This window comes from Loxodonta africana, chromosome 7 (assembly GCF_030014295.1).
Source record: "Loxodonta africana isolate mLoxAfr1 chromosome 7, mLoxAfr1.hap2, whole genome shotgun sequence".
In the NCBI taxonomy this organism is placed as follows: Eukaryota; Metazoa; Chordata; class Mammalia; order Proboscidea; family Elephantidae; genus Loxodonta; species Loxodonta africana.
The window spans coordinates 98,525,283-99,678,715 of record NC_087348.1 but is presented as its reverse complement, the minus strand read 5'-3'; positions in this window follow the sequence as shown (position 1 = coordinate 99,678,715).

The window sequence follows — 1,153,433 nt, the reverse complement described above, 5'->3', positions numbered from 1 at the left end:
TCAGTTTTGTTGAAATATATAATGATATAGATAAGAAAAAAGGTGTTGCCATGGTAACTGTAAAACTCAATGACAATAATAATTTTTAAATTGAAGTGGTGTCATTGTCAGAGGGGGATGGCAGGAAAAACCTACAATACTAGCTGAAGGACATAACAAGTGAGGGATGGTGGATTCTCAAGAACTGTTTTGAGAATCCTGTAGCCCGTCAAGATGATTTCTTGTACATCCAAGGTTATGCTTGTAGTTGGTTAAAAACAACTCTTTAGAGAACCTGGGAGGGAAAAATTCCATATTCTCTGCTACAGGTGGGAATTTTTTCTGATGGCTGTGTGTCAGCACTGTGTGAATGGAGATTTATAATTTGAAGTTGAAAAATAAGTCTCTCCGATATCTGGAAAAAGGAGCCCTGGTGGTGCAGTGGTTAAAGCACTTGATTGCTAACTGAAAGGCCAGTAGTTTGAACCCACCGGCTGCTCGACAGGAGAAAGATGTGGGGCCTGTTTCTGTAAAGATTACAACCTTGGAAACCCTGTGGGACAGTTCTGGTCTGCCCTGCCGGGTCACTATATGTTGGAATTGACTCAACAGTAGTGGGCTTGGTTTTGGGTAATATCTGGGGGGGAAAAAAGACAGGAAAAGTTAATTTTTTTACGGTGATTTAATCAAATTTGAAGTACCGTCATGTGCCAATGATAGTACTAGGTAATAAAAAATGAGGATATCAAAATGAGTGAGATAATCCCTATGTCTGAGGTGACAATAAACTAATCGGACAGGTAAGTAAATAGGTAAACCTAATTTTTTTTTTTTTTTAATGCAATGCTGGAGCCCCTGAGTGGCGCAAATGGTTACACGCTGGACAGCCGGCCAAAAGTTTGCCAGTTCGAACCACCCAGAGGGGCCTCAGATGAAAGATGTGGCAATCTGCTTCCAAACAGTCACAGCCCTTGGAAACCTTATGGAGCAGTTCTACTCAGCACTCATGGTGTTGTCAGAGTCAGAAGGCAATTAAAGACAGTACAATGGTACTAGTTATACAGTCGGAGGCAGGGTGCTATTCAAGCATAAGAAGTAACATTAAATTCAAATTAGAGATTCATATGCCCACAGAGTTTCCAAGGATAAGGTCTTCAAACAAACTAGGGGGAGAATTCCAAAAAGAAGTTTAGAGCAAAAATCCACTGACATTGTTTCTCATATGCTGCTTTATTACTCTCTGACTTTGCCCTTGCTTTTTCTTTGCCCTTGGATATCTTTGTTCCCGCTTGTCTATCTGGTGAAAATTATAGTTATTCTTCAAGACTAAGCTGAAATGTCTTCTACTTGGTAAAGCCTTCCTGTCTGCAGTAAGCACATTGAATCACTCCCCTCTTTGTTCAGCAACAATGCCTTACATACAGGCCTGTTATAACTCATATTGTGCTGTTTGTCAAATGTCTCTTCACCTGCTTATTCCCCTTTTTGAGCTAAAGGCACCTTAAGGACTAGAACAATGGTTCGCAAACAAGGTATTCTCAAACTTTTGTTGGCTAGGTAAATAAATGAATGTTTTCTTTCTCTATCTTGAATGTTAGGATTTTATCCTCAACTAGATCTCTATCTTCTTAATAGCTCACTGCTGTTGAGTCGATTCCGAATCATAGTGACCCTATAGGATGGAGTAGAACTGCCCCATCCGGTTTCCAAGGAGCGCCTGGTGGATTTGAACTGCCGACCTTTTGGTTAACAGCCGTAGCTCTTAACCACTATGCCACCAGGGTTTCCATCTTCTTAATAACCAAAAAACCAAACCCGTTGCTGTCGAGTCAATTCTGACTCATAGCGACCCTACAGGTCAGAGTAGAACTGCCCCATAGAGTTTCCAAGGGGCGCCTGGTGGATTCAAAGTGCTGACTTTTTGGTTAACAGCCGTAGCTCTTAACCACTATGCCACCAGGGTTTCCATCTTCTTAATAGTAGGCATAATATCTAGATAGTATTTGCATTTTTTAAGGGGCTTAATAACATTGTTTACACAGACAAATGTATATCAATTATAAATATTAGGTGGATAGTTTTTTGGTTTGATTATTTTCATTATACAGAAGCATGTGTCAATCCCCTTTCCCATTACTGTCCAGTCGATTCTGACTCTGAGTGACCCTATAGGATACAGTAGAACTGCCCTATACAGCTTCCAAGGCTGTAATCTTTACGGAAGCAAATTGCCACATCTTTCTCCTGTGGAGCTTCTGGTGGGTTTGAACTGCCTACCCTTCAGTTAGCAGCTGAGTGTAACTATTGCACCACCAGGGCTCCTTCATGTGTCACTAAGAAGTTAATATTATTTTTTTTCCTTCTATTACATTATTTAAACCAGTTAACTATGTGAGAGAAAGAAACTTAAAACATTATTAAAACAAATACTTTCTTTTTAAAAATATGTTTTTTTATTGTGTTGAGTGTGTATATAACAAAAAGTTGCCGTTTCAACATTTTTTACATGTACATTTCAGTGATATTAATTACTTTCATCATGTTGTGTAATAATGGCCGATGTCTGTATCCAATTTTTCCCATCACCCTTAACAGGAGCTCAATTAATACTTTCTTTTCAAGTCTTAAGATGGCATTGAAGTTAAAGTCATTTCATATTTGTAATTGGCTATAACTGTATATAACCAGAGTAGTATTGAATTCTTTTTCACATATATTTTTTCTTGCTCTCACCCAGAAATTAATTGATTTGGAAGTAGTTAAGTCTAGGCCAGTAAAGAAATCTTAGAAAAAGACATCCCAGAAGATGTTAGTGTTCAAAATGTACCATCAGTGCTTACACCACTCATGTCAGGGAATTTCAAAATATCCCTCAACCTAGCAGTCCATGATATTTAGAATAATGAAATGATTACAGATCATTTCATTTAATCTAAGCAACACTTTTTTCTGAGTGTAGATATGACAGCTATTATATTATTACCACAATTTAAAATGAGGTTCAGAGAGGTACACAAGATCACACAGCTGATAATTACTGGAATCAGCTTTGGAGCCAAGCTCTTCCAAATTCTTCCTTTGTTCTCTGACAACTATGCTATAGTTACTGTGTAGGAGAATGTTTCACAAAATCCAAAAGAAACTCCTGGAATTTTATTGATTGTTTAACAATGTCACCTGGAGGAGGAACATGGTATACTGAAATGAGCAATAAATAAAAATTCGAAGGGTAAAAATTGTTGCCCTACCTTAAACATCAGTTATTCTTTAACTAGGTGGGAGTGACTTAATCTCAATTTTCTTATCTACAGAATTGAGATGATAGTAACTTCCCTAAACATACCCCATTATTGTTGTAAAGACCAGAGAGTTTTATAAATCACAAATCATTATGTAATCATGGAGAATTATCATATAATTGCACAAAAATAAGTGCAATGAAGACACTACACCATTTTTGTGGTTAGATATCAGACACGGTTTTACACCCATGAGAATACAAACATACTCTTGTAGCTACAAGACCCAAATTCTAGCCTTGACTCTTCTACTACTCAACTGTATGTCTCTGAAAATATTTCATAACCTCTATGTTTCCTCGTCTGCAATTAGGTTGAACTATATAATCTCTAAAGCATTTTCTGGGTTGAAATTTCTGTGATTCTAAATGAATCCAACCATACTCTTTGGTTTAGGCTTCCCATTTGTCTGCAGATTAAATTGCAGAGACAGCTGGCCTGGGTTAAGGGTAAGGCCTCTGGCCACAGAATAGAGTAAAACTAAAGGGGCCACACAGCCATCAAACAGATGATGGAGCTGTCATTAGTGCTCTTCTGAAGCCAGTGACATCCATGGACAATTGCAGATGGCATTTCCCCCATGCTAGGATGGCTCTTCAATTAGGTTTTCTGTGCTGGCTCAGTCTGAACTCATCCTGAAAATTCAAGAAAGCTCTCTTTGTTTAATAATCAGAGTTTTGAAAATAACCATTATGTTCACAAATTATAGGACATCTACCCTGTGTATAATAGCACTCTATGCATGGCAAAATTAATAAAAGGTGGATGACACTCACCCTTCTGTATTGGAAGCAGTATGCGATTTGATACCAGAGAGCTCTAGGTTCAAGGTCCCATCTGTTGTTTACTGGCCAGCCGTATCTCTTATTTGCCGTTGTGTTCACTCACTAAAACTATACATGGAAGAAAGTAGATGTCTATCATTTATTGACTAAATAAATATTCTTGCTCTAATTACATATTTTCTCTAAGCCTAAATTTCTTCAGATAAAATGGAAATAATGATACTCAATTTATCCAGTCCTTGTGAGAATTAAATAAGAACAGAAGGTCCGTCTTAAGGTAGACTAACTCAACAAATGTACATTCTCTTCCCTTGAGTAAACTCTCCTACCTTTCCTTATATTCTAGTGCTGGGTAAGTATAGACAGCAGTTATGAACACATTCAGATTTCAAGGTGAAATAATCTATATAATTAATGCGTATCAGAGAAAGAAGCAGTTGATTTGGACTGAAAGATGAATGTGATCAAAAACAAGGAATATGCAAATAATCAAAAACCATTGAAGTAACCAATTTAGTCAAGAGAGCCTTATAAATAAGCCAAACATGGTGGAAGCCCCACTTCCCTTATCCTTACTGCTTGCCACACTGATGAGGCTGCATCTAAACTGATAATCATGAACACACTTGCCAAGGTTGCCCAAGATTGATGAGTACCCTGGATTCTGATTATAGAGAATTCTCTGGGGAAGTATCCTGAGAACCCAAACAGCAGAGGACGGGAGGTTGTTTATTTTATTTTTAATAAAACTCATTATCTAAGAAGGAAAGCTTAGAGCACAGAGTGACAGAGGCCCAAGTTCAAATCTTACCTTTGTCACTCACATGTTGTGACAGCCTGAAAAAGCTATTTAATCTCATGCAGCAGCTTGTCTTGGTAATAGATTATCTGGGTAATAGCTCACTTTAAAATTTTATTTATATAAGTGATTCTTGGATTAATGCCTACCTTTCCTCACCAGAGTGTGGCCAGGTAAGTTGTATTTCCATGGGTTTTCACAGTGTGTACTGTTGAGTCAGCTCCAACTCATGGTGATTTCATGTATATCAGAGTAGAACTGTGTTCCATAGTGTTTTCAATGGCTGATTTTTCAGATGTAGATAGCCAGATCTTTCTTCCACCTTTGGGTAGACTTGAACTACCAACCATTTTGTTGGCAGCCAAGCACATTAACTGTTTGTACCACTCAGGGACGCCAAATGGTGAATGTTGTTAATTGCTGTCGAGTTGATTCTGACTCATGGCAACCCCATGTGGCAGAGTAGAACTGCCCCATAGGGCTTTCAAGGCTGTGGCCTTTTGGAAGCAGATCACCAGAAATGTCTTCTGTTAGGCTGTTGGCTTTGTCTCCACTTCCAGTCTCTTGAGCTCAATGATCAAATTTAATTGTCTAGTTTATTTTTCTGTCTTCTCAACAAGATTGCAAGCATTTTGAAGATAGGAGCAGTTTCTGTTTACAATTATATTCTCTAGTCCCTAACTGAGTGCTTAGGACATAGTAAATTCTGAAACATTTGCTGGATTAATCACTGAATTAGACCTTGTAAATACAAAGAATATGATCATTTAGGACTCCCTACCATTAAACTCATTGTCAAAAAGAACATTTCAAGATCCAACCTGAAGTACAGCACTGTCAATGATAGGATAGTATCCATACAGCTATAAGGACAGTTAATGCAACTATTCTTCAGATTTATGCACCAACCACTAATACCAAATGTGAGGAAATTGAAGATTTTACCAACTTCTGCAGACTGAAATTGATCAAGCGTGCAATCAAGATGCATTGATAATTACTGGTGATTGGAATGGAAAAGTTGGAAACAAGAAAGATTGGTAGTTGGAAAATATAGGCTTTGTGATAGAAACATTACTGGAGATCACATGATAGAATTTTGCAAGACCAAGGCCTTATTCATTGCAAATACCTTTTTTCAACAACATAACTGGTGACTATACACATGGACCTCATCCAGTGGAAAACATAGGAATCAAATGGACCACACCAGTGGAAGGAGATGATGGAAAAGCTCAATATTAACAGTCAAAACAAGGCCAGGGGCCAACTTCGGAACAGAACATCAGTTGCTCATATGCAAGTTCAAGTTAAAGCTGAAGAAAATGAGAACAAGTCCACAAGAGTCAAGATATGACTTTGAGTATATCTCACCTGAATTTAGAGACCGTTTCAATAATAGATTTCACACATTTAACACTAATGACCTAACAACAAATGAGTTGCGGGATAATATCAAACATCATATATGACATAAGCAAAAGGTCATTAAAAAGATGGGAAAGAAAGAAAGAAAAAAAAAATGGATGTCAGAAGAGACTCTGAAACTTTCTCTTGAACATAGACCAACTAAAGCAAATGGAAGAAATGATGAGGTAAAAGAACTGAACAAAAGATTTTAAAGCATGGCTCAAAAAGACAAACTAAAGTATTATAATGAAATGTGAAAGAGCTGGAGTTAGAAAAACGAATGGGAAGAACACGCTCAGCATTTCTTAAGCTGAAAGAACTGAAGATAAAATTAAAGCCTCAAGTTGCAGTTTTGAAGGATACTATTGGCAAAATATTGAATCACTCAGGAAGCATCAAAAGAAGATGGAAGGAATGCACAGAGTCACTGTACCATTTCAGGAGGTAGTGTATGGTCAAGAACTGATGGTATTGAAGGAAGAAATCCAGGTTCCATAAAGGAATAATGGGGCCTTGACTAGAGTAGTGACTGTAAAGGTCAGTAATACTCAACTTTATCAGGCCCTATATCCCCTGGAGAACTGAAGAAAAAATTGAAGCCTTGAGTTGCAATAGTGAAGGATTCTATGGCGAAAGTACTAAACAATGCAGGAAGCATCAAAAAAAGATAATAAGAATACACAGTCACTACAGCAAAAAGAACTGGTCAAAATTCAACCGTATCGGGAGGTAGCATATGGTCAAGAATCGATGGTCCTGAAAGAAGAGGTTCAAGCTGTACTGAAAGCATTGTGAAGAACAAGCCTCCAGGAACTGACAGAATACCAGTAGAGGTGTTTTAACACCAGAAGTGCTCATTCACCTATGCCAAGAAATTTGGGACACAGCTGCTTGGCCAACTGACTGGAAGAGATCTGTATTTGTGCCCACTGCAAATAAAGGTGATCCAACAGAATGCGGAAATTGTTGAACATTATCATTAATATCATACACAAGGAACATTTTGCTGAAGATAATTAAAAAAAAGGTTGCAGCAGTACATTGACAGGGAACTATCTGAAATTCAAGCTATATTCGGAAGAGGACGTGGAACCAGGGATGTCATTCTGATGTCAGAAGGATCTTGGCTGAAAACTGAGAATACCAGAAAGACGTATACCTATATTTTATTGACTATACAAAGGCATTCAACTGAGTGCATCATGACAAATTATGGGTAACTTTGAGAAGAATTGGAATTCCAGAACACTTAATTGTGCTCATGCAGAACCTGTATATAGACCAAGAGACAGCTGTCTGAACAGAACAAGGGGATACTGCGTGGTTTAAAATCAGGAAAGGTGTGCGTCAGAGTTGTATTCTTTCCCCATACTTATTCAGTCTGTATGCTGAGCAAATCCAGGAAGCTGGACTATATGAAGAAGAACACATTATCAGGATTGGAGGAAGACTCATTAACAACCTGACATATGCAGATGACACAACCCCACTTGCGGAAAACAAAGAGGACTTGAAGCACTTATTGATGAAGTTCAAAAACTACAGTATGGGTAACACTTCAACATAAAGAAAAAAAATCCTCACAACTGGACCTGTAAGCAACATCACGAAAAATGAAGAAAGTATTGAAGTTGTCAAGGATTACATTTTAGTAGGATCCACAGTCAACAGCCATGGAAGCAGAAGTCAAGAAATCGAATGACACATCGCATTGGGCAAATCCACTGCAAAAGACCTCTTTAAAGTGTTAAAAAAGCAAAGATGTCACTTTGAGGTCTATGGTGGGCCTGACGCAGGTCATGGTGTTTTCAATCACCTCATATGCATGTGAAAGCTGGAAGATGAATAAGGAAGACTGAGGAAGAATTGATGTGTTTGAATTATGGTGTTGGCAAAGACTATATTGAATATATCATGGACTGCCAGGAGAACAAACAAGTCTGTCTCAGAAGAAGTTCAGCCACAATGCTCCTTGGAAGTAAGAATGGCAGGACATGTAGTTTGGACGTATTATCAGGAGGGACTAGTCCCTGGAGAAGAACATCATGCTTGGTAGGGTAGACAGTCAAAGAAAAGAGGAAGACTCTCAACAAGATGAATTGCCCCAGTGGCTGCAACAATGGGGTCAAACATAGATGCCATTGTGAGGATGGCATAGGACTGGATGGTGGTTCATTTGTTCTATTGTACATGGGGTCACTATGAGTCTGAACTAATTCGAAGGCACCTAATAACAACACCACCACATTATATTAGCATCACAGTGTCTGATTAAGCTCACTTCAGCCAATTTCAAGGAAACAATTCAGCCTGCCTTTTTTTTTTTTTGCTTCTTTCTTTACTATACATTGTCCATTCTTTAGGACAGTTGCAAAAACAAAAAAAGTTTCTCAATAAGTCTGCAGTGATTGCGACACTTTCCTACTTCATTCAGTGGTATTCACAAGGAATTTAGAATCACGTAACACAGGCTGAAGCCTCAGCAATGCCATCAATTATTTGTATGCGTTTGAACTAGTCAGTTATCTTAGGTCTTTAACTCTTCACCAATAAAATGTGATTGGTAATAATAATAATTTTACATGGTGGTAGGTAGCATCAAGTAAAATGTTGTAAATGAACATACTTTATAAAGTATAAGATAACTTTTGCTGATTGTAATTTATTTTCACTCACTGATTTATGAGCTGTTTTATTTCTAAAGACTAGAGTGAAAATGTGACTTCTTGAAATATGATCAACATATTGCATTGGTATTGTTGGTGAAGAATATTGAATAAAGCATGGACTGCCAGAAGAACAAACAAATCTATCTTAGAAGAAGTACAATCAGAATGCTCCTTGAAATTGAGAATGGTGAGACTATTTCTCACGTACTTTGTACATGTTATCAGGAAGAATCAGTCCCTGGAGAAGGACATCATGCTTGGCAAAGCAGAGGGTCAGCTAAAAGAGGAAGACCTTCAATGAGATGGATTGACACAGTGGCTGCAACAATGGGCTCAAGCATAACAATGATCCTGAGGATGGCGCAGGACCACGCAGTGTTTAGTCTATTGTACATAGGGTCGCTATGAGTCAGAACTTGCTTGACAGCACCTAACAACAACCATATGATCAAAAAACTTCTATTCTGAAAAGGTAATACTTATTAATGGCTGCATAGATGTACTTAAGAGGTTACCCAGGGTATCTCTGGATTTATAATTTTCAAATACTGAGTCTAAAATATAGGTCCATGTTAACTACATGATGCTGCTGCTGACAAGACATTTCATTTGTTTTCCAGGCTAAAATTTAAAATATAACGTTGCCTCATTGGATGCTCAGACTTTGACCTTGAGCAAGAAGCCCATTCTATAGTTGAGAACATTGAGAGTTTAATAAAGGGGCACTGAGATCTTTTTTTTTTTTTTTTTTTAAGGGTGATAAAATCAGCCAAGCGCCTGAGATGACATTACTCACTGCACACAATTCAGAGACAGCAAGACTCTCTCAAGTTTTGTTCAAAAGAATACTATGCAAATTGTTACAACACTTTCATAAAGACATTTTATCTAACTTTAAATAATTATGCCCATTAATTGGTGTTCCAGGAAGTATTTTATTATTTTTCAATGGAGTTAAAATGCATGCAACTGTTATTTTTTCCTTGTTTCAAAAAAGAAATCAATTGTCTTTATAAATCCAGTGGAAATTTTTGAGAAAAAGAAGATCTTTTGTTCTTGCATTTAAATAATACTTCACACAAAACAAATATGCCAATGACAAAAACCTCCCTTGTTTCTGATATGAATGTCTATTCTTTTTTTCCTCCAGGAGGAAAAAAAGGTCATCAGAATATGTGCTTTCTCCAGTGGTTTTGAGAGAAGAGCCTTCTCACCATGAAAATTTTGACAGTCTCTGTGAAATCAATGCATAATTAATAGCAACTGTAAGCTATTGATGTTTACAGAGTCTAATAGATTAGAATAATAGACTTGGCCATGACAGCTTCTTCTAAATATTTTGCAGGGTATTAGGTAGCATAGATAACAAGGAAAACAACTGTGTGTAATTATGGGACCTAACTTGAAGTTTCCATTCTAGGTTCCAGACACAAAATTACAGGTGTTAAAGGACTGTGATTACTTAATTATCCTTCCAAACCTCACTAATTAAAATAATTTTAGTCCACTACTTAATTAAGAAATTTTTCTAAACCGTCGTTATAGTTAAAAAAAAAATGATACAGTAGTACATAGACATAACGCATATCCTCCTATGGTAATTTTTACTGGGAGAAAAAGTCAAAATTGAGCTTTGCAATGCATTTGGTTATTAAGTTGGACCCTATACTTGGATCTCTGCAGGCTTCCAGACATGTTTTGAGTAAAACTCAAAACGTGCATTCTGTATTTTGACATCTTTTGGATAAAAAGAAGAAAGGAAGAAGTGTTCTGGTGGATTCTATGTGTTGCTATTCTTTTAACCATTTGTACTTGTTTATGTTCATTTTGGCATAGTGGTTAAAAAACTCAGCTGCTAACCAAAAAGTCAACATTTCAAATCCACCAGCAACTCCATGAAAACCCTGTGGGGTAGTTCCATAGGTTCTCTATGAGTCAAAATCGACTCGATGGCAATGGGTTTGGGTTTTGGTTTTTGGTAGGCTCATTTTATTCCTCAGTAACCATGTGAGAGGAAAAAGGTGCTACGATGTATTAAAAATTTACTGCTTGTGAGGATTCATACAGCAATTACTTATTTCTATAATCCTGATGGGTATTAATATTCCAATGTTATACATGAAGAAGCTGAGCCTCAGAAATTTAGTGATTTGTGCCAGGTCCTGTAGCTTGAAAGTGAGAGATTCAGGGTTAGAACTTGGTCTTCTGTTGTGAAGTCTCTTGCTTTTCCTTTTTACTGCAGCTGCTTGTCCTCTGCTCAGCTGGCAAGGATGGCTCCAGAATTTGTACGTTCTTGGACCCTATTTTTAAACGCTTTTAACATTTTCAGCTGATTTCTTTTGAAACTTCTGCTCCATACAGAGGCCACATGAAATATATGGCCACAAATTCTGTGTTGAGGTGTTAGGTACAAGGAGAAGACTTGGAGGAAAATTAATATTCTGAGTGGGATAAGACTGGAACACAAAGTGTGTTTGTGGAAGAGTGCCCAACCATGTTAGATGGGTGAATTCTCAGCAGCATAACCTGAAGTAATTACCAGATTGTCTTTCTATTATGAAATTAGATGGAGAAAACTGCAAGCTTCGAAAGAGGAAGGCAGATCAGACAGTATATCTGGGGCATCTGCCATGCGTACATAATATGAAAAGGGCATGGTATTTATACTAATAAAGATAACGCTAGTGACATGAAGAGAAAACCTCTAAATTTTTCAGCTGCCTAAGACAATGTAATTTTATTTTTCACTCATGTCAGTCTGGTGTATTGTTCCTAGTCAGGTGGCATTCAGAGCCCCAAGTGTCTTCATGGTCTCAGTTTTAGCCTTCTAGGACTGCTATTAAAAAAAAAAAAAAAAAAGTGTCACAAAGTGGATGGCTTTAAAGAACAGAAGTTTATTTTCTCACAGTTCTGGAGGCTAGAAGTGGAGATTCAGTTAGTCAGCAGAGCTATGCTCTTTCTGTCAGCCCTAATGGGGAGACCCTTCCTTGTCTCTTTCAGTTTCTGGTAGCCTTGGGCATTTTGGGGGTGTTCCTTAGCTTGTAGAGGGATCCTCACATGATGTCTTCCACCTGTGTGTGACTCTGCTTCCCTGTCTGTCCTCTTTTGTAAAACACCATTCAAAATGGATTAAGATTAGGACCTAATCTAGTCTGACGTGACTTCATGAATTTAACTGATAACATCTGCAAAGAAAATCCTATCTTCCCAAATAATATGACATTCACAGATGCAGGGGTTAGGACTTCAACATATCCTTTGGCAGGACACAGTCAATCCATACAGTCCTGCTCTCTGGCTATTACTCAGAATCCTCTCTCTTCAGGCAGCAGATAGGGAAAGAGAGCACCGAAAAAGCAAACTATCTTTTTAACAACTTTGGCCAGAAGTGACATGCCTCACTTCAACTTATATTCTGTTGTTGAACTGATCTCATAGATATAGACTGCACCATAAAATGTAACCCAGATTTGGAAAGACTTCCCTGCAGTAACTACACAACAGAAGGGAGCAGGCATGTCCGGTGTCAACTAGCTGCCTCTACCACAGTATCTGCTCATGATATTACGGAGAATATTAATGTGAATGGAAACACTGAAGAAAAATAAAAGGCAAATAGCCAATTGGCAAAGTTAAAGAATAGATGGGGAGATAGGAAGAAGTGCAGGTTAAAGGGCAAAATTTTGAGGAATGGACAATCATGTTACTAGAGTTCAGGGTGATATGTGAGGAGGGCAAAGGGAGTAGGATTTTGCCTTGGAGGAAGAAAGAGATTCAGATGAGCGAGAAGTATAGGATTAGAGAGGAAACAGGCATTTATGAAGCACTTACTATGATCAAGAGACCTGTCAAACGCTTTGCACATGGCATCTCATTTAATCATCATAACCATCCTGTAAGGTTGATATTATCAGTCCTTATTAAAAAAAGAACAAAAAACAAAAAACCCAAACTAAGATTTATACACTTGCTCAACATGCATAGCTAACAAATGGCAAAGCTATAAGTCAAACCGAATTCTGTACCAATTCAAACCTTATATCCCAATGGACGGAAAAAAATTGAGATCTTTTGAGAGGCTGTGTTCCAGATATGACAATTGTACTTGGTTAGCTTTTCACTCCAATTTTCATGAGTCATAAAAACTCCAGATATGATGGGAAGGGGTTAGGGAGGAGGACTCAGGGGAAGATCTACTTGGAAAATACATTACACCTTAACTAAATGGCTTATCTGACTTAAAATTTATGTGGGTATGGAGAAGGGTGACAGAGAAAACACTTAGGAAAAGGGAGAGAGCTCTAGTAGCTTTTTAATGCCCACTCTATAGCAAGACCTCTGCCGGGCACTCTACCATATCTCACTGAACCATCTCATAATTCTGTTAATAGTATTAATATTGTTTTATATGCACGATGAGACAGAGGCTTATAAAGGCTATATAACCTCAAAATACTACATGCCCAGGGAGAGTCTGAGCTTGGATTTGAACTCAGATCTGTCAGACTTGAACTTTTAGGTGACTATGAAGTGTAAAGAAAAGACAAAGAAACACAAAAGGACTGTCTGACCGTGGAACCTTCAGATGAACTGAGAGACCATGGGAAGAATAGCAAAAGAGAGAAAGCACTTCCGATGCCCTCTTCTTTGGTTTTGGTTTCTGTTCACCTCTGTGAAAGCACATAGAATGCAAAGGTAGTTTCCAAGGAAGAATAAAAATATGATGGCTGAAATATTTTAAATTTAAAAATAATTTGATAGGTTAAGACATGAGACACATTTCTAACAAAATGTATTCTGTAGGAATAAATGCAAATACTTAAAAAAAACTAATTGAAATGAGTTGGGTGAGGAAATAGGAGCTCTGGACTAATAGTAGTCAGTTTGAAAAATAGTTATGGATTTGGTTGATTTAGATTACTTAAGTCGACTTAAAGTAACTATAAACTTAGGCTGCATTAAAACAATCATGGTGTCTAAATGATGGAAACTTCATCTCTTTAGGCAGGATTTTTGTCTGTCTTGTTTGCCATTGCATTCTACAGAACATAGAACACTTCCTGAAGCATAGTTTAAGTGTTCAAAAAATACTTTTTAAATGAGTGAGTAAACAAATGCCTTACATTAACTGTTTAGGTGACTCATGAAGCGTTCTTTTCACGTTTCAGAGTCTGAGGCAGGACAGATGCGATTTATTCATTATTATGTTACAAGTATTTAGTAAGTGCCTATAATATGTCAGGCCCTCAGCTAAATTTTGGAAATAAAATGATGTCAAGATTGGTCCAGTTCTGGCAGGGAGCCAGTACTCTTAGGGGCACACAGATGGACGAGTGCCTTTAACTTGAGCTGTGTTAAAAAGAGTTGAAGGGAGCTCTCTGGGCTATAGAGAAGTATATTTCAGGAAGTATGGGAACACAAAAGAGATATTTTGAGATATTTGAAATGATGCCATGGAATCACTCTTCATATAGCTCCAAAAATCATAACAAAATATATGTACAGAAGTTACAGGAAGGAAACCTTCTGGTCAATGTTAATGAGAAGCATTTTTTAAGAATTATATCTCCACAAAATGGACATTTCTTACTCTTCAAGTGAGGAGTTAGTTTTCACAAAATAAAAAAAGGGAAAAAGTTGAGTGGCTATCTCGAAGAATGTTGAAAGGTAGGCGTGGATCAAAATGGGGGAAATGCAGAAAAGCATTTCAAATTCTCAATCCAGACTTCTGGAGCCATGGAGGCTGAATGAATCCCCAAAACTATTGCCCTGAGATAATCTTTAAACCTTAAAACAAAAATATCCCCTGAGGTCTTCCTAAAACCAAACGATAGTTTAGCTTAACTAACAAGGAATGTCAGCCTTGAGCATTATGCTCTTTTAAGATCTATTTGTATTGGATCAAATTGACAACAGCAACTCAAAGGATTAGGTACGTATCTTAGAGGGCAGTGAGTTGATGTTAATGAAGGAGGGACAACTCAGAAAAGGCGGGTGAGAACGGTTGCACAACTCAAAGCATGTAATTAATGTCACTAAATTGTACATTGAATTGGTGTATGTTTTACCGTGTATATTCTCAACAACATAAAAAGTTAAAAAAGGTAAGCATAGAATTGATACCAATAATAAAATTAGTTTAAGCATATGAAATATTATTAATAATAATGGCAAAAATTGCTATAAATTTTATGTTTAAAGTCCCTTGCATAGTCTTCCTGAATATTTCTATAAAATTTTCATCATTGTCAATAGTACTGATCATAATAAAGGACAGACAGAAGGAGAAAAGGGCAGTTGGTGCTGGAACAAGCTTGCGGTTGAGATTTGCTTGTGTGCGTGTCTGTGTGTGTGTGAGAAAGAGAGAGAGATACACCTACAGTTTCCAACTTAATTCTTTTCTGTTTGCTCAAATTTGGAAGAAGAGCATTGATGTTAGGTTACATTGGTCGGATTAGAGATTTTTTCAAAATTCTACACAGTCCTTACTAAGCAGTGCCTTGGCATCAATTGTCCTGCATGAAGCAACGGTATCGCTAGCATCCCCTTCCTTTGCAGAGGGGTTTAGGAAATTCTCTTTGGAATACGTAGGTTTCTCTTTGGTTAAATAGAGTTAAATGTGTCACTAACTATTATTTAAAGGGTTGTCCTCACCTTATCATCTTAATTATTCAGATCTTCTCTGTCTCTTGAGTAGGACTGCCAAATTTAAAAAATAAAAACGTAAGACTCCCAGTTAAATTTGAGCGCAATGTTTGAGACTTACTAAAAAATTTTCTTTGTTTATCTGAAATTCAGTTTCAACTGGGTATTCTGTATTTAATCTGACTATCCTACATTAGAGAGAGATTTCATGGTGGGGTGGGCATCAACAATTATTATCACTGACTTAATGTGAAAATGCATTTATTTAAAATATAGATGGTTTCTCTGTCTCAGAATTTTTCTAAATGTTAGAGATGCAGAAATGAATTTAAAACTGTCATTTTTCTTGCGGATTTAAGGATCTAGTAGTAACAAACATGTAAACAAAAAACATACAAACTAAAAAACATAGCATTGCATATCTTATGTTGTTGTTGCCTGCTAGTTGCCGTCAAGTTGGCTCTGTCTCATGGGGGCCCCTGTACAGGGGAACAAAACCTTGCCTGTTCCTGCACCATCTTCAGGATTGATCATTTAGTATGCTCCTGTCCATTGTTGTGGCCACTGTGTATTTTGAGTGCCTCCTAACTTAGGGTCTCATCTTCCAGCATTACATCATACAATAGTCTGTTGTGATTGATAGAGTTTTTCACTGGCGAATTTTCAGGAGTAGGTTGTCAGGCCTTTCTTCCTGGTCATCCAGGAAGCACCAAGGAAACTGTCCACCATGGGAGACCCTGATGGTATTTAAAATACAGGTGGCATAGCTTCCAGCATTGCAGCAACATGTAGGCCACTACAATATGACCAACTGACAGGTGGTGGCAGTTACTGTAAGGGAGAACTACTTGGGGTCGCGTGAGGGAGTAACCAAGAAAGGAAAGTGTGGGTTTCTACCTGGCAGAAGTTAAAAAGGATTCAGAGAAAATTTTATACCAGAAACAAAGTTTAAGTTGAATCTTGAAAGATAAATTGGTCTTCACTGGGAAAATAAGTTCTACTGTAATAATTATAAGACGTGATTTTTATGTCAGTACCTACATTATGCCACCAAGCCAACAAAGTGTAGCAGTAAATAAAAAGCTTAATATTGCAATTTAGGGATTTTTCATTTTCAATCATGTGGAGTGTACATCTTTTAAACCTATCTTATTTGTATAACAAAGGTAAGGAATTCATTAAAGGATTAGCAACCCAAGCAGAATCCAGATGGTATCTTTAGTACAAAAAGCCAAACTCTTGCTGATTGAGTCAATAATATACTAATTACCATTTTGAACTGGCATGTTGCTGTCTATTTATTTGTCTTGTAATAAAGTATTTCATTTAAATTTATTAGGATGGATTCTCCTTGTAGCATGTAACAAGTTATTAAAAAGATTACCAGTGAATAAAATAATTGTCCAAAAGCACAGCCACCATCTGAGCTAGCGGCTTTTTCGATTTATTGTCTGGAGAGCAAGGACTACAACAATATGCCTTTATTTAAACCTCTCACAACCTTATGCAGAAACACAAAGAAAATCTACCTACATATTATCAGCTTTGCATTGAAAACTAGACTGCATGATGAATTTAAAAGAAGGGTAACGCAGACATGGTAGTAGCTGACCAAAGTTCTTACAAAGGGACTTGAAGAAAGATGGATGAGCAAAAACCAGCAATTATTAAGAAACTAATATGTCCTGGGTGTGTGTGTATATATGTGTGTGTATCTATGTATCATTTAACCCATAGAATTGTAAGGTTAATATAATTATATCTCTCTTAAAATTTTAGTATTAAGGAAAAAGTTTCTGAGAGGCTAACAACTAGAAAAGGGACACATAAGTAAAAAGTAAACCCATTGTTGGTGAGTTGATTCTGACTCATAGAGACTCTACAGGACAAAGCAGAACTGCCCCATGGGGTTTCCAAGGAGTGGCTGGTGGATATGAACTGCCTACTTCTTGGTTAGCAGCCAAGCCCTTAACCACTGTGCCACCAGGGTTCCAGGTAAGTAGTAGCAGAGGTGAAATGTGAATCCAGGTTTTTTTAACACCGAAGTCCAAATTTTTGTGTCCTACCAAGCTGTAGGAAGGAACATTTAAGTCCAGTATAAATAATAACTATTAGTATTATTATTGTGTACTGATTTGAATTACTAGAATGTGACACAGACTGCTCCACAAAATAGCAAGGTCGGGTGTTTTGCCTCTAAAGTTTCTAAGGCAAAAATGGTTGGCCAAAAATGGAAAACTGTACTTATATATTAGGAGAAAATTTAGATTAGAAAACCGTTACCGTCTCTCCTATTTCTACCCTTTCCTTCCTATTTATTGCATGCAGCCTCTTCTCTAGCTACCTGAGGTTATTTCCTGACACTTGCTTAAAAATATCCAACACCCTCAAAAGTAAGTATTAGTGAGTTGGATCTCTGCTGGTCTGGTTCAGTGACTGTCTGTAGAGCACATCTAAGTGATTATTGGTGAACAGAACTGTCAATGGTCATCACTAGGTGCTTGGGGGCAGGGCAGATTGATGCTCCACCTGCCCTTCGGTATTGAAAACTCATTCTTGGCCAGGTCTTCTTGGTAACAGAGCCATAAGTGCCCCACCCTCATTTAGCATTGTGAGAGAGGATAGCGTGAATGTTTACATGGATCCTGCATTGACTGTGTTCCCAATAGATTTCAGGCATTGTAATGAAATCTGTAATAGTGGAAAAGTTATAAATGAGAAATTGTGTAGATGTTCATGGACCGGTTAGGGAGGTGAAATAATAGATCTTGTCTAACTCACAGTTAATACACCAATACAAACCATATCCATTGCTGTTGAGTTGATTCTGACTCAGAGCAACCCTACAGGACAGAGTAAAACTGCCCCACAGGGTTTCCAGGGAGCGGCTGGTAGATTTAAAGAACCAATCTTTTGTTTAGCAGCATAGCTGTTAACCACGGTGCCACCAGGGCTCCAGTTAATACACACACTCAAAGAAAACCCGTTGCCGCTGAGTCCATTCCAATGCATGGCAACTCTGTGGGACAGAGTAGAATGCACCATATGGTTTCCAAGGAGCACCTGGTAGATTGGAACTGCTGGCCTTTTGGTTAGCAGCTGTATCTCTTAACCACTATGCCACCAGGGTTTCCAATAGTTAATACACAGTCATGTCCAAATTTGCACTCAGATCAACCACCTCTAAAGATTTGTTGTTGAATCACTACAATATTCTGCCTCAATATTTCCTTAGAGTGATCAAATTTAATCATATATGCATAATAAACTGTGTAGACTCTTATAAAATAAAATAATGTTCTTTTGTTGGGGAAAAAAAGGACACTCACTCTCTGATTATATTAAATAATCACATCATATTAAATAATTACAAACATTATTTTACAACAAATGCAGTATTAAAGGACATATTCATTATAATGTAATCTGTTGGAACTCAACAGAAAACACCCTTAATTGATATTTTCCCTCTCATTATACAATATTAAAAAATGATTCTGGGTACTTCAATAATTTTATCCTTTCTCTCCCTCATTCTTGGATCCACTCTGAGTTTCTGTACCTCCAAACATACCAGGTCCCTTTCAGGACTCTGTTACTCACAGTCTGTTTAAAGGGGCATTGTTTAAAAAAAAAAAAAAAAAACCTCCACATTTTTTTAGCTTCCTCCCCTTTCTCTGTATTATTCTGGCTCCCTTTCCCCAAAGTGGGGACTCAGCCTGGCATGGAAAATAAGGCCTCAAAACATTTTATCTCTCAGATTAATACTGTCTGAAGCAATTCCTCAAAATGGTTGTTCTCAATAAATCCTCCAGAAAACTCCTGTCACTGACTTCTTGAAGAGCTACTAGGGTTGAACAGGCTGTTATTGATTTTATCCTGATGTCTAGAGTTCCTGTTTCATAGCAGTGGTCCTGTTTGAGCCAGGGGGTGGGGGATGGGGAAGTTGCTATTGTGTTGCTTGCTTAGCCCTCCAAAGAACTGTTCTTTTGAGGAATTATATTCAAGCTCTCTAAAATGGACTGAAGGAGCCCCGGTGGCACAGTGGGTAAGGCAATTGACTGTTAACAGGAAGGTCGGCAGTTCGAAACCACCCGTGGCTCTGCAGGAGAAAGATGTGGCAGTATACCTCTGTAAGGATTTACAGCCTTGGAAACCCTATAGGGTTGCTATGAGTTGGAATTGACTAGAGGGCAGGGGACTTTTTGCATTAAAATGGACTGGCAGTTGCATGTTCACTGACTTTCTTTTAGCCTAAGGAGAACTCTTATACTCCCTAAAGGGATTTGTCCCATGACACCATGGCTCTGCTCATGTTGTTTTCTTTACCTAGAACATCCTAGCTCCTTGTCTTCATTCATTAACTTTTACTTATTTTTAAAATCCAACTTATGCACGTTTTTTTTTCTCTAAGAAGCCTCCCTGAATGATTACCCTGGACTCCTCTCTGTTTTCACGGCACCCAGGCTACAAAATCAAAAAACCTGTTGCCCTTGAGTGGATTCGGACTCATAGCAACCCTATAGGACAGAGTAGAACTGCCCCATAGGGCTTCCAAGGAGTGACTGGTGGATTCAAACTGCCGACCTTTTGGTTAGCAGCCATGGCTCTCAACCACTGTGCCACCAGGGCTCTGGCACCCAGGGTAGATCTCTATAATGTTACGTTAAATTAAATTAAGCTTGTTTGTTAGTTTAGTTCTCTCACCCACTAGCCAGTAGGTATCTGGAGAGCAGAGACCATACCCTATCTATCATCCTTATATTTTCAGGGTCAGCCAGAGAAATTAACGCCAATTGATAGTCATTAAATTTGGGTAAATGCTTATTATTTGAATACATGATTGTTAAGCTATAGAATATTTTTAAGGCATCAAAACAAGGATATATTTACTTGCTGTTCTTAAACTTCAGACCAGGACCTGGTAACTGCTCAGGATTCCTCTATGTACATACTTCCAGAAAGCATTTATGCAAACTTCTTCCCTGGAATTGCCTTGATTGTCTTGGATTACTTAAAAATAAATGTTACGCTCTCTACATTTTATAGAAATGTTGGTATTACCATCCCCTCTCTCTTCCTTACAAGTTGCTGAATAACTAATAACCAATTCACTGATAACAATTTAGATGTGTCCTACAATCAGTGAATTCATAAAGCATAGTTCCAATTCATTAAATTAATACTTACTCTTCCTGGGATAGTTTATTTGACACTTACGATGCCTCTGTAATTTAGACACAGTGGTGGATACTGTGTCCTTTGTCATAGATAACTGAGGCCCAGAGAAGTTAAGCGAATTGCCCAAGTTACACAATGTATGGATGACTAGAAATTAAGTTTCTGATTTCTCATTAAACCAATGCACATTTTATTGTACAATATTCCCATTTACACAGTACATGTAGAATAATAATTAGATTAATTGTATAACTTAATTGGTTAATGGTTACAAATTAAATACAACTTAAATATTTCATGTGCAAGACCTTTATATGAAACATAATACATTTTTTAGTAAGATAGTTATGACAGACAAGTATTTTAAAGATGAAACAATTGATATTCAGAGAGGTCAATTGGTGCAAAAAACAGGAAGCTTGAAAATAATGGAAATGGTACTTGAACCAATTCTTTTGATACTAAATCCACTGCAGTTCAAGGTTACACAATTCATGGCAGGGAAAACAAAAAACAAACAAACAAAAAAAAACCTAATACATAGCTCAGCTAACATTTGGTGCTTTTAGCCTGTGATCCATATCAATTCACATGGTGAAATTAGTCATGAATCCACCCATCTTTTAGGATTTTAAGGATCAAAATGTTGGAGAGTGCTACCTTTATTTTTGTAGAGCCAGGGCATTAATTTTAAAATATATTCTAAATCCATTTCTTTTTATATATGCTTTATTATCCTAAAGTGCCAAGTCAAAGTATATGGTACAAAGTAAGGCATCAAAACATATATGTTGAGTCACTCTATGTCTTTTAACGGTTTAAGTCTGTTGTTCATTAAACATTTACTGTGACCAGGTACCCTGGTGGACAGTCTGTGTGCATTAGCCCATGTGGTCCTGACAATTGCCCCATGAGGCAAGTATTCTCACCATTACTTCCTATGTGAGAGCAAATTGGCTGAGGGCACACAGCTAATCAGTGGGGGAACTAGCATGCAAGTTCAAATTAGTCTGACTGAAAAGTACATAATCTTAACTATTATAATTTTAAATTGGAATACCTTATTGCCAGAGAGCTGAGAAGGACCACCACATTCTCTAAAGATGTTGTTCTTGTGTGCCATCTCTATGATTCATAGACTCGTAGTGACCCTATGTGACAGAGCAGAAGTGCTCCATAAGGTTTCCTAGGCTGATTTTTTTCTTTTTTTTTTTTTTTTGGATTCAGCAAAGAGAAATGTATTCTCTCACAGTCTAGTAGGCTACAAGTCCAAATTCAGGGCATTGGCTCCAGGGGAGGGCTTTCTCTTCTCTGCTCTGGAGGAAGGGTCTTGTCATCAATCTTTCCCTCATCAAGGAGCTTCTCAGCACAGAGACCCCAGGGCCAAAGGACACGCACTCCTGCTCTTCATTCTTGGTGTTATGTGGTCCCCCTGTCTCTCTGCTCTCTTCTCTCTTTTATATCTCAAAGAGATTGGCTTAAGACACTATCTAATTTTGTATGTCTCATCAATATAACTGCCACTAATCCATCTCATTTCCTCATAGTGACAGGATTTACAACACGTAGGGAAATCACATAAAATGGTGGACAATCACACAACACTGGGACACATGGCCCAGCTAAGTTGACAGATATTATGGGGGAACACAATTCAATCCATGACAGTGACCATACCGGTTGTTCAAATATTCAAATACTTTCACACTGGTTATTACTCTGTGTCCCTTTCCTGTCGTCCCGTAAGTCCCCACAACGCAGCAACTAAACGGTGATGTGTAGAACAGCAGGTGACCTCTGGGACCCAGTTACAATGGTAAGACATCCTTTCTGATTGGTCGTGGCCCATGCCTTACTAGTTATTAAACATTTGGAATGGCTCCCTTAGTGGTAGATAATGTAAATGCCATTAGAATACATAATCTATTTTTTTTATTTTTATTGTGCTTTAAGTGAAAGTTTACAAATCAAGTCAGTCTCTCAAACAAAACCTTGTATACAACTTGCTATACACTCCTACTTGCTCTCCCCCTAATGAGACAGCACACTCCTCTCCAACCTCCATTTTCAAGTCCCATTCAGCCAGCTTCTGACCCCATCTGCCTTCTCATCTCCCCTCCAGACAGGAGCTTCCCACATAGCCTCATGTGTCTACTTGATCCAAGAAGCTCACTCCTCACCAGTATCATTTTGTGTTCTATAGTCCAGTCCAATCCAATCCCTGTCTGCAGAGTTGACTTTGGGAATGGTTCCTGTCTTGGGCTAACAGAAGGTCTGCAGACCATAACCTCTGGGGTCCTTCTAGCCTCAGTCAGACCATTAAGTCTGGTTTGTTTTACAAGAATTTGAGGTCTGCATCCCACTGCTCTCCTGTTCCCTCAGGGGTCCTCTGTTGTGCTCCCTGTTAGGACAGTCATCGGTTGTAGATGGGCACCATCTAGTTCTTCTTGTCTTAGGCTGGTGTAGTCTCTGGTTTATGTGGCACTTTCTGTCTCTTGGGCTCATAATTACCTTGTGTCTTTGGTGTTCCTCATTCTCCTTTGCTCCAGGTGGGTTGAGACCAATTGATGCACCTTAGATGGCCACTTGCTAGCGTTTAAAACCCCAGATGCCACTCTCCAAAGTGGGATGCAGAATGTTTTCTTAATAGATTTTATTATGCCAATTGACCTAGATGTCCCCTGAAACCATGGTCCCCAAACCCCCGCCCCTGCTAAGCTGGCCTTTGAAGCATTCAGTTTATTCAGGAAACTTCTTTGCTTTTGGCTTAGTCCGGTTGTGCTGGCCTCTCCGGTATTATGTGTTGTCTTACCCTTCACATAAATACTTTCTGTCTACTATCTAATTAGTGAATACCCCTCTCCTTCCCTCCGTCCCCACTCTCATAACCATCAAAGAATATTTTCTTTTGTTTAAAGTGTTTGAGTTCTTATAATAGTGGTCTCATACAATATTTGTCCTTTTGCAACTAATTTCACTCAGCTTAATGCCTTCCAAATTCCTCCATGTTATGAAATGTTTCACTGATTCATCATTGTTCTTTATCAATGCTTAGTATTCCATTGTGTGAATATACCATAATTTATCCATTCATCTGTTGATGGGCACCTTGGTTGCTTCCATTTTTTGCTGTTGTAAACAGTGCTGCAGTGAACATGGGTGTGCATGTATGTATCTGTTCGTGTAAAGGCTCTTATTTCTCTAAAAAAAAAAAAAATTATTTCTCTAGGATATATATATTCCAAGGAGTGGGATTGCTGGATCCTATGGTAGTGCTATTTCTAGCTTTTTAGGGAAGTGCCAAATTGATTTCCAAAGTGGGTGTACCAATTTACATTCCCACCAGCAGTGTGTAAGTGTTCCAGTCTTTCCACAACCTCTCCAAAATTTATTATTTTGTGTTTTTTGGATTAATGCCAGCCTTGTTGGAGTGAGATGGAATCTCATTGTAGTTTTGATTTGCATTTCTCTAGTGGCTAATGATCGTGATTGTTTCCTCATGTATCTGTTAGCTACCTAAATGTCTTCTTTAGTGAAGTGCCTGTTCATACCCTTTGCCCATTTTTTAATTGGGTTGTCTTTTTGTAGTTGAGTTTTTGCAGGATCATGTAGATTTTAGAGATCAAGCGCTGATCAGAAATGTCATAGCTAAAAACTTTTTCCCAGTCTGTAGGTAATCTTTTTACTCTTTTGGTGAAGTCTTTGGATGAGCATGGGTGTTTGATTTTTAGGAGTTCCCACTTAACTAGTTTTCCTTCTGGTGTTTGTACACTGTTAGTAATGTTTTGTATACTGTTTATACCATATATTAGAGCTCCTAGAGTTGTCCCTGGAAACCCTGGTGGCGTAGTGGTTAAGTGCTATGGGTACTAATCAATGGGCTGGCAGTTCGAATCCACCAGGTGCTCCTTGGAAACTCTATGGGGCAGTTCTACCCTGTCCTATAGAGTCACTATGAGTAGGAATGGACTCGACGGCACTGGGTTTGGTTTGGTTTAGTGTTTTCCCTATTTTTTCTTCCATGATCTTTATTGTTGTAGATTTTATATTTAGGTCTTTGATCCATTTTGAGTTAGTTTTTTGTGCATGGTGTGAGGTATGGGTCTTGTTTCACTTTTTTGCAGATGGGTATCCAGTAATGTCAGCACCATATTTTAAAGAGACTGTCTTTTTGCCATTTAACTGACTTTGGGCCTTTGCCAAGTATCAGCTGCTCATATGTGGATGGATTTATGTCTGGATTTCCCATTCTGTTCCATTGGTCTATGTATCTGTTGTTATACCACTACCAGGCCGTTTTGTCTACTGTGGCGGTGTAATAGGTTCTAAAATCAGGTGATGTGAGGCCTTCCACTTTGTTCTACTTTTTCAGTAATGCTTTACTTATCCAGGGCCCCTTTCCTTCCCATATGAAGTTGGTGATTTGTTTCTCCATCTCATTAAAAAATGTCGTTGGAATTTGCATCGGAATTGCATTGTACCTATAGATCGCTTTTGGTAGAACGGACATTTTTACAATGTTAAATCTTCCTATCCATGAGCAAGGTGCACTTTTCCACTTATGTAGGTCTCTTTAGGTTTCTTGTAGTAGTGTCTTACAGTTTTCTTTGTACAGGTCTTTTACGTCTCTGGTAAGATTTATTCCTAAGTATTTTATCTTCTTGGAGGCTACTGTAAATGGTATTGATTTGGTGATTTCCACTTCGATGTTCTTTTTGTTGGTGTAGAGGAATCCAACTGATTTTTGTATGTTTATCTTGTATCCTGATACTCTGCTGAACTCTTCTATTAGTTTCTTTAGTTTTCCTGAGGATTCATTAGGGTTTTCTATGTATAAGATCATGTCATCTGCAAATAAAGGTACTTTTACTTCTTCCTTACCAATCTGGATGCCCTTTATTTCTTTATCTAGTCCAATTGCTCTGGCTAGGACCTCCAGCACAATGTTGAAAAAGAGTGGTGATAAAGGGCATCCTTGTCCCATTCCTGATCTCACAGGGAATGGTTTCAGGCTCTCTCCATTTAGGATGATGTTGGCTGTTGGCTTTGTATAACTACTCTTGAGTATGTTGAGGAATTTTCCTTGTATTCCTATTTTGTTGAGAGTTTTTATCATGAATGAGTGTTGAACTTTGTCAAATGCGTTTTCTGCATCAATTAATAAGATCATGTGGTTCTTATCTTTTGTTTTATTTAAATGATGGGTTACATTAATTGTTTTTCTATGTTGAACCATCCCTGCATACCTGGTATGAATGCCACTTGTCATGGTGAATTATTTATTTATTTTTTTGATATATTCTTGAATTCTGTTGGTTAGAATTTTGTTGAGGATTTTTGCATTTAAGTTCATGAGGGATATAGATCTGTAATTTTCTTTTTTTGTGGTGTCTTCACCTAGTTTTGGTATCAGGGATATGCTGGCTTCCTAGAAGGAGTTTGGGAGTATTCCATCCTTTTCTATGCTCTGAAATACCTTTAGTAGCAGTGGTGTTAACTCTTCTCTGAAAGATGGGTGGAACTCTCAAGTGAAGCCATCCAGGCCAGGGCTTTTTTTTTGTTAGAAGTTTTTTTTAATTACCCTTTTAATCTCTTCTTTTGTTATGGGCTTATTTAGTTGTTCTACCTCTGTTTGTGTTAGTTTAGGTAGGCAGTGTGTTTCTATAAATTCATCCATTTCTTCTAGGTTTTAAAATTTGTTAGAGTACAATTTTTCGTAGCAATCCAATATGATTCTTTTAATTTCAGTTGGGTCTGTTGTGATATCACCCAACTCATTTCTTATTTGGGTTATTTGCTTCCTCTCCTGTTTTTCTTTTGTCAGTTTGGCCAATGATTTATCAATTTTGTTAATTTTTTTTCAGAGAACCAGCTTTTGGTCTTATTAATTCTTTCAGTTGTTTTTCTGTTCTGTTTCATGTAATTTTGCTCTAATTTTCATTATTTGTTTTCTTTGATGTGTGAGGGTTTCCTTTGTTGCTCTCTATTCGTTCAAGTTGTAGGGATAATTCTTTGATTTTGACCCTACTTTTTTTATGTGTGCATTTATTGATATAAATTGACCTTTGAGCACTGCTTTAGCTGTGTCCCAAAGGTTCTAATAGGAAGTGTTTTCATTCTCACTGGATTCTATGAATTTCTTTATTCCATCCTTAATGTCTTCTATAACAAAGTCTTTTTTGAGCTTATTGTTCAGTTTCCATGTGTTTGATTTCTTTTCCCTGCTTTGTGTGTTACCGATTTCTACTTTTATGGCCTTATAGTCAGAGAAGATGCATTGTAATATTTCGATGTTTTGGATTCTGCTGAGTCTTGCTTTATAACCTAATATGTGGTGTATTCTAGAGAATGTTCCATGCGTGTTGGAAACGAAAGTATACTTGCCTGCTGTTGGGTGGAGTGCTCTGTATATGTCTATGAGGTCAAATTGGTTCATTGTGGGATTTAGATCTTCCATGTCTTTATTGAGCTTCATTCTGCATGTCCTGTCCTTCACCGAAAGTGGTGTGTTGAAGCCTTCAACTAAAATTGTGGAGCTGTCTGTCTCCCTTTTCAATGCTGTTAAAGTTTGTTTTACGAATCTTGCAGCCCTGTCATTGGGTGCATAAATATTTAATATTGTTATATCCTGCTGCTATATTGCCCCTTTAATCATTTTATAGTGTCCTTCCTTATCCTTTGTGGTGGATTTAACTTTAAAGTCTATTTTGTCAGAAATTAATATTGCCACTCCTGGTCTTTTTTGATTGTTGTTTGCTTGATATATTTTTTTCCATCCTATGAGTTTTAGTTTATGTGTGTTTCTAAGTCTAAGGTGTGTCTCTTGTAGGCAGCATATAGACGCATCGTGTTTTTTATATCCATTCTGCCACTCTTTGTCTCTTTATTGGTGCATTTCGTCAATTTACATTCAATGTATTACTTTAGGGCTATCATTTTGATGTCTTTTTTTTGTGTGTGTTTTGACAGTTTCTTTTTCCTATTTAATTTTTTTGCTGAGTAGTTTATCTTTATATATTGTCTTTCCGTCTTTTTTGTTGTTGATTTTGTTTCTGCTGAGTCTTAATTTTTTTTTTTTTATTTTGATGTGTAGGATATTTAGTCTCCTTTGTGGTTACCTTAATATTTACCCCTATTTTTCTAAGTTTAAACCTAATTTTTATTTCTTTAAATCAGCTTGCCTTCCTGTCCATATGAAAGATCTATGACTACATTTCTTAGTCCCTCTTTGTTGTTTTAATGTTGTCTTCTGTTATGTAATGACTTTGCTGTTTCCCTGCTTTGATCATTTTTTTATCTTGATTTTTTTTTGTGATTTTCCTATCTGGGTTGACATCCTGTTGCTCTGTCCTGTGTTCTAGCCTTGGGTTGATATCTGAAATTATTGATTTTTCTAACCAGAGAACTCCCTTTAGTATTTCTTGTAGTTTTGATTTTGTTTTTACTAATTCCCTAAATTTCTGTTTATCTGGAAATGTCCTAATTTCACCTGCATATTTGTGAGACAGTTTTGCTGGATATATGATTCTTGACTGGAAATTTTTGTCCTTCAATGTTTTATATAACTCATCTTATTGCCTTCTTGCCTGCGTGTTTTCTGCTGAGTAGTCAGAGCTTATTATTTACTCTCCTTTGTAGGTGACTTCTCATTTATCCCTAAACCCATTGCCTTCAAGTCTATTCAGACTCATAGCGACCCTGTAGGGCAGAGTAGAACTGCTCTGTGTAGTTTCCAAGGAGCGCCTGGTGGATTGAAACTGCCAGCCTTATGGTTAGCAGCTGTAACACTTAACCACTCTGCCACCAGGGTTTCCCAGTTATCCCTAAAACCACCAGGGTTTCCCAGTTATCCCTAGCCACTTTTAAATTTCTCTGTCTTTGGTTTTGGCAAGTTTGATTATAATATGTCTGGGTGATTTTTTTTTGTTTTTTTTTTGAGATCTACCTTATGTGGAGTTCGATGAGCATTTTGGATAGATATCTTCTCATCTTTCATGATATCAGGGAAATTTTCTGCCATCAGTCCTTCAACAATTCTCTCTGTATTTTCTGTTATCTCTCCCTGCTCTGGTGTTAGTGGGTTCTCCCTGTTCTGGTACTCCATTCACTTGTGGTTATTTCTCTTGATAGAGTCCCACATGATTCTTAGAGTTTCTTCATTTTTTAAAACTCTTTTGTCTGATTTTTCTTTGAATATATTGGTGCGAAGTGCTTTATCTTCAGTCTCACTAATTGTCCCTTCTACTTGCTCAATTCTGCTCCTCTGACTTTCTATTGAGTTGTCTAATTCTGTAATTTTATTGTTAATCTTCTGAATTCCTGATTGCTGTCTCTCTACGGATTCTTGAAGCGTATTAAATTTTTCATTATGTTCTTGAATAACCTTTTTAGTTTCTTCAACTGCTTTATCTGTGTGTTACTTGGCTTGTTCTGCATTTTGCTTGATCTCCTTCCTGGTCTCATTTCTGATGTCTTGAAGAGTTCTGTATATTTATCTTTAGTATTCTGCAGCTGGTAATTCCAAGACAGCACCTTCATCCAGAGGATTCCTTGAATCTTTGTTCTGAGAACTTGTTTAAGCGATCATGGTCTGCTTCTTTATGTGATTTGGTATGGACTGTTGTCTCTGAGCCATCTATCAGTTATTATATTAGTTTTTTTTATGTTTGCTTACTGTATCCTATCTTCTTGTTCTGTGTTGCCCAGATAAACTGCTTGAGTGAGCTAGCTTGACTGTTTTTGCCTTTGGAGCTCTAACGTCCTTTCCCCAGATAGCTAAAGATCTTATCAGTATATGAGCCCAGGCGTCAAGTTACTTTTCTTGTGTGGATTCAGCTCAGGTGTCCAGGTAGTTGGGCATCAAGTGTGTGGTACAGGCTCTGTCCTACAGTCTTAGAGGGGCAGGGGTGATTGGTGTAGGTACAGGTATCTGGCTGTAGCAGTGGTCGCACTCTGAACAAGGCAGGGGGCTGAAAACCATCACCTGAGTGTCTGTGAGGAAAGCGCATCCCTGTTCCCTAGAATGCACGGGTGTGTGGGTTCTGCAGTTGGACCATGAGCACCCAATGCTTTTGGTCATAAAGACTGGGAGATACCAGTTATCCTTGGACCTCTGTTGCAGGTGGGTAGGTGACATGGGTGGAGCCACCAGTCCTCAGGCCCCTGATATGGGTAGGTGAGAACCCTGTTTAACAGGCAAAGTGGGTCAAACTTCAAACACCCACCTGTCTACTGCACAGCTGAAACAGTTGCAGTCTGCCAACAGGGAACTATTCTCCTGAAATAGGCCCATACAGGTCCATGCAAGGGGGAAAAGTTTGCAAAGTCCACAGACCATTTATGCCTGGGCAGGAGCCTCATCTCTCCTGAGCTCCCCATTTTAGTGGAGCTGGCAGATTATCTTTTCCCTCAATTGTTAATTTATTCCTTCTCCAAGGCCAAGAGAATGGCTCAGCTTGCTCAGGAGGGCCTATCTCAGGCCCAGGGAAATCAACAGCCACTGAAGCTGGCTTGAGGGCTGGGGGTGTTGTAAAATATATGCTAATACTTAGCTTCTGCGGAGAGAGCTGTTCTTCTCTGGTTCCAGAGGTGTGAGTAGGCTGTGCGACTGGCTGTTTATCCCTGAGGAAACTGTGTCTGGAACACTATCGTCAGCCCTGCAGTGGTCACTCCAGGGAATGTTGCCTGAGGGTTCCCGGTGAATCAGATCTGGTAACTCCTCTCTGCTCCTGACCTGTCTCTCCCTCTCCTGCTGCTCAGTCCGTTTTCTAACTTTTCCTTTGATGTTCAGGGCTCCTTGGTTGTTATAAATACAATTGTTTCAGTTGTTTTTTGGGGTCTTTGTTGTAAGAGGGATCACTGGAAGCATCTGACTACTCTGCCATCTTGGGCTCGCCTCCTAGGCTGAAATTTTTATAGGAGCAGATCACCAGGTCTTTTCTCCAGCAGAGCAGCTGGTGGGTTTGAACCACTAACCTTTAGGGTAGCAGCCAAGTGCTTTAACCTTTCACTAGGGCTCCATTCTTTATAGTAGAAGTGTTCAAAGGAAATTTATTGAAATCATTATTATGATATTGTGTGCCTGTTGGTTTCTCTGACAGTCTGCCTGTGGTAATCATAAAGCTGCAATATGCCCAAGAAGGATGAAACATAAGCATAATGATGCATCCATTCATCTAACAATTTCTGAGCTCTTGTGCATGGCTATTCGCTTGGTTCTGGGAATACAGTGATAAAAACAAGTTTCATGTGGCTCTAAAGATAAAAAGCTAAAGTTCTGATGGAGGACAGAGAAGTTAATAGAACCTTAATCCTTTGTGGCTAGTGCCATGGTAAACTTATGATGGATTTGCAGAGGAGGGCATCTGAACCACCCTAGGGGTGGATGCTGAGACCACCCTGGTAGTGAGGTGGGAGGCAGTACTGAGGGTAGTCTCTCAGGGAAACGTGCCAGGAAAAACATGTCTTCCTCCAGGGTTGTTGCTGTAAACAGTTTATGACCTGAAACATAAGATTTTATTACAGTTATCTTTAAAAGCACACTTCTTCAAATGTGGTTTGGGGAAGAAAATTGTCAAGCTCTGGTCCTGAACTCGGGATGTGTCTGAGGTTGTGAATCATCCCCAATCACACATGGTGCAGAGCCACATTTCCATTTATTTGCTTGACATTTTACTTCCAAAGGAAGGAACAAGCTAGTTTTTTCTCATCTTCTTGAAAATGTGAAATGCTTCAGCCAATTTTCCCTCAGCCTTTCATCTGCACAAAAGACTAGCCCACAAATTCCCCCAGAGGAATGCCAGTGTGCGCTCTGTATTTCATCTACTTTTTGTTTAATGTCCTCATTGAAGGGGAAAATAATGTCCAATTGTCATGGAAACACATTAAATTCAAGTTCAATTTATTCCTACACAAACTCTAAAGATACTATTCACTGTCTTTAGAATGAAGCTTTGTTTTTTTTCTTATTTTTACCATTTTGGTTTTTATTTTATTCCTTAGTAATCATCAATCCAATAAATCTTCTGTAGTGCTTATGTAGGATGAATTGCAACCATGGCACTTAAGAGATCCTTTATAAAAGTTGTTGGGTATTTTCATTGTGCCAGTGAAAATATTTTATTATTAGATATTCATAACTACTCTCTGTGGATAATGCTATTCCCATTTTGAAGATGAGGAAATTGAAAATCAGAAAGGTTAAATAATATACCCAAGAGTACATACCAGTATGAGACATAACTTTAAGATGTAGATCTATAGGACTATTTTTCTTCACTTTCTTGCTTTCTGATGGAACTTGAAAATATTTCCTGGTCAAATAATTGGAGGAACACTAGCAATTTTGTTCTCTTTTGACCTGACTTCAAAATGCAAACTCATGCAAGTTATGTTTTAATTTACAAAGCACTTTTCATAGCCAGTGCTTTTTTGAAAGATCCCTGTGATTTTATGAGGTAAATGCTAATATTAGTCCCATTATTACAGATGAGGAAACCAAGGTTCAGGTGAAAAGGAGTTATTTCACAAAAATGTTACGTTCAGTAAGTGACAGAGCCGGCTGGCACTTAGGTGGAAATTAAGAGTCCAGACTCCACTTCACTATGGTGGCTCATACTGAAGTGGGATTTTTGCAGGTTTAGTAAAACTGAGGATATAAGCATTTGTTAAATCAAACTTTCAGTTATGATGGGAAATACTTGAAAAGCTGTGATAGCAACAGGAGTGGATAGGATGGGAAGGGTTCCTCTTCTTCCCCTTCCTCCCTGTTATATGAACATGTGTACACATATATACAGCACACACACAAAGGCTTCTGAATGATTTTGAAGAAAGAAAACAGTTAGAAACCAAAGAATGACCTAGGCATTTCAGAGCACTGAGATTTTCAAATTCAAAAACTAATCACAGGTTTTTCTCAACTTGTATATTTGTGTTTCAGGTGAAGAAAGTTTTTATGACAGGACTTATTTTACAAATTGAACAATATTTTAAAAATCTCAAATGACTCCATGATTTTTCCATAAATTTTACTTCTGTGATATTAATGATCAATTACTATTTTTTCTATTTTAGAATTAGAAAGTTTATAATAAGGATTGTCCTAATAAAATAATATAATTAAATACCAATTATTTAGTATTACCAAACCAGACCTTTTTTTTTTTTTTTTTTTTAATCTTCAGAGCTTTGTAAAAACATGGTGAAAGGAAATGCATTCAGGAAACAGGTGAAATTAAATCTTTTACATTTGCAATGATTGTAAACAAGGCTAATAATTTATTCTATGTAAATAATTGTCATCCATTTTTGTAAGAAGAAATGGCATATTTAAAATTCAATTTTGGAAACATTTCTCAAGCCCTATTATGTCAATAATGGTGTGCCACATTATAATTACAAAAATAAATGCCTACTAATGCATTCCCTCCCCTCTTGCAAGCAATGCACAATACGTTGGGAAATAAGAAGACTCATGAACAAATACACGGCATAATATTACACATACTTTTTAAAAGGTATGAAAAATGTATACTTTCTGATATCTAAATCCAGCTTAGAAAAGGTCTTATTGATGACCTGTTGAAGAAGGGTCTTAGAATAAAGTGAAATTTTATAGTTAAATAGGTCTGAGTTCCAACACTGAGTCAGTAGTGAGCTACCTTCCTCAGCCTCAATTTTCTCTCAATAAAGTGGAGTAATACAATGGAGTTTGGAATTTGTGGCAAGGATTTGGAATGCTCTGCAAAATCAATACTAGACCCTAGTGGGCTCTTACAGCCAGCATCATCGCTATTACCATTGCTAACTCACTGTTGTTTTTGATGGTGTTATTTTGTTGTTACTGTTATTACTAGCAGATGCATCCCCAGGTCAGCCTCTAATGGAGGAAGTCTGAGCCAGGCTCCCATTCCACTACACCTGGCAAAGGCTCTTCTGCCTGCCCTGCCTCCAGACCCCACCCCTGCCCCAACCCCTGAGCAAGTTGATTCTCCCAGGTACCAGCTGTGCTTGCTTTTCCTGTATTTTATTTGGACAAGAGGTGGGAATGATATAGGAGGTGGAAGAAGGGTTACTTTGAATCTGCATTTGCCCAGCTTTATTTTGTTGTTACTGTTGTTATGCTTGACCAAGGGTTCATTTTCAGAGGGCCCATAGCAACACTTTCAGCCTTACGGGATTTAGGGTATGAAGCTATATGTTGTCTGCCCAACATATTGCTGAAACCAACCCATCACTTCAATGACGGGAAAAATACATTGTTTTCATTCTTTATATATGCATCCGTTAAATATTTATTTGTCGTGTGCGAGATTGCATAATCTATGGTAAGTAAAAGAGATGCATTTCCTGCCTTCAAGAAAATTATGATCTAGACAGGAGGAACCCCTGAAACTATGGCGGGAAGAGAAGGCAGGAAGGGACAGGAACTGGTTGAAGGGACACAGAAAACCCTGGGTACAAAGGGGGTGTGGTGTCACATTGTAGGGATTGCAACTAATGTCACATAACAATATGTGTATAAATTTTTGTATGAGAAATTAAATTGTGCTGTAAATGTTCACATAAAACACATTAAAAATAATGAAAGTTATGATTTAATTGAAGAAAATAAAATCGATAAAACAATCCCACAAATACATATCAAATTAGAAACGGAATAAATTCGAGAGAAGGGTTTTCAGGGTCAGGGAAGGCAGGGAAATGTTTAAGCTAAGATCTGAGAGATAAAAAGTGTAGGCTAATTAGGCACCAAGTGAGATATCAGCATTCCAGGCAAAGGAAACTTCATATGCAAAGGCCCTGTGATAAGAGAGACCTTAGCAAGCAGGAGGGGCTGAAAAAAGCCAATGTGACTATCAGCAAAAGGAATAAAGGCAAAGAATAGAATGAGATGAGAGTGATGAATTAGGTACAGGCCTGACCACAGAAAGCCTTGAAAGATAAGTCAATTTTTTTTTTTTTTTTGTCTTTATTCCAAGGAAATTGGAATATCACAGGAGACTTTTATGCAAGGTGTAACATAATTGATACCTTATTTGGAAAAGATCACTCTAGCATCACTCCAGAAAAATAAATTACAGAGAAGGTGGGGTGCTATACAAACATTAGTGAAGACACTACTCAGATTCATGTTATTGTTAGTTGTCCAGTCAGCTCCAACTCACTGCAACTTTGTGTATGCAGAACAGAACTGCTTCATAGGGGTTTAAAAGTTGTGACCTTTCAGAAGCAGATCACCAATCATTTCTTCAGAGGTACCTCTGGGTTGGTTCAAACCACCATCCTTCTGGCTAGTGGTCAAAAGCTTAACCATTTGTGCCATCCAGGGACTCCCACTCAGATCCATAGATGTGAATTATGCAGAATTGTAAAATTGTTATGTAAAATCAGAAGGTCACAGCCCTGGTTGATGGGGACAGAATGGCCAATTTAAAGAAAATATAAGATGAACCTCAGGCTACCCAACCCAGGCATAAGCTGGCAATGCCTTAGCTACTTGGATATTTCCTGAAACAGTTGTCCCAAAATTCTGGGCCAAGGCCTTTATCACACGATGACTCATTCTAGGTTTTTATTTTTCTTTATTTCCAGTAAGTAGACGTCAATGTTTGGAAACCCCAGTGGCACAGTGGTTAAATGCTACGGCAGCTAACCAAGAGGTCAGCAGATCAAATCTGCCAGGCACTACTTGGAAAGTCTATCGAGCAGTTCTACTCTGTCCTATAGGGTCACTATGAGTCAGAATCGACTGGACAGCAGTGGGTTAGACATCAGTGGAGCACCAGAGACTATCCAGAAAGTGAAATACATCATGCCATAAATGTAAACGGTCTGCATCCAAGTCTCACCAGCAATAGATCTCTATCCAGCTGGCTTCCTTAAGCAATCTGATGAATCTGAATTCATCTCTCAGTTATATGTATATATTCCCTTAGGAAATCAATATACCACAATTTGTAGAAATTTGAACAGAGAACTTGATAAAATTAGAACCATGTAAATATGACTGTAGATTTGTTACTGTCCAACTATCACACTTCATAATCAGCTCATTCACGGTTTTAGGTAGGAAGCAAGAGCTAAGATTGAAGGGAGCTATTCATGAAACAATTATATAGAATAAGATGGGATTAGTCTATACAGTTGTTCCTTTCTCTTTGTTTTTGTGCTCATGTTGGAACACAAAAAAGTCTCCCTCTACATCTAATTTTGTAATACACATAATTTCTTGTCTCAGCCAACAATCATTAAGCACTCTCTATGGAACAGACATTACCAAAGACACTTAGACAAATAACAACCGTATAGGCAAAATGAGTTTCAGGGAACTCACAGTCAGAGGAGACAGACTTGCAAATAAATAACCACAAGACATGGTGGTAAATACTTTGATAGAGGTAAGTAAGTAAGGCGAAATGTCAGCTAAAACGAGAGTGATGATCAGATTTCCCAGGGAGAAGGAGAAAAGGAGGAAACTTAGGGATAAAGAGACTATCCGGGTAATGAAGAATGGGTATGTGTTTACCTGGTATATAAGTGTAGAACATATCTATTACAGAAAGAATAAATTGCAAAGGTGCCGAGGTGAAAAAAAAAAAAAAATCATGGTTCATTTGGGGGAATATTTAAGAAGTCTTAATTAAATTGGAGCAAAAAGTTTTAGGATATATGTAACAAGAATTAAGGTTGAGGAAAGACCACACAATGATTCTAGACGATGTTAGAGAAGAGCAGAAGCAAAACATAATGGCTCTGTACAAGCATATGTAGGTACCCATTTTAAATAATAGATTTCCATATTTATGGCTACATCTACATGAGGATATATTTATATTTCTACATATTCCGTAGAAAATATAAATTTCATTAATTAATGAGGGTTGTAGGCTTGATTTGTCCTCTACTCGCTGTATAGAGCCTTTGTTGTATTATTTTCAGAAAACTAAATGAGCTAAATTTTGGAACCTATAATATTCAATATGTATAGAATAACTCTATGTGCAGTGTGTGCTCCTTTAATTAGAAGTAGACCCCTGAGATACAAATTCTAAATGGTTTAAAATTCTGCTTCAGTCCCCTCTTCTTCTTGGGTAAGAGAACAGAGAGAAGGTTACGTGGGAAATACGCTGGAGTTCTGGCGATCAGAGGAGGCTTCTGTCCCCTAGGTGATTTTGAGGAGGTGTATGCTTTCATGGAGGGGTTGGATGGTCCCTGATGTTACGTAGCTTGCAGAGGAAAATAAGAGCAACGTGGTTAAGAAAACAAGCTTTGGAATCACACAGACTTAGTTTCACGAAACAGCCCCAAAGATGGGTTTTGTACTTTTTGTCTTGGCTCAGTATCCACTTCCTCCGTCCTGGTGGATTAATTTAAAGGAGTTGAAATGGAGCAGACAGGTTCATCTCAAAACATTCAAACTTCTCTAAAACAGATTGTGGTAGAGCCTCTAGAGTGGATTGCCAACCATATTGCTCTCTTGATCTTCAAGGATTTTTGCAGTCACTTCCTTGGCAAGCAAACCCAACTTCAGCTTTTATACATAACTATCCCTTCTTTGTTGGCCTCTGAGGCCAGTTTCTCTGGCTCTGCCTCCCTTGGTCACTGCCAGTTTCAGTGATACATGTGGAGGGAAGGAAGGGGGCACATCTGTGTCCCTTTAATTTTACTGCTTCCATTTTTGAAAGTTTTAGTCGGCAGTGTCACAGCTTAATGAGATATAGTGCCATTTAGAAGCCCTGGAACAGATCCTTAAGTGAAATAAGTCCTACATCCTGGGGTGATTACATGAGAAAATTGGAATCATAGGAGGCTGGAGCAAAAGTGATCACACCAATCTCTTGTTATTGAACATACCTTATGTGCTAGAAACTGTAGGATGGCTGATCCACCTGGCAACTTGGTACAGTTGACATTAACTACTCCTTATAGTGACGAAGGAGCCCTGGTGGCATAGTGGTTAAGCGTTTGGCCACTAACCAAAATGTTGGCAGTTCGATTCACCAGCTGCTCCTTAGAAACCCTGTGGAGCAGTTCTCTTGTGTCCTATAGGGTTGCTATGAGTCAGAGTCAACTGATGGCAATGAGTTTTTTTTATGTGTGTGTGTATATTAAAAAAAAAAAAAAAAAACAGTTTTTTATGTGTGTGTATAGTGAAGCACACACAGAGAGTTCAAGTTCATCACTGGGTCTGAAATTACACAGCTAGCAAGTAACAGAATCAAATAGGAACTACAGCCTGTTATAATTTCAGACATGGGATTAGTAAAGATATTAATAATGATAATGTAATAAGAAGGAAAATATTTATTAAGAACTGTCTTTTAATTTAGATACTCTACTAGTCTTCCACATGGCTTATTTCATTGAAAAAATCACTCTAAGGTAGGTACTATTATTATCATTATCATCTTACAAATAAGGAAACTGAGCACTAAGGAGTAAAGTAACATAGTCAAGCTTTCATAACCAGTAACTAACTGAAGATATATTCAAGCATGTTTGTCTTAGTTATATAGTGCTGCTGTAACAGAAATGCCACAAATGGGTACAGTAGATTTAAAGAGCAGAATTTTTTTTTTTTTTCCCTAACAGTTCTGGAAGTTAAAAGCCCGAATCACGGTCTTGGCCATGTCGATTTTCTTCTGTCCCTTCTGTGGGCCTCTCTCCTAGTTTCTAGTTTCTCTGGAAATTCTTGGCATTCGTTTGCTTGGAGACGCATCCTTACCTGGCATCTGTCTTTTTCCTGTGTGTGTCTCTGTGTCTATTCTGCTCTTCTTATAACTCAGAAGTGATTAGGTTTAGGATACAACCTATACTGATACTGATTAATTACCGTAACCAAAGAAAAACCCTTTTTCCAGACAGGATCACATCCATAGGTAGAGGGGCCAGGACTGTAATACATAGTTTTATTTATTTATGATGGGGGTGGGGGTGGTGGGGAGGAATAATTAAATCCACAAAACTTCCAAGCTGATTTCAGAGTTTACACCCTTAACTAAGAAACCATACTTCCTTCTCCAGTTAGATCAAAGGCAATCTCATATATTATTCTTAAATAAATATTTGCAATAGTTAAATAACAAACCCCTATTCCTCCCTGTTCTATTTTTATATCAAAATATTTAGTACTGGGTGATGGCAAGAGGTGAGGGGATTTAACGAAAACTATAAGTCGAGTCCCCTGACACCCAATCTAGGATTATTTGTCTCATCCTATATCAGTGGTACAGAAGAAAAGCAGAAACTATTCCATGCACGCAGTTTATTTGATGCAATACTTTTCAAGCTTATGGAACTGTGATTTCTCTTATTTGAATGTAGCTCAAAGAGATGAAAGAATAAATAGCTTCAAAATACTTCACTGCTTAGTGTATGAAATTCATCGTTTTCTCATCCCCTATTCTGTATTTCACATACGCTTTTTTCTTTTTTTTGACAATAATTGCAGCCTGAACTTAGACAATTTCCCCTTTTTTCTCTTTCTGCTTACATCAAGCGTGCCTATCCACTGCCCCTTCTTTTTTTTTTTTTTTTTTTTAATAAGAGTGACAAAGTATCATATCTGTTTGGGCCTGTAGGCAAAGATGAGGATTATTTAATCAGCACCTTATCATGAAAGATGCTTTAGACTGTCTTCAATTTGTGATTGTGGGCTATCCATAGTCTGTTCAGACTAGACAATTGCTCTATGTGAGCTGAGAATTATGAAATGTTTGGTTGAAATCTTATTCATCCAGTGACTAAAGGAAATAAAGATGCATCTATTGAGTGGCTGTCATGTCCTGGGAGCTGGGCGTATAATCAGAACTCACTGGTTTGGATTTCCCTTGCACTGTCATGTTGGTGCAGAACCAAATATCTTTGCATGGAGTTAGGAATGAATGAGACGGTCATAGAAGTAACTGGAGTGTACTGGAAAGAATGGTGGTTTTGGGACTTGGATATTCAGTCTGCTTTTAACACTTGTGTTTACTAGCTCTGTGACCATTGAGAAATTATTTAACCTCTCTGATACTTGACTTTCTTTTGTGAAATGGGCATTGTTTTGGTGTGTGGTAAGGTATGACTGCAGTGGCTATGGGGAGGGTACACTATCTGCCATGCCAACAATGTTTCCTTCCATGAGACAGTGCTTGCACGCAACATTCATTTTCAATGTGTATACCCATCATAAAAGTGCTGTTTTATTTATATTAAACTGTTGTAGGTAAATTATATTTTACAGTTTAGATAATTGAGTTCATATACAATCATGTTTGTGTTTATCATATTTTCAACAGTAACTCTTCTTCTCTCATCTTTGTGGTATGTTGTGTTGAGAAAAATAGAAGCATGGGTTGTGACACTGTGATAAGAAGAAAACCATGTCTCCTATTATATCTCTTTAAAATCTCTTGTGAAGTTTTAAATAAGTGAAATAATTTTTCTCAAGGAAAAGACAATACAGAGTGATTGGCACCTCTTTTACCATATTTTTTCATCTAAATTAATAAATGACGTGAATGCTCTTCTCTCCATATTGTGCAGTTAAATGTCAGCATGACCATGGAATAGAAATCCTAACCTGAGGTGCATTTCTACATCCACATGCCCATCAGAGGTTAGTACAGAATATCTACAATAAATAAAGGTTTATTTCGCCTGCTGTCAGTGCAGTTTCCCCAGGCATCCTCAAATATTTACAAATAAAAAGTCTGATTTTAATTATCAGATAGTATTGAAGAAGCTAAGGAATAACTAAATTGTCTTGGAATTATTTCCAACAAATAGGATGAAATATACAAGATCTTTTACTCAGGTAATCAGAAAATCAGTGTTATAGATTGAATTCTGTCTCCCAAAAATGTGTGTCAACTTGGTTAGGCCATGGTTCCCAGTATTGTGTGGTTGTCCACCATTGTGTGATCTGATGTGATTATCCTGTGTGTTGTAAATCCTAATCTGTATGATGTTAATAACACAGGATTAGAGGCAGTTATGTTAATAAGGCAGGATTCAATCTACAGGATTTGGTTGTATCTCGAGTCAGTCACTTTTGAGAAAACTGAGCAGAGAAGAGAGGCACCTTATTACCACTAAGCAAGAAGAGCCAGGATTGCAGCGTATCCTTTGGACCTGGGGTTCCTGCACTGAGTTGCTCCTAGACCAGGGGAAGATTGATGACAAGGACCTTTTCCCAGAGCTGACAAAGAAAGCCTTCCTCTGGAAATGGCACCCTGAATTTGGACTTCGGGCCTCCTAAACTGTGAGAGAATAAATTTCTGTTTGTTAAAGCCATCTACTGGTGGTATTTCTGTAATAACAGCTCTAGGTAAGTGGGATAGTAAATTTGAAAATCCTCTCATGGAGAGGTAAAGGTAAGCAGATCATGTAGGACCTTTTAGGTCATAGTAAGGACTTTGGCATTTACTCTGAGTGAGACAGAAGGTTAGTGAAGGGATTTGAGCAGATGAGAGGCATGATGTGATTTGAAGAGGTCCAATTCTAACTTACAAAACCGTGGTTGGTGTAGTGGTTAAGAGCTACAGCTGCTAACCAAAAGAATGGCAGTTCAAATCCACCAGGAGCTCCTTGGAAACTCTATGGGGTAGTCCTATCTGTTCTATAGGGTTGCTATGAGTCGGAATCAACTCAATGGCAATTTTTTTTTTTTTTATTCTAACAAGGTCAATATAGGTATGAGTAATTATGAAACCATAAATTGACTCTGAAATGAATATATTTAATATGCTAGTATTATCCACCCACTGTCTACTTAAAGCTACGTTAAGTTGATTGTGCATCTTCTATGTAAAAGTCTTATGTAGATGGACACTGGTTATCCTCACTTACCTCCTCAGAGCTGCAAGTCCCTTGTTCCAACTGTGTGCCAATCTATTTATGTCTTCTTTTTTTCTTGTAGGTATATTATTATTAAATGATTTAAATTTATCTAAAGGCTTGAGATTACTTGGGAAGGAGTAGAGTGTGCTAAACAAAGAAGTTAAAATTCTATGACTGGAAAATACAACCATAACTGTATTCCTCTCCTTCTGGAAAGAAAAACACATCTCAGACATCTGAGAGTGAGAGAAAACAGGTGGAGGCACCTGTAACTTGCTTCTGGTGAATCCAATTCTCTGACCTACCAGAGGCAATCTCCTGCCTAATATATGCAAGTCATTTTATCTTCATGAGGAAGGAAGGGTGTTAGTATTCATTGTCTCTTAAATGCCAGGTGCTTGATTTTTTTTTTTTTTTTAATTACATTTAGTCTTTCTTACACATGTGTCATATTGGATTTGGTATTCCCATTTTATAGATGAGGCAACAGAGGGTTATAAATATTAAACAACTTAGCCAAGGGGTTTTATTCTGTGTATGTTTGAATCTGGAATCCCTGGGTGGTACGAATGGTTACCATGCTAGGCTGCTAACACAGAACGTTGTAGATTCGAGTACCTTCCAATTTTCATTGTGTTCTTTCGCTTATTACAACTGGAAATCATCTTCTTTATTCATTCACTTACCCACTGCCTGTCTCTTTCTCTTGAATGTAATCTCCATTAGAAAAGGCTGTTTGCATCTCCTGTTCACCAGCATGTCTCCAGTGCCTGTACAAGGTACTCAGAGAAGTGCTCAACCATTTTCCTACATGAATGTGTAACAGATGTCATAGCTGTTAGACCCCCATTGGTCACACTACCTATTCTGTCCTTATATGGATGGTGGGAGCTTCCTGTTCTCTTTTACCATTATTGTTGTTAGGGGCCGTCAAGTTGATTTCAACTCATAGCAATCCTATATGACAGAGTAGAACTGCCCCATAGCATTTTCTAGGTTGTGAGCTTTATGGGAACAAATCCCCCATGTCTTTCTTCTGCAGAGCTGCTGGGTAGATTTGAACTGCCAATCTTCTTGTTAACAGCTGAGCGCTTACCCAGTTGTGCCACTAGGGTTCCTTCTTTTACCATCAGAGCCTAGAGCCAGTGCATAAAGCAGGGCATGTAAATGGTAATTTTTTTTCTTAGAATTTTTCTCTTTGACCCGCAATTAAAGGAAACAGCTCTGTGTTAAGACTGTTGCACATATTAAATCCTGCTCTGGGCACAGACTTTACTGCATGGCCAAAATCGCTGTCTGCCTGCTTCCTGCTGGATTCAATAAGTTCGACTTTGTCAATGTCTTTCCATTCCACCTCTCAATTTAGGTAACTGCACATAATCCCTGGAGACAAGTTCAGTCAGCTTCTGTGGTTCTTTCACCTGAGTTTTCCATTTCGATGTCCAGAATATTTTCATATAGATTATATAACTTTATAACTTGATTTGAAAAAGAAAAAAAAAAAAATATCCTGAGAGACGAGGTGATATTTGACTGTGGTTGCAAACATGCCCATAAGAACAGACTTTGCCAGCTGTTTCTTTCTAATTCAGTCATCAGACAAGCACTCTCTCCAGCTCACTAAATGCTTCAGCAAGATCCCCAAAGGCGACAAGCTCTTTCTTTCCTCTGGCCCATTTCAGATGCTTAGGCCTCTGCCTGTAGCTCCTGGGTGGTGCGAATGGTTAACATGCTCTGCTGCTAACCAAAAGGTTAGAGGTTCAAGTCCACCCAGAGGCACCTTGGAAGAAAGGCCTGACAAGCTGCTTCTGAAAAATGAGCCATTGAAAATCCTATGGAGTGCAGTCCTACTCTAACACACAAGGTATCGCCATGAGTTGAAATCAGCTCCACGGGAATTGTTTTTTCCCTTTCTTTCTCTAAATCAGATCCGAATATGAAAATAGAGTTAGCACTATTCTATTACCTTCTCTCTGCTACTTATCTAACCACCACATCCATAGCGCTTGCTCTCTGCCAGGCACAGTTCTAAGCACTTTGGACCTCATAGCAACCACATAAGTTATACACTATTCTTATTTCCATGTTACAGATAAGGAAATCGAAGCACAGAGAGGGTCAGTTATTTGACCAGAGTCACAGAGTTGCTAGGTTAATGAGTCAGGATTGAAACTCAGGAATCAACAGCAAGTATCCTGCTCACACCCACTCCACACAATGTCTCTGTTTCCAGTGCTTGTGGGACAGAAAAAGAAGAGGTGGCAAAGATGGGAAATACACACAACCTGACTGTGAATCCATAGGGAGCAGCTAGCTAATGAAATGAATGCTGTCAGATCATTCAAAAAAGGCTGCTCTTCCTCGGCTTCCAAAGGACTGGTTTTTGTTGAGTGCCGTCCAGTCAATTTTTGACTCAGCAACCCCGTATGACAGAGTAGAAGTACCCTACAGGTTTTTTTTTTTAGACTGTAATCTTTACAGAAGCAGATTGCCAGGTCTTTCTCCCATGGAGCCACTGGGTAGGTTCGAACTGCCTACCTTGCAGTTATCAGGTGAGCACTTAACTGTTGGATCACTAAGGCTCCTTCTTGGGGGAGTGGTAGATAAAAGCAAAGAACAGCCCCTATTTGGAAATCCAGAGCACTGTGTTTTCCTCATGCCTCAGAGTAATATATCTGGCTACATTATTCTGGCCCACCTCTGTCTGAGCACAGGTTGGCACTCACTATGACTAGGCCTCTGAGTGGGTTGCAGGATAACTACAGCCATCACTGACCCCAGAAATAAGACAGCCTCTTGTAAAATGCATAACTTGTTTTCACTGAGGACTTCCCAGTGAAGCTGGCCACAGACTGTAGGGGATCGCAGGCTATGCTGATCAAAATATCCATCAGCTCACCACTGTGGTGCCGAAGTTTTCTCCCCTTTATCTTTCATTCATTCACAGATTCATTTATTCATTCACTCCCATACCCACCCATTCACCAGCTCACTGACAGGCATAGAAAAAAGATAATATTTTTAGAATGAAGCATTCTTGAGCCCACATCCCAACTCTTCATGTTTTTATAATTGCACAGTCTTAAACAAGTCACATTGATCCTCGCTGAGCAGTTTCCTCATCTATAAAGCAGGCATAACAGTATGTTCTTGCAGGACTGTGTGGGGATTTAAGTGAGATTATGTTTGAGAAATTGCATCTCAAGTTACCTGGCATGGAGTGGATAGCTCAAGTGCTTGCCTCTTGCCCTCCACCACTCTCATATCTGTTTCCTCTTACATATGTTAGCACTTGAGCCCAGGGTGTAATCAGTCCCCCTGAAGAGGAGGATTGAACACTGAAGTGAGCAGTGAGACAGCTTTTGGATCAGTAGATTCTCCTGAGTGCCATGTTCCCTGACCTGAGCCAGAACACTTGGGCTTCAGTGTTGTTGTCCACAAACTGACTGTAACTCTTTCCCTACTTGCTTCTTCACAGGGTTGTTGTGAGAATCTCATTAGTTAAAAGCATGTGAAGACATCTTTAAAAAAGCACAAAGCAGTGCTTCATATATGAGGTGAAGTGAGAGCGAGAGCCATTGAGAGGGATAGAGAGGATGAGAGAGGGAGAGGAGTCAAACTGTTTCACTGGGAACAGAGTACCATCTTCCCCCCCAGTCAATGGCCGTTGTTGCTGTGTACCATTGAGCCAATTCCGACTCACACCAACCCTATACGACAGAATAGAACTATCCCATAGGGTTTCCTAGGCTATAATCTTTAAGGAAGCCGATCACCAGGTCTTTTCTCTCATGGAGCATCTGGTGGGTTTGAACCTTTTGGTAGGTAGCAGAGTGCTTAATCATTGTGCCATAAGGGCTCCTTATACCTCCCACTTTGTTGGGGTTGGTTCTGACTAAAAGACCCTATGTATAGCAGAACAAAACACTGCCCGGTCCTGTGCCACCCTTATAATCGTTGCTATGTTTGAGCCCATTGTTGCAGCCACTGTGTCAGTCCATCTCATTGAGGGTCTTCTTTTTTGCTGATCCTTTACATGATATCCTTCTCCAAGAACAGATCTCTCCTGAGAACACGTCCTATGTATATGAGACAAAGCCTCGCCACTCTCTCTTCTAAGGAGCATTTTGGCTGTGTTTTTTCCGAGACAGATTTGTTCATTCTTTGGCAGTCCATGGTATATTCAATATTCTTTGCCAACACCATAATTGAAAGGCATCAAGTCTTCTTTAACAACAAGAAAAAAAAACTTGTTGCTGTCAAGTCGATTCTGACTCATAGCGACCCGTAGGACAGAGTAGAACTGCCCCATTGGATTTCCAGGGAGCGCCTGGTGAATTGGAACTGCTAACCTTTTGGTTGGCAGAGGAACTCTTAACCACTATGCCACCAGGATTTCAAATTCTTCTTTGGTCTTGCTTATTCATTTTCCAGTTTTTGTATACGTATGGGACTGAAAATACTATGGCTTGGGTCAAGTGTACCTTAGTCCTCAAAGTGACATCTTTGCTTTTTAACACTTTAGAGAGGTCTTTTGCAGCAGATTTTCCCAGTGGGATACATCATTCGATTTCCTGACTGCTGCTTCCATGGATGTAGATTGTGTATCCAAGAAAAATGAAGTCCTTGACAACGTCAGTGTTTTCTCCATGTATCGTGGTGTGGCTTACTAGTGTAGTTGTGAGGATTTTTGTTTTCTTTATGTTGAAGTGTAATTCATACTGAAGGCTGTAGTCTTTGGTCTTCATCAATAAGTGCTTCAAGTCCTCTTCACTTTCAGCAAGCAATGTTGTATCATCTGCATGTCTCAGGTTGTTAATGAGTTTTCCTCCGATCCTGATGGTGTGTTCTTTTTCATATAGCCCAGCTTCTTGTATTATTTTCTCAACATACAGATTGCATAACTATTGCAAAAGAACACAACCCTGACACATGCCTTTCCTGAGTTTAAACCACGCAGTAATCCCTTTTTCTATTTGTATGAGTATCTCTTTTTTCTATGTACAGGTTCTGTATGAGTGCAATTAAGGGTTCTGGAATCCCCATTCTTTGCACAGTTATGCATAATTTGTTGTGATACACACAGTTGAGTTCCTTTGCATAGTCAATAATATACAGGTAAACATGTTTCTGGTATTCTCTTCTTTCAGCCAAGATCCACCTGACATCAGCTATGATATCCTTCATTCCATGTCCTCTTCTGAAACCAGCTTGAATTTCTGGCAGTTTCCTGGCCTTACTTATTTATTCCCACATGTGCTAAGGCCTTCAGCAATATTTTATTAACACAAAAAGCATACGGTCACTTTGGAGAAGTCAGGAAAAAATAAAAATAAATCACAGTACTATGATCCAGAAATATTGTTTCCATTTTTGTGTATGTCTTTGCAGTTAGGTGCCACTGAGTCTATTTCAATTCATAGTGACCCTATAGGATAGAGTAGACCTGTCCCCTAGGGTTTCCTAGGCTGTAAATATTTAAGGCAGCAGATTGCCATGTATTCTCCTACAGAGCCACTGGGTGGGTTTGAAATGCCCACCTTTCGGTTAGCAGCCGAGTACTTAATCATTACCACCAGGGCTCATCGTGTATATACCTTTAGATTATATGCACACACCCATAGCCACACCCACACCCACACACACACATACACGTGCAGAATGATAATACACTGATAAAAACATATATGTGTGTGTGCGTTCTAACCAAAAAGTATCAAACTACATAAACTGTTGTAATAAATTTTAATTTTCAATATATCATGAACAATTATCAATATTTATAAACATATTTCAAAATAATGCTTTAATGACAGCGTAGAGGCATAAAAACATGGGCTCTGGAGCCAAACTGCCAGGAGGTTTAATCTTAGCTTCTTTGTTTATCCTTTTCTCTGTGGCAACTTATTTAAATGACTTATCTCTTAATTTCCTCAAAAGCAGAATGACACTAGTACCTGCTTCATAGGGTCAATACATGTAAAGTATATAGAAGAGCAGTGTAATTAAGAAATAAATGCTTGATATACAAGTAACATAGTATATCATTAAATTATACTAGAATTTTCTTAATCCTTTCCATATTGTTGGCCATTTGGGTTGTTTTCATTTTTTGCCTGTTATAAACAATGTTCTAATAAACACCTCTGCATATATATCTTCTCAGGAAAAGTTCTTAGACATGAAAAAACTGGACATTTTTAATACTTTCAATACATGTTGTCACACTGTTCTCATTTAAGGTTGGTTTAATTAGCAGTTCCTGCTACTGTTTGTGATATGTGAGGCACCATGGTTGAGAGGTTGAATTGTCCCAGCTCTGGACCCACTCTGCCTGAGCTGAGAATCCTTACTAGCTGCATGACTTACATGAATTACCCAGCCTCTCCTTCTTGAGGCGCCTTATCTATTAAGTGGGGTTAATAACAATACCTACCTCAGAAGATGGCTGTTAGTGTAAGTAAATTAATACATATGAACCCATTAAAAACAATATGGATCATAGTAAGGAAAGTACACACTAAATTTGAACTCTTATTATGCCCTTTTTCTGTTTATATTGCTGGAACCCCCTACTGGGACGGCCTTAAAAACCTGAAGCAAAATAGTGTGTCCTATGCCCTAGGCTTCGCAGGACATCCCAGTATAATCACCACCATGTCCAGCAGCATCATTGACTTCCTTGTCCTACGCCAAACCAAACACCTGTTGTCATACAGTCAATGCTGACTCATAGGAATCCTACTGGACAGAGTAGAACTGCCCCATAGGATTTCTAAGGAATGGCCGGCAGATTCAAACTGCCAGCCTTTTGGTTAGCAGCCATAGCTCTTAATCACTAAGCTACCAGGCTCCTTCCTTGTCCTACAAGGCTCCACCTTTTACAAAACTCTAGGGTAATGCTCTCACACCCACATCTTGCCGGGCTCAGGCTTATCCTCTCATTGGCTCAACATCTGAGTTCAAGCTCACTGCCTCGTAGTTAAAGAAGCTTTGACAACATCAGAGAAACTGCAGGGTTTCTGTATTATAAAGAAAGATAAATGCTTTCCTTACCAAGCCTCATGGGCGGGCCAGCAAGGAAACTTCTTCCTTCAATGTGCTCTTTAAGGTTCTGCTGATACATCCTTAATAAGTGGACTCTGTCCAGGCTCTGCAGGGTCTGGAAACTACATCCAAGTCAATGGTCTTTCCTCTGTGCTCAGGTCTTCAAAGACATAAGAAGTCCCCAAGACCAGTAGGATTTAATGACTTTCTATTACAGGCATAGGCTGTCTTGCCTCTAGCACATCCTCATGTTCAGAGATACCTCAGCTGGGGCATTCCAACCCCGAGAAGTCATTGTCAGCCTAAATTTCAAGAGACTGAAACAGCTCCTCTTACCTGTCTTCCAAGAATGCATGATTCTCGAGAGTGCATGCTTTCTCTGCCCTCAAATATTTCGAAATAGTGAAACTGCCGAATGGAGACTGCATGATACAGCAAAGAGAATTCTCACTTTGGTTCTGATCTTTAAGCAGCCACTGGCAGGTTGTGAGACTCAGTTTTCTCAACTGTAAAATGGACCTAGTTAAGAGTTCATACCTCTGAGATTTATCAAAGATTAAAAAAAAAAAAAAAAAAAACAGCATGTATCACTTAACACAGTATCTGGCTTGCTCACTTATTCATTCATTCCACTAATTTGCCAGGTTCTGGCAGTGGGCTTGGTGTTTTTTTTTGTTGTTGTTGTTCTAATTATTAGGGATAAAATGGTGAGTTGGCAAAATACTCAGCCCTATTCTCATGGGGCCTGTATTTCCACTGTGGCAGACATATAATACTAAAATAACAAAACAATATAATTATGAGTATCCAAAGAAAAGAGGCACTGTTTATAAGCGCATACAGCCAAAAAAAAAAAAAAAAGTCAACCTAGATTGTGGAAATGCAAGAAGCTTTGTCTGAGCAAGTGACACTTGATTTGGAATTGAGAGAGGTGAGAAATAAATTGAGAAAACTGGAGTCAGAGCAATCCGAGAGAGGACACAGCCCTGCAAACACGCTGTGGCCTGGAGCAAGTAGGCCAGTGCAGGAGCTCAAGGCAGGCCAGTACCAGTCAAAGAGCCTGCAGAAATGCAAAGGCCAAGGCCTACAGAGCCTGGAGGTCAGTGCTGAGAACCTGGATAGTTATCCTAAGATCAGTAGGAGGCTGCTGGAAGACTTTTAAGTTGTGGAAAGAACACTTTGGCTTCAGACTAGAGAGCAGATTTGAGATTGTGGTGGTTTGGATCGAATTCTAATGAGGAAATTTTAAAAAGAAAGAGAAAAAAAATGGACAAATTTTATGAAATAAACCCCCACTAAACCCACTGCCATCGAGTCAATTCCGACTCATAGCAACCCTATAAGACAGAGTAGAACTGCCCCATAGAGTAAATTCGATAAATTTGTAGAGTGTGTAGAGGTACCAAGAATATTGATTCCTAAGCAGAAAATAAACATTTTATTGTTTTTAGTAGTATACATTTTTACAAGTGATTTCTTATTTGGGGCCTTAGTTCCTTGCCGGAAAGTGATCTGTACAATCTTTTTCTGAGTCTTAACACCACTACCCTAATGGTTATAAGCACCTTATTCACTATTAAATCTATTAGTATGTACCTGTTACTCCCAATAGAACCATTCTTTTCTGGCCCCAACTTTGATGAAAGATGACAGAGTAATTTAGTAGAGCTATTATAGTTGATATTAATAGTGATAATTGGCATTATAGTTGATATTAATAGTGATTGATATTAAAATCAATATTTTTGAAGAGGGGCAGAGAATCAACAAACCTTCTGCTTCTCTGCTTCTACTTAGATTTTTTTTCTTTTTCTTTAAGAAATTTGCCCTGCCTTCAAACATTACTGTGTGACAGATTTCACAGAAACTCAGAAATATGTGCTGGCAAAGATGAAACTCTTAACTGGACTGCAGCCAATAAATGCAAAAGAAAAAAAAAAAAAGCAATAACAAAACACCTTAGCATACAAAGCTCTTCATGATCTGCCCTGTCTACCTCTCCATACTTCCTCAGTTCTTACCATTCTCACAGACACATCTGTGCCATAGTAATGACCAAGAATTCTGTAGTCTCGCAGTCATACCATGCCATGTTTATTAAATTTGCTTTGCATTCCACCTCCTTTTTTCAAAGTGATTGACACATAGTGCTCAATAAATGCGTATTATTATTATTATAATATCAAGAGACTATAAAAATTTAAAAAGAGAAGTATTCAGATCAGAATAGCATTTTAGAATGATTGCTTTAACTGAAACATGGAGGAAGATGATTTATAGATCATAAGAAATCCAGGTGAGGAATGACAAACATAGGAGCAAGGAGAATCAGAAGGAAGCACAGATGGGATTAACTGTTAAATAGACAGAAACAGAGTTAGCAACATTTAGATGAGTGAGTTTAATTACTCACAACTTTCTGGCTTGGACCACTGCATTGATAGTGATACCTGTCATTGGGTAAACTATGTGTTGTGAAATAACGAAATCAATGTTAGATGTATTGCATTTTCAAGGTCTGTGGAACTATCAACTAAATGTCTAATAGATATTTAAACAAACATAAGCCAATAACTAATACAAAATGGGCAATTAGAAAAAGTATGTATCAGAGAAGTAAATACCTAATTCTGCAAATGGGGGATCAGCTATGTATAATGCTAATAATGAAGGAATAGAAGATTTTTATCAGCTGCTGCAGTCTGAAATTGATCGAACATGCAATCAAGATGCATTGATAATTACTGGCAATTGGAATGCAAAAGTTGGAAACAAAGAAGAAGGATCAGTAGTTGGAAAATATGGCCTTGGTGATAGAAACAATGCTGGAGACAGAATGATAGAATTTTGCAAGACCAATGACTTCTTCATTGCAAATAACTTCTTTCACCAACATAAATGGCAACTATACACGTGAACCTCGCCAGATGGAACACACAGAAATCAAGTTGACTCCATCTGTGGAAAGAGACGATGGAAAAGCTCAATATCAGTCAGAAGAAGGCCAGGGGCCAAGTGTGGAATGGACCATCAATTGCTCATATGCAAGTTCACGCTGAAACTGAAGAAAATCAGAGCAAGTCCATGACAGCCAAAATATGACCTTGAGTACGTCCCACCTGAATTTAGAGACCATCTGAAGAACAGATTTGACGCATTGAACCCTAGTAACCAAAGACCAGAAGAGTTGTGGAATGACATCAAGGACATCATCCATGAAGAAAGCAAGAGGTCATTGAAAAGACAGGAAAAAAAGAAAAGACCAAGACGGATGTCAGAGGAGACTCTGAAACTTGCTCTCGAACGTCGAGCAGCTAAAGGAAAAGGAAGAACTGATGAAGTAAAAGAACTGAACAGAAGATTTCAAAGGGCCTCTCGAGAAGACAAAGTGAAGTATTATGACATGTGCAAAGAGCTGGAGATGGAAAACCAAAAGGGAAGAACATGCTCGGTGTTTCTCAAGCTGAAAGAACTGAAGAAAAAGTTCAAGCCTCGAGTTGCAATAGTGAAGGATTCTATGTGGAAAATATTAAATCACGCAGGGAGTATCAAAAGAAGATGGAAGGAATACACAGAGTCATTATACCCAAAAGAATTAGTCGATGTTCAACCATTTCAAGAGATGGTATATGATCAAGAACCGAGGGTAATGAAGGAAGAAGTCCAACCTGCTCTGAAGGCATTGGCAAAAAACAAGGCTCCAGGAATTGATGGAATATCACCTGAGATGTTCCAACAAACAGATGCAGTGCTGGAGGTGCTCACTCGTCTATGCCAAGAGATATGGAAGACATCTTCCCGGCCAACTGACTGGAAGAGATCCATATTTACGCCTATTCCCAAGAAAGGTGATTCAACTGAATGTGGAAATTATAGAACAATATCATTAATCTCACACGCAAGCAAAATTTTGCTGAAGATCATTCAAAAACAGCTGCAGCAGTGTATCGACAGGGAACTGCCAGAAATTCAGGCTGGTTTCAGAAGAGGACGTGGAACCAGGGATATCATTGCTGATGTCAGATGGATCCTGGCTGAAAGCAGAGAATACCAGAAGGATGTTCACCTGTGTTTTATTGACTACGCAAAGGCATTCGACTGTGTGGATCATAACAAATTATGGATAAGATTGTGAAGAATGGGAATTCCAGAACGCTTAATTGTGCTCATGAGGAACCTTTAAATAGATCAAGAGGCAGTTGTTCGGACAGAACAAGGGCATGCTGATAGGTTTAAAGTCAGGAAAGGTGTGCGTCAGGGTTGTATTCTTTCACTATACCTGTTCAATCTGTATGCTGAGCAAATAATATGAGAAGCTGGACTAATGAAGAACGGGGCATCAGGATTGGAGAAGACTCATTCACAACCTTGCTTGCTGAAAGTGAAGAGGACTTTCACTGACCTCTTGCCTTCTTCATGGGTGACGTCCTTGATGTCATTCCACAACTCTTCTAGTGTTTGGTTACTAGGGTTCAATGCGTCAAATCTATTCTTCAGATGGTCTCTAAATTCAGGTGGGTCATACTCAAGGTCATATTTTGGCTGTCATGGACTTGCTCTGATTTTCTTCAGTTTCAGCGTGAACTTGCATATGAGCAATTGATGGTCCATTCCACAGTTGGCCCCTGGCCTTCTTCTGACTGATATTGAGCTTTTAAAAAAAAAAAAAAAAAAAAAAAAATTTTTTTTTTTTTTTCCTTTCCACAGATGTAGTCAGTTTGATTTCTGTGTGTTCCATCTGGCGAGGTCCATGTGTATAGCTGCTGTTTATGTTGGTGAAAGAAGTCATTTGCAATGAAGAAGTCATTGGTCTTGCAAAATTCTATCATTCTATCTCTGGCATCGTTTCTATCACCAAGGCCATATTTTCTAACTACTGATCCTTCTTTGTTTCCAACTTTTGCATTCCAATTGCCAGTAATTATCAATGCATCTTGATTGCATGTTCAATTAATTTCAGACTGCAGCAACTGATAAAAAATCTTTTATTTTTTCGTCTTTGGCCCTAGTGGTTGGTGCCTAAATTTGAATAATAATCGTATTAACTGGTCTTCCTTGTAGGCGTATAGACATTATCCTATCACTGACAGTGTTGTACTTCAGGATAGATCTTGAAATGTTCTTTTTGACGATGAATGCAACACCATTCCTCTTCAAGTTGTCATTCCCAGCATAGTAGACTATATGATTGTCTGATTCAAAATGGCCAATACCAGTCCATTTCAGTTCACTAATTCCTAGGATGTTGATTTTTATGCATTCCATTTCATTTTTGATGATTTCCAATTTTCCTAGATTTGTACTTTCTACATTCCAGGTTCCAATTATTAATGGATGTGTGCAGCTGTTTCTTCTTATTTTGAGTCACGCCACATCAGCAAATGAAGGTCCCGAAAACTTTACTCCATCCACGTCATTAAGGTCAACTCTACTTTGAGGCAGCTCTTCCCTAGTCATCTTTTGAGTGCCTTCCAACCTGAGGGTCTCATCTTCCAGCACTATATCAGACAATGTTCCGCTGCTATTCATAAGGTTTTCACTGGCTAATGCTTTTCAGAAGTAGACTGCTGGGTCCTTCTTCCTAGTCTGTGTTAGTCTGGAAGCTCAGCTGAAACCTGTCCTCCATAGGTGACCCTGCTGGTATCTGAATACCTGTGGCATAGCTTCCAGCATTACAGCAACACGCAAGCCCCAACAGTACGACAAACTGACAGACACGTGGCAGAGCTCATTCTTTAAAGAATAGTAAATCAGCTTGGCTTGCTGATGCATTACTGTCATCATTCCTCAGTAATTACTCACATGTTCAGAAAGCTTTTAGAATGAATCTACATTCCCATGTTAATTGTTGGCTGTGGCAAAGCTTATTTTTCATTATTGGGTCCTGATGTTTATGGGTCTTAATGAGTTGTTGCAAGAAGTTACAAATTTGAATTGCAAATCAATTTTAAGATAACTTTTTTTTTTAATCAAAATGCATTCTAGGCAGCACGATGCTCTTAGGGGATGATATTGATCTGAAAGAAACTGTCATATGTAAAAAAAAACAGGTAGCCCTTTAACTGCCAATGTTGATTGATTGTTCACAAGGTGGTTATTTGTCTTCTGATTCTTACACACAATTCACATTGTCAAGTTAATTTTTAGAAACTTGTTTTGATTAAACTTTTCATTGAACATCCATTCAATTAATTGCTTATACTGGGGAAAAAAAATGCATCTTACTGGTATGTGATATTGAAAATAGCCCTTACCAAAGAAGCTCCAACACATACACTATTGTGTTCTGAATAGTTCTTAATTCTGTCTAGAAAACAATACTTTTCTTCAGATTTGTTTGACTCCCCCTACCCTCAGAATTGACCTTAATTTGACTAGCCTATCTACCAATTGAGAGAAAGTAGAGACAAGAGCAAAAAAGTTTCCCAAATACAGCCAATCACTTTGAAGGTCCGAGTAGCAGGGACGGAGATCTGGAGACCATGGTTTTAAGGGACAGGACAATTGGCATAACAAAATGTATTAAAACGTTCTGCATCCCACTTTACTGAGTGGCATCTGGGGTCTTAAATGCTAGCAATTGGCCATCTAAGATGCATCAATTAGTCTCAACCTACCTGGAGCAAAGGAGGATGAAGAACACAAAAGACACAAGATAAATATGAGCCCAAGAGACAAAAAGAGCCACAAAAATCAGAGACTCCATCAGCCTGAGACTGAAGAAACAGATGGTGCCTGGCTACCACCCATGACTGCCCTGACAGGGAACACAACAGAAAACCCCTGAGGCAGCAGGAGAGCAGTGGGATGCAGACCTCAAAAAGCCCAGACTTAATGATCTGACTGAGACTGGAAGGACTCTGGAGGTCATGGTCCCTGGATTCTCTGTCAGCCCAAGACTGGAACCATTCCCAAAGCCAACTCTTCAGACAGGGATTGGACTGGACTTAAGACAGAAAATGATACTGGTGAGGAGTGAGCTTCTTGGCTCAAGTAGACACATGAGTCCATGTGGGCAGCTCCTGTTTGGAGGGGAGATGAGAAAGCAGAGGGGGACAGGAGCTGGTTGAATGGACACGGGGAATACAGTATGGAGAGGAGTGTGCTGTCTCATTAGGGGGAGAGCAGCTAGGAGTGCATAGCAAGGTGTGTATAAGTTTTTTTTTTTTTTTAAATAATTTTTATTGTACTTTAAGAGAAAGTTTACAAATCAAGTCAGTCTGTCACATATAAACTTACATACAACTTACTACATACTCCCATTTACTCTCCCCCTAATGAGTCAGCCCGCTCCCTTCTTCCAGTCTCTCCTTTTGTGACCGTTTTGCCAGTTTCTATCCCCCTCCCCTCCCCATCTCCCCTCCAGACAGGAGATGCCAATACAGTCTTAAGTGTCCACCTGATACAAGTAGCTCACTCTTTATCAGCATCTCTCTCCAGCCCATTGTCCAGTCCCTTCCATGTCTGATAAGTAGTCTTCAGGAATGGTTCCTGTCCTGGGCCAACAGAAGGTTTGGCTACCATGACCACCGGGATTCTTCTAGTCTCAGTCAGACCATTAAGTCTGGTCTTTTTATGAGAATTTGGGGTCTGCATCCCACTGTTGACTCCTGCTCCCTCAGGAGTTCTCTGTTGTGCTCCCTGTCAGGGCAGTCATTGGTTGTGGCAGGGCACCATCTAGTTCTTCTGGTCTCAGGATGATGTAAGACTCTGGTTCTTGTGGCCCTTTCTGTCTCTTGGGCTCATAGTTATCGTGTGACCTTGGTGTTCTTCATTCTCCTTTGATCCAGGTGGGTTGAGACCAATTGATGCATCTTAGATGGCCGCTTGTTAGCATTTAAGACCCTAGTTTTTGTATGAGAGAGTGACTTGATCTGTAAACTTTCACTCAAAGCCAATAAATTTAAAAAAAGAAAGCAGAGAGATACGGCAATCAAATTAGAATTGACTTCTCCTTTTCTACCCTAATGGACAGATGTGCCAAATGAAGTTGGTAATTTACCTTGGTTAATATTTCCTTTTTTTTTTTTTTAATATTTTCAGGAGGATATGCGTGGCTCCAGACTTTCAAGATTATACAAAAGCAGATATTAACTTTCATCCAGTATGCAGTTTTCTTTCTCCTTCGTGGAAAGTTGTTAGAGTGTTGATTGTCAGAATTTTATCACAGAGAGAGTATGATTGCAAAATCATTTTGCTTATCTTAATTCATATTTTGCCTTTAGCATCTCCTCCCTAGTCTACACGTACTTAACAAGTACCTGAGATACAGCCCATATCCTTCCAGAGTTAGACTTCAAAAACGAAACAAAACAAGACAAAGCATGAACTTTGCTTATGTGGCTTCTTTTCCTGCTGCCAGATAGTTAGTACTTACACTTGATTTTAGACTTAAAATAAGAGTAGTTTTTGGCTGGGTAGGAAAAAAGTATGTCTCAGGTAAGTAGAGAAAATAGTGCGAGAAAATTTGGTTGAAAAAACAGCTTGGAGTCATACTTTACTGCACCTCAAATGCTGTTCTAAGGAGTTTAGATTTTATTCTCTAAGCAAAGGGAGATATGGAAGGTTTTAAAGGAGAGAAAGCAATTCTTCATATTTTTTAAAACTTCACTGTTTATTGATGACATATTCTCTATAAGATCTCAGCTGGGCTCTACTGCACAAGATGAAAAAATATCAGAATTTGGTCCTCAATGAGTTCATAATCTTGGGGTAGGGGCAGATATATACACACATATATAGCAAAGATTTCTACTTCTCTCCATATATACCATCCCCCACTTCAAATCATCATCTATTAACAGGGTAACTTTACATCTTCTTTCTGGATCTCTTTTCTTGAAGTCTTGCCCCCAAGAACCTCATCGCCCCACAGAGTAAAGTTATAAAGCCATGGTATTTCTCTTTTCCTTAAAAGTCTTTCCCTGGTTTTATAATACATTTTGAATAAAATCCTTTTTTTTTTTGCTTTGGCTTTCATGACCCCATAATACTCAGGTCCTATGGACTCACCAGCCTCATTTCTGGCCATAAAATACTTATTCAGTGAGAGTGAGAACTCTGGTTTCTCAAACATATTAAGCTCTTTTCTGCCTCAAGTTGTTTGTACATGCTCTCCTTCTGAATTGAACACTGTCTCCTTGATTCTTTGCATTGATGGTTTGTATAATTGGTCAAGCCTTGGGTTAAAAGCCATAGCCTCAGAGAGCACTTCCTTGGTGAACTCAGGTAGGTCTTCTCCGAGCCCAGTTATTCTCTATCCCTAAATCTGGTCCACTTCCTCCTTGATACTGATCCCAGTTTAACCTACTATAGGTATTTGTCTGCTTGTTCTGGACCAGCACTTGATAAGACTTGGAAGTCATGAGCCTTTTCTGTTCCATTCACCAATGTTTACCCAGGGCCAAGTACAATACCAGAAAAAGAGTAGGCATTTAATACCTAGGTATTAAATTGATTACCTAAATAGCTGATCATTAAAGGAAAATATCTTTTTTTTTTTTTTTTTTGCGAACAGGAAAACACAGTGTGCTGTCTGCTATATTACACGTGTTTATTGGCCTTTCATTTCCATTTTCTTATTTTCAACTTTAGGAGAAGCCAGGGATTAAAGAAGTGTAAAATTTAGCCCCTTCCTTAAGTAGATATGGAAACCCTGGTAGTGTAATGGTTAAGTGTGACCCCTGCTAACCACAAGGTCAGCAGTTCTAATCCACCAGGCGCTCCTTGAAAACCCTATGGGGCAGTTCTATCCTGTCCTATAGGCTCGTTATGAGTCAGAATCAACTCCATGGGGGTTTAGTTTTTTGGTTTAAGTAGATATGGGAGAAGGGGCTGAAAAATGCACCATTTAGAGCAGTGCTGTCTAATAGAAATATAGTGTGAGAAATACATGTAATTTAAAAATTACAGTAACCACATTATCAAAAAGAAACTTACGGAATTAATACTAATACTATATTTTCTGTCTCTGTATCTATATTTGTTGTTGTTGCTGGGTCGCATATAGTCAATCCTGGCTCATAGTGATCCCATGTGACAGAGTAGATCTGCCCCATAGGGTTTCCTTGACTGTAATCTCCACAGAAGCAGATTGCCAGACCTTTCTCTTACAGAGCCACTGAGTGGATTCAAACATACATGCATATATATAATGTTATCGGTTCAATGTTGAATCAAACAAAAATGCTAGTGAGATATTTTACATTTCTTTTTCTTACTAAATCTATGAAATACAGTGTGTATTGTACCCTCAGAATGCATCTCAATTTAGATGCTAAATTTTCTCTGAGAATACCTTACCAGCATTTAGATTTCATAAAATTTGTATTTGAAAAAAGTAGATTCAAATACCCAAGCTGTTCCAGGAGTACTTAAGTGTTTTCAAATAACTTAATGGAGTACCAGTTTTTACATTTAAATTAATCAAAATTCAACTAAAGATTTAGTTCCTCAGTCTCACTAGCCACTTTCCAAGTGTTCAGCAGCCACAGGTGACTAATCGCTACCATGTTAAGCAGCAAGAGACACATCTAGAAAGAAAGGAGGAGTGTGGGAATGTGTGTGTAGTTTTTTGGGTTTTTTCCCCTAAATTTATGGAGGATGGAGCACTCTGAGAAAAAAATGCATATCTTTCATACATTTTCAATTAAGATACTGATTTTTCTCTTCTGGTAAAATGCCCAACGAAAGCACTCATGATGGTCAGCCAGCATTCAAAGACTTATATTCATTACAAACCAAGAGGGCATTCCTTGAAAAGACAATTGCATATTGATCAATTCAAACAGGATGCTAAAGGCTCTAGCATGCCAGAGGAACACTATCTGAGGCTCTGCTCCCCAAATCCTGTGCTGTTCTCTGCTCAGCCACCACTGAGTGTCACTGCGGGCTGAGACGCCTGTACAGAATCAACAACCAAGAATGCAGCCTGAAATACAAGAAGGGAATGAAAATGAATGATGATCTATTGAATTCTCCAGGGTTTCTTTGATTCTCTTTTCACTTCTGACACTAGTACACTTCTAAATCCATAACAAGTGCATGAGGAAAATTAAATCAGAGCACAAAGCCACTGAGGAGCAGCCTAGTAGATAAATATCACCTATCTTTGAGGAACCTGAAGTTGCTACAATAGTCAATGCAGAGTTGATTAATGTCATGAAAATAAGATTTACCCTTGCAAGGCCATATCATCAGCATCAGAAATAAGGCTTTGGCTTCGATACCTGTTTTTCTAGTAAAGAGCTAACATTTCTTTGTTTTCATTTGTTTTTGAAGGATGGAAGTCTTAATTTTTATTACTGTTGTTTTTCCTCTATTTAACCGCAGTATGGTCTAAATTTTTTTTGTTTGTTTTTTGGCGAGTTGTATTAAAGAATACTGATTGACCATTGAATATAATTCTGTACTTTGTGTTAGCTTTGTGCCTATGGAAAAACATAGATTTCAGAGTCAGCTTTTATTTTTGATATGCAAATATATACTAGTTTAAGAAGAAGTAAATATCCATTTTTAAACAGTGTTCTTAAGGTGGGGACTTATATAATGGGCACATATATATTACATGCCAAGTTCTAGCACATAAAGAGTTCTTAATGGTAGCTTTTATAGGGTCACTATGAGTCAGAATCAACTCTACGGCCCCAGGTTTGGTTCTGGTTTGGTTTATTATCTTCTTAAATCATTTTCTATATAAAATTCTTCTTGAGAATAAAAAATGACCTGACATTAAGATTAAGTACAAATTCCTTAATTCAAGCATTACTAATTCCGATCCATAAATTAGCTCCATTTTATACTAACACTGTTATATTTTGTCACATACACTTGACTGTCTGTCTCTCTACCTGCCTAGCAACCAACCTACCTACCTACCTATTCACCCCACCTGATCTCACCTCCCCCCTCCACAGTTTTATTTTTCTGGAGATTTTGGAAAGAGTTTGGTTTGGGGGATTTAACAGTTTGCCAACAGAGGCATGATTGGCTAATAATGATTGTTTGCTAGTTTGTTTTTTATCTGTCAGCATGCTGGTGATTAAGAGAAAGCTAGAGCTTTCCACTTTTGGAAGCAGTGGAAATTGGGAGGAACTGGGGAGTACTGAGGTGTCTACAAGGTGATGCTGTAGAATGTGAAGGATGATGGCTCTGGGGTGAAATGGATTTCAGAATGTTAGTGTTCAAATAACAAGACAATGAAAGGCAAGAGATCAACTATGAAGTTCTCTGCTTGGAACTGTGGAAGCTCTCACAAATTAGGATCCGTCACCTTTATCCTCAATGTTCTTACAATGTGGAACACTCAATAATGTAAATAAATATCAAACTCGATCCACAGTATACTGCAGTATCATATAATTGATTAGTGTACATGAGGAATGAGGAGGCAGGAAAGGATAGCATTTCTTGACAGGCTTGCTGCAGATCAGATCATGAAGACATCTAAATTTTCTGGATAATTTCGTTTACAAAGTGATACATGTTTCATGTAAGTGGATATATAGCTATTCTGTGTGCAGAAGAACTGTCCTAGCTAGCAGCATCCCACTGATCCTCTCTGATCTTCACAGACTTCTCTGTAAGCTTGAGAAGGGAGAACTCTAGATGTACTTTGTGTCCTGAAAAAAGGAGTCAGCATCGACATCTTCAGACAAGTTCCTAGATCTCTAAGTTGAATGTACAGGCTGCCCTTTCCCACCTCTGGCTTTTTCCCAGAGTGTTCAAGGCTGTTTCCAGAATAGAAGTTGTTTGCTTCAGTCTATTTAGTACCACATATTGCCAGTCACCGAAGAATGCACTGGAACCTGACTATTGACGTCTTTTTGGCAAAACATATCTAAGCCTAAGGTTGACCAAACGTATTATACAGAGTATTTGCATATTATTTAAAGTGACAAATATAAGTATTCTAAAAGGGATCTCCTATCTGTCTAATGTTTACCTGAGAACAAGTCAGATTAATACTGGCCAATGGAAGAAAGCAAGAATACTAATGTATTTACTAATTACACTTACCAAATAATAAAACAATAGAGAAAAAGAGAGGAGGTAGAAAACTACAATGGATTGACAATCTAGAATGAATTAGACATTGTCCTATAATAGCTCATGAAAATGGAAAATGAGTTGTACCAATACAAGTGCCAAAAAAGCTAATTTTCTGTTTCCTGCACTCCAACAGCATTCTATCATGCCCTTATTGCAACACGTGTTGAGATGAAATTGTCTCCAAATTTCTGAGACTATACTGTGAGTTCCTCACATCATTGTAACTAAGAACTTATGTTCTGCTTATGTTAACCAAGAACCTAGCATTGTGCATTCTGTTAACATGAAGTGAGGCCAGAAAAGACCTAGATTGAAGCATTTGGCTAACCTCCATGTAGCACTCCTCCTCATGTCCAACCAGCTACAATTTCAGGTTGGCAGTGTACAGTAATGGTAGGCGTATATTATATTCCAAATTAAGTCATCAGTACCTCTATTAATAACAGTGAACAATTGCTACTTGCAAGTGATTGCTAGACCTTTCCTTAATCAGCCTAGATTTTCATCTTTAAAGGTCATATATCTTTGCCCATAACAAAACCCCTTATGGGTAAAAAGCTATATAAAACCCTTCTGTGAAAATCATTCTCCTATATCCAACTAACATAGAAATATGGTTTTAAAACCCCAATTAACAAATATGTTTTTTAAAAAAATTTTACTGTATTCATTCAACAAGAATTTACTGAGTATATAATAATAGAATTCAGCTAAGCTTTGGGAATATGAATAAGAAAACAATAACAAAAACAAAATCTGGTGAGAGAGATAGTCCAGTAAAGTAACAACAACAAAATATTGTGATACTGTTATATAAAGTTGCTTTGGGGCACAAGATAAAGGCATCACACTGACGGGTTGGGAAAGGTTCTCCTGAGGAGGTGGACTTGAGCTGAATTTAAATCATAAGTAGAGGTACAAAGATGAAGAAGAATGAGTAAGTGTATTCCAGATAAACAAAATTTCCAAATGTTCTGGCTGAATAGAACAAGGAGCCATTGTTTTAGAGACTACTATGGAAATAATGGATAAGTTTTATGTACCTACAATTTTAATCATAAAAACATACACTAACAAGAGTACTATCATCTTAGAATTAGGGCTTCTAACCACCCATCAATAGCATATACTTTGAGTGTTTTCCCACAGAAGTGAGAAGGAATTACTCCGAGAAAGCCAGACTCTTGCTTTATCACGTGAATATTTCTCAGGTAATCACAGAAAGATGTGTAATTAGGTGCAGAGGGACAGAGTTTTGTTCCTTTTTTTTAATTTAAGGATGTCATATGCAGACATATGTTGAAGAAGGAGACAGTCCCTTCAAAGAAAAATATGGGTCTAGTGCAAAAATAACAATAACAGCATCATGGCCCAAATTTTTAAAATTCAGAAAGACACTGTAGGCAAAGTAGGGATTTAATAAAGCTGGTGGCATTGTTTTCTTAAACTGTTTATTGATTATTTATGGCTTCGTAAAAATAGGATGATATTAGGACCGAGGAGTCCAGGATGTTTGTGAGATCTCAGACTTATCATGGAACCTCCTTTAGCCTCACTTTCCTCACCTGGGAAATGATTGTGATGCACTTACATGAGCCACAGTTTTGTGAACATGAAATACACCGGTCAACACTTGGAAACTCTTAAACAACAGTACACATGTTAGGTACTATTGTGTTCTATGAAGCCCTGGCGGGACAGAGGCTAAGCATTGAGCTGCTAACCTGAATACTGGTACTTTGAATCCACCAGGAGCTGCTTGGAAATCCTATGGGGCAATTGTCCTTTGTCCTATAGTGTCGCTATGAGTTGGAATCAACTTGATGGCAACGGGTTTGATTTTATTGTGTTCTATTACAGTGAAAAAGCAATTGTCTTACAGGTCTGTCCCATATGTGATGTAGCTAAAAGAACTTTGATAAAGTGTGTTAAAAACACTACTATAGTACAGCATAACAGCAGCCTCAGAACATGCCATATCACACATTAAAATTTCTCCCAGAGAAAGTATTTGGACTAGTTTCAAGTCCGTTAATCTTTAAGGTAAAGGAACAAATACAAATCACAGATGGAGTTGGATTTGAACTCCAGCTCTATCACCCATCATATCATCTTTTTTTTTTTTTTCACTCCGGACAATGTTTAGCTGCCGATAGCCTCAGTTAACTCACCATTAAAATTGAAATAATAATGCATCTCTTATTGAGTGTATGCCTATGTGTACGTGAGAAGGGAAAGGGAGAGAGAGAGGAAAGACTGAATATAATATTATAGATGCCATAAACACAGCACTGACTGAATGTTGTTATTGTGCACCATCAAGTCAATTCCCACACCAATCAACTGAACAGGACATGCTAGATACATGTTAGTTACTGTCCATCTGCAGAAAATAATCTTGTAATGTTGGCCAAGTCACCTCCCTCTGTTAAGAACAAACCTCATTTTAGTTGACTGAGGCATGTCCCTATTTTAGCTACAGAGATAGTGCCATAAAATACAATGCTTTTTTGCACGAGCTCAGCTAGGACAGAAAAAACTTTTGGTGCATCCACAAGGTGAGAGCATATCTCTAACACTGAGGGAGGGTAAGAGAGCTCTAAGGAGGGCTCCTAATTAACTATGTAATATGGTTATTTGTTTCCAGGTAACATCAGTGTTAGAAACATACTCCAATACAAAGACATGATTTATGTCAGAAATGTGTTGGCCCAGGAAGTCCCCTCCCATATACCTGTGTGTCAAGATGTGGTCATTTCTTTGTAGGCGGCAGAGGAAATGCCTGTCTCTGACACAGAGGGCATTCTCACTCAGGGAGCCGCCATGCAAGGCCAAGACCTACCACCCACCCGTGGGCTCACACGTTTCGCACTGAACTGACCACCTGCCAGCTGAACCAAGTGCCTGGTAGATTTAGTTGGTTGAGCAGCTGCTTTTTATTTCCAGTGATCAGCTTTGCCTCATTCTACTCCTAAAGAGGAGACGTGCTCTTCCCCTTACTCTGATTAATATCTGGAATCTAAGATCTTGACGTTTAAAACATAGACTTTAGTGTAAGACAGACCTGGGTTTACATTTGGCTCTCCAGTTTTCTGTGTAGCCCTAGGGAAGTGGTTTCAGTTCCTTAAGCCTTTATATCCTCAAAAATGCTATGGAAAACGTAATGGAACATATGTAAAATGTTTAGAAGAATGTCTTATATTTGGCTTAAAAAAAAGTGGCTATTGTTATTGTTATTAGTAGTAAAAAATATATATTATTAGTAGTAATAATAACAAAACCTCCAAAAACTAACATTTAAGGTCTTCCTACACGCCAGAAATCATGTTATTTACTTTCATGGATAACATATCTACCCCTCTTTCAGGCTTCTATCAAGGTACAGTGCAGTGGTTAAGCACTGGCTTTGAGGGCTCAAAGTCTGGGTACATATTCTTTTTGTACCATTTACTTTGCCAAATAACTTCTCTAAACCTCTGTATCTTCAAATGTAAAATGGGGATGATATCAGAACCAAATTCCTGTCATTGTTAATAGATTTTCAAAGTGATAATGCTATTAGGTGTCCTTGAGTTGGTTCCGACTCATAGAGACCCTATGTAAAACAGAACAAAACACTGCCCGGTCCTGTACCACCCTCACAATTGTTATGTTTGAGCACATTATTGCAGCCACTGTGTCAATCCATCTTATTGAGAGTCTTCCTCTTTTCCTCTGACCCTCTACTTTACCACGCATGATGTCCTTCTCTAAGGACTGATCCCTCATGATAACATGTCCAAAGTATGTGGGATGTAGCCTCACCATCCTTGCTTCTAAGGAGCATTCTGGTTGTACTTCTTCCAAGACAGATTTGTTCATTCTTTTTGCAGTCCATGGTGTATTCAATATTCTATGCCAACACCATAATTCAAAGCCGTTGATTCTTCTTCAGTCTTCCTTATTCATTGTCCAGTTTCTCATACATATGAGGCGACTGAAAACACCGTGACTTGGGTCAGGCACACCTTAGTCTTCAAGGTGACATCTTTGATTTTTAACACTTAAAAGAGGTCTTTTGCAGCAGATTTGCCAGTGCAATGCATCTTTTTTTTTTTTTTTAGTTGTGCTTTAGGTGAATGTTTATACCTCAAGTTAATTTCTCATACAAAAATTTATACACATTTTGTGACATTTGTTGCAATCCCCACAATGTGACAACCTACTCCCCCTTTCCACCCCGAGTTCCCTGTGTCCATTTGACCAGTTCCTGTCCCTTTTTGCCTTCTCATCCTGTTTTGGGGCAGGAGCAGCCCATTTGGTCTTGTATATATGACTGAACTAAGAAGTACATTCCTTACATGTATTATTTTTGCTTCATAGCCCTGTCTAATCTTTGTCTGAATAGTGGGCTTCAGGAATGGTTTCAGTTCTGGGTTAACAGCGTGTCTGGGGACCACAGTTTCAGGGGTTCCTCCAGTCTCTGTCAGACCATTAAGTCTGGTCTTTCTACATGAATTTGAGTTCTGTTCTACATTTTTTTTCCTTCTCTGTCCAGGACTCTCTGTTGTGTTCCCTGTCAGAGTGGTCATTGGTGGTAGCCAGGCACCATCTAATTCTTCTGGTCTCAGGCTGGTAGAGTCTCTGGTTCATCGGTCCTTTAGTCCTTTGGGCTAATATTTTGCTTGTGTCTTTGGTTTTCTTCATTCTCCTTTGCTAGTAATATAGGACCAGTTGATATATCTTAGATGGCTGCTCACAAGCTGTTAAGACCCCAGATGTCACTCACCAAAGTGGGATGTAGAATATTGTACTAATAAACTTTGTTATGCTGATTGATCTAGATGTCCACTGAAACTATCGTCCCCAGGCCCCAGACCCAGCTACTCTGTCCCTCAAATTGTTTTGATGTGTCAAGGAAACTTCGTAGCTTTTGCTTTTGTCCAGTTGTGCTGACTTCCCCTGTGTTATGTATTGTCCTTGCCTTCACTGAAGTTGATCCTTGCCTACTATCTAGTTTGTAATTTCCCCTCCCCCTCGCTCCCCACCCTCATAACCATCAAAAAATGATTTTTTCTGTGTTTAAACCTTTTCTTAAGTTCTTATAAAAGTGGTCTCATACAATATTTGTCCTTTTGTGACTGATTTCACTCAGCATAATACCCTCCAGATTCATCGATGTCGGGAGATGTTTCTCAGATTCACCATTGTTCTTTACCATTACGTAGTATTCCATTGTACGTATGTAGTATAATTTGTTTATCCATTTGTATGTTGATGGGCATTTTGGTTGTTTCCATCTTTTTTATTGATTTCTTGACTGCTGCTTCCATGGTTGTTGAATGTGGATCCAAGTAAAATGAAATCCTTGACAAATTCAATCTTTTCCCCATTTATCATGACGTTGCTTATTGGTCCAGTTGTGAGGATTTGTGTTTTCTTTATGTTGAGGTATAATCCATACTGAAGACTGTGCCCTTTGATCTTCATCAGTAAGTGCTTCAAGTCTTCTTTACTTTCAGTAAGCAAGGTTGTGTCATCTGCATAAGACAGGTTGTTAATGAGTTGTGTTCCAATCCTGATGCCCTGTTTTCTTCATATAGTCCAGCTTCTCAGATTATTTGCTCAGCATACAGATTGAATAGGTATGGTGAAAGCATATAACCCTGATGCACACCTTTCCTGCTTTTAAACCACATAGTATCCCCTTGTTTTATTTGAATGACTGCTCTTGATCTATGTACAGGTTCTTCATGAGAACAAAAAAGTGTTCTGGAATTCTCATTCTTCGTAAGGTAATCCATAATTTGTTATGATCCACACAGTTGAATTCCTTTGTATAGTCAATAAAACACAGGTAAACATTTTTCTGGTGTTCTCTGCTTTCATCTGGGGCCCATCTGATATTTGCAGTGATATCCCTGGTTCCGCATTCTCTTCTGAATTGGCTTGAATTTCTGGCAGTTCCCTGTTGATGTACTGCTGCAGCTGCTTTTGAATAATCGTTAGCAAAATTTTACTTGTGTGTGATGTTAATGGTATTGTTTGGTAATTTCTGCATTTGATAGGATCACCTTTTTTGGGACTAGGCATAAATATGGATCTCTTCCAATTGGTAGGCCAGGTAGCTGTCTTCCAAATTTCTTGGCATAGGTAAGTGAGCACTTCCAGCACCACATCCATTTGTTGAAAGATCTCAATTGGTATTCTCTCAATTCCTGGAGCCTTGTTTTTCTCCAGTGCCTTAAATGAAGCTTGGACCTCTTCCTTCAGTACCATTGGCTCCTAATCATACGGTGCCTTCTGAAATGGTTGAATGTTGACCAATTCTTTTTGGTGTAGTGACCCAATGTATTTCTTCCATTTGCTTTTGATGCTTCCTAAGTCATTTGATATTTTCCCTACAGAATCCTTCAGTACTACAATTCAAGCCTTGAAGTTTTTCTTCAGTTCTTTCAGCTTCAGAAATGTTGAGTGTGTTCTTCCCTTTTTGGTTTTCTTTCTCCAGGTCTTTGCACATGTCATTAGAATACTTCACTTTGTCTTCTCGAGCTGCCCTTTGAAATTTTCTGTTCAGCTCTTTCACTTCATCATTTCTTCCTTTCACTTAAGCTACTTGACATTCAAGAGTAAGTTTCAGATTTCTCTTCTGACATCCATTTTGGCCTTGTCTTTCTTTCTTGTCTTTTTAATGATCTCTTGCTTTCTTCATGTATGATGTCATTCCATAACTCATCTGGTCTTCAGTCATTAGTGTTTATTGCATCAAATCTATGTAATGGGGAGTGTAACTTGCTTGGCAAAATGCTTGGCATTTGGTAAACATTTGAAAGACGGTGTTATTATCAATGTAATCATTATTATCATCTTCACAAGTCAGCTGGTAGTCTAAGGTACAAAGAAAGCTATTTGTCTTATGTAATTATTAAATCCTACATGATTTTTATTTGGTAGAAAAATCAGTTTGGATTCAAAGTCCTACTGTGAATGTTAGTTCTTCTGAATACAGCTGTGTGGTCTTAAGCAAATTATTTGTTGATCCTCAGAATTGTCCTCATCCATAAAGTGAGATCATGTTTTTTTTTTTTTTTATTGCTACTGTAGCAAATAACCACAAACTTATTAGCTTAAAGCAAACCTATTCATTATCTCACAGTTTCTTTAGTTCAGAAGTCTGGCATGGTGTGTCTAGATCCTTGGCTTAAAGTCTCATATGTGTGAAGTCAAGGTGGTGGCCAGGCTGGGCTCTTATTTGGAGGCTCAGGGAGGAATCCACTTCCAAACGCAAGTTGTTGAAAGAATTCAGTTACATGAGGTTGTAGGACAGAGGCCATCATTTCCTTGCATGCTGTCAGTTGGGAACCACTCTTAATTCACACAAGGCATGTGGCCTTCTGTATTTCAGAACCAGCAAAGATATCCCAAATTCTTATCACCCTTGGAATCTCTCTGACTTTCTATTCTATGCATCTCCTCTGCCTTCTGTTGGAGAAAGTTCTTTGCTTTTTTTGGGTCATGAGATTAGATGGTGGCCACCTGGATAATCCAGAATGATCTTTCTGTTTTATAGGCTATAACTTTAATTACATATGATAAGGCCCATTAAGGAGCCCTGGTGGCACAACAGTTAAGTTCTCGGCTGCTAACCGAAAGGTTGGCTGTTCGAACTCACCTAGTGGCTACCAGGAGAAAGATCTGTCAATCTACTTCCACAAAGATTTGTTGTTGTTAGGTGTTGTCAAGTCAGTTTTGATTCATAGCTACCCTATGAACAACAGAAGAAACACTGCTCTGTCATGCACCATACTCACAGTCACTGCTATGCTTGAGCCCATTGTTGCAGCCACTATGTCAATCCATGTCATTGAGGGTCTTCCTTTTTTTTTGGCAGTCCTCTGTCTTACCAAGCATGATGTCCTTCTCTAGGGACTGGTCCCTCCTTCCTGATAATATGTGCAAAGTACAAGAGATGAATTCTCACCGTCCTCGCTTCCAAGGAGCACTCTGGCTGTACTTCTTCCAGGACAGACTCTTCTTTCTTCTGGCAATCCATGGTATATTACAGACAAGAAAGCCATATGGGGTAGTTCTACTCTGTCTTATGGGATTGCTATAAATCAAAATTGTCTAGATGGCACCTGACAACAACCAAAAACAACAAATTCATTTGTTATTGAACATAACATATTCAACGTTTTCAGGGATTCAGGCGGGGACAAATTTGAGGGAGTATTCCAAGTGGTTGGGGTCAGAGGAAGTAATAATTATCTTAAAGTGTACTCTGATGAGTTAAAAGAGATCACGTGGAGATGTGTCTAACATAATATCAATACAATTAGTTGTTGCTCAATAAATATTAAATTTTCTTTTCTCTTGTGTTTACATAAAACACTTTAGACTTCTAAAAGTAACATCTTCACACTTCGACACAGAAGATAATTTATAGGAAAGAGCTTTAAGTTGTTGCAGTTTCTGAATTTATAAGGACGTATAAAACACAATGGCTGAATACTGCAACATTCTAAGATAAACTATTGGATGTCGATATTCCAAATTGAAAATTAACAGTGACCACCATTATATTGAAAACTATGTGACCTGACCCCATTGCCATCACATCGATTCTGACTCATAGCGATCCTATAGGACAGAGTAGAGCTGCTCCATAAGGATTCCAAAGAGTGGCTGGTGGATTCAAACTGCGGACCTTTTGGTTAGCTCACTGTAGCTCTTAACCACTGCACCACTAGGGCTTGTTTAATCAATCATGATTACACAATGAGGCATCAATAAATGCTCCGGACATGGAAGACCCATGGGCTTCCTGGTTGGTGAAAGACATTGATGCATGTGTGAAGGTAGAAAGCCCTTTTTTGGAACATGGGTGGTTCTCTTTGGGAATCTTCCCAGGCTTTACCCTGTGTGTCTCTTCGTGTATATCCTTTTTTCCTATGATAAACTGTCATTGCAAGTACAGCACTTTCCATAAGTTCTGTGAGTCATTCTAGTGAATTATCTAACTCGAGCGAGTAGTGGTAACCAGCAGGTCAGAAGCAAGGGGAACTTGGTAACTACTCATTACAGCTGGTATCCTGAGGTGGTAGAGTTGTTGTCAGGTGCCGTCAAGATGGTCCTGACTCATGGCAACCCTATGTACAACAGACTGAAACACTGCCTGGTCCTGCATTGCAGCCATGTGTCAGTCCATCTCACTGAGGATCTTCCCTTTTTTCACTGAGCCTCTACTTTATCAAACATGATGTCCATCTCCAGGGACTAATCCCTCCTGATAGCATGTCCAAAGTATGTGAGGTATAGTCTCACCATCCTTGCTTCTAAGGAGCATTCTAGCTGTACTTCTTCCAAGGTGCATTTATTCACTTTTGGCAGTCCGTGGTATATTCATGGTATATAGAGGGAACCTCCAAATTTGTAGTAAGCAGGTCATAAATGAGGGAAGTCCTGAGAATTCTCAAGCTTTTGGCGGGCATCCTGTGGGGGTAATGGGAAAACCTTGAATTGTAGTCAACTGGTCAAAAGTGAGGGTGTCATGGGGACTCTCAAGCTTGTAGCTTGTATCTGAGGTCTTGGGGCACTTAGCTGTCTAGGGTACTGTGTCCTTTAACTTATGGGGTCTGACCTAGCTCCAGGTGGTTAGGGTCAGAGAAAGAAGTGCTGCGTGTGTCAGAACAGCAGTTGGGAATTGATAAAGCATTAAATTTGATTTTTCCACTCAGTTGGTATCAGAGAAGTGGGGGTTGATTTCCCCAAGCACATACGTTCAGAGAAAAAGGGTTTTTTAAAATATAAATATATTTTTTGTTTTTATTGTTATAAAGCAAGAAACACTCAAAGTATAATTTGAAGTAAAGCAACAATGAAAGAAAACCTGACATGGAAACAAAACTCAACTACAATCCCCCCATGTAAAACAAGGATAGAACAATTAACAAGAGTTTTCCACACCATATTTTGGTTCACACTTTTTCACTATAACATGTAACTTTGTAAGACAAACATTTTCTATGTATTCTCAAAAACTTTGTAAATATACTGTACTTTATGTGTTGCCTAAGGAGCCCTGGTAGTGCAGTCGTTAAGTGCTCCGCTGCTAACCGAAAGGTGAGCAGTTTAAACCCACCAGCCACTCCTTAGTAGAAAGAGGTGGCAGTCTGTTTCTGTAAAGATTACAGACTTGGAAACCCTGTGGGTCGGTTCTAGTCTGTTCTATAGAGTCACTGCAAATTGGAATCAACTCCACAGCAATGGATTTGGTTTATGGTTGACTAAGCTCCCATTGAAAGAATTTTATTCCAGTAAATTAAATTAATAATAATTTCTTTAGTGCCTGTGAAGTGCCAGGAGCTGTGCTAGTACAGTGATTAGAAAGGCAATCAAGTGCCCTCTTCCCTCCAAGTGCAGTGAGAGGAAAAGAATAGGTAGACAGAAAAGGACACATGCCATGGTTTAAACTATTGATGGCATCATTTAGGGAAACAATTTAAATGTATTTCTCTAACAAGCATTCATCTAAATCTTGCACTCAGATTGTCAGTTTAAACCCTAAATTTGTTATAACAAATAGGCACATTTTTTTTTTTTTTTCCCCTGAGCTTACAGCTTCATGTTAAATGTCAACAATTGTTGCTAATTTTCCTGGTTTATTAAGAAATATTCCCTTACCTTTGAGCCTTTAAACAATTCAAGAATTCTGAAACCTGAATTTGTTGTGCAATGTGAGGATGATAATGACCCAAAATACTTGTCACCTTCCTTTGGGCACTCTAATCTTAATTACATGTTTGTTCCGTGCACTTATCTAACTGGAATCTGATGATCCAACTGTGACATATAACTCTAAATTGAATAATTTTCTGTGGCACTGCCAGGGCCACTGGGACTGGTGATGTGAAATTTGATCAATCTTGTGGAGCTTAATGTCCCTGTGAATGGAAACCAGCTGAGGAATTCATAGCCTGTTTTACCACCCTCTGCAATTTGGCCATTTAGATCAGGAGAGTAGAAAAAAAAAAAGGAGAAGAAGAAGAAGAAAATGTATTGTCTCTCTCAAACCTGTGGCAGCCAAGTGAAAAGATTTAGAAAGTCATAAAAAGAGTATGGAAACAATTTGATCTGGGTGGTTTGGAAGAAATGGACCAGAATAACTCTTGTCCAGAAGAGCATGTAAATACCTGCTTCGTCTTGTACTTTCTGCAATTGCAGAGGGACATACGTTACTGTAAATCTGCAAACAAAAATGTAAAAATTTGGTAGTCACTCCCACACCCACTACCCTCTCAAGCAGGCTTGAATTATTGCACTCATGAAGAGAAAAAAAAAAAAAAGCATATATTTTATACATCTGAAGCAAGGACAAAACAATGTGATAACATTTATTATTAGAGATATGTGCACAGAAACCCATTGGCCATTGCCATCGAGTCGATTCCCACTCACAGCGACCCTATGAGTTTTTATATGCACAAAGGAATGATAAATGCCATGTTATTTATGAACTTTGAGAAGTCTTACAGACCACAAGGCCAAAGCCTTCGCTTTGGCAGTAAACCAAGGCTCAGATTTGTTGCGACTTCTCCAAGGTGACGCTCCTAAGGTGATACCACTTGGCTATGCCACTGAATTCTGGATACTATTTTCACGTAACTTTTTTTCCTCCCACTTCTACTTCCCACCTCTGTACAAGTTAGTCCAAAACTTCACATTTCATCTCTGCCCCCCAATTTTTTTTCTTCAGCCTCCAAACTTGTCCTTTGATCAAGAGAGAAGCCTGTCCTACATTCTTTTACTTTTCAAGACAGAATCGTTCAATATTCTATCAAATATTTCTTGCATGCCTATGACATTCTGGAGATAGCTATGAGTATGAAAGTCACCATCTTTTCTCTGATGGAACCAGTTGGCTATTAGGGGAGAGACACAATAAGCAAATAAGCTACTAAAATAAATACATATGGTGATAACTTTCATTAAGGAAGCAAACAGGGCGCTGAACTAATTGGGACTGGGGGTTAGATGGTACGGAGAAGGTGCTTTAGAGAGGGTGCTCAGATGTCCTTGCAGGAGGCAGTGTGTGAGTTGAGACTTGAGGGGTGAGGAGGAGTGATGGCTATCACACTCTTATCTCAAGCATACCGCACCACCTCTCTCATTCTCTGCACATGGCATAATATAGAAGTCGCAGATGGGCGCCCCCTCTGTATCCGAACACAAAACCTGCAAACTTTCACACTGCCGCAACCATCTTTGCCTCTCCTGTCGTGTTACTGTGGAAAGGGACCTGGCCTGCTCTCTAAGGCAAATACTTACTTCATCTGTGCTCTGGAATCCATCCCTTACCTACTCTCTACATTGTGCCTTTATTCTCCAGCATTGTCAGTCCCTTTTTCGTCCTAGGCTTCTTTCTATCAACATTCCAATAAGCTCTAGTCTTTGCTCTTCTAAAAACAATCCCTTTTTCTATACCCCTTAAGGGACTCTGGAAACCCTGGTGGCATAGCAGTTAAGTGTTCAGCTGCTAACTAAAAGGCCGGTAGTTCAAATCCACCAAGTGCTCCTTGGAAACCCTGTGGGGCAGTTCTGCTCTGTCCTATATTGTCGCTATGAGTCAGAATCGACTTAAGGTCAGTGGGTTTATACCCTTTAAGGCTTCAACCTTTCCTTCATCTCTATATGGTGAAATGTCTTGTAAAAATTTTATGTGTTTACTTACTGCACAGGTTCTCGTTTCCTCCTCAAACCAGGGCAACCTGGTTTACTTTCCCATTATTGGATTGAACCGGCTGTTGTTAATATGATCAATATTCTCTCCTTGCTCAGTCTATATCTTACCTGCCATGTCAGCCACTGTTGAACATTCCCTCTCTGCTTTTATAGCCACATCCACCTCTCTCCCAACTCCCCTTTCCTCTCCCTCACCTCTGGCAACCACTAGTCTCTCCTTTATTTCTATAATCTTATCATTTCAAAAGTATTATTTAAATGGAATCATGCAGTATGTAATCTTTAGTGATAGGCTTTTTTTTTTTTTTATTCAGAATAATTCTGTGGAGATATTGTTGTTTGTATCAATAGTTTGTTTCTTTTTGTTACTGAATAATGTTCCATGGTATGTGTGCACCATTGTTTCTTTAACCATTCACCTGTGGAGGGACATCTGAGCTAACCTGTGGGCTGCTAGGGGCGTTTGTATACAGATCCTTGTGTAAACACAAGTTCCCCGGGATAAATGCCCGAGAGTGCCATTGCTGGGTCATGTGGTAAACACGTGTTTACTTTTATGAGAAACTGCCTGTTTTTTTGCAAGTGGCTGTACCATTTTATATTTCTACCAGGATTGTATGAGCCACCCAGCTTCTCTGCACCCTCACCAGTATTTGGTGCTGTAACTACTTATTTTATTTTAGCTATTCTTATACGTGGGTAGTGATAACTCATTGTTATCTTAATTTGAATTTCTCCAGTGACTAATGATGTTGGACATCTTTTCAATGTGCTTATTTGCTATCTCTGTATCTTCTGCGGTGCAATACCTGTTCCTGTCTTTTTCTAATTTTCTTATTGGATAGTTTGATTTTTTATTGTTGAATATTTAGAGTTTATGTATTCTAGATCCTGGTACTTTGTCATGTATGTGGTTTGAAATTATTTTCCACTAGTCTATAGCTTGTCTTTTCATTCTCTACATATGAGCTTCAGAGAGCAAAATTTTAATTACTTTTGATAAATCAATTTATCAAATTTTTCTTTTATGGACCAGCCTTTTGTTGTCAAGTTTAAGAACGTTTTACCTAGCCCTAAATTCCGAGGTTTCCTCCTGTGTTTTTCTCTAAAAGCTTTTTTTTTTTCTAATTTGGATTTTCATTTTGCATTGAAGTTCATGATCCATTTTCGGTTAACTTTTATATAAGGTGGAAGTTAAAGTCAAAATTAATTCTTACCTGTGAATGTTCACTATAGCACCATTTGTTATAAAGGCTATTTTTCATAAACTGAATTGCTTTTGCACTTTTGTCAACAAATAAGTTCAGCATATTTGTGTGGGTCTATTAGTGTTTAAGAGCTCGGCTGTTAACCAAAAGGTCAGCAGTTCGAATCCGCCAGCCGCTCTTTAGAAACCCTATGGGGCAGTTCTACTCTGCCCTACAAGGTCACTATGAGTCAGAATTGACTCCATAGCAACGGGCTTGGGTTTTTTTGTTTTGTTTTGTGTATTGGTGATGTGTGTCGTATGGCTTCATTTTTGTCAGTCTTGCTAGACGTTTATCAATTTTATTGACTTTTGTCAGAGATGTAAGATTCTGTTGGTTGATTGTGTTATTCAGATTTTCTATACACACCCTTGCTAATTTTCTATCTAGTTGTTGTATTTCTATCAGTTGTTGAGAGGATGGTGGTAAAGTTCCCAATTGTAACTTTGGGTTCATAGATTTCTCCTTTCAGTTCTATCAGTTTTTTCTTCACAGTTTGAGGCTCTGTTGTTAGGTATATACACAATTAGGATTATTATGTCTTCCTGAAGCATTATTTTATCATTATGTGATGACACTGTTCGTCTTTATAAGTTTATTTGCTCTGAAGTCTACTTTATCGGATATCAATATAGACACTCGTGCCTTTTTTTAAATTAACGTTTGCATGGTGTATATTGTTACCTTGTCTAACTTTCAGCCTGTATGTGTCATGACATTTGAAGTGAGTTTCTTGAAAGCAGCATATAGTTGGATCATGTTGCTTGATTTGCTCTTTTAATTTCTGTGTTTTGATTGGCGTATTTAGGGCATTTACATTTAAGCTAATTACTAGTATGTTAGTGCTTTTTTTTTTTTTTAATTAAGCCTACTATTTATTTTATTACCCATTTTACGTTTGTTTCTTCTGGTTCTCATTCTTCTATCCTTCTTTTCTTGCCTTCCTATGGGTTACTTAAACATTTATTAGGATGACTCATAGCGACCCTAGAGGACAGAGCAGAACTGCCCCATAGCGTTTCCAAGGAGCTCCTGGCGGACTGGAACTGCTGACCCTTTGGTTAGCAGCAGTAGCACTTAACCAGTAGGCCACCAGGGCTTATTAGGATTATATATATGTATATATGGATTTATATATTGTATATTTGATGTATCTCTTTGTATAGCTTTAGTAGTGGTTGCTATAAGTATTATAAAATATACATGTGGCTTATTACGCCTTACTGGTATTGACATTTTAGCACTTCTAGTGAAAAAAGCCTTACATCCATTTAGGTCCATCTACCTTCCCCACTTTTAAACATCATTGTCTTGAGTATTAGATGGTGTTACAGTTTCTAATTATCTAATATGATTCACAGAACTTACGAGAAAAAATACTGTCTCCTGTATGTACCCATGTTTCACCCCTTCATTGTTCCTTTTTCCTTCCTGATGATTCAAGGTATATTATTATTTCCTTTCTGTTTGAAGAAATTTCTTTAGCCAGTCTTTAAGAGAGGTTTGCTAGTGACAGATTCTTTTAGTTTTATTTTGTCTGAGAAGATCTTCATTCCCCTTCATTCCTGAACAATTCTTTCATTGGATTTAGGATTTGCACTTGGCAGTTTTTTTTCTTTCATCAGTTAAAAAATGTTGTGCCACTTCCTCCTGCACGTCATGGTTTTAGAAGAGAAATCCATTGTCATTCAAATTGGTATTCCCCTATAACTAATGAATTGTTTCTCTCTTGTTACTTTCAAGATTTTTGTTTGACTTTAATTTTCGAAAGCTTAAGTATCATATCTCTTCATGGCGATTGCTATGAGGTTTGCTCAGCATCTTAGATTGTAGATTTGTTTCAGCAGACTTGGGAAATTTTCAGCCATTATTTTTTCAAATACTTTTTTCAAATACTCCTCTACTTCTGGGACTCTGATGATTAAAAAAAAAAAAAGTTGGATCTTTTGTTATTATCCGGCAGGTCCCTGAGGCCCTATTCATTTTTTTTTTTTTTTTTTAAACTCTGTTTTCTCTCTTTTGTTCAGTTTGGGTGAATTCTATTAATCTGTACTCAAGTTTATTAATTCAGTTACCTATCATCTCCACTGTGCTAGTTTAGCTGATCTAGTGAGTTATTTTTATTTCTGTTATTGTATTATTTAGTTCTATAATTTCCATTTGGTTCTTTTTTATAACTTCTATTTCTTTGTTGAATTTTTTTTTTCTACTTGTTTCCAAAGAATTTGTAGTTAGTTGTCGAAGTATTTTTATGATTACTTTAATATCCTTGTCAGGTAATTATAGCGTAATGTCAATCAATTCCAATCAGTTGATTGTCTTTCCTCATTCATTTTGTGATTTCCTTGGTTGTTGGTGTGGCAGGTGATTTGGATTGTATCTTGAACCTTATTTTTTTTTTTTTTTGAGGAGACTCAGGGTTGTATTTAAATAGTTCATTTGAGCAGGAAGTCACCCCGTTTAGGTTTAGCATATTGGTCTTGGCCTGTTTTTGTGAGACATGGTTCCAATGGCCATTAAATTTGAGAACTTTTGCACTGTTAAATTTTGATCTGTTTGGTTTATCTGGTGTTGCTGGAGGTCTCACAGGTCTCTGCTAATATCTGCTGAGGGGGCAGAAGGGGCTTCCACAGGTTGGGCTGTGAAGTGTCTATAAAGGAATATGGTGGCATCTGGCTACTGGTAGCCTCTGGGGAAGAGAAATCTCAGACATGTGAGGTCAAAGAGGATTCCTGAGCTGCGTTGCTTGCCGTTGTTGGATCCCTCCCACTATGGCTCTTCCTTCTACTGGTGGTAGAAAGAGAGCCTCAAGAGCTCAGCCCTGAGGGACATTTTATGTGCCTAGGCTTCCCCGGCCAGATTGCTTAATATGACTGGGTCTCTCTTGGTGTTTTTTTTCAGTCCTCCTTGGTATCTCTCAGGGTAAGAGAGGAGTCTTCGGGAGGGGGGTGTTGGTAAGACAATGCCTCCCCTGGATGCTCACTATTGATGGAGTTTCTGATTCATTCCCCTTTTGCCAGTGGTACCGGGCTTGCCTGGTATTGTCAAAGGGACTACCTTTAGATCAGGAGGGAAATGAGCCTACCTGGACTTCCTTCTGTTGCTAGTTTGGGAAAGATGCTGAGTCTGAGTGGGGTGATGTAAAACACCCTGCTGTTGCATCCTTCTCTAGCATAGGAGTCCCAAACTGTCTTACCTCCTTTCAGAGTTCTCCTTTGGTTTTCTCATGCATTATTTCTGGAAGTTATAATCATACGAAACAGTGAGAAGCAGGGACAAATCGGTCTACCGTATCTTGTCCAGACCAGAAATTCCCAATTTTTAATAGTATTTAATGACAAACTAGGAAAAATACTTGCAACAAATATCAAAATATAAAAGACTAATATTATTGGTATATAAAAACTTGTTGCTATGTTACATTCTATAAAAAAAAAGTTTTTTTTTTTTATCTTCTATGTCTAATCTGACTCAATTCTTGACCTCAATTCCATTGCTCTATGTGTGCCTCAGTTTTCACGTTCTCTAATTCATTCGTATATTCAAAAAACATGTACCTACAATGTGTCTGAGATAGTACTTGAAATCCGAGGAAGATAGACCACAGCCCTACTCTCCTAGAGTTTAAATCAACCCTGGAAGTTGTGTGGAGCACTTTCCTTGTTTACTAATAAGAGGCAAACTACTAGTATGGGCTTTATGCCTGCTGTTTTTGAATATGTAACCTAGTAATCACTGGTGAGTCAGTCTTCTCCAGGCTTCAATTTCCTCCTTCCTAGAAAACAAGAGGTGAAGAACATTATCTGTGCCTCAAAGTTTTGGGGAGGATTAAATGAAAACTTTAAATGTGAAAGTGCTGAGAAGCTACAAACTAATATACAAGTGTAGTATAACACTTACATATAATGTAATACAGTGGCATTGATCAATATTCTTTGTTCATAGTCTTGAGAAAGAATTGCTCATCAGCATCACCACTAAATATTTACTGAGTACTCACCACAAGCCAGGGTCTATGTGTGGCTTCCTCTCCAATGGATCACAGGGGGTATTTTAATGGTCTGTATTTAACCACATTTTCCAGTGTAAACAGAATCGTAGATCTGTATTATCATGTCAGCCTAAGACCTTTCTACCAAATTGCTAGGGCAACTAGAGCCACCAGAATTACAGAGATAGGGCATTTTCTGCATTTAAGTGTTTGTTTTATTATATTCTAGATGAACATATATTTTGTATTTTATTTCACCTTTATGAATGGTTCTCTCCAAGAGTAGACTATGAAGAACTTCCTAGTTTTTTTTTTTTTTTTCCCTTTCTGTTTTTTTTCCCCTGAGTAAATAATGTATCTTGGGGCATATTGTCCCACTAAGAAAAAATAAAACAAGAAAACAATTTGTTATCCTTTCCAATAAGAAGAAACAAGATTACATTGGAATGTGTGTCAGTTTAAGTTTTATTGACAAGGATGCTATATCATTGTGTAAAATTCTTGCTAACAGTCTCTTGAGATAGCCTAAAGAGAAATTAAATGCAAAGTGGCATGGAGAAGTATGCCTTATAGTTCCAGCATATTACAAATCTTGCAATATTGCTTTCTTTCAGTATATTTTTTCAGCATCCAAAAACACTTTACCAAACTCAATAAAGCTTTCCCTAAATGAAATCAGTTGTTGAACTGATGAACTAAAAGTACAAAACCTAGGTAAAAATCAACAAATCCTGTTCTCTGGAGCAAATTACTTTTTCCAGATCTTCCCCAGAGTTGAACACTCTTAAAGCCACCATTCAACACCTTAAAAAATTCAAAACTACACGTGACAAGCAAAATGTTCCCATCTTGGGTAAAGTCTCATGCAGAAAATTTGAAACCCATTGAACCTGTTGCCATCAAGTTGATTCCAACAATAGTGACCCTATAGGACAGAGTAGAACTGCCCCATGGGGTTTCCAAGTAGAGGCTGCTGGATTTGAACTACCGACCTTTTGGTTAGCAGCCTGAGCTCTTAACCATTTAGGAATAGAAAACTAGAAAATATCTTTTGATACATAATCATATTTTAATAGCGAAAGCCCTGTGTTGAAAGAGATTGTGTTACTCACCCTGGGCCACAAAGAAAGCACATGGAGAAAATTCAGCATGAGATTTTTCTGTCAATTAAGACATAAAATTAAGAAATAATGGACTCCTGAACTTCATTGCATTACTGTTTTTTCCCAAATGATTATTTCACCTACCCAGAGGCAGAAAATTAGTAAACAAAATCTTTCTTGTAAATATAAACACTGTCCAGTTCAGAATTATATCAAGACTGAAAAAGAGATACATTTTTTTAAACTGATTTTTGTTGATAGTCTGCTACTGCCATAAACTCTTCTAAACAATTTCAGGAATGAATATGAAAGTTAGTATCAAATCTGAGGTTTTTTTTTTTTTGTATTTAAGAAATGAATCTTAGAGTCACTGTGAAGGGCCATCATGAAGTAACAACTCATGTCTAAAAACAGATGACTAAATAAAATAGTTCTTATTTGTATAAATAATATTTTATACACAAAGTATGTATTTCTTACTGATTCTTAATATCAACTAATATGTAACATGCACATTTTATATAACAAAGCTACATATTATATAATAATTTTTCCTGCATATTTGTTACTGCTGTTGCTCTGTTAAAAAAAAGAATCAATTTTATGTAGAGTTCCTCGCCACAAAGTAGTGGCAGGGAAAAAAATATCACATGTGGGTGAAAATTTGCTGTATAGACTCCAGAAATAGAATAAAGCATATGTGGATAATTGGAGGATGGCTATATCAGACATGGTGAACATCTGTTGAGAGCACAGATGTTAGCTGCTATTCGGAGAAGACAACATATTAATTCATAGCAATTATTTCATATGGTTGGAAGATCTCAGGTTGACAAGACATATTTGTTTTCTTTTACCTTTTTTTTTTTCTTTAATGTCAGCAAGTATTCCATGGAAATTTGCAAGCAATCCATTGCAGGGAAATGGCAGGCCCATCATTTAGAACACTCATTTTTTTTTTTTTCCTGTGACTCTGACATATTAGTGATAAGATAGATCTAAGAGCAGTCAGTTTGTCTCAGGCTGACTTACCTAGTCCTGCCATTCTGTATATTAATGTAAAAAAGGGGGAAATATGAAGGAGAACCTGTAAAATAATAACAACAATAATAGTTAAAATATATAATGCATACTCTTGTTTTAGATAGAATAACATTTTCACAACATCCCTATGAGGCAGGTATTATTTTTCCCCCTGAAATGTATAGGTAGGTAAGTGGCACCGATGGTACTTGGTAGAGCTGGGAATCAGCTCAGGCAGTCTAGTTTCCAGAGCCTGTGTTCTTAACCATGAAGCTATAACTCAATGTATATAAATACATGCATGTGTATGCATAGAAATTATATACAATGGGTGTGATGTGTGTATGTGACCCTGCAAGCATGTGTAAATCATATACAATTATGATATGCTGTCCTTTATGTATCTTCTTAGTACTTTTCCTAAAATACAGCATTAGGCATGGGACTATAAGTCCTAATTAATTCATTTATTCAGTCATTCATGCATTTGTTTGAATAATATAAGACATATGTATATATATTCTTGGGGGATGAATATAACAGAAAATGAATGAATGAATCAATCAATCAACAGATGCCATAATGTAATAATAAAAAGATGAGTAAATAAAAGAATGGATAAAGGAATTAGTTAATATATTCAAAGAATATTTATTAAGCATCAACTTTAGGCCAGATACTGAGCAACGAAAAAGAAAAGAGTCCCTGAACCTATGAAGCTCATAGTACAGAAGTTTTGAAAGACAATGTGCAGGAATTATCAATCCTGTAGCATTACAAGGAATATCTTGGGTGCAAAGGAGAGATCTATCAATTCAAAGCAATGTTCAACTCTAGCTGCATGTTAGAATCAACTGGGAATTTTAGGGGGCAGTGTGGTTCCGTGGTAGAAATCTCGCCTTCCATGCAGGACACTAGGTTGAATTCCTGGCCAGTGTACCTCATGGCGGCCACCATCATCAGTCAGTGGAGGCTTGCATATTGCTACAGTGCTTAACAGGTTTCAGCTGAGCTTCCAGACTAAGACAGACTAGGAAGAAAGGGCTGATGATCTACTTCTGAAAATCAGTCAGTGAAAACCCTATAGATCATTACGGTCTGATTCACAGCCGATAAACAGACTGAACACTCTGTTATACATGAGGTCATCAGAGATCAGGATCCAACTCAAAGGCAGCGAATAAACAAACAAGGAATCTTTTAAAAGTAATACAAGGCTAGTATCACACACTAGACAAACTGAATCTAAATCTTTGGGGTGAAACCGGGGCATGTGAGACTATCCCAGAAGATTCTAATACACAACCGCATTTGAGAACCTCTGGCGGTTTTCCTCTGTCCTATTGGGTTACTATGAGTCGGAATCGACTCGCAGGCAATGGGTTTGTTCAAAGGAAGGGAGATCTCTGGAAAGCTTTGTAGAGGAGACACTTTTCTGGTTGAGTCTTGATAGGTCAAGTCTTTTGTCAAGCTAGAAAAATATGGAGGTATTGGAAGAGTATGGGAAATGGAGAAGAGGAGGAAGGACATGAAGAAGGAAGGAGGGAAGGGAGAGAATTGCAGGGTAGAGAGACTTTTTTGGCAGAACTTTAAGGCTGCACCCTGCTTCTGAAGCCCTCTGAGCCTCCATTTTGTCTTACACTATCTGCCTCTGCCCTCTTGTCAGATAGGGATTAAAATACTTAGCCAGGCTCATGGTGTTCAGGACTTATTTAGGATAATGGCCTTTATCGATTGTGGTTCTCTCCCTGCAGGCCTCATAGTATGCTGCAGCTTCAACTTTGACTTCAGGCTCATATTTCTCTAAATAGCTTCTAGATAGGTTTTAAAATGCTCCATCTAAATTACTTAAACCTTACCTCAGCCACCCCATCAATTTCTAGAGAATGAGTTCTTGCCAACAATAGAGATTTTGTAGCACTTTGCAAGCCAAGTAAAAGCTATAGCTCTTGCCCTAAGCAGTTTACCTCAGAGAGGTAGGTGTGACTAGGTACTTAAAAATACATAAAATACTATGATTTGCAATTGGATCTAGAAGTGCTGACTCTCTCTTTGATGCTAGAGCTATTAACTACTTTACTGAGCATTTCAGAAAATTTCAGCCTGACAATACGGTGCTATAACATTTTGTGTTCTCCATACTAAGAGACTCTATAGTACTTTGAAAGTCATCTGAAGGGGCCATTAGGTGTTTAGACTATTGACTTTGTTGAATAATAACAGCAATAGCTAATGATTTTAACAATAGCTGATGCTGTTGAGCACTTACTATGTGCTAGGCACTTTTTTATGTATTAATTTACTAAATGTTCTCAACAACCCTATGAGAGAGACATTTTATAGTTTTCAATTGAAAGGTGAATAATTCATATCACAAAGAAGCCTTGTCCCAGGACTCAAGGTTTGTAAGGCGCAGAGCTCTGATATCAACCCCAGGAGTACTTTTCCAGAGTCTATGCACTTGATACAGAAGCAGTGTATGCCTTTTGTCTCATTTCTCATATTCTTAACAGTTTGACTTATTGTAAATAAAAGAGAATATTTTGCAAAGTATTTACTAATGTACCTGACACATAACAAATATGTTAGCTATGATGCTAATTATTATATTAAAAAAATAATAAAAGGGAGATGAAATTAACAGTTGACTAGACTACTATGGTTTTTTTAGTTCTACAACCATTATTGCATTAATCCTCATAAACCCCCCAGAATTTTACTCGTAACCAGACTGATTTTGTGGCTATGGAACTGAGAACTTAGAGAAGTCAAGTGATTAGTCTCAAGTCACACAACTAAGAAGTAGTAGAAGTGGAATTGTGACCACGGTTAACTTGGGCTTTTTCCTAAGGAATTGCTCTCCTCTGACACCTGACTAGCCAGACCTCTCACTTAGACTGATGTAATTGAAAGGGTAAAACTTCATCTTACAAGAACATTTTGTTGCGTAATGCAAATATACAGATGTGTCTATAACCTACAACATGAAAGTTTCACAAAATAACTCTTATAGAGTACAGTAGCAATTAAAAGGATAAAGTCAAAATTAGTTAAACTTCGAATATGTACTCACGGTTACAAAAGAAGCATTCAGTATGCATGTGAATACATTTTTGTATCTAGGGAATTTAAAAAGAAAAAGTTACCAAAAAAAAAAAAAAAAAAAACGAAAAACAAAGAAAGATATTGATGACTACCAACACAGACAGCTCAGCAACAGAATAAAAATAACAATGAGTAGTCAAGATTTACAGCTCAAAGGGGAAGCCATCATTTGTCAGGGGTACATCCTTCCCACTGGCATCCGTTTCTACCCCACATCGGATGGTGAGGGGGTCTTCCAGAGCAACTAGGAGCAATGTAGTACAAGGATTGTGGTGGCCAGAGCTGAGTAACCATCTTCATTGCTGCACTTTTGTGTCAGAGTGAAGACAGAAAAAATAAGTCACGATAGCTTGGAGGGTACAGTTGCGAGTTGAGAGTCTGTGTAAGACAAAGTAGGAAGACTTGCCCCTACGAGATTTAGCTAGATCAATGTGCCAAAGTTAAGAAAGAAAACAAAATTCAAATAATCAGATCAAACACAATTGAATTGCAAACTTCTCCCATCAAGACAGCTCAAATGCAGCACCATTGTCTGACCAGATATCTATTTGCTTGCTGGCACTGGGGTTGGTGATGCTTCATGAACTACAAACTGGGGAAAGCAAAGTCAGGAGCCACATAGGAAAATAAGCATCATTACTTAAAAGTCATAACTCATCAATAAATTCCTCTAGGATTTCATAATGAAATACAAATACCACTCAAGATGAATACATGTATTTATATATATATACAGTTCAATTAAAATAGTTCAATATATATATAGTTCAATTAAAAATAAATAGCTTAATATTGATGATTCCTTTATATGCATCTGATATGAACACAGAAATGTGTAAATAGCACTAAATAATAGCTCCTCCTGTTTAACACCTACAATCAACCGAGTACTGTTCTAGATGCTTTGTTATTTTATCTCATTTAATCTCTACAACATCCTTATTTGTTTCCATTTTTCAACTAAAGCAACGGAGGCTCTGATAGGTTAAGTAACTTATTCAAGGTCATAGAGCTAATTTTAGACCTGTCATCTCACCTCATGTCTGTGCTTCTCCCACAGTTTTATGAAGCCTCCAAAGAAGTAAAAGATTGCAAAGAACTCCTAAAGTTTGGAAAATAAAGATAATTTGCTTCCTTTTTTATATCCTTCCCTCCTTCCCTCCTCCCCTCCTCCCCTCCTCCCCTCCCTCCTTCCCTCCTTCCCTCCCTCCCTCCCTCCCTCCCTCCCTCCCTCCCTCCCTCCCTCCCTTCCTTCCTTCCTTCCTTCCTTCCTTCCTTCCTTCCTTCCTTCTTTTCCTCCCTCCCTTCCTTCCTCCCTTCCTCCTGAACACTATTTTATGAGGCTTAAAAGCAACATTCTATTTTATTTTACATCCTGGACAACAAAGACTTATGTAGTTTACACTATAGAACATATTCTTCTGAGTTTCCCAGACACAGGCCATGACATACACAAGCCAGGTTACAATATATGTGCATTTATCATACCTCTTGCTATAACCCCAGCCATTTTTCTTCTGATAAAAATAGTTTCTCCACCTGTAAGTGAGTGAAAGGAACATCATTCAGGATGGTCCTGAATTTCTTCTGATTTATTTATTCGTATTAAATGACAAATATTGGTACTTGGTAAAATCTGCCTTGTAACCTACCTCAAAACTGTACCACGACAGAACGCTATGCTGCTTTGGGAGCCAAACCTTGTTCACTGTTATTGTTTGATTGGTTGGTTGGTTTTGATTTGGTTTGTTATCTGTATAGACTGGGTTTTTTGTTTTGTTTTGTTTTCTTAATACATGTTTGCAGTTCTATTCCCTGGAGAGCTGATCAGTAAGTCAGGGGTGAGTCTCAAAAGTCTGCATCTGTAAAAATAGGCCATTCTGATGGACAGTCAGGTTTGGGGAAAAACTCTGGACATAGGTTAATATTCTTGACTACAAAATGCTCCAAATGACCCCTTTCAATCATCCCCTCCTATCTATAAAACAGCGTCTTCTTCTATTACAAAACAAAAGATAAAATTAAGGGGCTTCCAATATTCAGAAACTTCATTTCATATTTTGTCCTATAAAAGAGAAGAGCAGTTACACAAAAATGATTTGATCATTTCAAAGTGTCAAGACTTTGCTCTCTCAGGATCCTTTACCACAGAACATTCATATATCTTCTAGTTCTCCTAATAACAGTACCAAAAAAAATAAAATAAAATAAGACAAAACTATGTCTCTAGTCTATTGCCAGCTTTAATTCATAGCAGTCAGTATTAATTCAGGCCTAAGGCCCCAGAAAAGATAACAGATGCCTAGACTTTTCTTTCTTTTTTTTTTTTCTTCCATATTTGATTTTCTCATGTTCCATCAAGGCTTGCTAAATCTATTTAGTCCAGATTCCAGCCTCAGGCATCTCCAAGTGTGGTAGTTTAATACTTTGTCATCTCTTCTTTGCATTCTTCATGGACGATAGATGGTTTTATATTAAGAAATGACAATAAAGTGTTTCCTGACAAGGAAAAGATTGATTCTGGGAGCCTCCATCAAATACACAATATTGATTTTTCTCATTTTGCACTGACATCACAGAATGCTCAGTAAAACATATCTGCAGGGTCTTCCCTTTAGGGATACTAGTGTGAAAGGAATGTTTACAGTATTTTTTCTTGCCAGTGTCTCAGGCTGTGAGACACAAAAAATTACACAAATCAAGGGATCATCATGAATCCATCATAAGCAAGGCCAGAAAGACTGCACTAGAACAAGACCTGAGAAATCACCCAGGACTAACATCAAGAGTTGTCTGATCTTAGATAAACACTTGCCCTTCCCCAGCCTCAACTTCTTCTGCTGTAAAATGGGGATAATAAAAATGTAAGTTATTGAGGGGGTTGACTGAATACCATTAAAATATAACTTTCGGATAGTTAGGAACAAGTCTCGTACAAATATAGAATGAAATTATGTCAGCAATGTGTTATCACTAATAAGGAAACCAGATGATAAAGCTAGTACAAAAAGCAATTGAAGAAATAAGGAGTTGTCTGTGGTTTATTTTAAGAAAGTAAGTTAGAGTCAAAAATATTTATGTCATAAGGACAAGGAAATTATAACCTTTGGATTACCTCTCCTAATTGACATAAATCTATAAGTTAGCATGTAGCTCCACAGTATTTGAGCTCAAATAGCAAAATCAGATGCAGGTATATTATTCCAGAGCAGTGGTCCTCACAATGTGGTCCCGGGACACTTGACAGTTCCAATTCCCTTTCAGATGTCTACAAGATCAAAACTACTTTCATAATAATAATACTAGGATGTTATTTACCTTTTTCACTCTTATTCACTCATGAACAGGATTTTCTATACGCTATTTTTTTTTTTATATACGTGTGATATTGTAACAGACTGAATGTCAGAACAGATAGGAGAATCTATCCGTTGTTCCCTTAAGCCAGATAATAATGAAATTTGTAAAAATGTAAACCAGTGCTGTTTTTCTCACTAATTTTTATATGTTTGGGAAAATATATTTACTTTTTGAAAATATGTAATGTATGTTAGCATGCAATGGGTTTATTATAGTTATGCAAAATATTTGAAAATTTCATTAGTTTAAATTCCTAGTACAGTAAAAATTGATAGATCTAGTATACCAAATGCAAAGTTCTTTGGGTCTTCAACAATTTTTTTTAAGAGTTTAAAGAGGTTCTGAGACCACGTAGTTTGAGAGCTGCTTTTCTAGTAAATTATATAATTTTGTTTAGACCTGTTAAATAATGCCCTAGTACAACATTAAAAGAACATATTTTACCCTATTATGTCTGAGTCTATGTTTTGAACAATTTTCCTTTACAGAATGAAAGGTATAAAAATGTACCTGCTGCGAAAGTAGAAACTCAATATCATTTCCGTCCTAATTCCTCCCCTTTTACCTCTTCCCAGTGGAAGAGTCTAGTTACAAATCGACCATTATTAAGAGTCTGGAGTAGGACAATATAAGAATCTTTCCTATTTAGAACAGTCCAAGTCTCTCCCAGCTTTCATTTGCCAAGGACTAAATTCCAGGCTTCTGAAGAAAGCAGATAACGGGAATACAAAGAAACATAAGGCCTAGACCTGGATGAAAGAATTTACCAAGTAGTGAGAGAAACCTTTGCAAGCAAACATTTATGAGACCAATCTGTCACTTCTGGTATAAATCTTTCAGTGGCTTCCCATTGCCCAAGGCCGTACATAGTCTGCCCTTCTTTACTTCCTGGGATCTCAGCGTCAAAGTCACACTCCCTCTGAAAACTTCACTGATATCTCAAACTAGGTTAGGCCTTCCAGTTATCCAGTCTTATAAAACCTTGTACTTTGTAGCTCAAAGGGCAATTGCATTTTATTAAATATTTGTGTAAATATTTGCTTAATAACTCTTCCAAATTTTTGTCAGTACTTTCAATGCAAGTAGAAAATCTGCCTGATTTCTTCATTAATGTAGCCTTTGACTAGTTTTTTTTTTTTTTTTTTTGATCTTTATACAGTGTCTGACCAAAAGAGAGTGGTAATGATTCGTTCAAAGAGTAAAATAATCTGAGAGCACAGAGGAAGAAGCAGTCAGCACTGAAGACAGTGGGGTGAGAAAATAGGTACCAGTTTTTGCTGAATCTATTCTGACTCATGACGCCTCCATGTGAGCCAGAGTAGAACTGTGCTCCACAGGGTTTTCAGGGGCTGATTTTTCAGAAACAAGTCACCTGGTCTGTCTTCTGAGGTGCCTCTGCGTGGAGTGGAACCTCCAATCTTTTGGTTAGCAGTCAAGGGTGTTAGCCGCTTGCACTACCCAGGGACCCCTGAGAAAATAGGTGGGAAGTATTAAAAAAAAAAAAGATAGTGATGGAAAAATCTCTATGCACAGAAATTAACACATGCCTAATCTAAGGTGGAAAAAAGAGAGTTCTGAGAATACTGAGTAGAGCAGTGTGCCTCAGACATGGGGCATTTAATATAGGGAAAAGGACAAGGGACCTGAAGTTGCATTTCATTAATCTGAAGTTATTTGTCCCATTAATTAATTCACTTTAGCAATCATTTAAGTATTTATCTAGTGGCTATTTTATGTGAAAGATTTACTAAGGAGTCTGATAAGTTAAAGTAAAAACTCTTGCCATTAAGTGTTGCGATTCTAGTTAGGGATATAAAACATATAACCGTGATTCAATAAGGTAGCAATTACAACAGAAAATATAAAGCAGGATGTTGAAATTACATTATAGACTTTATGTAAATCTGAGAAAAAAGAATATAGAATGTGAGCAATAGTTGTTCTTAGCAAATGTGATGTCCTATTAGATTTCGTATGCACAATAACAAAATACCTGGCATAAAGCTGGTGCTCAGAAAATGCTTCCACTTTCATAGTGTGGAATGAGCAAATAAAATCCTAAAGAAGGATCAGAGTTAAAACAAAGACAGATTCTTTCCATAGCTGTCATCCTCAACATTGTCGTTGTCTTTACCATCATCATCATCAACATTACATCAAAAACCAAAAACCAAACCCACTGCCCTGGAGTTGATTCTCACTCTTAGCAACCCCATGGGACAGAGTCATAGGGTTTCCTAGGTTATGAATCTTTATGGAAACAGACTGCCACATCTTTCTCCCACGGAGTGGCTGAGAGGTTCAAACCACCGATCTCTGGGTTAGCAGTCCAGCACTTTTAACCACTGCACCACGAGGGCTTGTCAAACATCATTGCTTGTCAAACATCATCTTAGATATATTAATTGAATCTTATAAATGTGCTAGGTGCCAAGCATTGTATTATGCAGTTTGCATAAAGCTTCTCAAATTACCTTCACAGTTCTTCTATATAAGCATACTTTCCCATTTTCATATGAGAAAGCTGATGTTGGAAGTTCAAGTTACTTTCTCAAGATTGACAGAAAAGCCTGGAGTCTTTAAGGGAACCGAGGTTTATCCGACAACAATACCTGTTCTATTTCCACTAAATCATGTTAGGAAAAAAAGAAAAAAATAATTGTTGTATCCCAACTGTTCATACTGATTTTTTAAAAATAGCTATAAATGAAAGAGTACATTTAGAGCACAAAACCAACAGACCCGTTGCCATCGAGTGGATTCCAACTCACAGCTACCCTAAAGCAAGGTAGGTTTGTATTAGGAAGAGTGAAGTGCAGGCACTACTCTCAGGTAGGCGAGGTTCCATTGTTCTAACGATATTCAGTCTTCAGTGTTGTCAGAACACTCTAAATAAAAACTTTAATTTTAACTATACATATACCAACATGTAAGGATTCTTTGGGGAAAAAAAGCTTTATTTTTTAACATGTCAGATACTATAGATCGGGATTCTGACCATTTGAAGACTGTAATTCACATTTTTTTCAATATGGCAATCCAGTGGTCCATTTCAAGAAAAATAAAAAAGGAACTGCATTTGTTTACTAGACATTAAAAAAGACATACTGTAAATCTTTTACCGTGGGTCTTTATAGAGTGCACTTTAGCATTAGAGGTTATTCTTAATTATCATACATTTTTAATGAGATAAGTGAAACACAAATTATAAAAAGTGATTATACTGTAACCTATAAAGAGATATAAATACACTTCTTATCATCCTATTAATGTAGTGATGATTTATATTTTATCTATTAAACTCTACTTAAAAAATAAAGAGTTAAAATAAATTCCTTTATGCCCAGTCACTAAATCCTCTTATACATGTCATTAAAATTAAGTATGAAAAGAAATATGCAACTGTATCAGAAATTGAGGTCAATTAGGGACTCATTATGAGGGAACAGTGAAATTGATTTGCAACTGTATCTTTTTGGGCTTCCATTTTCTAATGTGAATAACAAAATCTTAAATCTGACAAGGAGAGTCATTAAAGTACTTCACGGGGAAAGTTATTCATTACTTCAAAAGTGTATTATCTAGAATTTATTCCCTTCTGCTACCAAGATTTGTCATGTCCAAGAGATTAATGATGTTGAATATAAACTAGTTGGCTGACATCCGTTACCATGATCCACATTCTCAGTAGATTTATGTGCCATAGTGTTGTTCTTTTACCCCTTGAAAAAGTTTTCCTTTAGAGCCAAGTATTACCTTTAGAAGTTTTGGCACCATGTATTGGGTATGCTGTTTCCTATGGACAGGAATTCGTCCAATGGGCTACCGTGGTGATATTAGTTCTAGTCTCAGCGTGGGTTCTCTAAAACGAGGAGCAAAACCAGTGAAACATATATATATATATATATATATATATATATATATATAAATACTGAGAGATATTTACTTCAAGGAAATTGCTCATACAGTTGTGGAGGCTGGCAAGTCCCAAAGCTGTGGGTCTGGAAGCAGGCTGGAGACCTCTATGGGCTTATGGGATTGTGGGGGGCTTGCAAATCCATGATCTGCAGGTCAGGCAGCATGCTAGAGACTTCTGCAGGCTGAAGTCCCAAGAACCAGAGGTTAAGTAATGAGAATAGTGCAGGGCCTAGAGAGAAAAAAACCTTTGCCAGAACATACAGGGCCCACCCCCAAGGAAACCCTGATTTCAACTGATTGGCTGCTCATATCAGATCACAGAATGGAAGGTGATTACATTGTATTACCTTTTGAAAGAGCACCTAATCCAGTATCTGCCAAAACACTGAGGGTCATTGTGTAGCCAAGTTGATAGAACATTAAACATCACAGTTCTCAAAGGGATTGGATAAGTTACTAGCGCATGTGCATATACAGTGTAACATGGAGTTCTGGTTAAATAATCAGCAGAGGGCAAAGTGGTTCTGGAGATAGTCTAAAGAAGAACATATAGAGGACTTCCAGGTATCACGACACTTTTAGTCCACTTGTAGGATCCAGACTGTATGTACTCGAATCCTGTACTGTGATTAAGGTTGTGACTAGGGTATAGGCATATCCACCAACTCCCAGAGTACCAGTGTGTTAGCTTTCTATTTCTAGTACGTCAAACTTAGTGTCTTAAAACTACACCTGCGTATTATCTTACGTCCAGTAGGTCAGAAGTCTGGCACCTTGTGGCTAGATTCTTTGTTCAGGAAAAAGCTGAAATCAAGGCGTCATCTGTACTATAGCTCTCATCTAGGGCTTGGGGTCCTCCTTCTAGCTCACTGCTAGTTGTCAGAATTCAGTGGATACTTGCACTTTCCATGTGACCCCCTCCATCTTCAAACCGGCAATATTGTGGGAGTCCTTCCTATGCTTCAAATCTCTCTGACTTCCCCTCTGCCTTCTTCTTTAAAGGGTCATATGGTTACATCGGGCTGATCCAGATAGTTATTGATAATCCCCCTATTTTAAGGTCAGTTGATTAAATGTAACGCCAGGTAATGATTACATGGAGGTAACATCAGGGGACCAAAAGAGATCATGGGAGCCAAAATATTGCCTTTCACAACCAGCAATTTTATTCCCTTATTACAGAAGAAACTGTGTGTGATTCAGAGAGTTCAAATCAAATGTTGAAATTTTCCCACATGTAATCCAAGCCTGACCCTTACTTGTCTATTCATATTTCTTTCCTACAAGAAGAATGATTTATGAGCAGTTTCATGAGAAACCATGACATTTTTCTAAGAAAAATTTGAAATCCTGTATGAGATGTTCACTGTCTATAAGGCTATCCTGATTTCCTATTTTATTGATAACTGTTCACAATCAAGATAGTTGAGTACCAAGGAACTGATTAGAATTCTGAATAACAATTGAGATTACTATTATTAATTTTACAAGTCACATTATTAGGTTGCCTGTGGGAAGTTTTTTGAACCAGGCTTAAATGTAGAATGCATCACTTCTGCACGCTTTCCATTGATTAGAGCCCAGTCACATGAACATACTAACTGTTTAGAAGGCTGGGAGATGTAGTCTACCTGAACACCCAGGAAAAAGAGGAACTGGTTTTGTAAGAAGTTAGCAGACTCTATATTACGTTCTCTTCCTATCTTCTGCTTCCTCTCAACCTTGATATCTTCCAACCTCATACCTTCTTTACACAACAGACATTTCCAGCACATCAAGATCCACTGCAGTATGCTTTCCTTCAGAAGAGTTTCCTCTGCCCTACCTGGATTAGATGTCCCTTCTATGAATTTTTATTGCATCTTGTACATATTCAAATCACAGAATTTTTTGTATTATGTTTGAATCTCTCCCTGCAAAAATGAGCTTCGTCTTTGTGTTTCCATCTGACATAATGCCAAGGAGTTCAAAGTGTTGACTGAGGTCATTAAATACTCCAAAAGCATCCATTTTCTCTCAATTGTAGGTGCAATAGCTCAATGCCATGTGTCCTTGGTTGTTCTCATTTATATTAAATCTATTGCTCTAATTCAATTTGGTAATTAGCTGGACAACCTGGCATCAGTAAATCTCCAAGTTCATCTTTATACTTCTTCAAAGCATTTAAGCAGAATACAGTAGCTATTTCTAAATAGTTTTGTTATTGAATTGAATTGTTAGCCATTAATGTCTAACAATTGTGCCTGATACTATAGATGTATTCAACAGAAATTTGTTGAATAAATGAATCAGTGATTACTTCACCAGATTTTATATATCCCATTAGATGAAGTGCCCTAGGTCCCCTTCTAAGAATGTTTTCTTGCATATATTCATAATTGAAAGAAATACTAAATATCAGGTAGAAGTTAGTGAAAATAAACTAAAATTTTTTTTCATCCAAATTAATAGACTCCCTGAACGCTTGTGGATTTCAGGCTTAGAACTTCTCTGTTAAATCCCAAACTCTTTAGATGGTGATTTTATCTATTAGAAGTTTGCACTTCCCATAGCATTAAACTAAAGAATGTTCTTTCAGAAAAAAATATATATATATACACATATATATTCTTTATACGTCCAGCATTCCCAACAAATTTGTTTGCTTTATTTGACAATCCTCACAATAATCTTCAGATAAGAAAGCAGGTTTTGTGAAGTTAAGCAGTTAGCCTAAGACCACAAGGTTAATAAGAATGCTTGCTCTTAAGCACTCTGGCCAATGATTACATACGGTACATTCAAAAGCATATGGATTTAAATCTTGTTTGTGCCATGTTAAAACTGTGTAAATTCAGGCAAATCGTTTACCACCACTCAGCTTAGTTTTAAGCATCAGTATAATATCAGAGCAATTACTGTGTGAAGTCATATTGCAAACTCTAAATTACTGCTTAAACAGTAGCAAAACTTTCTTTGAGAGACAACCTTGGCTATTTTTTTCCCTGAATTCAGATTGTAACAGAAGCATTTTAATGTAGACTACCTAAACGGTCAAGCAATTAAGATCTAGAAAGTCTTGCAGCAGTTAACTGCATTACAAATTCTTAGGTTTATACTTGGATCATCATTTTATTAGTTAATTGAAGCACTAATTATGTTACAGCTACTTTGCTAGACAAAATTGTATTCTGTCTCACACATTAACTCATTTGGCCTAAATAACAATTCTTTCATGAAGGCAAACCAAGACATTATTATCCCTGTATCAGTTTGGATTTGTTAACAAACTACCACAGAAAGTCAGAGCCTTAATACAACAATCAGTTATTTTGCTTACTATTCTGCCTTTTGGTCAGGGGTAAACTGCAAGACTCTTCTGGTCTCAGCTGGCTCCCTCACACATCTGTGGGCAGCTACTGAGTCGGCTGGGTGCTGACTGATCTAGAATGGCCTCAGCTCTAACAGCTGGAGAAATAGACTTTACTCCTTGAAGGAAGAGCTGCAAAGTCGCATTCCTCTCACTGAGAGGAAGAAAACTGAGGCCATTTTTGAAAGCAAATGACCCTACTAATGCCCTACAAATAAGAGTACTCAGAATCAAATTAAGCGTTACTTGATTGAGATCATAAATAGTAGACCCATCATTTAACCTCAGGCCTCCCGTATTCAAATTCGTTTTCTTCTAAGTAAAGCACCATCATTATAATTGTGTTCTTCTAAATATCCCTTCTTCTGTGACAGAGGATTTAATGATTTTTTTTCTCAAAAAATTAAGAAAGTTGCAATACCTCAAATGAATTTTAATTTTCTATACTGTTTGCTTTCTTAATTCAGTTAAGTGTTTATTTTGGCATGCTATGTAAACAATTTATTTTTTTTATGTAAACAATGTGAAACAAAATAAAAACACTCTGCTAAGTAACATATTGTAATGTGTGTGATTTTAAAATGACTTGTTGTAATACTATTTCAAAAGACAACCAGAGTGGGGAGAAAGAAGATGTCAACGAACGCAGAGTGCTCTGTTGGACACCACAGAGCAATGGCTATAAAGAAAGGAGTGTGGTTCATGTTGGAAGAGCTTCTTCCTTTGAGGGGCTTTGAGGGCTCTTTTAAATTCAACTAATTAATCTTCCGCAGAAATCAGTAAATATGACTTTGCCAAGGTCACCAGAAAGCCAAGGGTAGAAATGGTAACTTAATCCAAGTTTTTTACTTCAAATAACCAAGTTAGTGATGTTGGGGGTGCATATCTACCAATACAGCATTCTACCTTGAGGTCTTCTAAAATGGGCTTCAAGATTAGCAAAATAGCACTATATCTTACTGCCAAATAATACAGACTTTTAAAAGCACGAGTTTTATAATTTTTTTTAACCTAGTCCAAAAAGATCAACATTCCATACAAAAAATAGTACTGATCCAACCCCACTTTCCTTAAGCCATGATCTTTTTTGGAAATCTTTTTTGGGGTTAAAGTAGAATAATATTAGGTAACAATGAAAAAAATGTATATGCCAGTTATGTTCTGATGCATTTGAAAAATTAATAGTGTGTTTATACTTAAAATTATTTTGCTTGCATTAATTTATACAGTCTTTACAAACATCTTTGTGCAGTAGACATAGTAGGCACTATTTCGTCTAATCAGTTTTGCCATATGAGGAAATCGAGCCTAACATGAGGTAAAGTGACTTTCCCACTACCTCCTGGCAGATGCATTTCTAAGCTCTTATTATAATGCAAATATTCTGTTCCTATTAGGAAAATAATAATTTATAGCTAACTATCTGACTGGAATTTAATGAAAATATATAATGTAAAATATATACAGTGAAACTTGTGAGAGAGCTGCAACTCGATGGAACTCCCTTGTTTTTCCAGGTCTTGAAAATTTTCCACCTTTGACAAGGTGCAGTGTTAACCACTTTTCTATCACTCATTTTTGTGGCAAATATTTGAGCTCTTCTCTGACAGGTTTCTGCCTTACACAGGTTCCGGCTTTCGTAGGTCTTACTGTACATTCTCTCTCTCTCATAGCTTATGATTAGTCATAGCAAGGGAATGAGGGAGGAGAGAAGGAGAAAGATATTCACTGAATAGAAATGAATATACTTACCTTTTGAGGGAAGTTGAAAAAGCATGTATTTTGGCAGTAGACAAATCTGAGTCTTTCTCAGAGACAAAAAAAAAAAAAAAAACCTCAGAGGCAAAGGGAGCAAGAATTGTCATCTCTTATTTTCAGATTTCCTGGGCTTCCTACCTCTTCATGGCTTATATACCTCCCAGCTGTATTCCAGTGATTTCGTTTTTGAAGAATATAATGGGCTTCTCAGTTGTATTTCAATCCAATCACATCAGTGTTTTGCTGTCAATTTTCTTTTATTTCTTTTACACGGGTTTGCTTTTCTTTGCTTTTTTTTTTGGTTTTGTTTTTGCTTTGTTTTGCCTTTCATTTTATTTTATACCAAATTCTTTGACATTAAAATTAGGTCATTCCAAAAACGATTTTTATGTTGAAATAAACAATTTCCATGCAATAGTCAATAATAGTATTGTAGAGATTTATGCATGAGCTACAGGGGAGTTCAACTTAGACAATATATAATTTCAAAAGAACTGAGAAATTTATCCATTTTAGTGATGTAGGGGCAGGCCACTGATAGGGTTGACACTGTTTAAGAAAGAGGAACTTGGGAACGCCAGTTCAAATATATAGAATAAAATAGCTGTTTTTTTTTTTTAACAAGTTTTTAATTCTTTCATAATTATTCTGATAGCATTTCCTATGGAATTACCATGTGTATCCTATGTCAAATCACAATAAAATTTTGGCAGTAACTTGGGAGAAAGAACTGGAGTTAAACAAACTGAGTACTAAAGTATGTATGTACTTAATACTAAGGTATGAAGAAAGAGCCCAGTGTCAGAGAGGATCTTGAAAGAGGAAATAAAACAACAATTGACTGAATGCTTAGTTAATGTCAATATCAGTAGCCACTTTTGCAAATATTGTTATTTGATCCTAAAACAAAACCAAATAAAACAATATTTCCACATCTAAGTGTAAAGGAGTAGCTTATGTCAGACCACAATTCTTGAGAGGAAAATTGGAATACCTTAATAAAATTCAAAATACAGCAACTATGATTTGAAGGCTCAAGATCATGTGGAGGAAGGAAATATATTGAGGTTAGTCTGATATTCTTTGCCCTCATAGCCTCAAGACATTTACTTATTCATAACCAGTACAAGGCTTAGAAAATGAGCAAAATGTGATGGCTCAAAGTATTTAGCATTTTCATGGCCAGGGGAGACGAAACTTGGAGTTCAGGACTACCAAATCAGTGAGAACTTAAGAGAAAAAAACCTAGAGTAAAGGGAATTACTAGGAAGTAAGCTTTACATTATTTTCAAAATTTCCCCTTGCTGCACTTCTGACTCCTAACCTGCAGTGGTTAGGAGATCACTGCTAACCAGAAGGTCAGCAGTTTGAATACACACTTTGGAAACCCTATGGGGCAGTTCTACTCTATCCTGTAGGGTTGCTATGAGTCAGAATCTACTTGATGGCATTTTTTTTTTTTTTTTTTGGGTAAGCTGCATGAAGCCAGGGGGTGAAAAGTAAAAACAAAAATATTAGATAAGAGGCTAAGAAACTAAGTAGTGGTTTTGGTGATCTCACTATTAGTCTGCAATGGGTCAGCTCTGTATGTTTTAACCTCTAAGTCAATCAGAAAAATAATAAAAATTGTCTAAGAGCAATCTATTAAAGGCTAAAACATAATAATAAAATAGATAATTCTAAAATAGGCAGTAAATACCATATAAAAGAACAAAAATGGCTGAAAAATAGAAAGCAAACAAAAAGATGGTTTATTTAAACTCATAAAAAATTTTTTTATAACAATAATCATATTAAAAGCAAATGAATAAAGTAGTCATAAAAAAAGCCAATATTGTCAGACTAATTGAAAACAAAACCCAACTATATACTGCTTACAAGAGATCACCTTAAATATAAAGACAAAAGAAGGTAGGGAAAGTTATATACCATTTAAATCCTAACCCCCATCCAAAAAAAAAAAAAAAAAACAAAGCTTTTTTAGCTATAGTAATATCAGCCTAGGTAGACTTAAGGCAAAAAAGTATTACTAGATATAAAGAGGGCTATTTCTAAATAGCTGAAGTATCATGTCCTAAGGAAAGATATAGCTATTCTAAATGTGTATATGCCTCATACCATAGGGTAAAAATATGTGAATTAAAACTGATAAAACTAGAGGGAGAAATACCTAAATCAACAATCACATAATCACAGTGAGAGATTTAAATATATCTTGCTCAATAACTGACCAAATTAATATACAAAAATATGAATGTGAAATTTTTTGAAAAATCTGATTAATATACTTGACCGAATTTACTTATATGCCCAATACTGCAGCTAACAATGTAGAACACACATTCTTTCAAAGCTCAAATGAAACATTTACTAAAAAATAACCACAGAATGAGCTTTTAGGCAAGTCCCAACAAATCTCAAAGTAATAAAATCAAACAGAGTATGTTCTCTGACCACACTGAAATTACCCTAAATATCCATAAACAAAACATAGTTAGGTAACTCCAAACTACTTGCACACTGAGCAATGTTCTTCTAAATTATCTAAGGAAAGAAGGTAAAATAAACATTACAAAAATATCTTTAATTGAATCACAATGAAAATACTACATATCAAAACTCCTAGGATGAAGCTAAAACTTAGCAAAACTGACACAAAATGAAATGAAAAATATAAGTAGTCTATATTTTATTTAAAGAAATAAAATCTGTAATTTAAAATCATTCATTGAAAAAACTTCCAATCAAGATGACTTCATTGGTGAAGTATACCATAATTTAGAGAAGACATTATACTATTTTTACACAAATTCTTTCATAAAATACAAAAAAAAGGCAACACTTGTCAGCTATTGAATGAAGCTGGCAAAAACTTAATTCAGATTTTTGAGTAAGGACATTTATAGGCCAATCTCTGTCATGAACAAAGATGCAACAATCTTAAATAAAATATTAACAATTTCAATTTATTGATACGTAAAAGATTAATACATCACTACCAAAATAAGTTTATTCCAGTAATTCAAGGTAAATGTTAATAGTTGAAAGTCAAGCATTTTAATTCGCAACATTGGTAGGCTGAAATGTAAAAATCATGTTCTCTTAAAAGGAGCAGAAAAAGCATTTGATAAAATTCAACACAAATTCAAGATTAAAAAAACAAAAAACTTTTAACTAGGCGTAACAGTAGAATTCCATACTCTACTAAAGTTACTAACGTACTTATACTTAAAAACCTACAGCTAACATACTACTTAATATTGAAATAGTAAAAGCTTTCCCATGGGAAAAAAAGACAAAGAGACCCATTATTACTATTTCTTACTAATATGGTGCTCCATCACTAGTGAAATAAGGCCAATAAATATGCAGATAGATAAGTAAATAAATGAATAAACAAATAAATGGCACTAGGAATAAAAAATAAAGGAATATTATTTTATACAGATGAGAGTATATATAGAAAATTAATGTGTCCACAAAAATGTATAATTAAAATGTAAGTTTAATAAGACTGCTGTATACAGTTATATTTCTGTTTATCAGTAACAGACAATTTGAAAGTGAAAATTTTTAAAATATTTAAAATCACTTAAAAATACCAAATACTCATGAAGAAATGCAATGAAGTTTGCTCAATATCTCTACATAGAAATCTATTAACATTATTAACAGACTTTTTTTTTTTAAATCTAAGAATTTTTAAGTGAATGATCATGGATTGGAATGCTCAGGATGGTAAATAGTTCAGTACTCCCCAAATTAGTCTGTGGGTTCAATGCAAACTGAATCAAAATCCCAAAGTTTTATATTTTTGTTTTGTAGAAATTAACAGACAGGTATTAAAATGTATGTAGAAAGGAATAAAGCCAAAGAAATCTTGAGAAAGGGGGTAAAGTTGAGGACATACACTCCCAGTTTATTAACACAAAGTTACAGAAACTAAAATGGTGTAATACTGGTGCACAGATAGACAGGTATAATGGCAGAATATAACAGAAAGATAAGAAACAGACCCGCACATATATGTCATTTGATTATGAAATAGTTGAAACTACAGAGTGGTAGAATACGAATGGTCTTTTCTATAAATGGAATTGGGTCATTGGGTTCTTGTAAAAAACTTAAACTTGATGCTATATCATATCAAATATAAAGACTAATTCCAAGGGGATTTGACTTAAATGTGGAAAGTTAAATAATAAACACTTTAGAACATAACAGATGAGAATATCTTCATGACCCTGGCATAACAAACATTTCTTGATTAAGGTAAACGAGCATTTATCTTAAAGTAAGAGTTTGGCTTTGCTAAAATTTGTTGTTATCATTGTGTGCCTTTGAGTTGATTCCAACTCATGGAGACCCTACAGGACAGAGTAGAACTGCTCCATAGGGTTTCCTAGGCTGGAGCCTTTAAGGGAGAAGATCAGAAGATCTTCTCTCCTGTGGAACCTCTGGTGGATTAGAACAATCTACCTTTCGGTAAGCAGCCAAGTACTTAACCGCTGTATGAGACTCATCAAAACACACTTTCAAAAGAATGAAAGTGCAAGCCATAGACCAGCAGAATATATTCGAGGTGTATATATATATATGACAAAAGATTCACATCTAGAATATATGTAGAACTTCTACTTATCATTAAGAAACAAATGAACAATCCAAGTAAAAATGTGCAAATGACTTAAGCATTTCCCAAAAGAGGATTTCCAAATGACCAATAACCACTTGAAAAGGTACTCAAATGTATTAGTCATAAAGGATTTGCAAATATATATGTGTGTGTGTATATATATATATATATATATATGACAATACCCATTAGTGAGGATATGGAGAAATGGTAACTCACTTTTCTCATGAAATGTAAAATGGTGCAGTCAATATGGAAAATTTTTTGGTACTATCTGTTAAAGCTGAACCTATGCATATTCTGTGGCCCAGCAATTTCATTTCTAGGTATGCATTTGAGAGAATGCATATAAATGTCAAAGACGTGTGAATATGATTACAGAAGCACTATTTCTAATAGTCAAATGCTGATGGAACCTCATGCCCATGAGTAACTGAGTAGATAATTGAAATATGGTAAATTTATATATATTACTTGAACAATAGCAATAAACATGAAAAAATATATGCAAATAAAATAGTATGAATGAATATAACAACCAGTCAGGAAAAACAAAAGAATATATGCTATCTGGTTCAATTTTTATAAAGTCTAAAAACAGGCAATATTAATATATGGTGAGACAAATGTCAGATGAGTTGGTACCTTTGGCAGTGGATTTTAACTAGCAGGATACATAGGGGTGCTTCTGAAAACTAGTAATATTCTATTTCTTGATCTGATAGGTGTTAAAACCAGTTGATGTTAAGTCGATCCAACTCATGGTGACTCCATGTGCATCACAGTAAACCTGTGCTCCATATGGTTTTCAATCACTGATGTTTTGAAAGTAGATAACCAAGCCATTCTTTCAAGGCACCTATAGGTGGACTCAAACTTCCAAGCTTTTGGTTAGCAGCCTAACTAATTAACTCTTTACATCACACAAGGACTCCAAGTGTTGTTGTCATTGTTAGGTTCCAGAGTCTGTTCCAACTCATAGTGACCCAATATATGACAGAACTGAACACTGCCCAGTCCTGTGCCATCCTCATAATCGTTGTTATGTTTGAGCCCATTGTTGCAGCCACTGTGTCAATCCATCTCATTTAGGGTCTCCCTCTTTTTTGCTGCCCCTCTACTTCACCGAGCACAGTGCCCTTCTCCAGGAACAGATCCCTCCTGATAATATGTCCAAAGTATGTGAGACATAGTCTCGCCATCTTTGCTTCTAAGGAGGATTCTCATTTGTACTTCTTCCAAGAAAGGTTTGTTCATTCATTTGGCAGTCTGTGGTATATTAGATTTTCCTCACCAACACCACAATTCAAAGGTGTCAACTCCTTGGACTTCCTTTTTCACTGTCCAGCTTTTGCATGCATATGAGGTGATTGAAAACACCATGGCTTGGGTCAGGCGCACCTTAGTCTTCAAAGTGATATCTTTGCTTTTTAACCTCTTGATTTTAAAGAGGTCTTTTGCAGCTAATTTTCACAGTGCAATGTGTCTTTTGGTTTCTTGACTGCTCCTTCCATGGGTGTTGACTGTGGATCCAAGTAAAATGAAATCCTTGGCAACCTCAATCTTTTCTCCATTTATCATGAGTTTGCTTATTGGTCCAGTTGTGAGGATTTTTGTTTCCTTTATGTTGAGATGTAATCCATATTGAAGGCTGTGATCTTTGATCTTCATCAGTAAGTGCTTCAAGTCCTCTTCACTTTCGGCAAGCAAGGTTGTGTCATCTGCATAATGCAGGTTGTTTAGTAAGACTTCCTCTAATCCTGATGCCACATTCTTCTTAATATATTTCATCTTCTCAGATTATTTGCTCAGTAGATGGATTGAATAGGTGTGGTGAAAGGATACAACCCTGAGACACACCTTTCCTGACTTTAAACAATGCAGTATCCTCTTGTTCTGTTCGAACAACTGCCTATTGATCCATGTACAGGTTCCTCATGAACACAGTTAAGTGTTCTGGAATTCCCATTCTTCGCAATATTATCCATAATTTGTCATGATCCACACAGTTGAATGGCATTATAGTCAATAAAACATAGGTAAATCTCTTCCTGGTTTTTTCTGCTTTCAGCCAGGATCCATCTGACATCAGCAATGATATCCCCGGTTCCATGTCCTCTTCTGAATCTGGCTTGAATTTCTGGCAGTTCCTTGTTGATATACTGCTGTGGCCACTTTTGAATGATCATCAGCAAAATTTTACTTACGTGTGATATTAGTAATATTGTTCAATAATTTCTGCATTTGGTTGGATCACCAAGTGGTGTTAAAAAAAAAAAAGTGGTGTTAGGTGCATGTTTTTATCTTGTAAAAACCCATCAGTCATACACTTACGTGTGTGCTCTCTTTCTGAATGAACTTTGAATAAAAATATATTTGTCTTTAGTTTAAACATTTTAAAATAAAAAATGAGACATTTCATCCTACTTCGTAACTGGGGAAACATACTTATTAGATAACTTCTTCAAAGTCATGTGGAAAGTAGAGGAGCATAGAATTGAACTTGGTCGTGACACTACAAGGTTATTTTGTCCTGTGTTTGTTTTTCTTGGAACATGACACTCTATGTGATCTAGAGATAAGGAAATAAAAAATGGACGGATGATGGATGATGGACAGAGCGTGGATGGTTGGTTGAATAGAGAGATTTGAATGTACACATACAGACTACGAGGGTAGGATTGGGAGGAGGCTATAACTCAATGCACAGCAGAAACAAAGATACTTCAGGGATTCATGAAACAGAACTATTAATTTTTATTCCTTCATTCATTTGTTTAATAAATCAGCCTATCAATTAATCAAATATTTTATTGTTTCTACTATATGACGGCCACTGTGCTGTGATGAATAAAATGGGGAATAATTTGGTCTCCTGAACCTTACAATCTTGTGGGAAAGACATACTATTAAATAGTAAATAAACATTTTTAAAATTTTAAGAGAAAATCACATTATTTATGATGTGACATATCAAAATAAAGTGATGAGATAAAGAGTAATTGGGTAAGACCACTTGAAGAAAGACTGCTTTGACAAGGTGACATCTGAGCTAAGACACACAGGATGAGAATGAGCTAGCATTCTAAGTAATATAAATCGTAAATGATTAGACGTGAGAAAGAGAGCTCTCAAAGAAACAGACTGAAAGCAGTATGGCTAATGCATAATGAGTGAAGGAGAAGATGATACAAAATATGACTGAAGATGTAAGCAGCTCATGCCTAACCTTCCATGGATTAGTAAGAAGTCTGGATTTTAATCTATTAGTAAAATAAATTAATATGGCAACAAGACTTTTTCTAGGCTTTAGCAGCTGATGAGCTGTAACTTTTAACTTATTTCCTGCCCTAGATGTGTTTGACTCGGGCCCTGGATGGATGGGATTAAACCTTTACTTGATGGGCAACACTGACTCCAGCTCTAAGTTAATGAAGTTAGAGCCATGGTTCTCAACCTTGGCTGCACATTTGAATCTCCTGGAAAGCTTTTAACATCCAGATGCCCAGGCCTCACCCAAACCCAATTAAATCATAATCCCTGGAAATGAGGCACAGGCATTTGTATTTTTAAAACTTCTCAATTGATTACCAAGTGTAGCCAAGGGTGAAAACCACTGAATTAAAGGTTGACGACCTCCACAAATCTGCTAAGAGGATACAATTAGGTAACCTATGTGGTACTTCTAAGTATTAGCTCTACTACCAATAGTACTACAATCTAGAGCATTCCATGGCTCTTTAAGAATTTTCAGTTTTTATGCTAGACCATACCAATGTATATGTAATACAATTAAAAAGGAGTTTGAGCTGGTACATACATATAGCTCATGCTTCAAAGAACCCATTTTCTTAAAAAGTGATTTTCTAGGTTTCTATGCCAAGGTGAAAAAGAAAGTGAATGTTCTTTCCACAAGTGATAGCAAAGGAAATTTCCAATGTCAACCTCACACTGAATTTTATGAACAATCCATACCTATAGAAGGAGACAAGTAGTTGAAACTTCAGCTTAAAGGGACTGAGTCAGGACCAGCAAAAATGGAAAGATTATCAAGATAGTAAAGGCAAAATTCCTGAGAATTAGGTGTCACTTGGGTAATTGCATTTTTACCTCACACTCAAATACCTTGTTCTCTCTCAAAACTATGCAGTTCATTACATGGCACCTTAACTTTAATTGTAACTCAGAAACCTAAAATCACTTTGTATTAATTTTTCAAATCACTAACCCATCTTAATATTCCATTTGATAGACGATTTAGTGATAACAATGCAACACAGAGAGAACTATTGCAATGGAAAACCAAAATAGAATCCCGAAATGCTCATTTTTTCTCTTACAAGTTAAGAAAAAAATATTACTCAGCAAGGGACAAAATGTATATATAGATAGAGTGAGAATTTTTACATTCAGTTTTGACAGGGTGATTTATAGGTCTTTCTGTAGCATTAAGATAAAGGCAGATAATCAAAATTGCAGAATGATTCAAAAACTAGTTATAAATTGGACTATCATTTGATGAGGACAAAGTGTTAGAGGCATTTTTTTAACCTTTTGTCTAAATTCCTCTTCCCTTTTACACGACAGGCAGGAAACTGTTTCCTGTTTGTGGGGTTAGAGCAGAGATGACAATGGAAGACATTGAAAGTAAGAGTAGAGAAGTTGCTATGAGCTGTGCTTGAAGCTGAGGTCCAAGGAGATACAGACAGAAGTCGTTCAATAACAACCAGAATTTAGAGAGCACCAACTATATGCTAGGCACTGAGGAGCAAAAAGGTGAACAAGACAGAAAAGGTCTCTGTCTTTCTAGAGTTTACAACCTAGTGCTGAATAAGCAATAGAATCACGAATATAATGAAACATAAGACTCTGGAGACTTGGCAAGCAAACCTAACCTAGGAGGTCAGTGCGCACTTCATTGGAAGGAGACTCATTAAAATCAGGCCTGAAAAGTAAGAATTAAGTACTTATCCAGAGGGGAGCTACAAAGTGAAGTGAAGATTGTCTCAGATAAAAAGAAAAGGAGGCACAACTGAGGAACTGAAAGAATTTTGGAATGTATAATAGGGTTCAATACTCTGGTTCAAAGAGAAAATTGAGGGAAAACTCTATGGGACCCTGTTAAAGAGTTTGTAGTTGATCCTAAGGATAATGGGACCCAATGAATGATTTTACAAAGAAGGAACAATATAATTTGTTTTTCAGAAAAATTATATTGGCTGTGGTGTGTAGAAGATGTTATGGTGGGGAGTGAAGGAAGACTGTGAGCAGAGGCACATTTTGAAGAGTCAGAGGGAGAGATGATGGTGCCTTGGATGGGAAAGTGAAAGATGGACAGATCTGTGGGATACATTGGAAACCCTGGTGGCATAGTGGTTAAGTGCTAAGGCTGCTAACCAAAGGGTCGGCAGTTTGAATCCACCAGGCGCTCCTTGGAAACTCTATGGGGCAGTTCTACTCTGTCCTATAGGGTCACTATGAGTCGGAATAGACTCAACGGCACTGGGTTTGGTTTTTTTTTTTTGGTGGGATACCATTGGTTATCAGATTTGGGCAATACGACTAATTCCAGAACCCATCACTAATTCACTGAGTTTATTTAGAATTCCTTGCTGTTTTAGGAAATGATTGGAAAACTATCTGCTGCCTTTTAATACCCTGCCTTTATCTCTGCGTTGTGAGACCTAAATAAGATATATATATATATATATATATATATATATATATATATATATATATGAAAGAACTTATGGACTACACCACTCCCAAAAGTTGCTGTTGTTGGTCGCTGTCGAGTCGGCTCTGATTCATTATGAGCTTATGTATAACAGAGCAAAAGTTTGCCTGGTCCTGCACAAACTTCATGACCATTTGTATGTTTGAGTCCCAAGTGTAAGCCTGATTATTAGTCCAAAGTTAGGGGCAGAGATTTAGTATTTCAATTTTTGAAAACTGTGTGGTTTTAGTAAGACATCATCTAGCGACTAAAAATATAAAGACTGAGTTACCTACCCAAAAGGAGACAACGGAAAATTGACTCAGGATTTGGCACCAGGTAGACAAGAGCAGGATATGACTCTGAGATCGCGGTAGGTCAGTAGATTTGTGGGTATGGGGTTATCAGAAATGTTCACATTGGCCTTAACAGATACTGAGTGATGAGCAGCAAAATAAATTTCAGACACCTATGGCTACTTGGATTGGACATGCTCAGGAAAACTATCAGGTGATTGGACATGCTCAGGAAAAATATCAGGTGAGACCGATCCTGCAGGCTGAAGGTATTCAGTTTCTATAAGAGAATGGAGTAGGGGATGGATTGAACAAACAAGGTCACGCAAATCAATTTAATATACCAGCAAAGGGAGACAGTTTAGAACAAGCAAAGAGTAAAATATTCTGGAAACTTGGTAATAATCATGGATGTACCAGTGAAAGCTAACGGCTTTGTTGATGCTAGATGTTCACTGGGGAAATTATAGTGTCAAAGTCAAATTTAAAAAGAGTTAAGTGTTCTAGCACCTTTGCTGATGAAGACAGTTTAAAAGCAAAAATAAATAAAGCCAGGATTTGGGGGGGTTGATTTTGTAAGCTGCATAATATTTTCACTATCCAAAATAAGAGCACAATTCTTATAGAAAAGACATTTTTGTATATCTTGAAATGACAGATGTGAAAATGAAATGCTGGAATAAAAAGCATCGCTACTGGGGAAATGTCCATTTTTCAAATGCAAGTTACTTTTATGTTGAAAATTTCTTGGTACGTTCATACACTAACCCAACAAATGTGTAGCTCTCATTCTGTGTTGGTGTCCAGGGCCAGAAAGGTAAAAAACAGTGTCTGTCTAAAATTAGCACAGAGTTCTGTTAGCAACAATTATAGTACAATAAGTTCAGTAAGAGTGAAAGAGCAATGTACTGTGGGATCCAAAGGAGATGGACCTAACTGCTTGAGGGGGTTGAGAAAGGCTTTGCTTAGGTGCCAAAGAGCAGAGTCATGCAGGATGAAGAAGAGTAGTTCTCCAGGTTGAGGAGGAAAGAAAGGGCATTCCAGGTCCAAGTGGTGGCATGAAGTGGTAATGATAATAGCAAGTTTGGGAAAATATAAGGGGTCTGGTGTTCAGAGAGAGAGAGTTTGGGGTCACATAGTAAAGGGTCGTTTATGCTTTCTTAAGGAGTTTGATCTTTACACTACAGAAAATGAAGAAAATTAATGGGACGTGATGATGATATGATCAGTGCTTTTTGGTAAAATAACTAGTGATGCTGAGGAGGCATGATTAGAGGGTAGAGACAGTGATAGAAGAAATGGGTTAGAAATTGGCAGCAAAGTTAAACTAGGAGAGTGAAAGGATCTAAACCAAGGTACAACAGTAACAAAGAGAGAGAACTCAGATTGGAAGTATATTTGTGCTACAAATTTGACAGGAAATGTGACTTGTGAGTATCTGTATAGTCCACAATCCCCCATATTTGTAAAAATGGGTTCAGTAGCCTGAATGGGAGGACCAGAGTTCCACCCAAAACTTCAACTGCATTTTATTAAGGACATCAGGCTTTTTGATCTCTTGTGTTTTGTTTGGGAATTTCACAAACCTACTTGGTCACTTTCCTTTCCCCATGCAGCATTATTTGTCTATGATGGTTTTAAAGGGAAAATTCTACATATTAAGGAAAAAAAAAAAGAATGGAATTATTTTATGAAATAGTAGAACGATTTAGAACAACTAAAAGAATGAGGCTTACAGACCTAGAGCAGCAGGAGTTTATAAATGAAAATTTGTGGTAGACAAGCTGAGTTCCTTTCTTTGATAAATTCTCAAAATTAATGGATACAAGGGAAAATGTGATATATATAGGCATTAGCAAAACATCTGATACTATGTCTGATGATATTTTACTTGCAAATTTGTTTTAAATGAGCTTAGATGGCAAGAAAATCAGTCAGATTAGAATTGAGGAAAGACTTATAAACAAAAATAACAAATGCTAGGTCTGGCCTTATTTAACATGTTTGTTAAAGATCTGGAATAGAGGAATAAATGGCATATTAACAGAAATGTCAAATGACACTAAATTTACAGGATTACAAAGTGTGCAAATTGCAAACTGTGAAGAGAAAGAAAATTGACCCAAATATAACAAAAATGTAATTATGAGCAGAATGAAAAATCAGACACAACTTTTCTTTCGATAATCACAGTCACACAAACATTCAAACCCAGAAAAGTAGCAAGGGCAATGAAAGAAGTATTAGAAGAAATTAGCTGTTGTCCCAACTCTTAAAATGCCCAAATGGATGACCTTGTGCAAGTGAGCTAACACCTCTATAGTATCCATTTCCCAAGTCTAATCTTAAGAGATTGGACATGTAACTGTCTTTTGTTCCTTCCACCTCTAAAATTATTTCTTCAATTTCCCTCACCTTTTTTCCTCTTGATCGTAAAAGCCATTCCCTTTATATTGAAGAGTTGCTTTATAAAACCCTTCTGGGGCTTCTCTGTGCAACTGGCATCATGGATATTTTTAGGACCACAAGGTCTGTCTCTGTAGGCCCATACAAACCTGTAATATCACCCTAATTCAGGAGGTGACTCATTGAAAGGCCTCCTAGAGTCTACCACCCACTGATCTTAACATCATGAAGACCATTAGGTGAAATGTGAAGTGAATACCGTATACTATGTTAGAAGGGTAGAGTGGACAGCATCTTATATTGTGAAGAAGTGACAATTTAGAAGTTGTTTGTGAAATTGATGTCTACACTTTGGGGAACTATTGGTCAAAAATAATGTAAATTATAGCACATTACATTGATTGAATTTTATTTGTTTTTTTACTTGTAAAAAGCAGTTCATATATAGAATAATTCAAGTCTATACCAACTCTGGGAAGAAGGTAAGGTATGTAATATCCAGGAAAACTGAGATACAGCAGTTAAGGACTTGAGCGAGGATATAAGCATCCCAAAAACCCAGTGCCATGGAGTCGATTTGGACTCATAGTGACCCTATAAGCATATAAGCGTAGTTATAAGACATAAGCATAGTTAGTGTCAAAGTCTTAGAACTTTTGTTTGTCTATTGGTATTTTTTTATCACCTTACACCTTGATTTAGGACTTTTTATATGACTTCCTAAAGTCATGTTTCAGGCCCTTGATAACATGAAGAAGTAAAAGACAATGATTAATTCCAAGCACTGAGATGATAAACAGCTTGCAGATTAGTCACTTGAAATGCATTAAGGGTAGGAATATTAAGAAGATGTATTATTTCTAATATTATATGAGTTCTAATAAGGAATCCCCCCACTTGTCTGTCAGTTTGTCATACTGTGGGGTCTTGTATGGTAACTGATAATTACTGGTGATTGGAATGAGAAAGTTGGAAACAAAGAAGAAGGATTGGTAATTGGAAAATATGGCCTTGGTGATAGAAATGATGCTGAAGATCACATGATAGAATTTTGCAAGAACAACTTCTTCACTGCAAATACCGTTTTACCAACATAAATGATGACTGTACATGTGGACCTCACCAGATGGGATACACAGTAATCAAATTGACTACATCTGTGGGAAAAGATGATGGAAAAGCTCAATATCATCAGTCACAACAAGGCCAAGAGCCGACTGTGGAACAGACCATCAATTGCTCATGAGCAAATTTAGGCTGAGGCTGAAGAAAATTAGAACAAGTCCATGAGAGTCAAAGCATGACCTTAAATATATCCCATCTGAGTTTAGAGACCATCGCAAGAGTAGATTTGACGCTTTTAACACTAATGATCAAAGACCAGATGAGTTGTAGAATGCCATCATAAATGGAAAAGCAAGAGGTCATTGAAAAGATAGGAAAGGAAGAAAGGACCAAAATGGATGTAAGAAGAGACTCGGAAACTTGCTCTTGAATGTCAAGTACCTAAAGAAAAAGGAAGAAATGACGAAGTAAAAGGGCTGAACAGAAGATTTCAAAGGGTGTCTCAAGAAGACAAAGTAAAGTTTTATGACATGTGCAGAGACCTGGAGATAGACAGCCAAAAAGGAAGAACATGCTTGGCATTTCTGAAGCTGAAAGAACTGAAGAAAAAAATCAATCCTTGAGTTGCAATACTGAAGGATTCTATGGGGAAAACATTAAACAATGCAGGAAACATCAAAGAAGATGGAAGAAATACACAGAGCCACTATACCAAAAATAATTGGTTGACATTCAACCATTTGGGGAAGTAGCATATGATCAGGAACTGATGGTACTGAAGGAAGAAGTCCAAGCTGCACTGAAACACCGGCAAAAAACAAGGCTCCAGGAATTAACAGAATACCAGTTGAGATGTTTCCACAAACGAATGCAGCGCTGGAAATACTCACTAATCTATGCCAAGAAATTTGGAAGATAGCTATGTGGCTAACTAATTTGAAGAGATCCCTATTTATGCCTATTCCCAGGAATGGTGATCCAACTGAATGTGGAAATTATCAAACAATATCATTAATATCACACACAAAATTTTTCTGAAGATTATTCAAAAGCAGCTGCAGCAGTGTATTGACAGGCAACTGCCAGAAATTCAAGCTGAATATAGACAAGGACTTGGAACCAGGGATATCACTGGTGATGTCAGATGGACCTTGACTGAAAGCAGAGAATATCAGAAAGATGTTTACCTGTATTTTATTGACTATGCAAAGGCATTTGACTGTGTAGATCATAACAAATTATGGAAAACATTGTGAATAATGGGAATACCAGAACACTTAATTGTGCTCACGAGAAACCTGTACATAGATCAAGAGGCAGTCGTTCGAACAGAACAAGGGGCTACTATGTGGTTTTATGTTAGGAAATGTGTGTGTCAGGATTGTATTTTTTAATCATACTTGTTCAGTCTCTATGCTGAGCAAATAATCTGAGGAGCTGGAGTATATGAACATGAATGGGGCATCAGGATTGGAGGAAGACTCATTAACAACCTGCATTATGCAGATGACACGACCTTGCTTACTAAAAGTGAAGGGGACTTGAAGCACTTACTGATGAAGATCAGTGAGCACAGCCTTCTGTATGGATTACTCCACAACATAAAGAGAACAAAAATCCTCACAACTGGACCAGTAGGCAACATCGTGATAAATGGAGAAAAGATTGAGGTTGTCAAGGATTTCATTTTACTTGGATCCACAATCAATGCCCATGGAAGGAGCAGTCGAGAAATCAAAAGACACATTGCATTGGGCAAATCAGCTGCAAAGGGCCTCTGTGAAATGTTGAAAAGCAAAGATGTCGTCTTGAGGAATAAAGTGTCCCTGATCCAAGCTATGGTGTTTTCAGTTACCTCATATGCATACGAAAGCTGGACAATGAATAAGAAAGACCAAAGAAGAACTAACGCCTTTGAATTGTGGTGTTGGCGAGGAATATTGAATATACAAAGTCTTACATACTTTGGATATGTTATCAGGAGGGATCAGTCCCTGAAGAAGGACATCATACTTGATAAAATGGAGGGTCAGCTAAAAAGAGGAAGACCCATAATGAGATGGATTGACACAGTGGCTGCAAAAATGGGCTCAAGCATAACAATGATTGTGAACATAGCACAAGACCAGGCACTGTTTTTTTCACTTGCACATAGGGTCGCTATAAGTCGGAACTGACTCGATGGCACCTAACAACAGCAACAACAAATAAAGGATTCCAGTGTATCTTCCAGTAAAAAACAGGGTTTCTTCTTGAAATGCAGAAAAGATTGAGTCATTCCGTTAAAACAGACCCTTGATGGATTTTCACTGACTACAACATGACTTTCAAAACCAACTAATTATATGATTCTACCTTTATTCTGTGCTACTCTTTTCTCGGAAACCTTGGTGGTATAGTGGTTAAGTGCTACGGCTGCTAACCAAAGGGTGAGCAGCAGTTCGAATCCGCCAGGCGCTCCTTGGAAACTCTATGGGGCAGTTTTACTCTGTCCTATAGGGTCGCTATGAGTGGGAATCAACTCAATGGCACTGGGTTTGGTTTTGGTTTGGTTTACTCTTTTCTAGACTTATGTGTGATATGCACCATTCCAAGTGAATTGTTTTTGTATAAAAATGCTTTAGACATGGAAGTTCCTTTACAAAACTAAAAGTGCCAAGGACATTGTCTTAGTCATCTAGTACTGCTATAACAGAAATACCACAGGTGGATGGCTTTAACAAAGAAATTTATTTTCTCACAGTCTAGTAGGTTACAAGTCTAAATTCAGGGTGTCAGCTCCAGGAGAAGGCTTTCTCTCTTTGTCAGCTCTGGAGGAAGGTCCTTGTTCTCAATGTTCCTCTGGTTCAGGAGCTTCTCAGGTGCAGGGACCCTGGGTCCAAAGGATGCACCCTGCTCCTGGTGCTGCTTTCTTGGTGGTATGAGGTGCCCACTCTCTGCTAGCTTCCTTTTAACTCTTGAGAGATAAAAGGTGGTGCAAGCCACACCCCAGGGAAACTCCCTTTACATTGGATCCGGGAAGTGACCTGGTAAGGGTGTTACAATCCCACCCTAATCCTCTTTTACATAAAATTACAATCACAAAATGGAGGACAACCACAGAATACTGGGAAACATGGCCTAACCAAGTTAATACATGTATTTTGGGGGGGACATAATTCAATCCATAACAGACATTATCTATCAAATGCCTTGTTCTGTCTCCAGAATCATGACCAGTACCTGGCACACAGAGGCACTCAACAGGTCCATCCATGTTATTATATGTTTTGAGGACTCATCATTGTTCTTTATGGTTGCATTTGTATTCCATCGTGTGTATGTATCACAATATGCCTATACATTCATCTGTTGATGGGCACTTTGGTTGTTTCCATTTATTTACTATTGTGAATAAAGCAGCAATAAACACAGGTGTGCATATGTCTGCTCCCGTTATTATTTTTAGGTCTCTAGGGCAGAACTCCTGGTGGTGTAGTGGTTAAGTGCTACGGCTGCTAACCAAGAGGTCAGCAGTTCAAATCCGCCAGGTGCTCCTTGGAAGCTCTATGGGGCAGTTCTACTCTGTCCTATAGGGTCGCTATGAGTCAGAATCGACTTGACAGCAGTGGGTTTTTGTTTTTTTTAGAGTAGTACTGGCCTCTGGGGTAGCTCTGGTGGCGTAGTGGTTAAGAGCTCAACTGCTAACCAAAAGGCCAGCAGTTCAAATCTACCAACCGCTTTTTGGAAACCCTATGTGGCTGTTCTACTCTGCCCTATAGGGTTACTATGAGTCAGAACCAACTGACTTGATGGCATCGAAAAACAACATAACAGGGTAGTACTTATTTGCAGAAGCCTTTGTGGCACAGCAACTAAAGCTCTCGGCTGCTAGCCAGAGGATCAGCAGTTCGAACCCATCAGTTGCTCAGCTGGAGAAAAATTTGGCAGTTGACTTCCACAAAGATTACAGCCTTGGAAACCTTGTGGGGCTGTTCTATTCTGTTCCATAGGATCACAATGTGTTGACATGGACTCGATGGCAATGGGTTTGTTTTTTGTTTTTTTTTTTTGGTAGGGTACATACCTAGAGTTGGGACTGCTGGCTCGTAGTGTAGTTCTATTTTCGTTTTTTGAGAAAGTCCCATATCATTTTCCATAGTGGTTGTACCATTTTTATTTCCATCAGCAATGGATAAGGGTTCCAATCTCACTACATGGTCACCAACATTTGTTATAGTCTTTTTTTTAAAATCAGTGCCATTGACTGGATTTTGACTAAATGGATTTTGACTCCTTGCTGAAAATCAGTTGACCATAGATGGCTGGGTTGAATTTTGAATTCTCAGTTCTGTTCCACCGGTCTATGTGTCTACTGTTGAACCAGCATCAGGCTGTTTTGATTACAGTGGCTCCGTAGTATGTTCTGATATCGGAAACTGTAAGGCCTCCTGCTTTGTTTGTTTTTCTTCAATACTGCTTAGGCTAATCAGGGTTTCTTTCCATATGAACCTGGTCTTTAGTTCTTCAATTTCACTTAAGAATGTTGTTGGGATTTGTATGGGGATTTCATTCTGTCTGTAAATCGCTTTAGGTAGAATTGACATTTTGTCTATATCAAGTCTTCCAATCCATGAGCACGGGATGTCTCGCCATTTTTGTAGGTTTCTTGTAGTCTGTTGTAGCAGTGTTTTCTAATTTTGATTGTATAGGACTTTTATGTCCCCGTTTAGGTTAATTACTCTCTACTTTATTGATTTGGGGACTATCGTATATGGTTTTGTTTTCTTGACTTCTTTTTTTGAAGTACTCTTTGTCAGTGTAGAGAAACTACTGATTTTTATGTTTACGTTTTCAAATTTGTTGGAGTTAAATTTTTCATAAAAATCTGTTGCAGTGTTCTTTATCACTGTTGTTTTGTTTTTAATGTCACCAATTTCGTTTCTTAATTTGGTTATTTGCCTTTGCCTTTTTTTTTTCTTTTGTAATGTAGCCAGTGCTTTGTCTCTTTAATCGACCCTTTCAGAGAACCAAATTCTGGTTTTGTTGATTCTTTCTTACATTTTTCTATGTTGCTTATTTCTGTCCTGGTCCTTTTTTCTGGTACTTTTTTTGCTCTTCTTTTTCTGTTTGTTCAAGTTAATGTTTGTTCTGTTTGTTTAAGTTAATGATTGCGGATCTTTTTTCTTTTTTAATGTAGGCATTTTTGCTATGAATTTCCCTCTGAATACTGCTTTTGCTGTGTCCCAAAGGTTTTGATCTGTTGTGTTTTCATTTTTGTTTGATTCTAGGAATGTTTAAATTTCACTCTTGATTTCTTCTATGAGCCAGTAGTTTTTAAAAAAAAATTATTTTCTGCCGGGGGCCAGCCTCAGCAATGAACAGGGTTACCAGAGGAGGGGTAGAGTTCGGCGAAAAAGAATGAGAGGTAGTGTGTCTTATATTTTCATTTTGCAGAAAAAGAAAGCCTGCTCTTTATTTTTTACATGGTCTTTTATATCATAAGCTTACAAAAGCATAACATCGCATGATCAATAAAGGGGCAGTACAAGATATAATCATAAACATCATTTCCCAGAGACATAATTTTCCAAGTGACACATAGTACAGTTCCGCATACACACACAAGTACAATGAGTTTTTGTTTAATTGAAGAGAATATTTTGTTGATTTATTTTTACACAAAGTAACAATTGACTTCATACTGCTTTACACTTATGCTTAATCTTGCAATACCTTCCACAGTTTTTATAATAATTAATCTTTTTGCAAAAACCATTGCCACATAGGCTTTGTCCATTTTGTCCAGGGTGGCCAAATTTTTGAAGTCCAGCCACTTTGGGTTACGTCATATTGTCCACGATTATGCCAAGGACAATTAGCCCAATCTCTATACCCAAAGACCAGTCAAGCGCAGCAGTGAGCGGGGTAGACGAGAAGGTTGACCTGTAATTGGCTGAGAAATCGGCTGAGAGAACTCACTGCCTTTTGTTTTTCCACTTTTATGGGATCATGTGTGGGTGGTGGTTTAATCACAAAAGGGCCTCGGTAAATACCAGGATTCCACCATCCTGTTTTTGTTTTCCATAGTTGAGCTATTCGTTTTCCCCCTAAGACAACTTCATGTTGATCCCCAGGTAATACACGGGCTGTCCCTACCCGGGATTTTACCAGGGGATTATGAGTAGGACACCCCCCTCCAAAGGTCCCTAAATCTATAATGGAATTTTATGCTTATACATTCTGCTATACACAGGCTGAAAATGAAACAGAAACATAACACAGATGACAGAGATATTCCTGACTTTTCAGGAATTCTTCAATGTTTATGCTGGGGGCAGTGGGTGCAGAGGGGCCGCCCTTGCAGCCTGGCTCCCAGCAATTTTCCATGTATTTATTATTTTTTCTGTTGCTTTCTAGTTTCATACCATTATGGTCAGAGAAGACGCTTTGTATAATTTCAATCTTTTTAAATTTGTTGAGACTTGTTTTGTGTCCTAGCATATGGTCTATCTTAGAAAATGATCCATGTGTACTGGAGAATGTGTATTGTTCTGATGGTGGGTAGAATGTTCTATATATGTCCATTATGTCCAACTGACTTATTTTTTTATTTGCATTCTCAATGTCCTTGGTTATCTTCTTTTTAGATGTTCTGCCTAGAATTGAAAGTGATGTGTGGAATTCCCCTGCTATTATTGTGGAGTTGTCTATTTCTCCTTTCATGTTAGTCAGTATTTGTTCCACATATTTTGGAGCATTGCTATAGTTGCATATATATTTATAATTGTTATGTCTTCTTGCTGGATTGACTCTTTTGTTATATAATGTCCTTATTTATCTCTTGTAATATATTTTTATTTAAAGTCTATTTAACCTGATATTCAGTGTGGTCATTCTGCTGTTTTTGGTTTACTAATTATATGGAATATTTTTCTCCAACCTTTTAGTTTCAGTTCGTTTGTACCCTTATGTCCAAGGCGTGTTTCTTGCAGAGAGCAAAAGGATGGATTTTTTTTTTTTCATCATTTGCCATTCCCTTCCTTCTCATGAGGCGTTTAAACCATGTACATTTAAGGTTACTACTGAAAATGAAGGGTCTGCATCACTCATTTTGCTATTTGTTTTCTGAGGGTTTTGTATCTTGTCTTTTATTCTGATTTTTTTGGGGGGGGGTTTGTAGTTGCCTTCTTTCTTGTGATAAGCCTTTTTGCTTTGTTCTTTCTTTTTTTCTGAATATTTTTTCTCAGTGATTTCTTAGTGGTTATGACATATATTACACAATTGCAATGACGTTTAACATATGAACAACTCTTACCATACAACCTTAAAATTATAGATCTCTGCCTGATAGACTCCTCCCTCCCCCATTTCTGTTGGTATATCTCCATTAACATGAATATTTCTTACAAACTTGTTGTTGTATTATTTGCAGGATTTAATTATTGAGATTATACCCTGGAGATTTCATATTCTTTGTCCTTATGATTGCCTGCGTTGTTGTATTTTTTGGATATCTTTCTCTGTCCATCTTTTATTTTTTATTTATTTTTTCCTTGTTTGATTCAAGTATTTGTTTAATGCTCTTGTCATCTTTCCATTTGGAGTTCTTCTTTGAATAATACTTGCAAAGCTGATATGGTAATGGCAAATTCCCAGAGTTTCTGTTTGTTTAGGAATGTCTTGATTTCCGATTCATTTTTGAATCTACAACTTTGCCGGGTAATGAATTCTTGGTTGGCATTTGTTTCCATTCAGTGTCTTATATATGTTGCTCCATTGCCTTCTGGCCTTTAGAGTTTCTGGGAAGAAATTCATGCTGATTCTTATGAAAGACTCTTGGTACGTCATATTCTGTTTTTTCTCTTGCTGCTTTCAAAATTATCTCCTTGTCTTTGGTTTTCAAGGATTTTATTAGGATATAAAAAAAAAGCCAGGGAGTTAATCTTTTTCTGTTTCTTCTAAGTGGAGTTTGTGTAGCTTCCTATGTTTCCAGGCTTGGTTCTCTCTTCAGGTCAGGGAAATTCTGATTATCTCTTGGAAAATTGTTTCTATGCCTTTATTGTAGTCATGGTGCTCTGGGATTCCAGTAATTCTAATGTTAGTTTTCTTAACTGAGTACTATATTTCCATTTGGGTTTGTTTACTTTTCCTTGTTCTTTTCTCTTGTTTCTATTGAGTCTTGATAAATTCGGTTATTTTGTTTTCTAGTTCATTTATTCTATCTTCTGTCTGTTAGGCTCTATTGTTGAGTGCTTTTCTTGTTTTGCCTAATTCAGTTGCTTTATTCTTCAGTTCCAGTGGTCAACCCCACTTTTTTTATGTTTTCGATTTTCTTGTTAACTCTTTTTGTTCCTCCATTCGTTTCCTGATCTCTGCTTGTTTTCTGTGTGCTTTTTGCTTTCTTTAAACATACTTAGCTATAGTCTAAAAATGATCAATTCTTTCCATTAGCCTGGCCTCCATAGGACAAATTTCCTCCTCTTCACGTTTTGCTTTAGATTGGTCCTTCTTTTGTGATCTTGTGTTTTACTATTTTTTGTTGACTTGGGCCATTTTGTTATTTATTTATTTTTTCTTTGTACTTTAAATTTTTTATTCTGGTTCTTGTGGGAAGTTTTCTGATTAAACCTCCTGGTAGCACAGTAGCCAAGTGCCTGGCTGTCAAATGAAAGGCTGGGGCCTGTACCCACCAGCTGTTCTGTGGGAGAAAGATGCAGCAGTCTGACTCCACAAAGACTCACAGCCCTGGGAACCCCACAGGGCAGATCCCTTGTGCCCAACAGGGTCACCAGGAGTCAGAATCAGCCCAGCAGAAGCAGGCTTCATATCTTCACCTGAGAACCATGAAGTCACTCTTATCCTTAGTTTTTTTTTTTCCAGTGCTGACTCAAGAGTTCTGGATGCTTGATCTCTGGAATTCAGCATGCACAGGGAGGTTAGCTGGTCACAGATGCTAATGTAAGCAGTGAGGTTCGAGTTTCCTGTGGTGAAGGTAGAGGCTCTTTATGTCTTTCCCTCCTGGCCACCCCTGCACAGGCTCTCTCATGGTGTCCTATTATGTGCAGGGAGTTAGCCATTTCCCTTTATGTTACCCATCTGTCCTAAGTATTTCCCTCACTCTGCTGCCTTTGTAGTTTCTCCCAGTTTTAGTGCCTGTCCTTCTCAGGCTGCAATGAGATTCAACAGCCCTCTCTCACAGCGCCACAGTCTCCCTTCACCTCTTCCCAATTGTATGGCCTGCGAACTACCATGGCCAGTCTGTACTGCCTTAAAAAATTGGGCTACGGCTTCCTCAGATTAGTTCACTGGGTGTGTTCCCTTTTTGGGGTGTTGCCCAGCCCTGTCTCAAAATGGTTGTGATGAGCAAAGTCTCCAAATGTTAGTGGGTAGGATCTCCCACCTTCTGTGCCATTCCCTGCTCCTCTGCTCCCCACTCCTGGACTCACTCCAACTCTCCAACACCTCAGCTGCCATCTAGAGTCCTGGGATCTCAGTCTGTGCTTGTTTTGATTCATTGTTCAATGGATTAGTTGCCGGGAGAGTAAATGGGAGCATCCACACACTTTGCCATCTTACTGCACCCTTGAAGGTAGATATTCTTGAGATACATTATTAGTGCTCTGTTTTGGTCATTTTTTCTTGTTCTCAGTAATCTCTGCTTCCTTTGCCAACTTCACCTACCACCTGTTATCAACCTCCATCAGAAATCTCTAATGCCCAGAAATAACCAGAATGATGCCTACCCAATTTTTGAGTCAATACAGATAGATGACGGGAAGAATGATAGTAACAAGACAGAGAACGTAGTTGTGAAGTAGTAATATTTATCAGTACATCATTTCTTTGTTATGCACAATTTATGTTTTCTCAGTTTGAAATAAAATGCTCTGTAAATGCTTCAAGCCCACCCCACCACCATCCCATTCTTGCAGATAGCCACTCTTAAACCTCAACCATGCCTGAGATATTCTTCAAGGCTTGGTGTTTACCTACCAATGTTGATAATCCAAGTTGTTTTCTCTTAGGATGCCTCTGTTATTTTTCAGCTGAGTATCTTATCTCCCACTATCTATTTAGCCCCTTGGATTGGCAAGCAATTTCCAGACTGTTGATATCTGTCCTTGTGTCTCCTTCAGAAAATGACTACTATTGTTTGTCCTTATCTGTGTGTTCTGAGGTTACAGGGAAGAGGTCCCTTGAACTATAATTCCATACCAATTTCATAGCATAAGTTGCCAAGCATGTCCCTAGAAGGACTCAGCCACTTCAATGTGAAATTATACTTGATGCAATTGCATCTTTCTTTATGACATTCATTTGCTTTAAATTTATTTTCTAATGATATAAGGAAAAAAAAAAAAAGCATGATCCTTTAATAGCTAAGGGGTGGTTGTACGTTTTCCTTTCTAGTCATCTGCATATACTGTTCTCCTGAATACTCCTACTTCCAATATTTTAATCCACTTATATGTTCATTCATCCAAGTCTAACGTTTACTTTTTTACATAATATTAGATTTAATCAATTGTGAAGTATCTAGGCTGTAGCCAGAAAAGGAAGAAGAAATGCTCACTAATTGACTCTAGCTTCAGTATCTGCCAAAGGTATCATATGGGTAAAGTGCCCTTCCATAGCCCATCACCTTCAGAAAAGGTCTCTCATATCTATAGTTAGATACGGTTCTGATTCTAATCAGCAGATTCTATTATAGGCCTCAAAGTTAAAAAAAAAAAAAAGTGTAGAGAGAAAAGAAAAAAAAATGCTGATGAAGGTCATAAAAATAAATGAGGCTTATTGCATCTTGACATCTTTAGCACTTTCTGTGGCTTCCTGACTGAGCAGCAGTGGCAGACAATAGCTAAAAGATTGTGTGTAAGATAATGAGAAAAATAAATGCATCCTCATATTCAGCCAACAGGAACTGCTGTTAACATTCATTATCCAGGGTCTTGAATGCTCCCAGGATGATGTTATTAATTTGCAGAATGAGCTAAGAGGTGTGAAAGAAAGCTGATGTTTGCTTATAACCTTCCTGACCATCACTTTGAACATTAACTGAGGGGGTCAAATGTATTACTAATATGATACAGAATTTCTTTTTTTTTTTGGTGGTACTGATGTCAGCAGACAGCATTGTGTCAGCATATACCTTTTGAACCATTGGAGAAAGGGAATGAAAAAATATGCATGGATGTACACACATGTCCAACTTTAGCAAATAATCCTGGCCAATGTTCAATGTGTAATTTATATATAACTCTTACAGGCCTTAGGACCCTTCTCAGTTTTCCAGGTCATAAGATGACTATGTAAAGATAGAAGACACTCTTGTTTGAAGAACATTAGAAAAATGTTTTGACTGTGCTGCTCAACACACAGGATGGACTATTCCATTCAAAGCCTTACAAAAAACAATAAAAACACTTTTACAATAGTTTTTCTAGTTAACATACCTTCAATAAGTTTCCAAAACCTATCCTGTCCAGTAACTACAGTATGGTACATATCATAACCATTAAAAAAGAGACCGCATTTGTCTTACTGAAACTTTTTTCTGATATAACACAAAATAATTCAAATTTCAGACATCTTTAGTTACTGTAGGTTTCTCAGAACCCCATTTTACATTTCATAAGTTGCTTATATATATTTTAGATATCAGATAGGAAATATTGGGATCTTTTAAGATGACAGTTAGATACTCTTATCTGGGTGAATGGAATGATAGGGATAAGCCATTGGTTAAGTAAAGCATATCTCAAAGTGTGGTCTGCAATCCTTTCAGGAGGTTCATGAATTCAAAACTATTTTCATATTAAAACTAAGATAGTATTTTCCTTTCCCAGTCTCATTCTTTCATATAGAATGCGATGAATTTTTCCTGGGGCTACATAACATGCAATATTGCAATGGATTGAATGCACAAACAGATATGAGAATTCAGCTGTCTTCTATTAAGCCATATATTAAAGAGAGCTGCAAAAATGTAAGCCAATACCACCCTTTGTGCTAAATCTATTTTTTTGAAATGCAAAGTTATTTTTCATAAATATGTTATTTATGCAAACATGTATGAATGTATTATCTTAAATGATTTAGTAAATAATTATCATTTACCTTTCTCAATTTTAATTTCTAATATGAAAAATATCAATAAATATAACCCATGTGTTATGGATTAAATTGTGTCCACCAAAAAATGTGTGTCAGCTTGGCTAGACCATGATTCCCAGTGTTGTGTTATTGTTCACCATTTTGTCACTTGATGTAATATTCCTATGTGTTACAGATCCTACCTCTATGTTGTTAGTAAGGCAGGATTAGAGCAGTTATGTTAATGAGACAGGACTCAATCTACAAGATTAGGTTGTATCCTGAGTCAATTTCTTTTGAGATACAAAAGAGAGAAGCAAGCAGAGAGACCTCATATCACCAAGAAAGTAGTGCCACGAGCAGAGCGTGTCCTTTGGACCAAGGGTGCCTGCACTGAGAAGCTCCTAGACCAGGGGAAGATTGATAACAAGGACATTCCCCCAGAGCTGACAGAGAGAGAAAGTGTTTTCCTAAAGCTGGTGCCCTGAATTTGGACTTCTAGCCTACTAAGCTGTGAGAGAATAAACTTGTTTGTTAAAGCCATCCACTTGTGGTATTTCTGTTATAGAATCACTAGATAACTAAGAAATATGTTATTTATACAAATGTGCACAGAGTTTATTATTTTAAATGATTTACTAAATAATAATTTTTTTTTACAATTATCGGTTTTAATTTCTACTGTGAGAAACACCAATAAATACACCCCATGTAATCAGAAGATCTTCAGGACCTTCAATAATTTTTAAATTTATAAAGGTGTGCTGAGATCAAAATGTTTGAGAACTGCTGGCTTAGAGCAACTAAAACAAACAAAAAGCATTGTGGGAGGGTAGCCCTTCAAGCAGATTCTGGTGAGAACATAGAAAAAAGAAGGAAATTAAACCTCACTTTTTAATTCCTGTTAACAACAACTTCTTAATAAGTTAAAGTCCAAATTCTGAATGTGTAGAAGTTGCTTGAATGTCATAGATTTAAAATTTAGGGTTTCAACTATTTGTGAGTAACTCCACACTTTCATTTCAGGCAATAATTAGTAATTTTTAATAGTCCACACTGTGAGGAGTACAGGGTAAAGCACATAGTTGATGAGTGAATATAGCTGACTGCCAAGCATCTATAGTTTAATGTGCCTTATTATTTTCTTGTTCTTATGATCTATTTTGAAGTTATGAAACTTTCAGTGAAGTATCAAGTGAGAGAAATCTTTACCAGATATTGGTAATAAACTGTCACGTGACTAAGTTCTACCCTAGAGACAGTAATACAGCAGTTCTCAGTTGTAGCCTGGGAATCTGCACACTTGTAAATTTTCACAAGCCAGTCTAATGCATATACCAGTCAAGAATGTTTGCACTGGCTGAACAATATATATCTGGGCACACACAGGGCATATTAACTACTCAAAACATGAATGCCTCTATAGCAAAAATATGTTATTAAACACTATAACAGTAATACTTTTCTCTCAGTAATTCTGTGTTTAAATGAATTAATTATGTAACTTTTTGGTGATGTAATTTTTTTTTTCACTAATGGAATGCAGGCTGAATCACTAAGTATTGGTAATCTTTTGTTATGTAATGTAGGTTTTTTTAAATTATTACGTGGTACACTTATATACCAGTGAACTCTGGAGGTAAGATAGGTGGGATGGGGCAGGGAAAAAAAATATTTTTTCTTATCAATTTTTGTTGTTGTCCAGTGGAACTTTTGAAAACATGGGGGAATACATCAAGGCACTCTATATCACTGCATAACTGCCCTTACAACTGATTGGCAGATCACATAAATTGACATCATGGAGGATGATTACATCATTGCACAACTGCCAAACTATACCATTACATAACTGTCAAACCACTGTGAATCATGGCCCAGAAAATCAGACACACAACCTGAAATACCACAACAGGATAATGCAAATACCATACCTCCAAACTAATATGAGAATATACAAGGGGAGACTTTGCATAATTACAGCCTCCCATAAAACTACAGCCCCAAAAGGAAGTGTTGTTGTGGGAACATTACCACTATAATAAATTACCTCTTTCTGTAAAGCAAGTACTTACAGTTCAGAAACCAGAAGATAGGTCCTTGACAATTGCAGGGACCATACATGCAGTACATCAAGTATACTACAACGTGTACTTACACTGTATTTCTCCGAAAAATAATTTTTACCTAATCCAGAAAAACCGCGCCTACCCAATATCACAAAGAAAACCGTAAATATCCTTACGAGGCTTATCTCGCTGTTCAGAATTCCAAACTGCCAAAAAGTTTAGTTGGTACTTATTTGTACCAGCGTACATAAAGTTTGTCAAGGATGCGTGTTTACAGTGTATTTCTCCTGAGAGTAATTTGTGCACTTGACTATTACCTAATGCCGAAAACAGCACCCTCCCAATAACACAAAGGAAACAGTAAATGTACTTTCAAGCCTTATCTCACTGTACAGAGGCAAAAAGAGACAAAGTCATTCATAGTCACTCCTCTGGGCTGCAGCTCCTTCTGCAATAACCTCTCAGCATAACAACACGGCGCTGACAAACCTCCTTCTGGTTTATGCAGTTCAGCTACAGTAGTCCCTGCCCCATTGCCAGCACATATTACAAAAGCATGCCTATAAACCCCAGAGGCAGAAAATGTGAGTAGTATTTATCAGTATACATGAAAGGGATTTATTAACACCATTTTAACGATAGATATAAAAACTCAAATCCTGATCAATCATTTGTTCCCTTTGCATAGATTATAACAAACTTTGTGGAACCTTGCAAGGAAGAAAGTATTTCATTTTCTATTACTTTTTTTTTCATAGAAGAGAAAAAGGAAACTAATTCATCTAATTTTATTTAATACCATAAAGACTACTGAGTTTGATTTGGAATATCAGATTGATGCTTCATTGCTATTAAATATTGAGACCTTGGACAGGTACCTTGATATTTCTGAACTCAGTTTCCATGTTTGTGTAATAATAATAAAAAGCCGTGCCCTTATGTTCTATCTATTCAAGTAATTGTTATATAGTTTAAGTGATATATGTGAGGACTTTACATGTAAAAGCAATGTTTTAAGTGATAGGAATAATAGTAATGATATTCCTAAAATAAATATATATTCACCATAGTCCTCATCTTAGAAAAATGAAAAGTGTAGTATGAATCCCTAACCCTTTATTTCACCTGTGGAATTAGTTCCTAGAAATCCTACAGAATGCACTGAGCTAAAATGACTTCGTGAAATGAGAAGCCCAGAACGTATTTGTAGGGCTTCTGTTTGCAAAGCGAAATGCCACTTCTCACATGATTGGATATGAAATTATTTTTCTCATTGAAACTCATTGTGCTCATCAAATAAAATTAAACAATGCTCAATGGAATTCCTTACATCAGTTTCATTGACATTGGTGCACATAATTCAAACAAAATGCATGATTGTGACCTCTAAGTAGAATGTTCCCAGAGTTATCCCAGTGAATTTATGTTAATGTAGCTGCTGAACAAAATTAACCAGGACACACATTGACTAGCAGTGTGGAATAGAAAAATAAATGTGCCAAAAAGCATGTTTATTCTTGGGTAGTCAGGTTTGTATTGCCCAAGTAACTTACTTAAATTTCAAGGGAGGTTTGGGATTTAACTCTTGGTTTCTAATTTTATTTAGATCATTTCTTTAATAGTTGGCTATTTTAAAAGTTTCAATTCATTTGTAAGGATGGAAAATTCTTTTGGAGGATTAATTTTTTTTTCAGTGAGTAGATAAATTGTAAAAGTATCAGTTACTAATTTAATAAGGAAGGATAGGTCCTTCCCTCTGTAAACATTTTTTGAGTCCCTGTATGAGCCATGGTAGTGCAGTGGTTAAGAACTCAGCTGCTAACCAAAAGATTGACAATTTGAACCCACCAGCTGCTCCTTGGAAAACCAGTGGGGCAGTTCTACTCTGTCCTATAGGGTTGCTATGAGTTGGAATTGACTCCATGGAACCTTTTTTTTTTTTTTAAGATGCCAGACATCCCTGACATCTAGATGAAATGTTTTGGATAATAAGGAAAAGAGTAAGAATGGTTTAGTAAAGAAGAGAAAGAAAAGGAAAACAGGACATTTCAGAAAGGGTGAACAATGTGGTCCACGTTTTGTGGTGTGGGAACGGTACTCACGTGTATAACATATTGGGTGGTGATGATAGAAAACTGAACCATAAAAATACTTTGGGAACAAACAGAGAAACAAACAAAAACCCACAAAATTATAAATATCATACTAAGCAATTTGGATTTAAATTTCAGAAGGAAAACATTCAAAGTCACTTTTCTACCAGTTTCCAATACTATGTTAAAAAGGCCACAGCTAACTAAATATTTGGCTTAATCTTCAATATGTTTGTGCTATTTAAGAAACAGAAATTATGCAAGAAAATAGGGAGAGAGGGAGAAGCAGAAATGCACATTAATTGAACTTACTGAGCACTACCTGGGCAATTTGATTGTATTATTTCTATCACAGTAGAGGAAACTAAAATATAGAAATATAACATGATTTATATAAGTTGATGTACCTAGTAAGGTGGGAGGCCGGCCTTGATCTTTTTTTCCCATTGCTCATTCCTAAACATTAGTAAAATAAGATAATATAACTAGCTATCCACATAAAAATATACAAAGTAAATAGATATCTTTATGTCAGCAATATAAACGAATTTTTTTAATCTTATGTAACATTTTGAAAAGCTTTATAAAATACCCGAGAATAAATGTAAAGAGAAAGGAATGGAACATATATTTAAAAAAATTATAAAACGTTGAGAAACATGAAACAATGAAATCTGAATAACTGGTAACACAAGCTATGGTCCTCAATGGGAAGACTCCATATTATGCAGTATGTTACTCATTTTAAAACTCATTATTCATGAACCTCTACAAGATGGTGGAGAGAAAGTGAACAAAATTATTTAAACTTCATGTAGAAAAACAATTGTTTGAATACTGTGAAGAAAAAATAAAAATGAATGAACATGCAGAAAAACAATTGTTTGAATACTGTGAAGAAAAAATAAAAATGAATGAACAGTAGTATCAAACTAATTTCACATTGACACACCCATCCTTAGTCTTCCAATTTATTCAACCTAACAGGAGCATTTGATACAGCTGATCCCTTCCTCCTCACAGAAACGCCTTCTCCACTTATCTTCTGGGAAACAGTTTTCTCTCTCTACTTTGGTTGTTCCATTATGTTCTACTTTGCTCCTCAGCTCTTATCCTTCAGATATTAGAATACCCTAGAACTGAATCCCTAGACCTCTTTCTTCACTTCCTGCCCTCATTCTCTGTGATTTCATCTGGTCCTATGGCTTTACGTACCATCTATTTAACAACTCCCAAATGTGCATGTCTAGCCTGGACTGCTTTCTAAAGTTCCAAATACCAATATATAACTGCCTAGTTGATTTGTTCACCTGTATATTTAGCAGGCTTTAACATGTCTGAAAACAGACCCTAATATTTCTTTAAAAATCTAATCTTCTCGTAGAATCAACAAGCAGCAACTTCATTCTATGAATTAGCTGCTCAGGTCAAAAACCTTGAGGTAATCCTTGACTATTACCCTTTTTCTTAAATCCCATTTCAGTTTCTTCATAAATTCTATCAATTCTATCTTTGAAATATATCCAAAATGTAACCTCTTCTAACAATTTTCATACCTACTACTATGTCCAAGACAACCATCATTTTACCCTGTATTAATTTTGTAACATTCTAACTGATTTCCCTGCTTTTATCATTGGCTGTCTGAAGCCTGCTCTATAAACAATAGCCAAAATGATCTTACTACACTACTGGCAAAAATAAAAACGAAAAACCTCCAATGACTTTCTCCCCCATGCATCTGTCAGTTTGTTGTACTGTGGGGGCTTGGGTGTTGCAATGATGCTGGAAGAGATACCACCTGTATTCAAATACCATTAGGGTCACCCATTGCCGACAGGTTTCAGCTGAGCTTCCAGACTAAGACTAGGAAGAGGACCCTGCAGTCTACTTCTGAAAAGAATTGGCCAGTGAAAACCTTATGAGTAGCAGCTGAACATTGTCTGATATAGTGCCAGAAGATGAGCCCCTCAGGTTGGAAGGTGCTCAAAAGATGACTGGAGAAGAGCTGCCCACTCAAAGTAGAGTCGACCTTAATGATGTAAATGGAGTCAAGCTTTCAAGACCTTTATTTGCTGATGTGGCATGACTCAAAATGAGAAAAAACAGTTAAAAAATTCATTAATAATTGGAACCTGGAATGTACGAAGTATGAATCTAGGAAGACTAGACATCATCAAAAATGAAATGGAACAAATAAAGATCGATACCTGAGGTATTAGTGGGCTGAAGTGTACTGGTACTGGTGATTTTGAATCAATCATACAGTCTATTATGCTGGGACTGACGACTTGAAAAAGGAATGGCGCTGCATATATCATCAAAAAGAACACTTCAAGATCTATCCTGAAGTATAACACTTTCAGTGTTAGGATAATATCCATATGCCTACAAGGAAGACCAGTTAATATGACTATTATTCAAATTTATGCACCAAACACTAAGGCCAAAGATGAAGAAATTGAAGATTTCTACCAACTTCTGCAATCTGAAATTGATCAAACATGCAATTAGGATACACTGGTAATTACTGGAGATTGGAATGCAAAAGTTGGAAACAAAGAAGGGTAAGTAGTTGGAAAATGTGGCCTTGGTGATAGAAACAATGTCAGAAATTGCATGATAGAATTTTGCAAGACCAACGACTTCTTCATTGCAAATACCTTTTTTCACCAACATAAATGGCAACTATACATGTGAACCTTGCCAGATGGAATGCACAGTAATCAAATCGAGTAAATCTGTAGAAAGAGATGGTGGAAAAGCTCAATATCATCAGTCAGAACAAGGCCATAGGTCCACTGTGGACCAGACCATCAATTACTCATATGCAAGTTCAAGCTGAAACTGAAGAAAATTAAAACAAGTTGATGAGAGCCAAAGTACAACCTTGAGTATATCACACCTGAATTTAGAAACTATCTCAAGAATAGATTTGACATGTTGAATACTATTGACAGGAGACCAGACGAGTTGTGGAGTGACATCAAGGACTTCATACATGAAGAAAGCAAGAGCTCATTAAAAAGACAGGAGAGAAAGAAAAGACATAAATGGACATCAGATGAGACTCTGAAACTTCTCTTGAACGTCAAGTAGCTAAAGCAAAAGGAAAAAATGATGAAGTAAAAGAGCTGAACAGAAGATCTCAAAGGGCAGCCCAAGAAGACAATGTGAAGTATTATGATAACCTGTACAAAGACCTGGAGATAGAAAACCAAAAGGGAAGAACATGCTTAGCATTTCTCAAGCTGAAAGAACTGAAGAAAAAATTCAAACCTCGAGTTGCAATACTAAAGAATTCTATGAGGAAATTATTAAATGATACAGGAAGCGTCAAAATAAGATGGAAGGAATACACAGAATCACTGTACCAAAAAGAATTGGTCAATGTTCAACCATTTCAAGAGGTAACGTGTGATCAGGAACCGATGGTACTGAAGGAAGAAGTCCAAGCTGCACTGAGGGCATTGGTGAAAAACAAGGCTCTGGGAATTGATGCAACACCAATTGAGATGTTTCAACAAAAGGATGCAGCTTTGGAAGTGCTCAGTAGTCTATGCCAAGAAATGTGGAAGAGAGCTACCTGGCCAACTGACTGGAAGAGATCCCTATTTATGCCTATTCCCAAGAAAGGTGATCCAGCCAAATGCAGAAATTAACAAACAATATCATTGCTATCACATGCAAGTAAAATTTTGCTGAAGATCATTCAAAAGCAGCTGCAGGAGTATATTGACAGGGAACTGCCAGAAATTCAAGCTGGATTTAGAAGAGGATGTGGAACTGGGGGAAACCCTGGTGGCGTAGTGGTTAAGTTCTATGGCTGCTAACTAAAATGTCAGCAGTTCGAACCCACCAGGTGCTCCTCGGAAACCCTATGGGGCAGTTGTACTCTGTCCTATAGGGTTGCTATGAGTCGGAGTCGACTCGATGGCAATGGGTTTGATTTTTGGTTTTTGGTGGAACCAGGGATATCATTGCTGATGTGATTTGGGCTGAAACCAGAGAATACCAGAAAGTCGTTTACCTGTGTTTTATTGACTATGCAAAGGCATTCGATTGTGTGGATCATAACAACTTATGGATAACATTGTGGAGAATGGGAATTCTGGAACACTTAAGTGTGCTCATGAGGAACCTGTACATGGAACAAGGGACAGCTATTCGAACAGAACAAGGGGACACCGCATGGTCTAAAGTCAGGAAAGGTGTGCGTCAGGGTTGTATCCTTTCACCATAGCGGTTCAGTCTGTATGTTGAGCAAATAACCCGAGAACCTGGACTATATGAAGAAGAACGGGGGCATCAGGATTGGAGAAAGACCACAGCCTTCAGTATGGATTACACCTCAACATAAAGAAAACAAAAATCTTCACAATTGGGCCAATAAGCAACGTCATGATAAACAGAGAAAAGATTGAAGTTGTCAAGGATTTCATTTTACTTTGATCCACAATCAATGTCCACAGAAGCAGTAGTCAAGAAATCAAAGGACACATAATGTGTCAGAAAAATCAGCTGCAAAGACCTCTTTAAAGCAAAGATGTCACATTGAGGACTAAGGTGGGCCTGAGCCAAGGCATGGTATTTTCAACTGCCTCATATGCATGCAAAAGCTGGACAATGAATAAGGAAGGCAGAAGAAGAATTGACGCCTTTGAATTGTGGTGTTGGAGTAGAATATTGAATATACCATGGACTGCCAAAAGAATGAACAAACCTGTCTTTGGAGAAGTGCAGCTGGAACGTTCCTTAGAAGCAAGGATGGTGAGACTATGTCTCACATACTTTGGACATATTATCAGGAGAGATCAGTCCCTGGATAAGGACATCCTGCTTGGTAAAACAGAGGGTCAATGAAAAAGAGAAAGACCCTCAACGAGATGGATTGACACAGCGGCCGCAACAGTGGACTCAAGCATAGCAAGAATTGTGAGCATGGCACAGGACTGGGCAATGTTTCGTTCTGTTGTGCATAGGGTCACTATGAGTTGGAACCAACTCAATGGCACCTAACAACAACAACAATGACTTTCTATCTCATACCCAGGAGCAAAGCCAAATTCCCAGCACTGACTCACAAGTTCTCTTTGATGCCATCTCTTATTATGCTCCTCTTACCTATTTCTTTACCTCTATGTGCTTTGGTCCTATTATAACCCTCTAGCTTTTCCTGGGATGTTTTTATCTCAGGGCCTTTGTACTTGCTCTTGTGCTACATAAAATCTGCTTCGCCCTTATATCCAATCATTTACCTTCTAACATCTTTCAAGGCTTTACTCATATATATTCTCAAGAGGCTTCTTTGAGCTTCTGTTTTTAAAATTTACCCCTTTTTACTTCTGTACGTTTTTCTTATTATTTTGCTTGGTACTTCAACTCTCCCACTAGAATGTAAGTTCTATGAGTATAAGGATTTTTGTCTTTTTCCCAGTTCCTAAGATACAGTACAGAGCAAAGAGGACGTGGTGTTGCCGTGAGCAGAATTTTGGAGCTTCACAATTACCATGGCTAGATCATAATAATAATCATAGTACTGCCATTTACTGAGAATTTATTAATTATCGGGGGCTGTGCTAAGTGCTTTATATGCATTGCTTTATTTAACACTCATGAGAATTGTGTGAGTTAGATGCCAATTTTATAAATTGAAAAATTCCAGTTTATGCAATACACAGGAAGGTACAGGAGTAGTCTGGACGTCCAGTGCTCTTGAGTTCATAGCCTGAGCTTGTCACAAGTCAGCTTCAGTTAATAAATTATTTCCTTTTCTAGGATTATTATCTCACAAACTCAACAGTGTTTGTCCTGGAATTAGCATGATTTTGGTTTCCAAACTCAGCTCTCCTTCTTGCCGGATGCTGGAAATACATATACCTTTGCGTCGTTATGAGTTGTAACCAACTTGAAGGTATATAACAACAACATACATTCAACGAAACTTTTCAGCTTACGTATCATTTTCTCTATTTCACAGATAAATAAAATAAGGCTCCGGAATGTTAAGCAAGTTATTCCAGGTTACACACCAGTAGTTCATGTAATTATATTAAAATCTGAATGTGATTGACTCTAAAATTACATTAGTTACTTTGTTTTTCTAGAGTACTTCCTGTTACTACAGGAAAGTGTTAAAATTGTAGGCATTAAACTACTAGTTAAGGAAGCAGATTTGATTTATACTTTACGTGATGCTGTATATCCTGTATGGTCTTATACTTGACCTCTTTATTCATTTTCTCTATCTGTTTGAATTTGGAGTTCCTAGATCAGATGGTCCTTAAGTAGCCTTCTGATGATGCTAGAGGGTCCCAAGGTTCTATGACAAGGTCATGCACACCCCAGCTCACAAGGAAGGACCTAAGGCTTATACAACAAGAGAATGAGGTAGAGCCAGCCTCTAAGTATAGGATTTCTGCCTCATTATTATCTGGCCTAGTTGACTTTGCCTCAAAGAGTGTATATTGCATGAGGGAAAAACCATCACTCTCTCATTTCCTCTATAATTTTTCATTCAATTAAAACCTCCATAGATATGCCTGGTACTTTTCTAACTTCCTCTCAATGAACCAAAACATTACATTTACTCTAAGTTTTTCCTAAATCCTCACACCAAACTGCTTGGTTCATTATGTGCAGTAGCGGCTATAATTCATCTCTTTGGTTTTAACAGCAACCTTCAAATGCCCATTTGAAGCATAGTTTTCTAAAGGGCAGCTTTAAGTGTTTACAATACATTACACAGAATTGCTACTTCATGCAGTTTTGCCAGGTGGAGAAAAAAGCAAAAGATAATTTCCCAAGCCTAAGCTGTCTACTCTATTTCACGTGTAGCTTGCTCTGGTCAAGAAAAATGGGATAAATCCCACATAAAATAGTGGAATATCTGGGCACAAGTCAGTTTGTGAATAGGCATAATTATTCACAATATCCTCAGGTGGACAATGCCAAAATTAGGTCCACGTTTGCTATTGAACTTTCACCAGATTTAATTCTTGTAAAAGGCTGAGTTCAGGTAGACTGTGAAGAAAACTCAAATTCAAGTATATCATTTTTGTTTCTCTTTGTCTTTCTCTTCTCAGAAATCAAAAGGGAGCATCATACTTTGTAAAATTTTGAATCAAGCACTTATTGAATTCTAATTAAAGCTGTAGCCTGAGATTCTATAAAGAAAAATTTCAAGATGGCTGTTCCTATCCAGAGATTAAGTCTTAAACAAATAACAGTGGCAGGAATAAAAATGCAGACAAAAACTTTTCAAAATAAAGCTAATATGGCTCTTAGAGGGACCCCAGCACCTTGATCTCTAGTAATACATCCTTGAAGTCCTGGTGGCGTGGTTGTTAAGAGCTCAGCTACTTACCAAAAGGTCTGCAGTTCGAATCCATCAGCCTCTCCTTGGAAACCCTGTGGGGCAGTTCTTCTCTGTCCTATAGGGACAATATGAGCCAAAATCGACTCGACAACAATAAATTTGTTTTGGTTTAATACAGCCTTTGATTGATTTTTCCCTCATTTCTTCTTTCCTTCTTCACTGCTCTTCTTGGGGTTACTTCCTAAATAAACACTTGCATACAAAACATAGTAAGCTCTACTTTTGGGAGATACATAGGGTAATACATGTATCTAGATCCATCAGTTCCTAAAACTTTTTCTCTTGCTCATAGCATCATGTGGAATGTACTGCCTAAAGTAGAAAGAAGCGAAATTCATCTCAGGACTACAATCTACTCCTGCATTGTCCTAATTCAGTAATCTTCTGGATGCAGAACCCCAGCTTTACCCTACCTGTAACTTCCAGAGACTTCAGCCCTTGTTCTAGTTTTCTAGAACTTCCCCATGCCTGGAGACTATTAAATATCAAGCTTCAGAACTGCTTGGCTGTGTTCCTGGTCAGTGCAGTTCTTTTTGTCCACATTTTGATTTGGTCAAATAGAAACCATAACAGTCCAAGACAAATATATTGCATTATATTGCAAATATAATGGCAGGGAAGCCAAAAGGAATTATAATTGAGGTATTTAATGTTGGTTACGTGAGAACTTATTCAGGTAATGACAGGAAGCAAGGAGTGGGCAAGTGGCATACTAAATGTACTTTATAGAGTTGTAGGGATCTCTGAAGATTTGGGTACTAATTTTTGTGTAGAAGAGGAGGGAGAATGGATCATCCCATCGCAAAGCTGTCCCATATCCAAAAGCCTTAAATATCAAGGTTATATATGAGTTACTGTAAGAGAAAAAAAAAAAAAAGAATTTTTGCTGTTGTTCATGGCCACTGAGTCAACTTCAACTTATGGTGATCCCATGCGTGCAGAGTAGAATGGCTCCACAGGGATTTCAAGCATGTGAAGTATCAGAAGAATATCACCAGGCCTGTCTTTCAAGGCACTATGGGTAGGTTCAAAGCACCAGCCTTCCAGCTAGTGGTCGAGGAATGCTTAAACATTTTCACTACCCAGGGACTCCATGTGTGTGATCTTAGGGAAATTACTTATTTTCATTTAATATCAGGTCTCTGGTCTATAAAATGGAGGTGTTAGGGGTATGAGGGATGTCATGAGGATAACATATAGTTAATCAAAGAATATATATTAATTGATGCCAAGCACTATGCTAAGTACTAGAAAAATTACTACATGCATTGACTTTGCATGTATTTGTAGTTCACTAAACAGAAGTTAGTATGTATGTTGATCTACTTATTCATTCCAAGATCAAAAACTTTTGAGTAACATGCACAAATCAGTTAGAAAACATATCCTCTTCCCTTCTTTTTTTCATTTTCTTTCATTCAGTTCACAAATTCACTAATTTGTTTCTTTAGGTATTCAACTCATGCATATTGCTTAGTACCATTATTTTTCAGGCAATATGCTGAGTCCTGGAAATACAAGAGTGAACAAGATAGTTATGGGTCCCAGCCTCACAGAGTGTACAGCTTATTGGGGTGACATCATCACATATACATTCAAATACAATTCAGTGTGGTAAATAGAAGATACTGAGAGAGCACAGGGAAGGGGATGCTTAGCATGGAGAGTCAGAAATGCTTCTTGAAGGATTGAAGTATAAAAATGAAAGGGGTAAGGGGAGTGAGTTTCAGGCAGAAGAGCACAGGCAAAAGCTTAGAGGTGAGGGAAAGAGAACCATACAAAGGAGATGCTAGAGAGGATATGGTATCAGTTATGAGGGCTCATAAATCAGGCTCTGGAGTCCTGAGGAAAATGGGAAACTATTGAAGATTTTCAAACCAGGAAAGTGACATAATAATTTGGATTTTGCAAATATTACTGGCTGTAGTATAAAGGACTAGAATTATGAAAAAAAAAAAAAAAAAAACTGCTACAGGAAGTATTTTCATTAAGCCAGATGGTACATTGGGAAACTGGTAGTATAATGGAGAAAAACGGAATGATTCAAGCCATGTTAAGGCTGTCTAAGATGGAGGAAATATTAGGATAAGGCAATTTAGAGGAGACTGACTCAACGGCAGTGGGTGGTTGGTTGGGACTCAAAATATAAGAATAAGAAGATGACATAAATAAAATATTTGATCCTGTCATAACCCTAGTAAAAACCTTAAGTCACTGTTTAAAACCAAAAATAAGACACCTTAATTCTTGGTTATTAAATTTTCCCAAACTTTACACTCATCCTGGTGTTACATACCAGATTCCCACATCACTTTCCAAAAAATTCTTTCCACTAGTGATGTTGCACTTCCATTTGTAGATTTCACTTTGAATTTTGTGTATTTTCCTTGATTCAGCTGATCACTCATTCTGCCATTATTTCCACATTTCCCTCCACCTATGAAAATTCCTCCCATTGTTCAAAAATATATCATATATTACTTCATGGCTGAACTATTATTTAAACTCTTCATGTTGTTGCCACAGCAATGTGTATTGCCCTGGGAGCAACATGAACAGTTTAAATAGCTGTATTGATTAGAGTAGGTGTTCAGCAAATGTTTGGAAATTGAAGTAAGTAACACACAGGCTACCGTATTTCTTTACTGATACCACATGGCATATCTAGGGTACTGCACCGGCCCTGGGCTTGTGGTGCCACTGAGCAGTTTCTATTAACCTGGTACAGCTTGACATCCTTCCTCAAGAATGGTAATGTGTTAATTAAAAGATTAACAAGCTTGACTTGTATTTTTGAGCTGATATTATAGTAAAATTATCTAAAAGAGGAGTGTCAAATGTTTGGACAGGCACACAATTTTAGTGCTTGCCATAGGCACCATTTTCCCTAGGTATGCCCTGGCTGTACCAGCTTAATAGAAACTGCTCAGTGGTGCCACGCGCCCAGGGCAGGTGAAATACCTGCCTAACCTGTCATACATACCTAGTTACCCCTCTGCATGTGATAAAGAACTCAAAAGGAAAGGCAGAACGATCAATCCGAAGAAACATTGTGAAGGAGCAAGAAGAGGTATTATTTAGAATTCAAGATTAACAATCTTGAATTTTTATAAAATGAACGTTAAAACGCTAAAAATGCAATCTCTTAATTCCCTGGAAAGATATGAATTACTCACTGGGTGCCATGCAGAAACCCTGGGGGCATAGTGATTAAGTGCTACCGCCGCTAACTAAATAAAAAAAATAATAATTAACTAAAAGGTAGTTTGAATCCACACAACCGCTCCTTGGAAACCCCGTGGAGCAGTTCTACTCTGTCCTGTGGGGTCACTATGAGTCGGAGTCCATTGACTCCGAGGCAACTTTTCTTTTTTTCTTAAGGTACCACGCTACAGGTATTGAAATTAAGCCTGCTTTTCCATCTTTACTTTCAGTCAGAGAACATATGTAGGAAGACCATTTTTACACCACCTCACTTTGAAGTTTCTGTTTTCATAGTTTACTATTATATATAGGGACCTGGTACAATTGAACATTGCTTTCAAAAAATGAAGTATTTCAATGTGAAAAAAGGCTGTGATATGAACTGAATTTTTGATAAGACTTTTTTCTTATGAATAAGGTTGAAATAAATGTACAAAACTGAAAGTAAATGTTTTACATCATTTGCTTTATCTTGAATATTTCCTAGGTACAAAGTTGAGTAACTATACCCACAGTATTGAGAATCTTAGCAATACCAGCACGTAACTTTTCAATAAATCTTTCTCTACCCTACTGCATACCTTCCTCTTGCTGATAACTTATGGAAAACATTAGATTTACACGTATGGAGAATGAAATAACTTGATTGAAAGAATCAGAAAGTCTATCATCTGAGGTTAATTTAGCATTTCCTAAAAAATAGCAAGAATTAACACATAAGAAAAACATATCTATTATGTTTAATTTCAGGTTGATTCTGTTTTACCCAGTGTTCAAATCATGAACCACTTATCTAACATTACTCCCTATTTCACTGGTAACTAAGGAGTTGTGTAGAATTAAGGAAATAGCGTCTGTGTTTGCTATTATGGCCTCAGACTCAGCAAAACCTATGCAAATTGACGTGTTCATAGCTGTTGATTGTAGTACATTACCTCACTTTATTCTCATTTGTTAAAAGCAATATAACAGAAATTTCATTGCAAATCCAAAATTCCTACTAAAATAAATGTCTTACCACTGCTAATTTTGGATCAAGGGTATTGCCTACATTTAAAAAGGATAGCCTTTTAAACTACTTTATCTAGAATTTATTAACATTTTGGTGTTTTGAGAGCCATGATGACAGGGATCATGTTTGGTTTACCTTTGTTTATTTATTAATTTATTTACTCATTGAGTGTCTGCTTTGTGTCAGTTCCAGGTGCAGTGACTGAAGCCCAAACTCGACAGAGAAGGTAAGTCCTTGCTCTCAAGGTACTTATATTTTAGTTGGACAGAAACATCCCATAAACAAAGCAATAAATACATGAACAAGATTTCAGATAGTGATGAGTATTCCAAAAGATGAAAACCGTGTATTTGATAAAGAGTTTGGATGTGTGGGGATGGGGATGAGGTGAGATCATTAAGACACAGTGGTCAGAAGGGCTTCTCTGTAGAGAATTACATTTGAGCTGAGACCTAAATGACAAAAAGCAGTTAGCCATGCCATGACTAGGACAGAGCCTTCCACCCAAGGATACACCAAAAGAGTTGGGAACTCATATGGCATCTTAGAGAAACTGAAGGAAGGCTCATACGGCTGGAGACTACCATTAGTGGTAGCTCTTATTATTAAAATAATTGTGTGAGTTTGTGTGTGCAATGGGTGGTTGTGAAAAATTTCAAGTTAATGTATTTTTTCTCTCTTTTTTAGCTCATTGATGTTAATATATAGTAAAATTAATTTATAGTAGTTATTTCGAAATGAGAAAACCCTGGTGGCCTAGTGGTTAAGTGCTACGGCTGTGAACCAAAGGGTAGGCAGTTCGAATCCGCCAGGCGCTCCTTGGAAATGCTACGGGGTGGTTCTACTCTGTCCTATAGGGTCTCTATGAGTCGGAATCCACTCAATGGCACTGTTTTTTTTTTTTTTTTTTTTAATTTTAGAATGAGTATTTAGCTGCACATAAATTTGAATGACCTGTTAATTCAATCACAATTTATGTCTGTAAATTTTTTAATGTAATTATACTTTGGTCATACATATGATCACTGGGTTTCTAGAAGATAGTATTATTATCATTTTACAGGTAAAGAAATTACAGCTTAATGATTAATCACTTGGATTAAACCAGCCATTACCTAGTTACAGAAGAATGTAGTCTTTTGTATCTGGACAGATTGAGTTCTAATCCAGCTATGTCTCATACAGCCTGTGAATTTTGACAACATATCTTGCCTCTTTCATCTTAACTTATTAGAGTTTCTGTTAAGTTTTAAAAGAAAAACACGTAGATCATATCTTTTACTTATTTCTTGCAATAAACATTATTTCCTCCAATACAGCAATTAATAATAATAGATAATATTAACTAACTCTTGCTGTGTTTCAGAAACAATTCTATTCTAACAACTTTATAACCCCTATGTCTTTACAATAGCTCTATGAGGTAAATTTTCCTAAAAATAAAATACATTGAATTCTGCTCAACCAATATCTTTTGCAATACTTTTTGACCCCAATTCAATATAAGATGTATCGGGATCTGTAAAAATTGCTTCCTGCTACTCTAATTCTATGCCCGTGAACTGCATTTCCCCCATCTCTGTGGTGGAGCTGTCAGCACAGCAGTTCACAAAAGCCTTCTTCCTTGCCCTGCAACTCCACCAGTTCTGCTCCTCGGTTATTGCTCTGGTCTCCTGCTGCTGTCTAGATCAGATTCAATCTCTGTGCCCTTGACATCAAAGGTATAACACAGAATATTCTTACAGTTCTCTTTTGTCCTATGCTTTGTCTTCCCTTATAATCAACACCTACTTAAAAGTTTGTCTGATCTCCAGGTGGCAAAATTAGTCACTCTTTGTTTTTCTATAGCATATTTTTTTATATTTTAGGAAACTATTAAATTGATATTCCAACCTAGTAATGGGCTACATCCTAAAGTTTCAATTAGAGCGTAGTCTTGCTCTTCATTTTGTGGTCCGTGAGCCTGCAACTTTGGAATCACCTGGGAACTTAGTAGAGATGCAGGAAACCAGGCCCCAGCCTAGGCCTACTGAATCAGAATCTGCATTTTAACAAGCCCTCTCCCTCAGCTCCCCAAGTGATTCTTAAGCACATTAAAGTTTGAGAAGCACCAGTCCAGAGGGCTGCACAAATGAAATTCTAGGCTTGATCACAAAGAACAATAGGATGCTGTGAACAGCCTTTAAAGGAGAATGAATTCTCCCATTGAGGCAGGAAATGACCATAACTGCCATTTATTAAGTGCCTGTGCTGCTTGGGTACTGAGCTAAAATCTTTACATATATTAACTTGTTTTACGTGTGTTGACCACAAACCTACAAGTCCTTTGATGTTATTACCATCTTTTAATAATAAAGCTGAAAAAACTGAAACCTAAGATTAAGTGACTTGCCCAAGGTCACACAGTTGGTAAATGATGGGCCTGGATTCAAAACCAGGCATTTTGGCTCCCAGTCCAAGCTTACAATCATTATCCTCAACTGCCTCTTTGGGGGAATAGCCTATTTCGTCTTCATCCACTGGCACAGTTCCTGGCCTTTATAGGTGTTCAGTGATTGCAAATAAACGAAGCCTTAAGTTCAGTTAAATGCATTCATAACCTTCATTTCCAAGGTCAAATCTGTTACTGTTTTCCACCACAGACAGTGAAGAAATCTAGTGATAAGTAATTAGGGACCTCAACAATGTTTATATTTTTGCTACTTTCGTTTTACCATCTCTGTTCCTCACAACCCTCTATTCTTTCCTAAAGCGGGTAGTATGTGTTTCTCTTTGTAGTCTAGAGTTGAAGTTGCTGCCAGAATCATCAGCAAACTCTAAAATTAACTGACTACATCCTGGGAGCCCAGCTCAATAAGAGATATTTTAGATATGTTACTTGATTTAATATAAACCAAGGTAGGGATTGTTATCTCCTTTATACGGATAATGAGGTCAAGCTCAAAGAGGTTACGTAGATCAGACAGCATCAGGTAGGTTTTAATTCCAATTCTTTCTAACTCTAGAAGTGGAGTTCTTTCAAGCAACCAATGTTGATACCTAACACCTTTCCTTGAGACTTACTGGTAGCAATCTTGAGATTCATGGAGCTGAGAGGTCAGAATTATTTGTTTTGTTTGAATTTTCCTCACCTCCATTCACTGCAATAGTAGTTTTCAAACTTTAGAGCGTTCAGAATCACCTGGAGGGTTTGTTTAAAGAGATTGCTGGCCCCAGATCCAGACTTTCTAGGTTAAAAATCTGTGGTGGGACCTGATAATTTGTATCTCTTACAATTTCCAGGAAAAGCTGATTCTTTTGTCTTGGGAACCACACCTTGAAAACCACTGTAGGAAATAAACCTGCATAATTCTTTATATGTCCTTAGATAGTTCTCATTCTCATTCTCATTTTCTCTGAAATTCATCCCAAGCCAATGTGTATAGGAGAAATACTAGACCCTGGTAGATCTGGATCTAGTTTTCATATAGGCATAAAGTGGTTAAATTCTATAGAGTCTCTATGAGTCGGAATTGATTAGACAGTAATATTTTTGCTTTTTTTAAATGAAAAATAGCATGGATTATATAACATAAGGGGACTGGGTTCTAAAGAAATTCCGTTTATTTGTATTAACCTTTTCTACCTTGAAGAAACAAATAGACGTAAAAACCGTAAATCCAAACCCATTGCCGTCAAGTTGATTCCGACTCACAGGGACTCTGTAGGACAGAGAAGAACTGCCCTGTAGAGTTTCCCAGGAGTGCCTAGTGGATTCGAACTGTCAGCCTTTGGGTTAGCAGCTGTAGCTCTTAACCACTATGCCACCAATGTTTCCACAAATAGATGTAGTGCTCACAAAATATGTAACAAAATTCATATCCTTTTAAAAATTCTATCACATCTCTAGCTCTTGTTATTTCCCTCCTTTGAAACGTTTTAGAGTCAAATTGTGACTTGTATTTAGTTTGGAGGAAAAGTGGTGAAAAGCCAGTTATTGCTCAGTATCTTGATTGCTAGTCTGTGTTGGCTAGTCCCTCAGTTTATGCAGGTGAAACAGAGTGGAGATAGCAGAGATTGCATAGGCATCTGGCTACCAAAAAAAGGCACTCATCAGTCTAGGCTTCAAGGGAGTAAGATACGGTCCATCCTGCCATCATCTACTCCACCAACATATCCCATGCTGCTGTGGGGGAAATGTGGGTGAGTGTACATGTGTGTGGCATTGTTGGAAGGAACAGTGAAGTGCCTTGTGAAATGTCTTGCCCAATTCCAGGTGTCAAGAAAATATTTGGTAAGTTTTCCCAGAATGTTTACTAGTTACAGAAGAAGTAAAGGCCCTTCTTGGATAAAGATGCCCTTACCATTCTTTACATTACCATAAATAGATATCAAGCCTTTGCCTTTTGCTTTGAAAGGCAAAGTGTCCTTTCCTGGACAACCCCACAAACCACTCCTTCCTTTGTCAGATAATAATAGTAGCAGATAACAATATTGAATCCAAAATAAGTTATGCCCTCATGGAACTCTGATGGATGATTTTTATATCTTATTTCATGTAATCCTCAAACCATTCCTATGAAGTAGATATTATTTCCATTTTAAAAGGAAAAACTTGAGATTCAGAAATGTTAAATAACCAGGTTTTGCACATAAATTATTCAGCCAACTTTTGAGCTCACTCCTTTTAATCTGGTTAACTTTCTCTTAACCAAAGCATGTAATTTTGAAAGCTATTTCTACTGCTTTACAGGATATAGTCCCTAATAGGGAGGTCCATGGGGTAGAGTAGGGGAAGCATTGGGAATACGGATTTAGTGTTTTTAACTCTTAGAAAATCACAAGTAGATTAGCATATAAAAAATCTTTTTCTCTTCCCCCAGTATTCATTTAACAAATATTGTGACTGTATATCTATTTCTCTCTTGAAAAAACCTACTTTAAAACTCAGTAGCTTAAAACAATAGCACCCATATGTTATCTCTTATGATGGGTTTACTAGGTTCATATGGAAAGTTCTTCTGCTTCATGTGATGTTGGCTGAAGTTGCAGTAATCTGGGAGACTCAGTTGGGCTAGAACCTTCTCAGAGATAGCTCACTCACATGGCTACCAGTTGGTGCTGACTATTAGCCGGGAGTTCAGCTGGGACTGCTAACTAGAGTAACGCAGTTCTTTTCCGTGTGGCCTCCCTACGTGGTTTGAGCTTCTTATAGCATGGAAGCTGGGTTCCAAGAAAAAGAACTAAAAACTAGAAGTTGCAGATTTAATAAACATCCACTTAAAATCTACTCTCAAAAGTTACACAAAGTCACTTTTGCCTCATTCCATTATTCATAGTATTATAGGCCAACCTTATAAATCAAGGGGAGGACTGACAACAAATCTGTCGCTAAATTTGGTCCACCACAGTCCTCCCTGTTGCCATAATATATTTATATTCTTCCAGGAATGTAAAGTACACTAACCGTCCTCTCAAGACCACCAAAAGTCTTATCCTGTTATAGCATCAAGGTGAGGCTCAAAGTACAGGGTACCATTATCTAAATTATGTCCAGGTGTGGATGAGGTGCCCAGGGTTGACATCTTAGGGATAATTCTTCCAATGCAAGGATTTGTGCCAAATAAACTCAAAAAATCAGTTGGAAAGGAGCAATAGAATAACTCCCATAGACACTCCAGTTCAAAAGGGAATAGCAAAAAGTACATGCCCCATAACCTTCTGTTCCAAGGGTAGGGATGTATAATTACTAAAAGTCAGTTCTGCTCCCTGGAGTAATTCTCTATAGGTCTTAAATCTCCCCTTTGAGTTGTCTTCTTTCCCATAATAAATGGCCAAAGTTTGCAGCTGAGAAGCTGTTTTCTACTCAGGGAAATTTGGGGGCCTATATTTATCTTTTCATTTTGGGCTCCTTCCCCTCCCCCCATTTAAGCCCAAACTGATTTTGCTTCTGCTATCGCACTTGTCCTAGCACTCTTGTAGGGTTCTATTGAATCCTGTTGAGGCCAGCTACGTTAAACAAAAGTCATATCCACAAATATTTTTCAAGACAGTCCTATGTCTACTTTGGGTTATGGGCAATGTCCTAAAGATAATTAGAAGTTTTGTGGGTTTTGTTTGTTTGTTTATTTAGTTTTGTTTTTATGTCTTTCTGAGATATAAAATTCCTAGCATTTTTCTGTCCTTTAAATTCCTAGTATTTTTTGTCCTGATCCAATATCTGCACTAGTTGTCGTTATTGTTGTTGTTAGGTGTCTTTGAAACGGTTCTGACTCATAGCAACCCTGTACAGAAAGAAACATTGCCCTGTCCTGCACCATCCTCACAATCTATGCTATGCTTGAACCCATTGTTGCAGCCACTGTGTCAGTCCATCTCATTGAGGGTCTTCCTCTTTTTCACTGACCCTCTACTTTACCATGCATGATGCCCTTCCCCAAAACTGGTCTCTCCTGATAATATGTCCAAAGTAAGTGAGATGAAGTCTCACCATGGTTGCTATTAAGGAATATTCTAGCTGTACTTCTTCCAAGACAGATTTATTTGTTCTTCTGGCAATCCATGTATATTTATTATTCTTTGCCAACACCATAATTCAAAGCCATCGATTCTTCTTTAGTCTTCCTTATTCATTGTCCAGCTTTCACATGCATGTGAGGCAATTGAAAATGCCGTGTCTTGTCCATCAGACAATGTTCTGCTGTTATTCTTAATGTTTTTGCTGACCGTTTATTTTTTAGAAGTAGGTCGCCAGGTCCTTCTTCCTAGTCTTAGTCTGGAAGCTCCAGTGAAACCTGTCTGCCATAGGTAACCCTACTAGTATTTGAAATACTGGTCGCATAGTTTCCAGCATCACAGCAGCTAGAGAGAAGAGCCAAATATGGAGCTAGGAAAAAGCAACAGCAAGCTGGAACCCAGCACCTCTATACCTGTTTTGCATCATCTAGCTGTAACAATGCATATAGAATAAAGGCAGCTGTTTTTACTCTGCTTTTTTAAATAGGTGCAGTTTTTTCTTCAGGTCACCTCTAAGTTAGAACCATAATTGAAAGAAGATTCAGGAAAATACAGTGTTATGGATTGAATCGTGTTCCCCCAAATTGTGTGTCAACTTGGCTAGGCCATAATTTCCAGTATTGTGAGGTTGTCCAGTATTTTGTGATCTGATGTGATAATCCTATGTGTTGTAAATCCTAACCTCTATGATGTTAATGAGGCAAGATTAGAGGAAGTTATGTTTTGTTTTATTTATCTTTAAAATTGTGAAAGATTATATTATTTTTGAAAGATAATATATTTGCAAGGCTCAAAATGCAAAAACTAGGGCTACTATTCAGTTTGTACTCTCTAGATCAGCCATATGGGCTGTTTATGGCCAGCAGCCATTCCCATTGATTAATGCATTCATATAATTGGTTGATGTCCCCATCTGAGTAATGCTATAGTAGTTTGTATATATACATACATCTATATAGGTATATATATATTCTAAAACAATAATTCTGGTTAAATTAACATAATTAGTTATTCATTGAGTGCTATTAGATTCACCTCTGTGCTACCCACTGATGACTCTCCCAGCCCCCGGAAATAACCTCTTTGATTAATTTCATATACATTTTTCAAGTGTTTCTTTGAGTAGACCAAGTAAATGTGAGTATTTGTTAGTATGTTTTGCTCTTTCTTTTATAAAAGGTAACCTATTACATAACCCATACCATTCTTTTTTCACATGATAGCTTATCCTACAGTTTTGGGTCCCCCCTGCCCCAATATCAGTACATAGAGATCTTCTATTAAATCATGAAGAGGAAACTTAATTTATCTAACCAGCCTTCTATAGAGCATACTTTGACACACATGGGGTCACCATGGGTCAGATTTGATTTGATGGCAACTGGCAACAACAACATCATCAATGGACACTTGAATTGCTTCTAATTATTTGGATGTGAAAAATAATGCTGTGAAATATATTTTACATGTGTCATTTTTTAAATGTGTGGGTAAAAGATTTTATAATACCATCATAAATATATGTTAAAAATAGAACAAAAATAAATAGCATGCATATAACTGTATATGTACACATAATTGAAGAAAGACAAAATTTGTCAGATATATAAAATATAAATATGAAAGGAAAACTCTGACTGGATCAAAAAATAAAACTCAAATTAATACTGTATCAGAGACATAGTGAAAACAAAGTGATTGAGAAAGTTTAAAAATGAAATTAAGAAAAAAATACATACTTATATAAAACCCCAAAATACGTATAAAATGAACACATATCGAAGATTTTATTTAACTCATTAACTAATGAGGGAGTCAATAAGATGTTATAATCAATTCAAAGTAGATTTCGAAAAGTACACACATACACATGTAATTAGTAATAATAAGATGAACTTATAATTAGAGGCAAAACTGGTCAGTATCCACAAGACAGTCATCAGTTGCATCTCCGTGAGACACAATGCGTTTGCATTTCTATGGACAAGAGTTATTTGCATTGTTATCAGTTTTAAAGTATTACAGAGATGTGAAATAGCTCAAAGGCAATGAAAGGCATAGACAACATAGAAGGCTGCAACACACAGGACATTTAGTATTTTTTTCACATTTTTCCTCACAAAAGGATAAGAGATTATATAGCAGACAAAAGCAAACTAAAAGCAAAAGAAAGTTGGGGTTGTAATCTTAATATTAGGCAAATTAGATCAGGAATAAAAGAAAAAAGCATTAAATGAGGACAGTTGATAATTCTAAAGACCACAGCAGACTTGGCAATGAAAATGTAACAGTTATGAATTCCTAGACAATGCATATAGCCAACTTTCAAAAATAAGAAAGTGTAAGAGATACAAAATAGAGAATTTAACTCTCCTCTCTCGGTTTGACTATTTGTAGAACCTCTGAACACATCATATTTCCCTCTCCTGCCTTTTTCTGGGGCCATTTCAACCTCAGTTTTCAGCATAATCTTAGGCTGGGTTCTCTGGAGAAGCAAAATCAGTAAAGCATATAAATATTATAAATATATAAAAATAAATATATATAGAGAGATTTATATTAGGGAAATGGCTCATGTAGTTGTAGAGGCTGGAATGTGAGTCAGGCTGGAGGCTTCTGATTCATGTAGCTGTGGAGGCTGGCAAACCCAAGATCTACGAGTCAGGCAGCAGAGCTCTTGCTCACAGGCTGCAAAGACCGACAAATCCCAAGATCGGTGGGCAAGACCAAATGTAAGCTGCTAGCTCAAGTCCCAAGAACCAGACATCAGATGAACAGGACCCAGCTGGAGGATCCAGAGCGAACAAATGCCCATGAGTCTTGCCAGAAAATCCACTTATATTTGATGCAGGCCATACCACCAAAGAAACTCCCTTTCAACTGAATGGCTACTCACAGCAGATCCCATCATAGAGATGATCACATTGTATCAAAACTCATCGTGGAAATGATCACATCATCATACAACTGCCAAACTACATCATAACTGCCAAACCACTGATAATCATGTCCCAGCCAAGTTGACACACAACCTTTACTATCATAATCATTAACTCATCACAACTTCTGCTGATCCTGTACCCATGAAGAAGAAGAAGGAGAAGGAGAAAAGAAGAAGGAGAAGGAGAAAAGAAGAAGGAGAAGGAGAAAAGAAGAAGGAGAAGGAGAAAAGAAGAAGGAGAAGGAGAAAAGAAGAAGGAGAAGGAGAAAAGAAGAAGGAGAAGGAGAAAAGAAGAAGGAGAAGGAGAAGGAGAAGGAGAAGGAGAAGGAGAAGGAGAAGGAGAAGGAGAAGGAGAAGGAGAAGGAGAAAAGTCAACCTTTCTTAATAGGAAATTTTAACAGATGCCAAACATTAAAGAGAAATTGGTGCAGTGGTTAAGCACTTGGCTGCTAAATGAAAGATCAGTAGTTTGGAACCCACCAGCCAGTCTGCTGGAGAAAGTTGTTACAGTCGGCTTCTGTAAAGATTACAGCTTCGGAAATTCTATGGAACAGCTCTACTTTGTCTGACAGGGTTGCTGTGAGTCGGAATCGACTCAATGGCAATGGGTTTGGTTTTTAGAGTGCCCCCTCCTTATAAAGTCAGAGAATTGGAAAAAAAAAAAAGAAAGAACATGGTAAAACAGAGAATTCCAGAAATAATTTTGAAGAAGTTTGTCCACTGACTGTTTTACATTAGAGTCAAATTATACTTTGGTCATTTTTTTTAATTTTCAAGGTAATCAAAACCAAAAATGAAACCCATTGCCATCGAGTCAATTCTGACTCATAGCCACCCCACAGCACAGAGAAGAACTGCCCCATTGGGTTTCCAAGGAGCAGCCTGTGGATTCAAACTGCCAACCTTTTGGTAAGTGGCCCTAGCTCATAACCACTGCACCGCCAATAGAGTACTCAAATTTTTCTATAAGGAAAGCTTTAGGATAGAGAGGAAAGGGAAGTTTATTTGTCAATAGACTACTCCATATGTATGTCTTTTCACATTTTGTTTTGCAGCTCCAGAGGGGGTTGGTGCTTGATAATTCTTTTAGTATTGGTACTACCATGCCACATACAATCACTTAAAACTTTACTACAAATCTGCTATTAAAATATTAACAAAGAATTCATTATCAAAATATTTTAATGATGAGATTTCTCTGGAGCTAGGACAGAAAGCCAAGTTTCCGACTGCTGAGTTGCAGATACGGAATTTTTAGCTGAACGGATGAGAGTTTATATAGAGTTATCATTGTTGTGTGCCATTTAGTTGATTTCGACTTGTAGAAACTCGTTTGACAGAATAGAAACTCCCTATAGGGTATTCTAGGCTATAATCTTTACAGGAGCAGATTGCCAGGTTTTTCTCCCTCTGAGCTGCTGAGGGGGTTCAAGCCACTAACCTTTCAGTTAGCAGCTGAAAGGTTACCATTGTGTCGTGAGGGCTCTTCTGTATAAAGTACCAGTATAAATTCTGTAGTGCAGAATTCAGCATCAGGATCACACACGGGATGCCTTTAAATATTAAGTTCTCAGTTTTGTTCAGTAGGATAATAGGTTTGAGTAAGATTATGGAGAAACAGTTTGAAATATTTGAAAGAGTAGGGGCTTAGGGATTACAATTCAAGAAGCAAATTTTATCTTCACAAAATATCAGCCAAGTCATAGTGAGAAAATTAGTTAACATCTCTGAGCCTCTAACTTCTCATTGGTAGTATGGAATAGTGATTCTTTCTGGAATGACTGTTTCTAATGCTTCAATGAAAAGTAAGAAAACTCCCTAATAGAGTATGCCATAAAATTGGGCGATAAATAGCAATAGCTGCCATGCACTAGCTTACAATGCACTGGATATAGCATTAAGGAATTTATATGTATCATTTTATTTTATGTTTATAACAATCTTGCAAAATAGCTATTATGATAATAAATTATTGTTGAAACAAACCGAGCCTTAGAAAGGCAGTAACTTGTTGCACAGGAAGATAGTGGTAGAGAGGAGTGAGAATCCAGGAATATCCGATTTTAGAGACAGTGCTTCACCCAGTATTTTATATTCTTTACTGTGAACTCAACAAATGACAGTTTCCTTCCCCTTTTGATATAACATAGGTATATTGTTAACTTATGGGCACAAAACGCTGCAGAACAAACCACTCCAAAACCCAGTGGCTTTCTAAAACAATCATTGATTTTTCCATTCCTTCAGAGTGCCTGGGGCTAGCTGCTCTGTGCTGAGCTTTTCTGTGGTTGCTCTTCTCCACATATCTCTTCTGGGATCTACCTTTTCCTGGGACAGGTAGGTGAATGCAGCCAAGTCTTTCTCCTGCTGGTGACAAAGGCACACATGTGAGCAAGTGCAATTGTGCAAGTGCTTTATTTGGCCAAAGCAAATCACATGGTACTGCCCAGGGGTGAGAAATTACTCTTTACCTACAGTAGGAACGCACTGCCAAATTACTTCCCAGTGACGTAGATATGGGGAGTGATGTATTATCAGGGTCCAAAAATGTAGTCTACCACAGAAGGGGAAACATTTCTGTAACAAGTGTCCTCAAACTGGAGTGTGGATCAAGATCACCTGGGAAGTTTGCAAAGTCCGGGCCAGCTCCAGAATTTAAATTTCTTTGATTTGGGTTTAGGTCCATAAATATGCTTTTTTAACAATATTTTAATGAGACTGCAGGTGAGTCTGCACAGGTGGTTCAAACTTTGAAAAAACTCTTCTATGTCAGAATTTTCTCTCTCTGATATGTGACCCCTCAAGTGTTCTACTAGATTATTTTACTGAAGACACCACTCAGGGTCTAGCCCATTTTGCACCATTTCTATCTAGTTCTCTTCTTCATATAATGTGATTACTTTCCAATTCTGAGAGAGACAGCAAGAGTTGGACTTGCCTGGCCAATGTTCTGCTGATAATTCTCTAAAGGAAGAAGGGGAAATCACTCTAGAAAATAATCTGAGATGCTGAGTTGGATTTTTTTTTTTTTATAGAAGTGAGACAATGGCAGGAGTATTAATTAGTTATAGCACTGAATGGCTAATTGAGTGTATAAGAATTCTTAAATTCTTTATTTAACAAGCATTTACTAATAGCTTTCTTCCTGTCTTTCTTAAACCTATAAAGTACATTCATTAAACATTCCTCTAATATCAAACTTAGGCTGCTGAACATATGATGGCCATATGTCCCCACATTGATTTAAGAGTCCCCACATTGATTTAAGAGTCTCGCTGTTGTTTGATTTAGTATTTTCAAAATAGATAAATCTTTAAATATATACAACTGAATATGATTTTGTGATTTTCCTTTTATAGACAGTAGGATTTTTCATTAACACGAGTTAAAAATCAGGGAGAAAAAAGCCTTTTTACACAACCTTCTCTGATTTGTGCTTAGGAAAATGTAGTCACACAATAAGAATCCCTCAATTTCAGATGCTTCACTGTGAAATATGCATTAATTGGCTACTATGAGGTAACTGTGTTATTAATGCGAGAGCGATAGTGAGGAATAGAGGAAAATGGGGACTTTGCAGGAAATGGAGCTGGGTTGGGATTCTGGTTCGGCCACTTACTGTTGTAGAATTATAGGCCTCAGTTTTTCTACATGTAAAATTTGGGTACTCATAATTGCATCGCAGGGTTATAGATTTGAAATAATATGTATAAGGCTCTGACAGTTATAAGTGATTCATAAATTACTGTTATTTTGGGGATACTCTCCGCCTTTGAAGATGAATTTTAAGTCTAATTAAAGGTCAGGACTATTCCGTCTTCAGGGAAATGTGACAGGAGATAATAGATCTGATCATAAATCATGGTATACTGTTGCATATATGTTCCTTGAAGTACAGCAACATGATTAAGGGCTATAATCATTTGGTTTGGTCCAAGTCCAAGCTTTAGCACATACCAGTTATAAAACTTTGACAGCATGGTTAAGTACTTTGTACCTTGGCTTCCTTATCTATAAAGTAGGTTTAACATTATTTTTTATGACTATTATTGTAATCATGAAGTTCAATAATATGTTAAATCACTTAGTACTATCTTTCATATTTGAAGAATTTCATGGTAATTTTTTTCAATTTTTATTATTATTACTATTATTATTAATGTAATTGTTTTAATCTGGTTCCTAACACTAGCACTATAACTTTCCAACTTAATGAACCAAAGCAACTCACTTAGCTCCTCTGACCATACCAAAACGATAGGCTGTTACGATGATTAAAGCAGGTAACACGTACACAGGACGCTGAAGGATCCCTGGGGTGTGGTAGATGCTCTTCTTTTTTGACATCCTCTTTAATTTCCTCCAACAGGAGTATGTTTTCAGTGTTTTGAAACGGGAAATATCAAAACGAACTGGACAGTCTGAGAAGAAATATTGGAATAAGTAAGCTATGAGTTAGGTCTCCAAGGTTAGAAAGATGAGGGACAATTAGAGACAGGAAAAATTCACAGCATTAGAACAAATGCTGAATGAAGAACCTAATAGAAACAAAAAAATAAAAATATGTGTTGTGGGTAAATGGATATAATGTTGGATTGAAAAGAGGTAAGGCTACCAGGCAAAGAAGGCAGAAGATTGAAGGGTGGCAGGCTGCTAGTGGTGGTTGAGATGGGAGTGAGGCAATGTATAGGAAGTGGTCAGAATAATTTAACAGTGCAGTAAAGATTCAAATAAAGAAGGAAGCGGTTTGAGAATAGAAGTCAATTTAAGAAGCATGTGTTCAGGGAAAAACAAACTAAAATATATCTTGTTTTATGCTGATGAAATAAATGGTTAGGTAAAATTTTTAATTTTACCATTACTCTTGAGATTTTTTAGACACACTCTAATATTTCAAGGTCTCACAGGGACAGGGAACGTTATGATAGACCTTGGTAGACAATGTTAAAATAATTGCCAATATGTCTTTAGTACTGTAGCTAATTGTTAGGAATTTGGGTGTTACCTGGGCAGTGCACTGGGCCAGGAGACAGAAGGACTGTGATCAGTTCCCAGTTCTTTCAGTTTCTAGGTGTGTAACTTTACACAAATGACTTAAGCTTTTGAAGTTTTGGGTTCTTCATGTGTTAGGTTTAGGAGTTTTCAGAAAAAAAAATTCCTAAACTTCTGATCTCCATGGACTGTATAATATGTCTGATCTCTGAAATTTCCTAAGCATGCAATATTGGGTGAGCCATTGACCTCTCCAAGTCTCATTTCACTGACCTGAAACATGGTAAAATGGCAACTGCTTTGATTAAGGAATTATTGAATTGTTAGAGCTAAACTAAGTTAGTAGATATGAAAGTACTTTGAAGGATGGCAATTGCTATGTAAACATAAGACAGAATTATTAAAAATTAACACAGAGTTACTTGCTTTAGTTGTTAATTGAAAAGAAACAGGAGCACAACCTTTCTTATGGAGGAGAATCCAGAAGTCATGTTGTCTAATGCTGTGATTAATTGATTGGGATTGGATCTGGTGAATAATTAAGTTTAGTAACAGTCTGCCAATACAATTTTCTATCTCCTGTCACATTAAAACACTTACAATGAACTCAGATTCAGGAAGAATATGAACTATTGTATGACTTGAACTTACTTCAAGAACAAATGCATTAAGATCGTTGTGAATGAATGAAAGATGCATGTTTGGAAATCTAGCAAAATAGGCAAAGTTGGGAACACAACTCTTGAAGGCAAGGAGGGTCCAATGCAAAATTAATATCCTTTTGCTTTTCATTTGTTTGTTTATTCATCATGTAGAAGGAGCCTATTCAAAATTTATACATGCAAAATATTGTCCTCGCTCTCCTTTTTCCTCTTCCTTTTCCACTCCTCCTCTCTTCCTCCTTTTTTCTTTTCCCCTTCCCTCTCCCCTTTGTAGTTCCTACTAATCGACTTTTCTGATTCTTATCAGATCTGCATATCTGGTGAAAATTAGTGTGGTAACTGTGAAAAGAATCTCAAGTATGGAAAGAGATAGATGGGGGATTTAAATTTTTTCTCCATCACTAACTAAAAACCTGTTGCCATCGAGTCGATTCTGACTGATAGTGACCCAATAGGACAGAGTAGAACTGCCCCATACGGTTTCCAAGGAATGGCTGGTGGATTCGAACTGCTGAACTTTTTGGTTAGCAGCTGAGCTCTTAACCACTGAGTAATAGTTCTGAGTCTCTAATTCCTCCTTTGTGAACCTGCATTACTAACTTCAACCTTACAATGTCTGGGCATGAAAATTACCTAGCATAGTGTCTAATTCTCTGCAATAATTTGATAAATATTTTTTTCTTTTTTCAAGTCATGGGCCATATCTTGTTCACTAAGACATCTTACACATGATATATATGCTCAATGAACATTCTCTAAGCTTGGCTCTTTTCATTATAACCTGTTACTACTCTAGTAAATTCTCTGCTTTTTCATTTATCCATAGTGACACTTCTATCATCTGCTTAGAAATTTACCAGTAACCTTTTAAATATAAACCTTTCCTGAAAATCAGTTGGCCTTGATACTTACTTTAGAAGCCATATGGTAATACAGATCAGTAATAAGAAAACTAACATGGTTCTTGATGAAGAGTGATGGACAATTTTATAAAGTAACCCAGAGTGTTAATGAAAGGGTACTTGGCCATTTTTATAATTAAGTAAATATCAGGTAAAATAATCATGAGAAACCTTTACTTTCCTAGACACATTGACAAATATTAACACATTTGGGAAAAAAGATAATGATGACAAGGTTGTGGGTAAATAAAAACTCACATACATTGCTGGCAGGATTATCACTTGGTTCAACACTTTTGGAGCAGAGACTTCAGAATTCTAAATAGGAGAAGGGTGTGATAGTCTGATTGGAAGGGTGCCTAGGGTTTCTATGTTGAAGCCATGGTTGCCTGACATATTTTTACTGGATTATATGTTTATTTGAGGAGGTGCAGGACACTGGAGATAAACAGCTTGTCTCGTGGCTGTTTGAATAGCAGACTTATTTTTTATAAACTGACCTTCTATGTTTATTTAGAGTAATTTGGGGAGTTAGGAGGGTTGATGGAGATTTTGGAACGGTATAACTTACCTGGCACCATCTAGCCATGTTTTGAAATAGTCACTGGTTTGAAGGGCAGGTTATTAGTTTCTATCAGAAAAATTAAAATGCTCTGATCCTTTAACCCAGAAATTTACTTTTTCAGATTTTACTCTATGAATATGTACATAATTATGCCCAAAAATGCATATGAAAGATGCTTACTACAGTATCATTTGTAATAATAAGCATAAGAAGCTGTCTAAATGCCCAAAAGTTAGCCCTGATTAAATAATTTCATAATTATGGAACACTTGGAAGTTTTTATACAATAAAATTGGATCTATGTGTATGTATTGGAAGAATCTCTCAGATATAATGAATATATACAGATACACATAACTACAAAACAAAAATAACGTCTAGAGCAGAATATGTACTATCTACTAATTTTATAATATATATGCATGCATACACCTATATATATACATATGTATTTGTATATATATTCTGATATCATCTACTATGTGCTACAGAGAAGAAAGGACAGAAGGAGAAAACACTTTGAAGGATGATAAATTTCTGAATGGAGAGTTGAGGCAGAGGATCCAAGGTGGAGGGGAGGCTGACTTCTCATTACGTATCCTTGGAAATTTGTTTATTTTTATCATGTGCATTTGGAAAGATAATTTACAAACATAGTTTAAAAAATATTCAGAATAAGGAAAGATATCAGCAAAATGGTGAAGTAGGCAGCTCCAAGCTCCTATCCTTCCAAAGAAACCTCAAAAAATAAGTAGGAACTCTCAAAACCAACATTGTCAAAACACTGTGTGATTCCATTTATATGAAATGTCTAGAACAGATAAATCCATAGAGATATAAGGTAAATCAATGATTTGTTAGCCGGGGGTGGGGATGGGGGTAAGGGGAATGGCGAGAAACTGCTGAAATGGGTAAGGGGTTTAACTTTGGAGTGATGGATGTATTTTGAACTAGATAGAGGTAGTGGTTGTATAACATTGTGAATATACTAAATGACACTTTAAAATTGTTAATTTTATTTGACGCGTATTATACCTCAATAAACTATCTTTAAATTCATTTTGGAGACCAAATAAAGAATTATGAAAAAAAAATACAAGAAATAGAATTGTATTAGTTTTTAACAGCAATATCACCCTGATCTTGACCCATTCGACATAAACATATGTTGAAATTATACTATGAAACAGTCCCAGGATTAGGCAGAATCTCATTTTAAAAATTAACAGGACATATCTGTTTATAGTCCACTAGATTTCAAACAACAAGCTTACCAATACAGATTTAAAATTAGCAAAACATTAAAAGCAAATTTGGGGTTTAATGAAGTTAAAGTCAGTAAATATTTTTTTAAAGCTCTCAGTGATTTATCAAGCTAGGATGTATACATTTTAGAGTCAATTTGTCTTTCTATTTTTTGCCCAAGATTAACATATACGTTCTTTCTACGTGCACTGTGAGAATCATGGAAGCCTGTGGCTTTCAATTAATAAAAATACAGGTGGAGAATACAGTTATCTAATTAATTCTGAAATTCTGTTACTGTTGAAAGAGGAGCAACGTGCTCATAGATGTTTTCTCAATTCCCATTTCAGCATGCAGAGTTTTCAGTCAAATATATTCATTTCACCAGGAAATGCCCAGAGTTGCTTAGTTATACCCTGGTTCTTTCCCAGCAATTATTTTTCTAGGGCAGCTGTTGTTTTCATGTAAACTAACTATAAACAGGAAATATGGTACACAGATCTTTAAATGCATATAATTAGGGGTAATGAGATTGTTTTAGCGTAGATCCATATTTATAAATGCGTATGTACATAGAAACTGTTTTTACGTAATCATTTTTAGAGAGTTCACATGAACTCAATTAAGAGGAAGGAGCCGTAGTGTTGCAGTGGTTAAGTGCTTGGCTACTAACCAAGAAGTCAGCGGTTCGAACCCATCAGCTGCTCTGCAGGAGAAAGATATGTCAGTTAGCTTCTGTAAAGATTTACAGCCTTGGAAACCCTGTGGGGCAGTTGTATTCTGTCTTATGGGGTCACTGTAAGTCTGAATCAACTCGTTGGCAGTGGATTTCATTTTAAATTAAGAGGATAAAAGATAGGGAATTAAGGGTGATATTTTTTATGGCAGATACGTACCACATTTAGTGATATGTTTTTTGCTCTGAGTGTGTGTGTATTGTATTTGAAATTTTAGCTGCACGTGGAGCTAAAAAAACTGTTGTCTTTGTACTAAAGAATTTAGAATCACAAATCACCTTCCACAGTTGACTAGATATCCTTTCTCTGATTTACTATAACATTCTGAGTGATTCTGAGATATTAAATAACCTTTCCAAGTTTTTTTATTAGAAGTGTGTAAATGTGGGAGTGCTTTAGAGTCAGATATCATTTCAATAAATAGAACTTCCTAAAATCAAGAATATTAGAATACGGGACGGTAGATACATAAGAGTCAACTTTGCATCAATGAATATTTTTGAAAGTGCAATAACTAGTTGTCAGAGATGTTATAGGTATTTTCCTGCAGTAGGGTGAGAAAGAAGAAAAGTGGTTGATGTAGAATACATCTTAATAATTTTCAAATAGAATATGAGCATAATTCTAAGTTATACAGATACAGTTGCTTATTGGACAAAGTATAAGGCAATATTCTAAACATGCATTAAAGAGTCAAGGGCAATTCCAACTCTATAATCTGTCATAGAAGATTTATTTCATCCCAAATTTAACGAGTGTTTGCAAGCTAATTGTAGACATTCCAGGACTGAGAGAAAAAAGTAGTATTTGTTGTAGTTATTTTTTACTGTTGTGATTTTACAAAGTATGAAAACACACGGGTTGGGTTGTAGGGGTGTCTAGTATAAAAATCCAGCTTTTATCATGAATATTATGTTGATGGAAGCAGAACTAGTTTTATATCCCACCAGCCGGTGGTTGAGGGGCTCTCTGATTTAGTCTGGATTGTGACATGTGCACATAGTGTAATTTCTTATATTAGTGCTAAAACCACAAAGGAGAAATCATCACCGATGAACCCCAGAGGAGGTAGAGACACAGGGTCCTAGGCTCAGCATATTGTTCTAAAAACTAAAAATATAGCAAGAAAAAACATCCGTTTCATCAAGTGAAGTCTTCGTTTTCTATTTGGTACAGTGACTTTAAAGGGTCAGTGAGCTGCAGAGATTGCAGGCTTTTGTAAAAGTTAAGGTCTTGATTTGTATTAAGGAAAATCAGATGATATTCTTCACATGTCCCAGGTGTTGACTTGGTGTCCTCATAAAATCCAATTTACTTAATCACATTTTTCAGTCTAAATATCTGTATTGTAAAAAACTGGTGCAAGAGATATCTGCCCAGGGACCAGGAAGGTAATTCAAATTAGAGTCAACATTTTACAATGGAATATATAACAGAATTTTCTTGATCACATTCTCAGGGAAATGCCCACTTTTGAGTCCAGGTATTTGAAAAGATAACCCAAGGTGTGATTTGAAACTTGGGATAGTTTAGCAGGATAGCTCTCAAACTCTTTTACATGAGGGTATTAAACCTGATAGTTTCCTCTCTTTCCTTTCTACAACTTCAGGGTATTATTTTTATTACAAGTATGGTTAATCTCTTTTCCTTAAACAAAAATAGGAGCAGTAAGTGGTTTCTTGGTGTTGTTTTATTTTTCTTTTTGTTCCTTTAACATGGCAAAAATGAAATCACCATGGAGCCGCTTACACTTTGGGATGACAATTCACTAATTTCTTCAAGAGCAAATTTTCTCATTTACTGCAATTTCCAAGGGAGAATAATAACTTCATGGTAAATTAATTACTTTAAATTATTAAAGCTTTCAGCTTTTCCTTAGTGAATACTAAATGATCCAAATCTCGCTAAGAGGTGTTGATAATATGACTCAGGGTATTTTTCTATAGACAAAAGTACAATAGGACTGTCAAGAAACCCATTAGAATGGCAAAAAATATGTTTAAAACATTTTAAAAATTCTATTCTGCAGAACTATTCAAAACATGGAAGCCCTTACCTTTACACAAAGTCTATATTTTAAAATTATTTAAGAAAATAGCTTTATAAAGTTCATATTAGAGTTGATGCTTCAGAACTCATTTTTTCATTGGAAAAATGAACATATTTTCTAGAAATTATCTCAATTGTTTATTTTCAGATCTAGCTGAAGCCTATATATTCAACAAATGTGGGTGTACGTTCTTCTCTTTTTGTTCTCTTAGGTTTGTAAGAGAATGTGGGGCTTATCTAACCCTAACTTCCCTTCCTTTGATAAATAACATTCAGAGCCAATAATATGCCATACATGGTGCCAAGCTAAGTTCCTTCCAAGTTCCATCCCTGTAACATTCCTGTCCAGAGCTTTCCAGGAGGCCTTCCTTTCAAAATATAAGGGTTTTGTTTTAAGAAGCATCACAACATCAATACCACTTAGAATTGCATAGAATTTGCAGTGTATAGAACATATTTACATACCATTTTACTTAATTCTCGCAGGAACCATGTCCATTTGCTTTCACAGTATTATCTTTTCAATAAAACTTTTTTTTCCCCATGACTTTATCAAATTTTAATGTGAAAAAAATAGGGCATAAATAGGCAAAGTAACACTTCCAAAATCACACAACATGAATGACTTGAACTCACAAGTTCTGGCTCTAAATCCTGTAGATTTCCCTACCCTGCAGTGGAATTTTTATCTAGTTCCCAAGTCATTTGCTTTTTAATTGGGAATGAGAAGAAGTATTTTCTGACTACCTGAACACTTTGCCTAATATCTCTGATAAGGTCTTGAAAAAATCATGTTACAAGTTTCAATTCTGTCTTTAATTGTATTTTCTTCTCCATGACATTTTAGTTTAGCATCTAGACATTTATTTAACGAAAAATAGAGAACTTCTTTTAAACTGTTTCCAAAAAGACCAACAACCTGTTCATATGTTTAAACCAACAAACAAGCAATAATAACAAAAAATCAAGGCATGCTATTAGAAAACCATGACATTACTACTAATAATAATCACATTTAACATCAAGAATACTACTTATTATAAAAAAAAACATGCAGCTAACACACATCTGCAGGCTTCTCTGAAATTTCTTTACATGGAAGCTATCCATCTGACAACGGGCAATTAGATGTTGTTGTTGGGTGCCATTGAGTGGATGCCAGCTCACAGTGACCCTGTATGAGTAGTACTGTCCCATAGGGTTTCCTAGGCTGTAATCTTTATGGATGTAGATTTCAGGCCTTTTCTTCTGAGGAAGAGCTGGGTGTGTTTGAACCACCAACCTTTTGGTGATAAATCCTTTGCTCTAGAGTTGATTCCAACTCACAATAAGACAGAACCTCAAACAGTTTTGCATTAAAAATCCTGTTTCCTTTGCTAGGTTTCCTCCCCCCCGGCTTTAAGTTAAAATCTTGCTTTTGCTTGAAAGTTGTATGTAAACCCCATTGTGCCTGCATAGTGTGATTAAGAATGCTGCTGACTTAACTTGTAAGAACTCCCTACTTGTAAACCCCTTAAAAGTAACTTTTATCCTCACCCTCAGGGAGCAATCTTGGTGGCAGCAACTCCGAATGACTCCTTTTCCTTGCACAATGAAATAAAGGTGCCTTTCCTGCTCTCCGACCTCAGTCATGCGAGCAAGAACCTGCGGTTTCCACCTGGTAACAATAGTGACCCTATAGGATAGAGTAGAACTGCCCTATGTGGTCACCAAGGCTGTAAATCTTCATGGAAGCAGACTTTTACATCTTTCTCCCATGGAACAGCTGATGGTTAGAACTGCTGAGCTTTTGGTTAGCAGTTGAGTGCTTAATCACTGCAACACCAGTGCTCCTATAATTGGATAATAGGGCAAACAAAATACAATCCAATTATTTTTTCCTATGAATGCTTTACTAAAAGGTTCTTTTCATATCAGACAATGTTAATTCTGCATTTTTGCATACATATTTAGTACTTCTTCAACAAATGTAAAATCTGTGAGAGTAACCCCAGCACAATAGCCATAAGGATGGACTCAAGCATGCCATCAGTCATGAGGATGATGACCCAGGATGGGGGCAGTATTTCGTTCTGTTGTATATGGTGTTTCCATGAGGCAGAGTTGACTTGATGGCAGCTATCTATCAAATAGCATCTAATGAGATCAATGGATTCAATGTTATATTATTATTACCTTATTATGAAGAAGCTATATCGTTAGCAGCAAAAGGTATTTGTCAGTTGATGATTTGGTATCTGCTGAAAAAATATGTGCAAGTGATTTTTTTCAAAAAGTAGTATATATGTATATATACATATTGTACATGAATCTATTGAAATATAAACCAGATTTGATGATATCCTAGTAAGGCCCAAAGGTGGAATTAACACATATAGAGAAAAGGAAGAATACATTCACTAGGCTCTTGGGGACAAAACGATGCCTTAGAGCTTCAGTGGATGACAAATTATGCCATAGATTCAGTTCACTAATAGCTTCTGGCATACCTTTCCCAAAATGAGTTCTTGGACTCATTCTTATGTTCAGCTGTGATAATGCATCTAGAGACTTATTAAAATCTGCTGTTGTAATGAATAGCTACAGACCATGCTTCTAACTTGGAAAGCTTCTGAAGGACTCAGAAATAGATAGTTGCAAAGTATTTCATGGTTTAATCCATAGATATTCCTGTGAATTGCCTCATGATCTCAAGCAAAGGTGTTCGGGAGACAGTTTCTGTTAAACCTCAAATTCCCCTTCATTATGAGTTAGCATTTTACAAATTGTATTTTTGTATTCAAGCACATCTTGACCGTTGCAGAGAGTGAGTGTTTATGTATGGCTTCTAATGCTGAGTTCACTTAATTGATCTTTGCATTTTGGAAAAAAAAATCAGTTTTATCCATAGAGAAATAGAACATTATAGTTTTCTTATATAAGATAAACCAATTCTACTAGCTTGCTAAAAAATATCTATTGGTTCAATGTGCTCAGTAATCTTTGGCATCTGTCTTAGGCTGGGCTCTCTAAAGAAGCAAAGCCAGAGAGAGAGAGAGAGATTTATATAAAGGAAATGGCTCATGCAGCTGGAAAGGCTGGAAAGTCCCAAGTCCGTGGGTCAGGTGTCAGGTTGGAGGCTTCTTCTGACTCATGCAGCTGCAAGGGATGATGAAACCGAGATCAACAGGTCAGAGGGTAAGCTGCTGGCTCAAGTCCCAAAAACCAGAGGTCAGGTGGTGATGAGTCAAATGCAGGACCCAGAGGAGAGCAAAAGCTAGTGAGGTTTGCCAGAAAGCCCATATATATTGGATGTAGGCCACACCCCCAAGGAAACTCCCTTTCAAATGTTGGCTGCTCATAGCAGATCTCATCATGGAGCTGATTACATCATTATGTAACTACCAAACTACATCATAGCTGTCAAACCACCAAGAATCACGACCCAGCCAAACTGACACACAACCATAAACATCGCAGCGTCTAGTGCACTAAAACAATAGGAACGATAAGAATAAATCAGTTAGTAACTTTGAAACTTTATTGTTTATTATTAGCACTAGCTGTCTGGTAGGCTCCAACTCATGGCAAACTCACATACAATAGAATGAAAGGTTTCCCAGTCCTGTGCCATCTTCACTATTTTTGGTATGCTTGAATTCATTGTTGTGGCTGCTCTGCATTTTTAGTGCCTTCCGACTTAGGGGGCCCGTCTTCCAGCACTGTATCTGCAAAGTTCTGTTGTGATTCAGAGGGTTTTCACTGGTTAACTTTTAGAAATAGATCTCCAAGTGTTTCACTCTAGTCTTTTTTAGCCTGGAAGCTCTGCTGAAGGCTGTCCACCATGGGTGACCCTGCTGGCACTTGAAATACTGGTGCCATAGCTTCCTGCATCATAGTATCACATAAGCCACCACAGCATGACAAACTGACAGGTGGTACAACTTTGAAAGTAATCTAGCATTTAAAATATTTGCCCAAAACCTTTACTATGTAAATAGAAGACTTTTAGTGAAGATAATTTGCATTACTCATACACATATATATCTTATAATATATGTATGTATATATATTTTTTTTTTTTTTGTAGGGAGGGGATGGGTGGTTCAGTGTATAGGTTTCTCTGCCACAAGTTTTTAAGCACCTCTGGGCTACAATAGTATAGAAAACAAGTCGCATAATTAATGTGCTGCAAAAATTTGACAGCTGTGGGATTTGGATAAAAGGATTTACGCAGTGCTACCTCAGTGCCTGGCAAACAGTGGATTTTCAAAAGATTTTTATTGAGTAAATTAATGAATAAATAAAAAACATGCATTAATAATAAGGTAGGCTCCAAGATGGATGTTAATTGAAAAAGATCTTCTACCTAAGTAATATCTATTAAAACTACTCATAATTTTTCCTTTAAAATTGCAAGGTTAGAAGAAAAACAGTTTGAGAAGAATATCTTTTAGATTATCATATTGAGTTTAATGATAAAAAAATACTCAGATAACTTAGAAAACGAAAAGTAGAGGCGGTTTCCATACTGACTGTCATAACCCGGTTATAGTGATATATAGTCCTATATATATAGTGGTGGGATAGCCCCATATAGTCCTATATAGTTATAGAGAATACCTATTCTGAAGAATTATTATTTCTTTTTTTATATCAGTGTTCTGTGGAGTATCTCGAGGGTAGTTAATTAAAATTTTATTTTAAAATACATTTTATCTGTTTTTAAAACTATTATAAAAACATAGCCACATTCATATGTGTCAGATGCTTTTATTGGCAAAAAATGTATACCAGATACTCTCAATGTATACCAGATACTCTCAATGTATACCAGATACTCTCAATGTATACCAGATACTCTCAATGTATACCAGATACTCTCAATGTATACCAGATACTCTCAATGTATACCAGATACTCTCAATGTATACCAGATACTCTCAATGTATACCAGATACTCTCAATGTATACCAGATACTATCAACTGTATAGGACAGAGTGGAACTGTCCCATAGAGTTTCCAAGGAGCACCAGGTGGATTGTAACTGCCAACCTTTCGGTTAGCAGCCATAGCTCTTAACCACTATGCCACCAGGGTTTCCTTTAAAATGTAAGTAATTGGAAAGTTTGAAGATTGGCACAGATCTTTTGAAGAAATGAGAACTTCATGTGACCATCTACGTGGAGTTTAAAGATGAGGTCATTATTACAGCACTTGTACGTTGCTCCCATTTCTCAGGTCAAACAAAGACTGTGCTCTCTTCGGGGCATAATAGTAAGTTGTGCAATGAGAAATGTGTAATATCTGATATGATAATGACATATTTTAGAGAGCTCCAGAACTGTAAATTTTGGTTATTCCTTTTTTGACTTTAATATTTATGATAAGCTATAAAGCCCATTACAGGTGAGTCTTAGCTACCCTGTATGAGAGAGTAGAACTGCCTCACAGGGTTTCCAAAGAGTGGCTGCTGGATCTGATCTGCTGACCTTGCGGTTATCAGCCAGTCTCTTAACCACCGTGCAGCCAGGGCTCCTGATAAGCTATATGAGCCAAGTATTCTAGTTTTCTTCATTCAAGGTTTTGAATAAGTTTAATTCAACTTTATGTGGAGTTCATGAGTTGTTATTAAAAAAATACTGTTAAAAATTCTGGGTAAATACGAATTTTCTGATACAATATAAGCAAAATAAAATCCAGAAATGATTTTGGTGTGGAAGATTACATATGGCTAAAATGCCATTTAGTACTCCTGAGTTCGTCAAAAAGTCTCGTTGATATCATTGTGTGGCTTTGCAATAATAGTAATAACAGGAATAAAAAAAAAAGTTGCTGTTGAGTTAATTCAGGCTCATAGAGACCCTATAGGACAGAGTAGAACTGCCCCATATGGTTTCCAAGGCTGTAAATCTTTACAGAAGCAGATTGCCACATCTATCTCCCAAAGAGCGCCTGGTGGGTTCGAACTGCCGACCTTTCGATTAGGAGCCGAGCGTTTAATCACTTTGCCACCAGCGTCTCTTGATAAATAGGAATTTATTAAATATGTACCACTTTTATACTATATACTATGTATCTATTCGAATTTTCGGTGGAAAATGATCTGTTCTAAGTCAAAAATCATTGGCATGTTGTTGTTGTTACGTGCTGTCAAGTTGGCTCCAACTCATAGCGACCCTATGCACAGCAGAACGAAACGCTTCCTGGTCCTGTGCCATCCTCACAATTCCTGCTGCGCTTGAGCCCATTGTTGCAGCCACTGTGTCAATCCATCTTTTTCACTGCCCCTTTACTAAGAATGATGTCTTTTTCCAGGGACTGGTCCCACCAGATAACATGTCCAAAGTATGTGACACATAGCCTCATCATCTTTGCTTTTAAGGAGCATTCTGGTTGTACTTCTTGCAAGTCATATTTGTTCCTTCTTCGCCAACACCACAATTCAAAGGCATCAATTCTTCTTCAGTCTTCCTTATTTATTGTCCAGCTTTTGCATGCATATGCAGCTATTGAAAACACCATGGCTTTGGTCAGGCGCATCTTAGTTCTCAAGGTGACCACTTTGCTTTTCAACACGTTAAAAAGGCCTTTGCAGCCAATTTACCCAATGCAATGCATCTTTTAATTTTTTTTTAATTTTTATTGCGCTTTAAGTGAAAGTTTACAAATCAAGTCAGTCTCTCACACAAAAACTTATGTACACCTTGCTACATACTCCCCATTGCTTTCCCCCTAATGAGACGGCCTGCTCCCTCCCTCCACTCTCTCTTTTTGTGTCCATTTTGCCAGCTTCTAACCCCCTCTACCCTGTCATCTCCCCTCCAGGGAGGAGATGTCAACATAGTCTCACTCCTCACCAGCATCCCTCTCCAACCCATTGTCCAGTCCAATCCCTGTCTGAAGAGTTGGCTTTGGGAATGGTTCCTGTCCCGGTCCAACAGAGGGTCTTGGGGCCACGACCACTGGGGTCCTTCTAGTCTCAGTCAGAACATTAAGTCTGGTCTTTTTACAGGAATTTGGGGTCTGCATCCCACTGCTCTCCTGCTTCCTCAGGGGTTCTCTGTTATGTTCCCTGTCAGGGCAGTCATCTGTTGTAGCCAGGCACCATTTAGCTCTTCTGGTCTCAGGCTGATGTAGTCTCTGGTTTATGTGGCCCTTTCTGTCTCTTGGGCTCATAATTACCTTGTGTCTTTTGTGTTCTTCATTGTCCTTTGATCCAGGTGGGTTGAAACTCATTGATGCATATTAGATGGCTGCTTGCTAGTGTTCAAGACCCCAGAAACCACTCTCCAAAGTGGGATGCAGAATGTTTTCTTAATAGAATTTATTATGCCAATTGACTTAGATGTCCCCAAAAACAATGGTCTCCAAACCCTCGCCCCTGCTTTGCTGACCTTCGAAGCATTCAGTTTATTCAGGAAACTTCATTGCTTTTGGTTTAGTCCAGCTGTGCTGACTTCACCTGTATTGTGTGTTGTCTTCCCCGTCACCTAAAGTAGTTCTTATCCATTGTCTAATTAGTGAATACCCGTCTCCCACCCTCCCTACCTCCCCCATCTTGAAACCATCAAAGAATGTTTTCTTCTCTGTTTAAACTGTTTCTCAAGTTCTTATAATAGTGGTCTTATACAATATGTGTCCTTTTGCAACTGACTAGTTTCATTCAGCATAATGCCTTCCAGATTCCTCCATGTTATAAAATGTTTCCAAGACTCATCACTGTTCTTTATCCATGCATAGTATTCCATTGTGTGAATATACCATAATTTATTTATCTGTTCATCCATTGATGGGCACCTTGGCTGATTCCATCTTTTTGCTGTTGTAAACTGTGCTCCAATAAACATGGGTGTGCATACATCTGTCCGTGTAAAGGCTCTTATCTCTCTAGGATATACTCCAAAGAGTGGGATAGCTGGATCGCATGGTATTTCTATTTCTAGCTTTTTAAGGAAGTGCCAAATCGATTTCCAAAGTGGTTGTACGATTTTACCTTCCCACCAGCAGTGTATAAATGTTCCAATCTCTCCACAGCCTCTCCAACATTTATGGTTTTGAGTTTTTTGGATTAATGCCAGCCTCGTTAGAGTGAGATGAAATCTCATTGTAGTTTTGATTTGTGTTTCTCTAATGGCTAATGATCTTGAGGATTTCCTCATATATCTGTTAACTACCTGAATGTCTTCTTTAGTGAAGTGTCTGTTCATATCTTTTGCCCATTTTTTAATTGGGTTATTTGTTTTTTTGCAGTTGAGTTTTTACGGTATCATGTAGATTTTAGAGATCAGGAGCTGATTGGAAATGTCATAGCTAAAGTCTTTTTCCCAGTCTGTAGGTAATCTTTTTACTCTTTTGGAGAAGTCTTTGGATGAGCATAGCTGTTTGATTTTTAAGAGCTCCCAGTTACCTAGTTTTTCTTCTGCATGTTAGTAATGTTTTATATACTGCTTATGCCATGTATTAGGTCTCCTAATGTTGTTCCTATTTTTTCTTCCATGATATTTATCGTTTTAGATTTTATATTTAGGTCTTTGATCCATTTGAACTTGTTTTTGTGCATGGTGTGAGGTATGAGTCTTGTTTCATTCTTTTGCAGATGGATATCCAGTTATGCCAGCACCATTTGTTAAAAAGGTCTTTTCCCCATTTAACTGTTTTGGGGCCTTTGTCAAATATCAACTGCTCATATGTGGACGGATTTATGTCTGGATTCTCAATTCTGTTCCATTGGCCTATGTGTCTGTTGTTGTACCAGTACCAGGCTGTTTTAACTACTGTGGTGGTATAATAGGTTCTAAAATCAGGTAGAGTAAGGCCTCCCATTTTGTTCTTCTTTTTCAGTAATGCTTTACTTATCCGGAGCCTCTTTCTGTTCCATATGAAGTTGGTGATTTGTTTCTCCATCTCATTAAAAAATGTCATTGGAATTTGGATTGGAATTTCATTAAATCTATAGATCGCATTTGGTAGAACAGACATTTTTATAATGTTAAGTCTTCCTATCCATGAGCAAGGTATGTTTTTCCACTTATGTAGGTCTCTTTTGGTTTCTTGCAGAAGTGTACTGTAGTTTTCTTTGTATAAGTCTTTTACATCTCTGGTAAGATTTATTCCTAAGTATTTTACCTTCTTGGAGGCTACTGTAAATGGCATTGATTTGGTGATTTCCTCTTCAATGTTCTTTTTGTTGGTTTAGAGGAATCCAACTGATTTTTCTATGTTTATCTTGTTTCCTGATACTCTGCTGAACTCTTCTATTAGTTTCAGTAGTTTTCTTGAGAATTCATTAGGGTTTTCTGTGTATAAGATCATATCATCTGCAAATAGAGATACTTTTATTTCTTCCTTGACAATCTGTGTGCTCTTTATTTCTTTATCTAGCCTAATTGCTCTGACTAGGACCTCTAGCACAATGTAGAATAAGAGCGGAGATAAAGGGCATCCTTGTCTGCTTCCCGATCTCAAGGGGAATGCTTTCAGGCTCCTTCATTTAGGACTATGTTGCCTATTGGCTATGTATAAATGCCCTTTATTATGTTGAGGAATTTTCCTTCTGTTCCTATTTTGCTGAGAGTTTTTATCATGAATCGGTGTTGAACTTTGTCAAATGCCTTTTCTGCATCATGTGATAAAATCATGTGATTCTTGTCTTTTATTTATGTGATGGATTACATTAATTGTTTTTCTAGTGTTGAACTATTCCTGCATACCTGGTATGTATCTCACTTGGTCTTGGTGAATTATTTTTTGGATATGTTGTTGAATTATATTGGCTAGAATTTTGTTGAGGATTTTTGCATCTAAGTTTATGAGGGATATAGGTCTGTAATTTTCTTTTTTAGTGGTGTCTTTACCTAGTTTTCTTATTAGGGATATGGTGGCTTCATCAAATGAGTTTGGTAGTATTCCATCTTTTCCTATGCTCTGAAATATCGTTAGTAGTAGTGATGTTAACTCTTCTCTGAAACTTTGGTAGAACTCTGCAGTGAAGCCATCCAGGCCAGGGCATTTTTTTTGTTGGGAGTTTTTTTAATTACCTTTTCAATCTCTTCTTTTGTTGTGAGTCTATTAGTTGTTCTACCTCTGTTTGTGTTAGTTTAGGTAGGTAGTGTGTTTCTAGGAATTCATCCATTTCTTCTAGGTTTTCAAATTTGTTGGAGTACAATTTTTCATAGTAATCTGATATGATTCTTTTAATTTCAATTGGGTCTGTTGTAATATCACCCATCTCGTTCTTATTTGGGTTATTTGCTTCCTCTCCTGTTTTTCTTTGTCAGTTTGGCCAGTGGTTTATCCATTTTTTTGATTTTTTTCAAGGAACCAGCTTTTGGTCTTGTTAATTCTTTCAATTGTTTTTCTGTTTTCTATTTCATTTCGTTCAGCTCTAATTTTTATTACTTGTTTTCTTCTGGTGCCTGAGGGTTTCTTTTGTTGCTGTCTTTCTATTTGTTCAAGTTGTAGTGATAATTCTCTGATTTTGGCCCTTTCTTCTTTTTGGATGTGTGCATTTATTGATAAAAACTGACCTCTGACCACTGCTTTTGCTGTATCTCAAAGGTTATGATAGGAAGTGTTTTCATTCTCATTGGATTCTATGAATTTCTTTATTCCATCCTTAATGTCTTCTATAATTCAGTCTTTTTTGACTAGGGTATTGTTCAGTTTCCAAGTGTTTGATTTCTTTTCCCTGCTTTTCTGTTATTGATTTCCACTTTTGTGGCCTTATGGTCAGAGAAGATGCTTTGTAATATTTCAATGTTTTGGATTCTGCTAAGGCTTGCTTTATGACCTAATATGTGGTCTATTCTAGAGAATGTTCCATGTGCACTAGAAAAGAAAGTATACTTGGTTGCTGTTGGGTGGAGTGTTCTGTATATGTCTATGAGGTCAAGTTGATTGATTGTGGCATTTAGATCTTTTGTGTCTTTATTGAGCTTCTTTCTGGATGTCCTGTCCTTCACCGAAAGTGGTGTGTTGAAATCTCCTACTATTAATGTGGAGCTGTCTATCTCACTTTTCAATGCTGATAGAGTTTGTTTTATGTATCATGCAGCCCTGTCATTGGATGCATAAATATTTGATATTGTTATATCTTGCTATATTGTCACTTTAATCATTATATAGTGTCCTTCCTTATCCTTTATGATGGATTTATCTTTAAAGTCTATTTTGTCAAAAATTAATATTGCCACTCCTGCTCTTTTTTGATTGTTGTTTGCTGGATATATTTTTTTCCATCCTTTGAGTTTTAATTTGTTTCTCTAAGTCTAAGGTGTCTCTTGTAGTCAGTATATAGATGGATCGATTTTTTTAATCCATTCTGCCACTCTCTGTCTCTTTATTGGTGCATTTAGTGCATTTACATTCAGGGTAATTATGGATAGGTATGAATTTAGTGCTATCATTTTGATGTCTTTTTTGTGTGTGTTGTTGACAGTTTCTTTTTCCCACTTAATTTTATGTGCTGAGTAGATTACCTTTATATATTGTCCTTTCCTCATATTTGTTGTTGTTGGTTTTGTTTCTGCTGAGTCTCTATTTTTTTCTTGTATTTTATTTTGATGTATAGGATAGTTTGTCTCCTTCGTGGCTACCTTATTATTTATCCCTATCTTTCTAAATTTAAACTTAACTTTTATTTCTTTGTATCGCCGTATCTTCCTCTCCATATGGAATATCTATGACTACATTTCTTAGTCCCTCTTTATTTTTTTAATGTTGTCTTCTTTCACATAACAACATCACTGATACCCTGTTTTGAGCTTTATTTTTTTCCTTTTTTAATCTTGCTTTGTTTTTGTGATTTACTTGTCTGGGTTGACTTCTGATTGCTCTGCCCAGTGTTCTAGTCTTGGGTTGATACCAAATATTATTGGTTTTCTAATCAAAAAACTCCCTTTAGTATTTCTTGTAGTTTTGGTTTGGTGTTTCCGAATTCCCTAAACTTCTCTTTATCTTGAAATGTCCTAATTTCACCTTCATATATAAGAGAGAGTTTTGCTGGATATATGATTCTTGGCTGGCAATTTTTTTCCTTCAATTTTTTAAGTAAGCCATCCCATTGCCTTCTTGCCGGCATGGTTTATGCCAAGTAATCCGAGCTTATTCTTATTGGCTCTCTTTTGTAAGTGACTAGCTGCTCTTAAAATTGTCTCTTTATCTTTGGTTTTTGCAAGTTCCATTATAATATGTCTTGTTGGCTTTCTTTTAACATCTACCTTATGTGGCGTTCGATGAGTGTCTTGGGTAGATATCTTTTCATCTTTCACGATATCAGGGAAGTTTTCTGCCAACAAATCTTCAACAATTTTCTCTGTATTTTCTGTATCCCTCCCTGTTCTGATACTCCAATTACTCGTAGGTTATTTCTCTTGATAGAGTCCCACATGATTCTTAAGGTTTCTTCATTTTTTAAAATTCTTTTATCTGATTTTTCTTCAAATATATTAGTGCCACGTGATTTATCTTCAAGTTCAGAAATTCTGCCTTCCACTTGCTCAATTCTGCTCCTCTGACTTTCTATTGAGTTGTCTAATTCTGTAGTTTATTGTTAATCTTCTGAATTTCTGAATTCTGTCTGTCCTGGGATTTTTCCAGCTTATTAAATTTTTCATTATGTTCCTGAATAATCTTTTTTAATTTCTTCAATTGCTTTATCTGTGTGTTCCTTGGCTTGTTCTGCATATTGCCTCATTTCCTTTGTGATGTCTTGAAGGGTTCTGTATATTAATCTTTTGTATTCTGCCTCTGGTAATTCCAGAAATGTACTTTCATCTAGAAGATCCCTTGATTCTTTGTTTTGAGAGCTTGTTGAGGCAATCATGTTCTGTTTCTTTATGTGCCTTGATATTGACTGTTGTCTCCGAGGCATCTATAAATTATTGTATTAGTTTATTTTATGTTTGCTTACTGTGTCATAGCTTTTGCTTTGTTTTGTTTTGATATGCCCAAATGGGTTCTTTGAGTGAGGTATCTTGATTATTTTCACCTTTGGAGCTCTGACATTCTGTCCCCTGATGGCTAAAGCTGTTATCAGATGTATCAATCTAGGGGTCCATTCACTTTTCTTGTATGAATTCAGCTCAGGTTTCCAGGTAGCTGATCATCAAGTGTGTGGTACAGGTTCTGTCTTACAGTTTTGGTGTAGGTACCGGTATCTGGTTGCAGCAGGGGTTCACACTCTGAACAAGGCAGGGGGCTGAGAACCATCCCCCATGTGTCTCTGAGGAAAGCATGTCCCTGATCCTTAGAGTGTATAGGTGGGTGGGTTCTGCAGATGGACCATGAGCACCCAATGTTTTTGGTCATAAGGACTGGGAGGTACCAGTTATCCTTGGACCCCTGTTGCAGGTGGCTGGGTGACCTGAGTGGAGCTACCAGTCCTTTGGCCCCTGATGTGGGTAGGTGAGGACACTGTTTAATAGGCAAAGTAGTGTCAAACATCAAACACCCATTTTCCACTGCACAGCTGAAACAGTTGGAGTCTGCCAACAAGGGCTATTCTCCTGAAATAGGCCTGCACAGGCCCTCGCAGAGGGGAAATGTACTCAAAGTCCATGGACTGTTTATGTCTGACAGGAGCCGCTTCTGTTCTGAGCTCCCCCAGTTAATGGAGCTGGCAAATTATCTTTTCCCCCAAATGCTAATTTATTCCTTCTCCAAGGCTGGGAGGATGGGTCTAGGTGCTCAACAGGGCCTATCTCAGGCCCAGGGAATTCAGCTGCTGAAGCTGGCTTGGGGGCGAGGAGGCGCTGTAAAATATACACAAATACTTAGCTTTTGCCTAAAGTGAAGTTCTTCTTTGGTTCTGGGGGTATAAGTAGGCTGTGTGGCTGGCTGCTTCTCCCTGAGGAAACTGCAACTGAAAGCTAGTACTAGCCCACTGCCTCCTCTCCTGTGAATGGTGCCTGAGGGCTACCCGCAATTCAAGTCTGGTAACTCCTCTCTGCTTCTGAACCGTGTCTTCCTCCCCCTGCCCTCAGTTCATTTTCTAAGCTTGCCTTTGATGACCAGGGCTCCTAGATTGTCCTAAATATACTCATTTCACTTTTTTTTTTTTTGTGTGTGTGTGTGTGTGTGTGTCTTTATTATAAAGAGGGCTCACTGGAAGCGTCTGTCTATTCTGCCATCTTGGTTCCGCCTCTGCATCTTTTAATTTCTTGGCTGCTGTGTCCATGGGTGTCAATTGTGGACCCAACTAAAATGAAATCCTTGAGAACTTTGATCTTTTCACTGTTTATCATTAAGTTGCTTATTGGTCTAGTTGTGAGGATTTGTGTTTTCTTTATGTTGAGGCATAATCCATACTGAAGGCTGTGGTCTTTGATCTTCCTCAGTAAGTGCTTCAAGTCCTCTTCACTTTCAGCAAGTGAGATTGTGTCATCTGCATAACAAAGGTTGTTAATGAGTCTTCTTCCAATCCTGATACCTTGTTCTTCTTCCTATAGTCTGGCTTCTCAAATTATTTGCTTAGCATACAGATTGAATAGGTATTGTGAAAAGATACAACCCTGAAACACAACTTTCCTGACATCAAACCACGAGGTATTCTCTTGTTCTGTTTGAACTACTGCCTCTTGATCCATGTACAGATTGCTCATGAGCAAAATTAAGTGTTCTGGAATTCCCATTCTCTGCAATGTTGCCACAGTTTGTTATGATCCACGCAGTCGAATGCCTTTGCATACTCAATAAAACACATCATTCTGGTATTGTCTGCTTTCAGCCAGGATCCATCTGACATCAAGAATGATATCCCTGGTTCTACATCCTCTTCTGAATCTGGCCTGAATTTCTGGCAATTCCCTGTTGATACACTGCTGTAGCCTCTTTTGAATGATCTTCAGCAAAATTTTGCTTGTGTGTGATATTAATGATATTGTTTGATAATTTTTGCATTCAACTGGATCATCTTTCTTGGGAATAGGCGTAAATATGGATCTCTTCTAGTTGGTTGGCCAGGTGACTTCCAAATTTCTTGGTATAGACGAGTGACCACTTTCAGCACTACATCCATTTGTTGAAACAACTCAGTTGATATTCCTTCATTACAGCTTGGACTTCTTCCTTCAGTACCATCAGTTTCTGATCATATGTTACCTCCTGAAATGGTTGAATGTTTACCAGTTTTTTTTTGGTATAGTGACTCTGTGTATTCCTTCCATCTACTTTTGATGCTTCCTGGCTGTTTATTATTTTTACTATAGAATCCTTCATTATTGCAACTTGAGGCTTGAATTTTTTCTTCAGTTCTTTCAGCTTGAGAAATGCTCTGAGCGTGTTCTTTCCTCTTGGTTTTCTAACGCCAGGTCTTTGCACATGTCATCATAATACTTTACTTCTGCAGCCACCCTATGAAATCTTCTGTTCAGCCCTTTTACTTCATCATCTCTTTCTTTTTCTTTAGCTACTGGACATTCAAGAGCAGGTTACAGAATCTCTTCTGACATCCATTTAGGTCTTTTCTTTCTCTCCTGTCTATTAAATAACCTCTTGCTTTCTTAATGTATGATGTCCTTGACATCATTCCACAGCTCCTCTGGTCTTTGGACATTAGTGTTCAACTTGTGAAATCTGTTCTTGAGATGGTCGCTAAATTTAGGTGGGATATTCTCAAGTTTGTCCTTTGGCTCTCATGGACTTGTTCTAACTTTCTCCAGTTTCAACTTGAACTCGCATATGAATACTTGATGATCTGATCCTCAGGTGGCCCCTGGCCATGTTCTGACTGAAGATATTGAGCTTTTCCATTGTCTTTTTCCACAGATGTAGTCGGTTTGATTCCTGTGTATTCCATCTGGTGATGTCCATGTTTATAGTCTCCATTTATCTTGGCAAAAAAAAGGTATTTGCAATGAAGAAGTCTTTGGTCTTGCAAAATTCAATCATGCGATCACCAGCATCATTTCTATCACCAAGACCATATTTTTCAACTGCCCATTGTTCTTTGTTTCCACCTTTCACGTTCCAATCACCAGTAATTATCAGTGCATACTAATTGCATTTTCTATCAATTTCAGACTGCGGAAGCCAGTAAAAATCTTCAATTTCTTTATCTTTGGCCTTAATGGTTGGTGCATGAATTTGAATAATAGTCGTATTGACTGGTCTTCCTTATAGGCATATGGATATTATCCTATCGCTGACAGTGTAGTACTTCAGGATAGATCTTGAATGTTCTTCTGCACAGTGAATGCAAATGCCATTCTTCTTCAAGTTGTCATTCCCAGCATAGTAGACCATATGATTGTCCGATTCAAAATGACCCGTACCAGTCCCTTTCAGCTCACTAATGTCTAGGATATAGATCTTTATGTGTTCCATGTCGTTTTTGATGAATTCTAATTTCCCTAGATTCATACTTCATATATTCCAGACTCACATCATTAAGGTTGACTCTTCTTTGAGGAGGCAGCTCTTCCTCAGTCGTATATGGGGTACCTTCCAACCTGAGGGGCTCGTCTTTGGGCACTATATCAGACAGTGTTCTACTACTATTCATAAGGTTCCACATGGTAATTCTTTTCAGAAGTAGACTGCCGGGTCCTTCTTCCTAGTCCATCTTTGTCTGGAAGCCCACCTGAAACCTGTCTGCTGTGGGGGATCTTGCTGGTATTTGAATACTGTGGCATAGCTTCCAGCATGACAGCAGCACACAAACCCCCACAGTACGACAAACTGGAAAGACGTGTGGGGGATGATTGGCATAGATAAAGTGAAATTATTCAAAAGTTTTTATGTCATGTAAAACTCTTTAAAATATTTAAAAATGATTGCATACTGTTCCAAAACAAACAAACAAAAAAAAACTCCCCGTTGCCATTGATTTGATTCCAACTCATAGTGACCCTATAGGACAGACTAGAATTGTCCCATAGGATTTCCAAGAAGCAGCTGTTGGATTGTAACTGCTGACCTTTTGGCTAGCAGCCATAGCTCTTAACCACTGTGCCACCAGGGCTCCAGCATACTACTCCATTGTATAAAATCACCATAATATATATATAACCATATCTATATAATTGTATTTTTAGTTTGTTCTCTCATTTTCCTATTGTAAAGGGTGTTTTGATGTTTATCATATCTTTCTAGAAAATAGTATTCTAGGTAAAACATAAAATTATTTTTAAATTTCATGAGACACTTTGTTGAAATGCTTTCTAGATGCATTTGCCAGTTTTGTAAAAACCACTAACACATAAGATAAATGTCACGCTATTCTAAAATGTGTCAAAATGTTTTCTCCAGCATTATTTGAACTGTTGTTGAACTGAAAAAAAAGTATTAGATATAAGTACCATTTTCATTTGCATTTTTTTTGATTATTAGTGAAGTTTAAGTTTTTCATACTTATATTATTCAGTTCTACGATGCATCTGGAAACCCTGGTGGTGTAGTGGTTAAGTGCTACAGCTGCTAACCAAGAGGTTGGAAGTTCAAATCTGCCAGGCACTCCTTGGTAACTCTATGGGGCAGCTCTAGCCTGTCCTATAGGGTTGCTATGAGTCGGAATTGACAGCAGTGGGTTTTTTTTTTGTTTTTTTTTTTTGTACCATGCATCTGTCAGTTTGTCCTACTGTGGTGACTTACGTGTTGCTGTGATGCTGGAAGCTATGCCGCTGGTATTTCAAATGCCAGTAGGGTTATTCACAATGGACAGGTTTCAGTGGAGCTTCCAGACTAAGACGGAGTAGGAAGAAGGATTTGACGGTCTACTTCTGAAAAAACTGGCCAGTGAAAACCTTGTGAATAGCAGCAGAATATCATCTGAAGTAGTACTGGAAGATGGGCCCCTCAGCCTGGAAGGCACTCAAAATACAACTAGGGGAGAACTGCCACCTCAATGTAGACCTGATCTTAATGATGTGGATGAAGTAAAGCTTTTGGGGCCTTCATTTGCTCAGGTAGCATGATTCAAAATGAGAAGAAACAGCTGCAAACATCTACTAATAATCTGAACATGGAATGTATTATGAATTTAGGAAACTTGGAAGTCAAAAATGAAATGGAACACCAAAAGGTCTATATCCTAGGCATTAGTGAGTCGAAATGGACTGGTATTGGCCATTTTGGATCAGACAACCTTATGGTCTACTATCCCAGGAATGATAAATTGAAGAGGAATGGTGTCACATTCATTGTTAAAAAGAACATTTCAAGGTCTATTCTGAAGTACAGTGCTGTCAGTAATGGCATAACATCAGTTACAAATTTTTTTGTGTCCCCCAAAAATGTGTGTTAACTTGGCTGAGCGATGATTCCCAGTATTTAGTGGTCGTCCACCATTTTATGATCTGATGTGATTATTCTATGTGTTGTAAATCCTAACCTCTATGTTGTTAATGAGGCAGGATTAGAGCAGTTATATTAATGAGGCAGGACTCACTCTGCAGGTTTAGGTTGTATCTTGCGTCAATATCTTTTGAGATATAAAAGAGAGATGCAAACAGAGAGGAGAGGGGCCTCATACCTTCAAGAGAGAGGCACCAAGAGCGGAGAGCTTCCTTTGGAGCTGGGGTCTATGCACTGAGAAGCTTCTAGACCAGAGGAAGATTGATGACACGGACCTTCCCCAAGAACCAACAGAGAGAGAGAAGGCTTTCCCCAGGAGCTGATGCCCTGAATTAGGAGTTCAAGCCTCCTAGACTGTGAGAAATAAATTTCTGTTTGTTAAAGCCATCCACTGTGGTATTTCTGTTATAGCAGCACTAGATAACTAAGAAAATACCTATGTGACTGCAAGGAAGACCAGTTAATATGACTATTATTTGAATTTACCCACCAACCACTAATGCCAAAGATAAGGAAATTGAAGATTTTTACCAACTTCAGCAGTCTGAAATTGATCAAACATACAATCAAGATGCATTGATAATTGCTGGTGATTGGAATGCAAAAATTGGAAACAAAGAAGAATCGGTAGTTGGAAAACATGGCCTTGGAGGTAGACACAAAGCCAGAAATCACATGATAGAATTTTTGTGAAATCAATGACACATTTATTGAAAATACCTTTTTTCAACATCGTAAATGGTTACTGTACATGTGGATCTCACCAGATGGAATACACAGAAATCAATTTGACTACATTTGTGGAAAGAAATGATGGAAAAGCTCAGTATCATCTGTCAGAACAAGGCCAGGAGCTGACTGTGGAACATCAAACCAGAAGCCTTAAATCAACTCCAGTTCCAAAATTCAAAAAATTCCTCCTCATCTATGAAATCTAGAATACAAGTTATCTGCTTCCTAAGTAAAACGGTGGAATGGGCACAAGGTAGATATTTCCATTACAAACAGGAGAAACTGTAAGGAAAGAGGGCTTAATAGGCACCAAGCAAGTTAGCAGAAAACATTACATTAGCCCTCAGGGCTTGAAAATAATCCTCAGTTCTCTGAGACAATTTACACAATGGCCCTGCCCTCCAGACTCTAGGCATTGACCACACTCTCTGGATTCTGCCCTTGGCCCTGGGCTTCAGCTCTGCCTTCCAGGCCCACTGGGACAGCAACTCCGTTCCCTTGGCTTTAGGTACAACATTCTCTTAGTCCATCTGAGCGACAACTTTACCCTTAGAAACACCAGAGACCATGGCTGTACCCTCTGAAGCCCCAGAGGTGGAGGCCATGCCTTTTGAGACTGAGGCAGCTCAGCTTCCTGAATTCCTTGTCTTTTCAGCTTCTGCTTCCTGGTTCCTTGGCCTCTCAACCACTCGGGCCTCACGCCTGCATCTGCCCTGCTGCGGCAATTGTTCCAAAGCTCTGTAGCTCCACTGATAAGTGCCTGGAGGTATCCCACTCTGCCAGTTAACTTTGGCTGGAAGGCACTCAGCTCTCTTGCTCCATGGGCCGGCAAACCTATCTCCACCAATAAGTGCCTGGAGGCACTCCACTCTGCCAGGGAATCTCCTGCACACAGGCACTCAGTTCTCTATCTCTAGCATCATCTCGCACTGGTCTCATTGTGCTGCTGCTGCTGGTTCTCTGTTCCTGCCAGCCCTCTGCTGCTGTGGGTCCCCTGCTGCTGCTAATTCTCTGCTTCTGCTGGTTCTCTGTTGCTGCTGGTTCTCTGCTGCTGCTTCTCACCATCTGCGTTGTCTTTGGTGTTAACAGTTCTCCTCATTTCCTTCTGAGTCTTCTACCCATTCACAGTTTCAAAACCACTTCCACATTTTAGGTATTTGTTAGAGCAGCACCCCATTGTCAGTACCAAATTCTGTCTTAGTCATATAGTGCTGCTACAACAGAAATACCACAAGTGGATAGCTTCAACAAACAGAAGTTTATTCTCTCACAGTCTAGGAGGTTAGAAGTCCGAATTTAGGGCATCAGCTCCAGTGGAAGGCTTTCTCTGTCTGTTGGCTCTGGAGGCAGGACCTTATCATCAAACTTCCCTTGGACAAGATGCTTCTCAAATGCAGGGACCTCAGGTCCAAAGCACATGCTATTCTCCTGTTGCTGCTTCTTTTGTATTATGAGGCCCCATTTATCTCTGCTCACGTCTTTCTTTTATATCTCAAAAGGGATTGGCTTAAGACACTATATGACCTTGTAGATTTCATCAACGTAACTGCAGCTAATCTTTCTTGTTAACGTCATAGTGTTAGGATTTACAACACAGGAAAATCACATCAGATGACAAAATGGTGGACGGTCACACAATACTGGGAATCATGGCCCAGCTAAATTGATGCACATATTTTTTGGGGACACAATTCAATCCATGACAGTATATGTCAGGGTTGTATCATTTCACATTACTTATTCAGTCTGTATGCTGAACAAATAATCCAAGAAGCTGGACTATATGAAGAAGAATGTGGCATCAGAATTGGTGGAAAACTCATTTACAGCCTGCATTATGCAGATGACACAACCTTGCTTGCTCAAAGTATAATTAGTATGCATTATACTTTAACATAAAGAAAAAAAAGGTCCTCACAACTGGACCAATAAACAACACCATTATTCATGGAGAAAATATTAAAGTTATCAAGGATTTCATTTTACTTAGAGCCATAATCAATACTAATGGAAGCAACAGTTAAGAAATCAAAAGACGTATTGCACTGGGCAGATCTGCTGCAAAAGACCTCTTTAAAGTGTTGAAAAGCCCTAACTAGCCAATAGATAATTGCTAACTTTGGTGACAGGCAGTACACAGTATGGGGAAGTCGTTACAACTTGACCAAGGCAAAGTGATAGACGCTTCACAGACATATCCAAACTCCCTGAGGGACCAAATTACTGGGTTAAGGGCTGGGACCATGGTCTCAGGGGACATCTAGCTCAATTGATACAACATAGTTTATAAAGAAAATGTTCTACATCTGACTGTGGTGAGTGGTGTCTGGGGTCTTAAAAGCTTGTGAGAAGCCATCTAAAATACTTCACTAGTTCCACCCTGTCTGGAGCAAGGGAGAATGAAGAAAACCAAAGACACAAGGAAAAGATTAGTCTAAAGGACTAATGGAACACAACTACTACATTCTCCACCAGACTGAGTCCAGCACAACTAAATGGTGCCTGACTACCACCATGGACTGCTCTGATAGAGATCACAGTAGAGGGCCTCAGCCAGAGCTGGAGAAAAATTTAGAACAAAATTCAAACTCACAAATATAGACCAGACTTACTTGTCTGACAGGGACTGCAGAAATCCTGAGAGTATGGTACATGGACACTCTTTTCACTCAATACTAAAGTCACTCCTGAGGCTCACTCTTCAGCTGAAAATTAGACAGACCCATAAAACAAACAATAATACACGTAGTTCAACCATGTTTATGAGACTAAATGGGCACACCAGCCCAGGGGCAAGGACGAGAAGGCAGGAGGGGACAGGAAAGCTGGGTGAAAGGAAGTGGGGAACCCAAGGTCTAGAAGGAGAGAGTGTTGACACATCATGGTGTTAGCATTCAATGTCACAAAATAATATGTGTATTAATTTTTTGATGAGAAACTCATTTGCTCTGTAAACCTTCATCTGAAGCACAATTAAAAAATGTAAAGTGTTTGAAAGCAAAGGTGTCACTTTGAGGACTAAGGCACTCCTGACCTCACCCATGATATTTTCAGTTACCTTGTATGCATGTGAAAGCTGGACATTGAATAAGGAAGACTGAAGATGAATTGATGCCTTTGTATTATGGTGTTAGTGAAAAATATTCAATATACCATGGAATGCCAGAAGAACAAACAAGTCTGTCTTGAAACAAGTACAGCCAGAGTGCTCCTTGGAAGTGAAGATGGTGAGACTTCATCTTAAGTACTTTGGACATGTTGTCAGGAGGGGCCAGTACCTGGAGAAGGACATCATGCTTGGTAAGGTAGAGGTTCAGTGAAAAAGACAGACCCTTGGCAAGATGGATTGACACAGTGGTTGCAGGAATGGGCTCAAACATAGCAATGATTGTGAGGATGGGGCAGGACTGGGCAGTGTTTTGTTCTGTTGCTTGTAGGGTCACCATGAATCAGAGCCTACTTTATGGCACCTAACAACAATAGCCACTTTCATTTCCTTTTACATTCATTCATCTTCATTCATGTTCTTTTCCAATATTTGTTTTCTTTGTTATGTTATAGATATTTATGTACAGGGCCAGCTTTGAGCTGGGCATACTTTAGTTATCCGGGGATACAATGATGAATGAGGCATGCATTATCCTTACCTACCACCATAGTGTCTTATTTGTCTTTTTTCTGGCAAATATTTTTACTGAGTTTATTTAATTTGATTTTACTTGTAACATAATGTATAAAATTCTTGTTTCAAATATACTGAATTGTTCTTTTGTAATTTGTTTTTCCTACTAAAACAAGAGTAAAAAGTACTACTCATCACAAGATTGACTAAATTAATTTCGGTCCATATTGTAAAGCTTTTAATTTTTATACATAACTTAAAAAAAATCCATCATCTTTTGTTGTTGTTGTTAAATGAAGAGAATATGTTAAACTCTTAAAAGTTATCTGTAGATGACACAACTATGACTAACTTTTCCTTCATTTTTTTACTTTTTTGTCTACTAAAATGTCTTGGTTTCAAAGAACTGTTAATTTAAATTAAATTTAAAAAAGCAGTTTATCAATTTCACTAGCCACATTTTGAGTACCCCACTAGCAATTTGAGGTTGTGTTGGGGTGTCCAGATTATAGAACATTCCTTGTGCACATAAAATTCTTTTGGACATCAGATAGAACAAGGCAGGATCTAACTACCTCAGAAGTTGCAATTGTAGTTATTTAGATAATAATCTTGATGACCCTGAGTTTGGAGTTTCTCTGAGGTTCTTTTGTGAAGGATAGCTTTGCCTCTGAATTCTGGGTTGTGTTTTCCTCTGCTCTGTTTTTAACATAAATTTGACCTTATTTTCTTTCTAAAATTTAGATTTTCTTCAATCTTTTTGTTTTATTGATGAATCTCTTATTTTCCAACTCTATTATAAAACTAAAAATCAAAGCTATGACATTTAAAAAATATTGCATGTACATTTATTAAGTTTTCTATCAAGATAATTATAATAAATAAGTTGGTACTGAAATTATTTTTCTCTTGAGACACTGTGGTACACCCCCAAAATGTTAGTTTTCAACTGTCTTCTTCCTCCTACCTCCAACAATTAACATGATTGATTCTTTAAGAAACAAACTAAAAACATGATATTCAAATATATTACTGGTTTTGTAGAATCTAATCTATTCCCTATATGACAATTCTCTTGAGATAACAGTCTTTTTCCAAGTTCTCCAAAACTATATCTTGATTGTATATGATTCCTCCCTCTATTCCAAAGCTGAAAATAAGATGTACACAGTCTTCTTAAAGGCTCAAAGTGTAAATTAGAGGACGTAGCCCAATTAGCTCTGGCATACCATATGTAGAGTGATAACCTAGATGCTTCCAAGAGACAGCTCACCACCTCTATTACGTTCGTGGGAAAGAGAGAAACACCTAGGTATCGGATCCTTTAACCCACAGTGGAGGCCCAGTCAGTAAGCTGGTCCTTGACTCTTCAGAATGAGAGTCTGTCCTTTAGGAACTATCAAAAAGATAGGTCAGGGAAGGGGAGTATTGGAAATTTCTTCTTTGAGTAGAGCTGAGGTTTCAAAGGACAATCTTGAGAGGTCCTTCAGAACCTTTCAAAGAGCCTGTGAGGTCCTACATTTTTCTGTGTATCTGTGTAAAGTCAGATTTCTTCATATATACCAATCAACCAAAACAACACATCATGACTAATTAGATGCAAAAGCAGATGGAAAATATAGTTGTCTCCAATTAATCAGACATTAAAGAGATTTTTAAAATTGTACGCCAATTCCACTCCTCAATTAATCATTTTTTTTGTTTTAAAAATATGGTTATTTTTCATTAAATGTAGCATTTATGTTAATATGTAATTGGTATGCTATTGTAATTTTAAAATGAAGAAAGTTATTTTTTTAGTTTTCAGTTTTAGTTTCTAAAGCGGCAAATATTAATAGTTACTACCTATATAAATGAAAGCTCTTTGGGATCCTCAATAATTTATAGAATGGAAAGGACTCTTGAGGGAGAAATGCTTGAGAAGTACTAGGAACTCTTCACATTCATCGGACTGGGAAAATAATTATAATAAAATCTATAATATATTAAATGTAACCTGTATGTCTGGCAACAAATTGTGTGGCTTCCTATCTCATCAAATGGTCACAATATTCCCATGAATTAGAAGAACGATATGGTCCTCACTCTACAGATAAGAGAAAGGAAGGTTATAAAGGTTGAGCAAATTCCCCAAAGCCACTTAGCTTTTATGAAGCCGAGTTAGAATCGATTCCAACTAGAAATGATTCCACCCAACTCATACTAATTTCTTGTTCTAAAGCTGAAGTAATTTAGAGTAATTAAAAACGGAAGTAAGATTAAAACAAAAGTCAAAGGAAACCATTCCAGTGTTATTGAGAAGTCCCGTAGGCTAAGTTGTTCAAACAAGCCTGGTAACTCTGATGGCAATTAAGTAGATTCAGTCAGAAGTGGTTTTGTTTTTGCTTTTAATCTTATTTTGTTTGTTTTTCCTTCCACTCTCCCCCACCAGAATACTAGATTTGGTATTTCTTCATGTAAATATATGTCTATATTTTCTATGAGCTATTGTTTTTCCCCCCCGGGATTAGACGAGGGACTAGATATGAAGATAGAGTTTGTGCTTTTTCACAGTAGCCTCTTTACCTGCAGTTGGAGAACAGAGAATAGCATTTCCACTGCCACCGGGTCCATCTTAATGAATCACAAAATTCAGAGTAACCAAACCCTCTAGTCTTCTCACAATTTACTGCACTGCTTCAGAAAGGACCCTTACATGATAGCGATTTTAGAAGGTGGTTTTCAATCTTGTAAACCTTGACTTTGAGGCAGCACAAAGCCATTCTCCTTGTGCTAAGATTCTCTATCCAGTTAGTTAATTGGGTTCAGAAAAGAACTGTATGTTTACCTTATTGTCTCAGCTATAAGGAGAACAATTTGAAAAAGGGGTGAAAACATTCTCTTAAGATCATTTCTGTCTTCTAGGCATTGCATGTGATTTCTTGGTGACTGCTGTCACTCAATTTGATAACCAACAAACTAAAGCAACCAATCTTTTTTCGGGTTGAATTTTCTCTTCAGGTGTTATAGAGCACTTGGTCACTCTTAGACTCTGGCAGTCTTCACGTGGTTGAAAACTGTAATGTAAGACAACAATTAAAGTGTTACTAATAAAAAAATAATAGAATTGAATGCTCATAGAATTGGCAGATAAATCTGAGATCTTGGTTCTGACAGTCCCAGTATTACTGTTAAAGCTTAACTGAAGATTGTGAAGCTAGTACACAGTGTGTGGGAGCTCAGGTTTTAGAGACAGACAGCTCAGGGTTTAAGTCCCAGCTCTGCCACAGATAGTCTCTGTACTTCCTTCCTGTAAAATGTGGTTAATAATAATACCTACTTCATTGTTTTGTACATTTTAGTGAGATAATCCATGAACCTGAACTTGGATGACTATGCTCTCTCCTCCATAACCCTCATATTTAAGTGAAAGCAGGACTTTTAGAGATTGCAGTGATGTACATTCAGAGGAGTTCATTGTAATTTAGACCCAGGAAGCATGGCATATTTGGATGTGAGTTAGCCTAGAAGAGGCTGATAAGTGCAGTGAGGTCCTAGCTAAATAAGAAAAGGGTTAAAGGCTTAATAGGGATACCTTGAATGTCCAGGGTCTGTGTCCATGAGGGTGAACCAGTCAGACAAACATGAGCAAGGAAGTACAGCTAGGGATCAAATCTAGAAAGGATCACAGTCCTGGAGACAAATCAGTTTTTATTATTATTTCTTGTTATTAGCATTATTTTCATCTCAAATGCAGATCTGAGAAGCAGTTTTCCTGCTTGGACCTCTCAGTAGCTTCCCGTCTCTCAGTGGTCAAAGTCCAAGCTCCTCAACATGACATGCAGGGCCCTCATGACCAGTGTGTGTGTTACCTCTTCAGACTTATGCCCGTTACTGCCGGCATTGCACTTCTTGTCTACAACAATATAGAAACAATTCAAGTTTGCCTGTTTTTTGCCTCCTTAGTGATTGCTCATTGTGTACTCTGTCTACCACATTGCCCCGAAGCCTGTGACTTAATATTTTTGCTGTTTACCCCCCAATCACTCTCAAAACCCACTTTAGACACCTCTTCTCCAAGAACCACCCCCATCTATCCCTATATTGGATTGGGTATCTCTTCTCTTTCTTCCTGCGTTTGCTTCCTGCATTGTTTAATGATGACCTCCTTGTTGTCTGTTTCTTTCAGTAGATCTCAAATGCCTTTAAGGGAGCGATCAGGTTTCATTCCCCTTCCCCAGTAAATGGTCCTTCTGAGAGTCCTCAAGTTAGAGAAAGATCGCTCTCACTGACATTTTCTTTTATAGAAACAGCAGCTACAAATACAGGCTTGAGAGGTGTATCAGCTTGTTCTATATGCTACACCAGATGTGTGGCAAGAGCTAGGCTCCTCTCCTAAAGGCACCCGGGCTAGGAAATATTTCATTTGGGGAGACAGTTTGCCTACAAATAGCTATAGGAGAAATTAAAAAATAAGGCAATTGCACTGTACCACGTATCTAGAGCTAGAAGTTATATTGTTGTGGTTTGTTTCCTATAAATGAGGACATGGGCTTTGCAGTCAGTGTACACGGGATTTGTGAATTCTCATCCCAGTCCTTCCATTGGCCCTCTCAATGGCTTCATCACCCTGTTCTCCAAATTCACCATCTTGAAATGGAGGATGTAGTATCTGCCTTGAAGAGTTTTTGTCAGGTTAAATTAAATGGCATTAATACAGGCCATAAAAGGTATTTAATAAATCACCTTTTATTATTATCATTGATAGAGGATCTGTGATTGTCACTGTTTCCTTTTCCCCAGCTATCTAATCCCAATATCAAACACTACCTTAAATTCTTTTCCTGAAGGAACTTGAATTTTAAAACACATGCAATTTCACTTTTACCATTAATGCCATTTATGGATCTATTTTTTTTTTAATTAAATCAACTTGTATTCTGTGTAAGTGTATTTGCCAAGTGCTTATATTAAAATCATTTAGTCCTTACATGTATAGAAGAGTATTATTAATACTGTACTTTCATTTTTTATGGGTGGCTTGAGCAATATTGAAACCTGAGTTTGAAAAGCTCCAGATGGTTTGGGTTTTATTGAAACCTGAGTTTGGAACAGCCCAGATGCTTAAGGCAAGTTTTTTAAAAAGTGTAGAACTCTTTTTCAAATAGTATTAGCATGCTACCCACACAGAATCCGCCCTGGAGTTCCATAACTCCTTTTCACATGCTTCTCTTTATCCAAGCCTTGTGCTCATCTTCTGTGATAGGGTGTAGAATCAATAACCCAGCACCGAGGCAAGCACTCCATAAAAATGCCTGTGCCTGGCCTCCACAGTCCACATGGCCCCCAGGTTATCCTGGCAGTGTCAGTCAGTGCAGATCTGTTGCACGGCATCGCTATGCCAGGCACTAATTCAAGTCTGAAGGGGCTTCAGTTTCCCACCTCCAGGTTCTTCATGCCTTAGCCCGTGCTCTCATCAGCCCTCAGCTCCTAATTCCATCCAACTACCATCACTGCCGACAGCACTACCAGCGTGGCTGTGCCTACTGCACGCAGGTGTTCTCTACATTTTATTTTTTTAATATTTTAGCAATTGCCTTGCAAGATATTCCTGCTTTGCATGTTAGTTGCTTGATATCTCTAAGCTCCAGTGTCCTTATTTGAAAACTAGATATAATAATAATATCTACCTCACTGAATTGTACATGTAGGAATTTTTGAATTTGCAAATATTTTACCACAGGTAAAAAATATATGTACTTCTTAGAGTTGTTTTGAGGATCAAATGAGGTAATATAAGTCAAGTTCTTAGTACAAATCCTGGCATATGAAAAGCAGAAGGAATAAAAAATATTCACTACTTTAAAGATAAACAAACCAAGGCTCAAAGAAATGAATTTTCCCTCTGTAGCCTGGGGAGTAGCAGGGATGAAGACTTAAGTTCATTCTGTCCGGTAACAAAACACTCTTTCTTCTCTGATTCCATTCTAGGCTTAGTTCTGAAAATAGGAAGTTGCTTTTCCTAGATTCTGTTCAGTTTTGTGATCTCTCCCATCTTCAAAAGCACTGAATTTCAAGTGTGATTTTCTTGAGCATTTTCATTTTTATTTTTTATGTTCCACAACGGGACCTTAGTCATGAGCTTAAGAGAGGGCTTCCCAGGTTTCTAGAAAGGCCCAGAAGTCCTGGGTACCCCAGCAGAGTTCAGTTTGGAAATGCAGTTTTTTCTGTGCTGCTTCACCCCGGCCTAGTCTCATTTTCTTACCCAATTGCATAGACTTTTAATCCTCTACCATCTCTTATCTCAATTACCTGTAAATTAGTTATTTTACCCAAACTCCAGAAGCCCAAGAAATTTTCAATTCAGACACCATACATTTTCTCTCAAACAACACTAGGAATTTTAGGGATTTGGAAAGGAATCCATAGGGGCTGATTCTAAATCCCCTTGTTCCCTGAGGTTTTTGGGGGAGAGGAGGGAACAGACAAAAAAATAGGAAAGCTCAAAGCCAACTCTGATACCAGAAAATTTGGCTTTGAAAATGTGAGCTCTTCCCTAAAACCTGCTTTAATTAGAACAGGAGAGAAAGGAAAGAAACCTATTTAAAGGAAAACTAGCCTCTGAAAGGGCCAGCAGGTTTTGTAAAAAATCTTCTTTATGTCACTGCTGTCTCCCCAGTGTGAGAATAAATCTAAAAATAGGAGCTCAAGCTTTTATTAACTGGGCAGACACCATATGTCCTGCTGGAGTAGAATTTGTTTTGATTATTGATTCTGAGAGGCTATGTGCCTCTGTCCACCCTGTTGTGTGCCATTGGGTCGATTCCAACTCATAGTGACCCAATAGGACAGAGTAGAACTGCCCCATAGGGTTTTCTTGGCTGTAGCCTTGATGGGAGCAGACTGCAATATCTTTCTCCCACAGAACGGCTACTATGTTTGAACCACGAATCTTTCGGTTTGCATCTGACCACTTAACCAATGTGCCACCAGGGCTCCTTCTGTCCACCCTAGGGTTGTGAAATGACTTTGTGTTCTCAATTACTGCCTAATCTCATTAGTAGTTTGTTAGTTTTTCCTCTCTTTACAGCATCAAGACTTTTATCTAAAATAACACACACACAACACAAAACATTCTTCCTAAAAAACAAAAAGCCTGCCCATTGCATTTTTGAATTGTTTTATTGTGAGAAAAACATATATAATAAAAATATTTGCCAATTCAATATTTTTTACATGTATACAAGTCAGTGACATTGATTACGTTCATCATGTAGTACAACTATCACCACTATCCATTTAAAAATTATTCCACCACCGTTAACAGAAACTCAGTGCCCCCAAGCAAAGACTTCCGCATTGCCCCTCCCTCCTACTTCTAGTAACTAATAAACTTTGGTCTGTACACATTTGCATATTTCATGTAAGTGGGATCATACAATATTTGTCCTTTTGTGACTAACTTATTTCACTCAGCATGCTGTTTTCAAGATTCATCCATGTTGTAGCATGTATTGGGACTTCATTTCCCTTTATGTCTGAGTAATATTTCATTGTGTGTTGTTATGGATTGAATTGCGTCCTTCCAAAAAATGTGTGTCAACTTAGTTAGTCCATGGTTTCCAGTATTTTGTGATCATCCACCATTTTGTCATCTGACGTGATTTTCCTGTATGTTGTAAATCCTAACTCTATGATGTTAATGAGGTGGGATTAGCAGCAGTTATGTTAATGAGACAGAACTCAATCTAGAAGATTAGATTGTGTCTTAAATCAGTCTCTTTTGAGATATAAAAGAGAGAAGCTAGTAAAGAGTCATGAGGACTTCATACCACCCAGAAATAAGAGCCAGGAGAATAGTGTATCCTTTGGACTAGGGGTCCTTGTGCTGAGAAGCTGATGATGAGAACATTTCTCCAGAGCCACCAGAGAGAGAGAGAGCCTTCCCCTGTAGCTGGGACCCTGAATTTGGACTTCTAGTCTTCCGGATTATAAGAGAATAGATTTCTCTTTGTTAAAGCGATCCACTTACGGTATTTCTGTTATAGCAGCACTAGATAACTAAGACATATATACACTATGTTTTGTTTATCCATTCTTTTCTTGGTGGACATTTAGGTTATTTCCATTTTTTGACTATTGTGAAAAGTGCTGTAATTAACATTGGTGTACAAATTTCTGTACTGTGTTTCAAAACAAACCTTTCTTATTCTCCTGAGTACATTGGAAAATCACAGGCAAGGGGGTACTCATCCTTTAAGGTGATCTGCCTAGTGTCCAACCCCCGCCCCCCACCCATGGTATCCTCTTCCAGTAGGTTCTCGACTCCTTGGAGGGCTGTGTGAGGCTGGAAAGGGACACAAACCCAGCTATCTGCATTATCTAAACACTGCCACAAAATCAGTGAGAGGATAAGATGTTCCACTTGGGCAGACCACTCACATATCCATTTTCTCTGATACCTCAGAATGCCATCTCTTTAACTAAGCCTTCTAGAAGATCACCAATACTCCCTTTAGCTCATGTCAGAATTCCTTTTTTCCTTCAATGCTTCCAAAATTATATATTCATACTGTACTTATAACAGCAACCAATGTGTGCCTGTATAGTTTCTAAGCAACTATAGTGCTCAGACTGTGCTTTCTTCATTTTCTTATACTCTGTAGATGACCTGAGGTCAGCACTCTGCGGAAGTGTGCTGAATGAATACTTATTTCCTTCTCTACCTCCTTAACTAGAATACAGGCAACTTCAGGGGAGGCAGAAGTAGGTGGTGGAAAGAAGATATTATCCAGAGTCTGTCAGAGAGTCCTGAACATTAAGATTTTGACTCTACCACTTGTGAAATAGCTACTCAAAAAAAGCTGTTTTATTTCTCTAAGACTTCGTTTCAACATCCGCAAAAAGGGGGAAAACAATGTCTGCATCACAGCTTGATTGTGAGATTTACACAAGAAAATGTGTAAATAACTAGAAAAACAATGTGTGGAAACACACCACCACGTGTATTCACACCAGATGCCAGTGTGGCACATAATCAGCCACAAATGTGTTCACTGATTTCTCTTCCCCTTTGAGTGCAGAGACTTGCTGGCGTTTGTGTTCCTGCTTTGCTTAGTATATATTATGTGTCCAATAAAGGCTTTGTGAATTGAATTAGTTCTATTGAAAATGTAAAAACTGGCTCTGGAGGGGAAAACTAAACAAATGAACGAAACAAAACAAAAAACCCTTAGTCTATCTAATTTAGCTAATTACACCGACACATTTAAGCAAGGTCTCTCAGCATGATCACATAAGGAACCAGAGACCCAAAACAGAATCTGTTCCAGCATTGCAGAAGAATAGTTTTAGATTTTCTTTTCATATTATTACCTTCAGAAAGAATAATAGTAATGAGAAATTCAAACCATTTTCTGGACTGTAAAATGTAACGAAAAGGGAAATGCCAATCTGGGTGATGATGAGTAAGCTAGCATGTGGATGCAGAGACAAAATTCACCAAAGCCTGCTCAGTCACGATCTCATTCCTTCCTTCATGGGCTGTTAGATAAGATATTAACATTAACAAGCACCTCTTATATGCCAGCCACTTTTCTAGATTCAGACAATTCAGAGATGAGTGAAGCAAAGCTACTACCCTTAATGAAGAAAATGCAGACATGTATTTCAACAAATAAAATGTGGTCTAAGTGTGATGAAAGAGACAGAGGAGTTGCTCAGGCTGGAGGACTAGGAGGATTCCAGGAGGAGTTGAAGCATAAGTCTTGTAGGATAAAAGCACATCCCTGACAAAGATGGGAAATGGTGGGGCCTGACTACATGCAGTAGAGAGTTAAGGTATTATGCTGGGTATAAGTAACTGACATGGAATGAGAGTTCCTAGGGGAAGAAAATCAATACTGAATAATACATTCTTTGTATAATAGAGGAATCCAGGTATGAAAGGGTCTCTGCAGACTCCCTTACACCTGTCAGGTCACTGCCCTGCCAGCTTACCCTGGGCTCTAGGATGCTGTTAACTGAATATTCCATTTGATACCAGCCACAGTCGTTCTGCAAAGTCACATTTCATTAATGCAGATTTAAAATGCTGGAAGAAAATTGAGAAATAATCATTTCGCCCAGGCCTCTTGGTAATGGGTTCCATCATGCTATTACCTCCCTGGTCACCCTGCTATCAAGGTGACATATCCTGTAACGCTGCCAACATGTAGAGCCTTAGCTTATCTGTGGGTCTGAATATCATTTCTTAAGAAATGCACATGCCTCAAAAATATACAAGTTTTACTGGATGCCAGGCTATGGACAATCCCAGATAGACTATTAGAGTATTAAAATAATTCACTGAGTTTATAAACATCCCCAAATCTACACCCCTCCGCATGGCAAATCCTTCCATTTGGATAAAGAAGAGGTTTAATATTTAATCATCAAAAAACATTATAAAGCAGATAAGTCTCAGAATGGTTAAGATGTTTTGGACAAAATCACAAGAATGACAAATGTAAAGCTGAGATTCGATTTCTGTTTGGGTCCCCCAAAAGCCCATGCTCTTCCCTCCAAGCTAACTCTGTTAAAACTGTATTTACATTTGGTAAAGAAAGTAGCGTAACTAATTATTTCCAATAATTAATACATAAATATGAACAAATGAAATATATTTCAAAGTGCTTAAGAGGAAATTTTATGCCCAGCTTCCCCATCTATCCACAAAAGTTTCGGTACAGCTCATGCATTCCATTATTTATGGTGTAGGCCTTCTCTGAGGCTTACTATGCATTGGGTACCTTACTAGACATTTGTAGTCTCCAGAAGGCAGGCGGAATCAGCATTTGAGAGGGCCCAGAGTAATGCAGGAAATAGTAAGTTAAATAAATAAGGCTTCATTAAAACTGTAATCGAGCCAACTAAGTGCTGTCTTTGTAACTGCACGTGGAACTATGGTAGGTAGAGCAAGAAGTTCTGCCTGAAAGGTTAAGGGAAGGCTTCATGGCAGACGTAGCGACAGAAGCAGGCCCTGAAGATGAGTGAAGCTTTGCTGAGTAGAAAGAACTGGAATTTCCAGCGAGATGAAACAGGAGAAACAGGAGGTATGAAAATTATTAATATTAGGAAAAGATTCAAAAGTGATTTCCATTAAAGTCTTAGTGGAAACCTAGTTACACATAAAGGACTTAGGTTTATTCCACAAATCCTGACAAAACGTAACATTTATCACACAGCAGTATAACAATTGATATAATCGTGCCTCTTCCCATTAGGCTACTGCGTTTCACTGTTACTGGCATCTGCTATAGCTTCTACGGCACGTCAAATGCTCACTAGATAGTTGTTGAATAAATGCGTGAATCAGTCCATCAATAAATGAATGACTTGTTTCACAGTCTCTTGGTTATATGGGTTTCTCTCCCACTGGAGTGAAAGCCTCTTGAGAGGAAGGATCATTTTTGTTTCACGTAGGAGAAGTTTCCAGCAGAGAAATATGCATTAGGAAGCACATATGGGTTTTGAACATGTTCGGACAACAAATCCTGAATTTAAAAAAGGGAGGTGTTATCCGTGATTTCGTAAGTTCTTTGCTTTTCTCTTGAGAAGCTGCCAACTTGTGGAAATGCCTGTCTCCTTAGCTGTTCACTTAGCTAGGGGAAGGGATATTGCCAGGTTTTTCCAATAGGTCTAGAAGGCTGAAGTTACACACAGAAAATTTTGAGTAAAGTATATGAAAGAGGAGGGATGTTCAATTCTAAATCATACTTATTATTGTTAGCTATCATGGAGTCAGCTGTGACTCACCAGGACTTTGCTCCTAGTCCATCTTATTCTCGAAGCTCTAATGAAACCTGTTTGGCATCATAGCAACAGGCACGTCTCCAATGACAGATGAGTGGTGGCTGTCCATGAGGTACCCAGATACAAAAGACTAGCTGAGCAAGGAGAAAATTGGGGGCTGAAAGAGGTTAAATTCTTTGTCTCAGATCACCCATCTCCTGAGTGGCAGAGCTGTGATTTGATCTAGGTCTTCTTATCTTTTTTAAATGCCTGTGCTCTTTCCCCCTGTCATAGGGGTCATAAGTACCTCAGAAGAGGCAGGCTGCATGCAGAAGGAAAGTTTCAAGATGTCACAGTCTCCTTTTGGGCCTATCTCATCACGAAGAGTCACTGTTCTGGGTGGTTAGGAGGAAAAGACTTGCTCATATATGGCCTTTAGATCATGACATCTGCAATATGCAGCATCTTTGAGCAGATTAGCAAAACGGCCCCTTTCTGGACTGACCCAGCTGGGCACTCAAGCCAAGCAAGATTCCATCCCCACTCAGCCCCCTGTGTTTGGGCACCTTTAGGCAGGGTACTGTCTGAACATCCATGCATGGTTGCCCTAGGGGACATCTTCATTAAAACTATGAGGTCTCCGTGTGCTCTCAGTTGTTTATGGTCATGTGAATTTACCACCAATTTTTGCCCAAAACATTAAACATATGAACCTTCTATGACCACCACAATGACGGAAGTTTCAGACAATGACTCCTCAGTAACCATATCTAACTTTGTTTGGTAGATAACATATGGCCGAAATATCTAACATACCAAGTAGTGTTTTTATTTCCCCAAGGACAGCATCCTACAAATTCTTTTGGCAAAGAGTTTTATTGATACATGTCATTAAAAAGTCATTTATTTTACTTGCTATAAAAATGGTAAAGCCCTCTATCTTGATCAAAGTGGTTGATGGCGTGGAGAAGCTTTTGGTTTTGCCCACTCAGTCTCTAGAATGTGCTCCTTTTATCACTCCAGCCAAAACAGAAAGTCATAAAATGATCCAAATTCTGTAGTCTGTAGAACGGCCACAGTTGCCTATCCTGTGTGCTGAGGAATACAGAGAGTCTGTTGGCAGTGAAATAAAGGAAAAACAAAACAAAAAACCCTCAGTTTCTCTTCTCTTGCCTTTACATCTTCTTTGTAATCTTGCAATTGGCTTCCCTCCTCTCCACAGGCGTTTTGCAATGGTGACAGCCAATTCTGACTACTAGGGTTGGGTGGGGGCTTTCTCATCAACTATTTATTTTCTTTGCTATTTCAGTCACATTTGGTCTCTGCTTAGCTGTCAGCTCTCTAGGCCATGCCTAATTACCATGATATTACATGTGTTTTGTGGGTAAACACAATTTCCAGTTTAGTTGGATAATCCGGTTGTGCTAAACTGAGTTTTTAAATAGCCAATTACTTAGAAATGAAATAACACTGCTTCACTTTTATTCAGGGACTTCCTGGGTATCTGAAGTCTTTCATTTTCCACCTGTCATCTCCATCGTTGGCTATTTTGGAGTAATCAGAGTATCGTACTCAGAAACAGAGCTACAGCATGTGCTCCCATCTGTGTTGACTCAGATATGGCATCAAGCAACCCATCCATGAAGAGTTAATTTGGAGAACCTTTGCTCCTGGGTTGAGTGGAAATTTATTTGATCCATGCAGATGGAACATTAGGCTTTTATATTAATAGCAAATTTCACTCAGACAAATTCTGGCTGATTTGTGAAGGGACTGCAAACAACAATTTTGAGATTTTATGTTTTCTGTGATGTTTCTCAGCAAAGCAGATAGAATGCACTTCACAGAGTCTTCCCCAAGCAATTAGCGCCATTAATTCCTTCAGCAAGCATATGGTCACAGTGGAGAGGAAATTAGCCCCATGTCACATTTTCATTGCTGTTTGTATACTTTTGGACACAGTTCATTAGTGTGCCTTTCCTTCGAATCTATCTTCCTTAAAGAGATTGTGTGGTGTGTTATCTTAATAGCCAATTATTTAGTAACCCCCAGTGACTACCTTTCCAAGGATGATTACCCCGCTGTCTATTTCCTCTCTAACACCTCCAGTTTACAATTATCATGCACTGAATATTTCTCCCTAGATGTGCTGCTGTCCTCTCATCCTCAACCAATCTAAGGAGAACTCCTGCTTCATAGAAAAAATTCACAAAATGTGATGTTGTTATATTTTCAGAGACAACGTTACCATGAAGTTGATGAGTGTAAGCGTCTAGTCCCCTCATTTTCACAGGTCCCTTTCAAAGTCCTGGGGTCCATATGGCCATTTTTTTTTTTTTAATTGACAAAAATACTATAGTTTAACTACAACCCCTGAGAGATGCTTTCTCTCTCCACTTCCAGTTTCTCTCTGTCATACTTCCTCTCTTGGCAGACGGTGTTGGACTTGCCGAGGGCAGTTTGAGGACCTGGCTGAGGTAGGGCTGGGGATAGGTGTAGTTTGTGTATGTTGTTCTTATTTTCACTTGCTGTGCACTCAGCTCTGACTCATGGCAACCTGACGTCTAAGGTCCTGAGTCATCTCCAGGATCGTTGGTACGTTTGAATTCATTGTTGCGGCTATCGTGTCAATCCATCCTATTGAGTGTTTCCCTCATTTTTTTGACCCTCTACTTTACCAACCATAATGTCCTCTTCTAGTGATTGGTCTTTCCTGATTACAGGTCCAAAATAAGTAAGCTGAATCTTACTATCCTCACTTCTAAGGAACATTCTGGTTGTATAGAGCTTGTCTGGTGGGGTATATAGTATATACCAGTTCCCTTCGACTTGATTCTGACTTATGGAGATCTCGTATGTGTCAGAGTAGAGCAGTGCTCCATAGGATTTTCAATGGCTGATTTTTTGGAATTAGATCACCAGGCCTTTTTTCCAAGGTGTCTTTGACTGGACTTGAACCTCCAACTTTCATTTAGCAGCTGAGTGAATTAACCTTTTGTACCATCCAAGGACTCCCATTTCCACGTAGAGACAAAATTATTGTGATCCACTTTTTTTTTTTTTTTTTTTACCACAGTCTTAGAATATCTCCCAGAATACTCCTTCTACCCACAGTGCTGACTCAAAAGTGCAGGGCTCAGTCATTTAAATATGCCGTGTATGTTCAAACTGACCAGCCACTCTGCACGAGAAAGATGTGCAAGTCTGCTCCCGAATAGATGACAGCCTTGGAAACCCTTTGTGGCAGTTTTACTCTGTCCTATAGGGCCACTGAGTCAGAATCTATTCACAGAAACAAGGTTTTTTTTGGGGGGGGAGGGGAGGGGAAGGGTGCCGAAACAGAAATATGTGAATAATGGAAGAGAAAAGTTTTAAAATTTACAGAGCTAGGAGCTAGGCTGTGAAAAAATTTTCCAGATCTTAAAAATCATGTATGGAAAGATTTTGATAGATATTTTTTTGACAGCAATACTGAAAATTTATATGACAAAGTCAGTAAGTTATAACATTCAAAAAAAAAAGAACTAAGCTACGTTATGACTTATAATAAATTTTGTTTAGTAAAGAGAAAAGAATGACTGATCTGCTTTCTATAGAAAATGATATTATGAAATTGTTATATGAAAAGTTGATTAAAAAAATCACCCCAAAATTTAAGGAACAGTATTAAAGAAGTGTTTTTTATTCTGCATCGTGATATTTGTGGTATTATTCACCCCCAAATTTAGTTTGTTTTCATAAAATTTGTTTTTCATTCTAATAACTTTCAAAACTATTTGGCAGTATTTATTTTAATTATATATATTTTTAAAGAGAGCCAGCCTCCTAAAAGTTCTTAAGTTTCAGGCCCTACAAACCTGATCCACTTGTATTATAAAATCATAGTTCTTTATATCTGATTTCTTTTTTCTTTTCTTTAACTAACCTGTAAAAACTTCTAATATTCTTCTAGAAATTTCTTTTTTCTCTAGACCTGGTCAGCTACATATCTGCAAATCGAACGTTCTTATTTTTTGTATAAACTCATATAATCCGAGTCATCTTTTGTTCCCCCCGTCCTTTGCTTCTGCAAACAACAATAATTCTATCACAAAAAATAACAATTCATATATAGGGCATTTTGCTTTTCGTTTTCTGAATCATAAAATCAGTTGCCATTGCGTCTATTCTGAGTCATGGTGACCACATGTGTGTCAGTAGGACTGTGTTCCACAGGGTTTTCAACAGCTGATTTTTTGAATACTCCTGAGGTCCCTCTGAGTGAACTTGAGCCACCAGCCCTTCAGTTAGCGGCAGAGTGTAAACCATTTGTACCACCCAGGGACTCCAACTCCTGAATCCTAAGTCCTTACAATTTTGCCTGCTAAGACACATTGACATCTGTACTTTTTTTGTTCCCATTGCCACTACCTCATTTTCATCCCTCATTTTCTCGTGTCTGAATTATTTGAATAACTTTTTAATGGTTCTTGCTCTATCAGTATTTTTTTTTTTTAAAGTTTGATTTTGGTCACATAACACTTCTAAAAAATATATGAATTCAAATTGCTTACTGGTTAACTCAGCATTCTTCAGCCTGGTACAATGGCTTTAGTTTCTCCAAACTTAAATTTCCCCATGATCCCTGAGCCCTCACCCTATGCACCCTATACTCTCTAGGAGACTTGCCATTTCTCATGATATCCTGAGCCTTTTCAGGTTCCTAAATACATTCCATTTTCCTTTCTGCACATTTCATTCCCCGCCTCTACTCAAGAGCACCTATTAAAGCTAATATTTCTTCTTAATGCTCCCTAAGTACCAACATCCACACCCCCTGATTTAAAGCCTCCTCAGAAAACTCTAGCTCCTCTCACTCCCGTAGCCTTTTTTCCAGTGCTTTCCTTGTAAAGGTTAGCATGTTTTTCTATGTATTATTCTCATTTGTGTTCAAAATCAGTTTTGTTTCTCGGATTTTTCTCTGTGGGAGGGTTTTTAATTCTCACTTTGCTTAGTATAATATTCATTACAGATGCCCAGCAATTGTCTTTGGGGCAATCCATACTCCTTAATCAATTGGATATCTATTCTATAACAATTTAATGTGGAAAATCAGCAAAAAAAAAAAAAAAAAAAAAAATCTTTCTTCTTTAGATCCTATAAACCTACTGCTGTTGAGTTGATTCTGACTCACAGCAATCCTCTAGGACAGAGTAGAACTGTCCCATAGGGTTTACAAGGAGTGGCTGGTGGATTCCAACTGCTGACCTTTTCATTAGTAGCCGGAGCTCTTAAACACTGCACCACCAGGGCTTCAGCCATTCTATAGAAGGGGGCTTTTTAAATGAAAACATGAAAATTTTTGTTGAAAACTGATTTTCCAACAAGATTAAGACAAATTTCTAGTGGGTTTCTACTTAAATGACTTGCTTCAAGAAAAAAAATGATTGAATTTACATAAAACTTTCAAGACTATCATCTTGTTTGAGCCTCCAAGAAACCTACGTGTTAAATATAATTTTCCATTTTATATATGGGTGGTTTAGAGATTTATACTGACTCAAACATGTAGTAAGAATTAGAGAGGGGACAATCTCCATTTTCTGGCTTGGAATCCAGCTTTCTTTCTACCTCATTATAGTTGCTATGATCTCAGAACTCTCTTTAATCATTTCTACATTAAGCTGTTCTCTTTCCTTCCCTTTTTTTCTCTCCTTCCTTTCATCATTCCTTCCTTCTTCTAATCATATTTATAATTCACTGTAGTTTACAAAGTGTTCTCATAAGCATTTAATCTAATCCCTATGATGACCCTATGTGAGAAGCTTTTATACTAAGTTAATTGAGCCTTTGTGATTTTAAGTAACTTGATCAGAAACACAATGATAGGAATTAATGTAATCTCTTCTTGGATCTGGATCTCTTGACCATGAATACTATGCTGTTTCCACCAATTATTTTTGTCAATTCCAAGACAATACTTAGTTGGAAGAAATAACTCTGTTATCCATTCATTCAATATGTTTTTATGGTCTAATGATGGAGCCTTGGTGGCTTTGTAGTTAAGAGCTACAGCTACTAACCAAAAAGGTCAGCAGTTGGCATCCATCAGCTGCTCCTTAGAAACTTTATCAGGCAGCTCTACTCTGTCCTGTAGGGTCTCTATGAGTCGGAATCCACTCAAAAGCAGCATATAAGCATGACACTGTAAGTTATGTGTAATTTACATTGATATTCATGTAGATTCACAAACACAGAAGCTTTTCTTTGGAAATGGAAGTGAGATCAAGAAGAAAGAATGTAGAGTAAAAAGGGGAAATTAGTTATAGAAAAAAATAAATTTAAATATAATTTAATAATAAAAAATAAGCAAATATATGCCAGTAATTTGAAAGCCTAGAAAAAAATCCATATATTCTCAAAAACATATGAAATGCAAAAACAGGCAAAATTAGAAGTAACAAACTTGAATATACCAATAACCATTAAGAATTTGAAAATATCAACAAGCTTCTCAATAACCCCTTGAAGAAAAATAAGAACCCTAGTTTCAGTAACATTACACAAGAGTGATAGCAAACTTTTAAAAAGAAATAATCTTATACAGTATGTTTCAAAATATAAAAATAAGGCATTTCCACTAATCCAAATCACAGCCAAAGTATTTGGCCAAGTTTTTTTTTTTTTTTTTACTTGTTTATATTAAAGCACCGTTAGTACTAGGAATAAAATGTAGCTTCCTTAATTCAGCCAAAGCTGTATACCAGAAACATACACTAAATATCAAATTCATTGGACTTCAACTCATTCCCTTTAAAATCATGAAAGAGAGAAACTATTGCTTCTACCTGAAGCTCTTGTCAACGTAATAAAAATAAAAAAAAAATTAAAAATAGGTACAGAAGACATAAGGATAGGAAGAGACAAAACCCCCATTGCAGATAATAGTACCATCAAACAGAATCTTCTTATAAACTGTTAAAAATGGAAAGATGATGAAGCAAAGTGTTCAAAAAAATGATGGCCAAACACCAATTGTTTTTCTCCTCACCAGATATAAACAACTAAAAAAATTATGCAGAGAGAGGGAAAATAAAAAAGAAAGAAAAAATAAAGATATCACTCAAAATTAAAAATAAATTACTAAAGAATTATCCAAACAAAGACTGGATCTTTGGGTTAATAATTAGGTGGAGGTAATCTAATTACCTACAGAACACAGCCAGGGGCTGACTGTGGAACAGACCATCAATTGCTTATATGCAAGTTAATGTTGAAGCTGAAGAAAATTAGAACACGTCCACAAGAACCAAAGTATGACCTTGAGTATATCCCACTGAATTTAGAGACCATCTCAAGAATAGATTTGAAGTTAATAATAATAAAAAAAAAGAATAGATTTGACATGTTAAACACTAATGACTAAAGACCAGACAAGTGGTGAAATGACATCAAGGATATCATATATGAAGAAGGCAAGAGGCCATTAAAACAGCAGGAAAAAAAAAAGACCAAAATGGATGTTAAAAGAAACTCTGAAACTTGCTCTTGAATGTAGAGTAGCTAAATAGAAAGGAAGACATGATGAAGTCAAAGAGCTGAACAGAGATTTCAAAGAACAGCTCCAGGAGACAAAATTAAGTATACTGAAATGTGCAAAGACCTAGAGTTAAAAGGGAAGAACACGTTTAGTATTTCTTAAGCTGAAAGAACTGAAGAGAAAATTCAAGCCTCAAGTTGCAATATTGAAGGATTCTGTGGGAAAAATAGATGATGCAGTAAGCATCACATGAAAATGGAAGGAATATGCAGAGACAGGGTACCTAAAAGAAATGATCAACATTCAGCCATTTCAGAGGGTAGCATATGATCAGGTACTGATGGTACTGAAGGCATTGGTGAAAAACAAGGCTCCAGGAATTGACGGAATATCAATTGAGATGTTTCAACAAATGGATGTAACATTAGAAGTGCTCACTTACCTGTTCCAAGAACTTTGGAAGACAGCTACCTGGCCAACTGACTGGAAGAGACCCATATTTGTGCCCATTCCAAAATTCTATGATTCAAGAGAATGCAGAAATTCTTGAACAATATCATCAATATCACACACAAGTAAAATTTTGCTAAAGATCATTCAAAATCAATTACAGCAAGAGTGGCAATATTAATCTCAGATAAAATAGACTTTAAAACAAAATCCACCATAAAAGACAAGGAAGGACACTTCATAATGATTAAAGGGACAATCCACCATGAAGATGTAACCATAACAAATAACTCTGCACCCAATGACAGGGCTCTAAAATACAAAAAACAAACTCTAACAGCAACGAGAAATTGACAGTTACACAATAATAGTGAGAGACTTTAACATACCACTCTCTGTAAAGGACAGAACATCTAGAAAGAAACTCAACAAAGATACAGAAGATCTAAAGGCCACAATCAACCAACCTGACCTCATAGACATATAGAACACACCACCCAACAGCAGTAAAGTACCCTTTCTTTTCCAGCACACGTGGAACATTCTCCAGAATAGACCACATCTTAGGCCACAAAGCAACCCTCAACAAAATCCAAAACACTGAGATAATACAAAGCAACTTCTCTGATCACAACACCATAAAAGTAGAAATTAATAACAGGAAGAGAAAGGAACAAAAATCAAATACCTGGAAACTGAATAACACCTTGCTTAAAAACCACTGTGTAATAGAAGAAACAAAAGATGGAATAAAAAAATTCCTAGAATCAAACCAGAATGAAAACGCATCATACAAAAACCTTTGGGACATAGCAAAGGCAGTGTTTATAGGTCAATTTACAGCAATAGATGCACACATCAAAAAAGAAGAAAGGGGCAAAATCAAAACATTAGCTATACAACTTGAACAAATAGAAAGAGAACAGCAAAAGAAGCCCACAGCCACCAAAGAAAGGAAATAATAAAGATCAGAACAGAAATAAATGAAATTTGTTACCTAAACTAATAAAGGAAATTTATTACCTAAACTAATGCAAACTGAGGTCCAAAATCTGAACAGATCCATAACAAGAGAAGAGATTGAAAAGGTAATTAAAAAACTATCCCCCCAAAAAAGCCCTGGCCCAGATGGCTTCACTGGAGAATTCTACCAAACATTCAGAGAAGAGCTTACACCAAGACTACTCAAACTATTTCAGAGCATAGAAATGGAAGGGATACTTACGAATTCATTCTATGAAGCCAACATAACCCTGATACCAAAACCAGACAAAGATACCGCAAAAAAAGAAAGAAAAGGAAAATTACAGACCCATATCTTTCATGAATATAGATGCAAAAATTCTCAATGGATTCTAGCCAATAGAATTCACTATCATAAGAAAAAAAAAATACACCCTGACCAAGTGGGATTCATACCAAATATGCAAGGATGGTTCAATATTAGAAAATCAATCAATGTAATCCACTACATAAATAAACAAAAAGAATCACACGATTATCTGAATAGATACAGAAAATGCATTTGATAAAGCCCAACAACCACTCCTGATAAAAACTCTCAATAAGTATAGAAGGGAAATCCTCAATATAATAAAGGGCATCTATACAAAACCAAAAAAAAAAAAAAAAACCAACAGCCAACATTATTCTTAACAGAAAGAGGCTGAAAACATTGCCCCTGAGAACAGGAACAAGTCAAGGATGTCCTTTATCACCACTCCTATTTAACATTGTGCAAGAAGTCCTAGCTAGAGCAATAAGGCATGATAAAGAAATATAGGGCATCCAAATTGGTGAGGAAGTAGTAAAACCATCCCTTTTTGTGGATGATATATTATTCATAGAGAACCCAAAGAACTCCACAAGAAAACTACTGAAACTAATACAAAGATTCAGCAGAGTAGCAGGATACAAAATAAACACAAAAATCAGTTGGATTCCTATACACCAAAGAAGAGAATGATGAAAAGGAAATCAGTAAAGCAATACCATTTATAATAAAAACCAACCAAGAAACAAATAAACCCATTGCCATCTAGTTGATTCTGACTCATAGCGACCCTAAAAATTTAAATACAATAAATCTAATAAGGGAAGTAAAAGGCCTATACAAAGAAAACTACAAAATACTACTGCAAGAAACCAAACAAGACTTACATAAAATGGAATAACAAACCATGCTCATGAATAGTGTCTTTGTCATTTAGCGTTTCCATAAAAGAAATACCACAAGTGATGGCTTTAACAAAGAGAAATGTATTTTCTCACAGTCTAGTAGGTTACAAGTCCAAATTCAGGGTGGCTGCTCCAGGGGAAGGCTTTCTGTCTCTGTTGGCTCTGGAGGAAGGTCCTTGTTGTCAATCTTCTACTGGTCAAGAAGCTTCTCAGGTGCGGGGACCCCAGATCCAAAGGATGTGCCCTGTTCTTGGTGCTGCTTTCTTGGTGGTTTGAGGTCCCCAACTCTCTGCTTGCTTTCCTTTCCTTTCCTTTTATCTCTTGAGAGATAAGAGGTGGTGCAGGCCATGCCCCAGGGAAAATCCTTTTACATTGGATCAGGGATGTGGCCTGAGCAAGGGTGTTACATCCCACCCTAATCCTCTTTAATCACAGTCAGAGATTATGATTTATAATACATAGGAAAATCACAAAATGGAGGACAAGAACATGTGGTCTAAGCAAGTTGACACATATTTTTAGGGGACACAATTCAATCCATTACAGTTAGGTAGACTCAACATCGTAAAAATGTCAGTTCTACCAAAGGAACCTACAAATACTGTGCAATCCCAATCCAAATACCAGCAGCATTTTAACAAGATGGGAAAACTAATCAATAACTTTATATGGCAAGGAAAGAAGGCCTGGATAAGTAAAGCACTATTGAAGAAGAAGAATAAAGTAGGAGGACTCCTACAACCTGACCTCCGAACCTATTATACAGCTATGGTATTCAAAACAGCGTGGTATTGGTACAACAACTAACACATTGACCAGTGGAACAGAATTAAGAACCTGGATATAAATGCAACCATCACCTGATATTTGACAAAGGTCCAAAGTCCATTAAATGAGGGAGAAGACAGTCTTTTTAATAAATGGTGCTGGCAAAACTGGATGTCTATCTGTAAAGAAATGAAACAGGACCCATAACTTATACTATACCCAAAAACTAATTCAAAAAGATCAAAGACCTAAATATAAAATCAAAAACTATAAAGATATAGAAGAAAAAATAGAATCAACACTGGAGGTCCTAATCCACAGCATAAATAGGATACAAACCATAAGTAACAATACACAAACATCAGAAGATAAGCAAAATACCTGAGATCTTCTAAAAATTAAACACTTAGCTCATCAAGAGACTTCAAAAAAAGAGTAAAAAGAGAACCAACAGACTGGGAAAAAATTTTGGCTATGTCAAATCTGACAAAGGTCTAATCTCTAAAATATGTAGGAAAATCCAACACCTCTACAACAAAAAGACAAACAGTCCAACTGAAAAATGGGCAAAGGATATGAATGGACACTTCACCAAAGAAGACCTTAAGGTGGCTAACAGATACATGAGGAAATGCTCACAATCACTAGGCACTAAAAAAAAGTGCAAATCAGAACTACAATAAAATACCATTTTATGCTAACATTACAGGCACCAATCAAAAAAACAGAACATAACCAATGTTGGAGCTTGGAACTCTTATGCACCACTGGTGGGAATGTAAAACGGCACAACCATTTTGGAAAACAATATGATGGTACCTTAAAAAGCTAGAAATAGAGGCGGGGCCAAGATGGCTGACTAGGTAGAAGCTACCTTGGATCCCTCTTGCAACAAAGACTCTGAAAAACAAGTGAATTGATCACATACATGACAATCTACGAACCCTGACCATCAAACACAGATCTAAAGACTTGACCTGAGTGACAGAGACTGAGAATGAACAACCACGGGGAAGCAGCAACTGTTTTCGGAGCCTGGAGCCAGCGTCCCAGTCAGGAAACCTTGGCGCCGGGCTTTGGACTGGGTGCAGGGGAGCTGAGCATGGCATCCTGAGATGGCGCAAACACAGGACGCAGCCCTACCCCCCAGAAGTGACCTTGGGGGAAGCCCAGCCAGTGCATGCAGGCAGCACAGCTACGCGGCTGACAGGAGGAGAAGTCACCGGGAGGCAGCAACTGGTTTTGGAGCCTGAAGTGCGGCGTCCCAGCCAGGGAACCTTGGCACTGGGCTTTGGACTGGGAGCGGAGGAACTGACCCAGCTTCTGAGACAGCACAAGCACAGGATGCAGACCTGACCCTCGGGGGCAATCTCTACCCAGCCAGCACACACAGTCAACACACCCCTCGGGAATCTCAGATAAAACAGTCATCCCAAGCAAGATAAGTAACTTTGTCTATATTCCGGGGTGCTACTCTCTCCTATTTATCTGAACCCTCCTCTCCCCTTCCCAGGTGGCTTCATTAACATTGGAATTTCCTGAGCCAGAGAGTGAAGTCCGCTGCGGTTTTTCTTTTTCTTTTTTTGGTCTTTTCCTAACCCATTCTCCTGGCCTGAGAGAAGCAGATACAAAAAACCTAGGGACCAAAAATCCTTCCCTAATTGGACTAAAAACACAGAAACAGCTCCAGCCAAACATATGTGATCCACAGTCTTGGGCTTTCATCCCTACAGGGAACAAGGTGGCTATTATAATGCAAAGGCAATTCTGATAGGGATCTGACTGTAATTGTTTTAGCGGATTACTAGAAAGACAAATTTCCCAGGTCTGATATCTCTGGATATTGAACAGAGCCCTCACTGACCCACAACAGGGAACTGAGGGCTGAAGCTCCCCCCAGACCACCTAGCCTCCTGCCTTAGGGGTCTAAGGAGGGTGACACCTACCAATCTCTAGAGGTACTTGCATTGGGGAGCCTAAGATACAGCTGCAGAGCCCATTCACCAAGGTGCTTTAGAAATAGAGACACACCTACCTCACTGGCACTTAGGGGAAGCCTGTCAGCATCCTGCCCCCCCCCCCGGAGTGTGAAACCCTCCTGCTACTAGAATCTGGTGCACACAACTATCACCACTACTTCTCTAGGTGGATAGTTGACAGTCTGCACTACACAGTTGATGACCCAAAATCAGATTCTACTCAAGAATAGTGAATGGACTCTTAGGCTTATATATCTGGTAACAGCCCAAACCAGCTGGTAATAGGACATAAGTGATTCAAGGGCTACAGCAATCAAGACAGCACAATCTAGTAGCCCATCTACAAATATTGAAAGAAAACAAAACAAGATAAGACTCAGTGAGCAAATATAGAATAAATCACTACAATATCTTAGAGATGGCTCGGAGACAGCAGTCGATATCAAACCACATAAAGAAGCAGACCATGAATGCTTCTACAACTCCTCAAACTAAAGAATCAAAATCTTTCCCAAATGAAGATACAATCCTGGAACTGCCAGATGCAGAATATAAAAAACTAATTTACAGTATGCTTCAAGACATCAGGGATGACCTCAGAAATGAAATAAGGCAATCTACAGAAAAAGCCAAGGAACACACTGATAAAGAAGTTGAAGAGCTCAAGATTATTCAAGAACATAGGGGAAAAATTAATAAGCTGCAAGAATCCATAGAGAGACAGCATTCAGAAATCCAAAAGATTAACAGTAAAATTACAGAATTAGACAACTCAATAGGAAGTCAGAGGAGCAGAATCGAGCAATTGGAATGCAGGGTGGGGGATCTGGAGGACAAGGGAATTGACACCAACATAGCTGAAAAAAATCAGATAAAAGAATTAAAAAAATGAAGAAACCCTAAGAATCATGTGGAACTCTATTAAGAAAAAGAATAACTTGCGTGTGATTGGAGTCCCAGAACAGGGAGAGATAACAGAAAATACAGAGAGAATAGTTGAAGATCTGTTGGCAGAAAACTTCCGACATCATGAAAGACGAAAGGATATCTATCCAAGATGCTCATTAAACCCCATTTAAGATTGATCCAAAAAGAAAATCACCAAGACATATTATCATCAAACTTGCCAAAACCAAAGATAAAGAGAAAATTTTAAAAGCAGCCAGGGATAAAAGAAAGGTCTCCTACAAAGGAGAATCAATAAGAGTAAGTTCAGACTACTCAGCAGAAACCATGCAGTCAAGAAGACAATGGGATGACATATATAGAGCACTGAAGGAGAAAAACTGCCAGCCAAGGATATATATCCAGCAAAACTCTCTCTAAAATATGAAGGCAAAATTAAAACATTTACAGATAAACACAAGCTTAGAGAATTTGCAAAAACCAAACCAAAGCTACAAGAAATACTAAAGGAAATCGTTTGGTCAGAAAACCAATAATATCAGATACCAGCACAACACAAGGTCACAGAACAGAACGTCCTGATATCAACTCAAATAGGGAAATCACAAAAACAAATTAAGATTAATTTTAAAAAGAAAAAAACGCTCAAAACAGGGACTCATTGAAGTCAATATGTAAAAGATCACAATAATCAAAAAGGGGAACTAGACACAGGTGGCATAAAACTGCCATATGGAGAGGGATACAAGGCAATATAGGACAATACAAGTTAGGTTTTTACTTAGAAAAATAGGGGTAAATATTAAGGTAACCACAAAGAGGTATAACAACTCCATAACTCAAAATAAAAACCAAGAAAAACATAATGACTCAGCAAACATAAAGTCAAATACTATGAAAATGAGGATCTCACAATTTACGAAGAAAAACATCTCAGCACAAAAAAGTATGTGGAAAAATGAAATTGTCAACAACACACATAAAAAGGCATCAAAATGACAGCACTAAACACATTCTTATCTATAATTACACTGAATGTAAATGGACTAAATGCACCAATAAAGAGACAGAGAGTCTCAGACTGGATAAAGAAACATGATCCATCTATATGCTGCCTACAAGAGACACACCTTAGACTTAGAGACACAAACAAACTAAAACTCAAAGGATGGAAAAAAATATATCAAGCAAACAACAAGCAAAAAACAGCAGGAGTAGCAATATTAATTTCTGACAAAATAGACTTTAAAGTTAAATCCGCCACAAAGGATAAAGAAGGACACTACATAATAATTACAAGGATAATTGACCAGGAAGATATAACCATATTAAATATTTATGCACCCAATGACAGGGCTGCAAGATACATAAAACAAACTTTAACAGAACTGAAAAGTGAGATAGACACCTCCACTATTATAGCAGGAGACTTCAACACACCACTTTCGGAGAAGGACAGGACTTCCAGTAAGAAGCTCAATAGAGACACGGAAGACCAAATTGCTACAATCAACCAACTTGACCTCGTTGACTTATACAGAACACTCCACCCAACTGCTGCAAAGTATACTTTTTTTTTCTAGTGCACATGGAACATCCTCTAGAATAGACCACATATTAGGTCATAAAACAAACCTTTGCAGAATCCAAAACATCGAAATATTACAAAGCATCTTCTCAGACCACAAGACCATAAAAGTGGAAATCAATAACAGAAAAATTAGGCAAAAGAAATCAAATACTTGGAAACTGAACAATACCTTCCTGAAAAAAGACTGGGTTGTAGAAGACATTAAGGAAGGAATAAAGAAATTCATAGAATGCAACGAGAATGAAAACACTTCCTATCAAAACCTCTGGGACACAGCAAAAGCAGTGCTCAGAGGTCAATTTATATTGATAAATGCACACATACAAAAAGAAGAAAGGGCCAAAATCAGAGAACTGTCCGTACAACTAGAAAAAATAGAAAGTGAGCAACAAAAGAATCCCTCAGGCACCAGAAGAAAACAAATAATAAAAATTAGAGCTGAACTAAATGAATTAGAGAACAGAAAAACAATTGAAAGAATTAACAAAGCCAAAAGCTGGTTCTTTGAAAAAATTAACAAAGTTGATAAACCATTGGCCAGACTGACTAAAGAAATACTGGAAAGGAAACAAATAACCCGAATAAGAAACAAGATGGGCCATATCACAACAGATCCAACTGAAATTAAAAGAATCATATCAGAATATTATGAAAAATTGTACTTGAACAAATTTGCAAACCTAGAAGAAATGGATGAATTCCTAGAAAAACACTACCTACCTAAACTAACACAATCAGAAGTAGAACAACTAAATAGACCCATAACAAAAAAAGAGATTGAAACGGCAATCAAAAAACTCCCAACAAAAAGAGCCCTGGCCCGGACGGCTTCACTGCAGAGTTCTACCAAACTTTCAGAGAAGAGTTAACACCCCTACTTCTGAAGGTATTCCAAAGCATAGAAAATGACGGAATACTACCCAACTCATTCTATGAAGCCACCATCTCCCTGATACCAAAACCAGGTAAAGACATTACAAAAAAAGAAAATTACAGACCTATATCCCTCATGAACATAGATGCAAAAATCCTCAACAAAATCCTAGCCAATAGAATTCAACAACATATCCAAAAAATAATCCACCACGACCAAGTGGGATTTATACCAGGTATGCAAGGTAGGTTTAATATTAGAAAAACCATTAATGTAATCCACTATCTAAATAAAACAAAAGACAAAAACCACATGATCTTATCAATTGATGCAGAAAAGGCATTTGACAAAGTCCAACACCCATTTATGATAAAAACTCTCAGCAAAATAGGAATTGAAGGAAAATTCCTCAACATAATAAAGGGCATCTGTACAAAGCCAATAGCCAGCATCACTCTAAACGGAGAAAGCCTGAAAGCATTTCCCTAGAGAAGGGGAACCAGAAAAGGATGCCCTTTATCACAGCTCTTATTCAACATTGTGCTAGATGTCCTAGCCAGAGCAATTAGTCTAGACAAAGAAATAAAGGACATCTGGATTGGCAAGGAGGATGTAAAATTATCTCTATTTGCAGATGACATGATCTCATATGCAGAAAACCCTTGGGAATCCTCCAGAAAACTATTGAAACTAATAGAAGAGTTTGGCAGAGTCTCAGGTTATAAGATAAACATACAAAAATCACTTGGATTCCTCTACATCAACAAAAAGAACATTGAAGAGGAAATCACCAAATCAATACCATTCACAGTAGCCTCCAAGAAGATAAAATACTTAGGAATAAATCTTACCAAAGATGTAAAAGACCTATGCAAAGAAAACTACAAAGTACTAGTGCAAGAAACTAAAAAGGACCTTCATAAGTAGAAAAACATACCTTGCTCTTGGATAGGAAGACTTAACATAGTAAAAATGTCTATTCTATCAAAAGCCATCTATACATACAATGCACTTCCGATCCAAATTCCAATGACTTTTTTTTAATGTGATGGAGAAACAAATTACCAACTTCATATGGAAGGGAAAGAAGCCCCGGATAAGTGAAGCATTACTGAAAAAGAAGAAGAAAGTGGGAGGCCTCACTCTACCTGATTTTAGAACATATTATATAGCCACAGTAGTCAAAACAGCCTGGTACTGGTACAACAACAGGCACATAGACCAATGGAACAGAATTGAGAACACAGATATAAATCCATCCATATATGAGCAGCTGATATTTGACAAAGGCCCAGTATCAGTTAATTGGGGAAAAGATAGTCTTTTTAACAAATGGTGCTGGCATAACTAGATATCCATTTGCAAAAAAATGAAACAGGACCCATACCTCACACCATGCACAAAAGCTAACTCCAAGTGGATCAAAGACCTAAACATAAAGACTAAAACGATAAAGATCATGGAAGAAAAAATAGGGACAACCTTAGGAGCCCTAATACAAGGCATAAACAGAATACAAAACATTACCAAAAATGGCGAAGAGAAACCCGATAACTGGGAGCTCCTAAAAATCAAACACCTATGCTCATCTAAAGACTTCACCAAAAGAGTAAAAAGACCACCTACAGATTGGGAAAGAATTTTCAGCTATGACATCTCTGACCAGCTCCTGATCTCTAAAATTTAGATGATTCTGTTAAAACTCAATCACAAAAAGACAAACGACCTAATCAAAAAGTGGGCAAAGGATATGAACACGCATTTCACTAAAGAAGATATTCAGGCAGCTAACAGATACATGAGAAAATGCTCTCGATCTTTAGCCATTAGAGAAATGCAAATTAAAACTACAATGAGATTCCATCTCACTCCAACAAGGCTGGCATTAATCCAAAAAACACAAAATAATAAATGTTGGAGAGGCTGCGGAGAGTTTGGAACTCTTATACACTGCTGGTGGGAATGTAAAATGGTACAACCACTTTGGAAATCTATCTGGCATTTTCTTAAAAAGTTAGAAATAGAACTACCATACAACTCAGAAATCCCACTCCTCGGAATATATCCCAGAGAAATAAGAGCCTTCACACGAACAGATATATGCACACCCATGTTTATTGGAGCTCTGTTTACAATAGCAAAAAGCTGGAAGCAACCAAGGTGTCTAGCAATGGATGAATTGTTAAATAAATTGTGGTATATTCACACAATGGAATACTACGCATCGATACAGAACAGTGACGAATCTGTGAAACATTTCATAACATGGAGGAACCTGGAAGGCATTATGCTGAGTGAAATTAGTCAGAGGCAAAAGGACAAATATTGTATAAGACCACTATTATAAGATCTTGAGAAATAGTATAAACTGAGAAGAACACATACTTTTGTGGTTACGAGGAGGGAGGGAGGGTGGAAGAGGGTTATTTACTGATTAGTTAGTAGATAAGAACTACTTTAGGTGAAGGGAAGGACAATACTCAATACATGGAAGGTTAGCTCAACTGGACTGGACCAAAAGGAAGGAAGTTTCCGGGATAAACTGAATGCTTCAAAGGTCAGTGGAGCAAGGGCGGGGGTTTGGGGACTATGGCTTAAGGGGACTTCTAAGTCAATTGGCAAAATAATTCTATTATGAAAACATTCTGCATCCCACTTTGAAGTGCGGCATCTGGGGTCTTAAATGCTAACAAGCATCCATCTAAGATGCATCAATTGGTCTCGACCCACCTGGATCAAAGGAGAATGAAGAACACCAAGGTCACACGATAACTATGAGCCCAAGAGACAGAAAGGGCCACATGAACTAGACACTTACATCATCCTGAGACCAGAAGAACTAGATGGTGCCCCGCCACAACCGGTAACTGCCCTGACAGGGAGCACAAGAGAGAACCCCTGAGGGAGCAAGAGATCAGTGGGATGCAGACCCCAAATTCTCATAAAAAGACCAGACTTAATGGTCTGACTGAGACCAGAGGAATCCCGGCGGTCATGGTCCCCAAACCTTCTGTTGGCCCAGGACAGGAACCATTCCCGAAGACTACTCATCAGACATGGAAGGGACTGGACAATGGGTTGGAGAGAGATGCTGACGAAGAGTGAGCTACTTGTATCAGGTGGACACTTGAGACTGTGTTGGCATCTCCTGTCTGGAGGGGAGATAAGAGGGTAGAGAGGGTTAGAAACTGGCAAAATTTTCGCGAAAGGAGAGACTGGAAGGAGGGAGCGGGCTGACTCATTAGGGGGAGAGTAAGTGGGAGTATGGAGTAAGGTGTATATAAGCTTACATGTGAGAGACTGACTTGATTTGTAAACTTTTACTTAAAGCACAATAAAAATTATTAAAAAAAAAAAAGCTAGAAATAGGAGTACCACAGGATCCAGTAATTCTACTCCTAGGAATATATCCTACAAAAAAAAAAGAACCGTCACACAAGTAGACATATGCATACGTGTGTTCATTGCAGCACTATTCACAATAACAAAAAGATGGAAACAACCTGAGTACCCATCAACAGATAAATGGATAAACAAACTATGGTACATACACACAGTGGAATACTACGCAACAATAAAGAACAATGATGAATCTGTGAAACACTTTACAACATGGATGAATCTGGAGGACTTTATGCTAAGTGAAATAAGGTAGTCACAAAAGTACAAATATTGTATGAGACCACTAATATAAAAACTCATGAAAGGGTTTACACACAGAAAGAAACAACCTCTGTCCCATATGGTCGCTGTGAGTTGGAATCAACTCTATGGCAATGTTTTTTTTTTTTTTTTTTTTTAGGGAGGGGATAGGTGAAGAGGGAAAATCACTAACTAGACAATAGGTAAGTGGTAACTTTGGTGAAGGGTAAGACAGTAAACAGTACAGGGGAAGTCAGCGCAACTTGACCAAGGCAATGTCATGGAAGCTTCATAGACACATCCAAACTCCTTGAGGTATTGTATTACTGAGCTGAGAGCTAGGGACCATGGTCTCGAGGTGCGTCTAGCTCAACTGGCATAAGATAGTTTGTAAAGAAAATATTCTACATCCTACGTTTATGAATAGCTTCTGAAGTCTTAAAAGCCTGTGAGATCGAAGATACTGTACTGGTTTCATCCCGTTGGGAGCAAGGAAGAATGAAGAAAACCAAAGATGCAAGGAAAAGACTACCCCAAAGGACTAATGGACCTCATCTACCACAGCATCCACTAGACTGAGTCCAGCATAACTAGACAGTGCCTGGCTACTACCACCGACTGCTTTGACAGGGATCACAATAGAGGGTCCCAGACTGAGCTGGAGAAAAATGTAGAATAAAATTCTAACTCACAAAAGACAGAATTACTGGTCTGACAGAGACCGGAGAAAACCTGAGAGTATGGCCCCCAGGCACCCTTTTAGCTCAGTATCAAAGTCACTCCTGGGGTTACGCTTCAGCCAAAGATTAGACAAACCCATAAAACAAAAGAGATGAAATACGCACAACAGCCCAGGGGCAAGGTTGAGAAGGCAGGAGAGGACAGGAAAGCTGGAAATGGTAACCCAAGGTCAAGAAGGGGAGAGTGTTGACATGTCGTGGGGTTGGCAACTAATGTCACAGAACAATATCCGTATTAATTTTTTAATGAGAAACTGCTCTGTAAATCTTCATCTAAAATACAATTAAAAAAAAAAAAATGGTTGCAGCAGTTGACAAGGAACTGCCAGAAATTCAAGGTGGATTCGGAAGAGGATGTGGAACAAGGAATGTCATTTCTGATGTCAGATGGGTCCTGGCTGAAAGGAACGGATACTAGAATGATGTTTACTATGGTTTATTGATTATGCAAAGGCATTCGACTGTGCGGATCATAACAAATTGTGGATAATGTTATGAAGAATGGGAATTCCAGAACACTTAATTGTGTTCATGAGGAACCTTTACATAGATCAAGAGGCAATCACTTGAACAGAATAAGGGGTACTGAGTGGTTTAAAATTAGGAAAAGTGTGCATCAAGGTTGGGTCTTTTCACCATACTTATTCAATCTGTATGCTGAGCAAATACTACAAGAAGCTGGACTATATGGAGAAGAAAGGGACATCAGGATTGGAGGAAGACTCATTAACAACCTGTATTGGTGGGTTTTTTTTTTTGGATTATGCAGAGGACACAACCATGCTTGCTGAAAGTGAAAAGGACTTGAAGCACTTACTGATGAAGGGCAAAGACCACAGACTTCAGTATGGATTACACCTCAACACAAAGAAAACAAAAATCCTTACAACTGGACCAATAAGCAACATCGTGATAAACAGAGAAAAAATAGAAGTTGTCAAGGATTTCATTTTACGTAGATCCACAGTCAACACCCATGGGAGCGTCAGTCAAAAAATCAAAGGACACATTTCATTGGGCAAATCTGCTGCAAAAGACCTCTTTAAAGTGTTAAAGTGCCTGACCCAAGCCATGGTGTTTTCAATTGCCTCATATACATTCAAAAGCTGAACAATGACTAAGGAAGACGGAAGAAGAATTGATGCCTTTGAATTACGGTGTTGGTGAAGAATATCTAATGTGCCAATATACTGCCAAAAGAATGAACAAATTTGTCTTGGAAGAAATACAGCCAGAATGCTACTTAAAAGCAAGGATGGCAGGACTCTGTCTCAAATACTTTGGACATGTAATCAGGAGGAATCAGTCCCTGGAGAAGGACATCATGGTTGGTAAAGTAAAGGGTCAGTGAAAGAGAGGAAGACCCTCGATGAGATGGATTGACACAGTGGCTGGAACAATGTGCTTAAGCATAACAGTGATTGTGAGGATGGCACAGGACTGGGCAGTGTTTCATTCTGTTTTGCATAGGGTCCCTATGAGTCAGAACTGACAGGACAGCACCTAACAGCAACAACAACAAAGACTATGGCCTTCAGTACGGGTTACGCTTTAACATAAAGACAACAAAAATATTCACAACTTGACCAATAAGCAACAGCATGATAAATGGAGAAAAGATTTAAGCTGTCAAGGATTTCATTTTAATTGAATCCACAGTCAACACCCATGGAAGGAGCAGTCAAGAAATCAAATGATGCGTTGCATTGGGTAAATCTGCCACAAAACCTCTTTAAAGTGTCAAAAAGCAAAGATGTCACTTTAAGGTCTGAGATGTGCCTGACCCAATCCATGGTGTTTTCAATCGCCTCATATGCATGGGAAAGCTGAACAGTGAATAAAGAAGATCAAAGAAGGATTGATGCCTTTGAGTTATGGTGTTCGTGAATTGAATATACCATGGACTGCCAGAAGAAGAAACAAACCTGTCTTGAAAGAAGTATAGCCTGAATGCTCCTTAGAAGCAGGGATGGCAAGACTTTGTCTCATATACTTTGGAAATGGTATCAGGAGAAACCAGTCCTTGGAGAAGTACATCATGCTTGGTAAAGTAGAGGGTCAGAGAAAAAGAAGACCCTCAGTGATATGGATTGACACAGTGGCTACAACAATAGGCTCAACTATAACAACAATTTTGAGGATGGTGCAGGTCAGGGCAATTGTCATGGTTTGAATTGTGTGCCCCCAAAATATCTGTCAATTTGACTAGGTCATAATTCCCTTGTATGATTGTCTACCATTTTATCTTCTGATGTGATTTCTGTATATGTTGTAAATCCTATCACTATGATGTATTAAGATGGATTAGTGGCAGTTATATTGATAAGATCTAAAAGATTAGATAGTGTCTTAAGGCAATCTCTTTTGAGAAATAAAAGAGAGAAGCGAGCAGAGAGACATGGGAACCTCTTACCTTCAAGAAAACAGTGCCAGAAGCAGAGCGTGTCCATCAGACCTGAGGTTCCTGTGCTGAGATGCTCCCAGACCAAGGGGTGGCTGATGACAAGGACCTTCCTCCAGAGCCGATAGAGAGAAAAAGCCTTCTCCTAGAACTGATGCCCTGAATTTGGACTTGCAGCCTACTAGACAGTGAGAGAATAAATTTCTCTTTGTTAAAGCCATCCACTTGTGGTATTTCTGTTATAACAGCACTAGATGTCTAAGACAGCAGAGTTTCATTCTATTGTACATAGGGTCACGAGAGTTGGAACTGAACTAACAAAAACGGCAACTAATCTAGGTGTCTTGTTCTAGGGGAGAATGGACACGTGGAAGAAATGTACTATGTAATACCATGCTCCAGTCAGAAACAAAGAAATAGAGGTACAAATAACATAGTGTTGGGTAAGAACATAAAAAAGAGAATGAGATGTACAGTAAAATATTCTTTGTGTAATTAAGAAATGTATATACAAAACCAAAATTATCCAAGAACATACGTTAAGCCTATTAGAAAAGGTATGTCTGGTAAGAATGATAGGAATGGGAGTGAAGTTCAGGGGTAATAGGAAAATAGATATACCAAGAACATATAAAAATAATAAATGCACTTCATTAGATCAATAGTAATAGACGACTATACACTGAGTTTCATAATTAACTCAGTGCATCAAGTGTCAACTTTTGAAAAATTATAAAAGAGCTCTAGAAAATATCCCTTAATGTTTAATAATTAGAACTCAATATGGAATATTGTAGCTAAAGCAATCTCAGAGCTGACCAAATGCTTTATCTCCTTATTTAAGGAAACTTAAGCCCAGAGACATTTAATCGGTTGTCAAGATCCCACATCATTAGTGTCTGGTCTTTTGGTTCCCAGTTCAGTTCTTTCTTCTCTACACTGTGTGACTTTCCTGCATGAGAAAGTGGTATTTTCTTAAGTCTTACCCCTGAAAGTTGCATTCTGGAGTGTCCAATGAACTTAAACATTTACATTTTCGCTTTCATTAAATAAAATACCACCTGTAAGAGATGGATAACAGATGATTCACTCATTACACTTGAGAAGGTTCAATTCAAAAATATGAGTAAAGTTTTTTTTTAAAAGTTGCAAAAAGGAAAGCATGAGCCAGCATATTGTCTAACAAAAGCAACTTTTAATGACTTTCGAAAGGAAAAAAAAAAAAAGTTTTGTGAGTGGATTTTCTGTTTGAGGAATTGAGTCTTATGGTGAAATGGATTTATTCTGTGTAGGCAGATCCCTTTGTAGCCTGAGCCCACTGTCCTTTAAGTTGGTTTACTTTTTAACACTGTGTCCCAAGGATAGTGTTTAAGCCCAGCTCTCCTTGACCCCCATTACAGTGTCTAAGCTATAGTTTTCTATCTCCTTTAAACAAACAAACAAAAAACCGAAAACAAAAAAATTATCTATCTGACTTCTTTTAAAAATTGATTAATTGCTTATTCACTCAATAGAAGTTATTACTGTTAATTTAATGAGAGCTACATAAAAAAAAAAAAAAAAAAATTTTTTTTTTTACTATTTATTTGGAAACCCTGGTGGCGTAGTGGTTAACTGCTACAGCTGCTAACCAAAGGGTCGGCAGTTCAAATCTGCCAGGAGCTCGTTGGAAACTCTATGGGGTAGTTCTACTCTGTCCTGTAGGGTCACTGTGAGTCAGAATCGACTCAATGGCACTGGGTTTGGTTTTTTTTTTTTTTTTTTTGGTTTTACTATTTATTTGGAAACCCTGGTGGCATAGCAGTTAAGAGCTATGGCTGCTAACTAAAAGGTTGGCAGTTTGAATCCACTGGCCACTCCTTGGAAACCCTATGGGGCAGTTCTACTCTGACCTATAGGGTCAGTGCGTGTCGGAATGGACTCAAAGGCAACGGTGGGTTTCCTATTTATTCAGCAGTTAGGTGCTATCAGGCATTTTTATGGTTATGCCATTTAATCCTAATAACCATTGGACAGATGAGAAAACCGAGCCTTAGTACACATCATCAGATGTTGTTGGGTGCCCTCAAGTTGATGTTGACTCATAGCGACCCCATGTAACAGAGTAGAACTGCCGCATAGGGTTCTCTAAGCTGTGATCTTTACAGAAGCAGATTGGGAGGTCTTTCTCCCACAGAGCCGCTGGGTAAGTTCAAACTTTCAAATTTTCAGCTAGCACCTGAGCACTTAGCCATTGTATCATCAGATAACTCGTTAGTAATGGCATAAGAACTTCAACCCAAAACCAAAGCCTTATCTACAATGCAGTATAATACATATTCTAATACTGATTGGAGACTAACAGCAGGTGGAGATAAAAACACGTGTCTGTACTCTTCTGATGCAGCACTGGGAGCATAGACTCTAGATCTCGGTAGTCAGTTTAAAATGCAACTGAATTCATGTAAGATGGAAATAATGCTATTCTGCCACAGTTGCAAAGTAACCTAAATTGGTGTACGCAGAGTTGCTGATCTGTGGGAAATGATGCCCTGACGTTTCCAGCATCAGCGGAATAAGGCAAGCTATTCAAAAGGCAATACTAGTGATTAAGAATGTAGGAAGCAAACCCTTATGTGTCCCAAGGGATGACATTCATCTAACGGAATACGAAGGGACATAAACTTAAGGTCAAAGCTGAAGTATTCAAGCCAGAGGGATATGCTGCCAAAAAAATTGAGCTGATTCCATTGCACGCAGAGATCTGTCAAGCTGAAAAATAAATGGACATTTTATGAAGAGGGACCACTGGATGGTGACTGGCGATCACCTTGGTGCCTTCCCTGTGTTTTTCAACTTCCTGTCATGAGTGTTAGGAAAGACTGCTGAAAAAAAGTTGCCACAATAAGATAGCATTTGCTGTTTTTGAAGAATTCAGAAGATACCTCCAAAGATACAAACTGCGATTTGGTTTAGTGACATTTTAATTGTTTGACATTGGACAAATTTCCTAAATTCTCTGAATGTTAGTTTGTTCAACAGTAAAATGGGAATAATAAATCATACCTCTTGATCTCATATAAAAAAAAATCTTGTATAGTTATCTCATATAGTTATCTTGATCTCATATAGTTATCTCAAATGAAGAAATGGATTTTTTAAATATGTTTTAAAGTTGCCCTCTATAATCACTGACAGTAGCAACAATGTCTCTAAAGTGATGTGATAAATAAGAAACATTGAGAATGGAAAATAACCCTGACAAGATACTCAAATAGAACAAAACTGTTTAAAATCTTTTGTGAAACTGTCAACACCAAAACTTTTTTGAGATGTGTCAAGGGCTGATAAAATAATCATTATAAACTAGATTGTGTAGTAAAGGTAATAATATAATAGGCTACCTTGGCTGAGCTGGAGGTAAAATTCCTTTAAGGGGATTTCAACATTAAATTCTTTCTTGAGGGGTGTTTTATGAACACTTGGCTGACCACCCTTCTAACAGTCAAAGAATATTCAAGGAATTTAACTCTCATAGGGGACACATGAGTTGATTCTAGTTACCAACTGGGAAAGTACTTGACCCATGTCTAAAAATGCAGTTCAGATAGGTATTGCTATTTCTGACTGTGAAGTTGATGGGGAGGAGGGAGGCACATAGTTGCAAAGCCACTAAACAAAATCACCTCAAGAAAGGTAGAAGTTATGCTCAATTACATGACCTAAGCAGCAGGATCTGGGGTCAGAGGTAAAAGGTGAGGCTAGAAAATTCTCCGTCTCACTACTGTTCTACTCTCTCTCCATTGAGGAGTAATTGTGTACTCCAGAAATGAGGTTCGGTAATTTCAAAGAGAAACCACCAAGGGCTCTTAAAGGATTGCCCTGGGATCCTCTCTAAAAGAACCCACTGGGAGTAGATGTGACACTGTCTGCCTCTAGGGGACAGTTGAGGACAGATGTGACACCACCCACTTTATGGGATCCCTAGAGGTAGGCGATCACATTAGCCAGCCTGCTGCTCTGGACCGGTTCAGTTTTCACTTATCTGTTCTCAGAATATCTTTTGGATAGCCCCCCTTTCACTCTCAAAAATTTTACCAGTTTAGAAATTATAGGGTGACTACGCCAAAAGGAAAATTATTTTACCAAGGATGTATAAAACTGATAAGGAACATTTGAGATATGAAGATTTTTAATGTTTGAGAATCTTAGAAAGGGACACATTGAAAATACCAGGGCTTTTTTCTTGCTGGTCAGCAAGTATGAGTTTGGAGATGAGATGAGGAAAATTACTGTAAATGTGACTCATTGACAACCAGGTGAAACCTGGGAATACTAAGTTACAAATGCTGGAGGAGCTCAGAGAAAAAGAAAACTTCAATGTGGGACCTCTTCAAGGAAGGCTTTATACAAGGTGGGGCCAAGCTTTAATTCCTTGGCAGACTTAAAAGACTGACGGGTGGGAAAGGAAGGAACTCTTCTTTCAGAATCAGAAGTGATCCTCGAAGATTCTGAATCTTTAGGAATTTATCTCGTTCTCTGACACCATCTCAGAGACCCTAAAAATATAAAAATTCAAAGATTGATTTAGGGTAATCTATGCCTTTCTCATCTCAACTTTATCCCATAAAGTACTAAGTAAAGGAGTTTTTCATTGAAGTTACTTTTGGGTTCACTGGACTGAACATGCACTTCTTAAGCTGTTGGTTCCTAAGTGCTGGACCTCTGGGATCCTGAAAAGGTAGAAACACCAGTTTTTGAGATTTTGTAATTTTTTAAGGCATCACAGAGATTGAATTATAATATGAACATTATATTCCTTTAGTATTACGATACCATATCAGTGTGGTAGACCTGTATATCTTAGGCTGACCAGAAGTACCTGTTGACATTATTAAATTTTCATTTATTAATAAAAGAAAAATGAATCATTGCCTAATAAATAAATAGTTTCTCTAAATTAAAAGAAAAAATCTTTCATACTCTGTGGCTCATGGTGCTAAAGTAATAAAAGGGATCTAGAAAAGTTAGCATTAGTCATGTGAAATCAGGCAGACCTAGGTTTTCATGCTAGCTCCACTCCCATTTTCTGTGTGAACTTTGACATTCACTCATCACTTCACCTTTGTTTCTCCATCTGCACCTTCTTAGCAAATTTTGTGTGAGGAATAAATCAGATGTCATATTAATAACAACCAGCACTCTGATAGTATGTAGTTGTTGTTGGTAAGTGCCGTCCAGATGGTTCATATCATAGCAACCCTGTGTACAACAGAATGAAACAAGACCCAGTCCTGAGCCATCCTCACAATTGTTCTTATACTTTAGCCCATTGTTGTAACCACTGTGTCAATCCCGTCTCATTGAGGGTCTTCTTCTTTTTTGATGAGCTTCTACTTTACCAAGCATAATATCCTTCTCCAGGGACTGATCCCTCATGAAAACATTTCCAGAGTACACAAGAAGAAGTTTTGCCATCCTTGCTTCTAAGAAGCATTTTGGCTGTACTTCTTCCAAACAGATTTGTTTGTCCTTCTGGGAGTTCATGGTATGTTCAGTATTCTTCACCAGCGACATAATTCGAAGGCATCAGTTCTTCTTTGGTCTTCCTTATTCATTGTCCAGTTTTCACATGCATACGAGGTGATGAAAAACACCATCACTTGAGTTAGGCACACCTTAGTCCTCAAATGACATCTTTGCTTTTCAACGCTTTGCTTTACAATGAAAGGGCTTTTGCAGCATATTTTCACAGAGCAACACATTGTTTCATTTCCCAACTACTGCTCCCATGGACTTTGATCATGGATTCAAGTAAAATGAAATCCTTAACAACTTCGATCTTTTCTCCGTTTATCGTGATACAGCTTACAGGTCCAGTTGTGAGGATTTTGGTTTCTTTATGTGAAGGTGTAATCCATATGGAAGGCAGTAGTCTCTGATGTTCATCAGTAACTGCCTCAAGTCCTCTTTACTTTCTGCAAGAAAGGTTGTATCGTCTGCATGTCGCAGGTTGTTAATGAGTCTTCCTCCAATTCAGATGCCATGTTCTTCTTCACATAGTCCAGCTTTTCAGATTATTTGCTCAGCATACAGATTGAATAAGTATGGTGAAAGGAAAGGATACAACCCCGACACACACATTGCCTGGCTTTAAAACACGGGGTATCCCCTTGTTCTGTCCAAACAACTGCCTCTTAGTGTATGTACAAGTTGTTCATGAGCACAATCAAGTGTTCTGGAATTCCCATTCCTCATAGTGTTATCTATAATTTGTCATGATCCACACTGTTGAATATCTCTGCATAGTCAAAAAAAAACACAGTTAAATATATTTCTGGTAGTCTCTGCTTTCAGCCAAGATCCATCTGACATCAATAGTGACATCCCTTGTTCCATGTCCTCTTCTGAATCTGGCTTGAACTTCTGGCAGTTTCCTGTCAATGCACTGCTGCAATTGCTTTTGAATGATCTTCAGCCAACTTTTACTTGTGTGTCATGTTAATGATATTGATCAATAATTTGCGCATCCTGTTGTGCCACCTTTCTTTGGAATGGGCATAAATTTGAATCTCTTCCCATCAGTTGGCTAGGTAGCTGTCTTCCAAATTTCTTGTCATAGCTGAGTGAGTACCTCCAGTGCTGCATCCATTTGTTCACACAGCTCAATTGGTATACAGTCAATTCCTGGAGTCCCATTTTTCGCAAGTGTCTTCAGTGTAGTTTGGACTTCTTTCAAAACCATTGGCTTTTGATCATACGCCACCTCCAAAAATGGTTCAATATTGACCGATTCATTTTGGTACGGTGACTCTGTGTATTCCTTCCATCTACTTTTGATGCTTCCTGTATTGCCCAAATTTTTCCGTGTAGAATCCTTCAATATTGCAACTCAAGGCTAGATTTTTTTCTTCAGTTCTTTCAGCTTGAGAAATGCTGAGGATGCTCATCCCTTTTGGTTTTCTATCTCCAGGTCCTTGCACATTTCATATAATACTTTGCCTTCTCAAGACATCCTTTGAAATCTTCCGTTCAGCTCTTTGACTTCATCACTTCTTCCTTTTGCTTTAGCTACTCCGTGTTCAAGACAAGTTTCAGAGTCTCTTCAGACATCCATTTTGGTCTTTTCTTTTTTATTTTAATGACTTCTTGCTTTCCTCATGTATGATGTTCTTGATGTCATTTCACAACTCGTCTGGTCTTTGGTCATTAGAGTTCAATGCGTCAAATCTGTTTTTGAGATGGTCTCTAAATTCAGGTGGGATATATTCAATGTCATACTTTGGCTTTCGTGGACTTGTTCTAATTTTCTTCAGCTTCAATTTGAACTTGAATATGAGCAATTGATAGGCTGTTCCACTGTCAGCCTCTGGCCTTGTTCTTACTGATTATATTAAGCTTTTTCAATTGTCTCTTTCCACAGCTGTAGTCGATTTGATTCATGTGTATTCCAGCTGGTGAGGTCCGTGTGTGTAGTCACTGTTTATGTTGTTGAGAAAAGATATTTGCAGTGAAGATATTTACAGTCCTGCAAAATCTTATCATGTGATCTCCAGCATCTTTTCTATCACCAAGGCCATATTTCCTAACTAGTGATCCTTCTTCATTTCCAACTTTTGCATTCCAATCACCAATAATTATCAACGCATCTTGATTTCATGTTTGATAATTCCAGACTGCAGAAGTTGGTAAAAATCTTCAAGTTCTTCATCTTTGGCATTAGTGGTTGGTGAGTAAATTTGAACAGTCATATTAACTGGTCTTCCGTGTAGTCATATGGATATTATCCCATCACTGATGGCATTGTACTTCAGAATAGATTTTGAAATGTTCTTTTTGATAATGAATCCTGCACCATTACTTTTCAATGTAGTATTCCCAGGATAGTAGACAATAAAAGACAATAGGATTGTCCAATTCACAATGGCCAATTCCAGTCCATTTCAGCTCATTAATGCCTAGGAAATAGATCTTGATGTGGTCCATGACTTCCAATTTTCCTAGATTCTTACTTTGTACCTTCAATGTTCATATTATTAATGGGCGTTTGCAGCTGTTTCTTCTCATTTTGAGTCATGCTATCTCAGAAAATGAAGGTCCTGAAAGCTTGACTCCATCCACATCATTAAGGGCAGCTCTGCTTTGAGGAGGAAACTCTTCCCCAGTTGTATTTTGAGTGCCTTCCTTTAGGGTCTCTATGAATCACAATCAACACAACAGCAACAGGGTTTGTTTTTTTTTTTTTTTTGGTTTCCAGCCTGAGGGGCTCTTCTCCCAGCACTATACCAGACAGTGTTCTGCTGCTATTCATAAGATTTTCCACTGGCTAATTTTTCCAGAAATAGACTACCAGGTCCTTCTTCCTGGTCTGTCTTAGTCTGGAGGCTCCACTGAAACCTGCCCACCATGGGTGACCCTGCTGGCGTTTGAAATACTGGTGGCATAGCTTCCAGCATCACAGCAACATGCAAGCCACCACAGACTGACAGACATGTGAGGATCACATAGTACTCACTCAATAAACGGGTTAGAGCCCATTTCCTTTACACTGATCATTGTGAACTGAGATGAATAAATTTGGATTTTTGACCTTCTTTCTCCTAAGTCCATTCAGCATAAAAAGCATAATGTTGTATCCCTTTATAACTCAATGTCAGCTGTCATCACAAAGCATGAAGTATCACTAAGACCCCTGGGCTAAAGAAGTACTAGGGTCTTATGCCCTAACTGATGGAATTAGAAATTTCTTGCCAGGTTCATTCACTGAATAGCATTAATATGTGGGGAAGCAGTCAAATGCATGCAAATGGATTCTTGTAAGGATTTTAAAATGTTAATTTAATGGATTTTAGCAGAACTGGTCACTTATTTCTTTGATATTATGAATGTGGACACAGAAAAAAAATACAGCCTATTGATGTAGATAATAGGAAAGAATTGTTCCAGTGCCAACACTTCATCCTTAAAAGAGGTTGTCCAACTGAGGGCCTAGATGAAAGTGACTTTGTGTCTTATATATAATTATAATACCCTTACTCCACCCTTTGAGACAAACCTGTTCACTGTTAGATTCAAGCAGCATTTCTTAATAAACATCAACTGTGTAGCTGTTTACTGTTTATAAAGCCTACTAGTCCCTTTGATCCTGTCCACGACCCTCTGAGGTGAGAAAAATCACAATAATAAGCCCCTTTTTATATGTGAAGAAATTGACCCACTAATCATAAATTATGATTATGTACAATTTATATGACCCTAAGACCTTCCAAGGCAAATAAGAAAAATAATACCCATTTTATTGTTTTGAGAATTTTCTTACATTGGATAACTTATGTGCCTGGTACATGATCAATACACATTTTCTCTTCTCAGAGTAATAAAAAGATGCATTTCAAGCATTAAAGATATGCTCGAGGGATCACAATTTGAACTGGTTAGTATCCTGGAGCTCTTCAAGTAGATATTCTAGAGCCTTCTTTTATCCTGGCATTAGGAAAGCCTTGCATGTTAGAATAATTGGTATATTTCTGTATAAATGGGATCTTTCTATGAGGAGGTCTGTGAAGTGCCCTTTGCATGGGTGACCATACTATGTCTTTTTAACCCTTTCAAGACCCACTTATTTTCTGCTTTGAATTTTTTGTTGATACCATGTGTTTTCATTAATGGAAGCATCCTGAGTCATTGAGTATGTTAAATTTTTGGTTGGTAATATGGATTTTGAGAAATAATATGTTGGGGTACGTGGCTACCACAAACACAGGGGGTACTCTGATACCATGGTTGGTAGGTGCCCATGTGTCCTACTGAACATAGTGGGGAGGATTTACTGCAGAGTACCCTCCATTGGTATACATTGGACACAACTGTTTTCCCAAATATCACATACACACACACACACGCACACAAAGAAACACAAATATAAACAAACCCAGCAGGGCTCCCTAACTATCATTCAGGAAACCATAAATACACTTAGAAGGCTTATCTAGCTGTACAAAAGCCAAAAGAGACAAAAGTTTTACCCAATCATACTTTCTGCATGCACTATCTCACATTTAAGCCCCATAACCCAGCTATTTTGTGCCAATTTTTTTTTTCATTTTTCACCATGACACAGGTCCCTGTTGGAGGGCAGCAATACTTTACATTGGGAAAGGTAGAGCCCAAGAAACCCGTAAGCTGGAAAAAGTGGGTAGGCAACATATAACCCATGGATCCTGAAGTAAGAGCATCTTTGTACTGGAATGTCTTTGTTGTTGTTAGGTGCCGTAGAGTCAGTTCCAACTCATAGTGTCCCTGTGTACAACAGGATGAAACACTGCCCAATTCTGCACCATCCTCAGAGTCATTGCTATGTTTGAGCCCATTGTTGCAGCCACTGTGTCAATCCATCTAGTTGATGGATGGTTCTCCTCCATTTTGGTAAGCCTCTGCTTTACCAAGCATGATGTCCTTCTCCAGGGACTGGTCCCTCCTGGTAACATATCCGGAGTATGTGAGATGAAGTCTCACTATCCTCCCTTCTAAGGAGCATTCTGGCTATACTTCTTCCACACAGATTTGTTTGTTCTTCTGGCCGTCCATAGTATATTCAATATTTTTCACCAACACAATAATTCAAATGCATCAAGAGAGTATTGAATTTAGAAAAAGAATTTGGGATCCTATTATTGAATTTATCAGTAGCTTAATTTGTGCTTTAGGTAGCAAGCTCCAGCTCCCCAGCACTCAGCCTTTAACTCTGGGTGCCCAACTCTGCATCAACAAAAACCTAATTAGAATATTTTGTTCAGTCTAGTGAAGAGTGTGGAGAAAACAGTCCAGAAAAACTGGAGGGGTTTACTCAGGAGTTCTGAAGAAAAGGTTGGTTAAGAGATTATAAGAAATCCAAAAATATTGGAGTAGTTTGCAGATTCCTGCCAATTTTCTAGTTTTGATAGTTATCTATTTAATTTTGTCAAACTTTTAGGCAAGACTTGGATTTTCTTTGACTTAATGGAGAGTCAGTCAATATGATTCCAATTCCTTTTCTTCTCCTCGATTACTCTGTGTATTTGGGTAGATCCATTTTATCAATCATAAACTCAGATACCAAACCAAAACCTGTTGTCATTAAGTCAATTCCAACTCATAATGGCCCTCTAGGACAGAGCAGAAGTGCCCCATGGAGTTTCTAAGGCTGTAATCTTTATGGAAGCAAATATCTTTGTCCTGCAGAGTGGCAGGTGGGTTCAAACTGCCAACCTTTTGGTTAGCAGCTGAGTGTTTAACAAATTTACCTCCAGGTCTCCTTACAGCCTTAGACAGTCTCCCTGAAATAAGAATACTGATGCTAAAACAACAAAGGGCTATTTGATGTGTTTAACCAAAACCTCCTAAAACTGTACTTATCAAATAACAAGTCCTCAGTAAGTTTATATGTGAATATATAAATCAATGGACTAATATATGAATGAATGAATAAATGTTTGAAGAAATGGATAAATACATGTCTCCTTGAACTACCGTTTTGGCAATGTTGTGAGGATGACATAAGACAGTATTTGCTAAGAGTTTATCTTAAAGTACGAAGTGCTGGGTACATGTAAGACATTTGAACTCTTGACAGTATCTAAATTTTGAAAAAGAGGAACAAGTTTTTGAAACATGTTATCTCTACATGTTGAGGATATTGATTAATGCCCTTTTCTTCTTTTTACTTTCCCATATGTTCCAAATTATGGGAGAAAAGGCCTGGCAATCTGCTCCCATAAAGATATGCAGCCTTGGAAACCCTAGAGGCAGTTCTACTCTGTCTTCTAGGGTCACTGTGAGTCAGAATAGACTTGATGGTACACAGCAGCAACAACAGCTTGCTCCAAATTTTAACAAGTATGGTTTACACTATTACGGAAAAAACCCTGTGTCTCTCGGCATCCTCGCGTGGAGAGTTAGCAGGGCTTCAGAACTTCCTGTTTGGGATTTACTCAGATCCTGCATCAGTGGGGAATGATCGGCTATTTAATGAACTATTTTCAGGCAGTTGGTTAATTCTAGTTCTACCAAGAGCCCAGGACAGAGCCCAGACTCATACCCTACATTCAGTGTTCTGGGTAGTGTGAGCTACAATTATCATCATGCTTCTGGGCCATGTAAACTTTACACTTGGGCCAGAGTTGGATGACCTTGTTAATTCTGAGGGTTTTTATGAGGTCATATAGTCACACTGCTAACCTGGATGTGAGGGAGGGACTGGGGCTAATTAGTATGAAAATGATCCAGAAGCCCTTTTCTCTCTCACTGTAAAATAGGTACATTTACAATATAAATAGAAAGTAGAAAATAATGGCATCCTATTACAAGGTCAATGTCTTTGATCCGAAGTGGGTTCTGGGAGCCTGTATTTATATCACTGTTGGTTGGAATATTGTTGTGACTGATAGTGTTATATAGAAAATCCAAAAAGGTCAGGAGCATCATTTAGGGAGCAGAATGAAATAAAAATTCATCTTGTGGGGATAACTTGTCTCCTAGTGAGTAGCCTTTATACCCTCATGTTACAATATTTAATGTGAATGCTTCTCCAAAAATAATTTAAAATTTGCATCAACAAAGAACCTATAATACTAGTCTGAACCCCTTCTCTGACAAAGGAGAGCCTTTGGGGTATGTATCTCTGTGTACAGGTGTTACTGAAAAAGAAGCAGAAAATTCAAGGAAGGCTTTCATTTGAAAGAATTTAAAGGAGACATCAGGTACAATGGTGAAGGGACTCACCTGAATATAATACAAGAGCAAGAAGATTACACCAAAAGTAACAGGATCTAACAGATGAGGATATTACCACTTTCCTCAGCATGTGGCATGTTTAGCTTCAACCAAGACTTGGAGACAGATGTAAGGGGGACTAAAATGTACTAGATGATACCTTATATATCTGATGGGAACAGGGAAGTCAAAACTGATTGTATGAAGAAATTCATTTTGAATATGTATTTTAGGGATCATAAACATGAAGAATATTTATACTCTGGACCTATTTATGTATGAGGCACTGGGGTAGACAATATCAAAGGAAGCACCTCTACAATGATGATTTAGGGTTTGCATCAACAAGGGAGAAGGTAGGGAATTATAATACCTTGTCCCCAAACTTTCAAACATTTTTTGAGCACTTACTATGTGCCAAGCATTCAGCCAGGTTTCCAGATTGCTGCTAGTCAGAAGAAATAAATCTATGAAGGGACAAAATTGGGGTGTGTGGAGATGAAGAGAAGTTGGTTTTTTTACAAGGCAACATATAAAATAAATATCTCCTAGATAATACGTTTGTTGTTGTTAGTTGCCTTTGACTCAGTTTAGACTCATTGTGACTCCATGTGTGCAGAGAACTGCTCCATAGGGTTTTCAAGGCTGTAGTCTTTCAGAAGCAGATCACTAGCCCTATCTTCCAAAACGCCTCTGGGTGGGTTCGAATCACCAACCTGTTGGCTAGTAGTTGAGTGCTTAACAACTTGCACTACCCAGAAACCCTAGGTAGTACACAGGCTGGTATATTAGAATAGTCATATAGCAGTACCGGGTATTTTTGAGCTGTGATTACTAACAGTGGAATTGTGGAGCAAAAAATAAGGAGCAAAGCACTAATATTTTGAAGGTAATAATTAATTTGGGGATGAGCCAATATTACTTTCTAAAATATATTGATTTCTAAAATAAAATTAAGAGTTACTCTGTTAAACAAAGCCAGCAATGGACAGTCTGAGATCAGAATTCACAGGGTGAAGAGACAAGCCCAGAGATTGCTTTCCATGTTGTATCTGCTAATACTAGAACTTAGTATTTTCTTGCTTCTTCCCATCCTTCTTCTCTCCCTCTCCCTTTCTTTCTTCCTTCTTTCCATAAATATTTATTAAGAACTTACTTTTTATTAAGGTGCTATTCTAGGTGTTCAGAGTAGATTAATGTAAAAAATGTTTTAATACAGACAAATCCCCGCCAGCATTAATTAAAAAAAAAAAAAAGGCCATTATAAGTGGTAAGGAGAAATATAAAGCAGTCAAAGTGTTTAGAGTGGGTTGATGCGTGGAGGTGGATCTACACTTCTGGATGGAATGGGCTGTGAAGGTGTTACGGAAAAGGTGACATCTGAGTAAAGATATGAGAGATACGAAGGAGGGGAGGAAGCCATGCAGATATCGAGGGAAAACATTTCAGTTAGAGCAACAGGAAAAACAAATGCTTCAAGCAGGAACCAAAACCAAAAAATCAAACCCAGTACCATCGAGTCAATTCTGACTCATAGCAATCCTATAGGACAAAGTAGAACTGCCCCATAGAGTTTCCAAGGAGTGCCTGGCAGATTCAAACTGCCAACCCTTTGGTTAGTAGCCACAGCATTTAACAACTACGCCACCAGGGTCTCCCAAGCAGGAACAGACCTGTGGGATTTGAGCACCAATAAGAAGTCCAGTATGGATATAGCAGAATAAGCCAAGAGAGGGCAGTAGCAAATAAGATCTGAGGGTTAGGGGGGTGAGGCCCAATCATGCAAGCCACTTTTAGAAATGAGCTGGAAAATCCTTGGAGGGTTCTGAGCAGAGACTTGACATGATCGGATAGCACATCTCTGACTGCTCTACTGAAAACAAGTCAGGGACAGAGACAAAGGCAGAGGCAGGGAGATCCAGTAAGACGCTTTTGCAATCATCCAAGTAAGAGGAAATGACTTGAAGCAGGGTATGAACAAGAGAGGTAGAAAGAAGTGATCACATTCATAATACTATGTATGTTTCAGCAGGATATGAGAGACTTTAGACTAACTGGATGTTGAGTATGTAAGCTACTAGTGTTAGAAGCAGCCTAACTTCACTAGGAAAGAGAAGAACCATTGGCCCAAAGCTGATCCCTGTGATGTAGAGGTCAGACACACCTCCATTCTCCAAGCTTTTTGCCAGTTCTGATATCAGCTGTCTTTCCCACAGCACTCTCTACTTCTCTGCTTGATTCGATAATTCATTGCAGTGGCCACACAGAACTCACAGGCCATACTCACAATTATGGGGTTGACTGGGGAAATAACAGACTACATTCAAGAATCAGGATTAACTTGGAAGCAACAAAACAACTGAGAAGACAGGATACAGTTAGTCAATCAGGCAGCTTCCAACCGAGACAGCTCTCAGCTCCTTCTCAGCCATGCCCACTGGCAGCCTCTGCTATCAGGCCTCCCAAGGCCTCTTCCCTGCTCAGGCAAGTGTTAACAGCTCTTTAACTCCACCAATAAGTGCCCATAGGCACCCCATTCTGCCAGCAAGCCTCCTGCCTGAAGGCTCTCAGCTCTCTTACTTCATGGGTGAGCAAGCCCACTGCAGCTGTCTGCTTCTCCCATGTCGTTGTCATCTTGTGTCACTGCCATCTCCAGTGTTACAGCTATCTCTGTCTCCTGGGCCTAGGAGGTTCTCAGCACAGGGATCTCAGGTCCAAAGGACACCTTTTCTCCTGGCTTTTATTCTTGATGCTAGTGAGCTCCTCCTCAACCTCTGTGGAACTGGCTCTTTTATAAGCCTACTCCTCCTACCAAGACCACAGACCAATCAGTCCCCTCTATGGGCCACCACCTTATTTGCATAGTAAACTGTCCAATCCCTTTGTCCAACTGTGGTCTAGCAAATCCTCTTGGCAGAACTACAAACCCAGGGCCAGAAACACCATATATAAAGAGGAACTTGTTGCACTGCAGAATATAACAGAAGTAAAGACATCAAGGATGATTGCATTATTTGGGGCCTGAATAACTGGCATAATAGAGTAGTTATTTACTCAGGTAGCAAGTAGTGGTGTTGGGGAAAACAGGGTAGTTATTTTGTTTTAGGCATGTTAAATGTAAAATGCCCATTGGATGTCTAAGAGGAGATGTTGCATAGTCAGCTATGATGATGGTAGACTAGCCAGAGGAAACTGTTGATCCAGCAAAGCTGAGTTTTTTTAAACCTTCTGTAGCGAGGGAAAGGAGCCCTGGTGGCACAGTGGTTCAATGGTTGGCTGCTAACCAAACAGTTCGGTAGTTTGAACCCATCAGCTTCTCCAAGGAAGAAAGATGTTGCAGTCTGCTTCTGTAAAGATTTGTAGATTTAGAAACCGTATAGGGTTGCTGTCTTAGTCATCTAGTGCTACCATAAGAGAAGTACCACAAGTGGATGGCTTTAACAAAGAGAAATTTATTTTCTCCCAGTCTAGTAGGTTACAAGTCCAAATTCAGGGTCTCCACTCCAGGGGAAGGCTTTCTGTCTGTAGACTCTGGAGGAAGGTCCTTGTCCTCAATCTTACCCTGGTCAAAGAGCCTCTCAGGCGCAAGGACTCTGGGACCAAAGGACACACTCTGCTCCTGGTGCTGCTTTCTTGGTTGTATGAGGTCCCCAAATCTCTGCTTGCTTCCCTTTCCTTTTATCTCTTGAGAGATAAAAGGTGGTGTAGGCCACACTCCAGGGGAAATCCTTTTACATTGGATCAGGAATATGGCCTGAACAAGGGTGTTATATCCCACCCTAATCCTCTTTAACCACAGGCAGAAATTATGATTTATAATACATAGGAAAATCACAAAATGGAGGACAATCTCACATGGCCTAACCAAGTTGACACGTATTTTTAGGGTGACAAAATTCAATCTATGACATTCCACCCTCTGGCCCCCAAAAAATCACATCCTTGCAATGTGCAAAACATATTTACCTCGTTGTATCATAGCAGAACTCTTAACTCCAAGTCCAAAATCCCAAAATTCCTCTTCATCTGTGAAATCTAGAATACAAGTTATCTGCTTCCAAGGGTACAGTGGCAGAACAGGCATAAGCTAGACATTTCCATTAGAAATGGGAGAAACTGAAGGAAAAGAAGGCATAACAGGCACCAAGCAAGTCAGTAAAACACATTACATTAGCCCTCAAAGCTTTGAAAATAATCCTCTGTTCTCTGAGACAATTTTCACAATAACCCTGCCCTCTAGCCTCTAGGTATTGGCCACACTCTTTGGGTTCTGAGTGGAGACCCCTTGGCCCTGGGCTTCAGCTCCACCTTCCAGGCCCACTGGGATGGCAATTCTGCCCCCTTGGCTTTAGAAGCACCATTCTTCTAGTCCACCTGAGTGGCAGCTCCACCCTTAGAAACGCCAGGGGCTATTGTTCCACCCTTTGTAACCCCTGAGGTCATGGCCATACCTTTTGAGACTGAGGCATCTCAGCTCAGCTTCTTGTGTTGTCTCTTCTGCTTCTGCTTCCTGGTTTCTTGGCCTCTCGGCTCTTCAGGGTTCACACTCACATCTGCCCTGCTGGAGCAGGTGTTCCAAAGCTCTGTAGCTCCGCTGATAAGTGCCCAGAAGCACCCCGCTCCACCAGGAAGCCTCCCGCACACAGGCGTTCCACTCTCTGGCTCTGTTGGTGGGCTTCAGCGCTGTCCTGCGCTGGTCTTCTGGTTCTGCTGCTGTTGGTTCTCTGCTGTTGCCACTTCTCTACCACTGCAGGTTCTCTGGTATGCTGGTCCTCTGCCACTGTCACAACTCTATCCATTCACAGTTTCAAAACTGATTCCACATTTTAGGTATCTGTTAGAGCAGCACCCCACTCTCTCGGTACCAAATTCTGTTAGATGTCTAGTGCTGCTATAACAGAAATACCACAAGTGGATAGCTTTAACAAAGAGAAATGTATTTTCTCACAGTCTAGTAGGTTACAAGTCTAAATTCAGGGCATCAGCTCCAGGGGAGGACTTTCTATCTCTGTAGGCTCTGGAGAAAGGTCCTCGTACTCAGTCTTCCCATGGTCAGAGAGCTTCTCAGGCGCAGGAACCCGGGGCCCAAAGGATGCACTCTGCTCCTGGTGCTGCTTTCTTGGTGGTATGAGGTCCCCAACTCTCTGCTTGCTTCCCTTTCCTTTTATCTCTTTTATCAGGAATGTGGCCCAAACAAGAGTGTTACATCCCACACTAATCCTCTTTAACCATAGGCAGAGATTATGATTTATAACACATAGAAAAATCACAAAATGGAGGACAACCACATATAGCCTAACCAAGTTGACACATAATTTTTGGCCGACACAATTCAATCCATGACAGTTGCTATGAGTCAAAACTGATTCAATGGCAGTGAGTTTTGGTGGGTAGTAAGGGAGAGCATTACTTGGACAGGGTCTTAGTAGTATCTTAAAAGGGGGAAATCAGAAAGAGTAGTAGTAGGGTTTTTGAGTCTAGGCTTGAATTGTTTAAAGTAGATCTTTTAAGACAGCAACTGCTTGGGAATGAGATAAGCTAATATCATCATAATTTGGAATTGGCAGGAACAGAACTGCCTATTTAATATTTTTTGCACCTGAAGGATTCCTGCATATCATAGTTTGAGGTCTCCAAGTAAAAAAAAATTTTTTTTTTTTTTTTGGTGATTAAATGATGGCTTATATCCTTTTAAGACTCCCTGGGTTGTACAAATGGTTAACAGGTTTCACAGCTAACTGAATGGTTGGCAGTTCCAGTCCACCCAGAGGCACGTTGGAAGAAAGGCCTGATGGCGTACTTCTGAAAAATCAGCCATTGGAAACCCTCTGGAGCCTAATCCTATTCTGAGGCACATGGGGTGGCCATGAGTTGGAATCAACTCTGAAGCTAGTTTGGTGGGTTTTTTGTTCGTTTGTTTGCTTGATTTGGTTTATTTCTCTTCAACTGAGAAACATAGAAGATGAAAGAATCAGCACTTTTTAAATTTAATACTGCATAAGGTGCTAATAGTACCTGATAAGGTCCTTTCCAAGAGGCTACAGGAAGTTTTTCCCTGAGGTCTCTTCCAAAAGATGATATCTCTGGTTTTAAAATTGTGAAAAGGCTTTTTTTTGGAAGATGTTTTTGAAAAGTTACTTGTACCAGTTGGTAATAAGACTGTGCGTATTGTGTGAATCCTTTTTAATAATCATTTACATCAGCCTGTAAAAAGGCAGTGTTTAAGAACGGTGGAAGCACTTCCATTCAGCTAGCATTCCCAGCTGATATGGAGAGAGTAGATAGGCTTTCACGAGTGCATTTTTTTGTTTTGTTTTTGTCTCACTGTCATTAAGGCCAACCACAACATTTTATGCCAAGGATAGTCAAGTATGTCTGAAAGTTTGACTGACTTAAATATGAGAATTAATTTTGTCTTTTCATACCTGAATACTGAATGTGATATGGGCAGGAAAGTTCTCAGTAAGAGGCAGTGCCTTACAAAGATCTTTAACAACAGCTTGAGTTAAGCTCTATCATTAGAGCAATAGTTTGAGGACAGGTAGGAAGAAAAACAAATCAGACAATCCTTTTTCTTTGTTCACTGTTAAAGCTGTAGCTTTCTGAGAAGGAAAAGCTTTTCTCTGTCCTAACCTAAACAAATTCATAGACAATGAATTAAACAAATTCAGAGTCTGTTTATGGAGCAATTATATGTAATCCATTTGGAGGCACTCAAAGTAGCATGAAGATGTCTCCAGTCTCTGTTCTACCTTTAAAATTGTGCTAATATTGTATTGTAAGCAAGTAGGGTATGCATTAGACACATTCTCGGATATATATTTAATTTAGCTACCAATTGGTTTCATATCACTACCAATTTATTAATATATGGTGGTAAGACTGAACAGCTCTGGCTAATTTAATATGTTAACCAGTACTATCAGAATAAAAGAGAGTATTACCTTCTCTTGAGATATAACAAAATTTGTTAATAAGGATGCAGTCAATGATTACTGGAAGTAAGAATGTATTACAAAAGTAAGAACATCACAAACCTGGGTGGCCTTTTGATTTACACCATAAATTATACTGTGATTGTCCTGATTGGTAAGAGTAATGGAATCTAGAAACAAAACCAATTGGAGGCAATTATTGTACCAGACTTCATAGTTAAACATGAATGTGGACCTTTTAATACAAAAAGAAAATAATTATTTCATCATATTTATATTAATGCATTTTACTTACACATAATTAACCTAGGAAGACTGAATTCCTCTTTAGATTTGTCAGACATTTCTTTATTCTAAGTTGAATAAAGTCCTCACAACAGTTTTGAGTTAATTAAAATTTGGAGAATTCCAAACAAACCTAATTATTCCTATTGTTATTTATTGTACACGGGAAAGAAGCAAACCTCTGTGTTACCAAAGGAAGTATAGGTATAAAAGACGTATTAAATATTTCATTATTATGAATTTAGGGTTTAAATCAGAAATTTGACTGAGGAGACAGGCATGAACCTAAGTCATTAGTACGTAAAGGCAAGAAATAGTTACAGACAATATTTTGAAAACATGCAGCATTGAGAAAAGATTATTAGAAACTTTTAACTTTATTTCAAAACTAGTTTTTTTTTTTCTTTTGTTAGAACAATTCAGGACTATACCAAAAGTACTATGCTAAAAGAATCTTATCTAAGCACGGAATAATTTTCCATTTCACAGTAGAAAATCTAATTTTACACCTTTTGAATATCATCCATGTAACAATTTATAATAAACATGTATTAATATGTCTTTATATGTCCATATTCAGATATATAAGTGTGTGTATGTGACATATTTAAAGCTTTTAACCTTAGACTTAAAATATGATTATTAGTGTAAAAACTAAACAGCATGTATATTACATTGAATTTACCATCTTAATAGCCATAACAATTTCCTCGATAAAGAAATGGACAAATCATATTCATTCTCTTATACTTTGTAAAATACTCCTATTGAGTTTACATTTAACCATTTATATCAATTACTACCTCTAAAAAGTTTACATTGTGTAAAATTAAGCCAAGTCTTGTACTAACTAAAAAGTTTGCTAACTTGACTTTTTCTATGTTAGTTTTCCAAGCTGAGTTAAATTATTCTAATTGGTCTAAAGATTAAACTATTATCAAGAAAAATCACATGAAATATTTTAATATAATTTGTGAATGTTTATGAATAATTTCTGTATTCATAAACAAAATTTTAAGACTCTTCAAATCATGTCCCAAACTCTAAATGTTTAGCTTTTCTTCTTATCTGGTAACCTAGAAACAAAGGTCTTCACTCAAATTCATAGTTAAACATTTCTTCCAAGTTACCATACTTTTGTATAGATTTATCACTCTAAAATGTTAATTATCTTCTTTCTGCAAGGAATGGGGAAGGCTTCAATTCAGGTAAACACATTTTATCACACATACCAGAAAGAGAGTTATTATAGCTAATTTAAATAATAACTCAAGCCCTTGAATGTTCTACCAAGCCATACAATTAAAAAGCTGGTATTTCTTAATCCCCAAATATGAAAATAAAAGAGGGTGACCTCATATATTAGACAAACTTATCTCTCTTTTTGACAAGGCTTTTTTAAATTTTTTCTTTGTTTTAAACTCAGTCTCAAATTATGGGGCAGTTCTACTCGGTCCTGTAGGGTCGCTATGAGTCGAAATTGACTCGACGACAGTGGGTTTTTTTTTTTTCTCAAATTAATAATCTAAGTCATGTTAACAATTTCCCAAACTGGTTGTTTCAATTCCAAATTGTCCTTGGTAAAACTATACAGATAGGGAGATATGTACAAATCACATTTCAAAGAAGCAGGTGTTTGACTTATATGGGATGAAGAGGAAGTAGTCTGAGAAGATCTCATGAGAGCTACACCTGTATAGCAGACGGTACTAGGCCGTAAAACAGCTAGTAAGTGGCAGATTGTGGATGTAAATGTAGGTTCGTTTGGCTCCAAACCCTGTGCTCTTTTCACTCCACTATAAAACTCCTATCAGAAGTCTGAAGATGATGAATAATATATTCAATCTCTTATTTCCTTTTTCAATATGGTGGCAAGCATATAGTGCCAAACATACCATAAGGCCTTTCTCAGGCCCACTTTTTTCATGTATCAGTGAAGATAAGTCTTACATTTTATGTCTGATCTCTTAATATTCTGCAGTAAATGCTTTCTCATGATTACCTAACACAGCTCTTTCAACTAGCATCAGTTGTACTTAGCTGTCTCACCCTTAATGTCTCTCTTCTGAAATGTTTGCTGTTTTCTGTTCCTGCTAGAATTTGGGTTCGTATTTCCAGAGTAGCTGAAAAAAACTGACCAAAACGTATTTGAAAAACTCATTTAGTAAGCACTGAAGAAAAATAAAGGAACAACTGGATTTCAAGGAAAATAATTATTCAGATTTTCATAGAGACACATCAGTTACAATGGTCTCAAGTACTATTAGTGAGGTTCGGTGCCTTCTTACCACGGACTCATATACAAATTTCTGACATATTACACTCCATCGTGATTTTCTTTCTTTTTCAGCCTGCTATTTTAGACTATAGGATTTGTGAATTAGGTCTTATTCATCTCTAGATCTTCAGCATCTTACATACTGTTAGGCACTTAGTAGGATCTCCATGAATATTGAATAAGTGCAATGACTAATTAAATATAAGAACTCATACTTCCTCTTTAAGGTCAGACTAGAGTATACCTTTCTGAGATCTTTTTGGTTTTCCCCAAGAGAGAGGAAATCCCTTTGGTTCTGGCACATGATTCTACTACCGTGCCTATTAAGTTTTATTTTGATGAAAGCTTGTCAGCTTCTCAAAAAGGATGACCATGTCCTATGCATCTCTGTGTTTCCAGCACCAGAGATCCTTCTTTATGTCCATGTCAGACATACTACATTCTGAAACAACAACTGGTCCAGTGTTTCGACAAACCACTGGGAATCATAGCCTAGCCAAGTTGACACATTAACCATTACACTGCCTTAACTTCAATAGCTTCAATAGCATACAAAAACTTTATTCCTAAACAGCTCCTTTGACTTCACCTTTAAGTTGGTGTCACAGTTGTATCTTTATATATTATGTTCCAATAACACAAAAATTTATAACTATTTTTATGTATTCATCTTTTAAATCATATAGGACATGAAACGTAGAGTTACAAACCCAAAATACAATAATACTGATTTTTATATTCATCCGTGCACTTATATTTACCAGATATATTTATTTCTTCATATGGCTTTGAATAACTTGTCTAGTATTCTTTCTCTTCCACTTGAAGGACTCCTTTTATCATTCTTGTATGGCAGGTCTAATGGCAATGAGCTTTTGTTTATCTGGGAACGTCTTAATTTTTTCCTCAATTTTGAAGGACAATTTTGCTAGATATAGAATTCCTGGTTGACAGTTTGTTGTTGTTTTGTTTTTCTTTCAGTACTTTAAATATGTCATCCCGCTGCCCTTTGGCCTCCATGGTTTCTGAGGAGAAATTGGCTATTGGTCTTATCAAAGATTCCGTTGTATATAATGAGTTTCTCTCTATTGCCGATTAAAAGAATTTCTCTTTGTCATTTTCTTTCAAGATTGGATTATAATGTATTTTGATGTGAACACATTAGTCAAACCTCTGAGTTTATCCTACCTGGAATTCTTTTCTTTTTATTTTTTTTAATACTTTATTTTTTAATTTTTATTGTGCTTTAAGTGAAAGTTTACAAATCAAGTTGGACCCTCATACAAAAATTTGTAAACACCTTGCTATATACTCCTAATTGATCTCCCCCTAATGAGACAGCATACTTCTTCCCTCCATTTTCTCCTTTTGTGTCTATTCAGCCAGCTTCTGACCCTCTCTATCCCCTCGTCTCCCCTTCAGACAGTAGATGCCAACATAGTCTCATGTGTCGACTTGATCCAAGAAGCTCATTCTTCACCAGTATCATAGTTTATCCCATAGTAAAGTCCAATCCCTGTCTGAAGAGAGCTTTAGGAATGGTTCCTGTCTGGGGTTAACAGAAGGTCTGGGGACCATGACCTCCTGGCTCATTCTAGTCTCAAAATCTGGTCTTTTTATGAGAATTTAGGGTCTGCACCCCACTGCTCTCCAGCTCCTACAGGGGTTCTTTCTTGTGTTCCCTGTCAGAGCAGTCATCTGTTGTAGCCAGGCACCATCTAGTTCTTCTGGTCTCAGGCTGATGTAGACTCTGGCTTATGTGGCCCTTTCTGTCTCTTGGGCTCATAATTACCTTGTGTCTTTGGTGTTCTTCATTGTCCTTTGCTCCAGGTGGGTTGGAACAAATTGAGGCCTCTTAGAGGGCCACTTGCTAGCGTTTAAGACCTCAGACACCACTCTCCAAAGTGGGATGCAGAATGTTTTCTTAATAGGTATTATTATGCCAATTGACTTGGATATCCCCTGAAGCCCTGGTCCCCAAACCCCCACCCCTGCTATGCTGGCCTTCGAAGCATTAAGTTTATTCAGGAACGTTCTTTGCTTTTGGTTTAGACCAGTTGTGCTGACCTCTCCTGTATTGTGTGTTGTCTTTCACTTCACCTAAAATGTTTCTTATCTCCTATCTAATTAGTGAATACCCCTCTCCTTCCCTCCCTCCCCCCTCTTTAACCATCAAAGAATATTCTCTGTTTAAACTATTTCTGCAGTTCTTATAATCGTGGTGTTATACAATATTTGTTCTTTTGCAGCTGAATAATTTCACTCAAAATAATGCCTTCCGCATTCCTCCATGTTATGAAATGTTTCACGGATTCATCATTGTTCTTTATTGGTGTGTAATATTCCACTGTGTGAATATACCATAATTTATTTATCCTTTCATCTGTTGACGGGCACCTTGGTTGCTTCCATCTTTTTGCTATTGTAAACAGTGCTGCAATGAACATGGGTGTGCATATATATCTGTTTGTGTAAAGGCTCTTATTTCTCTAGGATGTATTCCAAGGAGTGGGATTGCTGGATTGTATGGTAGTTCTAGCTTTTTAAGGAAGCACCAAATCAATTTCCAAAGTGGTTGTACCATTTTATATTCCCATCAGCAGTGTGTGTTTCAGTCTCTCCACAACCTCTTCAATATTTATTATTCTGTGTTTTTTGGGTTAATGACAGCCTTGTTGGAGTAAGAAGGAATCTCGTTGTAGTTTTGATTTGCATTTCTCTTATGGCTAAAGAACATGACCATTTCCTCATGCATCTGTTAGCTACCTGAATGTCTTCTTTAGTGAAGTGCCTGTTCATATCCTTTGCCCATTTTTTAATTGGGTTGTCTTTTTGTTATTGAGTTTTTGCAGTAACATGTAGATTTTAGAGTTCAGCCACTGACCAGTGATGTCATAGCTAAAAGCTTCTTCCTAATCTATAGGTAATCCTTTTACTCTTTTGGTGAAATCTTTGGATGACCATAGGTGATTGACTTTTAGTAGCTCCCAGCTTTCAAATTCCTCTTTTACTGTTTTTGCGGTTCTAGTAATGTTTTGTTTACTGTTTATGCCATGTATAAGGGCTCCTAACGTTGTTCCTATTTTTTCTTCCATGAACTTTGTCATTTTAGATTTTATATTTAGGTCTTTGATCTATTTTGAGTTCATTTTTGTGCATGGTGTGAGGTATGGGTCTTGTTTCATGTTTTTGCAGGTGGATATCCAGTTATGCCAGCACCACTTGTCTTTTCCCCATTTAACAGACCTTGGGCCTTTGTCAAATATCAGTTGCTTGTATGTAGATGGATTTATGTCTGGATTTTCACTTCTGTTCCATTGGTATATGTATCTGTTTGTCGTACCAGTACCAGGCTGTTTTGACTACCGTGGCAGTATAGTATGTTCTGAAGTCAGGTACTGTGACGCCTCCCACCTTGTTCTTCTTTTTCAGTAATGCTTTACTTATCTGGGGCCTCTTTCCTTTCCATATGAAGTTGGGCATTTGTTTCTACATCTCATTAAAAAATGTCACTGGTATTTGGGTTGGGAATGCATTGTATCTATTGATCACTTTGGGCAGAAGACATTTTTACAATGTTAACTCTTACTATCCTTGAGCAAGGTATGTTTTTCCACTTATGAAAGTCTCTTTTAGTTTCTTGCAATAGTAGTGTCTTGTAGTTTTCTTTGTATGGGTCTTTTACTTCTCTGGTTAGATTTACTTCTAAGTACTTTATCTTCTTAGGGGCTATTGTAAATGGAATTGATTTGGTGATTTCCTTTTCATCACTGTCTTTTTGATGCAGAGGAATCCAACTGATTTATGTATGTTTATCTTGTATCCTAAAACTCTGCTGAACTCTTCTATTAGTTTCAGTAGTTTTCTCAAAGATTCTTTCGATTTGTCAGTGTATGAGATCATGTCATCTGCAAACAGACATATTTTTACTTCTTCTCTGGCAATTTGGATGCTCTTTACTTCTTTATCTAGCCTTATAGCTCTGGCTAGGACCTCCAGCACAATGTTGAATAAGAGTGGTGATAAAGGGCATCCTTGCCTGCTTCCCGTTCTCGCTTTCAATCTCTCTCCATTTAGGATGAGGTTGGCTATTGGCTTTGTACAAATGCCCTTTACAAAGTTTAAGAATTTTCCTTTTATTCCTATTTTGCTGAGAGTTTTTATTATGAATGGGTGTTGGACATTGTTAAATGCATTTTCCGCATCAATTGATAAGATCATGTAGTTCTTGTCTTCTGTTTCATTTATGTGATGGAGTATATTGTTTTTCTAATGTTGAACCATCCCTGCATACCTGGTATGAATCCCATTTGATCGTGGTGAATTATTTTTTTCCTATGTTATTGAATTCTATTGGCTAGAATTTTGTTGAGGATTTTTGTATCTAAGTTCATGAGGGATATTGGCCTATGATTTTCTTTTTTTGTGGAGTCTTTACCTGGTTTTGGTATCAGGGTTATTCTGGCGTCATAGAATGAGTATGGGAGTATTCCATCCTTTTCTATGCTCTGAAATACCTTTAGTAGTTGTGGTGTTAACTCTTCTATGAAAGTGTGGTAGAATTCTCCAGTGAAGCCTTCAGGGCCAGGGCTTTGTTGGGAGTTTTTAAATTACTTTTTCAATCTCTTTTTTTTGTTATAGATTCATTTAGTTGTTCTCTCTCTGCTTCTGTTAGTTTAGGTAGGAAGTGTGTTTCTAGAAATTTGTCCATTTCCTCTAGATTTTCAAATTTGTTAGAGTACAACTTTTCATAGTACTTTGTTATAATTCTTTTAATTTCAGTTGGGTCTGTTGTGGTATTGCCCATCTCATTTCTTATTTGGGTTATTTGCTTCGTCTCCTGTTACTCTTTTGTCAGTCTGGCCAATGGTTTATTGATTTTGTTAATCTTTTCAAAGAATCAACTTTTGGTCTTGTTAACACTTTCAATTATTTTTATGTTTTCTATTTCATTTAGTTCTGCTCTAATTTTTATTCTTTGCTTTCTTCTAGTGCCTGAAGGTTTCTTTTGTTGCTGTCTTTCTATTTGTTGAAGTTGTAGGGATAATTCTTTGATTTTGGCCCTTTCTTCTTTTTGGATGTGTGCATTTATTGAGATAAATTGACTTCTGAGCACTGCTGTCCCTGTATCCCAAAGGTTCTGATAGGAAGTATTTTCATTCTCATTGGATTCTATGAATTTCTTTATTCCATCTTTGTCTTCTATAACCCAGTCATTTTTGAGTAGGGTAGTGTCCAAGCGTTTGATTTCTTTTCCCTGCTTTTTCTGTCTTTGACTTCTACTTTTATGACCTTATGGTCAGAGAAGATGCTTTGTAATATTTTGGATTCTGTTAAGGCTTGGTTTATGGCCTAATATGTGGTCTATTCTGGAGAATGTTCCATGTGCATTGGAAAAAAGTATACTTGGATGCTGTTGGTTGGAGTGTTCTGAATATGTCTGTGAGGTCAAGTTGGTTAATTGTGGCATTTAGCTCTTCCGTGTCTTTATTGAGCTTCTTTTGGGATGTTCTGTCCTTCACTGAAAGTGGTGTGTTGAAGTCTCCTATTATAATTGTGGAGCTGTCTATCTTACTTTTCAATGCTGTCCAAGTTTGTTTTATGTATCTTGGAGCCCTGTCATTGGGTGCGTAAATATTTAATATGGTAATATCCTCCTGGTTTATTGTCCCTTTAATCATTATATACTGTCATTCCTTATCCTTTGTTGTAGATTTAAGTTTGAAGTCTGTTTTGTTAGAAGTTTACTCACTCCTGCTCTTTTTTGATTGTTGTTTGCTTGATATATTTTTTCCATCCTTTGAATTTTAGTTTGTTTTTGTCTTTAAGTCCAAGTTGCGTCTCTTGTAGGCAGCCTATAGCTGGATTGTGTTTTTTATCCATTCTGCAACTCTTTTTCTCTTTATTGGTGCTTTTAGTCCATTTACATTCAGCACAATTATAGATAGGTATGAGTTTAGTGCTGTCATTTTGATGCCTTTTTTGTGCGTTGTTGACAGTTTCATTTTTCCACATACTTTTTTGTGCTGAGAAGATTTTCTTTGTAAATTGTTTGTTCCTCTTTTTCATTGTTTTTGAATTTGTTTTTGCTGAGTCTTTATGTTTATCTTGTTTTTTATTTTGAACTGTAGGATTGTTAGCCTTCCTTGTGGCTACCTTGGTGTTTACCCCTATTTTTCTAAATTTAAGCCTAACTTGTATATCCCTATATCAGATTGATTCCCTCTCCATATGGAAGGTCTATGCGTATTTTATTTAGTCCCTTTTTATTGATTATTGTCATCTTTTACATAATGGCATTACTGATTCCCTGTTTTAAGCATTGTTTGTTTTTTAAATCTTGATTTATTTTTATGACTTCCCTATCTGAGTTGATATCTGGTTGCTCTGTTCTGTGTTCTAGTGTTGGGTCAATATCTGATATTATTGATTTTCTATCCAGAGAATTCCCTTTAGTATTTTTTGTAGTTTTGGTTTGGTTTTTGCAAATTCCGTAACCTTCTGTTTATTTGTAAATGTCTTAATTTCACTTTCATGTTTGAGAGATAGTTTTGCTGGATATATGATTCTTGTCTGGCAATTTTTCTTCTTCAGTGCTTTATATATGTCATCCTTTTGCCTTTTTCCCTGCATGGTTTCTGCTGAGTAGTCCAAACTTATTCTTGTTGATCCTCCTTTGTAGGTGACTTTTCACTTATCCCTGGCTGCTCTTAAAATTTTCTCTTTATCTTTGGTTTTGGTAAGTTTGATGATAATATGTCTTGGTGACTTTCTTTTGTATGGGGTTTGATGAACATCTTAGATAGATATCCTTCCATCTTTCATGATATCAGGGAATTTTTCTGCCAACTAATCATCAACAATTCTCTCTGTATTTTCTGTTATCCCTCCCTGTTCTGGTATTCCAATCACTTGCAAGTTATTCTTCTTGATAGAGTCCCACATGATTCTCAGGATTTTTTTTTTTTTAATTCTTTTATCTGATTTTTCTTCAAATATATTGGTACCAAGTGCTTTATTTCCAGTTTCACAAATTCTGCATTCCAGTTCCTCAATTCTGCTCCTCTGACTTTCTATTGAGTTGTCTAATTCTGTAATTTTATTGTTAATCATCTGAATTTCTGAATGCTGTCTCTGTATGGATTCTTGCAGCTTATTAAATTTTTCATTATGTTCTTGAATAATCTTTTTAATTTCTTCAACTGCTTTATCTGTGTGTTCTTTGGCTTTTTGTGTTTGCTGCCTGATCTTATTCCTGATGTCTTGAAGAGTTCTGTATATTAATCTTTTGTATCCTACATCTGGTAATTCCAGAAATACATCTTCATCTGGGATGGTCCTTGATTCTCTGTTTTGGGAGTTTGTTGAAGCAATCATGGTCTGCTTCTTTATGTGATTTGATATCGACTATTATCTCTGAGCCATCTATAAGTTATTGTATTAATTTATTTTATGTTTGCTCACTGTGTCCTAGTTTCTTGCTTTATTTTGTTTCATCATAGCCAAATAGGCTACTAGAGTGAGCTAACTTGGTCCTTGGAGCTTTTGAAGTACTAATGTCCTGTTACCAGATGGCTAGAACTGTTACCAGGAATATAAGCCTAGGAGTTCATTCACTATTCTTATATAGATTCAGCTCAGGTGTCCTGAAAGTTGGTCCCCTAATGTATGGTATAGACTCTCAACCACTATCTTAGAGGAGCAGTGGTGATGGGTGTATGCACTGGTTTCTGGTAGTGGCAGGGTGTCATGCTCTGTGGAAGGCAGGGGGTGACATCCTTCCCTGAAATGTCACTGAAGAAGGAGCGTCTCTGTTCTTTAGGAGCTCTGCACCTATACCTTAGGCACCCAATGCTTATACCTGTTAGGACTGGTAGACAAAACTATCCTTTTGTGGGTGGCTAGGTAACATGGATGGAGCCTCCAGTCCTCAGTCCCCTGCTGTGGGTAGGTGAAGGCCCTGCTTAGTAGGCAGAGTGCTATTAGACCTCCAAAACCTGCCTCTCCACTACACAGCTGAAACAATTACAGTCAGACCTCAAACAGATTTGCCCTTGCAATATAATAGCCACCTGGATCCGTGTAGGGGTGAAAGACAAAGTCTGTGGATCGCTTATGCCTGGACTGGAGCTACTTCTGCTCTGAGCTTCCAGATTAGTGGAAACTGCAGACTATTCTTCCCCCTGTTTGTTAATTAGTTCCTTCTCCCAGGTCAGGAGAATGGCTCATGGAATGCAGCAGTTTCTATCTCAGGCCCAGGGAAATCAACTGCTTATGATACTGGCTGAGGCAGAGCGGGGAGGGATCAGATAGATAACAGAGAGTTCTTTCAGAAGAAGGAGCTATTAGATCCGCACAGTAAATTAGACAAAATCATGTATCTTGTGTCAAGAGTACTCTTTTATCTCAGATTCCAGAAGTGTGTGTAGCCTGTGTCTGCCGGCTGGGCCCCCATCGAGATTGCCCCAGGGGGTTAGGGCTGTGTACCACCCTTGTCTTCTTTTGCTGAAGCAGCTGTGTCTTCAACTCCACTGCCAGTCCTGTGGCTGTCACTTCAGGGGGTCAGGGTGCTGGCACTTCAGTTACCTTCTTTCCTAAATGCCACAGCCAGCCCATTGTAGACATGCCACAGGGTCGGGGTGTGCCACTCTGCTTGCCTTCTTTCTGTGAAGCTATGTGCCTCGGGGAACTACCATCAGCCCCACTGCAGTTGCACCAAAGAATGGCGCCAAGGAATCAGAGCTTTGCGGGCTCGGCAACTCATTGCTTCTTCTGCACCATCTCTCCTTCTCCCATTGCTCAGACCAATTCCTTAATTTTGCCTTTGATGCTCAGGGTTTCTAGCTTGTCATATATGTAATTGATTCACTTTTTTCTTTGGGCCTTCATTATAAGAGGGATCAGAGGAAGCTTCTGGCTAGTTTGCAATCCTGGCCCTGCCCCTATTTGGAATTCTTGATCTTCTTGGATATGTAGACTCATGTCTTTTCTCAGATTCAGTAAGTTTTTGGTCCTTATTTTTTGTAAACATTCTTTCTTCCCCATTCTTCTTATTCTGGGACTCCAATAAGCTATGTGTTGTTCCTCTTTGTGATGTTATACAAGTCCCTTAGGCTCTGTTCACTTTTCTTAATTTGTTTTTTAACGGTGAAATAATTACATTAGTAGTTAGTTTGATATTTACACAATGTAATGCTAAACAGCAATGCTAATAAATGTTCCACAACAACATGCAACATTATTAGTAAAACCACAAACAACAGAAGAAAGAAATGAAAAATGCTAAATACAAAAGTGTTTGTCCATAATATTTTGAAGGTTCTTCCATGTTGTAGCATGTATCAGGGCTTCATTTCTTTCTGGCTGAGTGATATTCTATGGCATGTATGTAGAACAATTCATTTATCCATTCATCCATTGATGGACATTTATGTTGTTTCCACCTTTTGGCTATTGTGAATAGTGGAGCAATGAACATTGGTATACTTCTGTCTGTTCGCATCACTTCTCTCAAGTCTCTTGTGTATATACCTAGGAGTGGGATTAGTGGGTCTTATGGTAGTTCTATTTTTAGTTTTTTGAGAAACCACAACACTGTTTTCCACAATGGCATTTAAGCTGTCTGTTTATATCTTTGGCTGAACTCCTCTAGTCAATTTTTAATTTTAGTTATTGTACTTTTTAGCTCTAGAATGTGTTTGGTTCTTTTTTTTGTGCATACATTTCATTTAGTTTTTTGTCCAAGATTTTTTTTTTTAACCCTTTCACCATAATTAAGACAGTTGTTTTGAAGCCTTTATGTAGTAAATTAATCTCTTGGCTTCCTTAAGGATGGGTGTCGTCACTTCATTGTCTTTCTTTGACACATTTTTTGCTTTTTTACTACACATCTTTTGAGTTTTTGTTGAAAACTGGGCATTTGAATATTATATTGTGGTAACTCTGGAAATCACATTATCCACTTTACTCATGCATTGTTTTGTTTTGATTTGATTGTTGAAGCTTGTAGTATTTGTTCCTTTGGTTTAGTGATTTTTCCAAACTATTTTTGCAAAGACTGGATTCCTTGACATTTGTGATCACTGAGGTCCCTGTCCATTTAGCTTTTATTCAGCTAGTATTCTGACAGATTTCTTTGAATGGCAGAGTTAAAAAAGAAAAAGGAAAAATCCCCCCACACAGAGACAAAACAAACACTAGGAAAATAAAACAAAACACCTCTTGTAGTCTTTGCAACTTAGTTCTCTGCTAGGGCATTCCTTCAGCATTTAGCCAGTCTTGATGCTGAGTCTAGAGAGCAATGTGCAGTGATAGCTTAGGGCTTTCACAGGTCTTTTCTGAGCATTCACCTTACCCAGGGCATGTGTGTGACTTTCTAAATACCCCTGTATACATGGGCCCTTTTGAATGCCCTAATTTCTCACAGAACTTTTTCTAGCTTTTTCTCCTTAGCCTTTAGTATTCTACAGTATGTCTCAATCCACCCTTTTGCTCTAGGTGACTACAGACTTTTCATTTGCCTTACAGTGTTTCAGGCAATTTCTGTCATTTTTATGCCCTACCTGTATTCTAAAATGGGCAAAATGAGTGCTTTGGTTCTGTCCTTTAGGTTGCCACCATCAGGCGAGAAAGACAAACACAATAATTTGTGAATAAGATCTGCTCAGATCCATCTCTAGAACTAAGAACAAGGCTCCAAGCTAGAAATGTGGTAGCCACTTGATTCCCATGTCTCTCTGGTTAAATTTAATAGTGGCTATGTTGAAGTGGAGCCCTGGTGGTGCAGTGGTTAAAAGATTGGCTGCTAACCAAAAGGTTGGCAGTTCAAATCCACCAGTTGCTCCTTGGAAACCCTATCGGGCAGTTCTACTCTGTCCTATATGGTTGCTATGAGTCAGAATCAACATGAAGGCAATGGGTTCGTTTGTTTGTTTTATCTTGAAGTAATCTGAAACAATGGACTTAAATGGTATGTACCACTCACACTGTGTTTTTTGCAACAGAACTGAGTTACTTTATTTAGTCTGAGGAGACTTCCCGAGTCTGTTGCTCAAAGTCTTTTACAAACTTACATCTAACCATTCAGAAGCCCAGAATCAGTAAACTTTTCCAGTCCTGTAATGCCCTTTATCGTTAGACTTCCTCTACCTCCTTTAACCTCTGCTTGAAAATCATTCAGTCCTTGTCTGAGTTCATTTCTATTTGTATTATATTTTGGACAGTCAATAGTAGCTGTATATACTAACATTCTGCCTTAATCTAACAATTTCTTCTAGAACTATAGGACCAGCAGGCATATTATTTTAACATATATCTTGCTACACTTAATGGCACATTCCAGCTTTTCAAACTGCTTCATCTGCTTCCTTGATGATCACCACCTGACCACTAAAAAAAAAAAAAAAAAAAAAATTCAGTGTTAAATATTTTAGAATATTATAACAGTCTAGTTACATAGGATAATGGAAAAAGCTATAATAGTCTCCAAATTTCAAAGGCTTTAATACAGTAGGCATTTTTTTCTTGCTTAGTTAATTAAGTGCTCCTGGAAAGCCATTAGTCCCTGGCCCACACTGTCATTCAGCAAAAAGGAGGATGGAGGTTTGACTGTCTTCTGCATGTAATATTGAAGGCTGACAGTGACATTGACATCATGCTGGCAGAGATAAAAAAGTGAGATGGAAGGAAGACCATATATGCTTCTTAAACACTAGGCCTGGAAGCAACAAGTCACTTCTATTCGCATTCCACTAGCAAGAAATAATAACGGTCATTTGAATTCCCCTCACCCTTAAGGTAAGGGTACTGTGACCTGCAATTTTCCTTTGGGCACTTAATTCCTAGTACATTTCTATACTGTAAACAAGAATCATGAATCTATGGGGTCATTTATCCATCTCTGCTCCAAATATTAATTTAGCAATTAGATTTATTGTTAGCTTAAGGTGACAATTTATCTAATTTAATTATTTCAATATAGTTTAATATAGGTGTAATAAATTTTACTACCCCATCTAAGCAAATGGAGACTTACAAATATTACGTTATTAACCGTGGTAACCTAAAAATGGATGGATTCAATGGCAGCTTTTTTTTTATATGAGAAAGATTGATTTCTTTGTTATTCTATCTGAGCCCTCCCCTTCTGTTCTTCTTAGACATAGAGACCTGCCACTTGCTCAAGGACATGCCTTTACGACATGCCTTACAGCTTAGATAAAAATTCCTGTACACGTAGTCTTGACTACATTTCGACAGCCCCATTTACATAATCATAGTTTTAAGCAATAAAAATACATATTTTAAGGAAGTTCTCTCTTTAAAATTTAGCAATTCTTCCTAGTAATTTATTTTTCCATTCATGCATTCACTAATTCATTTACTCACTTACCTCTACACTGAAAATTCACTCTGTGTCACTTATCATGTGTGATATTTGATATATAGAGATGATCAAAACAAAATCTATATCCATAAGAACCTTGCCATCTACTGAAGTAGTCTGATAAAGAGAAATTATTATACTAGAATGGAAGTGCATAAAAGATATGTGAGAACAAGGAGAAAGAACATATTGACTGCACAAGTAATCAGGGCAGGTTTCCTAGAGGATGTGCTTCTGAACTGAGGAGCTCTATTATTCAAGTTGTTGCTGTACGTCATCAAGTCAGAGAAAGAATATTCCAGGGCAGGAGAACAGCAGTTGTGGTGACACAGAAACAGTATGGACACGTTCCATAAGCTGGAAAATTTCCCAATATCTGAGGAGTAAGATGTAGCAGAAAAACTAAGGGACATGAGACTGGAAAACTAGTCAGAAGCCAGAACATCAAGTCATTTTAATGCATTTTTACTTTATCTTGGAGGTAACTAGGTAAATGAAAATATGGTGGTCGGACCTGTTAACGTATTTTAGAAGCTTTTGGAAGGCTTCTTTGCATTCAGGATCAGCTCATGTTTTTGAAGTACCCAGACTTGTGTTTAAAACAGCAATCTATTAGGGTAAATGATTTAATTGAATCTCTCATACATTCATGACCAAAACTCATGAGTGTAGCATTTCCTAATAGAAAATCATTAATTCCATTGGCACCAGACCGTGAGTCATAATACGTTCTTTTGTTAAAACCTGGTGTTCTTGAGCATGTAATTTATAGGTCAAATCTCACAAATACTTGGTTTAAAATAATTGAGACATGGCTGAAAGTTGGATTGCTTATATCTGCAGTTCACTAATAAGCTTAAATATGAAGCCTAGACATCTGTCATAGTTTTAATGGATTTTAACCTTGCCAGGCTTATACGAACAAAAGGCCACACAGTGCAGGCTTAGCTTTTCTATCTCTGTACACCTAGCACCTGGCCTTTGAGAATTTGTAAATGGACAAATCTTGTATACACTATTAAATACTTTAGGATTAAAGTAGCACATGGCTCTCAGAGAGGGGAAGAAAACCAGTGTACAAAGACTTGTGTCCCCCAAGACCCTTTGGGTTTAATATAGGTCAGAGCTTACAAATACTATGCATTAATACCTTATAGGATGAAGAGCTGGATGCCAGCAATATTTTCACAGTGTCCAGGATCCTCTCTCTTAAGTCTTGCCTTTGCAGTATGATGTACATAAGAAAGAGCATCTTAAACAATTCTACTTAAGGCTTCTCAGAAGAGAAGTATTTGAGCTTCTTTTTAAATACATTTTTAAAATATTTGCTATTTTGGAAAAAATAACATTTTTTTGCAAGTAGAAAAAGAGACAAATATTTGAGAAAGAGGTAAAATAAGTAGAAAGAAAATGGTACAATATGTTTAGAGTATCCCATGTATTAACTCTATGTGGCTAAGACTATATGATGAGTTTTGGTTTGAGTCAGATGATGGAAGGCCTTTTTACTAATGCAAAGGGTAGATGGTATGACTTGCTGTCAAACTAGAGTGTAGTTTTTGGTGGCGTGTGTCAAGGTTCTATTCTTAAGTGAATTCCATTTCTTAACATTTATTAGGAGTCCCTGGGTGGTACAAATAGCTAACATGTTCACTGCTAACCAAAAGGTTGGCACTTTGAGTTCACTAAGAGGCTCCTTGGAAGAAATGCTGGCCTACTTTAGAAAAATCTTCCATGGAAAACCTTATACACAGTTCTACTCTGACACACATGAGGACATCACGAGTCAGTATCAACTCTATGACAGCTGGTAACATTTATTAAATGCTTAGTATGGGCTCAGTAAAAGTAAAAGTAATCTTTTATAAGTTATCCATGATAACTCTATAAAGGACTTTTCCCCCAGTTTATAGATGAAGTAGCTGAGACACCTAGACATTTAGTAACTTATAAAAGGCACTGAGCTATTTAAGTAATAGAGTCAGGATTTGAACCTAGACAGTCTTATTCTAAGAGGCCATGCTTTTACCCTTCATTTTGTACTTCCCCTAAGTATACTCTGCTGCCTCCCCTTCATCAAGTCCATTTTTTAAAATGACTTTCTCGGAACTTTAGTGTTTTGAGGTTTAAATGAGTTTAAGGAAGGAAATGTTCTTAGCATGCCCCTAACATACTGCATTTATTATTGTTGTAATGAAGTAGTCAAGAAATCGAAAGACACATTGCATTGGGCAAATCTGCTGCAAAATACCTGTTTAAAATGTTGAAAAGCAAAGATGTCACCTTGAAGACTAAGGTGTTCCTGACCCAAGCCATGGTGTTTTCAATCCCCTCATATACATGTGAAAGCTGAATAATGAATAAGGAAAACCAAAGAAGAATTGACGCCTTTGAATTGTGGTGTTGGTGAGGAATATTGAATATACCATGGACTGCCAAAAGAAAGAACAAATCTGTCTTGGAAGAAGTACAACCAGACTGCTCTTCAGAAGCAAGGATGGCAATACTACACCTCCTATACTTTTAGGAAATGTTATCGGGGGAATCAGTCTCCAGAGAAGGACATCATGCTTCGTAAAGTAGAGGGTTGGCAAAAAAGAGTAAGACCCTCAACGAGATGGATTGACACAGTGGATGGAAGAAGGGCTCAAGTATAACAATGATTGTGAGGATGGTGCAGGACCGAGCAGTGTTTTATTCTGTTGTACATAGAGTCACAATGAGTCAAAACTGACTGGATAGCACCTAACAACAACAACAGCATAATGAAGAAAAAGAAGGGAAAGAAGAGGAAATGAGAGGAGATATATTTGAGACCCAAAGATATATCTTGATACAGTGGGTAGATGTTTCATGAAGAAGGAACACACAGAAGACATAGGCTATGTCAGGTGTTTCCTTACTGAATGAGTTCAAGTATAGCCTGGAAAATTAATCAGTGCAGGTGATATACAGGAGTGCCATACAGGAGAGTCTCGCCTAATTAGAATAAATGACATAAAGGGATCTCTTCAACTTTCTTATGTTATCATACGAATGTATATCCCCTGAGTGGTAGCATATTCAATACAGTTTAACAATTGTTGAATGAATTATAAGGAGTACCTTTGCAATACCCAAATTGGCCTAAAACACTGGGTGAGATACCATGGTTAAGAAACAATTTTCATTTTCCCACTAAGCCTGTCTCAGTAATGGGTTCTATTAGTACTAGTAATTATAAAAGTATTAATCGAATTAATAACATTAATTACACACAGAGTTGTTCATGCTTCTGGAATTTCTCCAAGTATTTATTTTCTAAAACTCCCCTCTCCCAGCTCTCCTAATAAATATGTGGAACAGGAGACAGGCTCATACATGTCACGTGATAATTTGAAAATAAGTAATATAATGTATTAGTTTCCAGGGGCTTATAAGAACAAAGTGAGTGGCTTAAAAGAACAGACATTTATTGTCTCACAGTTCTAGAGGCTAGGAGTCCAAAATCAAGGTGTTGGTGGGGCTGCACTCTCTCCAAAGGCTCTAGGGGGAGATCATTTCTTGTCTTCCAGCTTCTGATAGCCCCAGACATTTGTTGGCTTATAGCTGCAGCATAACCCCTTCATCACATGGCTGTCTGCCTCTGTGTGTTTTTGTGTTTCTTTTCCTCTTTTAGGAGGACACCACGCATGTTGGGTTAGGACCTACCCTACTCCGCTATCACCTCATGTTAACTGATAGTGTCTTCAGATACCCTATTTCCAAACAATGTCACATTGACAGACACCAGGGGTTAGAACTTCAGTATATATATATATATATATATATATATATATATATATATAGTTTTTTTGGGGGGGGCACAATTAAATCCCTAACATATAATAAACTGTAATATTGCAAACTTGCAATGATAGGCACGTGGAAAGCTGAAAATTTCCATTAATTCCCAAATCCTGATTTGAAAAAAAAAAGTATCTTTCACCCTCACCTGCCCTAGGATTCCTTGGCGAGCAGCAGCGGCAGCCTCTTTGGATCCAAAAGCAAAGTTTACTTGTGTACCCAGTTGCCTAGATGACTGTTGCTAAATCTACTTCAGCCTTATTGCAGAATAGAAGAAACAGAAAATACTACAAAATGTCTCCACCTCACATTATCCCTTTTTAATTGCTTTTGTGAAGGGTAGGGAACAGGAATTTTTATGTAATTTCCCCCTAGTCTACACGCATGCATTCGATGAAGCTCTTTCATTTGGTACTTTCTGTCTCATATGGGCTGCCTCATTTTCCAGCAGCCTGGACCTACAACTCTCAGATTACTGCCACATGCTTATTTATATATACTCTTCCATGTGGTACACTATAATGATTAAGTAATAGTGACCCTACAGAACAGAGTAGAACTACCCTACAGGGTTTCCAAGGAAAGCCTGGTAGATTCGAACTACAGATGTTTGGTTAGAAGCCAAATGCTTAACCACTGCACTACCAGAGCCCCTAATGGTTAAGTAATAAGCATGCAATGATCTGTAATTCCTTAATTTTCCATATGTATAAAGTCCTTAGAGACTCTTAACCAACTATAGTGCCATCTTCTCACTTTCAAAAGAGGCATCTTTGCAAAAGCTTAGCCCTAATTCCATGGTAAGCACTCTCTTCCTAACCCTGTCAACCTTCAGTCTGAATAGCATCCAGATTAATAGTTATTTAACTGCTAAACAGTTATGACAGGTGATTAATTAATCTCAAGGAACAGCCACTTGTGCTACTATTAATCAGCCCATCACCAGAAAGAAAGAGAAGGAGAGCAATCTGTATTTGTTACAAAATGGGCTAGGCAGGCATTACTCAGGCAGTGAGAAAAGGTCATTGTAGAACTGAAAGCACGACGAGCAGCTTTTGTGAGATTGATGAGAGGGAATTATTTTCTGTATATATTATGAGAAAAAAGGCCAACATAGTGTGGGTGAAGGAAACATTATGCATAGAGAATGGATTCATCCAGATGTGCAAAGTGCTTAAATCTTATACGATTAGTACAAACTGATATTTCCATGTTGAAATGGAATGTGAGGTGTTGACTTTTTCCTCATAAATTCTGTAAATATCATAATGACTCTGAAATTGCACATTAGAAAATTAAGGTAGAGGATTTGTTTATGCTTAGCGATCCATGCTGGAAACTTGTGAGCCACCTTCCATTTCTCTTTTACCCTCATCTTCTACATTCTACCCTCAGTCTGACTCCCTGACATGATTCAAATCTACCCAGCTCCATTCTTACTAACACTGTTGTAATTAAAGACTTTATCAGCTCTTGTCTAAAGCCAAAAAACCAAACCCACTGCTGTTGAGTCAATTACAACCCATAGCAACCCTATAGGACAGACTACAACTTCTCCATAAGGTTTCCAATGCTATAAATCTTTACAGAAGCAGACAGCCACATCTTTCTCCCACAAACATCTGGTGGGTTCGATCCACCGACCTTTCAGTTAGCCACAGAGCACTTTTCTTAGCTCTTGCCTAGATGATCAAAATAACCTTTTCTTGACTAGTTTCTTATATGTCACACTGAAATCTTAGTAGCTTTTTTGTTTTTCTCCTAAAATTAAAATTGGATCATGGCTTCTTTCTGATTAAATTCATAAATAGCTCATTGTTATCTTTGGGATCCCGTCAATGTCCTTGACATGACCAATAAGAATCTTCCTCAACATACTACATCATAGTTGAGAATGTTGCTCTGAAGTTAGACTACCTGGTTTGAATATTGGTTCTGATTCTTACCTCTGTATGATCTTGTGCACCAAACCAAAATGAAACCCAGTGCCTTTGAGTCGATTCTGACTCATAGTGACCCTATAGGACAGAGTAGAACTGACCATTAGAGTTTCCAAGGAGCTCCTGGCGGATTTGAACTGCCGACTCTTCGGTTAGCAGCCATAGCACTTAACCACTACGCCACCAGGGTTTCCTGATCTTGTGCAAGTCACCTAATTTTCAGCTTACTCCTCTGTAAAAACTGGGAAAATGGTAGCACTTATACAAGTAGCATCTGAATTTTAAATGGATCTATAGGATACACGTAAAGTACTTAGCACAGTGGACAATAGTAAGTCCTTGATATATGTTAGCTATTTTTATCTCTAGCCACGTGCCTGGTCCCATTTTACGGATACACCAAGTGAAGTGACACCTTCATGTCTCTAATTCTTCCATTTCCATTGTCAGGAACGATCTCTCATATGATTTTCATTCCTTTCACACATTTACTTCATGAACAGCCATTTACCTTCAAATTACAGCTGAAGGAGTTCGAACACATTCTCTAAGATGACTTTCCTGACTCTCCCCCTGCCCAGCTGGGAATGAACCTCCCCACCACCCAGCCTCCCTCTTGTGCTCCACAATTAGATTCCTCTCAAATCACCTGCAATGCTTGATTGCATTTAATGTCCCTGCTACTGGAGATTAAATTCCTTATGGTGAGGAATGACTTTTTTCCATCTATATTGCCCGGCACAGTGCCTCACATGCAGTAGAAATTTAATCAATATGTTTAGATAAATGTATGAATGAATGGATATTACGGTAAGATATTGTCCTGGCAAGTAGAGATAACAGCGTCATCAGAGATATTACCTGGTGAAATGATCACACCTCGACAAACTAAAGAGAAAGCAAGGACCTGCTATACTGACTGCTCCACTTACTTAAATGGATATTAACTCTCTGGGGGTGTTGCTGTAATTGGACCTCAGAGAGAGTACTCTGTATTGGAACAATTAGCAACTGGAGGCAAATCCTCTGAATTACACTGTCTATTAAAATTACCATCATGTGGGGAAAGTGATAAAAAAATAAAAATAAATAGATGAGGCTTCCTCCCAGCAAATTGTCAGATGATGTTGCTAACTACCAGACTACCTCTTTATGAGGCTCTTCTTGGGCACCAGGGAATTACAAATGATCTAAAGCAAGAGTGTCTGCAGGTTTCCATTTAACCTAACTCAAGTACAGATCCTGTTCTGAGAAAATATGCTGTTAATAATAATCTGAGTCTCATCCTCATCTCTCCCCCTTTCTAGAAGGCCCTCCTCGGTTGCTGGTAACACCTGTGCAAAACAGAAGCTTGGGCTCTTTATTTTCCATATTGATCATAATTTATACAGCAAGCACTCGCGGTGTCACAAGCACAAGCTTATGACTTCAGGTGGGTAACAAACAGCAGGGGCAGATGAACTTTATAAAAAACAAAGATGCTATTTTCACATGGCTCAATTTACCCCTCCCTGAGTGGATGGGTTTAACTACTCCAGAATCAGTTTTTGCAAAGCACCTGAGGAGGTACTTATACTTAATTATACTCTTTGCTCATTACTGGAGCGGTTAATCAGCTACAAACCAGGGCAAAAGCCTTCTGAGTTTGGCCCTACTGGGAACACTCTGTCCCAGGGTCTCATTATCAAGCTGAATCCTATTTTTGAATATTCAGATTACTACAATTAATGGTAAAAATGCCTTTCTTGCTAATGCTGATTAAAAAAATACTGATAGTCCCACAGAAATAGCCAAAACATTAGATTAATTATTTCCGTTATGTTAAAATAACTTTATAGAAGAGCTCATATGAGTAACTGAACCAAAAAAGTAAGAAAAGGGAGAAGAGAAAGGAACACATTGAAAATGAGGCATGTCTTTTAAATAAATATGAAAAATGCTCATCATCATATTAGGAGGTCATGACATAGTGTTTCTGCCTGCGCACTGCTACAAAGTTGGGGAAGAGGAAACGATTCAGTGCTCCCAGATACAAATTGAGTTTCGGTTTCACTAGTTTTGTGAGCTTGGGTTAGTAACTTAGCATCTCTAAGTTTCCTTCTATAAAGTGGGTATAGTAAATTTCAACCCACATGGATTGTTACAAACCCCAAATGAGAGTTATGTGACACATGTACTGAAAACCACCTGGACATTATTCTTATATCTTGTTCAGATTTGGCATAGCTAATTTGGACTTGTATCAGTCACACTAGGTATAAAATACAGTTTTGTTGTGATTTGTTTGCTCAGGAAACAAAATCCAAGTGAGTAAATACCATTGTAATACTTCAAACACACTTAAACCCAATGGCTTGTAGATTTGTTTTTCTTATACAGTTTCATATGTATAAGAAATAAAATGGCAAATGACTTCTCTCTCCCAGCCTAGCAGTGATAATATGGCCACTTGTAATTATCTGTTATTATGGGAAAGTAAAGTATTATAATGAAATGTGCAAAGACCTAGAGTTAGAAACCAGAGGAAAGAACATGCTCAGCATTTTTCAAGCTGAAAGAGCTGAAGAAAAACTTTAAGGCTCGAGTTGTAATGTTGAAGAATTCTATGGACAAAATATTAAGCAATGCAGGACGCATTGAAAGAAGATGCAAGGAATACACAGAGTCACTGTGCCAAAAAGAATTGGTCAACATTCAGCCATTTCAGAAGGTAGCATGTAATCAAGAACCAGTGGTATTGAAGGAAGAAGTCTAAGCTGCACTGACGGCATTGGTGAAAAACAAGGCTCCAGGAATTGATATAATACCAACTGAGATGATTCAACAAACAGATGCAGCACTGAAGGGGCTCACTTGTCTATGCCAAGAACTTTGGAAGACAGCTGCTTGGCCAGCTGACTAAAGAAATCCATATATATGTGCCCATTCCAAAAAAGGTGATCCAACAGAATGTGGAAATTATCGAACAATATCATTAATATCACATGCAAGTAATGTTTTGCTGAAGATATTTCAAAAATGGTTGCAGCAATTCATTGACAGGGAACTGCCTGAAATTTATGCCTGATTCAGAAAACGACATAGAACGAGGCATATCATTGCTAATGTCAGATGGATCTTGGCTGAAAGCAGAGAATACCAGAAAGATGTTTACCTGTGTTTTATTAACTATGCAAAGGTAGTCAACCATGTGGATCATAACAAATTATGGATAACATTGTAAAAAATGAAATTTCCAGAACCTTTAATTTTGCTCATGTGGAACCTGTACATAAACCAGAGGCAACCTTTTGAATAGAACAAGGGGATACTGCGTCGTTTAAAATAGGGAAAAGTGTGTGTCAAGGTTGTATCCTTTCACGATACTTGTTCAATCTGTATGCTGAGAAAATAATCCAAGAAGCTGGACTATATGAAGAAAAACATGGCATCAAGATTGGTGGAAGACTCATGAACAGCCTGAGATATGCAGATGTCACAACCTTTCTTATTAAAGGTAAAAGTGAAGAGAACTTGAAACACTTACTTATGAAGATCAAAAACTACAGCCTTCGGTATGGATTACATTTCAACATAATGAAAACACAAATATATTCACAAATATGTGCAGCATCATAATAAACAGAGAAAATATTGAAGTTGCAAAGGATTTCATTTTACAATCAATGCCCATGGAAGCAGCAGTCAAGAAATCAAATGATGTATTGCGTTGGGTGAATCTTTAAAGTGTTAAAAAGCTAAGATGTCACTTTGAAGATTAAGGTGCATCTGACCCAAACCATGATATTTTCAATTGCCCCATATGTATTTAAAAACTGGACAACAGATAAGACTGAAGAAGAATTGATGCCTTTGAATTATGGTATTGGCAAAAAATACTGAATATGCAATGGATTGCCAGAGGAATGAACAAATCTGTATTGGAAGAAGTATAGCCAGAATACTCCACAGAAGTGAGGATGGTTAGATTTTGTCTTATGTACTTTGGTCATGTTATCAGGAGGGACCAATCCCTGGAAAAGGACATTAGGCTTGGTAAAGAAGAGGATCAATGAAAAAGAGGAAAACCCTCAATGAGATGGATTGACACAATGACTGTAAGAGCGAGCTCAAACATAGCAATGATTGTGAGGATGGCACAGAACCAGGTAGTGTTTTGTTCTGTTGTACATAGGGTCACTATGAATCAGAATTGACTTGGTGACACCTAACAACAACATGGGAACTATGAACAGTAAGAGCAGTCCTTGGCCTGTAGTGAGTACAGTCGACTGTGTGCTGGAGAACTGGCTGAAAAAAGTTAATAAACATATGAATTTAGGCAATCTTAAGTATTTTGAGTCATTAAAAAAAATTAAACATTAATAGAACATTTAATATAGAAAATTTTTTGGAACTGACATTCACCTATTCTTCATTCTCCCTTTTTGAAATATCTTTCCCCAGTTTCTTTATAAATCAAAGTTCACCTTCAGATTGACTTTCATGTTGTTTCTCCTGGCTAGTGCGCACTGTAACAAAAAGTTTTCTCTGTCTTTTGGTTTCCTGAACATCTGTCTGTTTCAAACACTTGACACTTGTTGAATGATTGTCCTGTTGACCTATCCTTTTGTCTTTCCTCCCCTAATTAGGTTGGTAGGTGTTCTCTTCACTTTCAGAGCTGAATGCAAAACATATCTCAAGAATTTAGAATGACAGTTTCAGGAGATCCATGCCGAAGTATTTTCTAGTCAAAGAAGTTTAGGATTAATATAGTATATTAAGAATGTGTATGTATGCGTGTAATACTTAGTACTATCCTCCTTTGGGGCTTCACAATGAACACATAATCTTTTGAGACGGCCTATAGCAAAGAAATAAGTAATGCTTTGAATAACCTAGTATGTTCCAACAGGGTTTGATCACAGGCTCCTTTATAATGTAATGATGTCTTATCTTTCCCCTTCAGAGAAAGCTGATATAAGCAGTCGCCCTCATTCCCTGCTCCACGTATACAACTGGTTCCTGATTAATGCTGCTCTAAAACCAGGAAATTAACATTTACTGTGTGCCAGGCATCTTGTGACTTATGTGACTTAACCTTCACAATAACCATGTGCCTTAAACATTATTAAGACTATTTACCTATAATAAAACAGAGATTCAAAGAAGGTAAATGACTGTTCCAGAGCCTCAAAGCAAATAAACAGTTTCTAGAATCTGAATGCAGGACTTACTGTCTTCAAAATGCATCACCTTTTCACAACCTCGTTTGAAGAATAAACCTAATATGGTCATTACCCATGAGGTGATCAGAAGTTATGAACTGCAGAAAAGAAAAAAAAAAATGAATATTAGAAAAGAACTTGGATAGTCAGAAATGAGATAATTGAGTTTTAAAGTAAACCATTGGTTGTCCTTGAGATAGTGCCCTTCTGAAGGAAAGGAAATTAACAGTCATGAGTATCTATTCAGTCTTTGTATACTCTGTGAAATGGGCATTAATTTTTTTTTTTAATTTTATTTTATAGATGAGTAAACTGAGGTCCGGATGGTCAAGCAAATTCCCTTGGCACTCACATAGTAAATGGCAGAGCTGAGAGTTATACTTAGAGTTGTCTGGGACTGGGACCATGTGCTATTCAGTACAATAAGTTGCATCTCTTAGAATGATGGAAGCCAAAAATGGCATCCACTTCTCTGTGATTTAAGTTAATGTGCTTCATGATATATCTGCATGGGAGATGAGACAAAATAAACTAATGTGATGATATGGGCCTCCACTCTGAACCATAGTACATATGGTAGGGACAAAAGAAAGATTTATGCTTTAATCATGAACCGGTGGATTTAGCAGCTGAACTCAGTTGAGGACTCAGTGTCTGCATATGAGGAAAACCTGTTTGACGACTGGCAGGTTTGTCTGATTCTTGGCACTAAGATGATATGAACAGGTGTGAAGTAAACAACTCCAACTCCCTCTTAAATTTCTAACATCAAACATTCAGAGATCCCCTAGTGCTATGAAATCTCCCTGCTTCTTTTCATTTACACTCCCAGCCAGATTCCCATGTTCTGTAATGATCAACTGTTAGGGACCACGATTTCTAAGTATTTAACAGACTAGGAAAGGCCAATAGAAATGTACGTTCTTAACCCATTTTATACCATGAACCCTTTGTCAATCTGGAGAAGTTCATGGACACTTTCTCAGAAGAATGTTTGTAAATGTTTTTAAATACATAAAATAAAATGCCCATATCAAACCAATTATCTTCTAATATATTCCTTCCAATGTTGAAAATGACAAATTAGTAATATGGCTCCCTCGGAAGCATTCACTCAATAATGACAAGAAATTTGGAAGACAGATACCTGGCCAACCAATTGGAAGATAATTCAAAAATAATTGCAGTGGTACATCAACAGAGAACTGCCAGAAATTCAAGCTGGATTCAGAAGACAGCCTGGAAAAAGGGCTGTCATTGCTGAAGTCAGATGGGTCTTGGCTGAAAGCAGACAATACCAGAAAGATGTTTACCTATATTTTATTGACTATGCAAAGACATTCAACTGTGTGGATCATAACAAATTATGGATAACATTTCCAAGAATGGGAATTCTATAACCCTTAATTGTGCTCATGTGGAACCTGTACATAGACCAAGAGACAATCTTTCTCGAATTGAACAAGAGGATACTGTGTGGTTTAGAATCAGAAAAGGTATGTTTCAGGGTTTTACCTGAGAAGTTGGACGATATGAAGAACAGAGCATCAGGTTTGGAGACTCATTAACAACCTGAGATATGCACATGATACAACCTTTCTTGCTAAAAGTAAAAGTGAAGAGGACTTGAAGCACTTACTGATGAATATCAAAGACTACAGTCTTCAGTATGGATTACACCTCAACATAAAGAAAACAAAAATTCTCACAACTGGACCAACATCATGATAAACAGAGACAAGATTTAAGTTGTTAAGGATTTAAATTTTACTTGGATCCACAATCAATCCTATGGAAGCAGCAATTCAGAATTCAAATAATGTATTACATTAGGCAAATCTGCTGGAAAACACCCCCATAAAATGTTAAAAAGCAAAGATGTCTCATTGAGGACTAAGGTCTGCCTGACCCAAGCCATGGTATTTTCAATCGAGTCATATGCATGCAAAAACTGGACAATGAATAACAAAGACTGAAGAAGAACTGATGCCTTTGAATTATGGTGTTGGTGAAGAATATTGAATATACCATGGACTGCCAAAAGAAGGAACAAACCTATCTTGAAAAAAGTACAGCTGGAATGTTCCTTAGAATTGAGGATGGCACGACTTTGTCTCACATACTTTGGACATGTTATAAGGAGGGACCAGTCCCTGGAGGAGGACATCATGCTTGGTAAAGCAGAGGGTCAACAAAAAAGAGGAAGACCCTCAACAAGATGAATTCAAACAGTGGCTGCAACGATGGGCTCAAGCATAACAACAATCATGAAGATGGCACAGGACTGGGCAGTGTTTCATTCTGTTGTATATAGGGTTGCTATAATTTGGAATCAACTCAACGGCACCTAACAACAGTGATAGAGTACCATATATTCATTTTTAATTCGTTAAATAACAAGATATGGCAGCAGGTCTATATTATAATATCAAGGTAATGGTGATTATAAATGGTATTTCAAGAAATCTGCAACCCATGTATGTGCTGGGAAAATATCTGAAATGATTTCTATTAGTTACAAAGTCACAGGTACTGCTAACGCTATTATTGCTTCTTGCCTATATCGCCTATATTTATAATTGAAGGAGATGCTAGATTTCAGTTAGTGCTAGTGATAATAAAGATGTAATTTTTTTGATACACTCTGAAATCTATCCACGGACCCCTAGAGTTCCAAAAACTCCTGAACTCCTTGTTATTTGCCTTGCTAGACATTTTGCGTGCATTGTCTCTAATACTTATAACCTCATATGAGATAGGATTAAGTAGCCATCATTTTACAGACAAAGATGCTGAATCCCAGAAATGTTAAGTAACTCACTTATGGTTGGTTTCAGGAATGACAAGGCTGGTATTCTAATCAAATAGCTGCTCATGCCAGCCTACCTTCCATTCTACCACCAAGCCCAACCATGGTCTAATAATTACTCCACACCTCACAGCATTTTGTGTTACATGAATCCTGCTATAACTAAAATCCTTAGGCCGTGACATAGGGAACACCAAAGATTTCACACTCAGAAGTCTAATAAGCCTCATTAGGACCCCATTATGTTTGGATTCAAGCCTAAGAAAAGACTCGAGTGAAAAAGTCTTCATGAAGAGAATAGATGAACCCTCAAGAGAAGATATGAGGGGAAGTAAAAGCCATTTCATTCTCACAGAATTGATACAGTGGCTTTGCCATAAAACAAAACAACTCAGCCCAGCAGCATACCAATATAATAGAGGGAAGTCTTGCTGAGAAAGGAAAGCACTATTCAAAAGTTTGATGAATCCTAAAAGAACATAAATAAGGACTTATTTTCTCATCATTATTTGAAAAGAGGTTTAAAACAAACGGTGGCAGCCCTAGAAGATGTTATATGCAAGCGCTCCTGAAAATTACTGGGATGCTACAAAAGAGGTGACTAACAGTATGGGTGGCTCTGGGGTGAGACTGCCATGGCATACCCTCCCTGGCTTTGTCAATTGCTAGTTGTGTTACCTTGGGGAGATTAACCCTCCCTGTGCTTCAACTTTCTCATCAAAAAATGAGAGCAACAAGAGTTCCCATAATATTGGTGGTTTTGTGTGTGTGTGTGTATTAAATGAGATAATACAAGTAAAGTACTTTGCCTGGCATCATAATAAACGACCAATACATATGAAATATTACTACTACTATTAACACCACCACTACTAGTACTGAGGAGAAAAACTAGAGGATTGAGCCCAGAAAGGCTCAAGAGAATTGTTCTGGTCCTGTCAACATCCTAGGTCCTGAGGTAAGGAAGGAAAGATCTATGAAAAACAAGAAATATTCTCCCCTTCTAGAGTGAGTGTTATGAGTGTTACTTTCCCCATAGCAATGTTAGTTTCTTTAGTGTTTTTTGTTTGTTTGTTTGTTTGTTTTAACTTTCCTGAATCTCCAATCACAGTCTCCCACACCTTAGAAGTATTTAGTAACCATTTGTTGCCTGCATATTTCTTGATTGTCTCCTTAGTCCCCTAATACTTGGCCTTAGCCAGGTTATGTAGTATAAAGGAGACTTATTCTGATTGGGACATTCTGTGTACAAGGATAAAGGAAAAGGTTAAGCCCATAAAAGATCAGAAAAAGTCTCAGGAGACAGATGTCGGGTGTTTGTTCCCTTGTCCATGCAACTACTCGCTGGTTGGCCTCCTTTAATTTTCCTTGTTTATTTCCTTGTCTGTAATTCATGTGTGGCATAAAATAAGCATAACTTTTGCTTCATGTTTTAGCTCTTGGGGCTGTTAATGAGCACTAGGAAGTTCTCTTTTTCCTCTAGGATTTCACATTACATCGCGGCTGACTGTTTCTACAGTCTGTTTTCCAAGGAAACACCTACCATGTATTCTAGGAATGTTTCTGATCTTGTGCTTCTTAATGCTGGCATCAAAGTGAAGGTAGAAGCATCATTCCTACTTTAAAAATGACACAACTGAGGCTCAGGAGTTTTGAATAACGTGTTCAAGGTCAAGATTACACCCCAAAACCAAACCAAACCCACTGCTGTCGAATCGATTCCAACTCATAGCGACCCTATAGGACAGAGTAGAACTGCCCCATAGAGCTTCCAAGGAGCACCTGGCAGATTCGAACTGCCGACCTCTTCGTTAGCAGCCATAGCAACTAACCACTATGCCACTAGGATTTCCCAAGCTAACTGAGATCAATGTCGGGTACTGTCCTAAGAGCTTTACAAATATGAAACCCTTAAAACAACTCTATGAGGTATATGCTAATAATCCCCATTTTAAAGATGAAAAGTTATATAATTTACCTGAGGCCGTTTAGCAATTAAGTGGCAGAATGAGGATTTGAACCCATGTTTCTAACTCAGACACTTGAACCCTTGACATGACATCATTCTGCAAAAATCTCTTAAGTGAATTAACCTTATGCCACCATTTTGGCTGTGTGTTTTATATCGTAGGTAAGTGACAACTTATTGTTCAGGGTGTTGACCTTTATCAAAATCGCGAATGGCCTTTGCTCGTATTCCTGATAAGTCTGTATCTTCAGAATTATTCTGTTTCCTGGAGATGCGTATCTAATTTATTCCAAGTTAAATATGATTTTTCCATATAATATTATATATTATACCCTTTAATGTTTTTCCATGCTATGTTAATTTTGTCTGTGAATCTAAGCAGCTGGTCAATGCCAATCTTTCACTGAACTGATGGTATTGCACATAAGTACCTCTTTAGCCATATTTAATATATAACCCTCAGCAATTGGAATTACAGGGAAAATGAGGAAAAAACAAAAATAAAAACAAAAAACAAACCTTAAATGACAAATGTCCTGTTAAGGAAATTCATTTTTATTATGTCCAAAAGCATATACCTCAATGGGTAGAAAACTGGGTAGATTTAATTCTTGAATAGATCAACAATACCAGTCTAATCAGTTTATTTATTATTTGTACTTTGTTTCTAACATTTTTTAAAAACAACTTTCCGTTCAGTAAACTCTGCATTGCTTTAAAGTTGTGTTTACATGATGCCATTCTACAGTATGCCATCCCTTTTGCCGAGTTTGCAAGTTTTACAATTTTGATCCAAACCCATGGTATTAAGCTATTAGTTCCTATGAGATAGGATCAAACAGTAATGACCTATATAGGAAATAACATTTGGTCCTAGTTGGTCCACATCTAGGTAGCTGAAAAGCTTTCTCTAGGCCCCTGCTTGCTATGAAACTCAATCCCTCCTCTAAACTGTCACCGTACTTTCCTGAAAAACAAACAAAAAACAAAACAAAAGTGATTATGTCACAGCTTTCAATCCAAAGTACTTGGCACGGTGTAAGAGGACCTTTAGGATTGGGCCAAAGTCTCCTTTCCAGTCTTGTCTTTCATTTTGCCCCACCACACCTGAGCACTCCTGCTGTCTCTTGAAGGTCTTCCTTTACGTCACCTTTCCTAACCACTTGTTCTTTTCCATGTCTAGGGTGTCCAATCCCTTCTCTCTCTTAACACTCCAGGCCCAGCAAACACTCATTACAGTTCTTTATCACTAACCAGATGCCACTTTTTCATTGAAGCTAATGGTCCTCCTCTCATTATGAGCCATTTTCTTCCTCTGTGTCATTAGAATGTTTTTCCATATTTGAATTTTTTTTCTCTCTATGAGGTCCTTGAGGACGGACACTGCCTTTATATATCTTCATTTTTCTCCATCAAGAGCATGCCTGAATTATAATAAGTGCTGAATTAAAAGATAGATGAATGGATAAATGAAGGAATGAGCAAGCGAGTGAACAGACGAATACTCTTTTTTTAAAGCCCGGTTGAAAAGTAATCTCTGTGAAGCCTGCATTAATTTATCCATGTAGAGTTAATCACTCTCACTGGATTTGTGTATGTCCATGCTATATGCAACAAATCAGATTACAATTGAATTTTCAGATGTTTATTTAGTTCAATATGCCATGTATTCCTTTGAAGTGACCGTATTTTATTCATCTGTTTAATCCCAAATCTGCCCAATGCTTAGCCCATGATATATACTATGTTTATTTAATAAATGAGTCAATGAAATATGTTCTATTTCTTTTTTACATCTGTATAAATAGTTTATAAAACTTTGAAATACCCCTAGAGGAGGAGATTGATTGATCTTTTCAGATTGGATATTATCAGGTAAGTCACTGTCCAGTTCAGCTGTTTGCTGATCCACTCTTCCAAAATAGAATGTGCTGGTTCTTACCAGCTGTGAGTTCTCCTACAAACACACACAAAAATTCCTCTTCAGGAATAAGACTAGTAAGTTAAAGCAGTAATTAAATTGCATACAGGGGGACAAATGTCAATGGGCAACCAATTAACACACTCAAGAAAATGTGTTTATCCTTGAAGCTTCCAGCAGGATTTGGTTCTCCTTGCATCTCAGCAGGATATAGATTTCTACTTGAATGCAGCTTCAATGAGATTTGGAGAGACCTAGAGTACTATTTATTTATACTAAGTTCAAAGTTCTGAAAAGCCTCAAAAAGTAGACAAGTGAGGATTTTGGATATGTTTGTTAGAGTTAGGAGTGTTAGACTCAAGGATCCTAAAGACCTATCAACCTATGCTTGAATTTCATGTCACCTTGCTGTATAATTGTCCAGCTTCTGGTTGATTTTCTCCAGTACTGGAGAAATATGTCTAAGCCAATCCATTCCATCTGTGGACAGCTTTGACTATTAGAAAGTCCTTCCTTACAGTGAACTTAAATTCAGCTCCATTAATCTTAGAATCATTCTGCTCTTTCCTTACTTCATTTCATATATATGGGATCTGATCTTATTTCCAACTCAAATCTTATCTCCAGGCAAAATGCCTGTAGTTCTACCGTCTATTTCTCTCGTAGCCTGGGTTGAATTCCTCAAACATTTATCTAAATTATTTTCTCTTCACCCTTCTAATTGTTAATCAAAGCTTGAAAGTTTTCCCTTAAGAATGTCTATTCCATCAGCCTCTTCTTAAGATATCCCCACTGCTACTTGCTTTAACAAACTCATGTGTGATATATTTGGTACAGAACTCAGTTCTTAACATTGAATTAATGATAATTATTATTTATAATAATTGCTCCTTTTCAATATTAATGGTAATTATTACCATAACCATCATAATTTGCATAGAAATCCCTTGGTCAAAAATAAAAACAAGTAGCTGCTTGTTTAGATCCTTAATCCTATGAAAAAGTACAGTAAATGCTTTTCTTTTTTGTAAGAAACACCATTGAGAGCCATAGATTTCTGCTAGAACTTAAGTTATTGTTTGAAGGAATGGAAAGGCAGTAATATGCTTGAGATGATTCTTTGAGTTAGAATCAACTCAATGGCAATGGGTTTGGTTTTGGTATTTTTTGGTTTTATAACTAATAGGACATGATAGCTGGAGATGGAGTATGAAAGAGGAGTTGTCGAGAATCACTTTCAGGTTGTTTGGCTAGCATTTGGGTGAATTGTAAAAACCAAACCCATTGCCATCCAGTCAATTCTGACTCATAGCATCCATATAGTATAGAGTAAATATGCCCCATAGGGTTTCTAAGGAACAGCTGGTAGATTCGAACTGCTGACTTTTTGGTTAGCAGGTGAGCTCTTAACCACTGTGCCAGCAGGCTTCAAGGGTGGATGGTAGGGTCATTTATAAAAATGTGGAGAAAAAGCTGGCAGGGGGAAGATAATAAGCTATGTTTTGGACATTTGGCTGAGAAGTAGAGTGGAGTATCTGTGCAGAAATAAGCAATTGGAGATATGGATCTGTTGTACCTGAAAGAAGCTTGTCCTTGTGGTATGGATTTGGGAACAGTAAATATAAACATGGCAGCTGAAGCCATGGGAGTGGATGAGATCCAGCAATAAATAAGCGTAGGATAAGAAAAAGAACGGGTCTTGAAAGGAACCAACCTTTAAAATGCAGGCAGAGGAAGAGCAATGTCTAAACAAGAATGTGCTTGTTGCTGTTTGTTGTTGTATATTGCTGTTTGTTGTGGAGTCTATTCTGACTCATACCCATTGCTGTTGAGTCAATTCCAACTCATAGGGACCCTGTAGGACAGAGTAATAGTACTCTATAGGGTTTCCAAGGAGAGGCTGGTGGATTTGAACTGCCAACCTTTTGGTTAGCAGCTGTAGCTCGCCATAGCTCTTAACCACTGTGCCACCAGGGCTCCAATCTGGCTGATAGAGACCTTGTATGACAGAGTAGGACTTCCCCATTGGGTTCCCTAGGCTGTATTCTTTACAGGAACAGAGCTCTAGCTCTTTTCTCCCATGGAGTGGCTGGTAGGTTCAAACCGCCAATCTTTCTGTTAGGAGCCATGCTCTTATCTATCGTGCCACCAGGCCTCCTTAAAAAGAGTACAAGTAGTCAGTAATTAGGAACATTTCTCCTGGTAAAATCTTTTCTTAATAAGTAGGCCCGACATCCACCCACACAAAATAAGACACTTTAATTCCTTGATATTAATTCATCCTGTTCCCTCTGTGCCTGAGATTTTCTTTTCACTCCTCTCTGCCTATTCGAATCTTTCCCACCTTTCAAGACACAGCTGAGGCTCCATGAAGGGTGTTAACTACTTTCTGTACCACTTATTGATTGCTTGCTTCCCACAACAACTTCCCCAGCATATTTACAATCTGGATTTTGAAATTTGGGTCCACAGCTTCTTTTCTTTACATGTTTAATCTTGTGTTCTAACTCATGCCTTTGATTTCTTCTTCTACCATACTTTGTCTCAAGCAGATCCTAGTTGCTAGATATATGGAGGGCTGAGGAGAGCAGGATGAAGGAGGAAATGGGAATAAAGTTGGCAAACAAACGGATGCTTAATGACTGATTCTCTACATCTCAAAAAAAAAAAAATCAGGGTAGCATCTGAATTAGCAAAAAGAATCACACAGTATCTCTGTTCGATATTTTATAATGATTAAACTGAGCAATCATGAAATCAATTTATTTTCTGTGCATCCCCTGTGATGCAATATGACAGGGTAATAATTTATTGATCTGTGGATTAAAGGTGCTCAAAATGCTTGGGTGATGATATCAGCTTTTTCAGCCACTAAAATATTATGCCTGAAATGTTACAAGCCACATTCGGTTATTTTGGCCCTTTAGGCTATTGCACGGATGGCAACAGAATTCTATCATTTTCTAATGAAATTCTCTGGCTGTAATCACTTACTAGGACAAAACCATGACATAACTCTGTCATTAAGTTTTGCTTGGTAGAATCTGGATGCATTTACGTGATCCAACTAAGAAGAACAAAGAAATAGCATTTTCTAGGCTCCAAATTAGAAATGTTTTCCTTAATAATACTTGAAACACAGAATACATGAAGTTTTCGTTTATCAGAAGTCAGGAATCATGTTTGCCATGCCAGCATACGCTCCTTGCGCTAAACCAAAAAACCAAACCCATTGCCGTTAAGTTGATTCTGACTCATAGCCACCCTACAGAAAAGGGAGCCTGGCAACACTGTAGCAGCTGCCTTAATAGAGCTTTATTTACCAGTGAATTCACAATCAACTGGTAGAAGGACCCCATTCTTAAATAAATGACATTAGTTTGAGTTCTGGGGCACTGGTTTGGTGGTAGAATTCTCATCTTCCATGTGAGAGACCCAGGTTCAATTTCCAGCCAGTGCATAGCCACCACCCATCTGTCAGTGGAGGCTTGCATGTTCCTATGATGCTGATCAGGTTTCAGAAGACTGATGGACTAGACTGGGCAACATTTTGTTCCATTGCATATGGAGTCTCTTGTGCCTGGGGTTGCCATGAGTCAGGGGCTGCATCGACGACAGCTAACAACAACAGTCTGAGTTTAAATCTTCAAAGAGAAACCCTATCCATTATTTACCCAATTACTTTTTAAAAACAGTTTCCTGTCACCAAATAAAAGAGAATACTTTTTTGTTTTTTTCCTTTTGCTGAAAGAAGTTCCATCCTTCACATGGCCTGACCCATCGAAGGTACACACAATGCTTTCCAAACAGGTCTCTAACTCTGATTGCTTACGTTGTGTTTCAGAGCAACGATCTGCTAAACATTTTCTTCAGGATGTCTCCTCAATTCTTCAAACTGTAATTTCCCTCAAAATCTTGTTATCATCTTTGCTCCCCTAAACCTGTTCTTCTGTATTTGCTTCGTTGGATCCATTGAGGTAGCCGCAGAGGTACTCCAGTTAAAAACCTTTGAGAACCTCTTGACCTATTTCTGTCTATCATTCACTTTCCCACTCCAGCATTTGAATTATTCACATGATCCTGCTTATTTAATCTTATAAATATCATTTGAATTTCCTCCATCATCTCCACGCTAATACCCAGTGCCCTAATGCAGCCTCATCATCTCTTAACCAGGATACAGTAAAGACTTCTGAACTGATCTCTTATAACCAGATGCTGAGAAAGATTTGTCTTGTTTTCTCAGGAACAGAATTGAGCTTCAAATACACTTAACATTCCAAAATCAAGGAGTCATCTGCAATTGAGACTATCCATCAATTCTAGCATTTTGAAAGACGCTAGGATAGAAAAAAATTCTTTTACAAAACACTGCTCTTTTTCCTTCTCAATTATAAGAAGAGGACTGTAAAGGAAGATGGTCCATGGGAGAGGGCTATTGATCTTATACAAAACACAGTGATTCTCTTCAGAGGCTTTTGCCTCCCTTACTCCAATGAGATGATCTATATTTTGAGCATCAGGGCAAGGTGATAGTTCTTTTCTTACATTCAAATAGAAAAGTCCATATATGAAGTAAAAGGGAACTAGTATTTCTATTTTCGAGGAAATACTTTAAATTTTAATTAAAATTTTAGAGGAATATTTAATGTCAAGGAAATGATTGTATATTCTTATGTGAAAAAGCAGTTTCTAAATTCAATTTTGTAAAAAATGTATATATATACAAAAAACTGAAAGAAAATTGTTAACATCTAGGTGTTGGTATGACAGAGTGATGATAATTTTAGTATTTTTCACATCCTACCGTAATTATTTATTACTTAATTTTTTGGTAATTTTTTTTTATTGTAGTAAATACATAGGTAACAAAGTATTTGCCATGGCAACAATCTTTACATATACAGTTCAGTGACATTAAATATGTCCCTCATGTTCAAACATCACCATTTCCAATTTTTTCCACCACTCTTAACAGACACTCAGATAGAAGTTAATTTTAAAGTATTAAAAAGAACCATACAGTGAGGGAATACTTATGTGTGAGATGCTCAAGTGAGGACAGACGTCAGGATGTTGCCAGGGTTGTTGAAGTGATCAGTGTCCTGTACTCAGAAACACAAGTTGTTGTTAGATCAGTGCTTCAATTCTGGGTGTGTAACCAAATCGTACTAGAGAAGTTTTAAAAACACTACTTTAAAAGTCTGGCCTGAGAGCTCCTAAATCTGATTTACAAAATTGGGACTGGAAAATACCTATTTTTAAAAGTACACATTTGTTAAGTGTGAAATATTTTTTAAATATTTTAAAAAGAAATTTGTCAAATGGAAAAACAAAATTCACCTTCCACTCTCCGTTCCCTTGACCCCACTGTCCCTCTAATGGTCTGTCATGACTATTGCATTCAGTTTAATTGTATTTTATGCATATTAAAGTCTATTTTCTTTTTTAACAGAAAAATATTTATATACTCTTCTGCAACTTTCTTTTATTATTTAATAATATGTTGTGGAAATCTTTCTACATATAAAGGTATCTCATTTTTTAAGCTATACCGTAGCATACAATTTTATGTGTTTACCAAAGTTGATTTAGCTAGCTAGCTCAAGTTTTAATTTATAGAGGACATATATGCATATGGAAAAAGACATTAAAGCAATACAAAAAAAAAACATAATGTAAAAAATACACTCTCCTTTTGTTTAGTTTATTTTAATGGTTAGCATTATAACTTAAAACAGTATACTCTATTTTTTCATGATTTAATTAAAAAAATAACATTTACTGGTATTTTCTCTTCTACCTTTTCTTCCTCTTTCTAGCTCATTATTTCTATGATGCTATAATGTTTATTTTCCATTTTATGAGTATAAATAAGTTTTATTTACATAGTTATCAGTTAATTATAAAATTTTAAAAAAGGATTCTTATTTTTGTTTGTTTTATATTTAGCCGTGTTAGGATCTCATTCTTTTTGCAGTTATATTTTCTGGTGGCTATTAAGATTCTCCAGTGGATGGAAAACTAAAGTGTGTCATAGTTTCCATTTCATACAGAAGTCCTATGACTACCTTTAATCACTGAGCAGGGGAGAGAAGCCCTTTGTCCACTACTAAAGTAATGATATCAGTAATGAATTTGAAAAGCAATTCCATTTTCCAAATGAAATGCTTGTTTTCAAGTAAAAGATATAAAGAATTCCTGAAGAAGGAAAAAAAAAAAGTTTATGCTCGAAATTCTTTTTGAAAAAAGATTTAAACTGTGTCTGGAAGATTGCTTCAAGAGTGCCTTGCAGTGGGAATTACTTTTTATTTGTTTATAACCTCTGCTCTCCTATTCTCCTTGAAATGGCCTGAAACATACACCTTTCAGAAAAAGAATGAAGAGTAAGGCTTTTTTTGCTGTAGAAACCTCTTTGCTTTTGCTTTGCAAAGAATAACGACTTTTAGCTAACGTGCTGTAAATGGACTGTGGCCCGCAAGACTCCCCAGCTAGTATTCATCATTTGGCTGGTGTGCATGAATATTCAAGGAATGGCCAAGAAAGGTGCAACCCTCTGGAATGGTAGCCTGGGCTTCTAATAATTCAAAATGGAATGGAGATAAGCAAACCCATTTCTCTGGGACCTTTATAGCTTCAGAGTGAATTATTTCTATCTATAAAACAGAAAACCTGCTCGGTGATATTTGTAAACAGCAATTTTGTTTGTAGAAACAGCATAAACCTTTTATGTGCCTGATGCCCATTTCCTAACTGCTTTTTTTGTCGACTGTGTCTCACATACCAATGGATGCTAGGACAGAAAAGATGTGTTCTATGGAAATATTGTTTCCCACCAGTTGCTATGATTAATCAAATAGGGCCGTCTATCTAATAAAATTACATCTCATGTAGATTCATGGTGCTTGTACGGCAGCTGTCTGTGGCTGCTGCTCTTGCCGCTACTGCTGCCACACAGCATGTATTATTCTCCAGTCTATGGAGTTTCCATTTGCTTTCTGTAATAGATATGGTAAACGTAAGGTTGTGCTAATGCTTCCTTTCCTGTTTTAACGTCTTCTAGTCAATGGTGTCTGCAGGGGTCCAAGTAGCTTTTACTCTCTAGCCTGGAAATTCAGTTGTAGCTCTTCTCCATGTCACAGAATTAAAGGGGAAAAAGGAAAACCTCTGAGCCTCAGTTCTTACCAATATTAGATTGTAATCACTGTAATGAGGATTATTAAACCAGCGAGGTAGCAGACTAACTGTGTACATCTGGCCTGCTCGTCTGTTTCTGGAGCTTGGACCTCTGACAGGGCCTCAAAACAGAGTTTCATGTTGGTCTTAATAGCTTAAATTAGCTTTTATTTTCATTTTGTTTAGTTGATCCATTCCTGTTGTATGCGCTAGTGGAAATAGCATGGACTTGGGAGCTCAAAGATGACCTGGATTTGCACTGTAGCTCTGCCATTTTATAGATGTGCAAGTTGCTTAATCATTCTGAGCCCATAATCCTCAACCTTTGTTGTTCTGCCAATTTCTCATTAGTTTTTAGAGCTCTTCTTAAAAAAAAAAAAAAAACTAAACCCATTGCCACTGAGTTGATTCCGACTCATAGAGACCCTATAGATCTCTGCTTAGAGGTCCTTTTTGTCCAGAAAGCCTTCCCTGATCCTGAAAGATCATTTGTCCCTTCTTTATGATCCTTTAACTCTGGTTGCTTATGCTTACTGCAGTCCTGTGTATCTTATGCTATGTTGACGTTTCACCATCCATCTGTTAGTTCGTGGTACTGTGGTGGCTTGCATGCCGTTATGATACTAGAAGCTATGACAGTGATATTTCACATACCAGCAGGATAATCTGTAGTGGGAAGGTTTCAGTGAAGCTCCCCAGACTAAGGCAGACTAGGAAGAAAGACCAGGTATTCTACTTCTAAACATCAGCCAATGAAAACCATGAATCACAACAGAATATTGCCTTATATAGCTCTGGAAGATGAGCCCCCAAGGTTGGAATGCACTATACAATGGCTACAAAAGTGGGTTTATACATACCAGTAATGAAGAAGATGGTGCAGGACTGGGCATCATTTTGTTCTCTTATACATGTTTGCCACAAATCAGAGCCTACTTGGTGGCAACCAGCAACATTTTCTGCTTTCCAGTTAACTTTTTGTCTTGCTAGTACCCTGTATACTTTAAAATTAGCAGCTATGTCTTGATCACTGATTTACCCCTTGTGTGTTATAGAATACCTAGAACATTGTATGTCATCACTATTGCTTTTTTAAGTAAATATATAACCAACACGAATATGTACCAATACACTCAAATGCTAGAAAAAGGCTAATTTCTTTATTTTCCCATGTGTCCAATTACTTAAGGAACCATCTCTACATTCTACGGTTACTAGAAATCTAACCTCAGTTATTCAAGGATGAGAGAAGAGGCAGAAAGTCCTTTCCCTGTGGTTATGCAAAAACTCTTCTGCTGTTACAGTCCAGAAAAAATTAAGAAGTGCCCCTTAGTTTTAAATTCATCATGGATGCCTCTATTTGGGATCTTGGTTCAGGTGGGCCATTGTAAGGTGTGCTGTTCTACTCTGCCTGTGCTGAACATGGGTACTTGCTGAGTCCCAGTCTTCAGAAACACCCATGGAATCAATATACATTACATTTCTATTGCTCTTTTGGTGCTACGTACCAGAGATATCCAGAGATTCCCTCTAAAACCTATGGCTGTTGAGTTGACTCCAACTCGTAGCAACACTTTAGGACAGAGTAGAACCACCCCATAGATTTTCCAAGGCTATTTTTTTATTATCATCTTTATGGAAGCAGACTGCCACATCTTTCTCCTGCTGAGTGGCTGGTGGGTTAGAACCACTGACCTTTTGGTTAGCAGCAGACTGCTTTAACCACTGCGCCACCAGGGCTCTCTCTAGGAACCGATAATACTCGGTATTCTCAGGTTAGGGGGAATTGTTATGGATTGAATTGTGTTCCCCCAAAATATGTTAGGGATCCTAATGCCTACACCTGTGGGTATAATCTAATCTAATGAAATATAATCACCTTCCATAAATTTTCCATAATGCAATCTAATGTAATGTAATCAAATAGTTGAGGTCATGTCATACCAGTGCAAGGTAGATCCTAAATCTAATCACTTCTGAGTCACATAAACAGCAGTATACACACAAAGACATGTCTGTACATACTGGGGAAGACAGATACCATGTGAGGGTCACCAAGAACCATGGAACACCTGGGGCTACCAGCAAGGAATGAGTTGACATGGCTGAGGCTCTGATTTGGACTTTTAGCTCCAGAGCTGTGAGAAAACAAATTTCTGTTCTTTAAAGCCACCTACTTGTGGTATTTGGAAACCCTGGTGGCGTAGTGTTTAAGAACTATCGCTAGCCAAAATGTGGGCAGTTTGAATCTACCAGGCGTTCCTTGGAAACTCTATGGGGTAGTCCTACTCTGTCCTATAGGGTCACTATAAGTTAGAATTGACTCAATGGCAATTTGTGTGTGTGTGTGTGTGTGTGTGTGTGTGGTATTTGTGTTACAGCAGCACTAGCTAACCAAGGCAGGAGTTGACTGTCTCCTACAAGTTGGACAACTACCCTTCCCTTTTCAAATTGCCAGCCTCCATATCCAGCTAAACAAAGGCATGGGGCATATGGGGGACATGGGGTGTGGGAATAGCGATCTTTAGAGCATTCTAGAAAACATGGATAAGATAGTAATTCATATTCCACCCCACCCTAATAAGAGAGACCAGAAAGCCCTCAGAATAAGAATGTGAAATTAATGAAAATACTTTTTCTTATTTCTACAAAAATAAGACTAAGACAGAAATTTTTTTTTAAAAAATTGCCATGAATGAATGAATGAAATCATTTAATTAATGCAATAGAAATGAACTACTCTACACAGTAAGGTTATCATGAGGTTGCCGTTTGAAACCATTTGAAGGTGTCTATCTCAGTGCACAGGATTCTGGTTGTGTACAACATGTGTTTGACCATGCTGCAGCCCTTGCCACACTGCATTTGTGTACGTTGTACCAGATGTTTGGCGTATTAACCAAACTCCAATTAATGAGCTCAAGTCCCCTGAAGCTTAAAGTTCTCCCTAGGAATCAGTTTATATCATTTGCTACCTACATTTCTATAAGCTACCAGGGTATCCCTTATAGAGCTCTAATATTGATATTATATTAGTCACAGCATAACCCAGCATAGCCCAGTGTTAACATTTGATTCATATAGACCTGATTTATCCCCCCCGCTTCATCATCCTTTAGAATTGCAACATTTGACAACTCATCCAACTTCTCTAAGACTCAGTTTTCTCACTGTTAAGATGAGGATAATTATAGTACATACCTCACAAAGTTGTAATAATATTTGGATGAGATAATGCACGTAAAGCTCTTAGCACGATACCTTACATATATGTTAAATTAATATTATTAATGTTAAAAATAGAAATTTATTGTTGTTGCTGTAAAGACAACCTAGCTCATGTGAAATTCACCTTGTGTGACCCTGACCGTTTCACCTATATAATAGTACAACTGTATATAAGAGGAATTTGAATATCTGTGTGTCTATCTAGTTTTTCAGTGCACGTGTACTGACTGCTTACCTTGAGACAGCTTTGGTGTCAGGTCAGAATATCATCCTCTGTGGTTAAGGGTTTTACTAATGAGGGGAAAGAAACATTCAAGTCATGATAAAAAATAGAGTTAAATATTATTCATTAAGTAATAAACGAAGTGCTTATTGAATGACTGCTCTCTAGTAGGTATGGTTCTAGGTCAGTATGAGACCTGATAGAAAAATGGACCATATATTTTGAATGTGCAGAACAGGAAAGTCCTTATGAACTGAACCAATAAGGAAAGGCCTACCAGGGTGGAAAGCTTTGGTCTGAATCTGGAAAGATAAGTAGACTATAAAGAGAGTGGGAAGGGTGTTTTAGACACAGGGAAAAACATGATCAAACATAAGGCCTGAATGATTATGATAGAAATGAGTTGTTTGTAGCAGCAGAGACTGGCTGGAGATGAACCATCAGAAGTAAGTGAGAACCAGATGATTAAAAGGCTTTTATAAAATGCTAAGCAAGATGTATTAATTTCCTATTGCTGCTGTAACAAATTACAACAAACTTCTTGTTAGGTGTCATCAAGTTGGTTCTGACTCCTAGTGAGCCTATGTACAACAGAATGAAACACTGTCTGGCCCTGTGCCATCCTCACAATTTTTGTTATGTTTGAACCCATTGTTGGAGGCACCATGTTAGTCCATTTGGTTGAGGGTCTTTCCTTTTTTGCTGATTCTCTACCAAACATGATGTCCTTCTCCAAGGACTGGTCCCTCCTGATAACATGTCTAAAGTATGTGAGATGAAGTCTTACCATCCTTGATTCTAAGGAGCAGTCTGGCTGTACTTCTTCCAAGATGGATTTGTTCATTTCTGGTAGTCCATGGTGTATTCCATACTCTTCACCAATACCATAATTCGAAGGCATCAATTCTTCTTTAGACTTCCTTATTCATTGTCCAGCTTTCACAAGCATATGAAGCGATGGAAAATTCCATGTCCTAGGTCAGGCATACCTTAGCCCTCTAAGTGACAACTTTGCTTTTTAGCTTTTTAAAGAGATCTTTTGCAGCAGATTTGCCCAATGCAATAATACATCATCTGATTTCTTGACTGAATTTTGCTGAAGATAATTCATAAATGGTTGCTGCAGTTCATCAACAAGAAACTGCCAGAAATTCGAACCAGGTTTAGAAGAGGACCTGTAGCCAGGGATATCATTGCTGATGTTTGATGGATCTTGGCTGAAAGCAGAGAATACCAGAAAGATGTTTACCTATGTTTTATTGACTATGCAAAGGCACTAAGATGTGTGGATCATAACAAATTACAGATAGCATTATGAAAAATAGGAATTCCAGAACCTTTAATTTTGTGCTCATGAAAAATCTATACATAGACAAAGAACTGTCATTCAGACAGAACTAGGGAATACTGCATGATTTAAAATCAGAAGTGTGTGTCAGGGTTGTATCCTTTCCACCATACTTATTCAATCTGTATGCTGAGCAAATAATCCAAGAATCTGGACTATATGAAGAAGAATGCAACATCAGGATTAGAGGAAGACTCATTAACAGTGTGCAGTTTGCAGATGACACGACCTTCCTTGCTGAAAGCGAAGAGGACTTGAAGCACTTACTGATGAAGATACTGATGAAGACTACAGCTTTCAGTATGAATTATGTAAAGAAAATCACAAATTTGGTGGCTTAAAATAACACAATATATTCTCTTACAGTTCTGTAGAACAGAAATCTAGAACAATTTTCATAGGGCTAAATTCAAGATGTCAGCCAGGCTGGTTACTTCTGGAGGCTCCTAAGGAGAATCCCTTTCCTTGACTCTTTCAGCTTCTAGAAGTCACCTGTATTCCTTAACTTGTAGCCCTTTCCTCCGTCTTCAAAGTGCATCCTTTCAATCTCTGCTTCTGTTGCCGCATGGCCTTCTCTCTAATTCCTCTGTGTCTTTATAATTACATAGGGCCCACTAGGATAATCCAGAAATAATCTCCCCACCTCAAGATCCTTAATTACACCTGCAAAATTCATTTTTCAGTAGAAGATAACATTCACAAGTTCCAAGGATTAGGACATGGATACCTTTTCGAGCTGTTATTCAGCCTACCACAGAGAGTGTGCTTTATTCTAAGCACAAAAGAGAGTTCCTCAGAAGTATGCAATACTAGGAATTGGCCTAATAGGCTTCAAAGAAATGTGTTCTGACATTATTTTGAGGGCCTACGACCCTGCTTTTTTCTGCAGCATAAAGGAAGGATATGGTAGTAGATATGCAGCCTTTGGTAGATCAGCAGGGAATGAATCAGCTGGAGCTAAGAGTCACAGGTACCTAAACAGAAGTTAGGAACTTTGTCACTGTCCTTTAAAAGTTTGTGATTGGTACTTAAGTTGGAAGACAACCTGAATGATATGGTTCCATACCACCAAATTAAATATAATATGAAACAAGTCAAGGAAAATTATATTTTTTAAGTACCTACTATATACCAAGGGAGTCCCTGGGTAGTGTAAATGGTTAATCAGCTCAACTGCTAACCCAGTGGTTGGAGGTTCATGTCTACCCAGAGGCACCTGGAAAGGAAGGCCTAGCGAACTACTTCCAAAAGATCAGCCATTAAAAACCCCGTGGAGCACAGTTCTACTCTGATGCACATGAATAGGAGTCAATTCAATAGTAATTGGTTGTTGTTGTATATACCAGGTATTATAGGTGCTTTGTACTTATTCTATCACTTAATCACCACACCATTCCCAAGTGTTATATGATGTTGTCTAAAACAAAGCAAAAACCAAACAACCAACCAAACAAATAAACAAAAATTCGGATGATAGCATGGAGACTCTGGAAGTTTGGTATTTGCCAGAGACCACATAGACAGAAATAAGAGAAGCCAGAGTGTGAATACAGGCCTGTCTGGATCCAATACCCACCCTGTTTCCCTGGACCAGTAAGCCATTCAATAACAAAGGGGCATGGACCTTTCCTGGAAATACTCTTCTTATTTTTTCGATGGGGATCCCTCTGGTTATACGGATTATGGTTTAGAAAGACTCCAGAAGAAGAAAATAGCGTAACAAAGAAGTAAGTTGAGGGCCATGTGCCCCTGAAATGATGGGAGACACCACAAGCAGACCCTGTTCAGGAAGCATTTTTGCTATTGTGAAGATTGCTTGGTGAGTGGGATTGCTTGAATTTTCCAAAGAAAGAGAAAAATGTGATGATTAGTTTGTTTCCTATGTTTTTTCTACCAAAAATTTTAGACTGCTTATAGGAGTATATAACCAAAGAAAATAGCAGAAAATAACCAAAATAAAGTGGAATAGCAGATCAAGAAGGAGGTCAGCTGAATGAACCAAGTGTATACCTAAGTGTGTAACAACTCTGTCTGAATTTCAGTGTTGGTTCTGAGGGGCATACGTAGCAATGTTATAGGACAGGGTAGAACTTGCCCCATAGAGTTTCCAAGGAGCGCCTGGCAGATTTGAACTGCCAACACTTTAGTTAGCAGCCGTAGCGCTTAACCACTACTCCACCAGGGTTTCCTTCTGACTCAATAGTTCTCGTCAATAATGAATAAAGAATCAAACGTATTGTTCTTCTTAACCAAAAGAAAAATATGCTCATAATGCTTCCAAACATGGTTCAAAATAAAATTTCTTAGAGCTTAAGCACAAGTCAGAAAAGACATATTAATGAACCGTCTTAACTCATGTATTAGTGAAAGTAGGACATAAATAAATCAAAGTTAAATAATCTCCCTTCAAGTTTGATTGAATTTTAGAGATGTCTGGAGGACTGAGTGGTTGACAATTAAATAATAGAAAGTTACATTTTTTTTTAATTTATAAGGGCTATATATATTTTCTCAGTTCCTGGTGGTTTTCCTCAATGCTGTCTCACTGTCCTTTTGCTATTAAGAGGCATAATTTTTTATGTGAGAGAATCTATAATTTTTCATTTTCATCTGGTATCATTTTGGGCTCCCACTTGATGGGGGCACTCTATTCCATTTCAGCAAGGCAGGCGAAGCTGAGGCCGAGCCTACCAGCCAGGGTCATTTCTCTTGATTACTGGCAGATTGAATTAAACCAAAAGCAAGAGGTACTTTAGTTAGCCTTAATTAGGGTCTACAGTACATATGTTCTCTTCCAAATGAGACAACTTGATGAAAAAGCAGCAGGAAGTCATTAGAAAACAAGTAAATAAAGCATAGTTAAAGATGGAGAAAAAAAGTGGCAAGACACTGGGAAAACAGATCACCTTTGTTTTCAAGTTGGAAAAGCCGAGACAAATGATTATTCTGAGGAACATACGTACCTTATCTGCACCGTTTCTAACAGCTCCTAGTCAGTTTCCTGTGTCTGTTTACAGGTAAAAAAAAAAAGAATGTTGATAAGTAATTAGTGTTTTTCACCTTCAAAAAGTAACAAATAATGGGAGTGTTTGGTTTGTAAATCTGGATGCCTTATAGAACAATTATAGCTACCGTTGACTGAATACTTACTATGCGCCAAGAGTGCTTTACAGTCAGGATTGGAATATATTGTCTAATGTAGTTCTCATGGACACATTGAAAGGGATTCATTCATGCCACTCTGTAGATGAGAAAACTGAAATTTAAAGAGCCCAGAGTCACCCAGCTAGCAGGTGCACACGCCGGGTTTAAACTTAGGTTGTATGTGTGTTTTGGTTAATCAGGAGTGCAGAGATGCAGAGAAAGCCAGTTGTGGGTACTTGGCCTTGTAGACACCCCTACTGTTCACAGGTAATTCATCCTTTAAATGTCTCACTTTAAGTGTTGCTTTCTTGTAAGAATCTGTGATAGGAACTGACAAGAAGTAATTAGCAAATATATTGTATTTAATGGTTATTAAGTATAAGTAGCTGAGGGAGTGTAGAGACAAAGTTTTGAGAGTTTGTAAAAATACTGTCATAACATTAGTGAAACTTGAAAACATCATGCTGAGTGAAGTAAGTCAGTCACAAAAGGACAGATATTACGTGATCTCAGGGATGTGAAATATCTAGAATAGGCAGATGTATAGAGATCAGAGTTTAATCGTGGTTACCATGAGAGGGGGCGGGAAGGGGGAATCATCGTTTAAGAAGCATTGAGTTTCTGTTTACGGCGATGGAAAATTTGGCAAAGGTTATTTGGTGTTGCTTGCACAACCTGATTGATGTAATTGGTGTCTCTGAATCGTACATGTGAAAAATGTTGAATTGGCAAATGTCATGTTATCTATTTTTTTTAATAACAATAAAAAATAAAATTCTCCAATAACATCAGTGCCAATCAGCTTCCCCCACTGTCCTACTAGCTCACAAAACCAGGACAGCTTGTTATGAAGAGAAGAGATTGGGCTTGGCATTGGACTTGGGATCCAGGCTGCCACACTGCCATACTTGTGTCTGTGACTTCTTCACTGACCCAACACCAGGCCTCAGGTTTCTTTACCGAAAAAGGGAGCTATGACATCCCCATTGATCTGGTCATCAGTAATCAAAATAATGTACATAATGCAGATAACACACAGTGTTGATGTGATATATAGTCTCTCTCCTTTTTCTTCCTTTTATGGAGTAATGAGCAGTCTCATGGCCCTGTGGCTGTTTAACTATTCAGGTTCCCTTAAATCATTCAGATTGTGGAACATGATGAGAATTGACTCTGTGATGTGTTTTTATCCCAGATGTGTTTATAGGAACATTGGATGATACTGGGAATTGGTTAATTTTTCTTCAGGTAATACCTTCCAGAGTCTTAAATGCCATTATTGATTGAGCTTGAATACTAAGCAAAGTAAATGCTATAATTTTAATTTTTTCTCTTTAAAATTATGTAATTGAGACTTTTTTTTTTAAAGGAGAATACCTTTCGTCAATTATAATTGAATAAGAAAGTTAGCGATATAGAAGTCTTTACTTATTTGTGTTATTTTTTTAGAGATAAAGAAAATTGACTCTATGTATGTGATAATCCAGATTCTCCAATTCAGGAATTCTTGGTCACTGACTTAGAGCATATACCACATCCTAGAGGACATGGCACGGGGTTTTTAGAGGACATTACCCCAGGCCTGAAAGGTGTTGCCACCCAGCTGAGTCTTTAAAAAAAAAAAAAAATCAACATTCCACCATTCAATGGAATCTTGGTGGTGAGGTGGTTAAGAGCTCAGGTGCTAACTGCAAAAGGTTAGCAGTTTGAATCCACCAGGCACTCCTTGGAAACCCTATGGGACAGTTCTACTCTGTCCTGTAGAGTCACTGTGAATTGGAATCTACTCAGCAGCAACGGGTTTGGTTTTTGGTTTTATCACGCTAGCTAGTTCAAGGTCATAGTGAATATATAAGACAAGTGAATTCCATGAGAATGAGTCTATTGCCATATTTTGTTCCCTGTAAAGGTAGATCCATGGTCAGAATCAATACCATATACAATGCCAGGATGGTGCATAAGGCATTCTATAAATCTATAGTGAAGTGACTTTAACAAAAAACACTGTGGATAGAGAGGGTCAGTCTGTATCCAGCTTAAGTGTCTTCCAGTGGGAACAAAACACTGCCTATTCTTTGATGGAAATGGTCTAGGTGGCTGATTCCACTAGAGAATAATAGCATGGAGGTGGGAGGCTTCAGTGTTGTTCTATGCTGTTGACTGTTGGCCAATCAGCAGTGGCCATAAGTAGATCAGCATTGGTTACTGGAAGTCCGTCTTGCTAAGACCTTACATAACCTGCTGCCATGACCACTTTTTTGTGTGTGAACATGTGTGATTTTTTGGGAAAAAATACTGTAGTAATAAAGAAGATGACTAACGATCACAGGTTTACTGTCCACCTGATTATTAAGATCCTCCTCTTCTGAGGCTGCTCTTTGGTGACCACTTGCGTGGAACACAAATATCTTTTACACTCTGAGTGCATTCAGAGGTGTCTGTGTACATAGCTCTTCCTCTTTGTCACTGATTTTCTAATCATGTCCTTTCCAAGTCCCTGACCATCTGGCCAAACCATTAGCCATGTTCATGATTCAGTGTATGTCTGTACCTCTGTCAAAATGAACAACCAGGATACTGTTTGAATTTTTTTCCACTGGGGGAATTTTCTTTCACCACTGTCTTTCAGAGCTTCCCCATAATGGGTCTGTAGTGGGGCTGTGGTGCTATAGTGGTAAAGCCATTCACTTCTTGGAAGTGCTATCACATTTTACAGAAGTATCTGAAAACCAGACTTTATATATACATGTATCTATGTCTGTATATAGGTATGTGTATTGTTATTCCTCAGTAAACTGGCTATAGGTAATTCCTCATGAGGTCATAGCAGCACGTCAAGAGAGAGGCAGTAATAAAATAGGAAAGTGGGCCTTGGACCTTTGTGCCACCTGCTCATGCTGCTTACATGATTCTTTGGAATATGTGTGATCCCAGTCTTATATATAAAACTTGCATTTGATGATGGTATGCTGTATACGCCCAACCTCATAGATCGGTGGATAAGACAATACCCTGTTCATGATGAGAAGCTCAGGTTGCTTGGTAACTTAGTTGCTCATAGTCAAGCATTCAGGCTATATGGAGGTTGGGTACCAAGGAAGAAGCTGTTACTCAAAAATGGAACCATTACCTCTAGCAGAAGGCATAGCTTTGCTCCAGACCCTAGGGGTATGCGTTGTGATTTACCTACTAGGGCCTGCCAAAGGTTCCATATAGATTCCTGTCTCCCATGGATACTACAAGCACTGTTGGATCTGCCAGGCTATATAGGCCATGGCTGAGCAGCTTGCACAGCAGCTTGGACCTGTTGAAGAATCTTTTCTTGTTCAGGGCCTCACTCAAAACTGATAGTGTTTCAGGTTACTTGGTAAATGAATCAAAGCAACATGTCCAAATGACGTATGTGTAGCCTCCCAAATCCAAACAGGCCCAGTAGGCATCATTTCCCTTCCTTAGTGGTAGGAGGGTTCATATACAATAGTTTGTCTTTTACTTCAGAAAGTGTATCTCAACACGCTATGGGCCCATGGATGCTTAGAAACCTAGTTGACAGGTTTCTGAATTACTGCAAGATTTATTTCCTTCTTTCTAGCACATATGTCTTGAGTGTCTAGTTACCACATCCTACTTACCACATCCAATCATCATGATGTCATCAATGAAATAGGACAGCAGAGTGATGTCCTGAGGAATGGAGAGATGTTCAAGGTCTCTGAATACTAGATCATCCACCAGAGCTCCAGATCATGAAATAGGGATGGAAATTGATATACCAAAGTTAGGAACATGAAGGTATATTGTTGGCCCTTCCAGCTTAAACCACCTCTGATGGTCTCTATTAACAGTGCTGGAGAGGGGAAAAAGCATTTGACAGATCAATAGCTGTATACCAGGTGCCACAGGATGCATTGATTTACTACAGCAATGAAATCACATTTAGAACAGCAACTGCAATTGGTGTCACCACAAGATAAAATTTATGAAAACCATTCTCCAAGACCCTCCTGTCATTTACACAGGCCAGATAGGCAAGTTGTATGGGGAGAGGGTAGGAATCAATACTCCTGTGTCTTTCAAGGCATTCATGATTACTCTCTAATATCTGTAGTCCATCCAGAATGTGACATTGCTTTTTTCTTACTACTTTGGTAGATAGAGGCAGTTCTAGGGACTTCTTGGCTCTCCCTACCCTCAGACACCTCACTCCATAGGTCAGATAACCAATGTGGAAATATCCATTTGCTGAGCATGTCTACTACAATTTAACATTCATGTTCTGAGGGAAAACCTCAGTATTGGTTAGAGAACTCTCTGTGTTCACTGAGATACAGAGTTGGGCTAAAATTCCACTGATTACCTGACCTCCACAAGCTCCTATTCTGTGCAGGTAACCACAATTGAGGTTTGAGTCTGTAGGTATTATTCCTCAAAAGTCTAATTATTGCTTCATCCCTAATACATGATCTTACTGAGAAGTGACAGCACCTTCCTTTAGAAAAGGATAAAAGGAAAATTTATAGTATGCATTTTTTGGTTGTATATCAGAGTCCTCCTTCAAGAGGATTTAGTTTGGCTTCCTTCAAGTGGACATGGGTCTGAGAGCTAGCTCATATCTGGGATTTGATTGGCAGTCCTTGTCTCTCTATTGTGAAGTCAGACTTCAAGTTTTTCTGCTTATACAAATCAAGAAATGCTTTGGAAGGCTATCTATGTGTCTCAGTTTTAGGAACAGCATAATCAGCCAATGTCAATGATCCCTTAGGCTCAGTTTACTACTGTTTCAGCTCTGCTCTCCATTTTGGCAACCACACTGGTCTTGACTTTGGCAGTGGCATGCTGAAACTTGGCCTGTGCCATCGAAGCATTCTACCCTTTGAATTTAGAGAGCTTGGTTCAGTGTCAGTAGCTTCCCCTGTCATTTCTGGCTTGCAGAGAACACCACACAGAGCTGTTCTAGGATGATGAAACTCACAAATTCATTGCTCACAGTCATGGCAACAGGATTGTCCTTTGGACTGTCTCAGGGGATGTATTTAGGGGCTGAGTGTGTCTTAGATGATAAATTCTGTCATTCCAATATCCCGAAGTATCTTCCTCTACACACCAAAGAAGCTTCTGCATTTTAACTTTTGTATAGGTCACTTTTTGGTCCAAGTTTTAGTCAACCAACCAAGCAAACTGGAGCCACTTCCGTACCCTTGAACTAATAAATTGAATACAGAATTTCTGTTTAGCAATTCGATAATATATTTTAGTTCAATCCAAATAAGTTTGAACTAATCCAGTTTTTCATCCCTTCTGTACTGACCTCACATCCACATACATGAGATTCATTCCCAACGTTTCTGTCTATATATATTGTCAAAATCATAAATTTGTGTGTGTGTGTGTGTATGTATCACACCTTCCCATGAGTCACACTTTGTACCTCACTCTCTGGAATGTTTGGTCTTGAATCTGGTAATAGGTCTAGAAATAGTAAGAGGTGGTAGTGGTAGGCCCTGAAAAGAATCAATGGTACCTTTTGGGGCAACTACCTCAAGAGAAGTCATTACAGGTCTTAAGGCAAGAAGAGACTAGTCTTTTAAGAGAACAGTAGAAGAGCTGCTTCTACTGACATAAGAAATGTAGCAGAATTTAGGATTCAGTGTTCCCAGCTTTTTCAGAAACTTCCTGTATGTCTCCATCTCAATATTCAGAGTCCTAATGTTTCCTAATTAATGGCCTAACTTTAATGTAACACATACTGAGAGGTGGTAAATTCTATTTGAATTATATTTTGGCTACCTACAGAGTTAGCCTCTAAGCTTGGTTTTCAAAAGTCTTGGTCCTGTGGCTGCCAGATATGAGAGTTAATTTTAGGGACACCATACAAATTTTTAGTATCCCTGGTGGTACAGTGATTAAGAGCCCAGGCTGCTAACCAAAAGGTTGGCAGTTCGAATCCACCAGCTGCTCCTTGGAAACCTTATGGGGCAGTTCTACTCCATCCTATAGGATGCTTATGAGTTGGAATTGACTCAACAGCAATGGTTTATGTAAATTTTTATATTTCTTAGTTAGCTTTGAGCTGGTATTTAAAGCTCTGAGCTCACTTTTCCCCAGCTTCGCCAATGCACTTAGAAGCAATCAACACAATTGTACTACTGATTTCTAAAAGAATGCTCTGTGGTAGCAAATACATAATCACTAAAACATTTGGTCACACAAGGCTTTATCTTATTTATGCAATTTATTACAGGCATCTATAGGTGATATTTTTAAATAACTGTATTGCTACGGAAACCCAGTTGGTATAGTGGTTAAGTGCTATGGCTGCTAACCAAAAGGTCAGCAGTTCAAATCTGCCAGGTGCTCCTTGGAAACTCTATGGGGCAATTCTACTCTGTCCTATAGGGTCGCTATGAGTCTGAATCGACTCAGTGGCATTGGGTTTGGTTTTTTTTTTTTTGGTTTATATATTGCTACAGCATGCTATAGACTACCAGTGTTCTGCTTACTACTGGAAGGGGTACTAACGCCTTTAAATCTAATAAGATTAAAGAACCAGTGCTAGATAACCTAGAACCAATTCAAAGAATCCATCATTAAAGTCCTGTTTTTCTGGACTCACTTCCAGTATCAAATTCTCTATAATTCAAGGTTAAATCAGAAAAAAAAAAAAGAAAAGAAGAACCATTAGGATGCATGAATAGATTAATGGATAGATATGTGTGTATTGTATGTATATGTGGGTATGTGTGCGTATACATACACACACACACATACACACATATATATGAATATGTGTATGTGTGTATGTATATATATGTATATGTATATATATGTATATGTGTGTACACATCTGACTACGGCTCAGGAGATTCCAGGTTCAACTCCTGGCTGGCTCGTTAGCATCTGTCTTTGGAAACCCTGGTTTCATAGCGGTTAAGTGCTATGGCTGCTCACCAAAAGGTTGGCAGTTCGAATCCACCAGGCACTGCTTGGAAACTCTACTGGGCAGCTCTACTCTGTCCTATAGGGTCACTATGAGCCGGAATCGACTCGATGGCAGCGGGTTTGGTTTTGATTTTTGGTGTATATATATATATATATATATATATATTTATTTATTTATTTATATATATATTCATAAAATCACCCATATCTTTATCTAGGTATGTATGTGTTTGTACCTATTTATCTGTTTAAATATTTATTAAAGGAATTTGACATTATGCAACTGTGGAAGCTGGATATAGTCTATATAAGACTGTAGTTGGTGTTGAGACTGAATTCAAAAGAGAAGGCAGTCAAGAATAGAATATGTACATGGAGTGGTGGAAGCAAGGACAGCTGGAAACTTCAAGGTTGATCTGGAACCCACAAGGATGAATTGGAAACTCTGGGTCTCTCACTACCTCCAAGACTCCAGTTTTGGTGCTGGGTGTATCCTTCAAAAGAAGTTGGTGCCCTTAATCACAGAACAAAGTCTGCCCCTTGCCCAGGAGCCGTAGAAACTGAAGAAGGGAATTCAACAGGAATTTGAGATACTGTAGGTCAGGCTTTTGCCCAACAAGGTGAACTTGCTAACATGTAAGTCACAGATGCATGAGCTGCACCAGCGCCATGAGCCTTTGCTAATTGATGCTTCACTCCTGCCTTCCAATTCTCGCACAAAATGTCTCATTTGGCCAAGCTCAGCAGGAACCATGCATAGAGGGGGATTCTGGGAAATGTAGTTCCAGGTTAGCTAAGATGACACAATGCAAATATTCACATCGTTGTTATTGCCAAAATCATTACATATTGTTGTTATTGTTAGGTGCTGTTGAGTGGGTTCTGACTCATCACAACCCTATGTTCAACAGAATGAGACACTGCCCAGTCCTGCACCATCCTCAGGATCATTGTTATGCTTGAGCTCGTTATTGCAGCCACTGTGTCAATCCATCTCATTTAGGATCTTCCTCTTTTTCGATGACCCTCTACTTTACCAAGCATGATGTACTTCTCCAAAGACTGATCCTTCCTGATAACATGTCTAAAACATGTGAGACAAAGTCCCGCCATCTTTGCTTCTAAGGAGCATTCTGGGTGTACTTCTTCCAAGACAGATTTATTCGTTCTTTTGGCAGTCTATGGTATGTTCAATATTCTTGGCCAACGCTACAATTCAAAGGCATCAATTCTTCTTTGGTTTTCCTTATTCATCATCCAGTTTTTGCATGCATGTGAGGCTATTGAAAACATCATGGCTTGGGTCATACACACCTTAGTCTTCAAGGTGATGTCTTTGCTTTTTTAACACTTTAAAGAGGTCTTTTGCAGTAGATTTTCTCAATGCAAAGTGTCTTTTAATTTCTTGACTACTGCTTCCATGGGTGTTGATTGTGGATCCAAGTAAAATGAAATCCTTGACAGCTTCAATTTTTTCTCAGTTTATCATGATATTGCTTATTGTTCCAGTTTTGAGGAATTTTTTCTTTATGTTGAGGTGTAATCCGTACTGAAGGCTGTAGTCTTTGATCTACTTCAGTAAGTGCTTCAAGCCCTCTTCACTTTCAGGAAGCAAGGTTGTGTCATCTGCATATCACAGGTTGTTAATACGTCTTCGAATCCTGATGCCACATTCTTCTTCATTTAGTACAGCTTCTTGGATTACTTGGTCAGCATACAGGTTAAATAAGTATGGTGAAATGATACAACCCTGACACACACCTTTTCTGACTTTAAACCACACAGTAGCCCCTTATTCTATTCGAATGACTTCCTCTTGATCTATGTAGAGGTTCCTTATGAGCACAATTTAGCTTTCTGAAATTTCCATTCTTTGCAATGGTATCCATAATTTGTTATGACCCACACGGTCAAATGCATAGTCAATAAAACACAGGTAAACATCTTTCTTGTATTCTCTGCTTTTAGCCAGGCTCCATCTGACATCAGCAATGATATCCCTGGTTCCACATCCTATTCTGAATCCAGCTCGAATTTCTGGCAGTTCCCTGTTGATGTACTACTGCAGCTGCTTTTGAATGATCATCAGCAAAATTTTACATGTGTGTGATATTAATGATATCGTTCAATAATTTCCACATTCAGTTGGATCAGCTTTCTTTGGAATAGGAATAAATATGGATCTCTTCCAGTCAGTTGCCCAGGTAGCTGTCTTCCAAATTGCTTGGTATGCAGGAGTAGGCACTTCCAGGGCTGCAGCCATTTGTTGAAACTTCTCAGTTGACGTTCCATCAATTCCTGGAGCCTTGTTTTTTGTCAATGCCTTCAGTGCAGTTTGGACCTCTTCCTTCAGTACCAACAGTTCCTGATCATACGCTACCTCCTGAAATGGTTGAATGTCGACCAATTCTTTTTGGTATAGTGACTCTGTGTATTCCTTCCATCCTCTTTTAATGCTTCCCACATTGTTTAATATTTTCTCTGTAGATCCTTCAATATTGCAACTCAAGGCTTGAATTTTTTTCTTCGATGCTTTCAGCTTGAGAAATGCTGAGTGGAATGGTTAGGGTTGTGAGTCAACTTGGCTGGGCCATGATTCTCAATGGTTTGATAGTGGTATGGTGTTTTTATCACTCCCGTGATGAGATTTGATGTGATGTGATCACCTCTATGATGGGATTTGCTGTGAGTAGCCAATCAGTTGAAAGGCAGTTTCCTTGAGCATGTAGCCTGAGTTGAATATAAGTGGATATTCTTGCAGGGCTTATGGACATTTGCTCATTCTGGATCCTGCAACTGGTCCCTGTTCATCTGACCTCCAGTTCCTGGGGCTTGAGCTACCTACCAGCTTACCTGCAGTCTTGCCTGCCAGTCTTGGGATTCTTTGATCTTCACAACCTATGAGCAAGAGCCCTGCTCTCTGACCTGTGGATCTTCGGTTTGCCTCCCCCTGTGGCTGGGTGAATCAGGAGAAGCCTCAGTCTTATCCCACAGGCTTGGAACTTTCCAGCCTCTACAACCATGTGAGCCATTTCCTTGATATAAATCTCTCTCTATGTATATTTATACCCTTTACTGGTTTTGCTTCTCTAGAGAACCCAGCCTAAGACACTGAGTGTGTTCTTCCCTTTTAGTTTTCTAATTCTGCATCTTTGAACATGTCATTATAGTATTTCTCTTTGTCTTCTAGAGCTGCCCTTTGAAAATTTCTGTTCAGCTCATTTTCTTCATCATTTCTTCCTTTCGCTTTAGCTACTTGACATTCAAGAGCAAGTTAGTTTCAGAGTCTCTTCTGACATCCATTTTGGTCTTTTATTTCTTTCCTGTCTTTTTAATGATCTCTTGCTTTCTTCATGTATGATGTCCTTGATGTCATTCCATAACTCATCTGGTCTTTTGTCATTAGTGTTCAGTGTGTCAAATCTGTTCTTGAGTTGCTTTCTAAATTCAGGAGGGATATACTCATGGTCATGCTTTGGCTTTCGTGGACTTGTTCTAATTTTCTTCAGCTCCATCCTAAATTTGCTTATGAGCAATTGATGGTCTGTTCAGCAGTTGGCCCCTGGCCTTGTTCTGACTGATGATATTAAGCTTTTCCATCATCTCTTTCCACAGATGTAGTCGACTTGATTCCTGCATATTCCATCTGGCAAGGTCCATGTGTATAGTTGCTATTTATGTTGTTGAAAAAAGATATTTGCAATGAATAAGTCATTCTTGCAAAATTCTATCATGCAATCTCTGCAATCGTTTCTATCACCAAGGCTATATTTTTTAATTACCCATCCTTCTTTGTTTCCAACTTTCACATTCCAATCACCAGTAACTATCAATGCATCCTGATTGCATGTTTGATCAATTTCAGACTGCGGAAGTTGGTTAAAATCTTCAGTTTCTTGATCTTTGGCCTTAATGATTGGTGTGTAAATTTGAATAATAGTCATACTAACTGGTCTTCCTTATAGGCATATAACAAATCATTATATATAAAAAAATTAAATATAACTATATCTCAAAGATTCTCAGTCATTGATAAGGATTATAAAACTATATTTTTATAAGCATCCTAGATGTTTCTGATTGCTGTGTTCTTAGTAATTAGCGTTTTACCTGAATATGTAGACACGTTAAGAAATGTATAATAAAACACATGAATACATGCATCATAAACATTAACCATTTCTGATGTTTAGGATTTTTATTTGTTAAATCATTAAATGTACTGAACAGCTTCTCTATGCAAAGCATTTGCTTGTGTTAGGTGGTTAATGGCCTTCAATAAAAAATAAATTAACAAAGCTAAATCAAACCAAGAGAACATACAGAAAAACCTTCCACATGAATGAGCCTCACAATTGACAAAAGAAGGTCCAGTGGTTTACTGTACAGCATTGCAATTCCTCCTCTTCATTTGTCCTCAATGAAGAATTTTCATTTCTCTTAGGGAAAGCATGGCCTCATGGGATAGAGCATGGGTTTGAAGTCACTTAGAACTGCTTGCAGCTTCTCTTGCTTATTGGATGTTGACCTTAGGGACTTATTAACTTCTGTGTTTTCCTTTGCTTATTTGGGAGTCAGATGGAGAAACTATTGTATGTACCTCATTTTTACACAATGTACATCCTCTATGTTTGTTGGTCAGCCTTGCCTATCCCCCCGCTACGTATTTTCATAAGCATGCTATGCTAATTTTTTTACAGCAATATGTAAAAAAATTAGCATAGTGGAGCTTACATCATGTGGGGGCCAAGGCTGGCAAACAAACATAGAAGGTGAGAGTTATTTGCATACATTTGTCACTGAGAGTTTCTATAACTACAGAAAACAGTTTATAAGGAAGCTATTGGAGCAATTATGACACTTTGTAGAAACCAAATGTTGGTTACCTTTCTGCTGTCACAGTGATTTTAATTCCTTTTTTTTTTTAATTTTCCAAAATGTTATTTTTTAAAAGTAATTTTTATTGTGCTTTAAGTGAAAGTTTACAAATCAAGTCAGTCTCTCACACAAAAACCCATGCACAACTTGCTACGTACTCCCAATTACTTTCCCCCCTTCCTCCCCATGAGACAGCTCATTCCCTTCTTCCACTCCCTCTTTTCATGACCATTTTGCCAGCTTCTAAGCACCTCTACCCTTGCATCTCCCCTCCAGGCAGGAGATGCCAACATTGTCTCAAGTGTCCACCTGAACCAAGTAGCTCACGCCTAACCAGCATCCCTCTCCAACCTATTGTCCAGTCCAATCCACGTCTGACGAGCTGGCTTTGGGGATGGTTCCTGTAGTGGGCCAAAAGAAGGTCTGGGGGCCATGATCACCAGGGTCCTTCCAGTCTCAGTCAGACCATTAAGTCTGGTCTTTTTATGAGAATTTGGGGCCTGCATTCCACTGTTCTCCTGCTCCCTCAGGGGTTCTCTGTTGTTTTCCTTGTCAGGGCAGTCATCAGTTGTGGCCAGGCACCATCTCATTCTTCTGGTCTCAGGATGATGTAGTCTCTGGTTCATGTAGCCCTTTTGTGATTTTAATTCTTAATAATCCTAGGTGATTATTTAATTACTAAGTGTGTCATGTGAACCCGTGATTGAAATAGTAAATAATGGTAAAAATACCCCCAGTGTTCGTAGTTAAGTTTTGTTCCTGGGATTGGTTTTATATATCAGAAAATATTATGAAGTGAATAGGGCATAGGCTGTGGAGTTAGAGAAAACTGATATAAATCTCAGATATACCAGTTGCTCACTATGTGACCTTGACTATGTTGTTTTGCTACAGTCTCATCCTCTCAGATATTAACTTGGTTTAATAATGTTGCACCTAAAGTGTTTTAAGGATTAAGTGAATTAGAACGCAAGGCATGTACATGATATGTAGCTGGCCCTTTTGTCTTTTCTTATTTTTTAAATTTTTTTAACACTATAACATTAAAGTGTTAGTGATTTCATTATAGCTTCTAAAATTGATAAGACAAGGTTTAAGGCACTGAGTTCTCATTCAAAAAGAAATTTGTGGAAAATCAATAATGATGGACTGGTTCAAGTGTATTATCTGTCAAATAATGCCTCTAAACTTTAGCATCAAATGAATAAAGACCATTTCCATCTGTGCAGAAGACTCTTTAATGAAGAATGAATTGTTATGGTACTATAAGGGGCATGAGGGCTAAGTATGGTACCAAAGTATATGCATAGTTAAGAAAGAGAAGAAAAGCTACATTAGCCTTATGAATGTATGCATCTGGGACAGGGACAGGGAGGCACATTTTATATATGGAACGCACATCATCCAGTAAGCGCCAACAATGTTCTTCGTCCTGGCAAAGGCTTGGATGCCCCGAAGATATACAAAACAAGGTCACTGTACTTAGAGTGATACAGTCCACAAGAAATTCATAAATACACAACTTCTATATGAAAAGTGATAACATCCAGGTGTGCATAGCTTAAACTTGGTGTCATTAATTGTATATAAATTGAAATATGATGAACATCTAGGGTCATTGGGTCCCCCCACCCCATTAAGGGCCTTGAGGAGTGAATTGATAGAGGAGGGGACATTTGAGCTAACTCTGAAAAAAAAAAAAAATGGGAGGATTTTTGATAGATGGAGAGTAAGTAAAGTAAGAGACTGAGGGGGTAGTTAGATGGTAAAAGTGGGGAGGACACATTTTAGGTTGCGGCATGGATGGGGCACAGAAGCAGACTTGTTTGAGGAATGTATTAAGTGAACTATGTGAAATTGTCATTTTTGATGATCAAAAGTGGTCTAACATTGGTAATTTTCATACAGTTTCACCTAATATAATAAGTAATAAATAAAGGTGTGTGACGAAGCGTGGGACATGTATCCACTGGACTTCTATTATATCCATGGTTTGAGGAAATGTTGGAGTGGTAAAAGACCGTGAGCTTTGAGAGTCAGAGAGACAAAGATTTGGATCCTGATCCTGTCATTTACTTTGGTCAAATCACTTAGCCTTCTGAACCTCAGTTTATTCAATTACAAAATGGGAAGTATAGTACTGACTTCATAAAAAAAAAAAAAAAAAACAGTGGGTGAAAATTAAATAAGATAATCACATGTGAAAATTTTAACAGTGCCTAGCACAGAGTAGGTCTTCAGAAAAAGTAAGCCATAACATTGAAGCAGAAGTTTCCATCTTAATTGGAAAAGTTTTTGGACAAGTCTGCAAGAAAACATCTGTAGTGCTTGCTCTTACCCATTTCTTTTCTTCTCATCCTTCCTAGCCCTGATGCATCCCCAACAGTAGGCTCTCTCCACCAGCTGTTCAGGGATTTCAGTGCCAGGGAGTCCAACTGCTCACATATGTTTGAATTGCTTCCTTTCTATTTAACCTTCTTGCTAGAAAATTAACAAGTTCAACTTCCTCCTTTAAGTTGCCAAGCATTTTGCACATGGAATTGACTGTTATAAAATGTGCATGAATAATTGTTGATTGTTTCTTTGGCACAGTCATTATGTATGCAATTATTTGTAGTACACACATTAACAATTCATTTTCTGTGGCAATTATAGAAATAAATCATGAAGGTGAATAGGAATGGCCTGGGATTTTCATAACATTTCTCTTTCCAAGTTATGCAATTTTGTACTACAAATGGGATTAGTGTTTGGGGAAGAGACAGATGCCTTCGCCCTCAGTGCAACAAAATCTAGAAAGTTTAACTTCGGTGTTTATCATGTTACTTTTTGTTAATAAGCTCTTACATATGCGTACTGTTTTTCAGAATACAAAGGGCCTTTCCAACATGCCAAATGACCTCACTTGGTGGTTAAAAGAACCATTTAAAGCCAAGGAGAGTTTGGTTTTTTTTTTGAGCTGGTATTAATTTCATTTTGCAGATAGGTAACCTGGGTCTCAGCAACACTAAATGGTCTGCTTAAGGCAACACAGCTAATAAATAGTTGAACCTTTATTCCAGACCATCCTTTCACATGAAATACTCTTTTCCTCATGCCCCTTATCTTTAGATATACATATACGTAAATTGTTATCTATATGTACATAAATATGTAATACAATGTATACATAAATATGTAGCAAAAATAGAATACAGCAATAATATATACCATTCAGTCTCAGAATATTTTATTTTATTGTTTTCCTTTGCCTTGCTTTAAGCCAGGGCATTTCTAGACGAGGAATAGGTGGCTGTCATGCACTGCACGGTGCTTACCTTGCTTACCAGATCATCTGTAGTGAACAATTTGAAGTTCAAAATCAAAGATGTGGTGAAACACATGTGAAATTGTTCACTACAGATTAGTACATAAGTACAAGTGAGTCTATTCTTACCCTGCTTATTGAGTCATTGCCTCTGTCAGGGATTGTAAATTTAGAAAGAGGCTTTGATTCTGTAGGAAGGTGCTATGGGGCTGGGAGAAAGACAGATGATGCCAGCCATACTTAGAAGCAAAACATTTGTTGTGGTGAAAAAAATGTGAAATTGTTCACTACAGGTGATCTGGTAAGCAAGGTAAGCACATGCTTACCTTGCCTATTGGATAATCTGCCCCTGCTCATGTTCATAAGCTGAGGTGAGCTTTTTCAGGCAGCCATAAGATTTAGTTGTGTTATAACTTTATGAATGTTTCTGTGGGGTGGGACAAATATTGTTCATAGTCAAAGGTATGAAGTCAGCTCTGTTTTTTTCGGTACGTTTTCTATGTCTCTTGTAATGATTTTGTTCTTAGACAGCCCCCACTACTAGGAGACATACACTAAGGTTGGCCAAAGTCTTTGCTCTTTGTTTCAGTGGGTAGTGAGTTCACTTTGAACCTAATATGATTATGCCTAATCAATCCTTCCCCATTTCCCTCATCAAAATTTACTATGAAAAGTGAGACAGGGTCTGACAACGTTTGAGCCGTTATTACTGACAGTAGTAATCCTTAGTTGCTCGTAAAATCCAGGGATTTTTTTTCCTAAATATTTATTAGGAATTCTGTAGTAATTAGTCTGGTTAAGAGTAGTTTGGGTTTTTGGTGTCTGAATAGCCTACCCACCACCTACCCATCCTCAGGCTAAAGGAACTATCTTCACAAGAACAAAAACCAGATGAGAAATGAATTGCCAGTGATATCAATAAAGTTTGCTAGTATATAAGGCTCGTGTTTGGAAGGCTAATTGGGGGTTTTCTACTTGCTCTCTTGCATCAAAAGTTTCTGAGAGGTACTATAGACTCAACATTCACTTACCAATGATGGTGATCCTCGTCCCAACTCATGGCCACCCAATGGGACAGAGTAGAACTGCCCCCATAGAGTTTCCAAGGAGCTGCTGGTGGATTTGAACTGCCTACCTTTTGGTTAGCAGCAGAGCTCTTAACCACTACTTCACCCCAGGCTGAGAGGGCTCTGTGTGCCAGACTCTTTTCAGATCACTTTGTGTATTAACTCATTTAACCCTCACAACACTATGAAGAGGCCACAATCATCTGCAGGACAAGGATTGCCAGCCCACTGAGCTCATCTGTTTGCAAGTGGAGGAAGCTGATTGGTGTTCACTAGTGTGGTCACACAACAAGAAAACAGGTCATGTCTTGAGTGTGTTTCCCATAGAGAAATGAGAAGTATAAGAAAGCCCACAGCCATTGGATGCAAGGGTGTAAGAAGAAGAGCATAGCCAAGTGCTTGTAAGGCAGCAGAACAGGTGCCCCTAATAAAATATGATCAATGAATATTTCTGCCCCTGACAATCAAGAATATCAACACTTTGTCCATGGTTGCTGGACAAATGTAAACTAGCATGGCAAGAGGCAGAAGAGCCCCATTTCAAAGGACCGTGAAAAGTGCAAAGATTAAAATAAATGTATATATATATTCCTCTGTTAAAAGCTTATGATTTTTACAATGAAACAATTTACTGGGTACCTCTAGGAGAAAGCATATCAAATCTAAACTCTTAGTTGCAAGAATGTGATCAGCTAACTAAGAAGATATATAGGGGCAAGTGCATATTCCTTGTGGTCCTCACAACTTCTTTTCATTCTCAGCACATCACTTGGAGGTGGGCAGGTATCAATGTTATTACTGGCCTAGTTAACATAACAAAAGAAAGCCCTGTTTTTTTACTCCAACCAGGGTCACATTCATAGATAGAAGGGCTAGGATTTTAACCCATCTTTTTTTGGATAAATTCAATTTATAACACCTCCAAAATATTTAAAATAGCTAGTGGGTTATAATGTTATCTGATTTTCTTAAGCAAAGGTCTGAAGTCACAAGGTACTTTGAATTTTCCATTGCCCATTCTTTCTTTCAAAATTCACCATTATTTGGTTTCCTGATACCTGAGGCCCAAAAAGATAAAAGCTCTTTCAAATATATAGATTCTCCTTTAAAATATAAATCATAAGCTGTCTGAAGAAATACCATATTTTTCACAAATAACGTGCCCCCATAAATAACGTGCCCATACATGTAACGATTAGTGTGTGTAGGAAAATAATGCACAAGTGGGTTTTGTGATTGGCAAAAAAAAGTATAATGTGCACATCATTAGCATAAAAATAAAGAAGCTGTATTTATATAATTTACATTGTAGTACAAAGCAAGAAAGTATGGCTAGCTGAGGAGATAATGATAGTTTACAAGTTGTAGCTCTTATTATAAGTTACATCAGATGTAACCGAAGTGAAAATAAACTCACCAAAAATTGTCTTTTCTTTCTATAGCTATCACACACCAAATACAACACCTGGGATTTGTAATAGCTATTACAACTACTGTTTGCCTACTGTATATCTTTATAAAAACCTTAGGGAAAAATGATAGTTCCTGTAATGGTCTCTGAATCTATGTGCAATAGGAAGTTTAATTTCTTCTACAAAAGTTTATAGAAGTTTCTAGCTCATCAGAACTAGTTCCAGAAAGAATAGAGATTTATCTCTAATCTCTTAAATGGCCTCTTTCTAAGTCATTTCTCTTCTGCAAGGGGCATTAAACAATTCTTCTTTTATTCCATTCTTTCTAATTTTGCTTTTGGCCAATGTTTGAGGCTTATTCACATAAAAGTATATAAAAAAATATTAATGAACTATTGTTAGTATTGGGATGTGTTTTAGAAGTGAAAGCATGTCACAATAAAATTGGCAATGCTTTTTTTTCTTTCTTAATGATACATGAAATAATGGTTCTTCTTAAAACTGACGGCAGCTTAGATTTGTTGAAACATTATGTATTAAGCAGACATAACCCAGAAAATTACGCTGCTCTAGTGGGTTATTTTAGCCAAAATTGAGAACATCTATTTATTTGGAGCCCTGGTGGTGCAGTGGTTAAGTGCTATGACTCCTAACCAAAAGTTCAGCAGTTCAAATCCACCAGGCACTGCTTGGAAACCCTATCGGGCGGTTCTACTCTGCCCTGTAGGGTCACTGTGAGTTGGAATGGACTCAACAGCAACAGGTTTGGGTGTTTCTTGTTTTGGCTTTTTTTTGTTTGTTTGTTTTATTTGTTATTTATCACTTGTTCATTCATCCATTCATTTAGCAAACATATATTGAGTACATTCTAATTTAGATATTTGTTAGATATCCAGAAAAATTCGCGCATCTTTGAGAAATTCCTACTCTTGCAGTGGCACTTACTGCCTATTAATGGTTGGACGCAATTATCATAAACTGTCATAATCTATTTTCAGAGGCTCTTGGAACGTAAAAGATGGAATTCTTCCTTTAAAGGGTCTGTTGGTCTCATACCCCTGGAATCTTTCAGTGCTGTTTACCTATGTCTGACCCACTGGTTTAGTAACACCTTTTTTATAGTATGCGTCTTGTAGGGAGATGTTTCAGAAAAACACCTGGGTCAATTCATAATCAAATATAAGCCAAATTTGTTAATATTTTCAGAAAAAAAAAAAAAAACTATGCCTTGGAAGCCATAAAACTTGCTAATTGCGCCATCTCTTTTTAAGTTACTCCAATTCATCTCTATTATTTTCATAACCAAGGTCGTTTAAGATTTACTTTATATTACTTCACAAATCAAGGGTATATGATAAAAATGGAAAATAAGTGAAACTATAATTAAGTGTAGCATTTAGGGAATACTCTTGGCTTTTTTAATTCATTAATTAAGGAAAGCTCACCATTGAATTATAGTACTAGTCAGTTTGCCAAGATGGTTCATTAAAGTCCAAATTTTATTACATATTACGTGCTTTATGCTTTTCACACAAACTTATTATACTGCTCAGAGAAGGTGATCTCCAAAAGCACATTAGACTAATGTTCCTGAAACACTGGCTAATGTAAGTTTTACTGGATTGCTGCAACCAAAAAAGGTCACCTAATGATTTATTCTGATAATGATTTACTAAAAGGAAAATGTAATTAATGGGTTATTATTGTTTGACCTTGAAATACATTGGTAGTTGTTGAGATTTATGAATATCACATTACCACAAATAGATAATCACTCCAACAATCTTTTGATATTTGTCTTTCATGTGTTTTATCTATGTAGTTACAGTAATGATAAAAAAGATAGTTAACATTTATTGTTTAGTTTGTGCCACATACTGTACTAAGCACTTTCTTCATCACCATGTTTTATCCTCACAAAACTCTAGGAAGATATTCTTATCATCCTGATTTTCAGATTTAAAAAGTTGGGACTCAGGGAAACCAAGTAATTTAGCCAAGGTCACACAGCTACTTGTAGTGGCAAAGTCAAAGTTTGAGCCCAGGTGTCTGTATGCAGAGCCCTCACACTGTGTATACTGTTTATTAAGCTTAATTCCTTAATGGGGTTTGTAGATTGAGCTCCCTCAGGAAAAAGTCTTTGCGCTGAAGATTTGCATGTAGCAGGACAGTTTTTTTGAGAAGAGGTCTCAGGAATACCACCTGTAATGAAGCAGAAAGCAGGACTGGGTGGAGGAGAAGTTAAACCACAATGCAGTTGCAACCAACACCTCAGAAGGTCCCAGGAAGGAGCTCTGCATCGGGTTTAGTGCTCACTGTTGTCCAAAATTGAGGCAATGAGACCTGAACTTCGTTACAACTCATCAACTAGTCATTTGAGTCCAAAGGACCCCCCCACACTCCTGGAGGGAGTATGACTTTGCTTGAGGCACTTCTCCCTTTGGCAAAGAGCAATTCCCAGAGAGGGGCATAGCTGTGAGTCATGAGCAGCCACCACCCCTGTCAGCAGGGGGAGTGAGAGCTCCATTTCTGAAGGAGAGATTTGGAAATAAATGCCCAACAGGTTTCTTCCAAATGTCAGGAACATTTTTTCTGTTCCTACCATTTCTAGTAGGTCAGTCATGATTATGCGTCACTTGCTTTTCCTGTTGTTCGATTTGTTTTGAGATGAATTCTTCTCTGGCACATTTTATTCATTTTCATGCGTAATATATAGTATTATTTATCGCTTTCATTTTTTAAATCACCTGTACATTGTACTGTAATCGAATTTCCCTGCTTACTAGCGCATCCAGTACTTTCACTACTTTTTCACTTTGGGGTATAATAGGGTTAATAGTGTTCATAAATCTCCTTAGTCATAGTAAGCTTACCATCATCTGTAACAACAACAACAAAAATCAATAGTAGAGATTGATGTGATCACCAAAAAGAAAAAATCTGAGTTGCATAATTTTGTTTTGAAACATATCTTTGGACATATCTACTCAATCAATGAATTAATACCTATTAAGTGGGCAAAATCTTGATAAGACTATCAAACTCAAAATCATCAGTAAGGGCCAGATGGACATTGTATGCCTCTAAATGTGATACCTAAGAAGGATAAAACATCACCTATGTAGTATACTGATGAAAAATGCATAACCTGAAACTAATCATGAGGAAACCTTAGACAAACCAAAAATGAAGAATGTTCTATTTAAAAAAAAAAAAGTGCAGTGGGGAGAGTGCTAGAATCTTCAAACCTGTCAGTGTCTTAAAAGGCTGTGGTAATGTTCCAGGTTTAAGGAGGCTAAAGAGACATAAGAGCTAATGGTCTACCTGACCCTAGACTAGAGGAGAAAAAAAGAAAAGGCTATAACCAAAAACCAAAACCAAACCCACTGCCATCGAGGTCGACTCCGACTCATAGCGACCCTATAGGACAGAGTAGAACTGCCCCGTAGAGTTTCCAAGGAGTGCCTGGTGGATTCGAACTGCCAACCTCTTGGTTAACAGCCATAGCACTTAACCACTACGCCACCAGGGTTTCTGAAAATGCTATACAGGACATTATTTGGTCTGTTGACAATATTAGAATGCAAACAATAGATTAGATAAGAGTGTTATATTCCATGTAAAATTTATGTATTGATAGAATACCAAGTTGATAGTTTTTCTGACAACTATAAGAGAACACTGCTATTCTTAGAAAACACATACTGAGGTTTTTAGGGATAAAGGGTCATGAAATATGTAACTTGACTAAGAACAGTTCAGAAAAAAAATTACATACATACATACACATCGATCCACACAGAGTCTGAGTGAAGAATATACAGATCAAATTTTGCTTTTTATTTTTGCAATGGCACATATAAGAGTTGCTGGGTTAGAGGAGAGAGAGCATTACGGGTGGAAAGAGATAGATGAATGTCAAATATGATTTGAAGGCAGAGGCAACATGACTTTTTTAAGGAAGTTAGGGGTAAGAGAATAAAAGAGATCTATAAATGACCATACATTGAAAGTGATAAGTAGAGTTAGTTACATTATAAATTGATATTTTTTTATGCAGTAGAATCTCACTGTCTCAGTTATCTAGTACTGCTATAACAGAAATATCACAAGTAGATGGATTTAGCAAACAGAAATTTATTCTCTCACCGTCTAGGAAGCTAGAAGTCTGAATTCAGGATATCAGCTCCAGGGGGGAGGCTTTCTCTCTCTGTTGGCTCTGCGGGAAGGTCCTTGTCATCAATTTTTGCCTGGGTCTAGGAGTTTCTCAGTGCAAGGGCCCCAAGTCCAGTGGACATGCTCCATTCCCAGCTCTTTTTGCTTAGTGGTAGGAGATACCTCTCCTCTCTGCTTGCTTCTCTCTTTTATATCTCAAAAGAGATTGACTCATCATACAACCTAATCTTGTAGATTGTGTCCTACCTCATTCATATAACAGACAGCTCACTCCCAAATAGGATCATAACCAGAGGCATAAGTCTAGGATTTATAACACATAGGATAATTGCGTCAGATCAGAAAATAGAAGACAACCATGTAATATTGGGTATCATGGCCTAGCCAAGTTGACACACATTTTGAGGGAAACAATTCAATCCATAATACTCACCTAATCCCTCAAATATCACCGGAAACATCACCTGTTCAAGTAAACATTCTCTCACTACTGCCTATCAGAATTGGTCAAGTGTTACCTATTATTGAAGGATTAAAAATGGAATGTTACAGGAAGCATCAAAAAAGATGGAAGGACCATACAAAATCACTGTACAAGAAAGAACTGGTTGATGTTCAACATTCAGGAGGTAGCATATGATCAAGAACTGTTGATGCTGAAGGAAGAAGTTCAAGGAGCACTGAAGTCTTCGGTAAAAAACAAGGCTCCAGAGATTGTTGGAATACCAACTGAGATGCTCCTACAAACGGATGCAACGTTGGAAGCACTTACTCATGTACGTCAAGAAATTTGGCCATTTGACTGGAAGAGATCCATATACATACCCATTGCAAAGAAAGGCAATCAAACAGAATATGGAAATTATTGAAAAATATCATTAATATCACATGTTAGCAAAATTTTGTTGAAGATAATTAAAAAAATGACTGCAGCTGTACATTAATATGGAACTGACCCAAGAGGACATAGAATGGGGACATCATTGCTGGTGTCAGTTGGACCTTGGGGAATACCAAAAAAAAAAAAAAAAAAAAAAAAATTTGCTGTCAATTCGATTCCGACTCATAGTGACCGTATAGGACAGAGTAGAACTGCCCCATAGGGTTTCCAAGGAGCAGCTGGTGGATTTGAACAGCTGACCTCTTGGTTAACAGCTGAATCCTTGATGAGAATACCAAAGGAAAATACAAAAAGATGATTACCTGTGTTTTATTGACTATTTGAAGGCATTCAACTATGGACAATAACAAATTATGGATAACATTAAGAAGAATGACAATTCCAAAACACTTAATTGTGCTTGTGCAGAGCCTGTTCCTAAATCAAGAGGCAGCCGTTCGAACAGAACAAGGGGATACTGCATGGTTTAAAACTGGAAAAATTGTGTGGCAGGCTGTAATCCTTTGACCTTACTATTCAATCCGCGTGTTGAACAAATAATCTGAGAAATTGGACTATATGAAGAACAGGGCATCAGGATTGGAGGAATACTCATTAAAAACCTGGGATATGCAGATGACATACCTTGCTTGTCAAGAGTGAAGATGACTAGAAGCACTTACTGATGAAGGTCAAAGACTACAGCATTTGCTATAGATTACGCCTGAACTTGAAGAAAATGGAAAACCTCAAAACTGGACAGATAAATAACATCATGATAGATGGAGAAAAGAATTGAAATTGTCAACAAAGAAGATATCATTGTGATGAGTTAAATAGAAACAGAAACGAGGAACAACAAATCCACTGAGAGATTAGAAAAAAGCTTTCTATTATGCAACGATAAAGAACAATGGTGAATCTGAAGCATCTCATAACATGGATGAATCTGGAGGGCATTATGCTGAGTGAAATAATTCAATTACAAACGGACAAATATTGTGTGAGACCACTACTGTAAAAACTCATGAAAAGGTTGACATACAAAAAGAAACAATCTTTCATGGTTATGAGGGAGGGGAGGGGTAGGGATGGAAAAACACTTAATAGACAATAGACAGGTGGAAACTTTGGTGAAGGGTAAGACAGTACACATTACTGGGGAAGCCAGCACAACCTGTACAAGGCAAGGTCATGGTAGCTCCACAGATGCATCCAAACTCCCTGAGGAACCAAATTGCTGGGCTGAGGACCGTGGGGACCATGATCTTGGGGAACATCTAGCTCAATTGGCATATCATAGGTTATAAAGAATATGTTCTACATTCTACTTTGGTGAGTAGCTTCTGGAGTCTTAAAAGCCTGTGAATAGCCACCTAGGATATTCCACTTGTCCCACACCTTTGGGGGCAAGGAAGAATGAAGAAAACTAAAGACACAAGGGAAAGATTAGTCCAAAGGACTCATGGACTACATCTACCACGGCCTCCACTGGACTGAGTCCAGTAAAACTAGATGGTGTCCTGCTACCACCACTGACCATTCTGACAAGGATCACAATAGAGGGTCCCCAACAGAGCTGGAGAAAAAATGTAGAACAAAATTGTAGCTCAAAAAGAAAAGACCAGACTTGCCTGACAGAGTCTGGAGAAGCCCTGAGAGTATGGCCCCCGGACACCCTTTCAGGTCAGTAATGAACTCACTCCTGAGGTTTACCCTTTAGCCAAAGATTGAACAGACCCATGGAACAAAACAAGACTAAAGGGGCACACCAGCCCTGGGGCAGGGACTGGAAAGCAGGAGGGAACAGGAAAGCTAGTAATAGGGAACCGAGGATTGAGAAGGGAGAGTGTTGACATGTCGTGGGGTTGTTAACCAATGTCATAGAACAATGTGTGTGCTAACTGATGAGAAATTAGTTTGCTCTGTAAACCTTCAAGTAAAGTATAATAAAAAAAAGGTGTGTGTATGCACACACGCACGCACACGTAGAATAAAGCTGTTGTGATCACAAGCTAAAAAAGAGGCTTTTTAGATTTGGTGATGCTAGCTACACCTTGAAGTATGACCAGGAGTTGGAAAGATATAGTTGGTAGAGTAAGTAAAGAGTACTCAAGGCAAAAGAAACAGTGCAGGCATGATCCAATGTGGCACGTTCTAAGACTCGCAAATAGTTTAGGGCAGAACAAAAGGAGAGTGTAAAGATAACCCTGGTGGCATAGTGGTTAAGTGCTACTGCTGCTAACCAAGAGGTCAGCAGTTCAAATCTGCCAGGCACTCCTTGGAAACTCTATGGGGCAGTTCTACTCTGTCCTATAGGGTCGCTATGAGTCGGAATCGACTCAACAGCAGTGGGTTTTTTTTTTGTTTGTTTGTTTGTTTAAAGATATGCCAAGACTTGTGTAGCATTTTAAGGGGTTAGAACTTTCTTTTAAAAGGAATGGAGAGAGACTGAAAGAACTAGATGGTGCCCGGCTACCATCGATGATTGCCTTGACAAGGAACAAAACAGAGATTCCCTGATGGACCAGGAGAAAAGTGGGATGTAGACCTCGAATTCTAGTAAAAAGGCCAGACTTAATGGTTTGACTGAGGCTGGAGAGGCCCTGGAGGTCAGGGACCCTGGACTCTCTGTTAGCCCAAAACTAAAATCATTCTCGAAGCCAACTCTTCAAACAAAGATTCAACTGGACTATAAGACATAAAATGATACTGGTGAAGACTGTGCTTCTTAGCTCAAGGAGACACATGAAACTGTGTGCGCATCTCCTGTCTGGAGGCAAGTTGAAAAGGCAGAGGAGGGCAGGAGCTGGTTAAATGGACACGGGAAATACAGGGTGGAGAGAAGTAGTGTGCTGTCACATTGTAGGGAGAGCAACTAGGGCACATAACAACATGTATATAAGTTTTTGTATGAGAAACTGACTTGAATTGTAAACTTTCACTTAAAGCACGGTAAAAAAAAAAAAAAAAAAAGATTGGAAACTAACCAAATGCTCTTAGAATAGTGGCAGTTCATATTTTCATGAAAACTGTCTGATCACTCAAAACATTTCAAACTAATCTTTTATCATATACATAAAATTTTTTGCTTCATCTCTTAGCTATAGCTCCCATGCCTACTTTAACTGCAGTCTAACTAGCAAATAGAATCCCTGGGTAGTACAAACATTTAACCTGCTCAGCTGCTAACCAAAAGATGAAGGGTCAAGTCCACCTAAGGGCACCTCTAGGAAAATCCTGGCTATCTAAAAAAAAAAATTTCTGAAAAATCACCTGTTGCAAACTCCATGGATCAGATTTCTACTCTGACACACATGGAGTCACCAGGGGTTGTAATTAACTCGATGGCAAGTGGTGGCATTAACAGCAAATAGGTGGTGTGTATACGTGTAAAAAAAAAAAAAAATTTTTTTTTTATACGTGTGTGGCTAAGTCAATGTAATGTAAAGTTCCACCTAAACCAATAACAAATCAAACTAGTTGCCATTGAGACAATGCTGACTAATGACAAACCCATATGTGTCAGAGTAGAACTGTACTCCGTAGGGCTTTCAATGGCTGTGTCCTTTGGGAAGTAGATCTCCAGGCCTTTCTTCAGAGGTGCCTTTGGGTAGACTAGGAGCTAAGCACTTGACTGCACCACCTAGGGGAACCTTAAGTTCCACCTAAGAGGATCATACCCTGGCTTTGTAAAGGTCAGTTAGAGTGTGGGAATGGATAGAATTGTAAATGATCTAGGGGTGTCATGAGCATCCCCAGAACTGGTGCATTGCCTAGAACATGGTTATAAATAAATATTTGAATGTATGAATAAGAAAACATAAAATACAGTAAGAGCCCTTTAGAAATCTACAGGAAGTTAGTTTTAGCAATTTGCTCTTATCCTGTTTTCTATTTCATATTCTTTCTAAAGCCCTGTCCCTTCTGTTAGCACAGCATTTGTTTTTGTCACATGGTTTATCAATGTTGCTAATGAGCTGCTAATTAGCTGCCAATTCTTGTGCAATTTAGAAAGAAAAGGCGGAGAAGGGCTGTTCAAAAGCATATGCCTCAATGATCTTGCCTATTTCTTTTACACGGCCATGGACCTGTAGTACAGCAGTGTAATACATAAAGTTATCCTAGGCTCACTGAGTACGGCTGTGAGTATCTTATGACTTCATTAAAAATTACTAATGTAATGTAGTAGGAGAAGTACTCTTTCTCAATTTTGAAAGTAGAGTTTTAGTGCAGAAGACCTTATTGTAATAGAGCATTGCTTAATGTAATGGGAGAAATACACACATGCGCTGCAGCCATGGGCTTGAATCTTAGTTTTTCTGTTTATTAATGTGTGATCCTGGTCTAGTTTCTTCACATTTCTGATTGCATCTGTAAATGGGAATAATGCTTGCTTCTGAAGGTTATTTGCCAATGATAAAACGGAGATAACGTATGTGAAGCATTAGCAGGAGCTTTGCGTTTGGAGGGTTTTCAAAAATACAAGTTCCTTTTTCTTTCCTTTCCATAATGATGAGGCATATTGTATTTTCCTGAGTCATGTACTCAGTCACATGATTATTTGAATAACAAAAGCTCGCCTCTTTGTCTTTTTCTTACGGTGGTTCTCTCAAATAAAGATTTTCTACTCATATTCCCAGATTTTTTCCTAGATATAATGGTCTTAATTTATGCAATGTCTTTCATGAAGCCTTGCCTTGCTAAACGTGCCACTATTTGCGATCAAAGTGTGTATCACACAATTTAGCTCTTTAATGCATATTACTTGTAAAACAACAAGCTATTCTATTGCAGTCTTAAGCAAATTTTAGATTCTTGGGGTGAGAAACCAATTCGATTGGAGATTCTTTTCTTCCCAGGTTGCTTGGTGGCTTTAAATTGCTTAAAGATTGTCGATTATTCAGGGCACTCATAGGACTTAAAGTTGATTGAGGCAGAAATAGTAAAGCTTACCAAATACTTCATTTGTCACACTGCAATTTTAAGCTCCCTTTCATTTAGAGGCCCATTGGACTAGTTTTGGCCAATGAACTAAGGACTAAAATGTTGTATGTTACTTCACGCTTAGACAGTAAATCACCCAGATATGGTTTTTCAATCTTTTCCTTCCCCTACCTTGACAGTCAAAGAGGGTGCAAATTCCAGCTGGTGTAGCTAGACGGTGGTAAAGACCGAGTGAGTCTGGTTCACTTATCACATGGAGTAGATCTTCCATTTCCCAATTCCAACTAATTTTCAATGGATTTATACTATGAATTCACAAGTGACATTTATTGTATTAAGTCAGTGTGATTTGGGAGTTAATTTATTACTGCATCATAGCCTAAAAAAAAATCCAAATTAATACCTTCCTAAAACATACCTTCCAAGGAAAGGTTACTCTTCTACCATTTCTAATTCACTGAGGTAAAGAACCAAAACCAACGAGTTGCCATTCTGTTGATTCCAACTCATGGGGACCCCATGTATGTCAGAGTAGAACTGTGCTCCACAGAGCGTTCCCAAACCAAAATCCTGTTGCCATCAAGTCGATTCTGACTCATACAGACTCTCTAGGACAGAGTAGAACTCCCCCATAGAGTTTCCAAGGAGCGCCTGGTGGATTCAAACAGCCGACCGTTTGGTTAGAAGCCGTAGCACTTAACCACTATGCCACCAGGGTTTCCATAGAGTGTTCAATGGCTAATTCCTTGGAAGTAGATCACTAGGTCTTTTTTCTAGGCACTTCTGGAAACCTGCAACCTTTCAGTTAGTAGCAGAACACGTTAATCATTTGCACCACCCACAGACACTGAAAGAACTGAAAAGTTTATGTAAATTGAACAAAGAATACATTTATAAGCAAATGCATGAATGAACTGACTTATATCCAAAGTTATCTTTGTTTGTTTGTTTGTTTTAGATAAAAAGTGTGACGGGTTTTTGTTTGTTTTTTTAAATATCCAGAATGATTTAGAACTTACTGTGGCACAGTGGTTAAGAGCTTGGCTGCTAACCAAAAGGTCAGCATTTCAAATTCACCAGCTGCTCCTTGGAAACTTTATGGGGCAGTTCTATTCTGTCCTATAGGATTGCTGTGAGCCGGAATCGAGTTGATGGCAGTCTTTTTTTTTTTTTAAAAAAAAGGATTTCCTACACTTAGCTCATGATAATCATCACTTAGGGGTACTTTTTACACTACACAGTATTCTGAGTCCCATCCCAGACCTAAATAATTACGATTTTCAGGGAAGATACTAGAGAAAATGACTTCCTAAAAAAAGCACCTCAGGTTAATCTTATGATCAGAAAACTTAAAAAACATTATTCTGTTGGGTGAGCAGTTGGGATCTGATGAAAGGAGTTGCTAACACAAAAGCACTTTATGCAAACAACCTATAATGAAGTTGCTATTTATGGTAGAAAAGATCAAACAGTCTCTAAGAAATAAGTTTTTGAAATCCTCTATATGAAACACTATATCACGTTGTTGTTGTTAGTTGCTGTCAAGTTGATTACAACTCATAGTGAGCCCATGTGTTAGAGCATAGAACTCCATAGGATTTTTTTGGCCATAATCTTAATGGAAGAAGATCCCCAGAACTTTCCTTCTGTGGGGTGGGTTTGAACTGCCAACCTTTAGGTTAGCAGTGGAGCACAAATCATATAATTAATGTTTTAAAGCCTAACATACACTTTCACATATATTCCTCATTTCATACTGGTTCCCTGTGGTTAAATAATATTATCTTCAGTCTGTAGATGAGGAAACCTAGGCTCTGATACATGTTATTTTGCCCAAGTTCACACAGCTGGAAGGCCTTTCTGTTACAGTAAATTTTTAATGAAAGCCTAAGAATAGGCAGGAATTGAAATGATAATAAAGAAGAAGAATGCTAGGAATAAGGTCACCCAAGCATCAAAATATCTTGATGTATGATCTTTGGGCATTTTCCCTGTCTATGCCTTGACCACAGTTCAAATCTGCCAGGCGCTCCTTGGAAACTCTATGGGGCAGTTCTACTCTGGTCTATAGGGTCGCTTTGAGTTGAAACCAACTCAGCGGCACTGGGTTTGGTTTTTTTTTTTTTGTATGCCTTGACCAAAGGTAACAATTGTTCAGGTCATGTTGTAAAGTTGCTAGCATTAACGTTACATGAAAGCAGTGTGTAGAGTGTCAAAAAAAAAAAACCAAACCAAAAAAACAGGAACTCTAGAGACAGACTGGGTTCAAGTCCTGAGTCTACCACTTAACAGCTATGTGGTTTTGGGGTTATTGCTTAGCCTCTCTGTACCTCAGTTTAGGAACCCTGGCAGTGTAGTGGTTAAGGTGCTTGGCTGCTAACCAAAAGGTCAGTGGTTTGAACCCACCAACTGCTCTGTGGAAGAAAGATGTGTCAGTCCGCTTCTGTAAAGATTTAGAGCCTTGGAAACCCTATGGGGTAGTTCTATTCTATTGTATAGGGTCACACTGAGTCAGAATCAACTTGATGGCAGTGGATTTTGGTTTTTGGTACCTCAGTTTTATTGTGTAAAATGGTGATAATAATCAAACTTATATCATTAGATTGTCATGAGGATTGATTGGGTTTTATATATATATATAAAGCATAAAGAAGAGTAGCTGGCACGTGGTAAATATTTGAAAAATGTTGGTTCTTTCGCTGTTGTTCTTTCATGACTGGAGTTATTAGCAGGCTCTGGAAACCTCTTCTCTATCTGGACAGAGTAACGAGAGACCCAGTTACAAAGCTTCCTATGTTATACTCCCACTTTAATGCCTTGTTCCTAGCAGTTGACGGGGTGAAGTCTGTTGAGTCATGAAGAACCATAAAGGTTGCGCCAAGTCAGTGTTTTTCAAACTTTTGGGTGCATTAGAATCACCTGGAGGACTTTCTAAACCACGGATTGCTGGGCTTCACCCCACAGCTTCTGATTCTATAAATAGGGTTGATACTGATGCTGATGGTGTAAGCCCACACTTCCGATCGGGACGTAAAATCGGATCAGATTATGGAGGATATGGACGAGAAGTGTGAAGAATCTGGACTTGCTATTGAAGAGTTAGGTGATGTCAGAAGGCAAAGCTATACTAATAATAAATCACCTGGCTACTTGTTAAAATGCGGATTCCTGGGCTTTGCCTGCAAATCTATCTCCATAGGTTTGGCAGAGAGCCCAGGACTCGACCTAGTGCAACTCAAGTCGATTGGCTGCAGGTGATTTCTGGGCCACATGTGGGAAATGCCTTAGGTTTTTGCTGAAATTTCACCTATTATCAAAGCAAAAACGACTGTTGCATTTTTTCATTTTTAAATTGTAATTTTTATTTTTAGGTGGCCTTTCAGTCCAATTTGTTACATTTCATTAAAATCTGCTTGATCTATTTCTTTTTCCAATTTCAGCATTTGGTATAAGGCATTTATAGAAAAGTGACTTGAAAGCAATTTAACCCGAAGCTCAGCCAAATTAATTTAGGGAGAGTTTAGTAAACAGCCTTTGCTTTCTGTACTTAAGTGATCAATTTCAACACCTGCTTTTCCTTCCAGATGGAGTTAATGAACATTAAAATTATTGCCTATAGCAAAGAATTTTTTTTTTTTGATAACTCACAGGCCTCCAGCTGCATCCAGATTCCAACACTTGTGAAAATTAAAACAACGATAACAACTGAGAAGCAAATTTATCATTGAACTATGTCAAGATACGCATATCACTGTTGTTAGATGCCATGGAATCGGTTCTGACTCATAGTGACACTATGTACAGCAGAACTAAGCACTGCCAGGTCCTGTGCCATCCTTGCCATCGTTGCTATGTTTGATCCCATCGTTGTAACCACGGTGTCAATCCATCCAACTGAGGGTCTTCCTCTTTTTTGCTGGCACTCTACCAAGCATGATGTCCTTCTCCAGGCACTTGTCCCTCCTGATAACATGTACTATATACGTGAGACAAAGTCTTACCATCCTCGCATCTTAGGAGCATTCTGGCTATACTTCCAAGGCAGATGTATTCATTCTTCTGGCAGTCCATAGTATGTTCAGTGTTCTTCATCAACACCATAATTCAAAGACAGCAATTCTTTTTTGGTCTTCCTTATTTATTGTACAGCTTTCCCATGCATATGAGGCAATTGAAAATACCATGACTTGGATCAGATACACCTTAGTCCTCACAGCAATACCTTTGCTTTTCAACACTTTAAAGAGGTCTTTAGCAACAGATTTGCCCAATGCAATCTTTTGATTTCTTGACTGCTGCTTCCGTGAGTGTTAATCGTGGATACAAGTAGAATGAAATCCTTGACAACTTCAATGTTTTCTCTGGCTGTCATGGTGTTGCTTATTGGTCCATTTGTGAGGATTTTTGTTTTCTTTATGTTAAAAAAAAAAAATTTTTTTTTTTTATGTTGAGGCGTAATCCATAATGAGAGCTGTACACTTTGATTTCTTCAGTAAGTACTTCAAGTCCTCTCCACTTTCATCAAGGAAGGTGTGTCATCTGCATATCACAAGTTGTTAATGAGTCTTTCTCTAATTCTGATGCTGTGTTCTTTTTCATATTGTCCAGCTTCTTGGATTGTTTGCTCAGCATGCAGATTGAGTAACTATGGTGAAAGGGTACAACCCTGACACACGCCTTTCCTGACTTCCCCTTGTTCTGTTCAAATGACTAGTTCTTGGTCTATGTACAGGTTTCTCATGAGCACGATTAAGTGTTCTGAAATTCCCATTCTTTGCGAAGTTACCCATAATTTATTATAATCCACACAGTCAAATGCCTTTGCATAGTCGATAAAACACAGGTCAATATCTTTCTTGTTTTTTCTACCTTCAGCCAGGATCCATCTGATATCTACAATAATATGCCTCAGTCCACAGCCTCTTCTGAATCCAGCTTGAATTTCTGGGTTTTCCCTGTTGATGTACTGCTGTAACTACTTTTTAATGATCTTCAGCAAAATTTTACTTGCATGTGATAGTAATGATATTGTTTGATAATTTGAATATTCTGTTGGATCACCTTTATTTGGAACGAGCACAAATACAAATCTCTTACAGTCGGTTGACCAGGTAGCTGTCTTTCAAATTTCTTAGTATAGATGAATGAGCACCTCCAGTGCTGCATCCATTTGTTGAAGCATCTCAGTTGGTATTCTGTCATTTCCTGGAGCTTTGTTTTTTGCCAATATCTTCAATGCAGCTTGGACTTTTTCCTTCTATACTATCGGTTCTGGATCATATGCTACCTCCTGAAATGGTTGAATGCCAACCAATTCTTTTTGGTGCAGTGACTCTGTGTATTCCTTCCATCTTCTTTTTATATTTCCTGTGTGATTCAATATTTTCCCTGTAGAATCCTTCAATATTGCAATGCAGGGCTGGAATATTTTCTTCGGTTCTTTCAGCTTGAGAAATGCTGAGTGTATACTTCCCTTTTGGTTTTCTAACTCTAGCTCTTTACACATTTCATTATAATACTTTTCTTTGGCTTCTGGAACTGCCCTTTGAAATCTTCTGTTCAGGCCCATTACTTCCTCATTTCTTACATTCTCCTTGCTACCTGACATTCAGGATCGAGTTTCAGAATCTCTTTTGACATGCTTTTTGGTCTTTTCTTTCTTTCCTGTCTTTGTAATGATCCTTTGCTTTCTTTATGTATGACAACCTTGATGTCATTCTACAACTTATCTGATCCTCGGTCATTAGTGTTCAACGCATAAAATCTTTTCTTGAGATGGTCTCTAAATTCAGGTGGAATGTATTTTGGCTCTTGTAGACTTGTTCTAATTTTCTTCAGCTTCAACTTGAACTTGTATAGGAGCACATGATGGTCTGTTCTGCAGTCAGCCTCTGGCTTTGTTCTGACTGATGATATGAGCTTCTCTATCGTTTGTGTCCACAGTTGTAGTCGATTTGATCCCTGTGTATTCCATCTAGCAGTATTCACATGTATAGCCGCCATTTATGTTGTTGAAAAAAGGTATTTGTAATGAATAAGTTATTAGCCTTAGAAAATTCTGTCATGTGGTCTCTGTTGTCAGTGTGGTTTCTATCACCAAAGGCATATTTTCCAACTACCAATTCTTCTTTTTTTCTGACTTTTGCATTCCAATCACCAGTAATTATCAGTGTATCTTGATTGCATGTTTGGTTAATTTCAAACAGCAGAAGTTGGTAAAAATCTTCAATTTCTTCAACTTTGGCCTTATAGTTTGGTGGGTAAATTTGAATTATTGTCATATTAATTGATTTTCCTTGTAGGTGTATGGTTATTACCCTATCACTGACTGTGTTGTACTGCAGCATAGATCTTAACTTTTTTTTTTTAATGATGAATGTGATGTTATTCCTGTTCAATTTGTCATTCCTGACATAGTAGACCATTTGATTGTCCTATTCAAAACCACCAATATCAGCCTACTTCAGTTCACTAATGCCTAGGATATGATCTTTATGTGTTCCATTTTATTTTTGGTGGCTTCCAATTTTCCTAGATTCGTACTTCATACATTCTACGTTCTGATTATTACGAATGTTTGCAACTCTTTCTTCTCATTTTGAATTGTGCCACATCAGCAAATGAAGGTCTCAAAGCTATGCTTTGAGTAAAGCAGCACATGAGTAATATCTTGGAAAAAAAGAAAACATGTATGAAACAGCTGTTGTATGCCAGGCATTTTCAAATGGAAGATCTGGGTTAATCCTCATAACTATCTTAAGAGGAGTGTTGTTCTCCTGGACATTTTACATATAAATAAAATAAAAATTAGAACAGTTTCGCAACTTTTTGCATGTTCCTTAATTAGTGGTGGAGCCAGAATGTAAACCTCTATTTAACCGGTTCCTGCTCTTCCTACTACACATGATTTGGCTTAGACTAAGGAGAAGATTGGAGCCCTGGTGTCACAGTAGTTAAGCGTTTGGCTGCTAGCCAAAAGGTCAGCAGTTCAAATTCACCAGCTGCCCCTTGGAAACTCTATGGGGTGGTTCTACTCTGTCCTACAGGGTCGCTATTAGTTGGAATCCACTCGATGGCAATGGGTTTTTGTTAAGGTGAAGACTGGAAGTTTAAAAAGAAATTTGTAAATTCAATCTCCCTGGGAGTGTGAGGTAAAATATTTGATTTTTGGTAGTTTATACTGAGATAAATATTACAGTTTAAATATACAAATTATGTACCTATATATACATGCATATAAATGTGCATGCATGTTAAGCCCCAGTGTGGTGTGTGGCACTTAAATGCTCCGTAATTGTAGTTAACCAAGTGCATTGAGAATTTATTGGATGGCACACACCGAGCTAAGAGTTGAGGAGATATCAAAAGCATGAGAAATGTAAAATGATCATTGGAGTGGAGTTTATGGGTAATAAGGTGGTGTACAGAAGATGTTGTAAGTTCAAAAAGAGAAGAATTCAGTGAGGAAATGATTCTTTTAGGGGTAAACACTTGCTCCTAATACTTCTAATTAAATCTTTTCATAATCCTCATTTTAATGAGATGTTTTACTGATTTAGAAATGTTATTTTTAAAAGGCTACTTTATGAGTAATTTTGGTGCTGCTATTCAGTCAGGAAAACCCTAGTGGAGTAGTAATTAAGTGCTACGGCTGCTAACCAAAGAGTTGGCAGTTCGAATCTGCCAGGTGCTTCTTAGAAACTCTATGGGGCAGTTCTACTCTGTCCTGAGTTGGATTCGACTTGATGGCGCTGGGTTTGGTTTTTGGTTTTGGTTATTCAGTCAGCTTTTTTCTCCCACTGAATTTCATGGTAACAATCTAATTCATTTAAATGTTACAACCCGAGAAACATAAAGAGATGAAGACCTGAAATCCTCAGTACTTGCCACTGTTTGTGAATGTCTGATACAGTTAAGAATATTGTCCACCATCTTCTTCTCATGGAAGGCCCTGGACTTCCCTTGGAGAAAGTGGTAGCTTCTTTCACAAAGGATTTCTCAGCAATTGGGGCTATTAGGGAATGTAGTTAAAGGCCATTCTAAGGGAGATGTGTGTGTGTATGTATATATATACACACACAGACACAGACACACATATGTGTGTTTATATATTCCACTTTAAAAAATCGTTTTAAAAATAATAGCCTTAGTGACAGCAGTGCAATCCCCAAATATAAAATCTTTTATTTTTTAATTTAAACGTACTTTATTTGGAAATAATTGGTTTAAATCAAGTCATTTCTCCATTGTATTTACAATGAATAAGAGTGCTCTGATATAGTCACGGATACCACTCAAACTCACTGGCTCTGGTTTACAATCCCATTTGAAGCTTTCTAGCTCCTACCAAATTCTCTAAGGTGCTCTGCAAATTAAAGAGTGAGGTATTAAGTGGCTCTTGGGATGGGGCAAGGTAAAACCAATATTTCGTATTCTAAGAATTCGTGCCTTAATTTACAATCTTCTCTCAGCATCAAAACCTATAAAGCAAAACGTGGTGATTTAATCGACAGGTTTTTTTTTTTTCTTCTTTGTTTTGTTTTAATCAAAATTATAAGGAAATACGTTAGGGTTGATTTAATGTCTACTTCAAAAAAAAAAAAATTTTTTTTTTTTCATCACTGAGCTAATGCTTTGCAACAAAACGCCCCAAACACCATGGCTGAACATATTGTATGTTGTTGCTCCTGTGTTTTCGGCTTGGTTAGGTTTCCACTGGGCTTCACTGGGCAACTTTGGTTCCAGGTGAGGTAACTGGGGCCACTCTGCTTCTCACTGCAGATATGAAGGTCCGCCGAGGTGGCTCTGCTGATGCAGTTTTCATCTTCCTCAGACCACAGTGCGGGTAGGGTAGGGCCATAAAAGGAAAGCAGAAATATCCAAGGTCTTCTAAGGACCACTCTCGGAATTGTCACACTGTCACTGCTGCCTTATTCTCTGGGCTGAAGTCAAAATCAAGGACCTGGAAAATATGCCCTTCCTTTATGGAAGGTGCGGAGTCCCTGGGCCGGCCAAACGGTTCATGTGCTTGGCTGCTAATTGAAAAGTTGAAGCCATTTCAGTCTAACCTGAGGCGGCTCAGTCTACTTTTGAAAAATCTACGGAGCACAGTTCTACCCTGACACACATGGAGTGTCCATGAGTTGGAACCAACTCAACTGGGACTGGACTGGTTAGAAGGAGCAACTACAAAGTTACATGGCAAAAGGTGTGGTAACAGGGAGTAATAAAGAATTGGAGCCATTAATTCAATCTAGCACACTTGCTGTGTGCCTTACACACGCTAAGATTACTTAATATTCCTTAATAGATATAAAAAGTTTTTTCTTTCTCCCTGCTCCGTCTTTCTGTATCCCTCTGTGGCAATTATGTTTATCCCAATTATATAAATGAGGTTATTTAGGATTAGAGCGTTAATGTAAATTGCTTAACGTTACTCAGCAAATAAGCAAAAGCAGCAGTGTTCACAAGAAGGATCACAGGATTTCTGACTAAGCTCTTAGACACAGCACTATTTTGTCCAGGGAGGGAATGTGTGCACGTAGTAGGGTGGGAAATCAACCCCAGATTGCCTTTCTGTAAAGCTCCTTCTCTATCACACCATACATACCTATTATGTAAATAATAAACTTTAATGGAAAGAGCTCCTGTACTAAAATGATTGATTTCTTTTTCTCACAGAGCATATCAAATATACCAGGGTATCTTCAAGTCTTGAGTAACTTCAAAATGCATCAATGATCAGTCTGTCCTGATTGCTACCATTGTGGTTCAAGCCGCCATCATCTCTCACCTGGATTACTGCAATATCTTCCTAACTCATCTCCCTCCCATACTTTGCCCAAAACTTGGATCAGTGCTCAGTGGAGTAGCCACTGTGATTCATTTAATAAGGAATAATATTTGCTTTAAACCCTGCAATGGCTCCCCACGTACTAGGAGTGAAATCTAAATATCTTTCTGTGGCCTGCAAAGTGCCCCCTAACCAGATCCCCTGCTTTGAGCTCTGTCTCCTACCACTCTCCCCTTTGTTCATTCAGCTCCAGCTACACTGGTGGCCTTGATATTTATTCCTCAAAAATGTCAAAGAGGCTCCAACCTAAAAGCTTAAAACCTAGAGTTCTCTCCCTATACCATTCTTTGCAGAAATAGCCACTTAGTTACCTTTTTATCTCTTTCAATTGTTTGCTCAGATGTCAATAAGCCTACCTTGACCACTCTTTTTAAAATCGAAAATTGCCTCCTCCCCACTCCATATCAACTCCCACTCTCCAGCTCCCAAACCCTTTACCCTGCTATGTTTTTTTTTTTTCCACCTAACTCTTATAGTCTTGTATTATATGTAATATAATTATCTATTACTGTTACTTATTGTCTGCTGCCCATTGTTAGAACTTGGATTCAAGGAGACACACATGGAGTGTCCATGAGTTGGAATCAACTCAACTGCAACTGGACTGGTTAGAAGGAGCTAAATAACTAGTAGTGTATCTGGAATACCATAGACACACAATCAAAATTTTGTTGAACCAGTAGAAGAACTGTCCACTGAAGAAGGGTTTCAGTAGTGGGAAAAAAAAAAAAAAAAAAAGACACTTGGGAATAAGACCAATGTGATTTTGTGATTAATCCAGGATCCACAAATCACTACCTTCATGACTTTGAGCAAATTGATGTTTTAAGACTCTCAATTTTCTCCTAAATGATGAACAGACCATCAAGGTCTCACAAAGCAGGCTTCATTTTTGACAGTTTTATTGTTAACGGGAGTTCCAACATCTGGCCTCTGGAATGCAGCCAAGAACTGGGAATATATTAAAAGAGGGACAAGGTATAGTTCTTGATCACATAGATTCCAACAACATTTTCCACATCCCTTTATATCTTCTCCTGAAATGGAGAAGAGCCGTTCAAAATGAGCCTTCCCCTTCCACCCTCTACCTGGAGTCAGTTATCCTTTCTTCAGCCCTAGTATGTGAAAAAATTACTTCGCAAATTTCGAGCAGTCACTGTGGTTGGGGAAAGAAAAGGAGATAAATTAGGCATTAGCTTGACTGCAGCAGAAAAACGTAAGTGTTTAGCTCTGCCATTCCTTGACTGGGATGATAGCTGGGCACAGGAGGTAACGGGGTTATGTGACTGAAGCGAGCAAGTAACCTATATTTGTTAAAGCTTCCTTGCTCTGAAGAGTAGGGCCATTCTTTGAATATAAAGGTAAAGTTACTGGCATAAACCTGTTGCCATGAGACTATTCCAACTCCTGGCAACTCCATAAATTACAGAGTATAGCTGCTCCATAGGGTTTTCTCAGTTCTAATCTTTAAGGAAGCAGATTGCCAGGCCTGTCTTCTGCTGCACTGCTGGGTGGGTTTGAACTGTAAACCTCTAGGTTATTAGTCAAGTGTAAACCATTTGCACCACCCAGTGACCTTCTAAGCCACTCATTAAAAACTGCAAATACTAAGCTTAGAGTGTAAGTGTGGGTCTGTGGGGGTGGGGTGGGTGCTCACTAAATATTCAGATGTATTTTGTAGTCTACCACATTGCCACTTTCACAAATTTAAAAATGAATATGTAACAGCTGTAACTGTGAAATAATGGCAAGGATTCTTGTTACTAACCCCTTCTGTCACATATGAGCGTAATTGTTTCTGTTCTACATAATTCTTGTTTCCCAGTTTTGAGTCGATCTCATATTGCCCCCCAAAAAAGAGTGAAATTAGTATCTCTGAATGAGTGAGCTTGGCAACTCAGCCTGTTCCCTTGTTTCTAGCAGAATTATATATTGGTTAACTAATGATCAAATACTACAACTGCTGCTGTGAGGGACTCACTGCTGCCTTCTAGCCTGATATCAGATCATTCCTCTGGAACTATATTTTATACACTCATCTTTTCAACTCATTTCCCCAGCACTGTAAAGCTGGCGTGAAGGATCTCTCTGGCTAATTCCCATCTGCTCTCTCGTTCCTCCTTTGGTATTTTAACTCCCTGATCTATAAGCAAAAATTAAGTCCCAGGAATACTGCTATCTCTTAGCATAAAGTTTTAAAAGAGATCAACAGAAAATTGCCTTCTTTTTTTGAAAAAGATGTTCTATTTAATATCCCATTTCTAGAAATCTGCCTCATGTGTACACTATGTTTTTAATACAACTAATTACTCTGTTTGAGTCTCATATATCATCATTCTGGGGCTGAGAATTCCACTGGTTTTTATAGGATGACTTTGAATTGCGTAGCCTATTATGAAGCTAAGGGCTCTAATCATTCAGTCTCTCTGGTTCTCTAAATTCAGTGTTCGCCCTGTGTTAGGATTGGTGTTTCTGAGTTGTTACTCTCCCTGGGTTTTGCCACGAATTAGTAAACTGTGACCCTAGGGCCAAATCCCACCCAGCTGTCTGTTTTGGTAAATAAGTGTTAATTGAAACACAGCTATACCCATTTGTTTAGGTACAGTGGCAGAGTCCAGTAGTTTGGAAAGAGACTGATTGCCTGGAAAACCTCAAATATGTACTATCTAAAACCCTGGTGGTGTAGTGGTTAAGTGCTATGGCTGCTAACCAAAGGATTGGCAGTTTGAATCCACCAGGCACTTCTTAGAAACTCCATGGGGCAGTTCTACCCTGTCCTTTAGGGTCACTAGGAGTCGGAATCGACACGATGGCAACGAGTCTGGTTTTTCTGGAGAGGAAGTCCTGGTGGCAGGGTGGTTAAGAGCTACTGATGCTAGCCAAAAGTTTGGTAGTTTGAATCCACCAGGCTCTCCTTGGAATCCCTGTGAGGCAGTCGGTAGCTCTTATCCACTATGCCACCAGGGTTTCCTCGCTATCCTATAAAAAAAAAAAAAAAAAACAGTGCCATTGAGTTGATTCCGACTCATAGGGACCCTATAGGACAGAGTAGAACTGCCCCATAGAGTTTCTGTCCTATAGGGCACATTTTATCACATCTGTTTAGATAGCAACTAATTAGGCACAGACTTTATCTGGAACTATTTTTATCCTTAATACATTTTAACCCAAGTTTCTCTACTTACTCCCTCGTCACAAACTTTTAAGGTCATTTTGTGCAGATTCTTCTATGTATGGAGAACCTTGGTCATTATTGTCTTTTAAATGTCTTTTTTTCTAAATATCATATATTTAAACAGCAAGTGTGTTAACGCAGCTCTAACAATATGATTTTTAAGTTATGCTACGACATGTAGTACTTTTTAAAATATTTTTACTTTCATATTTTAATTAATATATACTTTTTTAATTTTTGCAGAGTCATTAATTTTGTTTGGAGATGGGTGCTAAGATGTAAACTGAAAGGTAAGTGACACCACGTTTTTCAATATGATGCATTTTTAATAAGTATATATTCCTTGGTCATTGTGGCATCCTGGTCCCCAAAGCTAAAAACTGAGAACTATGACTTATGGAGCCTGGGGTGTTCAATTTTTTTTTCTGCAGATGAAGAGATTACAGGAGCTTTTTTTTTTTTTTTCCTGAAAAAGGCAAAAAAAATTCAATCTGCAAAAGTGGCAAAAGAAAATTGAATTAAAGGATTTGGAGAACTTCTGATGTCTGTGTCAGTCATGAAATATATTTTAAGGAAAATCAAGGGTCCATATGAGTAAAAAGAAAGAAGAAAGATAGGGAAGCTAACTTGAGAGGACCTATGGATAATGTTCATAAATAATGTGATTTGCTTAGAACTCCATGTAAAAATGGAACAGCTCTGAAATTGTTTCTTCTCATATAAGAATTAATTTGACTGGGATGAAGTCTTTAATTTCCTTTATGCAGAAAAGTAATAAACTCTTGTCATAAAATATTGAGCTTCCCAATATTGCAGCATGCACATTTAAAAATGACCCCAAAATCAGTTATGCTTTTTGAGGTTTTTGTTGTTGTTGTTTAATTAATAATCAAGTTTCCTAGAGCTTGTTAGCCTCGTCTTAGGGTTAATTTTAAAGTATCTTTTTGAGAGTTGATTTAGTAAGTTTAATGACAGGTGGAATTTTCTGTACCTAAGTTTAGGTAAATCTAACATCTTTCCTAACGGATAATTTAGATGTTCTGTGGAAGCTCTTTATGGATATATCGCTGAGAAGCAATACAACAAGGATTCTATTCATGAGTTTAAGTCTAAAACAAATCAGGTGGGTTGTATAAGAATTGTTGGCATTTGCCTCACTTCTGTATTTCATTGAAATAATGCAAGATATCTTGGGGGAAAAAACGAGTGATTAGAAATAGGTTCATCTATTTTTTTTTCCATTAGGTTTCAGTGAATGAAAATTTATATTGATGTATATATGTGATATTTTTCTTTTACACAAACATTTTAGCAATGCATTTTAATAATTTCCTTTGAGAATACAGGAGGAAATATTATTTTAGAAGTCAGAATACTGATTAGTATGTGCCGTCTTACCTACTTGTTATCATTACATAATAAAGTTGATTTGTTCCCATATAATTTCTCTTTTAAGTATTCATTTTGTGAATGAGACAATGCTATCTGATATCACTGCAGGCAAGTACGATAATGTTGAGCAATTACAGCCAACATTCTAAGTATCAGTTGAGAACAGGCTGAAATAAAAGGGTTATGAGCTTTTAAGATGGCTCATGGAAACCTGGAAAGGTTAAGATGAATAAAAGGGGAAAGGAAAGAGATGAAATCACTGGATAGAAAATACAAAGAGTTGCAAAGTGAGAGACCAAGTCACAATATACAAAAAGGAATATTTTTATGTGACTCTACAGTCTATAAAGCAGCAAGGGCATCTGATGAGATGTTTGTTTAGTCTATTTTAATGTTAATGTTATTTTAAAAGTAAGGTATGCAAGAAATGCTGAAGCATACTTTTTGAAAATATTTGATTCATGTTCTTGCTATCCTAACCAGACCCTGTCTGATGGGCAGTCATATTAGAGTGAAGCATAATATAGGAGATTGCAAGTCTCTTTAAATTTAGTGTAGGAAGAACTGACAATTAACTATGCATACACTGGCATCACTAGGGTTGGTGTCACCCAGTGTGGTAACTCATGGGGTCGCCCCTGCATGGACCTCCTCTCATACCAGGTCATACAGAGTCCTTAGTAATGTTTATTATCAATTTTAATCATAGAATATGTATTATATATAGTTGTAAATTACTTAAATATAATATTTCTCAGGTTATATGACTACTAACAACAAAATTGTTTTGTAAATTCTTTTCACGTTGAATTACAGCATTATTAGTTACAACTTTTTAGTAACTGAGTGGAAGCCTTTTTGATTTTTCTCCTCATCCTTTAATTACTGCTTCATTCTCAAAAAGTTATTGATATGGGTTCACAAATACTAAATACCACAATATTGTAGCTAAAATATCGGAGAATTTGACAAAGTCGGCCACTATAAAAACACTGGCGGCAACAAAAATAATAGTACATGATCCTAGTGTGTGCAGACAAAACCACGTGATTTGGAGAGTCATTGTAATTGGGTAGTAATGACAACTGTGACCGGAGCATATTAAGCCCGTTGCTGTCAAGTTGATTCCAACATTAGAAAGTTCAAAAAGTAAATTAATATAGAGTTTTAGCCTTGTGGGTATATCGATACGTGTAATCTGGGCTTGTGAAAAATGTTTTTGTTGCTATAACTAACTAAAGGTATATTTTTACAAAAAATAATAAATTCCTGCTAAAACACTGCACGAAAATTTTATACAGCACTTTTATTGTCACCGCCTCTGACCGTGTCACCCGGTATAGTCTGTATCCCCTATACTCTGCTAGTGACATTACCGGAGCCATGTTGGTGAAATTAAACAGCTATTGACTATATACCATTGAATGGATCCCAAGAGGGAGCCTTAGGTTTTGATCTCTTCACCTATCGCCTGTCAGAAGGATATTTATTTTTAGTATTAGTATTTCTGTATTTCATTTAAAGCTGTATTAAGGAACTCATAAGGAATATACAAATCTACATATTAAATCAGGAGAATAAAATAATGACTTGCTTGTAGTACTGCACTGAAAACATTGGAACAGATTGACATATACTACTCAAGTAATTCATGCCAGGAGATGAAAGAGTACATTTAACTTTTTCAGGTAAGTAGCTCTTTCCGAAACATCTACAGTTAAACATGATGAATTCAAATGTCAAGAATTGTTGCATCAAAGGCTTGTTCCTGGGTCTAAAATTATTCCCTCTGTAAAAGTAAGAATTTCTAACTGGTTTGGATATCCTCTCTGATGAACAACAACAAAAAATAATTTATCTAAAGTATTTCCCAACTATCCAACTCTTAACAAAATTTGTTTTCTTCATAAAGCCGCTTGTCAATAAAATTTCCAAAAGAATATATGAATTCGCTAAAATATTCAGCACTGCTTCAGGTTTACATTTGTTATTGAAAATTATGGCATAATTTGGGTATTGACACCTACTGTAAGCTAGTAAAAGTTTATTCGTAAGTGACATTTTGAAGCTGTGTAATCTCTCATGTCTGTAAGATCTATGCCAACAAAGACTGCTCAATCCTGAACAAACAGAAAGGTTCTCCAAATATAAAAGCCCTGTTAATGAATATTTATTGAATTATAAATTAATGGATTATAACTTTTGAGGCTAAGACTGGGCAAATAGAGAGTGCTACTTTATTACTATTATTATTTAATTTAAATATGTACAAAACTCCATCCTTGGATTTTGTAAATATATAATATTGCATATGTTTAAGAGTAAAGACTCTGGATCCAGAATTTCTGGTTGAAAATTCTGAATCATATACTCAGTATGTACCTTGCACCCCTCCAGGATGCATTTTTATCATCTCAAAGTACTAAATGAGTGGATATTGATAACGTGCTTAGAGCAGTGCCTATCAGTAAACATTGTGTAGTCATTAGCAATTATTATTATTGTTGTCATCATTACTATTATTGTTAAAAAGCAGACATGTCCTCTGTGCTCAAGAAGGTCATATCCTAACCGAAGAAACAGATAGAAACAAAACCAACTCTAATACGAAGTGTGATAAATTTCAGAAACCTGAAATAAATACGAAGAATACTATGAGTGTAACAGCAAGGGGGGACTTAACGAGTGAGGATTTGGAATTGTTTCACGAATGATTTAGCTCTGCAGCTAAAAAATAACAGGCACATTTCAGCATGAGAAAATTACAAGGACAGAGTGTTCTGGAGAAAATTAACGGTGGGGTATAGTAAGACCTAAGATACTCAAAGAGTCACTAAAGTAACATTAAGTCCTAAGTATTTTTTAAAAATATTAATTAATTAATTAAATTGTTATCTGTTAAAAAAATGTTATGCCATTTCCTATTAACATTTTTTCTTTACTCTGACATTCAAAGCAATTCAGTGTCCAGGTTCAACCCTTATCTTCTAACTTAATCCCTAAACTTATCTTCTACTTTTTTAAATAATATTTTACTGAGCTTTTGGTGAAAGTTTACACAGCAAGTTAGGTTCCCATTTGACAAATTTCACACAGATTGTTCAGTGATGTCAGTTACATTTATCACAATGTGTCAACATTCTCTTTAATTGTGTTCTGTTTGTTCAATTTCCAGCACTCTATTTTCCCTGCTCCCTTATTTTCTGATCTTCATTTTTGGGTAACTGCTGACCTTTTAGTTTCATACAGATAGTTTTTAAGTAGAGCACTGATCTTACAGGTAATATCCTTTATTTGTGCGCAGCGCTATTTCTTTAAAGGGCGATTTCACGGGATGGGCTCATTTCTGTGCTTAAAGAGTGTCTCAAGGTGATGGTCTCAGGGAGTCCTCTGTTCTCTACTGTTCTAGTTCGTCTTCTTCTTTTTTTTTTTTAAGAATTTGAGTTCTGCAGCACATTTTTCTCCCGTTCTATCCGGGACCATCTATTGTGGCCCTGATCAGATTGTTCAGTGGTGGTAGCCAGGCACCATTTAGTTCTTCGGGTCTCAGGGTAGATGAGGCAGAGCATGGCTCCTGCAGACTTATTTCTTCACTGAGCTTTTGGATACCTTCTTACTCTTTTGCTTCTGGTGGGTAGAGACCTCACAAGCTTTTAAGATTCCAGATGCTACTTACTTCACTAGGATGCAGAACATTATTTTTGTGAACTACATTATGCCAATTGACTGAGTTGTCCCATGAGACTATGGTCCTAAGCTTTCAAACCCAGAAAAGCAATCTTGGAAGGTGTTTGTTATGTCTGAGGAGTATCTGTATTTGTGTCTTCAGTGAATATTGGTTAAGAGCTACGGCTGCTAACCAAAAGGTTGGCAGTTCAAATCCACCAGGCGCTTCTTGGAAACCGTATGGGGCAGTTCTACTCTGTCCTATAGGGTTGCTATGAGTCGGAATCGACTTGACGGCAATGGGTTTGGTTTTTTTTTTTTTTTAATTTTTTTTATATGTACTTCTATCTGTTCTCAACTATATATACACCCATACCTACCTATGTTCCTATATGCCTATAGCCATCCCTATGTGCTCAAATACTCATTTTTTGGTCTTTGTTGGAGTTGTTGACATCTTATATACATCAAATTCTTTAGTACAGGCAAACTTGTCTCTTGGGCACTTCTCAGCAACATCATTTACTTTGGTTGTACTGTGCTCTCTACACCTACATTTGGTGCCGCTTTTCCCATCACCAAAAATAACAAGTCTCTACAATCTAAAGTGTACTTTTCCCTCCCCACTTCCTCTCCCTGTTAACCACCAATGAACATTGGTCTCTCTCTCTCTTTATCTATTCTTGACTTCTTATAAAAGAGGGATAGTATAACATTTGTCCTTATACTCTTGACTTATTGCATTTAGCATCATGTCTTCTGAGTCCATCCATGTTATAATATCTTTTGCAGACTAATCATTGTATTCGTTGTTGTATAGTATTCCGTTGTACTTATATACCTTATTTTGCTTATCCATTATTCATCCATTGATGGGCCCTTCAATTGTTTCTATTTATTTGCTATTGTAAATAAAGCGACAATGAACATAGTGATGAATATGTCTGCTTGTGTCATTTTTTTTAGGTACCTATGGTTATGGTATATGGTATATATCTAGGAATGGGGTTGCATGATCATAGGGTAGTTCTATTTCTAGTTTTTTGAGAAAGCACCGTATCATTTTCCATAGTGGTTGTAATATTTTACTGTCTCACTAACAGTGAATAAGGGTTCCAATCTCCCCAGGTCCTTGCCAACATTTGTTGTTACCTGTTTTTTCATGAGTGCCATTTTTGCCAGGGTGAGATAGTATCTCATTGTAGTTTTGTTTAAAGGAGCCCCTGGTGGAGCAGTGGTTAAATGCATGGCTGTTAACCGAAAGGTCATTGTTTCCAATCCACCATGGGAGAAAGATGTGACGGTCTGCTTCTGTAAAGATTAAAAAAAAAAATTACAGCCTTAGAAACCATATGGGGCAGTTCTACTCTATCCTAGAGGGTCGCAGTGAGTTGGAATTGACTTGACATCAGTTGGATTGGTGTTTTTGATTAATGGTTAATGATCATGAACATTTTTTCCACACATTTGTCACCTGCCTGGATGTCCTTTTTGGCGTTTGTTTATGTACTCTGCCCTTTTTATAATTGAGTTGTCTTTTTGTTGTTACAGTTTTCTATAGATTTTAGGAAATAAACCCTTATTGAATATGTTTTTGAAGATTTTTTTCCGTCTGTAGCATGTGTATTCACTCTTTTAATGAGCATAAGCTTTTAGTTTTTATGACATCTCATTTATCTATTTTGTCTTCTTTGGTTCATGTAACTGTTGTTATGTTTGTTATTCTATTTTTACAAAGGATTAAGCCTCATAGTTTTCTACCTATGTTTTCTTCTAGGAATTTTATGGCTTTAGGTTTAACATTTAGGTCTTCAATACATTTTGAGTTAGTTTTTATGTATGATGTAACATATGAGTCCTGTTTCATTTTTCTCTACGTGGATTTCCAGTTTTGCCAGCACAATCTATTAAAGAGACTGTTTCCGCTCCACTGAATGGTCTTTGACCCCTTGTTGAAAATCAGTTCTCCATAGATGAATGGGTTTAATTCTGAGTTTCCAATTCTATTCCACCGGTCTATGTGTCTATCACTGAACCAACACCAGGCTGTTTTGATTACATACAGTGGCTGTATTGTATGTTTTGATATCAGGGAGTGTGAGGCCTCCTGCTTTGTTCTTTTTCTTCAATATTGCTTTGGCTATTTGGGGTTTCTTTCTTTTCTGTATGAAGTTGGTCATTAGTTTTTCCATTTCAGTAAAGAATGTTGTTGGGATTTGCATTGTATCTGGAGGTTGTTTTAGGTAGAATTGACATTTTCCCTATATAAAATCTTCCAATCTATTAGCACAGGATGTCTTTCCATTTTTGTAGGTCTCTTTTAATCCCTTGTAGTGTTTGTTAATTTTTATTGTATAAGTCTTTTTGTCCCTGGTTTGGTTAATTCCTAGGTATTTTATTGATTTGGGGGCTATTGTAAATGGTATAGTTTTCTTAACTTCATTTTTGGAGTACTCTTTGTTAGTATAGAGGAACCCAACTGATTTTCGTGTGTTGATTTGTACCCTGCAACATTGCTGAATTCTTCTATTAATTCTAGCAGTTTTCTTGTGGAATCTTTACGGTCTTCTATGTGTTGTTTTTATGTATAGATCATGTAATCTGCAAATAGAGATAGTTTTGCTTCTTCTTTTCTGATTTGAATATGTTTTATTTCTCTTTCTTGCCTTATTGCTCTGGCTAGGACTTGCGGTACAATGTTGCGTAAGAGTGGCAATGATGAGCATCCTTGTCTTGTTTCCATTCTCAAAGGGAGGGCTCTCAGCCTTTCTCCATTGAGCATAACACTGGCTTTTGGTTTTGTATGTATGCCCTTAATTGTGTTGAGAAATTCCTCCTCTATTCCTATTTTGCTGAGGGTTTTTATCAAAGGATTTTTTATCAGTTGAAATTTATTGAATGCCTTTTTTGCATCAATTGATGTGACCATATGCTTCTTTTTCCTTTGTTTTATTTATGTGGTGAATTACATTGATTGATTATTCTAACATTCACCCATCCTTGTAATCCTGGTATGAATCTTACTTGATCATGGTGCATATATATATATATATATATATATATTTTTTTTTTTTTTTTGATACGTTACTGAAGTCTGTTGGCTAGAATTTTGTTAAAATTTTTTGCATCTAGGTCATAAGGGATGTATCAATTTTTAATTTTATTTCTTTTCTTTTTTTTTTTTTGTGAAGTCTTTACCTTCAAGTATCAGGGTTGTGCTGGGTTCACAGAAAGAGTTCAGTAGTGTTCCTTTCTTTTCTATGTTTTTGAAGAGATTGAGTAGGACTGGTATTAACTCTTCTTTTAATGTTCAGTAAAATTCCCCAGTGTAGCCATCTGGTCCTGGGCTTTTTGTTGTTGTTGTTGGTGGTGGTGGTGGTAGTTTTTTGATGACATCTTCAATCTCTTCTTTTGTAATGGATCTGTTTACATTTTCTACTTCTTTGTTTTCTTTTTTTAGTTTGGGTAGGTAGTATGTTTCTAGGAATTTGTCTGTTTCATCTAGTTTTTCAAATTTGTTGGAATACAATTTTTCATTGTAATCTGTTATGGTCTTCTTTATCTCTGTTGACACGGTTGTAATGTCACCAATTTCATTTCTTAGTTATTTGCTCTTCTGGTTTTTTTTCTTTTGTCAGTCTAGCCAGTGGTTTGTTTATTGTATAGATCATTTCAAAGAGCCAACATCTGGCTTTGTTGATTCTATTGTTTTTCTATTTTGTTTATTTCTGCCCTAATCTTTATTATTTTCTTTTTTTCTAGTAACTTCTGGGTATTTCTGCTCCTCCTTTTCTATTTGCTCAAGATGTCGATTTAAGTTAATGATTTTGGATCTTTCTTCTTTTTTTTTTTTAATATAGGCATTTATTGCTATGAATTTACCTCTGAATTCGGCTTTTCCTGTGTCCCAAAGGTTTTGATATGTTGTATTTTCATTTGAATTTAGGAATTTTTTAATTTCACTTTTGATTTCTTCTGTGACTCAATAGTTTTTGAGTAGTTTATTATTTAGTTTCCACATAGTTTTCTTTCACTTATTTTTCCTGTTGTTGATTTCTAGCTTCATATTATTATGGTCAGAGATAGTGCTTAGTATGATTTCAGTCTTTTCAAATTTATTGAGACTTGTTTTGTGTTCTAGCATATGGACTATTCTGAAAAATGATCCATGTGTGCTGGAGAAGAAGGTGTATTGTTCTGATGCTGGGGGGAGTGTTCTCTACACGCCTGTTAGGTCCAATTGGCATATGGTTTTATTTAAGTTCTCAGTGTGCTTAGTGATCTTCTTTTTAGATGTTCTGTCTAGAATTGAAAGTGATGTGATAAAGTCCTCTACTATTATTGTGGTGTTGTCTATTTTTCCTTTCATATTAGCGAGTATTTGTTTCATGTATTTTGGAGCATTGCTGTTAGGTGCATATATATTTACAGTTATTATGTCTTCTTGCTGGATTGACCCTTTTATTACTATGTAATGTTCTTCTTTATTTCTTCTAATTGATTTTTATTTAATGTCTATTTTATCTGATATCAGCATGGCTACACCTGCTTTTTTTTGGTTTACTGGTTGCGTGGAATATTTTCTCCAACCTTTTATTTTTAGTCTGTTTGTGCCCTTATGTCTCAGGCGTATTTCTTGTAGATATCAAAAGGATGGATCATATTTTTTATCCATTCTATCACTCTCTGAGTTTTGCACGGGGCATTTAGGCCATTTGAATTTAAGGTTATTACTGAAAAGAAACTGTCGATCTCACTCATTTTACTATTTTCTTTTTAGTGTTTTCTGTCTGTTGATTTTTATTCTGATTTTTCTGTTTTTGCTTTCTTCCTTCTTTTCTCCTGAGTATTTTTTTTCTCGGGATTTCTTTGTGCTTACCACATATATTACATTCCACAATTTATAATTGCAACAATGTTTAGCATATGACCAACAGTTGACATATAACTTTCACATATTTAATCTTTTCCTGATATGCTTCACCCTTCCCCATTTCTATTGGTGTGTTCTGTTAACATCAGTATCCAACCTATATTTGATAAATTTACTTTGTACTTATTTCTTTTTTTATATAATTTTTATTGTGCTTTAAGTGAAAGTTTACAAATCAAGTCAGTCTCTCACACAAAAACTTATATACACCTTGCTACATACTCGCAATTACTCTCCCCCTAATGAAACAGCCTGCTCTCTCCCTCCACTTTCTCTTTTTGCATCCATTTCGCCAGCTTCTAGGTCCCTCGACCCTCTCATCTCCCCTCCAGGCAGGAGAAGCCAACATAGTTTCAAGTGCCTACTTGATCCAAGCTCATTCCTCACCAGCATCCCTCTCCAACCCATTGTCCAGTCCAATCCATGTCTGAAGAGTTGGCTTCGGGAATGGTTCCTGTCCTGGGCCAAAAGGAGGTCTGGGGGCCATGACCGCCAGGGTCCTTCCAGTCTCACTCAGACCATTAAGTCTGGCCTTTTCACAAGAATTTGGGGTCTGCATCCCACTGCTCTCCTGCTCCCTCAGCGGTTCTCTGTTGTGTTCCCTGTCAGGGCAGTCATCAGTTGTAGCCGGGCACCATCTAGTTCTTCTGGTCTCAGGATGATGTAGTCTCTGGTTCATGTGGCCCTTTCTGTCTCTTGGGCTCGTAATCGCCTGTGTCTTTGGTGTTCTTCATTCTCCTTTGATCCAGGTGGGTGGAGACCAATTGATGCATCTTAGGTGGCTGCTTGCTGGTGTTTAAGACCCCAGGCATCACTCCTCAAAGTGGGATGCAGAAAGTTTTCTTAATAGATTTTATTATGCCAATTGACTTAGATGTCCCCTGAAACCATGGTTCCCAAACCCTGCCCCTACTACCCTAGCCTTTGAAGCATTCAATGTATTCAGGAAACTTCTTTGCTTTTAGTTTAGTCCAGTTGTGCTGACCTCGCCTGTATTGTGTGTTGTCTTTCCCTTCACCTAAAGTAGTTCTTATCTACTATGTAATTAGTAAATACCCCTCTCCCACCTTCCCTCCCTCCCCTTCTCGTAACCACAAAAGAATGTTTTCTTCTAAGTTTAAACTGTTTCTCAAGTTCTTATAATAGTGGTCTTATACAATATTTGTCCTTTTGCAACTGATTTCACTCAGCATAATGCCTTCTAGGTTCCTCCATGTTATGAAATGTTTCAGAGATTCCTTACTGTTCTTTTTCAATGCGTAATATTCCATTGTGTGAATATACCATAATTTATTTATCCATTCATCTGTTGATGGGCATCTTGGCTGCTTCCATCTTTTTGCTATTGTAAACAGTGCTACAATAAACATGGGCGTGCATATATCTGTTCTGGTTAAAGGGTCTTATTTTTCTAGGATATGTTCCAAGTAGTGGGATTGCTGAATTGCGTGGTATTTCTATTTCTAGCTTTTTAAGGAAGCGCCGAATCGATTTCCGAAGTGGTTGTGGCATTTTACATTCCCAGAAGCAGTGTATAAGTGTTCCAATCTCTCCACGGCCTCTCCAACATTTATTATTTTGTGTTTTTTGGATTAATGCCAGCCTTGTTGGAGTGAGATGAAATCTCATTGTAGTTTTGATCTGCATTTCTCTAATGGCTAATGATCGTGAACATTTCCTCATGTATCTGTTAGCTACCTGAATGTCTTCTTTAGTGAAGTGTCTGTTCATATCTTTTGCCCATTTTTTTAATTGGGTTATTTGTCTTTTTGGTTTTTTATTTGTGTTTTTGTAGTTGAGTTTTTGCAGTATCATGTAGATCTTAGAGATCAGACGCTGATCGGAAATGTCATAGCTAAAAACTTTTTCCCAGTCTGTAGGTAGTCTTTTTAATCTTTTGGTGAAGTCTTTGGATGAGCATAGGTGTTTGATTTTTAGGAGCTCCCAGTTATCTAGTTTTTCTTCTGCATTCTTAATAATGTTTTCTATACTGTTTATGCCGTGTATTAGGGCTCCGAACATTGTCACTATTTTTTCCCTTATGATCTTTACCGTTTTAGATTTTATATTTAGGTCTTTGATGCATTTTGAGCTTGTTTTTGTTCATGGAGTGAGGTATGGGTCTTGTTTCATTTTTTTGCAGATGGATATCCAGTTATGCCAGCACTATTTGTTAAAAAGACTGTCCTTTCCCCATTTAACTGTTTTGGGGCCTTTGTCAAATATCAACTGCTCATATGTTGGTGGATTTATGTCTGGATTCTCAATTCTGTTCCATTGGTCTATGTATCTGTTGTTGTATCAGTACCAGGCTGTTTTAGGTTCTAAAATTAGGTAGAGTAAGGCCTCCCACTTTGTTCTTCTTTTTCAGTAATGCTTAACTTATCTGGGGCCTCTTTCCCTTTTGTATGAAGTTGGTGATTTGTTTCTCCTTCTCATTAAAGAATTTCGTTGGAATTTGGATTGGAATTGCATTAAGTCCATAGATCGCTTTTGGTAGAATAGACATTTGTGTAATGTTAAGGCTTCCTATCCATGAGCAAGGTATGTTTTTCCACTTATGTAAGTCTCTTTTGGTTTCTTGCAGAAGTGTACTGTAGTTTTCTTTGTATAAGCCTTTTACATCTCTGGTAAGATTTATTCCTAAGTATTTTATCTTCTTGGGGCTACTGTAAATGCCATTGATTTGGTGATTTCCTCTTCGATGTTCTTTTTGTTGGTGTAGAGGAATCCAACTGATTTTTGTATGTTTATCTTGTATCCTGATACTCTGCTGAACTCTTCTATTAGTTTCAGTAGTTTTCTTGAAGATTCGTTAGGGTTTTCTGTGTATAAGATCATGTCATCTGCAAATAGAGAAACTTACTTCTACCTTGCCAATCTGAATGCCCTTTATTTCTTTGTCTAGCCTGATTGCTCTGGCTAGGACCTCCAACACAAAGTTGAAGAAGAGCGATGATAAGGGGCATCCTTGTCTGGTTCCTGATTTCAGTGGGAATGCTTTTGGGCTCTCTCCATTTACGGTGATATTGGCTGTTGGCTTTGTAGAAATGGTCTTTAATATGTTGAGGAATTTTCCTTGTATTCCTATTTTGCTGACAGTTTTTGTCATGAATGAGTGTTGAACTTTGTCAAATGCCTTTTCTGCATCAACTGATAAAATCATATGACTCTTGTCTTTTGTTTTATTCATGTGGTGGATTACCTTAATTACTTTCCTAATGTTGAACCATGCTGCATACCTGGTATGAATCCCTCTTGGTCATGGTGAATTATTTTTTTGATATGTTGTTGAATTCTATTGACTAGAATTTTGTTAAGGATTTCTGCATCTACATTCATGAGGGATATAGGTCTATAATTTTCTTTTCTGGATGGAGATCCAGTTATGCCAACACCATTTGTTAAAAAGACTGTCATTTCCCCATTTCACTGTTTTGGGGCCTTTGTCAAATATCAACTGCTCATTGTAATATTGTCCATCTCATTTCTTATTTGGGTTATTTGCTTCCTCTTCTGTTTTTCTTTTGTCAGTTTGTCCAATAGTTTATCAATTTTGTTAAATTTTTCAGAAAACCAGCTTTTGGTCTTGTTAATTCTTTCAATTGTTTTTCTGTTTTCTATTTCATTTCGTTCAGCTCTAATTTTTGTTGTTTGTTTTCTTCTGGTGCCTGAAGGTTTCTTTTGTTGCTCTCTTTCTATTTGTTGAGGTAGTATTTTTTTTTTTTTTTAGTAGGGATGATTCTTTGATTTTGGCCCTTTCTTCTTTTTGTATGTGTGCATTTATTGATATAAATTGGCTCTAGGCACCGCTTTTGCTGTGTCCCAAAGGTTCTGATAGGAAGTGTTTTCATTCTCATTGGATTCCATGAATTTCTTTATTCCATCGTTAAAGCCTTCTACAATCCAGTCTTTCTTGAGCAGGGTATTGTTCAGTTTCCGAGTGTTTGATCTTTTCCTGTTATTGGTTTCCACTTTTATGGCCTTATGGTCAGAGAAGATGCTTTGTAATATTTTAATTTTTGGATTCTTGTAAGGCTTGCTTTATGACCTAATATGTCTTCTATTCTAGAGAATATTCCATGTGCACTTGAAAAGAAAGTATACTTGGTTGCTGTTCGGTGGAGTGTTCTGTATATGTGTATGAGGTCACGTTGATTTATGGCGGCATTTAGATCTTCCATGTCTTTATTGAGCTTCTTTCTGGACGTTCTGTCCTTCACCAAAAGTGGTGTGTTGAAGTCTCCTACTATTATTGTGGAGCTGCCTGTCTCACTTTTCAATGCTGATAGAGTTTGTTTTATGTATCATGCAGCCCTGTCATTGGGTGCATAAATATTTAATATAGTTATATCTTCTTAGTGTATTGTCCCTTTAATCATTATAATCCTTTATGATGGATTTAACTTTAAAGCCTATTTTGTCAGAAATTAATATTGGCGCTCCTCTTTTTTTGATTGTTGTTTGCTTGATATATTTTTTTCCATCCCTTAAGTTTTAGTTTGTTTGTGTCTCTAAGTCTAAGGTGTGTCTCTTGTAGGCAGGATATAGAAGGATCATGTTTTTTAATCCATTCTGCCACTCTCTGTCTCCTCACTGGTGCATTGAGTCCATTTACATTCAGGGTAATTATGGATAGATATGAATTTAGTGCTACCATTTTGATTTTTTTGTGTGTGTGTGTTGTTGACAGTTTCTTTTTCCCACTTAATTTTATGTGCTGAGTAGATTATCTTTATATATTGTCCTTTCCTCATATTTGTTGTTGTTGGTTTTGTTTCTGCTGAGTCTCTATTTTTTTCTTGTATTTTATTTTTACGAGTAGGATAGTTTGTCTCCTTTGCGGTTACCTTATTATTTACCCCTATTTTTCTAAATTTATAACTAACTTTTATTTCTTCTTATTACCATATCTTCCTCTCCATATGGAAGGTGAATGATTACATTTCTTAGTCCCTCTTTATTATTTTAATGCTGTCTTCTTTTATATAATAACATCACTGTTACCCTGTTTTGAGCTTTTTTTTTTTTTTTAATAATCTTGCTTTGTTTTTTTGTATTTCCCTGTCTGAGTTGACTTCTGGTTGCTCTGCCCAGTGTTTTAGTCTTGGGTTGATACCTGATATTATTGATTTTCTAACCAAAGGACTTCCTTTAGTTTTTTTTGTAGTTTTGGTTTGATTTTTACAAATTCCCTAAACTTGTGTTGACTGGAAATGTCTTAATTTCACCTTCATATTATATGATTCTTGGCAGGCAATTTTTCTCCTTCAATTTTTTAAATATGTCATCCCTTTGCCTTCTTGCCTGCATGGTTTCTGCCAAGTAGTCCGAGCTTATTCTTATTGAGTCTCCTTTGTAGGTGACTTTTCATTTATCCCTTGCTGCTCTTATAAATGTCTCTTTGTCTTTGGTTTTGGCAAGCTTGATTATAATATGCCTTAGTGACTTTCTTTTAAGATCTACCTTATGTGGAGTTCGATTAGCATCTTGGACAGATATCTTCTCATCTTTCATGATGTCAGGGAAGTTTTCTGCCAACAAATCTTCAGTAATTCTCGGTATTTTCTGTTATCCCTTCCTGTTCTGGTACTCCAGTCACTCGTAGGTTATTTCTCTTGATAGAGTCCCACATGATTCTTAAGTTTTCTTCATTTTTTTTTAATTCTTTTTTCTGATTTTTCTTCAAATATATTAGTGCCAAGTGATTTATCTTCAAGTTTAGAAATTCTAGCTTCTACTCGCTGAATTCTGCTTCTCTGACTTTCTATTGAGTTGTCTACTTCTGTAATTTTATTGTTAATCTTTTGAATTTCTGGTTGCTGTCTGTCTATGGATTTTTTCCAGCTTATTAAACTTTTCATTTTGTTCCTGAATAATCTTTCTAATTTCTTCAGTTGCTTTATCTGTGTGTTCCTTGGCTTGTTCTGCGTATTGCCTCATTTCCTTCCTGATGTCTTGAAGGGTTCTGTATATTCATCTTTTGTATTCTGCACCTGGTAATTCCAGGAATGCAGTTTCATCTAGATCCCTGGATTCTTTGTTTTGAGAGCCTGTTGAGGTGATCATGATCTGTTTCTTTATGTGACTTGAAATTTACTGTTGTCTCAGGGCCATCTATATGTTATTGTATTAGTTTATGCTTGCTTACTGTGTCGTAGCTTCTTGCTTTGTTTTGTTTTGGGATACCCCTATGGGTTGCTTGAGTGAGCTAGCTTGATTATTTTTACCTTTGGAGCTCTGACACCCTGTCCCCAGATGGCTAGAACTGTTTTAAGTATATCAGTCTAGGAGTCCATTCAGTTTTCTTGTATGAATTCAGCTTAGGTTTCCAGACAGCTGATCATCAAGTGTGTAGTACAGGCTCTGTCCTACGGTCTTAGAGGGGCAGGGGTGATTGGTGTATATACCAGTATCTGATTGCAGCAGGGGGTCATGCTCTGAGCAAGGCAGGGCCTGAGATCCGACCCCAAGTGTCTCTGAGGAAAGCGCATCCTTGTTTCCTGGAGCGTGCAGGTGGGTTGGTTTTGCAGAGGGACCATGGGCACCCAAAATTTTTGGTTGTAATGACTGGGAGGTACCAATTATCTTTTGATCCCTGACGCAGGTGGCTGGGTGACCTGAGTGGAGCTACCGGTCCTTAGGTCCCTGATGTGGGTAGGTGAAGACCTTGTTTAATAGGCAAAGCAATGTCAAACATCAAACACCCACCTCTCCACCACACAGCTGAAATGGTTGGAGTCTGCCTACAAGGGCCTATTCTCCTGAAATAGGCCCACACAGGTCCATGCAGAAGGGAAAGGTGCTCAAAGTCCCTGGATGGTTTAAGCCTGGACAGGAGCCACTTCTGTCCTGAGCTCCCACAGTTAGTGGAGCTAGCAAATTACCTTTGCCCCCAGTTGCAAATTTTTTCCGTCCCCAAGGTCGGGAGGATGGCCCTAGGTGCTCAACAGTGCCTAGCTCAGGCCCAGGGAATTCAGCCAGTGAAGCCTGGTTGGGGGTGGGTGGATGTGGTAAAATATACGCAAGTACTTAGACTTTGCTGAGAGCACCGCTCTTCTCAGGTTCTGGAGGTGTGAGTAAGCTGTGTGGCTGGCTGCTTCTCCCTGGGGAAACTGTGGCTGAACCCTAGTACCAGCCCACCATTGCCACCACTCCAGGAATGGTGCCTGTGGGCTCCCCGCGACTCAGGTCTGGTAACTCCTCTCTGCTTCTGAATGGTCTCTTCCTCCCCCTCCCCCTCAGTTCATTTTCTAAGCTTACCTTTGAAGCTCAGTGCTCCCAGGTTGCCACAAATACACTCGTTTCACCTGTTTTTTCGGGTCTTTGTTGTAAAGAGGGCTCACCGGAAGCATCTGTCTATTCCGCCATCTTGGCTCCACCTCACTTTGTACTTATTTCTTATAAACTTAATGTTGTATTGCTGTGGGATTTACTTATTGAATTTATACCAAGTATAGGGACTGGCACAGTGGTTGCAACAATGAGTTCAGATGTAGCAAAGATTGTGAGGATGGTGCAGGACTGGACAGGGTTTTTGTTCTGTTGTAAACAGTGTCACTATGAATTGGAATCTACTTGATGGCACCTAAAAGCAACAACCCTGAAAATATCATATACTTAGTCTTATGTTTGTCCATGTTGTTGGGTTTTTTTTGAGATCTCTCTATTCAGGTCTAGGAAATTCTGATTATCTCTTGGAAAATTGTTTCTATGCCTTTATTGCTGTCATAGTGCTTTGGGATTCCAATAATTCTAATGTTAGAATTCTTAATTGAATCTTGTATTTCCATTTGGGCTTATTCACTCTTCTTGAAAACCCTGGTGGCATAGTGGCTAAGAGCTACAGCTGCTAACCAAAAGGTCAACAGTTTGAATCCACCAGGCACTCCTTAGGAACCCTATGGGGCAGTTCTACTCTGTCCTATAGGGTCACTATGCATTGGAATTGATGGCAATGGGTTTGTTTTTATTTTTTCATTTGACCTTTTCTCTTGTTTCCCCTGAGACTTGATAAATTCAGTTATTTGGTGTTCTAGTTTATTTACTTTATCTTCTGCCTGTTTGACTCTATTGTTGAGTGTTTCTCTTCCTTTGCCTAATTCAGTTGCTCTAATCTTCAGTTCCAGTCGTTCTCTTTGGGTTTTTTTTTTTTTATGTTTTTAATTTCCTTGTTGATTCTTTCATTTTGTTCCTCCATTTGTTACCTGATCCACACTAGTTTGTTTTCTGTGTGCTTTTTGCTTTCTTTAAAGGTATTTTATACCATAGTCTGAAAATGATCAAGTTTTTTTTTTTTTTTTTTTCTGTTAGTCTGGCTTCCATAGGAGAAATTTCCTCTTCTTTATGTTTTGCTTTTGATTTGTCCTTCTGTTATGATTTTGTATGCTTTACTATTTTTTATGGAACATGGGCCATTTTGTTAATTTTTTTTTTTTTTACTTTAAATTCTGTATTATGAATTTTGTGGGAAAATGTTTTGATTGGGTTTCCTGGTGGTGCATTCTCCAACTACCTGACTGCCAACCAAGAGATCAGTGACCCTCATCCACTAGCTACTCTACGGGAGAAAGATACAGCAGTCTGCCTCTGCAGTCCTAGGAATACCACAGAATAGCTCCACTACCCCACCCCCTACAGGGTCGGGATGAGTCAGAATCTGCCTGAAAGCAGCGGGCTTGGTATATTCTCCTAAGAACCATTACTGGTCACTCTTATCCTTAGGTTTTTTTTTTTTTTTTTCAGTGATGATTCAGGAGTTCTGGATGCTTGATCTCTGCAATTAAATATGCATGCACAGGACGGTTTAGCTGGTTGCAGACACTGATATAAGCAGTGAGACTCAGCTTTCCTGTAACGAAGGTGGAGGCCTCTCTATGTCTTTCCCTTATGGGCACTCCTGCACAGGCCCTCTCATGGTGTCCTGCTATGGACAAGGAGCCAACCTTTTCCTTCTGTGTTGCCTATAGGTAGCATTCTGCTTGTCCTGATGCCCTTGCTGTTCCTCTTGATCCTAATGCCCATCTGTCTTGGTCCTCAGTGAGATTCAACGGCACTCTCTTGCAGCACCAGAGACTCCTTTTGCCTTCTTCCAACTGTGTGTCCCAGGAATTCTGGTGGCCAATCTGCACTGCCTTAATATATCAGGCTATAGCTTCCTCAGTTTAGCTCCCTTTTTGTGTTTCCTGTTTGGAGTATTGCCCAGGTCCATCCCAAAATGGCTATGATGAGCGAGTGCTCCAGATGTTAGCAGATAGGTTCCTGAAGTTTCTATAATATCCCTGCTCCTCCTCTCTCCCATTTGTAGACTCACCCTGACTCTCCAACACCTCAGCTGCCATCTGCAGTTTTGAGATCTCTGTGTGCTTATTTTTATTCACTGTCCAGTGGGTTAGTTGCTGGGGGAGTAAATGGGAGCTTCTGCTCACTTCGCCATCCTGCTTCACCTCCCGCAACTCAACCTTATCTTCTAACATTCTCCACCTTCCAGTCCCAATTTCATTCTATGCTCCAGCCATTTTTTTTTTCCCTTTGGTTGCCTGGGCATCACTGTGGTTTTGTACATTTTCCTTCTACCTGGAAGGCTTTTACACCTAGCCCTACACTTTCAAGATTCTAGGCTTCCATAAGATTCCTTGTTCAAATGTTATTTTCTCTGTAAAGCTTTCTCTAACTCTGTATAATTTCAAATTTCGCAGAGAGTAGTCAAACACACACAGTTGTTAGATTAATTTCTTAACCAAGGATACACAATCTTAATAGAAGTGAGTTTGGCCACCCAGAACTGGAACAGATGCAGCTTATCTCAGATTCTCTTGTCCCCTCAAATCCATAAAGCATGAGGACTGGCATGCAGCTGCCAGTATTACTTTCCACATAAGGTAGAGTCTTGTTGAGCTGAGGAGCTTAATTTCTTGCTGGACCGTGATACTTACTGTCAAAACAAGCAAAACAAAAATAGACTTAGGTAGGAAGAGGTTTTATTCAGAAAGAAAAGAGGGAGAAGTCAATTGCCATAGAAAGATCCTGGGGGACGTAAGATCAGCAAGCATCTCCAGAATTAAGAAAAAAGTTTTACTTGTATAAAGACAAAAATAAATAAGGCTAGAAAAAAACAGATGTGGGGAAGTGGAATGACTGACACTGTGGGATGAGGGACCCTTAAGAAGGGGTTACGTGTTGGCTTAGGCTGAAGGTGAGCCAAAATTCAGGGACTTAGGGGAAAGAGAAAAGCTTAAGTAGGAATTGACGCCACAAGGCAATTTTATTTATTTGTTTTTGGTGTCTGACCTAGGAGCACTCATGGCAGAATGGTTAAGAGCTTGGCTGTTAGCCAAAAGGTCAGTAGTTCAAATCCACCAGTCGTTCCTTGGAAACCCCATGGGGGAGTTCTACTCTGTCCTGTATGGTTGCTATGAATCGGAATTGACTCAACAGCAATGGGTTTCTTTTTTTTTTTTTTCATTGCCTAGTCATAAGGAGCCCTGCTGGTGCAATGGTTAAGTGCTTGTCAGCTAACCAAAAGGTCAGCAGTTTGAATCCACCAGCTGCTCCATGGGAAAAAGGTGTGGCAGTCTGCTTCAGTAAAGATTACAGCCTTGGAAACCCTATGCAACAGTTATACTCTGATCTATAGGGTCACATGAGTCAGAATTGACTCTATAGAAATGGATTCCATAGAAATGGGTTTGGTGGGTGCTATAGAGGAAGTGAGCCCTGGTGGAGCAGTGGATAAGTGCTTGGCTGCTAACCGAAAGGTCAGCCAAGTTACTCCATGGGAGAAAGATGTGGCAGTCTACTTTATAAAAATTACAGCCTTGGAGATCCTATGAAGCAGTTCTACTCTGTCCTATAAGGTCACTGTAAGTGGGAATCTACTTGATTTTATATTTAATAAATATAAAATACTAGATGGCAATGGGTTTGGCTTTTGGTTTGGACCTAGTTATGTCTTACCTAAGTCTTATCTAAGCCAGATAGGGAGGGTAGTTACTTGCAGTAAGCCATTTTCCTGAACTCAAAGGCTGAGGGAATTTTTTTAATCATCACTGTTTCCCAGGGCCATAGGGTTCAAGTAAAATTCAACATTGTCATTACATAACTGTTGCTTTCATTATTATTTGTGAAGAATTGTACTTACTATCAATATGCTTCCATTTAAGCAGACATTCATCTCCCGTTCTGAACTAATCTCAATAACAGTGTGGGAGGTTCTTCAACTGGGAAGAAAGGACTTTGGTTCTGTGTAGTACTTGTACTGCACTGATATTTCCAGCATTATGGAAAAATAATTTTTCAAATGTAATATTATGCCTTTTATCTTATAACTCCCATAGAACTTTCTTCCTATTATGAGTCAGATCCAAACTAGGAACTGGGGACAGTAGAAAAAATACAGTCTTGTCTTTATTGAGACTATTGTACAGAAGCAAGACAGATCAATACACAGATAATTTGAATGAAAATTTGTGTCACCGTAGAGTTCCAAATGAGACATCAAATCCATTGTATGAGAATGAGAGACTATGCCTTGGAGAAGGTGATACTTGAGATATTGGTCTGAGTTAGCTTGGTAAAGGGGTAAAAGAACATTCAATCAGAAGGAACACCAAGTGAAATGGCTTTTAAATAAAAGAGTATAATACATTAAGGGAGCTGGAAATAATTCAACATCTTGAACTGTGTCTCAAGACTAAGTGGTCCTCAGTATTAGAGGTTAATTTTTGTGATTTAGGGTCAACTCATGGTAGGCGCTAATTCAGCAAGTGATTTTTGTTGATAATTACTCACTGTGTTCATATCACTATGTTGGATGTTTGTTACATCTAAGCATGCGTGCACACACACACACACATATATGTATATGTATATTATTGATAGAGACATTTGGACTGCTTCTATGTCTCCAGGTCCTCAAGGATAATTTGCTCATGTGGTCACATTGGTTTTTGTGCTTTCACGGTCTTCACATGTTCCTGGAAACTTTCATTTGAGGAATGCCACTTTTATTGATGACATTTGAATGATTACCTTACTGACTTATAGCATGTTGACTTAGGTGAAATGCTTTTTTTAGGCACTCTTAAATGCTTGTTGACTGAGTTTCACAAACATTTAAGATAAGAATGATGTATGTAGTAAAGTCAGTTTGCCAACAGGATACTAACTGGGTGCCAAGATTTGTATATAATGTAAATCATAACAACATGGACATCTTTCTGAATGCCTGCAGGAAGTGCACAGATGTATCTTCCTAACGATAGACTTGCTTTTTTGCAGGTTATGGCTAGGAAAAAGTCTTCTGACAGGACCAAATGAACTATTCTTGAGATTTAAGCCAGAGTAAATCCACATGAAGTTTTCTATATTGTTATAGCATCATAGAGTATGCCATAAGCAGTGTCTTCACGTCACAGGCACAGTGGATAAGAGTGTGCACTTTGGAATTAGACATCCCTGGCTGGATGTGAACGTTAGCTTTGATAGTGACCACGTGTGTGTCACAGAGCATGTCTTTTCATTTCTATAATGAATAATTTATCTGGTAAGCAAAATAACCAAATCTATTGCTGTCAAGTCAATTCCGAATCATAGTGACACTATAGGACAGAGCAGAACTGCCCCATTAGGTTTCCAAGTCTGTAAATCTTTATGGAAGCAGGCTGAATAATGGGGCCTCAAAGATGTCCATATCCTAATCCTCAGAATTTGTGAATGTTTTCGTACATTCTAAAAAAAAATGATTTAGTCAGTGTGATTAAGTTAAGGGTTTTGTGATGGGGAGAGTGTCCTGGATTATCCAGGTTGGGTCCAGTATAACCACAAAAGTCCATATAAAAGTAAGGCAGCCAACAAGGATGGCATTAATCCAAAAAACACAAAATAATTAGTGTTGGAGAGGTTGTGGAGAGACTGGAATACTTATACACTGCTGGTGGGAATGTAAAATTGTAGCCACTTTGGAAATCAATTTGGCACGTCCTTAAAAAGGTAGAAATAGAACTATCATATGACCCAGGAATTCCACACCTTGGAATATACCCTAAAGAAATAAGAGCCTTCACATGAACAGATACACGCACACCCATGTTCATTGAGGCACCGTTTGCAATAGCAAAAATTGGAAGCAACCGAGGTGCCCATCAACAGATGAATGAATAAATACATTACGGTATATTCACATGATGGAATGCTGCACATCGATAAAGAACAACAATGAATCTGTGAAACAGTTCACAACATGGAGGAATCTGGCACGCATTATGCCGAGTGAAGTTAGTCAATTGCAAAAGGACAAATATTGTATGAGACCACTATCATAAGAACTCCAGATAAAGTTTAAACACAGAAGAAAATATTCTTTGATGGTTATGAGGGTGGGAAGGGAGGGAGAGGGATATTCACTAACTAGATTTAGATAGTAGACAAAAATTTTTTTAGGTGAAGGGAAGGGCAACACATAACAGGGATAGTCAGTACAACTGGACTAAACCAAAAGCATAAGAAATTTCCTCAATACAACCAAAAGCTTCGAAGGCCAGAGTAGCAGGGATGGGGTCTGGGGACCATGGATTCAGGGAACAGCTAGGTCAATTGCCATGACAAAATATATTAAGAAAACGGTCTACATTCCACTTTGGTGAGAGGTGTCTGGGGTCTTAAACGCTAGCAAGTGGCCATCTAAGATGTATTAATTGGCCTCAACCCACCTGGAACAAAGGAGAATGAAGACCAAAACACAAGGTAAATATGAGCCCAAGAGACAGAAAAGGCCACATAAATCAGAGACTACATCAGCCTGAGACCTGAAAAACTAGAAGGGTGCCTGGCTACCACTGATCACAGCCCAGACAGGGAACACAACAAAGAATCCCTGATGGAGCAGGAGAACAGTGGGATGCAGATCTTAAATTCTCATAAAAAGTCCAGACTTAATGGTCTGACAGAGACTGGACGGACCCTGATGGTCATGGTCCCTGGACCCTTTGATAGCCCAAGATTGGAACCATTCCCTACACCAACTCTACAGACAGGGATTGGCCTGGACTATAAAATAGACAATAATGCCGGTGAGGAGTGAACTTTGTGGCTCAAGTAGACACATGAGACTATGTGGGCGACTCCTGTCTGGTGGCGAGATGAGAAGGAAGAGAAGCACAGGGGCTGATTGAATGGACACGGGAGATACTGGGTGGAGAGGAGGAGTGTGCTGTCTCATTAAGGGGAGAACAGCTGGGAGTGCACGGTGGGGTGTATATGGCTTTTTGTATGAGAGACTGACATGATTTGTAAACTTTCACCTAAAGCACAATAAATAAATTAAAAAAAAGTATATACCTATATCTGAATATAGTAAAAATAAATAAATAAGGTAGGAGGGCCAGAGTCAGAGAATGAAATGTGACGATAAAAGCAGAAGTCAGACTGATGCTTGTGCCACAATCCAAGGAGTGTAGGCAGCCACTTGAAGCTGGAAAAAGACAAGAAACTAATATAGTTTTGTCACCTAAAAATAAGCATAATGAAAGAAATTCCTTAAGGGATTATTATGAGAATTAAATGAGATAGTAAATATAAAAAATATTTAAAAATATAAGCTGTCAGGATTACTAGAATGTAGACCCAAGCACACCTCTAGTGCCTGAATTCCTTTCTTGTTCACATAAATAAACTTTTCAGTCTACAGCTTAATAAAACATCGTGCCTTGTAAATTTACTTATTTCATAGTGGAGAAAGTAACTTGATTTACCAGAGGAAAGACAGTGGGACTATCAGATTTATATATATATATATATATATATATATATATATATATATACAGATAAGAAAGGAAAGAAGGTATCATTTATTGAAACCCAGTGCAAGCCAACATACTATGCTATTGAATTTTTTGTACATTATTTCAACAACAACCTTAAGAGAGGTGGAATTTTCCCCATTGTTAAATAGGAACCTCACACAGACATTAGCAGATTCCTCTGAAAACGTAAACTTAATACACTAGGACACTTTAAGTAAAGCTAAAACAACTTACAGTAACTGAAAACCATGAGGTGGTACTAGCTCAAGACTTGACTGGACCCGTAATCTCAAACAGTGGCATCAGTAGATCTTTCTTTCTTCCCATCTCTTTGCCTTGATCTCCTTTGTGCCGTCTTCCTTTTCGATCCAACTGTTACCACATACACAAATCTGCCCTTTGAGTGTTATACCAGTTTGATAATAACCAAGGGTAAAATGCAACTCTTTTTTAATAATTCTGGCGAAAGTCTGAGCTAATAGTCATTGACCTGGCCTGAGTTACTGACGGGGAGGGGTGAGTTATTTGACCGATGAGGCGTGGATCCCTACCCAGAGCTGTAGCATCAAGGAGGGCTAGGGGACTAGTTAGAATACATAAACAATTTGATGATATGATTTTTTTTTTATTTTAGAAATGTAATTTTTGGTAGTGTAGATGATGCATCAAAAGGTAAGATGGCAAAAGCTTTAGGGAGATTTTGCAATAGGAAGTATTAGAAGATGAGGGCTGGCTTTTAGACTTGTAAAGCAGAAACCAGTCTTCTGGGACCCTAGAGAAAAAACTGACTTTCTCCTTTGTGGTTGAAAGAGGTGGAAGAGGAGAAATGGCATGTCCACATTCATATGCACAATTCAGATATATAATCTTTTTCTCCTTTCTTGCACTTCAGACTTTTCTCCTTTATTTGTTATAAATAAAGCCAGCATCTACCTTGTCAGCTTTTCTGAGGGGCAGAAAGTTTTTACTTTAAAAACTGATTAAGGCTTATTATACCAAATATGCCTCCTAAGGTCTAATATATCACAAATATCTTGCTCACTGAGTAGAACCCCATTCTCTCAGTCTAAGGCTTAGAATCACCTTGGGCTTGAGATTCTTGCTCACATAAAATTCTTGATAACAGCATAAAACTTATTTTTTCTAAAATCCCAGATTGCTCTTTATATTTTTTGCAGAGTCTACACACCTGTAAAAAAAAAAAAAATCCATTTTTTGCAGATGTATATATGCTAATAATATACATCCATCCATTCAACAAATATGTACTTAATACCTAATATGTGCCAGGAGATACTGTGATGAATAAGGTATTACAAGACCTCCAAGATTCTAAAGTTTAATGAGGTGTATGGACAAGTAAACAGGAAGTCAAAATAAGCTTTGGTAAGGACTGTGATACAGGAAAGAACAGGGTGTGATGGAAGCCAGAGGAAGGACAGCTACCTAGTGTTGCAGGAAGAAAGGGTGTGTAGTTGGTCAGGAAGGATAGGTTGGGCTAGCTGACATTTAAGCCAAACCTTAACCCTGATGGACACCAAATAATTAAAGGGGAGATGATAGTGGAAGGATTTACAAATAGAGGCATAGAATAAGCAATATTCACAAGGTTTAGAGGGTATATGATAAAAGGGAAACTAAAATAAGATTTATATGCCTGGATATGGCTAGAGCACACAATGACTTTTTTGGGGGGAGGGGGCAGTGAGGACTGTGAGATAGAGTTAAGACTGACGAGATAAATATGAGCCAGGAACAAAGGATCTGATAGGCTTTGTGAAAGAGTACAAACTTTATCTGGGTCAAGCATAGTCACCACAGAGTTTTAGCAAGGAAGGGACATAGTCAGACTTCTGACTTTGAAAATACCTCTCTGGCTATAAAGTAGAGACTGAATGGAAGAAGGGTGAGTCAGAAGCAGTATGATAGACTAGGAGACTGTTTACCTAATTAAGTATGGCTTTGAATCAAGAGTTTTTAAGGTATTAATATTAATATATTTATTCTGAAAACTGAAAATAGGATAATATTGAAAATAGGATAGTATTTAAAAGTTCATAGTTTACATATTTAATCAGTTTGGATAAAAGTCATATGTATAAAGGCATTATTGATGTGCCAGATATTTATATGACAGAATTTTTTGTTGCATTTAGATTTCAATTATTCCCATGTTTTGGCCTGAACAACTTTGTGAGTGGTGGGGCTACATGTAATACTGGGGATCACTGGAGTATAGGGTGTCTTAGACTGGGTCCTCTAGAGAAGCAAAGCCAGTAAAGCATATACATATATATAGAGAGAGATTTATAACAAGGAAATGGCTCATGTGATTGCAGAGGCTGGAACATCCCAAGCCCATGGATCAGAATAGAGGCTTTTCCTGATTCACGTAGCCAAGGGCTGGCAAACCCAAGATCGGCAGGTTGGAGAGCAGAGCTCCTGTTCACAGGCTTTGAAGATCGATGAATCCCAAGATCTGCAGGCAAGACCACAAGGCTTCTCCTGATTCACGTAGCTGCAGAGGCTGGCGAACTGAAGATCAGTGGGTTGGAGAGCAGGGCTCTTGCTCACAGGCTGTGAAGTTTGACTGATCTGAAGACTAGCAGATAAACTCCTAGCTCAAGTCCCAAGACCTAGAGGTCAGACGAACAAGAGGCAGTTGCAGGATCCAGAGCAGATGAAAGCCAGAATATCCACTTATATTTGAATGCAGGCCACGCACCCAAGGAAACTCCCTTTCAACTGATTGGCTACTCACAGCAGATCCCATCATGGGGGTGATCACATATAAACACTGAAAATCATGACCCCGCCAAGTTGACACACAATCTTAACCATCACATCGGGAAAGCACTTCTGGGAGGAAAGGAATCCAGAGATGATTTTCGTAGTTACTATGTGTTTGCTTTTACTTGATTTATTGTTAGTTTATTGTCTGTATCCCCATTATAATGCAAGTTCTATAAGAACAAGAACATATTCATTGGTCTACTTCTAGTGATTAATACACAGCATGACTCATAACCAAAAAACCCATCTCTGCTGAGTTAATTCCAACTATAAGGATTCTGTAGGACAGAGTAAAACTGCCCCATAGAGTTTCCAAGGAGTGGCTGCTGGATTCAAAATGTCGATCTTTTGGTTAGCAGCGGAACTCTTAACCACTGTGCCACCAGGGCTCCACTCTGAGACTCATTAAAAAAAAAAAAAAAAGTAGCTATTAAATAAATGTTTTTGAATGAATAAATTTACCAGAGAATATCTACTTTCATCTCTTTTATACGTTGGTTAGTGTTAGCAGTGAAGGTTCTAGAAAACAGACTCGGTCTGTCCTAGCCTCAGTAAAAAAAAAAAAAAAGCCTCAGTATTCACTAGTTATTTAACTCTAGCGAAGTTATTTTATCTCTCTGAGCCTCAGTTTCTTCATCTGTAAAAAAAAAAAAAAGAAAACAAAAAAGCTGTTAATAGTCCAGCCTCATAGAATTCTGATGGTGCAATAAACTGGTACATCAAAAGCAATTAGAACAATATCTGATAAGTGATTAAAATGTTTAGGGAGTGTTGCCTATGAAAATTATTCTTTGAAGGGAATCTACAGGTAGTATGTGTTTGAAGATCATTGCACTATATATGTGCAATGTATATTTTCTTTGTTAAGTAATAATTACAAAGCAGTTTACACTTCAGTTACTTTTACAGAAATTATGTTTTTTAGATGTATGGTATTGAGCAGATTTAATAAAAGAAATAGATAAACAAACGAGCAAACTGTACAGCAGTGTGCTAAATCCTGTTTCTGAGTATTATGAATGTGTGTGCGTGTGTGTGTGTATCAGTGATGGGAGATGGTAGAGGACAGAGAGAGAAGATATAGCCTCACAGATGGGATAATCATTGATGGGATTTTCAACACAAGCATCAAGCAGTCCCTGGTTTATGAATGTCTGACTTATGTACAACCCATAGTTAGGAACCAACCCCCATAAAGCCTATTATACTGTATGTTAAAAATTCAAGGTACATACAATGGCTCATAATAACAAATGGACACTACATTTCAACCTGCATCAGAACGTTTTTATTATTGTTATTACCGCTATTATGTTAAAGATGTTTTAGTGTATCTGCAAGTGTTTAATGTTTTGTATGCATGGGAAAGTATACCACATAGAGACAAGCATTTGACTAACCGATGTTACATATGAACCATACCTAACCCTTCTGACTTACGTACAAATTCGATTTAAAGACAGATTTAGGAACAGAACTCGTTCATAATCTGGGGACTACCTGTAGTATGATTTAAGGATATTGTAGATAGAGTTTATGTCAGTTTTTAATACTGTCCCCATATGGTTTTTCTCTTTTGCTCATCATAATTTGGCTGTTTTGGGACGTTTAGTCTTGTAAGAAATGTACTACCTAGCCACAATGTCTCTAAATTTATTTATCTATGGCTGTCCATCCCACATTACACACTTCACGCTGTCCATCTCCGTGAGTGCCAGAAGAGGCATTAGAGGGGTCTTTTCCCTGTGAGAAATCGTATGACACGCCTGCTATTCCTTAGAAAATGAAACTCATGAAATAAATGTTTGATGTGCTTTCATCTTCTTTACAGTTCTCACTTCTCTAAATATGCATTGATAAAGAAATCTCTCAAGCAGAGAGATGAGTCACCTTACAAAGCCAATGACTGCAGGGGTGATTATTCTTTTTTATGCTGTAGGTCATTTATTATGGATGGGCGATACATCAGCCTCACCGTATAACCAGACTCTATGTTAGTAATGCAAAGGGCTTTGAAGTCAGTTTTTGTGTGGCTGCCAACCATTCCTATGATCAATATGAAATTTTGTGGTTCTGAGCAACTTAAATTCTCCATACAAATATTTAAGTAGTTCTGGTAGCCTAGGACAAGTTCCCAGAACTTTAGAACTTAGAAACATGAATATATTTCCAAATCTTTTTCAACAGTCTGAAAAAATAACAACTACAGTATATTTAATATACACTAAACCTACCAATGCAAGTATTATAATCACAGATCTAAAGGAGAAATAACCAGAGTCCAGAGTGGTTGAAGAACTTTCCCAAGCCCAGGGGCATCTTGTACAACTTTTTTTCTACTACATTTACTCTCCTATGAAATTACTTTATATGGGACATGTGAGTCTGCTCTTGGTCACAGAAGCTGAATGGTTTCTGAAAATGGTCACAGTAGTCTCTTTGGAATGTTTGATAAAATGTGACCGCAGCTGGAGGAAATATTAGACTTGTCTTTTCTAGATTCATGCTCCCTTCTGGTCTTTTGTATGCTGTATATTGCATACTGGGTGCTTAATAAATATTAATTATAATGTTTCACAGAGTTTATTAAGATTAATGCATCTCTAGAAAGTGCTTGCTTGGAGTCTTTAAGAAGAGACTGCGTCAGTTCAATAAGAGGTTTTACTTTATTATAATGTAATTTGAACTGAGGAAAAGGAGAGACACAATAAACACTTCCTGATAGTTCTGATGACAGAGGGTGGTGTCTTGGTAGACTGGTGGTCCAGTCAGTGTAGCCAACATTTACCGTTGTGCTTTCTGCTTGCTGAGTACCAATTTAAGCATTTTACTGTACTTACGTTTAATATTTACAACAGCCGTATAAGGTAGGGATTATTATAATCCCTATTCTACAAGTAAGAAAATAAATAAAGGTAAGAAAATAAATGGCCAAACTGGCAAAAAGCTGCAGGCAATTCTGATTCCAGAATCTAACATCCTCATTACTATGCTATATTTTCTTTTAATATAAATTTGAAATTCAGAAAATGCGCTCACCCATTTATTTATTCTTTCTTCTTTCAAATAACATGAATTGAGCACTTGTGTGCCCAAAATACTGTGCAAGGGGCCTGGTGGGTTATAGACCTGAATAAGTTCTTTGCCTTCAAAGAGCATACAATCTAATGGCATACACTTAACTCAGTATTGTAAGGTAGAGTGAAATGATCATTAGAAAGAACGCAAAAGCAAAGATCCGTGGTAACATAAAGGAAGGTTGAGATTCTTTTTGATTGAGGAATACAGAAAAACTATACAGGGAAGGAAGCTTTAAAGCCCTGGTAAGAGGAAAACAGATGGGGTACTGAGCAGGGCTTCCAACAATTAAAGCTGGTTCAGTCATGGATGACGAAGCAAAACCAGAACAGAACAGATCCTGATTTTTCAAATTTGGGTCATCTGGAACTATAACTGCAATGGGAAAAATTGCAGATTGAAGCCCTGGAAAAGGAGACTAGGAAGAGGCATAGTGAGCCCTTTCAGAGACTGGTGCTTGAGATTGGATTATTGCCAAGACTGAGGACAGCAGCACATATTCAAAGTGGCACAGTCAACTGCTATTTTGAACTGGGTACCACTGTTTCGGACTACACAACACCCAGCAGGCAAGAGATTTGGTTGCTATGCAACGCATATGCTGCCCTTGTTTTCTAAGAGAGAGATTATGTTTCTAGCAGGGCTTCAACCCATAATTTTTCCTATTCCAGTTAGGTTCTGGTTCACCCAAATTTTAAAAATTCAGGTCTGTTCTGGTGTCACTCCCTTGGCTGTGATTGAACCAGGAAGAACCAGTTGGAAGCCCTGCAACTGAGACTGAGGGAAAATTAAGAATAAATATGGAAAAAGGGAAAAATCTGAAATGTGTTTGAAAAGTACTGAATAAACTGGTAGGGAAATGTTTTCCTGAAGACTGACTACTTCTGTCTTATACTTTTGGTTTGTTAAATAAGGATACTTGCTAAAGTCACTAAGAAGTCCTTCAAAGTGTACACACACCCTAGGGGACTATTTCACTTATTGAGGGATGGAGTTTGAACATGTGTTTTTGCCATGCCGCTAATTAAAAATCACAGCTGTTTGTTGATTGCCACGTTGGCATGCAATATTTCCCTTTCTTGCCGGTTTATCTTTGAGGTTGCCCAGGTTTTTCTCCATTTCTCCTTTTATAACATACCGTTGAGAACACCAGGACCAATCCCTGAGAAATGGAGGGTGGGAAGAAGGAAGTAGAGTCACACATAATTATATTTATCCCAAATATGTGTGGTTCTTAGTACTCAACAGTTTTTAAAGATATATCCTGAATATTACCCTTTCATTCCTTTTCTACATAAAAAAACCAAAACCAAACCCACTGCTGTTGAGTCGATTCCGACTCATAGTGACCCTATAGGACAGAGTAGAACTGCCCCATAGAGTTTCCAAGGAGCACCTGGTGGATCTGAACTGCATATATATATTTCCAAATAATCAAATTGTATCTATCTTTAGAATAATGCCTTTTATTTTTTTTTTTAATCACACAATGCAGAAGACAAGGCAAACAGAAAATCTCCAAGGAAAAAAATCTAAATTTTACATAATTTAGTACTTTTCTCTGCAAATATCTAGGCAAGTATAAGGTATTAGAAATCAGGCAGGAGGTTCCCCTGATTCAGGTCCCTGACCTTATCATTCAAATCCAAGGGTATGGGCTGTTCCCTTATCACCTACCTTTGGCTTGGAAACCTCCCTTACCCCTTCATTAGTGGGCATCTACAGGATTTTCTCCTTAGACTGGTTTTCATTCTCTTCAAATGCTCTAGCTTTGCAAGGGCAACATCTGTTCTTCCATAGCAAATCCTCTCTTCCAGAGTTGATGTTTATCAAATCATTCATGGTTTTTAAGCCTTCATGGGATATGCGTGTGTGTGTAGAATGGTAACTCGCGTGTTTATTAAACCTCCCTCTTCATACACTCTGCTTCTCAGGTAGAATTTCTGGTCGCTATTAATGTTCCCTCACCACCTTCCTCCCCTTTCTCCAGAAAGTACTCCAGGAAGAAAACCAGCATACAGCAAAGCTTGTGAGGCTTGAAAGGTTATGACTTCTTTAAAAGAACTTCAAAAAATGCTAGTGTTGAACCCAAAGGTGTGAGTTTCGATAAGACCATGAATGGTTAAAGACTTTTTCTTGTCCAAAGAGCAATGGGAATACAGTGGAGGGTTTTAAACAGTCAAATGACCTAATAAGATTTTGTTTAGAAAACATCCTTCTGGTTGTAGTGTAGAGAAGATTGGAAAAAGGATAAAGTATATGCGAGAACAGTTAGATGACTACTGTAGTAGTCCTGTGAGAAGAAATGGCAATTGGCACAAGGGTTATGGTGAAACAGAGATTTTTTAACAGGTTTGAAATCTGTTCAGGGAGTAAAATCAACAAGAATTGGTAATGAATTGGGTATAAAAGTTGTGGGATATGGAAAGGATCAAGAATATCTTCTAGGTTCTTGATTTATATAACTACATGAGAAGGATACAATTTATTGAAACTGGGAACAGTGGATGAATGTATTGTCTCATTATCCTATTAATGACCAACTAATATATGAGAAATAGACAGTATAACAGTAATCCATAGGCATTAAATCATCAAGCACATTTTGAATAATTGCTAAATACCCAAAAGTATACTTGATGTACTGAAGGTTACAAAAATGTGAATGCATGCTTGAGAAGTTTAAAATGTTTTTGGAACACTGAAAATCTTGGAGCCACTGCAAGAACATATATCCATTTGTTGATAAGATTGGGATGATAAAAATCTATATATAGGTAGATCGTTATGATAACATTGCCCATAGTAAGTGTTCAATGAAATATTTATTGAATGAATTAGCGATAATTCAAAGAGGCAATGTATCCATAGTGTTTGATGAAGAAACATTCAATAAATATTTTACTAACTTATTTCATAGTCTCAAAACATTGTGAAAAACAAATAATTTTAAATGGAAACGCATTATACACAAAGTTAGATTTCACTTTAATCCCAGACTAAGACATTATTATAGTCTTTATAAATTGAGTTTGCTGTCCCTCCTTGCCCTCTCCCTTCACACATAGATGCTTGCCTTTGGAATCCAATAAAGGGTTAACTCACTCTTAAAAGTGAATAAACAAGGGTATTTTTTTACTAAATGTAGTCTTGAAAGATGTAGATGTGAGTTTCCTCCAACTAGAGTAATTTAGGCCACCAGGTGTCACTACAGAGTAAGCAATGGTAAAAGGCTTCCCACAGTAAATTCTAGAGAGACTTCTGACAAGCAAATACAAAAGGACATTAATTTTCAATAAATATATAAATGGGCACTTGTGTTAATTTTTTTTTCTTTCTGACTGTCTTTCCTCCAATGCATCTGAAAGAATGAAAAAAAGAATGCCTATATTGGGTACACTTATCTAATTTCATGTAACTTCTGCCTTCTAGCCTAATAAAAAAGAATAGATGTTACAGTCTAGCAGAGCATGGCTTTGTTTCAGCAATTTGTTTGATTGTGAGCAATATTTTTCAAGCTCCATTTTTCTCTGACTTCATAAAAGAAGACTGTCCCAGCTCACTTGTATTAATGACCCTTTACACAACCACCTTGCTTGTAAGGGGTACGCTGCAGACTAAATGTGTTTCCGTTATAATGGCCACATATAATGGGTAGTTAATCATGAAGAAAATTCATTAGCTGAATGTCACCAGAAACCTATGTCGTGTGGCAAATGAACAGGGACAACCAGTTTGAGTTTTAATTTCTGCAATGAGGCCTTGTTGTAAAACTCCTTCCTTCCATATGAATTTGGGCTGCGAATTAACAGCATGACAAATAGCTGGTGGAACCTGGTGAGAAGCCTTGATGACAAGAGTTTGTTACTTCTGTAGAAGTTTCCACAAGTTTCTCTTTGGAGGAAGGAGCTATATTCTTGAATACCCTGAAATTACTGTGTAAACCATGGACAGCTAAGGAAACTGAGGCTGGAATAGTCTTTAAGCAAAACTACAATTTAAGTCTATGAATCCAAAAAACCCACTGCCATCGAGTCGATTCTGACTTATAGCAATCCTGTGGGACAGAGTCGAACTGCCCCATAGGGTTTCCAAGGCTGTAAATCTTTACAGAATCTGATTGTCACATCTTTCTTCAGTGGAGCAGCTGGTGGCTTTGAACTGCCGACCTTTTGGTTAGCAGCTGAGTACTATTTAAGTCTATATGAGTCAGATTTCTTTTGGTGAATCATCCCCAGCTTAAATTTATAGAAAGGACACTGAAAGTTTCACATATTCATTCAATAATAATTCTTGAGACTCTACACCAGATACTTTTCCAGGTGCTAGAGATGTAGCAGTGAACAGCACCGAAACCACCTGCCTTCATCAAGCTGATCTTCTACCTCTTACAGAGTGGTAAGGGGCAGGGGAAGTGTGGAGAAAGGGAGTGGGGAAATAAGTAATTAAGTAATAAATAATTCCATACATTTTCTATAAAAAAAAATAGTTTAGTAGTATAAAGAGTATCTAGAAAGTGATGGGAGAACATCGTTAGAGAGACTGCACAGAGATGTCTCAGGAGAAGTGGTATTTGAGCTGAAACTGAATGATGGTGAAGAAGCCAACCATAGCAGGTTTCAAGCATCTGGGAAAGCCACAGTAAAGGCTTACATTTTTACAACCTTTACTTACTAGCCTAATAAAGAGATTGACCCCTTATTTCATTTCCAATTTGAAAATTCTCAGTGTTGACTATTGGGCTAGTTTCTGATCCCTAGAGCAATCAGATCAGACTAAAGAGACAGGGTTAAAGTAAGCAAATGACTTCCAGTAAGAACTGCATGGTTGGGGTGGAGGTAGGAGGACTCCACATAGGAATGGGGGCAGTGGAGGGGACGTCACTGGATTTTGGTATGCCATGCCTCATTGGTGATAGAGTGAACCCGTGCAAATCTTTTTGAAAGCAATTTGGCAAATCATTTCGAGTCAGAAGAATGACCATGCCTTATTTGACCCATCCATGCGTTCTGATAATGAATACTAAATTATATTTTGAAGAACGAAACATGTATGCATGAAGGTACTTATTAAAGTGTCATTTTAATAGCAAAAAAAATAAGAAGCAGCCTGAATACGTGACAATATTTGAGAGGTTATAAAAGTATGGTACATCAGCATGATGAAGTAATAAGCACTCACCACAAGCAATAATTAAGAGGATTATGAAACAAAACAGACAGTAGAATGTTAAGCTAAAAATAAAATCGTGGTTTGCAGTTATATTTGTGGTTTTATTATTTGATGTTAAATTGTATGCATTCATATTAGCAAAAAGTAAAAGGAGACATGGAAGAAAGAAACTAGTTCATTTGATGTATTAATAAACATTCTTGCAGACCTATAGTACTTTGCTAGGTTTGAGGATAAAAAAGATAAATAAGTCATGCCCTTCCTCGCCAAGCTGCTAATAGTCAGGAGGTCAGTATGTGCGCATATGGAAAATAGGATGAACTATCTTGGTTTTAGGTCCCTGGGTTGTGCAAATGGTTTGCACTCAGCTATGAATCAAAGAGCTAGCGCTTCAAACCCACCCAGTGTTGCCACAGAAGAAAGGCCTGGCAATGTGCTTCCATAAAGATAACAGCCAAAAATACACTACAGAGCTTGATCCTATCCTGTAACACATAGGGTCACCATGAGTCAGAACTGATTTAACAGCAACGAGTTTGGTTTGATTTATTTTGATTTTGTAGAAAGCTCACACGGTATGGGGGAAGAGGGAGGATGAGGAAGAAGATGAAGGAAGAGATTTGTTGAGTTAGGCACTTTACAGGGCCTTTTAGCTGTGTATTTGTATATCTTCACAATAACCTATAATTAGATTTTATTGTTCATGATTTGGAGCTCTCGTGGAGCAGTGGTTAAGAGCTTGGCTGCTAACCAAAAGGTCAGCAGTTAGAATCCACCAGCCACTCCTCGGAAACTCTTTAGGGCAGCTCTACTCTATCCTGTGGGTAGGCTGTGAGTCGATATTGACAGCAATGGTTTGGGTTGGTACGGATTCATGATTTATATGCAGATGAACCGAAAGTGTGACTAGTGAAATAATTTGACTACGGTCTCCATTATAATAAGTCATAAATCCATAATTTAAATGTTTGGTTGTGTGTCCCCAAACACATACTTTACTTTCTTTTTGGAAATATTGAGTCATAATAGGAAGGGGGACATAAGGGGGACTTCTTCACAAAGTATTTACAAAGGAAATTATTTCTATGCTGCATCTTGAATGCAGAATGGGGACTTGCTAAGGGCATTTTTACAGACATTGGAAGCTGCATATGCAAAGGCAGTGAGGCCTCAAGTAGCACGGTGTGTTCATTCAGAGGGGCTAGAGACTGGGACCCATAAGTAGGAAGAGGCAGGGCAGTGGACCAGGAAGTTTGAATGAGGTCAAAAGGGTTGAAATGTGAATAGTCTCTAGGAAATGGTAAGGAGGTTTGAACTTGGCACTTCATGTGGTGGGAAGCTGAAGAATACATACTAATAACTGAGGAAAGACGGGAGAGATGACAGATTTCAGAGGCAGGCTACCAGGATGCAGTCGTCTTACTGCTACTCTGAGGAACTAAGGATATCAGCGCAGGGTGGAGAAAAGAACACTGGATCACCTGTTTATGCAAATTTCACCCCCCACTCCCAGCATCTTCTGCCAGCTTCCTTATTTAGTATATAATACCTGAACTCTCAAGCCCTACTTTGTAAAATGAGGGAGTTGGAATAGAAGATATCTAAGGTCCCTCCCAGCTCCAACAGCCTAACAGTTGTTTAATAAATCCCCTGTACCCAGCCCAGTGCCGTCAAGTCGATTCCAACTCATAGCGACCCTATAGGACAGAGTAGAACTGCCCCCATAGAGTTTCCAAGGAGCAACTGGCAGATTCAAACTGCCAACCATTTGGTTAGCAACCGTAGTAAATTTGAGCTTTTATATTTCCAAATTGACTCTAATTCTTTTTTTAATTGTGCTGTAGGTGAAAGTTTAAAGCTTGAGCTAATTTCTTATACAAAAATTTATACAGATACTGTTATGTGACATTAGTTGCAATCCCTAAAATGTGGCAGTGCACTTGCCCTTTCTATCTCGGGTTTCAAGTGTTCACTCAACCAGTTCCTGTGCCTTCCTGCCTTCTCATCCCGCCACTAGAGAGGAGTCACCCATTTGGTCTCCTGTATCTGATTGAACTAAGGAGCACCCTCCTCATGAGTATTATCTTTTGTTTTATGGTCCAGTTTAATCTTTGTCTAAACAGTGGGTTGTGGGAAAGTTATTAGTTCTGAGTTTACAGAGAGTCCAGGGGCCATAGTTTTGGAATTCTTCCAGTTTCTGTCATACAATTAAGTCTTGTCTTTTTACATGAATTTGAGCTCTGCTCCACACTTTTCTCCTATTCCATCTGGGACTGTCTGTTGTGTCCTCTGTCAGGGCAGTCATTGGTGGTAGATGGGCACCATCTATTTCTTCTGGTCTTAGGCTGGTGGAGTCTCTGGTTTATGTGGACCTTTTGTCTCTTGGGCTAATATGTTCCTTGTGTCTTTGGTGTACTTCATTCTCCCTTTACTCCAAGTGGATTGGGAACAGTTCATGAATCTTAGATGGCAGCTTGCAAGCTTTTAAGTCCTCAGATGTCACTCACCAAAGCGGGATGCAGAACATTTTCTTAATAAACTGTGTTATGCCACTTGACCTAGATGTCCCCCGAAACTGTGGTCTCCAGATCCCACCCTCAGCCCCAGATACTCTGTCCCTCAAAGTGTTTGGTTTAGCTCAGTTGTGCTGACTTCACCTGTATTGTGTGTTGTCCTTCCCTTCACTGAAGATGCTTTTTGTCCACTATCTAGGTAGTGAATCCCCCTTCCCTTCTCTCTCCACCCTTATAACCATCAAAGAATGCTTTCTTCTGTGTTTAAACCTTGAGTTCTTATAATAGTGGTCTCATACAATATTTCCCCTTTTGTGATTGGCTAATTTTACTCAGCATAATGCCATCCAGATTCACCCATGTTGTGAGATGTTTCACAGATTCATCGTTGTTCTTTATATTGCATATTATTCCATTGTGTATATGTACCATAATCTGGTTATCCATTCATCTGTTTATGGGCACCTAGGTTGTTTCCATCTTTTTGCTATTATGTACAGTGCTGCAGTGAGCATGGGTGTGCATATATCTATTTGTATGACGGCTCTTATTTCTCTAGAATATATTCCAAGGGGTGGGGTTGCTGGATTGTATGGTACTTCTACTGTAGCTTTTTAAGGAAGTGCCAAATCATTTTCCAAAGTGGTTGTACCATTTTATATTCCTACCAGCAGTGCATAAATGTTTCAGGCTCTCCACAACCTCTCCAACATTTATTATTTTGTGTGTTTTGGATTACTGCCACTTTTGTTGAGTGAGATGGTATGTCATTGTAGTTTTGGTTTGCATTTCTCTAATGGCTAATGATTGTGAGCATTTCCTCATGTATCTGTTAGCTGCCTGTATGTCTTCATTGGTGAAGGTTCTGTTCATATCCTTTGCCCATTTTTTAACTGGGTTATTTGCCTTTTTGTTGAAATGTTGCAGTGTCTTGTAGATTTTAGAGGTTAGACCCTTATTGGATATGTCATAGCTAAACTTTTTTTTCCCAGTCTGTAGGTTGTCTTTTTACTCTTTTGGTGAAGTCCTTGGTTGAGCATAAGTGTTTGATTTTTTTAGGAGCTCCCAGTTCTCTAGTTTCTCTTCTGATATTTGTGCATTGTAAGTTATGGTTTGTATACTATTTAAACCATGTATTAGGACTCCTAGAGTTGTCCCTATTTTTTCTTCCACGATCTTTATCACTTTAGATTTTATAGTTAGGTCTTTGATCCATTTTGAGTTAGTTTTTTGTACATGGTGTGAGGTATGGGTCTTGTTTCATTTTTTTTGCAGATGAATATCCGGTTATGCCAGCACCAATTATTAAAGAGACTGCCTTTTCCACATTTAATGGAGTTTAGGTCTTTGTCAAATATCAGCTCCTCATATGTGAATGGATTTATGTCTGGATTCTCAGTTCTTTCAGTTGGTCTAGTATCTGTTGTTGTACCAGTACCAGGCTGTTTTGACTATATATACAGTATAATACGTTCTAAAATCAGGTAGTGCGAGATCTCTCACTTTGTTTTTCTTTTTCAGTAATACCTTACTTATTCAGGGCCTCTTTTCCTTCCATATGAAGTTGGTGATTAGTTTCTCCATTTCATTAGAAAATCTCATTTAAAATTGGATCAGAATTGCATTGTATCTATAGATTGCTTTGGGTAGAATAGACATTTTTACAATATCTCTTTTTCCATTTTTATATAGTATATCACCTTAGCACCATTTTTTCATGCTATAAGAAGTCATTTCTAGGTGTGTGTATATACTCACATACACAAATATACATACTAGTGCATATAAACATTGGATGTTGTATAACAGCTTTTATATATAAATTATATATTAAAATGCATACCCTCTCCTCACTCATTGACGTGGTTAGGTTTCAAGGACCAGGTCATTATGTGAAATAGGTGTTATGCAAAAATGGAGGATGAACACATCACATCACAAGATGAAGGATGACTACACCATTACATAACTGCCAAATTACATCATTACATAACTGCCAAATCACTGAGAATCATGGCCTAGCCAAGATGGCACATAACCTTAACTATCAAAGCTAGTATTACTCTCACCTCCCACCTTAGCATTCATTACTGCCAGATGTGCACCGTTAATGCACAAAAGAGTCAGATAGATGATTTTTTTACTATTGTCATAAATGCGAAATGTCAGATAATGAGATAGTTGATAAGTGAGGAGAAGGTGTATGTGTATATATATATATATATATATTTTTTTTTTTTTAAAGAAAGTGCAGCCTATGCTTAAGGATATGCCTCAAATTCCAAATCTATGTGGTTAACAGAGCAATGGAGTCTGAAGTTCAAATTCAATATTTACATTTATAAGCTGTGTAACCTTGGACATGTAGCTTGATGTTTCTGAACCTCAGAATGTCCATCTATAAAATTTAAATACTAGTAGCATGTGTGAATTGAATGACTCATTGGATTTCTCTACCACCTTCAGTTGTTTTTTTTTTTACTTTTAAACCCTAAAATTAGAGCAAAGTTCACATTCTATGCTTTTGAAACTTTTGCAGATAGAATAAAAAATCTAACAGCTTAACTGTTCTGGCAAGAGCTGCTAGTGTCTTGGAGGTAAGAGGCCAGAAAGCTTGTTTTATTCATTTCAGTTTCCTTATCCAACACAAAATGCTAAAAATGTAATCATTTACTAACAAAGAGAAATTCTTGTAAAATTAAACTGAATTTTCTTAGCGTGTCCATGTAAGATAGGATAGGGTAGGCTCTGCTGCAGTAACAAATAAGCACTTAAAATCTCAATGGCTTAAGCATTTGAGGATGTAGTTCTTGCTCATGCAAAATTTCATATAGATTGGATGGCTTTTACTTGAGGTTCTCATTCAAACGGTAACTCCAAGTTTCTTGGCTCTTCCAAATTGTGTCACTACCATTTGTGGCTATTGTAAATGGCGGAGTGGAATAGAAAAAGGAACGGGATGTTTTTAAGGATCAGGCCTGAAAGTAGCTTACAGCATTTCTATTTACATTCCATTGGCCAGAACACAGTGATGTTGTTACAAAATAACTCTAAGCAAGACTGATAAATGTAGCCTTCTTGTGTACCCTGGAAGAAGAAGAAATGCTACAGTAAATACATAATTTCTGCCACAGTATACAGGGAATCATGATTTTTTTCTCTAAAGCTTTTCAGGACGAGCTGATTGAGTTGATAATTTGGTCCTCTCTGCTAATGATATAAGAGGTGGTAGACTACTAGCATACTAACTTTTAGGCTGTGAAGTAAATATTTCATAAATAAGTAGAACCATTTCTCATTCATCTGTGTGACGCCATACCTGGCACAGGACTCCAAACAAAGTAAATATTCAGTTGGCCATTTCTGAATATGTGTGCATCTCTTCTCACAGAAGTTGTGTCTTTAGATATTTGATAGAACGTCTGTCTTAGTTGTCTAGTGCTGCTATAACAGAAATACCATAAATGAGGGCCTTTAGCAAACAGAAATTTATTTTCTTAGCATTTTGGAGGCTAGAAATCAAAATTTAGGGTGCTGGCTGTAGGGGAAGGCTTTCTTTCTCTGTCAGCTCTGGAAGAAAGTCCTTTTCTCTTCTGAGTTTCTGCTCCTGGGTAATCTTCATGTGGCTTGGCATCTCTCTTCCCCTATCTCAGCTTCCTTAATCTGCTCCTGTTATATTTTATAAGAGATTGATTTAAGACATACCCTACACTAATCCTGTCTCATTAACATAACAAAACAGCCTATTCCCAAATGAGGTTAGAACCACAGCCATAGGGGTTAGGATTTACAACATACTTTTTAGGAGGACATAACACCATCACATGGAGGAAATGAATTACTCCCTGTGTTATAAGATGGCAGAACTATGGGCTATAAATAGATGTTGGAAGGATGTAGATTGCACCCCAGTCTACAAAATGACCTCCAAAGAGAATAGGTTAATTTAGGCATAGTGACTTCTCTGTATCTGTATATATTCTAACAGTGCCTAACAAGAAGATACAGTGCAAAGAGATATATTTTAGGTTTAGACTCTTCTGGGATCAAATTCTAGCTCTACCAGCTACTGACAGTTAGCTACAGACAATGTGGCCTTGGCAAGTTAGTTAAATTCAATGAGCTTTCAATTTTTCATTTATTTAATGGGGCTGTATCTGTCAAATTTCTGACCTGCAAGCAATAGAAATGCAACTGTGGTTTATTGAAGTAGAAGAGAAATTTATGGAGGATATTGAGTAATTCACAGAATTAACAGAAACCTAGGAGAACCAAATTCGGAAATCAGTCACAAACCAAGGCTGAATAGGTACCAAAAACTAAATCATTGCCATCGAGTCGGTTCCAACTCACAGCAACCCTATAGATACTAGAGTCATAGTTAAAATTATGTCATGGGAACCATCTGGTGCCCATGCCACTGGACACTCATTACCACAGCTTTTACGGCTACCACTGTTGATCTTCTTACTCTGGAAACTGATATAGCAGGAATCACTGAAATGAATTATTTTTTGTTGGACTTCTTTTTATCACTCTGGTGAAAATCAAGTTCCAAGGCCAGAGCATCTAATTGCTTGAACCTGAGCTACATGTTCATGTCTGAGTTGTTAGAGGGTGGAGAAAAGTGGCCTTTTTGTTTCTGTAAAAGGAGGCAACCTTGTTTCCCACGAAGGCTCATACTGTGGGGAATTCCCCACTGTGGAAGGGTACAATTGCTGGAAAGCCAAAAGTCAAAAGCCACAGATGTAATAACTGCAAACTCCTAGGGTTGATGTAAGAATTTTTAAATGTGTATTTTAAGTGGTCAGTACTGTAGACAAAACATATTCACTCAAAATATTTTTTATGTACATAGCTGTCAGGAATATTTTAATATCCATTTTTTGTATTGGATAAACTAAAAAAAAACTCAACTCTATGATTCTATGCAAAGCTATAAAAGACATATAATACAAATATTAAGGAACCTATTGTTATATTTTCATAACAATTTTCCACTATAGTGGCTGTTCTGACATAGAAATCTTGCAGTGTATCATGCTTACCTGTTAAGATTTTGAAACATTAGAGGCTTGAACTGTACCTCAAAACCGCTACCTAAATAACTCTAAAATAAGGACTTGGGCATGTACATTTTTTAGGATTTCCGTATTTGACTGGATGTACAGAGTGTTGAGAATCCTTGTTCCACATGAAAAACTCCCAAAACACCATTGTTTATATGCCACCATCTTCATGGTCTAGACCAATCTATATTTCTTGTCTTCTCTGTCTACTCCCTGAATCTGCTCTACTATTCTATGTGGTAGTATTGTAGGACTTGCTATTCTCCAGGCATTCCAAATTATCTTTCTTCTTCTGGCCTTTTCATATGCTATTTGTTAGCAATGTCTGACTTGCAGTATTTCTTGTTTTAAGACATGGCCCAAAACCTGGCCCAGGAGTTTCTTCTCCTGTTTCTCTTCAGAAGGTCAACCCAGTAGATACGAACTATGGATTTTTTTTTTTTTAACTCTACGTCTCTTACATTTGCCTCATTTTGTTTCTAATACTATTCCTATAAAATAGTTTTTTGTTTGTTTGTTTTTTGAGACTCTGTGACTTTAAAGTCCCAGGTTATTGCACCATCTCAAATTTATCTGCTTTGGAATAATTTTTATTTATTAGTTTTGAAGGTATGAAGTGTATTCATTTCTTTAATGGGGCTATCTCTGTCAGATTTGCATTCTTGCTAAGATTCAGGTCCTATTCTTGGTGCAGAAGAAATAGTTTTATGTAAGAAAGGCTACCTAGACGTCCCAGAAACTAGATTTCTCTTCTGTCCTGAACAATCATAAAATGTACAAAATATATGAAACTATAGTTTTCAAGACACTGGACATCAGACAACAAAGATATCAGACAATAACCCTAAGAGATGGGAGACACATGGGTTAAGACTTTATTTACCCCAGCTTATTATGTTGAAAACCTTTCTTGGCTAGGCAGGGGAACCCAGGCAGAGCATGGTGGTAGGGTGACCAACATGACCTGATTTTTCCTGGGGTCTCTCTCAATTCTGGACAAAGAAGAATGGTGTATTGCCCTATTCAGTAGATTATCTGAATTGAGTATATGGATCTGAGAGTATGGGGAAACTGAAATGGCTGGTGTTCTGCAGAGGGAGATGCACAGAGAACTTCCAGGATCTGCAAAGGGTCCTGTTTGATATTCAAAAGGTATTGACTGATGCATGCACATCAAAAAAAAAAAAAAAAAAAAAAAAACTGCGCAAGGCCAGAAAAAGAACCACCCAAAAATGATTAAAGGGAACAATGCCTGACACACACAGGACCAGGAATAATGCCTGCATCCATTAGCTGGATAGGAAAGACTCATGATTCATGGTCACTAGATAAAGACATGTAAGCTTTTCACTTCAGTTGTGGGGGTTAAGTAGCCCTAGAGTGAGCACTTTCCTAATCCTGCCTAACATATCTTAAAAGCCAGAATCAAAAGGATAAAAACTGTTTCCAAGTAACTTAAATGCTTCCAAAATGAATTTTAAGAATATTTATGGTTATATAAAAATACCCACTGCCAAACAAAGTAAAATCCTTATTACCTAGCATCCAATCGAAAATTACCAAGAACGAAAAGTATCAGGAGCACACATGCATAATGAAGAAATAAATCGAACATTTGAAACAAAGGCAGAGCTGACACAGATGTAATAATTAGCAGAAATGGACATTAAACTAGTTGTTATTACTGTATTCCATATGTTCAAAGACTTAAGAATATATATGAGATAAGAAAAGACCCAAATCAGAGTTTTAGAGATCAAACCTACAATGTTGTACATGAAAACAGTGTTAGATAATATTGCCAAAAAATTAGACATTACAGAAGAAAAGCTTAGTGAATTTGAAGATTTAGCAATTGAAACTATCCACAATTAAATACAGAGGGAAAAGAGAATTAGTAGAAGAAGGAGAAGAAGAGAGCCTCAGTGAGCTCTGCAACAATGTCAGTTGGACTAATATATATATGTGTAACTGGAATCTCCAAAAGAGAATGGGAGAAGATTTGAAGAAATGATGGCTGAAAATGTTGAAATTTTAAACCTTCTTATACATGAAACTCATCAAAAATTCAAGAACAAGAAACATTAAGAAAAGTCCACCAAACTATATCAAAACAAAGTAACTTAAAACCAGTGATTACAAAAAACCATTAAAATTTTCAGAAAAAAAGAAAAAGCCACCTTAGTTACAGAGGAACAAAGATAAATGTGATACCAGATTTTCCTTCCTAAACACTGCAATTGAGAAAGCAGTGGAACACCACCTATAAATTATTGAAATATAAAAAGCTGTCAATCTAGACTTCTGTGTCCATCAAAAACATTTTTCAAAAGCCAAAGTAAAATGGAAATTTTCCAGATGGAAAAGATGAAGTAATTCATCACCACAGACCTACACTACAAGAAATGTTGCATTTCACAAAATCCAACATCCATTCATTAAAAAAAAAAAAAAAAAAAAAAAACTCTTGGGACTAGGAATAGATGAAGACTTCCTCAGCCTTATAAGTGCATCCAAAAAAAAAAAAAAAAAAAAACCTATGGCTAACTTCATATTTAACGGTGAAAGACTTAATGCCTTCCTCCTGAAATTGGGAATAAGACAAGAATGACTATTTTGATGACTTGTATTCAGTAGCACACTGGAGGTTTCAGTCAGTACAAAACGTCAAGATAAATGAATAAAAGACATCTCGGAATCAACTCGACGGCACTGGGTTATGGGTTAGTTGTAAAAGGAAAAGGTAAAATTGCCTTATCTCCACGCAATATAATTGACTATGTATAAAATCAAATGGAATAAAAAAAAAACTAGAATAAGTGAGTCTACAAAAATTAAATGGTATGTGATCCATGTATAAAAATTAGTTACATTTCTATATACTAACAATGAACAATCAAAAATTTAAAATTATTTAAACTAATTTAAATTTAACAAATTAAAGGCAGTTTTAAAAGCAGTGCTATTTAAAATTATTGTTAGGTGCTGTCATGGATTGAATTGCGCCCCCCCCCCCCATATGTGTATCAATTTGGCTAGGCCATGATTCCCAGTATTGTGTGATTGTCCACCATTTCATCATCTGATATGATTTTCCCATGTGTTGTAAATCCTATTTCTATGATATTATTGAGATGGGATTAGTGGCAGTTATGTTAATGAGGCAGGACTCGATCTACAAAATTCGATTGTGTCTTAAGCCAATCTTTTTCGATATATAAAAGAGAGAAGTCAACAGAGAGACAGAGGAACCTCATACTACCAAGAAATTAACACCAGGAGCAGAGTGTATTCTTTGGACCCAAGGTTCTTGCTCTGAGAATCTCCTAGTCCAGGGGAAGATTGATGGCAAGGACCTTTTCCCAGAACTGACAAGAAAAAGAAAGACTCCCCCTGGAGCTGGCACCCTGAATTTGTACTTCTAGCCCTCTAGGCTGTGAGGGAATAAATTTCTCTTTGTTAAAGCCACCATTTGTGGCATTTCTTCTATAGCAGCACAAGATAACTAAAACAGGTGCCATTGAGTCAGTTCCAACTCATATTAACCTTATGTACAAGAGAACAAAACACGGTCAGTTCCCTCGCCATTCTCAGAATTGTTGTGAATGCTTGAGCCCATTGTCGCAGCCACTGTTTCAATCCATCCACTTCAGGGTCTTCCTCTTTTTCACTGATCCTGTACTTTACCAAGCATGATGTCCTTCTCCAGGGACTGATCCCTCCTGATAACATGTCCAAAGTACATGAGACGAAATTGCCATCCTCGCTTCTAAGGAGCATCCTGGCTATATTTCTTCCAAGACAGATTTGCTTGTTTTTCTGGCAGTCCATAGTATATTAAATTTTCTTTGCTGACACTAGAATTCAAAGGCATCAATTCTTCTATGGGCTTCCTTATTCATTGTCCAGCTTTTTATATGAGGAAATTGTAAATACCACAGCTTGGCTCAGGCATATCTTAGTCCCCAAAGTAACATCTTTGCTTTTTAACACTTTAAAGAGGTCTTTTGCAGCAAATTTGCCCAATGGAATGGGTTGTTTGATTTCTTGACCTTGACCTCTGCTGCCATGAGTGTTGATTGTGGATTCAAGTAAAATGAAGTCCTTGACAACTTCAATCTTTTCTCCATTTATCATGATGTTGCTTATTGGTCCAGTTGTGAAGATTTTTGTTTTCTTTATGTTGAGGTGCAATCCATACTGAAGGCTGTGGTCTTTGATCTTCATCAGTAAGTTCTTCAAGTCCTCTTCACTTTCAACAAGCAAGGTTGTGTCATCTGCATAATGCAAATTATTAATGAGTCTTCCTCCAATCCTGATGCCTCATTCTTCTTCATATAGTACAGCTTCTTGGATTACTTGCTCAGCATCACAAATATTAAAAAATATGAATAAATCTGAAAAAAGTTGTGAAAGACCAGTACATTGAAAACTATAAAATATCACTGAGTGAAATTAAAGGAGACTTAAACGGAGACACACAGTGTTATTGGGTTAGAAGACTCAATATTTTAAAATTTTATTCTCTAGAAATAGCTCTATAAAAAGCTCTATAGACTTAATGAAATCCTAATCAGAATATCAGCAGAATTTTTTTAAGACTTTAGCCAGATTTTCTAAAGTTAATATGAAAATTCAAAGGACCTATAAGAGCCAATTCAAATTAAAGAAAAAAGAACAAATTTGGAGGACCAATGCTACCAGATTTCAAGATTTATTTTAAGGTGGCAATAATCAAAAAAATGTGGTATTGGCATTAATAGAGAGACACACTTAAGCGGAAGAGAACAGAGGGTCTAGAAATAGATCGACACATATATAAGGAAGGGATTTTTCGGCAAAGTCACAAAAAGAGACTCTTTTCAACAAATGGTGCTAGAACAAGTGGATATCTACATGCAAAAATAAACAAATTCTGTTTTGTGCCTAACATACACAAAAATTAACTTGTATAATAGACCTACATGTGAAACATAAAATCATTACATTTCTAGAATAAAACATAGAAGAATCCTTTGTGACTCTGAGTTAGGCAAGGATTTCTTACAACAGAAAGAGCATGGTCTACAGAAGAATAAATTTATGAATTGCACTTCATGAAAATTAAAAAAAAAAAAAAAACTGCCATTCAAAAGATATTGTTCAAACAATGAAAAGGCATGCCACAGACTGAGAGAACAAAAATGTTTTGAATTGTATATCTGACAAAAGGCTTGTACCAGAATACATGAAGAACCTTGAAAACGTTATGCTGAATGAAATAAGTCAACCACCAAAGGACAAATATAGCATGATTTCACTAATATGAAACTCTTAAGATAGGAAAATGTACAGAGATTGGAGCTTAACAGTAGCTGGGGCAGGAGGGAAGGGGGAAGGGGAAATCTTTGTTTAGCTAGCATTACAGTTTGGTTTATGGGGATGGAAAATATGGTAATGGATATGGGTGATGGTTGCACAACCCGATTAATGTAATTGGTTTCACTGATTTGTACAAATGCCAAATGACAAATAGGCAAATGTTGTGTTATCTATATTCGTGCAACAATAATAATAAAAACTCAACAACAAGAAAACGACTCAAAATAAAAGATTTAAGCAGACACTTAACTAAGGAAATGAGATGGATGGCAGATATGCATGTGAAAAGATATTCAAAAAAATTGATCTTTAGGGAAATGCAAATTTATAATATATTCCTATTAGCCCACTGCCGTCGAATGGCTAAAATTAAAAAGACTGAAAAATACAAATGTTATAAAATGGTAAAATGTCTATGGAGGACAGTTTGGCAATTTCTTAAAAATTTAAACATATACCAACTATTTAATTCAGCAATTCCACTCCTTAGTATTTTTCCAAGAGAAAAGAAAGTATATATCCATACAAAGACTTAATAATGAATATTCATAGTATTTGTAATAGCCCAAAATCAGGAATAACCCAAATAACTACCAACAATTAATGGATAACCAAACTGTGGTACATGCATATAGTGGGATATCGCTCAGAAATAAAAGTGAAAAACAGCAACTACCGGTACATGTTACAACATGGATGAATCTCAAAGTAAGTATGCTGAATAAGAGAAGCCAGACAAAAAAAAGTTCATGCCCTGTAATTCCATTTATATATAATTTTAGAAGATGCGCACCAAAGCATAGTGGCAGAAAGCAGATCAATTGTTGCCTAAGGCAGAGGGGGGAAAGAAAGGGGTGGTAGGAGGTATTGCTAGCCAGCACAAGAAAACTTTTGAATGCATGTAGTATTAATTATTATGACTGTGATCTTCTTTTCATGGGTACATATATCTGTGAATACTTATCAAATTGTACATTTTAAACATGTACAAGCTTCAGTATACATCAATTAAACCTCAACAACACTGTTGAAATTAAAAAAAAGGAAGGCTCCCTACTCATGAGCAAGTCAGGTTAATGGCCATAGAGAATCAAGAAAAAGGAAAAAAAAAAATTGTATATGTATGATGAAGCAAGTGGCCCAGAGAATTAGGACTTAGTTCAACCAGAGGCTTAATGGATGGAGGAAGAAGAGCAAGGAAGGCTGTGTTGAACGTAATCTTAAAGAACAAGTCAAAGGTGAATTTTTGAGGAAAGTGTTCCAATAAAACAGCCTTCAGGTGCAAAGCCATGAAGAGAATGTGTTTTGTTTGTAAAACAAGTTTGTTGAGTCAGTCACTGAATAGTGGGATACCCATCCCAGTTTTCCTGTTTTTTTTTTTTTTTTTTTTTAACACTATGTATTTTGTATTTTAAACCTGAATATTTTGAAGCCCTGGATTTCCTTAAGAACAGGTATGTGGGGTTATAGGGGATGGAGTTCTCTTACAACTGTTTCAAAAAGAGCAAGTTTCCCTAACTTTAATGTATTGAGTGTCTGCAAAGTATTTGCTGAAAGAAGAATTCTATGAGTCAAAAAGAAAACAAAACAAACAAAAAGCCTCACTGTTTTAGCTAAGGTGGAATGCTCTCTATTTTCCTGAAAGTCCCTGCTTTTTTTTGTCTCCATTGCTTTGCTTATTTTTCTCCTAATTCCATCTGTGCTTGTCCAATTCTATCCATTTTAAAGCCATCCCAGTGAAGTCTTCCCTGATTCCTGTAGTTTGGAACATTTTTCCTCTTATGAACATCCCTAACACTATATTTAGAAATATCGTGGTGCCAATTATGTGTCAGAGAGCGCTACTGTCACTTTCCCATATGCCATTCATTTGATCCTCACAACACTGCTGCGAGGCAAGAGCATCTTCTCTATTACATGGATGAAATGTTGGAGGCGAAGAGCTTGTGCGACTTTCCAAAATCACACATCTGTCAAGAGGCAGAGCTAAGAATATAATCCAGGGCTTTTGAACCAAAGCCATATTTCATTTCTGTTGTTTAACTATTACTACACCCCAAAATAAAAACTCCCCAGTCTTATTCAGAACTGTTTTTTTACAATACATCATACTAAATTTTGTAGTACCTTCCCATCTAGATCATACATTTCATGAGGGATAGTGATTTCTTTTTTATCAGTTTCTATGGAGGTTTATATAGGAGAGAGCCCTGGTGGTGCAGTGGTTAAAACTTCAGCTGCCAACCAAAATGTTGGCAGTTCGAATCCACCAGCTGCTCTTCAGAAACCCTATGGGGCAGTTCTACTCTGTCCTATAGGGTTGTTATGAGTCAGAATCTATGGCACTTGTTTTTTTTTGGGGGGGGAATATTTAGGAGATGGTCAATACATGTTTAAGAAAGAAAAAAATGGTGAGAGAGAGGGAGAAAGAGAGAATGAAGGAAGGGAGGAAAGGGAAAATAGAGATGAGAATGGAACAAGGCATAGAAAGAACAGAGGAAAGAAGGGTGGACAGACTAAGTGAATGGTTAGTGTTATACAGTAAAACCTGTGAAAGCTGGAGCCTGTGTAAGGTGGAAACCTGTCAGAGAAGGAAAACTCAAATATTTTCCACAAAAATGAGCGGTAGGAAAGCAGTAAGACTGTGCCCTCTCAAAGGCAGAAAACTTGCAAGACCTGGAAAAACAAGGCAGTCCCCTCAAGTTCTGGTTTTCACAGGTTTCACTGTAGTAAAAAAATGCCTGATATTAAGAGTTTGGCTTTTTCTGGAAATATAATCCTGGCTAGAAAAAAAAAAGAAAAATGGCTAGCCTCTGCTAAATGCTAGATATGAATTTCAGATACGGATTATTGAGTATTCAAAAAAACACATAAGGGGGAGAAAGATAAGAAAACATAAGCGTGCTTATCATGACTCTGAATGCCATGAGTTTCCACAGTAATTATATCATCTCCAGTAGATTGCTTTCGGTCATGGGAGTAAAAATCCCTTGTTTTTACCACCCAAATATTTGTTTACCCTGCTTCTGAGAGTAAGACCCTGGTTTGGCGGTAAAGAACTGTGGTATATTTCAGGTATCACCCTTCTTTGACTCTCAGTCCGTAATGCTACAAATCAGGACACCTGAGGTGAGAGGGGCCAATTAGAGTGTCAGATGACACAAGCAACAGTGATTGGTTCAGAAAAGGGTTTATGATCCTAGCCCAAGCCATTTGGGAATTAGCCAAACTAGTCTTTGGTGGTTGCTGATTTTTGGAGGGCAAGGCATGTTCTTTTTCCTCTTGAGGCTAGATATTTAAAGCTAGAATAACTTCTAAAATTTCAGTTATTTAATCAATTAATTAGCTAATTTTTGGCTTACATCTTCTTTGGCTTTGATCTTTTCTTCCCCCTTGTTATTTTTAACTACAGTGCTCCTAATAGAAAAATGTTAGTGCCTTGCAAATATGCAACTTCTTGAACTAACATGTTGGTATAGTGACTCGGTTTTCCTTGAGACTCAGGCATACATTCAACCATGCACTATGATCCCACTCAAGTCATGAATAAATTTCATCAGCCATTATCCTTACAGGACTACCAGATATGGAGTCTTAGCATGTGCCAGGTGCTCTGCTAGGCATTTATGTATGTTTTTAATTTGATCCTCACAATTAGCTTATGAAAGAAGTGACATTTCCCCCAGTTTATCAATGAGGTCATTGGGTTCCAGAAAAATGAATAATAAGCTTTGGTTACCAAGCCAGAATTTGAACGCCTATCTGACCTCAAGACTGCTCTTTCTACATTACTAAACTATTCTGCCAAGTGCACAAGAACTGAAAACAGTTATTCTTTAACTTCCAAAAGTGCTTCTACAGCAAATAGGGAATATTGACATTGGGAGAGAGTTTTTGTTCGTTCCTAATTTTAGAGGCTGTAGTAAACCTCTAAGAGCTTGTATATTATCTTTTCCCCTGAGCTTTTGTGGGTGATTTTAGAGGCATCTTTGCATTGTACCCTGAACACAAAAAGATATTTTGGTAGAGATAGCATGACATGGTCAACCTTGAAATAGGCACTTAAAGGCCTTTTCGTTTCATAAAGCTTTCAGTGTAGCATGCAGATTTACAGTTATACTTTTCTATAACAATTAAAATCTGTGTAAATAACATTCTCCATGTTTAGCATTTTAACCTTCCTTTGTTGTAGCATGATGCATTCAGCATATTTCCCTGAAAACAGCATAAATAAGCCATAAATTCAATAAGTTATATATAATACTATTTACACTATTATACAAGCAGCCTTCAAAATGTTTCTTTGTAGATACATCCACTACATGAAGAAAAATATGCTTAGAAATTCAACTTCTGAGTTATATGCTAGTCAGCTTGTAATTTCTTATAAATTTGTGTGAATACAAAGAATGGGAAGAAAGACTATAAAAATCTCAGTATTTATCTTTGTATGATGAGAGTAGGTATACTTTTCTTATCTTTCCTGTATTTTATATTGTTAACGAGAGTAATAAGTATAATAAAAGAAGTTTTATTTAAACAAAAATTTCATATGGATTTTAATGTATAAAATATTTCTAAATACCTATTCTAAGCAGTACCCTAAAATGTGAATAACTGTTGTTTGCTGAAAATGATCCATTTATTTACTCATTGGATTATTGTTTTATTTGTGAATTTGCAACATGTTTATGAATACCTGGTATGTGTCTGGCATTGCTAGAAGGACTGAGGGTATATGACGAACGAGACAGGAAAATACCCTCCATAAGCTAGTGTTCTATTCAGGGAAGACAGTCAATATATGCACACACACACACACACACACACACACCAGGAGCAAAGTTTCCTATGGGATAAATCTATGAATTAACATAATACGTGATAGATAAAAATTGGGGAAGAAATCATTAAATAATATATCTGTCTGTATGTTTCCAAAAATAGAGAAGAAATATGGAGACATAAAGATGATCACTGAATTTTTCTTTACTATAAAATACAAATAAATGGGAAAAAAAATCTCTAATAAGCAAATAGTTAAATTACTGATTATATCAATTTGATAGAAAATGATGTAGCATGATATGTCTAATGCTAATATTATAAGGAAATGTTCATGATGTCAAATGAAGAATGATAATACCACATATATTTATGTAAGTAAAGGGGCTAGAGTGGTGCATCTGAGCAATATATGTATTTTTTCTCGTCAAACTCTAAGTCAGAGTATTGCCATTTAGGGCAAGGTGGGCCCTTCCTTGATTCTCCTTGTGACAGTCAACTTTAATTAGCTCATCTACAATACTTACTTAAAATTCCCTTTAATCTTTGTTTCATTTATCCACTTACTATAAAATTTTATACTAAATGTATGAGGTTATATTGTATGTATTTCTATGCCAGGAAATTTGGAAGACAGCTACGTGTTTGACCGACTGGAAGAGGTCCATGTTTGTACTCATTCCAGAGAAAGGTGATTCAACAGAATGTGGAAATTATCTAACAATATCATTAATGTCACACATGAGTAAAATTTTGCTGAAGATCATTGGTAAGGAACTGCCAGAAATTCAAGCCAGATTTTGAAGAGAGCATGGAATAAGGGATATCATTGCTGAGGTCAGATGGATCACGGCTGAAAGCAGAGAATACCAGAAAGATGGTTACCTGCGTTTTATGATCTATGCAAAGGCATTCGACTGTGTGGATCATAACAAATTACGGATAACATTGCAAAGAATGGGAATTACAGAACAGTTAATTGTGCTCCTGAGGAACAATGTGGTTTAAAGTCAGGAAAAGTGTGAGTCAAGTTTGTATCCTTTCACCATACTTATTCAGTCCATATGCTGAACAAATAATCTGAGAAACTGAACTATATAAAGAATTGCAGGAAGACTCATTAACGGCCTGTGTTAAACAGATGACACAACCTTGCTTGCTGAAAGTGAAGAGTACTTGAAACACTTACTGATGAAGCTCAAGGACCACAGCCTTCAGTATGAACTACACCTCAACATAGAGAAAACAAAAACCCTTACAACTGGACCAATAAGCAACATCATGATAAATGGAGATAGATTAATATACCTTTCTTTCCCAACTACAACCAGATTGGCACCTCTATAACAATAATAAATCTGTCTTATTACCACCCTCACCCTTAGCTACCTTCCGCTGGTATGGTACCTTGCCCATAGTAATAATAATTTGTGGAATGCCTACCTACTGTATACCAGCTAGTGTTCTGAGGCCTTTACTGCATTAACTCAGTCAATTCTTATAGCCAGGCTATGAAGTAGGTACTCATATTACTCTCAATATTATAGGCAAGGAAGTAGACGATTTGAAAAATTGAGGGACTTAGCTAAAGTCTTGTTCTTCACTACCACACTGTATAGCCTTTTTGTTCCAGGGAAGGCATTCAGAGCTTATTTAAGTAGTTACTGGAGGGAGAACAATGATATAATAACCTGTGATTATTTAAAATATATTTAGCTTATTAAAGAACTATTTTTAATATTAGAGATCTACTTTGGAACATGGTCATCTTCCAGATACTTTAAATCTCTCTGAGCTGAAGTTTTCATATCTTTAAAATGATCATCCTCATTATATAACTTATGAGCTGTGAGGATTATGAGATACTTATCTAAGTGCATAGCACATAGTAGGCAATCAATACATGGTATATATTATTTTGTTATTATAATTAACAGTAATAATATTAATAGTACAAACAATTGTACTATCTACCTACTTCCTGCTTACAGAGTAATTTGTCTTTCTATATCCTGGTTGCAATTTTTTTTCTCTGAGCAGCTGGGTGGGTCAGTGCCCTTGCCCAGGTGATGTGCTCATCTGTAAAAGTTTTCCACAGAGGGAGGATTTAATGAGGTTAAAGGTCCATTCCAGATTTGCCTTCCTTGGATGCTTGTTATACCCACTCACCTGATAATCTCCTCCATCATGCCAGTTGAGTGCTGGCCCCCACCCCATCTCCTTGAGACTAAATTTCAAATGCACTTTGTAATAAACAGAAAGAAGAAGGCTACTGCCCTGAATAGAGACCTCCATAACTGCTCGCTACTGCTACCGATTTATTCTGACTTTCTCATTTTGAAATGTGAGTTATCCTGGGGAAATTGAGATAAGCCACTATGAACTTTATTTGATCCTTTAGAAAACTGTGGTGTTTGGAGAGAAAAGCCACCATACAGATTCAAAACCATCTGGCAGAGGAAGAGAAAATGAAAGTGATTTGTAAATGTTAAAACATCCATTTGGGGGAAAGGTATCAAGGGATTCAACAAAGGTCATTTTGGGGACCATCTCTGTTTATCTTCATGAACATTTCAAAGAAGGACATAAATTGGGCATTAATCACATTCCCTATAAAAACCAAATTGAAATGGACTATAAATAAGGGGGAGGGGTGTATAAACAATGTGATCTAGGAGAGGAAAAGACATATCAAGCTTAATCTAACGTAAGTCTCAGGGATGTTGAGTATCATCACTCAGAAACAAAAGATGCAAAACATACCCATCTCTGCTGTTTTCTACTCCTTACTTTATCTTTATTTCCTTTTAGTTATTTCCATGGTAGTATTGTCTAGTTTAGCTCATAGGCCCCTGGTGATGAATTATTTCCTTTAGCATCTTTATTTCATGATCACACTCACTCAGCTTTTTGACTTCCCTGGGCCTGGTGCGGGCATAAAAGGGGATAGTAATAGGCAGACAGAGTCCCTGGGTGGTACAAACAGGAGATGTGCTTGGCTGCTAACCAAAGTTTGAAGGTTCAAGCCCACCTAGAGGTATCTTGGAAGAAAGGCCTGGTGATCTGCTTCCGAAAAATCACCATTGGAAACCTTATGGAGCACAGTTCTAATCTGACACACGCGGGGTCGTCACGAGTCAGGGCTGACTTGATAGTAACTGGTTACTGGTGACAGGCATGCATGTGTCTTCCCCGTGCAAAATGTATTTTCTCATGGTGTGCTTTCTTTTGAAATGATGTTCCTGTTCCCCTACAATGACTCACTGCAAATAAATTAATCAAAAATAAATTTTACTGAAAATAAAGACCCTTTCTGAGGATTTCACAGTCTAGTGGTAGAGATTAAAAATGAATATACATCCTTCAGAGTGATAGTCACTAAAATACAATCATTCATGCTACGTAGTAGAGTGTTGCATTAAAGATTTTGCATATACTCTAGGGCTCAGCTACTCTCTGTTTATTGCATAAAGCATTTCTTGAGATCGATTCTGTTCATGTTGTTCTTTTTGTTTTCTGAGCTGTTCCTTTTTTATTTAGAATTATTTTTATCTCCCCCATCTGATAAATTCTCCCTTCCTTTCTTCCCCTGACATATAATAAGCTTGTTCAAATTGATTAAAATATCTCTTTACATGAGTATCAACTACTAACAATTACCTAAGGGGCTGTGCTAGTTCGGAGGTAGAATTCTTGCTTTCTGGGCAGTAGGCTGGGAATTGATTACTGGCCAATGCACCTCAAGTGCGGCCACCACCCATCTATCAGTGGAGGCTTGTGTGTTGCTATGATGCTGAACAGGTTTTAGCAGTGCTTCCAGACTAAGACAAACTACAAAGGAAGGACTGGAGATTTACTTTCAAAACTCAGGCAGTGAAAACCTTATGGATCACACTGGTCCAATCCTATTGTGCCTGGGGTTTCCATGAGCTGGCTTTTCCGAGAGGCTGTGGCTTGTATGTGGAGCCCAGACAGAAATACAAAGCCCCTGTGGCCCCCACTGCAGTGCACTGCTCTTTCCACCTGGCCATGTGACACATGCACTCATGAGACTTGCTCCTGATGTCAATATAGATAAAGGGTTAAAATGTCATTCAAGCTGACTAGGCTTTTCCAAAGTCTTTGATTGGCCTGTGTTGGTTTTTCTTAGTCTTTACATAGCTTCATAGCTTTGAGATCCAAAGCTGTTGTTTCCTCAAAGATATTTTCTTAGTTCCTAGCCACATGGTTTTTACAGTTTCCAAACTTTCTAAGAGCGTAATAATTGTCTCCAAAGCTTATTAATACAGTTTCCCAGGACTCAGGATCTTTCTACAGAATCTCAGATGAAAACGTTCAGTAATGGTAGCTGGGCACCACTGAGTTCTTCTAGTCTCATGGAACTGAAGGCAGACGTTCACGGTGGTGGCATTTTCTCCTCAGATTCCTGACTCTTTCTATGCTACTCTAGGTGAATGGATATCTATTGGTGTAGCTTGGATGGCCACTTGTAAGCTTGTAAGGCTCCTGGCACTACACAATGAACTAGGAGGTACAATAGAAGTACTGAGAAACAGATTAGGGCAATTGACCGAGATGTGCTAGGAGATTATGGCCCTAAACCTCCAAACCAAAAAAGCAAATTTCTTTAAGTATTTGGTTGTCCGTGGATATCCGAGGCTATTCTCTCCCTCTCTTTTTCTTAAATATTTATTACATAACATTTGTCATTTCAAAATTTTTCAAATGTACATCTCAGTGATATTAATTACTTTAATAAACTGTGCAACCCTTAATCTTTGATGAGTTTCCCATCACCATAAACAGAAACTCACTTCTTCTCCAATATCAGATCCCCTTCTCCTCCTCTCTTACCTCAGGAACCACCAATAAACTTTGGTCTCTTTATATTTGCCTATTCTTGTTATTTTATATGAGTGAGATCATGTAGTATTTTTCTTTTTGTGATTGATTTATTTCATTGAACATAATGTCTTCAGGGTCCACCCATGTTGTAGCATGTATTAGGAATTCATTTCTCTTTGCAGCTGTGTAGTATTCCAATGCTTGTATATACCATATTTTGTTTATTCATTAATCTGTTGATGGACATCTTGGTTGTCTTACATTCTGGCTATCGTGAATAGCCAATGATCAATTGCCTTCAATGAATATTGTTGTACATTATGTCTGTTTGCGTGGCTGCCCTGAAGTTCCCCAGGGTATATAAGTATAAGCCGGATTTCTGGGTCATATGGTAGTTCTATTTTTAACTTTTTGAGGAACTGCCCCACTGTTTTCCACAATGGCTGCACCATTCTGCACTCCCACCAGCAATGGATAAGGGTTCTAATTCCCCCATATTCTCGCCAACATTTATTATTTTCCTTTTTATTTATCTTAGCCATGTTTACTTTTAAATCAATTCATAATTCAGTCAATATTTAGCCCTTACTATGAGGCAGGCAGTGTTTTAGACTCCTACAGATAATACCAGGGAATAAAGGCTTTGTTTCATAAATCCTACATTGTAGTAGGAGAGTAGACAGGCAGTAAATAAACATATATGTTTAAAAATGAATAAATAAACAGTAATCAGACCATGATAAATGCTATGCTGAGAATAAAATAAGGTGACACGATAAAGTGTTTACTTTAGAATGGGTACTTAAAGAGGAAGTCTCTCATTAGAGAGAAACTGGAGTCTGAAAGACAAAAGGTAGCCAGAATGACAAGACCAGAGGAAGAACATTCCAGACAAAGGGACTCTTTAGCCCAAAGTTCCTAATGTAGACTCTCTCCTTTCACTTCTTTCTCTTTACTGGATACTCCATTACTTGACCTTTTTCAAGATTCTCTTTCTCTTCCTATTATACTAGGTTTACAGGCTTAGTCTATGTAATTATTGTTTACTCAGCTGAAGAATCAGGATTCACATGAACAATAGTCAACAAGTATTTATCAAGTCTTTAATAATAATAATTACATTTTTACATCTCGCTAACCCAAAAAAAACCAAACTTGTTGTTGAGTCGATTTCGACCCATAGTGACCCTAGAGGACAGAGTAGAACTGCCCCATAGGGTTTCCAAGTAGCAACTGGTGGATTTGAACTGCTGACCTTTTGGTTAGCAGCCATATAACCTGACCACTGCACCATATGGAGATTCAAAGATGTATAAGACAGAGTTCCCTGTCTTCAAAGAGCTCACAATCTAATGAGGGAAACAAACATAGCACATAAATATGTTACAGTTCCATGAGTGTAAAGATGGAAGCAAATACAAAATACAGGAGTAGTACAGTGAAGAGAGTGATTTATTCTCCAGGGATGATGGTGGTGGTTGAGGTTTCTGGATAAATCGGGTTTTGATTGGGTATGGCAGAGGGACTAAGAGGATAGAAGAGAGATTAGGGGGCTGGGTCTTTCACCACTTAGAAACAGTGCCTATCCCCTAAATAATAATTAGGTTTAATCCTCCAGATTAAAAATTAGAGTGAAGTTTTATGCCTAGCATAGACATATCTAATAATCTATGCAGAAGTTTTCATCAGCCATCAGCCTTAGAAGATGCTGCTCACATTCCCTAGAACATTTCAAGACTATGGAGGAGGTCAGAGAATTCTTCCATCAGACCTCATACTGCACACACAGAGCAGTGCAGAGTTCTCAATATGCCCTAGCAGACATTATTGAGGACCCTCTGTAAACTGGCAGATATTCAATAGATGATCTGAAATTATTTAAGTAGTTATATTCTCTTCCTTCACGAAACCACATTTATTTCCAGGTTGTTTGCACCTGAACTTTGCTATTTTAAGCTGCCACCTAATGGACAGGATGCAGAATACTTACTCCAAAGGAAAAAGGGGGGAAAGTATATATTCCTCTGTCTCTTGCCTTTTATAGACTCATTGAGTCGGTAATGCATGGCCAAATTTTGCTTTCATTAAAGCAAATTAAAAAAAAATAAAAAAGGCATTGAGTAAAGAATTAGTCCTAAAAATTCTATGAAACTTTGAGGCATTCATCTGAAATGTCAAAAACATTAAACACTCACCCATACATTTAAGAATTCACAAGATTCTTATTTACTCAAAGTAATTACCTGGAAAGTCAGTGAAGTTTAATGCTTTAGTGGAAAGCTACTAAGAATCAGATCCTCGTTGTGTGACAGCTTATCCAAGGGATGATATTTAGTCAAGAGAAATCTTGTTTGAGAATATTTATTGCTGCTCTTTCAGTGGTATTTATCACATTTAAATATGGTACAAAAATTGCATTTAGCTTTTTTTTGAGGCTACTGTTACAACGCGGGTACCCTGGTGGTGCGTTCAGCTGCTAACCAAAAGGTCCGCAGTTTGAATCGACCAGCAGCTCCTTGGAAACCCTATGGGGCAGTTTTAATCTATCCTTACAGGGTTGCTATGAGTAGGAATTGACTCAATGGCAATGAGTTTGGTTTTTTGTTTTGTTTTGTTACAATGTAAGTAGTGTCCTTTTTTCCTTCATTTGGCATTATGAGAATTTGAATGCTTTATATAAGTTTTTGTACATATTAAACTGTTTCTTGATTTCGTTCATTTTCAGAACTTCTAGGACATTCATAGAGAGCTTAAGGCATGGTCTCAGGGTATTACTGTATTTCTTTCACAAATAGCACACACATGGAAATAACAGTCCACACGCATAATACAAGGCATAGTGCACTTACGAAGATAGCATAAAAGTATGACATGCATATCGTTAAGTAAAAAATTCAGTAGCTATGAAGAGAGAAAAAATATATAAAAGTAAATAATGTATGTACTTTTTAGATTGAAGGACTTAAGAGCCTCCAATAGTAAAAAAAAAAAAAAAAAAAAAAGTGTGAACAAGCATTTACCAAATACTGTATACACGGTATTACTCTTGCTAGTACTGGCATTTAAGTGTGTTTTTGTGTTGTTTACATGTCTCAAAAATATGCTAACTGCAACAGTTTTTTCAGCAAAAACAAAACCAGTCCATGTAGAGACAGATAATTGGGGCTAAAGAGTCCATGAGCCATTAACAGTTTGTATTGTTTAACTACATCTCTACATTTCGTGGAATTAACAGAGAATGGATGTTGGTAATTAAAATGACAGCCATTGCATAATTGACATTGTTTTTGCATCTGCTTAAACTAGTGTGGAACACCTTTTTTTCTTCTTTGTCCTTGTGCCTCTGAAGGAATCTAATGGATTTTGATAAAACATAGGGTGATAAAATTATTGAATTTATGGGTTGAACTGCTGTGCATTTCTTCCCTTGGTAAGGCATATTGACCTGTAAGTGTATATTCTGTCCATTTGTCATGAGAGATACTAAATGAGTCAATATTGCATCAATAATTCAAGGGATAATTTAGCTACATAATTGCATTTTATTGCATTAATGCTTTCAGCTACTTTGGTCTAAAGCATATCTATTGCAGGGGATAGTAATGTGATAGGGCATTACTTTATACAAAGTTTGTAATTATTATTAACTATTGCAAAATCACTAGCAATATAACAAGAGTACCGCAGAAAGAATTTCCAGACCACACAGTGGATTAAAAAAAAATGAGAGCTTATTTTCCCCCTCCTACATAACACAGATACCATCTTGCATGAAATACTTGAATGTCCCTTTGCCTTTGGCAGGCCTATATTGAATTCTGAGTCTTTACTACCAAAGTCGTTTGTGCATTTAAAGTCTGTGATTTTCTACCTTACCGTGCTCACCAATCTGGAGCAAATTTGAGTGACCTTCCACAAAAGTAATAATGGTAAATGAATTTTTGTAGGAGATTTACAGTTTTCAAAGCACTTTCATATTCTTTGTGCCCTTAGCTCTTTGAGATAATCTTCCACCTCTGATGGTATTGTCCATTCCATTTAGAGGTGAGGAAAGTGAGGCTCACAGAGATACTGTTCTTCTTACCCCAAATTACAACCCAGCAATTACTGGAATCAGAGTTTACAGTAAGTCTTCTGGCTTCATATCTCTGGATCCTTATGTTTGTACCTCGTCCAAATTGTTGCTCTGTTTTCAAGCTGGTTTTATTTATAAAGTACATTTTGGGTTTTGGCTGTCAATGATTGTTTAATACAGGCATTAAAACAATCTTATGGGAGTATTCCTGTTTTGTAAAGGGAAAGTGAATTCCCAGATTTTTTCCCTAAACTATTTGGATGTAGTTCTTTATCATTTCATCATAAGGTTGGTTAACCTTTTCCTCGGTGAAGATATAGCTCACTTACCTCTTCCATAGACTGTGGTGTCTATTTGATGAAGGTGGGTCTGTGTGTTATACTTAGGGAACTTGGTATTGATTGTGTTCTCCATCAGTTTTTGCTTTTTCACTCTGTATGCTTTTCAGATGTTGGTTGCCAGGGTTTTCTTCCTATACTTAGTCTGGGTGCTGTGCTAAAACCTATTCAGCATCATAGCAACAAACAAGCCTCTACTCCGTTCATTGAGGCGTTATAAAGATTATATTTCTTACTATAGGTTTGCAATAATGTATGTGTTCACTCTACAAAGTAACACTGGATATGCCATATAAGAGAAAGGCTTGGTTGAGGGAGGGGGACATAACAGGCTGACAAAATTGTATTTAGATTAAATATAAGGTTCATAATTATCTTTGATTTTTATATACCATAAACCCTTTTTTTATTAAGTATTTAGTGGGTGCCTATTTTGTGACAGTACTGTGTTGGAGATATTGATACTATAGTGAATAAGTCTGACATGATCCCTGTAATCATGAACTTAACCATCGAGCAGTGCCTGAGCAGATGAGTATGTCATTGATCAAATGGAGATCTCTCACTTAAGCTACAGTTATTCCACTATTTATTCTAATATCTTAAATAATTTTATAGTCAAAGAGAGTTTACCCACGCCTTTACTAACATCGGTCATTGGCATGATACTGTGCACTTTTCAGAAGCTCTTCTTTATCTTTCTGATCTTTGCAATAAGCCTAGAACATGTAGTACATAACTAATTTATTTCTTATCCTGTTGTTTTAATATTTCTTCGTTGGAAAAGGCCCTGATTTTCTAATGTACTAAATTATTTTCATATTTCTTGAAAACAAATGCTAGGGACATTTTATTTATGTATTCTGAAAGAAAATATTTATCAGGGGGTATAATTACAATCTATCAGATAAATCTTTAAGATTCTGAATAGAAGGTGTGGTTTTTGACCTAGATGATACACATAATGAGCTTGTTTCTATGAATATATGATAGGAAAGACTATAAACTCTTTGAAAACGAAGTATAGGTCATTTCATCTTAATCCTAATCCTCCTGACATACTGATAAATACATTTAGAAGAATATAATTACATTATAAAGGAAAGAAATTCGATTTGGAGTTATTTTTAAACTTTATTTCCTCACTTTGGTAATGAAGTTTAAAGATATTAACTCAGTGGTGAAAAATGGGTGTCTGCCTATGTTTGTGCAGCTAAAGCATATGATTTTTCCACCATATATGCAGCGTATCTTAAAGTACTGAATAGGATTCCTATTATACGATTCTCTATAGTGGATGTTTTTGCCTGCTGCCTAGATTCCACCTTCAGAATTGAGGCATTCATTGAGGCATTCTGTTTCCTTCTAAACTCTGAACTACCAGAAGTGTTGGTTGCTAAAATCTTACATCTGAGTCCCTTTCCAGCTGAAGTGAGCCATCTCAACTAAGATTATGTCCCCTTCCCAGGGGCAACACGCATTCAAGACTGGTTGGTACGGGAAATATCTGTGAAAGATCTGACCCTCTTGCTTTAATTCAAGATAATTTTGAAGATCTATCCCAGCTCAAGGGTTCCCCATAGAATATGCAGGGGCCTCTGTTGCAACTACATTTATAGGTGTGATTTTTCTCTCGGCTCAGCCCTAACTTCCTTCATTCCTTCATAAATATTATTTTTAAGAGAACCTCCCAATAAACATCTGTCACAGAGATCTCAGCATCTCAATGAGTCTATTTCCTGGGGAACCTGAACTAAGACTATTTCTGTTATAACTTCCTGTTATGAATTAATATGGACGGTAGACAGAAAGTGCCCCCCTGAAAAACATCGACATCCAATTCCCCAGAACCTGTGAATATGTTACTTCGCGTGGCAAAAGGAACACTGCTGGTGTGATTAAATTAAGGATTTTGAGATAGAATGATTATCCTGGATTATTCCAGTTTAATCACAAGAGTCCTTATAAGAAGGTGGCAAGAAGGTCAAAGGCAGAAGAAAGAGATGGGATGAAAGAAGCAGAGGTGGGACTGATGCCATTTGATGATGGAAGAAGGAACCCAAAGTCAAAGGATACAGGTGATCTCTAGAAGCTGGTGAAAATAAGCAGATTCTCCTTTGAAACTTTCAGAAGGACCACAACCCTGAATACCTTGATTTTAGACTTCTGACCTCTGGAGTTGTAATGTAAAGAATTTATGTTGTTTTAAGCCACTAAGTTTGAAGCAATTTATTACAACAGCAATAAGAAACTAATACAATGAGGTAACACTTTATCCGTTGCTTTCAAGTGTATTCTACATGTCTATAATGGTTAATTATATCCATAGTAATTGTGTAGTCCAATTGGAGACAATACATGATATAAAAAGTTAATCGTATCTCTCTCCAAAGTATGAGGTAGTAATAGTAATAATAATTTACACTACAAACAGACCATCTTTTTATTAGTGAACTATTATATGTCTGTGATACTTTTCTTCAAATAACTCTACATGTTGCAAATCATGTGAAATTTGTGAGAACCTCTAGTTTTGATGATGTAGAAAAATTGAATTCAGAATGGTCAAAACAGTAAGTTTTGCTATTGTATAAAAATCCTGGCCTAAGGGGCAGACAAATCCTGGCTCCAATCCAGGGTCAGCTCTGTAACCTCACCAATGTGAGCTGTTTTTCTCATCTTACAGAATTTTTCTTACTTCACTAAGAAAAAAATAATAAACATAATAATGGAAGCTGGTATGTTTTCAGTACTTACTCTCTATCAGTCCCTACATTCATCAATCTACATATACTAGCCATTCTAAACCTATAAATAGCAGATGGGAAAATGGCTTTGCAGAGTTGGTTTAGGAGTACATGGATATATTGCCTAGCACCTAGGTTATGGTCAATAACTGGGAATCCCTACACCTTTCCACATCCCCACCTGGAAAAAAATGGGAAATAGCAGTAGAAGAAGAAAAATAATAGCAGCCCCTTGGTCATAAGAGAAAGAAATGAAAGATAAAATGAAACTTGGCGAACAAATGAGAGATGGTCCTTAGGGTAACCACACAGTACCACTCATCCCACATGATAAAAAAAGATGATCACAGTCCAGCGTACAGAAGAGGAGGCAGTAATTTTTCTTTCTATTGTTGTTGTTGTTGTTAGGTGCCATTAAGTTGGTTCCGACTTATAGCACAACAGCAGGAAACACTGCCTGGTCCCGTGCAATCCTTACAATCCTTGTGTCATGCTTGAGCTCATTGTTGTAGCCAGTGTGTCAATCCACCTCACTGAGGGTCTTCCTCTTTTCCACTGACCCTGTACTTTGCCAAGCATGATGTCCTTCTCCAGGGACTGATCCCTCCTGACAGCATGTCCAAAGTATTGGAAGACACAGTCTCACCATCCTTGCTTCTAAGGAACATTCTGGTTGCACTTCTTCCAAGACAGATTTGTTTGTTCTTTTGGCAGTCTATGGTATATTCAATATTCTTCACCAAAACCACAATTCAAAGGTGTCAATTCTTCAGTCTTCCTTATCCATTGTCCAGCTTTCACATACGTATGATGCAATTGAAAATACCACGGCTTGGGTTGGGCGCACCTTAGTCTTCAAGGTGACGTCTTTGCTCTTCAGCACTTTAAAGAGGTCCTTTGCAGCAGATTTACCCAATGCAATGCGTCTTTTGATTTCTTGACTGCTGCTTCCATGGCTGTTGATTGTGGATCCAGGTAAAATGAAATCCTTGACAACTTCAATCTTTTCTCTGTTTATCATGATGTTGCTCATTGGTCCAGTTGTAAGGATTTTTGTTTTCTTTTTTTATGTTGAGGTGTAATCCATACTGAAAGCTGTGGTCTTTGATCTTCATTAGTAAGTGCTTCAAGTCCTCTTCACTTTCAGCAAGCAAGGTTGCTTTTGTCATCTGCATAACACAGGTTTTTAATGAGTCTTCCTTCAATCCTGATGCTGTGCTCTTCATCATATAGGCCAGTTTCTCATGTTATTTGCTCAGCATACAGATTAAATAGGTATGGTGAAAGAACACAACCCTGCCGCACACCTTTCCTGACTTTAAACCAATCAGTATCTCCTTGTTCTGTCCAAACAACTGCCTCTTGATCTATCTAAAGGTTCCCCTTGAGCACGATTAAGTGTTCTGCAATTCCCATTATTAACAATCTTATCCATAATTTGTTATGATCCACACAGTAGAATGCCTTTGCGTAGTCAATAAAACACAGGTAAACATCTTTCTGATATTCTCTGCTGTCAGCCAGTATCCATCTGACATCAGTAATGAGATCCCTGGTTCCACATCCTCTTCTGAAACCAGCCTGAATTTCTAGCAGTTCCCTGCTGATATACTGCTACAGCCATTTTTGAATGCTCTTCAGCAAAATTTTGCTTGCGTGTGATATTAATGATATTGTTCTATAATTTTCACATTCGGTTGGATCACCTTTCTTGGGAATAGGCATAATTATGAACCTTTTCCAGTCAGTTGGCCAGGAAGCTGTCTTCCATATTTCTTGGCATAGACGAGTGAGTACCTCCAGCACTGCATCCATTTGTTGAAATATCTCAGTTGATATTCTATCAATTCCTAGAGCCTTGTTTTTCACCAATGCCTTCAGAGCAGTTGGAATTCTTCCTTTAGTACCATTGGTTCCTCTTCATATGCTACCTCTTGAAATGGTTGAACATCGATTAATTCTTTTTGGTATAATGACTCTGTATATTCCTTCCATCTTCTTTTGATGCTTTCTGCATCATTTAATATTTTCTGCGTAGAATCCTTCACTATTGCAACTTGAGGCTTGAATTTTTTCCTCAGTTCTTTCAGCTTGAGAAACGCAAAGCGTGTTCCTTCCTTTTGGTTGCTATCTCCAGCTCTTTGCACCTGTCATTATAATACTTTACTGTGTCTTCTGGAGCCACCCTTTGAAATCTTCCCGTAGTCAGCCAATACTACTTTTATTGCGAACAACATACTGAATCAAGATTGGCGTCAGTTTTGATGTACATATGACTGTGTCTTTAATTAATTATTTGTTTTTTTACCACTGAGTGAAGGACAACAGCTTAGAAAATATTATTTTTTGGTGAATGCTGCCTCACCATTCCCAGACATACTTCTTTGCTTTTCTTGGTTCTCCATTGCTTCTCTTCATTAACATTCATTTCAGCTTTTAAAAAATCATTTTGACTTTTAAGACAAAATTTTGTTAAAGCTATATATCTCTTTGATTACTCCCACTGCTCCCTTTTATGAAAGTGACTGTAAGTTCATCTCCAATTTCTAACCAGTATCACATTGAAATCCTGCCCAGTGTCTCTAGATATCAGGTATTTTATAATTCAAGGATGCTTTTATCACTCAGAAAAAAAAAAAAATCTACCTCAAGAATTAACAGTTCCCCACACCCCACGTCTACTTTATTCTGAAAACCTTCCTAGGTTGGAATGTTATTCATTTGTAAGATTTGTAAATTCAAGTTATCTATCCCATGGGCCTTCTTTGGGTTGCATTGGACTCATATTAATTTCAATGAGAGCTCTGAATAATGGGAGAAACATTTGATATCCTCAAGTCAGGACCATGCTTAGATTAGATGACAGACAGGTAAGCTATCACTAAGAAATACCATAAATTCTTGTGTATTCAAAGATCTTTTTATATAAGAGTTGGAGACAGGGTATATCTAGACATAGGAGCAGTGAGTAAAGATGAAAGAAGGGGGGAAGAGAAATTGAGAATTAAGGGGAGTTATGAAGAAAACCCACCAGAACCCAGTGCCGTCGAGTCGATTCCAACTCGTAGTGACCCTATAGGACAAAGTAGAACTGCCCCATAGAGTTTCCAAGGAGCGCCTGGTGGATTCGAACAGTTGACCCTTTGGTTAGCAGCTGTAGCACTTAACCACTATGCTACCCAGATTACTAAGTTATAATTTAAGATATGGAGTACAGAGAATTGCAAGGTTTTTCTTTTTTGGGGTCGTTTGTGTGTGTGTGTGTGTGTGAGTATGATAGGGTGGATTTGGAGGAGAAGTAGTATTAATGACTTTGATTTTGGAAGGTTAATTTTGAGGCAAGTACTTGCCTTTGAGAAACACAAAGAAATACTGTTATGGTGCTTGGCTTATAACTAAGCACACAATCAAGCTTAGTGTGTGATTGAGCTGTAAATACAGTAGACTAATGAACATTTCAATGTATCGAAAGATTATTTAAATCCATCCTTCTATATAAAGACTAAGTTGGCTTGTTCCATTAAATGGAAATAGAGTAGAAAACAGATACAAAGGCCAAGAACATGATTTTAAAAAAGGGCTTCATGTTTGTACTAGATCCTACTCATGCTAGCATAGACCCTACTCATGCTAGTTGGGCTTCCCTATTGGTAAAAATAAATCATGGTCAAGTTTCAAACCAGCCCTGGTACCTAGTAGGGAATTAATACTTGTTAATTTTCTTCTCCCTTCTATTAATTGTGATATCACGGGTTCTGTCTGAATATTCCATAATGGTTCTGATTTTGAGGTTGTTATTGAATTTATATGTGACTGACCTCTCCCTTCTATTAATTGTGATATCACGGGTTCCGTCTGAATATTCCATAATGGTTCTGATTTTGAGGTTGTTATTGAATTTATATGTGACTGACCCTGTTCTGGTTTTACGATAGGAAATGTAATAACCATACATAAGAAGCCCACTCCCCTCACTGAATTTTCAAATTGAGTTCAGAACAGATGGATTGTTATACCCAATATCACAGAGTGAATTAATGAGTTCAACCAGAAACTAATTTAATAAACTCATTAAAGAACTATGCAAATATTACTAGGGGACCATAAAATAAGAACGGTACACAGACATAACCTTAAAGTATTTAAATTTGGTAGATAAGACCAAACATATGCTAAGGAACCAAAGAAAGATTGAACAAATCAATGGAGGTTTAATAGTTTGGAAGATTGGAAACGTCAGTTAAAACTGGAGTATAAATTATCTTGAATGTCAGACCAGTGCTTCTCAAACTTTAATGTACATATGAATCACCTGGGGATCTTGTTAAAATTGCAGATTCTGATCCCATAGATCTGGGATAGGGCCAGAGATTTTGCATTTCTAACAAGCTGCCAGGTAATACTGCTGAGGCTGCTTCATGGAGACACTTTGAGTAGCAAAGAGTTAACTGGCTTAAACGTCTATTGAGTAGGGGTTATTTGTCTAACACTTTTTTTTTTTTTTTAAGTATGGTTTGCTCAGTGTAAAATTTGATTCCTCCTTTTGACAAACTTAAATTATCCCCATTTCATAGGCTGAGAAGCGAAGTGAAGAAAGTCATATAAAGGAGCATTTAAACCAGAAGAGTCTGCAATTCTTGACTTTCTTGTGTTTAACCCAGAAGACCAAATTACTTCTCAATTTCATGCTGTGTGAATAATAACCCAAAGCCATAAATTTCCCTTAAATCTCAAGTTACAGTTTATTTAAAATTCTCTTGGCATAGCCCATATCTTTATGTTTATACCACACTCATATTCAATTATTTGGCATACAGAGGCTCGTAATTACTTCTGCAGATCCCATTTAATATTAATTAATAGGGCAACGATTATATTAGTTTTTGTATGCCAAGAATTGTGATCAATGTTGAAGAAGATACACTGGTATTACAAATATAATTTGTCTACGAGAGATTTAAATCCCAATTGGGAAAAACAGACTAATAGATTTGAAACAAATGGTAAACAATAAGTTCTATGCTATAGCGTAGAGAGAGCACTGGGTATGGAGTGAAAAAGACCTAGTCAATCAAATTCTGTCCCTGGACTATAACTAATTTACCAAATTAAATTAAAAGGTCACCTAATTTCTGTGAGCCTCTATATACTTGTTGATTAAAGGAAAAATATAGTAACAATATTGTAGAATTATTGTGAGGATTAATTATGAAACATATACATGAAAACCTAGTCCAAAGAGAGGCAGTATGAAGTAATGATTAAAGGAATGAACTTGCAAACCAGATTATCTGAGTACATGATCTTGGTTCTGCTACTGAACTATCTGTGTGCTCTCAAATGAGTTCCTTAACCTGAATGTGCCTCAGTTTCCTCATTTATAAAATGGAAATAATAATAATAGCATGTCCTAATTTTCAATAATTTACTCAGTCCTATTCATCTTCTAGAAAAGATTAAATAAGTATATATATATTACAAATACATTTTTAGGTATAGATAGATGATAGATGGATAGATAGGCAAATAGGTGAATATCTGGCACATGATAAGCACTATATGAGTGTTTGCTATCATTTCTATTAAGGTAGAAATTCAATACATGTATGTTACTAGTTATTGACTAAAAGCAATAGAAGTTTGGAAAAGAGTGAGATCAAATGGGCCCTAGTGAAACAAAAGACCTTCAGAAATAGAAGGTCTTGTTTCAATGATTGTAAAATCATACGGTCCACAAGGACATATTTATTTAAAGCCATAAGCCATACAGAGTGATAGGCACTGGACGTTCAAAGATAAATAAAGTTGCACAGTCTAATAGGAAGACACATATCTAAGCAAGTGTAGCTTATGCAATGCTACCAATGCTCTCTAACAGAGGTAATAATAAAATAAAGGCCACAAAAGAATTGCCTCCCTGGGAAGTCAAGGATGGTATCACATTGATTTATTTAACAAATATCGATGTAGTGCCTTATATGAGTCAGGTCCTGTGTTAGGTAGGCCCTGGGGAACACAGAAATTGACATGAAAGGCTAAGAAACCTCCTTTCTATAGAGAATTTATATTCATAAAGCAGATAGCATTAATGTTGAGTCTTGAAGAATGAGTAGAGTCCATCAAGCATCAAAGGAAAGAACGGCAGTCCAGATGGGAGGGAACAACAGGTAATACAGCTTGGACTCTTTAGGAACTGCAGAAATGATTGTAGCATGTTGTGCTAGTGGAGGACTGTCAGAAGATGAATCAGGAAAGACAAACGGCAGAAATGACTGAGGATCTTGCATGCTTCTGCATATGAAAGAGTGTGAACTTCACCTTGTAGACAACAGAAGGCCATGGCAGGGAGTAACAGATTAGGAATTTAGGAAAAAAAACAAAAACAAAAAAATGTTGGGGAATGAGAGTCATGAGCTTGACAGCTACTTTATTATTATTATATGAGGACTAAGTACTTGGACTAGAGGCCAGTGTTTGTTGTATGGGAAAATTCTGGCCTTCCTTTATGTCAGACAGCCCAGTTCAATTATTGGCCAGTGCCCCACATACAGCACCACCATCTGTCTGTCAATGGAGATTTGAGTGTTACTATGATGCAATGGTGAAGTTCCGGGCTGTTAGAGGAAAGGTCCACACTTCAAACCCAGGAGCCGCTGTGTGGGAGAAAATGTGGCAGTCTGCTTCCTTAAAGGTTTATAGCCTTAGAAACCCTAGGGGGGCAGTTCTATTCTTTTACAGGGTTGCTATGAGTTGGAATCAACTCAATGGCAATGGGTTTGGATTGGTTTGGGTTATGATGCTGAACAGGTCTCGAGGAGCTTTCAGAGTAAGACATACTGGGAAGAAAGTCCTGGCAATCTATTTCCAAAAAATCAGCCACTGAAAACCCTATGGATCACAACAGTCTGATCCCATTGTGCATGAGGTTTCTATGAGTTGGAGACTGACTCGACGGTAGCTAAGAACAACTACTTGCCAAGAGCTCCCAGCAAAGAAGTGCCGGGCCAGGACTAGATGGAGGCTCCCTTGCTAAATAGTCTTACAGATACCTTCTCACGACACTCCACTGTGGCCAGAGACGACAAAAAGGAGGGGATTGCGCTGTACTGCACCTGGATCACTGATCACATTGATATGTTTGATCTATAAACTAATTTCTGCATGTTATTTAGAGGGATCGAGAAGTTTTAAGGTCATTTTTTGCCTGTTACTAACCGTTTTTACAGAAAGAGGGTATTCTTCACCAAGAAAGTGACATTTATGCAGCATGTGAATCTTGAGCAGGCATTTTCTGTTTGGGAATGGAATTAACTGAATTTGTACCAGTGAGCATGGCATCAGAACAGGTTGGGGAAGTGTGATCTCAGCTTAGATTGAGTTTGCTTAGTATTAAGTTAGGAGGACCAATCTTGTGCCCTCCTGCAAACTTCTTCCTTCTCAAATCATGTTTGGAACAGGCTACAGACCAGGCTTCCCGCTGAATGTTGAAGACTTTCCTGCTGTTTCTTCCCACTGAGTCATCAAGAGAGATTTTGATTGATATTACATATGCATCAAGGAAATGTGCTACAGCAAGGAACTTAATTTATCCTCTGATTTCTGACCAAACAATGTGATTCACTCTTCTGTCTGGTGGGAAGTGATTCATATGATCCTTAGTTATACAGACAGCTATTGTGAGGTCGACCTGCATTTTGGAAAACTGGTTCTATACACACTCTTTAAGAGGAAGCTGCAGAAAATATTAATCCTTGCCTGGGAATCCTACCTCATCAGTAATTTAAATTGGAAAATTGGATAGGAGATGGAATTTTAAAACAGTAAATTTGGGTTTTGATCCTCGCTCTACCACTTGGTTGTTGTGGAAAAAGTCCTTTTCACTGCTCTGAGCCTCAGTTGTCTCGTCAGTAAAATAGGGCTAACTTCCTTTCAGAGAGATAGCTCAAATGAAACAAAATATCTAGTAGAGGTATTAGCATAGGAGCTGGAATAGAGTAGGTAGTCATTACACAGAAACTCCTTTGCCCTCTGCCTTGATGCATACTCTGCTTAACTTCATTGTTTAGTTTTTCTTCTCAAACAAAAATATTGTTCTCCTTGCATCAGGATTGGTATAGATCTAAACCCTCCTTCTCTTTCTCTTCTTCCTCCTCCTTTGTCTTTGATTTAATACACATTTACTGAGCACACATTATTTCCTGGCTATTTTGCAAAGCACTGGGCCCTGATGGTACAGTGGTTAAGCATTCATCTACTAACCAAAAGGTCAATAGCTCAAATCCACCAGCTGCTCCTTGGAAACCCTATGGGGGCAGTTCTACTCTGTCCTACAGGGTCGCTGTGAGGTGGGATTGACTCGATGGCAAGGGGTTTGTAAAGCACCAGCGATAGAGGAATATTACTACTTCCTGATTTCCTGGAATGCAGTTGTCCTTGGGAAAAGAGTACAGGACAATGACCCAAGAGGGGTCATTGAGTTGTTATGATGGGGCTCTCCTTTAAGAGTTCTATTAGGTATTACAAGTCCTTAATACTTGAAATGCTCTTCAGAGTCAATATTATCATTGCTTAAGCTTTGTAAAAACTGTGAGTTAGGAAGGCAAGACAGATAGCCCCGTTTTACAGTGTAGGTAGACCAAAAGTTAATGTCTTACTCAAAGGAACGCTATTGTTTCTATCATGTTCATAATTTAGCCTTAGGCTCTGAGCTCAATGGTATTTTTTTTTTTTCCTTATTTTTTGAGTCTCTGGTGTTTGGTACAATTTATCTACCAAGGAAAGTCGGGTCACAAATCTTTTCTCTTTATAGGCAAAATAATCCCTCAGCCCTGGCCTTCGTTCTTTTTCCTGGAACTAGAAAATAGGCATCCCCAAAATCTGTGACTTCCCTTTAATGACAAGTGGTCTCTGTCTCATATCCCTTGGTCCATTTAGCATGTTAATTCACAGCTAACTAGATTATAGACTAATAAGTGAGAGAGGCAGGATAAGGCTCTGATTCTATGACAAGTTGTTTAACAAAAACAAACAAAATAGAATATTTAAAATTATATCTATATAGCTTCAAAAAATTATGGGTGATTATTTTGTTGCCTCATCCACTTTCAGGAACAGAGATACAAAGTGCCTTAGGATTTGCTTACTCATTCATTTCACTAATAATCGTAGAGACTTTACCATGTGCCAAATACTGTTCTAATTGTTGAGAATACAACAGTAAATAGAATTAGCTTCTTTTCTTGCAGAGGTTAATAGTCAGTGAAAGATACAGATAAGCAAATAAAGTGGGTTATATACTAAATATAGTAAATAAAGGGGGTTAAAATAAGGTAAGTACAGGATAATGTGGGAATACCTAAGAGGAATAATTAACTAGAATTTGAAATAATCAAGGAAGTTTTCCTAAGAGATATGGCTCAGTTGAAACATGAGGAATATGGGGAAGAAGGGATTTTTTCTGGCAAAAGGAAAAGCATGTAAAAAGATCCATGGCGAAATCAAAGACCTGAAAAAAATTTAGTGTAGTGTGAATTACTTTGAAGTTTCAGCATGACAATGAGAGGTCTTAGCCAGTAATGCAGAATTATGTTAAGGACTTTAGACTTTATTCTAAGACCAATTAGAAAGCATCGAAGGGTTTTAAATAGGGATGGTATGATTAAATTTTTACTTAGAAAGGCTACTTTCTCTGTGGGGTCTGTATCAGAGCTGGTTGGAATGGAGACAGGAAACGATTTAGGAAGCCTTCTGCAATAATTAAATCAAGAAGTAGCACTGCTCTGGACCAGGGTAGTGACAATGGAGCTGCTCAAAGAATGGACTGATTTTGAGAATTTCTCGGGGATAGAACCAACAACACCTAATGAGGGAAGGAAGCAGAGAAAGAGGGAGGAAGAGAACTCCCAGAGTTCTGGCTTGGGCAGCTATGGAGATATAAGTATCACTTACCCTTATGAGCAACATGGGAGGCGTAGCAGGTTTACAAGGAATAGGGATGGAGAGAAAATAAGTTAAGTTATACCAAAAAAAAAAGAAACAAAAAAACCAAACCCGTTGCCGTCGAGTCCATTCCGACTCATAGTGACCCTATAGGACAGAGTAGAACTGCCCCATAGAGTTTCTAAGGAGCACCTGGCAATTCCAGCTGCCGACCTCTTCGTTAGCAGCCATAGCACTTAACCACTGGGCCACCGGGGTTTCCTCAGTTATACAATCACCTTTAATTATAACCATGATAAATCCATTCTGGGCAAGCTTGAGCAAGGACATTCCGCATGGCATGGTCAGTTCCTTTCACCCCTGCAGAAAATTCTCTTCCAGAGGCTAAGCATCTGTCTCCTTGGTTTTTTCTTTGTCTCTGCAGCCTGAATTGCAAAAAAATCCTGTTCGTATTCTGCCATCAGTTTCTCACCTTTCTTTCATTCTAATCCAGTTTCTTTTGATGACATTACTAACGTATCTTAGCCAGATTTTCTCCCATTCCCTGACTCATCTGTAACTTTTCTTGAAATAATTCTGGTCTTTCCTCTAGACAGGAAAATATGTATTTCTAGATACACAAGTCACATAATACACCTTCAAGGACTTTGTAATATTCAGTGATAGTATGGAACTCACTGTCAGTATGACATTAGGAAAATGCCAATTACATACTACTGAGTGAAAGTTTAAAATGTAGAGTAGCATTGCCATTATAGGATCAAGCTCTTCCCTACTTTAATTAGTGGTTCTGTACAGAATTTATCACAGGTACACTAGGATAAACAAGTTCCGGCTAAAGGACTTGAACCACTAAAATGAAAACAAAACCATTAACACTGGGATAAAATCAAATTAAACAAACATGGCTTGCCAAATGCATTGAGAGACTGGAAGGTATTTAACACGGCTTTAGGAGACTGTAATTCCACTGTTATCTCTAGGTCAGAGAGAAGGTTATCCCATAGCTAAGCAAAACACATATTTACTCTCCTGTTCAGAACCTGGCAAAGCAAATTTGTTGGGCAGTGGGCAGTTTATGAGTGTAATTGTCTGGATGAAAGCTCCTAAAGTTTATTTTGACCCTGAAATACAAACTAACATAATAACCATGTTGCTCAGGGTACATACCTTAAGAGTCTTAGTACTTAGTTTTTCTCAAAATTGTTATTTTTGTAAAGGTTATTACCTGACCCAGGAAAAACTGTGGGTGTTTGAATTTCTGTTGAACTATCTGGAACTCTTCAGAAGGAGTTAGAGCTTTTAATTGGAGATCATATGCTAGTATGATCTGATTATTTGAACTTTCACTGAACAAGATCAGTGGCAATTTTGCCTTCCATTTATTATTTATGTTTTAGGAAAGACACGGATTTGGGGAGATAGGAAGGCAAATCTGAAAGAAATTTAAGGAAATGAGGGAAGTAAAGAAGGACATGGCAATATTTTGAAACAATTTGCATGTGCTGAAAAAGAGTGTTAAGCGCTTCTCATGTATTGTCTAATTTACTCCATCTACAAATGGGCGTGTGGCATTAGTCCTGATTTACCGATAAAGAAAAAAAAAAAATTCTTCGATAAAGAAGGAGACTCAAATTCTGTCCTTTTCCAGGCCACACAGCTGACTAGGAGAAGCCCTGGGATATGAAACCAGTTTTCTCTGACTTCAAATCAAACACTCTGATACTAAAAACTAAAGAAATTTTATATGAAGCAAAAACAGCTTTTAAAAAGGTTTAATATAAAAAAGCTGATGAAAATAACCAAGTTTTTTTTTTCTATTTTAAATGGGTGTCCTATCATTTTCATGCTATAGTGGAGAAAAAGGCAGTGTTTAAAATCCTATGTATTTTTCATTTAAGCTGCCACCACTCTTAGGCCCGGTGTTTCTAGTCCACAGAAACAGCTTACAGAATAGATAGAATTAAAAAATATATATATTTAGTGCTGTATTTATCCAGCCTTTTATAAATGCCTGAAAATTAATTTTCATGCACAGAAAATATTTTTAGTGATAAAATCAGATACCTTCATTACTGCTGGTGTTCCACATACTCAAATGTGTCCACCCAATGCTGGTGTCTCTGATATAAATGATTCTTTCATAGGTTAAAAATTATTAATAACCTGCCTTATAGAGCAAAAGCTTTGAGCTTAATTTCACAATGACACTTTTGTTCATTTACACAACAAATTTCTGTTGGATATTTATAGGCTGGGTAACAATAATAGGATAAAAGGACATCCATATTTATAAAACATTTAAATTAAATATGTTGTATATATTACTTTGAACACATCTTCAGGAAAGATCAATCACTAAAAAAAGACATCATGGTTCGTGTTTTAGTTATTTAGTGCTGCTATAACAGAAATTATTTTTTTATAACAGAAATACCACAAGTGGATGGCTTTAACAAAGAGAAATGTATTCTCTCACAGTTTCGGAGGCTAGAAGTCCACATTCAGGGTACCAGCTCCAGGGGAAGGCTTTCTCTCTCTGTCAGCTCTGGGGGAAGGTCCTTGTCATCAGTCTTCCCCTGGTCTAGGAACTTCTCAGTGCAGGGACCCAGGATCCAAAGGATATGCTCCATTCCTGGCTCTTCTTGCTTGGTGGTAATGAGATACTTCTCCTCGCTGCTCAATTCTCCCTTTTATATCTCAAAAAATATTGACTCAAAATACAACCTAATTCTGTAGATTGAGTCCTGCCTCATTAACATAACTGCCTCTAACTCTGCTTCATTAACATTATAGAAGTTAGAATTTACAACACATAGGATAATTCTATCATATCACAAAATGGAGGACAACCATGCAATACTGGGAATCATGGTAATGCAAAGTTGACACACATTTTTGGGGGACACAATTCAATTCATAACAGTTGGTAAAATTGAGTATCAGCAAAAACAAGGGGAACCCTCAGTCAGATGGACTAACACAGTAACCAAAACAATGGATTCAAACACAACAATGATTATGAAGATGGCACAGGACAAGGCAATGTTTTGTTCTGTTATACATAAGATTGCCATAAGTAAGAGAGCACTTAGGGCAACTAACAACATTTTGCCTAGAGGAAGAAAAAAATAAGCTTTTAAGAACCCAGCTACTACTTACTTACCATTCATGCTTAAACCGTTAGTAGGTAATGCCTCAGTTACGTTCTACTACTTTTACAAGAGGTTTTTCCAACACACCAAAAATGTGTGCACCTCATTACCATTGCTCCTGGTCTTGCCTTGGTGGGAAATTTGCCCTTTACACCCCCTTGTCTGTTTGGGAAACATTTTTCTAAACCTGAAGGCCAAGTACAAATGTCATTTCCTTCTGTAGGTTTTTTTTTTTTCTTCCCTTCTCTGGACTCCCCAGATAGGTTAAACTGTTCTCTCCTCTTTGTTTCCAAAGCACTGCTCATAGACTTCTATTATAACACTTAACAAACTGCTAACAAAAAGCTATAATGCATGTCATTTCGCCCCAGTAAGCCATGAGCTCATTTGTCTTTGTCCCATTCATCTTCATATTTTTACAGCCTAGCACAATTCTGGGTCCAGGGTAGATATATAATAAATGTTTGCTGAATTGCTAAATTAAATTTTGATCCATTGCATTTTTCTTAAGATTCCCATACAACTGTAGTCTTTTGTTTTGTTCTGAGCACATAATACCTCTGTAGCGTAGGAGGGTGGTTAGTGATTCTTGTAGTAAATATTTCAATGTCCAGTTATTACCGTAATTTTTTCTTGATTCTTACAAACTGGCTTCCCTTGTTTCTTCCTCTTGAGTCCTAAGACGTTCTGCTTTTTGTTCTAATCTTTGGCTGGTTCCTGTCTATTTCTGTGATTACCATATCCCAGCACAATTTTGCTTTTGCCACTATTATAATTCTCCTAGCAATATCTTTATGTCTATTCTCCTTAGTCCTTTTTTTTCCTCCCATGTTGAAAACATTTTTCTTTTTCCTACAGCCTCTCTTCTACCACCCTTGTTGCCAGTGAGTGATAGTCAGACTTTACTCCTTCAGAAAACTCTGTGGTTTAGAAAGAAAAGAATCATCCTCTTATTCCTTTAATTAATTAATTAAGCATTTATTTCCTAAGAGTTTATTAAGGACATAGCACTGAATGATGTACCATGTGGCAATAAAAATGTGTTGTTTGTGCTTCCTAACCTTAAGGCCTCTATTGTTTGCAGGGGAATTAACATCTGCTGATAAAAAGCTCTAATAAAATGTTAAATGTTAATCCATCGATAAAAGTCACAGTTTCTGGGTGATTCTAAGCAATGAATGTATCCATGAAGCAGCCTCTTCTGCCAGGGTTGCAATGCCAACCACAAGCCAACTAGGGAGACTTGTGGTAGGGACTATTTTGCAGCTAATACTCAGCATTTCAGCCTATGATCTTCGATGCTAAAGGGACCAAGTACTAAAATGCTTGCCTCAGGGTGAAACCAAATCTTTAATTTATGGGCTATTTTGTATATCTGGAAATCCTGGTGGCACAGTGGTTAAGAGCTGTGGTTGCTAACCAAAATGTCAGCAGTTGGAATCCACCAGGCGTTCCTTGGAAACCATATGGGGCAGTTCTACTCTGTCCTGTAGGGTCGCTATGAGTTGGAATTGACTCCAAAACAACGAGTTTGGTTTATTATTTATTTATTTATTTTGTATATCTGCTCCTAAAGGAACTCGTGAGAAGTGTCTCATAACTAAGTCTTACTCATTATGTGACTAGGGTTCAGGACTAAAGTTAAAGAGGCATTCACAATCTGTCTTGATTTGAACAGGCATTGTAGTAGGGATTCTCCAAGATGTACTGAGTGCCCCGTCATGTTTACTCCCCTGTTAAACCATGTGGGCTTTGACTTCTTTCCTCTACATTGTCTGGGCAACTACTCTTAATCTTGTAGGACTTCAGCCAAGACAAAAATATCTTCATGGACATGTTCCATGAATCCCCAGACTGATTTAAATGTCTTCCCTTCTGCTGTATTATTATCTTATGCACACTGCTATTGTAGTGTTTACCACACTGGGCTTTATATATTGTTTTACTTATTTTTCTTTTCCACTAGTGTGTGATAGATCTCATTACCTTCTACCTTTTTTACTTCCTTGCCTGTCGGCTCCCTCCTTTCTCCTTCCTTTCTTCTTTTCCTTCACTTCATTTCACATTCCCTGAGCACCCATGAGGTACTCAGAACCAGGGAGTACAGAGGGAGGAGGTGAGTAGTTCTGGGTATGACTTTGGTGTAGTTGTGTCTGGAGAAAATTGGGATAGGTCTATGGGAAAGATTTTTATGAGAACTGACTGAGGTAATACATGAAAAAACCTGTAAAATATTAGCATATATTACCTGCTTAATAAATGCTAGCTATTATTCGATTACTAAGACTCAATTTCTTCTCTTGCAAAGTGAGCATAATATAATCTAGTTGTTGGGAGGGTTACATTATATGTGTAAATCACTTAGCAAATTCCTGTCAATAAAAATGAGTAGAATTAAGACTCATCTTAATTCAAGAGGAGCCGTGGTGGCACAGTGGTTAAGCATTTGACTGCTAACCCAAAGGCCAGCAATTCAAATCCACTATTTGCTCCTTGGAAACCCTATGGGGGAGTTCTACTCAGTGCTACAGGGTTACTATAGTCGGAATCAACTCCACGGCAACGGGTTTGGTTTTTCTGATTTAATTCCAGAGGGGACTTATAGATTGACATTCTCTGGTCATTGGCCCTATCCAGGGATGCCCGATTCATATATTTTAGGATCTCATTTCTAAAGACAAGTTGAGGAATCTACTTGAGAGAACAGACTTGCTAAGTGTTAAGATTAGACCCCGATTGAGCTGGGAAGTCTTGATGTGTGTCAAGCCTTTCTGGCAATGGTCTTAACTATTTGGTGCCAAAATGTCTGCACCTGTAACATCTGTGTAATGGAAATACACTGCCGGCACAAAGAGCGGTAATGGTAGGAAAATGAAAAAGCTTAATACTGAATTCTTGATTGCAAGAGAAGTATTAGGCAATGAGGTTGGCATCATGTAAGTTTGTCATTAGATAAGATCAGGTTCCTGGGTACAATGTCATTGCACTTGATTTCTCTGTCCTCCCAATCTATCTCTTTTCCTTCTTGCCTCCCTTTCCCTTTTGCCTTTCTTTCACCATCTGCTTAGTGTGCCCTAAGCACCTTATCAAATATCTGAAGACTAAAGGGATGTGTCTTAGTCATCTAGTGCTGCTATAACAGAAATATCACAAGTGGATGGTTTTAACAAAGACAAGTTTATTCGCTCACAGTCCAGTAAACTAAATGTCAAAATTCAGGGCAGCAGTTCCAGGGGAAGGCTTTCTCTCTCTGTCAGCTCTGGAGGATGGTCCTTGTCATCAGTCTTCCCTTGGTCTGGGAGCATCTCAGCACAGAAACCTCAGGTCCAAAGGATGTGCTCTGCTCCTGGCACTGTTTTCTTGGTGGTGTGAGGTCCCAAACTCTCAGCTCGCTTCCCTTTCCTTTTTAATCTCTTGAGAGATAAAAGGTTGTGCAGGCCATACCCCCGAGAAACTCCCTTTACATTGGATCAGGGATGTGACCTGGTAAGGGTGTTACAATCCCACCCTAATCCTTTTAACATAAAATTAAAATTACAAAATAGAGGACCACCATGGAATACTTGCAGTCATGGCCTAACCAAGTTGATACACACATTTTGGGGGGTGGCGGGGGGGACATAATTCAATCCATGACAGAGTGGCTGCAGAAGACACACTATTCATGAAGCTGCCCATAGCCTAGATCCCAGGCCCACCTTGACAGGACATAGAAGGACCTCTGCAATCTGACCTCAACCTGCCTTTCCAGCTGTATCGCTGCTGTTCTGCCCTGTAACCTCAGTTTCCCTATGCGTCCAATCACTGTTACCTCACAACAGCCCCATCATCATGACCTGGCACGTGCTCTCCCTTTTATGAGTAACATATTACCCCTTACCTAATCTGAGCTTGTTTTCCTGCAAAATTCTGGGGCTTAATTGTTAAGACAATGAACCTTGAAGCCACAAATCAATTTGTGTTATAATTTATTACCATATGATCTAGTAACATTGCTTAATAAGACATACATTAATACTAAATGGAATATTGGTAGTAAAAGCAATTTACTAGAGTGATTATTATCGCCTAAACTTAGAACTGAGATACATTTATCTCTTCTTTCAATGTATACTTATTGAGTGCTTAATGTGTACCTTCCATGGTTACAGAGGCTGAAGATATAGCTCTTTTCCCTCCCCACACAGAGCTGGTAACTGACACATTCTCTCATAATATAAGGAAAATGCTTAGCCCAACTCAAAGCTCTCAGTAAGTGAAAACTTCTATTGTATTTTTAGTATTCTTTACGATTCACTTCTAATATCCTTTATTTTGTAAAGCCTTACTGTATTCTCTTCAGTAGAGTTAAGTGACATCTCCTGTTTCCACAGTACTCTGTAGTTAAGATGAGGCATTGTTAGCTTTTTGTCCATCTTTCTCGCCTATGAGACATGGAGATTCTCAAAATGATACCTTGTTCATGTCTGAATGGCTAAAGCAGGGTTCCCCAGTCTTTGCACAGTTGGCATTTTAAGAGAGATAATTTTTTATTATGGGGAGCTGTCTTGTGTACTGTAGGAAGTTTAATAATATCCCTAGCATTACTCACCAGTTGCCAGTAGAACCCTCTTAATTGTGACAAATTTTGTGTCCAGACATTGCTAAATGTCCTCTGAGGGGGGAAATAAATCACCCTTGGTTAAGAACCACTCCTCTAGACCTAGAACTGTGGCTGCTACAAGTTAGTCAATGATGAAATAATGAAAAAAAGAGAACAATAATAACAATAACAAAAGGAGAAGGAGGAAATCAGCATGATTTCCAAGTTACAACAGAGGATAGAATTTAGAACAGGCATTGTGATACATGCAATGCAGAGATTGCAATGAAAACTGGCTCTGGATCCTTGGTATTGGGGGGTAAAACACAGGACCAACTTTAGACCTGAGCAAGAGGGGCCCCTTCCTGGCACTTGGCCTTCTTCTCAACACACACCTCCTTATGTGGAAAAGAATGCATGGAGTCAAGGAGACATGGCTACCTGGAGCCTAGGGGTGCCCCTTAGAGACTATGCATTCTCCAGGTACTTGGAATCCCCAGATTCTCCTATCTAAATGGTCGTTAGGTTTTTCTCAGGGCCTCCTGAATGTGTAGTACCTCTGTCAGGCAAATTCCTATACCCAGCTGGCCACAGGAAGGCTTTATGTGGGGATATGAATGAACCTTGGATTGTAGGCTTACGTGTCCACACAAAAAGCCTTCCTTAGTGTGTGACTAGCTAGAAGTTAAGAGAAGAGGTAGGACTGCAGGCTTGAGACTGGGATTGGGGGTTAGGGGCGTAATCTCTTAGCACTACCACATTCAGTTCAGAATTCTGAGAAGTGCGATAATTCGAAATTCAAGTTTGCCCTTTCAAGCTAGAATATAATTATGTCTCAATTTGATTTATAATTTTTAAATATTTAGACATAGGGTATGTGGGCCTCTGTCTATAGCTTTGCCCTGGTTCCCTCAAAGGAATTGAGTAAATGTTAAAAAAAAAAAAAAACCCAAACCCAATCCTGTGGAGTCGATTCTGACTCATAGTATCCCTATAAGACAGAGTAGAACTGCCCCTTAGGGTTTCCAAGGAGCACCTGGTGGATTCGAACTGCTGCCTTTTGGCTAGCAGCTGTAGCTCTTAACTACTATGCCACCAGGGTTCCCAGTGTTAAAAAACAGGGGAGAGAAAACCTACACATGAAACCAGTGATGTCTGAACACTTATCCAGTAGCTTTACAAAACTGATGTCCAAATTCAGTAGACAAGTTTTCATTTTTCCTAGAACAATCAAATTTCTTCTTCATCATGGGATAATTTTGGATGTGACAGCAAATTGATTCATTAGAAAAATGTGCTGGTTTTAGAAACAGATTTTTAAAAAATGGGTTCAATTTCTTTTTTTAATTATGTGACTTTGAGCAGAGAACTTATTTCTCTGACCTTTGGTTTCCTCATCTCTGAATTACAAAAAGTTACATCCACCCTCACAGTGGCTGTGGGACGTAGAGACCAGGCCCAGGCAATGTCCATCACGGAGCATGTCATGTTGTAGGTGCTCATGAAATGGCAGCTGCTGCCACTGGTTTCCATTCCTCCCGGAAATTACCTCCAATCTGATTGTATCAGATGCCTTTTCCAAAAACACTCATAACAGAGAGGAGTTTGAGTTTACTATGAATGAAGATCAATCAAAATGTAAATGATTGCAGCAGGCAATTGTCTGTTCAGATTGAGAACAGGATTACATATCAGAAAAATGTCAACTAATTCTGAAGAGGAGGGGGACATCACAAATGATGACTGGAGGCATAGATATTGTTTTACAATTTTGACATGACTTACAAGGGCTTGTACCCAGGATAATACATAGATAGATATGGAAAGGAGGAAGAGAAAGAGAGAAAAGGAAAAATATGTGTAGGATTTACAATTAACTTTGTCCAAATAATTTGGTCTTTGTCCTTGGATCGTGAGAGATTACCTCTAAAACTTTGGAATTTCCTCAGAGGCTGAAGTATCTTTGGTGAGACCTCCAGACTACACCTAAAGGTTTATGTTAATGAGTGTCTCTTAAGTTGGAGCTGGCCAGGCCAGGAAGACCCACCTCATGGCTCATGGTATCAGCTAACCTCAGGGGAGAGAAGCTTGATTCAGTCAATCATGCCTACATAATGAAACCCCAGTAAAGGCTCTGGACACAGAAGCACTCTCCTCCACAGACTCTCTAGCTGGTGATCAATATTATACATGCGGGGAGTAGTGTGTCCCTTTTGGGAACAGGGGAGCTCCATGTTGGGAACCCTCCCAGACCTCACCCTGTGTGTCTCTTCATTTGTATCCTTTTGGCTATAATAAAACTGTAACCATGAGTTTAGCACTTTTCTGAGTTCCACAAGTCATTCCAGTGAATTATCAAACACAAAGGAGTAACGAGAGCCAGTAGGTCAGAAGTCAGGGAGGCCTGGTGGCCCTTGAGCTTATGATTGGCACCCTGAAGGCGTAGTTGAAAAACCCCAAATTTGGAGTCAGTAGGCCAGAAATAATGGTGTCATGGGGACTCTCAAGCTTGTGGCTGGCGTCTGAGGTCTTGGGTAGACTCGACAGTCTGAAGGGCTATGCGTATTAACTTGTGAGGTCTGACCTAGCTCCAGGTGGTTAGGGTTGGAGGAAGAAGTGCCACATGTGCAGCTGATGTCAGAACAGACATGGAACAGAGGGAAACTGAATTGCATTGATTTGATTGGAAGCGGGATTTGATTTTCCAAGTATACGGCATATACTGCTTGACCTAGCAGCACCTGGATCCCCTGACATTTATTTGTCACTTACTGAGCATCTAACACTTTGCTGTATGCTTTGCATTCATTATCTCATTTATCCTCACATCCACCCAACAATGAATGAGTTTAAAAACACACAGATAAGTACACGGTAAAGCCAAACTTTATTCTAGGTCTGCTCACCATATGATTTGCTATAATGTCATAATATTATGCTTTAGTAGTAGTCATTCCATATGCCTTATAGGGAATTTTTGGTCTTGCAAACCTTGCATAAGCCATGTGATAGTGTATCTGAGACAGACAAAAAGAGGGAGGGGGAGAGGGAAAGGGAGAGGAAGACGGAGAAAACTGGGATAAAATATGTGACTGTTTCTTATAAAATAAGTGCAATTAAGTGATGGAACCAGGATTTGAATTTAAGTCCCTCCCATGGTCCCACCACTAAAAGATAGGAATCTTTTGTGTTATTTTATTGCAAAGTAAACTCTACAGGCTTAATTAGCATAGACTTTTACTTTCTATCATTAGCCTCTCTTCACTACTTAAAAGCGTCAGAGAAAACATTGGTCTTCACCATCCTGACAGCTGGAGAACAAGCAAGTTAGGATGGATACCTTGAGAGTTTGCATTAATAAAGGTACAATTATATTAGGCATGCAGAAGAGACATGCAGAGCAGCTTTCTGTATTTAAATGAATTGTTTTGTGATGCAAATTAGCACACTCTGCACTAATGAAGTGAATTCTTTAACTGCCTGAGTCATTTCTGGTTATCATTAAACCCTAGAAACTTCATAAAAAGAATTTACAGCTGAAGATGGTGAATAAAACAAAGTGATGAATAAAACAAATCCATTATAATCTCACCAAGCTGATGCAATTCAGCTACTGAAAAGTAAACTTGTTGGGTTTTTCAGGATCTTTATAGGAAAATTGAAATAAAGGAAATGGCCTTGGACTATGAAGAAACAACTAATTCTCTGTATTATACTGAAGCTGAGTACCAGCAAAAGCTTTTAAACTTTTTATCATCAAACACTCAACAACAATTTGCTGAGAATTGGTGTGCTATGCAGTAGGACATGGGCTTTGCCTATAACTAAAATGATGGAGACTCAAGAAGTTCGAAATCTAGTTGGGAAATAGATATGAAAGCCAACAAACATATTTTTTGACAGTTTCTTTGGTGAAGGCGGAGTGCTTTTGAAAAACAGTGGGTCCATGGGAGAAAGTATGTCTGATTCCACCTGGGAGTGAAGAAGTTTTCAAATTGCGAGTAGCTTTTACTCTCATCTCTGAAGTATGTGAGGTTGAAAAGTTTGTGAGGGTTGAGCATTCTAGAATCAAAGACACAGAAATATGATAGATCATGCCAGGGAGCCAGTGAGGGTTCACTGAGACTTGGCCAGAAATAGAGGATGGGGCAGAGCCTGGAGATAAAGCAAGAGAGAGGAAGGACAAGATTATAGGAACCATGGATATCCTATTATGAGAGTATAGACTTCTTGGAGCTGGAGAACAGCTTTAGGTTTATTAAGCTTGAATAAATTTGTCAGTTTTTCTTTTTTTTAAGTTGGTATTTGTATGTATTTCAGGATGATTTAGTCTAAAGTTATTGAGTGTTACTGAATTGCCAAACATTAGTTATTGGAAAGATTGAGAAAGATACTGCTTCTCCCCTCAAAGAGCTCTCTCTCTATTGCCAGGCAAGTTTGCCAAATAGTGCAATAAAAAAAAAAAAAAAAAAAACCATTGTCGTGGAGTGAATTCCAACTCATAGCAACCATACAAAACATAGTAGAACTTCCCCATAGGGTTTCCTAGGAGAGCCTGATGGATTTGAACTGGTGATCAGGGCTTCCAAATAGTGCAATATCACAGCAAAAACTAAAGTAATCTGGATATGGGAAGGATTTCTGATAATGGGGAAAGTCATTCTGTTCTAAACAGAGTGTGGTGATCTACCTATTCTTTAGAACAACAACAAAAAAAAAAAACAGAAAAAACTACATACTGCCTTGACATGCTACTCAACCAGTGGGTCACTGATTCCGTCCATAGAAACTTACTGCAGAAACTAGAAAGATCTTTCCTCTGTCTCAGCCAAGTTACACTTGTTTCAGAGATTGTAATGCACACAGATGGAAGGATAATGAAGAATAAAGACACGAAGTATTAATGTTCAACAGCACCAGCAACAATTTTAGGAATATCTTTCGCATAGGGAAAGAATATCTTGTAGTTCTACAATTACTGTTAGCATGTGAGAGATTAAACTGAGAAGCTACAATGTTTTGGTGCTTCTAAAAGTTGTTATTGGATACTGATTTCTACTCATGAATCAGATATTCATAACTGAAGGTAGAGGGTGATGACATCTGTCATGTTGACTACTCTTCAAGCTTTCTTAGAAATGATGGTGCCTGAAAAATACAAAAGTATCTTTTTGTTCCCCATCTTCCTGTCTCATAATAAAGATATAAATCGTTCCTGAATTTGAGACGCTCATTTTCTCAAATTTAAATAATAAGTTGGTGATGAGAACAGGGAGCTTGTGCCATGGCGAAAAGCTTAAAACCTAGTTATCTCATTCTATGTTTTCTAATGGTATCGTTCTCTCACACCTGTGCACCATTGTGCGCACAGAAGACATATCCGTTTTATCCTAATTTGATTAGAATCTGAAAACTCCTAAGTAGCTAAATGATTTCTTCCCATTAAAAGAACTAATTTGACATTTATTCTTGTAAGAGTCAAGTAGAGACTCACGATATTCCTTAGGAAAAGAAATATGAAACTCTGACATGTTTGAAAATGTGTTCTTGTAAGTGAAATGAATTGTTCTCAGAGAATTATGGAATTTCAGAGCAGGAAGGGAACTTAGTTTAGTCTCCTGTGTTTGCAGCTGAGGAAATGCAAGCTCAGAGAAGCCGGTGGATTTGGCCTAGGTGGGTGGTCAGAGCGACATTCATTGGCGGGGCAGTCACTATCATGTCCTCCCTCAATCTCAGTAAGTCTCTTCTTGTTGCCACCCCTATTCCCTGGCAGCCTCTTCACAAGCTCTTTTGTGGCACCTAATACTTACACTCCATGGGTCAGTTAAAAGTAAAGCTTGGGTATCTTGTTACTGTGCTTTTGCCTATCCTAAACCAAATCAGGTGCTGGCCAGTCAGTTTTGATTCATAGCAATCCCATTTGTTTCAGAGTAGAACTGTGCTCTGTGGGGTTCGATGGCTGATTTTTCCGAAGTAGATTGCAAGGACTTTCTTCTGAGGTGCTATGGGTAGACTTGAAACACCAACCTTTGGGTTGGGAACCGAGCACATTAACCCTTTGTACCACCCAGGGTGCAAACACCCAGGAATATGGCTATCCTAGCACTTAGCATGATGTATAATTTATCTCCTTGTATGTCTGCCTCACTGACAGTCATAGTTTAATTCAGGAAACAGAAAACACTCTAGAAAAGGATTTAATATAGGAAAAACAAACAAGAAAAAAGGTTCTCACTGCATCATTGGAAAAGCTGGGGCAGCAGAAGTCAGGGATCACCACTAGATCATTGAGTTCAAGGTCACATGGCAATAGCTCTAATCCAGTGGCCAAGAAGCTGCAGCCCCCACAAGTCGCCTCCAAAACTGTCTCTTGGACCTGCAAGCTGGTAGCGTGATAATGAAAATTGGAAAAAGGCTGCTACCATGAACAGATTCTAAATACCTAGCTCTCATGATCTTGCTTTCCAACAGCAACAGCAACATGAGTTTCTGTTACAATTCTACTTTCTAACTCTCATGCAAGTGCCACTAAGTGATGGAATTTAATTTGTATCTAGAACCCTAGCTGCAAAGGAGTCTGGAAAGTTTTAGCTTTGCAACTCTTCAACTCAAGGAAAGTTGGAAGGTATCTATCACACTCACGTACTGAACTATAAATTTAATAACGTAGAAGAGCTTTTATGTACCTTTACATTAACAGCCACCTCTAGAATGGCGTTTTGGATAGCCAGCCCTCAGTTCATAACATGCGGAAATGACTTAAACCGATTTATCACTCTTCCTCTCTTACCATGCTCAATTAATCACCACATTATGATGAATCTTTGTATATATTTCATTTATTCATTCCTCTTCCTTCCCACTGACTCTTCCCTAGTATAAGTTTTCATCTCTTTCCAGTTAGCTATTCTTCTTCCTTCCATTCTCAACATCATTCATTACATGCTTCTACTACAGTTATTTTTATAAAATGTCAGCTCTACATATATGAGTCTACTCTGTGTGAATCTTTTCTGGTTTCAGATTGTCTTCAATATATGATTCAAACTTCATGGTATTTAAGATTTTCTCTTATTGAGCCTTTTTAAAAATTGTGATATATATCGATAGCACACTTTGTGTCCTTTCCTCTTCATGTCAGTAACTTTGTGTTCATGTCACAACAAATACATAATGTATAAATTATTATCCCTATTCTAGTTTTTCATCTCCATATCTTTCTAATCCAAATAAGCACTGTCTCTTCCCTGAGTTACTGCTAGAATCTCTTAGATGTTCTCCGTAACCCACTTTTGTTTCCTCTAAAACATCTTCATACTGTAATCAGAGAGTTCCCTTTAAAATGCAAATATGTTCATATCACTTCTATTTTGAAAAACTATTCCGTGTTTCCCCTGTACTCTTACTCTATTGTACCCATACTGGCCACAAAAGTGTCTGAAGGAAAAGGCAAACCAAAATGAGGACATTTTAATGTTACGTGGTTAAAAAGAATACTTCTGGATTTTATCCTGGTTATGGAATAAATTCAGAAAATCAAAAAAATCATGATACTTATTTTAATAAAGCATCAATTTTGTCACAGAAGTGTATCCAACTACAAGAAAATGAATTAATCATATCATGTATTTGGCTCAAGTGTCTAGCATTAATTAATGGAGGAAAATTAACAAGGAAACAATGTGATAATATGACTGTAATAATGCTTTTATCAACTTCAGTAAATTTTAAAATTTATAGATAGAACTTGTTAACTTATAAAACGTGTATGAGATTATTATTAAAACCAGGAGAAAAAGATAAAGCAATTAAAGTGAAAATTAATGAAACAATAAAGGAAGGAAAAGAGAAAAAAAAGCTAGGACAAGATTGTTACAATTGAGTTTTAAATTTAATTTTGAATTCCCTGGCAGATCCTTGCCTACTTCTTCAATCTCATTTTATACCACTCTCTCCTTGTCCAGTATGCTCCCGCCTCATAGGCTTGTTTCTATGTCTCTGAATCACCAAGTAGCTAAGAGAATGAGCTGTAAAAACAGAATTCATTGAATGCTGTTGAGCAAGATACTCAACTTCTTTGTGTTTCAATTCCTTCATCCATGAAATTATAGCTCCTATCTCCTGAGATTTGCTTGTAAGGATTAATGAGTTCAGAGTGCCAAGAACAGAGGAATTGTTCACTACATGTTAGCTATGATTCCTACTATTAATTTTACTGTTATCCTTATCATTATTACACTACGCTGAGATCTTTTTTCATTACCTGTTAGCCTTGCCTACAGTGCACAATCTCCATATCTTTACATAGTCGGCTTCTTCATGTTACTTAAGTCTGGCTTAAATATCACTATCAATGAGGCTTTGAGTTCCCTGCAACAGCCGGAAGCCTCTCAGGTACTCTATCACACTGCTATGCTTCATTTTCATCACAGAACTTATTTCTACCAGACATAATCTTATTTATTTATTTATTTCATTGGTATACTTGATAAAAAAAAATAGCTAACATTAATTGACTTCTTACTGTGTACTAGGTATAGCACTTTTTTACATACATTATACAATTTCGTATTCACAACAGCCCTAAGAAATATGGGTTCCATTATTACAGCCATTCTACAGGGGTAAAAACTCAGTTGCAGAGATGTTAAATACTTTGTCCAAAATCGCAAAGTTAATAAGTAGTAGACCCAGACTGACCCTTCGGTCTTCCTTAACTCGAAACTCTTGTTCTTAACAGCCATATTACAGAAAAGCAAGAAAACAAACAAACATAAGTAAGTACACTGCATCAAAGTAAAAATCAGCAAAGAGAAGCAGGTACTAAAATGACAAGTCAATAAATAGACGAAATGCAACTATAAAAGAAAATGTACATATTATACCCTTATAACATGAATACCAACAGACCACATAAAAATAAACATTACCCAGTGGTTTCTTGATGAAAACCTGTAACACATTGCCCAAGTGCACCTTGAATCCTGTCCTACGATCTGTGAGTCAAGAAAAGCACTCACACTCATGCCCTCCTCTCACACTCATGCCCCCACCCCAGGAATATGACAGCTTCTACGTCAGAGCCTTGGCAGGAGGGTCAGGGCCCCCAAGGGCAGAGGTCACTCTTGTTCCACCATTCTGCCCTTCACTTCCCAAGTCTTAGCTGTGCATGGAGCCTGTACATCTTCTTGCCAATCCTGGAGCGGACCTCCAGCACCGTGGATCCAAGGAGCAGACCCAAATTTCAGCAGAAGACAGCCAGACAAACACACAGACAGCATGCCCTGTGACCACAGAAGATTAAACATGGAGGAGGTTCTCCTCGTTGTTGACAGGACTGAGGGACACACACGCTCCTCTCCTCAGAGTCAGGTGCTTGATCTTGTCCCTCAGCCAAGGTCAGAGGTCCATCTCTTGTAACTTTGTCAAGGACAGTTCTTATTGGCCAAATAAAACCCCCAATTTTCTGTTAAATACATAAGGAAATGTATTTAAAACCCAGGTCTTTCATGGATCTAGAGACCCTTAAGAAAATATCGTAAGACTGCATTTATATTCAGGAGCCCCACCAGTCATCTTTCTGGAGAAGAACTTTTGTCACTGTAGGTTTCATTCTCAAGATCCTGTGGCATAAAATACTGAAGCCGTTGGTCTGGTATATCGATAGCTAATACATGTTAGCCCTGCTTCTGCATTTATAGATGCTTAATGTTAGGGAGCCCTGGCGGCACAGTGGTTAAGAGCTCAGCTGCTAACTGAAAGGTCAGCAGTTCAAATCCACCAGCCACCCCTTGGAAACCCTATGGGGCAGTTCTACTCTGTCCTATAGGGTTGCTGGGAATTGGAATTAACTCGACAGCAATGGGCTTGGTGTCAGTTTGGAATCTTATGTAATCTGCAAAACAGCCACATAAGGGAGATCCTGTAAGTATGCCTGCTCCACTGTAAGGACATTAAAATGGAGAAAGTGTTAGTATTTTGTTTAAGGCCACAAAACCATCCAGGATGGAGCTCAAATGGATTCTAGCACTTGGCTGAACTCCTGCTACACTTAGTGTGAGAATGCAGTAAGTGGGGTGCGTCTGAGACTAAAGGAAGTGGGCTGCACCTGAGACTGCAGGAAGTGGGCTCCACCTGGGACTGGAGGAAGTGGGCTGTACCTGAGACTGCAGGAAGTGGGCTCCACCCAGGACTGCAGGAAGTAGGCTCTGCCCAGGACTGCAGGAGGCAGTGGGCTCCACCTGAGACTGCAGGAAATGGGCTCCACCTGAGACTGGAGGAAATGGGCTCCACCTGAGACTGCAGGAAGTGGGCTTCACCTGGGACTACAGGAAGTGGGCTTCATCTGGGACTGCAGGAAGTGGGTTCCACCTGGGATGGCAGGAAGTGGGCTGCACCTGAGCTCAGGAAGCACCCCCCCCCCCGCCCCTTGAGGCTATCACTTGGCACAGCAAGTCAGCCTGTGGGGACAAGGAATCTGTGCATGTTATTTTTTTTACTATTATTATTCTGTTGTTGTTGAGAATACACACAGCAAAACATATACCAATTCAACAATTTCTATGTGTGCAATTCAGTACATTGTTTGCATTCTTCCTATTGTGCAACCATTCTCCCCCTCTTTTTCTGAGTTGTTCCTACCCCATTAATATAAACTCACTGCCCCAAAATTTCTATCTCATCTTTCAAGTTGCTTTTGTCAATTTGATCCCATATAGATAGATCTTGAAAGAGCACAATGCTCAGGACAGACATTCTTTACTAATTAAGCAAAACTGTTGTTTGGTTTTAAGAAGACTTCAGGAAATACATTTGGTTTAAGGTTTAAAGTTTTAGGGGCTTATCCAGCCTCCATGACTCCAGGAAGTCTGGAGTCCATGAGAATTTGAAACTCTGTTCTGCATTTTCCCCGTTTTGATCAGAATTCTTCTATAGAATCATGATCAATTTTGATGCAAGTTATGAGACTTCTGGATAGACGGGAAAGTCATGGACTTCTACCAGAGAAAAAAGAGTTCAGAAAGGTTTGGCAGCTGATTCTGTGGTAGGCTGAAAAACAGATCTCCAAGGATAGCAGGCCTTAATCCCTGGAACCTGTAAGTCATACCTTACATTGAAGAAGGGTCTTTGCTAATGGGATTAAGGTAACGATCTCCAGGTGGGGATATTGTCCTGGAATAACGGGTAGGCACCAAATGCACCCACAAGTGGGCACCGAGCTTGTGTGTGCCACAGAGCCACATACTCTTCCAGGAGTTGTTTACCATCTTTTTCTCCCAGGAGGGGAGCACACTGCAGAGTCCTCCCCAACTCCTTACCCCGTCCTGCACAGAGAGCTCAGTGTGGCCTCCAGAGGCTGCATGGCCTCAGGTGCCCTGATGGGGATCTCCCTGGAGAAGGAGTGAATGTAACTTGGCTCATCTTTGGCAAGAAGGATCTGTGGTTTCTTCTACATCTTCACCATCAACAATGACCTGCCTTTGGAGCTCTCAGGCCCTCATCTCTAAGGGAGGAGACTCAATAGCAAGATATTGAAGCTCCTTCTAAGGCCTACCGTGGTACAAGCAGACTGGCGGCCCCTCCCGCCCGGCCACATAATGAAGCCCTGATGCTGCTGCCCCAGCAGAATCCAGTATTGACCACCCAGGAGCCGAGCGTGGGCACATCGCCTTTCTGTCATCATGCAGGATAATCTTTACCTCTCATTAAAAAAGGCCAATACCGCACCATGTCACAATGATTATCAACAACCTCTTCTGACAGGTGAAATGCAATCCAAGCCGGAACAGTCTCAGCATCAGCTAGATGGCTTCCCTTTCTCCCGCACCCTGTTTATTGAAGGATGCCATTGAACACACTGGTTCTAGGATAGGCCCACGTGTTGCATGGAGGGGCGTCAACGCGGCTCTCACAGTTCTTGTTCTGTGGCCATGCTACCCTGCTCCGGCTGAGGGTACCAGAAGTAGTCCAACGAAATGTGAAGACACAGCGTCAAAGGATGCAAAGTAAAGTGAAATGGCAACACGAGTGCAAAATTGAAAGTTCACAGAAGATAAGAAGAAAAAGCATTCAGATGGAATTGGGACCCATCTGCTCCTGTATGAACTCAGGTTAAATGATAGCCTCTTCGAAGATCCTATTTCCAAACAAGGTCAGCTTCACAGCTTCTCTCCACAAGAAAATGGGGAAAGGCTACACAGGTAAAGAGACAGCAGGAATCAAGGCTGGGAAGTGGAGTTACAGGACTCATCCTCTTGCAGAGTCACGCTGTACCTGCAGGAGAACGGCAGGAATAAAACGTAAACAGATTCCACGTTGGTGAAAGCAGAATCCACTTCATCAGAAAAGGATGGTAGAAAAAGCTGAGAACTAAGACCTTCTGAACTACTAGCAAAGTCAATAGCAGAAGAGAGACAAGATCCAGAGAAATGGAACCCAGAATGTGCATAAAAGAAGGAGCCAGAAGTAAATGAGTCCCGGATGCTCTCGTAAACCAAGCCAAAAATGTGCTGGCAATTTAGTCAATAAAGACAGGACAGGTTATGAAATAGATAACAGAGCCGCACGCTCCCCAAGGTGCTGCCCATTTTGCCAGACAGACAAGGACAGCCTAGCCTTTTGGGGGAGCATATGGTATCTCCTTGGTACAGGATGTGAAATGAATCCTGTAGTGAAGCTGATATTGTCAGTGACCCCTTGTAAATACTGTCCTCCCTTTGGGGACCCTGTCCTGTATGAAGAATTTAGTAAATCACCAGGTTAATAGAGAGAAAAAGGAAAATGTAATCTTAGCCATGTCATCTGTGTTTAGTAAAACAGTTTTTCCATTAAAAAAAAAAAAAATAAACATTAGCTGAACTGATTAATTTACAGGTGTTTTGGGATGTAAAGCCTAAACCAAAGTCTTTGCAAATCTATATGAAAACACAATGTCTGCTTGAAAGAATAAAATTAATAATCCTTATGTCTCTTTTCAATCTAAATTTTCTTGTACTGAAATGAGCATATCCCACCACGGAATGTGTCTCAAATTCTTTCTTCCTGTTGCCATTCATCTGTGAAAAGCACATTTATACATTATTTATATTACTGCAATCTCTTAAAGAAGGCTTGCTCTTTTAAATTTCACTGTGTTGCTTTATCTACCCTACTGTTACAGGCAAAAGGTTTTCTGAGCTTTGTGTTCTATCCTTATGAAATATTTCTTAAGGAGGTATGTATTGCTGCACAAATGCTCCATATTTTTTGAGGAATTTTTTTTTTTTTTTTTCACTCTAAAGGCACAGCGTAGTGTATCGGGTCTGTATTAGACACTAAGCTACTTTAAGGACCTAATTTTCACAATCTTATGTAGCACCATTTATAATTTAATTTAAAGTACTAAAAGTAGATGTAATTAATATAGGAAATATATCTGGAATTAATGTTCCTTCCATGGTGTTGCTGTTGCAGGTACGTCTCTGAACTGGAATGGTAAAATATGGTGCCCATTTTACCTCTTTCTCCTTTTTCCTCTAATGGTTTTATGAGAACACTCAGAGGTGACATAATGTAGCAGAATGAACAGAGAACTGAGACTAAGAATACCTAAATTCTAGTCTAGATCCCACCATTTTCCGAATGGGATTTTGATGAAAATTTTAGTGGCATGGTTTCTTCATATATAAAATGAAGATGATGCTAGCCTTAGCTATCACTGTGATGTCATTCTGTGTGGTTTAAGAGATACTGCAAATGAAAGAAATTGTAAAAGCACAAAATAGTATTTAAATGCCATGTGGTGGTAGTGGTATTCTTATTTTTATATATAAATTATTTTCATTATGGACAAATTAGGTACATACTGCTAGTGAGCCAAAAACACACACCTTGCAATCTGTAGTTAGTTTAGCTTACCATTTCAAAAAGAAAAACAAATGAAAGTTTTGAAAAGGGCTTACCTTTTATATTCTGTACTAGATAGAAAATAAAATTGTTAGAGATAAGTGATATAAACTAGGTTAGATTTTAATTAACTCAATTACTTTTCATGATTCATTAATATAGAAAGGCTGCTCCAAACCTCTGAAAGAGTACGTGTTTAAAAAAAATAAAAGAGATGGAAAGAGCCCTCTTCCGAAAACACTGCATGTTGGTTAAGGGCCCCAACTCTAGAGCTAGTCTTGAGTTTGGAGACTTGAGTCTAGCTCACAGCCTCTGTGTGATCCCAGGCAAGAAGTATCAGTCTCCTCTCCCACAGGGAGCTGTGGACAAGAGCTCCTTCATGGCTGAATATTCTTTGCGGGAGTGGGGAGAGAGGGTAAGCGAGACAGAAGGCATAATTTAAACTTGATAAGGAAGCATGACGATTAAATCTCAGGTGGTTTGGTAAATTTTCATCAAAACTTTTTTTTTCAGCTGAAACCGTTCTCTCTTATGTACTTCAGTTATACTTTAACCTTGAATTTCAAATTGATTGGGCAATACAGTATATATATATATATAAAAAAACAGTATAAGAAGTTCTGTATTAGTCCCCTTGGGCTGCAGTAAAAAAAATACCACAAACTGGATGGCTTATAATAACAGAAATTTATTCTCTCACTGGAGGCTAGATGCCCCAAATCAAGGTGCCAACAAGACTGGTTCCTTCTGGAATCTCTGAAGAAAAATCTGTTCCATGTCCCTTTCTCATAGTTTCTGGTGGCTGCTGGCGATCTTTGGTATTCCTTGACTTGTAGATGCATCACTCCAATCTCTGCTTCCATTGTCACATGGCACTCTCCCTGTGTGTGTCTGTGCCCAAATTTCCCTCTTATAACAACATTAATCAGTGGATTAGGACCCACCCTCATCCAGTATGACCTCAACTTGAGTTGATCACATCTGCGAAGACCCTATTTTCAAATAATATCACATTCACTGGTACTGGCGATTAGGACTTGAACATACCTTTTGGGGCAACATAATTCAACCCAGTACAAGAATCAAATGTTGTTGTTATTGTTGTTACTTGCCGTAAAATTGATGCTGACTCATGGCAACCCCATGCGTGTAGAGTAGAGCTGCTCTATAGGGCTTTCAAGGCTGGGGCCTTTCAAAAGAAGATTGTTAAGCCTATCTTCCAAGGCATCTCTGGGTGGGTTTAAACTGCCAATCTTTTGGCTAATGTTGAATGCTTAACCATTTGCCTCATTCATGGACTCCACAAGGACCAAATCGAAATAGATTACGTGCACGTGGACACAAATAATTTTGTTGTTGTTAGGTTCCATTGAGTCGATTTTCAACCCATAGCAACCGCATGTGACAGAGTAGAACTGCCCTACGGGGTTTTCTAAGCTGTAATCTTTATGAGAACAGATTGCCAGGTCTTTCTTCTGTGGACCAGCTGGGAAGGTTTCAGTCAACTTTTCATGTAGCAGCCAAGCACTTAACCATTGTGCCACCAGGGCTCCTTCACATAGTGTTAGGAGAAGAATAAAAAACCATGACAAAAAAAAGACAACATCAGGTCATCTATATTCTGCCCCCTTCAGCCATTGCACCATAGCCCTTCAAAAAGTGGTGTTCATTTATCTTTTGCTTTATGTACCTAACATTGAGACTTTTTGAGTATACCTTGTGGGATAAATTGATCAAAATTTAACTTTGTTTTGTTTTATTTTTTAATTAAACAAAAACATGTAAGATCCTACTTAAAAAGCAGGTGTTGCAAGTGCTTGAATATATCTAGCCTTTACATTTACCAGGAAAAGTCTTTCTAGAGCTTGCCCTAACTGAATGTCTATTATGTGAGAGGCATTATGTAAGGAGCAGGTAAACTACAATGAAATAACGTACAGTCTTTCAAGGACAAAGAATCACATTTGGTTAATGGCTTCTTTAGATTTAAGATTATTCTCAGATTCATAATTATTAAGACTTTTTTACTTCATTTGGTCAGCAGAAGACTAAGTCAAATAAATAGCCATTTGGAAACACAAGAAACAAATTTAAAATATAGTAAAATTTCAATAAAGTGTGCCAATTCTCAGTGACTATTGAAGATACATTTTCCTGAAATTACAAAACTTTTTTGCTGCTTTTATATTTGACTCAACACTTTCACCTCCCACCCCAAATGTCCCCCATGTACCCTCATGTGAACAAAAGTATACTTAAGTAAGTTTTAATATATAATCAGATATTTAGTAAATTTCTCTCAAGATCATCTACGTATTAAAAATTGGGGAATTCTGTTGGTCTTTAAGGCCAAGTTTAAGGTTAGAATGAAGAAATATTTTTGCTATTAAAATGTAGAGTGTTAAATATTTTGGTGGTGTTGAGATTCCATATATACCAAGTAACCTGGGAATACTATAAAGGAAAGCATTTGGGATAAACTTTACTTGCTTACCTAAATTAGAAGAGATCACTGAGTTGTTTGTAATGTTATGGCAACTCTGATAAGCTGTGCCCAAGAGCAATGGGGTAGAGCAAGCTGTTTTGGCTCCTTTATCTGGAATATATTCGGGGAAGTGTTTCCAACACTCTGGGACATTTTTTTCTTGCTTTGTTCTCCTTTCCCAAGGCTTCATTCCAAAAATATCCATCCTTTCATCCTTTCTCTGCCATTTTTCCCCTTTTTATCCCCAACTCCTAAGTACCTCTTTTTATAATCCTTACAAACTCAAAGTATTGTGTATTGTCCAGTCTTCACTGTGAGATACTTTGTGCAATGAACACTAGTATCACAGTTGGAAATACATTTTACAAATAAACCAGCCTTGAAATAAATATATTCATTTGTCTAAAGTTCAGGAAACTTAGGATGATATAAAGACTGGCTACAGTACTGTGATCAACTATATGATCATGTTCAAATATCTATTAGTTTCTCAGATGGCTGTGCAGACAAAATAAGCCACAGATCATGTGTTTAGACTATATAGGTAAGAGGATAATATTTTAGCAATCCCACAGATTGATAAAGCTAATTAATAATTCTTTGTCTTCATAAGAATTTGCATAAACTCTGGTTGAGTCTTAAGCTTATATAATCATATGGATCACGTTTGTATCATGCTTAAGAGTTTATCAGTACTTTATACTATATTATATATGAGTTTTTTCAAACTCAGTTTATTAATGTTTCTCTTATTTTGTGAACGAGGACATAGTAACTTAGAAAGACTAAGCAAATGTCCCAAAGCAGGCATGTATCCCAAATTTAATCAAGATTGCCTTTGGCCTCCAAGTCCACCAATTGGCATAATTGTCACCTGTTGATTTTATAATCAGAATGTACAAAAGGACTTTTGAACCCAATGCCAGTTTTTTCCAAGCCACTGGGTTTGCAACCTCTTGTTCCAACATAGATGTCATTGTCATTAGCACAAGTCACTTAAAAGCAGCCTGCTTATAAGGGAGTTATCTGTAGTTAACTCTTCTTGTTTCTGTCTTCTGTAGACAAAGGTGATGATTCCTAAGAAGTAGGAATAAAAGGAGTTTATGGAAAAAAAGGAGTTAAGTTCTGCCTTTGGAGTTGAGATCAGATATTGAATCTTTTTCTCCAACTCCTTACTATATAAATGACATTGGGGAAGTTATTCAGCCTTTCCCACTAGCGTAATATCCTCATTTGTAAGAGGCTAATAAATATTTTTGCCTCAAAGACTATACAAGACAAAGGGTAGATGATCTAAAACACTTAGAAGGGCCAAGCATACAGTCTTACCTTCCTGTTCCCTTTTTTTTTTTTTTAACACTTGTGTATTTAAAAACTATTGGTAGTACATTTGAGGTAATTAAAACTCTCAAAATGATAGTATTTCAATAATTACAACAAAAAACTACCACGTGCCTATATAGTGTATGTAAATATATTATTTTTATTTGTATAAGACTATTTACTGCCATAAACACAGCTCTTATTTCAAAAGGTAAGTTCAAGAATGTTCCAGTAAACATATGGTCTTTGTTTGTTGCCAAACTGTTGCTGTGTAATGTCTCATATCTCTGAATAGGAGGTACCATGCTCTACTTAGCTTCTAAGCATCTACTCAGCTCAACAGTCTGATATCATCATCACTTTCATCGTTATCACCATCATCACCATTATCATCATCACTCTCTTCTTCCTATTGATCATTTCTAACAAGTACCGAGTGTTTATCAGATGCCAGATGCTTCACTAAATGCTTTATATAAATTACCTTATTTATTCCTCATCACCACCCTTACAAGGTAGGTATATTATCATTAACCCCATAGTATAAATAAGATAAAAAAGTTTGGTGAGAAGCAGTGAGGTAATTTGTCCGAGGGTGCAGACCAGTAAGTAGAGGAGTTAGGACTGGAATAGAAACAGTGATATTTAGGAGACCTTACCGTTGTCACTTATGCTTCTATGTCCACATTAGACCATATAATATATATTAAGATTTATATTTAGTGGTGCCAAAAATAAATGTCATACATTGATCAAAATTTGGTAACAAAAACTTGAAAGTGTTAGAGCCAGTTATTTGATTCCCCCAGACACAATAGGGTGTGCCTGGGAGGCAGGATAGAGCGAATTTCCCAATGTTAGAGAGCATTTCAGCAACAGAAGATCAAGAAGCTTTATGAATTTGTCAGGATCAAACTTTAACATGATTTAAAGTTATACTCTTAAGTGACAGTATCAAATCTACAGCAATCCCCAAATCATGCAATGCAGTATTTCCTTTTTATACTTCCATAGTTACTATTTGTTCTATGTGTGTTGGTATTCACAAATTCTGTTCTGCTCAGCAAGAGCATAAGCCCTTCAAGGACAGAGATTTCTGTTCCTTTTGAGTGTTGCATAATATATCATCACTGTGCCTGAGGTATCTGCCTGGTATAAAAAGAAGAGCTTTGGATTTGATTTCAGCAAACCAGGGTTTCAGCGTCAAGCCTGGCTCTTACTCACTCTGTTACTTTGAGAGTGCCACTTTTTCTGAAATTCTGAAATGGGAATTGTAGGGGTTGTGGTCAAAAAAGGCACTAGAGAAACATAAGGTAGGAAACTACCATTTCAAAATTTTCTAAACTTATCACCAGTAATTCTACAAGAAAACTGTTAAAATTAGGTGCACATTACTTGTTCTCCCAAGCATTCATTGAACAAATAATTACTATATTGTAAAGTGTTAGCTTTAACTTACCTAACATTGTTAAATAATGTTGTCTATCTAACACTGTTATGTTTAACATCACCTAAACTAGAAGCTGAGCAAAATAGTTTTAAATATAGTACTCTATTTAATCCTTAGAACAACCCTTTAAGATTAGTATTGTTATTCTCAGCTTGCAGAGGTGGAAAGAGACATTGACTTCAGATATCCAACCTGATTCAAAATATAGAGCTAGTAACTGACAGGCAGGTTCAATAATATATTGTGCCTATGGATTATAGAACATGTTATATATATATATATATATATATATATAAATATATATGGAAAACCTGGTAGCATAGCGGTTAAGTGCTATGGCTCCTAACCAAGAGGTTGGCAGTTCAGATCTGCCAGGCATTCCTTAGAAACTCTATGAGGCAGTTCTTCTCTGTCCTATAGGGTCGCTATGGGTTGGAAATCCGCTAGTCGGCAGTGGGTGGTGGATATATACATATATATGTTTATATATGTTACATATATATACATATATGTTTTATACACACGCACACATGTATATAGCTAAAATCCAACTGAGAAACAAATTATATAGTTAACTTTATTCAGAAGCGTGCTCTGAATTTCAAGCAATAAACTTTTGTTTTTCTTTATGTTTAGCCCTTCCCATGGTTACATGATTGGCTTAGTGTAGTGCAAAATGAAAACACAGGGGCCCTTGTTCAAAAATTATTAAGAATTTCAAGATGGAGAATACGGAGCGTTAAACCAAGTGCAGGACCTTATGAGCATGGTGCCATGTGCGCTTGCACAGATTGCATGCCCGTGAAGCTAGCCCTAGTCCTTCCCCTCAAGGGCATAAAACCAAGTTTTTATAGACTCAAGAATATATGTCTTCTGTGTCTGATTAGCAGGATGAAACGATTGTCATAGAGAGAGAAATTGTAAGGAGAGAGAAATTGTAAGGAGGAGCCATATGCTGTTTTATCTACAGTGCAGTTCAATTATTTGATTTATGTTTATAAGTCAAATACTCCTTAGCACATGGTATGATAAGGCTTATGCAATTCAAAATGACCAATACCAGTCCATTTCAGCTCACTAATGTCTAGGATATTGAAGTTTATGTGTTCCACTTCATTTTTGCCTATTTCCAATTTTCCTAGATTCATACTTACTACATTCCAGGTTCCGATTATTAATGGATGTTTGCAGCTGTTTCTTGTCATTTTGAGTCATGCCATATCAGCAAATGAAGATCCCGAAAGCTCGACTCCATCCATGTCATTAAGGTCAACTCTCCTTTGAGGAGAAAGCTCTTCCTCAGTCACATTTTGAATACCTTCCAACCTGAGGGGCTCATCTTCCAGCACTACATCAGACAATGTGCTGCTGCAATTCATAAGGTTTTCACCGGCTAATTCTTTTCAGAAGTAGACTGCCAGGTCCTTCTTCCTAGTCTATCTCAGTCTGGAATCTCAGCTGAAACCTGTCCACCATGGGTGACCCTGCTGGTATTTGAATACCGCTGGCAAATCTTCCAGCATCACAGTGACACACAAGCCCCCACAGTATGACAAACTGACAGAGTCAATGGTGCTGAAGAAATTCAAGCTGCACTGAAGACATTAGTGAAAAGCAAGGCTCCAGGAATTGAAGGAATACCAATTGAGATGTTTCAACAAACAGATACAGCACTGGAACTGCTCACTTGTCTATGCCAAGAAATTTGAAAGACAGTTACCTGACCAGCTGACTGGAAGAGATCCATATTTTTCCTATTCCCAAGAAAGGTGATCCAACCAAATGCAGAAATTATCAAACAATATCATTAATATTACATGGAAGCAATATTTTGCTAAAGGTCATTCAAAAGCAGCAACAGCATTATATCTACAGGGAATTGCCAGAAATTCAAGTTGGATTTAGAAGAGGTTGTGGAACCAGGGATATCATTGCTGATGTCAGATGGGTCATGGCTGAAAGCAGAGAATACCAGGAAGATGTTTACCTGTGTTTTATTGACTATGCAAAGGCATTTGACTGTTGGGATTATAACAAATTATGGATAACATTACAAAGAATGGGAATTCCAGAACACTTCATTGTGCTCATGCAGAACCTGTACATAGACCAAGAAGCAGCCATTCCAGCAGAACAGGGGATACTTTGTGGTTTAAAATCAGGAAAGGTGTGTGTCAGGGTTGTATCCTTTCACCATACTTATTCAGTCTGTATGTTGAGCAAGTAACCAGAGAAGCCAGACTTTATGAAGAAGAACGGGGAATCGAGATTGGGGGAAGACTTATTAACAACCTGTGATGTGCAGATGACACAACCGGGCTTGCTGAAAGTGAAGAGGACTTGAAGCCCTTACTGATGAAGATCAAAGACCACAGCCTTCAGTATGGATTACACCTCAACATAAAAAAAACAAAAATCCTCATTTTGGACCAATAAACAACATCGTAATGAATGGAGAAGAGATTGAAGTTGTCAAGGATTTCATTTTACTTGGATCCACAATCAACACCCATGGAAGCAGCAGTCAAAAAATAAAAGATGCATTTCAGTGGGCAAATCTGCAGCAAAGATCCCTTTAAAGTGTTAAAAAACAAAGATGTCATCTTGAAGGCTAACATGTGCCTGACCCAAGCCATGATGTTTTCAGTCACCTCATATGTATGCAAAAGCTGGACAGTGAATAAGGAAGACCAAAGAAGAATTGATGGCTTTGAATTGTGGTGTTGGAGAAGAACATTGAATATACCATGGACTGCCAAAGGAACAAACAAATCTATCTTGGAAGAAGTACAACCAGAATGCTCCTTAGAAGCAAAGATGTCAAGACTACATCTCACATACTTTCGACATGTTATCAGGAGGGATCAGTCCCTGGATAACGACATCATGTTTGGTAAAGTAGAGAGTCAGTGAAAAAGAGAAAGACCTTCAACGAGATGAATTGACACAGTGGCTGCAACAATGGGCACAACCATAGCGACTGTTGTGAGGATGGTGCAGGACCAGGCAGTGTTTTGTTCTGTTGTGCATAGATTCGGTATGAGCCAGAATCGACCCGATGGCACCTAACAATAACAAAATGATAAGATGTATATTCTTTATCACCATCATAATCATTATCATCAACCCCAATCCCACCATTTTAGTCATTATCATTATAACCCATCATTATCTGAGTACCTTCAATGGCCAGGGACCATACTAGGAGAAGGAAAACACCATCTAATTTAATCCTAAGAAAAATTTCTATGAAGTTCAAGGGCCAAAATATCTGTCAGATATATAAATCCTGTAAGAGGTAAAACATGGATTTCAATCTAGATATCTTGGGTTCCAAAGCCCAGCATCATTCTAGCAAATATTATCTACTAGAAAAAAATGCTAGCAAGCAACGCTAAGTAAGAGACTTCATGTTTACATTCAGATTATCTAAACATTCATTTGTAAACAATAGAATTCTCTCCTCGGAAAGCATTTCTGTTGTTTTTGGTGTACCCTTCTTCTCTTTTGTTAAGGAACAGAACAATTTATCAAAAAGATTTAGCAGAAGACAGAAGGGATGAGAAGGCTTAAATCCCTACAAGATAGTTCCTACTTCATTATTCCCATTGACTGGAGGAAAAATTAAAAAATTAATGTACTTTTGGGGAGAGGGTTGTATCATTTACTGTTTTCTGTTTGTTTTGCTTCAGAATCTTGCTATTCTAGGACTCACTTCATTACCCATGCTCACAGCAATTAAGGTAATTTTGTTTAAGACACGCACATAGGCATTAGAATTTCTGCTTGAAAGGTTAAAGCAGAAATTCTTATTTGTATATGAAGTATCATTGAGCAGTTATTGTAAAGATCCCTAATATATCTTTCTATAAAAAGATTTTGTTTCTGGGTATAAAAAATTATTTCCTAAATTATATTTATTTCCATTTAATCAGTTCAATTGGTCATTCAACAAGAAGTTATTGAGCACTTTGTATGATCTCTGGGCATGAATCAATATAAAGATGAATGAAATATGGCCTCTGCCATCAAGTAGACTATATTTCATCAGGTGCTAGACTTGTAAGGGGGTAATATAATGACTTGGCATTGCTGCCATCATGTTTACCAGATGTGAATTCTGTTCATCCCTGGATTCTGCCCAAATCCTTATCTATTTTCCTATTTTCCTACCTCATGAACTTTCCTGGAGTAATGGGAACACATCATGATCCCTTTAAAACCTTTGCACCTAAGCAGATGACACAACCTTGGTTGCTGAAAGTGAAGGGGGCTTGAAGCACTTATTGAGGAAGATCAGAGACTACAGCCTTCAATATGGGTTACACCTCAACATAAAGAAAAGAAAAATTTTCACAACTGGACCAATAAGCAACATCATGATAAATGGAGAAAATGTTGAAGATGTCAAGGATTTTATTTTACTTGGATCCAAAATCAGTGTCCATGGAAGCAGCAGTGAGGAAATGAAATGACATATTACATTAGACAAATCTGCTTCAAAGACCTCTTTAAAGTGTTGAGAAGCAAAGATATCACTTTGACGGGCTGCGGTGCGCCTGACCCAAGCCATGGTATTTTCACTCACCTCATAAACATCTGAAAGTTGGAAAATGAATAAGGAAGATGGAAGAAGGCAGTGATTCGTTGTGTTGTACATAGAGTCTCTATCGGTGGGAACCCACTCAGCGGCATCTAACAACAACAATTTAGGATTATTATTAAAATTAAATGAGATAATAAAAGTGAGGAATGTGGTGCATAGCTTCCCTCCCTCTCTTCTCTCTCATTAGTAAAACCATCTATGGCATTTTTTGTTTACTTAACAATAGGACTGTTAAGACTAATGAATATAAAGTCATTACATTAACAAAAGACATGTCGTAAGGACAACATTGTTTTCCTCTTGTGGTTGTTTGTATGTTTTCAGAACTTTCCAAAGTTTCAGCCACTAGACCTGTAACGATAATATCTGAAAATTGTGTATAACATTTCTACATCATTGTTCTTGTTTTCTTAATGATATTAGAGGAAACCTAGAAATGTCACTGGTCTATAATAGTTCATTGATCCGCTTTCCTGACCCTCTGCTTTTTTATGTCAATAAAATAAAATAAAGCTGCAATTAAAAAAAGAAAAATTTCTTTAATGACAGGCCAAAGAGATATATAAAAATAGCCTTTATACATAACAAAACACTGACAAGTAGAAATCTGGAAAGGGATTCATTACAAAGAGAGTGTGTGTGTGTATATGTCTGTGTGCATATGTATATGTTTGTGTGTGTGCATGTGTTTGTTTACTATTCCTAAATTCTTGGAAGTGATGCCCGCTTGTGTTCGATGTAATCTCTGAAGATCTCAATCACTAAGTGCATCAAAATCCAGGAAATGGTAATTTGACATATTTCAGAGAAGAAAAAAAAAACTGAATTGATCGTGCAGCTTGATTATAACCTTTTTATTCTGCTTCTTCTTGTGCTTTGACGTGTAATACCAACATTGTTCTGTTGCCTGCAATTTGCGTCCACGTAAGTCATAATAAGAAGAAAGCGTTTATACCCCGATGCTGTGCAAAGCTGCTGAGGCATAGCTGCAGATCAAGCATGTAACACAGAGTCACAATTGAATCTGCTATGTTGCTCTACTCATCATCTTGTAAAAAGTATTAATGCTAAGCAAAGCGCTTTCCCATCTGTAATCTGTGTTAATGCTCACAGCAAGCTCAGAGGTAGGCAAGACAGAAATCACGAGCCCCATTTGACATTGAGAAAGATGAGATTCACAAAAGTTATGTGTCCTGTTTGAAATGAAAAACTAGAAAATCTCAGGGCTGTTACCTAAGACCAAGTCTGAATTCTAGTTTAATGCCCTTTCCCAAGGCCATGAAAGGAAGGCTTATACATTGCTTCACTCCTTTCTTCAAAAAGGAACAAATTATAACATTTCAAAATTAAAGAAAAAATCCTTCTGAAATAAGAAGACAAAGATTTAAATATTTATTTTAACTCGTTGCTTTCCAAAATGCCTCACTAATACCTAAAGAGCTGTTTACAGGTTCCTCATGTTAGATAAGGAAACCCTGGTGGCGTAGAGGTTAAGTGCTACAGCTGCTAACCAAAAGGTAGCCTGTTCGAATCCGCCAGGCGCTCCTTGGAAACTCTATGGGGCAGTTCTACTCTGTCCTATAAGGCTGCTATGAGTCGAAATCTACTTGACGGCAGTGGGTTTCATGTCAGGTACAGTGTAAGTGTTTGAATCGGTCAAATTTGAACTACAGAAGAACCAGTAGTTAACTGAGATTTATTTCAAGGAATTGGCTTATGTGATTTTGAGGGCTGGGTAGGCAAGTCTGAAATCTGTAGGGCAGGCCTTCAGAAAGGGCAGATTTATATTGCCCTTTGAAGAGCACAGGCTGAGGGTACTGTCCATAAGGAGGACTTTCTTCCTTTTCAGGAAGACCCAGATCAGCTTTAAGAGATTTTGATTTATTGAATCAGGCCCAGCCAGGTTATCTAAGATAACTTACCTTACTTGAAGTCAGCTGATTATGGATTTTAATCACTTCCACAAGGTGCCTTCAAAGCAACACCCAGATTAGTGATTGATAGGAGAGCTGGGGACAGTAGCCTAGCCAACCTGACACATCGAAAAATCATGCCAGTGTTGGAGTGGAATCTGCATAGACGTCAGACACAATGCCAGACTTGGAGGTCAAGAAGAGACCTTTGATCCTCATGTCTCACAATGATTCGCTAATCATATTGCCTCAAGTCTTTTTTGAGCCTCTCTTTACTAACCTAAGAAGCCCTGGTAGTGCAGTGGCTAAAGCGATCAACTGCTAACCAGGAGTTTGGCTATTTGAAACCACTATTGACTCTGTGGGAGAAATATATGGCAGTCTGCTTCAGTAGAGGTTTACAGCTTTGGAGTCAGAATCGACTTGAGGGCGGTGGGTTTTGGGTTTCCTTATCTACAAAACTGGCATAATAGTAACATAAATGAGATGACTATTCACCCGAAAAGGCCTCTCCAAAATTCCAATCTAAATTAAAATTCCATGTTATACTTCTCACTTAACCCCCCTGCCAAAAAAAAAAAAAAAACTTCCCTCAGTCAATTCCGTCTCATCACGACACTGTGGGACAGAATAGAACTGCTCTATAGGGTTTCCAAGGCTGTAAATCTTTATGAAGCACATTGCTACATCTTTCTCCCTTGGAGCGGCTGGTGGGTTAGCAGCCAAGCACTTTAACCACTGTGCCACCAGAGCTTGTTTTATACTTCTCACCTAGCACCTGATATTTTTATTCATAGCAATCAGTGCAGTTGCTACTCTAAATGTAATTCTGTGCATTTGTTTTTGTTTGTATTTGACTCTTTTCCTACATTATAAGCATCAGGATGGTGAGGATCACATTTCTGTTTGATTAATGTTATGGATTGAATTGTGTCCCTCAAAAATATATGTCAGTTTGGCTAGGCCTCGATTCCCAGTATTGTGTGATTGTCCACAATTTTGTCTTCTGATGTTATTTTCCTATGTGTTGTAAGTCCTGCCTCTATTATGCTGATAAGGCAAGATTAGAGGGAGTTGTGTTAATGTACTAATCTATAAGATTAGGTTGTGTCTTAAGTCAATCACTTTTGAGATATAAAAGAGAAAAGTGAGCGTAAAGACCTGGGGACCGCCTATCACCAACAATGCAGAACCAGGAGGGAAGTGCGTCCTTTGAACCCAATGTCCTTGTGCTGAGAAGCTTCTAGATGAGGGAAAGATTGATGACAAGGACCTTCCCCCAGAGCTGACAAAGAGTGAAAGTCTTCTCCTGGAACTGGCACCCTGAAGTTGAACTTCTAGGCTCTTAAACTAAACTATGAGAGAATAAATTTCTCTTTGTTAAAAGCATTTGCTTGTGGTGTTTTGGATATAGCAGCACTAGATAACTAAGACAATCACCGTTGCATCTCCATGATTTTTCTTCAAGGTGTGTCATTCTCTAAGAAGCCCAATATCAGATCTTAAAACTTTGATCACAAAGATATATAAACAGATCTTGAACCTTGTCAAATGTTCTGGAATTTAAATAACTCAATCTACCCATCAAACATAGATTCCTTTGCTTGAGTGTAGATTACTAAACATCGCAAAATAGACTAAAAATCTGTGTTGAGCTTTATTATTGTAGAATATGCCTGTTTGTCTAATTGGTACAAATGATAAATAAACTTACAATAATTAAGCTCTGTTTCCATCTTCTTTAAGTCATTAAATGCAAATCAAAATTTGCTTTTCACATTAAAATCAGGTAACAAACAAACAACATTGAAGCAAACAAGGAGTGGGAGGCTATTCTCCAACCCTGCAGTCTAAAACCTGGGTCCTAACAGAGCCCTCTGTTAGCTGTCACTGCAAATAAAAGGCCTTGATAAGCAGAACCCTCTTCATTTCAGCAGTGCTGACATGGTTCAGAGAAGATTATGTCTGATAACAGAAATTCAAAATAATGACAAGTTTGTTACCTCCTGTTCATCACTTTAGCTGAGTGTCAGAGGACTGGTCCTGTCATGGGCCTAGAATTCAGTGTAGGTACATCAATCAGAAGAATGCTTTCTGACCCAAGGTTATTTATATCAACACCTAACCTTCTTCAGCTCTGGAAGGTTAAGAAAGCCACCCTCAAGGAGGTACAAAACATGATTGAATTTGCTCAAGGTCGTGTCAGTAGTTGATCCTGGCATTGGACATGACAAATCCACTCCCAAGACCCCTGCACTAATCAGGACTGTACTCTTCATCTTGTGTTGAAGCAAAAGATCATATCCGGGGGTGGACATTATCTTTTTAAAATCATTATTTTATGGAAAAGAAGCAGAATTTTAAAATATCTTAATGAAAAAAGAATAAGCGTCATGTGGTTTCCGAGATAGAGAAATCCAAGGAAAGAGAAAAAGGAAGAGAACGTGAAGGTACAAGTAAGCAGGCAAGAGGGAAGTTAGATTTTCCTGAATGATGGAAGGCAAAAACAGTATGAAAATAACATGAATACAAAAGTACTACCACTTTTAAAAATTCACAAGTTACAATGTGCCTGTAGTATAAAATTTAATAGAGTTATTTTTAATATGACTTTTTCTTGCAGAATATTTTCTTTTAGGTTTCCTTGTATATACAAGTTATATATATACATATATATATACAAATCATATATATACTTAAAAAAAAATTGCCATTGAGTCATTTCCGACTCATAGTGACCCTATAGGACAGAGTAGAACTTCCCCATAAAGTTTACAAGGAGTGGCAGGTGGATTTGAACTGACAGCCTTTTGGTTAGCAGCTGAACTCTTAACCACTGTGCCACCAGGGCTCCTATGTATATATAGATATATACGAATTATAATACAAAATGTGATTTATGCAGCGCCATTAAGACTAATATCTCTTGTCTAAATATAAAATAATAAATATATTTATTCAAAGTGAGATGCACCAATAATTTGCACTGTGACATAGAATTGGACTTGTCTCAGAAAAATGATTGGATCTTAAGGGCAGGACCTCTAATTTCTGGATATTTTTCTTATGTTTAGTCTACCCAAACTGCATTTTCAGACAGTTAATTCCATTGTAGTATGGTAGTCAGCACACACTCCTGGAAAGTAGAAAATTCACATTTAATTCTAAGTCTAGCTATATGATGTTATCAAGTCAGATCCCTTTTCCCAACCAGTTAAATGAAGGTCATAATACTGATTAACCTTAACTTACCCTGCATTTTTGAAATGGTGAATATGAGCATGTTTTGAAAACTATACTATGGTTTGTTATTACAATAAACCTTGGCTTAAGATTTCATTTTATTTCTTCCTTTGATAAAATATCCAGCATTCCATTCTCTTGTGTATATTAACACACTGATCTTTTCCTTCATGTCAAGTAGCCAACTCAGGTGAGAATCCTTATGATTCCTTACTATGCCAACTTGTTCATTTGCTTAACACGTCCTGTTTTTCTTTTCTGTGTCCTCATCTTTATGCAGTTTAGTGGTGCTCTAAATTGGATGTCATTTTCCGAACACATTTTCCTAGAATTTGCATGGAGAGAACCAATATTATCTCCCTCTTCAAACTCAGTATAAATTGTCTTTGTCTTTTTGATAGCACGTGTTATGGATTGAATTGCATCCCCCCAAAATATGTGTTGAAATCCTAACCTCCATGCCTGTGGTTATAATGCTATGAGGGAATGAGTTGTATTTGTCATACTAGTGAGGTGGGATTAGTGTAGAGGGAGTCTTAAATCTTAAATACTCCATTGCTAACAGAAAGATCAGTGGTTCAAATCTACCAGTAGCCTCACAGGAGAAAGATGTGACAGTCTACTTCCGTAAAGATTACAGCTTTGGAAACTCTATGGGACAGTTCTACCTTGTCCTATAAAAACCCAAAACCCATTGCCACCAAGTCAATTCTGACTCAAAGCAACTCTATCAGTTCGTGTAAAAATGGCTTGGGGGCAGTGTCTTACCTCCTCTAATTTCACAAGTATCCTTCCAGACTCAAGATCAACAGTCCAAGGCAGATTCCCGTGTGGCAGTGGTCAGACATGCCTTCTCTCACTGCCATCTTTACCAATTCTGACAAAACCATCCCTCCCATGATACCCTCTACTTCTCTGCTGAGTTTGATAATTCATTGCAATGGCCACACAGAACTCACAGGCCATACTCAGGATTATGAGGTTTATTAGGGAAGTGACAGATTACAATCCAGGCTCAGGAACACTCAAGGATACAGTTCTTCCATCAGGACAGCCTCTTTCCAGCCTTGCTCACAGGCACATCTCTTCTTGGCCCTCAGTCTCTGCCCAGACAGGAATTCAGCTTTCTCACTCCATGGGCCAGGAAGCACACTGTGCTCTCTCCTGTGCAGTCTTCTCTTGCCAGTCTTTCCTTCCTTGGTGGTGGTGGACTCTTCCCCTTCCCCGGTCTTGGGTGGCTCATTTCAAGCTCAGTGGGATGGCAAAATTGAGCAATCCCTTTGGTGGTCTACAATTGCCCTATTACACAGTCCCGCCCAACCACCTGGGTGGGAGTTACAAGACCATGGTAAGAAAGGCCACACAAAAGTGACCCATGACACCACAGGTCACTATGAATCAGAATTGACTCGATGACAATGGGTTTTGCTGGTTTTGGGTATCTTAAGTCAATCTCCTTTCAGATATAAAAGAGATTAAATAAGCAAGAGAGAGAAGCAGAAATGGGGAAAGAGAGATGCCAAGACACGAGAAGATTATCAAGGTGCAGAAGCTCAAAAGAGACAAGGACCTTCCTCCAGAGCTGCCAGAGAAAGCCTTCCCCTAGAGCTGGAGCCCTGAATTTGAACTTCTAGCCTCCTACACTGCAAGGAAATAAATTTCTCTTTCTTAAAGTTATCCATTTGCTGTATTTTAGTTACAACAGCAGTAGATAACTAAGATGCCATGTCATGTTATAAAGTTACACCTCAATTTGTTGTGCCTTAGAATACCAACTGGATTTGGGATGAAAGTGTAAAATTCTGGGTTCTAGTCCTGATACGTCCACAAAGCCTTTTGTGACCTTGTGACTTGGGAAATTTAACTCATTCATTAATAAATTCATTTAAACAAATATATATTAAGTACCTACTGAGAGAATACAAAAATGAATATACACAGTTCCTAGTCTATTGAAGTCACAGTCTAATGGCAAAAACAAATACAAATAAACCAGTAAAGTCCCTGATGGTAACTGAAATCGTGCTAAGCACTGTGAGAGCATTGGATAGACCGTGGGGAATTCTTCCTGCAGATTTGTCAGAGCAAGAGGCGCTCTTTGAACTGGATCTTAGAGGTTATATTACACTGTCAGGAAGAGAAAAGAGAAGGAGCTTTCAAGTAGGACGGCATGAACACTTTGTGCTCCAAGAAGGAGAGAGTATGGAAGATAAAGCTGGAGAGGTTATGGGGCCAGATGGCGAGGGCATGCCTTAATGTGAAGTCGGAGCTTGTAGCTCATGAGGGCAGAGATGCTGCCATTTATGCTCTGGATCCCATCCCTCTCACCTGAAAAAATTTGCCTCTTTATTAAACCCATCTCTTCTCCATCATCAACTTTAGAATCAGCTATTCATTTTCTCATCACTAAGCAAAATAATAAAAAATAAAATAATAATAATTATTTTTTTTTAAGCAAAACTTTTAAGTATATGTATTTATTTGTATAGCATTTTTCTTTTTTTCCTATAGTCTGTATCCCCCACTGGCTTCATCATGAAGTCAGAGACTATCTATTCTCTTCATTATTGTATAATGGAGCCCTGGTGGCCCAGTGGTTAAAAGCTCAGGCTGCTAACCAAAAGGTCAGCAGTCCCTATCTTGAAAACCCTATGGGGCAGCTCTACTCTGTCCTATAAGGTTGCTATGAGTTGGAATCAACTTGACGGCAATGGGTTTAGTTTTTGAGTATTGTATAATCAGTTTCCTGTATATACATGATAGATATATTTTACAAGAATGAATGAATAAATACATATAGAACAGAGACATATTAATATCCCACACTAGAGATTGACATGATTTTATTTCTGCTGTTTTGATTCAGAATGATCACAGCAATAGCAGTGTGAAAGGTAAAATGGAGGAGGAAAACAGAAAATGAATGACAGAAAAATAGAAGCAGTTATTTACCTCATGCATGAAATTAATAACAAATTAATGTTTTTAAATGACTAATAAAGATGCATGCTGAAAACATTACAGAATATCAGGCAAACAGTAGTTCGGTTGTGATCTTTCTCTTTAGAGACCATACTGTCTTATGCACTCTAATCTTTTGGGACGTAAAGTTTCTCACCTATTAAGTAAAGCTTTATCTCTAAATCCTTGTGTAGTTCTAACATTTTATGTGATAAAAGAGTTAGCTAACTTCTAACATTGTGAAGCAGCAGTGCATCGACAGGGAACTGCCAGAAATTCAAACCAGATTCAGAAGAGAATGTGGAACCAGGGATATCATTGCTGATGTCAGATGGATCCTAGCTGAAATCAGAGAATACCAGAAAGATATTTACCTGTGTTTTATTGAGTAAACACATCCAACTGTGTGGATCATAACAAATTATGGATAACATTGCAAAGAATGGGAATTCCAGTACACTTAATTGTGCATATGAGAAGCCTGTACGTAGATCAAGAGTCAGTCATTTGAACAATCAAGGGGATACTGCATGGTTTAAAGTCAGGAAAGGTGTGTGTCAGTGTTGTATCCTTTCACCATACTTATTCAATCTGTATGCTGAACAAATAATCTGAGAAGCTGGAATATATGGAGAAGAACACAGCATCAGGATTGGAGGAAGACTCATTAACAACCTGCATGAAACAGATGACACAACCTTGCCTGATAAAAGTGAAAACAAAGAGGACTTGAAGGACTAACTAATGAAGATCAAAGACTATGGACTTCAGTATGGTTTACACCTCAACATAAAGAAAACAAAAATTCTCACAACGGGACCAATAAGCAACATCATGATAAGCAGAGAAAAGATTGAAATTCTAAAGGACTTCATTTTACTTGGATCCATGATCAACGCCCATGGAAGCAAGAGTCAAGAAATCGAACAATGCACTGAATTAGGCAAATCAAATGACGCATCACGTTAGGCAAATCTGCTGCAAAAGACCTTTTTAAAATGTTAAAAACCAAAGATGTCACTTTAAGAATTCAGGTGCACTTGGCCCAAGCCTTGATATTTTCAATGGCCTTTTTATATGCATTTGAAAGCTGGATGATGAATAAGGAAGACTAAAGAAGAATTGATGCCTTTGAATTATACCATTGGCAAAGAATATTGAGTATACCGTGGGCTGCCAGAAGAATGAATAAATCTATCTTGGAAGAAGCACTGCCAGAATGGTCCTTAGAAGCAAGGATGGCGAGACTTCATCTAGCGTATTTTGCACATGTTGTCAGGAGGGACCAGTCCCTGGAGAAGGACATTATCCTTGGTAGAGAATTAACGAAAAAGAGGAAGACCCTCAAAGAGATGGACTGACACAGTGGCTGCAGCAATGAGCTCAAGCATAGTGGAATTGTGAGGATGTTTCAGGACCAGGCGGTGTTTCATGGGGTCACTTTGAGTTGGAACTGACTCAAAGGCACCTAATAACAGCATCAACTTCTGTACAATGTATAGAAATGGAAAAAGTTTCAGAAATAATACATACCACTATATATTATGGTATATTTTTCAAATATATAACTCATGACTATTTGTCAATGTTGGATTTCCTCCGTGTGTGTGTGTGTTCATGCATGCGTACATGCCTGGGTGTAGCGTGTCTACTAGGAAGTAAGGCAAAAGTATGCAAATTTCTTCTTCTTTCTCAGAAGTATATCTGGGTGTTCAAGTTGTGTACTGTACAAAGGAGACATACCTCGGGGGAATGATGTTCACATATTAGACATGAAGATTCTGGACTTCCAGGCCAAGTCACGTAGCAGCGTGAAAGAATCCCTACATAAAAACCCATCTTGCAGCCATTCATGTTCATTTGCACCCTTGGCCCAACTGTGCTCCAGATATACACTGAGATTGCTCTCTTTTACCTACCCTTGGCTCTCTCAGACCTGATTCGCTTCACTCATTCAGTTCTGAATCTGACATTGTCACCTCACTTGAGTAGACGATGGAAGGGCACAGAATATGTGCTGTACTAATGGTATGTGCATCCTTGTAGTGTCCAGGGTGTAAGATTGTATTGTTGTTGTTAGGTGCCATTGAAATGGTTCCTACTCATACAATGAAACAGTTCCCAGTCGTGTGCCATCCTCACAATCATTGCTATGTTCGAGCCTATTATTGTAGCCACTGTGTCAATCCATCTCTTTGAAAGTCTACCTCTGACCGTTCACTTTACCAAGCTTGATGTCCTTCTCCGGGGACGTGTCCTGCCTGATAATATGTCCAAAGTATGTGAGACAAAGTCTCATCATTCTCGATTCTAAGGAGCATTCTGCCTGTACTTCTTCTAAGATAGATTTGTTCATTCTATTGGCAGTCCATGGTATATTCAATATTCTTTGTGAACACAACTCAAGGCATTAATTCTTCTTCAGTCTTCCTTACTCATTGCCAAGCTTTTGCATGCATATAAGGCAAATGAAAACTCCATGGCTTGGGTCAGGCACCCCTTATTCCTCAAAGTGACATCTTTGCTTTTAAATACCTTAGAGAGTTCTTTTGCACCAGATTTGCCCAATGCAATGAGTCTTTTTTATTTCTTGACTGCTGTTTCCCTAGGTGTTGATTATGAATCTGAGTAGAACGAAACCCTTGAAATTTCAATCTTTTCTACATTTATCGTGATGTTGTTTATTGGTCCAGTTGTGAGTATTTTTGTTTTCTTTATGTTGAGGTATAATCCTTTCCGAAGTCTGTAGTCTTTGATCTTCATCAGTAAGTGCTTCAAGTGCTCTTCAGTTTCAGCAAGCAAGGTTGTCTCATCTGCATGACACAAATTGTTGATGAGAATTCCTCCAACCTTGATGCCCTGTTCTTCTTCATATTGTCCAACTATTCAGATTACTTGCTCAACATACAAATTGAATAAGTATGGCGAAAGGATAAAACCCTGAGTTTAAACCATGCACACCTTTCCTGACTTTAAACCATGTAGTATCCCCTTGTTCCATTCAAATGACTGCCTCTTGGTCTATGTACAGGTTCCTCATGACCACAATTAAGTGTTCCAGAATTCCCTTTCTTCACAATATTATCCATAATTTGTTATGATCCACACAGCCAAATGCCTTTGCATAGTCAATAACACACAAGTAAACATGTTTCTGGTATTCTCTGCTTTCAATGAGTATCCATCTGACATCAACAGTGATATCCCTCGTTCCGCATTCTCTTCTGTATCCAGCATGAATTTCTGGCAGTTCTCTGTTAACGTACTGCTGCAACTGCTTTTGAATGCTCTTCAGCAAAATTTTACTTGTGTGTGATATTAATGATATTGTTCAATAATTTCCACATTCAACTGAGTCACCTTTCTTTAGAATAGGTATAAATATGGATCTCTTCCAGTCAGTTGGCCAGGTAGCTGTCTTCCAAATGTCTTGGTATAGGCAAATGAGCACTTCCAGACCTGGATCCATTTGTTGAAACTTCTCAACTGGTATTCCATCAGTTCCTGGAGCCTTGTTTTTCACCAGTGTCTTCAGTGGGGCTTGGATTTCTTTCCTCAGTATCATTGATTCTCGAGCATATGCTACCTCCAGAAATGACTGAATGTTGACCAGTTCTTTTTGGTACAGTGACTCTGTGTATTTCTTCCATCTTCTTTAGATGCTTCCTGCATCGTTCAGTATTTTAGAATCCCTTCCCTATTGCAACTCAAGTCTTGAATTTTTTCTTTAGTTCTTTGAAGTTAAGAAATGCTGAGTGTGTTCTTCCCTTTTGGTTTTCTAACTCCAAGTCTTTGCACATGTCATTAAAATACTTTATTTTGTCTTCTTAAAGCACCCTTTGATACCTTCTGGTATTTCCTTATGCAGATGTTTTTCTTCCTAATATAGACATGGACGCTAAGCACTTGCTCTCATTTTTCTGTGACTGTGCTTTAGACAAATTTTATGTGGCCCTTGCTACTGATTTTTCACCCTATTTGTAGTGTTTCCAAGGAAAATATGTCCAATTCTTCCCTTCCCCCCTTTTTAGTTATGGTACAGCTATGTACTGTTCACTTAGTATCATATATTGAGAACTATATTGGACATAAGGCAAATAGAATTTTACTTATAATGTATGAAACTGCTACACTGTTTTGAGGAAACTGAATTCTTCTAAAAGGCTATTTTTCCTAATTATAGACATTTAAAAACATGTTTCAGTCAGATTTTGATAACTGGCTAGCTAAGTCTCTGCTTCTCTAACCCCACTTAGCCAGTTGTCAGATGATTTGTAAATAGAGCTAGAGGATCTCACTCATTCAGCAGTGGGTAGGACATTTATTTAGAGCTTCTATGTGTCAGACGGAGCCATGGTGGCACAGTGGTTAAGAGCTTGGCTGCTAACCAAAAAGTCGGCAGTTTGAATCCGCCACGCACTGCTTAAAAACCCTATGGGGCAGTTCTACTCTGTCCTGTAGGGTCACTATGAGACCTCACTTAACAACAGCAACATGTGTCAAACAACATTTCAAAATACAATGTTAAAATATATGCATTCCCTCTAATTGTTTGATAAAATACTCAGCTTTTTAGGGCCTGTAGTTCCGTTGAAGAGCAAAAATGTGTTTATTCATTCCCTCATGCAATTCTTGAGATTTATTTAGTGTGGATTATGAACTGCTTTTGAGTATATGCAAATTTGAGTAAGCTATGGTATCCTTGCTCTTAAAACTCATCATCAATACAAAAAAACGATAATATAAATACATCTTTCTTTTATAAATATCTTAGTTATATTGCCTGAAGGTTCAGCTAGATGTTATTGACTATTTCCTCAAGGTTCCCAAGGGCTTGATTTTCATTTAGTCACTCAGCCAATAAATATTGATGAATATGGTGATCAGGAAAATTACACAGTATACTTAGGAAAGTATACTGAATCTTTTTTTTTTTTTTTTAATAGGAAAAGAAGATAATATTTACCCTTTGCTGAGCATTAAAATTAGGCAAGGCATGAGCTAAGTGCATTACCTGATTGACTGAATTTAATCTTTACAAAAAGTCTTTGAGGTCAGAAATTGTGATATCCCCATTTTACAAATGAAGGAGAAATTGAACATCTAAAGGATTTACATCATTTGCTTAAGGTAAATTAAATCACTTGGTGAAGGCATGGACCATCATCCAAAATGACCAACTCCAAAGTTCTCACTCTATCTGCTACCTCTGAAAAGGCAATGTATTTGGAGACAAAAAAGTGTATATATAGTCATTCAGGGTCCCCTGGTTATGGGTAGGACTGTGCAGCTTGCAAGAAGCTGGGGAGAGAGCAATGGATATAAAGATGTCTATCCCATTCACCAGGCAGTGCTGGACAGTCCATGCCAGAGCTGACCCACTGTAGTACTCCAACTGTGTGGTATCTAGGTTTGAGGGGAGGAACTGAGGTGGGAATCTTTTACAACAATGTATCAGATCATGTTCTTCACTATTCAAAATTCTCCAGTGGATTCCCATAGACTTTACATTACAACCAAACTTCTAAGTTTGAACTCTACTGTCCTCTTAATCTCATTTCCTACTTTCTTCCCTCTAGCTCACTACACTTGAATCACACAGGTCTTCTTACTGTTTAGCAAACTTACCATGCTAGTTTTTTCCCCTTTCACACTTGTTGTTCCCTCTACCTCTTGAACGTCTGCTTAGCTCTTTTCCTTCATTCAAATATTTTCTCAAATATCCGCTCAAAGGAGCAGTCCTTGAGAGGCCTATCTAAAACATCTCCTTTTCATCCCTTTATCCTGTTTTATTTTTATTTATAATTCCCACAACTACCTGAAATTGTAAATTTATTTGTTATCTATTATCTGTGTGCTTCGTGAGGGAAGAAATCTTTAGGGCTGTAACACAAGCTATTCTTGTATTGTTGAATAAGATAATAAAATATTCAATGAAATAATATTTGTTACCATTTCAATAACGACTTTTGGGATCTGCTGGAATGCTAAAGAGGCCCTGGTTGCACAATGGTTAATAAGAGTTCGGCTGCTAAGCAAAAGGTCGGCAGTTTGAATTGACCAGCTGCTCCTTGGAAACCTTATGGGGCAGCTCTACTCTGTTCTATAGGGCCACTATGAATAGGAATTGATTGATGGCGAGGGGTTTGGTTTTGGCTTGGTTAGAATGTTAAATATTATGCTGAGTACAGATATTAAAAGTCAGTGTGATAAATGTTGCAAGAATGGTAAAGTTCACTGAGTAAAGAGAGTAAATATACATGGAGAAATAATTGGGGATTCACAGAAACCATGTTGGTGATGACAGAGTTGACACGGATAATGACATCATTTGCTATATTGGTAACACTTTCTAAGTGTAGGCACTGTGCTAGGTGGCTTACCTACATTCATTTGTTTAACCTGTACAATAATTCTACATAATAGATAATATAATACCCATTTAACAGATGAGGAAACTGAAGTTCATGAAGTTAAATAGCTGCCCATTTAGTACCTGACTTGAACACTAAAATTCCAGTCTAGGTCCAAACCATGTGCTTTTTACTTTTCAGCTGCATTTTAAAAGTTCTATCTTGCCTGGGATGATCCTGCCATAAATATAAGCAGGGCCGTGTCCTGAGAATAGCGTACTTTAGGTAAAGACAGATACCCACAGAAAATCCAACCCACTGCCGTTGAGTCGATTCCGACTCATAGCGACCCTATAGGACAGAGTAGAACTGCCCCCATAGAGTTTCCAAGGAGCACCGCCGACCTCTTGGTTAGCATCTGCAGCACTTAAACACTATGCCACCAGCATTTCTAAATTCAGCTCTACCACCTTCTACTTACAAGACAATGGCTATGTATCTTATCTTGTATATGACAGTTTTCTCATGTGTAAAACAGAGCAACATGTCAATGTTCTTGTGAATATTAAATTAAAGAATCCATGTAAATCATTTACCACAATGTTTATAATATAATAACTCCCTATAGGCCATTTCCTATCCCTCCACCTAGCTCTAAAACTATGGATCCAATTAAAAAAAAAAAAAATTATGATGATACAAATTACCCATTGATCACTTACTTTACTTTTGTTGATGAAGCTAGTTTCTTCTCAAATTTCATACCTCACAAGCACACTTCCCCTGGAGCTGAAGCATAGAGAAACAACTATTTTTTAAATATTTTACAATATTCAAGAGCACATAAAATAAGAATATGTTTTTAACTTGTTTTAGGTCTTTAGATTTTTCAACAAAATGTGATTGCAAAGAGTATTCTAGCAATTAGAGGTCATTCTTCACAATTTAAAAATGTTGACACTCCTAAACTGCCTCCTATTAATTGGTGCTTATGGAAATATGTCCATTAATTATACAAAAATATTCATTAGTTTAATATTATCCTTGATTGATTTTTTGGTTGCAACCAGTTGATTCCCAGCACAGAACCCCCCTGCTATGTTAATGAAAACTCATCCAGTCCTCAGGAGAGGACACCTTGAGGCACCTTTCCTAATATCATTTTTTCTTTCTCTTTTTAGTTTCTGTTAGCTTTTTCCAGGAACAGGATTTGGCTCTTATTTTTCTTTATATTATTGTTGTTGATCTATATTTATTGCAGTAAGCAGTAATTTTTATCCTTCTACACTTCATGGAGTCATAAGATTCGAAACATAGGATTCTCATGGTGAATTTTCTGTTTTTTCAGTGTTAGTTTTATTCTTTGTCATTTATACCTATGCTCTAAAATACCAATGCTTATTATAAAACTGATTTAAAATAAACATAATCTTTTGTGTATAACATTTCAACAATTAATTTCCTTTTATTCTGTGTCATTTCCACTTTTATTTTTGTTTTTAAAAGTAGTATCAGTACTTCCATTATGCTAAATTATAAAACATTCCTCCCATATTACCTCCCTCACTCCAGTCTCTAAAGAGCAGTATTATTTAAACTTAGTTTTGCTCCACTAATTCCATTTAAATCCACCCATTAGTATTAATCACAGAAATTCTGGACTTACTAAGAAGAGTATATCATTATCTCTTTCATTTTATTATATAACCCAGGGGTCAGCATTTTTTTTTCCTGTAAATTGTCACATAGTAAATATTTCAGGCTTGTGGGTTTTCATAATTAAATTGTGTCCCCCAGAAATATGTGTATCAGTTTGGCTAGGCCATGATTCCTGGTATTGTGTGATTGTCCAACATTTTGTCATCTGATATGATTTTCCTGTGTGTTGTAAATCCTGCCTCTAAGATATTAATGAGAGGGGATATGGAGCAGTTGTGTTAGTGAGGCAGGATCTAGTCTACTAGACTGAATTGTTTCTTGAGACAATCTCTTTTGAGATATAAAAGAGAGAAGTAAGCAGAGAGACAGGGGGACCTCATACAACTAAGAAAGCAGTGCCGGGAGCACAGCGCATCCTTTGAGCCTGGGGTTCCTGCATGGAGAAATTCCTAGTCCAGGGAAAGATTGATGAGAAGGACCTTCCTCCAGGCCTGACAGAAACAGAAAGACTTCCTCTGGAGCTAATGCCCTGAATTTGGACTTCTAGCCTACTTTGTTGTGAGGAAATAAATTTCTTCTTTGTTAAAGCAATCCACTTGTGATATTTCTGTTATAGCAGCACTAGATGACTAAGTTCAATAAAACTTTATATATGGGCACCAAAATTATACTCTATATAATGTTCATGGGTCAAAAATATTCTTCTTTTAGTTTTTTTTTCAATCATTTAAAACCCTAAAAAGCATTCTTAGTTCACATATCATTCAGTAAGATCCAGTACCCCCTAGATTAGACCCACAGGTCTTAGTTTGCTGTCCCAGATATGAGCCATCCTCTCTTTCAGGTATTTAACAATATCATAATGCTACATTTATACATAGAATCTGCCAATGTTGATTTTTTATGGTGCTGTGTTTGGGAAAAGTATACATCAGAAAAAAAGGGAAGAGTGTAGAGGACATATCCAGAAAATTAGTCCAGAAATTACAATATTATTATAGTTCTTTGAGGAAGAAATGTATAAGCAAATGTGTGGGAAAAGGAACAGAACATCACCTATAGTTTTCTTAAGTTCTGTTAAACGAAAACCAAACCAAACTCGCTGCTGTCGAGTTGATTCCAACTCATAGCGACAACTTATGAGTAAGTTCTGTTAAAATGTATTAAATAATATTATTCCTAAAATTATATTCATAAATACAGGGGATTAGGTTGATGTAGAAAAAATCCAACTTTCATTCTAAGGAAACACATAAAAATGCTAAATAACAATTTTAAAAACCAAGAGTTTATACCAAATAAGGGCAATCCCTGGAAGCCATGATTATGAGTTGAAATTGAAATAGAATCATTCATTTGAGGATTAGAAATGGGCATAGGTCTTAAGAACTTGAAGCTGATTCTACAAAGCCCAGGTGGTATAAAGAATCCAGGCCACATAAATTGTACCACCTGCATAAAGCCCAACTTATAAGGAGTTGTCTAGTTCATAAAATGGTATTTTAAACAAAAGCAAACAAACAATAAAAACCTCTCCTCACTGGCTAAAGGTACCTTGATGGGTGTTTTCCATCCACCCAGGACTTGCCACCCAAGAAAATCATCAGTCCACTAGGCATGTTCCATGCATGACATATTGCCCATATTCACACTGTTCTCATGATGTGTGGATAGAATTATCATTATGTCTTAACTGGCCCAAGACAATCCTGGTGTATGCCTATTATAAAGCCCTCTTTCACTTTTAGGGAAACCCTGGTGGCGTAGTGGTTAAGTGCTATGGCTGCTAACCAATAGGTTGGCAATTCAAATCTACCAGGTGCTCCTTGGAAACTCTATGGGGCAGTTCTGCTCTGTCCTATAGGGTCGCTATGAGTCGAAATCGACTCGACGGCAGTGGGTTTAGTTTGTTTTTCACTTTTAGAAGTACCCTGCTTAGGTAATGAACTATAAGATCATTCTGAACATAAGCAATGGACTGAAAAGTTAACATAGAAAGTGATCAAGAACTGATGAAGATTTAGGGCACCGAGCTGAGGCAAATCTAAGACGTTTCTTCAGTAAGTCAGGGCAGAAAGGATTCACACACACACTCAAAAAAAAAAATAAAAAAACTTCTTAAAATAAATCTACAATAAAAAATTATAAACACAGCATGAAATAACCCACAATAAAGGAGAATCAGTCAACACTACAAAGGGGAACATTTATAATATAAGAAGAAGAAGAACTAATAAATTGAAACAAAACAAAACAAACCCATTGCTATTGAGTCAATTCTGACTCATAGCAAGCCTACCGGACAGAGTAGAAATGCCCCCATAGGATTTCCAAGGAGTGGCTGGTGGATTCAAACTGCCAACCTTTAGCCTTTTTTTGGTTAGCAGCCAGCTCTAAACCACTGTGCCATCAGAGCCCCAATAAACTGAAAGAAACCAAAAATTAAATATTTTTAAATATTTAAATAAAGAAAAAAAACTTAAGTAATATTATATTACGAGAAGAAAATCAGGAAATATGTAAATAATCATGTAGAAATGTTAGACCAAATATATAGTAATTGAAAAATAATAGTCTAAATCAGTGAGTTAAAGGGTAGACCAGACATATAACTCTTGAGCTATTTATTAAATTGGATAAGAAACTCAGGAAATAGCTCAGAATGTAGTTCAGAGAATAAAAGGTGTAAAATATGAATGAACTTATGGAGCACTGATGAGCCAATGAAAACCTATATATTTGAATACGTAATGGTTGAGAAATCTTCAGAATTAAGAAAGATATGAGTTCTGATATGGGAGGAGCACACTGAATTCTGAGCAGGAAAATAAGAAATTCACACCATATACCTCACAGTTAAAATATATAACATCAAGGAAAAAAAAAAAGAGAGAGAGAATTTTAACATTACAAAACAGAAAGATTACTGCAGACTAATCATAATGAGAAAATAGACTGCCAATAGGCTTCTCTTCAGCACTAATTCACGGTAGAGGACCATTGATTGGTACCATCAGAGTGCTGGAGGATAAATAATTATCAGCCTAGAATTTTACACTAAGCTGAATTGTCTGTCAGTATTTTTTTTTTTTAATATAACACAGCTATTTTAAAACTAGCAAAGTTTGAGAGAGTGAATTAACCCTAGACTGACATTAAAAAAGATCCAATAAATAATATTCTTGGAGAAAAACATTGAACCCAGAAGGATCAAGTGGAATAAAAGAAGGAATTATTAGCAAAGATATTAGTAAACTTATTGGTAAATAATAAATTTTCCTAATTTTGAATTCCTAAATATTAGATTTAAAATACATTGAACTCATATTTTAAGTGCCCTTCATCAAACCATTCAGAGTTATGACTTATGTGATGTAAATAAAGGCTATCATTGAACTCAGGTATGACTGACTTTTTTGCTCTATTTTCTAAACATCACTGTCTTGCTCACTCCCCAAGAACTTTTATACGCATGTAGTCACACACCCACACGAAACATATGAAACTTGCCAAAGGTCACATGGCAGCGTTTGGAGTAGCTGGGATTTAAATCCAGGTCTTAAAAATCCAACTTAACAACTACTCTATGTAATCTGAACCAATTACTTGACTATATGACATGCAGCTAACATATGCTTATTGAAGGCCCAGTTTGTGCCCTGCTCTGTGTAATATTACAACCTGTGACTGTTGTGCAGTGATCAACACAATCTCATATGTGGAAATTGGAAAACGTAGATATATCTTATGAAACTTGCATCATAAAGATACAGATACAATGACCAATAATATCTGCTAGCATATTTGTCTAGAGAAGCACTAAGACCATTCTGCGATGATGGTCATTTGTACATTCTATATCTGTGCTGTCCAATATGCAGCCACTTTTGAGCACTTGAGTATTTGAAATGGAGTTAGTGAAACTGGGAAACTGAATTTTTCGTTTTATTTAATGTCAATGCTCACATTTATTTTTAAATAGCCACATGCGACTGGTAGCTACTGAATTAGGCAGTTGCTGTTCTAAAACTACAGTTTACAAGTAGCAGGAACGTACAGTTGTCTTCAGGCAATTAGGGACAAATAGACATCCTAGGAAATGCTGTGACATAGTGGTTAAGAGCTACAGTTGCTAACCAAAAGGTTGACGATTCGAATCCATCAGGCACTCCTTGGAAACTCTGTGGGGTAGTTCTACTCTGTCCTATAGGGTCACTAAAACCAAACCAAAAACCAAACCCAGTGCTGTGGAGTCAACTCTGACTCAGACAGAGTAGAACTGCCCCGTAGAGTTTCCAAGGAGTGCCTGGAGGATTCGAACTGCCGACCCTTTGCTTAGCAGACGTAGCACTTAACCACTACATCACCAGGGTTTCCATAGGATCACTATGAGTTGGAATTGACTCAACAGCAATGGGTTTTTTTTTTAGTTTAGACATCCTCACTTAATGGCAAATTCCCCCAATAGCTGTGTAAGTTTCCCCTGTCTTTACATTGTATTAGTCTTTTTTTTTTTTTTTAAAAAAACACAGTTATGTCTTTACTAAAGTATTTGGAACAACTTACTCCTACAGAAACAAAGAACATTATATAGGAAGTTTGTACATCTTGTTGTGAGTCTAAAAATCACATTAACTGGCTAAGACCAGAAAACCTATATATCTAAACTTTAGCTCTCTCTTTTTTCTAATAATAATAATGTAAATCCCTTGACCACCTCACAGGTTAAGGACACATAAATAATGTACTGGGAAAATAATACATATCCCTGACATATTATGATGATTGTTTAAATTTACATACATTGGTTTCCAAATGTTTATCCTTAAATTATAAGCATATATCTCATGGCAGATATCATAAAATGGAAAATCAAAACAAACAAATAAATAATAAACAAAAAGTACAACGAAAGCAATGCAATTTGCTGTCAAAGAAAGTATGGTGCTAGTATGTTCATACATTTTTCTAAGGTGTACATGAATTGAGTATGGTGAATATTTTTGTAAGAGTAAAGAGGAGAAGAGAACAAAAACATCTCAGAAAAATCTTAGAAAATTAAAGTAGGTATAATTACAGTACATAACTATTAATTGGGCTAAATCAATTCTAGATACAACTTTTTCACCCATGTCAACATAACTAAAAGTTCTCTTTCCACAGCTAATAACTGGATAAAAATATAAGCAAGTGTGTATGCTTTGATAGGTTACTTAAAATATTTCTGTATTCTTTATTGAATTTCTACTGCAAACTGGGTTGAAATAATTGGTATTACTTTGGGATTATTAAAACTATGCATTCCGTTTGTATATATCATTATCATCTACATATTTTGTATCCCTTCACGTTGTTTTCTACACTTATTTTTTCCCCATAATTGGTTTTGTTGTAATTAACAACACAAGTCTTGAATCTCTAAGGACTTGGCAAGAGCAAATAAATAGTTATAAATGTTACACTAAAAAATGTTTTAGAAAAAATACATTTCAAAATAAGCATAATCTTTGACTTCCGAAAAGGAGTTTTCCACTGAGGAGAAGCAGAAAATCTGTGCTCTGGGCTCTTGTTCTGCCTATACTTTCCAACCAATATTTTGTGATATAAACTTACACAGGTAAGTTTCCATTTACTGAAAAAGGACAACTTAAACCTATATTATTGTAGTTAGTTAAGAGACAGTTCATTGCCTGACAAGTCATTTTCATTCAATTATTAATTTTGGCTGAAAGCAGAGTAAATAGCTTATTATTTCTATAATTGTATTAATTGGATGATAAATTCTCATTTGCCAGAGCTTAAATAAAGCTATAAAACTACCCAAATCCCAAAGCAAGATATTGGAAAGTATAGAGGTGATTTGAGATGATGTTTAAGCCTTTGCTGTCTCTAGGAAAAAAATCATTTAAAGGATAAAAAAGCCAAACAAAAAATCAAACCCAGTGCCATTGAGTCGATTCCGACTCATAGCGACCCTATAGGACAGAGTAGACCTGCCCTGTAGAGTTTCCAAGGAGCACCTGGAGGATCTGAACTGCCAGCCCTCTGGTTAGCAGCCGTAGCGCTTAACCACTACGCCAAGGATAAAAGATACTAAAATATTTACTTTCTTAAAGGTAGCCTCTAGTTTACCCTATGTTTTCCACTTTATACTCTTTGTTGTAAGTATAATAATTTTTCTCTGCTTGCCTTTCTTGCTCCACCAATTTTATAGGCATGCATGCCAGTACTACTCCCAGAGTCACAGCCAGGCTCACCAGTGTGGGAAAGGGAACCCCAGGGGCTGGGCTGGGCTGAGCAAAAGCTGGGTGGGGGAACAGCTTAGACTTCTGCATTCATCACTGCAAGAGCAAGGTTTTTAATAAAAATAGGGGAGGAAGCACTCTGACTAATAGATGACAGGCCTGATAACTGATATTAAAATTTCAAATATCACATTGAATCATTTAATATACTTTTATCACAGACCTAACAACTGCTGAAAGGTACCACTTTTATAACACGTGCTCATGAGGATAGCTAATTCTGTACCCTCACTCTTTCCCACCTTTACCTCTGTACTCTCTAGTCCCTAGCTATGGAAGTCATTAAGAATCATTCACAACATTCTTTCTCAGGCTGCTTCCATTCAACTGAGTGATTCAAACCTTCCCTTCCAAATAACCAGGGTTGTCATACAGAGTGAAAATCATTTGCCATCCCTACCATCTGTCCTTTGCTAATATAGAATGCTTAGTTAAGTATTAAAATAAAAAAACTCACTGCCGTGGAATCCATTCCGATTCGTACACACCCTATAGGACAGAGTAGAACTACCCTATAGGGTTTCCAAGGAGCAGCTGGTAGATTCAAACTGCCAACCTTTTGATTAGCAGCTGAGCTCTTCTCTTGCTCCATAGGACTTGTAAATTACTAACACATTCCCAACATAAAAATTCCAATGTTTTAGAACTGAAAGGAATCTTATTAATATAACATCTTCATACTCATGAAATTTGAGGTCTGGATAGAGAAAATAATTTATGTAAGTCAAATAACGTATTGCGGGTAGTCCACTAAAACTTACTTTTCTTAGCATTAGTCTGTGTTTTAAATGTCTATTTCTCTACTGCATTTAAGTATAAGTTAATAAGAAATCTGAGGGGAGAATGCTTTCCTCCTCCTACCTAATAGATTCATCCTTACAGATCAAGTCACATGCCAATTTCCCTGTGAAGTATGTTCTTTTCCAGAAAAAGTCAGTTATTATATTCCCCCTTTTTACATAGAATACTTTGTCCCCAACTTTATTGTGTCTAACACATTGTATCATATGACGATTATTGCAAGTACGTCTCTACTTTTCTGTCTTCTTCAAAGCACCAGGGATAGCTGCAGGACAGAGGTTTTAAGAGTCATTAGAACTGTTCTTATATACTCTGGTCCGCTCCTTCCAGGCACATGACCTCATTGCACTGCACTGCTCCTTTTCGACTTAGGTGTAGATATGTGACCTGAGCTACTTCTGACCTGACTTTTAAGAGCCAGAGGGTGATCTGACACATCCCCTTGCCCCTGTCACACTGATTCGGGAAGGACATTAAAAAATGGCAACTCATGTTTCTAAGTTAATATGATGAACAGAACATGCCCTTGGTGACCCACAATGGGTCATGTATTTTGAGAGATAAATAACATGTTAAGCTACTCAGATTTGGTAGTATTTTAATTTTTTAATGACAGAAAAACCTACCCAATTGTGACTTGCACATTGGCTGTGTCCTATCAGTGCTTGTATCCTGGTACCTAAGTGTGTGTTCTATAGCAGTCCTTTCTGAATTAAGGGCAACTTGCAGTGATTTGACTCTATGGGGTAGTTCTACTCTGTCCTATAGGGTTGCTCTGAGTCAGAATCAACTCAACGGCAACAGGTTTGGTTTTTGTTTTTTTTTTTTTTTTGCAGTGATTTAACCTGTTAGTGAAATGTGTGCATGTTATTTGATAAGTAACAGTTATCTAATAACATCCAATACAAGAAAATATGTACACTTAAGAAATGGTTTTAGTATATTCAAAATTTGAGGATTTTTCAAATGATTTACACAAGAGGAAACAGCTAGCTAAAATGGTGTATTAGAAAGAGCCCTAGTCTAGAAGCTGGAAAACCTGGATGTTAGTCCTAGTTTTTTCATTACTAGTTGCAGCACCTTGAAAGAGTTATGGAAACTCCAAGGGTTTCTATATTCTAAATTAAAAGAATATTTTTTTAAATGCCTGCATCACAGGCTTGTTGGGAAAAACGAGATATAAGATGGTAAAGGATTTTTAAAAACTGAAAGGGAATGTGCAAGTATGAGGTGATAGTATTACAGTTCTAGGGGCTTCCTAACAAAATAAATAGTATCCAGCATATAGGGTGACATGAGCTTTTAATGAATGAAATTATTGGACCTTCTATCCAATGCAATAAACTAAGATAAATGAATAATATTTATAGTGAAGTGGAGTAAAACAAATCTTTATGTACAAATTATGTGATTGTCTTCCTGGAATGGGCAAGAAATTCAACTAAGAAGTTTTAAGAAACAAAAATAAATGGCAGTAACTTGGAAGATTGCAAAGAAAAAAAAAAAAAAGAGCACATAAGCAATAGTCTATTATTGTTTGTATCAATAAAAGATAAAAAAAATATATTGTATTAATAAAAGATAAAAATATTATTTATGACTAAAAATTGATAATACTTCTATGATTAAACTTAGGAAATATGTGGCGCCTGGTTTGGGTATCAGGAAAAACAACAAAATATTAGGAGAATTAATGGAGAAATATATCTGACATTCTTGAATTGAAGACAACATTGAAAAGCCTTTGCTTTTTTTTGATTAATATATAAATGCAACAATAATACATTTAAAGTATAACTGGAAAAATAGAGAAAACTTTAAAAATAGACAAGAAGCATTAACATATTACCAGCTCTGAAACAATTAACAGGATATTACTAGTAAAAAATGCTTAGAAAAATAATCATAAAAGTAACATTTCAAATAGATGTAAAAATTCTGTATTTGTGAAATAATAAAGAGTCTATTTGCCGTACTTAAACTTTGATTAAAATGTTAAGTGAAAATTGAATCAATACAAATTCTAGAAGAAAATATATAGTCTTAGAATAAGGTGGACACAACCAATTCCAAAGAACAGAAGATTTATGAAAATAGATGCATTAAACTTTAGACCGTGTGTTGGAACCAAAAGAATATACACCAAGTTGAAAGACAAATAAAATTGCAAGGTATATATGAAAAATAACAGGTTGCTACCCTGAATATATATTTTGTAACTCAGTAAAAACAATGATGAAAAACTCTTCCCACCTGGGCAAGTGACAGGAACTGAGCATTCATAAGTGAAAATTTATAAATGATTAACAAGTCAATGTAAAAATGTTCATCCAGAAAGGAATGTGAATTAAAATAGCAGAGAGATTACAGTTTTATATCAATCATGCGAAAGCAAACTAAATAAATACAAGAACCAGGTCAATAAAGGTGTGGAGAAATGAATAGTTTCACACATGGCTAATGGGTATGTGATCAGTACATTGGTAATTTTTGTAGAGTGAGTTTGCCATTATCTGTCAGAAAGTATACAAATATAATAGCATTACCCTGTAAAGTCCAAAGAAATCAGAATGCTCAAAAAATTGTGCAAAGAAATTACCTGTAAGGTGTTTAATTGCAGAATTAAAAATAATGGTTAGTACATAACTGACTTCTTAAAACTTACCATATTTCAACTCCTACAATCCGTCACAGGACCCTCTGACCAGGTATTATTATTATCACCATTTTTTAAATGAAAAAAACTGAGACGTTGACTGTAGAAACCCTGAGAGTATGGCCCACAAACACCCTTTTAGCTCTGTAATAAAGTTGCTCCCAAGGTTCAACCAATATCCAAAGAATAGACAGGCCCATAAAACAAAACAAGACCAAAGGGGCACACCAGCCCAAGGGCAAGGACAAGAAGGCAGGAGGGAACAGGAAAACTGGTAATAGGGAACCCAAGGTTGAGAAGGGAGAGTGTTGACATATCATGGGGTTGTTACCCAATGTCAGAAAACAATATGTGTCCTGTTTAATGAGAAACTAGTTTGTTCTGTAAACCTTCATCTAATGTACAAAAAAAAAAAAAGAAAGAAAGAAAAAAACTGAGGCTCAGAGAGGCCACAAACCTGCCTAAAGATTACCCATTATTTTTTTTAGAGGAAAATTAATTAATTAAATACAATTTAAAAACTAGACAGAGCATAATTATCTCATGATAGTGGATTGGTTTATTATACTCCTGCCCCTCTATAAAATAGTATTCATGTAGCCACTGAAATGATATTGTAGACTAGTTAATGACATGGAAAGACGTTCATGGTACATTGTTAAATGGAACAAGCTAGTTCCCCAATGGTATAAACCTTATGATCCCATAAAATAAACCAAACCAAGGCATTATACATTTGCTTTATATAAATATTGGACCTAAATGTCAACAATGATTGTTTCTGGGTGGTGTGACTATGAGTCAATTTTCATTTTCATCTTATGGCTTCTCTTCAGTTTTAAGTTGTTTTTTTTTTTTTTACAACAAACAGTAATCATTTATAATTAAGAGTATTTTAAATATCAAAATGTATTTTGATAAATTGAATACAAGAATTGGGGTGGAGGAGTCTTCTAATTGTTGCTATATGTATAGCCCAATGCAAGAGAATAGAAAAAAAGGAAGGAATTTTCAAAAGTCTGAGTGTAGGCTGCATTTAATTATCGTTCCAGAATTCTTCAATGAAGAAAATATTTTCTCTTTATCTCTGGCATATAGGTTAAATTGTGCTAACAAAAGAATTATTGGTAAACAAGGTGAAATTTTGACATCAATAGCTTTTGAACCTTTTCATCTATTCTATTCACCTCCTTGAATTTCATAGGTTACGTATCATTCAGATATCACTCCATTATACCAGCATACCTCTGTATTCAGGATACCTAACACCTCTCATAGGCCAATTGTAAATGGAGGGTTGGTGCATGAGGGGATAATCTCAGACTAAATCCGTTGCCATCCAGTCAATTCTGACTCATAGCAACTCTGTAGTACAGGGTAGAACTGCCTCATAGAGTTCCCAAGAGAGCTGGTGACTTGAACTGCTGACTTTCGGTTAGCAGCTGAGCTCCTAACCACTGACCCACCAGGGATCCACAGACTAGCACTTATCAAATTTAAAGCAATGAGCTAAATCCTATGCAAAAAAAAAAAAAAAAAAAAAACAGGAACACTTTTTGGTTCTCAGAGAGCTTATCTGAAGGGAAAAAAAAAAGTATAAGCTTATGAAAGGTTACTTAATGCCTTTGTTTAAAAATACACCCAAACATGGGAGAGGTTTCATGATTAGCAAGTGGTTTCTAGCCCTGGTCATGCAATGGTTAAGGGCTAGACTGCTAAATAAAAGGTCAATGGTTGGAGCCCACCCAGCGGCTCCATGAAAAAAGACCTGACAGTCTGCTTTGTAAAGATTCCCCCCCCCAAAAAAAAAACCCATCACCATTAAGTCAGTTCCAACTCATAGCAACCCTATAGGACAGGGTAGCGCTGCCCCACAGGATTTCCAAGGAGCAGCTGGTGGATTCAAACTGCTGACTTTTTGGTTAGCAGCTGTAGCTCCTAACCACTGTGCCACCTAGGCTCTGTAAAGATTATGGCCTAGGAAACCCTATGTGGTAGTTCTACTCTGTCATGTAGAGTCACTGTTAGTCAAAATTAACTCAGCAGAACACAACAAGAACAACAACAGCAAATGATCATTACTTATTGCAGAATGTAGAGAAGTCTCTGTGGATTAGAGTGATTCCCAAATAACTGCACAGGTTTTTAACAGGTGAAGGCAAGTCAAAAGTGGGCACAACATAGTAGAAAGTGTAGTAGACTTCAAGGCAGATTAGAGTGCAAGCCTTGTTCTGTTGCTGTCCAGATAGATAATCAAATAATTGGTTTCCATTGTTTAAGGTTCAATTACCTTCCTTTTAAAATGGGAAAAAATTCCTATACCTGTCTTACAGAGTTGTTGAAGACCAGCAAATGAGAAGAAGAGAGATAGGAAATGAAACTGTAGAAATGGCTAGGGGTCAGATAATGTAGGTCTTGGTAGGTTGAGAATATGGATTAAAGTTAACCAGAAGGACGGCATGCTTTTGTAGAATTTTAATTTCATTTTCCATGGTGAATTACTGGTGGCAGACTTCTCTTCTTAACATGAACGTTTAGTGAATGCCAACTATTGGCCAAATACTATGTTAGTTGACAGTGAGAAGGATCAAAGATAAATTAGATGCTGTTTCTGCTCTCAAAGAGCTGCCAGGCTAGTGGAATAAATATAATTATAGTTCAGTGTTTGTTCATAGTGCTGTAGGGATATACCAAGCTAGCGATTTCCACTACATGCAGATGACTGAGGCAATCATATCGTAAATGAAACAGTCTATTGGAGGACGGACCAGATGTGAAAGATTATCAAGAAGGAGGTAAGTACTAGTCTTACAAAATTCTAGTGTATCACACATGTATTTTTAGTGTTATGTAGAATTTCAACTTGAACATGAAAAGGCTAAATTGTCATGTAATATAATTATATGTGTATGTATATATGTATGTATGTGTATATGTGGGATGTATGTATGTATATAAAAGAAGCCCTGGTGCCTGGTGCAGTGGTTAAAGTGATCAACTGCTAACCATGGTTCAAAACTACCAGCCACTCCATGGGAGAAAGATGTAGCAGTCTGCATCTGTAGAGATTTGCAACATTGGAAACTCTATGGGGTCGTTATGGGTTGGAATCCACTAGATGGCAGTGGGTTGGTTATATATATATATATAATACCCATATAATATAATATAGCCTGACCCTTGAGGAAAAGAATTAGTGCATGCAAAGTAGTTAAATTCACTTGAGCATGTATCTATAGTAAACACAAAAGCATGACATAGTACAAAGAATGTAAACTTAAAAGTCTGCCATAAATCCCAGTTTTGTGACCAATGATCTTCGTGAATTATGGGAATGTATTGAATATTTTTAAGCTTTAGTTTCCTTATCTGAAAGATGGGTATAATACTCATTGCTCGATAGGGCGGTGATAAGGATCAAACGTGATCTGGGTATGAAACACCGGACCAGTGTACAGCGAGCAAAAGTTAGCCCTCTTCATCCAATATATGGTGACCTTGGCATTGCAAAGTGTCTTGTCAAAGGATTATTCTTCATTTTAGGCTGCTTCAGGAGGCAAAATGAGGTCCTATAGGTGGAACTCTTTCAGTGGTAGATGTTTGTTTAACAAATTTAAAGGAATTTCTACTAAAATTACAGCATCAGGAAGTGTTCTGTCTCAGGAGGTGGTAATCTCTTGTCAGTGATGCTAACAGATTATCACCCAGACAAACATCTCTGAGAGAGGCTTTAGAAGGAATTTCTACATTTATTAAGAGGATAGGTAAAGGCACTTTAAAAACTCTCTTTTGACTGTATATCCCCCTGTATTGTTCCAAATTCTCCATATTCCCCTCCATCCCCCACCATTGACTGCTGCATTTTGGGTTTTTTTTTTTTGGTAATTAGTTTTTAAAATATTTGACTGTATTCAGTGTTTCTTATCTCTCACCTCCAATTTTATCTTCGATTCACTCCAGTTTGGGTTTCATTCCATTTTGCTGAGATTTCTCCTGCCATGTTGCCAAATTCAGTGTATACTTCTCCAGTACTATCTTAGTTGATTTAGGTGCCACTCCCTCATTCCTGAACTACTTTCTGAAAACACCATACATGTGTACTGGATTTGAACAATTAAGTGATTGAGTTACAGATGGTGAGAATCCTAGTTCTCCATGTTGGAGTGGGAGGTTACAGATAGTCAAGGGGAGAAGACTAGTTATCCATATGATAATTGGTTACAGTTAAAGAAATCAGTATGAACTCATGTTTAGCTTAATATAGAAACGGATACATATTATTTTTAGACATGAGTATATATATTACACTGGTTAATTTACACACATTTATTATATATTTTCTTGTTCCAACAGTGGAAAGACCTTAAAAAAAACAGCCCAGTAGTAATGAGCATACCTAGTATCCAAATCTCAGTTTCTGATACCATTCTCCAATAAAAGAATCCAGGACTCCTTAAAAAAAAAAAAACAGCTAGTACAAGGATTGGGAAAAGAAATATCTAAGCTAAGCCTGGAACATCTTACACAGCTAGGAAGTAAAGGAGTGCTCAAAAAATCACAATAAGTCAATATGTCAAAGGGACCTCAGGATCTAACTGAAAGAGCTTGCAATGGACAAACCTGGAAGAATTTTAAGCCAAAAAATAATTAAAGTAATATTGGATTATAACTCAAATTATAAAATAAATACCTATAAGATGATACTGTTATAAATAAATGAGTGAATAAACAAGAGAATAGACGAACCTCTCATATAGAAGAATTCCAAACAGTTTATATTGATACTCCACCCTCAAGGAAGCGGAGTATATCTCCTCACCCACTAAGTATGGTTTACACACAGTAACTTCCTTCCAGGGAGTACAATATGAAAAGGTGGGGGTAGGGGAGTAACTTTACAGTGGAGAAATCAGACAAATAATGCCTCAGCCAGGTGGTCAACATCAGTAGTGATAAGTCATGTTAATAATAGGTACCCTTCATAGATATGATGAGAATAACACTTTACCTCTGTGGTCTTCCTGCAAGAAAACCCATAATCCAGTCTAATTATGAGAAAAATACCAGATGAATCCCAGCTGGGGAACATTCTACAAAATACCTGACTAGTATTCCTAAAACTATCAATGCTATCAAATATGAGGAAACTCAGAAACTGTAACAGCCAAGAGGAGCTTAAGGAGACATAATGACTAAGCGTAATGTGATATCCAGGATGGGGTCCTGGAACAGAAAAAGGGCATTTCTACAACTAAGGAAGTCTGAATAAAGTGTGGACTTTACTTAATAATAATGTATCAATATTGCTTTGTTAGTTTTGACAGACATACCAAACTAACATAAGGTATTAGTGATAGGAGAAACTAAGTGCGGGTATAAGGAACTCTGTCCTGTCTTTACAACTTTTCCATAAACCTAAAACTATTCTACAATAAAGTGTTCATTAAAAAATAAATTAATAAATAAAAAAACAAGCATACAAAAAAATCTCTGAGATCTGGTTTCTGCTAACCTCTCTAGTCCTAACTCATAACTCTTACAAATCTCTTCTTTCATATCATCCAGCCACACTGGGTTCCTCTGTCCCTTGAACATGTCAAGCTCTTTCCCACCTTAGCACTTTTCACAAGCTATTTCCTATGCCTGAAATACCATTTCCCCTGATCATCACTTGACTGGCTCCTTTTTTGTCATTCAGAGCTCAGTATAAATTTTGCTACTTGGAAGAGACCTTTGTGGCAAAGGAAGAAATGCACTTTTATACTCCCCTTGCTTCCCAATATTTCCCAGGCTCTTGCAGTTAAACAGAGCCATGGACTAGTTGTGGCCAATGAATATGAGTAGATGTTGTATATGTTACTTCTGGGCTGAAGCAAGTCTTTTGTCCCACCTTAACTTGTCCAGTCCCTTCTCCTGACGTGCCAAACCATGTGGTTGCTTTTGTTCTAGATAGTGAATGTGTAAAATAATGGTGGCTCAGACAGCCTCGGACCCTGAGTCATTTTCCAGATAGGTAATTTGAATAGAAATAGACTTTTTGTTATTGTAAGTCACTGGGATTTTTGTTACCATAGCATAAACCAGCCTGTATTAACTAGCGAAGCTTTCCTGATCACCCAATCTATACTAGCCCCTGTTCACTCTCGATCACATCACCTTTTTAAATTCTCTGAACACATGTAACAATATCCAATAATTTTATCTATTTGTTTATTCATAATCTTTACTCTCTACCACTTCTACTTCCAATGAAGATGCAAGCTCCATGAGGCCTGTGGAGCTTGTCTATCTCATTTACCACTGAAGAACTGTTCAGAAGTGTCTAGGACCTAACAGGCAATCCAAAATATTTACTGAAGGAGAGATGAATACTATATCCTTTGGTCCAGGCACTTTTTGTTCCATTATACTAGTAGGAAGAGAGGTAAAGGAATTAACTTTTTGGTGTGAGTTCCAAAGGCTAGAGGTGCAATTCAACAATTTTAAGTGCAGAAGCCATTGGTTTAAATTTCATTAGCAGTGGCGTTACAAAGGGTGATAGCAATGTATTCAGCTAGGCACATTGTTTGGGTGTCTCAACACTGTGCTTAGCTCTCAGCTCAAGGTGATTTACTCCTGGATACAAACACACAGACATGCCTCCTCTGTGCCCATCAGCCTTCAAAGACACTTTCTACCTCCAAACAAATCCTGTTATGTTTTAAATGTTAATATATTTCTCTCTTGCTAGTTTATAGTAGGAAATAACCTTGAGGGGAGGGATACCTTATATCGCAAATTCTGCTATGGACATAGGATTTGTAATTCAGAAAAAAATTTAAGTGTTTCTTTCTCTCTCAGTAATGTGTGACTCCACAATCATGTTTTCTTTCTGCCCGCAGCAACTAGCCCAGTGTCTGACTCATTGTAGAGAATCAGTGAATATTCCAACCCACCACTGCCAGAATGAAGAAATCTAGCATCAGCTTACGTATTAAATGGCAGGAGGTGAAATATTCATTGACTTACCGTATCCCCTGATCAAATCCGGGAAAGCAAAACATACTTGTAGTCAAAAGACACCTGTGAATAGTTTGTGTTTAGTATGCCATATGATAAGTTCAGATGAATAAAGCACAAGCCAGATAGGCAAATAAGTGATCCAAATGAGTGAAAGTCAAAGCAAGATTTCTAGAAAGATGCTTGTTTCCGGCACAGCACATAATGGAAAGGGCTATTGGATGAGAGGACAGGAATATGCCTCCAAATTACAGAGACAGTATTAGAAACATGGAATTTATCCTTCCTATCGATATTCTTTTTATCAATATTCTTTAAGCACAATGTGAACACTAGTGTCCTGTTTTAGTTTAATTCCTTCCATATGCAAGACATATGACAATTGATGATGCTATTTCCCAGTCTTGCTTTCATTTGGTTCTTTACCACCAGACTGAATTGAGAACATGATACTATTGCCCCTATTACACAGAAGAAAAAACTGAGGCATCAAGAGGTTACTTTGCCCCGGGTTTTGGGGAATCCAGCCTCAGACCTGTTGCTTTTTTTACTATATCAAGTCATCTTTTTATTTGTGAGTCTTGTGGTAGCTGTTGTAAGTTTTGGCTCCAGGCTCACTCTCTTTTGCCTTTGTTCCACCTCCAGCCACTGTGCCTTACTCAGAAAGCTATAGATTTTCCTGACAGCAGGCAGCTTACATTACGGGTGGCCTCTCAGTTGGCCTGACTATTAAAAGTGCCATTTCTGTGTTTATCCTGGGGTTTTAGAAGGCTCAAAGGGAACCCCTCCTCATTCCATTCTAAGGAAGTCTCAGAGTCAGCACTTCAGGACTCACAATACAATATTTTAATTGAGAAGGGGCTCAGAGGCCATTATCCAGAAGTTACGAAATGTCAGGACCATGGAGACAGGCTTTATGGATTTCTTTAAAGAGCTTCATTAATTTGACTAATTGGAAAGTGGAGATTTGCAGACTTGTCTGCTTGTAAGGGTGAGAAGACAGAGTCAATAAGACATAAACAGGGCACATGGGACTGTAATAACCCACTAACCATTCCTGGCAGATGGACAATACATTTGCACTTGGTCCTTTGTAAACAAGGGTGATGACTGAGGCAGCAACACATAGCAGCAAGAGTCACAAATTTGGAGTCACCCTGGACTGGTAAGAATCCTGCTTACACCAATTATTAACCTTGAAAATGTAAAACAATTATTTAAATTTTCTGAGCCTACTTTTTACTCTGTAAAATAGGAAGCATCGCACCTTACATGGTCTTTGTGATAATTCAAACTAATGGACTCTAGATAGAGTTCGCAGAGAGCAACACATTTACCTTTATTCCCTGAAATAAATGAAGGATATCTTGAATTGCATAAATCCACAGATGAAAAAAACAGAAAAGGAGAGGAGATAAAAGCAATTAAATGTTGGAATCTGTGTCATTGATAGACAACTGGTAATTGACAACTTATCCAAGGAAGCTGAACCCTAAACTGGTTGTAAGGTAAAACGAACAGCAATTGGATATATAACGTGCATTAAACTCTCTCTCTCAAAAAAAAAAGTGGGGTATCAGGTAATTCTGGGAATAGGGATATAGGCAAAATAAAAAACAAACAAAAAAAGGGTGAAGATTGTTTGGGAGTCTGTGTAAGTAGCAGTTAGATACCCAGGTAACTTCCCCTACTGTGTCCTCCAACTCCTAGAAGACTAAAGAGGGTAAAACAGAGAGTTTCTGGACAGTGAGCACCAGTCATAGTGGTTGAAGGGGCATCATACTGAAAACAGGGGTCGGGGGCCTGTACTCTAGGTTTACATACTGAATGTTGAGACCCACGGCCCTCTTCCTTCATGTGACTTCTGATATGCTCCAGGCAGAAGTTCAGAAAATCTCTCCAGGGAAACTGACTAGCTCAAGAGGAAATACATAAACAAATCTGCCAGATCATTTTACAGTTAAACCCACAACATACATGTCACACGCATTAGTTCACGGCTTCCAAATAGCTTTTTGGTTCCCACCTCTTAATTATAAGCAGACAACCAAAAATCACTAGACAACTGAGGAACACCTCTAATATGAAAAATAAAGAACCAACAGAAAGAGAAAAACAATCGTGAATAAAACTATGGAATGAAAGCTTTTTAAAAGTTATTGATTGTCTCAAAGTATTGATTCTATTTAATAAGACCAGGATGCTATAAAAAGGAATATTCAGAAAACAAATAGAACCCTTAGTAATTACATATAGCATTTTTATCTATATACATATAATTATTATATATAATTTTATGTTTATGTATAATTACACAATATATATATTTATCATACATATGATAATTTTTTTTTTTTAATGATAGCAGAAACCAAAACTCATTAAAATGGTTCAAATATGAAGTGGAAGAAACATCTCTGAAAGTAAAACAAAAAAGAAAAAGAGAAAAAAATTAATAGTGCGAATGTGTGAAAATTAGAAGACAATTATAGGATCCCTGTCATCAAATAATAGGAGTTTCGGAGCCACAAGCCAACACCCCACCTGCCCCCCCCAAAAGATTAAAAACAGAAGAAAACATATTAATGAGCTACTTCAAAAATTTTTTGTATTATGAAAAACTTTGCTTCTTGATTAGGAAAAAAAAAAAAAAAAGAAGTGCTCACTAAATGCCCGGCACAAGATGTGCAGCTAGATCCATATGAAAAAATGAACTTCATTTCACTTCTTTGTCTCCCACTCCTGGTCCAAGATGGCTAAGTCACTGCAGTAACCTCCTAACTCATCTTTCTGTTTCTGCTGTTGTCCACCTTTAATCATATCTTCATATAACCAACCAGAGAAATAATTTTAACTGGTTAAATTTTTACCTTAAAACTCACAAGTGGCTTTCCATTACACTTAGAATACACTTAAAGCTCTATTTAGAGCTTGTAAGTCTCTGCATGGTCAAGCCTTTGATTAACTCGCCAACATTCCCACCCCTCACCCTCTCCCACTAACTGCCCTTCAACTGGCCTCCTCACTGATGCTTGGACAAACCAGGCTCAGGGCCTTGCAACTTGCTTTTTCCCTTAGTCTGGAATGCTTTTTTTCTTCCTTGTTTGCATTGTCTTACCCCATAATTTGATTCAGATCCTCAAGCAATGTCACCTCTTCAGACTTTTTTTTTAATTTTTATTGTGCTTTAAGTGAAAGTTTACAAATCAAGTCAGTCACTGCTACAAAAATTTATATACACCTTGCTATATACTCCTAATTACTCTCCCCCTAATGAGACAGCCTTCTCCTTCCTTCCACTCTCTTTTCCTGTCCATTCGGCCAGCTTCTGACCCCTCAGCCCTCTCATCTCCCCTCCTGAAAGGAGATGCCAACATAGTCTCAAGTCTCTACTTGATCCAAGAAGCTCATTCTTCACCAGCATCTTTTTCTATCCCATTGTCCAGTCCAAACCATGTCTGAAGAGTTGGCTTAGGGAATGGTTCCTGTCCTGGGCTAACAAAGGTCTGGGGACCATGGCCTCCGGGGTCCTTCTAGTCCCAGTATGACCATTAAGTCTGGTCTTTTTATGAGAACTTGGGGTCTGCATCCCACTTCTCTCCTGCTCCCTCAGGGGTTCTCTGTTGTGTTCCCTGTCAGGGCAGTCATCGGTTATAGCCAGGCACCATCTAGTTCTACTGGTCTCAGGATGATGTAGTCTCTGGTTTATGTGGCCCTTTCTGTCTCTTGGGCTCAGGATTACCTTGTGTCCTTGGAGTTCTTCATTCTCATTTGATCCAGGTGGGTTGAGGCCAACTGATGCTTCTTAGATGGCCCCTTACTAGCATTGAAGACCCCAGAAACCACTCTCCAAAGTGGGATGCAGAATGTTTTCCTAATAGATTTTATTATGACAATTGACTTAGATTTCCCCTGAAACCATGGTCCCCAGATCCCTGTCCCTGCTAATCTGGCCTTTGAAGCGTTCAGTTTATTCAGGAAACTTCTTTGCTTTTGGTTTAGTACAGTTGTGCTGTCCTCGCCTGTATTGTGTGTTGTCTTTCCCTTCACCTAACGTTGTTCTTATCTACTATCTACTTAGTGAATACGTCTTCCCTTCCTCCCTCATTCCGCCCTCTCGTAACTATCAAAGAATGTTTTCTTCTCTGTTTAAAACTATTTCTTGAGTTCTTATAGTAGTGGTCTTATACAATATTTGTCCTTTTGCAGCTGACTAACTTCACTCAGCGTAAAGCCTTCCAGTTTCCTCCATGTTATGAAATGTTTCACACATTCATCACTGTTCTTTATCAATGCGTAGTATTCCATTGTGCGAATATACCATAATTTATTTATCCATTCATCCATTGATGGGCACCTTGGCTGCTTCCAACTTTTTATATTGTAAACAGTGCTGCAATAAACATGGGTGTGCATGTATCTGTTCATGTAAAGGCTCTTATTTCTCTAGGATATAATCCAAGGAGTGGGATTGCTGGATCATATGGTAGTTCTATTTCTAGCTTTAAAAGGAAGAGCCAAATCAATTTCCAAAGTGATTGTACCATTTTACATTCCCACCAGCAGTGTATAAGTGTTCCAGTCTCTCCACAACTTCTCCAAAATTTATTATTTTGTTTTTTGGATTAATGCCAGCCTTGTTGGAGTGAGATGGTATCTCATTGTAGTTTTTATTTGCATTTCTGTAATGGCTAATGATCATGAGCATTTCCTCATGTATCTGTTAGCTGCCTGAATGTCTTTTTTAGTGAAATGTCTGTTCATATCTTTTGCCCACTTTTTAATTAGGTTATCTTTCTGTAGTTGAGTTTTTGCAGTATCATGTAGATTTTAGAGATCAGGCGCTGATCGGAAATGTCGTAGCTAAAACTTTTTCCCAGTCTGTAGGTAATTTTTTTACTCTTTTGATGAAGTCTTTGGATGAGCATAGATGTTTGATTTTTAGGAGCTCCCAGTTATCTAGTTTTTCTTCTGCATTCTTAGTAATGTTTTGTATACTGTTTATGCATATAGGGCTCCTAATGTTGTCCCTATTTTTTCTTCCAAGATCTTTATCATTTTAGATTTTATACTTAGGTCTTTGATCCATTTCGAGTTAGTTTTTGTGCATGGTATGAGGTATGGGTCTTGTTTCATTTTTTTGTAGATGGATATCCAGTTATGCCAGCACCATTGGTTAAAAAGACTGTCTTGTCCCCCATTTAACTGATTTGGGCCGTTTGTCAAATATCAACTGCTCGTATATGGATGGACTTATGTCTGGATTCTCTATTCTGTTCCATTGGTCTATGTAACTGTTGTACAGTACCAGGCTGTTTGGACCACTGTGGTCGTAAATAGGTTCTAAAATAAGGTGGTGTGAGACCTCCCACTTTGTTCTTTTTCAGTAATTGCTTTACTTATCCGGGGCCTCTTTCCCTTCCGTACGAAGTAGGAGATTTTTTCCTCCATCTCATTAAAAAACGTGATTGCAATTTGGATTGGAACTGCATTGTATCTATAGATTGCTTTTGGTAGAACAGACATTTTTACAACGTTAAGTCTTCCTATCGGTGAGCAAGGATAGGAAGAAACCACTTATGTAGGTTTCACTGTGTCCCAAAGGTTCTGATAGGAAGTGTTCTCATTCTCATTGGATTCTATGAATTTCTTTATTCCAACCTTAATGTCTTCCATAATCCGGTTTTTTTATTGTTCAGTTTCCAAGTGTTTGATTTCTTTTCCCTGCTTTTTCTGTTATTGATTTCTACTTTTATGGCCTTATGATCAGACAAGATGCTTTGTAATATTTCAATGTTTTGGATTCTGCTAAGGCTTGCTTTATGACCTAATTCGTGGTCTATTTTAGAGAACGTTCCATGTACACTAGAAAAGAAAGTATACTTGGCTGCTGTTGGGTGGAGTGTTCTTTATATGTCTATGAGGTCGAGTTGATGGTGGCATTTAGATCTTCTGTGTCTTTATTGAGCTTCTGTCTGGATGTCCTGTCCTTTATAGAAACTGGTGTTTTGAAGTCTCCTACTATTATTGTAGAGCTGTCTAACTCACTTTTCAATGCTGATAGAGTTTGCTTTATGTATCTTGCAGCCCTGTCATTGGGTGCATAAATAGTTAACATGGTTATATCATCCTGGTGTATCGTCCATTTAATCATTATATGGTGTCCTCCATTATCCTTTCTGATGGAGTTAACTTTAAAGTCTGTTTTGTCAGAAATTAATATTGCCACTCCTGCTCTTTTTTGATTGTTGTTTGCTTGATATATTTTTTTTCCATCCTTTAAGTTTTAGTTTGTTTGTGTCTCTAAGTCTAAGGTGTGTCTCTTGTAGGCAGGATATAGAAGGATCCTGTTTTTAATCCATTCTGCCACTCTCTGTCTCTTTATTGGTGCATTAAGTCCATTTACATTTGGCATAATTATGGATAGGTATGAATTTATTAGCATAATTTTGACATCTTTTTTTGTGTGCTGTTGACAGTTTCTTTTTCCCACTTAATTTTTTTTTTGTGCTGAGTAGATTATCTTTATATATTGTCCTTTGCTCATATTCATTGTTGTTGATTTTGTTTCTGCTGAGTCTATTTTTTTCTTGTATTTTATTTTGATGTGTAGGATAGTTTGTCTCCTTTGTGTTTACCTTAATATTTACCTCTATTTTTCTAAATTTACCCCAACTTTTATTTCTTTGTATCACCTTGTCTTCCTCTTCGTTTGAAAGATCTATGACTACATTTCTTAGTCCCTCTTTATTGTTTTAATGTTTTCTTCTTTTATATAATAACATTGGTGTTTACCTGTTTTGAGCATTTTTTTATCTTAATTTATTTTTGACATTTCCCTGCCTGGGTTGACATCTAATTGCTCTGCTCAGTGTTCTAGTCTTGGGTTGACACCTGATATTATTGATTTTCTAACCAAAGAACTCCCTTTAGTATTTCTTGTAGTTTTGGTTTGGTTTTTATGAATTCCCTAAACTTTGTTTATCTGGAAATGTCCTATTTTCACCTTCATATTTGAGAGACAGTATTGCTGGATATATGATTCTTGGCAAGCAATTTTTTTTTCCATCAATGCTTCGTATAAGTCATCCCATTGCCTTCTTGCCTGCATGGTTTCTGCCAAGTAGTTTGAGGTTATTCTTATTGACTTTCCTTTATAGATGACTTTTTGTTTCTCCCTAGCTGCTGTTAAAATTCTCTTTATCTTTGGTTTTGGCAAGTTTGATTATAATATTTCTTGGTGACTTTCTTTTAAAATCTACCTTATGTGGAGTTTGATGAACATCTTGGATAGATATCTTCTTATCTTTCACAATATCAGGGAAGTTTTCTGCCAACAAATCTTCAACAATTCTCTCTGTATTTTCTGTTATCCCTCTCTGTTCTGGTACTCCAGTCACTCGTGGGTTATTTCTTTCAATAAGAGTCCCACATGATTCTTAAGCTTTCTTCATTGTTTTAAATTCTTTTATCAGAATTTTCTTCAAATTATTGGTGCCAAGTGCTTTATCTTCAAGTTCATAAATTCTGCTTTCACTTGCTCAATTCTGCTCCTCTTTCTATTGAGTTGTCTAATTCTGTAATATTATTGTTAATCTTCTCAATTTCTGATTGCTATTTGTCTATGGATTTTTACAGCTTGTTAAATTTTTCCTTATGTTCCTGAATAACCTTTTTAATTTCTTCAACTGCTTTATCTGTGTGTTCCTTGGCTTGTTCTGCATATTGCCTGGTTTCCTTCCTGTTGTCTTGAATGGTTCTGTATATTAATCTTGTGTTTTCTACACCTGTTAATTCTAGGAAGGTACTTGCATCTAGAAGATCCCTTGATTCTTTGTTTTGAGAGCTTGTTGGTGCGATCATGGTCTGTTTCTTTGTGTGCCTTGATATTGACTGTTGTCTCTGAGCCATCTATAAGTTATTGTGTTAGTCTATTTTATGCTTGCTTTCTGTGTGTTGTAGCTTCTTGCTTTGTTTTGTTTTGATATACCGAAATGGGTTGCTTGAGTGAGCTAGCTTGATTAATTTCACCTTTGGAGCTCTGACTCACTGTCCCAAGATGGCTAGAGATGTTATCAGTTCATTCAGTCAGGAGTCCATTTACTTTTCTTGTATGAATTCAGCTCAGATGTCCAGGTAGCTGATCATCAAGTGTGTGGTACAGGCTCTGTCCTACAGTCTTAGAGTGGCAGGGGTGATTGGTGTAGGTACTGGTGTCTGGTTGCAGCAGTGGGTCACGCTCTGAACAAGGCTGGGACAGAGAATCATCCCCCAAGTGTCTCTGAGGAAAGTGTATCCCTCTTCCCTAGAACGTACAGGCAGATGGGTTCTGCAGATGGACCATAGGCACCAAATGTTTTTGGTTTTAAGTACTGGGAGGTACCAGTTATCCTTGGGTGACCAGAGTGGAGCCACCAGGCCTTAGACCCCAATGTGGGTAGGTGAGGACCCTGTTTAATAGGCAAAGTGGTGTCAAACATCAAAAACCCACCTCTCCACCACACAGCTGAAACAGTTATAGTCTGCTAACAAGAGTCTATTCTCTTGAAATAGGCCCACACAGGTCCACGCAGGAGGGAAAGGCACTCAAAGTTCATGGACCGTTTATGCCCAGATAGGAGCCGCTTCTGTCCTTAGCTTCTCTGCTTAGTGGAAATTATCTTTCCCCCAGTTGCAAATTTATTCCTTCTCCAAGGCTGGGAGGATGGCTCTAGGCGCTCAATAGGGCCTATCTCAGGCCCAGGAAAGTCAACAGCCACTGAAACTGGCTTGGGTCAGGGGGCATGGTAAAATATATGCAAATACTTAGCTTTTGCCGATAGCGCCGTTCTTCCTGGTTCTGGAGGTATGAGTAGGCTGTGCAGCTGGCTGCATCTCCCTGAGGAAACTACAGCCAAATGAATGCTAGTAGCAGCCCTATCAGCCCACTGCAGCTGCTCCAGGGAATGGTGCCTCAGGGCTCCCGGTGATTCAGGTCCAGTAACTCCTCTCCACTTCTGAATGGTCTCTTCCTCTCCTTCACCCTCAGTTTGTTTTGTAACCTTGCCTTTGATGTTCAGGGATCCTAGCTTGTCATAAATATACTTGTTTCAGTTGATTTTTCAAGTCTTTGTTATAAGAGGGCTTGCCAGAGGTGTCTGTCTATTCTGCCATCGTGGCCCCACCTCTTCGCTTCAGGCTTTCTTGACTTTTCAATCTATATTTTACTTCCATTGCTCTTTCTTCCTCTATTCTACATTATTTTTCTTCAACACACTTATCATCAATTGAATAAATGAATATATAATGATTTTGATTGTATCTTCTCTGTGGAATATAAGCTCCATGTTTGGAGAAGCATTGCATAGTTTATTGCAGTAATCAATATTTAAAACAGTGCCTGGCATAGAGTAGGCACTTAATACTTTCTATTTTATGGAAATAAATAGAGTTGTAGGTATTTCCAGCTGCTTTCATCTATATGTAAAACTTTGTTCTCCCTCAATTCCATTTTATTTTTATTGTTTTGTTATCTTGGCCAAACCAGAGGTTTCTTTTATTTTTGAAATAGGCTTTGGAGGGGAGTACAGTAGACTGTAGGTTTGCCAGCAGTGGGGAGGACAACTAAAGCAGTTATAAATGATAGGAAAGCCCGAGGAAGCATCACCTGAGGAGGTAGGCAGAGCTTGTCCCAAGAGTATAAAGGAGATGGGGGTATTGGAGCTTCTCCTAAAAACAAAGTCTTACCTGTTTGTGCTCTAGAAAAGTGGGAAGATCTTGGAAGGAAATGGTTGTGTGGTGCCCTTGGGAGACTTGGATTCTGGGTGCTTGCTTTGCTAAAGACCCATTCTTTAGTTCAGAATTACTAGAGCTCCCTATCTTCTGCACTCACACACTGAAACTATTAGCAGTGGCCAGTATTCTGTAATGTGTGGGGCCCCAAGGACCTTCATTCAACCCTGAGGAGAGGATAAGGGATTCCAATAAGACCTGTGTTTGAACTTGCTAAGAGCCTAGTTGGATGGTGACTCAGAATAGTTTAAATTTGACTTACAGGAATTCAAAACCTATTATTTTCTTATTTCTTATCTAGGAATAAAGTCATATGAACAGCACATGGAACATTTTGCTCATTTAATATAACTAAAAATTAAAAAAAAAATCTTGACTCTACCAGCATTTTTAACTTCAGCAGCAAAATTCAAAACAAGTATATACTGAGTACATACTTGTGTTATAATCAAATATAAGGCATAATCTCCATGGGAATAAAATCTCTTCACTTGAAAACATATGGTAATTCCTCTTTTCTAGGATGTCATTGCACGTAAGTTGAACAGTCAATTTAATAACTTTTCATTGTGGGAGAAAGAGACAGCTATTATTATTTTAGCTGGGCATACTAGTTCTGATACATATCCTGAATTTTAAAGTTTCACAGAGTGTATCTTAGAATAAAGGAAATATGAGTTGACAATATGGAGGAGTAAATGATAAGAACCACATAGATAATAAATGATTTATGAGATGAGAAACAGTAACAATGGAAAAAGTCTGTGAGTTTTTGTCGTTGAATGAAGAGACCACTGTGTAAACAAAGGCACGTTTCCTGTATGAGCACTGCATGATGACCCATGTATCTGTGACTATGGCCTGAGTGGTAGACCTCACCAAATATCAGGCCCTTATTTTTTTTACAGTTGGGTACAAGAGCTTGGTTTTCTGTCATCCCATCTTCTAAATTAAGAGATCACAAGTAGCCTTTCCAAGGCCTGGTTCTACAGACAGAAGTCCTTTCTTTGGCATTCAGTGTATCTTTGAAACAATTGAATTTGTTGCTAACCTCTAAAACATCAGAAGTTTTCACATAAAGCTAGATCTGGCCTCTGGCAACACTGAGTCATCATTATTGCCTGGCAATGGTAGCTTAACCATTTTAGATCAGGCATTGCTATCTGATTGACCACAGTCACAACTCGCCTGCTTCTATCATATAAGTTTCCATCCTCATCCCTGTGGGTATGTGAATTTGCCCCCTAAGTACTAGATGGAGGCTTCATGCCTAGGTTTGGACGCTGTCTACCTGTGTTGTTATACTAACTTGAGTGTTATACTAACTCAAGCCCTTACTCTGTGTCTTTGGTCAAGTTACTAACCTCCTTTTGCCTCAGTTTCCTCATCTATAAAATATAATTAAAAATATCACCTAACTCTTATGGTTATATGAAAACTAATTTATTTATTTCTGACAAAGCCTTTACCACAGTCTCTGGAAAATAGCAAGTTCTCAATGCTACTTCATCACCATCTTCATCATCGTCATCATCCTTCAAATGGTGGTAAAGAGGCAAGATTAAAATAGTTGTTTGGACGCCTAATTAGAAAGGCTTCTATAGACTCAACACATTTTCTAGAAAATAACATCTTGCATTTAGAATGCTATTAGCCAAATGTTCATATGCACTTATTTAATATTCAAATCAGCCTTGGAAGGTAGAAATGTATTAACCTCAATCTTCAGATGAGGTAACTGAGTTTTAGGATTTTAAGTCCCAAAGCTTAAAATATATTGGAAAAATTTCTCCAAGGTATATACATCCATGTCATATTAAATAGGGTTGACCTGTTACCTTTCACCAGCTGCCCTCATGTTAAGGCCAAATGTTTCATATACTATGTTTATAAGGTAGAATATTCTAGTAAATTTCAAGGGCCTGGGCCTTCCCAACTGTCTCTAATGCCTATAATCATAATTTGAAATTCTCTGACATGTAATACAAAGTATAATTTTAGGTCCTCAGATCCTCACTTTGACTTTTCATCTGTAGTCTGTAAGATAACCTTGACAAACAGCTCTGCCATTAACATTTATGTTAACCTTCATCAGTTCCACTTTCAAAGATAGATTGCTTTTCATCTCACCTAAGTCTGTCTGGATCTGATAACTTTTATTGGGACTTGGTTTACAACCTTTGGGAATTCATTTTTTGGAGATATCATTACTTTATGGCAACTTTGGAGAAACAAGGCAATCTTTTCTACAGGGATACCTGGCATGTGTGCAGAGTAGATGGCCACCTCTCTGTCTCACAAAACTCCCCTTAAAGGCTGGTGACTACTTACGTCACCACAGTCAGAGCACTGTTCCTGGATCCCAGTATTTCTAGTGGCATAATATGGTCAATTAATTTTGTAAAGCAGTATATGCTATAATAATAGTACCCATACTTCTCTGTTAAGCAGCCCATGTTTCTTGATGGCAGAGATCACGGTTGCTTTGCTCACTGCTCTCTTCTCAGTGCCTACCAGATACACAGCAAACACCTAAGCAGAATTCTTTGTTACTTGATGAATGCTTCCCTATTTCCCATGGAAGATTCAAAATTCACTCTTATTTATGAAGAACACTGAGAAGCCCTCTAGTAGAGAAACCTTTCCCTTCAATGGTTTTCCATTGTAATACGCAGGCCTTTTTCCCTGACAAGACTTTCTAATGAAAGCATTAAACTTACAGAAATATGTAAAGAATTTCTGCAAAGAACCCCATACGATTCTAAAAATAACATTTTTTTTATATTTGCTTTGTTACATATCTACCCATCAAGACATGGCCTTTTTTCTTTCGCATTTTAAAGTAAATTGTGGACATATGTACATGTCCCCAAACCACTTCACCGTTAATATTAACAAAAGTTCAACATTTGCTTGTTTTCTTTTCTGAGGTAAATTTTATACATAAGGAGATGTACAAATCTTAAGTTTTTTGATGAGTTATATGTGTGTTTACCAATCCTATATCAAGAAATAATGTTTACTTCAAGTAGTCCCCTCCTGTCCTTTCCCAGGAAATCCCCACTTCTACCCTACTAGAGACATCCATTCATTTGATATATTTTATTCTATTAGTTTTGCCTATTGTAGTATTTCATAGTAGTTTTCAATCTTTTGTGTGAGACTTTTTAACTCAGCATAAGGTTTTTAAGATTCATCCATATAGTTTCATCCATTGTTCAAACTCCTTACTATGGCTTTCAAAACCTTGAATATATGCTAGTCCTACCTAGCCCTGGGGCCTTAGTTCTTATCCTCTCCCCATTAGCCCACCATGCTTCAGCCATACTGATCTTCTACTACCCCTGGGACACCCAAACACTTTCTCTCTTGAGATCTTGCACTTGTTCCCTCAACATGGAACAAGCCTCACCTCGTTCTACATATGACTGGCTCATTGCCAGCCTTTAGATCTCAGCTCAGCTCAGAGGTCTTTTTCTGATCACTTTCTCTTACATGCCCCCCTTGTCCCTGGCTATTCATTGCCATAGCACTTTATTTATTAGGTGTTACTATTTTGTTTGCTTAAATTATTATCTTTTGTCTCTCCCATGAGAATGCAAGATTTATAAGATCAATGATCATTTCTATTTTGTTCATTTTTGTATTTTTAGGATCAACACAATTGAGACACATAGCAGGCATTTTGTCAGAATTTGCTATCAATATATTTAATTTTTGAGGGTTCATTTTGCCAAAATATATATATTAATATTAACATTATTTGAGCCTCATAGTCTCTAGAACAAAAATTGGCTTGATTACTGCTAAAATGCATGTAACCATGGAAAAGATAATTTCTGATACCGTTTCTGTCATTTATGTTTTTTAGACTGAATGGCTTTTTAACAAAAGTTTTCCCTAAGGGTATATATTAGTAAATAATAGCGTCTACTATTTTCTGGCTTCTTGTTCTTGCTAAAACACTTTTACATACAGTATCTCATTTGGCTCTCAAGCCTGGAGAGTTATATATTACTATTAGAGACATTTTACAAGAAAGAATAGCAGAGGCTCAGAAAGAGGAATGACGTGTCAAGATTACACGTCTGGTAACTAGTGGAGTTATAATTCCAATTCCAAATTCTAGATTCCTTTCCATGATTTCATGCAGAAAAATATAAAAGTCTCCAGGAAAATAGCAAATGAATATCACAAATTACAAAGGTGATAAAATGAGTTTTACAAATATCAATTTATTTAATCCAGTCAAGAGCCCTATTTGATAAGCAGTACTGTCCTTACAGGAAAGGATCCATGGCAAACCCTTCAGTATTATAAACTTTCTATGAAAAATGGGCTTGTATGACCCCTTCCATGAGTAAAACCATAAACACTCAGGTGTATGAGTCAGTATCACAGAAGGGGTAGAGACGTTTCAAGAGAATTCTGCTTTGGCTTAAGTATGCCATTCTGGGATATTCTGATAGTTTCATCTATTGTAGACTGGCAGATGGGCCAGGCATTGTGTTTGATCTTGGGAACGCAAAGATGAGAAAACACACAGTTCCTTTCCTTGTTAAGATTAAATCTAAATGAGAAATTAACCAAAAAAAAAAAAAAATTATCCTTTACAAAAAATACATACTCTATAAAAGGTAAGAGATGCCTATGTATATTAGTGGGTCAGAAGTATCTGGTGAAGGTGACATTGAAGCTCAGATCTAAAAAATGTATTAAAATTAGACAGGTGGAGACTGAAGGAAAGGCATTCTGGCCAAACAAATAGAGTATACAAAGGCCCTATGATGGCAACACTTGGAGTTTTCAAAGAACTGAACTGCCTCTGCTGTGCCTGGAGTATAGTGATCATGGAAGAAGTGGCAAGATGGATAGACAGGAACCAGATTTTGTAGACACTTTCCAGGTCACTGAATTCTGAATTTTTCCTACTGGCAACAGAAAACCACTGAAGAATGGTAGACAATAGAAGTATAATAAAGAATGTGGATTCTGACCTTGGCCAACTTATTTAACCTTTTAAGTCATCATTTCCACATTTGTAAAATCAGGGTGTATCCGGGTTTATTTTATTGCATTGCTAATAGCAACAAATGAAATAAGACAGGAAATATTTATAAAATAGTGTTAACTACATTATCATCATCATAAGAATTTTAGCTATTTTGCAATAATGCTGTATTCATTTGTATTTACTGATGAATTTTAGACTGGATGGTGTTTGGTAAGGGGTATAAGAAAAAGAAAATTGCAAAGATAACTCCTAGGTTTTTGGTATGAGAAAGACCCGGATAAGTCAATGGATCAAGTACCCCTCTGCATAGATAGGCTTAGAAGTCAGATGAGCAATCCAGACTGGAGATCTAACTTTTGGAATCAGTGACATATGGATGAAATTTAAAATGTGAATGAATTTTTTTAGGGAGGGATATAGAATGAGAAAAAAGGAGGTTCAGAACTATGCCCCAAGCAAGGCCAAAATTAGGGTCTAATAGATTAAAAAGAGATTGTAAAGAAGACTGAAATCAAAGAAAGAAAGAAAAAGACAAAGAAAATAGTTGTCTGGGACCACAGAAGCCAAGAACAGAGAGTGTTCAAGAAGATGGGAGCTCTCCTAAATGCTGTCAAATGAGGTGTGAAAAAGAAGTCTGCTGAATTCAGCACAAGGTGATTATCATTGACATTAGGAAGGAGAATTTTAGGAAAGTAGAGAGAGTAGAAGCCAGAGTAGAGGGAGCAAAGAGTAAGAGGGAAGAGGACAAATAGAGGCAGAGTGTGCTAAACATCTTTTGAGAATCTTGGCTGCAGAGAAGATTAAAGAGATAGAGTAGTTGTTTAAGAGGGGTGTGAGATGAAGAGAAAGCTCTTATTAAGAAGGTAGATACTGGAATATTTTATTATTTGATATTTTCTAACTACCAGCTTAATATATGCTTAAAAACAAAACAAACAAACAAAAACCCATTGCAATCGAGCTGATTCCCACTCATAGCAACCCTATAGGACAGAATAGAGCTGCACCGTAAGCTTTCCAAGGAGTGGCTGGTAGATTTAAACTGTCGACCTTTCGGTTAGCAGCTGAGCTCTTTACCACTGTGTCAGCGTACTTGTAACAAATGAAGCAGTGAAAATGGCAATGCTAATAATCTCCCCTGTGTGCCCTCCACCTTCGCCCACCCACTGAAACCAATTTTAACCACACGGCGTGCATGTTTCTCCTCACACATACAGGCATATACAAGCATATATACTCATATAGAGAAGATGTTATGATTTGTTTTGTTTCCACCTAAATGGAATCTTATCGTATTTATTTCCAGTTTTTTTAATGGTCATATATTATCTTTACAAATCAATAGATATGAAACTTTTTTCTAATTTGTTTATATTGATAAATATACATATATTTAATTTCATGTATAGTGTGTCATATCCCACATTCAGAGCTTTCTTTTTATAATTTATTCTTTATTGTTGTTACTGCCTCCTTCCCAGTTCTTCTGTTCCCTGTGTCCACATAACTCCCACTCCCTAGCCTTTGCAGTTTTTGTTAACAGCTATGTATTAGTTCACACTTTTTCCATCTTCACATCACCTTTTGTGTCTTTTGTTTATTACAATATCTCACTGCTATCTGTATAAAAACACACATACATTCAAATAATAAAACAAAACATAATGGCCTTACCTTAGTAATTTTTTTTTTTCTCATGCTTATCCTGAGATGGCCAAAAATAGAATAACAAAAAAGGGAAGGGCCATGTACCTTGACTAAATAAATATGTGGAGTCCAACTATCATAATGAAAGTTAATATTCCTGAAAATCTCTATTTGAAGATCTTCAAAATGCTTCACAGTTACTAATTAAGCCTCTCTATGCCAATCAGTTTAACTAAGGAATATATAATAACCTCACAATCATTTCGTCCAATTCAAGTGTTCTCCCCTGGAGTAGAATAAAATAGCTATGTGTTAACCCAGAGTAACACTTAACTGCATCTTAAGATGGAAAATGAATGGTTCTATTAGGGCCAAACGAATCTGCCAAGGGAATTTATCCAGAATGTGTTTTAGATTTAGAATTTGCATGGCAAGCTAGTTTTTATCGCTATTAATATGGTATTATGAAGCTGGATGCTTGGTGTTTTAACGTGCCTCCTGATTGTGAATTTGTCAACACATAAAATACTTTTGAAGTAGCATCCCAATTTTCCAGTTGAAATATCTGCATCCCAAGGTGATTAAATGATTCTCATCGGGTGTTTCAATTTCTGTTCTTCACTCTCCTGTGAATTTCTTTTTAAGGGAACATGTACTTTGCAGTAGCTACTATACTCTGTACTCTGAATTAAGTAAGTACTTTGCATATACAATCATATTTAAGTAGAATAGTTATGGTGGAACCCTGGTGGTACAGTGGTTAAGAACTTGGCTGCTAACCAGAAGATCAGCAGTTCCAATCCACCAGCTGTTCCTTGGGAACCCTATGGGGCAGAGCCCTAGACAGTTGCTATTAGCCAGAATCAACTTGATGGCAATGGGATAATTATGGGAGGTAGGTATATTTTCCTCCATTTTGAAAGCTTGACAATTTGTAAAAGGATGTCAGAGTTGCTAAGTGGCACAGCTAGAATTGTGAACTTCAATCTTTGGGATGCCAATGCCTGTAACTTTTCTATCAGGTCACATTATATCCTTCAGACCCAAGAGTATGGAATGGTTCAGGAACTTGGTCTGGGCCATATCAATCATGCTTACATATTAGCAGTGATGACTTTTAAACATATTTTAAATACTAGGCACTATCATTTAAGGAGCCCTGGTGGTGGCACAAATGCTTAAGTGCTCGACTGCTGACTGAAAAGTTGGTAATTCAAACCCACCCTGCAGCTCTGCAGGAGAAAGACCTGACAATCTACCTCTATAAAGATTACAGTCAAAATCCTATGAAGCAGTTTTACTCTGTCATGTGGGGTAGCTATAAGTTGAATTCAACTAGACAGAACCTAACAACAATAATGCATACATTTATTTGATATTTCAATACAACTCTATGAAATATAGGAGTCCTGGTGATGCAGTAGTTAAAGCACTCATCTGCTAACCAAAAGGTTGATGGTTCAAACTCACCAACTGCTCCTCAGCAGAAAGATGTAGCAGCCTGCTTCTGTAAAGATTTACAGCCCTGGAAACCCTACAGGGCAGATCTACTATGTCCTATAGGATTGCTATAAGTTGGATTCAGCTCAATGACAATGGCTTTTTTTTTTTTTTTCCTTTTGGCTATGGGATATGAATTATTATTCCTATTTTGGATACACAAAAATCAATTTACCTGGACGTTAGATCAGAGAATACCCATTATACCCATTGCCCTCGAGTTGATTCCGACTCATAGCAACCCTACAGGATAGACTAGAACTGCCCCACAGGATTTCCAAGGAGCAGCTGGTGGATTCAAACTGCTGACATTTTCATGAACAGCTGAACTCTTCACCCTATGCCACCAGAGTTTCCAGTGGGGGAATAAAAGTTCCAGTGGGGGAATAGGGTGATTATATTCAACTCTATCTATTTCTAACACCCATGTATTAAGTAACTATACTAAACTACACCACTCTTAATTTTTTTTTTTTTCCTACCTAACCTCATCCCAAACAGAACTTTAGAAACTATATTTTGGTACTTCATGTACTAATCAGTTTTTGCTTAAAATATTAGCACGTATTTCATTTCATATCCTTACATGTAATCTGAAGATAAGCTGAATCTCTGTACCATGGTGTCCTTCTGTCAGTAGCTTTTCATTCCAGAACCCAGTAACAGGGGCATGCTTTACTCATGTCAAAGTTTAGAGACTCAAAAGCCCTTACAATTAAATTTGAATTTCTATATGGATGTGGCATACATCATGTTTGCTCAAATTACATTGACCAAAGAAAGTCAGATGGTCAGGGCTGAGAGTGGTCAGGGAAGTACACCCTGTCTCCTGGAAGGAATGGCATGCCACGTTTCGAAGGGTGTGTTTGTAAATCCTCTTACAGGAAGACAGTGGATAGCTACGAATGATGTAATCTACCATATTTCCAAAGGTACAACAAATCCCAGTATTTCTAACTGATTTTGAAACCTTTGTAACCTAGCTGTACCATATTAACTCAACTGTAGTCACTACCACTATCCAAAATAATCCGTCTTCTCAATTCCTACTGCATTTTTTTCTACTGCCCATTAATCACGGTATTCCCTATACCTGGGACATTTTCCTTCTTTCATTCCTATCTTATCTAAATTTCACTTAGCCTTTCTTAGCATCCCATTCAGTTACATGGGGTTGTGTGACTGGACTTTGGCAATGGAATACGGAAGAAGATGATGTTTTCTATCTGATAGCCCAGCCATAAAATACTTTGTGTGATTCTCTATATTCTCCCTTCCACTTTGGCTCCAACTGTGAAGTCCATGTGTTAAAACAGCAATGTCACAAGACAGAGGGAACCTGGATCACTGAATATCGTTTGGATAGCTGCTTCCGAGAAGAGCAGCCTGACCCAGTCAAATTGAGAAATAGACTATTATTGTTTTAAGCCGCTGAGTTTTGGGGGTTGATTGTTATAGGAGCTGGCATTGCCCCTAAGGGACAGCATAAGCCCAATTTCTTTTATAAAGTTGAAGGGAAATGATAGTTTTTTTAAAAAAAAAAATGCTACAGAAATCATAGGACAGACCTTGAGAGATCAATCTAAGCATTGTTCCCATAACATTTTGATATTTGCTCCTCATAGTACCTAGGAGATTAAACGTTGGAAACATCCTTTAAACTGCGTTGACATTTACCATCTATTTATACTCATTTTGCCTCCATGTAGGTTTCTTTTCTTGTTTCTGTTTTTTTTTTTTTTTTTTTAAATAATTACTTGTTAAATACCTACTATGTGTCAGGTACACTATTAGGTACCAGAGTAAAAAAAATAAATAATTAGATGCTGCTCGGTTAGTAATGAATCATCTTGAATGATTGATTCTTATGTTTGGGTTTATTTCCTACATATCTAGGTTAAGAATTTATTGAAAGAAGGATAAAGTATTCCAAATTTCCCATGAAGACTAAAAATAGTGTTATTTAGAAAGACAGAGCTAAGTACAATTCCTGGTTCATTAGAAGCATATAATTTTATTCCTTAGTTCAGTTGTTCATTTATTCAAAATGTATGTTTTTCGTACCTTACAAATAAAATATATTCATAAATAGGTCCTTCATACTCTCCTCTTGTTTTGGTTTCCTAGGGCTGCCGTAACAAAGTACCACAAACTGAGTTGATTATTACAACAGAAATTTATTCTCTCATAGTTCTGAAGTCTAGGAGTCTAAAATTAACATGTTAGCAAGATTGGTTTCTCCTGGAGGTTTGGAAGGTCAATTCTTTTTTTTTTTCATGCTGCTCTCCTAGATTCTATTGACTGCCAAAAATCCTCATCATTCCTTGTGTTGTAGTTGGATCACTCCAGTCTTGGCCTCCATCTTCACATGATGGTTTCCCTATATAAGGTCACATTCTGAAGTTCTATGTGGACATGAATTTTGGGTGGATATAATTCAACCCAGTACACCACCTGCCACCTCCCCACCACCCCTTAATCCTTAAAACTACCTATTTGTCATCAGGTTTCCTCATTCTATAAAATCTAAAAAAATCTTTACTGGTAACTAGTATGTCCCAAGAACTTGTTTAGATATTGAAGGTATAGCAATTAACAAAATAGTGTACCTTTTTTCATGGAAGTTATATTCTTAATGGAGAACTCAAACAATAAACTAGTAAATTAAAAGATGATTTAATTTCAAGAAGTAATAAATGCTCTGAAGAAAAGATAGATAAAAAGGAATAATGTACCTAGAAGAGGGGGGTATGTAAAAAAAAAAATTATTATAATTAAAATGAAAGAAAGAGTTTGCCTCACCATAGTTTTAGAAAATATACTTAAATTTAAGGATATATTAAGTTAAATTATTCACTAATTGCCTGTTAACAATGAGTAGAAGTTTAAATTATTTTGAACAAGAGAACAAGATATATTATTGTTGTTTTCACTTTCCTTTGCAAAACTAATAAATTTTAAAGACTTTCTAATGAAATTTTCACCTGCTCATGAATGTTAAGAGAAATTTTACTGTTATTCAAAACAAATGATTCACGATTCATTTCCAGATGGAATTCACAACTTCACCTAATGATCAACATCTGGCATTTCAAACCTGTAAGACTTTTTTTGGTAACTTAAAAATTTAACATATTAATAAAAAGTAGTGATTACTACTACTGAAGAGATTATTGCTTCTTTCTAAAGTAAAAGAAAAGGTTGATCATTAAACCTTGACTAATGTTTGAGCTACATTTTTTTGGAGCAGGGGATTGGGCATTATTTTTTTTCCCTAGGAATAAGAAAGAATTAAATAAAACAACTATCCTTTTTTTTTTAATTGTACTTTAAGTGAAAGTTTACAAATCAAGTCAGTCTCTCATACAAAAACTTATACACACCTTGCTATGTTCTCCTAGTTGCTCTCCCCCAATGAGAAAGCACAACCCTCTCCACCCTGTACTCCCCGTGTCCATTCAGCCACCTCCTGTCCCCCTCTGCCTTCTTACCTCGCCTCCAAACAGGAGCTGCTCTCATAGTCTCATGTGTCTACTTGATCCAAGAAGCTCACTCCTCACCAGTATTATCTTCTGTCTTATAGTCCAGTCTTATCCCTGTCTGAAGAGTTGGCTTTGGGAATGGTTCCAGTCTTGGGCTAACAGAAAGTCTGGGGACTGTGACCTCCAGGGTCATTCTAGTCTCAGTCAGACCATTAAGTGTGGTCTTTTTATGAGAATTTGAGGTCTGCATCCCACTGTTCCCTTGCTCCATCAGGGATTCTCTGTTGTGTTCCCTGTCAGGGCAGTCATTGGTTGTAGTCAGGCACCATCTAGTTCTTCTCATCTCAAGCTGATGTAATCTCTGGTTTGTGTGGTCTTTTCTTTCTCTTTGGCTCATATTTACCTTGTGTCTTTGGTGCTCTTCATTCTCCTTTGCTCCAGATGAATTGAGACCAATTAAAACAACTATCTTTTGTTGTTCATGTTTGTTTTCTATACCTTTATGGGCCACTTAAAAAAGTATATTGTAAAACCGTGTATAAAACAATTTGTACAAATACGAAAAGTAGCCAAGATCAAAAACTATTGAATCAATGTTTTCCTTTACAAAGAGTAGAGCTGCTTTGCTTCTTTTTAAGTGGGAGAAAATGTGTTCATTAATTTCAACATTTTTAAGCACATCAGTGTTTCAGTGGGCTATAAAAATAATAGGTTTATTTTTGACATATTTTAACACATAACTGCTTGAAAATGAGTAGAGATAGGACAATAGTCTATAAAGAATTAATAGTATACCAAGCTCAAAAAAAAAAAAAAAAAAGCAGACACCAAAAATAAATAAATAAATAAACCTAGGGGAAAAACAAGAGCTGGAAGACTAAAAGAGTTTAGCAGAGATTTCAATAGCAGCTTGTATAGGGGAATCAGGGTTTGGAGCCTGAGTCATGCCAAGTTAGAGGGGATTGGATACTATCTTTAGTTTACCATTAAAACCTCAGAATGACCAAGCATTAGGAGTAAAGATTTTATCCCTGGATTAAAGGATTCACTATAGCAGCACTAAGCATACAATTAAAAATAGGTTTTGCTCTGATGGCTCAGTGGTTAATCGCTCAGCTGCTAATCTAAAGGTTGGCAGTTCTAATTCACCAACTGCTCATTGGAAACCATATTAGGGAAGTCTACTCTATCCTATAGGGTCACTATGAGTTGGAATCGACTCAACTACAACAGGCTTGTTTTGAGTTTGGTTTTCACTAACAAAGACTAAAACCAAGACTTCACAAATTAAAGATGGTCTGTCCATAATTTTATTGCCTTCTAGAACCAAAATCAGCATTTTTCAAAGGAAGGTAATAGAATCCAGAGTCCGGAATATATTATCTACAATATCCAGTGCAAAAATACATAATTGCTGGACTTGCAAAAACAACAAAAAAACCAACTTGAATTATACAAATATGTAATTGAATTATAGCAAAGAGAAAAATCAATAGATAAAAATAACTTCATAAATTACTCACATTTTGGAATTGCGAAAGAAAGACTATGAAATAATCATAGTAAATATCCTTCATTAGTTATCTGCTACTGTAAAACAAATTGTCCTAAAACTTAAAAGCTTTACACAACAAACATTTATTACCTCTCAGTGTTACTGGGGTCAGGAATTCAAAAGCAGGTTAGGTGAGTATTTCTGACTCTGGGTTTCTCAAACAGTCAAGCTGTCGGCCAGGACTACAGTCATCTAAAAGTTTGACTGAGGTGGACTGAGCCAGTTTTAAAAGGACCCAAACACTTGACTGTTAGTTGAAAGCTTCGATTCCTCGCTGGCTATTGTTAGAATGCCTGGGTTCCTTGCCACGTGGATCTCACCATAGACCTGCTTAACATAGCAACTGGCTTCCTCCAAAGTGAGTGATTCAAGGGAAAAAGATAAAAAGATAAAAGCCACAATTACTTTTATAATCATTACATACCATCACTTCTGCCATATTGTATTGGTCACATAGACCAGTCCTGGTCTACCATGAGAGGTTATTACATCCAGGTATAAATACTAACGGGTGGGAATAGTTGAGGGCTGTCTTAGAGTCTGATTACCATATATGCTAAAAAAATCCTTTAAAAAAACCCAGTATATGTAATGGATGAAGAGATGGGAAATTTTAGGGGAAATACGGAAAATCTAAATAAAAAACCAAATTGAAATTCTCAAATTAAAAAATAAAATATGTGCAATTAAAAATTTAATGGATGGGATTAACAACAGTTTGACCAGGTCAATAGAAAACCATTTAAATTAATGCACAAGGATTAAAATCAAAAGATTAAAATGTGAAGAAAGTCTCCAAGACCTCTGAGAAAGTGTCAAGCAGTCTAATACTCATGTACTTAGAGTCCCAAAAGGAAAAGAAAGAAAGAAATTAGAACAGAAAATTTAATAATATTGAACAAATTTCACCAAAACAGCAACCCATAGATCTAGAAAGTTTAGCAAACATATATAAAGCAAAACATGCCTAAATTCATTAAAGTCAAATAGATGATAATCAAAAATAAAGAAGAAAATTAAATGCCGATGGAAGAAAAAAATTATATTTAAGAGTATAAAGGTAAAAATTACAGCTAACATTTCATCAGAAATGATGGAAGCCAGAGACAATGGAATAAAATTTTTAAAAGGTTAAAAGAAAAAGAAAATATCAAACTAGAATTCTGTATACAGTGAAAAGATCTTTCAAAAATGAAGATAAAATACTTTTTAAGGTAAACAAAAACTGAATCACCAGCACACTCATACTACGAGAAATGCTGAAGGATATTCATTGAAGTTAAGGGAAATGGTAACCAAAAAAAAAAAAAAAAGTCAAACCCATCGTCATCAAATTGATTAGAACAGAGTAGAAGTGCTCCATAGGGTTTCCAAGGAGTGGCTGTGTTTTCGAACAGCTGACCTTTTGGATATCAGCCAAACACTTAACCACTGTATCTCAAGGGCTCCAAGGGAAATGATACTAATTGGAAATTAAGATCTACAGTATAGCAACTGGGTAAACACAGAGAACAGTTTTTTTCTTTCTTTTGAAAAAGGTTTAAAAAGCCAATTGACTGAAGCAAATATAATAATATTGTGCACTGGGTTTTGGGTGGGTGGGGTTTATTAAGCACATAATATGAAATATATGACAACAACAGCACAGAGGATAGGAGATGGTGTTAATGGAATTATACTGTTGTGAAGTGCTTTCATTATACATATAATGATATAATGTTAATATTATGTAGGCTGAGATGTGTTGAGATGCATATTATAATCCATTGTTGTTGTGTGCTGTCAGGTTGATTCCAACTCATAGTGACCCTAGAGGACAGAGCAGAACTGCCCCATAGTGTTTCCAAGGAGCAGCTGGTGGATTTGAATGGCAGACCTTTTGGTTAGCAGCCAAGCTCTTAACCCCTAGAGCCACTAAATATGCATATATATGAACAGGCATAGCTAAAAACCCTATGAAGAAGAATGAAATCCTAACCAAAAAAAAAAAACCTAAAAGAACACAGGAAATGAGAAATGAAAAAACAAATAAAAGAGAAGACAAGTAGAATAAAACCCAAACATATTAAAATCAGATTAAATTGAATGGCAGAGATGTTCATTCTGGATAAAAATATCGAGATCAAACAACACACTGTTTAAAAGAGATGCATTTTAAATATAAAGACACATATAGATTGAAAGTAAAAAAAAAAAAGAAAATAATAGAGCATGCAAATACTAAGCATTTGAAAGCCAATAAAAAAAATAAATAATTGTCCTGGAGTCAATTCCAACTCATAACAACCCCATAGGACAGAGTCTAACTGTCTCATAGGGTTTTAAAGGTGAATTCAACTGCCGACCTTTTGGTTAGCAGCTGTAGCTCTTAACCACCAAGCCACCAAGGTTTCCTGAAAGCCAGTATATCTATGTTATTATCAAACCAAGTAGACTTCAATCAAAAGAATATTACCAGAGATAAAGGGAGTCATTTCACAATGTTAAAAGTATCACTTCATCAAACAATAATAATCCTGAATGTGTATGCATCTAATAACAGAGCTTGACATACATGAACCAAAAACTGATGGACCTAGAGGGAGAAATAAACAAATCCAGAGAGCTAAGCGTTTTAAAACTGCTCTGTAGGTAATGCCAGAACCAACAGATAAAATAACTGTTAAAGCCTAAGGCATTTAGTTGCTTTCCAGACTGCAGGAAGACAGAAGGGAGGAAGGGAAAGGGGCACATTTATACTTCCTAGAAATTGGACACATTGCTTCCACTTATGTTCATTTAACCAGAATTTAGTCACATGGGCATACTTAGCCACAAAAGAACTTGGAAAATATATTCTTTATTAAAAATACACTTAGTCGTCTAGTGCTGCTATAACAGAAATATCACAAGTAGATGGCTTTAACAAAGAGTTTTTTTCCTCACAATCTAGGAGGCTAGAAGTCCAAATTCAGGACATTAGCTCCAGGGGAAGGCTTTCTATGTGGGCTCTGAAGGAAGGTTCTTGTCGTCAATCTTCCCCTGGACTAGGAGCTTCTCTACATAGGAACCCCGGGCCCAAAGGATGGGCTCTGCTCCTGCCACTGCTTTCTTGGTGGTATGAGGTCCCCGTTTTCCACTTGCTTCCCTTTCCTTTTATCTCTTGTAAGATAAAAGGTGGTGCAGGCCACACTTCAGGGAAACTCCTTTTACATTGGATTAAGGATGCGACCTTAGTGAGGGTGTTACTCTTTAACATAATTTACCATCACAAAATGGAAGACAACCACACAATACTGGGAATCATGGCCTAACCAAAGTGGCACATATTTTGGGGGGACACAGTTCAATTCATGACAATATTCCAGGTCTTCAGCAAAAAGAAAGAAAAAAATCTACCTACCTACCTATCAATCTATCTACCTAAACTACCTACCTACAATCATATGTACATATGTATATATATAGGAAAGGCTGGTGGCATAGTGGTTAAGTGCTACAGCTGCTAACCTAAGGGTTGGCAGTCCGAAGCCACTCTATGGGGCAGTTCTATTCTGTCCTATAGGGTCTCTATGAGTCGGAATTGACTCGACGGCACTGGGTACTGGGGTATGTATATATATGTCTATGTATATATATTTGTTTATATATATATATACATATACATACACATATAAAAAAATATATATATATGGAAACCCTGGTGGCATAGTAGTTAAGTCCTATGGCTGCTAACCAAGAGGTCAGCAGTTCAAATCCGCCAGGTGCTCCTTGGAAACTCTACGGGGCAGTTCTACTCTGTCCTGTGGGGTTGCTATGAGTCGGAATCGACTCCATGGCAGCAGGTTTGGTTTGGTTTATATATATATGGAACCTGGTGGCACAGTGGTTAAAGAGTTTGGCTGCTAACCAAAAGATCTGCAGTTCAAATCCACCAGCCGCTCCTTGGAAACCATCTGGGGCAGCTCTACTCTGTCCTATAAAGTTGCTATCAGTCTGAATCGACTGGAAGGCTACGGGTACATGCATGTATATATATATGTATGTATATATGTCATTGTTGTCAAAGAGTCCTGATAGCTAAGTGGTTAAAGCGATTGACTGTTAACTGAAAGGTCGGAGGTTTGAAAACACCAGAGGCTCCAGAAAAAAGATGTGGCCATCTGTTTCTGTAGATATTCACAACCTTGGAAACTCTACAGGGCTGCTAAGAGTCGGAATCGACTGGTCGGCACCTAACAACAATAAACCAAAAAATCAAACCTACTGCTGTTAGGTGGTCCAGAAGGAAGAAGCTAGTCTCAGTACAGGTGCAAACCATTAAAATCATGTTGCTAGAGGTGGCACGAAGTCTAAATTTGTCATGTATTCCAAGATCATAGCAAAAGACAGCTCTTAAGTAGCTTCCATCAAATAAATTAGATAAATACACTAGAGGGAACAGTTGCTCAATGTTTACCTAACATCCATATTTATGTGAAAAATACATGAAAAATAATTGAAGAGGGAAAATAAATAACCCGAGTTGTGTGTATGTGTGTGTGTTTCCTAAATGCTTTTCCATTTTCAAGGTTGTAATAGCCATGGTAACATTTTTAAGAGCTCAAAAATACTAAATATTTGTTTGGCCAAGAAAGAATTTAGAATGAATCACTGTGTAAGGGAGGAGCAAGGCAACGAAAGGAATTCTGACTAGGGAAGATGTTGTGAAAACACAACCATCAGGCAAGTAGTCTTTTGTGCTTCGTCTAAAGCTGTTTCTTAGTGTGTAATTTTGATGAACTCAGTATCTGTGTTTGACAAATACTTGGGAGAATGCTATCATACTTCAACAAGGAGAAAATAATAATTATACCTCTGTGAGTTATTTGAGTTTGTCTTCTACAATTTTAATATGTTCCAAATATTTAAGAAAGAACAAGAGAACATGCATTGTAAATACATATTAATTAAGAAATATTTATTTTTCCTATAAAATATAAAACACATATAGCATGGTGTTATTTTTGTTATATTATCATTTGCTGTCTTAGTTACCTACTGCTGCTATAACAGAAATACCACAACGGGTGACCTTAAGAAACAGAAATTTATTTCCTCACAGTTTAGAAGGCTAAAATTCCAAATTCTACGTACTGGCCCTAGGGGAAGGCTTTCTCTCTCTTTTGGCTCTGGAGGAAGTTCCTTGTCTCTTTTGAGCTTCAGCTCCTGGGCAATGTTCACGTGGTTTGGCATCTCTGCTTCTCTCACTTGTTTGTCTAATCTCTTTTATATCTCAAAAGAGATTGACTTAAGAGACACCCAACAGTAATCCTTTCTCATTAACATAACAAAGACAATCCTTTCCCAAATGGTATTATAACCATAGACATAGAGGTTAGGATTTACACACATATTTTTAGGGTACAAAATTCAATCCATGACATCTATGAAATTGGAAACTCTTATTTTTATCATTGATAATTTACTTTAGAGAATTACTTGGAAAGTTGGGTTCTTAATTCATCTTTCAGTTTGTTGTTGTTAGGTGCTGTTGAGTTGGTTCTAACTCACAGCAACCCTATGTGCAACAGAATGAAATGCTGCCTGGTCCTGTGCCATCCTCACAATTGCTGTTATGTTTGAGCCCGTTGTTGCAGTCACTGTGTCAATCCATCTCATAGAGGGTCCTCCTGTTTTTTGCTGACTCTCTTCTTTATCAAGCATGAAGTCCTTCTCCAGGGACTGGTCCCTCCTGATCACATATCCAAAGTAAGTAAGATGAAGTCTCACCATCTTTGCTTCTAAGGAGCATTCTGGTTGTATTTCTTCCAAGACAGATTTGTTCGTTCTTCTGGTAGTCCATAGCATATTCAGTATTCTCTCCCAACACCACAGTTCAAAGGTACCAACTCTTCTTTTGTCTTTCTCATTCATCGTACAGCTTTTGCATCAATATATAGCCATTCCTTCAGATTAGTGCTTTCTTTTAAACTAACATTCAAGTTATAAGAGTCCAATTTGATTGTCTTTAATTTATTAGTCTGGCACAAAAACACTGCATGGTTACTTCTGATTATTAAAATGCCATGAAAAATAATAAATGTCATTTACATACTAGATATTTTAGTTGCTAAAAATATTTTATAGTTCTCCCCTCTCTGCTATATTATGCTACATGAAAGTCTAAAATCAGTATCACATCCCTTCAGGAAATTTTGATCTAATCCCTAAACTTGAAGATTTTATTTTTTTGTAATCTTTTTTCTTACATGTATCTATTTATATTTATTTAACAGCATGTATACTCTATTTAACTCTATGGGGCAGTTCTACTCCGCCATATAGGGTCGCTATGAGTCAGAATCGACTTGATGGCACTGGGTTTGGTTTTGGTTTGGTTCTCCTCACTGAGAGCAGAAGAGAGAGACACCATCTGTTCTGGCTTCTGTGATATCAAGAATACTCTGTCCTATAGGGTCACTACGAGTCAGAACTGACTCAAGGCAATGGGGTATTAGCCATTCAGTTGCCTAATTGAAATGCTCAACATTTCTTTTGCCTTTAATAATATCATCAAACATACAAACATCTTAATAAGATATTTCCATGTAAGTAATTTTACTTAAACCCAAAAATAATACCATGAAATATTGGGATTTACCTTACCAGACTTACAGAAACTAAGAAATGAAGTCCAAGTCAGCTCCATGGCACAGTTCATAAGTCATAGAGCCAGGATTCAGTCCAAACTAGCGTAAACCAAAACCATATACAAAGCTTCACCTTGTTGTAAAATATTCTGTTTTTTCTGTGAAACCTCATGACCGTTTATTTGGATAAGCTCATCATGATTATTAACTTTATTATATAAAGAGCTCATATAACCTGCTGAGGAAATTTTAGTGAGTTAAAAGTCTTAGCGTAAACACTAAGCAAAGAAGAGAGCATTTACTAAACTGGCCAGTGAAAACCATTTAATCTTGCCAGAGAGGAAACATACTAATTAAAATAATAGTAAAATAATATTTCACACATACTGTCAGCTGATGTTTTTAAGAAAAATAATCAGTGCTGTTGAGATTGTGGTGAAACTGGAACATTTGTGTAATCCCAAGAGAATTTTCTATTGGCAAAACACTTTTGGAAAGCAACTGGTGATATGTGTATGCTTAGAACATCTATACACATAATGAAAGAAATAGGAAAAGTTTATGAACATGCACTGATAGTTAAAATTATAGTATTTAATCATAGTATTTAATAATGGATAAATAGTAAATTATTTTTCTGGTGTATGAAATATCCTATTCAAATAATGAATACATATAGTATGAAGAAGCATAGAAATATTTATGATATGATGTAAATTGGTAAAAAAAGGTATGTGTATGTATATTAGGATGGCAACATTGTGAAATTATATGCAAGTATATTGTTAAAATGTGGAAAAGATATTAGATTTTTCTTAAGGTAACTAAGGTTAGAGGTATTTTTTCTTCCTGTTTTCCAAGGAGCTACAATTACTATAGAATGTTTGAAAGGGAGTACGCTAAATAGAAAAACCACCTACATTACAATAAAGCTGCAACCTGACTTTCCTCTATAATCCACTCTCTCTTCACTCCCAAATAGGGACACTCCTTCCTCTTACACTTCTCCTTAATTTGTCTATTGTGTTCCACATCTCCGCCACCACCCTGATCCAGACAACCAACATTGCTTGCTCTGATTACTATAAAACCTCCTTCCACCATTGTTGATCTCTTCCTCTCCGGGGTCAGTTCTAACCACTCCCTTTCTGTATTCTGTTTTCTGCAACAGAGAAAATCTTTCCATCCTCCATTGCACCATGCTTTCTCTCACCTTTGAGCTTTCTTTTATGCTTTCATTCTTCCCCTCATCTTTTCCTTCCACTGTTAACAAGTATTCTTTAGAACTCACACATCATTCCATGTTCCTTCTCAGACTCCTTTGCTGGCTCCTCATCTTTTCACTTCTAAATTTTGAATGGTCCTAAGGCTTAATCTTTAGCTCTCTTACATTTTCTACCTATCCTCTCTCCTTAGCTGATCTTTTCCAGTTCTATAGCTTTGAATTTCATTTAAATACCAGTGATTCCTAAATTTATCTCCAGTTGCAGCATCTCACATAAGCTACACACTTGCTCATATCTGTGCCTCTTTGACATCTAATTATATATTACCCATCTCTAACTTAACATGCTCAAAAAATAACTCATGATTTTCCACAGCCATCGTTAATAAGCCACTTCTTCATCTATGTAGATGACATCATGGTTTACTCAATTGCTCAGGCCAAAAACCTAGGAGTCATCGTTGTCTCTCCTCTTTCCCTAACAGCCAACCTCAAATTCATCAATGAATTCTTTTGTCTTATAATTTCAAAATATATCCCAAATCTGATCACCACTCACCAGATCTACTATTATTACTTTTATCTAAGTCATCATCATATCTTTCCCAGCCTAATACAGCAGCCTAAGTTGTCCCTCAGATTCTACTCTCACCCCTTCTACTATTTCCCATATACCACTGAAAGTGGTATTTTAAAAGGTAAATGTGATCATGAATCATGAGCTTCAGACCTACTAATGTCTTCCCAACACATTTAGATCAAAATCCTAACGTTTTATCATGACTTCGAAGCCTATACATGTTTTGGTCCCTCCTTACCTCTCTGGCCTAATCTCATACCACTAACTCCCTTGCTCACTTTGCTCAAGCCATAAAATCCTTACCATTTCTAGAACTCATCAAGCTCTTATGTGTATCAGAGCCTTCATACTTTCTGATTTCTCTGCATAGAAGTATATTCCACCAGATTTTCACATGTCTCACTGCTTCGTATTATTCAAGTCTCTATTAAAATATCACTTCCACAGGCTCTCCTTGTCTCCATCTTAATTATATTTTTTCTCTTGGTCTCAGCTCATCCTGTTTTATCTTCTTCATGGAATTAAAGCATGTGCCTTACAAGGACAAATGTGTTTGTTTTTAGTCACTGACTAATCCAAAGAACCCATAAGTGTGCCTGGTATATAGTGAAAACCTAACGAAAATTTGTACCACTATTTAAAAAAAAAAACCCCGTTGCCATTGAGTCAATTCCAACTCATAGTGACCCTACAGGACAGAGTAGAACTGCCCCACAGGGTTTCCAAGGAGAGGCTTGTGGATTAGAGCTGCCAACTTTTGGTTAGCAGCCAATTTATTGACCACTGTGCCACCAGGGCCCCTCTACTGTAAGTTATAGTATTATTTGTTATTTGCTTGGGTCCTCATTAGAATATAATCTCTGTCTTATTCACAGGCATATTTCCATTGCCTAGAACAGTGCTTGGCATATAACAGCCTCAATAAATATTTGTTTAAAAAATGAATAAAGATTTTTTTCATTCCTCTATTTATTTAACTTTTCCTAAAGTTAAAGACACTTTAACTGTATCTTCGTTGTGTTGACATGCAAATAATCATTTTCAAACCCTCCTTGGCGAACAAAAAAAAAAAGAAGGTTATCACTTGTTAAAAACTGATACTGGTAACTCACTGAAAAAAATTCTTTAGAGGCAAAATTTGTTGAAGTGCTTGAATGCTTTCTACTTCTGATGGGGAGACATATAGAAAGAGACCATGAACTCTAAAATAGCTGCTCCATACCATGTCTGCCAATTGTCCTTGATTATAACAGATGTCATTCATTTTCTTAAATTTATCACTGTCCCTTACCAAAGAGCAGCTTACTATTTATTATAACTGAGAGGTTTTTTTTTTTTTTTTTTCTTGAAAATGCTGAATTATGAACTTGAGGTAATAAGAAGTTTCTACAGGTCAGAGTAATGAATCTTAAAATTTTTGAACTTCCTATTTTCAATTTGTGTGTTACTTTTGTCCAAATCCAGTGACCTATTTTAATTAATGACTGCCTATAAAATTAAATTCTTTATTTTTTGAAAGAGAAACAACTCAGGGGACTTTAACATATTAAATAGGATTATTTTTATGTAAACTATAATAAATGGGTCCTTATTAAGCTACAGCTGCTAACCAAAAGGTTGGTGGTTTGAATCTACCAGGTGTTCCTTGGAAACTCCACGGGGCAATTCTATTCTGTCCTATAGGGTCTCTATGAGTGGAAATTGACTTGATGGCAGTGGGTTTTTTATTTGTCTTTTATTTTGAAAAACAATATATAGTTAAACTTATACACTATATTAGGCAAGTTGTTTAAACTTTTTAGAGTTGTATCAATGTCTTCCTAACTGCGTTGGTGATTCTCATCACTAAGGCAATTTTATCATAAGCCCAAATGTACTCCTGGAAATTATATTTGCTTTTGTGACTGCAGAGCAGACAGATAATAAAGAATTCCATTTGAGTATCATGGTCATAAGGATATATGATTATCAATGTAGTTATTTGAGTGTCCTTGGATATAGAATTAGCACAGAAATCTGGCATAAGGCTGTGATAAGATATTTTGCCCTATCTGAGTTTAGCAAGTTTCTTTATCTAAGTCTCAATAACAACAAGGAATTGAGTAGAAGATTGGAAAAATCCAATAGATGAAAATGTCATTCTTTTGTTTAAACCCTGAATTATCTTCAAGGCATGCTTAGACCAGATAGCTAATAGGAGGTTGTGTGGATGTTCTACAGATGCTGAGAAAGCAGTTCATGAGCTCGCTCTGTCTTGATCTTTGTTGATGAAGACCCTTACCTGTTAGTGCTCAGAATGCCAAGGCCCAGTGGGCAATTTCCTCTGTTTTATTCAGGTTAGAACCCCCTGTCATGGGGACTATAGCAGCCTCCTAACATTGGAATACGCCCATGCTTTCCTAAATTAATCCATCCTGGATACTTACCTTTCTAAAACAAAAATTGGTTAGTGATACTCCTTTACCTTAAAAGTTGCCAGAGCTCCCATTGCTCATAGGTTAACTTGGAAAGTCTTTGCATGCCATTCAAGTTTCTCCTTCATCTGGCCTTAGGTGCTTTGTAAGCCTCTTTCTATTTCCCACTTCTATATGCACATACCGTAGTCTAACCCCAAAAACCCAGGGCCGCCGAGTTGTTTCCTACAGAGTAGAACTGCCCCATAGAGTTTCCAAGGAGTGCCTGGCGGATTTGAACTGGCGACCCTTTGGTTTACAGCAGTAGCACTTAACCACTATGCCACCAGGGTTTCCTATCATAGTCTAGCAACCCATAATTTATTACTGTTTCCCAAATACATCATCCTGTTTCAAGGCTAGTATCTATTCACATATTATTCCCTTTGCCTACAGTGCTTTTTTCCTATTTTCTCCAGGTAAAACTCTTTTCAGCAGACAAAACAGTTCAAGTATCATCTCTTCTTTCAAGATTCCTCCAGATCCCTAGGCAGCTATTTGCTTTCTCTTCTGGCTAACATAGTGCAGAGAAAGTGCTCAATAAGTGATAGTTGTTATTATCAATCTAAAGTCGTATCACTACCTCTTTTTAGACTCTAGAAGGGTTCCTGGCACAAGGTAGTTACCCAATAAATACTTGGATAAATTGAGTCTACTCATTTGAGTCCATTGTATTTGGAGGCAAAAAAAAAAAAAAAAAAAATTAAATCCCATTTTCAAAAGTAGCTTTAAGAAAAACTTATTAGATGTCACACTAGAATGTAATAATGCTTTATTTTGTAAGGGAAAAAGTAGGACAGGTAAAGTCAGTTCCTTTGTACTCTGAAGAAAAAAGTATATGTTTCTTTTTGCATAGCATACTGAAGATGCATGTCTCTGATAATGTCCAATAAGACAAAATGTATATACCGTTGTAAAACCAGAAACTTTCAAAAAATGTTTTGGCTGATATTTGCAAGGGAGACTTTGGGATGGATTAATTCTTTTGAGGACTGGATTCAGGATTATACTTCAATTAATCATGCTGGGTCAACTTAATGGCAACTGATTTTATTTGTTTTTTACTGGCCACACATTCAACTTTTTAAATATTCAACAAGATAATGTTTGTGATAGTCCTTTGGAAACTGATTTGTTTGTTGTTGAGATTTTTACTGTTATAATAATATACTACCATTCTCTGTAATAATATGAAAAGAACTATTATCATCAATCATAAAAGAAAGCTTATCAAGATTAAATGATTTGGGTTGCACATCAAATCCCTTTTACAATACAAAGAGTTATAAATTTTTGAAGAAATACATAATTCTAGTAAAAATGTTCTTGGTTGCAAATATTTTGTACTTTGAGACATATAAATGCTGTTGTAGGGGATACTGAATATTATTCAGCAGGTATAATTTGGAAAGCAATCTATTGGTTTTAAAAAAATTTTATTTAGTATTCATTAATTCAACAAAACATTTACTGGATACCTGGAACTGTAGATATAGAAATGAACATTTATTGAGTACCTAAGACAAACTCCAAATGTGTTAGACAAAATAGATGTGTGTGTGTGTGTGTGTGTGTGCATGTGTGTGTGTTATTTCTGGCAGCAGTACTTCAAATATGATCTTTTTGTAGACATTTTGTTAATTAAAAAAAAAAATCTTAGGTTCAGAGGGCTAAGCACCATGCTTATGATCACAAAGTATATCAAACTGGTAGAGCAAGGATTTGAAACCACCATAGCGCTTTATCTATTTATACACATAGCACTGTATTTTCTAGACTGTTTTGAATCCTGAATTGTTTTTTGCTTCTATTATGACAAATAGTCCTTGATATTAAATATTAGTTTACTAGTTCATAGGAGAGGAAGACTTTGCCCTGGCTGGGTATAGCTACATCCTTAAGGACATCCAGTGGGGATGGGGTGGTATCATTTGGGCTCTGTGGTAGACACTGAGGTGCACTAGGGCCTCTCAGACCCTTTTTCATTAAGGCTTTGTTGCATCAGTTGCTGGGGTACTGTCAGGCAATAGCCTTCCACTGTCAGCTCCTTCAGGGATTGCCTCAGCTGCAGAGATCTACCGCACTCAAAGGCACACTCTTTCCTGGGATGGGGCTGGGGGTGTACGTGAGTGACTGATAAGTTCAAGAGGATAAATGTCTGGCCATCTTGGCCCAACTTGGGACAGTTCAGACAGGCCATTCTAGCCCAGAGCTCTCCATGGGTTAGGCGGAGGCCGTTGTTGGCCACATTGCATCTTGATTTCTCTCTGTGCTAAATCCTGCTTCCTACCCTCTTTCCACAGGTGTTGCTCCCAATGGCACACCTGAATAAACATCCTGCATGCTAAATTCCATCTCAGAGTCAGCTTCCTGGGAACCCCAACCTGTGGTAGACCGTAGGTAGAAAAGGTTACAATAATATTTGCAGGTGCTGTAATTGTACCACTGCCTGATTGCTTTTGCTCAAATGGCCCCCAGAGAGAAACTGTGCCCTTTATTCCAAGCCAATTGGCTCACAAAATCAAATAGACCTAGCAATTGTGTCATAGGACTGTGTGTAGTCTGAATTTTTCCCATTTCAATTGTGTATAATATATAAGAATTCAGTGATTAATGTCTTCTTTCTTAAATGAACTTTTTTTACTGTTAGCCTTAATACGGTTTGGTCTTACTGAAAAAAAAAAAATAGTCTATGCTTCAAACAAGATATACAGATAAAGATTTTTTTTTTTTTCTTGGAGAGTTATCTAGTAATTTAAATTCAAATTGCTACTGTGAAATTTTTTCAAATAGGAGTGATATTCACAAAGTGTATAATCCCATTCACTAGTATTTTCTGTAGGACTAGAATTTTTGTGGCCAGTTTTTTTCATTGAGCATTGTTCTTGCCTCCTTCTCCCTACCAGCCCACCCCCAACACACACACACACACACACACACACACACACACAGAGTTCTTCCCATCTTTGCCAAGCTTCAAATCCAAATTCTGACATTTTCCTGCTATGTGATGTTGAGAAACTTACTTACCTTCTTTGAGTTCTCTGAGCCTTAGTTTTCTTTTCTGTAAAGTAGGGGAAAATATTATTTATCCACAGTGACAACTGTGGATAAATTTGATGAGATAATGTATGCAAAACACAAAGCATGATACCTAGCAAATATCAGACACTGAACAAATTTGTTTTGTTTTCTCTGTCCCTTCCTGTGAGAAAGATTATGAGAAAGCCTTCAAGACAGGAAAGACAATGGGACCTGTTGCAGATACTAGATGTGTTCACGTAAGGGGCAATCTTTATCCTATTTTTTTTTTTTCAACTCCTATTTATTGGACACTTACTTTCTGCTAAGTTATAATTGTGTACAGGATAAAGTCTCCTGACTCAAGGAGCTAATAATCTAGTGGGAGAGTCACAAACAAGAAAATAGCTATGCCAGATCAGGAGCAGATGGTGACCGCATATATGGGAAGATGAGGTGGGCTAGTGCTTGCCTTCATTTATGGATATATGTTTTGAAAACAATAACAACATTCAGAGAAAGGGCTAGGTTCCTCCCCCTGAATTAACACAAAGAAAATACTAACTATAGGCTGGTTTGTAGGCATGAGGGTCCCTTCAAAAATAGAGATGCTATTCCGAGCACTAATTCAAAGACTCAACCAGGGAGAATTACAAAATATCTCTGATTTTCAAGCACATTACCTATTAAGACACCTTGCATTTCCAAGTCCAACACATGTCTTTGTAGTGCTGCTAATAATGAATAAATGATGAAAAGGAAACCTGGACCTAAGTGGTGGTTTCAATGAAATAGGCATTATTGAAAATTGAGAGGAAAAAAGCATCTCTAGAACTATTATTCCAAAAATAAGTACAACTGCTTGTGTCAAATACAAATGCACATGACCATTACTTTGGACTCCTCACCCTTCTTCCATTACAAAGAATTTTGCTGTCAATGAAGCAAACACTTCAAGTGAGAATCATTGATTCAACACTGCTTTCTAGGAACCTTTGTCTTTGAAGCTGACGAAAATGCCGCTTGTCTGCATCACTCCCTTTTTACGCTGTAGAAAGCAATGCAATTATACAGTACTACATACACCATCATTTCTGTAAGAAAAAAATAACTTAGAAGAAATTACCCTGGTTTATGGTGAAATAAAACTCTTTGGGATTCAATATAGCATGCAGGTAGTAAAGTAAGGGCTTCTTTGATTTATTATCAGGAATGAAAGAGAAAAAATACTACACAAAAGAAAAAAAGGGGGAGCAAGGAAAGAAGAAGTTTTGTGAAAAGACTGAACCCGACACATGGAGTATATGAAGATGAAATTGAATGGATTAATGAAGAAAAGAGGAAGGAATGGGCAGGGTATTAAATGTGTTTAGCACTTTCCATTCATTCTCCTATTTACTTAATGCAATACTTTACTGACAAAAAATTGAGGCTCAGAGAGCTTGAGTAGCCTGCTCAAACTGGCCCAGCTAAAAAGATGTAGAGCCAAGGTTTGAGCCCAAATCTTGCACAATCCAAACACCATGCTCATTTATATAAATCCCAAATTTCTGAAAAATTTCTACTCGCCTGTTAAGGAAATTGACAACAATCCTATTGTCATGGATTGAATTGTGTCCCCCCAAAATATCTGTCAACTTGACTAGGTCATGATTCCCAGTATTGTATGATTGTTTACCGTTTTGTCATGTGATGTGATTTCCTTATGTGTTGTAAATCCTATCACTGTGATGTAATGAGATGGGTTAGTGGCAGTTACATTGATAAGATATACGAGATTAGATAGTGTCTTAAGTCAGTGTTTTTCGAACTATAAAAGAGAGCAGAGAGATGTGGGATCCTCATATCACCAAGAAAGCAGTGCTGGGAGCAAAGCATGTCCTTTGGACCTGAGGTTCCTGCATGGAGAAGCTCCTAGGCCAAGGGAAGATTGATGACACAGACTTTCCTCCACAGCTGACAGAGAAAGTCTTCCCTTGGAGTTGACGCCCTGAATTTGGACTTGCAGACTACTACACTATGAGAGAATAAATTCTCTTTGTTAAAGCCATCTACTTGTGGTATTTCTGTTACAGCAGCACTAGGTGACCAAGACACCTATTGATCACCCTGGTGCAAATCCATCATTCTAGCATGAGTACCTTGTAACATACATGGGGTGAGAAGCATGATGGTTAAAAATGGAAGAAAGTTGATGAGCCCAGCTTGATGCTTATATTGAAATCAAAATTGATCTTTTCTAGACACAAAATCTTCCAATTTTGCCAGATTTTAGTGTAAGAAGATTTCTATATACTCTCTTCTTATGTAAAAGGATCTGAAATACATTTTGTTCCCACAAACATAAGCTGATCCTTCCTGCTCCTAGGGCCCTGGTTTATATTGATTCCTATGCTTGAAATGCTCCTTACATGTACTCCCCTCTGCCAACACACACACTCATAGATTTCTGCTGATCTCTGATATCGCCATTCTTTCATCCCATCATACTGAAAGACCTAACCAAATCAGCTTCTTCCATTATCACTAATTCAGAGAACTAGATAGCCCTTCTTTTTTTTTATCACATATCACATGATCACCATTTTGCATTTATTTATGTAGTTTTTTGACTAATGCCCAATTCCAATAAATTCCATGAAGACAGGGACTATATATTTGTGCTATTTACCGTTGCAACCCCTGGATGTAACTTTATTAAAAGTTTGAGCAAATGAATAGTAAATCTCCAATAAATTTATCTCCCTCTTTTTGAAACACACACTACCATGGGAAATCTATGTTCCTTCCTTTCCCTTAGTAACTTTGAGTAACCTTGTGGTACATTGAAAGGACCAGGAGATTTGGAGCATGCCAGGGTTCGAATCGTAGCTTTACCACTTAACGTATAATGTTGTGTAATTTCTTTGAATCTTTGAGTCTCAGTTTATTCATCTCTTAAAAAAAGTGAGAAATAGTCACATCTCACAGGGTTGTTCTCACTCTTATTGAGGTATGGACATACTGTATTCACTTAAGAAGTTCAAGTTCCCTAGTCCTTCCCCTGTCCATGCCTATGCCTTTCTTCTCAAAAATAAGATTAGAAGAGATGTGGTTTGAGTTGTTTTCTGTGCAGAAGAGTTGCACTTGCTGCCCTCAGAGCATGAACCAGTTTCCAGATGCTCAATTTAACATAAATTAATCAAAGTGAAAAGTTTACCTCCTCCATGAAATCATGCTTAGCTAGAATTGATTGCTTATTTAATTACCACCCATGGTCTCTTTTGTTAGTACCAAATGGTTTAGTCTTTTTTTTTTTTTAAGTCTTCTTTTGTTTGTTTCCTTCTAGTTGTTTTGAATATGTGTGTCTTGTTTCTTTTGTTTAATTAAGACACATTTAATATTCATAAAATACCAGACACTGTGCTGTATTTTGTGGGATAAAACAAAAGTGAAGTTGACACAAACTCTTACCATTCATCTTGTAGCCTATTGGCATAGGCAACAGTACAGTAAACCTTGTAAAAGCTGGGACCTGTATATAAGGCAGAAACCTGTCAGAGAAGGAAAACTCAAATATTTTCCACGAAATAACCTGTTGCCATCGAGTCTATTCCGACTCATAGCAACCCTGTTGGACAGAGTGGAACTGCCCCATAGAGTTTCCAAGGAGTGGCTGGTGGATTTGAACTGCTGACATTTTGGTTAGCAGCCATAGCACTTGACTACTACAACACCAGTATTTCCTTCCTAGAAAAATAGTAAGACTGAACACTGTCAAAGGGAGAAAACTTTTGATACCTGGAAAAAAAAGGCAGTCCTGTTGAGTTCTGGCTCTCACAGGTAAGAGGACAATATTAATAAGAAACCGTAGAAATCCCTTGTATTGCATGGTTACTATCTACATGAAACTGTATAAATACAAAGGATGGACATATTCTAGGAAGAGAAAAATGCTAATGTAAAGATGTGATAATATGAAAGGCTATGATGTATGCTGGAGTGGATATGAAATGTGAGAGTGGAGAAAATGGAAGAGTGGAGAAAGTGGGACAATGAGGCTGGTCAGAGATGGATTGATGAGGAAGGCCATAGGGGCTTTGCTGGTCATTCAATAAGGCTTCATTTTTTTTTTTTCCTAAAAGAAATATGAAAGCATCAGAAGATTTTTAGCAGAAAAATCACATGATTCCAAGCATGTTTGATAAAGACATAGCTTATCTCACTTACAAATATTGTCTTCCTCTCAAAATCATATCTTCTGTCAATACAAAGACCACCCTTTCTCCTTATGTACATTTCCCTAAACATTTAACATTGGCAGGTACAGTATTTCCCTCAACATAACTGTCTTAGGCTGAGTTCTGTAAAGGAGCAAAGCCAGTAAAGCATATATATATATAAAGAGAGATTTATTTCAATGGCTTACGCAGTTGTCTAGGCTGGCAAGTCTCAAATCCATAGGTCAGGCATTAGGCTGGAGGCTCCTCCTGACTCTTGTGGTTGCAGGGGCCAATGAACCCAAAATCGGCAGGTCAGACAGCAGATTACTGGCTTATGGGGCTGTTGGAGCTGGCGAATTTCACAATCTGCAGGACAGGAAACTGTTGGCTTACATCCCAAAAGCCCGAGGTCAAAGGATGGATGCAGGATCTAGAGAGGGTGAGCTTTGCCAGAACATCCATATATATTGGATGCAGACCACAATCCCAAGGAAACTCCCCTTTCAACTGATTGGCTGCTCACAACAGATCACAAAATAGAGGGTAATTACATAATATCTGCCAAACCACTAAGAATCATAGCCTAGCTAAGTTGACACATAACCTTAACCATCACAACAACATACAAAAGTTTCATAGTATGCAAACTAATATTTGAATCTTCAGTGGCTCTTACAAGCTATTAGAAATAAGGGAGCAAGGAATTAATTATCACAAAGTATATATATAAGTGGAATTCCCTCCAGTTTGAAGAGTTTTTATATAAATTGTGCCATTTGTCCTCATGTTATTTCTATAGATAGGATGAAAAAGGAAGGAGCCAAACATTAAATATACACTTTAAAATCTTGATAGGGCTCACAGACGTGACCAACCTTGTAAGTACCCCCAAAACTTGGCTATCTGAAAACTCTAGGGGATCCTCAAGGCTAGTTTTGTTCAGTTGTATTTTTCTACATTCATATCCACAAAATCTTGTCTCCAAGATGAATGCTGATGTACCAGCATCCTGAGCTAAAGAGAGTGCTCAAACCCCCAACAATTGATGCATTTTTTATTAGACTAACTGATAGCCATAAAACAAAATCAAATCAAGTGTCTGAGAATAAATTTCTTTGAGTTCTGTGATAGCATCATTCAATAATTTTATTTTTTATTTTAAAGAGGCTGAGAAAATGAAAAGGGTATTTGGGAACAACATGTTCCTGTCTTGAGGGGCACTCTTTACAATTAGAAATGCAATATATGAAAACTTGTCTTAATGTGAACCAAAAAGGGTTTAAAGCAAGGAGCATGAAATTCATTTTCTCTGTCTCTCACATCCTCTCTCTCTTACAGTTTCTCTTTCTTCAATACACCATACAGCCATAAATGGATGAGTGAGCTATTCATATATTCTCTAACAAGCAATCGGTAAGCACTTATTATGTGGAAGCTGTGATCAACACTAGGGATAAAAAGATAAATTAGATGGTGAGTTATGGAGAGAAACTTGGTATAATTTTCCTTTGTACCCATAGGACATGGCAGAGAGAAAATGCTTAATTAACTTTCATTGAAGAGCAAACAGTAAGTGGTAGAAATGATAGTAAGAATAAAATTTATAAATTGAATATTTTCTCTATACTATCTTCAAAGTATGGTTCCTGGACTGACAGCATCAATATCACCTAGGAACCTGGCAGAAATTAAGTCCTCAGGCCTCACCCCACGGTCGCTAAATCATGAATAATTTTGGGGGATGAGGTGAGGCCCTGGAATCTATTTTTTAAAAAAACCATCAGGTGATTCTGTTGAACACTGAAGTTTGAGAACCACTTCTCTATGTTAAATAGTTTGTATAAATCATCTCATAAACCTTAACAGTCAAATAATATTCTATCTCTACATTAGTTATCTATTGCTGCCAAACCAATTACCACAAAATGTAGCAACTTAAAATAACAAGCAATGTTTCATCGCCTTCATGATTTGGGAGTTGACTGAGCTAAGCTGAGCCTTACTCGCTCACGGTCTTTCATACGATTGAGCCTGAGGATTCACTCACACATATGTCAATGGCCTGGGTTGGGAAGACTTCAACAGCTGGGAGCTGGAAAAGTTGCAGCTATTCAAGCTTCTCTTTCCATATCTATGTGGTCCCTGCACTTGGTCCCTCCATAACAGCACCTTTAGTGTAGGCAGGCTTCTTGTACGGCTATACCAAAAGCAAGAGCGCAGAGATAGATAATGGTTGGTTGGATGGATACAAGTAGAAGCTGTATCAACTTTTAGGATCTAGCCTTGGGAGACATGTGGCATCACTTTCCCCATTTCTACTATTGAGGTAGTCCCACCAGGGCTACCCAGGTTAAAAGAGAGTGGCATAGACTCCACCTCTTGATGAGGGAGTTGGAAAGTTTTGAGAAGTGTTATGGAAGTGAAACAATCTGTTAACAATCACCTTTTGTTTCAGCTGAGAAACAGATGGAGGGGGGTTAAATAACTTGCCCGAGATTTCAACAGTTAGTAAATGGTAGAATAGTGATTCACGTTCAGAGCTTGCAATCCTGGTGTTCATGTAGTTCTTCGTAGACATAGGTAGAACACTTTACATGGATTAATCTTTTTTTTTTCTCCTGTTGTTGTTGTTGTTAGGTGCTGTTGAGTCAGTTCCAACTCATAGCAACCCTATGTACAACAGGACGAAACATTGCCCAGTCCTGTCCGTTCTCATGATCATCGTTATATTTACTGCAGCCACTGCATCATTGCAGCCACTGTGTCAGTACATCTCATTGAGGGTCTTCCTCTTTTTTGCTGACTCCACTTTATCAAGCAGAATGTCCTTCTCCAGGGACTGGTCACTCATCATTCTCACTTGTAAGGAACATTCTGGCTGCACTTCTTCCAAGACAGATTTGTTCGTTCTTTTGGGAGTCCATGGTATATTCAATATTCTTTGCCAATACCACAACTCAAAGGCATCAACTCTTCCTTGGTCTTCCTTATTCATTGTCCCACTTTTGCATGCATATGAGGTGATTGAAGACACCATGGCTTGGATCAGGCACACCTTAGTCCTCACAGTGACATCTTTGCTTTTAAACACTTTATAATCTGACAACCCAAAATTATTGTTACCATTTCACAGATGAGGAAATTGAGGCCTAGGGAAAATAAGTAACTTGCCTAAATTTATGTCTCCAATAATTTGTGTTGCCAGGATTTGAATCTAGTTGGTATTACTCAAAAGCACACATTATATTGTCAGAAGTTTTTAATAATTGCAATTATTCATATAAAGCATACATATGTATTTTTGTCATATGCTTTAGTTTTTTCTCTATATTTTTGTGCCCTTTACATGTTATAAAATGATAAATGGTTGTTATTTCTATAATTAAAGAGAAATGTAACCTATTTAAGGAAGTGCAGTATAACCAGAGGGCAGAGCAGCCTCACATTCTCCTCGTGTAGTCATAATACCTAAAGAAACTTGTAGCATAGAGTAGGAACCACCCAAAAAGTATTTGAAGTGCCTCAAAATGTTTGGATGGATAGAAAGTCTTTACTCTGAGAGAGATATTACCATCTGCTCTAGAAACTGTACTGAGAGATTAATGTGATGGCTTAGCATAAGAAGAAAGACAGAAAGATAGAAAAGGTATACACACAAAAAGGCAGTAGGTAATAACTGAGGAAAATGGCCAGGTTTTTGCTGAAAAAGAAAAAAATTAATGAGGGATAAGACTGCTATTGTCAAATGGGTGAAAGATGGCCAGGAGGAAGAACCTAACATACTGTGTGTAGCTCTCCAGAGAGGACAGAGATAGAGCTAACAGTTAGATGTTTCAGTGAGGCAGGTTACTGCCCAGAACAAAGCCCTTTCTAATGGCAAGGACAGTGGCTGAAACTCTTGAAGAAAAGGCGAGGTGACCAGCCTGACCACACTGGGAAAATTTTCAAAGTTGATGACTTGTAAGGTTTATTCCAGTCCTAACATTCTGTGATCGTTTGATAATTTATTGAGAACACAAAACAGAAGTACCTTTCTGATAGAGGTGGAACACCCACTAGATCTCTTCTTAGGTTCAGGTGAGCATTAGACCCACAGCTCCACCGTAAATGACAATGGGAGTTTACTAAGAAGAAGAGAGGAAGGCAGCCAAGCTTGTGGGCAGAGCAACATCAGCCATTCCCCCCTGTGAAAATAGTCCTGGGTGCAGTACGGGCAGCAGTTCACACAGCCATCCAGGAGCTTCCTTCTTCCCAGATGACAGTTTCACATGCAAAGAGTTGAGGTTCACATTAATGGGTATACGTCCCCTGGAAGGACTAATATCTCTTTTAACACTCTGTAGCAATAGCTTCCAGAGTTGCCACAAGGGAATATGTGTTACAACACAGGTGCTACACCACACTCTGAGAATCCCAAAACACAGTGCACTCATGAGGTATTTATAGTTCTTTTGTAGTTCTTCCCAATCCAGATGTAGTTTACCACTCAGGGATGAATTTTGCCATTAGCTGTGTTGCCTAGGAACATGTTGGCATTCTTAGCTTATCAGGTTTTTCAGGGGAAAAAGAGCTAGAGAATTAACTGAAGGTCAGGTTTTCATGCAGCAGGGATGGTATTTTGTTCACACTCTTCCTACAGTAATATTGCAAAATGTAACATAATATTAGCTAACGTTTGAAAGCATTTGCTACAATGCCAGAGTCTCTACTAAGGAGCTTAAGTGCAAGATTTCATTTAATCATCAAAGCATAACTATAACCTAGGTACTATTTTTATTTCCATTTTATAGGCAAGAAATTAAGTCTTGAAAGGATAAGTAACTTGGCAAGGTGACTCAGCTCACTAATAAGTGACAGAGGCAGAATATGAATCTGATTTTGCCCAATTCCAGAGTCTGAGATCTTAACCATTTGTTCATTTAACAACTAGCTATTGACCACCAACTCTGTGCCAAGAACTTTTCTAGGAACTAAAAAGTTGAACAAGACAGATATATAACCTATATGTTGCATGTAGCAATAACCTATGCTGAATATCTACAGATGGAAAATGTCCAAGCATTAAATTATATGGAACGAAGTGTCATTAATGCCAGAGATGTGAGTAATAAACCCAAGTGAAATGCCTTGGGGTGAGTAGGACTGGCCCACAGACCCTGTTTCATCCCTAGAACTGATCAAATAAAATGGGCAATTGCAGGCCTGTGTTGCCAGTGCCTTGGGGCTGCTACTGTAATTTTGGAACCTTTTATGTAGCTCCTACTATTACCTCAATAGAAAGAAAAGTACTTCATGGCTCACTTCAGTATATATTAATTTATTAGTACTGACCACATTAAAATAAACAAGTTTTACTTGATTGGTAGATGAATAATAGAGGTTTAAATCCAATTTATGTTTATTATGACCTTCATTGGATGTCACATAGATGGACTGGAGTCTCCATTTTCATTCTTGGCATGGGAACAGAAGGACTTATGCGTTTGAAAGTGACTTTGGGGTAGGGTTTCCAGATAAAATACAGAACACTCAGTTACATTTGGATTTCAGACAAACAATGAAAAAATGTTTATTATAACTCAAATATTGCACTGTTGTTGTTGTTATGTGCCGTAAAATTAGTTCTGACTCATAACGACCCTATAGGACAGAGTAGAACTGCCCCATAGGGTTTCCAAGGAGCAGCTGGTGGATTTGTACTGCTGACCTTTTGGTTAGCAGCTGAGCTCTTAACCACTATGTAACCAGAGCTCCAAATATTGCATGGGACATATTTTTACTAAAAATTATTTTTTGTTTATTTGAAGGTCAAATTTAGCTTGGTGTCCTATATTTTTATTTGCATAATCTGGCACCCTACTTCAAGGATCTCTTGGTATTGCCAACCTAGCATTACAGAACAGGGACAGTCACTGCCCTTAGGAAGCTCATTCATTCATTCTTTAAACCAAGAAATATTTACTGAGACCACTAGAGACCATCTGAAGAACAGATTTGATACATTGAACACTAATGACTGAAGACCAAACGAGTCATAGGATGACATCAAGGACATTGTACATGAAGAAAGCAGAAGGTCATTAAAGAGTCAGGAAAGAAAGAAAAGATCAAAGTGGTTGCCAGAAGAGAATCTGAAACTTGCTCTTCAATGTACATTAGCTAAAACAAAAGGAAGAAATGTTGAAGCAAAAGATCTGAACAGATTTCAAATGGTGACTTGGGAAGATAAAGTATTATAACCTGGAGTTAAAAAACCAAAATGGAAGAACATGCTCAGCATTTCTCAAGCTGAAAGAACTAAAGAAAAAAATTAGGCCCTCAGTTGCAATATTGAAGGATTCTATGGTCAAAATATTGAGCAATGCAGAAAGCATGAAAAGGAAGATGGAAGGAATGCACAGAGTCACTGTACCAAAAAGAATTGTTTCTGTTCAACCTTTTCAGGTGGTAGCATATGATCAAAAGCCAATGGTTTTGAAAGAAGAAATCCAAGATACACCGAGGGTGTTGGCAAAAAAACAAGGCTCCAACGCTTGACAGAATACCAAGTAAGATGTTTCAACAAATGGATGCAATGCTGGAAGTGCTCACTAGTCTATGGCAAGAAATTTGGAAGAGAGCTACATGGCCAACTGACTGGAAGAGATCTGTATTTGTGCTCATTCTAAAGAAAGATCCAACAGAATGTGGAAATTATTGAACAATATCATTAATATCACACACAAATAAAATTTTACTGAAGATAAATCAAAAACAGTTGCAGCAGTACATTGACAGGGGACTGCCAGAAATTCAAGCCAAATTCAAAAGAAGGAGCATGTCTTAGTTATCTAGTGCTGCTGCAGCAGAAATACTACAAGCAGATGGCTTTAACAAACAGAAATTTCTTCTCTCACAGTCTGAAAGGCTAGAAGTCCAAATTCAGGGCAGTAAATCCAGAGGGAAGTCTCTCTCTCTCTGTAGGCCCTGGGGGAAGGTCCTTGTCATCAGTTTTCTCATGGGCCTAGGAAATTCTCAGCATGGGGACCATGGGTCCAAAGGACCTGCTCCACTCCCAGCTCTTCTTTCTTGGTGGTAGGAGGTTCCTCTCCTCTCTGCTTGCTTCTCTCTTTTGTATTTTGGAAGAGATTGACTTAAGATAGAACCTAGTCCTATAAATTGTACCCTGCCTCATTAACATAACTGCCTCTAATCCTGCCTCGTTAACATCATAAAGGTTAGGATTTACAACACATGGGGCAAATACATCAGATCACAAGATGGAGGATATCTTAATTATCTAGCACTGCTGTAACAGAAACACCACGAGTGGATGGCTTTAACAAAGGGAAATTTATTTTCTCACAGTCTAGGAGGCTAGAAGTCTGAATTCAGGGCACCAGCTCTAATGGAGGGCTTTCTCTGTCAGCTCTGGAGGAAGGTCCTTGTCATCCATCTCCCCCTGGTCTAGGAGCTTCTTAATGCAGGGACCCTGAGTTCAAAATATGCACTCTGTTCCTGGCACTAGTTTCTTGGTGGCATGAGGTCCCCCTGTCTCTGCTTGCTTCCCTCTTTTCTATATCAAAAGAAATAGACTTAAGACACAACCTAATCTTGTAGATTGAGTCCTGTCTCATTAAGATGCCTGCCACTAATTCCACCTCATTAACATCATAGAGGTACAACACATAGGAAAATCACATCAGATGACAAAATGGTGGGCAATCATGCAATCCTGGGAATCATGGCCTAGCCAAGTTGACATGTATTTTGGGGGGACACAATTCAATCTCTGGCAAAGGACAACACAGTACTGGGAATCATGGCCTAACCAAATTGACACACATATTTTGCGGACACAATTTAATACATAACATTCCACCCGTTGGCCCCCCAAAATTCATGTTCTTGCCACAAGTAAAACACATTTAACACATCATATCAGCCCAAAAGTCTTAAATGAACTCCAAACACACATTCCATGCTGGGGCAAAATTCCTCTTTATCTGTGAAATCTAGAATACAAGTTATATGCTTCCAAAGTAAAATGGTAGAACAGGCACAAGGTAGACATTTCCATTACAAATGGGAGAAAATGGAAGAAAAGAAAAGATAACAGGCATCAAGCAAGCCTAAAATCAGCAGAACACATTACATTAGCTCTCAAGTCTCAAAAATAATTCTTTGCTCTCTTAAACTCTTTAGACCATGGCCCTGTCCTCCAGACTCTGGTGTTGGCCACACTCTCCCAATTCTGGGTTGAGGCCACTCAGCCCTGGGCTTCAATTCCACCTTCCAGGCTCACTGGAATGGCAACTCTGCCTCCTTGGCTTTGGGCAGTCCCATTATCCTAGACCATCTAAGTGGCAACCCCACAACCTTGGCCCTGACAGCCTCTGTTCTGCCATGGGAGCATGGCAGTCCTGCCCCCTCAGCTTTGGGCAGCAGATCTGGCCCTATCCTGCTGGTACTCATAAAGGCACCCCCAAACTCTAGAATCGAGTTGGTGAAGATCTGACTTTTTGAAACCTAAGACTACGACCCCACCCTTTAGCATCCAACAGGCCATGGTTCTACCCTTTGATACCCCAGAAGTCGTGGCTATACCTTTGAAACTGAGGTAGCCCTGCTTCCTGTGCTCCTTGTTTCTTCAGTGTCTGTTTCCTGGTTCCTTGGTCTCTTGGCCAGAAGGCACTCAGCATTTTTGCTTCATGGGCCTGCAAACCTAGCTCCACCAATGAGTATCCAGAGGCACCCCACTCCAGGAAGCCTCCTGTCCGAAGGCACTCAGAATCTCCTAGTTCTGCTGCCTCCATTTTTCTGCCACTGCTTCTCACTGTCTAACCTGTCTAAGGTATTGCAGCTTTCTTACTTCCTTCTGAGCCCTCACTAAAATTGCCTTTGATGTCCATAATTCCACCAACAGTCTCTTCAAGATAATCTAGATTTTCACTGTTAGGCACTCTAAAACTCTTTCAACCTCTACCTGTTACTCAATTCCAAAACTGCTTCCATATTGTAAGTACCTGTTAAAGCAGCACCCACACTCAGTACCAAATCTGTCTTAGTTATCTCATGCTGCTATAACAGAAATACCACTAGTAGATGGTTTAACAAATGGAAATTTATTCTCTTGGAGTTAGGAGACTAGAAGTCAAGATTAGGGCACTAGCTCAAGGGGAAGACTTTTTCTCTCTTTAAGCTCTGGGGAAAGGTCTTTGTCATCAATCTTCCTGTGGGTCTAGGATTTTCTCAGTGCAGAGACCCCAGGTCCAACAGACACGCTCCACTCCTGGCTCTTCTTTCTTAGTGATGGGAAGTCCCTCTCCTTTCTGCTTGCTTCTGTCCTTTAGATCTCAAAAGAAATTGACTCAAGTTACAACCTAATCCTGCAGATTGTGTCCTACCTTATTAATGTAACTGCCACTAATCCTGTCTCGTTAACATCATAGCATAGAGGATAAATAAAAAACAAAATAAAACAAAAACAAAAATACATAGGATAAATGCATCAGATCACAAAATGGAGGACAACCACACAATTCTGGGGATCATGGTCTAGCCAAGTTGACACACATTTTGGGAGGACATAATCCAATCCATAACAACATGTAATGAGGGATATCATTGCTGATGTCAGACAGGAAGTGAACAATAGTTCATTGCTCTCTGGAATTTTCATATGCAGAAGGGATTAGGAGACAAGAACCAGTATAGGTAGCTGTAAATGAAGTTCTGGGGGTACTGAGAGGATGGAGAAACTAGGAAGGGAAACTGCATGTATGAGAAGAGCCTGAAACAATAAACAGGATGTCAACAGGCAAATCTAAGGACCATAGAAAACATTTCATGCTCAGTGAATTCTGTGAAAACAAAGTTGTATGTGGGTATGTGTTCAAGGAAACAAAGGTGGAACATGGGAAGTGGTAAAAGTAACATGTGAAGGCCTATTATGTGCCAGGTAGTTTCTACATTCATCAATGTATTTAATTTACTTAATTATCACAATAAACTCAATGAAGTGGTACTACTGTTATGCCCATTATCCATATAAAGAGACTGAGACATAGAGAAGTTACATGCAATGGCGAAGTTCATAGGATTATTAAGTAGAAAAGAATATTCAAAGTGTGGTTTCTCTTACTGGAAATAAAAGTATATAATTTCCATTTATTCATTCACTTCACAAATATACATTTGACCTCGATGTATTTGTGGTGACCAAAGCAGTCACAGTTTCTGATGCTAAGGGGCTGTCAGTCTTTGATCTCCTCTGTCCCAGGTATTTAATCTTAATCAATTATTTTATTTATTTATTGATTTTTGTATGTGTGAACACCTCGCTTCATCTAGCATGGATCATATGTGTTCTGGATTGAGGAGAGGGAAAGATTTGCTGAGGCTCCAGCTAAATAGAGCCTATGGTAACCCGTTGCCATTGAACCCATGGTAAAGAATTAAAAAATAATAATAAGACTCAAGTGTGTGTGGATGTCAGTCTGGTACATTTTACAAGTGCTAAATTGAAAAGCAAATCAATAAACGGTCTGCCGTGGGACTGCTGGAAACAAGCCATTGTCCGTGCTTAAATTAAAAGGCTGGACTAAAGTGTGGCACTACTTCTGAAGTGTGTGACAGCGTTGGAAGGTTACATTACAAGGAGTGCTGCAGCAATGGTGAGGTAAAGAAAGAAGGCAGAACGGTGCTGGGAACCCTGGGCAAGGGTCTGGGTCAGTCAGTCCATCTGGGCATTTTTGGCAAAACTGTAGTTTTATATTTATAAATCTGCAGGTTTTCATGTTTTCTTACCCCCAAGGTTTTCAAGGGGAAGGGGTAGAACTAAGGTAACAGAAGAAAATTGTGATAGGGCATAAGCTTTTTTGAATTATTAGTGAAAGACCGTTTAAGATTCCAGGGAGGAGGGCTCGGGCCAAAATGCCTTCAGACAGGATTTTAATTTTCAGAATATTTATGAATCACAAATTTTCATTACTACAAGGCTTACCATGATCTTACTGCCCCCCTTCAACCTCTCTGAGCTCATGTCCTATGACTCCTAACTTGCACAATTTTTCACAGCATACTGGTCTCCTCACTAGTCCATATGTCCCCACCACAGGGCCTTTGACTTTCTTTTCCATCTGTTAAGGATTCTCTTTCTTCAGATATCCTTCTCCTCAGTGCTTCAATGCTATATGCTCCACAACACCTACCATTTTAAAATCACAGTTAGGAATTTCTATCCCCCTTTCCTTACTCTATTTTATCCTTAGCACATGCCACCTTCTAAAATACTTCAATTTATATGTTCTGCTCATTATTTGGAAACCCTGGCGGTATAGTGGTTAAGTGCTACAGCTCCTAGCCAAAGGGTAGGCAGTTCAAATCCACCAGGCGCTCCTTGGAAACTCTACAGGGCAGTTCTACTCTGTCCTATAGGGTTGCTATGAGTCAGAATGGACTCGATGGCACTGGGTTTGGGTTTGGGTTTTTTGCTCATTATTTATTGCTTGGTTTTCCTACTAGAATATAAATCCCACAAGGACAGCAGTTAGTTTTCTATTTTCAATGATGAGCCCCATGTGTCCAAATGTGCCTGGCACATCATAGGTTCTCAATAAATGTTTATTGAAAGAATGACAAGATATCCTCATATTTAATATCCCACATTTGCACATGTAGGCTCACATCATCTTGCACGAATGTTGTTGTTGTTAGATGCCATTAAGTCGATTCTGACTCATAGTGACCCTCTGCACAACGGAACAAAACACTACTCTGTTCTGTGCCACCCTCACTACTGTTGCTGTGCTTGAGCCCATTGTTGCAGCCACTGTGTCAATCTATCTTGTTGAGGGTTTCCCTCTTTTTCACTTACTCTCTATTTCACCAAGCATGATGTCTTTCTCCAGGGACTGATCTGATCCCTCCTGATAATATGTCCAAAATATGTGAGACATAATCTTGCCATCTTTGCTTCTAATGAGCATTCTGGCTGCACTTCTTTCAAGACAGACTTGTTCAGTCTTTTGGCAGTCCATGGTATAGTCAATATTCTTCGCCAAGACCACAATTCGAAAGTGTCAATTCTTCTCCTGTCTTCCTTACTCACTGTCCAGCTTTCACATGCTTTTGAGGTGATTGAAAACACCATGGGTTGGGTCTGGCGCAACTTAGTCCTGAAGGTGACAGCACTGTTTTTCAACAATTTAAAGAGGTCTTTTGCAGCAGATTTGCCCAATGCAATGCATTGTTTGATTTCTTGCCTGCTGCTTCCATGGGTGTTGATTGTGGATCCAAGCAAAATGAAATCCTTGACAACCTCAATCTTTTCTCCATTTATCATGATGTTGCTTATTGGTCCAGTGGTGAGGATTTTTGCTTTCTTTATGTTGAGGTGTAATCTGTACTGAAGGCTATGACCTTTGATCTTCATCACTAAGTGCTCCAAGTCCTCTTCACTTTCAGCAAGCAAGGTTGTGTCATCTGCATAATGTAGGTTGTTAATGAATCTTCCTCCAATCCTGATGCCCTGTTCTTCTTCATATAGCCCAGCTTCTCACATTATTTACTCAACATATAGATTGAATAGGTATGGTGAAAGGATACAACCCTGGCACACACCATTCCTGACTTTAAATCATGTGGTATCCCCTTGTTCTGTTCTAACAACTTCCTCTTGATCGATGCACAGATTCCTCATAAGCATAATTAAGTGTTCCAGAATTCCCATTCTCTGAAATGGTATCCATAATTTGTTATGATCCACACAGTCAAATGCCTTAGCAAAGTCAATAAAGCACAGGTAAACATCTTTCTGGTATTTTCTGCTTTCAGCCAGGATCCGTCTGATATCAGCAATGATATTCCTGGTTCCACGTCCTCTTCTGAATCCGGCCTGAATTTCTGGTAGTTCCCCATTGATATACTGCTGCAGCCACTTTTGAATGATCTTCAGCAATATTTTGCCTGCATTGTTTGAAAATTTCTGCATTTGTTTGGATCACCTTTCTTGGGACTAGGTATAAATATGGAATTCTTCCAGGTAGCTGTCTTCCAAATTTCTTGACATGGGCGAGTGAGCACTTCCAGCGCTGCATCTGTTTGTTGAAACATCCCAGTTGCTATCCTGTCAATTCTCAGAGTCTCGTTTTTTGCCAGTGCCTTCAGTGCAGCTTGGACATCTTCCTTCAGTCCCATCAATTCCCGATCATATGTTACCTCCTGAAATGGTTGAGCTTTGACCAGTTCTTTTTGGTATAGTGACTTTATTAACATAAATATTAGGTTAATCCTAATCCACTTGAAAGTGTTGACTGTGCTCAAAATGAAATAGGAAGTTGCTTATAAATCTAGTGGGAAAACTTACCTAAGGAAGAAGATTTGACCTATCAGTGTCCTATAGAATTAGTCGTGTGAACTAAACATTCTTTGTCTTCAGTACAGTTTGTTTTTTGGAGGGTGGGTGTCTTAGGCTGGATATTCTAGAGAAGAAAAACTATTAACGTGTATAAATATATATTTAGAGAGAGATTTATATCAAGGAAATGACTCACGTGGTTGTAGAGACTGGAATGCCCCAAGTGTGTGGGTCAGAATGGAGGCTTCTCCTGATTCACGTAGCTGTAGAGGCTGGCAAACCCAAGATTGGCAGGTCAGTGAGCAAGGCTCTTGCTCATAGCCTGTGGAGGTCAATGAATTCCAAGATAGGCAGGTAAGAATGCAGATAAAGTGCTAACTCAAGTCCCAAGAACCGGAGTTCACATGAACAGGAGCCAGCTACAGGATCCAGCATGAGCAAAAAGCCTTCAAACCTTGCCAGAATGTCTGCTTATATTCAATGTAGGCCACATGTCCAAGAAACTTCCCTTTCAACTGATCGGCTACTCACAGCAGATCCCATCCTGGGGGTGATCACATATCAAATCTCAACAGGGAAGTGATCACAACATTATGCAACTACCAAAACATTAAGAATCATGGCCCAGCCAAGTTGACACACAATCTCAGTCATCACAGTGGGGATGGTCACAAATTGGAAAACTCTGCCTAAAGGACCATGATATTTAGTATAAAAATTCTTGCTTGTAAAATTAAGAAATTCACAAGAAAAAGACCAGAAAAACAGAAACCTATCCAATTTTATTTCTTCTTTTCAAATCCTTTAAAAGAATTGGGTTAAAACAATGTTTAAAAGGGAGCCAAAACTGAAATGAACCCATTTATGTAAAAAAGAAGATGGAGAAAAAGAAAAAGAAGTTAAAAGTTAAACCCAAGCAAGCCAAAGCTCTATGTTTGTTTTATGTATATTCGTTTACAAAAAAAGAATTTCATGTAAGCAAATTCTTAATCTTTTATCTATTCTAAAATAGATAAAATAGTGTGTATGCTCATTGACGAGGCTAGAAGCCTTTTGCTGTTGGTTCTATATAGTGTGTTCATCTTTAATAATTAGGATGTTTTCAGATATTACTTGTGATACACACATGCACATACGTATGCACACATGCTCAGCTGTTAAACGAAAGGATGGAAGTTTGAGTACACCTACAGGGACCATGGAAAAATGGCCTGTCAATCTACTTCTGGAAAATCAGCCATTGAAAACCCATTGGAGCCCAGTTCTACTCTGACACACATGGGGTCACATGAGTTGGAATTGACTTGATGGTAGCTGGGTTTTGTTTTGTTTTGTTTTTTAATTCTGAGGCCAGTATATTTTTCAGGTAAACAAATGCAGGTTCAGATCAACAGATATCCTTTCTAGATAGTTTGTTTCTTTGTGCGTTTCAGGTTACCTAATCATTGCTCAATCTACCATCATTAGCTATTGTGCTTTACTATTAAAAAACATAAGAAAAAACACTTATTTTTCTATTAGGCTTTCTTCAAGATTAGGTTTTGCTATTACAATAATTGACTATGACGATGATGATCATGTTAAATGTATAGAGCTTTGCAGAATGCCATCTCAAGTGGTTTCGAATCGATTCTGTGTGGAATGAAATACCATTACTGAATAGAGACGTAACATGATTAGATTTAGAGTCCATAAGCTTCTCTATTTTCAGAGTGGAGGCTGAATCAACCTGAAGCACATTGGAGACATATAGACCAGCTCACACAGTGTACCTCCTTTGAGTGTGCCTCAGAATGAATTGGAATAGGGGGAAAATACTGATTATTGATCTCTACCCTAGGAATCAGAATTTTTTGGAGAGACTACAAATACTATTTTTTCTCTAAATAAATAAAAAAAAAAAAACCTGTTGCCATCAACCCTATAGGAAAGAGTAGAACTACCTCATAGGGTTTCCAAGGAGCTCTTGGTAGATTTGAACTGCCAACCTTGTGGTTAGCAGACATAGGTCTTAACCACTATACCACCAGAGTTTCCTTTTTTTCTCTACATGTATATAATATGCAAGTGAACATATATAAGTATATATGTAAGTATAAAAAAAGTATATGCCTATATACACATATGTAAGTATACACATATATATTTTAAGCTTACCAGGAAATCCTGGTGATCATCCAAATGGGGGAATCTCTGGGTAAGAAGACAATTGCAGCAAACCAAGTAACCTTTGGAGAGCTCAGGAATAGAAAGGAAGGGACAGAATAGGAATTATATAATGCAGAGTTCTGTTGAGAAACTGTTTGGATAGAGAACCTGTTTTTACCATTCTGAAATTTATACATGTTAGGGTGGTACCTTTACCTACACTTGTTTCCCTATTTATGTTTCTTATCATCATTTCTGAAACAGGCATTTCCATCTCAACAGGCCAGGTGTATTTAGAAAGGCAGGCTTCTTTCTTTTTCTTTTTTGAACCAAAGGAGCAGAATTCTAAAGAAGGAAGGGAAAGACTGGGTAGGCTAAAGAGGAGTGAACATTGTAATATTTGCCTGTTTCTAATAGAGAAAGAATCTTTGGCAAAATGAGAGTTTCATATGAATGAACAGAAAGAATACTACTTGACTTCTACTTCTTATTTGTTTGCTTCTTGTCCTGTGTACAATATACAGACATCTTTGTCCAGCCTTCTCTTAGGCTAGTCTTCTCCTTCATTACTCAGCTGCTGCCACACAGGGTTTCTTTCAGTTTCTGGTCTCGGCCTTTGCCCTTGCTCCCTGTGTCTGAGGCAATCTTTTTCCTGCTGCTCAAATGGTTGCCTTCTGCTCTGTGTATAGGTTTCTGTTTAATTTCTACACCCTCAGAAAGACTGTTCTTCACTTTCCCACATAAAGGAATCTCCCTTTTTTTCCTCCACCATCCTGCTCATTTCCTTTATAGTTCTTATCATAGTTTCAGATATAGTTTTTCGGTTTATTTTCTGTCCTCAGCACTATGTTGTGAGGTCAAAATGGTAGGAACCATATCTCCTTTTCCATAGTGTATAGCCAACTTCCATCAATGGGTCTAACAGACATGTGACATTCAATTAGTATTTGTTAAGTAAGTGACTGTGGAAATTCAGAGGGAAAAAAGCAATAACTATAGAATACAAGCATGAATATAGCTAAAATCAGGAAATTTGATCTCATAGCCTTATGCCATATCTGTTAGTTTCAGGAGAAGGCAAAATACAGACTTTTAATCCATGAGCTAATCATGAAATTAAGTTTCTTGGGGCTCCAATCTCCTAGTAGGAACTTTTAATTGGAGAGCAGGGGTGAATATTTCACCTGAACATCCACTGAGGATTAGGTGACCAAGAATTAGACCCCGTGTATCAGTCTACAGCCTCAAAAACTCCTTGGAGTGAGACAGTACATGTCAACTGAGGTTGTCCATTTCTATTTTGGCAACACCAGAGTTTCTAGGAAGAAGATTTGACAAAATTTTGCCTTCCTTTTGAAACTAATGGCTTTGTCATCATGAGAGGGGCCTGAGGCGACAGGTGGAGGTGTACAGGGGTTTCCACTAACAGCTACTTGCTAAACTGAAAATACTTAGCTACCTTGTTAAGTCCTGGAGCTGTTTGATTTCCTGCAGGAAATGTTTGCCTTTGAAAACTCCAGTGGAGAAATAGCTTTTTCACCTTCACTCAAGAGGATGAGTTTAACATTGTCTGAAGATGAGATTCATCCCCTGGAGGAGGTGCAGAGCATCTAATGAGCTTAGGTCCAAATAAGAATAACAGCAGAAAGTGGATTCCAACCCCCATTCCTTGGTTTCATAAAAAAGTCTGTTTGAGATGTTTGCATGCGTTCTGTATTAGCTATGTAGTGCTCTAATGTGGAAACACATCTAGCCACATTATACATCGTGAAAGGCGTGTGATTTTGCTCCTTGGGGTGCATTTCTATTTAAATACTCAATAATGCATTTATAGCCAGACATGCATTTGTACCTGTTTCATCTGTAATATAAGCCCTGCTTCTGGCACTTTAAGCCGGAGCAACTTATACCCATGGACTTACATATACACTCCCCACAAAACGCATATATTCACCAGAACAATGGCTGCCCAGAGGTCACTCTCAATAACTACTTCAGTGAACTCACTGAAGTTGCTTACTAGCCAGTGGCTACTCTTTCTCTCATGATTTCCTCCCAAGTCTAATACTGCTCTGAAATCCAGCATCTAATTCTGGCCCTTTGGGCATTTCTCTTGTCTTTGCTCCTTCAGCCATTTGGATTTTCACTTGTCTCATTCCTCTGTCTCTGTGCATCCCATTCTGCCTATGGTAGAAGCCCCTAGTTCTGTCTTCTTAGGGCCTAGGTCCTAGTAGTGACCTTTTGGCTAGTAATTTAATTATGCAAGCTCAACAGAATATGGGAGTTAAAAGTATAAATTATTTTAAGCACTAATCATATAGATTTAGAAATACTGTATGTAATCAAAATGGAAATTGGACAGAACTACCTTTAACAGTAAAACTCTAGCTTCTACAGCCAGAATGGTTTCATAGCAAGATCCAGCCACAGAGGAGAGTACAAATTAAGCAATGGAAGAGGATCCTATAAGCAGAGCTCCATCTAGATGTGTTTTGTTTTCTTTTACCTTATAGTTAAGTAGTAATTAAATCCCTTATACCACAGAAGAACATATTTTAACTTTATTTTGTTTAGTTTGCGAGAAGGCCATAAAATATTGTGATGCATACATCTCTTGAAGTTTTTTACTACCTGTCCCCTTCTAACTGATAACCCCCTAGCCTTCATTAACTTGTTTTTTACATTTTCCTTTTTTAGAAAATTATTTATTTTGTTGTTGTTGAGAATATACGCAGTAGAACGTATACTAATTCAACAGATTCTGTATGTGCAATTCAGTGACAGGATTACATTCTTTGAGTTCTGCAACCATTCTCACCCTCCTTTTCTGAGTTGTTCCTCCCCCATTAAAACAAACTCACTGCCCTCTAAGGTTACTAACTAATCTTTAAGTTGTTGTCAATTTGACCCCATACTGGGTTTTAGATAGTTCTTAAAAGAGCACAATGCTCAAGGCAGACTTTTTTTTTACTAGTTACGCTAAACTATTGTTGGATTTTAAGATTTCAGGAAATATTTTTGGTTTAAAATTTAAAGATTATCCCATGGCAATAGTTTCAAGGGTTTGTGCAGCTTTCTTGGCTCCAGGAAGTCTGAAGTCCATGATAATTTGAAATTCTGTTCTGCATTTTCTCCCTTTTTATCAATATTCTTCTATGTAATCTTTGGTCAAAATGTTCAGTGAGAGTAGCCAGGCACCATCCAGTTCTGGTGTCATGGCAAAGGAGGCAGTTGTTCATGGAGGCAGTTAGCCACACCTTCCATATCCTCCTCTTATTCCTAACTTTCCTTCTTCCTCTGTTGTTCCAGAAGAATAGAGACCAACTGTTACACCATCAGGAACCTTTTTTTTTTTTTTTTAACAATTAATTCTAACTAATTTGCTCTACATTTTACTTATTTCTTCCTTATTATCTGGCTACCCTATTAGAATATAAGCCCTATGAGGCAATCAGCTTAGTATTATTTAAATAATAGAACTTTTTAGAACTAATTCCATATGGATGATCAGACGGATTATAAATTATATACCAACAAAAAATGTTCTTTAATGCTGGGCTCCTTAAATGCTCTTTAATTGTATTTGGGAATCTTGTCTATTCCGAAATACTACCTGCTCTGGGAGTGTTAAGACCTATAATCAGGTATAGAAGCTCAATTCTAATACTGATTATAAGACATTTTCTGTGCACACCCAGAGATAAAAACTACCTCACCAGTGGACTTCCTTTCACAATGTGTTGGCCAGACAAGCATTACACTGCCAAGCCTAAGGAATCGCTGGACAAGGGGAATGTTTCTACCAATCAAGATTCACCATACGGATCTTAGGAAAAGCCCATCATCTCCTTCAAGACACATCTATTCAATTGTAGAATAAAATCAAGATCCCGTTTCCAAGGATGAAGCAAGCCCTTTCTTTGGAAACCAGGAATTCATCATCGCCTAGTTCTGGTGTCGGCCTTAATGCTAATCCAGAGGTCAAGTTGTTTGGCACATTGATAGAGTTTCCAGCTCTCAAGAAATGGAAGTCCATGGGGTGTGCACGTGTGTGTGCGTGTGTGTGTGTGCGTGTATGTGTGTGAGAGAGGGCATGTGAGTCTATGATAAAGAACCTACAATGAGAATAGAAAACTGTCCTGTGGACAGTAGTGTTGCTCTTGTTGGTGATTATTATGACCCTGGTCCCCACATTTTATCATCAGAATGTTGTTTGGCAAACCTGAGCTCAGGAATCAAGGTTCTTATTTAACCTTAAGGAAGTTTCTTCTTTTTTCCTTCTAATGTGGCCTTTAAAAAATAGGCTTGTCATGGAAATGGAGATCTTTGTATCCATATCCCCTGAATAGTGGAAGCCCTCAGTACTTTTTTTTTTTTAAATCTCACATTGAATGATTTTCACATCTACTTTGGGAAATAAATATATTGTTTTCTGGGAGATGTGTCAGTTTTTGAAACTATGGAATATTCTCCCAAGCAGCAAAGTTACATCTGTTTTTTATATTTAAGGCCTATATCAGAATACTCTAGGTGAATCAACTTCCGAGTGTTGTTCATGCAGGTTTTATATAGACAGACTATAATGCAAGTGATTTGGTTTCTGCTTGCTTAAAGCGAGCCTGTAGTACACAGCAGAACTGTCCCATAGTGTTTCCAAGGAGTAGCTGGTGGATTTGAACTACTGACTTTTTGGTTATCAGCTGAGCTTTAAGCCACTGAACCACCAGGGTTCTGTCACCTACTAGGTCCCAAAAATTATTCTTATTTAGAATTTAAGGTTCTCCCACCTCCTAGTTTCCTTTTACAGAAAACTAATTATAAAACGAGTATGAAATGAATTTTCTAGTTAATTCAAATTGAACAATTTATTTTATTTATCTACACATTTTTTAGGAACTTTCACTGTTATTCCCACATTCTCTCAACAGATTGAATCATTATAAAAATTAAATACAGCTATATGTATGTGAAACCTAATGTATTGATTAACATGACTGGTACATAGCAGGCACTCAATAAATGTGAGATGCTACTATTATTTTATTTTAGAAGATAAGAATTATGACACCTACCTCCCAGGGTTATTACTGGGATGCAATTAAATAGCATCCATTTAGATGCCAAGTACAGTACCAGCTTCGATATAACCAATTTTATTCCCTTTCTCTGTCTACTAAACAAAACATTCAGACGAGTAATAACACTGTCTTCATGATCCTACATCACACCAGCAAACTAATTTCCTCTTCTTGGAAGAGAGAAACCAATAAAGCCAATTTTCAATTTATTTAGTGTATTCTCTCTTTTTGACAGGATATAAAATAAATCCCTGCTATGAAATAACCTTTTTGGTGATCTATGCATAAAGCAACTCAGTGTCACATGGTCCTTTTTGGATAAATAAATTAAACATAATCTGTTTTAAGAATGCTACAAGTGTACCAGGGTAGTGGAAAAAGGGCCCATTACAGCCAGGGTGGAGTTACTGTGGGTAGCAGCAGGTGCTGGGAAGTGCAAGCTCTAGGCATTTATAACCCTGACTGTAACTGCCTGCTTGAAAGAGCTTGCTATTTACTTCCAACTGAGGACAATTAGATTTAAATTCCAAAGCCAAAGATCAGGTAAGTGAGAGAGAAGAGCAGAAGAGGAATGACTCTTGGTTAATTTAGGTAGCATGATTCTTACCTTTTGCAGTTAGTAAGGTGAAGTTTAAAGTATCAATAATAAAGCTCTTTAATGCTGGATAATTGCATTTCAGGAGTTTGTCTTATCTGATCTCAGATCCCCCTAAGAGTTGAAGTTCTGTAATGCTGTATAGAAGCACATTTCTCCTACTGATTATAATAACACATTTCTTTTGCACACCCAGCGAGGTAAAAACTCCAAAGCAATTTTCACAAATTGCAACATTCTAGGATAGATGATGTTTGAAGTAGAATATCCAGGCAATTTAAGATTTTTTTTTTCTTTTCTGACTGGAAAAATTTTGAGTTTCTGTTGTAAATGGTCATTGATTCTTCCAAAGAAGCCAACCAGAAAATTGTTCTTGCCCTTGTATATCTTTTTATGTCTAGGTAGCATGTTAATTGTTCCATTAAATGTCACCAAGTCATCTTCCCCAAATGAAAGATAGTTTTTACTTGTGTGTCCTGTCCCAGTGCATGTAATAATGGTTTGTTTTGGTGTGGCAATTATAATATTTAGGGGGTTGAGGAGAGTATGAGTGATGGAAGTATCAATTCATATAGCATATGGTTGTTAGGTGCCATCAAGTCAGCTCTGACTCATAGAGACCCCATGTACGACAGAATGAGCCACTGTCCAGTCCTGTATCATTCTTACAATCATTATGCTTGAGTCCATTGTTGTAGTCACTGTGTCAATCTGTTTCATTGAGGGTCTTCCTTATATACTATAAATCTAGTGTAAACTCATTAATAAATCCATTTCTATACACTTTCTACAGAAGTTTATAAATTTCAAAAACTCAATTAACTGTCATCAATAAAGGTTAATACACCAACTGGTCACACCGGTAACAGAGATGCATAGCTAGATTATTGGGGAGGATTCTCAACTCTCGTAATAAATGTTGACTATTCCACTTGCATTCGTGTAATTAAAGCACATGACTACAATTAGTAGAATGCTCACAGTGTAGTAGGTATTCAGTAAGTATTTATTGAACAAGTAGTAGCAACCTAGAATAATGATCCTTTACAGTGAGATTAGGGAGACCTAGTGGATTTTTTTAGTAGTAATATCATAGTAAATGGAGAAAAGATTGAAGTTCTCAAGGATTTCACTTTACTTGGATCCACAATCAACACCCATAGAAGGAGCAATCAAGAAATCAAATGATGCATTGCCTTGGGCAAATATGCTGCAAAAGACCTCTTTAAAGTGTTAAAAAGCAAATATGTCACCTTGAAGATTAAGTTGCACCTGACCCAAGCCATGGTGTTTTCAATCACCTCATATGCATGTGAAATCTGGACAATGAATAAGGAAGACTGAAGAAGAATTGATGCCTTCGAATTGTGTTGTTGGCAAAGTGTAGCGACTATACAATGGACTGCCAAAAAAAATGAACAAATCTGTCTTGGAAGAAGTACAACCAGAATGCTCCTTAGAAGCAAGGATGGCAAGACTCCATCTCACATACTTTGGACATGTTGTTAGTAGGGATCAGTCCCTGGAGGAGGACATCATGTTTGGTAAAGTACCCCTATTTTAGCGAAAAAGAGAAAGACCCTCAGGGAAGTGAATTGACACAGTGGCAGCAACAATGGGCTCAAGCATAACAGTGATTGTGAAGATGGTGCCTGACTGGGCAGTGTTTTATTCTGTTGTACACAGGGCCACTATATGTTGGGACCAACTCAACCACACCTAACGACAACATAACACAGTGAGGTTCGGGAGATATAGTGCTACAGTGGTTAAGCTCTTGGCTACTAACTGAAAGGTCTGTGGCTTGAACCCATCAGCTGCTCCATGGAAGAAGATGTGGCAGTCTGCTTCTTTAAAGATAACAGCTTGGAAACCCTACGGAGCACTTCTACTATATGCTATAGGGTCTCTATTAGTCGGAATTGACTTGAAGGCACACAACAACAACATACCAAAAAAACAAACCAAACCCAGTGCCGTTGAGTTGTTTGTGACTCATAGCGACCCTATAGCACAGAGTAGAACTGCCCCACAGAGTTTCCAAGGAGCGTCTGGTGGATTTGAACTGCCGACCCTTTGGTTAGCAGCCGTAGCACTTAACCACTACGCCACCAGGATTTCCCAACAACAACATAGTGAGGTTAAATGAGTTATATGTAGAAGCACCTACAATAGTGGTTGTTTAGTGCTGCTGAATTTGAATCTCAATCTTGGTATTGTCTCCTTGTACAACTGCTAAAGAAAGCAAGGGAGAAGGGTGATCTAATGAATACTATTATCTTCTCCTACAGGATGCCTACGTTTCATTCATGTGTCAACTTAGACCAACAGGAAACAGTATTTATTTTAATAGGTTAGCTTATTCTCCAATCAAATCGTATTCGAATACTTTTTCTTTATTGTTAAAACCTGGACTATTAACCATTTCTGTATTTATTATAGAGAGATCATAATGGTGGTAATGCATGGATCTTGCAGTCTAACGGAAAAGTATTAATTAAGCCTTACAATCCACTCCTTATTAATTATATTACCTTCAGCATTTTCTTATTTGTGAAATAGTGACCTTAAGTGACTCCAGGGAAAATTGCACAGCTTGCCATATACTAGGTATCCAATGAATATCCCAGAATCTGAATCCTTGCCTCTATTTTTATTTTAGTTGCTCTTGTTATTGCTATTCTTAGGATTTTTATTCACTGATTCCAAGAACATTGTCCACTAGGCCACATGATATCCCTTATATCAAATTCTGAGGGTGTCAAGTTTCTTTTAATATTAATGCCAAGAAAACTCTTCCGTATCTTGAAGTGAACACCCTCTTTCCTGATAATTAGAGTATGTATATTATTGTTTTTCTATTTTTGTCATTGCTGATAGGAAACACTGAGCCAAATTTTGTCTTATCACAGGCCCAGTGATAACTCCAAAATGACTCTAAGTGCCTCTTTTTTTAAATCCATGATGCTAATTTTCTAAACCCATTTATTTGATACTTTTTTTATCGTTAAAGTATCCTGTAAATAATCTTAAATACTTCTTGGAAAAACATTTGGTTTAATGTAATGAAATATTTATATGACTAATATTGATGCATACATGCATAATTTATGCTTTCTTTGGTTTTGTGCAAAATTGACTTTATTCTTACCCATAAATATATTTTAAAAACTTTAAGATTATTTTACAAACTAGTTTTGTCATAAATTCTATCCCATTTATGTTATTTAAGTTTGAACTTCATATTTTTATGGCCCCTAAAAAGATATAGATTTATACCTCTTTGTCTACATCAGAGATAGACATTTGTGACACAAGCCTATATTTTATATCATTACATTTAATTTTAGTCTTACGACAAATTGTAATTTTCGGTTCATCTATTGATGAAATAATTGAGAAGTCCAGTCTAAAATGAAGCATGAGTTCAATCTTTACAGCTCTGTACTGTCAAGCCCACCTTTGTGTCAACGATCTACTTAGAGCCAGTCTTCACTGAATATAAAGACATTGGCTACTTTGTTTTAAAAAGGGTAGATCTTCTCAAATTAATATCCTTGGTCATTATTCATCAACACATTGGCATACTTGTTATACCAAAACCCCAAACCCAACCTATTGCCATCGAGTTGATTCTGACTCACAGTGACCTTATAGGACAGAGTAGAACTGCCCCATAGAGTTTCTAAGGAGTGCTTGATGGATTCAAACTGCCGACCTTTTGGTTAGCAGCCGTAGAATTTAACCACTACACCACCAGAGTTTCCATACTTATTATAACCTATTGCTGCTGAATCGATTCTAACTCATAGCGACCTTATAGGAGAGAGCAGAACTGCCCCATAGAGTTTCCAAGGAGTGCCTGGTGGATTCCAACTGCCAACCTTTTAGTTAGCAGCTGTAGCATTTAACTACCAGGGTTTCCATACTTGTTATAGTACCATCAAAATACAGGAAATAAACAGCAGATAGCCTGTCCATTCATTAAGTCATTCTTCAAGCATTGAAAGCCTGTGTGTATAAGTATTATTAATAAACTTTCCCTGCCCTCAAAGAATTCCCAGCTTGGGAGGGAATGTCTGTAGCTGAGTAATTGTGTCATGTCACAATAAGTACTAAAGTCAAGTTTACAAGAACTCCAATAGTGGCATACACCCACAACAATGTAAGTAAGCTCAAATTTATTGAGAAGTTTAGAAATATATATATATATGTATATATACACATGTATATAGTAGGTGATGTTCAAGTTGGTTTTTAAGTGACACTTGGAATTTTCTAGGTTAACAAGGCAAAATATTTTATTCCAGACATATACAATGAGTGAGGTGGAATCAACAACAAATTCAGGAAACAGTAAATAGTCCGTCTTAGGCTGAGTTCTCTAAAGAAGCAAAACCAGTGAAGTGTATAAATATGTATAAAGAGAGATTTATATCAAGGAAACAGCACACAATTGTAGAGGCTCTGGAACATCCGAAGTCTGTGGATCAGGATAGAGGCTTCTCCTGATTTACGTAGCCGCAGGGGCTGGGGAACCCAAGATCAGCAGGTGGAAGAGCAGGGATTCATTGGGATCAATGAATCCCAAGATTGGCAGATAAGCTGCTAGCTCAAGGCCCAAGAGCCAGAGGTCAGACGAACAGGAGACACCTGCAGGAACCACAGCAGGCAAAAGCCAGACCTCCACTTATATTCAGATGCAGTCCATGCACCCAAGGAAACTCCCTTTCAACTGATTGTCTACTCACAGAAGATCCCATCATGGAGGTGATCAACTGTAAACACTGAAAATCACGGCTCAGCCAAGTTGACACATAATCTTAACCATCACATACTCCAATACAGAAAATGGCCTTCAGAAGTTCATAGGGAAGCAGTGCCCAAGAGAAGTCTGAAGAGACAGTGAAGCTTAAATTATTGATATATTAGGGTGCTACATTGTCCCTTGGCAGATAATAATTGTCAGCATCAGATTACTTGCATAACCTAATCTGAGAGAAAATTTAGTATTTTATTTATCTCTGATTCTTCAGTCAAGGAGGTGATGATGTGAGATGAGGTAGAGGAAAGCAGGGGCCAAACCACATAGGGCTTTGCAGACCAGGAGAATACATTTGAATTTTATCATTACTGCAGTGGAAATCTCTTGGAGATTTTAAGCAAGAAAGTAGCATGATATGATGTATGTTTAAAAAATAACATTGTTACTGCTACTTGGAGAATGGACTACAGCAAAGAGACAAAGAGACAATTTGGGAGGTTTTTTAGTAATCCAGGGCATTTTAGATTGGGCTGGTGTCAGTGGGGAGCCCTGGCAGCACAGTGGTTGGCAGTTTTAATCCACCAGCTGCTCCTTGGAAACCCTACAGGGCAGTTCTACTCTGTCCTATAGGGTCTCTATGAGTCAAAATCGACTCAATGGCAGTGGATTTGGTTTGGTGGCAGTGGAAAAGGAAGGAAGAGTACAGATTTGGAACATACCTTGAATACAGTGGTAAAACTTGGTGTTGGATTAGCTGTATAAATGTGGGGGACAGAGAAGAAGCAGGGATGGCTTCTTGGAGATTTTCTGAAAGGGAGAAATGAGCATATGGGATACAGTTTAAAAATAACAGTAACAGTGATAGAAAATACTTACATAAATGCCTGCTATGTGCCAGACACTACTCTAAGCATTGTTACATATATCAACTATTTCATTGTCACAAGAACCCCATACTTCAGTATTACTACAATTTCTGTTTTAGAAATGAGAGATGTAAAAACTTGCCCAAGGTCATACAGCTCTGCAGAGATTCACTTAGAGAGCTTCGTATGACCAATCTCATCACAACCTTCTACTCAATTCAAATGTGACCTTCTCATTAAAACCTCCCCTGACACTCTATTTAAAATTATGATTCTAGACCCCACCCCACACCCCACTGCACTCCTAGTTATATCCTAAAGTGCCAAATAATTTGCTTATTTTATCTCCTGCTACTAGAAAAAAAAAAATTTTTTTTTTTTTTTTTTTTTTACTGGAATACATAAGCTTCATGGGGGCAGGGGTTTTGATAGTTTTGCTCACTGTTGTATCCCAAGCACTTGAACAATGCCTGGCATTCAACAGATGGTTTGTGGGTGAACGAATGAATGGTGAGTGAATGAATAAGTGAAGTACTATAGCTGGGATTCAAATCTTGGTACTCTAACTCTAGAGTTTAAAACATACCCACGATACCACATTCCCTCTCAGGGTTCAGCTGAGAAGTGACTCCAGCTGCTCAGTTGGCAGGAGGTCTACGTATTAAAGTCATCCAGATCTAAAGTTAGGAAATGGAAGCAATGGTAGAGAACTTGGCCAGTGCTTACCTCTCTAGTCTCATCCTCCCCGAGACTTACTTCTCTTCTGTCTAGAACAAACCTCCTTCTCCTCCTCACAGCATTGCCTGTTGTGTTGTTATTAGGTGCTGCCCAGTCAGTCCTGACTCATAGCGACCCTATGCACAACAGAACGAAACACTGCCTGATCCTGTGCATCCTTAAAATCGTTGTTATGCTTGAGCTCATTGTTGTAGCCACTGTAATCCACCTCGTTGAGGGTCGTCCTCTTTTCCACTGACCCTGTACGTGACCCTGTGCTTAATGTCCTTCTCCAGACACTGATCCCTCCTGGCAACATGTCTAAAGTATGTAAGACACAGTCTCACCATCCTTGCTTCTAAGGAGAATTCTGGTTGTACTTCTTCCAAGTCAGATTTGTTCGTTCTTTTGGCAGCCCATGGTATATTCAATATTCTTCACCAAAACGACAATTCAAAGGCGTCAATTCTTCTTCAGTCTTCCTTACTCATTATCCAGCCATCAGCTGCATATGATGCGATTGAAAATACCATGGCTTAGGTCAGGCACACCTTAGTCTTCAAGGTGGCATCCCTGCTTTTCAACACTTTAAAGAGGTCCTTTGCAGCAGATTTACCCAATGCAATGGGTCCTTTGATTTCTTGACTGCTGCTCCCATGGCTGTTGATTGTGGAGCCAAGTAAAATGAAATCTTTGACAACTTCAGTCTTTTCTCCTTTTGTCATGATATTGCTCATTGGTTCAGTTGTGAGGATTTTTGTTTTCTTTATATTGAGGTGCAAGCCATACTGAAGGCTGTGGTCTTTGATCTTCATTAGTAAGTGCTTCAAGTACTCTTCACTTTCAGCAAGAAAAGTTCTATCATCTGCATGAAACAAGTAGTTAATGAGTCTTCCTCCAATCCTGATACCCCGTTCTTCTTCATATAGTCCAGCTTCTCGGATTATTCGCTCAGCATACAGATTGAATAGGTATGGTGAAAGGATACAACCCTGACGCACACCTTTCCTGACTTTGTATCCCCTTGTTCTGTTCAAACAACTGCCTCTTGATCTATGCACGGGTTCCTCATGAGCACAACTAAGTGTTCTGGAATTCCCATTCTTTACAATGTTATCCATAATTTGTTATGATCCACACAGTCGAATGCCTTTGCATAGTCAATAAAACACAGGTAAACATCCTTCTGGTATTCTCTGCTTTCAGCCAGGATCCATCTGACATCAGCAATGATATCCCTGGTTCCACATCCTCTTCTGAAACCAGCCTGAATTTCTGGCAGTTCTCTGTCAATATACTGCTGCAGCTGTTTTTGAATGATCTTCAGGAAAAATTTGCTTGCGTGTGATACTAATGACATTGTTCTATAATTTCCACATTCAGTTGGATCACCTTTCTTGGGAACAGGCATAAATATGGATCTTTTCCAGTCAGTTGGCCAGGAAGCTGTCTTCCATATTTTTTGGCATAGATGAGCGAGGACCTCCAGTGCTGCATCCATTTGCTGAATCATCTCAATTGATAGTTCATCAATTCCTGGAGCCTTGTTTTTTGCCAATGCCTTCAGAGCAGCTTGGCCTTCTTCCTTCAGTACCATCTGTTCCTGATCATATGCCACCTCTTGAAACCGTTGAACATCGACTAATTCTTCTTGGTATAATGACTGTGTATAGTCCTTCCATCTTCTTTTGATGCTTCCTGCACCTTTTAATATTTTCCCCATAGAATCCTCCACTATTGCAACTCAAGCCTTGATTTTTTTCTCCAGTTTTTTCAGCTTGAGAAATGCTGAGCGTGTTCTTCCCTTTTGGTTTTGTACCTCCAGCTCTTTGCACATATCATTATAATACTTTACTTTGTCTTCTTGAGCTTCATCATTTCTTCCTTTTACTTTAGCTGCTCGATGTTCGTGAGCAAGTTTCAGAGTCTCCTTTGACATTGATCTTGGGCTTTTCTTTCTTTCCTGTCTTTCCAATGACCTCTCGCTTTCTTCATGTATGATGTTCCTGATGTCATTCCACAACTTGTCTGGTCTTCGATCACTAGTGTTCAGTGCGTCAAATCTATTCTTCAGATGGCCTCTAAATTCAGGTGGGATATACTCAAGGTCATATTTTGACTCTCGTGGACTTACTCTGATTTTCTTCAGTTTCAGCTTGAACTTGCATAGAGCAATTGATGGTCTATTCCACAGTCTGCCCCTAGCCTTGCTCTGACCGAGGATATTGAGCTTTTCCATCGTCTCTTTCCACAGATGTAGTCAGTTTGATTCCTGTATGTTCCATCTGGTGAGGTCCACGTGTATAGTTACTCTTTATGTTGGTGAAAGAAGGTATTTGCAATGAAGAAGTCGTTGGTCTTGCAAAATTCTGTCATTCAGTCTCTAGCATTGTTTCTATCACCAAGGCCATATTTTCCAACTACTGATCCTTCTTCCAGCTTTCACATTCCAATCACCAGTAATTATCAATGCATCTTGATTGCATGTTTGATCAATTTCAGACTGCAGCAGTTGATAAAAATCTTCTATTTCTTCATCTTTGGCCTTAGTGGTTGGTGTGTAAATTTGAATAATAGTCGTATTAACTGGTCTTCTTTGTAGGCGTATGGATATTTTCCTATCACTGACAGCATTGTACTTCAGGATAGATCTTGAATTGTTCTTTTTGACGATGCTTGTAACACCATTCCTCTTCAAGTTGTCATTACCAGCATATTAGACTATATGATTGTCCGATTCAAAATGGCCAATACCAGTCCATTTCAGCACACTAATACCTAGGGTATCAATGTTTATCTGTTCCATTTCATTTTTGATGATTTCCAGTTTTCCTAGACCAATGCTTTGTACATTCCAGGTTCTGATTATTAATGGATGTTTGTAGCTGTTTCTTCTTATTTTGAATCATGCCACATCAGCAAATGAAGGTCCCGTAAGCTTGACTCCATCCACATCGTTAAGGTCAACTCTAAAGAGGCAGCTCTTCCCCTGTCATTTTTTGAGTACTTTCCAACCTGGGGGGCTCATCTTCTGGCACTATATCAGACAATGTTCCACTGCTATCCATAAGGTTTTCACTGGCTATTGCTTTTCAGAAGTAGACTGCTGGGTCCTTCTTCCTAGTCTGTGTTAGTCTGGAAGCTCAGCTGAAACCTGTCCACCATGGGTGACCCTGCTGCTATCTGAATACCAGTGGCATAGCTTCCAGCATCACAGCAACACACAAGACCTCACCATACAATAAACTGATACTCAAGTGGGGGTGCGTTGCCTGGATAACCATGATATGATTTCACAATTTCAGCATAGCAATCAGGTCTTCTGATATTCAGGCAAGACTACGTTAGTTATCCCTTTATTCAGGCAAGGCTAATTAGTTATCCCTTCCATGTTGCTCCTTGAACTCCTTTGTCTGCTCCATGTAGTGTTGTTAGTGTCTACTGGACTGTAGTGTACTTATCTCACTGAACTTCCCCCATCACCTGGCAGTGATTAGGACCTTGTAGGTGCTCAGAAATACTTGTTAAATTGAACTGAATGAGTTTAGGAAGTCCCCAAAATATAAAAACTGGGTATATATATAGGCCCCTGGCCTATAAAAAGTTAAAGTTAAGTGGTTCAAGCTGCTCAGGGACTTTGTGGAACATTACTACAAATAGTTCAGTTTGAATTATGTTATAATCAAGGCAAGCCTCTGTTCTCCTCATCCACTTATAAAAGCTAACTGAGAAAGCAGAATTCAAATTCTAAAATCCTCTGAACCATTGAAAGAGCATATTTTAGATTAAAATCACTTTTAGTTTGGCTGAAGCCACCATAATTGAGGCCAATTGAATCAGAATTTAAACATGTCTGAGTTCTGATAATATATAGCCAGGGCTGTGTTTACCACATACAGAAATTTAAGCAATATGGATTAGTTGGTAATGTAAAAGAGGGTCTTTAGAAAGCAATTTATATTCTGTAGATTGGAGGAAATAAGACCTTGAAAGAAGATCTAATCACATTTTTATATTGATATTTTAGGAAAATTTGTAGTAGCAATATACTAGCACATAAACCCTACCCATGAACTAATCTGAAGTTTAAATCAAAATAACTTGTATTGGCCTATTCTAGTTTTTGATGATTCGTTTTTTTTTTTCTTTTTTTGGTATGTGGAAGAACTGCAATATAATCTCTTTTATATAACTAGTTTAATTTTTCATAAGCAGCCCTAAGGTTAAAAAAAAAAAAAAAAAAAAAACCTTGAGAACATAATATGTAATTGAATCATGTTGGAACAGGAACAGCAGAAGGTAATGAAGATTTAGGTAGGGGATGGATTTCACAGCGTTCCTCCTACTTTACTTTGCAGTCACATCAGTGAAGCTGAGATTTCTGGTTAGAAAAATCAATAGGAATTTACAGTGAACCTTGGAGGAGGGCATTCTGATGTGACTAAGAACTCTGAAGGCCGTTGTTACTCAGCATTGAAGCAACTCCCTTCCGTTGCTGCAGGAGGTGATACGTTGCTGAGAAGAAAATTGAGTGATGTGAGGTTGTTGGCTGGATGGTAAGAGAGAAATTCTCACAGATTTTTTTTTTTTTACACAATCATGCCAATCAATCATTCATCTACTAATTCATTCATTCAGATGTTTTTTGCAGGCCCACCATGGACTACTGTCTCTATACAGCATGTGTAATCTAGATCTAGCACCTATCCCAAAGATCTTACAGTGTAGAAACTGAGACAAACAAGAAAACTAATTATTAAAATGTTCCTGTTTGCTGTTATGTGCTGTCGAGTCTGTTCCCACTCATAGCGACCCTATTGGACAGAGTAGAACTGCCCCATGGGGTTTCTAAGAAGTGGCTGGAGCCCTGGTGGCACAATGGTTAAGAGCTGGGCTGCTAACCAAAAGGTCGACAGTTCGAATCCACCAGCCGCTTCTTGGAAAAAATGTTGCTAGGTGCTGTCAAGTCGATTTCTACTCATAACGACCCCATGTGACAGAGTAGAGAGTAGAACTGCCGCATAAGGTTATCGAGGCTGTGATGTTCACAAGGGTTTTGGAATGTTCACAAAAGTGTATCGCCAGTTTTTCCTGTCCTGGAGCTGCTGAGTGAGTTTGAACTGCCGAACCTTTGGTTAGCAACCAAGTGCTTAACTGTTTACACCACCAGGGCTCCTTAATCATTAAAAATATTGTTGTGTGTGCCTTGATAATTGCCACAATAGAGATAAAGTACAGAATGCTAAGCCTTGACAGGCGTATAGAATCAGAGAAGGAGTCCTGAAGGAGACAATGGTTGGACTGAATAGCAATAGAAAGGGGTAGGTGTCTCCTAAGAAAAAATAGTTCCAAGAAATAGCATTCCAGGCAAAGGCATTAGCATATGTCAATGGCCTGGCACTGTATCAGTTAGGGTTAGGCTTGGCTGTAAATAATAGGAAATAAAAGTCCATAGTGACTTAAACAAGAGAGAAGTTGATTTCTTGTCCCAGAAAGTTCCAGAGAAAATAAAGTCCTCAACGAACCAGACTTTTCTAACTCACTACTCTACTATCTCTGGGCATGACCTTGGTCCAAGGTGGCATCTGTGTTCTAGGTGGAAGAAAAAAGAAAAGGACAAAAAAATAAAATAAGATAAAATAAAATAAAATAATAAAATAAAATAGGAGGCAGAGGATATACTCCAGCTGTCACTTAAGGAGGATTCTGGGAAGTCATCCATGACACTTTCTCTTATATGTCATTTTCCCAAACCTAGAGCCACCTAGCTGCACAGGAGGCTGGGATTTGTAGTCTAAATTCCTGGAGACCATGAGACAAGTGAATATTCTATTACTGTGGAAAAGAGGAGATTGGATTTTGAGGACAGCAATAATTTTGGCTACAAGTAGGAAATAGCAGGATGTGTTCAAGAAATAGCCAAGTATTTCCACATGACTTAGACTGAGGTTGCAGGAGGAGGAGAAGATATCGGGGAAGGGGAGGGAAGCATGGCACGGTTTAATGCTGGAGGCATAAGCATGGGCCAAACATGAAAAGTCTTTAATAAATCAACAATAAATATTTATTGTACTCTTAAATATACGTCAGGTACAGTTTATGTGTTATTCAAACTTCCAGACAGTCCTATGAGGTACAATTATTATTATTATTCCCATTTTAAAGATGTTGTTGTTGTTGTTTGGTGCCTTCAAGTCAGCTGTGACTCAAGCAACCCTATGTACAACAGAAAGAAACACTGTCCAGTGCTGTGCCATTCTCACAATCTTTGCTTTGCTGAAGTACATTGTTGCAGCCACTGTGTTTAATACATCTCATTGAGAGTCTTCCGCTTTTTGGCTCACCCTCCACTTTACCAAGCATGTTGAGCTTCTCTAGGGACTGATCCCTCCTAATAACATATCCAAAGTATGTGAGATGAAGTCTTGCCATCCTTGCTCCTAAGGAGCATTCTGGCTGTACTTGTTCCAAGATGTGTTTGTTCGTTCTTCTGGCAGTCCATAGTCTAGTCAGTATTCTTTGCCAAAACCATAATTCAGAGGCGTCAATTCTTCAGTCTTCCTTATTCATTGCCCAGCTTTTGCATGCATATAAGCTGATTGTAAATACCATGGTTTGAGTCAGGCACACTTTAGTAACATCCTTGCTTTTCAACACTTTAAAGAGGTCTTCGCAGCTGATTTTTCCCAACGCAGTACGTTGTCTGATTTCCTGAGTGCTCCTTCCGTGGGCATTGTTTGTGGATCCAAGTAAAATGAAATCCTCGACAACTTCAATATTTTCTCAGTTTATTCTGATGCTGCTTATTGGTCCAGTTGTGAGGATTTTTGTTTTCTTTATGTTGAGGTGTAATCCACACTGAAGGCTGTAGTTTTTGATCTTCATTAGTAAGTGGTTCAAGTCCTCTTTACTTTCAGCAAGCAAGGTTGAATCATCTGCATAACGCAGGTTGTTAATGCGTCTTTCTCCAATCCTGACACCCCGTCCTTCATGCAGTCCAGCTTCTCAGATTACTTTTGCTCAACATACAGATTGAATAAGTATGGTAAAAGGATGCAACCCTGATGCACACCTTTCCTGACTGAAACCACACAGTATCTCCTTATTCTGTTGGAATGACTGCCTCTTGGACGATGTCCAGGTTCCTCATCAGCACAATTAAGTGTTCCGGAATTCCCATTCTTCTCAATGTTATCCATAATTTGTTATGATCCATACAGTCAAATGTCTTTGCGAGGTCAATAAGAAAACAGGTCAACATCTTTCTTGTATTCTGCTTTCAGTCAAGATCCATAGGACATCAGCAATGATATCCATACCCTCTTCTGAATCTGGCTTGAATTTCTGGCAGTTCCTTGCTGTACTGTTACAAACGTTTTTGAATGATCTTCGGCAAAATTTTACTTGCATGTGACATTAGCGATATTGTTCAATAATTTCTGCATTCTGTTGAATCACATTTCTCTGGAATGGGCACATATGGATCTCTTTCACTCTGTTGACCGGGAAACTGTCTTCCAAATTTCTTGACATTGGTGAGTGAGCACCTCCAGAGCTGCATCCATTTGTTGAAATATCTCAGTTGGTATTCTGTCAATTCCTGGGTCCTTGTTTTTCACCAATGCCTTCAGTGAAGTTAGACTTCTTCTTTCAATACCATTGGTTCTTGATCGTATGCCAACTCCTGATATGGTTGACCATTGACCAATTCTTTTTGATACAGTGACTCTATGTATTCCTTCCATTTTGTTGTGATGTTTCCTGTGTCATTCAATATTATGTCCATAGAATCCTTCAATATTACAGCTTGAGGTTTGAATTTTTTTTCTTCAGTTCTTTCAGCTTGAGAAATGCAGAGTGTGTTTTTCCCTTTTGGTTTTCTAACTACAGGTATTTGCACATTTCATTATAATACATTACTTTGTCTTCTGGAGCTACCCTTTGAAATCCGTTCAGCTCTTTTACTTCATCATTTCTTCTCTTCACTTTAGTTACTCCACATTCAAGAGCAAGTTTCAGAGTCTTTTCTGACATCCATTTTGGTCTTTCCTGTCTTTCCTTTTTAATGACCTTTTGCTTTCTTCATATATGCTATCCTTGATGTCATTCCACAACTCGCCTGGTCTTCGATCATTAGTGTTCAGTGAGTCAAATCTGTTCTTCCTATGGTCTCTAAATTTAGCTGAGATATATTCAAGTTCATCTTTTGGCTCTTGTGGACTTGCTATAATTTTTTTCAGCTTTGACTTAAACTTGCATGTAAGCAATTGATCTGTTTGGCAGTTGGAACTGGTCTTGTTCTGACTGATGGTATTGAGCTTCTCCCTTGTCTCTTACTACAAATGTAGTCAACTTCATAGTCAACTTCATTTCTGTGTTTTCCATCTGGTGAGGTCCGTGTGTATAGTTGCCATTTATGTTATTGAAAAAAGGTATTTACAAAGAAGAAGTTATTGGTCCTGTAAAATTCAATCATGCCATCTCCACTGTCCTTTCTATCACCTAGTGTAAATATTTTCCAAATACTGATCCTTCTTTTTTGGGCGGGGAGGTGTTTTTTTTTTTTTTTTTTTTTTGTGCTTTAAGTGAAAGTTTACAAATCAGGTCAGTCTCTTATACAAAAATTTACATACACCTTGCTATGCACTACAAATTGCTCTTCCTCTAATGAGATAGCAAAGTTCTTCCCTCCACTCTCTCTCCTCATGTCCACTCCAGTAGCTTCTGGCCTACTCATCTTCCCTCCAGACAGGAGATGCCAACATAGTCTCATGTGTCTACTTGATCCAAGCATCTCATTCTATCATTTTCCATCCCATATTCCAGTCTAATCCCTGTCTGAGGAGCTGGCTTTGGGAATGGTTCCTGTCTTGTGCTAACAGAAGGTCTGGGGTCCATGGCCTCCGGGGTCCTTCTAGTCCCAGTCTGACCATTAAGTCTGCTCTTTTTACGAGAATTTGGGGTCTGCATCCCACTGCTCTCCTGCTCCCTCAGGGCTTCTCTGTTGTGTTCCCTGTCAGGGCAGTCATAGGTTGAGGTCAGGCACCATCTAGTTCTTCTGGTCTCAGGCTGATGTAATCTCTGGTTTATGTGGCCCTTTCTGTCTTTTAGGCCCATAATTACCTTGTGTCTTTGGTGTTCTTCATTGTTCCTTGCTCTTGCTGGGCTGAGACCAATTGATTCATCTTAGATGGCTGCTTGCTAGTGTGTAAGACCCCAGATGCCACTCTCAAATTGGAATGCAGAATGTTTTCTTAGTAGTTCTTATTATGCCAATTGACTTAGATGTCCCCTGAAACCATAGTCCCCAAACCCCTGCCCCTGCTACGCTGGCCTTCGAAGTGTTCAGTTTATTCAGAAAACTTCTTTGCTTTTGGTTTAGTCCAGTTGTGCTGACCTCTCCTGTGCTGCGTGTTATCTTTTCCTTCACCTAAAATAGTTCTTATCTACTATCTAATTAGTGAATACTGATCTCCTTCCCTCCTTCCCTACCCCCTCTCATAACCATCAAAGAATATTTTCTTCTCAGTTTAAACTATTTCTGCAGTTCTTATAATAGTGGTCTTATACAATATTTGTCCTTTTACAAATGACTAATTTCACTCAGCATAATGTCTTCCAGATTCCTCCATGTTATGAAATGTTTCATGGATTCCTCACTGTTCTTTATTGATGCATAGTATTCCATTGTGTGAGTATATCATAATTTCTTTATCCATTCATCCATTGATAGGTTCCTTGGTTGTTTCCATCTTTTTGCTATTGTAAACATGGGTGTGCATATATCTGTTCGTGTAAAGGCTCCTATTTCTCTAGGATATGTTCCAAAGAGTGGGATTGCTGTATCATATGGTAGTTCTATTTCTAGCTTTTTAAGGAAACGCCAAATCGATTTCCAAGGTGGTTGTACCATTTTACATTCCCAGCAGCAGTGTATAAGTATTCCAGTCTCTCCACAGCCTCTCCAACATTTATTGTTTTGTGTTTTTTGGATTAATGCCAGCCTTGTTGGAGTGAGATGGAATCTCATTGTAGTTTTGATTTGCATTTCTCTAATGGCTAATGATCTTGAGCATTTCCTCATGTATCTGTTAGATGCCTGAATATCTTCTTTAATGAAGTGTCTGTTCATATCGTTTGCCCATTTTTTAATTGGGTTATTCGCCTTTTTGTGGTTGAGTTTCTGCAGAATCCTGTAGATTTTAGAGATCAGGCTCTGATCGGAAATCTCATAGCTAAAAATTTTTCCCAGTCTGTAGGTAGTCTTTACTCTTTCTGTGAAGTCTTTGGATGAGCATAACCCAAAAACCATTGCCATCGAGTTAATTTGAGCATAGATGTTTGATTTTTAGGAGCTCCCAGTTATCTGGTTTTTCTTCTGCATTTTTAGTAATGTTTTGTATACTGTTTATGCCATGTATTAGGATTCCTAATGTTGTCCCTATTTTTACTTCTATGATCTTTATCATTTTTGATTTTATGTTTAGGTCTTTGATCCATTTCGAGTTAGTTTTTGTGCATGATGTAAGGTATGGGTCTTGTTTCATTTTTTTGTGGATGGATATCCAGTTATGCCAGCACCATTTGTTAAAAAGGCTGTCTTTTCCCCATTTAACTGTTTTGGGGCCTTTGTCAAATATCAACTGCTCTTATGTCTGGATTCTCAATTCTGTTCCATTGGTCTATGTATCTGTTGTACCAGTACCAGGCTGTTTTGACTACTGTGGCTATACAATAGGTTCTGAAATCAGGTAAAGTGAGGCCTCCCACTTTGTTCTTTACTTATTGGGGGCCTCTTTCCCTTCCATATGAAGTTGGTGATTTGTTTCTCCATCTCATTAAAAAATGTCCTTGGAATTTGGATCAGAATTGCATTATATCTATAGATCACTTTGGTAGAATAGACATTATTACAATGTTAAGTCTTCCTGTCCATGAGCAAGGGATGTTTTTCACTCACGCAGGTCTCTTTTGGTTTCTTGCAGTAGTGTCTTTTAGTTTTCTTTGTGTAAGTCTTTTATGTCTCTGGTAAGATTTATTCCTAGGTATTTTATCTTCTTGGGGGGCTACTGTAAATGATATTGATTTGGTGATTTCCTCTTTGATGTTCTTTTTGTTGATGCAGAGGAGCCAACTGATTTTTGTATGTTTATCTTGTATCCCAATAGTCTGCTGAACTCTTCTATTAGCTTCAGTGTTTTTTTGAGGATTCTTTAGGGTTTTCTGTGTGTAAGATCATGTTATCTGCAAATTACTTTTACTTCTTCCTTACCAATCTGGATGCCCTTTATTTCTTTATCTAGCCTAATTGCTCTGGCTAGGACCTCCACCACAATATAGAATAAAAGTTGTGGTAAGGGGTATCCTTGTCTGTTTTCCATTCTCAAGAGGAGTGCTTTCAGACTCTCTCCATTTAGAATGATGTTGGCTATTGGCTTTGTATAAATGCCCTTTATTATGTTGAGGAATTTTCCTTCTATTCCGATTTTGCTGAGAGTTTTTATCATGAATGAGTGTTGAACTTTGTCAAACACCTTTTCTGCATCAATTGATAAAATCATGTGGTTCTTGTCTTTTATTTATATGGTGGATTACATTAATTGTTTTTCTAATGTTGAACCATGCTTGCATACCTGGTATGAATCCCACTTGGTCATGGTGAATTATTTTTTGGATATGTTGTTGAATTCTATTGGCTAGAATTTTCTTGAGGATTTTTGCGTCTAAGTTCATGAGGGATATAGGTCTATAATTTTCTTTTTTTGTGGTGTCTTTACCTCATTTTGGTATCAGGGATATGCTGGCTTTGTAGAATGAATTTCAGAGTATTCTGTCTTTTTCTATGCTCTGAAATACCTTTAGTAGTAGTGGTGTTACCTCTTCTCTGAAAGTCTGGTAGAACTCTGCAGTGAAGTTGTCAGGGCCAGGGCTTTTTTTTGTTGTTAGGAGCTTTTTGATTACCTTTTTTGTTATGGGTGTATTTAATTGTTCTATCTTTGTTTGTGTTAGTTTACGTAGGTAGTGTGTTTCTAGGAATTCATCCATTCCTTCTAGGTTTTCAAATTTGTTAGAGTACAATTTTTCATAGTAATCTGATAGGATTTTTAATTTCGGTTGTGTCTGTTGTGATATCACCCACCTGATTTCTTATTCTGGTTATTTGTTTCCTTTACTGTTTTTCTTTTTTTCAGTTTGGCCAATGGTTTACCAATTCTATTAATTTTTTCAAAGAACCAGCTTCTGGTCTTGTTAACTCTTTTGATTGTTTTTCTGTTCTCTAATTCAATAAATTCCACTCTAATTTTTATTATTTGTTTTCTCCTGGTGCAGGAGGGTTTCTTTTGTTGATCTCTTTCTATTTGTTCAAGTTGGAGGGACAGTTCTTTGATTTTAGCCCTTTCTTCTTTTTGTATATGTGCATTTATTGATATACATTGACCTCTGTGTAGTGCTTTCACTGTGTCCCAAAGGTTCCGATGGGAAGTGTTTTCATTCCTGTTGAATTCTGTGAATTTCTCTATTCCATCGTTAATATCTTCTATAATGCAGTCTTTTTTGAGAAGAGTGCTGTTCAATTTCCAAGTATTTGATTTCTTTTCCCTGGTTTTTCTTTCATTGATTTCTACTTTTATGGGTTTTTGGTCTAAGAAGTTGCTTTGTAATATTTCGATGTTTTAGATTCTGCAGAGCCTTGCTTTTTGACCTAATACGTGGTCTATTCTAGAGAATGTTCCATGTGCACTTAAAAAGAAAGTATACTTTGCAGCTGTTGGGTTCAATGTTCTGGTCTATGAGGTCAAGCTGGTTGACTGTAGCATTTAGATATTCTGTGTCTTTATTGAGGTTCTTATTGGCTGTCCTGTCCTTCACCGAAAGTGGTGTGTTAAATTCTCCTACTATAATTGTGGAGATATCTATCTCACTTTTCAATGCTGTTAGACTTTGTTTTATGTATCTTGCAGCCCTGTCATTGGGTGCATAAATATTTAATATGGTTATATATTCCTGATAAATTGTGCCTTTAATCATTATATATTGTCCTTCTTTATCCTTTGTGGTGGATTTTTTGTTAATAGTCTGTTTTGTCAGAAATTAATATTGCCACTCCTTCTCATTTTTGATTGTTGTTTGCTTGATATATATATTTTTCTATCCTTTGAGTTTTAGTGTGTTTGTGCCTTTAATTCTAAGGTGTGTCTCTTGTAGGCAGCATATAGCTGGATTATGTTTTTTTACCCAATCTGCAACTCTCTGTCTCTTTTTTGGTGCATTAATTCCAATTACATTCAGCGTAATTATAGATAAGTATGAATCTAGTGCTCTCATGTTGATGCCTTTTTTTGTGTGTTGTTGAGAATTTCATTTTTCCTCTTACTTTTTTGTGCTGAGAAGTTTTTCTTTGTAAATCGTGTGTTCCTATTTTTCAATGTAGTTGAATTTGTTTTTGCTAAGTCTTTATGTTTACCTTGGTTTTTGTTTTGAAGTATGGGATTGTTAGTCTTCTTTGTGGTTACCTTAATATTTATCCCTATTTTTCTAAGTATAATCCTAACTTGTATCTCCCTGTATCACCTTGATTTCCTTTCCATATGGAAGATCTATGTCTTTTGTATTTAGTCCCTCTTTATTGATTATTGTCATTTTTACATAATGACATCAGTGTTTCCCTGATTTAAGCATTTTTTTTTAATTAATCTTATTTTTGTTAGTTGCCTATCTGAGTTGATATCAGCATGCTCTGTTCTGTGCCCTTGCGTTTTGTTGATGTCTGATATTATTGATTTTCTAACCAAATAATTTCCTTTAGCAATTCTTGTAGCTTTGGTTTGGTTTTTGCAAATTCTCTAAGTTTGTGTTTATCTGTAAATGAGTTAATTTCACCTTCATATTTGAGAGAGAGTTTGCTGGACGTATGATTCTTGGCTGACAGTTCTTTTCCTTCAACACTGTACATGTGTCATCTCATTGCCTTCTTGCCTGCATTGTTTCTGTTGAGTAGTCTGAACTTATTGATTTTCCTTTGTAAGTGACTCTTCATTTATCCCTGGCTGTTTTTAAAATTTTCTCTTTATCTTTGGTTTTGGCAAGTTTGATGATAATATGTCTTGGTGATTTCTTTCGGGATCTAGTTTGTATGGGGTTCTACGAGCATCTTGGATCGATATCCTTTCATCTTTCATGATGTCAGGGAAATTTTCTCCCAAAAAATCTTCAACAATTCTCTCTGTATTTTCTGTTATCCCTTCCTGTTCTGGAATTACAATCACAAGGAAGTTATCCTTCTTTGATCCTCTTTTAAAGATAAGGAACTTCATTCTTAGAGATTAAGTAGTTTACTTAAGGTTATGCTAGTAGTAAGTATGGAACTGAAATTTGGTATTAGATTTATCTGGCTCCAGAGTCAGCATCCCAAAAAGCTTGCCATACCCAGGAGCTTGAGCTTCATTTTCCTCCTTTAACTCCACACCTCTGGAGTTCCAGCTCTGTGTTCTCCTTCTGTGTGGGCTGCCTGGATGAGTGTAGCAAATCTTTGTCTGGTCAGAATCAAAGTGCTGGAGAGAAAGACAGCAGTAAACTAAGCCTTAGCAGCTTACAATGTGAAATAGGAACTGAGCCTGCAAATTAACTCTTGGCATTTCACCTCACTTTTTCATTAAGTTTTAACTCTGTATATAAAAAAGTTAATTATACGGTGCTTTAATCCTATATAAAAGGTCAACCAAGTCCTGCATTATGTAAGACGTTAAGGTAATTCATGAAGTAGAAACACATCTGAACAGTTGATCAAGGAAAATCATTAGCATTTCATGAAGCACTCTTGATAATAAGATTCAATTATTTCCCATGAGAATGTGTAAGTCTGGTGAGTAGAGTGCCTTGTGTACTGTAAGCAAAACTAATGTTACAAAGGACAAACTGCGATACTCAACCTTTGTGTTTTATAGCTTCTTTTGTAGTAAAGTGTATTTTCTATGTGAATGACTAGAAAAGTCATACATACTCCTTGAAAATGTGGCAAACACAGAAACATATAAAGCAATTAAAAAAAAAAAACTCAGAAAACTATTACCCAGAGAAAGCTTCTTTTGCAATTTTAATAATTTCCTTGTAATTTTCTTTAAAAATTGTTTTTCATAAGATTTGAATCATACTATTTACAATTTTATTTCCACATTTTTACAGGAGTATGATATAAATATTTTCTGTACCATTTAAAATACTTATAAACATAGTTAAGGTGGTACTATGCTATCCCATCTTGTGAGGGTATAGTCATTTAACTAACTAATTTTTAACTGGAAACGTTTTAGACTAAGGCCTGGTTCTCTAGGATTTTCGATTACTTTGCTCTTTCCTGTCCCTTTGCCTCCCATGATTGAGTTTGTGCTTTTCTCAAACCCACAGCCCCTGCCCAAATTTAAGATATATGTATTGAGATAGTGCTTTTGACCAGAGGGCTTAGCTAGACAGAATTTAAGCACTAGCAACTTGAGACCAGAGGCGATGGTTTTAATTACTCATCCATATGTACCAGACTATCCTTTTGTGAATCAGAGATAAGTCATCCATTGTTCCCAAACACACCACCCGTTTTCATATCCCCTTATCTTTGCACATGCCATGTCCTCTGCTGAGGTCACAGCATACTACTCCAAAGTCCAACGCAGTAATACCTTCTTTTAGCTTTACCTCATTCACTTCTCTGTCTTTCCCTACACTAATTGCAGGCAAAATAACTTAATCTCTTCACCCTGTCCCCCTCCCACTTTATTCTTACTTCTATTATAGTGCTGAGCAAACATTTTTAGAAAAATCTATGTGTCACTTTCTGCACTAGATGGAAACTTCCAAGGGCAGAGACTTAAGCTTGGTGTTATTCTTTCATATCTTGTATCTAAGCACCTAGCTATTCTTATTGAGTACCTCACTTGATGTGTCAGGCACCTAGAGACAGCAAGCCAGGCCTCTTTTTTCTTATTTATAAATTAGGTATTATAATGCCAGTCTTTTATAGAAATGTTTTAGGGTCGAAGTTTTATTTGAATGTGGGAAATCTCAATGGGGGTTGAAAAGTGACCCTTCCCTGCAAGCTTGTGACTTGGAAAATTATTCTCTTTTCCCCCAAATAGATGACTAATTCAGCTCTGGAGAGTTGCTCAGGTAAGTATAGGATTCAGGAGGGTATTGTAAAGTAAGGGATTATGTCATTGAATAAAAAAGATAGAATAGAAAAGGTTAGAATATTTCAACTATATTCTGACACATTAATTTGATTTTCAAATGATAGAGTTCTCTTTTAAAAAATTTCTGTTGATAAAACCCCTTTTAATACTTGCCCAATGGGACTTTAGAGAACTAGTGAAATATGTTTACAAATCACATTGAAAATGATTAATAACTTCTACTTTTAATATGCTTCAGCTGTTGATTTCAAAACGCTTTCTTATAATCAAAACTAATATATGTATATACAGTTCCTGAGAGTGTAACTGAGATTTTAAAAGAGTTGTGAATACCCTTAGGCCATGATGTGGGCTCTCTCCCTCTCTACAACAAGTGTTTGTGTTTTAATTTCACTCACTTTAAAATAAATGGAGGAAATGTAAATAAATGTCTAATAAATGCCTGCATTGTGCCAGGCATCATTAGGAAAAAAGAAGTAAACGTGATTCTGAATCTGCTCTCAAGAAGTTAAAAGGTTACACTTTGGTATCATGTGCTACATGCAGGTATAGAAGTAACTATGGAGGCAGAAATAATATCGGGGTGGAGTGTTTAACTCTATTGGAGTGAGAGTGCAGAGCTTGAGTCCTGAAGAAAGAATAATTTGAGCTGGATTTTGAAGGAAAAGTGGAAATGTTCCAGGGCTTGAGAAAGGAGAACATGCACATGGAAATATGTTGTAACATGAAATTTCTGAGAACTAGAAGCAGTCTGAAATTGCTAGATGTCATAGTCTGAGTATTGACCATAACAGGCCATGAGATGAGAGAAGGGGTTGTCAGGAGTCAGGTCATTTGAAATGTTAAGCTAAGGAATGTGGACATCATACCACTGGTGATGATGAAGTGTTCTAAGGCTAGAGTGGCATGAGCAGTTCTGTATTCTATAAAGATGTTTTAGTCAGCTCAGGCTCAATTATGCTGTGATAACAAATAACCCCAACATCTGAATGGCTTAAGATTTAAAACTTCATATTTTGTTTGTATCGTATGTCATTATGGGCCATGTGCATCTGTGTTTTTCTGGGACTTGTGTTGACAAAGCAGCCTCTATCTGGGATGTTGCTAGCTTAGTGGCAGAGGGAAAAAAAGAGACTGAAAATAATGAGTTTGCACTCAAAGCTTCTTCTGTGGTTTACATTACTTTCATCCACATTTTATTGGTCAAAGCAAATCACACAGTAATGTCTACATACACAAGCACAAGGATGTGCAATACTTCCTCAGGGAGAGTCACCCCAAGGGGAGGCAACAGATATTTTCAGTAATAATTCTGTCTACTACAGGAGTTCATATTGGAGTATATTCCAGACATGGGAAAAACCTAACTAATAAATAATTACGAGATGGGCTAGTGTAAATGGGTCACAATTCTGAATTAAGCAGTATGTTGTAAATTATAGTTTTGATATTTTCAAGTACATCCCAGAAGCATAAAACAAGCAAACACATATGGCACTGCTAAATTTGCTTAAAGAGAGATAATAATTTGTAATCATTATCATATTATTGTTGCTGATAAACATAGCATAGTCTGTGCTGAGGCTAAGCATCTTTCTATTTACCAGAAGGGTATATTCTGTGCTTTATGTTTCAAAACCACTCTGTGAGGCATGTAGGCACTGGTATTATTCCCATTTTACCGAGGAGTAAATAGATGCTTAGTTAAGTCCACTAAGTTGTCCCAAGTTACAGTTACTAAAAGACAGACCCAAACTCAAACACAAGGAGTTCGCCCCCAAACTGATGTTATAGCTAAGGAGACAGAATAAACTTTCATCTAATGAATTTAGCCACTACTCTGGCAATATTATCCATATGGAAACTTGCTTAGCAGCTCTATTTTCTAGAACAATTTTAAGGTAAACATCAGCTTTTCTTACTCATACTTATCAAAAATCAGTCATATCTAAGCTAATGATTTATGGGGTGCAGTGGTTAAGAGCTCAGGCTGCTAACCAAAAAGGTGGGCAGTTCGAATCCACCAGCTGCCCCTTGGAAACCCTATGGGGCAGTTCTACTCTGTTCAGTCGGGTTGTTATGACCTAGAATTGACTCAATGGCAACAAGTGTTTTATAGGTTTACTGTGAAAATGGGAATTCATGATTTCAATTCCATAAATATTTTAAGATCGGTTATGAAATTATTTTTACCAGCCAGTGAAGATTTCTAATATGTATTTATTATAAAATAACACAGCCAAGTCCTAAAATATACCACTGCTTTTTTTTTTTTTTTTCATGCATTTATAGGTTTTATTAGAAAACACTATCTTCTCTTTGTCTGGAATCAACATTTTGTCAGATCTCTGGTCCATGTGCTTTGTCAAAACACACTCTGTGAAAAGGAATTTAAACATTCCCAGAACATACTTCACCTAGTAAAATTTATCTGTAAAGATTGTAGTTGCTTTATAAAGATTTCTTCTGAGAAAGGGAGAGTGTTGACATGTCTTGGGGCTGTTAGCCAATGTCATAGAACAAGGTATGTACTAGCTGTGATGAGAAGCTAGTTTGTTCTGTAAACCTTCATCTAAAGTAAAAAAAAAAAAAAAGATTTTTTCCAAGAAGAGTAAAAGAATAAAATCAGTTATACCAACTCTTTAAAAGAAAAAGAACAAACTTTGACCCCTCGTTTTCTGACATGTGAATAAAAAAGAAGTACAATGAAGGGAGGCAGTGTGATGTGGCAGAAAAAGCACAGTGTTCAGGGGGCTGGAGACAGGCATTCTAATTCTGGATCTACCTCAAAGTCACTGTGTACCCTCGGATCAGACAATCTCTATTGGTTGCAGCAACCTTATGTGTCAGAAAAGCATCAAATAGATGACCCCAGATCTCTCCTTGCAGTTCTAAAGTTCTGTTATTTTAACAAAACAAAGTATATTCATTTATACAGTGCTTAATATATACATCAATTTAGTTTTATTAAGTGGCTGTACCACGTCAAGCACTATGAAAGTGCTGTGAATAGAAAGCCAGATAAGTGACAATCATGGCCCTTGTCCTAAAAGAGCTCAAAATTTTGCAGGAAGAAGAAAAACAGTAATGGTCTCAGCATAGTGTAAGCGAAATGCTGGAGTCTACAGAGAGAAGACAGAGAGAGATACATGGAGGCTTTATATCAATCTCAAAATCTGTTACAGCACAAACCACTCCAGAATATGTTCTCCTCTATGTGCCAACTTTCTCATGAATGTGTTCTCTTCAAAATAAACCTCTCGTATTTTTTCCACCCAATTCCTGTACATCACGTTACTATTATTCTCATTTAGATATGAGAAAATCAAAGCTCAGAGAGTGACTTGCCCAAAGCCTCACAAATGTGAAATAAGGGAAGTGACCTCTCAGGCCTCATTCTCTGACTCCAAAGCCATCACTTGGATCCCCCATGGCTTCGTCAGTGTGTGCGTTGTAAGCACTTCATGAATTATTTTTTCTTGATTTCCTCTGCATCATTGGTTTCCTTATAGAAATTCTGTAGAATCCAATTGCACTTTTGCTAGTGACTGATGAGATATGCAAACCATTTTTTTCCTTTGTAAGATTTAAGTTTCCTGCTTGTTAAGGATTCGCCTTTCTTCAGCTTTGATGATGGCTTTGATTGGAAGATGGGGGCTTTCATAACCGTCAGCAGAGTTTCAGGGGAGGCTTGCAGGAAGTACTTTTCTTTCTCCTTCAGACCACTGAGGAAAGGGTACAAATAGGAACAACTGGTTCCCTTTTGGCATTTTCACTCCTGGATTAATTTTGCTGAAATGGATGCTCAACAATCTTACTTCCAGGCCACTTAACAAAAGCTGCTTCAAGTGCAAAAGAAAATGATCCCCTGAGAGGCCAGAAAAAAAGAGTGTGAAAAAAAGAAAAAGTGGGTGAGTGTTAAAAGATGGCTATGCAGGGAGCCTTTTTCTAGTTCACTAGCTGGACTACATGGAGCATGTAGCCACACCGGAAGGGGCTGTGATCAGATGTAAATGCAATAAAACATAAAGACAAATACAAATGTAGCCCTCTAAAAACCACTTTAGTGACTCAGAAAAAAACTCCAAGGTCCTTGTACTTATTTACTTCAGACAAGCATGGGCAACCTTTTTCATTTCTTTTAATGCCCCTGGACGTATGTGTCAAGAGCTTTCAATAATGATGTGATGAGTAGTTTTCACTGGAACTTCTCAGCCACCAAGCCCATGCTTTCTGATGTATACAAATAGGAAGAGAAGCACTGTGGAATGCCAACCACCCATTATGTTCCGTCATTGCCACTTTAACCCCCAGGACCATGCTTAAAGGTTTTGTGGAACAAATGAAATTTAAAACCAAGTCCAAAGTACCCACAAGATGGCCCAGAGTTTGGTTCCATTGACCTGAAGCAAAAACTTCATTTAGCACTTCTCTAAGCAACTGAGGACATTTTTTCCTTAAATTGAAAGTTAAAAGGAATTGAGAAGAATATTGCAAAGCATACCATAAAAAAAAAGCTACGATTTTTCAGTGTTTAGTATATGCGAGGCATGGTGTTACATACTTTACAGATGTTATTGCATTTAGTTATCACGAAGACCTGAGTATTAGCTATTATTGTTCCGATTTTGTTTTTTGATTTTGGTTTTGGTTTTCAGATAAGATAACTAAACCTTAGGAATAGTTACCTAATTTGCCCAAGGTCAAAGAGACAGAAAAATCCAGGATTTGAATCTGGCTTTCCAACTCAAGAAACACTATGTTATCCAATATGTCTGTCTTACCAAAGTAGTAACTATTACATGATTCAGGGCCCATTCAAAGAGTGATGTTCCTTTGGACTAAAGTACAATCCATTCACATCATGGGTGAGGAAACAGAATCTTTGAAATAATAACAGGCCCTGATAGAAAGAGTAGAGTATGCAGTTAGCCATCTTGGGTTCCAGTCCTGGCTCTACCATTCACTCTGATCTTGGAAATGCTATTTAGTGACTCCAAATCTCAGGTTTCTTATGTGTGAGATGGGAAATTCAGGCTACCTCTCTATCTCAAGATATCTTCATTCATTTGGCTTAGGTCCAATTACTTTGTTTCCTCCTCAGTACTTATCTCACTTAGAATTTAACTTTTAGGAGTAGATTTCTGAAAAATCTCCCCCTTTGGAAACTGAATACCTTTTTGTGTGGAGAGAATTTCATTCTCATCATTCAAACCCATTTGAGGTGGATGTTACATAAATATCTTACAAGCTTCCCCCAAAGTTCAAACCCATCTTTTTGAGTTTTCTTCAGGGAAATATTATGAATACAGTTGTGCTCCAGATCCTGTGTTAGATTTGTTAAATGAACAATCTCATTCTGTTCTCATAATAATTGCACATTATCCCCAGTTTGAAGATAAGAAAGCTGAGGTTCACAGAGTTGTTACAATGATCTTAAATTTGCACCATTTCCAAATGACGAAACTGGGGTTCAGAATTGGCCCATGGTACAGTTGGATGGAAAACTGACAGTGACCATGAGGTGGACCTAAGTGGACCATTATTGGTCTTCATTTGACAACCATAAAATAAGAGATATCTTTTGCACATTTTTTCCAGAGTTACAGTGCTTCAGACACACTCAAATATTGTTACCCTTGTTCCCCTCCTCCCACCCATTATTATGGGGTTCGAAAGGTAATGTAGTGACAGCACCTGAGAGAAAATTAATTCCATGTTTTCTTGGCAAAGGAGGTCAGTGTTCCTTTGTACCATGTTCCTCTGATGGATGTTATAATTCATCTTAAATATTGCCATTTAAGTGGTACAAGTTCTTTTTTAACTAAACACAATCTTGTAAGAATAGTCCTTGGATATCTATGAATTATTTAAGTCTTTTCCCATTACTGTAAAATGGGGACAATGTTAATACACACCTCAGTGTGTGGTAAAATCATCCATTTATCTTCACCTTAAGAAGTTTTTATACATCATGTGACAAGGCTGTGTTGTGAGAACTAAATTACATTTTGATTGTGGAAGCACCTTGCCAACATAAACAGAAATGTATGCTGGCTTGTTGAATTGACATCACCACTTATTATTGAGTCTCTTTTGTAGTAGGAAAAACAAAATTGCCATTGAGTCAATTTCGACACATAGGAACCCTATAGGACAGAGTACAACTGCCGCATAGGGTTTCCAAGGCTATAAATCTTTACGGAAGCAGATTTCCATACCACCCTCCTATTAAGTGGGTAGTAGTTTCAAACCTTCATTTCTGTTAGCATCTGAGCACTTAACCACTGCACTATTACAATGATAATTTAACTACAAAGTCAAGTATATATCTTTTATCTTGGTATTTTCATTCAAAAGCATGGACATTAATGAGAGAAATTAATAAATTTAGACCAGTAAACATTAAAAATATAACTTAAAAAATAACCTCAAGAAGTTCTAAAAAAAACCCCAGAAAACAAAAACACCGTTCCTGTTCCAACCTGTAGTGACCCTACAGGATGAAGTAGAACTGCCCCTATAGAGTTCCCAAGAGGCACCTGTTGGATTCGAACTGAAGACCTTTTGATTAGCAGCCGTAGCTCTTAACCACTATGCCACCAGGGTTTCCAGGAGGTGCTAGTGGAGAACATATGTGATTGTTTAACTTGTACAGGTGTAATGTGGGAAAGGGAATAAAAACTCTCCTTCAAAAGTCCTTTGGCATGTAAATAGATTTATCAAGATATATTAAAAAAAATGACTGCATCAGAAGTGTAGCAACAACAGAAGAAAGGTCTCACTGTGGCTTTTGCTTTTGTATTTATAAAGTTAATATTTAAGAGCGCTTAAAAGTGGCCTAATTATAGTTAAATATTTATTAGTATTGGCTACAAATAACTTGATATTCTGAGCAACTTATTTTTTTTTTTAATTTTATAATACATATAATTTATGCACATAGTTTTAAAACTAAAACTCTGTATATATGGCATGGTTATTATTTGCTAGTGGTCCTGACAATCTGGTTAGGGCACCTCCGAATATCCACATTTCACTCTGTGTGTGTGTGTGTGTGTGTGTGTGTGTGTGTGTGTACATGAATGGAATGGTCAGTTTACCAAAGGAAAATCCTCCAATATCCTTCCTGAGATGGTTGAACCATGGTTGCCAGGTCTTTGTATGTTTAGATGAGGATCTAGGGGTGATCTAGTGTTTAGTCGCACTGCTTTCTTTGTTGGACGTTGAGACTCACCTCCCATGCCCAGACTGTGGGCATCAGCCCTTAAAGTCATTTGGTGAGTGGGTTATAATATTGAAATGACAATGTGTTAAAAAGCAACATTTATTTAGCAACAATGATGCCAGGCACTTTGCTAGACACTTCACATATAATATTGGGTGTAACCCTGGTGGCCACCCTGCCATGTCAATGTCATTATCTTCATTTCTTAGAATAGGAAACAGAGGTCAGGAAGGTTAATTAATCTATCCCAAATCATACAGCTTATAAACAGTGGTAACTGCACTTATTCTCAAACCTGTCTAACTCTGAAGCTCATGCTCTTTCTACTTGTAACACAAGGGAAAAAAAAAAAGAATGTATACAGATAATTTTTTTTATTAGGCATGGCAGCCCTGGGTCTAGGTGACAATGCCTGGTTTTCTGATCAATAGTATCTAAGTACTTGTTATATGTGAACTTCCTTTTCACACTAAATTAACATCACAACCCCTGCTTATCACCCAACCTCTTTGAAAAACCACATATGGTTATTTCGAAGCTACCTATTAGAAAAGCAGGGGAGCTCTTTTTTGGTACTGACAGCAGTTACAGAGTGGAAGGTTAGAAGGGTGATATAAATTAATCAGAAAAGGTGAGGAAGGGTACCAGTGTTTGAAAGGGTATAGAGGTTTCTTTCATTGGTTGGCTGTTACATTGATACGTGAGCTTTTGGACCAATTGGAAAAGTGCTGAACTATGAGGTTAATTGTTTACAGTCTCAACTAATGTGGTGGAGAAAAGGGTCATTACTTCAAAAACTAGTTTTTCTGCTCACGAGACAAATAGACATTATAGATGGCATATATGTTCAGAGACAATGTCTTTAAAAAAAAAAAGGGACATTAATGGCAAAACTCAAATTTTAATCTTAGGTAATAACAGGAAACAATACTGTTGTGGAAATTTTGGAAGTACAGAAAAAATGATGGAAAGGTAACAGAGTACACTGGCTTAAAATCTTGGCATTGTCATTTTTTAGCTTTGTTACCTTAGGTTGTTTATACATCTCTGCAAGCCTCAGTTTTCTATCTGTAAAGTGGGTATAATAATACCTCACTGAGGTTTGAGGTATTGTAAGTATTAAGTCAGATAATAAATGAGGCACTGAGCACAGTGCCTCAGAAATAGTAAGTCATCAATAAGTAGGAGTAAGGAAAATATATACTCGTAATCTTATCCAGAGTTTACCATTCTTATTAACATATTGTCGTATCTTCTTTAGTCCATTTTATGCATTTATGTTTTCCATCTTTACCTTAATCTTGCTTTGTAAATCATTCTATAAACATTTTCATTATTTTTGAATGTTCATTCATATCTCTCAAGTATGACTTCTAACTTTTTAACACATTAAGAATACTCAAAATAATGAGTATGGAAAAGACTTATAGACAAAGATGAAACCTCTAAATGTCCAACCATAAGGGGATGGTTAAACAAAATATACCCTTTGCCACCGAGGTGGTTCTGACTCACAGACAAAGACATCACGAGTAGAACTGCCTCATAAGGTCTCCAAGGCTGTAATCTTTACAGAAGCAGACTGTCACACCTTTCCCCCGAGGAGTGGGTGGTGGGTTCAACCTTTCAGTTAGCAGATGAGCGTTTTAACAACTGTACCAGCAGGGCTCCATAATTCAAATATAAACCAAAAAAAAAAACTTAAATATAAGGAAGCCATGTTCAATGTGATATATTAGTCTGTGGCCCAATTCAACTGCCAAAGTAAATTATTATATTAAATAATATCAGTACTAAGTATTTATAACGTTTTTTTTTTCCTATTTTATAAAAACGGATGGCAAAATCTCCTTTCATTAATTTCTAATAAATATTCAACCCTCATTCCAACCCCAACTCACCCCCATCAGTTAGTATTCAAGTTGATTTACTGGTAAAAGTGATAGTATTTTGCATTTACTGGATATTTGTGGAATAGTTATTAATGTGTGCTCATAAAAACTATCTTAAATACTGTATAGCATTTCCCTTTTTTATATACCAATGTAGGAAACACTAAACAATGAAAAATGCTCCCCAAGCCTTTCTTTGTCGACATTCTGCAATTTGAGCTTTTTAATGACATGTCCTCAGTACTCCCCAAATAGGAACGGTCTTCCTAATGGTATTACTTAACTTTAGAATAATTGTATTCAGTCATTTTTTCCCCTTTCTTTTATACTACCAATGCACTTAACTTTCACCTAAAAGGAAGAAGTAATTTTTTTAATGATAAGGTCGGTTTTTATTTTGTTGGGAAAGCAACCAAATAAAATAAGAAAATCTTGCTGTTAATGAATTTTTTCATTAATTTCACAAATATTTACTGAACCCTCAGTGTATGCCAGGAACCGTGTTATATGTTCTGAGAATTCAGAAGTGAAAGAGCCGATTCCATGACCTCAAAGAACTTACATAGATGCTCAGTACGTTACAGTATAATCATCAAAACACATCTGAAGAATTCCTTATACCCGCTTGTCGAAGTGAGGAACTGCTTCACGGATGAAGTAGCTTAAACTGAGCTTCAAGGAATAAATTGCATGTTTGCCGGGTGAATAAGCTTAGAATGGAGGTAGACAATATTTCAGGCAGAGGTAGCAGAGATTCAAGGAAGTGAAAGAGATAATTTGGTGTTGCTGGAACATTAAATGAAAGAGGTAGGAGCAAAAGATGAGGATGGGCAAGTGGGAGGGGACAGGTCGTGCTGTCTTTCTAAGGTAGAGGATCTGTATAAATTCAGGCTCAGAGATAGAGTATTGGATTTAGGAACAATAAAGAGCGCAAGTGCTCTCCCAGTGTGAAATCTATGTTCTTTTCCATTCTGATCCAATGACCTGGAAAAAATGTAATTATTTTGGCTTACCAATTTAGCAGAGTATTTACATGTACTCAATATTAATTCAACCTTTATTTTTGACCTGTGTTTTTGTAACTCTTAATTCAGTTCTGTACAATGCAACAAACATTTCCTCGATACCTCTTATGTAGAAGACAAACTGTTAAGCCAGTAGGAAATTTCCCTTTTTCAAGGAGCTTTTGTTGCAAGGAAATGGAATTTTAACTATTTGTTACAGGAGGTGTATATAAGGTATTATGGTAAAATAATGAAAGGAGTGATTGTCTTTGCTGGGTCACAAAGAAGTTGATGCTTGAGGTGGATACTGAATGACATGCCTGAGTTCTACTAAAGAAGAAAGGCATCTCTTCAAGGATGATAAATGAGGTGTAGAAAGAAATGAATGTATGAACCACTGTATTAATTAAAAAGACAGTAAATAGTTCACCTATAACAGGGACTTAAGTGACAGGGGAAAATGATGATACTTGAGAAGGGATAAATAAGTAGATGCCAGATTATGGAAGGGTTTTTTTTTTTTTTATCTACTGCTGCTACAACAGACATACTCAAGTGAGTGGTTTTAATGAACATATTTTCTCACAGCTTAAAAAAAAACACAGCTTAGGCGGCTGCAAATTTGAACTCAGAGCTCCAGATCTAGGGGAAGGCTTTCTTTCTCTGTTGGCTCTGGGGGAAGGTCCCTGCCTCTTCAGCTTCTGTTTCCTGGAGCTCTCCATGTGGCACAGCATCTATCTTCCCCTACCTCTGCTTCCTGTTTGCTTGTTCGACGATCTCTTCTACATTTCAAAAGAGATTGACATAAGAGACACTCTACACTAATACTGTCTCATTAGCATAGCAAAGAAAATCCACTCCCAAATGGGATCATAACTACAGGCACAGTGTCCAGGATTTACAACACACATATCTGGGGACACGATTCAATCTATAACATTCCTTCCCTCCCCCCGGAAAAAAAATTTATATAGATCCTTCCACATGCAAAACACATTAACCCCAATAAATCATCCCAAAAATCTTAAATCAACTCCAAGTCCCAAATCTCATCTTCAGAAATCATCTGAATCAAATATGGGTGAGACTTTAGGCATATCCTAGCCTGGGACAAAACTCCTCTTCATCTGTGTACATGAAAAATCTAGAATACAAGTTATCTGCTTCCAAAGTAGAATGTTAGAACAGGCATATAGTGAACATTTCCATTATAAATGGGAGACATGGGAGGGAAAGAAGGCATAATAGGCACCAAGCAAGTCCAAAACTCAGCAGAGTAAATTACATTAGTTCTCAAAGCTTGATGATAACCCTCTGTTCTCTGAGACCATCTGGGCAATGACCCTGCCCTCCAGACTCTGAATACTGGCTATGTGCTCTAGATTTTCGGTTCAGATCCCTCAGCTCTGGGCTTCAGCTCTGCCTTCCAGGCCCCTGGGATGACAACTCCGCTCCTTTAGCTTTGGGCAGTCCCATTCTCCTAGTCCAGCTGCGTGGTGAACCCCCACCCCAACCCCCAGCAATGGCAGGCTCCGTTCTTCTACACCTTTGTCATATCCTCTTCAGCTTTGGGCAGTGTCCCATCCTCTTGGGCAATGAGAATGGTAGCCTCACACTCCAGAACCAAGTTGGTGGCGATCTGACCCTTTGAAACCCAGGAGGCCATAGCTCTTGGGCTTCTTTCAGCACTGCTCCCGGGATGGTTCTTTTCTTTTCTTGGAAGACAACAGATGTAGCTTCTTTGGTCTGTTTCCTGCCTGTAGAATTCTAAGAGGTAGACAGTTTTCTTTCCTTTAGCTCTGTCTCTCTCCCTTTCAGGCTAGGCTGATGGGTTTTCTGTGTGGTAGTTGGTCAAATGCATCAGGCACAGGCTTAGTCTCTTTAACAAAAGATTGCATAGCCACTTCCTTGGTGAACATTCTAGGACATGTGTCCTTAGTTTGTACAACAGAATTTTTCAAATCTTTAAGTTCTGTTTTAGTTTTGCACAGTTCATTTTTAATTTCATGTTTTTCCTCTCACATTCCTAACTAACATATTACAGTAAAAATGCTGAAAGACAAAGCAAAAGAAAGAGAAAAAAATATTCATTCCCACATTCAAGGGAATATCAATGAGATTAAATGCTAACTTCACAACAGAAGCAATGGGGGCCAGATAGGCACAATATATTCAAAGTGCTAAAAGAAAAAAAAAAAAAAAGTCAAGTAAGAATCTAATATCCAGAAAAACTCTTTCAAAAATGAAGTCAATTTCACAACATCATGAATGTACCTAACTTAGGTGGTGTAGCGGTTACGGGCTTGGCTGGTAACCATAAGGTTGGCAATTCAAATCCACCCGCTAGGAATCCTATGGGGTAGTTCTGTTCTGTCCTATAGGGTGATCATGAATCAGAGCTGACCCGACAGCACCTAACAACAACAAGAAAATACTATGAACAACTATATGCCAAAAAGTGAGCTAAATTAGATGAAATTAACAGATTCATACAAACACCAAAACTATTAAAACTGTATCAAGAAGAAATAGAAAGTAACATTGCCATCAAGTCGATTTTGACTCATAGAAATTAATACTAATTCTTTACAAACTCTTCCAAGAAACAGAAGAGAAAGGAACACCTCCTAAATCTTCATTTGGAGGTTAGTATTATCTTAATAACAAAACCAGACAAAGACATCATGAGAAAAGAAAAAATGCAGACCAATATCCCTTATGAATATAGACATAAAAATTGTACACAAAATACTAACAAACCTAATCAAACAATATATAAAAGCAACTATACACTATGACTAAATGGGATTTATCCCAGAAATGCAAGGCTGATTTAACATCTAAAAGTCAAGTTAATGTCATACACTATGTTAGTAGAACAAAGGACAAAAATACATGCCTATCTCAATAGACACAGAAAAGGCATTTGACAAATTCAGTACTTTTTCATAGCATAAACAAAAAAAGAAAGAGGAATAGAAGATAATGTCATCAATTAGATAAAACTCATCTATGAAAAAACCATAGCTAACATCATACTTAATGGAAAAGACTGATTGCTTTCTCCTCTAAGATTGGGATGAAGATACGGATATTCTTTCTCATTACTTGTATGTGAGATTTTAATAGAGGTTCAAACCAGAGCAGTTAGGTAAGAAAAAGAAATAAAAGGGAACCAGATTTGAAAGAAAGAAGTAAATATAACTCTATTCAAAGATGACAGGATTTTATAGAGAGAAAATCCTAAAGAACCAACTAAAAAACTATTAGAACTAATAAACAATTTCAGCAAGATTGCAGAATACAAGATCGATATACAAAAATTAATTTTATTTCTAAACAATAGCAATGAACATCCTAACGATGGAATTAAAAAAAAATCAATTTATAATAGCATCCGAGATAATAAAATACTTAGGTATAAACTCAACAAAAGTATGAGACTTGCACACTAAAAACTAAAATACTTTGCTGAAAGAAAGTAAAAAACATCTAAATAAATAGAAAGTTATGCCATGTTCATGGATCAGGAGAATTAATGTTGTTAAGAGAGCATTACTGCCCAAATTAAACTACAGATTCAACATAATCCTTATCAGAATCCCAGTTGACTTTTTTTTTCTGCAGAAATTAACAAATCCTAGAGTTCATATGGAAATACAAGGTATCCAGAATAGCCAAAATAGTCTTGACAAAGGAGAAGAAAGTTGGAGGACTCACATATCCTAATTTCAACATTTACTAAAAAGTTACTGTAATAAAACAGTGTGGTACTGGTATAAGGATAGACATAAAGATTAATGGAATATAACTGAGAGTCCAGAAATAATCCCTTCCATTTGTAGTCGATTGATTTTTGATAAGGGTTTCATGATCATTTAGTGGAGGAAAAATTTGTCTCTTCAGCAAATGACTCTGGAACAACTAAATAACCACATGAAAGACAATGACATTGGATCCTTACCACCCATCATTTGAAAAATTAACTCAGAATGCATCATATACTTAAATGTAAGAGCTAAAACAATAAAGGTCTTAGAAGAAAAAATAGGAGTAAATCTTTGTAACCCTGAGTTAGGCAACAGGTCCTTAGATATAATACCAAAATCACAAGTGGCAAAAGAAAAAATATAGATAAATTAGACTTCATCAAAATTAAAAACTTTTTCTTATAAATGATACCATCAAGAAAGTGAAAAAGACAATCCATAGAACAGGAGAATATATGTGCAAATCATGTATCCAATAGACTTTTTCCTAAAATCTATAAAGAACTTTTACAACTCAATAATAAAAAGGTAATACAATTACTAAAAGTGCAACTAATTTGAATAGATATTTCTCCAAAGAAGATATAAAAATTTTAAATAGGTACATGAAAAGATGTTCAACATCATTAATCATTAGAAAAAAATGAAAATCAAAGCTGTAATGAAAACCCACTTTACACCCACTTGGATGGCTATAATCAAAAAAATGGTCAATAACATGTGGCAGTGAGGATGTGGAGAAACTGGAAGTCTCATACATTGCTGATGGGAATGTGAAATGGTGAAACTACTTTGGAAACAGTTTGGCAGTTCCTCAAAAATTTAAACCTGAAGTTACCGTATTACTCAACAATTCTTCTCCTAGGTATGTGCCCAATGGATATATGACAACTTTTGTATAAACAAAAACTAGTGTATGAATGTTCATAGCAGCATTATTCATAATCACCAAAAAGTGGAAACAAAACAAATGTAAATGATGAATTGATAAAATGTAGTATAAACATAAAATGAAACATTATTTGGCAATAAAAAAGAATAAAGTACTGATACAACCTGAATGATCCTTGATACCATTCTGCTGAGTGAAATAAGCAAGTAAAAAAGTACCACATATTGTGATTCCATTTATATGAAATTTATAGCAAAATATAGAGAGACAGAAAGAGAAGTACTTGCTTTAGGTCGGAGAATGTATACGTATGTTGGGGCGGGGCAGGCGCATAGGACTGACTGCTAATGAGCGCTGGGTTTCTTTAAGGAGGGCTGAAAATGGTCTAAAATTAGATTGTGATGGTAGTTTCACAACACTGTAGACATACTAAAAAAACATTGAAACATACATTTTAAATGGTTAAATTATATATAAATTATATCTCAATACACCTGGAAAAAAGTAAAACAAATACAAAAAAAAAGAAATTACCTGAGACTTTCACACTGTTAAGTCCCCATGTGCAGCATCCAGATTGGAGGAAGTCTCAATAACAACCTGTGATGTGCAGATGACACAACCTTGCTTGCTGAAAGTGAAGAAGACTTGAAACACTTACTAATAAAGATCAAAGACCACAGCCTTCAGTATCGATTACACCTTAACATAAAAATAAAATTTTTTTTAAATTTTTTTTTTTTATATAAAGAAAGAAAAATCCTCACAACTGGACCAATAAGCAACATCATGGTAAAAGGAGAAAATATTGAAGTTGTCAAGGATTTCATTTTACTTGAATCCACAATCAATGCCCATGGAAGCAGCAGTCAAGAAATCAAACGAGACATTGCTTTGGGCAAATCTGCTGCGAAAGATCTCTTTAAAGTGTTAAAAAACAAAGATGGGTCACCCATGGAGGACAGATTTCAGCTGAGCTTTCAAGACAGACTACGAAGAAGGGTCCGGAAGTCTACTTCTGAAAAGCATTAGCCAGTGAAAACCTTATGAATAGCAGGAGAACATTGTCTGATATAGTGCTGGAAGATGAGCCCCCCAGGTTGGAAGGCACTCAAAAGATGACTGGGGAAGAGCTGTCTCCTCAAAGTAGAGCCGACCTTAATGACGTGGATGGAGTAAAGCTTTCGCGACCTTCATGTGCTGATGTGATGCGACTAAAAATGAGAACAAACAGCTGCAAACATCCGTTAATAATCGGAACCTGGAATGTACGAAGTATGAATCTTGGAAAATTAGAAATCGTCAAAAATGAAATGGAATGCATAAACATCGATATCCTAGGCATTAGTGAACTGAAATGCACTGGTATCGGCCATTTTGAATCAGACAATCATATAGTCTACTATGCTGGGAATGACAGCTTGAAGAGGAATGGTGTTGCATTCATCGCCAAAAAGAACATTTCAAGATCTATCCTGAAGTACAATGCTGTCAGTGATAGGATAATATCCATACGCCTACAAGGAAGACCAGTTAATATGATTGTTATTCAAATGTATGCACCAACCACTAGGTCCAAGATGAAGAAATACAAGATATTTATCAGATGCTGCAGTCTGAAATTGATGGAACATGCAATCAAGATTCATTGATAATTACTGGTGATGTTAATGCAAAAGTTGGAAACAAAGAAGAAGGATCAGTAGTTGGAAAATATGGCCTTGGTGATAGAAACAATGCTGGAGATTGAATGATAGAATTTTGTAAGACCAATGACTTCATTGCAAATACCTTCTTTCACCAACAGAAACAGCAACTGTACACGTGGACCTCGCCCGATAGAACACACAGAAATCAAATTGACTACATCTGTGGAAAGAGACAATGAAAAAGCTCAATATGATCGGTCAAAACAGGGCCAGGGGCTGACTGTGCAACAGACCATCAATTGCTCATATGCAAGTTCAAGAAACTGAAGAAAATCAGAGCAAGTCCACAAGAGCCAAAATATGACCTTGAGTATATCCCACCTGAATTTAGAGACCACCTGAAGAATAGATTTGACGCATTGAACACTGGTGACTGAAGACCAGACGAGTTGTGGAATGACATCGAGAACAACATCCATGAAGAAAGCAAGAGGTAATTGAAAAGACAGGAAAGAAAGAAAAGACCAAGATGGATGTCAGAGGAGACTCTGAAACTTGCTCTGGAACGTTGAGTCTGGAGAAGACAAAGTAAAGTATTATAATGACATGTGCAAAGAGCTGGAAATGGAAAACCAAAACGGAAGAACACACTTGGTGTTTCTCAAGCTGAAAGAGCTGAAGAAAAAATTCAAACCTCGAATTGCAAGAATTTTATGGGGAAAATATTAAATGATGCAGGAAGCATCAATAGAAGATGGAAGGAATATACAGAGTCATTATACCAAAAAGAATTAGTCGATATTCAACCATTTCAAGAGGCGGCATATGATCAGGAACCCATGGTACTGAAGGAAGAAGTCCAAGCTGATCTGAAGGCATTGGCGAAAAACAAGGCTCCAGGAACCGATGGAATATCAACTGAGATGTTTCAACAAACGGATGCAGCACTGGAGGTGCTCACTCATCTATGCCATGAAATATGGAAGGCAGCTTCCTGGCCAACTGACTGGAAGAGATCCATATTTATGCCTATTCCCAAGAAAGGTAACCCAACCGAAAGTGGAAATTACAGAACAATATCATTAATATCACACGCAAGCAAAATTTTGCTGAAGATCATTCAAAAACGGCTGCAGCAGTATATGGTCAGGGAACTTCCAGAAATTCAGGCCGGTTTCAGAAGAGGACGTGGAACCAGGGATATCATGGCTGATGTCAGGTGGATCCTGGCTGAAAGCAGAGAATACCAGAAGGATGTTTACCTGTGATTTATTGACTATGCAAAGGCATCTGACTGTGTGGATCCTAACAAATTATGGATAACATTGCAAAGAATGGGAATTCCAGAACACTTAATTGTGCTCATGAGGAACCTTTACATAGATCAAGAGGCAGTTGTTTGGACAGAACAAGGGGATACTGATTGGTTTAAAATTAGAAAAGGTGTGCACCAGGATTGTATTCTTCCACCATACCTATCCAATCTGTATGCTGAGCAAATAATCTGAGAAGCTGGGCTATATGAAGAAGAACGGGGCATCAGTATTGGAGGAAGACTCATTAACAACATGCGTTATGCAGATGACACAACCTTGCTTGCTGAAAGTGAAGAGGACTTGAAGCACTTTCTAGTGAAGATCAAAGACCACAGCCTTCAGTATGGATTGCACCTCAACATAAAGAAAACAAAAATCCTCACAACTGGACCCATGAGCAACATCATGATAAACAGAGAAAAGATTGAAGTTGTCAAGGATTTCATTTTACTTCGTTCCACAATCAACAGCCATGGAAGCAGCAGTCAAGAAATCATAGGACGCATTGCACTGGGTAAACCTGCTGCAAAGGACCTCTTTAAAGTGTTGAAGAGCAAAGATGTTACCTTGAAGACTAAGGTGCACCTGACCTAAGCCATGATATTTTCAATTGCATCATATGCATGTGAAAGCTGGACAATGAATAAGGAAGACCAAAGAAGAGTTGATGACTTTGAATTGTGGTGTTGGCGAAGAACATTGAATATACCATGGACTGCCAGAAGAATGAATAAATCTGTCTTGGAAGAAGTACAACCAGAATGCTCCTTAGAGGCAAGGATGGCGAGACTGCATCTTACATACTTTGGACATGTTATCAGGAGGCATCACTCTCTGGAGAAGGACGTCATGCTTGGCAAAGTACAGGGTCAGCGGAAAAGAGGAAGACTCTCCACAAGGTGGATTGACACAGTGGCTGCAACAATGGGCTCAAGCATAACAACAATTGTAAGGATGGCACAGGACTGGGCAGTGTTTCGTTCTGTTGTGCATGTGATCACTATGAGTTGGAACCAACTCGATGGCATCTAACAACAACAACACAACTTTGAAGATGAAGGTGAGCCAACCCATGCCATGGTATTTGCAATCCCCTCATGTGCATGTGAAAGCTGGACAATGAATAAGGAAGACCAAAGAAGAATTGATGCCTTGAATTATGGTATTGGCAAAGAACATTGACTATACCACGGACTGCCAAAAGAACAAACAAATCTGTCTTGGAAGAAGCACAGCCAGAATGCTCCTTAGAAGCAAGGATAGGGAGACCACGTCTGGTGTACTTTGGACATGTTATCAGGAGGAACCAGTCCTTGGAGAAGGACATCATGCTTGGTAAAGCAGAGGGTCAGTAAAAAAGAGGAAGACCCTCAATGAGATGGACTGTTACAGTGGCTGCAATAATGAGCTCAAGCATAAAAACAATTGTGAGGATGGCACAGGACCAGGCGGTTTCTCATTTTGTTATACATAGTGTTGTAATGAGTCAGAACCAGCTGGACAGCACCGAACAACAACAACAAGCACCTGAATAGTCTCTCTCCCTATTCCTTTCCCAGTACCATCTTTTTCTTTGAGATGAAAATATTATTTGACATAACCTCATCCTCCTGAACCATTTTTAAATCCTAGGTAAATAATTTGCAGTTCTTTCCCTTCTGTTTATATTCCCAAGGGAAACGTAAGGACGTGTGTAGGAACAGATAAGAAAAATGAAAGTGTTGGTACTGGCAATAGAATTAACAACAGCAATTCTTGGTTGCCTTCTTCCCAAAAGCTAGTTTACAGATTTTTTTTGTACGTGTTACTGAGTGATTTTAAGTGTCAGTTATATACCTGTCAAGAACAATAGTTCTGTTCCTTCTAATTGATTTCAAGTGAATTCTAAGCACTACTAGGCAGTTCTGTCTACACCATAAGCTGTTAAGGAAAACACTGAAGGAAAAACAAGCGAACTATGGGAAAAGGCAAAAGATGTAGTATAAGCTGGGAATTTGTTATCTTAGATTGTGGTCCCAGCTTTTTGATACTGAAAAGTTTGCTGTCATTATGAGATACCTCACTATAGAATCATTAAAAAAAAAAAAAAAAACCTATAATAGGTTTTTTTTTTAATTCAAAGCATTATTTTTCCTTAAATACCATGTACTTGAAGTAAAAAATATTTGCCTGGAAACCAATATTCCCTTTATAGCACCCTCCCTTAAATAATACTGATTCTTCATTAATATTTCATTGCATAGTGATCCATGTTGATACACAGCAGAAAAAAAACATAACCATAGAATGGAGATATTGAGGTGCACATCACCAATCTATTGTGTCTTCGTGTTCCATGGAATTTGTCCACCCCTTTTTTTTAATGATACAGGATCCTTCATGATGAAACTCAGCTCAGCATCAATTAGTGGGAGAATGGATCACAAACATTTTCAAGTACGCTAAGCAATGCCATATTTCTCTTTTACGAGTGTTGTCCCCTTTTCCTAAAATAGCGTTTTTCTCTTCTTTTCCACCTGATTACTCCTCAGTCTTCAAAACCCTGAGCAAATGTCACTATGAAGTTACTCGTAACCTACCCAGAGTTAAATGTTCTTCTAAACTACGCACAGAACCCATATACACTCATTTCTATTGCGGAACTTCTCTCACTTGGTTACGGTGGATCAATGTTAGATTTTGAATGTTTACCATAGCGCTCGATTTGTGGTATTCGAAACAATGAAATCATCCTTATTTTCCTCAAAATCACTTTAACACTTTCATATTCTGCCCATTTATACTACATATTCACTCACCCTCTTAGTTTGTTTTCTTAGTGCATGCTTTGCCTTTCTGCCTACATTTTAAAATTCGTAAAAATGAGACATGTGTTTCCTACCACTATGACACTTCTATGAAGAACCTGTTAAATCAAAACAAAACAAACTTTCTTATGTACAGGATCTTTTTTAAATAGTCAATTCATTTTTTTTTTTTTTTTTATTTTAAATGTTGATGATAGTCTTGTGAAATGCTGTTATTCCCATTTTGCCGATAGGGAAGTAAATACTAACAGGGCTTGGTCACTTGTTCAGGTTCACATTTACTGCTGTGATAAAGTGGTTGTAGAATTGGGATTAGTTTTTGGAATCCAGCCCAGAACCTGCCTCTTGTGGACAAATTCTGTTTATTGATAAAGACAGTAAATCTACTAATGAAATGGCTTTGCAATTTATATAAACCATAGCCATTTTGTTGTTATTTTTAGGCAAATAATTGCAGTATATTGTTTGAACCCAGCAAAATATGTAATACAATTGAGTTAAAAAATACCAGAGTTTGTTTTAATTCTTTAATTGTTTTTTAGAGGTTAGACACTATGTTTGTTTCTAGGAAAAAGAGACAAATCATAATATAATCTTCTAAAAAGATTAATCTTTGATATTTTCAGATCATATGTTGATTGTGGAAAATTGAGAAACTATTAAAAAATGTAATCTTGTGAAATGAAGAATAACAGTATATTTTGGTGTGTTTTCTTTCAGATTTGTTACTGTTAACACATCATGTTGTGTATGTAAATTGTTTAACATCCTCAATAGCAGATTTTCGGGCCACAGAAAAAGTGATCATTCAGAGGTGTATTTTTTAGTATTAATTATTGTTAATATTATACACTATAAACCTAGCTCTCCATTAAGTTTTAAATTGAGTTTATAAACATTTCACCAATTTATAATTTAGAATATTTTAAAATTTCATTTCTAGGGTACATTTGATAGCATTTGGTTCCAATTACGAAGTTCAAGTTTCTTCAGTTATTTTGAGCTGCATTTATGAATTTAGTGTATTTGATTTCTACTTTTCATAACTCAAATTTTCCAACTTAAAAAAAAAAACCTCCCATATGCTTAAATCTAGAGGGTTAAATTCACAGATATAAAGAATCTTTAGTTCTCTTAAATGTCCCAATACTGTACATAAACTTGATTTCCACTAAAAGTCACAACTAATTTGAAAATTTACTGAATTATACATGGCAATTCAACATCAGAAAGCAGAAGTTTTCTCCAATGGCCAAATTCTATTAAATATTCTAAATCTTTAAAATTCAAAATATTCATAGTTTCCTTTTTAAGCTTCAAATATTTAATGTTTCAGTTTAATTTTCTTACTTTTTCACTCTTAATGTTCATTCACTAACAGTTACATTATCCTCAGCAATTTTGATGGACAACGTTCTCAGCCAATACAGCTTGCACAATGAGCAGAGATATTGGCTGATTGCTGTAATTGAAGTCATGCCAGGAACTGTGCTGGGCTACACTGAGCCTACTTATACTCTTGTGTCAGGGACTTCATGATAAAGAGGAGCTTGTCTTGTCTTACAGTCTTTAAAATGTATGTAGCTCAAATCCCTTATCTAGACAAAGAAGTTTTCAACCTACTCAGTCTGCCAGATGTCTTGATTAGCTTCTGCATTTCTTTGGCTGAGATATTAAACAATCTTTCTCCTAGCTGTAAAGAAGTTCAAGTTTAATAGAATTGTCTTGAATTTTCATAACTAAGGGTGAACCTCGTTGTTCACCAAGACACTAAAATTATATTCATTATGACTCTTCAAATCTCAAGGGTATGTTTAAATCTTTAGTCATATCTTCAAGGTCATACTACTGACATGCCTTTGGATGTTCACATGGATGAAAACATCCCAATGGTTTCATTACCAATATTCTATTATTATGTCCTGTATCATTGAAATTATTCATTAGCTGTTTTAAATATCTACAAAAAATTGTATCTATTACCCAATTGCATTAAAATTTTCTTGATTTCCAAAATTATAAAAAAAATTCCCTGATGAAATGAAATTACTGAGTCCAATGATATAAACATCTTTATAGACTTACATCCCTATTGCCAAATTGCTTTTCAAAATCCTGGCACCCTGGAGTTGCAGTTGTCTATTTTTTCCAGCCTTTTCTTTTGCATATATTTCTCAATGGAATTTGAATCATAATACATATTCAGTTTGATATGCTACTTTAAAATTGAATATTTAATCTTGAAGATTTTCCCATGTCATTAATGTCCTTGAGAAACATGATAATAGCTGCATAATATTCCATTAAAAGTTATGTCACAATTTAACCAGGCTTTCCATCATTAGGCTTACTTTATCTTTACTATAAATCCTGTTTTCACATACACACTTAAAAATAAATGTACGTGATTTGTAAAATACTTTAATTAAGGATGTGAATTCACTAAAATTGCCATTTCAGCAATTCTACTTACAGGTAGAATTCTAGAACTTACCCTATATTGTGATTCTGAAGATTGGTATATATGAAATCTAAATATAAATGCTAGAGTTATTATCCATGTTGTATTCATATTATCCAACACAATGACTGGCATATAGCAAACATTCAGTTAAAAATGCATCATGTGAATGAAGGCATTAACATAATTGGCAAATTGGCATAGCCTATTTAATATCTAATATGACCAAACGTCTTGGTTATTTAATGTATAAGAAATTTTAAAAATGAATGATTATTTTGTGTGTCTGCTGTTTAATTCAGAAGAGCAATAAGACTTTGGGTATATTTTTCAAGAATGAATGGTCAATGAAGGATAATAACCAGCAACTTCCTCTTATGTACTCCACTCCATCCCTCTGATCATTAATTCTGCAGGGGTCCTTTACTTTATTGCATGATGATCATTATTGCGTGATGAGAGGAACCTGTGTGACAGGAGGAAGCATAAAAACTGAAAGATCACCAGACTTCAACAGCTGAGACCCAAACCTCACAAGAGTCCATATTAATCAACTCTTGAGACAGAGACATCTAAACTTCATGAGCAAAGAGGGAGTAGTTGTGTGATTTGTTGAAGCAACTCCGTTTTGATAACCCCTTGATATTGGTTTGACTCATGTTCCTGTCATCATAAAGCCCCCCTATTGTGTGAACTAATTGAAACCTCACAAAATGGTGTCACTTGAATGGCATTATTCCTGCCTGATTGCAAGCAACCCTGATTCCCAATGTCAAGATCACATTTCACTTCACAGTTATATGGGTCACAACATGAAAAGATTAATTTCTGGTTGAATACCCTTTGCCGCTGTAACATGAAATGCACTTCATAGCAAGTGGGCTCTTTGCATGTTTGCTGGACTGCCACACTGGCAATTGTTTTGAGGGTCCTCTGAAACATTCTAATGAGCATTTGAAAGAAGGGATAATTATGAAATACAAGACAATGATAGAAATTATGTTGAAAGTTTTATCTTGTGAATTTTCATATTTGTGTTCATGGGTGCATGAGTGTATGTGCGTGTGTGCATGTGTATGTGTCTGTTTATAGGGTCAGTCCATTCGATTATTTTGCAGGTTGCTCACACTGTTCAGTGCACAGGACATTCACAGTAATCTTCTGGGGTGTGTAAGCATTTAAGCAATATAATTGCAAAGACTGATATCCTAGTGCAGGTAATGGCACATTAAATTACAAATCTTTTTAAAGTAGCCTAGAATCTCTATTCTAGGCAAGGGATTATAGTGTTAGCTGGTGCAATCTGTAGAACCTGATTAAAAAAGCAGAGCTTTCAAAACTTGTTATTATACTAGGGCAAACATTCCTGAAATTTGAATATTTGAAAGAACTTGTAAGATTCCACTGAGGAAACTCACATAAAAAGGCAAAGGGTATGGTACAGTAAGAGAAAAAATGCAGGCAGGAATCATCTGTACAGAGACATCCAGGCTTCAGCTCCCCAGGATCCTTACTCACACATGGAAGCTTTTTGTTTCCAAGATTGAATCACCAAGATCTGTGCAGTGAATACTGGCTTCAGGGGAACTCAAGGTAGAAATTTCCAGCAGGGTATTTTTATACCCCTCTGATACATAGCCAAGCCAGCCTGTTTAATCAGTTGTGCCAGGTGAAAGCCATCAGTAAACAAGGTTGCCCTAGTGGTCCCCAGGGGAGTTTCAGTTTTTTTTTTTTTTTTTTAACAAGCACATGATAAATCTCACTGCCCTTTCTTGGCTAATAGTCAAAACCAGACATCCAGTATCTCCAGACATAAGCATAGAGCTTTCCCAGACTAGCTGTAAAATAACTCTGTTCTCTGTAAGTAGTAATAGTAACTATAATAATAAATAGCTGCATTAGTTTCCTATCGCTGCTGTAACAAATTACCACAAACTTTGTTGCTTAAAATAACATGCATTTATTACGTTAGAGGTCTGTGTGTTGGAGGTCCAAAGCTGTTCTCAAACAATGCATGCAAAATGCCTAGCAGAGTGTTTGCTCTATATTATGCACTCAACAAATGAGAACATTTCATATCATTTTGGAGATCCTCAAAATATGTTGTTTAAGGTGCTGTCAAGTTGGTTCCGACTCATAGCGACCCAACGTACAACAGAATGAAACACTGCCTTGTCTGCCTGGTCCTGTACCATCCTCACAATCATTATTATGCTTGAATCCATCCTTGCAGTCACTGTATCGGTCCATCTCGTTGAGGGTCTTGCTCTTTTTCACTGATTCTCTACCAAGCATGATGTACTTCTCCAGGGATTTGCCCCTCCAGATAACATGTCCAAAATATGTGAGACATAGTCTTGCCATGCTTGCTTTTGCTTCTAAGGAGCATTCTGGTTGTACTTCTTTCAAGACAGATTTGTTTGTGCTTTTGGCAGTCCATAGTATATTCAATATTCTTTGCCAACACCACGATTCAAGGTCATCAATTATTCTTTGGTCTTTCTTATTCATTGTCCAGTTTTTGCATACATATGAGACCATTGAAAACGCAATGGCTTAGGTCAGGCACACCTTAGTCTTCAAGGTGACATCTTTGCTTTTCAACACTTAAAAGGGGTCTTTCGCAGCAGATTTGCCCAATGATATACATCTTTTGATTTCTTAACTACTGCTTCCATGGATGTTAATTGTGGATCCAAGTAAAACGAAATCCTTGACAATTTCAATCTTTTCTCCATTTATCATAAAGTGGCTTATTGGTCCAGTTGTGCGTATTTTTGTTTCCTTTATGTTAAGGTGTAATCCATGCTGAAGACTGTGGTCTTTGATCTTCATCAGTAAGTGTTTCAAGTCTTCTTTAATTCCAGCAAGCAAGGTAGTGTTATCTGCATATCAAAGGTTGTTAATAAGCCTTTTTCAACCCTGATGCCACATTCTTCTTCTTATAGTCCAGCTTCTTGGATTATTTGCTCAGCATATAGATTGAATAACTGTGGTGAAAGGATACAACCCTAACACACACCTTTCTTGATTGTAAGTCACACAGTGTCCTCTTGTTCTGTTCAAATGACTGCCTCTTGGTCTATGTCCAGGTTCCTCAGGAACACAATTAAGTGTTCTAGAATTCCCATTCTTTGTAATGATATCCATAATTTGTTATGATCCACACAGTTGAATTTGTTTACATAGTCAATAAAACACAGGTAAACATCTTTCTGGTATCCTCTGATTTCAGCTAGAACTCATCTGACATCAGCAATGATACCCTGGTTCCACGTCGTCTTCTAAATCCAGCTTCAATTTCTGACAGTTCTCTGTCGATGTACTGCTGAAGCTGCCTTTCAATGATCTTTAGCAAAATTTTACATGTGTGTGATATTAATGATATTGCTCGATAACTTCTGCATTCTTTTGAATCACCTCCCTTTGGAATGAGTAGAAATATGGATCTTTTCCACTCGGTTGGCCAAGTAACTGTCTTCCAAATTTCTTGGCACAGAGGAGTGAGCATTTCCAGCACTGCGTCCATTTGTTGAAACATCTCAGTTCGTATTCTGTCAAGTCCTGGAATCTTGTTTTTAATCAATGCCTGCAATGCAGCTTAGACTTCTTTCTTCGGTACCATCAGTTCTTGATAATATGCTACCTCTTGAAATGGTTGAATGTTGAAGAATTCTTTTTGGTACAGTGGCTGTGTATATTACTTCCATCTTCTTTTGATGCTTCCTGAGTTGTTAGGTATTTTCTCCACAGAATTGTTTAACATTGCAGCTGAGGCTTGAGTTTTTTCTTCAGTTCTTTCAGCTTGAGAAATATTGAGTGTCTTCTTCCCTTTTGGTTTTCTATCTCCAGGTCTTTGCACATGTCATTACAATATTTTACTTCGTCTTCTCTAGCTGCCCTTTGAAATCTTCTTTTCACCTCTTTTACTTCATCATTTCTTCCTTTCACTTTAGCTACTCAACGTTCCACAGCAAGTTGCAGAATCTCTTTTGATGTCCAATTTGGTCTTTAATTTCTTTCTTTCTTTTCTTTTTAGTGACCCTTTGCTTTCTTCATATATGATGTGCTTAATGTCATTCCACAACCTGTCTGGTTTTCATTTAGGACACACTTAATGTGATTTCTTTAATCCTCCTATGCATTTTAGCTATTTGAAAAATCAATTGCCATTACATTCAAACATTGGATGTCTTTATGACACACACACACACGCACGCACTATGTACCTTTCATCTTTTTCAGTCCACAGCTACACAACATAAAAAAGTTGTCTTAAAGATGAATGATTCAGTAAAAGAACTGGAGTAATGAGGGTCCAGAAAAATTCTGAAATCATATTGAGTTAAGGAATTATATTAATATTGGCTGAGCCTTTCTCAGGGAAGTTCAATGATAAGTAATTTCAATGAATATCCCAGAAAGTATAGTAGATATTCTTTTGATTCTCACTGAACAGAAATTTTTATCTTCAGGCTCAAAACCTTGAACCAATATCTAAGAAAATCTAGAGCAGTTCCCATGAATTTATAAATAAAAGGGGAAATGGAATGTGTTCTCTTCTTAGAGGTCTGCTGTTATTCTCCTCTTGTCCTAATGCCTTATGGTCCTTGAGAAAGTGTAATTAGCATGCCTATGGGTGTGTTTCATCAGCTTCTTATAAATATGCCAATTTGTGCTTCTAATAAAACTATAGTAAATATTTATCCAACTATCTTCTGCTCTGTTGTGTCAATCACCAAATTCTTTACATTTTTAAAAACTAAAAAGAAATTTTGTTTATCATCTGCTGAAAAACTTTTAAAGGGTTCAGCAGGTAATTTGCATATGTCACTAGTTTAAATGAGTAAAGATTAGCAAATTAAATCTTAATTAGCTAATTTTTATATAATTTTAGGGAAATTATATGCTTTGTGTAGATGACAGGTGGGAGGTAAGGCATCTAACTTGTATTGAATTGAAGTTTTCCTTGACTTTATGAATTTTAATGCAAAAATAACATTTAACAGTTAAAATGTGTGTCAAACTGAATAGATTCTATCTGGAGCCACAAAAATACAGAATTATTTTATGAAAGACAACTAACTGGTGACAGTTATTTAAATTTTCCTAATATAATGCATTTATAAAAACTATTTTGAAATTGAAAGGGGAATTTCTTCAAACAGGTTTTGTGGTTCATAATATATGTTCTGGATTGTAGGTACAGTGATAAATTAGTGAAATGTGAATGAATGTAATGCACAATTTGCACATATATTTACAATAAAGTTACAGTTGTATTAAGTCTTTATGGGGAGGCTTGGTAATGCTTAGCAACAGTAATTATAATTGTACTAATATGCCAGGAGGGTTGGCATGCAATAGCCTTCCGAGCTCTTGGCCTGTTGCCCTCAGGGTATTTCTCATCTTTGCACTGTTTCTTTTGGACAGTTCTTCACCCACTACTCTTCACAGTTCATCTTGCTGTCAAATTATCCTTCAAACTCCTTTTCAGCACCTGCATGGGGAAGTCTTTCCTCATTCTGCTCCATCCTGCCAATGATTTAGCACTCTTCTTTTTATTCTCATGGTTCCATATGCATATTTTCATCATAGCACTAATTACACTTCACTATAATTCCTAACTCACTTTTTCCCTTTCCTTAGTGGCCCCTTGACAAACCCAAAAAACCAAACCCACTGCAGTCGAGTTGATTCAGACTCATAGCGACCCTATAGGACAGAGTAGAACTGCCTGATAGAGTTTCCAAGGAGTGCCTGGCGGATTTGAACTGCTGACCTCTTGGTCAGCAGCCATAGCACTTAACCACTACGCCACCAGGGTTTCCAGTGGCCCCTTGAAAGTCAGGATTATATTTTATTCAGTTTTATATCCTTTCAATAGTAGATTGTTGAATAAATTAAGAAAGGGCCCATTAATGTCATATTTTAACCACCTAAATTCAATTTAAAGAGCGCAGTGGCTCAGCGGTTGAGCACTCTGCTGCTAACTGAAAGGTTGGCAGTTCAAACCCACCAGCCATTCCACAGCAGAAAGATGTGGCAGTCTGCTTCTATAAAGATTACAGCCTTGAAAACCCTGAGGGGCAGTTCTACTCTGTCCTATAGGGTTGCTATGAGTCAGAATCAGCTCAACGGCAACACGTTTGATTTTTTGGTTTAAACTCAGTTTAGTGCAGTTCAGCTCAATTCGAAATCATTTTCACAATCATTTGTTAATGAAAGCTATAGGTCTAGTCTTTTATTATTAGGATAAATTTTTGCTACTTATGATTGCATTTTTCTCTACTAGTCTCACTTACATAAGCCATGGCATCATATAGTGTAGGTCAGTAGGTTACAGGGGTATTAGAGATTGGTATCCCAAACTTTTCAGAGAACATGAAGTTCTCAGAAATCAGGCAGAGCAAAATGACGGCCACTGAGTCAAGCTGGCAAATTCTTCTTGCTGACTCGAATGGTTATAAATAGGCCCTATCATTTTTTTATCAGTCATAGGGGGCAGCAGTTATGTAAATCATTCATTGAAGAGTAATTGTCATGTTTATATATGTCGTGTGTGTGTGTCTGTGTGTATGTATGCAAGAAGTCAGAGTGATGTGAGGAAAGGACCCTGTGAAACAAAGAATATACAGCAAAATCTGTGAAAACTGGAACCTGTGTAAGGCAGAAACTTGTCAGAGAAGGAAAACCCAAATATTTTTCACTAAAGCGAGGGATACAAAAGTGGTAAGACTGAACCCTGTCACAGACAGAAAACTTGGGAGACCCAGAAAAACAAGGCAGTGCCGTCAAGTTCTGGGACTGAAAGGGATTAGCACCATCCACTTTGCCAGGCACTTTATTTATTTTTAATTCTTCTAATAATGCCAAGGAGGAATCTCAGCAGCTGTATGAGAGAAATATATGACAGCCTGCTTCCATGAGGATTTACTGCCTTGGAAACCCTATGGAGCATTTCTACTTCGTAGAGTCGCTATGAGTTGGAATTGATTCAATGACTATGGGTTTTTTGGTTAATGATGCTGGGAAGTCAACATTTCCCTCATTAATAATACTATATTATTAGTTATAGAAAGAAACTAAAGCATGGCACATAGTAGGTTCACAACACTTATTTATATCCTTGACAGAGCAAAATGGGCTCTGCAGTCAGACTGATGGGGTTCAAATCCTGCTTTTCCCTTTACCGGCTAACTTGGGCAAGTCACTTAAGTGTTCTCTGCCACAGTTTCTTCATTTGTAAAATGGTAAAATAATAATAAAACGTAGATTAAGGAATTGTATTGAAGATTAAATAGGCTGATATATGTAATATTCTTAGAACAGAATCTGGTGTATGGTATGGTTAGTTTTCAGTAAGGATATGGTCGCCCAAATATGTCTACATCCTAATCCCCAGAACCTGTGAATATATCCACCCTTATGAAAAAATAACTTTCCAGATGTGCTTAAATTAAGGTTATTGACATGGAGAGAGTATCCTGGATTACCCAGGTGGATTCAATGCAATAGACAAAGTTCTTATAAGAGGGAGGCAGAAGGGTCAGGGTTAGTGGTAGGAGATGTAAGAACAACAACAAGAGGTTGCGGTAATATGAGACAAGTAGCTCCTGCAGACTGAAAAAGATAAGGAAACAGGTTCCCTCTTAGAGCCTCTAGAAGGAACCAGCCCTGCTGACAGCTTGATTTTAGCCCAGTGAGACTGAGTTTGGACTTCTGATCTTCAGAATTACAAGGAAAAAATATTTGTGTTGTTTTAAGCCACTAAATTTGTGGTAACTTGTTATAGCAGCAATAGGAAACTAATCCAGCTGCTTATTATTATCATCACTTACTATTTAGAGAGAACAGAGTCCAGTCCACCTGTGTGTGTGTGTGTATGTGTGTGTAGTATATATACACATATGTACGTACTTTGTCTTATATTTAGTTGAAATATCCAAGTTGAAAGACCGTGCTGCTCTCTCAGGCCAACTCCTCTACTTGTACATCAAATGCAGTCTCTTCTCACCTATTTCAGAATTTACCTCAGCAATCGTCCCCTGTCCTGCGTCATTAATATTTCTCTCTTTATTTGGCCATTTTATCACGTACAAATATGTTGTTCTATTTACCAACATTGGGAAAACAAAACAAAAACTTCTTAAGTACCCATTCCCTCCTGCGAGGACCTCACTTCTCTGCTCCACTTTACAAAAGTCCTTAAAAGAGCCTACCCTCTGTTTCCCATTCTTCTCCTAACTCCATCCCACTGATGCTGTCACACCCACAATGTCACTGAATCCAAGATTTCCAAGGTCACCAATAATCTCTTTCTTCCAAATGCAATGAACAATTTTTGGTTTTCAACTTGCTTTGCTGTTAAAAGTGTTTCATATAGTTGACAATCCCTCTTCTATAGGTTTTTTCCTTGACTTGGCTTCAGGATACCATTCTCTATTGTCGTATTTCCTACCTCAGCTGTTATTCCCCTATGGTGTTCTTTGTTGGTTCCCCACTCATCGATTCCACATCTAAATGTTGAACAACCCTAAGGTTTAATCCTTTGACATGTCCTCATCTTCCAGCATCATTTTTCTTATGGTTCAAATATTATTATATGGTAATGATTCCACATTCACATCCACAGCCCAACTTCTTCTCACATATCAGAGTCGTTTATCCAATGGTCTACTTAAATATCTCTATTCGTATATCGGAACCCCCGACTGAAACTGCTCAACACTCATCCCTTGATTCCCAAAACTAAACCTCCTACTTCCACAATATTCTCAGCTCAGAAAGTGGCAACGCCATCACTCCCATTGCTTAGGCTGAAAGCCTTGGAATCATCTTTGAATTTTTCCTGTCTTTTATAACCCTGGTGGTGTAGTGGTTAAGAGCTCAGCTGCTAACCAAAAGGTCAGTGGTTCGAATCCACCAAGCACTCCCTGGAAACCCTATGGGGCAGTTCTACTCTGTCTTAGAGGGTTGCTATAAGTCCAGATCGACGCAATAGCAACAGGTTTTTGGTTTTATAACCCAGATCCAATATGCCACCTTGACTTATTAGTGCTACTTTAAAAAATACATTCAAAATTTGACTTATTTTTATGACCTTCTTTACTGTTGCCCTGGCCCAAGCAATTGCTTCAATGACTAATTGCCTTTTATCTGCCACCCCTTTCTCCACAGGCTATCTCCATCTCTACTTCCCCCCCCCATTTTTTTTAATATACCAAACAGAAGAATCTGTTAAAAAACAAAATTTATGACAGTTGTTTACTCAATAAATTCCAATGGTTTTCTATTCAAGGCCTTCCCTGAATCCCTCTGTAAATAAATATTAATTTTTCCGAAACCAGTTCCCCTGCTCCTTTTTTTCTCCATAGCCCAGATTACCATGGTATATATTTAAATAAGTTGTCATCAAGTAGATTCTGACTCATGGTGACCCCATGTGTGTCAGAGTAGAACTGTGCTCCATGGGGTTTTCAATGGCTTATTTTTCAGAAGCAGATCACCAGGCCTCTCTTCTGAGGTATGACTGGGTAGACTCAAACCTCCAATCTTTTGGTTAGCAGCCAAGTGAGAACCATTTGCACTGCTCAGGGACTGCATGGGTTATATTAGCTTCAGCAATATACAAGTGTTAATATCCAAATATATTTAATCCATGAAAATGACAATTTCATATGGTTCAAACTAATATTTACCTAATTATCTCTATCCTTCAAATAGACTGCTTGCTCAAGGAGGGCAGACATGAGGTCTGTTGTGATAACTGCTCTACCTTTAAAGAAAAAAAAAGGGTCTGGCACATAGTAGGTATGTACTTAAAGTAATTGTAGAATGAATCAATGAATAGATGCAGAAAGAAAGAAAGAGACACACAGAGGGAGGGAGGGAGGGAGGGAGGGAGGGAGGGAGGGAGGGAGGGAGGGAGGGAGGGAGGGAGGGAGGGGAGAGAAAATGTCAAAAAGGAAGGAAGGAAAATAAGGGAGGAAAGAAGGGAGGGAAGGAGAAAAAGTGGAAGGAAGTAAGAAAGGAAGGGATGAAAGGAGGGAGGGACGGAGGGAGGGAGGGAGAGAGGGAGGGAGGGAGGGAAGAAGGATAACTGTTACCACAATTACTGAGGGAAGATTGTTGCTTGATTTATTAATTAACAGGTGTTCAAGCATGGTAGGCACTTATTAAATATGTCTTGTTTATTGCACAAATAAGTGAATAAATAATATGATTGCTATTTAGTTCAGACATTTGAAAGTTTTTATGGATGCCATTTTAAACATTAATTTTATAAATTACAACTTTAAATATTTTAACTTTTCATAATAACCTTTGGGTTATCCTTTCCTGATTCCACACTTGCTCTTTAGTTTTTTAAACTCTTGCTTATAATTTTATTCTAATAGCTAATTCTGTAAAGGGCATTATATATTATATTGCTGCAATAGATATTTGCATTGTATATATTACTCTATGGGGCAGTTCTACTCTGTCCTATAGGGTCGCTATGAGTTGGAATTGACTCGATGGCACTGGGGTGGTTTCTGGGTATATTACTCAAACCATTTGTTTACTGTCATGTTTGACAGGTTTGCAGTTATCTCAATGTTCTTGCCTCTAACTGTGCATAAATACTTTTGTCTCTTTCCCCTCAGTGGAAAAAAACAAACCTTACAGCTTCTGGTATGGAATATGAATTTAAATTATATGAAGAAATAGCCCCAATGCGTTGGTTTTAAAAATGCATGTCAACATTTGGCATTTGGGTATTCTATGTAAAGGCAAGCTTTTAGCAGAATTCTAATTGAACAAATTTTAGTTTTGACTATTAATTTATAGGAACTATGCAAATTTCTACAACTTTATAGTCAGTGTTTCCTAAATTCCTCGTGAATTACTAATTGTCTTTTTCAGCTACAAGATGTGCAAATATATTTTCTCAGAGAAGAAATACTAAAAACTCCTAGGGACTCTTGATTTGAAAAAAAAAAAAAAAAGAACATCGAATCCTTTAACAATAAGAGGGCAGCACATTTTTCTTTGATCTGCAAACTTGTTCCAAGTCTATCTTAGTTTGAAAAACATTGAAAATTCCAAGTAAACACCCTTGAACCCAGTGTAGGCCTTAGGCATAGGCAGAACATGTGGCCACTTTTGTGGAAAGCAGATCAGTAAAAAGAACTCCTGTTTGAAGCCAAGCAGATCTGGATTTGACTCCTGCCCTACCCCTAGCTATGAGTCAGAATCGCCTCAATGGCAATGAGCTTGGTTTTTCTGCCCCTACCCTAGGTGGCCTAATGCCTTGGGCAAGTTGCTTAAGTTCTCTAAGCCTCAGTTTCCTCACCTATAAAAGCAATATGATAATGTAGGCATGGGAATACTGACAGGATATATGAAAGCATAGGTTAGAGTATTCATTCGGTGTCTGACACATGATGCTCTATTTCTGTGATGAAGATGATGTTGATGAAGATGACCTGATTTAGCATTAGCAAGAAGACCTAATGGTTAAACATATCTCTTATCCCTGGTACCACAGTAACTGAAATTCCATCAGTTAGAGTTGTCTTTCTTTAGATTTCACCTTGTGCTAATTATTTGTGACAATGTCAATTTACCTAGAAGAAGAAAGACATGAAATTTCAGAACAATAGCATATTATCAAGGCATTTTGGCATGTTACTTTCCTGTTAAGTATCACAATGTATGGAAGGATATCGGGTTTTAAGTCAGAAGGCTTGTATCTAACAATGGGTTCCAGTTGATAGCTTGGTAACTTTAGGATTATCCAAGTTACCTTAGAAAACTATTACATGGGGATGATAATAAAATATACCTCATAGTTGTCATCATTTCAACAAACACTGTTAAGCCCCTACTACTCCTTTCCTCATGGAAACTACTGTCAGGCACAGCCATAAAAAGGGCAAATTTTATTCCAACATTATACTTACAGGGATATAAAACAAATTTTAAGTTACAGATGAGATCAAGAAATGGACAAATAATTCTGGCTTAAAATTCAGTTATGAATTCTCAGAGGAGGCAACTTATGCTTAATCAAGATTTTGAAAAATGCATAAAACAAATGGAAAGATATGTCATGATTTTGAATAGAATGATTCAACATAAATACAATTATCCAAAGTTAATTTACAAATTTAATGTCAAAATTTCCCCAAATCAATTAATCTGTCCATCCATCCAACCACCATTCATCCGTCCATCCATCCATCCATCCATCCATCCATCCATCCATCCATATACAGGTTTTTTCCTCCCTGAAACTAGAGTAAAACTAAAGTTCATATGAGCAAATAACCAAGAAAGAATATTTAGGGAAATTCTGAAAAGGAAAAAAAAGACAGAGGAAGATTGGCCCTTTCGTGTTTGTTGTATGCTGTGGGGTCAATTCTGACTCAAAGCAACACTATGCGACAGAGTAAAACTGCCCCATAGGGTTTTCTAGGCTTTAATCTTTATGGGAACAGATTGTCCCCATAAAAAGCAGGTCTTTTGTGGAGCTGCTAGTGGGTTTGAACCTCTGATCATTTGATTTTCAACCAACTGGGTTTAACAATTTCACCACCAGAGCTACTTAGATTAGTTCTACCAGATTTGAAACATATCATAAAATCTCAAAAATCAAAAGAAGATCATATAGGCACAAAAATAAACCAGTGGAACAAAATATACATTACATAAATAGGTAAATATTTTATATATGAAAATTTAGTATGTAATGCAGGTGGCATCTCAAGTCAATAAAGAAAAATAGATTTTAAAGTAAATAGAATTGGACAATTAGATAGCTTTCTGGAAAAAAAAAAGTTGGATCCACAGTTGACATTGAACACCAGGAAAAACCCCAAGTGAACGAAAAAATTAAATATAAAAATAAAACCTTAGAAATACTAGATGAAAAACAAGGTAAATCCTGTATAAACTCGGAATAAAGAACATTTTTCTAACCCTCAAATTCAGGAAGTTATCAAGTAAAAAACTGATGTAATAAAACACCATAACCAAAAAAAAAAAAAAAAAAACCTGTTTCAGTCCAGTCGATTCCAACTCATAGTGACCTTACAGGAGAGAGTAGAACTGATCCCGTAGAGTTTCCAAGGAGTACCTGATGGATTCTAACTGGCAACCTTTTGGTTAGCAGCTGTAGCTTTTAACTGTTACACCACCAGGGTTTTCCAAAAAATGCCATAGTCAAAGTCAAATAAAAAACTGGGAAAAATATTTGTTACTCCTAGCATAGATTAAGTGCTAATCTCCTATTATATATTTTTTTTAAGTTTCTAGAAATTGATAAAAGCAACTGAAAAATGTCTGAAAGATATGAATAGGCAAAGCCCAGAAAAAATATATATAAATAGCCTTTAATCATACGAAATGATGCTCAACCTCATTCATGACCTGAGAAAATTAAAACTATAGTTAGATACTCTTTATCATATTTGAAAAATATAGGTTAGACAACATAATCTATTGATAAGACTATAGGAAAACAAGCCCTCTCAAAACTTGGCTACTAGGAATGTCAAATCATGTAACACCTATGAAGAGCAATTTGAAATATTTATTAAAAATATGTTTCCCTCTTGACATCAGGATCCCACCTTGGGAATTTAGTCTATTGATATATCTGCACAAACATAAAATAACATGTGTACAAGTTATTAGCTGCAGTAGTATTTTATTTTTACCAATACTGGTTAAATAAAAAAGAGTATAATCACTCTATGAAATATTTTATAGCATAAAAAAGAACAAGAAATCTTTTTGAACTGATATGGAAGATCTCCCAGGATTTATTGTTAAACAGAGAGAGAAAGAGAGAGAGAGAAAAGAAGGGTGGCAAGGAAAAAACAAACCAACCTATCTCTACATTAAATCTTTTAATAATGAAAGGATATACAAGAAACTAGTAAAAATTGTTACTTGTGGAGGCAAATGGAATCAGGCCAATGGAGAGAAAGATGGTAATGAGAGTTCACAATATAGAACTTATTATACCATTACGATTTTCCCCATCTATTTTTGAAGAATTTCCAAGTCTTCAGAAAAGTCGAAAGGATAAGAAACACCTGTGAACCCTTTATTTAGCTTCACCAGTCGTTATTGTTTTGCCACATTTGTTTTACTTCTTTCTCAGGTGTAGGATGGAAGAGCTTGCCACTGTGACCTCCTGTAACTGAGAGGAATTTGTGCTCAGGAGTCCTCTTTATTACTCATTTCTTCCTTACTTCATTCCTTCAACAAATACTTATTGAGGCCCTACAATGGGTGAGAAACTTACTTCTAAGTATAGAGACACATTTGTAAACAAAACCAATCTAAATTCTTTACTGGTAGTACCTTCTTTGTTGCAAGTATCTTAAGGAAATGATGCCCATAATCAGAGAAGATCCAGTTTTTCCCATATATCTCAGTGCTTGATTTTCTTGCCCAAAACAAATATCCCCAGTAGAGAAATAATGCAAAAGGGAAACTTGCCTACTTTCTTTCCTTTTTTTTCTTTTTTTACATAAACCCATTCTCAAAGTGTACTGAGTTCCTGTTTGGAGTGTTATAAAACCTTCGGAAATAGATATTGGTGATGGTAGTACAACATGATAAACATAATTAGTGTAACTGAATTTTACATGTAAAAATGGTTAAGATAGCAAACTCTTTGTTGTACATATTTTACCACAATAAAATCTTAAAAAGATACTTTAAATGGCCCCAATAAAGAAGCCTCCAGCAAGTAATGCAAATGTTGTTGTTGTTAGTTGCTGTCAAGTCAATTCCTATTCATGGTGACCCCATGACCCCATGTGTGCAGAGTAGAACTGCAATATCCATCTGAAAACCATTACCCAAACTGCCGTTTTCTTCTGAGAGAGAACAAAAGATTCTTCAACTGTTACTTCCTGCCCTTCAGGTTGAGAAACTCAGCATAGTTCACACCAAATCTGACAAAGGGTTCGCTTTTAAGCAACTTCATAGTTTAGGTGTATGCAGGTAAGGACATCCTTAATGGTAAAGTTTATGGAAGATATTTTTCAAGGTGAGACTCAAGTGCTGAATCTTAATAGGAATTTGTAGATAACTTTGCAAGGAGACCTTCCTGGCCCAAGGGGTAATGCTATGGTTCTTGAACTTGCCTGAATATAGAAATATCTCCTTGGGAGTTGGTTAATAGTCAAATTTTTAGACTCGCCCATCATCAGATTTTGGTTCATTTGGTTTAGGAGTGGGGAAGTAACTGAAGTGGGGCTTGGGGAGTCACTGAAAAGGGAAGAATTGACAGAGATTGTATAATCACTAGGGTCGGACATAGAAAGATAGCTCCTGGGGAGAGCTAAGCGGTTCCAATCAAGGAGGATACAGGAAGCATAACAAACTTCTAAGAATGACTTTTGCTGTATTATATTTCCTCTCAGATATCTCAGGGTTATTTAAGATGATCTTGACCACTCTGAATTAATATTAAACAAGCAAAATAAAACCTTCAGTTTTTCTTAGTGAGTGGTGCATCTTTCTTCTTTTTTTTCCCTCCATTTTTTCTGTGACTTGCTTTGCTTTTCCTCCATCTGGTGCTTTGAAAAAAGTATAGACATCATCATTACCTGTGTGGTTTCAGCAGACGGATTCAGCTGTCATATGGAGAAGGCTTCTCAATTTTCGTCAGAAAATAACGAATGGGTACTGAGGACTTCCTTATAACCAGCTCATGTATCACCGTGCCTGTAGAGAGAGTAAAGCCAAAGCTTTGTAACATGATGCTTTGAAATACCTGGATTGAAAAGGAAGTTCTTACCACACACCACAATTTCTATTGTAGAATAGAAAACCTAGGAATAACAGTATCAGCCTCTACTCTTATCCAGTACTAGTGGCGATATATGAAAATCTGAGTTTGTAGATGAATAAATAAGTGAGTGTCATTATTTTAGGGACTATGATTAAGCCATTAATGAATGAGCATATTTCATGAATTATTTTAATAACCTTTTTCCCAAGAGATTCTCTATGAGGTACAATATCATCTTAGTGTAAAAGTTGTTTTTTCCATTGGCTTATCAACTAAAACCATTAACCAATATTTGTGCATCTGTAAGTATTCATCGCCATATGTGTAATTGAAGAAACTTGCATTTATGTCTATTATAAAACTTGCCACACTGGAGTAATTATTTGCTTATTATTTCCAGTTGTTTGTTACCTCTATGTGATCCTAAACTTGCCAAGGGCAGAGATTTGTTTCATTCATCTTCATATTCACAGTGCCTAATACACTGATTGTCTTGTAGTAGGTGCTCATTAAATATCTGATGAAATGAAACAATTTGTGTTCATCTTGATGCATCTGAGATATTAATCATCTGAAGTGGTTTCTAAATCATCTTAAATGATCTTCACTCTTGTTCCAGTTATTTCTCTACAGTTGGTTGTGTATCCCATATTATACTTGTGCCTCATCAACCTGTGAGTTCAAATGTGGTCCTATTTACATATTAAATGCAAATTTCAGTGTGTTATCACCTTCACATATCACACAGGACTTCAGGCCCCTGCAAACTTCTCCTCTGCCATTGATTTCTTGATTTCTGGAAGACTAGTGGATTTCTCATTGCATCCAGCTAGATGTTGCATCTTTCTGCCAGACATCTACTGGGCATTTGTCATTTTCATTCCTCCATTCCCTCCCATGAAGGGTGGCTTCCAGGATCATTCCCTTCCTTCTTATCTCTAAATAGGCAAATGTTAGATAGGTGGATAGACGGAGAGATAGATAGATAGGTACTGATCATCTGTTGGCATGTCTAGTTCTCAGGGCCCTTGTTCTACTTTGTGTTCCTTCACCTTTCCAGGGCCCAGGTTTCATTCATCAGACTGGGGATGAATTCAGATTCCATGCTTTCCCCTCCATTCAATCTCTCCTAAGTTGCTTTCATGTACCACTCCTCAAAAATGCTTCCCTTGCAAGTTTCCTCTATCTGTCCCCACTACATAAGATAACTTGTGCTAATAATTGGAGGTGGGCCTAGTACCATAACTTAAATTTGGTAGGGCCTACATGACCCTTTTCGTTGATTTGATTTATTCATCAATTATTTATAGAACATCTACTATGTGCTGGATACTGGGATGATCTAGTAAACAAAACAAAACAACAGTAAAATCCTATTCTCACGAAGCTTGCATTCTAGTGAGAAGAGATAGATATTAGTTAATAGATAATTGTAGATAAGTAAAATATATAGCATATAGGGTGATGGCAAAGACTTTTGGTTAAAATAAATAAAGAATGGAAGATATAATGCATAGAAGTGAGAATAATCAGGGACATTATCCTTCATAAGGTAGAATTTGAATGGAGACTTAAGAAAGTGAGGCTGGGAGCCTTCGTGTTATCTGGAGGGAAAGGTGGGCAGGCAGAAACAGAGGGACTAAAGCCTAAATGTATTCTAACATATCCAGATGTGCTTCATGACTAACCAGACTATTTGATAACATGGAAGAGCCAATGTCCAAAGTGTACAGTTGGCTATGTCTTCATTTCTTAAAACTCAGCATTATGGACCCTAAATTAAATTATGAAGCTTCTCAATATGTTAACTAAAGCTTACTTTAACCAAAATAAAAAATCAAACCCATTGCTGTCGAGTTGATTCTAACTCAATAACAAGTAGTATTAAATTTCATACAACTAAGTGTGAAATCAATCTTAATATATTGTAGAGATGAAAATGTTCCACATCTATTTAGATATAGGATAAGGAAATGGAAATAAATTGGGCAAAGTTTCATAATCTCATTTTTATTTAAGAAATTTTACAAACAATAAAAGATAATGCATTTAAAAAATAATAATATGTAGAATAATTTAAAAACAAGTTGTAAAGAATCTAGAAAGTAGGGCACATGCTAAAGAAAAAAAGAAATGGCAAAATCTATTGAACTCTCAAAAGAGCATAGGACAGATCCATAATATTAAAAGTATATGCCTATTTTGAATCAGACCATAAAGAGTGTTACCACAAGAACTTAACCAGCATTCTCAGTTGGGGATCAGTAAAGTGGGTAGAGGAAAGGATAATATCACAAAATTTACTTGGCAGTAAAAAGAACTCTGGTTGCTCAGTGGTTAAAGCACTTGTCTGCCAACCAAAAGGTCACCGTTGGAACCTACCAGCTGCTCCACAGGACAAAGATGTGGCAGTTCACTTCTATAAAGATTTATAGCTTTGGAAACTCTGGGGCAGTTCTACTCTGTCCTATAGGGTTGGTATGAATCAGAATCTACTCCATGGCAGTGGGTTTTTTAAATGACATAATGGATGGTATAGCACTAAAAAATAAAATGATTTATAAAGAGAATGACTTCATAGAACCTGACAAATGGACATTTTTTCCCTATATATAATTTTTAAAGAAATTAACTTGATACATATTATAAAAATTGAAGTGGCATTTTGGCAAGTAACTAGGTAGTTTGCCATTGTTAATTCTAATTACCTGGACAGATCAGACTTCAAAGTAGATTGCTTGTCTGAATTATTTATCTTAAATCTTTATAGTACTGTCTTCCTGCCATGGTTGAATCAATCTCTCCAGGTAATTTTTTAAAAATATATATATATTTTCAAATTCTTTATTTCCTTGAGACAAACATTTATCAAGAAACCAAGGGACTAATGCTGCTTCATTCTTATTATTTCAATGAGTTTATCAAGATAATCTATTTATCAGTAAAGACAAAACCAAACTGTTTAACATCCACCAAGCTAACTGGAGAGGTGGACATCAACAGATAAAAAACAGAGTTTATACACAAGACATTTATAGCCTTTTTAGGAAGATCAAATGCATATACAAATGATGCTTCTATTTTGATGAAGAAAACCATGTAAATTGAAACTGCTAGTATTGCCAATTTACTTTCGAAATACCTCTCAAATATGGTGTCTTTCAGTTATCTCAAGCCCTATCCCAAGCTATTGTTTTTCACCTGTTTTACAATGACAGACTCCTCACTACTCTGGTTGCCTTTCCTCTTTAAAGTTCCAACCAGGTCTAAGTTCCAGGAATCCCAGCTACCAAGGAGGCTGGCACAGAGGCTGAGGCAGCTTAGCCTGAGTTAGTGTGTGCCAAGAGGGCCTCTACAGGAAGCCAAGCTCCCAGGAGTAAAGAAGAGCCAGTCATGCAAACACCCCCTCTAGGCTAAACTGGGGCCAAATCAGGACTTCAAGTGAGAAAAAAAATAATAATAATGCAATTTAATCACAGTATGCCTCTGGGTAAAATGCTTCAGTGTTTCTACCTCACACACAAGATTAAGAGCAAACTCCTTAGCCCACAAGGCTTAATTTCCTGCCTGGCCAGCACAGTCACTCCACATCAGTTGTACATAGTTCCCTTCCTGTGGACACATACTCTATAAATCAGCAAGTTACATATTATTCACTAAACGTAAGAAGTAAGTAACTAAACAGCTAACCAACTAACTAACAATAAAACAAAGGAAAAAGAGTAGGCAGACCAAGACAGCAGAGTAGTTGGACACTTCTGGTGAACCCTCTTACAACAAAGACCTGAAAAAACAATTGAAATGATTATATTTATGACAAGCTAGGAGACCTGATAATCAAAGGCAAAGTTAGAAAATAGACTGAGTGACATGGGGAGGGAGAGATTGTTCAGAAGTTGAGAGGAAGTGCCGGACCTGAATCACCAGGAACCCACAGGGTGTGGTGGGCTGGTGGTAGTGTTTGGCTGCAGTTTCCTCAGGGAGAAAAAGCCAGCGGCACAGCCTACACACACCTCCAGAACCAGAGAAGAACAACCCTCTTGGCAAGAGCTAGATACTTGCATATATTTTACTGCACCGGCAGCCCCAAGCCAGCTTCAGTGGCTGTTGATTTCCCTGGGACAGGGAGATAGGTTCTGGTGTGCACACTGAGCCATCCTCCTGGCCTTGGAGAAGGAGTAAATTCACAACTGGGGAAAAGATAATCTGCCAGCTCCACTAACCTGGGGATCTCAGGACAGAAGTAACTCCTGTCTAGGCATAAATGGTCCATGGACTTTGAATACCTTTTCCCCCTGCATGGACCTCTGTGGGCCTATTTCAGGAGAATAGGTCTTTGTTGGCAGACTGCAACTGTTTCAGTTGGGCGATAGAGAGGTGGGTGTTTGATGTTTGACAAAACTTTGCCTATTAAACAGGGCCCTCACCTATCCACATCAGGGGCCTAAGGACTGATGTCTCCAGTTGGGTCGCCCAGCCAACTGTGACAGGATTCCAGGGATAATTGGTACCTTCCAGCCCTTACAATCAAAAGCATTGGGTGCCCAAGGTCCATCTGCAGAACCCACCCACCTGTGCGCTCAAGGGAAGAGGGACATGGTTTCCTCACAGACACTTGGAGGATGGTGGTCAGCCCACTGCTTTCTACAGAGCGTGACGCTCTGCTGCAACCAGATATTGGTACCTACACCAATCACCCCTGCCACTCTAAGACCATAGTACGGAGCCTGTACCACACATGTGATGACCAACTACCTGGACACCTGAGCTGAATCCATACCTGAAAAATGAATGGACTCCTAGGATGATATACCTTATAACAGTTCTAGCCATCTGGTGACAAGATATTAGAGCTTCAAAGGTGAAAATAATCAAGCTAGCTCACTCAAGCAATCTATTTAGACATATCAAAACAAAACAAGAATCTAGGACACAGTAAGCAAACACAAAATAAACTAATACAATAATTTATAGATGGCTTGGAGACAACAATCAATATCAAATCACATAAAGAAGCAGACCATGTTCGCTTCAACAAGCTCTCAAAACAAAAAATCAAGGGATCTTCTGGATAAAAGAGCCTTCTTGGAATTACTGGATGCAGAATATAAAAGATTAATATGCAGAACTCTTCAAGACATCAGGAACAAGATCAGAAAGGAGATCAGGCAATATGTAGAACAAGCCAAGGAACACACAGATAAAGCAGTTGAAGAAATTAAAAAGGTTATTCAAGAACATAATGAAAAAATTAATAAATTGCAAGAATCCATACAGAGACAGCAATCAGATTCAGAAGATTAACAATAAAATTACAGAACTAGACAACTCAATAGAAAGTCAGAGGAGCAGAACTGAGAAAGTGGAAGGCAAAATTGGTAAGACTGAAGATAAAGCACTTGGCACCAATATATTTGCAAAAAAAAATCAGATAAAAGAATTAGAAAAAATGAAGAACCCTAAGAAACATGCGGGAATCTATCAAGAGAAATAACCTACATCAGAACAGGGAGGGATAACAGAAAATACAGAGAGAGGTGTTGAAGATTTGTTGGTAGAAAACTTCCCTTATATCGTGAAAGATGACAAGATATCTATCCAAGATGCTCATCGAACTCCACATAAGGTAGATCTTAAACAAAAATCACCAAGACATATTATAGTCAAACTTGCCAAAAACCAAAGATAGAGAATTTTAAGAGTGGCTTGGGATAAATGAAAAGTCACCTACAAAGGAGAGTCAATAAGAAAAAGCTGGGACTTCTCGGCAGAAACCACACAGGCAAGAAGGCAATGGGATGACTTATATACAAAACTGAAGGAAAAAAAAATTGCCAGGCAAGAGTCATATACCCAGCAAAACTGTCTCTCTAATATGAAGGTGAAATTAGAACATTTCCAAGTACACAGAAGTTCAGGGAATTAGTAAACCAAAACTAGGAGAAATACTAAACTGATTTCTCTGGTTACAAAATCAATAATATCAGATATCGACCCAAGACTAGAATGCCGGACAGAGCAGTCAGATGTCAATCCATACAGGGAAATCACAAAAATAAATCAAGATTAAAAAAAAAAAAAAAAAGTCCCAAACAGGGAAAAAGCAATGACATTATGTGAAAGAAGAAAACATTAAAAACCATAAAGAGGGACTAAGCAATGTAGTCATAGATCTTTCATATGGAGAGGAAGATAAGGCGATATAAAGAAATAAAAGTTAGGTTTAAACATAGAAAAATAGGAATAAATATTAAGGTAACCACAAAGGAGGCTAACAGTCCTACTCATCAAAATAAAATACAAGAAAAAAATAGAGACTCAGCAGAAACAAAATTAACAACAACGAATAAAAGAAAAAGACAATATATAAACTACTTGGCATAAAAAGAAACTGTCAAGAACACACAAAAAAAGACATCAAAATGATAGCACTAAACTGATAAAACTGATACCTCTCCATAATTACACTGAATGTAAATGGACTAAATGAATAACTAGAGAGTGGCAGAATGGATTAAAAAAACATGATCCATCTATATGCCACCTACAAGAGACACATCTTAGACTTAGAGATGCAAACAAACTAAAACTCAAAGGATGGAAAGGAATATATCAAGCAAACAATAATCAAAAAGAGCAGGAGTAGCAATATTAATTTCTGACAAAATAGACTTCAAAGTTAAATCCACCACAAAGGATAAGGAAGGGCACTGTACAATGATTAAAGGAACGATACACCAGAAGGATACCACCATATTAAATATTTATGCACCCAATGACAGGGCTGCAACATACATAAAACAAAGTCTAACAGCATTGAAAAGTGAAATAGACAGCGCCACAATTATATCAGGAGACTTTAACACACCATTTTTTTTTTTAATTTTTATTGAGCTTCAAGTGAACATTTACAAATCAAGTCAGTCTGTCACATATAAGTTTATATACGCCTTACTCCATACTCCCACTTTCTCTCCCCCTAATGAGTCAACCCTTCCAGTCTCTCCTTTCATGACAATTTTGCCAGCTTCCAACCCTCTCTACCCTCCCATCTCCCCTCCAGACAGGAGATGCCAACACAGTCTCAAGTGTCCACCTGATACAAGTAGCTCACTCTTCATCAGCATCTCTCTCCTACCCACTGTCCAGTCCCTTCCATGTCTGATGAGTTGTCTTCAGGAATGGTTCCTGTCCTGGTCCAACAGAAGGTTTGAGGACCATGACCGCGAGGATTCCTCTAGTCTCAGTCATACCATTAAGTATGGTCTTTTTGTGAGAATTTGGGGTCTGCATCCCACTGATCTCCTGCTCTCTCAGGGGTTCTCTGTTGTGCTCCCTGTCAGGGCAGTCATCGGTTGTGGCCGGGCACCAACTAGTTCTTCTGGTCTCAGGATGACGTAAGTCTCTGGTTGATGTGGCCCTTTCTGCCTCTTGGGTAACACACCATTTTTGGTGAAGGACAGGATATCCGGAAGAAGCTCAATAAAGACGCGGAAGATCTAAATGCCACAACCAACTTGACCTCACAGACATATACAGAGCGTTTCACCCAACAGCAGCCGAGTATACATTCTTTTCTAGTGCACATGGAACATTCTCTAGAATAGACCACATATTAGGTCATAAAGCAAGCCTTAGCAGAATCCAAAACATTGAAATATTACAAAGCATCTTCTCTGAGCATAAGGCCATAAAAGTGGAAATCAATAACAGGAAAAGCAGGGAAAAGAAGTCAAACACTTGGAAACTGAACAGTATCCTGCTCAAAAAAGACTGGATTATAGAAGACATTAAGGACAGAATAAAGAAATTCATAGAAACCGATGAGAATGAAAACACTTCCTATCAGAACCTTTGGGATGCAGCAAAAGCAGTGCTCAGGGGTCAATTTATATCACTAAATGCACACATCCAAAAAGAAGAAAGGCCCAAAATCAAAGAATTATCCCCACAACTTGAACAAGGAGAAAGAGATCAAGAAAAGAAACCCTCAGGCACTAGAAGAAAACAAATAGTAAATATTAGAGCAGAATTAAATGAAATAGGGAACAGAAAAACGATTGAGAGGGTTAACAGGACCCGAAGCTGGTTCTTTGAAAAAAATAACAAAATTGATGAACCATTGGCCAAACCGAAAAAAGGAAAGCAGGAGAGGAGACAAATAATTGGAATAAGAAATGAGATGGGCAATATTACGACAGACCCAACTGAAACTAAAAGAATCATATCGGATTACTATGAAAAATTGTACTCTAACAAATTTGAAAGCCTAAAAGAAATGGATGAATTTCTAGAAACACACTACCTACCTAAACTAACACAAAAGGAGGTAAAACAACTAAATACACCCACAACAAAAGAAGAGATTGAAAAGGTAATTTAAAAAACTCCCAACAAAAAAAAAGCCCTGGTCCTGACAACTTCACTGCAGAGTTCTACCAAACTTTCAGAGAAGAGTTACCACCACTACTACTAATGGTATTTCAGAGCATAGAAAAGGACGGAATACTCTGAAACTCATTCTATAAAGCTAGCATTTCCCTGATACCGAAAGCCGGTAAAGACACCACAAAAAAAGAAAATTACAGACCTATACCCCTTATAAACTTAGATGCAAAAATTCTCAACAAAATTCTAGCCAACAGAATTCAACAACATATCAAAAAATAATTCACCATGACCAAGTGGGATTCATACCAAGTATGCAGGGATGGTTCAACATTAGAAAAACACTTAAGGTAATAAATCATATAAATAAAACAAAAGACAAGAACCACAGGATCTTATCAGTTGATGCAGAAAAGGCATTTGACAAAGTCCAACACTCATTCATGAAAAAACTCTCAGCAAAATAGGAATAGAAGGAAAATTTCTCACCATAATAAAGGGCGTTTTATACAAAGCCAACAGCCAACATCATCTTAAATGGAGAGAGTCTGAAAGCATTCCTGAAATCAGAAACCAGACAAGGATGCCCTTTATCACCACTCTAACTCAACATTGTGCTGGAGGTCCTATCCAGAGCAATTAGGCTAGAAAAAGAATAAAAAAAAGAAATAAAGGGCATCCAAATTGGTAAGGAAGAAGTAAAAGTATCTCTATTTGCAGATAACATGATCTCATACACAGAAAACCCTAAAGAACCCTCAAGAAAACTACTGAAACTAATAGGAGAATTCAGCAGAGTATCAGGATACAAGATAAGCATACAAAAATCAGTTGGATGTCTCTATACCAACAAAAAGAACATTGAAAAGGAAATCACCAAATCAATACCATTTATAGTAGCCCCCATGAAGATAAAATACTTACGAATAAATCTTACCAGAGATATAAAAGACCTATATAAAGAAAACTACAAGACAGTACTGCAAGAAACCAAAAGAGACTTACATAAGTGGAAAAATATACCTTGCTCATGGACAGGAAGACTTAACACTGTAAAAATTCTACTCTACCAGAAGCCATCTATAGATTCATCAAAATTCTGATCCAAATTTCAACAATGTTCTTTAATGAGATGGAGAAATAAATCACTAACTTCATATGGAAGGGAAAGAGGCCCCGGGTAAGTAAAGCATTACTAAAAAAGAAGAACAAGGTGGGAGGCCTCACTGTGTCTGATTTCAGAACCTGTTATACCGCCACAGTAGTCAAAATAGCCTGGTACTGGTACAACAACAGATACATAGACCAATGGGACAGAATTGAGAATCCAAACATAAATCCATCTACATACGAGCAGCTGATATTTGACAAAGGCCCAAAGTCAGTTAAATGCAGAAAAGACAGTCTCTTTAATAAATGGTGTTGGCATAAGTGGATATCCATCTGCAAAAAAATGAAACAAGACCCCTACCTCACACCATGCACAAAATGGAACAAAGACCTAAATATAAAATCTAAAATGATAAAGATCATGGAAGAAAAGATAGGGACAATGCTAAGAGCCCTAATCCATGGCATAAACATTATACAAAACATTACTAAGAATGCAGAAGAGAAGATAGATGACTGGGAGCTCCTAAAAATCAAACCCCTATGCTCATCCAAAGACTTCACCAAAAGAGTAAAGAGACTACCTACAGACTGGGAAAAAGTTTTTAGCTATGACATTTCTGATTAGCGTCTGATCTCTAAAATCTACATGATACTGCAAAAACTCAACTACAAAAAGACAAATAACCCAATTAAAAAATGGGCAAAGGATATGAACAGGCACTTCACTAAAGAAGATATTCAGTTAGCTAACAGATATATGAGAAAATGCTCACAATCATTTGCCTTTAGAGAAATGCAAATCAAAACTACAATAAGATTCCATCTCACTCCAACAAGGCTGGCATTTATCCAAAAAACACAGAATAATAAATGTTGGAGAGGTTGTGGAGAGATTGGAACACTTATACACTGCTGGTGGGAATGTTAAATAGTACAACCACCTTGGAAATTGATTTGGTGCTTCCTTAGGAAGCGAGAAGTAGAACTACCATAAGATCCAGCAATCCCATTCCTTGAACTATATCCTAGAGAAATAAGAGCCTTTTTATGAACAGATATATGCACACCCATGTTCACTGCAGTGCTGTTTATAATAGCAGAGATGGAAGCAACCATGGTGCACATCAAAGGGTGAATGGATAAATAAATTGTGGTGTAGTCACACAGTGGAATACTATGCATGATAAAGAACAATGATGAGTCCGTGAACATCTCATAACATGGAGGAATCTGGAAGGCATTATGCTGAGTGAAATTAGTCAGTTGCAAAAGGACAAATATTGTATAAGACTACTATTATAAGAATTTGTGAAATAGTTTAAACAGAGAAGAAAATATTCTTTGATGGTTACGAGAGGGATGAGGGAGGGAGGGAGAGGGGTTTTCACTAATTAGATAGTAGGTAAGAACTATTTTAGGGAAAAGGAAAGACCACACAAAACAGGTGAGGTCAGCACAACTGGACTAAGCCAAAAGCAAAGAAGTTTCCTGAATAAACTGAATGCTTCAAAGGCCAGTGTAGCAGGGGTGGGGGCTTGGGGACCATGGTTTCAGGCACATCTAAGTCAACTGGCATAATAAAATCTATTAAGAAAACATTCTGCATCCCTCTTTGGAGAGTGGTATCTGGGGTCTTAAACGCTAGCAAGAGGCCATCTAAGATGCACCAATTGGTCTCAATCCACCTGGAGCAAAGGAGAATGAAGAACACAAAAGACACAAGGTAATTATGAGCCCAAGGGATAGAAAGGGCCGCATAGACCAGAGACTACCTTAGCCTGAGACCAGAAGAACTAGATGGTGCCTGGCTACAACCAGTGAGTGCCCTGACAGGGAACCCAACAGAGAACCCCGAGGGAGCAGGAGAGCAGTGAGATGTAGACCTCAAATTCTCATAAAAAGACCAGACTTAATGATCTGACTGAGACTAAAAGGACTGCAGAGGTCATGGTCCCTATACCTTCTGTTAGCTCAAGACGGAAACCACTCCCAAAGTCAACTCTTCAGGCAGGGATTGGACTGGACTCTGGGACAGAATATGATACTGGTGAAGAATGAGCTTCTTGGGTTAAGTAGACACATGAGACTATGTTGGCATCTCCTGTCTGGAAGGGAGATGAGAGAGCAGAGGGGGTCAGAAGCTGGCCAACTAGACACAAAAATGGAGAGTGGAGGGAGGAAGTGTGCTGTCTCCTTAGAGAACAACTAGGAGTATATGGCAAGGTGTATACAAGTTTTTGTATGAGAGACTGACTTGGTTTGTAAACTTTCACTTAAAGCACAAAAAAAAAAAAAAAAAAAATCAGTTGTGTTTGCTCCTAAACAAAAAAGGAAAAGAACTTCTATAATATTTTGCTTAGTAAATCCTACTGTCAGAAGGTGTTTATTTGAAGGCCACTGCTGTTTTAAAACTAATGCAATAGCTGATGAAACAGTGGACTCAAACACATAACAGTCATGAAGATGGTGCAGGACCCAGCAGTGCTTCCTTTGTTATGCCTAACGTAGCGATGCATCAAAGCCAACTCTAGGACAACTAAGAACACCAACACTTTAAATATTTTAATAATTTTTCTATGGAAAGCTCTTCCAATGATATTTTGTACTTTATTTACACATGTACATGTTTGTATACACACACATACATGTTTATACCCAGGGTTTATAACAAAAGGCACTTACTGTATTGTACAGTATTTTTTTATCAAGATGATAAGATTACCTTACAAGAAGTTCAGAAGAGAAATGACATTAAATAAAATGTGCCTGTAGCATTATCATACTGCAGCCGATATTATCTTTTAAGTTCTAATCCTCTGATCAGTATTTGACACATATTTCATACACCTGCAATCATAGTTTTCACACTTTCTTCATTCTGACTTTTAAAATTTCATATCATAGCCAATTTTATGAAGCAACATTGTATTTGTGATCAGTATTTTTAAATGCATTCATTATATTCCAAAAAGTAGATATAATATACTTAACCATTGCCATGTAGTTTAACATTTAGGTAACATTTTCAAAATATTGAACATTGTGATAAGTAAGTCTGTGATAAGCATATATGTGTATACATATATATATTCATATATCCATATTTGAATTTCTTGGAATTATTGTATTAAATGATTTGAAAATTTTTATGGTTTATGATAAATTACTTCTCCCAAATAATGCACTATGTAACAACAATAATATATAAAATTTTAGTGCCCCAGCCCCAGCTGACGTTTGAATGAACAATTATATTTGTTTATTTAAAATTGTAATTTAATAGATCAAATGCCTGCTTTCCTAAGCAAAGGATATTGTGATAGGATAATATTTTCAAAATAACTTGAGTCATCATTTGAACTTCCAGTAGTATTACAGCGAGCTATGATATGGCAGTGACTTACAAAGGAATGTACGTACGGCTGTTTGATACTAAATGATAGCCAGTATTGAGCATTTAGCGTTTTTATGTTTCATGTAGTTATTCTGTCTTTTGCCAACTATCCATTCTTACTTTACACAGCCGCCAGCTTCATTTTCAATGTCTACAATCCAGTGTGCCATAGGTTTAAACATGATTGCTAAGCTCACTAGAATACCCAACACAGCAGTGTATATCAACTATATGCCAGGTACTTTGTGTGCCTTTTCTCTAAATGATTTTTATTTGACCTTTATACTGAAAAAGTGTTATCATGCCCATTTAAAAAAATAATTGCAAAGAGACTAAATAGCATTATATGTGGGAAGAGTGAAGTACAAGACACGGGATTTAATATGTAAGTTGTGTGGTTTGTTGTACATCTATATACATCTCTCTTTTTCCCCCTCTTTCATTTTATTTTTCTTCTTACCTCTTCTTTCCCCCTTTCTCCCTCAGTTCCCAATTTCCTGTCTTGTTTTTGCACATTGCCTGGCTCTCATGTTTGTTCTAAATAGATGAGGTTTCTGGGGAGTGGTTATAAATTGACTGATGCTGTGGAGATCTAGTGTCCACAGCTCTGACCTCATAAATACTTCCAGGAAATTTCTTATCATTCTTGAAGGAAATCTATTGTAAATTTTTGTTTTTCTTGTTTTCTTTTGTTTTGCTTGTTTGGTCTAAAATAACTATTTAGTATTATCAAAGCACTTGATATTTGTTGTAGGAAAAAAAAGTGACAAACAAGAAAATGAAAATGTTCCTTCCATAACTTCATTCAAATTATTACCTAAAACATCCACTGTAAAGACTTTGGTCTTTTCAGACATTTTCTCTCTCTCTCTCTTTTTTTTTTTTAATTAGATGATACTCCAAATAGCTTTCTAATCTGCCATTTTATACTTAATAATTAATTTTTTATCATCTTTCTCTGCACTACTATCTGTTGATGATACTGAAAAATTCCAGGGTATTACAATAGGTTCAAACATAGCAGCGTTTGTGAGGATGGCTTGGGACTGGGCAGTGTTTGGTTCTGTGCGTAGTGTTGCTATGAGTTGGAACAAACTCAGTGACACCTAACAACAGCAACACACATATGCTTTAATTTCTCAGCTACGTTGTGATTTGTGAAACCAATTTTACAAATTATATGTGTGCTTATTGTATTCTTTGAACTAATAATACCTAACTAGATTTGAAGCAGTACCTGTACCCTTGTCCATTCTTAAGCTAACCCCATTGCAGATATTACATTGGAAGATATAGATCTATAAATCCAGGAACTTCTCTTTATCTAATTTACATTTCTGGGCACAAGCCTTTGCAAATTTTTTAAAATGGAACTGATTTAAAAAACTGATTCTTAGACAAGTTAATTTATCAAATCTCTAAGCTGGGACAAATATTTTAGTTCCATTCAGTAAATAGCTTTCTCATTTCCTTTTCAGGTCAGTAGATAAATCCTTCTCTTAATATTTCATAAATGCCAGGAGTTAGTTAACAGTGCTAAGACAGTGTTAAGCTAATCCCTTTGGTTCTTGACACAGCTTTTATTTTATTCTTACCCCAGAAGACGTCATATTTGCAGATCATATTTATATTTCATCTGGAACACCGTGAGATGCGGTTTCTCCACAAATACAGTGCTCTACAAAGCAGTCATAGCCATCATTATGTGAACATGTAAAACCTACAGAAAGCCAAATCTTCTAAAAGTTACAAAGTTCTCTCTTGATAGAGACCAATGCTAGAAGAGAAGCCAGTAAGTTAATCTATGCACTTCACTGGTATTTAGGTTTACATTTTCTTCTTCATTGAAGGTTAGTGTGACCTCTTTCCTTATTAGGCAGCTGACAGAACCAAAACAACTTGTTGGGATTTTCCTTAAAACCAAATGTTTTAGTTTTGAGTGATACATCACGTCATCTGACTCTTGAGGTAGCTTTGTTTTTATCAATTTGTTTTTCTTTTGAGTTGAACCGTTGCTCTGCCTGGCATCCTATAATCTTCTTCTTACCTGCGAGTTCACCATGATTTGTTTTCCATAGCTTAGTTATTGTGCTAGGGACCTGTGGCTTAGTATTATCACTACTGTCATGGGAACATAAGAACCAGGCAGATAGAACAGACTTTGTGTAAACGCATTAAAGGCTGATGGGACTAGTCAAGTTTTTTTTTTTTCTTTTGTCACACTGTATCACCAAATTTTTGATTCACAAGGTATGACCACACACTCATGATGGAGGCACCCAAGAAAAATGGTTCCTAGTTTCTGCTTTACTCTTTTTTCTTCTCTGATATAATTGCTATCAGACAACTGCTTGCATTTGATAATTTTTGGATCTTAATTTTAGAAAAGAGTCTCGTGATTTTAACTCACTCCTGTTTAGAAATAAGAGTACATAGTTCATCCTGTAAGAACATTACAGAGTTTTAGTAAACGAACAAGCATATTTCAAATGAGATAAATTCATTAATTCCAAAATCTAGAAATGTATGGAATGAACATTTCGTTCTATATTGTTCCATGTGGCAGACTTTGAATCATATTATGGATGTATGTATATGTATATACACACACATATATATGCCAGTTTTCTAGTATATGGATGAAAACTCATTATTTTGTATTGCCCGCTACAATTTTAAAAGTCAGGTTTTATTTTAAAGGATCTTTGTTTTTATTGCTGCACTTGTATTGTGCCATTTATTCTTAACCTTCTTTTAAACTTATTTCTGAAAATTAATGTGGATTCATTCTTTAAATACAATACAAAATTAGATTAGGTGGGGAAAGATATCTTGGGTGACCTCTTTTAAGTTAATACATTAAAAAAAATTAAAAGGATAATATTCTTCAAATTAATTGTCCCTGACACCCATTAAAAATAAGAGCCCACATTATTGCTACACGCATTCATTAAATACCAGGATTTTACAGTATTTAAATATCAAGACTGAATGCTACTGCAACTATACACAAAAGTTAAATTAATATAATACCTACACCTGGTTTTAATAAAACTAAATCTATTACTTCATTTTTATCATCAAAAGTGAGTTCTCTAAAGAATATAATAAATAAGAGGAAGAAAAAAGGACTGAACTGAAAGTCATGAATCTCGGGTTTTAGTCCCAGTTGTACCACTCGCTGATTGAGTGGCTTTAAACAAGTCACTTAACCTCCCTAGACCTCCAACTGCTTAACTCTGAAAAGAGTAATTTGGAGTAGATTAATTTATATGCTTACTTTTAGACAGATTCCCTCTTGATTTTAACTTTCAGACACAAGATGGCACTATTAGTAATGATTTTTAATTTAATCCACAGATAAACCTACAGGAATTTCAAGATCTGTATATTCAAAAACAAACAAACAAAAAACCTTGAAATCTAAATATATAAGGATATTGCACTACAAATATACACATACACATATATACTCACATACACACACATAGACACACTCTGTCTTTTTGGGTGATTACTATCACTTAATATCTGGGTGAACACTGAACAATTCAGTCCACCAACTGTTTGTTTGACATCAGGATGATTGATTGATTTTTTTTTTCATATTCATCAGAATATTTCGATGTTGGGTAGGCATTCAATGAATATTTGAAAAAATACAGTACAAGATAAGGATTCATAATGGTATGATTTCAGTATAAATAGGAACTTCTGAAGAAGAAATATCAATTTTATAGAATGATAGAAAAGGTGTTGAAACATGGGCAAATTTCATAACTTTGAATTTGCTATTAAATTAAAAAGAATGCATGCTGGTATGTAGACAATTTTCAAATAACAGAAAAGACACATAGCTTGGAAAACTGAAAACGTGTAGATACACTGAGATGAGTATTTAAATTCTAGTCCCTTAAAATATTTTTGCTGAAATCCTCCAATCTCTTGCTGCCACATCCCAAACATTCTCCACATATACTGAGTACCAAGGAATGTCTTGATGCTCAATCCATATAGTGATTTAATAGGATATTCTGAGAGTAGACATATTGTCCCTAAAAGTTGACTTTTTTTCCCTTTGTTTGTTATGGTGTCGTTGTTAGGTGCTATCAAGTCAGTCTCAACCATAGTGACCCTATGTTCAACAGAACAAACACTGCATGGTCCTCTGCCATCCTCACAGTCGTTGCTATGCTTGGGCCCATTGAAACAGCCACTAGGTCTATCCATCTCCCCGAGGGTCTTCCTCTTTTTTGCTGACCCTCTACTTTACCAAGCATGTTGTCTTTCTCCAGGAACAAACTTTGGACATGTTATCAGGAGGGACTGTTCTCTCTTGCTAACATGTCCAAAGTTTGTTATAATAATTCCTAAATTAAATCTTTCACTGTCAGGTTCAAATGCAATTCTCCCTCTTTAATGTTTTTCCTGATCCAACTAGAATTGATCTCCCCTAAATAATTTATAACTAATTTGTAAAGCTCTTGTACTCAAAAATTATGAAAGATCTTAGCAGTCCCCTAGAACACGTCTTTCATTTTGCTGATCAGAAAACTGAATCCCAGAGAGGAAACATGAGGACAAGAAGCTACATATTTGGTTAGTGATTGAGGCAGAAATCCAGCCCTAGAATTCTTGCCACTTACACTAGTATATGTTTCACGTAAAAGACAGTTTTTTTTTTTTTTTTCTATCTGGAGTTCAAATCTCATCTCCCTTACTAAACAATAAATGTTTTCAGAGAAGAGTTCATGTTTTTCCTCTAATACTGTCCAGCATAGTATCTGGTCATATGGAGGTATTCAATATATACATTTAAATAAATAAATGATTGAATCTATTGAATGATTGCAATAACCCTAACACTATACTATATTTGCTTGTGTCTACTGGGGTACCTCATGACAATTACATCTTGTAATGTCTTTTCATACCTCTACAGACCTGTCTGTGGTGAGAAGTGAGAATTTTTGTTTAAGGTTCTATTGTAGGCTACACAGAAATGGATAGTCCTTATAAGTTCTTTTCTATTCCTCAGTGGAGGTCACTCAACTGACTCCAATTTAAATTTTGCAACTGAACAGAAGTAAAACTGTGGGCTTATAAAATCCTTGGTTCAACTGGCACTGGCTGATTTCATGCTATTTTCTGGAAAGGGATCTGTTGTCCTTGTCAGATGCCTTTGAGTCAGTTCTGGCTCATAGAAATCCTATGCATAACAGAAGGAAACATTGCTTGGCCCTGTGCCACACTCACAATGGCAGGTATGTCTCAGTCCATTGTTGCAGCCACTGTGTCAATCCATCTCACTGAAGGTCTTTCTCCGTTTCCCTGATCCTCTACCAAGCATGATGTCCTTCTTTAGAAATTGGTCCCTCCTGATAACATGTCTAAAGTAAGTGAAATGGAGTCTTGCCATCCTTGGTTCTAAGGAGCATTCTGGCTATACCTCTTCCAAGACAGATTTGTTCATTCTTCTGGCAGTCCCTGGTTATTCAATATTCTTTGCCAACACCGTAACTCAAATGTATCATTTCTTCTTTGTCTTCCTTTTTCATTGTCCAGCTCTCTCATGCATATGAGGCAATTGAAAATACCATTGCATTGGTCAGGTGCACCTTAGTCATCTAAGTGACATCTTTCCTTTTTAAGATTTTAAAGAGGTCTCTTGAAGCAGATTTGCCCAATGCAATATGCCGTTTGATTTCTTGACTGCTGGTTCTATGGGCATTGATTGTTGATGTAAGTAAAATGGAAGTCTTAACAACATGTTTTCCCTGTTTATAATGACGCTGCTTATTGGTCCAGTTGTGAGGATTTTTTTTTGTTTTCTTTATGTAAAGGTATAATCCATACTGAAGGCTGTAGTTTTTGACCTTCAGCAGTAAGGGGTCCACCCTTTGTTAGTTATGTTTAATGCATTCTCTCTCAGCCTCAGTTTCTTCATTTGTACTCAAGATGATGACAATTACTATATCAAGGTGTTTTACCAGTTAAATAAGATGTTATTTACACAAGTCTCAGGAACATAGGAAACTGGCACAAATGTTTTTTGGGTGAAGTTGAAATTCTTTATGTTGGAGAAGACACAAAGGATCAGTCCATATACAATAGTAACAAAGAAAAGTCACTGCCCTTTCCCAATTGCTTATCTAATGTTGACAAGAAGCAAATACATACGTGATGCCCTTAATTGTCTTTGGTAACAATTTGGGGGCACATAAATGATAATGATCCATCTAACTCTGTATCTTACTCCAACCTGTAAAATGTAGAACCTTTGCAAATAGTCCAAAAATTTCACCTAAGTATTTGTGGAGTTCTGGCTAGGAGTTTTCATGTGTACTCATGACCAGTCCTACCTCCTTTTATATGGTCTCCTATTTCTAAGACCCTTTGAGGGTGGTACCTTCCATATTCCCTTTCTAATCTTGTACTGCTCCCCGCTACTAGGCTCTAGCATGACAGTGTAGGAGTCCAGGCTGAGGATTCAGCAGACATTGTAGTCAACACTATTCCTCACTGCTTCTCCATAGTCTGGCATAGTGTTTGGCCTTACAAAGCAATTTCTTTAAATATTTGTATGAAGAATAAGTACCAAAAACCCAAACTAAACCTGTTGCTGTCGAGTTGATTCTGACTCATAGCGGCCTCATAGGACAGAGTAGAAATGTCCAGTAGGGTTTCCAAGGAGTGGCTGGTAGACTCAAACTGCCAAGCTTTTGGTTAGCAGCCTGAGCTCTTAACCCCTGTGCCATCAGGGCTCCAAGAATAAGCAAGGGTTACTGAACCCTTTCCTGGAATCACTAATGTATGGAGGGCACATAGTGTTCAGTATAGAAGGAAGGAGGTTTCTCCTTCTCTGCCTCCCACATCCTACTTTTCATCTGGGTTGCAAAATCTGAATTGCTCATGCTACCATGTCTGGGAGAGATCCCTTTGTGTAAACAGCACTTTCAGCCTCTATAAGCAGCTGTTTCCTCAGACAGGCTGGAGGCATGTATACTATTCCTTTCTGTGGGCTTTAGATCTAGTTCTGAGGAAAAGCTTACACTATTCTTTCCTTTCACCATCCACTTTGAAACTGCTGCTCCCTCCCCCCCAACTCTATGTGTATTACCAGTACGTAGAGGAAAAAAAGGGAATTCACTCATAGCACTCTTACTAATTTCCAATCTGGATTCAAATGCTTACTGACACTACAAAATAGATGTTTCGAAGGGGAATAAAAATCAAAATATAAATTATTTATAAATTAAGAGAATTGAGAATGTAATTTATCATATTTTGGGATGCAATTGTAACTGTACTCAAAGTATATGCCTTAATAAAAAGATATTGCAAATAAGTGAAACTAAAATTAACTGCAGATGCTAGAAAATAAAACAAGCAAAATAAATCAAAATAGAAAAGAAAAAGCGAGTTAGTAAAGATAAAAAATTATATATTATAAAACTAAAATAAAAATAAGAATAAATAAAGGTAAAATATGGTTATTTAGAGAAAAAAATAAAAGGACAATAAGTGCCTAACAAGTTTGATTTAGAAAATTTTAAGAAAAAAAATACAATATTAGGAATGAAATTGTGAGATATAACTATAGTTACAAGTGAGATTAAATAAAATTCTAAAATTGTATTTGTATAAATATACAAATATATTTGAAGTATATAAAGGCATGATTTTCTATCAAAGCATGAATTACTGAAATGAGTCCAATGCACATAAAATAATATCAAGTACATTGCATTAAAAAATAAATGTTGCAAAGTATTCTTTTTAAAAAATTCGTAACACTATTTTTTAACTTGAAAGTGGTGAAGCCTGTGCTAACATGACAGAATATAGTGGCCATAAACAAAATATCAACACATTTAGCTTCAAGTCTATTAATAAGCAGATTTAAAAATAAAAATTTTTCTTTTTTTGAGTGTGGCTATACACCATACATAAAGTTAAGAGAAAATGACATGCTGAAGGAAAAGTGGAGCACGTATAGAGTAGGGTTTTGTCACTTTTTTTTAATGAGTGGATTATTAAGAAATATAAACAGCACAACTGAAAAATGGGTAACGCGAAGAAGTAACTCACAAAAGAAGAAAATAAAATACGTATAACATGAAAAGATGCTTATACATACTACAAAACCCGAGAAAATAAAAAAAAATGAGATACATGCTTTTGTCTCATAAAATGTACAAATATTTTTTAAATGTTGATAATATCAGTATTGAGAGGGATCTAGGAAACAGACAGTCTCAGATAGTGTCAAAAAAATTATGGATTGGTAAAAATATTTCAGGAAGATTTAAAACTTGAATTAAAAATCGAACAAACAATCCTCTTTTTTAGGAACCTATCCTACTAAAATAATATCTTGGACTTAAGAATATACAGTAAACCAGTTGCCTTTGAGTAGATTCCAACTCGTCGTGACCCTATAGGACAGAGAAGTGCCCCATAGATTGGAACTGTAAACCTTTTGGTTAGCAGGCAAACACTTAACCACTATGCTACCAGGGCTTCTGAATATAAAGTAGTCCTCCCTTATCTGCCGAAGACACTTCTAAGACCCTGGTGGATGCCTGAAACCACAGATAGTACAGAACCCTCTCTCTATATATATGTTTTGCCCTGCATATACCGCAGTGTTTATTTATTTATTTATTTTAATACATACCTAAGATAAAGTTTAACTTATAATTTAGGCACAGTAAGATTAACAATAACAAATACTAAAAAAGAATAATTATAACAATATACTGTAATAACAGTTATGTGAACGTGGTCCCCGGGCAGGACAGAGCAGGACCACTCAGCTTTCCTCACACTACTCTTTTAAGATTTTCCTACTGTGGTTGACCCTGGGTAACTGAAAACACAGGAAGCAAAGCAAAACGACAGACAAGGCGGGACTACTGTGTATGGCTCTAGAGAGTCATTTGCAGCATTATGGTAATGTCGAAAACAGTGGGAAACTTAAATGCCAATCAGCTGACAAACAGATACTAACAAGTGCTTCCTTCGTTCAATGGAGTACTGCTGTAGTCATTACAAAGTATGAAGTACATTCATATAGACTGAACTGCAATGATATATGTGATATGTTTTGTGAAAAAATCAAGTTGGAGAGCTTTATATGGCAAAATTTCATTCAAAAATATATACATATGTGTATGAAATTATGTCTCTCTATATAAACACTTAGGCTAACTGCAAGTTTATGCACCAAACTGTTAACAGTCATTATTTCTGAAAGTTGTGATAGAGGGATAGAAGGCTGGGAGATTTTCAATTTTAACCTTATATACTCCCCTCCCAAAAAAAGTGGTGAATAAAAGTGGTTTTTAAACTTTTTCTTTGTTGTGCTTTTTCAGTTTTCAACTTGACTGTTGTGAAATATTGCTTTTTCACAGTATTTTCAAAAGCAAGTCATGGTGCTCGAATGTTATAATAAAGAGTTGGGACCCAAGTTCTGAGACTCAACTGGAGTAAAGGTACAATCCAATCTGTTTAAGGGAGAAGTCTTCAAGTAAAACTTTAGATATTGTGACTATTGTAAGGGAAAACAAATGTGAGGCTTTAAATGCTGTCCTAGCAGGCTTTTGACCAGCTCGGGAATGTATTACATACCTTTCAAGCCTGAGTTTTCTTTACTGTGTAGCTCATGTCTGTGTCACTGCCATATATAAATGTGTTGCCCTTGTATGAAGCATGATCTGGGTATTGGCTAATGCAGTGTCTTTCAACCTCAGAGTTCTGACATTTTCTTAGGTTGAAAAATCTGTTTAGTGGGTCTATACCAGAATGTTTTAGAAAATAAAATTAAAGTTTGTAATAAATACCCTATCATTATCATGAAACTTTGGGTTTAGTTATATCTGTACATGAACTAGATTGAGATGTAAAATATATATATATATATATATATGTTATATATATATTACTGTGAGTCAATAATAAAAAAAAGAAAATTAAGTCTCTGGTCTCAACTCAGATCTACAAATAACCAATAATGCCATTTTGTGTAAGCCTCTGAAGCTAATGAGATCTGTGAATTTCTTTTAGAGGGCTCTTAATGAGGACCTCATACCAAAAAATAGCAGTTTGCATTATTTGGTTTTCTACTATTATAGCTAAGTGCTTTCAGATATGGAAGGCTTTTCCCTCCATCTCTTGATGATTCAACTTTAAAACTGCATATACACATTTAAAAAAACAAAAAGGTTTACCCCTTAATGTTGTGCTTCTCAAAATAATATACATGGCAGTGTGTTTGATAGTTCTTACAACCATGGAAGAAACATTTTTATAGTAAAACAATTATGGTCATATATGAAAGAATGTAAAAATCACATGGATATTTAAGATAAAATGTAAGACTTCCCAGATGTTCCTCTCCCCAGTGGTCAACTCTGGTGGTGTACCTTGAATCTCAATGCACTTTCAAGTGCTCCAGGAGCACTCCAGTGGGAAATATTGTATGCCAGAACCATAATTAGCATGTTGAGACCTTTGCAGAAATTCATTGAATAGAAATTGTGAAGATAATAACTCTGGCTATACTAACCAAAAGGAGACCTGTTGATGCAATAGTTAAGTGCTTGGCTGCTAATTGTAAGGTCAGTGGTTCAAACACACCAGCTGCTCTGCAGAAGAATGACGTGGCAGTCTGCTTCAATAAAGATTTACAGCCTAGAAACCCTATGGGGCAGTTCTACTCTGTTCTATATAGTCAGTACGAGTCGGAACCATCTTCATGGTAACTGGTTTGACTTTTATATTAGGCAACCTTGTTTTCAAGAAACAAAGACTCATTCAGATTACTCCAAATTCTGGGGGTTAATTATAGAGATAAGCACAGAAATAGTAATACCAACAGGAATATCAGAGGGACTCAAAAATAGTCATGTAGCTTGACATGGAGTTTCATGGAAACTTACATTGTCATTTTGGATCCAAGAAGCAAGCAACCAAGGTATTTGCTGGATTTACTTCTTTGCTTCTGCAGTCTACCAACCAACACCTCATCTTCCATTTCTAATTTGCTTTCACTTGGTTTCTGCTGCCTTGTATCTCTGCTGCCTGCCTGTGTCTGCAATGCTTGATTCTCTCTGCCTCCTCAGTTCAAATTTCCAGAGAAAGTTTCTGAGTGGCCTGCCTAATAATGATTCTTCCTTACTCCAGTGGTTAGGAGTACAGACTTGGGATCCTAATATCCTGGTTCAAAACCTAGCTCTACGGAGTACTAGCTATGTGACCTTGGGCAGTGTATTTAAGCCTGTTTACCTCAGTTTCTTTATCTATAAAGTAGGATCTATGACATAGGATTATTGTTGTTGTTAGGTGCCATCATGTCGGTTCCAACTCATAGCGACCCTATGCACAACAGAACAAAACACTGCATGGTTCTGCACCATCCTTGCAATCATTGTTATGCTTGAACTCATTGTTGAAGCCACTGTGTCAATCCATCTCATTGAGGGGCTTTCTCTTTTCCACTGACCCTGTACTTTGCCAAGCATCATGTCTTTCTCCAGGGACTGATCCCTCTGACAACATGTCCAAAGTATGTAAGATTCAGTCTCGCCATCCTTGCCTCTAAGGAGCATCCTGGTTGTACTTCTTCCAAGACAGATTTGTTCATTCTTTTGGCTGTCCATGGTGTATTCAATATTCTTTGCCAGCACCACAATTCAAAGGCATCAATTCTCCTTCATTATTCCTTATTCATTGTCCAGCTTTCACGTGCATATGATGGGATTGAAAATATCGTGGCTTGGGTCAGGCCCACCTTAGTCTTCAAGGTGACATCTTTGCTTTTCGACACTTTAAAGGGGCCCTTTGCAGCAGATTTACCCAATGCAATGTATCCTTTGATTTCTTGACTTCTGCTTCCATGGCTGTTGATTGTGGAACGAAGTAAAATGAAATCCTTGACAACTTCAATCTTTTCTCCATTTATCATGATGTTGCTTATTGGTCCAGTTGTGAGGATTTTTGTTTTCTTTATGTTGAGGTGCAATCCATACCGAAGACTGTGGTCTCTGATCTTCATTAGTAAGTGCTTCAAGTCCTCTTCACTTGCAGCAAGCAAGGTTGTGTCATCTGCATAATGAAGGTTGTTAATGAGTCTTCCTCCAATCTTGATGCCCTGTTCTTCTTCATATAGTCCAGCTTCTCGGATTATTTGCTCAGTACACAGATTGAATAAGTATGGTGAAAGGATACAACGCTGATGCATACCTTTTCTGACTTTAAACCTATCAGTATCCCCCTGTTCTTTCTTGATCTATGTAAAGTTTCCTCATGAACACAATCAAGAGTTCTGGAATTCCCATTCTTCATAATGCTATCCATAATTTGTTATGATTCACACAGTCAAATGCCTTTGCGTAGTCAATAAGACACAGGTAAACATCCTTCTGGTATTCTCTGCTTTCAGCCAGGATTCATCAGACATCAGCAATGGTATCCCTGGTTTCACGTCCTCTTCCTGAAACCAGCCTGAATTTCTGGCAGTTCCCTGTCGACATATTGCTGCAGCCATTTTCAAATGATCTTCTGCAAATTTTGCTTGTGTGTAATAGTAATGATATTGTTCTATAATTGTAGAGTTAGTAAATGTTAAGTGCTTAAAAAAAAGTAAGAGGTGTACAGAGAAAGGACTAATATTGAGAGCCCACTACATAGAATTTATATGCACATTACCAACTGTAATTATCAAAACTACTCAGAGAATTTTGTATTGTTGCTGCGACTGCTAACCAAAAGGTTGGCAGTTCAAATCCACCAGGCACTCCTTGGAAACTCTATGGGGCAGTTCTACCCCCTCTTACAGAGGAAGAGGGAGGTACTTAAAGATGAAGGCTTGAAACTACAAGATGGTTACTACAAGAAGATAAATTAACACAGATTAATTTACCTCTGGTTCATAGTAAGCCCTTAATATGTGTTAGCTAGTCAAGTACAAATTGCAGCACATCATCTCAGTCCACTGGCCAACCTAAGAGTGAGGCTAGTGTGCTGGGGTCCCAACATACAGAACGTTATTTCCTAAATTCATATGAATGAACATCTGGCCTGTGTTGGGAGCAACTATGAATCTTTCGTACTGATAGGAGAAAATAGAAAACAAATAAGAAAACACAAAATTTCAAAGAATGAAAAGTTCAATGAAGAAAAGAAGGAGGAGGGTGAGTGAGTGAGTGAGAATGACCGATTAGAGTGATGAGATCTCACTGAGGATATGACATTTGAGCTGAGGCCTACATGACACAAGGATCTTGTCATCAGACAATCAGAGTGGGAGGAAAACATTTTAAGTAGAAGGAGCAATCCTTAAATCAGAAATAAAAACAAAATATGTACCTAAAATCTAAAGAGCAGGGAGAAGAGAAGTGAGTGAAAAAAATCAGAAGCATATATAGGACCCACATAATGTAGAGTCTTGTAGAAATTTTAACGAATTTGCTTTGGTCGCAAATACAAATGGCGTGTTATTGGGCAATATTCAGCCAGAGTAACGAGTAGGGAAATTATAAGATTTGAATTGTTTTTGCAGGATCTAGATGTTAGATCATAGGTAGGGAAGAGTGGGATCAAGAAACTGTTAACACAGCTGTCATATAACCTGTGGAAAAAGTAATGATAATTTTGGATAGGGTGAACGATGGAACAGATTAAAAATAAAGAGACAGATGACTTTGCAATATATTTTGGGTTGGGCAAGGTTTGCAGTTGGATTAGATTAAAAACCAATTAGGGAATTAAAAAAAAAGAAAGGAAAGTTGATGACTCTGTATTTGGTTTAAGCAAACAGGTATATGGTTTTGCCGTTTAATTAGATGGAAATACTAGAGGAGGAGAAATTTGGAATGGAGGCGCCAGAGAGTGGGAACTTGAAAATGATATTTATCTGTTTTAAATTGAAATGACTATTAGATATCCAAATGGAGATGTTAGGAAGGCTGTTGAACATATAGAACTGGAACTTAGCCGCTAGGCCAGTACTGGGGACAGATGGATAGGCAGGAAGGCGGGCAGGCAGGTGGGCGGACAAACAGATGGATAATGTCATCCAATGCCTTCAAAGATAGCATTGGTGATCACTGGAAGAGGTAACATAGAGAGGGTGGAATTGGAGCAGGGCTGAGAGTCCAGAACTAGACCTTCAGAATTTTTAATATTCAGAAATTAAGTAGAAGAGAAAGAGACAGCAAAGGTGAGTAAGGGAGAATTAAAAATAGGGACCGTGTCATCTATACATAGTGAAGAATACTTTACAAGGGGGTTATGAGTGTGGTCCTGACCTAGCACATCTTCAAACTTCCTAAGGAGAGCAACAAAAGCACTTTTCCACTTCATAATGGTGGAAAGGGTGGGGCAACTCATTTGAAAATAATATCAATTGCATGTAGAAATAAAATCGATTGCATCCAGAGATAATATCACTGGTACTTCAAAAGACAAGTGTTGGGTTCTCAGCCTGTGCAATACCCATTTCATTTTTTTTTTAATAATTTCACAGAATTGGTCGGATGTTGTGTTCACTACCCTTCAGCCGATAGATTAATTGTCAATGGATTCTCTACCATCACAATCTATATAGAATGTTGGAGTTAAACTGAGAGCTATTCAATTAATTCAATAGAAACTTCTTGTTACAATAAATATAACCACAACATATGGAGTAGAGGTTTACATTCACCAACCCACATATTCTCACTCTGATAGAAACAACACAGTACATTAGTGATGAGGAAAGTAGCAAGAGGCCTCTTTTTAAGTTTGACTTTGCTTCCTTGACTAATAACAAATTATAAAGATTTCTTATAAAAGGTGTGGTGAATGAAAAATGCATTGTGAAGCCTGGTACATCCATCCCTCTGGGGCTGCATTAGGATAGAAGAAGGACAAAGATAGAAAAATAGAAGAACATCTGAAAAGAAGGCAGGGGAGTCAGGTATAAAAAATAAATTTTACCCATTTTCCACATTTGCCCGGCTATTGCGCCCGTGACCGTGAAAATTCATGTAAGTGCATGTTCTTGTATGTGCAACCGCAGATAAACTCCTCCCTCCCTCCCTCCCTCCCTCCCTCCTTCTCCTTCCCTCCTTCCCTCCTTCCTTCCTTTCTTTCTTCCTTCCTTCCTTCCTTTCTTCCTTCCTTCCTTCCTTCCCATTTCCTGACTCCTTACAATATGCCAGGTATTGCCAGGGCTGATGATGAGCTGATACTCACCGAGACATGTTCATGTAATAATGAAAACTCATCTTGATTTAGAGTTATGGCCTTTGTCCCAGCAGAGACTACATCAGACAGGAAATCTGCAGGGTTTGCAGGGAGAAAAGAGCCATGGTTGGCTTTCAGTTTTCTCTGTTTAATCCTGCCGTTGGCTCACTTGGGAAAGTTCTAAGATTATCCCACTACAAGCTAACTACCTAGCTCTCTCTCTCTCCTGCCCTCTCTGCCTCTCCTGTGCCTTTGAGCTGCTCCACAGGGAACTCACATTCTTTGCCCTGGGAGTTCAGGCTAACCACACTGCAGCACCAACTCTTCTTTGCTGTGCTTCCAAAACAACTACTTAGACAATCACTTGCCCTCCCACGATTCGGGTAAAAATCCTTCCATGTTTCTGATAGAAATTAGATTCCTCTTAATGTGCACAACGCACTCCCAAGGGTCTACACCATTTTTTGTTTTGTTTTGCTTAGCATTTATTATGTTAAGGTAGAGACACAAATACCTGCTAGTTTCTCATGATACCTGCAAATTAGTAGGAATGTCATTTTTATCTTTCCTATTGATTACAGCTGTTGATAACTGCTATTTTAAGTAGCACAGTGTACCCCCTCCTCTAGCTTCACAACAACTGGAAGGGGAGAGAATATTATCAGCATCAATAGCCAATGGCTGAATCCAATAAGGCAGAGGTCAGGTATACCTCCACCCTCCAACCATTTTACCAATTCTAACACCAGCCATCCCTCCCACCGCACTTTCTACTTCTCTCGCAGGTTCAATAATTCATTGCAGTGGCCACACAGAACTCACAGAAAATTTTCATGATTATGTTTTTTTTTTTAGGGAAGTAACAGGTTACAACCTAGGATCAGAAATGACTCAGGATACAGTTCTTTGATCAGGACAGCTACTTCTCTGGCGCGCCTACAGGCAGGTCTCTCTCTAGTCCTTGGTTCTTCAGCCCATCAGCCCCTCGGCCACACCTCTGCTCTGCTCAGGCAAGTGTTACAAAGCTTTTTAGCTCTGCCAATAAATGCCCAAGAGCACCCCACTCCAAAGGTGCTCAGTTCTCTTGTTCCCCAGGTCAGCAAGCCTAACTGCACCGACAAGTGCCCAGAGTCACTCCACTCCTCCAGGAAGCCTCCTGCCCAAAGGCACTCAGCCCTGTTGCTCTGTGGTTCAGCACATCCACTGTAACCACCCTGTTCCATGGGCCCGGAAGCCCACTGCGCTCTCACACTAGTCTCCTGGTTCTGCTGCCACTTTCTCTGCCACCACTTCTTGCCACCTCACACCATCTCTGGTGTTACAGCATTCTCTTTCTCTGTCTCCTGCGTCTGGGAGGGTCTGGCTGCAGGGAACCCAGGTCCAAAGGATTCTGCTCCCATCTCTTCTTCTTGGTGGTAGTGAGGACCCCCCCCAACCCTTTCTGCTTCTGGGATGGCTCATTTTAAGCTTAGTGGGATGGTTAAACTGAGCAATCCTCTCTTTAGGGTTCCATACTCCTTATTTGCATGGTCCGACCCCCACAACAGTGCTGTACACCTTATTTGTATTGTTAGTAAGCTGTCCAATCCCCTTGGAGAGCCACAAGAACCTTATCTGCATAGTCTCACTCAATGTTTTGCTGGGAGTTATAAGATCATGGCTATAAAGGCCATATAAAAGCAATCCATTGCACCACATACAGTAAACTTTAATATCAAATTCCTAAATATATCCTTTTACAATTTTTACATTTAGGACCCATAAAACTGTCTTGGTAAGGACAAGAGGATTCTATTTTATCATTTTTTTTTTTTTTTTAGGTATAAAAAACCTGTTGCCCTTGAGTTGATTCTGATTCATAGCAACCCTATAGGACAGAGTAAAACTGTCCCATAGGGTTTCCAAGGCTGTGATCTTTATGGAAGCAGACTGCCACATCTTTCTCCCACAGAGCACTGGTGAGCTCGAACTCTCAACCTTCCAGTTAGCAGCCAAGTGCTTAATCCCTGCACACCCAGCACTCCTTTTTTAGCCATAAGCGGGTACAGATCACCTCCCTTGTGAAGGTAGAAGATGGTAGGTCCAGATATAAGAGGGGAACAGAGAAAGGACTAATATTGAGAGCCCACTGTGTAAAATTTTTATGTGCATCATCAACTGTAATTATCAAAACTATCCAAAGAAATGTGTATTGTTACCCCACTTTTACAGAGAAGAATAGACACACTTATAGATGAAGGCATGGAACTACGAAATGGTTAAATGGCTTTTCCTCTTCATGCAGAAGTAGGGACAGTTTTACTAATTGGATAACTGATCACATTATAACTCCTCTCAAGGCAAAAAAAAGGTCTATTCCTGGTTTTGTGGAGTGGAACATTTTCCTTTGTATACTTGTCTTTTTGCTTTTATCTTTTAATTTAATTTTTTTAAACTAAACCCTTAACTTGGAAAGGAGAAGAGTTCTGTTCCTGTTGAAATAAATAACAAATCTGGGGTTTTTAGCCGCCTGATGTTCTTTGAAATGACAATTTCAAGGGAGAAAATTAGTGCTGGAGAGCCTGGGACTAAATTTCAACTGCGTCTTTCTAAATTGTGCATGCAAATGGGCAATTAGACCTGCGATGGGTAATTGCATGCCTAAGTGAATCCTTCCACAAGTAGCTTAGAAGCCGATTTTGAAGGTTGAATTTGTGGTTCTTGTAAATTTTCTGTCCTGCTGAAACAGCCTATGGGCCCTTATCCCTAGGTCCAAAAGGAGAACACCTCTCTTTCCTAGCCCCTTTTCACCAAAATAAGTTACTTAAAGTGGTGAGAAAGGAGTATATGAGAAAATAAAAATAATAATATTCACTATAATTTGTGTTTTACATATTATTTGATCACATTGGATCATTGTAGAAAAATTAGAAATTGTACAAGATAAAATAAACATAGATGTCTCTGGGTGGTGCAAAGGATTTTAGCTTGTATGATTTTTAATACTGAAAATCCTATGGGATCCAGTTCTATTCTCATACACATGGGGTCACCATGAGTCAGAATCAACTGAAGTCACTAGCTACTGGTTAAAATAAATGCAAAATAGAATCATTAGTAATCCACCTATCTATCTAGGAATAATAGCTGGTAATATGTATGTCCTTATCCTTCCAATCCTAGTAATATATTCATGAAATATTAATATACGTATATTTAACAAACTGTAACATTCTCCTTTATGTCTAATAATGTATTTTATAATAAAAACCCTACCATAATTATTTTTATCACTTTTACACCTTTCCATTTTAATATATCACAATCGTGTGTAAGGATATGTAATTGACATCTGTGTGTGCAATATTTAGGTTATTTCTTAATTTGTGCTGTCATGAAATTGAACTGGTAAGCATCAATGTCCATGTATTTTTCCTTGTTATACCTATTATTTCTTGAAATAATTTCCACCTTATGTAATTCTGAATATCATCATTCTTTTTAACATTTGTCATATAAGCGAAAAATATCTCTTTTCAGGTGTGGTCGGTATCTCGTAAAGGTCAATCTGTCCTCTTCAGCTCAGCATTTCCCACAGTGATCTTGAGGTCTTTCAAAAAGCCTTTCCTCCTTTTTCTTAAGCAGCAGCCATCAACTCTTTATGAAACTACTATGCCCTGGAACACACAATGAAAATCACAAATCCTACTGGTCCTATATCCCTTCCCTCGTATTCTGGCAAAAAATAAAGCAGTATGGTATAAAATACATTCAAGAATTAATTTAATCATGCACATTTTCTTTTATGTATGTATACCTACCTAAATCATAGTTCATTAATTAAATTTCCCTGGAGACCAGGAAAAATTGAGGCATGGTAGAGTTTACATAATCTCCTTTCCTGTCTTCCTTCCCTCTCTTTCTTCCTACTTTTCTTCATTCTTCCTTCTGTTTTTCTTCCCTTAAATAGGATGCATGCATCAATATTCTCAGTTGAATAATTCTGAGTTAACAGCAGGCTACCTATCAGTGACGGACATTATAATGGTAATTTAATTTCACAAAGCTGTGGTCACAGGTTAGGTGATAGGCGTGTCAACAGGAAGATCTCTTGGTGCATAAGAGTTTATCAGAGCATGGATGCAAATAGTTAATAATCTACAGCGTTCGATAAACGAGACTAATATATATACCTTGAGAAATGTTAAGCCTTACTAAAAGTCATTAGCACATTGAAAACATTTAAAAAAATTTAAAATCACAATGTTAACATTAAAACAACAGGAAAAGCACAAGTATATTGAATGACTTTTCCATAGAAAGGATTAACATGTTGAGATCATTTTTGTAGAAGCAGCAGGAATCAAAACTCATCAATTCTGGAATTTTAAATGAGAATGATTGTTTCATGATAAGATGAACCTGCCCACATATATTAATGTTTTAAAAGCACCAGAGGATTATGTGCTTAGAAAAGCTATATTGGTAGTGAATTAATTTACCTCATTGTTGGAAAATTAATGAGCATTGACCAGACACTCTTTACTCTGAGTCATTCTATTACATAAAATGCTTTCTAAATGTTTTTCAGGTTCTTGGGTTGCTAATTTGTTTGTTTTGCTTTTTAACCTTTCAAGAGTTTTAAGTTTACTGTTTGAAAATCTAGTTTAACTACTGGCATATAAATATATACCTTAAAAAGCAATTGCTACTGCTTTTGAAAAAATACATTGGAAAATTACACGTTTGGGGTGATTTAGGTAAAATTCTGTTCATTGGTTTAGCCTTCATTTATCGATGATTTTCATTATTGTTTCAACAATCCCTTTTTACGAGCAATTCCTACACCGAGGAACAGCATGCTACAAAAGCAGACTACATCCTTTCAATATCTCCAGCCTTATCCCCCGCCGCTCTCTGTTTTTCAACTGCCACTCACCAGCCATACTAGAATTCTTTTTACTTTTTATTCATGCCAAGTTCTCTCTTTCTCTTATTTCAGGATCACCCCCAACTTTTCCTTCTGCACTGTTCTTTACTGGATTCTTTTGGTATATTGTTTCTCTGTAAGACAGCCCTGACATACTAAAGTTTGGCTTACCTGCATGAATATTTACTAACTATGTATCTTTTCTACTGTAACATTTATCATTTTATATTTTTGAAAGTATTTATTCCCTGCTGGATTGTGAGATTCCTGAAGGCAAGGATAATCTCTCTTATTTGTCCTCGTACCTTCAGCCCCAAGCAATGTCTGGCATACAGAAAGCAGTAATTAAATATTTGATGGAGAGTTGGATAGATGAATACATGGATGAATCAGTGTCATGAGAAAGCACGACACCTTTTGGAATTCTTATGGGGCAGTAAAATCATGCACTAACTATTTGGCACTACTGAAAATATATGGCCTCTGTTATCAAGGATCTTGCTATCCAGTAGATGATAAGAAAACATTAATCAAATCACTGTAGAATATACAAAAATTGACATAATGATGAACAAAGAAAGTGTAAAGGGTATTTGGAATAAGTGATCAAAACTTTAATCAGATAAGGCTTCATGGTGGAGGTGGCCTTTGAACTATATTTAGAAGGATAAGTAGAATTTTAAAAGAGAGAGATGAATGAGGAGAAAAATCTGGATGGAGAGGCATGGCCTTGAGAAATCTAAATGTTTGTGATAACAGAAAATCCAGTCAGAAAATTATTACAATAAGCTATCAAGGAGACAGGATGAACCATTAGTAATAAGTTTAAAAAATGCAAAGGTAGAGAAAAAAAAAATTTCTTGGAGGGGAGGGACACAGAAAAAGTACACTTAACCACAGAAGAATACTGGTGAAATAGATCCAAGGATGCTTATATGCAGATTGTATTTCTACTGCTACATAACAAATTCTCACCATCTTCATGGCTTAAAACAACACATTTATTATTTCAGTTTCTGTGGGTTAGGAGTCTCGTCACAGGCTGAAGCTGGGTCCCTGCTCGGAGTGTCACAAATGGCTGTAAACAAGGTTTTGGCTGAGCTGCATTCCCTCCTAATGCTGAAGTTTCTCTTCCAAGCTCATATGGCTGCTGATAAAATTCAGTTCCTTGAGATATTAGGGTTGAGGGCCCCACTTTTTTGCTTTCTGTCATCCATGGGCTACTCTGAGGCCCTAGATCCTTGCCTCATGGCCACCTCACATGCCTTCTGATAACATGACAGCTAACTTCGTCAAGACCAACAGAAATATCTCTCTTGCTTTGAATCTCTCCCTTCAAGGAAGGCTTAAACCCTCTTTACAGAATCGACCTTATTAGGTCAGACCCACCCAGGATAATTTTCCTTTTGATTAACTCAAAGTCAGCGGATTAGGAACCTTAATTACATCTGTAAAATCCATTCACCTTTGCCGTATAATTTAAACTGATGACAAGAATAAAATCTCATCATACTCACAAGTCCCTCCCACACTCAAGAAGAGGGTATCATAAAAGGGGCAGAATTTTGGGGACCATCTTAGCGTGCTGCATACCGTGAGTTTCCAATGAGTTGATCCATGTGTGATCCCACATTCATTTTTACAAATTACTAGTTAGATATAACTTTCCCAGTCACACCAATCCCATGTGTGCTTACTAATGTGAAGGGTCCATGAAGACCCTTTACTTTGGTTAGCTGAAACATAGTTGGCACTCATTTTGGAAATCTCAATTAGAGCTAAATTGATCTACAGAAGAAATGGAAAGAAAGCTGCAAGGAGAGGCTCCAGGGCAGGGAAGGAAAAGGAGGTTTCAGCAGCTAAAATGAGTCAGAATCGACGCCACTGCAACAGGTCTCTTTTTTTTTTTTTTGGTTTTGTGGTTGGGGCAAAGAAATGTGTTCTTAGAGGCAGAGAAAAAGGGGAGAAATTAAGCAACTGAAGGATTACATTTGAGCAAGTAGACAAGTTGAAAGGAGATTTTTGAGGATGTTTTGCTTTGTGATTCACAAAGTAACCTCTTCCCATTTCTCCTGCTTCCAAAATCTTCAGTAAAATTCACTCATTTGTCATTGTTTTGGAGTTGGACTCATGTACGGGTCTTTGTTTGTTGTTATTTTGTTTTGGGGAGACTATGTCTAAAATTGTCCTCAAGCCAACACTAGGAGAGATCATGGCCAACTAAGACATTATTGGGCTCCTTGTATTATAGATATATCAGTTCATCGTACTGTGGGGGCTTTCTGTGTTGCTGTGATGCTCGAAGCTATGCCATCAGCATTCAGATACCAGCAGGGTCACCCATGACGACAGGTTTCAGATGAGCTTCCATAATAAGACAGACTAGGAAGAAGGGTCCGGAAGCCTACTTCTGAAAAGCATTAGCCAGTGAAAACCTTATGAATAGCAGCAGAACATTGTCTGATTAGCGCTGGAAGATGAGCCCCCCAGGTGGGAAGGCACTCCAAAGATGACTGGGGAAGAGCTGCCTCCTCAAAATAGAGTCGACCTTAAAGACATGGATGGAGTAAAGCTTTCAGGACCTTCATTTGCTGATGTGGCATGACTCAAGATGAGAAGAAAGAGCTACAAGCATCCATTAGTAATCAGAACCTGGAATGTATGAAGTATGAATCTAGGAAAATTGGAAGTCATCAAAAATGAAATGGAACGCATAAACATTGATATGCTAGGCATTAGTGAGCAGAAATGGACTGGTATTGGCCATTTTGAATCAGACAATCACATAGTCTACTATGCTGGGAATGACAGCTTGAAGAGGAATGGTGTTGCATTCATCGTCAAAAACAATGTTTCAATATCTATCCTGAAGTACAACACTGGGAGTGATAGGATGATATCCATATGCCTAAAAGGAAGACCAGTTAATGCGACTATTATTCAAATTTACACACCAACCACTAGGGCCAAAGATGAAGACAAGATTTTTATCAGCTGCTGCAGTCTGAAATTGACCAAACATGCAATCAAGGTGCATTAAAAATTACTGGCGATTGAAATGCAAAAGTTGGAATCAAAGAAGAAGGATCAGTAGTTGGAAAATATGGCCTTGGTAATAGAAACAATGCCTGAGATTGAAAGATAGAATTTTGCAAGACCAACGACTTCTTCATTGCAAATACCTTCTTTCACCAACATAAATGGCGACTATACACATGGACCTCACCAAACGGGAAACACAGAAATCAAGTTGACTACACCTGTGGAAAGAGATGATGGAAAATCTCAATATCATCAGTCAGAACAAGGCCAGGGTTCGGCGGTGGAACAGACCATCAATTGCTCATATGCAAGTTCAAGCTGAAAATGAAGAAAATCAGAGCACATCCACAAGAGCCAAAATATGACCTTGAGTACATCCTGCCTGAATTTAGAGACCATCTGAAGAATAGATTTGACCCACTGAACACTAGTGACCGAAGACCAGAAGAGTTGTGGAATGACATCAAGGACATCATACATGAAAAAAGCAAGAAGTCGTTGAAAAGACAGGAAAAAAAGAAAAGACCATGATGGATGTCAGAGGAGACTCTGAAACTTGTTCATAAATGTTGAACAGCTAAAGCAAAAGGAAAAAATGATGAAGTAAAAGAACTGAACAGAAGATTTCAAAGGGCCTCTCGAGAAGACAAAGTAAAGTATTATAATGACATGAGCAAAAACCTGGAGATGGAAAACCAAGAGGGAAGAACACGCTTGGTGTTTCTCAAGCTGAAAGAACTGAAGAAAAAAATTCAAGCCTCGAGTTGCAATAGTGAAGGATTCTACGGGTATAATATTAAACGACACAGGAAGCTTCAGAAGAAGATGGAAGGAATACACAGAGTCATTATACCAAAAAGAATTTGTCAATGTTCAACCGTTTCAAGATGTGGCATATGATCAGGAACCCATGGTACTGAAGGAAGAAGTCCAAGCTGATTTGAAAAAAAAAAGATTTGAAGGCACTGGCAAAAAAACAAGGCTCCAGGAATTGATGGAATGTCAACTGAGATGTTTCAACAAACAGATGCGGTGCTGGAGGTGCTCACTCATCTATGCCAAGGAATATGGAAGGCAGCTTCCTGGCCAACTGAGTAGAAGAGATCCATGTTTATGCCTATTCCCAAAAAAGGTGATCCAACCGAATGTGGAAAATATAGAACAATATCATTAATATCACATGCAAGCAAAATTTTGCTGAAGATCATTCAAAAACAGCTACAGCAGTATATTGACAGGGAAATTCCAGAAATTCAGGCTGGTTTCAGAAGAGGATGTGGAACCAGGGAAATCACTGCTGATGTCCGATGGATCCTGGCTGAAAGCAGAGAATACCAGAAGGATGTTCACCTGTGTTTTATTGACTGTGCAAAGGCATTTGACTGTGTGGATCGTAACAAATTATGGATAACATTGTGAAGAATGAGAATTCTGGAACACTTAATTGTGCTCATGAGGAACCTTTACATAGATCAAGAGGCAGTTGCTTGGACAGAACAAGGGATTACTGATTGGTTTAAAGTCGGAAAAGGTGTGCATCAGTGTTGTATTCTTTCACCATACCTATTCAATCTGTATGCTGAGCAAGTAAACCGAGAAGCTGGACTACATGAAGAAGAAGGGGGAATCAGGATTGGAGGAAGACTCATTAACAACCTTCATTATGCAGATGACACAACCTTGCTTGCTGCAAGTGAAGAGAATGTGAAGCACTTAGTAATGAAGATCAAAGACCACAGCCTTCAGTATGGATTGCACCTCAACATAAAGAAAACAAAAATCCTCACAACTGGACCCATGAGCAACATCATGATAAACGGAGAAAAGATTGAAGTTGTCAAGGATTTCATTTTACTTCGTTCCACAATCAACAGCCATGGAAGCAGCAGTCAAGAAATCAAAAGAGGAATTGCATTGGGCAAATCTGCTGCAAAGGACCTCTTTAAAGTGTTGAAGAGCAAAGATGTCATCTTGAAGACTAAGGTGGGCCTGACCCAAGCCATGGTATTTTCAGTTGCATGATTTGCATGTGAAAGCTGGACGATGAATAAGGAAGACCGAAGAAGGGATGACACCTTTGAATTGTGGTGTTGGTGAAGAATATTGACTATACCATGGACTGCCAAAAGAACGAACGAATCTGTCTTGGAAGAAGTACAACCAGAATGCTCCTTAGAAGCAAGGATGGCGAGACTGCGTCTTACATACTTTGAACAGGTTGTCAAGAGGGATCAGTCCCTGGAGAAGGACATCATGCTTGGCAGAATACAGGGTCAGCGGAAAAGAGGAAGATCCTCAATGAGGTTCATTGACACAGTGGCTGCAACAATGAGCTCAAGGATAACAATGATTGTAAGGGTGGCTCAGGACCAGGCAGTGTTTCGTTCTGTTTTATATAGGGTGGCTATGAGTCGGAACCGACTCAATTGCACCTAACGACAATATATATACATATATATATACACACACACACACACAAACGTGCATATGAAGTATATGTATAATATAGAAACAAAAATAACACAAATTTAATATTTCTGACTTCTTTTGTTTTAAATGTTTTCTAAATGATCTGTAATGTTTTACTCTGTATAACAGAAATTATATATACTTGTGGGTATGTGTGTATATGTGCATGCATGTGTGTGTATGACTCTCCCTGTAATCACTCCTTAGGACTTTCTCTCCCTTTCTTATGCAGATCTATTTGATTATGACATTCTATCCAGCTGTGACTTTCCAATGGTCTCTTCTAACACTTAAAATGAAATTCAAGCTCTATATCTTGGCATAGAAAACTGTACGTTATGTCCGGTGGTACCTGCCCCCCTCTCAGATTTTGTCTTGTACCATCCTTCATCTGCATTGACCTTCTCCTATTTCTCAAACATGCCAAACTCATTTCTACTCTATAGTTTCCACACTAGTTTTTCTGTCTGTGTGACTGGCTTCTTCAAGGAGTTCTGATCACAGAGCAAATGTTATCTCCCCAGGGAGACCTTCTTTGATAACCCAGTCTAAAATAGCCACCTGGCCACTTTCTATGGTAATATCCTCTTTTAATTCTCTCATTAGTGCTTACCACCATTTCACATGTTTCTCATTTATTTGTTTATTTTCTGTCATTCTCTCTCTTACTTCCACCTCTGCATAGACTGTGGGCTCCTCAAGGTCAGGGAACTTGTCTCCATTCATTACCAGTCTATACCCAGTAATTAGAACAGTGCCTGACACATAGCAGATGCTTTACAATTACTTGTTAATAAATGAATTCATAAGAGATTAGGATGTATTGGGGGCTGTCTGTCAAAGATTTAACATAACGTATCAAAGAAGTAATTAGAAAAAGTTTGGGGTCCAGTTGACAAATAGTGGCACAAAAAGGCAACTTGGTGAAGTGAAGACTGTACTTGTGTGACCTTTGAGCCATTGGGGCTTTAATCCTGTCTCTGCCACTAACTTGCATTTTGACCTTGGGTAAGGGCAAGGGAGGTCTTTCAGAACTGGAGTGAAAAAGCAGGAATATGTAAGTAGTCAGAATCAACTCATAGTGACCTTATACAACAGAGTGGAACTGCCCCATAGGGTTTCTGAGGAGTGGCTGGTGGATTCAAACTGCTGAACTTTCGGTTAGCTGTGAGCTCTGAACCACTACTCCACCAAACCTATTATACATTATTATTTCTCTTTTACGGGAAGGAAACCAAGGCACCATGAAATTAAGGAACCATGATGTGATTTGTATGTGATGGAGTTCAGATTTGAACCCACATGTAGGGTCACTGAGTCAGAATTGATTCGATGGCAAGGAGTTTTTTTGGTTTCTATGTCGGAATCGACTTGACGGCATTGGGTATTGGGTTTTTTATGTTGCTTAAATGTCCCTTCCTGCTCTGACATTCAGCAATCTTAAAATGCCATGATCTCCTATCCCCTTCTATAAGATAGATTTCTATTATTTTTATCTTGAACCCTTCACTAATTTGTCAGAAGGCAGAAGGAGAATGCATATTTACACTGAAAGGAGATTCTGAACACAAGGGCTTTGGTGACTGGGTAAGCGTAGATTACCCTTTTTTTTTAGTATTAGAAAAAGCAATGAAGGGAAGGGATAATAAGCAGAGGTAGTATCTACAGAATTGTCTTTTTCATTATCCTTGAGGATTTATATCCTTTATAAAGCACCTACTTTGTCTTCCTCTAAGCATTGTATTCTTTTTATCTGTTACTGTTTCGTGCGTTAAATGCTTTCTAAATGATTTGTAAGGTTGATATTTAAACAACTCTTACCCTGCCTAATCACAGAGTTCACTCTTTTGAAACATCACCTTTTTTTTTCGCAATTTCAATATCTTTATTTAGATGTCAAATTCTGCTAGCATTGCCAATGTTAATTCAGCAGCAAGCAGTGATTATGTCACGTACACCTATTTTAAAAAAAAAAAATTTACTCTTCTGCAATTCTGATTCAGTAAAAAAAAAAAAAAAAAAAAAAAAACCTGCCTCTCACTCACCTCAGTTCCTTTTTTTTTTTTTTTGGTGGTTGTTCTTTTAAGCTCTGGCTATGAGTTTATGAGTTTGGTTAGTTCGAAAATGTTTAAAGCAAAAATGTTTCCTAGATGCACAATGACATGAACAAAAGCTGTTTTGGGCTACAGGTAAAGTACTGTGTTTTACACAAATAACATGCCCTTTCTGTGTTTGTTGGCCATCCATGCCCTCCCCCACTGAAACAGCCTCACAAGCCCCACCATACCAACCCTCTTCCACATGCTGCTGTAAGAAAATTAGCATGTTGAGCTTATAAAAATACCTCAAGAGGGGGAAGCATGCTGCTGGCAAACAAATGCAGAAGGCACTCGTTATTTGTGTAAATATATGGTAATCGCTTAGCAATTCTTTACTTGACTATGAGGGTTTTGTTCTTTGAAAGCAAGTGATGTTCACTGGAAGAATCTGAGAAACAGGTCCTTATCACTCCAAGGATGTTTGAAGAGCATACATGCCTACTCTCGCTTCTCCATGTACATTTTTCCTTCCTTAATTATAGCAATAGTAGCCCAATAACAATGGCTAAACCTATGAGGTACTGTTGATATTCTCAGTTTACATATGAGAAGGTGAAAATCAGAGAGGTCAAGTAACCTCAGCTAATAAATTGTTGACTCAAGGCTCTAACAAGAAAATTGGAGCTTTTTGATTAAACCAATCTAAGCTTTCAACCACAATGCTTTCCATATCCTGGCCTGCTCTGGCCTTAACTGCGCTTTCTTGCCTGGCCCTGATCTGGCCTTTGTAACATTTTCCTTTTTTTCATTCAAGAAACATATGTTAGGCATCTAGTACAAAGCAGTATAGATACAGCAATGAATAAAGGCTGTGTACCTTTAAGCTGCACATAAGCTAATGGGGGCAGTAGTAGGAGGCACACATGTAAACAAGTGGTTAGACAAGAAAGCTGTAATTACAGCAGGACAGTTGTAGAGATAATCTTCAGAGTCTGCCTGGTTTTAGACCACATGTTGAATGAATGTATGCTGGCAAGGGAAAAGGGAAACACTTACTGAATGCTTACTATGTCCAAAGCATGGTGATAGGCACTTATCATGTAACAAAGGTGAGCCAGCAGAGATGGGTGAAGACAGATGCCAAGCTATATGACGATCTCCAAGGAACTAAGAAACAAAAGCTGAAGAAACAAGGACCTTCCCCCAGAGCCAACAGAGGGAGAAAGCCTTCCCCTAGTGCCGGCTCCCTGAATTTGGACTTCTAGCCTCCTAAACTGTGAGAAAATAAATTCCTGTTTATTAAAGTTACCCACTTGTGGTATTTCTGTTATAGCAGCACTAGTTAACTAAGAGAAGCAGCTTTCCTCCAAGCAGTGTTCAGTGACCCAGGCCCTTAGAATCTTGTGGCTCTGCTGTTTTCAAGTCTCCAATTTGTGATTCCAAAGATATTCTCAGAGGCCTCCTCTGCTTCAGCTAGCAGAAAGGGTAACAGAGCAGGGAGGATTACCTATGAGAGATGTTCATAGACCAGGCTTGAGAGGGAAATTTCATTACATTGGCTGAAATTCAGTTACATGGAAACACCTAATTGCAGGATAGGCTGGAAAATGTAGTCTGGAAATGGACCCAGGTAAATTTAAAACCAAACAAACATAATTTAGAAGTATGTCTTAGGTTAGGTTCTCTAGAGAAGCAAAATCAGTGATCTCTGTATATATATAGGGAGAGAGGGAAAGAGAGAGAAGAGATTTACATTAAGAAAATGAGTCACACTGCTGTAGAGGCTAGAAAGTCCTAAGTCTATGAATTGGGCTAGTGGCTTTTCCCAACTCCTGTAGCTGCAGGGGCTGGCAAACCCAAGATCCAGACCACAACGCCAGAGAGCCTTGTCAGAAAGCCCATCTACACTGGATGCAGGCCACACCACCAAGGAAACTGCCTTTCCACTGCTTGGCTACTCACAGAAGATCCCATCATGGAGGCAATCCCATTATATCAGCTCTCATCATGGAGGTATTACATCATTATATGATTGCCGAACTACATCATAACTGCCAAACCACTGAGAATCATGGCCCAGCCAAGCTGACACATAACCTTAAGAATCACAGACACTGTGATGCTTCCTATTTAATATCAATTAAATCACCCTCTCCAGAAGAAACTCCTGAAAACTAAAACTTGTCAATTGTGTAATTGTGTGATACCCAATCTTTTATTAGGCTACCTTGACAGATCCTATGGAACAAAACAGAAAAAAGAGAGGACCCCTGCAAAATTATTTTACTATGATAATCAAGTTGCCTTCATAAGGCTTTGAGCTATAAACTAGGTACGTGTATGTGTGTGTGCATGTGTGCTAGAGATAAGCAAGGTACTGGGAAAGAACATTTATTGAGCATTTGCTCTCTAGTTGCTTTATATAGATATTTTCATTATCAAAAACAATCTGTCATTGTTCTGATTTTACTGATGAAACTCAGAGAAGTTAGGCAAGTTACTCAGGATCACTGGGATGGAAATTAATAAAGCCAGGATTCAAATCCAGATCTTTCTGTGCAAAGTTTATGTCCTTCCTATCACAACAAAGCAGAATCTGTGAGAACCCTAGAGAAGAATTTATTTGCAGCAGAAACAATACCAGGATGCTTTATAGAATATGTTTAACGGAAATGGAACCATTATTTGACCCTAATCTCTTAAACAAACTCTAATATCTTGAGTCACAAGCCCAAACAATATATAAACAAAAATTTCCATTTATTAAAAGTTTAGTAGCACATGAACTTATGGCATAACTGTCCTCAAAGACTGAACATAGAATACGATCTCTAAATTTTCTGTAATTGAGTTGCTGAAAACTTCAGGTCATAGTCACCTTCTCCTTCTTTGAGCGCCTCCACATTCATATTTGCTAATCTCATTTAAAAAATAGAAAAATTGGGAAAAAACCCGACAAGAAACCCTTATTTAAATATACTGAGGGAAAGAGAATATTAGCCTGAATATTTAGAGGTATCTCAAATCTCCATAAACTATTTCTTTCAAGTTTTCATACTCATAGACCAGAGAAGTCAGAGTTGGGGCTGATAATCATTACTTATTCCAAATAACACACCTTAAAAAATAAAACACTCAGAAAAGCATATCTAGAATAGAGCATTTAACAGAAATCTGTGATGTAATCATAAAACTCATAAAGAGATAACCATGGGTTATTAAACTTTTTGCTTTGAGTTCCCATTTGATGACAGATAGGATATAATATTCAATGCCCATAGAAGCAGCAGTCAAGAAATCAAATGATGCATTGCATTAGGCAAATCTGCTGCATAAGATCTCTTCAAAGTGTTTAAAAGCAATGATGTCACTTTAAGGACTAAGGTATGCCTGACCCGAGCCATAGTGTATTTCAACCACCTTATATGCATATGAAAGCTGGCCAGTGAGTAAGGAAGACCAAAGAAAAATTGATACCTTTGAAAATTATGGTGTTGGTGAAGAATATTGAATATACCATGGACTGCCAGAAGAATGAACAAATCTGTCTTAGAAGAAGTACCACCAGAATGCTTATTAGAAGCAAGGATGGCAAGACTTTTTCTCACATACTTTGGACATGCTATCAGGAGGGACCAGTCCCTGGAGAAGGACATCATGCTTGGTTAAGTAGAGGGCCAGAGAAAAAGAGGAAGACCCTCAACTAGATGGACTGACACAGTGGTTGCAACAGTGGGCTCAAGCATAACAACAATTGTGAGAATGGCATGGGCCTGGGGCAGTGTTTCCTTCTGTTGTACATAGGGTCTCTGTAAGTCAGAACCGATTGATGGCATCTAACAACAACAACAACAACAAGGTTATAGTATAGTGTTTTAGTTAGCTGTGCTCATTGTATATTTGCAAGCTGACCGGATACTCCTCTGAGCTGAGAAATAAGTTAATATCCACGGCTACCAGGCCGATTTTGTGGCATGAATAGACTCTCCTCCAGGGCAACTACTGTTCTGAGACAGACGTGGGTTCCACCCTTGTTGCCTAGTTCTCTTAGATTCGGTGGAGGGGTGGGGAGTAGTAAAAAAGTAAATAACTCCTGTTGCTACAATGCTTTTCTCCCAACAATAGTCTTATTCCCACCTTTACACAGAGCTTTTTGAAGGGACTGGATATGTAAATATGTTGTTGTTAATTGCCATCGAGTGGATTCTGACTCATTATACCTCTATCGACTCAATGGAGCGTCATCATTTCCATTCATACTACTTCCCCATCTCCTGGCATTATCGTTTCCCTCACTTTTTACTCAGATCGTTTTTTTTTTGTTTGGTTGATTGGTTTCTTGATTTAGAGCTCGGGTCATTCTACCCCAGATAGCAAATAGAAGGAAAGGGACAAGTATCTTTCTATATACTTTCCATTCCATGAAGGCAAGTCTTGGAAAGTTACCACTTATATTTCTTAGTCTAGATCAGTCTGGAAATTAGTGAAAATTCCTCCTAGATTTTGTCTAACAGTTTTAGTTTTCGATATCACTGTAAACTTTTTCAGGAAATTCATAAATATTTTTAATAGTTTGATGAGAAATGATGTTTCAATGACTGTTTTCTAGACATCATTTAAAACTGCATTGTTAGTGGTTGCTAACTGAGTGAGTGAACAAAACGAATGAGGAAATGTGTGTAAAAGAAGCCCTGGTGGCACAGTGGTTAAGAGCTATGGCAAGCTACGCTGCTAACCAAAAGGTCGGCAGTTTGAATCTATCAGCTGCTCCTTAGAAAGCCTAGGGGCAGCTCTACTCTGTCCTATAGGGTCACTATGAATCAGAATCAACTTGAAGGCAATGGATTTTGCTTTTTTTTTTTTTTTAATTCACCAAAAAACTAGAGGACTTTACCTCAGCTGGTGACGACACCACAGAAAGGGCCAATTCTTCCTGCAACCACTGAGAAAATTCTAGCAATTCTCCAGTGGGCTTAGAAAGACATTCTCATTCCTGATCAGAATAACAATATAAATGCCAACATCTTCCAAAACAAAAGACACCACTACAGTTCCTATTGTAAACACATTGTTTATCTCAAAATACTCCTGTTGATAGCTTGGCATTTGAGAATAATCATTGCATGACAATGCTCTCAAACTGCTGGAGAATGAGTATGAAAAATGAATGTTTCAGAGATGATAAACAAACGCAGACAGCACTTAATATTTTAATTAAAAAAAAACTTCTTTTGAATTCAAACCTCTGGAAGATTGCTCAGAGATACTCTCATCACTGGAAATACAACACACACATACACACACAATCACCAATTAGTACCACTATTTCAATAATAAATAAAAAAGGAGCAAATGTAATGAGCACAATCCAGATAGCTTCATAAGGACTGGGACCATTGTAAAAACTAATAGAAGACAAAGGCAGTTGAAAGCAGACAAATGTAGTCTAATGATGGCTTTGATGAGCCTTTGTCTCTTGGCTCTTTGTGCACAGTAAAATATGAGGAATTAAAAAGCAAAATAGTCAGACTTTTCTGTATGTGTCACTAATGAGTGATGAGAACTAGAAAGACAAAGGATGAATTTCAGTGGTTTTGATGGGCTTTTATCAGATACGTCTTCGTGAATTACAAAATATGAGACATGACAAAAAGCAGGAGTGGAGAAAAAGGGAAGAGATAAGTTTGATATGTGAAGAATAATAAATTAAACTTTTTTGAGGGGAATGTGGATGTGGGAGGGGGACGACTGTCTAGTGGTTTCCATATAAGTAATCAGCCAGTTGATTATTACCACCATGAATGTCTCAGTAGAGTCTGTACCTTACTGGGCATATGTTATTTGAGTCCACAGTCCTCTATAGGGAAGAATCCTATGTGTGACTCCTCAGGGAAATACTGATGTGATTTATTCAACAGGAGTTAAGCTGCAGACTGTCCACACACATCCCTGTTTCAGTTACCTAAACTAGATTGAATAGAGCCATCAATCAAATTGGTCTTCAACTCAGATAAATGTTTTCTATTTTTTTTCAATCTGACTAATTTTTAAACTAAAGTGACAAGTCATCTCAGTCAAACTAGCTATATGTGTAGTACACCAAGTAAAAGTTGAATTTTTTTTTTCTATGAAAACATCAACTTGAGTTGGAGCCCTAAATGTGTCACTTACTGCTGTGTGTTCTTAAGTCACTTAACATTTTGAGGTCTCATTTTCTTTAACTGTAAGCTGAATATGAGAATGTCTATAGGATAAGAGTTTTTAAAAATGATTAGAAAAATGTGTGTAAATGCACTGTACTATTACTTAGAGATAGAATTTGAGGGCAGTATTGAATTTTTCTGCATGATTAATCAAAAACCAAACCCACTGCCACTGAGTTAGTTCTGACTCCTATTGACTGCATAGGACAGAGTAGAACTGCACCATAGGGCTTCCAAAGCTGTAAATCTTTATGAAAGCAGATGGCCACATCTTTCTCCAGCAGAGTGCCTGGTGGGTTTGAACTGCTGACATTTTGGTTCACAGCCAAGTGCCCTAACCTCTGCACCACCGGGGCTCCTGTCTGCATAATTAGGGGATAAAAATTTGAAGTCAGGAAGTGGAATAAGATGGGAATCTTAATTTAGGGGAAGGGACAAAGAAAAGAAAATTTCTGGTGGTGCCAAGAAAGAATTCTTAAAAGAATGTAGGCATTATTGAGATTAAGGTGTGTACTTGAACAAGGGAAGGAACCCACGTAGTTTTCATGACTCAGTAGTACTTTACTGGTATGGATTCTGCTCAAAAGAAGTAAAAAGCTGCTGTTCTCCAACCATGTTGCTGAAGGAGAAAAATACAGACAGCACTGAAGTGAGTGTAGAGGACTTGAGGGAGAGCTGATAAGTAGGTTATGAGATAGCTTCAGTGTGCTGATTATAGCAAGAAGCAGTTATTGAGAAGCTACATTGTTTCAGGCATTGATAATTGTAATAAAATGGGACTAGGCCTTGAGGATTTCAGGGTATAGTGATGGAGATATCCCTAAGAGAAAATGATAATGCATGGTAAGCTACAGGCTAAACTAGAATGAGATCACAGCAGAGATATTCAAATATTTGTTTTCTTTGACTCCTGATGCTACGTTATATGTCTTTTTATTTCTTATACATTTATGAAATGACAGTGTATCACTATAGGCAATTCACGATGAGGGCATCTTCTTAAATTAATGTTTCTATTAAAAATATAGAAAATTGGCATCAATGCCTATGGCCGATAGTCACTAAATGGTGGAACTATATATATGGCTTCAGGTCTAGGACACTTTCTACTCTGTCCCATTATCAATATCCCCCACTCCCACCCCAAGAATATAAACACAGAGATGTTTGTAAAAGATGAGTGAACTTCCAATCTGTCCCTCAAGATAATGCTTAATTTTGATGTTAAAATGCTATTTGAATATGGCATATCATGGTGGGTTTTATCTTTAGTCAGTTTGATATATTTGTGGCACACACACACAGAGCAAGTGGGGAGAAACAGGAGGAAAAGAAGAAGGGGGAGCAGGAGAGGGAGAAGTAAAGGGAGATGAAGAAGGAAAAGGGGAAAAAGTTGTTTCCTAGGGCTACCCTAATGGGAGTAGCATAAACAAGGAGGCTTTGAACAATAGAAATTTATTTTCTCACAGTTCTGGAGGTTAGAGGTCAGAATCAAGGTGTCAGCAAGGCTATGCTCTCAGTGAAGGCTCTAGAAAATCCTTGCCTCCTCCTAGTTTGCGGTGGTTCCTGGCAATACTTGGCACTCTTTGGCTGTGGATACATCTCTCCAATCTCTGCCTCTATCTTAACATGGCTGTTTTCCCTCTGTGTCTCCCTATGGATCTGTCTTTTTTCCCTTTTTTTTTTTTTTTTTAATAAGGACACAACTCCTATTGGATTAGGACCCACCCTGCTCCAGCATGTCCTCCCATTAACTTGAGTCAAAATATCCTCAAAGATCCTGTGTCCAAACAAGGTCACATTCTGGGGGTTAAGACTTCAACATACTTTTTTGGGAGACTACCATTTTTGGGAGACTGGACTAGAACACAGAATAGAATTGTGTGTGTGTGTGTGTGTGTGTGTGTGTGTAATTAGACTTTTTTCCTATGCAAAATGAAGACAAAATGTTTTAGCTAAATTTTATGATTCTTGAAATATAAGTAAAGGCAAACTGATGAAAAAGAAAGAAAATGGCCATTATTTTTATATGTTTTTGCCTAGTTTTGAGTCTGCAGCTTTTCCAGGCACTAGCTATGTGTGATTTGTGGGAATTTTACTAATATTTTCTAAGTCTCAGTTTCATCCTTTGAATGATGGAGAAAGTAATGAACACCTAACAGTTTATTGTCATAATCTATTTAACCCTCGCAATGAATAAAGTAAGTGATATACCTTGCAATGCCTCACACCTAGCACACAAATGAGCTTTATTACTAATACTTTGCTCTTCTTGTGATACCTCTCCATTCTCTGACATCCCCCACCCACACACATAGACCCCTACAACTTTCTTTGCCTAGTAGTTAAGAAGCTTCTGCTATTATTTTGGGCTAAATTGAAACATTTAGGCCATCATAAAAATATTTTGGAAGAAAGATGTAATTACCCAGGCAGCCCTTTGGGCTAGCAAAGCTGAAAGACCAGCACCGAACCACCATATGGGCTGTGTGTGGAGGGGCCTGTTGGAACCAAGCATTTAAATTCATTTCTTCCTGAGAACAATTAGATGAAACCATCCAATTCTTCCAGGAGCTTTAAAAACGATCACCTGTTGGACCCAGGCTCTGGGTAAATTGCTTTCATTTGAATACGATTTGGAATTTGTTCAACTAATCACAGTCTGTTAATTGCATTTTAAAGAAAGAAAGAAATTGAATGAAGCAACTGGTTCTTGTTAGATCCATGCCAGCCATGGAATTTAGCATGTGGCTTCATCATTTTACCTTGTTAATATCAATAAAAGGCAGACTTTTCAAGCTGTAATAATTAAATTGCACTTTGTAAAAATAAGTCCTGCATGGAAACATGCTATGCTACAGTGTATCAGATTCTATGTATATTATACAACCCTATTTACACAAAACATCTTTTTTATCCAAAAATGTCAGATACCAATAATCTAATGTATCTTCATTATCTACAGCCAAATATTCCTGGTGATTTTTCACCTTGGCAAGAGAAGAGCTTTTGAATATAATAATAATGCCCTGCTCCACAGTTTTCCTAATAAATTGTTTCTCTAGTCTGAACAATGAAAAGAGAGTGATCTTCTAGTACATCAAGCAGAATTTGAATCCTGGTTGTGCCAACTTTTTAGTTGAGTGATCTTGGGAAATTCATACTACCTCTCTTAAGTCTCCATCTGAGATGGCTAGTTCATACTTTCAGAGTTAACATGGGACAAAACTAGAAAACTTCATACATAACGTTTAGCATAGTGTTCATCCCACAGTGAGTAGTAGCAATACTACTAGAATAGAAGTAGTAGTTGATGTTGTAGTTAATTACATTGTTCTTTAGGTAAATGAAATCCCACACCAAGTATCTTAGTTATCTAATGCTGCTGTAACAGAAATGCCGCAAGTGGATGGCTTTAACAAACAGAAGTTTATTCTCTCACAGTTTAGGAGGCTAGAAGTCTGAATTCAGGGCACCAGCTCCCCAGGAAAGCTTTCTTTCTATTGATTCTGGGGGACGGTCCTTGTCATCAATCTTCCCCTGGTCTAGGAGCTTCTCAGTGCAGGTACCTGCATCCAAAAGACATACTCCCTTCCCGGTGCTTCTTTCTTGGTGGTAGGAGGTCCCTCTCCTCTCTGCTCCATCCTATCTTTCATATCTCAAAAAACTGACCCACATTTTTAGGGATACAGTTCAATCCATAACATTCCACCCTTTCACCCCCAAAAATTCGTGTCCTTGACACATGTAAAACATATTCACCTCATCATATCAACCGAAAAGTCTTAAGTTGTCTCCAAGTCCGAATTCCAAAAATTCTTCATCTGTGAACCTAGAATACAAGCTATCTGCTTCCAAAGTACAATGGTGGAACAGGCATAAGGTAGACATTTCCATTATAAACAGGAGAAATTGGAGGGAAAGAAGGGATAACAGATACCAAGAAAGTCAGCAGAACACATTACATTAGCTCTCAAGACTTGAAAACAGTCCTCTGCTCTCTGAGACCATTTAGGCAATGGGACTACTCTCCAGAATCTGGGTATTGCACACACTCTCTGGATTCTGGGTGGCAGCCCATCAGCCCTGGGCTTTAGCGCTGCCTTCCAGACACACTGTGACAGCAGTTTTGCTTGGCTTTGGGTGGCTTCATTCTCCTGGTCCTTCTGAGTAGAGACTGTACCCTTGGCACCGGCAGGACCCGTTCTTCTTTAACAAACGCGTTGAACAAACAAATTTACCCTCTCACAGCTTAGGAGCCTAGAAGTTCAAATTCAGGCTGCCAGCTCCCAGTGAAGACTTTCTCTCCCTGTTGGTTCTGGGAGAAGGTCCTTTGTCATCAATCTTCCCCTGGTCTAGGAGCTTCTCAGTGTAAGGACCCCAGGTCCAAAGGACACACTCCACTCCTGGTGCTTCTTTCTTGGTGGTTTGAGCTTCCTCTCCTCTCTGCTCCATTCTCTCTTTTATTCTCAAACAGATTGACTCAAGATAAAACCTAGTACTGTAAATTAACTCCCGCCTCATTGACATAAGTGCCTTTACCACACATAGGATAATCACATCAGATCACAAAATGACAATCACACAGTACTGGGAATCATGGCCTAACCATGTTGACACACATTTTAGGGGGAAACAATTCATTGCATAACACGAAGTAATCTACTGTCTACTTCTCTTGACCTTTTTTCTGAACAGCAATTTTATTCAGTAGCAATGATTCGTAGAAAAAATTCAAAAGATCATTGCTTTTAAATAGATTATAATGATATTTCAGTAATGTGAATAATACACACTGGTATCAATTAATAGGATTAGAATTACTCAATAGTTTTTGTTTTGTTGTCATAATTATAAATATAATACTGGATAAGTACAGAAAACTTGTAAGATGTGATACCAAGAAAATATCTGCAATTCCAAAACTAACGGCCTATTAGAAGGCATTTTTTCTCTCAGGTATTTAATAAAGGCCCAAACACTAAGTACTACAGGTGATAAAGCCCACATATTCTAAAGAGATGTGCTGGCTTAATTACAGCAACTCAAGGTGATAGTTGATAAACACCAATACATCTGGAAAAGTGCTTGATATATCACCGCAGAACTTTCCAAGAGGTGATCAAAATCATTCTGAAATCTCTGGCTAGCCCATCCACCACACATTTCCAAACACACATCAAACAGCTAAATTTTTATTGTAATGAAAAAGAACAGAGGATTTCTTCAACGGATTTCATAATAGCAGAAGGTATTGTAGTGTTTCTCCCATTGCAGCCAATGTAGACTGCAGTTCTCAATTCCTGAAAACAAGACACATCTATGACTGAACAGCTATGTGACATGGCAAAGATATTGTCCAATTGGTATGGATGGGTGTGCTGACACAGGATATTGACTGTAAAAAAACCTCAAACCCATTGCCTTTGAGTCAATTCTGACTCATAGTGACCCTATAAGACAGAGTGGAACTGCCCCATAGGGTTTCCAAGGAGCGTCTGGTGGGTTTGAACTGCTCTAGCTCTGGTTTAGCTCTTAACTGCTACATCACCAGGGTTTCTATATTACCTGTAGTTGTGCAAAAAAGGAAAGATCTTTCTGATGGAGCCTCATGGGGCCCAGCTTATTAATAAACTAGTTATATAACCCATAACAGACAAAACTGAACTCAAATTGTAATTTTCACATAGCATTCTGTCATAAGCAACTTCCTTTATTAAATATTCTTTTTTTTTTTGCCCAGTGTCAGTTAATTGGGGAAAAGATAGTCTCTTTAACAAATGGTGCTGGCATAACTGGATATCCATTTGCAAAAAAATGAAACAGGACCCAGACCTCACACCAGGCACAAAAACTAACTCCAAGTGGATCAAAGACCTAAACATAAAGACTAAAATGATAAAGATCATGGAAGAAAAAATAGGGACAACATTAGGAGCCCTAATACAAGGCGTAAACAGAATACAAAATATTACCAAAAATGACGAAGAGAAACCAGATAACTGGGAGCTCCTAAAAATCAAACACCTGTGTTCATCTAAAGACTTCACCAAAAGAGTAAAAAGACCACCTACAGATTGGGAAAAACTTTTCAGCTATGACATCTCTGACCAGTGCCTGATCTCTAAAATCTATATGATTCTGTTAAAACTCAACCACAAAAAGACAAACAAACCAATCAAGAAGTGAGCAAAGGATATTAAAATGCACTTCACTAAAGAAGATGTTCAGGCAGCTAACAGATACTTGAGAAAATGCTCTCAATCATTAGCCGTTAGAGAAATGCAAATTAAAACAATGATGAGATTCCATCTCACTCCAATAAGGCTGGCATTAATCCAAAAAACACAGAATAATAAATGTTGGAGAGGCTGCGGAGAGATTGGAACTGTTATACACTGCTGGTGGGAATGTAAAATGGTACAACCACTTTGGAAATTTATCTGGCGTTTTCTTAAAAAGTTAGAAATAGAACTACCATACAACCCAGAAATCCCACTCTTCGGAATATACCCTAGAGAAATAAGAGCCTTCACATGAACAGATATATGCACACCCATGTTTATTGCAGCTCTGTTTACAATAGCAAAAAGCTGGAAGCAACCAAGGTGTCCATCAACGGATGAATGGGTAAATAAATTGTGGTATATTCACACAATGGAATACTATGCATCGATAAAGAACAGTGATGAATCTGTGAAACATTTCATAACATGAAGGAACCTGGAAGGCATTATGCTGAGTGAAATTAGTCAGAGGCAAAAGGACAAATATGTATAAGACCACTATTATAAGATCTTGAGAAATAGTATAAACTGAGAAGAACGCATACTTTTGTGGTTACAAGGGGGGAGGGAGGGAGGGTGGGAGAGGGTTATTTACTGATTTGTTAGTAGATAAGAACCATTTTAGGTGAAAGGAAGGACAATGCTCAATACACGGAAGGTCAGCTCAACTGGACTGGACCAAAAGCAAAGAAGTTTCCGGGATAAACTGAATGCTTCGAAGGCCAGTGGAGCAAGGGCGGGGGTTTGGGGACTATGGCTTAAGGGGACTTCTAAGTCAATTGGCAAAATAATTCTATTATGGAAACATTCTGCATCCCACTTTGAAATGTGGCGTCTGGGGTCTTAAATGCTAACAAGCGGCCATCTAAGATGCATCAATTGGTCTCAACGCACCTGGATCAAAGGAGAATGAAGAACACCAAGGTCACACGATAACTATGAGCCCAAGAGACAGAAAGGGCCACATGAACCAGAGACTTACATCATCCTGAGACCAGAGGAACTAGATGGTGCCCGGCCACAACTGATGACTGCCCTGATAGGGAGCACAACAGAGAACCCCTGAGGGAGCAGGAGAATAGTGGGATGCAGACCCCAAATTCTCATAAATGACCAGACTTAATGGTCTGACTGAGACTAGAGGAATCCCGGTGGTCATGGTCCCCAAACCTTCTGTTGGCCCAGGACAGGAACCATTCCCGAAGACAACTCATCAGACATGGAAGGGACTGGACAATGGGTAGGAGAGAGATGCTGATGAAGAGTGAGCTACTTGTATCAGGTGGACACTTGAGACTGTGTTGGCATCTCTTGTCTGGAGGGGAGATAGGAGAGTAGAGAGGGTTAGAAACTGGCAAAATTGTCACGAAAGGAGAGACTGGAAGGGCTGACTCATTGGGGGAAGGTAAGTGGGAGTATGGAGTAAGGTGTATGTAAGCTTATATGTGACTTGATTTGTAAACGTTCACTTAAAGCTCAATGAAAATTATTAAAAAACAAAAAAAATATTTTTAACCAATTCCCTTCTTGTCGCACATTGATTTTTTTCTTCTTTGTTTGCTAAATTAATATATGAATAACTGTTACTCAGCATCTCTGGTAATTTCTTATGTGTGAATTACTAGGTCCAAGGTTGTTGGTATTTTTAAAGCTCTGGATACACACTGCCTCTATGCTCTCTATAAAGGTTATAATAATTGGTGATTCTATTAGCACTGTATGAGAGAGTCACCACAAATGGAAAGCTCCATTTGATACATAAAAACAAACAAAACAAAACATTTTTTTACTTATTATATAGAGGTTGATTTTTTAATAACTCTATTTGTATTTGATTTTTCTCTTCTGATAATTGCCTTTTGGGTCTTTTACCCATTTCTCTATTATAATTTTAATGTTTCTTAAATTGATTTCTAGGAGCTCTTTGTATATGAAAATTATAAACCTTGTCTAATATATTTAAAAAAAAAAAACTAAAAATATATTTAGAGCAAGGATTTTCTCCACTTTGCTACTTGCTTTTTAGGTACGTTCATTTCATATTGTCCCATGAATTTGACAAATTTTTTAACATGAATTCAGTACCACTATGGACCGATGAGGATGCTAATTCACACTCATTACTCAGTTTAATCCTCATGATAAACTGCTTGTGAAACGTTTTCAACGTTAAAAATGAGAAACTGAGATTCTGATAAGTGATTTACTCAGAACCATGAACAGAGTCAGAAAAGCTGAAACTACTACTAAGTTCTCATGAAATAACGCTCAGTGATTTCTCCACAATGCTATGAAGTATTAGTAAATGAGAATTAAGATGTTTTACTCATTTTACATGAACTAAGTCTTATAATTTTCACAACAACCCTAGGAGGTTATACCCAGTCTATAGATCAAAAACTGCATCTCAGAGAGTTTAGGTCCTTTCCCAAGATGAGGTAGAGGAGGGATTTGAACCCAGCTAGTCTGAGTGCAGAAACTGTTTCATAGCATCTATACTATGTGTAAACAAGTTAAAACCAGACAATGATGATCACAAAAGTGAAAATAATTCTACAGATTCACAGTAAGCTAACATTTCCAAGGTCTGTAAATTGTAGCCAGTCAGAATTCTCTACGTAACACATCAAGATGTCTTTCACAATTCAAAGTCAATGTTAAAGAGAAAAAACACAAACAAACAAACAGTGACTTTATATCTAATTTCACTTTTCATTACTGTGAAAAAAGGCTATCTACATTATTAATAGGAGCCCTGTAATGTAGTGGTTAAGAGCTCGGCTGCTAACGGTAGGTCGGCAGTTCAAATCCACCAGCCATTCCTTGGAAACCCTATGGGGCAGTTCTACTCTGTCTTATAGGGCAGCTATGAGTTGGAAGCGACTGGACAACACCTAACAACAACAACTAACAACATCATTAATATGTTATTTGAAGAAAAGTGTTTGCAAATAGCACCTTGGAGCTATTCTCATCTGACCATTTAGAAATAAAATAATATCATGGTTAAAATTACACTGGATTTTTAAATCACAAATTGCAGAGATTTCAAATTTCAAATGGTGAGAACAGTTTAATCTTGAAACCTAAAAGATAAAAGTATCCTTTTTAAAAATTGATGACAAAACATGTTTTGTTTTTAATTGCCATCAAGTTGATTCCTACTCATGACAACCCCGTGTATGCAGAGTAGAACTGCTCCATAGGGCTTTCGAGGCTGTGACCCTTCAGAAGCAGTATGCCAGGCGTGTCTTCCAAGATGCTGGTTGGTGTGTTAGAACCATCAACCTTTCAGCTAGTAGATGAGCGCTTAACTGTTGTACCACACAGCCACCCATGTTCTTGTTGTTGTTTTAACATCCCATTTGTATTTGATTAAAATGGCCGATGTGCCTGTTGTTGTACCAGTACCAGGCTGTTTTGACTACCTTAGCTGTATAGTAGGTTCTGAGGTCAGTTAGTGGGAATCTTCCTACTTTGTTCTTCTTCAATAGTGCTTCACTTATCTGGGGCCTCATCCCTTTCCATATAAAGTTAATGATTAGATTTTCCGTCTCTTTAAAGAATGCTTTTGGTATTTGGATCAGGATTGCACTGTATGTGTAGATTGCTTTGGGTAGAATTGACATTTTCACAATGTTAAGTCAACCTATCCATAATCATGGTTTGTTTTTCCTTTTATGTAGGTCTCTTTTGGTTTCTTGCAGTAATATTTTGCAGTTTTCTTTGTATAGGTCTTTTACATCCCTGGTTAGATTTATTCCTAAGTATTTTATTTTTTTTAGGGGCTGTTATAAATGATATTGTTTTCCTGATTTCCTTTTCATAGTTCTTTTTATTGATGTATAGGAATCCAGGTCACTCCTGAGGTTCACCCTTCAACCAAAGCTTAGACACACCCATAAAACTAAAAGAGACTAAATGGGCATGCTAGCCCAGGGGCAAGGATGAGAAGGCAGGAGGGAAGAGGAAAGCTGGTAACGGGGAACCTAAGATTGAAAAGAGGAGAGTGTTGACATATTGTGGGGTTGGCAACCAATGTCACAAAACAATGTATATTAATCGTTTAATGAGAAACTAGTTTTCTCTGTAAACCTTCATCTAAAGTACAATTTAAAAAAATGATTAAAATGTGTTTCTAATTAAATGAGCAAAAGTGGAAAGTTAAAAATATTTCTGTCTAATATGTAGTCTTAAGAAATGTAATGAGCTTTGTTCAAACTGGTATCATTGTGTTTCCAGCCCCTTTACATTATCTAACACATGGTAGATAATATTTGTTGAGAAACTGAATGAATGAAACCTTTCGTGGTATTCATTCCATGACGTTTTTATATTTGTTGTTCCTGATTCCCCTCTTCTCTCCTTGTAAATTAGTGTTCCCTTTTCAGGGAGTTAAAACTTGTATGTAAAATATTTACAAGTCAGTCTCCCTGTCATGTATTGAATTGTGTTCCCCTACAATATGTGTCAACTTGGCTAGCCCATGATTCCCAGTATTATGTTATAGTCCACCATTTTGTCATCTGATGTGATTTTCCTATGTGTTGTAAATCCTACTTCTATGATGTTAATGAGGCAGGACTAGAGGTAGTTATGTTAATGAGACAGGACTCAGTCTACAAGACTAAGTTGTGTCTTAAGTCCATCTCTTTTGAAATATAAAAGAGAGAAGCAAACAAAGAGATATGGGAACCTCATACCACCTAGAAACAAGAGCCAGGAGAATAGTGCATACTTTGGACCCAGGGTTCCTGTGCTGAGAAGCTCCTTGACTGGGCAAGATTGATGACAAGGACCTTCCCACAGAGCCAACATAGAAAGAAAGCCTTCCCTGGGAGCTGGCACCCTAATTTGGACTTCTAGCCTCCTAAACTGTGAGGGAATAAATTTCTGTTTCTTAAAGCCATCCCCTTGTGGTATTTCTGTTATAGGAGCACTAGATGACTAAGATGCTCTCCTAATAAACAGTGAGCCACAGGTCAGGCCCTGGGCCTTCCATTCACTGTTGTACCCACATTACTTTTAAAAATGTGTCACAAAATGCAGGAGTTCAATATATATTTGTTTAGTCAATTATGGAAGTTCTTGAAATCCAGGGAAGATAGGAATTGTAGACTTTATGATGTTATTTGAGGTTGCATCAGAGAATATGGGGGCATTTGGGGCCTATAAGATAAAAAGCTGGACATTTGTGTGTTTATTAACAGCATCATTATTTTTCTAACCTATTTTCTGCTCTTTGCACATTCTCTTTTTAGTTTTTCTAAACTGTTAAAATTCTTTTGAAAATTGAAATATGTGTCTTTTCTTCTTTCTCCTGCTTAATACCTGTCAATTCCAAAGGCTTCAATTTTAATGTTCAGTCCCTTTTCAAAATAAAATGGAAAATATCTCCCGTGTTTGAGTGTATGTGTTTAAGAACAAAAGCTTATAATAACTTTCGGTATTAGTGCTTTTAAAAAGCTATGTGGCTTTAAAAAATAAATCTTTCTCATTGGACTTTCAATCAGCCATAAGCAAGAAAAAAAAAAATTAAGAGGCTGAGTGGTCTTGACAGCTGCCTTGAACGGTGCACTACAGTGCAGAGAAAGCAATGAATAATGAAGGACTCTTCCGGAATGATGAGAGAGGTGAAGCCTGGTGCCCTGGAAAATTATCCCAAGTGTTTTTTATCAATCCCAAATGTCTCTATTTATTATCTACTGTTCCTTTTTCCACAACAACAATAATGTTGATAATGGCATAATGACTTTATGTGAATGGGGTGCCTTTGAAGTTGGGGGCTGTTGACTCCTTAGATCTTATCCTTTTAGCTATGACTGTGCAGTCTAGGTCTCATGGCTTCTGGAGACAGAAGGACATCTTATTTGGGTGAATCAATATGATTTTGTTGGCTTCATATTGCTGAAACCTCCAACCAAAGCGATTGGAGGTAGTCCTGAGCACATAAGGAGCAAGTCAGCAGACAGTGGAATCACCTTCACAGACAGGGCAGTTCCTGCGAGAAAGGGAAGGGAATATGAATATTTGTTTTGTCTTTTATTTAACCATTTCCCAATTACATTTCTATCACTTAATGCTCACGTCTACTTTTTAAGATATATATTGCTATTGTTCCTTTCCTATAAATGAGGAAATAAAGCTGAGAAAGATTAAATATATATTAGTATATATATGTATATAATAAAAAAAGTATATTATATATATATAATTTAGCCAATAATGGCTAAATAATTGACAACGATACCTTTAATTTTTTATTTGTTTCATGCATTTGTCAATTATATTTATTTAGCATCAACTATGTGCAAGTGTGAAGCCGTGGTGGCACTGTGGTTAAGTGCCAAAAGGTTGGCAGTTCAAATCCAGCAGCCACCCCTTGGAAACCCTGAGACAGTTCTACTCTGTCCTGTAAGGTCTCTGTGAATTGGAATAGACTTTATAGCAATGGTTTTTTTTTTTTTTTTTGATGTGCAATGTAGGAGCCCTGGTGGCACAATAGTTAAGCACTCGTTTTGAACCCACCAGCCACTCCATGAGAGAAAGTTGTGGCAGTTAGCTTCCGTAAGAGATTACAGCCTTGGAAACCTTACGGAGCAGTTCAACTCTGTCCTGTAAGTTTGCTATGAGTCAAAATCAACTGGACAGCAGTGGGTTTTATAAAAGCCCTGGTAATGCAGTGGTTAAGCACTCAGCTGCTAACTAAAAGGTCGGTGATTTGAACCTACCGCCCACTCTGTGGGAGAAAGATGTAGAAGTCTGCTTCTGTAAAGATTTACAGCCTTAGAAACCCTATGGGGCAGTTCTACCCTGTCCTTAGGGTTGCTGTGAGTTACAAGCAACTTGATGGCAACAGGTTTTTGATTTGGCTATATGCAAGTATTATTCTAGACCAAGGGTTGGCAAATTGTTCTGTAAAGGGCCAGACGGTAAATATTTTTGACTTCGGGCCATAAGGCCTCTGACACCTTGAATCAACTCTGCCAAAGCAGCAATAGACTATATGTAAATGAACAAGCATGGCTGTGTTCCAGTAAAACTTCATTTACAGTAACAAGAGGTGGGCTGGATTTGGCCGACCCCTGTCCTAGAGACTGAAGATGCAGTGATAATGAAATAAAGTGCCTTCTTTTATGAGCTTGTATTTTTCTATGAGGAAGCAGACTACAAATAAATATGTAATATATCAAGTGTTGATAAACACATTAAAACAAGATAAGTAGATTAAGGGAGAGAGACTTTCTTTCATGACATCAGTTGTACTGTATTCATATTGAATGTTGCTTAGAAGTGTACACTGGAGTTTCCCTTTTTGACGTGCTTAAATCAAACATTCTCTCAGCTCAATTGTCCTTTGGTTATTCTGATATAATACTGAAAGTTAGAAAAATCCAAATGGTTGATAGATCAAAATTCTTAATGGATTCATTCATGAGGCATACTTTTGTTCTTAACTCACTTTAATATAGCAGCTTCCTCTTCTTTGAAACTCTTTCTTTCCTTATCTTCTGTACAGATGCATGTTGGTTCTTCTACTCTCTATCCAGTACTTTTTTTCTTAGGTTCTTATTCTTCTGATTCCATAAAGGCTAATTTTTGGCACTTTCTTGAGTCTACATTTTCTCCTTTAGGGACCTCATCTGCTTCCATGACATTGTCTAAGGTCTTCATAACCCAGTTCCCAAACCTCCATCTCTGGCACAAATTTTGAACTTGCATTTTCAATTAATTTACATAAAACTCCTATGGGAAACCTCATGTTGCATTTCCCGCAGGTCTCCTCAACCTCAACAGTCCAAACGCAAGCATGTCATTCCACCCTATACCTGAATGCTGTTTTCTTGCTGTATTCTCTTTGTCAGTGTATAGTTCACTAATCATCCATACCTGAAAGTTACCTGCTAACTCATTAGAGTTGGAAAAAATTAATCATAATTATGCAAGAACAATTGCAGTAATAGCTTCTTTAAAAATAATAATTATTGTGCTTTAGGTGAAAGTTTACACCGCAAATTAGATTTTCCTTTAACAATTTTTATACAAATTGTTCTATAACATTGGTTACAATTTTTAAAATGTGTCAGCATTCTCGATAATTCCATCCTGTTTTTTCTGTTTTCATTGATCTAGCTTCCCTTCCCCTCCTTGCCTGCTCATCTTTGCATCTGGATAGATGTTGACTGTTTGGTCCCATATAGTTAATTGTTTAAGGGAGTACATTACTTATGGGTGATTTTGTTAGTTTTGTAAATGAATCTATCATTTAGCTGAAAGTGACCTGCAGAAATAGCTTCAACTCCAAGTTCAAACTGTATCTTAGTGTATCTTGCTCTAAAAAAAAACTATCAATCCAGTAGGTCTGACTTTTTTTGAGGAATTTTAGTTTTGTTCTACATTTTTCTCCTATTCTATTTGGGACATTCTATTCTGTCTCTGTTCAGAATGAGCAGTAGTGGTAGCCAGGCACCAACTAGTTCTTCTGGTCTCAGGTTAGAAGAGGCTATGGTTTGTGTGTGCTATTATTAATGTAGACTAGGGATCAGTCCCTGGAGAAGTACATCATGCTTGGCAGAGTACAGGGTCAGCGAAAAAGAGGAAGACCCTCAATGAGGTAGATTGACACAGTGGCTGCAACAATGAGCTCAAGCATAACAACCATTGTGAGGATGGCTCTGGACGGGGCAGTGTTTCGTTCTGTTGTGCATAGGGTTGCTGTGAGTCGGAGCCGACTTGATGGCACCTAACAACAACAACAAGTTTCTTCTTTCAGCCTTTGTTTTTCTTTATTCTCCTTTGCTCCATATGATTACAGACCAATAGTTGTATCTTAAATGGCCACTAAAAAGCTTTTAAGATCCCAGATATTACTCACCAAACTAAGATGTAAAATATTATCTTTGTGAACTATGTTATGACAATTGACTGTGTTGTCCCTCAAAACTATGGTCCTAAGACTTTTGACCCAGTAACCCAATTCTGCAAGTTGTTTGGCTATGTCTAGGAAGCCTCCATGATTGTGCCCTCTGTGTGGCTTGTTATATATGTGAACATATATGCAGCACACACAAATAGATATACACAAATGCCTACAGATACACCTATATTTGCATGTACATTTACTCATGTATACCTTCCTATACACATATCTGCAACCATACCTACCTATATAACAACCCATGTATTTTTTTGGTAGTGCAAAATTGTATACGTTACACCATTTACCAAAATTGTCCCTTTTTCTCATTTCTTCTTAGTGTCTTTATTCACCTTGGCCAAATTTTGCTGTTCTTCACACATATTTTCGATTGCCTTTCCCATCACCAAAAGTAACAAGTGTCTGCTATCTAGAAAGTGATTTCTCCTCTCTGTTCCTCCCATCCCTTGTAACCATCAAAGAACATTGCTTTCTGTGTATGTATCTGCTCTTGACTTTTTATAATATAGTGGGACAATATACAATATTTGGCTTTTTGTGATTGGCTTATTTAAGTCAGCATAATGTCCTCCAGATTCATCCATGTTATGTTTTGCAGACTCCTCATAATTTTTTATAGTTATGTAGTAGTCCATTCCCCCACGTTTGTCAGTTTGTCGTACTGTGGGGACTTGTGTGTTGCTGTGATGCAGGAAGCTATGCCACTGGTATTCAGATACCCATGGAGGACAGGCTTCATCTGAGCTTCCAGACTAAGACAGACTAGGAAGAAGGACCCAGCAGTCTACTTCTGAAAAGCATTAGCCAGTGAAAACCTTATGAATAGCAGTGGGACATTGTCTGATATAGTGCTGGAAGATGAGCCCCCCAGGTTGGAAGACACTCAAAAGATGACTAGGGAAGAGCTGCCTCCTCAAAGTAGAGTCGAACTAAATGACGTGGATGGAGTAAAGCTTTTGGGACCTTCATTTGCTGACGTGGCATGACTCAAAATGAGAAGAAACAGCTACAAACATCCATTAGTAATTGGAACCTGGAATGTATGAAGTATGAATCTAGGAAAATTGGAAATCCTCAAAAATGAAATGGAATGCATAAACATCGATATCCTAGACATTAGTGAGCTGAAATAGACTGGTATTGGCCATTTTGAATCAGACAATCATGTAGCCTACTATGCTGGGAATGACAACTCAAAGAGGAACAGTGTAGTGTTCATCATCAAAAAGAACGTTTCAAGATCTATCCTGAAGTACAATGCTGTCAGTGACAGGAAAATATCCATATGCCTACAAGGAAGACCAGTTAATACAACTGTTATTCAAATTTACACACCAACCACTAGGGCCAAAATGAAGAAATAGAAGATTTTTATCAACTGCTGCAGTCTGAAATTGATCGAACCATGCAATCAAGAGGCATTGATAATTACTGGCGATTGGAATGCAAAAGTTGGAAACAAAGAAGACGGATCAGTAGTTGGAAAATATGGCCTTGGTGATAGAAATAATGCCAGAGATCGAAAGATAGAATTTTGCAAGACCAACGACTTCTTCATTGCAAATACCTTCTTTCGCCAGCATAAATGGTAACTATACACATGGACCTCACCAGATGGAACAAACAGAAATCAAATTGAGTACATCTGTGGAAAGAGACGATGGAAAAGCTCAATATCATCAGTCAGAACAAGGCCAGGGGCCGACTGTGGAACAGACCATCAATTGCTCATGTGCAAGTTCAAGCTGAAACTGAAGATAATCAGAGAAAGTCCACAAAAGCCAAAATATGACCTTGAGTATATTCCACCTGAATTTAGAGACCATCTGAAAAATAGATTTGACACACTGAACACTAGTGACTGAAGACCAGTAGAGTTGTGGAATGACATCAAGATATAATACATGAAGAAAGCAAGAGGTCATTGAAAACACAGGAAAGAAAGAAAAGATCAAAATGGAGACTCTGAAACTTGCTCTTGAGTGTCAAGCAGCCAATGCAAAAGGAAGAATTGATGAAGTAAAAGAACTGAACAGAAGATTTCAAAGGGCATCTCAAGAAGACAAAGTAAGGTATTATAATGACATGTGCAAAGAGCTGGAGATGGAAAACCAAAAGAGAAGAACACACTGGGTGTTTCTCAAGCTGAAAGAACTGCAGAAAAAATTCAAGCCTCGAGTTGCAAGAGTGAAGGATTCCATGGGGAAAATATTAAACGACACAGGAAGCATCAAAAGAAGATGGAAGGAATGCACAGAGTCACTATACCAAAAAGATTTAGTCAATGTTCAACCATTTCAAGAGGTGGCATATGATCAGAAACCCATGGTACTGAAGGAAGAAGTCCAAGCTGATCTGAAGGCATTGGCAAAAAACAAGGCTCCAGGAATCGATGGAATATCAATTGAGATGTTTCAACAAACAGATGCGGCACTGGAGGTGCTCACTCGTCTATGCCAAGAAACATGGAAGGCAACTTCCTGGCCAACTGATTGGAAGAAATCCATATTTATGCCTGTTCCCAAGAAAGGTGATCCAACCGAATGTGGAAATTATAGGACAGTATCATTAATATCACACGCAAGCAAAATTTTGCTGAAGATCATTCAAAAATGGCTGCGGCAGTATATGGTCAGGGAACTTCCAGAAATTCAGGCTGGTTTCAGAAGAGGACATGGAACCAGGGATATCACTGCTGATGTCAGATGGATCCTGGCTGAAAGCACAGAATACCAGAAGGATGTTTACCTGTGATTTATGACTATGCAAAGGCATTCAACTGTGTGGATCATAACAAACTATGGATAACATTGCAAGGAATGGGAATTCCGGAACACTTAATTGTGCTCATGAGGAACCTTTAAATAGATCAAGAGGTGTTCATTCAGACAGAACAATGTGATACTGATTGGTTTAAAGTCAGGAAAGGTGTGCATCAGGGTTGTATTCTTTCACCATACCTATTCAATCTGTATGCTGAGTAAATAGTACGAGAAGCCAGACTATATGAAGAAGAACGGGGCATCAGGTTTGGAGGAAGATTCATTAACAACCTGCGTTATGCAGATGACACAACCTTGCTTGCTGTAAGTGAAGAGGACTTGAAGCACTTACTAATGAAGATCAAAGACCACAGCCTTCAGTATGAATTGCACCTCAACATAAAGAAAACAAAAATTGTCACAACTGGACCAATGAGCCACATCGTGATAAACGGAGAAAAGATTGAAGCTATCAAGGGTTTCATTTTACTTGGATCCACAGTCAACAGCCATGGAAGCAGCAGTCAAGAAATCAAAAGACGCATTGCATTGGGTAAATCTGCTGTAAAGGACCTCTTCAAGGTGTTGAAGAGCGAAGATGTCATCTCGAAGACTAAGGTGTGCCTGACCTAAGCCATGGTTTTTTCAATCACATCATATGCATGTGAAAGCTGGGCAATGAATAAGGAAGACTGGAGAATAATTGACTCCTTTGAATTGTGGTGTTGGAGAAGTACATTGAATATACCATGGACTGCCAAAAGAAGGAACAAATGTGTCTTGGAAGAAGTGCAGCAAGGATGCTCCTTAGAGGCAAGTATGGCGAGACTGCGTCTTACATACTTTGGACATGTTTTCAGGAGGGATCAGTCCCTGGAGAAGGACATCATGCTTGGCAGAGTACCGGGTCAGCAGAAAAGAGGAAGACCCTCAACGAGGTGGACTAACACAGTGGCTGCAACAATGAGCTCAAGCATAACAAGGATTGTAAGGATGGCACAGGACCGGGCAGTGTTTCGTTCTCTTGTGTATAGAGTCACTATGAGTTGGAGCGGACTTGATGGCACGGAACAACAACAGTAGCCCATTGTACGTATATGCCGCAATTTGTTTATCCAGTCATCCATTGATGCGCATTTAGGTTTTTCCATCTTTTTCTTATTGTGAATCGTGCTGCAGTGAAAATAGGTGTGCGTATGTCTAATCATATCATTGCTTTTATACCTGTAGAATATGTACCTAGGAGTAGGATTGCTGGATCATAATGTATTTCAATTTCTAGCTTTTTAAGGAAGCACCATAGTGTTTTCCTTAGTGGTTGTACCATTTTACAATCACATTGGCAATGTGTAAGAGTTCCAATCCCCCCACAATCTCACCAGAATTTATCTGTTTTTTTAATTATTACCATTTTTGCAGGGGTGAGATGGTATTTCATTGTAGTTTTGATTTGCATCTCTCTAAAGACCAATAATTGTGAGCATCTTTTCACATATTTGTTGGCCGTGTGAATGTCCTCTTTGGTGAATTGTCTGTTCATGTCCTTTGCCCACTTTTGATTGGATTGTTTGTCTTTTTGTTGTTGCGTTGTTGAAATTTTCTATATATTTTAGATATTAGATCCTTATCAAGTAATTCATTGTCAAAGATTTTTTCCCAGTCCATAGGTTCTCTTTTCACTTTCTTGGTTAAAAAAAAAAAAAAAAAAATCTTTCAATAAGCATAAGTATTTAATTTTTAGGTGGTCCCAGTTATTTAATTTGTGTCATTTGTGCATTTTTAGATTTATTTGATAGGCTACTTATGCCTAAAATTAGATCCCATGTATTTGACCCTAGGTTATCACCCAGGAACTTTATAGTTTTAGCTTTAACATTCAGGTCTTTGATCCATTTTGAGTTAGTTTTTGTGCATGGCGTGAGGTATGGATCTTGATTCATTTTTCTGCATATGGTTATCCAGTTTTGCCAGCACCATTCCTTAAAGGGACTGTTTCTTTGCTGTTGAATGGACTTTGACCCTTTGAAGATAAGCTGCCCATAGATGGTTGGATTTACTTTTGGGTTCTCAATTCTATCAATTCCATTGGTTTATGTGTCTGTCATTGCACCAGTACCAGGCTGTTTTAATTACCTTGGCTGTAGAGTAAGTTTTGAGATCAGGAAATGTGAGGCCTCCTACTTTGTTCTTCTTCTTCAACATTGCTTTAGATTTTCAAGGCCTTCTTCCTTTCCATATAAAGTTGGAAATTAGTTTTCCATTTCATTAAAGAATGTTGTTGGCATTTGGATCAGAATTGTTTATATCTATAGATCAGTTTGGGTAGGATTGACTGTTTTACAATGTTAAGTCTTCCAATCCATGACCATGGAGTGTTTTCCCATTTATGTAGATCTCTTTTAGTTTCTTGTCGTAGTGTTTTATAGTTTTCCTTGGATAAGTCTTTTGTGTCTCTGGTTAGGTTTATTGCTAGGTATTTTATGCTTTGGGGGCTATTGTAAATGGTATTGTTCTATTAATTTCCTTTTTAGAGTCCTCCTTTTTAATGTAGAGGAACCCAGCTGCTTTCTGTGTGTTCATCTTCTTCCCTGCCACTTTGATGAAGACTTTTATTAGTTTCAGTAACTTTCTTGTGAAGTCTCTGGGATTTGCTATGTATAGTATCATGTCATCTATGAATAAGGATTTCCAATTTGGATATACTTTATTTTCCTTTCTTGCCTTATTGTTCTACCTAGGACTTCCAGTATAATATTGAATAAGAGTGGTGATAATGGGCATACTGGTGTCCTTCTCATTCTCAAGTGGAATGCTCTCAATCCTTCTCCGTTGAGAATAATGTTAGCTGTTGGTTTTTCATATATGCCCTTAATTGTGTTGAGGATTTTCCCTCTATTCCTATTTTGCTGAGAGATGTTATCAGGAAAGGGTTTTGGATTTTACCAAATGTCTTTTCTGTATCAGTTGAGATGATAATGTGATTCTTTTCCCCTGTTTTATTTGTGTGGTGAATTATGTTGATTGATTTTCTAATGTTGAATCATCATTGCATCCCTGGTATGATTCCCACTTGATCGTGATCTATTATTGTTTTGATATACTGTTGAATTCTGTTGGCTAGAATTTTGTTCAGAATTTTTGCACCTATATTCCAGTGGTATATTAGTCTATAATTTTCTTTTTTAGTGGTGTTTATTCCCTGGTGGAGCTGTGGTTAAAGGAATTGACTGCTAACCGAAAGGTCGGCTGTTCAAAACCACTAGTGACTCTGTGGGAGAAAGATGTGACAGCCTGCTTTCATAGAGATTTACAGTCTCAGAAACCCCGTGGGGTCACCATGAGTCAGAATTGACTTGATGGCAGTGGTTTTTTGCCTGGCTTCGGTATCAGGGTTATGCTGCCTTTAAACAATGAGTTAGGGAGCACTCCTTCCTTTTCCGTGTTCTGGAATACTTTGAATAGAATTGGTATTAACTCTTCTCTGAATGTTTGGTACAATTCTTCTGTAAAGCTATCTAAGTTGGATTTTTTATTTTTGTTTTTGTTATTGGGAGTTTTTTAACGACATCTTCAATGTCTTCTATTTTATGGTTCTGTTCAAATTTTCTACCTCTGTTTGTGTTAGTTTTAGGTAGGTAGAGATTTTTTTTTTTTTTTAGAGGTTAGTATCTTTCTAGAAATTTGTCCATTTTTTTTCTTGATTTTCAAATTTGTTGGAATACAAGAAATCCCCAGGTTATGAACTAAATCCATTCCTAAGTCTGTCTTTAAGTTGAATTTGTAGGTAAGTCAGAACAGGTACATACATTCTTATTTAGTGTCTGTTAGTCAAATGTTTGTATTAGTATATTGTATATATTTCCCCTTTCTATGCATATAAAACACTTAAGAAGCACTTCCAAACTGTGCAATGTTTTCATGAGAGTCACAAAGTAGTGTGTGCATTCATAATTATGAACCGTTGCGCATATTTAACTTACATTTTTAATATAATAGGCTTTAAGTATGAGTTTTCTTTAAGTCAGACGTTCATAACCCAGAGACTGCCTGAACATTTTTTCATAATTTCCTGTTATTTCTTTTTTATCTCAGTTGGCTCTGTTGTAATGTCACCCATTTCATTTCTTATTTTGGTTGTTTATGTATTCTCATTTTTTTCCTTCGTTAATTTGGCCAGTGGTTTATTAAAATTTTATTGATCCTGTCAAAGAGCCAACTTCTAGTCTTGTTGATTTTTCTATTGTTCTTCTGTTTCCTATTTCATTTATTTTTGCTCTGATTTTTATTATTTCCTTTCTTCTCGTGACCATAGACTTCTTTTGCTGCTTCTTGTCCATTGGTTCGTGTTGTAAGGTTAAGCTATCAATTTTGTCCCTTTCTTTTTTGATGTGTGCATTTATTGCTATAAATTCTCTCTTGAGCACTGCTTTTGCTGTACTCCAAAGGATTTTGTATGTTGTGTTTTCATTCTTATTTGATTCTAAGACTTTTTTAATATCATTTTTAATTTCTTCTATTACCCAATGGCTTTTAAGTAAGATGTTATTCGGTTTTTGTGTATTTTATTTTTTTTTCCTTGTTATTTCTGTTATTGGTTTCTAGTTTTATGGCATTATAATCAGAGAAGATGCTTTATATTATTTTGATGTTTTTAAATTTATTGAGGCATGTTTTGTGGCCTAAAATATGGGCTATTCTGGAAAACGATCCCTGTGCATTGGAGGAGAATGTGTACTGTGTTGCTTTTAGGTGGTGTGTTCTGTATATGTCTATGAGGTCGAATTGGTTGATCGTGTTATTTAGATCCTCTGTATCTTCGTTGAGCTTTTTTCTAGTTGCTCTGTGCATTACAGAAGAAGTGTGTTAAAGCCTCTTACTAATATTGCAACCCAACCCAGTGCCATCGAGTCGATTCTGACTAGAATCGTCTATTTCTGTTTTCAATTCTGTTAAAGTTTGTTTTATGTATTTTGGAGCTCTGACATTGCATAAATATTTATTACGGTGGATTGACCTTTTAATCATTATGTAATGCCCTTCTTTGTCTCACATAATGGATTTTGACTTAAAATCTATTTTATCAGAGATGATTATTGCCACTCCTTCTGTCTTTTGGTTACTATTTGCCTGATATATGTTTTACTCATCCTTTGGTTTCTAACCTGTTTATGTCTTTGTGTCTAAGGTATGTCTCTCATAAGTCAGATATTGATTTTTTTTTTTTTTTAATTCCTTCTACCACTCTCTGTCTCTTGACTGATGCATTTAAACCATTTACATTCATTGTGATTATCGATAGGTATGAATTTACTGCTGCCATTTTGTTATTTTTTTAGTTTGTGTATATGTTGTTAATGGTTTCTTTGTTTTGCTTAATTTTCTGTGCTGAGATTTTTTGTTCATGGATTTTCTTTTTGTATCCTTTGTTGTTGTTCATTTTGTTTTTACTGAGTCTTTTTGATTTTCTTCTTTACTTTGGTGAGTAGATTTATTAATTTTCTTTGTGGTTACTCTGAAATTTGCCTTTATCTTCCTAAGTTTAAAACAGCCTGTTATATCTTGTTATTGCTTTGACTTCCTCCCCATTTGGACGTTCTATAACTACATGATTCATTCCCCCTTTTTGTTTTGAATTTTCATCATTTACAGATTGACATCTCTGGTTCCCTGTTTTCAGTTTCGTAGCTATATCTTACTTTTGAGAATTCTTTATCTGAGTTGGTTTCTGGGTGATGCTGTTGTATGTCTTAATTTCAGGTTGCTGTCTGATGGCACTGATTCTTTGTCCAAAAGAATCCCTTTAATTCTAGTAAGGTTGGCCTGGTTTTTACAAATTCCCTTGATTTCTATTTTCCTGGGAATGTCCTAGTTTCTCCATCCTATTTGAAAGACAATTTTGTTGTATATATGACTTTTAGCCAGCAATTATTTTTTTCAGGGTTTTACATATGTTATCCCGTTGCCTTTTGCCTGCATGTTTTCTGATGAGAAATCAGTGCTTAATCTTATTGGTGTCCCTTTGTAAGTGACATTTTATTTTTCACAAACTGCTCTCAGAATTACTTGCCTTTGATTTTGGAAAGTTTGTTTATGATATATCTTTGTAAAATTCTTTTGGGGTCTGTCATGGATGGGATTCTTTGAGCTTCTTGGATGGAAACAAAACCTTCCGTCTTTCATGATATTAGGTGTTTTCTGGCAATAAATCTTCAATAATTTTCTCCATTTTTTTTTCTCCCTCCTATTCTGGAATTCCTATTATGCATAAATTATTTTTCTTGATGGTGTCCCACATACCTCTTTGGCTTTCTTCATTTTTTTTTTTTTTCATTCTTTTTTCTGGTTGTTCCTCCAAAAATTAGTATCAAGAGATTTGTCCCCTATTTAGCCAATTGTTTCTTACATTGATTCAATTCTAATTCTGTGTCCTTCCAATGAGTTATCTTTTTCTGATGTTTTATTGTTAATCGTCTAGATTTCTAGTTGTTGTTTTTGTATGGTTTCTAATTGTCTATTTATTTTGTCATTTTATTCTTGTATTGTTTTCCTGAATTCTTTTCAGGTTTTGTCTGTGTTTTCCTTGATCTCTTAGAGGATCCTGTATATAAGTATTTTGAATTCCTTATCAGGTAGTTCTATTAAAATTTCTTCCTCAGCTGAGTTTTTTGCACCTTTACTTTGCTTATTTGTTTGAGTCATCTTATACTGTTTCTTTATATGATTTGTTGTTGTCTGCTGTCTCTTAGGAATCAAAGCTTTAATTTATGTATTTATATATTTGTTGATTGTATGTTTGTTTTGTGCTGATTTTTTTGTTTCGTTTTGATGTATCTGAAACTTTGTTTTTTCTCTTACTCTTTAGAATGTCTTTCTTCCTTTGTATTATTTTAATTGTTATTGTTTTGCGATTCTGCTGTATGTGACTTTGGTGGTGTCTGTTGACTGGGCTTGATTTCCTCTCACTACTGGGCATGGTGGGCCACATCCGTGTGTGAGTCCTCTGTGGTTAGACTCGTATGTCTCCCCTTACTGGATTGAATGAAAGTGGGAGAGTAGGTTCTTTGCCCGATATTGGGTGACAAGTGTTGGGTGGTCAGGGTCTCTCCACAGCCCTTGTGGGACCATGGGGTCCTTCCAGGTTGGTGCTAGCAGTTACTGTGTTCTCTGGAGGTCAGGGTAGGATGTCTCCTTATCTGCTCTGAGGGAATTCTACACAAATGGACAGGGTAGGCATGCTGTGTGTACATGAATTTGTGTCTCAGTAAGTAGTGGAGATCAAGGGGTTTCAGTTCAAGTGAAGATGGCCCACAGGAACTGTTTGGGTGTAGGACGTGTGATGTTACAGATGGACAGATGTTGGATGAGGGCATTAGGATCTCCTGCTTGTCATTTCACAGAGGTATAGATGATGTCTGTCAGGATATGACTGGCATTGCTGATGAAGTGATATGTCTGTCTGGTTGGTCACTGGGACATGGGTGTAGGGAGTGTTCTCACCAGTTGCTGTGTTGGGTGCTGTGTGTGTGTGCTGTTACTGGGAGGACAGGGCTGTGAGAGTGGGGCACGGTCGATCTCACATCTCTGGTCACCGGTCTGCCGACACAGTGCATACCACTGGTCCACCAAGGAATAATAACTTAACTTTGAACATTATGTTGTAGAAAAAGCACAGACTAGGTACTTGATAAATGTAGATTTCCATCCCAACTCTACCACATAAAGATTGAGTGGCCTTTAACAATGTATGTGACTTCTTTAAATCTTGTTCCCTTGTCTCTGTAACTGGGATAATTCTACCTTATTCAAAATGACAATGGCAATGTGAGATGATGCATAGATCTGTAATTCTGCTGCATTATAAGTCCTCAAAGAAGTATTACATTCTTCCCATCTCCTTTCTCTTTTATAATTGTTTTACTGTGACCTCATTTGAGCTCATAATAAGGTAGAAAAATATAGATATACAGAGATAAATATAGCTGGGACTTTGGTTAGGAACTCAGGGCTGAATGTGTGTATGTGTGTGTAGGGGAAACATATAAACATAAAATTGAATACAAGGTTACAAAAAATTATATGTGTTTGGTTCAAGTACCAAATCTTCCCCATTCAGGTCTCCTGAAACTTGTAATTAAGCCAGGGTTTTAAAAAGCAGACATTCCCTGAGTGGCAACACTTTCAGGGGCTACTCCTGATTTTTACCTTTATAAACTGCTACATGTGTGCTTAACAAAATCTGCCACATCCAGGGAAATTAAATGAACAACTGATATCAGATGTGAAGTTTTGAACTGACTTATCAAAAATGGTCACTGAGTCACTTGTGACCTTAGAAAAATTAATAACATTCTCTAATCCTTATAAAAATAATAACATGTACTACAGAGAACTATTTTAAGGATTTAAATAAGACAATACATGTTATTTCTTAGCACAGTGAGTTGCACACATTAAGCACTTTAAAAAAGTTTAGCTATTATTATTGTTGATGTTATTATTAGAATGATAAAATTCATGTCTAGTAGTCACAACCTGAGATGGAATATCTCTTTAGTTTTTGTTTCTTTCTTTATATCTATTCATTCAGCATTACTTGGCTTTTCCCATAGGATAAAGCTAACTTACTCTTCTCCTTCCCAGTGAAGTAACTGCATCCAGAGCTTTCTACGGGAGAAGCAAGGGAAACTTGAAATGCAGAATTGTAGTCAGAAATACTGAAAGGAAACTGTCCATCTGTGGCCTGTAAGGGTGGGAACACTTCAGTTGGTTGTTATTACCATGTTGTGACTTACTATTTCTTTTTACCCATTGTAGTGTAGATAAAATAACAACGCAAATAACACCATGGGAGTGGAAAATGCATATACCTCAATAGTTCTCTTTTTTGTCCCAGCTAGCCCCTCGTTTATTTAACTAGGAAGGACAATTATCCTTCTCTTTAATCTCTATAGTTTGTATTGTTTATTTATTATTTATTTGGCAGTGAATCCTGGGGACAAAGCATATCTGAGGCATTCAGGCATTACTTTGTACGGCACTCAAAAGGCATAGGACATTGTGCCAAATGGTGAGCCGGCTTCATTAATAACAATAAAAGCTATTCCTGCAACCCCTTATATCTAAATATTCCCCCAGATGTTTTGCAATCTTAATGTTAACGTACCTCTGTTAGAGCTGTGTGGGCAAACAAACTAGCCATAAGGATGGTAGAGAAGCACTTTAGGGAAATGCCTAAAAATGTCTTAATTTTCAATTTCACCGACCAATTGGTAGCTCCCAGAGGAAAATTTGAAACTCTCCAGCTGTTGCTGCTATATTAGTATACATCATGGTGTCCTGCACAGCAGGCATAGCTTGAAGGCACGGACAAATATGGAAGATTTTTAAAAAGAGAAGCAAAAATGAGCAGCTCAGAGGAAGAAGGGATTAGTTAAAAGCAAATTGTGAATCCATTCCCCCAGGATAAGGCAACTTAGGAAAGCACCTTTTTGCTTCCTTCATTCTTAGATGTCCCTGCCTGAGGATCAAGGTCCTGGAATAGAGAATGCCTCTTCCAGAAATGGCTCTCATCTCCTAGATCCATGCTTCTCAAACTAGCACAGGCCTGCTCCTGGGAACAGAAGGCAGAGAACTGGAGGTACATGAAGCACACACACAAAAAGGAAAATGTATCTATAAGATTGATAATATTTACTGAGCACACACTGTAACAATATGTATAATCTTACTTAATCCTCACATGAAACCAATGAGTTAGGTCCTATTTTTACGTTTTTCTACGGAGGGAACTGAGGCTCAGAGTGGTTTAAAAGCCTTGCCTGATGCCACACAGCTGAAGGTGGGTAATTGGGATTTAAACCCAGACTGCATGATTTAAAAAAAAAAAAAATTCTTTTTTTTTTTTTTTTTTGTAAGATTACAAATCTTGAGTCCTTAACTTTTCCTGCAGGATCAGCTTTACTCAGCAGTAAGTAATTTAAAACATATTTTATTAAAACCAAAGAGTCTGTGTGTGGCACAAACAGTGAACTGTTCAGGTACTAACAAAAAGGTTGGCGGTTCAAATCCACTCAGAGATGCCTCAGAAGAAAAGCTTGGCCATCTATTTTCTAAAAGGTTACAGCCATTAAAAACCCTATGAAGCACAGCTCTACTCTGAAACATGTGGAACCCCCATGGGGCAACTTTTTTTTTTTTTTAAACAAATGGGATATATTTTGTAGTTGCATAATTATCCTATGTTTTTTGCTAGTTTTTTTTTTTTTTTTTTTTTTTTTGAGAACTCTGATAATGCATTGCTTTGGCCTACACTTTCAGGCCTGGGGTTATGTGTTCATCATCCTCACCAAAAAAAGTGAAAAGGGAAGCTACTGACAGGTAGAATGTCTTCAGAAACCCTGTGTCCAATAAGAATCTAATAACCAAAACATATATAAAACTTCAACAGCTTAACAGCAAAAACACAAAGAAGCCAATCAAAAAACGGACAAAGGGCTTGAAAAGACATTTCACTGAAGAGGATATTCAAATGGCCACAAACACATCAAAACACGCTCAAGGCCATTAACTATCAGAGAGATGCAAGCCCTCGTGGCACAGTGGTTAGAGTTCAGCTGCTAACTAAAAGGTTGAGCATTTGAACCCACCATTTGCTCTGTGCGAGAAAGACATGGCAGTTTCCTTCTGTGAAGATTTACAGCTTTAGAAACCCTATGGAGTAGTTCTACTCTATACTATAGGGTTGCTATGAATAGGAATCAACTTGATGGCAATAGGTTAGGACGGCTAAATGTAAAAAAAGAAAAAAAAATGTTGGCGAGGATGTGGGAAAATTGGAATCCTTATCCATTGCTGGTAGACAAGAGAGGGAGCACGCAGAGTGAAGAGAGTTCCCACCTCCCTTTGCCCCAATGTGGCTTAGTCTGTTCACCCAGCTCAGTTTAGCAGCTACTGTTATTATCAGTCAGTCAGAGATTTTTCTGTAGAGTCGATCTGACTCATAGCAGCCCTGTAAGACTGAGTAGAATTGCTCCACAGAGTTTCCAAGGAGCAGCTGGCAGATTTGAACTGCTAACCTAGCAGTAGAACAATTAACCACTATGCCACCAGGACTCCTAGAAAGGAAGACAGCACCAGAAAAGAGACTACTATGTTAAAGGCTTGCTGTGATTTGTTCACTCTATGGAGACAGAAACGAGTAAAGAATGGACTTTACATCAGTGCTTGACTCCACCTAATAGTGAAGGTGACTCAGTCCTGCCCTGGACTCTGAAAATTCGTATTGAATTTCCTTTTACTTTGAGGAGGAGAGAAGAAGTGCGGGTGAAGAACTTTAGCTTTTTTTAAAGAAAAAAATAATTTTTATTGTGCTTTAAGTGAAAGTTTACAAATCAAGTCAGTCCCACAAAAATCCATATACACCTTGCTACGCACTCCCAATTACTCTCCCCCTAATGAGACAGCCTGCTCTCTCCCTCCATTCTCTCTTTTTGTGTCCATTTCACCAGCTTCTAACCCCCTCCACCCTCTCATCTCCCCTCCAGGCAGGAGATGCCAACATAGTCTCAAGTGTCCACCTGATCCAAGAAGGTCAATCCTCACCAACATCCCTCTCCAACCCATTGTGCAGTCCAATCCATGTCTGAAGAGTTGGCTTCGGGAATGGTTCCTGTCCTGGGCCAACAGAAGGTCTGGGGGCCGTGACCACTGGTGTCGTTCTAGTCTCAGACCATTAAGTCTGGTCTTATGAGAGTTTGGGGTCTGCATTCCACTGCTCTCCTGCTCCCTCAGGGGTTCTCTGCTGTGTTCCCTGTCAGGGCAGTCATTGGTTGTAGCCAGGCACCATCTAGTTCTTCTGGTCTCAGGATGATGTAGTCGCTGGTTCATGTTGCCCTTTCTGTGTCTTGGGCTCATAATCACCTTGTGTCCTTGGTGTTCATTCTCCTTTGATGCAGGTGGGTTGAGACCAATTGATGCACCTTAGATGGCTGCTTGCTAGCGTTTAAGACCCCAGATGCCACTCTTCAAAGTGGGATGCAGAATTTTTTCTTAATAGATTTTATTATGCCAATTGACTTAGATGTCCCCTGAAACCATGGTCCCCAGACCCCCTGCCCCTGCTACGCTGGCCTTCGAAGCATTCAGTTTATTCAGGAAACTGCTTTGCTTTTGGTTTAGTCCAATCGTGCAGACCTCCCCTGTATTGTGTGCTGTCTTTCCCTTCACCTAAAGCAGTTCTTTTCTACTACCTAGTTAGTGAATGCCCTTCTCCTACCCTCCCTCCCTACCCCCTCTTGTAACCATGAAAGAATATTTTCTTCTCAGTTTAAACTATTTCTCAAGTTCTTATAATAGTGGTCTTATACAATACTTGTCCTTTTGCAACTGACTAATTTCACTAAGCATAATGCCCCCCAGGTTCCTCCACGTTATAAAATGTTTCATAGACAAGATGGCAGACTAGGAAGAGGCTACCTCGGATCCCTCTTACAACAAAGACATGGAAAAACAAGTGAATCGATCACATACATAACAATCTACGAACCCTGAGCAACAAACACAGATTTAGAGACGGAGAACAAACTAATACGGGGAAACAGTGATTGTTTTCAGAGCCTGGAGCCAGCGTACCAGTCAGGTACTGCACAAGCACAGAGAGCTCCTCCACCCCCCTGAACTAACCCCGGGAGGGGGACCAGCTGGTTCCACGGGCGGCGTGGGACGCAGCCAGTAGGAGAAGTCCCCAAGAGGCAGTGACTGGTCTTGGAATGGGGAGAGCAGCGTCCCAGCTGGGGAACTGTCCCGACGGGATTTGGACTGGACACAGGTACGGCATAAACACGGAGAGCTGCTCCACCCCCCTGAACTAACCCCGGGAGGGGGACCAGCCGGTTCCATGGGCGGCGTGGGACGCAGCCAGTAGGAGAAGTCCCCAAGAGGCAGTGACTGGTCTTGGAATGGGGAGAGCAGCGTCCCAGCTGGGGAACCGTCCCGACGGGATTTGGACTGGACACAGGTACGGCATAAACACGGAGAGCTGCTCCACCCCCCTGAACTAACCCCGGGAGGGGGCCCAGCCGGTTCACGGGGGCGGCGTGGGATGCAGCCGGTAGAAGAAGTCCCCGGGAGGCAGCGACTGGTATTGGAGCAGGGAGAACAGCGTCCCAGCTGGGACACTCAGTCACGGCACAAGCACGGGGAGCTGCCCCACCCACCTGAACTAACACCGGGTGGGAGCCCAACCGGTTCGCGGAGGCGGCACGGCAACGCGGCTGGAGGGACAAGAAGTCCCCGGGAGGCAGCGACTGGTTTTGGAATTGAGAGTGCACCGTCCCAGCAGGGGAGCCTTGACGCTGGGTGTGGGGCTGGAAGCAGAGGATCTGACTGTGACTCCAGCGGGCCAGACCCCCCCGGGGGCAATCTCCACACAGCCAGCACACATAGGCGACACGCCCCGTGGGAATCTCAGATATAATAGTCATTCCAAGCAAGACAAGCAACTCTGGCTATATTCTGAGGTGCTATTCTCCTATCTCTCTGTTCCCTCCCCCACCATCCCCAGGCGGCTTCATTAACATCTGAATAGCCTGAGCCAGAGAGAGAACTCTGACAGGGATCTGACTGCATTTTTTTTAGCGGATTTTCTGGAAAAACTAGTTTCCCAGTGATGGCTCGGAGACAACAATCCATATCAAACCACTTAAAGAAGCAGACCATGACAGCTTCTCCAGCCCCCCAAACAAAAGAATCAAAATCTTTCCCAAATGAAGATACAATTCTGGAATTATCAGATACAGAATATAAAAAACTAATTTACAGAATGCTTCAAGACATCACAAATGAAATAAGGCAAACTGCAGAAAAAGCCAAGGAACACACTGATAAAACTGTTGAAGAACTCAAAAAGATTATTCAAGAACATAGTGGAAAAATTAATAAGTTGCAAGAATCCATAGAGAGACAGCATGTAGAAATCCAAAAGATTAACAATAAAATTACAGAATTAGACAATGCAATAGAAAGTCAGAGGAGCAGATTCGAGCAATTAGAATGCAGACTGGGACATCTGGAGGACCAGGGAATCAACACCAACATAGCTGAAAAAAAATCAGATAAAAGAATTTAAAAAAATGAAGAAACCCTAAGAATCATGTGGGACTCTATCAAGAAGGATAACCTGCGGGTGATTGGAGTCCCAGAACAGGGAGGGGGGACAGAAAACACAGAGAAAATAGTTGAAGAACTCCTGACACAAAACTTCCCTGACATCATGAAAGACGAAAGGATAGCTATCCAAGATGCTCATCGAACCCCATTCAAGATTGATCCAAAAAGAAAAACACCAAGACATGTTATCATCAAACTCACCAAAACCAAAGATAAAGAGAAAATTTTAAAAGCAGCCAGGGAGAAAAGAAAGGTTTCCTTCAAGGGAGAATCAATAAGTTCAGACTACTCAGCAGAAACCATGCAGGCAAGAAGAGAATGGGACGACATACACAGAACACTGAAGGAGAAAAACTGCCAGCCAAGGATCATATATCCAGCAAAACTCTCTCTGAAATATGAAGGCGAAATTAAGATATTTACAGATAAACACAAGTTTAGAGAATTTGCAAAAACCAAACCAAAGCTACAAGAAATACTAAAGGATATTGTTTGGTCAGAGAACCAATAATATCAGATATCAGTACAACACAAGGTCACAAAACAGAACATCCTGATATCATCTCAAATAGGGAAATCACAAAAACAAACAAATTAAGATTAATTAAAAAAAAATACACATAACAGGGAATCCTGGAAGTCAATAGGTAAAAGATCACAATAATCAAAAAGAGGGACTAAATACAGGAGGCATTGAACTGCCATATGGAGAGTGATACAAGGCGATATAGAATAATACAAGTTAGGTTTTGTATTATTAGAAAAATAGGGGTAAATAATAAGGTAACCACAAAAAGGTATAACAACTCTATAACTCAAGATAAAAGCCAAGAAAAACGTAACGACTCAACTAACATAAAGTCAAACACTATGAAAATGAGGATCTCACAATTTACTAAGAAAAACGCCTCAGCACAAAAAAGTATGTGGAAAAATGAAATTGTCAACAACACACATAAAAAGACATCAAAATGACAGCACTAAAAACTTATTTATCTATAATTACCCTGAATGTAAATGGACTAAATGCACCAATAAAGAGAGAGTCACGGACTGGATAAAGAAACACGATCCATCCATATGCTGCCTACAAGAGACACACCTTAGACTTAGAGACACAAACAAACTAAAACTCAAAGGATGGAAAAAAGTATATCAAGCAAACAATAAGCAAAAAAGAAGAGGAGTAGCAATATTAATTTCTGACAAAATAGACTTTAGACTTAAATCCACCACAAAGGATAAAGAAGGACACTATACAATGATAAAAGGGACAATTGATCAGGAAGACATAACCATATTAAATATTTATGCACCCAATGACAGGGCTGCAAGATACATAAATCCAATTTTAACAGAACTGAAAAGCGAGATAGATACCTCCACAATTATTGTAGGAGAATTCAACACACCACTTTCGGAGAAGGACAGGACATCCAGGAAGAAGCTCAACAGAGACACGGAAGATCTACTTACAACAATCAACCAACTTGACCTCGTTGACTTATACAGAACTCTCCACCCAACTGCTGCAAAATATACTTTTTTTTCTAGTGCACATGGAACATTCTCTAGAATAGACCACATATTAGGTCATAAAACAAACCTTTGCAGAGTCCAAAACATCGAAATATTACAAAGCATCTTCTCAGACCACAAGGCAATAAAACTAGAGATCAATAACAGAAAAACTAAGGAAAAGAAATCAAATACTTGGAAACTGAACAATACCCTCCTGAAAAAAGACTGGGTTATAGAAGACATCAAAGAGGGAATAAGGAAATTCATAGAATGCAACGAGAATGAAAATACTTCCTATCAAAACCTCTGGGACAAAGTAAAAGCAGTGCTCAGAGGCCAATTTATATCGATAAATGCACACATACAAAAAGAAGAAAGAGCCAAAATCGAGAACTGTCCCTACAACTTGAACAAATAGAAAGTGAGCAACAAAAGAATCCATCAGGCACCAGAAGAAAACAAATAATAAAAATTAGAGCTGACCTAAATGAATTAGAAAACAGAAAAACAATTGAAAGAATTAACAAAGCCAAAAGCTGGTTCTTTGAAAAACTTAACAAAATTGATAAACCATTGGCTAGACTGACTAAAGAAATACAGGAAAGGAAACAAATAACCCGAATAAGAGACGAGAAGGACCACATCACAACAGACCCAAATGAAATTAAAAGAATCATTTCAGATTATTATGAAAAATTGTACTCTAACAAATTTGAAAACCTACAAGAAATGGATGAATTCCTGGAAAAACACTACCTACCTAAACTAACACATTCAGAAGTAGAACAACTAAATAGACCCATAACAAAAAAAGAGATTGAAACGGTAATCAAAAAACTCCCAACAAAAAAAAGCCCTGGCCCGGACGGCTTCACTGCAGAGTTCTACCAAACTTTCAGAGAAGAGTTAACGCCACTACTTCTGAAGGTATTCCAAAGCATAGAAAATGACGGAATACTACCCAACGCATTCTATGAAGCCACCATCTCCCTGATACCAAAACCAGGCAAAGACATTACAAAAAAAGAAAATTATAGACCTATATCCCTCATGAACATTGATGCAAAAATCCTCAACAAAATTCTAGCCAATAGAATCCAACAACACATCAAAAAAATAATTCACCATGATCAAGTGGGATTTATACCAGGTATGCAAGGCTGGTTTAATATCAGAAAAACCATTAATGTAATCCATCACATAAATAAAACAAAAGACAAAAACCACATGATCTTATCAATTGATGCAGAAAAGGCATTTGACAAAGTCCAACACCCATTTATGATAAAAACTCTTACCAAAATAGGAATTGAAGGAAAATTCCTCAACATAATAAAGGGCATCTATTCAAAGCCAACAGCCAGTATCACTCTAACTGGAGAGAACCTGAAAGCATTCCCCTTGAGAACGGGAACCAGACAAGGATGCCCTTTATCACCGCTCTTATTCAACATCGTGCTGGAAGTCCTAGCCAGGGCAATTAGGCTAGACAAAGAAATAAAAGGTATCCAGATTGGCAAGGAGGAAGTAAAGTTATTACTATTTGCAGATGACATGATTATATACACAGAAAACCCTAAGGAATCCTCCAGAAAACTACTGAAACTAATAGAAGAGTTTGGAAGAGTCTCAGGTTATAAAATAAACATACAAAAATCACTTGGATTCCTCTACATCAACAAAAAGAACACCGAAGAGGAAATAACCAAATCAATACCATTCACAGTGGCCCCCAAGAAGATAAGATACTTAGGAATAAATCTTACCAAGGATGTAAAAGACCTATACAAAGAAAACTACAAAGCTCTACTACAAGAAATTCAAAAGGACATACTTAAGTTGAAAAACATACCTTGCTCATGGATAGGAAGACTTAACATAGTAAAAATGTCTATTCTACCAAAAGCCATCTATACATTTAACGCACTTCTGATCAAAATTCCAATGTCATATTTTAAGGGGATAGAGAAACAAATCACCAATTTCATATGGAAGGGAAAGAAGCCCCGGATAAGCAAAGCACTACTGAAAAAGAAGAAGAAAGTGGGAGGCCTCACTCTACCTGATTTCAGAACCTATTATACAGCCACAGTAGTCAAAACAGCCTGGTACTGGTACAGCAACAGGCACATAGACCAGTGGAACAGAATTGAGAACCCAGACATAGATCCATCCACGTATGAGCAGCTGATATTTGACAAAGGACCAGTGTCAATTAATTGGGGAAAAGATAGCCTTTTTAACAAATGGTGCTGGCGTAACTGGACATCCATTTGCAAAAAAATGAAACAGGACCCATACCTCACACCATGCACAAAAACTAACTCCAAGTGGATCAAAGACCTAAACATAAAGACTAAAACGATAAAGATCATGGAAGAAAAAATTGGGACAACCCTAGAAGCCCTAATACGAGGCATAAACAGAATACGAAACATTACCAAAAATGATGAAGAGAAACCCGATAACTGGGAGCTCCTAAAAATCAAACACCTATGCTCATCTAAAGACTTCACCAAAAGAGTAAAAAGACCACCTACAGACTGGGAAAGAATTTTCAGCTATGACATCTCAGACCAGCGCCTGATCTCTAAAATCTACATGATTCTGTCAAAACTCAACCACAAAAAGACAAATAATCCAATCAAGAAGTGGGCAAAGGATATGAACACACATTTCACTAAAGAAGATATTCAGGCAGCCAACAGATACATGAGAAAATGCTCTCGATCATTAGCCATTAGAGAAATGCAAATTAAAACTACGATGAGATTCCATCTCACACCAGCAAGGCTGGCATTAATCCAAAAAACACAAAATAATAAATGTTGGAGAGGCTGCAGAGAGATTGGAACTCTCATACACTGCTGGAGGGACTGTAAAATGGTACAACCAGTTTGGAAATCCATCGGGCGTTATCTTAAACAGTTAGAAATAGAACTACCATACAACCCAGAAATCCCACTCCTAGGAATATACCCTAGAGATACAAGAGCCCTCACACAAACAGATATATGCACACCCATGTTTATTGCAGCTCTGTTTACAATAGCAAAAAGTTGGAAGCAACCAAGGTGTCCATCAACGGATGAATGGGTAAATAAATTGTGGTATATTCACACAATGGAATACTACACATCGATAAAGAACAGTGACGAATCTCTGAAACATTTCATAACATGGAGGAACCTGGAAGGCATTATGCTGAGCGAAATTAGTCAGAGGCAAAAAGACAAATATTGTATAAGACCACTATTATAAGATCTTGAGAAATAGTAAACCTGAGAAGAACACATACTTTTGTGGTTACGAGGGAGGGAGGGAGGGAGGGTGGGAGAGGGTTTTTTATTGATTAATCAGTAGATAAGAACTGCTTTAGGTGAAGGGAAAGACAACACTCAATACATGGAAGGTCAGCTCAATTGGACTGGACCAAAAGCAAAGAAGTTTCCGGGATAAAATGAATGCTTCAAAGGTCAGCGGAGCAAGGGCGGGGGTCTGGGGAACATGGTTTGCGGGGACTTCTAAGTCAATTGGCAAAATAATTCTTTTATGAAAACATTCTGCATCCCACTTTGAAATGTGGCGTCTGGGGTCTTAAATGCTAACAAGCGGCCATCTAAGATGCATCAATTGGTCTCAACCCACCTGGAGCAAAGGAAAATGAAGAACACCAAGGCCACACAACAACTAAGAGCCCAAGAGACAGAAAGGGCCACATGAACCAGAGATCTACATCATCCTGAGACCAGAAGAACTAGTTGGTGCCAGGCCACAAACGATGACTGCCCTGACAGGGAGCACAGCAGAGGACCCCTGAGGGAGCAGGAGATCAGTGGGATACAGACCCCAAATTCTCATAAAATGACCAAACTTAATGGTCTGACTGAGACTAGAGGAATCCCGGCGGCCATGGTCCCCAGACCTTCTGTTGGCACAGGACAGGAACCATCCCCGAAGACAACTCATCAGACATGAAAGGGAGTGGTCAGCGGGTGGGAGAGAGATGCTGATGAAGAGTGAGCTAATTATATCAGGTGGACACTTGAGATTGTGTTGGCAACTCTTGTCTGGAGGGGGGATGGGAGGATAGAGAGAGAGGGAAGCCGGCAAAATTGTCAAGAAAGGAGAGACTGAAAGGGCTGACTCAAGAGGGGGAGAGCAAGTGGGAGTAGGGAGTGAGATGTATGTAAACTTATATGTGACAGACTGATTGGATTTGTAAACGTTCACTTGAAGCTTAATAAAAGTTAATAAAAAAGAAAAAAATAATGTTTCATAGATTCCTCCCTGTGCTTTATTGATGCATAGTATTCCATTGTGTGAATATACCATAATTTATTTATCCATTCATCTGCTGATGGGCACCTTGGTTGCTTCCAGCTTTTTGCTATTGTAAACAGTGCTAAAATAAACATGAGTGTGCATATATCTGTTCGTGTGAAGGCTCTTATTTCTCTAGGATATATTACAAGGAGTGGGATTGCTGGATCGTATGGTAGTTCTATTTCTAGCTTTTTAAGGAAGCACCAAATCGGTTTCCAAAGTGACTGTAACATTTGACATTCCCACCAGCAGTGTATAAGTGTTCCAATCTCTCCACAGCCTCTCCAACATTTATTATTTTGTGTTTTTTGGATTAATGCCAGCCTTGTTGGAGTGAGATGAAATCTCATTGTAGTTTCGATCTGCATTTCTCTAATGGCTAATGATCATGCACATTTCCTCCTATATCTGTTAGCTACCTGAATGTCTTCTTTGGTGAAGTGTCTATTCATATCTTTTGCCCATTTTTTAATTGGGTTATTTGTCTTTTGTAGTTGAGTTTTTGCAGTATCATGTAGATTTTAGAGATCAGACGCTAATCAAAAATGTAATAGCTAAAAACTTTTTCCCAGTCTGTAGGTAGTCTTTCTACTCTTTTGGTGAAGTCTTTGGATGAGCATAGGTGTTTGATTTTTAGGAGCTCCCAGTTATCTAGTTTTTCTTCTACATTCTTTATAATGTTTTGTATACTGTTTATGCCATGCATTAGGGCTCCTGACGTTGTCCCTATTTTTTCTTCCATGATCTTTATTGTTTTAGATCTTGTTGAGTTAGTTTTTGTGCATGGAGTGAGGTATGGGTCTTGTTTCATTTTTTTGCAGGTGGATATCCAGTTATGCCAGCACCACTTGTTAAAAAGACTGTCTTTTCCCCATTTAACTGTTTTGGGGCCTTTGTCAAATATCCCCTGCTCATATGTGGATGGGTTTATGTGTGGATTCTCAATTCTGTTCCACTGTCCATGTATCTGTTGTTGTACCAGTACCAGGCTGTTTTGACTACTGTGGCGGTATAATAGGTTCTAAAATCAGGTAGAGTGAGGCCTCCCACTTCGTTCTTCTTTTTCAGTAATGCCTTATTTATCCGGGGCCTCGTTCCCTTCCATATGGAATTGGTGAATTGTCTCTCCATCTCATTAAAGAATGTCCCTGGGATTTGGATCAGAACTGCATTAAATGTATAGATCACTTTCGGTAAAATAGACATTTTTATAATGTTTAGTCTTCCTATTTACGAACAAGGTATGTTCTTCTACTTATGTAAGTCTCTTTTGGTTTCTTACAAAGTGTACTGTAGTTTTTTTTGTATAGGTCTTTTATATCTCTGTTAAGATTTATTCCTAAGTATTTTATCTTCTTGGGGGCTACTGTAAATGGCACTGATTTGGTGATTTCCTCTTCGATGTTCTTTTTGTTGGTGTAGAGGAATCCAACTGATTTTTGTATGTTTCTCTTGTATCCCGATACTCTGCTGAGCTCTTCTATTAGTTTCAGTAGTTTTCTGGAGGATTCCTTAGGGTTTTTTGTGCATAAGATCATGTCATCTGCAAATGGAGATACTTTGACTTCTTCCTTGCCAATCTGGGTTCCCTTTATTTCTTTATCTATCCTAATTGCTCTGGCTAGGACTTCTAGCACAATGTTGAATAAGAATGGTGATAAAGGGCATTATTGTCTTGTTTCCCAATCTTAGTGGGAATGTTTCCAGGCTCTCTCCATTTAGGGTGATGTTGGCTGTTGGTTTTGTATAAATGCCCCTTATTATATTGAGAAATTTTCCTTCTATTCCTATTTTGCTGAGAGTTTTTATCATGAATGAGTGTTGAACTTTGTCAAATGCCTTTTCTGCGTCAATTGATAAAATCATGTGTTTCTTGTCTTTTGTTTTATTTATGTGGTGGATTCCATTAGTTGTTTTTCTAATGTTGAACCATCCCTGCATACTTGGTATGAATCCCACTTGGTCATGGTGAATTATTTTTTTGATATGTTGTTGAATTCTATTGGCTAGAATTTTGTTGAGGATTTTTGCATCTAAGTTCATGAGGGATATAGGTCTATAATTTTCTTTTCTTGTGGTGTCTTTACCTGGTTTCGGTATCAGGGATATGGTGACTTCATAGAATGAGTTTGATAGTATTCCATCCTTTTCTATGCTCTGAAATACCTTTAGTAGTAGTGGTGTTAACTCTTCTCTATAATTTGGTAGAACTCTACAGTGAAGCCATCCGGACCAGGGCTTTTTTTGTTGTTATTGAGAGTTTTTTGATTACCTTTTCAATCTCTTCTTTTGTTACGAGTCTATTTAGTTGTTCTACCTCTGTTTGTGTTAGTTTAGGTAGGTAGTGTGTTTCTAGGAATTCATCCATTTCTTCTAGGTTTTCAGATTTGAGTATAGTTTTTCATAGTAATCTGATATGATTCTTTTAATTTCAGTTGGGGCTGTTGTAATATCCCCCATCTCATTTCTTATTCGGGTTATTTGCTTTTTCCCCTGTTTTTCTTTTATCAGTTTGGCCAGTGGTTTATCAATTTTGTCAGAAAAACAGCTTTTGATTTGTTAATTCTTTCAATTGTTTTTCTGTTTTCTATTTCACTTAGTTCAGCTCTAATTTTATTATTTGTTTTCTTCTGGTGCCTGTGGGTTTCTTTTATTGCTCTCTTTCTGTTTGTTCAAGTTGTAGGGATAATTCTTTGATTTTGGCCCTTTCTTCTTTTTGTATGTGTGCATTTATTGATATAAATTGGGTTCTTAGCACTGCTTTTGAGCAGGATATTGTTCAGTTTCCAAGTGTTTGATTTCTTTTCCCTGCTTTTCCTGTTATTGATTTCTACTTTTGTGGTCTTATGATCAGAGAAGATGCTTTGTCATATTTCAATGTTTTGAATTCTGCTAAGGCTTGCTTTATGACCAAATATGTGGTGTATTCTAGAGAATGTTCCATGTGCAGTAGAAAAGAAAGTATAGTTGATTGCTGTTGGGTGGAGTGTTCTGTATATGTCTACGAGGTCAAGTTGGTTGATTGTGGCATTTAGATCTTCCGTGTCTTTATTGAGCTTCTTTCTGGATATCCTGTTCTTCACCAAAAGTGGTGTTTTGAAGTCTCCTACTATTATTATGGAGCTGTCTAACTCACTTTTCAATGCTAATAGAGTTTGTTTCATGTCTCTTGCAACCCTGTCATTGGGTGCATAAATATTTAATATGGTTATATCTTTTTGGTGTATTGTCCCTTTAATCATTATATAGTGCCTTCCTTATCCTTTCTGATGGATTTAACTTTAAAGTCTGTTTTGTCAGAAATTAATTTTGCCACTCCTGCTCTTTTTTGATTGTTGTTTGCTTGATATATTTTTTTCTATCCTTTGAGTTTTAGTTTGTTTGTGTCTCTAAGTCTAGGGTGTGTCTCCTGTAGGCAGCATATAGATGAATCTTGTTTTTTAAATCCATTCTGCCACTCTCTGTCTCTTTATTGGTGCATTTAGTCCATTTACATTCAGGGTAATTATGGATAGGTATGAATTTAGTGCTATCATTCTGATGCCTTTTTTTGTGTGTTGACAGCTTCTTTTTCCCACTTGATTTTATGTGCTGAGTAGATTTTCTTTATATATTGTCCTTTCCTCATATTTGTTGTTGTCGATTATGTTTCTGCTGAGTCTGTGTTTTTCCCTTGTATTTTATTTTATTGAGTAGGATAGTTTGTCTCCTTTGTGGTTACCTTATTATTTAACCTTACTTTTCTAAATTTAAACCTAACTTTTATTTCTTTGCATCGCTGTATCTTCCTCTCCATATGGAAGGTGTATGATTACATTTCTTATTCCCTCTTTATCATTTTAATGTTGTCTTCTTTTATATTTATTTTTTCTCTTTTATATAATAACATCACTGTTACCCTGTGTTGGGCTTTTTTTTTTAATCTTGCTTTTTTTTTTTTTTTTTTTTGGATTTACTTGTCTGGGTTGACTTCTGGTTGCTCTGCCCAGTGTTCTAGTCTTGGGTTGATACCTGATATTATGGATTTTCTAACCAAAAAACTCCCTTTAGTATTTATTGTAGTTTTGGCTTGGTTTTTACGAATTCCCTCAACTTGTGTTTATCTGGAAATGTCTTAATTTCAGCCTCATATTTAAGAGACAGTTTTGATAATATATGATTCTTGGCAGGCAATTTTTTTCCTTCAATTTTTTTAAATATGTCATCCCGTTGCCTTCTTGCCTGAATGGTTTCTGCCTAGTTGTCCAAGCTTATTCTTACTGGCTCTCCTTTGTAGGTGACTTTTCTTTTATCCCTCGCTGCTCTTATAATTGTCTCTTTATCTTTGGTTTTGGCAAGCTTGATTATAATGTATCTTGGTGACTTTCTTTTAAGATCTACCTTATGTGGAGTTTGATGAGCATCTTGGATAGATATCTTCTCATCTTTCACTATATCAGAGAAGTTTTCTGCCAACAAATCTTCAACAATTTTCTCTGTATTTTCTGTTATCCCTCTCTGTCCTGGTACTCCAATCACTCAGAGGTTATTTCTCTTGATAGAGTACCAAATGATTTGTAAGGTTTCTTCATTTTTTTAATTCCTTCATCTGATTTTTCTTCAAATATATTAGAGCCAAGTGATTTATATTTATCTTCGAGTTCAGAAATTCTAGTTTCTACTTGCTCAATTCTGCTCCTCTGACTTTCTATTGAGTTATTTAATTCTGTAATTTTATTGTTAATCTTCTGAATTTCTGTCTATGGATTTTTCCAGCTTATTAAACATTTCATTATGTTCCTGAATAATCTTTCTAATTTCTTCAGTTCCTTTATCTGTGTGTTCCTTGGCTTGTTCTGTGTATTGCCTCATTTCCTTCCTGATGTCTTGAAGGGTTCTGTATATTAAACTTTTGTATTCTTCATCTGGTAATTCTAGGAATACAGTTTCATCTAGAAGATCCCTGGATTCTTTGTTATGAGAGCCTGTTGAGATGACTTGATATTGACTGTTGTCTCTGAGCCATCTATCAGTTATTGTATTAGTTTATGCTTGCTTACTGTGTCGTAACTGCTTGCTTTGTTTTGTTTTGGTGTACCCCTATGGGTTGCTTGAGTGAGCTAGCTTGATTATTTTCACCTTTGGAGTGCTGGTGTCCTGTCCCCAGCTGGCTAGAGCTGTTTTCAGGTATATCAGTCTAGGAGTCCATTCAGTTTTCCTGTATGAATTCAGCTCAGGTTTCCAGGTAACTGATTTCAAGTGTGTGGTACAGGCTCTGTCCTACAGTCTTAGAGGGGCAGGGGTGATTGGCGTATATACTGGTTTCTGATTGCAACAGGGGGTCACGCTCTGAACAAGGCAGGGGGCTGAGAAGCAACCCCCAAGTGTCTCTGAGGAAAATGCATCTCTGTTCCCTAGACCATGCTGGCTGCCGGGTTCTGCAGAGGGACCATGGGCACCAAAAGTTTTGGGTTGTAAGGACTGGGAGGTACCAATTATCTTTGGACCCCTGTCATGGGTGGCTGGGTGACCTGAGTGGAGCTACCAGTCCTTAGGTCCGTGATGTGGGTAGGTGAGGACCTTGTTTAATAGGCAAAGCAATGTCAAACATCAAACACCAACCTCTCCACCACACAGCTGAAATGGTTGGAGTTTGCCAACAAGGGTCTATTCTCCCGAAATAGGCCCACACAGGTCCATGCAGAAGGGAAAGGTGCTCAAGGTCTACAGATGGTTTATGCCTGGACAGGAGCCGCTTCTGTACTGAGCTCCCCCAGTTAATGGAGCTAGCATATTATCTTTCCCCCCCAGGTGCAAATTTTTTCCTTCCGTAAGGTTGGGAGGATGGCACTAGGTGCTCATCAGGGTCTATCTCAGGCTCAGGGTTTCAGCCACTAAAGCTGGCTTGGGTGGGCCCAGTAAAATACATGCAAGTATTTAGCTTTTGCCGAGAGTGCGCCATTCTCCTCAGGTTCCGGAGCTGTGAGTAGGCTGTGTGGCTGGCTACTTCTCCCTGACAAAACTGCGGCCAAATACTAGAACCAGCCCTCCGCTGCTGTTCCAGAAATGGTGCTGAGGGCTCCCTGCGATTCAGGTCTGGTAACTCCTCTCCACTTCTGAATGGCCTCTTCCTCTGCCTGCCCCTCAGTTCATTGTCTAAGCTTGCCTTTGATGCTCAGGACTCCCAGCTTGTCACAAATATACTCATCTCACTTGTTTTTTCGGGTCTTTGTTGTAAAGATGGCTCGATGGAAGCATCTGTCTATTCTGCCATCTTGGCTCTGCTTCGAAACTTAAGCTTTTAACGTACAACAGAATACTAAAGGGAGCAAAAGGATGTGAGAACTATACTGAGTTTCATTGGATGGGACCTTCTGACTAATACATAGATAAAGAGGTGACAGCCCTCAGCAGTGGAAGGAATGAACTACTGCAATGGCCTATGGGATTCCCCTGTTACAATGGCAAACTCATTAATGCTATGGACTTTTGAACCAACTCACCATTGATGGTAGAAATAACTGTATTGAAATGCAATTACAAAAGCCCATAGCTGATGTCAACAGTAATAAATTGATAATTTATTGATTGAATGGTTTCCATTGGCCAGGCACAGTGGGATACACTTTGCATACATTACATAATTAACTTAATGGTCATAATAATTGTAGGCATCTTTGACTAGTTGGCAAAGAGTTATACTAAGAATTAGAGAAGTTGGAAAAGTTATTCAAGACAGCAGGACAAGTGTTCATTCATGCTTTCATCTGATAGACTCCAAAACCTGTTTGGGCTCTGTGTTTCTACGTCTTCTGACTTTCAAAATAAATTGGAAATCACAATTTTAATCTTTTGCTCTTTAAATATTGGCTCTATTTTCATACAAACCCTGAGAGTACGAAAGCAAATACTTTTGTGGGCTGCATTCAGCCTGCAGGCTGGCTATTTGCAACTTCTGCTGAGTGTAATGTCTGTGACAGTTCATACAGAGTCCACATTTAAGTTCAGAAAGCAGGTTAAGAATATTGAGATAGAGCCTAGTTTTCTATTTTATGTAATCCCATATGGCTTTTTTTTTTTAGTTCATTATAAATATTCATTGTATTTTTTGTGACTGACGGTATGCTAGATAGTGAGGACACAATAATAAACAAAAGAGATAGAGTCTCTTTCCTCAAGGGAAACAAGATAAGAAGCAAATAAAATTTAGTACCTTGTGGAATCTGTAATAAAGGGGGACAAGATTCTAAGGGAGGGCAGAAGAGTAACCAACTCTTGAAGCATTATTCTTATTTGAATAATCGATACATAATTTAAGATATAAAAGAGGTCAGCTCATTCTAACTGAACAAGACATGAGAGACAATCCTTTCCTCTGGAAACTGAAGACTTTAAACAATATTGTCAACAGAATTAAGAATTAAATGAGAACAGACATGGATGGGGAGCAAGTTGTGAGTGGCTTTGAAGACCATATTGAGTATGCACTGTATTCTGAGGGCAATGAGGAAAAAAGAGGTTTTATGAAGGAATACCACAACTACATTTTCATTTTGGAATAAACTGGTCACAGTGTGGAGAAGTAGATCGAAAAGGGCAAGACTTAAGCTGACGAGAGCAAATAGAAGGCTATTGCTAGAATCAAAGCAGAAGATAATGTGCCTGTACAGAATCATTAATGGTGGACGTAAGTGACCAAGTGAAAGGAGTGTTTAGGAGATAGAATTTACAGATTCCCTTGGATTTCTACCTAAAGGTATCAAGTGATTGGTGGAGATAGGTATGGTGGAAGGAAATACTGAGGGAAAACGAGGCACATCAGGTCCTGAAGACCTTGCAATTTTCTCCAGAAATCCTCAGAAGTCCGAGAGTAGAGAAGCCATAGAGCTAGACTGATTCAGAATTAAAAGTTTATTTTACAGGCGAGTGGTTGAAATGGCATTCTACGGGTTTTAAGCTGAATAGAGAAGGAAAAGAAAACAGAAAGAGATGATGGATAGAAAACTACATAGACACCTAAAAATTGTGAAGTGCTCAGATCCTAACTGAAAGTTAGGCATTTGAACCCACCCATGAGAAAGAACTTGGCTATCTACTTCCTTAAAGATAATAGCTAAGAAAACATTATGGGACAGTTATACTCTGTCATATTGGTGTCGCCAAAAGTTGGGAGCAACTCGACGGTACACAACAACGAAGATTGGATGTGTTGATAAGGTTGAGGGTCCAGAGACATAGAAGAACTTAGTGAGAAAGCTGGATTCTTTTAAGGTTGTGATCAGAGAGAATGACATTTGAATTTAAGATTTTAGGGACAGATCAGTATTATGGGTGTTTCTCTATCCAGAGTATATAATATGTCACGAAAATGTATAAGACTTTAGAAAATAAATGAAAGATTTGACCTGCTAAGAGTGCAAAAGAGTCAGATTTAGGAAGGACTGGCTGGCCAAATAAAATCCAAAAGTATTTAAAAGTAACACTGCAAAATAACTAAACTTATCAAATGTCTGAGATCTCTAGCTGGTGCTTATGGTCTGCACTAGACTGCTAACCTAAAGGCTGGCAGTTTGAGCCCAGCCAGTGGTACTGCAAAAGGAAAGGCGTCATATCTGTTTCTGTTACGATTACAGCCAAGAAAACCCTGTGGAGCAGTTTTGCTCTGTAACACATGGGGTCACCATGAGTCAGCTTCAACTTGTTGACAACTAACAACAACAACTACAACTAAATATTTACTAGACTGTTAATGGTATACATTCAGAAATTTTCCCCTAAGATTATCATATTCACGCCGTATATTCAGATATAAAAATGAGAGAGAAAATTGTTTTATGGGGAGTCCAGATTTACCGTGAATCTTCAAAGTTTGATTACCTTGGGGACTAGAATTAATCAGGTGACCCTGTTATTTTTGGTTTATTTCCAGGTGCAAAGTGGTTTTTTGTTTGTTTGTTGTTGTCCACCTCCCAGTTTCACCTGCTAACTGTGGTATATGAAATAGTTGTATTAAAAGCAGATCATAGTGGCAGTTTTTTATTCTAAAAGTCTCACTTCTAGTACAAAATTGACTAAAAACCATGGCAACTATCAATCCTTACCCCTTATTTTAGCTAATCCTAATGAGCTCACAATTATCTGCTTTATCCCTTTCAAATAAACAATGAGAAGTGACCGACATGTCAATGACTCTCTCCTTATTTGTCACAAAGGCTTGGAAATATGCATTACTGGATTTTTCCCCCCAGGGGATAGCTTCCTAAAATAAATGCATCATTTCTAATACTTTGATTATAACATATGCTACTTTGTAGTGACAACTTTGAAGCACTTTTGAGATGTGTGCTATAGAATATAATAAAACCAAACCAGACCATGAAGAAAACAAAACATCAGAAACCAGAAATCAAGATCTATGGTTTTCTAGTTCATGCTTATGCACTTATCTGAATGAAGGCCCCCCTCTTTGAGGCAAGAACCTGCGTGTGCTTTATGACGGTTATCTGCTGCTTCTAAAGTAGGCTTTTGCCAAAATAACAACCCCATAATCAAGGTTGATTCAGAATACTAGGTAATAATAGAGGCAACCCTCATAAATTAAGAATTATGCATATATATATATGGCGGCATACTGGTTAAGAGCTATGCCTGCTAACCAAAAGGAGAACGGCAGTTCGCATCCACCAGCTGCTCCTTGGAAACCAAATGGGACAGTTCTACCCTGTCACATAGGGTCGCTATGAGGCAAAATCGATTTGGTGGCAAACGGATTTTTGGTTTGGTGTATGTATATATATATATATATATATATATATATACACACATACATGTATACATATATGTATAATATATATAACTGCATATGTGTGCATGTAAGTGTATGTATATTATGAATGGTGTGGAACAAAATGAGGAAACAAAATGAGCACTCGATAAATGTGAACTATTATAAAAATACCTATAATCTAATATGTCTATAAAGCTGAGTATACTCAGTATATATTTGCTTATGGTGATGGTTACAATACTGACTAGAGAAGAGATTTTGCATAATGTCACCTAATTCAATTTATACTTGTTACGAAATTGAAACTTTAAGGTTCAGATGACGCAAATTATGAACTAAACATGAAGGAGACAAGGCCACTGACAAGGATACAGAAAAGGAAGAAGAATAGATGCTGAGAATAAAAAAAAATGAAAAGAGAATACATTTCTTCGTGTTCAGTTAAAGCTGGCAGTGGCAGAGAGAGGAAAAGATAATGGAGACAAGCTAGTGGGAAGCAGAGAGAAGGATGCAGGTGGAGAGTTCCACTTGTGGGTAATTAATGTGAATGGGCATGAATGTGAAGGCAGAAATTAGATTTCCCAGGTAGGACCAAAAAGAGAGAAATTAAAGACAAGAAAATTAAAAACAGATTCCTGAAAAGACCCAATGATGTGAGAAGGAGCAGTGAATATTCATTAAAACAAGTTTGAAGCATCAGTTGAGAGATCAAATATGTAGAAGAATCAGACTTACTCCGTTCTTGCAAGAGGAGTGAGGACAATTCAAAGTAGCCAAGTAAGAAGCTAAGAATCTCACTCCCCTCACATTTCTTACCAGTAAATATTTACCATTAGTTTACAATGTCCTCATTCACTGATAATATCTTATGTAATTCTACCGGTAAAGAGATTTTTTTTTTTTTGCCCTAATATCATCACTGTTGGGGAGAAGCTCAAAACCTACCTCCTTCATGCCAACTTCCTTAGAATGCATTCTCCTTCCCATGCTCCCATTGTGCTGGTTCTTACTTTAATCAAAATTGCCATCTGCCTTGTATTATAAATATTTCATTCATGCATACATCAAGTCTTATTGCACAGTCACCACGAACCTGACATTTTGTTGAGTTCTGGGGGCCCTGAAATGCCTTTAAGGATTTTATAATCTAATGGCAGCAGATTCAGGTATTGGCAAATAAATTTGATGAGGGATTGAATGCATGTTCACAAAAAGTTTTTTTTTTAGAGGCATAAAGGAGAGAATGATAAATCCTACCCTAAGGTCATTAAGAAAAGACATCAGAAGGGAAGCGAAAATTCCTTCTGTTGTTGAAAGATTGAGACTGAACTCTCTATTAAAGGAATGAGCAAAGGAAAAAAACACAACGATGAGTCATCATGAGCAGAGTTTTGGAGATCTGCTGAGATTACGCATCTGTCTTTTCTAACATTTTGAAGATCATTTGAGGTTAAGGTGTGTGTGTGTTTGTGTAAAATTTATGTACGTACATTCTAGCTGTCATCTGCCCTTTGTTTCAACTAATTTGCCTGCCCAACCCCAGCCACCAACCCTTAGTTTAAAGCCTTGTATGTATGTATTAGGCACCTTGTCATTATTTGTTGGAAGAATGGATAAATGGCAGTACAGATCTGTCAAATCAGCTGCTGATTATTGTAAAAATAAGTAATGAGCTTTATTCTAAGTGAACACTAACTGCCAAATTCTCTCCTTGCTGTATGTTTGTTAAGCGGCTATAATAACTAGGAACTCTTACCAGCACCAGAATGTCATATAAATCAATGCTCAAAAGCAATATTATGGTACACCATCTTGCTTTTTGGCTTTTACTTCAGGGCTCCTGAAGTCTGGTTACAAATAGATCATTTATATTTGCCCATTTATTTTTTTATAGTTTTCATAATGAAAACTCAGTTCCTACCATTGCTATATATGTACTCAGCTTTTATAAGTAATACACTGTAGAAGATGAGTTACTCCAAATTGTAATGCAAATTGTTAAAAAGGCATTGCTTTCCACGACGTAAATGTCTTATTTGCATTTTAAAACTCTTGGAGTTTGGGGAGGGACATTTATTTTTTTAGTATTATTAATATTTATAATAGCTTTAAGAAAATGCATTTAATAAACAACATTTTAGGCGAAAGCCAAAAAAGGGGGAGGGCAGTAGGGGGAAATTTAGAATCCCACTCCTCTAATAAGCCAACTGTTTTCATTTACAAAGATTACTTTTTAGACTTGAAATGCATGCATTGGTAAAGAACAACTGTGGAATTAATTTTATGGGAGCATAACAATCAGTTTTATCTTTTCTGTAATAAAACCAACTTCTTAGGATGAGAGAGTTGAGCTCAGACCGTTCCCAATATTTGTCTGTTGTGCTTTCCTTCACTCTCCTCTCTCAGGCTGTTCTCTGGGTTGGTCCATGGGAACATAATTATGAATGATTGCATAACCAACAACTTTGGTGTCTTAGTTACTTCAAGCTGTGGTATCAAAATACCACAAACTAGGTGGCTTAAAACAATGTATTCTACCACAGCTCTGAAGGCTAGAAGTCTGAAATCAGGTTGTTGTCACTGTTGAGTCCTTCTGAGGGAGAATTTGTTCCATGCCTCCCTCCTAGCTTCTGGTGACAGCAGCTTATAATCACTGGCATATTTAGGGTACTGTACCAGCCCTAAGCATGTGGCACCAGTGAATAGTTTTTCTTAACCAGGTACGGCACAGCATCCTTCCTCAAGCACAGTAATGTGTTTATTAAAAGATGAATAAGTTTGACTTGTATTTCTGAGCTGATATTATGGTAAAACTATCTAAAAGAGGCTCATCAGATGTTTGGACAGGGGCTCAATTTCAGTGCTTGCCATAGACGCCATTCTCCGTAGATACACTGCTGGCTGTACTGGGTTAATAGAAACTGCTCAGCTGTGCCACTCTCCCAGGGCTGGTGCAATATCTGCCATACTTGCCACACCCTACTCATGTCTCTGCAACAACCCTTAGCTGTTCCTTGGCTTGTGGCAATATGATTCCAATCTCTGCCTCCATCGTCACATGGCTGTCTTTCCTCTGTGCCTCTGTCTGTGTCACTTCTCTTTTCATAAAAACAGCTATTTCATACTGAAGTAGGGCCCATCCTACTCCAGTCTGACATCTTGTTAACTAATTACATCTGCAAAGACCTATTTGGAAGTATCCAAATAAGATCACATTTACAGGTACTGGAGGTTAAGACTTTAACATATCTTTTTGGGAGACACAGTTCAACGCATAACACTTGACTATTCAGCTACATGTTAAATTTTGAGGGCAGCCAAGTTGAAGCAAAGTTTATAGGAGATGAAGAAAGAGGGGTTACTGTTTCAAGGGAGTGCAGTGGTTAAGAATGCAGGCACTGGAGTGTCACCATTTATTCCAAGTCGATCCAGACTCCACCACTTACATGTGATAGGATTGATTTAATGTGTATAAAGTGCTTAGCACAATGTTGTTTCTAAACCTGAAACGCACTATCCCTCTCCCACCAATCATGAGTTGTGCTTTCTTCCGTGTGAACAGAAATATCAAACACAAAATGCTATGTGGAAATACAACATGTGGGATCTAGAGGACTTGGAATATTAAATAATATTCCCTCAGGTAAAAACAGATTCCCTCTGGTGTGCAACCTGATTACACATAGCCATAAATAGTTTCATTTAGTCTGAGCTATGTTGACACCTGGTTGAACTTGTTTCCATGTACGCATTTCTGATTCTGAAGTCTTCATAGTATCGGGAAAATAAACACAGCTTGGAAGAATGAGTTCAAGTCCGAACCCTATCTCTTGCTAACTTTGTGATTGATAAGTTCTTTCATTTCTCTGAACCTCATTTTCATAAAATAATATGATTTATCTTAGATAAGTTATCATGTTCCTGGAAGCGCTATCTAAATTTTCATATGGATTAACCCATGCCGATAATTCCAGGAATATGAACGAAGTCAAAAGAAAGTGTGTGGGAAGCAAATACAAATGGCACTGTGTTTCTTTCAGTCTTTAATATGCCATAATCATTTTACCAGATAGTCGGCAAAAGAAAGTTAAAAGCTTTTCATAAATAGCAAAATTTTCTGATTCTGAAATTATCCTAATATTATTCTTTCATTCAACGATAATTTATTAAATCTTCTCTATAGATCAAACACTGTGCTGGATTCTGGGAATGCAGAATGAAGGCTAGAGTTCTTGGCCTCTAAAATATTTTTTTTTTTTTAATGCACTAGTTTTTTTTTTTTGTTTTTTTAATAGATGATACATATAGCTAAACAAATAATTGCAATATGATATGATTACAGCTATACTTAATGTGCACAAAAGGGTCATGGAAACAGAGAAGTAAAAATTTTTAATGGACTGGTAAAGTAGAAAAAAAAAATGAAGCAGAATTCCCACTCAACCTTGTAAAATTTGTATAAAATTGGGCAGTTTTCTTAACCTTCTGTGACTCAGTTTTGTCATATGAAATACAATGATGATAATGCCTGCTTTATGGTGTTGCTATGATTAAATACCTAACCTGTGCATCTATTCTTTAGCCCAGTGCTCAGCAGGAGCACACTAAGCAGCACTTCTTTTCCTTTGCCCCCTTTTGAGAAAAGGCAGCATTTGATCTGTGTCTTAAAGAGAGGAATCCATAGATAGGTAGATACAGTGAAATGTGGGTGGGGTGTAGATGGAATCATACATGTGAAAATACAAAGGAGTGAAAACCAGAAAGTGGTTCCCTATAACTGGAAGAAAACATTCTTAGGAAGAGCGTGGTTGAGGTGACTGTAAAGATAATTTGTTCTCAGATAAAGGAGAGGGGTCATTAGAAGATGATCGGTATATCCGTCTTAAATGGATCTTTTTAAAATTATCTTGGTAGTCATGCTGGGACTTGGTTAGAGGCTGTGACAGGGTGTGTGGGGGAGCTAGAAGCTATTCCTAGGCTATGTCAGTAGTGTGGGGGAGAAACAAAATATAGGAATAATGTGGATGAAATGAAGAAAGATAAAATGTTAAAAGGTAATATCTTTGGAAAGACAGTTTTTTTTTTAATAATAGCTTTATTGATACATAATTCAAAAACCACGAACTTCACTCATTTAAAATGTACAAGAAGGAGTGATTCTGGGCTATGGGAACAAGAGTGGAGTTCAGAAGGCTACTGTAGGTCATAGTCAACATTCAGCGAGATACTTCCAATGCAGTAAAAATTGAGAGATTTAAGTCTTTATTTACACTGAAAAATAATATTTTGGGAAGAGAGAGGAAGGAACCAAATAATATGCTTAAGAGTAGAAGATGTGATAATGAATAAGATGTAAAAATAACCAAATTTACATTTTCAGTAATGAACTGTTGCTTGCCATTTATAAATGCCCTCTTTACATCTTAACACTAACATTAAAAATAGGCAAATTCTAGTTTCAAGAAAGTTCCCCCTCCTTGTTCTGGTAGATTTTTCTTAAGAGAGTGTTTCTGACTGTGAATTTAAGTAAGAATTTTTCCTTGGGTTGAAAATGGTTTTCTATTAAAAGGAACATACAGGGTCCCTTAGTCAAAGAAGATTGGGGAACACTAATTATCTTTTGCACAGTCTTCCATGAGCTCATTCTTAATCTTCAAGTGGGCAGTGTTTCTCAGTGGAATCTACCCCCATCTCACAGGTCCCCAGCATCTCATAGGTCTAGTACTCTAAGCAACAGTCTCTAGGAAATGCTGCTTGGCTAATTCTTTTTAAATTACACATATTATTGTAAAACAATTAACAAATAAAGAAGAGCTGTTATGAGAAAAACATTTTATCCCCAGCCCTAACCCCAGAGGCAACATATTTTATCTGTTTCTGTGTTAAGTTCCTCTCATGGCTATTTCTGTAACTCTAGATGATGTATCTCTATTAATTTAATTCATTACTTATTGATTCCCCAATATGAAGATAAGTATTCAGATCACACACAGGAATGCTATCTTCCCCTTCAACTACTAACAATACTTAATATTTATATTATGGTTTTACTTTTTCTATTGATTGCCATTCCAGTTTAATATAATAGTCTTATGCCTTTATTCTTGCTCCATCAGTCAACTTCTTAAAGTATCTCTTAACACTTTATTCTTCTTCTTGCAGTTCAAAACTCATCATCTGACATTTCTATTTTTACATGATCAAAATTCTTAATATTTATCTCCTACAGCCACATTCACATCTTTGTTTCCTTTGTACATAGTCTGAAACTAAAATTTGGAAACCAATCAAGAGCATTTACATTATCATGACTACGTAAATATTGCTTGTTGTTAGGCCAAAAGTGAATTTCTTTCTCTGCGAATCCAATGTCAAGACATATTCAGTACTTAATGAACAGTGTTTCCAGAAACATAGATTAATACTTTTATTTTTACATTCTACCAGTTGAGAAAATCCATCAATATTTTTAGGTGTTGCATATTTTGGACACAATATTTTTGCATTCTTGTTGTTAGATTGTGTCAGGTCGATTCCTACTCATAGTGATCCTGTGTACAACAGGACAAAACCCTGCCCGGTCCTGCACCATCTTCACAATTATTACTATGTTTGAGCCCATTGTTGCAGTCATTGTGTCGATCCAATTCCTTGAGGGTCTTCCATTTTGTCTCTGACCCTCTCCTTTACCAAGCATGATATCCTACTACAGGGACTGGTCTCTCCTGATAAGATGTCTAAACTATGTGAGATGAGGTCTTGCCATCCTGGCTTCTAATGGTCTTTCTGGCTATACTTCTTTCAAAACTTATTTGTTCATTGTTTTGGAAGTCCATGGTATATTCAATATTCTTTGCCAGCACCATAATTCAAAGGCATCAATTCTTCAGTCTTCCTTATTCATTTTTCAGCTTTCACATGCATATGAAGCGATTGAAAAAAGCCTTGGCTTGGGTCAGATGCACCTTAGTCTTCAAGATGACATCTTTGCTTTTTAACACATTAATGAGGTCACATTAAAGATTTGCCCAATGCAATGAGTCTTTTGATTTCTTGACTTCTGCTGCTATGGTCATTGATTGTGGATCCAAGTAAAACGAAATCCTTGACAACTTCAATCTTTTCTCTGTTGATGAATGAATGAGGACTCTTGAGTTTTCCACTTAATTGTTTCTTGATCTTGGTCAAGGCATCTCACCTTAGTTTTCTCAAAGTAATATGAGAATAATATTATGCATAACCCACCAGAACCCAGTGCCATTGAGTCGATTCCAACTCATAGTGACCCTATAGGACAGAGTAGAACTGCCCCATAGAGTTTCCAAGGAGCACCTGGAGGATTTGAACTGCCAACCCTTTCATTAGCAGCCGTAGCACTTAACCACTACGCCACCAGGGTTTCCAATATTATGCATATGCATCATTTAATATATTCTCAGAGGCTTTATAAAACACCAATACTATAAGATGTATTAGTGTTTATAAAAAATCTTCTCTGCTATATATATACACATACACACACATACACAAATATACATACATATAGCACAGAATATATATATATATATAATAGTCATCATTATAGCATTGTTACGAATTAAATTGTGCCCCACAAAAATACGCGTTGTAAATCCTAACCTCTGTGCCCTTAGTTATAATCCCTTTTGGGAATAGATTGTTATATTTATGGGGCAGGATTAGTGTAGGGTGTGTCTTCAGACAATCTCTTACAAAAGATGAAGGAATAGATTGAGAAAGCAGAGATGAGGGAAGATAAATGCCAAGCCACGTGGAGTTCTCCAGGGAACCAGGAAACAGAAGCTGAAGAGACAAGAACCTTCTCCCAGAGCCATCAGAGAGAGAAAGCTTTCCCGTAGTACTCGCACCCTGAATTTGGCCTTCTAGCCTCCTAATCTGTGAGATAATAGATTTGTGTTTCTTAAAGCCACCTACTCTTGGTATTTCTGTTATAACGGCACTAGATAACTAAGGCAATTATCATCTCATCCTTAACATCATTGTCATCATTATCATTCTTTCTATGTCAAGCAAGGACCTATTTGTATTCGTTCAGATCTATTTGATAATAGTTTTCAAGTTTACCTGATTTATGTAAATTTTTCCAACTTTAACCACTTATTATGCTTGTTAAGAATTCTGAATAAAGTATGAATTTACTGGGATAAAATAATAACCTTATGTGTTCATAAAAACTGCATATGGTATTTGTAAGTCAGGAGACTTTAAAAATAGTAAGAGTGATTAACACAAAAAGTAAAACTTCTGTATACTCTAATACTTGTCAACATACCTTCATATAAATTTATACATTTAATTTTCATAACTGCTTTATGATTGTTATGTGCTATTATTCTAAAATAAGACATGAGAAAATTGATAATGTACAAGGTTAACTAATTCATCCAAGGTCAAATTTAATCAATAATAGAAGTTATAATAGAGCTCAGAGCTAAAATATCATAATTTACTACTATTTTATTATGTAATATTAACATATGCAGCCGAATCCCAGCTTCACCACAACTTTTGCCATTATCATTTATAATGGTAAAATTTCATCTTTTTTTTTTCTTCTTAATAATAGAAGAGGCAATGTGTAGAGAAAATCACATTCCCTTGGCGTCTTTCATCTTATCTACCAGCTGTTCGTACATGCGATTTATAAAATGGTGTTAACTGGACCCCCAAATAATGAGGTTTTAATGACAGAACAGAATTGCTAATTCTTTTCCTTAGCCAATTTTTATTCTTTGGCCAATGAAGTAATTATTGAAGGGAAGCTTAGTTATGTTTTTTCCAGTTCACTTTTAGACAATTATCAAAGAAGCAGGAAGAAATGTGATACTGCCTAGGGACAGTTATTGCAACTATTTTTCTTGCAGGTTGAAAGGCACAAAAAAAGGCAGTGTTGGGGAACGGGTGTTTCTTTCTATAGGCAGAGTATTACTTCAATCATGTGGCCAAAGAGCAAAGTCATTTATGGGGAATTATTGTCTCCAGCAAGATCATTAAAGGAAATAAGCACTTCCAGACCAGATGGAAATGTTAGACAGTTGGACCTAAATTAGGGAAACCATTGGCCGCAAGTGAATCCCCAGCTATATGCATAAGCCTGATCTGATTAACTGTTTTGAAAATTGCTTTTGCAATGAAATTTAGAACACACAGTAAAGAAGGATGGCTTTCATGGGATGCTGAAAGTTTGACTCCTAATATGGAAACTAGAGAGTTTTGTTAGACCACCCAACTCAAACAGCTCTCTTGCTTCATTCAAAGAATGATAACTACCTTTGTTGAGGGATTTTTATGTTCTAGGAATTGCTGGGTGCTTTTCATGTATTATCTCAATCTTTGGAGGTAAAAAAAAAAATTAGAGAATGAAATGAGAAGGTTATGAGTCCTATGGTTAATAGTAATGATGTTAATAAAGATAGTTCATATTTACTGAAAACTTACTAAGTGGTAGGCATCATTTTTCTTAACTCTCAAGACAACCCTTTGCTGTAAATTCTATCATTTTCATCCCCATATACAGGCAAGAAAACTGAAGCCAAAGAGATTCAATAACTTTCCCAAGGCTGCACTTACCAAAGAGCCAGAATCTGAACCCAGGCAATCTGTTTGTAGAGTCTGTAATACTAGTCACAATACTATACAGACAAGAACCACAGTGTGGACTGTCCTACTCGTCACATGCTAATTAAAAATATTTTCAATTTTATTAAAGTAGAAATAAGTTAAATAAAGAAACTAAGGTTCAATGAGAATAAAACAAAAAATGCTGTCAAAGGTTATCTGTCAGATTTCCCCAATAGACATCACACTGCAAAATTTAGGTCTATTGTTGTTAATGAATATAAGAACATTCTGAATGGTCATATTAAAGATGGTGTCTGTAGCTTGAAGACCAATAGGGAGCTAGGAAGGAAAGAATCTAGGCTTGCAGATAAAATTATGTCTCTATAAATGTCTTTGAACAGAACAAGGGGATACTGCATGGTTTAAAGTCACGAAAAGTATGCTTCAGAGTTGTATCCTTTCACCATACTTATTCAATCTGTATGCTGAGCAAATAATCTCTAAAGCTGGACAATATGAAGCAGAATAGGGCATCATGATTAGAGGAAGTCTTATTAACAACTTGGTTATACATATGACACAACCTTGCTTGCTGAAAGCCAAGAGAACTTGAAGCACTTATTGATGAAGATCAAAGACTATAGACTTCAGTATGGATTACACCTCAACATAAAGAAAACAAAAATTCTCACAACTGGACCAACAAACAACATCATGATAAATGGAGAAAAGATTGAAATTATCAAAGATTTCATTCTGCTCAGATCCACAATCAACACCCATGGAAACAGCAGTCAAGAAATCAAAAGACCCATTGCATTGGGCAAATCTGCAGTGAAAGCCCTCTTTAAAGTGTTTAAAAGCAAAGGAGTCACCTTGAAGACAAAGATGCCCCTGACCCAAGCCACAATGTTTTCAATTGCCTCATATGTATGTGAAAGCTGGACAAAGAAGTATTGATGCCTTTGAATTATGGTGTTGGGGAAGAATATTGCATATACCATGGACTGCCAGAAAAAAGAATAAATCTGTCTTGGAAGAAGTACAGACAGAATGCTCAGTAAAAGCAAAGATGGTGAGACTATGTCTCACATTCTTTGGGTATTTTATCAGGAGGGACCAGTCTCAGGAGAAGGACATCATGCTTGGTAGAGGGTCAGCGAAAAAGACGAAGACCTTCAATGAGATTGTGTTTCGTTCTGTTGTACATGAGGTCCCTATGAGTTGGAACAGACTTGATGGCACCTAACAGCAACAACGTAACTGTCTTATTATTTAATTTAAGTAATTTCAAATCAAATGAGTTGATAATCTTTCTGTGCTTCACATAGAAGTTGTTTTATGTGTTTATTTCTTTCAGTTAAGGCTTAAATACATACTGGGACACTATCTTCTTAAAGGTTCTGCATGGTAACATAAGAAAACACACAGATTTTGTTGATCAGGACTCATGGATCCTGGATAGCTTATTTAACTTGTGTACATATCTGTTTTATCATGTCTAGAGTGAAAGAAATAATATGTACACTCCATGAATGATGTAAGTAATATAAAAGTGTTCAACATAATACCCAGCAAAAAACAGATGCAATAGATGGTGGTCATCATTACTCAGTCAAGACATGTCTATAAACACCTACCAAGTTTTAGTCTCTGTGCTTTAAGCTGAGCATACAGTAGCAAATAAGAGGGAGAAAAAGTTCCTGCCTTCCAGAAGCTTACAATCTAATGGGGGATACAGATAAAGAGGCAATTCCTACAGACTGTGAAGAAGGTTTTGTTAGGGTTGGAATGAAGTGCCACAAGAATTCGTAGAAGGGACACTGAACTCAGACTGGGGAAATCAGGGAAGTCTTACTAAGGAAAAGATGTTGATCAGAGACCTAAGGCACAAGCAGAATTCAACCAGGAGAAAGGAGGTGATAAGAGAATTCTCAGTAAGAGAATCAGCTTAAGCAAAAACCTGAAGGCAAGAACAAGCAGCGTGTTCAGGAAACTGGAAGAGAAGTGGGGGGGGGGGGGTTGGAGGTGAGAAGTACTGGGGAAGGCCTGGGAGATGAGAAGGGCCTTGAAATTAGTGTTAAGGAATTTTTATCACTAACACATATTCACATAGGAGACAGTAAGTAATTTCTAAGAAGGGATGTTATTTTCATTATGCCATGAGGTTTCCACCACCTTTCTATCAAGATCTTGGGAAAGAAAAGTGAATGCCACATAGAAGCGTTCCTTGGTTCCGTCTAAAAGGGCATATCACATGAAATTCTCCAGTGACATAAATTTCAGAACTTTAAAGCTAGAATCATACTTTAAAATTAGTATTTACTTCCAACAAATTGAATGGATTTTCTTAATTAGAGAGATATTTTTTCTCCCTCGCAGGGGTGTGGATTTCATTTCCGTGTTAATTAACATAGTCTGTGAAAAGAGTCCAAGATCCTGTTTAGTTGAACCAAGTGTAGCCTGCATGATGCAAGATTGGAGCACACAGAAACACAGCGTTGAACTCTTTCCAAAGCAATTGTTTGAAGCGGTCCAAAAAAATCCACAAGCCGCAACTTTGATCAAAGAAAAATTAGGGGTAATCCCCAAGACTGACAAAATTCTCCAGGGGTATTTGTGGCAATTTGATGGAAAGTTGTATACTCTCAAATCCCTATGGAGCGCATTTGAGGTTTGAAGAGACATGAATAATCAAGGAAGATGGAAATTTGTAAAGTCCAACAATGTTTATTGACAGGGCTTATTTCAATTTTCCCAGGCGAGAGAGATGAAAAGGTTTCCTCTGCTTTTTCTTTAAACACTTGATCCCTTCCAAAGAGGACGGCTGAATAATCCCCGCAGACAGGAGGAATTACTGACTCCCCAGAAATGCACAGACATGGGGAAGGCAGTGCAGTTCCGATTGCTAGCTATGTGAATGGTAGTATATCTGGTCATCACTGTTCATTTTTTAAATTTGCTAGTTGGTCTTTGGTGTTAATTGATTCCCCATGTTCTATCTTCCCTGTTCCACATCTATTCGAATGAAGGGGCATTATAGAGGATTTACTAAGACTTGAGTCATATAATGCTAACCATCAGATGGAGCTTTCAAGGCCAATTGCCTTTATGTTGAACCATTTCTTTTTTCAAGCACACGTTTGCAATTAGCTAGGCAGAGTCAGACCCTGACCATGGTTACAGTGGGAGTAGCAGCTATAACAGTAGGAGTGTTGCACAGCAATTAAACAAAGATAGCAAATACAGAAGTGAGGGCAGTCCAATATGGGGCCACTCAGCAGAAGGAAAGAAGTGGCCAACCACCAGGAATAAGCCCTACTCAGTTCTTATCCTGATAGAACTGTGATTAGGAGGCAGCCAAACCTCCTTACTTACTAGGTCTATGGTCTTGTGGAAGCTGGTTACTTCATATTTCTAAGCTGAAATGTGGAGAGTGATACCTACTTTCAGGTTTATTTAAGGGTTCAATAAGATAACATATATAAAATACCTGGTATGATAGACCTTCATTAATGGGCAACTATTAGTTTTTTATTGCTATTATTTAATAACAGTAGCAATAGAATCGTCACCATCATCACTTGATGTGTCTTCCTTGGATAGCTGAGAGTTAGCTTCATGTATTTAATTCCCCTGAAAAATTACCTAAATATTTAACCCAAACTGTGGTATAAATAGTTACAGTTTATTTATAAGATGTTTATATATGTATATTAAGCACTGGGCTGCTAAACAAAAGATTAGTGGTTCCAACCCACCAGCCACTCCATGGGAGAAAGATGTGGCAGTCTGCTTCTATAAAGATTTACAGCCTTGGGAGCCCTCTGGGGCAGCTCTACCCTGCCTGTAGGGTTGCTATAAATCAGAATTCACTCAATGGCAATGGATTTTGTGTGTGTGTGTGTCTATATATGTACATACTTATGTTCATATATGTGTGTGTATATGTGTTTTTATTTCAAGGATGTAACAATCAAGTGAAGGGGATAAATATAGGACAAAGAGAGATAGATACGTGAATAATGGAGTAATTAATTTTCCCTGATGGAGAATTAAAAAAAGAGACCTAGGCCATAGAGATGTCATTCAAACTCAAGGTGTGTATCAGTGGCCTTTTAAATGTATCTTAAAACCAAAAAAAAAAAAAAAAAAACCTTGCCATTGAGTCAATTCTAAATCCTAGAGACACTATAGGACAGAGTAGAAGGGGTTCCAAGGAGCAGCTGGTAGATTCCAACTGCTGACCTTTTGGTTAGCAGCTGAACTCTTAACGACTGCACCACCAGGGCTCCAAATGTATCTTACATACAGTTAAAAAATATTCCTTTATTTTTTGTGATACCATTTCAAGCACAGTCAGCCAACTATGAAAAATCTTATAGTCGAATTATTTGAAATAATCATTTCTTTCCCTATTATAAAGAAAAGAAAAAACCTTTTAGATTGTTTTCCTCCTTGGAATTTCTTTTTTTGACAATTCTCAATAAGTAGAAGTTTGAAAATAGTGGATTTGGGAAGACTGATCATTTATTTTTCTCATTTTCTATACTAGGTTCAAATTTACATTATTAATTTACGTTATTCATTTTGTCAATCCATGTGCAGGCGTTAGCTAGAGATTTTAAAAAGGGAAGTATAATAATGTGGACAAAGGATTATGTAATAGTAGCATTCCATAGTAAAGTGATCAAATTAAACACTTTAATGCAGGACTTCTGTATTAAAGATGTATAGTTTATTTCTCACTTAGTGAAGACATTTCCCTAAATTATCATGTTAATTTAACCCTGTAATATAGTTATTCTGGGCCATGAATATATTATCAGTTTGACCAATTTGGCTGATTTCTTGGCCTTAAAGAACTCGGAGTGCAAGGTTGCATTTAAGTTTCATAGCAAACACTTCCCATGGAATAATGAGAACAATAAGGCAGAAATGCCCGAAGTGTATGAGAAATACTGAGAACTAATTTCCTGTAAGGGCTACTAATACGATTTAAACATCTGTGGAATTTCTGTGATGTCTGTAATAAAACGAGTGTGTTGTCACTGCACTTTGTAACTAGGGAGAGTGAGCTAAAGCTCTCTGGGTCACATTGTCTTAGTTATATCACATTTCCAAGTATTTATTCAATGTCTAATTTTTGATAACCCATTTACTGAAAACTATGAAAATTGTAAATGCAGAAAGGAGTATATTTCTTCAAGATGTTTTAAATTCAAGTAAAAAGGAATGTTTTCCCTCTAAGCATTGGCAGAAAAAATAGAACAATGTGCAATCAGTGTTAGAACTTTACGTCAAAGGTGATAGCAGATTTTTGAAGGACCATTGTAAAGTGCAATAGGTGAGGCCTACTTCAGAGAGGAGGACTTTAGAAATGGTACAGGATGTAGGAGGACCCCTGGTGGTGCAGTGTTTAAGTGCTAGGCTGCTAACTGCAAAGTCAGCAGTTCGAACCCACCAGCCCCTCTGAAGGAAGAAGATGTAGCAATCTGCTCCTGTAAAGATTAACCCAAAACCCCTTGCCTTTGAGGCAATTCTAACTCATAGTGATCCTATAGGACAGGCTGGTGGATTTGAACCGCCAACCTTTTCGTTATCAGCCAAGCTCTTCCACTACGCCACCAGGGCTCCATCCTGTAAAGATTACGGCCTTAGAAACTCTATGAGACAGTTCTACTCTGTCCTACAGGGTCACGATGAGTTGAAATTGACTTGACAGCAATGGGTTTTTTTGTTTTGTTTTGTTTTTACAGGATGTAGAAAGGCATATATAAGAAAGGAGGGCCCTCCAGACAGTGGCATAGTATTGACATGAGCAAGGAGCCAAGAAATAACATGGCAGGTATTAACACTCTAAGGGGACTTTATTATATAGCACAAGTTTCGTTTTAGGGAGCATGAAATGAGGCTCAACACATTACTGCCAACTATAAACTCCACCAAAGGAGGATTTGTCCAGAGGAGGAAATTCATATTATTCAATTTGTCCATGAGATTTAGAGCTCTTTGAGATGAGGGTCTGTGATGACATTTTTTTCCTTTTATTCACTTTTTTTTTTTTTTTTTAACACCAAACGTGATGGTCACATAATGAGCATTCAACAAATATTCATTTAACAGAATGGAAATGACCTTGCTTTCTCACTGTTTGTCTACAAAGTCAAGTTGATAAAATTTTATTAAGCTAAATAGTTTATTTGTCTCAAAATATCTGCTTATACCTGGAGGGATAGAGGTCTTAGGTAGGTTTTAACTGTTGGTGGTTTTAGATTTTGTTGAAAGCATTTAACTCTATTTCAGCAAGGTAAACATAAAAGAAGGTTAAAAGGAGTCGTCTTTTAGATAGCTAGGTAGCTAGTGTTTGACAGTGTAAATTGAATCTGTCCCTTATCTTATAAAAGCAGAAGACACTGAGAATGAGTGAAGAAAATTGAACTTCTAAAATGATAAAATATTCAATAACTCTACTGGAACAAAAATCTTGTTTTTCATAACTTGATTTCTAACCAAATTTATGTTATGAATATAAAAAAATACTGCATAGAAAACACTTCAATTTTCCATTTCACTTAAAAACATATCGGTGATAACAAAAACAATGACAACGCGACTGGAACCATTAATTGGGTTTCTACAAAGTGCCTGCATTATTCTTCGTGCTTTGCTTGTTACCTTACTAATCTTTACATTGATCACATTTTAGGGATAATGAAAGCGAGGCTGAGAAAGGTCAAACAAATGGCCAAGGTTCTCAACAAGTACGGAGTCGTGCTACTTCACCTCCGACGTCTGTCTGATCCCAAAGCCCACGCTCATTTCCTGTGTCAGTAGTTCCCTTCTTTAATTATTTGTTTAGCTTTGCATTGATTCTTGCTGCATCTGAGTATCACCTTAGTATATGTTTTTGTTTAATATATATCTCTACAAATCACCTTCTTTTAAATTAAATAATTTTAAAAGGAAACTTCACCACTGTTACAGCTGTCAGGATAGGCTTGGTTGAGCTACAGTGATAACCCCCCACAATAAAAGCATAAATCTTGCTCCTTCTAGATGGCCCACGTAGGGCAGTGGGAGGAAGGGAAGTCCTGCTTTACGTAATCCCTCCAGAGCCCAGGCTTGCAGAGGCTCCACCATTCTATAGCTTCATAAGGAACGGAACTTCTCTGTGGCTGTGGCAGGGCAATCTACTCCTAGAAGGTCTCAGAATGGCAATAACGTACTTTATCCTAAAAATGACTCACATCATTTACATTCTCAGCTCATTGGTCAGAAGTAGTCACATGCCCCTGACAAACTACAGGGGTGGCTGTCAAATAAAGTTGTCCTCTGTATCCAGAGGGGTCTGTGGTTGGTGCAAATATTTAATGTGCCTAGCTGCTAACCAGAAGGTTGGAAGTACAAGTCCAGAGGTTCCTCCGAAGAAAAGCCTGGCTATTTATGAAAAAATCAAAATCAGCCATCAAAAACCCTGTGGAGCACAGTTCTACTCTGACACACATGGAGTCATAAGTCAGAACCAATATTACAACAACTGGTTTGTATCCAGAAAAAGAGGAAAAAGTCTCTTTTAAAACCAGAAACTAATACTAATTTCTTCATGGAATAGAACCAAAAAAAAAAAGTGTAATTTAAAAAATACTTTTCACTTCCTAAAATAAATTCAGTTAGCACCAGAGGTATGCACACTGCCCCTAATAAATTATTGCCTTAGGTTAAACTATTACAGCTTGTGAAGTAGTCCAGCCAGTAAGGTTAGCCTTTTAGTTTCATTACCTCAAGCTAAAACAGTCAATATTTTCATGTGTGTGTGTGTATGTAATGTGCATGAGTATTTGTGATATTGTCACATGAGAAGTATATAAGATCAGGGAGGAAATAAAAAGTACAAAAATCAATATGTATAAATAAGAATTTAGATAAAAGAATGAAGAGAATTTTTATGAGGAGAAAATATTGTTCAAAAGACTAAAACAGTTCATTTACTTATCAGCTTATATAAATAGGCATTGGTCGTCAAGCACTATTCTAAGCACTGAGAATACAGTAGTGAACAATATCGAAGTGGACCATAACTTCAAGGAATTTAACTATTCAGCGATAAATATATACATTGAAATGAAAACTATTAGATGTAGTAGTTACAATAAAAGAGAACTGCAAGGGTTTTTAGGAACATATAACCAGGCATACCTAATCTAGCATGGGTGGGGTTCAGGGAAGGTTTTTATGTGGAGGTAAAATTTAAATAATAAAGATGAGAAAAAGTCTGGAGGGTGAGGGAGAAGATTATTTTAGGCACAGGAAACAAGTTGAAATTCCCAAGAGCAAGAAAGAACAAGGCAGATGTAAAAATATTAAACAAATCTAATATTTCTGAAATACAGAAAATAAGAATTGGCAGTGATGAAATAGAGAAGGCTCTGTATAAGACATGTTCTCAGGGCTGTGAGAAGAGACGAATTCCATTGTCATAGCTCTTATTTTCTCCATTTTATTAATGTTTAAATGGAGTGTTAGAGAGGGTAGTACGGGCAGTGGTAGTTCAGTGGTAGAATTCTCACCTTCCATGTGGGAGATTTAGGTTCGATTCCTAACCAGTGCACCTCAGGTACAGCCACTGCTTGTTTTTGTCAGTGGAGACTTCCATGTTGCCATAATGCTGAACAGTTTTCAGAGGAGCTTCCAGACTAAGACAGGCTAAGAAGAAAGGCCTGGCAATCTACTTCCAAACATAGCCATGAGCACCCTATGGATCACGGTGGTTCCATTTGCAATGAGTCACGGGGGTGGCGTAGGACTGGGCGGTGTTTTGTTCCATTGTGCATTGGGTCACCATGAGTCTAGGGCCAACACAAAGGCAGCTAACAATAACAAGAAAAAAAAAAAATGTTGCCCCCGAGTTGATTCCAACTCACAGCAACCCTGTAGGACAGAGTAGAACTGCCCTATAGAGTTTCCAAGGAGCTCCTGGTAGATTCAAACTGCCAACCTTTTGGTTAGCAGCCATAGCTTTTAACCGCTGCGCCACCAGGGTTTTCACCAATAAAAGGATACGTAATAATCCCACAGCTTATAAGTCTCAGAGCCTGTACTTGAACCCGGTTTTTATGGCTCCATTATTACTCTAACTCCACAATTGCCATCTGTATCGAATATCATAACAGAATCTATTTACTTTTGAGAAAGAATGTAGGAAATTAAAACCTAGGGCATGTAAGTTAATTATGAAAGGTTGAAGAAAAAAAAACTTCTAAAAGATCTCAATTAAATGAAGTATGAATTAGAATACGGCCAATCCATTATAAGATTATAAAAAGTGTTCAATCTCAACAATTGTGATAATATAATTTTTAAAAATGAGATATTTTAACCTTTCCAGTTGCTAGGTTCTATTGTTGGTGGTGGGATTTTTTACATTTCCCCCTATTTAAACATTGGCATTCTCAAACACTGGTGGGAATGAGAGTTGGCACACCCTTATTATATTGCCATATGTATCAAGAGCCAAAATAGTTTAATTTTTTTGATAAGTAATTGTGCTCCTAGGAATTTAATCTAAACAATTAGAAATATACACAACAATTAAAATTTATATGTGTGTATTTTTTTTATAGACATATAAATAAGGAGCCCTGGTGGCACAGAGGTTAAATGCTCGTCGGCTAACCAAAAGGTCAGCTGTTTGAATCCACTATTCACTCCGTGGGAGAGAGATGTGGCAGTCTGCATCTGTAAAGATTTATAGCCTTGGAAATGCTATGGAGCAGTTCTACTCTGCCCTGTACAGTAGCAATGAGTTGGAATTGGCTCGACGGCATGAGTTTATATATACAAATATATATACAAATTTATGTATATACAAATATAAATGTATATACAAATATATAAGTGTTATATATATGACTTGCTTATTTATACTTTTTCTCAAAATTTTCTGCAATTAACATTCTTTACTTTTGCCACCGAGAAAAACTGCCAAATGAAAAATAAAATAGTCTTGATTAGAAACATGCTTATTTCAGAGGCTAGATGGTAAATTATAAAGTGATGGAATGACGTATAGTATAAAGAGATGCTTTAAAGAAATTGGAAAAGTAATATCAATATTCTGGAGTAAATTCAGAGCACTAAATGCCTTTTTAAAACAATTTCCATGTTTTCTAGGTATAACTATCATACATGTGCTAAACTCCATTTCCTCCACGAATTTCTTTTTGCTCTTGCCCTTCTAAAAGGATGTGTTCACGGCCCCGTTTTAGATTGTCTGTTTCCATAGCCTTAAGGACTGCGATTCAATGACTTCACTTCCCAGTAGACATCTGAGCTAAGAAAGCACCTGAACCAAGCTGAGCCAGCCAGATCTTTCTTTCTGCTAAATGGAACCTCAATCTGCTAATTGAACAGTGAGACAGTGTGAAGCCAGGGCCATTGTGGACGTGCACGTGCCAAATGGGAGGAAGAGGTCTGCAGAGAAAGAACATGGATGAAATGCTTGGAGAGAAGCAGGAATGATGAAACAGCAGGAGAAACCTGAGCCTTTGATTTACCAGTTTTTGGTTCCAGGCCTTGTAAGCTGTGCCCTCAAAATATTTAAATCCTTAAATCAATTCATCATTTTGATTAAACTACATTGAGTGCCCACAAAAGATCCCAGGCTAAGACAATACATAATAGTTTCTTAAATAAAAAATTTAGGCTTGACTTATATAGGACTTAAGTTTGGCTTCAGAAGTACAGAGAAATATTGAGAGTTTAGAGGACATTTTAACTATGAGTTGGAATTGACTAGACCGAAAGGCATTTGGTTTTCTAGGCCAATTTCCTTTTCACACAAGACTTGGCACGCGAATATTACTAATACTCATTCACCCATTTTTTGCTTACCTTCAGCAAACAGAAGCTGTCTCATATGACAACTCTTTATATTTCAGTTTTTATTCTCCTTGTTCTTGTTATCAGTCCTTCAAGTAAACGAATATATTTATAGTATCCCCCTTAAATCTTCTCCTTTCTAGCTTAACATTGGCTAATTAGTCAGCAAGTTTGGACCGTACTTTCCTCCTTTTATTTATTGATTTATTTATTTTCTAACATTCCCTCATCTAGGATACCCAGTTCACACAGTAAGGCATTGCCTTCTTTAAAATATATTTCATTTCACACTCCAGGGTTTCTTCACTGTTGTAATCTCTCCCTTCTAAATGTGATCATGGCTTCTGTATGTTGGGATTGTCAGGCCATGTACTGTCAGGTCTAATGTATTGTGATAGAATATGGACTTTGGGGCCACACAAAATAACCCACCTGTGGTTATAAGAAAATTCCCAGTCGCTCAGCATCATTGGTAAATGGAGTTATAACCTTTAATTCATAATGCTGTTATCACTATGGTCTGCATGAAGGGTCAAGGCTAACTGATGATAGATAACAAATGAATGATTCACTCAGTAAATAGTAGGCCCAAGGATTTGGTGTCTTAAGTATCTCTTTTCCTACAACTACACCTACTTATTAGATAAAACACAGAGCTATTTTGGGTTAATATTTACGTAGTAGTTCTGTCATTTAAGGTCCCTGGGTGCTGCAAACAGTTTTCGTTTTTCTACTAAATGAAAGATTGGCAGTTTGAGCCCATCTAGTGGCACCATGGGAAAAGGCCTGGCAATCTAAATCTGTAAAGGTTATAGGCGAGAAAACCCTATGAAACTCAGTTCTGCTCTGTCACACATAGGACCAACATGATTGGGAATCAACTCAATGGCAGTGGATCTTAACATTATTAATCATTATGAAAGCTACCTTTTCCTGAGCTATTACCATGTGCCATGCATAGTGCTACGTAGATGTAATGATTCTCATTTTTACAGGTGAGAAAATTTGGAAAAGTTAAATAATTTACCCAAGGTCACATAGAAAATAAGGTAAAGTCAGTATTTAAATCCTGGTGTATCCAGCGATAACACCATTCTTCTTTTAAGTACAATGCATTGCCTCTAGAAGAAACATAGCTTAACAGTTTATGAAATGAATGCCATTTCATGTTGATGGAATCTAATTCACTTTGATATTCTTCCAGGTGTATGAGCAGAAAAATTTAGATTCCTACTTTATCAGTGACCATTCTTATAGCTATGTTTTAGATGAAAATCAGAGTACAAACATACCTTTTGGTTATCTTTGTATTAAGCAGTATGCCCATTATCTTTTGTTTGTTCATCTAGGTGTATGCTCTATCCTGTTCCACCCTGCTTTCTTATAAAGGAGGCAGACCTGTAGGTCTATACCCAAAGAACCTTTTACTCTCTGGCTCCCTGTTGTGCTCAACCAATGGGAAATCCTGGCAGGAGATGGGGTGGGAAATGGAAGGATACTCTCTCCTTCTCTTAGCCCTTCGACCATGGAAGTGGTAACAATGCCTTTCTTACTAGTCCCAGAGTGGGACTGGGGAAAATCTACACTATCCGTTGAGCTTTCCTCCACCCTGCCAACATCACTGTCAATAGTCCCTTTATTAAGCCCTCCTTGAATTATCATAATCTTATATCCTTCAGGGACCCTGCCATTAGTTTCCTTCCAGGACCCTTATTGATGACACTGATATCTGGCAGAGTACTTGTGTGGTAGAAGAATGGATAAATAAGGGAGTGATATACTTGCCATTGTTAGGTGCTGTCAAGCCAGTTCCGACTCATAGTGGCCCTCTATGAAAGAGCAGATCTACCTTCCCTTGTGAAGGGTTTTCTAGGTTGCAGTCTTCACAGGCACAGATCACCAGGTCTTTTCTCCCATGGAGTCGCTGGGTGGGTTTGAACTGCCAACCTTTTGGTTAGCAGCCAACCACTTAACCATTTCACCACCAGAGTTCTTTTGTATTCGTAGAAGATGAAACTGGTTAAAGGAATCACTGTAGGGGTCTGATAATCCCAAGATCACTTCCTATTAAATGGAGCATAGTACACCAAATAGAAAAGTAAGTTTCTATCCAGACTTCATTCTTATTTTATAAACAAGAAAGTCTTGGAGCCTGTCTTAGTTATCTAGTGCTGCTATAACAGAAATACCACAAGTGGATAGCTTTAACAAAGAGAAATTTATTCTCTCACAGTCTACTAGGCTAGACATCCAAATTCAGGGCGTCAGCTCCAGGGAAAGGGGGAAAGGCTTTCTCCCTCTGTCAGCTCTGGGAGAAGGTCTTGTCATCAATCTTCCCCAATCAAGGAGCTTCTCAGTGCAGGGACCTAGAGTCCAAAGGACACTCCAGTCTTTTGGCTCTTGTTTCTTGGTGATATGAGGTTCCCCTGTCTCTCTGCTTGCTTCTCTCTTGTATATCTCAAGAGAGATTGACTTAAAACACAACCTAATCTTATAGATTGGCCCTGCCTCGTTAACATAACTGCTGCTAATCCCACCCTCATAGAGGTAGGGTTTACAACACATAGGAAAATCATATCAAGTGACAAAATGGTAAAGAGTTTCACAATACTGAGATTCATGGCCTATCCAAGTTGACACACATTTTTGGGGGACACAGTACACTCCATAACAGAGCCCCATGAAAGCTGAGTTTTGGTCATACAGCTAGGCTTCTGCTGTCTGAATAATGTGACAGTAATTCACAAAGGGATTTCAGGAGGCTCGCCCAGCAGCTCTATGGTCACTCTCATCTGGCAGAGAATGAATGTCCATGGGTAGGCTGAGAGATTAGAGCTGAGCTCCCAAACCAGCAGTCTTTCTGTTTGAGTCGTAAAGCATTAGCCAACTTGGACTAGGAAGTCTTCTGGGAAGGAATGCAACCGTAAAGGAGAAATAGTCTATGTCTCAAATGTACGTTAAAGGCTAGGATCCTTCCTGAATAAAGTGATACTTCTCCCCTTTTATTTAATTAATTGAGTGCATCCCAATAACCAAAAAAAAAAAAAAAAAAAATGGCTAATCTGTATCCCAGGAATGATTAAATGGGTTAGTGGTTAATTTCATTTTACTGTGGACTTTGTGGTGATTGAGACCAGGAAGCGGGAATTATTTCCTTCAGACATACAAAGTACTTTTACTAAGAAATTGTATTCACAGAAACAACTTCCGTGTTTTAAAAAATGCATCAGATATTCATGGATCATTTATTGAAGCAATGTTCCCTTCAGATCATTCAACACTACTTACCATGTGCCACTAATGTGTTAGGCACTGAGATTGTGAAAGACATTTGATTAATTGCCATTATGGTAAAATATGAAGTCAGTGTGTTGCAGGGGTACAGGCTATATGCTCCTCTCTAGATCCTAGGTACCAAATATGCTAATATCCCATCTTATAATGAGAAACCTGAAACTCAGAGAGGTGAGGCATTAGCTTAAAGTTTCATAGACACTTATTAAAAGAAGAGGTGGGGTGAGAGCCCTGGACTCCTGAGCCTTCCTAACACATTAATTTCACCAGAAAAAGGCAACCTTGGGCCTTCTCCAAGCTTTACCAGAGGTGACAGAGACACACCCAGGTAACACTGTAAGCTATTGGACTGGCTAAGAACACAGAATGAAGGGCAGAGGAGCAATCCTGGTTTTCCTGCCTGCCTGCCTGCCTGCCTGCCTGCCTGCCTGCCTTTCAAGAAGTTTTACTCTTTCTAATGTGTCATATTAGTGTATTGTAGAAGTCTACAATAGAAACTGTTGTTATTGTGTTTTGATTTTGAGTGATATTTGTTCATTTAACAAATATGATATTGATGCTCTGGCTCTAACCCCTGATATTCTGATTTAATTCAAATGTGATATAACCCAGAGATGGTTATATTTTCAAAGCTTTCCAGGTAACTTTAATTTGCAGTCAGGGTTGAAAACTACTATTCTGTGAATAAGCCTCATCATAGCCTCAACACCTTCATATTTCCCCTTCTGGGTTAATCTGGTCTACATACTGCAGCCAAAGTGAACATATTTTTTAGAGAAAAAGGCAAGTATAATGATAATACTCCCTTCTTTATCTCATTTACTTTTAGAATAAAATGCAAAATCTCTAACATACCACAAAGCCTAGATAGACTGCACAGTCCTCTGCCTTTAAAAACTATTTCACCTTGCTTCCTTCATTCTAGCCTCACTGTCCATATTTCCAATCCTTTACCCATGCTCACCTTCCCTTCAGATTCTCACTCATGCTTCTCCTTCTGCCTGTAACCACACTCCCCTATCTGCTGCATGTAGTTAACCTCTACTTGTCTTCAGATCTTGATTTCTGTTACTTTCTCAAGGAACATTTTATGATTTCCAACATCACATTGAATCGTAACTATCTGTATGTTTCCTTCAAAGTATTTATCAAGTTTGCAATTAAAAGAAAAAAAAGAATCATTGCCATATAGTTGATTCCAACTTATAGCGACCCTATAGCACAGAATAGAACTGCCCCATAGAGTTTCCAAGGAGCGCCTAGTGGATTCGAACTGTCGACCTTTTTTTAGCAGCCATAGCTCTTAACCACTACACCACCAGTTTGCAATAGTATATATAATTATCTACTTAGCATCTATATCTCCCTTTAGAATGTAAGCTTATCATTTTTCCTGAAAGTTGTTATACTATCTGGAATATGAGAAATTCAGTGTTGTTGAATGGGCGAATGATCCCTTCTGAGGAGGTGCCAGCCTCAAAGAAACTAAAATCTCATGGAAGAAGCGTAGATTTGTGATATCAGAATAATGGGTCCTTGGTTATGTCACTGGTTTTGGTAGATTTGGGTGATATCAAAGAGCAACTGCAGTGCTCTGCTGTCCTCAGGAACAAAGAGTTTCTGTCTCCTTTGCACTCATTCATTCAGTCATTCGACAATTACTTTTTAATACAATATTGTCTTCCCAGCCCTATAGTCACATGTGGAAAATCCTTTTTCCTTATATGGTAACATTTACAGGTTCCAGGAATTAGGACCTGATATCCCTGGAGACCATTATCAATGTACTGCAGAAGGGTACATTTGTTATCCATTGCTATAAAATGAAGTCCATACTCATTACCAGGAAATATAAGCCCCTTAGATTCTGACCCTATTTACCTTACTCTGTAGATATTTTTCTGCATCCCCAATAAATTTTGGCTTATCTTCCTGTGTGTCAAGCCAAAGTATCATATTTTGCCCTTTTTTGTTACAAGCTGTCCTTTACCTGCAATGATTTTTCCTTTCTGGCAAACCTTCATTTATTTAATGTATATGAAGTGACTATGATATATCAGCAACTATGCTAAATAAACAAGGTCTTGTCCTGGAGCTAGAGGACCTGGCCATCTCATGTTGGAGCAGAGAGACAAAGAGGATGGTGAGTGATAAGTGCTGTACTAGAGGCATACACATGATGCTATAAGAACACAGAGAAAAGGCGTGGAGAGGGTAGGTGAGCAATGAAAGTTTGGTCCTGAAGACAATGTCTAAATAGAATCTTAAGTAATATGAGTCTTAAACAATAAGTTAGCCAGATGTCAGATTGGGTGATGGAAATAAACAGTGGAAGCTGATGTAGAGGCCTTTTAGATTATGGAGTTCTGTTTTCTACTTTAAGGGGCCTTAATTTTATCCTTTAAGCAAGTGATTTGCCAACAGCAGAAACCTCCTTTTATTTTTGTGCATAAAACCACATAAGAAACCCCAATATATAAAACAATTTAAAAAGTATTTTATTTTTTTTAGTCATGTTAATTCCTCAGGTCTTAGTTTAAGCAAAAGTTTCTCAGGGAGGCCTTGTATACCCCATGGGCTATACATTCTGCCATATGAATCTGTGACATCTAGAAGATCTTCTATCATAACTCTCATCAATTTTTATTGTATGTAATTGTTTAATATGCCTTTCCCAGTAGCCTGAAGTTGCTGAGGCATCAGAGACTATGAAGAACATGTTAACTGCTTTATATCAGAAAACCAGTACAGTGTTTGACACATAAGGAGTATATAAGAAATGTTTGTGGGATGAATGAATATAAACATCAAATGAGAGGGACCCAAAACTCACATTAAATTCCACCAATACTAATAGCCTGACATTTTACAGTGCAATGTTTACATGTTTAATTCCTCCTGCACATAAGTGTCAATGTTTCAGTGTATGTGCCTAGCAAATGTACTTGAGCCATGCAAAGTCTTTAATTAAGCAGCACACTTCCGTCAGTTTGTTCTACTGTGGTGGCTTGCATGTGGCTGTGATGCTGGAAGCTATGCCACTGGTATTTCAAATACCAGCAGGGTCACCGGAAGTGGAAAGGTTTCAGAACTGCCACACTAAGACAGACCAGAAAAAAGGACCTGGTGGTTTACTTCTGAAAAAACTGGTCAGTGAAAACCTTATGAATAGCAGTGGAATGTTGTCTAATGTAGTGCCTGAAGACGAGCCCCTCAGGTTGGAAATCACTCAAAATACAACTGGGGTAGAGCTGCTTCCTCAAAGTAAAGTTGACCTTAATGATATGGGTGGAATAAAGCTTTTGGGTCCTTCATTTGCTGATGTGGTACAACTCAAAATGAAAAGAAATAGCTGCAAACATCCACTAATAATCAAAACCTGGAATGTACAATGTATGAATCTAGGAAAATTGGAAGTCATCAAAAATGAAAAGGAACTCATAAAGATCGATATCCTAAGCATTAGTGAGCTGAAGTGGATGGTTATTGGCCATTTTGAATCAGACAATAATATGGTCTACTAAACTGGGAAGGACAAATTGAAGAGGAATGGTTTTGCATTCATTGTCAAAAAGAACATTTCAAGGTCTGTCCAGAAGCACAATGTTGTCAGTGAGGGGATAGTATTTATACACCTACAAGGAAGACCAGTTAATGCAACTATTATTCCAATTTACACATCAACCATAATGCCAAAGATGAGGAAATTGAAGATTTTTACCAGCTTCAGCATTCTGAAATTGATCTAACAGGAAATCAAGATGCATTGATAACTACTGGTATTAGAATGTGAAAGTTGGGAAAAAAGAAACAGATCTGTGATGGCATAATAGAATTTTGCAAGACTAACAACTTATTTATTGCAAATACTTTTTTAAACACAAAAACAGTGACTATACACATGAATCTCACCATATGGAAAACACAAGAAACAAACTGCCTACATCTGTGGAAAGAGATGGAACATTTCAATACCATCAGTCAGAAAAAGGCCAAGGGCCAACTGTGGAACAGACCATCAATTGCTTATATGTAAGAACAAGTTGAAGCTAAAGAAAATTAAAATAAGTCCATAAGAACCATAATACAACCTTGAGCATATCCCACCTGAATTTGGAGATCATCTCAAGAATAGATTTGACACATTGGACACTAATGACTGAAGACCAGATGAGTTGTGGAATGATATCAAGGATATCATACATGAAGAAAGCAAAAAAGTCATTAAAAAGGCAGGAAAGAAAGAAAAGATCAAAATGAACATCAGAAGAAACTGAAATTTGCTCTTGAACTTAGAGTAGTTAAACTGAATGGAAGAAATGATGAAGTAAAAGAGCTGACATCTGCAAAGACCTGGAATTAGAAATGCAAAAGGAAGGAATACGCTCGGCACTTCTCAAGCTAAAAGAACTGCAGACAAAATTCAAGGCTCAAGTTGAAATTTTGAAGAATTCTAAGGCAAAATATTGAATGAGCAGGAAGCATCAAAAGAAGATGAAGGAATACACAGTCACTTATACCAAAAAGAATTGGTCAATGTTCAACCATTTCAGAAGGTAGCATATAATCAAGAACTATGGTATTGAAAAAAGAAATCGAAGCTGCACTGAATTGATGAAATAACAATTGAGGTGTTTTAACAAAGGAATGTAATGCTGAAAGCACTCACTTGTCTATGCTAAGAAACTTGGAAGACAACTACCTATCCAAACAACTGGAAGAGATCGATATTTGGGCCCATTCTAAAGAAAGGTGATCCAATACTATGTGGAAATTATCGAACAATATCTTTAATATCACAGGCAAGTAAAATTTTCCTGAAGATCATTCAAAAGCATTTTCAGCAGTACATCAACAGGGAACTGCCAGAGGTTCAAGCCAGATTCAGAAGTGGATGTGGAACAAGGGGTATTGTTGATGGCAGATGGATCTTGGCTAGAAGCAGAGAATACCAGAAAGATGTTTGCCTGTGTTTTATTGACTATGCAAAGGCATTCAACTGTGTGGATCATTACAAAGTATGGATAACTTTGTGAAGAATGGTAATTCTAGAACACTTAATTGTGCTCAGGTAGAACCTGTGCATAGACCATGATGCAGTCGTTTGAACAGCACAAGGGAATACTGCATGGTTTATAATGAGGAAATGTGTGCGTCATGTTGTATCCTCTCACCGTACTTATTCAGTCTGTATGCTGAGCAAATAGTCTGAGAAGCTGGACTATATGAAGAAGAATGGGGCACAAAGATTGAAGGAATACTTACTAACAACCAGCATTCTGCAGATGACACAACTTTGCTGGCTGAAAGTGAAGAGGACTTGAAGCACTTACTGAGGAAAATCAAAGACTACAGCCTTCAGTGTGGACTACACATCAACATAAAGAAAATGAAAATCCTCACAACTAGATCAATAAACAACATCATAATAAACAGAAAAAAGATCGAAGTTGTCAAAGATTTCATTTTACTTCAACACCCATGGAAGCGGCAGTCAAGACGCATTGCATTGGGTAAACCTGCTGCAAAAGACCTCTTTAAAGTGTTAAAAAAGCAAAGATGTCACCTTGAAGACTAAGGTGCGCCTGACCCAAGCCATGGTATTTCAGTCGCCTCATTTGCATGTGAAAGCGTGACACTTAATAAGGAAGACCAAGAAGAATCAATGCCTTTAATTATGATGTTGGTGAAGAATACTGAATGTACCATGGACTGCTAGAAGAAAGAACAAGCCTATCTCAGAAGAAATGCAGCCAGTGTTCCTTGGAAGCTAGGATGTTGAGACTTTGTCTCACATACTTTGGATATGTTATCAGGAGGAACCAGTCCCTGTAGAAAGACATCATGCTTGTAAGTTAGAGGATCAGTGAAAAAGTGGAAGACCCTCAACAAGATGGATTGACACAGTGGCTGCAACAATGGGCTCAAACATAGCAATGATTGTGAGGATGGCACAGGACCAGGCAGTGTTTTGTTCTGTTGCACATAAGGTCACTACGAACTGGAACTAGCTTGATTGCACCTAACAACAACAACATCTGGGGTATTGGTTCATGGATGTTTTTGTTTATTTTGTTTTCTCTTGTTTTTAGCAGAAATGCCTAAACCCAAATTTTAAAATAGATAGGAAGGGCTACACCTTTGAAAATCAATAACATATTCTCAAAGGTTCAATATATGCTGTATTCGCTAAAAAAAAAAAAAAAAAAAAGCAAAACCAGTAAACATACAAATATATATATAGAGAGAGATTTATATGAAGGAAATGGCTCATGTGGTTGTAGAGGCTGGAACGTCCCAAGTCTGTGGGACAGGCTTCTCCTGATGCAAGTAGCCACAGGGGCTGGTGAACCCAAGACCAGCAGGTCAGAGAGCAGGGCTCTTGTTCACAGGCTGTGAAGATCAACAAATCCCAAAGATTGTCAGGCAAGACCACAGGTAAGCTGCTAGCTCAAGTCCCAAGAACCAGAGATCGGATGAACAGGAGCCAGCTGCAGGATTCAGAACAAGCAAAAGCCCTGAAGCCTTGCCAGAGTACCCACTTATATTCAAGGCAGTCAACATGCCCAAGGAAACTCCCTTTCAACTGATTGATTGGCTACTCACAGCAGATCATATCACTGAGGTGATCACATAATATCAAATTTCATCATGGAAGTGATCACACTGTCATATGCTATCAAATCACGGAGAATCATGGCCCAGCCAAATTGACACACAACTTTAACCATTACGTATGCCCAGACTTGAAAGGAGAAATGATTTTGTGGTATCTTTTTTTTTTTACCCAGATGACTTTACTTAGCAGCAAGTTTTAATGTATTAATGATCTCCACTGTGTTAAAATTTTTATTTGACATGTTTAAGTAGATGCGTTGTTTCTAATTAAATTTTTTAACTGACAAACTATTTTAAAATTAATTTTAAATCAGCCCTTTTTAGTCCTCCTGAATCACTTCTGTAGAGCTGTAATTTTCTGTAGAATCGTTTGAAAACCACAGTTATAGACAACCCAGAGCATCTGGGGAATTCTAAATATACAAGTATTAAAAGGAGAGAAAAACATCAGTGAACTCTTTCATAAACATGGATATAGGAAAATGGTGTAAAGGACATTTTTGGGTCACCTACAAAATTGGAATTTAAATAGAATATTAGATAAAGATTACATCAGTACTAAACTTACTGAAGTTGATAACTGTACTATGTTAGTTGGGAAAATATCTCCATATTCTTAGGAGTGTCTAGAGCAGCTATTCAGCAGAAATAATATGAACTACATATTTAATGTTAAATTTTTTAGTAGCCACATTAAAAAGTTAAAAAGGAACAAGTAAAATTAATTTTAATAATTTACTTTATTTAACCCAGTATATCCACAATATTATCAGTTTAACATTTCAATATGAAAAGAATTATTAATGAGATATTTTATATTATTTTATTATACTGTCTTTGATATCCTGTATGTAGTTTACACTTAAAACACATCTCAACTCAGGCGAATCACAATCTTAGCTCTAACATTATTACAACTGTGATATTATGGGCTATTTAATCTCACTGAACATCATTTTCTTCACCAATCCCACGGTAATTATATATAAGTCACAGGGTTGTGTGGATAAATTAGTTAAGACTATTAAAGTGTCTAGTATGCTGGATAGTATACAAAAAGTGCTTAATAAATGATAATTTTCTTCCTTTGCTTCTCAGTGTGTCTGGAGACTGTATGGACTGCTGGATTCATTCATGACTAGTGTCTTGTTTTAGATCTTTGACTTTACCATTATTAAAATAGGCCTGGACACCAAGTCCAACTTGCTTTCTCTTTGCCCTCTATCCATCTCAACTCCAGTATCTCTTCCATTTGTTTCATTTAGCTAAAGTGATGCCTTTCAAATAGGTATTCGACAACACAAACAAGATTTGTACTGTGCTCTACTTATGTGGCAAGCAGTGTGACATGCGTTGGAGATACAGAAATGAGTATGTCTTGGTCCCTTGCCTCAGGAACTCTGCATTCCTATCAAGAAGACCGGTTACCTATTGCCATTGAGTTGATTCTGACTCATAGCAACCCTCTAGGACAGAGTAGAACTGCCCCGTAAGGTTTCCAAGGAGCGCTTGGGGATTTGAACTGCCAACCTTTTGGTCAGCAGCCATAGCTCTTAACCACCATGCCACCAGGGTTTTGTACATATATATCCAACTCTGATCTAGCGTGAGAAGTTCCAGATGGGAGAAAGTCTTAAAATCAACATTCTATGTCAGCACAGAGGTTGCAGCAGTCAATTCCTCTTGTTAGGAAGTAGGAGCTTTGCATTTAGGAAAGATTCACACAGCACATGTTCTTTCAACTGGGCTTTGAAGGATGAGCAGATGTTTTCTAGGCAGGGAAGAGATGAAAGATCATTCTATAGAGAGGAGATATCATGTACGAAAACACAGAGGAATGTGTGTGATAGGAGAGAAAAATATAAATATATATCTGAGGTTGCATTGTTGAACGACATATTTTACAGTAAAAGAGAATCATTAATGAGCTTTGTGACATAATCAGATATTTTTAGAAAGATAACTCTAGTGGTGGTGTGGAAGGTGGACTGCACATGTCCTGTATCCCTTCTGGAGATGAATCAAGGGAATAGTTGGCCCAATTGGGGCAAGGGTTCAAAAGCTGCAACTTTGTCAGGCTGAGTGGTTACTAACAGTGACCAGAGTTGCAAAACTTTGAGACTTAGTGCCAGTCTGTATCCCAGAGTGTCTGAGAGACCAATTTGAGTTCTATCAACTAATCAAGAGACAAATACCCAGGGTGCGTTTTTATTCATCACTGGCCATGTAATCCATGGCAGGACAGGAGGAAAAGAGACTGGAGGTAGATGGGGGAGTGAATAGGAGCCCAGGACAACTGTCTAGGAGGCCCTTCTCTAGGACAGTGCCATGGGTAATTTTTTAGAAACATTTGCAGCTTTAGGAAGCTGGTGGACATTGCATACAGGAAGTGGGTGAAGCAGATGATCTGTGTACTTTAGAGACAGGTGGCATGATAGTGTAGAATCAAAAGGAACTGTTATTTGCATTTCTTAACCCTAATTTGTTCAATAAAAGTAGGGTTCTGTATTTAAACAAATGATTAGACATGTCAGTGCCAATGTAAACAGCAACATAATTTATGCAGCTATGACTTGTATTGTCTATATTTCAGTCCTGTTTTTAAAAATGCAATTGGAACTTAAAGCTAAGAATTTGATAAATGCAGAAAGTAATAATCAATAATGATTTTTATATGTGACATTATAAGGGATGACAGCTACTTTCCTAATCACATTTGCAGTGAATTGGAAAAATACTGAGAAAGTCACAAAAACATGATTTATAATGCTGATTAAAATCCTCCAATTTTCCATAACATTCATTTGGTGTTACCTTCTCATAGATGTGGATAAACTCAAACAGCAGCGCTTATTGAATCTCCTTTGTAGTTCCAGCTGTTGCTAAACTACACAAATAGACCAGAACAGTCCACCCTCATAACCTTATTCAGAAGAAGGCGCTTGTCCGAATAGAATTAAATGAACCAAGTATTGGACCTGGGGCTTCAGGGTGATGAAAGAGAAATCCACTGCAAGGCAAGAACCACACACATAATAAGCTTTGAACTTAAAGATCTAAATCCATATACACACTTATTATTTTATAAATTGTTTCAGAAGTGTTTTGTTAAAGCAACCAACATCTATCTATTGAGCACTTCCTGCTTAAAGGAACTTTTGATACCTTAAAATGCATACTTTTGTGTAGGTTTTCACCGGGAGTTCAAAGTCATCTCTCCATACAACCTATGGCACTTAGAGTGTACCAAGAAGTCTCTTTTTCATAGAAATTTTATCTAGAAAGAATCATTGTTTTATTTTTTATTCTTATTTTACAGGTGGGGGAAAAAAGAAAAAGTCTCTGAGAGGTTAAGGGGATTAATTGACCCCTTAGGTTGCCAGACACTAAATTTCATTTCCTTTCCACCACCTTAAAACTATCTCATATCCTTTGCTTTTCTTTGACTCAAAGATTTTTGAAAAATGGAAGTTGTTTGGTCCTACTACTTTGGTATGTTTCTAGTTGCTAATTATTTTCTGTGTAACTGGCTTTATCCAAGAACTTTGTTTTAAGTAGTAAAGAATAGAAAAGTAAGATTTAAAGATATGATATTAGAGGTGTTTAATATGGGATTGTACGATAATAATTGAGTTGAACAACATTGGGTACACACTGAGGTGAAAAGATATTGTTTTTAATACGTCCAAGTTAAGAGCTTTTCTCCTTTGTTCTCATGGTTAAAAGTATGTTTCTGATCTCTGCAGCTGTGGTATGTAAATCGAGTCAAAAAACGTGATTTGTAATGCTGATCAAACTCCCCTTATTTTCATAAAATTCATTTGGTGTTACTTTCTCATAAATGTTAATAGAGAACTGTAAAGCCTACTAAAGAAACTTCATAGCAACAGGGGAGAGGCCATTGTGTGTATGTTGTATTCTGTTTTTATTGGTGTTGTCTATGATCCCTTTATGAATATGGTACAGACAGATGAAGAGAAAAATATATATTCAAGAAACTTAAATTTTATGAAATTTGTGATTGTGCTCAAGTTACTTAACCTCTCTGACTTTCAGTTTCTTCTTTTATGAAATGTTTCTTCTTTTATGAAATGAGAGTAATAATCAGATATCATACATTTGTGGTGAAGATAAAATAAGTCAATGGTTTAGGCAGTGATGAACAGGGGTGTCAAGGGCTCTATCTTCAGGAGGCTTACACTCTATGGGGAGCAGTCAAACAATAAAATAATTGTAGTGGGGTGGTAGTGGTAAATAGTGCCATAAGGAAAATCCACGATAGTATGAAAGTACATAACAGGGATGTCAAACCCAGATTCAGGTGGATAGATAGATAGATAGATAGGACCAAGAAGAGTTATTTAGTAAATGAAGTGTAAGTCCTAGGAAAATACAAGGTGTGTACTTAATAAAGTTAACACTTAGTATTTTTTATGTGAATGATCTGTTCCAAGTGCTTCATCTACGTTATATTAAGTTAATACCCATAACCCTATGAGACATGAATCTTATTACCTCTATTTTACTGTGGATAAAACTGAGATTTAGAGCAGACAGATGTTTTGCCAAAGGTCCCACAACTATCAGTGAATGGAGAAAAGATTTAAATCCATGTCATTAAATGTCTTAAAATTCATGTCTTCAAATCCACGGTGGTAATGGAGTAGGGGTTGTTTTATTGAATAATTGAATCAGTCACTGTGAGAAAATAATCACCTGGAAAAATATTGAGTCCTATGATATTTTTTTTTATGATATTGTAATATAGAAAAAATACATGTTGCACTCTTCTGAGGGCTACAGATTATTCTAACCATGGTGGACATCTCGTCTCTATTCAGCGAAACTGTAATACCCGCCAGTACTCATACCGTTGAGCAAATAAGTGTCATGCAAGCCTATAGCATCAGTTCAGCACATGTATCCTGGGTGATCAGTGAAGGGCTGAACTGCAGATCTGAGTTCTCTAGATGACAAAAACCTGGGATATGGCACTAAATGGAAGTTTTTCATCAATAGATTATTTTTATTTTCCTTATAAAAAATATACTGAAGAAAATTTGATGTTTTCAGCTTTGTTATACAATATTACTGATATTTGGTTATGACACAGTGATATCCCTATTTATTCTAAATTTTTAATCACTATATCAAACATATATGTATGTTAGGGACCTGATAAATATACAGAGACTCAGTGATGAACAGGAGTGTCAAGGGCTCTATCTTCAGGAAGCTTGTGCTCTATTGGGAGCAGTCAAACAATAAAATAATTTTAGTGGGGTGGTAGTGGTAAACAGTGTGATAAGGAAAATCCACAATAATATGAAAGCACACAACAGGGATACCAAACCCAGATTCAGACAATAAGGAAAGATTTCTCAAAAGAAGTGACACCCAGACTAACTTTGTTGTTGTGAGTTGTGTCCGAGTCAATTCCAACTCATGGTGACCCCATGTACATAGAGTAGAACTGCGCCAAAGGGTTTTCAAGGCTGTGACGTTTTGGAAGCAGGTAGCCAGGCCTGTCTTCCCAGGCACTTCTGGGTGGGTTCAAACAACCAACATTTTGGTCAGTAGTTGAGCACTTAACTGTTTGCGCCACCAAGGAAATGTGGAATGAACTTAAGAATGGGTAAAATTTAACCAGCCAAACACTAGGGAGCAGAAAGGGAGGACTATTCCAGACATATAGCCTATATAATATATAGCCAACATGAGAACCTACATGATACCCCATATGACATAGGGTATATATGCAAAGTACCAGCAGTAAGTGAGGCATGTGGTGTATTCTGGAAAGTATAAGAAATTCAATATGACTGGAGTATAAATTGTCAAGTGGAAAGAACATTACAAAGAGATGAAAATAGAGAAATAAACCGATCCTGGGGGATTTTTGCCTGAGAAAAAGACACGGAATTGTGCATGTGGCTGCTCTGTGAAAAAGATCTCTAAACTTAATGTAAAATGTCCAGTTGTTCCATTACTCAGCAGGGTCCAAAGACTGGTGAAATGGTTGGTTGGACACACATACAGAAAAACGATTACGGCATGTTGTTTGCATGTTAGGTATGGGATGGTTGTTGGCTTCATTCTCACAAACCCCCAAAGTAATCTTCAGAAGTCTTTCAAAAGGAAGATTAAAAGCCCCTCCTCTGACTCTCTGTCTGGGCTTCCCATTGCCTGCGACTTTTCAAAAAAAGAAGGGGCCCCAGCCCAAACCCAGGGATTCTGGGTAGTATGAGATAAATAGGCTACAGCTGGGATTGGTCATGGAGCGGGGCCTCTTGCCTAGGCTGCTCCCACAAGGTAATCCAACTCTTAGGAGAAATCAGGCTTCAGGTGAAAAGAGTAAACATGGCATACATGTATGGCCATTGATACCTCCCCTGGCTTGGCCTCCAAGCACCCACTGCTCACGTTCTGGAAAGAACTTGCCGAAACACAGGCTGGCTAAGGGTGGCATTTGGTTAGGATAAGGAGCAAGGAAAGAGACAGACATGTTTAAAAAAAAAAAAAAAAGGTTAGTGACTATTAGACATGTCCACAGCACTTTTCCTGGCCAGAGCAGAAGTGGACAGAGCCCCAGGGGACCAACCTGAAGTTGCAACAGTACCCACTTTGCTGTCTACAGAAGCCGGGTAGGGATGCAGGTGAAGGGCTTGTCATGCACATCAGAAATTAACAGAATAAATTTGGGTCAAAATAGAATGTCAGTACTCTCTGATTCTTTCTCCTACAGATGTTTACCAATTGACTTACAGAATACTCTTCATTTGGCCATTCCACAATGATATTTGAGCACATACCATATGCTAAACACTGTTCTAGGTGTGAGGGTACAGAATTGAGAAAAAGAAACAAAAATCTTTGCCACCATAAAACTTACGTTCTAAAAGAGAACACAGATAACAAAAGAGTATATAATTCAATGTTAGGTATGCAGATTACAGATGATTTAAGAGTTTGAGACTGAGGTAGAAAGCAAACAGGTCTCTTTTGTGTTATTTTAATAGAAGAAATGCTACTCTTTTAAATGTATTGTGTTATTAATTATATCAATGTATACCATGTCATATTACAACTTAAAATGGCATGCTGCCATGTTGTGGTCAATAACAGAAACTTCTAAAATAAGGACTTTGGCAAATGAGCAAAACTGGAAATAATGTCATTCCTTCATTTTATCTATATCTATACCTATACCTATCTCTGTCTCTGTCTGTCTCTATCATCTATCATCTATCTATCTATCTATCTATCTATCTATCTATCTATCTATCTATCTATCTATCTATCTATCTATCTATCTATCTATCTATCTATCTATCTATTCCCCCCAGAGGCAAATTAAATAACAAGGAATATAAAACTTATCAATATAAAACTCTACAAATCACCCATTTGTTTACTGAAGAAATTTCCTTTTTCTCAAATCTACAATTGTTTCCTCTCTTTTAAATGTTAGGAAAAGGAAATAGTCTAATTCATCTCTAAGGTTTCAAAATAATTTACCTTCTCTTTTTTTTAGTATTGTTGCAGGATTTACAAATCTGCTTCCTCATCCAAGTTGTGCTTATAGATTAAACTTTAACGATAGAATTATTGCTTACAACCCTTCACATTCACTCTAGCTACTATAGGCTGTGATGCTTATATATATTTAGAAAGCTTTCTAGTATAATTCAATTACAGGGCCTAAATATAGATTGTGTTTTCCCTTGACCATTTATTCTATCTCGAGTTTTAGAAGCAGACTTTTTAATTTTATATTTGTTCTTCAAGAGTGTGTATAAAAATTGCACTAAAGGCTGCTGCTTTCTCAACAACATCGTGGTCACAGTTAGTTAAATATTTAATGCCACCAAGCACAAGGCAGGGCATTCAAGGAGCATGAACTTGATTATAAAACCACTGTAATGGGTTTAGATCCCTTGGGTGCCCAGTGGACTCTGTAAATGAGGGAGAAGCCTCATCAAGATGCGAGTTTAAGTTGGAATCTGTCCTGATGCATCTACTGACATGACTAATTTTAGATCTCTGAACCTGATGTGTTTTCTTAACATCTATCATTGCTTTACTAGCCTGCAGCCAAGGTGATATGTTAGCTGTGGCTTTGTATAATTCTGAATAATTTTCTCTTCCAGAGCGATACTTTTCTAGGTATATATATATTTTAATTTTTATTGTGCTTTAAGTGAAAGTTTACAAATCCAGTCAGTCTCTCATTCAAAAATTAATATACACTTTGCTATATATGGAAACCCTGGTGGTGTAGTGGTTAAGGGCTACGGCTGCTAATCAAGAGGCTGGCAGTTTGAATCCACCAGGTGCTCCTTGGAAACTCTACGGGGCAGTTCTACTCTGTCCTATAGGGTCGCTATGAGTCGGAATTGACTCGACGGCAGTGGGTTTTTTTTTTTTTTTTTTTGGTTTTTCTATATATTCCTAGTTGCTCTCCCCCTAATGAGACAGCACACTCCTTCCCTCCACTCTCTCTTTTTGTGTCCATTCTGCCAGATTCTGACACCCTCTGCCCTCTCATCTCCCCTCCAGACAGGAGATGCCCGCATAGTACATGTGTCTACTTGATCCAAGAAGCTCAGTCTTCTCTAGCATCATATTCTAACCCCAAATCCAGGCCAATCCCTGTCTGAAGGGTTGGCTTTGGGAATGGTTCCTGTCTTGGGCTATCAGAAGGTCTGGGGACCATGACCTCCCAGGTCCCTCTAGTCTCAGTCAGACCATCAAGTCTGGTCTTTTTACTGGAATTTGGGGTCTGCATCCCACTGCTTGCCTGCTCCCTCAGGGCTTCTGTGTTGTGTTCCCTGTCAGGGCAGTCATCTGTTGTAGCCAGGCACCATCTAGTTTCTTCTGGTGTCAGACTAATGTAGTCTCTGGTTTATGTGGCCCTTTCTGTCTCTTGGGCTCATTTTTACCTTGAGTCTTTGGTATTCTTTATTTTCCTTTGCTTCAGGTGGGTTGAGACCAATTGATGCATCTTAGATGGCTGCTTGCTAACATTTAAGACTCCAGACGCCACTCTCCAAAGTAGGATGCAGAATGTTTTCTGAATAGATTTTATTATGCCAATTGACTTAGATGTGCCTGAAACCATGGTTCCCAAATCCCCGCCCCTGCTACGCTGGCCTTCAAAGCATTCGGTTTATTCAGGAAATTTCTTTGCTTTTGGTTTAGTCCAGTTATGCTGAGCTGTCCTGTATTGTGTATCATCTTTCCCTTCACCTAAAATAGTTCTTATCTACAAATTAGTGAAAACCCCTCTCCCTCTCTCCCTCCCTGCCCACTCTTGTATCCATCAAAGAATATTTTCTTCTCTGTTTAAACTATTTCTCAAGTTCTTATAATAGTGGTCTCATACAATATTCGTCGTTTTGCAACTGACTAATTTCACTCAGCATGATGCCTTCCAGATTCCTCCATGTTATGAAATGTTTCACGGATTCATCATTGGTCTTTATTGATGCGTAGTATTCCATTTGTGTGAATATACCATAATTTATTTATCCATTCTTCCATTGATGGGCACCTTGATTACTTCCATCTTTTTGCTATTGTAAACAGTGCTGCAATGAACATGGGTGTGCATATATCTGTTCCTGTAAAGGCTCTTATTTCTCTAGGATATATTGCAAGGAGAGGGATTGCTGGATCACATGGTAGTTCTCTTTCTAGTTTTTTAAGGAAGTGCCAAATCAATTTCCAAAGTGGCTGTACCATTTTACATTCCCACCAGCAATGTATAAGTGTTCCAGTCTCTCCACAACCTCTCCAACATTTATTATTTCAATATATTTTAAGCTTTGATAACTTGCTGCATCCTGATAAAAGCATCAATTAGTGATTTGCTGTTAGTCTTTGCTTTTTGTCCATCGAATTAGGACAGTCCTTTTGCAATTGAAGCAAAATGCTGAAAGAAGACAGGGACTCACTCCACGAGAAAAATCAACCATCTTCTCTTGAACATATGTCCTCAAAGAAAAGGACAAGTTAGTAAATACAGTAAATGTTATTACCAAGATTATGAAAGAATAGGTTATGTATCAAAGAGGTTGAAACTACAAGATTACAGGGAGACAGACATAAAATTGAATATGGATATCAGTGTTTACCAATTGGATAACTTTTTAAAAATTTCTTTGATATTCATTTTCCTTTTTTATAAAAGAGAAAAAAGAGTAACAAATTTTGGGTTTGTTACAAAGACTAAGTAATAGGATACACACAGGTGAGTATTACAATGCTTGGCTTATGTTTTTGTTGTTGATAGGTGCCTTTGAGTTGGTTCCAACCCTATGTACAATAAATGTCAACTTAACAATAAAGGTATTACTTTGTACAACTTGAATAATTGCTTATACCTTCGATTGTCTCAGTCCTCTCCAATGTGAATCCTAGAAGTAACTTGATAAAAACTTTATACCCGATCTTGATAAATACTCAAACCATCCTTGTAATGGATGCTGGGGGTAATATTTATAGATATACTGCCTTCAGTACCATCAAATGAGAATCTAATAAGCTCAACCAGGTTTTATTTTATTTTTTTCCATCCTCTATAATATCTAGTACAATACTTTTAGCTGCAGTGCATAGTAAGAGCTAGCTGAGCTTTCTGAAATGTCTTCACCAGCTGTCCCCGCATCTGAACTTCTCCTCATCATATGGACCAAGCTCCTTACTCTTTTCAAGGCTGCCCTACAAAAAAGCCTGCATTTCTGTAACTGACTTGACCTACCTTCTTTCTCCTTGATTTCATTTTTTTTTAATCTAATCATGTCCAATACCATCAATACCATGATGACAATAATGCAGAGGAAGATACTGTCAACGTTCTGCTCTGGAGGTGGGGGTAGACTGGCCAACCATATCTCAGTGTAGAGGAAGACAGAATCCACAGGCTAAATATGCACCTGAAAGGCAGGTCACAAGATTACTGTGGAGCAGAGATGAAGCAATACTCAGGGTAGATAGAAGTGGGTTGTCAAAAGGCTGGAGGTTAACTGGGCAGAAATCAGCATGGAAAAAGATGAACAAAAAGAAGTAAGGGCTGAGACTAAGGAGGCAAAGCTAGTGGGTCAATGCATGATAAATATTCTATTTGGAAAGTCGTATGAATATCCTATTTATGATGTTTCTTTAGTGTGGGAGCAGGCTGTTAAATGAACTGAATCAATCTGGACAATAAATAGGCAGCATGGTTTTTGTCTTCATCACAACAGTTATCATTATCATCGTCAACATATTTTCATAAAAATAGGAAAGTAGATTAGTGTTCATTGAAACAGTTCAAAAAAATAGGTTAAAGCAAAACTTGGTTATTATTGTATAATCTTCGTTCAGCCAGGTGATTAATTCATCTATTCAGCTTTTTTCTTTTAATTTTGACATAATTGGTATAACATAAAATTTACCTTTCAAAGTGTACAGGTCAATAGTGCCCATCCACTCTTCCACCCCATGCCTAAAGAAAAAAAAAAGCAATATAAATGATTGCTTTCTTACTATTTCACCATGTCTTAAAAAGTTGCAGATAATTTCAGTTTAAATTAGATTCCTAGTTAATCAAGATTTTACTAATCTGGGTTGTATTAGTTTCTTACTGCTTCTGCAACAAATTGCCATAAACTTAATGTCTTAAAATAATACAAATTTAGTACCTTACAGCTTTGGAGATATTTTTTAGGTTAAAATAATGGTGTATAGATCTGAGCCCTTTCTAGAGACTTGAGGGGAGAAGCTATTTCTTTGACTTCGCAGCTTCTAAATGTTGCCTACATTCCTTGGCTTGTGGTTCCTTACTCATTGTCTAAAGCCAACAGAGTAGCATCTTCAAAGCTCTCCCTGACTCTGTCCCTCTTGAATCCATCTTTCTCTTGTAAGGATCCTTGTGATTACATTGGGCCCACCAGGATAATCCAGGGTAATATTACCTCAAGATTTAAATTAACCTCATCTGCAAAGTCCTTTTTGCCATGTAAAGTAATGCATTCATAGAGTTTGGGGATTAGTATTTGAAAATTTGGGGAGGATCATTATTCTGCCTACCATACTGAGACTAATACTTAAATGTTACATTGCATGAATAATATCATTGTAGTGTATTTGAAGAGGTCCTTAAACTGTTAGAGATATAGTAAAAATTATTTGAACACCTCTCCTGAGTTTATGGTCTGTGAAATTTCGAAGCTCTGACTAAGATGTGTGCTAATTACCTTGGAGTTTATACTCTCCCACACTGTGTCAATCCCATATGCAATGCATTCTTTATTATGATTTCTACAAAAATACTTTGATCACAATTATTTACGAGTTTTGTCTATTTTAATGAAAAATTTGAAGTTTATGGGAACGGGTCAGTCTCTGCTCAGCATGGTCCTTGTAATTGACTTTGGGATGGCCTTTCTGACATAGTAGCAGCTGAACACCACTGGAATGTGGATTTTCCATTAGAGTAACTGACTGCCTGAGATTTGTATCTTAAACTAACTAGCATATTCATAATATCACATCACTTTTGGTAAATTACACATATATATGTGTGTATGTACGTGCATGCTTATATATGCATGTATACATATTATGTTTATTGTATATTTATGTGTATTATGTTTAGGGATGTGTGTGTGTGTGTGTGTGTGTATTTCCTTCCAGGGACCAACTGTTCTACTCTAGAATTAGGGCTTTATGGTTGGGACCTAGGTAGTTCCAGTAGGTTCCTCGGGAGGCCTTGTAGCGCAGTGGTAAAGCAATCAACTGCTAACCAAAAGGTCAGTGGTTCAAAATTACCAGCAGCTCCAATTGAGGAAGATGTGACAGGCTGCTTCTGCAGAGATTTACAACTTTGGAAACCCTATGGGTTCGCTATGAGTTAGAATCAACTCGACAGCAGTGGGTCCTCAGAAGTAACTCATCATCTGAGAAACCTCCATCTAACCTCATTCAAATTTTATTATTCATCTCATTTTCAGTTTCTAAAATATTCATAGAAATTTTGTATAATTCACATTTGTGTTTTTGATATTCTGTAATTAATTTATCATTACCATGTAATTTTTTCCTTCCCCAAGTAATGTAAAAATTCATCCAGAGAAAAGATTAGTGGATTTTTTTTCTATTTTTATTCACCCATCTATTCATTTCACAAATGTTTATTGGCATTAAGCTAGGTTGTTCTTTCCACCCTGCTTTCTGCATCTCCATGCCCACGTAAAATTGGGCTCAGTATGCAGTGCATACACAGTGACATTGCTGATTGACTGAAAAACATCCTATCATAAGGCCTTCATTATTGAAGTTTGCAGGTTTCTTTTCCTAATTTCAAAATGTCTTTTTTCATCTTAGGTTGGCCCCAGGTAGCTGTCTCACAGCATCAATCTATTGATTCTCGTTGCATGGTGTGAAGCAGCAGCCACCAGATCAGGTATGACTTCCAGTACCAAAAATTATCTGCTTGAAATTAAATATATATGGATATGGATATGTATATAAATATGCTTTAGAGTGGAACTTGAAAAATATTCTTACAATAGAACTTGAAGCAATTGATTTTAGAAATTACTGGAAGTAAGGAACCTTTTTTTTTCTACTACAAGATCTCTTGTGGAAAAGAAACTATTTATACAAGTACTTGTTAAGGCTTCTACATTGCAATTTACTCCACCTAATAATTACCCTATCAACATATATTCTGTCTAAATGTCTTTAGTCACAGTCCTTCTAATGTAATCTGGGTGTTCATTGTTCTTCTGTTTGATATGCACTGGAAGCCTGCAGCATCTTCGTATTCTAATCAGTATTTGAGTGCATTGTCTATGGAAAAGAAAGTAACAATGATTAGTAGGACAGATGTTTCCCTTGAATGTGAAATGTAGGGGTTAAAACCACAAATTAAGCTGAGTACTACAGCCTTTGCATGCATTCTTCAAGATGGTGGGATAAAAATTGCGAAATGAAAATACAGTACTAGTCAAAACTATAAAGTGGATGATATTTGGAAATAGCTCAACTGTTCTTTCTGGTGAATGGACAGATGTCCATCGTATGTTGGTGAAATATCATTTGCCTTTATGGATGTGATTTTGACAAAGAGGCTGGAAGTTGGAAAGGGAAAGCAGCACAGTTAGAGTTTCATGGCAGGTGCATCAGTGCATAAGAGGATTGAAAGAGCTCATGCTGTTTTTAAGCACTGGATGAATGGATTATAATTATTAACTTTTATATAAACATTCTCCTTACTTTTAGGTGTTTCCTCTGCTTGTTGGTTGAAAATGCTATGAAAATCATTGTTTATGACATTTAGTTTTCAAAAACACAAAGATTTACAATAGTTAATTGATTTCTCGCATGCTGGTCATATTTATTGCCTATTTCTACATTTATTCCTTATTTAGTATTTTTTTGAATGATTTCTAATTACATGAGGCCATGTTAAAGATTTTTAAAAACTGTATTCGTCAGTTGAACTGACATTAATTTCGTAGTCATAGTCAAGGAAAGAGTTGAGGCCAGCGTGATTCCTGTTTGTTGTTTGGTTGTTTGTAAAAGCCAAGTATTATATTTCATACTCTTTATTTAAATAAATTTTGTAGTAATCTCTTCTCTTCAACCTTCACAAATGCTTGTTGAAAATAGACATTGAATGGAAGCTGCAGAATACAGATGAACAGCCAACTGGGGGAAGGATGCCTAGTTAGCTAATGGCCGGAGGAGGAACTCTAGGATCCACATTAAAACCCACATTTAGAATGCAAGTTACCATCGCTTCAAAAGTGGGAGCATGTGTTTTTTTGATTACAACAGTCAGTGATCAGACTGACTTGGGGGTGTTTCCTTATTTTTTGTCTGAATTACGTCAACAATTATTATTAAGAGGGCAGACTGTCTTTGGATAGGAATGATTCCTTTGACTACCAACCTGCTCCGAATTTGTAAAAAAATCACTCTCCAGGTCTCATTTGGTTACAGAGTCATGGGTATACTGTGTTTTAAAGTTTTGTTCACAAAGAATGAGGAAACTCAAAGAGAAGCTTCTTTGGAGTCAGTGCCCATGATCAGGAGGTTATTGGCCTTCCTGGTAGAGGACTGGATGCTACAGTTGGATTTCTGGGCTTGCTGATGCCTTCCTTGCTTTATATCTTACGCCTCCATGTAAGCTTGTGCATGGGTGTGGACGTGTTATTGCTTTTGACAGCAGTTTACTTAACATGTGCTTTTGTTTGCTTTAATTGCATTAACCTAATGTATCACCCTTCAGTTAAGGTCACATTTGAAAAATCAATACATAATAGATAAAGTAGTAGTGTTTCGTAGTACACACCACTTCCTTCATGATGGTAAACCATTCAACCCCTTCTCCTTCATACTCATGGGATATAAGGCCCTGTCTAAACATGACTTTGAACTTGTTCTGCCAGGTTCCGTCACGATCGATGAAGTGAAACCGGAACATACCCCAATTTTTAAAAATTTGGTTGAAGCAGAACCACAACCAGAATGGAAAAAATTACAGGTCGAAGCCCTGCTAGGAACTTAATCTTCCTCTTAGAACTCAAGGGCAGCCTATGACTTGATAGCAATCAAATCTCTTGCGCGTTGGATTTTGAGCAGAGGTGGAAGCATTGGTGCCCCACTCAAAGATGGCGGCAAGCCACGCTGCTTCGAATGTCTGCCGCTCTCCGCAGCCCTGCCGATAATCCAGTCTCTCACCTCAGGCTCCTGAAAGAGCTCTCAGTGCTTCTTCCAAGTCTCCCGTTTCAGGGCTTCAACCCATAATTTTTCCCATTCTGTTTATCATCCCAGATTACTTAAATTTTGAAAATTTGAGTCTGTTCCAGTTTTGGTTCAGGACTGAACTAGTTTAAACCTGTTCGAAGCCCTGCTTCTGGAGGGAAACTAGCTTTTGTCCCATGGAAATTTAATACTGTCTTTCTTTCTGTTTATTTATTGGGCATCAAAGGGATCTATGTAGATTTCATTGTCCCTTTTGATAACTACCTGACAATTTGAATCTCTTAGAGCATAAATAGAGCACAAACTTAGGTTGGCTTAGGTTCAAGTCATAGCCTCATCTTTTACTATCTCTGCCACAGTTCCTGCATTTGAGGGCGGAGAATATTACCTAAAAGTTTTTGTGAGGATCGAACTAGATAAAACATTTCAAGTACTTAGTACACTAACACAGAGAAAGCACTAAAAAATGTTACGTATATCAGGAAATTGCTTAGATTATTAATCAGAGTGAGAGATATATATATATATAGATTCAGATATATATGTGTGTGTGTGTATATATATATATATATACATACAGCTGTGCATTGTGTAATGTCCGTTTGTGCAATATCTGATCACATATATGTCCATGGTCCCATAAAGTTATAATAGAGTTCAGAAATCCCTATCAGAGAATGGGACAAGGCAAATGTAACCAGACGTAGCAAATACAACAGTTTCTAGAATGCAACACATGTATCTCATGTTTCTTGCATACAAAGTGATTGCAATGCCAGGCGTATAATGGTACAGTATATATAATAACCTATAATACATATGTCTTAACAGTCATAATTAAGACTATCAGGTCACTATGAGTTGGAATCATCTCCATGGCAATGGGTTTAATAACCATAATAAACACCTATGTTATTGGCTTATGTATATACTGTATAGTATTTTCTATCATTGTTTTAATGTGAACTTTCCCTCTTTACAAATAAAAAGTTTATCGTATAACACTGTATGCTTTGACTTTTAGTCAGCAGCATCCAATCTCATGTATTGCGTATCTCACGTGTTGTAGTGTCATCTCTCTGTTTAATTCTCTTTCAAAAATATTATGGCGAAGTACATCATGGCTCTTAAACACTTCAAAACCAGTGCTAGTGATAGCAGCAGCAAGAGGTTATTAAACGACACGAAGATGAAAAACCAGTGAACTCTATTGCCCACAATATAGGCGTGTCTGTTTGCTAAGTATATAATACGGTGTTCACACACTGTCCACATCACATAATGTCCTATTTCACAGACCGTATCATGGACATTAAGTGATGCATGACTGTATGCATATAAAACCCGTTGCCGTCGAGTCAATTCCGACTCCTAGTGACCCTGTAGGACAGAGTAGAATTGCCCCATAGGGTTTCCAAGGAGCACCTGGTAGATTCAAACTGCTAACCTTTTGGTTAGCAGCTATAGCTCTTAACCACTACACCACCAGAGTTTCCAGTATGTGTGTGCATGTGTATATATATATGTGTATATATATATGTGTATATATATGTGTATATATATATGTGTATATATATGTGTATATATATATACATACACACATGTGTGCCTGTGTGTGTGTATGTATATATATACATACACGCACATGTGTACATGTGTGTTGATAAAGTAATCATAGGGGATAGGCATGGCTTGCTACTTCTCAAATAATTTGAACAGAAAAAAAAAAAATCTTAACACTGAAAGTGCCCTGAAGATAGTTTGAAGTTTGAAGACTTGCATTGCCTCAGGTCTTTATCAGTATTGACCATCACTGTAAACACAGAAGTCTGAAAGTACAGAATGTTCCATATATATGGAGTTCAGTAGCTGAGAAAGCCATGGTCAAAAGTGGCCACGGATATCATCTAGCCAAAGGGATTTTCAGACTGGATTTTTTGTTTTGTTCTGTTTTATTAGACTTGGTTTTGTTTCTTATGTGGAACTCCAATATATATAAAAGTAATATATGGAAAGCTGCTCTTTTTGGGAGTGAAAGAGACTCAGATTCTTGTCCATTCAACTCCCTTACCAAGGCCATTACTTTGCTCTGAAAACCCCGAAGTGCTTACTGAACGCAATTTCAAAAAACACTGACCTACTCCAGTTTCTGAATTTTGGGGTTGAGGAAATGAAACCAAAAAGAGTGAAGAGACATGGCCAGAGTCACAACTGAGAGAAAGACAAGTCTAGGTAATCTAATTCCCATCTACTGGACCATGCTGACTCTTTTGCAGAATATAGTGGAAGCTTGGGACAACAAAAGTTTGGGAAGTGTAGCCCTCTCTCCCTTCTTTGGCAATCACATTATTTTGATCATTGCAAAGGTATACATCCTCAAAGTGTGGTCCCCAACTAGCAGCATCAGCATCATTTTTTAGAAATACAATATTTAGGGATACCCCAGACCTGCTTAAACAAAAACTCTGGTGGTGGGGCCCAGCAAGCTATGTTTTCACAAGCCTTCCACATGATTCTGATAGCAGAGTTTGAGAACCTCTTCATTGAAGAAATGCCTTGGAAGTTAACTACAAAATAAATTAATTATACTACTTAATAACCAAAGTGCAAAACTCACTATAGAGACACATGATAGATTTGGGAGGGAAGAAGGAAACTAAAATGTGCTCTTCACCTACTGTATTAGTTTGCTAGAACTGCCATAGAAAGTACTACAAACTGGGTGACTTAAAACAACAGAGATTGTTTATAGTTCTGGAGGTGAGAAGTCAAAATTCAGGTGTTAGCAGGACCACATCTCTGTGAAGGTTCTAGAGGAAGACCCTTCCTTTTCTTTTCCAGCTTCTTTTAGCCCCAGGTGTTCCTTGGCTTGTGGTAGCATAACACCAATCACTGCTTCAGTCTTCACACTTCATGTGCCTTTGTTCACTCTGTGTCTCTGTTTCTGTCTCTTCTCTTTTTATAAGAACAGCAGTCATATTGGAAGAGAGCCCACAGCATTCCAGTATGACTTCATGTTAATTTAAATAATTACATCTACAAAGACCCCATTTCCAAATAAAGTCACGTTCACAGGCATTAGGACTTAAACATATGTCTTGTGGGGACACAATTCAACTCAACACCTACTATGTAACCACCACTGTTGAACTGATATTAATTACCTTTCTTAATGTTTATAACAACTCTATGAGGTATATATTATCATTCCAACTTTATCAATAGGAAAATTAGACTCAGAGAGATTAAATAATGTGTTCAAGGTCATTTAGCTGGAAATTGCAGAGCGAGGATTTGAACCCAGATGTGCTTGACACCAAAGACTTAATTCTTTCCATTATTCATTGAAGGCCACATGACTTACACACACACATGGAGTGAAAAATCTACAACTGTAGGAAGAAATCCATGCATTTGATTGCATGGCAATATGGAGCACACTGATGTTCATTATACTTGGGTTGTAATATATGTCTCTGCTATTACATGGAAATAATGGCTTATCACTCTGACATAGGTATACCTTTTCTATCCTATTTCACTAGACTTACGCCTATTTGAATTTCAATTCCCAAATTTATATATACTAGCCTCACTATGACAGGCTAGTATATATACATATTTTTTTTTTCTCTCCTGCATTTGAAGTAAAAATAAATACAGCTTCAGTGTGTCCTGTTTTGGGGCATCTGAAAAGTTTCTGAAAATGAATCATCACCTTAGATATTATGTAAATAAAATCTTGTAAGAATTATGTAAATGTAATTACATATAGAAGTAATTATAGGGTTATACCCTGCAAACTTCAGAGCTGTAATATAGGGAATTATAGGAGAGGGTAGTTATATATCATGTTCACTAAAGCTTCCGCATCTAGGAAGGAATTCATCTTTTTTTTTTATATTTGAAAGACACGTTAAATTTCTTATTGTGTTCTGTGAAGGGTGTGGTGAATGGGTGGTCTGATTAGGGAAATACAGGATCAAGAGGTATTGGGAACTTGAAAGATGCTCCCATCTTGGAAGCATCTCACTTCCAGAGCTGTTCAGATCAAATGTTATTTATAGGTTTTCCTGAACTCTACTACAAATTGGTTTCCAATGGCCAGAAATAGAAAATCCTTGTTACCTATTCAAAATTCCAGATTGTTGTTTATAACACTGTCAGACACATGATCTAGTCTAGTACCTGGTTAAGTTCTGGAGAACAGAACTGGACTGGGCAGGTTGTACCAATGGCTGCAGAATAATACATAATCTAAGGAGATAAAAGTGAAGAAGTTAGTAGAGAAGTGGATGATATATTGGCACTCAAGAACCTGCAGCAAGTATGATGTCTGGAGGGTGATATGTTGTTGTGGTTAAAAAAAAAAAAAAAATAGGTGCCGCCAAATCGGTTCCAACTCATAGTGACCCTATGCACAACAGAACTAAACACTGCCCGGTCTTATGCCATCCTTACAATAATTTTCATGCATGATCTCATTGTTGTAGCCACTGTGTCAATCCACCTCATTGAGAGGCTTCCTGTTTCCTGCTGACCCTGTATTTTGCAAAGCATGATGTCGTTCTCCAGGAACTGATCCCTCCAAAGTACGTAAGATGCAGTCTTGCCATCCTTGCTTCTAAGGAGCATTCTGGTTGCAATTCTTCCAAGACGTATTTGTTCTTTCTTTTGTCAGTTCATGGTATATTCAATATTCTTCGCAAACACCACAATTCAAAGGTGTCAGTTATTCTTCGGTCTTCCTTATTTATTGTTCATCTTTTGCATGCATATGATGTGATTGAAAACACCATGGCTTGGATCAGGCACAAATTAGTCTTCAAGGTGACATCTTTGCTTTTCAACACCTTGAAGAGGTCCTTGGCATCAGATTTACCCAATGCAATGGGTTCTTCTGATTTCTTGACTGTGACTTCCATGGCTGTTGATTTTGGATCCAAATAAAATGAAATCCTTGACAACTTCAATCTTTTCTCCATTTGTCATGATGTTGCTTATTTGTCCAGTTGTGAGGATTTTTGTTTTCTTTATGTTGAGGTGCAATCCATACTGAGGGCTGTGGTCTCTGATCTTCACTAGTAAGTGCTTCAAGTCGTCTTCACTTTCAGCAAGCAAGGTTGTGTCATCTGCATAAGGCAGGTTGTTAATGAGTCCTTCTCCAATCCTGATGCCCCGTTCTTCTTCATATGGTGCAGCTTCTTGGATTATTTGCTCAGCATACAGACTGAATAGGTATGGTAAAAGGATACAGCACTGATGCACACCTTTCCTGACTTTAAGCCAATCAGTATCCCCTTGTTCTGTACAAACAACTGCCTCTTTGTCTATGTAGTTTCCTCATGACCACAATTAAATGTTCTGGAATTCCCTTTCTTCACAATATTATCCATAATTCATTATGATCCACACAGTCAAATGCCTTTGCATAGTGAATAAAACACAGGTAAACATCCTTCTGGTATTCTCTGCTTTCAGCCAGGATCCATCTGACATCAGCAATGATATCCCTGGTTCCACATCCTCTTCTGAAACTGGCCTGAATTTCTGGAAGTTCCCTGTCGATATACTGCTGCAGCCATTTTTGAATGATCTTCAGCAAAATTTTGCTTGTGTGTGATATTAATGCTATTGTCCTATAATTTCCACGTTTGGTTGGATCACTTGTCTTGGGAATAGGCATAAATATGGATCTCTTCCAGTCGGTTGGCCAGGAAGCTTTCTTCAATATTTCTTGGCATAGATGAATGAGCACCTCCAGTGCCGCATCTGTTTGTTGAAACATCTCAATTGATATTCCATCAATTCCTGAAGCCTTGTTTTTTGCCAAGGCCTTCAGAGCAGCTTGGACTTCTTCCTTCGGTACCATCGGTTCCTGATCATATGCCACCTCTTGAAATGGTTGAACATCGACTAATTCTTTTTGGTATAATGACTTTGTGTATTCCTTCCATCTTCTTTTGATGCTTCCTGCGTCATTTAGTATTTTCCCCATGGAATCCTTCACTATTGCAACTCGAGGCTTGAATTTTTTTCTGCAGTTCTTTCAGCTTGAGAAACGCCAAGCGTGTTCTTCCCTTTTGGTTTTCCATCTCCACCTCTTTGCACATGTCATTATAATACTTTACTTTGTCTTCTTGAGACGCCCTTTGAAATGTTCTGTTCAGTTCTTTTACTTCACGAATTCTTCCTTTTGCTTTAGCTGCTTGACATTTGTGAACAAGTTTCAGAGTCTCCTCTGACATCCATCTTGGTTTTTTCTTTCTTTTCTGTCTTTTCAGTGACCTCTTGCTTTCTTCATGGATGATGTCCTTCATGTCATTCCACAACTTGTCTGGTCTCCAGTCACTAGTGCTCGATGTGTCAAATCTGTTCTTGAGATGATCTCTAAATTCAGGTGAGATATAATCAAGGTCATATTTTGGCTCTTGTAGAATTGCTCTGATTTTCTTCAGTTTTGGCTTGAACTACATATGAGCAATTGATGGTCTGTTCCACAGTCAGCCCCTGGCCTTGTTCTGACTGATGATGTTGAGCTTTCCATTGTCTCTTTCCACAGATGTAGTCAATTTGATTCCTGAGTGTTCCATTTGGTGAGGTCCATGTGTATAGTTGCCGTTTATGTCAGTGAAAGAAGGTATTTGCGATGAAGAAGTCATTGGTCTTGCAAAATTCTATCATTAGATCTCCAGCATTGTTTCTATCACCAAGGCCATATCTTGCAACTACAGATCCTTCTTTGTTTCCAACTTTTGCATTCCAATCACCAGTAATTATCCATGCATCCTGATTGCATGGTCGATCAATTTCAGACTGCGGCAGCTGGTAAAAATCTTCTATTTCTTCATCTTTGGCCCTAGTGGTTGGTGCATAAATTTGAATAATATTTGTATAATCTGGTCTTCCTTGTAGGCCTATGAATATTATCCTATCACTGACAGCGTTGTACTTCAGGATAGATCTTGTAATGTTCTTTTTGACTATGAATGCAACATTACTCCTGTTCAAGTTGTCATTCTCAGCATAGTAGACTACATGATTATCCGATTCAAAATGTCCAGTACCAGTCCACTTCAGCTCACTGATGCCTAAGATATTGATGTTTATGCATTCCGTTTCATTTTTGACGATTTCCAGTTTTCCTAGTTTCATACTTTGTACATTCCAGGTTCCAATTATTAATGGATGTTTGCAGCTGTTTCTTCTCATTTTGAGTCGTGCCACATCAGCAAATGAAGGTCCTGAAAGCTTACTCCAACCACATCATTAAGGTCGACTCTACTTTCAGAAGGCAGCTCTTCCCCAGTCATCTTTTGAGTGCCTTCCAACCTGGGGGGCTCATCTTCCGGCACTATATCAGGCAATATTCTGCTGCTATGCATAAGGTTCTCACTCTCTAATGCTTTTCAGAAGTAGACTGCCAGGTCCTTCTTCCTAGTCTGTCTTAGTCTGGAAGCTCAGCTGAAACCTGTCCTCCATGGGTGACCTTGCTGGTATCTGAATACTGGTGGCATAGCTTCCATCATCACAGCAACACCCAAGCCTTCACAGTACGACAAACTGACAGATACATGGAGGGAGGGTGATATGGAGACTTTATATAAAAGACTGGAAATCAGAAGTTAATAGAAGAAGAACAAAGAAAGAGTGTTGGATACTGAATCTTATTGAGGAATTACCAAGTGATTGGGAACTAGATCAGCTAATTTTAAGACTTAAACTGAGAAAAACACTTTCTACATTTTCTAAGACAAATGCAAAATTCTCCTGGCCTAAGTCCTATATTCTATTCAAGGCTGTCTTAGTCATCTAGTACTGGTATAACAGAAATACTGCTTTAAGAAGAGAAATTTATTTTCTCACAGTCTAGTAGGCTAGAAGTGCAAATTCAGGGCTTCATCTCCAGAGGGAGGCTTTCCCTCTCTGTCGACTCTGGAGGAAGGTCCTTGGCATCCACCTTCCCTTCGTCTGGGAGCATCTCAGTGCAGGAACCTCAGGTCCAAAGGACACACTCTGCTTCTGGTGCTGCTTTCTTGGTGGTATGAGGCACCCAACTCTCTGTGTACTTCCCTTTCCTTTTATCTCTTGAGAGATAAAAGGTGGTGCAGACCATACCCCAGGGAAACTCCCTTTATATTGATTGGATCAAGGATGTGACCTGGTAAGCATGTTACAATCCCACGCTAATCCTTTTTAACATAAAATTAAAAATTACAATCACAAAATGGAGAACAACCACAGAATACTGGGAATCATGGCCTAACCAAGTAAATACACACATTTTCTGGGGGATGTAATTCAACCCATTACAAAGGCCAAGCCCTTTTCCTTTTTTTAAATAAATGTCCCTCCACGTTCTCTACTTTTCTTCACCTCTACTGCTATTACTATTCTCAATGCCACCATCATCTCTTGCCTGAATGACTGACTGCTTCCTACCTGGTCTCCTCACTGCCACTTATTCCCCCCACAATTTTTTTTTCCCATTTTAGAGCCAGAGTGATTAACCCTCCAATCATTCTCTGTTGCTTTTAGGGGAAATATTGAAATGCTTAACCTGGTCTGCAAGATTTGCAGGTTCCTCTGGTGCTTCTTTCACTCCCACTCTCTCTGCAGCTCCACACTGTCCATCTTTCAGTTCCTCTCGGTAACATGCCGGCTCATGTCATCTCTGTTTAGACAGCTTTCCCCCTCACAGCTTCCTCATTTAGGTCTTTCAGGTTTTAATTGTTTCAACAGGAAACACGTCCTTGGCGATGCCGTCACCAAACGCACACACACGCATGCACACACACACACGCATGCACACACACACACACTCACAGAGGTAGATTCATTTGGTCCCTCCTGCTAGACTCATTCTACATAAAACAAGAACCATATCTCTTTTGATGATACGTGTTCCTCAGGGCTTAGGCCCATGCCTCACATAAAGTCTTCTTAGATAAAAAAAATATACCTGTAAATAAAAGTGACCAAAAAAAAAAAAAAAAAGATAAATCAGACTGTACAAAATTAAAAACTTTTGTGTTGCAAATGGTGTCATTAAATGAGGGGAAAAGACAACGCACAAGAGAATATTTGTAAATCACATATCTGGTAAAAGACTTGCAATCAGAATATATAAAGGACTATTTTATTACAACTCAATAATAAAAAAGATAAATAACCAATTAAAAAGTGGAACAAAAGTCTGAATAGACATTTCTCCAAAGAAACTATACATATGTTCAATGAGCACATGAAAAGATGCTTAACACCATTATCCATTAAACTCGTTGCTATCAAGTCGCTTCTGACCCATAGAGACCCTATAGAATGGAGTAGAACTACCCCATAGGGTTTTCAAGGCTGTAATCTTTATGCAAGCAGACTGCCACATTTTTCTCCCATGGAGCAGCTGGTGGATTTGAACCTCCTATCTTTAGGTTAGTGTGCTTAATCATTGTGCCATCAGGACTCTTTTATTACCCATTAACCCACTGCCTTCGAGTCAATTCTGACTTACAGCAACCCTATAGGACAGAGCAGAACTGCCCCATAAGGTTTCCAAGGCTGTCAACCTTTACAGAAGCAGACTCCCACATCTTTCTCCCTCAGAGCAGCTGGTGGGTTCAGACTACCAACCTTTCAGTTAGCAGCCAAGCACTGAAGCCCTGTGCCACCAGGGCTCCTTATTACTCAAACAAACAAATAATCAATGAGCAAAATATTTTTATATACACTTTTCCAAAGAATATAATGGATGGCAAATAAGCATTAACCGTTAATTATTAGGAAAAAGTAAGTTAAAACCTCAATGGGATGCTACTGCACACCTATTATAATGTCTAAAAAGAATAATGATACAATGTGTTGGTGAAGACGTAGAAGAACCAGAATTCTCCTATTCTGCTGGAAGATAGTTTCCAAGGAGCACCTGATGGATTTGAATTGCCAACCTTTTGGTTAACAACCATAGCACTTAACCACTACACCACCAGAGTTTCCTACATTCTGAAAGTTTCTTAAAAATTTAAATATACCTACTATGCGGCCCACTCATTCCATTCATAGGTAATTACCCAAGAGAAATGAAAGTATAAATCTATACAAAGACTTATAGATAAATGTGCATAGAACATGACTTGTAATAGCCCAAAACTGGAAACAATGCAAATATCCATCAACAAGCGAATGAATAAATAAACTGTGATATACACTTATAGTATTTTATTTTGTTCAGCAGTAAAAAGGAATGAAGTGTTAATACATGCAACAATATAGAAGAGTCTCATAATAATTACGCTAAGAGAAAGAAGCTAAATTAAAAAAGAAATTCCATTTATGGATATATTATTCCATTTTTATGACATTCTAGAAATTGCAAACTAATCTGTAGTGACAAAAAGCAGATCATTGGTTGCCTGGGAATTGGGAAGATGAGGTTCAGGAAGAGGGATGAGAAAGGCTAAGAGAACTTTTGGGGGTTATGGATGTACCCATTTTAATAGTGGTTATGGTTTCATGGACATATGCACATGTCAAGGCTTATCAAATTGTATGCTTTAAAAGAAAATAAAGCAAGGAGGTTTGAAAAAGCTGAAAAATAAAATTAAGATAGGCAATGCCAGGAGATAGAGTGAGGATGGTTCACAAGGCTTTTCCCAGCCTGCTCAGGGCCCTGGACTATATTCTTCAGGCAATGGGGAGCCCTTGAAGCTTTCTAGTGAGACAGGGGCAAGAGTTGTATTTAGCAACATGACTGGCAGCAGTATAGAGGGAAGACAGGCAGCACACTTTTTTTTTTTTTTTTTTTTTTTAACATGGTAGTGGGATTGAAACAAACGTTCCAAATAATCCCTGCAGGATTTCCAGTGAAACCAATTAGCACACATTTGAAAACGTCCTAGTGGATCTAGGGATTTATTCTGTAGCCAATGGAACAAATTAGCGCATATTGGCCTGTAAGCTAGCAAGTGGCAGAGCAGTGACTTAAACCCAGCCTGCCTGACTTCAAAGCCCATTTCTCTTTCCACTACCGTGACCTCCCCCACCTGGGTGCAAATCCCATTTCAAAGCCTAGTGGTGCTGAGGACACATGTAATCAGAGGAGAATTTTCAGGAATTTCCTCAAGCAAGCATGTGGACCAGATGTTACAGAATGCCTCGGCCTCCTGCAGTGGTTCTTAAGGAAAGTCAAACAAGCTACTTTCAGATGGCTGGGATATGCTGTACCATTCATGGATCACATCTATACCTCTTTATCTGAAAATATGTGTCAGAGTCCAAGATCATCCCTATGCTGCACAGATTGAAAGTAACTAGAATGACATTTCACTCTCTAGCCTAAAGTAGGTGCATTCAATAGGCCACGATGTCACATCCATGTGTATACAGTATTGCATCAAGAACAACATCTGCGGTCTCACCCTGATCAGACTATTTCTTAGGGAAAAGCTAAGCGTAGAAAGTGAAAATGCCAAACTTAAAATACTTTGGCAAGAGAAAGGTTAAGCTTTAAAATTAATGGTGTCTCTGGAAATATGAAAAGCAGTTTCCCCTACTCCACCCTGTTTGGAAGCCTTTGAAAGAATTTGACATTTTGACAATCTGAAATGTCAGTCATTCATTTTGTGGCAAATGCATGGAAACCTACGTGAAATTTTCTTTTTTGGTTTTTCAGAAGTGTTGAATAAAAACCCCTCTTTGGTCCTTGGCTAATAGTACCAATCAAAACTTTAATAATAGACTTATCATTCACTCACTTTCTTATGATTTAGATGGGTCTGGAGGCTGCTTATGAGTGGTGAGTGTTTTAGGCCTGTTGCAAAATCAGTTTACAGGCAAGGAAAAAAGGGAATAAAACCGGGCTTAATGATTAAGGAATTCCTCTCTCATTTGGCTAATTTCATTAATCAAGGGATTAATTATCATTCACTCATCCATCAGTTAATTATTAAACCTATGCACATGATGCCCTATACAGGCCAGTAAGGACACAGGATGAACAGTTTAGACCCTGTCCTGTTCATCACAGAGCTCACAGTGGAAATGAATATAACATAGGGATTAAAATGGGTGGCATGAATTTTGGGGCACCAAAGTGTGGAGTGTTATAGATTGAATTATGTTCCCCAGAAAAATATGTTGAAGTCCTAACCATTATAACTCTTAAGGTGACCCCGTTTCAGAAATACGATTTTTCCCTTTTTTCTTTTGTTCTATTAATGAGGTAATTAACATGTACGGTGGGTTTTAAACCCAATCCATTCTAAGTAAACCCAATCAATTTATAAAAAGGGGAAGCAGATACAGAGAGCCACATACACAGAGGCAAGACAGATACCATGTGGCAATGGAGACAATCATTGACAAGCCCAGGAACACCAAGGATTGTGGGCAGTTATTAGAAGTAGAATGAGTCAAGAAAAAAGGCCTTCCCTTAGGGCTGACACTGTGACTTTGAACTTCTAGCATTCCAAACTGTGAGAAAATAAATTTTCGTTCTTTGAAGCCAGTCATTTGTGATATTTTCGTTATGGTAGCATTAGGAAACTAAGACAGTATGATGAACACCATGTCACTGAATTGTACATATGAAGAATGTTAATATGGCAAAAGTTATATATTTATATTTACTGCAATTAATGTAAATGTGCTACCAATATAAAATCAATTTTCAAAAGAAAATGCACATTTTCTCATTGAACAGGATAATTTTCTCAGAGAATTTCCTAATGAATATGGTCCCTCTTCTCATAAGTGTTTGTACAGATGAGTTGTAGTTGAATTTTCCGGTTATGTTTATGGTGATTGAATTTGATGAGCCAAACTTTAAGGGAGTTCTGAAAATAAATAGTGATTCTTCCTAAAATTATATGTAAAGCCTAATGTTTATAAGTTCAAATATTTAGAATTCTCTTTAAAAGTTTTGCAGCCCTGGTGGCACAGTGGTTAAAAAACTCAGGCTGCTAACAAAAAGGTTGGCAGTTTGAATCTACCAGTTGTTCCTTGGAAACCCTATGAGAAAGTTCTATTCTGTCCTATAGGATTGCTATAAATTGGTATGTGTTTGGTTTTGGTTTGGTTAAAGTACTTGAACCAGGATAGTCTGTTATGGCTCTATTACAGGCCATATTGTATAGTGGTGTAGTAAAGTTAGAGAAGTGAGGTTAATTGAGATCAGAGAGATTAGCACTGACATTTCCACCTCTGTCAGTGTCTAGCTATGTGGTCATGAGTAAATTAATCTTTCAGGTTCAGTTTTCTCAATAGTAAAATAGAAATAATAGCAATAGCATCTATGCACTGGGCTGTCTTAAGGGTTAAATGACATCAAGGTACAGATTCATTAGCCCAGTGCATGTCAAGTAAAAAAAAGAACTGTATAAATTGTGGGTATAGTTGTTGATGCTGTGTGGTTGTGTAGGGCTCCTAGCCCAGTGTTCTTTTCAAGTTTAAGGGAAAAGTTTTAACAAATAGCCAATACACAATGATAAATAAATTTTTGAGGTTACATCTTAATAGAAAATGTACCTTACAAACCTAAATCCCAAACCCACTGCTATCAAGTCTGTTCTTACTAATAGTGACCCTATAAGACAGAGTAGAAGTGCCCTATAAGGTTTCCAAGGCTGCAAATCTGTATGGAAGCAGGCTGCCATATCTTTCTCCAGAGAAGAAGCTGGTGGGTTCAAACTGCTGACTTTTTTGGTTAGCAGCTGAGGACTTTAACCACTATGCCACCAAGGCTCCTTATATCTTAAAAAAAACTCTCCATTTCCAATTATTCTGACTGCTTCAGAGACAGCCCTCAACTACATGTTAATATACTGTAATCACTTGGCAACCTTCACTTCACCAAAGAGACGTACCAGTGTGAAAAGACTAGTCTACAGCTGGTGAAGTAGTTAGAGGTGAGGGTCACAAGATGCAGGCCTGAGATTGTCAAGTCAAAAAGCTCAACCTGAAATACTGAAATCATCAAATTTAACAGTAATTTATGCACTTATAGAAAAGGACAGAATGTGTTCATCAAAATATAATATGACCTAGCACCCAGGTCTTGGTTTCTAATACCATTCTCCAATATATGGTACCAAAGCTCGTTCTAGAAATGACTGATTTTAGAGTGCGGATATGGACTATGTAAGATGAACCTGGAGCATCTTTTAGTGCCAAGAAGTGAGGAAAAAAAAAACTATGAGGATATGTTAAAGGACACAGGAGTCAACTGAAAGAGCTCGCAATGGTAAAATTTGGAACAATTTGAGCACCAAAATAAATTGTGTAGTATTGGTTTATATTTCAAAGTATAAAGTGAATCCATACTGATATAAATAAATCACTGAATGAAAAATTTAACGTGGGAGAAGAGCGAGATCTCCCTTACTGAAGAATTATATGTATGTAGATTCCACCCTCCGCCTATTAGTTATGGGCTATGCTTTTTTTTTTTTTTTTTTTATGCTTAGTGACTTGCTTCTAAAGTGTACAGTATGAATAAAGGGGGGGACTTTATAATGGAGAAACCTGAAAAACACTACCTAAGCCTTAGTTGTTTAAGATTTATATCATCAGTGGTAAGTCAGGTTGATAGCATGTGCCTTTGATATGATGTGTTGAGAATGGTGCTTTACTGTGGGGTCTTCCTCCCAAAACACATAACCATAGTCTAACCATAAGAAAAATATCTCACAAAGCTAATTTGAGGAACATTTTATAAAATACATGACCAGTACTCCTCAAAACTATCAAGGTAATGAAGAAAAATCTGAGAAACTGTCACAGCATAGAGAGACCTAAGGAAACATGACAACTAAATATAATTTTGTAATGTGGCATCCTGAATCAGGATCCTGGAACTAAACTAGGACATTAAGAAAAAAATTACTGATGAAATCATAATAAAATAAGGAGATTTGTTAATAATGATGTATCAATATCAGTTCAGTAATTGTGACAAATGTACCTTAACAATATAAGATGACTTCAGTGGGGGAAACTGGGTACAGGGTATATAGTAACTCTCTGTTATCTTCATAATTTTTCTGTAAAAATAAAATTATTCTTAAATAAAAATTTTTATTTAAATAAAAAATAACAATATGCAAGTGTCATGGATTGAATTGTGTCCCCCCAAAAATATGTGTCAGCTTGGTTACGCCATGATTTCCAGTACTGTGTGGTTTTCCTCCACTTTGTGATTGTAATTTTATGTTGAGAGGATTAGCGTGGGATTATAACACCACCCTTACTCAGGTCACCTCCCTGATCCAATGTAAAGGGAGTTTCCCTGAGGTGTGGCCCATACCACCTTTTATCTCTCAAGAGATAAAGGGAAGCAAGCAGCGAATTGGGGACCTCATACCACCAAGAAAGCAGCACTAGCAGCAGAGAGTGTCCTTTGGACACAGGGTTGCTACGCCTGAGAAGCTCCTTGACCAGGAGAAGATTGAGGACAAGGACTTTCCTCCGGAGCTGACAGAGAGAGAGAAAGCCTTCCCCCGGGGCTGTTGCCCTGAATTTGGACTTGTAACCTACTGGACTGTGAGAAAATAAACTTCTCTTTGTTAAAGAAACCCACTTGTGGTATTTCTGTTATGGCAGCACTAGATAACTAAGATAGCAAGGTATTCCTAAAATCTTTTAAACTCATTATTTAATACTTTGAAAATATTTCTCACTGCCCAATATGATAGCCACTAGTCACATGTGGCTGTTCATTACTTGAAGTGTGCCTGGTTGAAAATGAGATGGGCTTTAAGTGTAAAATACACACCTGATCGGCAAGACTTGGATCATAAAAAAGTAAAATATCCTCATTAATAAGATTTATGTATTGATTACATATTAAAATGATAATATTTTTATATACTGGGTTAAATAAAATATATTATTAAAATTAATGTCACCTGTTTTATTTTTTTTTAAGGATGGCTAATGGCTACTAAAACATTTACAATTTCCTATCTGGCTAGCGTTATATTTCTATTACACAGCATTGCTCTAAGCTATTAACAAGTGCACATTTGGGTGTTTTAGAGGGACTCAGTATTAGTCAGAGTGTGTGTTTACTTAAATGTTTGTATATATTTAGAGTTTCCATGAAACTTTTTTGAAACAAGAGAAAACCCAAGGACTTGTGGATGAAATCAAAATGAAAAGCTTCAGCCTTCTGACCAGATTTTACATATTATTTGCCTGAGATAGCACTTCAAGACCAGCATAGGACCTCTGCACAGTTTGATGGATGGTATGGGAGCCTAACTTCTCACCTCAGCTGTTGCCTGCAGGGCCCGTTTGCTGCTTCATTAAGCTTGTTCTATGCAGTCCTTCCCCTGAAGGCTGCTCTGACATACCGTAGTCAGTATACACCAAACACAAGCAAGATAGACATTACTTTCTCCTATTTTATCTAAAACCATAGGTGTTCTTCTCATGAACAATGTGCAGCTATATTCCAACCTTCCAAATCCCGTTGCCTGAAATGAATGATGATTTATGTGAGTACAGAAGCACTGATTTTATTCACAATGCCTTCTAGGTGTCTTGGTAATTTAAAAATTAATGAGCAAGCTGCCATTTCCTTTCTTCTCTACCTGGAGAAGTCTTCATTTTTCAAGGCCTAGCTGAAAGCACCTCTTATTGCCAAGATTTTTCTCATTCCAACCCTAAACGTCTCTGCACTACCAGAACATCGTATGGAAGACACTGTCTGACAATATCACAACATGTTTTTGTCAGGTTTGTATGGGTCCCACCCACTCAATTTCAAAATCCTTGGCAAAAAAGACTTCATCTCTTCTACGGTAGTAAGAAGTGGTGGAGGATTTTGGAGACCAACTTAGGTGCCAATCCTTGCCTTGGACAAACACAAATCCAATGAAGAGTCAAATAAATACAGGAAAAACTATCAGAACAATACAATACAGACCAATAGGTAGCAAATGAATACATGGGCCACACTAACGTCAATTCATTACTTAGGATTAGGTCAAGTTCCCAAACGTGCTATACTTATACCAGTCTGGTTTATAACTCCCACCTCTTCCAAATGTAATGGTTCTCCCTGCAAACTGCCTTGTTATCTACCCTACTCCCTTCCTAAATTACTGAATGATGCTATTTTGTTCCTCTAACACTTATGATGCTCTTATATATTTAATACCCAGAGCTAGTTTTGGAAGGAATAGGAAAACAAGAGAGAGCTTAGGCAACCTTAGGGAAGACAGATTAGCTCTGGTCTCTAGTAGATCAAAGAAGAGCAGAAGCCTGAACTGAGAGGATTGAAGTTATGTTGTATGTCTATACAGGAATCCCTGCTTGGTGGCACAATAGTTAAGAATTTGGCTGCTAACCAAAATGTTGGCAGTTTGGATCTACCAGCCACTCCTTGGAAACCCTATGGGGCAGTTCTGCTCTGTCTTATAGGGTTGCTATAAGTTGAAATCAACTCGACAGCAATGGGTTTTTTTTTTTTTTTTTTGGTGGCACAGTGGTTAAGTTCATGGCTGCTCACCAGAAGGTCAGTGGTTTGAACCCACCAGACATTCCATGGAAGAAAGATGTGGCAGCCTGCTTTCATTAAGATTTCCAACCCTGAAAACCCTATGGGGCAGTTCTACTTTGTCCATAGAGTCACTATGAGTCAGAATTGACTTGATGGCAACCAGTTAACAGGTTTGTATAACTCTACTATTTCTACATTACTACACTCCTATTATTTTTGAGGCATTGGAGTTGTTTGTAATAGAGTCAAAGCAGGAGTCATAAAAGAAATTTTAAAATTTTCACAAAATGAAAACATATAATTCAGAGCATCTACTTACCATGAGAGTGAAAAAGAAACTCACAGAATGGAAAAAGATATTTGTAATAAATGTATCTGACAAAGGATTTGTGTCCAGAATATATAAAGATCTTCTACAAATAATAGGAAAAAGCTAGATAACTCAAGTAAAAAAAAAAAATGGGCAAAGGACTTGGGCATTTCACCAAGAAAAAAAAAAAAATATATATATATATATAAATGGCCATTGAAACATATGAAAGAGTGTTCAACATCATTAGTCATCAGAGAATGTTCATTAAAATAATAATGCTGTATCAGTACACAACCACCAGAATAGCTGGGATGAAAATCATTAAACTAGTTAGCAAGGATGTGGAAGAACCAGAACTCTTCTCTGCTGCTGGTGGGAGTGTAATTTGGTACAGTCACTTTGGAAATAGGCAGAATCTACTAAAGCTAGACATATGCATAAGCTATACCCCAGCAATATGCTCCTAGGTGTATACTCAATAGGAATGTATAACACCAACATCCGTATACTAGAATTCTTATAGCAACTCTTATTGCTGTTGTCATTAGTTGTCATGAAGTCAGTTTTGACTCTTGGTGAGCCCTGCTGTGCAGAGTAGAACTTCTCTATAGGGTTTTCAAGGCTGTGACCTTTTGGAAGCAGATGTCAAGGCCTGTCTTCCATGGTGCCCCTGGGTAGATTTGAATCACCAGCCTTTTGGTTAGTAATGAAGTGCTTAACTGTTGGTCCCAAATAGCCTCAAATTGGAAACTACCCAAGTTCTCATCAGCAGTAACACGGATAAATTAGTTGTGGTTCATTCACACAATGGAATACTAAAATACAAAGCAATGAGAATTGGATAATCTATAAAATATTAATAAATACAGAAGAATCTCACAAACTTTAATATTGATGGAAAAAATTCAGTTGAAATGGAGTACGCACTGTACGAATACATTTATATTAAGTTCAAAAGAGGCAAATCTAAATTGTACTATTGGCAGTCAGGATAGAAGTTACCTTGGATTGAGGGCAATTATAATGACTAGAATAGAAAACTCAGGGCTTCTGGAGTTCTAATAATCTTCTGTTCTTGATCTGGCTTCCAATTACAAGGAGTGTTTGGTTGTAAAAATTTATCATGCTTTACACTCATGGCATATAAGGAAATAATTCCAATGAAAGAGTTAAAAATACAATGCTGCGATAAAAATTCTTGTACATTTTGTTAAGTACAGGGACTAGGTAGAGTGCTGCACAACCCAGGGACCATCTATATGAGGTTGCATGAGAATGGAGGCTCTAGGTAGGTGTGATTGGAATAATCTGTTGTTAACATTTATGGAGTGCCTACTCTATTCCAGGCACTGTGATGAGAATGCTAAGTGCACTGTACCATTTAGTCTCTGTAACAGTCTCAAGGAGTAAGAATTATTATCATCTCTGCTTTGCAGAAAAGAAACTTGAGGCTTGAAAATTTTAAGGTCATGGTAGGGTCATGATAGACTCTGGGTCATATCCATGTGAGTCTGACTTCAGAACCTGGCCTCTTGGCTACCATACTGCAAGCTACATTCTTTATTTTTTCTATTCTCTTTAGTAAAATGGATTCCTTGATCTTCAGGGGAATATTTTATAAGGCAAGTATCGATTGCCGGTGAGTTACTGGCCTCTCTGCAGAGCCTTACATCCCCTCATTCTGGACTTGCAATATGACATTCGTGAACCAAGTTATGCTGTGTGCCTAGAACGTGGATTCACTCATAATGCTGATATATTGGCATATACTTGTCTATTCTGTCTCCGGTTTTGTAGCTGTAAAATGGGAAAGATAGTAACTTCCCCGATGATTTTCAAGGTACAGTTGTCTCCCCTTTCCTTCATTTCTAGTTTTGTTTCCTTTTCCTTTTTGCATTGATTTTTTATTTTATTTCCATTTTTGAGCACTTATTCTATGCCATCTATTACACTAGCTATTCTTGTATATGCTACCTCTTTATCCTGAAAGTAATCTAAGCATTGTCTATTTTTATTCTTATTTTTATGATGGGAATCAAGGCTCAAGGAGATCAAGTAGTTTAAGTTCATATGTCTGTTATGTATCCTTTGTTACTTAATGTCTCTGAGTCTCAGCTGCAAAATGGAAATAATTGTAATCCTTTCATCTGGCTCCCGTGGTGGTCTTTATTTATTTATTGGTTTGTTTGTTTGCTTGTTTAAATTTTGTCATTGTCATGTTTTCTTTAATTTTAACATTTACTGGAAACCAACTATATTCCAGATACCCGTTGACGTCAAATCGATTCTGGCTCATAGAGACCCTGAGCCAGAAATTAATTGCATTTTACAGATGTGCAAACTGAGACTCACAGAGACCCAGCCATTTTTCTAAACCTGTACAACTAGAATTCAAGCACATGTCTATCGCCTGTGCAATCTCTATTTATTATACACAGGTGCTTCACATTTTATGGTTCTGAGAATAAAATATTTATGTGAAGAAAAAAAATAAAAGTAAATGAAAACAATTCTGAAAAGTATTGAATGATTTTTGTGACTAAAATCAATGTGTTTAACTCCTCTCTTTATCTCTCTGTCTCGAATATTATTTGATATTTAACCATTCACCTTAGTTATCCATTCATTCATTTTTTCATTCAGGAAGTTGCAATTAAGTGTCTAATGTGGACTAAGCCATGAGGAACTAAAGAAGGAAATCCATATTTCCCTCCTTAAGGAAGGCTTGGGTTAGGTGGGGAGTGAAGGTGGAAATGATGGAGGTTAGGCCACAGGATAGACAAGGGAATGTCGTTAAAGGGTCATGTGGTGTAACAGAAATAAACACAGAGATGAGGCCCCTAAATCATCTGAGGGGTCAGACAAAGTGTCCTGAGCAGGCCAAATTTGATTGAGTCTTGAAGATGGTAGGAAATAGCCAAGCAAAGAAGGGGAATTGTTGTTGTGTCCTGTTAAGTCAATTTCAGCTCATACAGAAACCCCATAGGACAGGGTAGAAGTACCCCATATGGTTTCGTAGGCTATATTCTTTATGGAAACATATTGCCAGATCTTTTCTCCTGAGGAGCAGCTGGTGGGTTCAAACCACTGACCTTTTGATTAGTAGCCAAGTGCTTAACTATTGCACCACCAGGGCTCCTCAGAGGGAGAATTAGGGCTCTAGAATAAGTAGTAGTTTACACCAACAGTCTGAACCTGACAAATGCTGGTAAGTTTTAAAACTGAAATAGTTTCAAGTATTTGCACTACAGTTCAGGGATATGTGGCAGAAGGCAGTGGTAGAGACTGGCGTTTTGACATCTGAAGCTTACGAAAGTTGAGGAGTCCTATTTCAGGGAGAAAAAAACCACACAATTATGTTAGCAAGACATACATATTTAGCATGAGAAAAAAATTACAATAAATAATGCATCCTTGGAGATGTAGATACCTTTCTTCCTGTACCAGAAATGCTCACATAGAAGTGCATCCTTACCAAAATTTAGCTTCCTCTCTTTTTCTCTACCTAGAACACTCTGTAACCCCCAACCAATTCCAGAACTCACAGTGGCCCATGCAAATGAAAAGGCCTGAAATTTAAGCGACTTAGCATCACCATAAATCTACATCTGGCAGGAGGTAAAAATCATGAGGTATGTGGGAGAATTCTTTGATGTCCTCAAGATTCCCCCTCACCTGGTGAAGATGCCCTATATAATCCCCTTCACTTGCATGTGGGTGAAATCTATGAATTTGATGAACGTCACTCACTCTTATCATTAGGATACATTATGTGGCAAAGGTGAAGAGATTTTGCAGATATAATTAAGGCCTCTCATCAGTCAACTTTGAGTTAATAAAAAAGGAGATCATCTTGGGTGGTTCTGAACTTGTCAGATGCTTCCTCAAAAGGGATGAGAAGTTCTCCCGCCAGCCTTAAAAAAGTGAGTGAGTCTATAAGAAAGGGCCATATGGCAAGGAAATATGAGTGGCCTCTAGGAACTAGGAGCTGGCAGCCAGCAAGAAAATAGGAACCTCAGTCTTACAATGGTAAGGAATTGTATTCTGCCAAGAAATATGTGAACTTGAAACAAGACCCCAAATTCCAGAAAAGAACACAGCCTAGTCAATGCATGGATTGCAGCCTTGCAAGACCCTGAGCAGACAACCCAGATAAACTGCCTGTGCCCAGACTCCTGAGTCAAGGAAATTATGAAATAATAAATGCATGTTGTTTGAAGCTATTAAGTCTGTGATAATTTGTTATGCATGCAGCAATGGAAAACTAATACACCAGGTAAACAGAAACAAGAAAGCTTTGGTATGCCATACTTTCAAATTCACATTCCTACAATGATTGTTGCCTCCATGAGATTATTACAAAGAAAAATGGTGTGACATACAATTTGTGGCACTTTTAAATTTCTCTGTGAGCTATATGTAAAAAATATGTAAGTGTTACCTAAAACAGGTTCTGCTCAGTGTGGCTTCTCGTCAATAAAGACACACCGAGGTGAAGAGGGAGGAAGAGCATTTATTGCAAATGTGCAGGCAAGGAGCAAGGAAATGTATCTCTCAAATCAAGCTCCCCAAACAAAGGGAGCCAGAATCTTTTATACCATCTCTCAAACACTATGGGTTACATAGGTCATCATGGCTCACAGGTACAGTAAGTCAAATTGCATTTTTTTTCTTTGGCTTGTAGGCTAGTAAACTGTGTTTAACTGGCTTGAGACACACCCAGCACTTTGAGGACGATGGACAGGAGGGACAGCTTCCACTTGGTCTGCAAAGCTCCCAGTTGAGCCATACCCAGTGTTGTCACTTCGTTTGCTGATTGGCAGGAGGAGTAGGTCTTGCTTGACAATACCCAAGCAGCTCCTGGCTTCCTTGGCTATCATTAAGGGCAATTGTTCTAATTTCAAACATTGGCATGAATTTACAGGATGGCCATAGACTTTGTATTTTAATCTTCACAGTGGAGGAAGGGAATAAAATGATCTCCAAGTTTCTTTCCAGCTCTGACAATTTTATGAATCTAGTGCTAACAAGTAATAAGCTCCAATGAAAGCCAACAGCCTCTCTGTACTGTTGGGTAGCCTCCTTGCGGTGAGTGTAGACATCCAATTCTCTTTCCATTTCAAAGCAGACTAGATACTGTTTTGATATTTCCTTTCAACATAATGTAATTACAGAAGGGCAGATGATTCATTCTCAGAAATAGTCTATTCACTTAGATTAACCACACCTAAAGCAGGAACTTTCTTGACCTGATAGTTTTCAATTAGAACTTGCTGATTCGATAGAAAGACATCAAATTATACCCACTGTTAATTTTAAATTAACTTAAAGTATTTAATTAACACCTCTTCAAACAGAAAAGAAGTAAGACTACTTGGCACTAAAGACTATGAAGACCACTTAAGAGGTTTTTGTAAATCAAATTTAAATCATGTCCATTCAAACTCTTTCACAATTAAGAATATTCAGGGTACAGATGTATATAAAGCAATTAACAGCTATGGGGAGTAGGTGGAGGAGGATACTAAGCAAGATTTGATTAAATGTTGAAAAGAAGCAAAGCTGAAGCTTTGCATAATTGTAGAAGAGGAACCTGGTGCTTTCAGTATATGCTAAAACAAAAAGGAAAAATACAAAACTTGTAAGATCACTAAAGGCCATAAAATGTGATGAAGCACATGGAGGCCTGGTCAGAACTTTAGGTTCTAAAGTCTTTGTGATGGAGAAAGAGATGGGGCTGGATGAGTAGGCTCACAAACTCTATTATTTGTCATCTAGATGGTCTGGACTAGGCTACCCAGGTTCTTTGATCTTTGCTTTTTCCCCATTTTAACCAAAATGATGTATTATATTATTTATATTAAATCAGTATTTTCTGAAATGTATTCTAGGAACCATCTGTTCCTTGGGATGTTGAAATGTGTCACAACACACAGAAACCATTTTACATGACAATGCCAGGGTAAATGGATTTAATAAGTTGGATTTCTTTTTAATTGCAGGATATCTTGAAGCCTTTGCTAGGTTGATGGGCCATGTGAGTCTCTCCCAGGTGATTACCCTGTCATCTCATTTGACAAAAAGTTCCCCTATTCTTAGACAATATCAGGGACCTGAGTTGAGCAGAATATATGTTGGAAGGCACTAGATGAGGTGTTTTTAAAGAGCTTTCAAGCCCAGCATCCTTTTAATCTTGATCATCTTGTCTATGCTTTAGCTGTAGGTACACTCATGAGCTGGAAAAGATATTAATAGGTGTAACATCTTTGATAGTCATTTACGAAGTCTTCTTAATGAAGTTAAACACTTAATTAAATATTCATTGGTTTCAAACCTAAACAGCCTCTTTAACCACGGATTCATTTTAAGTGTGCAAAGAGTGGTCTTCCCTTTTTAAATCCTCATTATAGTTTCAAGTGGACACATTCATTCACACCCCGAAAGTTAAAACTGTTATCATGAATCAAATACAAATTCCTTCCTGGCTACACTGGGTTCCATTGAATCTTTCCCTGCTCTTACCTAGTTCAGGTAGCCCCCAAGTAAAGATTGGAACAGAATTAAACTGCATACAATAAAAACACAGAGTATAGAAAGAAAAGATGGCATGGTACATTGGGAAGAGAAAGGGCTTTGGAATGAAATGAGCTGAGTTCAAATTTCACCTCTGTCACACTAACTGTAATCTTAGGCAGTATACTCAACCATTCTAGGGTGTTTTTCCCTCATCTTCACAGATGAGTATAACCAGGCCATATATTTATTAAGTACAATTAAAACTCATAAATGAAAGCTTTTGCATTTCCTATAACTGGTCAAAGGCTTCATTTTACTTGAATCCATAATCAACACCCATGAAAGCAGCAGTCAAGAAATCACATGAAGCATTGGACAAATCTGCTGCAAAAAACCTCTTTAAAGTGTTAAAAAGCAAAGATATCACCTTGAAAGCTAAGGTGCACCTGACCCAAGCCATGGTGTTTTTAATCGCCTAATATGCATGTCAAAGCTGGACAATGAATAAGGAAGACCAAAGAATTGATGCCTTTGAATTGTGGCATTGGGGAAGAATATTGAATATGCCATGGACTGCCAAAAGAAGGAACAAATCTGTCTTGGAAGAAGTACACCCAGAATGCTCCTTTGAAGTGAGGATGGTGAGACTTCATCTCACATACTTTAGACATGTTATCAGGAGGGCTCAGTCCCTGGAGAAGGACATCATGATTGGTAAAGTAGAGGGTCAGAGAAAAAGAGGAAGACCCTCAAAGAGATGGATTAACACAGTGGCTGCAACAGTAGGCTCAAGCATAACAATGATCATGAGGATGGTGTAGGGCCTGGAAGTGTTTTATTTTGTTGTGCATAGGGTTGAACAACAACAACGTAACTGGTCAAATCCTTCTTATATGTATTTCCTCCATCTATTGGGTAGCATGACAGCTTTAAGTTGGCCAATTAATAATACTGAGTTGCTTTAGAAAGGAGCCCTGGTGGTGCAGTGGTTAAGTGCTTGGCTGCTAACCAAAAGGTTGACAGCTCCAACCCCCCAGCGGCTCCTCAGGAGAATGACGTGCCAGGCAGTCAGCTTATGTAAAAATTACAGCCTTGGAAATCCTATCTGGCAATACCGCTCTGTCCTTTAGGGTTGCTATGAGTCAGAATCGACTCTACGACGATGGATTTGGTTCCTTTTTTTTTTTTTTTTTTTTGAGTCACTTTAGGCTTACCAAGTCTCTTTTCATTTAAAACTGTCATTTTTCATGTAAAAGTTTAATCTTTTTTACTTCTGTACCCTTCTTGTCATCCTCAGGAATGACATTGGGCCATTGAAAGACCCTATAGATCTTCTTTACTCATGGCTTGAGCCAATTCAGAAATAATGCAAAAAAAAAAAAAATTATTTAAATCTCAGGAAACATACACCATTGATTGTAATATGCACCATCATTTTATGTATTTTATAACATACTGTTTAAGATACCATTAGTTTATGTATTTTAGAAAGATAAAAACATTTCTAGTTAAAGGTTTAACACATTTTTTATAATTTATCATTTGTATTTTATATTTAATGAATGAATGCCTTTACACTTAATTACATACTCTTTTTTTTTTTACCATGTATCAATCTTAGGCGAACATAAAAAAGAAAATGCGAACCCAGTAAACTGCTGAAGGTTTTCCTAATATCTTCATATTTAAAGATTGATTTTTCTTATTCAGATGGTTCAATTTCTATGCTTTTTCCACACAACGTCACCATATATGCCATCAGAAGCCTTAGATATACAGCATTCTTAAAATAATTCATTAAAATATAATCTCAAAGTCGCTGGTGCTGGCCTTTGAAGCTGGCTTTTCAATGATGTAGAACTGTTTTGAGAATATTCCTAAACATATCTGATATGCCTTCTCATTAATTAGTTCTTATGCCTTAATCAAGTCTATCACTATTGTCTTCAGGATTTCCTCTCAGTTTTCTCATATTCAGCAAATTTTGACACTAGTACTTTTGATATTAGTGTGTGTAGGAAATGACAACTGCCATGACCTCTGTGTGGCCCATAGTGTTAGCTGCTATGAATTGTAAGATGCAACCCAACTTCAGAAATGTTAAAACACGTAAAGTATGTGTCTCAGAATCACTGAAATATGGCATTACCTTTATGACCAATGAAATGGGTTTTTAAGAATGAAACTAATATCTCAGAACAATGATCTTTCTAATGCTGAGCATTGGAGTTAGGCTAATTTAGTCAGTCTGGGATACGTCCTCAGTCAGCCTCTGGCCTTGTTCTGATTGATGGTCTTGAGTGTGTCCATTTTCTCTTTCCACCCAATTTTGAGTCGACCCTATAGGACGGAGTAGAACTTCCCATAGAGTTTCCAAGGAGCACCTGGTGGATTCAAACTGCCGATCCTTTGGTTAGTAGCTGTTGCACTTAACCACTACGCCACCAGGGCTTCTCTCTTTCCACAGTTGTAGGCAATTTGATTCCTGTGTATTCCATTTGGCGAGGTCCATTTTTTTATGTGTATAGTCCCTGTTTATGTTGGTGAAAAAAGGTATTTGCAATGAAGAAGTCATTGGTCTTGCAAAATTCTATCACGTGATCTCCAGCGTCATTTCCATCACCAAGGCACCATTTTCCAACTACCAATTCTCCGTTTCCAACTTTCGAATTCCAATCGCAAGTAATTATCAATGAATCTTGATTGCATGTTCGATCAACTTCAGACTGCAGAAGTTGGTAAAAATCTTCAATTTCCTCATCTTAGGCGTTAGTGGTTGGTGTGTAAATTTTGATAATAGTAGTATTAACTGCTTTTGCTCATAGTTGTATGGATAGTATCCTATCACTGACAGCATTGTGCTTCAGGATAGATCTTGAAATGTTATTTTTGATGATAAATGCTATTCCATTCCTCTTCAGTTTGTCATTCCTAGCATAGTAGACATATGATTGCCTGATTCAAAATGGCCAATACCAGTCCATTTCAGCTCACTAATGCCTAGGATATTGATCATTGTGCATTCCAATTAATTTTTCATGACTTCCAATTTCCCTAGATTCATATTTCGTACATTCCATGTTCCCATTATTAACGGATGTTTGCAGCTGTTTTGTCTCATTTTGAGTCGTGCCACATCAGCAAATGAAGGTACCAAAGCTTGACTCCATCCATGTCATTAAGGTTAACTCTAGTTTGAGGAGGCAACTCTTCCCAGTTGTATTTTTAGTGTCTTCCAACCCGAGGGGCGAATCTTCTGGCACTATATCAGGCAATGTTTTGCAGCTATTCATAAGGTTTTCACTGTCCAATTTTTCAGAAGTAGATTGCCAGGTCCTTCTTCCTAGTCTGTCTTAGTCTGTGAACTCTGCTGAAACCTGTCCATCATAGGTGACCATGCTGGTATTTAAAATACTGGTGGCAAAGCTTCCAGCATCACAACAACACACAAACCACCACAGTACAACAAACTGACAGACGTGTGGGGAGGAGTATTACATAAACTCAAACATCATCATTGTGGGGCACCAACGATGTTTGAATAGTGGGGCATACTTAATGTTGCCTTGGTGGATGTATTGGTTTCCTAAGCTTTCAGTAACAAATTACCACAAAGTAGGCATCTTAAAACAAGAGAAATTTATTCTCACAGAATTCTGGAGGCTATAAACCTGAGTTCAGAGTGTTGGGAGGGTCACTTTGTCTCCAAAGACTCTAGAGGATTATCCTTCCTTGTGTCTCCCAGCTTCTGGTAGTCCCAGGTATTTCTTGGCTTGTGGCAGCGTAATTCCATCTCTGCCTCCATAATCACATGCCATTCCTCCCTCTGTGTCTATCTCTGTCCCTCTTCTTTTTTTTATAATTGCACTACTCATATTGGATTAGGGCTCACCCTACTCCAGTATGACCTCATGTTAAGACACCATTTCCAAATAAGGCCACGTTCACAGATACCAGGGTTTAGGGCCTCAATATATCTTTTCTGGGGACACAATTCAACCCATAAGAGTGGCGCAGGGGAAAAGAGATCCTTGAATCCATTCTGTATTCTCTGCATCTCTTTGGTTTCTGCTGCAGAATGGCTTATCTGGTCTGCTTTTATCAAGTATGGTCTACATACTGCTGGAGTGAAATCTTATAAATGAGGGTCACTGCTCTCACTGGAAATCTTCATAGGTCTATTAGCACATTGATGTCCCCATACCAGGACATGCAAGGATTCCCATTTTTCTGCACACCTCATTCCATGCTGTGGGATCCAGTAGAGTTTTTTCAACCTTCCTATCTAGACATATTCCACATGCCTGCTGCCATGGTGCTATAACCCTGTGCCATCTTGATAGTGCCACACACAGAACTTCTTCTAGAGACTTGAAGCCTGGTCTCTTGAAGCTATAAGCTATATAGGGAAGTGGGTCTCTAAAGGGATGCTTCTGATGTTCACAGGCATCTCCAGGCCCCATACCTCTCCGGATGTTTCTATTCCCCTCTGCTTCTCTAGGTTCAACAGTGACAGTAGGAAAGTAAGGACACACTCCTCTTTGCCCTCTTACTGTCTCTCTCCCTGCCTACACTCCCCCATAGCTGAAAGGCTCTAGCTTTCAAGCTTTTCTTTCCTTCTTATTGGAATATTCCTTATATTGTTTTTTTCTTCCTTTGTCTTCTACTTTCCTCCAGGTCTACAATGGTGGAATGGCTACCAGGGAACATGAATGAAGGGTAGGATACTCATATAATTTGTCTCAAATAAGGATTCTTTTGAGTGTGAAAGGAGACAAAACTAATAACTGTATTGGGAAAGCAGGAATAAGCCAGGAACAATAAGATATGGTGGATATTGTAATAGGCACCCAGATCCCCCTTTAGGGAGATGGTCTCAGGTGAACAGAATCAACTCACCCAACACCACATCCCTTTCCAAGAGCAGCCCTTATCTCAATGACCTGTCCAATGTGGGCATATACAGGCTCAGCCTCCTCAGCTCTAAGCAGGAATACTCTCTATGGCCCATCCTAGCTTCATAGGATGGAGCTGAAATGTGATCTCAGTGGAGGCACCTTAGGACTGTCTGGTGCTTCCACAGAGATTGCATTACATTTCCCATTTTTCCTCCGTTCAATTCTGCGTCTTTCTCTTCCCTTCTACAGAGTTGGATCCTAAGTGGACTCCCTAATAAACCACCTTCCCTTTAATGTTCATTTCAAACACTCCTGCCCATAAAATCCAACTTGCAACACCAAGCAAAATGAGATGTATGGTCACTCAATTTATGGTGGAGAGTGATAGAAAACACATAGGCATTTAATAGTATGTAAGTTATTCCTCAATAAACCTGACTCAAAACACACACGTACATACATACTATGTTTGCAAAACATTGCAAAATAAAATATCATTATCACTTTGTGATGTTGTAGATTGCCTACCCTCACCTATAAATTGAATGAGAAATGAGGGAGTCAATGTGAAGATTTGGAGAGCAGGTCTGACGCTCAATAATAGAAGAAGGAGCCAATCCTGGCTTTTTTTCCCTTCCCTTTCCTTACTTCCTCAAAAGTTAAGAATTTTACTCTTCATACACACACACACACACACACACACACACAACTGTGATTTTACTATTCACAATCCTGCTTCAAATATCCTGAAATCTCATTATAGCATGCTTTATTATAGAATAGAATCTAGACCCAAAATGTTCATTTCTAATATTAAGAGAACCTCATTAATTATATTGCATCATGTAAAACAGAATTATCACAAAATCCCAACAAAACATTATAGTGAAAATCCTATCTAGAATAAAAATAATACATCCATTGTTTTTAAATTATCATCCACACTCATTCATTCATTTATTCAAGATACTTTTATTTATTGAATGTCTACCATTAACATACTTGTTGAAGGTATAGAAACTTATATCATCCTTCCCACTTAAGAAACTATGTTTAAGGGTAAAAATAGATATACAAATAAGCCTTATTAATAATGTCACATATTCTGATAGATGAGTACTTGGGTACTGTGCAATTCAGAGGAAAATCAATTAACCATGGCAAGAAAAATCAAGGAAATCTTCAGAGATGAGTTGACAGAACTTGTTTCTAATGGAAAAGTGAGAGTCTTCCAGGCCTCCAAAGGAGAAGAGCATTTAGGCAAAGGAAACGATGCATGCAAAGGCATAGAGGTATTGCAGGACTCAGAGTTTTCAGTAATCCACAAGTAGTATTGTAGGCCAGGGGTATACTCTATATGCATAGGGGAGGTAATGGAAAGGGATAGAAGTATAAGAAATAATTTACATTTACTGAACACCTATTATAAGCCAGGCAATGTTCCAAGTGTACTGTCTATGTTAGTAGATTCTCATAACAGCTGTATGAGCTGGGAACTATGATCATCTCCATTTTACAGGTGTTGAGACTGAAGCATCAAAAGATGGAGTAACTTGTCCAAGGTCATACTTAAGTGACTGAAATCAGGATTTTAAGCTAGGCAGTAGGACCCCGCATAATATGTTCTAATCCCATGCACTACTGTCATTATTTTGAACGTAATTTTGTATCATTGAAAATCACACCTCTTAAGGTACACAAATTGATGGTAAAAATTAAATTACTTACTCGTATGGGTCCATGAACAGAGAAGGTAATGTAAGTTGGTTTGGGAACATAAATGTTACAGCAAAGTATGATAAATTGAACATATCTTAAATTGTAGGTGTCTTTATGATTTTTTTTTATGATGTCAATTAGCAGGATTATAAGGTTGTACCTTATAAAATTTACAGATTATCAGCATCATAAATACAGACAACTAAGGCTAATTATCTTGATAGCTGATAATTAAAGACTGATTTTATTTAAAATTATTATGTTTGACCATATTAGGCAGACTTAATTTCAAATCCTGGCCCTGCCTCTTACTATATTTAAGACTTTGAGCAGTTCACCTAATATTTCAGCCACAATTTCTGATCTTTAAAATGGGGGAAAAATATAATTCACTTCAAAAGACTTTTGTGATGATTAAATAAATTAATCTAGTAAAAATCTGGAACCATAATAGGCTCTTAATAAATCTTAATTACCTTTTCCTATAACCCCATAGAATATTTTTTAATAAGAAATATTGTTGTATGTATCTAAGGATTAAAATGCTAATGACTGGCAAGTTCTAGCTTTTTTCTAAGGGACATGCTTTTCTGATTTTTATGTGAATCAAAAAGACTTCTTCTACTGTAGTCATTTAGTTTAAAATTCAGTAACTTTGACCTTACAAAGTCAATATTGTTATTTGTATTCCTTGAATTTGGCAGAAAACAAGTTATCAAGCACTGAAGCAAATCTTTTTCTGTCTCCCTTCATCTATTTTTCCTGCCTTGAAGAAAATGTTTCATGTATTTGACTTCTCTATTTATATCTCAATTCACAGTTGTTACCAGATTTCCATGTGTGCCTTCACATTTTCCTTTGTAAGACTTATAGAGAAAATTTCCTTCACATAAGTATGCAACATAAAATACAGACTGTATATAAAGAATAAAATGCATTTCTCCTCCAAGAATGTGTGAGCTAAAGGCACCAGTCAAAAGGCAGAGAGTGGCAGGATGGATTAAAAAACATGACCTATCAATGTGTTGCCTACAAGAGACACAACTTAGAAACAAAGATACAAATAGGTTAAAAATCTAAGAATGGAAAAAAATATATATAAAGCAAACAGTAACCAAAGAAAGCAGGAATAGATAATATCTCATAAAATAGACTTTGAGTTAAAATTAAATCCATTTTAAAAGACAAGGAAGGACATTATATAATGATTAAAGGGTTGATTCACCAAGAAGACATAACAATAATAAATATTCATGTACCCAATGACAGAGCTCTAAAAATGTATAAAACAAACTATAACAGAATTGAAAAGAGAAATGGACAGTTCTGTAATAATAGGAGGAAACTTTAATACGCTATTATTTATAATGGCCAAAACAACTAGAATGAAAACCCACAAAGATAAAGAATATGTAAATAACATAATCAACCAACTCAACCTCACAGACGTATACAGAACACATCACCCAACAGCAGGACAATACATCTTCCTCTCAAACACACATGGAATATTCTCCAGTATAGACCATATTTTAAGCTACAAAGCAAGCCTCAATAAACTAAGAAACACTGAAATAATACAAAGCATCTTCTTTGACTGTAACACTATAAAATTAGAAATCAATAACAGGAAGAACAAGGAAAAAAAATAAATAGAAGCTAAATAACACGTTGTTTAAAAACTACTGGTAATAGAAGAAATGAAAAATGGAATAAAAAATACTTAGAATCAAATGAAAATGTAAGCACAACATACCAAATCCTTTGGAACACAGCAAAAGCAGTGCTCAGAGGAAAAATTATAGCAGTAAATGCATACATCCAAAGAGAAGAAAGATCCAAAATTAATAATGTAACCTCACAACTTGAACAAATAGCAAAGGAAGAGCGAACAAAGACCATAGTTACCAGAAGAAAGGAAATAATGAAGAATAGAACAGAAATAAATGAACTAGAAAAAAAAAAAAAAAACATGAATCAACAAGACTAGAAGTTGGTTCTTTGAAAGGATCAATAAAATTGACAAACTACTGGCCAAGTTGAAAAATGAAAAGGCTGAGAATGGGGAAATAACCAAATCAAGAAATGAAATGGGTGACACTACGAAAGAACCAAATGAGATAGAGGATCATAACAGAATATTATGAAAAATTATAACCCAAAACTTTAAAAGCCTAGAAGAAATGGGCAAATGTCTAGAAACATACTACTTATCTAAACTAACATGAATAAAGGTAGAAAATCCGGACAGACAATAACAAAAGAAAAAATTGAAGAAATCATAAAAAAAACTCCAAGCAAAAAATAAACCCAGGACGATATGGCTTCATTGGAGAATTCTACCAAACATTCAAAGAAGAGTTTGACACCAGCTCCACTCAAACTGTTCCAGCACATTGAAAAAGAAGGAATACTCCCTAAACCAATCTATGAATCAAGTATAACCCTGATACCAAAAGCAGGCAAAGACATCACAAAAAAAGAAAACTACAGACCAGTATCTCTCATGAATAGAGACGCAAAAATTCTCAACAAAATTCTAGCTAACAGAATTCAATGGCACATTTAAAATAATAATAATAATACACCATGGTCATGTGGGATTCATACCAGGGATGCAAGCGTGGCTCAACATTAGAAAATCATTCAACGTAATTCATCACATAAAGAAAACAAAGGAAAAGAATCACAGGATCATCTCAATTGATGCAGAAAAGGCATTTGATAAAATCCAACACCCTTTGCTGATAAAAACACTCAGCAAAATAAAAATAGAAGAGGAATACCTCAACACAATTAAGGACATATATGCAAAACCAACAGGCAACGTTACTCCCAACAGAGAAAGATTGAGAGCATTCCCCTTGAGAATAGGAACAAGACAAGGATGTCCATTATAAACACTCTTATTCAATATTGTACTGGAAGCCTTAGCCAGAGAGATAAGGCAAGAAAGGGAAATAAAGTGTTATCCAAACTGAAAAACAAAAAGTAAAAATATCTGTATCCACAGATGACATGATCCTATACATAGAAAATCCCAGAGACTCTACAAGAAAGTTACTGCAAGATCAGCATACAAAAATCAGATGAGTTTGTCTATACTAACAAGAAGAACTCCAAAAAAGAAATCAAGAAAACAATACCATTTACAATAACCTCCCAAAGGATAAAATATCTAAAAATAAACCTAACCAGTAGGGTTAAAGACTTATATAAGGAAAACTATAAAACACTACTGCAAGCAACAAAAAGAGGCCTATATAAATGGAAAAATATCCCATGCTCATGGATTGGAAGACTTAACATTGACAAAATGTCAATACTACACAAACTGACCTATAGATAAAAGGCAATCCGAATCCAAATGTCAACAACAATTTTAATAAAATGGAAAGACTAATCTCCAACTTTATGTGGAAAGCAGGAGGGCCCACATAACTAAAGCAATATTGAAGAAGAACACTTCTTAATCTCAAAGTTTACTATGTTGTTGTTGTTAGATGCCATCAAGTTGGTTCCGACTCATAGCGACCCTATGCACAACAGAACGAAACACTACCCGGTCCTGTGCCATCCTTACAATCGGTGTTATGCTTGAGCTCATTGTTGCAGCCATTGTGTAAATCCATCTTATTGAGGGTCTTCCTCTTTTCCAATGACTCTGCACTCTGCCAAGCATGATGCCCTACTCTGACCCCTCCTGACAACATGTCCAAAGTATGTAAGACTCAGTCTCGCCATCCTCGCCTCTGAGGAGCATCTGGCCGCACTTCTTCCAAGACAGATTTGTTCGTTCTTTTGGCAGTCCATGGTATATTCAATATTCTTTGCCAACACCACAATTCAAAGGTGTCAACTCTTCTTCCATCTTCCTTATTCATTGCCCAGCTTTCACATGCATATGATGCGATTGAAAATACCATGGTTTGGGTCAGGCTCACCTTAGTGTTCAGGGTGACATCTTTGCTCTTCAACACTTTGAAGAGGTCCTTTGCAGCAGATTTACCCAATGCAATGCATCTTTTGATTTCTTGACTGCGGCTTCCATGGCTGTTGATTGTGGATTCAAGTAAAATGAAATCCTTGACAACTTCAATCTTTTCTCCATTTATCATGATGTTGCTCATTGGTCCAGTTGTGAGGATTTTTGTTTTCTTTATGTTGAGGTGTAATCCATACTGAAGGCTGTGGTCTTTGATCTCCATTAGTAGTAAGTGCTTCAAGTCCTCTTCACTTTCAGCAAGCAAGGTTGTGTCATCTGTATAACGCAGGTTGTTAATGAGTCTTCCTCCAATCCTGATGCCCCGTTCTTCTTCATATAGTCCAGCTTCTCAGATTATTTGTTCAGCATACAGATTAAATAGGTATGGTGAAAGAATATAACCTGGACGCACACCTTTCCTGACCTTAAACCAATCAGTATCCCCTTGTTTTGTCCGAACAACTGGCTCTTGATCTATGTAAAGTTTCCTCATGAGCACAATTAAGTGTTCCGGAATTCCCACTCTTCGCAGTGTTTTCCATAGCTTATTATGATCCACACAGTTGAATGCCTTTGCATAGTCAATAAATCACAGGTAAACATGCTTCTGGTATTCTCTGCTTTCAGCCAGGATCTACCTGACGTCAACAATGATATCCCTGGTACCACATCCTCTTCTGAAACCGGCTTGAATTTCTGGCAGTTCCCTGTTGATATACTGCTGCAGCCATTTTTGAATGATTTGCAGCAAAATATTGTTTGTGTGTGATATTAATGATATTGTTCTATAATTTCCACGTTCGGTTGGATCACCTTTCTTGGGGATAGGCATAAATATGGATCTCTTCCAATCAGTTGACCAGGAAGCTGTCTTCCACGTTTTTGGCATAGATGCGTGAGCAACTCCAGTGCTGCATGTGTTTGTTGAAACATCTCAATTGCTGTTCCATCAATTCCTGGAGCCTTGTTTTTTGCCAATGCCTTCAGAGCAGCTTGGACTTCTTCCTTTGGTACCATCGGTTCCTAATCATATGCCACCTCTTGAAGTGGTTGAATATTGACTAATTCTTTTTGTTATAATAACTCTGTGTATTCCTTTCATCTTCTTTTGATGCTTCCTGCATCATTTAATATTTTCCGCATGGAATCCTTCACTATTGCAATTCGAGGCTTGAATTTTTTCTTCAGTTCTTTCAGCTTGAGAAACACCAAGCATGTTCTTCCCTTTTGGTTTTCCATCTCCAGCGCTTTGCACATGTCATTATAATACTTTACTTTGTCTTCTTGAGAGGCCCTTTGAAATCTTCTGTTCAGTTCTTTTACTTCATCAACTCTTCGTTTTGCTTTAGCTGCTCGACGCCCAAGAGCAAGCTTCAGAGTCTCCTCTGACATCCATCTTGGTCTTTTCTTTCTTTCCTGTCTTTTCAATGACCTCTCGCTTTCTTCATTGATTCATTCCACAACTTTTCTGGTCTTCGGTCACCAGTGTTCAATGCATCAAATCTGTTCTTGAAATGGTCTCTAAATTCAGGTGGGATACACTCAAGGTCATATTTTCGCTCTTGTGGACTTGCTCTGGTTTTCTTCGGTTTCAGCTTGAAGTTGCATATGAGCAATTGATGGTCTGTTCCACTGTCGGCCCCTTGCCTTGTTCTGACTGATGATATTGAGCTTTTCCATCGTCTCTTTCCACAGATGTAGTCAATCTGATTTCTGTGTGTTACATCTGGCAAGGTCCATGTGTATAGTCACCGTTTATGCTGGTGAAAGAAGTCATTTGCAAAGAAGGAGTCATTGGTCTTGCAAAATTCTATCATTCGATCTCCGGCATTGTTTCTATCACCAAGGCCATATTTTCCAACTACTGATCTTTCTTCTTTGTTTCCAACTTTCGCATTCCAATTGCCATTAGTTACCAGTGCATCTTGATTGCATGTTTGATCAATTTCAGACTGCAGCAGTTGATAAAAATCTATAGTAAGCTGATACTGTACAGCCACCATAATCAAAATAGCCTGGCACTGTTACCATGACAGGCAGACACATAGAACAATGGAATAGATTTGAGGACCCAGTGGTAAATCCATCCACCTATGAGCAGCTAATCTTCTGCAAAGGGTTGAAGTCCATTCAAAGACTGGGAAAAAAAAAAAAAAAAAAAAACAGCCTTTTTAACAAATGGTCCTGGCAAAACTGAATATCCATTTAGAGAAAAATAAAACAGGACCTATACCTCACACCATACACAAAAACTAACTCAAAATGGTTCAAAGACCTAAATGTTAAAGCTAAAACTATTAAGATCCTAGAAAATAAAATAAGGACGAAATTAGAGATTCTAATTTTTGGCATAAAAACTCTATCAAGCACAACTAAAAGTGCATGAGAACAGAAGATAAATTAGATAAATGGGACCTCCTAAAAATTAAATACTTATGTTTATCAAAAAATTTTACCAAAAGAGTAAAAAGAGAACTTACAGACTGGGAAAAAAAAAAAATATTCAGCAATGACACATCAGATAAGGGTCTAATCTCTAAGATATATGGAAAACTTTAACAACCCAACAACAAAAGGACAAACAATCCTATGAAAAAATGGGTAAAGAACATGAACAGACACTTTGCCAAAGAGGTCATCCTGATGGACAACAAGCACATGAAAAGAGGCTTTCAATCATTAGCCATTGGAGAGATGCAATGAGATACCATATCCCTCCCCCTTTTTATAAAATTTGCACTGACCAAAAAAAAAAAAAAAAACAGAAAACGACAAATCTGGCAAGGTTGTGAGGAGATTGGAACTCTTATATACTGATGGTGGAATTGTAAAATTGGCCAATCACTATGGAAAATGGTATGGAGCTTCCTCAAAAAGCTAGAAATAGAAATACCCTATAATCCAGCAATCCTACTCCTAAATACGTATTGAAGAGATATAAGAGCAGTGACGCACAAATGCACACCTATGTTCATTGCAGTGTTATTTACAATAGCAAAAACATAGCAACAACATAAACGCCCATCAACTGATGAACTGATAAACAAACTGTGGTACATACATATAATGGAATACTATGCAAAAATAAATAATAATCAGCCCACAAAACATCTCATAACATGGATGAATCTAGAGGACATTATGCTGTGTGAACTAAGTCAATCACAAAAAGACACATACTGTATGCTCCCACTATTATAAAAATTCAGGAATATATGCATAAAAAAAAATGTTTGATGCTTACCAGGTATAGAAGGGGGAAGGAGGATGAGTCACTTTCTAGATAGCAGACACTTATTTTTTGGCGATAGGAAAGGCAATGTCAAATATAGGTGAACTCTGCACAACTTGACCAAGGTAAATGAAGACACTAAGAAGTACGTAAGCAAAAAGGACAACTACAGTAAATGCTATAACTTATACAACTTTGCAACAACAGTAATAACAACCAAAAAAATGTGTGCGGTTACATAGGCAGAAGTGTATGCGTGTGTGTATAAGAAGGCATATGTGAGTGTATGCGTGTGCAGGTATAGGTGTATCTGTAGGCATATAAAAATACATGTTTGTGTGTGCTATGTATAAATCCTTATATACAACAAAGCACATGGGGCACAGTTATGAAAGCTTTCTAGACGTATACAATCAACTTATGGGATTGGTTTACTGGGTTAAAAGGCTTCGGACCATAGTCTTGTGGGAAACTTAGTCAATTGGCATTAAATAGTTCATAAAGCTAATGTTCTACACCCTAGTTTGATGAGTAGCCTCTGGAGTCTTAAAAGCTTACTAGCAGCCATCTAAGATATAACTATTGACCTCTACTCATCTGGAGCAAAAGAGAATGAAGGAAATCAAACATACAAAGAAGAAACTAATCCACAGGACTAATAGCCCACATGGCCCACAGCCTTTTCTAAACTCAGACCAGAACTAGATGGTGCCTGGCTACCGCTACCAACTACTCTGACCAGGGACACAATAGAAGGTCCCAGACAGGATGGGAGAAAAATGTAGAACAAAATTCAAATTTCTAAAAAAGGCCAGACCTACTACACAGAGACTGCAAGAACCCCTGAGACTATTGCCCTAAGACACCCTTTTAACTTGGCACTGAAGCCACTCCTGGAGATCATCCTTCAGCCAAATAATAGATTAGCTTATAAAATAAACAGGATCAATCATGAGTAATGTGTGCCTTGAACAATCAACTATATGTGACCAAATTATCAACTTTTACTCAAAAGCAAAGATGATAAGGCAAGGAAGGGAAAAGAAACTAGATCAATGGAAATGGAACAAACAGGATGGAAATAATGACAATGCTGATACATTGTGAATATTGTAATCAATGCACAGAACAATTTGTATTAAAAACTGTTAAATGGGAACCTAATTAGATATGTAAATTTTCATCTAAAACACAATAAAATATTAAAAAAAAAAAGAACGTATGAACCCCAAACATCAATTCTATGGTGACACTCTACTGTGGAAAAAATTTCAAGTGTTAAGCAACTGTGTGGGAAACTGAAAAAAACAGAAGTTTTTTCCTGTAAGACAAGATGTAGGTCAAGTCTTTGAGTGAAGGGCAGAGTGAAGGAGGCTGAGAAGAAGCTACAGTAAGAAAGAGAACAGGAAAAAGGTGGCGCTAGGCAAGCCAAAAGAAGGAGTGGCCAGTAGAATCTATATCTGGGGAGTGGCTAAGTAGTAATGTAGTAGGAGGCTCAATAAACATTATGAGTTTTACTGTTTAGAAATTCACAAGTGAAAATACTAAGAGTTGTCATCAAGTTGTTAGAGATGCAGGCCTGAAGGGTCATAGGTTGAGCAGGATCAATAGGTAGTTGTATCCCATTTACTAACGATACCTATCAAGTGACCATAGGCATCTTATTAAACTCTTAAATCCATTTCCCTAAACGAAACAAAAAAGGCTAAAATAATGCTTGCTTTATGGTGCCGTTTTGAATGGTAATAATGTGTAAAATGCATAGCAATATTTTTATAGCAAAAAGGTCCTCAATAGTGGGTATTATTCTTATTGAAGTTAACATTTTCAATCAATATTCAGGATGGTAAGTGAGAGAGGGAGATTGATTCAACTGTACACTTAACTTTAACGTTTTAACTTCTTAAATCTTACTCAAAACCTGCCTGCTCTTTTGTTGCTAAAGATACCATAGTTTCATTTTGGCATATTATCATTTCCTTTTGACATTTCACTTCATCTCAAACACTGAAAAAGACTTGACTTCCACTTTCTGTTCCCAAGGATTTTGAGCACTAGTGCTTTCTTGTTAAGGGTGCTACGACGACGTGCCAGCCAATTTTGCAGCCATTCAGCATTCTAGAGTAACACACCCTCTTTCTTTAATCTTTTGAACAAAGTTAGCTTGACACTCTTTTCTGAAAGAGAAGTGGAATTAATGCTATTATAATATTTTGCTCTGCAATAAAATGGGCTTGATTTGCAGAGATTTGATTGACCACGTTACTGGAAATATTAAGCATGTCTCATAGTCTGTGTATTAGTTATCTCTTACTACTCTAAGTGATAAACCACCAAGTCTCAGTGGGTTGCTATAATAGCAGTTTATTTCTAATTCACCTAGAGACCAATCAGCAGAAGGTAGTGATAGAAGAGGGTTGCTGAGCACCCAGCTGATACAAACTCTGCCCTCTCACCATTTAGAAAAATGACACTCTTATTATCATAGTGAAGTTTATTCTGATCTCAAATATTCAAAACTGGCAGTGAGGAGTGAAGCCCTACTTTGCTGTCAAAGAGACTTGGGTTGGAGTTACAGCTCAGGCCTTTACTGTCTATAGAGGAATTACTTAACTTTTCTGAGGTCATTTGTAAAATTGTGAGAATACAACAAACCTTGCCCATGTTTCTATTTTACCTTGCCCCGCTAAAATATATAAAATACACAATTTAGCTGGCGGAGTGTCTAATATAAACTGGGTGCTTAAAAAATTATTAGCTGTTATGATTGCAATTGTTATTTACATTAATATCAAGTAATCAAAGATATACAAAGGCTCCATCATGGGTCACAGTCTTAATGTTCACAAGAGAGCCCAAGCACCTTCACATAACATTTAAATCATTGGGGACACATTGATAAAGTGTTTGTTATAGGCCTGTTAAATATTGGTGGCCTTCGGAGTTCAAGCTGATATAGATGATGGTCTTAAATTCTTCACTCAGCGATAGTTACAACTGGATTACTTTAGAGCAATATGGGTAAACAATCAAACAGAATTGCCATTGTTGCTTATGGTACCTAAACATCAGTAAATAAATTTTTCAGGAAATTATCTTTAGCTTTTTAGTAAAAATATCTGTGTATATGGTACCCGTGAGCTTAAAGCACACCTCATTTGCCCTCAGACATTTATTTTTTTTTCAGTATTTGAAATCATTGTAAAGAAGACCTCTTTAGAGGGTTTTTTTTTTTTTTTTTTTTCAGTTTTAACCGGTCCATTTTATTGGCTTTGCCAGTGTATTAGCCATTTTTTTTATTAACTTTTATTAAGCTTCAAGTGAACGTTTACAAATCCAATCAGTCTGTCACATATAAGTTTACATACATCTTACTCCGTACTCCCACTTGTTCTCCCCCTATTGAGTCAGCCTTTTCAGTCTCTCCTTTTGTGACAACTTTGCCAGCTTCCCTCTCTCTCTATCCTCCCATCCCCCTCCAGACAAGAGACGCCAACACAATCTCAAGTGTCCACCTGATATAATTAGCTCACTCTTCATCAGCATCTCTCTCCCACCCACTGACCAGTCCCTTTCATGTCTGATGAGTTGTCTTCGGGGATGGTTCCCGTCCTGTGCCAACAGAAGGTCTGGGGACCATGGCCGCCGGGATTCCTCTAGTCTCAGTCAGACCATTAAGTATGGTCTTTTTATGAGAATTTGGGGTCTGCATCCCACTGATCTCCTGCTCCCTCAGGAGTTCTCTGTTGTGCTCCCTGTCAGGGCAGTCATCGATTGTGGCCGGGCACCAACTAGTTCTTCTGGTCTCAGGATGATGTAGGTCTCTGGTTCATGTGGCCCTTTCTGTCTCTTGGGCTCTTAGTTGTCGTGTGACCTTGGTGTTCTTCATTTTCCTTTGCTCCAGGTGGGTTGAGACCAATTGATGCATCTTAGATGGCCACTTGTTAGCATTTAAGACCCCAGACGCCACATTTCAAAGTGGGATGCAGAATGTTTTCATAATAGAATTATTTTGCCAATTGACTTAGAAGTCCCCTCAAACCATGGTCCCCAGACCCCCACCCTTGCTCCGCTGACCTTTGAAGCATTCATTTTATCCTGGAAACTTCTTTGCTTTTGGTCCAGTCCAATTGAGCTGACCTTCCATGTATTGAGTGTTGTCCTTCCCTTCACCTAAAGCAGTTCTTATCTACTGATTAATCAATAAAAAACCCTCTCCCTCCCTCCCTCCCTCCCCCCCTCGTAACCACAAAAGTATGTGTTCTTCTCAGTTTTTACTATTTCTCAAGATCTTATAATAGTGGTCTTATACAATATTTGTCCTTTTGCCTCTGACTAATTTCGCTCAGCATAATGCCTTCCAGGTTCCTCCATGTTATGAAATGTTTCACAGATTCGTCACTGTTCTTTACCAATGCGTAGTATTCCATTGTGCGCATATACCACAATTTATTTACCCATTCATCCACTGATGGACACCGTGGTTGCTTCCAGCTTTTTGCTATTGTAAACAGAGCTGCAATAAACATGGGTGTGCATATATCTGTTCGTGTGAAGGCTCTTGTATCTCTAGGGTATATTCCGAAGAGTGGGATTTCTGGGCTGTATGGTAGTTCTATTTCTAACTGTTTAAGATAACGCCAGATAGATTTCCAAAGTGGTTGTACCATTTGACATTCCCACTAGCAGTGTATTAGAGTTCCAATCTCTCCACAGCCTCTCCAACATTTATTATTTTGTGTTTTTTGGATTAATGTCAGCCTTGTTGGTGTGAAATGGAATCTCATCGTAGTTTTAATTTGCATTTCTTAGAGGGTTATTTTGTTTATTTGACATATCCAGTCATTGTGCAATATTTGAACATGAGAAAGTATGTTAAATTTGCGCTGTGGCTATGTCCAAAGAAGGTATCTCTCTATAACCAGAAGTGATGCCTTTTCAGAGTGGAAGTAACTTCCAGAATCAGTAATGATCATTTTAATTTTTAAACTTATTTTCTAAAGAGTGAAGTTGGTAATTAATCTCTCATTATGAGAAGTGTTCAAACCTGTTCGAGTTTCTCCTCTCAAAGATTTTGTAGAAATTATCTCTCCATGGGACAGAAGTTGAGAATAGACTATGAGTCAGAACAGACTCAACGGCAACAGGTTTGCTTTGGTTTTAAGCTCTATCTCAACTCCAACCACAGGAAAATAATTTAACCTCTAACAATCTAAGGCATGTCGTCTGTAAATCGGGAGTGATATCATCTGCCACACAGAGAATAAAACCATACAGAACCCTATAAGGACAAATTGATGCTCCCTATGTATTTATTTATTTATTTATTTTTTATGTATTAGTTCAATCTGAATCTAAGTCTGAAGATTCTATGATTCTATGAAAGGATTAGAAACTTTAGAGTTTTGCATTTCTGTTATGGAAAGTGGTTACCCTCTAAAAGTCACTAAATCTAGAATTCAAACAGAACACACTCTAAAAAAAAAAAAAAAAGGAGACCATAAATGTCCCGTTTGCTTGACACTATTTACACATGTTTTCCAACACAATTTACTGGGGAATGAGATAAGTGCAGATGATTGTTATTAAACTCTGTTCCTTGCATTTTAGCTATATCAGTGAAAGCAGGTTTCTGGATTCTAAGTGCTAGAAAATGAATTATTGAAGTGTGAAAGCAGAGCAGTGTACTGAAAATTGCAAAACATGCAGAAGCTGCTGGTATGCCTTATCATAGAAGCTGATTTTGCTAGAACTTTAGTGGTTAAACCTTAAAGGCACCAGGGTTCATCCCTCCACCTCTTTACTAAAGGCAAATACTCTACCACTTCTTTCCTGCCATTTGCCCCTGGGGGGGAAAAATTCCCAGAGCTAATATGTTATAAATGTTAATGTATTCAGCACTCTTTCTTGCACTGTCTCCGCATTTTAATTGTCATATAGTCTAAATTGGTGACTCTATTTCTCAAATCCCAACCCAGGATACACTGCCTGACATGTGGTTTGGCCCTGGGCTATAAACTGCGCTGGGGGAAATATGCAAGCTGAGTTACAAAGTAAAACTAGAGGACTTTAAAAAAAAAAAAAAAACACTAAATAACCCTATAACATCAACCAACTGTCTTCATTTCTTGGGCGACATACTCATCGAGAAAATCAGGAAAATAGAGATGACATGTGTAATATACGTAAGATTTTTAATTTCTGTATCACTTTAATGGGAGGCATTCTGAATGGTGTTAATTGCCAGAGAAACACTGGAATTTCTGGAGTATAATATGTATAATTAGAATCATACTGGAATTCTAGGATATATAATGAATGATAACCTACAATACTAAGTAGCCTGTTCTAGAACTTAAATTGAAGAAACTAACAGGAGGGAGTGAAAAGAACAAATACTGAACACTTTTTAGGTGTTCATATACTGAGAAAAACCCTATGTTTACAGAAACTAATCTTTCTAACTATCTTGTTATGAGCGTTTTAGTTTTATATACAGAGAAACAGAAGCTCCAATGACTTAAGTAACTTGTCCAAGGTCACACACATTCTAAACGGTAGAATCAGAATCTAAGCCAGCTGAGAGTCCTTTGGTGAAACTAAGTTAAACTACAAGTTCCACTCATTCTTTTAACACAGTTTGCAGTTGCAGCAGAAACTTTGTCCACAAATATATTTAAATTTATCAAACAGGGCCTCTAGGTGCAGAGACAAGAAATTCTTTAACAAACTAAGTTAAGGTCCTACAAGATTGAAATATATCAAACCAGGTAACCAATGTTTTTTTTTTAATATTACAGCTTAGAAAACCCTAGATAATTCATTGCAACAGGGGCAGTTCTGCCCTGTCACATTGGGTCGCTATGAGTAGAAAGCTGACTTTTTTTTAACAACAATGGGCTGGGTAACAACCACAAGAATGGCTGCTTTTGCACTACAATGGCAGGGTGGAGTAGTTGAGACCGAGACTGTGTGTGGCCAACGCAGACCGAAATATAATATCTTTCACAGTAAGCTTGCTGACAAGTTTCAAAACATACATTCTCCTCCCCACGAGGATGGCAAGAGTAGTTGTTTTCTGCTTCTCCTCTTACAGCCTCCTTTTTTATTTACTTATTTTTTATGGTGCTTTTTTTTTTTTAGGTGAACGTTTACAGCTCAAGTTAATGTCTCATACAAAAATTTATACACGTATTGTTATGTGACATTAGTCACAATTCCTACAATGTGACAGCACACTCCCCCTTTCTGCCCTGGGTTTCTTTTGTTCATTCGCCAGTTCCTGTCCTTTCCTACCTTTTCATCCTGTCACCTGACAAGACCCACCCATTTGGTCTCATGTACCTGATTGAACTAAGGAGCAAACTCTTCACAAGTATTATTTTATGTTTTATAGTCTAGCCAAATCTTTGTCTGAAGAGTAGACTTGGGAATGGTTTTAGTTCTGGGTGAACAGAGTGCCCAGGTGCCATAGTTTTAGGGGTTCCTCTAGTCTCATTCAGACCATTAAGTCTGGTGAGCCAGTTCTTACAGCTGCAAAGGAATTCATTCTTGACAAGTCCCTGTTGGAGGCCAACCTCAGAGCCATTGGGCTACTTGGGAGAACACTTATCCAAGAGCCACACACTCATAGTTTTAGCTGATGTATCATAGTTCCATGGTATTTAGTCCTGAATGCAGATGCCACTTTAAAGATTAAAATCTAAATTGTTTTCTGAAAATATCAGAACTAAGCAGGAAACCGGTTGTAGTAAGGGACTTCTTGAACATGAGACTAGAAGTTGACTATGCCCACCCCACCTCCATAAGATACGTATCAGAAAGAAAGAGCCTCTGTATGTTTAGAATATAATAATAATATTCTGAACTTGGAACTACTAATTTAAACACCTTTAAATGTCTTTAAAAAAAAAAAGAAATTGTCAATATTGTAATTAATCAGTTAATCATATTTTTCATGCTTAATATCTTTCTACTACATGTCAGGTTGTTGTTATGTGCCATCGAGTCAGTTCTGACTTATAGCGACCCTACGTACAACAGAAGGAAACACCATCTGGTCCTGAGACATCTTCACAACCCTGATATGTTTGAGCCCATTGTTGCAGCCACTGTGTCAATCAATCTTATTGAGGGTCTTCCTCTTTTAGACTGACCCTCTACTTTACCAAGCGTGATTCTTTGCCAGGGACTGGTCCCTCCTGATAACGTGTCCAAAATAAGTGAGGTGAAGTTTCACCATTTTTGCTTCTAAGGAGAATTCTGGCTGTATTTCTTCCAGGACAGATTTGTACATTTTTCTGTAAGTCCATTCAGTTCATTCGATATTCTTTACCAATGCCAAAATTCAAAGGCGTCAATTCTTCTTTCACCATATTTATTCATTGTCCAGCTTTAGCATGCATATGAGGTAATTAAAAATACCATGGCTTAGGTCAGGAGTGCCTTAGCCCTCAATGACATCTTTGCTTTTTAACACTTTAAAGAAGTTTTTTTGCAGCAGATTTGCCCAAAGCAATACATTATTTGATTTCTTGACCACTGTTTCTGTGGACTTTGATTATGAATCCAAGTAAAATGAAATCCTTGACAACTTCAATATATTTTCCATTTATCATTATGTTGCTTATTGGTCCAGTTGGGACAATTTTTGTTTTATGTTGAAGTGCAATCCATACTGAAGGCTGAGTCTTTGATCTTCATCAGTAAGTGCTTCAAGTCCTCCTCCCTTTCAGCAAGTAAGGTTGTGTTATTTGGATATCTCAGGTTGTTAATGGGTCTTTCTCTCCAATCCTGATGCTGTATTTTCCTTCATACAGTCCAGCTTCTCAGATTATTTGTTCAGCATACAGATTGAATAGGTATGGTGAAAGAATACAACCCTGACACACACCTTTCCCAATTTTAAACCACACAGCATCTCCTCATTCTGTTTGAAAAACTGCCTCTTGGCCTATGTACAGGTTTGGCATGGGCACAAGTAAGTGTTCTGCGATTCCCATTTTTGCAATGTTATCCGTACTTTGTTATGATTCACACAGTTGAATGCCTTTGCATAGTTAATGAAACACAGGTAAACATCCTTCTGGTATTCTCTGCTTTCAGCCAAGGTCCATCTGACATCAGTAATGATATTCCTCATTCCACATCCTCTTCATAAATCTGGCTTGAATTTCTGACAGTTCCCTGTTGATGTACTTTGCGATCATTTTTTAATTATTTGCACATAGTAAGAACTTAATAAATATTTGTTGTGTGAATGGATGAATGCATGCAGGAATAAATCAGAGAGAACAGTTTTTGAATTTTTACTTCAGTATTTACTAGTTCTGTGACCTCAAACAAATTATTAACATCTCCAAGCCTCAGTTTCCTATATAGTTATAATAATAGTACTGACTTCTTTGATTTTATTTGGAGGTTTAAATAAAAGAATGCATGCAGAGTGATTATTATACAGTATGATAAATAGTATGCATTCAATAAAATTTATGTTATTGTTATGTTTATCAAAGTTTAAACATAGAGAAGGAATAGCAGGAATAAAGTTTATATTTAGGATTTATGGCCCACATTTCTATAAGCCAATCACATTAATGCATTAAAACTTCCAGATTTAATTGACTCCACTCTAATGTTTATCTTGCATTTAGCAGACATTTATGCTAATTGAATTAATGTATGAATTAATAAATGCATAAATAGGAATGTAACACTAAATTTCAACAGTTATACATATAATATGTGATGAACTAAATACAATCTCTGCACCCAGGGTCTTGGAGTAGGTGTGTGGGGAATCTATCTAAATAGGTCATTGAAATGAAGAATGATAAATACTGTGTTAAAAATATCTAAATATCAATTGACAAACATGTACATACACAGAGCCTCAGAATGGATTGCCATGGATGTCTTGAACACAGTACTTTATATCTCAGAAATCTTTTTCACATTGCTTATCCTTTCTTCATGTCAGGGACCAGTGCATCTGTTTTTGCAACCATTTTTCAGATACAGAAAGTGAGAGTAAGAGAATGAAGGTGTTTTGTCCAAGGTTTTGCAAACTTGGAAATGAAATTCATGAATTTTGAATCCTGGTTCAGTGTCCCTGACCGTCACACAATACTTCCCTTCATTTCAATTGTTTAGTAGTTGTTGTTGTTGTTAGGTGCTGTTGAGTTGGTTACGGCTCATAGAGACCATATTAGAATTGACTTGACAGCAATGGGCTTTGGGTGCAACAGACTGAAACACACTCTGATCCTGTGCCATCCTCACAATCATTGTTATGCTTGAGCCCATTGTTGCAGCCACTCTATCAATTCATCTCGTTAAGGATCTTCCTCTTTTTCACTGACCCTCTATTTTACCAAGCATGATGTTCTAGTCCAGGAACTGATTCCTCCTGATAACATGTCCAAATTATGTGAAATTTAGTCTTGCCATCCCTACTTTTAATGAGCATTCTTGTTGGTTGTACTTTTTAGACGACAGATTTGTTCAGTCTTTTGGCAGTTCCTGGCACATTCGATATTCTTCATCAACACCACAATTCAAAGGCATCAGTTCTTCGGTCTTCCTTGCATATGAGGCAACTGAAAACACCAGCGTGGGTCAGGCTCACCTTGGCCTTCAATGTGACATCTTTGCTTTTTAACACTCTAAAGAGATCTTTTGTGGCAGATACGCTCGATGCAATGTATCTTTTGATTTCTTGACTGTTGCTTCCATGGGTGTTGATTGTGGATCCAAGTAAAATGAAATCCTTGACAGCTTCAATTTTTTCTTCATTTATCATGATTTTGCTTATTGGTCCAGTTGTGAGGATTTCTGATTTCTTTATGTTGAGTTGTAATCCATACTGAAGGCTATAGTCTTTGATCTTCATCAGTAAATGCTTCAAATCGTCTTCCTTTTGGCAAGAAAGGTCATGTCATCTGCATAACGCAGGTTGTTAATGAGTCTTCCTCCAGTCCTGATCCCTCATTCTTCATACATTCCAGCTTCTCAGATTATTTGCTCAGCATACAGATTGAATAAGTATGGTGAAAAGATAGAACTGTGATACACACGTTTCCTGACTTTAGACCACGCCATAGTCCCTTGTTCTGTTCAAGCTACTGCCTCTTGATCTATGTACAGGCTCCTCGTGAGAACAAATAAGTGTTCTGAAATTCCCATTCTTTGCAATGTTATCCATAATTTGTTACGATCCACATATTCAAATACCTTTGCAATGTCTGTAAAACACAGGTAAACATCTTCCTGGCATTCTCTGCTTTCAGCCAGAATTCATCTGACATCAGCAATGATATCCCTGGTTCCACATCCTCTTCTGAATCTAGCTTGAATTTCTGGCAGTTCCCTGCCAATATAATGCTGCAGTCACTTTTGAATGATCTTCAGCAAAATTTCACTTGAGTGTGATACTAATGATATTGTTTGATAATTTCTGCATTTGGTTGGATCACCTTTCTTAGGAATAGGTATAAATATGGATGTCTTCAGTCAGTTGGCCAGGTAGTTATCTTCCAAATTTCTTGTCATAGATGAGCGAACACTTCAAGCACTGTATCCATTTATTTAAACATCTCGTTTGGCATTCTGTCAATTTTTGGAACCTTGTTTTTTGCCAGTGTTTTCAGTGCAGCTTGGACATCTTCCTTCAGTACCATCAGTGTGTGATCATATGCTATCTCCTGAAATGATTGAACGTCGATCAGTTCTTAGTAGTTAGTAGTTTTATTTTGTAAATGTTTACAGCTCTAATTCTAGCATGTACATATAGCTCTCAATCAAATAATCACTCTTCTTTAATCCGTGTTGTGTGTTTACAAGTTTGGAAAATAATAAAACTCTGTAAGTACTCTTCTGAAGTGATAAATGGGCCAGGTGAGCTCCAAATGGAAGTTGCAGTGAGGAATGTCACTCTTAATCAGACCAGGTGAACAGCATCCCTTGTAGAACAAGGCCTTAACATCAGTAAAATGGGCTTAATAACAGTACTTACAACACAGGGCTCCTCTGAAGGTGAAAAAAGATCAAACATATATAAAGCATGTAAACCAGTGTCTAACACATGTTGAGCATGCGCTGTTTGTTAGCTCTCTTCCCCTTCCCTTTCTGGCTCTGCTACACTTGACAATTCTCACTCTTGCCTCTACAACTATACACGTGTTTTTAATGTTCAAGAAAATGGCTTTTGAGCTCTGTAGGTAACAGTGTTTGGGAGTAGCTTTACAGAAAATACATACGAAGCAGGACTGGGGAGTGAGAACATACGCCATTTTGTTTATATAAGAAACAATGTTTTCTGTTATGTCTATATCTACCTCCCCCCCCCCCAAAATGGAGGCGTATTCATTTCTAGACTGCAACCCAGGCTATGTTACAAGGCAGAGACTGCACAATTCCAAAAATTTTTCATACTCTTACAGATTAGACTCCATGAGGGAAAGGCTCAGCAGAGGACAGTACAGGCGAGGTTGTCATTTTTCCCTTTTGAAGTTGGGCCTCATATCTTTTTCTTATTACAATCATTACTTTGAAATATGATTTTTTAAAACAGTAATTTTCTAGAACAAAAGGGATAATACCATATTTCAAAAGCTTTACTGTGAAATTAAACCTTTGAACTACTGTGAAAGAAATTATTCCCTCAAGGCTGCAAGGCTTAAAGGTTATTAAAAATTTAATTTTAAAGAAGGCATCCAGGAAAAAAAAAAATGTGTATAAATGCTACTTAGAAACCAGATTGCCCAACTTAATAACTCCCATTGCTCCTTATTTTTAAATAATCTGGAAATGCGGACAAATGCACTCCATTTTTTTCTGTGGCAAATCAGTATGTCAACAGATGGCTGGCACTGCTTGTTAACATCATTTATTTTCAACTGGAAGCACGTGCACTGCAATGCTGTCGCTGATATTTTCTACCTCCCCATTTAACAGAGATAGCAGCACAATACAAAGCAGCATGGCAAACGGGGCCCATTGAACCTGAACAATCCCAAATCTTCAGCTAGTATTCTACCCAAAAGGCAAGTGATTAAACCACAGTATAACGGTCTACCACACATAAAGGCCAGGCATGGTGGAAAGAGTTTCTGTTTTCTTATCTATAAAATGGAAAAGAATTTTCTGTAACCTGTGATATGGATATGATAATAATGTCTTCATTAAACGACAAGGGATGAGTTTAGGCTGCTTACCTTCTTTGTACCCTGGTTTCTTCATCTGTAAAATGAGAATAATGGTATTCATCTTATCTACCTTGCAGAGTTGTCATGGAGATTAAATCAATTCATATATGTACAGTAAGCTGGAAACACTGCCAGCAACATAGTGAGCACATATTATCATTACTGTCATTATTAATTGTAATCCTACCATGTTCAATTAATGCAATAATTTCTTAAGCCCATGCCCTTAATGATTTCAAAAGCAAAGAGAGAGAACCAAATAAGCAACAACATATATATATACACACACGTGTATTTGCATATATATGTGTATATCTGTATATGTGTGTGGATATATATATGTATATTGCAGTACAATAGGATAACAAAATAGAAACATATTCAGAGATACTTGTTTATGATTTGGGTATGCCTGGGTGATGATGATGCCAGTGTGGAATGTGGTTAGGAAAGTCTTCCCTGAGGAGGTGTCCCACGAGAAGCATTCCAAACACAAAGACATGGAAGTTCATGGAGTATTAATAAAGGATGCTTCCCAGGGACACTGCAGAAAAACAAACTACGTAAAATCATGGATCTTCACCCAGACTGCAATTCAAAATCATCCTAAAGATGCTTAAAAATATCATCTCCTGATGTAAGAATCAGAATCTCCAGGGCTGGTGTCTAGGTAATGAGTTTTTAACCACATGGACAAGTAATTCTGATTCACAGCCAGTGTTGGGAGCCACTGAGATAATGCATATTGAAAACACATTACATATGAAATAGAATGATCTCAAATTCCCTTATATATACACTTTTTTTTTTTGCCAAATATGTTCCCACACCAGTGGAGAAACTAGCAATCGAGACCATTATTGACAAGCATAAGAAACTGGAATTACAATAAAGTTTTGCCAAACTGGGAAAATGACCAGACCTTGTACTCCAAATAGAGGTTCTTTATCTAATGAAACAACTGATGTTAACACCAAGATCTTCATGGAACTAATTAGGCATAGGTTCTGGTTTGCTCAGTAAGAACTAGATTTTTCTCTTCTTAACAATTTCACTCCCTGTAGTCTTGTTCATAAAGTTTTTCACCCACGAATGTATTAACATTGAACATGCTAGAAATGCAAGCTCTTCCCACTAGATTGTGTGCATGCTCCTTGAGGGCAGTGACAATATCTGCCTACCATTTTCTGTTGTCACCATAGCTTCTTGTACAGTGTTTGTCATACAGTTGTTGTTAGGTGCCTTTCAGCAGGTTCTGACTCATGATGACTTTATGTACAACAAAATCAAACACTGCTCAGCCACCTTCAAAATCGTTGCCATGCTTGAGTCCATTGTTGCAGCCACTGTGTTATCCATAACATTGAGTGTCTCCTTCTCTTTCCCTGATCCTCTACTTTACCAAGCATGATGTCCTTCTCCAGGAGCTTGTTCCTCCTGATATCATTTCCGAAGTATATGAAATAAAGTCTTGCCATCCTCTCTTCCAAGGAGCATTCTGGCTGTATTTTTCCCAAGACAGATTTGCTCATTCTTCTGACAGTCCATGGTATATTCAATATTCTTTGCCAGTACCATAATTCAAAGACATCACTTCTTTATTGGTCTTCCTTATTCACTGTCCAGCTTTCACATGCATATAAGGCAATTGAAAATACCATGGCTTGGGTCAGGAGCACCTTACCCCTCAAGGTGATATCTTTGCATTTTAAAACTTTAAAGAGGTCTTTTGCAGCAGATTTGCCCAATGCAATACGTTGTTTGATTTCTTGACTGCAGCTTCTGGGGCCTTTGATTATGGATCCAAGTAAAATGAAATCCTTGACAACTTCTATCTTTTCTCCATTTATCATGATGTTGCTTATTGGTCCAGATGTGAGGATTTTGTTTTTCTTTATGTTGAGGTGTTGTTCCTAAATCTGTTGAATCACCTTTCTTTAGAATAGGCACATATCTGAATCTCTTCCAGTAAATTGGCCAAGTAGCTGTCTTCCAAATTTCCTGGAATAGATGAGTGAGTGCTTCCAGCGTTGCATCCACTGCACACATTTATTGAAACTTCTCAGTTGTTACTCTGCCAATTCCTGTAGCCTCGTTTTTCACCAATACCTTCAGTGCAGCTTGGACTTCTTCCTTTAGTACCACTGGTTCTCGGAATGTTTAAATGTTGACCAGTTCTTTTTGGTACACTTATTCTGTATCACTTCCATCTTCTTTTGATGCTTCCTGTGTCATTCAATTTTTTGCTTATAGAATCCTTCAATATTGCAACTCAAGGATTGACTTTTTTTCTTCAGTTCTTTCAGTTTGAGAAATGCTGAGTGTGTTCTGCCCCTTTGAAGCTGAAGAAAATTAGAACAAGTCCATGAGAGCCAAAGTACGACCTTGAGTATATCCTGCCTGAATTTAGAGACCATCTCAAGAACAGATTTGACACATTGAACACTAACGACCCCAGACCAGATGAGTTGTGGAAGGACATCATACGTGGAAAAACAAAAACAAAAACATTGCCATTGAGTTAATTCCAACTCATAGCGACAGAGTAGAACTGCCCCAGAGGGTTTCTAAGGAGCAGCTGATGGGTTCAAACTGCTGTCCTTATGGTTAACGACTGAGATGTGCACCACCAGGGCTCCAAAGAAAGCAAAAGGTCATCAAAAAAAGACCAGAATGGATGTCAGAAGAGACTCAAGCTTGTTCTTGACAGTAGAATAGCTAAAATGAAAGGAAGAAATGTCGATTTAAGAGAGCTGAACAGAAGGTTTCAAAGGGCAGTTCGAGAAGACAAAGTAAAATATTATAATGACATGTGCAAAGAACTGTCATAAAGTAGGTGCCAGCAAATACTTACTGAGTAAATAATTGTTTATTGAATTATGCCTTTCCATGGGCCTAACTTGAATATTACATGGCTCTCTACTCGCTACCTTTGGGGAAAGGGTTGCTTCTCGATATTCAGAGGTGATAACACATTTTAAAAGAATGTTTATGAGGACTAGTGACATTTTCCTGATGTGAGTATGGACAATTTTTTCTTGAATACTTTAGACAAATAATTGAGTTCTCTATTGTGCTTCTACACCTGGTAGAGGGCCCATGTTTGTCCACCTGTACTCTCACCTTAAACTTTTACCTCCCATATTAAGTTGAGATACATCCTATTTCTTTCTTTTTGAAGTCCTGAGTTTTGTTCTTTCTTTCTCTTCTTATCTAGAATTAAGCAAAGCACACCATTCATTATATTTTTTTTAAGAAAAGCTGTAAAGACTGTGCAGTATGTATAATGTGAAATTTCTTATTACTGACTGTTGCTCTCCTAAATGCCTAGTATGTCACTTAAAATGAATTTTCTTATTAACCTAAAGCATGCCAACTTGTCAAATTATGACACACCAAACAAGACTGTATCCAGAAATTAGGCTGCCATCATTGTGCTTATATGGTTTTGCCAATTACTCTATAAATAACACATTTTTGAACATACTTCAGAGTTTGAAAAAAACTAAATCACATTTGGTATTCTGGAATACAAGAATAGCAAAAGGATTATCTAAAGAAAGGGAAAGGAAATGATGTTTTCATGGTAGAAGAAATGAAAAGAAAATTATTTAAAGGAAGAAGGTATCAGATGGTCATACAGACATTCAACAAATATTTATTGGATATCTGATCAGTGCATACGATTTTCTTTGGTATGGTAGGTGTGACTTACTAAATAAATCACTAGGATTTATCCATCAGGAGAAAATTAGTATTTAGAAAGTATTTATTATACCCATGTTAAACATTATGCAGGGCATTAGCCATGGAGTACAGAGATGAATAAGAAAAATTACTGTGTTTATGGAACTCATACTTGACAGAGACGTCAGATAAGCAAACATTTAGACAAGGAATTGAGGAGGTGGCAGTGACTGCGCGCATGCATGTATGAAGGCAGGATGACGGCAGTTTAGGACAGACACATAGATACTAGAGTAGGAAGGATATGTAAACTAGTTAATTGTTTGACATCATTCTGAAGTTCAGGGTGTGTCTAAAATGGGAAGATGGATTAGGAGGTTAATAAGTTGGTGGTTGTTTGAATCATAGGTTTTGAGTTCTCTCCAACATCTGTTTAGAAGATCTGAGAACTGTGTGAGGGACTGCCATGGATGAGGACGTGGGTGGCAGTGTGTGGTCACCTGTCTGTTATGGAGAGCAATTCATTTTTGGTCCCATGATGCCCACCCCATCTGACAAAAGCAAGCAACAAAGATAGAAGTTAATTACATCATTTCTCCCATAAACTCACTTTGGACAGGAATTCTTGTTATTCAAGTACGCCCACTGAAGTTCTTGGCCCTCATGCCTAGAAACCATATAAACTATTTTTTTCAATGACTTTTTTCCTTCTCCCTGAAAAGAATTCTGGTAAATATGATCTTCTCCATCAAGTTTCATTTCCAGTGATGTTTTAGTTCCCTATCATATTCTACTATCCCTTATATGCCCAGCTGGCTACCCATTAATGTTACTATGCAAAGAACCACTGGATAGTTAAAATAGGAAATTGACATGACCAGTCTTGTAATTTAGGACAGTCATTAATAACTGCAAGGTGTGTAGAACAGTGTCTGGCAAATAGTAAGCATTAATAAAGGTAAGCTCTAACTATAACTACTGCTACTATTACTACAATCAAGTAAGTGAAACAAGACAAAGACCCTCACTTTCCATCCACACCCTTAAGTGTCATTGACTAGTTCTGGCTCCTCTGCTTATTTGTCACCCAACAAGGGCAGAAAGTACATCTCTCTTACTGACTGACTGATGCCCAGTTACTTAGCATTGCTCAGTAAAGATTATGGAGTAAATTCAAGAATAAACTAACTTAATTCTTGCAACAACCATGGGGTTCTTTTCCAAGTTGGTGTAGTGAACTAATGTCATTTTTTCCCCAGAATGAAGTTGATACCTATTCACTTAAATTTTAAGTTGAGTCCTTTTAAGAGTACAAGTTCTTATCATGGGCCTAGGAAATATGAAAGAGGCATGAGATTAGAAGAGGGGAGAGGGAGAGGGAAGAATTTTATAGTGCATCAAGAAATGCGGCAATTTCTGGCTCCCTTGTTGTTATAATGAAAACATTATTTCCCTTATCATTCTGTTTTGGACAGTCCTGATGATGAGATGAAGTTGCAAGGGCATAAGAAGGAAAAGGGTCATAAACAAGTAGAGTTTGCAAGTGTAAACTATACACCTGCAAAGCCTGCCAAGGAAAGTGAAGGGTGGGTGCAGAATGACTTGTTTCATTTTCTTTACAGAAACCAAACATGTCTCTTTGCAAATCTTGTATTCAGTAATGTTTTGAAGGAATAGTAATAATAAATAATAAATGACATTCTTTAGTCAAAAAGTAATTGGTACACCCAGCAATTTCACTCCCTATATATATACCCTAGAGACTTGAAAGGAAGGACTCCAGCAGCTAACTGTACACCAACGTTCATGCAGCATTATTTGTAATAGCCAAAAGGTGGAAACAACTCAAGTGTTCATCAACAAATGAATGGATAATCAAAATGTGGTCTATCCATGCTAGTGGTATATGATTCAGCCATAAAAATAAATGAAGTTTTGATACATGCTATGACACGGATGAACCTTGAAACCTTTATGCTAAGTAAAATAAATCAGACACAAAAGGACAAATATTATATGATCCCACTTACGTGACATATCTAGAATATAAAAACGCATAAAGACAAAAATTTATTAGTGGTTAGCAGGGCTGGATGCAGAGGAAAATGAGAAGTTATTGCTTAAGGGGTATAGAGTTTCTGTTTGGGATGATGAAAAACCTTTGGGAATAGATAATGGTGATGGTTATACAATGTAGTGAATGTAATTAATGTTAGAATTGTACACTTAAAAATGGTTAAAATGGCAAATATTTTGTTATATATATTTTTCCACAACACACTTTTTAAATATAGTTGGTGCTTATAGCATTATATATGAGCCTTAGTTTTCCCCTATGTAAAAGAGATAATAAGCATTGTCTCTCTTGGGGGGTACCAAAAACCAAAACCAAACCCAGTGCCTTTGAGTCGATTCAAACTTGTAGTGACCCTATAAACAGAGTAGAACTGCCCCATAGAGTTTCCAAGGAGTGCCTGGTGGATTTGAACTGCTGACCCTTTGGTTAGCAGCCATAGCACTTAACCACTACACCACCAGGGTTTCCTCTTGTGGGGTAGTGAGGCTTCAATCAAGTATTGTGCAAACTGTTTAACACACTGCCACATACTAAAGGTTCATGAATATGAGTGTTTGTTGTTGGTGTTTCTTTATTAATAACTACTCACCTCAGGCCTGGGAGGGAGACATCTATTAACCTCATCCCTAGGGGTAGTGATATCAACCGAGAGAAATAAATGACCCACCCTGTTCCCTGTCTCTTTACTAAAAGCTTAAATTAAAGACCCTGGTTCTAATTCAGACTTTCAGAAAAAAAAAAAAAAACAACTTACCTGACAGAAAGTTTTTTTTTTTAAAGTTGGAAGGATTTTTTTCATTTGCCAATCTTCATAATGTATCCTTTTCTTGTCTTGCAATACATATTTTTAGAGTTTGTCAGGTTTCAGGCTTTAATTAAAAATAAGCATATTTGATACTCAAACAGGAATCATCTCACCATATATAAACAGCAATGATTTCTATTTGAGCATTTTCAGGTTCCAAAAATTGAAAGGCCCCAGAGTTTGAAGATGGGATGCAGAGAGGCATGAACCTGCAGCCATATATCAGGGGAAGAACACAGGTAAAGGGGCAATAACAATACCAGAGATGAAGAGACACCCCCGGAAGCTGGGTTTCTACTCAACCCTACAGCTGGAATGGGACTGAATCAAGGACGTATTCCTAATAACACATTTGAAAGGGGTAGTAGAATTCTCTGAGCCTGGACAGTCAAAGGATGATGTGCAGAAATGAGGGAAGGAAGTCATGCTGTTCTATGGTTATAATTAAATCCTAACAATGGATTACATATTATTCTTTTAGCTAAGTACTTTTGATATGTTGGAGTCCTTGTGGTGCAGTGGTTAAGAGCGTGGCTGCTAACCAAAATGTCGGCAGTTGGAATCCACCAGGTGCTCCTTGGAAACCCTAAGGGGAAGTTCTACTCTGTCTTAAAGGGTTGCTATGACTGGGAATCAAATTGACGAAATGGGATTTGATTTTTTTTTTTTATATGTTATCTCTTCTACTCTTTAATAATAAGGTATTATTTCCCCCAAAATGGCAGAGTGGCTAAGAGCACAATCTTTGTGGTTTACGAAAAAAAAACAAAACCAAACCCACTGCCCTCGAGTTGATTCCGACTCATTGCGACTCTTATAGGGCAGAGTAGAACTGCCCGATAGAGTTTCCAAGGAGCGCCTGGTGAGTTTCCAAGGAGCGCCTGGTGGATTTGAACTGCCGACATCTTGGTTAGCAGCCTAACACTTAACCACTACACCACCAGGGGTTCCAGTTCAGTGTAAATCCTGCCTCTGACTAGCTGTTTAAATTTGGTAAATTACTAAATTCTCCGAGTCTCAGTTGCAGGGAGGATTATCCAATAAACAAGGTACACATGGGCTTTATTGTGCTCTATTTACTAATCTGTAGTGCACAATTTCATCTGGATTTCTCAGGTTTAATTGCGCTTTCTTACTAATCTGTAGTGCACCATTTTCACCTGGGCTTCAACAAATTGTTCTTTTTATTCCGTGTGGGCCTAAGAACGCAGCGTCAGGCTGAGGGAGGAAAATGGTCCCCCGCTTCAGAGTTTGGCGCAGGCAGTCGCTGGGCTTTGAGCTGCATCTGGGCTGGAGAGAAGCCTTCTCCGTCGCGTCCTCTCTCCGGATTTCGCCGACCGGCTGTGCGCACCCTCCCCACTCTGAGAAGCTGGTTTGCTTTCGACATCGCAGGGTTACCTGGAAGGACACAGCCGGGACCTCTCCAAACTTGGCCTCGCGGCGCCGCCTGTCAGGATGTGAACCCGAACTCAGGAACCAGCCATGTCCGTGCAAGTTTCCTCTTGGGTCGGTGCCTCCGGGAAACGCTGGGCTGAGGCCCACCTCCCAGGAACGTCAAAGCTCCTCGGGCGCGGGGTCGGCACATGCCGGCGGTGGGGGCGATGGGACCTCCAGTTCGCGCCACCCGGCCAGGCGCCTGAGTTGCTGGGCCTCCCCAGCACCTCCCTCAGCGGGCACCTCCTCTGCCGCCCAGGGCCGCTGGAGGCCAGGCGCTGGGCCGCACCCACCCACAGCTCCCTGAGGCAGACTCTGGGGCTCAGAGGTCCTCTTGGCTGCTTGGTGAACTGAACGAAGAAGATGCAATTTGCACCCGCTTGGAAAACCTTTTTTTCCCCCCCTATAATCTTGTATTTTATTTATTTCCTTTAGGTTTTTACAGATATTTGCCAAAATAAAAATACAATGGACAGGCAGAGTGAAAATCTAACGCTACACAATCTTTACTTCAAAAAGACCCTATAGCTCCTTGAGCCACATGTACTTTCTCAACAATTTCCCGAAGGCTTTAAATAATTTTAAGATGTTCCACACGGGTGATTCCACCACGCCCACTTACAAAGGACAGTGAAAGCTTCGGAAACAAGGTGACCATGAGAACTCAGTGTCAGTGCTTGGTGGGGTAGTCCTGTGGAGAACCGCCCAGCGCCCGGCTCTTGGGCCCCTTTGCTAGACTGTCTCAATGATGTCGATCATCTCCTGTTTGTTCTCGATGGCCTTGTTAATCTTGTTACCAGTCCCCGAATCAATCATGTGCTTCTTCCTGAAGAAAGACATGACGACATAAGGATCGTATAACTCATACCTTTTGCTGAAGTCAGGTACTTCTGTGATATTCACAGATAAATAACTGCAAAATTTACAACCTTTTCAGCTATCTTAAATAGAACTTCATTCTTATACAAGTAGGATCTCAATTATGTCCAAACTGAATGACTACGATGATGCAGTCCTTGGAATTGGTGTTCTGGTCCGCCTGCCAGCTGTAGTGTAGACACGGAACGATTTTGAAAACTTGGCCGATGTCTCCAAATAAGAAGCAAAGCTGACCTGTAGATTTTTCCAGTGCCAAAGTTGCTGTGACTCAATTAAGCTGTTGGTACCGTGCTTCCTGGTTAATCTACCCCTGCTCACCTGCTTCACTTTAGAATTGAGAATTGGGATAGCATTTACTTGCAGGGTGGTTGTAAGGATTAATTAAAAGAATATAGAAAAATGCTTGGCACAATACCTGGCAGTGGTCAATCAAAGCTGCCTACTAAGGAGGCAACTGAGCCTCAGAGTGTTTAAGCAGCTTCCCAGGGTTAGGCTGGTAGTAGCATCACAAGGTTGGAATAATCCTGCATTTTCCTTCTATACTCCACATGTCCAGACAGGTGCTGAGTTGGCCATTCACGAAAAAATGGAGTTTAGCTTTACCTGTAAGAGACAACGTCAAGTACCATAGATGAGTTAGAATGAACAACTTGTCTCAAAGGATATTTATTTTATTTTGCTCTGAGAGGCAGCAGTTAGTATTAGAGATTTGGAAATGTGCTTTTAGTCCTAACTCCGAGAACTCTTAACTTGAAGACTTTACAAAGGTCATCCCCGTGTATGCAGGAGGCAGAGAGAACAGTAATCTCCAAGACCTTCCAGATCAAATCTCTAAATCCATGAGATGATTGTCCCTGTGTCCTGAGATCTCAGCACCTGGCTCCTTCGATAACTGTGTCTGTAGGCCCCAAAACAGGAAAAAATCTTTCCTGCTTTGACAAAGATGAGCTGACCCTACCTCAGGTATGATTTTCTGGCAGGCTAAGTATAGTCCGGGGCATCAGAATTTAACCAGCTGATCATAGACTGACAGGGCCTGTGCATCCTGAATGCTGTTTACTGAATGCCTCCTGTGTGAACAAAGGTGGAAGTGGGATGGACTGGTGACAATTTTCATTTTCTCCGGTTTCATTACCTCCTACTTCCTCGGCTGGGTATGCATAGCAATAAGACAGGCCCTTAGGGTTTGCCCGGAGCTGCTTCATTGAAACACGCCTTAAGCAAAAAGAGGGGGAGGAAAATGGCTCCCATCTGCACAGGCTTCCAGGACCATACCCCCATAAACAGCCAGGCTTTTGTTAATACTTCTCCAGTAAATGCCTACTACAGATGGGTTTGATTTTCCAGAATAAGGCTTAAAGTGCCCTGAAAACTTCACATTTTAATGAGCGCTGGGGAAAGACTGCTGTTGAGTGGAATGGAATCATGAAGCCATTGTCTTATTAGTCTGAGATCACTTTGATTATTTTTCTCTAAATTATAGGATTATACTCAGAAATTCACAGAACTCTCAAGTTTCCACTGCAAAAAAATGCCCACTGAGGTTCCAAAGAAATGTAGCCACACTTTGCATACAATAAACAATAGCTCTCAGATCTTCAATCATATATATGGGTGAAGAGGTCAATTGAGCAAACAAAACCATGTATACATTTTAATATAGGCAATTAAGTAGATAGAACTTGGTCATTACCTGCCTGAAGTAAAGCACGATTCATTATTTGGCAAATTTTTATTTACACAACGTTAATTATTCCTTGCAGAGAATAAAAAGCAAATTGTTTTTCCTCATATGTTACAATCCTGTCTACATTCTCAAGAATTTTTCTAACATTCTAAGTATTAAAATATCTTTTTATTCTAATCGTGATTGTATCAGTTATTAACTTGGCACCCTTGGGAAGATTAATCCACATATTTAAGTTTCCTAAAATTTTAAATGTTATATTGCGTGAATGATATGAGTTAAAATATCTAAGGGACATTCATTTTTCTTTTAATCCAACTGAATTCAGTACATATTTTGCCAAACACTTTAAGGTATTTCTTCCTCGTATCAGCATATAAAGTAGGTATTATCCAGTTAAGGAAGTAAGGTAACTAAAGCCCAGACAATTAATAAATAGCCAATTTGCATGGCCAGTGAATATCAGAGTCAGAATTTGAACCGAAGTCAGTTTGATTCCAGAACCCCAGTTGGTTGCCTTGTTATGAGTTTTCAAATGTGGTCTTCCATTAGTAAAATACACTATCTCATGTCATGCAAAGTCAAGTTTCCACGGAGTTTGTCAGACACTAACCGTCCAACAAGAGGTTTATATGAGAGGAGGAGAAGGGAAGAATAGGCAGTATTGAAAATATATGAAATAACCTGGAAGAAAAAATGGAAAAGATAGTAAAATGACAGTAATTTATCTGCAAGGGAAAATTCACATCTACATATGAGCTCTGATTGAGAACACTTGGATGATATTGAAAAGTATACCTTCGTATCTTGAGTTTTCTCTTCTTACTAATTTCTTTAATAATTTCCACTTTCTCCCCCAAATGTCTCTTTGTTTCTGTACCCTCTTGCCTTTGCTTTTAACAGTCCTTTCCTCAGGAGTTGTGTTTTATCAGCTCTCAAGAAACTATATTCCTTCAGCATCAAAGTCATTCCTCTCCTCAGAACGTGGTTCTCCTGTGCTAGGCCCTCTGGTAGAGTTTATAATTTCCACAAGAAATTAGCTTCTATTGATCATAATGATGAAGATAATAGCCTACTGTGTTCCAAGAATTCTATTCATTTCCAGGACTATGAAGATTTAGAGACAGATTCCAAGGAACAGACATTTAAACAAATAGTAGCAGTGAAAGATAATACAGGTGATAATCGTATTACACAGTGGAAACATGAGTGGAGGAGAAACATGAGGAGGTCAAAACAGATCTACAGATGATGTGGTAATAGAAAAATTCTAGAATGGAGCTATGAGTATATCCAATAGAAAGGCAGAAGGGTGAGCACTGTAAGCCAAGAAAACATTGTGAGCAAAGGCAAGGTGCTATGCATGATTCTACCTGATACATGAGCTAAAATTGTTAATATGGCAAATATTCCCTGCTATGGGATTTTATCTTAACATTAAATTCAAAACAAAACAAGAAGTACAAAATTTGATTTTGAATTAGGTGAAATGTATGCTTTTTATGTTAAAAGATCAATTGATTCACCCATCTTTCATTCAAAATACTGATTGACTATTCTGCCAAACACTTAGCTACTTATTCACTGAGGCATTGATGGTGAACAAAGTAGACACAGTCTCTGAGCTCAGAAGTGTATTGTCTAGTGGAGAAACAAACATTAAACAAACAAAAAGCAGATGAATAATGTATGATCTATAATGTGATAAGAGATGTGATAATATCTGATACAATGAATGAAAGGGTCGTGTTCATGCAGCATGATGTTTGAATGGCATATTAGCATGATAAATGAGTGATTTTTTTTTCAGAATAATGATTCGAATGTTCTCTGAATTACTAAATGTTTGTGAAGAATGCTATAAAGTAGATATATTCAGAATTGAATGAAATACAGGATCTGAAACTACTAGAAGCAATGGCATAGAGAAAAAGCCTTTCAAGTGAGCTGGACTTTAGTTCAAATCTCACCTTTCCACTTACCAGTTAGGTAGTCTTTCAAAGTTTCATTAGTTTCTCTAAGTTCGATTTTCCCCACTGTAAAATTGAGAAAACAAGTACTATCAAATGAGGTTTTTGTAAGTATTGGAATAAAGAGTATCCTTGTATCTTCTCCCACTCTCAAGACCCTAGGTTCTTTGATTTTGTAATTATTCTTTGCATGAGGCAGGCCACACTAATGTTACGAAGTTGCATTATCATTTTTTTGAAAATGAAGATAATGCAAAAAAAATTACTTCCTAAATTCTAATTGTAATTTTTGTTTCTTTCAAATTTTCTGGAGACATCTCTTTTTTTTTTTTTTTTTAATTTTATTGTGTTTTAGGTGAAAGCTTATAGTGCAGGTTAGTTTTTCACTCAGAAATTTATACACAAATTGTTTGGGGACATTGGTTGCCATACCCCCAATGTATCTGCGCTCTCCCCTTTCTCTTTCCACCCTGGATTCTCTGTGTCCATTGCTCTAGTTTTTCTGTCCCACTCTGCCTTCTTGTCTTTGCTTTTGGGCAGGTGTTGCCCAATTGGTCTAGTATACTTGATTGAACTAAGAAGCACATGCCTCATGTGTATAATTGCTTGTTTTAGGTCTGTCTAATCTTTGGCTGAAAGGTGGACTTCAGGAGTGGCTTCAGTTCTGAGTTAGCAGGTTGTCTGAGGGCCATAGTCTCTGTCAGACCAGTAAGTCTGGTCATTTTTTGTGAATTTGAATTTTGTCCTACATTTGTTTCCTCTGTCAGGGAAGACACTCAATTTGGTGTGTCATATTTTAAAAGGTTTATTTAAAAAAACTGTTTTCTATGAAGAGAAGTTCATCTAAATGTATGTTAAATCCCTCTTAGAAAAATTTTGTTAAATACCTTGGCAAGATTTATTTACTGCCACATTGTCTTTTCTTTTAATGAATCACCTTTCAGTGAGTCGTTTTTATATCCAAAATTTTAAATGTGCTCCATCAATAATAATTTTTTTTGTACATTTTAATATCTCTTAATGAAAGTGCTTGCACAGCCAGTTATCAGAATAGTGAGGCTTGGATCACAAAATCATTGCAGCCCTTGCCTCCTCCTCCGAATGCTTATCTTTTGTGATAATCCAGGGTATTATTACCCATAGACAGCTTCATGCATCTAAGACATATTAGAAACTGTCTTTACCAATCATTTTCCATTACCAAGGGAGTTTTGGATAATGGAATGTGTAGTCACTTTCAATTTGTGTCAGATTTTCTGATGTATTCGTACCTCCACCATTTTATCAGCTTGTCACTAGAACAAATGAAGTTGCAAATTGCATCGACTTTTTTTTTTCATAAAATCTTTGAAACTGTTTATTTTTTATATGACTTTCTTTCTCTTTATTTCTATCATGTAGCAGGCTTGGATTTCCACTTTCAGGGTCATTGTCATTTAGTGAGTATGGCAGGCATTAAGGCACAACAATTTCCTGGGGCCTGAAGGTTTTGCAGAGAAGGATACAGCATATAGGGCATATTAAAGCTGAGTGCTTTAATATGAGCCATAAGCATGGAGCAATTTGATGGACTACCTTGTAGGCAGGGCCAGAGATTTCTGACACTAAAGGAAAACCATTATACTCCTCTTATGTTCGATAGCCCTGTTGGCCTAAAAGGTTACGGGTGATGTGTGTTTTCATTATTTCCTATGGGTTTGACGCCTCACAAGACCCCAGATGGCTTATTCCAGCTACAATTCTCTTCATTTGCACTGTGGTAAGGTCTGTCAGATCAAGCCAATATGTTTGTGAGGGTCAGTTTGCTTTGAGAAATATTGTTCCATGATCGCTGTAATATTCTTCTGCTTGAAAATCTGCAAGGACTTACCACCTGGGGAGTAACTGAAAGCTCCTCAAAAACATTTTGACTTTCTGGGTATCAGTTGTCACTGTGAAGCCAACAAGAGCTACAAAACAGCATGAACAACGATGTTAGTTGTCATTTATTAAAGATATATTATGTGTCAGGCATAGCTTTCATACATTGTTTAGTTATATCTTCTTTGTAATGCCCCCAGCACATCAGATACCATGATTTCCATTTTATACATGAAAAAAAAGAGATGATAAGAAATTAATTAACTTGTCCATAACCAGATTCCTATTAAGTTTTAGAGAAAACGTTTAAATCCAGGTCCGCCCAACTCCAGGGAATCCCTAATAACTGCAAATCATCTTTAGTCCAACATAAAGAAATTCAATCTAGCTGGGGAGAAAAATACAGATGATAGATACCTATAACACAATATTTTTCATTTTATAAATGTGTATGTTTAAAGGGCAAGTGATGTGATTATGTATTAAATAATCTCTGTATGTATATTTGTTATTGTTCTCAGGCACTATGGAGTTGATTTTGACTCAAGCGATACCACGTGACAGAGAAGAACTGTCCCATAGGGTTTTCTTGGCTATAGTCTTTATGGGAGCAGATCATCAGGTCTTTTCTCCCACAGAGTGACTGGGTGGGTTTAAACAGACAAATTTTGAGTTTGCAGCTGAGTGCTTAACCATTGCACTGTCAGGGCTCCTCTGTGTGTATATTTAGAGGAAGTAATTAAATATATAAGGGAGGTGTCAGGAAATTTGTGGAAAAGAGGTATCCCATCTGTGGAAACAATGATGGTATATAGTGGAATCATTTAGCAAAGGCTCAGAGTGAGTCTGGAGAGTACAGCATGTTGGGGGAACAGCAAAAAAAGTCAAGAGTGGCAGAAGAATGTAAATGGTACTCCAAAGTCGAATGTGTAAGCATAGGAAAAAGTCAAGGCGAAGAATAAAGATGGACTAGAAGGATCTGAGGAAAGACTTTTACTTCTTAACTTGTAAATGTTTGGAGACTATAAAAAAGTAGTGGTATCTATTAGAGGCATTTATTTTTAAAATAAAATGTGAAGATTCGTCCTGTCCTACCCATCACCTGGGGTTATCGTAACATTAAAATGAACGTTACAGAGGTGAAAGCAATTATCATGATACACAACTTGACTGTCCTGATTTTGGCTTTCTGTCTCCTGTTATCTTGAAATTCAATTAAACTTTTTTGTTGTTTTTTGTTTTGTTTTCCAAAAGAAAAGGATTTAAAACAAAAAAGCTAAACGAAATCCATTTTAATACCATTTCTTATTTACTAACATTTCTTCCTAAAATCCTTCAACAAACATTTCACATGGAGTAAAAATCAGGCCACAGAGACCCCAGTTTCTGCTGTAGATTATTTATATAAAAGCCCTCTATAGACCTCAATGTGGTAAAGTCAGCTTTGCAGAGGTTTCCAGTGCAAATATCATGATATTTGATAAGTAGTTGGAATGTCCATAAGACTAATCCAATAATTAGTTTGGTCTTCTTTGGAACACACAACTATCCTTCCCTTAAAATGAGTTTATGTCAGATGTGTAAGAAGGTTGGCCTAATGCAATGAGACTTTCTTCTATCCACTTGTGTTACAACGTTGTGCTTTTGTTTTAGATTAAGGATTGCTCTTTCTTACATAAGCTATTATTTGCTTTGCCAAATCCCTCTTGGCCTTGAGCACACCGTAGAATTCTTTATAAATGCTGATAAGGATGTTCTACTAAGTATTACCCTTTGTAAATCTTTTAGGCGGCTCAGGAGTTAGTGTAGCACTGTAAGAACTTATATAAGCGGACATATAAACCTGTGCAGATAAGGACATATCTGGGACACTTTTGGGTCTAACTCCCCAAGGTCCAATGCAATACAAATGCTGATTAATTTCTTTCATTTTGACAATACAACAATAAATACGTGGAGCCTGGATTCTTAAAGAGATCTATTGATGTGTAATTGACATACAGTAAAAGGTACATAATTAAAGTATGTAATTTGATAATTTTGTATATGTATCCACCCATAAAATTATCATCACAATCAGGATAACAAATATATCCATGATCCCCAGATGTTTCCTGTTGTCCCAAGATAATCTCTTCCTCTCACTTCTAGTTGCCCCTTCCTTACAAATAATGATCTGATTTCTATTACTGCAAAGTGAATTGAATTTTCTATAATTTTATTATAATGGAATTATATACTACAGGCATGCCTTGTTTTATTGTGGTTCACTTTATTGTGCTTCACAGATATTACGTTTTAACAAATGGAAGGTTTGTGGCAACCAGGGTGCCATTTTTCCAAAAGCATGTGTGCACGTCATGTCTCTGTGTCACATTCTAACAACATTTCAAATGCTTTCATTATCATATCTGTTGTGGTGATCTGTGATCTTTGATGTTACTATTGTTATTGTTTTGGGGTGCTAGATACAAGAAAGTTAACTATATGTGTTCTGACTGCTCCACCAACAGATCATTTCCCTGTCTCTCTCCCTCTCCTCAGGCCTCCCTATTCCCTGAGGCACGACAGTATTGAAATTAGGCCAATTAATAAACCTGCAATAGCCTCTAAGTGTTCAAGTGAAAGGAAGAGTTGCTCCTCTCTCGCTTTAAACCAAAAGCTAGAAATGACTAAGCTTAGTGAGGAAGGCATTTTGAAAGCCGAGAGAGGCAGAAAGCTAGGCCTCTTGCACCAAACAGCCAAGTGGTGAAGGCAAAGGAGAAGTTTTTGAAAACAATTAAAAGTGCTACTTCAGTGAACACACAAATGGTAAGAAAGGGAAACAGCCTTATTGCTGATGCGGAGAAAGTTTTAGCGGTCTGGATAGAAGATCAAACCAGCCACGGCATTCCTTTAAGCCAAAGCCTAATCCAGAACAAGGCCCTAATTCTTTTAATTCTGTGAAAGCTGGGAGAGGTAATGAAGCTGCAGAAGAAAGTTTGAAGCTAATAGAGGTTGGTTCATGAGGCTTAAGGAAGAAGCCATCTCCATAACATAAAAGTGCAAGGTGGAGCAGCAACTGTTGGTGTAGAAGTGTTACTAATTGCCAACCTGACACAAAAGGCCCTTGTCTTTTCCCAAGTAAGAATACATGTGAAAGACAAACTTTATCTTCAGCAAGGTTTATTTTGCTCGAGTCAAGCAAAAGGAGTCAGTGAAGGACTAAGCCTCTCTAAAGACTGACTCATCAGAGTCAGGGAGGTCACAGCTCTTATAGTTTAGGGTAAGGATAATTGTGTCATCTTTACTCATGGTTTTTCTGGAAATCATCAGGCAATAGTCACCCACTGGTCACCTTGTGGGTGTCTGTGCATGTTCCAGGGCCTATTTCTGTGGAAAACATCTTACGAGGAAGTACCTTGTTTGTTCTTTCCTTATCACACATTCAAGGATGGGGGTTTTGGGTCATTAGCCAAGCACAGCATTTCTGTACATAAGTTGTGAGTTGCAGATGATGCAGGGCTCCTTGTCTAGGGGCTCAGTCCCTGGTTTTTTCCCCATCTCAGAAGTTCCAACAAGTTAGCCCGAAGATCTAGCTATCAATGGAGGTAGCTACACTAAACAACAGATTTTCAATGTAGATGAAACAGCGTTCTATCAGAAGAAGATGACGTCTAGGACTTCCATAGCTAGAAAGGAGAAATCAGTGCCTGACTTCAAAGCTTCAAAGGACAGGTTTACTCTCTTATTAGGGCTAATGCAGGTGGTGATTTTAAGCTGAAGCCCATGCTCATATAAAACCAAAAATACCCGTTACTGTCGAGTCAATTCCAACTCATAGCAACCCTATAGGGTAGAGTAGAACTGCCCCATAGGGTTTCCGAGGAGCACCTGGTGGATCCCATCTGCTGACCTTTTGATTAGCAGCTGTAGCACTCCATAGCTCTTAACCATTCTGTAGCCAAGGTTTCCAATACCCATGTAAACCAAAACCAAAAACCAAACCTGCTGCCAACAAGTTGATTCTGACTCATAGGGACCATGTAGTACGGAATAGAACTGCCCCCATAGGGTTTCCAAGGAGTGATTTGTGGATTCAAACTGCCAACCTTTTGGTTAGCTGCTGAGCTCTTAACTACTGCACCACCAGGGTTCCAATGCTAATATAAAAACCATTCAAAAATAGTAGGGCCCTTAAGAATTATGCTAAATCTACTCTGCCTGTGCTTTATAAATGAAACAGCAAAGCCTGGATGGCAGTATATCTGTTGACATCATGGTTTACTGAATATTTTTAAGCCCACTGTTGAAACATACTTCTCAAAACAAGATTTCTTTCAAAATATCCTGCCCATTGACAGTGCACCTGGTCACTCGAGAAATTTCCACAGCCACCCCAACCTTAAGCAACCACCACCCTGATCAGTCAGCAGCCATCAACATCAAGGCAAGTCTTTCACCAGCAAAAAGATTGTGATCAATGAAGATTCAGATGATTGTTAGCATTTTTAGAAATAAAGTATCTTTAATTAACATTAAAAGATACTTTAACAACAAACATTAAGAACAAACTTTTTTTAGACATAATGCTATTGCACACTTAAAAGACTACAATATAGTGCAAACATAATTTTATATGTGCTGGAAAAGCAAAAAATTCGTGGGACTCGCATTATTGCAATATTCACTGTATTTCAGTGTTCTGGAGCCAAAGCCTCAATATCCCCATGGTATGTACGTTCCTGTCTGACTTCTTTCACTCAGAGTAATTATTTGATAGTTTCTCCATGTTGTAGTATGCATCCATAATTTATTGCTTTTTATTTCTAAGTCATATTTCATTATCTATTTTCCTGTCAATGAACATAAATTCCTTGACTTTAATTCATCTTTTGTGAACTTTTGTCTCTGATATTAATAAAGTCTCCTGAAAAAATATTTCAGAAGCGAAGTTCTCTATTGTCTCTTGAAATAAGAAAGCAGTTACTTAAGAGTACACAGGGGTAGTATTAGGATACTTCGGACAATAATAATAACATGCTTACGGTGTGCATTGAACCAGATGAATTTTTTTTTTTTAATCACTCATAATGTTGATTTTTTTCAATTCTGTTTTACTTTGAATTGTTTTACTTTTTACTAAGTACTTCATGGGTTATGAAGTTGTGACTTAAAAGTTGACGGAATTTGAGTCATTCCTTTAACAAATGTGTTTTGAAAGCCAATTAGATGTCAGGCACAGGACTGGGAATAGGAGATTCAAAAGTAAAAAAGACACGGTGTTGTTCTCTCATATGCAAAAGTGGATTTAATGTGATGCTTATGTGAAGTTTAACTTTGCTATTCCTCATATACATAGGCATAGGCCCTGGCCTTAACCAAGTGTTCATATAGTATTTTATTTTGTAGAATTTGCAAAATCAATATATTGGAATGCAGTTGGTCAGGACTTGTATCCCTTTACACTGTAATTTCCCTATATCACACTTCTTCCCAAAACAAGTGGCACTGGAGTTGAAAGGGGCAGTTTTGAGATCCAGTTAAGGGAAGTTTGAGTTGAGGAGATATGATAGATAGACAGTTTATGTTCAGTAAGATATTTGTATGTGATTCCCAGTCACTTCTATGCATATTAACTCAGGACTAGCCACCCCAGGTTAGGAATGGTATCTGAAAATAATGCTACCCCTCTGTCACCTCAGTGAGCTCCATGATCAGGAGGCACAAGTCCATACACTGTCACTCAGTAGGAAAGTGCCCTGTGGCACTGGGTACTGGAAGAACGCAAATGGTGGGAACAAAAGCTAAGTTTGAAATGGTCAGACCCAGAAGTTTGTGTGTATAAAAGTATATAGAGGAATGCTAAGCAATTAATTAGTAAAACTGTAAGTTGTTTTTCTGGGTGTGGGAATGGTTGTAATATTTGTTAGCTTTTAAAATTTCTGATTTGATGTAAATTATCTTCTTATAATAAATACATATTGATATGTGTACCTAATTTTGTTTTTCCAATTTCTTAAAAAGTCCTAGGTTCTCCCCAGCAAATTTACACGTCTTTAAGGCTCCACAAACTAGAGTAGGGCCCAGTCCTGTACACAACTGATAGTTCAATAGGGGACACAGATCAGTAAACATATAATTAAGGTACAAGGTTAAAAAGGCTAAATAAAACAAGAGTACCCCAAGTACTATATAAGTGCATAGGACAGGAATTTAATCCTTACTCGGGAGAATAGAGCAGGCTTCTTGGACAAAGTGGTGTCAAAGCTGAAAGATAGGGAATGAGTAGGAGTTGGCCAAGCAGGGGTGTGTGGGTGGGTGGGTAGGTATGTGGGTGGGTGGGTAGGGGTGTGTGTGTGTGTGTGTGTGTGTGTGTGTGTGGACAGACAGGGGGATGGTTAAGGAGGTTTTACTTTACCCTGAGACATACAGAGTTTTAAAATAGGGTTGGTGGGGTGGGGCAGCACAAGATCAGATTTGCATTTTACGAAGTTACTCCAGAGGGGCATGAGTTAGTAAATGTACAGACTTAAGTCAGAGAGACCACATTTGATTATGCCACTTCCAAAACGGTGTCTTTCATCTCATTAGGGCCAGTATAGGGTTAGGATTAAGGTTAGGGCAAGGATAGGGCTAGGGTATGGTTAGTTTTAGGGAATAGGTTTAGGGGTAGCGTTAGGGTTAGAGTTATGGTTATGGTTAGGGTAGGTTTAGTGTTAGGGCTAAAATAGGGTTAGGGTTAGCACTAGGATTATGCTAGAATTAAAAATTTTTTTTTTTTTTTAGGTTAGGTTTAATGTGTTTAAGAGTTCTTTTTTTAAACATGAAGCTTTACAGAGTTATATCTGCTACACTCTATGTTTAATAACCTGGGAAATTTCTAACAGTCTCTTAATTCTCTAGGGGCAGTTTTCAAGGTGCTCGTTTTAGGATCAGGAGCACTTAGTAAACGAAGGATCCTTCCAGAGGTGTATGTATGGTATGGCAGGTGGGGCATATACCCTGGGCATCACTCGAAGGAGAGGGCACTGAGCAGTTTCTATTAACCAGTGCAGTTTCCATCGCCAGCGGTGAGAGATCATTCAGTAAATTAAAACCAGTACTTTCATATTTGAGAGCCTCCATGGGTCAAGGCGGACTGTGTGATCTTGCTCTACTGAGGGTACAAGGAGACGAAACTGAAAAAAATGACCTTGAGCACATCATAGACCAATTTTCACCAGTGAAAGCAAGGAAGATACAGTTGTAATTTTCATGTAGTGTCATAATGTGTTAAGTAAAAGATTAACAAGGAGATTAGATTGACTTGTATTTTGGGGCTGATATTATAATCAATTTATCTAAAAGATGGGTGCCAGATATTTGGCCAGGATTGCAGAGGCGCAGTGAGGGGGGGCACTTGACCAAGTTCAATTGGGTGACAGATGAGACACAAAATGACATTCCAAGGCACCACAAATATGAAGGGCTCCTGGCTGAGGCAGCTGGACAAGCCGGGGGAAGCCATTTCTGCTGACTTCTCACTGGAAGCAACATCTATTCATCTTGAAATTGAGGTGGGGGGCACAACTTACAGACTATCCCTGGGTGCTCAAATTGCGGGAGGGGTGCAACTTAGAGATTGTACCTGGGTGCTCGTTACACTTGAGACATCTCTGGGGGGTGCAATATCAGTGCTTGCCACTGGTGCTGTTTCCCTCAGGTGTGCCTCTGGCTCCTCGTTGTAGTGAATGATATGCGGTATTCCACTCTAAATGCCAACACAGTCTGGGCCATTTATAGTTCTTTTTACGTTCCGTCACTGCTGACTTAATCCATGTTTGGTCTACTTAGAGAGTCAGAAATCCAGGCTGGTTTGTACATTTCCTACCATTTTAGTTGCTCTGTGGGCTTGGCAAGTCATCTCAATACTCTGAGCTTCAATTTCTTTAGATGAAAAATAGAGTCAAAATTCTTCCTTTATACAGTGGTTTGAAAATAAAAGGAACTAACAGTTTGAGAATAAAAGTTAACTAAACAATTCTGCCTTTATACAGTGGTTCGAATGCAGTTTTGAGAAATTAATTGTGTATTAATGCTCCCTATCATTCTGGTCTTCATACTGATCTCTCATGGCCAAAAGTGACTTCGCTGAATGTACAATTTTATTTTTAGAGGTGCAATAATAATAGGCAGAGGGTGTGGAGCTTTGAACTGTGGATGAGGTTTGAAACAAAATCTGTCTGGCCAACTCCTATTCCTTTTAATAGTCTCACTTTAAACATTACTTCTTGGGGTCCTGCTTTCCTGGCCCTAAGGTCAAGGCCCTTGTTTATATTCCCTAAATTACCTGTTTATTCTCATTCACTGGTCACTGCTATGTCTTCGTTACCTACTGAATCCGTGTCTGTTTATTTACTATATAAGTTCTGAGGGTGCAGAAACCAAATCTAACTTATTAAAAGCTATGTCCCTTTCACTTCCAACAATTCCTGACGCATAGCAGGCACTCAATAAATATTTATTGAGTAAATGAATGATTGTATGAATGAACATTTTGTTAAGAATCAAGGGCCAAAACCAGGAGGAATAATCATAAGTCTTATAGGACAAATACAGAAAATAGAAAGCTCTTCAAATTCTAAAGCTGAGGAAAGAGGAAAATTTGGGTAGTGCTTCAATAGAGAAAATTGAAGGAGAAACGAACACAAAAGTAATAGTTATTTTTTTAAGCCTTATGCTATTTACAAACAAAAAGGCCATGCATAAATTGGTTTGCTCGTAAAATTTTAGCATTTGGTTCACTAAATTGAAAAACATTTTGTATAGACAAGTAAATATTTACAAATTGAATTTACTTTGAGATAGTTTTCATCTTTGATACAAATTCAGTCCCAAGCTGCTGACCTTTAAATAAAAAAGCAGCAATCTTAAATGCCTGGTGATGAGATTCAGGAAAAGCTTGAGATTAGAAAAAATCATCCATGGTGCAATAAAAAAGAGAGCGTTATTATGGTGACTTGGCCTGCTGTCCTTTAGTGATAGACATAGAAAGGGAAAGGAGGAACATAAGGAACAAAACTTGAATTTTCTGAGCATTTATCATGGACCAACCCTGAGTTTGGCTCTTTGCATGGACTCTCTCATTTAATTTTTGTAACAATAATTTGGGGTTGATATTTCTATTCTCATTTTTCAAATGAAAATACTGACCGACTTAGAAGGCTTTTTAAAGGATATTTTGAAAGACTCCCAGTTAAACGTGGTGCAAGCATTAAGCACTCAGCAGCTAACTAAAAGGTTGGCAGTTCAAACCCATCCAGCAGCTCTGCAGGAGAAAGACCTGGAGATCTGCTCCCTTAAAGATTGCAGCCTAGAAAACCTTATAGAGCAGTACTACTCTGTCATAGGGGGTTGCTACAAGTTGTTGTCAACAACAATAACAACAAGTTAAGACAAAGGGAAGTAGACTTGTAGCTTGGTTTTTCCCTACCCCAATGCCTATGCTGATAGCCTCACCCTAACCCAAGCTACAAAGGAAGCTCTTATTAAATAAACAAATAAATAAAAAAGTCAGCAACAGCTATATCCTGTAGTTTTTTCCCTCCTATTAGGCCAAAAAGGCAGGGCCTTCAAAGGCAGAAAGTGTCTTACCATCTTTGTTCTTTTAGGATCTGGACCAGTGCCGTCTAATTAGCTCTTTCATTACCGTTGGGTTAATGGTATGGGTAACGGTATATCAGCCACCTTTTATGCCTCTGGACCTCAGAGGTAAGGTGTTATTCCCACTGGAATGCATTTAGCATCAAGGTGGGTCCTTTTTGAAATACGTTGAATCTTAGCAGACCAGAGTTGGAGCATCTTTGTTACATACGTTGAGCATTCTATTAGGTGATGCTTCCTGGATGTGTTAGCTTTGTAAACTTCTGCCTTTTTTTCCTTTACTTCTTTGAGATAAGGCTTTCAAGCATAATTACTGCTTTCCTGTGTGATAGTTGGGGAGCCCTGATGGGCTTGTTTTGGTTTTTCTGTGTCACGTTTGGAAAGTCAGATGTTCCATATGTAACCTAATGGAAAGTTGCCTGCAATAAATTATTTATATACCTCTCATTGGAAACCCTGGTGGCATAGTGGTTAAGCGCTACAGCTGCTAACCAAAAGGTCGGCAGTTTGAATCCGCCAGGCACTCTTTGGAAACTCTATGGGGCAGTTTTACTCTGTCCTGTAGGGTCACTATGAGTCGGAATTGACTCGACAGCACTGGGTTTGGTTTTGGAATATTGTCATACCACAGATCGGTGGTGCCATAGTGCCACTCACCTCATTGGTGGTTTGTATTATTACATCATATTTCTCAAAATCCATGTCATCAACCAAATATTTAAACACACTTAATTAGTAAGCTTCCATTCCAATACTGAAAACACGTGCCATCAAAATAAATAAATAAGGAGAAAAAAAATGTAGTAACGAGATGGTTAGGGGACCCACATGCAATATTACATTTTTCAGTAGCCATATTAAAGAAAAATAAAAAGAAACAGGTAAAACTAATTTTAATAACATTTTACTTAACCCAGACAATAGTATCATTTCTTTCTTTTTTTAATTTCTCATTCAAAAATTTATACATATATTGTTTCGTGACATTGGTTGCAATCCCCATAATGTGACAACAGCTCTCCCCCTTTCCACTCTGGGTTCCCTGTGTCTGTTTGTCCAGTTTCTGTCCTTTCTGACTTCCAGTCCTGCTTTCAGACAGGAGTAGCCCGTTTGGTCTCGTTTATTTGATAGAAAAATCACATTCCTCACGTGTTGTTTCTTGTTTTAAAGGGCTTTCTAATCTTTGAAAAGTGGGCTTTGGGAATCGTTTCAGTTCTGGGCTAGCAGAGCACCTGGGGGCCATAGTTTCAAGGGTTCCTCTAGTCACCATCAGACCAGTAGTCTGGTTGTTTTTTTTTTTTTTTGCATGAATTTGAATTCTGTTCTACATTTTTCTCCTACTCTTTCTGAAACTCTCTGCTGTGACCCCTGTCAGGACTATCATTGGTGGTAGCTGGGCACAATCTAGTTCTTCAGGTCTCAGGATGGTGAAGTCTCCGGTTCATGTAGTCCTTTAGTCCTTTGGGCTAATATTTTCCTTGTGTCTGATTTTCTTCATTCCCCTTTGGTCTGGTATCTTAGATGGTTGCTCGCAGGCGTTTAAGACCCCAGACACTACTTACCAAAGTGGGATGTAGAACATTTTCTTTATAACCTATGTTATACCAATTGACCTAGATATCCCCTGAGACTATGGTCCTCAGGCCCCAGCCCCAGCTACTCAATCCCTCAAAGTATTTGGACATGTCTAGGAAACTTTTATGCTTTTGCTTTGGTCCATTTCAACATGTAGTCAATATAAAACATTGTCGAGATGTTTTACTTGCTTTTTTTCATACCAAGTTTTCAAGATCTGGTGTGTATTTCGCACTCATAGCACATTTCCATTCAGAACAGCCACATCTCAAAGGCTCAGTAGCCACAGGGGTACTGAAAAAAAAAAAATGTCATTGAGTTGATTGCAACTCACAGCAACCCTATAGGATAGAGTAGAACTGCCCCATAGGGTTTTCAAGGAGTGGCTGGTGGATTCAAACTGCCAACCTTTTGGTTATTAGCCAAGGTCTTGACCATTGAGCCACCAGGGCTCCATAGGGTGGCTAGTAGCTAATTTATTAGACACTGCACATCTGGAGAGCTCTAGTTGGGACTACTAGTAGGCTATCTCAGGCAGGAAAACTTTAGGACTTATTCATTTTAAATAACAATGTGCTTACTCTTGTTTCTTCCGAACAGCTACCCTACTTCTCCCTGACTCAGTGCCTCATGGGGATCAAGAACAGAGGTTTTGGAGTCAGGTTCTGTTAATTGGCCATAAGTCCCTAAACAAGTTACTTAACATGGTTGAGCCTCAGTGTTTCATTTATAAAATGTGAAAAATGCTGCCTGGCTCACAAGGCTATAATGAGTTATATCTGAAGCTCCTGGCATATGGCAGTTGTTCCTTAGGTAGATACTTTGAAAATTAAAATTGGATCTCATTTTTTTGTGTGTGGACTTTAGTAGAGATTGAGTGGAGTGTTCTTCACACCAAAATCCTATATAGTCTACTATTCCACATTTTTTTTTTTTTTTATAGTGCCCATAGTCCCTTCCTAACATAGCTGCATCCTGCCTCTCACACCACCTTGCTTTCTCTAACCTCACGGCTGCACCAATAATCATGAATCCAGTTTAGTCAATCTCATCTCCCTGAGTCGATAATAATTGGTATGGGTTTCACAGATCTTGATATATTTATTATGTTTCCCGATACATTGGAGTTTCCTGCAGAATGACCTCTGTCAGCTAATTGAAACAATTTATAAGCTTTTTAGAATTCCATTAGCTCTCTTTCAGATGAGTTCAGCACTCTGTAGCACTGCGCACTTAACAAAGGAAAAGAAGCCCATGTACCGTTGACTAAAACAAAAGGAAACAATAGACCTGCCACCCACTTTTTTCCTTTTCCCCTAGTGGAGAGGATTTTCTCCAGTCCCCACACACATCCTCTTGGTTCTAGGCTTAACTGCATGAGTCTCTTTGATTCAATTCCAAAAAAGTCTGGAGGTCTGTGGATGGTTCTCTGAGTTTCATCTGGACAGGTATATACCATGCCTATGGGAACAACAGCTCTGTATGCAAAACTTGTCATAGTATTTACAGTGTTTCTCCCCACATCTACACACCTGAGAAGAAGCAGTTCATTAATCCCTCTTTCCATGCTGTTAGGCACTGGGTTTTCCATGCTGTTATCTCAGCATCAGGGTGCTTATCCCCAAATGGCTTATTCCCACTTAAGACCCAGTCAGAGAGGGGGTGGAGAATTCCCTGTGCAGTTGCTCAACAATTTTCCTTTACTTAAAAAGACATGCTAAGTAAATCGTAAAAGTTATTTCAAATAGGTAGTGTTGACTGATGCAAAATTACCATTTTATGTACTATAGCTTTTGAACTAAAACATAGGAATATTTGAATTCTAGCTTTGGTGTCCCAAAGGAAAAACCAGTTTGAGAGCAAAATTTTTATACAATGGATAAGTTTTCTCCTCCTTCCAAAAGTTCATTAATAACAAACTGAACTTTAAGAAATATTCACTAAAGTGTTGCTAATTATAATCTAAATTATGAATTTTAATATCAAATTGGGTAAACATGTTATTTATATGTTTTTACAAACAAAATCATTAATAAATGTGTATATGCAATTTTTGTGCTGGTTTACAACTTAAAAAAAAAAAAAGTTTGACAGAAACCAGAATATAAATAGATTTATACATGATCACTTGAAATTCATCAAATATTTTACAATAATTTTTAATTGTCTTTGATGTCATGCTTTGAACAACAACAAAAAAAACACGCTTTACAACTTTTATTTTTTACAAACGAGAACACTAAGGTCTTGGGCATGTAAGTGGTTTTTGTGGGGAAACAAAGTTTTTGGTGGAACAACAAATGTCCTTTCAGTTATGTATTATCACATTTGTTGCAAAATGTATTGAAGAATTCATTAACAATTGACATGGCTAAATACCATTTTGTAGAGACTGACAAGACTTGCTTTTGTAAATATAACCTCTTTATTCTTTGGTTAGAGAAAATAGACTGATTTATAAATGGAAATGCATTTTTGAAGCTACGAATGGCAACTTTCTGTCTTAAAGAGGTGGTATTTGTATTAAAACGCATCATTTGATATCCGCACCAGATTCTTTAATCATGACTCTGCCTCTTTTTGGGTATGTGTCCATGACAACTCTCTTCATGTATCTGATCCTCACACTCCTCATGTAACAACAAAACAAATAAATAAATAAAACGATAACAAAATCAATTCTTTATTTCCTAACTACTTCTCGATATTGTTATGAGGAGCTTATAAACATAGTATTGAAATTTGGTTGACAATGTGTAGTCAATATACAAAGCATTAAGGTGTCATTACCATTTGTTTGCTCAGTGTGCCTAATGAGGTGCATGTAGGCTTTTGAAGTAGCTCATCTTGGGTGAGAACCCTGGTTTTAACATTCACTAGCTCTGTGATTGAATTGTGGTGTTGGCAAAGAAGACTGAATATACCGTGGACTATCAGAAAGACAAGCAAATCAGCCTTAGAAGAAAGACAACCAGAACGCTCATTACACGTGAGAATGGTGAGACTTCTGTTCACTTCCTTTGGACACGTTATCAGGAAAGATTAATCACTAGAAAAGAACTTCCTTGTTGGTAAAGTCATGGGTCAAGGAAAATGAGGGAAACCCTCAATGAAATGGATCGACACAATATCTGCAACAATGGACTCAAATATATGATTATGAAGACAGTGGGGGACCATCTGTTATACATAAGATTGGCACGAATTGGCACTGGCTCAACAGCAAAGTCAACATGCTCTATGACCTTGGCAAGTTATATACTATTCACAGCCTCATTTTCTTTGTTTCTGAAGTGACAGCTCTGACCTTCCAGGACTATTGGGAGAATCACACCTGTTGAGAAATATGTTCTAATCCCCTAAGGCTGATTAACACTGTACCTGAAAGAGTGACTCCATAAATTACTCTATAGTACACTAAACCAAAAAAACCAAACCGAACCCCATAGGACAGTGTAGAACTGCCCCATGGAATTTCCAAGGCTATAGTCTTTATGGAAGCATATTGCCACATCTTTCTCCCATGGAGCCACTGGTGGCCTTGAACTACTGACCTTTCAGTTAGCAGCTAAGTGCTTAACCACTGTGCAACAAGGGCTCATGGCACACTACAGTCACCTTTTTGTCTTTCTATTGTTTCAGGAAAATGCTAGGGTCTCTAGCCTTTGACTCATGGTCCTAATGACAATTATCAATCTCAAGAAATTTAAGCATAGTTCTTACCTTATAAGGTAGCTAAATTATCCTTTGAAAAATAAAGAACACTCACTTCACCACCAGGTACTGACCTCTTCATTGTTACTATGATATTTCTCTCCTTGCGAAATCACTGTTCATTAGCGTTTAGTAATGCCATTTGAGAGAATTATTATGCCATCTGTTATTTAGGGAAAAATTATAAAACTAAAAGGGAGGTAGACAAGGATTGTAACTGTTGTTTTGTGCGAACACCTCAAGGGGCTGCAATTAGGTACAAATGGACAAATAGATTGCTAATTGGTGTACCTGCAAGTGAACAAATAAACCACCACCAGCACCAACAAACCATTCCTGCATCATGAGCCATAACAATCTCATATTTTTCTCACTGAATATTCTAGTCAGGAAGTAATCAGAATTAATTTGCATTACTCCGGAGAGGATAAAAAAGACTAAGTTGTATTATTTACGTGTCAGCTGTCCTCATTTTGCTGTTTCAAATGATAAATGATTCCTTTTTCTTGGGGAGCACAAAGGAGAACTGCCCTAGAACCTGAAAAAAGCCACTACCCTATGTGACCCCATGTTAAAGGCCTTCCGCTATTCCTGCGCCCCTCTAGATATGAAAGATGGCAACAGTTGTGTGAAAGTAAGTTATCTAAACGTGCGGCAGAAGACACATTTCTGTGATGGGAAAATAAATGATATATGAGTATCAGAGTGGGCATTATTAATATTTGGGGAGCGGGACAATTGTACATTTTGAATGATGTTCTGGCACATTGCAGGATGTTTAGCATTCCTGGCTATCACTTGCTAAATGCCAATGTTGCCTTCAACACACAGGGACGACCACAAAACACCCCCAGAACTTCCAAATGCCTCCTGGGGGAGTGTTACTGGCCCTGGCTGAGGACCACTGAGCTAAAGTAAGAAAGAGCTCCTGTGTACACTAAGAGCTTGTGTTTGGAATCAGTCAAAGCTGGATCTGAGGTTTGGCCACACACATCTATCACCTTAGTCATCTTAACCAAGTTACTTAACCTCACAATCCACAGCTTTATCTGCAGAGTGGGGGTAATAATGCCTTCTCAAAATAAATAAATTAGTGAAGTCCTTAACATAATGTTAGGCGGCATGTAAGAAACACTCCACATAAGGGTAACTAGTGCAGGTAATAGTGAAGGTGGTAGAAATGGTGCTTTTGGTAGTAGTGGTACAAGCAGAAGCAGTGGTAAGTATGGTGTTTAATTAAGACGTGGCCTATGATGCCATACTTTCTGAGCTTGAATTCCAGAGTCATTATTCACTGGCTATATAGTTGTGGCCAATTCCTTATACCCCCTGTCCTCCAGTTATTTTATGTAAAATGAAGACAGTTAGCAGTCCATACCTTAATAGTTTGTTTTAAAGAATGAGTGAGACAATAAATGTAAATGCTACAAAGTGGATCAGGTTTAGAGACGCCTGTGAATCCATTGAAGGCAGGAGAGTAACGGATCATTTGACTTTGTGCTTCCAAAATCTTGAATCGCATTAGCTTCAATACTGCTTTTGTCCTACTGGCTCCAAAGCAAAGCAATGAACTAGTCAGTTTTTTACAGAAAGTATGTCTGGGTGGCCCAATGGAAGGTGCTATTGTTTTCTGTGGTAATCAGATCTGGCTCGAACAGTCTTTGTTGGAGAATTTATTATTTAAGATGTACTGTAGGTTCCAGCCAGTGTAATTAGGTCTCAGAATGCTAAATAGCCATAATTATAACAAGATCTCTACAATGTGGTCTTATGACTTGAAAGCTACAGAGATGGTTTCTGTGAAATCCTAAAGGGGAGGAAATGAAGTTGTTAATAGTTCAGCTCCAACACACCCACAGATACCTATCTTTTCATCCATAAAGAAAAGAAATTGTCTGAATATTTATAATGTTAACCACCTCAGGACTAATAAAGTATGTAAATCACTTCAATGAATGGTAGTTACTTGCTAATTTTGCCTCCTGATCATAAGGGCCTTACGATGTGTTTTGATTTTCTATCTAATCCTCCAACTTTATAGTCCAATATGAATTTGCAAAGTCAGCTGGGAGTTGGTTTTTCAAATGAGAATTTAGTCTGTCATCTGGTTATTTCATATTGAATTTGCAATACATATTCAAAAATGTGTAGTTGATGATCACCATATCATGTCGTTTCTTAGAAAATGTAATTGCTAACAGGTAGGGGTGTGGTGCCCTAGAAAGAATAGGGCTTCCTTTAACATCAAGTCTGTATTTTATCACCTTGCAGTGTGACCTTTAACAAAAAAATACATGATATTTCAAAAGGTGATTTAATTTCTCTTCAGATTCCATTCAGTGTTTATTGATTGACTACCTAGTCTAGGGTAGATACTGGAAATATGGAAATGAATAAAACTGTATCCACAGTCTGGGTTGAAAAAATCATATATTTGATAACTTTACTACTCTGAGATAGAGCCAAAGAGTAAAGGAAAGAGGGATCAGATCTAAATGCGAAGGACAAAAGGGAGTCAGGAAGATAGGGATGGTGATATCTTGCTATATATCTTGCAATATCATTTATGTAAATAACTCAGGAAAACCAGATCTTCAAAACTAGGAATTAATCTTTCTAGCCTTATTTCCTACTACTTCCTGGTATGTATACCATGGGTGTGTTAAGTAAAGATATGGGTTAACATATTCTTTCCAGTTAGACAGACGATGGTCCATTTCCACCTATATACTAGCTGCGTGGTCTTGGGCAAGTTATTTCACTTTCCCAAACTACAGTATCCTTATCTATAAAATGGAGAATATAAATGTACTCATCCCATACTGTTATTGTGAAAATTGAATGTAGTAATTTCTAAAAGCAAGAATGACAATAAGTGTTTAATAATGTTAGTTCTAATTATGATCCACAATTTTTCTACTTTGTGTTTTGTTCCAAATACACTGGATTTTTGAACTTTTAAGTTATTGTTTATTACATGCTTATTTGACATGAGCATACTTCTTTATTTCTACCTTTTGAAATCCACGATCTTTAGACTTTTTTAAATGTTGTCTTCTCACTGAAGCCTTTTCAGATTTCTTTCAAGTATTTGAATATAATAAAATCACTTGTGAATGTGTTCCATTTTTCCTCCCCAAAACAGTTCTGTAAAGGACAAGCTTGTGTCTTATTAATCAACATAGTGCCTCAATACAAACTAGTTGAAAAATAGACCCTCAATACTAATTTCTTGAAATAAGTTGTAGACAAGCATTTACTAAGTTTTGTTCATTCAAATTTTATACAACCTGAATTTTATGCATTATACATTGAAATCCTAAAACCATTTTTCTGTACCAATGTCAAACAATATCAGTTTTGGAAAAACACTCCAATTCACCCCACAATGGCTGCACAGACAAACCAGCAGTTCGATTTTATATGCATTGTAACTTCTGCTTATAAAGCAATATCCATTTGTGCAAATATTTTAAGATTTTATTCACTTTGCCTGTATTATTTTTATATTAATGAATAGAAAAAAGAAGAATGAAAATTGCTAAGATTAGTGAAGAGAAGCATAGGTTTCATAAACTCAATACAGTTAATGCAGGATGGAGATCATTAGGTTTGAGGCAACTTTTGCCTCTATTAGGTGCTTATTGGCCTGAAGCCCAATCAACTCTTTGCTTAATTACAAAGGAAAAGAATAAAACTAAAGTGCAAAATGCTGGAAATCTATCATTAAACAATGTGCGTAAAAGATGAGCTGTAGTTAGGAATTTTGCAATTGTTTTTAACAAACTGAGAATGGAACACATATTTAAACACACACACACACACACATACACACACACTTTGTCCTTGAGTCCATTCCAACTCATAGCAACCCTATAGAACACAGTAGAACTGCCCTGTAGTGTTTCCAGGGATCAGTTGGTGGATTTCAACTGCTGACCTTTTGGTTAGCAGCTGAGCTCTTAACCACTAGGCAACCATTAGAATCTGTAATTTTTTTTTTTTTTATTTGACTAATGATCAGTTGTCATAGTACAAAAATTGGGGATTGCCTAATATTTTAATCCTCTTTAAAAAACAACAAACTGAATTGGTGTAAACCTTAAAGACCCCTGGTGGCACTGCAGTTAAACACCTGGCTGCTAAAGTACAGGTTGGCAGTTCAAACTCACCCAGCAGCTCTGCAAGAGAAAGACCTGGTGAGATTAACCTACAGGACAGGTAGAACTGCTCCCATGGGATTTCCAAATTTTTTTTTTGATCTTTATGGAGGGAGCCCTGGGCAGTGGTTAAAGTGTTCAGTTGCTACTTGAAATGTCTGTAGTTCAAACCCACTAGCTGCTCCACAGGAGAAAGATGTGGCTGTCTGCTTCTGTGAAGATGACAGCCTTGGAAACACTGTGGGACAGGTCAACTCTGTCCTATAGCGTCGCTATGAATGATACTTGACTGGACTGCAGTGGGTTTTGGTTTAATCTTTATGGAAGCTGACTGCCACATCTTTCTCCTGCTGAGCAGCTGGCTGATGGGTTTGGGCTGCTGTCCTTTCAGTTAGAAGCCTAAGGTTTAACCACTGTGTCACCAGGGGTCCTTCCAGAAAAGATTACAGATTAGAAAATCTTATGGGTGGGTCAGTTCTACTCTATCACATGAGGTTGCTATGAGTTGAGATCCACTCAACAGCACCTAACAATAGCACAAACATTAAATTGCCAGTATTTAAAGATATACAGAGTACCTTGCATCCAAAAAATTTCCTCCTCTGGACATTTTATTCTTATGCTAAACATTAGCTTGGCCAATTTCTTTTTCTTTTTTATTTTGCTTTAAGTGAAAGTATACAGTTCAAGTCAGTTTCTCATACAAAAATTTGTACACACATTGTTACGTGGACCCTAGTTACTCTCCCTATAATGTGACAACACACTCCTTCTTGCCACCCTGTATTTCCCGTGTCTGTTCAACCAGCTTCTGTCCCTCTCTACCTTCTCATCTTGCCTCCGCACAGGAGCTGCCTGTTTAGTCTCATGTATCTACTCGAGATAAGAAGCACACTCTTCACAAGTATCATGATGTGTCATAGTCTAGTTTAGTCTAATCTTTGTCTAGAGAGTTGGCTTTGGAAATGGTTTTAGTTTTGGGCCAGCAGAAAGTGTGGGGGCCATGTATTCTAGGGTCCCTCCAGTCTCAACCAGACCATTAAGTCTGGTCTTTTTACTAGAGTTTAAGATCTTCACCCCACTTTTCTCCTTCTCCATCAGGGAATCTCTGTTGTGTTCCCTCTCAGGTAGCTTGACCAACTGCATAAAGAAATTTTTTAGACTTAGTGAAATAGTTTAATAAACCATTTTCTGCTCTTGCAAGTTTATCTCAGTTCAGAATGAAAAAAAAAAAACTTTTAATTTAATAGAGATTATAAATCATTAACTCAAATCTCTTTTGAATTTTATTTTAAGCTATTATGATTATTATGGATGAATTCATTATCTATGTATTTCTGCAACACCTTTTTAAAATTAATATTCATGTCCTAATAAAGAATTCTACGCTGTCATGGGAGAGAAGCTGGAATTTCTTTGTGAATTTTGCCATTCAAAAGTAGAAATTATCTAAATTTGTAAGATGCAAGGAAACTATTTTGTGCAAGCGTGCTGCTTTACATACTTTCATATTCATCTGGATCACCTAGGAAATTTGTTACAGCCTGGATTCTCATTTAGTAGTCCTGGGGTGGAGCTGGAGATCCTGCAGTTCTAGAAAGCACTCAAGTGATGCTAATGTTGCTGACCCAGAACCATACTTTGAATATCAATTAGCTAGAGCACTTAATATATAGTCTGATAAATTGGACTTCAAATAATACACCTGCCACTCACTAGTTATAGACACCTGGATAAGACATACCCAATGACTTCTGTCTCTTTGGCTGTTACCCTAGCCCAAGTCTCTCACCTATTGATATAGCCTCCTAATCATTTTTTCAACATCTGAACTTGCCTACCTATAGTACATTCTCCATATCACAACAAAAGTAATCATTTTTACAAACACTGGTCTTATCATGTCACCACTATCTACCACCACCAGCTGCCATGTAGTCGACTCTTGCCTGTGTTTCATTGAATTTTCAGTGGCTGGTGTTTCAAAAGTAGACCACCAAGCCTTTATTTTAAGGCTCCTCTGGTGTACCCGAACTTCTAACCTTTCTATCCAACCCAGCACTACCTAAATCCCCCTTAAAAGCTTTTAACGACTTTTCTCAAACAAAGTTCAAATCATCAACACTCCCATTGTTCTGCACTTCACCACGTGGGACTTCTCTTTGTTCTTCAAGTACAGTTGTTACCTAAGTATGACCCCAGGCTAGGAGACATGCAAAACCCAGGAATTGTTTTTGTTATAGTTGTTCAGTGCCTTCAAGTCTGCTCAGACTCATAGCCACCTGGTCTATAGCAGAACTGTTGCCTGGTCCTGTGCCATCCTCATAATTGTTGCTATGTTTAAGCCCGTTGTTGCAGCCACTATGTCAGTCTATCTCATTGAGGGTCTCCCTTTTTTTCACTGACCCTCTACCTTACCAAGCATAATGTCCTTTTCTAAGACTGGTCTTTCCTGATGACGTGTGTCCAAAGTAAGCAAGGCCAATTCTCGCCATCCTCCTTTCTGAGGGGCATTCTGGCTGTACTTTCTCCAAGGCTGATTTGCTTGTTCTTCTGGCAGTCCATTGTATATTCAATATTCTTCGCCAACACCACAATTCAAATGTGTCAATTCCTCTTCAGTCTACCTTTTTAACTGTCCAAATTAGCATGCATATGAAACAATTCAAAATACCATGGCTTGGGTCAGGTGAACCTTAGTTGTCAAAGTGACATCTTTGCTTTTTAGCACTTTAAAGAAGTCTTTTGCAGCAAATTTGCCCAAAGCAATATGTCCTTCAATTTTTTTCACTGCTCCTTCTGTGGGCATTGATAGTGGATCCAAGTACGGTGGCATGAAATCCATGACAAATTCAATTTCTTCATTATTTATCAAGATGTTGTTTATGGCCCAGATATGAGGATTTTTGTTTTCTTCACATTCAGGTATCATCCATACCGAAGGCCGTAGTCTTTTACTTTCATTGGTAAGTGCTTGAAATGGTCTTCATTTTTGTCAAAAAAGGTTGTGTTATCTTCATGTGGAAGATTGTCAGTGAGTCTTTCTCCACTCCTGATGCCTCGTTCTTCATATAGTCCAGCTTCTGAAATTATTTGCTCAGCATACAGATTTCATAAATAAAGTGAAAGGATACATACCACCCTGCCACAAACCTTTTCAGATTTTAACCTATGCAGTAGCTGCTTGTTCCGTTCCAATGGCTGCCTCTTGAGCTGCTTAAAGATGAAAATTCCCAATACCCACCCCAGAAACGGGGCCAGGGAGGACCTCATATATAAAGTGTTTTTGATGAGCATGTTAGGTGATTCAGATAAGCTAAAGTTTAAGAACCACCCCTTAAGTCTCTTAAGCACAATAAGCCCCTTCACACTGCATAGCTTTGCATGCATATATACCTTTCTTTGGTAATGCTTCCCTGCCCCCCCCTTTATAAAATCAGTTTGTCTCTGGTAATTCCTACTCTTCCTTTAGCTATTGGTTATGAGGCTGTTCAAGGAGACCCTCTCTGACCTCTCTCTGTCTGGAGTAACTCCCAATTTTTTTACTCTCATGCCCACTATCTTTATTTTTTCCTTCCATTACTAGAATAAGGTTCTTGCCTCTCACTGGTCAAGAACGAGCAGGTAAGGCACGTAGTTTTCCACACAAGCAAAGCTTTATTGAAGAGGCTTGCAAGTGGAGACCAGGAGGGCCTAGAGCAATGCTTACCCTCATCTCACAGAACACAAGATGGGCCCAAGTTTTTAAAAGTTCTTGGGCGGGGAAAGATTCACATTTATTCATAGGCACAGTCTGGGATATGTTAACTAAGGTGCCCGCGCAGCAGCTTTCCAAGATGGCTCCTGTCCCGGAGGCCTCTGGGATTCGTAGCGGGACTTATTATGGGGTGTTACGTCTGTGCAGTCTCTCGCTCTCCTGGGTTCGATTCCCCAGCTGGGACTGTAGCCCCTCACTGCCCCTGGTGGAAGGTCACACAGTGTTCACAGGTGGCTGTTCTGGTATGTCCCTGGGCCTTGTTTTCTCCAGCTGCTTCTGAAACGCAACTTTAAAGAAGTTTGCGGGCTGTTTTTAGATACTGTGCTCCACTGTTCTGGGGAATTGCTTTGTTTCTTCGCCCTAGCCCAGTTCTTGTTATTTTGTTTGCAGATTTTTGGGCCCCTCTGTTCTCTGTCTTACTAAGTCTCTAGGTTCCACACTTGACCCCCTGTTACTTCCCTTGTATAAAAACCCACTGCCATTGAGTACAGCCTATTTCTCTTTTACTTTTTTCTCCTCTAACCACACCAGTCTCTTCGCTATTTCTCAAACAGGCACCCTCCGATCTCAGGGCCTTTGCTCTCTGTCTTACTTCCAAGTGTTTATTACTGCTGTGATTACATACTTTTTGGGTGATTATTTGTTTAATTTTGTCACTCTCATGGAACTGTAACTTCTTAAGGGCAGGGAGTATTTTTTTTTTTTTCCTGATTCTCCAGCACACAAAATACTGCCTGGCTCTGTTCTCCATAAAAGCATATATTTGTATAGTCTCAATTAAATGAAAATTAAAAAAAAATTAGAATAAATGAGAGAATAAATAACCATAACCTCTATTTTATTAATTTCTTCACCTATAAAATAAACAGAATATTACCTCCTTCTCTAGTTACTTCAAAGTCCTTAGCATGTATGACATTAGAGAGCAGAATGCCTCCTTTAAAGATATTCAATATTTTAAAGCATTTTTACAACATTCTCTCAGTTAAGCCTAGACTACTTGCTTTTACTAAAACACGAGTATTCCTATTCACACATTTGTTCATTTATTCACTCACTCACCTAAATATATAATATTGGATATTTGCTAGCAGTACTGTTTCTATTTGGAATATTCATTCCTTGATCTGGAGCTCTAGCTGGTGTACATCCTTATCCATGAAGCCTTTCCTGATTATATCTGACACGAGTTATCTCCTTCTGGCCCAGGGGTATCTTAAAATTTCCTCTGTTGTAGCATTTAAAACATTTATAAATAATAAGTTCTTTTCTTATTTCAAAAACGGCATGTTTATTATAGAAACACACACACACACACACAAAAAAAAAAAAAACACGAGTGAAAGAAAGACCTTAGTTCCTTCTGTAATCATCCACTTTCCTAATTAGGTAACCTCTCAAGCTCTTCCATATCCTTTAAATTGCAAATATTGCTGTACTTTATGTAAATGTTTCTGGTGGTTCCAATTTATGAAGGTAAGAATGTTTGATCATATTAGTTGGTATTGTATCCTGCGACATGAATTCTCCTAACATATTATGAAAGAGTGTACTTAATTAAACATATTCTGTAAGTAAGTTTTTTGTTATTGTTTTAGAGACGTAATAAGAGAACATAAGTCATTTGAATGTAAAATTCCAGTTGTAATTAGGTAACACAGTTAGCCCTGTGTTCTGTGAGAATATTTGATCTACAGTAGATTTCCTGTGTATTCTCTGAGCCACTTTCAGCTCTGCTTCCAAGGGGGCATTGAGATGCACACAGCTACTTCCTCTTGCTACTGTAGAACCAGTTAAGTTAATTTGTTGGAAATAACATTGTCTACTGCTAGCACTGCACTAGATTAGATTCTCTCTGAATCTTCCTAGGTTTCACTCTGTGATGTGTATAGCACTTTGAATCTTAGTGGTAAGAGTTGTAGTTTTCCTTTGCTTATATATGTGTGTATATTAAAAAAAAATTATATACATATATAATGGATAGTGAGTACTCCCAAGAAATAAGTCTTTCTCAGAAACCTCCATTTACTTTAGAAGGCTGCTACATTAGTTTCCTGTTACTTTTTAGTATCATTTAGGATAGGAAGAAATGGAAAGAATGTAAATATTGTTTTGGATTATGTGTGCACACATAACTTTGGGGATTTTTAAAAAAATTTTCTTCAGGAAGAAGGAATTAAAATACAGAAACAAGGTGCTAGATAATGAGTTAGGAAATTATGATTGATTGGAGGAATATAATTGTGTTTTTTGAGTATTCTCTTTGCCATTATAGTGCCAAATTCATCCATTTGCTACATTAACATTTAGCGAGAACAACTCTAAAGTATTACGGAAGGTACATAAAATCAAACTAAACCCGTTGCCATCGAGTCGATTCCAACTCAAAGTGACCTCATAGGACAGAGTAGAACTGCCCCATACCAAGGGGTGCCTGGTAGATCCAAACTACTGACCTTTTTGATTAGCACCTGTAGCTCTTAACCACTATGCTACCAGGGTTTCCATTAACATTTAGTAAGCACTACTCTAAAACAAGTTTTATGGAAGGTAAATAGGGTACCAATAGTATAAATATGTGTGTGCATGTATATATATATATATATATATAAATATATATACACACATATATATAGTTGTTAGGTGCCATTGAGTAGCTTCAGACTCATAAGGACTCTGTGTACAACAGAACAAAACACCACTCGGTCCTGCACCATCCTTGTAATCATTGCTCTGTTTGAGCCCATTGTTATATCCACTGTGTCAATTCATCTCTTTTAGGGTCTATATATAAAGGTTCTGGTGGTACAGTGGTTAAAGTGCTCAGCTGCTAGCCAAAAGGTTGGTGATTCAAACTCATGAGCCACTCCATAGGAGAAAGATGTGACGGTCTGCTTCCGTAAAGATTTACGGACTTGGAAACCCTGTGGGGCAATTCTACTCTGTCTTATAGGGTCGTTATGAGGTAGAATTGACTCAGTGGCAGTAAATTTGGTAGGTTTATTTTGGCATATATATATATACATTACATACATATATATATATATAATGTGGATATATTTAGAGAAATAAATAAAGAGACAATACAAACCACTTGAATGTAAAATTACAATTGCTGAGTTCAGTTTATTTGCATATAATAGGGGGAAGAAAAATGTGAATAAAAAGGCAGTTGTGGATTGGGTTAAGCAGTTTCAAGGGAGACTAGGATAATCTTTTTGGGGTGAGGAGCCACATTAGTGTAAGGCTGAAGTAAGGAAGGAATAGATATTTAAGGGCTTTCTAAAGCATAACCCAAAATTGTACATCATTCTGTAGGCAAGTGGGAAGCACTGTAGGGTTTGTCACACCAGATGCTGAAGAGTCCAGCCATAATCCAAGTAGCACCTTGAAGAATAAACTGGTTTTTTTTTTTTTAAACCTTCATACATTTTGCAGGCTTTGGTTTCCATTTTGTTTATTTTCTATAATTGACAAGAACAGTGTTTCTAAATTCCAGGAGGCTGTATTTTACATTATTATGGAAGCACTGTGGGAATGGGAAATAAGAGTACTGAGCCTGAATGCTGTCTTTGACATTAACTAGCTGTGTGGTCTCAGCTACATCACTCCTCCTCTCAGGGTTTCATTCTCCTATCTGCAAAATGGGAGGGGCAAAGCTGCTGGAATTAATAATATTAAAGCCTCTTATCATGTTGACTTTCTATGATTCCTTGTGACAGTTACTGACAACTCTTGCCTTTTGTCTTCTAGAAGATAACGCAGCCTAATCCTAATCCCAGGTAACATAAAACCCAAACTGTAGCTGAACAGGATTTTGAAGTCTACTTTCACTAGGAGACAGTCTAGGAAAAAAAATAATAGTTCTTTGGTGTTACGACTACAAGCTAAGTAACTTTGGGATTTGGACAATTTTGAAGGTTACCTCCCTAAATTTGTAAAGGCTTTTCATGCTATTTAAATAAATTAATACCTGATTAGCATTTAAAACAGTGCTTAACCTACAGTAAGAGCCCAATAATTATTATCTTCCTGATTGAGTTCTTATGAGATAAGAATAAGCTAAATGTAGTATGTAAACTACATAACACAGTGCTTGGCACATAGTGTGTCCTCAAAAATTCTAGTCTTTATAAGAAGCCCTAGTGGTACAATGGTTAAGTGCTTAGCTGCTAACTGAAAAGTTGGCAGTTGGAACCAGAGTTTGGAAGGAATTCATTCAGGTTTGAATCCCTGCTGAGAACTTGCATTTCTAACAAATTCCCAGGTGATGCTAATACTGCTGGTGGTAAGAATCACCTGGGGATCTTGTTAAACTGTAGATTCTGATTCAGTATATCAGGGGTAGAAATGCAAATTCTCAACAAGGGTTCAAGCCAGAACTAGATGGTTTGGAGCCCTGATTAGAACCCACCCTACTGCTCCTTCAGGGAAAGACCTGTTGATTTGCTCCTGTAAAGATTACACCTAGAAAACCCCATAGGGTAGTTCTACCCTGTTCCTTGGAATTTCTGTGAGTCGAAGCGACTGGAGGACACCCAACTACAACAACAACAACATTCACCTTGTAGGCCCTTCTTGCCCTGTAGGTATCAATGTTGCTATTTGACTATGCTGTTTTGATGCTGTCCCATAAAATCCAGATCCTCTTGCACACCAGAAGTGGCTTAATTTCAGTAGTAAGTGGGTAAGTCAGTCTAAAGATGGCAGGCTATGTTAAACATCAGAAAAAAAAAAAAAAAAGAAAAGAAAAAAAAAAAGCTCTACTGAGAAAGATAGAAATAGCACACTGTATTTGATAACTTTCAAATTTTTGACAAACATCTCACTGTCCTTGTGCAAAGAGATGGATAGTGAAGTACTTAAGATTAAGGTACTTTTTTAATCTTTATTCAGTGCATAGCACTGTGAACCAGTGCAAAAGTAGGTTTTATTACAGGGACCAGAGCCTTTGCTAGACATGTGTGGAAACTCAACATATAAAGGTAGAAAGGAAATCTTCTTGACAGAGAAAAAAAATCACTTTGAAGATAAGAAAAGATATATTTTGATATTGAATGGTAAACTTTGCTTATATTTAACTAACATACATTGTCATTTAAGAATTTGGAAAATGAACCAACAGTTGCCATCAAGTCGATTCCAACTCCTGGCAACACTATGTGTGTCAGAGTACACCTATACTCCAAAATGGTTGATTTTCTAGAAGTAGATTTCCAGGCCTTTCTTCTGAGGCACCTCTAGGTGGACCACAACCAGCACCATTTTGCTTAGCAGCAGAGTGTGTTAACCATTTGCACCACCCAGGGTCTTTGGGAAAGGACATGACCTTAAATTTGTTACTATGAGCTTTTCAAAAGCTTTGACTAGTTAAATAGATTGGCTTTGCTTGCACCTAAGCTAGAGTGTGAATCCTGACTCTTCTGTCACTAACCATACAATCTGGGGAAAATTTATTAATACCCCTGAACTTCACCTTTCTTATTTGTAAAATGAAGATATGAAACTCTGCTTACAGAGTCATGCTGGTATTTCCTAACCCACAGTACCTGCTATTTAAACCATCTATTCCTAACCCACGTGGCGTAGTGGTTAAGTGCTAGGCTGCTAACCAAAGAGTCAGCAGTTCGAATCCGCCAGGTGCTCGTTGGAAACTCTATGGGCAGTTCTACTCTGTCCTATAGGGTCGCTATGAGTTGGAATCGACTCGATGTCACTGGGTTTTTTTTTTTTTTTTTTTTTATTCCTAACCCACAGTACTTGCTATTTAAACCAAAAAAAAAAAAAAAAAAAAACCTGTTGCCATCCAGTCAATTACTACTCATAGTGACCCTATAGGACAGAGTAGAACTACCTCATAGGGTTTCCAAGGAGTGGCTGGTAGATTTGAACTCCCAACCTTTTGGTTAGCAGCCCAGTGCTGAACCACTGTATCTCCAGAGTTCCGAGGGCTCCTGTTCAGTGGGTAATAAATCAAATTTATTCCCTCTCAATGTCCGAACCTCTAGGCCTTCCACGAGTCGTTTTCATTCTTTTCTCAGGTTTTCAATCTCTAAAATAAGCTTCTGGGTAAGATCATTTCTACACACCAACACTCAAATTTTACTCTTTATGTCCTTTTGTACTTATACTATGAGCCGAAATCGACTTGACGGCGCTGGGTTTGGTTTTTTTTTTTGGTTTGGTCTTTTTGTAACACTATTCCCTGAGAATGTTTGCAGGCTAACAAAAACTACCAGTACCCTTAGTCAAAAAAATTGAGAATTGTGGCAGTTTCAGATTCCCTACCAGTCCACGGGAAGAGATCTGAAGCTCAGTAGGGCAGTGATGAGAAGCTTTTAACCTTACATAATCAAATCGTGCAGGCAGCTGCGAACTGCCTCTGTCTTTGGTCTTTTAATTCAAGCCATCCTCTTCTTCAGAAAACCCTGAGGCCACAATTGGGAATAGAAAATTCGGGACAAATCGCTTCTGTTTACTGTAAAATCCTGGACCTTTTTGCTTCTCCCCAGCAATTCCTTTACATTGAGGTTGGGGTTTGGGGGTGACATCTGCCTGCTCCGTCTTGTTTTAAGCTCCTTATTCATTACAGACCTTGGTACTGGGAGAAGATCCAACTTCTCCAGGTTGGCTTTCAGTGCTTTCATCTGGCAATGTCTGTGCTTTCCCGCTAGCTTGCTTTACTGCTGGCTGCGGTGCAACTTCCCAACTGAGTCAGACCTCATGCCTTCCACAGTGCATCTGAAATAATTATATTTTAACTTCCTCTGAAATAACATTAATGAGTTTTATATACAATCAGCTTCCAAATCACTCCCTTTAAAATGCTTGCAGAACAGAAACCATAGTACTGATCGAACTCTACTGTCTTAGTTATCTAGTGCTGCTATAAAAGAAATACCACAAGTCAATGGCTTCAACAAAGAGAAATTTATTCTCTCACAGTCTAGTAAGCTACAAGTCCAAATTCAGGGCATCAGCTCTGGGGGAAGTCTTTCTCTTCTCGACTCTGGAGGAAGGTCCTTGTTATCAATCTTCCCCTGGTTAAGGAGCTTCTCAGCGCAGGGACCCTGGGTCCAAAAATACATGTTCCTACTCTCCATTCTTGGTAGTATGAGGTTCCCATGTCACTCTGCTTGCTTCTCTCTTTTATATCTCAAAAGAGATTGGATTAAGTCACTATCTAACATTGTAGATCTCATCAATATAACTGCCACTAATCCATCTAATTACATCATAGTGATAGAATTTACAACACAGAGGGAAATCACATCAGATGACAAAATGGTGGACAATCATACAATACTGGGGAGTCATGATCCAGCCAAATTGACGTATTTTTGGGGGACACAATTCGATCTATGACATCTACTAAGCAAGATACCCAGACTCATAAATTGGATGGGAATTTTTTACGGGCATGTTTACCTATATCACAGATCTCTGATGCTCAGTGGTTTAAAAAAATAAAATAAAAATCCACTTCCCAAACTAGATTGTGAGTACTTTTTTGGCATGTACCAAAATCTGTACCTTTTTTTACCTAATTACTACTGTGATTGACACTGAAGATGCTTGGTGCTAGGAACTATATAGGCACTTGTGGTGGAATACAGAGATAAACACTTGCCCTATCTACAGTCTGTTCATAGGTCAGCTATGGAGAACAGCAGATTAAAAATATTAGATGTCTGGAGAATAAATACTATAATAACACATTGCCCAACAATAGTAGTTGCTCAAAATAAGTATGACAAGCCAAACTGAACTCTTGAGCAACATATAAAAGAGTAAGTCATTTCCCACAGAAAAGGAAAGGAATCACCACATAAAAGGTGATAATTGAGATAGACTTTGAAAAAGAAGTTTGGTAAATTCGATACTGTCAATATTTGTGTCCATTCATAGCATTTGAATAACTCTGGAAACCTGGTTAAGTCCAGTGTGGCTCAAGCCTCGTTCTTCCCCACTTGTTTTCAAAGACAAAAAACAGCAGAGAAAATAACATGACACTTAAAATATGATTCACTACCTAAGCTGGAAATGAAGGCAAGGATCAGATCAGAGAACTTTGTACCCCATGTTAAACTTTGAAAAGTGGTAGACTTAATGTAAATGTAGCCTGTTACTTTGCTGTCAATTCTTAATTCTGTTTTAATTTGCTATTGAACATTTAAATCATGTTCAGCACACACACACATATACACACACGTAATGGAGTAGAAAATTCCCCACTACACAACTATAGTCTCTATAACAAGTGATCTTCATGAGAATTTCAGAGTTATAAGGCCAGGACCACATCACAGGGGCTTAAAAAACCCTGTTTCCCTGTTGCCCCCTGATAGTTAGACATCAAAAATACAGAAGTAGCCTTTTTATATTTGCAAAACACTCCCTGAGAGCCCCTTCTAAAAAAATAAAACATCAAAAAACAGAATAATGTCAGTCACTATATCAGTCTTGATGCAGGTCATCTAGACATAATCTACAGGAAATGTAACCAAAATGGTAGGAAATATATCTCAATAAAAAAACATTGAGTTAAAACCAGTCTGATACAGTAAAACTAGAAGTTAAACTACAGATGCCTTCATTGGTAACCTAAAGAAGAATAAGATAGGAAAAAAAAAAAGAAACAACCTGAATTTTAGAACAAAATCTTTGGTTAGTAACTGAGCTCTGCAACTTTCCTTGCTGGGTGAACGTGAGCAAGTCATCTAACCTAACCCTACCATAATAAAATACAGGGACATAATTCCATTTGGCTTATCTTCTTTACAGTTTCTTTTTAATAAGAAGCCAATAGCATAATATATATTTAAAAAAAATATTTAAGCCCCTGGTAAATTCCAAAGTGCTATTTAAATGCATGCTTTGATTTTTTTTTTTGCTATAGGTTTCCTATGACACTGAAAATATGATTCAGTACCTAAAAATTTAATAGACAACATATTTTTCAAAGCACCTTTGTTGTGGGAAGTGAGGTGGTAGTTTATTGAGCTAGATAGCCTTGCTAGGCATAGCTATGAGTTCCTTCAATCACACATGATTTTTACCTGCTGTGAGTTTATAGTGCACTGGGATTTTAAAGTATGACCCTCTTGTTTACATTTCATAAAAAAAAAAAAAAAATTTCATAAGTAATATAAATTCTATCTTGGCATTGAGGGATTGCCAGGGCCCTAATAGCACTGATTAAGTATCCTTGCCAAATCAACTACGAAAGAGTCCAAACTTATTTTCCCATTCTGTACTCAAGCAAAAGGGGGAAAAAAGGACCCATTTAAGACTGAAATAATACTATATTCCCCCAACTCAGAGATGAATAGATCTGTAATGAAGTGCAATTTTCCTTAGAAAATAAACTCCAACGAATGGAAAATTGGGGTTATAGCACATGCATTGCAAAGTAATAGTCATTTAAGCATTGAATTCAGCCAGAGGACAATTTGAAAAGATGAAACACATTCAAACAAGAAACTAGAAATCTGACAAAGGTGAAAGGGCTCCCACTGGAAGCTTTATTGAAAGGTGATTGCAAGTGTAACAGTGAAAAGATGATTTGGTTCTGGGAAATGGAAGGGGTTGAAAGGGCAAGGTGCATCTTGGCTCACGTTCTGACAAGAGTTATTTCTTGGACATGGTCCAATGGATGACTTCCCAGGGGTAAAAGAAAAAAACAAACAAACAAAGAATTGATGAAAATAGATAGTTTCAAAAATTAACAACCCAGCACAAATCCCACAGGATCAAAACACAATCAGGCTGTATTGAGGTATAGTACCTACACAGGGTGTTCCAATGCTCTGAAAATATCATTTTTTTTTTTCATGCAACCAACATTAAGTGCTTACCATGTTCCAAACATAGGAGTGTGTCATCATGTCAGGTACAGCAGGGAAGAAAATGGATGAGGTATCTGCCCATGGAGCTTCAAACTCACGACGGTCACCTAATTCCAAGGAAGCACACCATGTTTGTTACACAGATTACCAGCAGGTTGAACCATATGAAACTGACATTTTTGTAGGTCAAAAAATGTTGAAGTATTTGCAATTTTAAAAGGTTTAGCCTAATATTATCCTATAACCTTTCTCTGAATTGTGCAAGTCTTTTAAGTAAATGTAAAAATAAGAACATTTTTTTTATTCCCCCAAACAGCATTTTCTTCTCTTTTGATTTAAAGGCATATTTTTCTCCTTTGCTTTTCACTTAAAGTCTCCAAATTACTCTATTATGTTATATAGGATGTAACTATGATCACCTTCATGCACCACGTGGAAATATGGTGTAGCCCCAGATTTCGTAGTATTAATCACTTGATCGAGACTCCTCATGTCCAACACAGTTTATAAAAGAGTGAGGAGATCTGAAAGTCAGAGTAGCATCCCCATCCTTATACAACTTTATGCTGTAAGGAAGGAAACCTTTATTGAGATTCTTTAGGTTACATCCTGGTGTCATCCAATCCTTCCTTTGCCTGTGAGCACTCTCAGCCCTTGAGATTTATCTTTCATCTTCTTCATTGGCCATGATTTGTTTGTTTTTTTCCCTAGATCACGAAGATATTTGTCTGATGTAATGGTTTTCAAAGTACATAAACATAAAACAATATGTTTATAACATAAAACAATATTTAATTCAGACCAGCAGCATCAGTACCACCTAGAAATCCAATCACCCAGGTCCCACCCCAGATCTACAAAATAAGAAACCCTGTGAGTGAAACCCAACCAGCCTATTTAAAAAAAGCTCTCCAGGTGATTCTGATCTATTCAAATTTGAGAACAACTGATTTAAAGCAATGTTCTCCATCTCGAGTGTACATTGGAATCAGCTGGGGAATATCAAAAAGTATTGACACCTGATTTTGTCAGTGTGAGGTGCAGGCTGGGCACTGGAGTTGTATGAGCTCTTTAGGTGTTACTAATGAACAGCTAAGGTTAAGAGCAGGACTTCAAACAGATTTGTTCTGGCTTGAACCCCTGCTGAGAATTTGCATTTCTAACAAGTTATAGGTGCTGATTAGGGACCAACTCTGAGGCTAGTAGAGCAAACCAAAACCAAACCAAACCCACCGCCATGGAGTTGATTCCTACTCATAGCAACCCTATAACACAAAGTAGAACTGCCCAATAGGGTTTCCATGGCTATAAATCTTTCCAGAAGCAGACGGCCATATCTTTCTCCCATGGAGCACTGGTGGGCTAGTAGAGTAGTGGTTCTCAAAATTTATCATACATAAGAATCACCTGGGGATCTTGTTAAACTTTAGATTCTGATTCAGTATATCTGGGGTGGAAATTTAGATTCTCAGCAGGGGTTTGAACCAAACTGAACTGGTCCAAAGCCCTGGTTAAGAGGCACTGTTTCACTAAAGTGAATATTTTTTCACCTAGTTTCTGTGATTGCTACCTATGAACCCAGGCATTAGCCTTGTAAGGTGGGGCTAGGAGGTACAGAAGTAGGTCAGAGACTTTAGATCAGCTGAGTAACTGCCCGGTTTATCTTGGTGCTTTTGCTTAATGGGCCTCAGATTCTTCCTGGTGATTATGGAGCAGTATAATCATTACCATACTATGTCAGCACATGGAGCCATTAAAAATTAAAAAAAAAAAAATTGCTGTGGAGTAGATTCCGACTTACAGCAACCCTATGGGACAGAGTGGAATTGCCCCATAGGGTTTCCAAGGCTGTAAATCCTTATAGAATCAGACTGCCACATGTTCCTCCTGCGGTATGGCTGGTGAGTTTGAACTAACCAATCTTTCAGTTAGCTTAATCACTGTGCCACCAGGGCTCCAAGTCTACAGAGCATCCACTAAGTGTGGGACTTCATTTCTCAGCCTTTCAGAGATTGTCATGTGTCCCAATGCATACTGCCCCACACTACTCTCTTCTTTTCCTCTTCTCCGGGGGCCGGGGCCTCTTAACTCCTGTACACCCTTCATTCTCCTCTCAACTCCAAGTTCTTTCCTCCCTTCTGCCCTTCTCTTCCCTTTGCACCTTGGCACCTTGGAAATCCTCAGGGTCTCCAACATAGACTGTAGATGTGGGATGCAATTATTTTCTCCCTGGCACTTTTAGCTGCTTGGGAAGGGAGGCTGGAAATTTTTAAGTTGGAAGATGTTAGGAAAGACCTAGTAATGGCCTTGACTCTGGATGGAAGTCAGGTAAGATTGATCAGTTGAAGAGATCTGGGCAAGTGGGTGTGGACATCCATTCCAGCTCTAAGAGTCAGGTAATACACAAAGGCGATAAACTGGCAACTTGAGGCAGGGAAATTTCTTTCTCCAATTAATTCAAAACGTTTGGAGTTGGCAGGGTAGGAGAGGTTTTTTTCTTAGTAAAAAAGGCACCATTAGGTCAGAAGAGGCTATGTGTTCTTTCCCGGAGATGACAGATAACTAACATGCAAAGGTCAATCTGCTAAAAATTTCCAGTCTTACCTGTGCATAGTAATTATATTTATATTCCCCCTGCAAGCAAATCTTTTAGATATTATTTTACTAGAGAATGCCTTTCTCCTTAAAATAACCTATCCCATTATCATATTTGTGATGTGTTATGTGCCAGTTTACCCTTTTCCAATGTCTAAATTGTTTTCTTTTTCCCATCAATGCATCTTGCAAGGGAAGGTATCTTTGCATCCCGTATGATCAGAATCTGGGGAAAACATTCAGTATTAAGGGAAGTCGGACTCCTCGGGAGAGACGAAGAGAAAGAAAGATCTAGCTTACAGTTAGGTTAGGGTTCTGGGAATATGTGACCCCTTACGCACTAGTGCAGGGTCACCCACATTTACCATGTTTATGATTGAAGTAGCACTAGGTCAGGAGCCTGGACCACTTCAGCTCAGGCTTTAAATGCATTTGATGGTTAGGGCTAGGATTCAGGAAAAAAACAACATACACACTGCCATGGATTGAATTATGTCACCCCAAAAATGAGTGTATCAATTTGGCTGGGCCAGGATTTCCAGTATTGTGTGGTCATCCTCTATTTTGTGATTGTAATTTTATGTTAAAGAGGATTAGGGTGGGATTAAAACATCCTTACCCAAGTCACATTCCTGATCCATTGTAAAGGGAATTTCCCTGGGGTGTGGCCTGCACCACCTTTTACCTCTCAAGAGAGAAAAAGGGAAGGGAAGCAAGCAGAGAGTTGGGGACCTCATACCACCAAGAAAGCACCTGGAGCAGAGTGCGTCCTTTGGACCTGGGGTCCCTGCGCCTGAGAAGCTCCTCAACCAGGGTAAGATTGATGACAAGGAATCTTTCCCCAAGAGCCAACAAAGAGAGAAAGCCTTTCCCCAGAGCTGACACCCTAAATTTGGACTTCTATCTTACTAGACAGTGAGAAAATAAATTTCTTTTGTTAAAGCCATCCACCTGTGATAGTTCTGTTATAGCAGCCCTAGATGACTAAGACACACACAAACGTGAATGAAACATAATTTTCAAGCAATTTGGATAGCATGAGTCAGGATTGACTGGACAGCACAGGGTGCAGTAGACTGGAAGAATCTGTGTCCTTTCCCAAAGTGAACCATTTACTTTTCTCTCATGGACCGTAAGTTTAACATGAATAAAATAACCTTTTCTCTTTGCTTTCTTAAATCCTTTACCTTAACATCATGAAAAGCTTTTGCTCAGGGAACCCTTTAAGTCTGGCTTGGGTAGATAGAATGGATGGGGGAAAAGAGTCGCTTTAAACATTCTTCCTTTTTTTCTTTACCCTTTCAAAAGCACAAGTGTCCCAGCTTGCAAAAATTAAACAGCCAGGAATATTTGATGCCTCATTTTGAAATGTCAGAACTTACATAAACCTTTCCCAAAGTAACTGTAGGTCTTTGCCCTAGACAAATTCATAGAATTTATATTACTTTTCACTCTCTTTTTTCAACGAGGCCCACATCCTCTAATCACCGCCTAATTCCACACAATTTACAGTCTACCCTAGGGACGGCAAAAGGCAGAGAATGGAAAGGTATGGAGGGTCAGAATAAATGCTTATAGGAAACTTCAAAAAGACTATTGCCAAATGGCTTAAACCTCAGCAGTGTGATTCATCAATGTCCTGTAGATAGTCACGGATATCTTAAGCAGGACCAGTTATTGAGTAGTGACAATTTTTAGTAGTAAGGTAGCTTGGCTTTACAGACTTCTGTGGATGGAGCAAATGAAATGCTTTGGTACTGATGGGAATGTTGAGTTCTCAGTCTCTCTGTGTTGTGTTGTGCTGCATTTTTATTATCTTCATTAAACACATTATTAGTAGACAGTTTTTATATTTACATTTGCCAAGGACTACAAATTGGTGTTTACATATGCAAGAGACTTGACAGGCAGTTATTAGGAAGTCTTCATATCTATCAATGTTAACATTTATGGAGGGTTCTCCAAGTTACTATGTTTTAAGCAAGCATTCCCTGAAATTAGTTTGGATTCACTAAAAATAACAGACAGTAATAATGAGTGCCAGGTGCTAGACATGGGTCCCTGTACTTTTACTGTATTGTTTCTAGTCCTTCTTTCAATAACCCTGAAATTTAGGTGTTATGACTTCCATTTTAGGATGAGAAAGCTGAGGTTGTGAAGTAACTTGACCAATATCAAAAACATTTTAAGTGGAGAAAGATGTGAGAATTCAAACTTGGGTTTGTCTAATGATAAATCCATGTTTTGTTTTGTTTTATCTGCATCATAACTCTCCTCAAACACCAGTGGGACCATTATTCAGGGAGAAGTGAAACTTCATTGAAGTCCGATAGCATTTTACCACTTGCCGGCTCATGAACGTTACACTGTGAGCTCAATTAAAGCAAGGGCCATGTCTGTTTTGCTCTGCAATATGTTCCCTGTATGCAGAGCTGTGCCTGGAGCCCAGTTAGTAAGGAATAAACATCTTCTGAGTGAACGAATAAATCAGAAGGAATTGTGTTACCACATCTGTTGATTGAGAGGGTGTAGGAGTGGGCCTGGGCCTGATTCCTAATTCCGCTTCATAGCTTCTTAGTGGAATGATCTTGGAAAAGTCGTTTAACTCTAATGAATCTCAATTGCTTTATCTGCATAAAAAGAATGATTTAGAAGATCATTTGAAAGAGGAATGTAATAATACTTAACAAATCTATTAGAAATACTACTATGTTGTTGTTGTTAAGGATCGTGGAGTCAATTTTGACTCATAGTGACCCCATGTGACAGAGTAGAACTACCACATAGGGTAGTCTTGGCTGTAATCTTTACAATGTAGATCATCAGGTCTTTCTTCCATGGACCCACTGGGTTTGAACTGCCAACCTTTCAGTTAGCGGCCAAGTGCTTAACCACTGAGCCACCAAAGCTGCTATTAATTGCTATAAACAAAAAAAAAAAACCCAAACCTGTTGCCATTGAGTTGGTTCCAATTTTCAGCAACCCTATACAACAGGGTAGAACTGCCCTGTAGTTTCCAAGACGCGTCTGCTGTATTCAAACTGCCCACCGTTTGGTTAGCAGCCAAACTATTGACTACTATACCGCCAAACCAAACCAAGACACCAAACCTGGTACCGTTGAGTCGATTCCGACCTTCGTTAATTGCTGGAACTGTGATATAATTTGTGAAGCCCTGGAAAATGATTTCTTATCTAAATCTGAGATTAAATTCTCTCACTTGCTTTTTAGTGCCTAAAATCTGGCAATAATTTTCAAACGTTTTTGACTTTTGATTTTGACTCACTGTAAGAAATATATTTTATGGCAAAACCCAGCACACACATTTATGTAATTATAATTAAAACTGAAGCAACATTTTCACAAAGCAATATTTAAACCGATTTATCATGCATATTGATGCTCTTTATTCTGTTTTGTTTCACTGTATTCAGATAATATACTGTTTATTAACCACTAAATTGTTTTTAGCACTCATATTTTATTTGAAACCCACTTTCTGAAAAATAATCCTTAGAGAAAAGTGTCACTTTTAAACTCTTTCACACTGTATTGTAGCAATACTCTTTGAGCTAAAATGATGGTGTCTGGCCTAAAGGGTGTGTGTTGAAGGATGATACTGAGAAATTAGAGACTGATTCTCTCTCTCTCTAAAAAGAGCCTGGTGGCTCAAAGGTTAAGTGCTTGACTGCTACCCTAAAGGTTGCTGGTTCAAACTTACCCAGTGACTCATGGGAGAAAGATCTGGTGATCTGCTCCCTATGGGGAGGTTCTACTCTGTCACATGGGGTTGCTATGAGTCCAAATCGACTTCATGGTACCAGCAACTACATCTGTATCTATCTATCTATCTGTCTATCTGTCTGTCTATCATCTATCATCTATCTAATCTATTATCAATCAATCTATCTCTGTCTATCCATCCATCCATCCATCCATCCATCCATCCATCCATCCATCCATCCATCCATCCATCCATCCATCCATCCATCCATCCATCTATCTAATCTAATCTCTCTCTCTACCTACCTACCTATCTATCTAATCATCTATCATCTATCTGTCATCTCATCATCTATCCATCTGTGCTTCCATATGTCTATCCATTTCCATCTATTATGGATTAAATTGTGTTCCCAAAAAATGTGTGTTAGAATCCTAACCCTTATACCTGTGGATGTGATCCCATTTGGAAATAGTTTTCTTTGTTGTGTTAATGAGGGCATATTGGTGTATGGTGTGTTTTTTCAAGATATAAAAGGAGCAGATTAGGTACAGAGACAGGCAAGCACAAATGAGGGAAAGATAAGTGTCACGTGGAAATTGCTAAGGAACTGAGAAAACCCTGGCTAGAACTTGAGGCAAGGATTTTCTACGTAGAGCCAATAGAGAGAGGGACTTCCCCTAGAGCCAGTGCCCTGAATTCGGACTTCTATCCTCCTAAACTGCAAGAAAATAAACTTGAGTTCTGTAAAACCACCCACTTGTGGTATTTTTGGTATGGCAACAGTAAGAAACTAAGGCACCATCTATCTAAATCTCCTCACCTATTTATCTGCTACTTTTTTTTATTTAACTGTGTAAAGAAATAAATGATTATGTGCATTGCCTATGTACATTTCCCAAAGATTCATCTTGGAGTAATGGTCTACATGAGTTTCCTTCAGTCAATGACCACACAGACCTCTGATAAGATGAAAACCTCACAAGCTAAAGTGTAAATGCTGACTGTGACAGATGGCAAGTGAATAGTGACAGTTTATAAGATTTATTTATTTATTTATTTTGAGAAAATGAGCTCGGAATTTCCTACAATATACAATATTAAACAGGTACCACCTATTTTAAACTTAATAGAATGCATTAAACTGTTGATAAGAGGTTTATGTGTCCTGACAGTTTAACTCAAATAACTATAAATCCTGGGTTTTTTTCTTTATCAAATGTATAAAAATTGGAAGACATATAAAAATAGCTGAGCTATGTGTAAGAACTAGTAGTAATCATGGAAGAGACGTTCTATGAAAGTGCCACACTTTATTTAAGCATCGTCCTACTGATGGGCACTTAAGCTGTCCCCATACTTTTCAAATTATAAATATTTTTGCATTGAATAACTTTATATACCAATCATTTCATTTTCCAGCAAGTAATGTGTATTTTTCTTTTGCTAAATATTGCCAAATTGTTCCCATAGAGGTTGTACTAATTTTACTCTCACCAATAATGTGCCTATTTCCCTGTATGCTCCTAACATTGCCAGTTATCAAACTTTCTGTTTTTGCCGATTGAATAGATTAAAAATGGCATGTCAGTGTAACTTAACTTGTAATCTCTTTAATGAGACTGAAAATCCTCCTATAGGTTTAAGAATCATTTACATTTTATTTTGTGTGAAATCTGCTTATCCATTTCCCATTATTCATTTTTTTTTTTTTTTTGGTCTTTTTCCCTATTTCTTTATTGAAAATATATTGAAGCTTTATTGAAACAGCCTTCTGTTTTTTCCTATGATGAGTTAAAAATATTTTTCCTATTTATTACTTTGCTTATAGTGATTCTTTGCTATAAAAAAATAAAAAGACTTTTTCTTTTAGTCACATAGTTTTAATTGAACATTTTTTAACGGCTTCTGAATCTTTCATAATCCCTATAAATGCCTTCTCTAACCTGATATTATTTTTTAAACCCAAATCTTATGTTAATAATTCTATGGTCTCATAATTAAAAATATTTTCAAATGTTTGACCCATTTGGAATTTGTCCTGGTATTATAAGTAAAATATGGATCTAACCATTTTTTCCCAAATAGTTATCAAGTTGTTATAAAACTTTTCACTAAATAGTTCATCTTTTCTTTACTTGTTTATAACACCATCTTTAAATGCCTGCACTGCACATAGTTGAATCTATTTCTGTGCGTTCTAATCTGAGCCATTGACTTTTCATTTACTGGTCAATTTCACTCTGCTTTATTTATTGTAGCTATAGGGTGTTTTTTTTCCCTGATTATTAATGATGCTGAGTACTTTTTCACATGCTTATTGGCCATCCAAATATCTTCATCCTGAAATGCCTGCTTATATTCTTGCTAATTTTTTTTATTGTCTTGCAATTTATTCATTTGAACCATTAATAGTTTATCCAATTTCATTTTACCCAACTCATGCTTCCATATGTATGTATATATATACACATATATGTATACATATATACATATATGTATATACATATATGTATATATACATTTACATGGAAGCATGAGTTGGGTAAAACGAAATTGGATAATATATATAGGCTGTAATTTTTTTTAATGTACTTTAGATGAAGGTTTACAGAACAAACTAGTTTCTCATTAAACAGTACAGATATTGTTTTATGACATCGGTTAACAACCTCAAGACATGTCAACACTCTCCCTTCTCGATCTTGGGTTCCCTATTACTAGCTTTCCTGTCCCCTCTTTCTTTCTAGTCCTTGATAGGGTATGTTTTAATATTTAGTAGTTACACACCTAAACATCAACCTATTTTTTCAGAGTTTTCTAAGTGGTTCTTGCCTGTTTCTTGTTTTCATATAAAATTTATAATCACCTTGTTTATTTCCAACTTGAGAATGGTATTTGTATCATGGTAAATTGATAGAGTAATTCAGAGAGAGAGCTGGCATCTCTCTGATGTTAAATCTTCCTATCTAAACACTCTGTATGCCTGTTTATTTGTTTAAATCCTCTTTGGGTATCTCAGAAACATTTAAAATTTCTCGTTTTATAGATCTTGACATTTCTGCTTAGGTTTATTTCTAAATATTGTATTGCTCTTCTGAATGGATTTTTTTCTTTTATTATGTCCTCTGACTGGATGCTCTTTGCATACACAAAAGATGCTATTTTATGTATAAAAATTTTATGCCCAGAACATTAAAAAATTCTTTTATTATTGATAATAGTTTTTCAGATCATTCTCTTGATTTTCCAAATATACAAGCATATTAAGCTCCTCCTTTCTTAATTTTATTCTGCAACATTTTTCCAGTTCTCTGATTTGTGGCTGATATTTTCAAAATTGATAAATGATAATTATCATTATGGATATCACTGTTTCCTTGACTGTCATGATTATTCATCTAATACTTTCCTTTTAAGCATGATTTTGGCATTGAGTTGGAGATAGACATGTTGTAAAATGTTGATGAAGTATTTATATTTCATATCTATTAATTTTTAAATAAACATTTTTCAAATGCCTTTGAAACATTGAGAGAATGGTAATATGATTTTTCTCCTTATTTTTATTGATTTGATGTATTATAATAATTTATGTCTTAATAGTGGTACATATCTACATTCCTGGAATAAAATCCCTTTGATTATGGAAGATACGTAATTTTCCTTTTTTTAAACCAGTCATGGTTGTGTTTTGGTATCAAAAGCTTATCAGTGGTTAGATACTTTGAATAACCCCAACTGCCAACACCACAAACCTGTACGGAAAGACGAACTTGGGGAATGAACAATAGTATAGGCAAGGGCTTAGCTGTCTCAATGGGGCATTTATTCTAGAGGGCAACCTCTCTGTTTCTGGGAGAGACACACATGAAGAGTTTGGAATAGACCTCTTAAAGTTCCATTTCTTCTGTAAATATACCAATTTAACTGTTTTTTTTTTTTTTAATGATTTCTTCTGGTGACTGGGAGGAAATTCCTGCAGGCTTTAGAGCTTTCCCTGTACAAAGCCCAGGCTAAAATGGGTTTTCTAAGGTTTCCCATCTCATGGGAAATCTATGTATATATTTAAATACAATTAGGATTTTACCATTTATTCTCCCTTATATGACTTGATTTAATGCTTGTGAAGTTCTTAGCACAGGGCCTGACACATGGAACATGCTCAACAAATATTAGCCATTATTCTTATTATTTTTGATGGTGTTATTATGATGTCATTTGATGCTCACAAAACATCTTGTAAAATAAATTTGAGGAAATTCAGTCTCAGAGCTGTGACTTGCCAGTATCATGCATTCAGAATGTGGCAGCATTAGACAGCTGCCCAGGTCTTTTCACTCTGAGGCCAATGCTTTTCCTTCTAGCAGATGTTCATAAGCTGAGGGCTATGAACATGAATTGAGGGCAATGATATCTTTATTATCAGTAATGTCTAGGTGGAATTTAGCCTTGTCTTGATTTATAGAATGTGGGCAACAAACCACAGTAGTATTAGTCATTCCTCTGAATATAATATCACCAAAAGAAATAAAAATATATCATATTAAAGACGTTGCCTATATCTTGAGTTTTCATTTATGTTCACCACTATTTCGAAATTGCGTAGTTATCAGATCTGCTACTTAATCTTATTGTTTAAAACACTAATATTTATAATTGTATTTCAATATACTTGTACTTTGTGATCCTGTGTATGGATTGCATGCATCTAAAAGGTCTATTTTGAGAAAGGAGTTCATGGACTTTATTTGACTGCCAAAGATGTTAATGATACAAAAATGGTGAACAGCCCCTGCTAAACCATTCTATGATTATGTATTCCTCTTATCCTACTCTGTATCTATAACTATATTTCACAAGAGGTGTATCATTGTCCGATGCATGTTCCCAACATCTCATTCAAAAGAAATTTGTAACTTCCACACCTGATAGCAGCTGGCATTGAATTCAGTGAGTTCTTCAGCTGGCAGAGAAACCAAATGGATTTTAATTGCCTGGAGAAGGGATCATTTTCCTCAAGAAACCCCACATGTGCCCAAGCAAACCTGTGAGCTAGTCACAAGGCATCTTCTTTTGCCAACACTTTCAGCCTGGCTGCAAACACGGGGGCTTTCAAAGGGATCCTGTGACAGTATCAAGCAAAATTTAGTAAATGTCTTTGCTAGATTGGGGTAGAAGTGAAATAAATAGCCAGCACTCTAGGGAAATGCTGAAGACAATGCCCGACCCGCCACTCAGCACGCTTATCAGTGTGCACACAGCCCTTCTGCAAGATGGATTGTGCTAAATCTAATCTGACGCCTCCCTCAGAGAGATGGGGAGAGTGTGGAGACGATCAGAGGGTTGATGGATTGGGATATATTCCATCTTCCTTTAGACGGCCAACTTTTCCCTTCACTGTAGCCCTGGTATGTTTTATACTGTCTGCATTCCGAGTGATTTTTTGATGTCCTGATAGTCAAAGCTGTGCTTTTCTCGTTCTTTAAACTATAGAATAGGTGAACAGTGTTAATGCATATAGGGAATGTTTACAAACATGGAATCAGACCATTATCAAACAAGAAGGGACCAGGGCTTGTCATTTTGTCCATCATCTAAGGCTTAATGAAATTGATTAGAATAGTCTATGTGTTTTTAAAAATGAATAAAATTAACATGCCTTAGGGCCTATTTCAACCAGTTACTATGGAGTCAATTCTAACTTAAGGCAACCCCACATGTTTCGGAGTAGAACAGTGGTCCACAGGGTTTTCAATGGCTGATTTTTGAAAGTAGATTGCCAAGCCTTTCTTTTGAGGCACCTGTGGGTGGACTCAAACCCCCAACCTTTTGGTTAGCAGCTAAGCCTGTTAACTTTTTGTACCATACAGGGACTCCTAGAGTCTACTTAGACACTTATATTTACTAAACTGTTTATATACTTGTTCTTATTTAATATTCATGACTACCATACAAAAAAAAAAAAAAAACTTTTTTTTTTTTTTTTGTATAACCATACAACATATCATTATTCCCATTTTTGCATGTGAGGAAACTGAGCCTCAGAGAAATTAAATAAATTCCTCAAGTTCATACACCTAGTAAGAAACAGAGCTGTACTTTTCCCTCAGTTTATCCACTTCTAGACTCTATCATCTTTCCACCTTTACAGATTATGCTTGTACTGGGTTTTCAGAAAATGGAAGAATTTTTTATTTTGTGCAATCTTGGAATGCTGCTTGCACTGGATTTTAAGAGATGAGTCAGGGTTGCATCTGTAGAACCAAACAAAACAGAGTTTTAAAGAGAGAGTAATACTCCAAGAAGCATTTCTCAGTTCTAACGATATAAAACAAAGTATCCCATTTTAACCTTAAGGCAAGTATTCTACTTTCCTTGTAAGTTTCTGTTCCTACCTCAATCAAATTAAATTGTTTTTTCCACACAGCAATTTGGAGAAATATCAGGCCCATTGGGATCAAGTGGAAAACAGATGTGAAATCATATGCATTTTTCATGTGCCCCCAAGGGTTGTGACATTTCCAATTTAGTGACACTGGGGTAAGGAAAATGTATCTCTGAGCATGAAACTGAAGCTCTCAATACCCCAATTTGGTGGCTAGAATGCGTTTGTTTAGGTAGGTGAAGAACTTCACTACATAATCTTGCTTGAGAATTTGCAAAGCTTGGACTGTTTTATACAATTGTTCATTTAGGACAGCCAGATATTTCCCGGCTTGGGGAAAAGCTGGCTTTTAAAAATATTGTAACATTAACTCACTTACTTACCCATACTTACGCGTATAAATAATGTTATACTGTCAGGGAGTCTGGCGTAACAAATCCTATTTCAGGTTTTATTCAAATATGGGTATTCATAAAATAAAATAGTGCTAAGATATCTACATCATCTTTTCCACTTGCCTGGTATAAGATTCATTTAGTCATTCATTAAAAAGAAAATTATTACATGGCCCTGGATGCATGACATATTGACACATCGACATTTTGAAGGGTAGAAGGAGGTTTTAATAAAGCCTAAAACACAAACTATTAACCTTTCGGTTTGCTGTGTTGTTTGTCTTTCTGTTTGTTTTAACCACATAATAAACACTGTGGATGTCATCTTTAACACCATTACTGATGCCTTGTCTTTGTGAGGCTCACTGAAGTATAGGTACTTGCTAAACACTGAGGATGCAGCCGTAAGCAAGGAATAAAAACAGTTACATGATATACTTTAACTGCTTAAACACTGACAGTAATGCAATGATAATTACTTTAGGAAGGGTACCCCTCCTCTACCCAGCCAAAGGACAGGATAACCATAACATCTATTCTCTAGGTATAATAAAAAATATATGTAAAGACACAGTGATCAGCTGTAAATTAGTTTAAGAAATAATCACTGGGGTTCATTTCTGGGTGGGTAATTCTCTGATTCAGTGATAGAACTAAGTGTGTCGCTTGTGTGATTACTTCAATGTGATATACTGGGAAAGAGTGAAGCTGGCAGGAGGGGATTAAAGGGCTCTTATTGTTGCCATAAAAAAGGGACAGGTGGGCAATGATTACCCCTCCACTTTATCTGGGCATCTGGGAAACCAAGACCCAATGTCTTCTACATGTTAAAGTAGCTCTCTCACTTGCTCCTCAGTTGTCTTACTAAGCTGTCTGAAAGATGCCAGTTGCTTGACAATCTAGTTCCTGTAAGAACTGGAAAGTATTTATTATTATAAAATATTTAAATACCTACAATTTAATGATTTCCACTTATCACTAATTTGTGCTGAGCAATACGAAAGGTCAATCCTTAATATTAGGAATTCTCATGTGATACCAAAACGTGATACCAAAAAAAAAATTCATTACCTTTGAGTCAATTCTGACTCATAGCGACCCTTTAGAACAGAGTAGAACTGCCCCATGCAGTTTCCAAGGAGTAGCTGGTAGATTCGAACCGCTAACATTTTGGTTTGCAGTTGAGCTCTTAACCACTGTACCCCCTGGCTCCAATGTGATAAAAGAGGTACCGATTTTATTTCCATTTTGTGAATTAAAAACAAATACTGATTGAAGTCATGTGACTTGTTCAAAGACATTAACTTTACTCTGACTCCAAAGTTCGGTAGCTCTTGTACTAATGTTACTGGAATCTTACCATGAGCCTTGTTCAAGAAATGTCTTTTTCTTGTTTTCCTATTGCTGCTGTAATAGAAATAATACAAGTGGGTGGCTTTAAAGAACAGAGATTTATTTTCTCACAGTTCTGAAGAATAACAGACTGAATCAGATTCTTGGTCATGCCAATTCCTTCTTTATCAGTAGCTCTGAAACTTCCTTGGTTCTTGGTGATACTAACAAGACATCTGTTTTCCCCAGTATGTGTTCCTCTTTGTGTCTAATTTCTTTTTTAACTCAGGAGTGATTAGGTTTAGGGCATACCATATAACTGTGTGGTCTCATTAACATAATAAGGAAAACCTTATTCCCAAGCAGGATTACATCCACAGGTATGAAGGTTAGTATCCCAACACATATTTTTGGAGGATGAAATTCAATTCCTAACAGCCTTCTAAACTTATGAAACATTCTACATTTCATCTTCTCCTCTTACACTGTAAACTTCTTGAGAATAGCCCTGGGTCCCCATAATCTCTGCATACCAATCTCCTACCACAGCACTGGCCTGGCTTCCCAGCTCTAACCAGTCTTGACTGTCTGTCTCATAAAGGATATATTCACCAGGTTGGCTTCCAAGTCTCAAATTCCACATCTGTCTGGCATTCCATCTCTTTATTCAAGGGTTTGGTTGAATTCCAAATATTTGAAAGAAGTTAAAAGAGGGTTCTTTGTCTAGTGCAAAAACCAAAAACCAAAGCATTTGCCATTGATTTGATTCCAACTAAGGCAACACCATGTGTGTTAGAGTAGAACTGTGCTCCACAGGGTTTTCAGTAGCTGATTTTTCAGAAGATAGATTGTCAGGCTTTTCTTCCAAGGTACTTCTGGGTGGACTTGAATCTCCAGACTGTTGGTCAGCAGCAGAATGCTTTAACCATTTTTACCACCCATGGACTCTGTTGTCGCATGGGTCATACAAAAATGAGCCATAGTGTGACAAACCCTGGTCTGGAACATAATATTCTTACATTTATTTAAACCAACTAGTGAAAGAATTTCAACTCGTTTATCTCCATTAGCTCAGATAAAGTCACATGTTTTATAGCAAGACCACATTTATTAAAAAACAATTCAAACCAACCTAACGATAACAAAATTTAATTTTTAATTAGATCATAAAGGAGATTTAAGCCATAATCCCAGGTGTCCACAACTCTTTAAATCCCTTGCACTCAACATTCTCTTCTTCCAGCCAAAACAGGTCTTAGCCTCTGCCCCTCCTCTCCCTCTGTATTATTACGTTGTTAGGTGCCATCGAATTGGTTCCGACTCATAGAGACCCTCTATGCACAACAGAACAAAACACCGCCCGGTCCTGAGTCATCCTTACAATCTTTGTTACGCTTGAGCTTATTGTTGCAGCCACGGTGTCAATCCACTTCATTGAGGGTCTTCCTCTTTTCCACTGAACCTGCACTTTGCAAAGTATGATGCCCTTCTCTAGGGACTAATCCCTCCTGACAACATGTCCGAAGTATGTAAGATGCAGTCTTGCCATCCTTGCTTGTAAGGAATATTCTGGTTGCACTTCTTCCAAGACAGATCTGTTCATTCTTTTGGTAGTCCATGGTATATTCAATATTCTTTGCCAATACCACATTTCAAAGGTGTCAACTCTTCTTTCGTCTTCCTTATTCATTGCCCAGCTTTCACATGCATATGATGTGATTGAAAATACTATGGTTTGGGTCAGGCCCACCTTAGTCTTCAAGGTGATATTTTTGCTTCTCAACACTTTAAAGAGGTCCTTTTTGCAGCAGATTTACCCAATACAATGAGTCATTTGATTTCTTGACTGCTGCTTCCATGGCTCTGTATTATCATAAAAAAAAATAGATTGGTGTAATTGTATTCCCTAAATATTTCTCTTCTCCAGCTTCTCAGATTCTGTCCTTCTAAACCCGTTGTCTAACTCTGCACCATAAAGTTTCTAGGAACCAGTCTGAAAGAGAAAAGACCTTCTCAGTGTAACGGGAAGGGCCAGATTGCTGATCCCAGGGCTCCTTGTCAGGCTGGAAGGGAAATGGGGGTTGGAAAAAGAAGGTAGTGAATATACTAACTGTTGAATTGTATTCTGTCACAAAAGCAATTATACAGATTCTTCTTCTTTAATGTGGAGACTATAATTTGTTGGAAAGACAGAAAATCTTGTTCAGATAAAGCTCTTAAAGGAGATGTTACAATGGAAACAAAATGTGGGAGACTGGGAACATCCAGCTTCTACTTCTGGCCTGGCCACTAAACAGCCGGCCCATTCTAGGTTTCCGTCCCTGCAGTATCCCATCTGCCAAGTAATGATGTTGAACTCTAATTTCTCCTCAGTCTTGCTCTTTTACCATAAACAGAAAAATACCTTCTTTCGGTGGCATGCACTGTATTGAAAATGCACATCTTTAAGAATAAAGAATACTCTTAATTTATATCAGTAAATGTGGAAGATCAAGTTGTTGCTGAAAGACAAGAAATAGACATACATTTTTTTTTCTTCGGTTGTGAAAAAGAATTATAACTGTTAATGGAACAACTTGTGATAGGAGGTGAGGGATTTGCTATTATCGGAGCAATTCAAGGCAAGTTTAGACATGGCTGTAATAGGCTCCTGGAATGATGGGAATGCGCCTCTGAAGCTCTCTGACGGGGTTGGTACGGCAGCTTGAGACACGTCGGTGTGTCTGCCTTTTCTAGCTAAGAGCACACTGTAGTCCTTCAGATGGGTGATTATCTCTCCTTTAGTAGCTTGTCTTGGAGATGGCATTGCCATGGCTTACTAATTCAGCTTCTGAAAATACTGGTCAAATTAAAAAAAATGAATTGGTTTAAAAAGTGAGATTGAATTTTCTTCATGGTTCATACCATATCCACTCATTGAAAAGAAGAACTGTTTACGCATCTATTCATTAAGCAGACATATCTTGGCTCCTTCTCTGCCTCAGAGTAGCAAAGATAAATAAAACAGTTACTAGCCTAACCATGCCGAGATGAACGAAAGTGTTGTCTGTCTAGTTATGCTATCTCCATTACAATTCCTGGTATATAGCAATTATTCAGAAATATCTTTTGATTTTTCTTACCTTAAAGAACTATAAGATGGAAAATTTAGGATAATAGTTACTAATAACCATAAAATAATGAGTTATTGGGAAGTACAAGCACAGGTAAAATTACATTCAGATTATAGAACTAGTTCAGAGGAAAGGTAACAAATTCTATCTGGACAGAAGGCAATAATGAAAACTTTAAAGATGAGGAGATGATCAGAGCAGGACTTTGAAAAATAAATATGAGTTTTCCTAAAAGAAACCCTGGTGGCGTAGTGGTTAAGTGCTATGCTGCAAAGCAAAAGGTCAGTAGTTCGAATCTACCAGGCAAAAAAAAAAAAAAAAAAAAGGCGTTCCTTGGAAATTCTATGGGGCAGCTTTACTCTGTCCTATACGGTGGCTATGAGTTGAAATCAACACAGCAATGGATCTGGTGTTTGTTTTTTTTTTTCCCTGATGGACAAAGAAGAGGAGATCATGCTACACAAGTGCAGGAGCGGTGAGATTAATTAACAGGTTGCCTGAGGGATTTGGCCAAGCAGGAGCAGGTGAGTAGAGGAGGAGTTGTTCAGGGAGCTGGAGACACAGGCACATGCCAGGTCTCAGACCGACATCAAAGCCAGAATAAGGAAAGAGGGGAAATGACCCAATTCTGTTAAAAATATCCTAATGGCTATCAGGCAATAGATCAAATTGAACTAGAGCAATAAGAGTCAGGAGAGTGAGATAGGAAGATCTAGAAATAGCTAGAATGAAATATGATTACATCCTGACTTAGGGCAGCAGAAGTGGGGATGGAGACAGAAGATGGAAATGAAATACAGAGAAACCTGTGAGAGCTGAAACTTGACAGGACTGGCTTGTGTTTCCAGGTATCACAAGTTTTCCACTTTTGATAGGATGCAATCTTGACAAGTTTTCTATTGCTTGTTTTAGTGGAAAGTATTTGAATTTTCCTTCTTTGACTGGTTTCCACCTTATACAGGTTCTGGCTTTCTCAAATTTTACTATACAGGTTCCTAAGTCTGTCTTTAAGTAAAATTATAGGTAAATCAGGACAGGTACATATGGTCCTTATTTAGTGTCAGTCAAATTTTTGTCTTGTTGTTAGGTGCTATCGAGTAGGTTGTGACTTATAGTGACCCTATGCATCACAGAATGAAACAGTACCTGGTCCTGTGCTATGTTCACAATCATTGTTATGCTTGAGATCATTGTTGCAGCCACCACGTCAATCCATCTCATTGAGGGTCTTCCTCTTTTTCACTGACCCTCCCGTTTACCAAGCATGATGTCCTTCTCCAGGAACTGATCCCTCCTGACGACATGTCCAAAGTATGTAAGACCCAGTCTCGCCATCCTTGCTTCTAAGGAGTACTCTGGTAGTACTTCTTCCAAGACAAGTTTGTTCTTTCTTTTGGCACTCCATTGTATATTTAATATTTTTTGCCAACATCGCAATTCAAAGGCATCACTTCTTCATTGGTCTCCCTTATTCATCGTCCAGCTTTTGCATGCGTATGATGCAATTGAAAATACCATGGCTTAGGTCAGGTGCACCTTAGTCTTCAAGGTGACATCTTTGCTTTTCAACACTTTAAAGAGGTCCTTTTACAGCAGATTTTCCCAATGCAGTGTGTCATTTGATTTCTTGACTGCTGCTTCCATGGGTGTTGATTGTGGATCCAAGTAACATGAAATCTTTGACAACTTCAGTCTTTTCTCTATTTATCATAATGTGGCTTATTGGTCCAATTGTGAGGATTTTTGTTTTCTTTATGTTGAGGTGTAATCCATACTGAAGGCTGTGGTCTTTGATCTTCATTAGTATGTGCTTCAAGTCCTCTTCACTTTCAGCAAGCAAGGTTGTGTCATCTGCATAACACAAGTTGTTAATGAGTCTTCCTCCAATCCTGATGCCCCATTTTTCTTCATATAGTCCAGCTTCTGGGATTATTTGTTCAGCATACAGATTGAACAGTTATGGTGAAAGGATACAACCCTGATACAAACCTTTCCTAACATTAAAGCATGCAGTATCCCCTTGTTCTGTCCAAACAACGGCCCCTTGATGTATGTACAGGCTCCTCATGAGCACAATTAAGTGTTCTGGAATTTCCATTCTTTGCAATATTATGCATAATTCGTTATGCTTTACACGGTCGAATGGCTTTGCATAGTCAATAAAACACAGGTAAACATCTTTCTGGTACTTTCTGCTTTCAGCCAGGATCCATCTTACATCAGCAACGACATCCCCGCTTCTGAATCCAGCCTGAATTTCTAGCAGTTCCTTGTCGATATACTGCTGCAGCCACTTTTGAATGATCTTCAGCAAAATTTTACTTGAGTGTGATATTAATGATATTGTTTGATAATTTCTGCATTCAGTTGGATCACCTTTCTTGGGAATAGGCACAAATATGGATCTCTTCCAGTCAGTTGGCCAGGTAGCTGTCTTTTAAATATCTTGGCGTAGATGAGTGAGCACTTCCAGCACTGCATCCGTTTGTTGAAACATCTCAATTGATAGCCTGTCAGTTTCTGGAGCCTTGGTTTTTGCCAATGCCTTCAGTGCAGCTTGGACTTCTTCCTTCAGTACTATTGGTTCCTGATCACATGCTAGCTCTTGAAATGGTTGAAAGTCAACCAATTATTTTTGGTATAATGACTCTGTGTATTCCTTCCATCTTCTTTTGATGTTTCCTTCATCATTTTTAATATTTTCCCCATAGAATCCTTCAATATTGCAACTTGAGGCTTGAATTTTTATTTCAGTTCTTTCAGCTTGAGAAATGCCAAGTGTGTTCTTCCCTTTTGGTTTTCTACCTCTGGGTCTTTGTACAAGTCATTATAACACTTTGTCTTCTCAAGCCATCCTTTGAAACCTTCTTTTCGGTTCTTTTACTTCACCATTTCTTCCTTATGCTTTAGCTGCTTGACATTTGTGAGCAAGTTTCAGTCTCTTCTGACATCCATTTTGGTCTTTTCTTTCCTTCCTTTCTTTTTAATGACCTCTTGCTTTCTTCATTTATGATGTCCTTGATATCATTCCACAACTCATCTGGTCTTCCGTCATTAGTGTTCAATGCATCAAATCTATTCTTGAAACGGTCTCTAAATTCAGGTGGTATATACTCAAGGTCGTACTTTGGCTCTTGTGGACTTGTTCTAATTTTTTTTCTGTTTCAGCTTTAACTTGCATATGAGCAGTTAATAGTCTGATCCGCAGTTGGCCCCTGGCCTTCTTCTGACTGCTACTGAGGTTTTCCGTTGTCTCTTTCCACAGAGGTAGTCGATTTGATTCCTGTGTGTTCCATCTGGTAAGGTCCATGTGTATAGTTGCCGCTTATGTTGGTGAAAAAAGGTATTGGCAATGAAGAAGCTGTTGGTTTTGCAAAATTCTTTCAGTTGATCTCCGGCCTTGTTTCTGTCACTAAGGCCTTGTTTTCCAACTACTGATCCTTCTTTTTTGTTTCCAACTTTCACATTCCAATCACCAGAAATTATCAATGATCCTGATTGCATGTTCAGTCAATTTCAGACTGCAGAAGCTGGTAAAAATCTTCAGTTTCTTTAACTTTGGCTGGTGCATAAATTTGAATGATAGTGGTATTAGCTGGTCTTCCTTGTAAGAGTATGGATATTATCCTATCACTGACAGTGTTATGCTTCAGGATAGATCTTGAAATGTTCTTTTCAACGATGAATGCAACCCCATTCCTCTTCAAGTTGTTATTCTCGGCATAGTAGACCATATGATTGTCTGATTCAAAATGGTCAATACCAGTCCATTTAAGCATACTAATGCCTAGGATATCACTGTTTATGTGTTCCCTTTCATTTCTGATGATTTTCAATTTATCTAGATTCATACTTCGTACATACCGTGTTCTGATTATTAGTAGATATTTATAGCTGTTTCTTCTCATTTTTAGTTGTGGCACATCAGCAAATGAAGGTCCTGAAGGCTTGAGTCCACCCACGTCATTAAAGTTGACTCTATTTTGAGGAGGCAGCTCTTCCCCAGTCATCTTTTGAGTGCCTTCCAACCTGGGGGCTCTTCTTCTGGCACTATATCAAACAGTGTTCTGCTGCTATTCATAAGGTTTTCACTGGCTAATTCTTTTCAGAAGTAGACTGCTGGGTCCTTTCTCCTAGTCTGTGTTAGTCTGGAAGCTCAGCTGAAACCTGTCCTCCATGGGTGACCCTGCTGGTATCTGAACACCAGTGGCATCACTTCCAGCATCACAGCAACATGCAAGCCCCCACAGTATGACAAACTGAGAGATGTGTTAGGGAATTTTGATCTCAGTATATAATATATATTTTACCTTTCTTTCCATATGAAACACTGAAGAAACACTTATAAACCATGCAATGTTTTTATGAGCATCACAAAGTAGTACATGCATTCGTTTTTACGAATGTTGTATTTTACTCATTATGGCATTCCATTCTTAAGTATGAGTTGTCCATAAGTCAGATATTCATAACCCAGGGACTGCCTGTATTTAGAATCAACAAAATTTCTGTCTCCAGAATTATTTGTTAGGTTGTATATAGATGTGAGGAAAAAAGAGAAGTGCATAGGCTCATATCCTGATGGCTTGTTAAAAGACCTTCAATTGCTCCCTTCAGTAGCCTCAGCTAGTTGGGGAGGTTTGGGAAGGTAGAGTGAGTTTTTTCTAAGAATTTGATTTTCTCATCAACAGGGAGCAATGAGAACTTTGGGAGGAGGTAGATATTGGCATCAGAGCTATATTTTCAAAAAGAAAAACCTAATGACAACATTAAAATTGGAATGGAATGTATTGAAGGTGGACTCATCACGTCTGTTGTTGTTGTTAAGTGTCATGGAGTTGGCTCCGACTAACAGCTACCCGTTTTATAGAAGAACAAAATATTGCCTTGTCTTATGCCACCCTCACAATAGTAGGTATGTTTGAGCCCATTGTTGCAGCTGCTGTGTCAGTCCATTTCTTCGAGGGTCTTCCTCTTTTTCATTGACCCTCTACCAAGCATGATGTCCTTCTCCAAGCATTGGCTCCTCCTGATAACATGTCTAAAGTAAGCGAGGCAAAGACTCACCATCCTCACTTCTAAGGAGCATTCTGTCTATACTTCCTCCAAGACAGATTTTTTCATTCTTCCAGCAACCCATGATATATTCATATTCTTAAAGGAACACCATACATAATTCAAAGGCATTGATTCTTCTGTAGTCTTCCTTTTTCATTGTCCAGCTTTTGCATGCATAGGAGTTGACTAAAAATACCATGGCTTCGGTCAGGCACACTTTAGTCACCTAAGTGACATCTTTGCTTTTTAAGATTTTTAAAGAGGTTTTTTGCAGCAGATTTGTCCAACACACTGTCATTTGATTTCTTGACTGTTGCCTCCATGGGCATTGATTGTTGATCCAAGTAAAATGTAAAGGATTTCATCAAACCTATCTCTATCAATTTAGTCCAGGTTAACATAAACTCATAAATATTTAACATGAGGTAAAATTCAAGTTTGTGCTATGTAACTAATTATGTTTTCAGTCATGATATATTTAAAGAATAACTAGCCTAAAAATAGAAAATCCCAGGCTGAATCTGCAAGAGAATTTTTTTTTCCATTCCACAAATACCTACTTTCATCCACTATGAGTCAAGTCCCGTGCTAATGCAGGAAGGACTAACCTGTCAGAAGCATACAGGATTGACTGAGGAAGAAGAGAGTGAGTTAATTTTCAGCTAATGCTAAAAGATCTATTACAGTGAAAACAAGGGAAGGACACCCACAAATGGAGGCAGAAATAGAAAAGATCTGAACCTGCCTTCTAAATGTAGAGTTGATTTAATGACATTTCCTTCTTTATGGGATGATAAATAAAAAGCTAATGAGGAAAAACTATTAGGCAATTATGACTGCATTCATCCAGCTTATTGATACGCATTTAAACATGGTGTTGTTGTTGCGAGGTGTTGTCCAGTCAGTTTAGCATCCCTATGTACAAGAGAACAAAACACTGCCTGGTCCTGAGCCATCCTCACAATCATTGCTATGTTTGAACTCATTGTTGCAGCCACCTGTATTAGTCCGTCTCATTGAGGGTCTTACTCTTTTTCGCTGACTCTCTGCTTTACCAAGCGTAATGACCTTTTCTAGGGATTGATCCCTCTGTATAACGTGTCCAAATAAGTGAAACAATGTCTCGCCACCCTTTCTTCTAAGAAGCACTCTGGGTGTACTTCTTCCAAGACAGAGTTGTTCATTCTTCTGGAAGTTCATGGTATAGTCAATATTCTTTGCCAACATCATAACTCAAATGCATCAATTCTTCTTTGGTCTTCCTCATTCATTGTTCAGTTTTTGCATGCATATGAAACGATTGAAAATACCATGGCTTAGGTCAGACGCACCTTAGTATTCAAACATAAAAAATCAAACCCGCTGCCGTTAAGTCAATTCTGACTCATTGTGACCTTATAGGAGAGAGTAGAACTTCCGCATAAGGTTTCCAAGGCTGTAAATCTTTATGGAAGCTGACTGCCACCTCTTTCTTCTGTGGAACAGCTGTTAGCAGCTGAGTGCTTTAACCTCTGCACCACCAGAGCTCCCTTTATTTAAACATGGTGGGGTTAAAAGATAATTAGTAACTCATGAAAAATATTGCACCAGGGAATTAATAAAGTTTAAATCTTCCAGAAAAGAGAAGGAAAACTTTGGGGCTGATTATTAATACTTGCTATAAAAAAAAAAAAAAAAAAAAAAATTTTTTTTTTAATAAAACATTCGACATCTATTCTAGGACCTTGTATTCTGTCACAGTTACAGGATCATACCATCCAGCACATAAAAATGGATTTATAATAGGAATATATTGCATCAACTTTAACAGCAATTCCTTAGGGGCAGGACTAGTTGTTTGCTACCTGTGACTCTTACAGGTTTTTATTCAATGAATCTGTTGTCAGAGGAAGTAGAAGAATTTCAAAAATGAAACAACCTGGTAGTCAAATGGTAAATTAGGAACTATAAGTTTTCTGGGCTATTTATCTATATTCTTTGAGACTCAAAAGACCTCATTAAAAAGAGAAAATTAATGGCAATGTCCACTTTATCGTGTTGTGAGGATTAAATAAGATAACATCTGGGAAAGTTACCTAGTAGTCATTGAATAAATGTTGCAAGGATGGCAGTCATGATGCTTTTAACAGGAAAATTAAGTAAATGCAGGGGAAAAAGGAAATCCAGTTATAGAGATGACAACTACACCGCAAAGACAAATACTATACTCCAACAAATGTGAACAATTGGTTTTAAATTTATTACTCACATTGCAATATAAAAGGTGTTCGCAAATATAAACCAGGAGCGTAACTGGCATGAAGCTAGTCTATCATTTTTAGAGGAAAGGTGGTATTGATGGGAAAGGAGTTATGGAAAATATGTAGCACTACTAAAACCAAGGGTATTTCTTCTAAGAAGGCTTCTCTGATTAACTCAAAGGAGGTTCACCGCCCAACAAAGACGTTAGGAGCACAAAAGAAAATTTTTTCTCATTGCGGGTGTGAAGAGGATGGAATTACGAACTCCTCGTAAATTAAAAAAAAAAAAAAAAAAGCTCTAGAGTTCTGCAGCTGGGAATTAAACATTTAGAATATTTTCAATTAATTAATTTTCTGATTCTTTCAATAAAAAAAATGTGCTGAATAATATATGCCAGACTTGTACTGATCTTAGTGTTACAAGGAAGAAAAATTTCTACTCTGTGATTTAATTTTCATCAGCAACAAAGGCCAACACTATTACTGCTGCTGCCACTACTATGACTACAATTAATATCGCTGAATTTTTTTTTTTTTACCATTATATCATTTAGTCTTCACAACAGTTCTGTATATTGGTGAAGTAGATTGCTGGTTTTTTTTTTTTTTTTTTGTATTCATTTATCCTTCTTATAATAGGGCCTTGATTCCCACAGAAAAGCATCTCTCTTCCCTCAGGCCATATTGTTTGGACTTTACTGACTCTACTCTTTGGCTTAGAGATATACATATGATTCAAGAATGGAAAACCAGAGCCAATGAATATCAGTCCTAGGAATTTGCTGGTACAAATGGAAAAGAGGTACTATCTTAAATTTGTGGTTGGAAAACTGATGGAAGGTGTATTAGTTCTCTATCACTGCTATAACAAAATACCACAAAGTGTGAGTGGCTTTAAACAACAGACATTAATGTCTTATTGTTCTGGAGGCTGAGAGTCTGAGATCAGAATGTCAGCCATGTTGATTTCTTCTGAAGTTTTGAGTGAGAATCTATTCTATGCCTCTCTCCTAGCTTTTGGTAGCTCCAGGTGTTCCTGGACCTGTAGCTGCAATATCATATGACATTCTTCCTCTACCTCCCTGTGTCTGTGTATCTTCTCTGCTTTTATAAGGATACCAATCATGTAGGATTAGGATCCACTGTACTGAAGTATGACCTCATGCTAACCTAAGTGATAAACCTATAATCCTATTCCCAAACACGGTCACATTCACATGTATAAGGGTTAGGGCTTAAACCTATGTTTTTAGGGAACACAACTCAATCCACAACAGAAGGTATGCTTACAGCTCCTGGTAGCCTTTGTTTGGAAATCCTACTGATAATAGAGACAAGAAAAAGGAAAGCTAAGTTGTAAGATGTGGGAAAGAGACAATATAAATCATTTAATTCCATTAGACACTTGCACATTTCCATTGGATTTCCAAATTACATATTAATAAATCCTTTTTTATTATATGAGTTTGTGCTTAGCTTCTATGATTTGCAAAAGAATTATGGCATATACATATAAAATTTTTTATCATTACTTTACAAAGAAAGAAAATAAGTCTTGAAAGAAAAAACCCTTTGTGGACCACAGATACACTAAAAGATAAAACTAAAATTCCATCCAGAACTTCCTAACTCCTTGTTGTGTTCATTAATTCAATGATTCGTGAATTTATTTATTCATGGGTGTCTTTATTCAAAAAAACACATTTGAGAGATGTAAGACTCCCAAATATTGCCACACTTAAATGCTATACTTCACTGAAAGATTGAGCTAGAAAATGCCTATAAATTAACAAAGGAAAATGGAAAAAAAAATATTAATAAAAAAAATCTCATGAGAAATGGTGACCTAATTCAGATTTAGGGTTTAAACTTATACTGCATCTAAAGTTCCCAAGTTATAAGTCAGTCAATCAAATAATAATTGTTCAGATTGGAAGTACATGAGGGCAACTGACGAATCAAGGGTAAAATTTATCTTGCTAGAAATAATTTTATACTCATAGAATTTCTACAAAAGGAGCACAAATATGAATATGAGCTCACATTAAAAGATCATGTAACACACATGAAAATAGGAATCTATGAGCAAGAGTCAGCATAAAAAATAAACAGAAGAATAATTTGCCAAAAAATGCATGGGTAAACAACATGATAAAGAAAGTCAAAATGAAAATTTGGGAATATCGAAGACAGATCAAAGAAAATTACACAGAGAACAGTGATATAGAAGTTAAAGAAAAAAGTTAAGAGATACAGAGGACATAAGGAGAAGCCCTAAAATATGTTTTATTGGGCCTCCAGAAGTAGAAAATAGAGAAGCAGGGGAGAAATAATAACTCAAGTAGTTGTGGTGGATAATTCCCCAAATTGGCTAAAGACATGAACCCTGATTTTGATGAAGTCCAATAAATTACATGCAGAATACATTAAAAAAAAAAAAAAAAAAACCAACAGGACACATCATAGGAAAACTGCAAAACACAAAAAACAAATAAAATAAAAAGCAATGGAAAGAAAAGACAGATTACTTAGGGTAAAATGACAATTAGTCTTAAATTTGATTTCTCATTAATAACAATGCAAACCACCACAAGAAAGTAGGATATGTGAAGTACTCCAAGAAAATATGAACTCCAGCAAAACTATTATTCATGCCTCAGGGTAAAATTAAAATAATTTTTGACAAATAAAAACAGAACATTTAGGACTTACAGCACTTCAATAAATACATTGCTAAAGGATGTTAAAAAACAAAGACATCACTTTGAGGACTACGGTGCACCTGACCCAAGCCATGGTATTTTCAATCACCTCATATGCATGAGAAAGCTGGGCAATAATAAAGAAAACCAATGAATTGACACTTCTGAATTATGTTGTTAGTGAAGAATATTGAAAATATGATGGGCTGCCAGAAGAATGAACAAATTTGTCTTGGAAGAATTACAGCCAGAATTCTGCTTAGAAGCAAGGATGGTGAGACTTTGTCTCACTTTGGACATGTTATCAGGAGGAAAAAGACATCATGCTTCGTAAAGTAGAGGGTCAGTGAATAAGAAAAAGAGCCTCAAGAAGACAGATTGATACAGTGGCTGCAACAATGGGCTCGAACTTAGCCATGATTGTGAGAATGGTGCAGATTTGGGTGGTGTTTTGTTCTGTTGTACATAGAGTAGCTATCAGTTGGAACCAACTAGAGGCAAGCCACCACAGTATGACAAACTGACAGATATGTGGTGGATGAAGGAAAATAATGACCCCAAAATATACGAGATCCAAGTAGAAGTGGTGAACAATGAAAAAAGCCAGTGAGTTAATTGAAAAAAAAAAGAGAGCCAACATTCAGAAAATCAAAAAATATCTAAAATGGAGAAATTAGTAGGTTGTAATAATTGGATTGAAATATAGTAATGTCCTTCAGTTTTCCAGGAAGATGTTACAGATATCAGTTATAAACTTCAAAAAGAGCATATTAAAAAATATAAAATTTAACCTCAAAGAGAATAGAAATTCTTAACCAGGAGAGTGAAAAATGGAATTTTGTAAACAGAACCCATCCAAAGAAAAAAAGAAAGAAAGAAACACAGAGGAAGTAGAACCAACAAAAAGCAAAATGCAATGTGGAAAGTATAAATCCATGTGTACCAATAAGCAGAAGTTAGAACATACAGGGTCTTGGGTGCTTAGCTACCCATTGCTGTCATGTCGATTCCAACTCATAGTGACCCTTTAGAACAGAGTAGAACTGCCCCCATATGGTTTCCAAGGCTGTCATCTTCACGGAAGCCAACTGCCACATCTTTCTCCTGTGGAGAGGCTGGTGGGTTTGAACTGCAGACCTTTTGGTTAGCAGCCAAGCACTTAATCATTGCACCACTAAGGCTAAGGAGTTACAATTGTTTGCTGTGGAAAGTAGGGAGCCAGTGAATCCTGCAACTCTCTCTCTCTTATACAACCATGAGTTATTTGTAGACAGTTCTTCTGACTCCTTTATGTGTCTACATGGGCAACCCCTTGTTATGGTGATGAGTCTCAATGCTACTACCCAGGGTCAATGCTACTAGGCACTTAATATGAAACCTTTCTGCCCCCTCAGTCTTCGAATGATGATCACTGGATTGACTGTTTTTGAAGGCCAAGGCAATATTTCTTTTGACTCTTATTTTTGAAATTGCTATTTGCCTAGTAGAATTTGTTTTCTAAGATCTTAGATATTTTTTTCTACTGAATTAATAAGAATTTCTATTGGACTCATGTGCCAGGATTTCATAACCATAATAGTTACATAAATCATTGTATTAATAATAGAAATAAATCGAATTAACATTCATCCAGCATTTATTATATCCAAGGTACTGTATTCAGTACGCACTATGTCTTTAAATCCTTACATACGCTCCATATATAGTGTGTACGTATTAATCTTACTTGATAGGTGAGAAACTGGAGGCCTTACAATGAAAGCTTCCTCATGGTTACACCGAAGAATTGGCAGAGCAGGAAGGCAAACGCAGGCATTCTAACTTCAGAGTTTATCCATTATCCATTATGCAATGTAGTCGGTCCTCCACATCCACGGATTCAACCAACTACAGAATAAAAATATTTGGAAAAAAAAAAAGTTCCAAAGTGCAAAGCTTGAACTTGCCATGCGTCGAGCACTACACTGAATCCACCCAAATGTGGTGATGTGTAGGTATACACTGCTGCAGCTTCCAATGATTTCACAGATCCTCAGTCTCTCTCCAGCACTCCTTGTCTGAGCATTGAAAGAAAGAAAATGTTATGTTGTTGCTGACAGGTACTGTGTAGTTAGGCCTATGATGGTTGCATCTGTACTGAACACATACATTTTTTCTTGTCGTTATTCCCTGAACAATACAGTATAACAATGATTTATATAGCACTTACATTGTATTAAAAATTTTTTTTTTTTTTATTGTATTAGGTATTATAAATAACCAAGAGAGGGTTTAAAGTATACAGGAGGATGTGCGTAGGTTATATGCAAATATTACGCCATTTTATATAAGGGGCTTGAGCATCCACAGATTTGGGTGTTGGGGGGAGGGTGTCCTGGAACCAATCCCCCCATGGATACTGAGGGCTGACTGCACTGCTTCTCAGGCCTCCCCACACATTCCCTTCAAGTTTCTTAAATGTCCCTTTGACTGTTTTTATGTGGATGAAGTAAAGAACATTCAGGCAATCAAAGGGAAATGCTGTTTTTCTTGCATAGCTGATGAGAACAACAACTCAGTTCTAAGATCCATGTATTTAAAATGCACGTATTTCTCTTGTTTTTTTTTACTCTAGAAAGATTTGTGATTGCCATCAAGAAAACTGCTCCCTTTTTTTTTCTCAGCCCTCACAATCTGTCTAAAATACCACTCTTCACTAGATGATAAAAGCAATTTTAAGAAGAACCTCACCATGAAAGATTAAAAGTGGCATTTATTCATTTAATCAACATTTATTTATTAGCAGTTTCTTCTGTGCATTATAATTGCACTGCCTATGGAGAATTGAATGATAAAGCTCCTCTCCTGAAGGGCTGTATTGATTTGTAGAGGAGCAAAAAGGAAACAAACAAGTATACTGCCTGGCACATAGTCAGTATTTAGTGATATTTTTTGAATGACTGAGGAAAAGAGTGTGAGGGGACTATGATAAAGTCTGTTTAAAAAACAGCCGCCCCAATGTGTGGGTGTGGGGGGCATCCTAGAGAAAGCAAAGCTTAGCCGAGCCTTCAAAAATAAGTAAGGTTTTCCCAGGAAATCGTAGAGGGAGTGTCGTTGCTGATGGAGGACAGCACCTGAGTAAAGACACAGATGCCGTTAAGTATCTAAAAATGCCATCATGGATGCTGGATCAGAGACCGCTGCCATATTCTTTTTTTGTACTTAACTTTTCTAGCAGATCCTCTTATCTCTAATTATATATATATATATATATATATTCCACATCTAGCAATCTGGTGTGAACCTTGAGTTATGATGATGCTTTGGTATGAATTTTTATAAACCTCGTGTCTTTAATGTGACCACTAATAAGAAGTCATTGATACTCTGTCTCAAGTTTTCTGTGATTCTGTAATGGCAACGTTTGTACCATGCTTATTATTAAAAAGTTTTCCATGGTGAAAGTACTCGTATTATTTTTTGTTATTATTATTATTTACTAATAATTATGCTAAGGGAACTTGGTGGCACAGTGGTTAAGAGCTATGGGTGTTAACCAAAAGGTCAGCAGTTTGAATCCACCAGATGCTCCTTGGAAACCTTATGGGGCAGTTGTATTCTGTCCTATAGGGTCCTATGAATTGGAATCGACTCAATGGCAACAGGTTTGCTCTGGTTTTTTAATTATGCTAAACTAAATTGTCTTTTGGTGATTTAAAAGCAAAAACACTGGTTAATCACAAGTGCAAAAATACAAGAAAAACACTACACAACACAAAAGCAGTTAATATTATTAAATAGGCAGTAATTATTATTATGAACAACCATCAATCCTTTATATCTGCATTTCAAATGTCTTTGACCTGGATGGTTATGTGTTTTCTTAATAAAAGGGCTCATAAATGTTACCGTACATTTCAGATATATGGCTTGTTATTCCAGAAATCCACCACCCATCTGTTTGTTGCACTGCAGTGGTTTGCGTGTTGCTGTGATACTGGAAGCTATGCCACGAGTATTTCAAATACCAGAAGGGTCACCCATGGTGGACAGGCTCCAGAGGAGCTTCAGGCTAAGACAGACTAGGAAGAAAAGCCTAATGATCTACTTCTGAAAATTAGCCAGCGAAAGCTTTGTAAATCACAACAGAACACTGTCCAACTTGCTTGCTTTGAACACATTATCACCGGAAGGGGAGATCATGTTTGGTGAAGGAGGGGACCAGCCAGGGTCAGGAAGATCATAAGTGAGATAGACTGGCACAATAGCCACCAGGATGGACTTGAACATTGTGAAGATGATGCAGGACTGGGCAGCATTTGGTTCTGTTGTCCATAAGGTCACCATGGATCTGGGTGGGCTTGACTACTTACCCAACAACATGGACTTCAGAGTTGGCAAGATATGGAAATATAGTTTTCATATATTCTCAAGTATTGGGGGCTTTATTTTTTTCACATATTGTTTTAAACCTTCAATGTATTATTATACATGGTATAAGATCTAACTCACAAATTTTTTTTAAACTTTCAAGCACCCATACATTGGTGATTCCATTTTTTTTCTGATTAATTTGAAATGTTTCCTTTATCACATATTAGACCTTTAAATATAACTTTCTTTGTCACTTTCTATTGGGTTCTATTTCTATGCCAGTACCATACCTGCTTTCCCTGCCTTTACAATATTTTTGGGGCTCCTATAACTTAACTCCAGAGAAATACATAAAACTCTAAACACTGATATGGCAATGGAGTTAATGACCAGCTAACACTTGCTTGAGGAGCTCTGGTGGTGCAATGTTTAAGTTCTCGGACGCTAATCGAAAAGTCAGTGGTTTGAACCCACCAGTTGCTCAGTGTGGAAAAGTTGAGCAGTCTGCTTTTGTCAAGACTTACAGCCTGGGAAACCCTATGGGAGAGTTCTGCTCTCTTCTGTGGGGTCGTTGTAGGTTGGAATCAACTTCGCAGCAAAGGTGTTGGATTTTTTTCTAATTCTCTCTCATTATAATTTTTATACAGTTCGTTTTATTCCCAGCAGATTTAGTTTATGAGAGTTTTTTGTTGGTCTTGCTTGTTTCATTTGTTTTCCTGAAAAGAAATATACTTCTAAGTTAGCAAATGATGGTTAAGTAGATAGGGGATTACATTAACTCACAGCGTCTATGATGGATGGTAACCTTCTAACTTATGTTATTCATATTTAATGTTTTAATTGCATAGTAAAATATTTTTCCGTGCTAAGTAGGTATTGTATACCCGTAGTTTTTTTTCCTTTAGTAGATATTTTAAGCTGAAAAGATACTTTTACATTCAACTAAAGAGAGATAATTAAAACTTTCTTTAGAAAAGCAAAATGATAAGAATTCTGTTTTACAGACTCCCAAATTATCATTTCTTATCTCAGTGAATTAGTCTTAGAAGCTTTTAATCTAATTAATCCTTAACCAAGTGTAACACCACAGGCCAATATTTTGTGTAGCTGCCAGTGTGCCTGGATTTAATTATGGATTTGCAAACAGATTTGGGTAAAACCATCTCCAGCTGACCTATTCCTAGTCTGGATTTAAGCTAAAGAACATTTCGGTTAATTCAAATGTTTTATATTTGTCTGTGTTTGAGTATGTAGTGTGTCTGTTTTTACGTATGTGTTTATGCACACTCATTTATTCTTCCAACTTGCCTAGAACTCCTGCTCCATTTTTCAGCATGGTGTTAATGGATCTCTGTGAGGTGATAGGAAAGGACTGTGTCTGAGAATTGAGAGACCTGATCTCCATTCTTAGCTACTCTCAGTCTCTGGATTCATTTCCTTGAAATAAAAGATTGAATTTCTAGGGCCACTTCAGACTCTAACATACTATAATTCTAAATTTGATAATGGTGAAATTTATTTCGGAAAGAAAAACACATTCCTGAATCTTTATGTCTTCTGTATGTAGGTTAGAGTTCTAGGAATCTGGAGCACACTTTTTTTTTGTCATTTGCCTTTTCAGAATCCTTAGCTCCACAAATGTGATCCTAGCACCTGGGACTTTTTGTGACTTGGCACAAAATAGTAGGGCACCCAGAAAATACATATTTAAAATGTATATACAAAAAACAAAAAGTCAAATCCATTGCCATTGAGTCTGACTAGAAGGAACCGTTAAAAATTGAAAATGGAAAACATTTCATTCCTGTTGTTTCATATATGTATATATGTAATTATATACATACAAGATATGTGTATATATTTATAAATACAAGATGTGTGAATATATATATTATAAGGAAATAATGAAAGATTATATGTTTAAAACTTAAGATGCTATCACTGGTTAACTGGGGATATTATTTTCTTCATCTTCTAAGTTCAACATTCTCTGCTCTAAATTAGGAAAGAAAATATCTTCTATACAAAATTATTGTGGGGGTTGAATGAAACAGCATGTGTAAAACTCCATGCATCGATTTTGACACAGAAGAAATGGTACTTTTTACTTTCATCCTAACCTGGGCAACTTTTTATTATGGAAATGTTAAAAGTATGTTCAAAGTAGAGGTAACAGAGTAATGAGCTCCTGTACTCACCCTTTAGCTTCAACAAGTATCAAGTTATCTTGCCCCCCACCCATTTAGTATTATTTTGAAGCAAATCCCAAACATCACAGTAATAAATCTGTAACTCTAAACAAGGAAGAGTGGCAGAATTCTAGCTTCCCGTGCAGGAGACTAGCGTTCAACTCCTGGCCAATACATCTCATGCCTAGACACTGCTCTTCTGTCAGGTGTGGCTTCCATTTTGCTATGATCCTGAGAAGCTTCCAGACTAAGCAGGACTGGGAAGAAAGGCCTGGAGATCCACTTCTGAAAATCAGTCAGTGAAAGCCCTATGGATCCAAACAGTCTGATCCTGTTGTGCATGAGGCCGCCATGAGTTGGGGGCTGCCTAGAAGGCAGCTAACAACAACATATGAAAACAATCCAAAAAAACATTATCATGCATGATTAATAATCATTTATTAGCAATGTTGTTGTTGTTGCTGTTAGGTGCCCTAGAGTCAGTTCCGACTCACAGCCACCCTATGCACAACAGAACGAAACACTGACCGGTCCTGTGCCATCCTTACAATCATTGTTATGCTTGAGCCCATTGTTGCAGCCACCGTGTCAATCCACCTCATTGTGGGTCTTCCTCTTTCCCACTGACCCTGTACTTTGCCAAGCATGATGTCCTTCTCCAGAGACTGATCCCTCCTGACAACATGTCCAAAGTATGTAAGACGCAGTCTCACCATGCTTGCTTCTAAGGAGCATTCTGGTTGTACTTCTTCAAAGACAGATATGTTTGTTTTTCTGGCAGTCCATGTTATATACAATATTCTTTACCAACACCACAATTCAAAGGCGTCAATTCTTCTTCAGCCTTTCTTATTCATTGTCTAGCTTTCACATGCATATGATGCGATTGAAAATACCATGGCTTGGGTCAGGTGCACCTTAGTCTTCAAGGTGACATCTTTGCTCTTCAACACTTTAAAGAGGTCCTTTGCAGGAGATTTACCCAATGCAATGCGTCTTTTGATTTCTTGACTGTTGCTTCCATGGCTGTTGATCGTGGATACAAGTAAAATGAGATCCTTGACAACTTCAATCTTTTCTCCTTTTATCATGATGTGGCTTATTGGTCCAGTTGTGAGGATTTTTGTTTTCTTTATGTTGAGGTGTAATCCATACTGAGGGCTGTGGTCTTTGATCTTCATTAGTAAGTGCTCCAAGTCCTCTTCACTTTCGGCAGGCAAGGCTGTGTCATCTGCATAACACAGGTTGTTAATGAGTCTTCCTCCAATCCTGATGCCCCATTCTTCTTCATATAGTCCTGCTTCTCGGATTATTTGCTCAGTTTACAGATTAAATAGGTATGGTGAAAGAATACAACCCTGACTCACACCTTTCCTGACTTTAAACCAATCAGTATCCCCTTGTTCTGTCTGAACAACTGCCTCTTGATCTATGTAAAGGTTCCTCATGAGCACAATGAAGTGTTCTGGAATTCCCATTCTTCGCAATTTTATCCATAGTTTATTATGATCCGCACAGTCGAATGCCTTTGCATAGTCAATAAAACACAGGTAAACATCCTTCCGGTATTGTCTGCTTTCAGCCAGCATCTATCTGACATCAGCAATGATATCCCTGGTTGGACGTCCTCTTCTGAAACCGGCTTGAATTTCTGGCTCTTCCCTGTTTATATACTGCTGCAGCCATTTTTGAAAGATCTTCAGCAAAATTTTGCTTGTGTGTGATATTAATGATATTGTCCTATAATTTCCACATCTGGTTGGATCACCTTTCTTGGGAATAGGCATAAATACGGAACTCTTCCAGTCAGTTGGCCAGGGAGCTGTCTTCCATATTTCTTGGCATAGATGAGTGAGCACCTCCAGCGCTGCATCTGTTTGTTGAAACATCTCAGTTGATATTCCATCAATTCCTGGAGACTCGTTTTCAGATACAATTAAATTAAAACACAGCTCTCCACACTAGAGGAGAAGGAGGAAGAGAAGGAAGAACAAGACATGATCACTAAAAATAAATTTCTAAGGCTTTTCTTATTATGTGTATATTTTTTTTCTTTCTTTTTTTATTATTTTTTAGTAGGAGGTGGTACCTAAATAACGGAGCAGTCAAATGATTATGTCACTTACGAGACTGGGTCTAAATTATAGATTTCTTGGATTCCAGATCAAAGACCTTCTCCAACCCCAACTACTCCACATTTAATACCTCTATTTTAGGGACTGATTGATTTACACTGCAAATGAAAATATGTATTTACACATACATACATTTATATACAGATATAAATTTACAACATGACGATTGACTTTAGGGAATAATTATAAATAATACTGTGTTAAAGAGTTTAGGAGGCAAAGAAGAAGAAAGGGTAGATGGCAGAGTCACAGTAGATAATTTCCAGTGCAGTGTTGAGTGAAATAAAGTAAGCTAGATAAAGCATGCCCAGAGTTTTGAATGGTATTCCTGGTCTGTTATGGGGAAGGAGATGTGATGACTATGGCATGGTATGATGGAAAGAGACGAGAGAAGTCTGCTGGTCTCTGACCTGCCTTGACATGTATTAATGACAGCAGAGCTATTACTGTGTAAGCTGGTAGCTTGCACACTGATACTGCTTCTTCGCTTCTGCCAAAGTAGTATTTCATAAAGACTACCCAAAGCTTCCTGCATCTTGCCTCTCCAAGCTTTCATTCCTGGGATCAGATTGAAGAAGTAATTTTCAGTGGGACCAAGACAATTTATACGATAATTTAAAAATGGCTTAAAAGCCAGCAAATAGTATGGGGATAAAATAGTCATTGCAGTAAGGGCTGTTTTTCATGAAGATATTTGTATTGTCACATAGACAGCTGAGAGTTAATATTAAGTAACCCTTGAATGGGACAGACCAGCTAAATCCCAGATAATTTCTATACTCTACAGTGGCGGATCCTAACCCAGTCACAGTGGACTTTGAAGATAAAAGCCATGGATACAATTCACTTAACTTAAGGGAGTCTTAAAAAGTCACTGGATCATATTTATCTTTCATAAAGTTAGCCAGAGAGATGGCAGTGGCCACGCAAACTGTCCCAGCCCTTAAGCAAAACGAACATTTTAACAGAGCAAAACTGTGTGTCCACACCAAAAATTTCTTTTCTCTGAGAAGACAGGAAGGAAGCTATTATAAGACTGACTAATAACAAAGGAAAAAAAAAAAAATTTTTTTTTTTTTTAGCATTAAAGTTCCTGTTTCATAGGGTGACAACTTGAAAATGCCGCAGGGGCTTTTCCTGGAGATCTTCAAAAGCTCTTTGCTCTACTAATCTAATTCTTCAGTCGAACTATTAATTTTGCCTGTAATAATAAGGGGTGTTTTAACTCATGAGAAACTCCACAGGCATGAAGCAGAGATTGATGTGATTAAAACAAGCTCTTTCCATGATAGACTCAGCTAAGGAATTTGGATAAATGCTAATTCTGTGATTTTCATATTTCAGTGATTTGGCTCTCTTATCAGTTTCCATTATGCTGACTTTTTTCATGAAAATGAGGGATTGCAGTTCAAGTTCCCCCTTAATGTGATAGCTGCCTTCTGTGAGAGTCATCAGGAAGTCAGCTCACTGGAATTTTGAAAACTGACAAGAATCCGTAATCAGTGGTGTTGTCTGAAGCCCATACTCTCTAGATGGCTTGTTAATTCTTCTTGGCATTCACTTAGTCGGTGCAATTACCTGATCTTCTTTTCTTCATTCTCTGAACACTCCCAACAGGGGACTCGTGCATTGCCCAGGTGATTTCTGCTAGATAGCCTCTGTTTCTAGAATGTATCGTGTCTGTAGGAAGACTGGGACCATCTCAATTTACTGAGTCAGCCCAGGTTAGCATGAAACAGAGAGAAAATGATTCTCGTGTGATGTAAGTTTGATGGACACTTCAGCAGGATCTGGAAGATTTCAGTAAGACCCGAAGTCAAAAGTGACTATGAAACTGTAAGTGAGCCCTGATGGCGCACTGATTAAGCACTTGTCTGCTAACAGAAAGTTTGCTGGTTTGAACCTATCAGTAGTTTTGTAGAGGAAAAGACCTAGGGATCTGGTCTCATAAAGATTATAACCTAGGAAACCCTATGGGTACCATTCTATTCTATCCTGTAGGGGTGCTGTGAGTCAGGATGGACTTGATGGCATGCAACTACAAAGGGATGGTATCAGCCTCCGTACAGGGTTGTGATTCACTTTTATGCAATTCTCAAGAGGCAGAGTGACCAGAATTACCGGTGAAGGCTTTACAATGGTGATTTTTTTTTGCTAAGGAGTGGGCATTACTCTTCAACCAAATTAGAGGAGGTGATAATTCTGGCGGAAACCCTGGTGGTGTAGTGATTAAGTGCTACAGCTGCTAACCAAGAGGTCAGCAGTTGGAATCTGCCAGGCGCTCCTTGGAAACTCTATTGGGCAGTTCTACGCTGTCCTATAGGGTCACTATGAGTCAGAATCGACTCTACGGCAGTGGGTTTGGTTCGGTTTGAGTTATAGTTCTGGTAGGACACCTTGGTGGTGTAGTGGTTAAATGCTACAGCTGCTAACCAAGAGGTCAGCAGTTTGAATTCACCAGGTACTCCTTGGAAACTCTATGGGCATTTCTACTCTGTTCTATACGGTTGCTATGAGTCCGAAACAACTCGATGGCGGTGGGTTTTGGTTTACAGTTCTGGTAAAGGAACCCTGGTGTCACAGTGGTTAAGTACTTGGCTCCAAGCTGAAAGATCAACAATACAGGTTAGTGGTTCAAACTTACCAACCTTTCCATAAGAGAAAGATGCAGCAATCTGCTTGACAATGGATACCATTCTGATCGAAATCCCTGGGTGGTGCAAACAGTTAAAATGCTTGGCTGTTAACCAAAAGGTTAGAGGTTCGAGTTCACCCAGGGGCACTTCGGAAAAAAAGGTCTGGTAATCTACTTCCAAAAATCAGCCATTGAAAACCCTATGAAGCACAGTTCCACTATGACACACTTGGGGTTGCCGTGAATCAGAATTGACTTGGTGGCAACTGGTTACTGAACTGGTTGGATTGTTCCTGTCAGAGTAGCTAAGAAGACAAGCCTCTGTGCGGACACACAGGGTCCTCTTCTGTGTGTTCCTGTACTAAGGTATTGCAGTACCCTTATTAGGAATAATTTTTTTTTTTCTGTTGCTTGTTAATCCTGGGGAAGTCGACTGAACACAAAAGCTCTGCCTTCGTAAACTGAGTGAGCTGTATACCTATATTTTCTTAACGTTAATAATTATTCATGTCTGGCAGTTTCGTTCTCCTCTTTTATATCTCCTTTTCTAGTAAGGGGAAACCCTGGTGGTGTACAGGTTAAAAGCTACGGCTGCTAACCAAAAGGTCAGCAGTTTGAATCTACTAGGTGTTCCTTGGAAACCCTATGGGGCAGTATACTATAGAGTCACTATGAGTCGCAATCGACTCGACGGCAATGGATTTGGGTTTTGGTTTTCTAGTAAGGATTTAAATTCCCTTTATCAAAAGAAAGAAAGGAAATAAAAAAGTATGGTAAGAGGAAAGAAATAAGGAGAATGAGGGAAAGTGGAAATAATTATTAGTATTGTCAGGCAACTTGCTTGATATGTTCCGATTCAACTTGACTTAAGACTGGATAGCTACCCCTTTGGCACTGTGACAGTTTTAAAATATGTCCACCAATCCTATACTGCCGGGGGCCAGCCTCAGCAATGAACAGGGTTACCAGAGGAGGGGTAGAGTTCGGCGAAAAAGAATGAGAGGTAGTGTGTCTTATATTTTCATTTTGCAGAAAAAGAAGCCTCTCTTTATTTTTTACATGGTCTTTTATATCATAAGCTTACAAAAGCATAACATCGCATGATCAATAAAGGGGCAGTACAAGATATAATCATAAACATCATTTCCCAGAGACAAAATTTTCCAAGTGACACATAGTACAGTTCCGCATAGGCACACAAGTACAATGAGTTTTTGTTTAATTGAAGAGAATATTTTGTTGATATATTTTTACACAAAGTAACAATTGACTTCATACTGCTTTACACTTTATGCTTAATCTTGCAATTCCTTCCACAGTTTTTATAATAATTAATCTTTTTGCAAAAACTATTGCCACATAGGCTTTGTCCATTTTGTCCAGGGTGGCCAAATTTTTGAAGTCCAGCCACTTTGGGTTACGTCATATTGTCCACGATTATGCCAAAGACAATTTAGCCCAATCTCTATACCCAAAGACCAGCCAAGCGCAGCAGTGAGCGGGGTAGACGAGAAGGTTGACCTGTAATTGGCTGAGAAATTGCCTGAGAGAACTCACTGCCTTTTGTTTTTCCACTTTTATGGGATCATGTGTGGGTGGTGGTTTAATCACAAAAGGGCCTCGGTAAATACCAGGATTCCACCATCCTGTTTTTGTTTTCCATAGTCGAGCTATTTGTTTTTCCCCTAAGACAACTTCATGTTGATCCCCAAGTAATACACGGGCTGTCCCTACCCGGGATTTCACCAGGGGATTATGAGTAGGACGCCCCCCGTCCAAAGGTCCCTAAATCTATAATGGAATTTTATGCTTATACATTCTGCTATACACAGGCTGAAAATGAAACAGAAACATAACACAGATGACAGAGATATTCCTGACTTTTCAGGAATTCTTCGATGTTTATGCTGGGGGCAGTGGGTGCAGAGGGGCCGCCCTTGCAGCCTGGCTCTTCCTGACTTTTCAGGAATTCTTCAATGTTTATGCTGGGGGCAGTGGGTGCAGAGAGGCTGCCCTTGCAGCCTGGCTCCTCCTGACTTTTCAGGGATTCTTTGATGTTTATGCTGGGGGCAGTGGGTGCAGAGGGGCCGCCCTTGCAGCCTGGCTCCCAGCACTATACACCTCCCCTCAAGTGGTAGAGCCTAATTTCCCTCCCATTGAGTATGGACAAGACTTAGTGATTCACTCCTAACAAATATTTTGGAAATGGTAGCCCGTCATTTCTGAGATTAGATAATAAAAGGTATTGGAGCATCCACCTTGCTCTTTTATCTCATGCTCTGGGGAAGCCAGTTGCTATGTCATAAAAAGATTCCAGCAGTCCCTGTAGAGAGGCCACATGATAAGGAACTGAGGCCTCCTGCCTACAGCCATGTGACTGGAAGTGAATTCTCAAGCCCCAGTGAAGCATTCAGATCCTGCAGCCTTGGCCAAAAACTTAACTGAAACTTCATAAGAGGCTCTGATTCAGAACCACTCAGTTAAACTGCTCCTGAATTCCTGACCCACAGAAACCATAAAATAGTAAATATTTGTTGTTTTAAGCCACAAATTATTGGCTAATTTGACATGCAATAGATAACGAATAGAGATATATACTTAAAATTTATGTCATCCATCCTAAATTGTTTGCCTACTACTCTTTCATTATCTTTATTCTGACCTGCTCTCTGACTCCTAAACTTCTGATTTTATTTCATCATCATTGTATGTTTAGTTTCACTTTTACAAAAGTAAGCCACACCTTGTCCGCCTCCTTGGTTTAATTTAGAAACTGCCTCAACACTGCTGTCTCATGGCTCTCTGGTTTGACCGCAGCCCTCGTAAGTAGTACAATTTGATCGTTCATCTGAACTTTAGGATGGTTCCTGAGCAGATTCTAGTTAGCAAGATGCTGTTAAGACAAAGAACAGTAGTGAGTCCAGCAGATTGGAGTGAACACTAATTATGTATTGAAAATATCACACACATAATAAGAATCTTAATTATATTATATCATAATTACATATATTAGCTATATGTATATGATAATTATACAGCTAGTATATATATAAAAAATATATATATATACACACACATATATATATAACTCATTGCCATCAAGTCAATTCCAAGTCATAGCGACCCTATAAGACAGAGTAAAACTGCCCCATAGGGTTTCCAAGGAACACCTGGTAGATCTGAACTGCTGGCTTTTGGTTAGCAGTCCAGCTCTTAATCGCTGTACCACCAGGGCTCTATATATAAATAAAAGTATATACGTATATTTATATATAGATAAGCTTTCATGAGCATTTATTATGTGGCAGTCTTGGTGTTAAGCACTTTACATGCATTGTTTAACTTAATCTTCAGTACAGCCTTATGAGGGAAGATATTATTTCATTTTACATATGAGGACACTGATATGTATTTATCAAGAGGTAAATAATTTACTCAAGGACTTGTGGTTTGTATTTGATAGAACACAAATTCAAACTATGTTGTGCATGATTCTAGAACCTGTACTCATTTATACTTGCTTGCTCTGACTCTGCTACCCACAACTGCCATTGTCTTGAGCAAGAAAGAAGATCAAAAGCAGTAATAATAGTAGTGGTAATAAGAACAATAATAACAATATTGTATCTCATATACCATTCAGAAGCCTTCTTTCTCTGGGACCCCTAACACCAAAGTTACTATTGATTTGACTCTCTTCTAATCCTATGGACCATGCAAGACCAAGTTTTTCTCCCAAAATTTCTATAAAGTCTTTGTCCTCACATGCTCATGACTTCTCTGCTACCTGTGCTCCTGTTTCCACACATCCTGTCTCTGTGTTGTTATTCCCTGTCCTATTGTGAAACTTAACATTCCTTTGAGTCTAAAACAGAGTGAATCATCTGTACGCACAAATAAACTTTGCTGGAGTTTTTATTTTACTGGGGAAAGGTGAGGCTGGGTAGGGTTAATGGTGAACCAATGCAAACAAACTTTAAAATCTATATTAAACATTTTGTTTCTAAAACATGCAAAACACCCCAAAATTTTGCTCTTCTATTAGTTTTCTGTGGCTGTTGTAACAAATTACCACAAACTTGGTGGCTTAAAATAGCAAAAGTTCATTATCTTACTGATCTGCAGGCAGAAGTCTAAAGTCAAGGTATCAGCAGAGCCATTCACCCTGCAGAGGTTCTAGGAAGATAATTCACTCCTCGCATCTTCCTGCTTCTGGTGGCCGCCTGCATTCCATTGCTTGTGGCTGCATCACTCTGATCTCTGCCTTTTTCTTCACATTGCTGTCTGCTTTTCTGTATGTGTCTCATCTCTCTCTGCCTCTCTCTTATAAGGACACTTGGTATAGCATTAAGATCCACTGGATAATCCAGGGTAACCACCACATGTCAAGATGCTTAATTTAATCATATCTGCTTTGGGGTGGCCATTATTAACCACAGTGCAGTGTTCTCGCTGAAGCCCATCATACTTCCATTTTGTTGACTCCTCCTCTCTCTTCTCATTCTTCTCTCTTCTTAGCAACCTCTCCCAACGATTACTTGTGGAGAGCTAAATTCTCCCATTGTACAATACATGTGAACTCTCCTCAGTCTCCAAGGTCAAATACTTATTGTCTTGATCATCTAGTACTGGTATAACAGAAATACCACAAGTGCATGGCTTTCAAAAAGAGAAATTTATTTCTTCACAGTAAAGTAGGCTAAAAGTACAAATTCAGGGTGTTGGCACCAGGGAAAGGCTTTCTCTCTCTGTTGGTTCTGGAGGAAGGTCCTTGTCCTGAATCTTCCCCTTGTCAAGGAGCTTCTCAGGCACGGGGACTCCAGGTCCAAAGCACGCACTCTGCTCCTGGTGCTGCTTTCTTGGTGGTATAAGGTCCCCAACTCTGCTTACTTCCCTTTCCTTTTTATCTCTTGATAGGTAAAAGGTAGTACAGGCCACACCCCAGGGAAGCTCCCTTTACATTGGATCAGGAATGTGACCTGGATAATGGTGGCACAATCCCACCCTAATTCTATTTAACATAAAATTACAATCATAAAATGGAGGACAACCACACAATACTGGAACTCATAGCCCACCTGTATTGATACACACATTTTTGGGGGGACACAATTCAGTCCATGACACTCACCTATTGAGTACTCATCAAAATATTCAACAAACAAGATCGAAACAGTGCAACACAAGAACAATAAACAAAAACTTTTTATTTAACATAAACCACGACCCCTAGGAAGGGAGAATTTGTTTTCCTCCTGTTATAAAATGGAAACCCTGGTGGCGTAGTGGTTAAGTGCTACAGCTGCTAGCCCAAGGGTCAGCAGTTCAAATCTGCCAGGCGCTCCTTGGAAACTCTACGGGGCAGTTCTACCCTGTCCTATAGTGTCACTATGAGTTGGAATTGACTCGACAGCACTGGGTTTTGTTATAAAACAGGTATATATCATCCTACTTATCTCTTAAGCCTATGGCAATTTAAAGATAATTGCAATATCTTAATATTCTCATGGCAGTTCTGCAAGGAAGATCTTAGTTTTATTATTTCAAAGATTAAGAAATGGGGCTCAAAAGATAAAGTAACTGTGTAAGGCTGTGCAGTTAAGAAGAGTCAGAGTTGGAATTCCAAAGCAGATTGCAAAGGCGTTCTTCTTACCACTGAGATTTACTGCCTCAGTTTTCTAGTCTGTAAAAACGAGATAAAAGTGTCACTGATCAAAACCAAAATTAAATGAAATACTTTAGGTAAAAGTACTTTGTAAATTATGAAGCTTTATGCAAAAGGGACCACATAACTATCCCCAGTGTTGCCTCATCTGCTACGACCATCACTACCACCACGAATATTACCACTATCATCACCATTACCATCATCACTACTACTACTGTTACCACCACTATCACCAACATCACTACTACCACTGCCATTACCACCATCTCCACCATTATCATGACTACCAACATCAAAGCCAACACTACCACCATCAATACCACCACCACGGACCCCACCTTTACCCTTTACCACCATCATTATCACCACCCCTGCTAATACCACTATTACTTCCAGTGGTGTTCTGGAACTGGCTTATACCGGCTCATAAGATCCAATTTTTAACCACTTTTCCCAAGTCTGCATTCAGTGACATCTCACTGGTAGCTTGAAAGGATATGGTAGTGGTATTTACCCCATGGAAATTGGTAAATCTGCAAACCAGGTGTGTTTTTCCTTTAGTACATCAAGGATCTCCACTATCACTATGCTACTTACCAACACCACTATCACCACTATCATGATCTCCATCATCACAAATATCACCTCTATCACCACTACCACCATCTCTATTACTATCGCCATTATCAGCCCCACCCCAACTACTGGCATTATATCATTCTCAGCATCATCAACCTATTGTTATCATTACCATTTAAAGATGAAATTAAAAAAGAATCATTTTTTTCTTTTCTTGAATGATTCAGCATGCAATTGTAGTGATTACTTGGGTTGTTATACATAAGAAAATAATGTAAATTTTGTCCCTGGTACATTAGCCTATTATGTAAGAAGCATTGTGGGACATGGGGGACAGAAAGGGACAAGCTCCAAACTCAGCATTCTTACTGGTTTTAAAACATGCTGTGAGGGTTTGCTGGATTTATTGAACAAAGTCCACCCATACAAAATCCATTAAAACAATCCTGCTGTCACTCTATTATTTTCACATGAGCTAAACTGCAGATTGCTTGAAATACGTTCATCCCTGGGAATAAGAAGAGGGGAAGATGGATAATGAGAACATGTCTACATACCAGGGGAGGTTTGAGACTGTGACTAAGGAAACTCCTCCTTCATTACAGCATTGGACAGGGCTAAAAAATGAGTGTGTGTGTGTGTGTGTGTATATATATATATAACCAGTAACCAAACCCAGTGCTGTACATACACAAAAACCCTTTGGTCTTTTGTTGGAGAGAAAAAAGGAATAGAAACCAACAGTCCCGACTCATATAGACCCTATAGGACAGAGCAGAACTGCTCCGTATGGTTTCCAAGGAGTGGTGGGTTCGAACTGCTGACCTTTTTGTTAGCAACCGAGCTCTTAACCACTGTGCCACCAGGGCTCCAAACATGAGGATAGGTACTAATATTTGTTAAACTTTTATGTTCTTGGTCTTTATAAAACCCTGTATGGTCTATATAATTTACATTTTACTAATAAATGGACTGAGGCTAAGAGAAATAACGTTACCATACACAGGAGGGTGGGGTTCTTTGGTTTCAAAGGCCATGCTTTCCTACTTCACCTTACTCTTTCTCAGATGGGAGAGAAGGAGATATTTAATAAAACTTAACAGATGCCAAAAATGAAATCATATCTTTGATTATGCATCTCTTTTCATCTTCAAAGCAAACTTGTGAAACAGATATGGCTATCCCCATTTTATAGTTGAGGTAATGGAGATTGAGCGAAATTACTTCTCCAAAGCAAATCAGCTGAAAAGAGCCAGAATAAGATTCAGATTCATAGTATAACGTTTGGGACACCACCTCCTTTCAGCGTTCCCCTTACCCCAACCTTTGGGAAATCTTGGTACATGTGTATTTCCTGAGACTTGGGTTAGACTCTTTTACAAGAAGATTTAAAATATCCTTTGCTTAGTAGTCACCTAAATTTTCTATTTTCATGTTATAAGAAATTTGCTTTGGAATTCTTTTTTTTGTTATTTCATTAACTACCTGAACTAATGTTAATGTATGTTGTGTGGGTGGTTTTCAGGTTGATTGCTAAATAACATACTCCTTGCAGATTGCCTGTACTTAATCCGATATATTTGAAATCTGGGGCTTTATTCATTCTTGTGCACATTAAGATAAATTAAATAGTTGACCTTTAGAGGTTCTTTTAAGACAATGTCATTAATTGTCCTAATTATGGGGATCATTCTAACCCTGTTTTAAAACCTTATATTGATTCTAATTAATGTTCTTTATATGACTATTATCTAACGTATTGGTAAATGGAATCATACAATCATTTATCTTGAATTTTCTCTGTTCTCTTACCTAAAGCAAGATTTTTTAAGTGACTCATTTTCCCTTTAATCAGCCGTCACCCTGTGTACAAGGCCAGTAGGAAAAACAAACTGAAGGTAATCCCATTGTGGGAGGTAGTGGAAACAATTTAATCCCAGACTAAGGAATTCCCAGCTGCTGCTAATGTGCATGAAAGATGTTTTAGCAAGAACTCTCTTCTTTCTATATCCTCAATATTTCTTCAGTTTATTCCTTTACCTCTACTTTTACTGCCATTGACGTTGCGTGACTCTTGCTTTCTTTCAAATTGAGTCTGTGTTATTACTTAATCAGGTCTTTACATATGTTTGTGTTCAGTCAGAATTATGAAATAATCAAGCTGGGATTTGGTCTTGAAGCTTTCACATACCTTCTGTGCACCAGACAAGGGAATGGCAATGTTACTGGAATAACGTGTAAGTGTTTCTTCCTTGGGTATCATTTGTAGTTACTTAGATGCTAAGTGCTCTAACACAGGCAAAGTTCTCTGTGCTGAAGATTAAGAGAAGAAAGGGGCACCCATGCTACCACATGTGATGTAAAAGATACATAAGCAGTGCCATATTTTAATGCAAATAATGTGCACCTTCTACGTTTGTTTGCCAACCATGCCTTCCACCTGCAAGGTATTTTCATAAGTGCCTTCGGTTTATGGGGGAGGTAGTATATACGGAAGTGTTTGAGAGGATATAGATCAAATTTTCAGAGGAGGCAATACCTGACTGATCTTTACAGGTAGAACAGGGTAAGACAGGAAAGGAAATGAGACATTTTATGTATATAATGTCATTTAATTTTCACACCAACCTTACTGAATAAACATTACTTATTAGAACTTTAAAGAAAAACCAAGGCTAAGTAATTTGCCCAAAGCCTTCACTTAGTAAGTGGTCAAGCAATGATCTAATTGTATATCAGTTTGATTCTCAAGTCTTCTTTATCTGCTGTACCAGGGTTTTCTAGGTTTTTTGTTTTGTTTTTTAATTTCATGGATGTGTAATTTTTTTTTTAACATGGAGATTTATCATGGGGTTGCCAACAACATATTTCAGAAAATAAAAATGTTAAGAGATAATTATTACCTATATTTAGAAATGTGAATTAATAAAATTAAAGAATTTCAAGTAAAAAATTAGTATAGACATTCATAACACACACACACATACACATAAACACACACTACATTATCCTAACATTTATTTTCTTCAGAGCTGTGAAAACTTCTTTGTGGACTCATACTTGGGAACCACTACAGTAGATTAGTAATATTTATTGAATTTGGACTATTAGCCAGGCATTATTCTATGTAATACACATCTTTTTAATTAGGGGAGCCACCCATCAGATGGTGAAACTGTGCTAGCTCAAATGGCTGACTCCTCAGGGGCTCTGGTTGGGATGCCCTGCACTTGTTTTCATATAGGTCAACTTGTTACCTCTAGAAAGTGTTCATTTTTTGAAGAGTGGGATTAGAGGGGCTGGTAGTCATGGAGGAGAGATTGAGCAGCCAGGCCTCCCTTCTACAGCCTTAAAAACTGATGGTCAGTGTGAGAGGGAGTAGAGCTCCTACAGTTAGGATTAGAAATGCCAGCTTTTCTCTTTGGTTTAATGGGGGAAATAAAACCTGCCAAGTGCCCCACAGAGCCTCCCAATATGAAGTCCTAATTCAAGTACTTACTGCCTGCTGCTCTCTGAATTTCCTTTTAAAAATAATTATCAAAACCATATGGGTTAAAAGGGTTGGGGGGAGTCTCGAAATGGAAATATGTAAATTGCAACAACTTTGGCCTTTTGCATTTGGCTGAGTCTCCCACAAGCCAGGAGCTTCCCTCTGTGCCTTTTGCTGTTGCCTCCACCAGGGAGGAGACCAAGCCCCCCTCCTTCTGTAATCCCTCATAACAGTTCTGAGCAGTAGAGTGAACTTGGTTCTCATGGTCCTAATAGCTCTCCACTCATCTCTTAAAAGTCATTGTAAACTCTTCTCCTCCATGAGGAGTCTTTTTTAGTTTATTTCCCCATCACCACATAAAATTAACCATTGCCTCCTGTGTGTCCCCATTGTGCCCTGGGCTAACTTTAATCAGAAAATCCATATCTCTTCAAAAATCCTTCTGGCCGTCTCTTTCTATTAGACTGTGAACTACCTGAAGGTAAGGGGTAGTTATTTATCCTTGTATCCCTAATACCTAGCACATTGCCTGACATACTAAATGATTATCGGACGACTAGAAACTAATAGAAATTTGATTTTTTCCACGTGCTGAGTTGTGCAACAATCAACTGATTTTCTAAAATAAGTTAAACAAGAATTTATTACAAATCCTCAAACCCACTGATTGGAAATCACACATAGAAGGCTTTTCACATACTGTGTAAATTTAAGTAAGATAATTAATTAAAACTATACTCAACTTGACTGGATTATGCCATAAAGTAGTCTTCTTGGGTTACGTTTACATGATTAAAAAAAAAAAAAAAACTGAGGGAAGATAATGTTGGGTACTACTAGATGCTTGGACTATAATGATGCTAATGTATTGACATTTGGGCATTGTGAAGGCTTACAGTGTGTCAGGGACTACTCTTATAGACTTCAAAGTAATACCAGTAATTTTACAGTTTACCACTCCTCATTGATGATCATGTAAATGTTTAATATAACTTTCTGAAAGACTGGTTTTCACATGAAACACTCACAATTTAGTTCCTGGAGCATTAATTTTATACAATGTCATAGAAAATGTCCAGATCTGAGCTGTCTAATATGGTAGCCACTAGTCATGTGATGTGACCCTATGCACTTGAAATGTGGCTAGTCTGATTTAACCTGGGCTATTTTTTTTTTTTATCAGAATGAAATACCCACTGGATTTCGGAGACCTAGTTAAAAAATAAAATAAAGTAAAGCATTTCATTAATGTCTAAATACTGATTACATGTTAAATGGCAATATTTTGGATACATTGGTTCAAATAAAATTTAATTTCACTTTTTTTTTTTTTTAAACATGGCTACTAGAAAATTTAAAATTATGTGTGCTGCTCACATCTGTAGCTCACATTGTTACAGGGCAGGGCTTCCCAGCTCAGGACTAAGCCCACAAGGGAGAGATGGAGAGGGGTTTCCACCTATGCTAGCCTCCAGTCTCTCATGAACAAAGGATTTCCTAGGGTTTATAAAAGGTTTCCTTCATTCATTAGTTGGGTGGAGATTTTCAGGAGAAGGGGGAGGGATTATGAAAATCAAATGCACGTGCAGTTGGAATTCAAGGTGGATTTCCTCACAGAAGTTGTCAGATGGAGTCTGTCACAAGGGCTGCTGGGGTGTCAAACAGGACTTATTCTGGGATGTTATACATATGCGATGTCTCTGGATCCTGGTTCAAGTCCCAGCAAGGGATTCCTGCTCATGATTATTTCATGTGGGAGGTCATTCATAGGTTACCTTGATTTTTACTGCACATGCTCTGTACCTGGTGGGGGACTTGAAAAACAACTCAGGAGGGTTATCAGTAATTTATAGCTGGTCAAGCATGTAGGCATAAGAAATATGCCCCCTTAGCTTGTCTAAGCACCTAGTTTTTTAGTCACAGTAGACCTCGAGTGCCAGCGGTAGAAGTTATATGGTGGTCTGCACTTAGGTTTAAATTCCAAGAGTACTGAGTCAGAGGCTATATAATTATAGCTGGCCAGGCATACAGGGCCTTAAAATGTAGCCCTTATTTAATTCAGCCAGTCCAATTTCTTCCCTGTCTCAACATGATGTTTTTATTGGACAATTTTGGTCTAGTCTGTGTAAGCAGGTCAAATTACATGGCTATATGGTGAGGTGCCCTTGAATCCTGGGTACCTAGCTGACAGGGTGACATGGCTTAGGTTAATTTAATTAATGCGTGCTTATTAAGAATCTGCCTGGTACCAGACACTGTTCTCATGGAAGTTATAACCTAGTATAAAAGACAGATATTAAGCAAAGAGGTATTTGAATACCTAATATGACTGTACTTAAGAGCGTGGCTGCTAACCAAAAAAAGGTCAGCAGTTCGAATCCACTAGCTGCTCCTTGGAAATGCCATGGGGCAGTTCTATTCTGTCCTATATGGTGCTATGAGTCAGAATCGACTGAACAGCAACGAGTTTAGCTTGGTTTTTTGTTTTATGACCAATGTGGTGCTTGGCATACAGTGAGGGATATAAAGAAGTACATAAATCAAAACATCTAGCTTCAAAGACGTTTTCAATTCAGTGTATGACCTTAATAAGTCAGCGTATTGCATTGAAAGATCACTAGGCTGGGAATGCGGAACCCTGAATTCTAGGCTTGACTTTGTCATGAGTCAGCTGAGCCATCTTGGACAAGTTTTTCCTCCTTTCTGCCTCTTGTCCTCATCTACAGCTTTAGGGCATTGATCTAGGTGACTTTTGTACTAGTTAGAATGTTTGCTATTGCAAGTGGAAAACTCCAGTTTGGTTAAATACTTAAAATTATTTATGGGCCCAAAGACCTGAAAAGTCCAGCTATACCCCTAAAATCAACAGGTCTTGATCTACCCCGTTAACCAAGAACTAAGCTTCCCTCCATTTTTTTCTACCTGATTACTTCACTTTGAGTTGTTTGATCTTAAAATGACTGCCAGTAGTATTTCTTGTTCACAAACAGTAGAAGAGAGTGACGTTGACACATCATTCCCATCCCAAGTTCTTAAATTCTCTGTGATTGGAACAGCTTAGATGGCACGCCCATCCCTAGACCAGTTGTGTAGGTAATATAATACCCTGATTGACTTGGTTTAGTTCACGTGTTTTACCTATGGAGCCAAGAATGAATTCTGTTTCCCCAGAGTGACACACAAATCCCTAGACAGAAATTGTGGCTGTTACAAAAGAAAAGAGGGAAATAGTGTGGCGGCAACCAACAAATGCTCTCCATAGCACCTGCATGACCTTGATAAAATTATTTAACTCTCATAATGTATTATCTCATCTGCAGAATGACAAAGGTAATAATAGCCAATGTACAGGATTATTATGAAGAACAAACAAGAAAGCAAATGTAAAAGTTCTCAGAACAGTGCCCGGTTTATAGCAGGCATTGCTATTAAATTTTTCAGGCAGTCATTCATTCTCCTTGTAATGCCGGAAGACCCTTACTTCCCTATCCCTCACTATATTTGCCAATAAAATAGAAATATAAAAGCTTTTTATTTTGGCTTATTCTGAGAACTGTAATGAAAATTCATGGGTAATAAATAAGAATCGTGGGAAACATTTTATACATCAATATAATTTAATTTATTTCTCTCTCAAGCTAAACTACAGTGGTCTGGATGTTTGTGTAACTGTGACTTAACGTCTAAAGATATATAAGTTTCCCTACATTGACTAATTGCCATTTCCAGTGACACATCCTGAGAAAAATGTTTTCACAATATTCAGCAAACATGCACTGATTTCTCCTTCTGAACTTCCTTGTAAACAACTTATCAAGCCTTCCAAATTCAGACTGTCATTAATAGAGCAGAAACAGGGTAGTAAATTTTTTTTAAACTGCTGATGCAGGGTAAACACCAAACATATAAACATACATGCCTTTCTCCATATCTTCAAATGCCCAGTAGATATACAAGCAGACAATCCAAATTATATTGTAAAAATAACCAGAAAATGCATGCCGGTTTTTTCTGAATTCTGCAAATGAGCCTCAAATGCCCATTGTGATTCTATTTCAAAATGACTTTGAATTTATCTCCATTGAGATGACCCAGTATCAATCCTACTCAGTATAATCAAAAGGAAACTCCATTTTGTTCCCCCTTTACCTGATTTTTCTCTCATTGCTTATTTCTGTTAATGAAAGTACCATCTCTTAAGGTCTTGAAAATTCAGAGCTCTCACTGACTCTTCTTCTTGTAATCCATATCCTAGCATATCACATTAACTGCTATAACATACAGATGCACGCATACATATGCGTGCAAGTTATATGTATAATACGTTATACACACATGTATGTAGTGTTATACATACGGACGTGTATATTTCCATCTCCTCATCACAATTGCTATTTCTCTGACATGTTATCAGAGTCAGTGGCTTCAGGTTCCTTGGAATTTCTCTGAATCTAATGGCCGTTTACCTGTATGTCTACCCAACTGAACACTTTGAAAACTGTGCCTGATTCTGCTTTATATCGCCAGCATCTAGCAGAGTCTCTGACACGTAGTATACGCTCATTAAATATTATTTGAACTGAGCTATCATTGGATGGCATCTGATTTATCCAAGTGCCCCATTTGAATTATCTCTCCTCATTTGAAATCAAACTACATCAGCTGTTAATTTTTTTTTTTTCAAAGCTCAGTTCTGTTCATGTTATTCTTTTAATAAACACAATAAAAGCTACCGTTTGTTTAATGTCTGCTATCTTTCAGGGTTAGTCTTCTCAATAACCCCATAGCAAACTCTTATTTTTATTTTTCTGGATAAGAAAATTGAGGTAGAGTAAGATGAAGGCACAGGTGTGAGCATTCACAGCTATCGAGGTACAGGTCTATGTATAAATGCATATCTGACTACAAAGCTGATGGTTTTCCACTATGCTACTTGCTTTTTTCTGTTCAAGAACCTCCATGATACCTTTTTAGAACAGCATGTTCTTTTAGGACAGGAACAGATCATTAAAGGGCTACATTGTGAGTGTCTAGTAAGGCTTTGTTACTCAGAGACAGGTGAGTGGAGCATCAGCAGGGAAGATTACCTGGAACTTGTTAGCAATGCAGAATCTCAGACTTCAACCTAGACCTACTATCCTGAATCTGCATTTTAACAAGATTCCCAAGTGATTCATAAACAGTGAAATTTCAGTCTCAGAAGTCAAGGAAACACTGATTGCTAGGTACCAAAGAATCATGTTAGCAAGCCTCAACTCCTTTTTTCATAGGCTTATTGAAGACATTGTTCAAGGACAGAAAGGGAATTTTGCCAATTTATTGTATTAATAGCTAGTAATGCACTGTAATAATTTAAGGCATTTTTATTCATAACGCTCATTGCAGTTTGCAATCTTGTATTGTGAATATGATTACTTGCTTACTAATCTAACTAGGCTGAATGTTCAAGAAGACAGGAACACTGTACTAGATTCACCATTATTTCCAGAGTAGAGAACAGAGCCTAGGAGGTAAGATGGATTCAGTATAGATGTGCTGAATAAATGAAAAAAATTATTGAATGATGACCTTGGGAACAAAATTTGGTTAAAATATGGTGGTTATGACCAAATGCTGATAAAATTACTGTAGCTAAGAGATGGCAATCACACTGGAGGGAAATTCTGGTGTTGTGTTATGCTGCCATCTTCAAAGATTTGAAAATGGATTATATAAATATATATAATAATTTTAGAGAGGTAGTATGTCAATATTGGGCATGGAATTTGGAATCTGAAAGGCCTGTATTCAAATTCTAGTTCTGCCACATAATGTGTATGCATTTTTGTACAATATATTAAATACTTCCTTATCTGATGCCCTGCATTTATAATAAAGATAACAATAATACTTAGTTTGAGTTAGCCTTATAAAAAAACACTCCAAACCTTCATGGATTAAAACAACAATAATTTATTATTTCTCTCAATTCTGTGTATGTGCTGGATAGCCAACATGCTGGTTTCACCTGGGCCCTGTCAGTGGCTGCATTCAGTTAGAGGATCAGGTAGGTTGGAAGGTCCTAGATAGACTCACTCCTATGTCTGGTAATTGGTGCTGGCTGTCAGATGAGGGGAGTCCCTGGATGGTACAAATTGTTGAAACACTCAGCTACTTACTGAAAGAAATCTACCACAGGTTTTTTTGGAAGAGCGGCCTAGCTCTTTCCAGGATGAATTATTATTATTATTATTTGAATTTTTTGGAGAAGTCATTTTTTTTTTCACTAATGGAATGGATGCTGAATCATCGTTGGTCATTTTCTATCATTTAAGAAAGTGTGATGCCAATTGCAAGTGGGCCATATGTGTACCAAGTCCCATGAAGTATATCACGAATGAGGTACATATCAGTACCATGGTCCAGGAAGCATATAAAGGATGTCATCTGGGAAGCGAGCACTTTATGATGTCATCAAGGAGGTGACTAACACAAATGGACCACATTGTTACTATGTTCCATGAAGTGTATCACAAACATAGTATATATAGGTACCCTGGCACAGGAAGTGCATCACAAGCTGTTTTTACTATAAAAATAACTCACTGACTTGAATATTTCTGAATGCTGGTAGCAGTGCTTCCACAATAACACAAAAGAAATAGTAAACATACTTGCAAGTCTTATCTCGCTGTTCAGAAGCCAAAAGACACAAAATCTTCATAAGTTCACTCCTCCAGGAGGCATCTCCTCATACAAATGGCTCTCAACGCTTCAATGTGGTGCAGACCAACTGCCTTGTTTTTGAGACAGTTGTATCAATATCTGCCATGATGCCAGAACATGATGAAGTAGCTCGAATGCTTGCCAATAAACCTCCAGGGCCAGAAAATGTAACTGGGACATGTATTTCCCAGTGCCCATGAAAGAGCTAGTGATTTACTTCTTAAAAAATTAGCCATTGGAGGGGCGGAGCCAAGATGGCGGACTAGGCAGACGCTACCTCGGATCCCTCTTAAAACAAAGACACAGAAAAACAAGTGAATCGATCACATACATAACAATCTACGAACCCTGAACAACAAACACAGATTTAGAGACAGAGAACGAACTAATACGGGGAAGCAGCGATTGTTTCCAGAGCCTGGAGCCAGCGTACCAGTCAGGTACGGCACAAGCACAGAGAGCTGCTCCACCCCCCTGAACTAACCCCGGGAGGGGGACCAGCCGGTTCCGCGGGCGGCGTGGGACGCACCCGGTAGGAGAAGTCTCCGGGAGGCAGTGACTGGTCTTGGAGCAGGAAGAGCAGCATCCCAGCCAGGGAACCGTCTCGCCGGGATTTGGACTGGACGCAGCAGATTTTCTGGAAAAACTAGTTTCCCAGTGATGGCTCGGAGACAACAATCCATATCAAACCACTTAAAGAAGCAGACCATGACAGCTTCTCCAATCCCCCAAACAAAAGAATCAAAATCTTTCCCAAATGAAGATACAATCCTGGAACTATCAGATACAGAATATAAAAAACTAATTTACAGAATGCTTAAAGATATCACAAATGAAATTAGGATAACTGCAGAAAAAGCCAAGGAACACACTGATAAAACTGTTGAAGAACTCAAAAAGATTATTCAAGAACATACTGGAAAAATTAATAAGTTGCAAGAATCCATAGAGAGACAACATGTAGAAATCCAAAAGATTAACGATAAAATTACAGAATTAGACAACACAATAGGAAGTCAGAGGAGCAGACTCGAGCAATTAGAATGCAGACTGGGACATCTGGAGGACCAGGGAATCAACACCAACATAGCTGAAAAAAAATCAGATAAAAGAATTAAAAAAAAATGAAGAAACCCTAAGAATTATGTGGGACTCTCACCTACGGGTGATTGGAGTCCCAGAACAGGGAGGGGGGACAGAAAACACAGAGAAAATAGTTGAAGAACTCCTGACACAAAACTTCCCTGACATCATGAAAGAAGAAAGGATATCTATCCAAGATGCTCATCGAACCCCATTTAAGATTGATCCAAAAAGAAAAACACCAAGACATATTATCATCAAACTCACCAAAACCAAAGATAAACAGAAAATTTTAAAAGCAGCCAGGGAGAAAAGAAAGGTTTCCTTCAAGGGAGAATCAGTAAGAATATGTTCTGACTACTCAGCAGAAACCATGCAGGCAAGAAGGGAATGGGACGACATATACAGAACACTGAAGGAGAAAAACTGCCAGCCAAGGATCATATATCCAGCAAAACTCTCTCTGAAATATGAAGGCGAAATTAAGATATTTACAGACAAACACAAGTTTAGAGAATTTGCAAAAACCAAACCAAAGCTACAAGAAATACTAAAGGATATTGTTTGGTCAGAGAACCAATAATATCAGATATCAGCACAACACAAGGTCACAAAACAGAACGTCCTGATATCAACTCAAATAGGGAAATCACAAAAACAAATTAAGATTAATTAAAAAAAAAATACACATAACAGGGAATCATGGAAGTCAATAGGTAAAAGATCACAATAATCAAAAAGAGGGACTAAATACAGGAGGCATTGAACTGCCATATGGAGAGTGATACAAGGCGATATAGAACAATACAAGTTAGGTTTTTACTTAGAAAAATAGGGGTAAATAATAAGGTAACAACAAAAAGGTATAACAACTCTATAACTCAAGATAAAAACCAAGAAAAACTTAACGACTCAACTAACATAAAGTCAAGCACTATGAAAATGAGGATCTCACAATTTACTAAGAAAAACGCCTGAGCACAAAAAAGTATGTGGAAAAATGAAATTGTCAACAACACACATAAAAAGGCATCAAAATGACAGCACTAAAAACTTATTTATCTATAATTACCCTGAATGTAAATGGACTAAATGCACCAATAAAGAGACAGAGAGTCACAGACTGGATAAAGAAACACGATCCATCTATATGCTGCCTATAAGAGACACACCTTAGACTTAGAGACACAAACAAACTAAAACTCAAAGGATGGAAAAAAGTATATCAAGCAAACAATAAGCAAAAAAGAAGAGGAGTAGCAATACTAATTTCTGACAAAATAGACTTTAGACTTAAATCCATCACAAAGGATAAAGAAGGACACTATATAATGATAAAAGGGACAATTGATCAGGAAGACATAACCATATTAAATATTTATGCACCCAATGACAGGGCTGCAAAATACATAAATCAAATTTTAACAGAATTGAAAAGTGAGATAGATACCTCCACAATTATAGTAGGAGACTTCAACACACCACTTTCGGAGAAAGACAGGACATCCAGTAAGAAGCTCAATAGAGACACGGAAGATCTAATTACAACAATCAACCAACTTGACCTCATTGACTTATCAGAACTCTCCACCCAACTGCTGCAAAATATACTTTTTTTTCTAGTGCACATGGAACATTCTCTAGAATAGAACACATATTAGGTCATAAAACAAACCTTTACAGAGTCCAAAACATCGAAATATTACAAAGCATCTTCTCAGACCACAAGGCAATAAAACTAGAGATCAATAACAGCAAAACTAGGGAAAAGAAATCAAATACTTGGAAAATGAACAATACCCTCCTGAAAAAAGACTGGGTGATAGAAGACATCAAGGAGGGAATAAGGAAATTCATAGAAAGCAACGAGAATGAAAATACTTCCTATCAAAACCTCTGGGACACAGCAAAAGCAGTATTCAGAGGCCAATTTATATCGATAAATGCACACATACAAAAAGAAGAGAGAGCCAAAATTAGAGAACTGTCCCTACAACTTGAACAAATAGAAAGTGAGCAACAAAAGAATGCATCAGGCACCAGAAGAAAACAAATAATAAAAATTAGAGCTGAACTAAATGAATTAGAGAACAGAAAAACAATTGAAAGAATTAACAAAGCCAAAAGCTGGTTCTTTGAAAAAATTAACAACATTGATAAACCATTGGCTAGACTGACTAAAGAAATACAGGAAAGGAAACAAATAACCCGAATAAGAAACGAGAAGGACCACATCACAACAGAACCAAATGAAATTAAGAGAATCATTTCAGATTATTATGAAAAATTGTACTCTAACAAATTTGAAAACCTAGAAGAAATGGATGTATTCCTGGAAAAACACTACCTACCTAAACTAACACATTCAGAAGTAGAACAACTAAATAGACCCATAACAAAAAAAGAGATTGAAACGGTAATCAAAAAACTCCCAACAAAAAAAAGCCCTGGCCCGGACGGCTTCACTGCAGAGTTCTACCAAACTTTCAGAGAAGAGTTAACACCACTACTTCTGAAGGTATTCCAAAGCATAGAAAATGACGGAATACTACCCAACTCATTCTATGAAGCCACCATCTCCCTGATACCAAAACCAGGTAAAGACATTACAAAAAAAGAAAATTATAGACCTATATCTCTCATGAACATTAATGCAAAAATCCTCAACAAAATTCTAGCCAATAGAATCCAACAACACATCAAAAAAATAATTCACCCTGATCAAGTGGGATTTATACCAGGTATGCAAGGCTGGTTTAATATCAGAAAAACCATTAATGTAATCCATCACATAAATAAAACAAAAGACAAAAACCACACGATCTTAACAATTGATGCAGAAAAGGCATTTGACAAAGTCCAACCACCATTTATGATAAAAACTCTTACCAAAATAGGAATTGAAGGAAAATTCCTCAACATAATAAAGGGCATCTATGCAAAGCCAACAGCCAATATCACTCTAAATGGAGAGAACCTGAAAGCATTTCCCTTGAGAACAGGAACCAGACAAGGATGCCCTTTATCACCGCTCTTATTCAACATCGTGTTGGAAGTCTTAGCCAGGGCAATTAGGCTAGACAAAGAAATAAAAGGTATCCGGATTGGCAAGGAAGAAGTAAAGTTATCACTATTTGCAGATGACATGATCTTATACACAGAAAACCCTAAGGAATCCTCCAGAAAACTACTGAAACTAATAGAAGAGTTTGGCAGAGTCTCAGGTTATAAAATAAACATACAAAAATCACTTGGATTCCTCTACATCAACAAAAAGAACATCGAAGAGGAAATCACCAAATCAATACCATTCACAGTAGCCCCCAAGAAGATAAGATACTTAGGAATAAATCTTACCAAGGATGTAAAAGACCTATACAAAGAAAACTACAAAGCTCTACTACAAGAAATTCAAAAGGACATACTTAAGTGGAAAAACATACCTTGCTCATGGATAGGAAGACTTAACATAGTAAAAATGTCTATTCTACCAAAAGCCATCTATACATTTAACGCACTTCCGATCCAAATTCCAATGTCATATTTTAAGGGGATAGAGAAACAAATCACCAATTTCATATGGAAGGGAAAGAAGCCCCGGATAAGCAAAGCACTACTGAAAAAGAAGAAGAAAGTGGGAGGCCTAACTTTACCTGACTTCAGAACCTATTATACAGCCACAGTGGTCAAAACAGCCTGGTAGTGGTACAACAACAGGCACATAGACCAATGGAACAGAATTGAGAACCCAGACATAGATCCATCCACGTATGAGCAGCTGATATTTGACAAAGGACCAGTGTCAATTAATTGGAGAAAAGATAGCCTTTTTAACAAATGGTGCTGGCATAACTGGATATCCATTTGCAAAAGAATGAAACAGGACCCATACCTCACACCATGCACAAAAACTAACTCCAAGTGGATCAAAGACCTAAACATAAAGACTAAAACGATAAAGATCATGGAAGAAAAAATTGGGACAAACCTAGGAGCCCTAATACAAGGTATAAACAGAATACAAAACGTTACCAAAAATGATGAAGACAAACCCAATAACTGGGAGCTCCTAAAAATCAAACACCTATGCTCATCTAAAGACTTCTCCAAAAGAGTAAAAAGACCACCTACAGATTGGGAAAAAATTTTCAGCTATGACATCTCCGACCAGCGCCTGATCTCTAAAATCTACATGATTCTGTCAAAACTCAACCACAAAAAGACAAACAACCCAATCAAGAAGCGGGCAAAGGATATGAACACACATTTCACTAAAGATGATATTCAGGCAGCCAACAGATACATGAGAAAACGCTCTCGATCATTAGCCATTAGAGAAATGCAAATTAAAACTACCATGAGATTCCATCTCACACCAGCAAGGCTGGCATTAATCCAAAAAACACAAAATAATAAATGTTGGAGAGGCTGCGGAGAGATTGGAACTCTCATACACTGCTGGTGGGAATGTAAAATGGTACAACCACTTTGGAAATCTATCTGGCGTTAGCTTAAACAGTTAGAAATAGAACTACCATACAACCCAGAAATCCCACTCCTCGGAATATACCCTAGAGATACAAGAGCCTTCATACAAACAGATATATGCACACCCATGTTTATTGCAGCTCTGTTTACAATAGCAAAAAGCTGGAAGCAACCAAGGTGTCCATCAACGGATGAATGGGTAAATAAATTGTGGTATATTCACACAATGGAATACTACGCATCGATAAAGAACAGTGATGAATCTCTGAAACATTTCATAACATGGAGGAACCTGGAAGGCATTATGCTGAACGAAATTAGCCAGAGGCAAAAGGACAAATATTGTATAAGACCACTATTATAAGATCTTGAGAAATAGTAAACCTGAGAAGAACACATACTTTTGTGGTTACGAGGGAGGGAGGGAGGGAGGGTGGGAGAGGGTTTTTTATTGATTAATCAGTAGATAAGAACTGCTTTAGGTGAAGGGAAAGACAACACTCAATACGTGGAAGGTCAGCTCAATTGGACTGGACCAAAAGCAAAGAAGTTTCCGGGATAAAATGAATGCTTCAAAGGTCAGCGGAGCAAGCGCGGGGGTCTGGGGAACATGGTTTGAGGGGACTTCTAAGTCAATTGGCAAAATAATTCTATTATGAAATCATTCTGCATCCCACTTTGAAATGTGGCGTCTGGGGTCTTAAATGCTAACAAGCGGCCATCTAAGATGCATCAATTGGTCTCAACCCACCTGGAGCAAAGGAAAATGAAGAACACCAAGGCCACACGACAACTAAGAGCCCAAGAGACAGAAAGGGCCACATGAACCAGAGACCTACATCATCCTGAGACCAGAAGAACTAGTTGGTGCCCGGTCACAATCGATGACTGCCTTGACAGGGAGCACAGCAGAGGACCCCTGAGGGAGCAGGAGATCAGTGGGATACAGACCCCAAATTCTCATAAAATGACCAAACTTAATGGTCTGACTGAGACTAGAGGAATCCCGGCGGCCATGGTCCCCAGACCTTCTGTTGGCACAGGACAGGAACCATTCCCGAAGACAACTCATCAGACATGAAAGGGACTGGTCAGCGGGTGGGAGAGAGACGCTGATGAAGAGTGAGCTAATTATATCAGGTGGACACTTGAGATTGTGTTGGCAACTCTTGTCTGGAGGGGGGATGGGAGGATAGAGAGAGAGGGAAGCCGGCAAAATTGTCAAGAAAGGAGAGACTGAAAGGGCTGACTCAAGAGGGGGAGAGCAAGTGGGAGTAGGGAGTGAGATGTATGTAAACTTATATGTGACAGACTGATTGGATTTGTAAACGTTCACTTGGAGCTTAATAAAAGTTATTAAAAAAAATTAGCCACTGAAGACCCTGTGGAGCACAGTACTACTCTAACATGCATGCGGTTTTCACGAGTCGGAATTGCCTTGAAGGCCACTGGTTTGGTTTGATTTTTATCAGGTGAGGTGTTTTAGATCTTTTCTGTGTGGCCTCTTCTCCTCCAATAGTCTAGATTGATGACCTCGGCAAGCATTCTAAGAGAGCAGAGGAAGACCCTGTGAGAGCCTCTTGAGGTCGAAGATACAAAACATGCACAGTGTCACTTCGCCACATTCTATTTGTCAAAGCAAGATACAAGATCAGTCTAGATTTAATGGGGTGGAGAAAGAGACTCCACCCCTGGATGGGAGGAGCAGGAAAGTCAAATCGCAAAGGGGCATGGTCACAAGGATTGGTCCTTCAATGTTGTCAACAAAACTATCTATTTAATAAAGTATTGTGAGGGTTAAACAGGTAGAGCACTTTGTAGGGCACATAACAGAGTACCCCAAAGCACAGTAATTGCTTGATAAGTGGTGGCTATATGCAGAGTCAGAGATGTCCAAAATTTAAATGCGTTTCCACAGGATTTAAGTCTGTGCCAACACAGCAAGTATTGAGTCTGGATGACAAAATATAGATGGATTAAAAATGAAAATCCAGCACTGGATGTATAGTTAGATAAGGGGACATCCAAGATTAATTTAGTCTTTGAAATTTTTAATGAGATTCTGCTTCTGTGTATAAAGGTCATTATTAGTGGGGTACAACTAAAGGCAAGCCTTATGACATGAACATGTATATTAGTTTTATTGCAGTTTTATGAAGTTAAGTTTATGTTATGGCTGTGGAAAAGAATTATTAACTTAATCTGAGGCAGGTTATCAGTAGTTCAATCTTTAAAGACAATCAAAAGCTGTGTTGAGTTCTTTTGGTTTGCATTGTTTTCTCTTATAAATCTCAAGAAAGAATAGAAAAGGATGTTATCTGTATTGTTTTGTTTTGTTTCCTACTTCATTTGGATTGAAAGACCAAGCGTAGAGATGTCTTGGAAAACATCTGGTACTTGGGAGAAAAGACAAGTTTATGAAGCATGGGAGAGGAGAAAGGAGAGGGCGGGGGGACAGACAAATCTTCTTTTCCTGTCTGTAGATGACTCCTCCTCACAGAGACAAGGAGATGAAGAGTTCTCTGACAAGCAGGGTGATTATAGAGAAGTATCTGAGTCAGCCAAATTCGTAATGAATATGAAAGAATGCAGAAAACAAAGTTAGACAGATGTCTAATTGGTGGTGGGCACTTCCACTCTGAGGAGTATATTCCTTAATTTTTTTTTTTTTCTATTTTTGCATGTGCTTTTGGAGGCCACACAAAATTGCCTATTACAGAATATACAGAAGGCAACTTTAGCCTTTTACAGAAAAATTAAGTAAAAAGTGAATGAACAATTAAATAAATACATAACTGTTCTTCTAGATATAATAAACTTTACATACTTTACACATAATGATAAAGGAATCATTTGTTCTTTAGATCCATTCTCCACTGTTCTCTTTGCCCCTGGGAAGCTGGCCTGTACAAACTAAAACAACAGGCTCTCTTTTCCTCTGGTTTCCTGTTTGTTTCAGTCAATGAGGAGATCAGGCAGGAAACTAGAGGTGGGAGGAAATTAAACACGCACCCCACCTCCTGTGGTTACTAGCCTGGAAACAGTCCAGTGTCTCTTGTAGTTTCCTTATACCCATTTCAAACCAAAAAACCAAACCCATTGGCATAGAATAGATTCCCACTCATAGCAACCCTATACGACACAGTAGAAGTGTCCCGGGGTTTCCATGCTGAAATTTTTACGGAAGTAGACTGCCATAACTTTCTCCTGCAGAACAGCTGGTGGGTTCACACCATCAACCTTTCGGTTACTAGGATCAAAATTTTATCTAGGTGAATGCCAATTAAACCAGAAGATAGTACAAAGGCACATACATCTCAGAAGTGGAAGAATTAAGTACAAGTTAACCAAAAACCCAAAGCCCGGTTGCCGTTGAGTTGATTCTGACTCATAGTGATACTATAGGACAAAGTAGAACTGCTCCATAGGGTTTCCAAGGAGCAGCTGGTAGATTCAAACTGCTAACCTTTTGGTTTCCAACCGAGCTCTTAAATACTGTGCCACCAGGGCTCCACTGCCATGCATAGGGATCCTAAAATATCCCCTGATTAATCCAAAACTAAAAATAATTTGTGACAGCAGACAAAAAATATAAGAGAATCAACCACTGTAGTTAACACTGAATCAAACATTTTATTCAGACATTTTCAGTAATTTATGAAAGAATATTTTTTAGTACCTTCTATCTACTCAAAAGTCTGAGCCAAAATAGGGTCTGTGCAAGCAGAAGATAGTCCAAATGTATAAAACCAACCAAACCCGTTACCACTGGATGGATTCTGACTCATACCGACCCTATAAGGTAGAGTAGAACTGTCCCATAGGGTTTCCAAGAAGTGGCTGGCGGATTCCAACTGCCAACCTTTTGGTTAGCCCTGTATCTCTTAACCACTGCACCACCAGGGTCCCCAGACATATAGGTAGTCATTAACCAATTAGTCACCAAATAAAACCAAACCCATTGCCGTGAAGTCAATTCCGACTCATAGAGAACAATTAATCAGACAATTATACCATTTTGACTGTGGTAAATGTCATGTGGAGAAAGCATCCTGCAATATGGTAGTATGTAACAGGAACTCCTAGCAGTCTAGGAGTAAGGGAAGGTTAGCCCGCACAAATCGTATTTAAGCTGATTTAAGCACAAATCGAATTTATAGCTTTCAGCTAGGTTTAATTGGTGGTAAGAAAACTCTTAGTCTGATGGAAATAAAGTAAAGAGGTTTATTAAGGGTTAAAAATAAGTTTGAACCATGAACTAAGGGGCTCATGAAAATGAAATCACGAAGTTTGAGGCACAATAAACACACATTTTTATCAGATTTAGACAAAGAATGGGGGGTACAATACTCTGGTTTTCAGGCAGTTAGGGAAGTTAGAGGTGGGCTTTCTCAAAATGAGGGCTTGTCAGAGACTGGGGGATAACATAGATAGACTTCAGTGATTGGCCAACTTATTGCAGAGATAGGTGCAGGTAGGGGTGCAGGAGGAGAGGTATAAGTCAATTACAGGACGTGCTTTTCTGGGAACATGATATTTAACTGCTTTCTCAAGCATGTCTTTTCTGGGGTCCACTGTAAAGGCGATTTCTCAATAATGCCTCTCAAGACCCTACAGGAACAGGCTGTGACATCCTGCTTCTACTTGGCCACAGAGAAAAATATTTCCCTCAGAGATGACTAAGACTAAGCACAGGAGAGAAAAACTACTGTTTTAAAATGAAGTTTATTCTCAGGCCTGGGCCAGGGTCTTCTAATTATACCCAATGCCTTATAATTTGGGGGTTCTATTTTTTTATTTTTATTGGTGTGGAAGACTAGTAAGAAAATTTCAAGCAGAGAAAAGGTATGCACAGGTCTTGTGGCAGGAGGGGAATGAGACACAGTCTAAAAATGAAAAGAAGGCTAGTGTGGTCAGAATTCAGAGGGCAAGTGAAGTCAGCACTGAGGGAGGTTAGGGCCAAATCATGAGGAATCTTGTGAATCATATTGAAGATTTGAGTTTGTATGCAAAGAACAATGGGAAGACTTGTGTTTAAATAAAGAGATGATATGGTTTGTATTTTTGAAAAGGTCTCCCTGGGTAAAATGTGGAGAATAGACTGGAAGAGGGCAAAGTAGGCAAGGCATTAATTAAAAACCTAGCCATGGTAGTGTAGTGGTTAAGATCTCGGCTGCTAACCAAAAGGTCAGCAGTCCCTAACCACCAGCTGCTTTCTTGGAAACACTATGGGGCAGTCCTACTCTGTCCTAAAGGGTCATTATGAGTAGGAATCGGCTTGGAGGCAACAGGTTTTTACTGCATTAAAAAGAAAAGCATTGCCTTGACATTGATTCTGACTCATGGATAGCCTTTCTATGTCAGAGTGGAACTGTACCGCACAAGATTTTCAATAGCTATAATCATACAGAATTAGATCAGTAGTGCCACTGGTGGATTTGAATCATCAGTTTTTTTTGGTTAGTAGCCAATCACAAATCATTTGCACCATCCAGGGACCTTGGAGCCAACCAACTGCTCTTTGGAAATCCTATGGGGCAGTTCTACTCTGTCCTACAGTGTTACTATAGTATGAATCAACTCAAAGCCAATGGATTTCTTTTTGGTTTGGGGACTTTAGTCCAGGTGAAAAATGGTGATGGCTTAAACTAGAGGAAAGGTAGAAGAAAATGGATATTTGAGAGATATCTGGCAGTAAAGCTGATAAGTATTGGTGGTAGATTTGATTTGGAGGAGCGAGAGAAAGGAAGGTATTAAGTAATGCACTTAGATAGCTGGTTGGCTGAACTGGAAGGATGATTGTAACAGGTAAGAAGATAGGAATCACCAGAACAGGTCCAGATTTAGAGAAGATCAAATGTTCAGGTTTAGATACTGATGTCTTTGATGTGCTTTTGAAATATCCAAGTGAGATGATAGGAACATAGTTCTAGATAGAGACCTGAAGCTCAAGGGAGAGTTCTGGGCTGGAGAAAAAAACCTCAGTAGGAAGTAATCAAATCCAGGTGCAGAGTTTAGATCCTAAAGAAAAAGAATAGAAAGTGAGATGAGGACAAAACCCTCAGAAGTTCCAACAAATGATGTACGAGTAAATGAATATGAGCATGCAAATACAACTACAAAGGAGAATCCAAAGGACTAGCACAAAAACCAGCAGTAACCTCATCAAAAAAAAAAAAAAAGCTAAACCCGTTGTTTAAATTCTTATTTCTAGCGACCCTGTAGGGCAGAGTAGAACTGCCCCATAAGGTTTTCAAGGAGCTGCTGGTGGATTCAAACTGCCACCGTTTTTGGTTAGCATCCAAGCTCTTAGCCACTGTGCCACCAGGACTCATAGAAGCTGACATAAAGAGTAATAAACTGTTATTAATGTGCCAAGAAACCATCTAAAATGAGGACAACAAAAAAAGTTTACTTTTATTCACCAATATGAGGTGATTAATAATGGTGAAGAAACCAGATTAACATGAATAAGACATAAGGAAAAGTAGACCACAGATACTGAAAATTTGTTTTAATGGATTTAACTGTAAAAGGGAGAGGTAGGATTGGATGGAGAGTAATGTGTGGTTGAAGAAGATGTATTTTTCAAGGTAGAAGAAATTGAACATTTTAAAATATCAGTGGGAAGAATAAATAGTGGGAAGGAAGGGCTGAAGATATAAAAAAACTAGTAATAATAATTTATAATACAGAGATAGCAAATGTGACAGGATCCCAAATATAAATGGAAGCAAGAGTTAGCTTTAAGTGGAAGAATGAGTCTTGTATCAAAATATTGGCAAAGTGGGAGAACATGGAGGGGGGGCAGATGTAGGTAATGGAAAGCTGAGGGACTTATTGTCCTATGTTAGCTTTCTCTCTGAGAAGTGATGGTGGAATGGAGGTTTGTCAAAGCCTTGAAGAGTGTAGAAAAGTTTTGATATAGTCTTGGTGGAGAATGGGAGAACAAGTAGAAAGAGAAATTAAAAAAATTTTTTTTAACCAAGATTATTTTAAGACCTATTCATGTCTTTTTTTTTTTTTTTACATATTGGGAGAACGATGAGAAATTATGGAAGCTTCACTTCCAGGAGAGTGTTGGAACTAGAAGTCCTAAAATGAGGCCTCCATTGTGAGGTACGGTCTCTGCTGCCTCCGTTAAGGCTCCTGACTGCTAGAGGCCCCTGCTTGAAAGTCATCCCAGCTATGGAGGTGCATGAGTTTATTTGGTTGCAGAAGATTAGCAAATAATCACTACAAGAATTACTAGAAATACCTATCCTGCCGTCAAAAGAATTTGCATTTTATAGCAGTTAATAAAATAATAAAAACAAGTCCTTTAGAGCAAGTATATTTAATAGCCTCAGATATATAATTAGGAACTCAGTTCTATAATCTAAGAACAGTTAGAAATAAAAAATAGGCAGTTAAGGAATAAAAGCAATTAAAGATATCAAAAGTAAAAAAAATCACAGGCACAAAATAATAGATGACTAAAAATAGACTAGATTCAGCTAAATAGTAAATTAATGGTCTGAAAGATTAAGTTGAGGAATTAAGATAGAAGTACAAGGAGGAAAATGGAAAGCGTGGAAGTAAAGTTAAGAGCTTTGAAGAACAGATGCAAAATTTCTACAGCCATTAATTGTTGTCGTTGGGTGCCATTGTGTCAACTCCAACTCACAGCAACCCAATGTGACATCCCTGTGTTATGAGCTCCAGAAAGAGGGGATAGGAAAAATGAAGAATAAGTATATAAATAATGGCTGAAGATTTTCCAGAATTTGACTCCACAGATTGAAGGCACCAGCATTTCAAGCAGTATTAAACAAGCAAACACATACACACACACATTTATCACAGCTTAAGTTCAAAACATTAAGGGCCTTGAGGAAATCCTAAAAACGTACCAGAAGGAAAAGACATTATCAACAAAGAAATACAAATTGTAGGCATCTATAATTGATGCTGAGGAAGAGAGAGGAGTAAAATGAAGCTCCTATCCTCTAGGCCCTTATCAGATACTAAGACCTGACAAATTCATAAAAAAGCAATATTTTCATCTGTGATAAATGATAATCAATGGATGCAAACCAATGATATGCAAGTATAATTTATACAGTGCCCTAAATTTGAAAAAGTTGGTTTTATTCACACATTCATGAATAGTTAGAGAAGACTTCTTATGTGCAAAGCACTGCACTTGACCCTCAGAGTAAATGACGAGAATGAAGGATGAGGTTTTCTGCCCTCATAGAGCTGCAGTCTAGAATGTTTTCACTTTACAGTGCTTGGCCTGCAGTTGAATCTCTATAAAAATACTGTTAAAGACTGCTGAATAGAAAATCAAGCCACTTTTCAATTTTTTTATAGGTCAGGGTAAGGAAAAAATAGCTCAGCTTGGATTACTGCCATCTCTAAAGGCTGGTACACTGAGGCTGAACAATGCAGCCCAATCCACTATGAATTCCTCAGTTCACTCTCCTACTAACTCATGGGAAATGCACCTTCCCTAATGCACCTGAGATGACTGTGGCCATTTCAGCAATTGCGCCAGTATTGTGCATTATTCACGCAGGCCTAGCACAGTGGTAATATCCAAAAAGTGTTCAGTAAACACTTTCTAACTCAAATTGCATTCCTGAAGACACAAATGCGATGAATAGTTCATTTGAGTCTTTTCTTTTGAATAACCCTGATATTACAGAATTTTACCATGTGGACAATAAAAAAAACAGATAACATTCCCTTATATTTGTAAGGAACTATAATAAATATCAACCAAAAAAAAAAAAAAAAAACCAAACCCAGTGCCATCGAGTCGATTCCGACTCATAGCGACCCTGTAGGACAGAGTAGAACTGCCCCATAGAGTTTCCAAGGAGCGCCTGGCGGATTTGAACTGCCGACCTCTTGGTTAGCATCCGTAGCTCTTAACCAGTATGCCACCAGGGTTTCCGGCTAATAAATATCACAAATATTATTTGTTGAACACCCAATGCATGCAAAGAACTCTGGCACATGAGAAGCGTTATATGATTTAATCATCACAATAACTCATAGTGTCAGATATATTTATTTGAGAAATAAAATAATTTAAGTTTCCCTGCTAATTTTTGGAAGAACAAGATTTCATTGTAATTCTATCATCAAGACCCTTGCTTTTTTTTTAAACAAATTGTACTGTTTCCAATTCCACACTTTCCATGAAAATATTGTGTGTGGATAATATTAATTCTATTCTATGAAGAAACAAACTAATAATTTTGGGAACTGACATTTTTATTTAATGCTGATTCTTTGTTATTTTCATTTACTGTTTTGGTTTCATTTAATTTTTTTTTAGGCCTGTTGCTTATTTTGGTTTCTGTAGTCCTCACTTTCTTAGGTACTGGGGATCCAAAAATTATGTAGTGTCCCCATACATAATTATTAGATAGCTATTATATGAACTGTACAACTTTAAAATATTATTCCTGTTTGTTTCTGAAAAGATTTATGTCCTATCTATCTGTTTGTCTGTTTCCCTGCCTGTCTGTCCCTGTCTATCTACCTACCCACCCAACTGCCAGTCTGTTCATCTACCCATCTGCTCATCTGCCTACCCACCTACCTGCCCATCCACCTACCCATCCATCCATTCATCCTTTCTTCCATCCTATCTATCATCTATCTATCTACCTATCTATCTATCTATCATCTATCTATCTATCTATCTATCATCATCATCATCATCATCTATCTATCTATCTCTCTATCTCTCTATCATCTACCTATCATCTACGTATCATCTATCTATCTATCTATCTATCTATCTATCTATCTATCTATCTATCTATCTATCTATCTATCTACCTGTCTACCTACCTACCTATCTATCATCTATCTATCTATCCATCCATCTTTCTGGTGTATACAATATGTTTGGGTTACTCAAAAATGTATAGTTTTTTGAAAAAGAGAATGAAATTGCAAATCAATTTTTTCCACTATAGTTATGATGAGAGCAGTTATAGATGGGAGAAATTTAACAAAAAATTAAAAACTAAGGCTCAGTTAGGGCTTATGTATGGCTGAAACCTGAATCAGGCTCACTCCAGGTCTCCTTCAACCAGGTAATAACATTACTAAGTTTCACCTTCTTTTGGTCCTTTTCTCTCTCTGGAAGAGACTCTGTCCTAATGCTCAGAAAATAGCAAGATGGAAAAGGATGCTTAGACAAGCTATTTCAAATGCAGGCCTCTGGCCACAACCAGTCCACTACAGACAGGCACTGTGCCTTTGCTTTTCTCTCCAGAAGGGCCTCCTTCTCTATCCTGTGACAGTGATTGACAGCCACAACAAGTTGTTGTGTCAAAGCTCCTGCAAGTCAATTATGAAAATGATGTGCTCTTGCTTAAAGATGATTGTAAATTGCTTCTGGCTGATCAGAATAATGAGTTATGGTGATGCTAATCAACATTGGGCATATATAGTACCTTTTTCCTGCCATTGGGTTTGCAGCTGCAACTAGTTCACCTAAATGAGAGTGTTTTCAGATTTTTCATGGGTTGAGGCAGGATGCTGACAATGGGGACATTATTAGAGGAGGGAGAGTGAGAAACAAAGCAATCCTCATTTTGCATCAGTCATAGGAGCCCTTACATTTGCCAGTCTTTTATGACTTTGGCTCAGGGAAGTAGAGAGAAAGCTAACAGTAGTTAAAGCCAGATACTTTACATATATGTAGCATGTTTTATCACTGCATCTTCATGGAAGCTCTGTGAAGTTTGCCCCATATAATAGATAAGTGAGCTGACACTAGGAGATCTCCCAACGTTACATAGCCATTGGGTAAGCTAGGAATCAAATTTAGCCTGTAAAGCTCACTCCACTGCACCAGTGGACTGGAGCACAATAATAAAACATGCTACACAGATGCAAACCTGACCAGAGTCCCCAGAATGTGGTCTACAGACCTGCTGCTTCAGACTTCCTGTGCACATGTTTAAAGTGTAGCTTCCCTGGCCTCACCCTACATATACTCACTTTGAACACTTTGAACAAGCAATTCTTGGTGGTATTCATACTCATGAAAGCTTGGTAGGGCTACATCTCAACTACTTTAATTCGAAGTTTTAAAAGTTTATCCTGCTTTAACTCAAAATTTTAGAAGAATCATCACAGGTAAGCATTTAAATGGATCCTGAGACTTAATAAATCAGCTTTTATTCACTCAGAGTCTTTGTTTTATTTTTCCTTTAGAAATTGGAGAAATACCATTTAATTTTACCATTACATACCTTGTAACTTCCCCATCCTGTCCTCTCTCCTATAAATTGCTTGTATCTCAGACTGATTCCTTTTACTTAAATAATTTGGGTGGGGTTCAGAAAAAGGATAAAATTAAATGACAGAAGCCACCATATCAGACACTGCAGGGTGCCTGGTCCAGAACGGTACGATGGAGGGAACACAGAACTGGAGGTCAAAGAACGAAGTTTGGCATGAACTTTCTTTTTCCACTAACTCTGTGACCTTGTTATCACTTGATCACTCTGATCCATCTTTTCCTAATATAATTTAGTGAGTCCACAAAATTAACTTTCTTTCCTACTTAAAATGAGACATTGCCTTTAAAAACAGTTTGACACTTCCTTGTAACATTAAACATAGAATTACCCAGCAATTCTGCTCCAAGATATATACCCAAGAGAAAGGAAAATTATATCTACCCCAAAACTTGTCCACATTATTAGCTATAGCCAAAAAGTGGAAACAGCTCAAATGTCCATGACTAATGAAAAAATAAACAAAATGTGGTGTATCCATACAATGAAATAGTTATTAATAAAAATGAATGAAGTACAGATATGTGCTACAACATAAGTGAACTTTGAAAACATTATGCTAAGTGAAAGAAACCAGACACAAAAGACCATGTAATGTATTAATGAGTTTATATGAAATATCCAAAATAAGCAAATTTCCTTGTTTCTTCTGATAGAGACAAGATATAGATTAGTGGTTGCCTAGTGGGGAGAGAGGAATGGAGAGTGACTGCTAATAGTATGGGATTCTTTTTGAGGATGATGGAATTGTTCTAAAATTGATTATGATGATATTTGCACAATTTTGTGAATATACTAAAAGTCATTTAATTGTACACTTTGAATGAATTGTATGATGTCTGAACTATGTCTCACTAAAGCTGTTAAAAATGACATATTAAAAAAATGCAAGGAATTTTGCCTGAATTATGTTTACTCAAAGTAGTTGTTCCCAGTGTTAGTAAGCTCTTTTATTATTTTTAGAACAGAAATTCATTAGAAGTGGAGCAACTTCCATTCTTTCTGAACGATAAGTGAGTAGTTTGGAGATTAGGAAATACAGTTATAAAAAAAAAATAGACTGGGCTTGGAATTTTCGTTAATCAGTATTGATCTGATGTAAATCAGTTCTTGAATGCCATGATGAGGGGAAATGAAGGAGGTGAATCTAGCATTGAACACACCAGATGAACTGAAGAAATGAGGGCTCAGCAGCAAGAAAAAAGCTTAACAATCAGTTGCAGTAATCCAGTCACTGGACATGAAGATCCTGCCCTGCATTCTGGTATTTGGAACAAACCAAAACATACTGATAATCCCATCTCGAGTGAAACTATGCAGCCCCACTACAAAGAGGAAGGGCAAAACACCATCTTTGATTTAATTCCAGGCTTCAGACTCTAATTCTATGGCATGTATATCTCATGAATTCTTTGTTTCTTTTCCAAGCCCTACGTGGATGAGTACCATTGCTCTGGGAATACGGTTTTGATGGTTGGGTTGCGTGAACCCTGGAAGCCTGGAATATTTTATCCATTTTTGTTTATAAGTTCTTTAATGCCTTTCCATTCTTGCATGGTCCAAACAAACCCACATGGCAGAACTAAAATCAATTCTGGTAAATCTCATCAATTTCAGGGAGACCTCTGCAGATTTCCTTTAGTTTAATCACTACCATCAACCCTCTAGCAGAACCCAAAGACACGTTTTCTTACTCAGCCTTTATACTTGTCTAGAAATGATGCTATTGTTAAATGATGCAAGGAACAATAGGAATTAACAGTAGCACAATACTAGATATTTGTTTGCTATTTCATTTATTTCTTTAATGCCTAACATAACCGTATGTGGTAGTTGTAACCCTCCCTTCTTTACCACTTTAGATATAAGGATGCTAAATTTTTGTAAGGTTAAATAACTTGCTTACAGTCACATACTTAGAAAATGGGAAGAGGACAGAGTTCAAGTCTAGGTTTGTATGATTGTAGGTCCTATGTTCTTTTTCTACTGTTTTACACTGGCAAGCTTTACAGACAAACTTAAACACTCTCAAATTTCTAGAAGAGATCTTACCAAATTGTGGCCCAGATTGTAAGAAGGGCCTGAATAAAAATGTGGCACTGAAAGAAAAGCTAACATTGATTAAGCAATGATTAGGTGCCAGGTGATTCCACATAAGTAACAACAGATGTGGGTATTATTTCTTTCATTGTTATAGGTAAGGAAAATAAGGCATAAGAAGACAAATTGGTAACATTCGCTTTGCTGCTAAGTGTTATTCTGTCTGTCCCTACGTCTATGCTCTTTTTAATATCCCTGTTGCATGTTTAGACAAAGGGTGAAAAAACTCAAAATGTAAAAGAAAGAATTAATAGATTTAAGTAAGCCCAGTAGACAGAGTCTGTGATGGTTAGTTTTACGTGTCAACTGGCCTTGCCCAAATAATTTAATAACCATTTATTTAATCAACACTAATTTAGATGTTGCTTTGAAGATATTTTGTAGATGTGGTCAACATCTACAATCAGTTGACTTTAAGTAAATGAAATTACCCTCAACAATGAGAGTGGGCCTCCTCCAATCAGTTGAAAAGCCTTTGAAGAGCAAAAACTGAGATTTGTTGGAGGAGAAATTCTGTCTCAAAACTGCTGCATCAAATTCTGGCCTGCCCTACAGATTTCAGACTTGAAGGTGATCCATAATTGTTAAGCCAATTCTTTAAAATAAATCAATCTCTCCATAGACAGAAAAAATATTTGGTTGTTCTGTTTCTTTGGAGAACTCTGACTGATCCATAAAAACAAACCCGTTGTTGTGGAGTCCACTCCAACTCATAGCAACCCTATGGGACAGAGTAAGAACTGCCCTATATGGTTTCCAAGGCTGTAATCTTTACGAAAGCAGACTGCCACGTCTTTCTCCTGGGGAGCGGCTGGTGCATTCAAACCACAGATCTCTTGGTTAGCACCTGAACTCTTAACCATTGTACCACCAGGGCTCCTTCCCTGACTGATACATAGTCCACATTCCAACATGAGGAGCTTCAATTTTGGTATGTAAATATCCTTTTTAAGAAACAGGGATTTGATTTGACAGAGTAGTGAATTTGTTTGTGAGTGTACAATTTATGCTGGTCTCACTGTCTCCAGGAAGCCTGTGACTTCTGTGTGCTGTGCTTGTTGTTATCATTCGATATCATTTATTTGTGACAGATGCTGGAGTGGTTGAGCACTGAATCCAACACTCAATTAACCAAAACCAAACCAATTCGGTTGCCATTGAGTCAATTCTGACTCATAATGACCCTATAAGTCAGAGTAGAAGTGCCCCACGGGGTTTCCAAGGAGTAGCTGAGGAATTCAAACTGCCGACCTCTTGGCTAGCAGCTGAGCTCTTAACCATTGTGCCACCAGGGCGTGTATATAGTACCATGGGCATAAGAGAGGAGAGTCTTACCCAATATAAAGGGAGGGGAGTTCCTGGGAGGCTTTCTGGTGCAGACCATGCCTCAGCTACAGCCTCAAGCTTAAGTCAAAGTTAGTCAGGTTAAGGCCCCAGATGGGGGATGGAGGGAAGATGATGAAGGAAAGGAAAGAGTCCGGGGAGAGAGGATTCTTCTTTAGTTACAACTTCATTTATACACTTAATGAAGAGGGGCTTTCTGGTAAGAAGAGAGTGGTTCCGCCTTCAACAAGATGGAATTCAGAAGGTGGGGTGGCTAAGCAACACTATGTGCAGGTATAAAAGCAGATAATGGAAACCCAACGAGGCTCATAAGTTATTGACTTCAGGGAAGAAAGTATGCCACTATTATTCAAAGTAGTTGATTTATTAGATGTTATACAGGGAATAAAAGTTTCCATGCTCAAATAAATTTGGGAAATTTATAGCTAATCAAAATTAAACTGTTCTCTTGACTGCATGAAGTTTTAGAATTTTTAATGTTACAGTATGCATTTTGAATCTCCAAGAGAAAAATATAATTTGCTGTGTTTCTAAAGCTTGTTTGATCTCAGATCACGTATTTTTTGTGGAAAAACCTAAGGGATAAGGTGCACTATGGGACAGAAATTTGGAATCACTGGTTAAGAAAGGGACTTTGAAGTCTGGTCCTGAGCTGAATCCCAACCTATCAGGAATTATGCCATTATGGGACAGTTAATCACACCTTCTCTATTTGCTTTCCCACTTGTTAAATGATAATTATCATGGTACTCCAGAGAACTACTTTGAGGATTAAATTGAACAATATACAAAAGCTTTTAACATAGCGGCTACCTCATGAGGAGCCCTTGATACATATTTTCTGGTATAATTATTGTACAAAAAGAAAAGGACCAGAAGCTCAGTGTTATATCCCATGAAGTGGCAAGAGGAGTAAGGCTCTTATAAATAGCCATTTTGTAGATATGCTATGCTTTCTTTTAACTCTAGGCTACGAATGAATACCATTTAAGGCAGAGGAGTGAGGACATGTGTATATGAAAAAAGGAGATCTAGGAGGAAGAACAACTGAGAATCCCAATAAGAGACAGGTGGAAGCTGCCTTCGTATCAGAGGTGCTGACACGGTTAAGGTTAAGCCAGTATTCTCGTCATTGCAGAACTTACAGCGTCATTGGTAAATCATTTAGATAATTAAGATCTCGTGTTTTAATCAAGAACGGACTGGGTGCCAGAATTCATGACAGTAAGATGTTATTTTCCAAAAAGTTGACCAGAATCGACTTACAGGAAGCAGTGGCAGGAAGTACTAGTCCGCTCCTCATACTCTCTTTCCTCTAACTCAGGCTTATTCTTTTTCTCTCAAATAGACCGGATGGCATTAAAGATAAGGCCTTATGCCAAGGAGATGACTTTTTCATGTATTATTTATGCTTTATCTTCTTGGAAAAAAAACAGCCATTTTTATATAGCAAAGAGAAATAACAATAGATAATAAACATGTCTCTATGGTTTCTGGATTTGTTGCTTTTACAGTATTAAACATTAAAATAAACATTTTAACTTTCTAGTGTGTTGGTTACTAACTTGAAGATTAAGATGTCCTAAACAGCATTTGATCAAGGGAAATAATTATGTGTTTAAAATTACTATTCATTGCTTTTCCGGTTTCTTCTGACTTCTCAGGTTTGTCCTTTAATTCTTTGTTGTTTTTGCCTACCTCCATGCTTTCTACTGAAAGTCACTGAATTAGCAGACAATCTGCCAAGGACTTTGTAAGCACATTTCCAATCCTATTAGTGCTCATGTGATAATACTGCAATGTGGACAAGAGCCCTTTCAAGCTAAGAGGACACACAATTTCTTTTTGTCTTGAATATGTTCCCTACCCTGAGTGCTGCATCTGTATGCAAATCATTATCAATAAGAAGCACCTCTTAAGTTACTGCTTACATATTTTAATTTTTCTGCAGTTAGTTACTATAGTTTCCTATTTTAATGACGATCACTTCACCTTGGAAGCTTTCCCAAGGCAGGCACACTATCAGCTCAAATCCATTAGCTCTGTTTGTTAACTTGGAAAGAGACCAAGATTTTGGCCACAGTTTGCACATTGGAAGTGCATCATCTTTGATGGAGCAGATAAAAGTGGTAATTGCTGAGGCTTTATAAAGTTCTGAAACAAGAAAACCAAATCATTTCATAGCTATTCTAGTATAATCACAAACTAAAAAATATCTTCTTTTTTTTCCTTGCCCTAATTGGATAGGCAGTGACGTTTTTGCTAATATATTTTTGTGTGATGGCTTTACTTTTACTTCTATCAGCCTTGGAAACAGAAGAGAAGAATCAGCATATTTCTATATTTTCCATGCCCCTGTCAACTTTTACACTGCACCTCCTTTCACAGCCGTGTAGTTTAAGAATTTTAGAATTCATTCTCCTTCAGCCTCCTTATTTTGCATCTACTCATCACCAGGACACAATCCAAAACCTTTGGTTTGGCCTTCCAGCTTTACTCACACTGCCACCCCTCTCCTGCCCTCAACATGTGTATATCCCACACTTGAGTCAAAACGGAATTCTCTGTGTCGTCAATGCGCACCCTTTAGTGAGAGCATCCTTTTGTATGTCTGTTCTCTGTCTGAAATGCCTTCCACTCATTTTTTTTTTTGGGGTCTGACAAAATTCTACTAAGCCTTCACAATTGGGTTCTTATGTTGTTTCTGTGTCGTCTGCTCCAGGTTCATACCCGAGTGAGCTCAATAATTCCACATTCTATTTCATTTAATTGTAACACTCTTATTTAGAAATCTGACTTCACAACTTGTCTGTGTTTGATATGAAATTAGAGTCCCATTTTGTTCATTTTTCATTATCTATATCTAGAGCGGAAGGCAAACTGTTCTGGATTTAAATCCTAATTCCAAAACTTACCCTACGACTTTGAAAAAGTCCATAGAACCTGTCTCGTCCTCTGTGAAACTGAGACAGTGACTAACTTGCCTGGGTTTGTGAGAATTAGTCATGTTGCATGTAAAGAACTTAGCACGGTGTCTGACGCATGGCAAGTAGTCAATTAGCTCTTACTAACAATTGTGGATAAACTATTTAGAGGTTGAGAGCTAGAAAAATATCTGAGACCCAATATTCTTCTACTTGACCTAGTTGTATATTCACTACTCTACTTTCTGCTTGATAATTTTTGGATAGGTGAATTTTCAAAAAAAAAAAAAAAAATGAATAAATAAAAAAGAATAAACAACTTTTCTTATTTAACAGTAGATGGACAGTGCTTGAAAGAAGTACTTACAAGATTGCTGAATGCTTGTGTTTATACATGTTGTTAAATTTTGGATAAAATTTGCCAACTTTGCCAAAAACTCTAGATCATTCAGTCTCACAGATCCCATTTTTTTAAAATTTCAAGGTACACATTGTGAATGAATGCTATGTAAAAAAAAAAAAAAAAAAAAAAACTTGATTTGTTAAAATATTTTGATCATATTACAAATTCTAAATAATAACTCATATCATATTTTGTTGCATGATTTAAATAGGCTCTTGGTGAGCTCAGGGTCATCCACCTGTGGGCAAGTTGTCCCTCCTTCTCACTATAGTTTCTTTTTGTAAAATGATTTGGCCACCTAGTTGTTAAGAGTAGATTTAACTAATTTTTGATAAGCATTTGTCAGATCTGGCTCTCAATACTGGTGACATGTAGTTAATAGATACTGTCCATCCCTCAAGGATCTCAAGATCCTAGAGGAATGTGACTCAGTGTATTGTGATAAACGTAGGTGGTTTGAGGACTCAGAGAAGAGAAGCCTTACATAGCCAGCAAAGGCTTCCTAAGGCTTCTCAGACCAGGTGTCTTGTGAACTGTCTTGAAGGATACATAGGTGTTAGACAATTGGCTAAAAGGAATGGAGAGGATGTCCCAGGTAGAGGGAAGGTGATATCCCAGGCAGCCTTGTTTCTCTAGCCTCCTTGCACTGACCCTAATAAGGCCATGTCACTCCTCACTCAGATTATTCTCATGACCAACCTGGCAGTCCGGACTCTAATGTCTCCCTTTCAAATCATTTTACATCCCACCATCAGTTACATTCTGTTCCACAAGTGTGTTCCTTCTGTGTTTTCTTACCTTCTTTGCATTTGTTTGTTTTGTCCCTGAAGACTGAAATCTTGCTACTCATTCTCCATGCTTTTTATCAAAAGGACTAATTCTCTTGTTTTAAATTTTAATTTTTATTGAGTGCCAATTTTTTACCAGAAAGTTTGCTCGGTGTTTTGACATATGCTATATATTGTAGCTGCTCTTCACAACCACAGAACCCTCTGATTAGGTGGAAATATTATTTGCTTTTGAAGAGGAAGAAACTGAGGCTACCGGAGGTTAAGTACTCTGCCAATAGCCAATGTGTTTGTTGACAGAGCTGGGATCTGAACCCAGGACACTCTAATTCAAGAGCTCCAGTTCTTAAACACTAATATAAACTGTCTTTCACTGAGTGCCTTGTTCAAATTATTTTTCTTCCTGATCCTTTCTGTTAAAAAAATTCTTCCTCTTTCTCCTCTATTTCTATAAACAAGTGTCTATATCTGTGCTACACGACTTGTCATATCTTGCTTTGTATTGAAGCTTTTTGTGTATATATCTCTCACCTATTGAGTTTTCAATCGAGCAAGAATTTACACCATTTCCTTTCCAACATTTATTTCCAGTGCCATCTTGCACAGAATCTTCTATGTGGCAGGTGCTTAGTAAATGGAGAATTGAACTAAACTAAATTAATTTACATTGAACTAGTGCCCACTACAGAGGTTTTTTGATGCAGTCATTAAGAGCTATGGTGTGCTATGGCTGCTAACCAAAAAGGTTGGCAGTTTGAATCCAAAAGCCACTCCTTGGAAACCCTATGGGGCAGTTCTTCTCTGTTCTATAGGATAGCTATGAGTCAGAATCCCCTGGACAGCAATGGATTTTGACTAGTAAACAGCAGAGCCAGTAGTTAAACCCTTGTTTCTTAAACTAGGACTTCTAACCAGTTTGTTCCAGTTTGAACCCCTGCTGAGAATTTGCATTTCTAACAAGTTTCCTGGCGATGCTAATGATGCTGGTTAGTGATCCATTCTGAGAACCACTGGTAGAACAGTGGTTCTCAAAATTTATTAAACATAGGAATCACCTTGGGACCTTATTAAAATGTAGATTCTGACTCAGTATACCTGGAGTAGAAATGCAAATTCCAGCAGGGATTTGGACCGGAACAAACCGGTTTGAAGCCTTGCCTTAAACTCTCATACTTTTCTTAAGCCCCTGTCTGTAAAGCTTCACACCTTGCAAAGAAAACAGGCTATAAAAAACTGGTGTGGGTTTTGATTCTATCTCTGCCACTTGAAAATTCTCTGTCCTTATATATAAAATGGGAAAATAATGCTTATATTGCAAACATGTCATCAAAATTAAAATAGTGTGTGTAAAGCATTTAGCACTTGCTTGGACCCTTGTATAAAAGCAATAAATGGTAGTACCATTCAATCCATTCCTTTTGACTATACAGCAGTGTAAGAAGTAGGAACCACAAGCTTATTTTCAGTGATTTTTTTTTTTAGTAGACATGAAATGAGAGTGAGAAACTGAGTAAATAAACAGAATTGCTTCTAACTAAAGCAACTGTCGAGTCTTCTGAGAGGCATCCACAACATTACACAGTGCTCCAAGCGCATTGGAAGGAGAGTGAGCCAGCTGTAATTTGGAACCAAGGATAATAATCCTCATTTCAGTTTCATTCCAGTTAAATTTTAAGTAGTTCATTGACAGGGAATAGATAGCTGGTAGAATAAAATTAAAACAAAACAAAAAAAAACTTGAGCTGGAATAGACTCATGTGCCCTGGCTTTTGGGTAGATGAGGCTTACTGTGAAGTAACTGGCTTGGCAAGGAAGAGCCACCGTGAAAGACAAGGGAGCAACAAAAACCAGAAGACAGTATTCAGAAGAGGCTATTCACAGAAAAGCCTTCAGCTTTGTGTTTTACTTTAGCACTTGAGTTATTTTCATCTGTTCCATGTAGTTGCGGAAACCATGATGGCATAGTGGTTAAGAGCTGTGTCTGCTAACCAACAAAGGTCGGCAATTCAAATCTACCAACTGCTCTTTGTAAACACCATGGGGCAGTTCTACTCTGTCCTATACGGTAGCTATGAGTCGGAATCGACTGGACAGCATCGGGTTTGTGTAGTTGGCATTCCTATCCTGTTGTTGTTGTTAGGTGCTATCGAATAGATTCCAACTCGTAGCTACCCCAGGTACAACAGAACGAAACACTGCCTGGTACTACACCATCCTCACAATCATTGTCATGTTTGAGCCCATTGTTACAGCCACCGTGTCAACCCATCTCATTGAGAGTCTTCCTCTTTTTTGCTGACCCTCTACTTTACCAAGCATGATGTCCTTCTCCAGGGACTGATCCTTCCTGACAGCATGTCCAAAGTGTGTGAGACATAGTCTCGCCATCCTTGCTTCTAAGCAGCATCCTTGTTCTATTTCTTCCAAGACAGATTTGTTTATTCTTCCAGAAGTCCATGGTGTATTCAATATTCTTCACCAACACCACAGTTCAAAGGCGTCAATCCTTCCTTATTCATTGTCCAGCTTTCGCATGCACACAAGGTGATTGAAAACACCGTGACTTGGGTCAGGTGCACCTTAGTCTTCAATGTGACATCTTTGCTTTTCAACACTTTAAAGAGGTCTATTGTAGATTTTGTCCAAAACAATGTGTCATTTGATTTCTTGACTGCTGCTTCCATGGGTGTTGATTGTGGATGCAAATAAAATGCAATACTTGACAACTTCAATCTTCTCTGTTTATCATGATGTTGCTTATTGGTCCAGTTGTGAGGATTTCTGTTTTCTTTATGTTGAGCTGTAATCCATACTGAAGGCTGTGGTCTTTGATCTTCATCAGTAAATGCTTCAAGTCCTCTTCACTTTCAGCAAGCAAAGTTTTATCGTATGCATAGCAGTTGTTAATGAGTCTTCCTCCAATCCTGATGCTCTGTTCTTCTTTATATAGTCCAACTTTCCTGTCCTATACCTGCAAAACTTCACACAAGAAAATGGAGCTCCAGAAAGACAATGGGTTGGTAAATTTATCCAATTCCTGCTAATATGGAATTTGTAAAATGATTTCAGATAGAAACAGTAATATTTACTTTTTTCATGTGCTATGAAACAACAAAATATTTGGAATAATAAAAATCAGAATTGAGGTGAGTTAAAAATATACTAACAATTCATTTATTCAACAAATATTTTTTGAACACATACCAGGTATCCAGTATCATTCAATGAATGTAGATAGAGTGATAAAAGTGACACACTTCCTTCTCAAATATCTCTTCCTCTATGGGGAGAAAGATAAATAAACAATCAAAATTTGGTGTGTGTAGCCCTGGGTTGAAGCCCTGGTGGTACAGTGTTTAAGAGCTGTGGCTGCTAACCAAAAGGTAGACAGTTCAAATCCACCAGCCATTCCTTGGAAGCCCTATGGGGTAGTTCTACTCTGTCCTATAGGATCACTAAGAGTTGGCAATGAGTTTTTTTTTTTCATATGTTAGAGGAAAACATAACTAAAAATTCTCCCCCCCCCTCTTTTTTTGACCATGTCTTAAGTATTGTGCTAAAATCTATATGTCTTAAGGTATATAATTTCCCCCCAGACATTATTGGATAGACCCTGTTGTTACCCATAATTTATGAATAAAAAGCTCAGAGATATGGATAAGAAACTCAGAGAGAGAAATTAGCTTTTTTAAGATTATATAAGCAACAAGATGTCAGAGCTGAGATTTGACCCTGACTCCAAAGTCTGTAATTTTAAATGCTAGATATAACACATCCCCTGAGAAACTATTGCTTATAAAATACAAGATGTGCAATTAAATTTGAATCTCAGGTAATAAATTTTTTAGGATAAATATGTAATATGCAATATTTGGAACATACTTATGCTAAAAATTATTCATTATTTCTCTAAAACTCAGATTTAAGTGGGTATTCTGTACACTGACAACCATAGTTGGAATGTAAAGGAGTGTTAGTTAACCTTGCTTGATTGTGAAAGAGAAGAAAATTTAAACAATTTATTAATTTGAGAGTCATATTTTCTTCTAAATTTTTTTCTCCTGTTGTATTTTTAATTTACATGGTAGAGATTATGATGCATTATGTATTGTTTTCTGCTTAATTTGGTTAACATTATATCATAAGTATTTTTTTTCTTATACCGAGGAAAACTTTGCAAACAATGATAGACTATGTCTCTTGATTACTATAAATTAAATAAGATAATACATATAGAGTCTGGCACTAGTGCCTGGCATCTTGCAAGCCCTCAGTAAAAGGTGATGTTGGGGATAGTGGTGCCAGTTGTTATGTTAATGATGAATATTATTGTGTCCGTTAGTGCTTCTACTTATTGAAATGGTAAGGTGGTACTATTGACTCTTACACAAAAATGCTGATATAGCCAGGGCAGGGAAAATGATTATCATTTTAGTGATAAAGAAACTTACTGGGGAAAGAGTGGTGGTGGCTATGACTCAGGTCTTCCCTTCCTAATTCAGAGATCTTTTTAGTCTACTTATTGTCATAAGTTAAGCAAGCATGGGGTTATTTCAAAATCCAATACATTTAGTTTTCTCAAGTTTAGCTTCAGAATTTTTTTAGAAGAGTAGACCAAGATCAAGCATTTGGTTGGAATGGGAAGTTAGGGGCATGTATTAAAACTGTGTTTGTTTAACAAGCATTTTTCTTATTTAGACTGTATATTGTAGAAAAATAAAAACATTTAAGTGTACTAAACATATTAAATTTAATTTCATTTGTATTTCTTGATGGGAATGGGTTTGGGTTTTATATCTAAAATGTGTTAGTCTTATCGATGTTCGAGGTGGGAGTTGATGGATACTGGGGCCACTATTGTGTCTTCTAAATTCAAGAGATATCATGACATGAGTTAGTTGTAAGTGTCATTATTGAACATTTACTGAATTAGGCACTTCACTCCCATGCACAATCTCAGTAAATCCTCACCGCTACCCTGAGTGAGGTACCCTGCAAGAAAGTATTAACAGTCTTTGGTTACTCCTGAGGAAACTAAGGCTCACAGAAGACTGTGTGGCTTTGATTAGTTTTGAAGTATTTTCAAATGTTAAAAAGCCACCAAAAGTGATGTTTTATCAGGCAGTTTTTGTAGTTTGAAAAAATGCTAGTAATATACATAAGAAAGAAGATATGCAATGTTAATATCTTCCTTACCTAGTACTGCTGTAACAGAAATACCTCAAGTGGATGGCTTTAACAAACAGATTTTTTTTTTCTCATAGTTTAGGGGGCTGGAAGTCTGAATTCAGAGTGCTGGCTCTAGGGGAACACTTTCTGTCTTTGTCAGCTCTGGGCAAAGTCCTTGTCTCTTTAGCTTCTGCTTCCTGGTTCCTTGGAGATAATAATGAGTCTTCTCTTATATTTTACCCCCTGTCTGCTTTCTTAATCTGCTCCTTTTATATTTTGAAAGAGACTGACTCAACACACCCTACAGTAAGCCCGTCTCATTAACATAACAAAGACAACTCATTTCCAGGTGGGATTACAACCATAAGCATAGAAGTTAGGATTTACAACACAATTCAGTCCATAATATTCTAAATTTTGGCCCCCCAAAATTCATGTCCTTGCCATATGCAAGACACATTCACCCCATCACATCATCTCAAAAGTTTTAAATCGACTCCAAGCCCAAAATTTCATCTTTTGAATCAACTAAATCAAATATGGGCGAGACTTTAGGTCTGTTCTGTCCTGGGGCAAAATTTCTCTTCATCTGTGAACCTATGAAACCTAGACAAGTTACCTGCTTCCAAAGTATAATGGTAGAATAGGCGTAAGGTAAACTTTCCATTACAAATGGGATACTTGGAGGGAAAGAAGGGATAACAGGCACCAAAACCTAACCTAACCTAACCCATTGCTGTCAAGTTGATTGCAACTCATAGCAACCCTATAGGATAAGAATAAAACTGCCCCATAGGGTTTCCAAGGAGTGGCTGTTGGATTAAAACTCCTTAACTTTTGATTAGCAGCCATAGCTCTTAAACACTGTGCCACCATGGCTCCAACAGGCACCAAGAAAGTCCAAAACCCAGCAAACCAAATCACATTAGCTCTCAAGGTTTGAAAATAATCCTGTCTTCTCTGAGACCATCTGGACAATGGCTATGGCCTCTAGAATCTGGGTGTTGGCTATGCCCTCTGGATTCTGTGGGGAGGCCCTTGGCCTTCAGCTTCACCTCAGCCTTACAGGCCCTCTGGAATAGCAACTTTGCTCCCTCAGCTTTAGGAGGCCCCTTCTCCTGGTTCACCTGTGTGGCAACCCCACCCTCCCAGCCCTGTCAGACCCTATTCTTCTGCCCCTTGGGCATAAAAGCCACACCCCCTCAGCTTTAGGTAGTGGCCTTATCCCCCTGGCACACCTTAAGGGCAACCTCACACTCCAGAATTGAGTTGGCAAAGATCCAACACTTTGAAACTTAGAAGGCTGTGACCCCACCCTTTGAAACTGAGAAAGCCCTGCTTCCCGTGCTCCATCCAACAATTCTGCTAATCTCCGGGTTGCTCCAGAGATGGTGCTTTTCTTTTCTTGGAGTATAGCAGATGTAGCTCCTTTGGCCTGTTTTCTGCCTGTAGAATTCCAAGAAGTAGACACTGTCCTTACCTTTTGTTCTTTCTCTCTTCCCTTTAGTGTAAGCTGATGGGTTTTCTGCTTTGGTAGTCATTAGATCCAGCAATCATAGGCTTAATCTCTTAGATTATGTAGCCATGTCCTTGGTGAACATTCTGGGACACCTGTCCTCAGTTACAACAGAGTTTTCCAAATCTTTGTTTTCATTTTGCATAATAATTTCTCTCACATTTTACTATAAAGAGCAAGGAGAAACCACCTGGCCCCATTAAGACCTTTCTTAGAAATCTCTTCAGCCAGTTATCCAAATTCATCATTTGCATGTTCTACCTTCCACCAAACATTTGAATATGATTCAGACAAGTTCTTTACCACTGCATAAAAAGCATCACCCTTCCTCATCCTTTTCTGTACTGAATGCTTATTGGAAATGGGGCCTGTACAGAGAAACATGAGTTGTGTTTGCTACTTGGAGGATTCTATAGTTGGAGGAGAGGAGAAACATGAAAAATAAATATGTATCCTCCAAGTGACCTCAAACTCTCCACCTTCCCAGGTATCCTTTCCTTAACTCTTCTTTGTTTTTGTTGCTAGTTGCCATCAAGTAGATTCCAACTCACGGTGACCCCATGTGTACAGAGTAGAACTCCTCCATAGGGTTTATCAAGACTGAAAAGTAGATTGCCAGGCCTGTCTTCCAAGGCACTTTTGGAAGAGTTTGAATCACCAACCTTTGAGCTTGTAGTTGAGCACTTAACTCTTTGTGCCACCCAGGGACTTCCTAGAGGAGTCCCGATAACCCTACGCAGTCCACTCCACTCTTCACAAATTTTCTTGGGATCCTGAGAAATATACACATTTTCCATAGATTTGCATCCATTGAAGCTTGTCACTTCTTTCTGTGGGCCTCTGATCCTGGCTTCTTTATTAGCTACCTTTGACTGATTAAACTGTCTCTGCAGCACTGTAATATTCACCTCGCCCCCAAGGCATGGATATAGGCTATCTCTTGATCCCTCAAAGCACGGATGATACAAGGCTGTCCTGTTAAACAGCTTAACTGAGAAAAATGAATTTTAACATGCAAAAGGAAAACTTAGGCCTGAATATCTTATAGCATTCTCCAATCCTCTAATCTACAGATGCAGGAATTCTTGGATCCCTTGTAACAATTTCCTTTTCTTGTAACAATTTCCTGATCTCCAAGGGGTTCAAGGCCCATAGAATGCAAACCCTGATAGTAGAAGTACCAATAATTGGAATCCAGAAGATTGACTCTAATTGGAATCTAGAAGATTAACTCTAATGTTGGACTTTAAATTTCCTTAATAGACATATGATAGAGATTTCTGAGGGAAGAGGGATAAGATTTCGCTGTATCACTTCTCTGTTTAGGACTTCTCAGTGACTTTCTGTTGGTCAAGGATGAATCCAGTTTCCTCAAAGAAGTGCTCATGGTTCTCCATGTCCTCCTAGGCACACCTTCCCAGTCTCTTCTCCAGCTATTCCCTGCCTCAAACTCTAAATCCTTACCAAAATATATGCAGCTCCCTGAAAAATAAATTTCATGCCTCAAAGCCTTAGCTTATGTTATTCCCTCTCCCTGGAAGGCTATGCCTACTCCATTACCTGGTTAACTTTATCAATAAAGTCTTATTAAAGCTATTTTTCCTGTTAAAACTCATTCAGTGATTGCTTGCCTCACTGATTTTAAAATGTACTCCTTTGATTGGATTGTGTACGTGGAAAATAGTATGAAACGTGGAGAATTTGGGCTTTATAGCAACAACCCAGCCAGTGTTCATAGCTGGATCATGCTTTGTATGACTGCATGTTTCCTAAACCTAAATGTCTTAGTTACCTAGTGCTGCTGTAGCAGAAATTCCACAATTGGGTAGCTTTAAAGAACGGAAATGTTACTTTCTCACAGTTCAAGAGGCTTTCAGTCCCAATTCAGGGAATAAGACAAGGGGGAGGAACTTCTTTGTCTATTTTAGCTCCTGTTGTTGTGTGACTCAATTCTGAGTCATAGCAACCCCATGTGACAGAGTAAAACTGCCCCATGGGGTTTTCTAGACCGTGATCTTTATGGTAGCAGATCGCCATGACGTTTTCTGGTGGAGCTTCTGGGTGGGTTTCAACGGCCAATCTTTTGGTTAACAGCTGAGCAGTTCAACATTGCACCAGGGCTCCTTTTTCCACTCCTAGCAGCTGGCAGTCTTTGGAGTTCCTGAGCTTGTAGATGCATCTGCCATGTGTGTCACTCTTCATGCGGCATCTTCCCCTTGTGGGTGTCTTTGTGTCTGTCCTGCTCTTCTTATAACTGAGAAACGATTAGATTTAGGACTCACCTTACTCTACTCTTTCCTCATTAACATGATAGAAGAAAAACCCTATTGCCAAACAATATTACATCCACAAGTATGGAGATATACACCAAGTTTAAGTAATTTACCCAGGGGCATTATGGATTGAATTGGGTCCACCAAAAACATGTGTTGTGTATCCTAACCCCTATACCTGTGTTTGGAGCCCTGGTAGAGCAGTGGTTAAGAGCTTAGCTGCTAACCAAAAGGTTGGCTGTTTGAATCCGCCAGCTGCCCCTTGGACACCACATGGGACAGCTCTACTCTGTCCTATACAGTTGCTATGAGTTGGAATTGAACCCTCAGCAGTAGGTTTTGTTTTGTTTTTTATACATGTGGGTATAATTCCACTTGGGAATGGATTTTCTTTGTTGTATTAAAAGACCATATTGGCGTATGGTGTGTTTTAAGACAATCATCTTTGAGATATAAAAACAGTAGATTAGAACAGAGGACTAAGCAGAGATGGGGGAAGATAGCTGCTACATCACATGGACATCTCTAAGGAAGAGGAAACAGAAGCTGAAGTACCAAGGACCTTCCCCCACAGCTGACGGAGAGAGAAAGCCTTTCCCTAGAGCTGGTGCCCTGATTTTGGACTTCTACTCTCCTAAACTGTGAGAAAATAAATATCAAAGCCACCCACTTGTGATATTTCTTTTATAGCAGCACTAGATAATTAAGACAAGGAGGAAATCGAAGCCTTCAAATTAGTCACCACACTATGCATCATGAGTTAAAATGGGGCAGTCCATGGCAGTACACTTTTAAATTATGATGCTTTCTATCAATAAAATGGTTATAAAATGTATATAAACTCTGAGGTAGATCTGTAGTTTTAGCAATGTGAACTACTATTATGACATAGAGTGGCATGTGGTAGGGCTAATCAAATGCCAAAAATCATACTTTAAATGGCTAAGTTAATTCAGGTTAAATAACCTCTGAACCATTTGTTTCAGTTCAAACAATGCCTTTCTGCACATGCACACGTCATTTGAATTTAGACCTGGTTGGTTGCTTATATTATTTCTAGGATTACAGCATGCTGCTTCTCAGACACAAAATGGGCCTTTTAGTGCACTAGGTCATGTAGAATGGAGAGCAATATCTATCTAAGGAGGATCCTCTTAAGGACATTAGGCTAGTGTGTGCAGCAACTTAGAGTAATTTTCAATGAGATCTATAAAATTTTACATGGAAAAGAAAGCGGGGATTTAGTAAGGGCTGATATAGCTGATGGGTTTGAGATTCTTGCTCAGCACTTCCTAGCACCTAAGGAAGAAAATAACTCTTTCTCAGTTTTTAAAATTTTATGTGTATATAATTTTGAAACCTGGGCCATTATACTGAATCCAACCAACTTCTCCTTTCCTTGTCCACTAAAATAATAATGATTAAAAAAACCCTAAAAATTTACAACTGATCTGATTGTGTAATTTATTAAACAGAATTGCTATTGATTTTTTTAATAAGAAGTATTAAGTATTTTGGTCAAACCCATTGTGATCGAGTTAATTCCGACTCATAGAGACCCCATAGGACAGAGTAGGAGTGCCCCATAGGGTTTCCAAGAGCAGTTGGTGGATTCGAACTGCTGACCTTTTGGTTAGCAGCCAAAATTTATATTTAAAAGAAAGTTATTTTAAAGCCCTTCAGGAGAGTTTTTTTTTTGTTTGTTGTTTTTAACTTTCTCTCATAGTGGAAGTTAGGTGATAGAGTCAACAATGATTAGTAATATTTATTGAGGTATTTATTGAACACCTATTATAAGGCATGAAAATGTCAATTTGTGAAGCACCTATTCTAGGAGTGTTGCCTTCCTTCTATTATTTAAAAATCTTAGCAGCCTGTAAGATAATTATTACTCTACTTATGCAGATGAGTAGACAAAGGTACAGGGACTTGAACTGGATTGCCCAGCAGTTGTTGGCTTATAAGGGTAAGCCATAGAGCTATATCTTACTCTAAAACCCACAATACCTTTGTTCTTCTCTACATAACATGCCTCCTCTACCCCAGATCATAAAGAATACCAGAAATTGAAAAGAGGAATGTAGGAGAAAGAAGAATGAAAGAGAGAGAAAAATGGAAAAGGAAGGCTTAGGGACGATGGGAGAAATGACTTGTGTATATATATGAGGGAAGCAGAGTCTACTCCTTGTCTCATGCCCTTGGACAACTGTGTTTTCCACCAACCCATTATTCTAGAGCCCTGCCTTCTTATGATTATTTTCTGTATCTAACCTTGGGGGTAAGAGTCCCTGGGTGGTGCAAGCAGCTAAGCTCTCAACTACCTGCCAAAAGGTTGGTGGTTAGAACCCCCCAGAGGTGCGTCAGAAGACAGGCCTGGTGATCTGATTCTGAAAGGTCACAGCCTTGAAAACCATATGGAGCAATTCTACTCTGTGTGAAATAGGTCACCATGAGTCAGAATCTACCAGACTGGAAGTAACAATGATTAACTAACAAAGAATTACCACCTTGGGGGTGATTCTCAGGTAGAGTAGCCGGGTCATTTCAGCTGCTAGTTATGTCCTATCAACTCACGAGTGTCCTGTGGAGACTGTGTCCCTCTCAGTAGCACGAAAGTTCAGGAAGGTAATGTTGCAGCCTTCCTCACGTTCTCCTTCCTCTGAACTCATATATTACTGCTGACATCCATTATTTGACCCTAGGCTTAGGCTTTCTTGCATTGTTATTCCCCTGTGCTATTCCCCAGTTTTAGCCCTTAGGGGAAAAAAAGTCATGACAAAATAATGTCTGTGTATTCCTGGGGCTCCTAGTGTATACACTCTGTGTTCTAAGTGTTCACTGGATCAAACTGTGTGGATTAGTGCACAATGAAGAGAAGGTTTAAAGATGTTTGAGAATTTCCCATCTCACTATTCTCTCAGCATCAAAATGTGTGGATTTACATAGTGCTTTTAAAGTGTCCAAGACTTTGATAATTTTATTCAATCCCCACAACAATCCTGTGAGGCAAGCCATAATGATTATATCTGTATTACACAGGGAGGAAACTGAATCTTAGCATGGTTAATTAACTTGGCTAGGGTCCCATAGCTAGTTTATAAAATATTTCTCCAATGAATGAAGAAAGGAAGCAATAAGGCACAATTAGGACTTGAGATCAACAGTCTATGACTTCAAGTTCAGCGCTCTTGCCAATATACTGTCCTTTTCAATCCAGAAACATCTTGGTTAAACTAATTCCACCGAAGAGTTTATTGCTTTAAAAATATAATCTGGCACAACTCAATGGAGTAAGGGGGATAAGGAAAAGAAAAGATACTGCATTTTTATGTAATAGGAGATAATGCCTATCAGGGAGCACAGATGGTCAGAGTTGGGACAAACTGGTATGGGACACACTTCTAACAACTGAAAGGTATATGCTGTCTCGCCCACAAAAATAAGACAATATTATTGCTGCTTCCTCCCCTTATTAGGTCAGCCTTTGATGAGCTGACTTTCAAATCTTCCATAATCCCCCCCCCCCCATTAAAAGCCTTGAGGAATATAAGGTGAAATGTGACTATAAACTATTTCTGATCTTTCTCCCCATCTCAGCTCTGTGAATAGAATTGTCTTTTCCCTAAGCTTTAATCAGTCTCTCACTGAGTAAATAGTAATAATCAAACAGATTTTTAATACTTTAACCCATTATATTTAATTGGGCTCTTAAGTTACAGGAATAAATAGAAATGGATGAACCTTTAAATCCCCCAGCACTAAATGCTGTTTACCTGACTCATTTCAGTGAATCAACCTCCCCATTTCTCCCCACACTCCCCCCTCAAAAAAAAAAAAGAAACCGCAATTAAAAATATGGTGGTGGATCATTTCTTGCTGGCAATAATTATATGGGAGAGTTTAGAATCTCATCAGAAGGTCTAATTTGGAGTAATAAACCTTCCAGCTAATCTTATACCTAAAGTCAATGGTCCCATTCTAATGCTGATGATAATGGAGGAGCCTAAAATAACAGACCGAACGAAAGCTAACCATCACTCTAAATTATTTCAGTGTGTGGGTACAACACACATTTATGAAGGAGACTGTATTTTCAGACTTAGAGAAGGAGAATTGTTTTTCTGCTTTGGGTGTTAGAATACATCACTCAAGACCCTGGACCAGGCCTGAAAATGTACAGTTTGAGCTGTGATAGATGATAGAACTTTACCAGGCTGAAAATGATGGCATTCCAGGCAGAAGAGATAGCATATGCCAAGTCAGCAAGGAGAGAGACCATACCATTACGGTGATGAGTTCCACATGACTCAGATACTTAGAGGAGAAATGGATTGATAAGGCAGGCCTTCTCACCCTCTCCACTTTTAGAAGGTTGCCTGAGGTATGTGTGCTGTGGATTTGACTGGAGGGCTGAAATGCCTTGGGTTTTTTTTTTTTTTTTTTAAATAATAGAGACAGTTAGAAACTTCCCAACTAGGGGATGGCATGAATAGTTGTGTGCTCTATACCACGTCACTGTGACTATAGAATGTGACCTAAACTGCAGAAGGTAGAAGAAACTGGAGGAAGAGAGGAAACTGATGTAATTATCTGAGAGAGAGGTGGTGAGGCCAGAGTTAGCCAGTAGTCTTTAGAGCGGGGATGAGGATTAGGTACCAGCTACACTGTAAAGTTAAAATTGCAGATATTGTTGAGTAATGGTCTACAGAAGTTGAAGAATCATTGGAACTTGAAAATGATTAAAATTTCAAAGAGGAAGATAATGCCATTTCTTATGGACACAGAAGAAGGGCCAGAGTGGAAAAGGAGGGCAGTAAGTCATTCTATGTTAGCCACAGTGATTTAGGAGGGTGTCCCAGCACTGTGTAGAGATGTCCCACTGGCAGGTGGGTAGGTGGTTCTTGTCATTATGAAAGTCCAGGGCTAGTTGTGACTGTTGAAAGGCTAGAACAAAGCTGTAAAAATAAGAATACATAGAATTATGAGAGGGGAATGGAGGGAAAAAGGACCTAATTTAAGAAATGTTTAAATTCAGGGGACGGGCAGAAGAAGAAGAGGCAGGGAACAACAGGATTCTAGTTTCTCAAGAGTTAGAGACCAAGAAGGTAAGATGTCATGAAAACCAAGGAAAGAGAGGTAAATTCTTGCTAAGAAATCTGATAAGAGAAGAGGTGAACAGATATGGCAATCAGGAGGCCACTTATAATTTTAAAAAATGCATTCAAGGTAGAATTTTGGAAGTAAATGCCAGAATGTTAAGGTTTGAAACATACCATTTAGGAAGTTTATAGTAAATTTGGAAACGCTGGTGGCATAGTGGGTAAGTGCTACGGCTGCTACCAAAACATCAGTAGTTCAAACCCAACAGGCGCTCCTTGGAAACTCTATGTGGCAGTTCCACTCTGTCCTATAGGGTCGCTATGAGTCGGAATTGACTCGACGGCACTGGGTTTGGTTTTTTTGGTTTACAGTAAATTTAAATTATTTTTGGCAGATGTTCAACAGTGAAATATTGGAGAATGATGAACCAATGTCACTGAAGCATGGGCTCAGTGCCGGGTTGCAGAGCAAGTTTAGTTTCCGCTTTGATTGCTTTTTTAATTCTGTTGCTCAGTAGAATAGGTGAGATTAGTGCATGAGAGTAAGAGAATGAAAAAAGGGGTGAGAACTAACAGGTATTAAACATTAAACATATTTTATATGCTAGGTGTTTGTACTGAGGCTCTCACATAAACTACCCCATTTAATCCTGACAGTGTCGAGAGGGATTTAGTACATTGTATAGTTGAAAACGATGCTCAGAGGCGTTAAATCACCTTCCTGAGGTGATGCATGTAATATTTACGAAAAGGGTGGTGATATTAGATCAGTGATATTAGATCAGTGATCAATCAACAGTTATTCATTGGTTACCGATTATGAACCAGCTACTGTTCTGGGCACAAGAATTACAGTAGTTAATAATACAGAAACCATCTTTGCCCTCATAATGCTTACAGTCTTGGGGAAAAGCCAGAGGCTGAATGGGAAGAGTTGCTTCTTTGTTATACTGAGGGCAATACTTTGTAAAAAAAAAGTTAAAACTGAAGGTACGTGATAGAAATATGGCACTGGAAGATGATGCTTTCATCATGATGATGCTAAAGACCCACCTTTCTAAGAGAAACAGTATTTACAGTTGTGACTTGGCAGCCTTAGAACTTGAAACATCACCCATTCTCCCCCACTTTCATTTTCAGGCTTAGCTCTCTGAACTTCCCTTTTCCCTCCACTATGCACAAGCATTTCTGTGCTCTGTTCCTTCACAAGTACAGTTCTCTTTGCTAGGAGTGCCTTCTCCCCGCTTGTTAACCTGGCAAATCCCTACTCATCCCTTCAGTCTCAGCTCTCACCTCCTCTGAAGCCTCCCCTGACACCACCAGGCATATGTAGGCAGGCCCTCTGAGCATCACTGGCTTTCTGTGCAGAATCCAGATTAAGAAATGGCTCCATGATAGAGTGTTCACATTGCTTTCTCAACCAGACCCTTGAAGTCAGGAACCACGCATTTGCACCCTTGCACACAATCCCTGCACACAAGGAAGCACTGGGACATGTGTGTGGAATAAATAGTCGAGCATGCTAATAAAGGAGTAAAAAATAAAAGGACCATTTTAATACCCTCAGAGATGCAAATCTTTGCCAGGCAGCATTGTGGGAGTGTTTTTCCATGTGTCATGACCACGTTTGCTTTGCATTTTAGTCCATTACCATAATAATAACTCTCCATTTGCAGCTTATGCATTTGAAAATAAATTGCCTTGCCTAGGACAGAAGGGGAGGGAACATTACTAAGTGACCATAATTGATACTGCTTTAGTAGTCACCTGTATATTAATGAAATCTGAACAGAAGAATTCAACTAAAGGAGCTGAAATGCTTAGTCCATTATGGAGAATGCTTTCTTAGTGGAATGAGACTTCTACGGAAAATATTTTTCTATTCCACTAAACTATAACTTATTTCACCAGAGCATGACTATAACCTGAAAAAAAAAAAAAATACCTGAGGTGGGCTTAAACAGAGTAGAACTGCCCCAGGGGGTTTCCAAGGAGCACCTGGTGGATTCAGACTGCCAACCTCTTGGTTAGCAGCCATAGCTCTTAACTACTACAGTACCAGGGTTTCCTAAAGAGCAGCAGAGCCAGTCAAATGCCAAAAAATTACCCCAACTCTGGAGCTAAAACTACACAAACGAGAGACTTATGGGATTGGGGAAAAGAACTGAATGGCTATAGTTTGTTTCTTTCTTGTACACATCTGTGCATAAAAGCACTTCAGCACATTTAGAATGCCCTTCTTTCCTCGAAAAATTTGCTCAGCTCCCATCCTGTCCTTAAGCAACACCCCCTCTATGAAGCTTCCCCTTCATTTTTTCAGACAGCATTTCTGTTATTTTTGTATCCAACTCCTGTTATTATAATTAGGGGTCTATAATTTATATTAACCAAGGAGGCTTTTGAAGACAGGGACACTGTCTTATTCATCTTTGTATTCTTCAATGCCTATTATACATAGTAGGTGCTCAATAAGTATTTGGTGAATACTATTGAAGGGACATAACTCAACCATGGTTTTAATGATTGAAAGAAACTCAAAAGCTGTAAGGTTTCTGACCTTAGATTATGCATTTGGCTGGTTATAAGAAAACGTTCTATAATAAATGTTTAATCCTTGGGAATATAAAACCCATTGCCACTGAGTCAATTCTGACTCAAAGCGATGCTACAGGACAGAGTAGAACTGCCCCATGGGCCTTCCAAGAAGTGGCTGGTGGATTCCAACTGCCGACCTTTTGGTTAGCAGCCGTAGCTCTTATACACCCTACCATACTCATCATTATGCTATTATTTTTCCTTTTGCAAAAAAAATAATAAAAGATATTGCTCTTTGTACTGTATTCAAATATAAAAACTATAAAGTATTACTAATACTATAAGATAATTTTCTTTTCTCTCATTTTCCGAACCACCTCCTTTCTATTTCATTTGGTAAGTGAACTGTAATCTCACTTAATATTTCATGTAATATCTAACATCATTCCTATATATCAGAAAAAATAAAAATATTCTCTTTTTAGTATTTATGAGTTATCTTTTGTTAAGGATCTACTATGTGCTGGGTATTTTGCATAAATGATTTCTAAATTTTACAGCAATACTGCAAGTTAAGAATTATTATAGCCATTTGGAGGATAAAGGCATCATGAGCTGGTGTTTCAAAACAAAAACAGTAAAAGAAAAACTGTTGTGTTTATGCCTGAAAGGTCTTTTCCCTATGTATTAAATAAAAAGGAAAATACATGAGGATCCCTGGTGGTGCAGTGGTTAAGTGCTCAGCTGCTAACCAAAAGGTTGGCAGTTTGAATCCACCAGCTGTTCCTTGGAAACCCTATGAAGCAGTTCTACTCTGTCCTATGGGGTCGGTATGAGTTGGAATTGACTCGACAGCAAAGGGTTGTTTTGTCTGTTTGATTGATTGACTTATATGATAATTATGATAATTTTTATGGTTCTTAATACATGTGATAATTTTTCATTACATTGATGTTTAGGAATACAAAGAGAGTGACATACATTTCCCATTGAGACAAATTCCAAATAATTTATGTAGGTACTGTGCCCTCCAGGTACTCCCTACTCTTTAAGTATGGGCTGTACATAGTGACTTTTCCAAAGAGTACAGTCTGGAAAGGGGGGGAAAAGTAACTTAGTGAAGAAACCTAGCAAACCCTCAGCTAGGTGATCAAGGTATCATCACAACAATAAGTCATGTTGATGGTATATATCTTTGATATGGTATGATGAGATGGTACTTTACCAGTGTGATCTTCCTCCTAAAACCCATAACTCATGTCTGACTATTAAGAAAAAAAAGAAAAATCTAAATTAAAGAAAATTCTATAAAATACCTGACCAATATTCCATAAAGTTGTCGAGTTCATAAAAAAACAAGCAAGTCCAAGAGATTGGCCCAGCCAAGAGCACCCTAAGGACATATGACAACTAAATACAATGTGGAACCCTAGATGGAATACCTGAACAGAAAAAGAACATTAGGGGGGAAAGAAAAAAAAAAAAAAAAACTAAGGAAAGGTGAATAAACTATGGGCTTTAGTTAATTAAATAATGTTTCAGTATTACTCATTAGTTACAAAAAATATGCTATTCTTTTGTCAAAACCCATTGCAGTCCAGTGGATTCCAACTCACAGCATCCCTACAGAACAGAATAGGACTATCCCCATAGGTTTCCAAGGCAGTCATCTTTGTAGAAGCAGACTGCTACATCTTTCTCCTGAGGAGTGCTGGTGAGTTCGAATCGCTCACCTTTCAGTTAGCAGCCAAGGTAGTAACAGTGGAAAGTGGTTGTGGGTGTACGGAAACTCTTTGTGCTTTTTTTTGCAACTTTTCTGTAAATCTAAACTTATCTAAAATTAAAAGTTTATATAAAAAGAGAGTTACACTGAGAAATGCTACATGAAAACTCTACTGAATGCTATTTAGTGATTCATAAATGAATGAGGGAATGAAACTTACACCAAGTATAATTTAATTTTATATGAAGTATTAAATTGGAACCATGGAGGCTCAGTGGTTAGAGTGATCGATCTACTGCTAACCGAAAGGTCAGTGGTTCGAAACTACCAGCTGTGCTCTGAGGGAGAAAGAGGTGGCAGTCTGCTTCCATAATGGTTACCAGCTTTGGAAACCCTATGGAGCAGTTCTACTTTGTCTTACGGTGCTGCTAGGAGTTGAAACTGACCGGACAGCAATGGGTAATGGATAATCAAATTAGGTTTAAGAGATTGGGCTGTAGAATATGGAGTTGGGGTGTTTCTTATTTCCTGAAATGACCTAAAATTTCCTTGATGCCTGGGACTTTTTTTAGAGGAAATACTTTCACTTTGTTAAATGGACACTAGCTCAGGAGTTCCATCGCTCCCCTTGCGTGACCTTTGGGAAGTTCAGTTTACAGTTTATCTGTAAAAGGAAGAAGGTAAAAATCTCAGTTCACCCTGAAGTAATATTATGTCAAACAGTAAACCCTAAAAAGACTATACATAATTTCAAGAAGAAATGGAGGCAAATAATTTCAAAACATATGTAAGGAGTTTACAAACTGTAAAACACTAAAACCAAACCCTTTGCCATTGAGTCGATTCTGACTTATAACACTAAAAACATGTAAAATAGGAGGCCTTCTATACTTCTTCATTCATCTTGATGTCTCACAGATACCTCTATATTGAATACCAAACTCAGAATTGGCTTTTCAAATCTGAATCTCTTTGGACTCTTAAAACATGTCTCTCAATTTCCTAGTGTCATTTGCACACTTCAGAATTTATTAAACTGCCACAGAAAATAGTAGTACATTTCATTCCATTTTAAGAAGGCTTAATTGCCAGAAATTAGCTCCCCAACCCAACAAAGCATTCACTGGTTTTTTCTAGGAGGCGCACCCTGGGACTAGCATGTGCTTAAGAGTCACTTAGGTTTGCCCCCTCTGACTCTTCACCCTCTGATGCCTCTGCCGGAGATGGCCTTGGTAACAGTGCAGCCCCAATGGACACAGAGGTTCCTCACCGTGGACTGTCACTGACCTTTCCTTCCTTATTTGTTCCAACTAAAGATACACGACATCCCATAGAACAAAGCTAAGGCTATAATTTTAATATTTCTCTGAAGTTTTGACTGTAACAGAAAAGAAATGCAATGGAGAAAATAAATTATAACCATGACCCAGCCCAATCGAAGACAAATCTTGGCGTTCCTTCCCACTTAAATTTCTGCCTTATTTCCCATCCGCCTCCAGGAGTTGAGTCCAGCTTGCTATCTTCTTCTAAATGTTCTCTAGATATCTCAGTACCTTAGTGTGTACTAATTGAATGTAATCTCTAGTCTCAGAAGGAGAAGGTGACTTCTTCATCTTAATGTAAAGCCTTTCTTTTTTTTTTTTTTCCTTAAGTCAGTTCTGTTTATTTTTGCAAAGGGAAAAACTGCAACTTTACAGTGGGGAAATCTGGCAGACACCATGCTAACCAGTGGATCGTGGTTAGTATCACCTGTAATAAGACATCCTTGTACCCCTTGATAGAACGTACTGTTAAGGACACAACATCATTTCTGTGTATTTTTACCCAAAATAGGTGACTTCAGTTTAATCATAACAAAACTAGACAAAGTCAAATTGAGAATTATTTTACAAAATGTTGTTGTTAGATGCCGTTGAGTCGGGTCCAACTCGTAGCGACCCTGTGCACAACAGAACGAAACACTGCCTGATTCTGTGTAAAGCCTTTCTTTTGAGTACCCATTTTCTACCACAAACTTGAGTTTTGCCCAGGGTGACTCAGTAGGATTAGCTACACCCTGCAGGGGTTACCTCATTCCTATGCACTTGGCTATTCTACAGCACTACAGTTTCAGTTAAAAAAAAAAAAGTTACATGATAGTCAGAAGTTATGCTAGCCAAAGCTTGGATTTTTCAGTCTTAAATGATACCTCATTTTGCCACAGTTTGTCTATTCCAGGAAGGGTTATGATACATTTAGGCCTATTTCTTTTTAGTTTTTCAATTTGAAAGGCTTGAAACATTTCCGGGGCACCTCTTCACAATTGCGCTCACCATATAATATTACAAAAGTCTATTGTTGTTGTTTGCATGTTTTTCCAAGTTCACTGTGAACTTCTTGAGTGGGAATTATCACACTTAATATAGTGTCTAACACACAATAGATGCATAGTAAGAGCATGGTGCATAATAACTTTGCATTCACTTAATTCTTCAATAAGCATGTATTGAATACCAGCTTATTGCCAGGTATCTTGATAAGTGTGGGAGAAAAAGCAGCTGACCCATTACCTAGCCTTAACTCCCATAATACTCAGTCAAACCACTCCGAGATGTGGGAATAGGGATTATTTTCCAATTTTGTATCTGTGTTTTCTCACAGGGTTAGAATTATTCTAGGTGTCATAATCCATTTTGAGTGGCATAGTAGAACTATGAAATTAGAACCAGAGATTGGCTGCCTGTCTTCTCTCTACCACTAACTTCCCTAAGTCCCATTTACTTCCTTTGTAAACTAAGGAGCTAGGCATAGTTTTGGTACCCTGTAGCTCCAGCATTCTATATTATTGATAAAGGTAGGTATGATTATGAGATCAAGTTTTTGAGCAATTGCATCTGTATCACCTGACCGAGGGTCTGAATGCTATACACTAAAAAGCAGAGTGATTGTTATAATAGACTAGTACACCAGCAGGAGAAAGCAGGCTTTGTTATTCTTTTAATTGAAGTCATTTCACAATTTTAGTTCAGTCATTTATTTCATACCTGAGTGACTTAGAATAACTCTATTCGATATTCACAAAATAAAAGCAAAAAATAGAAACAAAAAACCTTCCTTTTTTGTTCCATTAAAAAATCTGTTCCTTTTATATACTAGAAAGAGCCATAGGCTGCATTACTTTTTAAGTCGCAGCCAGAAATTTTACTATGTAGTTTTGTGTAATATGCCTATGATTTTTAAGGTGGAGCCCTCTAACCCAGACCCAAGATCTTTGCATCAGATCTTCGGCACTTGGCCTGGGAGTCCCTTCTTTCGACCACCAGGGCAGAGGTGATCTGTAGATCCTAGAGAAGCTCCAGTTTGAACTGGTAGAACTCCTGTCTTGTATGTCCCTGGTCTCGAAAAAACATTCTAGGGGGGACAGAGTGTGCAGAGCAGCATGGTGTTCTGGGTGGGAGGTGGCAAAAACTTTCATACTGGAGTCAGAGACAAGGTTTCAACCCTTAGAGCAGAAAAAGAGCTAAAAGTAATCCTATTCTAAGAGTGAAATATAAGACGTGTTGGCAGACAAGAGTATTACCAAATTACAAGGTCTTACAAAGACTTAGGACACCTGACTCTTCCATTCCACTTCTGCCTTGCTGTCTATATAAAATGCCCAACCAAAAAAAAAAAAAAAAAAAAAAGGCCATGTTATAACTTCCTTGTCTATGATATATACCCAAAATGGTATTTAAAAAATAAAATTTACCTTTTTATTTGGAAATAATTTGAAATTTACAGAAAATTTGCACATATGAAAGCAGTACAAAGAACGCCCAATACCTATTACCCAAGTTTTCCTATTGTTCATATTTTACTCTATTTGCTTTATATTTTCTGCACATTCTCAGAATCATTTGAAGATAAATTATACACATTATGGACCTTAAACCCTAGTGGCATCAGCACATATTTCTTAAGAATAGAAGGATTGCCTTAGATAACCACAATGCAGTTATCAACTTGAGTGCATTTAATATTGATACGACTTTTATAATCAAATCTACTGTCTGTATTCTAGTTCTGACAACTGACCAGAAACATAACCTTTATAGTATTTTCCTCTCTCAAGACAATATCCAGTCGAGTCAGGGATTACATTTAGCTGTCATGCCTCCTTAGTTTTCTTTAATCTGGAACATTTTCATTGCTTTTCTTTCTTGATACTGACATTTTAGAAGAATAACCCCACTCTTTTAATATCGAATGCTCCCAATTTGGGATTTATCTAATGTTTTCTCATGATTAGATTCATGTTGTGTCTTTCTCAGAATACAGCTGGGCACACAGAATCTCCATCTATCCCTAATTGATGTTAATTTTGCTCACCTACTCAAGGTTCTGTCCAGTTTTCCCCACTGTATAACTACTATTTTTATTCCCTGGTAACTAGTAAGTGGACTATAAGGAGATTCTTTAAGATGGTGCAAATACTGTGCTCCTCATCATAATTTTTCCCTAGATTTAGGATCCGTTGATGATTCTTGCCTGATACAGTTTTAACCCAGACAGTTGAAATGTTAATTTTTCTAAATACAGCACTCTGTTCGCCATATTTACTGGCTGATGCTCAGAATTCTGCTATAATCAAAAGCAAGCCTTCCCTTTTCTATCTATCCATCCATCCACCCACCTACGCATCCATCCATCTACCTCCGTATCTGTCTATCTCCCTCCTTCCCTCACTCACTCCCTCAAATGAATTTGAATTTAAGGCTTTCTGCATCCAAAGTCCATACTATATTCTTCATTTATACCAAGTTGCTGACTTATTTTAGGGAAAAAAAAAAAAAACTTTTTTTTTAAAGGAAAGAACTTGCCAGTTTGTAAACTAATTCTCTCATTCACTTGTTAAAATTAGTGCATTATTATGTGAATTTAACATGTAATAGTGCCAGAAAGTGACTTTTTGTGAGAGATTGTGCTTTCAAGGAGCTCACATTCTAAGGAAGTACACGAATAAGTATTCTAGAAAAGAACTTACTTTTATCTTGCGTTTTTATTAAAGATCAATTAAAATATATAACATTGAGACTTTTATGGCTAACTTAATATGAAAATATTGATATTTCAATATCAGTTGAATAACATGTCCATAATCCCAGTAGATAAACAGCAAAATTGCAGTCAAACCCAGTCCTCTAACTCATTTCTCCAAGAAGATGAGTTATGGCTGGTGCTAAAATGTTAAGAAGAAAATCATGACTTAAATATAAAGCACAAGCCTCCATGTATAATATTTTCTCTTTTAATTCTTCCTTCAAAAACCTAATATTAACAAGGTGCTAAGAAGGAAGTGGAAACCCTGGTGGCATGGTGGTTAAAAGCTATGGCTAGTAACCAAAAGGTCGGCAGTTCAAATCCACGAGGCACTCCTTGGAAACTCTATGGGGCAGTTCTACTCTGTCCTATAGTGTCACTATGAGTCAGAGTTGACAGCAATGGGTAAGGAGGAAACAAATCTCCATTGTCTTCTTGGCTTTCCGTATGTCTCTTATATTCCATTCAGGAAGAAGAAAAGTCTTAAGATAAATTGATGGTAAAATAGTTATGTTTTAGTAGGGTTTTTATTGATAAATTAGTAGAAACCTCGTATTTATCTTAATAATTTGCATGGTAGGAATAATTTTAAATGGGGAAATGAGCTAACAGTTGGGCACATACGTTTTATAGGCACCATTGAGTTTAGAGGAAACCCTGGTGGCATAGTGGTTAAGTGCTACAGCTGCTAACCAAAGGGTCAGCAGTTCAAATCCATCAGGTGCTTCTTGGAAACTCTATGGGGCAGTTCTACACTGTCTTATATGGTTTCTATGAGTCGGAATCGACTCAACGGCACTGGGTTTGGTTTTTTGGGGGGATTGAGTTTGGAGGAGCCCTGGTGGCGTGCTGGTTGAGAAATTAGGCTACTAACCAAAAGATTGGCAGTTCAAATCCACCAGCTGCTCCTTGGAAACCCCATGGAGCAATTCCACCCTGTCCTGTAGGGTTGCTGTGAGTTAGAATTGACTCGATGGCAATGGGTTTCATGCTTTTTTTTTTTTTTTGCTATTGACTTGGAACCAACTTGACAGCACCAAAGGACAACATTTCTGAGAACTTGAAACTGGAGATCTATGAGCTTTTTACAGCTGTGGCCTTGATTAAATGCCACCCTCCTCCAGCTCCCACCTGAAATTATCTAATGGCTTAGAATATTGGCAGCGTAGGGTAAAATTCTGAGACTTGGGGAGGAAACTGAGGTATACTGAGCAAGTAATAAATACCTAGCTTGATTGTTATTCTTCTATAACTGTGTGACCTAGACATTCATACCCATTACACAGATGAGGTATCTGAGATTCAGAGAAGGAAGTGACTTGGCAATGATCATACGTGGTAATCAACTTTGCTCAGGTCAGAATTGGTTCTTCCCAGAACTCTTGTCTTGCCACTGCTCAGGTATCTGGTTCATAAGCCCAGAGTAACTAACCATTAATTCTTAGGCAGTTGGTCTTGGCAAGGCTCTGCGACCATCTGCAGAAAATAGCCTATATGCCAATGAGAATTGTCAAAAGGCACCCGTCCAATCTCAGAGAAAAGCCTAATCCAAAGTTTAACAATAACTGTGTGCATTGTGTGTTTTTTTCTTATCAAACTTTTTTCACATCTATTATCTCATGATTAGCAAAGGATTGCATTTAAAAGATAAACATTTTATTAAATAATTGACTTGATTTGGTTTTATTGAACTAATGGGCAGCAGTAGAGAATATTAAACTCCACCGAGTGAAAGTCCCGACTGGCTAATTCGTTCTGTTCTCCCTCTTTCTAAGCTCCCATAAAACAATCCTATTAAGTTACACTGTGTATGACTGACTCCTTGAGTAATCCACCCCTGTAGCCATCCAGGTGCTACCTGCCACTTGATAATTAGGCCAGGGTCTGCATATGGGTCTTGACAGATCCATCCTCATAATACCATGGCCCTTAATTTCAATGAAAGAGTAGATTGGCGACCAGTTTAGATGTGCACATGTTGATTTCTCTTTGGAGCAGCTGCTTGGTAGAGCCTTTGAGGAAGTAGATAGCGCTGACACTTGGGAGTTGACTCACCTCCTGGAGAAGCTGGCTATGTTTTCTCCAAGAGTGTTCATAAATACTGGCATACAGGAATGGTTTAAAAAATCCACTCACTTAGCTGCTATGCAGATGATATTATTTGTGTTCAGGCAAGTGTTTATTTTACCTTTTTTGGAATAGGAAGAAAAAGAAATGAAAAGATAACAAGAATAAGAAAATGAAAAAGTGAATGTGGATACTTTCTGTGGTTAGACATTTATTTTGGATACTTTAATGCACATAGCGAATGTCATGAAATCTGTTTAAAAATGCCTGTTTGGAACCATTTATTTTTAATAGATGTTATTTCACAAACTGATAGCAGTGTCAAAGAAGAAGGTTGACTAGGTGTTCTGACATGATAGGTGTGCTCAATGCAGTTCAGGCCTCATGAAGGCAACACAATTTAGGCTAAATTCACCTTTGTGGATCCAGAACTATGGTCAATATACTCAAGATGACTAAGCTCATGAATATGTTCACCACAGTAACCAAGTGTATTTTGGATTTTCTGAATAATTAGCAAACTACAACTGTGTCCAAACAGGGTTAGACACATAATGTGACCAGAATTCTTGTGTTGGCTAGTTAAGGCACTGAAATCTCCCCTGAATGATTCTAAAGATGTGGTCACTTATTTTTTTGATCTTTGACTTTCCTTTTAGCAGTTTTTTGACAAGTGGCTTTCTTTATATTTCTTCAGGTAAAGCGGTACTCTATTACATCCACTGATTGTAAAGTCAGAGAATATCTGAATTCTAGACCTTCATTCTACGAGTTATTAGTTGTTTGATTCTAAGCAAGTCACTGAGACAAGAGCCTCAGTTTTTACAGACCATGGGTGAGATAATATCTCCTTTGTAGACACTGTTAAAGCTTAGAGGTAATGTATAAAAACGATCTACTACAGAGCCGAGCACATGATAGGTATTCAATAAATGATGGTTATCTTCACCACCACCATCACTGTCATTGTCATCATTATCGTCATCATCATGTTACAGCCTTACTCTAATTTTGGCCATATCTTTATTAAATTTCCAGTTTCTACTTTCCTGCTTTGAGAGAAATTCTGTCCCTTAAGGAAACTTCCGCTAATCTAAAGTATGTACAGATTTTAAAAGCTAATTCTCAAGGGACATGTATAAGCTAATTATAGGAATGAAATTCAATATCTATCTTTCTGTCTATTCGTCTACTGAGAGAAATAGGGCCTCACAACATGGACTTATGCTGTATACTGACGTTCCTTTTTAGTGTATCAAATCTGACCAGAATCCAGACATTTACACTAGGAAAAAAAAAAGTGGAATAGCTACCATTTATGAATACCTCATGTCTACTAAGGAGCCCTGTTGGCACAGCAGTTGAACACTCGGCTACTAACTGAAATGTCAGCAGCTCAAACCCACTAGCTGCTTCTCAGGAGAAAGATGTGGCAGTCTGGTAAAGATTACAGCCTTAGAAACCCTGTGGACAGTTTTACTCTGTCCTATAGAGTTTCTGGAAACCCTGGTGGTGTAGTGGTTAAGCGCTACAGCTGCTAACGAAAAGGTTGGCATTTCAAATCCACCAGGCACTCCTTGGAAACTCTACCGGGCAGTTCTACTCTGTCCTATAGGGTCGCTATGAGTCATACCACTTCACTGTAATCTTTAAAATAGCCCTGCAAATTAGATTGTCATATCAGTTTTACAGATTAAAAAATGGAGCTAAGCTACTTAAAATGTTAACTTCACACAATTAGAGTATTTGAGCTGGAGTTCAAACCCTAGGACAGTTGAATTATAATGCCCTTTCTGGTTATGATACTCTAGCTCTTAGAAACCACAAATAAATCACTAAATGTTGAGGTGTGTGGTTAATAAAGGCTCTCACTTTAAATATTGCAGTCCAAAGACTTCATTTCAGTTTGATGTCAAGCTAGGTTGAAACCTTATACATTCTGTGTATCATCTCTTGGTGAAATAGAATGCTCTGAGGCTATACTATGAATTTAGACCAGAGGTCCAATTCCACAGGGTTTACAAATTAAGCTCTACTCAGATGGTGGCTAAATTAACACTTTTGAAATTTTTCATTATGTTATTAACCAACTACTGGTAATGGCAACAGAGAGGAAGGGAATGTAACCCTTGTCAAACAATCATTGAATATGATTTTGTTGCAAAAGAGTTGATATTCCAGTTAACACAATGACAGCTCCTCTTATACCCTATGTAATACTCTTCTCCATAACAAACAGCCAAAATCACAGTGGATATTTTAATTTACTGGCCTGGAAAACAATAATGTTTCACAAGTGGAAATATTCTTTCTGGATCTCAAAAGAGAATTTTCTGAGTAAAGTTTCATTTTAATAATTAATCTCAAGCCTGGTATGCATATTCAAAGTCTACTTTCCCAAACAGAATACTGTGTGATGTTACTGTGTTTAAAATCTAAAGTAAATGTGGCACTTCCTTCTGGGACAGCAAAAAAATGATGTTTCTCTGATCTTAACAAGGTCTGAGCAGAGTGCAAATCATGTCTAAACAAATATATGAAATCATTTAATATTTTTGATGTGCTAGGGACTGGGAATCCAAAGATGTGTAAAATGCAGTCCCTTATATTAAGAAAGTCATAGTCCAGTGGGAGTAAAAATTAGTTACAATGAAGTACAGGTAGTCACCACTTAGAAGAGTTTCCATTCTAATGACTCTGCATAAGTTGGTTCTGATGTAAATCAAATACTCTCATTTTTTTTTTTTTTAAGTTTTCATTATTGTTGCCTTTTATTATCAGTATCTGGAAACTAGGAGGAAGAAATAAGAAGCATGGCACAGTGGGTAGGATGAATGAGGCCAAAATAGGTTTCCCAAAGGAGTTGATGCAGTTACTCTACGTTAGGGGAAATGTATGATATTTACCTGAAACAAAAAGGTACACAGTATGTCCCGAGCTGATAATGGGCCAATATTCTCAGAGTATATTTGTAACTTAGATAAATAAAACTCAGTACACAATGTCCTAATGTGGTTATATTCAGGCCTCTTCTACCTATGTCATCCATATTATGGAAGGTGCCATCCTATAACTGCCACCAAAGTATGGACCATGTTTTCATCAATAAAGTTTTAAGAATATTTATATTGTTTGAATTTTTTCTTTCCTGTGTTTCATTAAGTCCCTCCAGTTCCATGTCAGTTTCTTCCTGCTTTGCCTTCATAACAAACAAAAAAATGCTGTTTTCACAGTCACAGGTGGTGGTGTTATGGGACGCCTTCCCCAAAACACAGGGTGCTTATTATTTGGAAGACTAATTGAACAAGCACAAAGACCTACATGAACAACTGCGTTAACACTAATGAACAGTCTTACACTGCGTTAGAGTTTACAACATGCTATCCAGAACACCCTCTCAATTGATTGAGCTACTCAGTAGGTGTTCTTCTGTGTCTGCTGTGATGTCCAAAGCAATGACAGAACACAGAAGACTGAGATAGAACCTTATGAAGCTCAGGGAGTAACAGGAAAGAAAGAAACAGGACTGCCTGAACAAAATGCCACAAACCAGCTGTCTTAAAATGGAAAAATATATATATATATTCTCTCAGAGTTCTAGAAGCTAGAAGTCTGAAATCAAAGTGTTAGCAGAGTTGTTCCTATTGGAGGCTTTGAGAGAATCTATTTCATGCTTCTCTCCTAGCATCTGGTGGTTATCAGCAATCCTTGGCTCCCTTGGTTTGTAGACACATCGCTCCAATCTCTGTCTCTGTCATCACATGGTGTTCTCTTTTTTGTGTGTTTTTGTCAAAATGTCTTTGCTTTTATAAAGACATTGTATTAGGGTTCACTCTAATTCAGTACGACCTCATCTGAACTTAACTACATCTACAAAGACTCTATTTCCAAAAAAAAAAGTCACATTCACAGGTTATGAGGGTCAGGACTTGAACATATCTTTTTGAGGAATAAGGATCCTGGTAGTGCAGTGGTTAAAGTATTCAGCTGCTAACCAAAAGGTTGGTGGTTCGAAACCATCAGCTGTTCCACAGGAGAAAGATGTGGCAGCCTGCTTCCGTAAAGATTAAAGCTTTGGAAACCCTAATGGGCAGTCCCAAAGGGTTGCTGTGAGTCAGAATCAACTCGATGGTAATGAATTTTGGGAGATACAATTAAACCCACTGCAACAGAAAATTCAGTTACCACACAATCATTTAAAAAGTTATATAGGGGATTTATGTTCAAAATCATACAGCAATGTAGAGAAGGGCATTCCTATCTCTACCAGAGGTAAAGAAGGGGTTAAAGAAGGCTTCCCAGAGGATATTGCATCTTCATCACCACAGTCATCATCAATATGATCGTTATCATTGTTGTCTTTATAGGCACTATTGTCATCTTCATTATCATCATCAAATAGTACTTTTTTTCCTTTGTGTTCTTTTCTTTTTTAAAATTTTTTATTTTACTTTAGATGAAGGTTTACAGAACAAACTAGCTTTTCATTAAACAATTAGTATACATATTGTTTTGTGACATTGGTTACCAACCCCATGACATGTCAACAATCTCCCTTCTTGACCTTGGGTTCCCTATTACCAGCTTTCCTTTCCCCTCCTGCCTTCTAGTCCTTGCCCCTGGGCTGGTATGCTCCTTTAGTCTTGTTTTGTTTTATGGGCCTGTCTACTCTTTGGCTCAATGGTGAGCCTCAGGAGTGACTTCATTACTGAGCTAAAAGGGTATCCTGGAGCCATATTCTTGGGGTTTCTCCAGTATCTGTCAGGCCAGTAAGTCTGATCATTTTTTGTGAGTTAGAATTTTATTCTACATTTTTCTCCAACTCTGGTTGGGACCTCCTATTGTGATCCCTGTCAGAGTAGCCAGTGATGGTAGTTGGGCACCATCTAGCTTTGTTCAACTCAGTCTTGTGGAGGCTGTGGTAGTTGTGGTCCATCAGTCCTTTGGACTAGTCTTTCCCTTCTGTCTTTGGTTTTCCTCATTATCCCTTGCTCCCAACAGGGTAAAACCAATGAAGTATCTTAGATGGCCGCTCACAAGTTTTTAAGACCCCAGACATTGCTCATTAAAGCGGAATGTAGAACATTTTCTTTATACACTATGTTATTACAATTGAACTAGATGTTCCCCAAGATAATGGTCCCCACAGCCCTCAGCCCAGTAATTCGGTCCCTCAGGGAGTTTGCATGTGTGTGTATGAAACTTCAGTGACTGTCTTGGACAAGTTGTGCTGGCTTCCCCAGTATTGTGTACTGTCTTACCCTTCACCAAAGTTGCTACTTATCTGTTGCCTTCAAACAGTCTTTTTTGAGAACTTACTGCTTGCCAGTAAGTTGAGATACGTGCTATGCATTATCTTAAATAATCCTTAAACCCTCTTCATGAGTTAGGATCCATTATTATCCCCATTTTACAGATGAGGAAATGATGCTTACAGAAGTAAAACACCTTGCTTAGTACTAACCATTGGGCCAAAATTCAAACTTGAGCATTTACCCCACAACCCATGCTCTTAATCATTATACCACTACTACCTCAACATCCCCCACAAGTCTGTTAGTTTGTCCTACCCAGATAGGGTTCAGCTGAGCTTCCAGATTAAGAGAGACTATGAAGAAGGACTTGATGATCTACTTCTGAAAAGAATTAGCCAGTAAAACTCTATGAATAGCAGCAGAACATTGTCTGATATAGCGCAGGAAGATGAGCCCCTCAGATTGGAAGGCATTTAAAAGAGAACTGGGAATGAGCTGCCCCCTCAAAGTAGAGTCAACCTTAATGGCATGGGTGGAGTCAAGCTTTCGGGACCTTCATTTGTTGATGCGGCATGACTCAGAATGAGAAGAAACAGAGGCAAACATACATTAATAATTGGAATGTGGAAAGTACATGAATCTAGAAAACTTGAAAATCATAAAAAATGAACTGGAATGCATAAACATTCAATATCCTAGGCATTAGTGAGCAGAAATGGAACTGGTATTGACCATTTTGAATCAATCATATGGTCTACTATGCTGGGAATGATAGCTTGAAGGGGAATGGTGTTGCATTCATCGTTAAAAAGAACATTTCAAGATCTATCCTGAAGTACAGCTTTGTCAGTGGTGTGGATGATATCCATACACCTACAACAAAGACTAGTTAGTACAACTATTCAAATTTATGCACCAACCACTAAGGCCAAAGATGAAGAAATTGAAGATTTTTACCAACTTCTGCAGTCTAAAATTGATCGAATATGCAATCAGGATACATATATAATATCTGGTGATTAAAATGTGACAGTTGGAAAAAAAGAAGAAAGATTGGTAGTTGGAATACGTGTCCTTGTTGACAGAAATGATGCTGGGGATCACATGATAGGATTTTACAAGACCAACCAACAACTTCTTCATTGCAAATATCTTTTTTTTGACAACATAAACAGCACCTATACACTTGGACCTTGCCAGATGGCATACACAGGCATCAAATTGACTACATCTGTGGAAAGAGAGAATGGAAAAGTTCAATATCATTAGTCAGAAGAAGGCAGGGGCTGACTGTGGGTCAGAACATCAATTGCTCATATGTAAGTTCAAGCTGGAACTGAAGAAAATTAGAACAAATCAAGGAGAGCCAAAGTACAACCTTGAGTATATCCCACCTGAATTTAGAGATCGTCTCAAGAATAGATTTGATGTTTTGAACACTAATGACCTAAGGCCAGAAAAGTTGTGACATGACATCAAGGACATCACACTTGAAAAAGTAAGAGATCATTAAAAAGGCAGGAGAGAAAGAAAAAAACAAAATGGATGTCAGAAGAGGAACTCTGAAGCTTCCTCTGGAAGGTCGAGTAGCTAAAGAAAAAGGAAGAAATGATGAAGTAAAACAGCTGAACAGGAGATTCAAAAGGCAACTCGAGAAGACAAAGTAAAGTATTTTAGTGACATTTTCAAAGATCTGGGGATAGAAAACCAAAAGGGAAGGACATGCTCGGCATTTCTAAAGCTGAAAGAACTGAAGTAAAACTTCAAGCCTCTAGTTGTAATATTGAAGAATTCTACACGGAAAATATTAAAAGAGGTAGGAAGCATCAAAACAACATGGAAAGAATACCTAGAGTCACTGTACCAAAAAAATTGGTTGACATTCAACCATTTCAGGAGGTAGCATATAATCAAGAACTGATGGTACCAAAGGAAGAAGTCCAAACTGCACTGAAAGCATTGGCAAAAAACAAGACCCTAGGAATTGGTGGAATACGAATTGAGATGTTTCAGCAAAAGGATACAAGACTGGAAGTGCTCACTAGTCTATGCCAAGAAATTTGGAAGACAGCTACCTAGCCATCTGACTGGAAGAGATCCATATTTATGCTTATTCCAAAGAAAGGTGATCCAATCGAATGCACAAATTACTGAACAATATCATTAATATCATACGCAGGTAAAATTTTGCTGAAGATCATTGAACAGTGGCTGGAGTAGTATAGCAACAGGGAACTGCCAGAAATTCAAGCGGGATTCAGAAGAGGACATGGAACCAGGGATATCATTGCTGATGTCATATATATCCTGGCTGAAAGCCAAGCATATCAGAAAGAAGTTTACCTGTGTTTTATTACCATAAAAAGGCATTTGACTGTGTGGACCATAACAAATTATGGATAACATTAAAAAGAGTGGGAATTCCAGAACACTTAACTATATTCATGAGAAACTTGTATATAGACCAAGAGCCAGTCATTCGAACAAAACAAGGGGATACCGCGTGGTTTAAAGTTAGGAACGTTAGAAAAGTTGTGAGTCACGGTTGTATTTTTCACCATACTTATTCAATGTGTATCCTGAGCAAATAATGTGAGAAGATGGACTATGTGAAGAAGAACAGGACATGAGAATTGGAGGAAGACTCACTAACAACCGGCATTATGCAGATGACACAACCTTGCTTGCTGAAAGTGAAGAGGACTTCAAGCACTTGCTGAAGAACTTCAATATGGATTACACCTCAAAACAAAGAAAACAAAAATCCTCGCAATTGGATCAGTAAGCAACGTCATGATAAACAGAAAAAAGATTGAAGTTGTTGAGGATTTCATTTTACTTGGATCCACAATCACCACCCATGGAAGTAGCAGTCAAGAAATCAAAAGACACATTGCATTGGGCAAATGTCCTGCAAAAGACCTCTTTAAAGTATTGAAAAACAAAGATGTCACCTTGAAGACTAAGTGTGCCTGATCCAAGCCATTGTGTTTTCAGTCATCTTATATATGCATGAAAAAGTTGGACAATGAATAAGGAAGACTGAAGAATTCAAGCCTTTGAGTTGTGGTATTGGTGAGGAATATTGAAAGTACCATGGACTGCCAAAAGAACAAATAAATCTGTCTTTGAAGAAGTACAATCAGAACGTTCCTTAAAAGCAAGGGTGATGAGTCTAAGACCCACATACTTTGGACATGTTATCAGGAGGGACCAGTTTCTAGAGAATGACATCATACTTTGTAGAGAGTCAGCAAAAAAGAGGGTAACTCTCAGTGAGATGGATTGACGCAGCTGCAACAATGGGCTCAAACATAACAATGATCGTGAGGATGGCACAGGACCGGGCAGTATTTCGTTCTGTTGTACATAGGGTCCTTATGAATTGGGATGACCAAACAACTTCAACATACTTAAAATACAATATTTGATCACAACAATCCTCAGATAGATATAGCTTCAATTTTACAACTGAGGACCCTGAGCCCTGAGGCTCAAATAAGATAAATTGTTTTCCTAAATATTTGGGTAAAGAGTGAGGTCCAGACTCAAGTGAAATTTTCTAGCTCTACATTTCATAGGTCCTGAGATGAAAAAAAAAAAATAACAATAATAATAATTTTTTTTTTTGAGATGAAGGTAAGATAGGCAGATTACTAGGCCTATACGCACATGCATTCATGTCATACGTACGCATACCACAGAAATATCTTCCTTCACAGAGTACAAGTCTATAAATATTATCCTGTGCTTGTTTCAAAACCCTTCAGTTAGTAATAAGATATTCTGATTTTTATCTTTGGTTTTATATTCCCTTTGAGCTTTATTTTATTTCTCCTGATTTTCTTGATATCTGGAAATGATTTTTTTTTTTTTTTTACCTTATTAACTATAGAGCTTTTAGTCTCCCTTTGAAGATGTCCCACTGAGTAAAGATCTTCTTTCACCTTTTGGAGGTTGAGGAAGAAACTCATAAAAATATTATTGGCTGGAAAGAATGTGTTTCCATTGCTTGTGTTTCATAGTTCTTTCCCTCATTCATTCTGTTTATTCTCATTTTCTCTCCTTTCATCTCTTATTCCCTCTCTTTTATTCTTCTTCCTTGTGTCTGTCTTCTCCTCCTCCTTCTTTCTCTCTCATTTTCTCATTCCTATGTGCTATCTCTGGCTCTAATTCTAGCTTTCCGTCCATCTCTCTTTTCCTCACTCAGAGTTTGAGGTGACCAGTGTATTCCCGCTTAAAATTTCGTGATGGGTTTTCTGCATTTATAATTGTAGCATGGCCAGATGGTATCATATGAGGAGCTCTTTGCTTTGTAGTTGAATAAAACAGCTCATGTACTCCCATTTAATCCTTACCACTTTTTGCCTCTGTGATCCTAGGCAAATTTCTTAAAGTCTCTTGGACTTAATTTGCTCATATATAAAATGGAGGTAATATTTTTCTCACCATATAGGATAAGATATAATAGATTGCCTGAGATAGAAGTTCTCCATCACTTCAAGAAATATAAGAAACTTGTGGTCTAGGCATGGTGTTAGGTATTCTCTTTTGTGCTTGTTCCTGTCAGTTGGCATGGCTCCATTTCTCACCAGATTATAAAATTCCCATTGCCAAAGACTACATTCCACTTACATTTTTGCCCCAAATGCCCAGTGCATTATATGTGATAAGTGCTCTATACATAGGATATTTGTTAAATGAAGCCAAGAGAGGAGCTGGATCTAGCCAGGGTTGCAAACTTCATTGGCTGGATGCCCTCTTTATCACTTTCACCCCCATTGCAGCCTCTCCTGTAAGGAAAGCATCCAGGTTTGTCACTCTTTGGCAAGGGATTATTGGCAGCATTTTCATCTAAATTGGAGAGTAGAAGAAAAGACTGCTTGACCAGCTGCCACCAACATCTTAGAAAAATTGAATGTTTAGCCAATTAGAGAGTTCCCAGGGTGTTTCCCAATGCTCTTTCAGGGCTACATTTTTTTTTTTTTCTTTTATCAGCTGAACAAAAGCCTCATAAAAATAGCACAGTGTTCAATTTTAGCCTACAAAAATGCAGGAGGCCATGGTTATGCATTTCCTTTCTGGAAGCTTCTTCTGCATTGTCTTTGAGGCAGCGATGCATACTCCTGACATGTTGATGTTTCCTAGATCTCTGCCTCTTCCTCACAGAGTCCCACTCACTCCACATCCTTACCTTGGGTGATCTTTTTCCTTCCCTGGGCTTCAACAAAGGAACCTGGTGACCCAGTGGTTAAAAAGTGCTCGGCTGCTAACAGAAAGATTGGCAATTCAAACCCATCAGCTTCTCCATGGGAGAAAGACGGTGGTAGTCAACTCCCATAAAGATTGTTGTCGTTAAAAAAAAAAAAAAAAATTAGGTGCCCTCAAATCAGTTCTAACTCATAGCGACATTATGTACTACAGAATGAAATACTGCCCAGTCCTTAGTCATGCTCACAGTCATTGTTATGCTTAAGCCCATTGTTGCAGTCACTGTGTCAATTCATTTCATTAAGGGCTTTCCTCTTTTCTGCTGACTCTGTACTCTACCAAGCATGATGTCCTTCTCCAGGGACTGGTCCCTCTTGACAACAAGTCCAAAGTATATAAGACACAGTCTTGCCGTCCTTCCTTCTAAGGGGCTTTGTGGTTGTACTTCTTCCAAGGAAGATTTGTTCATTCTTATGGCAGTCCATGGTATAGTCAATATTTTTCACCAATGCCACAATTCAAAGGCATCAATTCTTCTTCGGTCTTCCTCACTCATTGTCCAGCTTTTGCATGCCTAAGATGCGATTGAAAATACCATGGCTTGGGTCAGGCACACCTTAGTCTTCAGAGTGATATCTTTGCGTTTCAACACCTTAAAGAGGTCTTTTGCAGCTGATTTGCCCAACGCAATACATCTCTTGATTTCTTGACTGCTGCTTCCATGGCTGTTGATTGTGGATCCAAGTAAAATGAAATCCTTGACAACTTCCATCTTTTCTCCATTTGTCATGATGTTGTCCAGTTGTTGATGTTGGTCCAGTTGTGAGAATTTTTGTTTTCTTTATGTTGAGGTGTAATCCATACTGAATGCTGTGGTCTTTGATCTTCATCAGTAAGTGTTTCAAGTTCTCTTCACTTTCAGCAAGCAAAGTTGTGTCATCTGCATAACACAGGTTGTTAATGAGTCTTCCTCCAATCCTTTTGCCCTGTTCTTCTTCAAACAGTCCAGCCTCTTGGATTAGCTGCTCAGCATACAGATTGAACAAGTATGGTGAAAGGATACAGCCCTGAAGTACACCTTTTCTGACTTAAACCATGAAGCATCCCCTTATTCTATCTGAAGGAGTACCTCTTGATCTTGTACATATTCTTCACGAGCACAATTAAGTGTTCTGGAATTCCCATTCTTTTCAATGTTATCCATAATTTGTTATGATCTACACAGTCGAATGCTTTTTCATAGTCAATAAAACACAGGCAATCATCTTTCTGATATTCTCTGCTTTCAGCCAGCATCCATATGACAGCAACAGTGATGTCCCTGGTTCCATGTACTCTTCTCAATCCAGTTTAAATTTCTGGAAGTTCCCTGTTAATATACTGTTGCAGCCAATTTTGAATGATCTTCAGCAAAATTTTTCTTGCATGTGATATTAATATTGTTTGATATTTTCCGCATTTGGTTGGATTACCTTTCTTGGGAATAAGCATATATACGGATCTCTTCCAGTCATTTGGCTATGTAGCTGTCTTCCAAATTTCCTGGTGGGAACTTCTAGCATAAAGATTATAGTCTAGGAAACCCTATGGGGGCAGTTCTACTCTGTCCTATAGCAATGCTATGAGTCAGAAAAGAACTAGATGGCAACAGGTTTGTTTTTTTGATGGGCTTCAACAGTCATCCACATCTGTTACCTTTCAGATTTTTTTCTGAATGTTCGACTCTGTCCCACATATTCACCAGCTTTTAAATATTTTATGGATGTCCTATGGGCCCCTGAGCTCATTACAAGTTTGAGTTTACCATTCCCCATCTAAACTTTTTCTCATTCTACATTTGTTTGTTGAGTGGCATAAGCAGTCACCGAATCCTCACGGCAGCCTTGTAAATAGATACTATTACTGTCTTCTGGCTAATAATGTAACTAAAACCTGAAGAAATCATGTAGCTGGAAACTGAAAGCTCTAGCCTTCATCTCAGATTATCTTATTCCAAAATCTGTGTCTCTTCCAATAAGCTTTAGCAGAAAGAAAAAAAGAAGTTAGGAAAAAATGTTGATTTATAAAATAATGAGGGAAATATAACATCTCCCAACTAGTACTTCAAGTACCACTTAAGTGAATCTATGTCTTGTTTTTTGAGAACCACCACCCTTAATAAAAATCATGCAATGAATAATTTAATAGAATTTTAAAAAGATGAATTTGTTTTATTTGATTAAATTGTGTGATACCATTTTATATTACATCTGTGAGCAATTTGTCCTTTAGTTGTTGCTGAAACAAAGTCCTTATAAAGAGAATGTAATTACATAATTGTGGATGGTATCATCCAAACAAATGGACAGGGAAATGACAAGCTGACCAAGGTTAACTTGTGCTTGAGAATAAATACTCATCTGAGTACTTTTTATGAGAAAAACACCATTCTTGGCTCTTATGCAAGGCATAGATGAAAGCTAAATGTTTCAATGTTGTTGGTAAAGATAAGGTAGTTAAAAAAAAAATACAGGATATTCCCATTATCATCTTTTTGTTATGGCCTAGAATGCTGTTGTGGCTAGAAGTTCTAGAGTCAGCTTGACATGGTGCACTCAAAGAGAACAACATGTCGTTAGAAAGATTTGCAGAGTTTTGTTTTTGTTGTTAAGGAGTTTGTCAACGATAGAAATTCTCTTGCCTTTTTGAAAAAAGTAGTGGTTAATTTTTAGGATACTTCTCTATTGTCCAGGACTGCTGTAATGATCTTTTTTAAAACACTAAATATATCTAATTTAAAAAATTTTGTATTAAGAAGAAAGAGTCCAATGGAAATAACTCTCAAAGGTTGAAGTAGAGTTCATGTAATGCAGAAATCCTGGGAAATATTTTCTCTGCATTACCTGTCATGGGTAGCAGGATGCCTGGTGAGAAGAGAGGAGCCACCAGGCACCCGGGTAGGTCTTCTCGCAGACAGAAAGGTCAATGGTGTCCAGTTGCCAGAAAGTTTTCTTTAGCCTTGCAAATTACTGAGTTCCTGTTGAGGTGATGAAAAGCACCTGGAAATGAATAGTGGTGATGGTAGCACAACATAGTGAATGTAATTAATGTCACTGAATTATACACTTAAAATGGAAAAGTTTTTGTTATATGTATTTTACCACAATTAAAAAAAAAAAAAAGATTAATGGCAACTATGTGGAATTGGAAATCAGATAGATTTGGATTTGAATTCTCATTTATGTTCTTCCTAACTGGGATCCTTAGACAAATCCAATCTTAGATTCTGTGTTTTAAAAAATTAACATTTCTCACAGGCAGATTTGTTTAGGCTTAAATACTCACCGTTTTTGTAGTTGTAATTGTTGTGTTGCTATTAAGACCTTGGTTTGGCTTTTTTTTTTTTGGTGCTGGATACCAATAGAAATCTAGCTAGAGGTAGCTATTATATTGCTATTTGTCTGTCAAATTCACACTGACCAGAATTGAAAGATCACTGCAGAAAACAAAGTATCAAATGGGGGTTATTACATTTTAGTAATCAAAATTTATTTCCTTTTATGCAAAGCATTCCCCATCCTGATATGGAGTTATAGTAGAAGCCAGATTAGTAAATGCGTATAAATTAGCCAGCATCAAAACAAAGCAAAACATACTTTGCTGTGCCATCCTAAGTATTTACCCAAAATAAGCAAAAACGTGTTCCCACAACAACTTGTATTAAAATGTTCATCACATATTTGTTTATATTAACTAGAAAAATAAACAACACAAATATCCATCAACTAGTAAATGGAACAGATAAACAAATTGGAATATCTATACAAAAGAATACTATTTTGCAACGAAAAAGAATGAATCATTGGTATATGCAAGACACGGGCAAATCTCAAAAGCATTATGCTAAGTGAAAGAGGTCAAGCAAGAAAACAAACTTTGCAATTCCATTTATATGAAGTTCTAGGCAAAGAAAAACTGTAGTGGCAGAATCAGATCTGTGGTTCTCAGGGACCAGGGAGAAGGTATTGACTGCAAAGGGGCTTGAGGGAAGATTTTGGGTGATGGAAATAGGGGGAAATGTCTTGTATTATGACTGTCCTTACACTACTGTGTACATTTGGTCAAAATCATCAAACTGTACAGTTACTATTGGTGAATGTTATTGTATATAAAGTATGCCTCAATAAACTGATAAAAGGAGGAAAACAAAGAACAAAGCAAAAACCATTAGAGACAATGAACAGTTTTTTTCAGTTAAGACCAAAGGTACATTCTTCTCCATTTTTCTAGTGACCAAATTGTCCTAAGATTAGCAGATGTAACCTAAACACAGAATTTTCCTAACATAAAATCTCATCCCAGACTAGACTTCTAAAAAAAAAAAAAAAAAGACTTCTAGCACCCTAGATATTATTACCTTCCTTTTGCCGATAAGGAAACTAAAACTTAATGAGGTCGTATTGCTGGAAAGTAAAAGAGCTGACTTTCAATCCGAGATAATCCCACTCCAAATCCTGTGACTCTTCTAATAAACTTTACTAGAGATGAAAAAAATAGGGAGAAAAGGGGAAAAATACTTGAACAACTCCCCCTCCCGCCCCCACACCATGAAATGCTTTAGGAGTAACTGAGGCAATGATATCCTAACCCCCTATTAGTTGTCTGTAAGTTTAGTTGCTCCACATGTAGAATTCCCTTTGTCTAGGTATGACGGTGAATGGTGTTGGCAAAATCATTTCCTCTCTTCTCCCTGAGAACACAGCTAAACTTTATTTCCCATTGTGCCTTGAAGTTAGATTGGCCCAGTGACAGAGCTGCAGCTAACTGAGCACGAGCATAAGCGATACGTATTATTCCAGACATGGTCATAAAACCCTTCTACGTGTTCCTCTTTGATTTTTGCCCCTTTCAACATGGGCGATGAAATGGTTCCAAGGGCTACTTTGGGAGCCATGTAATGAATCTCTTAGACCTGTCATAGTCTTATTCCTAAGTGATTATGTTGAGAAAAACCTCTTCCCCAAACAAACATATACTCACAAACTACTGCCAACTTACTCCAACCAATCTGAAATCACTATAATAGAAGCAGGACATAAGTTTCTATTGTGTTGAGCTATTAACAACAAATGTAGTTCTATTTGTTACCACAATCTAGCCTACCCTAGTTATTATAAAAGGCTAAAGGTAATCTGGGGCCTAGTATCATTAAAGACTGAATAGTCCACCTTATCTTTTCATAAACCTCATACCAAATCTCAGATCACATTACTTCAATTTCAAAGTATCGTCAATTCTGGGCATTCCATCCAGATAGTTTGTGCTAAAGTCTACAAGAAGCTGGACTTTGGTGCCTCTTCCGTTGCAATCAGCAGCCCCTGGACCCAGGATTGTCTTTCAAGTTTCTGCAAAGAAAACTACCTCAAAGAAGAGTAGAAGAGACATTTACCTTGATAAAGACTTTATCTGAAACTACGGTCACTGGGTCTTTAACTCCTAGAAAATCAGGTCTAATCTATATCCTCAAACTTGGCCATTCCTAGTGGTAATTCACTTCTTAGGAAGGATGAATACATAACATGAGATGGTTGGACTGCAGAGGAGCACTGACTTTCCCTTAGACAATACTTACATTACCAAGATTCAGTTTTGCTTTCCTTGGACACTGCCCAGATATGCACAGATAACGTTGGTTTTCCTCTGCATTTTTCTGAACTACCATGTCTGACAACCTATTTTCTCTTGATGTGTTTTTTTTTTCCCCTTTAGCTTCGCTAATACCAGTGAGTCAAGTCTTGTTCTGGCTTGGGAAGTATTCATTCTCCTAAAGACAGCCATTCATATTTCTAAACCCATCCATTACATGTTGATTTTATCAGTCAAGCATTCAGAGTTCTCTGGAGACACTAAGGCATTATTCAGCCAATGATTCATTCCAGCTCACCAATATATATAAAAGACAAAAACAACAACTTAAAAAACAAAAGCCTTACTTTATTCAAGGTCTCTGTTACAGAAGTGATCAGCTAAATGATTTGCTTGTGTTTTGCTTTTTTAGATAATGTCCTCTACCAGAAAGCCATTTAGATCTAGGTTCACATCCTTGCACAAAACATGTTGGGGGTGTGCAGCTTGCATCAGTTGGTTTTGATCACTCACTTATAAAGTAAGAAAATTAATCCTGTATAGTTTTGTTCAGTGTATTAAATGTGCTATTTCCCTCTCTTCTCAATCCAACAGAAGATAGGCAGCATTGAATTTTCCATCACTGTAGATACAGTACATTCTATACTGTAGGTACTTACATTTACTTGTAAGATATTTCTAGAGAAGTCTGATGAAATATCTTCTTAAAATCCCTTACAAACTTGAGGGCCTGAGTGGCTTCTGGTAAATTACTTCTAAATAAAGCAAGTAAGACAGCAAGGTGCAGTGCTAAACCTGAGAGAGTTTTCAGATTGTGAGTGATGTCAGTATAACATGTCTATGACTGAAGGACTAATGGGTGAGGGCCATGAAGCTTCGTGTCTTGGTTCATGTCCACAATGCAAAAAAAACAAATTGCTTTCTTATTACTTTCTACTATTTACTGTTAGAGCTTTTCAACTCTCCTCACAGAATTAAAGACTGAGGGAGAGGTAGCCTTTGGAACTAATAAGTGAACCTTACAAGGAGCTGAAATTTGAATTGGCAATAAAAAAAAAAAAATTGCTAAGCATACCTGATAATAAATCCTAGTAAGTACACACAAATTTTCTAATTCTGGATGTATATACAGGCTCCAGAAGTATATAAGTAGAGGCTAAATGACTATCTTTCAGGGTAAAAATGAACACATCTTCGTTAGAAGGTAGAACATCACCTTGGAGCAGGACTAGCCTTGAAACAACTGGTTATGTGACTTTGTGGAAGTAACTCAACAAATTCGATCTTTGGTTTTATTATCAATAAGGCAGACTCCTAACATCTACCATAGAGGGTTGTTACAAGAAATAGAGGCATCTGTGGAGCACTTAGGCAGTCTCTGACACACAGTAAACAGTAAAATATGGTGGTGGTGGTGGCGAATATTTTAAAAAGGAAACTCCTACGCTGACTTGTGTCATTCAGAAAATCACTGCTTGTTAAATCCTCTTGTCTAAAATATTGGTAATGTCACCTGCTCTGTGGTGTTTTTTGTGTGTTCAGAGATATGATAAATGCAATTACTTTGTGAACTGTATATATTCTGCAAACATAAATAAATTTCACATTATAAATGTCATCATTATTATTAAGGTCTCTTTCAATGTTAAGGAAACCCTGGTGGTAGAATGGTTAAGAGATATGGCAGCTAACCAAAGAAAAAAAAGGTTGGCAGTTCAAATCCACCAGGCACTCCTTGGAAACTCTATGAGACAGTTCTACTCTGTCCTATAGGTTCACTATGAGTCAGAATCAACTTGATGGTGACAGGTTTGGTTTTTGGGTTTCGATGTTAAATAGCATGTTTCTAACTCTGAATAGAAGAGAAACTGTACTGAAAGGGGGAAGTGATTTTTTTTTTCTAAGTTTTTTTTTTTTTTTTTTTTAAGATTACTAGTGTTTTCTTTTATAGAAAACCTATTGGGACAAATATTAATTGACTGAAAAAACAAACAAACAAAAATAGGCTTCTCTCACTCCAATTCTCAAGGAGTATTTTATACCATAATCATCATGAACATGTTAGGTCACTGTCACGGATAGAGTTGTGTTTCCCAAAAATATGTGTACCAATTTTCTAGGCCATGATTCCCAGTATTGTGTGATTGTCCACCATTTTGTCATTAACATCCTATTTCTGTGATGTTAATGAGATGGGATTAATGGCAGTTATGTTAATGAGGCAGGACTCAATTCACAGGATTAGGTTATGTCTTAAACCAACCTCTTTTGAGATATAAAAGAGAAGAGCAAGCATAGAGACAAGGGGGACTCATACACCAAGAAAGCAGTGCCAGGAACAGTATGTCCTTTGGACCTGAGGTCCTTGTGCCCAAGAAACTCCTTGATCAGGGAAAGACTGATGACAACGACCTTCCTGCTGAGCTAGCAAAGATAGAAAGCCTTCCTCTGGTGCTGATGCCCCGAATTTGGACTTGTAGCCTACTAGGTTTTGAGAGAATAAAGCTCTCTTTGTTAAAGACATCCACTTGTGGTATTTGTGTTATAGCAGCACTAGATGACTAAGACAGTAACTATTGATGATCTATTGAAAATCTTCATTTAATAACCTTATTACATTTCCTTTATGGAACCTACTGAATGAGTCTGAGCATCTTTCCTCTTCTGTATAGTGTCAGTGCTAAGCAAATACATGTAATAACCAACTCAGGCTCCACCCTGACCCAGTTTAGCTATTTCGCTGTTCTAGACTTTGGCAGTTTGTTTATTTATTTATTTTCAGTAAACATTTGTTTTTCAACAGTTTTTGAAGCTTCTCTAATGTCTTACCTCCTGCTAATCAGAAGACCCAAAAACCTATACCAAAAATTAAAAACAAAAGGACTAAATGAGGTTAAGCATTTCTCTAGGATATTATGAAATAAGTCTTCTCAATTGAAGAATTTACTTGTTTACATTAAAAAATAATAATAATAATAATGAGAAGCAGTGGCAAGCTCTCCAGGGAGAAAGCTTATTAAGACAAAAACTGAGCTGTGAAAGGGCTTCCAAAGAAAGGACGCCATGCATGTAGTCTCCCCATCCTCGCTTCCAAGGAGCATTCTAGTTGTACTTCTTCCAAGACAGATTTGTTCATTCTTTTGGCAGGCCAGGGTATATTCAATATTTTTCTCCAACCTTACAATTCAAAGGTGTCAGTTTTTCTTTGGTCTTCTTTATGCATTGTCCAGGTTTCACATGCATATGAGACGATTGAAAACTCCATGGCTTGGGTCAGGTGCATCTTAGTCCTGATTATTATAATTGTTGAAAATTATCTTTCTAAAGACACAGTATAAACCAAAAAAAACCAAACCTATTGCTTCAGTCAATTCAAAACCTATACGACAGAGTAGAACTATTGCATAGCATTTCCAAGGAGTGTCTGGTGAATTCTAACTACAGACCTCTTGGTTAGCAGCCAGGCTGTCAACCACCGTGCCACCAGGACTCCAAAGATACAGTGATAGACATCTTTAATATCAAGTCCCTACCTCTGAGTGTGTTTTACCTCAATCATTAATCCCTATTCTAGTTAAATACAAAGACTTGTGAAACCCATGTGGCATTGTACACTACAGATTAGTAAGTAAACACAGTTAAGCGTTACTGCAAGCCCATGTTTAGCTTGCTTAATCCACCCCTGGGTTGGATGTTGAGAGAAATGACCAATCTCTTTTCCCAAGAACTCTGGCCACCTGGGTAATAACTGAAGCATAGCCGGTGGCTGGAAGGAATGTTCTATTATATATTTTACCAACAGTTCTGTCTATCCGAGACAGCATATATTATTGAAAACATTATTTGTATAGAATCTACAGCCCCTACACACATACATCAAAGTTAAATGGGAAAAAAAGGAGTGAGTCTTAATTCCGGGAAAAGACAGACAAAATAAGAAATGAAATTAAGTTAGAAAAATAATAACTGTCTCTCAGATCACAGAGCTCTCCTGTTTCTCCAATGCAGCTTTTATTTGGGGTTAATGGAATTTATTCATGCTCTTTGGTCTGAAAATACTTCTCCCACACACTGGGTTTCTGAGTTGTGTCAAACCGCATCAAGTATTTAGTCTAAATTCACTCACTACTTAAATATCCTCTCACAACCGTTTTTCCACACATATTAGTGGATGCTGTGTGTAGCCAGCGGAGATTTGTAAGAAACAGTTATTCTGAGTTTTTGTCTTACTTTGGTTCCTGGACTCTGTGATTACTCACATATCTATTTTTTCCTTTTTTGGTTTTGAGTTGTCTGAGGATGGGGACTCTTTTCTTGACTGTTCCTGTGTACCGCAAACTAGACACAGTACCTGGCACCTGGGAGGAACTCAATAAATATCAGGGCTATTGAACCAATTCAAGAATGCTCTACACAGTATCCCTATTTCTGTCATAAGTAGGAGTGATTTATTTCCCTGGTAGTGATGACAAAGAATATACAAGCTACAAAAAATTTCCCAAAGGAAGTGAAAGTGACACACAAAAACACACACGCACTGAGTACCTGTTGTCTGTTAGATATTGTGCCAGGGGTTATCAAATAAATTGTTTACTTAAATCCTCATGGCCTGGACAGGGAGGTACTATTATCCATTTTACAAATGAGGAAATATCAGAAAGATGAATTGCCTTTCTCTTGGTCTTGTAATTTAGAAGTGGCAGGCCGAAGATATGGATCACAGGTGTGTTTTGGTGTATGCTAAAACATAGCCATAGAAGCATCTGGAACGTGTGTGTGTGTGTGTGTGTGTGGAAAGAGAAAGAGACAGAGAGATTGAGAGTTATGGGTTGAATTGTGTTCCCCATAAAGGTATGTGGATGTCCTATTCCTTGCATCAGTGAATGGGGACATGCTGGGGGAAAGAGGGCTTTTCTTTGCAGATGTTATCAGGTAAATTAATGAAGTCGTATGAGAGTAGAGTACATCCTAACAGTTATCCCCTCTGAATGGCATATTATAAAAGAGAAGGACACACAAGGAAACAGAATCACAAAGAGGGCGAAGACGGCATGTGAAGATCCCTCTGCAAACCAAGGAATGCCAAGAAATGCCTGGGGATACCAGAAAAGGAAAGAGACAAGGAAGGATCTTCCCCTACAGCTAACAGAGAGAGAGCATAGCCCTGCTGATGCTCTGAATTGGGACTTCTAGTCTCCAGAAGTATGAGCAAATAAATTTCTATTGTATAAATTGCTCCCTTTATGTTATTTTCTTACGGCAGCCCTAGGAGACTAAAAGAGATTGAGGGAGAGAGAGACAGACAGGAGTATAGCTATCCTTTACAAAGGTCCTTTAGGTAATGTTGTTCCAGCGGTGGCCAGTCAACCAGCACAGCCCATTTACGGATACTGATCCACTGTGCTAGAATAGAAACAAGGACATCAAAATGTCTTTCTGGATTGTCTCTGAGGTAATCTCCCTCTGTTCACCTTATATGATACCAGAGAGGAAATGATCAGATGCTCCCCAGCAGTATTGACATTCCAACAAATGTCTTACCTCCCAACCAGAGTGTAACTCTGTCAAGGTCAGGACCATGTCTGATCCTTCTGAGTGAAATAATCGTGTCTCTCTTCTTTTCTCTCTATCTCCTTAGCCTCAAGCCCTCATTACTGCTCCATCGAATTATCTTTCTAATTCATCTCTGACCTCTCTCCCCTTCATTTACCCAAACACAGACCTCACCACAGCACCCTTTCGCTTTAAACCCTTGCAGGTCCCCCATTGTCTGCAAAACAATTTAGCATTTAAGCATGCTCAGTACTGCCCTGCTGTCCTCTGTAGTCTGTATGCTGCCACTTCCTCTCACATGCTCTCACCTCCAACCACAGATTGCTCCTTATTCATCCAAAATACCCCACTCTCTCATTGCAATGACTTTTAGTTATGATTCTCACTCAACCTAGAATGTGTCTTATTCCCCCTCCAAATTATAAAACCTCCTTATCCCTCAAAACAGATCTTAACTATAACCTTCCCCATGACACCCTCCTGCATTCTGAGTTATTTTTTTTTTCCTCAAAACTTGTACAAATCTCCATTGTAACATTATTTACATTTACTGAGAACATTTCCTTGTTAGCCCCTCTTACTACATGATATCCTGGCACAATGTCTCACAATATTATATCTGCTCAGCAATGTATTTTGAAAGAACTCTCTAGGCCCTGAGCCTGATAAGGAATGGTCAGTTATCAACATTTATTACCCTTTTCCTCAGGTATGACTAGTCCTTAAGAAAGTGCTTGTCTTGTTTTAAGAGACAAAACAGGAAAATTTGTATGGAAAAGTACAACTCTATACTTACTGATAAAAAAAAATGAAGACAAGGCTTTGGCTATTTCTTACTCTAGGACTAAAAGAAGGAAGAAGGAGCTAAGCCAGAAAGGAGATATAAATACCAAGAAAAGTAGAAGAAAGACAGGTCAGGATGGAATTGAGTTCAAAACCTGATTTTATCAGTTAATGATTTTGGCCTTTTATGGAATCATGCATAAAAAACAGAAAGTAAATAATAGCTGGATAAATAATATATGTCTCACCGGAATGATCAAAGTTTATATGAGGTACTATATTGAAAGGTACTTAAGGGAGCACAAGCCTCAAAGTTTGAGCAAAATGAATGTTTCCTTTCTCTCTTGCTTTTCCTTTGATTTAGTTCTTTATTCTTGACTTCATTTCCCTGTGATTCAGCCGCTTTCTCTTCCTTAAGACACAGCTTAAGGATGCTCTTCGAAAAAACTTTTCTTATCTGGACAAATACGGTTGGTGTATATGTGTATGTAGGGGTCTTTGCACTCCTGTAGACCCTAGGATTTCTTCTATAATAGTATCTGAGAGAGTAATATGTCTAATAGCATATTACTTTCTCTTTCTTGTATATTTTTCTTGGGGGGGGGGTTTGTGTCTTCAATGTCTAGTACAGTTCTTGGAACAGAGTAATTATTTAATGAATCTATGTTAGACATGACTGAATTTGAGCCCCTATAATACGTTGTACCTTTATGGAGACTCTCATGGTCTATCTCAAATTTTTATTTTGTGTATCTTGTCCCTCCCACACTTCTCCTTGTAGAGCTATCACAAAATTTGCACACAGTGACTGATCAGATAATGCTTACTGATGGAAAAAATCTAAGGAAATATAATGAGATTAGTCAATTTTTTAAACAAGCTAAACGGATTTTTTTTTATTATGCTTTAAGTGAAAGTTTATAAATCAAGTCAGTTTGTCATACAAACATGTATATACACCTTGCTATGTACTCCTAGTTGCTTTCCCCTCATTGAGACAGCATACTCCCTCTCTCCACCCTGTATTCCCCATGTCCATTCAGCCAGTTCCTGTCCCCCTCTGCTCTCTCATCTCCCCTCCAGACAGGAGCTGCCCACATAGTCTCATGTGTCTATTTTAGCCAAGAAGCTCACTCCTCACCAGTATCATTTTCTATGCTATAGTCCAGTCCAATCTCTGTCTGAAGAGTTGGCTTTGGGAATGGTGCCAGTCTTAGACTAACAGAAGGTCTGGAGACCATGACCTCCAGAGTCCTTCTAGTCTCAGTCAGACCATTAAGTCTGGCCTTTTTATGAGAATTTGAGGTCTGCATCCCCCTGTTCCTTCAGGGATTCTCTGTTGTGTTCCCTGTCAGGGCGGCCATCAGTTGTAGCCAGGCACCATCTAGTTCTTCTGGTCTCAAGCTGATGTAGTCTCTGATTTACGTGGCCCTTTCTGTCTCTTGGGCTCATAATTACCATGTGTCTTTGGTGTTCTTCATTCTCCTTTACTCCAGGTAGGTTGAGACCAATTGATGCATCTTGGATGGCCACTTGCTAGTGTTTAAAACCCCAGACACCACTCACCAAAGTGGGATGCAGAATGTTTTCTTAATAGATTTTATCTTGCCAATTGACTTAGATGTCCCCTGAAACCATGGTCCCCAAACCCCCACCCCTGCTTCTCTTGCCTTGAAAGCATTCAGTTTATTCAGGAAACTTCTTTGCTTTTGATTTAGTCCAGTTGTGCTGACCTCTCCTGTATTGCGGGTTGCCTTTCCCTTCACCTAAAGTAGTTCTTGCCTACTATCTAATTAGTGAATACCCCTCTCCCTCCCTCCCCATCCTTGTAACCATCAAAGAATATTTTCTTCTCTGTTTAAACTATTTCTTGAGTTCTTATAATAGTGGTCTCATACAATATTTGTCCTTTTGCAACTGACTAATTTCACTCAACATAATGCCTTCCAGATTCCTCCATGCTGTGAAATGTTTCACAGATTCATCATTGTGAATAATTGATGTGTAGTATTCCATTGTGTGAATATACCATAATTTATTTTTCCATTCATCCATTGATGGGCATAAACAGATTTTATTTATAACCATTTTATGATGTGTCTCTTAATGTTTTTACATTTTACAAAGAGTAACAAAGGGCTCCAAAAGGTTGAATTTTTCCTTAAAGACATAAAGTTAACACCAGCGTTTTGAATTGGTTTGGAAGGGTTCAGGAATGCTTCAGTAATTGCTGAGATAAGCAATAGTAATGTACACATTACTTAGCAACCAAATCTGGTGCCTGTGAGATTTTGATCTGAATAGGTGGTCCCTGGTTCAAATATAGTGGCTGACCACCTTGCTTTGAATGTGCGTTGTTATCCATAGTTCTGCCAATAATCTGACGTCCAGCAGCGATCCTGAAAATTTCAGGAATTTGGTTGCTATGCAACTGGTACGGTGCCCTTGTTTATGCTAGCAATTATTGAACCATTCTTGAATCATTCAGACCTGGTTTGAAGCCCTGGATAAAACAAGGACTTGATGATCCCTACTGCTCCCATGGGAAACCCTAGTGGCTTAGTGGTTAAGTGCTACGGCTGCTAACCAAAGGATTGGCAGTTTGGATCCACCAGGCACTCCTTGGAAACTCTGTGGGGCAGTTCTACCCTGTCCTATAGGGTCACTATTAGTCAGAATCGACGGTGACAGGTTTTTTTTTTTTTTTGGTTACTGCTCCTCCCATAAGGAACCATGTTAGCACAGTGGTTAAAGTGCTCGGCTGCTAACTGAAAGGTTGGCAGTTCAAACCTGCTATCCATTTTGCTGGAGAAAGATGTGGCAGTCTGCTTCTGTAAAGATTTACAGCCTTGGGAACCCTGTGGGGCAGTTCTACTCTGTCCTGTAGGGTTGCTATGAATCCCAATTGACTTGATAGCAATGGATTTTGGTTTACTACTCCCATAAGGAACCCTGATGGTGCAGTGGTTAAGCACTTGGCTGCTAACCAAAAGCCTGTGATTTGAACCCACTACCTACTCCTTGGGAGAAAGATGGGGTAGGTCTACTCTGCCCTACAGTGTCACTATGAATTGAAATCTACTCACCTGAAACAGGTTTTTTTTTTGTTTTTTTTTTTTTTATGGCTTCCATAAACATTTCAGCCTAGAAAATCCTATAGGGCAGTTCTACTGTGACATATACGGTCACTATGAGTCAGAATTTACTCCATGGCACACTGCGACAACACCGCCCCCTAACACACACAATTCAACACAAACATTCATTGAACAATTACAAGATATAATTGCCATTGTCCACAATCATTTCTAATATTAAACAATTTGGGAATGTTTAACCCAAATTAAAATGATAATAATAATTTATCAATACAGCAATTCCATTTTTTCCCTAGAATACCATGTACTGCTATCCCAGGTTTTGTTGTGACTAGGATATTATTTTTGTTGTATAAGTAATAGTCATATTTCTATGAAGTCAAAATTATTCACATTTGTATCCTGCTTTGTTGTTAACAGAGCACTTTTGTGTGTATTCAATCATTTCAGGAAGAAGAGGGATTGTTCTTGTTCCATTTAATGGATAAGGAAAATGAGTCTGAGCTAAAGTGGTTTGCTGAAGGTCACCATGAGTTTAAAAGGAAAAGCCAAGCATGGAATCTGTCTTTGAATGATCTTGCTGAGGTCATCATAGTTTTGGTCAATAAGTGAATGACTTATTATTTCTTCCATAATAATGGCAGTATGGCCACACAATTTCGAGATATGTGTCCAATCTTTCTCTCTACTTTAGAAGCTTTCTTTTAAAATACTATTTTACTTTCCTTGAACCCTTTTTCCTGATGGAATTATTGACATTGTTGTTGTTAATTGCCCTTGACTCAGTTCCAACTCATGGTGACCCCACATGTGCAGAGTAGAACTCCTCCACAGGATTTTGAAGGCTGTGACCTGTTGAAAGCAGATGGCGATGCCTATCTTCTGAGGTGCTTCTGGGTGGGTTCAGACTGTCAACCTTTCAAATAGTAGTTAAGCACTTAACCGTTCGTGTCAACCAAGCTACCTCATCATTGGCATAGGTGAACAATTAACTTTTGTTATTTAATCATTTTTTTTATTGTAGTAAGTACATATATAACAAAACATTTGCCATTTCAACACTTCTACATGTACAATACGGTGACATTAATTACCTTCATTATGTAGTGCAACCATCACCACTAATCACTCTTTGTTTGTTGTTAGCTGCCTTCAAGTCGGCCCCTGACTCATGATGACCCCGTGCACAATAGGGGTGGACTGTTGTGACCCATAGGGTTTTCACTGCCTGATTTTTCAAAAGTAGATTGTTAGGTCTTTCTTCCTAGTTTGTCTTAATCTGTAAGCTCCACTGAAACCTGTCCAGCATCATAGCAGCATGAAAGCCTCCACTGACAGACAGGTGAGGACTGCACTTGAGGCTCATTGGCCAGGAATCAGACCCTGGTCTCCTGCATGGAAAGCAAGAATTCTACCACAAAACCACCATAGCCCCCACCACTCTTTAGTACCACTATGCTGTAATCTTATGAAAAAATAATTGCTCAAGTTGTTATCTTAATATAATATTCATTTATTCTGCAAACACTTGGCTTAAATTTTGTTAATGAAATGCAGATGCAGAGATGAAAATTCAAGGAAATAAATTGATTCCTGGATGGAAAATTGATTTCATCTCATGTGATCATCTCTGATCATTTAGTAGCAACCCCTGTTGTGTCGTGTAGAGAGGAATTATGAGACTGTCTGGCCTTGATACAAAAGAAGTCATAATCAATTAGTAATGTCTACAATGGGAAAAAGAGGAGAAATGGCTATATATAGGTTAAAGAAATGCCTGGTCTAGTGGATAATAACTCCTTGTATTTGTTTAATGATTTTGTTTAATATTTCATAATGAATATATGTGCTTTTTCATATATTTTAGGTAATATGTGCTCAGTGTTCAAAAATAAAAACATAGGGCATGTTTAAGAATAAATTAGAAACATCTTTCTCTAGCAAGCTTCAGTCTGAGATGGCTGCCGCTAATGTTTTGGTGATCATCCCTATATATTGTATTTTTACACAAATAACGTGTACCTTCTACATTTGTTTGCCAACTGCACCCTCCCCTTGCAAGATATTTTCATAACTTCCGCGATGCCAATTTTTTTTTTTTTTAAATGTTACTATTAAAAAAAAAAGTAGCATAGCATGTTTTTGAAAATACCTTTCAGGGGAAGGATGCAGTTAGGAAACAAACATGGAAGGCATGTGTTATTTGTGTAAAGATATGATAGTTCACCCCATGTCTATAACCCGTATACACACTTATTTTATAATGCAAGTTGCATAATTCATACCACAAACATACCACACACATATATTTATCTTAGATATAGATACTTTTTTTTCTTTCTTAAAATATTAAGTTTGTTGGTTTGTTTGACTCATTGCCAATCTTTCCTCTTCCTCCACAACTCCCACACTAAGTGGCCCATGTAAGCATGTTGATAATTTTTATCCATTGCTGATGTAATCACACGCACACAAAAAAATACAAGCACAGTTTTTTTTCTCATTATCTGTTTAAAAATGTGATCATGTTTTATGTCTTGCTTGCTTTCATTAAACAACAACAACAAAAAACCATTGCCATCGAGTCAATTCAGACTCACAATGACCCTACGGGACAGAGTAAACCTGCCCCATAGATTTTCAAGGCCATAATCTCCATACATCTACAAGGAAGACCAGTTAATATGACTATTATTCAAATTTACCCACCCACAACTAAGGCCAAAGATGAAGAAATTGAAGGTTTTTACTAACTTCTGCAGTCTGAAATTGATCAAACATGCAATTAGGCTGCATTGACAATTACTGGTGATTGAAACGCAAAAGTTGGAAACAAAAAAGAAAGATCTGTAGTTGGAAAATATGGCTTTGGTGGCAGAAACAATGCTGGAGATTGCATGATAGAATTTTGCAAGGTCAACGACTTCTTCAATGCAAATACCTTTTTTCACCAACATAAATGACGACTATACACGTGGACCTCTCCAGGAACCAAATCGATTTCATCTGTGGAAAGAGATGAAGGAAAAGCTCAGTGTCATCAGTCAGAACAAGGCTGGGAGCTGACTGCAAAGAACCAACCATTAATTGTTCATATGCAAGCTACAGTTGAAACTGAAGAAAAGTAGAACAAGTTGATGAGAGCCAAAGTACGACCTTGAGTATTTTCCACCTGAATTTAGAGATCATCTCAAGAATTGATTTGATGCATTGAATACTAATGACAGAAGGCCATATGAGTTGTGGAATGACATCAAGGACATCATAAATGAAGAAAGCAAGAGGTCATTAAGAAGACAGGAAAGAAAGAAAAGACCAAAATGAATGTCAGAAGAGACTCTGATAACTTGCTGTTGAAAGTTTAGTAGCTAAAGCGAAAGGAAGAAATTATGAAATAAAAGAGCTGAACAGAAAATTTCAAAGGATGGCTAGAGGGGACAAAGTGAAGTATTATAACTACATGTTCAAAGAGCTGGAGTTAAAAAGCCAAAAGAGAAGAACACAATCACCGTTTTTCAAACTCAAAGAACAGAAGAAAAAATTCAACCTCAAGTTGCAATATTGAAGGATTCTATGGGGAAAATATTAAACAATGCAAGATGCATCAAAAGAAGAAGAAATGAAAACAGAATCACTATACCAAAAAATAACTGGTTGACTTTCAACCATTTCAGGAGATGGCATATGATCAGAAACCAATGGTACTGAAGGAAGAAGTCCAATCTGCCCTGAAGGCATTGTCAAAAAACAAGGCTCCAGGAACTGATGGAATACCAATTGAGATGATTCAACCAACAAATGCAGAGCTGGAAGTGCTCACTTACCTAGGCCAAGAAATTTGGAAGACAGCTACCTGGTCAACCAACTGGAAGAGATCCATATTTATGCCGAATCACAAGAAAGATGATCCAATCAAATGCGGAAATTATCAAACAATATCATTAATATCACCCACAACTAAAATTTTGAAGATCATTCAGAAGCAACTGCAGCAGTATGTCCACAGGAAACTGCCAGAAATTCAAGCCAGGTTTAAAAGAGGAAGTGGAATCCAGGATATCATTGCTGATGTCAGATGGATCCTGGGTGAAAGCAGAGAATACCAGAAAGATGTTCACCTGTGTTTTATTGACTATGCAAAGGCATTTGACTGTGTGAATAATAGCAAATTATGGATAACATTGTGAAAAATGGAAATTCCAGAACACTTAATTGTGCTCATGAGGAACCTGTACATAAATCAATAGGTAGTTGTTTGAACAAAACAAGGGGATACTGCATGCTTTAAAGTCAGGAAAGATATGTGTCAGGGTTGTATTCTTTCACCATACCTATTCAATCTGTATGCGGAGCAAATAATTTGAGAAGCTGGACTATATGAAGAAGAAAGTAGCATCAGGATTGGAGGAAGACTTATTAACCACCTGTGTTAAACAGATGATGCAATCTTCCTTGAAAGTGAAGAGGACTTGAAGCACTTACTGATGAAGATCAGAGACCACAGCCTTCAATATGGATTACACCTCAACATAAAGAAAACAAAAATCCTCACAAATGGACCAATAAGCAACGTCATGATACATGGAAAAAGATTGAAGTTGTCAAGGATTTCATTTTTTTTTAATTTATTTATTGTGTTTTAGATGGAAGTTTACAAATCATGTCAGTCTCTCAGACAAAAAGTTATACACATCTTGCTGTGTACTCCCAGCTCCTCTCCTCTTAATGAGACAACACATTCCTCCTCTCTACCCTGTAGTCCTCATGTCCATTCACCCAGCTCCTATCTTCCTTTTCTTTCTCATTTCACCATCAGACAGGAGTCACCCACATAGTCTCATGTGTCTACTTGAACCATGAAGTTAATTCCTCACCAGCATCATTGTCTATCTTATAGCTCAGGCCAATCCCTGTCTGTAGAGTTGGTTTAAGGAATGGTTCCAATCTTGAGCTATCAAAGGGTCCAGGGACCATGACAGTCAGGGTCCCTCCAGTCTCAGCCAGACCATTAAGCCTGGTCTTTTTACAAGAATTTGAGATCTGCATCCCACTGTTCTCCTGCCCCATCAGGGGTTCTCTGCTATGTTCCCTGTCAGGGCAGTGACTGGTGGTATCCAGGCACCATCTAGTTCTTCCCGTCTTAGGCTGATGGAGTCTCTGGTTTATGTGGCCCTTTCTGTCTCTTAAGCTCAGATTTACCTTCTGTCTTTGGTGTCCTAAGGATTTCATTTTGCTTGAATCCACAGTCAACATTCATGGAAGCAGTAGTCAAGAAATTAAAAGATGCATTGCACCGGGAAAATCTGCTGCAAAAGATCTCTTTAAAGTGTTAAAAAGCAAAGATGTCACCTTGAAGACTAACATGCGCCTGACCCAAGCCATGGTGTTTTCAATTGCCTCGTATGCATGTGAAAGCTGGATGATGAATAATGAAGACCGAAGAATAATTGACACCTTTGAATTGTGATGCTGGCGAAGAGTACTGAATATACCACGGACTGCCAAAAGAACTAACAAACCTGTCCTGGAAGAAGTACTACCAGAATGCTCCTTAGAAGCAAAGATTGTGAGACTACGTCTCACATACTTTGAATGTGTTATCAGGAGGCATCAGCCCCTGGAGAAGGACACTTTAGAGCAGAGTAGAACTCCCCCATAGAGTTTCCTAAGGCTGTAAACTTTATGGCAACAGACTTCCATATGTTTCTCCCATGGAGTAGCTGGTGGGTTCAAATCATTGACCTTTGGTCAGCAGCCGAGCGCCTTAACAACTGTGTCGTCAGAGCTCCTTGTTCGAGTAAGGCAAGCACTAAATAATAATGAAGAAATTTACCCAGATCTTCTTATCTCAGGCCCCTTGTTCTTTTCACTTTGATTGCAACTGTCACAGTTAACTTTAGGATTGGGAGATTTATAGGACGCATAACCAAGGGTGTTGGCTGTGCCTAATGAGCTTAATCCATGCCATTGAATTGCACATGTAAAAAATGTTGAAATGCCAAATGTTTTATATACATATATGTATATATACATAATTTTATATATATACTTATATGTGTATATATAAAAATATACATATATAGCATACGTGTATTTTTAAGGCAAAAAAAAAAAAGATGCTTATCCAAGGTCACTATCGTGAGAATCTGCCTTTAAACTATGGTACCCATTTTACAGAATAAGAATCTGAGATCAGAGTCTCTATAACATGCCCAAGAACCAAGTCCAGTATGTACCTAATGCCAAGTCTTACCTTTTTATTATAACATATTGAGTATGAACATTACTTATCCCCTTTTTTTTTAAATTATTAAAAAAAAAAAAAAAAACTTCTGACGCCAGCATTTTCATTATCATTACTTACCTCTTGGTAGTAAAAAAAAAAAAAAAAAAAAAAATCAGGGAAGTAAATGCAACAACATCAAGAGAATGAGGAAGATTTTCTCTGCTTGATTGCATTTGGGGCCATAGAAATAATAATACTGTTGTTATTTTGTAATCACACTGTACTTGCATTGCGTTAACTAGTAAATGCATTGAGCTCAGAATGGGGGCTATATGGCTAAAGAGAAGACATTTTGTCAGTCGCCCCCAGTTTTTAAGGACAAGGCTAAATGGAACTGACAAAAAAAAAAAAAAAATCCTCAGGCAACTGCAGTAATGTCATTTCTTTACACTATATAGAAAATAAAAATGTCACATTTATTTTATATAATCCTTATCCATTTCTTATATATCATAGAAAGTGCATAGGTTTTTCCCAGATAAGCAATGTTGCTACGTAAATTCCTCCAGGGCAAGTTAATATGTGTGTATGTGTTTAATACTAATAGACATTTCTGCTGTTTATACGATGCCTGGTTTTGGTTTTGTGTGGAATTTTCAAAACCAAGATAAATCGTGGATGGGTGGTAAAAATAAAGTACTTCTTTGTCATGAGAAAAGTATCCTGAACTTTAGGTTATAGATGATGGTTATACATATGTCATAGAAATTGTGCGTTTTATTTGACTAGTTGAGGAGTCAAAAGATGTTTTTAGACCTAGAAATAGCGTAAGATGGGCTCCATTGTATTTTCTGTTTACCATCAACAGAATACTCAACTCTGGAAAGAACATAAAATTAGAAAAAAAAACTGTCCAGTTGTATATAGTAAAATGTGAAGACAAGAATAAGCAATTGTCCTTGGCGTTTTTACTGTGTAAATACGTTAACGATGTGGTGAGTAAACCTTATCACCTTTTTATTTAAATATACTAGTGTGGATTATGTACTATTTAAAAAGAATGGTTATTCTGTTAACTTCCTATGCCTTAGGCATTAAACTAAGTGTTGTCACTTATATTATTTCATTTGATGCCCATTTTATCTCTATGAAGTTGTCATTATCATGTTCACTTTACCAAAGAAATTAAATTGGTCTTCTAACGAGATGCAGCAGAGTTAAGATGGAAAGCCAGTTATAACTGGTATAAAGACCAGTCCTCTTTGCACTACACCTGAAGCTACCATTCCAAAAAGCGCTTACTACAACATAACTGACTGCTGGTGTCAAATTTTCATTAATTATTCTAAACTATGGAGGATCACTCATTTTCGGATGGAAATGTACTGCCTGCATTCTCTTCTCTGCAGTGGGAGTGATAGTGGAGGGGTGGAAGGTAGTAATGCAATTAATTCCAGTTGTTCAGTCATTAGTAGGCTTGATGTTTTATACAGCCCCAAATTACTAGAAAATTCCAACACATTGCTCAAATACTGCTTTGTAAAAATTAGTTTTATATATATATAAAACCAAAAAAAATACAAATCCATTGCTGTCTAGTCGATTCCGGCTCATAACAACCCTGTAGGACGGAGTAGAACTGCCCCATAGAGTTTCCAAGGAGTGCCTGGTGGATTCAAGCTGCTGACCTTTTGGTTAGTAGCTGTAGCTTTTAACCGCTATGCCACCAGGGTTTCATATATATGTATATGTATATATATATATATATATACTTTTTGGTATATATATATATGCCCTTTGGTATATATATAAATACACATATACACACATACAACTCTCAATAAAAGCTAGCAATAATTGAGCCATTTAAATACAGTCATGTGCCACATAATGTCCGTTCAGGCAACATCTGACCACGGAAACATCTGTGGTCCCATAAGGTTGTGATAGAATTCAGAAATCCTCACTGGATAATGGAACGAGGCAGACAGTTTCCAGCATGCAACACATGTATCCCATGTTTCCTGTGTACCGGTAATCCCCAGACTATGAATGAGTTCCAATCCTAAATCTGTCGTTAAGGCAAATTTTTAGGTAAGTCAGAACAGTTAGGGTTACAACTTGTATCTAACATTAGTTAGTCAAATGTTTATCTTAGTGTATAGTGTATTTTTCTATGCATAAAAAATGTTAAAGAAAGACTTCCAGATACACTAAAAAGTCTTTAACATAATAATATAGTAATAATAATAATGTTCTGATGTGTGCCACAAAGTAGCACCCATTTATTATTATGAATCATTAAATATATCTCAAATTTTTAATATAATCAGCTTTACAGAGGTTGGTTTGTAACTATGGGTTATATCTAGGTTGGATGTTGATAATCTGGGGACTGCCTGTATATAACACGATGTTCACATGATGTAAAAATCATATAATGCCTGTATCACAGAACATATCGTGAGTGTTAAGCGATGCGTGAATGCATATGGAGAGGTCCGAGACTATACTTGAAGCTCTAAAATATTTTCTTTATAAAAAATTTGTATCCTTTATAACACATAATGTTCCCATTTTATAGCTGGCAAACTGCTGTTCAGAGAAGTGAAGTACTTTTACCAAGAAAACAAAAGTAATAAAAGGCAGATCCTGGATATGAACTCAGGTTGTTCAGCTTCAAAGACTTGTCTGCACTACAACAAACTAAAACCTTACTTTGGAATACAAAAATCTGAACTTGACAAAAACAAACCCATTGCAGTCAATTCCTACTCATAGTGACCCTATAGGACAGAGTAGAAATGCCCCATGGAGTTTCCAAAGAGCACCTGGTAGATTCAGACCGACAACCTTTTGGTTGGGATCCGTAACATTTAACCACTATGCCACCATTGTTTCCATCACTCACTGGGGTAATAGTTATTGCTGATTGACTGAACAGTTCTATTGCTTAGTTATCTTGGTGCTGGAGCCAAAGTTACATCGGTTTCCAAGGATTTTATAATCTTTGTGTTCATGGAACCCTAGAGTCAGAGGCAAAATATTTAATGGCTTGTTCCATTCCACACATGGGACAGATGAAAAAACCGAAGTACGTTCTTTGAGAAAAAATCTACACTCTTCAATATGTTATTCATGATCTGACCCTGTCTACCTTTCTAGTCTCGTTGCCCCGTTTTATCATTCCTACTACTTTATTCTTCCGAAATAACAAACTGCTTGAAGTCCTCATTCCACATCCAATTCTCTAATGCCTCTGTTGTTTTAGGCATAACATCCCTTCCCCTCCCCAGCACTCAGCCCAGTTATCCCCTATTTTGGGGGTCTTTGTTTGTCAGTCCCTGGACTCCATTTCCATCTATTTCCCCCTGTTGTCCTATTTCTCAAAAACACCTCGTGTTGACCACCATGGTACCATCTTTCAGTTTGTTAGTTTCTAATTGTATGGCTCTCTTCCCAACTCATATGTGAACTATTTAAAGCATTGTTTTACCAGTGTGACTTCAAACCAAACTCAATGTAGCTATTAGTCAATATTAGACAAATGTATAAATTTATTCCAGCATATCACATCTCAAATGAGGCAATTAAATTGCCAGTTGCCATGGAGTCAATTCAAACTCATGATGACCCCGTGTGCATCAGAATAGATCTGTGCTCCACAGGGCTTTTAACGGCTAATTTTACAGAGGTAGATTGTCAGGCTTTTCTTCCAAGGTGCCTCTGGGTGGACTTGAACTGCCAACCTTTAATGAGAGCTAAATTGTTTTCCCCACATGCCATTTGTTCTTTAATAGAACAGCTGAGACTAGAAATCCCGATTTCCATAGAACACACTATCTCACAGATAATTCATAATATTTTTTAGTAACCATAAAGCACCAACCTGTTTACTTTGCCTTAGAGAATTAAAAGACAGGGACCCTCCCACAAATACCCTAATTTTTCAAAATACAATAATGGAATTAATTCCCCCATGCCTCTGTCCTCTCTACTCAGCTCTCAGAGGTTTTCCTAGAATGGAAATATTTGTAATTAACCAAACAAAGTAAAAGAAAGATGGGGTGAGCTAGAGATGAATCATACCCTGGAGGTGTGTAAGGCTGTATGTACCTCTTACTGCTTCCAATTCTCAAGGGTTCTAATTATCTTAAGACAGGTAAATCTATTTTTAGAAAACATCATTTTTTTTCTTTCCTGACAGAGAGAAGGTTCTTCCTTTCCCAGACTGCTTGCAAAGCCATGAGGCCTGGCACCAGCTTATAATTTTACTTGTTCTTTTTTGCTTCCTCTTTTTTTTTTAATATAGAATTATAGGAATTGAGTCAAACATACATTTGTTCTTCCTATTCTGAAGAAAATTTTCTCAAAACAAAACAAGCTGACAGATAAAACAAGCCATCTCAAATCAGAACACTTCCAAATGTTTAACACTGATTCCTTTATTTTCTTTTGGGTCACTTTGAATTGTCATGTACGGTTGCTTTGTCCTATCACTTTCAGGTGTATATCTTATCGTGCCCTGTTTTACAGGTGAGGAAAGTGAGATTCAGTGAGTTCTACTGTCTGTTAACAATCCTGTAGCTAATAACTGGCAAGGCTGGGTTTCCAACCAAGTTCTTCTGATTTCTAGTTCCAAGCTCTCTCCTAGACTCCTGTGTCTATGTTGAGCTCATCTCATTACACATTTTATGAAGCCTGGTCCCTTCTAGATTTTTAACTTACTACAAAGCTTAGAACCATAGTGAGGAGAATAGAGTTTGTCTCTGAGTATCACTTGCTTCTGTCTGCTGCTCCATTCATGGACCTAGGACTTTTTCTTATCCTGATGTATAAATTGTTGATAACAGCAATTCAATGACCACATTCCAAGAATGTTCTGAAGAGAGTATTTTGTTCTTAGTGAAAAGCTGGAGGAAGATTTTATTTATTTATTTATTTTGTCTCAATTGGTTATCAAAAAAAAGATTTTATATCAGTCATTTGCACTTCATTATGAATTTAAACAAATTAAATCCTTTGCATTTTTATGGAGATTTTAGTTCAGGAAGGACTCATTTTATTGGCCCAACAATCCTGTGAAGTAGGTATAATTAGGTACAATTTTCAAATGAGCAAACTGTTTATTCTTCCAGAAATACTTTCATTTGAAATAAGCATCCCAATACTTAGCTGAAAGCTGCTGTCTCCTATAAAATAAATTCCAGTGACCGGTGAACACCTGTAGGAAGAACTTTATTAAGTGTGGAAGCCCCTAAAATCATAAGAAACTGTCGTTGCTTATATAACTTTTCTCATTGTGACTTGTGGTCACATTGGTAGCAGAATTTTGACTAATATATGTCATGCACTGGGCTAGGAATTTAGGATACAATGATTAACAAGACATTGTCCCTGCTTATAGTCTAGAGGGAAATACAAACAAATAAATAATTACAATATTGTGTGATAAAGATAATAAGGAAGTAATACATAAACTAGTACAGTTTGACCCAGCCTTGGGAAATGAGGAATCACTCTTTCTTTTACAGATGAGAAAACTGAGTTTTAGAGGACACAGTGAGCTTTCTCAACAACATAAGTTGTCTAGTATTCATGAGCCATGAGCTTTATAGATATGAAGAGCTGTGAACTACGGTTTTCACTTGTGCTAAGTTGCTTTTATTCTGATACCTGAAAGGTCATATCTTGCTTCATGGACATACTGAAAAATATATAATTTCTAAGAAATTTCATTGGAATGCTTCATGCTGTATTCTGTACATTTTATCCCTGGTTAAACAAATGCATAAATCATCAGTGGACAAAGTCAGGTTTCAATTCTAGGTCTCCTTTTTCTCAGTCCACTGCTCTTTCAACTCTACTACTTCTTCTTATGTAATGACTCTCAACTGTGGGTGATTTGACCTCCAGGTGACATTTGGAAATGTCTCCAGACATTTTTTGGTTGTCAAAATGGAGAGCTGGGGAAGTGCCATTGAAATTCCGTGCACAGAGGCCAAGGGTGTCAGCTAAATGTGCTTCAATGCACAGGGCAGCTCCCCACAACAAAGAGTTACCAGCCCAAAATAGTTACCAGGCCAAAATATATAGTGAAAAGGAATTAAAAATAAAGTTCTATTTTTGTTAACGCATGTTTCATGATCACCAAGAGCTTTATGCCAACATAAAACTTAAAAAAAAAAAAAAAAACCCAAACCCATTGCTGTCGAGTTGATCCCAACTCAAAGCAACCCTACACAGAAATCAGGAATTTTGTTGGAAAGATTTAAAAGAAAACTGTTATATCATGTCACTGTGGATGGCTTCTGCTTTATTTTGTTTTATTGTAGTTTCTCTTTGCATGCATATACCCCAGTACCTAGTACAGTGCCCAGCACATGTTAGGCTCTCAATAAATATTTGTTGAATGAATAAAACACTATTGGGTAAATTATTAGTCATTATTATTGAGCGTCTACTATGTTTCAAGCACTTTGTACACATAATCTATTATCTTAAAAATGACCCTTCATAGAAAGCATTATGATCTCTAAAGATTCAGTTTCATATCCCCAAAAATGGCTAAATTGTACTTGGAATGTCCCCAAAATTTTAGAAAATAATTAAAAAAAAAAAAAAAGTCCCAGCTGACTTCCTAGAAGCTTGTGTACAAAATATATAATCACCATTGGTAATTTTTAGATTTTTTTACACAATGCATTATTTTTCTGCTGTATAAATATTTGTTCCCGTTTTGAAGTTACATAAAATTGGACTCTTACCAGATTTACTCTTGTTTAGAGTACATCACAATTAAGTTTTGGGCTCAGAGCCTGCTAGAATGATGACTGCTAAAAAAACAAATAGACAAACAGAAAAACAAAACCTCTACAGTTTCTGGTAGTTCTCATTTGCAAAGTTTTATTTATTTATTTTAACCTTTTTGTCTTTGTTAAATTGGGATGCAAAACATGCATACAATAGAACCCTCTAACTTCAGCTTTTACAGAAATGCCTTCACTAAATTGGGCAAATGCACGCACACAATCATATTTTCTCAAAAGACATTTATTTGAATAATACGTTGGTAAGTTTTAAAGACGTTAAAGGAAGATGTTATTCCCCATTTTATCAAGTAGTCCTTAGCTGTGAGAAGAGTGGGGCATAACTGGTAAAGCAGATGGTCGGTGAAAACAAGAGAAAATCTCCATGAGATGAATTGACAGAGAAAACCCAAAACAATGGACTCATACACCAATAATGACGAAGATGGAGCAGAACCAGGCAATGCTTAGTTCTTTATATACAAGTTCACTATGAGTCAGGGCCAACTTGATGGCAACTAACAAAAACTGTATGTACTAGGACCTGTGCTGGGTATTTTAGGTACCTCTCTAGTTTCATCTTTTAACAAGAACATATAAAGTATTCTATTGTTTTATCTTTAAAGACAAGGTTAAGAAATCTGCGTAGGCAATAAACATACGAAAACATGCTCAACGTTACATCACAAAGACAATGAGATGATATTATTTGGGTTTGGAGAAATTAAAAGATCCAACACTACTATCAATGAGAACATGGGACAGCAGGAGCTACTGGTAGGAACGTAAATTGGCATTACCATTCTGAAAAAAAAATTGGCATTAACTGCTGTTTATTTTTCTAATGTACCAAGAAATCTGAGTATATATAGTCTTGGGCTGGTACAGGGGTTCCATTAAAGGTACAAACTCCTTTTATACTTCGAACACACTATTCATACTATCTAACTGTTCACAAGTTAGCTTCCCCACAATAGGCATCACTTCCATCTTCAAGGAAAGAGGAAAGAGGACAGGACATTGTCGGTTGTGTCTGTGTCTGTTATCAGATAAACAGAAGATTCCCAGAAAATCTCTACCAGCTTTTGCTTACGTGTCGTTAGCTAACCTGTATCACATGGGCCACTCTAGCTGCAGGAGGTGTTGATAAAGGATTACTTACCTTTTTCTATCTCTAGAGTGGACGCATACAGGTGATAAATGAAATTGAGAATGCATGCAAAGTTGTTGTTTTTAGGTGCTGTCCAGTCAGGTCCTACTTGTAGCAACTCTAGGCACAACAGAACGAAACAATGACCAATCCTGTACCATCCTCCCAATCGTTGCTATGTTTGAGCCCACTGTTGCAGCCACTGTGTCAATCCAACTCATTGAGGGTCTTCCTCTTTTTGGTGACTCTCTACTTTACCAAGCATGACTTAGGACTGGGGCCTCCTTATAATATGTCTAAAATACATGAGAGGAGACTTGTCATCCTTGTTTCTAAGGAGCATTCTGGCTTTACTTCCTCCAAGATAGACTTGTTCATCCTTCTGGCAGTTCATGATATATCCAATATTCTTTGCCAACAGCATAATTCCAAAGCATCAATTCTTCTTCAGCTTTCTTTATTCATTGTCCAGGTTTCACATACATATGAAAAAAAAGTAAGAAGCAATTGAAAATGCCATTGCTTTGATCAGATGCACCTCAGTCATTAAAGTGGCATCTTTGCTTTTAAACACTTTAAAGGTGTCTTTTGTAGCACATTTGCCCAGTGCAATGAGTCTTTGGATTTCTTGACTGCTGCTTCCATGGGCATTGATTGTGGATCCAAGTAAAATGAAATTCTTTACAAATCAATATTTTCTCTGATTTTCATGATGTTGCTTATCAGTCTAGTTGTGAGGATTTTTGTTTTCTTTATGTTAAGGTGCAATACATACTGAAGGCTGTAGTCTGTGATCTTTACCAATAAATGCGACAAGTCATCTTCATTTTCAGCAAGCAAGGTTCGGTCATCTGTATAACGTAGGTTGTTAATGAGTCTTTCTCCGATCCTGATGCCCCATTCTTCTTCATATATAGTCCAGCTTCTCAGATTATTTGCTTTGCGTACCGATTTTATAGCATCCCTTTGTTCTGTTTGAACAACTGCCTATTGATCTATGTACGGGTTCCTCATGAGCACAATCAAGTGTTCTGGAATTCTCATTCTTTGTAATGTTTTCCATACTTTGTTATGATCCACAATTTGAATACTTTTGCATAGTCAATAAAGCACAGATAGACATCTCAGCCAGGATCCATTTGACATCAGCAATGATATCCCTCTTTCCATGTCCTCTTCTGAATCCAGCTTGACTTTCTGACAGTTTCCTGTCAATGCACTGCTGCAATCATTTTTGAATTACCTTTAGCAAAATTTTACTTGGGTGTGATATTCATGATATTGTTTGATCATGTCCACATTCTGTTGGGTCGCCTTTCTTTGGAATGGGTACAAATATGGATCCCTTCTAGTTGGTTGGCCAGTTAGCTGTCTTCCAAATTTCTATGCATAGATGAATGAGTGCTTCCAGCATTGTATCCCTTTGTTGAAACATCTCAATTGGTATTTCATCAATTCCTGGAGCCTTGTGTTTTGTTAATGCCTTCAGTGCAGCTTGGAATTTTTCCTTCAATACTGTCAGTTCTTGATCATATGCTACTTCCTGAAATGGTTGAACTTTGACCAATTCTTTTTGGTACAGTGATGCTACATATTCCTTCTATTTTCTTTTGATGCTTCCTGCCTCATTCAATATTTTTCCCATAGAATCGTTCAATGTTACAACTTCAAGCTTGGAATTTTTCTTCAGTTCTTTCAGCTTGAGAAATCCTGAGCATATCTTCCCTTTTAGCTTTCTGACTCCAGATCTTTGCATATTTCATTATAATACTTTCCTTTGTCCTCTCTAACCACTCTTTGAAATCTTCCATTCAGCTGTTTTACTTCCTTATTTCTTCCTTTTGGTTTAGCTACTCTATTTTCAAGAGCAAGTTTCAGGGTCTCTTCTGACATTCATTTTGGTCTTTTCTGTCTTCTTAGTGACCTTTTGCTTTCTTCATGTATGATGACTTTGATGCCATTGCACAACTCATCTTCAGACATTACTGTTAAATGTGTCACATCTATTCTTGAGATGGTCTCTAAATTCAGGTCAGATATACTGAAGGTTGTACTTTGGCTCTCGTGAACTTGTTTTAATCTTCTTCAGCTTCAACTTGAACTTGCATATAAGCAAATGATAGTCTGTTCTCTAATTGGCTCCTGGCCGTGTTCTGACTGATGATATTGAGCTTCTCTATTGTCTCTTTCCATAAATCATGTAGTCTATTTGAGCCCTCTGTATTCCAAATGGTGAGCTCCAAGTGTATAGTCACCATTCATGTAGTTGGAAAAAAAGTTATTTCTAAAGAATAGCTTACAAATTGTGCAAAATTCTATCATGCAATCTCTGGTGTTGTTACTTTCACCAAGGCCATATTTTCCAACTGTTCATTCTTATTCTTTGTTTCCAGCCTTTGCATTCCAATCATTAGTAATTATCAACGCATCTCCATTGCATGTCTGATCATTATCAGATTGCAGAAGTTGGTAAATATCTTTACTTTCTTCATCTTTGGCATTAATAACTGGCATGTAAATTTAAATAATCGTGATATATTCTGGCCTTCCTTGTAGGCATATGAATATTATCCTATCACTGAAACCTTTGTACTTCAGGATGGATCTTAAAATGTTTTTTTTTTTGACAATGAATGTGACACTGTCCCTCTTTAATGTGTCATTTCTGGCATAGTAGATCACATGATAGTCTGATTCCAAATGGCCAATACCAGTCCATTTCAGCTCACTAATGCCTAGTATATCAATCTTTAAGCATTCCATGTTATTTTAGACAACTTCCAATTTTCCTTGATGCATACTTTATACACTCCATGTTTGGATTATTAATGGATGCTTGTAGCTGTTTCTTCTTATTTTGAGTCATGCCACATCAGCAAACGGAGGTCCCTAAAGTTTCACTTAAATCAATTCTACTTTGAGGAGGCAGCTCTTCCCCAGTTGTATTTTGAGTGCCTTCAAACCAGAAGTGCTCATCTTCTGGCACTATATCAGACATTGTTCTGCTCCTATTCCTAAGACTTTCACTGGTCAATTTTTTCAGAAGTAGATTGCCATGTCCTTCTCCCTAGCCTGTCTTAGTCTGGAAGCTTCACTGAAACCAGTCCACCCTGCCTGACCCTGCTGACATTTGAAATACCAATGACATAGTTTCCAGCATCATGGCAACATCCAAGCCACCACAATACAACGAACTGACAGAGGAGTGGTGGGGCATTAACTAGAAGAGTAAAAAAATGTGAATGTTTGCATGGATCGTCTTTATTAGTTTTTCATAAACCAAGGATTATGATTAATCCAATGATGAGTATCGCATACCCATCATGCCAGATTGAGGGTGGTGGGATGGATATACCTTTAACACAGCAATTGCTGTCCTAAGAATTTACCCTATAGACACTCTCATGCATGTGCATCAGGAGACATAGATAAGAACACTCACAGGAGAATTGTTTGTAATAATAAAACAGAACTAGGGAAGAAAAAAGCTTAAATGTTTATTGAAGTAAAATGTTGAAATAAATAGTATTATAGTTCTATAACAAAATACTGCACAATAATGAAATCAGTGAACTATATCTCAATGTATCTAAAGGGATGAATCTCAAACATAAAATTGCGTTGGAAAAACAATTTGCTGAAAAAATACATTCAGTAGGATTGTTGTCATTAGGTGCCGTTAAGTTGATTTAGACTCATAGTGACTCCATGTGACAGACTACAGTTGCCCCAGAGCGTTTTCTAGGCTGTAATCTTTACTGGAGAAGATCGGCATATCTCTCTGCTGTGGAGCAATGGGTGAGTTCGAACTACCAACCTTTCTGGTAGCAGTGAGAGCTTAACCATTGAGCAACCAGAGCTTCAACATGTATATAAATTTTCTAAAGTATGCACAATTAAACAATATCTTGTTTAGACCTACACAGATATAAAGAAGAACTATAAACTACTATAATGAAATGGTTACTCTGAAATTTGGGAGATTGATTATTTCTGAGAGTGGGAAGAGAAAAGGAGGTGGGACTTGAGACATCCAGGGGTCCCCAAAGATATTGGTCATATTTTGTTTCTGTACCAGGGTATACAATAATTTATTGTTTTATTATTATTATTCCTTTCAAACTCATTATGTATTTTTTAATTAAATAATATATACAAATTATTTTACTACGAGGCAAGGCTTAGAAGGATTCTAAACCTGTCTAATTTTATATAAAGAGAAAGGTAATACCAAGTCCTTATCCAGGACTGTGTGATTCCAGAGCTCCTGGTGGCTCCATTGCATGTTTTACTCTGCCTGGGATATAAAATGCCCTGAGTACAGGGCACAGGAAGAAGTTGCCTCTTCCAGTGGCCATCTTGTTTTATTTTGTGAATGAAGGTTATGAACCCCCAAGTCTTTCTTCTTTAGCTTAGTGATCAGAAAGTGCGTACTAATGTTAACGTGCAATTAACATTATCATAGCCACCTGGCCCACGTACTTTTCTTCTTGTAGTGGTTTCTGATTTCTCACTTTTAGAGTTGCTTCATTGCAACAATCCTATTTCATATATAGTCTAATATTGTAAATGATCTAAAATCTTTTTTATGAGTAGCAAATTAGATGTTTTACATAAGAAAACAAATAATTTAGAAATGTTACATTTTCTGTAAAGATCTAAATTATCACCTTTGAAGCAGAATGCATTAGGTTTTCTTTTTTCTTTTAATCTTCCTAGCCCTCTGAGTCTAGCGTTTTGCTTACTACTGTAGTACACCTTTGCTGCAGAGGTGATTCCAACTCGTACAGAGACTGTAAAGGACAGGGTAAAACTGCTCTATAGGGTTTCCAAGGTTGCAATCTTTACAGAAGCAAACTGCCATATCTTTCTCCTACAGAGTGTGTCTTACTCATCTGCTGCTGCTATAACAGAAATACCACAAGTGGATGCCTTTAACAAAGAGAAATTAATTTTCTCACAGTCTAGTAGGCTAGAAGTCCAAATTCAGGGGGTCAGCTCCAGGGGAAGATTTTCTTTTTCTGTGGGCTCTGGAAGAATGTCCTTCTCATCAATCTTCCTCTGGACTAGGAGCTTCTCCATGCCACTTCTCCATCTGAGTCCAAAGGATGCCCTCTGCTCTTAGTGCTTCTTTCTTGGTGGTATGAGGTCCCTGTGTCTCTCTGCTTGCTTCTCTCTTTTATATCTCAAAAGAGATTGCCTCAAGACACAACCCAATCTTCTAGATTGAGTCCTGCTTCCCTAACACAACTGCTGCCCATCACCCTTCATTAATATCATAGAGGCAGGATTTACATCAAAAAGGGAAATCACATCAGATGACAAAATGGTGGACAATCACACAATAACAGGAATCATGTCCCAGCCAAGTTGATACACACATTTTCTCGGGGGACATAATTCAATCCATGATAGAGTGGAAGGTAGATTCAAACTGCTGACCTTTCAGTTAGCAGCTGAGCTTTTAACCACTGTACCACTAGGGTTCCTTTTGTACTCTAGTAGGCACTAGAATTTAGTTTAAATGCTTTAAAACCAATGAGTGCTCAGTTTAAGGTAAAGCAGGTGTATAGAATTATCCTGGGGAACTGTATATACAGCAGCTGCATTTTTAACTTGGAGAGCATGCCAACTCACTAATCACAAAAAAGCCTCTCCAAAATGAATCACCCTTTGAAAAACATGGTGAGCTATAAACGTACCCACATAAATATATGATTATCATTCTATGTATAGAGAAGGTGGGAGGCAATGAGTGTATGATAGATTGCCCTGAGTTATTTAGGGGAAGCACTTGGCTCCATTTCATCAGGGTTCTTTAGAAGTTATAAAGCCAATATAATGCAGCATATTGCATGTAATATGGAAGATTCAGCATTTTCTACAGTTTTCATGATTTTTCTCAGGATGGGGTAGGTAACTCCAGTAGTATATCTGACCAGTAAACTTCCGGGTCATTAGTAAAGTGGGCATTATTGGTTTAAAGATTGCAAACCAAACTTACATATCTTTCAAAGGCATTCTATAAGACACATAAAGTAGAGAACAGGCAATGAAGAGTCAGAAAGACATAGTTTGAATCTGAGTTCTGCCACTTCATAGATGCTTGGCTGTGAGCACTGAACTTAACATTGAATCTCTATTTACATATATCCATGATGGGAATAAAAAACACATACTTGTAGGGTTATATTGAGGATTACGTGAAATAGTGCGCACAGAGAACCTATCATACTACCTGCCACAGAGTCATATTTGGGCAGTAAATGTTCCGTTTTACCCACAGTATGAAATATTTTTTTTATGAAATATGGATAAGTTAGTAACTTAATTCCAGGGTTCCTACACTCGAGCATCAATTAATGAATTAATTTATTCACTGATTCATTCTTACGTTTATATTTCACTGATTCATTTATTCATTTAACAGTTATTTTTTGGATACCTACTCTGTGGAAAAGGAACCCACTTTTTAGGGACATACCATGTTATTGTTGTTGTTAAGTGCCGTTGAATCAGTTCTGACTTATAGAGACCCTATGTACAACAGAAGGAAACACTGCCTGGTCCTGCGCCATTCTCACAATCATTGTTATGCTTGAGCCCCTTGTTACAGCCATTGTGTCAATCCATCTTGCTGAGGGTCTTCCTCTTTTTCGCTGACCTTCTACTTTACCAAAAATGATGTCTTTTTCCAGGGACTTTTCCCTCCTGATAACATGTCCAAAGTGTGTGAGAAAAATTCTCACCATCCTCACTTCAAAGGAGCATTCTGGCTGTACGTCTTCCAGGATAGATTTCTTCGTTCTTTTCGCAGTCCATGGTATATTCATTATTCTTCGCCAACACCACAATTCAAAGTCTTCAGTTCTTCTTTGATCTTCCTTATTCATCGTCCAGCTTTCTCATGCATATGAGGCAATTGAAAATACCATGGCTTGGGTCAAGTGCACCTTAGTCTTCAAGGTGACATCTTTGCTTTTCAACACTTTAAAGAGGTCTTTTGCAGCAGATTTGCCCAATGCAGTGCATCTTTTGATTTCTTGACTGCTGCTTGATTGTGGATCCAAGTAAAATGAAATCCTTGAAAATTTCAATCTTTTCTCTGTTTATCATGATGTCATTTATTGGTCCAGTTGTCAGGATTTTTGTTTTCTTTGTGTAGAGGTGTAATCCATACTGAAGGCTCTGGTCTTTGATCTTTATCAGTAAGTGCTTCAAGTCCTCTTCACTTTCAGCAAGCCAGGTTGTGGTATCATCTGTATAACACAGGTTGTTAATGAGTCTTCTTCCAATCCTGAAACCTTGTTCTTCTTCATATAGCCCAGCTTCTCAGATTATTTGCTTAGAATTAAGATTGAATAATTGTGGTGAAAGGATACAACCCTGACACACACCTTTCCTGACTTTAAACTACAAAGTATCCCCTTGTTCTTTCTGAAGGACTACTTCTTGATCTATGTATAGATCCCTCATTAGCACAATAAAGTGTTCCGGAATTCCTATTCTTTGCAATGTTATCCATAATTTGTTATGATCCACAGAGTCAAATGCTTTTGCATAGTGAATGAAACAAAGGTAAATATCCTTCTGGTGTTCTCTGATTTCAGCGAAGATCCATCTGACATCAGCAATGTTATCCCTGGTTCTACCTCCTTTTCTGAACTTGGTTTGAATTTCTGGCAGTTCCCTGTCCATGCACTGCTGCAGCTACTTTTGAATGATCTTCAGCAAAATTTTACTTGCTTGTGATATTAATGATACTATTTGATAATTTCCGCATTTGCTTGGATCACCTGTTTTTGGAATAGACATAGATATGGATCTCTTCCTGTTAGTTGGCCAGGCAACTGTATTCCAAATTTCTTAACAAAGATGAGTGAGCACTTCCAGCACTGTATCTGTTTGTTGAAACATGTCAATTTGTATTCCATCAATGCCTGGAGCCTTGTTTTTTGCCAGTGTCTTCAGTGCAGCTTGGCCCTCTTCTTCAGTACCATGGGTTCCTGACTATATACTACCTTTTGAAATGGTTGAACATCAACCAATTCTTTTTGGTATAGTGACTCTGTGTATTCCTTCCATCTTCTTTTGATGCTTCTTGTGTCATTTAATATTTGCCCAGTAGAATCCTTCAATATTGCAACTTGAGGCTTGAATTTTTTTCTTTAGTTCTTTCAGCTTGAGAAACGTTGAGCATGCTCTTCCCTTTTGGTTTTCTAACTTCTTCTTTGCACATGTCATTATAGTACTTTACTTTTTCTTCTTGAGCCACCTGTTGAAATATTCTATTCAACTCTTTTACTTCATCATTTTTTCCTTTCACTTTAGCTACCCGATGTTGAAGAGCAAGTTTCAGAGTCTCTTCTGACATCTATTTTGGTCTTTTATTTCTTTCCCATCTTTTTAATGACTCCTGCTTTCTTCATGGATGATGACCTTGATGTCATTCCACAAATCATCTGGTCTTTGGTCATTAGTGTTCAATGCATCACATCTGTTCTTGAGATGCTCTCTAAATTCAGGTGGGATATTTCAAGGTCATACTTTGAGTCTCGTGGAATTGCTGTAATTTTCTTGAGTTTCAACTTGATCTTGCATATGAACAATTGGTGGTCCATTCTGCAGTGGCCCCTGGCCTTGTAATGACTGATAATATTGAACTTTTCCTTTGTCTGTTTCTACAGATGTGGTTGATTTGATTTCTGTGTATTCCATCTGGCCAGGTCTGTGTGTACAGTGGCTGTTTATGTTGTTGAAAAAAATGTATTTGCAATGAGAAGTCATTGGTCTTGCAAAATTCTATCATGCTATCTCTGGCACCATTTCTGTCACTAAGGCCATATTTTCCAACTACTGATCCTTCTTCTTTGTTTCCAACTTTCACATTCCAAACACCAGTAATTATCAGAAGTTGGTAAAAATCCTCAATTTCTTCATCTTTGGCTTTAGTGGTTGGTGTGTAAATTTTAATAATTGTCATATTAACTGGTCTTGTTGTTGTTGTTGGGTGCCATGGAGTCGGCTCCGACTATAGGGCTATAGAACAGAGTAGACTCTATAGGACTGAGTAGAACTGCTTTATAGGGTTTCAAGAAGCAGTTGATGTATTTGAACTGCCAGCCTTTTGGTTAACAGCCAAGCTCTTAACCAGTATGCCACCAGGGCTCCCAAGGCAAATGGATATTATCCTATCACTGACAACATTGTAGTTCAGGACAGATCTTGAAATGTTCTTTTTGATGGTGAATACAACACTATTTCTCTTCAATTTGTCATTCCTAGGACATACCATAGTTTACAGAAATACATAAAATATAGGTTCTGCCTTCCAGTAGTTTACAATCTATTAGGGAATATTATATAACATTTTCTCTTTGTTAAATTACTAATTTTCTACTTTGACCATTATGATTATGGACAAGTACTCCACCTCTCGGATATTCATATTCTTATCAGTAAATGAGATATTCAAGGCTTCCTCACAGAATGATTACATGTTCCAACTGAATAAATGAAAAATTACTTTGAAATTAAAAAAGTAAATTAATGGTTATACATATTAACTGGAAAAATTAAAAATTATTTTGAAATTAAAGCACTATTCAAATGTACACAATGCTTTCTATATGCATTACCAGAGTAATAAAAATGAAGATGTGTTAAAAACAGTAGCTGGAAAAGAATCAGAATATATTAGCTCCATGAGTGGTAGTAGAGGAAGAACAAGCCAGGGCAAAAGATGGGGAAGTCCACCCAAGAATTCAGTCTTATCTCCATGTCAGACCAGAAGCCATTTTGCAGATATTAGGTCTTTTCATTTATGTTGATCATTCATTAGTTAACCATCCATCCTCTTATCCACCTATTCTTCTTTTCGTCCATCTGTCTCCATTGTCCAAACCCATGAATCTATTCATCAGCTACCTATTAATCTTCTATTAGATTTCAGAAACTGAGAATAAAATGATAGGTCCATTTTTTAAAAGAGTCTCTCTGTCTAGCTGAAGAATGCCCTTTTAATAGGAAATTATAAAACATTATGTTGGTTTGCTTTAATAACATCTTGTATTTCTTTGCGGCTATGAATTCCACGTTTTGGGGTCTTGAAGACTGGGATTTGAATACTAGCTCAGCCACATAGGTAAACCCACATAGGTAAGATTGGGTAAATTAACTGAACTTTTTTAGCACTGTTTATTTAGCCATAAATGAGGGATTATAATAGTACATATTTCAAAGAACTACTGTGCACATTAAATTAAATAACACATAAAATATTTGATAAAAGACTTGAAATATCATTTTAATGTTGGGAGATGCAGAGGAGGAATTAACTTGATATTGATGGAAATTTCAAATAAGTTCTCTAGAATAAACCTTTAGAACTGTGTTTTAGTAGTGAGCAGAATTTCCCAGGCAGAAAGCCAGGGTATAGGAAGATGTGATTTGCAGACAAATGGAACAATAGCATTTGCAAAAATATTGAGGAGTCTAAAGGTTTGGGTCTAAAATCCTGTTGCCACTTTGGTCTAAGGATGGTTTCTTCATTTTTAAAGTTATTTGTAGAAGTACAAGTTAGAAAAGCAAGGACCTCCCCCAGCCAAAAAAAAAAAAGAAGAAAACAAAAGAAAGTACATTCCAAAGAAAGAGAACTTAGAAACAGAGACTTTACAAGGTTCCTCTGACTGAGTCCAGGTGGTCTTACACAAATAAGTGGTCATTATTATTAAAGGGAGAGTAAACTTTTATTTCAAACAATGAGGTCTCTGATTTGCTAAGTGGAATAAGAAAATATTAGATCTAATTAGAAGTTTCAGCAGCTTTAAATTAATTTAAAAAGAATCTAATATATGCCAAGCATGTAAGTACATTTTTCTCAAATATCTGATTAAATATAAGGTCTCTGATATTCAGTGAACTGGAAAAAAAAAGAAAGAAAGAGAAGTACCTGCTTGTCTGTGGGATATATTGTGAAATATATTGTACACAGGCAAGCAGAATTTATAATTTGCTATTAGAACAGGCTGTTTTGATGTATCATAAAAATATATTTAAAGTGTAGTTAAGGAAGGAGAATGACATCAAACACTTGTAAGTTCCTTGAGAGCGAGTGTCTCATCCTGAATATTTACCACCAAATCTCTAGCACAAGGCAATGAAGTCTATAAATAGTGAGTGCTTAACTGTTCTATCAAATTAAAATTTTAGAGGGTGGGAATATATTTTGATTTTTATAGTGTCTGGAGTTGTAAAAGAAGTTTATGAAGTTATATTTTACAATTACAGAGTTTCTTATTTCTGAGGACATCAACAGTGGTCATGGTCACAGCACCCAATTTGAGGGACGGACAACTTGAGTTAACCCTTGGGTAGTATCAGACTTACTGATTCTTTTTATTCCTTGGAGTTTTTTTTTTTTTTTTTATGTCTTTTCATTTAAAAGGCATTTATTGCGTTTCCAATATGCACGAAAAATTATAATAGACACTTAGAGAGATGAGATAAAAATGAAGGTATGGGATCAACTTACTTAAAGAAGATGAAAAAAGAAGAAACAGCAGCAAACTGTAATCAGTATGAGATGACAGTAGTAAGCAATGAGAGGTCAAAATAAAGTACTGTGCAGTCCATGTATTCCTCACTCTTTTAGAATCTATATACTCTCAAATTTATGTTATCAAAGGACAAAAAGAGATCTAAAAGATTAAAGTCACGCAGGCTAATCAGGACCCCCTGTCATAGGTAATAAAATGAGTTAGCTCAACTAAAGTTGAGAGCTTTTTATGTCTCAGGCACCTTTCTAAGCACTTTATATAAATTAATACAACAAGTTGATGAAGTAGGTATTTCGATTATTGCCTCTATGTAGGTAAGAAAACTGAGGCACAGAGAAGTTGAGTAATTTTCACAAGGTCTCTCAGGTATCATAGTGTAGAGCCAGAATTTGAACCCAGCTGGACTGGTTCCAGAATTAACTTCACTGATTATTATATTACACTGACTATCGCTGAATAACACATGGCTCCCACACTGGAAGACAGGCACATTCTGACCTATGTGGAAACACCATCATAGGTGTAAATAAAAGGTGCCATAGGAGCTCAGAGAGGGAAAACCTGATCCAGACTGGGTGGGGTCATGGGACCAAAATTAAGACCACACCTAAGTTAGCCTGCAAAAACAAGTAGGAGTCAGAGAAGAGAAAAAAGAAGTGTATACCCAAGTTTAGGCAGTAGCGTATGTATTCTTGTTTGAATTTTTTTCCCACAAAATGTATGTTGAGATTCTAACTTCTATACCCACAAATATGCTCCTATTTGGAAATGGGGGTTTTCTTTTGTTATGTTAATGAGGTCATACCAAAGTAGGATGGGCCCTAAACCTAATTACTTCTGAGTTATCAGAAGAGCAGAATAGGCACAGAGACACACGGAGGGGTAAGACTGGTGCCAAGGAACGTCAAGGAACACCAAGGAACTCCCACGGCTACTGACAAGGAAGAACCAGCCCCTAAAGCCACACCTTATGTTTGTGCTTTTAGATTCTAGCAACTGTGAAAAATATTAATTTCTATTCTTTAAAGCCACCCACTTTGGTATTTCTATTACAACAGCAATAGGTAAATAAGACACTAAGCATAGTGATCCTGTATGACAGAGTGGAACTGCCTCGTGGGGTTTCCTAGGGTTTAATCTTTATCAAAGAAGATCACTAGATCTTTTCTCCCGTGGAGCAGCTGGTGGGTTCCAACCACCTACCTTTCATACCTAACTATTGTTCCACCAAGGCTTCTTTCCAGTGACATAGTCTGAAGCATATGTCCGCATGGCCTTAGTTCTTTCCATCCTAGAGAATGTAGGAATGTGGTTCAAAGATCCAAGTTTAATTCTCTACTCCTTTCTTTATCAATGGATTTGAGCATACCAATGATCACGAACAGTGGCGCCACTAGGTCTGGTGTCACCCAGTGTGGTAACTCGTGTTGTCACCACTCCCATTCTAATTCCCACAATATTGTAGCTAAAACACCAGAACATTTGACAAAATCAATTACTATAAAAACACTGGAAGGAAGGAAAACAGCAGCACATGCTTATAGCCCATGCAGACCATGTGATTTGAACCCTCATTGTAACTGGCTAATGATAACATCTCTGACCAGAGCACATTAGAAAATTCAAAAAGTAAATTGGCATAGAGTTTTAGCCTTGAAGGTATATTGATACATGTGAGCTGGGCTTTCAAAAATTTTTTTGTTATAACTATGGGGATACATTTATTAAAAATAATAAATTTCTGCAGAAAGACTGCACAAAAACTTTATAGACAGTCATTTTAGTGTCACCTCCTCTGACAGTGTTGCCTGGTACAGTCCACACCTCCCCCGCCCCCACACACACACCCTCCTGGTGATGCCACTGATCATAAAGATAGAGGGAACCAGGCAACATTTCTGTTATATATGGGGTTGCCATGAGTTGGAGCTGACTCCATGACAACTAACAACACCTTTATCTTTCTTAAGACTCTTTTGCAAACCCTAGCCCTGCTCTGACATTATTTCCCCTCACTTTCTTATTTTGACTTCTCTGTTTTCTTTTTAACTATCTACAAAAATAGGAATTAATTAGTTGTTTTGTCCTGGAATCCAAAGACTTAGTTACTAAAGCTCTGTTTAGAAGACAATGCATTCCCTAGCACAAAAGAGGAAGAAACTCCTAAATGAAGAGAGAATAATACTACAGGTTGGTGTTGCAAAACCAAACTAAGTGAGGCAGGAATGAAAAAGAAGATTGTCAATATACTGTAAAGATATAGATCTTGAAGTCCTGGCTTCACTGCTTCCCTGCATTGTAACTTTGGTAAAATTACCCCCTGTGAAACTCAGTTTCCTCAGCTATAGAATGTGGATAATAGTAGTATCTCCCACATGGGTTGTTTTGAATTGTAAAGGAATAATTCACATGAAGGACTTAGAATAGTGCTTTTCCCATTCACAGTGATTACCAAATGTTTGGACAGTCAGTTAAGAGCTAGATCATGGTAGGCATTGTGTAATTTTCTGGGTGAATTTAAATTCATTTTGGGAGCAGCATGAACCCAGCTAAAGCATTGAAACAGAAGAGATGCAGGGTTAGATATTCGTGTAAGATGGGTGACTCCACTAACTAATTAGAAGGCGACTTGAAGCTGTACATCCAGAGGCAGAAATGGAGATAAAAATGTGGGCCCAGCAGTACATTTAGTAATTTCATTCAGGTTGCGTATAATCCGATACAGGTTCATAGCAAAGACAATGTTGGAAATTTAAAAATGTTAGTTCCCTATCTTGACAAAGGGTTTCTTTCAGCATTGACTCTGAAAAGGTTTTAGTAATCCTGTGGCTTCCCTTAGGATTGTTAGTATGATGAAACCTTTTACCTGTAAATGTACAAGGGTGTCATTTTTAACTGAAGTGCACATAAAACTCTGTATGTCCCTGAAGGTCAAGCTATTATTCTCTAAGGTCACATAGAGATTCTGCCGGGAATTGATCTCCCCTTCCCATCCAAGCCCTCTATGCAGGGTCACGCCACCAATATTTTAATCTTAGGGAATGAATTTCATAGAGTTATATATTGATGTGATTTTCTCCAAATTAACCCATATGCTTAGGGCATAGCCTTCATCGCAAGTTCTCATGGTAAAAATTCAATGAAATGTATGTATCTTTGCTCTTCAGAGCAGTTAAGAACCATATAGGTTATAATTTCCCTGGGTAGCTGAGGTACGATTTATTATCCTATTTTAGTGCCTTTTGTAGTAAACAGGCAAGATGTCTTTCAATCCTGGCTTTTACAATAAATTCTGGCCTTTTCAATTCTTGATAATTAACCATTTTCTATTTTGTACCACATGATCTAACAATCATAAATATGTTAATGGGGCTGTGATACCTCAAGTGCCTTATAAAACTGACTAAAGAGCTGCTCATGTTCTATAGGGAAATTCTTACAGTAAAGCTATGAGGTAGGGAGAATAGAAAATGTTATATCTATTATACAGATAAATAAATTATTCCACTTACTGGACAGATTTTGTTAATGGGGTTTTGGAGAGTTAAGGAGTGTTTCTGAAGCCATCTTTGGTAAGCTTTGGAGCTAGGACACATGCCTAGGGCACATTCTGATGCACTGTGATCTGAGGTTTATTTTTTTATTTTGAAATTTAAATAATTAAAAAAAGTCTCTCCATACTCAGTCTTACTGCTTAGAAGGGGTTACTTTACTGTATTAACAATTTCTGCTGTTACTTCTTGTGTTCATTAATTCCATATCCCCAAATGAAATAATTATTCTGTTAATTCTTGAGTTAGATACTTTGGACATTATTTGTTGACTTGTGTTGTGAGAGATGAGGATTTCTCATGTTACCCCCACCTCCACAGATGAAGAAATTTCACTTCTGGAACAAGGTAGTATAAGTCTCCTGACTACATCTTTTTTTTTTCCTTAATCAAAACATCTCAAAAAAAAAAAAAAAAAAAAAACTGAAGCTCTTCACTTTCCCCATTAATAAAATGAAGCTAATAATACACCAAGTTGTATTTCCCAGTACTTCAATTCCCTGAAACCTACAGTTATGGAAGGATCATGTTTATACTTCCCAAATCCAATCCCTTTCACTTCTCTCCTGATGCACAAATGACTAAACATTGTCTGGGACTGAGAAATACCCTAGATTACCCTAGATTCTACTCTCACGGTATTTAGCTCTCCAATGGTAAAGGCACCTTGTACATAGAAAACAAACCAGACAGAGAAGTTGTCCTCATTTATTACCCTTTCTTGTTTTTTTAGGCTCCACACCCTCAGGCCTTTAATGGGATAATATCGCACTTATTCTGTGGAATTCTTGTGGTGCAAGACAGTGTTTCCCTTGGAAATTAAAATAAGTAGTGTCTGGAAGTGTTTTTCAAACTGGGAACTTAAGTACTTAGATTATGAATGGTTATTATGGTTGTTGTTATACTTATTATTTGGTTTAGGAGTTCTTTAGGTCTGTCTTAAAATTAAGGGCTCAAACTCCAGGGTAGGAGCCAATTCCCAGACTTTCCTGAGAGCTAGGACATAGATTCTAACAGCACATTGAAGCCAATTTCATATCAGCTGGAAAATTTTCCCAGCCCAGGTCAAAATTATGTATTATATTTGTTCTGCTTCCTTTGAAGACTCAACAGCAGAGTGTGTCTCTATCTTCTTCTATAATTATGAGGAAAGACAGAGGATTTGATAACATCTTTGATAAGTCAATATTGGCTGTTATACATCATCCAGTCATCCCCTTAGAAATGGGTGATATCCTGGGGGAAAATACATGAGGATTTGCCTGGTTTGCTTTTCAATGATTCAAAAGCTTGTTCTAAATAAATCTCTCTAGAGAGAACTGCAGCTTGAAATCTCACCACCAAGGGCTGGATTTGCTGTTAGCGTCCTGCAAAATACCCCCTTACAAATAATAACTGCAATATCACAGAATTTGGCAGAACAACTGGGGAATACCTGTTGTCATTGCTCAGTTCTATGACTCTCGAGCCTCTGGTTTGCTGTCTGTCATATTCTCAGTGGCTGGGTCAGTCACTGCTGCTTACAAATGGCCTAAGCTCTTGGCAAAACCCTGGGGTGTCTGCAATGCTTTTGAGCTACCATCAGCATCAGCTTCCGTCTTCCCAGGCATATGCTGCCTGAGTCCCCACAAGCATTAGACCATGAATGTAACCTCAAAGAGACGGCGCTGCTTCTCTCCCAAGCCAGAAATGTTCTCAGTACTAACTAGCTACCTTCTCAAGTATTCTACCAGAAAACCTGCACTGCTGTAATTCACAATTTCCTTGAAGAAGTACAAACTTTTGCATTGTATTGACAAAAATAATGATTATCAATAACAATTTTGAGTGACTTCCACTTGCAAGACACTGTTAAATGATTTTGCATGCAAACTCTTATTTTATCCTCATTTAAAATTTTTGAAGTTGGTGACAACGTCATTGTTTTAGATATGGGGAAAATGAGGCCCACAAAAAACTTGTCTGAAGTTCCACAGTAATGACCAGAATTGAGATCTGAACACAGGTCAGGAGGAAGGACAGAGAGCTGTCATTTGTAGCAACACTTGCAAAGATATCAGGTAATTTGCTCAAGAGTGAAAAGAGCTTCAGATCAAGAATTCAGAATTGATTTTCCTGCTTTCTGTAACTACCTTCTTCCTTGTATCACATTTCAAATGCTCACTGGAAACAAACACAGTAACGTAATCTGAGCTCACAGGTACTTGGTTTTCAGACTTCTCTGATCATCACTGAAACCAATGCCTCCAGAGATTATTTTTATTGCTTATTTAAAAGGCACTTAAATAAAGGCACTATTTACCTTTTAATAACTGTTTCAAGCTACTACTGCTATTTTTCAAAACTTTTTTCAAACTGAGAATTTATTTTAACTGACATAGAAAGAGATCTGATAGACTTACTGGAAAGAAGTAGTTATGCCAGCAATGATTTTCAGTAGCAAATCAAGGCTTATATAGTTTTGGGCCAATCTTAGAAATAATGAAGGCACATAGCTGAGCAGATAAGGAATACAGTTGTGTGGATTATCAGAAAAAGCAGTGGAATGATAATCTATAATCTAAAGCTACAGAACTGGCTCTGCCCCTGTTGCTTTTTCACTCATTTGTTTATACATCATCTTACTCCCTCCATACACATTCAAGTGCTAGGTGCTATAGCAAGCCCTGGAGTAATAAATATGTAAAAGACATAGATAACCTAGTTTCCACAATCTAATGTAATTTTTTTTTTTTAATGTGGGCTAAAAAGCCATCCATATAATAAAATCATTAATTTATATATCATTCATTCATTCATTCACTTTTTAATTTAACAAATATTTAATGAGCACCAACTATTGTTCAAGTGCGGCTCTAAGCACTGGGATACACTGATACCTAAGAAAGACAATGCCTTGTTCACACTGAACACCCATTTTCAATGGTAGAGATAGACAATAAATAATCAATGGCTATATAAGGTCAGAATGTGACAATGAGGAAAAAGAAGGGGCTGCTATTTTAGACAAGGTCTTTTTTTTTTTTTTATCCAGGGCAGGCTTTATGGAGGAGAAGACATTTGTGAAGAAACCTGAAAATGCAGGAGTGAGCCCTGTGGATACATATGAGAAAAATATTCCAGATAGACAAATGAGCAAGTGCAAAGGCCCTGAGATAGGAGGAAGAGCAGGGTTGCCAGTATGGCTGAAGTGGATTTAGCTATGGGAAGAGTGATCAGAGCTACAGTTTATGGCCAGTTCTTGTAGAATCTTATTGCCATGGTGAGGACATTAGATTTTATTACAGGTTGATGGACAGTTATTAGAGCATTTTTGGCAGCTTACTCTCAAATAATTCAGAAAGACTATTCAGAAAAGACTGATAGTAATGAGTTTATATATATATATGTGCATTTATGTATATAAACACACATACATACATATAGAGAAGAGGGGAGGAGAGGGGAGAGAATAAACACCATAGAACAAATACAACAAAATATTAACAGCGGGGGGATCTGAGTTTGAGAATATCAGAGTTCTATACTTGCAAAATTTTTGTACATTTGAATAATTTATGTGTATATATATATATATACATATATATTTAAATTTAAACCTTGGCTTATTGGAAAGCACATATCTTTGGAGTCAAAAAAAACTGAAGTCTGTTCCACTTATATATGTGCGGCCTTGCACAAGTCACTTAACTTCTTAGCATCTCCATTTTCCTATCTGCCAATTAGAATAACAGTATGTGCTGTGATATTTTGTGAGTATGTGTGTGTGTGTGTGTGAATTCAGCATAATATATAGAAAGAGTGATTAACTGGCATATAGTAGACATTTTATAAACAATACCTGTAGTCCCTGGGTGGTGCAGTTAAGTGTTTAGCTGCTAACCAGAGGTACCTTGGAGGAAATGCCTGGTGAAAATTCAACTTTTGAAAACACTATGAAGCACAATTCTACTCTGATACCCTCAAGGTTGCCATGAATCGGACTCAACGCCATAGCAACTAGCTTGGATCTTTTTTTTTTTTTTTGGCATATTACTATAATGGAAAACAGCATGTGCAAATTACTAAATTTGTATTTTTTCATATATCAATATTCAAACTTAAAAATATGAAGTAAATATTTCTAGACTGTAATTTCAGGCATCTGAATAATGGCACAGGGAGAATTTGGTCATGTGATTCAGGCCAACAAACACCTATTGAGTATTGTCTATGTTACTGGCACTGTGCTCAGAGTCTGAGATTCAGGGACAAAGGAAACACAGCCCTAATCCACAAAGATTTTCCAGTCTAGTGGATAAGAGAGACAAGGAATCAGTTAACGGTTCCACAGTAAGAAACAAGATATGACTGAGGTAAATGTAAACGTGCAATGGACGCAAAAACGAGGTCCAACCTAACCAATTTGTTGGTAGTAGCAACAGCATAAATGAATAATTTTGATTTACCTGGAAAAAGAGACTTTTGCAAGAAATTTTATAATCCCAACTTCTGTCTTGTTATTTTCTGTTGACACTAAAACTTATTTCCCCCATATCCACTGAGCATGAGTTACTTTCTCTTTTTTACTTTTCCATTTGTCTGTTTCTTATCTCCTTAGACTTGTAGAACCCTGTAGATATAAGCCATCCTATTGTCATTTCCCCAATGCCAGTTTATGATGGGAGCCATTGTTTAAGAAGTTCCTAAAAGACTTGTTTTCTAAACTTCTAATATGTTTTCTCCTTTTTCCGGAATATAATTTAAAACATTTGACCTCCAGCATGGTTCATTTCCACCTTCGTTGATTGCTCTCTTCTAACATCTACCCGTCCAAGTATCCGCTCACTTCTCTGCCTTCTCCAGGAAGGTTTGATAGGACTTGTTTTATGTTAAATCCTTTGTTTTTTCAAGTTTTACAAGGCACGATTCAAAGTGAAACTGATTAAAAAAGAGATGGGTCATGTATCATACGTCCTGAGTAGGAGTCAGCCGGGGAGGCTTTGTGATTACTCTAACAAGTCTTCCAGGACTCTGGAACTTTTGGATTACAAGTTGGAGACTGTCATCAGCATTTCCTTAACCTCCATTCATAAAAATGGCTAGAGAACCAGTTTTCATAGACAGAAACTGATTATACCCAATGGTTTTGCATGAATCAATAAATCTTACTGTTAGAAAAGACTGCTGTAGTTGTGGTGGATGACAGGCTCCTCCATCATAGTCTTACAACTGTGTTGCCCATAACACTCTTGACCTGGTGGCCACTTGCTTCCAGTGACAAGACTTCGGGTGGGTGCACCTTCAACATTAGTTGGTCCAGTTTTCTTGCTACATCTATCTATATATTGACTTACATAAATGGCCTCTAGCTTCTGCCCATAGTCCTAATTTTGTCCACTAAAATGACATGCATCATTCATAATTCCTTTAGTAAGACAAACATTTACACATTTGAAGACTGCTATCGTCTAACAGCCCTAGTGGAGCCGTGGTTAAGAGCTCAGCTGTTAATCAAAAGGTAGGCAGTTTGAATCCACCAGCTGCTCCTTGGGAACCCTATAGGGCAGTTCTACTCTGTCCTGTGGGCTCACTATGAGCTGGAATTGACTTGACAGCAATGGGTTTTTTTGTTTTGTTTTTTTATCATGTAACAGCCCAACTAGCCACATCAGCTCCCCATCTCTTGCTAATCCCTCACCGTATATGTGTCTTTCTTGTTGTACATTAAACATGGATATTTTCCTAATTTAGTTCTCATAGTGCTTGGTTTCAAGATTTCTGTTATTATGCTCCCCTCCTTCCTCTGAATGCTTTCCAGGTTATCAGTAATACTCTTTAATATGAGACAGTCTTTAAATATGACTTACAGAATTGAGTAGAATTATGAAGCTGTTTTCTACCCAACATCAAGTAAAGTGAGAGTAATACTTTCCTTCATCTGAACACTTTGTGTTTTACAATCAAGTTCTAAAGGTAACAGAAATATGGTAGTGAGTCATTTTGTAAAGCCAAAAGTTTTTTTGGAAGACATTCAATTTATACGTTCGGTAAATTAGTATTTTTTCATATATTGGTTTTACTTAAATTGAGGAAAACCTGTCTTTTTTTATTTTGAAGATTGAATTTTGTAGACTCACTCTTCCTTTCCAAGGCAGGCACTTTCCAAATCAATTAAGATACAGAATCAAATGAATATGCACTTTTCCCACTATGTTCACACCATTAGTTTTTATAATGCTGTAGGAGCTTCTTAGTGCCATAAATGCAAGAAAAGTATTTTTAATATTATTACAGCCTCTTTAGTGAATAGAAAAGCTGATTTTCCATAATTCTTTTTTGAATGACATTCATACACTTAGTATTTACTTAAGAAAAAGTTAAGAAACCATCAACTTTAATGAACACTTATTGTACCAAATTCTTTTTCTCTGTATTTGCCAGCATACTTCACTGTGCGTCCTTTCACACGGATTCTGTAGGATTGTATAATAAGTGCCATTTCAAGATACTTTGGGGGATGTGTGTTCTGTTTCTTGTTCATAACAATCTACAAATATTGTCAAACCATGAGAGCTAAACCCTTCTCTTAGTCTTAAAATTGCTCTGAGAAGTTAATGGATCAAAACAATTTACGGGGTCACAGCAGTTTCTGACCTCACCTCTCCCTCTTTAATCCACCCTGTCATGTAGTGACTCTTCAGTGTTTGAAAACTCAGTTACTTTATGGCCTTCTCCTATGAACATCCCGTGTTATATAAGGGAACTAGTAATATTATTAATTTAAATTAATAATGTTTTCAATAATTTTCAAGTAATTAATAAGAATCAGTTACTATGTCAGACACTTTGCCTGTGTAATTGTTAACCATTACAGCAGCCCTAAAAGTAAGTATGCAAATTATCACTTTACATAACATGAAAACAAGATTCAAAGACATTGTGATTTTCCCAAGGTAACCCAAATAGTAAGTGATTGAGCTAAGATTTGAACCTGCAGCATGTATACCATGCTTCATGACATTCAAAAACCTTTATAATTCATTCAATAAATATGCTTTGAAAACACAATATGTTTCATACACTGTTCCAGTTAGAACAGTGATCAAGACTAATGATATCCATGTTCAAGAAACTTAAATTTTAGCAGTGGTGGGGAGAGAAATGATACAGGCATTCAAGTAAACAAATGGACAAGATAATTTCAGGTAACAATGAATGCCAGGATGAAAATAAAACAGCGTGGTAGGATATAGAGTGTCTGGAGCTACCTGGATGGGGTGGCCAAGGAAAGCTACTCTGATAAAGGAGACCTGACTGACAGATAGAGTCAGCCATTTGAATATCCAGGAGCTAAGCATTCAAATGGGAAACCCTGGTGGTGTAGTGGTTAAGTGCTATGGCTGCAAACCAAAAGGTTTCCAGTTTGAATCCACCAGGCATTCCTTGGAAATTCTATGGGGCAGTTCTAGTCTGTCCTATAGGGTCGCTATGAGTCAGAATCGACTCAATGGCAACGGGTTTGGTTTTTTGGTTTTCAGCATTCCAAGCAGAAGAAATAGCAAGTACAAAGTCCATAAAGAAGAAAGATTTGTAAGAATCCAAGGAAAATAGGGAGGAGGAATAGGTGGCCAATTTGGGTGGAGCATAGCAAGGAAGGAATGTTACAAGTAATAATGATGCTTGGTATAGTGTGATATCAATGGAGATGGATAGTAATAGATACATTGAGAATAAGTTTCACAGGTTCTCAAATAGATTCAGAGTGTATTATCCAAATTTTACCCGTTACCTTTAATGCACACTGATTTCCACTTATACCAACCTATTTCCCAGTTTCTATAATGTCCTTGTGCTTTTCACAACTCGTTTGTTTCTAACATCTGAAGTGCCCTTCTTCCGATTATTTCTGCATGATGCATCTACTGTTTAATCGATTTATAAATTATACAATATCTTTATTATAAAGTCTTCTCCAAACCTCCATTCCTTAATTGGAATGAACCACTTCTTTTCTCTTTTGTCGTTTTTACAACAATCTGAATGATTTCATGACTTAAGTCTTATACTTTAATCTACCCCCAACTACTACAAACTTCTAATTTTTTTTTTTTATTGTGCTTTAAGTGAAAATTTACAAATCTAGTCAGTCTTTCACACAAAAACTTATATACACCTTGCTACATGCTCTCAATTGCTCTCCCCTTAATGAGACAGCCCACTCCCTCCCTCCACTCTCTCATTTCGTGTCCGTTTCGCCAACTTGTAACACCCTCTACCCTCTCATTTCCCCTCCAGGCAGGAGATGCCAACATAGTCTCAAATGTCCACCTGATCCAAGAAGCTCACTCCTTACCAGCATCACTCCCCAACCCATTGTCTACTCCAATCTCTGTCTGAAGAGTTGACTTTCGGATTGGTTCTTGTCCTGAGCCAACAGAGGGTCTGGGGACCATGATCACTGGGATCCTTCTAGTCTCAGTCAGAACATTAAGTCTGGTCTTTTTATGAGAATTCGGGGTCTACATCCCACTGCTCTCCTGCTCCCTCAGGGGTTCTCTGTTGTGTTCCCTGTAAGGACAGTCATCAGTTGTAGCCAGGCACCATCTAGTTCTTCTGGTTTCAGGATGATGTAGTCTCTAGTTCATGTGGCCCTTTTTGTCTCTTGGGCTCGTAATTACCTTGTGTCCTTCATGTCCTTCATTCTCCTTTGATCCAGGTGGGTTGAGACAAATTGATGCAACTTAGATGGTCACTTGTTAGCATTTAAGACCCCAGACGAGACTCTCCAAAGTAGGATACAGAATGTTTTCTTAATAGATTTTATTAAGATGACTTAGATGTTCCCTGAAACCATGGTCTCCAAACCACTGCCCCTGCTACGCTGGCCTTCGAAGCATTCAGTTTATTCAGGAAACATTTTTGCTTTTGGTTTAGTCCAGTTGTGCTGACCTCGCCTGTATTGTGTGTTGTCTTTCCCGTCGCCTAAAGTAATTCTTGCTTACTATTCAATTAGTGAATACTCCTCCCTCACCCTTCCTCCCTACCCCCTCTCATAACCATCAAAGAATATTTTCTTCTCTGTTTAAACTACTTCTCGAGTTCTTATAATAGTGCTCTTTTATACAATATTTGTCCTTTTGCAACTGACTAATTTCACTCAGCATAATGCCTTCCAGATGCCCCCATTTTATGAAATGTTTCACAGATTCCTCACTGTTCTTTATCAATGCATACTATTCCATTGTGTGAATATACAATAATTTATTTATCCTTTCATCTGTTGATGGGCACCTTGGTTGCTTCCATCTTTTTCCTGTTGTAAACAGTGCTGCAATGAACATGGGTGTGCGTGTATCTGTTCCTGTAAAGGCTCTTATTTCTCTAGGATATATTCCAAGGAGTGGGATTGCTGGATCTGTGGTAGTTCTATTTCTAGCTTTTTAAGGAAGAGCTAAATTGATTTCCAAAGTGGTTGTACCATTTTACATTACCACCAGCAGCATATAAGTGTTCCAGTCTCTCCACAACCTCTCCAACATTTATTGTTTTGTGTTTTTTGGATTAATGCCAGCCTTGTTGGAGTGCGATGAAATCTCATTGTAGTTTTGATCTGCATTTCTCTAATGGCTAATGATCCTGAGCATTTCCTCATGTATCTGTTAGCTACCTGAATGTCTTCTTTAGTGAAGTGTCTGTTCATATCTTTTGCCCATTTTTAAATTGGGTTATTTGTCTTTTTGTATTTGAGTTTTTGCAGTATCATGTAGATTTTAGCGATCAGGCACTGATCAGAATGTCATAGCTAAAAACTTTTTCCCAGTCTGTAGGTAGTCTTTTTACTCTTTTGGTGAAGTCTTTGGATGAGCACAGGTTTGATTTTTCGGAGCTCCCAGTTATCCAGTTTTTCTTCTGCATTGTTAGCAATGTTTTGTGTACTGTTTATGCCATGTATTAGGGCTCCTAACATTTTCCCTATATTTCCTCCCATGATCTTTCTTGTTTTAGATTTTATATTTAGGTCTTTGATCCATTTTGAGCTCGCTTTTGTGCATGGAGTGAGGTATGGGTCTTGTTTCATTTTTTTGCAGATGGATATCCAGTTATGCCAGCACCAATTGTTAAAAAGACTGTCTTTTCCCCGGTTAACTGCTTTGGGGCCTTTGTCAAATATCAACTGCTCATACATAGTGGGATTTATGTCTGGATTCTCAGTTCTGTTCCATTGGTCTATGTATCTGTTGTTGTACCAGTACAGGCTGTTTTGACTACCGTGGTGGTATAATAGGTTCTAAAATCAAGTAGAGTAAGGCCTTCCACTTTGTTCTTCTTTTTCAGTAATGCTTTACTTACCCAGAGCCTCTTTCCCTTCCATATGAAATTGGTGATTTGTTTCTCCAGCTCATTAAAGAATGTCCTTGGGATTTGGATTGGAATTGCATTAAATATATAGATTGCTTTTGGTAGAACAGACATTTTTGTAATGTTAAGTCTTCCTATGCACGAGGAAGGTATGTTCTTCCACTTATGTAGGTCTCTTTTGGTTTCTTGCAGAAGTGTACTGTAGTTTTCTTTGTATAAGTCTTTTACATCTCTGGTAAGATTTATTCCTAAGTATTTTATCTTCTTGGGGGCTACTGTAAATGGCATTGATTTGATGATTTCCTCTTCGATGTTCTTTTTGCTGGTGTAGAGGAATCCAACTGATTTGTGTATGCTTATCTTGTATCCCGATACTCTGCTGAACTCTTCTATTAGTTTCAATAGTTTTCTTGAGGATTCCTTAGGGTTTTGTGTATATAAGAGCATGTCATCTGCAAACAGAGATACTTTTACTTCTTCCTTGGCAATCTGGATGTACTTTATTTCTTTGTCTAGCCTAATTGCTCTGGCTAGGACTTCCAGCACAAAGTTGAATAAGAGCAGTGATAAAGGGCATCCTTGTCTGGTTCCTGATCTCAAGGGGAATGCTTTCAGGCTCTCTCCATTTAGGATGATCTTGGCTATTGGCTTTAGACTACAAACTTCTTGAGGGCAGAATCATCTCATACATCTTTACAACCTAGCATTTTGAACACAGTAGGACGCAAGAAAAATGCATTGAATTATACTAGGTGCTCAGAAGAAGCAATGACATCAGTAATGATCTTGGACTGACTTCTTTGTTCCTTTTCTTCACACACTAACCTGTATTTAATTCTTTATCTCTTTATTTTTGCTATCATGACTTTTCCAGATCTACTTTTCTTAAAATCGTTGGTGATCTCACAATAAGCACATTGCCTTAGTTCTTATTGCTGCTGTGGCAAGTTATCACAAACTTGTTGTTAGGTGCCAACCAGTTGGTTCCAACTCATAGTAACCCTATGTACAACAGAACAAAACACTGTCTAGTCCTGTGCCATCCTCACAATTGTTGTTATACTTGAGCCCATTGTTACAGCCACTGTGTCCATCCATCTCATTGAGGGTCATCCTCTTTTTCACTTCTTTTTTTTATCAAGCATGATGTCCTTCTCCAGGGACTGGTCCCTCCTGATAACATGTCCAAACTATGTGGGACAAAGTCTTGCCATTCTTTCCTCTAAGGAGCATTCTGGCTGTATTTCTTCCAAGAATAGTTTTGTTCGTTCTTCTGGCAGTCCATGGTGTATTCAATATTCTTCACCAATACCACAATTCAAAGGCATCAATTCTTCTTTGATCTTCTTTATTCAATGTCCAGTTTTCATATGCATATGAGGCAATTGAAAATACCATGGCTTGGGACAGGTGCACCTTAGTTTTCAAGGTGACACCTTTGCTTTTTAATACTTTAAAGAGGTCTTTTACAGCAGATTTCCCCAGTGCAATGTTTTGTTTGATTTCTTGACTGCTGCTATGGGCATTGATTGTGGACTCAAGTAGAATGAAATTCATGAAAAATTCCACCTTTTCTCCATCTATCATGATGTCACTTAATGATTCAGTTGTGAGAATTTTTGTTTTCTTTATGATGAGGTGAATCCATACTGAAGACTGTAGTCTTCGATCTTCATCAGTAAGCGTTTTATGTCCTCTTCACTTTCAGAAGCAAAGTTGTGTCATCTGCACAACATAGGTTGTTAATGAGTCTTCCTCCAATTCCGAAGCCTTGTTCTTCTTCATATAGTCTAGCTTCTTAGATCATTTACTCAGCATACATACTGAGCAAGTATGGTGAAAAATGTATCACTGATGCATACCTTTCTTGACTTTAAACCATGCATTAGCTCTTTTTCTGTCTGAATGACTGCCTCTTGGTCTATGTACAGATTCCACATGAGCACAATTAAATGTTCCCATTCTTTGCAATGTTATCCATAATTTGTTATGATCCACACAGTCAAATGCCTTTGCATAGTCAGTGAAGCACAGGTAAACATCCTTTCTGGTATTCTCTGCTTTCAGCCAGGATCCATCTCATATTAGCAATAATATCCATGGTTCCACATTCTCTTCTGAACCCAGCTTGAATTTCTGGCAGGTCCCTGTTGATGTACTGCTTCAACCGCTTTTGAATGATTTTCAGCAATCTTTCACATGCGCGTAATATTAATTGATATTGTCCAATAATTTCCACATTCTGTTGAATCACCTTTCTTTGGAATGGGTACAAATATGAATCTCTCCCAGTCAGTTGGCCAGGTAACTCTTCCAAATTTCTTGGCATAGACGAGTGTGCTGCATCCATTTGTTGAAACATCTCAACTGGTATTCTGTCAATTCCTGAAGCCTGGTTTTTCATCAATGTTTTCAGTGCATTTTGAACTTCGACCATAAACTTAGTGACTTAAAACAACACAAATTTATTGTCACAGTTTGGAAGTGAGAAGTATGAAATCAGCCTCACTGAGCTAAAGTGAAGGTGTTGGCAGGGCTTGTTCATTCTGGAAGCTCTAGGGGGAAATCCTTTTCCTTGCCTTTTCCAGCTTCTAGAGGCCATCTAGATTACTTGGCTCACTGCAAAGCATCACATCACCTTTTCTCTCTTTACTTTGATCATAACATCACCTTCTTCTCTGACATTTACCGTCATTTGCCTCCCTCTTATAAGGACCCATATGATTACACTGAGCCCACCAGATGATCTCCACCTCAAAATTCTTAACTTAATCACATCTGCAAAGTCCTCTTACCATGTAAGTTAACATATTCACAGGTTCTGGGAATTAGTACGTGGTTATCTTTAAAGGGCTATTATTTAGAGTACTGTCCATGACTTATGGTATACTATCAATCTTTGATATCACTAAAACATTTAATCAGGGTGAATCATTCACTCCTTTGTGAGACTCACCCTTCCACTGGCCTTTGTGTCATGACCCTTTTCTAGTGGTTGGGCACAGATACAGCACACAGAGGTGCTTGAAGGTAGGTAGATGGATTTTCTGGTTCTGGGTCATCTTGTCACTAATAATGTTACTAGGTATGCCATTGAAATGCTATAAAACTTTTCAAGGTCCCAGTTAAACAAGTCCAATTAGTGGTACTCCACTACCATAAGGGAACCCGGGAATTAGTGATGCACTAAGGGAAAAAAGAAAAGGGCAAAATTAGAATGTAAAGGAGCAAGGTTCAATTTCATAGGGGCTCATGTACCAATGTCTCGTGTTAAAAATAAGATACTATTTCTTTGGCTACAAGGTTAATATTAAATCCAATCATTTGTTGAGATGAGGCTCGAATGTGCAGGTGTTATCTTATTAAAAGTTTACAAGCACCCAATTGAAAAATGGACAAAAGATCTGAATGGGTATTTCACCAAAAAAAAATTATATATATATATCTCTGAAACCCTGGTGGTATAGTGCTTAAGAGCTTAAGACCTATGGCTTTAACCAAAAGGTCAGCAGTTTGAATCCACCAGGCACTCATTGGAAACTCTATGGGCAGTTCTATTCTGTCCTATAGGGCCACTAAGTGTCAGAAACAACTCGATGGCAACAAGTTTTATATATTTATAGAAATGACCACTAAACACATGGAAAGCTGGTCAGCATCATTAGTTATTAAAACCCACAGCTACTGAGTCGATATTAGAAAAATGCAAATTAAAACAAGGACATATCAAACCCTCTCGGATGGCTATAATCAAAGTGACAAACAAAATAAATGTTGACAAGTACATGAAAAAATTGAAACCCTCATGCCTTGCTGGTAGGAATATAAAACGGCACAGTCATTTTGGGAAACAATTTGGTAGTGTCCTAAAAAAGTTAAACGTAAATTTACTCTACAAACCTGCAATTACCCGTAGAAATCTACCCAAGAGAAATAAAAATATATGCCCACACAAAAAATTGTAAATGAATGTCCTTAGAAGCTTTACTCAGAATAATCAAAACTGAGGAAAAACTATATGGCTATCAGCTGGTGAATGAATAAACAAAATGCATTATATCCACAAGGAGCCTGGTGGCACAGTGATTAAGAGCTTGGCTGCTAACCCAAAGATAGGTGATTCAAAGCTTCCAGCAGCTCCTTGGGAGAAAGATGTGGCAGCCTGTTTCTGTGACAGTTACAGTCTTGGAAACCCTATGGAGAAGTTCTTCTCTGATCTATAGGGTGTCTATGGTGAGGGCTGATGGAATAGATTTGGTTTTTTTGTTTTGTTCTATTATATCTATATGATAGTAAATTATTCACCAATAAAAAGGAAGCACTAAGCAATGCTCAGGAGCCCTTGTGGGTAATGGTTAAGAGCTTAGCTGCTTAATCAAAATAAATAATAACCCATTGCCATCGAGTCAATTTCTAACTCATAGCAATCCTGTCTACACCCATAATCAAGGCCCATGGAAGCAGCAGTCAGGAGATCAAAGGACTCATTGCATTGGGCAAATCTGCTGCAAAGGACCTCTTTAAAGTGTTGGAAAGCAAAGATGTCACTTTGAAGACTAAGGTGTGCCTGACCCAAGCCATGGTATTTTCAATCACATCATATGCATGTGAAAGCTGGACAATGAATAAGGAAGACCAAAGAACTGACACCTCTGAATTGTTGTGGTGTTGGTGAAGAATATTGAAGACACCATGGACTGCCAAAAGAATGAGCAAATCTGTCTTGGAAGGAGTACAACCAGAATGCTCCTTAGAAGCAAGGATGGCGTGACTGCATCTTACATACTTAGGGCATGTTGTCTGGAGGGATCAGTCCGTGGATAAGGACAACATGCTTGGCAGAGTACAGGGTCAGTGGAAAAGAGGAAGACCCTCAGCAAGGTGGATTGACACAGTGGCTGCAATAATGAGCTCAAACATAACAATGATTGCAAGGATGGCACAGGACTGGGCCGTATTTTGTTCTGTTGTGCGTAGGGTCACTATGAGTAAGAACCAACTTACGGCACCTAACAACAACAAGTGACCCTATAGGGTCGCTATGGGTAGCTGCTTAGGTTAGCAGTTTTAACCCACCCAGCTGCCCAGCAGGAGGAAGACCTAGTGATCTACTCCTGTCAAGTTTGCAGCCTAGAAAACCCTATGAGGCTGTTCTAATCTTTTATATTGTCGCCAGCGCCTCTACACCTTTAATTGAAGGAGGTCGTTGCCTTTCACTGGTTAAGAATGAATAGGTGAGGCACAGGGAATTTTCCACACAAGCAAAGCTTTATTGAAAAGGCTTGCAAGTGGAGATGAATAGGGCCTAGGTAATGCTTACCCTCGTCTCCCAGAACAAGGATTTGTATGGGTTTTTAAAGGTTTTTGAGTGGGAAAAGATTTATGTTTATTTATAGGTATAGGCGGGGTTTTCTGGCAAGTGGCCTGTCTGGGCAGGGATGTGTTAACTATGGTGCATAGTACAGCAGCTTTCTATGATGGCTTTAAGACGGCTCCTGTCCCAGAGGCTTCTGGGATTCGTTGCAGGACTTATTATGGGGTGTCATGCCTGCTCAGTCCCTCCTGTAATGCTGGTTTGATTCCTGTGGTGGGTACTTGCTTCAGGCGGAAGTCATCCGGTCACTTTGTGGATGTCTGTACATGCTTCCGGGACCAGATCCAGCCGGTCTTTCTGAAAAACATCTTACAAGGGAGTACATTGTTTGTTCTTTCCTAATAACGCATTCCAGGATGGGGGGTTTGCATTAGCCAAACACCTAGTATTGTAAGTAAGTTGCAGGTGTTGCCGGGCTCCTTGCCTAGGGGCTCAGTCCCTGTTTCTTCCCATTCTCAAATATGGGTGAATTTAATAAAAGTATTGAATTGTATACTTAAAATGGGTGACATTTATGGTATGTAAATTATTCCTCAATAAACTTAAAAAAAATAAAATTACCAGTAGCCTAAATCTTGCAGATAATTACTGGCAGGACGAGGATACACGCTCAATGTGGTGGGTGCAAATTTGAGGTTGTTTGAATAAGAGTCCATCATACACAAATTCAGCTTATGCAAATTCACGTCAAACTCTCAGAAAACCTAACAAACACACAAATCGAGAGGGAGACATAGAATCTCTTGATTTACCCCATCACTCTTCAACACCCTGGGTCCCATTGCTCCACAGAGGGGTAAAAACTATAACTAAAATGCAAGGAAAATGAAAGAAACAATTTTCAAGAATAATTTTGGTAATGTACTGTTTTCACTTTATGCACTGAATTTAGAGCTTAACCCCATGTAGATGTGATTTCATTATACCAAAACGTCTTCAAAATTTAGGACAAACTTATCACAACTATGAATATTTGCTTTTAAGGTTTAAAAAGTTTATTAAATTACTTCCAAAAATAGAATACGTATGTGGTAGAATTGTAAGAATTGCTCACCTAAAATTATTTATACCAGTGTAGAGAAAAACTTAATCTTTTAAAACGTTGTCTATACCAGTGAGCTCAAACATAACAATGATTGTGAGTATGGACCAGGCAGTGTTTCCTTCTGTTGTACATAGGGTCACCGTGAGTAGGAACTACTCATCGGTGGAACTACTAACAACATACCCGTGGTGAGTGAAATAATGGTTCAACAGTAGAATTCCTCCTTCCGTTCTGGAGACCTGATTTCAATTGCTAGCCAAACCACCATTTTTCTGTCAGTGGAGGCTTATATGTGACTGTGATGCTGAACACACAGTCCTAGAGACTAGGAAAAATTCTGGCCAACTGTTTCTTAAAATAAGCCAATGAAAACCCTAGAGTGACTTGAAGATACTACGTGTAATAGATTGAATTCTGTCCCCCTAAAATATGTATTTTAAATTCTAACCCCTATACCTGTGGATACAATCTAATTTGGGAATAGGGTTTTCTCTGCTATGTTAGTGAGGTCATATCAGTGTAGTGTGTGTCTTAAGCCAATCACTTTCAAGATATAAAAAGAGCTGATTATGCACAGACAGAAGCAAGTACAAGTGGGGGAAAGATGGATGCCACCTGGAGATCTCCAAGGAACACTGAGAAGAAGGTTATGTTGCAGGCCAAGTCTTCCCAGCTTGGGACTAAGCCCTGCCTAAATTCTTGCCCTCTACTGACCAAGAATGACCAGGAGAGGCACAGAGGTTCCACACGAACAAAGGTTTATTAGTGACAGAAAGAGAGTAAAGGCTTGCGAGCAGGGAACAGAGAGGCACCAGGCAACGCTAGTCTCTGTTCCCCCAAAACAGAGGCTCATATGGATTTGGCGAGGATAATAAAGAATATTTAGTAGGTTTCTTTTAAGGGGCAGGTACTTCTCAGAATGCAGGTGCATACTAAATTAGGTTGTGGGCGCATCTGGAATCCAAGATGGAACTGGTAGCAAAGGCTCCTAGGACTGGGTGGCAGGACTTATTATGTGGTATCACACCTGCACAGTCCCTTCTGTCGTGCTGGTTCGATTCTTGCTGCGGATACTTGCATTAGAGAGAAGTCATCCGTCAGTCACCTTGTGGATATCTGAGCATGCTCCAGGGGCCGGATCGGGTAGGTCCTTCTGAAAAACATCTTACAAGGGAATATATTGTTTGTTCTTTCCTTATACCAGTATGGAGGTTCTGCATTAGCCAAGCACATAGTATTGTAAGTAAGTTGCAGGTGTTGCAGGGTTCCTTGCGTAGGGGCTCAGTCCCTGTTTCCTTCATATCTCAGTTATGGAAATGGAGACAAGAATTTTCCCCCAGAGTGGACAGAGAGAGCATTCCTCTAGAGCTGGTGCCCTCAATTTGGACTTCTAGCCTCCTAAACTGTGAGAAAATAGATTTCTGTTCATTAAAGACATGTTTTGTGGTATTTCTGTTACAGCAGCACTAGATAACTACGGCATTATACTTCTGGAGGAAGGGGTCATGGGCCACTGAATGAAGCTGGCCACTAGAAGCTATGAAAAGCAAGGAAACAGATTATCCCATAGAGCCTCCAAAAAACAACACAGCTCTGCTGGCACTTTGATATTAGCTCAGTAAAACCCATTTTAATTTTCTGGCCTCCAGAACGACAAGATAATAAATTTGTGTTATTTTAAGCTGCTAAGTTTTTGGTGAAGCCCTGGTGGCACAATTGTTAAGAGCTTGGCTGCCAACCAAAGGTCGGCAACTTGAATCCACCAGCTACTCCTTGGAAACTCCATGGGGCAGTTCTTCTCTGTACTATATGGTCACTATGAATCGAAATCGACTTGATGGCAACAGAGATTTTTAAGTTTGTGGTAATTTGTTATAGCAGCAATAGGAAACTAATACAATATCTGATCTGGTTTTCCTCACAAGCTCCCCAGAAATATTTACTCAGGGAAAAAATAAACAAGCAAAAGCAAAATGAAATGAAAAGTAAGAAAATTCGAATCCAGATTAAAACTTGTCTATTTTTTTATGATAATTTTTTTTTTTTTTTTTTTTATGGTAAACTAAACTATGATTTCAGATAATTCCCAAGGATTCTCTCTAGGGGGAAAAAGAAATGCTAAATATCTTAGATTTCTCCCCTCTCCTGAGTTCTCTTCCCTAAGACAATATCCAAATGTTTAGGTTAGGAAGCCTTTAGCTCCAAGTATGGACATTTTCAATTATCACGGAATTAAATAAATATCAACTAAGAAGTCAGGAAGTTGAGAGCTTTTGACTTTTAAATTCCCAAATAATGCCAAGGTCAACGTATCTGAACTTCTTTTGGTCTTGGCCTCATGGTTACAAAATGGCTGTACACAAATTCAGAGCAGGAAAAATGGGGATGGTTGGGAGTCATAAGCATACCTCTTCTATCAGAAAAAAAAAAAAACTTTTCTAGAAAACACCATCATAGTTTATCATGTGGAGCTAGGGGAGGGGATGGGGTTACAAGAGAGGACATAAACATTATAACAGGAAAGATGTGTGGTTTATATGAACTCATGGCAGAGAGGAGACTTAGGGTCACTGGGCACAATGCCTTTTGGTCTCTGGAGAGATGGCCATGTCTACTTTGCTGGCCTTTACAACTGAAATCTGGGTCTGATGCGCCTTGTTGTTTGGTCTCTCCTTTAGCTAGACCAAACTTTGGCCCACACCTGTAACTCTTCTATTGGGGTACTGGAGTTACTTTGTCTCCATTTACAGAGCTGGAAGTGCCAGGAAGTAGCTGAGCGGCCCTTAACTAGTGACTGACAAAAGCAAGAGTAGGAAAACCCACCTCAGCCCTGGGCAAGTCTAAGTAATTTATACTCTACCATTTCCTATAGGATGAGGCTGAAGCTACCCTCTATGGATCTTTGACTGAAATTGCACCTTCACTTAACTTCTTCCCATCCTTATCCTGATTCCTCTATGCTCTTTCTTGTTTCTTCTGGAAATATTGCCTTAATATAGCATATGCCCAAGAATCGTGTTTCTGGACCTAGTCTGGAGAACCTGACCTAAGTAAGACCCGATTTATGCCTGACTCACCTTCCATCATCTCTCACGGGCCATAAATCCCAGAGGAATCTCCCCGATTTCAGAACAACCAAAATCTCTTCCTAGCCTTTCCTCTAGGCTCACCTAGCTCTGCCACACAGGACCTTTGGCAAGCATGTAGCCCTCAAAACAGCAGCATCCACAGTATACAGGTCCTGAAGGAGGCTCAGAAAACGTAATGCTAAGGTTTGGTTTTCCAAGATCACCTCGTGCAGCCAGGTTAATGCAACAGTACCTTGGATTAATTGTGTGTCAGGGGGAGAAGTATTAGAGGGCAAGAATTGATCTTTTCTAGATTCTATGTAGACACCCAGGGTAAGAGCCTTGGCCTATTCTTGATATGCTACCTGGCAAAATCAAAGAGCAGTTAAATTAAATGTAAGGTACACAGACAGAGTGTCATGGTTTCTCACACCCAACCTGACTTCTTCCACCAACTGGAAAAGGTGAGGCTTCTTTCTATTTTACTTCCTCTAGTCTGTATTCTTTTTCTGACATCAAAGCAGCAATACTCTTGGCTTTGCTCTCACAAGTCAAAGTAAAATATTTTCCAGGATAATTTTATAAACTGAGGTGCCAAAGTAATTCAATGGTTTTACATTTGATATATTAAGGGAATTGAGAGGAAAAAATGCTCTCTTAATATGTTAATCTAATTGTCAAAGCTATTTTGCATGTTAGACAAAGAATGCTTTCTCATTGTTTCTGTTAAAGCAAAAAATAAAACAAAAGTTTTAAAAAAAGAAGTAAAAATAACATTTTTTTTTTTTCTCATCACCTTTAGGACAATAATAAGACAAAACAAAATGAAAACAAACCCATTGCCATTGAGTCAATTCCGACTCGTAGTGACCCTAAAGGATAGAGTAAAACTGCCCCACAGGGTTTCCAAGGTTGTAAATCTTTAGGGAAGCAGGCTACCACATCTTTTTCCAACAGAGCAGCTGGTGGGTTAGAACCACTGACCTTTTGGTTAGCAGTCGAGCTCTTAACCACTGCTCTGCCAGGGCTCCTTGGACAATAACACATTCCAAATAATGCTCTGTTAGAAAGATCTGCCATGTTGAATTCTATTCCTTTTATCACTCTTGTGGTAATAAAGTAAGGTTGGAAAAGAGAGAGATGCCTGGATCAACTATATAGTTACCAAATTATAACATCAACGTAAGCAATGTAAAAATATTTTGGGAAAAAATGTCAGAAAATACAATTTTGTGGATGGCTTTAAAATGTCAAATTCCTTAAAATGTGGAGCCTCTTTCTTCAAGTAATTGTATGTATCACTAGATAAGCATAAAAGCTAGGCAGAGTGAAATTTCTAAAATGGCGGTTTTTAAACAATGGCTTTGAAAAGTAGTTCAGCATAAAGTAAAGCCAGTTGTATCAATGGGTTTTTGTCATTGTTGTTTTTCCCAGATCACCACAGTGGAGATAAAAATAAAACAAAACAAAAAATCTGACTTTGTCAAAGCCTGTCTTTAGAACATCTCATTACAGATTTAGAATAATTCTTTAGCTGCCATTGGGTTAATGGTATACCTGTCAATTTTTATGCCTCTGGACCTCAGAGGTAAAGCATTATTCTGGTTGTAATGCATTTAGCATGAAGGTGGCTCCCTTTTGAAATGTGTGAAGCTCAGTAGACTAGAGTTGGAGCTTCATTGTTGTGTAGGTTGAGGATTCTATTAGATGATGCTTCCTGGATGCGCTAGCTTTGTAAACTTCTGCCTTTTTTCCCCTTTACTTCTGAGTTAAGCCTTGCGAGCATAAATGTGGCTTTCCTGTGCGATAGTTAGCAAGCCCTGATGGGTTTGTTTTTACTCCTCTGTGTCATGTTGCAAAACCAGGTGTTGCCCCGTGTAACTCAATGGAAAGGCACCTGCAATTAGTTATTTATATAGCTCTCATTGGTATATTGTCATATCACAGATCAGTGGTGTAGCAGTTGCCACTAGTCTCATTGGTGGCTTGTACTACCAGATCATGTTTCTCAAAATCCATATTACCAACCAAAAATTTAAACGCACTCGATTAGTAAGCATGCATTTCAATACTGAAAACAAGTGCCACCAAAAAAAAAAAAAAAATTAAGGAGAAAAAATGTAGTCACAAAAGGGATAAAGGTTATGTAGGAGTTCAAAGGTGATTCTTCCTGTTCGTTCCTCCATCCTCAAAGGCAGCCTGGGAGCTATGAGAGGTGTGAAAAGTTCATGCTTATCAAAGAACATTAGTGACAATTATTTAAAAAAAATGGTTTTTCAGAAATTAAAACAAAATGTTTTTCTTCCCACAGTTTCCCCCCACCTGACAATCATGTGTGACAGTTACCCATGTCAAAAAATATTTTCTCATCAGGAGGAAAACTGGTAAAGAGGGTCTGTCAGTTTCTCTTGTTCTCTATTTACAGTTATGAGAGAAAAATGATTTATGATTACTATAATTATATCTCTCCTTAGGAGAGCTGTACTAATTACATAAAATTTTTAGCCATTTTTCTTTTTATGAGCTCTTAGTTAATCTAAATTGAAATGTATTTAGCAATTTTGCACCCAGTCACTTTTTAAACCTCTGTGTGGGTCATAAATTGAATGGTCTAGGATCACTTAAAACATCAAAACTGTTCATTGGTGAGCATAAAGCTCCTGGGCCCACATATTCACAACTGCGATGTACAGTTTCTCTCAATAGATAGGATCTTCATGGGTGTTTTGAGGGAGTCTACAGGAAATGAGCTTTGGGCAAGAAGTCTTGTAATCTGTAGTTATACCATAATGACAGTGAACTTTTAGAAGTCAGCCTGGGATGTATTAGCTGAATTAATATTACCAGCAACCTTATTCCTTTCATTTTATGACTTTCTATCACATTTATAAATATGGGTTTCTCCATTGTCTTTTGTGTATCCATCATCTCCTTTATGGTTCCATTCTGTTATTGCCTCCTCTACTGCAAAAACTGCTAGTGGCCAGAGATAATACTGTTTTGAATTTAACATGTCCTTGAAAGGAAATTTCTATAATGTTTGTCTTAAAGAATATTCTTTTTTGAAAACAATGTATTAGTTTTTTAAAGACAATTTTACTTAGACAACATCATAGCAGAGGCATCTGGAAATTACAATTTTCAGTGGAAGAGATAATATCAGAAAAGAGGGAGAAAAAGCAACCTCACCCCACAAGATAAGAAATATCCCTCCCTTATTGAAGAAATTGAATTCATGTTCTCTCAATGCTGTCCCTTATCTTTATGTAAATAATTTTTATATTTGCAGAAAACATTTAAGTATCTTCTCTGTCATTCTATTTAGTCTTCCCACCTGTGGAGTGAGTACTGTTATTCTCACTTTAAACATGAGGAAACTGAGGCTTAGTGAGCTGAATGGTCTCCCGAAGCATTGGAATCTACATCTTTCAGCCTCTGTAATAGCCAAGTGCTTTCCTTTAATCATCCTAAAACTCATCTGAAATTGGCTTTATTTCCCACGTTTACAGATTAGAAAAGTAGTTTGCCAAAAGATGAAGTAACAATCCAATGAACAGCAAAACCAATGTGTGGAACTTGACTGAATCCTTTGGGAATAACGAGGTCACATGCTCATTAATTTATTCATCCATATGAATTAAGTGTTGAAAAGTATTAAACCTATCACAGTGTTTCATGCTAACAACAAGAAAATCATCTTTTGTCTTTTTCTATGTTTGTATTACCTTTCCCTCTGTTTTATTTTATTGGCTTAAGACTGTAGATTCCATCAAATGAATGCCTTGAAATGCTAGTGTTAGTTTTATTTGAAATTAAGGCCATTGGGTTAGCAAGGAATTGGACTAGTATAGAGGTTTATGTCACCTATGAGGTTAAGCACTTTGCTGCTAACCAAAAGATTGGCAGTTTGAACCCACCATCAGAGAAAGATGTGTGGTCTGCTCTGGTAAAGACTGACAGCCTTGGAAATCCTATGGGGCAGTTCTACTCAGTCCTATAGGGTCACTGTCAGTCGGAATCCGCTTGACAACAATGGGTTTGGTTTTGGCTTTGGACCATCATAAAGCAAGAACTTTATGCACAATTTTTTTTTTCTTCACTTTTTTTTAAATAACAAACTCAACAGAAAGAAATTTATTTGGAGCAGTTTTCTTCGCAAATGAATAGCGGTTTTGTCTATTGGTGTTAGAAAATGTTTAAAGGACAATTCAGCATTTATACAAAGAAATTCAAGGAATTTCTAAGGGAATCTAAAGAAAGAAATTCTAAAAAGAGTAGAAAAAATATTCCTGCACATATGTGTTAACAGAGTTATTTAAAGGGCATAATTTGGAAAAATAGGAATTCGATTCAATTTGACATAAATTGAGCCTTCTAGAATAGGCAAGGCTTTGTAATAGGCATCAGCAGAGCGCTCCATAGAAAGGGGTAAAGGAGAAAGAATGACAAGCTTGAGAAAGACATGGTACTAATTCTCAAGTCATTTACAACCTAGTTGGCCAGCAAAAATCCTTTTCATAATTACTGAAATGTGCATATCAATGAACTCTTCAAGGTTGCTTTCATATTTGTCATGTCATGTTCTCTCAACAAGCCTGGGTAATAGACAAACCCTCCTCTGCCCTCAACCCATCCCATCCCCCCAGTTTGCAGATCAGAAAGGAATAGTGAGAGAAATTAAATGACTAGCTGAGTCACTCAGCAGAACCACACAGGGGAAAAGGGACTTGTATCACTTCTTCTCTTTCCAAAGGTTACAGAATTGTGTGCGTAACTGAGCACTTTTGGCCTCTGCACTCTCAAAGCCTCCCCTCTGTAGTGGACTAGCAATCTCTCATCCTACCTTTCTTCCTTCTTGCATTACAGGATCTTCAGAGAAATGTAAGTGCTATTGGGTCTGATGGGAAGTAATTTTCCTTGACTACTGAAACTAATCAGAAAATATTCCTGAAAATCCTGAAAACTGCGTACAAAGGGCAAGTTTGATTATTGACTGTGTCCACCCCATCAGGATTATGCCTGGCTAGAACCTGCAGCACATCTTAAAATGAAAGAAGCCACTATGCGGGCAATTTTGCTGAGGAGACATAGGATAGAGAGAGAGATAGAAAGAAGAAAAGCGGCAAAGCCAAAAATGAGGAGAAAATGCTTACCCTAGGAAAAGTACGTTTAGGAGGGGAAAGAGAGGAAGGGATGGCTGGTAGGGGAGGTTGTCAGGAGAGAAATCCTATATATCCGATGACTGTCATGCACTAAGCTCTATATCAATCAGTTTACATCTGTTTTCTCTCTTGATTCTCACCGCAATCCTATAACAGAGATAAGTTTGACACCATTTCATAAATTGAAGCTCAGAGAGCCTAGATGTCGCGCTCACAGCCACAAACTAAAAAATGACAAGACCAGAAATCAAATTCATGCCTCCTGACTCCTAGGTCAGTGTGACTTCCCTGTAAGCCTGTAATTAAACAGCCCTCCAAGAATTTTTTTTCCAAGAATACAGTAAATGTACCTTCCCTTGAGACTTTTAAAACTAGCCAGGACATATTGATAGGGAACTCTCAGGAGGAATAGTCCTTTCGGAGCAGAGAGAGAAAATTGGATATCCTAATGGGTCTTTTCCAAGTCTAATTACTCTCACTCTGCATAAGGTGCTGGCTAAATGCGAGTTCATTATCATTTTATTCTAAGTTATCATTTTATTCTAAGAAAACAAGATTGATTGACATTTTGGAGGTATTCAACATTTATATGCAGGAAATTTAGGAGACTTTAAAGCACATTCAAAAATTCTTTACTTAAGATAGCTTGTACTGCTTTTTACAGTGAAATATTCTGCACAAAAACAGATGCTTTCTAAAATTTCATGCTGGTGCTCTTCCCCAGTTTATGACCTTGATGTGTTCTGAACCATGTAGGCGACATGTAGGCCTACTAACTTGAAGGAGAAAAGAAATACCCTGGCTTCTTACCTACATTCCCCTGTGTTCACATTCACATTCTTGCTCATTCTCTTTGCATTTCAAATGTACCGATTCTGACCTCTATTCCTGATGGATAGTAATATTATTAATGATTATAATTTTAAAATATTTTCATATACTTTATTTCATCTGATGCATGGTAGAGCATATGTACTCATGTTTCAGAAAAGGAAATGGAGCATCCAATAATGAAAGTAATTTTGCATAAAACCACACGTGATGGGAGTCGGGATTGAATTCCTAGCTTTGTAATATTATTTCAGTACTTAAAAAAAAAAAAGTCCCTCAATTTTAACCGTGTATAAGTTTAATGCTTATATTGCCTGTTTTCATGAAAAGCAAAACAACAACAATGAACCAACAGCAACAGAGTTAGTAAAATTACAAAGGTTTCACATTGTGCTTATTATCCCCCTTGGAGCCCCGGTGGCACAGTCCATACAGCATTCGGCTGCTGACCAAAAGGTCAGTGGTTCAAACCTACTGGCTGCTCTATAGGAGAAAGACGTGGCAATCTGCTTCCATAGCCCTGTGGGACAGTTCTACTCTGTCCCGTTATGTTGCTATGAGTTGGAATCGACTCGATGGCAACTGGTTTGGTGTTTTGACTTATATGTACTATATTCTAAACATGTAGAAATCCTATGAGGGGAAGCACATCCCAAAAAGAATAAATTTTTATAAGACTTATTACCCTAAAAGAGAGACATATCTCCCACTTAATCTATTCATCCAGGATGATGATGTTTGCAAAAATCAGTTTCGTCTACTTAGTTTAAATAACTATTTTTAACCAATATCATTAATTCCAGAACGATGCTTAATTTTCTCCTTGGGACTTTTTAAAATCAGTAAAATACTTAATTTTAAGATTGACATCTATCCCTTTTCTTCCCCTTGACATATAAAGTAGTATCTAAAATTAATATGCAGAGATATTTATAGTGTGGTTTGAACGCTAACTACCAATCTCTACTTACTAGAACATGGAGCCCTTACATAGGAGTGAGTGGGACACTTTGTGTATCTATTCCAAGCCAATATCCTGGGAGCCTTCTTTGTTTTCTCACAGTTGCCTTCTAATACCAGTCATTCAGTCTTATTTCTACTGCCTGAATATTAGTCAAATGTATCATTTTTTTCTCTCTCCTTTGTCTCCAACCTCATTCAAGGCACTGTCTCTCACTTGGACCACTGACTGAAACTGGTCTCCAGGCCTCCTGTGCAATTAGAGCACTTCTTCTAAGGCCCAAATATGGCCACATCACTCAGTTGAGTAAAATCCTTCAGTAGCTTCCAAGGACTCTCAAGATAAAGTCCATATTCCCTAAAGATGGGTATGGATCCCTTAGTGATCTGTTTCCTCATCTCTATCCTTTCTTGCTGGTGTACTCCCTACACTGCCCTCCCACATACATACTCTATTGCTCCAACCATACTAAACCTTTTTTAATTCACAGAAGACCATGGTATCACAGATCTCCAATCTTTTGTCCATTGTGAATCCTCTGTCTGAGATATTTGCCCAACTGTACAGCTTGTACCTATTTTTTCACATTTTAGCAGAGAGATTATTTCCGCCATGAGTGGTTGTCTGAATAATGACCCCAGCCCTGGCTACCATTACCCCATAAAGCATTAGGTGATTGTCTTCCTGTGCTGTTCCATGCAAACTTGTTTACTACAGTGGTTAGTCCTTATCACTATGGCTGGTGGATTACACTGTAATCTTATACCTTCTAGAGACCATGGTTTGTTCTCTCTTTTGGAATTTCTAGAAGGTACTCAATAAATATTTCCTGGCTGTGTGATGAATGAGAAGCATTTCTCAAGAAAAAAAAATTTTTTGATGTAAGAAACTTAGAAGACATACACATTAATATAATTCCGTACATTAGACATACAGATACCCTGTACATTTATGTTCTTTTAACTATGTCTCCCTGATTCTTCATTTGCTCCTCTACAATTTTATCCAACCACCCGAATAACACCCTTCAAGTGCCTACACAACTATAAAAAGAAAAATTCCTGTGAAGCTTGAGTGCAGTGTTTAAATAAATGAGGCTGCTTTGGCCCCAGAGAGTTCTGTGTTGATAGCAACTTCAGCATCTCTCCCCGTCTATTCCCGCCCCACACATCTCTCTCAGAAGATACCCACCTGTTCACTTAGTGCCCCATGTAGGTCTTCTCAGAAATCTATGAGGACAAGTTTAGCTTATAAAAACCTCAACTTCTCAATTTAAGTAAAGGTCATAAGAAAGAAATCTGTTGTGATTTGAAATCTTCTTTATACAGGTTCTCTGTGTTAAGAAGAGAAGAATTGAACAAAAAAGAACTCTTTGCTTGATTTGACTTAAAATTTAAACATGCGTGAAAGAGCCCTTTATGTTATTTTATTCTTTCTTTCATTCATTTAGCATGTATTTACTAAGTGCCTATTCCATCCCAGAACCTGGGCTAGATATTAGGGCTACAGAAAAGAATGAGACATAGTTTCTTTATTTGAAGATCTCCCTGGGTGGGGGTAGGATATGCAGGAAAGTATTGGAAACTATTAAACAGCAAAATAAATGATTCAAATTACTGGAATTAGCTTATTCATTCAATAAATAAGCATTTCCTCAACACCTTCTAGATTTTGGGCCCTGTGTTGAGTACTGGTATAGAAATCTAATAAATACAGTGTTTGTGCCCTCAAGAGATATCTAATTCTCAGTGGAAAAAGTTAATTAAATAAACAAAGATGATGCCAAGAGACAGGTGCAATGAAGGAGGGAAGTCTAGGGTACCTGTCACTGATCTGTTTTAATTATCTAGTGCTGCTATAACAGAAATACCACAAGTAGATGGCTTTAACAAAGAAAAAAAATTGTTCTCACAGTCTAGGAGGCTAGGCGTCCGAATTCAGGGTTCCAGGGCCAGAAGACGTCTCTTTCTGTTGGCTCTAGGGGAAGGCCCTTGTCATGAATCTTCCCCTGGTCTAGGGGCTTTTCAGCACAGGGACTAGGGGTCCAAAGGACATTCTCCCCTCCTGGTTCTTCATTCTTGGTGGCACGACATTCCACTCTCTCTGTGTTCACTGCTCTCTTTTATACCTCAGAAGAGATTGACTCAAGATACAACCTAATATTGTAGATTGAGAGCTGCCTCATTAACATACTGTCTCTAATCCTGCCTCACTAACATCATGGAGGTAGGATTTACAACACTTACAACACGTAGGAAAATCACATCAGATGACAAAATGGTGTGACAATAACACAATATTGGGAATCATGGCCTAACCAGGTGACACACATTTTTGGGGGACACAATTCAATCCATAACATGATTCATTTTATCTCAGGGTTAATAAAAGCCCTGCAGGCAATCAAGTGATTAGATTTTTTTTTTCTATAATTCCACACAATTCTACTAAACCTAGATTGTAAAGGTATGTTTCTCCAAACCAAATCAAAAGCATCATGGCTATTTTTATTTATCTCTACATCAAAATATCCAATAATAATTTTGGAAATATAGTAGGTATTCTATAAGTGGTTATTAAATGTATGAGCAGAACCTAGGAGGTAAGCAGTTATCAAAATTAGGGCACAAAAGGAATGAATTAGGTATCAGTCTTGGGGAACTGAGGAGTTGGGTAGTTTATTCAGAGAGGGTGGAACAAATATAAACTTAGTCTTTTATTGAGATATGGGTCAAAGCAGATTTAATATGAGGATGGATCTGATGTTGAGCTATTCTAATCCAACTAAAGCTTTGTAAACATGACCTATGTAGGATGTTGCAGATCCTGGGATACTCCAGGTATATAGATAGTAGGCAAATGTCCCCAGAAGATGGAAAAAAAAAAAAATGAGGACAAGGAGTTATCCAGGTCTTTAAATGGAAAGTATGTCATCTATATTTATAAATTTACCTAAGTTCTTATTGATTTTTTTTTTTTTTACTCCCTTTCCCAACTAGGTTTGAGATGTACCTTTCCTCTTTGTTAAGCTGTCTCCAAATAGATGAATGAATATGAAATTGATCATAGCTCTTTGATATGAGGATCTCATTTCCAGGTAATTGTGTACTTCATGGTGTCCCTGGAATAGTATATTGTATAACAAACAACAGATAGAGTGTTATGGGGGTGTTAAATTTTTTTGAAGAAGACTTGGTGGTACAGCAGTTAAGCACTCAGCTGCTAACCGAAAAGTTGACAGTTTGAACTCATCAGCTACTCTGTGGGAGAAAGACATGGTTCACAGTAGGCTTCGTAAAGATTATAGACTCGGAAACCCTATAGGGCAGTTCTACTCTGTCCTATAAGATCATCATGAGTCATAATCGAGTCAATAGCAATGGGTTTGGGTTAAGGTTTTTTTGTTTTTCAAGTATCTCACACAACAAGGTCAAGGGAAAATGTTTCATCATATGGAATAGACTACATAATATTCAGAGCAAAAAGGATTTTAATGATAGACCAAATCTTCAGTAGAGACACCTCCAGAATCATAGCACTATCTTTTAAAAAATATATGCTTAAATAACACATTTACTCTAAACCAAAACAAACAAACCTGTTGCAGTCGAGTCAATGGCACACAACTCAAGTATACAGTTATTTGGAAATATCAAAGGGATAGAGTAGTATCGTATGGGAGACAAGGAGTCTAGGCATTCATTCTAAAGATACCACCAGGTCTCAGACAGTGTTAAGCATTCTCTGGTTAAATACTGATGGGCTTCTATATTGGTGATTTTGGTTCTTCCTTCATCCATTTATAAATCCATTTGTACAGGAATAAATGAATCCTTCACTTAGAATTTTTCTTCCTTTAATCTGTTACTATATCCATAAGTGTATGGGGCTAGCTACATGTTATTTTGTGATCTAGTTATGGCCAATTTTATGACCCAAGCTCTGTGTCGACAGGTATTCTCAGGCTATGTGTGGGCAGAGAGCATCACAATTGATCAACAGTGTCTGCTGTGCATGCAGGCATTGAGGAGGGGTGGCTCATATTGTAGATACTTGCCATCTCTGCCACAAAACCAACCTGTAGTACGCTCTGTTTATAGATATTTACTCTATAGCATAAGTCCTTGATACCAGGCACTGTCAAATTCATTTCGGGAATTCAAATCCTAGGTTGAAGCAATCACATTTAACTTCTCACTGGCTTCTTTTGAGCTCAAAGATTACAAAAAATAAAAAGTCTTTGAGTCAATCAAGAAAAAATATCTCATTTGATGTGGGCATAAATGAGAAACACAATTTTATGAAAATTTAAACATCAGGCAGTATATGAGGAAAGATTCCCTCTCCAAACGCTTTATGAAGACAATGGGAGCTTGAGGTGGTTCCAAAAGAAGTGAGTCAGGGAAATCCTAGAGCGATTGATGCTTTTTTTAAGTGCTCAGTAAGTGTTAATTTACTGATAGCAGTACATAGCATCCCTGTAAAAAACAATCTGTTGACCATAGGTGTACGGATTTGTTTCTGGACTCTCAGTTCTATTCCATTGGTCTATATGTCTGTTATTATACCAGTAACAGGCTCTTTTAATTACTGTGGCTATTTATATTTTTTATATAGTGGTTAAAGTAAGTGGCACAGTGGTTAAAGTGATCCGCTGCTAACCGAAAGGTCGGCAATTCGAAACCACCAGTGGCTCCGCACGAGAAAGTTGTGGCAGCCTGCTTCTGTAGAGATTTACAGCCTTAGAAACTCTATGGGGTCACTATGAGTCAGAATTGACAGGCCAGCCGTGGATTATTAACATAGCTATTACTTGAATCTACTCGACGGCACTGGGTGGGTTTTTATTATTTATTTGATTCAATTGCTGCTCCAGCAAGCTCCAGTCTCAGGTTTCAAAGCAATGCATGATATCTTTTGGACGGTATCTTTACCCACAGTTAATTCTGAGCACCTGAAATCTCACCTGTTGAATTACTATCGTTCTATAGCCCCAGTCTGTGCTTTCTAGCCATGTGATAAACAGTCATTCAATAAACACTGATTCTGTGTACCAGAGTCCATGAAAGGTGCTAGGAATGTAAGAGATGATGGATCTCTGCCTTCAAGCGGTACACGGTTTAATGAATGCTGAGTGATCAGCTAGTGATTTGTTAAGCCTTCCGTAAAGGGGATTCCTGCACTGAGTGGCAGCCTCAGTAGTTGACCTTCAGACTTTGCACTGGATATCCCCTTTCTGTCTCTCCCTTCTCAGGCTACCCGCCAGGCTGACTCAGCCGTATGATAAATGGAAGCTTCTTCTCTTGCTGTGGAGAGGCAGCTTCATAATGATGTAAGAGACCAGGTTTTGGTGTCAGAGAGCTGAGTTCAAAGCCTAAACCAGTTGCCATTGAGTCAACTCTGTGAGGCTTTTAGTGGCTGATTTTTTAGAAATAGATCGCCAGGCTATTTTTCCAAGGCTCCTCTGGGTAGACTTGAACCTCCAAAGTTTTGGTAAGCAGCTGAGCATATTAACCCTTTGTAGCACCCAGGAACTCCAATTTCAAAGCCTAGTTCTACTATTTTAGGAGCTGTGAACCTCAGATCAGTTTCTTAATTTCTGTGACCACTTCTCTTCATGCGTAAAGTGGGAAGACCATCTCGCAAACGGGTTTTGTGACGATAAGTCAGTACACGTGTAAAACACTTAGCATAGCTTCGGACACCAAGAGGGGCTCAGCCAGTACCAGTCGGGGACAGTAGCAGCTTTAAGGGTCCTAGGAGGAGTGGCTGGGGCTGCAGCAGCAGATGTGGCAACAACCCTTTTCTTTTCTTTGTTTGATCAGATGTTGCCTTTATAATGGTAATAGAGTGTTTTAAAATTCAAAGTCCATCCTAGAGATAAAGAAAAATGAGAGTGGGTTTCCCTATAATTAATGGCATTTTTTAACATTTCAGTCTGATTATAAATAGAATATAAGACGCCTTCTGTGGTGAATAACGTATCTTTCTAGTTTTCTAGATTTATGAATTTAGCCCATATGAAATTAATTATTGTGGGTGTATTACATGGATGTGAAACATCTGGAATAATAGGATTTTATTGTTAATAGACCTCTCAGGAGCTCATGACAAACATCCTTATAATAGCAGCATATGCTGCTGGTTTAATGAGAACCATCACTGACAATTAATGGTTCTTGTGCTTTCAGTAAATTGCACATTTTCAAATTTTATATTCTTTATTTTCATCTTTATGGTTTTAGTTTGTGACTTGTTTGAAATTAAAGCCAGAGCTCTTTACAGGGCAAGAAAACATTATTGGTTGTGTACCATGTGCCAAGCACTGTGTTATATGCTTTATATATGTGAGGGTCCATGAGCATGTATTACTTTTAAGCCTCAAAACAATCCGATGTCCCCATTATTTACAAGAAAACTGAAGCATACCAAGGCTAATAACTTATCAATGAAAGTGCCCAAGCTAGAATTCAAGGTCGAGTTTGTCGGTTCTTTCAGTCATCAGCAGAAGAGAAATTAGAGCATTCCTGAAAAGATTCCCTTTTCTATATAGAAAAATCCTTCTTTAAATAGGCCCTTGAAATTTACACACAATAACCTTCTAGTGATCCCCGGGCTTAAACTGATATTGGCAAAGAGTTAATAAAGAAATCTGTGAATTTGTTAATGCATCCATTTGAATTTTGATGCATTTTGGGACCTAATCTGTACTAGGTTAGGAGCCAAGGAAATATCCAGAAGAAGCATACACTCTTCTTCCTTGTTCCTTTGGCGTAGCGAAAGGAATTAATTATTACCGAGCACTGACAATGCTCAGGCCATATGTTGGCCAGCGAATTACCGGATACTCTGGAGAGGGAAGTTCTGCAAGGACCCCAAAGCTCACACTGTTTCTCTTCCTCCATTTTTTTGGCTAGTCTCAAATATCTTGCCGATGAAAATTAAGCATTGTTGATGTAGTTGAGGCAAACGATGTGAATTTTTGTGGGAACAACAGAAATAAAAAAATGATATCACAGCTAAATGAGGCAATGTAATTAGGGAAAAGAAAAGAAATGGTAGATAAGCCATTTTATTTAGAAGTCAGAATTTGTTCCCTTGAGGTTTCATCAGTCTGTATTTAGTCGTTATGTATTTTGACGTAATGGGAAAATTCTTATCACATTACCCTATTTTATCATCTTCAGAGTATGCATATTTGAGAGGATCTTGTTTAGCTATTTTAATCTTGATTATTACTTTCTCCCCTCACAAGAATGTAAGTCCATGAGAACAGGACTCTTTCTGCCTTGTTTTGTCCTGTATCCTCCAAAGCCTAGAGGAGCGCTGGCACATCATTAACACTCAATAAGTCTTTACTGAATGAATGAAGGCATGAATATCTACTGTTATTTTCACAGACTAAACCCAAGCTCATATCACATGTCCGTTCACTATACTATCATTTAAAGAGGGTGTGCTGTGTACCAGGCTATGCATATCTGCATAATACAAGTACATATGTATACATACGTCATAAGCAAAAGTGCAAAATAGGCAAAGTATGAGACTCAAAATAGTAGCTAGACCTCTCCCTTGTTACGTGAACTCCGAAAAGTTTCACATCTTTTCTGAGTCTTCTTTATCACAGCTATAAAGCACTGATAATACACACCAGCTCTACCCTGTCCCAATAGCAAAGTGTGCCCTACTGATCCCACCCTAATCCATGCCTGAGCCAATCAGAGTCCCATCTGGTAGGAGAGTAGGTGCTTCGCTCATACTAAAATGTAGGATCTAGACATAGTCTGTGCATTCCACACCAGGCTTTCCCTGTGCATGGGCACCTTTGGGAGCCTTCAGACATGGGCAGCTCTCTGTCCACTCTCATGTGTGATTGTGCTGCCAGACTGGCCTCTGTGAGGGCCTCTATTTCTCCCTCCAGTCCCCAGTGAGAAAGGACGCAGCTCCTGAGGCCCGGGTCTCCTTTGTACTTGGTACTTCACCTCGGTCCTGTCAGCCCCATTCCTGCAGGCTGGACCCTGAGCTCTACTTTTCAGACATTGCCTTAGGATCTCCCAGATATACAACTGGCCAACTCCAAGTGCCTCAAATGCTCATCACCTACCACCTCACAACTGATGTCTGAAATCAAACTCAAGTTTATTCCTCTCCTCTGCTAAATCTCTCAATCTAATTAGCAGGTGACTTTCTAGACAACGAATCCACTTAGTTTTCCTTAAATACCGTACTGTATCCACTACTGGTTCAGTGCTATGAAAAGGGAAAAAGATGAAATATAAAGTGTTTAACTTCTTGTTTGTGTTTGTGTCTATTCTGAGCAGGTCTAACAATAGCCATTGAACATCCCAGCAAAATAAACTCCCCTTGAAAGGTGAAGAGTGTAATTTGCAAGGTCAATAGGTCAGTTGCAAAGGGTCTTCACCAATCATTAACACCTCAAGTGAGTATTTTCTGCTTTTTTTTTTTTTTTTAACATAAGCCAATACAATAAGCTAAAGGTAGATCCTTTTGATAATGATAGAAAATACTGAACTTTAGCTCAAAATATTCCTATATCCCGACTGCAGCCACTTTATAAAACTGCCCTGGATTCTGTATCATGAGACCCAGAACCTCCTTGAGAGTAGGGGAGGTAAAGACATCTAGTATAATATATGCTTTTATAAATATGTTTTCTCCACACTGATCACTTTCCAAAAAGAAGGGGAGAAGACTATTGAAATTAGTGAAACTAATTATATCTATCTCAGTTACTTCTTGAGTGAATAAATACATTGACAAATCCCTACAGCCCAGTGCCTGGTACGTGGCAAGTGCTCAGTAAATGTTGATTGACTGGAAGAATGCCAGTCAGTGACCTTCATTTCTCAGGGTGATGGAAGCTGAGAAAGACCAAGGTCAGAGATAACTAGTCTTCATAACCTTAGAGCCGGAGGGAGAATTATGGAAGGGCTTTGAAAGTGAGTCACTTGAAGCTTTTTTGGAAAAGATTCCTCATCTTTCGAGATCTCTGCTGTCACTTTACGAAGAGAAGTAAAGACTTATCTTGATTACAAGGGACATTCAGGGATAAAGGTGCTGCACATGGTCCAGTTCTGGAGCTCTCACATGGCAGTGGGTGAAGCAGTCTGAATAACAGAAGAGTCAATCTTTGGAATCCCCGCAGAGACTCAGAAGATGTGTAAAGCACTTGGGATTGGATTTCATTTTTGAGGGGGGGGGTTTCTATTCTGTTTTTGTATTTGCTGTCACTGAGGGGAACAGAAAGTAAACCCCTTAGAATGTTCGGGTTGCATAGTTGTGTGTGTCCTTTTTTTTAAAAGAAAAGAAAGAAGGTTGTGGAAGGCTTGTGAGTAAGATGCCTATTTTTCTGATAAATATATTTGTACTATATTTTTAAATGAAACGCAGAACCTACTCATCTTCCTTGGGGGATTTATAGTGTACTAAGAATTTGAAATTTTCTTTGAGTATCTAAGGAAGAGACGTCAACTAACTTTGTCATCTATGGAAATTTCTCATCTTTTAGTTCTCTTATGACCTAGTAATACATAAGCTTGAAAAAATTATTAGTGATGCAGTCCTAACCCTTCAGAAGAAGTGGAAAGGAGGCAGTATCTATCATGTGCCTGCCCTCTGTCCAGCATGTTATGCTTCTACGTTATTTAATACTCATAACAACCCTATAAAGCAGATGTAATTATCCCTATTTATAAATAATGAAATTGAGGCTCAGAAAGTTGACAATGATTGTCTTTTAGCTCTGTCTGTCCCTTATCACCCACCATAAGCATCATCTCTTCTGAAATTTTCCCCGTTCTTAGCTGATAGAGTAAATATTCCCTCATCTGTGCCAACTCTACTGTGCATGTGCTTTTACTATGAAATCGCTGAATTTCAATTAGTTTCATTTCAGCTCCTCCCCAGAGTTTTTCATCTCTGGGTTCTTTGCACAACCACAAAAATGTCTAGTGTTTGAAGTAAATGCCACATAGCTGGTTAGGGATACAGTCACAATTTAAGTTTAATGTCTCTTTGAATCTGAAACCTCACGTGTTTTTTGTTATACTATGATGCCAAAACTTGAAGATAGACATAAAGATTTGCATAGTAGATTATTAGGTAATGCACTTAAGTAATACAATTATATCCAATTTACCTAACCAATTTACCTACCTAATATAAATGTACCAGGGTTAAGGAGTAGGTAGACGATTCATAGGTATTGCAAATCCAATAAATGTACAGCTCAGAGATAGTGTATAATTCATAAAACAAGTCTAAAAGTGTTTCTTTTGATTCACCAATCTTTTATTATTATTATTATTATTATTATTATTATTATTATTATTATTATTATTATACAACTACTACACCTTAGGCTCTATGGGAAGTAGAAAAGTGAAAGAAATAGGGGCCTTTTCCTTACAAAGTTTTCAGGTAACATATTGCGATGAAATGTGTACACACTGTAGTATATTTTGATGTAAGGTTTTTTTGTTGTTGTTTGACTTGTACCTTCCACGTATCTAAATTGGTGTTAATAATGCCCCTCAGGATCATTGTGAGGAACAAAAGAGGTAACATGTTATCAAGTTTAATGTATAACATAAATGAAGGTCAATCAAATTTACTGCTCAGCCCACAGGTAGATAGAAATATAGATATAAATTTAGATTATAGGTTCTCCTCAGGGCTGGTAGTGGTATAGGGGGAGAGGATTTGCAAGTTTTATGATTTTGCTGCCCAGAGGACATTTGACAGTGGATAGAGACATTTTTGGTTGTCACAATTAGGGGTGTTCTACTGGCACCTAGAATGTAGATGCCAATATGCTCCATAGCACAGGACAGCACCCCCCCACACACGCAACGAACAAAAAAAATTATCTGTCCTAAAATGACAACAGCACTGAGGTGGAGAAATCTAGACATAGACATAGATACAAACATAGACACAACACAGATACGGATAGAAATACAGATATAGATGCAAATATGAAAAGTGCTAATTGCCATAAGTCAACATCAGGTCTAGTGCTCTAAGAGTGCAGGGGTGGAAGAGGGATGACCTCTGCCTGGGAATCTGAGAATAATGAAAAGACATGTGATCTTATTTGTATTCTAAGCTGGTGGTGTTATCCCACTGGTAAAACACAGATGGGAAAGCAGTATCAGTGTACTAGATCATCATCATCTTAATAGTAACTACAGTTTTCTGAGCCTCTACTAGGTGGCTTAAAGACTTCTAAGTATTATTTTATAGATTTTTCTCATTTAATCCTCAGAATAGACAGAAAATGCAAGTATTGTGACCCCGTTATTCAGATGAAGAAAATGAGGCTCAGGGAGTAAAGTGGCTTGCTTAAGGCTAAGCAACTGGTAGGTGACACATTCTGAATCTTAATACTGTTTTCTAGTTTGTAGGAATTGCATTCACGCCTTGTTGCAGAGCTTCCTCCTACTTTTCTTTCCTGGATTCCTGCAGTCTAGGAGGCTTCTGTCCTGGGGGATGAAGAAGGGCTGTTGGACTAGAGTGATCTTCTTTAGAATCATTAGTCTTTGATTAAAGAAAGAGGCCAGAATCATGGGCAGAAGTGCACAACATGTTCAGTTGCCGTCATTTTTGAAAGAACTTACGTGTCATGTGAGGCATCCCTGAGAGAGGACAGCATGCCATATGAGGAACTGACAAAAAAGCAGAGACCAATTGATCCATAAAAGGGGAAACTCAGAGAATTCATAACACATTTGAAAGGTTTTCATTTGGAAGAAAAGATGGAAGGCAAAGTAGACTGACATTCTTTGAGCACCCAGTATGCATAAGGTAGGCACTTGGTGTGGATGTTTTATATTTATTTGTAGATGAGGAAACTAAGGCCAGGAGATTTTAAGAGTCATGCCCAAGGTCAAAAATGGAGCAAGGATTCAAACAAAAGTCCTACTTCCAAGCTTTCATTGTTTTCTTTATAGTACATTATCTTCTGCAGAATTAAAAAAAAAAAAAAAAAGACAAAGGAGTGGAGAATGCAGGGAAGTTAAATTTTGCCAAAATTGAAGAGAGAATGTCAATGGGAATCATTTAAAACAGAATGAACTACCTTTGACATACTGAGCTGTCTGCCCTTGGGACAATTCAAGCTAAAGCAGGGTGCTACAGGAATGATTCTTTCACTTGGCTTTTGGACACTTGGTGTGTTGTTGGACCTGATAATCTTCATGGTTCATTTTTATGCTATGGAACTATAGTAGGAGTTTATGAAAAACTTGGGAAAATGCTACATACTATGTAATTTCCAAAGAGAATTGATTGTTTTTCTTGTAATTAAGGAAACTGATTAAGTAGGGAATGAAGGGTTTGGTTGCACAGGCCATTGCTGTTGAGTAAATGTAATTCTTTGGAGCTGTAATTGCGCATGATACTAGTTTTATACATACTACATGATTCGTAGAACAGACGAAAGTTCTGTACTTACAAAGGACAGAGTTTTTGTTACCATAATAAGGCTCTTGCCTCTCACTGGTCAAGAATGAGCAGATAAGGTATGTAGAGCTTTCCACACAAGCAAAGCTTTATTGAAGAGGCTTACAAGTGGAGACAAGGAGGACCTAAGCAATGCATACCCCCGTCTCACAGAACAAAGGACTTGTCTCCGTTTTTAAAAGTTCTTGGATGGGAAAAGATTCACTTTTATTCATAGACATAGGCAGGGATATGTTAACTACCATGCGTGCACACTTAGCAGCTTTCTAAGATTGCTCCTGTCCTGGAGGCCTCTGGGATTTGTAGCAGGACTTATTATGGGGTGTCACTCCTGTGCAGTCTCTTGCTCCCCAAGTTCGATTCCCAGCTGCTACTGCTGCCCCTCACTGTCCCTGGTGGAAGGTCACACAGCAGTCACAGGTAGCTATTCTGTGCCTATCCCTGGGGCTGGTTTTATCCAGCTGCTTCTGTAAGACAACTTTAAAGAAGTTTGTGGGTTAGTATCGCTATGAGTTGGAATCGACTAGTCGGGACTGGGGCTATTTTCTGATACCCTGCCCCATTGTTCTGAGGAATGGCTCTGTTTCTGCACCCTGGCTCATTTCTTGTGCTTTTACTTTAATTTTTCTATATGAATTGCAGATTTGGAGACCCGTCTGTTCCCTGTCTTATTTTCAGGAATTCCTTCAATTGGTACTAACACTGAAGTAGCAAATTTACAAATAGACCCATTTAAAGTCAGAGATGGGTCAGGGTATTGGTGGAATGCCTAAGCATATAGATCACTATCAGTTTTAGAAAGGGATTGAAATCAGAAGCAAAATCAAAATAGGAGGTGTCACATAGCCCAGAACGCAAGGGATGGTCAGAAATCAGAATGCGCATGGATTAATGAGCTCACCTCAGTTCAGCAAGTATGTATTGACTGCCTCTGATGTGCTGAACGTGATGCTAGCTACGAGGGACGTATAAAAATTACAAAGATGAATTTTAAATGAATTTGTCCTTAAGGAACTCATAGTCTGTGGGGGAGATAGACATATAAAAAATAATTAAAATGTATTGCAATAAAAACGGCACCATACTGTATACGGTCAGCCACTACTACCTATTTTCATTCCACATTATGAATCTGAAATTTATCCATGGTGCTGTATGTAATTGAAATTTATTCATTCTTACTACTGAATAATTAATTGCACACTGTGTAAATATTTTACAATTTTGAATCTCAAAAGTAATACAAAATAAATAACATATTGCTCAAGGAAAAAAGTTTATATGCTAAATAAAAAACAAAATGAAGGAAATTATAAACACAAATTTCAGGATAATGATACCTTCAGGATAAGATGAAAAAATGGGAAAGGGCATATAGGTAGATACAGTACTAGCAATGTTTCAATTTTTAAATGAAGTGGTGGGTTCCTTGTTATTTTACTATAATATTTCAGAATATATATATATACATATATAAAACATGTATATATGTGTATATGTATGTATATATGTGTATAACCCAACCCAGCCCAGTGTGTGTGTGTGTGTGTGTGTGTATATATATATATTTGTTGTTGTTGTTGTGTGCCATCAAGTAGATTCCAACTCATAGCAACCCTACAGAACAAAGTAGAACTGCCCCATAGGGTTTTCTAAACTATGCTCTTAACAAGAGTAGATTGCCAGGCCTTTCTCCCATGGAGCAACTGGTGACTTTGAAATTGCTGACTTTTCAGTTAGCAGCAGAGTGCTTAACCACTGAACCATCAGAGCACTCTCTCTCTCTCTATATATATATATATATTTAGGAGTTTATTGCTGATGTAAGTGGTTAACGAACTCATCTGCTAAGCAGAAAGTTGACAATTTAAGCCCACTCAAAGGCAAGTCAAAAGAAAGGCCTGGAAATCTACTTCTAAAAGTCAGCCTTTTGAAACCCTATGCAACACAGTTCTGCTCTGACGCACATGGGGTCACCACAAGTCAAAATCAACTTGTTGGTCACTGGTTGGTTTATATATATATATATATACATATATATATATGAAATTCAATATAATGTATGTACCCTTGTCTTGGTTGGGTAGATGGACTGTGTGTTGTGTACACAGCTGGTTTTTCAAGAAGGGAAAGCAGTCCAGGCGGAAGAAAAGCAGTGGGTACTGTGGAAGCCTTTTTGTTCATTTGTATATGTTCCTTACTATTCTCTGTATCCCTGACAGCGCAATATATATGTATACACAATAAATAATTGTTAAATGAAAGAGTGAAGAACACACTGGAATATAGCATGTGAATGTCTGTATGTGGGGTACCTGGAGGAGGTAGAGAAAAAGATTGGAGAGGCAGAAAGGAACGCCTTCAGAAGTCTTATTTTGGATTTGAGCAGTAGAAAGTCACTGGCCACAATGTGAAGAATGGTTTGGACCCTATAGCAGAAACACAGAGGACAATTAGGAAGTGGTGAAGTTGTCCTAGCAGGAAGTGATAAGGTAGAGCTAGGACATCTACTGGGGAAATGGCTGGGAAGGACTTTTCAGATTACTAATGAGGAGTTGGACAAGGAGGCAGCTTCACTGCAGGGAGTCTAGAAAAAGTCACCACACCCGTAATATATCTCTCCCAACCACTGAGACACCAGGGCTCCGAATAGACGCACAGATGAAAGTTAAAGCCAGAACGACATGTGAGGGTGTATGAGTGTAGACAAGTACGTTTGCACTGCTAGAATGGTAGATTGGTATTCTTGAAAAGCAGACTGGTAAAATCCAAGTTGCAAGAAGGTATAACATAATCTCTAAAAAACATTGAGGGAGTATGTTCTTATCTCATTAAGAGCAAGGTTGATACGCTACTGGGATTGGCAACATTTTCTGTCCACGGACATGGGCGCAGTCTTAGTTGTCACTCTATAGAGGATTTACTGTGCCTCAAAACTTTAATCTTACAGAACAGTGATTTACTCTTCAAAAATTTTAGGGGCTTCAGCTGTCATTCAGGCTGAGGGGAGTATAACTGCGTATTAAAACATGTTTTCTTTTCCTCTGTATAGACAAGGGAGTGAAGAGAGCCGTATTAAGGGATGGCTGAGTTCATGGTTTCAAGGCATGAGGGTCACTTTGTTTTCTTATGATAGGACACAAAAGAAAATTAAACAAAGAATTATATTTGCTGCCAAAATGTGTGGGCTTTAGCAGCCTGATTTGGGTAGACAACATTCTCACTCACAGCTGTGTAGGATGAAAGTTAAATGGCTACGTATTGTCATGCCAATTAAAGATTAAAAAACAAAAACATTTTAACTTCCCCATCAACATACACAAGACCACTGATTTTTAGAAATAACAAAAAAAAAGTCTTCCTAGCTTTCCTGTGCTCACAACCCTTTAAAATGTCAGAAGAGTAAATGAATCTCAGGCCTTTATATTGAGTGCTGTTATTCAGCTAAACAATGATGAGTACTGTTTTATACTGAACTCGAGACATATATCAGCAAAAATAATGTGAAAAAAAAGATAAAGGCATGCAGTTCATTAACACAGACCTGGATTTCTACTGCATGTCATCCATTTACTAGATGAGTGGACTTGGCTAAATTCCTTAGCTTCATCTCAGTTTCCTCATTTGCAAAATGGGAATAATAGACAATTTCTACTGGATTTTCATAGCAATCACGTGAGTTAATGTATGTAAAGTGCCTAGAAGGACAAAGGCCATATAGCAGGATCTCAATAATTGATAGTTCAAAGTATATGTAAAAAAATAAATTCTAGGCTAGATGTATGAATAGGAAAATCAGGCAAATTCCTTAAATGATGACCTTTGGGGAAAAGACACTGGGAAAGACCTGTGGTTTCTACCTGTTGACTGATGCTTATAGTTTTGCCACCATTAGAATTTTAGCATTTTAGCGTCAGTCATTGGTACATATTAAAATAGAGTTCTGCTGGGAAAGGTGTGATATGGTATGAAAGGAAGAATATTGGACTGGCGGTAACAGGCCCAGAGTTGGTTATCATACTTGTGCCAGCAGGATGAGATCTTAAGGTCACCATATCTCTGTGATCTGTGGTTTCCTCACCTATAAAACTGGGGTACCGAGTTGAATATATGTGTGTGTTTTGTTGTTGTTTGTTTTTAATAATCTGTCAATTTCTAACATACACTGATTTGCTTATCCTCTAAGTAGCAGTTCTCATTTGTTTAGTCTAGGAAATTTGGAAACAGTCACAGCCCATGCCTACATAGAACTGAGAGTCTAGGGAGTCTAGGACCAGTTCCCAGTAGCTACCCAGTAAATTTTGACTCATGGTGAACCCATGTGTGTCAGAATAGAACTGTGCTCCCTGGGGTTTTCAATGGCTGAGTTTTCACAAGTAGATCACCAGGCCTTTCTTCCAAGGCACCTCTGGGTAGACTCAAACTGCCAATCTTTTGGTTAGCGGCCAAGTGCCTTAACTATTTGCACTACCTCCAGGGAGTCTAGGAAGAGGAATAGAAGGAAAAAGCTAGGTAATTAACACAAAATACAGTGGATACTTTAATATACAAGGGAGAAGCACTTAGTCTGTTCTTGGTCCATTACTGAAAACTTCCTTTTAAAGGTAGAGGACAGGAGCAGAAGAGAAGACGTGTCTAAGGGTGTCCAAAGGCCTAGAAATGAGAGCGAGCATAGCACATTCCAGTAGGAGAGACAAGTTTGGTTGGATTATAACAGATCGTGCAAAGGAGAGAAAAGGAAACATGTAGAGGAATAAGAAATGACAAAGTAATACATGTTCTCATTCTTCTTTGGAGTCATAATGCTTAATAGTCAAAAATGATTGTTGGATTATCAAACGAATGATACTTTAAGCTATTATACTTTTCTACCACAGTGTGAATGAAAACTCTGAAAGCAAGTTTTTATAAAGGGTTACAGGGGGAGATTAAACTTGAGGGGTTAAGTTGAGGTAGGAAAGTAGAGCACCAAGAAAGGAGTAATCTATGAAAGGAGAAAGGAACTAACATTTTATTCATTCCTGCATTCATTAAACATATTTTTATTGATTTATCTATCATGTGCCAACTACTGCTATAAAAAAAAAAAAACCAAACCTGTTGTCGTCGATTCTGATTCATAGTGACCCTGTAGGACAGAGTACAACTGCCCCGTAGAGTTTCCAAGGAGTGCCTGGTGGATTTGAACTGCTGACGTTTTGGTTAGCAGCCATAGCACTTAACCACTATGCCACCAGGGTTTCCAAGTACTGCTATAAATAGCTCCTGAAAATCTGGCAGTGAACAAGACAGCCCAAGCCCCTGTGCTCATGGATGCTGACGTGCTCTAAGCATGTTATAATTGTAGTCTCACGCTCATGGTATTCACAGAAGATGTCTCAGGATGGGCTGTAAATGCATCTCTGCAAAGTGGGGACCCACCCCCCAATTTATTTCTATCACTATCAAGTATTGTGTTTATTTATGGCTATGAGAAGGATAATTAGATATCCTGGTTGTTCTAAGAGTGTGTGACAGTATTGGCCATCAATTTGCCATGTTTAGAAGGGAAAACAAAAACAAAAACCAACCAACCAACGAAACCAACAACTTTCATTGTATACTCATATTAACGTGGCATTAGTATTACATTTAGTAAGTTTAACTAGTCACCCAAATTATAGAAAAGTATGACATATAATCTTTAACAATAGAGTCTTTTTTTGTGTGTGTGTGCCACTGTGAAATGAATATTCTTAGGTTGAAATGAAAAGGTCTCATGAAGAAAGTACTGAATTTGGGTTATAGCTCTACAAGATACGTTTATTTTAATTTTGATTTTGGGGAGTATTAAGGACAGTACCCAGGATGAAATTTGATTTAATACTCTGAAAATAGTTGAGCACAGTGCAATCTTTAAAGTTTCTGAAACCAGGTGTTGAGGGAGGAGTCCTGATCTGAGAGCCAGGGGTTCCTTCTCCTTCCAGTGTTGAGGTTAACTCAGGTTGTGATGTTAGCCAAGTTACTATGCTTTTTGGGTTTCAGGGAGCAGTAATAAACACCTTGAAGGTCTATATTTCCCTTAGGATCTATAATGAGTTAGAAATTTTAGTTGTATCAAACAGAATTTAATGAGCAATTGAATGGTCTTATCTTAAAACCTACATTATTAACATAGACTATTAACATTATAAATTTTTCATATTAAACTTTTTTTGTAGTCTTTTTTTTTTTAAGAAATGAAATGAATATGTCAGAATTTAATACAGGGAGCCATTAAGGTATTTAGTGAAAATAGAATGATTGCACAGGTATGTACATTCATTTGAATCTTTTCATGCCTGGAATATATTAGCAATGACTGTTGAATGAATAAATAAAATAAAAAAATGTATTAATTCATGGAGGCTTACCAGTTTATGAAAATTAAAAAAAAAAAATGCCATAGAGTCAATTACAACTCATAGTGACCCTACAGGACAGAGTAGAACTGTCCCATAGAGTTTCGAAGGAATGGCTGGTGGATTCAAACTGCCGACCTTTTGGTTAGCAGCCAAATGCTTAACCACTGCACCACCAGGGCTCCTTTATGAAATACAGTAGATGAAACTGTATCTTCATTTACCTAAATTTCTAGAAAACCAGGTTTATCTGTAGGTTATACTGCAATCTTGAGAATATAGGCTATAGTTCATTCATTCATTCACTTATTCAAGATCAATTTATTGACCATCTACTATGTGCTAGGTGTAGTGATATAAGGTAGATGAATGAGACTGACTTGACCTCTCCTTACAAATTTTAGTTGAATGGGAGAAACAGCTGGTAAATCTTTGTTATGTAAATACAAATAAAACTGCATCATAGAATAATGGTACGAGGAAGAGCATGATGCGGGCACAAAGCAGGACTTTTGCACCCACACAAGGGTCTGGAAGACTTCCTAGGGGAAGGTTTTGCCACAGGAAGCATGAAAATAATGGCTTGAGAATTAATCGGGCTAAGTGAAGAGTGGTTGAGGAAAAACGTTTTCCAGGCAGAGAATATGAGCACTTCCAGGTAAGCCAATTTGGAATAATTAAGAAATAAAACAAGGAATGAGTCTGAAGAACATGAAGATGAGCAAATGGCTGAGCAGAAAAAGAGGTTTCTTGAGTGTTGCCTGACAACCCTTTAGCAAAAGCTGAGGGAAAGCCCTGGAATGTGGCTCCTACTTCTTTTGGAAGGCAGGAAATTGAGAGGAACTAAGGGCAATGTTTGTGGCTGACTCTCTAAGATTGTCGTGTGACCTGAGAACAGTAGTCAATAACTCTGAGTAATAATCAGAGAGGCAATGAATATGGGGATAAAGGAACAGGCACAGGGTGGAGAAGGGCCGGGGGTGGTATGTGTGGTGGAGGTGGGAAGGCTTTGAGCACATCTTTATCTATAAACCTGTGAAGTGCATCACCACCATGTGTGAGAGGAATACTGAGAAGTCTCTAACAATTATTTGAGAGTATTGTTTACAAATAACATCAGATCATTAAAATCTAATTGATGTTATCTTTATTTCAGTGGGCACTCTTTTTTTTTTTCTTTTAACAAATACATAAATAATTGGTTGAAGCTTGTCTTTAATTCTGACCTTATTTTTCCCATAAGACCAGTAATAACCTAGTATTAGGAGGAAATGCATCAAGAAATGTTTCACTGGTATTTTCCTGTTCATTTGTCCATTTGAGAAGAATTGTAATTGGGCAGGTGGTATTACCTCCAATAAAAGAAAGCTTGACTGCTAGGATCAGGTATCTAACAAACTGTCAAACAAAAGAATAATTAGTCTTGCTCTGTTAGGTTCAGTAGAGCAGTTAGGGAAAAAGCAAGACTCTTTCTATAACAAGGTAAATTTAGGATCACTACTGTAATTTCCACTGTTACTACTACTATTACCACTATTGTTGTTGTTGTTGTTGCTAGGTACAAGTCAAGTGGGTTCCAACTCATAGCGACCCTATGTAGCACAGAACAGAACAATGCCTGGTCCTGAGCCATGCTCACAATCATTGTCATTCTTGAGCCCACGGTTGCAGCCACTGTGTCACTCCATCACATTGAGGGTATTCTTCTTTACTTCTGACCCTGTACTTTACCAAGCATGATGCCCTTCTCCAGGGACTGATCCCTGCTGACAACATGTCCAAATTATATGAGACACAGTCTCACCATCCTTGGTTCTAAGGAGCATTCTGGTTGTACTTCTTCCAAGACAGATTTGTTCATCCTTTGCGCAGTCCATGGTATATTCAATATTCTTTGCCAATACCACAATTCAAAGGAGTCAATTCTTCTTCTCATGTAATTGAAAATACCAAGGCTTGGGTCAGGCACACCTTAGTCTTCAAGGTGACATCTTTGCTCTTCAACACTTTAAAGAGGCCCTTTGCAGCATGTGTGCCCATTGCAATGTGTCTTTTGATTTCTTGACTGCTGTTTCCATGGGTGTTGATTGTGGATCCAAGTAAAATGAAATCCTCGACAACTTCAATCTTTTTTCCGTTTATCATGATGTTGCTCATTGGTCCAGTTGTGAGAATTTCTATTTTCTTTATGTTGAGGTGTAATCCATACTGAAGGCTGTGGTCTTTGATCTTCATCAGTAAGTGCTTCAAGTCCTCTGCACTTTCAGCAAGCAAGTTTGTGTCATCTGCGTAACGCAGGTTGTTAATGAGCCTTCTCCAATCCTGATGCCCCGTTCTTCTTCATATAGTCCAGCTTCTCGGATTATTTGTTCAGCATACAGATTGAATAGGTATGGTGAAAGGACACAACCTTTACACACACCTTTCATGACTTTAAACCAATCAGTATCCCCTTGTTCTGTCCGAACAACTGCCTCTTGATCTATGTACAAGTTCCTCACGAGCACACTTAAGTGTTCTAGAATTCCCATTCTTCACAATGTTATCCATAATTTCTTATGATCCACGCAGCTGAATGCCTTTGCATAGTCAATAAAACACAGGTAAACATCCTTCTGGTATTCTCTGCGTTCAGCCAGGATCCATCTGACATCAGCAATGGTGTCCCTGATTCTACATCCTCTTCTGAAACCAGCCTGGATTTCTCACAGTTCCCTGTTGGTATACTGCTGCAGCTGCTTTTGAGTGATCTTCAGCAAAATTTTGGTTCTGTGTATTATTAATCATACTGTTTGATAATTTCCACAATCAGTTGTATCACCTTTCTTGGGAATAGGCGTAAATATGAAGCTCTTGCAGTTTGCTGGCCAGGTAGCTGTCTTCCAAATTTCTTGGCATAGATGAGTGAGTACTTCCAGGGTTGTGTCCATTTGTTGATACGTCTCAGTTGGTATTCAGTCAGTTCCTGGAGCCTTGTTTTCACCAATGCCTTCAGTGTAGTTTTGACTTCTTCCTTCAGTACCATTGGTTACTGATCATATGCTACCTCTTGAAATGGTTGAACATCGAACAATTCTTTTTAGTATAAGGACTTTGTGTATTCCTTCCATCTTCTTTTGAGGCTTCCTACATCATTTAATATTTTCTTCATAGGCTCCTTCAGTGTTGCAACTCGAGACTTGAATTTTTTCTTCAGTTCTTTCAACTTGAGAAATGCCAAGCATGTTCTTCCCTTTTGGTTTTCTATCTCCAGCTCTTTGTGCATGCCATTATAAAACATTACTATGTCTTCTTGAGCCACCGTTTAAAATAATTTCTTCCTTTTGCTTTAGCTGCTCAACATTACTACTAATGGCCAAACTTTAGTATAGTAAAGACTATATACATATCAACTATTACTGAGCCCTTATTATATAATACTCAGTATTCTAAATGTTATTCATATATTTAATCCACAAAAATAATTCTATCATTATCTCCATTTCTTGCAGGAGGATACTGAAGTATAGACAGGTCAAGTGATTTTTGTCCCAGTAACACAATTAGCAATTGGTGGGATCAGAATTTGATCTCAAATAGTCTGACTGCAGAACTGACAGTAAGTAAAGATTTCCTTTCACTCACAGCCAACCAAATTTGAATAAGCTTCTTGTACAAAGGGGAATGTCTCTGCCTTTAAACATTTTCAGGTGGGGACTAAGTTAAATACTTTGTAGTGAGCATGCAGGTACTGGATGAGTATTTGAGAAAGATCACTTTTAGGGCCCTTTCTGATCCTGAGAGGTTTCCATTCAATATGAGCTATTCCAAGATCAAACCGAGTGTGCCAAATTCAACGTTCAAAAGTAATATTGGACTGAATTATAGTCAAGCTCTTTAATTATGAAATATGTGTTTGGATGTTATATTTTCAACTTGACAATGGGTAACTTGGGCAGAGCTATTTCTTTCCTTCCTAAACTGCTAGAGTCTAACAGAGACCCTGTACACAGTTAAGCTCTTGGCTGCTAAGTGAAACATTGGAAGTTTGAGTCCATCCAAAAAACCCTGGGAAGAGAAGCCTGTTAATCTTCTGAAAAATAACACTGTAGAGCACAGTTCTACTTTGACACACATGGGGTCACCATGAGTTAGAATTGACTCAACAACTGGTTTTTTAACTAGTTTACATAATGAAGGTACTCAAAACACATTTGTTTGTTGTGATTTTCTGTCACTACCATACCAGCCAAACCATTACCAGGCAATGTAGTAAATTAGAAGAAGCACTAGAATTGGGGAACAGAATTGTTGGTTGTCGCCTGGGCACATCAGTGTTAGCAATATGACCAAGGCCAAGTAACAGAACTTTTTTGACTTTGCTTTTCTTACTTGAAAAATTTGAAGTTAGAATTCTAGGGTCAAGAATCTCATTCTTAGAAATGCTTACCACTAGTAGGACAGTTCAGTTGAGTTTAAATTATTATCCCTTAACACCAAGTATAATCAATGATTGTGAACCTCAGCTTTGTCAGTTATTAAAGTATCCCAATATTATCTTCTTGAAGGCTAAAGATTGTTTTATTATCCTTTGTCAATTACAGTTCAGCCACTTTTTGTCTATTCCATTCAATACTTAAAGGAAAGAAAACAGACATTGGAAAAAATAACTATACCCAACTTTCCAACAGAAATGCTGGGTTGTGACTTATAAAATGAAAAGATGTATCCTTTTATTTTTTCCCTTCACCATATTCCTCTTAGCAGAGATTAAACATGATATATTTGGCAATTAAAAGGAATTTTCTTCTTGGTTGCTGAGGGGAACCAAGGGCTGCTGGTGAATGACAACATCACTGAAGCTTTGAGCAGCAACAAGATAAATCCTGGTACAAACAACACTTGCTGACGAGCCAAAGTGAGGAGATAAAGGTGACAATAAACAGTCACCAGAAAAAGGCTTATTGCTTCTGGGGATAGTTGTGCTAGTCAATATGTCCACGATGCTTTGTTTGGTGTGCTTTCTTTTTCTAAATTACCCTTTGAAGTCTGGATTCAAAATAGGCCTCCCAAAAAAGAATGTAGTAGGTTTGAGAATACATGTTGTGATTCTGGTTCCTCTTCTTCTGTCCTGTTTGCTTAGAAAGGGAAGTAGAAGAAATGTATCATAAGGTATCATTGCTGAACTTCAAGGTGGCATGACTGGCATTTACTTTCTTTGTATTTGACAAAGTGACATGACACACAAGACTTTCTATCTTCTGTATTATTTTTGTTGTCGTTGTTGTATATCAAGGCTTGGTTGATATTTGACTTGTCCTAAGACTCGGTGATGAGAGTCATATTAGCAAAATAAATAAATAAATAATGTCTTTATTTAATGATTTCAGTCAAAGCTGGGAGGTTCAATGGATGATGTTTAGGTGTCCTGGACTGAGAAAACCACATCTGACTTCTGGAAGATTTTTTTTTCTTCCTTTCTTTCTTTTTTTGATTCCAAAGAACGTATCATTTGGATTTACTTCTCTATCATCACAGAGACTTTGAAAAGCTACATGCTCTTTTGGAACTAACATAGATTTTAGAGCCATACAGAATTTGCCTTGAACTGCACCTTATTTGCTACCTAGCTGTATGACTTTGAACAAATTATTGGTCTCTCTGAACTCAGGTTTTTCTTCTATAATATGAGCTAACATTATTCATTTTACAGTGTCATTGTGAAGACATAATAAAATAAGGAATACGAAGAACGTAGTAGAGTGTATGGCATGTAGTAGATGTTCAAAAATGTTATTGCTCTTCTCCGTTACCTTCCTTTAAATAGTGTAATGCTGAAATGCGGGCTTCCAGCTGATGGGCCTTTGTCCTTGCCATCTCAAGATTTCTTAGCATATTTTTATGCAAATAATGCATGCCTTCTACTTTTGTTTGCCAACTGTGCCCTCCCCCAAAGAGGTGTTTTCATAAGTACTGCTCTACCAAATTTTTTTTATATGTTGCTGCCAAAGAATTAGCATGGTACATTTATAAAAAATACCTCAGGAAGGAAGGGCATGGCTGACAAACATTGAAGGCAGGCGTTAGTAGCATAAAAATATAGTATATGAACAGCCTTGAGAGATATAAACTTAGTTGATTTCATGGCTGATGATCTTGCCAATAAGATTGTTCAGTCAATTAGAATATTTTTGGCTGCAAGTTAATAGATATACTAACGAAAACAAGCTTAAACCGTTCTAATTAAACAAGAACTCTGAATATACATAGCCTTGGGCTGGTACAGGGGCTCCACTAAAGGTACAAACTCCTTTTATCTTTCTAATACACTATTCATAACACATTATCTAATTGTTCAAAAGTTAGCTTTCCCAGCAGCAGGCATCACTTCCATCTTCAAGGAGAAAGGAAAGAGGACAGGACATTGTCAGCTGTGTCTGTTATCAGATAAACAGAAGATTCCCAGAAAATTTTCACCAACTTTTGCTTAAGTTTCATTAGCTAAACGGTCTCACATGGACCATACTAGTTTCAGGAGGTGTTGATAAAGGGTGAACTTTTCTGGCCACTAGAATGCAAGCAGTCAACTGATAATGGTATTGAGAATGCATGAAATGTTGTTGTTGCTGTTGTTAGTGCCATCCAGTCAGTTCTAACTCATAGTGACCCTATGTACAACAGAACAAAATACTGCCTGGTCTTGCACCATCCTCACAATCACTGCTATATTTGAGCCCATTGTTGCAGCCACTGTTTCAGTCTATCTCAGCAAAGACCTTCCTCTTTTGTGCTGACCATCTACTTTACCAAGAGCGATGTCTTTCTCCAGGGACTGGGCCCTTACGAAGAAGTCTCGCCATCCTCACTTCTAAGGAGCATTCTGGCTGTACTTCTTCCAAAACAAATTTGTTTGTTCTTCTGGCAGTCCATGGTACATGCAGTATTCTTCACCAACACCATAAGTCAAAGGCATCAATTCTTCTTCCATCTTCCTTATTCATTGTCCAGCTTTAGCATGCATATGAAGCAATTGAAAATACTTTGGCTTGCTTCTGGTGCGCCTTAGTCCTCAAGGTGACTCTTGGCTTTTTAACACTAATTTAAAGATGTCTTTTGCAGCAGATCTTTTTTTAAATTAATTTTTATCATGCTTTAAGTGAAAGTTTACAAATCAGGTCAGTCTCTCACACAAAAATTTAGATACACACCTTGCTATACACTCCTAATTGCTCTCCCCCTAATGAGATAGCACAGTGCTTCACTCCACTCTCCTCGTGTCCATATGGGAAGCTTCAGGCCCCCTCTGCCCTCTCATCTCCCCTCCAGACAGGAAATGCCAATATAGTCTTATGTATCTACTTGATCCGAGAAGCTCCTTCTTCACCAGTATCATTTTCCATCCCATTTTCCAATCCAATCCCTGTCTGAAGAGTTGGCTTTGGGAATGGTACCTATCTTGGGCTAACAGAAGGTCTGGGGACCATGGCCTCTGGGGTCCTTCTAGTTTCAGTTTGACCATTAAGTCTGGTCTTCTTATGAGAATTTGGGGTCTGCATCCCATTGCTCTCCTGCTCCCTCAGGGATTCTATGTTGTGTTCCCTGTCAGGGCAGTCATTGGTTGTGGCCAGGCACCATCTAGTTCTCCTGCTCTCAGGCTGATGTAGTCTCTGGCTTACGTGGTCCTTTCTGTCTCTTAGGCTCATAATTACCTTGTGTTCTTCATTCTCCTTTGTTCCAGGTGGGTTGATACCAATTGATGCATCTTAGAAGGCTGCTTGCTAGCGTTTAAGACCCCAGACACCACTCTCCAAAGTGGGATGCAGAATGTTTTCTTAATAGATTGTATTATGCCAAATGACTTAGATGTCCCCTGAAACCTTGGTCCCCAGACCCCCGCCCCTGTTACGCTGGCCTTTGAAGCATTCAGTTTATTCAGGAAACTTCTCTGCTTTTGGTTTAGTCCAGTTGTGTTGACCTCTCCTATATTGTGTATTGTCTTTCCCTTCACCTAAAATAAAACTTATCTACTGTCTAATTAGTGAAAGTGAAAACCCCTCTCCCTCCCCCCCCTCCCTTCTTGGAACCATCAAAGAATATCTTCTTCTCTGTTTAAACTATTTCTCCAGTTTTTATAATAGTGGTCTTATACAATATTTGTCCTTTTGCACCTGACTAATTTCACTCAGCATAATATCTTCCACATTTCTCCATGTTATGAAATGTTTCATGGATTCATCATTGTTCTTTATAGATGCATGGTATGCCATTGCGTGAATATACCAAAATTTATCTGTTCAACCACGGCCACCTTAGTTGCTTCCAAATTTTTGCTATTATAAACAGTGCTGCAATGAACATGGGTGTGCATGTATCTGTTCGTGTAAAGGCTCTTATTTGTCTAGGACATATTCCAAGGAGTGGGATTGCTGGATCGTATGGTGTTCTATTTCTAGCTTTTTAAGGAAGTGTCAAATTGATTCCAAAGTGATTGTACCATTTTACATTCCCAACAGCAATGTGTAAGTGTCCCAGTCTCTCCACAACCTCTCCAACATTTATTATTATTATGTGTTTTTTTTTGGATTAATGCCAGGCTTGTTGGAGTGGGATGGAATCTCACTGTAGTTTTGATTTGCAGTTTGTCAGTTTGTTGTACTGTGGGGGCTTGTGTGCTGCTGTGATGCTGGAAGCTATGCCACTGGTATTCAGATACCAGCAGGGTCAACCATGGAAGACAGGTTTAGCTGAGCTCCCAGACTAAGACAGACTAGGAAGAAGGACACAGCAGTCTACTTATGAAAAGCATTAGCCACTGAAAACCTTATGAATAGCAGTGGAACATTGTTAGATATAGTGCTGGAAGATGAGGCCTCCAGGTTGGAAGGCACTCAAAAGATGACTGGGGAAAAGCTGCCTCCTCAAAGAAGAGTCGACCTTAATGACGTGGATGGAGTAGGGCTTTCAGGACCTTCATTTGCTGATGTGGCATGACTCAAAATGAGAAGAAACAACTGCAAACATCCATTAATAATTGGAACCTGGGATGTATGAAGTATGAATCTAGGAAAATTGGAAATCATCAAAAATGAAATGGAATGCATAAACATCAATATCCTAGGCATTAGTGAGCTGAAATGGACTGATATTGGCCATTTTGAATAGGACAATCATATAGTGTACTACGTTGGGAATGTCAACTCCAAGAGGAATGGTGTTGTGCTCATCATCAAAAAGAACGTTTCAAGATCTATCCTGAAGTACAACGCTGTCAGTGGTAGGATAATATCCATACACCTACAAGGAAGACCAGTTAATACGATTATTACTCAAATTTATGCACCAACCACTAGGGCCAAAGATGAAGAAATAGAAGATTTTTATCAGCTGCTACAGTCTGAAATTGATCGAACATGCAATCAAGATGCATTGATAATTACTGGCGATTGGAATGCAAAAGTTGGAAACAAAGAAGAAGGGTCAGTGGTTGGAAAATATGGCCTTGGTGATAGAAACAATGCCAGAGATTGAATGATAGAATTTTGCAAGACCAATGACTTCTTCATTGCAGATACCTTCTTTCACCAACATAAACGGTGACTATACACATGGGCCTCGCCAGATGGAACACACAGAAATCAAACTGACTACATTTGTGGAAAGAAACAATGGAAAAGCTCAATATCATCAGTCAGAACAAGGCCAGGGGCCGACTGTGGAACAGGCCATCAGTTGCTCACATGCAAGTTCAAGCTGAAACTGAAGAAAATCAGAAAAAGTCCACTAGAGCCAAAATATGACCTTGAGTATATTCCACCTGAATTTAGAGACCATCTCAAGAATAGATTTGACGCATTGAACACTAGTGACCAAAGACCAGACGAGTTGTGGAATGACATCAAGGACATCATCCATGAAGAAAGCAAGAAGTTACTGAAAAGACAGGAAAGAAAGAAAAGACCAAGATGGATGTCAGAGGAGACTCTGAAACTTGCTCTTGAGCATCCAGCAGCTAAAGTGAAAAGAAGAATTGATGAAGTAAAAGAACTGAACAGAAGATTTCAAAGGGCCTCTCGAGAAGACAAAGTAAAGTATTATAATGACATGTGCAAAGAGCTGGAGATGGAAAACCAAAAGGGAAGAACATGCTTGGCGTTTCTCAAGCTGAAAGAACTGAAGAAAAAATTCAAGCCTCGAGTTGCAATAGTGAAGGATTCCATGGGAAAATATGAAACGATGCAGGAAGCATCAAAAGAAGATGGAAAGAATACACAGAGTCATTATACCAAAAAGAATTAGTCGATATTCAACGATTTCAAGATGTGGCATATGATCAGGAACCGATGGTACTGAAGGAAGAAGTCCAAGCTGCTCTGAAGGCATTGGAGAAAAACAAGGCTCCAGGAATTGATGGAATATCAATTGAGATGTTTCAACAAATAGATGTGACGCTGGACGTGCTTACTCCTCTATGCCAAGAAATACAGAAGACAGCTTCCCGGCCAACTGACTGGAAGAGATCCATATTTATGCCTATTCCAAAGAAAGGTGATCCAACCAAATGTGGAAATTATAGAACAATATCATTAATATCACATGTAAGCAAAATTTTGCTGAAGATCATTCAAAAATAGCTGTAGCAGTATATCGAAAGGGAACTGCCGGAAATTCAGGCTGGTTTCAGAAGAGGATGTGGAACCAGGGATATCATTGCTGATGTCAGATGGATCCCGGCTGAAAGCAGAGAATACCAGAAGGACCTTTACCTGTGTTTTATTGGCTATGCAAAGGCATTTGGCTGTGTGGATCATAACAAACTATGGATAACACTGCAAAGATTGGGAATTTCAGAACACTTAATTGTGCTCATGAGGAACCTTTACATCGATCAAGAGGCAGTTGTTCGGACAGAACAAGGGGATACTGATTGGTTTAAAGTCAGGAAAGGTGTGCATCAGGGTTGTATTCTTTCACCATACCTATTTAATCTGTATGCTGAACAAATAATCCGAGAAGAAGAACGGGGCATCAGGATTGGAGTAAGACTCATTAACAACCTGCATTATGCAGATGACGCAACCTTGCTTGCTGAAAGTGGAAAGGACTTGAAGCACTTACTAACGAAGATCAAAGACCATAGCCTTCAGTATGGATTACACCTCAATATAAAGAAAACAAAAATCCTTAGAACTGAACCAATGGGCAATATCATGATAAATAGAGAAAAGATTGAAGTTGTCAAGGATTTCATTTTACTTGGATCCACAATCAACAGCCATGAAAGCAGCAGTCAAGAAATCAAAAGACACATTGCGTTGGGCAAATCTGCTGCAAAGGACCTCTTCAAAGTGTTGAAGAGCAAAGATGTCACCCTGAAGACTCAGGCACGCCTGACCCAACCCGTGGTATTTTCGATCACATCATATGCATGTGAAAGCTGGACAATGAATAAGGAAGACTGAAGAAGAGTTGATGCCTTCGAATTGTGCCATTGGCGAGGAATGTTGAATATACCATGGACTTCCAAAAGAATGAACAAATCTGTCTTAGAAGGAGTACAACCAGAATGCTCCTTAGAAGCAAGGATGGCAAGTCTGAGTCTTACATACTTTGGACATGTTGTCAGGAGGGATCAGTCCCTGGAGAAGGACATCATGCTTGGCAGAGTACAGCGTCAGCGGAAAAGAGGAAGACCCTCAATGAGGTGGATTGTCCCAGTGGCTGCAACAATGAGCTCAAGCATAACAACGATTGTAAGGATGGCGCAGGACCGGTCAGTGTTTCGTTCTGCTGTGCATAGGGTCGCTATGAGTCGGAAGCAACTCGAGGGCAGCTAACAACAACCTAACAACAAAGGCTAATGATTGTGATCATTTCCTCATGTATCTGTTAGCTACCTGAAAGTCTTCTTTAGTGAAGAGCCTGTTCATACACTTCGCCCATTTTTTAATTGAGTTATTCATCTTTTTGCAGTTAAGTTTTTTGCAGAATCATGTAGATTTTGGCCTTTGTCAACTGACTTTCGGCCTTTGTCAAATTTCAGCTGCTCACATGTGGATAGATTTATGTCTGGATTCTCAATTCTGTTCCATAGATCTATGTGTGTGTTGTAAAAGTACCAGGCTGTTTAACTACTGTGGCGGTATAATAGGTTCTAAAATCAGGTAGAGTGAGGGCTCCCACTTTGTTCTTCTTTTTCAGTAATGCTTTACTTATCCAGGGTCTCTTGCCCTTCCATATGAGGTTGGTGTTTTTTTTCTCCACCTCATTAAAAAATGTCATTGGAATTTAGATAGGAATTGCATTGTATCTATAAATCGCTTTTGGTAGAATAGACATTTTTGTAATGTTAAATCTTGCTATCCATGACCAGGGTATGTTTTTACACTTATGTGGGTCTCTTTTGGTTTCTTGTGGTAGTGTCTTGTAGTTTGCTTTGTATAGGTCTTTTACGTCTCTGGTAAGATGTATTCCTAAGTATTTTATCTTCTTGGTGGCTACTGTAAATGGTATTGATTTGGTGATTTCCTCTTGGATGTTCTTTTTGTTGGTGTAGAGGAATACAACTGATTTTTGTATGTTTATCTTGTATCCTGATACTCTGCTGAACTCTTCTGTTAATTTTGGTAGTTTTTTTGAGGATTCTTTAGGGTTTTCTGTGTATAAGATCATGTCGCCTGCAAATAGAGATACTTTTACTTCATCCAATCTGGGTGCCCTTAATTTCTTTTTCTAGCCTAATTGCTCTGGCTAGGACCTCCAGCACAATGTTGAATAAGAGTGGTGGTAAGGGGCATCCTTATCTGGTTCCCATTTTAAAGGGAAATGCTTTCAGAATCTCTCCATTTAGGATGATGTTGGCTGTTGGCTTTGTATAAATGCTGCCATTTATTATGTTTTTATTATTATTATTTTGAGGAGTTTTCCTTCTATTCCTATTTTGCTGAGATTTTTTATCATGAATGACTGTTGAACTTTGTCAAATGTCTTTTCTGCATCAGTTGATAAAATCATGTGATTCTTATCTTTTGTTTTATTTGTATGGTGGATTATATTAATTGTTTTTCCAATGTTGAACCATTCCTGCATACCTCGTATGAATCCCACTTGGTCATGGTGAATTATTTTTTTGATATGGTGCTGAATTCTATTGGCTAGAATTTTGTTGAGGATTTTTGCATCTATGTTAGTGAGGGATATAGAACTGTAATTTTGTTTTTTTTTGTGGTGCCTTTAGCTGGTTTTGGTATGAGGGATATGGTGGCTTTATAGAATGAGTTTGGGAGTATTCTGTCCTTTTCTATGCCCTGAAATATCTTTAGTAGTAGTAATGTCACCTCTTCCCTGAAAGTCTAGTAGAACTCTGCAGTGAAGTCGTCTGGACCAGGGCTTTGTTTTTTGTTGGGAGTTTTCTGATTACCTTTTCAATCTCTTCTTTTGTTATGGGTCTATTTAGTTGTTCTATCTCTGTTCGTGTTAGTTTAGGTAGGTAGTGTGTTTCTAGGAATTCATCCATTTCCTCTAGGTTTTCAAATTTGTTAGAATACAACTTTTCTTAGTAATCTGATATGATTCTTTTAATTTCAGTCAGGTCTGTTGTGATATCTCCCATCCCATTTCATATTTGGGTTATTTGTTCCCTTTCCTGTTTTTCTTTTGTCAGTCTGGCCAATAGTTTATCAATTTTGTTAATTTTTTCACAGAACCAGCTTTTGGTCTTGTTAATTCTTTCAATTGTCTTTCAGTTCTCTAATTCATTTAATTCTGGTCTAATTTTTATTATTTGTTTTCTTCTGGTGCCTGAGGTTTTCTTTTGTTGCTCTCTTTCTGTGTGGTCAAGTTGTAGGGACAGTTCTTTGATTTTGGTCCTTCCTTCTTTTTGTATGTGTGCTTTTATTGATATAAATCAACCTCTGAGCACTGCTTTCGCTGCGTCCCAAAGGTTCTGATAGGAAGTGTTTTCATTCTCATTGGATTCTATGAATGTCTTTATTCTCTCCTTAATGTCTTCTATAACCCAGCCTTTTTTGGGCAGGGTATTTTTCAGTTTCCAAGTATTTGTTTTCATTTCCCTGGTTTTTCTATTATTGATTTCTACTTTTATGGCTTTATGGTCAGAGAAGATGCTTTGTAATATTTCAATGTTTTGGATTCTGCTAAAGCTTGCTTTATGACCTAATATGTAGTGTATTCTACAGACTGTTCCATGCGAACTAGAAAAGAAAGTATACTTGGCTGCTGTTTGGTGTAGTGTTCTGTATGTGTCTATGAGGCCGAGTTGGTTGATTGTGACATTTAGATCTTCTGTGTCTTTACTGAGCTTCTTTCTGGATGTCTTGTCCTTCACCGGAAGTGGTGTGTTGAAGTCTCCTACTATAATTGTGGAGCTTTCTTTCTCACTTTTCAAGGCTCTTAGAGTTTGTTTTATGTATCCTTGCAGTCCTGTCATCTGGTCCATAAATATTTAATACAGTTATATCTTCCTGGTAAATTGTCCCTTTAATCATTATGTGGTGTCCTTCTTTATCCTTTGTGGTGGATTTAACTTTAAATCTATTTTGTCAGAAATTAATATTGCCACTCTTGCTCATTTTTGATTGTTGTTTGCTTGATATATTTTTTTCCATCTTTTGAGTTTTAGTTTGTTTGTGTCTCTATGCTCAAGGTGTGTCTCTTGTAGGCAGCATATTGGCTGGATTGTTTTTTTATCCAATCTGCAACTCTCTGTCTCTTTATTGGTACATTTAGTCCTTTTACCTTCAGTGTAACTATAGATAAGTATGAGTTTAATGCTATCATTTTCATGCCTTTTTTTTCTGTGTTGTTGACAATTTCATTTTTTCCACTTACTTTTTTTTTTTCTCCCATTGTTAATACTATTTGGCTTATTTATTTATTTATTTATAACTTTTATTAAGCTTCAAGTGAACGTTTACAAATCCAATCAGTCTGTCACATATAAGTTTACATACATCTCACTCCCTACTCCCACTTGCTCTCCCCCTCTTGAGTCAGCCCTTTCAGTCTCTCCTTTCTTGACAATTTTGCCGGCTTCCCTCTCTCTCTATCCTCCCATCCCCCCTCCAGACAAGAGTTGCCAACACAATCTCAAGTGTCCACCTGATATAATTAACTCACTCTTCATCAGCGTCTCTCTCCCACCCGCTGACCAGTCCCTTTCATTTCTGATGAGTTGCCTTCGGGGATGGTTCCTGTCCTGTGTCAACAGAAGGTCTGGGGAGCATGGCCGCCGGGATTCCTCCAGTCTCAGTCAGACCATTAAGTTTGGTCTTTTTATGAGAATTTGGGGTCTGTATCCCACTGATCTCCTGCTCCCTCAGGGGTCCTCTGCTGTGCTCCCTGTCAGGGCAGTCATCGATTGTGGCCGGGCACCAACTAGTTCTTCTGGTCTCAGGATGATGTAGGTCTCTGGTTCATGTGGCCCTTTCTCTCTCTTGGGCTCTTAGTTGTCTTGTGGTCTTGGTGTTCTTCATTTTCCTTTGCTCCAGGTGGGTTGAGACCAATTGCTGCATCTTAGATGGCCGCTTGTAGCATTTAAGACCCCAGACGCCACATTTCAAAGTGGGATGCAGAATGATTTCATAATAGAGTTATTTTGACAATTGACTTAGAAGTCCCGGCAAACCATGTTCCCCAGACCCCCGCGCTTGCTCTGCTGACCTTTGAAGCATTCATTTTATCCCGGAAACTGCTTTTGGTCCAGTCCAATTGAGCTGACCTTCCATGTATTGAGTGTTGTCTTTCCCTTCACCCAAAGCAGTTCTTATCTACTGATTAATCAATAAAAAACCCTCTCCCACCCTCCCTCCCTCCCCCCCTCGTAACCACAAAAGTATGTGTTCTTCTCAGGTTTACTATTTCTCAAGATCTTATAATAGTGGTCTTATACAATATTTGTCCTTTTGCCTCTGACTAATTTCGCTCAGCATAATGCCTTCCAGGTTCCTCCATGTTATGAAATGTTTCACAGATTCGTCACTGTTCTTTATCGATGCGTAGTATTCCATTGTGTGAATATACCACAATTTATTTACCCATTCATCCGTTGACAGACACCTTGGTTGCTTCCAACTTTTTGCTATTGTAAACAGAGCTGCAATAAACATGGGTGTGCATATATCTGTTTATATGAAGGCTCTTGTGTCTCTAGGGTATATTCCGAGGAGTGGGATTTCTGGGTTGTATGGTAGTTCTATTTCTAACTGTTTAAGATAACGCCAGATAGATTTCCAAAGTGGTTGTACCATTTTACATTCCCACCAGCAGTGTATGAGAGTTCCAATCTCTCCGCAGCCTCTCCAACATTTATTATTTTGTGTTTTTTGGATTAATGCCAGCCTTGCTGGTGTGAGATGGAATCTCATCGTAGTTTTAATTTGCATTTCTCTAATGGCTAATGATCGAGAGCATTTTCTCATGTATCTGTTGGCTGCCTGAATATCTTCTTTAGTGAAATGTGTGTTCATATCCTTTGCCCACTTCTTGATTGGGTTGTTTGTCTTTTTGTGGTTGAGTTTTGACAGAATTATGTAGATTTTAGAGATCAGGCGCTGGTCGGAGATGTCATAGCTGAAAATTCTTTCCCAATCTGTAGGTGGTCTTTTTACTCTTTTGGAGAAGTCTTTAGACGAGCATAGGTGTTTGATTTTTAGGAGCTCCCAGTTATCGGGTTTCTCTTCATCATTTTTGGTAATGTTTTGTATTCTGTTTATGCCTTATATTAGGGCTCCTAGGGTTGTCCCAATTTTTTCTTCCATGATCTTTATCGTTTTAGTCTTTATGTTTAGGTCTTTGATCCACTTGGAGTTAGTTTTTGTGCATGGTGTGAGGTATGGGTCCTGTTTGATTTTTTTGCAAATGGATATCCAGTTATGCCAGCACCATTTGTTAAAAAGGCTATCTTTTCCCCAGTTAATTGAAACTGGTCCTTTGTCAAATATCAGCTGCTCATACGTGGATGAATGTATGTCTGGGTTCTCAATTCTGTTCCATTGGTCTATGTGTCTGTTGTTGTACCAATACCAGGCTGTTTTGACTACTGTGGCTGTATAATAGGTTCTGAAGTCAGGTAGAGTGAGGCCTCCCACTTTCTTCTTCTTTTTCAGTAGTGCTTTGCTTATCCGGGGCTTCTTTCCCTTCCATATGAAATTGGTGATTTGTTTCTCTATCCCCTTAAAATATGACATTGGAATTTGGATCGGAAGTGCGTTAAATGTATAGATGGCTTTTGGTAGAATAGACATTTTTACTATGTTAAGTCTTCCTATCCATGAGCAGGGTATGTTTTTCCACTTAAGTATGTCCTTTTGAATTTCTTGTAGTAGAGCTTTGTAGATTTCTTTGTATAGGTCTTTTACATCCTTGGTAAGATTTATTCCTAAGTATCTTATCTTCTTGGGGGCTACTGTGAATGGTATTGATTTGGTGATTTCCTCTTCGGTGTTCTTTTTGTTGATGTAGAGGAATCCAAGTGATTTTTGTATGTTTATTTTATAACCTGAGACTCTGCCAAACTCTTCTATTAGTTTCAGTAGTTTTCTGGAGGATTCCTTAGGGTTTTCTGTGTATATAATCATGTCATCTGCAAATAGTGATAACTTTACTTCTTCCTTGCCAATCCGGATACCTTTTATTTATTTTTCTAGCCTAATTGCCCTGGCTAAGACTTCCAACACGATGTTGAATAAGAGCGGGGATAAAGGGCATCCTTGTCTGTTTCCCGTTCTCAAGGGAAATGCTTTCAGGTTCTCTCCATTTAGAGTGATATTGGCTGTTGGCTTTGCATAGATGCCCTTTATTATGTTGAGGAATTTTCCTTCAATTCCTATTTTGGTAAGAGTTTTTATCATAAATGGGTGTTGGACACTGTCAAATGCCTTTTCTGCATCAATTGATAAGATCATGTGGTTTTTGTCTTTTGTTTTATTTATGTGATGGATTACATTAATGATTTTTCTGGTATTAAACCAGCCTTGCATACCTGGTATAAATCCCACTTGATCAGGGTGAATTATTTTTTTGATGTGTTGTTGGATTCTATTGGCTAGAATTTTTTGAGGATTTTTGCATCTATGTTCATGAGGGATATAGGTCTATAATTTTCTTTTTTTGTAATGTCTTTACCTGGTTTTGGTATCAGGGAGATGGTGGATTCATAGAATGAGTTGGGTAGTATTCCGTCATTTTCTATGCTTTGGAATACCTTTAGTAGTAGTGGTGTTAACTCTTCCCTGAAAGTTTGGTAGAACTCTGCAGTGAAGCCATCCGGGCCAGGGCTTTTTTTTGTTGGGAGTTTTTTGATTACTGTTTCAATCTCTTTTTTTGTTATGGGTCTATTTAGTTGTTCTACTTCTGAATGTGTTAGTTTAGGTAGGTAGTGTTTTTCCAGGAATTCATCCATTTCTTCTAGGTTTGCAAATTTGTTAGAGTACGATTTTTCGTAGTAATCTGAAATGATTCTTTTAATTTCATTTGGTTCTGTTGTGATGTGGTCCTTCTCGTTTCTTATTCGGGTTATTTGTTTCCTTTCCTGTTTTTCTTTAGTCAGTCTAGCCAATGGTTTATCAATTTTGTTAATTTTTTCAAAGAACCAGCTTTTGGCTTTGTTAATTCTTTCAATTGTTTTTCTGTTCTCTAATTCATTTAGTTCAGCTCTAATTTTTATTATTTGTTTTCTTCTGGTGCCTGATGGATTCTTTTGTTGCTCAGTTTCTATTTGTTCAAGTTGTAGGGACAGTTCTCTGATTTTGGCTCTTTCTTCTTTTTGTATGTGTGCATTTATTGATATAAATTGGCCTCTGAACACTGCTTTTGCTGTGTCCCAGAGGTTTTGATAGGAAGTATTTTCATTCTCGTTGCTTTCTATGAATTTCCTTATTCCCTCCTTGATGTCTTCTATCACCCAGTCTTTTTTCAGGAAGGTATTGTTCATTTTCCAAGTATTTGATTTCTTTTCCCTAGTTTTTCTGTTATTGATCTCTAGTTTCATTGCCTTGTGGTCTGAGAAGATGCTTTGTAATATTTCGATGTTTTGGACTCTGCAAAGATTTGTTTTATGACCTAATATGTGGTCTATTCTAGAGAATGTTCCATGTGCACTAGAAAAAAGAGTATATTTTGCAGCAGTTGGGTGGAGAGTTCTGTATAAGTCAATGAGGTCAAGTTGGTTGATTGTTGTAATTAGATCTTCCGTGTCTCTATTGAGCTTCTTACTGGATGTCCTGTCCTTCTCCGAAAGTGGTGTGTTGAAGTCTCCTACTATAATTGTGGAGGTATCTATCTCGCTTTTCAATTCTGTTAAAATTTGATTTATATATCTTGCAGCCCTGTCATTGGGTGCATAAATATTTAATATGGTTATGTCTTCCTGATCAATTGTCCCTTTTATCATTATATAGTGTCCTTCTTTATCCTTTGTGGTGGATTTAAGTCTAAAGTCTATTTTGTCAGAAATTAATATTGCTACTCCTCTTCTTTTTTGCTTATTGTTTGCTTGATATATTTTTTTCATCCTTTGAGTTTTAGTTTGTTTGTGTCTCTAAGTCTAAGGTGTGTCTCTTGTAGGCAGCATATAGATGGATCGTGTTTCTTTATCCAGTCTGTGACTCTCTGTCTCTTTATTGGTGCATTTAGTCCATTTACAGTCAGGGTAATTATAGATAAATAAGTTTTTAGTGCTGTCATTTTGATGCCTTTTTATGTGTGTTGTTGACACTTTCATTTTTCCACATACTTTTTTGTGCTGAGGCGTTTTTCTTAGTAAATTGTGAGATCCTCATTTTCATAGTGTTTGACTTTATGTTAGTTGAGTCGTTAAGTTTTTCTTGGTTTTTATCTTGAGTTATAGAGTTGTTATACCTTTTTGTGGTTACCTTATTATTTACCCCTATTTTTCTAAGTAAAAACCTAACTTGTATTGTTCTATATCGCCTTGTATCACTCTCCATATGGCAGGTCAATGCCTCCTGTATTTAGTCCCTCTTTTTGATTATTGTGATCTTTTACCTATTGACTTCCATGATTCCCTGTTATGTGTATTTTTTTTTTCAATTAATCTTAATTTGTTTGTTTTTGTGATTTCCCTATTTGAGTTGATATCAGGACGTTCTGTTTTGTGACCTTGTGTTGTGCTGATATCTGATATTATTGGTTCTCTGACCAAACAATATCCTTTAGTATTTCTTGTAGCTTTGGTTTGGTTTTTGCAAATTCTCTAAACTTGTGTTTGTCTGTAAATATCTTAATTTCGCCTTCATATTTCAGAGAGAGTTTTGCTGGATATATGATCCTTGGCTGGCAGTTTTTCTCCTTCAGTGCTCTGTATATGTCGTCCCATTCCCTTCTTGCCTGCATGGTTTCTGCTGAGTAGTCTGAACTTATTCTTATTGATTCTCCCTTGAAGGAAACCTTTCTTTTCTCCCTGGCTGCTTTTAAAATTTCCTGTTTATCTTTGGTTTTGGTGAGTTTGATGATAATATGTCTTGGTGTTTTTCTTTCTGGACGAATCTTAAATGGGGTTCGATGAGCATCTTGGATAGATATCCTTTCGTCTTTCATAATGTCAGGGAAGTTTTGTGTCAGGAGTTCTTCAACTATTTTCTCTGTGTTTTCTGTCCCCCCTCCCTGTTCTGGGACTCCAATCACCCGCAGGTTATCCTTCTTGATAGAGTCCCACATAGTTCTTAGGGTTTCTTCATTTTTTTTAATTCTTTTATCTGATTTTTTTTCAGCTATGTTGGTGTTGATTCCCTGGTCCTCCAGATGTCCCAGTCTGCATTCTAATTGCTCGAGTCTGCTCCTCTGACTCCCTATTGTGTTGTCTAATTCTGTGATTTTATTGTTAATCTTTTGGATTTCTACATGTTGTCTCTCTATGGATTCTTGCAACTTATTAATTTTTCCACTATGTTCTTGAATAATCTCTTTGAGTTCTTCAACAGTTTTATCAGTGTGTTCCTTGGCTTTTTCTGCAGTTATCCTAATTTCATTTGTGATATCATTAAGCATTCTGTAAATTAGTTTTTTGTATTCTGTATCTGATAATTCCAAGATTGTATCTTCATTTGGGAAAGATTTTGATTCTTTTGTTTGGGGGGTTGGAGAAGCTGTCATGGTCTGCTTCTTTAAGTGATTTGATATGGATTGCTGTCTCCGAGCCATCACTGGGAAACTAGTTTTTCCAGGAAATCTGCTAAAAAAAAATGCAGTCAGATCCCTATCAGAGTTCTCCCTCTGGCTCAGGCTATTCAGATGTTAATGAAGCCGCCTGGGGAGGGTGGGAGAGGGAACAGAGAGATAGGAGAGTAGCACCTCAGAATATAGCCAGAGTTGCTTGTCTTGCTTGGAATGACTATTATATCTGAGACTCCCGCGGGGCACGTCGCCTATGTGTGCTGGCTGTGTGGAGATTGCCCCCGGGGGGTCTGGCCAGCTGGAGTCACGGTCAGATCCTCCGCTTCCAGCCCCACGCCCAGCGTCAAGGCTCCCCTACTGGGACGGTGCACTCTCGACTCCAAAATCAGTCGCTGCCTCCCGGGGACTTCTCGTCCCTCCAGCCGCGTGGCGGTGCCGCCTCCGAGAACCAGTTGGGCCGCCTCCCGGGGTTAGTTCAGATGGGTGGAGCAGGTCCCCGTGCTTGTGCCGTGACCGAGTGTCCCGGCTGGGATGCTGTTCTCCCCGCTCCAATACCAGTCGCTGCCTCCCGGGGACTTCTCCTACCGGCTGCGTCCTACGCCGCCCGTGGAACCGGCTGGTCCCCCTCCTGGGGTTAGTTCAGGGGGGTGGAGCAACTCTCCGTGTTTATGCCGTACCTGCATCCAGTCCAAATCCCTGCGGGATGGTTCCCCGGCTCGGACGCTGCTCTTTCTGCTCCAAGACCAGTCACTGCCTCCCGGGGACTTCTCCTACCGGCTGCATCCCACGCCGCCCATGGAACCGGCTGGTCCCCCTCCCGGGGCTAGTTCAGGGGGGTGGAGCAGCTCTCTGTGCTTGTGCCGTACCTGACTGGTATGCTGGCTCCAGGCTCTGGAAACAATCGCTGCTTCCCCTTATTAGTTCGTTCTCCGTCTCTAAATCTGTGTTTGTTGTTCAGGGTTCGTAGATTATTATGTATGTGATCGATTCACTTGTTTTTCCATGTCTTTGTTGTAAGAGGGATCCGAGGTAGCGTCTGCCTAGTCCGCCAGCTTGGCTCCACCTCTTCCACTTACTTTTTTGTGCTGAGAAGTTTTTCTTTGTAAATTGCGTGTTCCTCTTTTTCCTTGTAGTTGAATTTGGTTTTGGTGAGTGTTTATGTTTATCTTGGTTTTTATTTTGAAGTATGGGATTGTTAGTCTTCTTTGTGGTTACCTTAGTATTTATCCCTATATTTCTAAGTATAAACCTAACTTGTATCTCCCTCTATGGCCTTGATTTCCTCTCCATATGGAAGATCTACGCGTATGGTATTTAGTCCCCCTTTATTGATTATTGTCATCTTTTACATAATGACATTAGTGATTCCCTGTTTTGATCTTTTTTTTTTAAACTTATTTTGTTTTTGTGATTTCCCTATCTGAGTTGATATCAGGATGCTCTGTTCTGTGTCTTTGTGTTGTGTTGATATCCGATATTTTTGGTTTTCTAACCAGAGAATTCCCTTTAGTATTTCTTATAGTTTTGTTTTGATTTTTGCAAATTCTCTACAAGCACCCACTCTAAGCTTGTGTTTATCTGTAAATGGCTTAATCTCACCTTCATATTTGAGAGATAGTTTTGCTGGATATATGACTGTTAGCTGGCAATTTTTCTCCTTCAGTGCTTTATATAAGTCATCCCATTGCCTTCTTGCCTGCATGGTTTTCTGCCGTGTAGTCCAAACGTATTGGTTCTCTCTTGCAGGTGACTTTTCACTTATCCCTGGCTGCTCTTAAAATTTTCTCTTTATCTTTGTTTTTAGCAAGTTTGATGATAATATGCCTTGGTGACTTTCTTTTGGGATCTACCTTGTATAGAGTTCGATGAACACCTTGGATAGATATCCTTTCATCTTTCACGATATCAGGGAAGTTTTCTGCCAACAAATCTTCAACAATTCTCTCTGTATTTTCTGTTATCCATCTTTCTTCTGGAGTTCCAATCACACACAAGTTATTCTTCTTGATAGAGTCCCACATGATTTGTAAGGCTTCTTCATTTTTTTTAAATTCTTTTATCTGACTTTTCTTCAAATATGTTGGTGCCAAGTACCTTATCCTCCATCTTCCCAATTCTGCATTCCAGTTCCTCAGTTGTGCTCCTCTGACTTCCTACTGAGTTGTCTAATTGTTAATTTTATTGTTAATCTTTTGAATTTCTGAATGCTCTCTCTCTGTGGATTTGTGCAGCTTATTAAATTTTTCATTATATTCTTGAATAATGTTTTTAATTTCTTCAACTGCTTTATCTGTGTTTTCCTTGGCTTTTTCTGTACCTTGCCTAATTTCATTCCTGGTGTCATCCCTAATATCTTGAAACATTCTGTATATTAATCTTTTGTATTCTACGTCTGGCAATTCCAGGAATACATCTTCATCTGGGAGAGACCTTGATTCTCTGTTTTGTGGGTTTGTGGAAGCAATCATGGTCTGCTTCATTATGTAATTTTATATCAACTGCTGACTCCAAGTCATCTATAAGTTATTGTAATTATTTTATATTTGCTCACTGTGTCCTATCTTCTTGTTTTGTTTTGTTTCAGTATACCCAGATATGCTACTAGAGTGCACTAATTTGATTATTGGAGCCTTTGAAGCACTAATGTCCTGTTACCAGGTATTTAAAGCTGTTACCAGGTATATGAGCCTGTGAGTCCATTTACTATTCTAGAATCAAATCAGCTCAGGTGTCCTGATAGTCGGTCACCTAGTGCGTGGTGTAGGCTCTCACCTACTATCTTAGAGGAATAGTGGTGATGGTTGTATGCACTGGTTTCTGGTAGTGGCAGGGGGTCACACTCTGAGAACAGCAGGGTGCTGGAAGCCTTCCCCCAATTGTCAGTCAAGAAGGCATGTCTCTGTTCTCTAGAGCACTCTGGTGGGTGGGCACTGCAGCTGTACCTTAGGCACCCAGTGCTTATACCTGTAAAGGCTGGTAGGCACCACTATCCTCAGACCCCTTTTGCAGGTGGCTAGGTGGCATGGATAGAGCCTCTGTACTCCTGCTGTGGGTAGGTGAGGGCTCTGTTTAATAGGTAGAGTAGTATCAGATCTCCAAAACCTGCCTCTCCACCACACAGCTGAAACAATTACAGTCAGACCTCTAACAGATTTGCCTTTGCGTTATAGTAGCCACCTGATTCCATGTAGGGGTGAAAGCCAAAGTCTGTGGATCTCTTATGCCTGGGCTGGAGCTGCTTCTGCTCTGATCTTCAAGTTTCAGGGTGTTGGGAAAGTATTTTTTCCCCATTTGTCAATTTGCTCCTTCTGCCAGGACAGGAGAATGGGTCAGAAAAAGCACTGCACTTCTATCGCAGGCCTGGGGAATTCAAACACTAATGAAGCCGTCTAATGCAGGGAGGGGAAGGATCAGACAGATAGGAGAGAGTTCTTTCAGAAGGAGCTATTAGATCTGTACAGTAAAATAGACAAAATTACTTATCTTGTGTCAAGAACGTTGTTTTATCTCAGATTCCAGAGGTGTGTATAGCCTGTGTGCGCCAGCTGGGTCCCCGCTGAGATTGCCTCAGGGGGTTAGGGCTGCGTCCTGTGCTTGCCTTGTCTCAGGAAACTACCATCAGCCCCACTGCATTCACACCAAAGAATGGCACCAAGGAATTGGAGCTAAGGTGCTGCATGGACTTGGCAACTCATCATTGCCTCTGCATTGTCTCTCTCTCCCCTGTCACTCACGTCATTGTGTAGCCTGTGTGTGCTGGCTGGGTCCCTGCTGAGATTGTCCCAGGGGGTTAGGGCTGCATCCCGTGCTTGCTGAGTCTTAGGAAACTACCATTAGCCCCACTGCCTTCGTGTCAAAGAACGGCACCAAGGAATTGGAACAAACGCGCAGCGCGGGCTTGGCAACTCGTTCCTGATTCTGCGTGGTTTCTTGTTCCCCTGTCACTCAGGTCGATTCCTTAGTTCTGTGTTCGATGATCAAGGTTCATAGATTGTCATATACGTAATTGATTCACTTGTTTTTTTGGGTCTTTGTTGCAAGAGGGTTCAGCAGAACCCTGCCTAGTTAGCCATCTTGGCTCTGCCCCCTTGCAGCAGATTTGCCCAATGGAATATGTCATTTGATTTCTTGACTGCTGCTTCCATGACTGTTGATTGTGGATCCAATTAAATGAAATACTTGACAACTTTGGTATTTCTCCATTTAACATGATGTTGCTTATTGGTCCAGGTGTGAGGATTTTTCTTTTCTTTATGTTGAGGTGTAATCCATACCTAAGGCTGTAGTCTTTGATCTTCATCAGTAAGTTCTTCAAGTACTTTTCTATTTAGCAAACAAGGTTGTGTCATCTGCATAACACAAGTTAATGAATCTTCTTCCAGTCTTGATACAGCATTCTTCTTCATAAAATCCAGCTTCTCAGATTACTTGCTCAATATACTTATTGAATAAGTTTTGTGAAAGGATACTACCCTGATATACACATTTGCCTGATTTTATAACATGCAGTATCTCCCTGACCTTTCGAACAATTTCATCTTGCTCTATGTAGTTTCAGCATGAGCATAATTAAATGTTCTGGAATTCCCATTCTTCACAATGTTATCCGTAATTTGTTATGATCCACACAGCCGAATGCTTTGGATTGTCAATAAAACACAAGTAAATATCTTCCTGGTATTCTCTGCTTTCAGCCAATATCCATCTTACATCAGCAATGATATTTCTTGTTCCTCATCCTCTTTTGAATCCACATTGCATTCTGGCAGTTCCCTGTTGTTGTACTGCTGCAACCATTTTTGAATGATCTTCAGCATAATTTTACTTGCCTGTGATGTTAATGATTAAAAACCTGTTGCTGTCTAGTTGATTCTGACTCATAGTGACCATACAGTACAAAGTAGAATTTCCCCATATGGTTTCCAAGAGGGCAGCTGGTGGTTTTGAACTGCCTACCTTTTGGTTAGCAGCCAAGTTTTAACTGCTGCACCACCAGAGCTCCGATATTAATGGTATTGTTAGCTATTTCCACATACCATTGGATCACCTTTCTTTGGAATAGGCACGTATATAGATCTCTTCTGGTTGGTTAGGCAGATAGCTGCCTTCCAAATTTCTTGGCATAGACAAGTGAGCCCTTCCAGCTTTGCATCTGTTTGTCAAAACATCTCAATTTTTATTCCATCACTTCCTGGAGACTTGTTTTTCGTCATTGGCTTCGGTGCAGCTTGGACTTCTTCCTTAAGTAGTATCTGTTCTTGACCATGTGGTACCTTCTGAAATGGTCAGACGTTGACTGGACCAAATTCTTTTTGGTACAGTTACTCTTTGTATTCCTTCCATCTTCTTTTGATGCTTCCTGTGTCATTCAATTTTTTGCCCATAGACTTTCAATATTACTACTTGAGGCTTAAATTTTTCTTCAGTTCTTTCAGCTTTAGAAATGCTGACCGTATTCTTCCCTTTTGGCTTTCTAACTACAGGACTTTACACATTTCATTGTTATATTTTACTTTGTCTTCATGACCCACCTTTTAAAATCTCCTGTTCAGCTCTTTTACTTCATCATTTCTTCCTTTCTTTTTAGGTACTCCATGTTAAAGAGCAAGTTTCAGAGACTATCCTAAAATCCACTTTGCTTTTTCTTTTTGTCTTTTAATGACCTTTTGCTGTCTTCATGAATGATGTCCTTGAAGTGATTCCACAACTGGTCTTTTCTTCAGTCATTAGTGTTTAATGCATGAAACGTATTCTTGAAATTGTCTCTAAATCCAGTCAGGATATGCTCAAGGTCACACTTTGGCTCTCATGGATTTGTTTTAATTTTCTTCAGCTTCAACTTGAACTTGCATACGAGCAATTGATGGTATGTTTCTCAGTTGGTTCCTGGGCTTGTTCTAACTGGTCATATTGCACTTCTCCATCACCTCTTTCCACAGATGTAGTTTATTTGATTCCTGTGTATTATATTTGTGGAGGTCCATGTGTGTAATCATTGTTTATGTTGTTGAAAAAAATGGTATTTCCAATGATTAAATCACTGGTCTTGCAGAATTCTATCGTGCTGTCTCCTGCAGCATTTCTATCACCAAGGCCATATTTTTCCAAGTACTGATCATGCAAAGTTAGCCAATAAAAATGCCAGCTATGTTTGGTAAAATATTACTTAATCAGTTCAGTTCAGAAAACATTAGGTGAGAACCTAGTAAGTACCAGATATTTTGCTAGATGCTGAGACAACTGAGAATCAAATCAAAACAAAAAATGAACAACCCAAAATGTAATCCCTTTCCTTGAGGAGCTCAGTCACATGAAAGAGATGGAAATAAAGAAATAATTAGACTCTAATGAGATAAATAAATGTAGGCCCATAGTTGCAATTTCTAGTTGAACCACTTTCAAAGGTCATTTTCATGTAAACAAGTTATTCTACACTTCCTAGGTCCTTCCACATGTGATCAGGACAATGAGAGTCTGTTTATCATGATGACCTAGAAATGTTCCCTGAATAACAAAGGATTTGGTCCTATTTCAGGGTTGAAGTTTTTTTCATTTTTTAAATCTAATTCTCATATTATATTTCATGTCTTTGGAAGTTATAGTAAGTCAAATATCCAGAGGGGGAAAAAGTCCTCCATCTTTTGTTTTTAATGAACAAATTGACCTCAGCCACTTTAACAGAAAGCAATTGTATTAATGGGTTACAGTTGGATGCTCAGTCATAGTTTGGACCCTAGATTTTCTCTTTACCATAATTCAGGGGTCAGCAAACTTTATTTGTAAAAGGCCAAGTATTTTGGCTTTCCAAACCATAAAGTCTCCATGAAAATAATTTAACTTTGCATTATTCCCCGAAAGCAGCCACAGCCAATATGTAAATAAAATAGCGTGGCTGCGTTTCAATAAAACTTTGTTTACAAGGACAGGTGCCAGGCTAAATATGGCCCACAAATCAGTTTGCTAACCGCTGCCATAATGGTAACAAAAATCTTGACATTCTTGTGATGATGTGGTAGTAGATGGAGTTAGCAACTACAAGAAGGTATACAAAGATAATTCAACCAGTTGAATACTCTAATCTTTGCCAGTTGTTTTTTAAGGTAACTCTACTCTTCTTCCCCAGTTCTCTTAGTAAGAATAGAAAAAATAGTAACTATCAATAACAAAGCACTTCCTAGGAAGCTAATTTGCAAATAGGCTCTAACTTTGTTCCCTTCAATGATCTGAATAGGAAAGTATAGCCTATATGTTTTATGTCGAGATAATTAATATTTCATTTAACATTCTAGGTCCCAGTTGCCTCACATGTGTTGTATTTCAGGTAACATATAGGGAAGGATATGTTTTAGTTTTCAACATTGATATGGAAATAGCAGCTGTGAAAACTGAAAACTCAGTATAGACTGGAGAAGAAACGAGTATAGATATGACCTCAAATAGCAAGAATCACCAAAGCTGAGAGTGAAAATCAGAATGAGTATAAAGGGGTTGATGAAGAAGCAAAGTCAAGTGTAGAGTCAAAGTTATATCTGGCTCACAGGCCTCTCCTGAAGGACTAAGAACCTAAGTGGCAGGTGCTTTTCTGGGCTTAAAAGTTGGGAGCTCCGGAGCCATCATCCACGGCTTGGTAATGGGTTATGTGACCTCAAAAGTGACTTCCAAAGCTAATGTTCTGTGAAGTCTGCAGCTGTGGTGTCTATCCTGGACCACCAACTCAGGAGGAAGCCTGATGCCTCACAGCCAGCCGTGCTCTGAATAAACATGGTCACCCCCATGCCTCTGTGAGCTGCCTTTTGGTCCATTAACTCCATCTGTGGCCACTGTCATTGTGCTCCAGAGGAGGCAGAAATCGGCCCTGAGACCTGACTCTGAATTGCCAGCCTAAAGGACTTGCTTGTCTTCCACAGGCTAGAGCAGATTATTTCACTCTGCTTCCTGACCTCTTTCCCTCTCTTCTCTTTAGAGATCAGAGTGGAACAATTTCCCTTCCCTCAGGTCACATTGGACTCCCAGTCTACTAGAAAAAGATCTCTAAGGGACTACAGTGTCAAAAACCAATCTGTTTGGAAAGTGCCAGTTAATGATCCTAAGAACATGGTGAGGCCTGTGGCAGGTCCTGAGATACCCAGGTTACAGATGAGAGAAGTGTGTGGAAGAGGGTATATGACTTTTAGAAGGTTCCGTAGTAGTGAAGCTTGGACCCAATTCAGGGCTTTTGATGCTAGCAAATACAGTGAGTTTTGTTTTTGTTTTTACACCATTCTATCAGGGTGGTTTTCTTGGTTACATGAAATAAAATTTAATGCTATCTTTTCCATAACTGAATAAATACTTTAAATATTGATATGTAGCTAAGAGACATATAACTGAATATATCTCAACAATTTCATCTATTTGCCTTAATTTTTGGCAAGGGGGAATTTCCTTTTCATGTCTCAGTGAAAAATGCTAAATATATTTGATATATCATTCACCCTTCAAAATCACCTTGTAAGGAAGGTATTATTATTGTCATTATTGGGAAAAGAAGGAAACCAATACTTAGAGTCTGAGTAACTTACCAAAGGTCACATATTGGTAAGAGGGAGAACCATTCTGCCTCCTTTCAATCAACCTATATCATTGCTATTTTCTAATAACTATCTTGGAAAATATTTCTATACACATTGCAAGGTATTTTAAACTTCTTTATGATATTTATTTCTGAAACCTCAGTTCACTGAATTTATTGTACATAATTGCGATAAAATTGAGGAGAAAAAATGACTTGCAGGTATTGAAACCTTGGCTGTCTTTGCACTTTAAGGCTTTCCCAACCCCTCTCTTGTCTGATTTTTAGCAACTGATAGCAGGGATCACAATGTGTTGTGGGGTGCCTACAAGCATGGGATAATTCCCATAGCCATGTATGCACCCAGAGCAAAGCCTGCAGAGACAAAAGTTTTCTCCCATTCTGACCTGAGAGCATTGATAAGTAAGCCTCCTTCTAAGCTTAGGTTACTTACTTTTATTCTGTCCTGAGGTCAGGAGGTCTGCAGGACAACTGCATATGATCTATTGCTAACAATCTGGAGTAGACAGATTATTCTGGAATGATGACAGAGGAGATAAAGGGTGCTGTGTAAACAAACCACCTACCTACAACTAAACCTTCTTCCTTCACCTAAACTAAGCTGTCTTCTTTCTTGAAAAATTGCATCTCCAAGAAAAGTTCAATTCCAGAAAACACTAGTTATTTTATAGAAGTAAAATGTGGGCATCACAGGAGTGCCGACATCATATTCTGTGGGATTATGTATGTCTGTCTAATACGAGTTTGGAGATGATGAAGTATACTAAGAGAGAGGATAGCCTCTCAGACCCAGACTTATTTGAGTTTGAATCTCAGTTCAGTCATTTATTTCCACTATGATTGGGGGTAAATCACTCTTCTTTTGGCATCTTTGGGAATTTTTTCTCAAATGGAGCTAATATTCTTAAGCCTAAAGGATTGCTGTAGGCGTCACTCAGTAAACGCATGTAATATGCCGCCTGGTACAGTACCAGGAATATAAATACATTCCAGTAAATGGGAACCACCGTTACATCCAACAGCAAACAGGCTTTCTCGTATGATACTGATGGAAAGGAAACAGGGCAACCCTTTTGTAAAACAGTTTTGCAATATATTTCAAGAGCCTAAAAGTCACCATTTTTGTCCCAGTAATTCCACCTTTTGGAGACTTACCACACAAAAATCTCACAGCATAACTCTCCCACCTAAAATACCTCACTAGCTCCTCGCTGGTCTCAGGGTAAAGGTCAGTATTCCAAAAAAAAAAATTAAACATACCTTTATGATCCTGCCCTTGCTAATTCTTTGCCTTATCATTCTCCCCTTGAATTGTAAGTTCCAAATATAATGTCTTTCAGATTCCCAAAGGAGACAATGCAAACACCAGCTGTTTGAACTAGCTTTTTCTCTTCCTTTTTTACTTAAATTCTTCTTTTTCTTTGGTATGACTTCCTCCAGACAGTCTCATAATTAACCTCACACTTGGTTTAGCTGCTCCTCTTTGCACTTTTGAAAACCCGTTTGCATTTCCGTTTGACACATTCACACTAGAAGCTGTTCACTGATCTTTATTCACCACAGACTATTAGCTCCATATTTTTTTATGCATATAGATGTGGCTCTTTTGCTGAGCAACGTATCTCTGGTGTATGACAAAGCTTTGTATATAATAAACCAAAAAAACCAAACCCAGTGCCGTCGAGTTGATTCCTACTCACAGCGACCCTATAGGACAGCGTAAAACCGCCCCACAGAGTTTCCAAGGAGCACCTGGCGGATTTGAACTGCCGACCCTTTGGTTCACAGCCCTAGCACTTAACCACTACACCACCAGGGTTTCCCTGTATATAACAGGTGGTCCTTATTGCTGAAGGAATGCAGGAAATAATTCAGAAGACGAAGAGAGAAACTAAGCACTAACACACTCATCACTGTGTGAACTCAAAAATTAGGAAAAATTCCACTACATTTGCCAAATAGAAAATGGATTAAATAAATAATATTTCCCCAAATGTTGGTGTATAAAGTCAGTACAATTTGATAAGAAAAAATAAGACAGCATATGAAAATGGTGTGATTTATTATCAAGTAAAAAATAGCAAAATACAAAGACATACATTGAAATGTCTCAATTATAAAAAAAAAAAACCTAAATAGACTAGATGACATATCCCAAGCTCTTAAAAAATTTTATCAGAGTAGTGACACTACAAATGAGTTTTTACTTTTCTTTACACTTCTCTATATTTTCCAAATAAAACTACATACATTTTTTATTAGAATAAATGTTAACATGGCAATGGGAGAGTTACCCCAGGATGATGGGTGAGGAGCTTAAATCGTGAGCTGGCAGCAAAGGCTGGTCAGCAACAGCAAGGATTAGTGTTTTTATTTATAAAGCTGCAATTTCCCCAAGCAAGACAGAAGCATCCACTTGCTAATTTATATTCCTTGTCAAGGGAAGCCAAAGAGCAATAATTCTCTGATGCTAAACCTTCCTTTGAGATGCTGTTTAGTCACTTCACTTCCCAAATACTTGATCAATTATACAGTACCCGTTGACACCCTAGGATGCATTTAAAACAAATGTCTTTCATGCAGGAAAACTCCACAAATCCAGTGATAGATATACTTTCTCTCCAGGTTCAAAAACATTCTTACCTCCACAGTAGCCTTCACTTTTTGGATTTCGGTCAAGACATTTCCTGGGTGAATCATGTTGCTGGAAGACCTTGACTGAATCCTTGCATGCTGCTTCTGCCCTGTGCAGTCACGGGCAGGACACATAACCTCACTCAACCTCAGATTGCTCATTTGTTAAATGGAGATAAATAAATAATTGCATTGTGTCAAAGCTTATTATTCGACCCAGAAGTGTTATTGACTGTAGAAACACTTTGTAAATTGTACCTTATTAGCCACATAATCCACTTTCTGAGAGATTACCTATCTCTTCTTCATATGTGGCCCTAATCCTAACTAATCCTTAAAACCCTTGAGAAGAAAACACCAGTATTATACTGTTTTGTATTAGGGGTGCCTAACACAGTGTGTCTGATGCATGAATAGTGCTCAAAAAGGGTTACTGAATTAACCCTGGCTTATTGTCATCCAGTGTTCACTTAAATCCTAAACTAAATACTAAACAAGTCCCTGTCTAATTCCAAGGTGAGTAAGAATAGGCCCAATCCACACAGACTACAGACCATTCAGAACATCAATATTGTACAAATAAATACATGAAGAATCACGGGTATTTACTTTAGACATGGTTTTAGGGAGAGTCAGTCCAGGCTTTCCTATAAAAGTGAGTTTTAAACTGAGTCTTTAAAGAATGGAAGAAATTAACCAGAGGAGAGTTTAGGTGGGGAAATAGCTTTTGGACAGATATTTTAAAGTCCTGTTACGAAGCTTCATCACTAGCGTTTTAGAAATAGTTGTTTTGACCACGGGCTTCTCAATGACAAGGACTATAAGGCTATAAAATTACACTTTTCAATTATTCACTCTGCTGTTATCAGATAATTTGCATTTACAACAGTAGTAAAAATTCTACTCTCCAACTATTTTGTACGTTAATGACAAATGTCTGGCAGTAACAAATGCTAAGGTGAGAGTAATGCTGGTTGTAATGGTTAAGGTTATGTGTCAGCCTGGCTGGGCCAAGATTCGCAGTGGTTTGGCAGTTATGTATTGATGTAATTTGGCAGTTATATAATGATACGATTTGGCAGTTATGTAATGATATAATTTGGCAGTTATGTAATGATGTAGTCGTCCATCATTTTGTGATCTGAGCTGATCATCCTCCAATTTTGTGTACTGCTGATTTTCACACAATGACCTTGTCTTTGGAACCTAACCATGTGGATAAATGAGGAGTAGGTGTATTTGCCATTGTTCTTAACAATTTGTGTAGTGCTGGCACTGGCACACTGTAGTAACAGTTTTATAACTTTATCGAATATGTCAGTAGTCTGAGTTGCATGTTGAAATAGTCTCCCTGTCTTAAAAATGAGTCATGAATACATAATTAACAAGTACATAGTATTTGTTATCTCACCAGACATAACCTGAGCATCCTTCTTTCTAAAAACCTTGATAAAACAACTAACATGTGATTAAGATAGCCCAGAGGCATATAATGCATGCTTAAATTAATTTATATCACCAGTGTCTTAATTACCTAGTGCAACTGTAACAAAAATACCACAAGTGGGAGGCCTTAAAGAATAGAAAATTTTTTCTCATAGTTCCAGAGGCTAAAAGTCAAAATCTGGGTCTCAGACCTGTCGATTCCTTCTATGAGCCTCTCTCCGAGTTCTGTTGTCTGTGGGCAATGCTTGGCATTTCTTGGTTTGTAGAGGATCCTCACATCTTTCTTCTCTCTATGTGTGCGTATGTGTGTGTCTATGTCTCTATGTCTATTCTGATCTTTTTATAACTCAAAAGTGATTATGTTCTAGAAGCCACTGGAGCTTGGTATGACCTCAAGAGATTGATTGATTATATTACATTAGATTGTGTTATGGGAGATGATTACATTATATTATGGAAAGCAATCTGCTCTACCCAAGGCCAACTGATTTGATCACACATAAGTACTCCATGACAGCAACTAGACTAGTGTCTGACCAAACAACTAGGAGCCACAGCCTAACCAAATTGACACATAAAATTAACCATCACAACTAAAAAACAACCTACCTAGAGTATATGCACATAATTGCTCACAAAATCCTTGCTACTAAGAAATACTTTAGTGCTACACCCTCAGCTTTCATCATGCATCATTATAATAAGCACCTGCTGAAAACAGAATTGACTTAGTTGTTTAATGTGTCTTATATGGGGACCTCAGGAAAAAAAAATTTTTTTAGCTGAAATATGAACCCATATTTGCCTAACACAGTGTTTCTCAACCTTTTTTCATTGTTATCCCCCCTCCCAGGAACATTTTTGGACTTTTTTTTTTCCTAATTATCCCTGCTTGTGATGTTTTTAATGCCACAGTTATACTATACATCTGCTTATGTACATGCAGCCCATTTTGGGGGACACAAACCATTGGAAAGATTGTTTGACTCCAAAACCACTTTGCCTCCTTAGGGGGTATATCACTTCCGTTGAGAATGTGTAGTCTAATGCCAAAAAGCTCACTATCTGCTACATCCCGTTTTTGACCCAGATTTGAGCTTTCCCTTGAAAGACGATAGAGTGGCATATGAGAGAATGGGCTGTGAATTCAGACAGACCTGGAACCACACTCCAATTTTGCCCCCTTTTTACTCTGGGCAAGTAATTTAAACTCTCAAAGCCTCAGTTTCCTCACTTGGCAAAGGAAGATAATACCTGGCAGAAAGGACTCTTGTGAGCAACAGATAACAACACATGTAAATTGATCTATATAGTAAGTTCTCAGAAAAAAAAAAAAAAAAAAAGCTCTTTTGTTATAATCAGGATAGTGTTCTGAGTTGGAGAAATAACCAAAGGGCAATATGCAGAAAGCTGGGAGCAGGTTTTGCTATTACTGGTTAAGGTGAGGGGGCTGACTTTCCTTGGAAAACAGTGCAGGGAGTGGGGGAAGTCAAGGGATGTCAGTAAAGTAGGTAATAAAAGTCTGAGTCAGAACTTGACATAGGAGGAAGCCTACCTGTCTACTATACAAGCTCAAAAATTACTAGCTATGTGACCTGAGAAATTTAGTTAATTTCTGACATTCAGTCTTCTTATTACTAACTAGAGAAGCTTGTACTGACTATATTGGCAGTTGTGAGGAATTAATGAGATTGCACATACAAAGCAGTATATGTGTGTGGTTGATGGTGGTTCATTTTGGCAGCATAAAGCCACAGAGTCTTAAATGGGTGTAAGTTATGACAAATAAATAACCCCTGTGAGACGTACACAGTGATCCACAGCCTGGGAGTCCTTGGTCTGCAAGGTGACAAAACAGTAATAATGGAGATCTCTAAGCTACTATTATTATTTCAAAAAAGTCTAGGAGAAATGAGACTTCTCTAAGTAATCAGAAAATCCTGAATTTTTTTTCTTTTTATATTTGACTAGAATTCTGTTAGACAATATTGGTTGTCATATTTATACCAGAAGTTCAGATCAGCAATTTCTCTGTAGCCTTTCATCAGCAAAGCCTAGGAAATGAATTATTTTAGAACAAGCCTAGACTTTGGAGCCAGAAGACAGAAATAAGTCTGTATCTAAATCTTTATCTGTGGAAGAGTAACCTTACTTTCTGAATTTTACTTTTCTCATCTATAAAATGGGGATAGTAATACTACTTTGAAAGATTATTGTCAAGAAACAGTAACATACATAAGGTCCCTAGTAAAATGGTTGATAAGAGTTTTCTCTTTGTTCTCCCACATCTACTGATAAATGATGTTTGGTAAAATATTTCAAAATACAAGGAATAGGTACTAAGAGATTGTGGGAGTAAGGCAGGAAAAGGAAGATGGGGACTTAGACCATAGAGGTGCCTGTCAGAAGGAAAAGGGCATTTTTTGAGAGAAATTTATACGGAAGTGATACCAGGTATTGCCAGTGCCGTCTTCCCTTGATAGGACTGGGGTTGGGCTAGATTATGAACCCAGAAGTATCTGACTCCAAAGCCTCTTTCAGGAAATGAAACAGATTCCCCTATTTTCTCGCTGAGCAAGAAATATGTCTCATCCATTTTTATATCTTATGCAACACACCACAACCTTTTACGTGGTAGTTGTTCAATGTCTTTTCAATGAATGGCTGGATAAGAACATGGTTGTGGTCATGGATGAGTGGGAGGATGGTTGACTAAATCGCTTGTTGAATGAATATATGGTAATTAATGGCTGATTATTTACTTCATGTAGAATGCATGGTTATACAGAAAATGGATTACAAAGGGATTAAGCTGGCTCCTGTTAAATGTACAACTAAAAAAATCCTAGAAAGGACTAGTTTTTAGAATCTGGTTTAGATGATAGGATCATTGATTCCTATGTGATTAACCCTTGAAAAGACTGAGATTCTATTGTCCTGCAATCTCAACTTACAGATGAAAATTCAAAAGAGACAGTGACTTAGGGAAAGCAGCCCAGTTAACAGGTGACCGAACTATATCTTGAACCTAGTTCTCACGGCAACTCCCTGTCTAGTGTACTTTTGGCTACGCTAGCCTACAAAGTAATTGCAAATAGTATGGCAATTCTTTCTCTTGCAGCCTCTTAGAGGAACAAACTCCTATTAGCTAAGGAAGGTTTGAGTTTTTCAAAGAGGTGGCTCCTTCTGGATGATGTGTGATATTCCCGGACAGGATTCAGACAGGTTAAAGAAATGTTCTTGCTGTTTTTCTTATTTATAAGTCATACTTCTACCAACCCAGACTATAGAGTATATTTGTCACATATAAATCTCTTCTTGTTAAATGGAAGAACTAGACTAGGATTTATAAGCATTCTTTGGGGATCGGAGTTAGTCACGTTTTTCTGAAAGCACATGATTGAATATAAAACAAACATGGAAATCCTGAAACATCTGAAATTTATGTGTATTGCACAGGAAAAATTATATATAAACAGAGGGACAGGTTTACAAATCATGCAATAAATCTGAAATAAAGGGATTTGGTTTTGCCAGCCTTATTTTGTACTTGAGATATAAATGATTTATGTTCTAAATCAGAGCTCTAAAGTCCTGCCATCATAAGAAAGTTTACACATCTCAATCCTTAAATTTGACTTACAGTTCTGGTTTATAAATCCTATCTACCGTAATTTTGATTCTTTCTTGGAATAGAATTTGGTCATGAAGTTTTAGCTTATAAATGATGGTGATTGGAAGGACTATGTTTACTATTAGAGGAGTCCTGATGTTCACTATTATAATTACTAGAGAATTACTGAGAATCAAAGGATTCTTTGCAGCGCAATGTCCACACACACTACGTGAGTGAGAAAATATATGTTAAAGCGCTTAACAAAAAGGGGATATCGAAGTGTGAAACGATGTTTAGTAGTTTCTGAGCTAAATCAGTTTTCATAATGAGATGTCCCTCTGGAGACATTGACTGGTTTAAATGGACACAAATTGAGACAAGGGGTGTTTTATCCTGCTACCTTCCTTTCCTTATGATCAAGTATCCCTACACAGCCATGCTCCAACTCACCAGTTCCTGAGAACAGGGCCCTGACTCACCAGGTGATAGTATATCACAATAATCTCATGTCAGGTTACCACAGCCCAGCAGCGTTTTTCCACTATCTACTACGAAATGTATCAGTTTCCCTTTCTTTCTCACTTAAACCTAAGAGAGGGATTAACATATACAGTTTCTCAGTTAACAGTCATTTTCATGGCTATCTTTTCCTGAACACCTATTATGAACCAATCGCTATGCTTGATGTTTTTACACAGTATGTCTTCTGGTCATCCTAATAACACCATGGATTAGGTTTTGCAGACCAGGAACTGGGGATCTTAACATTTGCACATCTCGTCCAAGTTCACATAGCCAATCTCTCAGAAAGAGGAGGTTTTGTGGATTGGCCCAGGAGGCCTCCTGACACTCTGGCCCCTCAAGGGCTTAGATAGGGTCTATAAACATAAATGCTTACAAGTGCCATGTGTGTTGGATCAATGTTCATGTCTCTTAGGTGCATGTCCCGCCTAAAAAACTTTGACGCTGCTCTGCAGTAGCCAATTTCTGCCCTGTGAAAATGGAAGCTCAGGAGAATGCCAGATCAGACGTCACAAACCCAGTCTTTTACATGAAAGGTCACAAACCCCGTCTTTTACATGAAAACCCTGATTTTTAATTGATGGATCACGCTTTTGGGTTTATGTATTCTTAGACACCGTGCTTACCAAATAATATATCTGACACCTGAACTGGCATAGAAACTGCCAGTTTGGGACTTCTGCTTCAGATAATATAAAATTTAGAATGATCTTTATGAGTATTGATTTTGACTTAATTATTTTTGGAGGGTGTGGTTAAGGTGTGGGGGATTTATCTGTATTTTTATTACAGGAAATTAATCCAGTCACTAAACTTGAAAATTAATTTGTAACATGGCTCAACACTATTTATATGAGTTCCAATGGGATCAATTGTTTTCTTTCCTCATCCTTTTCCAATCTTATTGATATTCTCATTTGTCAATGTGAGTTTTCTCTTGTGGACACTAATTCTACTAAGTATGGTTCTGGGTCAAATCTTGTAAACCTAATTTTTTCCTGTAAGTTTTAGGCAAATGACAAATTCATTTTGTGGGGATTATTTTTTTCTAGTAATATCATCTACGAATTGAATAAAGCCCTCTTGTTTGTAGTTATGTCTTAATAAGCCCCTGGGAACATGGTGATTGACTCCCTTTGGATAGACTTGCATTGCCTCATTTTCCAAGAACTTGCTAAAGTATCTCTGATAGCTTTGCATATCTTGTCCTCACTATCCATACTACAGGTGCACAAGATTTATTGAAAGGAGAGATGGAAGGTAGTGAAACTGCCTTATCTATGCAGGTTCAGACACTTGGGTATTATATTTCATAGAGCTGCCTGAGTAATAAAAAGTTTTACTTCCACCAGACAGGCTGAATGAGGACACATTGTAAGGTAATGCTCATTTAACAAGCCTGCCATATATAACAAGTCTGAAATCCATGAAAAATATGACAGAAATTGGAAATTGATTCTGTCCTATAATCTACTGCCTCTTCTTTTAATGAGGCTACATTTTGTTTCAAATCCAGTCCACCTTGTTCATCAGTGTTATTGAAACATTGCGGGTAATAACTGCAACACCTTCTGAGATAATACCTAGCTGATTTAGCACTAATTCGCTGTCAATTCGTCTTACCCCGGTATGTTTAAACTTTTTTCTTTTAATCCAGGGAAGTATGACGTCTTTCTGTGACCACATTATCTAAATGAAAAAGTTCTACTTCTAGAAATTTATTTAATGCTTATGTTTTAAAAAAGAATACGGAACTTTTTTTGGAGTTTGAGCCCTTGAACAGCCTCAGGAAAGAATCAAAATCTAATACCACAGGCTTCATCCTTGTTCTGTGGGGAAAACAAAATTTGAGGCTGTATCAGAAAATCAAGCCAATTTAAATTGAGTGTCTACAAGGTTTCTCTCCTTTATTTCTCCTGCAATCATGCCCGTACTGTGCCCCCAGCCTTCAAGCGGCTGATGCTTTATTTCGCAGTTTTTGGTTTGACGCTTTGCTAGTGTTTGGCAATTCCTTCTAAAGATCATGTCCAGTATCCCAAATTTCATGTAAAAATGGCCTAAGGCAGAGAAACTCTCTACTGTGTCTTCTGCATTGTACCTATAGTGTCAAATAATCGTCATCCTAATAAACACAATCATATTACCAGTAATTGTTATCGCTTAGAACCAACTGTATTCTGACAGAAGTTCCAGCTGTTTATTTATATTTTCTCTAGTCCTCAAAACTACCCTGCATGGAAGTTAAAGTTTTCCTTCTTTTACCCAAAGGAAACTTAAGAGTGCAAAGGGTTTAAGTACTCGCCTAAGGTGTTTCGGCTTCAAGATCATTGCTTTTTTTCCCTAGCACCATGGGTACATAGGACTGAAGCTGGCTGTGTGAGTTTTTTGAACCTGGAGAAACATTTTTCCCTTGGTGGTACACGGGAAGTTTTTCTTCTCCCCACATTCTTTGATATCTGATCTTAAGCTCATACTTAACTTAAAAAAAAAAAAAATCTGTTGCCATAGAGTCAATTCTGACTCATAGCAACTCTATAAGACAGAGTAGAACTGCCCCCATAAGTTTCCAAGGAGCACCTGATGGATTCGAACTGCCAACATTTTAATTAGCAGCTGTAGCTCTTAACCACTACGCCACCAGGGTTTCCTTTACTTATCTTGGAGAACAGTTATTTATCAATTATGTTGAAGAGGTTTTTCATATCCTTTGGAGGTTTAAGAGATTTAAGGAAAAGTGCTACTATAATTTACTTAGGAAAAGGAGAAGAGGACAACATTTGCCTAGTTTTGTCTGTGTGCCAGGCTCTTTGATGGGCACTGGGGCTACCTGAGTGTTTAATATATAAGCAACACTGATAAAAAATAGCTAGTCTTTATCTAGCATCTACTACTTGTCAGCCACTGTTGCAAGTGCCTTATATTCATATTATACCATCAAATTCTCACAATAACCCTGTGAGGTAAATAGTCCTTATCTCCATTTTCAGGTAGGAAAACGGAAGTACAGAGTTAACGTAATATCTTGCTGGAAGTGGTGGAGTTCTAGTTCAAACTTAGTCTGGCTGCAGAGCCCATGTCATTAAACTCTATGCTATACCTTGTCTCCATATTCTAGTTTCTACCCTCAAAAGACTCATATCCTTTTGGAGAAGGCAGCTGTACAAGCATATCAATTATTAGGTCACATCACAAGTATATTAACATTGATTTTCACAGAGCATTATGAGAGGATAAATGAGAAGCCATAGATTAGAAACCGGCAGATGCTGGGTATGGTGAACAGAGGAGAACAAAAGATAGTGATGGTACCAGGCACCGAGACAAACCCTCAACACTCCATCTTCTCTTACCATCGCTGTCTTTTGCAGCTGATTTTTAGATCAAAGATCCATTATAGGATAATATTTATGACAAGAAAGCTGATTTCCATTTTATTCTAGGAAAAAGAGATGGACAACTTATCAGACAGGGGTAAAAAAAAAAAAAAGACTGAAAGAGCGCTGGTGGCACAGTAATTAAACGCTCAGCAGCTAATGAAAGGTTGGCAGTTCAAATCCACCCAGTGTCTCCATGGAAGAAAATACCTAGTGATCTGTTCTCATAAAAGATTACAGCCTAGAAAACCCAATGGGCCAGTTCTACTCAGTCACATTGGGTCACTACGAGTCAGAAGCTACCTGCCTGCCTGCACCTGAACTATTACCATCTGACAAGTGGCTGTTGGCAGTGTACATTTTATTGAGAGTTTTAGCATATGACCTCAGTAAAATTTGAGATTATGGCTCTCTGGTTCACAGTTATATCCTCAATGCTTAGCACAGGGCCTGATATATGTGTTAAATAAATGATTCAACCATATGCTAGGAGCAATCTCCTATGCTTACACTTTTATTCATGCCCAGAATACTTACCAGTAAGGTCCACTGTGTGATGGCCCTGCCCTAGCTGTGAGGAGTACAAACACACATATTACCTCAACTTCAAAGGATCATACTACAGTAAGTGCTGTATCAAAGGTTTATACCACATGAGATAGTCACATAAATGAAGTATTGATGGATTCCTTTGGGAAAGTTAAATGAATGAAATCTAAGATAGGTCATGAGAGATGAATAACAATATGCAAAGCTAAGCAAAATGAACAATATAATACAGGAAAATTGGAGTAGGTGTCAAGTCATGGAGATGCAAAACCTGATGTGCCCTGAGAACTCCACATGGTTGGACGGTGCCGGCGCATTGTACATTAAAGGTAGCTATGAGGTAGGCAGGAAAAATTATGCTGGGGACAAACCTGGGGTCTTTTTATGCCATTATAAGAAGTTGCTTTCCATCATATAACTGGACCTTTGGAAGACTTGTAAACAGGTAGTGACATGGTCAGATTGGCCTTTTAGAAAAGTCACTTGTGTTCCAATTGAAAACATACTAGCAAGGCTACAACAAAAGGCAGGGGTAAGAGTAACAAAAGTTGCATTTTATTTAAAGGACTAAACTAAGTATGAGAGGGATTTTGGAGTTTTATAACAAAGAAGTAGCAAATTTAAGAATGATTGGTTGACTGGAGAAAGGGGGAGGATTTATGGATGGCTTCGGAGTCTTCTAGTAAAATTTAGATTCTGAAATCTTCCCGCCATATCTTTACTTTCTTCTGTGTTGTTTGGTTTAAGATAAAAATGTCATGTCCATATAGAGATTCCTTTCATTGAAAATGGGAATTCCAAATACAATAAATACATTCAAGTGAATAATTTGTCACAACTGAGATGGTCTGTGTCAATGTCACTCATTTCCAATTAACTTCTTTTCCTCATGTATGACAGTATCAGTGGTGTTTTCTGAATCACCCTATCTATAGGTCATCTATCAGGCCAAATATCTATAGACTACAGGATTCTGAGTAGTCACTCCATTTCTTGTCAGGGAGTAGAGCTTAGCTTGGGGACCAGTGCTGGAAGGCAGCACCAATGGATTCCGCCCAGGTGTCTCATCTGGAAAATGGAGTAGCACAAAGAGCATGGGTGGAGGGATTGCTTAGAAAGGGCTGGATTCAAATTCAGATTCTACCACTTAGAAGTATACCTAAACTCCACACACTCATCTGTAGAGTGAATGGTAATATCCATCACTTGGGATGTTTATAAAGCTCTTCTGAGGGCTGAAATGAGATATTGCTTGTGGGACACCATGCCTGGCACAGAGTAAGTATCCAGAGACAGTATTACGTCTAACTCACCCAATAACAATTTGAGGTACTAATAATCTCATTTTACAGATGTGAAAATTGAAAAACCAAGTTGTATTCACTTAAGGCAACACATGGAGGAAATCGGAGGAGCTACGATGTGAGCCAAACTATGTAAGATGGCTGGAAATCCCCCATCATACAAAAGATAGTAGTTCTCAGCATCTTATACCTTGGACCTCCTTCTTGGCAAAATGAAGGTTTTGATACGTTTCTCTTTGGGGAAAGAAATACTTATGCTGCTAAAATGGAATCACGAGTATTATATATGGGAATACGTTGCAGTTACAACAAGGACAAAAAGAAATAAGAAGAAAAAAACAGCTTCACAGAGAAACAAGATCCAGCTTGAATTGGCCACGTACTTGTTGATGCCTTTAATCCAGCCGTAAATCAATGTCAGCTTGTAGGCAAGAATCACAGCCTTTGATGATGACAGTTTTCATCCAGAGATGTTTGCTACCCTGCAGCAAATGTCCAGTTACTTGAAGGGGAAGAAAAAAAAAAAAAAAAACCCTTTGAAGGACAATCACCTCTGGCTGCTGTCACAGGGAGGAGGATAGTTTGTGCGCTAGCTGTCAGGGATAGCTTTTAAAGATAGAAGCAAAAGAAAGGTTCTCCATGGTGATGTTGATTAGTCTGGGTGTTTGTTAAGAAATGATGTACATTCTGCTGGATGTGGTTAGTTGGTTCATGTTTAGCTGTGTGTTAATTTATGCAATAAAACTTTTAGAGGGCTTCATATGACAAGTATTTATAGAAGCACAGTTCTAGGTTCTGGGGATACAGTGTTAAACAAGACAGACAAGGTCATCACATTCTTGGATATTTCATTCAAGAAGAGTAATCAGGGCAATAAGCAGATAAATAATAAAAACACCAGGTGATGAGAAATGCTATGATGAAATTAAAAATAATTATACACTAGAGAGTAATGGGGAATGGCTACTTTCAGTTAATTAGTAAAGGAAAATCTCTCTGAGAAGGTATATTTTCAGCAAGATCTGAATCTAAAGAAGGAGCCAGCCACGTAAAGGTCTACGAAAAGGGAATTCTAGGAAAGGCCAGTGAGGTAGCAAAAAAATTCGATAGTGGGAGTGAACTTAGCTTGTTTGAGAAACATCAAGGCCAGTGTTCTTGTGAGAGGAGGTTAAAGAGACAAGCTGGTCCTTATTCATAAAGACCAAAGTAGATGTTAGTTTGTGTTGTTTTAAGTTTGATGAAACATTTTAAGCAGAAAAGGAACATGAAGTAAGTTTTTAAAAGTGCTATTTGAAGATGGACGGTGAGGGGCGCAAAACTAGAAGCATGGGGGCTCATTAGAACAGATTCTAGGAAATACTACAAAAATCCAGAGGTGATGATGACCTGAACTAGAGTAATAGTGAGAATGACAGGGAGTGGGAAGTGGATTGGTTTGGGCAGTAGACAGAACCAGCTGGTGTATTGGTTTTAGGTTGTGAAGGAAATAAAGGAATAAGGACTAATTGGCACTGTTTTGTCTTGAATAACCGGTTGGTTGGTGGTGCCACTCACTGAGATGGAAAAGACCAGAGAAGACAGATTGTGGGAAGGGGTGTGGCAATATTAACTTGCTTATTTAATATCCCAGTGAAGTCTACTAATCAAGCATTGATATGAGTTCCTGATGATCATTGTGTTTTTTAAGCTAGTAGAATTTCAGTGTTGACTGTCTGTAGGATCTGTATACATATCTTAGAGCTGGACTCTTACCAGATCCTTTATGAGAAAATAGACTCACAAATCCAAATTTGAGGCAGAACTAATATATATTTAGATATGAAGCCAGGGAAGGAGTCAGCTTCAGGATGACAAACTAGTATAGAAAGTAAGTGAGACAAAAAACAAAGATCAGTAGTCTATGGTATTTAATGTAATGGTTATTAGTATAGGGTTTGGAGTCACACTTGGGTTCAAATCTAGGCTGTGCATTTTTTTTTTTTTTATCGCTTAGCTTAACTTTTCTCATTTTAAATATGGGAAGAATAATAATGCCTTCCTCATAATAAGGTCAAGATGATTGAATGAAGAAAATGTATGGGCAAGAGCTTTCGTATGTTAAACTTTGGGATTTTTTTCTCTTAATTTTGTACCTGAAAAATTAATGCATGCACTATAATATGCATATTTATGTAATACACAATTATGTATGTGTACTATACATTTATACATATGTAATATACAATCATATATATGTAATGTAAAGCTTATACAGGAAAGAGTTCTTCAGTCCCACTGCTCTTGGTCTTTTCTCTTTGACCTACTTCCCACATTTTTAACCATTTAACCAGTTCTTTTGGTAAGTGTCTTTCCAAGTCTCAGTAATATGATTATATGAGGCTTTCCTGATTCTAATAATTTCAGACACCTATAGATTTTTTTTTGCCATGGAAAGATTAGCTATGTTTCCACAACTCCATTATCCTGGTCTAATTTTTAATAAATAAATTTACAGTGTATCAATTGTATTCATTTAAATAGAATAATGCAGCCCTTATTTCTTGTTTTATTGACTTAGATATTTCTCATGAATTCCCACTCCAAGATCTATGCCTCATCCCTTCTTATCTTCTATCTCCCATCTTCTGGAAGTGGTACCTTTTCTTTTAAGAAACCTACCCATTTTACCCAGGTTACCCAATAGTAAACAGCAGAATCCTGATTACCCTCCATGTTCTTCTGACTTCAAAACCCTTGTAAAGGGCAGCAGTGCTTTTTATTTGCTTCAGAGAGATCTGGAAACAACGAAAGCCTTACTGAGATGCAAACAGAGTATGGGCAGTTGTAGGGGAGACAGCATCATGTTAACATATGCACCTTGCTAGAGAAGCCTGTCTGAAAGAATAAATATGAAAGTAATTGGCCCACTGGTTGAGAAATAAAGGAAGGGACAGCACAAAGAGAACCAAAAACACAAAGACATTTTTGTTGCAAGTCCCTGCTTTTGTGATGAAAACAAGTGCCGGAATTCTAGCTGTGGTTGTGTATTTTTTCAGAGAACAACACTTTATAATAGTATCCTTGTCCCAACTAGACTGACAAATTAACACTTGCTGATGGTAGTCCACACCTCTCCACCACAGGGGGACAGCAGCTGTTGCTAGCAAGCATACTGCGATTTCTTAGTATGCTATAGATTTCTTAACCTGAAGAATCTATTTTATATCCTTTATGTGCAGACCTTAAAAAGACATATATATATATATATATATATAGGTATGCCTATATTGGAAAACTCGTATATATTTTTGCTTATTGATTCCCCTAAAGTTTATTTGATCATAAAAAAGTGCTAGGCTGTGATCAAAGCAAGTAACTGTCAAAGAGATAAATGCTCACTTATTCTATATACATTTATAACATATATTCCGAGTATGTATTTCATATAATCATATATTCATAACATGCCCATATTTAAAAGACAATAACATATGTATATATATATATACATACATGTATCAAACATAGATACTTATATCTATAAATATAATTTATACATGACACATATGTACATTCATATATATCTATTATAAAAATGGCATATATGCTTATGTGTCTCCATGGCTTACACTCTCTGTCAATCTATCCATATCTGTGTGTATATGCATATATTTATCTATCTATGAATCTGTCCCTGGAATTTAACTAGAAGAAACACAGGCTTTAGAGTTAGATAGACTTGGATTTGAAATTTTGCTCTCCCCCTCAGTAAGAATGTGACCACAGAAAATGTACTTTGTCATTTTAAGTTCAGGTTCCCTTCTTTGAGAACATAAAGAGTGTGTCTTTCTCCCTTAGTGCCAGAATGACAATGAAACGAGAGTGCGTGTGAAGGACTTGGCACTGAGTCTGGCACACATTAAATGGTCAGTAAATGTTAGCTGCGATAACGATGATGATTAAGATATGATCATACATTCAATTCAGCAGGCATTCATTAAGCACCTATTATTATGGGGTGTATATATGATACATATAAAATCTATATAAATGTTTGTAAGCATACATATATAGTATTTATCAAGTACAAATTCCCTACCTATTTGAACTTCTATGTATATCTTTCCAGTAAGTATACACAAATATATTTTATTGAGTTAAATTCAGCAAACATTGAGAAACTTTTGAACCAGCCTCTGTGTTAGTCCCTGGGGTGTTAAAATAAATAAGCTCCATGTGCTGCACTTATACAGTAATCTTGATCTATTCAGGAAGAGAGATATGGAAGAAATCATTGTAATACTGTATAAAATGCAATAGCATGGTATGTGGAGGAAGACGTGTGAGAATCAATTACTTCTGCCTTGAAGAATTGGGGAAGAGAGTAACCTGAGAGGAGACCTTTGAAATGGGTCTTAAAAGATAAAAACATGCTTTTGGGGGTGGAATGGATCCCTGGTTGCACAGTGGTTAAGAACTCGGCTGCTAACCCAAAAATCATCAGTTGGTATCTAACAGCTATTCCCTGGAAACCCTATGGGGCAGTCCAACTCTGTCCTATAGAATCATTATGAGTTGAAATCGACTCTACAGGCAACGGGTTTGGTTTGGTAGGGGTGGAATAACAGGAAGAGGCAGAGCCAGTGCGAAGGTATGCTGGCAGCTAGGTCTGAAAGTGTGTGAATGACGTTTCCCGTCATGTTACAGACTTTGAACTTTATTCTGTAGGCAATGGGAAGGCATCAGGGATTTTCCAGGTAAAGTGGTTACATTTATGCTATAGAAAGGCTGTTCTGTATAAAAGGAAAATTTAGTAAAGAAAGTTCATTTAGGAAGTTGTTGAATAGTCACAAAAGAATCATGTTTGTATAATCTCTTCTACTTTGTAAAAGCATATTCCTTATTGTAATAATCCATAAAGCTTCTCTATCTCCCTGTTAGATTGTTACCTCCTGAGGGCAAGGGCTTTGGTTTCCCTGCCTTAGTTCCCTAGTGCTTTGTGGAGGGCCAGTACTGGATAAATGTAGAGTAAATGCAATGCAGGTAACATAAATGAAAGAATGATTATTCCCATTGTAGAGGCAGGAAAGGAGATTCAGAAGACACGCGCCTTGCCTGAGATCATAGAGTAACTACATCTGTCAGCTTGTATGATAAATCTCGCCTCATATAAATATCATCATGTCCAATGCTTATAATGTTACTGTAAAAGGCTGAGCACCAAAGACATAAAATAACGATTGGTTGGTTTAGCAGTGAAGTGGGTTCCATCATCTCACCATGCTTCCAAGTATTGTTGTTGTTAGGTGCCATTGAGGTAATTATGACTCATAGTGACCCTATGCACAATGGAACAAAACACTGCCTGGTCCTGCTCCATCCCTACCATTGTTGATATGCTTGAGCCCTTTGTATGTTCCAAGTATACAGTATATTATACGTACATGAACTCATTAATATGTTTTCTCTCACAAACATAATATCAAAGTAATTTTCAATGCATACATAATAAAAAGTTCTTTAAAATTGGTATAGGTGGGGACAGACCAGGGGGAAAATCTAGGTCTTCTGACAACAAATCAGTATTTGTAAGTCAGGCAGATATCAGATCAAGAGACTGAGATCTAAACCTTTGCCCACTCACCCCTACATATCCCAAATCACCCATCACACGGATGATTCTACATTTTTAGTCAGATGATAAATTGTTCTTTGTTCATATAGGGAGAACTGCCACATTTAGTAAAATAAAATACAGAACACCCAGTTAAACTTGAATTTCAGATAAACACCTGATAATGTTTTAGGATAAGCATCTCCCATGTAACATTTGTAAACTTTCCCCCACATTTCTAAACCCATCCTCTCTGTTCTTTATTTTAGACCCATTATTTTCCCATCTATCTTCATGGGTTCAACTCCAACAGTGACATCATGACATTTCTAAATTTATCTCTAGAATGTACCCCTTCCCTGAGCCCTGATTAAGTAACCCCAACTGTCTTTTGAAAATGGCCACATCCTACTAAAACCATCAACTGAAAAAAATCTAAATTATGTTGCTTACACTTGCCCAGTGAACCTTCCTATAAAAAATAGACAGGCTTATTTTTCTGTTAATAGAAGCATTGTCCTGCTATCTGTCAAGATTTGAGACATAGAACTCACATCTAACTCTTGTCTTTGCCCTTATAGTTAATCTTATGCCTAACTCCTTATGAAAATTGCCTTTGGATTGTGAATCACACCATCCCTTCATTTCACTAATGTCTTCAAACCCAAGTATGTCTGTACTATGAACACCTCTTTCTTGTATAAAACAGTGGTAGGAGTTTGGATTCTAGAGCCAGGATGCCTGGATTTAAATCCCTGTCCCACCACCTAGTACCTGGGCAAGTTACTTAACCTCTCTGGCCCTCAGTTCCTTTACCACTAAATAAGAATGATAATAGTACTGATTGGACAGGGTAAACAAAACCCAGTAAACCGGGTTTTGTTTACCCTGTCCAATCAGTATAAGAATTTAACTAATAATGTTTTTTAAGCACATAGAATAATTTCTGGAATATATTAGCTTCAACTATACAAACTTGCTATTGTTTACAGGCCAAATACTGGTGAGTTCTAATAGTAAGCACTACAAGATCGTTTGTAGTGATTATCAGTGTTTTTATTGTCTCATCCATGTGGCAGCTCCCTACTTCTCATTCAACAACAGCAATGGACTCATTCTGCTTTACAAGCTTCCTTGCCAATAACCATTAGAAGTTTCTTGAGGATAAGAGATATATCTGGTTTAATTTACCTTTGTATATCTTGCTGTATGCAACATAATAAAAACTACAATTATTGGATGATAAAGTGTCGATGCTGTACTACTAATTTCTCATCTGTCTTCTTAATTCCTTAAAATGAAAAACAAACAGTAATCTATTGACATTTAATTTACAAGTGTTTGTTGTTGTTGTTAGGTACCATCGAGTTATCTCTGACTCATACAGACCCTATGTACGACAGAACAAAACACTGCCCCATCCTGCACCATCCTCACAGTCTTTGCTGTGCTTGAACCCATTGTGGCAGCCACTGTATCAATCCATCTCATCGAGGGTCTTCCTCTTTTGTGTTGATGCTCTACTTTACCAAGCCTGACGTCTTTCTCTGGGATTGATCCCTCCTGATTACATGTCCAAAGTATGTGAGACATAATCTCACCATCTTTGCTTCTAAGGAGCATTCTGGTTACTCCTCAAGACAGATTTGTTCCTTCTTTTGGCAATCCATGGCATATTCAATATTCTTCACCAACACCATAATTTAAAGGTGTCAATTCTTCTTTGTTCTTTCTTATTCAACATCCAGCTTTTGCATGCATATGAGGTGATTGAAAACACCATGGTCAGGTACACCTCAGTCTTCAAGGTGACGTCTTTGCTTTTTAATACTTTAAAGAGGTCTTTTGCAGCAGATTTGCCCAATGCAATGTCTTGTTTCATTTCTTGACTGCTGATTCCATGGGTGTTGATTGTGGATCCAAGTAAGATGAAATCCTTGACAACTTCAATCTTTTCTTTATTTATCATGATGTTGCTTATTGGTCTAGCTGTGAGGATTTTTGTTTTCTTTATGTTTTTTTTTTTTTTTTATGTTGACATGTAATCCATACTTAAGTATTACTGTTTTTTAAACAAGTACTGAAAGAAATCAGAGAGATAAAGTCACTTAGCTATTAAGCCAGAAACTCGTGGATTGTGCCAGATGGGCCTGCCTCAAAATTTCAGCTTTTTCCACTCAACCACACCGCTCCATTCATTTAACAAACACTGACTGAACATCTACTTAAATGCCTACACAGTGCTCAGGGTCAAGATCAAAGAGATAAGAAATTGCCCTTTGATTTGCCCTTGTAATTATGGATATGAGTCACTGAAAAGTTATTTTAAATGACCTGCATTTTGCAACAAATATTTCAGTAAATATTTCAACAAATATTTACTGAAATTTTAGTATGCATCAGACACTAGGAAAAAGACTAAGGATACGGGTTTAGCAGCCTCCCAGGGCTCACAGTTCAGTGGAAAAGGTAATCAGGAACCACGTTTGGGATTCTAAGTTTGATGAGGGTTAAAAAAGGGAAAATGCAGAGATGCACAGCAATGACCACAGTCTGAAAACATATGTCCGGGAAGCCTTCTGAGCTGAAGAACCGTGGAAACTTCTAAGACCCAGACTATATGGGAGGATTGAGAAAAGCATTGAGGACAAAGGTGAGCAGTAGTAAAGCTGCTGTGGTGGGATGGGGAATGTCATGTTACAGGAAAGAAAAGAAGAGCAGTTTAGTGCCTCATGGGAGGGGAAGAAGAGCTAAAAAGGTAGGCAGGGACAGAGTATGATGGCCTTGTCGCCATGTTAAGCAGCTTGGAAGTCACTGAAAGGCAACAGAGAAGCTCTGGTTGAAATATATCTTGAGTCAGTCTAACCTTTCAGGGCTAATACAACCAAAGGAAAACCAACTATATTCACCTGTCTGTTTTACATACCATTAAAAATGTATGTGTGTGTGTATATACATATTTTTACATGTATATATGCATGTATCCACATACACTTATTCTAGCCTGCATGAATAAATATATAAAAGATTCAGACCTTGCTGATACTGATCATAAGATTTTTTTTATTACAGATTTGAAAGAGAGAGAGAAAAAAATAAAACCTTAATTTTTACAGTCCAGTTTGAGTTTTCAGCTTCATTTTAAAAAGAAATCACTTTCTCCTTTGTGCCCTGAGTACATTTCATGGCCAAGCCACTGTGAGAGAATGGGCATGGAAACTTACAATGTCATTTTCACAATTGCTTTCCTGATTATAATCTCGCTGTAAGATGCTATTTCAGAAATTAATTATTTTATAGATACTCTGTAATTTTCAAAGTGATAACAAATACAGAAAAAAAAAACTCGCATGAGTACAAAGTTGGTTTTACAGAGACCTACAGGGTATGTCTCTGATATTTTTTCTCTTTACGCAATCAATGTTTCCTTTAGTTAGAGAGGGGCTCCAATCTATCAGACTGCTGGGAGTGCCCCTTTGAAATTTTCAGGGCGATAATTTAAGTGAAATAGAAATGGAGAGAAGGAAAAGGTCACATCCTTGGAAATCTTTTGTGCTAAAGGATTTTCCTGGCTGCCTAATAAGATGGCACAGAGGGGATCAGCATTACAATTAAGTTTGCAATCTTGTTGTACCTAGTGACTCCTTCTAAATATTATCTCCCTTCTCCTTAGTTTCCTTGCAACACTAAGGGTAATAAATTCCTCCAACACTTCTAACCTTGTGAGAGGACTTATTTAGCCCCGAAGATACCAACTGTATCTAAGGGAAATATTGTTACCTTATTTGACTCTTCTCTTCCAGATACATGTCTGTAATTGCGGCATCATTACAAATTGCTTTAAGATTCATTAAAATTTCTCAAATTCCCTTAGACCACACACACAGTTTCTGCTGAGTAAAAGACAGAGTGGAAAAAGTACAGATTTTAATGTCAGGTGGTCATAAATTTGAATCTTAATGCTACCAATGTCTAACTGTGTGATCTTGGACAACTCCCTCAGCCCCTCTAAATCTCAATCTCCTCATTGAGGTTTAGTAGATCTGAGTTAGATAACGTATGTCACACGCTAGCAAGTGCTCCAAATATAGTGTTTAATCAGTATGTGGGACTCCCTTCTCACGGTCTATTTCTCACCCTTCTCCTTTCTAAGTTCTAGCTGTTCTTTAAGCTTTACTTACAGTAAGGATCATTTCTGTTAGATAGTTCTAAGAAGAAAAAACAGAAATAAGGCATTTTTCATGACCTTCAAGGAGTTTTTCATTTAGAAAAGGCAGCAAATATATGTACATTTAAATCAAGTGCTAGGGGCCCTGGTGGCTCAGTAGTGAAGCACTCAGCTGCTAACTTAAATGTTGGGTGGATTGAACCCATCAGCCACTCCAGGGGAAAAAGATGTGACGGTCTGCTTCCATAAAGATGGCAGACTAGGAAACCCTATGGGGCAGTTCTACCCTGTCCTGTAGGGTAGCTAAGAGTCAAAATCAACTGGATGGTATACAGCAACAACAAATCAAGTGCAAGGTTGAAAGTGGCAGGTACCCTTTTAGATGGATGGGGGATAGTGGGAGGAGAGGAACAGATTAATTTCAGATGCAGGAATCTGTTTAGACTTTCTAGGAAGGTGTTAAGAGATCTTACCCTTGAGATATAGGTAAGAATAAAACCAATGATCTCTATTGTTTTTTTTTCTGAGTGCTACGCTTGAAGTTAACAGAACCAAAAACCTTATTTACAATACTAGAATACCGAAATCTCTGAAAATTAATAGTTGTTTTTATAGCTTATATGGTGGCAAAACGTAAAATGAACTGCTATGCTACTGCATTCATTTACCCCAATTAGTGTGAATATTCATCTTTTGCTCCAAAAATATTAGTGAATTTTGATTACAGGATGTTGTCACAGACTCTGCTGAGAGTGTTATAAAATATGCAGTTGCATTGGCTTATCTTTATAAGATCCCACCATCTCCTCCCTCCTCAAATTCCACCATACATTGGCCCCACAGGTTTTAGATAAACCATTGTATCGTGGCTCTTTATTATAGGCAGAGGGAGTAATATGAAAAAGGGTGTGTATATAAGAAAATGTAGCATTCTCATTAGTTACTATTATTTATGGTGGGAAAATGTGGCTGTGGCCAAACATTAGGAATCATATGTTTTCTCATTTTAGGACCATGAGATGTCTTTTGGGAATCAATGTGAATACTGGGATCAAGATTTGAATAAGAGTAGATATCAGGAAATTTTAACTCTGATGGGTTCTGCCTGCTTATCAAATTTATTAAAAGAAAAAGTTTTTTGGAGCAGGAAAGGACATGATCAAAGTCCCTTTAGGCCAGAATAAGGGCCAACACACAGTTGAAGGGCTGGTGAAGGAGAAAAATAAAAGCAGTAAAGCCCCTCGCATAATCTTGTTAAAACCCGTTACTATTCAGTCAATTCCGACACATAGCGACCCTGTAGGACAGAGCAGAACTTCCCCATAGAGTTTCCAAGGAGCGGCTGGTGGATTAGAATTGCCGACCTTTTGGTTACCGGCCAAACTTAACCGCTATGTCACCAGGGTTCCAAAAGCAAGCAATAGAGGGTTTTAAAACTCACAGAGTACTTTAAGATATATTATTTCATTTTATTTGTACAGCAGACCAGTGTGGTCCTTATTATTATCCCATTTATGCATAAAGGAAATGAATTTCAGGCAGATAGTGATTTTCCCCAGATTAAACCAACAGCAAATAAAAGAGCTGAGATTTGAATTCCTGCCTTCTTCCTCTTTAATGGTAGGTCTAATTTATTGAGCACTTAGTTTTTGTCAGGTGCTCCACTGAGCCCTTCAAATATATTCCTTATTTAACTTATTACAAGAACAATGTGAAGAAAGCATTATTAATTTTGTCTTTTAAGTGAGAAAACTAAAGTGCATAAAGATTTAACATATCCGATTCCAGTCAACATAATCATAGTAATAGCTGGTACTCATGATAATAGCTCACATTCGTTGAGTGCTTACAGTATGCTAGGTACTGTGCTAAACACATTACACATATGAAGTCATTTAATTCTCAAAGCAAGTTATGACTCAGACACTAATTATTCCCAATCTACAGATGAAGAAATGGAGGCACAGAGCAGTTAAGTTTCTTGCTCAAGTTTTTGTACCCATTAAGCATCAGAGGAAGGTGTTTGATGTCAAGTAGGTTGGCATGGGAGTGTGTGCTGATAACACTATACTATTCCTTCTGTATTTAGAACCACGCAAGAGAGTCATTTACTCTCCCTGAGGGATTTGGTCATGATGCCCCCACAGATTTGTCAGAAGCTGGAGCCCAGAGGATGACTAAGGCCTGTTGTAATAGAGAAGAGGATCAGTTCACTGGTTTGAGATCAGCTTTTCCACGTGGGCATACATGGATAGCAGAATGCATAAGAGCATCCCCTCCACAAGCCTGGCTGCTTAGATTAACTCCTAACTTGGTCACTTTTTTTTTTTGGTCACTTACTAGATGGGTAATCTTGAGGAAATCTCTTTTTTTTTTTTTAATTGTACTTTAGATGCAGGTTTACATAACAAACTAGCTTCTCATTAAACAGTTAGTACACATATTGTCTTATGACATTTGTTAACAGCCCAATGACATGTCATCACTCCCTCTTCTTGACCTTGGTTCCCTATTACCAGCTTTCCTGTCCCCTTCTGTCTTCGTGTCCTTGCCCCTGAGCTGGTGTGTTCCTTTAGTCTCGTTTTGTTTTATAGTTCTCTCTAATCTTTGGCTAAAGGGTGAACCTCAGAAGTGACTTCACTATTGAGCTAAAAGGATGTCCAGGGGCCATATTCTCAGGGTTTCTCCAGTCTCTCTCAAGGCAGTAAGTGTGGTCTTTTTTCTTTTGAGTTAGAATTTTGTTCTACAACATTTGTTTCTCCAGCTCTTTCCAGGACCCTCTATTGTGACTCTAGAGGAAATTTCTTAACCTCTGTTTGTCTCAGTGTTCTCATCTCTCAAATGGGAAGTAACAACAGTACCTATCTTTTAAGAATTAAATAAATTGTTATATGTTAAAATCATGAGTCAGTACCTGGTACATGCACCCGTGATGAAGACGGACAAAGTCCTTGCCCTCATGTTGGTAATATTTGTATTGCTTCTCCTATATAATGCATGCCATGGTTTAAAATCATATGATTATTTGTACTTGCTTAATATGTCCCCTCATCCTTCAGTGATTTGTAAACACCATGAAGCAGGAACTCAATCTGTTTTGTTCAGCGTTCTCCCTAATACAAGTGTCTAATACATAACCCGTTAACACCTGTTGCCCTTGAGTCAATTCTCACTCATAGTGACCCCATAGAACAGAGTAGAACTGCCGCATAGGGTTTCCACAGAGTGGCTGGCAGATTTGAACTGCCGGACTTTGGATTAGCAACTGACCTCTTAACCACTGTGCCACCACGTCTCTCTCTAATATATGGGGAAAAAAAAAAACCCAGTGCCGTCGAGTCGATTCTGACTCATAGCGACCCTATAGGACAGAGTAGAACTGCTCCATAGAGTTTCCAAGGAGCGCCTGATGGATTCGAACTGCCGACCCTTTGGTTAGCAGCCGAAGCACTTAACCACTACGCCACTAGGGTTTCTGGCCGAATATATGGTAAAAAAAAAAAAATATATATATATATGGTAGGTATCAATAAATATTTGCTAAAAAATGGATACATAAATACATGAATGATGTCAACAGATAATTAGTAAGTGTGTATATCCTTTACTCCAATAGACCAGTCATGTGGCTTTCTTTCCTTTGTTATCATCTTTTTATTTCCCATCTTGGAAACCTGGGGCACTGAAAGACTTAGATTTTTAATATTTTTTTTTCCACAGAATGTTCTATGTTTTAGTTGAGTTCTTGCATTGATTTAACAAGAAATGTTTCATAATGTAGGCACCAAGACTAATTGCATTGTCTAGGCACATTGGATAAGAATTTAATTTCACACATCACAAACGATCAGCATCAAATTGTCAGAGTCATATTTCATACCTTCTTCATGGAGAACTTTAATCTTCTTAGCCCACTTTCACAGTCCACTACTCTGAAACAAGGCTCAGTTAGAGCTTAATGGGGAAAAAAGGAAGGTAAAATGACAAAAGAGAAAGTAAATGGTCACTCTTGTCACTGATTTCAGGAAGGCACACATGTCCCCAGAAGTTGCTATAACTTTGGGCTTAGAGTTAAGCAGTGTCTTCGGGAGCCACTCTTATGTGTGTGCATCTTCTGGTACCTGCCCCAATTTTATCTACAAGGGTTGAAATGCAGGCTACAAAAAAACCCAAAAAGAACTGAACCCAATCAGTGGTATATCTATGGGGATTACATGTTCTCTTCCTTTCAAAAGCTAACATTCTTTAGAAGTTCAGAGGTTAAATCCTTCCATCAAAATCACACAGCGGGTTTCCAAGAAGCAGCTAGAATAAGAGCTCTGCAATGTGCTACCTTTCTACTGGGTGCTTTCCCACTGCAAACAAAAGCAGTGATTCCATCCACAGATTCTGCTTCCTGATATTTCTCAAATCCATCTCTTCCTTTTCATCTCTATTGACTGATTCTCTCGGTGAGATCCTCTTTATCTTCAGATGAACAGTTATTAGAATAGGCTTCAGCTGACTTCCCGCCTTCTTCCTTGTTTCTCTAATAATACAGCCTCTACATTATCGCCAGACTGCCAGTCTGCTAATGGTTTTTCAAACCACCCTCCTTCTAAATAGTACAAAGTGCACGTGGCTTAGCATAGCAGAAAATGCCCTTGAGTTTGAGAACCTACTTCACTCCCCAGCATTTTCCTTCCTTCCAAACTCAGTTCTAACTGCAAAATCTCCTCTGAACTCCCTGAATGCCACTGACACCTCCCTCCTTGGTGTCCTGATTATAGTTTGTATGGTACTTTGCCTCCATTTTATGATTCTTTACTCTGACCTCATCAATTTGCTACTTGTTTGCTTGTTCATCTTTCTAGACTATGAGATTTTTGACTGTCTTATTTATATTTCATTTTTGTTTGTATCTGAAGCAAAGCACAAGGTGTAGCATATAGTACATAGACAACATGTTTATTGAATTAAATCAAATGCTTTGTTCAAGATACAGGGGCAGATACATATGTGAATAAGACATAGTTTCTGCTCTCAAGCCTTCACAGCCCACTCTGGGAACTGAAACTATTAAGAGATAATTGTGGTAGGAACTAAGCTATGATAGGGGTTATGATCAAGGTAAAAACAAACCATATGAAAGATCAGAGGACTGAGGACTGAAGAGATTAATAATTCCTATAGAAGTAATGAAGACTGTATGTGGGAGGTAGCATTCAAATGAGGTTTGAAAAATAGGTAGGCTTTTGGCAGGTGGAGCTGTAATGGAACTCCTTTCAGAGAAAAAAAAAATAAGCAAGAACTTGGAATCTAGGATATGTTCTAAGAGAAAGTAAGTAGGGCAATATAAGAATATTCTATATTTTTGGGCTGGCAGAATTATAGAGAAAATTGTATTCATTTATTTCAAGAAGCTTCTTGGATTATATGAAAAATAACTATATAAAGAAGAACATGGCATCAGGATTGGTGGAAGACTCATTAACAACCTGTAATATGAAGATGATACAACCTTGCTTGCTGAAAGTGAAGAGGACTTGAAGCACTTACTGATGAAGGTCAAAGACCACAGCCTTCAGTACGGATTACACCTCAACATAAAGAAAAGAAAAATTCTCACAATTGGACGCATAAGCAGCACCATGATACATGGAGAAAATATTAAAGTTGTAAAGGATTTTATTTTACTTGAATTCACAATCAACCCCCATGGAAGCAGCAGCCAAAAAATCAAATGACTTATTACAGTGGGCTAATTTGCTGCAAAATATCTCTTCAGAAAGCAAAAATGTCACTCTGATGGGTAAGGTGCACCTGACCCAAACCATGGTATTTTCAGTCACCTCTTATGCATGGGAAAGCAGGACAATGAAAAATGAAGACAAAAGAAGATTTGATGCATTTGAATTATGGTGTTGATGAAGAATATTGAATATACCACAGATTTACAGAAAAACGAACAATCTGTCTTAGAGGAAGTATAGTTAGAACGCTAGTTAGAAGTGATGGATGGCAAGGCTTCATCTCGCTTACTCTGGATATGTTATCAGGAGGTACCAATCCCTGGAGAAAGGCATCATGCTTGGCAAAGTTCAGGGTCAGTGAAACAGAGGAAGAACCTCAATGAGATGGATTTTTGCTGCATCAATGGGCTCGAACATACCTACTATTGTGAGGATGGCACAGGACCAAGCAATGTTTCACTCTGTTATACATGGGGTCATTTTGAATTGGAACTGACTTGACAACATCTAACAACACCATTCCGAGAAGACTGAAGCAAAGGGCTGTGACTAATTCATATGAGACCTTCAAGTTGAGTATTATTCTGCTTGTGCAAGTGTTTGAATAAGGCAGTAATAGGACCAGAGCTGCTCTTTACAAAAGTGGCATGGTAACACCCTTAAAGTTCACAGTCCTTTCTTAAAGCAGAAGGTTAGATTCAGTATAAATCTTTGATCTAAGACAGATATCCTCTAATTTGGGGAAAGGGTCTTGGGCTACTAAAGGGGTATACACTGAAGCATAATGTCAAGACAAAGATTTCCCAAGTATATTGAAGGAAATCACAAACTGAAATTTTATTAACAATGACCACTAAATCAGTTAGCTATTGTAGTAAAACACACCACTCCAAAACTCAGCGACATAAAACAGTAAGCATATATTATTGCTCATGAGTCTATGGGTCAATTTGTTCTGGACTGGCTAAGCTTATCTATCTGCAGTGGCACGTGTGTTGGGTAGAAGGCTCTACTGATCTAGCGCAGAGTCTCCCAGATATTTGGGGCTCAACTGGCTGCAAACTGGTCTAGAAGGGCTTTCACTAAAAGTGGACTCTTCTTGTGCTTATCTCATCCTCCAGCATGATAACCCAGGCTTATTCTAACGGTGGTGCCAAAAAAAAACAAAAAACCCAGTACCATCGAGTCAATTCTGACTCACAGCAACCCTATAGGACAGAGTAGAACTGCTCCATAGAGTTTCCAAGGAGTACCTGGTGGATTCGAACTGCCAACCCTTTGGTTAGCAGCCGTAGCACTTAGTCACTATGCTAATAGTGGTAGCAGGGTCCAAAAGAGTGGAAATGCACAAGGTTTCTTGCAGTTAGGCTCAACTAATCTACCATTACTTCCATCACATTCGATTGATGATTATCCCAGACAATCGCAAGATCAACCCAGATAAAAGAGTTGATGAAATACACTTTACCTCTTGATGGGATGGGAAGAGCACACATTCATATTGCAAAGGGCAAGGCTAAAGGAAGGGGTGGAGAATTAGGGCCATTTTTATAATCAGCCTATCATTTTTTGTAAGTAGCCAAAACATTCTCAAACACTGTCATGCTTCTACCCTTATCACTTACAACAATGCTAGACACAGATCGGTGAACCACCTATTAACGTTGGTGCAATTTGCTTTATAGTAATGAGAATTCGATCTATAATTGCTAAAATTCTTTAAAAACAGAGGAACTATTTGCAGGGTCATTTACAATTAGTAGTCAGTTAGCTGTTTTATAAAACCGTTGATTGAGAAGACATGTTATCAAGGGCTACATATGTATATAATAGCTAGTACCTCATGGAGTGTGTCATGTGAGGTAGCTGTTTTGAGCTCTATTTTGCATGTGAGAAAAAGAGAGGCTCTGAGATGTTAAAGAGCGGTCCAAGGTCATGCCAGTGGTCCCTGGGAGAGCCCAGAGCTTAAAACCCCAGAACTTTTTATTTCCATTTATGTGCTATGCTCTCTCTCGTGTATCTTTTAGATATTTAAGAAGCTATTTAGTGTGACTTACTTCTCACCATCGGCGACAAGCTGGCCATTATCTTTATCACTAAAGGTTTTCAGGGAAGGAACATCTATGTAACAGATTTAGTTTATGTGAAAATCTTTTCCGGTTTATTCATCCTTGAAAAGACTAAAACCAATTTCTTTTGCAGCCTTAGCAACTGTTTATATTTCAATAATTTTCGTGTTCTCTAGGAAGTTGATTGGATACTGCTTTATGCAGGGGTGCTAATCAAAAGTCTGAAAAGTTCATTCCTCTGAATAAACAGTACCCTGAGAATTAGACAGAGGAAAGTTCTTAAATTTCCAGTTCTTTGTTAACACAAAGAGCTGAAAATATTTCAAGTCAAATATGACCACCTACCATCTGGCTGAGTTAGAAATATTTAGTAATCTCCTTATCAGCCAAAGAGCTGGAAGTCTAGATAAGCCCTGTGTGTAAGGAACCAGTGTCAACTTGTTTCCAGATAATAGCAGTAGGGAAGAAAAAAAAATAATAATAATATATATATATATATATGAAAAGAAGGAGTTCATCAGTAGGAATAAATTTGGGACTTTTGCCTACATGTACTGAACTCTCAGTACTGGTGGGTTTATCATCCACTGAGCCAACTGGAGACTTGCAGGATGCTTTGTGTGGCATCGGGCAGGATACATCATCTCAGTGTGTAGTTTTCAAAGTGTTTTCTGCCCAGGAGTTTGTTTGAGGCTTTAAAAAGTGATACTACTGTATTCTGCTTTGTGCAATAGATGTGTCATTGCAAACTTGCCTGCAAATTGATTTTTTTTTTCCTTTTGGAAGTGGAAACCTAATTGAAATACACTGGGGAAGAATTTGCTAGTTAACGGAGGCTTTGTGTAGTGTGAAAATTGCCTTTTCTCTTGAGAATACTCCATAATATATCTATTTTGTGACTTTAAATTTTTGTACAACGGATTTCACACGGCAGAGTTCCTCTGTGTACCTTAGGGCACCTGGGAAAAACATGTTAACATCGATTTAGTAATACGTCTTTTCTGAATACCTCCCACATCCCAAACCACATGAGAATTTTGCAACCTGAAAATATCTCACTTATTGAAGTGATTATGTGTACCCTTTTCTAACTCTTCAATTAAACTGTGACTAGCTATGAACTGAGACCCCCTCCAATATATCCTCTATATGACTGCTGTAAACCAGGAAGGCAGAAAACTTGTTACAGTAAATTGATATACCAATTTAAACTTTACATGGTCACATTTAGGTATTCCCCAAACTCAGTCAGATGTGGAATACAGTTCCACATAAGAGAGTGAGTTTTGTAGTTGGATAGAGCTATGTACCACCATCAGTTTGTCAGTTTGTGGTACCATGGTGACTTGCATACGGCTACGATGCTGGAATCTATGCCACCAGTGTTTCAAATAACCAGCAAAACCATCCATAGTGGACAGATATCAGTGGAGCTTCCAGATTAAGACAACAAAACAAAAGAAAAAAAGGCCTGGAGATCTACTTCCAAGAATTAGCCAATGAAAACCCTATGAAACAAAAGAAAATATTGTTTGATATAGTGTTGGAAGATGAGCTGCCTAGGTTGGACGGCACTCAAAATACACAGTGGCTGCAACAATGGGCTCAAACATACCAACAACTGTGAAAATATGTTGGACTAAGCAACATTTTTTTCTGTCGTACGTAGGATTGCTGTGAGTCTGAGCGGACTTGAAGGCAATGAACAACAGCAATAACAAGAGCTGCGTAACTAGGGACAAATCACTTAAACTTTTTGAGCAACAGGTAGCCCAAGTGTAAAGGGTTTGGCACAGACCCTGGGGCATAGTATGTATTCAAAATTCAGGTGGTTGTTGCTACTTTTGCTGGAACCACTCTCTTTGTTTTCCATTCATTGTCTATATGAGTCTGTCTGTCGGCCCCACCCTTAAGAGATGAAGGCAGGTTCTCCAGTTCTTTGCAGCTTCCTCTTTTAGTGGAGCTTTCTCTTTTCATTTCTTCTTGGTCTCAAGATTGTCTCATTTTATTCTCTGGCTTAATTTCATGATAATATCAGTGTTTCTATTTCATCTTGTAAGTCTATAGTCACTTGGTGTTACATATGAAGGTGACCTGCTTATTTTTAGACCAGTGATATGGAATCCTGATCCTTATTTGTGTTCAAATGCTCAGGCTTTGAAGATACTGTTCCATTCACTAATTATATATGATTTGGGGTGAGTTGCTCATTTTGTCTAATCCTTAGACTTCTCATCTCTAACACAGAGTTCAAAAGAAACCTATTCTTAGAATTGTTAGAATGATTAAATAAACTAATGTGTATAAAACATCTAGCAGTGTGTTTAGTACACAGGCAAGCACCAAAAAAAAAAAAAAAAAAAAAACCAAACCCAGTGCCGTCCAATCGATTCCGACTCATAGCGACCCTATAGGACAGAGTAGAACTGCCCCATAGAGTTTCCAAGGAGCGCCTGGTGGATTTGAACTGCTGACCCTTTGGTCAGCAGCCGTAGCACTTAACCACTATGCCACCAGGGTTTACATAGGCAAGCAGGATGTAATAAATGCTGATAAAATAAAATAATATAGAAGCACGACAGCTTGTCATTCTTTCCCCAACTCAGATCCCAATTATCTGATGACTATTAAAGAGATTCTGGTATTCCTTTGCTTTATGCCATTTGTTTCATCTTTAGTCATCTACAGTAACACACACATATAGTATTAGCATTCATATTTTACAGTGATTTTTGAACAGTGTTTTAAATATTTTGTGACCATCCTGAAACAGAGACCTGTTTAATTTTGCCAGAGAGATATATTTAAAATTAAAAATGGTTATGCTGCTCTTCCACTCAAAACTTCCCTTGGATTCAAGGCCGTTTTTGATCCTGTCTCTTCTCGCCTCTCTGGTCTCCTTGCCTGCATGTTCCCATACTCCTGCTCCAAGCTCAGTGATTGATGTTCATTTCTTTAAATGTGTCTTTCTCTTTCAGACTTCAGTGCTAATACACGGTTTGCTGTAAATGTGTTTCCTCCACTTATCCTCGCAGCAATCTCCTTTAAGGCTTAGCATCTCCTCTCCCGTGACCTTCCCCTTGACTCATGTTCACCATACTTGACTTCCTGCTGGAGCTCACCCTACACAATTCCTATAGCATTGAACTTGCAGTCCACCTCATTATACTTTCATCTTATAAGGCAAGGGCTGTGCTTTATTAGCTTTTATGTTGCCAGTGTCTAGAACACTGCCTAATCATACTAGTTTCTCATTCTCTCACTATCCTGCTCTGTTTTTCCCTTTCCCTCTCTCTCTCTGTGTCTGCATGAGCCCCTGTACACAAACACACTTTCTTTTAACAAAGACAGAAGTTGTTCAGTGTCACGTGGACTTCTTTTTTTCCTCTAACAGTTACTGCCCTCCAGGGTAAATACAACCTAATGTAAACAAATTAGAGGAGTTCTCACTTTACTATTTAGTTTGTGGACAGATATTCCCAGGGAATAGGCAGATACTGGAGCAGACATTTTCTCTAAACAGTACAATATGCATTCACAGCTGTAAAATCAATACACCATTTACTGAAAGAGAGTTAGCTTTATCTCTTGTGTGTGCTGTATTACAAATGACTATACAAACGTGACTGAGCCCGACCTTCCAGTTTTTGAAAGCTGTTCATTAAAATTATTTCTCATTCATGCTAAGGAATAAAACCCCAATAAGGAGCATAATCTCGAGACTTAGTTTTAAGAAAGGATCTTTACAAAAATGCCTTTGTTTAGATTCCTGAAATTTTCAGGCAGTCATCCATGCACTGATGTTGAACATATAATATTTAAATGAGTAATTATTTCTAAGGGTATTTAAAGCTAATTTGTTCAAAATCATTTTAAGAGTTAGTTTTCTATGATAGTTATTAGTTTGACTCTACAGCAGGCTATTATTTACATATTTCTAAACAAATTATATAATTATATAAAATATTCCTATGAATTAATCTTCATTGATAGAATATAAACAGTAAGAAACCTTTTAAACCTTGACTTCCCTACTCATATTTTTAATACTAACAAATATCAGTGACACTCAACAAAGCTTGACATAAAGAAGTGTTTGTGTGTTGTGTGTGATTATCTTCCCATCAGGCTACAACTCATTGAATTGTTTTACTTTTTTTTTTTAAGTCACCCTCTATAAACATGGATTTATGCATACTTACAATCTCAACTGTGGGTTTTTAAATTCTTTTCACGTTAAAAGCTGCTTCATATGTCCAGAAATACTTTTTTTGTTTACCTCCCATGCACTGTAATTAAGAGAACATTACCAGTACTGTTGAACTCCACTTCTGAGTTGTCATTTATTTTCAGTTCACTACATTTGCATGTATCTTTAGGAAACTTTATATAAATGTATCCTATTGGATATACTTAACTCTAATTGATTTTTTCATCCAGTATTAGGTTTCTGAAATTCAAACAAGTTAAGCCTATGGCTATAGTTCATTTTCCCCACCTGTCTGTCAGTTTATCGTACTGTGGGGGCTTGTGTGTGGCTGTGATGCTGGAAGCTACGCCACTGGTATTCAGATACCAGCAGGGTCACCCATGGAGGACAGGTTTCAGCTGAGCTTCCAGACTAAGACAGACTAGGACGGAGGACCCGGCACTCTACTTCTGAAAACCATTAGCCACTGAAAACCTTATGAATAGCAGCGGAACATTGTCTGATATAGTGCTGGAAGAAGAGGCCCTCAGGTTGGAAGGCACTCAAAAGATAACTAGTGAAGAGCTGCCTCTTCAAAGTAGAGTTGACCTTAATGACGTGGATGGAGTAAAGCTTTTGGGACCTTCATTTGCTGATGTGGGACGACTCAAAATGGGAAGAAACAGCTGCAAACATCCATTAATAATTGAAACCTGGAATGTACGAAGTATGAATCTAGGAAAATAGGAAATCGTCAAAAATGAAATGGAACCCATAAACATCGATATCCTAGACGTTAGTGAGCTGAAATGGACTGGCATTGGCCATTTTGAGTTGGACAATCATATAGTCTACTATGCTGGGAATGACAACTTGAAGATGAATGGTGTTACATTCATTGTCAAAAAGAACGTTTCAGGATCTATCCTGAAGTACTACCCTGTCAGTGATAGGATAATATCCATACGCCTACAAAGAAGACCAGTTAATATGACTATTCAAATTTACGCACCAACCCCTAAGGCCAAAGATGAAGAAATAGAAGATTTTCATCAGCTGCTGCAGTCTGAAATTGATCGAACATGCAATCAAGATGCATTGATAATTACTGGTGATTGGAATGTGAAAGTTGAAAACAGAGAAGAAGGATCAGTAGTTGGAAAATATGGCCTTGGTGATAGAAACAATGCCAGAGATCGAATGATAGAATTTTGCAAGACCAACGACTTCTTCATTGCAGATACGGTGACTTTACACATAGGCCTCACCAGGCAGAACAAACAGAAATCAAACTGACTACATTTGTGGAAAGAGACGATAGAAAAGCTCAATATCATCAGTCAGAACAAGGCCAGGGGCCGACTGTGGAACAGACCATCAATTGCTCATATGTAAGTTCAAGCTGAAACTGAAGAAAATCAGAGCAAGTCCACGAGAGCCAAAATATGACCTTGTGTATATCCCACCTGAATTTAGAGACCATCTCAAGAATAGATTTGACGCATTGAACATTAGTGACCGAAGACCAAACGAGTTGTGGAATGACATCAAGGACATCACCCATGAAGAAAGCAAGAGGTCACTGAAAAGACAGGAAAGAAAGAAAAGACCAAGATGGATGTCAGAGGAAACTCTGAAACTTGCTCTTGAGCATCGAGCCGCTAAAGTGAAAGGAAGAAATGATGAAGTAAAAGAACTGAACAGAAGATTTCAAAGGGCCTCTCGAGAAGACAAAGTAAAGTGTTATAATGACATGTGCAAAGAGCTGGAGATGGAAAACCAGAAGGGAAGAACACGCTCAGCATTTCTCAAGCAGAAAGAACTGAAAAAAAAAATTCAAGCCTCGAGTTGCAGTAGTGAAGGATTCCATGGTTAAAATATGAAACAGCACAGGAAGCATCAAAAGAAGATGGAAGGAATACACAGAGTCATTATACTAAAAAGAATTAGTAGATATTCAACCACTTCAAGAGGTGGCATATGGTCAGGAACCGATGGTACCGAAGGAAGAAGTCCAAGCTGCTCTGAAGGCATTGGTGAAAAACAAGGCTCCAGGAATAGATGGAACATCAATTGAGATGTTTCAACAAACAGATGCAGCGCTGGAGGTGTTCACTCCTCTATGCCAAGAAATACAGAAGACAGCTTCTTGGCCAACTGACTGGAAGAGATACATATTTATGCCTATTCCCAAAAAAGGTGATCCAACCAAATGTGGAAATTATAGAACAATATCATTAATACCACACGCAAGCAAAAGTTTGCTGAAGATCATTCAAAAATGACTGTAGCAGTATATCGAAAGGTAACTGCCAGAAATTCAGGCTGGTTTCAGAATAGGACATGGAACCAGGGATATCATTACTGATGTCAGATGGGTCCTGGCTGAAAGCAGAGAATACCAGAAGGATGTTTACTTGTGTTTTATTGACTATGCAAAGGCATTTGACTGTGCGGATCATAACAAACTAGGGATAACACTGCGAAGGATGGGAATTCCAGAACACTTTATTGTGCTCTTGAGGAACCTTTACATAGGTCAAGAGGCAGTTGTTTGGACAGAATAAGGGGATACTGATTGGTTTAAAATCAAGTAAGGTGTGTGTCAGGGTTGTATTCTTTCACCATACCTATTCAATCTGTATGCTGAGCAAATAGTACAAGAAGCTGGACAATATGAAGAAGAATGGGGCATCAGGATTGGAGGAAGGCTCATTAACAACCTGCATTATGCAGATGACACAACCTTGCTTCCTGAAAGTGAAGAGGACTTGAAGCACTTACTAATGAAGATCAAAGACCACAGCCTTCAGTATGGATTACACCTCAACATAAAGAAAACAAAAATCCTCACAACTGGACCAAAGAGCAACATCATGATAAACAGAGAAAAGATTGAAGTTGTCAAGGATTTCATTTTACTTGGATCCATAATGAACAGCCGTGGAAGCAGCAGTCAAGAAATCAAAAGACATATTGCATTGGGCAAATCTGCTGCAAAGGACCTCTTCAAAGTGTTGAAGAGCAAAGATGTCTCCCTGAAGACTAAGGTGTGCCTGACCCAGGCCATGGTATTTTCAATCACATCATACACGTGTGAAAGCTGGCCAATGAATAAGGAAGACTGAAGAAGAATTGATGCCTTTGAATTGTGCTGTTGGCGAAGAATATTGAATATACCATGGACTGCCAAAAGAAGGAACAAATTTGCCTTGGAAGAAGTGTGGACAGAATGCTCCTTAGAGGCAAAGATGGCTAGACTGCGTCTTATATACTTTGGACATGTCGTCAGGAGGGATAAGTCCCTGGAGAAGGACATCATGCTTAGCAGAGTACAGGGTCAGCAGAAAAGAGGAAGACCCTAGAAGAACTGGGTTGACACAGTGGCTGCAACAATGAGCTCAAGCATAACAGCGATTGTAAGGATGGCGCAGGACCGGGCAGTGTTTTGTTCTGTTGTGCATAGGGTCACTATGAGTCGGACCGACTCGGCGGCACCTAACAACAACATAGTTCATTTATAATCAGTTCTGTATAATATTCCATTATATGAATAAATTTTACGAAATTTAGCCATTTTCCTATTGATAGGCATTTGAATTGTTTATATATTTTTTGTTCTTATTAATAGCAATGCTATTATAAACACCCTTATGCATGTGTCCTGGTATACATAAGCATGTAATTTCTAGGACAAAAATTCTAGAAATTAAATTGCTGGTGCAGATTCAAATTTATACGATAATGGCAAACTGTTTTCCAAAATAGTTGTGCCCATTATACCAGCAAATTAATACTCTTTTGCTGCCTTACACTCTTAAAAATTCTGTGTATTTTCAAACTTCCTAAATAATTCTAGCCTGATGACAATGGAGCGATACCTACTGTGGTTTTGCTTTTCATTTTCCTTTTTATTAATGAAGGTAAATGCTTTTTATATGTTTAATTACGTTTCTAGCTCCTCACTCTGTAAAAGGTCTTTTGATCTCTTTTGCAAATTCGTTATTCACTTACTTATTTATTTATAATAGTGCTGGTAGTCCTTTATGTATTGTGGATATTAATCTTTTATCAGTAAATGTGTTACAAATGTCTTCTAGTTTGCGGCTTACATTTTCAGTGCCTTAGTAGTAACTTTAAACAAACATAAATTGTTAATTCTAATATAGTTGAATTTATCAATTTTTTTCTGCTATAAATTTTGTTTTTTTGTGTTTTGTCTACACCAACGATGTGAAGATATTTTCCTATATTTTCTTTGAATTAAATTAAAGTTTTACTTTTCAAATTTTACTTTCAAATTTTAACTTTTGGTGTGGTATACAGTAGGGATCATTTTTATCTTTCATATCAATAAGCAAGTTTGATTGTACCATTATTGAATTTATTAAACATCCATTCTTTCCCCAAATATCTACCTTAATGTCTTCTATGTCAAAAATGTCTATGTATTCATGAGTCTATTTTCTGAGTTCTCTATTCTGTTTTATTGTCTGTTTCTCTATTTCTGTACCCATGTCTATAACAACCCCTGCATCAGTTATTATGGTTTTATAATAATTGTTGATTCTTATTGTGGAATATACATCTACCTTGTTCTTCAGGAGTATCTAAGTCATTCTAGCTCCTCTGCTTTTTTATGTAAAATTATTTTAATCATCTTGTTGAATGCCAAAAATAGACTACTGGAACTGTATTGAATCTATTGACTATTTGTAGAGAACTGATCTCTTTAAGTTATTGAGTCATTTCTGTCCAAGAACATGATGCATCTCTCCATTTATTTAGAATTTTTTTAATATACTTTTATTTTACAACTCCTTTGAGTTAGAATTGACATATATTGAACTACATGTATTTAAGGTGTCCAATTTGATACATTTTGGTACAATCATATACCCATAAACCATACAACAATAAAATAATCACCATGTCCATCTCCCTCAGAAGTTTCATCATGCTCTTTTCTTATCCCTCATTTCCATTTTTAATATATTTTTAAATTTTCTCCGTATAGGTCCCCTGCTGTTACTGTAAAATGTTTTAGGATTTCTTGGTTTGCTTTTTATTAAACCAACAATTTAGACACTAATCTTCTTTATCATCATTTATACTGTTAATTTTTTTTTAACCTTCATATTATTTCACCTTCTTTGCTTCTTATCCCTTCTTTATCATAGCCCTTCCTTTCAGAATTGTTTTAATTCTTCCTTAGGTATATCATTTTAGAAACATCTTTATTGAAATAATGCTTTAATCAGAAGATACCTTTATTTTTCTCTTGTACTTAAAAACAGCTTTTCTGAGTGTTAATTCTTTTTTTGTTGTTGTGCTTTAAGTGAAAAGTTTACAAATCAAGTCAGTCTCTCACACAAACACTTATATACACCTTGCTACATACTCCCAATTACTCTCCCCTCAATGAGACAGCCCACTCCCTCCCTCCACTCTCTCTTTTCGTGCCCATTTCGTCAGCTTCTAACCCCGTCTACCCTCTCATCTCCCCTCCAAGCAGGAGATGCCAACATAGTCTCAAGTGTCCACCTGATCCAAGCAGCTCACTCCTCACGAGCATCCCTCTCCAACCCATTGTCCAGTCCAATCCATGTCTGAAGAATTGGCTTTGGGAATGGTTCCTGTCCTGGGACAACAGAAGGTCTGGGGGCCATGACCACTGGGGTTCTTCTAGTCTCAGTCAGACCATTAACTCTGGTCTTTTTATGAGAATTTGGGGTCTGCATCCCAGTGCTCTCCTGCTCCCTCAGGGGTTCTCTGTTGTGTTCCCTGTCAGGGCAGTCATTGGTTGTAGCCGGGCACCATCTAGTTCTTCTGGTCTCAGGATGAGGTAGTCTCTGGTTCATGTGGCACTTTCTGTCTCTTGGGCTCGTAATCACCTTGTGTCCTTGATGTCCTTCATTCTCCTTTGATCCAGGTGGGCTGAGACCAACTGATGCATCTTAGATGGCTGCTTGCTAGCGTTTAAGACCCCAGACGCCACTCTTCAAAGTGGGAAGCTGAATGTTTTCTTAATAGATTTTATTATGCCAATTGACTTAGACATGCCCTGAAACCATGGTCCCCAGGCCCCTGCACCTGCTACGCTGGCCTTTGAAGCATTCAGTTTATTCAGGAAACTTCTTTGCTTTTGGTTTAGTCCAATTGTGCTGACCTCTCCTGTGTTGTGGAAACCCTGGTGGCGTAGTGGTTAAGTGCTATGGCTGCTGACCAAAGGGTCAGCAGTTCGAATCCACCAGGAGCTCCTTGGAAACTTTATGGGGCAGTTCTACTCTGTCCTATAGGGTTGCTATGAGTCAGAATCAACTCGACGGCACTGGGTTTGGTTTGGTTTAGTTTCCCCTGTATTGTGTGCTGTCTTTCCCCTCACCTAAAGTAGTTCTTATCTACTGTATAATTACTGAATGCTCCTCTCCCATCCTCCCTCCCTCTCCCCTCACGTAACCACAAAAGAATGTTTTCTTCTCAGTTTAAACTATTCCTCAAGCTCTTATAATAGTAGTCTTATACAATATTTGTCCTTTTGCAACGGACTAATTTCACTCAGCATAATGCCTTCCAGGTTCCTCCATGTTATGAAATGTTTCACAGATTCTTCACTGTTCTTTATCAATGCATAGTATTCCACTGTGTGAATATACCATAATTTATTTATCCATTCATCCATTGATGGGCACCTTGGTTGCTTCCATGTTTTTGCTATTGTAAACAGTGCTGCAATAAACATGGGTGTGCATATATCTGTTCGTGTAAAGGCTCTTATTTCTCTAGGGTATATTCCCAGGAGTGGGATTGCTCGGTCTTATGGTAGTTCTATTTCTAGCTTTTTAAGGAAGCAGTAAATTGATTTCCATAGTGGTTGTACCATTTTACATTCCCACCAGCATTGTATACGTGTTCCAATCTCTCCACAGCCTCTCCAACTTTTATTATTTTGTGTTTTTTGGATTAATGCCAGCCTTGTTGGAGTGAGATGAAATCTCATTGTAGTTTTGATCTGCATTTCTCTAATGGCTAATGATTGTGAACATTTCCTCATATATCTGTCAGATACTTGAATGTCTTCTTTAGTGAAGTGTCTATTCATATCTTTTGCCCATTTTTTAATTGGGTTATTTGTCTTTTTGCAGTTGAGTTTTTACAGTATCATGTAGATTTTAGAGATCAGGCACTGATCAGAATGTCATAGCTAAAAACTTTTTCCCAGTCTGTTTTTTTTTTGTAGGTCGTCTTTTTACTCTTTTGGTGAAGTCTTTGGATGAGCATAGGTGTTTGATTTTTATGAGCTCCCAGTTATCTAGTTTTTCTTCTACATTCTTTATAATGTTTTGTATACTGTTTATGCCATGTATTAGGGCTCCTAACATTGTCCCTATATTTCCTTCCTTGATCTTTCTTGTTTTAGATTTTATATTTAGGTCTTTGATCCATTTTGAGTTAGTTTTTCTGCATGGAGTGAGGTATGGGTTCTGTTTCATTTTTTTGCAGATGGATATCCAGTTATGCCAGCACCATTTGTTAAAAAGACTGTCTTTTCCCCATTTAACTGTTCTGGGGCCTTTGTCAAATATCAACTGCTCGTGTGTGGATGGATTTATGTCTGGATTCTCAATTCTGTTCCATTGGTTCATGTATCTGTTGTTGTACCAGTACCAGGCTGTTTTGACTACTGTGGCGGTATAATATGTTCTAAAATCAGGTAGAGTGAGGCCTCCCACTTTGTTCTTCTTTTTCAGTAATGCTTTTTTTTTTTCTTATCCGGGGTCTGGTTCCCTTCCATTTGATGTTGGTGATTTGTTTCTCCATCACATTAAAAAATGTCTTTGGAATTTGGATCAGGATTGCATTGTATCTATAGACGGCTTTTGGTAGAATAGACATTTTTACAATGTTAAGTCTTCCTGTCCATGAGCAGGGTATCTTTTTCCACTTATGTAGTTCTCTTTTGGTTTCTTGCAGTAGTGTCTTGTAGTTTTCTATGTGTAGGTCTTTTACATCTTTGGTAAGATTTATTCCTAAGTATTTTATCTTCTTGGGGGCCACTGTAAATGGTATGGATGTGGTGATTTCCTCTTTGATGTTCTTTTTCTTGGTGTAGAAGAATCCAATTGATTTTTTAATGTTTATCTTGTACTCTGATTCTCTGCCAAACTCTTCTATTAGTTTCAGTAATTTTCTTGAGGATTCTTTATCCTTTTCTGTGTATCAGATTATGTCATCTGCAAATAGAGATACTTTTACTTCTTTCTTGCCAATCTGGATGCTCTTTATTTCTTTATCTAGCCTAACTGCTCTGGCTAGGACTTTCAGCACAATGTGGATAAGAGCAGTGATAAAGGGCATCCTTGTCTGGTTCCCAATCTCAATGGGAATGTTTTCAGGCTCTCTCCATTTAGGGTGATGTTGGCTGCTAGCTTTGTATAAATTCCCTTTATTATGTTGAGAAATTTTGTTTCTATTCCTATTTTGCTGAGAGTTTTTATCATGAATGAGTGCTGAACTTTGTCAAATGCCTCTTCTGCATCAATTGATAAAATCATGTGATTCTTATCATTTGTTTTATTTATGTGGTGGATTACATTAATTGTTTTCCTAATGTTGAACCATCCCTGCATACCTGGTATGAATCCCACTTGGTCTTGGTGAATCATTTTTTTGATATGTTGTTGAATTCTATTGGCTAGAATTTTGTTGAGGATTTTTGCATCTACATTCATGAGGGATATAGGCCTATGATTTTCTTTTCTTGTGGCGTCTTTACCTGATTTTGGTATCAGGGATATGGTGGCTTTATAGAATGAGTTTGGTAGTATTCCATCCTTTTCTATAATCTGAAATACCTTTAGTAGTAGTGGTGTTAACCCTTCTCTGAAAGTTTGGTAGAACTCTGCAGTAAAGCCACCTGGACCAGGGCTTTTTTTTTGTTGGGAGTTTTTTTGATTACCTTTTCAATCTCTTCTTTTGTTATGGGTCTATTTAGTTGTTCTACCTCTGTTTGTGTTAGTTTAGGTAGGTAGTGTGTTTCTAGGAATTCATCCATTTCTTGGTTTTCGAATTTGTTTGAGTATAGTTTTTCATAGTAATCTGATATGATTCTTTTAAACTCAGTTGGGTCTGTTGTAATATCACCCATCTCATTTCTGATTCAGGTTATTTGCTCCTCTCCTGTTTTTCTTTTGTCAGTTTGGCCAGTGGTTTATCAATTTTGTCAAAAAAACAGCTTTTGGTCTTGTTAATTCTTTCAATTGTTTTTCTCTTTTCTATTTCATTTAGTTCAGCTCTAATTTTTATTATTTGTTTTCTTCTGGTGCCTGTGGGTTTCTTTTGTTGTTCTCTTTCTATTTGCTCAAGTTATAGGGATAATTCTTTGATTTTGGCCTTTTCTTCTTTTTGGATGTGTGCACTTATTGATGTAAATTGGCGTCTGAGCACCTCTTTTCTTGTGTCCCAAAGGTTCTGATAGGAAGTGTTTTCATTCTCATTGGATTCTATGAATTTCTTTATTCCATCCTTAATGTCTTCTATGATCCAGTCTTTTTTGAGCAGGGTATTGTTCAGTTCCCAAGTGTTTGATTTCTTTTCCCTGCATTTCCTGTTATTGATTTCCACTTTTATGGCCTTATGGTCAGAGAAGATGCTGTGTAATATTTCAATGTTTTGAGTTCTGCTAAGGCTTGCTTTATAGCTAATATGTGGTCTGTTCTAGAGAATGTTCCATGTGCACTAGAAAAGAAAGTATAGTTGGTTGCTGTTGGGTGGAGTGTTCTGTATATGTCTACGAGGTCATGTTGGTTGATTGTGGCATTTAGACGTTTTGTATCTTCATTGAGCTTCTTTCTGGATGCCCTGTCCTTCACAGAAAGTGGTGTGTTGAAGTCTCCTACTATTATTGTGGAGCTGTCTATCTCACTTTTCAACGCTGATAGAGTTTGTTTTATGTATCTTGAAGCCCTGTCATTGGGTGCATAAATATTTAATATGGTTATATCTTCTTGGTGTATTATATAGTGTCCTTCCTTATCCTTTCTGATGGATTTAACTTTAAAGTCTATTTGTCAGAAATTATTATTGCCACTCCTGGTCTTTTTTGATTGTTGTTTGCTTAATATATTTTATTCCATCCTTTGAGTTTTAGTTTGTTTGTGTTTCTAAGTCTAAAGTGTGTCTCTTGTAAGCAGTATGTAGACAGATCTTGTTTTTTAATCTGTTCTGCCACTATCTGTCTCTTTATTGGTACATTTCATCCATTTACATTCAGGGTAATTGTGGATAGGTATGAATTTAGCGCAATCGTTTTGATGTCTTTTTTTGTGTGTTGTTGACAGTTTCTTTTTCCCACTGGATTTTACGTGCTGAGTAGATTTTCTTTACATAATGTCCTTTCCTCATATTTGTTGTTGTTGATTTTGTTTCTGCTGACTCTGTATTTTTCTCTTGTATATTATTTTGATGAGTAGGATAGTTTGTCTCATTTGTGGTTACCTTACTCTTTACCCTTATTTTTCTAAATTTAAAACTAACTTTTATTTCTTTGTATCGCCGTACCTTCTTCTCCATATGGAAGGTATGATTACATTTCTTAGTCCCTCTTTATTATTTTAATGTTGTCTTCTTTTATATAATAACATTGCTGTTACCCTCTTTGGGGCTTTTTTTTTTTTTTAATAATCTTGCTTTGTTTTTTTGGATTTCCCTGTCTGGGTTGACTTCTGGTTGCTCTGCCCAGTGTTCTAGTCTTGGGTTGATGCCTGATATTATTGATTTTCTAATCAAAGAATTCCCTTTAGTATTTCTTGTAGTTTTGGTTTGGTTTACAAATTCCCTCATCTTGTGTTTATCTGGAAACGTCTTAATTTCAGCTTCATATTTAAGAAACAGTTTTGCTGGATATATGATTCTTGGCGGGCAATTTTTTTCCTTCAATTTTTTAAATATGTCGTTCCATTGCCTTCTGGCCTGCATGGTTTCTGCCGAGTAGTCTGAGTTTATTCTTATTGGCGCCCCTTCGTAGATGACTTTTTGTTTATCCCTCGCTGCTTTTATAATTCTCTCTTTATCTTTGGTTTTGGCAAGTTTTATTATAACATATCTTGGTGACTTTCTGTTAACATCTACCTTATGTGGAGTCTGATGAGCATCTTGGATAGATATCTTCTCATCTTTCACAATATCAGGGAAGTTTTCTGCCAACAAATCTTCAACAATTTTCTCTGTATTTCCTGTTATCCCTCCCTGTTCTGGTACTCCAATCACTCATAGGTTATTTCTCTTTATAGAGTCCCACAGGATTTGTAAGTTTTCTTCATTTTTTTTTTTAATTCTTTTATCTGATTTTCTTCAAATATATTAGTGCCAAGTGATTTTTCTTTGAGTTCAGAAATTCTAGCTTCTACTTGCTCAATTCTGCTCCTTTGACTTTCTACTGAGTTGTCTAATTCTGTAATTTTATCATTAATCTTCTGTGTTTCTGATTGCTGCCTGTCTATGGATTTTTCCAGCCTATTAAACTTTTCATTATGTTCCTGAATAATCTTTCTAATTTCTTCAGTTGCTTTATCTGTGTGTTCCTTGGCTTCTTCTGCGTATTGCCTCATTTCCTTCCTGATGTCTTGAAGGGCTCTGTATATTAAACTTTTGTAATCTGCACCTGGTAATTCCAGGAATGCACTTTCATCTAGAAGATTGCTTGATTCTTTGTGTTGAGAACCTGTTGAGTTGATAATGGTGTTTCTTTATGTGACTTGATATTGACTGTTGTCTCCAAGCCATCTAGTTATTGTATTAGTTTATGCTTGCTTACTGTGTCGTAGCTGCTTGCTTTGTTTTGTTTTGTTATACCCCTATGGGTTGCTTGAGTGAGCTAGCTGGATTATTTTTGCCTTTAGAGCTCTGGTGTCCTGTCACCAGCTGGGTTTAACTGTTTTCAGGTATATCAGTCTAGGAGTCCATTCAGTTTTCTTGTATGAATTCAGCTTAGGTTTCCAGGTAGCTGATCATCAAGTGTATGGTACAAGCTCTGTCCTACAGTCTTAGAGGGGCAGGGGTGATTGGCGTGTATACCAGTATCTGATTGCAGCAGGGGGTCATACTCCGAACAAGGCAGGGGGCTGAGAACGGATCCCCAAGCATCTCTGAGGAAAACACATCGCTGTTGCCTAGAACGTGCTGGTGGGTGGGTTCTGTAGAGGGACCATGGGCACCCAAAGTTTTTGTTGTAAGGACTAGGAGTTAACAGTTATCTTTGGACCCCTTTCACGGGTGGCTGGGTGACCTGAGGGGAGCTAACAGTCCTTAGGTCCCTGATATGGGTAGGTGAGGACCTTGTTTAACAGGCAAAGCAATGTCAAACATCAAACACCCACCTCTCCACCGCACAGCTGAAATGGTTGGAGTTTGCCAACAAGGGCCTATTCTCCTGAAATAGGCCCACTCAGGTCCATGCAGATGGGAAAGATGCTCGAGGTTCACGGATGGTTTATGCCTGGACAGGAGCAGCTTCTGTCCTGAGCTCCCCCGGTTAATGGAGCTAGCAAATTTTCTTTTCCCCACAATTGCAAATTTTTTGCTTCCCTAAGGCTGGGAGGATGGCCCTAGGTGCTCATCAAGGTCTATCTCAGGCCCAGGGATTCAGCCGCTGAAGCTGGCTTGGGGGTGGCAGGGGCACAGTAAAATATACGCAAATAGTTAGCTTTTGCTGAGATCGCTGTTCTCCTTAGGTTCCGGAGGTGTGAGTAGGCTGTGTGGCTGGCTGCTTCTCCCTGAGAAAACTGCGGCTGAATGCTAGTACCAGCCTGCTGCCACCACGGCTCTGGGAATTGTGCCTGAGGGCTCCCCGCAATTCAGGTCCGGTAATTCCTCTCCATTTCTGAATGGTCTCTTCCTCCCCTTGCCCCTCAATTTGTTGTCTAAGCTTACCTTTGATGCTCAGGGCTCCCAGCTTTTCACAAATATACTCATCTCACTTGTTTTTTCAGGTGTTTGTTGTAAAGAGGGCTCGACGGAAGCGTCTGTCTATTCCACAATCTTGGCTCTGCCTCTAAGTGTTTAATTCTTATATAGTAGTTGCTCATCTCGCAATTTAGACCATCTTATTCTCTTATTTTCTGATTTCCATTTTTGCTGTGGTGAAGTCTGGTTACACTCTGCTTCCATTTAGATATGTCTTTTCTCTTTGCCTGCTTTTATTTTGTTTGTCTTTGTTGTTGTTAGGTGCTGTCTAGTCCGTTCTGACTCATAGGAACCTTATGTACAACAGAATGAAACACTGCCTAGTCCTACATCATCCTCACAGCCATCGTTATGCTTGAGCCCATTGTTGAGCCACTGTGTCAATTGTTCTCGTTGGAAGTCTTCCTCTTTTTCACTGACCCTCTACTCTATCAAGAGTGATTTCCTTCTCCAGGGACTGGTTCCTTCTGATCACATGTCCAAAGTATGTGAGACGAAGTCTTGTCACCCTCGCTTCTAAGGACCATTCTGGCTGTACTTCTTCCAAGACAGATTTGTTCATTCTTCTTGCAGTCCAGAATATTCTTCACTAATACCATAATTCAAAGGCATCAGTTCTTCTTCAGTCTTCCTTATTCATTGTCCAGCTTTCATATGCATATGAGACAATTGAAAACACCATGGCTTGGGTTAGGTGCACCTTAGACCTCAAATTGACATATTTGTTTTTTTTTTTAACACTTTTTAAAGTGGTCTTTTGCAGCACATTTGCCCAATGTAATCCATCATTTAATTTCTTGACTGCTGCTTCTATGGGTGTTGATTGTGGATCCAAGTAAAATGAAATCCTTGACAACTCCAATATTTGCTCCCATTTATCATGATGTTGCTTGTTGGTCCAGTTTTGAGGATTTTTGTTTTCTTCATGTTGAGGTGTAATCCATACTGAAGACTGTGATCTTTGATCTTCATCAGTAAGTGCTACAAGTCCTCTTACTTGTCTTTTGTGATCTACTGTTTTACCATAATATATCTAGATGTGGATTCCTTTTTATTTACCCTGAGATAGTGTGAGTACAGTATATAATAGTGTGTGTCTTTTATTAACCCCTAGAACATTCTCAGCTTTTGATTCTATGAATATTGCAGTTCTCATGATTTCTCTATTGTCCTCTTCTGGAATGCCACTTCTTCCCTGTGTGTCTATTCTATCCTATATGCGTGATCAGTTCCTGGAGAAGGATATCATGCTTGGCAGAGTACAGGGTCATTGGGAAAGAGGAAGACCCTCAACGAGGTGGATTGACACAGTGGCTGCAACAATAACCTCAAACATAACAATGATTGTAAGGAGGGTTCAGGACCGGGCAGTGTTTCGCTCTGTTGTACATAGGGTCACTATGAGTCGGAACCAATTCTATGGCACCTAACAACAACAACAACGTGTGCTTAACAATGACTTTTTAATATCTTTCATCTCTCTGACTCCTTGAACTGCAACCTTTGTTATTTCTTCCAGTTTATTTTTCAATTTGTTAACATTCTTTTCAGTTGTGTTAAATACACTGTTTAACCTCCACATTATTTTTTAAATTCAATTTATTTGATTAAATTTAAACTCGATTTTTTATGAGACAGTCTATCTAATGGTTTACTTCTATTTTTAATCCATATTTTTATGTATTTACATATTTTATAACTATTTTCTCTTTCTGGCCTTTCCTATACCTTAACTGCTTAGAGTCTAAATCTGTTGCTTAGTGTTTCCACTGATATCTGCTTATAAAAACTTTTTTATTTTCTCATGTACTTGGCAATTTCTTATTGTGAGCTCATCTTTGACTATATCTAATATATTCATATCTTGGTAGGAACATATCAGATAAGAGCTGATAAAATAAGACTCAGATACGAGTGCTCTGCTTCAAACAGAATTTGTATTAATTTTTGCTATAATCCATAAATTATAATTGCCCAGGAACAGTGCCATTTAATTTCTATGCTTGGTCTTTCTTAAGATCAGGTAGCTAATATAAATTCTACCCTCAAATCCATGTAAGGCGAGGCTAATAAATATAAACTCTCTGAACATACTGGTAATGTGGATTTTTTTGTGATTATTTTCTACTTAAAAATTACAGACGTCTACCAGCTCCCTGTACCATACCCAGATAGATTTTTTCCCTACTTGTTTATCCTTTCTGTAGGGGTAAGACCGTTTAAGTTTTCTGATTTACACAGATGGTTTAGTGGGGTTAGCTAACCCCCTCTCCCCCCAAACCACCTTGGAAGAGTCAGGGGCCTAAACTTTCATGTCCAGTCTGGCATGTATTCACAAAAGCTCTGTGTTCTGGTATTGGCATATGACTCAGGGCAGCTTGAGCTTCTGACTTTGCTTACCACATTGCTTTTCATTCCTTCCTCCTTTTCCTTCTCCTCCTTCTTCTCCTGCTTCTGTCCCTCCTCCTCTTCCCCCTCTTTTTTGTTTGCTTCCTCCTTTTCTTCTCCTTTCTTTTTCTCCTTCTTCTTTTGCTCCTGACTCTGCTCCTCCTACTCCATCTTACTACTCCTTCCCTCCAACCTTTAGGACTTGTCTTAATTTTATTGTATGTGTGAAATATGGCTAAAAGCCTGTTATTTTAATTATGTAACATTTAGGTGCTCTGCAACCAAAGGATTTTTCAAAAATAGTATATCTTCAATATTGCCTAGATATGCATTTTCTAATTATTGTTACACAATTAAAATTTTCATTTCATAGTTACTATATTTAATAGCTCTAAATATATATTCAATTTACTAAATTATTTTCAAATTTTTAATATCTATGCTGTGTGTAATGAAATTGCTATTATTGTTACCCTTAACATTTTTCATTATTACATTTAATGTCTTATGCCATCTAATTTTTCCTTCTTTTTATGCTTCCCAATAAAATAACATTAATTTCTGTGAATTTTGAGATTATGCTCTACTTCAGAATTTCTCATTTGTGTTGGAAGTGTCATGCTCCTCACCAGGTAGAGTATCCTGGTCTTTGGCTTTATTTACCAATTAGTAAGTCTGAAGCATGAAGAAGCATTAATCTAATGGCTTCATAATGTTATTTGTGACCCTGCTTTTTGGGATCTGTTTTATCAAATACAGTATCCACCCCACCGTATCAAACTCATTTAACAAACTCTTACCTGTTTTAAAAATATTTTTTGGATCTGTTTAATTCAGCCACCAATGCTACTGAGCAACTATCATCTGTGTAACCTCTGTTTGGGCTAGGTGGGTACTAACCAAATAAAGATTGGCAGTTCAAATCCACCAGCCACTCCTTGGAAACCCTGTGGGGCTTTTCTAATCTGTCCTACGGGGTCACTATGAGTTGAAATCAACTCGAGAGGAATAGGTTTGGTTTTTCTGTTTGTTTTTTGGTTTTGAGTGCCTTCGAAGTCACTATCTGATTTGCATCAGTGCTCAGAATAAATTCCACTATACCACGCAACTTGGATTAAATGTCCTCTTTGTGTAATTCCATAGAACAAGCTTTATTCAGGACACTTAAAAAACAAGGTTTAGCAAGAAGACAAGGAAAGGGTTCCCTCATCTCTCGTTATCCTCAGGAAGAGATATACCGGGGCCATGGGGCTTTGTTAGACATGACACTGGTGTATCTTCCAGGAGAGGGACTGGATCCCTTCCTATTATACCTACCTTTTTATTGTACAAATGTGAGAGTACAAATGTCATTAATGGATGGACAAAAAGACTACTAGGGCTCTAAGTAGTCTGAATTTATATAGCATCTCTTATAGAATATTTCCGGAAATATTAAAAGCCCAGCCCAGGGAAGTTGTAAACCCTTTGACTAGAGAAGGGAAGCCACTAGTTATCGTTGAATTTTTGTGACTATTAAATGAGATATAGTGTTTAAAATGGCTAGCTCATGGTGTTATTGTTGTTGTGTGCCGTCGGTTCTGACTTATAATGACCCTATAGGACAGAGTAGAACTGCTCCATGGGGTTTCCTTGTCTGCCATCTTTAAGGAGCAGATCACCAGGTCTTTTTCTCCTGTGGAGCCACTGGTGGGTTTGAATTGCCAACCTTTTAGTTAGCAGCTGAACTCTTAACTTTTGGTCCATCAGGGCTCCTTAGCTCATGGTAGGGATTAACAAATATGAGTTCAAATTTTCCAGTAAGGTTTATATCTATAATTAAGATTTGATGTTTCAACATAAATCCCTGAGAAGAACAATGGATTATTTACACAGTTTTTTTAACTCTCAGTAGGAAAATGTATATCATCCTAATGGAACTCACCTTGGTACAAGATTTTGAATTTTTCAAAGAACTTCGTATGAGCTATCCCATTTGATTTTCACTGTGACCTTCTGAGGAAGTGCTAGTATTGTCCCCATTACATAAAAATGAAAACGAAAGGTTAAGGAAGCAGCATACTACCAATCTATGTAAGCAAGGACTAAATTATATATAAAACCAGAACAAAAACCAAACCCATTGCGGTCAAGTCAATTCCAACTCAAAGCGACCCTATAGGATATAGTAGAACTACCCCATAGGGTTTCCAAGGAGCAGGTGGTGGATTCAAACTGCTGACCTTTTGGTTAGCAATGGAGCTCTTAACCACTGTGACACCAGGGCTCCATAGAGTCTCCTGATTAAGAAGTGTTTAATTTCTCTTTTAACATTTAGATGAAATTAATTGGCAGTCATGAAATAAGGAATGGCTTTATCATTTATAGGCCATGCTTTAAGGTATTTCCTTCTCTCAAACTCCTATGAAGCTTCTCTTTGCATTTCCCCAAATTCCTATAAAAACACGTGACACAAACCTGTGTTTAAATTGTAGGTCCAATTTCAGTCACAACGTTTCCATAGACTGTCCGTTGTCTTGAAATAAAAGAAATATGCATCAAAACCACCCACTCTTTTCCATACTATAATCAAACACTTGACTATCGAATTGTAATGGGAATGGGTATTTTATAAGGATGCATTCCTCAAGATGCTCTGAGCTTTAACCTTGAATTAAGTTAGACTGTAAGAAGGTTACATGTCTGGGTCATATCTTTCTCTCCATCCCCACAAAATTGCCTTAAGCAACTTCATTTTCCACTATACCCTTGGGATTTACTATGGGCCTGTGATTTAAGAAGCAATTATATAGGGAAGGCCTTCACATTTCTTATAAAACTGTCATCCAGGACATTGGTTGTTACTTTGCTGACTGGTGCTCATCTAGAGACCCTTGAGGCAATGCTTCTCAGGGCTTCAAGCCAGGAAAATTGTTGCCTTTTCTGATAAACAAGTCTCCTTCCTTTGATTAGACAATTAAAATAATGTGTGACGGAAAAAAGTATTGGCTTTATAGTTGATGTATGTATTTTTATCCCAGCTCTGCATAACTTTAGCCAAATTACTAATTCCTTATAAGCTTCAGTTTTCTCTTCTATAAAATACAGTTTAGTAATACTAAATTGCAAGATTATTTTGAGAAAAAAATATTACAATGAACTAACCATAGAATTTTGCAACAATAATTGACTTTCTAAAGTCTCTGCTATGTGTCAGGCACTGGCCAGTTCCCTTGTTGTTGTTAGGTGCCATTGAGTCAGTTCCAACTCATAGCAACTGTGTGTACAACAGAATGAAACACTACCCAGTCCTGCGCAATCTTTGCCATGCTTGAGCCCGTTGTTGCAGTCACTGTGTCAATCCATCTCATTGAGGGTCTTCCTCTTTTTCACTGACCCTCTGCTTTACCAAGCATAATGTCTTTCTCTAGGGTCTGGTACCTCCTGATGACATGTCCGAAGTATGTGAGATGAAGTCTTGCCATCCTTGTTTCTAAGGAGCATTCTGGCTGTACTTCTTTCAGGACAGATTTGTTCCTTCTTCTGCAGTCCGTGGTATATTCAATTTTCTTCGCTAACACTGTAATTTAAAGGTGTCAATTCTTCTCTGTTCTTCCTTATTCACTGTCCAGCTTTCACGTGCATATGAAAAAGCAAATGAAGATACCATGGCTTGGGTGAAACATACCTTAGTCCTCAAAGTGGCATTCTTGCTTTTCAACACCTTTAAAGAGGTTCTTTGCAGCAGATTTCCCCAACACAATGAGTCTTTTGATTTCTTGACTGCTGCTTTCATGGGTGTTGATTGTGAATCCAAGTAAAATTAAATCCTTGACAATTTCAATCTTTCCTCCATGTATCACAACGTTGCTTATTGGCCTAGTCATGAGGATTTTTGTTTTCTTTATGTTGAAGTGCAATTGGTACTTAAGTCTGTAGTCTTTGATCTTCATCAGTAAGTACTTCACTTTCAGGAACCAAGGTTGTGTAATCTGTATATTGCAGGTTGTTAATGAGTTTTCCTCCATTCCTGATGCCCTGTTCTTCATAGAGTGTAGTTTATCAGAGTATTTGCTCAGTGTACAGATTGAATAAGTGTGGTAAAAGGATACAGCCCCGATACACACAATGGTTAAGTGCTCATCTACTAACTGAAAAGTTGGCAGTTCAAACCCATCCAATGGATCTGTGGGAAAAAGATCTGCTTCCTTAAAGATGACAGCCAAGAAAACCCTATGGGGAAGTTCTGCTCCATCACAAGGGGTCTTTATAACTTGGAATCAAAGCAACAGCACTTGATAACAGTGGCAAACTTTTCAGTAACATAAAGTAGTTTTAATGTCTCTATTTTATATGTGACTAAATTAAGAGAGTAGAAGTAGCCTGCCTGAAGTCCCACAGCTAAATAGTGGCTGAGTAAGAATTCAAAATCAGGATTAATTGATTTCTAAATTGATCATTTACCATTTCCCTGGGACTTTCTGCCTTTTTCCCCCCTCTTTCCTATATGCTAGGAAATGTGTAACTAAAATATACGCACAGGTGCTGAGATTTTCCTCAACCAGATTTTTAAAGATATAATACCACCACACTCCACTATCTTTCTATTACTTTTTTTTTTTCTCTTTTGGGGGGGGGGTGGTGGATGTGGAGAAGGACTTCCAGAGAAACAATATATGATAGTGCTTACAAAGTTAGTAGTATGAAGTAAGACAAACCTGCGTTTAAATCCTAGCTCCACCATATTTTATTTTTGTGGACGAGGTGTTTCAATCCTCTAAGTCTTAATTTGTAATATGTAAACATTACCTGCTGCACTTTGAGGACAAATGTGAGCCTGACTTAAGCCATAATATTTTCAATTTCTTCATATGCCATATGCACACAAAAGCTGGACAATGAATAAGGAAGACTGAAGAAGAATTGATGCATTTGAATTGTGGGATTGGCTAAGAATATTGAATATACTATGGACTGCCAGAAGAATGAACAAATCTGTCTTGGAAGAAGTACAGCCAGAATGTTTCTTAGAAGTGAAGATACAGAGACTTCATCTTGCATACTTTGGACATGTTATCAGGAGGCACCAGTCCCTGGAGAAGGACATCATGCATGGTAAAGTAGAGGGTAAGCGAAAAAGATGAAGACTATCAATGAGATGGAGTGACACAGTGGCTGCGACGATGGGCTCAAGGATAACAACAATAGTAAGGATGGTATAGGACTGGGCAGTGTCTCATTCTGTCATACATAGGGTCTCTATGAGTCAGAACTCACTCGACTGCACCTAATAACAATAACAAGTCTCAATTTTTGATATGTAAATATCATCTGCCTCCTAGATTAGGACAAGTGTTAAAATGTGTGTAAAAGGACTAACTCAATCACTGGCACATAATAGGTATTCAATAAATATCATATTCAATAAATATGACTATTATTTTCCTATGTCAAATGTTTTTGGCCTCTTTCCCTTGTGCTTTTACATTAAACTACTTCAAATCTTATCTGGAAGTAAATGAGACTTAATTTTCAATTTACCAAAGTTAAATAATTGTAAAATGAGTCATTTGAATTGAAAATGGGTCTAAATTAGGGGGATTTGAAATGTAGCAGGAACATTTTGAGACTCTCCTGGGAACTAAAAGATTACACAGGCAATTAATTGCTTGAAATGGCAGATTTAAAAGGAAACATAGTGAAGCAAAGTTCCCCAAATATGGTTTCTGAGCAGACGGATAAAACTCTTGAAAAGTGGCAACTCAGAATCATAGCAATCCCTCCAGAAACGCCTTGAATATCTGGCATCCCAAGACTCAGTCCAAAAGGACCCACCTGGTTTCAAAATGTTTTGGTTGAGCAAAAGCCATATCAATTTAACAGGAGCTCATTGGTGTCTTGTAAGAATTTTCAGGCAAGGGGATCACCTCTGAGTGATTCATGCCTACTTCAATGCCAGCATCCAGCAGCAGGACCCCTCATGAGAACCCAGGTCCATGTTTAAGAGTCATGGGCTCCAGTTTTATTTTCTCTTAACTAGCAATGTGTCTTTGACTAAGATGCTTCTCCTGTCCTTCAGGCTGTGACTTGTAAAATGGAGCTTATATCTCAGGTTTTTATGGATATCAAATTAGTAATGGATGTATTATTAAGACTAGTTGATCAATAAGGCTTAAGAGTGATTATTTCCCTGTGGAACTGGAAAATTGCTTTTTTGCAAGGGGCAGAGGTTGTCAAATATTTCGTGTCTGTGCATAAAGCTAGACCATGTGATGAACATTTGAGTTTTCCTTACTTTAAATGAAAGATGTCTGTTACATTCCAAATAAACAAATAAAACAAACATTAGAAGGAGTGATTGGGGTTCTAGTATTGAAAGCTCCAAAAGGCAAATCAGAAATTTTCCCATACTGATCTGGGCTTCTTGAATATAAGGGCCATTTTGTCTGTTGGGACGCAGTGAGCTATGGGAAGAACTTAGTAAATTTTCCTGAACTTTCTAATTTTCTCTAACATTCAAGGAGAAACGATTAAATATTAAAACAAGCAAATATATCATGAGATAAAAAGGCATATATGCAGCGTTTTTTGAGAGAAAACATGAGCTGGCAAAGAAATGTTGAAATCCTGATGAACCGTTTTGTGCTACACTCCAGACTTTTCCTGGGGTTCTTTACTCATTCTCCTTTAACCTCAGGCTACTGTTATGAAGGCAATGCAATTGTGGTGATGGTAAGAGCATTGGTTTTTGAGGCAGCCTGGCCAGGTTTAAGTCTTGGCTTCACCACTTGCTATTTTAGACATCAAGTAAATGACATAACCTCTCTGTGCCTATTGCCTTATATTTTACATAAAATCAGAATAATAATACCTGTTTCATAGAGTAGTTATGAGAATTAAATTTGATAAAGGATATAAAGTACTTGTCTCAAGGCCTGTGAAAGCATGGCTTATTAAATATTATATCCATTGCCATTTAGTCAAGGAGAAACCTATTGAGTGAAAACTTCCAGATCAGTAGTATTCTCTTCCCTCTAATATTCATGAAATGAAAGTCTGATATTTTTTGAGTATTTAGAACCATTCAGCCTTGGCCAGGAACAGATAGCCCATCCAGAGGAGTTAACAGGAAAAAAAAAATCAGTGAAGAGATTATTTACAGAGAGGTGAGCAGGATTAAGACAAGCAACAGGGGACAACAGTGGGAAGCCATTTCCATGCTTAGGTCTTATGGGGCAGCAGAAGGGAAAGGTATTCCAAGAAAGCAGTGATGTCTGTAGCTACGAAGAGGGTCACTCAACAAAAACTGACCAGAGTAGTGAGGAAGGACAGGTTAAGTAGAATAAATAAACTGACCTGTCTTCCTCAGATCCTATGATCTTCTGCCAGTGTGTCCCATTGGCTGAATCCAAATGGGAAAGCTGGAGGAAGAGGATCAAAGGAACTTGGAAGAACACAAACCATGGAGTTCAGGATACGGAGTGGGGAAGCATCTGAGAGGCAAAAGGGGAAGAACCGACACAGTCAAATATTGAAACATCACCAATGATTAGAGATAGAAAAGTAACATTTAAAAGTAAAACTGACTTATACTGAATTTATTCTCAAGTGCTTAGTAATTACATAAGATATTTGCTTAAACATTATAACTTTATTTCATTATCAATGAAAAGATATTTAATAGTAATACATTCATCATTGGATCCCTTTGAGAGTTAGAAAAAAAAATGAGTAAATAACTCAGCGCAGTATCAGAAAATATAGAGGTTTGATAAATATTAATGATGAAGATAATTTTTTTAGTGAGGATCTAGAGGCATTTGTAGTGCTGGCAGTTAATTTAAAGACCTCCCCAAACTAGTTTGTTCATTTTTGAAGAAATAATTATCGAGCGTCTACTGTGGGCAAGGCATTGTTAGATAACTGGAATGCAACAGTGAACCAAAGCAGCCTGAATCCCACCATCAAAAGTTACAGATGAATGGACTGAAACACATAAATGCATCTTTTAAATTATGAATCATGCTATGAAGGAACCATGTTATGCTGAAGCATAATAGGAGTCCTCTAGATAGAGTGATTTTTTAGATAGAGTGATTAGAAAAGATCTCTCTAAAGAAAAAGCTGGACAGTGAAAAAGGAAGACAAAGGAATTGATGCATTTGAATTGTGGTATGGGCAATGAATATTTAATATACCAGAGACTGCCAGAGAACAAGCAAATCAGTCTTAAAAGAAATACAATCAGAATGTTCCTTAGAAGCGAGAATGGCAAGACTTCAGCTGACTTACTTTGAACACGTCATCAGGAAAGATTGCTAGAAAAGAACACCATGTTTGGTACCTTAGAGGGTCAGCAAAAATGAGGGAGACCCTCAATGACAAAGAGTGACACAATGGCCAAGTCAATGGATTCAAGTAAGCCAATAATCATGAAGATGGCACAGGACCATTTCATTCTGTTAATGCATAAGGTTGCCATGAGTTGGAGCTGACTCAAAGGCAACTAACGACAACAACAAAGGAGGGAACATTTATACCAAGTACCCTCAAAATGATGAATTTGACTGGGTGGGTCAGGGACAGGGCTGGGATTGGGGAGAGTTCAAAGCAAAGACAAGCGTATGAACACAGATCCTGACGCTAGAATGAGTTTGCTTAGTGTGAGGAAAGTACCATAAAGACCAGCATGAGCACAACATAAGGAGCAAGGGGGTGAAGGTAGGAGGTGGAAAAGAAATGATGTTGAAGAAATAAGCAAGGACACTATCATACAGTACTACATTGTGGGCCACTGAAAAGGGTTGGAAATTTTGTCTGAGTGAAAAGAGAAACTCAAACAGGCAAGTGCATGACCTTGTTTACATTTTTAAAAGATTATTTGGCTTTTGAGTGCAGAATAGATTGAAAAGAAGCACAAATAAAGGTAGGGACCAATTAGAAAGAGCACAAATGATGGTGGCCTTGACTAGGTCCCTGGTAATGGAGAGGTTTGGAATCTACCTCAGTAAGCTAAATTGATCAACCCAATGAAAACCTGTTCCCTAAAAAGTTAATAACTTAAGCTGCATCATAGGGTTGTTGTGAAGATTTCATGGGATGTGTATAAATTATCTGTCATAGCCCAGGTATATAGTAAAAAAAAATTTTTTTTAAATAAATAAAATGAAAAAATAGTAAGTACCTGACAAATACCAACTTCTTCTCTGCCCATACACCAGACTGCCGGTTTCTAAGGGGTGGATATTTATATTATTCTTGTTTGCACCTGCCCAGGCTCCTAGCATATAGTGCTTTTGGAACGCCTGCATATCACATGGCTGAAATGTATCAAGCCATTTTGGAAAGAACATAGGCAGTCAGACAGAAAAAGCCTAGCAGACATTTTTAACTTCTAAAATCGCAATTTGAATTTCTCCGCTTTCCTCTTTAGACTTAGATACAGTAATTCCAAGGGGTCCTTAGAGGCTCCTTTGTAGCTTGCTAAAGGCCATCTGAAATCCAATTTTCTTGTTGTTGTTGTTTTTGGAATGAAACACCATCCTGCACTTACAGAATTACCCTTTAAGAACTGCAAAGTGCTTTCCAAATGAAGATGCATCCCCCTGATGAGCTAGAAGGGGAAATGAAGGAACTGGGTGATTTATATGTCTGCTCGCAATGGGCGAGTGAATTGACAAGATGCAAAAGGATGAGAATAGCAGAGCCTTCGCCCCATCCTACCATCACTTCGTATTGTAAAGTTAACTTTCTTTTTCTTCAGAATTTGTTGGAGTTAGGTCAAAAAAAAGGATATGCGACTGGATCCCTGACTTTGGCTACTTCCTTAGGATGTAAGGCAGCCATGAATCTGGGAATCTATACCCTATGTTGTCCTATTGAGAGTCACTGACTGTTACATGGAGGGTATTTTCTTTGCTGAGGAACTTAAACCTACCGTGTAAATTATTTCATCAAACTGTGCATTTTAAAGCAATTGAAAATCCTAAGAAATCATATCCATTTAGCAATACATTGTGATGAATTACAAATGTATCAAGTAAGAGAATAAATCTCATGCTGAATTAGGTCAAAAATAGAGCAATACTCTGTCTCTGGAAGGGAAAGGAAAGGATTTTTCTGATTAGGTATAATACAGGAGACTTAACTGTTGCATTGAGGTGTGATACTAAAGTCAATGTATTAGGTCAAATGCAAGTATAATCAAAACTTTTAGAAAACAATTAATTGTCCACAAAGCCCTCTGTACATGGTTTATGTATGAACCCTGAGTTGAACAAATAGAAGTCTACTTGCCTATATCTGGGTGTTCTGCCTTTCAGCTGGGTGGGAATATGTCCAGTAGTCCTGCTGGCCTGCAGGGTTGTGCATTCAATGATAATGTTGTTGTTAGATGCCCTCAGGTCTATTCGGACTCACAGCAACCCCATGTGTTACAAAGTAAAGCTGCTCCACAAGCCTTTCTTGGCTATAATCTTAATGGAAGTGGATCACCAGGACTTTTCTTCCACAGTACTGCTGGGTGGGTTAGAGCACCAACCTTTAGAGTAGCAGCTGAGTGTAAACCTTTTGCGCCACCTAGTCCTAGCCCACTGCCGTCCACTGGATTCCGACTCATAGCAACCCTATAGGACAGAGTACAACTGCCCCATAGGGTTTTCTAAGGCTGTAATTTTTACAGAAGCAGATTGCCACATCTTTCTCCTGTGGAGCAGTGGGTGGGTTTCAATCAACGATCTTTTGGTTAGAAGCTGAGGGCTTTAACTGCTGTAGCACAGGTCTCCTTCTGGAAACAGAAGACATGATAAAATAGAGTTAAAAGGGACATCGATAACATTATTGTTGTTAGGTACCCATAAGTCGGCTTCAACTCGTAGTGACCCCATGTACAGCACAACGAAACACTGTCCAGGATGTGCCATCCTCGCTGTCGTTATGCTTGAGCCCGTTGTTACAGCCACTGTGTCAATCCATCTCATTGAGAGTCTTCCTCTTTTTCAGTCACCCTCTACCCAGCATGATGTCCTTCTCCAGGGACTGGTGCTTCCTGATAACATGTCCAAAGTACATGAGACCAAGTCTCACCATCCTTGCTTCTAAATAGCCTTCTAGCTGTACTTCTTTGAAGACAGATTTGTTATATCTTCTGGCAGTCCATGGTATGTTCAATATTCTTTGTGAACGCCATAATTCAAAGGTGTCAGGTCTTTTTTCATCTTTCTTATTCATTGTCCAGCTTTGGCATGCATATGAGGTAATTGAAAAAACCATGGCTTAGGTCAGGCACACATTAATCCTTACAGTGACATCTTTGCTTTTCAACACTTTAAAGAAGTATTTTGCAGCAGATTTGCCCAATACGATACATCATTTGATTTCTCAACTGCTGTTTCCATGAGCGTTGATTGTGGATCCAAGTAAAATAGAATTCTTGCCAACTTCAGTATTTTCTCTGTTTATAATGATATTGCTTATTGGTTCATTTGTGAGGATTTTTGTTTTCTTTATGATGAGGTGCAATCCATACTGAAGGCTGTGGTCTTTGATCTTCATCAGTAAGTGCTTTAAGTCTTCTTCCCTTTCAGCAAGCAAAGGGTATCATCTGCATATCACAGGTTGTTAACAAATCTTCCTCCAATCCTGATGCTATGTTCTTCTTCATGTAGTCCAGCTTTGTGGATTATTTGCTCAGCGTACAGATTGAATAAGTATGATGAAAGGATACAACCCTGATGCACACCTTTCCTGACTTTAAACCAGGCAGCATCTGCTTATTCTGTTGGAATGACTGCTTCTTTGTCTATGTACAGGTTTCTTATGAGCACAAGTAAGTGTTCTGGAATTCCTAGTCTTTGCAATATTATCCATAATTTTTTTTGATCCATACAGTCGAATGACTTTGCATAGTCAATAAAAACACAGGTAAATATATTTCTCATGCTCTCTGCTTTCAACCAAGATTCATCGAACATCAGCAATGATATCCCTCATTCTAGATCTTCTTCTGAATCTGGCTTGGCTTTCTGGCAGTTCTCTACTGACGTACTCCTGCAACCACTTTTGAATGATCTTCAGCAAAATTTTACTTATGTGTGATATTAATGGTATTATGCAATAATTTCCCCAATCTGTTGGATCACGTTTCTTTGGAATGGCCACAAATATGAATCTCCTCCAGTTGGTTGGCCAGGTAGCTCTCTACCAAATTTCTTGGCATAGAGGGCCTCCAATGCTGCATTCATTTGTTGAAATATCTCAGTTGGCATTCTGTCAATTCCTGGAGCCTTGTTTTTGCCAATACCTCCAGTGCAGCTTAAACTCCTGTCTTCAGTACCATCAGTTCTTAATCACATGCTACCTACTGAAATGCCTGAATGTCAGCCAACTCCTTTTGGTGCAGTGGCTTTGTATTCCTTCCATCTTCTTTTGATGCTCACTGGCGTAGTTTAATATTTTGCCCATACAACCCTTCAATATTGCAACTCGAGGTTTCTTTTTTTTTTCTTTCAATGCCTTCAGCTTGAGAAATGCTGAACATGCTCTTCGCTCTTGGCTTTCTAACTCCAGGTCTTTGCACATGTCATTATAATATTTTACTTTGTCCTCTTAAGCTGCCCTTTGAAATCTTCTGTTCAGCTCTTTTGCTTCATCATTTCTTTCTTTCACTTTAGCTACTCTATGTACAAGAGCAAGTTTCATAGCCTCTTCTGACATCCATTTTAGCCTTTTCTTTCATTCCTGGCTTTTTAGTGACATTTTGCTTTCTTCATGATGATGTCCTTGATCTCATTCTACAACTCCCCTGGTCTTTGTTCATTAGTGTTCAATGCATCAAATCTATTCTTGAGATGGTCTATAAATTCAGGTGGGATATACTTAAGGTTGTAATTTGTTTCTCAGGGACTTGCTGTAGTTTTCTTCAGTTTCAACTTGAAATTGCATATGAGCCATTATGGTCTTTTCCCCAGTTGGCTTCTGACCTTTTCTGCCTAATGTTCTCCATCATCTCTTTCCACAGATATATTTGGTTTATTCCTCTGTGTTCCACCTGGCATGGTCCCTGTGTATCGTCGCCATTTATGTTGTTGAAGAAAAGGGATTTGCAATGAAGAAGTCATTGATCTTGCAAAATTCTATCATGTGATCTCCTGTGTCATTTCTATCACCAAGGCTGCGTTTTCCAACTACCACTTCTTTTTTCCAACTTTTATATTTCAATCACCAGTAGTTATCAATGCATCTTGTTTGCATATTTGATCAATTTCAGACTGAAGAAGCTGGTGAAATTTTTCAGTTTCTTCATCTTTGGCCTTAGTACTTGGTGCATAAATTTGAATAATAGTCATATTAACTGGGCTTCCTTGAAGGTGTATGGATTTTGTCCTATCACTGACGGCATTGTACTTTCAGGATAGATCTTAAAATGTTCTTTTTGATGATGAATATGACTCCATTCCTCTTCATTCTGTCATTCCCGGCATAATAGATCATGTGATTTTCTGTTTCAAAACACCTAATACCTGTCCTTTTCAGCTCACTGATGCCTGGAATATTGATCTTTATGCATTCCATTTCGTTTTTGATGACTTCCAATTTTCCTAGATTCATACTTCCTACATTCCACATTCATATTATTGATGGATGTTTGTAGCTGTTTCTTCTCACTTTGAGGCATGCCACATAATCAAATGAAAGTCCCCAAGCTTTACTCCGTCCATGTCAGTAAAGTTGACTCAACTTTGAGGAGGCAGCTCTTCCCCAGTCGTATTTTGAGTGCCTTCCAACCTGAGGGGCTCATCTTCCAGCACTATACCAGCTAATGTTCCACAGCTATTCATAAAGTTTTCACTGGCCAAGTTCTTCAGAAGTAAACTGCCAGCCCTTTCTTCCTGAGCTTAACCTGGAAGCTCTGTTGAAATCTGTCTACCATGTATGACCCAGCTGGTATTTGAAATGCTGGTGGCATAGCTTCCAGCATCACAGAAACATGCAAGCCACCACAGTCTGACAAACCGACAGTCAAGTGGTGGTTGATAACATTAAGCCTCTATAAAAATTTTGATGTTTATAATTCAGTTTGTTAATGGGAAGATGAAGCAAAAAAGTGGATATGCAATCTGCCTCGCAATTTGCCTTGCAACCTGCTGTGTAACCTGCCTTGCAACGTGCCTTGCTACTTGCCTTGCAAACTGCCTTCAGCTTGCTTTGCAACCTGACTTACAACGTGCCTAGTAACCTGCCTTGCAACCTACCTTGTCAGCTTAACGTGCCAGGATAAAATCAAAGCTAGGATTAGTTCAAAGGCAGTACAAGCCGTGTAGTCTTTGTCACATTGCTGTCCTACACCACATAAATCAATTAATCAATCATCTGGTAATGATTTATTTGATGTCACTGTTATTCTTAATCCCTTTTTAGGTGCAGTGAAGTTGACAGGAAAAAAATATTATCCCCTAAAAAATAATATTTGGCGCATGCTATGCATTCATTAAATTTACTGAATGCCTGAATCAAGAAAAGGGTGAAACACTTAATATTTTCATTGCTTCTCTGGGAAATTTTTATGCCTTTTTGAGAACCTCCATTTAGATTTTGCTTCCTGTATTAAACATTTCCTATTTTGCTACCATACCATACGAAATCAGTTGCTTTCCTACACAACTCTACTGCCTCATACTTCTTTTTTCTTCATACACATCACATTTTATTGTAATTAACTGTGTACATGTTCTGTCTCCCCCACCAGACTATAGGACCCTCACTGACAGGAAGCATGTCTCATTCATTTTTGTATCTGTTATTAGGATAATAGTTGGAACATTTTAGATACTTCATAAACTTATTAATTTATTCATAAATTCTTCTATAAATGTATTAAGAATCTACTCTATATGAGTCACTATGCTAGGTGTTGACAAGGTACTATTCACAGTCCCCAGCACTCTGTAGTTACTTAATACAACTTTCTGGTATTATAGTATTTTCTGTAATTTCTATGAAGTTATACCATTTTGTCACTCTGCTATGCTCAAGCTGGGTCTACACTGTTTTCCTCTAGAAACAGATGAAAAAAAAAAAAAAAAACTACTGCCACTGAGTTAATTATAACTGATGGTGACACTATGGAGCAGAGTAGAACTGCCCCATAGGGTGTCCATAGCTGTAACCTTTCGGAAGCAGACTGCCACATCTTTCTCCTGTGGAGCAGCTGGTGGGTTCGAACTGCCGACCTCCCAGCACTTAACCACTGCACCACAGGGCTCATTCTGAAACAGAAGGCATGATAAAATAGAGTTAAAAAATGCTGGAAAAGTCCTAGGAAAGATACCTAAGACGTATGATGCATGTTTTGTGTGCCAGACCCTGTTGTTGGACATGTTTCAATCCACAATTTACTACTCACTACAATACAATGAAGGAAGCACCACAATTCACATTTTGTAGAAAGGGAAATTGAGGCTTGGCAAGGTTAAACCCCTTGCCTGGGAGCATGTATTATGTGGGATACACAAGATGTAAGATGAGAGATGTCTGACTGTATCATCTAAGTGCTCTTCACTGTGTTGTACTGAGTAGCCCTACAGTGCGAGCTGTTTGATTCAACACCTGCTGGTTGTCCTTCCTGATGGGGGAGAGTGCTCACTAATGTAATCAGAACTGTAGTTTTTAGGAAGGCCCTGTGTATATTGTTTAGAAAAGAGATATAGTGACATATATATTGAAGTAATATATGTGGTTGTTTTGATGGAGGAAAATAACAAATACATTTAAATTGTTTTAGGAAAAGGTGAAATTTGTTAAATGTCTTTTGTGCATCCATAAGATGAAGATCCAATGAAGCAATAGTCAAGCTACATTACCCCAGGAGAGGGAATCGAGGGTGTCCTAAAAAATCCATTTCTTAAGTGGGAAATATTGCCAACATGTATTTACTATCTTTAATCATGTATTATATACACACAGGGCTTTAGGCAATGGGCATGATCAATGAGTTATAATGACTAAATTTGGAAATTGAATTGTGATGGAGATAATCAGCAAAGCTTAGCAGAAAATGAAGTGAAGGCTTTTCATATGTTATTATATTCAGGCACTCCAGACAAATCCATTCAACTTCATTTTGTCTGTTTTAAAAGGTACCAACTTATTTATTCTCTTTTCTTCCATTCAAGTTAAGATGTAGAGGAAGTTAATTAATTAAACAAAGCATTTATTTCACAGTCCCTTTACTAAGCAGGCTTTGTTAAGACTGATGCTTAATTGTCTTTTCATGCAGAGTCTTTCCCTAGACCCCCTGATAGGACCAGGACCACCTACACTTTTTTTTTTTCCTTAGACTTTGTGTTAGTTACCTAGTGTTGCAATAACAGAGATATCCCAGTTGGGTGGCTTTAACAAAGGGAAATTTATTTTCTAACAGGGGGCTAGTTGTTGTTGTCAGGTGCTGTCAAGTTGGTTCTGACTCATACTGACCCTATATATAACAGAATGAAACACTGCCTGGTAGTGTGCCATCCTCACAATTATTGTTATGTTTAAACCCATTGTTACAGCCACTGTGTTAATCCATTTCGTTGAGGGTCTTCCTCTTTTGCTCTTACCCTTTACTTTACCAAGCATGACGTCCTTCTTCAGGGGTGATATCTTTTGGTAACATGTCCCAAATATGTGAGACGAAGTCTTGTCGTCCTTGCTTCCAAGGAGCATCCCAGTTGTACTTCTTCCAAGACAGATTTGTTTGTTCTTTTGGCGGTCCATGGTACACTCAATATTCTTTGCCAACACATTAATTTGAATGTATCAATTCTTCTTCAGTCATCCTTATTCATTATCCAGCTTTTACATGCATATAAGGCTATTTAAAATACCATGGCTTGGGTCAGACACGCCTTAGTCCTCAGAGTGACATCTTTGCTTTTTAATGCTTTAAAGAGGTCGTTTGCACTGGATTTGCCCAATGCAATATGTCGCCTGATTTCTTGACTGCTGCTTCCATGGGCACTGATTTTGGATCCAAGTAAAATGAAATCCTTGACAATTTCAGTATTATCTCTGATTATCATGATGCTGCTTATTGGTACCGTTGTTAGGTTTTTGTTTTCTTTATGTTGAAGTGTAATCCTTACTGACGGCTGTAGTCTTTGATCTTCATCAGTTAGTGCTTCAAGTCCTCTTCACTTTCAGCAAGGAAGGTTGTGACATCTACACATTGCAGGTTGTTAATGACTCTTTCTCTAATCATGATGCTACTTCTAGTTTCTTGGATTATTTGCTCTGCATACAGATTGAGTAAATACGGTGAAAGGATACAACCCCGACACTCACCTTTCCTGGTTATAAACCGTACAGTATCCCCTCCTTTTCTCTGAACTACTGCCTCTTGGTCTATGTTCAGATTCCACATGAGCAAAATTAAGTTTTCTGGATTTCCCATTCTTCACCATGTTATTCTTAATCTGTTGTGATCCAGGCAGTCGAATGCGTTTGCATAGTCAATAAAATACAAGTAAATATCTTTCTGGTATTTTCTGCTTTCAGCCAAGGTCCATCTGACATCAGCAGTGATATCCCTTCATCCAAGTCTTCTTCTGAATCTGGCTCGAATCTAGCACTTGCCTGCTGATGTACTGCTGCAACCGTTTTTGAATTGTCTTCAGAAAAAATTTACCTGTATACGGTATAAATGACATCGTTAAAAAAATTCTGCATTCTGTTGGATCACCTTTCTTTCAAATGAGCATAAATACAGATTTCCTCTATTCGGTTGGCCAAGGAGCTGTTTATGAATTTCTTGACATAGACAAGTGAGTGGTTCCAGCATCGCATCTGTTTGTTGAAACATCTCTTTTTGTGGTTTGTCAGTTCCTGGACCCTCATTTTTCACCAGTGTCTTTAGTGCAGCTTGGACTTCTTCAATATCATCAGTTCTTGGTCATATGCTATTTGCTGAAATGGTTGAATATTGACCAATACTTTTTTTTTGACCAATACTTTTTGTACAGTGACTCTGTGTATGTTTTCCATCTTCTTTTGATACTTCCTGTGTTGTTCAATTTTTTGCCCATAGAATTCTTCAATATTGCAACTCAAGTCTTGAACTGTTTTTTTTCTTTCCAATTCTATCAGCTTGAGAAATACCAAGCATGTTCTTCCCTTTTGGTTTTCTAACTCTAGGTCTTTGCACACTTCGTTATAATACTTTGTCTTCTTGAGCTGCCTTTTGAAATCTTCTGTTTAGCTCTTTTGCTTTGTAATATCTTCTATTCACTTTAGCTTCTTCTCTATGTTCAAGAGGAGTTGCTGTGAGTCAGAATCGACTCTACGGCAGTGGGCTTTTCTTTGGTTTTATATTCAAGAGCAAGTTTCAGAGTCTCTTCTGGCATCCATTTTGGTCGTTTCTTTCATTCCTGTCTTTTTAAAGACTTTTAGCTTTCTTAATGTATAGCTTTTCTGACATCATCCCACAACTTGTCTGGTCTTCGGCCGTTAGCATTCGATGCATCGAATCAATTCTTGAGACAGTCTCTAAAGTCAGATGGGATATACTGAATAATTTACTTTAGCCCTTATGGAATTGTTTTAATTTTCTTCAGCTTCAACTTGAACTTCCATATAAGCAATTGATAGTCTGTTCTGCATCAGCCCCTGGCTTTGTTCTGACTGATGATATCAAGTCTCTTTCCACATATGTAGTTGATTTGTCTTCTATGTGTTCCATCCTGTGAGGTCCACGTTTATGTTTTCAAAAAAGATACTTGCAATGAAGATATCATTTTTCTTGTAAAATTTTATCATGTGATCCTCTGTGTCATTTCAGTCACTAAGGCTATATTTTCCAACTACTGATCTTTCTTTGTATCTAACTTTTGCATTCCAATCACTAGTAATTATCAAAGCATCTTGATTGCATATTTTATCAATTTCAGACTGCACAAGTTGGTAAAATTTCTTAAATTCTTCATCTTCTGCATTAGTGATTGATGTGTAAATTTGAATATTATTTGTATTTGCTGGGTCTTCTTTGTAGGTGTGGGGATATTATCCTATCACTGACAGCATTGTATTTCAGGATAGATCTTGAATTTTTTTCTTTTTTATGATAAATACAATGCTATTCCTCTTCAATTTGTCATTCCCACCATAGTAGACCATATGATTGTCTGATTCAAAATGGTGAATACCTGCCCATTTCATCTCACTAATGCCTAGGCTATCAATCTTCAAGCACTCCTTTTCATTTTTGACAGCTTCCAGTTTTGCTTTATTCATACTTGTACATTCCACATTCTGGTTATTAATGGATGTTTGCAACTATTTCTTCTCATTTTGAGTCATACCACATTAGCAAATGAAGGTCTCGAAAGCTTTACTATGTACATGTCATTAAGGTCGATTCTACTTTGAGGAGGCAGCTCTTCCCTGGTCATATTTTGAGTGCCATCCATCCTGAGGTGCTCATCTTCTGGTGCTATATCAGACAATGTTCTGCTGCTATCCAAAGGTTTTCACTGACCAAAGTTTTCAGAAGCAGGTTGCCTGGCCCTTTGCCCAGTCTGCCTTATTCAGGAAGATGTGACCATGGGTGACCCTGGTAGTATTTAAAATACCAGTGGCATTGCTTCCGTCATCATAGCAACATGCAAGCCACCTCAGTACGACAAACTGACAGATTTGTGTTGGTTAGCATGTAAGAAGTCCAAATACAGGATGGAAGTTCTAGGGGAAGTTTTTCTCTTTCTGTCAATTCTGGAGGAAGGTCCCTGCCTCTTCTGAGCTTCTGTTCCCAGGCAGTTATTATGTGGCATGGCACCTCTCTTCTCCTGCCTTTGCTTTCTTTTATATCTCAAAAGAGATTGACTCAAGATATATCACTTACTAATCCTGCCTTATTATCATAACAAAGACAATCCATTCCCAAATAGAATAATAACCATAGGCATAGAGGTTAGGATTTACAACATATATTTTAGGGGGACACAGTTCAATCTATAACAGATATTATCACAATTTCAAGTGTATATTTTTGTATCTCTGTCTTCAGTGTCTCTCTCCTACCAACAACTAGGCTCCCTGATATAACTACCATGTCTGTCGTGTGTACCACTGATTCTCAGGTTCATAGCGCCAGGCTTAAAACAGATGCTCAATGAAAATTTGTGAATGAATGAATTAGAGGATGAATGATTGAATGTTCAGGTACTATGCAAATGGTAGGGGATACAAAACCGAAAAGAATGAAGACAAGTGGCTTCTATTTACATTGGAGAGACAGGTATGAAAACAGTGAAGCTTATTGTAAACAGGTAATTGTTCTAATAGGCATGTGTTCAAAGTATAATAGGAATATAGGGAAAGAAATGTCTAATACTACTTCTAATTTGAAAATCTTCAACTTTTTTAGTAATTCATTATTTTTGGAACACCACCTTTAAAAAGTGGTGGAGTGTTGGTTGTAAAGACCTGAGAGGTTATGCTAGTCAACCCACCACGAGAGTTTTTCTTTCCAAAATACCCAATGTGTGATCATCACAGCCCTGCTTGAATTGAAAAAGAATTTTTTTTTCTTTTGTGCTTAGATCTCCATTATCTGGTATTGAGGCTAAAGATGGGATCTAGAGTATATGTTTATTTGAAAGTCATTTGAGAAACAAAACAAGACTAAAGGGGCACACCAACCCTGGGGCAGGGACTGGAAGGCAGGAAGGAACAGGAAAATTGGTATTAGGGGACCCGGGGTTGAGAAAGGAGAGTGTTGACCTGTTGTGGGGTTGTAAACCAATGTCATAGAACAATGTGTGTACTGTTTGATGAGAAACTAGTTTGTTCTGTAAAACTTTGTCTGAAGTACGACAAAAAAGTAACAAATTGATAAAAAAATAAAATGTCAGAGAGAGGTAGGCATTTGGGGAAAAAATGTCTAAGAAGTTTAAAGACTTCTTGGGGAGGGACAAAAAAATAAAAAAAAACTGAGGCACACTTGTTACAATATATGATTTCATAACATATCATTTCTCTACATGCGCAGTTATCTCATGAGATTAACAAGCTGCTGACTTTGGACTTGGGAGAATTGGAAGGGTATGTATATTAAATGCCTTCTCTGAATCTTGTGTAGAATTGGCAATGTGTTCCACGTCTAGGTCTAACCCTTAGACTGTTTCTACTACTATAATATTTGGTAATTCTGCTGAACACTTGTCTGTCTAGATGCGTTTATATTAAAATTTGGCATCTTTGTTTTGACTGTGTGGCCCCCTTCCCAAATTCACATAGCACAAACATTAGCTCAAAGAAAGAAAACTCAACAAACTAGTGTATCATTTATTTCCTGAAAATGGTCGGAAAAAAAAGTTTTTTTTTTCTTTAAGGAATTTAAGTTAGTTTGTAGGCTTCCTCATTTTCCTTAAAAATAGTATGGATTACTATTGAATGAGATAGCATGAGATGTAGATAGTAAAAGTAGTTTATGTTTATTGAGCACTTACCACTTACCTGGCGCCATGCTGTTACATAGATTGGTTCATTTATTTCTCACCACAATTCTTTGTGACAGGTACTATTTTGCACTGGGTATACCAATAAGCAAACAAAGGTACAAAGTATTTGAATAAATTCCCTAAAGACACAAACTCTGTATGTGGTGGGTCTAGGATTAGAACCCAGGTAGTGTAACTCCAGAGACATTCTATTTATTTATTGGTTAGTTCTTTAGTTAGAGAACTGGTGGCCTTGGACATTACTCTTGATCTTTATGAACTTTTTATTGTTTTTCCTTACGTTGGTAATTTTGTAAAAAAAAAAAAAAAAGAAGAAAAAAGTTTTTATCCTTCACCATGTGCCACCCCTGTCCTAAGTATTTCATTTATTATCTTAAGCTTCAGATGCACAAATTCTAAGAGGTTGGGAATCTTGTGTGTCTTGCTTGTTTCTGGACCTCCAGTGCCTAGAACAATGTCTGGCACATGATGGGTGTTCCATGACTTTAAATAAATGAGCGAGGCATAAAGAATATCTGATAAACAAGCTGCTCATTCCCAGTTTGGAGAGAGAAACTCTTCCTTATTATTTCCCTTCTATATCTAGAAGTCATTAGAGCACAATGTATTCAAACTACTATTCAGACAAGCTGCAAACAAATAAATACTAACTCAGAGTTTCCCCAAATGTCCTATGTTTCTGATGCGTCTTCACTGATGTCAACACTGAAACAGGCCATACCCAACATTAGGATGAGGGAGAGAGAGACTGTATGCTGACCTAACAAAACAAAATTCTGATGAAAATATGACTTGTTTGTATTACGGAGGGAAAAAATATATAAAATTCCCTGCATACAAATTTGCCTCTAAATGTGATTTTAATATTAAATGCTAAGTTGTTGTTGTTGTTGTTGTTGTTAGGTGCAGTCGAGTTGGTTCCGACTCATAGCAACCCTATGCACAACAGAACGAAACACTGCCCGGTCCTGTGCCATCCTTACAATCGTTGTTATGCTTGAGCTCATTGTTGCAGCCACTGTGTCAATCCACCTCATTGAGGGTCTTCCTCTTTTCCGCTGACCCTGTACTCTGCCAAGCATGATGTCCTTCTCCAGGGACTGATCCCTCCTGACAACATGTCCAAAGTATGTAAGACTCAGACTCGCCATCCTTGCTTCTAAGGAGCATTCTGGTTGTACTCCTTCTAAGACAGATTTGTTCATTCTTTTGTCAGTCCATGGTATATTCAACATTCCTCGCCAACGGCACAATTCAAAGGAGTCAACTCTTCTTCGGTCTTCCTTATTCATTGTCCAGCTTTCACATGCATATTTTGTGATTGAAAATACCATGGCTTGGGTCAGGCACACCTGAGTCTTCAGGGTGACATCTTTGCTCTTCAACACTTTGAAGAGGTCCTTTGCAGCAGGTTTGCCCAATGCAATGCATCTTTTGATTTCTTGACTGCTGCTTCCATTGCTGTTGATTGTGGATCCAAGTAAAATGAAATCCTTGACAACTTCAATCTTTTCTCCATTTATCATGATGTTGCTCATTGGTCCAGTTGTGAGGATTTTTGTTTTCTTTATGTTGAGGTGCAATCCATACTGAAGGCTGTGGTCTTTGATCTTCATTAGTAAGTGCTTCAAGTCCTCTTCACTTGCAGCAAGCAAGGTTGTGTCATCTGCATAACGCAGGTTGTTAATGAGTCTTCCTCCAATCCTGATGCCCTGTTCTTCTTCATATAGTCCAGCTTCTCGGATTATTTGTTCAGCATACAGATTAAATAGGTATGGTGAAAGAATACAACCCTGACGCACAGCTTTCCTGACTTTAAACCAATCAGTATCCCCTTGTTCTCTCTGAACAACTGTCTCTGGATCTATGTAAATGTTCCTCATGAGCACAATAAAGTGTTCTGGAATTCCCATTCTTCGCAGTGTTATCCATAGTTTGTTATGATCCACACAGTCAAATGCCTTTGCATAGTCAATAAAACACAGGTAAACATCCTTCTGGTATTCTCTGCTTTCAGCCAGGATCCATCTGACATCAGCAATGATATCCCTGGTTCCACGTCCTCTTCTGAAACCAGCCTGAATTTCTGGCAGTTCCCCATCGATATACTGCTGCAGCCGTTTTTGAATGATCTTCAGCAAAATTTTGCTTGTGTGTGATATTAATGATTTTGTTCTGTAATTTCCACATTTGGTTGGATCACCTTTCTTGGGAATAGGCATAAATATGGATCTCTTCCAATCAGTTGGCCAGGAAACTGTCTTCCATATTTCTTGGCATAGACAAGTAAGCACCTCCAGCGCTGCATCTGTTTGTTGAAACATCTCATTTGATATCCCATCAATTCCTGGGGCCTTGTTTTTCGCCAATGCCTTCAAAGCGGCTTGGACTTCTTCCTTCAGTACCGTGGGTTCCTGATCATATGCCACTTCTTGAAATGGTTGAATATCGACTAATTCTTTTTGGTATAATGACTCTGTGTATTCCTTCCATCTTCTTTTGATGCTTCCTGCATCATTTAATATTTTCCCCATGGAATCCTTCACTATTGCAACTCGAGGCTTGAATTTTTTCTTCAGTTTTTTCAACTTGAGAAACGCCAAGTGTGTTCTTCCCTTTTGGTTTTCCATCTCTAGCTCTTTGCACATGTCATTATAATACTTTGTCTTCTCGAGAGGCCTTTTGACATCTTCTGTTCAGTTCTTTTACTTCATGAATTCTTCCTTTCACTTTAGCTGCTCGATGCTCAAGAGCAAGTTTCAGAGTCTCCTCTGACATCCATCTTGGTCTTCTCTTTCTTTCCTGTCTTTTCAGTGACCTCTTGCTTTCTTCATGGATGATGTCCTTGATGTCATTCTACAACTCGTCTGGTCTTCGGTCACTAGTGTTCAGTGTGTCAAATCTGTTCTTGAGATGGTCTCCAAGTTCAGGTGGGATATAGTCAAGGTTGTATTTTGGCTCTCGTGGACTTGCTCTGATTTTCTTCAGTTTCAGCTTGAACTTGCATATGAGCAATTGATGGTCTGTTCCACAGTCGGCCCCTGGCCTTGTTCTGACTAATGATATTGAGCTTTTCCATTGTCTCTTCCCACAGATGTAGTCAATTTGATTTCTGTGTGTTCCATCTGGCAAGATCCATGTGTATAGTCACTGTTTATGTTGATGAAAGAAGGTATTTGCAATGAGGAAGTCGTCGGTCTTGCAAAATTCTATCATTCGATCTCTGGCATTGTTTCTATCACCAAGGCCATATTTTCCAACTACTGATCCTTCTTCTTTGTTTCCAACTTTCGCATTCCAATCGCCGGTAATTATCAATGCATCTTGATTGCATGTTCAATCAATTTCAGACTGCAGCAGCTGATAGAAGTCTTCCATTTCTTCATCTTTGGCCCTAGTGGTTGGTGCGTATATTTGAATAATAGTCGTATTAACTGGTCTTCCTTGTAGGCGTATGGATATTATCCTATCACTGACAGCATAGTACTTCAGGACAGATCTTGAAACATTCTTTTTGAGGATGCATGCAACACCATTCATCTTCAAGTTGTCATTCCCAGCATAGTAGACTATACGATTGTCCAATTTAAAATGGCCAATACCAGTCCATTTCAGCTCACTAATGCCTAAGATATTGATGTTTATGTGTTCCATTTCATTTTTGACAATTTCCAATTTTCCTAGATTCATACTTTGAACATTCCAGGTTCTGATTATTAACGGATGTTTGCAGCTGTTTCTTCTCATTTTGAGTCAAGCCACATCAGCAAATGAATGTCCCGAAAGCTTTACTCCATCCACATCATTAAGGTCGCTGTACTTTGAGGAGACAGCTCTTCCCCAGTCATCTTTTGAGTGCCTTCCAACCTGGGGGCCTCATCTTGCAGCACTACATCAGACAATGTTCTGCTGCTATTCATAAGGTTTTCAGTGGCTAATGCTTTTCATAAGTAGACTCCCGGGTCCTTCTTCCTAGTCTGTCTTATTCTGAAAGCTCAGCTGAAATCTGTCCTCCATGGGTGACCCTGCTGTTATCTGAATACCGGTGGCATAGCTTCCAGCATCACAGCAACACACAAGCCCCCACAGTACAACAAACTGACAGACACATGTGGGAATCTTAAGTTAGATAGTGTATACCTCACTTTACCTCCAAATTAAGGCCCAGGAAATCCTGCATAATCTGAAAAAAAAAAAAAAATTCTGACACATTCTCCCCATGTATTCCAGAACAACAAGAAAAACAACATAATTTGGGGAGGTGCTAGTAAAACAAACAGTAATTCACAAAGAAAATCAAAACTTTAGAGATATTGGGCCCTGTTTTTGGTGTGGTCGATGGGATAGAAAAGCACCTTGGTAGTACAGTGGTTAAGCACTTGGCTGGTAACCGAAAGTTGATGGTTCAAACCCACCCAGCAACTACACCGGAGAAAGACCTGGCAATCTGCTTCTGTAAAAATTACAGTCTAGGGAGTCCTTTGGGGCAGTTCTACTCTGTCCTACAGGCTCATTATGAGTTGGAATTGACTTGATGGCAATGGGTTTGGGTTTTTTTGTTTGTTTGTTTATGGGACAGGATAAAAGAACATCAGTTTTCACATTGGCAAAGGAAAAATAATGAGCTATTCTAGTCTTGATAGTAAGACTAATGAAAGTTAAATGGAAAAATAAGGCAATTTTGCCTCATATCACGCCAGGAAAAAGAAAAGCACACATAGACAATCAAACCAAAAATAAATGTTTTAAGTAACCAGATACTTGAGTCAAAAGTAATTCTTTACACCTTCCTCTGTGTGAAATTATCTATCTAATTCAAGTAGAATTGGTTTTGTTACCATTATCAAGATACTTAAGAAACAATAGCTTTTATTTTCAGGAGAAAAGTGGGTTTGTTCTTATTTATGTGTTGGTTGTTTAGCTGGTTGGTTGACTGTTATGAGGGAGCAGGTGTGAAGGCTGCCTAGATAATTGTCCCAATCAATTACTTTTCTCCAGTGTGTAGATTTGCTCTAAATAAGAATAGTAGAGTGGCAAGTGACTGGGGTTGTCTGCTTTGTAGGTAATAACCAACTTCATATCTGACAAATAGCCAGGGGCATCTCACTCTTACTTCACCAAAATGAATGGTGTTCCTTTAGTTTATTGGATGTTCTACATTTACAAATGAGCTAGGATTTGAGCATAGCTTTGAATTATTAAAATGGAGTAGATTTATTTCCATACTTTGTGGATAGAGGTTTACCAATAGGATGTATCATCAAACATGTAATACAGAGACTTGAACGTGGCGAAATGATCCTTTTATAAGTCAAGGGCGATTTTACTTTTACTGCATTGTCCTAATGTATATGAAAATGTAATTCATGTGTTAGTTGTGTTGATTAATGTACATTTGAAATAAAAATTTGAATGAATGAGATAATGATATGGGCTATGTGATTATGCATTTGCACAAATGGGCGTGTGTAAGAAAACAAGACTGAAGGTAAATACATCCATATTAATGGTTAATTTCTCAAATATAGAATTATCGATATATATATATTTATTTCACACTTCAGCTTTTCAAAATACTCTTGTAATAACAAAGGATCACTTTTATAAAGAGTTATGACAGCAAGTTTGTTTGAGGAGCAAGCTTATTTTCCCTATATGACAAATGAATGGGGCTTGAGTCAACCACAGCTAAACTCTGTTTTAGCTTTAAACTCATATCAACCTGTTCTCCAAGAGCAAATGGGATCACTATTTTTTATTTACCTTGCTCTTAGTTCAATAAACCAGAGAGGAAGAGAATTTTCATTGTGAATGGCACGGTTATTTATTCCACAAATGTTTATTGAGAACCTATCTTGTGCCAGAAGTTATTCTAGGTACAGAAGAGAATACTGCTATGAATCAAACAGACAAAAAATATCTTCATTCAAGGAGCTTACATTAGAGCATTAATTAAACAGTAGGCTAGAGGGTAATAAGTGCTGTGGGAATTACAAAAAAATAAAGCTGGGTAAGGGAAATGGAGAGTGTGGGGAAAGGAGTAAAATTTTAAAATTACAGTGTAAGCTTTTTGGAGATGATGTTTGAGCAAAGACCTGAAGGAAGTGAAAGTGGAAGCCACACAGTTATCTAAGGGAAGAGTGTTTTAGGCAGAGGGAACAGGCTGTGTAAAGGTGCTGAGCCAGGAGTGTGTTTGTCATATTCAAGCAAGAACAAGGAGATCATTGTTCCTGAAGCAGAATGAATGAAGAGAGAGCAGTAGGTTATTGTAGAAACTTTGAATTTTATTTGGGTCAGATGAGTGACATGATATAACATAGCATTTTAAATCATCATTCTAGTGGCCATGTGTGGAATAGGCCATAAGGGGTCAAAGATAGAATCCAGGAGTTCAATTAGGAATCTATTACAATATTCCAGGTAAGTGATGATAATGGAATGGGCAAGGATACTAGTAGTGGAAACAGTGAGAAGTGGTAAGATTCTGGGTATATTTTGAAGATAGAGCCAAAAGCATTTCTGGAGTGAAGGTCTGGAATGGGAGAGAAAGAGAGGTTTTAAGGAAGACTCCAAAGTTTTTGGCCTGAGAACCTGGGGGAATGGAGTTTCCATTACCTGAGATTGAGAAGACTATGTGTGGAAGCAATTTTTATAAAGGAGAGCAGGGGTTCATGGGTTCAGTCAGACTGAGATGACTTTTGGTATTCCATTGTAGACATTAATTTAGCATTGGCTATACCTGGTGTTCAAAAAAGAGGTCAGCACTGGAAATACAATTTTGAGACTTGTTCACATAGAGCAAATTTTAAAACTTTGAGGACATGGGTCTGAAGAGAAAGCATGAGGCATACCAGTACAGATACAGAAGAATCAGTAAAGGGAATTGAGGAGGAGTAACCAAAAAGGTAGGAGCCCTGGTGGTGCAACAGTTAAGCACTTGGCTGCTAACCAAAATTTGACAGTTCAAACCCACCCAGCAGCTCCCCAGGGGAAAGACTTGACAATCTGCTTCTGCAAAGATTTGCAGCCTAGAAAACTCAACTACCTATTTAAACCAAACAAACATACAAACAAAAAACCTAAAAAAACTTCGAAGAACAGCTGGGTGAACAAGTTGACGTTAAGGCCACTGCTAACTCTTATTATTAAGCCTGAATCCACTGTCCTTTTGTTTCAGTTTTGCTTTTGTTCTTTAGAGGGTGAGTTTTGATATTCCTTTTATGTTTTCATATCAAATTCTCATGCATTTTGTAGAGACAGGTATATAAATGTCATATAATTATCCTTGGCAATATTATTTTCTTCACGTAAAGAGTGTAGCACCATGGAACATATATACTAAAACTGATAATGTTGGTCATATTCTCCCTCTACTCACTTTACATAAAAGCTTGTTTGGGTGTTTGGGACGGGGTAGGGGAAGAAGCAAACAAAAGGAAAACACTTTTTATTAGGATTTGGGCAAAACTGAGCTAGACTGATCACAGCACAAGAAGTCATTTACTGTTGATATGGCCTGCGCAACAAAGAGTCTTTCTTCGTGAATACACCTAGCCCTATGAAAGGCCAGCGTCACAGGTTAGCAGGCAAATGCAGTCCAAAATGTAGTGGTCACGAGCACAATATCTTAGTTTATTATTATTTAGTTAACATAGGTATGCTTCTCGAAAGCCTGTCTTTTTAAGTCTAGACTTCAAATAATCCGGCTTAAAATAGATAAAAGTATTCAGTATGTTTCATGTATTATCCTAGACTTTTATATTCCTAATCTTATTTAAACTTCTCGGTCATATTATTCAATTGATATTATCATCTCTAATATAGATAAAGAATATGGGTGCCTGAGAAGTTAGGTCATTTTCCAGAGGTGGTAAATAAGTCAGATTCAACAGCCGTGTCATTTGTATTATACTGTATTACTTCCCCAAGTCCAAAAAGCAAACAAAAATGCAAGATATTGTGGATAAATAATACATACTCCAGGGAGGTTTGGATGCTCATTGCAGTGTAAGCTAGGGTGGTTGAGAACAGGCTCCAAAGAAGTAGGTGTCCCTTGTATGGGAAGAATACCAAAAAGTCCTCTTCTTGTTCTCCATTTGTACATTATCATTGTGTACATTTCCCTGATGCTTTAGGAAGAATTAGGAATCTTTAAGAAGAAAGATGAGAACTTTATTGTGACAGGACAAAAATCTAATTTATCTCTGACAAGGCTTCCCCTTCACCCAGCATAAATCGTGTACCAGCTTAACGATGTCATTCCCTATAATGTACGATATAAAACAAGGAAGAAGTCATTTGAGGCCTGCACTGGGGAGAACACTGAGCAATGTCTTTCAGTTTCCTGTGAGCGCCACCGTGAAGCTTCCTAAATTTATCCCCAGGGTTTCCAAAAGTAGAGATTGAGTCCTGCGCAGAACTACTGATATTGGCCTCACAGGATCGTCCTAAGGATAAAATAAGATAATTTGAGTAATGGGATTTAGCACAGTGGCCAGTACTTGATACACTTTAATTTCTTTTTTCCCTCTCTCTTTCTGTTTCTAAGGTCAGTTACTTCAGAATGACAAAATACCCTTGAATCTCACAAAAAAATCTCCCACTTTTTGGCAATTTATTCTTAACTTTTTGCTCTTGAAAGTGAAAGAAAAAAAATCGTACAATTTTCTAGTTTCAGGGTTCTATATGTTAACATCTAATTTTATCTAGGTCTGGAGGGAATCAAAGAAACAGATATGCTGAGCTAAAAATACTGAAGTATATATGCTGAAAAAGATAAACAATAGCAAAAACTGCAGTATTCCAATGGAGTATGATAAGTACAAAAATTAACTTACTTGAAGCACAAAGGGAATGGAGAGAAAGGAATAAGTTAATGAAAAGTTTCCCAAGCTTTATAACGATGATACCGATCAGAGATTTTGAAGGACTTCTAGAATTTTAAAAAGAATATATAGAAAAAAGTATATATCTGTATGTGTATATATATATATATATATATATATATATATACATAGCCAGGAAAGGGGGAAAAGCATGAACAGATACTTAAGGCACAAGTGATGTGACATGTTTAGAAAATTGGACATAATTCAGTGTTTGTAAAATAAAAAGGCAAAAATATAGAGATGAGTTTGGACCCGGATTGAAGCCTGCCTTCAAGGCTATGAGCTAGACTTAATCCTCAAAGCAAAAGGGAGCCATTAGAGAATTTCAAGAATGCCAAGATCTGACTTGGGTTTAAAGGTTAATTCTGGCATCTATGTGGAATTGCTAAAATTAGAAGTCAATGTTTATCTTTGATTCCTTTCTACCTCTCATATGCTCCCCCATATCCACTGAACACAACAATCTGTGCATTTTGTCCTTTAAATTTAAACATCTCTTGACAGTCCTTTCTTCTTTACCCCCTCTAATACCCACCTGTCCTGAGTCACCATTATATCACACCTGGATTATTACTTAAACAGTTTCCTAACTGGTCTCCTAACAAACAGTTATTCCCTAGGTCTGATCCATTTTATGCACATATAAAACAGGAGCAAGGTCGTGTCTTTTCAAAACACAAATCTGATCATGTCACTGCTTCGCTTAAAACTATTCAATCATTTCTTACAACACTTTAAAATACTCAAATGACCTACATGGTCCCAAACAACATGGACACAAACCCCTAACTTTCCAAAGTCCAGCCCTACTAGACTTTTCTTAGTCCTTGGTACAAGCTATATTATTCTGCCTCATTCTTCTACCCATGTTCTTCCTCTTTCCTGAAGTGCTCCTCCCCCACATAACTTAGCAACATCTACCTTTCCTTCCCTTCAGCTTCAGAAATCTGCTGCTCATCATACCTGCAGTTATCTGTTTGATGCTTGTCTTCCTGGCTAGACTGTGAAGATGTGGGGACTGTCCAAACCCAAAACCAAACCCAGTGCCATCGAGTCAATTCCAACTCATAGCGACCCTATAGGACAGAGTAGAACTGCCCCATAGAGTTTCCAAGGACTGCCTGGCGGATTCAAACTCTCGACCCTTTGGTTAGCAGCCATAGCACTTAACCAGTACACCACCAGGGTTTCTGTGGGGACTGTATCTTCCTTATTTTCTAGTAAAACTCAAGTGCCTAGCATGGCACATTGCAGGCACTTAATGAGTGTTTACCAAAGGAACGTTATGAATAAATAAATAAAATGGCATACTGCTACTGTGCTAAATGTTACTGCTACGAAGACACAAAATATTATCCGTGTCCTCAGGCAACTCACAGCATATTGGATGAGACAGAATCATGCACAAATTATAATAGTTTATGATGGTTAAGCACTAAGCTACTAATCGAAAGGTCAAGGTCAGGGGCTCAAGCCCCCCAGCCGCTCTAGGGGAGAAAGATGTGGCAGACTACTTCCATAAAGATTATAACCTTGAAAACCCTCTGAGCCAGGTCTACTCTGTCCTATAAGGTCACTATGAGTTGGAATTGACTGGACGGCAATGAGTTTTTTTTTTTTTTTTTTGGTTATGATTCACCCTACTGCAGAGGGACAGCCAGGGACTATGGTAACAGAAGGTGAAAAAGAAGAAGTCTCCACGGCAGAAGTGATAATACGAAGTAGTTCTGAAAGTAGGGCTTGAAGAGAATTTAACCAGGCTGTTTTAGCCTGGGGGAACGGAGGAAAAAGCAAGGATACATGCTGTATAAAACATATGGTGGATCATTATGTCCACGGATCTAATAATCACAAGTTTCAGTACTTGATAGTGACCCTGAAAAGCACTGACGGCAGTACTAGATTGAATTTTCCTGAGCAGAAGGGTGAATCATTTTGTGCAAGGCTCGGTTCCTTTCCTAGTAAGTGAGCCGAGCCCAGTTGCCTACCCAACATCCTTATTGCTTAACAGCTTCATGGTTTTAAAATGTATTGCCAAGCACACAGTAATAATTCAGTTCACTACATTTTATAGATGCTATATTTTTATATTTTATATAGGTACCTTTGAGGATTTGTGCACATCTTGATACAAAACCCTTATAAATATGAAGAAGTCTAATATTATGAGTATTAAAGTGTGTATCATGTATACCTAGTATATGCGTACATGCCCATACATGTATAGTCATTCACGCATTGAATATAGCGATAAAATAAGAATAAGAGCCTTGAAAACCCTATGGAGTGGTTGTATTCTGCACACGTGAGGCCACCATGCGTTTGAATCAACTTAATGGCAACTAACAACAATCCTTTATGAAGTGCTGCACTAAATATCATTTGCACATTATTTTCTTTTGTCCTCACAATAACCCTGAGAGATAGATGGATTATTATACCCATTGTACAGATTGGAAATCTGAAGGGTTGATAGGTTAAATGAGTTGCCCTTTGTTATAGCTAATAAGAACCAAGATTTGAATTCAGGTTTTCTAGCTCAATAGTTCACACCCAAACCAATATGATACGCTGTGCTGCCAAAATACATATAATCCATATCTAATTAAAACTGGTTGCTGTCAAGTTGATTCCAAGTCAAGGTGAACCCATGTGTCTCAGAATAGGACTGTGCTCCATAGGGTTTTCAATGGCTGATTCTTCAGAAATAGATCACCAAGCTTTTCTTCTGAGGAGCCTCTGAATGGACATTAAACTTCCAACTTTTTAGTTTGCCGCTGAGTGTGTTAACTATTTGTGCCTCCCAGGGACTCTTATATTTAATTACACCCCAGAAATGCGGGAAAATATTAAGGTCCTCTAATGCAATGAATGAAAGAGGCAATTTTATTATGGCATTGTTATGGCAGATGGAGATAATGGTCTTTACACTTCAAAGACAACCTCCTGCACGTGTGTCCGGTTTGTTGGTTTTGCTTTCTGCAGGAAGTGCAGCCTGCATGACTAAGCTTTCCCTCTGCTGTGGGGTTGATTTCGGGTATCAGAGGTACACTGATAGCTGGGTCTAATGCTTCTGGAGGCATACCTCATCCCTCATGCCATGATAAGTCTTCTCTGTTGCTTTTCCAAGTGTAAAATAAATAAGCTGACTTGGTATTGTCTTATAAAATATATTACAAAGGACTCGAAGCGAAATTGCTTGATTTTGCAAAGCAAAGGAAAAGGGAATCAGATTGTGAATGCAGATTTGCATATTCTTTCAATATTTGAGGGTTTATCTATTTTATTTTTTTTAATTCTTAAACATTGAGTCTTCCCTTTTCCTGGCCCTTTATATGATGTGACTCATCTTTGTTGATCAGAGGGGCCTCTGATAGTAGCATAAACATGAGTCCTTTGCTTCAGGATTTACCCAATAAACTTCCAACTTTCCTTTTTGTGTTTCTTCTTCCCTCTTTGTATCTCTTCTTCCTTGATTTTATTCATGCCCGTTTTTATGGGCCCACTTCTCCAGTTTAGCTCGTGAGATACTCTGCTAGAATTGTGAGCTGATTGCCTCCTTTGTTTTTTTTTTTTTGGCTCCTTTGTTAGATCCACTGAAAATTCTTGTTAGGGGCTTCCCTGCAGAGCTGTTCCATGCTTAGCCAGACCACCATTCCAACACTCTTTCCATCAAGGTAGAGAAAGAAAACATAGTCATTCAGCATTTATAAAGTTTGATGCTAGGGACTGTAGAAATAAAGACCACTCACATGAGAACAAGCAGAGGCTATTTATTCAGAGTTTGGTTTAGCAAGAGAGGAAGCCACCATCTCTTCTGCTTGGCAGAGTCTCAAAGGCAGTCAGGGGTGTGGGAATGCTTCATAGTGGGGAAAAAAAAAAAAAAAGGAAGGCTGTCTGCGTGGCGGAGCTGGAGGTGGGCTGACTAGAAGTAAGGCATCCTATGTGATTGGTTTGGGGACCATATTTGGTTTTCTCAGATTGATCCAAAGTAGGAAGCAGGGACAAAGATTAAGGAAACTGGAAGTTTTTGATCAAGTCCTGACTGTTTTGGGATAATTGCTGTAGTGGCGGTAGTGGTTTGGCTTCCTGGATTGGTCGCTGCACAGGTTGTGGTTAGAGTTCTATTTTCATATATGGTCCATTTGTATATTCAGTCTCTCGGGATACACAGCTGGATAAAATATACTCCTTGTCCTCAATGCACTCAGAAGCTAGCAAGGAAAGCTGAAATGAACACAAGTATGCTGTATTTTTATGGAAATAACACGCACCTTCTACGTTTGCTTGCCAACCAAATTCTCCCCCAGAAAGGAATTTTTGAGAGCGTACTATGCTAATTTTTTTTACAGCAACATGTAAAAAAGTAAATGGCATAGGAGTGCTGCCAAAAATACCTTATGGGGGGGGCACAGTTGGCAAACAAATGTAGAAAGCATACATTATTTGCGCAAAAATACAATACTACAGTTAAAAATGTAATATGCAATAATAGATGTGTGTGCAAGGTGCAGAGGTGAAGGGGAGGGGGTCTTTATGAGAAAAGTCAGGGAAGGATGAAGCCTATACCACAATGAAGGGTTAATAGTATTTTGCCAAATACCCAAACAAGGAAAATTCATCACAGGAAGAGGGAACAGCAGGTGCCAAAGCACAGACCTGTGAAAGGATGTGACTATCTATATTTTGGAATTGTGAAACAAAATACTATGGTAAGTTTTGAAGAAACTTATATTTTCAAAATATGATTGCAATCAAATCCAATAGAACCTATCTGCAGGGCTAAGGGGTTCAATTTACCCGAAATTAATGAGGAATGAAGAACGGGTTCTCAGTTCAGGAATGATGTTGTCCATTCTGCCAAGTGACAAAATGTATTGGCCATGGGGAAGGTATTGACAAATGAGGTCTTTGGGTGTACCGAGTTCAAGGCTGAGAGAAATAGTGAAGCCAAGGTCAGTTACAAAATGATGGAATGAAAGATACCAGATGAGTAAAGACAGGAGAAAAGATTACAAGAAGTAGGCTCTGGAAGCACATAAACTGGGTCTGATACACATGAGTAGAAAATAGTGTCTTCAGGATTTGAACCCACACAGGAAATTTGACTCCAGAAACTTAAAAAGTATGTTCTTAACTGTTCCAGCATATGTGTTCTAAGCTTTCTACATCTAAGGGTAACTCTTTAAACATGGTTCAGTGATTCAGACACCAAGTTTTTCATCTCTGTTGTATTCAACATAATTGCACAAATTGAGATGTTTTGGTCTTGTATTCTGAATTGCTATTACCAATGCGTGATTCTTAAGAAAAACCAATATATAAAAATGTAACATTATAAAAATAAATTATTTATAATCATTATTATTACTATTATAATTATTTATATTTCAGATTATAAAAAGTTTCACTTTTACCTATTTTCTTTAAATGTTGGCACATATTAGATTTGGTTTACAGATCATTAATTATTTGGTTTGGATACTGTAAGATAAAGAAAGAATGCTGGTTTATTGACAAAATTACCTTCCAATAAAGACCTGTCACTTATCACAGTGTCAGAGACTTTATGGTTCACTTAGACCAATCTTTACCTGGGATTTACATACAATGAATGCGTGAAGGAGCTTGCTGACCTGAGGAAGGGCCATTTTACTGTTTGTTGACTACGAGGGTTAGTTAGGTTTTTTCCTTTAAAGAGAAACACAGTTTGTATTCTTCAAAATTTCTAGCTATTTGAATTTGGGAAAGTGTGGTATAAGAAATAAAATAGAATCAATTTAACAATCATGCATTGAATGTTTATGAGGTATAAACTCTGTTCTGCGCACTGTGGGGAACAGAACGTTACAAGAGGCATAGTGTGTCCCCCTCATGCTAGTAATAGATAACCTTGTCCTAACTCATTAACACTTACATCAATCCCAGGAAGTTGGTTCTAGAATTGTTCTTATTTGATATATATAGAAACTGAGGCTCTGAAAGGTTAAGTGACCTATACAATGTCATGTAGAGAATCAGGCACTGGGATTCAAATGCAAAGAGTCTAATTGCAGATTCCTAGACCTTAACTGGAAACCCTGGTGTCACAGTGGTTAAGAGTTTGGCTGCTAACCAAAAGGTTGGCAGTTCAAATCCACCAGGTGCTCCTAGGAAACCCTATGGAGCAGTTCTACTCTGTCCTTCAGGGTCGCTATGAGTCAGAATTTTCTCAATGGCAATGGGTTTGGTTTGGTTTTGGTTTAGGCCTTAACCATGATGTTAAGTAGTTGAGACAGAGAGTCAACTTTGATACCCTTGAAATAAGAAAAACTGTACTATTATAGTAGAGTCAGAAAATATATATATATGTATATTATCCTGTGAGGGTGGAAGAGATTAATTTTAACTGTGGGCATGGGGATCTTGATTTACTAAAACGCATTAAAGAGCCATTTGTGATTTTTCTAATGAAGATTAGCTAAATTTTTTCAATAATTTTATGAAGTATAAATGTTCAATAATTTCACAGAAGAATGGAAACTCAAAATTCTGTTGTTTGCTGTAGAAATCTATAGTTTAAATATAAGGTTTCTATGGGGCCAATTGGAAACCCTGGTGGTTAAGTGCTATGGCTGTTAACCAAAGAGTCGACAGTTCGAATCCACCAGGTGCTCCTTGGAAACTCTGTGGGGCAGTTCTACTCTGTCCTGTAGGGTCGCTATGAGTTGGAATCGACTCAATGGCACTGGGTTTAGTTTTTTGGTATGGGACTGATTAAAGACCTAATATTTTTCTTTTGATATTTATTAATAGTTACAGGTAATATCTATCCAATGACTTAAACCAGAAACCTGAATGTCATCCTTGACTCAGACTTCTCCATCTCTTCCCCTTCAAATCTATCACAGATCCATATCAAATCTATATCTCAAAAATGTCTAGGGTCCTTCAGTGTCTTCCTAGTCTCCCACCACTCTTCAAAGTCACCACTGTCTCTCAGCTGGACCATTATAGCAGGCTTGTGGTTAATATTACTGGCCATTCTGTGCTGTCCTTTTAATTTGATAATGCAGCTTTCCTAACTTAGTCATTCACATGATTCCTTATTGTTTTTTGATGATATCCAAATGCCTCAACATGGCCTAGATGTTTCTGAAGAACCTGACCCATGTTTTCTATATGGCCTCACCTCCTAGCAGGCCCTTTCTCTTCCCCAACCTTCCTCCAAACCTACTCTGCAATCCATGATCAAGTCAATATACATTCATAATAGGATTCTTTTCTCTGACATTTACCTCACGGTCTTCTGTATGGAACAACATTTCTCTCCTCTCAAATAATACCTAGTAAAGTACCATTTGTTAACCTTGCTGACTCCTACATCCTTTAGGTCTCTGGTTAGATATCACTTCTATTGGGCAGCCTTCTTGAGGTCAGTCCCTTTCCCATCTTCAAGTTGTATGTCTTCTTCTGAGTTTCCTTCATGTCCTATCCTATACCATCCTAACTGCAGCATATGTCTTTGTAAAATCTCTCAGTGGAATCTAGACTTTAAGAAGATAAACTATATCTACTACCATTAGTGCCCAGCCCAGGACCCACTGTGTAGTAAACAGAAAATAAGTACACGGCGAATGAATGAATTAATCCACCATATAAAAACTCCTGCTGTGTGCAAGGCACATAAATCATATCTAAACCATACAACTGAACAAGGTAGATATTGCTGTTTCTATATTATAGATAGAGATGATAAAGCTGGGCCCAGCGATTCTCCTGTGCCCGCTCAGCTGAGAACAGCTGCACAGGCCATGCTGCCTCCTACTTACTACTGATGCTATTAATATTTTACAGGCTAAATGCAAGATGTTGCATAAATCCCTGATAAATTAAAATACATGTGTTTCAATTTGGTATTCCAGTTGTAGGGAAATTTTTGAATCTGAATTGTTACACCCAATAACTTTGCATAAACCACATAATAACACTCCAAAGTCTTCAAGGAAATTATTGATTTAAAAAAAAAAAAAAAGATTAAACACATTTATTAAAAGGGAGTAGTCTTTAGAGAGCTAGCTCTGGGAATATTAAAATTTTAATCAGAAATTTGAGATATGATTATTTCACAACTTAAAATCCATCTGAAATGTATTTTTCTTGTTCACATGGATGTCATGAGATATATTTGGTGGTCCAAAAAAAAAACAAATCCAGTGCCGTCGAGTCGATTCCGACTCATAGTGACCCTATAGGACAGAGTAGAACTGCCCCATAGAGTTCCCAAGGAGCACCTGATGGATTTGAACGGCTGACCCTTTGGTTAGCAGCTGTAGCATTTAACCACTATGCCACCAGGGTTTCCTATTTGGTGGTAGAAATCAAAACAATATTATAATAAAATTCTTTCACAAATGCTAGATTTAGCATTATCTAAGACACAGTGCTTTTGTCAGGGAAACCAAACTGATGTTGACTTGACAGGCTTTTTAAAATTTATTTATTTAGGTCAATATATGCTGGTGCCTCATGATCACCTTTCCCTTATAAGCAAGGAGAATGTTCTTTGAATAGACAAGTACTTTAGAGAGGCTATGAAAAGTTAAATGCATTCAAGCAAAATAATTGTGTATTATTTTCCTTTCTTAAACTAAAATTGCCTTTTTCCCTCTTTAGAATATTTTTACTCCCTTCTAAGTGGGATTTATCTGTAGAAGACACTCTTGGTAGCCTTCCCATATTCCCAGAACCTAGCTTTTCTGTGCCTGACAAAGACTTATTACTGTAAGTACTTGTATCTCTTTCCCCCAGTGGCTTTTTTTGACTATGGGCACATCCTCAGCTTGGCACAAAGAAAGCTGTAGGTGCTACGGAATTGGTTCCTTGAAAACAGGCTTCAATCAAGGTGATCAGAGTTGGTAGGTAAATAGCCATCTTCCTTGTCCTTGGTGTGGGACCACTCAGATGCATGATCCACTGTCTCCTAGAGGTTCCCAGTGGGGATAAACCCTAGTTGCCCAAAGTGGTAACCTGCTTATTGGTTTTCTTCCCTTCTCTCTCTCACTGCCCATGCTTGGGATCAGTTCCCAAACAAATTTCTAGTTTCAAGCCTGGTTGCTGGATGAAGCTGCTCGAAGACATTATCAGTCAAATCAGATGAAGATTACAAGTTCCAGATTCTACTCCACAAGTTTTAGTCCTTCTCATAAGAATTTCTTCCTCTTACTGCACGTAAGCAGAAATGAGGAAGAGAGACAAAAGCAGGTGTGCACACACACAGAGCGAAAAAGATACCTATCTTTTTTTTTCACCCCTGAGGC